The 1,153,433-nt window shown below is 40.0% G+C and overlaps 5 protein-coding genes and 4 long non-coding RNA genes across 28 annotated transcripts; 3 read left to right on the forward strand and 6 right to left on the reverse strand.

Annotated features, from left to right (window-relative positions):
* Positions 1–4,299: 4,299 nt before the first annotated feature.
* On the reverse strand, positions 4,300–275,067 carry LOC138065966 (uncharacterized). 4 transcript variants are annotated; one of them, XR_011139030.1, is made up of 6 exons: positions 273,595–273,818; positions 271,040–271,345; positions 192,773–192,859; positions 134,522–134,637; positions 66,621–66,793; positions 4,300–15,267 (listed from the first exon to the last, which is right to left on the reverse strand). It is a non-coding gene; the product is annotated as an uncharacterized lncRNA (long non-coding RNA). The 4 variants fall into 4 exon arrangements; XR_011139031.1 differs by lacking the exon at positions 273,595–273,818 and adding an exon at positions 273,431–273,524; XR_011139033.1 differs by lacking the exons at positions 192,773–192,859; positions 273,595–273,818 and adding an exon at positions 274,897–275,067.
* A 24,077-nt stretch (positions 275,068–299,144) lies between these two features.
* Positions 299,145–303,144, reverse strand: SOX4 (SRY-box transcription factor 4). Its single transcript, XM_068931678.1, has one exon. It carries the CDS (start codon positions 303,038–303,040, stop codon positions 301,715–301,717), a length of 1,326 nt encoding a protein of 441 aa, XP_068787779.1. The 5' UTR covers positions 303,041–303,144; the 3' UTR covers positions 299,145–301,714.
* Positions 303,145–313,172: 10,028 nt separating this feature from the next.
* Positions 313,173–877,168, reverse strand: CDKAL1 (CDK5 regulatory subunit associated protein 1 like 1). 8 transcript variants are annotated; one of them, XM_068931679.1, is made up of 22 exons: positions 876,668–876,794; positions 875,237–875,274; positions 873,543–873,709; positions 870,192–870,304; positions 796,677–796,761; positions 732,536–732,632; positions 723,086–723,134; positions 709,021–709,141; positions 679,714–679,817; positions 604,125–604,291; positions 587,814–587,959; positions 553,761–553,941; positions 536,048–536,110; positions 472,561–472,644; positions 469,063–469,227; positions 359,791–359,843; positions 349,094–349,152; positions 337,972–338,057; positions 336,145–336,275; positions 322,653–322,731; positions 319,259–319,373; positions 313,173–313,735 (listed from the first exon to the last, which is right to left on the reverse strand). In XM_068931679.1, the coding sequence occupies exons 3-19, from the start codon at positions 873,707–873,709 to the stop codon at positions 336,258–336,260; spliced, it is 1,758 nt and encodes a 585-aa protein (XP_068787780.1). In that variant the 5' UTR covers positions 875,237–875,274; positions 876,668–876,794; the 3' UTR covers positions 313,173–313,735; positions 319,259–319,373; positions 322,653–322,731; positions 336,145–336,257. The 8 variants fall into 8 exon arrangements, with proteins under 8 accessions (XP_068787780.1, XP_068787782.1, XP_068787781.1 ...); XM_068931680.1 differs by lacking the exon at positions 313,173–313,735 and adding an exon at positions 316,527–317,138; XM_068931681.1 differs by lacking the exon at positions 322,653–322,731.
* On the forward strand, positions 644,961–647,129 carry LOC138066188 (uncharacterized). The gene is made up of 3 exons (XR_011139430.1): positions 644,961–645,127; positions 645,253–645,431; positions 646,504–647,129. It is a non-coding gene; the product is annotated as an uncharacterized lncRNA (long non-coding RNA).
* Positions 877,169–881,453: 4,285 nt separating the features above from the next.
* E2F3 (E2F transcription factor 3) lies at positions 881,454–924,064 on the reverse strand. Of its 5 annotated transcripts, none has more exons than XM_068931688.1 (7): positions 923,410–924,064; positions 892,190–892,301; positions 890,783–891,002; positions 890,025–890,185; positions 887,371–887,483; positions 884,369–884,504; positions 881,454–883,707 (listed from the first exon to the last, which is right to left on the reverse strand). In XM_068931688.1, the coding sequence occupies exons 1-7, from the start codon at positions 923,737–923,739 to the stop codon at positions 883,442–883,444; spliced, it is 1,338 nt and encodes a 445-aa protein (XP_068787789.1). In that variant the 5' UTR covers positions 923,740–924,064; the 3' UTR covers positions 881,454–883,441. The 5 variants fall into 5 exon arrangements, with proteins under 5 accessions (XP_068787789.1, XP_068787788.1, XP_068787792.1 ...); XM_068931687.1 differs by having other exon boundaries at positions 884,369–884,507; positions 923,410–924,054; XM_068931691.1 differs by lacking the exon at positions 923,410–924,064 and adding an exon at positions 922,692–922,799 and having other exon boundaries at positions 887,371–887,485; positions 890,027–890,185.
* Positions 924,065–951,285: 27,221 nt separating this feature from the next.
* Positions 951,286–1,009,888, forward strand: MBOAT1 (membrane bound O-acyltransferase domain containing 1). Of its 3 annotated transcripts, none has more exons than XM_068931693.1 (13): positions 951,286–951,417; positions 973,991–974,136; positions 974,670–974,747; positions 978,680–978,775; positions 988,404–988,459; positions 990,699–990,753; positions 993,497–993,680; positions 996,389–996,581; positions 999,985–1,000,088; positions 1,002,959–1,003,023; positions 1,004,435–1,004,567; positions 1,005,804–1,005,955; positions 1,008,050–1,009,888. In XM_068931693.1, exons 1-13 carry the CDS (start codon positions 951,328–951,330, stop codon positions 1,008,180–1,008,182), a joined length of 1,485 nt encoding a protein of 494 aa, XP_068787794.1. In that variant the 5' UTR covers positions 951,286–951,327; the 3' UTR covers positions 1,008,183–1,009,888. The 3 variants fall into 3 exon arrangements, with proteins under 3 accessions (XP_068787794.1, XP_068787793.1, XP_068787795.1); XM_068931692.1 differs by having other exon boundaries at positions 951,289–951,417; positions 974,670–974,809; XM_068931694.1 differs by lacking the exon at positions 978,680–978,775 and having other exon boundaries at positions 951,302–951,417.
* Positions 1,009,889–1,085,230: 75,342 nt separating this feature from the next.
* On the reverse strand, positions 1,085,231–1,091,051 carry LOC138066189 (uncharacterized). The gene is made up of 3 exons (XR_011139431.1): positions 1,090,678–1,091,051; positions 1,087,582–1,087,775; positions 1,085,231–1,085,363 (listed from the first exon to the last, which is right to left on the reverse strand). It is a non-coding gene; the product is annotated as an uncharacterized lncRNA (long non-coding RNA).
* Positions 1,091,052–1,125,908: 34,857 nt separating this feature from the next.
* Positions 1,125,909–1,129,104, reverse strand: ID4 (inhibitor of DNA binding 4). Of its 4 annotated transcripts, none has more exons than XM_068931698.1 (3): positions 1,128,442–1,129,104; positions 1,127,807–1,127,865; positions 1,125,909–1,127,383 (listed from the first exon to the last, which is right to left on the reverse strand). In XM_068931698.1, exons 1-2 carry the CDS (start codon positions 1,128,851–1,128,853, stop codon positions 1,127,852–1,127,854), a joined length of 426 nt encoding a protein of 141 aa, XP_068787799.1. In that variant the 5' UTR covers positions 1,128,854–1,129,104; the 3' UTR covers positions 1,125,909–1,127,383; positions 1,127,807–1,127,851. The 4 variants fall into 4 exon arrangements, with proteins under 4 accessions (XP_068787799.1, XP_068787796.1, XP_068787797.1 ...); XM_068931695.1 differs by having other exon boundaries at positions 1,128,449–1,128,988; XM_068931696.1 differs by having other exon boundaries at positions 1,126,990–1,127,126; positions 1,128,449–1,128,988.
* A 392-nt stretch (positions 1,129,105–1,129,496) lies between these two features.
* On the forward strand, positions 1,129,497–1,130,868 carry LOC138065970 (uncharacterized). Its single transcript, XR_011139035.1, has 3 exons — positions 1,129,497–1,129,584; positions 1,130,067–1,130,226; positions 1,130,545–1,130,868. It is a non-coding gene; the product is annotated as an uncharacterized lncRNA (long non-coding RNA).
* Positions 1,130,869–1,153,433: the final 22,565 nt, after the last annotated feature.

Genomic DNA, 1,153,433 nt, shown 5'->3' on the forward strand with positions numbered 1-1,153,433 from the left:
AGGAGCTAAAGTATCAGTTGGCTCTCCAACACTAAACAAAAAATTCAATGACATAACACAGACAGGAGCTGGATCCTCAGCCAGTATTAGTCACCAGCACCAGTGAAGTTCATAGCTATGCGTCACCATGTGCCAGCTGAGGACCTGACATGGCACAGCCACAGAAATTCAGGCAAAAGACTGCTTTCCAGGGAATTTTATCTGAATCATCCTTCTGAACTCTAGCTTCAGGACTTTTCTTTAACTTAAACTTGAAATCCTGAAACATTAAAGAACAGTATGCATCAACTTAATTGGAAACAGTTTTGCCTCAACACATCCTGCGCTTGTTCAAGGACTTAGAGAAAGGAAAAGCCCATGCTTTGAAGCACTGTGACAACTTAAGATAAATTTCAGCATTACTTTTCTAACAGAATATAATTAGAAACATACTTCAACACAGACTGTAATCTAACTCTGGGTAGAGATGCATTTAACCCACATCTTTGGATCTCAACATTCCCAAGTCTTGAAGAAATTCTGACTCTCGCCCAAACATAGCAAATTGTCTTCTTTTTCTATAACGAGCAAAGCAGTTTTAACACTACCAAGCTGAGTTCATCACTAATTCAAAATCATTACTTTTACCATCAGTTGTGTGTTCTTTTCATCACATTAATGACTAAAAACCCAGTTCCTCCCAGTTCCTCTCAAAGACTAAGGTCAGATACCTGTATGTCGTAGGAGACAGTCCCTCCCCACAAAGTCTCTACATCTAAATAGACAAGCAGGCAAAGAGTAAGATAAAGGACACATTGTTATGCCCATTTTCAGCTGGGAAACCAGGCCTTAGGATGACTAAGAGTCAGAATCCCAAGGGAGGTCAAGGATCAGATTCTCAAATGCTCAATACCGAACACCAGAGCCAGACCTTCAGAGGAAAAGGAAAAGAAAAAAGGCTCCAAGCTCTTTAGTTCCTACTGAGACTTTTATGCCAGATTTTCAAAAGATCTCTTTGCCCATCTTGAAGATCTGGCCATTGAGGCACCCATTTTAGCGCTGAAATGGGAAATTATCTCTCTAGGAAATCTCACTCCGCATCTGGGCACTACTGTCGTTTTGAAGTGTCGCAGTATGTGATTCGCCCAAGGTCACAGAGGAAGTCTCTTGCAGAGCCAGAAATTTGAACTCACATCTCCTGTGTCCTAACCACAAGTCTATCCTTCCTCTCAGCATCAACACAGTGTACTTCTTTGTTAAGTTTCTTTCTAGTTAGATACCACATAATGGGCCTTTCTCTTTCTTCGTACGTAATGGTAATATGACATTATGAGATTGGCACTTGTCATTCACAGGGAATGCTCTTTTTCCGCTTGGCCCCAAAACACACACACACTTAGCAGATTGTCATCTGTGGATGACACTAGAACCTCTGTATTTTAGAATCTTTTCACAGCAGCCTTGCAAGAGCAAATTGCCCTTTACTTATACGTTTCAGGATACAAGACGATGACAACTTGAGGATCCCAGCTACAAAGAATTATCCCCCGTTCCCATGTAACCATGGATTGATGTAAATCTCTTCTGGAAACATAAAAACAGGAAACAAACCTGTTCAGTCAAGATAATCAAAGTAACAGTACGCGTTTGTATCATACCCCTTAGCAGCTGCTGCTACTAAGTGAAGGTCTAACTACTAGAGCAGCAGTCCAGCAGCCACTAGGTACCATCACGGGTGAGTTGCAGTAACAGTCCCTGCGACACATGTGCAGTAGAACAGCATCAAACAGAAAACCAAAGCACTGCACCGCGTTTTGTGATGCCGCACATTCCATTTCATTTGGAGGGACACATGTAGTTACTTGGCATTTCCAGCCCTGGAGACCACTAGGGGATGCCACTCTATGAACCAAGTAAATTAAAGATAATCAGTGTATCTGTTCAGACAAACAAAAGAATGCATGTGAGAAATGCCTAATGTACAGAACTCCATTCATCTTTGAGTTACTATTTTGGTATCTCTTTTTCTTTTCTTCTTATTCAGTTTTTTCAAACCCTACCCTCTTCTAAGTGACCTTTTGGATCAATATAGTCCTTTGTTGTGCCAGTTAGGCCTTGGCAGAAACGGACAAAATGACTACAGCTAATCCTTATCTAATGTTTACCTTTAAACTCCGGTTCCTGGCACAGGTTTGGGTTATTTTGTTTAGTTTTTACAACCTTAAGTGATGCGCAATGCTTGAGAATCTGGTCTCCTTGAAAGAGCCCATAGTTTTCACCTGACATTCTCCTTTAAGCCTGTATTCACCCTCACCTCTGGCTCAGACAGTACTTGCTTTTTCTACTTTGTCACCTCGGAAATTACCTCAGCTCTTCTCAGACATTTTTTGGCAAGTCAAAGAAATTCAGGTTGCCAACTATTTTCACCTGGAAAACAAACCTCTGCCTGTCTCCTTAAGCAAAGAGGAAGTTTGGGAGGGGACTGGAAAGGGAGGGGACTGGAAAAGTCTCTTTATCACATTCTACAGTTACCTGTATTTAAAAAAAACAACTCCAACTGCTTTTTGTCACTATATTACCTTTTCACAAGACTTTCACTGAAAATTTTAAGCCAGATTTTCCAATGACAAATAAACACAAAACTTGCTATTCTTCCTGCCCTGAAGAGAGCTTCTTACACTATATTAAAAATCTATTTTTTCAAACATTGCAGCGTAACATTGCTTCCCCAGTAGCTCCTAGAACAAAAATATTAGAGACACAGGAGAACCCCCCCCCCCCCCACAGCAGCTTTAACTCATGAAATACTTCAATTAAGCAAACAGTCAAAAGCACGATTCATTCTCCAGTGAGATATAGCTACCTGAAAACCTGAAAATTGCTATACCTGATCGCAGAAAGGGCAAAGATGTTAAAATAGGCCTAACGCTACACTTGCCGATTCACAACAAACTGGTACTCCCATAGATACAGACTGCACAGAGTGGAAAAAAAAAAACCAAAACCTTTTTCCTCAGCAAACAAAGCGTCTATGCCATAAGCTAAAGGAAGAGCTGAACTAGCTTTCAGCATTTGAAACCTGTTCACATCCTTTAAAAGGTGTCGGCTTGGAGGAGGCAATACGCTCACGCAGAGCATACAGGGCCCAAGTCACCGGCGCGCAGCTGCCATTTTAGACAAGACTAGCACAGACGCTCTACACAAGCTCACCTGATTTATAAAGCCATTTCTGCCAGTTGCCAGAGCCTCCGCAGGAGGCTCAGCTGGCGCAGGGAGGGAAACTTAGGCTACTAATGGATACGGGCCCTTGTAATTATGCATACATGCACATTAGAGGGTCATTGATAGAGGGAAATGGCATAGGCTGGGCATTTCTGTTACCAGCCAGATCTGTCCCTTTATGAAACTGCAACCTGGAATTTCCTCTGGAGTAAATTTTCATTTAATTTGAAGGTCCTCTTGGTGTACTTTCAAGCTGTGAAATTAAGCTGCAGAAAAGTATTTGGGGGATTTTTTTTTCCCTTTTAATTAGCACATATACAGTTGAAAAGCCCTCATGCAAAATTAGAGCTGGTGGTTAAAGTGACCTCTAGATGTACTGTGAAATAGTTTTGGATCTTAAGCAAAAATCCTTGTACTCGGTCTTGCCATTTTTCCCCTCTCTAACAGCAACTGCTGAAAAGGTGCAAGCTACCAACTACCGAAATGCAACATAAATGAAAGATTTATATCCAAGTAGATATGACCAAGTGAAATTCACTTTTGGCTTCCCAATGTGCAATAATGCATTGGTAAGTGAGTGAAATATGTTTATGAAAAGAAAAAATACAAGAAAAAGCCTTTTCACAGTTCATTAGAAAGTTCTAATATTTGAGAAATGAATAAGAAGTCATGTAATGGCTTTGCAGCTTTTGAACTTTCACATGTTTCAGATTTTTCTAATGCTTGTGTGGATTAAAGAGATTCACATCTAAATGGCTGGGGCACCTCACATTTTTCTGGATCAGGTTTAATGCTTTCCACACTGTAGAAATTTCACTTTGTATGAACACACCCTGAATTTAAGGAATTTTTCATACTTAGGTGTGTGTTTTCCAGTATGTTTCTTTTTATGTTAACCCTGTCAAAGGGCACAGTGTCTGGATCATAAGAATGATCAACTTCTTCAATTTCACACATCAATACACTTGGCCTTTTTGGCATGCTTTTCTTTCCAGCCCCAAAAAATAAATTAAAGAGGGAAAAAAAGTCAGGAGACAATAAAATAGAAGACATCCATATTTTTTCACTTCTGTGTATTATCTCAACCGGGACCCGAGAATAAAAGAACCATTTATTTCAATAATGTGCAAAGTTCATGGTTTTAAAGCTACAGCTACACCCTTTTCATCTATTTAAAAGATATTTCAAAGTAGGGTTGTGGGACCCAAAGAAAGAGGAAAGGAATCTCTGATGTCCATCCAGCTCACACAGAAAATGCTTCGTCTTCTATCCTTTGACAAAATAGTAAGGAGTGACAAAGAGCCACTTCATCCTTTATAAAAAACGTGTCTGTTTGTGCTCGAATACGATATGATTTCTAACGACTATCAGGAAGGGGTGGGTACTAGAAATAATCACAGACCTCCTAAAAGCCAACACACGTCAAGTGTTTTAAGGCTCAGTGACAAGGGTAATCAAATGTCTAAAACATTTGCACAAAATAGGAGCGACAACCCAAGATTGGGTTGTCCCCAAACTGCTTGGGGCCTGTGCCGAACAAAATCTAAAGGTTGAACAGAGGGATCTTTTCCTGGTTGCAGACCAAGAAAATAATTTCAGAAAAAGGAAGCAAAGGGTACGTGTGAGAGCAAAGAGGACAGTGATGTTGGAAAGTAACAGAAAGATGGGGCTTCTTTTGAACAACACTTGTGGGGTATGCTAATTTGGCTTACTTCTGGCCAAAAAACGCTCTCTGATGATTTTTGCCTATGTTTAGGGAAGCAAAACTGCATATATGCTCTGTAAATAAAGCACATTCCCTCAAAACTACCCCCAAAATACATTTCACATCTACCATCAGTTTCTCATTCATATGGGAGTACCTTGCCTGGTTCTGAATTCTGACCATCCAACTTTGGCCTAATTTCTTAAAATATAGATATTTTTCAGGAGATATCATATGGTCAGTGTTCTGATTACTCACATCCACTTTTCAGTCTACAATATAAAGCTCCGGCTATACAATAAACATATTCAATTGAAAACATTAAAATAAAGACCAGTAAATACATGGCAAGTTCTTATGGCATACATAAACATTTGACACACACATTACAAGCATAAACATGCATACATATATACACATGCATACATGGGAGCTTTCAGCTGCAGCTGACTCATTCCAGCTGAAACAAACCACATAAGAGTCTATTTACGAAAGAGATTTTTTTACTTGAAAAAAGATTATTTATTTCTTTATTTCTGTTTTGTTCTTCATCTGATGTGATTTGCAGTCTTGCAGGTAAACGATTGTGGTATGCCTACAGTATAACTGAATTTATTGGTCTCCATCATTATGCAGCACTGAAGTACAGCCAAAACTTCACTGCCTTGGATTTCTTCTAGCTTTCTTGGTAACATAAATGACCAACCCATCTAAGAATCTTAAACTACAGAACACTGTTGTTCCAAACTCCGGGACTTTTTCTGATTTTTTTTTTTTTTTGCATGCTCCAAACTCCTATTAAAGTCAACCCTAACATGAGGCGGCCAGGTTTGCCTAAGGCTATCAAAAAGACAAGGTTTATGGGAGAAAGATGGTTTACGTAAAGGGTATTGCCTCTTCTTACACATAACACCTAACTAAAACCAGCATCAGTTTGGCCAAGCAAAGAAGGCAACCAATTCTTGGTAGCCCTCGAACCTTTGGAGAGACCCTTTTGAGAGCTGGACGAGCATGTGCCATGCTCCAGCCTGCACAGCTTTCCAGAAGGGCTCCACCAGTACAAGGCTTTCACTCAGTACTGGAGTTCTTATTTCAGATGATCTAATTCTGTCTGAAAGCACACTAACAAGTTGAACTGCACAGCATTAGTTCTCTGTCCTGCTTCTCGGAAATGTATCATAACATGAATATCTGGTTTATGAAACCAAACATCATCTGTCTACATGGACTCCTTGGCCTGCCATTCACTTGCTTCTTCTCAAAGAAATATGATTACTCTCATAAAACAGGGCAAAATATTTTGGAAGGCTGTGCTTCATCTTCATGTCTTCTGTTTATCTGCATGCCTTCTTTCTGAAACAGAAGACATGAAGTTATTCGGCTAACCTGTTATCAAATGTGAACCGACACTGCAAATACAAGCACAAGAGTATATTATTTTTTGTGTTTGCAAATATCTCCTCAGTACCACAAAAATATTGGGAACAGCGAGTATAATGCCAAGAAATCTGTAAAGACAAGTTTGGTACTCGCTGTTCTGTTGACAGAAACACTCAATGGAAACAAGACTGTGACAGAACAAAAAGGACATCAAGGGGCAATGAAGTTTCTGCTCCTTTATAGAAAGGATGCATCCATAAAACTCAGAGGAAGGGAGCTCCCCAGAAAGTAGAAAGGGACACAATCACACCAACCAGCGGGGCAGGGGGAAGAGCAGAGCTCATGGTCTCATCTGTAAGTTGTAAAGAACCATAGGTTTGAGTTTCAAAACAGTAATATGAAGAGTACAACAATATCAGAGATCACTTCACTAGCAACGTTAGCTCAGCTAAAACGGTGTATATGTGTGTCTGTGCACAGATGCAGAAATTACAGTTGAGGACTATAAAACATCATTAGAGGTCATGAACTGGAAATTTAAACTAAGGCTCATCAGCCATTTGTTTAAACCATAACCAAACCAAGCATGCAGTACAACATGCTCTCTCTTCCAGCCTACAAGTGTCTTTTGAATGAAACAAATAAAGCACAACATCTACCATCAACTTCCTCTGCCAACTGCCATTATTTCAAATGCCTCTACTTTGGAGTAACCAGGTCACTTTGACCTCAAAAAGGCCTAATTACTCTGTCTGTAAGGCCTATACAACAACACAAAAGAAAAAAAAAAAGGAAAACCTAGACACAGCTATGGTATATGTTATTCCACCTGAATAACTTTACTGAATATGGGTATCAGTGCTGCTTATGCAACACTAAAGTGTCCAAAATAAAAAATGAAATATAAAAATCTACAACTAACTTCCACGATGATAACACAGCACAAGCTACTAGAGAGCTAGAAAGCATTTCTTTTTAAATACTGCTGTTTACTTTCTCTCTTTGTATTTCTAGAAGCCCTAGTTTTGTGGCTTGAGATAGAAGTCATCTGATTACCTGCAGCCTGTTAAAAATGAATTTTCCCAGCAGTCTCTTTTTTTCCCACTTTTTTCACCAAAACAGGACATTTTATGATGAAAGCATAAGCGTATGTAAAAACATAACTACGGAGACTTACTGCAACTCACCCTTACCTGCTCAGTAGTGAAGTGATATTTCCCCACATTTTCTCACCGTCAAGAGCAAATTTATGGATATTGCTCATGAATTTTAGTCTTTCCAAGAGTTTTCAGAGGAATACAGAATAAAATTTATGTAGAAATAGAAACACCACAAAGTGGGAGCACAGAAAAAGATATGTTTGGGGGAAAAATACCAGAGATGAAAGCCTGGCCCCACTGAATTCCAGGATAAAACATCCATTGGTTTCAACAGGGTCATGATCTCTGTCAAGACCTAAGTCTGGATTCACTTTTGAGGTAGGTGTGGTCCAAGAGCAGGAAGGAAGAATTGCTGATAACCTAAAAGATGTTTCTCCATCTTGAACAGCCCATCATACATTTCATTTTGCACTGCTGTTGACTACAGAAAGAAAGTGCATGAGCGGTCATGAAAACCATCTACCTAGTTTACCACACCCTACTTTTCTCCACACTAGTCTTTCTTTAGCTTCATACTACATACTGTCACGTACTTTTTGCTGTTGGTAAATAGGATGGCAGCGTTAATATGCTGATTTTGCTATGTGTCAGAATTACATGAATTTTATGACGAGCCATTTTCACCATAAACAAACTAGCATCACACATCTAGAGGCACAGTTCTGGTATTTTCCTGATGCAGCTGTGATTATATGCCATGTTGTATGCTTCTTGTGCTGCATTTGTGTAAATTGTGCTTGTGTCTTTTATACCCATATTTGCACACATGTATACATTGTATAGTATTTCTGTGTGTATAGGTACACACATCCACCATGGATGTAGGGGAAGCATGAACCTGAGGGCCATAATAATGCTGCTCCTGGCTGAAGGTAATACGTTACAGAATTTGTTTCCATGTTAATGGATTACAGAAAAAAATCTTGTAAGGATTATTTCAATTTGTAAAACATTTGTATTCCCTACTGTATTGCAATAAAAGGAATGTGCCAACTGCCACTCTAAGAAATATAATACATTTCCTTGTACTTTTGGTTTGAAATTAGAACCAAAACACATTTGCTGCAGGAGAACTGATCTTTATGGCCCTGGCAGGAGGTGAAGGCTGGGAGTCAGCTCACTCCTTGCAGCTGTAATCCCCTTCATGGGGATCCAGATTTGCCATTCTATATCCTCTATCCTCCGTTTGCAGAAAATCAGAAAGCTACAATGACACCACAAAACGTACAACAAATCCACCACCATCTAAGACTCCAAGGTTAGGGATACGCCAAACACCACAGCCATTTCACAGCTGCAAACAGAGACAGGATTCTGCATCTTCTACTGGAAAGAAATGACTGTCTGCATATACTACTAGTAAGTCAGCAGTCACTTAGCCATCCTAGAAAGCATAAAACTTAGCATAACAGATCTTTCATAGCTTACAAGAGAGGTCATGGTACAAGAACGTTAAACAATGCAATACAATTCTTTTGTAGGTAAGCAACTTCCACTTAGGAGGTGCAAGTTGTTGCAACAATAGAAACCTCAGAGGAGATCATCAGAAAATGATTAACATGTTTTTCAAAGGAATGTGCTCAATTTACCGTGTTTCAACCCAGACGTATATTTCAAAATCCTCTGGCGTCCTGTTTCTTATGCTTTATACGTACACACACACACACACACATATATATAGAAAGAGCTCACATTTGTTTTTGTTTCATTAACTCTGCATTTCTGCTACTTATAATTACCCAAAGCATTAGAAAAGGGAGCAGATCAGATTATTCACATATTTATTTATTTAGAATAATTACCACTAAAGAGACTTTCTGAGAAGTAACTTAATGCTGAATACAATTTATGGCACGCTGCACTTTTAGTATTTAATATGTCACTCGATGGTTTGCTAAACCATCTGACTTGATGTTTGCAATAAATGTTAACTGCATTGAACTCCCAAACAAACATCAAGGATATAATTCTATTCCACAGAGTATTTGCTTTATGTTGTTCATTGCCTTTCTTTGGAAGCCATCTTTCTAAGCACTAATGTGCCAGAGAAAGACAATACTATCATTTTTCTGGAAAGGAAGTTTCTGCTGAAATGAGTATGTTATGGTACAATAATTTTGCTTTGCCAAAGTCCAAGTTAGCCAACATTCCAGGTGAACTGGATGAAACCACAACTGGCTACAGTCAGCAAGGATGAGAAGCCCAACAGATTGAATTACACAAAAAGGCTCGCTGTTGCCTGGTATGCTGAGAGCAGAGTTAAACTTGGCTTCTCCTCCTTCAGGAGGAGAACTACAACACCAGTACTTCACTTTTCCTAGCAAAGAGGCTGCCCACCTGAGCACAAACCACTGAAAAGGCCCTAGGAGGTGCTGAATCCCGCTGCGATCTGATCCTTTTCTCTGACCTCTACAACTGGCTCATCACAGCAGAAGTCACTGGCGAGTAGAGGAGAAACTCCGCAGAAAACATAGTGTAGAGGCAAATTTGCAAGATGCACAGAAAAGTGAAAACTATAGGCCAGGTGGGAAGCCTCAGCCACTGACATCATCCCAAAGAAAAGCAGATCAAGAGATCAGGCTTTGATCAAGAAAACAGAGCTGAGACAAGTGGGACCAAAATCACAATTTCACTTTCTGGAGTTATATCTAGAGAGTCGGGGGGAACACAATGGGAAGAGAAAACAATTACTCAGCATCAAATAGGGCCGCTCTTCACTTTTAGTGCCACTCTTTGCTTTTACTTTTCTTAAAATAAATAAATAAATAAAGATCCAGAGCCAGTCCATAGGACTAAGGGAAAGAAACAGATAAGGAAGAGTTGCGTGTTTCCGCAATGAATCAAGGACAGGAAAGAGATGTAGGAAATTCCGATGTGTGTGAATTGAGTCTTTTCAACTCAGCAACAAAATGCATTCAAATATATGTCTCAGTTTTCAACTGCTTCATCTTCATCCCTTTCTAAGAAACTCCAGGGGCCAAGGTAGGGGGCCAGGAAATTCTGCGTCCAGCAAGACTTCTGGCCGTCTAGACAGATGTGAAGGCTGTTTACACCACTCTAAAAGGTATCTCATTCATCCAAGTATTCTCAGAGAAACCTTTTCAGACACAAATGAGCTCACCACTTTTCATCACGGAGTCACATTTTTATTTTTATTTTTGAGGCCTTCTCTCCCATTCCAGCTTGTCCTTCTCCTTCGAAGAGTCACAGCTCTTCGCGTGTGACATCATAACGTGTCGCTGTGAAAATCAGTTTAAAATTACAAGCACTAAAAAGCACTAAATTGTAACTTTTTTGCATGGTAAAGGATCACACAGAGGGGAACTGCGGCTTAAGCAACAATCTTCTATAATCAGTGAAAATAACAAAGGAAATATTCATAATTACATCAAAGAATCCTTAGCTGAGGATTGGTATTATTTGCTTCCTGCAAGAGCACACAGCTCCCTAAAAAGGCAGCACTATTTTAAGCATATGGAGATAAATAAAAAAAGAGCTATCGAGCGAATCCAACTTCAAACTGAATCCTGAAGAACACTCGGAAATGCAGAAGAGGTTATCTAAGCAAACTGATTATAGGCCAGTCATCAGCCCTCTACGAGATATGCAGAGCAGATATGTCTGTTGTATGCAAACATCTTTGCAGACAAACATGACACCCAGCCCACTGTAGTATATCCTGGGTGTCTATCTCTGCATATAGGAGACCGAGTCCAGGGATTAATTTCATCCACCAACATAAGACTAATTTTGTGAAGCAGGGATAGCTAAAAATAGCCAAGAGTAATGTTATGCAATAAAACCTGGTATATGTCTCCCCTTTCCAGAACAGGGAAGCCTATGTAGCTTCAAATTTAAAAAAGGCAGCAGTTTGACCAAAACACAAAATACATTCCTCTCATTCTCTTCCAAAGAGAACGGACTTTGAATCTCCAGTACGTTAAAGATGCATGCCTGAATATACCTGCTTATCATATCACCTCAGTGATTTAAATAGTCAATGACCATCAAAAATTCACAACTCTTCTGCCCTCCCTGGAAAAAAAAAAATAGGTCAAAAAAACAAATGGAATCCAACTGTCTTCTGCTCCTTTTTATGCATTTCAGGGAGGAAAACCGAGGGAGATAAATCTGCATAATACTGAACCGAATCTCTTTAATTCCAGTCAGCTTTTATCATTCAATCACTGAGTCTGTATGTGGAAAAATTCATGCTAATTCCCCCTAGCAACAGCCTCAGCCTATCAGGACAACCCATGCACCATGCAGCTGCCAGCCAGCAAGAATAACTCTAAGTAGGTCAGGCCTGCATTTCTAAAAATGCCACGGTCTAGTAACCCCACTGTCCCGTCTGTCTGCCCTGCCCCATAATAACCTCAATTGCTCGGTGACACAATGACATACTACCCTGTTAGAGCGCAATCAAATCACGCCGCATTATGCCGCTGTGAGCGGCGCTGCTGGAGGAAGGAGCCTTCGAGGGGCAGCATTAATCAGGCAGCCATTCATGTCCACTAGCACTTCACTCTGGAGATGGGGCCTGCATTAATGACCAGCTGTTTGAACTAACACAAACAAAATAATGTCTTCCACCCCGTCGGGTGCCCAGAATACTCTATTCTAATCAGGCAGGTTCTGCTCATTGACTAAGCCTAAGATGTAAATTAAACAGCCCCAGACAATGCCAGCTTTTGTAACCTTCTATTAATTAAAGTAAGTATATTCAAATTATACTACACGCAATTCAAAGAGCTATTGGTTTAATATACAGAGTCATCTCCTCCTACAAATTTGTGTTCACAGTCCAAAAAAAAAAAAAAGAAGGGAAAAAAAGAAAGAACTCACCCACCACTGTTTGCATAGTGCAATCTACCTATCTGGGTAAATTAAAGAGCGGCATAAACAGAGCTGAACTGCGACTGACTTCTGCTGGGAGCAGGGACACACGCCAGGCTTCTAGCAACCGTGCAGCCTGAACACAAACAGAAATGTAAACTGAATATTGTGAAGGGGTTTTGATACAAGCCGTGTAAACATTTTCCAGCAACAACACGGAGAAAGGCCAATCAGGGCAGATTAAGCACCCCCTGCAATCTCACTGCTTAGCTGCTGCTGAGCCGCCAGCGTAGACCTGAAAATAACCGTAGAGGTCAGGAAGCTCCTAGCACGGTCTGGCCATGGCCCTTTAAGAACACATAGCCTCACGCTGCACTATTCCCAAAGCCGCATTGGGGACTGCTCTTTGGCTTCAAGATGTTGCACTAAGCCTCCCCCGCACCCCCCCTCGCCCCCCGACACTCTTAAAAAGAGAAGCCTTAATATAAACCGCACCAGACCACAGTAAGTCTTCTCCGGGGTGGCATTTCAGTATCAAATCTGTAACGCCAGGACAGAACTGCAGCTTGCTTTCCTGGCGCTTAATGACACCCTGCCTTTCAAACACCTCCCTGGGGCTGGCCGTTCCTTTCCTCGGGAGCACGCCCCAGCTCGCGCAGCCACCTCGCCAGGACAGAGCCGGCGGCAGAGCCATTTTCGAGGGTGAACAGCTCGTCTGCATTTTTCTGAAGGATTCACACTTTCGCTTGGTGAATACGCGCCCTCCGCCAAACTGATAAATCCAGTCTTTGCTTCTGCAGAATGCAGCCAGCCTTCTGCCTGTAATCCATCCCCACCTGATTTATGAACACAGCAGATTCATTAAGCCATTTTGCTCTTGCTTGTTTTGAAGCAGGCTTTATAACCAGGTTATGACTATCTTCCTTTACTTTGTGGCACACATCACACAGCTATTCTTGGAGAGATACAGTCACTGACGTAACCATGGGCTGCTAATTACAAGCTGCTGACATTTTGCTTGTCTCTGCAGCTTTGAAGCTATGAGCTAAGAGTCCCTCTTCCTCCGGGTTTGTTTTAGCGTGCCCGAGTTAGAAGCACAGCAGTTTCAGACAGGTACAGGAGCGGTATAAACTCCTCTGCAGAGCGCAGTGCATTGCCAAGGTTATTTTTCTTTAAACAAACAGAAAACTACAGTTTGGGAGTAATAAGACTCCTTTGCCCCCAGCACAAGAATGTTATCCAACAGCTGGCTAAATATAATCCAGCACACAGGGCTGCCTTTGTAGAAGGGTAACAAATAGTGGAAGGGCCAGACAGGCGTCTTGCAGGGCAGCTCACCATGACTATTGGGAAATCCCCTCATACAACTTTTAGGATGACATTATGGTCTACGGATTTGTACAAAAGGAAAAAAGGAGAAAAGAAACCTCACTCTCAATAGACAGCTGCTAAAAGCCATGCCAAGCCCCACTAGCTGAGCGCGGCACTTGTTTCCCCTAACATCATTTTGCACATTGTCCCGATATGGCCAACCTGAGCTGTCTACCATGCTAAATACGCCTGTATTTTGACAAGTCTACCTGTTCTAAAATACATAGTCTCCCCAGTGCCTGTTCCGAAATAAAAAAATACCAATTTCAGAGAAATTCACCACCAAACGCAAGTGTTATTCTTTTCAACAGACCAAGAATCCTTTCCAATTACAAGCTGATTTTGAATTTCTAAAAAAATGTAAATATAAATGCTCAGTTGAGCATTTAGCCATCTGACGACTGTGGTAGCCAGCTGGTCTAGAAGTCATCTGGGATACATTTATTTAGATTAGATTGATCACATTTCCATTTACAGTATAGAATTTTTTCACCATACTGAATACAGCTGTGTTTATAAAGATTTTAAGATGGAGAAAACGAAACCCCTACAGTTTCTCTCAGCACAGTGCAGAAGATTCAGTGCTTCAAGGTGTTAAACGGAAAGGATCTGCTTTCATGTTTCTTAAAAGAATTCTGCCTGCATCTGTTTTCACAAAGTGCTGCCTTTTAGTCAGGAAATGGGTGTAGAGCTATAGCTGAAAATATAAGCTGCAATCAAGTCTGATCCAGCAAAGTGACAAACGTCCTCTGTAAATTGGTCAGAAATGTCTTTTTTTCATGTCTATACATGCTCGCACATACACACACACACACACACACACACACACACACGCATATATATATATATACACACTGCATGGCTACTGTTTTCCCTGGGGATACCGGTGCAGTCACCTCGCTCATCAGTTCTCTCCTTGACAGCATCAGGAGTGTTCAAGCTACAACGTACAGTCCCTCCGTCCATACATTGTTTTGTAAATTATGCCATCCTCTCTACAATGAGAACGCACAGAATCAGACAAACAGCATATAGCGTTTCTTCTTCCTTTTCATCTGTGCTCGCTCTCTCTCTCTCTCTTCCTCTCATGCCTTTGCCTTAACAGGCAGACACAACCGATACCTTATTTATCCATCTCCAGCACAACGCTGAGGTGAAACCCGACTGCAGCACGGTGGCTTTCCCATGTTAATCCTTTGGAGCAGCAGAGGCTGGATTCTTGCTGCTGATACCCTTGTTGAGCACTGGATTATTTTACATAATATTTCTTTAAGCTTTCACCCACCCCATCCTAGATTAACCTCCCTTCTCCTCCCCCCCCCAAAAAAAAACCCTCCAAAGCACCACATATCACAACCCTTTGCTTCCAGAACCAACAGAAAAAAACGCAGCTCCATCGCTCTTCTTCCTTAGCAATATGCAGACGAGTGCGTCTCGAGTCAGATAAGCCTGGGTGAAGCGCAGGCAGTGAGACTGCAGCAGCCCCAGCAGCAGCAGAAACAGCAGCAGCCGCCCAGGTAAATGGGGGGAAAAGCAGGCTACGTTGAGAGCGGTGCAGCATCGTAGCTGTAAGGAAAGACAGTCTCGCTTCTTCCAAATAGCGCAGCTTTATGCCTGCAGGAACGGAGAAAAGGGAAGACCCAGAATTAAAAATAAAAGCCAAAGCAGTTGAGAAGAAATAATAATTACAATAAATGAATGTAACTTTATTTTTCTGGGCTCGTGGGGTTTTCAAGGGGGGGTGACTTTTTCCCCCCCTCCCCAAAGTCTCCTATGTTGCTGAATGTTACTGTCCAAGAGTGCGGAGTCACAAAGGCTCACTCTCCAAAGCGCAGCGAGACCAGCATCACATGAGAAACCACATGACGCACCCAAATCGGATGCTGATGCGGTCCACTATTTCACTCGGGGGGGAAAAAATCTCGACCGAAACATGCCCCTGTCCAGCTGTTAGAAAAAATTTCCCTTAAAAAAAAAGGCCAAAAAATAAATATCTCCCTTTCTATCTGTCTTCAACATCAATACTTCAGGAGAAAGGAGAATGCTGTTCCACAGACACTAGCTGGATGGCAGCAATATTACTTCCAGGCTATGTTATTCAAAGCTGATTCCACTTAAGTGAATTCCTGAAAAGCATACTCCATGTCTTCATAACATGAACAGGCTCAGAAAACCAATTCCATTATCGTTCCCTGCAATCCGTATCCAAACCTGTGTTCTGAATAATTTATTTGAAACTAATAAGCTGTTTGCCAAGACCACTCCTTTTCCCACTTAGCCCCATGCTCAAGATTGACTAACGTGAGGAAACACTGCACAGAAACAGAGGGGCATTCATCGTTTTCATAACTGGTAATTTTACTAAACACCCTGTCCCACAAAATAATCGGGAAAAAATGAGCAAAAGGTTTTTTCCTCATTTACTGGATGTGACAGGGCTCTGTCTGGTTTGCAACCAGGCATACTGTGTTTGCGGATGGTGGCAATGTTTTTCCTAATGTTGCTGCCTCAAAAAGCTTTCAATCCAAGTCAAGAAGCAAACGCTCTTGCCTGCCAATTCCTGCAGAGGTATTGTGCCACACTGTTTAACGTACTAACATCTGGAGACCCCCAGCAGCCCCCAAGTAAGAGCGTGCAACTCCACAATGCTCTTCATGGTCAGGGCACCAAGCAGTTAACGTCCTTGGCTGTTTTACCATCTTGCCTGTAGGAGCATGGAACCGAGGGACTGGTTAGCTTGAGAAACAAAAAAAGCTGACCTTGACGATCGATGGAAAAGCTGCGGCATAAAGTTATCATCCAACAAACACCGTTAGCAGTTTGTAGCTTGTTTTACTCCTAACATTTGTTCAAGTGACAGAGCAGGTGGCACAGAGTCCTCCATCCCCTTTGTTTGCAAAAGCCGGGCACCACCTCGCAATGCTGCGCTCCCTGGCTCTTTATACTGAAACTGTACGCAGCGTCGAGAAAACGTAAAAAGATAGCTGCTGTGAATCTGCACAGCTGTTTTCCACAGGGTCCCACTGCAAGCTTCGGAGTTTATATGATGGATCTCAAACACAGAATTCCCCTGAAGAAAGATATGCCTAGCATTCAGGCGGGAAAGCGCAATAGGAGCAAAAACAGAGTGCTCTTTTGTGTCGATTTCAACCTTCCCAACTGTTCACGCAATAGCAGATTGCAAAAATTTGCACAAGGCAGTTCAAGCTTGTTCTCATTGGCTCCTGCCAAAAAGGGGTTTTTCAATGGGCTGCACCTAGGAGTTGCCTAAATTCCACGTAAAATCCAGTTGTAGCATTCACCCTTAGTGTGAAGCTAGTGTTCAAGAGAGCCCCAGGACTATATTCTCGTACATAGATATCACAAGACCACTGAAGTCATCCAGGAGCATTTTCACATGTGATGTAACAATTTCACCACTGTCAAAGTCTTTGTTGGAAAATGGTACCAGTACACCCAAACTCAAACAGTAGGTAATGGATACAATACTGTATTTTCAGGCAGAGTATCAGCTAATCTGGAGAATAAAGGCTTCAGGTGTCTTTTTCTCAGCCCAAAAGATGAACGTTACTGAGCCAGAGACTCAGCACAATAAATTAAGCGTTTCCCACTTGCAAGCAGTAGATCATTTATCTGTTCTGACTTGGAAACACAGATATGTTGGTTGGAGGGGACCTCTGGAGGTCACCTAGCCCAAATTCCCCCTTGAAGCAGGGCTATCACCAACATTACGTCAGGTCAGCTGTGGCTTGGTCTGCCTGAGCCCACAAAGCCCCAACGACTGAGGTTCCAGAAAGACTCTGGGTAACTTTCCAGTGCTGCACCACCCTCCTGGGGGGAATAAACGTGCAGATATTTCTTCTTTCTCTATTTCTTATGCACACAACCTTCAATGCTCTGCTAGTGGGAAATATTGAATTGCATTCTTTCATAGATCCAACATTGAAGTAATAAGAGAAGAAGTGAAGGAGTCAAGGAATGTGGAGACTTTTCATTTCTTGCTCATGTAAACACATCTAGCTCAAATCAGTTGCATCTCCTAATTACCACAATTTGATGACTGTTTTAGATATCTAAGTGACTCGTTGCTTTCAGCTCAACGATTAGCCTACCCACTAAAATATCAACAAACACCTTGATAATACTTCCAGTGTTTTGTTATATGTGTTAGTCATGTCAGGAGAAAAAACATGGACCAGCTGCGCACAAAACCTTAACTACTCTTATTAGAGAGTCCCTGCAAGCCAGGCTTAAGGCTGAACCACCATGGTTTCTGGCGGATGCTGGTTCATTCAGAATACACAATACAGAACACATTTTTCAGACAGACCTGAAAAGTGTGCCTTACGATATTTATAAGCGTATCCACATGCTTGTGAAAAACCTCATATTCTGGTATATGATGCAAGTTAAGTATGACCCAGTGACACACAGACAATAGATGCTAATGAAGTTTTAAGGGGGTGGGGGGAAAGTAAAGAATTACAAACTGAAAAACCAGTCATCATTTCTTCAGAAATGTAAGACTTCAATGAAGAAAATCTCCTTATGGGAGACACCTCTAGGCATGCAGAGCTGAAAAATCTAATTCCTACACTGAGGTTCCTTCAGACAATCTCCCCATTAAATTATTTGATAATAGCATGGGCAACTAGCCCTCCTTTCTGCCCCAAATCTCTAACATAGGTACTTCGCTCTTTTACGAGGGGCTAACTAATTCATAACCAGATTCTAAAGTTACATGTCTAAAATGACTTCTTTCGGGCCTGCAGCTGACTTGCACAGTATGATTTCTCCCCCTCTGTACGACGAATGGAGTAGGAAGTTGTCCACACAGAATAGTGGAGGATTCAGGCAGGATTTTCTTGGTGCCATCATTACTGCCTGACTTCAGACAAGAGCTTTTTATTTGGAAGATACAGAAAGAAGCTGGCTTATTTTGGATGCTGCCTTCACATAGGTCATAGAGATTTTTCCATCACCCATTTGGCATTTGAGGATCTGTCTTGAGACATTTGATCATAAATCCTGCTCTGTATTAGAGCAGTGTTATGCTAGTTTGGTGATACACCAGCTACCTCAGAACTGATGCAACTGTCCACAAGAGGACAAGCTTTGGAGCAAGAATTAGCAGATTAACATCACGAATTAAACCAACATACCGATAGCCCAAAACGAGCACTGTTCAGCAGCTGCTTAAAGGCAACTGAACTGTGTGGAATACTTTTCAGGTGCTTTTCAACTGGTGCTTTTCAACTCAATATACTTCACTGTATGGCTAATTACCCACTTGGTACAGTATTCCAGTGCAACACAGACCCCTATGGGTCTATGATGCATTGAACATCACTGAAAATGAATCTTGGGATCCCACGTCAGGAAGAGGTTGCACTGTTACACAGAACAAGACCTACGTTCCTTTTAGTATCAGCCAAGTGTTAGGACTTACAAGAAGGAAACTACCTGAATGGCTTTACAGCACTGGCCTTTCCTTTTGGGACTTGCTTCCTGAAGTCAAAGGAAGGGGAACTTCACGTTGGTTAAGCCTAGCACTGGCAGTATGTAGACTGAAGAGAGGTAACGGGACTTAAAACAAGAACTTGGCCAATGGTTTAATATAAATGTAACCTTCTGCTTATTGCAGTCAACGACTGCCACCACTGTGCAGGACTAAACAGTGCCACCCAGAAAGCAGGAGCTGGAAAATAAACAATACTAGAAACTTAGAGAAATGCTATAGTCTCAGGTGTGGCAGAATATCACCAATAAGCCTGCGTGTACCAGTAAAAATTTAAAGTTGCTAATTTTGACAGAAACATACAATTGCTACATTCTGCAAGGAAAGGTCTGTTTGAATGCTTGGTATTTCTCAGCAACTGTCAGGGTTTGGGGTTTGTTTTTCAGTGACCTTTCCCTTCAGAATCTGCTGATAAAGAAAGCATTATCATTAAGCTTGAGGTTTCAACCCAAAAGCTAGGCAAAACTTGACGTTTCGTTGAACCTGAAACCTCAAAGCGAACCTCAGGCGTGCAAAACCTTATGGACTGAAACCAAAACAAACATTTGTCTGCCCCACGTGAACAAAAACCGCAGAGCTGCACATGGGTCTAAGTAGCGAGCCATGCTGGCTATTGGCCAAGACATGAAGTACCCTACTCTTTGCGCGAAATACCAGTGTATGTTTAGTGACCGCAGGGTATGTCTAGACACACACTGCCCTAGCTTAGAGATGCTCAGGTCAACTTCAACTGGGAGCTCAAGTCCCAAAAGCAGTGTCTCTACAGTATACAGAGCTCTTTGGTAGGGTAAAAAATCCCACATGGAGTTTTAGGCAACCACAGCCAGACTACTTTGGTATTCACGGGCTTCTCCAGAGCTAGCTTCTGATACCTCTATGCTGTCTCAGTTAAAAGATATGCTTTGGTTGTCCATTCAGCTAGAAAATAGCCATGATTCTATCTTTTGGTAATTTTCAGTAGAACATACTAGATGAGTAAGAAATGAGAGAAGCCGATAGCGAATTTTGTCTCTTGTAATCTTCAATAAACAGATCAATTTATTTGAATTCACTGATTATTCAATATTGTTCTTTGAAAAAATTCCCATACTAATTCTAGGATCTAATGATATGTGGTGGACAATTTATTGCAATTATCCAGCTATTCAAAGTTCTGGCTATTCCAAATGATAGCACCGACCACATACATTTGTGTTTTCCAACTGTTTAATCATAATATTTAAATTGTATTTCAAGTGTTATTTCAAAATTGAAATTCACCTACTGCAAATATTGTGTAGCTTGCCTAAACTTCATGATTCCACCAGCATATCCATCAGTAAACTTATCTGCATTATATGCAGACAGCAAACACCAAAATAGTTCCAGGGAGAGAAAAATGCTATGTTTAAAAATACAAATGATATTTTTTCACTATTCACCCATCTTTGATCATTGCATACTAGAAAATATATCAGTAGGAACATGATTTTCTCTGACGTCTAAGCACTTCAAAGAAGTGAGTCTACTTATCTTAAGCATTGTGCTGCTGTAAACTGTGTGCCAGAAAGACGACTTCAACTACGCTGCAGGACAGCAGAAATGCTGGAATTCAACAGAGCAGAATGTAATGTGCAGATGTAAATGTGGCCAAATGATAACCACCACCGAGGAGAAAAATGTGTTTTTTTTGGCATTTGTGGAAGCTTCTTAAGGTTAAGATTTCCATTATTATTCTGACTTACTATAGATTGTTTCCTCCAGCTAAATTAGCCTTGGGGCCAAACTCCTCTCACAGTTCAAAGGCAAATGGCGTTGTGCATACACCAGAGTAAAAGGGGTCAGGCCATAAACTAATGTAGGGTACTGTAATTATTATAATGATGTAAAAAGAAAACAAAATTTATATAGAGGATTTAGAATGCATATAATGAACACACAACTTACAGGAAAATAACAACACTTTATTAGCCTGCTCTTCATTCAACTTCCACTCTTGCTATCATTCCCTCCTAATTTCCTGAAAGTATAAATAACACTCTTTTGACATAAGCAGGGAATATTTAATTGCTACAAAACATATCACTTAACCTACATCACCAAAAACACGACTATGGAATCAGGCCCCAAATCTTCTATTAGATTAGTGCATTCCGCTACATTTTTGAATCACGACTTTGATTTTTGACTCCAAAAACCAAACATTGCTTTGTTTAGTTGCTTTTAGTATAGTTTCTTTTCTTTGAGAATCCAGTCTGAAAACACAAAGGTCTAATGTGAATATCCTGATTTACTTTAAAAGTCTTACGGCTGTTAGCATCATGTTCATAAACACAGAACACTATGAAAGGTGATGCAAATGCCAAAAAAAAAAAAAGGATGTTGTGTGATCTATCGATTCATCATACAAATGAATCTACATATCCTAATGTGTTTTACAGACTGGAGAGAAACCCTTGCGCCAGTGAGGGCACATGGAGATTGCAGAGCTGCACATGCAATAGCTAGAAGTCCATGAAGGGCCCCAGGCTGCTCAGTGAAATTATTATCACACCTGTATAAAAATTAAAAACACCAATGGGGTTTTGTTTTTAAGATTATAAATTATATGCTACACAGGGAAAAACATACAGAAACGTATTATAACCAACTCCTTAGTGAAACTGCTGACAAAGTAGTTAATATTTGGTCTTGAGCAAAGGACTGGTTTCCTTTTGTTAGCTGCCCAGCCTTAGATGGGTATTTTTCATGAAATACATTACAAGTTCAAAGTGGAAGAACTATGTTTTTTCACCTGTGAGTGGTTTCAACTTAGACTTCAGCGTTACTGTCAGGAAGTCAGTTTTTCCATGCTTGTTACTGTAAACAAAGATTGTATGGCAAGTCTCCAAAAGTGATAGAAGGTCAAGGACCAAACTGCAAGAGTGACAGACTGCTTCCAGAAACTGAAGGGACAACATTTAAGTGAGAATCATCACATATTCAAACTCTTTTGGTGTTCTCATTACTTAGTTGCTTGGATAGCAAAAAACAAACACAATCACAAATACACCCTGGCATACTTATGTATGTGTATGTATCTGAGTAGCTGAAATGACGAGCAGGCAGGTAGCAAAACGAACACAGAAATACAAATACATCCTGGCATACTTATATACGTGTATGCATCTGAGCAGCTGAAATGACAAGCAGGTAGGGAGAAAAGCTAGTAGTGTCTCTTAATAATAATTAAGATCGCCTGACATACTCAGTTGTTTGGTTTTTTTTAAATCAATTGCTTATATCTCTATCAAACCTCAGCCTAAACTCTGTTCACCTTTATTTTACCTCATCTTGTAAACTTTCAGCAAAATAACATCAGACATTTCTGAGAAGAGTGTTCCCCCCAAACCATAAAAATTCCACTGATGTTTTCTTTGTAAAACATTAGCACTTCCCTGAGCTGTAGCCAGAAATTTACAATTGACAAGCATACATCTTGTCCGTTGTGGCGTTACTTTTTGCTGCTCCTCAAATATTAACCCAAATTTGCCAACATTAAAGTTTTTGGTTTTTTAAACTTTTGAGTACCTTTAGAAAGCTGAATATTATTCTAGTGAAAAAAGCTCAATCTCTTGTGCTAAGCCTGTAACATCACCTACCTATACGCATTTTCTAATTGTGCATTTTCCTTCCCAAGTCCCCTAACTAAGAGTCCCAAGACTGATCCGAAGAAATTCTGAGTATTCACAACTACAGCTGAAGTCAACGGGGCTCTGCCATACGGTGCAATGTGGTGGGTGCACTAACACAGCGCGTCCCAGCTTGAGTACTTTTGTACTACCATATCTATATTTCAGCTCTGTATCTGTAAAACAGGGATAATATCAGCCCTTCCTGTCATGAGGACATTGCAAATATTAGTCAGATTGTGGATCAATAAGGTAATGCACAGATTAGCTGATGACAAAACATCTCTGTGGATCTCAGAGCACAGGAAATAAAAGAGACTAAAACCAAATGAGTAGGTGTGCATTAATTTACTATATCCAGCCTGCTTATGGAAAGAAATGGGAACTTTTAAGAAAAGCAAACATATGTGATTAGGCATGCAAAGAGTGAATTGCAACGTACAAATACATGCACTACTGAGGGACAGTTCTAACGCTGGTGGTTTCTCATGTTTGAGTACTCTTATCTGAAAGCTTACAAATGTTCTTCTAACTTGCCTGTGTTTAATATAATAAATGGTATACTTGAGGTCATTACCCATGCCATGGGAAGTAACAGCACACATATTTCTGTTGAACTGTAAACCTTAACCTCTCAATTACTTTACAAATGCTTCCTAGTGGCAGTCCACCTGATCTGCTACAGTACTAACCAAGCATTATTTATCATGACTCTCCAGCCTCTGGAAAAAAGATTGAAAGCAGAGAAGTAACATTAGAGTTTAAGGAGGAGGAACATTGAATGCTATCAAAAATAAAAACAAAGTCAAAAGAACAAACTGAAGAAGAAAAGCAACATCTCAAATCCATTCAAAAGTCCTAAAAATTAGATATATTTAAACTCACGTACCAAGTACTTGTTTACATTCTATTGTCTTCAATATAACATAAACATGTACTTAAGTGGTCTTTGCTGGTAAGGACAGTTTTCTGAATCAGGACTAGAGTATCCAGAGTACAGGTGTTATATTTGCTGAGCAACATAAAATCATCAGATGCATGTTATTAATTTGTGAAGTGCAGACAGGTTGAATGGTAAACAAATTGCGAGAAACTCCGAGGAGCTCTAAAAATAATTATGGCCAACATGACGAATGTTTCCTGGTCTTCCATCTAACATCGAGAAGGCACCTGAAGATGTCTTCTGCTCTCAATTACCATTCACAAGCTGATTCAGTTCTTCCTACTCTGACATCTATAACTAGATTCCACTTTGGAATACTTGTTTTCTGTCATCATTAGCATCTCATCCCATGTTTTTAAGTATTTTAAAACATCACGAAACAAAACCTTCCAAATTACTAGCGATAGATCCTATATGAAAACACAACCCACCACTCTGTAAGCCAGAACAGAAAACTTACTATTTGTCAGATTTAAATGCAACAGACTCTGCTCCACCAGTGTTGTTAAATACTTCCATGTAAAACATAAGCCATTGCTAAAAGACATTTTAACCCAGCCAACCTCTGCTGTAAGTTTAATGATAAATGAATCTGCTACCCGCCCATGCTATCAGTTCGCATGCCTCTTTTATTGCTAATGAAAGCAGACCTTCCAGATTTAGCACACAAGAACTCCTTCTGTAAATGCAAATTCTCCTTAGCTCTGTATATGACAAAATAACCTTCCTCTTTAAGCTTACACTACTAATAATGAAGCCTGTAACCTCTAATAACAAACTTTTTTTGATAAGTTCTGAAAAAACCTCGTAGACTGGTATAATAACTGTATAAACTACGATGCAGGAGAGGAAGCCTTCAACATCCACGCGCCACTTGCAAAAGCCTGGCCTCACTGAGCAGTGGCAGCTTCTGCTCCACGCTGGTCATGCCCAGCAACGTAAATACTCAAACCTGATTTTCCTCAGCAACCTGGATTGGAAACAACCATATAAGGTAAATTCCTGTAGGAATGCCAATATTTAAAAAGGGGAAGAATATAATGAGAACAGTATAGCGCAACTGAAGTGTATCCTTGGTTTTATATATTACTAGAGGCAATAATTATCTAAGTGACACAGATCTCAAAACTACATCTTTCTACTCTAAAACTGCAGAAATTATGTTATAGAAAATGATCTCCCTGAAAGCAGGTTTTTTTTCCCCCTAAACCAACTCTCCTTAATCCAACCATCTTTACCACGTTACCTAAATAAAAAAATACAACCTTATTTATGGATGCATTTTTCCAACAAAGCATGCTCAAATTACCTACTACTGTCTTTTCTCTCATTAATCCAATTAAAAACTCCTTCTGGATCACAACTTCATGTATGGTATCAATACATCAAAACATGTCATGCAAGTGTCTTTTCAGCTAATATTAAAAGCAAGTGTCATGCTGCTGCTCCACTGCATCCAACCTCGATTTATTTTAAGAGAAAAATATCACCATTTCCCAACTTCTAATACAGTAAAGTGGCATTTGCCTGGGACATTAAAAAATTTTCCAGTCATTGGTTTCAAGTCAGAGGTACCAGCCTGAAAGGAGACAGAGTCACCTCAAAATCAGTAACAATGATACATTCCTTTCTTTCCTAGAAATTAGTTTTTAAAAAGGAAATCTCATAACTCTTTTACAAAAAAATGGATTTTTTTTTGCTTTGTGTTTTTTGTTTGTTTGTTTGTTTTTACAAGTGGGGAGTGCGGGACACACTCACACTCACTGCGCCTACAACAGGCCATCCTGCAGATCTGCTCTCAACCGCACCGCAGCCTCCTAACACCAATTCCTTTTCTTAGGACAGCCAATTTAAAATGGTAGAACGAAGTGACTTGTCTCAACAGGAACATGCAATATTGCCACCTTAATATCACATGGATATAATCAAATTAACTGCAGAAACGTTAGAACCCATCCTTTCATGCAGTATTTCTTCAAGCCTAATAAGTAGATTCCTGATTTCATGGAAATAAGACTTCATTCCCCTGGATTACGGTTGCATCCTGAAAGGAAAAAGAGCGCCAAAGTAAGAGAGTGCCATGTGCATCATCCTTATGAAAATGCCGTACAGCAATATCTTACAGCAAGGTCAGTGAGTCTGGTAAGAAAACCCAGATAATAAAAAACCCTAGATAACAGGGGCACTGGGAAGCACAGTACTGTGAGTTGGATAAACACAGCTGAATATAGCTGAATATATTTCCAGTTGGGCTACATATTGAACATTTTCACATAAGAGTTAATTAAACACTACTCTTTAAAGATGGAGAGCCTGGTGCAAAACACTGGGCTCAGAAGCTAACGGCTTTCGTTCCTGACCCTGAAAAAGACACGGTGTAACTCTGACCAAATCGCTTATAGGAGGAATTTTGAAAGAGATAAAATGACAATAGACATTTTCTTCTACAAAATCATCTAAAATGTAAAACTAAAGTGTCTTAACACCTCTTTGAAAGAAGTAAAACAAAAATAATCTAATCATCTAATGCATCTTTATCTCCAGTTATTATTTATCTGCAGTTAGACAGGTAGATGATCAGTTAGTCTCTAATCACAGTCAAGATTAACTCCAATGTAACATAGTACCCTTTTAAGAATTTAGAAAAGGGCACCTGCAAAACATGAGAATAACTCAATGAATAAAAGTTTGCACAACTCCAAAAGAAAGAGGCAACCAAAGCAAGATAACAAGAAGTGATTATGCTAAAGACGACTGTTCCAGGAAAACATAAAGAACAAACATTCTCCGCTTGGAAAATAGAGCCAGAAGGACACTACACAAAGATAAAAATACCACATTGTATACATGAGACTGTGAAATCCCTCCACAGTTGCATACTGTTACAGTTAACACGTCTATGGTGCCCTCAATTTCTGGGAAATTGGTATATCTTAACAAGTAAACAAACAAATGTGAAAGTGGGTAAGTATAGTTCTTCCACTAACACATGATCCTTTTCTTCTCTTTTGAGGTTTGACTAAAGTTCAAAAACACTGAAACATCCCAGACAGTTTTGTGCAGACTGGGCCTGGTGGAAGTAAAGCCCACTCTGCTTTCTTTGGTTACACTATGCCTGCTACTACAGGGGCTGAATTTGATCCACTGTCTACGGTATGTGTAGAAAATATACAAGCTACTTATATCCTAAAATTTGACATCTGACATCAGCACACACCCATTTACACCTATGCTATTTATAATATTTGGTAAATATACCAGATAATTCTCTATATTCATTTTCTGGTTTTAGAGTATATTCATTTTAAAGGACTCTTTTTCAAGATCAAAAATCAATTGTCACTGTACGCAGAAGAAGAGAGAAAAAAATGCTTGAATTGATCTCACCTAAGAAACGATTTTAGAAAAAGATACATGGATTCCTGCTGCATGAGAGGCAGTACCGCATTCAGCTGTAATTTGAATCTATATTATATTTAATAAAATCACAGTATGTTCTCTTGTCCTATTAAAACTGCATTCTACCTTACTGGGCCTGAATAATTTGTATAAAATTGATTGCTACAGTTCTTAGTAAAAGCTCTAATTGCATTCCTGGTATAACTTAAAATGATAACCTTATCTTAATTAGTAGCATGCTACAGAAATGCTTTTGAAAGCTACGGAGGATTAACCTGCTGCATTTTTATACAGAAGCCTCTGGGCTTTTTTTTTTTTTTCCTCCCATCTAGAACATATGAGCTAGTGCTAATTTATCAAAGACAACAAAGGAAAATAATCAAATTGGGACAGAATGAACAACCCTGCTGCCACCTTCTGTGGTCACTGCAAGTCCCATAGGTCGAGATCTGCTATGCACAGGCACACTCGCATACGCGCGTTCAAGGTAAAAGCAATGCTCCTTGTGGGATTCCTCCACTGGGAGTGCAAAGGATGTGCTTATACAAAACGTATGTTTCTGATAACTCCCCAGCACACGGCACGTTTGCCTCAGCTCACAAAGAATTGGCAGTATGAGCCACATATAGGATATGAACGGGACGAGCAGGCAGAGAGGCTGCAGCAAAGGAAAATCTGTGCTTTTAGAGGGGGGTAGGAAAACTTCACTAGGGATGTATAGCCCAACTCTAGCAAAAGCAGTAGAAGAAAAAATTCTGCTGAGTTAGAGAGTACTAAAAACAAAACAAAAAAACCCTGAAAACTCCCCTCAAACCAAAATAAACCCAAAACATTCACACAGGCAATGTGCTTCAGATCCCCTCACCAACAAGATCTTTGATGACAGAACGAGAAGCAACTCCCAAGCTGCTAATATAACTGCCTGCAGAGTTCATCAACAAGCCAGATGCTGTCTAGCTGATGTTACTTCTGGAAGCATATACTTCACAGCATGGCAAATGAACACTGCCATTTTGTCAGAACTAGAAAAAATGAATACTAGCAAAATTTGGTTAGCAAGCAACTAAAAGCCCTTTATGCAAATCCTGCTTTGCCTTCGGTTTTGGGGCGTGCTTTTGGTTGATTGCTTGGTTTTCTTGCTATGTAGGTGTTTAAGTGCATTTTTATTGTCGTTCTGTGAAAAGGTGACACAGCTTTCCAGTTTCACAAACAAACCTTAGTCAGGTTTATTCAGACAGTAACTGTCCCAGCAATTGTTGTGTAAAAAGTCTACTCGCAGAAACCCGTACTAGAGCTGGCAATTTGCAGTGGGATCCAAATACTCCCAACTTTTATGACATCTTTTACTATCGGCTGGGTTACAGTTCTGTTTAGAATTCATTTTATGAGTCCCATCTTACTCCCACTGAAAAACACAGTTGCAATTTCACTGGACTACGCTGCTGCATATCAACACACCACAAGCATACAATTATAGCAAGCTACCAAGCAGTGAAGGCCAGCATTTGGTTGCCAACAAATCACTTTTTGTAAGCATATCTTCTCCAAATTAACTTTTTTTCCTAACCTCTTCACACTAAGGATCAGTGTACTGTAGGAACAGACCCTTCTTTTTAAGCAGGTGCACTAGTTATACTGCAGGCTCCATAGGGCACAGACCACCCTGAAGACATCTGTATGCGCCTGTCTATATGCACACAGTATAATGGGATTCTCCGTGCTCTGCTGGAGCTCCTAGATGCCATTTATGAATATGGAAGTGCTGCTTCAGAACTGCTGGAAAGAACCTTTGTAAAACCAAAGGCAGGTAAGCTGGTGCGCATCCCTATTTAGCCTGTGTGTGTGGGTGTCCCTACACCATGGTCCCATGAAATGCCATTTTCAGATACATGTAAATGATTAAACACTCCCAGGAATAGTGAGACTTCTCTCTCAGCTGTAGCATTTTCCTTTTGGTAGCAAGTCACTTCAGCGTGGACATGCATTCATCAACCATTTGTTACACGCTCAAGGAGAATGCCCCCAAAGCAAGAATTTGCATTACTTTTGGTATAGTACAGATGACCAACACCTACTGAAGATTTCGTGTGTCTTGCTAAACAGTTAGCCTTTTACTAGGAGACTGATTTTCAGTATTTTCTTTAACTCTTACTTATGGCATGGAGCGGAAAGAGAGGGACTGAACGAAAATCACCCATTATCCAAGACCGCCTGCTTAATGCTTCTGCTTAGTGCAACACACAAGCAGAACGATCAGCATTGCCTCTGGTGTGATCCCAGTCAGTCTGTTAGCTAGTCCTTATAAATCTACCCATCACCCCTATGAAAGTCACTGCCTTCTTTTTACCAAAGATAATGTATGTAATTGGTATTATACCACTGCATACAGAGTCATTAAAGAAAGATAGACCACAATTTATGACCCAGTCTGCGGACAGCAAGGCGTTATTTTAACCATAAAATCACAATCTGCAAGGAGAGTGACCAAACCAGAGGAGCCATTAAAGACTTGTAATTAGCATCAATCAATGTGACACTACTGTTGACATCTTTATTACTTTAAATACACTAATCAAATACTTCTGCATTCAGATAGAAAGACTGATAGGCAGACAGACATAGAGAACGTCCCTACAGAGAGCAATTTTAAATTACCTCTTCACAAAAGGTAACAAAAAAATCACACCAGCATAATTGAATAGAAATGCAGTGCACTGACTGAAACTGTTTTCAGCCAAGGTGCTGGATTTGGGGTGGTCAAGATTGCCTACAAGAGAGAGAACAAATTGGCTCTGAAGAAATACACCCCCACATGCCTCAGCCATGCAGCCTACTGGCTCTCCTAGACGGAATGAACAAACATCGCACAGATGAACTTTGCTTTAGGGTATTTTCTCTTAGAAAAATAAATGGTTCAGTAATTCTTTACAGCACCATTCCCTTTTCTGTCTCTGCTTCTCCATATACAGGAAGTTAGATGGAAGAATATCATGGTATTATTTACATAATTACAATTGTGACTGTCAATATTATCTAATTGCATCAACATTCAATTTCATACCATGCAGACACTAAAATGTGCTGTTACTATTGCTGTTCACATAAATGCTTCAGTATTAATGAATAAGAAGCTGTTTCACATCTTTGCCACCTCTCAGGCCCATGTGGTATTATTGTACCTTAATGAAAACATTTTTGAGGAGCAGCTTTCTCTGTAGTACATCAGCTTTTGCATACATGAAAGGTAGATTCTCGAACTAGCACGGGCAAATTCTCGAAGCACATTCGTTTCAAAATACATGCTTTGAAAGGAATTCAAATGATGGCATCACCCACATTAGAAGACGTTATCAGAATCCCAGCCTATTTTCCTTTTTAGTTAGGGACAATAATACTTTTAATAATGCTTTTACACAGCAAAGAAACTTCATATTTATTTTGTTCCTCTTTAGTCATAATTAGTAGTTTACTGGAGTACAGAAGTTGATTTTGAAAGGACACGCACTGTTTCTTGTCCACCTTAATTGGAAATACGCGTTGCTTATGCTTGAAGAAGAAACCCTGTATATAATATCTGAGGCTTACACGCTGTGCTTATCTTGGTGAGTGCCTTCTTTCAGAGAGGTCAGTGGCAGCCTGCCAATCATTTCACCCGTGCAACGAGCATAAGGATTAGGAAATCTGTGCAAGTGCACTGAAAAATAGCGACACCCCTTCGATACCAGTTACAGCAGCCTGGAGGCTGGATGCGGCACAGCCTCCTTGAGCTGAAAGCCTCGCACAGGCAGAGGCGGCTGAAGGCTCAACAGCAGCTCCAGTAAATAATTTCACTTAGCCCTCTCAGCTCGCTCACAGGGAACTCTACTCTCCATTACCATGTGAAAGCCTTTACAGAACACTAAGTAATGAGAAAAAATACAGTAATTTGTCTACTGAAAATCCAATTAGTTTAAGCCAATATTTATCAGATCACTCTCCTTAAAACATTTTGCTTCAATTTTAAGTGAGTTGCACTAATTTGGATTGGACTACCCTTCTCTAATGAAACTGTCAAACCTTTCAGACACTTGAATTCATTTCTAAATACAGTGGAGCCCTATAAAGCAAGCAGAAAGAAACTACTAAATATCTGTGGGGTCCCACTGCGTTAAAACAAACTAATGTATCAAGTGACGAAACTCAATGAGAGCTTTTAGAGAGGGAAAAAAATTCAGGCTGAAACCTAAGAGGACACATCCAAAGCCAGGCAGCAAGCCATCTGCCTAGTAGGATCTCCTCTGCGTCGTGCTGAAAAAGCAACTTTTGCATCAGAAGTCTGACCAGCTCCCTTTGGTCCACTTGAAATTTCCCAGCTGTCATCGTTTTTTTGTCTCTTACTGACTCAGTGGGAACACGCGTTACTGTAATCTGAGCAAAGGATTGTGAAAGATCCTATGATTTTTTTTTCTGTTCTTTCCCCCCCCCCCTTTTTTTTTTTTTTGCGACTGACCTTATCATTTATGGGGAACAGCACCAGCGAACAGATAGCCGCAGAAAGCTTACGAGATATGAGTCAGCGACGGGCCCAGTCATATCAAAGCCTGTTGTATGTCTGCAACAAACCAGCTGGCAGTAAACACGAGTCGCACGAGGGGGAAATGACACACGTCAGGGTGCAGTCACTTCCTGGCCTGAGCGTTCAGCCTTTGCCAAAACAAAAACAATACCTAAATCTGTGCAAACATCCTCAGTGACAAAGGGGAAGGACACAACACATAATGGTATTGTTCACAAATATCAGGGCTCGCTCACCATCCAAGACCAAAAAGGCTGACGTTGTATTTTCCAGACAGATAAATTTACATAACAAACACCACAAACACCGGCTATTGTGTACTGGCCAATACGCATCACCCTGCGCACCCAGGCACAGCCAGGTTTCTCCAAACCCCTTCTCATAGGTGTTAGACTTGTTCTGCATAACCATCCGCGCGCAGCCACTTGGCAAAAGCTGTGGCCTTAATTTGAGAGAGGGGCTCTGGGTGATCATGCAAAGTGGCACTGCAAGAGAGAAAAGAGGGACCTTCAGAAGTGGTGAGTGATTCACATGGTGAAAGAGAAAATAACAGCGGCAGAGCGAGTACGCAGGGCAAGCAGGTGAAGAGAGCAGAAAGAACGGAAGGCCAGGGAGGGCAGAGGAGTCCTAGAGAAAGGGATAAGCAGTATCAGGGATCCCATATTACCTGCATGGCTTTCTCTTTCGTTTCCTACTAGTCATTACACACCTGAGCACACGCAGCAGCTTTGCTGCGTACACACACACACCTACCACCATCCCTCTAAGCTGTTGTGAGACCCTATGCAGCCAGCCTTGCAGCCCTCTTTCCCTAGCAAAGGTGTGATTTCCAGCACAAACCTGGATGAAACACCGCACCGGGTCCGTTCATCCTCTTTACTTGAAGACACCCAATGGACTCTATCCATTAATGCTAGATTTCTGATCTCCTCAACTTGACTACACGAGGCTTTTGGATGCTTGTAAGTAAAAGTCACCACGAAAACGCAAGGTATTCATGTGACGTGCTTTCTAGTTAAACCTTCCTGAGCGTTGACCTGATGAATGGGGAATATATGGGTTTTTTTTTTTTAAAAAAAAAAGGGTTTGTGCATGACACACTCTTTCTTTCCTGCCCTCCTGTGGTTCCGACCACCTCTCTGCACCCCTCCACATCGTGCTGCCCATTGCTGCTGCCAGAGCTGCGTGGAAATGTATGCAGCGACAGCGCCGGCCTTTTACAATCGTCTGAGCCGACCGTATTAATCATCAACTGGGATTTGAAAATCATAACCGGGAGACAGCAGTCGCGACAGCTCTGCATCATAATGACAAAATATGCAGAGTAACGTGGAAAGAAAGAGCGCGCTCTCTGTCTTTTAGTCTCTGCGCAATTGAGAAGCATGTTAATAACCATGTTCATTTCAATGGTCTTTACTGTAACAATAATTTTCTTGCTCTACTGGATTTTTTTATTATATTCCTTAGAGTAATAATATTAATCAAGGCACTGCTACATGGCACTGTCAAAGAAATTGCACATCCTGAATGAGCCAACTGATAATGGAACCACTAGTGAATGCCTCAAGATTTAATGTGGGTCATAAGATCACGTATATACCTACAAACGCGTGCACATACGCACACTTATTTTTACATTAATATCCAGATAATGCAGACATATTGGAGAACAGCAGCTACTTTTTTAACTTAAGTTTTTATCAGCATCTAAATCAATAAATTTGAATAACAGGATTCTGACCAAGATAAGTGTCCTTTGAATAATATATAGGCTGGAAATATTTAATCAACTGAAAATATATGTGCTTATTTTTTATCGCTTTGGGTGATTGTAACAAAGGTAAATTTTCAGTTGGGCTTCTTTTCAGCCTGTGTGTGTATGCAGCAAGTGTGTAAACTTGCATTTCAGATGCAGGTATAAAATCTTGCAGAAATGATACAGAAATTTCAGTTACTGCATCCACACGTACGCACACATACACGCACCATTTGGCCAGTAAAAATTCTGTAAGCTTGCACTGGCTGCAGAGTCTGCACATGCAAACATGATGCACATGCTTGAAATTTCCAAAGTCCAAATAACAGGCATGCCTAAGAGAAACTGGCCTTTAAAAATGCAAGCCACAGCTCACAGCGCACAAACGTGAAAGTTCAGTGCTGTCTTGAGCCATGAGCCCAAAGGACCGAACTCAGCACAAAGGCAATAAACATTCACTCTGTGCATGTGTACACAGAACCAAAGACTTGAAGAACTTTTCTAAAACGTGCCTGCAAAAGTTGTTTTCCAGACAGAAATCTTTAGTGAATGCTTTGTCATGGAAATTCACATGGAGCAGATGAGCTAAACTGCCTCCTCAAGCCCTTGGTGGCCTTCTGGGTGCTCAGCTCCAACACTGCCTTTGCCTCAACTCGAGCAACCGCTGGAGTGACCCGAGAGAGTTCAGCGCTGGGAACTGTGCTGGCAGCCTCCGACTGTCCTCACTTTACCCCTTGGGTTTGCCAGCGATGATGACAGCTTTGCTAGCTTTGAACTGTCTGACAGAGTACAAGGACTGATTTCAGCTGGCTCCTGCACAAGACAGAGCTGTTCCTGCACCACAGAAATCTATGGGAGTTTAGCTGTTGACTTCAAGGGCTGCAGGATCAAGTCCCTTGGAGAGACTCCTTGTATAACCAACTTAAGAAACACTTTGTGGTTTCCTTTAAGAGCCATTAGAGCGCTTTACATAGTTTCATGTCTAGAACTTAAAATACTAGTATCTAAGACAAACCCAAAGCTTAATCACTGAATACATTTGATATTTGTCCACAGTTAAAATTTGCTAAATTAAACTTTCTCAACAAATATGCCAAATAGTATGCAGCACACTATCACTCAGCTATGACAGCTTACATGCTTTCAAGCAGAGCAAAACATACAACTTATACATGAATAGCCTCCCAAGAGATGAAAATACCTTAATTCCACATAGTTTTCTAGACAGTTGTTTCAATATAGGCTCTTTTATGGGTTACCTCATACTTACAGGGGTCACAGTACTACTTACTGATTAAAAGTGGGGAGTCATTTTTTTCAATTTCTATTTCCTTCCAGGTCTGCTTATTCCAGCACAGTGCACTTGGCACTGGGAGCTGTGTCAACAATTTCTCAAAAGAACTGCAGCACCAGTTCTTTTCTCTATATCACACTATTATAACTACCTTGAAAAAAGAAAATACTTCTTCCTGACTGAATGCCGCTAGTTCCAAGGCTTTTGCTGCTAGATGAAAATGAGAAAAATAAACACCCCAAGCACTAGACATCTTCACTTTCGCATCTGGAAAACACGTGCATGTGCATTAGGAAGTTTTGACAAATTCCAAAAATGACAGTCAAACACAGTCAAGTTCTTACACTGGCTTACAGTACAAGTTAGCAAAATCAAAAAGGCCCTACTTATTACCCCAACCATTGCACATAATCCAGGTTTGACTATTTAATTATAGCTAAAAGTCTATCTTTAGATCTATACATTTGCACAGTAACCAATTCCAGTAACTATCACCAATAAAATATAATTATTTTTCAAAAATATATACATCATGTCAATTACAAATACAATAGCTTGAAGCTTAAGGCTGAAACAGCCTCTGATGTGTATAAAACTGAGCACTAAATGTGCTCCAAAATAACAGGGTGGTTTGCTAAACATTCCCTGCCATTCTAGCAATTTCCATTTCCATTTGGAAAGAGGCTTGTGTGGAAATGAGGGCCTGAGCTCTGTTTAGAGTAAAGAGCCAGTGACATTTTACAACAGAATGATGAGCTTGTGGATTTATTTTTCTCTTTCTAAATTACTATTTTGAAGTTTAAGTTTGAATTTTTTCTTCTTCTAAGAGCACTTTATTTCGACTATGTTTTTTTTTCTGCCTGAAACAATAAAATTGCAATTGCTCAAAATTCTTCTTGAGCAACTGCAAGAGCCAACTGGAAAAGCATCTTTGTGAGTTTTTACTATTTCACTATTAAAAACAGAAGTGGCTGCTGTTGGGGGGTGGGGCTTTTTGTTTATTTTTACTACTGTCGTGTTCAAGATACAGTGGTGCAGGAAGAACTTGTGTTACATGCTGCTAAAACTGTTTAGATAAAATAGCTAGGAAGACCTAGAGCATCCGGTTTAAATATCGGTGGTGGTGGCAGTAGTGGTGTTGCTGACAAAATTATGGTCCCTTGCTGCCGGCTGCTTCATTTCTATGTATTCAGCTACTCAAACTGCCTATTTACCTATCTCCAGTTGTTATTACAGGCACATCACAGTGGTATTTAAATGCTGCATGAAAAGAGGGAGCACAGTAAGCACAACAGACGCCTGTGAGCTAGGAGCAGGACTTCGTCCTCCTTGGTAAAGGGAAAGGCAGCTGTGCTAACCATCCCTTGTTAGCACTGAGCGAGCACGTCAGCTTGGGGACTGTCACGTTCTCCTTAAGGAATCTCATACAGATACTAGGGAGAAGGAAATGATATTGGAAGCTCCCCATGAAGACGCGGCCCCACGCTGCAAAGGACGGGTCTGCGTGCTGCTGAGGTGGCCCATCTCTGCAGCTCCTCCACTGAGGACTTCAGAGTTGCTCCATTTTCCTCCACAGGAATGTGAGCGAAACTTTAATTTTGCTGGTTTCTCAAGCACTTCATGTATCTAGTGTCAACAAAGATATGCTAGCTACACAGAGAAAATGCATGTCCCTAGACCTTTAGGCATGCTGCTGTGTCATGGCCGTGTTAGATTTAAAGCAGAACAAGATACTCTCCCAGGTGAATTAAGTATTGGAACAAATCAAGCCATGTATAAATGTTACCTGAACACTGACTGGGTAAACAAGGTCAGGCCGTACAAGTTTACCATTTCAGCCATTCCCCATCTGCCGAGGGCACTGCTGTAACAGCTCTATTGCAAAGCACGCCAAATAAGCCTTGGCACAGCCCCAGCCTCGCAAGTCTGCATTTCTCAGCTGCCTGAACTTCAATGCGCACTTGTAACGGAGAGGATATAAAAAGCAGTTGTCTTCAGCAGTATCTTGCTTGGGAAGCAGCAAATACTGCGAAATGAGAGTAGGAACAAGGGTCAGGAACATCGCTAGAGAAGGGACAGAGGATTCAGTGAGGTATAAAGGGCTGCAGCATTTGGATACATAACTAGAGGCATATTTACTCAGTCCCAAGCAGTGGAACAAAAATTTCATGGAAACATGCAGGCAATGCCTACTCACAGTGGCTGTCAGGGGCCACTCCACGGGGACAAAACATGCCCCTCAGCTCCCTGGCAGAAGATGAACATCAGCTAATTAAGCCAGCTGGCAATGGGATTTTGAAAATTCAAGCACTTACTTTGTTACAGAGCACAGGTATGGCCTTGTCTTAGTATGTCATTTATACTTTGTAATAATTTTCTGGTGACATTTCCATTACACTTAAAAGCAGTTACTAGATGGTCACAGTGTTAAGCGGTCTCATGACAACGGCACATCTTTCAGTATAGTGGGTGCAAGTAGAAATTTTGTATGATACATTTCAGAAAAAGAAGTCAAATTCTGCATCTAGCAAAGCTGGCCCAAATAAGCCAGGAAAGCAGATGTCCTTTTTTCATCAGCAACTATAGTGCCGAGCTAGGAAGAAAGATATTCTTGCAAAACTGATGTCACTAGAAAGCAACTTAAAAAAAACCACAAGAGCTATGGTGTAACTCTGGCAGAATTTGGCTTCTAAACAGCTTTCTGTCCCAACTCTAAAAATTTGCTTTACAAACTCGTACCTTCATCAAAAACGTAGTGCTTCACTCAGCAGGTATCTTTTGCAGTTATTCACAGGCAGTTTTTACAGCAGCATTTTTAGCGCTGACCATGGCCTGAAAAAGAATATAGTCTATACCCATCCAAGTAGCCTATAAACCATGCTAACCAACTTTACAGCATTTAAATCGTGTTAGACTCCCTTACACAGTTTAAAACCCCTATAGGGAATTTATCCCTATAAATATACCTGTACAATGCATGGAAGATAAGAATTCGTCTCAGGGAGGAGCATTTGGCACTTCAGTCACCTTGGAAATTCCCTATACGACAGTTCAGCAATATGACACCCAAAGAAGAGTAAATGCAAATCTCAATATTTGGCAAAAATATATTCAGGAATTACACTGGCTTTTAGTTGACCAATATATTGTTTTTTCAGTCCTCTCCATCAGTAACATATGAAGCACACGATAATTTTATGAGTTAACAGAGATTCCTTAGATGCAATGAATATTCTGCTGGCTAGAGAGATTATACAGACGGATATAAGACTTCAACTGGATTTAACATTGTGAGCTCTGCTTTCCAGTCATATACATGCATACAAAAAAACTCCCTGAGATTCTAAAATACAAGGTAAGGTCCAAAGTTCCCCATGCAATAAACATGACTAAAATATCTATCTATCTATCTATCTATCTGTTGGAGGCTTTTAGAGAGAGCAGGCTAATTTGCCCTGATTTGATTGCTGGTTGTTTTCATGAAAGTAGTTTTGTGGTGTCTCACTAAAGACAGTAGAACTAAGCTTACTAAACTACCCTCATTTTAAGTTCTTTTTGCAAGAGCTAATAACTTCAGAGCTAACTCAATAACCTCTTCCACCTCTGAATGCAGCACTTCCAATATGCATTTATGCACCTTAATAACTACAAGTTCTAGAATTATGGCCAGTTGGCTCTTATTTGCTTTTAACATTTGACAACTAACCCTTTTCTGACAGGAGTATTCTAACAGACTTTGAAAAGCAGATGATTCTTTTTCCGTTTTCTAAACATTCTGGATCATTAAGTAAATTACACAGTCATAAGTAGCAGAAAGGAACAGAAAGTCAGTAACACAATAAACATATACCAGAACTGAAATTAAATCTAACCAGTTTTAAATACTTCAAATGCAGACAGGCAGTGAAACGATTGTTCAAATAGCTGTAAGGGTAAGCTTTCTGTTATTGGAATCATGCTACAGTTACCATTGATACTGTTACCAGAACTGTATTGCATATAACAGAATTCATATGCACAGACATATATTTATCATTTCTTGATGAAACTCCTAAGGAAGGCAGAAGAGAAAATATTAGGGGGGTTGTAACACATGAAAACTCAAAGAGAAAATGATGTAGTAAGTTCACATACCAGTTAAAGACTAGCAAACTTGCTAGTGCAAAGCACAGTTTGGAAAGAACATCCTTGCATGGCTCTCTAATTTTTACAGACAGAGTTGCTGGGGAGAAGAGCTGAGGCTGTTTTCCAGGGTTACTTGAGACAGATATTTATTACCAACAAGTTCTATCACATATACACACTTTGGTATCACTAATCAGCTTGGAAAGTTAACCCAGGAAAAGGTAATATGGAGCAGAATTGTATTGTCAAGAGAGTTTGCAAACAGTCAGAGATAAAAAGCGTGCTGGCCTGCCTGCTGGGTCTTCCAAACTGCTGGGACTTCTTTTAGAGGTCATCACAAGTTTACCCTGAATTATTGCATTTCTTTTGTAGAAAGCCTTCATAATAGGCTTCAACATTTACCACTTAGTGGCTTAGAACATTACAGTTTGTTTATAAACATGAAGAAGTATATTTATATGCATATTTTTATTCATTTATACAAAAAACAAGTGGTTTTCTATTTTGTTTCTTTGATCATGAAGTACGTTTGCTGCAGTTTACCAAATGACTTTATTAGGACATTGGAGATTGGGTGCTGTGGTTAATGGACCACTCTGGTGGAGGTGTGCTGTTTCATCAGATGACATGTTGACAGAACATTACTCCATGCAACGAATGACAGAATTCCTCACGCAAACAAAAATTCTGGGCTGCCAAACAAACCATTAGCACAATGGCAAGAGTGATGGCAATAGGTTACTATACCGCAATCCATTAGTCTCTGTGTAGAGAAGAGGAGCTGTCCCGAGGAGGAGGAGGAGTCCTGAGGAGGACTCTAATTTATCAGACAAAGACATAGCAAGACATAATAGCAAGAAACTTTGCTAAACACATTGAAACTACAAGTAAAGCATAACTTCTTATCATAATATGCAACTAACAAATTAACAGAACAGCCTATCTGCAGTTTCCAGATCACTTTGGCTTATAAATCATGAACTGATGGCTTCAAACAAAAGCTATGGGATTTACTGCAGAAATTACTTAGTTAAATTCTAGGCTGTATAGAGAAATCACCCTTTTCACTTTTCAGAGTGATCTTTCTTAGCTTAAAATACAGGTGTAAGAAACCACGCAAAATTTCTTTCAAATCTGTAGCTTGGTCAAAAGATGAAGTAGTGGGCCTCCTGATCAGGTGCTATGCCTTTAAATCTTCAGTACTGATGAAAAGTATGTGTTCACTGGTCTGATGTTTTTAATAATTGTCAGCACAGTGTCATTGCACTTATATACATCTTAATGAAAAATTTCTAAAACAGGAACTCTGCTCCTGCTTCTTAATCTGCTGCGCTCGCATCAAAGCCAGACCCTCTATAAACAGGAAACTGGAATCAGTCCGATAATGTATTACCCACTGGACGGAGAACTTAAAGGAGTCTGGATACACAAACAGAACTACATCCACTTTTGCCTTTTCACTTTTCGAGCATAATCACTCCCCAGCAGATCATCCTACATGAAGCCATGAATTACAAATTTCTTCAGGATAGCCTAAAAAAGTTAAATATCTCTAGGTAAAACCAAGTCTCATTCACACTAAACTATACTGAACCCCTTCAGTTTTCGGGCTTGTTAAAAGATTAAAGGTGAATTTGTCAAAAGCACCTAAGTCCTATTTCAAAATGACTTAGTTGCATCAACTTTAATTTTGATACCTAAAGTTATACCTCATGTATGTGCTTTTGAAAATTTACTCTCTGGCCTTCTAGCTGTACAATAAAGTCATTCTAAAACTGACTGCCTGAAAAGGAGTAGTAAGTGTGAGCAAGAAAACACTTCTCACTCACTTTTTAAAATTTCCTAATGTGAACAGCAACAAATTGTTTTTAGAAGCAACAAACACTTCAGTTCTGGGTTGAAAAAAAGCCTATGGGAAAATACTGTTCAAGACAAAGAACACAATGCCTTGAATTTCTAAGCTACATGTTAGCGGGGCTATTGGACTGCCAACAGAGTATAACGTGTACCTTCCACTAATAATTGAAGTAATCTTACAGAGCACTGAAGGAATTCACTTGAAGGTGCCAGTTAAGATACGGAGGTTTTATTACTATAGCAAATAGGCTAGATACTGAAAAGGACAGCAAATTCTGAAAACCCCATCCTTCGCACTTTGTAGAAGGAGGAACAAAACGGGAGAGAGGAGGAACATGCACGGTTTCCGTAAAGTGTAGGTGCTATTTTGAGCAAACCATTATCAGGTTGCTGGGTTGAGATTTTTTTTCTCCCCTTTAATATTACAAACTGTCCAAAGAGGTAACAGTTTAACTATAACGAGAAAAAGACCCTCACACTGACTTGCTGGATGAGTTTCCATTCCCCTGTACGCAGCTGGAGCTGACTGCAGGGCTACAAATTAGTGAGGGAGACTGCACCACGGAAACACAGGCTAGATTTCAAGCCTGCCTGATCTGCCTTCCAGATCACAGTGTCCTGACTTCTAAAGACACCAACAACAAATTGAAAGAAAAAAGAGAAAGAAAGAAAAAAAAGCACAACCCTTTTCCACATACAATAAAAAGTTTAAAACATAAATAATATTACATAGCACTGTTAATAAGGTTCTACAGTTATCAGCGTGTGAATTTCTAAAGATTACAGATAGCTGCTGCTGTGACTAACTGAGCACACAATCAGGCGGTAATATCTTTCACCAACTGATGTCAAGTTGCAACATTGGAGCAAAAAACCCAAACCATACAGATGACCTTTGGGGTGCACAAACCTTTCTTTAAGTATCAAACATTGAACTCTGTGAATAGGGTGTGTAGGTTTGTAAAGAAGCGAGGTTGTCTTTGCTTTCTATCAGGGTGAGATTTTCAGTTGCTTTGCAACTGTATCTCTCCATTTCAGGTCATTAATTTGCAGTTTAAAAAAAAATATTGAACTGTGAAGAGTGAGGCAAGGTCTTTAACTTTAACTGACTGTTGAGACCAAATAAGTTGGTTAGATATTTAACTTACAGTTAGTAGGCGTCTGCATATGAGTACCACATTCAGGTTAAGATTTCTTCAAAGTTAGGATTGTTTTTCCATTTTGCAGTTACAACAGCACATTTTAAACTATTTATAAATTGTGTATTTTTCAAGCAGCTTCACAAATTGCTCATGTTTTATTTGGTCAATGAATTCATATATGTGCAGAACACATTACAGGCTCCATTCAACTGTGCACCTTGACACACGCTTGATCTTAAGCGCATGCTAAAATCCATCCATATTCAGGAAGCGTTCACAGCATTACAGAATGGCTGAGGCTGACGGGGACCCCTGGAGATCCCCTAGTCCAACCCCCTGCTCACAGCAGGGTCTCCCACAGAGGTCACGCAGGACTGCGTCCAGTGGGGTTTGACTATCTACAAGGATGGAGATTCCACAACCTCTCTGGGGCAGCTGGCTCCACCATTTGACCACCCTCACAGTAAAAAAAGGTTTTTCTTCTGTTTAAGTGGAATTTCCTGTGTTGCAATGTGTGCCCACTGCCTCTCGTTCTGTCACTGAGCATCACTGAGACCCACTGGTCTGGCTCCATCTTCTTTACACCCTCCCATCAGAGTATGCAGGTATAGATAAGATGCCCCCGAGCCCTCTCTTCTCCAGGCCAAATGATATTACTTGTATCTTTGTTCTAATCACCTTATTATTTCACATGTGTAAAAACTTAGTAGAAATTTATTGCTTAATCCTGACAATGAAATAATAAAAATAAATAAATATATCAAGCCTTGGTGCTGGTTACAGAGAGCAGAACGGGAAAGAACAGAACGTTAGATGCAATGCTCATTTCAAGGCTTACGAATATTATATAGGTTTCCTGCATTATTTTTTCTTGCGCTGACACTTTACACATATCATGCATTGGTTTTCTCAAAGCACTGACCAGCCACTTAAAACTGCACTGTTATTAGGTATTATTTAAAAGGGCTCTCCATCGCCTCCAGGGTCAGGGTGGTATTTCAGACACAGTGATAAACCATATGGTTACCCATGACTCTCATATCCTTTGATTTTGCTCCTCTAAGATTTTAAGGAATTGTTCAATAGAAAACACCTAAGTACTACCACTTCACCATTTCTGTAATATCCTCCAGTCACAGCAGACTACAAATAAGTCTTTTATTTATTTGCTGGCTTTTACAAATTTATATCTATTTATTTTCTCTCCTAATATTAACTGATTAGCTCAGCATGATGGAAGAAGCCAAAGGCAATGAACTGACTCAAATCTTTTAATCACCTAGTTCAACAGGTTATTTGTGTTTAGCAAGGCTTTTGACACTGTCTCCCATCACATCCTCCTAGGTAAACTCAGGAAGTGTGGGCTAGATGAGTGGACAGTGAGGTGGACTGAGAACTGGCTGGATGGCCGAGCTCAGAGGGTTGTGGTGAATGGCGCAGAGTCAAGTTGGAGGCCTGTAGCTAGTGGTGTCCCCCAGGGGTCAGTCCTGGGTCCAGTCTCGTTCAATGTATTCATTGATGACCTAGATGAAGGGACAGAATGCACTCTCAGCAAGACTGATACTAAACTGGGAGGAGTGTGCTGCTATCCAGAGGGACCTGGACAGGCTGGCGAGGTGGGCGGAGAGGAACCTCCTGAAATTCAACAAAGGCAAGTGCAGGGTCCTGCACCTCGGGAGGAAGAACCCCAGGCACCAGGACAGGCTGGGGGTTGACCTGTTGGAAAGTAGCTCTGCCGAGAAGGACCTGGGAGTCCTGGTGGACAACAAGTTAAGCATGAGCCACCAATGTGTCCTTGTGGCCAAGGCGGCCAATGGTCTGCTGGGGTGCATGAGGCAGAGTGTTGGCAGCAGGTGGAGGGAGGTGATCCTGCGCCTCTACTCAGCCCTGGGCAGGCCTCCCCTGGAGTACTGTGTCCAGTTCTGGGCTCCCCAGTGCAAGAGAGACATGGCACTACTGAAGAGATACAGGGCTGCAAAGATGAGGAGGGGACTGGAGCATCTCTCCTCTGAAGAAAGGCTGCGAGAGCTGGGCCTGTTCAGCCTGGAGAAGAGAAGATTGAGAGGTGATCTGATCAATGGGTACAAGTATCTGAAGGGGAGTGTCAAGAGGATGGGGCCAGTCTCTTCTCCGTGGTGCCCAGCAACAGGACAAGAGGCAATGGGCAGAAACTGAAGCACAGGCAGCTCCATCTGAACCTGAGGAAAAACTTCTCCACAGTGAGGGTGACTGAGCACTGGACCAGGTTGCCCAGAGAGGTAGTGGAGTCTCCTTTGCTGGAGATATTCAGAACCTGTCTGAATGTGATCCTGGGCAAGATGCTCTAGAGGACCCTGCTTGAGCAGGGAGGTTGGACTAGATGATCTCCAGAGGTCCCTTCCAACCTAAACGATTCTGTGATTCTGTGAAAAGAATATTTCCTTCAGACCTGGAAATCAGAACTGTAAGGTTGTCATATATCATCAAGGAGTGATAGACTACTAATAGAACTAGTTCCTTCTTCTAGAACCAGAGGAAAATGTGATGTTCACTGTTAATAAAAGTCACGTAAGCAGCACTTGCTATAAGCAGCAAGTGTATTCAAGTAGTGTGCTTTGGAAAAAAAATAGGCAGAAATTTTTGTTCAGTTGCTCTTGCTCTTGTTTTGTTGGCTATTACTGCTATTCAAAAACACTGTCTTTTCACTGATATTGCTCAAAATATCCCAAATTTCAGATCTTAACATATGTTGTATTGTGATTTGTAAAAGGCCATCACCATTACTTACTCTTTGCTAAGCAGGAGTCTTTCTTCCCAGTATATCAAATATTATAAATCAGCAACAGTTACAAGAATCCCCTCAGGGCTTAAGGTATTTTACTGCCAAGATCAAGCTCTTAGATGCACAAGTAGCCCTTGGTATGAACCAGTGTCATCTTCTGCTTGATCTTCTCTTTTAACGTCTGTTTCGTATCCCCACAAAACTGGAGAGTCCTTTAAGTATCATTCAAAGGAATCGGGGGGAGGGGCCCGAAATAGCCTCTGTAAAAAAAAATGAACCTTTACTTTGAGACATTACCACTTAAGTATCCATGTAAAATTGCCACAAAACATACATATATTATTATCAAATTTTTTAATATGATCAGGTGTGTGTAATACACATCATAGTGCACTGTTTTCACAGTAAACATAACACACACACTATGCATGTGCAATTAAAGAAACCAGACTGCACATTACGAGTAATAGTCACTAACGCATTGCAAGCTCAGAACAGTTCTCCAGGAAAATTTGGTAACAGTACCTTTTTGCAGGCAGGCACATTCATTTTCTGATTTAAGCTTAGGATATTTACATCTCAAATACATGCATGTACTAAAATAATGTCACTTATTGACTGTGTGAATGAATGTCACTCATTCATTCATTTTTGTGTTAAGCACAAAAAACCTAGACTCTCCACAGCCTTGCCACTTGCCTAACCACTTAAACCTATGCAAAGAGGCTATGAATCCTTTGCTTTTAAACTTGTTTTCCACACGGGAAAATGAGTTTGAAGACATTACAGAATAAGCCCATGTGACTTCTACAAACAGCACCTTCTTCTGTACCAAGGGACATTCAGCTGCCGTGGCCAACGCTACTGACACCAGACACAGCTTAACTACTTTCCACTTGCCAACACTGCCGAACCAACGTAAGCCCTAAAGAACAGGCTCGATTCTTCTTCTTCTATTTTACACATCGTGAACAAAATTATTCGTTAGATTATGAATCAGAAAGAATCCTACTCCAAGAAAATCAACAAAAATAGTCTTTCACTTTCCACAGTTTGCTAATTCTTTTAAATGTTAATATTCCATTAACATAATAATTTTGGGTTCAACACAAGCGTTTTCAATGTTTTTATTACCGTTATTTCTTCTATGCAGTAAGAACAAAGTAAGTTCTTTGGCCCAGAAGAACGAATTATGTTCTTTGCAAGCCAAAGGAATGATTTTAAAAAAACTAAAATGTAACAAATTAACTGTATTTCTCTTTGCTGCATTAAAATCACAAAAATTAGTTTATTTGGATAATAAAGGCCTGTACTCTATAAATCTAATAACAGTACAAGAATTACCATTACTTCCATGACAGTTAAGCAGTAATGAACAAAATAATGTGGTGCACACACAAGAATGCAGAGCAGAGTTAAATCCGAGTACAATATACAACTGACATTAAAATGATTTGACAAATAATGGCTTTATATTGATTACCACTGTTTTCTGCAAAGAATTAGCATGCAGTTTCCCAACCAAAAAGAATATTCAATTCTTTTCTGCAATACACACACATGCATGCGTGTGTGTGTGTGTATACATATAGATGTGTGTGTACATATACATATATATATATATGCATATGTATATACATCTCAAAACATTGGCTTTAAACACAAGAAAACTTTTATCAGCAGCCAGTTCAATATGTCTTCAAATCGTTGTTGGATTTTCACCCCATTAATTTATGCAGCTGTGTTTATTTACTTGGAGCCTACAAGTCTATTAAATAAATTATCAGTTGTATTCCTAGTATATATCCTTGGAGTTAGACATTTATTTATAGTGACTCTGGCAGTAGTGGGCCAATTAAAAAGTGGAAGACTTCTATCAAGAAAAGAGCTTTTTGGTGGCAAAGAAACACTAACTTTCTTTAGTTCTGACACAGCAAACAAGCAAGCACAAATAAATCTTCATGCCTGGAAGTGGAAAAAAAGAAATGTAATACCATTCTCTGGGTGGTAGGGCACATTTATTATTTCAATATGGGATTTATTCTGGTTGATGAGTACCTACCAAAAGGAGAAAAATCAAAACTCTAGCATGCATTCAGTCTGACTGATGTAGACTTCGTTCTGAGCAAGGCAAGAAGATGAGAGAGACAAATACAAAACCTATCTTTTTTTTTTTATTATAATATCCTGTTATGCAAGTTGCACTCAGTGAAGTTAAGCAGCTAACTAGGGGATGTCATCCCCTAGATTAGGATGAGAAAATACGTAGCAAGTCAACTTCCTTTCTGTAAATAACTTTTACTCATTCATCTTCTATTCATTCATTCTACAGCATGACCTGAAGTCAATGCAGGTTTACTGCCAGAATGTGTTAAAGAAAAGCAAAATACATTGTTTCTTATCCAATGTCCATAACTTTACTTTTTCTCTATAAAGAATGAGATAATGGAAATTCATAAGGTTTATGAGATTTCCCTTGCAAATTCCGAACAGTTAAAAGCTGCATTTCTCACTGGCTTATACGTTAGCACAATTTTTTTGCTAAGGCTCTGGTCAACAAATACTATGCTTCTTCCAGAAGAACACCAATGTAACTGCTGTGTTCCCTAGAAGACGCAGAACACGGATAGAAAAATGTCAAGGAGGAAAACTTCCCCAAACCTAGGCCAGGCAGTAAATTTCCCGAAGGGAAAAATCCTATTTATTACATTAGTACTCTTCTTCAGTAAAGGTTAGCAAGCTTTTCAACAAATTTCCTCTTGGGTCAAATACAGCAGAAAGGGGAGTGGATGTGATACCACCTGACAGGCCTTGATTTTCAGCTGGAAGCTACAGTACTATCTTGGACTGTTTCAGGTTCTGGATCTTTGTTTACAGTAATAAACCAAAATCTCAAATCTTATTTTGTTAAAGAAACCAAGAGGAATTATTTTATTTTTACAATACTGCCAAAGTTTTTTGTCTGATGTGGCATCATCACACATGAAACTAGCACGGGCTAGCAGTAACAGCTGTTAAACATGATGGCCGCAGCTGAACTGTACTGCAAAAAATTGCTTCTACCCAAACTTTAAAAGAACGAAAGCCTCTACTTATTTTCTTTCAGCCTTATAAAAGTGCATTCCTCTAAGAAACCTGTTGTGTTGCTCTTAAGGAAACTAAACCCACTGTATTTACTGAGAGCTGTATTCTGTAAATGAGCTAATAAGCTAAGCTTTTATCCCATACTGTTCTGGCACACAAGCTCTCACAAATAGTACTTGCAGTATTTTGCTCTTCAGATCTCATCAGACTCTCCAACTAGGTAACCTGAAAAGATGATATGGTAATATAAATAAGTAAATCAACTTCTCTGTTTCTTAAATAGCTATTTAGAGGCATTTTCCTGCAAACAAAAGCTTGAAGAAAAAAAATATTTGGGTGGTCCAGAAGAAAAAGCAGATGACTATAAAACTCTTTACCAACAACTAGTTTCCTCAAATTGAGCTCCGATTGATAACAAGGGACGGTCACTGCCATCTGACAAGCTCTTTGACCGGTTGTGCAAAACGAAACACCCCGTGCTAGCGGCAGAGGCACAGACTTTCACCTTGCTTGGCTGAGGGGCCAAGGTCAGGGAGGCTCCAGCAGGCACGTCAGCTATCTTTGCACCCTGAGAAAGACAGCCTCCAGGTCAGGGCTGAGGTAATTTGTGTGAGGGCTATTCTTAGGACATATTAGCTGACATTTGGTAAAACTGTAACAAAGACAAGGGACTTTGTAAATACTTTGCCAAGAAGTTAGGAGCCAGGTCATCCTGAGAGCTCATATTACAACTCCAGTTTACCTCATGTTAGTTACTGCACATTAGCTGAGATGTAGGGGGAAAAAATGCATTAGTTTTCTGGTGAAGACAAGTCAGTGGCAAAGTAATAATAAGACAAACTCGCTGTGACATTGGCCATATTTAGCTGATTTTGTGGACAACCAACCTAATATTTCAAGGGACATCAAGTCAATATTAATGATGATTTTCTTATCAATCTGTAAAAATGCAACCTCTTAACAGTTGGCATCTCAAAAAAAACCCCGTGTTTTGATATTGTTTTGATATTTTGCTGTCTAAAACATACAAAAGATTACTTTAAATGGACAGCTGTTATTCCCAAAGATACTCATTTTGTCTATGTTATACTCAATGAACTGTTTCCTTTTTCTGCAGAAAGGATGCCAATAATTAGCATTTTTGCATTAACACTGCTTTGAAAATATTCCATTCCATCTCATATTCTGTTGTATGAGATACTGATTAGATAGTCTTAGCAGCCACTACTGTACATATACAGCCATTCACTGAGTCATACGTTTCAAAAGATGGTTTTTGGGTCTCATTCTTGCTACTCAGGGAAACTTTCAGGGAGGATGGACCAGCAGAAAAAGAAGCAAGTAAAAGCAGCACAGGCAGAAGCAAAATCAGCAATAAAAGACTGACCCTCCAGTCAAGGACTATATATGAAAATTGCCAAATATGAAGTTAAATGAGGACCAGGTATTGTTCTAATCACTGACACAATTTCTAAGTTCAGGTTCTGATACACGGCCCTAGAATGAAAAATTAAGTGATTTGATTTCCCTGGTCTCTGCCTGTCGTAAATAGTTGCAAAACACAAACCATTTTCTTTACACGTATAATTTCTGCTGAGTTCAGTAGTTCAAAAAGTCTTATTATTGCAGCAGATAAGACAGAAGTACGACTCTGCATTTGACACAGTGGAGTGCCTCATTACACACTGTCACAGACATCACAGGATGCACCAGAGATTTCTTCGTCAAGGAGAAATAATGAGCTGTCCTGGGTCCACATTGCCTTTTATAGCCTCCCAGGTGTGTGCCTTTTATTTATTTATTTTTGTGCTAAAAAGAAGAAAAAAACCCCTATATCAACTAAGTAATGAAAAATAAAACAGCATAAAACCGATAAAGATCAAAATGCCAAGACTGCTGACAGGGCACAGTCATGGAAATAATCTGTTTATTCAGCATTCTGTTTTGATAATACGGGATGCACTTGGATTCTTTCTTCCACAATTCCCTCCTCATTAACATCCTGTCCAGTTCGCTGCAGGCCATGACGTAGTCGCTGATAATAGCTTTGGCATATGTTTCCTAAGGAAAGGCCTAGCCACCCTTCTGTTGAGCGGATGTCGATTGTGTTAATGCTGAAGATGCATATGCACCGCCTCCTGCTGGGTCAAAGCCTTAACATTCACGTGACCTGTCACTATCATTTAATGCCAGCCACCCCAAAATCTTACAGACAAATACTACAGACAAATACGACAGACTACAAATGGGCAATGTATACATCGAGCATGCACTTACAGCACGCAGCAGAAACGCACTATATCTTATGGTGAAAAGAATTCACTATCATCCTTGAAATCTTAAAGGCAGGGCAAGAAACAGCTCAGGGGAAAAGCAAGTCCATTCACTTCCATCATCACAGCACCTCACACTCAGTGGTCAGTGTTACACTATTGCTTAAGGCTTCTTTTCCTTTTTTCAGGAGATACGCAAAAGTACCTTGGGAATCATTTTAATGCAAAGCCGTAATAAAAGTCTTTGGCAGTGCTAAGACAAAATGAGATCTCAGCTGCACGAAATGCACCAGTTGAAGGTGCTGATCTTCAATAAACGTGATAACCAGGGACACACAACCAGCTAACCCTCTCTGGCCCCTTTTATGTCAGTAAATTAAACAGTGCCAGGAAACAATCCCAGGCAGTAAAATATAATTGTCTCTACAGTTAAATGATTAGAATAGCCTTTGCCATAGGCTTTGCCACTGTCCCTAGCACCACAGGGGAAAAACAGTGGCTATAGATACGAGGGGACAACCACAGGCTGGGGATCAATCTCAAAAGGTAGGGTGGAGGTGGCCACCTTCTGGAGTGTAGGAGCTGTATGATATGGACAGGGGCCTTTCTGTGACCTCCCTGCCAAAGAGCAAACCCGGGTAACATTTAATTCCTTAGTATAGACATAGCCTTTCTGTCCACTGTCAGACCAGACCTCTTTCTGATGCAATCTTAAGCATAGAATAGGACCACAGTTACCATTATTTCTGATTAGATCTTCACAACTTTCTCTGCCAGGTGCAGCAAATTATGTCTCAGGTTCATCATATCACTCTGCCAGAAACATCCTACTGGACAGTATGTAGAGAAGCAGATATCCCACCATCTCCAGTGCATTGCCTTGCCCAAAACTCTCACAAGATGAAGCACTAACAACTATAACGGCCTTAGAAATAACATGTAGAGGAACAGGAAGAAGTCCAAAGCAAATTATCAAGCCTTCATACTTCCCATTTAAGAATAATCATGGATAGATACGCACATACTTATACATGCAAATTAAATGCCTTAGCATTCACAACATTGTAGAAACTTCTGAACTGTTGTCCATGCTTATGTAGGAACAGATAACCAACTTCTGCAGAGGCTGAAGTCTCATTTGGGGAAACACTGGTGAGTTTTTGGGGGTTTTTTTGTTTTTTTTGTTTGTTTGTTTTTCTTAGGTCCTAAAGCAGTGTTCAAAGGATGGAGTACTGATCTGCATATACGCTGGCATTGAGGTTTCTAGAATCCATTCATCCATTCATGGACGGTGCAAGTTTTCACTGATGATATACAGATCAGGAGAAACTGGAATTTTAATGAGCTATTACTTCTTCCTATGCCCTACTCAACCAGACAACACAGCAAATTGGAAATCTAATTTCCCAAAAGTCAAAAGCGAAGTCTAGAATTTGGTTTGTAGAGCTAAGCTAAAGAAGTGGCAAACGGGCAGTAAAGTATGTATCAAAATTTCAAAAATGTTTTTCCAAGTGGAAAAGCCAGTACAGTTTCTTGTAAAACCCTAACTCTAACTGCTCAGTGCCTGTGTGCCTTCAAATCTGTAAACTTGACTGCTGATCTCCAGTACAGACACGCATATCTGTTTGGATGGGCAAAAAAAGGAGTTAACATGACCTTCCCCTCCTCAGATGCTCTCAAAAGAGTTGCATATCTTCATATCCTCACACTGAAGTAATTAACTAATTCACTAGGTTGACAGCTAATAGTAAAGATGCCGATATTGATAGTGCCTGTCCATCTGCAACCACAACCTGTGTTTACAGTGATTTAGAGTAGTATCAATACTAAATGAAGCCTAAGCACAAATTCTCTCCCTGCTGTCCCTTAATGTACTCATTTTCCTTTTGTCACCTCGCCCTTCAGATGACAGGCAAATTTGCATTGTGAACCCTATTTTAGCAGAGGCAGGGCAAGGGCTGATCTCTGGAAAACACGCAGAAAGGACGCTTCCTCCTAGCACTCTTCACCTCAAGATTGCAGGTTGAGGACTGGATTTTGTTTTGTTTTTCTAAAGCTACACTCCATGTAATCTCATTTTTGGCAACATCCTTGTGAACTTCTGACCTTATTTTAAACGGCCATTGATTATCCCCAAAGCGAGGCCAGTTTCAATGAAAATGGTTGTCCTCTCATATCTATAAATTAGAGGGGAAATAAGAGAACACAGACAGGAAGGAAATCCAGGGGAGATACAAAAGCAAAAATGAGAAAAATGTAAGTAGAGAGTCTAGGTATAAATTCTAGTCCAAAGCAAAACTGTTTATTTCAAAATGTGCCACTGTAATTACTCCTGAAACTACATATATTTTAAGGACAATGTTCACCTGCTCTTTGCAATACTAAACTGTAAAGAATTATAAATGGGAAATATATTTCAGATACAATATAATATATGCTGAGACACTAACACGGCGAAACATTACAGCTAGAAATGAGCTGCAAATCATGCTAAGGATCTCTTGTTCTCTCTCTCTGGCTCTTTACCCCTTCCTGCATGCAGCAACTTGTAGAAGTTGCAACATCTGTAAGGTGGCACAGAAAACCCAAAGTAGAAAGCCAGGCATAAGAAGCGTCATTCCTCTGTGTCTGCTTTAGTTACATTTCCCATCACCAAGCAGACAGGAAGCGCTCTCAGGCTCACAAAGCGGCAAACAGAAGCCAGAGCTAAAAGTAGACTCTTTTTTTCTGCGAGCTCTTACTCTGAAAGAACGGAAGCCATATGGGGATCGGGTTATTATTCAGCTAGCTACTGCCTTCAGGTGGCTCCAAATTAACAGCAAAGATTGTCAGCAGATGTACCCATCTACTCTACCTCTTGTTGCACGGCACGTTACAACATCATTACTGCTATGCCTACGAGCGTGCTATGGCCAAAGGAATGCCAGCATTTCACTATCCAACTCTTCCCCCTGCCCCTTTATGAACTCACAGGTCAATAACGTGGTTAAAACAACTCACTCTGGGCTTAATCATCACCTTTTTCTTTTTTTAAGGACTGACCCAAAGGAGTTTCTGATTATTATTTTTTTAAGCTGTTGTACTGGAACATAGTAACTGAGGCCTAGATATCTCCTTTAGTGCTTTCTCATGCAGTTTGTCACCTGTCTGTGCTTTAACCACTGCCATACCATTCATTGCTGCCTGTTCTTGTCCCCAAGATCATTCAAATGCATTTTCACTTCTGTGTATCTTAATAGCCCACTAATTTTAAAGGAATTTTCACAGGAAGCAGCCACTAAAATGAACAGTTCTGCCAGATTTCAAAGTTTGTTTACATCTAGCACGGTATCTTCTTTTCCAGGCTTAACACTAAGTGGAACTACTGCTCATGGAACAGGTTGCCACCAGCAGCAAACTGGTAACATGAACAAATGGGTAAACATGTTGAACTCCAAAATATATAATTAGCACTATCACATTTTGTTTTTCATTTGTGGCTAGCTGGACAACAAGAGAAAGAGCTGTTATTTGTAAAGTATGTTTCTATACCAGAAATATGCACAGAAAACCACCACAGACATTTTAAAATATAAGTACATAAATATGCAATATTTATGATATCTCAAATACCCAAAATAATTGATGATGCAAATTCGACCTGTTGTACCTGTTGTGTATCGATACACGCATTTCACACTCACTCCACCAATCAGAAAAAAATACACAGAAAATTATGGGTGCAATATTTTAATTTATGAATTCTGTGGCATACTTCAGCATTCATAATCCTGTGGGTTGATTTGCAATTACTCTGTGATTTGCAAGACTAGTAAAGTAAATGGAAAATGGAAAAGAGGCAAAATACATCCACAATGCCAACTTCTGGACCTCTCAGTGTAAGCACATCTCTATTCGCTCATACAAACACGTAGGGATTCATCACAGATACAGCTGGAAACTAGGAAAACAGCTGAAATTTAAAATTAATTTTTCCCTGAGCATACATTTGAATTTTCTGAGGTTTTCCTTAACAATACAAATCATGACAAATTGGTTTCTACAGAATTACCTTCTTTTTTTTTTTTTCTATTTATCTGCCTTTGCTTGGCACTCTTCAGAATATTTTTTTCTTTCTAGTAAAAATGAAATTCCTTTCTGCAGAGAAAAAAAAGTAGTCAATATCATGGCAGATATGTTCCTTAAACCATACATTCAGAACTCTGGACAAGTGGAGCTTAAGGTTAAATTTGGGAATAGTAATGCAGCAGGAGAACCTTTCAGCTGAGAATATCGAAGCATCTTCCTTTTGATTACTATTCTTCTGCTATTTTTATAGCTACTCGTGAGCTTTCCACAATGTGCTGCTGAATCCACCGAGAAAAGGTTTCAGAAGTACTAAGATACTACTTTCAATTATAAGAAGAACAACTTAAATAAAATATTCGTGCCAATACTATTTGCAAGATGGACTGGTTATTCTTATGCACTCAAATTAACTCTGAAACATTCTCCACTAGGCTCTTACCCAGTTCCAACCATTCAGTGCACCATTCAGTGCAATTTAACAAGGCCTACGTTTCACAAAAGCAGTAAAGGTACGCTTATTCTAATAAGGGCTCTAAATTGATTCTGAAGGTGCTATCCAAGTCAACATGCACTTTACAGTAACATAGGCTTAGTTTCATGATTGTGTTACATGAAATTAGACCAGGGCCCAGCAATGCACATTTGTACTCAGGTTTCCTTCTCCACATATGTTAATGCATTCAGATACCTCTATTCTGAAGTCCTCTTAGAGAACTTTAACAATTCATTCAAAAGGCTTATTGAGATTTTCTGTTTTTCAATACACTTCCATCTCCCTAGTGTTTATCAATCCAAAAATCCACAGTAACTGTACACCTGCCTGTAGCATTGCTAAATCCCACTCACAAACTGCAAGCTTCTCATCCTAACGTGAAGTAGAAAAGAAAGGCAACTAGATTTTGTGTGTGGGTTGGAAATTTTCAAAAAAAAAAAAACCCTCAAAATATTTTAATTCTCATAACGTATTAATACATATACCTATATTTGTCTATATCTTAATACTGCATCTCTAGTTTATAGGAATATGCTTCTCATATTCTATTTTAAACCCATAAAAGTGCATTCATATTGCTATGCTCCTTGTCTATCTTCAGAGAGCATTGCCGTTCTAAACTCTCATTGCCCTTAACACTAAATTGTACTGCAACATGTCTGCCTAAGTCATTTTAGGGATACTAGGACAACTATTTATTTATATATACACTTACATAGCACACACTTCTTAAAACTCAGACTGGAAAAGAAAAGGCAATATGCTTCAATTTCACTATATATCATTATTTACTAATTAATAAAATGCTCCCTCTGCATGCAAATATACTTTTTCCCTACAATCTAACACAGATATTTTCCAATTTAACTAAGAGGCGCTACTACAGAACAATCCAAGCACTTCCACACAAAGATAAAAGACCATCTGGGTTTTGTGCCACAATATGACATGGAGTTATTATAACAGCAACATCTTTAGCTCAGCAGACCGGCTGTCTTGCCTTTTGGCAAGGTGTACTACAGTATCCCAAATCTCTTGTTGAAAGTGTTCTGGGCCTGCACTGATGAATGAATGGACCTTGGAAGAGGTATTGGGTACAAGTGCAGCAGCGTTTGTACTGATGAGCAGAGTGAGGAGCTCTCGTTTTACATTTCTGGACCTACACGATCCCGCAGTACAACTAAAGTTGTTAGAGAAACTATTTTATCCTGTTCTTAAAGCATACCTTCGCTACGGTACCAAGTCCAAGAGAACGATGGATATTACAGAGCCTCTCAAGGCCTCCTTGCCCCTCTGCTAATGCCAGTGCCCACCGTTTTAATGGTCTTGAGTTGGCCCTTGGATAGCCCAGGACGTTGCCAAAAAAAAAAAAAAAAAGCAGGGATTAGAGGAGCTCCTTGAATATCCTGAGCCCCACATCAGAGAAGGAGGAAAAGTTTGGGAGCACTCAGCCCTTGGACCTCTTGGAGGAAAGGTGTGCGAGAGAGGAGAGCAAGTTCACAGCTCAGTCAATTGTTTCCTCCAGCCAACAATATGCAATATTCCTATAAATCTGAAAGGCCAATCCAGATACTTCAACGGTCTTCTGGAGAACAAGATTGCCACCAAACGAACTAAAATCTACATGCAACTCCCAGGTGCAAGTAAGGCTGAGCTATCTAGGTAATATCAGAGGCACAATTTCCCACAGAAAGGAAGCGGCCAGAAAGAGGATGATAAGTAACAACAGTTTGCTTACATAACAACAGGGGACCAAGAACCACACATCTTGGGTAAAATAATATCTCACTACCGCTAAGAAATTGAACTATAATCTCAGATGACAGACTGCTGACATTTAAAGTATTATTTTAGCATGAGGAATAATTTTGCTGCCAACATTGCTTCTCTGCTGCATCTGCCTGGCGTTCCTGTTGCTCTGGCTGGCTGTTGAGAGAAGCTTAGACAGATCATGCTCAAGAAGGGCTAGAACTGGAAAGGTTCCTGTGGCAAAAACTGCAAAATACAGGTTTGCGTTCGTCAGCCCCTGTGGAACTAGCAGAATTAATTACTGAGCTGCTCGTAGCCTTTGAACGTCAAGGGTTATGATCTCAACAAGAATACACCCTGTCACTGAAGTTCACTGAGGTGCAGATGCAGAAACTATAAGGCTAATTCCGCTCCTTAAAGGGAATCAAAACACCCTGATGGCACCTGGTGAACATTAAAGCCAGCTTTGGTTTCAAAGTCAGAAACCCTTGGGAAAAACAGAGGTCACATTTGTCAGGTCACTCTTTGCTCTCCAAACATTGCTTTCCTTCTTTCTTTCTTTATGTTTTCATTAGCACTATCAAGCCTGACAAATATTTTTCTTCTTTTTTTTCTCCCCCCCCCCCCCCCCCACTTCAGTTCTCCTGCCATCTGTACCAGCCTGTTCCACCCTCACTGTGTGAAAACCTGATTAGGAGAGATAGCTCATTTGTATGACAAAGCAGCAAAGCAGAGCTTGGTGAAGCCAGTGTGCTGTGACACCTACGTGACCACTGCATGGTTATTCTCCTGTGCTTCAGTCTGTGCATCAGCATCAGTGCAATGTTATTCAAGTGCATGAAAACTTGCACAGAAAGCAGTTTTTATGCCTTATAGCCTGGCCATCACCACCCATATGAGAGTGAAACACAGAGGGACCAACCTTTATAGGAAACACAAAAAACATCATGCTGAAACAGCTGGTCAAGGAGCTTGTTTTCAGGAGATGCTATTCGCAGACACACCTTAAAAAGGAAAAAGAAAGAGGGAGGGAGAAGACAATACTCTCCCTAAAGGAAGTTTCCTCTTGATCATACAATTGGTGGTGAGTTTATATCCTAAAGCACAAAAATTCATATCCCTCCCACAAAACTTGTACAAACAGAAAATTATGTAATGTAATTGAGGATGCCCTCATTATCAATGTAAACCAACACTCATGGCAATATTCAATTATACACTTGCTAAGTAATTGCTTTCACTTACAGAAAACCCTTTTTTTTGGTTAGTTTTTTAAAAAATGGATGCTCTTCTCTACTACTTAGAAACGTAACTCCTATTTAAGAATCCCCATCAAATAATAAAGTATAGAAAAACAAAACATCAAGTGTTTCAACGCTGGAAATATCTTGTAGGAGTCGGAACTGCTCTGCAGTATCTAAGATCTGTGTACAGCAGAGCTGAAGCCACCTCCTGGGTCTAGGCACATATCTCTGTCACTATCTGTAGGTAAAATGGAGCAGCGTGAACACTGTCGGCATGGCAATATAAGAGGAATTTGTTCCCACTAGGCTCTTACCCTGTAATTTTTACATGCCTGAATATGCCAATTCGGGAAGACTTATATATTCTAATTGATGAGAATATGTTTTTCCTTGAGAAAGGATTTCTATAATGATTAATACCAGTCTATTTTAAAAGCTTGCTTTCTCTAGCTTACGTGTGAAAATGAAATAATTGGATAACCCATTTCATTGAAAAAGTTAAGTTTTTTGAGTTTCTTTGTACACTTCCTTTGCTTCCACCTGGCAAAGGTGGGACATTACCAACAGCAACTCACCAAAACAACAGTGATACAAATCTCCTAGTCACAACAAGGAAGGTTTTGACCACAATTGGAAGGACAGCACACATACATCCCGCCCCAGAGGCGCTGAGAGGCAGCGTGCTGCAGCACACTGGAAGTTATCCTTAACTCCATTTTCAGAGATATAAAACTTCCATGACCACAGAAATGGTGGAGACATCACACTAAGAGTGCACCCAACAGTGTAGCACTCCTTCGACTCTCCTCCTCACATGCTCACACATGCTCCAAGAGCAATTTGTCTAAATTGTAAAATCTAATACACACCATGAACTCAGTGGTATAAAGATTCTGTACATGGGTATCCCACTGGACATGCCAGAAATTGACACTAAATTCTTCTCTCATACACACAAATAAAAACCCAGACCCACTCTCCTGAAGTCCCAGAGTTTGTCTCAGAGTCTGTAGCAGAGCTGGTCCAAGCAGATAGGACGTGGAAAAAGCCTGTGGCTCCACTTGGGGAAGCACAAACTAGTTTCACCTCATAAAGTTAATTTACTTATAGCTTGGCATTCTACATTACAACTTCCAAGGCAACAAAAGAAAGGGGGGTTCAGCAGGGGGACTGTGTGTTTATTCCGGGGTATCTTTCACGGAAAGAAAACAAGGTCAGTATTGGCGCTTAAAAAAACAAGGCTAAATGTACACTAAAGCAGTAGCAGTACTCAGTCCATATTAATAGAAAATCAACACAAAACTTATCCCTTGCAATCTATGGCTGTCTGCAGCACCTGAAGAATTAAAATCAAAAGCCTCTAAGAAGCAGAGCTCATTTTCTGCCATCACTGATACCTGTTTCTTAAGAACTTTTTCCCACAACACTGTATCTCTCTGTGTTTCTAGGACTCTCTGACATGTAGTTCAGGACTGATCTAGCCAGCTTCCCTTTTGGCGGGATACGGTATTGGTTTTTCCTTTCTCCTTCTGCAAAACTGGTAACTGGTGGATGGTATGAAGACAACGGCACTAGGCAGGGTTTTTTGCATGGCAATTCTACCGCAACTTACTGCAACAACATGCATACTGCTTGCTCTTTCCTTTCTCTTTGCTCTACATCAGAGCATCAGAAAGAGGAAACGACGGGTATCGGTGGTTTGAGTGTTTGAGCTGTATGTTTTGCATCAAAGATGATTATTTATTATGGTAGGTAGACCTGTTGTGCATAGATAACGTAACAGACACCAGTGGCTGCCCCCGGCAATATGACAGTCGGACGATGACGCCATGAACTCACACACCTGCTCCAACGGCGCGAAGAGCTGAGGGTTTTCCCCAATTGATGTGTGTAACTGCTTCACAGAGCCGCGTGGGAGAAGGATGTGGGTTGGCCTCTGCAGCACTCGGCTCTGAACTTCCACCTGACATTACGTAAGGAGAAGGCAGACAGAGACTCATACATGGCCACCCACACAGACAAACAGGCAGATATAAAAATATATGACCTTAAAAACCAGGAAGTGAGCAAAGAGAAGGAAACATCTCTCACTTTTTCTTCCCTTTCTCACCAGCACTACAAATAAGTCATACAGGAAAACACCATCACCAGCATAAAAACAACAAAGGGCTGGTTTTACCCATGGTAGAGCCCTGCTGACTCAAGTGAACTTACACACAAGCTAGGTTGGCCCACTGTCTTTGCCATGTTTGCGACTATGCTCATTATCACGCGCCTAGGAACTCACTGAAATGTTCCTGACTTTCTGTTTGTCTGTTTAACTCAAAAGACTGCAATTCTGTATGTATGAAAAGTACAAGTTTGGGTTAAGAAAGCATCTGGAAAGTACAGGAGGACAAACTTTTCAAGTCTACAAAAACAACCACTTCTACCACATACGCTCAACTATCTCCTGAGAGGAAATTCACTGCTCAGAAACCTGATATTCTGTATGCTCTAATTAAGGAAAAAGGAAATAGCTTTCACAGTCTCTTGTGCAAGGGCCAATGGCCATAAGTCAAACACTCACCTAAAACCATGAACAAACTTTGAAAAGAAGCAAAACAAATGTTCTGCTAATTTCCCAGATGTATATAAAGGGCAGTGGGAAGAAAAAGGGGAAAGGGAAAATTTAGTGATGTGGGAGGGAGAGGACCCATCTATTCAGCCTGGACCCATTTTATGCATTCGTGACTGAGGGATTCAGTCCAAGCAACTGCAGCTGTACTACCACGGTGACAAAAAGTGGAGTGTGCCACACCTCAAAAAGCTACCCGACAATAAGCATCATGGTTCTCTGGTCACAATTATTTCTGTAGCACCTATTTAAATGCTTAGGTGATGTTAATGGGAGTCAAAGTGCTACACGGCTTCATCTATCTCCGGAAGTTTCAGGAAGAAAGCATTCCTTTTGCAAGTGTTTAGAAAACTTGAAGATGTCTTTTACCTGGAAAACACATTCTGTTTTCTGTGTAACGTGCTATTCTTCCTGCTTATACCAATTTGGTGACAGTGATTATTCATCACATTTGCACAAGAGAAAAAAAAGTCTTAGCCAAAACCAATGTTTATGTGCACATATCCTAGCTTCACTCAGCTGCATGTTTATCTGCCTGAGTTTGGTTGCTTTGGCTCAGCTACGGCCCTGAAAGAAAGCACGTGAGCCCAGTAAACAGCTGTGAGCCAATCAAGGGCTGTTCACTAAACAAGCTACCAGTTTCTTCCAAGTTTAAAGACTTATAACAGCGCACTTCAGTCTGTATTTAAAAATTTTAAATTTTAGCCAGCAAAACTGCAAAGGAGACAGCTGAAGGAGAGAAAAAGAGGTCTAAAGATACATTACTGTTTTAAAGATAGACCTGAACAAGGCAAGTCCTGATCCAGAGACACACAAAAACAGACCCAAAGACAAGCCCATGCATTCTTACGCACCTTCTGCGTAAGAAACAGCTACAACAGCATAAATCTAGATGCAATGGTAAGAATAGCAAATGTAACTCTTGTCATATGTTTCATTTCACTGACTTCAGTTGAGTGCAAGACGCACCGATCTTTAGCTGTGGATGCTATTACTAGATCTAGCCCCTTCCATCCTGCTTTGCAAAGTATGAAAGAACTTCAGAAACAGAAAGTAAATGCTGGTTTTCTTTTGAAATGGTGTCTTTCATTTGTTGATCATTTACTGGGAAAGTGCTACAAAATTCCTGCTAAAATTCATTGATCTCTAAGGCCTTTACTGCTACAGATTATGTTAAATGTCAGAACAAAGCAAAGAATACAAAATCTTTATGTGCTGCCTCTAAACAGTACCTTCAAAGTTATCATAATAGTGGTTTTTATGCATTTTACACTGTCCACAGAAATAAACTTCAGTTTTTACATCAGATAAAATTACTTGAGAACAAATCAATGATCATATCATTAACAATGACAATTTCAGTTCTTATATAGCATCTTTTCTCCCTAGATCTCAAAGGGCTTTACTTATTGCCCTCATTTCACAAATATAAGATCTTAGAAATTCTGAAATGCAGTTAATTATCCAAGGCCGTACAACACAGCATTGACATATCCTGGAATACAGCTTGACCTCTGGACTCCTACCAGGTGATGGGCCACAAAACTAAATATTTTTTTTTCTTTTAATTTCCATGTATCCCTCCATGTATTTTGAGCCACCTAATTCAGCACTTAGCATAGCATTGCTTCAAATCCTGACTTTCCATACAACCAGTTTTAGTTTGGAACTGCCCTGCTTCCTGCAAGATTGAGCAGTAACTTGCCCAAAAACACTCAAAAACTCTATTCATGTCAGAAAAGTCAGCTCCTCCGACTCCCCAAGCATTGCAGTGCATGATCGGAAAAACACAATGAAAAGTTTCACCTCCATTTCATCTGGATTATCTGGCACTGCCAGCACACTTTTTAACACAGCAGAGATTCTCCCAACCAGCCTCAACTGTTGAACATCCAAGCCAAGCTGTTGAACACATCCAGATAGATTATAATAAGGTTGTAACTGAATCAAGCACCTTCACTACCAGCTCCACTTCTGTTCACTCCAGAGGTACATCTGGATGAGGCAGAAGTACCAATTCAGCCTCCTGCAATTTGGCAGTAAGTGAGAGGAAGCATCTCCCACCCTGACCAGAAATCTATAATCTGCAGCATGGGGTCCATAAGAGTGTCACCCAGAGAGACAGCTAGGATAACAAAATATACCGTAATGTCTTCTGGCTCTCCTTTTCAAAATTTCCTACACTAGATACCAACTCCCAATTTTTGAGGGCTCCAATGGTTTGGCATTATCCACTGGAAGGGTGGGAACAATGATCAATGTCAATGTAGTAACTACTCCCCATCAGCATGCCTACCCATACAAAACCTCTTTGCAATTTTAGTGTTTTTGTTCACAAGAAAAAATAACATTGAGGTGGAGAAGAGCAGACATGCAGTATGATGTGTTTGTACCTAATAGCAGAAAGGTTTTCTGTAGTTGGGAATTCACACCGAGGAGTTTGGAAAGCAGATCTTTTACAGCTCCTCTGCATATGAGGTTTGTAGAACTTCCATTTTTGAGACTAAATGAAAAGGCAATATCTTGGTCTATTCATCCACTAAAAAAACCACCACCACCACCACCACACAAACTTATTTCAAACCTGAAACGTGTGGTGCAAGATAAAAGTCCTGTGCAGCTGTAATATCCGAGAAGTTTTGAGCTATGACTCTAACGTTTCTATTGCGTATTTCTGACAAGTAACACATAAAATCAGTTATTGGCTTCTTCAGACTCAGAAATAGTAATCAATTATTCAGGCACTGAACTACAATTACAGGTGTCATGACAATATGCACCACAATCTTGTCTTGCTAAGCAAAACCCAAACTGAATGGATGAAACAATTATTTTAAATGAGCACCTAATCAGATTGCAGTTTATCTTCCTGTCCAAGTTTCCCAACATTCTTAACACAGAAGAAGTCTCATCTCTGAAGTACCAAGCAAAGACACGTGGGAGCAACTAAATAAATAAAGTAGAAACACCACGGAGCTGACAGGTTAAAAAAAAAAATCATGATGAGGTGATAATTTTGAAGTGTTTCCCTTCCAGTTAGAATGGGTTTAACTCACCTAAAAAAATCTAAGCAGAGAGTATCTCTAAACCACACAAGGAAATTTGCTCAGTCAAATCTATGCTACTCTTTACAGCCTGTTTCTAATTTGACTTAAAGTAATTTATTAGTTCGATGTAAAGCAATCACAGAAACTTGGTAAGAGTGGATGCATGGGTATTAAAAGGAGTGGTGGGAAACTACTCATGAACAGTTGTTTAGGAAATACACATGCATTTTGAAGAAAAAAATCTCTTCTGTCTTTGGCTGAATGTAATATTATGAAAAATTGAAGTTACAGACAAACTAACTCATTTTTGCAAAGACAAACCTAGTAATTAACGTTTAGACAAGTAATGATCCTCCACGTTTGTCGGTTTTCTGTCCCTAAGACATTTGTTTCAAAAATAAGCCCTTTGAGGCCCCATGATGCAGGAAAACCCAGGTACAGGTATGTGCATGAATAATACCAAGGACAACTTTTTGTCTCTTTTCTTTCAATATTGCAAACCTGTGGCTGCTTATCTGGATCGCCCTCTCCTTTCCGCATTAACCTCTGCTTATTCTTCTCCTCAGAAGCAAGGAAGGGAAGAACAGTCGTACATTCGTGTTTACGGTCCTCTGGACGTCTCCTAGTAGCTGCGCTTTGACTCAACAAATTTCAGGAAAGCCAGCGCTAAGAAGAAATGAGCAACTTCCTTCCAAAGCACTACAGCTGGGAAATGAGCTGTGCTCTTTAGGGAAAGGGAAATTGCTTTGGAAGTCTAGACCGAACCCTTCCTTTTCCATCCCTCCTCCTGTTTCCCCCTTGAATATATTTAAGACAGAAAACAAAAGGAAGGTGGAGAATGGAAAGGAACCACTGGGCAGAGTTGCCAACTCTGTGTAATGAAAACAAAACTGGATATGGATTTAAACAGGACTTTAACAGCCCAAACACTGGTGAAACATCAACTAGAGGAAAGGGAGGAGAGACACAGAACTATAGAAGTGCATAAGAGACAAGGATGTTGGCAGCATCTGCTGTAATAAAATGCGAATCAGGAATGAGGTGAAAGACAACATATTGCAGGCAGCCAGTCTGATCATCCTATCGAATTGGATTTGGCTTTAAAATACTACAAATAATGCAGCTGTGGATCTAACTGTCTAGAGCTGTGCCAGCCAAAGGGAAACTCTACTAGGTATTTTGTATATTTACTCTGTCTGGAAGGGAGCATTAGTGATTATCCAAAAACTGAAGAAACAGTATGAAAAGCAGCTGTGAGATAGGATCAGAACAGCAGGGAGACTTGAAACAATCAATCAAATGAACTCTGATGAATTTTAAAAGAAGTCCACAGAGACTCTATAAAATAAGATGCAGGAGAGACAGAGGTTATAGACAGGTTCACCAGAATTGTTCCAAATTTGGCAAGGAGGCCCAGAAAAAGAATAACGTGCCCCTCCCCCACAAATAAATAAATAACTCCCCCACACCCAAAAAAAAGAAAAACAAGAAAATCCCAGGTAGATGGCATTACTAGGTGCAACTAGGGACCAGGAAATACAACAGCACACTAAGGGAGTATTCCAATCCAAGGAGCAAAGGAGGGACCAAGGAAATGAACGAAAAAGTTGGCAGGTATTAAAGAAGAACGGCCAAGGGAAAAAAAAAATCGCACTATAAATTTAGAGCTGTTAAAGATCATGTCAAAGGAATCTATAAATCATATCAGGAAGAGGAGCACAAAGGGAAGCACTCCTAAGAGGGAGAAAGCAGTAAAGTATGTGCACATGTGTGCATTTAAACTCAACTGCAATCTGGACAAGCACTGAGCCTCCCAAAATTTTGCTTTATTTCCTGCCTAAAGGATATATTTTGGGTTTTCCTTGTTTCGCTTGTTTTTTTGATAAGGAGCAATGAAGGGGAAAGGAACATGAAACCGGTCAATCATGAACTAATTCCCTGCGCCTACCCTGGGAAATTTTCACATTCTACTATGTGAAAGACAGACATTGCAGCTGATACCATAAGGGGTATTTTTGGTCTTTTTTTTTCCTCCTCTCCATATGGGAAAACAGAACCAGAGTTACATCAAGAGAGCAGCAGGGCTGTAAGATCATAACTTTCGAATACTCTGGGAGCGTTCAATCAATGCTCTTGGTCTAGGAAATACATTATATATAAAATATGTATTAGTATTCCAATACACATGGCAGGGCTCTCTCCCTTCTGTCCCACTTTCTAATAAAAAATAGAAAGGGAACACTTTGAACCACCTTTTAGCCTTTGCTTTCAGCTGCTGGCATATGTCTCAGTATGGAGCAGGGGGAAGAAAAGGGAGGAGCGATCCAACAACATATCAGTGAAGAGCTGCTGGGGAGGAGGGGTGCAAATGCCTGCTAACGTAGCACTTCTCTGATCCTGAGGTTATGCTGGACTCTACAGTGTGTGCCAAGGCTTAATGTTAGGTTTATTACATTCGAATTTCTTACTTTCCAGTCAAAAAAAAAAGAAGGGAAAAGGTGGGGCGGAAGGGGTATTTGGTTTTGATCAAGTGCAGGAATCAAGTTTCAGTCCTTAAGGAAAATTCTCAGGAGCGGGAATAAATGTCATGATGTTATGTCTGAATCATCCTGCTAATTCCCTAAATCCCACATCATGTGGGGTTCACGAAACGCTTCTGCCTATGAGACTTTTTTTTTTTCTTTTTGGTAAGTGGTCTAGAGCTCCTCCCTCTCTAAATCACCGTCGGACCCAGAAAGACCAGTTTTGTTTTTAAACAAAAAAAATTGCCCTTAAGCTGGTCAATTCCAGTAATCAGCATCAGGGTAATGACAGTCACTCAGTCAGTTTCCTCTTTGCCAGACCAAAAATAACCATTCAGCTAAATTCTTCCCAAGAAATGTTTATTTCAGCAAAAGTTAGTGCAGTTAGGTTGCAAACACATCTTTCTTAAAGTTGGAAAATATACACCTATACACATAACACTGCTTAAACATTCCTGTCTCTCTACGTTCAGAGACACCTCTCAACACCTTATAAGTCTTATGAAACGTTATCTTCAAGGTAATTAAAACATCTCCTAACCTTTCCTGTTGGACATAGTGGAAAGACAACGAATTTTATCAGATGCTACCTAACAAATATTGTCTTCATGCTGTTTACAGCATGTGTGTGATGTACTACAAGAAAAATACTGATTTCTCTAACAATCATGGAAAATTTGGCCAAATATAGGGACTAATAAATCAATATAAAAATACCTTTCATGCTTATTTTAGCCAGATACAAAGTTTCATTCACCTAAAAGGTATCAAATCATATCAAAACCATTACTATAAATTTTCCAGATGCTCTTAAGTCAAAACATTCCTGGTTAACAAGCTTGGAAATGCCAGACGGCACAGCATACTTACAGAGCAGAGAACCTAAAATGCAGATGCAGTAGGAAGTTTGTTCTGTCCAGTCCTTTGAAGACACCCATCACCAGGAAACTAAGTGTCGTTGAGACTAAAGTCTACACAGCAACATTTGCCTTGACAGCTGGCAAAGTGATCAGTCTGAATCTCATAGCAAAATAAAGGACCACCTGTAAGAAATCAGAACAACGTTCACTTAACATGGCTAAAAATGACACGTTTCACAACTATAGCCTCATACATCCCTCCCCAGTCCTTCAAGTCTTGGACAACAGGAGAACCGCAAACACCTCAATTTCATTCCAAGCAGCATAAAATGACATTTTTCTCAAAGACTGTAAAGGACACTTTACAGTGTTGGGGGCAGAGGGATAACCTGAGGTTCACAGCTATAAAATAACTGTTTCAAAGCTGATGAAATAATTTATCTGAATGAGTCTACTGGAACAAGAACCTTAACTAAAAGGAGCATAGGAAAACAATTTTTCTGCCCCACGGTCACCCAACATGAGATAGTGGAAGAAGGAAATGACGATGAGTCATCTCAACATGGAACGGAGCAAAATCTGAAGGAGTACCGGATGCGAAACCCAAGAGATAAAGCTGAGGTAAACTACGGATGAATCCTGATGATATCATAACCAATGGGAATACATTTTTAATCCTATTGACTCAAAAATATAATACATTTCTTGAATTACACAGTTTCACGTTAGCTGTAAAAATGCAGTAGGAGGCTAAACATTTTCATTTTGTACCATTCATATCCCAAAAAATGGAAAACTGAGCCATGCAATGATAATAAAAATTAGTTAATGTTGTTGCTGTTGCTGCCCATATGTAACTGCACTTGTGTAGGCATGCATGTGTGTTTATACATGTAGTATAAACCAATTCATTGTATTTACACACAAATTTTATAAGGTTTGTTTCAAACCCAAAAAAAGAACTCATGCTCCCAAAGGATGTGTATTTTCTCCACTGTATCAGTTCATCTAATAAAATACATTTCCTCTGCAGTCCTTAAGAGTGCTACAGCAGTACTAGTGATATCTACATATGCACAACACACATACATACACACACACTTATTTTTTTCCCTACGCACCTTTTTTCTGTTTGCCCTATATCAAGTGACTGAGAATTATGTACCATCAACACATATAAACGTACCCACACTTTAAAAAAAAAAAAAATTGAGTAAGGTGTTCAAAGGAAGCCTTCTGCTTCCTAAGCTGTATTTTTTATATTTATCCTAAAAACAAAAGGATACTATTTATGTTTTGTACATAAGCAAAAGATAAAACCTTCACACTGCAAGCTTTTACAGCCCCATAATTTACACTCTGGTGTCATAAAACAGCAATAAAATATTTTAGAGATAGCCATAAAACCATGATCCAAGTTCACTCTTTTCAAAAGCTCTGTTTCAGCACAGCTGTAAGGGTCTGAATAGGATTATTTATATTTGATGAGTGGCAGAGTTCACATGTGGTCCAAATTTTTCCGAAGTTCACTGATGCAGCCTCCCAGCTCAGGTTTGCTCATATTTGGGAAGGGCTGACCATTTTGCTGATAATGCCTTCATCAAAAAAGCTTTGCATCACTGAACCCCAAATGCTTCATCTGAAACATATGGACATTTGGGGTAAATCAAGGAAGGGCAGGGCTCTCACTGAACTTTGTGCGCGTTTCCGACCGGCTGCAGCGGGTGTGGATTTCACTGCTTCCAATTCCGCACTACTGGGGCTTTCAAGCGTTACACTAACTAAAACTGAAATTTCCCAAAGAGATCCAAAACGTGGGAACCTGTAAAGCTGCAGAACCTTAGCCGTGACAGATCTGCAGAATTAGAGAGTAGAAATTGGAGACAAACCCCAAGATCTCCGACTCCAGGCGCGTCCTAGCTGGTCTGCAGGGAGGCACTGCACCTGGTCTGCAGCCTGTTACCTGCAGTCCAATGCCAGGCAGTTTTAGGCAGCTTCTGTACGCAGAAAGTATCGCTTTCTCAGCTACAGTGTGCTTCTCCATTCCTCCAATGTTGTTTTGGCTGTCTTGTTCAGTTCAGAATAAATTAAAATACCTCTTCAGCCCAATTCCAACTGAAACCAAATATGATGATTAAGGTGTCTCCCACACCAGAAAACTTATTTCAGTTTGCTCTCTCTCTAATATAACAGAGTAAGTAAATAAAAGGAAGAATGAAACAGTCCACGTTCATAGAATGCTTCATCAATTTATCACTTGCAAGAAATTCTGCTTAAAAATTATTCGAGGCCTGAGTCTATACTCACCGCAGTCAGCTAGAGCTTTGCACTGTCTTCAGCGGGAATAAGAGAAGACCAGAATCTATCATTACAGAAGATGAAGTAACGAACTATGACGATCTAATACACTACTACAGAAAATGTCATGTTTAGAAATCATAGTAAGATGTTTAGGCCCACTTCACAAGCAACATAGTGGTTATGTGTGTAAATTACCCACAATCAATGAGAGAATAGCTTTGATTCTGCTTTTAGCTTGCTAAACTGGAGCAAAAACATCCTTCTAACACTATAATAATCAGTAGTACATTACAATAACTGGATGTTATACATTAGGAAATAAATGTGGGGAAAACAACACACATTAAATAAAATACTAAAGTAAAAACTTGGCTTCTGGTGCTCCTAACATCCGTTTCTTTACTTAGTCAAAAGAAGCAGGCCACAAAATACCACACTGTACTCTGAAGAATATTATAATCAGGAGGTGGATAGCAATTCAGTTACTGTTCTTTCTTCTGCTTCTCCATCTCCAAAAAAATGAATTAATTTTATCAAATATTTGGTTCCTTTCAACTCAGTTTCCTGCAAAATAGGCTTGCATAATCTCTTTTTTTTTTTTTTAAGGTTACCAAAACATAAACATTCTGCTAGAATTTCTCTGACTAGACACGCATCACTGATGACTGGAAAATGGATTTTAGAAGACTTTCCAGAATGCTTCATGGTAATATGGCTTGATTTTGTTTTTGGAATTCTAGATTATGCTTAGCTAGGGAAGTTGCAAAGTCAGTATTTCAGGATATTCAAGATTCCTGGAAACTTATAAGAACCGTTACATGTTAGGTCCCGATTTGGGAACGCACGTGCTTGTTTAACCTCAAGCATGACACTTCATGTCTTTCTTAAACACAACTTTAAACAAGTATTTAACTTTGAACGTGTATTGAAGTGTTCTGCTGAATCAGGATCATGAAGAATCTAGACCTTTTTAAAGAGCAAAATCGGTAATTGACTGCAAAGATGTTATATCCTGCAACTAGGTTCAAATAAGCCATGCCTGTTAGCTAGCAAGCAGCCTCCTCGCGTACAGCAGCCAGTTGCTCTTTTGCGGCACAGTACACAGGATGGTACATTACTCATGGGGTGTGAAAACCCTACAAACACTGCAATACAGATTGCTGCTTGCTTTCAGTGCACTGGTTTATGTGAATCCCTGACCACAGTTGAATTAAATTAAAAAAAAAAAAAACTCTTCAGTTTAGAGTCATCTATCTGAAGTGATTTACTTAAGTGGTAAGTTATATGGTAGAAGAATATACAAGGCAATAAAACGCCCTTTACAGCTGGTTAAACACTGAGACAAAGCTGAGGTATTGGATGACCAGAAAAGGGCTTTCTCGTGAAGATATTCTAACACTGAGAACATTATTAGAAGATAAAAAAATTCAGACATCCTGATTGTTTTCCTTAATGTTGTTTCTTGTTTTGGAGGAGTGTGGAATTGTAACCAACATTTCCCTCACACTTTCTGCAGAAGCTGATACGGCAGATTTGTGGCTTAGGTACTAACTGAACAAAGAAAGGTTTTAAATGTGTAGACCTGTTTGAGGGCATGTAAGTGAATAACTGATCAAAGCCACATCCTTAGTGGAAAAGGAGTGATACGATTAGGAAACAAACTTCCAAAACAGTTGCCTTAGTATCTTCAGCAACAGAACTTCGAAAAGCTAAGAGCTCACATTCAGCCGTGATGCAGGCATGTGCAAATCATTTGACATCAGAGAAGTCATATCCACTACAGCAGCTCTGAATCGGTCCTAAGTATTCAATTACACATTTTGTGCATATAAATATTACACTGTGCAACACTACAGATATTATACTGAGAAACTCAAGTGTCTGTTTATGAAAAGAATGCTTCACTGTGTCAATAAAGAGTTCAGTGTTGTTTGTCAAGGGAACATTTGATATTTCTAGGCTGTGACTGAGTGAAATTCTTCTCTTGTCATAGACCACTGGATTACAGCGCCTGAGATAAAGCAAAAGAATCTGGAAAGACTGCAACCCTTCTGGGTGACTTCAGCTTAAAATCAGGCTTCCCACACCCCTCCTCCTGGAAAGGAAAGCAAAATCATAACAATTTAAGCAAACCTCCAAACAGTTTTTACAGTAGCGAAATCAATTTAATGTAGTCATTCTTACTCCTTCCTCCTCAAACTCTTCATATGACTTTCTCAGGTCAGATATCTTACCACATATGCTCTTTGTGCTCTCTCTTCTTACACTGCACTGTGCTTTTGCACAATATCAAATAATGTGGGACCCCACTTTCAGCTGGAACTTTTATATAGCTTTGTTATACAAATGAAAGAAAATATTTTAGGCATCTATGCTGGTTTTTTGCTCTCTCTGTTCCAGCTAAGCCATCCAAAGAAAGCAGAAATATAACTGATCTATAGTCTCTGGTTACAAATTCTTACAAGTGTTAGATAAAATGCAATATACAGTTTAAAAAAATTTGGACATGCACTGTGTGAAACTACTTTTACAAACTGTTTTGAAAAGCATGGGTCAAATTCTGGACTCAGTACCACTAACAATTTTTAACATGCTTCTGCTCTACAAGATTAGTTTAAACCCTTTCAGCTGTAGATTAGTTAGACGTTAGCAGAAGAAACTGTACAATTTCAATATGCTTTGTATTTTCCTTAATTGAGACATCTTGCATGATAAGGCTAATACTGTTTAGAAAAACTTATTCTATGAAAAATATCTGAATGAATTCACAATAAACCACATATCAGAAGGCTAACATGTTTGACATGATTTTCATTTGCCCTTTTTGAGGATGGCATGATTATCTGGCACGTGCTCAGAATCTTGCAGACAATCTCCATCATGCTAGAACGACCTTAAGTAACAAGCATTTAGGTGTCCCATCCTTTCTTAGTGTCACCTTATTCCAAACTAAATCAAGTTGCCTGTTCTCCTGGTTGATTTTTACTACAGAAATGATTTTACACTACAGAAGACTAGTTTGGTGTTCCGGTTCTTCAACCATTTTGCAGTGTCCTAAAAATGACATTCTCAGACTGCAAAGAGTGTCAGCTCTTCTATCACTACAATATTTGGATTTCTATGTGCACATTCAAATAAATTTTGGGAGACTGAATTTAAACCAAGTCTGAGTACTCGTAGTTTTCTTAGCCCACAACCAACTTCCCATACTTTTAGTTTACTAAAGTCATTGGAACATTAGTCATAATCCTTCTCCCTTGAACCACAGATACTCCTTTCCTATTTACTCGGCTTCCTGTAAACACATTTTTGCTTCAACACAAAGCAGTTGCATCCTACACACCTAAACAGCATGACCACAGTACTTTAAACTTACCTTTAGTCAAAACTATAGTGTCCAAATTATTCCTACATACAACTACTGCAAGTATTTAACCCCAGGCACTTGTCTTTTTAAGTTGCAGTGGGAAGGCCTTCATTTTTCACACATCCCTTTTTACTTAGTATTAATTTATCTATCTAAATTTAACCTTCAAAGATACCAAAACTTAGAAATAATGGAAACAGATGAAGTGTGATGAAAGTAGCTCATTCTGGCATGACAGGTCTTTACATCATGTTACTATTTAAACGTGATCTCAACAGTTAACGTGCTCCTCTTCATCCTCCACCCAAGAGATGATTCAAATCGAAATCTAGGTTAACACGTGCCTGATTCCAACATATTTAAAAGCATCTGCTTGGTTCTTTCTTCCTCCTCCTCGACTTTTTTTTTTTTTTTTTTTTTAATTGCTCAGAAATTTTTCCCAGCTCAGTCATCAGAAAGGCAAATCAACAGTGGAGGCCTCTGGGGGTTTTTTTATTCCAAAAGAGCTGGTGTACCCTTTCTTTTTCTATTCATTTCACCCAGTTTCTTGCAGATTAGGATTTTCCTCATAGGACTCCAGTGGGTTTTGTGCAGGCATATACCCTTTTAGATGCAGTGAACTGTGCGTGTGCATGTGCACATGCGCGTGTGTGGTGTCACACACACACCATTACAAAGTTTTTTTTATTTTTTATGATGGACCTTGCAAAACAAGTGTTCGCTTCCTCCCTCACCCAGTCTGTTCCTGTGCTGTTCTTACTCTCAAACTCAATACTGTTGCAAGTCTCATGGCTTAAAGATGTATTTCCCAAAGAGAAATGCTCAAGGGAGAATGTCATGATCAGTTCACCATGAACACTGTCATTATTCGTATTTAGGCTGAATTATTTCTGCCCACCAGGGATCACATCATTATGCAAAGGCATGACCTAAGAATATGAGGAAAGACTGGCAAAAGGCTTTTTAAGAAGCATGCCAAATTTCACTCACTCATTTAACAAATAAAGCATGTGTATCAAGGTAATCTTTATACAAGTATTTTATGTTAAAAAGAGTGTACATGTTCATTTCTGAACTTCAGTGCACACTTACTTCCATGATTTACATTTTCAGAAAAAGAGGGCTAGATATAATAACAACAATAACAACATGGAAACAGAGATTTGTCTCTGTTTTTTCCATTGCTTCAGTCACTGGTCATTTCTCTTGGCAGTGATATTTTACAAGTTGCAGGAAAGAGTAGAAAATACAACAGAGTTGACTTTCAGAAAAGTACTTTTTTCAAAAACCCAAACGTTTTCAGCCTCACGTTGAAAGAGTGAGAACACAAATCTTTTTCGGTCTATTTCTTTTTTCTAGGACCTACACAGGGAAATAAGGTTGTAATTCAGGAAAAATACACACTAACAAAACAAATGAAGAAAAACTCCCTCAAGGGAAGACTCCTTTTGAATTAGAGAGGAGACTAATCAAAGAGAAAAGGACAACCCCTCCTTTTCAGTGCACCACCAACATGAAGACGCAGCTAGCAGCTACACACGTACGTGACAACAAGCCACGTGTGGCTGGACTACGCTGGGGCTGGACTGACGCCGTATTGTAAGCCGGTGACTTCATGGCAGTGATCTCACCCTGCTGACGGGGAGCACGTGGCAGGGGAATAATTGTGGTTTTACCAAACATTACCATTACCGTCCCAGGCGAGGGCAGGCAAAGGAGATAAAGCCACACAGCAAGATGAAAACAGGCCATGCTTCAAGGCGTAGCTGTGCCGCACTCGTATGAGCAGTGTCAAAGGACACAGAGATATATGAGTTACCTGCATCCGATCTCTCACAGGAGCGATGGACTCAAAACGAAGCCGTTACAGAGTCCAGTTGTGAGTGTGACCACCAGTGCTTTGCACTTCAAAACGACCAAACACAAAGCCTGACAAAAATGCCAACATATCTCACAGCTGAGGAACAACACAAGTGCACAGGCACAGCCTGTCCTGCTACCTGCCCCCAACGGCTCGTGCCCTCCCCGTGTCCCCCGCAGGAATAACGAGGACGCGCACAGGTCGGTCGCTGCAGGGCAGCGCACTGCGTGGAGGTGACAACAGTGGTAATTCTCCTTGGCCAGTGGAGGCCTTCACCCCCGGCACCCTCCATCGGCCCTGAACTTCCCCTCTGCAAATTTTTAAACAACAACTTGACTGCCATCCGCCTCTCGCAGGGGCCAAGCCTAATTCTGTTATTGCACATTTATGAAAGGGAGGTCCAAGATTTGAAAGTATTTATGCATAACAAAAGGCATCTTCAATCTACAGTACATTGAGATTATTAAGTACATATAGTTTCAGATAAATACCAACTCCCAAAGAAATGGCTTAATGCCTAAAATATTTTGACACTGTGGCACACTGCCCACAGGCCTCACAGGTTGCCTGGAAGGCAGAGAGAGGAGAAGAAAAACACGTGGCGAAATATTCACCAGCACAGGGAGATGTATTTTTAAAACTGTGCTGATCTGGTGCATTATTCACAATTCGTATCGCACTTGGATTTTGAGTCCTTTAGCCACCTTTACCTTTGGCAAAAAAACCAACTTTGCGACATCCGTGACTAAGAAACGGGTCCTCTTTACGGCAGCTGGAAATGTCATTCGCCTCCCTGCGCGCGCCGAGAGGGTGGCGCGGGGGGCGTCGGTGAACAAGGGCCCCCCTCCGTAACCCGGTCTCCAAAAAGGAACAATTGCACACACCGTGAAGGTGGCATGCCTACGCAGCAGGCCTGAAAATTAATGTTTTAGGATAGCGAAAGGCCAGGCTGTTATGAAGCTGGCTAAAGGCCGCCTGCAGGTCTAATAAATAAGGGACTTGGGGTGAGATGGAAGAAGCTGCTTATGCCAAAGGAAAGAAAAATGTGTTGGGGGGGGGGGTAAAGGGGGAGGAAAAATTCTCTCTCATCCCATCCTATTTTCCCTTTTGCCCTCCTGCTCTTCTCTAATGAAAAAGCCTCGCACACGGGAATCCTGCTGTATAACATCCCCGGGAGGAAGGGCAGGACAAGAATAGGACAATTCCATTTACAGCAAACGCTGGGCTTGGTTTGGTTGCATTCCCTTTAGCGAGGGTTTTTTCCTATGGCTTTAGATTCAGGAAAAGCTATGGAAACTGCGTCCAGGTTTATTCCTATGTGAGGGAGCTGCAGGCGCGCGTCGCATACGGCTGCGTCGGCGCGCGCCTCCTCACCCAGAGCTGCTCCCAACAGCCCAGGGCAAAGCGACGAGGAACGGTCCAAGCACCTCCCGCTGCGATAGAGGCAATTATTCATTTCATTTACAGCAAAACTGTAACATTTGCGGGCAGGGCAAAATGGTTGATTTCTGCTCATTTCTTTTCCCACTTTGCTGGCCGTCTTCCCTCCCTGGGCAGCCTGTTTCCTCCTCCCTTCCTCTGCAGCCCACTATCCCTCTTCTCGCTCCCTCCATCTTAGAAGTGCTTGTAAAATACAAGAGGGCAAATGCCAGCCTGCGACCTCTATCTGTACTTAGCCAGGCATGATGTGCGAATAAGGTTTGTTGCCTGCCGGTTTCCATGGAAATGCAACCGCACAGTAAATGGAAGGCTCGCATAGGGGGTTTTTTTGCAGAGGTGCACGAAACAATAGAGCTGAGCTTAGGACACATAGTTAAGCTTAAGAGTTACCACTGCCACATAACCGCAGAGCATTTCTCTTAATGCGTTCCCATGACTATCTCTTTCCTTTAGCAACTCGCCCTTTCTAAGCAAGTGTTGACAAAAAACAATTTCAAAAGCTCATCCGTATGTGTGTGTATGGAATAAAGATGCACACCCATGCAGATAGGAGACACCATACAACCTATATATGCTTGAACAGTATTCCCAGTGACCCCTCTTTACCTTCTTATGTCTGAGGGAATTTCTGAAGGGCTTTCCTCAGAACCACAAAGCCGGAGCTTTAATTCCTGACCTATTTCCAAAGCTCAGTGAAAGCCAGCACAGATGCACGCTCACCACAGAAACAGCCTATGATTTTGTAAAGCAATCAAAAAAAAAAAAAAAATCAGAACTTGCAAAGCTAGGCACTCTGAAAGCTCCTAGATAAAGTCATTAGGAAAAAAATCAGTTATAGTTTTCTTTTTTTTCATTTCTTTTCTTTTCTAAAGAAAATGGTTTTCATCAGAGGAAACTGCTTAAGGGTTTCAATGAAAATGTAAGTGTCTCCAACTTTCAAAGTGGGTGTAGCGTCCAATAGCTAACTATTTCTTAAGCGTGAAAGGGCAGACAACCCGCTTTCCACAGGATGTCCTTCTGTTCAGCCATTTTCCTGTGTCACTCACTCCAAAATCTAACAGAAATCTTCAAATGGGCAGGAAGGCGCAACTGCTCTCAAAAGGATTTTAGACCTCCCTTGGAGACGAGAACAAGTAAGAATTTCAAAATTCTGAGCATGCAATATTTTGTGCAAAAGCTTGGTATTCTGCATGCTGCACTGCAAGTTACCATTCTGCAAGTCTACTTCCTAACATGGGCAACTGCAGACTCCCCCAGGACCACATGAAAAACTGATACAGCGTTTTCTTGATTCATGAGAAAGTTTACCAGTCTTGCCAAGAACTGCTGATATTGGACTGCAGAGGCTCTTTTTGCCAGAGCAGAATATCTTACTTTACCCTGCAACTAACAAACATGCAAGTACTACAAATGTCTGAGCAGTGTAATTTCTTTGATAAATGCCAGACATCAAAGACTAATGTTGCCTGACGAGCCATAATTGACACAATGACAATCAAATATCTCATATGATAGCATAATCTTTTTTTAAGCAGTGTGGCAACCTTTCTAGCTATCCATGCTTATTTTAAACGTTTTACTTTAAATGCAATGAAATGAACTTTAAAACCAGCAATTTAGTATAGTGAAGCATTCGCAAGACCTAGAATGTCTTTTTCTCATATCACTCCTAATCAGCACACATCAATAATTTGCACTTAATTCAGATTATCAACATACCACTACTATGAAAGAGAGAAAAATGCATTACTTGATTATAAAAGAAAAGAAGATTAAAAATATTGCACAAAAGCTAGTGAGTAAAATATAAACATAAAAGATAATATAATCCGTAAGTTTTAACACCTGAGGTGAGAAAACAGACACAAATGTATGGAAAGTCTGCAAAAAAAAACACCCCTTTCTCTCATCTGTTCACAGAGTGTATAGAAGAACCTGCCAAACCCCATAGAAACATTCCCACTTTAGGGAAAAAAATAATAATAAACCACATTCTTTCCATAAATAGCACTCTCCTCCCTTAAATAAACCCCGTGCACTCAGCCGCTGAGTATGTTACAGTTTAGGTATTTGCCAGCCTTATGCTATACTCTCAGCAAAGCAACAAGCAACACTGACATTTCAGGCATCTGCCCCAAAACAAGTTGCATGTGGGTGTGCTTAAAAGGTGGCTTTTGCTTTGGTAGAAAAAGGGGTGCCCTCGTTGGGAATGCAGCCCAACTCATCTGAGATCATCTGGAAGGGCCTCCTGGCTCAAAGATCCTGGTACTTGTCCACAGCTCAGAAACTGTCTGGCTACACTGCATTTATAATGTGGCTGGCTTACACCCACACAAGGGAAAGAAAGATAATAGCATCAAAAGAAACAGTCTTACTGTGTTTTTAAATGAGAAATCATCTGAGCAAACCGCTATCTGAGGAAAAAGAGGAGGTTTCTTTGGTTAGATTATACTCTAATTAATTAGGGCACATACCAGAAGCTGTTTGAGTGCAAAGACACAGTTCCCCTAAACTGACAGGCTACCCCAGGGATTGTCACCAGAAACTCCATTTTGTCGCATCCGAAAAACTGGATGTCATGAAAGGCCACATTTAATCTGCTGCAGAAAAAAAGTGAACTTTTTCCCCCTGCTCCTGCACTAAGCTGCGCATTGCCTTATGGTATGATAAACCCCAGCGTGGATCAAAGACCTATGGAAGGCAAGAAGAAATCAATTCAGCGATATTTCAATTAGTGCAACGCGGCAGGGAGGAAGAGCCTGCGACCAGCCGCCCACCTCCTGCTGCCCCGAAACGGCAAGGTGCGTAGCTGCGTCGCGGGCCAGAGCTCGGCGGTCCCACCGCGACCGCGGCTGAGGGAGGAAATGCCGTTCCCCGTGGCTGCCTGCGGCCTGCTGCGTGGGCAGGTAGATGCAAATCGTCTGTCTCGTTTTCAGCCTCCTTTCCCCCCCCCGCAACGGTATCAGATTTAGTCGTTCGTGAAGGAGGATGCCTCATAAACAGAAGTGAGTTGAGAAAGTGACATACGCCGAACGAAAGAAAGAAGAAGAAGAAGAGCCAAAACATCTCAGAGGAAACACAGGGATGGAAATCCAGCAGTAAAATATCAACCGCTCTCCTCTATCTCCTACCCTCAAAAAGTGAGTAAATTCACACTCTTCCATTAATAGATAGGTCACGTTGGAGCCCACAGAGTACATCCATTTTAGCCTAGTGACGTTTCTAAATGTTCTTTCAATCAGCTGACAAGCATGCAACACATTAGCCTTGCTTTCAAAACCTGGGCAAAGGGAGATTAAAAATATGAGGGCAACTACACTGAGCTTTCCTGTTCAGTATATGAGTTCTGGGTTGTACACAGAGTACACCATAGAGTATAAATGCAGAACTAGAGATACTCAGATCAGCAGTCAAAAGCCAAAAAAAACCCAAAAAAACCCAAACAAAAAAACTTCACAATGGATAAATTAAAATATTGAAAATTCCATCTTCAGAAAGTGTCAGTATCAGAAATTCCGCCTATCATCAACAAGATCAAATTTGCTTAGTAATTGTGTGGTTAAACTCTCTCTGAACCCTTACTTGCTTTGGAGAAGGGCTCAACCATATCATACGCATCTATCACGATTCCAATTTTTTCTCCAGGAAAAAAGGCAGCTAGAAAGTTAATACCAAAAAAATAAAGGCTGAGAGTCATAGGTGATCATATTATAACAGAAACGTAGCTTGAAATAAAACACGCAAGCAAACCTCCCTGCAAATACTGCTGGCAAAATATCATTTACAAGTTGGCTATCCTGGTATAACTCGAGGGAAGGGGAAAATATACATCAGAATGAGAAAATGGTCCGTTTTAAACATTTCAGATTGAAATCGGAAAGACAGGCAGAGGCAGCATCCCCTTCAATCAGAGATGTGCCAAATCCATGTGAGATGTGCTGTGCCACCCATATAATGGGCGATTGCCTCTGAAAGCTATTTTCACATGACATTCTCAATGTCAAATGTGCCTTTGGACATATGTAAGGGCAGAAAAAGATTTTCATCATAGAAGTATCTACACATGCGCAACTATTACAAGGATTATATTGACCTAAGAGTGACAGAAAGGAACTTTCAAAGCATAGCGGTAACTATCTTAGACTGGAGAAATAAAGGCCCTGAACACACTCAGTGAACCGACATCTTCCCAGACTACCTCAAGTATCCCAAATCCAACTGGTTGCCTGGGCTCCAACCAAATTTATCTTCACAGGTTATACAGAACAACAACAGTTTTCACTTTCCTCTAGTAACGTTTCAAGAAATGTCATGCACAATGTCACTCCCCTGTACCTTCTGCACTGACGCTCCTAAAAAAAAAAAAAAAGGGAAAAAGGAAATTTAAAACACCACCTAATAAAGTAGTTATTCAGAGACTAGGAATGTGTTGACTTTGCTAAAGCAGGCTGTGATCTGGGCTCATTCTTTGCATTTCCAGCCAGTGCTCTATCCTGGTGCCCTCCATAGCAGCAGAAATCTTGTCAAAAGGAAAAGGCATTCATGGGTCCTTCATTCAAAGGCTCCAATTGCCCCCTGTGAAATGACCTGAGTCTCCCTTTAAAATCAATCTCACAGTGTGCTCTTGATGCATGCTGCTAAGACAGACCCAACAATAAACCCAGAAGGGCACGCTGCAAGTCAAATTCTTCATACATTTTAATTACAGTTTACACAAAATGAAAGTCAGGTTAATAAGCTCAGTTCATAAAAATTTAATAAGAAATGACATTTTTGTACTGAAGATCAGGGGACATACCCTTCAGAGAGCGGATCAGAAAAATATATTACACGCAAAAGTCACCTATAGTCCTCAGCTGGGAAAAAGGAGAGAGGAAAAGGGGCAGGGGATGGAGAAAGGAACAGGGATTTTCTTTAGTAATAATAATAATGTTTCTCGTTAAGCTGGTGCCTCCATAACAGAACTGTAGATGTGAAAGGTTTTATCCCATGTGTTGTTTCAAGATCGTTAACTAAATGCACGCAACTCAGAGAAACAGGAAGCAGAAGAAAACTATTTCAAACGGCAAAGCTGGAAAGGCAGACAATAGCTGCCACCTCCAGACAGTGAGAAAATGCGCTTTCCCAAGGGATCTGTGGCCACCCATATGCAACGCAGATAAGTGAGAACATGCTCTGCTCTGGCCAAGGAGAGTCCTGCTCCTGCAGCTGCTCCCGCAGAAACGCTGGGTGGCCCTTCATGTCAGCTGCCCTGAATGCTTTTAAATGAAAAACATGACTGCAGAGATCTGCTGGGTGGTGATCTGAAAGGAACCGAGAGATCAAAAAGGAGAGGGAGGCAGAGCTGCCCTCTGCCAAGCCTGGAGTCACAGCCCAGTACCAGGGAATCCCGTGCCGAGCTGATGCCAACCTCCCGAGAGCACCTCGGCGCAGAGCCGGGCAGCGCTGAGGATGAGCAAACCAAGGAAATGCCACCCAAAGTTACCCGAGCGTATCGTATGCTTTGGCTAGCCCTTTTTTCATATTGTGTTTTGGCTACCTCATACGTGATGCCAGCATTTGCAGTCAGCTGAGAGTGGGTGAAACGCACAGTGGGGTGCCACGGCTTGCTCAAAGCCCTGGGTTACACCTCACAGTTCTCCACCTGTCACTTGGAGGCAGTGGTGCCTCTAACTCTTTATATTCAATTTACTTCTGAAACGGGGGGATGGGGGGGGTAAACACATGACTCAGTCTATGATTAAAAGGGATCTTTTTTTTTGAAAGGGGTGAAAGGGAAATTATAAAGTTACTTCCAGAACAGTATCATTTGCAAGTTAGAACCCATCAGCTAAAAAAAAAAAAAAAAAAAAGAAAAAACCTACAAGGTTCTAATTTATTAATGAATAGCTGCTGTCTTTGTAATTTTGCCGTACTTATTCCATTACTGTATGACACTTCCTATTGTCATTGCTTGCATTTTTAAACACTTCCGCATGACTAGTGCTAATCTCCACATTTCATGGAGGACTGGTAATAAAAGGAGAGAGATGCATGGGTGTATAAGAATGATTATAGCTAAACATATGCTCTAAAGCCCACTCAATTTCTAACATTTCTCCCTTGCTCTGAACTCCCTGCTTCTGAAAGGAAAACAAAAAATTCAAAGAAAGATTTTTTTCCTTTAGTTTGGACTTGAGATAGATTCATTCCTGAGAGAGAGTTCTTTCTCCAGGCATAAGGACTCCAAGCACAGGGTGCAAAGATGCAGGGCTCCTGCGTGAAGCAGAAACATTGGCAGCAAACAGAAAGCTTCGTATCTTGATTCTTTCAGAAAATCTTGTAGAACTGGTACAACAAGCTATTCCAAACAGCTGCTTTGCGGATATAACCCCACAATAAACAATCTCTGACTTGACGCACAGGGCTACAAACATCTATGCAGTCTTGTATTTATTTACTCTCCGGTACTTCAACAATTTTTACTCTTATTCTCTGTAACAGAGATTTTCAACAGATCAACAGATGAGCGCAAAGCACGTCTCTTTTGAAAGGACTCTTTAGGGACCTTTTTAATTCATATTTTCTTACTAGTTTGCACCTTCAAAGAATAGCCAAAAGACTACTCTGTAACATTAATGCTTCATTGACATAAAAGCTAAGGGTACTGGCTGCACGTGCAAGCTTCAGCTGTCTACTCCACAGTAGAAACATCTACCACACTTCTTCCACACAGAACAAGCGTCCTCATAGCCTTTTCTGAGGGTGTGCGTGGATACATGTCCCACACACTGCAAGACCCACTGGTCTTCCTGATTTCCAGTTCAGCTTAATTTGTTTGCTGTGGCTAGTTTTATGAACTCTGTGACTGAAAGCTATACCAAGGATTGCCACTGGCAGCCAGAACAGCCCTGAATACATCTGGAGAAGGTAGAGACTTGGGGGAATATCTCAGTCACCATTTCCAAAAGTGGGGTACAACACTGTCATGGGTGAAAACGTTGTGACAGCCTATCACTAGGTACTGCAAACTCGGTTCAGGATGCTTATTTGCAAAGTTTCAGTGTTTCTGTTGAGATCTTGTATGTTGTTTTAACACATGATGCAGTCCTCTACTAGGGCTCCCACGTTTGCACTGTGATGTACAGCAGCTTGACCATCCCAGTACACAGCGATGCCTGCCTCAGTGCTTGATATCAAACTTTTGCTTTCATGCTACCAGTTCCCTAGGTACCGTGTCCCAACTCTCCCCGTTTTCACTGGGAACAAAGCATTCTTGCAGTCAGAACTTGCATCTCTATCTGAATTTGTCACTTCTTCCCTTCCCAGACAAACACGCAGTAAAATCAGCACAGCTCATTACACCAGGCTCCAGCAAACAGAGTGGGGATGCAGCCAGCTCAGGCAGGCTCATAGCTGAGTTATGAGATGACATTATATGAGATGGCTGAGGTCAGTCATTTGTAGCTACCAGTGATCAAATAAAGTTGAAATTTCTATCTCATCAGCCATGGCCACTCGCCAGAGGTTCCTTAATACCAAAAGGTAATCATCTAAGAAGCCATTGACTTCTTTAAGGATCTGCAAGCAGCCCTCGCACTTGTTTTTTTTGCGTAGGGAAGCGTCCTACTTCACTGTGGTCCTCCAGATTCAGGTAAACTGTGGTTGGCTCACTCCACTGCAGCTAAAGTTGTGTTTCTCTGTCTTAGCAGATATCCTAAAGAGGACCTGCACTGTAATAGCTCTGCTTTAAACAGAATGAAAGGAATCAGTAGCAAGCATCGTTCCTAGTAAGTCAAAGGCACGCAGACATCTCACTGATGTCTGAAAGTGCTGACAGGCTTGCATGGCACACCTACTTCAAAGAGAATAGCTAATGCACCTAGCTAAAAGACATTGACTGCATAGCTGTTTGTGCGATATTTTAAGAACAATCCTGAGGTAAAAACAGTTCATAAGAAATAAAGAAGATATGTTCCATAAATTGCTTCCACAGCTTCCAAAAAAATAAAAATCTAAAGTATATTAGCCTGTCCCCTTGGCATCTAGCCCTTATTGCCGGAAAGAACAAGCAACGTTTCTAAGTGTTACTCATACAACTAAGAGTGCTGCACATAACCCAGAGCTGTCCAACTTTACTGCACCTGGAACGTATACTGGCAATTTAACAGGATCCCTAAAGCTATGCCTAGTTTGCATACACACACCTATTTACATGAATTTTTGTTATAAAAAGAAATTCAAACCTTCATGAGAGCTGATTGTTCTTGCGATTTCCCTTCAACAGTAATGAAAAGCCTGCGAGCAAACAATGTTCTCTTCACCTTGAACCAACAAGGAAAGTGAAAATGCAAGCCAAGCTTTGAGGACTAAACATACCTTTTAAAGTTCATTCTGGGCCTCCTAAAGCAAAGCTTTCTAAACTTAGATGCCCTCAGATCTCATTGAAAGTGCACTTGCAAATACAGGACAAGGTCTAAAGCCTACTACTTCTCTCACTACAAAAACAGAAATACACCTAATCCTCCAGGCAACGCTTTGAAAATTTATCCCTTCGTACCTTTGTATTTAAATAATCACATTTCTCAAAAACTTAAAACGACTGCATTTAAGACCTTGTTACTTGCTTAAGGTAACTAGATTATACTATCAGTGATATTTTTCCTGTTCCCTAGGAATTCCCTAGGTAAACTGTTAGGAAGAACGGAAAACTCTGCAAATAGGCAGCATTATCTACCTGTCCAGGACTGAAAAGGGAGGTCTTTTGAGCATGCTCCTTGTGCAGCTCCAAGGACCACTCTGCATCAATTTTCTGAATGCAGGGATTAATCATAAAATTTTGTTTGCAGTGGTACAACTTCAGGGAATAATTTAAAATATGAAGTGCTCACTTTTTAAAACCCTCTCTCCTTGTTTTACTCCTGTCCTCTCCTCAAGGAAATAGCTAAAGATAGAATTCTTTAAGAAAAGGTTTCTTATTACCTGCTGTGGCCTCAGATTAAGCAGATATTTGCCTGCTTTAATTTATGTCTACAAAGTTACTTTTAGGTACAAAATATGAGCAAGACCAAAGCCAGATTAACCAGTTTTTGACAGACAAGCACACCCACCAACCTTATTGTCTATTTTACATTTGAAATTTATTATTGATTCCTTATTTTAAAGAGCTGCATTCATGACAGAACTCTGTCTTTCTCAGATTAAGCATATAATTTGAAACATATCTGCTCATTCACGTCATGCAATATATTATACTATCTGCAATGATAAGAGCATGTGCACCAGGGAGAAGTGTGGGAATTTCCAGGCCATCAGGTACTCTTGGGTATTGCCAGAGTACACACTTGGCACACAGCAGTTTGCTGACTGCTGAACTGCTTCCCAGCACTTCAACATTAACCATAGGTCAAATGCATGCACTGAGGCAGTAACCAGCGCTACGAATTTATAAGAACTCACCCCACAGTAATTGGCTTATATACCCACAGCCAAAGTTATGGGTTCCCAGAGCGCCCTTCTGTGTTGTTTTAACATTCATGTCCTTCTACCAGTTTATATTTGTCCTGTGGAATGAAAATGTTTTGCACAGCCATAAGAAAACTTTGCCACATTTGCCTTTTAAAATGTTGACAATGCTGCAACATAGAATAATAGTGCACAACAAATACAACTCTTGCACTATCTACACGGAGATTTGCTAGCACCCTTATCCTGGTGCGCATATATAATGATCAACAATAAAAGCGTACCACCCATACTTTACAATGTTGTTGTTTAAAATTTAAGCCAACAGTAAACCCATAATACTAACAACTGGGATTGCTATACAAACTTCGTAAAGAGTGGTATTGAAATACAAGTACATGCCAGTGACTTTGATGATCTGTAATTCTTAAGCTTGAAACACTCACCCGAGCTCAAAGATTAATACCTATTCTATGTTCCTATCTTCATTTGATTCAATTTTTGGGAATATCAGAGTTCATAACATTTGCTATTAGTCCATGTATAAGCACCACAAAAATTCTATTCTTACACCAGAAGATAGAGGTTCTGCAACGTACCGAATATTTCATTTTTCTACAACTTGTAAATTTGATTTTTGCCTTTCCCTTTATTCCTTCATGCACCCTTGGCATAATTACACTTTACTTTCTACTTTGCCTTCACTTTCTGCTTTTTTTCCAGCAATATTATTTTCTTTCTTTTTTCAGCATCTTATGCTCTGTTCCTTCCACCCACATCTGTATTGAAGTGTCTCCCTTAACAGTCCTGAAGCAGTCAAGATGGAATTAAGATTTAGAGCTAACATTGTCCAAATGGGTTTCAGATGAGGCAAAACATTTTTTCCATCACTAAGAGCAACACTAACTAGAGTATACATACAATTAGGGAATTTTGACAATAAAATAAATACATAAATAAAAGTTTGTTTCCTTTGTGTAAAAGCCTTCCTTGCTCTAGTTCATACTTTTATAAGCGATTATTGACATGTTAAATATGCTACAATTTTAAGGAGACTTCATCTAAAACTAGCTGCTCTTGTTCATGTATGTCATTTTGTTTATGCATATGATAGTTAAAAATTTTTCCTCTCTGCTTTACTTTACTAAACCAGGTATGGTATTACAGCACCTTAAACCCGTTTGCACTGGTATGCAAATTTAAGATGGAAGTTTATATTTCATTTTTTGGTCTGCTGCCAGCAACATTTCTTCCTTGGGACGTTAAAGCAAGATGATAGATCTCCAAGGAGTCCCATGTGAAATATCGTTATTTAAAAAAATGTTTAATTCTTTTGACAAATAGAAGGCATTGAGCAAGCATGGATTTAAAACTGAAAACTAAGTCTATCAAAGTATAACCTACTGCATTAACAGCAAACTAATAACCATTTGATTAATAACCATTTCTGGATTCCCAGTATCCCGTGCATCAGAAATATAAGCACGTTGACTTCATCTGTAAATGTGGACACTGGAATATTTTAATTAGAGGCTCAAATATGAAGATGCTTGTTGCTCGACAAGCTCTTTTGAGTTTGCTTGGGAATTTGCACTATCATGGTTCTTTTAGGGGAGGCTCAAGTGAAAATCGTGATAAAAAAGACCATGGTCATGTAGATCTAGTATTACAGGATGCCAAATGTAGTTTTGGAGCCCTGAGGAACCTTCCAGTCAGATGGGTTCCAGGTTGTCATAATGTGCTGTGTTATTGTTAGACTAAACATTCTGATGCACCAGGATACGAATCTAAGGTAGATCTTAGATCTAAATCTGGACCATACACATATGCTTTTGATATCTATCTGACAAAGTATGTAATGGTTCGGGTTGAAAGCCTGAAGACTAATTTTACAAAGAGATTAAAACCAAATAAAAAATGTTCACATTCCCACTATATTTAGAGCAATAAAGTTGCGTTTGGAATTGTTCATTAGATTGTTTTCATTCAAAAGAGAATAAAAAGCTCTCAACAAAACTTTGCTCAAATGCATCTGTCTGCTTCCCGAAATTCCCTAAAATCTCTTACACACACAAAGCTTACATAAACCCCTCTTCTCAAAACAGAAGTTCAGCACTGTATTGCTCTTAAATGTGAGAGCAGGGTAAAAAGATCTTAACTGGAAAAAGATGTAAATCAGAAACATTTAAAGACAGAATCATCATTAAATAAAAATTTGCTTCAGGAGAAGGAAGGCTTTTTACACTTACCTAAATAACAATCTGTTCCAGATATACACATTCAAGGGATTGCCTTTTAGTACTCTGCAACTGCTCGGGGGTTCATTGCTAAGTATTTATACTATTTATTTTGGAGCTATTTTAACATCAGATAAACTTATGACACCAATCTTTCTTCATTGACTTAGGCTTTTAACTTTGGACTTCTGAACGACAGCTACACATCTAAAGTTGGAAATATGAACAACCCATCACTGCGTTCTGTGCACTAGAAACCACCAGAAAACAGTCAGAGGAACAGTATCTATGTAGAAAGACCTACCACGTACTTCAAAGAACTGTTTTGCAGGGGCAGAAGTTTATTCTCAATATCTACTGCTGAGTAACAAGCAAAAGAGGATTAAATAGTAGAAGCATAGCACTTTATTAAGCTGCAAGAAGAAAATCACCTAAAACAGGTGTACCTCCACAGAAAATTGTACTATATGAGACAGTTATTGTTGATTCCTGCTGCTGTGTTATTTTTAAGTGTTCCTCTCTCAAAGGTAACAGAAAGATATATTCAAGATGATGGTGGGCAGAGATTTGAAATCGACTGTACTTTCATTGCCTCTTCTCCTACTCACCTAGTTTTCACCTAAAGTAAAATTTTCCCTCCAGCAAACTGGTGTTGGCCTAGAAAGCATACTGTATAAAGCCTTTTCAAAAAAAAAAAAAAAGTGTGTATGTGTATAAATATATATCTATCCATAAGCAAGAAAAAAAAGCATCTCACAATCCCAAATCACATTAGCATTCCTGAACCAATGCCAGGGTTATGACATATTTCAGAAAACATACATAAAGTTCTTTTGATATTAAAAAAAAGCATCACAAGCTGAAACCAACAGTTATTTTATTTTTCTCATGTTACTACTTGTCTACATTGTTGTCACATCATTGTGTCATTTTGATACATGAGAAGCGTAATAACTGACGAGTTTAATTCCTTGCAGACAAGGCAATGACTTTCTTAGAAAGAATTTATTCCAGGAAAGATGCTTTGATGTTGACTTCAGTTCTGCAATTTCCAATCTGTCCCTTCCCTTCTGCCTCACTTTGGGGGGGGGGGGGGGGGCAGGGGGGAAGGTATGGAGAAAGGAAAAGAAAAAGGTTGTTTCTGAAGAACTAGATGAGTGCGGGGACAAAACTACAAGACAAAAATAAATCTGAAATAGCATAGATACAAAGATCAAATTTTGAAAGTCATTACTGAAAGCAAGCAGCGGGAAACTGTAATCACTCAGCAGCTGGTTAACTGTCAATTAATACTGGAGTTATGGTTACTCTGGAAACCATAGCTCTCTCAACTCGTTCTTTTAACAAATGTAGTTTTGCACTGAATATTCTTTTATCTTTAGCAGCTTGAAAACTTAAGCATCTCTAACTACAGATAGAGCACCCAAGAGCACAGAAGAGGTCTTTGAAATTACTGTATGTTCAGCATGGTCACATATTAGTTATCAGACTCAAATTACATACATTTTTACCTTCTCATGGTTTGACAATGTTAAAATGTTTTAAAAGCTAGCGTCTCACTTAAAAAAAACAAAAACAAAAACAAAAACCAAAAACCACTATTCACCGCATACCTCCAGCTACTTGGAAGTCCCCTGTAGTTTACTCTCTCTAAAATTTGCTCCATTTCAGGAACCAGCCCCATAACAGAGCGGTACATACTTCCATCTGCAAGGTTATCCTTGAAATCCACAAGCAACGCAAAACTTTCTCCACATGGAGGTTGAGCAAACCATTCAGATTTGTTCAGACCAAGCCTGGGAACAGAAACCAGGTCTTTTGCACGACTGCAGCACGCATTACTGAAAGGTTATCATGCTGACCTTTATTCTCTTTCACAAAACATTACTGATAATATTCATTTTGATTAGTATTTAGGGTTTAGGGTTTGCTTTTGGTTTTGGCCTGCTGTTTATTTAAATGGTTCTTAGGTATTCATGTTCCTGTATTCACCAGTGCTCATTTGCACTGTTGAGTGAGGAAGAGTTGTTGTACTGTATCTTGGTGGTGGTAAGAACGTTAGTGTTATTTTAGCCTGAAAAATGAATTGAATAGACAAGCAGGGCAACTGTCATGCTCCTTGGATGATTTACAAAATAATCTGCAGAAGTCCCGAAAAATGTTACAGCTTGAATCAATGAAACTACTTAATTTGTGTGTGTGCATGTGTGTGCGCGTGATTTGTTTCTGTCATTAGGATTTTCCGAAAGCAGCTTGGGGAATCTACCCTTTAGGGAGCTGAAGCAGGCACATGCTGATGAGGAAAGCTTGAATGGAATGAAGTTATGCTAATCATAAGGCTATGAAATATGTACTGCACTGCTGGAAACAGGGATCAGAGCACTGCTGGTACTGATTTGAGTGCAGAGACGACAAAAATACTAGGCATCATTCTGAAAATTCCTTGAACATTTCACATTGTGCAGTCTCATGAAGAAATAATATTTGCTACAGCTGTTAGTTTTAAAATTTCTTCATTCAAATAAATTACCCAAATAGCATATCATAGGACTCTGCTGCTAATTACAGAAACCTTTCAGAAGTTTTTAAAGGCCATTTTGAAGGATTATAGATTTGTTTCTACTGTTGTCCTTTGCAGAGTCATATTACGGTCAGGGTTACAACCCGCACATCATTTCAACTTTGCATTCAGACAAACAAATTTGAATTAAAGGTTTTATCCACAAGAACATAATACTTAAAAGGCCTTCAAAAATAAAAAAGAAAGAAAAAAAAGAAACAGCTTTTTCAGCACTGCAAGCATAGCAATGTTTTCCAAGAGCTGCAAAGTGTCTAGTCATGTGACTACCTGCTACAATCATAAACATATGACCTTAAAATTTCATGCTACATATTTAATTTCTTTATACTAGCTAACATTAAGGAGAGATTCCTGAGCTGAGGAAACTAATCTAGCTTTAAAAAGTTGCAATGCTGCACCAGAAGCTGTTTTGATTCTTACCACTGGGATGCTAGATGAGTTTTAATCTTGTCATCAATTATGAGAGATTCTTATGACAACTTTGATTTTACAAAATTGGGTTATCTTCCAGCCTGTGGACATTTTCCTATTGCATTCTGGGTTAATCCACGTACATGGCTCACTTCTGTCAGAATGACAAAAGATAATTGATTCCGTTTCATGGTGTATTCTTATCAGTGCTCTCCTCCACTCTTAGCCAGTCTTTGACCGATAGGGTGTTAGAGGAAAGGTCCATTAATTGATTTGTAAATAATTACAGCTAAGTCTTCACTTTTGACTAGCTATCAATAAAGGTCTATCCTTTTTTCACTGCTGAATGCTTTCAAATCAGCTTCTGTGTCCAACCCTCAGCCACAAAATTCATTAAAATCATTACATACTTCTAGAGTAGCACCAACTGGTGATGGCAGAGGTAAGAGTCTGTCAGCATTTCTGTTATAGCACTTATGAGGATGGATTACAGAGCGGAGGGAGAAAAAAAGAAAAAAAAAAAAACTCCATGCTTGGAAAGAACCCAAAGGCAAATCAATTATTTCTTAAAGTAGGATTTAATTTTCAGACCTTGTGAAATTTCATCAGGAGCGCAGAGAAAAGAGCACAAGCATTACTCAGGGTACTGTTCCTAAAGGTACAAAGTCTGTAATGCAATCACTGCACGTGTGCACGTGTGTGTCTGGATGTGCACAGGCATCTACCTGCCTATATGCATACCTGCTCTGAGTTAAGTTTTCAACTTGTTGGCTAATTTCATACAAGTTTGACAGAGGACTACGTGTCTCAAAAATAACACGTTCCTATAGATTTCATGAAAATATGCAGCCGGGTAGATGCAAGGGAGACCTATTGAGTATCCTGATGGAGCAGAAGGCTTCAGAACGAACTGGCAGGCAGACACACATACGCATCATTGTGGAGGTCCCCAACTGAGGGAAAAAGTACCAAGCAGAACCCATGTGTCAACTGGCAGCCATTCTCCAAAACCCAGGCCTCATTGGTTTTAATGGTTCTGAATTTAATGCTCCCATCTTCTCTTTAGCACCCTGTGCAGAATACAAAACCTAGTGCACATATTTGAGTTTTCAAGAGGAAAATACAAACTCAAGTCTGAAAAGCAGCTATAATGCCTAGGCAACCATTTCATAGGCTTTTAATGGAAGTAAAACTGTAATGAAAACATACTGCAGTTGTCACACACACAGAGCACACATACTATTAAACCAAGCAACTACGCTGTATTTTGAGAATGCATTTTAAATAGTCAGCACAATGCAAGACAAATTATATTTAATTTCTTGCACATAATGCCAACAAAAAAGGTACAGAATGGTATCAGGGAACTGCCTGTTCAGCATTATAAAACAATTGACCAGAAAGCTGCTTTATTGCCACTTTCCAGTGAGAGCCACCTGTTTCACTTTCACATAAGCTCCCCACCTACTTCAACAAAAGAAAAGAGATGTATTCCTACATGAAGTGTGCAACAGTTTATGACCCAAGTACTACATGATTAATCACTGAGCCATTTTCAATTCATACTTTGCACCTGACAAATATCCATAAGCCAACCATTTCCACCTGCCTTCACTACCAACCTTCTGGAAAGTGCTTAAGCTGCAATGCACCTGACTTAAAGAGGGGTTAGGTAGCACACCAGCAGGGCTGCCCACAAAACACGGAAACAGCAAAGGGTTGGGGGTTATGCTATCTCTCTGGTGCCATTTCCCATGAAATGCCCAGCCAGTGCACACTAAGCACCCACACACTGAGCCACTTCAGTTATATCCCCTCTTGCTCGTAAAGGAATGATACGAGTCACTGACATTCACAGCATGTTTGCCCTATACCTTTTAAATTTGAATTAGTTTAGGAGAGACACAAAAACACCTCATACTTGTACTGGAAAGAGCTTAAAAGTTCAAAGTTTTCCAATATCATGGGTCCAGGCAAGGCCATTGATGGGTGCAGTAAAATTATGGCCTAAGTGGGAGACTTCTCCAAGTCTCCCAGAAGCGACCACCTCTCTACATCTGGCCCACGCTTGTTCCACTGCAGCGATACCTATAGACACCTGCTAAGAGAAGAGGTCATGAAAGACTAGGGGTGAGTCAAGCAAGCAAGAGGCTGCCAGAAGGCCACAGCCTGGCCATACTGCACATCCCTTCGCACCCTTGCCCCCAACTGGCCTCAATAAGTCGCCTCAGAGTGGCTGCATGGGAGTTGCATGGCTGCACGCATGCGCTCAAGGCCAGGGAGGACAGAGGAAGGAGAAGAGCCTGGAAAGGCCACTGGGTGACAACAGTGTGGTCACTCCCTACAGGGACTTGGGAATTGGATCCGAGTATCTTGTGGAGCACAGGGTTTGTGAGAGGACCTCTGCTACTGCAGCTACTCCATGGCTTTCTGCCCTTGGGATGGCAAAAATGTGGATTTGTTTTGGAGCAGTGGCATCCCAAGGGAAGAAATTGCTAGCCTTGCAGTAGCCGGAGCCATTTCCACACTGGTCTTTGAGACTAATTCCAGTCAACCTCCTCCTGTACCAAAGGCCAGACCTCTTCCACGAAAGCTGCAGAGATTATCTGGGAAATGGGTTCATGTACTAAATGGCTTTATTCCATCTGAAACATAAATAATCTCTTGGTCTGTCCCATCTGACTCACCCGCCCTACACTCAGCAGGTTTTCTGAGGGAAATTTTATCAAGGAACATAAATATCAATTTCTGCCTATGAAGCAGATGAACCTCATATATATAGGATATTTTGACCCCAGCTCAATCACAGCATGATTCTTGGATATTCTTAATGACTTAATGGGAAACCCAGATATAACTTAGATAAACACGTTGCAAGGAAATAGAAGCTGGCAATGCGTTTCAATTGAACCATCAATTAAACAAACCATCACTAACCTAAGAATCTTGTCTTTAAGCCACTCAAAGAAGCCTTTAAAATCTGATAATCACTTAATAATATTTTTCACAGTTACTGCTCAATGTGAACCTCAGCTATAGCTTTTGTAAACCGTGGCGCCACTCTTGTTCCAGATAGCATGCAAAATAATTTATAAATGACAAAGTTCAGCAGGTTTATAGCAGCTGTTCAATTCCTGCACTACAGCCACCCACTTCAGCATACCCGAGAGCTTTCAGTCAACTCCTGCCTCTCGCAGGGCCTTCAAACAGCACCAGAACATGTGTTCAGTATGTTCTCAGAAAGCAGCCAGCCAAACAGGGAGGATTAGTAATCCAAGCAACCCTGCAGTACACCCGCACCGTGCTGCCCCCCTTCCTTTTTTTTTTTTTTTTTTTTAAATACATGAACCTAGGTGAGAACAAGTAGGAAGATATTTGATATTTCAGAGTTTAAAAAAGAAGTTTCTTAAAAAAATACAATTCCTACAAAACAACTGAAGTTTTCCCTAGCTCAGATGCTCAATATAATCTTCCCAGCAAGAGCATACTGCAAATGCAAATATAACATCTCTCAAGCTCAGAAAAGCTCTTTTTACTGTCGTTATCTCAATGTGTGCTAAGAAACAGAATATGCCAAAAAAGGCCTTCTCTGTACCTGATGGATTCCCACTGTTCTTTCTCTTACCTTCCTGGTCCTCACCTTGGCTCTACTTTTTTTGTGTCCCTCCAGAACCTTTCCCATCCCGTCTTGGTCTTTGGGGCACAGAGAGGAAAAAAAAAAAGAGGTATTGCTGCATGGTCTCTTTAAAGGCCTTGCAGTCTAACTGAACAGAGAGAAAGTCAGAGCCACTTTAAAATCCTCCGATAACGAGCATGTCCACAAAGAATTCTGGAAAATGCATGACCACATTAAGGTGGCTTTAAGCCCAATAAAATATACCCTGCTTGTCAACACAGCTGATTAGCCTGGGCTCAGTGCCCCATGAGTCACAGACATATGGTTTCCAGGAGGTTCAGTATAAGCAAAGCAGTGCAGAAACAAGCCCTACGTACTAACTACATCTGGAGGCTGCAAGGGGTGTCAGGGCATCAACACGTTCATCCGACTCAGGGCAGCAGCTCTTGGTGTACACCTTGTGGTTTCAGTTGGTAAGAAAGAGACAACTCATCTCCTAATGAGCCCAGTCCTGGCTTGGTGAGCTTCTTCACAAATTCGGACAGGCTTGAGCTTGTTTGCTGGCCTGTGCTGATCAGGTGTTGCAAGCTGCACTTGCCAGCTGCACACGTGTTCACCTCCTTCATCAAACACCAGTCTGTGAGCCTGACTGCGACCAAGACATGACCCACAAAATAAGGCATTTACAGTGGAGGAAGCCACCCCTGGGCGAGCAAGCAATTGAAGAAAGAGTTCCTTTAAAAACATTCTGCTACCCATATTTCCTGGAGCAATGAATGAATCCAAGCTGACCTCAAGATTTCTGTACAGTCTTAATAACCAATAGTCAGTTAACCCTGAATTCTCTAAGACATCCATGTCCTCCCACAGACTGTGGTATGCACAGCAAATACAAATTTGCTGAAACAAAACAAAACACACAGAAGAGTTTTGCCTTACGCTATTGTGTAAACATAATTTGTATTGAGCTATTGTATAAACATTGGTTAAGAACTAATTTGGGGCTTTTCATGAGCTTGTCCCACTCAGAATTGCCAGGAAGCATTGGTGTAGTGAAGGAAAAAGTATTGCATTGCTTTTTGACACAAAGCTGGTTTTTAAATACAGCAGAAAACTGCAACTATCCCTGTTTGGGTAGGGGAAATTATTATAATCGACAACCAGAGGTAAGAGACAAGGAAAAAATTTTCCAAGCTACAAATCAAACTCCGAATTAAAATTAATGCACTCTTCTCTGTTTATAATGGCAGCTTACTCTGACTGCAGAAAATATTTTCTAGGCATTACTGCTGCTCTGAAGAGGGTTTGAGTCAGGAAGCAGGTAAATGTAGAAATACATCGGAATTTAATTTTTTAGAAAAGTTTATGCTGGAAACCCATATTTACTTTCTTAAACTAAAGAATTCCTCCAAGAGACAAAATTTCTGATATTTGCAAGGAGATTTTCACTACAAGAAGCATCTAATGGCTGTTCCTGCAGCGCCCAGGAGCCATAATGCAATGCAGGCAGCAAGTTCTCCAAGCAAAATGGATCTGAACAGCCCACTGCAATAAGCGCATGCTTCAGAGGGTTGAGGACAATACAACAAGATACCAACCCAGAGAGGGATCCCACACTGCAGAAGCAACTCTGCAGAAGCCCAGAGGTCTCCGTGACACTTGCTTTTCCTGCTGTATGCTCACAAGGAGAGGAAGCAGTTGAGGCACAGCTACGCCACATCAAAACCCGATGACTGCAGGTTTGGACAACTAGGGCAGCTTGAAGCCAGCCAAACTGAAGAGGCCAAAGGCTTCTTGGGCATATAATGGTAGCTTGACAAGCTGCACATAATGGCCTCAGAAAAACAAACAAAACAAAACAAAAAAAAGGAGGGGAGGAGGGGGATTGGAGGAAAGGAAGGGCAGAAGGAATGATTATGCAAACAAACACAGCTCTCCAGAGCTGAACCCTGGACAGGCTTCTTAAATAGGACGGTGAGGCCAATGGAATGTATCACCGTCGGACACTCAGGGATTTTCCTTTTATTGCTGCTTGATAGGCATAAATAACATTACGTTCCTTTTGTCAGGTGCAAACCATTTTCGCACTTCCCCCTGGAAAGTTACATCCTTTTCTATTCAGCATGTAATTAAACCACAATACGCAAATTTAGTCATAAAACAAAGAGCTGCCTAGGTTTAAAAAAAGTCTATCTAGTAAGTGGCCAATGAAAGAGAAATCTAGTTGCTGCTCAGCCACTTACATGCTAAGCTTGAAAGCAGCCAACAATTTAGGCATTATCCAGATAGCAATAAGAGTAAAATCCACATCCATGGGACAATGAAAGTCAGGATTTAGAAGCAAAATTGCCACTCTAATTATAGGCCTGATCTTATGCTATAAAATGACCTTTGACCACCAGACTTTTAGCCTGACATCTAAAACTATGCAGAACACAATTTTGTTGTTGCATTTTTTTTTCCTTTTTGCCTAAACCAAGATAGGCTCAATTCAGCCTTTGTTCAGTACTACTGTTTGGGAAGGGGTAGGACTTTTTAACAGGGAGGCTGAAAGAAAGGGACGACGGAGGAGAATTACAAAGCAAATACCCCTAAGTCCTGTAGCAGCTTCTGCTATCTCCTCCTCACCCCTTCTGGGAGATGCAAGACACAACGGCAATCCTTGTCCTGAGGCCGCAGAGAGTAAACAAATACTACACACATGTAGTCACAGCATTTGCTTTAGTGGAACAGATAGGATGGAGTAAGCTCCGGTTGACCGGCATCCTTCACAGTGGCACTGTATGAGTGCCATATCTCACGTGCCATGGATTAAATCACTTCTTAGTCTTTTGTAATCAAAAAAGCATAAAAAGGCAGAGTGAGAGATCTATGCCTTGGGTACAACATACGGCAGACAGCTTGCAACCACAAAAGTAGCTCGGGTATCCAGTAAATCAATACTTTTGTGTGTTATTATTCTCACATGCATTACATTTGCTGATCCAACATTTGTTCCCACAGAAATAGGACCAGAAAGGCTTCTGGCAGCCAGAAGTGGAGCACAGCCTGCTCCTCTGTGGAATGCCGCTCTTGACCAAGAGTGGGGTATGGGTGTCCCACCTTCAACAAGTAGGCAGGCATCTCCTTTTTTTTTTTTTTTTTAATGCAACAGTATTAACTGTTACTTAGAAAGTGGTAAAAGAGAAGACATTTTCCCCCAATACTTCTCCTCCTCAGCAAAGTATGACATCTCTCTTTTCCCAACATGCAGCAGTGGCTTTGCCCAGTTCTTCTGTCATAAGCTGAACCTGTATCTGAGCAAACCAAACCAGGAAGTACCAGGAAGCATACTACCATCTTAGTATACGGCTGGGACAAGGGTCCCTTCTCTTACAGTACAGCAAGGAAGGGAAAAGAAAGAGTAAACTAATGGCATCTTCTAATAGTGTGCAAACAAGTAGCTTGGTTCTGCTCTACCTCAATTCAGCAGAATCAGCCATAATTTTAGCACTTCCTTCTGTGCCTTGTGCTGAATGCAATTCAGCTAAAACTGGGGATCTTGGAGAAAGGCTGTATCCAAGGATGAAGAAAGGACTGGTCAATGTCACAGCGAGGCCATTCTCCATTGCCCTTGAAAAGTTGTGGAGAACAGCACAGATCCCTTAGACCTGGAGAAAGACAAATGTTGCACTCATCCTTGAAAAAGGCCAAAAAGGTGATCCAGGGAACTGCAGCCTGGTCAGCCTCACTTCGCTCCCTGGGAAAATCATGGAGCAGGTCCTTTTGGAACACATTTCTGGGCACACGAAGCAGACAGTGATTGGGAACAGCCAGCATGGGTAAATAACCAAGGGTAAATCATGCTTGATCAACCTGACTTTACCTTCTGTGATGAAATAACTACATGTGCAGAAAGGGAAAGCAGTGAATGTCATTTTCCTTAACTTCAGCAAGGCTTTTGACACACATCTCCCACAATAATCTCTTATCCAACTAGATGGGTTAAACAAACAAACCAACCAACCAACCTAGCTGGGTAGTCAGGCTCAGGAGGTCATGTTTAATTGGCCATGGTCTACTCGGAAACCAGAAACAACATCTTTATCAATGACCTGGAAGAGGCAACGGAGGACATGCTCATAGAGTTTGCGGATGACACCAGACTGGGGAGACCAGTTGATACACTTAAGGACAGAGCTGCCATTCAGAGGGACCTACAGAGGCTGGATGGACAGACCAACAGGAACCTCATGAAATTCAGCAAGGACAAATGCAAAGCCCTGCACCTGGGAAGGAAAAGCCCCCGGAAGTGATAAAGTCTGGGGACTGAGGAGCTACAGAGCACCTCTGCAGAAAAGGCCCTGGGAGATCCCGGTGGGCAATGAGCTGAGTGTGAGCCAGCACTCTGCCCTGGCAATAAAAAAGGCCGCAGCTTCCTGGGCTGTAAGAACAGGAGTGCAGCCAGTAGACCAAGGGAAGAGATTATCCCTCTCTATTCCACGCTTGCTTGAACCACATATTGTGGCCAGTTTTGGCCTCCTCAGTGCAAGATGGACATTGACAAACTGGAGTGAGTTTAGGATAGGGCCACCCAGATGGCTGGGGCTGGAGCACTTGCTCTGTGAGAAGAGGCTGAGGCAAATGGGCTTGTTCAGCCTGGAGAAGAGGTGGCTTCAGGGGGACCTAACAGCAATCCCCCAGCACCTACAGGAAGGTTATCGAGAAGATAGAGCCAGGCTCTCTACAGTGGTGCATGGTTGGAGGACCCAAGACAACAGGCATAATTTATAATTTGAAGCAGGAGCAGTTCAAATAGGCTATAAGGAGGTCTTCTGTTCCCAAGAGGACAGTCAAACAGCGGAACAGGGGCCCAGAGAGACTGTGCAATCTCCATCCATGGAGGTTTTCAAGGCCTGGCTGGATAAAGCCCTAGGCAACCTGGTCTGATCTCAGAGTTGGCCCTGCTTTGAGCAGGGGGCTGGATTAGTGATTCTCTGAAGGCCTCTTTCAACTTGATTTATCCTATGATCCCATATTACCTTACATTTCCAAGGCAGCAACAGGCTACCAAGCCCCGACTGCTGTTGCACTGAATACCCATTCCTGTAGTGAGAATCTGGCACCCAACTGGTTCCCTTCCACCAGAGTACCCCTTTGAGAACAGCAGTGTTAGAGACAGCCTTGTCTAGATGGTCTCTTAAGGTGTAAAAATACACTTTGCACTGTTCACGTTTCTGCCAGGATCAGCATTCAAATAATGAGGCACATAACAAGGAGCATGCTAACGCTAGCTGGACTCCAGCTGCTCAGGTGGCAGCCACAGGGAAGACCTGGCAGAGCAGGCTTCCTTGCAGACTGAGAGCAAGCTCCTGGAAAGCCTGCACACACAGGTTACCAGCACCCCCAAAGCCATGCTGATGAGTCTTTATGACTATGAAAACTTATTGCTAAAAAGAAAAGAACGTAGAAGCATACGGTTCCCTCCACACTCTCAACTATACGATCTAAAAAAAATTAAGCTTCACACACTCAAAATCTGAACAAGACAAAATGAACAGCGATTCACAGTAATCCATTTGGAATCCAGTCCATTAGGAAAGTTAACATGAGGATCATCAGTTTAGGTCTCACTCAGGAATCTTCTAGGGTATGCATACATGGACGGCCAATCTCTAGAAGATTTTGTCAGCTTTATAGACAATTCCTCATGTAGGCCCAAACGCACTAGCCTTCTTTCTCTTATCTCACCCAGCAAATGGATGCTATTAAAGACACAAATTTCTTTCAGCAGGCTACGCAAACAGCAATATATACTGTTAATTAATACCGTAGTAATTTCTTTGATCTTCCAATGAAAACAAAATTTAAAAGTCATACTATTTTAGTCCAGAAGCTTAGAGTTAAAAAGCTTTGGAACTCATCCGGGACTTTGAATCCTAAAATCGTTCAGCTGTTAAAAGAGCTGAATTAGACTTGTAATTATTCCCTTATGAGTTTTACTGTCTATCTGAGAAAGAAGGGTATGCCATTTCTGTCCTCAAAACTGATTTATTTTGGTGACAAAGTAGAAGGGTTGGAGACAGCATAAACTTAGTTTTACCGTGCATCTGATAGAACAGAAAAAGATAAGTGTTAATTGTGAACAACATCCCTGCTAGTCAACAGCAGTTGTACCTTCTATTTGCCTTGGATGGCACTTTCCTTGAGATCCTCAAGATAAATCCTATCTCCACAATTCCTGCCCGCTATCCACTGTTTAGCACAGTAACACTTCATTAACATGCAAATGCTTTACAGTTATTTGGTTTAAGTACATCTGCATATTTATAAACAACCATCCTCAACCACATTCCCGTTAAAGGAAAATGTTTAATGATACTGACTCAAAACACTAGCTCATACCAATTGGAAAATACGTTGCAGCCAGGATCACTCTGCTTTTATTTTTTTGTTAATTCTTAAAATACTATTTACATGGGTAGGTCAAAAAATGCCCTAATCATTTTTTTTGTTTTGTTCTTTAGAGACAATCAATGTTGTTTAGCCTGTTTGTAATTGAAAAGGCAAAAAGAACACAAAAGTGAGCTGTGCTTTGGATACCAAGAAAAGGAAAATTTATGGCAATGAAAACCAAACATCTGTTAAGTTACATATAAGCAGAAAACAAATTTCAATTTCAATCAAAATATGGAATCTGAGTATTTTCAACATAAAGGCTTGAGAAGCAGTGGACAATGCATGGGATTAAAAGTTGCCCCAAAATCTACAGATTTCATTTTTCTTTGCTAACAATTCTAATTCTGCAGTGCTCCAAGTTCATTTCTATTAATTATTTCATGTGACATTCTAAAAAGTACATACCAAGAATAGCATAGTGACTGGTACTTCTAGTAACATGTATTATCTAAAGCATCCTTGTGGATTTATAGCATGCAATAGCAAAGATTTGGCCATGAATTTGTATCTCAACAGCATTTTCATATAAAACATGAAGATACAGATTAAACTAAAAAAATTAGGAAATACATTTTTAATGGACATAAAGATGCCAAAAACAAGAGCCAAACAGTTGTTACTGAATAAAGAGCTTAATGTTTTTATGTTGAACTTGTTTTTCTGCTGCTAGAAGGCCAGCATTCTGAGCAAATTAACGGAGAAAAGGAAGGGAGCAGCTGAATCAGGCTAAGGTGCAATGAAGAGGATTGGGCCTAATCATGCTAGATAAGCAGAATCATTTCTGATTCCTTAAGCAGGAAGTTGCATATCCTTCCTGATCTTCCATCCACAATATACTTTGTTGTTGGTTTTTGGTTTTTTTTAAAATATGGGGTGGGGAAGGGAAGGGAAAGATATCAGTTACAAGTTTATCTAGAAAATTAGCAATTTTCATTCAAATCATGATACTTTGTTCAGCTGAAGAGAGATTTATAAATTATACACATTAACAGTCACAGGAAAAATATAAAATATATTATCTCAAAGTAGGTTTCAGTCCTAAAGAGCTTGGTCAGTAACCTCCAGCACAGTATGACTTAGCTTTCTACCTCTGCAATTTTTTTCCACTGATAGCCTGCTCTGGAGAAAAATGCTTTCTAAATTTGTCCACACCCGAGTTTAAATTACTTTGCAGTAACACCCCAGCAAAATACAGTAAGCACAGAAGAACAGTGTTTTGGTCTCAAAATTCCCTAGCGCGTATGAGTTCAGAGGACAATAAGAGCTCTTCCAAGAGCTCTGGCTTTAGTCTCAAAGCAAAGCTGCCTCTGCAGACCCTGATAAGTTCCTCCATATAGAATTTCTCCTACAGAGTACGCGCCCCCAAAATTTCGTCCGTCATCCAGCACGCTGAGTCCCTGCTCTTCATAATGGAAACTCTGACCTTAACAGTGCTGAAAACTGACCTCTTCAACCTGGTTCCATCTTGCTGTGAGGTTTCTTTACAAGTCTGTGTTCAGTAAAGTATTTATTTTGCCCCATGTGCACAAGTGCCAACACTTTTAACTATGGGCCTCTTCACCTAATTCTATCAATCTGGGTAGCAATTTCGCACAAAAGCTGCGCCTAACCAACCGTGAAGCAGCAGCAGACCTACAGGGACAGTTTGCACACACGAACTGTAAAACCTGACTTCAAATAAATTCAGTAGAGTGAATGGAATATTTCATTACAGACAAAAGATGAGCTGCACTCACGCTTTTAAAGAAAGTACAGGGCTGAAAGCCAAAAACTTTTCTCTTATAGTTCTAATCCAGAAAGACTCCTCCTACACGGCTTACACATAAAGGTTCAGTGTGTTTCCTACTTACTGGTCACTACCTACAGAAACAATTTTAGGGACAGCAGCGATGAGAAAATCTGAAAAGTTAGCACAACATCCCAAAGCGTTATGTAAATACCACAGTAAAACAGAGAAGCACAATCGCTGCCAGTTTCATTTTGGTCATACTTGGCCTTATACCATTACATGAGAGTCAAGTATGTTCTTGCCTCTCTTTGGACTTCTATAAGACACATCAAAGGAGTGAGCAGCAGAAGTCCTGGAACAGAGAAAATAAGTCATGACAACAACTGTAAAGCACAAGAAATTACCTTACTAGGATAAAAGTACAACCGTTTGAGAAACTGCAGCTTAGAATCTATGGTGTTCCCTAGGTTAAAAAAACATGTGCAATAACACCAAAAATGGCAGGTACGATCAAAATTCCAGTGAGTACTTATTAAAAACTAAATATTTTTCATGTACATGAGCTAAGTTTGCAAGGATATTTCCCATTCCAAGTGTAGAAACTACAGAGGTAAAAATAACTACTAGAGCCATGCAGACACCTGCATTTTCAACTACACACGTGATGCTGAACCCATAACTGCACGAAAATTCGGTATATAATTTACATTACATACTGTAATAATTGTCAAGATAAAAGGAAAAATAGGAGATCCTTTTACGTAAAAATTTCTACATTGTTTTTGTGTAGTTAACACAAGCTTCGTGCTTTCCCCGTGCTTACGATTCGTATTTCCTAGCCTCCAACTACACTAAACGTACTAATTTATGTAGCTCAGGACTACATTCCTTTGATCTCACATTGCCTAAAATTTGGCCCTGTTACAGCACATAAAGATTGAAGGTAACATTTTCAGACTCCTCAAGACATTTAGGCTTTTAAGATCCTCCTTCAGAACCAAGTTAAATGTTTAAAAACATTTGTCTCATGAAAGTCAGTGAAGCAGAGTCTGCCTTGTTTAAACATCTTATTAAAAAAAGAAATCCTTAATTCCTTAATCGATTTGGCATTTTTGAAAATTTTACACCAAAACAAGTTTTTCTTTTGGCTGACCCTCTGGCAAAAACAACCAAAAGGATTGCTTTGGTAGAATGAACACCCTGAACACACAACAACAGACAATATGAGTGTTCAATTTTGTCTTTTCAGATAACTTAGTTTGTGTTTTTGTGAATAAACAGATCTCATTCGTATGGTTTTGAGTTGCCTTATGCACCACTTTGGCACCATTATCAGGCGTTATCTTACTGGCGATGGTATGGCTGATCACTTACTGACCCTCTTAGAGGTAATAGACTAATGTTAACTCATCATCAGGACAGTTCAACCTTGTAACAATTTGGTGTAAAGAGAGCAAAAGAGAGCAGGTTCTTGCTTGGCTCCTTCACAATGCTGATCTTTCCAGCTCATCTGTTCAACAGGTGAAATACTGCCTATATGACATTTAGTGGCATCATGAGAAATCGCAGCTTTACAGGAACAATTAATTTCACGTATCAAAATGAAATCGGCAAAAAGGGGTTGGCAGGTACAATATCACATCACTGAGAACTAATGTTTATTCTCCTGTATCTTCGCTTGTCCTTACACTGAATTCTCTCTGCTCCTTTAAATTCCTTTAACTTACCAAAGGGATTGGAAAAATACACTTGCAAATGGAACCTCCTGCCACCTCTCAGCCACGTAACTACATGTGGCTAGTCTGGGGGGAAAGAAAGGAGCACGAGCTGGTGGATTTTCTGAAAAATACCATGGTTAAGACATCTTATATTAAAAGAGTACCAGGTGGGATGACACTTGTAAGCAGCCTTCTACTACAGAAGCAAAGCTATATCTGCTCTTTTTAAACTTAATCAATGTGCTCAGGGTTGATGCCAAAGCTTGCTGTTGCAAGTGAGAGAGAAAGAGCTCGTGAAAGCTGAATGTCATCCCCAAAGATGTACTACTGCATTTTTGCTTTTGATCTCAAGTTTAGTGTCTTTGCAACGTGGTCTGAAAAGTCTAGAAATCCCTACGGACTACTGAGTAAATAATTTTATTTTTAAAAGGTATTCTCATACTGCTTTAAAATAATTATTTGGTTTCAACTACTAGGGGCCAAAAAAGAGGAAAGCGTGGTTATATAAAACACAAGTTGAATTACAAAAGGCAGACCAGAACTAAAGCATATTCCTCAATCATTTTACCATGATAGAGAGCTCAGTACCTGACACAGCCAAAACAAGGTTTCACAGCACAACCCCATTTCTCTCTACTAACTCATCCTATGGTCCTTCTTCTAACTCATACTGATGGTTGTAGCCAGTGTGCTCTTATCAGATCAACATAGCTGCAGATTATCTTCCACTACACACACAATTTTGAACACCACAGGCACAACATGCCATTCTGAAGAAAATGGAAGTTTTAATACAATTTCTCAGCCTGGTACAAAACTGATGCTTCTGGGTAAGCTAAAGAGTATCCCCAGTTCCTAAGTTTGCCAGATATTTTTGGTTATAAAGGCCCAGTTTACAGCTGCCTGTAACTTATGCAAAATTTAACTCTTTGGGCTGAAATTCTCCTTTCATACAAACATAAATGTTAGTTTTCACAAACAAGTGTGAAACACTATAGTGTATCACACTATAAAGTGCTAATGACTTTTCCTTTGGGAAGCCTTAGATCCCACTAACCCTTGGGATGAGAAACCTGCAGGGTACCAAAGAAAGGGCTTTCTGTTGTGAATGCGCCCCTTTTGTTTACTCAGAATTTCCCAAATCTATTTAGCTGGTGAAAAAAATCTGCACACACTTTGTAAAAACAACTTGATTTTGAACACCTAAGCTCTCTAAATTTATGCTAACCAGGGCTTCTCTTGCCAATGCTGCTAAGAAGCTGCTGTTAGGTTATATAAGGTCTCTGCTTCTCAATTATTAGCATTGTTGGTGAAGTAGTACCAAGAATTCCAGGAAAAAATTTTATCTTCAATATCAGGGTTGGAACATCACGCAGCAAGTGAAACTTGCCCACATATTGAATAAAGGGAAAACAAAACACCAAATAGCTTGTCAATTTAAAGAGTGCTTCCTGTCTGAGGGGAGGGTGAAGGGATATTTATGTAAATGAGAAAGATAAACTACAGAGAAAAAAGATGCAAGCATATAATTAAAATCTGTATCATAAGGCATATATACAAGGTACCAACTGAGATCCTGGGGACCACGTCGATTCTAGCATGCCCTAACTTTTCAGTGTTACATTTTACAGTTTAAAAACGTTCTTTTAACATGTGCTTTTCACGTGCAATCTGCACTATAGCACGTTGGGCCTAAGATGATTTTCAAAGATGGACCTTTTCCAAAGAAAAAGTGGAAAGTGTTCTCTAAACTCTGATCCCCATTGTACAGTGTGATCCAATCAGATGACCATCTGAACCCACACAGTTTCCTACAAGCTTGCACAGAACCAGAAGCCCTTCTACACGGTGTACGGTATGGTATGGTATGGTATGGTATGTGGCAGCTATATGGACAGGTTTTAAAGCCTGAGATTGGCATGAACTTCCTCAATCTTGTAATTTTAAGGTGAGAAGGCATTTGCTTCTATATCCATAGGGAGACTTAAAATAAGGGAAATGGTCCCCACTTATGAGGAAAGTTAACTCCTTTTTACTTGCGCTTTGCTTTACTAATAAAATCTGGAGTTTTGGCTTAGTAAGAAAGATGTTTCTTCAGAAAAAGGAGAAGCTGCATCTTAATCAAATCAACACAGATTCAAGACACTTGTCCTTCTCCCAAGCTGCAGATGATCACAAGGTCTAAGACAAGAAGCATTAGCAAGGCTTAGCAATTTTTTTTTTTTTTTGAAGGCTTGGGATGTCTCATGTGTGAGACAGGCGTGTGCATTATGCACATCCAGCAGGGGACAAAGATCAGAAATTTAAAGGAGCTGTTTGTGATTTTCGATGGGATGTGGCACACAGATGAAAGAGTAAACATTTTTCCCCTTGGTTTAATGCTAGCACTAGATTCCTAAATTAAGCCCAGCAGGAAACAAACATCCACCACAGATTTCAAAAGATCTCTCACATCTCTGTATTAATATGTGTTATTTTAAAAGTCCCAAATGCTGCATGTCTGACTTTTATTAAGTCCAAAGCCAGCATAGGAAGTGCTATTTGATTCATTTTAAAAGAATGCAGCAAATATTAATGGACAATTGGATGTAAATTGCAGGAAGCCAAAAGAAAACTGAGGAGCAGGAGATAATGGGCCTGATGCTATTACCTATAAGAATACTAAGGCCACAAGGCTTCAAAAAATTACTTTCATGACCTTGAACGCTAGCTCAGACTAGAAAATTCAGGTTAGTGGAGTTTCCTTGGGGGTGGAAGTAGGACAGTTTGAGTTTTTCTTTTCCACACAGAATTGGGAGAGGTTTCTGATATGCACTTCTGATTACCTTCTACAACAAATAGCTCTACATTATATTCCCATGAACAGCAAAATTAGACAGACAACATCCTGCCTATTCCTCACACATTTCATGTGTGATCGTTGGTAGAAAGAACAAAAATTCTAAAGCCAGCCACAAATGTAGTTACAATGTCCAATCTGGAGAATATTCTTTTTTTTTTTTTTTTTTTTCTAATACTCCATCTTTCTTTACATCAAAAATTAAAACTACTGGGATGGTATTTTGCCCAGCTCAAACATGTTACACTGAGCTTTTATTTTGGAAGTTGCAGATTTTTTTCTTCCTCTTTCCCAGTGACTTTGATGATGTTTTGGGATTAAGACAAGAAGCAGGCAGTTCCCATGAGATGAAAGACATAACTGCAAAGGACACTTACTTAGAAGATTAAAAAAAAAAAAATCTCTTGGAGTTTGAGATGCTGTTATATATTTATTTAAAGAAACACTCCCTTGAAAGGGCTTAGACTTCAATATTGTAAATAAATTTCTGCTTTTATCAGCTGTGGTCAGAAACACAATATGCTTTCTTAATCACTGAGCTGATGAAAATTATAACAGTACATTTCAAAGTTAGCTAAACATATCACAGACAGAAAGAATAGGAACAAGTTGTTCTGTAAGCAATAACAGTAATAAAACCTAAGTTTCCTACTAATTTATGGCCAACTATAGCTCCCGGCCATCCTCATCCCAGCGTCTCCCCAGTGACACCATCTCCAAAACGTTCCCCACATCCCTCCCCCGTTAGCTAACTCCCAGCTGGGCAAAGAGGTAGCCCCTCTTTCAGCTACAGCGAGTCGTGAGCTGCACTTGAAATGTCCAAGCTGTCAGGTCAAATGGAGGAGAGAGCTGGTAAACTCACACTTCTCTTAGAAAGGCCTAACTTGTCTCCCTCCTCTAGCCAGTCACATATTTCATAAAACTTTTTTTAGTGCTTCCACTTCCAGCCCTTCCCAACCCTCTTATAATCAGCCAAGACATTGAAATGTTATTGGGTGGAAAGATGAAGAGCAGGAAAAGGCACAAGTGTTGTTTTCTTTGGAAAGCAGGCTAAAGACATAGCTCAGAAGCACTTTCAACAGCAGGCACAGTTCTGCTAATGTGAATAAGCTCTCTTACACTCTTGGGTCAGCAGAGCAAGCTCGGAAAGGAGACTTTTGGTTTCTGCTCCTGACACTACTTTTGCAGGCTATATAAGCCAAGCTGATTTATGTTTCTGTTCATGTAGGCCTAAAATAAGCACATAGTAGCTTACATTCGTCTTTCACATCGCTGCCAAGATTAATTCACTGGTTGCAAATATGCTTTGAGATCCTTGGGTAAAAATGCGAAGAACTCAAAGTCTGCAGTTTCCAATTTGAGCCCTAATTTACATGGCAAGAGAATGGTGCATGCGTTACTTCGGGGTTTTTCAATCCACTACGTTCTGTCTCTCAGTTTCATATGTTGTTTCCAACACCTTCAAACTTTTTGCTCCAACTTGGAAATCCACCCTTTGTTGTGAAACTGACGAAATACTGGTTTCACTATGAATTGAGGTTAAAAAATACATAGGATCCTAGGAAAACGCTGAGAAAGAAGCAGAAGCAAATTACTTTCAACTATTATCTTTACCTTTAACTATTATCTAACACCCATCTCTTGTAAAAGGCTACTAAAGCTACAATTACAACTTGCTAGAAGTATCAACTTTAGGGTGCAACAGTTCGGTCCCTCTTTTGGGAAGATGGGTTTATATCATTTTCCACATTTCTATTTGATACAGAACAGAAAGGATAACCTAACTCTGATATAAAAACTTTAAAAGGTATGTTTACTGGTCTTTCCTAGATTTCAAAGCTGGGAAAGAAAGTCATCTTCTCTCATGAAAATTCTCAGCTTGTTACTGAACTTAAGTCTTATATTTCTCCACAGTCCTAAAACGCACATTTATCCTTTTATATCGAATCCTGTATTTGCTTCCAATCACTCAACTACTTTGCAGGGTTTTCCGTCAAAAATTTGCCCTCATATTCTGAAATACCAGCAGTTTGTTAAATTGTTCCAGAAGTGCCAAACACAGAATTTTCTGCTTTTCAAACATGATTTAGTTTTGTTTTTAAACACTGTTGCACCACAACTGCTATTTTTCATACTTACTAGTGGTGTCATATCACCACGAGCTCTGCCTGTCTGTCTCTTGGGCATGATTGTGATCAGTGGTCTTGCACTTAGACTGTGAAGTCAAGGGGTGAGAGGGAGGAAATGGTGTGTTTAGGGGGAACATAACTGCAGAATCAATCTATTTTTGTATGTTTGGTGAAGTCTTGCAGACCAGTGAATCCTGATGCATGAATTTCATACAAATGTGCAATGTTCTTAAAGTTCTATGTCCGAGTATATGGTCATGCCACCCTATGCTAAATACGCATACAGCTTACATTAGTATTTATCTAAATATAAAGTAGAATTCAAAAAAAGAAATAAATATAATATACGCAGAAACTTCAGTAGGAATGCCAATAATTTCATTGGGGTAGCAGTCTTAAGGAAAAGCTATGAAACTCCATCTGCCCATAAAGCTGATTATTATACATGGTTGGACTTAAAGTCTCGTTCTTCAGAACTACCGAAGAGAATTCTTCCCAACTATGGAAAAATCCCCAAGTGCCTTGATAGTAGTCGTGATCTCCAGATGGTCAGCTTTATGAAAGTACCCAGTGGATGTCAGTAATCACTCAATCACATGACATTCTCAATTGTAAAGTATAAATCAAGCTGCAAAAATTACACCAGAAACAGTTAAAAGGTTTAGAAAGCAGCAAATGGAAATCACAAAAACGTATGTTGGTGTATCTTTAATGCTGCACTGTCAATAGTTTTTTTGTCAGTAGAAGCAATGAAACACTAGAACTCTAGTATAATTACCACAGTGTATTCAAGTATTTTAAATTGATAAAATTACGTGAATTGATTTCTAAAGATTCAGCTTAGGAAAGCAGGGAGGGGATGTCTAGGGGGAAAAAAAAAAACCAGCAGTCCCATCTGCGGAGTGGAATTGATTATATGTTATGGATGGCTTATGCTCTAGACTATAAAAAATTGCAGGTGACTTCGGTTACTAGAGGAGCTATCAGTCAGCCTGAATTATTGACATATTTTTGTGTAGTGTAGCTTCAGATATCTTTCTCAGTTTTCTTTTTCATCCTCAAAATCAAAACATTCAGAGCTATCATCCAAAGGAGGGTCACAAGGCTGAATACAGGAACAAGCTATTCCAGTACCTCAGATTCCATCAAAAACAACCTCCAACCTCTTCTCTTGTAGCTGGTACACTGGGGAAAGAAGTTTAACTCTCCTCTTCCATTAGCTCCTCTTAAGATCATTTCATATCAGGAGATAAAAAACATTCTTCAGACTATATCCAAAGCCTGTTCTGCAGTGATCAGAAAGGGTGTTATACCCTTCTTTTGGTGCTTAAGCACTAGCTACCCAGAGCATTCACTGGGTGACAGAGAGCTCTATGAAAACAGAATTAAAGAATTAGGATTTCCAAATACTGTCACATCATCAAAAAGCGATACCTATAGATTAAAATCATGCAACTTACACAGCCTAATACATTTCACCTTTATTCCAAAATACACAACATAATTATCAACACTGACGGTGGCTTTGGAGAAGAAATAGCTGTTTTAGCTTCACTATACTTCCCAGTCATATACACTAATATAAAATCCCTTATGACATGACCACACTTTCTACAAGATCCTCAGTCTCCTTCAGTACTCTGAATGGACAGTGATAATTGAACATGTGATTATTAATTATTTTGCCTTACTCCTACTGTTCAATGTGAAGTCCTAAGTCTTATTTACTGTGCGCTATTCAGATCCTCGTTTGAATAACGCATTATTCATTTACTCGTGAGTTTTCCTACAGAGCTCATCACAACATCTGAATGCATTACAAACATTAAGTGATTCATTTTCACCACATCTTTGTGAGACGAAATGAATGTTATCATTGTATGCACATTACAGAAGGGAGCCATGACAGACATATTAGAGCGTTCACTATTATTCTGAGTGCGCAAATGGAGACTTGTCAGGCCAAGTTTCTTCTAAATACTTACATTTGTCACGCCATTCAGGTCAATGTCAGTAGCATAAGTGGGTCATACCCCAAGGTCTCAAAGCAGGCACTGAGAAAATGAGGAACACAATCACGATATCCTGAACACCTGAGAAAATGTTGCTTTCAAGCTATATCCTGCTTATGTGATGAGCCAACGATATTGATGGTGGAAGGAAAGAAAGAAATTTTCAAGACAGAACAGCCAAGGTGCAGAAGAGGAAAAGGAGGTAAGCAGCAAAAATTCAAGTGCAGAAACAAAAACACTAAAACACAATAAAGATTCATGCCACACCAATTTCAGAGAATCCCATATTCAAACTCTTCTTCATTAGCACACGGTTATTATTTCTTGGCTTATGTTTCTCTCAGTATTCCTGGGTTTGACAAATTGGTGTGATGAAGGGAAGAAGAAACATCACCACATACTTGTTTCGGACTTCAGTCCGAGCGGGAGCATTCCCGGAAGCCCGAAAAGGGCAGAACAAAGAGTCAGTAAATGACTGAAGGAAAACACGCTCCAGGGACCTGCCTTACCACAGGGCCCCTAGTACACTGAAATTGTATACCATCAAAGACCAAAATTGCCTTGGGATTGTTATATGGTTTCAAGCAGCGGGGACTAATTTTAAGCTTTCCCTTTTAGATTTAATTCGCTCAATTACCTCTGACCATGTTAAAAAAAAAAAAAAAAACACACACACACACATGCTGAATGTCTATATATTTTCAATTATGACAGCTTCCTCCACAGCTTGGCCCCTTCCCCAGGCTCTAAAAATCTGACAAAACTGTATATGCTGTCTGTCATCTTATTGAGTCTTCCAATAAATAGTTATTTGAAGAAAAGATTTCCCTTCCTTGACTACAAACGACAGCAGTTCCAAATTGCGTTAAACTTTCCTAAGGAGCCGGCATGGCGACAGAGCAGCTTTGGTGGAAAAGCCCTTTCAGAACTACAGGCTTTCCCACGCTCACCTCTCTAGAAAACATAGTTACTCACTCAGAGCAGTGCTACAGAGCTCAGTCTTCCTTTCTTATCTCTGTCCCTCGGTTCAGAAGGTGCCACTATACAAGGCAACAAACTACCACCATTTATCTATCTCCGTGCTCAGTTCCTTGCAGTTTCTTCTCCCAGGTATTCTGACCACCCTTTGGGGAAAACACGACCCCTTGAGACTTCGATTCAGGCTTATCCACCTTTATGGTTAGCTAGATGACAAGTACTCCAGACTGCTTCAAGACCATTCCTCAGGTATCCACAAGAACAGTCCCCCGACCTTTATTTGCTTTACTTTGATGTTTCAGCTCCCAGCAGTTGCTGGTTTTAAAGAAGATGGGTTTAAAAACTTGACCACTGCTGAGCCTAGAAGGCCAGCAGTCAAATTACACCAATACCGAGCCTGCCGGAGAACAGACTGCGTGGGAAAGAAACGCTCGCGTGCTCCTTTCTGCTCAAGACTTTGGCTAATGTCTATGTCTTAATAATTCATATCCCTCAGAGTAGATATGCTTTCATATCTAATATTCTATCCTGCCACTCCTCTTACATATTACATGAAAAAGACATTTTAGCTTTACTTGCCATGTATAAAAATATATATATATTTTATACATATATTTACCCGAGGAAATAAACATCTCAAAAACTCAAATCAGCCTGATTTTAACACGAGTCTGACCGCTTTACAAGCTTTAGACTTGTAAGAGACTACAAGGGCGTTTCAAACGCTCCTCGCATGTTGCATTCGATTGTTTCAGAAGCAGAGTAAACCCAACACCGTATCTGCAAAAAACACCGGGGTGGGGGGGAACGCAGAGCTGAGCATCCCCTGCCCTAGAACAATGTGGAAGGTCATGCAGCAAAAACGAGATGGGCTTTATGATGAGACTAAAATGCCAAAGATTAAGGCCTACTATGTTTTTCTTGAGAAAAGAGAAAAAGATGAAGCAGTTGTAGAATCGAGGTGCAAGCTGGCTGCCAACAGGTAATTTTAACTAACACAAAGCAAGGCACACACAAAAAGTGTATTAGCAAATACCACTGTAGCTGTGTTTGACGCACCAACCAATTTAGTACATTCAGCCACAAAATTTGCAGCAGAGGCATTTGATAGTTATCATTCAGGTAACAATCATATATGTGTGCTAAAAATCTTCACTTTATGCCCTTATTTTATGCCTACTACATCTAATTATTGTACCTAAAAGAAGACTGCTTAAGAGAAGTCAAACATCTGGTACGCTGTGATAGTTCACAACTTTGTCAACACTGAAGATAGCTCATTCTTCTACTATGCACTGGTATTCAGTGTTAAAAAATCTCTTCCTAACACATTCTTACCCTGACAATACTGTTTTTAACCCATTAAAAATATACATATATATTCCTCTCAATATGAGTTTTGTGTGTGTGCTGTTCAGGCTATGGTTTATTTTATACCATGACATAATGAAATTCAGCATGTGTTCAGTGGAATAATTAGCAATTACGGGAAGAAAAAAAGAGATCTTTTCTTTGTATCCACTCCAATTAAAAGCATCTTTGGAAAAAAATATATCTAAATATTTGTTTTGTACCTGTTTAGCATTTAGACTAATCTGTTGGGAAAAAAAATTCTATGCTAGGGTGTTATAGGCAGTTAAAAATATTCTAAGTTATATTTCTTGATTTTTAATAAACCATCTGAAAACCTCTTATGTAGAACAACATATATGCATGTATGTGTGTGTATACATTGTGTGTATGTACATATATAAAATTTAATTTTTTAATCAAGTTTGAATATAATAATTCTTAAACTCCATTTTCATATGGGATATAAGCTCAGGTTCCACGGCGACTAGAGATTTAGACCGCTAAGGAAACTTTACTCTTCCCTTTCCCCTTTTCAGCTGTTAGAGTACTTTAACGGCTCCCTCAGGCTGGGTTCAGGAGCAACATCAACACGCTATAGAAAAGGCTGCAAAATTTGATACCCTCTTTTGTAGCCTATTTCCCTCAGGCCAAACTGCAGAGCTTTCACATGAATGGAGGGGAAAGGGAATAAAACGGAGACTTTTAGAACTATGTCTGCCTTGCACACAAGGAATAAAATTAATTGCCATTGTCCCACAGCGCAGAAAAACCCCTCCTTGTCCTGCCGCAGATTGCAAGACCGCGGCCTGCCCGTCCGTGTAAAGCCCTGCAGCGAGCACCGCCGCGTTATGATGAACGTGCACTAACACCACTAATCCACCAGCGTTCAAGCCAGGCCCACAAAGCAGAAATTGGACTGAAAGCTTGGACTTTTTTTTTTTTTTAAAAACACATTTATGCTCTATTCTAATTATTTTTCCTCCTAATCTTCTGACTCCTGAAGCTTCACCGTGAAATTCAATCATACTGTCAACCTTTTTCCTAAAACTAGTAGTGCTGAGAAGAAACTTTCCTTTCGCTAAAAAGGAGCAGTGAGATTTCATAAAATTTTCATTCTCCAGGAGCAAGTATCACAGGTAGTTGCTATGTTCAGTACCCAGTCTCAAAACACCCTAGTCTGAGACTGGAACCATTTTAGGTGCTTCTGCAAAATAATCACTTCATATTTTAATAATTAAAAAAAAGCAAATAGCTAGCTAGTAACCAATGAGAAACAAGTGGGAAATGTGCCAGATACTCTATTCAAAACACCTTGACACAAACTGGACTATTGTCTATATTTGGAAACTATAAAAAAATTGCAAAACTAAAACCATATACATACAAAATATACATTCAGGAGGAATGGAAGGAATTCCAAAGGAAACAAGTACAGATAAACTACAAGGATAACATATGGTTTGGATATGAATGTGGTTTACATCTGTTACTGGTTAATTAGTTCAAACTTTACCCACACTGGAGTTTTGAAGATGCAGAGATACAAGTTAAATAATTGAGTCACATTTTACAACACTGACCAGAGCCACAGACCTAAAATTATAAAATCCAGCTGATTGGTCTTGCAGCCTTTCAGAAATGTCTTTTTTAGCTGGAGCACTTTTCACTGAATTAGACGTGAACAACGCTGTTGGACAAACTGCGTCTTAACCTCAAGAATTTGCCATTATCTCAAGTAAATCACCTAGACACACCAAGTCTCAGTTCTATCATCAGTAAAATTCAATTGATGGCATGTACTTGCTTAACCAGTCATTAAATAGCACATACGATGACAAATCAGAATTTCTTGAACTAGCCTATATTTAATCCAATCACAGCTTCATTAACATACCTTTCCAAATTAGCAAATAAAATTTGCTCTCTTCACTTTTCAAAATTTAAGGTGAAATATTGGGGGATTCTCCTCCCCTCCCACACCCCTAAAAGAATACACCTATTTATCCTCGCTAGGAAAGTGAAAATAGTAAAATTATGTTAAAGCACACTTTCAAAATGACTACTTGTCCTAACTTCGGCTCTTTCTCTTTAGTCTAGCTAAAAGTTAAAACTAACATTATATGATCGTACGTGATCAAGGCATCCCCTTAAATCTCTCTATCACACAGGCCTCCATTTTCTTTTCTAAAAAAGGAAAGCTAATTATAGAAAGATACTTCATAGCAATATCTACTTAATTTTTAGTGACCTTGGCTTTTTGGGGGCTGTTCTGAAGCATGTTATATAACCCTAAGAAAATCTTCTATCAGCTATGTCAGTACTACCATTTGTATGGATTGCTGCCAAAACAAAACAAAAAAAATTAGAAAAACATGAATTCCCAACACTAACTGTATTCTGGAGAGCTGACTAATAGGGCATTACATTTTTACTGATCTCCTTTTGTAACGGTACCACATATACCTACCTTTTAAAAGTAAATCATTGAATAACAGTAGATAGTCCAAAAAAAAAAATTTTTTTGGAATTGGTCAAGACTGATTTGATTCTCAGTTTTTCTATAGCCTCAGTATGTGAATTCTGGAAATATATTTAAGTTCCCTTTCTTATTTTACCTATTCTACCCCACTCTTTATTCGGTTAACTAATATTAGTTTAGGTGTTTCAATTTTTTTTCTTTTTTTTTAACTCACTGTATTAAATTAATATTAATTATTACTATTACCCTCCACAACACAGATTGTTGTTTCAGATTAGAAGCAATTCATACTGACATCACCATTCTCTCCTTTTAAGGAGAAGCTACTTTCCTCCCACAATGTTCCTTCATGAACTCCCTCAGCTAAGTTATGAAAACCTTTTACAGCAATAGGTCATTTAAATAAGATATAAATGAGAAAAGTTCATTCTCTTTCCTGCACAGATGTCCTTTGCTTTTTTTTTTTTTTTTTTTCCCCTTTTTAAGTGCCAGCACCAATCATCACAAATTCTGAATATTTGCATTGCAACCCAATCCTCATGATCTGCTAACACTGGCAACCGATACTTCTTTGTTAAATATTGCCAAACCTCTTACGGACCCATCAGATGTTGACAGTTTTATAGGATTACTAGCAAGGTTTTGCAGCAATAGGACAGTGCTATAAAACTGGGCCTTTTAGTCTTGCAGTCATCAATGCAAGTAGATGTGCACCCATCTGAGTACTATACTTAAGTGATATCCTGAGCCCTCAAAACTGCCTCATGAATCCAGGCAATTCTGTTTGCTCATATCTGCTAGAGACCTCCAGGTGTACCCTGGGTCACCTGTAGAAGGAAAAAATTTCAGTGCAAGTCAAAACAGCCATTTAACTAACTCAGTCATAAGGATACCATGTTGCATCTCAGCCAACCAGAAGCTTTACCAGCCTACCACTAACTTCTGATATAATGCACACTAAATGAGCACATCACGCTTTGCTTTGTCGTGTCCACAGATTACAAAGGCTCAACGATGTCAACAATAGAGAGTCACAGGCAAAGCAGGCAAATGAATTAGAAAAAACATAATCTTACATTTCTTACAGAATTGAGCAGGTACGATGAGGCACCATGTCACAAGTGTGTCTAGTACACTATAATACTCCAGTAGCATTCCCTTCACAGTCCTCCAAGCGTCAATCCCACCCTCCGGGCATTGCCACATGATCTACACCACTTCAGCTCTATGAACAGAGGTCTTTGTGCCAGCCGATTCCTGGGTACTGGATCTCCTCCTCTGTGCACTCTGCCTGTGGTGTCATTCTTGCATCCTACACTGTCAGATAGGCATCCTAAAGAGCAAGAAAAAGGAAGGCACAGGCTTCGCAAAGGAAGTTACTCACAAAAGCCAGGCAGGTTGTACCTATAAACCTCTTAATGCTCCTAACTTGTCTTTGTTCCCACCTCAGTCAAAAGCGAGGAAGATAGTTGTCTAACAGAATTCTGAGTCTACTCTGATCTTAACAAAGCTAATCTAACATATCATTTGCACAACAGAGTTATTTCCTCCCCCTCTCCTTGCTCCTTCCCTCCCTCAAAGCAAATGAAATTGCACAGTCCCTGTAATACTAGTCCTGTCTCACTGCAATGACACAGACACTGATACGGACCCAACGCTTATTCAATACCTTAGCAGTAAAATTCAAAGAAAAATGATAAGGAAGGTTCTGGAAATTGGGCAACATTTACTTTTTTTTTTTAAAAAAATGAACATCTTTGAAAAAGATGTTGTTCATAACAAAACATCCAGTCAAAGTCCAGGTATCAGAAGTTCCTCCTTGCTATTACTTGCAGCTTTGGCATCTATAGCAGGGCTACAAAGGAACCACAGCAGTAAGTTGTGCTGTCCTTGCACTCATATCCGTTTTACTGCCTCAGAAAAAAAGGGGATATAGTAATAAAATAGTTTCCTTACCAACTAGAAAGTGAAAAGACACTCAAAATATTCAAGAGCATGTCGTAAGTATACTAATGATAAAATGAATAAAATAAAAATGCTGATCACTAGTACTGGAGATTCTATCCTCGTACTAAAGCCTGGCGTTTCTGTCAAAACCCTTCTGAATCTGGGTAACTTGCTAAAGTGCCATTAATATACTTCCATACAGTAGTATAGGAAATGAATCGTATCTGGTCTGCATGGAAGTCTTTAAAATATGCACATATAAGTCTCGTCCTACATGCATAAATCTACCTTTACAATTTCTGGAAAACACTGATAAACACTGTGTAGAAGACAAGAAATGTACAAAGAAAGAAAAGGAATGAATTTACATGGGAATTTACTGCATTTGCAGGTCTTACAAATAAACCCAATTTTTTCCCACAATTAAATCTATGGTGTTATCAAGACAATCAGTTTATTTTAAGACTGTCAACCCAATATATAAATTTCCTTTTGTGCTTGAAATGCCTTTATCAGATAAGATAGCTTTTGTTTAAACTGCTATTTTCAGCCTTTGCTTTGGGGGTTTTGAATATACACAGTGAAGTAACTTGAGATTTCCTACCCCGTTTTAAAATGTGTTTCTTCTGTCTGTTTGTATTTTGTAATTTCCTGTCAAATAACCTCACCATAATTAACTTTCCTTGCTCCAACCTACTTTTTTTTTTTTTTAAGCCATTCCCACTTCCTGAGGATGGTAATAAAATGCTGATTACATTCGGCTGTTATCTGCCTTTGCTTCCCCCTCTCTCTCACTCCCTTTGTCAAAGGCAGCACTCAGGTTTCAGCTCTTCACCGACAGAAAAGCATGTAACAGGGAGAGGAAGCAAATCAGACTGCAGGAATCCAGATTCATTAGAGTTTATTGGGTCAATCAGCAGCTGGACCGGAGCCAGAGAATTAGGCAGTGCTGCCCCTGAAGCCTGAATGTGTCGCTCTCTTTCCAACACCAAGTGAACTCGGTAGCAGCCACCGTAACCAGCGCACGTCGGCATGATGCCCTGCTCTCTGCTGCGGCCGCGGGGGCGGAAAGAGGAAAAGGAAAGCGGTAGTGTGCTGCTGCTTCAAATCACTTAAAACTAACTGAAGAACAAGTTGACTTAGCTGATTTCTTTTTCATTAGGCAAGCTGCTGACCAGTTTTGCACCCCATCTTTTCTCTTTCCTCTCTGCTAATTCCTACAGAGAGAGCTGTATTTCTGCTAAGAGGGCAATGTATCATGATACAATGTTTATAAACCATCTCCCTTTCTTCCCTTTGCCTGTGATCTATTAATCTCTTCCGTTTATCTTTGACTGTGCACTTCTTTCTCTAAGAAAGAAAGCTAAGCTCAATCCTCATTTACCTCTGTGTCTGCCAACCCTGCCCACTTTCGACTACCCACAGTCCTGCCTATTGACAGTTACTTTATTTTCCTCCTTTCCCTTATCTATAAACTCATGGCGAGCGTAGCCTGAGGCCGATGCACTCACTTCCTCTCTTCCAACTCTACCTTGGACTACTTCCAATCCAGCTTCCGTTGTTTCCATCTGAATTGAACTGTTCTTACTAGGGTCTTTCATGACCTCTTTCTGGCCAAATCTCAAGGATCTTCCTCTATCCTCCTCCTACTTGGCCTTTCTGATTCTTTGGTAATGCTCATCATCATCTCTGCTCTGACACATCATCTTCCCTGCACTTTCAGATTACATCATTATTTTTCCTGCCCATGATTGTTCTTTCATTAACGTCCCCTGGATGCCCTGCTGGATCAGGATCAACAGCACTTTTGAAAGCTCTGCCCTTGACACACTCTTCTCAGTTCAACACCTTTGGGTGATCTCATCAGTCCACAGACTTTAGCACTCATCTCTATGTTGACGGCTCCGATGCAGTTTCATGATTGTGAAATCCATCTAAGATGAGCTGACACAAAGGTGACGGTGGGAATGTGTGGTAAGGGACAGGAGGGGTGATGACTACTGCCACTGGCAGCGCAACCTTACATCAGACCAAGCAACTCATGAAACCACATCCTCAGATATCTCTTCCCTTTCTAAGCCATCTCCTTTGAACCCATTTTCATACCTCATTTTACTCCCAACCTTTCAGCTTTAACCCTTCATCACCAACATAGACTACACTTGCCGAACAGTGAACTCTCTTCCCTCCAACATTTCCTGCTTTCCCTACCACCGATGCCAACACTGATTCCAACACTTAGAACAGCAAATTCGAAATTACTTGTGACATTTACTTCTCTTGTTCCGAGTATCATACCCATCCACTTCCTTTCAACCCTTTTCTTTTAATCTCACCAGCTAAAATCTCTCAGTCAGTACTTTATCATAACCAGTCTAACATTCTCCCCTTGAGTGTCCAAAAATACCACAGCCTTAAGTCAGTGCATAAAACCTGAACTCATCTTCCCTTCCCTGTTCAATCAGAAAACCCTGAGTCCCTCAAATAATTCCTAATATGACATAATGTAAAAAATTCTTTCCATGCCCCTTTTTAACATTTTTCTAAGTCTGATATACTTTGAACCTCCCTGAACTGAGCAATGATCCTCAAGAACCCACAGCATTAACCAGCGTGACAACACAAAACTACAAGACAGTCCCCATTCTAGAGAGCTTATGCAATTAAGTATAAAGCACAGAGGCCTGACACAGAAAACAGGTGTTGGTGTTTCTGCTAAAAAAATTTGCAGATTTCATACTTTTAGATTTCAAGTGAGTGTTCTCCGGTATAAAGGTTAGCTGTTTCTAAGCCATTTAAGAGCACTATGATATTCAGGCTTTGCTTCCACCATGTTCAGATTTTTCTGTTGTGATAAACACCATTCGTTCCCCCTCCCCAAGGCCACTCCTAAACTAGGTTTAATCCCTGAACGAGTAGCACCATAATGCAGTAGCCTTCCTATGGTTCAGAATTTACTTATATGGCTAAATGTCTTTTTCCTCTGTGCCTAAACAGTATTTGCAAGTTTGAATTCAGTCTGAACTCTCACAGTCTAACTTTCATCCTTTCCTATTAACTTTTTCTCCTTCCCTGGGACACAAAATCCGGATTGTTCCGAGTACCTCTGACTTACAAAAAGTCCAAATTTCTGCACCATTCGGGTCCCTGAGCTCTTTAGTACAGCTGACTTCCCACGTAGCAGCATGACAAACTCAGGTTTGCTATCTTTTTCAAGGAGAACTTTAATTAAGAACATACTTTTAATCTTCCATCTATTTTAATTAAATCAATTCTCCCTCACTTGATGTGAAGCTATATACTATAGCTAGCTCTTCTATGATCTCCTCATTAGTCGCTAAAAGCGGAATAGATACTCTTTCATCGAGGATGTCCTTTCTTGTTTTTTTATGATCTTTTATATTGTCAATGCACAACGACAACCCAGCACCTTCTATTTCTATTTTTCCTGAACAGAGCAGTTCATTCAGTAGCACTTTTCCAGCAGGATTATTCTGCTGTCTGTCTGTTGTCCTGGTTTCACAATTTCCATGAGTATTTCAAATTCCTCCATTCTATTAATGTGGTATTTAAGTACAAATTGTTCCCTTATTTCTTACTGACCATAACCCGTTCCCTTGTCAGGTCAGGCAATCAGGCTTTTACTAACTGTCCTGTTGATCTGATTAATGTCCCTACCTCTTCTATCACTTTCTTTTTTTCTTGCTGTCCTTCCTTTATCCATTATTGTATCTTCTTCTACTTTTTCTACTTCCTGCATACTAAAACCAGGCATGAATATTGTATGAGTATCTTCAGATCTCTTCCCCTTATTTCTTAACACATTCAACGGCTGTAACAGACTTAATATCAAAGACTACGACTCCACATAGTGATGTGGAGACCTATCCTTTAAGAAAAATTTTCTTTTCTTTAATTTATCTGAGTAGACAGCTCAAGTTTTCCTCATAACTTTTTCCTTTTTTGCCCATCTATGTGCCTTCTCTACAGACTGAATGAATTTTGATCACCTGAGTCCAAATTTTCCTGCAGAAACCATGGCAAATATAAAAATGGGAAGAGATCTGCATATACTAATGAGTTTCTCCTTCTGAAAAAAGGAGTAAAAGCACAGAAAGCACAGAAGTGCTGCTCAAAAACACAGCAAATAAGTGAGGGAGGTGGTCACTGCAGGCTGATCAAAAGCAGAAGTCCGAAAACTGAACAAATTACACATAGATCTGAGGTAGACTTAAGTGCTCTTAAAATAAAGTTGACTTACATTTAAGTTGATGGAAAGTGAAAGCTAAAGAAGAGAGGATAAACTTAAAGATGATATGATCGGAAGACCTTTTGTAGGAGCAATCTAAAGGAATATTAACAGGACAAGAAAACACATGTTAAAGTCAGAAAAAATAGAATGACAAAGATAGAGGCATGAAGTGACCAGAGAGACTGGGCAAGAATTTTAGCTGCACATATCGACAAGAAACACTTTTTCTTCAAAAGTATGCCAGAATGAGATAACTTCAGATATCTTTTCTGAGAGAAGTTAGAAAGAAAAATCAGACTGAAGGTGATACATAAGTTATAGACTAGAATTCTGTCAAGTAAGTCTAGAAAAAACGGTGAGACCAGCAGTAGGAAGTGTCAGAGATTTTGCTTGGACAGAAGAGGACGGGAGTAAAAACATATCTGAGTCACCAGAATATAAAGTTTGAATACCACCTCATAGAATTACCCAGCAATAAGGTACAGAGAGTAAAGGGAAACCTGCAGAATTATTCCTACTCTGAAAGCTATTTATAGAATATTTTCTCAAAGATACAGTGAGCATCAGAAGGAAACAAAACAACAGTCGGTCACAAAAGTATGGAGAGAATCTGACTGTAAAAATCACGATGACTGCTGAAGATGAACAGATTCTCAGTGATCCTTAAATATTGTATCAGATACTCATATAGCTGTTTATATGGTTATATGAACAGCCCCTGCATGGTTTGTCACAACCTTCCCCAACATCCTATATAACAGTACAGTTCTGACCATCTAAAATGGAGACTCACTTCTGCCATGCCACAATACAATGGAGTTTACAGACTTGCCTATAAATCACGTAGAATTTGCTTATACTCCTGCTTACCAATACCTGTGTACAACTGAGTTCCCTATAGCAAGAAACACCCTTTTATGGCATGTTGGAAGTGTTTAGGACCTAGCTGCTAAATATTTCTTATATTCATCATTGAAAATAGTTTGTGTAATAGCAGTTAGAATGATATTTACCTATAGAATAAACACACAGAAGGATTCAGCACTTGTACCCTGTAAAGACACATGATGTATCACTGCAGAAACACCAGCTCTGCGCCCAGCTGTACTTGAAGAATTACATAATTTTGCCTTATTTCTAAAGGGGGAACCATATATTTCCACTTACAGTAAGTCTATGAGCAATAAGTAAGTTTAAAATAAAAATAAGTTATTTCAAATTACCCGCTGTCACTCAACAGCTTGGATAAGACTGAAATTCATGGTCTCCTAGCTTTCAAGCACACTTTCTCGCAGGCTTAGGAGTACTGTTTTCTCTCTTATTTGCCTACACTCATCATGATTTCCTTTCTCTCTGCTTCAAGAAAAATTTATGCTTTTACTCTAACTGTAGGAGATGACAAGAGGGATTAACACTACCAGAGAGTTTGCATATGACCCCCCTTTTTAATGGGCACTGCATGTCACAGGGGTCCATTAGGTTTGTGTTTCCTAAACTCACTTCAGTCAAGGAATGAACTTTTAAGATGGATGAACACTCAAGCATAGCTGCTTTAAACAAAACCACCCCAGTCTGTAAATAAGAAGTGATTAGAGAAGTTCACTAAAGAAATCAGTCACATTAATCAGCTGGTTACAGTAGATTGATGTGCAGCCACGAGACCTATCTAAAATTTTGTTAACCTGCAACAAAAATAAGAAGGAATATGCTGCAAAACTGTCCAGCTTTAAATAGCTAGCACACACTCCTTTTGGAGAGGAGTGAAGTTCCAAGTTTATTATTTTATTCGATTTTGCCAGAAAAACTAATCCACAAAAGAGCAATTTACAGTTACAGTAATCCTTTCCACAAGAACGTCCCAGGCCGTGAAGACAGCCCACAGCAGAACATAGAGCGTCTATTCAAAGGGAGATAGCATCAGCCTTTCTTGACGAATCCCAGGTTACTAAGTCAATGTACAATGCGCAATGACTCATGAAAAGGCCTTCCAAAGGGCTGCCTCCAGCGCTCCTCCCCCTTCTGTAATATCACCGATTTTTTCTGCAACCAAAAATCACCACAGAATTGCAAATGGTTGATACCACGCGGCGACTGCCAGCTCGTTTGCTTGTTTTCCGCTTGCCTCCTTGGGAGGAGGCCTGGGGCAAGGGGCTGCAGGAGCCCAGACGGGCGACGCTGCCCAAGCAGCCGGAGGGCCCCTCGCACTTCCGCACCTGCAAGCCCACCCGACAGGCACTGGTCTACGACCCCCACAGGGGAGAGCTCACTGGAGGGGTTAGCTCAAGAGAAGCCAGCGTGACAAAAGACTGCACTGTTAAATCAGCCAGGTTTGATAGCTGTATGTCTCAGTGACTAGTGCCCAAGTCCACAAGGCACCAATTCCACGCGCGTTGTGCTCAAAATCAGTGCTGTCAGAAGCCCAGAGAGGGATCGGACACCACCTGTATCGGCAGCCAAGCTTTAGTACTGCCAGGCACAAACACTTAAAAATAATGAATCTGAACGTAAACCAAAAATCCTCCACTTGCAATAAAGCGTAAAACAAACAAACAAAAAAACCGACGTTTTATTTTTGAGTTAAGAAGCATTTGATTCATGTTTCCAGATTTTCTTTCACAATCACCAGAAATAGAAAGCTGACTTAAAAGAAGCTGAGGAGAATGAGAAAGCAACCCCATAAGCAATATTTATCAGTTGTTCTCATCCAAAAAGCTGCAGCTTTCAGAGGAACAGCAACCCCAAAGTAGATTCTGATAAAACCATGCTTATGTCAGTCATAAAACATGTCTCTCAATGCCTGCAAGCACCAAAATCAAAAATCTTAAGAAGAAAACCTTACAAGAATGTTCTCAGGCTGTCTTTAACTTCATTTTATCTACACCAAGGACAAATTCACCTCTCTTTTGCCAATAAAGACCTATTATTTTAGATGCAGGATCTTAGAAGCTAGCCCTAGAGCTTCTAAAGCAGGACACATATGTTGTCAGGTACAGGGAATTTAGACAAATTTAAGGGACTGCATTTTATTTTTCTTTGTATATATCTGCCCCTTATTTAACCAATCCTTGTTTGCACAGGTATGGCAACGTTCAGTTTGGAATCAACTCTTACTGAAGTCCGATTCAAATTTAACAGAATTACGAGCCAGGTGTGTGATAAGCTCCACTCCACTACAATAGCGTATCTCAGTTAACTCAGCAGGGACATTTGTTTAAGTGACAAAAGAATTTGGTGTCAATTCCTCTCGCTGGGTAGGTTGCACTTGTTCTTTACAGCCAATGAATAATAAATCAATGCAAATTACATTGCTTTATCACTAACAACCATTTTCTGGTCAGCTCTACCACAGACTACATTCTCCCCCACAGGAGACAAATAACCCCCAGTGACTTAAATAGGAGTTATTTATAGCCTGCAGGGGAACAACTAGGCTCTAACATATAATTTGCACTACTATATGCTTGCAGTGAATTTGGCCCTTGCTATCTTTGGCTGCAATCAGGGCATAAGCTGCTTTCATCATTAATGCATGACTCTGCGAAGTATTCAAATATCAATTAAAATAATTAGCTATTAGGCAGTTCCCAGTGCCCCACAAGAACTGCCTGACACTTGAGAACTGGGTCACTCTTACCCTGTTTCTTAACCACCCACAGTTTTCATGATTAACAGTTACTTTTCAACTGGACTACACAATTATCTTAAGCCACAAACAACCAAAGCTAAAACTGAGCTCCATGTTGGGACTGCAGACACCTTGGGAGGGGAAGGGTTATAACCATCTTTTCCTATTAACGCAGTATAAAGCCATTCTTGTTTTGAAAGGTGCGTGAGTTTAACACACTCAGAGCTGTCAAGCAGTTACACAGATCTAGAGAAACATGGCTTGATTAAATACCACTGATGGTCAAGTTTGGAGGACTCCCCATGGTTCACGTGAACAAAAGAACGGGATGGTCTTTGAATAGCACAGTTTCTGCGAACTCTCAAATGATGTGCCCTGACAGGCAGTTTAGGATTTACTTTTAGACACTGAAGGAAAATATCGCATGCATGCAAATCAAAGCTAAATCTGCGTATTCAAAGGATTTACAAGAGCACAGAATAACATATTAAAGTATCATAATGTCATGCAAATCGTCTAGCTTACCGGCAAAGGTTCAGATTAAAATTTGCATGTCAGAGCTGAAATAAAACTCTCTCCTCATGCAAACATTAAGAGACAGCTCTGATGACATGACCGATCGTTAACGACAGTAGTTCTCAAATGAACGTAGGGATCAATTGTCCAGATAGGAACACACCATGTAAAGCTTTTGTCTTCATTCAGTAAGGAAACCTTCCATAGACAAAAGCCTATGAAATCCTATGAAGATTTGAGCTGCTAACAATGACAAAAACTAGCAGTGCCCACTCCAGGGAGTCCCTGTTACATGACAGCACACCAAACACCTCCCGGACAGAGGGAGGAGAGAGTGGGGCAAGGAGAAAGAGAGGGCAGTGCTCTACCAAGCAACTCTCTGCCCGCTATTTCCTGCCCCATTACCATCCTCCAGTGGTGCTCCCACTGTTTTTAGTATAGTAGCACCCAGGAAACTCCAGAAAATCCTCCGTCTCTGTAAAGCCAGAAAGCTCCCGGTGAGAGCGTTACCCCTAATGTAGTGCGGCAGGTATGGCAGCAGCTGAAAGACCTTCCCACCTCACCTCGCTTGCTCCTCAACATAAGCAAGCTTCATCTGCTGTGAGGTCTGACATTATCATTGCACAGATCTCTGTAAATAAAGAAATATGAACTGCTGGTGTCTGGTTAGGCCTGTCTCTCTCTGCGACTAAGCAGCTACTTTTAGGGCCTGCTTGGCTTGCCCCAAGGCTTCCCAGGGTGCTGCATAATAAAGATGATTGAAATGCAGACTATGTCAACAGACACTTCCTTTGACAGAGGTAAACAGAAGGACAATACCTCACTCATCAAAAACAATCAGACATACCTATAGGGTATGCAAAGCCAGCCAAGATCCTTCTGGGTTTTCGCTTGTCTTTCAAAAAGAAAACTTTTTACTTCCCTCCATATTTTACATAAAGAGACAAATATGCTGGCAACACCCAAGATGACATCATATCAGCTGCTCATTTCAGGTCAAATACAGTGCGACAGAGAGCAAAGGGCTTAATCTAAATGTGACTCCCTGAGCTTGGTGCCTTTCTGCTCCACCCTCCAAAACGGGCAGTGCTAAAAGATGCCAGACAGAAAAAGCACACCTGGACCCTTGACTTACTGATCAGCCTTCTCCAGAGAAAAATGTCCTTACAGAAGGAAAAAAGTAGTTATCCGCCAGATTGCCTCTCTTGATAGCTCCTATATGATAAAGTCCTCCAGTCCCAGAAAAGATGAAATTAGCATTCTTCCTTAGCCTAGATGCAGTGGTGAAAACACAGTAGAAAACAGTAAATGAATATTCAGCAGTAAGAAGTTTTCAGCCATCCAGCTCATAAAGACAAGAAGAATACGGTACCCTGGCACAGCATCTTCACGGCAGTCAAGATACCAAGGCAAACGAGCATAGGGACTCAAAAGGTACAAAGCGGGACCCATTCAGAAAACCATTCATTTTCCAATCTCCAATTTCTCTAATTGTAAGAGATGCCATAACATTCTCTACTGAGCGTATTAAAATGTGCATTTCTTAACCTTAGCACCATTGTTATTAAGAGTTTCCAGGTTTTCCCACCACATCAGATGGATCAGAAAGAACACCCTGGGTGACAGGGAGCAGGAAGGCTGCTAGGAGTCCTGTCAACTACTTGTCCCTCTCCCAGCCTAAAGCAGAAAGCAGGATGTGATTCACATCTCTGACAATACAAGGCAGCCCTTAGACCTTCCACTGTCTAGCGTTAGTCACGTTTCCTCTCAAGCTATTTAGTAACTTTCCTTGTGCAAAGTGTCACAGGTAACCTCTTAACAAAACTTATGGGAGACCAGGGTTGGGCTGCTGTAGCCAATTATGCAACAGACCTTGTTTGTGCTATTTGGCTTTTCTTTGACTCTGACTATACTCCATGCCTTTGCACCACCATGAGGAAGTTTTAACATGACTGAAGTTTACAGCAGTTATAACAAACCCAGACTTAGTACAAATTTTAATTAGAGCATTTGCCTCTGGTGCAATGCAATAATAAGAAAAAAATGAGTGCCTCTGCTTTCTTCTAAGGATATCTGTATACAGGCAGGTACAGACAGACCTGAGCTTGCTCTGCCTGCGCACCGAGCTGGCTCCCAGCTGGAAGCTGTATATAGCTTTGCATTGTAGGCACAGTATGCTGCGGACAAACAAATATGCCCTGCCACTCAGCACACCTAAGCTTGCCTGGATGGCTGCAGAAAGAAATGACAATAGTGTCTCTGTAGCAAGGAAAAAAAAGAATTTTTTTTTTTTTAAAGCAGCCAACACTTGTTCACACTCGTTCTAAGAAAAACAAGTTTGCCAGCAGTACCCTTGTCTTCTCGCATGGGTACGGTTTCAGAGTTCTCCTGGCATGCTGTTCATCATATTTAGGTCATTTGCAAGTATTAAGCTATCATCTGCACAAAGATGATAGCAAGTATAGCAGAAGAGTAATAGTCAGAGAGGATAAACCACAGTGGGTAGTGGATTATAATAAAGAACCAGCGAAGCCTCGCTGACCCTTCTATCAGTGAGCTAGCTCTTGCTAACACCACTAAATTCTGGTTTGCTGCCATTTGTTTTACTCTGACTGGCTATTTCAAGAGAATCACAGTAAAATAATGGAGCACAAACAGGGTCATAATAAAGGGTGTAAAACTAACTTCTTTTCATTAGGAGGTTTACCAAGTGCCTAACCAGTCACAGTCAAGCCATTGAGAAAATATAATAAAATTAAAGGTGCTTTTTGAAGATCTTGGAAAATTTAGGTTTGAGTATTTTAATTTACTGTTTGTCCTCTGCCAGTGATTTTATTTTTTTTTTTAAACATCAGCGAAAAATAAAAGCGGAGGTTTTGGTTCACACAAAGGGAAGGAATAACAGGGTTCTCCAGAGCAGATGCAAGCATGGGAGAGCTGACTTGTTTCTAACACCCCAGAACCACATGAAGGCACCCACCTTTGGGCACGATAACAGACTGTTCTTCTTGCTGTTATTTCAATAACTGAGCAGAAGCCAGGTGATTTCCTGCTCCACCCTTGGGGCAAGTAGCCTTCCTTGCCCTACCAGAGCCTTTATACCATGCCAGGATGGCTCTTCTTCCCAACAGGGAGCTGCCTAGCGGGAACTAGCAGCTCAAAGGCCACACAGGACCTGGCAAGCCCTCCTTCCTCTCCTGCAAGGACGCAGGAGCTCTTTGGTTAGCAGACTGGCCCCAGAGGCAGCCCCAGCTGCCTCACACCATCCATATGGCTATTCAGGTGAGTTGCAGGCCTCTTGGGTTTCTCCACTTTAACATCGAGTTTCCAGAGCCCGTCTATTCTGAAGGATGCCAAGGAACCACCTTTGCTCTCTCACCGCTTTCCTGCTCTCAGGCCCAGATTTAGGAAATAGCAGCCCATAACAAACGGCATCGACTCACCCTACAATGCCATCATTTCTGGTGCTGAAAACAGGTGCTAAGGACAGACAGCTGAATGTTACGGAGGAAGAATATGTATTACTCCAGTGAATTCATGAGTTAATATGAATTAACAGAGGAAAACTCAGGAAAAAAAAAATCTCCTTAATTTATGGCAAAGCAAAGAGAATATTAACTACATTTTCCTTTCCTTTTCTCCTATCAGCAAGGGAAAGAGCCAGTCAAGCAACATCACAGCTTTGCAAGCTGCCAGGCTGCTATTCAAAAACCAAACAGAATAATAATGTAACCTGATTTTAAGAGGTTCTGGGAAAGCCTTAACACTGAAATTTGTATGCAAGCTTTGTAATTATTAAGATCTCAGAAATAAGGGCTGGTCTGAGTACTGACCTGGATTAGCAAGTCACCTGAAAGTTTACAGTAGGAAAACCATATGGGCATATTCCTGTAGCTACATGTGTAGAGTAATTATGGCATAGGTAAGCAATAACACATGCCCAAGGCATCATACTTGGTGAGGCACGAGGCTTACGTGCATATCTGTGATTACGACTTCAAACTTCAAAGTACCTTATTGCTCAGACAAAATTGGTAGCCTATTTCCTTATAAAACACACATAAGGATCTACTGCTATAAAGTATGCATAGATGCTTATATAACATGAAATTTAAAATGTGAGTATCAGAACTGGACAGGGTCGAGGGGGAGTCCTACTTAAAACATTTTCCTATTTTGTTTTAAAGTGAGCTCATTTCAAAAAATGAAGTATTAGTTAAATTCTAAAACTGCCAAAGTTTGGCCCTGATGCTGAAAGTCTGGTTACTTGGCAGACACCACTTGAAACTCATGCTCTCCTTGAAGAAACAGGGTCCATTTTAATACATCATTCCCACAGATGCTTCCAGACCTTTTAATCAAATCAAGAAAACCCATTACAATCATGTGATTGGTGCTTGTGGGCTAAGATTCACCCATGGCAATTTATGACAAACCAGTAATAAATGTTTCCAGTTTACATGACCTTTTCAAAATAGGTCCACATTTTACAAAGATACATTTTTCTGCAGACTGGTTTCTAACTGAAAAGCAACAGCTTCAAAGCAAATGTTTGTATGAGAGCTGTTGTAACACTCAAATTCTTACAAGATCTTCAAGGCTGCAGTGTGACCTAGGAGGCAGCCATAATGAGACACAGATAGTGAATACAGCACTGATTTAATTATGTCGTTTGATATCTTATGACCTCATCCACTCGTGTTTATACTAATGTAGTGCTTGAAATGCTTTATCGACTTACAGGAAGGTATGGTCTCCAGCCTGAAGAGCTTACAGTCTCAAAGACAGAAACCAGATGAAGGGTGCTCTCTTCCTGTAGGTTTATTGTAGGTTTGGAAGGTTTGCTCTTTTGCATCAAGTTTTAAATACGCATTGAGTGCCGGAGAGCGGGCTGCTGGGCCGTTAATTCCTTTCCAGATCAAATATCTATTGCACAGTTACCTTCAATTACAGAAGACTATTCCCAATAAGGCAAGTTCCTAAGTAGAATTAATAACAGGAAGAAGCAAACACTGTGGTGGGGCAGAGAGGAAGCAATATTTAGAATATCTCCATCAAATTCCTTCAGTTGTGGAGACACCTCATGACACAGATTGAGCTTTCACCCACCTTCTATCTGCAGCTGGAGAAAAATGAGAAGAGTGGGATACAGAGATGGTACAAACCATTAGTGCCTCCAAGACTTCCATAAAGACAACTGTGCTTTATCCGATTTCCTCAGGATATTAACAGTTGAGGCTCAGTGTGGCTAAATATCTTTTATATCTTATTTTGCACTCGTGATTAAGATTCCCTGAAAAATATGTGGTGAAGTAACTCTTTATGGTGTTAACACCCCAAAAAACTCCATGAGGAAACAAATAGTTCTATATGCAGTGCACCATCTGCCAGACATGCAGTAAATAAGGCCATACAATAAATGATGAGAAACAAAACATCAGCAGCCTACCCGCTCATTAAGCATTAACCATGCTGTGCACTGAATGATATGCAGGCCTCGTAGAAAAAAATGGTATGCAGTCCTCTAATTGAAGGTAATCACAATGAATATTTACAAGGAGGGTGAATGAGTAGCTTTAATTCTAGAATTTTCTAGCCTCCAATTGCTTGATTTTGCAACCTGGAAGTTCAGCACCATTTAGTAATCTATAGGCAAAACTTAAGACATGATCTTATTTTACTTCTGTACAGGAAATCCACAGAACATATGCAATGCACGTGCAATTGACACACTTTTACCCACATTAGGTATGTACACATGCATAAGACAATTGCCTTCACTGAAGCCTACCATAACGACCAGATGCAAAGACAGGTTAAAGAAAAGATACCCCAGCTCTGTTTAGTTTCAATATAGTTTTGAAATAGGAACACAGCTTCAGGATATCCTTCTTCTTAAAGTGAGTTTTTGCTTAGCTACACTAGAGTTTAAAACCTCTATTAAAAAACAAAATAAGAACCACCACCACCACCCTGCAAACAAGGATAAAAGATCAAAGGATAGAGTATAAATTAAATATATTATTAGTGGAGAAAATGTGTACAGTATCACTATATATATATATGTGTGTGTGTGTGTGTGTGTATGTATACACACACACAGAGGACATTTTGTGTTTGTGTATGTATGTACATATGTATTTGGAAACCTTTACAGCGATAACCAAAGTTAATCATTCAGCAAGCTTTTGCCCACCAGAGCTGAAAAATAGCTGAGAGAGACCAACAGTAACATGTTTTCATTTTCTTTTCAAACTCTGCTACAAATTCAGCTAATATCACTTTGTATGATCTCATGCTGGGATAGGAGCCAAAAGTTTCACTTGAAATCTTTTCAGTTATCAGATCTGGAAAGCTTTTCAATCACTTAAGTTTAAGAAGCATTTAAAAAGAAAAGAAAAAAAGACAAAAAAAGAAAAAAAAAAGACCAGAGATAAAAGGCCAGGGGCTTGAAACGTTTATCACTTCATCATACTCTTCCATTTGGTGTGCTAGGTCAGCATCTTTACAGACCCAATGGAATGTCTGCTATACCTAAATTTTGAGAAGTAAAAAAAAAAAAAAATACACACCCAACAACAACACACACAAGTATGTACAGGGTTAGAAACAGACACTGAACAAGAAGGCCACACAATCCATATGGAGTGCAAGCTCCTAAGTTAGCATATCTGGGAGTGGAAATACTCCCAGGCCTGCAGAAAGATTTCCAGCCTCGATTGCCAGCTGTAGAAGGTCCTAAACGCTGGCGCTCGTGAGCACGTTGTTTTTCTGCAGGCCTTGCGAGCATCTGCCATGTTTGTGTGCAGTTGTGCGACAGCAACCGGGGAGCACGGGCAAAGCAAGTCTGACGCTCCCCGAAAGCAGCAGCATAGCTACAACTGATCTAGCTCTAACCTCTAACGCGCTGCTCAGGGTGCCAGGCTTGACCATAGCACAGCACAGCCAACAGCACCTACCTACCAGGTGCTTAGCGCTACCAGGTGCTGGAAACATCAGGACAAACTCCCAAAACCCTCAGAATCGACCCAGACAAAAGTTCAAAGAGGGAACACCTGGGAAAACATAATGCCCCTCCTGGAAGCAAACGTTAGCCACGTACTTAGGCATTTCCTAAAACAAAACAGTTCTTCCAACTCCATATGACACCACGCAGGGACTGTGCAAGGACAGATGCGTGTAACAAGTACTTTTCTGGCACGTATTTGTGTTTCCAACTCCAGTCTCCTTCTGGTAAAACCAATATACCTCCTAACCACCATCTATACAGCAACGTCACTGTCATAGCCTTTATCTTCTTCCTACATATTTCCCTCGGGCTTGAGGATCATAGGCAGTATGGCAACATCTCAGCTCTGTCCCTCTGAATTAGACAAAAGTCGTGGCCAAATCTGTTTTTTGTTTTGGTATTGCCTGCCCTCACACATGTAAGGGGAAGACTCACTTATGAGGTCACTCTTAAGCTACACTGGATAGCTCCAGCACTGCATAATAGCTTTTATAGACAAAATGAATCTAAGCTATAAGAACGTTTAAGTTAATTCAAAGATACTGCCGCTACTCTGCTTAGTGTTAGAGCTCATTTTTATTAGTTCTTAACTATTTATCATTGTGTCACTGCTTGGTGCAGCAGCTGTCTGGTCAGTGATATCTGTAATCAAAAGCTCATCCTGTTATGCACTGCTGAGCATCAGTAGCTCCTGATCCGCCTATATAGATGCAGAAGTGAAAACCCTGTGCAAAAAGCTGAGCATCCACCACCTTACGCTTTTACAACAGAAACGAGGTCTTCCTGCTTTGAACAGGCTGTACTAAGAAACATTGATTTATTCACTAGTCAGGACCAGGAAAAGGTATGTTTTAGGTAGTCAGAAAGGTGGAAGAGGTAAGAGTCAATATTAATTCCACAAAATCACATGCCCTTCCCTAGTAATAGCCCCACATATCTACGGTCATATCCAAGTAAAACAGCCTGACATGAACTCCCATCTTTACCTTTTCAGGGTTTGGCTCCCAAGTTCTCTCTTCTCCTCTGAGGGGAGGGAAGGAGCAAGGGAAGGGGAAATCCAAGCACAGCTTCCAGTCGCTGGAAATCATTACCACATTATCTCCCTTCCAGTATGCTTCACAAGTAGCCCAGATGCCTTATGGATGGATCTGGGGCCTACCATGACATTTCTGTTTCACTAACAAATACAAGCAGAAACCTGATAAAACTCCACGTCAAGCTCTTCTCCAGCTGGAGTTTTCCAGTTCAGAATTGCTTCAAGAAAGGCTAAATTCATTTTGTCAGTTCAGACTTTTTTGGCTTTGGGCAAAAAGCTACAAAAATATAAGAAGATATAAAAAGTTCTATACTGAAGAGAGTTTTGGAAGGCTGGGAGGAGTCGGGAGAAAAGAAAAAGCAGTATGTGATTTATAGAAACCTCATGTCACTCTTTATGGAAACCCTCCTGCTACTAAACAGGAACAGAAAACTCTCCTAAGGCTGGGGTTTGTAATTGAAGGGTGTGTCTGCAGCATCTGAAATTTCTTCTATTCTTACTTGCAGCCATCTGAACTGCATCTTCCTGTTTTGACTAAAAACCTTCTGAAGTAAGGCGTAAGTTAATTACAAATTGTCCCATAGTTCACTCACCTATCCTTCCTGGAGCAGGAAGGAACTAAGGTCAGAATTCTCCATTTAAGTCCTTCAATCACATTCACACCCGTATTTCAGAAATGGAAATCCTTACTCTGCTATGTGAATCCCATCTGAAAGAGGAGAACAGGACAGAAGTATTCAGTAACTTTATGTAACGTATGTAACGTATGTAATTATGTACATGCTTTAAAACAGTTAAGACATTTCATGCTGTATTATGACTAGCAGACACACAAGTCAAACAAATTGCTCTAATTCAAGGTCTAATGTCTATAATAAAAAGACAAACACCACAATGCTTTTATAAAACTGCATAATCCTGTATTTCAGGATATTTCATGTTCAGTTATAGTAAATGCCAGTTAGGCATTACAGTCTCTTCCATTAGTGGAACCAGCCCAAAGTTTCTGCCAGGATGCTTTCCTTATAAAAGACTTTCTTGAGCAGAAACATAACCTGGAACGTACTTTTAAAATAGAGCCTTAAGAAATAAAATTTATCTAACTTTCACACTATAAAAGGAAGCCAGATTTTGTCCGTGGAACACCAACCCACCCTCAGCATTGTGTTTTCTTGTTCTCTGCAGCCTCTGTAACCTACAGCTTTCAGTAGCTTTTATTTATTTATTTTAAGGAGCCAGCCCCCAAACAAGGCTAAACATGCTATGTGGAGGCAGTGGGTGATCACTCTGTAATGTTTGCAGAGTACCCCAGACAGCCTCAGCAGCACAGCCCCTAACATTACCCTCTCCCAATACACGAGGCACACACAATAACACCTGCCCACTGGGAAACAGCCTAGTGTGGCAGCTACACTGGGTTGGCAACTGCAGTTTTAACAAGTAAAATACAAGAGTAAGACTTAAGCCTTACTAGGAAAACACTAACAAAAGATCAAATACAATAAATAACATTAGGAACAGAAAATTCAGTATTCATATGTCTCTCGTGCAAATACATTCTTATGAGAATATGTTCTCATATCATTTACATATGCCTTATTTTTAATTTTAAAGTAAATTTTTATATAGCATTATTATAAATACCTATTTTCTCTCTTTGAGTGTGGGTGGGGGTGGGTGGGTGTGTGCATGTGTGTGTACACATGCACAATACACGCACATAATATCTACTTCTAGAGCTTTAACTCTAACTCTACACATGATCCGACATGGAAGAACATCAACATAAGCAGACATTCCAGCCTCACAACACAAAGTTTTAAAGTACATGTCTTTGGACCTTACAGTACGAACTATAGACACTGAGGTCTGTCAAGATATGAAGCATCCAAAGATTCAGCCCCATGAATTGCCTCACAGACTCTTCCAATGGTCATAAAGTTGAATAAGAGGTCATTTTTGCAAAAATTCCTGAAAATTCTAGGGAGGATATGAGAGAAAGGACTTTCTGTCAGCAATAAACTTTTGTTTCCTCTAAAAATGTTAAGTACACCTTTAAAAAAAAAGAAAAAGTATGAGTAAAACACATTGTGGCTGATCAAAGTTAAGAAGACTTCAAGTCCTAACCACCTAGATAGTAGGATCCTTGTCCAAAGGTAAAAAATTAACAGTTAAAAGAAAATAATTACCACCCTTCATGTTTTAAATTAAAAAAAAAAAAAAGGAATATTGAATCACAGCCTCCTAGCCAAAACTGCCAATGGTTACCAACTCTAAGCATTGGGAAAGGTTCTGCAGCAGGTACTAAGAGACACCTTCAAAAGCATAGATACATTTTTACTGCAGGGTGTATCAGAAAGATCCCATGCTACACACAGGCACTGCTGTAAGGGTTACAGCGTTACAGCTGGGGCCACTGGCACAGCAGTCTAGCAGTTTGCGGTTTATGCAAATAGCTGGTTTGGGAGCTTGCAATCAGTTTTTATATAATCATGATGTATACAGTGTAATGTTCTCCTGACATGCTGGAAACGTGTCCAAAATAACTGCACAGGACTTGGGAGTGTTTTGCTTTTACAGACTTCTAATATTTCAGTTCACACCTGAAGCAGATAACAGCATCTGCAAATACAAATTTCTTCCTATTATATAATTATCTGATTGTATGCGACTGAACATTAAATGTTGCAATTAGTTACCTTGCTGAGGAATGCACTGCACATTAAGCTAGTAAAGGATAAAAAAAAAAAAAAATCACTGAACTTCAAATCAGAAAGCCTCACCTTCAAAATGCAAAGAAGCCTGTTTTCTACCTTCAGCAGCTAAAACTGCAAAAAAGGAAAGAGACCCATAGAAACCCAGAGGGCCGAAGGAAGGAAATTACATGAGTTTGGACACCTTTGGCCACCACAAAAAGATGAAACTTAAATAGTGTGTAGAAGCCATCAAAATTAATCTTATTGTCATAAAAACGCTGCTTGGATCCTCGATCTTCATCACTGGATCTCTCTTTTTGGACCCAGAGAAAGTTTCACAGCTTTTCAAGATCAAATAGAAGGGGTCATTATTAGGAGACTTTATCACTTGAAGCAAGTACGATCTGAAAATGTTCATAATGACTCTCTCCCCGTGCACTTTGTGCTGCCTGCCAAGAATATTTCAAAGCCCAGCTGTCACTGATATCTATGATGCTTCTTCAAATATGCAGAGACACACACCTTAAAATCTGTCAGCAGCTGGTGTGAAGAAGAAAAGCCAGAAGTCTCAGCGCTGGAAAAACCAGTTGAAATATATGCTTTGTTGCTTAAGAGTTAAAAATAAAAACGGACGGGCACCAGAACAGAGGTGGGTTGTTCAGAGACAAACCTCAAGGTTCATACTCAAGCTTGGACCCACTGAAATCAGAATGAAACTGGATTTTTGGAATTAGCCCTGAATTCTGAAAGCAAACTATAGGCCACAACATTTGCCTCATTTGTGTGCAAGCAAACCTGCACATACAGATCAACGGTGAGACTTTTTCTTTTATAGAAGATATGGAAAAACATAGGAGTTCACGAAAATACATTAAATAAATAAAAGATATATTGTGATTAAGAAATTAGGGTCTGAAAGTCTTCCTGGTTTCAGGTCTCTAATTCTGAATGATCTGATTTAAGGTTTATCATAATCTCTGCAAATAGGAAAAGAAAATTCTCTTATTTTTTAACACATTCAAAACAATACCATCTTTATTTAAGATTCAAGATGGCCAGATAGACTATTTCACTTTATTTTTTGTGTGACCATGTACTTATGTTTCATGAAGCAGCTGACTAAACTGCATAATTAAACCAAGATACAGGGCTGAGATACTGAAGCATAAATCTCCTTCTCTGCATAAGCTGTACCATCCAGGCAACCAGTCAATATCACTTAATGCTTTTATCTAAAAGACAAAAAAAATTAATAGTCTCAGTCAGAGAAGCCCAGCCCTTTTTTTCCAAGAAGTCTACCAAAGTCACCTGAAACGCATTTGTCAGTCACACACACATCAAAAAAGATGCAGCATCTTATCAGCGCTTGGGAGAGCAGGAGGGAAGAAAAGCAGCACGCGTTAGCGTGGCGCAGGACAGCTCCAGGCCAGGGAGCCGCGCGGGGTCAGGGGCCGCGCTCCAGAGCTTCACGTGCCAGGATGCATAAAATCAGTGCTGATGCCCAGAAGAGGAAACTTCAGCTGCAGGAGGTCACTAAACGCTGGCTACTCTGTAAGACGGTAGGTTTGAAGGAATGCCCATAGGTACACACGCGCGCACACACACAGAGGGAAGGGAGGTATACAGGGCAGTCCGTACTTCTAAAACCACTGTGAAATAGGACAATGGAAAGCAAGCATCAAGTGGATGTGAAATTTTCATGGAAACGCAAACTTATTTCTAGAAAATAGTCAAAAGGTTTTTCACTCCTCCAAAACAATAATAAAAAAAGGGCACACTTTCCCCCACAATCAAGAGGTCCTCTAAAATAGTACTTTCACAGCCATCACTACCACTAACAACCTTTTGCTTGTTTGGGGGTGTGCGGGTGTGTGTTTGTTTTTTAAACAAGTGCTTATCACTATCTGAACGCAACCCTGATGTGACCTAGAAGTTAGCTATATTAGGTTCAAAGGATGCTGTTATCAAAGAAGGGGTAAACTGAGCCACACTGATCCCAACCGTCCTCGGAAAAAGGGAAAGACAGCCAGCCAGCTGCAAGAACCAAATGCTTCTCATTTGACTATGCATTTTTGAAAGCTACTCAGATACTGTGATGATGATGAAATACAGTGGAGTACATCAGGACCATACCAGAAAAATTCTTGTTTGCTTATATCTGTTTAAAATGCTACCCAATACAGTCACAATCATCTTTTTTTTTTTTTTTTGGAGGTGGGGAGGGAAGTTTGGGGACTTGTTTTTTTTTAATAAAGACCATATGTAACGTTAGTCATAGGTACCCCAGTATAGATGATGATCTGGATCTCTCCCTTTACTTGCCCATCACGGAACACAACAGAGGGAAGGCAAACCATACAAATCTGGGTCACATCAATCTAAAGCCCATATACACTGTGACAATCAACCTCCACTGCCCTATTTCACCCTGTGATCCCTCTCCCCCACTGGAATGGAAAAGCAGGAGGAATAGCAGCAGCATGAATCCCTCACCCCCTGCGACAGGGGAAAGCTAGTGCCGAGATTAGCCCCTTGCTCCATCACCACCAGGAGCAAAGAGAGGGAGATATTTTACTATTTATCCCCTTGGCTCAGAGCTCAGCATAACATTAGGGTTAGGGTTAAAGGAGAAGGCCTAGAGGTCCCTGAGGAGTGGGGCCAGAAAGGGGCTGCCCAAGGCAAATGTGAGCTGTCTTGAGGACAGGACTGTGAGAAATTAATCATTTGGGCCTCGGCTCAGGGACCTTTTTTTAGGGCTCAGCCTCAAATGAGGGTGAGGGTTGAGAGGGAGCAAAAGCGTAGGGTCCCTGGCGGAGCATGGCTGGAAAGGGGCTACAAGAAGCTGGTATGGGCTGGAGAACGGGGCCATGAGAAAACGGGGGCCATGGTTAGGGCACCCCGCCTAGGGCTGTGCGTAAAGTAAGGGTTGAGTCTTAAAGCCTGGAGTGGCTCCCTGTGGAGCAGGGCTGCCCTCTGCCTAGGTGGGTGAGCCAGGGCCACAGCGCTTTTCTGCCACTAAACTCATCTCCTGCACACAGAGGAGATGAGAGCTGTAAGTCATTTGCCCCTCCAAGCTGCTGTTTCAGGTTGCAAATACGTTTATGCAGACATCCTAAACTTCATTACACATGACTTGCTTCAGGTTTTCAGCATAGCTTTCCAAAACATTACCTCTCCCCCAACAAACCCATTTCTTTCCAAAGGAGGAAAAAAGGCAACAACACTTCATAACTTCCAGAAGTGCATTCCTATGTATGCACTGCACCTCAACCTAGCCCAAAGCATACAGATCACACGTGCTAAAGAAACTGAGCCTGGTACCCAGAGGTGGTGTCCATGCTCACAGTTGTCTTTTATTTGAAATTCAGGACTTGCACAATACAATTGTGCAGTTCTCCCTACAAAGACATCCTAGACTTCCCTGTGCTACCACAGACTGCTTTATTCAACTCCGCATCTCCAGAAAGAAGTTTTCTTTTCCCGGACTTCTCCACAGTACTGGTTAAGAATGAAAAAGAAGGTATGCATGCCCAATATGTTGGGGAAACAGTTTCTTAGAAGTTCATTATTTTTAAAGTTGATCTATTATCTAGATATGAGTAAGTGCCTATCTTGGGTTATCCGCCACTTAATTGCCGGTCACAGCCCTGAATTGCAGATTCAACCTCTCAAGATGCAAAAAATCTTTACATTAATTAGCTTTGCATTAGAATGAACTGAAAATGGAAAAGGTGACCTATTTTTTTCTCGCTCATTTTCTTCTTAATATGAAAATCTCTCTCTCTCTCTTTTTTTTTTCTTTTTACTGTAGCCACAATGCAAATGAAACACACATGTTTTCTGAAAGTTAACTGTAAAGCTAGTCATTAAGTGTAAAACAAGCCTTCCGGATGAAATTTCATTTAAATTGTCAAAAGAAACTACAAAAATTGTTTTTCTTATATTTTTTCATCAAAGCTCATCAAGTGTAGGTCATTAATGCTGCAGAACAGAAGTCCAGAAGAAATTAGAAGTTTGTTCCTTTCAAATTAAAACTAGCAACAACCTATCCATGGGAGGAAGAAGGTTGCAGAGTTTTCACAACTTGCCAGTTAAAGAGTTAAAGCCCTTTTTAAAATGTGTGTGTGCGTGTGTGTGTGCGTGTGTAATATTTTAGGTGTAATTTGTATCATGACTACCAATAGACAAGTCACAGAATAAAGGTAATATCATCAAGAAAGAAAAAGTAGTATCACAACCCATCCAAGAATGCCTACACTCTTAAATCCTTCTACTACCAGTAAATTTAAAAATGTCTTCAAAATTGACATTACTTTGATTTTGCCATTATCTACCAGAGTTGTAAATAAACCATGACTCAGAGTAAGGCTAGTAGAGCACCCTGTCCCAAGCTGCCCAGAAAAAGCTGGCATTCTTTATAGTACACCTAATTTATTCTTTTATATGAATTAGTACTCTATAAAACAGAAACCAAAGCAAAAACATATTAATTATGAAAATAATTATCATACTTTTACAGTTTGCATTCTCCCAAAAAAAAAAAAAAAGAAAAAGGTATATGCACCAAAAAAAGTAATGACCATAGGGACAAATCTATGGCACACCAGCTTCTGCCTTTCCAGACTTCATTGGTGGTTTCCAGTGGTCAGGGAAATAACTTCCAATACTTTCACCACTTCCTTTTAATTATGTAGTTTCCTTAGAGGTGTAATTAATGTGGGCAATATATAGTTTTATATATCTATAGCTAGATAGATAGATAGTTAAAGCAAGACTTCGCTTTAACTGAAAGCTATATTTTTACACATAGCCCACAAAAAAAGAATGAGCAGCTGCTCAGAAATAAACTTAACTTATGAATATAATTGCAATCATCTGAGGAAGGAGAATAAGAAATTCGGCTTGTGTTCAACTATCATCTTTTTGAGATGTGAAGTATAAATCATTAAAACATCTTTATCTCACAAAGACACCGTCAGCTTGAGAACAACAAACCAATTTTGGACATAACTTTTCACCATAGCCAACCAGATATCATAGGGGGCAGAGGTCCACAAAATATAAGCTCAAACATGTTCCACCTTTTTGCACTCTTAAGGAAGTTGTCCTATACTAATCAAACTTCTTATCCAATGTTTATTTATTAGATCATCTATGTATATTGTTTGATACAAAATATTCAGTAAAACCCTAGGATACTAAGATTCCAGCCTTGCCCATTATAGACTTTAAAAATAACTAAATAAATTTAAAATGATGTTCATCTGAAAACCATAGAAACGAAAACTAAGTCACCACAGTGCCCCTTGTATAACTTAAATGTATCAAGTTCTACTTAAAATATGTCATCCTGAACCTCTTCCTCTGCTGCAAATTTCATAACTTGAGTAGAAGCGGCTGGACAGAAGATTGGAGCCTTTAACTGCTGAGAGCCTCCTAACCTGTGAGACTGGACCAGCCACTTTATTATTACAAAAATAGTCATTAGTTGGACCTCACTTTTACCTTCTCAGAAAAGGAGGAGTTAAAAAATATCAAATGTTAAATAGTAAGCATTTCTGTCTCTGTTGTGTTAGATTCTGAGATGAAAGGGGCAGTTTATACTCCTTTGACCTGCAGCAAAGGATAATAATACTTTAAAAAAAAAAAAAAAGCATTTAGATCATGTTTGGAAATTTTCTCTGGAATTACGATAATAATATATTTCTATTTAACTCCTTTCCTGAGTCTGACTGGTATTTTCTGACAATCTCTTTCATCCAAAGGAAAAAGAATCCTAATCAGCTGAAAATGTTTCATGAAAACATAGCAGCTCTAAATAGCTGGCAAGGAAACACAGACCCCAAACATCGTGGTTCCCACCAGCCTGTCTTGCAAGCAGAGTCCAACCTTCCTGCTTTGAAAGCTTGGCTCAACTCTTGGGTCTGCAGCAGGAAGCCCAGAGAGAAAACACCAGTGTGGGGTCCTGGGAGAACATGACTGCCAGGTCAAGGGGATTTAGAGCCAGACACCCCTAGGTGGTGAGATGCAACCTGCCGGAGACATGAAACGTGTGCCGAGCTGCTCGTTTCAGTACAAATGGCATGGGCAGGAGCAGAACTGTAGGCACGCTGGTCCATGGTGTGCTGAAACCACAGTCACCCACAAACAGTGAGGTCGGGAAGCGGCTCAGTCACAGCTCTCCACAGCACAGGTTAGAGGTAAATATCAAACGTGACTTGGTTTTTGAGTGGGTGGGAAATGACTTAGCTCCAGGACTGATAACAGCCGTGTCAACTTTGCACTTCCTCCGAGCTTTGGGCAGTCCTGCTTACTCTGAGCTGGCTCAAAACTTGCTAGAACAGGCAAGTGTTGGGGAGATAGGTCCTAAGTTATTCTGTAAACCTGCCTTTAGCGTCTCTTCCTTGTACTGCCATACTGCTAGATACGTATCGATGGTTTAGGAGCGCTTCAGAGACGAGATAGATGCTCCACCCCACAGCCCTATGCTCCTAGGGCTAGACATGAGCGCGCGCCGCTCTCTGTCCTCTGCCAGGCTCACCCAAAGGAAGCCCACGGGAATGGATCGGGTGGGAACTGTGGTGCGCTCGCACCAGGCGCTGCGCCAGAGGACCCGGAGAGACAATGAACTCCAAGAGACATTACCAGAGGTCAGCATGGACAGAGCTTATCATACACTACGGCAGGAGCAGCTATTTGAACATCCAAGACAGGAAACAGCTGTTTCTGAGTTTTTGCTTACTGGCCGGTTGTTTAGGGGGCAAAAGGAGGAGAGAGATGTGAGGAAGGGGAGAGAAAAGTTTTTAGGGCGCTCAACGTTAGCTCCTGCAGAGTTAACGTTTTGAAGAAAAGCTTGCCAAACTTCACAGTATTTTACTAACACGACTGATATTTTGGAAGGAGTTGTTTTTGAAACAATTTAATAAAGGACCTTAAAAGCATGTGTATATTCAGAATCAACACTGGCTCTTGATATTAAATCCTTATCTCTCCTCCCCTCTTCCCAACCCTCCACTAAATACAATTAAGTCTCATTTTCCTTCCAGTGCTGTATGCTTTCTTGGCAAAGACCAGACTGCAAAGCCTATCAGAAAACAGAGAATGGAGGAAGGAAGGATGAAACCCAGCAAGAGAGCTGTGCCCAAGGCCAGTGATCTGAACACAATTTAGCTTACAGTTAACTCACAGCATGACTTTCATAATGCCCTTTATCACCTATGAAGCCATTTCCACATTACTCATTATCATTACACATAACAAGACAAGGAAAGATGAGTTTGTACAAAATGGAAAGCCATTAGCATAGGATCACCAATTGGCAAAAGTACAATGAATTTTAGAAAAAAAAAAAGCTTCTTGTTTAGATTCAGCAGAGAAGAAAAGAAAAATCAGTAAATCCCACTGAAGGCAACCTGCAGCAGCAACCCTGATCATACTGTGCAAAACCTCCACTGGACCCCATGGAGCTCCTCTCAGGGGGCAACCAAGGAGCCCTGCTCAGGCCCTACACCAGTTCTACTCTCTCATTTCACATACAGTGTACACGTTTTCCTTCTTGTTACATTTAAATAGAGGGAAGTCATCTACAAAGAATAAGAAATCAGCACAGTACGCATTTCGACTGTGCTCCTACCTGGAGCCCACTGATAAAATATTTGAGCTACCAAGTATACCAGAAGCGTTTAGCTTATTGCCTTTTTTTTAAACCACAGCAGAAAGATTCTTTGTCAGTGTTGCAGGGATTTGATTGGACCCCTTCAATAGGTGTCTTGTGTATGAAGAGCAGCAGAATCTTACCAAGTTAGAACTGTGTGGAAAAGACAATATGCAAAAATTAATAAATTCAAGACTTTTCATATTCCTGCAGAAATACATTTTGAGCTTTGGAAACAAGACTAAACTTCTGAATGTTGACATCAAAATAAACAGAATTTACCTCCACATGAGTAAAAACCTCACTGCAAAACCTGGCTCTTAAGCTTCTTGCCTTCCTTTGTAATGCCCTATATTATTCACTTCTTTCAACTGACTATTTCTTCTCATTTGACCTGTTTAACCTCACAGTTTAAGCCTTCCACTCGCAGACCACTTCTGCTGCTCTCTCAGCTCATACACAGGCTTCCATTAGAGCTATTCTCAGCCTGCAGGAATGTTAATTGTTGTAGAATTTGCACTGTAAAAATCAATGCCATAAAAAAGAGCTGAGCAACAGAAATTCAACCACTAGTCCAACATATTCGGTTCGGTTCCCATCACTGAGAAAATATGAAGAACAATAAAATAGAGGTTTTGTTTTGGGGTAGGAGGAAAGGAAAAATGTAGCACATGTCTAAAATGAAAAGTAGAACAGGGTAAAAAAAAAAAAAAAACTCTGAAGAGATGAAATGGCACAATGCAAGAACATAAAACCACAAACGGAAAACTTGGCAGAGATTAAACTCCAAAACACATAGATATGATTGTTTCAAAAAATATATAGCCCATCCTAACACAAAATGTTTATTTTTTCTAAACTTTCCTGATCGTGCTATCGGGCATTTGCCCCAGGTCCCTTCTTATAGGCATGCAGTAGGGAAAGGCTTGGTGGTTTAAAAAAAAAAAAATTCCCTTCTATATCCAGACATGACTCAATAATTAAAACTTGTTTCTATTTATCTAAAATCAAGTACATTTTTAGTATAGCTCTGGTAACTTCATTCAGCAGACCTTCATGAACTTAAGCTAAAAACATGTTCAAGTGGCCAAGAATGCTATTCTAGTCATACCCTCATTGCACGGGTTGTTCCCGGTACTGCCTGTCCTCACAAGTCACTGAGCAGACGGAGACAAGGCAGCCATGCCAAGAGGCCCAGCAGAGTCGGCAAACAAGAAAGAGGCTCACCAAGGTTTCCACAGGAAAAAAAACACAACGAGCACTAACGCGGTTTGTCTTCTGGGAGACCCGGTAGTTAGAGGCAAACCTTTTTTAAGCTCAGTGGAAAAGACACACACACAAGGCACCAGTAAATTACAGAAGCCATTATCCCAACCTGCCACAGCCGCAGTGCCGTGGCCTCTTCACCAGGCTGGATTGCCACCTCCCGCCTTAACCTCCTCCTACCGCTAAATCCCTCTGGTAAATGCAGGCTGAGCTTGTGGCATCACCGCAGTCCAACTAGAAGCAGATTTGCTGTCTAAGTAGAGGCAGCACATGAGATTTTCAGATTGCCTTCAAGTCTGATTTAGAAAAAAACAAAAATTTATCTGAGGGTTTGTTTTGTTTTGGGAAGGTTTTTTGTTTGGGTTTTTTTTTTTTTGCTTTTTTGTTTTGTTTTTTACAGATTTGATTGTAAGGCACTTACAAAGACATGCGGACACCCCTGACCAGGAACTAGGAAAAAGCAGGGGGTGAAAGAATATGCCACTGGCATGGCCTTTCCTATTATGATATAACACCTCCGACAGAAGTGCATGTCCATCAGCAGAGGCACACCTTCGCACTGTATCTCAGAAAAGGCTTTATTTTAACATATTTTTAAACTGTTTAATGGGAAACCAGCGTATGTGCTATACTTTAAATCTCTGAATTTCTCTTGGTTGCAACAGCATCACCCTGTGCAGGACACATTACACACCCTATTTAGGAGACGACTTGTTAGTCTTTTTGTGATTTTTGGACAGAGTCTAGATCTTCCCCTTTCATTTTCTTCCTTTGAAGTCTTAGAAAAAGTATTTATGGCAAAAATACGACATATCTATAGAGAACCTCTGCAGGTAGTAGGTTTCCTCCAACTACTGCTTTTCTAGCAAGCCCAGCGCTGGGTGTACAAGAGGGTTTCCTGCCCAAATCCATGCTGGGGGGGTCAGTGCTGACTCCACAAAGCCATTCACTCTTCATCGGCAAATCAGTTTGCTTAAAACCCAAAGCACTATTTTGCCTCCAGTGGTTCAGTGACAACCGTATAGACTCAACAGAGAAGATTTTTACCTTGCTACTGTTTCATCAATCAAAGAGGGAGTGAATGTATGTGTATGTGTGTGCATGCAAGGGGCGTGGGTGGGGGGAGGTTTACAGCCCCCTCCTAAATCCTGTTTTATTAGTGCTGTAAAGTCAGAGTCAGCCCAGCTGTTTCTCTCATCACATCACTTGCACACCATCAGTTTTGCCTGATAACAAGCTGTCACAACTTCTCCTTTCAGGAGAATACTGGTTTGTCTTGTTGCTTTTCTGCCCTTTTCTGAAACTGTCCAGCCTAAGTTTGAAGGGGGAGGGTAAAGTGATTTGTGTCTCTGTTAGGGTTTGCCTTCAAATAGGAGATAAAGAGTGGAAATGGCTGGGAATCCATTCGCCAAGGCTTGGAAATACTAAGCGAGGTATTTCAAACCTCTTCCCAGGTAACTGTTGGAGGCACTTTAAGACTTGAAAGCAGTGCCTTGATTAAGCTACCTCCCCTAAAAAAAAAAAAAAAAAAGTTACTTCAATCAAATCAAGACACTATGGAAACCTCTTTGAAATACCACTGCCTGCAGTCTCACTAAGTCCCAGGCATAATTCCCAAAGACTTCAATAAAATCTTTGTCTGGGATAAGGAGTGCCAGATTTGGCCCAGTTTAATACATTAAGTCTGTGGTAGGTGAAAAACTGAAGCACAGAACGATTGTGAAATGAGCTTCATAACCAGTGAGATAAGGGGAAAACGGCACTCTTATTTTCATGCAGTATACAGGAACATATGTGGGGCTGGAATGGGAAAATTACAGCAGAGGAACAGGGAGCAGGAGTTTTAGGCAAAAAAGTATTTAATATCCTCCCAGCGTGGGCTGGGAAGGATTTTGGTATGCTTGTTAGAGAAGCTGGCTGAAGTGGAAGGCTCAGAAAGCTTTCAAGGACTCATGTGTATGTTAAGGGCTAAGCCTATGCAAGTTCACAAAGTTGAGTAAATTCTTCTGCCAACTCTTCCAAGCTTGAGGCAAACACAGATAACCTCAGCTTAACCCAACTCCAAGCAAACCTTTCCTTCTCACCCCCGCCCTCAATTAGCGAGCTTAAATCCAGAGTATCTAAAAATAAACTATGAAATCACTTCAGTTACAGCTCTGGTAATGCACTTTTTTATAAACTTCTCCATATCACTCAAATGCTCAAGTCTCATTTGTTAAAGCCCTAATTTGTTAAAAAACAAATAAATGCATGAAAGGAGTGATGAGGCTTAACTTCCAGCAGGTCTTTTCCTGCATCACAGTATTTCTATCCACACAATAAGCTAAGTATTCCTGTCTGCATTACTGTTATCTGCTTCTGCTTTTAAGATAAGCAAAGCTAAAATAGCTTGTTGGGGAACTTTCAAATATAGATAGGTTTCTTGCACTGCTAAAATAAGGGCTAATGCACTTATTTCAGAATTTTAGGATCTCTTTCTCTGCTTGTCCCCCCCAGCTGTGAGCATCCATTCTCATGGCAATCTTTGACATCAAGACCACCCAGATGTATCTTCATCTCTCAACCATCTGCCTCTGTTGAGCCGAGATAAAAATCTAGACAGAACCTCTATTATTACTTTATCCATAACTTGCCTAAACCTTCACTTGCAAAACACTGACTCACCCCATCTTTAAGCACCTGAAGAACGTAAAGAAAGAAAAATTAACTCATGGGCATGGAAGCACAACAGGCAACAGCACAAACTTGCAAGTCAAACAAAAATCAAAGCAAAACCAGAAACAAAGTTATTAAAGCTGCTGAAAATTCAACTCCTAAAAATAGGAGCCAGAAGGAGCTTGATCTGTTCCTTTTTACCATATTGCTAATTCGTTACCAGCTGATATCTAACAATGTTTTGCCTTATTAGTGCCTCATCAACCCCAAATTAATAGCTCTGAAAATTGAATAATCACCTACTTTACATCCAGAAACTTTAGTACCACTCCTTGGCCTGCAGTGAGAAAAAAAAAATCTAGAGCCACCAAAATGCAATTTTAGGCAAGAACCTCTTAAGCAAACAAGATATCAGCAAATCGACAACTCCTTCTACTCCACGACCTCAAGTCTCAATAGAAAAACAAGCTGATGTAAGCTAGAACAGTGTAAAACCTTCCATATCTTGGTAAAAAGCTGGTGGATCACTAAAAATCATCACTTCAAACTTACCAAATGAAATTTAATGCTATAACATACTCTCTCCTCTCTTGTGACTTTTACACCAACCTACTTTGCTAAAGCTAACTCAGTGACAACCTGGGACGCATCTCATTCGGGTGTAACTACATGGTCTGGGTCACAATACCTTCCAGTGAGCGTTAAGAAATATGAAGCAAACACCACTAGCTTTCATTCTGGTAATTAGTATTCTGTGTATAGAAGAGCCTTTTGCCTGAGCGTATTAGCAGATCACACGCTAATGCTCGCCGTCTTGCTCAGTAGAATATGTTAAGAGTCGTTAATGGTAGCAATGTATAAAAAAAATCTTCCGTACGGTGCTGTGCCACCAAAAGACTTTGTCAGATATTTGAAAAGACAAAAGAACCTCTAAAAATACAAAAGCCAAACCTTCAGATTACAGGATAACCTTTACCCCATCGATTTGACACAGGCTCCTGATAAGCCTATCACACCAGGCTGTGTGTGTTTCATTTTTAGCGCACTGAAAATGGACACCTGAACAGTTTTCTTTCAGACCTCTAATTTCATTGAAATTTAACCACTAAAAATAATTACTATGTTTTGACTGTTGTAAGAGTCAAAATGTTTAAGCTTTCATCATCACAAATTATAATGCAATATCAAACAGCTAGCTGAAGTACCTTAACCATGTGAAATGTTTCTATAAGGTCACTTTCCAAACCATTTTTGCTCAATTTTCACTGAACAGAAAATTCAAGCCCCCTCCCCATGCCCAGCATGCAAGTAAGAGGAGATGCCACTGTATGCTCCATCACAGGACCACAGTCCCAAGCTCTGATCACCTTCATGTCACAAACAGGAAAAAAAAAAATAATAATAATAATTCAATTAGGGTCAAGTCAAGAACTCCCTGGCTTTCTCATCAGTGAAAGAAATATAATTTGGCATTTGCTACTTAGAATATAACAAATAGGCATTAGGTTAAAAATTGCACTGCAAAAATCCAAGTAAATACAAGGCTTACAGGGCAGTAAGATGAAGTCTACATTACAGTCCACGGCTTACCCACTGGTGACCTCACTTAATTTACCTTGCAGTAAAACTTAAAAGTGCTCGGTACGTGCGGTGTTTTGTAACCAGGTAAATAAGGCACATCCATTATTCTGTGCTAACTTGGGGAAGGGGTGAGAGGAGAGGCACGATCTTCACAGTCTTATACTGCTTCACTCCAAGCACTTTGCCTCTGGTGCTCAGCCTTCTACAGAAAGTGGATCCAGTTGGAAATGTTTATGGTTAACAATATCTCCCTACGCAAGTGACAAATATTGATTTTTTTTTCCCCAGTAAAAAGGGATACATTTATTTTCTCTCACTCTTAATTCTTCAGGAATGAAGAAATGTTTTAAACCAACTAGAAGACTTTACTAAAATCAGCTTATTGTTTTATTAATTCTTTGCTACTTTTTAAATAAATAAGCAGGCTTCATGTGAGGTTAGCTCCAGGGTTTATTCAAGTCACATCTTCCACAAACGTTTGAACCAAGCACATTATGCAGTGATTATCATGTCCTTCCTCAAGGAAAAAAAAAAAAAAAAAGACCTCAAAAGATTTGGAAAAGGCAGACTGTGTGTTTTCACAATCCTGAGAGAACTTGGGGTTCTCCCACAGCGCAATCAAAAAAAAAAAAAAAAAAACAAGACGACACTCCCTGAAGATTTAGGAGCGATGCAGGATTTCCAGCCTTCCAGACTTTGCCTGAACAGAGAGCCTGAGAGTCCAGATGGCATACAGATTTTCTGCTAGTTCACAGGCCTTAACTAGGCCCAAAACTGGAAAAAATACAGGTGGTCTGCTATGTACACATTTCAGCCCTGGGCTATGTGCTGCTGTAGATGCTCTTCACATAGTCAAGGTGATTAAAGACTGATTACCACACAAAAAACTAATGCATCTATCACTGAAAATATCCTTGTAAGGAAGCTCTTCCCCTACAAAAATAAATGAGCATTTTCAGAAAGTGTGTGTGTGGCGGGGGGGGGGGGGGGGGGGGGGGTGGCAGAGAAAGCAAATATACTGTAATTATAAAAATCTTACTGTGAAAAGTAGTATTTTTGCAAACCATTTCAGTAAGCGAAAACGCAGGTTTGCAGGAATTTGAATCTTTCACCTGAAGTGCTAAGAGCCTAAACAAAAGAGCACTGTTCTGCAGGGGCAGGCAAGAAGCCATAAAGCAGAACCAGTTGAATTTCTTAATCCAGGCTGCCTGACAGGGTAAGAGTAAGCCAACAGGTAAAATGATTAACTTCTTAACTTGAAAATATTTCCTTTTAATAAACCAAAGGAATTTCAGCAAAGATTTTTAAAACTGAATAAATATATCAAGGTTTAAAGCTAAATCACTTTAATTCTTTTAAGTGTCTTGCCCAAATCAGGAACCAACTTTAGTAGAAATGTTCTGTCAGAGACATCTTCTTTATTACGTATTTTTCCAGAACTTACCATAATTGCATCACAGTAAAAAAGCTTCCTATAATGTGTGTATTTCTATTCCATTTCTTACTTTCTATTCCACTTCTTACAACATGAGAAAACTGACTATTCTGATTCTAGTTTTGTCTGTTGAGTGTATGTTTTATGCAGCCCACCAAAAAAACTGCAAAGAAAGGTCTTTTGCTGCACTGGTTTAAAAACTAATTTCATATAGCGGAAATAGAAGCAATACCGTGGAAAACCCATAAGACACAGTAGCTTCCTTCCCAGTCTACAAATGATGTAAACAAACAGGAAATAGAGATTAAAATAGGATGGGTGGAAAAAGACTTTGGACTCTTTTTTAAGAGAAAAATGAGCTTTTCTGTAAGCAATGCTTTTCACAAAAGCAAATGTTAGCTTTTTATGAAACTTTTCAGGTTTTCTTTTAAATGCTATAGAACCTAGTACTTTAATCAGAACTCAAAATATTTTGATTTAGAAATCATACCTTTGTCCTTCTCGAAAGTTACAGATCATTCTTTTCTGACAGCCTGCTTCCACTGCTAGATTCCCTACCCATCCTATTTCCCTTATCGTGGAGAAGGAAATACAATGCTTCACGGAAGGTGTCGCCTGACTAGCTTCCTAATTTAGGGAGGAAGAGAGTAAACTACAGTGCCATGAGGCGTAGCTGTAGCATGTGCAAGATACCAATCTGAGTTTGCAACCAGGTTGTAGAACTCGGATAAAAAGATAACACGTCACCACAAGCAGTGTCAAGTTAGAGACATTCAAACACTGAATCCCCAAAGGAACTTCTTGCAGGTCAACAGAAACACACCCTGACAATGAGCGAACACATAGCTGCCATTCAACCTCTTCTCCTCTGTTATTGACCCTTCCTGTTCTCGTGACTTTGGGGAGTCATGTTTGGCTCTGTCCTCCGCCTACCTCCACACGCTCGGGACTGGCTTAAAAACTTGCCCACTTCAGCATCTTTAGCACCCTGCCTTCCCATAAAACCAAAACGTTCATCCCGGCCCTCACTACTGTTGCTGAGATGCAAGATAATCTCCTTCCTTCTGTCCGTGACAGAAGCAGTTTTGACCCCTAAAATCCATTCAAAATGCAAATGCAAAAATCATCTTCCTGGATTATTGCCTCAAGCCAATTCCTCCCGTTTCTTCTTGCCAGTACTCCTACTGGGTTCCCCCTTTTTCTACTACATTAAGCACAAATTGCTTGTCTTCATTTTTAGAGTTGTTCTTAGATGGTGACAACTGATCCAAATGTCCTATGTGTCTATTTAAAACCCAGGTGATGAAGCCTAATAACTATGTCAGAAATCTCTTGTCTAATGACTAGATAAAAATCGATGCCGTGTACTTTAATAACCAATTCAGTAGGTACACCTGCCCACAGTAAAAACTGTGGCACATGGCTGAAATGCTCCTCTTTGGAGTGTAATCCACCACAGGCTTTTAATACACCTTTCCTTCTGAACTCTCCTACAGCAGGCTACTGTGTTTCTGATAAAATCAATTTTTTAAGTATCTATTCTGCAAAAAGTATTACGGGATCTTTTTCTTGGTAAGAAAAGAACATTCAGAAGCCAAAACCATTCACACAACACCGCATGATAACAATAGTTCAGTGTTTCAAGTCCTTTCTTCCCTCTGAGAGAGGAAAAGCCCTGGAAAAGCCTATATCTTCATGACGCATATACGAGCCTGTTAAGCAGAGGTAAACTCCAAAGACCTAATTCAGGCTCCAGAGAGCAATGCTAACATGTTGCACTCTGTTATACAACAGTGGTGTCACTTTCATTCCATAAAAAAGAACAAGGTCTAGAGCCCGTATTTATAAAAGCATTTTTGCACCATCTCCTAGTTTTCTAATGCCTAGAAGAGCAAGGGGAACAGGAGTGCAGATGGAGAACCTGTAACTACAGGTTACTTCTAAGCTAGCAAACCAAGGACAATTTGAGCTTCAGGGTCTGCGTGCACATCACAGCTGCAATCCAACTCTCCATCTAGCCAAGCCTTAAGCACACACCAGCTCCCCAGCCTTAGGCCAATCTGGTCTGGCTTCCATGGAAAAGAAATCCAACATGTACAGACCAAAACAGAATTGGGGCATGTTCTGACCTGCTTTCCACTGATCAATTTAGGAGGTGCCATAGTCTGGAAAAGTCCAGCAAGTATGTAAGTTAACTCTCACATTTATTAAATGGGCTAGAGAAATCGTCAAGCAAATAGCGCTCCCTTATTACACATATGAAGGAAAGCTGAAAGACAAATAGCAAAGCAAAAGAAATCTCCAGGCGAGCATAACAGCATGCATACAATGCATACCCAATGAGCAGCCTCTTCCCAGAAGACTATAAATTTAACACGAGCAGAGACTCAGGGCTGTCCCAGGCCAGAAAACACATTCAGCAAACACTCAGGGCCATCCATGTATACCGTAGCCCTGTGGCAAGAAGCTTTCACACTAAGCATTAGGAAAAATCTCTCTTTTGTTAAGGAGAGTTAGGCATTGGAATAGATTGCCTAAGATGACTGCTAAGTTGCTGTTAGTGGAAATATTTTAAGAACAGGATAGAGGAACATCTGTCAGGAATGGCACAGGGACAGCTGATTCCAGCTCAGGCGCAGCGATGGACATCTCACCCTGTTTTCAATGATCCCATGCTGGCTACGTCACACTGCCCTTCAGAATGTGCACTAAAAGCAGATAAAGTCTTCAGTTTCCCCAGTGTGAAAACAAGATAACAACAAAGGTCAGCATCACTCAGCGTGGCATCTGTGTCTGCCCAGCCCAGGAGCATCCTGCAAGGGGTAGCAGGCATCTTGCAGGGGCTCCTGTCATCTTGCTTGTTAACCACTGCAAGGAGGTTCCCCTACTCCATACCTCTCTGAGGCCTATGGTATGTGCCTTGTAGCTCTCTGCCCTATTATGATTTTGGTATGCTCACAAGGTGAGGAAAGCAGCTCACCTTTTCTGAAATGCATAACGAACTTCTTAAGAACTCTGTGTACTTCATACCCCTTGAGAAAGTGTCCTATCCTTAGCTGCTTCCCCTTCCTGCCAAAGCATGTAATGAGATCCAAGATTCCCATCTCATCTTTCATCTGTCCAAGTGCTGCGCATATTGAGCTCCCCAGCCCAATATAAACCGCAGATCACATTCTGATTTTTTCCAGATATGATGCCTCCAAGTCAAGTGGTTTCATCACAGTACATATTTAAGGAAAGAAAAAGGAACGGAAATTTTAACTTGCACCAACAGATAGACCTCTAGGCACATTCTTCTTTCATCAAGGCCATTTCAGATGACCTTGTTCCAAATTTGCCCTTTGCCAATTTACTGTATCCCGTGTGTGTGTGTGTGTCTGTCCGTGTGTCTCAGGTGCTGCCCGGAAGCTTTCAAGATTCCTCTGCCCACCAATGCCTCCAGCTTGCAGCATCTAATTTTCTTCTATATTCTACTTCTGATTGGGGCTAGGAAAGCCAAAGGCCACCTGGAGTTGAAACTGATAAGGGAGGCAAAGAAAACTATCTCAACTATCATTGAAAGGTCACAGTGACCACAGAAGGTTCCTAAGGACTACAAGAAAGCAAATGTCACTCCTATCTTCCAGGAGGGCAAGAAGGAAGATCCAGGGAACTACAGGCCAGTCAGCCTCATCTCGATCCCAGGGAAGGTGACAGAGCAAGTAAACCTTGAAACTATTTCCAGGCACATGAAGGATAAGAAGGTGATGGGGAGTAGTCAGCATGGCTTTATGGAGCGGAAACTGTGCCTGACCAACATGACAGACTTCTATGATAAAATAACCATCCTGATGAACAAGGAGAGAGCAGTGGATGTTGTTTGTCTTGACGTCAAGTAAGGCTTTTGACAAAGTCTTCTGTAACGTCCTCATCAACAAACCAATGAAGCATGGACTAGAAAGCAGACGGTGAGGTGGACTGAAAACTGGTGAAACTGCTGGGCTCAAAGGGTTGCGATCCAGAGGCATGAGCTGCAGGCCAGTCATTAGGTGCATACCCCAGCAGTTGATACTGAAGCCAGTACCATTTAACGTCTTCATTAGTGACTGGGATGACGGGTCACCCTCACAGCAAGTCTGCAGATGATATAAAATTGGGAGGAGTGGCTGATACACCAGAGGGTTGTGCTATCATTCAGAGGGACTCGACAGGCTGGAGAAAGGGGTCAACAGGAACTTCATGAAGTTCAACAAAGGGAGATGCAAAGTCCTGTCCCTAGGGAGGAATAACCCCCTGCACCAGGACAGGCTGGGGCCAACCAGCTCTCAGAAAAGGCCCTGGGGGTCCTGGTTGATCATGAACCAGCAATGTGCCCTCACTGGCCAACAGCCTCCTGGGTTACGTTAGGCAGAGCATTGCTAGCAGGTGAAGGGAGGTGATACTTCACCTCTACTCAGTAAGCCCTAGTGAGACATACTGCGACTGCTGGGTCCAGTGCTGGGCTCCCCAGTGCAAGACAGACAGGGACCTACTGGAATGGGTCCAGCAAAGGGCCACAAAGATGATGCAGGGACTGCATCTGTGATAAGAGGAGAGGCTGAGAGAGCTGGGACTGCTCAGTCTAGGGAAGAGAAAGCTAATCTCACCTAATACCCGATTTATCAAGATGGCAATTACATTACTATAGCTATTATCATGTTTCACACTATCTTATATTGGCCTCAGTCAAAATAGTCTGACGTACGTAAGTAACTCCTTTAGCTCACCACTTCTGCAAAACTAACTTCACGGAATATCATCCATCAGTACAAAATGGGTTGGAAGGATGAAGGAGGGATGCTGTTTTATACTAGTTTAATGTAAGGTTACACATTTACTGTAACGTGAAGACAGAAAGAAAAGGAGCCAGTCCACAATAAATAAAATCAAACCCATTTCTTTTTTCTGACTTGCCTCTCATGTGACCACAGAATAATCCCTACACAGGAATCTGGGGGTGAAGCACAGGGCAATCATCTCAGGCAGTGGAAAAGAATAGTGTATCCCATACACAAGGTGGAGATATAACTCATTTGACAACATATAAGCAAGATAACTTTTTATATAGATAAACATCTCCCACTGATTAGAATGCACACTTTGATAAATCCAGGTGCTTATTCTAGCAGCAGGGAGTGACAATAACAACATTCCCTTCCTACTCTCAAGCATAACAAATTAAAAAAACTCCCATGCTCCACTGCAAAAGAAATTTGGGAGCATTTTCTTTATGTATACAAGCGAGGATTACTCTTAACTCACTTAAAGAAATCAGTGAATTTATGGTAGTACTCTTCCAGGTCCAAGAGTGCCCTTCGTAAATCAAGGATCACCCTTTACCCTGTTTGGTGACTGAGCAGCATCAAACAATATATTTCATTGCCAAAACAACCACAGAAAGCAAAAAAACAGAGAAATCTCCTAGGGAAACCATCTCAGTCCCCAATGTCTGCATTTACGTTCCTTGAAAGATATTAAAAGCAACAACAACTAAACCTCCAGTCAGCATTGATGCAAAAACATTACAGTCACCACTAATATACCAATAAATAAATTATTAAATAATGTCTCCCAAAAAACCTAGGCAGAAAAAGAAACACTAGGCATTACAAGTTTTATTGTGTTACTGTCTTATACCTTAATTCATCACTGGTTACAGAAAACAAATAGTATAGCATATAAAAATAATTTGTAAATACTGTTTATTATCAGTGCAAAAGCTGACAGCATTCCTGCTCTCATAAACTGTGTGATCTCTGATTTGGGAATATATATATATATATTTATACACACACACATATATATGTATGTATATGTATGTATATATATGTGTATGTGTGTATATACACACATATATATATAAACATACACACACAAAATGGTGCTTCAGCTTATTTCACATCTCATGAATTGGGCAGAAAGAGGCATCTGTTTTTGTAGGAGTGATAAATCCTCCCGCCCTTTTCAAACCCCCATCATTGTTTAAAAATGGTGCCTGCAAACAATACCTTCATAGAACTTGTAAATTTACTTGTGCAAACTAAATGTCAAAATGAGAGCTGGCATGATCAAAATATACTGGAAAGAAAATACCCCTATCACTGATGTCTCTGAATGGCCTCATTTGTATGCATCAGTGAAAGTCCCTGGAGTGCATAAGAGGCCTTCATTAAAGTCTGAGATGGAACCATAAAGCACATGATTGGAGACATTTCAGGTCTAATTCATTTATTAGGTTTTTTTTTTTTTTTAATATCCAGAACATAGGCTGAGATTATTATTTTTAAACCCCAGATATCTAGGTAGGTTTCTTTTCCAAGCTGCAAGCCAGGGAAACAAGCCAAGGAAAATGGAAATTCCTGAAGATTCTGAACTTGTTGGGTGGTATTTAAATATTTAGATGTTGCTTTCCTCCTTCCTAGCCATGACTTCTTTTTTCCATCGTTTCATGGGATTTAATTTTTTTTCCCTACAGAGTGATTTATGAAAAACAACCGCTAGCTAGCGGCAGAAGCAGCAACAGCATGAGATCCAGGTGTTAGGAAAAACGCACTACATAATTAATTTTCTCTTTGATATAAGATAACATCCCCCAAAATACTATGGTCACAGATTCAAAGGTCTGTTGCATCCCAGCATAGTTTTATTCCATGTGCAACATTCTCCTTTGTCTTGGATGAGAACCTTCCTAGGAAATACAGAAATAAGGAGTCAAGAATGGATCGTTCTGTGGCAACTAAAAATACATCAGGTAGCGTTTCAAGAATGACAAGTCTGTTGATGTTGTTTTAGGGCAGAATCTAGCAACACAGATGGCATCGGATTTCAAATTCCTTTGGCAACTCAGTTCACCAATGAACTGAACTCTTGCTTGCTCTTGCTTTTGACATCCAGGAAGTTTCCAAAATTTAAACCTAAACTCAATTTTAAAGCACTTTCTAGTCCCTTTAGTACAACTGAAGGCTTCAAAGTATTTATATAACATATAGCATGCAATTCTGCAAATTGACTCACAGTGACTAAACAGCCTTTGAAATTGGGATGTTATTTCTTAGCAAAATCTTATGTTGCAACCTAAAATTAATACTTGGAATAGGTTTATATTTGTACATGGTGATACACATTTCTCCAAAACAGGTATTCTGGAATGACTTACCCACAATTTACAATCTGCAAAATGGAGTCTCTTCCAGAAATGTGGAAGCACTTTAAATAAGATGACCGGCTGCCAAAAATTGACTGGGGTAGGGAATTTCATCTCACTGTGAATATGAATCCAGGAAAGAAATGAATAAAGTGGAATTCAAACAAACAAATGGGGTACTTGAGGATAACCTAGCACTGCAGTAAACAATAAGCTGGAAATAGTGATGCCAAGAGATCCCTGGGAACACCAGAACAGTCATCTAAAGCTGGTCTTAAAAGCAGGAAAAGATACAGGGAGAACTCTTGTAGAGTTACAGTAAGTTTAAATGCAGATATCTACATAAATGCATCTATAGAAAAATTAAATAAAAGTTCAGAGTCTAAATATTGTCTTTCCTCTCTGCCTTCTTCTAACCAAGGAATTTCCAAAATACGGTGCATAACTTATTTCAAACACATACACAGGTCAATAACCTTACCTGACTCCTGTTCTCCAAAAGAGCCAGGAGCTGCTGCCATCTCAATACACAGGTACAGCGGCTACATGCACCCAAATCCCAGGGCTACATAGGTGCGAGGTCTGCACTCCCATCCCTGCTAAAAAAGGAGCAAATGTGCCTGCCAATGCCATCCATAACCTACACACACACTGCCTGGGAACTTCTGTTCCAGCCTCAAAAATTCCATCCATTCCATTCCGAGTCTTTTTTTTCTCTTATTTTCCCATGTTTCTCTAGCAGCGTTTTTTGCATTTCTTTCCAGGAAAAAGCTTTTGGAAATTTATCAATGTCATCAATATATCATTTTCAGCAAAAAAACAAAAGCTATTTGCCCTTGCTGTTTTTGAGCAACTTAAAGTTGAAAGATCATCCCTGGTTTAAAAAGAAATGCATGGGACAATAGAGACTGACAGGGCAGAAGTCCAGTTTCCAAAATTTGCTGCTGAGTGCATTTACATGAGCACTAGATGAAATTATATAACTTATCTTTGTCACCGTTTGAAACAAGTGTTAAAAAGAACAGACAGAACGTTCTGCTTTAGGGATGAAGAAGAAAGGGGAGGGAGAGACAGACACCTTCTTCCTTTAATCTAGCTTCATTTTGGAAAGCCCAGATATTTAATTCGCAGTTTTCTCTTGAATAATGATCAAGTTGGAGAGAAGCTGCTGGCGGCAGCTCTGAAAGAATGAAGAGCATCAACAAACAGAACATCTTTTTTAATCCTAATATTTTCAAATTGAGAGGAATTATGACTCCATTATTCCCATCTGAATCTAGGCAAGGATGCTTTGAAGCACGAAAAAGAAATAACAGAGCTAGTTTAATATACTCTAAGTGTTCTGTATATAAGAGATTTTTCTATCCTCTTGAAGAAAGAAATCCCTTGAGGATGGTAGCTGGAAGAATAAGGTAACAGTGTCCAAGAGTATTTTTACAATTAAGATTCAAGGTATGTAACATAGTCAAGATGCAACTTCAAAAAAAAAAAAAGAAAAGAAAAGAAAAACACACAATACTTCATTGTAACCAGCTAGATTAACTGATATCTTAAAGTCATTCTTATCCATCTAGGCCTGGCAGAAATCTGCCTTCCCTCCACAACCGCAGGCTCTGAACACCTCTGAGAGCTCAGGGCGGCGGCACTGTCCATCCCATGGTGCGGCCAGGCCATGGAGAAGCCGGAGCTGCCCAACATGTGGTGTCACGTGGGGTTTTCTGTCTCCCACAGAGCAGATGCATTGCCTTATCTCAGGCCCATCCTTCCTCTTCCCTTTCAATCCACTTTTATTTTCCTCTTTAATTTCAGAACCAAGAGGTTCAGAAAGGAAAGCCTCACCAGTGGTTACATCTATTAGCATTTTTCTACCTAACCCAAGTCACTAGACCTGCTGACAAATAACCCAAGCTGGTACAGCCAAGCTCCCCCCCTTCCTGGGCATCGATCTCGAGTTCCTTTTACATACGTTCACCCTACCGGAAAGCAGCCCGTACCTCCTTCGGGAAGAGATGGGCTGTTCGCTCACCGCGCTGGGCTCGCGTTTTAGGCAGCAGAATAAACACTGCCCTTGCTGAGGGACTAGTCTAAATGCTCCCATTAAGTTTTACACGATTCCCAAGACCACTGGCAATAGCCCTACTGAGGCAGACAATCTTCCTCTTTAAAAGGAGGATACTAGGATTGCTTTTAGTCTTACTCTTCAGATGTTCCTCAGCTGATGATAAATGAAAACTGGCAAGCACAGCAAGCACTACCTTCCTCCTCCCCAGTAATACATACAACTAAGGATAGCACTGTACTACAGTGCATTTTTTACAGTATAGCTACTCATGGAGTTTGGAGAAGGAAAAAGGTGGCTTTGGATTAAAAACATTTATATATATGTATGTGTATATATTGTGTGTATATATATATATACATATATTTAAATATGTGTGTGTCTATGTAAATATACACACACACACACACACATATATAAAACAGTGAAACCCTCTCCTTCCCCTGCCATAGAGGAATTCACATGCATTCTTCCTAGGCTGATCTAAAGGTTGCACATGGCCGGCACACACACAGCCGTAGGCTGAAAATCTGAGTTTTCAATTCTTCACTGGAGAAGGAAAGTCTGGAGAGAGGCAGGAAAGAAGGGGGAAAAAAAAGTCAGGGAGGGAAGGTACGGCAGGGGAAATCAAATGCTGCTTAAGCATTGCAGCCCCAAGCATGACTTCATTCAAAGACAAACTGGGCTGCAACGTGTATCTTTAGTTCATAAGTGGGCGCTCATATGCCATATGTAGCTTTTTACCACAAAGTGTTGCATCCTAAATATAGGCCGGCGCTGGTGTTCACAGTATAATTGTGGAATTTGGTGCTCCGGCCCCAAGCCACAAGGGAAGCAGCAGATCTTCGCAGCAATGACTGAGGTCAGGAATTCTCCCCCCACCCAGACCTCAACCAGCTTTCTCTAAGAGTCGTATTAAGTTGAAACTTTAAGGATTTTACGGATCTTTTATTCACTGCCCAGATTCACTTCCATCACAGCTCATCTGCTTCCCTTGACAACACTTCCTAAATTGTCTCCGTCTCAAGTCTTTTCTCCTCAAATTACCTTGTGAAGGCTATGCCCTGGGTTTTTAAGGGAGGGTAAAGGAGACATGGCAGTTCAACAGCTCATAGAACCACAACGGCATAATAACAAAAATGACACCTTACAGGTAAAGAAAGCAGCTTTTAACACAGGGACAGGGCATGAATGGATCACTTGGACCGGAATGAGGTGGTGGGGTCTGGCAAACCCTCCATTTAGCTAGCTGAAGTGCTGTATTTGGAGCAGAGAAGCAGCCAGTTGTAACATCCTGCTTTTGTTATTTTATTTTTTTTAATAAGCAGGCTTAAAATCACAGAGCGTAGAGAGAGGAAGCAAATAAGAGAACTGGCTTCAAGTAGACCACCAACATCAATAAAAGAAAAGATGTCTACCTGTCTACAATTTCCTTTCAGTTGCCTATATTTTTATATGAAAAGTAAAAACAACTCTTTTAAAAAGTGCTTGGTTTCAAAGCTATATTTACTTCTGCATCCAGAGCTGCTATATGAAAACCTTGCGAAATAATATGGGGTGAGAGGGGGGGAAGAGGAGGAGAAAATAGCAGAGATGAGCATGGAAGCTATAGATGTGAAATGTTATTGAACATTGCTCCTCCCACTCAGGCCATCTGCAAAAGCTGGGGTTTGCCCGACTTTGCAGCCAGCACGGCCTTGAGGGCCTGTATAGTTGCTCAAACTGCACCTGCGTGGGATTAAGTAGTCTGATAGTGAGTGATAGCCTTTCTTGTTCAGTCTCAAACAGCTTTCACAAGATCAAACAGGAGGAGGAGGAAAAAACAGCAGAAGGAGCAGCAGAGCAGTGCCCTCCCTCATGGATGGGATAAGCAATAATATTGATTTAGGTTGCTAACCTTCTCCAAGTCACCACCTGCAAAAATCTGTCTATGAAATTCTTATGCATGTTTAGATCAGTTTTAGTTTGAGCTCGTACATAATTACAGCCTGTCAGAGGCATGGATCTAACCTAGAACTCAGAAATATCTCCTATGAGCCCACTGCATTTCGTAACGATTTTTTTTTCTTTTGAATCAGCAAATTTATGGACCACTGGCCAATTGAAATTCAGAGATATCTGGGCAGAGGAGATCTAAAACTAAACAAAATGCTTCTAGAGTAGTTAGTTTACTTAATTTTGCTAATCCTAAACAGTAACCTGTAAAATTATATCATTCAAAATATTCCTAAGCGGTCTTGTGAATTGTGACAGCAGTGATTTTTCAGGCCCTTGGAAATATAGCTCCAACAACTACACAAGGGGCTGCCAAATGAATTTCAGAGTCATTTCCAGTCAAGTGAGGGAGATAGATTACAGAAAAGGAGTTTTTATTTTTAAAAAATTGAAGAGATATATCACAATAAAAATTTTCCAACATGCTTCTATTTATACAGGCAAATTCATACTACTTAAAAGAAAGGCTTTGCTTAAAAGTAATGTTTCCCAAATTTCAGTAAAACGCAACCTTACTGCCAGATTAGCGTGACAGCCTTGGAAGGTAAGAAAATCCAACTAATTCAAGAGGTCTTTTTCCCCTTCGACCTCTTTTTTAGGGGCAGACTATCACTTCCTCAAGTATTTCCACTTAAGAGTATTAGCAATACTGAGTCACTTGACAGGCATGCCATGGAATATTAGTATGTTAATGAGATATACTTTGCCTTGGATTTAAGAGGGACAAGTTGGCTGAAATCAGATCATTCCTACAGAGCTACCCTTTTTCTCATTCCACTCATCCTTATCTATCTATCCACCCAACTGCACGCTCCCGTCCTCTTAAGCTTGCAACGTTACCATGTCAGGCTTTAACGCTAGCTTGGGCCTCCCACCTATTCCACTAGCATTTAATTCAGAGAAATGTCAACTGCTCACATACAAATGTTAAAAAATATATATACGTGTGTGTGTGTGTGTGTGTGTGTGTGTGTGTGTGTGTATGAATACATACATACATACATGTACGGTGACATATAACACTGCCAGACTCAAGACAAGGCCTAAATGTCCTCCATCACCTAAGCGGTGTAATAGTGCCCCCAAAACATGCCATTCAAAAAAATAGAATTTATACATACAAATAAGGAAAGCTGATCTGCTCATTTACTGTGCAGAGTGACATCAGAATGACATCAGCAGCAGCCAATCGGAGTGCTCCATATGTGTCTGGTGTTCTTACACTATTTCATATTTATGGATAAACACCCAGAGGGTGTTAACTCTAAGCTGTGTTTTTCTTCCCACTACCATCTAAATAAAGCGACAGCTTCCATTCACCACTAGACCTGACCAAAAAAAAAAAAAAAAAAAAAAGGGGAGGAGGGGAGCGGAGGGAGAAAAAAAGAAAACAAGCAGCCTCATCTCAGCATGTTCTCTGACAAATCCTGAAACAATAAGTGGAAAGGGGGGAGGACGGCTGGAACTGCGTGTCACTGTTTCCTGAAAGCCCGTAGGCAGCGCAGAGCTTCAGCGCAGCTCTTCCTTGGCTACAAGATGCAGAAACAAGAGAAAGAAAAGCACGCAGGGTCAAACATTGGGTCAAGGCTTTTGTTGTTCCTGAACAAACGAAGGCAATTGTTATTTCCATCTAAGTATTTTAAACTGTCTGAATAAATGAAGTACTGTGCTGCTTCCTCCACCATCACCATCTCCTCTGATGTCCTTCTGTGGGATGAGGGGGCTTTTTTTTTTTTCCTTTCTTTCTTTCTTTTTTTTTTTTTTTTAATCAGAAAGAAGGGGGCTTATCACTCACTGGCACGACACCTAATCCTAGGCAGGTGCAGTGTGAACAGTTCTGGCGGATCACAAAAGGTCATGGCTCCCCACTCAAACGCCCAGGCTTTCGCAGCTGGCCCAAGGAGCAGAGCAAAGGGCAAGCAACTTTCACATCTGTAATTGTCAGAGCCCACATACAGCTGAACTGGCTGTCACCAGAGGTTGGTCCTTTGGCAATGTGCTGCCTGGCAAAACAATCAATGTAGCAGGGGTGATGCAGAGGTTTTCTTCCAGGTTAGCAATAACATTCTTTCCAAAATAAAAACTGTGAAGTTTCTGTTGGTCAAGTAACCAAAAAAAAAAAACTTGCCACCATCCTATTCCATAAGTGACACCAGCGCCCAAACCCAGCACCCTATGGCACATGCAAATATGAATGCAAGTCCACAGATACACACACACCCCGCCTTAGGTATACAAAAGCCTAGTTACAGTCTCCTCTTCCAGCCTTCCAGCCTGTACCACAAGAGCAGGATTTCTGAAGCTACATCACAAAACAGGCTTGGCAATATGTTGCAGACAGACTTGGCTGGAAGCAAGCACAAAGCTGAGTTCAACATGCTGGCTTGGAGCTAAACTGACACCTCTCAACTTGATGCTCTGTTCTCACTAACAGACTGAGCACATTGTCAAAAGAAAAAAAAAAACAAATGGCCAAAGCTAACTTCAATACATTTCCTCCAAGCACCTTCTGAGAGATACCATTTCTCTGCTCATGCAAAACCCACATATAAGCATTTTGATTATGTTATGCACTACCTTACAATTAACATGCCTCAGAGGAGCAGAAGCTGCAATATAAATATAAAGCTAATGAGAAACTTAAAAGGCAGAACATGTAATGCAAAACCAAAGTTTTTATTGGCCAATACTGTACCCCAGTACCCTTTAATCAAAACCAGCTCATTTTACATGCACTATATTGCTCAGAGCTAAAACCTGGTGAGATGGCTCTGCTCTTTACTGCTTTTTATTCAGGTATGTCTATTGCCCAGCAATGAAAATATACATATTATACTAGAGAATGAGGTTTTCTGTAAATTGCAACATATTATAATTAAATACAAGTAAACAGCATCGTATTATAATTACAAATATAAATACTTTAGAGTCAAAGATGCACTTGCTTTCTTTTCTCCAAGACGTTCTCTGCTACTTCAGAGGCCTACATTACAGCTCAAAATAGCTTATTGCTGCAGGAAAGGAAATTTCAACTTCTTTCCAGGCTTTCTCTGTATATTCTTTGTGGGAACTATTTATGAATAAAGACACAGAAAATCATCTGCCTGTGACTCTGATGGCCACTCAGCACCATACACAGAGTATTATAGAACAGTTAGGAGTACTTTTGCAAATGAAGCTACAGGGAAAAAAATGCATGTCATGTCATAGCCCTACAGTTGTAGTCTAAATCCCATTATAGGGAGTTTTTGGGTAGCTGACATGGCGTGGAAATTTGCCCAAAGGAGGGAATTCTTTTTCCAAAGGCACACTAAACTACAGTATAAGCCTGCTTTCCACAAAGAGCTGTACTTCCAAAGGGCTTAGCTACCTCCTAAGAAGTCACTAGTTCATCCTCAGGGGGATGCTTTAACAACAAGGTCCACTCTTGCACGGAGGAGCTAAACCTAAAAGATCAAGATGGTTTAAGGGATGAGCTAGAGAACATCATCCAGAAATTCACCTACAGTCAAAGCACTACCTTCTATCTTTTCTGTTTGCAATATCTAAAAAAAATCTAAAACCAAATCATGAAAACACAAAAATAATTTCACGTGTCACCAACAACCATTGGCCAATAAGTATCCAGCTTTTGTGTTTGCTCAAAAGAGAAAAAATATTTTCTGTGATCAGAATTGCGTGCAGTATGCGCTCAGAGCTTAAAGACAGCTTAAAACCCAAGAGCAACGCCCTTCACCTCTCGGTTTTGTAATTACTTTTATTTTATACTAACTTACAGAAACTGGTACATTAAATCTCATAGAATCCCTCATACAGAAACTATCATCATGTCTGGACCCAGAATTTTCTTATGGTTTAATGAACTGCATATACCATTATCCGAAAGGTGAAGAGCAAGAACACTGTAGCTCTAATCCTTACAGGGGATCAGAAAGACCTTAAGAAGAAAAAGAATAAATATACTTTTCATTCCCTGTCTTACTAATTAGAAGAACTTCCAGCAGACTAGTCCTCAGTTCACCTCTCCAAACTGCATCTCTTCCACAACTGTTAAAGCATTTACAAATCACCAATATACTTAGTAAATTAAGGCTAGAACCTCTGGACTACCATTACCTAAAGATGAAACAAACTTAATTAGTAACCAGGTGGAACACAGGACTTCAGCTAAACATAGTCACTATAGCTATAAGACAAGATAACCTCCAATAAAAAGGGCATGGTCTCCCTGACTTTTGGGGGATTTGGGTTCTTTTTTGAGAAAGCGTAAGCTCTGAAGTTCTCAGAACCTGCAGAAACGTCTAAAAAATGAAAACAATGATTTCACTTATACAAACTTCTCCATAAAATCTCCCAGTTTCCACATTTCACTATATTTACTCCAACAGAAAAATATTAATCAATATTTGGTGGAGCAGAGGGAGGAATAGAAAGGATCTTCAGTCTTTGGGAGACTTGAAAAACCTTTTGTATTACACTAAATACGGATACTACAGACCAGTGACCTGGGCAGAATAATTAGAGGACTGAAATCTCAGGAAGGGACCAAATTTAAGTAAGGAAATATGTAACAGCTGTACTCCAACTGCACAATAATAAACTTTTTTCAACAACAAAGACCCTTTTTGTGCATTTTGCCATTTCCTGAACAACCTCTCAGAAGAGACAGGAAGCCTGGCCATAAGGCTGGGTAGTTCCTCTGACGCTGGAAAGAATGAAGAATCATGCTCATTATTATTGCTAGTTACACACTCCTACAGCAGGATTTCAGTTCTTCTGACGATCTGAACCAGCTTCTGTAATCATCTCCTGAAAATGCCTCTAGAACAACCTGAGCTGGATCATATGACAAAATAAGATTCTGTCACCAAGCCGAGCCTTCTCCCTCTCTCAAACACCCCCTGAAGACGCCAACACAGCAAAGGGAAATGATCCTAACTTCAATAGCACTCTGTCAGAGGAGAAAGGGCTGACACGAGAGCAGAAGTTCTGCAGTATATCATAAACACCTCCTTAAAACAGAAAACATTAGTAAAAATCACTTTATTCCCATCCTTACAAAAATATGTTTGAAGGTCATTTAAAAGCATTAATAAATCTTCTTGTCCTTTTACCCCTTTATCATTTCCTAATATTAGCTATACTAGTTTGAGGACATATGTCACAGTATCAGAATTCAGTGATGGGGGAGAGGGGAAGGAGAGGGAGAGAGAGAAGGAAAAAAGAAAAAAAGCAATTATCCAGCTGTTTATTCATAACTACTCCCTGACTGACAGCTACTGCCTGCGAGCTGGCAAATCCTCGTGGAAGCACGCCAGCAGCCAGAGCCTCTCTCTCTCCACGACAATCCGAGTTCAATAGTGCAAACACGCTCTGGCACTACTTTACTAGAAACTGATAACACACATTCCTCGCAAAGCTTTTGATCGCGCTAACCGCGTGCGAGCCGGATAAGGCCCCTAAAAGAAGGAAGTATTACTGTGTGGACCCTGCAGGCAAGGAAGCCCTGTCAGTCGGTCCCCTGCTCTGGCCTGTCCTCATGGGCTCAGACCGATGCCGACAGATGGATCCAACCCTCTCGTTGCTCTCCGCGCGGCTGCTGCCTCCCTCCGTGACTCACCCGGCTGCCCAAAGCCCTGCTGCACTGGAATAAATGACTTGGTGGCTGGCCCTGCTAGCGTGGTACGACCCACTTTCACGCAGCTGGCTTTTGGCAAAATAAGCGCTAGCTTTTCTGGTTATTAACCCCTTTCCACTAACCACCCCCTCTCCCTGCAATGTGACAAACCGCCGGCCTATACAAAAATGAACCAAATGAGCATTCCTTCAACAGACTCCAGATGTGCAGATTCACTGTCCAGCCTAACCTCCGCATGAGAGTGTCAGCTATTAGAATTCGGTCCTATGCTGGTAACACTGCTCATCAGTTTGTTTCCTTGATCCCATCCAAACCAATGTTTCATTATTGTAATCAACAGTTACATATGTTGGGTATCAAATTTTTGACCCTTTCACTTCCTATATTAGTCAATATTTAGCGGCTCTTAAAAGGCAAGTTACCATGACAGATCAAAACACCTGCTTTGGTCACTAAATCTTCTTTTTCATCCCTTTTCCCTCTAGCATCTTTTCTGTTTGCATTTTTTGCTTAACATATGAAATCAGAGCTGGCAAGATATGCAAGATTAGCAGCACAGGTATTGGTTTACTCATGAACAGCTACAAGATTAACTCCCAGTTACTGCCAAAACCTAAATGCTGCCACTTACTTCTAAAGGAAGGAACAAGTCGTCTTCCCGTTAAGGCTTCTCTGCAAGGGCTGACAACAAAAGGTGCCAATTAATAATCAAGCACTCTGACAGCCGGTGCTGCGGACAGACACTGGCCCACTGGCTATCAGACAGCAGAAATTTGCCCCACAGTGGGTGGTTGCTGGGTGACCTAAATTACCTCATTAAGAACAGGATATTACTTGCCTTAACTTGATCTGCTGAGAAGTGAGGCATCTCAGCAGTGAAGACAGTTGAGCACCTCCACAGGGCCACGTAGCCCATCTAGTGCGGGTCACCATCTGAAAATGCCTCTTTCAGGGATCGCAGAAGGATCAGAGGTGCCCACAACTTACTTTCTCAGTGGCTATTGTCCAGGGAGAAGTCCCATCCTCCTCAGTTCAAGTAGGCTAGTTTTGGACCAGCCTCCTGAACTCAAGAGCCTGGAATAATCAGTCTCCTTATTTCAATATTAATGCTCTTTTATTTTTCTTAAAACACGATGATCTACGTTCAAGTGGCATAAACATATTCTAGGCGTTTATTTCACAGTGATAAAGCTCCATGATAAATGGCCTGCTGAAATCCAGAGATACTGTGAAAGCAATATTGGGGGGGGGGGGGGGGAAGAGGGGGGGAGTTTCACTTCCTTCCTCCTCAGCTCCCAATAGCCCATTCAATCTCCTCTTACAGAGCACCTAAAGCTATTAGTCCATACTGTGGATGAAAATAGAACATTTTAAGTAGTTTTTTTTTTTCATTTATAATAATACTGCCTTCCTAATCACTTGACTAATGGTTTTCACTGCATCCCTTTGGCTTAAAAATTATTGGGCGGGGTGGGGGGGAGTTTGCTCCAGGCTTAGTCCTTGTATGCCAAGTTTCAGTCTGCAGTGAATTTTAATAGCAGAGTTATAAACCCTTGAAAGCAAGAATTTATAATGGAAATGCTGACATAATAACAACTGTAGCTAGCAGTCAGCACAGGTGACACTCCTCTAATATATTGGTTCTCCTCTGTTAACTTATTTCTAGGAGCTTAAGACTTTGTGCATTTAGAAGTCTTATATAAAAGGGATTCCTGTAATTTTATTCACTCAACTTGGAAGTCAAAGTCTTTATATATGCACCACCATTCCAAATTTGTCAAAGAACCTGAAGTACCTGGATCACTAGGATGCCCTAGATACTTTTTTTTTTTTGAGTAGGTTTTGTGTTTTAGAAAAGTACAGGGAAGAAGGAAGGACCTAAATTACGGCATGTAAACAGAGAAGCAGGAAAAAAAAATACAGCTCAACAAATATAACAAGTGGCTGGAGAGGAGAGATGGGGGAGGATATCAGAAGAGAAAGGAATTGTAGTTCAGAGGGGAAGTGGAAAAGAAAATTCATGTTAACGAACAAATAGGAAAAGTACAGCATGAAAGAACAGTGGCACAGGAGAAAGAGCAAACAAAAAAGGCAGAGAGAAAACAGGAAACTGAAAGAGAAGAAGAAGTATTCATTTGTAATACAAACCTAGCACACAAAAGTACTATTCCCCAAGTTTTACTTAGACAAATTTTTTTAAGAGGTTAGGCAGCATAAAGAGCAAAGACTCAGACCCATAAAGACCTATTATTGATGTTTGTTTTGTTGTTTATGTATTCTCCTTCACACATTTTAGCTGTGCCGTGTTTCTCTGGCAAAAATCCAAAAATTCAATCAATGCCAGGAAAGAGGTAACAAAAAAAATTTTGCATTTTCAGCTGAACTCAAACAGCTGCTTATTGTTAGGCAAGTCCTGAAATTGATATTGGACTTCTTTAATTTGTTTGTCTCAATGACAGGTAAACAACACTTATTTCTATTTCAGACTCTGCTTTATTAAATACCACCACCATCTAAAGTGACCTTTTAAGTGATGCTGTGGTGTTTTCCAAAGCAAAAGGGAGAGACTTACAAATAATCAAAAAACTCTAAATGAGTCATTTTCTGAACACACAAAATATTACATATGAAACGGAAGTCCCAGACACTTGCAAGTGAGCATAACATTTCAAGAAGTATAGGAAGGGGGTTTATTTGTTCTTAATAAATAGCATACAAACAAGAGAATAGTCCATTTTCTGGAATTACAACAAAATAAGGCAACAAGGTTTAAGCGATCTCAAGATGTTCAAAGTGATCTGGGGATGCGGCTGCAAAGGCCAGCAGCAGGCCTGCTCCAGCTGCAGTGTTACGAGGCTTTGAAAGCTTCAAGAAGCCAAAAGGGGACACAGAGATTCTCCAGGACGCTCTGCATTCCTCGCTATTTTTATACATCTGCCGGAACTCTGGAAGCCCCATACTTCAAGCCTAAGCCTTTTCTCTTCCCATAAAATAAATTTACGAGGCATTGTCTTAAAGCAAAAAAAAATAAAAAGAAAACAAAAAAAACCCCACCACATTCTCTTTAAGGTTATGTTATTCCAAGGTTAATAGCTCTGACATGCCGCCAGGCCAAGCACTCATAAAGCTGAAGCTCCGTCTTAAATGCCACTGGAGTCCTCCATGCTGAGCCTTCCCTCCCTGTCGTGCTTATCCCCTGGTTTCCCCACCATTACTCTTGCACACTGAAGTGCTGCAAGGCAGAGGGTCATGCAGCAAATATGTGAAGCCTGAACTAAGTTTTCACATAATACTTTTGAATGGCCATGCTATTTACTATTAAAAAAAAAAAAGCATAGCATTAGTGAATTTTGACTGTGTTGGGCATAAATATTAGACGATAGGAAAATGATCTTATTTAATCTCTGGAAAAATAAATGGCATGCAGGTTTGTGCTGGCGTGCTACTGTAACATTTGGCACAACCTCATTAGAAGGATTGTGTCATGCTGACGGATTAATGAACTCTCCAAGAGAAATGAATGGATAAATATGTAATAAGCAAGGAACCTGCACTGACAGAGCTGCTGCAAGTAAAGGCTACATGTCTGGCCTGTATTTGTCAATGCAGAGCAGACTGAACATATGAGAAATTCTAAGTGGAACAGAGCCAGAACATAGCTTTAAAGATAGAGAGGATCGTTTCAGAAAAGTATGCTTCATCCCACCTATTAAAGAGGTTTCACAGAGATAGGAAGTGATCTGCAAAATAGAAATAAAAAAAAAAAAAATCTAATGAACCTTGTAAAGAAAGATAAATGCTCTTTTCCCCCTTTCCTTTGTTAAGGGCTTTTTAAACTTAACAGCAGCTTTAGATTAGTGATTTAACCTATCAAATTACTATAACTTAGATTCTGTTACCTTTTACAAGAAATGTAAAAACTCGTTTCCTCTTCTTATGCAAATTTGACCAGTTAATTATTTTCTACCATCTCACTTATTCAAGAGCACTGCAATAAGCAGTAAATATTAAATGCTGATTTTAAATCACAAAAACAAAACATCCCATTATGTATTTTGTTCAGTTATCAGAAATAACATATTCTAAAAAGTAAGGAATTTGAAAGTTACCAAGGTCTCTAAACCACTTAACAAAACAATAGCCGTCTAAAGGTATTCTGACTGTCCACACTAGGAAACTTGAAGGAACAGCCGTTGAGCTCAAGATTTTCTATTAAGAATTAAAAGGAAGAAAAAAAAAAAAACCCCACCCACACACAAGACAACACTCAAGTATTTCAGAAAGAATGAGGAAGATTATTTTGATTCCTCTCTCTCCTAACCCCTCGAAGATAACAAAAACCCTCCAAACCATGAATCTTCTTACATTCAGTTGAGAGAATGTTAAAAAGCATAGTCAAAACTGTTTGCTCATCCCTTAGTCAATATCTATGATTTTTTGCAAAAAATATAATAAATACAGAAGTGACATGCAAAAAACATATTCGGTTTGTACAGTATTGGCGTTTCCATGACTTTCAAGGCATGTGGCAATAGTTTGGCTGTATTTTTTCTTTCAGGACAGCTAACAAGTTTCAAGACCCAGCGTCCTTGCAATGAGATGCTGAAGGCAATCCCCATTGTGTTAATGCCGATGGCTGCAGTAGTGACTCCCCCAAATAGTGCTCATACTATCCCACCTTGGCTGTCCACCCTGCAGAGCAGTGTGGCTGTTCCTGAATATAAAATCACTGGCTTGGGTTCCCTTCACTGTGTTGAGCTGTAAACTACTGGGATGAAGACAAAGCATCACCTAGAGTTTTTCGCTACTGAAAATGAAATCTCTCCAGGGAACAGGAAGGGCTGACACCAGGACTAGTTAACCATTTCGGCCATCCGGGCTCAACTCTCCTACAATCACGAGTCGGCAACACGAGGCGCGCGGCAACGGCACAGCTCAACGTCGCAACGGCATGCAGGAGGAAACAGACAACAGGAATCATGCTAACCATGGTCTTAATTAATTATTTGATCCCACAAGATAAATAAAGAAAAGCAGACAATTGCCACCGAGTATCCCTCTGCACCACCCCATCAGCATCTACCTGTGCTCTCAGGGGAATTCAGATTCCGAGGTTCAGAGCTCCCCCACCTCTTGCAACCCTCAAATTTTCAATCCCCTCTAGCTAGTGACAGCACTACCTGACGCTAGAGACTGCCTCCACCAGCCTTGTATTCGGCAACAGTAAATGCAGAAGAAGTGAGAAAAGTTCAAAGACTGAGTTTAAGCAAGAGCAACAGACAACAAAGCAGCTGTGATGGCCAGGGAACGCAGCCCTTCACCTCGGCCGAGGCGCAGACAAGAATCTCCAAAACAATGCACGAAATCAGCAAAACCACAACACGCCACCACAGCCACAAGAGGCCTGAGTTAGCGGCCTTTTCATACGTGTGATTTTAACTAGATATTAGTTATTTCTTAGGCAGTTAGAATATTTCTATTTCAGACTTCTTTTTGTTTATATTCTACGCCCCAAAAGTTCATTGAGATCAGCAAGCTCTGCTCAGCTTAGGCAGCTGCACCAACTTCTGTTTCACTAACATAAAAAGCTGATAATTGAGAAAGCAAAGATTTAGGCATGAACGTCCCAGTGTTTCTTGGATGTACAGGAACTATTTTCACACATGCTTCTACAACAGTATTAATACCATGATAACAGGTTTTGGTTTTTAAAGATACAGAACAGTCAACATAAATATCAGATATAACTTACAACCACAGTACAGTTATTTGCTCCTTGCCTAAGACTACCTATGCCCAGCACGTCTGTACAGCAAGTTGTAACGCAGTAACAGGTAAAGCAAGGTAAGCAGAGAAAACAACTCAATGAGAAGAGGACCTTTGAGCTTATTAATATTACATATTTCAATATTGCAGCAGATTATCCTTTATCCTTACATCATACTTTCTCAGCAACGGCAGATGTGCCTTTCAAAGAAGTGAAGGGGCAGGGATTGCTTGGGGGATTTTATTTTATTGGGGGGGGGGGAACACCTAAGACTTCAATAACAATCTTAAATTAGAAGGACGCAGAAAATTTATAGCGCACGCTATTAAAAAAACAAGTTTAGCAGATCAGCCAGCAGTCTGCTCTATTTGGCAGATAAAAGTTTAGGCTCCTGTGGACATGGTCTGTGGTTTTGCTTCATACACAGTGAGCAGCAAAAAAGGATCCTGATCTTCAATTTACACATCTACAGACCACTGCAATAACACCACCACCACTGGGTAGAAATAGTTTTTTTCTTAATTTGCTACTTTACCTATTAAAATACATTTAGCCACACCCTGCTTGTTCAGATGCAGTCATGTCAAAACCCATGCGAAGGGGCCAGGAAGAGCAAGCACATGCAAGCAGGGGAGCGCAGGTTACGCACCTGATCGTACAGAGGTCAAGAACGAGACTAATACTCACTTTAACCGAAAACTGTGCTTTAGATTTAGAGACAGAAAGACCAAAGTAGACCAAGGGAACAGCATGTGAGGTCTATCATGACTTCATGTTAAGATTAACACACGTATAAGGAAGGGATAACACCGACCCTGTCCTGTGGCCCTCCGGACACCAACACACAGGCACAGGCTCTGGGCAGCACACGCCAAAGCGTTGCTTTTGCTTGCCGTAAACCAGCTACGGCTTTTACAAGAAAAGCAGAGGTTCCTTAAAACCTGCAGCTGAAGTAGTAAATAAACGCATACATAAAAACACACCACACCAACCAAAGACAGTCATTTCAAACACTTCCAGTATTATCCTGGAAGGAGGAGATGGTGGGTGAGAAGAGGAACAGGAGAAAGAGGCAAACACCTGTCCAAACCTGTGAAATTTTTCCTCACAAAAAAAACAAAGTACCCATGTCGCAGGGCAGGAACGAGTAGCTCTGAGGCCACACACAGCGCAGCACGCGATCCAGGCGCTCACACAAGAACATACCAGGGCCACCACCAAAACGCAGCCTTGGACTGCTGAAGGAAGCTAATCGTTCCCAATGGGATCCTCGTGGCATCAGCTGGTGCAAGCAATGGGCACATACTCCCTGTCCGGGCCAGACACTGCTGTTTGCTCCCACTTCCCATTTCAGCAGCAGTATGCTCTACATACTAGATGGCCTCTGTGTGTTTGGAGGCAGCATAAAGGAGGTACAACCTCTACACGTTTAGGTCCCAAAACCTCTGACCAATAGATTCTCCTGTTTCTTATAGCTTCAAATCTCCCAGGTCTCTCCCTTTTTTGGAGGGTGCTGGCTGCATAGTGCACCTATTTACCAACAGTCTGCTGTCATGGGTCTGAGCGCCACCCGTTGAGGGTATCGCAACCAATCAGCCAGTGTGAGGACACTCCTTAACTTCAACATCATGCAGAGTCAGCCAGCTGGAAAATATATGCATTTTGCAGCAGTGCATTTTATTAGACATTCAAATACGTGCAAAATCACGTGGCCAGCTCTGGCATTGCTTGCTTTTCCTAAGGGAAATAAAGGAGAGAAATGAGGATTTGGGGTTACTTTTCCTGAAAGGGACACATCAACCTTTTCAATATGCAAGCGAGGACAAAATTCAGAGCCTTCTGCCAAATTCCAGTAACCTGCCCAGCTCTGCAGCTAGGCTTTGAGGTGGGTTTCACCCTTCCCCTGTGCCACACAGCCTTTGGATTTGTACTGGTTTCTCTGGCCAGAGAGCAGAGGGAGCAGCTGAGCACGGAGGTGGAGAGGAGATGCAGTAGCTGGGGGCACAGCATGGCACAAAGGGGACCGAGAGCTTCCCTCGATGCAGGGACACCTGGACCCGGAACAGCTGGCATCTGCTCAGGCAGCCACCGTTCAGGAGGTGGGACACAGCAGGCAAGAAGAGAGCTGTGTACAAATTTGAGGAGTTCTGGGGTTTTGTTTTCGTTGTTATTTTTGTCTTATTTATGGTCTTTGTTCATTCCTTTGAGTCTACTCTAGTTTGTTTGCTTATGGCTTTTTTTCTAGCTGCTTTCAAATAGATTTTGGTTTTGGGGAGAACGGGCTTTATGATGATGAACTAGATATATTCTTCTCAAAGGTGCGCCTTGCTGAGGAACCTATCTGAGAATGTATAGTACTATAGTGGCTTTGATTTTCAGGGGACTGGACTAAGGCAATATATTAAGGATTTGGGCATTAGAAGGGGAGGCAGGCAGCTGTTGCTTTCTGCCTTTCATTGCTAATAGTCACATCACCTGATTTTAGGTCAGACCTGCACTTCAACAGCCAGAGAGTTATTCTAACTCATTTTTCTATCACTGTTCCTCTGCCTTTCCTAAATAATTACTTTCAGAGTAGTACAAACTTCCAGGTCTCTACATCTCCATCAGCTAACAAAAATAAATCCAAATACAGCACAAGACTAAAAAAAAGTCACTAGGCCCCATTTTGACCATTGCTTCACCACTTCTGGTATCTCAAACAATTTTTTTGTAGTATAGTGCATAGTTTGGAAGTGTCCTCAGAAAACAAGAGGCAGAACAAGTCAGTGAAGTCATAGCAGCTTTTCAGTTTTTCCACAGCACTTTTTTTTTTTTTTTTTAACCTGAAGTAGTGACAGTAAACATCTCCCTTACAGGGCATGAAGGGAAGACAACAGAATAATAGCCGTTTTTGGAAACTATGACAGGCAGTATCTATTGGTAACACAACTACATTTTTAGTAATAGCAGAGCAATGATTGCCTTACGGAGTGGTAGCCTTGCACAGTGATACTACCTGCAGCTATTGAAATACCGAGAAGGTGTAAAACAAACTCAAAATTCACCCTTATCACTTCATTCTTATGCTAACAAATACCTCATGGGATGAACGACACAACAAGGCACAGCACTGCCAAGTACTCACGACTTTATCAGAAGTATCATGACATTTGGTGGGGTTTTCTTATTTATCTACCTATTTTACAGACCTAAGCCTTGGCAATCGCATAATTACACAATAACCTCAGCTTTTCTGACTCTCATGTTTGCTTTGGAAAAGTAACGCTCCTAACATGCATGCACAAAATAGACCAAGCTCTGCTCAAAGACCTGATCCTGAAACCACTGGCACAGCCATTTCTCTGACAAACCCAACACCATGCTAAAAACATACAGCCTCAGATCCTGCTCACAGCAAGGGCGGAAACGATTTGTGAAGAGCTCATTATCCTGCTGTGCGGAAGCAAATACGACAGAGTGCAAGAGAACTCGTGGAGTGTGTCACTGTGCATCAGTACGCCACATTTCCTGTACTGAGATAACTTAAAATCAGATTGAAAAAGCCTTATAATGCCCACTTGATAATGCTGCCTAGCACAATATATAACTACCTTCTGTTTCTGGGTTTGGGGTTTTACTTAGTTTTGTTTTTGTCAGTTTTCAATTTCAGTCAATGTGCCAACTCCCACGGACTAGTCAATTAAAATTACTTTTTAAATAAGATTTCACAAGACAGTATTACATACGTTACCCCCTCAAAATCAAGTACAAAATCAGTATGAACTGCAATCTCCTCAGCTACTGGTACCACAGTTCTGACAAAAAGGGCCTTCTAGCTTTTCTAGCCTGATTTATGCCTTTACACAATTAAACCCATGATTACGCAATATCACCTGCGATTCTATTATCTAAGTATATAAAAGCTCTTTTTTAAATTTTACTGTCTTATTTATTAGCGTATGTGCTTACATGAGGACCAAAACTGAAGCTCACTAAGCAATAATTACTGGTTCCCCTTCCCCTGCCTTTTTTTTTTTTTTTTTTTTTTTTTTTTTTTTTTTTAGGGGTGGGAGGAAATGGGACACACAGACTACCTTCTCTCCCTGCCTCTCTTGCTCAGCCCACAATTTATATCACAACTCATCCAAAATAGTGGCCAGTAGCAATAGAAATTCGTTTAGATAATCTTCCAAAATCCTTCATATCTAGATCATTTGAACCTACTGACTTATACAGGGGCTTTAATTTTTCAAATGGCAACGAAAATCCTTTTTCTGAGCAGCCAGATTTGAAAGACTGCCAACTCCTGCCTTTCCCAGACTTTGCCTTCTGATTTGGTAGCAGTTTGAGTGCACTCTGTAGTGATATAAGTGACCGTTCCACCTCTTAGGCAGTATAGATTTTGTGTGTGTGTGTGTGTGTGTGTGTGTGTTTTAAGAAAATAAATAAAAGAACAAAAGAGAGAGAGTTCACAAGGTCATTTTCTTACTTAGAAAAGGTTAATTAAAGAAAAAAATTGAATTAGCTCAAGCATTTTATTCTTCTCATTTATAAGCAATCTACTTTAGAATACTTTGAAAAATACTATATCCACATCCTACTGTGTGCATTCCAGGAAAAAGATTATAGAAAAGCCTACTTGATGACTGTTTTACATATCTAAATCATGAACAGTTTATTGTATAACAATGTACTCAAAAATCAACTTAAAAAGAGATCCACCATCCGTTGTATGTATATTGAAAACACGCAATTCTGGACAACATGCCCTGTGAGAGACTGATAAGTTGAGATCAAAATGGAAGTTGCCAATTATCCCACTCCAACTACATTGTTCCTACTGGAAGGATATTCCAATCAGCAGATTAACCATGCATTAAACTTGTATTAAAAAAACAATATACTGCATTTTAAATCCTAAATTAAAACAGATGCAATTAAAGCCTTTGAAAGTAATTTTGGCTACTGCTTCATTTATATCTACAGCTAAAGCAGACACTTTTCTCAGGCGTTTTTGCCAAATTTGTCTAATTCTTCTGGCTCTGTGTTTTAATTACTGTGTACACTTTCATGTTTCAGTTACGAATATCCATTATACACTTGAACAGCCAACACTATGAGAAAGGTTTGTTTGTTGTTTGCTTTTTTTTTTTTTAAAGCTTAGTGGTGTTTCAAGTCATTTGGGTGATACTGGCAAAGCTCTAGAGCCTGCAGATGCTTCTGATATATATTGATATATACTGTTATAGATATCCTGCGCACACATACACCCCCGACCTGCATCTGACCTTGGCTGCAGCAGGGCAGAGCATACTCAGAGCAGCCTTACTCACTTAAGACAAGCTGTACTGCATCGTGTTCAAGCCAATTTAATGCTTGAATATCACTGTACTTCCTCCTCTAGTATGGCACCTACGTTAAAGGCAACTTTACTAAATACTTTCTTACTTTCTTCCCCCCCCAAAAAAATTTTTTTTTTAAATTGATTAGTCATTTTAGAGTCCCTGCATCCCTTGCCCCTCCTGCACAAACGCACAGAAAGTGACCCTGCCCGGATATCAGCTCACGCAGCGCAGCCCAGCACCAGCCCACACCAGAGCCCTCCAGGTCATGGTGCAAATTTCAGCCACCTGGTAACAGCTAGTTTTTGGTTTGAGGATCCACATCAGACAGTGCGGTTTGGAGAGCGCTCCTTCTACTGTGAGTTTTAAGTTTCCACTCCACTTGTAAAGTTAAACAGGAGAATTTCAAGTGCAGGAAAATGCAAACTGCTCCAATCCAGTTCTTACTTTGCTTGGCTTAACTGCTGACTTGCCTCCCTACGCAGCCAGATGCAAACTGTTAGTGGAACTGGAGTTTTAGAGAATTGTATTTGGTGAGATTTTCCTGCAAAAACCGCCTTTTCCTCCTGCTTGGCTTTGTAGACCAAATCACATGACGGAGTAAACTCTTAATGTATGTATCACATACTGTAGGTATATGTGTGTGCACACATGTCTATGGTTAACACTCAGAGATCAGTGAGCAAGTTCCCCTTGAACTAAACCAACAATGTCTAGACCAACTGCTTCAGTCAGTCTAATTGTCAAGAAAAAGGGAACAGCTGCAAGGGAAGGAAAGCAATCACAGCTGCCTTAAAACTTAAAGTAAATTATGTGGGAGGATTTGCAGTTGAAAATGAAGCATACTTAAAATAGTAATTCTTGTGTATTAAATGTCTGAGATATTTAAAATAAGTGTCAAATGTATTTGGTTTGTTTTTTTCTCCTGTATGCTTTTTGTATAACTATGGGTCAGAGTCTCCTCTCGGTTGTAAAAGCCAAAAAATTCAAGTCCCTCGCAGAGAAAACAGCAGAACTGCTCAAATCCACAGAGGTATAACAAAAAGTAGAACTGAAGAAGAAAGTTTTTAGCCAAAAGGAAAACGTGCCTTTGCACGTTAACTGGAGAAAATAAGACAAACAGGAAAAGGGATATAATTTTCATGCACATTCTATCATTATTTACATGGAAAATATTATCACAATTAGAATAAGATTCAAGATGACTGTATGTGATAACGAATTATCTTATTACCATCCTAAGGCACAGAATACTCTTAAAGGAACTATGCTAGCCTAGTTTCTCTCCTATGGATAAACAAAGGATTAAAGTGTCACTGCATTCAGTACCTATTATGGCTTTGCTTATGAACCATCTCTACAAAAGAGACAAGTACAGTTTATGCTGTTGGCATAGCATGGTGTGGCACGTTTTTTGATTTTTCAGTAAGAACTGACAAAACAGTGAGAACCAACAGGGTTAACCAGAACGTGAAAGCTATTCAAAATACTAGTCTTGAGTTATCAGACGTTTCCCTAATCAGATAAGCAAGTTGCACAAAAGCTCTGCCCACGTGAAGGTTTTATCATGAGCGCTTGTCTCTTGGTTGCAGAAATCCAGACCCATCCAGAGCTAGTTCCTTATTTGAAAACATAAAAATCAAGGGAACTCCCACCCATCTTCTGCTACAACAGCGCTATGCGAAGGACCCAGACCCACTGTCCAGGAACTGGCTTCACATAGAGAACCCAGAGTTCTGACTTTTTTCTTTATGGTGGTAAAATGTTGTAGTGTTTATCTGTATTGAAATTCTATTTTTACCAGTGCAAATCAGTTAAGATGAGCAGTGCTCAGCTCCAAACGCAAGCATCTGTGCTACCTTTTGTATTCCTTTCCAAAGTTTTGACCTAATCCCTGATTACCACAGCATCACAAGCCTTGTTTTCTAGAAGCCAGCGCTTTTGGTTATTTACAGAATCTTTCTCAGAAAAAGCAGCACGTGAATCAAAAGCTCTCCACGTTGCCTGCCATTATTTTTAATAAATCTCGGGACGGTAGGTACGGAGCTTTTTCTTATGACAAAGGCTCTTTATCTTAAATCCATTCAAGTTTCTTCAAGATATAGAAAAAGTATTGAATTTACTTCTTGACTTGCAAGGGACTCCAGTGTTTGAAATGGGAGACACTGTGAATGACATGACCTATACTCAGGGGAGGGAAAAAGTCTCCAAAAACAAACAAACAATCTCCCTATTCCAAAAAATATAAGACTCAAAACTTACAATATTGCCTCCAAAGAAGAAAGAAAATTTTGGAGCCAGTGTGCTAATGTTTGGGAAGCTCTGAGAAGTCAGCACTCTGCTTATGCCTATTTTTATTGTATTCGCTCACCTACTGTTGCTGTGTTGCCTCTTTTTTTTTTTTTAAATGCCAGCTTATCAGTGAATGCCCTTGACCACAGTACAAAAAAAAAGCATTTACCAGCGCTCTGCAGGTAAAAGACTATTCTACTGTATAAATTATATACATTAGAAACTCAGCATTTCTTTCACACTGAAAAACTATTCAAGCATTCCCGCATCTGTAGGCTAAGTGGTTTGCTCCAGCCAGGGGGGCCAACAAATGCTGATATTTCAAGAAACCTAATCTCTTAATGATTGGGATCAGAGAAAGGGTACGGCCATGAAAGAGACTGCTTGAAACAGGCCTAATCTCCGGCATATCTGAACCTACAAACAGCAGAGACTCGGCGTTGCCACCAACGTAGCCCCAATTGACTGTAATCTGCCTGCCCAAGGGTGGTCCGACCAGAGAGGCTGAACTGCACACAAATCTCCCACTCCGACACTTCTGTCCTGGGAAAGCACCGCATCCGCTCTCTACTCGGCTCGCGCAGGGGAAGCGCGGTGCTGGCACCCAAGCGGGCGCCGTTTCTATCAGGCAGCGGCAACACAAACCTACAGACAAGGCAATATTGCTGCTTGTGTCCGCTTTGACCTGGGCAAAATTCCCATTTCCCTCTTCCCAGACGACGGGTTTCCCCAGGTCTGCCCTCGCGCTAGCTCATTTGCGCCTGAAAAGCCCCAGGCCGGGAGGCCTTCCTCAGCCTCTTTGTGTTTAGTGTAGCAGATGAGCTGTTGCTTTTTCAGTAAAGACACCAAACATTTTCTAATTCACTCCCCATATCAGCCAAATGCAGCAGTTATCAATGCCGGGGCACGCAGCAGAGGCTCAGCTTTTCCTATCAGTCTGTTCAGGGCAGCGATACATAACGGTACCCCCCGCACCCTTGCAACAGAGCCATGCTGATCTTCCCTGAAGAAATAAGTCATCATCCTCTTCGCTTCCTTACAAAATATGGGTGTTTCCACACCAGCTTAGCCTTTCCCCACAAAGGAGCCTATGTGCTGCTTGCGACCAAAAGATGACTTCAAGCATCCTGAAACAACAAGTTTAGGCTTTCGAACTTAATTTTCAGTTAATGTATAAACTAAAGCAATGAGTCACCCAACATCCAAAAACAATGGTACGCAATCTGCAATACGCCTTCTCTATACCAATCCCCCAAAAATCAGGAGAAAGACCACCCGACTGTATGGCACAGTAGTGCGATAACACTAAGTCATTTCCAATCGCGCCCAGAAAAGATTAGAGCTCGGCAGCTGGCCCAAGGGGGGTCTGCCTGGGAGAGGGCCATCGTCTCCGGCACTGCGCGCATCTGCAAGATAGGACACTTTCCAAGGGGACAGCTTGTATGTTTTTTCTCGTGGAGGAAACAGAAGCCAGGAGGATTACTATAACCTTAGAAAGGCCTGAGAAGGTGGGGGAGGGAGGTCAGGTACTTGGGGCAGATTTTATGTGATTTAATTTTTGCCCTCCCCCCCCCCGCCCCTTCCTCCTCCCAGCAAAAAGTTTGTGCTCTTCCGATTCCTCCCGAGCAGAACAGCAGTGGCTTTCAGTCAGCCACGAGTTGTGGGAGTTGCTTTAACTCCATCAGGGAACTCCCCCCAGCCCCATATCAGGTTTTCCATTTGGGGTGTCTTTTATTAGCTTACACAGCATCGATATGAGAGGTGGGGCATGCGAGCTGGGGAAACAAAGCCAGAGGGCTTAGCAAGTATGTATTTCAGGAGTTAATGCCAAGTTTTTCTGAAGAATTCCTCACAGTAGAAATCTTTAATAATAAAAAAAACAGGAAACTCTTGCAAGAAATGAGTTAGGACTATAAATCCCCCCTTAAAGCTTGACCAAATAGGTTAAAGGATGACCAGGCAGTTTTCAAATACTCCAAGATGACAGACAGACTTTTCTTCACTGAAATCTCAAGAGCCCGTTCTGGATGGCTGAATATTTATGCCTAAAGTTAAGGTGAAGATTACAAAGAAAAGACCAGTGAAGAAATCACCGAACATAAAATATGTTAAAATTAGCTTCACATTCCCTATTAATAATCTAATTTATTTTACAACTAACAAAGTGAACCAGAGTCGAACTGTAGCACTGGAAGAGCAGACTCACCCAAGTGCAGAACCTGGATATGTTAGGCCACAAATTGCAAAATGAGAGATGTCTGGACACTAAAAAAAATTGAGCCTTCATTTAAATATTGCTGGAGAAAGTATAGGCTTATATTTCATAAGCTTTTCATAAACTAACCTGAGAGTAGGAGCCCAAAAATAGAATAGAAGAAAGCAAACCTAAAACCAGGGGGCTTCAGTTACTGACTAAAATCATAAGGTAATCATCATTAAAAAAGACATTTGTTCTCTTCAAAGAGATTTTGATCATTTAATTTTACCTAAAACTTCTTGTATGTTGATTCTCATGTTCCCACAACATTTGCAATTGCAGATACCACCTGCTGCCAACGCCACACCATGTATTGCTTGGTCATATTCGGATGAGCAGGGCTGGCTTTAAAAACAGACTGTATTTTGATTTCTGAATCTGCAGTTTATTAGGCCTGTACCAGGTGATTCTGTTTTAGTCAGTTGTCACGTCTCAGGAGACCTAAAAGAACGCAGAATCCACAATTTTCCCTGGAAAACAGGCTCCACAGTTTTAGTGGACAGATAGGCTTGACACAGTTACAAAGGTTGCTGCTCCCTCAGCAAGAGGCTAGAAGGACTCCACCCCTTGAGGAACAGATTCCCAAGAGCAGAACAAATCCCATCAAAATCTGCTCGCTGAGATTTAAAAGTAACAGCCCCTTCCATTCTCAAGATATAAACTGGCAACACAGAGCAACTTTGTTTAAAGTTATAGTTTTAGACTGGGCTTTTTTGCAACAGTTCGACATAAGTTAAAGATTTACCTTGAAGTGTTTCACCCTGCTGTGCAGCGGATGGGTTTGGATTAAGGTTGTTAGGTAGAAGGTGGAAATGGTTATGACAGGACTTCCCTACTAATGACCAATTCTTAAATTCCCAAGCCGGACTTATTCAATGTACAAAGTACTGGTAGCTCAGGAATGCAGATGAGAATAAATACATATAAATTGACTGATTTCTTTCTAACAGGGACGATACAGGATTCACCGCTGCTTGGAATGCACAAATTTGTCAGTCTCCTCCTCAAATTATTTAACACTTCCCCAGGATTTGGACGCTTCTCAGAAGATGAGGATGAGACACAGCTCCTCTCCTGTCCTTTGAATTCAAGATTTTTTCCTTTTATATGCTACTTTTAACAACGTAACCATGTAAGGAAAGCAATACAGTGGTACCCCCGCCTTGCCTCTGCTAGGCTAGTAAAGCTTTGTGAAGAGTTAACCACGAGGAAGCCACAGAAATCAGGCAACAAAAGGAGCAGGAATTCATAAAACAAGTTTCTTTTAATTTGGGCCAAAAGAACCCTACATAACAGGTTCTGTTGTGTAACTTGCAAGCCCTGAAATGAATTGCTCCAGCATTCAACAAATACAAACATTTTTGCTCTGGGCAACTACTTATTCTGACAAAGTAGCAGGCAGGAAGCTATCCAGACTGATCATGAGGACATGCAATTCAAAACTGCTCCCACCACTGTCAAGGATTTAGAGTCACTAAGCATCAGCAGTGATTCAGTATTAACAATCACAGTGCTGCTCAAGGACCGTTCTTTTGTTTAAGTTTACATAAGAAATGCTGCTGATGTGCAGGTTATATTTTTTAGTGTGAAATACTATATTTTAGTAGTCACCTTTCAAATAAAACAGTGCACTGAAAACTAAAATTGCCTCTACTGTGTTTTCAGTTTTATTACTATGAACACGGTCCCAAAGAAGCATTAACAACTTTAACAGTGTGTTCTCATTTCCAGGTCATGAGTCATCCTCAGGAAACAAATTTAGACATTGTCTTTGGAGGTAGAGGAAAAAAAAAAAAAGAGGGGGACTAACAACAACAACAAATACAAAGAAGGGCAAGCAGACTAACATGGCGGCATACAAGAAGAGGTGGAGGGAAAAAAGTCAAAATAAGACCTAAACGAATTAAGAAAGCCATACGCATAGTTCCATTCACTAATAAGAAAAAAAAAAAAAAAAGTATTCTGCACTGACACACAAAACCTGGGTTTATGCCTTGGTCATTGTGCTTTTACCCAGTGGCTTCAAGTGCTGCTGAAGCAGTGTAGAAGTAGCACTCTCAGGAGCTCAGGGAAGGGGCAATTTTGCAGGGATCAGAGCAAGTTTATTTCAGGCAATGAAGAAAGTTGCTACAGTCCTCTTCAAGATTGGCAATAGAGGTTCCAAGTTAGCAAAACTCACTTAAAAATGTAAGTTAAAGGGCACACAAGCGTGCGCAGGAGAGGAGTACAACTCTACACGATTTGTTTGTAGTCCTATTCTCACCCTTTGTGTTCTGCTGCCCTGCAACTTTCAAAGTCACGCATATATATTCATCAAGGGACTGGTACTTCCATTTAACAACAGAAACAGAAGATTCGTGAATACACACTTAACTGATACTTCCCATAGAACAGAAGAGAGCATAAAAAGAGACAAAGAGCCATTTCTAGAACTAAAAAGAAAAATTTTAGTATTTTATATACTTTTCATTACATTGATCATCATTTGCAAAAATTCAGACCTTTAAGGTAAAAATTGGGTTTGTGTAGGCCAAGAGACAGGCACATGACATTTACATATCTTACAAGTGAAGTGAAAACCCACAATTTGCTGTTTATCAGCACCACCAGTAGTGTCCAGATAAGTTAATAAACAGATAATGCTAATACCATCAATTTACAGGGACACAACTTATTTCTACCCTTTCCATCTCAGGTGTAAACGCCCTCCCTCTCTGTAAGAGAGCCTGGCTCTGCTCTAAACTACTGTAGCCTTCAGCTTGAGTAGAGCTGGTCAAAAAGATTATTTAAAAATTGAGTTCTATTTTTAATAGATTTTCTGAGAGAAGAGTTTCTCAAAGCTTGCACATTTTCAACCTGAATTAAATTCTGGTTGGGACAGAAAGAGTGCCCAAATGGATTGCACTTACAGGTCCCAATGTAGCACTCACTGGCTGAGCTAGACTGTTTTTGAATTATGAGCCTGTATCTCACCAGGGTCAAAGAAACCAATGAAAAACGGATCTAGACAGCTACTGCTCCTTCATCCAGGGCTACTGCTTTATTCAACTCAAAGTAATTGACTCCCTGACCAGGCCAGAAAAACTGCACGTGATACTTTGTGGTAGCATAAAGCATGTGCATGATGGAAAGAAAGTTAAATTTTAAGCCCTAAAGTTGATAGCCCTTTGAGTGCCCTCTCTCACAGATTCTGATCAGATTCAAAAAGCACTTCTGATGATTCTCACCATTTCTCAAACAGCCGTACCACTTGAGCTGCTCAGTCTCAGAGCTTTAAAAGTAATAGCTGAAGTGCCTTTTTCTACTATTTCCTTCTCATTAAAAATAAAACGCCCAAGCCATATTCACTCAATACCACAGAGAAAAGAGAAATAAAAAAGAAATGGGAAGAAAGGTCACTGTCAGGCCAAGATCAAGTCTGGAAAATTTCAACTGGAGACACCAGCATTTCAGGGAGTTATAAGAAACTGGAATAATAAAAAAATTTTAATTGAAACACTTCAAGAATTTTAACTATAACTACTGCCACGCTCACCACATTTAACCTATTTCAACAGCATTCAGATTCTTCTTGGCCGAGACATGAATCACTCCCAAACCTTGGCTTTCGGGATCTCTCCTGACCTGCTCGCAAAGGCAGAAGGAAGGAGTATGCTCTGCTGATCGCCACCACAGCTGATGGCAATTAGCTCAGCTCCCGTGGTTTCAGTGGCACCACAGCAAGTCACAGGAAAACCAGGAAAAGTAGGAAATGAAAACAGCAGCTTCCATTCCCCCAACTCGTAAGAGCTGGTCTACTTTCCCAGGTTACTTCCTCCCCACGACCAAGCAGCCATTTCAGCCAGCTGCTCACCAGGCCAGCTAGCTGAAGTTTTTCTTTTTTTTTTGATGGCTGCTGCAAGGGCATACAGAAGCAAGAGAAACGCTTCTCCAACATAAAAGAAGTTGCTGTTTAAATTACAAGTATTCAACATTTCTATTTCTGCTCCACAACACTCTCCTCACCACACCTTGCCCTACATCTGGCCACGGTCTCTCTCTGCTACCCCTTCATCTCTTGCTCTACCTCCAGCTGGCTGCCAGTAAGACCTCCTCCCAATCAGGAGACATGGCTTGAAGGGAGAACCACCAGGTTAGTCACAGAAAAGCCTAATCAAAGTTTTCCCCATCCCTCCTCAAAACAGATTTATAGCTGTCAACAGATATTAAATGCACCTTTTTCCTTCATTGCTTTAGAGCAGCACAGGATCTAGAAAGGCTATCTATAATTGCTGAGTTCCTGTTGAAATAACTGCTAAAACAATTATTTTTCCAAACAGTATTTCACTGAAAAAAAAAAAAAAACCACACACCCGCACAGCAGACATCTTATGAAAAGTCTGCTTCCCACCCAGGCATTTAAATGACTAAGTCTCCTGCAAAATTGTCTGAAGTTGACTCCACTTGATTCCACTTAGCAAGTATTTGCCAAGGGTGGGAATGCCTAAATACACCAAGTTTCTAATATGGTGTTCCAGAGGCACTGCCACCAGCATCTTCATTTAAGTTCTTTCCACACACTGTGATACTGTGAGCACTTTAGTCAGAAACTAGGTCATAAATTCCTCTATTGGAAAGCGTTTATAGCTATTTGGACTGGATTATTCTGTTCAAGAGGTTATAATAATAAAGGAAGCTTGCAAGTGTATTTTTTCCAAACTCTTGGTATGTCATTGCCAGTTTGAAAAATTGGCTCATTACTTATCCTTGTTCCTCTGTTCTCAGATTTTTTTTGCTTGCTTTGACCTCTTTCTGGACAAATGTAAAACCTACTGTTTCACTTAATTAGCATGAAGGAGAATACAGAAAAAAATTCTCATGTATTCCAATTCCAGAATCACAGTTTTACAAAAGTACTGCCAGAGTCTCAAGAAGCATTAAGATGTTAGAGTCCTGCCAAAGTTTACAGTCTAGTCATATCCTGCTACAGAACTGCTCCATTTTTTTCAATTTTATACAAGTCTCTGGCAAGAAACAATCCACCTCCATATATTCACATGCATGCAGATGATCTGTGGATAAACTTTACTCTCTTTAGTCTAATCAAATTGGCCAACTCACTTTCTCCACTTCCAAACATTAATAACAGAATTTTCTCAGCCGCTCCTTCCCGTGCAGGCAAGCGCAGCAGACGGTTTGCTTGCTCCTTCTCCCTCTCTCTCTTTTTTTTTTTCTTTAAAACTTAAAGCAGTAAGAAAACACTTCAACCACCATTCTTGCATGGTAGTCAAGGCTTTTCACTTTCATTCTTTCCCTATTAAATAGCTGGTTGTACTGTACCATGGCAAGTTCAGTGTCTAGCAGCCTCCTATAAGAGATTTAGAGGCAAACCTTTGCCCACTTTCCAGGGACATCAGGAACAGGGGGCCCAAAAGCATCAAGTGAGAGTGCTGGCTTTACAGTCTTTGACGTGCTTCTCCACGAGCCAGACTCTGTGCATTTATCTTCAACTGTGAAAGACTTAAATGATATGCTGCATCCCATTTGCTTTCCCTCTCACCATGATTCAACAGAAGGCACTGCACATTGAGGAAACCCTTAGTAAAGGCTGCATTATTTTTTTCTGCCCAAAAATGTAGGCACAGAAAGGGAAATGAGGGCAGATGGAATGGAAATACCTATAGAACATGAAGTTAGCTCTGAAATCAGGATCAGATAAACTCAACACCTCCACTACAGTTGAGAGAAACCAAATGGGTAAAACAAAAATAAACAAACCCAACTTTTACCCAGCTGCATGAATTCTGTCTTCCAACTATCTTCTGCCAACAGCAAAATCATAGCAATTCTAAATTATTCTCTTCTGACTGCCTTTCAGGTTTTAGATAAGGATTTAGTTTTGCTCATTTTTCCAGAATTTTAAAAACCTTTACTGTTAAAACTGAAGTATTTTGTATTCTAAACTTAACACATTCAGTTCAAATTTTACCTTTTCAAAGAGGCTCACCTTCTGCATAACCATAACCTTTTCCGATTCAGCAATCCTACTGCAATAGTTAATATTACATATATTGCACAGTACATTTTTGTGACATACCATATAACCTAGTCAGGTAGATCTATGCAGTATTCATACCTCCTTACAAATCTTTGACATATATTAGTTGGAATATGAGCAGTCAGGTCCTCATTACAATAATTTTGCAGCAAACACATTGTCCAGGTAATTCTTTTTAATCCACCTAAATTTTCTGTGAACCTGAAAGCAGTGCTTTAAAATGGAAGAAAAAAAAGGCACAACAAGACAGGTAAGGGAGGGTTCAATTCTGATTAAAGCATATTAATTCTAATATGCTTTAATATATTGCTGGGAGGCTCAATCCATTGAGTATATATCCCCATCATATTTTACCTTATGATAGTTTCTTCCACACAATCTTGAATTCTGTCAGGAAAAAAATTGCTAAGACTACTGCATCACGGTCTATGAAACAGAGCACCCTCTTTTTCTTTTCTGGAAGTGAAGGAGGAATAGAATATAAAGGCTACACAACCCCCAAATTACTGTTCTCCCCACCAAAAAAAGTGGTTAATTACCCCCCAGAAAAGGCAAAAGAAAAGCAGACAAGCAGACAATGCAGACATTACTGCTCTGCAGCTACCCTGAGCCTATGCATTATGAAGCAATTAAAGAGGCAAAGACGCCCTCCACTTTCATTTCATTTCAGAGAGGTTATAGCCTAGCTATCTGAAAAGACTCCTTCTGTAAAGCTTAGCACCTCTCACCCTTTTCCACCATCCCACTGGAGCAGAAAGGACACTGTGCAGCTCCTGACTCTTCCTGTGCTTGGTCCTAGTCACCAGATTATTAAATGAGATTAGCAAGTGGGCGGTTCAAAGTGAACCCCAGAGAACCCCTCTTTCCTTGCCTCGTACATTATTCCCTTGGGAAATTCTGCACATTACAGAGGCTAAAAATTCATATGCATTCAAAAGGTAACTCGACACCTTTGCAGAAGGAAAAGTACACCCAAGACTACTATATACCAGAGGGCCACCACTGGCTCAGAGGTTCCTCATGCACAGATCACGAGTGGTTGGGGCAGCAAGCAACAATGTGCTTGCTTGCTCCGCTCTCTGCTCCAGGCATCAGCTATCAGTCACACTGAGACTGGATTTTACTACACCTTCCTAAAGGACTAGGCTTTACCCTGCCCCTTGGTCTCATTCAACATTGATGTTTTGATGCATTCACTACGTTTATGTTCTTATGACCTGCAAGTTGCAGAATACAGCACACGCTGGGCTCAGTTTGTAGGTTTTCTGCTCTTGTCTTGAGGCATCTCTTTAAGACACACGTCTATTAGATACATGTCTGGCTCCCACTTGAACACAATGAAATCTAACTTATTTATCTTCACAATACTTCTACAAAGTTCTATAAAAGAGGATGATTGGAAGCCCAGAGATACTAAAGGCCGTTTATGTACTGAGAACATCAGCCCCTATAAACCAGTCCAAGCCTATTGCTTTTAGTTGAAACATACCTTTGGCAGAAACCTATTTCAATTCTAAACAACAGCTGCCCAGCAGCTCTACCTTACCAGCACAACAAGGTGATCTGCATGGGCACAGAAAGCTCAGTGCACTCCTGAGGATCTCAGAGTTGAAGAAAGTACTCTGGACACATTACACCCCTACTATTTTTTAATCAAATACATAAGCACGTTGGTATGTAGGCACTTACCTCCCACTCATATAGGGGTTAAAGAACTTGTCCATAGTCACCCAGGAAGCTTGTGATAGATCAAGAACTGAATCAAGACCAACCTTACTTTTCTTGAGTTTGGGTAGGTTTTAAAGAACTTGGGTTAACTCGCTAAGGTATCAACAATTTGGCAACTATAACCTGGACTGGTACAAGCTGACCTGGATTGGTACAAGCTGAAAAGACAAGTTACTTAAACCACTCGAGAAAAGCTAAATTGTCCTCATATTCAGGCCTGGAGTCATAACTGCTAATATGAAACAAAATTCAAAAAAAAATAGAGGAAATTATAAGTTTTATACAGTGGCGAGGGTAAGGACAAGCAGCCAGTTCTTTTGTTCCCAGCATTCTAAACAATTGCTATTATGTAGGATAAACTGTAAGATCTTCAGTGATATGTAATTATCAACATCAGATAACCCATGCACATGACAAATCTGAGGAAAAGAGTTTGCTGCTCTGTATGAAGAAACAGTGTTGGCACACATTCTCTTTTTATTACATTTACAACTCGTTCGTGGGAGCTTTGTGGAAACAGATCTTTTACAGAAGTGGATTCATTTAGAAGAATAAATGTTATGAGGTCTCCATCTGAGAAACAGGGACACATGCGGAAGCTGCAGAAATCTGCATGAGACTAGTCTTAACCACTAGAGATCCAAGTGTAAAATGAATGAAATCAAATCACAAGGGAAAGAAGAAGGGAATTCACTGAAGGGTCAAACATCTCCCCAGCTGGGTAGTCCACCAGCTACAAATGCACACACAAAACTTCTGTTTTTCACTTGATGAAAGGACATTACTACCAAAGTATCTGCTGGTAAGGAGTTTAATAAGGGGAAAATCGAATAAGTCGTTTTAGCAGGCAAAATGAGGTTAAGAGAAGCAAAAATCTTTCAGAATAGATGTACTAATCCAGTATACCTTAGAGGGTACTAATTTCTGCTGCCGCCGGTGAGTTGATGGAAAAATTAGAAATGGCAGATCATATTTTATAAATCTTTTGATTATCAAATGCAAATTTAACATGTTATGTAATCTGGTGTTAGAGCTACCAAATCGAGAGAGAGAGAGAGAGAGAGAGACACACACACACACAAACACACAACACACACATAACCAACCCAAAACTTGTTTCAATGATTATTTAGAGACACAGACGTAAACATTCATGTAGACAGGAGATTATTTAAATTTTAAATTCAGTGAACTTTGATGCTGTAACATCGAAGACCACTACTACTGGAAATTAACCAAAACAATGCGAGGAAAGTTAATGAACAACCATACTGACTGACATAGATCTGATTTCTTACCTGAAGGGTGTTCAGCAGTCATTACTGTCGTCCTGCGAAAATGCTTCAGCAATCACATATCAAAAAAAAAAAAAATCCGGCAAATTCCTAGACATTTAAAAAGAAATATAAGCATGATAAACTATGCAAAAAAGTCACTAAATCCCACAGCAGTACAACCTGTATGCTTAAGTAGATCAGTAACACTTTAGGGCTCAATCTCATACTGCAGCTTTAAGGATTTGTTATTCAAAGACTTTTTTTTTTAAATCTATCTATTCTTATTTAGACTTTTTCCTCATGGATTCAAACAAAACTGTAATACATTCATCTTTGAGAGAACATCAAATCCCCAAGAAATGCATTTACAAACAATAATATAGTTGGAAATCAACATTATATATAAAAATATCTATATCAAAGTAGAAGCGGTCATCCCTAGTTGGTTTAATGATTTGGCAACTATGCTGTTTTCACATATATATATATATATATATATATATATATATATATATATATATATATATATATATATATATATATTCACTTGTTAATATTAATTCACACTGTATACAGAAAGAGAAGTTTTTCAGTTCTCACAGGAAAAGAAATAATAGAGGTTCCAAATTATGGTTATATTTTACAGAAAGAATGACCTGTGCTAAATGTGAAACATATGTCTTTTCTCAAAGTTTTTCCTTTATTTTTTATTTCACTTGGAAAGCTCTATATTCCTAAAACATCCTTGTGTAAAGAATACTTTAAAATTCTAGACACAGTTAAAATTCTGGACACAGCATTCTTCAGAGTTGTGTTTTGGCTAATAGTGCTAAAATATAGCAACAAAAGTTTCTGCAACTTAATTAAATTAATTATAGCATACCTCCGCAAACTTTCCTCTTTCTAAATCAAATATTAAATTGGAAGAAACATGCAATGCTAAAGTCGCAGGCATCTCCCTGATTAATAAGAGTAACTATGCAGTCAGTTAGCAAATTAACCTTCCAGATTTCATACCCTGCCATTGACTTCCATGTTTGCTAGCGTAACACCATAGCCTTTTACGGACAAACCATGCTTTCTAGGGCACAGAAAAGGTACTTCTTTCAAAGGCATAATGACATGCTTATGGTTCTCATTGCATGAGGAGCAACACGCTTTATTGTAAGTAACACCTATATCACACACATTTCCCCCCTTATGTATGTCATAAAATTATCTTCATCTGAAGCGCAAGATACAATCTCTCAAGAGGTCCTACCCAATTTCCCAGCAATCTGTAACACACAGGGGAACATTCTGGTTTCTGCTGCCTTGATGCAGTTACTTCTCATGGATAGCTCAGCTGTCTATTCAAATAAATAGGCTAGCAAAACATCATTCGCTATTAAGCCTATGGGATGGGGCTACAATAGCTTTCAATTACCTTTCATTGTTGTTATGAAACAAGCTTACAGAATCCACATGCAGATGCTTGTCTCACCTTCTACAGCATGTATAATGGCTTATCTGATACTAACATACACACTTGAAAGCTTTCATAAAAATTAGAAGTTCCTTTAACTTATGCAAGAAAAAATAGATTTGCAATCTTTTTCTTTAATTTGCATCCTTTCACATCACTAATATTTTATATAATTATCTTAACATAGTTTACAGAATCTCACCACATACTAGACGGTAAAGGCTTTAAAGTGCAATTCTGTATTAAGAGATAACTTGAAAGCTAATATGATCAGGGGACATTCTTATTTCATCACTGACTCCTCTCTTACAAAAAAGAGAAGAATACAAACAAAAACCCCTACTATTCATTAGCTCTCAAACCAAGCTCTAAAAAAAGGAAAAAAAAAAAACCCTACACACATCAAGCAGTGCCCCTTCACTCTCATATTATCTGCAGCAGCAAAAGACTGTCCTGGCTAAGGCATACTTTCCATTACACCCGCACAGCCCAGATGTAATAGAAAGCATGATTTCAGGACAGAGTTGTTACCCAGGTATAACTTAGAATATAATATGGTCGGTTGGGACTCCGTGATTGATGAGATGTAAAATAGAATGAACCCAGCTTGACTTTCAAAGCACAGACTGACTTCGCAGGATTTTTATTTAAAAAAAAAAAAAAAATAGAATAGATTTTTACTAGTAAAATAAATGAATTTTATCCAGAAGACAACTTAAAAACCTGGTGTGAATTCATGCGATTAAGTGGCTTTTCCCGATTAAAACACACACACAAAACCCCAAATCCCAAATTACAATTCCCTGTCCACGTTTAAATCCTGCTAGCGTGAACTGGTCAATGCAACAGTGAAAGACTCAACACAGATCATTAAAAAAAAAGATAGTTTTACCATTATCTAAACCAGTTTTGGTCTAAAATTCTGACCTTGTAACATACCAAGCTTTTGAAATTCAGTCAGACTAAAATGAAGCCAATTTATGCTCAGAAATACCATACAGTTTGATTCCACTAAACGTGCTTAGAAAAATCAAATTTTCTTCAGCAGATTCTCTTTAATTTTCATGGGATGACCTCTTTCACTGAAGACACTGAAGAATGTAAGAAAGAGAGCATTTCTAAACCACAGGCCGTTTACCTGAATACAGAGCAACAAAACCATGCCATCCAGTGACAAAATGAAGTCAATATAAAGGAATATGCTTATTTTTTCTGAACGCAACTAGTTTCTACCTTTAGGATGTCCCTGTAATTTGTGACTAATTAAAGCCACGGTAAATATTTGACAAAAGACCATCATAAACGTTTGGCTCAAACAGTTTTGCAGCAAGAGTATAACAAAAAACAAAAGGTCATACGGTATGCTATATAGATCATGGCTCCTCAACTGTCTTTATGGACCGTTGGTGGTCCCTACAACATCAGAAGGTGGTCTGCAAAATAATCATGAGAACAAAAACTGAAACCACATTCCCATGCATTCAAGCAAGGAAACAGGAGAGAAATAAAAGGAGTAGACGAACATTCACAGTTTAGTATGATACTCATTTGATTGTAAATGAAAACCACTGTTGAAAGATAGATTGTCCATGGATTTTTAGCCGCCTCTAAAAAATAATAAAGGGTGGTCCTTTGATGAAAGAAATATTGAGAAATACCTTTACAAGTTATATTTTTTGTGACTATATACTGGAATTAGACATATAAACATGCCTCAAAGGGGAAAGTATTTGAAGGGAGAAATAAGAAACAGGAAAAGCATACTACAGAATCCAAAACGCTTCCCAGTTCTTGGCACTGAGCATGTACTTAAGCAGCATCCCCTGCCCTATGGGGAGACCTGTACATGCACAGGCTCCTTTTCCCTCAGTTTCAACACCCAGAGCTCCGGATAGGCAACCTGGAGCACTTTCTGGCCAGGGGTTTGAGAGGGTCACCAAGCTGCCAACCAGGATTCACTGGCCACATCCACAGTATAGGTGGAGCAAGGGACAAAACAAATACAGAGCTTTAACTTTTAGAATCAGATGACTGTTTGATTTCTCAGACCAAGCAATGTAATCACCTTAGTCGATTTTCAGTGCCTTGTTTCTCTTCCCAGGGAAATGGATACAAGTATTGTTTTGACTGCTCAGATAATGGCGCTGCCCAAAGCTAGCTACCCCAAAGCACAAGGGAAAGACAAGATTGCCATGACCAAACCCCCTCCATCCTCTCCTCACTATGTCTCCACTGAGACAGGGGTGCTCTGAAGGATCAGACTCCACCTCAGTAATGGGTGGTCCCTTCTCACTGCTCAAGCAGGAGGAAGCCATGTCCCACCCCTCAGCAGCCAACAGAAAATATTTTTGAGTGAGGAAGCCCCCTGCCAGCAGCCCCTCTGCCCTGTCACCCATTCCCAGCAAGAGGAGCAACTTGGAGATGAGAGGATAGTGTTTGGGTACCCAGCTGAAGAGTCACCACTGAAATCTTCCACTTCCACAGGATTTATTAAAAATAGCTTACACAAGTTGCCAAACACACACACGCTCTTCTGGAGCCTCTGGACATACGAGCGAGGTGCCAGGCTCTGTCAATCACAACCAGCTACACAACACCCCTTCCTCCTTTGCACAGAGCAAAGACCACCTGAAACAATGAAACCTGCCAAGAAACATTCTGTTTTCCTCACAAACATCATCTCTACTACTGTGAATAAGTCAAGGATTTGACTTTTTTAAGAAAAGTCTGATCTGTAGACCAGGAACTAAAGACCTACACCATGAACTAGCTCAATCCTATCCCTAGTTACTGTTCCAAAAGTACAATAAAAAGGGAATGGGGGAGGGCAGGAATTAATGGGTTTTTTTAATAATTTAAATAGCAAAGCGTTATTGTTTTTCTCTACAGATTCTCATACTTACTATGGTGAAATTAAGAAGTTTCCTCTCCAAGTGAACTCTTGCTAACTCTTTTATTTAGGTTCAGAGCTACAGTACGTGACCCTATCGAAGCATTCCTCTGCAGTCACAGCTGCAGACCCACTGGCTTGAAGGAAGTGATTTCTTTGCAAGACAGAACTACTATAAAGTTACCTTTCCTCTACGTTTCAGGAGTATGCTCAACCTTAACATGGAGCAACTACCTACCTCTCTCAGATAAACGATGAGAAATTCTGCCACTGAATTGTTTGTTCACGCCTTGACCTCTACTGCAGTGCAAATCAGCAATAGCCAATAGCTACAATGCATTTTGAGTAAGGTATGAAATAATGAAAACTAAATGTTAAATCCTCACGTTTCTTTTGCTGGGGACTTAAAATGGGATTTTATTTGCGGAATATATATTCAAAGGCCAAAGGCATACCTAAATAAAAACACATTGAACTTCATCACCTTATACAAAAAGAACAGGATGAAACAAAACATACAATCTGACACATCTCGTCAAAAAATGATGCGAAAAAACTATAGTTACACATTGAAGTTAAACATGAGTTAGAAAAAAGCATCTAAACGTCTGTCATATCCATAAAACAAACAAAAAACTGAACTTCAATACAGAAAATTCAGCTCCAGTAAACTCCCACCAAGAGAGCAGTTAGACTTAATGGGGAAGCCACCCATCCAGGCTGACTTTTCTATTGTCCAATACCTTTAGCAGTCACTTGCTTATCTGCAAAATTTATCTAAAGCCAGTTATAACGCTACCAAACGAAAAGCCTGTTCTCGCTTCAATTTGTTCACGAACTTCTAACTCCATTCTTGTCATATAAGTAAATAATTAAAAAATGCAAAGGATAATGGAAAGTCAGATCATCTGGGCATAATCAGCCAGCTTGGCATGAAGAAAAATCACAAACGAACACATGGCATTGCACTAAGGTAAATACAAAGCAGAACTGTGACAGCCAGTATCCAGCGTGCCAAAGGACACGAAAACAACTCACGAGCAGATAGAATTTAAAGCATGATCGACAAGCTGCACTTCGAACCCAAAACCTGGATCCTCTACTTCTAGTGGATTTGAGTAAAAGACTAAACAAAAATTCCATCTAAAGTTTTATAGCTTAATTTTCTTGGTATTAAAAAAAAATAACAACAAAGCAGTGTTCAGATTCAAACAGGCTTTTTACAACAATCCTCAGATAAGTATTCACTACACGCATTATACTGCTGTTTCGCACAGTGCGCATTAGAGACTTACACTATTAACTTGATCATGCATCTGTACTTTCTTTGCTTTTAATAAAATGAATATTTGACCCATTAAACCAATCAGAAATATTTATACATCCACAAACATTCACAGCAATTTATTTTGAGCATATTGCACTGAAACGTGTACTTGTATTTTCTAAAAGCTGAGCATCCCTGACATTTGAGACCTCAATATCTTGAATTTTTCAAATCATTGCTTTCCTAATCAAGGAGTAAAAGGACATAAAAGCTTGATTTAATGAAAAGAACTTAGAAGCAAAGGTTTTTTGCAAGGAGAATCTGAGCACAGAGAAAATTCTCACACACATTTAAAACGTTTAGCCCGCCTACATCAAAAAGAAAAGAGATTTGCAACACATTCTATTTGAAAAAAACATTATTATAACCACACTGAAACTCTTACAAAATCTCTAACTGAAACAGCATGAGCAGTTCTCTACTGTAATTGTTAAATCAGCAGCAACAGCGTCAAAAATAGATTTTTGGTGATCCATAATCTTTACTGTTAAAACAATGCCAAATAAATTTCAATTAGATTAATCTCATCTAGGTCTAACGTTTTTATCCATCTGAAGTGAAAATACGCTTAACTAAATCACACCAATGATGGAGCATTCTCCCTTTGCCATTTCACTACCCATTTACTTTATCCTACTAGTCCATTTAGCATCGCTGCCCTTAACACCATGTTCCCAAAGAGACCCAACTGCAGGAAGATCCAGGTCAGACTTCACTAATTAAAATTACTCCATCGCCTTGGCAAACAGCATCCACACAGGAATCCATATGCAGCAAGGAGCAAGCGCTGCTCAGCCTGTGCAGGTCTCCCCGCCGCTGCGTGCCTGGAGGAGGAGGAAGAGGAGTGGGGAGGAGAGGCCGAGCAGAGGACATGGGGCCCCTTCACAGCAGGGCTGCAGGGGGTGGGAGCTGCTGAAGCAACATGGACCTTTCTTTCCCCTATGCGATTCAGTTACCTCTAAAGACTCTTTCTAAACAGTTTCCTCCCCCTCCTCCCCTGCCAAAGATAGATATCAGTATAAATTCATATTAAACTAACGTTATTATGCACAAAGCTGTCACCACCTGAGAAAGGGTGAAACTGTAATGGTGTTTTGATGTTTCTATTCTTTACAAGTATTTTTTCCTAACCAAGCCACTTCCCTGCAAGGAAAAAATTCCCAGAACAGGACCCCTGAAGATAACCAGGTGAGAAAGGTCTCTGGAGATCAGCCACGCAAACGGTACTCGCAAGTTAACTGGTACGTAGGAGAGGAAACCAGAACTTTGAGAAGAAACAGCCGAGTACCCCGGCAGTCACCTAGCTGCATCACACTGCAGAACCAAGCCACAAAATTTCATCTGTGCTTCTTTCCAAAGCACCAAAATAAGAACAGTCTACAAACTAAAAGTTGACTGAATTCACTTACAAAAAATGTCAGTCAAGAGCTATAATGGCACCACCTTTTTTTTTTTTCTTAAATTTAATTTTATTCTTTTCATTATCACTGTCCCCGATGGCTTTCAGGAAGTCCCTACCAACCTAGCCACTATTATGAGAATGGCCTATTTTAATCACAGTCCCTTGACAAGAACAGCTAATTATCTAACTTTTCTGTCTGAACTACCAGATGGCTTTAGTTCTATACTTAACTCACTTTTAGTTTTCCGTAAGTAATGACATTTGCATATTAGAAGATGTCTGGGATGACACAGAACAGAGCAAAAATAATGATGACACCAGTGCCTAAGATACACACAAAACGGAACACACGCGTTTACTGCGCTCTTCCACTAAAAACCACTTAAAGGGACAGGCATCCTTCCCCAGTTTCTTTCCTTATTTAGCTCTCAGAGGTGCGCTCGCTCCCCCTTTGCTGACAGGCCACCGCCATCCTCATGTGTACACCCATCACAAATGCATTTATTCCTGGTACACACTCGGGAAATACAACCGTGCCTGACTGAAAACACAGTTGAGATCAGCCAAAAACAAGTCAAGGCCAAACACAACTAGCTACCCAAGTGAAGGGATTTCGCACACAGACACAGGACGTGTTATATTTAGGGCAGGCAGAAACAATGGATATTAACCACGACAAACATATCCCTTACACGTCAGACCGCTACAAAATGCGGCCATTTTCCCTTATAACCTTCTCCCCAGGCTTAAAATCCCAGAATTTTTTTTTTACATACACATATTCTACCACGCCAAAATATTTTTTCAAAAACATACAAGTAATGAAAGCGTTGACTTCACAAATTTTATACTATACTACATTCTGTGACTTCTAACCATTCAGTGATGTTAGAACATTCACAACAAAAAGGAATGAAAATAATTGAAGAATCCAGACTCGAGAGACTTCCCACATACATGACAGTACAGGAGGAGTTAATAACCGTACTGAGAAGGACCTTCACATTTTTACTATCTCACTTTTAAAAGAAATCTATTGTCTTCATAGGGAAACAAATGGAAAAGCACACAACAGATCAGGCAAAAAATGTTATTTTCAAGCTTCTGAAAGGGTACTGCAAGAGTAAATAAATAAGATGTCAGATAGTATTTTTTTTCCCTTAAATTCACCTTTTTAGCAAGTCTGTCACTTTTAAAAATCCCCTTTTAGAGAGAGTGGTTAAGTGCCTTTCTAGAAATAAATATCCTCATAACCACAAAACCAGCTTAAAAGCTCATATTAGCACTAAGAATATATATATACACACTTAAACAAACTATACTAGTAGCAAATTAAGAAGGGAGAGCTGTTGCAGTTTTTTCTTCAGATAATATTCCAAACCCTGAGAGAATCCACCGCACCACTGAAGAATTAGAGACAGCAATAAACCACATCACCATAGTTCAAACCATAGCGACTGTCATAGCTAAGTGGCGCTGGGTACCATCAGGGCAGTGTAAGGAAGCCTAAGCATAAATAAGCATCAGAGCATTCTGGTTTTTACAGCAATGACTATTAGGCAGGGCAGCAGGTCAGAAGAGCTGATTCAACATCCGACATTCTGTAAAAGACAAAACTGATTTTTTTTTTTATTAGTATAATGGCCATCAGCTTCCCTTTGTAAGGATTTGCATCTATGAAGATATTGTATCAAAGATCTTCATTTAATAATGGAATACTCATATTCCAAACTTGGTAAGGTTTTCAGGTTTGGATTTGGCTTCTGAAACTGCTCTGATCTTCTCGTCCCATAGCAGAAATTATGCTGGCTTTCATTTTCTGCCATGATAGTTCAAAATGCAGTCAGTTTTTGGAAAAAGTACTGCAAAAGCAACTCCAAAACAACCACCGCCACCAGAAAAAAGTCAAAACAACTCCCCCCTTACTATCCCTGCTTTTACTTGGAGGTATTTACGTAGCAACCAGGCAAGCAAACCTTCCCAAGTAGAACTGCAATTTACATCTTGAACCGTTATCAAACGATCAAAGACAGTACTATCTATTTTTAGTAACCTACAGAACTTCTGGAGCTGACTCGAGTCATTGCTGAGCATAAGAGGTCTTGGGAAGCTGACTCGAGTAGGACTACAGATAGTCTTACAAGTTACATTTCACAGAGCCCTAGATCCTCCTGAAATGGAAAACAAAGGTAACTATTGCCAAGAAAACTAACTGTGCTCGATTTTTCCCATGTCCTGCTGTTTAACATTCAGTTAACCAGCTTGGGTTCTGACTGGTCTGTAATAGCACAGCTTCTGCTGTCTCTCCTCAGTTTATTTAAATATCATTAAAGCAGTAGTCAAGTAAGTATAAGTTATGATTTAATATTAAGTTTCCTGCATTGGTCTGCTTCTGTCAGAAGTCATCTGGCTAATTGACAGCCGTGCGAACGAGAGTGCAGCTGCTCGCCCTCCCACCTACCACCGCGGTAATCTTGGGCACGTCAGCTCAAGGCTATGTCACCCTACTGACCTCAGCTGCCCATCGTCCTCGCATCCAGGTGAGCCCCAAGCTGCATCCTAGCACCATGATGGGATAAGACCCCTGTCTCTTCTCTATGTGCTGGTTTCCACCGACCCTGGCTGGAGGCAGCGTGAGACCCAACAGGGCTGATGAAAAACAGGCATGGGACACTACAGCATACCTCTGCTGCCAAATTGAGGCACAGCTTGCATGCCCAGCAACTTTCAGTTCCCACTTGGAAAACAGAAATACTCCTTCACCTCGGAAGTGATGTAAAGTTCAGTCTATTAATGAACATAATGAATACAAGCAATAACTGCTTTGTAGGCAGATAAGGACAACAGCTAAGACTTTAAAGAAGTACCTCAAGTAGGCAGAGCTCTCCTGAGGCACTCTGCCGTCGCGTCTCTGCTCCACAATCACTCCAAAAGCTCTCACAGCTATCCCACGTCATCTCTTACATATATACACACATACGCTGTGTCTATTCCACAGTGGAAATTAGTTACTGTGTGATCATTATTAACTGAAAGTCTCCCAACAGAAAAGCAGGAAAAAGATGAAAGTCTAGAAAAAATGCAGATAGAAAGCATACAGATTTTTTTATTGACAAATAAGACCAGATATTTCACAAAAGGAACAGATAATGCTACTAACAGCACATGCATATATATGCTATAGAGATATAAGTGAGCGCATGTTAATATGAACAATAAGCATATCCCTGATGAAGCAAGTTAATTGCTTGCAAGAGGGCAAGCAGTAAATTTCCTTCCCTTTTTCTTTTAATCCATCCCTAGTACATATCAATGCAAAATTCTTTAAGTGACAATAGCCTGACATGGCATACAAAGACTTATAATCACATAGATGTCTGCAGGAACATAATATCACATTAAGATTATTAAAATTTACATACACATCTTAACATCATCTAATAATATTACTAACATCACTGTTACAATTCAATAACTTATCAAAAAAAAAATCCTAATTCCTCACATCCTGCATAGCAGCAGGAGGGTCTCATTAATTGGAATCTGCCGAGCACATGGACTGGAATACATCCCATCATCCAGCACCTCAAACCATACACATTAGTTCGCTGGGCTTTAGCGGACTACTTACAATTTGCATCATGAATGCATCATTGTATTTTGCATTTCCAAAGTGGATATGTTAAAAATAAATAAATATATAGACAGGCAGACAGATGGATGGAAACAAACTTTCCACTGAAGCTAAACAAGGATAGTGGCTCTCAGATCTCATTTTTATATAAGACAGATTCATGATTTTTTTTCCCCCCATCATCCCATTTCCCAGCTACATCGTTGTGTAAGGAAGCCTGTCTGCCTTTGAAGTTTCCCCCCAAAACAAACATGAATCTTTATAACTCTTGCAATCTTCTGCTTTTGGGCCACCCAGTCAGAATCTAACAGGATCCCTCATTTTAGAAGGCCACCATACAATAATGCTAGCTGCAGAAAAGGAAAAGAAGTCATCATCCAAATGTAATCATTACATAACATTTTTCTCATGAAATAGATTCTGCTTTAATCTAAACAACGTGTTCAGATCTTCATTAGTCAACTTGGAAGACTATGGCAACATTCTTGAACTGAGCAGAACAAAATCAAATCTATGAACAAGGGGAAAATCTTTTTCGGTGTTCACACAAAAATTCTAGCAGTGAGGTATCTCATTCAGATAAATGGTTGGTACTATTCTAATTTTGACATCCTTCCTAAAAAGGCATTTCCTGGAAACATACCAACCACTGACTGCCACAGCTTTTTCTAAGAACAGGCAAATCACCATACCCAAAGACAGTGCTGTATACAAGGACAGTGCATTTAAACTGCAGAGTAGTAGTACCAAGTGCTGAGGAGTGACTCCTTACATTTTCTCAAGTTCCAACAACTTATTTTGGCATGTTCTGTTCAACCCAGTCACCATTTCTGATGTAAACTGGACAGTATAGTTAATGCCATTATATAAAAGACAATTCAGTGATAGAAAAGAGTTCCCATCATGTAATAAAATAACCTTTCCTACATCTTTAAACATCCTTCAGTCTAAATCAGGAATGGATTTACCAGGACAGATAAGAATTGTAGCTGTATTATCATGATCCAATACTCTGACTCCAAGTTATCTGACATGGGCATGATACACAGTGGCACAGTTCCTTTTCAACTCTCCTACGTTCACATTTCTGTTAGCATTTTAATTCCTAGTTTGCAAGGGAGTTTCCATTCTGAAGGATCCTAAAGTTCTGTAGAGGTCATTTAAAAATAAATAAATTGTACCTAGAGCCAGACGGTTTCTTTATTCCTTTTTACTGCAAAGGCATATGACGTTAGGGGGTGTGTGTGTGTATATATACATATAAATAATTCATAAATATATATATATATATATATATATATATACACACACTCTTTCATGCTTCATCTTACTAAACACAATCTGTAACTTTTAGATAGGTCAGGAACTTTCACACATAGTTGTCTTGCAGTCATTTTCCAAACACTTATATTTATCATCCCACATGTAGGGAAGTTATCAGAAGAATACTCAAAAGAATACTATTATGAGGTGTCAGAAGAGCAACAGTTTATTACATTAATTACAATTTTTAACTGTAGGTGCAGATACTGAAATAATGTTCATGCTGTCAAACATTCTCATAGAAGAAAAACAGGAAATAACACTGATCAAGACATCAAGACATATGGACACATAATCATCTCATACTGGCAGCTTTTTCTTTTATTTACTGTCATACAAAAGTTGCAAATTGGGTTTCTTCACTACTGCTTCCCCCTCACTCCCAAGAACACACACACACACAGCAGAAAAAGAAAGATTCATACACGTAATCAAATGGTCCACCTACAGTACTTCTCCCCAGCTCAAAAGCTGTCAACCTTGTTAAAAAAAAAAAAAAAAAAAAAAGAAACTTATAAAGATGCTATATAAATGATCAAAAATTTTTCAGAAATTGAAAGGACAATTCCTGAGAAGAAGCACTGTAGATTGAGGCCTAAGAACACCGTCCTTTCTGAATTCAGGTAGCATCTCTTGAGAGTAAGAAATCCTATTATATCTTTTTTTGAGCACTGCATCCTAGGGCTTTTTAAAAACATACTACAAATATATACTATTCTTGTCCTCCAGAGGTCACAAGCAAAGCAGCCCTGTTGAGAAAGCTCAGTTGCCTGCTCCGTTTTGCTTAAACCTTACTACTAGATCTTCATCTTCACACGCAGTTAAGTCTTTTGCACGTTTAGAAACAGCAAAGGTCTGTCCCTGTGAGAGGCCGCAGCAGATCCGTGTATAGCATCAGAGGGCATAATGGCAGCAAATAGCCCAAAAGAGTTACAGAATTGTCCATATAATCTCTCAAGGCACAGAAAGAACAAGATTCTTAAAAACAAAAAAAACAACACACACGGAGGAGAAATTGGCTATTAGGCATACCATTTCTGTAATGAAACATTATGATACAAGCACGTAAAACGTGTCACATAAGAAGCGAGATAAACTAGCAAAGTGAAAATGCTACACAGAAATGACTGCAAAAATAGTCAAAAAACACGCTTTATAAACCAGGGCAATGAGTACATGCTCCACAGTAGCGCCCTCTGTCATGTCTTTCAAACACAAGAACAATAATGGCGTTTCGGGTAAGATGGCTGAGGCTGCTGGATGAGCCAAAAGGTAGGGAATTGCATCGGGGAAGCGCTCTGCAATGCCTGGACTCAGGCGCTCAGAAACACAAGGATCCAGCCCCTCCAAGTTCACCGCTAACAGAAAAGCGGCTCTCTCTGAAGGGTCTTGCACACACAGTGGCGACATGATGGCAGCCTCTGATAAAACCAAGGAGCTGTCATGCACGCTAAGCGTGTCAAAATGTCACCTGGAGGAACCATTCTCTACGGGGTGCAATTCGGTTTGCAGCAGGGTATGAGGCAAACTGCTAAGACATTTTGTAGTTTAAGTTACCACCACTCTGTGCTACAGGCCAGTTGATAGAACTTATTCACACATTTAACAGTATTCAAAGAATACTGGAAAAATTAACAAGGCTTATATATTTTAAGGCAAAATCCAAGTATAAGCATATCTTCAAATAACGCTAAATTTCATGATACTTGTTTTTTAAGGAATTAATATGTGTTTTTATACACAGGCCATTGTAACATATAGGACCTCATTTTGTGAGGAGACATGACTCTAGGAAACCGCTAGGCGTATGCCTTTTTTCCCCCGCTACGTGGTCTACCACTGCCACTCTCGGGGAATCTGGGAGGGCTCTCACTTTAAGCCAGCGCTGCTCACAGCCTCTCCCTCTCCATATAGAAACATCCCTAACATATGCTGAGGATGTTTCCTTTAACGGTTGAGAATTAAAGCAACATACCCAACCGAAAGCCTAGTTTTACTAAAAAAAGGAAACACAAAAATGCACACACCGCAAGGGAACAAGGTGCTACAGATGCCTGCTTCTCGCAACGAAACCCCAAATTTTTGAAGTTTTGGCTAGAGCACAGGGGTTGAGGTCTAACCCGGCCCACTGTGCTGCTACCTCATCTTTCCTCCATCACGCAAACAGTTCATGTGAAAATAATCCCTGGCTCACTGTGTACTTCTGAAAAGCAAAACATCAGCTGAATGCTGCACATCATCTCAGTGAATATATTTGAGGATAGCCTCCTTTAAAACTGAATCTTCATTCTCTTGCTACTGACTTATACAGTGCTAGATATCAGCTACAAGGGGCGGGAAAAGGTTATCTTATGCACACCGCGAACAAGGAAGTCCTTATGTGAGGTTCTGGCTACTCAAAAGCATTCCTTCACTTCTTAGTAATTGGAACATAAAAGTCATCCTCCTCCCTAAAAATGTGCTTATTAAGATATATGTTTCAATTTAATCTAAAATAAATAAAACAACAAATAAATCTAAAACAACTAAACTACCATTTAATAGAAGCAATCTGGTCACGGTCAAACATTTGGTATTTTTATTTGCAGCAGATCAAAAGGACTTTCAAAGTACGGCACTTTTGCAAAGGAGTCTGGTGCAAGCTCCGCCTGCTTAACCTAGTAACTGCCAACATGAATATGTTTCTTTCGGCGAGATCCATTTCTGCATGCTGCGTAGAAAGCACAGCAACTTCTTAAATAAGCAACCTATATAGCCTTGCTCCCAGCTTCCTGTAAACAGATGAGACAGAAAGTGAGATGGAAAACACTTGAAACCTGGAGCCTGGAAGAAGCTGCTGTACTTAAAACAAAAAACAAAAAAAAAAAAAAAACACCCACGCATTTGTTTCATCCAACATCTTTGTTGATATGATAAAAACAAACATTCTCACAATCTGAGAGAGTCTTCTCTTTTCCTGAGTCACAGGGAAAGAATTAACCTTCCAGATCACAGTCTCTAAGGCTGCAGATTGCTTTCCTAACAGAGTAATAAGAAAAGTGCATAAAACACCCACAAAAATAACATGGATGAAGCATGCAGCTCTTAAAAAAAAAAAAAAAAAAATTAGTGGTACATCTTTGGGATTTAAAATAAAAGCAATTGTCTGGAACTTGCCTTCTAGGGTACTTCACATCATGATATTGAGGAGAAAAAGAAAAGAAAAAGTCACATTCAAAGAAGTAGATGGACCATCTGTTTTCTCTATCCCTGCTCAGGGTTTAAAGAGACAATATATGGAACGTTCCCTTTCTGGTGATCACCAGAAATGATCATTTCTGCGTCAGAAGTTACCTGGCTACCAATGTCAGCCTTGGGGGGGGGGGGGGGGGGGTTTAGAAGGAAGTAGAAACAACATGACCGCACACAAATCATCATAAAAAATAAAATAATAATAATTCAAAGAAAAAAAATCACACAGGAAAAAAATGCTAAGGAAGGACTCCTCCAAAAAGTTACCAGGGAACCTCTTCTGTACCTCACAGATACCGATGGGATTTCTCCCTCACGCTCACAAAGCGACAGCAGGGCTGCACAGACAGCGCTCGCTTATGCGGAGGAAAAAAAGTAACGGGCAAGCGTTCAGTGTAGTTCTTAGCTTCTTTTTGCATGATTTGATTGCTGTAAAGAAGCCCAACAGCAGCTGCCACATAAGGTGTCAGCTCCCCCCAGACCTGAAATGATGTATGGGATCACGATTTGGGAATCTGTAGACCAGGCTGTTAGGAAAAGCCATCTATAACAGTTACCAACACCAGTCAGGGATGCTGTTGAGCTTTAAGGAAAAACATCCTCTCTAATTAAAGCTATGTTTGCACTTGAGTTAAACACCGACATTTAATAAATCTTACATGAGATAGCCCTAAAGAAGAAACAAATGCTAAAATATTTATTTTAAATTAAATACCCCGTGACTCAGATTTTAGTAGGTCTCAAAGCCTCTCGTTACAATTCGAGTCTCGGAGGCGGGTCAGGGATCAGCGGTCTCCCCCTCCGCCCGGGGCCAAGCTGCATGAGAACGCACGAGCTCCTCGGAGCCGGCTCGCCGCAGAGCCGGCAGCCAGCGCCTCCTCGCCTTCCCACATTTTGCTGCTTAGCCCGTGAGAACAGTTTGGCCTGGCCTGACTTTACATATGCTCATGCTCAAATCGGCATGAAACCCCTGCCTAAAAGGATGCTTAGTATCAGAGGGAGAAGGGAAAGGGGGCGGGGGGGGGGAGGCACATCTCTTCCTCCCCCTCCCCGCCGCTCTATACTCTTCTCAGCAAAGCTATATGCTGCAAGTGTAACATCTTCTACATTAACAGACGAGGAGAGGGCAGGGATCTCCCTGGACTGAATCCATTTTATGTGAACTATGAGAACTTGGATTTCTTTCAGCAACTGTAAGAAACTGAGTGGAAGGAGTAAGAGGAAGTTTTCCACATGTGCATTTACATCTCCAAGGGGAGAAAAGGGGGGGGAAAAAAAACCACCACACACAGACATTCCTGATGCATGTTGTGGGCCAAATTTCTAAACCACCTTCAACCTTTTTACATTTCCCACTTTGTGCACTTGGAATTACTGCTCTTTCTGATTTTTGCATATTGCTTTCATTGTGCTGTTTGCTTATATAAACCTACATGTGTGGTACAGAAACAAAATACAGCTCTTCACCAAGGAAACGTGCACTCACCGATTTGAATGTATAAGCAGTGATACTGAAAACAGACATTGAAAAGGTTGACATAAATTATGGCCACAATTTTATTAACAAGCCACTATGCCAGAGATGCAAGTCAAACGCAAACTACTTCCACTGGTTTATTTGCTAAGATCAGCCTTACAATTGTTCAGATAAAATATGGGATATTGGCTTTTCCTGAATAATCTGAATATTAACACATTTGTCTTTCAAGCGATAAATAAACTTTGTCCATGCAACAAAGAGGGAGGTATCCAATCAGAAAGAACCAAAATTATATTACAGCCCACTTCCCTTCTATAGGGCCATCTTTCTCCTCTTTTCCCTCCACACCTTCCCAGGACTCTTCTAGCCCTCAAGCTACCAGCTCTGAATGCAAAGGATTGATGGAATCACAGTTTCTGAAACACCCATGCTTCACCAAGAAGGCCAGGCATTGCACACATGGAGGTCCGGGCTCACCTGTAGCCTCTTTCATTACCACAAGTAGCCACTCAGCTTCAGAATCAGCCTGGTCTTGCTGCAGTCAGTAAAGTCAGTGGTTACATAGGCATCATCCCATGTGAAAGTAATCAGTGTTCAATGAAGCTGTTTGCATGTCCATCTTTTTCCTTTTCTGATAATACAATACATAGCTTTTTACACTTTTTTCAGTAAATATTGTCCAAAAATGGGTTTTTCCCATTATTGCTGTGATTGTTATGAAAATGAGTCAGAAAATGACACAAGCTGAATCAATTCTAGACATGAACTATGTCAGAAGCAAAAACTGGACAGAAGAGCTGACTTAAAGAGTGCTGTATACATAATAATTTAATGAAAAGAAAAAACAAACAGACAAAAGTAAATGTAACAGGGACTTTAGGACCTTAAGGAGGACCATTTGAAAAACCCATTAGTGAGGTTGTACTCAAACACCTGAGCTCAAAACAGACATACATCAAGTGAAAAAATATACCCATTATTCAGAACTTACATTCCAAGCAAGAGGAAAAAAAGTGCTAAGGAGAGACTGCAGATTTGCTTGGTTGAAAAAATACTTTAATCAGGACATTAAGAGGAAGTCTAGACTCTACAAAGAATAAGATTAATTAGCAAAAAAGATAATGTCTCAGAAGCAAGAATTGTTGAAACTGTTTTAAAAAAAAAAAAAAAAAAAGGACAGTAGCCCAACTGAGTGAAACTCTACTCAAAAACATCAAAAACGAGTTTGTCACGCACACAGATACGACTTCTGGAATTTCATTTTGCTCTGAAGTGCTGGAGATGGACCACAGCCAGAGCACAACACAGATGGGAGGAATCACCTTGCCCCCTTTCCATACGAGCTGTTAAGCAGGTTATCCCACAGAGATATCTCTGGTATCACACCAGGGATCTCACAGCTGTTCTTACATGGGAAGGGTTTGAGGAGGAGTTTTTTTGCACATAAGGGTGTTGGAGTTTTTCAGTTGGGTTGTTTTAGGGGGAGGGAGGGTTGCTTACGCATACATACATATCAGCCCAGAATAACTTAAATGTACAGCTATATAACCTGCTAGTTGAACTAAAGTAAATTGCTCTAGATTTATTTAGCTCTCATTAAATACAGACAGAGAGGAAGGAAGGGAGAGGAGCCTCACACTGGACCAAAATGTGCTACCCTGCTCTAAGCAGTCAGCCAAACTGAAATACTATAAATGATATAGATGGACTATTTTAGAAACGGAGAGGAAAGGTCAAAGGCGAGCACTGCCTAACAACTTATGCCATCACACAAACGAGCTGGGCCAAGGCAATCAACCTGAAAGGCTCAGCAGGTCGCAGGCTCGCGCCGCTCCGACTGTCGGTGTACGTCCGATATTCCCAGTAGACTCTGGCTACTCCTCCGAACAAAACAATCTGCTGCATCTTCTCCCACATGCTTCCTGTCAAATATGGGGCCCAGCAAAAGTTATTCTAGAAAGATTTTTCCATAAACATAAATCATAACCTTTATTCTCCACAGAATACTATGAAACAAGAGAAACAAAAATGCACTAGTAGTCTCCTCGGAGCAATAGCTTCTTCTGCTATCCTCTGCATTTGATTATAGTTGCAGTGCTCTCATAAAATTTATCTCTGCACTTCATTCTATTTATAAACAAAATTATTATTTTGTTAGAAAACTCAGATTTAGCAGCACATTCGTTTTATTCCCCACCTATCCACCCATCCATGCACAGAAATACATTCCTTCGGAAAAATTTTGCTTTATCAAGCAGTATTTTTCTAGGCACATCCAGTGAGACTAAAGGCAGCAGTTAGATGATTACCTTACAAGACTGAGGTTTTCTTGTTTGGTGGGTTTTTTTGTCTTGTTTTGTTTTTGTTTTTAGAGACTGTTTAATAGTGTTAAGAAAAAAATACAAGACAAATACAAAACTCATTTAATTTGTGAATTGACTAGGTGCAGTTGCTTGTTATTAACCAAACCACTCCCATTATCCTTATCTAAAGGCACCCAATTCAGATAGCATGATGCAAGTCTGACTGCGAGAGTATACTATTTGATAATCAGTTAATCAAAAACATTCTGAGGAGTATACTCATTTGTAGAACTTTATTACTTCAGGGTATAAGAATGTGCCTACCAAGGTGCATGTACAGAAAATTACTGCAAAACCACATCCATGCATCAAACGCGACTGGCACTTGCAGACACCCGAAACCTCAGACACATTCCCCACCTCCAGGAAACAGGCTTCACAACTTGCCACAAAGGTCAACAAATTTAGGCTGTTTCCAAGCCTCAGAGGAAAAAGTAAACTCTGGAGCAAGGTGTCTACACTGAAACCATGCCACCTGAAGGGTAAAACATTAAGAAATGGACTCTAGGACACGAAAACTAAATCAATAATCAGTTTATATTAAATGAGGCAGAGAAAAGGGTGCCCAGCAATAGGACAAGAGGCAACAGGCAGAAACTGAAACACAGGCAATTCTATCTGAATTTGAGGAAAAATTTCTTGACTGTGAGGGTGACTGAGCACTGGAACAGGTTGCCCAGAGAGGTTGTGGAGTCTCCTTCCCTGGAGGTATTCAGAACCCGTCTGGACGTGATCCTGGGAAATATACTCTAGAGGTCCCTGCTTGAGCAGGAGGGTTGGACTAGATGATCTCCAGAGGTCCCTTCCAACCTCAACCATTCTGTGATTCTGATTTAAAAAAATCTATCTTGAGTAGCACTCAAAAAATAAAAAAGTACGCTGTCCAAACAAAAAAACACACATGTAAATAAACAGCCCATTTTTCAGCAGCAACAGTTTGTGGAAGTCATAAGTATCCCCCGAGTGCATTAATGCAATACCAAACAGTAGGAGCCGACAGCAGCATCAAGGCCTGTAAAGAGGCAAAATTAACTCAGCCTTCTCGCCAAGGCGTGAAAACAAAATGTAATGGCCACTACGTCACTGAAGCACAGCACAGCTTCACAGTACAATGTTTCATTCAGCAGAAAGCTTCACTTAGGCCGGGGGGAGTGAGGAATACGTAACAGCCAGAAAAAACAAATTTGCTATTTCTTTGCCATATTTGCTATCAGTTAGCCAAGTTAACCAGAATCAGCTTTAAAAAAATAAATAAGTAAATAATTCAGCTACTTGATTCTTATCAACCCCAGTCCTATCAACCTGCAGGAAAGACAAGGGGCTGCACCATCAGCTCTTCTTATATTAAGAAACATCAAGACGCAGCTCCGAATGCCCTAACAGCCCCACATACATGCTAATCTGCCTTGATTGTCTACTGAGTGCCACTAGCAGGTTGAAAGACATTGCTTTTTATCAATTTTGGACTTTGCTACCCAGGAAATCATCTATTTTCCTAAGCTGTCACAGTCAAGGTAGGTGGAGGCTGGGCAACAGAGGAGCGCAATCACAAAGGCGGCATCACAGCAGACTTCTCCATATAGGCCACTGATTTTAGGCCTCTCGTCCAGGCTTGATGCATCAGAGCATAGATTTGTTACTATCCCTGCAAAGCTAACATTGATTCCCATGAGTTTCACTAGAAACTTGACTGAAGGTTAATGGTTTGCCTTTATTATTGTTTCTTTCTACAATTGTCCTCAATCCGGACATCCGGAATGAGTTATTTAAGTGTTTGCTTTTTCAGTTTTCATCCTCCTGTACCCCATCTAAAAGCTAGTGATGTACACTTTGTCTACAAATAGACATTTTAAAGCAAAAGTTTTGCAGAATGAAATATGGACAGAACTAATATAGCCATTTTTCTTTAGGAATTCCTTCAGGATTAGAGTTAACTGAACACAACCCAACTTTTTCTATTGTGATGAGCAGAGTCCATTTGTGGTCCCATTTTGCCCTCCTTGCAATATTACTTCACTGCAGCTAAAAAATATGAGAAAAGTTACTCTGAAAGTATAAGCAGTCGACTTTTAATTGCTGTCCACTGTTAGCAGGAATTAGTCATGAACTTAGCAACTTACATAAAATCCACCTGAGGAGATTAAAAATTTCCAAAGACCCAAGCCTATGCATTTAAATTATTGAACTAGAACTAAAATGAGAGATGATAAACAGTCACATCTAAATAATCCTCTGATATTTCAACAACTCTTAGCAAATATTTGCTGTTTCTATAAATCTCCTCTTAGCACTTGTCAGGAGTGCAGCCAGCAACGTTGGGAAATAAATACGTTCAGTGGGCGCAGATTTCCTAATAACCCAGTGAATTTGGGAGCTCACTAATTCCTCTCTCCAAGTAAGAGAAATTTACTAAAAATCTTGATCTCCTATATGCTGATACAGCACTTCAGCACTCCAAGTCACACTACATTTCACTCAGCTGCCAGTGGCTGAACTCGATGGAGAGGCCCCTGGGAGGGCAACGGAGGGGAGCCAGGGTAGGAGCAGGACTTTAGGAGCAGAGGGCTAATGCACACGACTGAGACTGAAGGTTAATCCTGAAAGATAGCGGATGCACTGGAGTAGGAGGAGAGAAGGAAGAAATGCATTGAATTAGAGTAGCCACTCATTTATTCAGCAGCCAAACTGGTTTGGGGGGTTTTTCCTTTTTGTTTGTTTGGGGATTTTTGTCTCCTGTCCATCCCCCCACCACCACCAGCACCTCTCCTATTAATATGCTTTTTTCCTTGGTTGCATCTTTCATCACATCTTTTTGATAGCTTTATTCATTATTTACTTACTCATTCTGCTGGTATTATAGGCTCTACAAAATTCATGCGATTCCAAGAGGACATGTGCTTCAGCTGAGCCCTGTGGTGTCAGATTCACAGAGGGGACCTAAACTGCTATTCTAGAGCAGGCCGTACCCAGCAGAAATCATTAAAATAGACATAGATAAAGCCCTATTGATGTTTACAACATTAATGCTACTGTCTCTCCTGCAACCTGGCACCTCAAAAGCCTGACACCATTTGTGTCTACAAACAGCTGTACTGACAGAGCCAGAGAGCCCTACAGAGCTATTAAACCTGGGCGGGGGGGTTATTTTTTAAGTAACCAGGCCTTTGTATAACAGTTGCAAAGAAACTTGAAGGTGGCAAGATTTGATTGCTTTTCCTTAACACTAAAGAACGAACAGTATTTTTTTGGTTGGATTCTACATGCGGCTTTCTTCCCCCTAATGAACCTCAAGTCTCAAATATACCTGTCAGTGGAACGGGAAGGAGAATGCAGACTGTACTATATCCCACTAAAAAAAGTTAACAGGGAATGTTGGCAGTCTGCCGCAAAACTTTTTAAAAAAAATCTTGCTATTCAGAAATTATAAACTGCCTCAGAAGGAAAAAAAAAATCAAATTAGTAGAGCTTCATCAAGTAAGATCAGTTACTGCTGCAGGATATTACTATAAAACAAAGCTAGTGTGATACACATCAGTTTTCACCCTGACCACTTGCGTACTTGCACCCTTTTCAGTCGTACTTCCTCATGTCACTGCCATTCCCTATTACAGATGACCATTGTGTCTGCACAGCATCTCCACTGAACTGAATTCATGCTTTTCTCCAAGAAAAACATTTCAAGAGGAAAAACAGTTTAGTTGCTAGATGATTGACTGTGGGGCTCAGAAAAACCTATTCTGATGTCCTGCTCCACCACGGGTTTCCTCAACTACTTTGAACAAGTCTCTTAAGCCAAGGCACTCTAGAAATCCTTCAGAAATCCTCAAAATGGACACACACATCTAAAGTGGAGCTCAGGCTGAGTTTTAAAGCCTAAACCCAAGGGTGCAAACCCCAGAAGTCCCATCTCCTGTGCCTGGAAGCCCACAGGCCCCTGTATTCCCTCCTCCCCAAAGGTACCTTCCACTCAACACGTGCCCAGGAGAAAGCACTCGCGCAGGCAAGGAGGGGAAACTCGGCTCCTGCCTCGCACCAAGCCCTCAGCAGGATCCCTGAATTTCTGCGTCCTGTGGGGCCTCTTCCCCGCGCCTCTGCACCGCGCACACCTAACCAGCACTGAGAAAACAGAGCACCGAACAGAGTGCTGTCACGCTCCCTGCCGCTGTGAGGAGAAAGACCCCTTCCCAACCTCTCCCCCTAGCCCTCTCCCTCCTCCTCCCCCAGCTCCCTGCTGCGGGCTCATCTCCTCCCTGACACAGCCGCTGGGAAACCATCAAGCCACTCCGCCAGGCGCTAACTCGCTAAAGCGGCGGAAAAAACATTGAGCTGTTTCTCCTGAATTCCTCTCCTGCCAGCGTAACACCGTCAGGCAGCCCAAAGAGGGCCTGAGGCACGCCGGCGGCCAGCCGGAGGTGAACACTGGCAGCACGCGTCCGGGAGCGGGAAGGGGGAAAACTAGGAAACTCCCGGTTGGCGGCAGGCTGTAAAGCTGCGCACCATGTGCTGCTGACCCACAACACCTGCAGCTTCGGAGCAAACACAGCAGCAACTGCCATCATCTTCCCTCAGAACGACCCCTAGCAAAAAACCCACCTAGAGGGAGAAAGGGTAAATGGGTGCTGTGGGGCTGCTATGGTTCACAGGGGCCACGGGAACCTCAGTCCCACACCTCTCCTCCTCCCGAGGGGCGTCCTACACAGACCACACCAGAGCTACACTACCACAGAACTTTTTGATAGTGTGCCATTCTACAGAATAGCATTCAGGATTAACTGGGCCAGAGCAAAACACCGATTATCAGGCCAGGACACTCCCTAGGGGGAGGACAACTTGGATTCCACTCTCAAACTGCTTATGGATTTTAATCCAGTGACCGTTAAATGCAAAATGTAGAAACTGTGAGCAGGGAACAAAGCCCTTGGGACAAGTACTTCTTCACTGCGCATCCGGGCTAAACGTAAAAACAGCAACTTAGCAGCTTTACATCCACTTCACAACCAACTACTGTGACAGCCGATCCTTGTTGGGCAGGCAACAAGTCTCACATGAAATTCTCCCACTATTTTGGGCCACAGGAAATTAAAGAGTTAAAGCTGAAGTCACACATTAGTGTGATATTCCTTACTGTGTTACTTGCTCTACTCTCTTGCCATTAAGCCAGTAAAAGTTAAAAACCAATGAACTGAAGCATCCTGTTCTCACAGCTATATAAATACGTATATACATATCCCTTCTTCTACAGTTCAGTTTTTTCATTAACAAGTCAAGTAGCAGCATAAGCACAATCATTTTGATAGCATAATTCTGCTACAGTGACCAAAAATATTACAAAAATATGATCAAAATAGTCTACAATTCACATGGAAAAGATTGTGCACAATTATTATCCCCAGACTATCCCCCGAAAGTATTCGGATGTGAATTTGGTTACAGCTTTTCCAATGCATCTCATTTATAAAATTTGAGAAGTTACGCAGATGAGAGATTCGTTGAAATTCTAGTCTACTAATGTTCCTTTCAGCTGACAGTGCAGCTACACAAATGAATTCTCTCTCACCTTTATCTGATGGACTTCACTTTTAAAGGAGGAAGATATTGGGAAACAAATCAATAAGAGCATCAGCTGGCTTCCTCAGGGTGCTCCCAGCTGCCCTTCAGAACTTCTCAAGGAGATGGCAGGACGGCATCATGTATGCTTGATGATACAGGACATACAAGGAACACTAACTCAAAAATATAAATCTCCTTTTGCTTACATATAACAAATGCAGGGCAAATAAAACAAACAGAAAAAGCAGGACTCCAACTTTATTACTAAAAGTATTTTCATCTTTACCATGAGTAAGATCTCTATAAAATCTTTTATTCTACATATACTTATTTCTTTTAGAATGCATCTCACTGATAAAGTGACCACTTCTACTACTAACAAAACTTCACAAAATTTTGACAAGTCATATACATATAAAGATACCATTATTGTCATCATCATTGCTGAAAGAATAGCTAGAGAACTATGATTCAAATATTTCAAATATTAAGATATATAGAAATCTATTGCCATAAAGTATCACCCAATCCCTGATCTAGAGTTGAACTGAGAAAAACATAGACAGACTCGCTAAACAGAACTCGTAATCGCTTCCTGAGCGATTCTCACTGCAAATCCCTCAATTCACATACCTCTGACAGACTTGCACCACCTTCAGAAAATAATCTATATGCTGAAATCAGTATTCAATCGTCATTTACGCAGAACCCATCAGGATGGCAAATGCAGCATTCTCAGGTAGTAATCAATGCAAATTCTAATCTGGGGGTCAGCACTGGGTCTTCTAGATAAAAACAGTGTGGCAAAAATAAGGAGAAAAGATTCCAAGGAAGGAAGAGGAATCGGAGCAAAACTATGAGTACCATTTCACAATTAAGGAATTAAGGCACAAAAGGTTACAGGAAGGGATGAAGGGCTCACGCAGGACATACTCTAAATCAGATCTGAATGAGAAGGGGAAAAAAAGTGCAGCAGGAAATGGATAAAGCAATTTTTTAAATACGAGTCTTCTAGTTTTGCAGAGTTCTTCCTACCATATGTAGTCTATCAAAAAGAATATAGGCAAGAGGAAAAAAAAAAAAAAAAGGTCATCACGCTAAGTTAATCATCTCTACCTGTAGCATCCCGTGAATAAAGTTTGTGTTATTGATTACAAAAAGATCACTTATGTCAAGCACTGCTATGCTGAAATGCTACAATAAATTCAGCACCATGTTAAACCTCAAGTTCTTCCTCCCTTCCCTCACCCCTGTAGGGAAGTCTCATTCCTTTCCTACCACATTCTCAGACAAAAATAACAGCTGAGGTAGATTTCATGTTTATCCATACAGATTTCAATACATTGCAAGCTATGGAAGAAAGATGTTGCAACTGAACTTACAATTAGTTTGGCACTTTAGCTTACAAAGAAAAAATTTTTTCAGAGTGCTAGTTTAAAGGTTACCCCTTTCGCCCTCCACCAGTCTGAAAAATCTTCAAAGTAAAGAATATTTCAAGCCTCCTTAATAATAATGCTTCTGATAGCATTTTTTCCACCTCTGTTAGTCTATATTTACTTTAGAAAAAAAATGCTGAAGATTTTTTTTTCCCCCTCTTTCTGAAGACAGCTTCAAGCATGGCACAAGTCTCAAGGAAGATACGTTGTTTAATCTCCCTTTGCCACAGTACATAAGAGTAACCACAAAAACAAGGACCAAAAAACTAACAGGACACATCAAAATATAGTATATGCCCACCACATGCTATTCAGAAAAGCAGCAGAATTTGGCCTTGGAAATATCAGTATAACATGCATCAGTACTTCGTTTAATAATTAAATTAAAATACCATTCCTTTAAAAAAAAAAAAAGAGAAGGAAAAAAGAGTCCAGTGCCAACACCCATCCAATAGCATGCTAACACCATCTTTTTTTTTTTTTTTTTTTTTTTTTACTGTTTCTAGCCATCACAGTTTGAAAGATAGATACTACTTGTTCAGTAAGATGATCCTATGAAGGTACTCTAAAACCATCTAGAATTGCACATCAAGATGAAGCAAACTTGAGTATTAAAAGAAGAAAAAAAAGCTAACTTTCACCAACTTCTCTTATTCCTTACAGTTTTAACTTGAGTACAATCTGGCTTTTCTATTCAGAAATTGTTCCTCAAGATACTTAGTGAAACCCAATCAAATATGAGGCTGTGTAATCTCAACATAGTTACAATTAACTCATATCTGTAAACACTGCATATTAATATGCAGGAAGTCTCTACTTGTTATATCATTTGCCCTTTTTGCCTAGGGACTCAAAGCTTTCTTTAAAAATAAATGAAGAGCAATGACTTCTGGTGAACTTTCTCCATTTTCTAGCCAGTTATCTTCCTCCTTCTGGTGAAAGTCTGTTGTATGCCACACATCCTGCTTCAGGCTATCACTGAGATGGGAAAACTGTGGTTCCTTTCTTCCTCATTACAAAAGTTTAAAACCAGGAAATACATCCGTTCTGTATTTTAAGAGTGAAACAAATGTTAAAGAGATGGGAATTTTCTTCCAGGGTTCTGCCACAAATTATAATCACACATGTGGGGAAAGAAATATGTAAAAAAATATATATATATATATCTATATATATACACACACACACACACTTTAACAGTCACAATGCCTTTGAATTTATCAGGAAACGCCATCAGGAGTAACATCACAGACAGCTGCACAGTATTCAAAATCAGAAATTCAGCATGTGGAGAAAGGGGACATGAGAAAAATATAATTCCGATTAAATTATTTTGTGGCAGACTGCATACATACAGAAACGCTGTAATCCTGAGGGAGACCTGACCCCTGCTTTCCTCTTCCATCCTCCTCCTGGGAGGAAGGAGAGCTCTTCATAATCACACTAGCCTACAAAAGGCCTTTAAAGGCCTTGCAGTGTAGAATTTATTTAAAAAATAAAAAATTAACTTTTTAAAGAAGATTTTAACATAAAATTACGAGACCCATAGCTATAGCCTAAGAGACGTGCAACTTAGAAAATCCTTCACAGTTACTCATGCAACAAACGGCAGCAGTTCTTCACAAGCCCATTGAGAAAGACAGAACAATTTGGAATTTAAGCCCCACAGTCTCAGCACAGCAATCTTGGCAAAAGAAGGCAGAGCAGCGATTCACACATCAGCGTCTCACATTGTGATACAGAGCCTCTCACTGGAAAGCTTCCCAAAGCATTTTTACAAACTACTAGTACAAATTTCATTCGTCACTGAAATGCAGTCTTTTGCGGCAAGAGTCAGAAGCTGTTCAACAGCACGGGAACAGCTCAGAGAAGTTTAGGCCAAGAAATGAAAAGATTATAGCATCACACAGGTGAAATTCAAATAAAAGATTAGGAAGGCAGAGCTCCACTCCTCACACAGGAACTGACCAAGTCAGACAAGGTGAAATGACCTGGACGCACTTGCTGCTGCAATAAAAGTGATCTTTTATTGACCAATAGTCATAAACCCAACTGGAAAGGCCCCATACTGAGCTCACCTGAGCACCACAACAGATTTTGGAATCAGTGGCGACTACAAGAAAGAGCTAGCCAAACTGACCATAACACTTAATTGCATAGGCACACATCCCTCTAAGGAAAGATTACTCCCATTATGCTTGATTTCACACACTGCAACACAGCTTCTGTAAGGGAAGGCCAAGCGTGGCTTATGACATGTGCCGTAAGTTTAGCTTCCTCCCATACTAGGAACAAAAGCCATTTATCCTCTACATATAGAGTTACAACATATACACTTATAAATTAAAAAGAATACTAAATGGTTGCAGGCAACCTTCCCCCCCACACACCCCGTTACATGCATCACACAGAGCAGTTCAGGCTGGAAGAGACCTCCACGGCCTCTAGTCCCATCTCCTGCCCAAAGCAGGGTCAACTATGGGACCAGACCAAGCTGCTCAGAGCTTTATCCAGTCCAGTCTTTAAAACCTGCAAGGTTTTAAAGTCCCCCTGGCTTCCTGCTCCACTGCTTGGCTGTCCTCACAGGGAAACGGTTTCAATTCTATGCCTGTTGCCTCTTGTCCCCTCAAGATGCAACATGGAAGAGCCCGGCTCCATCACCTTCATGACCTCCCTATAGGTGCTGCTCTTAGATCTGCATGAAGCCATCTCATCTACAGACTAAACAAGTCCTAGTCCCTCAGCCTCTCCTCACAGGGCAAGTGCTCCAGCCCTCAATCATTTTGGCAGCCCTGGGCTGAACTTGCTCCAAGTTACTGATGTCTTTCTAGCATGGGGAGGAGGGGAGGCATCACCTTGTCCAGGTCATTGATAAAGCTGTTAAACAGGACAGGTCCCAGAGTAGACCACTGGGTTACTCCATGTGTTACTGGCCTCCAGGTAGAGTACAACCCATTAACCATAAGCCTCTGAGCCTGATCAACCAAGTCATCTAGCTGTCCACTTAGCCAGGCTGTCTTAACTTCGATACACGAATATCATGGGAGATAGCATTGAAGCTGTGGTAAAGGTGAGATAAATGACAACCAGTCATCCACCCTTTCATCCAGAAATCCAGTCCTTTCATCACAGCAGGCAATCAAGTTGGTCAGGTATGATTTACCCTTGGTCAATCCATGCTGACTGTTCCTATTCTCCTTCATAGGCCCAGAAACATATTTCAAGAGGGCACCCTGCATTATCTTCCCACCGATCAAAGAGGGACAGATCAGCTTGCAGTTCCCTGGACCACCTTTTTGGCCTGTTCTGAAGATGGGTGCAACAGCCACCTTTCTCCAGTCATCAGGAGTCTCCCCTGACCTCCATGACAGGGTTTTGAAATTCCTCCTTTATAGCATATCCCTGCTTCCAGCTCCTGTACACTGCCTTTTTGCATTAGAGCCCTGTCATGAGTTCCCTGCTTGGCTAACCCAGCCTCCCGATATATTTACTTGTTTTCCTGAGTATAGGAATGGGTTGTTCTCACACACGGAAGGTTCTCCCCCATGGCCTGCCAGCTTTCCTAAGCTCGTTTGCCTGTCAGAGCTGCTTCCCTCGGGACCCACCTAACAGTTTCTTGAATAAGCTGAAGTCTGCTTGCCTAAAGTCTAGGGTCTGTTACCCTTCTAACTGCCTTTCTCACTCCCCTCAGGATCCTGAGCTCTGCTGCTTCAAAGACCCTACAGCCAAGGCTGCCACCGATTATCTCATTCCAAACCACTTCTGCCTTGTTAGTGAACAGCAGATGCAGTTGGGTACCACTTCTGATTGGCCCATCCAGCGCCTGTACCAAGAAGTTACCCCGATACCCTCTAGAAATCTCCTAGCTAAGCTGCATCCCACCACCTCACCCTTTCAGCAGATGTCAGGCTTGGGGGGCTTTTTTCAAGGCACCCTTAAGAACCAGTCTGTGAGCCAGAGACTTCCTCAAGTTGCTTAAAGAGGATATTATCTGCTTCCTCATCACAATCAGAGGATTTGTGACCAACTTCCACCACAATGTCAATCTTATTGACCCATCCTCCAGTCATGACCTACAAGCTCTCAACCTGCCCATCGTGTCTCACAGAAGAGCTCCATACATTTAAGCTACTCCTTCACTTAAAGGGAAACTCTCACACTAGTTTTCCCTTCCTGTCTTTCCTGAAGGGCCCCTATCTGTCCGTCGCAGCACTCCTGCCATACAGGCTGTTGCACCACGTCTCAGTTATTCCAGACTCACTGCTCTGTTACTGCACATGCAGCTCTAGTTCCTCCTGCTTATTTCCCAGGCTGCATATATTTCTGCACATACATTTCAGGTAAGCCCTCCTTTTGCCTTGCACATTCATTCCTGAGGAGTCTCTTGCTCCTGTCACCCTGCACCCTTTGCTTTCAATCCCCAGCCACTATTTCCTCGCTTAACTGTGGGCTGCGATCTGCCTCCATGCCTTTTGTCCCTATTTTAAAGCTCTCCTCACGAGGCTCAACCTGATGCTCTCACCCCACTCTGTCAGACAGGGATACAATACTGACCGACCACAAGAGCCCTGCTGTCCTACAGATGGAGCAGCAAAGGGTCCCTGCCTCAGAAGGCTGCCAAAATGGACACAGAGCAGGAAAAGCAAGATCATCTCTGCTCCATAACGGCAAACAGAAGCACAGGAGACCAAGAGACAAACAGGAAGTTTGTGGCTGTGAAACCAGATCTCCCGACACCAGTCCAGTGCCTTAACCACAAAACTGTTCCTTCTCCCTCTGACCTAACTGTCTTATAATTTATGACATTTGTTTTGGGAGGGCAGAGAAGCATTTACAGTCCTGCTTTCAAAAGGAACTTTGTTGCGGCTGCTTTCAGGGGCCCCCTCTCTAATTACAGCCGCTAACAGTCAGCCTTGCCTGGCCGCGCTCTTTGTTCAGTGGTGCAGGAGCTGAGAGCGGGAGAGCGAGCACACAGCACATCCTTTGCTTTAGGCCTCTGACTTTGGTCCCATGAAGCACTCCCCAGAGGGGACTAGAGCTCCTACTGATCAAGGGGTGTTTCAATGAGGGAAATTCACAGCATTCAAGGTAGATCAGCAAGGCATCTCTCACTGTAGTGTTCCGGGTTTTTAAACTGAAGAGCTTTTGGCATGTGCTCACTCTGCAAACAGCTGCAGCAGCTTATGGCTTTACCATCTCTCCTACCCTCATCTTCCCTTCTTGTCCATAACTGTTTGCCACACCACCAAGCCAAGGCAGTGGAGCAGCTGCAACTGAGCTTCACCATCAGCAGCAGTTTAAGCGAAACACACTGGACTTCACACTGAGGCAGCTTAAATGCATTCGCAAGCTCTGGGTACTGTGCAGTAACCCCTGGCGGAGAGATGCAACAGTTAACTGCAGCTATCAGCATCTAAAAGTGCTTTAGTTGCTTGCTGTTCCCAGGTCTGACACCATCCCCCAAGTCACTGCCACAAATCAGGGTGTGGGGGGACATTATACCTTCCCTAAAGAGAAAGGCAGCAAAAAGCCATGCTCAACTGTTAATTCTCTTCATTTTTACTTCCATGAAGTCTTACTCAAGACACACAAATCAACAAATTATCGAGGAAGTCCCCTTTCTCTTCCCTCCCATTCAACTTTGCAATACATTTCCAATTTAAAGACTGTGTCAATGTTGCCGCCTAGCTAGACACAGCTAGACTGTGTTCCTTTTGATATGTTCTGGACTTCAGGAGCTACCAAAAATTCACTCGTCTCAGTATTTGAATTTAACATACAGTAAAGCTAACAATCAGTCTGCTACAGCAACTAAACATATGTCATGACTTATTAAAAATTTTCAAAGGAGTAGAAAACATAAGAGAGTAGCATGAATACTGAAATGCATTCATCAGATACCAGTTAGCGCTTGGTGTCACTGCAAAGCAGAGTTAAGATTTTGCGAGTTCCTCTAGCTTTGGTTTTTGGAGGTGTTAAACCTAAACTAATATTTAAGACATTTATTTTGATCCTATGCCACATGTTGCACATCATATGCGATAAGGATATTCTGAGCTTGCACTGTTTTTCCTCTTTTATTGTATATAAAAAACCTTATGTTCCCCTCTAATTGTGCTAACTGATCAGCATTACTGACATTAGCTATAACAAAATAGCACCACTTCTTACCTAACAGCCACCATGAAGAAAAAAGTACCAATTCCTTTGCTAATGCTGCAACATGACTTTTATTTAAACTCAGTTCATTAACAGAAAAACTGATCTGCTATTAAAGGAAGTGTACCAACTAGTAATTTCTGCAGACTAAAAGCATCCAACAGAATAGTGCCTTGCTTCTCTGTCTGTATATTCACATTATAAAAATTATTAAAACGCACAAGCTGATTCCAGTACTGTGATTAAATTTGATCAACAAGGCTGTACCCATACCCTTTATTTGAAGAAAGCTGAAAGAAATTCAGAGGATCTCTGCTACTATAAAAATCTTTGCTACCCTTATCAAAATATAAACGACCTTGCGAAAATGTTGTTTGCACAGCTGCCTGCAAGTGACATTTTCAAGTCTATTTCAGTTTGAAATAAGGGCCTCTGGCTCATTAATACACATGACTATCTGGAGCTACAGGTACATCAACTGCTCTGTGTTTCGTTACATGAAGTTTTTGCTCCTGCCAGCCCTGACCACTCACCTGCACTGTTCCCACCCAAACACTTCAGCTACCTCAAATTTAAAAAGTAAATAAATAAATAAGAAAACTCATACCCATGCACCACAGCCTCAAACACACTAATCTGAGAAAGAATAAGGATCATAAAGTAACAGCCAAGAGTCCCATACACCAGAATGAGGTGGGTGGGAAGCAAGGCAAGCTGAAGTTGGGGAATTTATTAACATCTGCTAGCCAGGTGCTGATCAGGAAGACAGGAGAAGAGGCTTCCATATAGAGACTAGCATCCTGGAAAGGGAGGGTAAAAAAATCCACACACTAAACACATCATCACTAGCTGCTGTTTTGCAGAGGAAGGGCAGGGGGAAGGAGGAGTCTGAAATACCCTTCTCCACCCTCATATTTCTGGAGGCTATTGCGTGGCTGCTTGATGTCACAGCTGGCAACAATATACTGACGCACACCACCCAGCTTTATCTCCCTCTGTGTTAGCAAGCACATCCAACCCATCATGAAAATGTCAACAGAACAGCAAGAGATCAGTGTCCATGTGGAGAGAAACTGGCACAAGAGAAGTTATGCTGATAGGAACAGAGGAAACATTTGGAGAACCGTGCTCCCTTCCCACCCCCGCCAGCCCTCACCTCTCAATCTAAGCCACATGCAGTGCATTCATCACATCAATATGAAGCTGTATCTGATTATGGTTCCTGAATTTCCTGGCAATAACAATGAGGAACTTCTGTCTTCAGCTTGCCAGGAAATTATGTGCCATTTTGGCTGTTACTATCTGAGACCGACAGTGAAAGTGGCAGAAACTCTGTCTTGCCTGTAAATACTCACAGAGTAGGAAGTCCTCAAGGAGTACAACATTAGGTGCAGCATATGCTCAAGTAGCTCCCAGACTAGTTCAAAGATCATGTCTTAACCCTTGGGGATTTCCACAGGGTTGGTCCTAAATACATCAAAATCTCTTGCCGTTCCTGGGCTAAATAGGTACTCCTGGGAAAACGCAGATATAGCCACAGGAGCTAACAATGGAGCAATGGCCAGTAAAGGAGTACTGCAGCCTCACCATAGCAATTAAAGATTACAGAAACACGAATTTCTGAGAAATAAACAACAAACCTAGCACCAGGAAAACACAAGCTTCACAAGGGCCTGTCCTTAGAAACTTTTATTATATTTAATTTTCAAATTCTGGTAGGTGTTACATGGTCAGAATAACACACAAACATAGTTGCCCAGAACGCGCATAGGCTACCCCATTTCTTGCTACATAATGTATTTTCAAAGCACAGGTGAAGAGCTGCTCACAGATATTTAGCACTTGTATTTGCAGCCTTTCTAGGTTTATGAGCAAAAATGTCTAGCTTCATTTTTACATGTCTCAGTATCTCTCTACAGGTTTTATTTTGTCAAGACAATTGACAGTAGAGGAAAGGAAGAAGTTTTTTGCCTATCTCTATCTCGAATTATATCACGTCTCTCCCTTAAATAGCAGCCAATAAAATGATTTAGAACAAGAACATACCTTTATCAAAATTAATTAAATGCCATAAGCTTGATTTTTCACTATTAAGAAATTAATTGCTCTCAGAAGACAGAATATGAACTTTAAGCCCACAAAGTAATTTTTTTCATCCTCTTTTAATACCCTGCTAGGAAAGACTTACACAGGCTGACAGAGGAAATATTTTCAGATTTTATAAATAATTTTGCATTTAAATGGCATATTTAAATCCCCTATACATACTATTATTTTATTTAGGCTTCTTCCTCTTGATGAAGAAGAGTCCCCTACTCACATGTAAGCCATGTAACCCCTACATACTATTACCTTCATCCATTAACTGAAGTTATCTAAACTGTCATTATTGCCTCAGATCAAATTCATTTTGATAGCACTTTGATCTTTTTTGTGAATGAAAGTAAATAGTATCCAGTATTCATTAGGCTATTAGCAGCACCTTTTTTGATAATGCTCTATGCAGATCATTTGCAGACTACAAAAATCATTAAACTTCATTTTCTCCTTCCAGAAGGCCATACAAATGCTGAAGAGCCCTTACCACTTAAAACTGTTAAGAAAAAAGGCTGGCTATTTAAATTACTGTGTAGACGTAAAAACCATGAATATATATTAGAAGATCAAGCTGGCTTAGGCTTGGTCCTTAAATATATTCACAGAACAGTCTAATCTTTAAACCCCTAAAGTCTACCCAAAGCGCAATGAAAATGGTTGTCTACAATCACAGTAAGTATAAAAAATGCAGTTTCTTCTAAAAACTGTATAGTAAGACTTTCAACTTATATTTAGTTAAATAAATTGAGAAAATAGTACTATTCTTTACAGTTTTAGCGAGTGCATGGAAAGTAAATTGGAAAACAATAGACATATGCTTGGTCTAACTGGCATCAATGCCCTGTAAAAATCAAATGCTCATTCATTAGCTAAAGAGACTACAAATTACTCCGTTCCCCTTTCTGCACAAGGGCACTACACTTCCCTGTGACAAGGATAATGTTTAGAGTCTTCCAGTGCTGAAATACTGCAATGTCATTAACTTCATTTTAGCACAGTGTACTGATTCACCGCAGTTCATGTTCATCTTCTGCCAAAGACACTTTACATTTCCCAGCACAAGCAAGTGTAGCTATACATCAAAGAAGCAACGGTATTTCCATGAGGAAGTTATTTTTACCAGGTCTCTCTCAAAATGGAGGCTTCTGACAAAACTATTTACCTTTAAGCAGTGAAATCTTAGGGGATAACAAAACACGAGTCTAGACAGAAAATAATATCTGACTAATTGTTTTCCTGTTTGATGAAAGGAAAGAGAAATAAAAATTATTCCGAGAGTGACATTTCTCATCAAAAACCCATGGTATGAACAATAAGGCAGATGCTGCATCTCAGCATGCTTTTCCCCTCTCTTCTATTAATGGTTAGCTGCATTAGACTGCTAAAGTACTTATTTCAGTGAAACTAAAGTTAATATATTAGCAGGATCACATCATGAGCTAAGCCGTCACAGCTTTTCTTTCACAGCCATAATTGTCTTCTAATTTTAAAAAGTAACAGTGAAAATGATTACAGGTTTGCAAAAACAGTCTAACAAACCAAAATTCTAATTTAAATTAGAACATGTTAAAAATGAGACAGTGACAGAACAAGCAAGCATCCAAGACAAACTATTCAGTAACCACGAAGACTTTCAGTAAATAGCACCCTACACCTCACGCACTGAGCCACAGACACTACTTAGTGGTGCTCAAGACTGCGAGCCCTCAAGTGCTAATATTTTTTCCCTAGGAGGCATTTTAACTGCACTGAAGTCCTATAAACCTGATGTATTTGGAGCATTTTAAAGGGAAATCTCTAGATTTTGGACTTGTGCCACAGTTACTTACCATATCGTACATAGGGCTGATTGAGTGGCACAAGCATGGTCCCATTTTAGGTGTGCCTGACCCCAACCATATTCCCTTATGCTGTTTCACAAGAGAGGAGGGAGAGAGACCTGCCATTTATTCTTCCGATTCACAGCTTGCTTAGTAAGAAGTCAAAGCAAGACCAAAGAGCAGATCAAGAATCCACACTCAATAACCTTGAAGAATTGCAGTTACTTTTGCAAATGGAAGGCAAGATTGTCCTCCCAAACGTCGGGGCGGGTCTCAAGGTCACCCCAGAGGGAATTTAAGATACCTTTTCTGTCAGGAGAAGGTCAGGCTGAAACTGTATCCCAAGATAAGAAAAGGCTCCCAAGTTATTAAAGGATGACACAGATGTCTCATCTGGGAATTGGGTGGAAGAAGCATGACGGAGACCCTTGATGAATGCCAGTATTGTTGGTGGGGTTGAGACTGAATAGAAACAGCAATGCAACATGTGATACTGACAGGGGTGATCCTCAAGGAAGTTCAAGATACTAGTCCTGTATTCGTGCAGCATACAGTTGAGGACTGTTGGTGCTAGAGTTTCCCAGTGCTGTCCTGAACTGCCTGTAACAAAGTCTTTTCCACTTTTATGGGATGGAGGGTTACACTTTGTTCAGTCCCGGAGTATGGCAGGGAGCAAGGTGAACCAGTAGAATTGCCCTCACCTCTGCAAAAGGAAACAAAGATCCTTAGTCCCATTTGTAAGGGCTCAAGCAAAGCCTGCTGAGCAGCATCACTAACACACAGGCAGGCAACACAGCCCGGAAGCCCGACAGGTCTGCACAGACTTCCATCCCTCATTCTGTTTGCCATCCAGAGGGACTGGAAACTCTCCTCTGGTTGAGGAACTCCCTTTGACTGGATTCAGCCACAGTTCCTATGAACCTGGTCATCCCTCAGTGTGAATGACTCATCTATAGATCATTAGGATCCACTGCTTGGGCTGTCTGCAAATATTATAGAGTCAGGAATCCGGTAGACATGGGCTTTTTGCCTCCTTGAAAACACTGCCAGCATAATCAGGTGTTTGGAGCCCTGAAGGGCCCAAAAGGACCTTACATATTGGTAATATCATGGCTTGTTCGTGATTCTCAAAAAAAAAATTCCTACATTTCATTATGGTCAGAAGCCTCACACCACTTTTAAGATTGGAGAGATGAAACAACACAGGCAGCAGTACCGACCTGAGCCAGTTCTCCTCAGGATGAGAACAACAGGGTTTTCTTCCCTGGACAATGACGCAGTCACCTTTCTAAAATGATGAAGCTTCATTAAATTAACACACCTGGGTCCATATAGCATAAAGACTAGACAAAAGACTTGGGCTTATCATTGAATCCTCACTGGGGTCTGAAAATGCTGAAGGAAATTAGGTAAATTCTCCCTGCATACCTGAACACAGTATTCCAGTGAGGTCAGGTTAGAGAGAGAGAGGAAAGGGTTCATGAAGTGATGCTTCCTTTAAAGCCCTTTTTCCTCCTCCCCTTCCCCACTACAACCCCAAATATTTGCATGAAGTTAGCACTTCTTGATTTTTACATATTTTCAAAAGTGTTTAGAACAGGTGATTTGTACCTTGTTAAAACAGGAAAACAATCAATGGGGTGAGGAACAGAAGCTCTTCTTAAGCTACTGAAAAAGTAGAAGCTATGATTTTTTTTTTTGTTTTACTTTGTAAAACAACAAGCCTCTGCATGATTAATCTGTTTCACTGATTTCTTGACAGTTATTTGCATTTCCCTCCTAATGTATTAGCAGAAGACAACCCTTATATATTGTTCTAGTGCAGCAAGTCCCAAATGAGGGGTCACGACCCCAAATAGGGCCACAGCAGCTACAACTGGGGTCATACGCCCAACTTAAGTATACTTGTTTATACTAGTATCTCCAGTCACAAGATCATCAAAAACAAAGCTCATAGCCAGAAGGCTTGGAAACAGCTAATGTAAGGAAGTATAAAGGGCATGCTCTGCGAGAGAGTCTTACCTGGTAACAAAGCAAGAGACACTACCCATGCTTCAGCAATCATTAATAATGAATATATTCGGCATTTTGTTTGCATTACCATAGTAGTGTTAAATTTTAAAATTCTCAAATTTGCCAGTATAACTTAAAGAGGGAAGGAAAAAAAAAAAAAGTGAGACACACAGACCATTGCACATAAAACACATTGTAACTACCATCACATAAGAGAAGCTAGCTGACAATAGCTAAAATTTACTGAGAGGAGCTCTGGATATCTCAGTCCCGTTCCCAACATGAACCAAAGTGGACGTGATCAGTCCCGACTCCCCATTTCCCGACCGTGCACTTCAAAAAGTGAACTCCTGAGCCAAACTACAATGCTACTATGGCAATGAATCCCTGTGCCTTATGACTTTGAGTAGGAAGCATTCCATCTACTATGGACCATTATGGGATTAATCAGAGATGCTTTGGTGAATTGAAAGCTGTCACTCAATGGGGTCAAAAGCAGAAAGAAGAGCTAAAAACTCACTACCTCAGCTAAAACAGCATTCATAAATGCAGATCCCTTCCTTCCTCATCCCCTCAAAACAGTGTGAGGGATTATTTTCCTACAGGGGGAACCACACTTCATAATAACATCACCAGCATACGAGAAGTGTGGCTCACTAGAAAACAGAAAGAAAACCTACACCTTCTGTCACACATTGTTAAATACAATATGTTCATGCTTAGAATTTAAATACATTTAAAAAAAAAAAAAAGTTACTAAAAAGCATGAGCAAACTATTGAGAGCTAGTCCAGTCTTCATTTTGCCTTCATTTCCAGGTTTAGAGGCATCAACCTATACAATACCTTTTACTTTGAATCTTGGAAGAACACATGCAATTTGCTCTTTTTAACAAAAAGAAAAAAAAAAAAACACACACACACACACCACACCCCTCACAGAATGTATTATGGCCTCATATTGATTTCTCTCTCACCATTTAATACAGCTGCAGAAAAATCCAGCACCAATTTTCAGAATCCTCAACAAAGCGGCTTCATTTGGGATCTCCACAGAGACTATTCCTGATGCTGAAACTCAAGCTTTCAAATGGCTGTGACAGGTTCTCTCCTATGCTCATAGTCAGTTGAGCATCCTGACCTGGTATGAGTACACTAGGAATATTTAGCAGTTATTGTACTGAAAAAGAATGTACTTTCCTTTATCAGCTAGAACATGAAAGATTGAAATGCTCCTTCATGGTACTTTATGAAATAATGAAGACCTTAATTTATCACTTCCTAAAATAGTAAAGTACGAAAAATATAAGACAGTGGTGTACACTGACAGCAGAATGGCCATACCCCAGGTTCTCACTAGAGGCATCACTCCCATGAATCATCAGCCTTTCCTTGAATACAAGGAAACCTCAAGACATTGATTTAAAAAAGTAAAAAGTAATTTAAACATTAAGAGTAAAAATACACTAGTGCTGAGGCACTTTCTATCTCAAGCAGATAAACAAGTTCTTAACTCTGTGATGCTTCCAGTCACAGAGACAGAATATATACTCAAACACACTATCCTGAATAACCACCAAAAAAAAAAAAAGAATCTAAGTTACTCATTCAATTTTGTGGTGACATAAGCAACTCTGACCTTCCTCAAGTTCAGAGAATAGTTTAGGTTGGAAGGGACCTCTGGAGATCATCTAGTCCAACCTCCCTGCTCAAGCAGGGTCCTCTAGAGCATATTGCCCAGGATCACATTCAGAGGGGTTCTGAATATCTCCAGCAAAGGAGACTCCACAACCTCTCTGGGAAACCTGCTCCAGTGCTCAGTCACCCTCACTGTGGAGAAGTTTTTCCTCAGGTTCAGATGGAACTGCCTGTGCTTCAGTTTCTGCCCATTGCCTCTTGTCCTGTTGCTGGGCACCACGGAGAAGAGACTGGCCCCATCCTCTTGACACTCCCCCTTCAGATACTTGTACACGTTGATCAGATCACCTCTCAGTCTTCTCTTCTCCAGACTGAACAGGCCCAGCTCTCGCAGCCTTTCTTCAGAGGAGAGATGCTCCAGTCCCCTCATCATCTTTGCAGCCCTCCACTGGACTCTCTCCAGGAGTGCCATGTCTCTCTTGCACTGGGGAGCCCAGAACTGGACACAGTACTCCAGGGGAGGCCTGCCCAGGGCTGAGGAGAGGCGCAGGATCACCTCCCTCCACCTGCTGCCAACACTCTGCCTCATGCACCCCAGCAGACCATTGGCTGCCTTGGCCACAAGGACACATTGGTGGCTCATGCTTAACTTGTTGTCCACCAGCACTCCCAGGTCCTTCTCTGCAGAGCTGCTTTCCAGCAGGTCAACCCCCACCCTGTACTGCTGCATGGGGTTCTTCCTCCCGAGGTGCAGGACCCTGCACTTGCCTTGGTTGAACTTCAGGAGGTTCCTCTCCACCCACCTCTCCAGCCTGTCCAGGTCCCTCTGAATGGCAGCACAGCCTTCTGGGGTGTCAACCACTCCCCCCAGTTTAGTATCATCAGCAAACTTGCTGAGGGTGCACTCTGTCCCTTCCTCCAGGTCACTGATGAATATATTGAACAAGACTGGACCCAGGACTGACCCCTGGGGGACACCACTAGCCACAGGCCTCCAACTTGACTCTGCGCCACTGACCACAACCCTCTGAGCTCTGCTGTGCAGCCAGTTCTCAAGCCACCTCACTGTCCACTCATCTAACCCACACTTCTTGAGCTTGCCTATGAGGATGGGATGGGAGACAGTGTCGAAAGCCTTGCTGGAGTTCAGGTAGACAACATCCACTGCTCTCCCCTCATCTACCCAGCCAGCCATTCCATCAGAGAAGGCTATCAGATCGGTCAAGCACAATTTCCCTTTGGTGAATCCATGCTGACTACTCCTGGTCACCTTCTTGTCCTCCACATGCTTAAGTGATGACCTCCAGGATGAGCCGCTCCATCACCTTCCCAGGGATGGAGGTGAGGCTGACTCCTCCTTGCCCTTTCTGAAGACTGGAGTGACGCTGGCTTTCTTCCAGTCCTCAGGCACCTCTCCTGGTCTCCAGGACCTTTCCAAGATGATGGAGAGTGGCCTAGCGATAACATCCGCCAGCTCCCTCAGCACTCGGGGGTGCATCCCATCGGGGCCCATGGATTTGTGGATGTCAGGTTTGGACAAACGATCTCTAACCTGATCCTCCTCAACCAAGGGAGAGTCTTCCTTTCTCCAGCCTTCCTCTCTGGTCCCCAGGGTCTGGAATTCCTGAGGACTGGCCTCAGCAGTGAAGACTGAGGCAAAGGCAGCATTCAACAACTCTGCCTTCTCTATATCCTTTGTTACCAGGGCACCCGCCCCATTCAGCAGCGGACCCACGTTTTCCCTAGTCTTCCTTTTGCTCTTGATGTATTTGAAGAAGGCCTTCTTGTTATCCTTGACATCCCTTGCCAGATTTAATTCCAAACGGGCCTTAGCCTTCCTTGTCGCTTCCCTGCACACTCTGACAACGTCCCTGTATTCCTCCCAAGTGGCCTGTCCCCTTTTCCACATTCTGTAGACTTCCTTCTTCTGTTGGAGTTTTGTCAGGAGTTCCTTGCTCACTCATGCAGATCTCCTGCCCGCTTTGCTGGACTGCTTACTCAGAGGGATGCACCAATCTTGAGCCTGGAGGAGGTGATGCTTGAATACTAACCAGCTTTCTTGGACCCCTCTTCCTTCTAGGGCCCTACCCCATGAGATTCCCAAAGTTCTGTTCACGTAGGTAGAAAAATCTCAGTTTGCACATTGCACACCTACAGAAATGCAGAGACAACTTTCAAATAACAGATAACTGCAAACCAATACAGTTGTATTCCCAGGGCTGCAGGTACAGAGTCTGAAATAATCGGCTGAGGTATGAGCTGCCTTAGCCCTCTCAGTCATTAAAATTCACCACGATCCAAAACATCTTTCAAAGTCTCTTCAACTGTCAAAACACAATTTACCTTTTTCTGAGTTGCCAGTATAGGTTTCCTCCATTAATTTATATAAACTAGTGAGCTGTCAGTGCGAAAGGCTGTAGTACACCACAGCTTAAACATGGAAACACCATTAAATATATGGAAATTAGAGACATATCTTACACTACATTGGAACTAGAGCATCATCTATTTTGCTCAGACTCTTGGCTTTATTTTTTACTTGGCAGTGGGGGAGGATGAAAAGCATGGTTGGCAAGCTTGAATACTTGTCATCTGCAAAGGCCTTGGTACCACATGTCCACCATAGGGGCATAAGTCCTTATCTGTTGAGCATCGTTACTATTTTACGATCAAAGTAGGTTTACATTGGTTGACTCTGCAAAGGAAGGAAAGGGATTTGAAAGGGGGGAATTATAATGAAGAACAGAACATGTCAATATTTAAATTGTTTTACACTGGCGCTTGGTCCAGAAGTCAAGAGCAGAGGTAAGAAACAAGCAGATTAGTTTTGAGACTTGGCTGCACTTTCAAGAAATGCCACCTATGTCATTTCTGCTCTCCAGGTAAAGATAAGTTCAGATCCAAACATGCAGCAAGGGACCCGAATCCAGTGCTGGACACTGTGTGCTCAGACAGGCTCAGCTCTGCTCATTCTTAAACTCTTCTTGCCTCTGTACCTACAGGGGCACCTTCTCAAAATGTGCTTATTGTATGTGGAAAACATCAAGATCCAAAGTAAGAAATAAGAGTTTTAAGATAGTTTTTGTATATTAAAGTCTTAGTGAACCCTGCCTCAGAAGAAAAAAAAAATAGGAAAGCAAAATAAGACTTAGTCCCCACTTATGATCCATATCAGACAAAGATACTAGCTCTTCATGCCTTCATACTGGAAGGAAGTGTTTCTTAGTTCAGAAATTTAGCGCCTTAAATTCACACTTCATCTTACTTCCTTATATTTATCCCCGCACCCTCTCCTCTTGCCCCATATCTTGATAGCTTTTATGGGGTCCCTAAAAAATATGCAGGAGGCAGCAGATACTGTTTTATGCCACATGAACGTCTTGATACACTTCTAGAAGAAAAAGAAAGCTCTAATTTCTAGTCATAGTAGTTCTAGTGTCCGAGTTTTAAAAAATGGGTCACAAATGGGTAGCAGCAAGAAAAGTAATGAGCAATCACAAGTAATCTTATATGGTGAGCTATTTATTTTTCTCTATGTAGTACATACATGGCTTTGTTTACCTGCTAAGGCTGATAATCAATTTTAAGAGGCAGTCTTCTAATGGAAAGAAATACAGTCTTTACCTTTGTGAAAGGGAACTATTTCAAGTTCAATAAACAGCCATTGTTTAAAACGTTTCCATTAGGGGGCTCCTTAGTCTGTAGGCCCTTCTCAGCATACAACCAGAATACACAACAGTAAGGGTTCTACAAGAAGTACTGATCCTTGGGAAAGCAGAGCATATTTGTGTAGCTTACGTAGGGAGAGAAGAAAAAAAAATACAAAACAAAAAACACTCTTACTCCAATTCTTTTTAAAGAACAAAAAAGCAATTTTTTTCTTTAGACTATTTGCTACCCTCCAGCAACATGAAGGACACTTTTGACAGTGATGAACTGGAACTGTCGACGAGTTCTTGTAACATGACTTCCTCCCCTCCCTTCAGAATACACTTTATAAAACCCTATGAAGGCCTGAAAGGCCAATAGTAATTTGATCATCATCTGGTAATATTTTCAAATGTAAATTCTATAACTGTGTCATCTGCTCAGTTTATTAGAGCCAGAACAGATAAAAATAATTAAAACCCACACACAGTTTAAGATATTTTGGTCTCTGTTCCTAGCTTAAGATACAAATTAAGATTTAGCATGGCTTCTGCCCTCCAAACAAATACCCGCCCCACGCCTGCCTCACCACAGCAGCCATCACGGACATAAAACCAGTGCTGCTACCATCCTCCAAACTCCTGCCGTCTCACTCTGCAAACCAGATATTTGGAAAATCTCCACAGAGAAACTATCCCCATAAAGCAGAAAAGAAAAGAGGGGGAAGAAGGGGGGGAGGAGGAAAAGGACTAAAGACTGCAAATCCCAAGTCTTTTCTAAGTCTACAGAGAAAGCACTGTGAAAGCCTACAAGAAATAAGCTGTGCCAGAGCATCCTGCGATGCACAGCAGGGAGAGGGGACTTGGTGGTCCTAGTGCCGGGGGAAGATAGGGAAAGTGGTGACAGGGAAGTCCAGGGAGAGGGCCTTTATGCCTAGTGGCAGATCTTTGGGTGCATTGCTTCAGGACAAACTATTTCCTGTGTTTTGTAACAGAAAGAAAAGGATAAAAACAAATTTTCCAACAAAGAAAACTGACCGAAAGGTTAAAAATAAGCTCTAATTCTGATTAGGTTTTGGCATTATTTGTTGCATACTGGCTGCTCTATGAGGAAAAAGAAGGTGGGGCATCACTACAGTAACATTGTCTTGAGTTAAAGCATTTGCAAGTAGAGTATGGCATTTCCAAAATAACTAGACTCTTCAAGAAGCCTCCCTGCATAAATGCAGAATAACCGCTTTCTTGCGAGCTCCCAGGGAGTAACAAATGCAGAGACAATATTTTCATTCTAACCTCTGAGAGAAGAGCTACCTTTATGCTTGTAACCTTCTAGCAAAACAGGATCTTTGTCCATGACAAAGACTCCTGATACCTATAAATAACAATACCCAAGAACAGAAAAAGATCTGAATTTCCCGATTTAAACATTAAGTTCAGTAGCAGAATAAGCTTTACTTCCGTAGAAGTAAAACCGACCACAGGCAGTTGTAAAATTAAGCATACGTGTCAAGACCAGGGCCATACTCAATAGACCAGAGCGGGATTTCCTGAATATTTCTGTTCTCACTACATTTGCCTTACATAAGGCACAGAAAAAAGAACAGCTCATGCCAATCTCTGCCGCTGTTATGCTTATCACCTTGTCACTTACAATGACAAACGGTGACAAATAGTGAAAACGATACCTTGCAATTAATCTCAGATGAAAAAGAAAGGATGTAGTACTACTAACACATCCTCACTCTACACATATACCCTCCACGTGTAAAGAATATGGACAACCTGTATTTTATATTTATTTTTAAAAACTTGGAAAACATCTCATACTAACATGATATCATCTAAGGAGTTTTATTTAGATTAGGAAATGCTTAGTAATAGAGAATCAGTCCTACTTAATTTAACTCCTAATGGACAATATAAGCAAGAGGACTTTCATTAAAAGCGTAAGTGCTCACATATCATGGTACGCTGTGTTTTGTAATGTTGTCTCAGAAATCAATGCAAAAATGAAAAGAGAACCATCTGGCTAGCATCGTCCTCATACGTAACTGTGCTAAGAACATTAGCTGGATGCAGAGTTACTTACTTTATGCAATTTTGCACATTTATGAAAATAGTTTGGCTTTTCTGGCCATTACATCTTTTCTGCAACTGCCTAGATTTGTTTCATTTTTCATTCAATTTAATTTTTGAAGCAGTTTTGCAAGCATAACTCAATTTTCAGTAAACTGGTGGCACTTTTCGATAATCTTCAAAAAAAAATATTTTGGTATTTTCTAGCAAACATTAAGTTAGTGAAATAAAATTGTCTCTAGATTGTCAGCATGTCCCAGTCCAGTTTAACAGATTAATAGCGTGGATTTTTGAGCAGCTTTAGAGAAAGTAAATAGTATTAGACTCACTAAATGAGCACTCACTGGTTACATTCACTACATTTAAAACACTTTTGATATTTTCACGGTATTTTCTGAAGTTATTTTTGTATTCACATGCCATGACAGTGTCTGTGACAGTGAATCATTACCGATTCATTTACAGCAAAAAAAGTGACATTCAGAATACTCTGTAATGAAATCCTCAGAAAAACCAAGGAAGGAAACTCCAGTTAAAAATGGCAAAACACACATGCTACCAAGTCTACCATCCAGTTACACTGTATACACATTGACTGCATAAAGGACAGAAGGTTTTAACTTTTTCAGCTTCAGAAGGGGAGAACAGTTTTACTGCCTTACAGTGTTTTCTGAGCAGAACTCATTTGTGTCTTATACGTGAAACAAAAAATTAAAAACAACATACAAGAGCAAGAACAGTGGAACCAAATAGCTTTACTTACCCCCCAAAAAGGGGGGTATATTTACCAAATATACCAAAAATGGTATATTTAAAGAAACAGAAGAATGTCAGAATTTCTAGAAATACACTACAATGAAATGATAGGTAGGATAAGAGTGACCGAAATAATATACAAGTGTTCATAACGAACTAGAAGGAAAGACTGGAAAGAAAAAAAGAAGAAAGTATGAAACCACACACTCATACCTAAAAATCCTTGAAAATTCACAAAGGGACTAGAAGTTTACTTCCGTAATGAGAGAAGCCCATCACAAGCAGTGTGCCCATGTCAGACCCTCAGCACCTTTTCAGGAAACTTTGCCACCATGGAAATTCATGATTACATTACTTACCAAACTCAATGCATTCCTGCACAGAGAGCATTGTTATTGGCTTCCGGTTTCAGAAGGCTTACACGCAAAATAAAAATATCTATCTTCTAAAAATAATACACAGACAATAACAGTTTTGCAGATGGCTTCCAAAACAAAGCAAGTTTGAGTCTCCAGGTACTACTTCAAAAAACAAAGATACTTAAAATATGTCTAGTCTTGTTGGCTTGTGTTGAATATTTCAAGAAATTACTGATTAAAAGTTGCAGCATTCCTTTTTAGACTGTCTCATGCAGAGGCGAGAAGTTTACATGGGCAAGATGTTAAACACAGACAAACCATGAAACATTAGGTCTACTGAAGAGAAGGAATAAACTGACAAGGGGAGCAAATAAAAAGGAATAAACAGACAAAAGCCAGACCCTTTGGGGGCAAATTTGAGTCCCAAGATGAGAATTCAGTATTTAATTCCATCTCCGTCCCCTTTTTCAGCTCTGGTGGAGGTACGAAACGTCAGACGACAAGAGGTGACAAGTTTCCTGTGTTAGAGAGCATGCTTTTTCACCTGTCCTGATCACACTACAGATTGCGAGTCCTATTTGACAGTAAGAGTGTTAACTTTTTGGAAGACATATATGAACAGCTTCAGGCACAGAAAGGAGAAGGCACGTCCAGCCTAGAAGAAATACTCTCTAGGTCGCAGGGAGACGTTCCTCTTTCCCAAAGAGGGGTGATCAAAGCTCCCGCATGGGGCCTGGCACATCACCTACACAGGCCTTCACCTTCTCCAAGTCTCAAATTATTCAGGAGCCAAGGGAAGAGGAATAGCAGCGTGCACAAGCCTTTGCTTTCTTCTTCTGTACGGCTATTCAAAATTCAACGAGGCAACACAGTCACAAGGCATTTCCCCCCACACATGCCCAACCACATGAGCCCATAGGTGCTCATGCTTCTGTAGTGGAACTGAAGTATACAAGACTATTAGATAGGCAGCTGAACCTGTGGCATGATTTTTATAATTAGGAAGGCAAGTAGTAAAATACTCTATTAGGAAATTTTACAGCTGTAGAGTAGAAAAACATTTTGCATGACACTAGAAGAATTACTCTCTGCATTTATGTCACAGCTAAGCACAAGTTTTATTTGGTAGAGACCATTCTACAGTTCAGTCTCAGTTTTAGTAACTGACGAATTGCATTATTTCTATTTAAAAAATTGAAAGGCAACCTACTGTATCATATACAGGTCATTTCAGGTGCATTTCTCAGTGCCTTTGAGAGTAAAGTTAGCATGACATGTCATTCTCTCAAAGATCTGTTATTTCTAAAATATTATCACAATCTTGATGGACTCAAGTCTGGGGATGTGAGAAAAAACTAATGTAAAAAGCTGATAAAAGCATTTCAACCATAGTTCAGGTTATATGAAAAAATAATCACATGACATTCCAGTTCATCACACTACCTAAGAACTCCTTATTGCAATAAATGAGACTTGGGAGTTACAGTTTCGAACGCAGCATAGTGACCAAAGCTATTACTGTATAATGGATTCTTATGCTTACATTATCCTGCTGTGTTTTTTTTTTGTTGTTTTTTAAAGTGTTATATAGATTTAAAATTCTATGCCTCCTGCTATAATGGTAAAGTTTGGACAGAGAATCACAAATGCCTACAGGAGCCAATGGAAAAAAAAAAAAGTCTCCAGGTAGTCATTTTTAAGATTTAAAGAGACGGTCTATGTGAAAGACTTTCATTTCTGTGCCTTGTACAGTATTATTTGTTTTTCTGTAATTAAACTCATGAGTTATGGTCACTGTCATCACCATTAGGACAAGAGTAGAATTTCTCAGCTAAAAAGTAAAGAACACTTGTGTGCAAAGCGGGGGGGCCAGGCCGAGATTAATACTGGTAGAGAAACCAAGCGAGCTGCAATAAACACTTGGAGGGGGGGGCAAGAGGGGGGACAAGGGGGATGGGGGGGGAAGTACTTGCCAGTGTCGCTGTCTCGCTTCTGCTGCGACAGCAGCATCTAGCCGATTTCACTACAGAGCTATACTGAATAAACTGAACAGGAAGTATAAAGGAAAAAATAGACAAGATATGATTTATTACGCACTATATATGAACCACCAGTTTAACTGTCTACATTTCAGTACATCCTGGCAAAAAGAAATATCAATATTTATCATAAAGCAACGGTTTAAAAAAAAAAAAAAAGCTAAAAAAAGCCAAGCTGTGCTTGCTGCTCAATTAAAAAAAAAAAAACCAAATGAGAGCACATTTTGGGGGAATTAAGATGAAAGAACTAGTTGATCTTAGAAAGTTACAAGTCTGCTGCTAAAATATTTAGATAAGATTATCTTTTAAATGCTATGAGAAAACCATGTCTCCCCTCTAATGAATGGTAAGCCTAATAAATCATGACCAGTGAAATCATGAGCTCTCAGGGGGGTCTACTTCATCTGTGACAATTAATGCGTCACCCTCACAGCAGCTTAGAGGCAAATTCCTTATGCCATTTTTTATGCATCTATTGTTTTAAAAAAAATCTCTTCGAAAATTACACCTGACTTTTTTTTTTTTTTTTAAATAGACTGACTTGCACTCCAGCCAACCAGTATCACAGAATTAAAGAAGCTGGACATGATAAAGATCTCCTAACATTCACCTAATGTTGTAATTTCCCCTCAAAATAGCACTTCTCTACCCTCAAAAAAGTATTTAGGTCTCCATCTGACCCAGTAACTCTCATAACACAGGAAGATATTTTTCTAAGGACTTCTGCTGTGAATTTTTCATGATTAAAAGTAGTATGAAATATTCTCTGTTTGTGACCTACATTCACAAAGCAAGGGAATGTAAATGAGAATAAAGGAATAAAGAGAAGAGTGAAATATAAATACCCATTCTACTGTATGCATAGAAGCCAAACAGCTCACCTGAGGGCAAGCTTACACTTTGCCTACATTTTTTTTTTTTTTTAGGACATTCTCAGCAACCCGAGACTGATAAAGATCACAGCCATATTGTTTGCATAGCAATTCGGTGTCCAATTGTGTACTTCATAAATAATTTTCTTTCTTAATTCTTCTATTCACTGCCGGTATATAAGCAGAATACAACTTACACTATTTCCCTATTTCTTCCCGCCACCCCCACCTCCGCCATGATTTTTGTGTTCATCATATATTTTGTGACATCTATAGACAAGCAGCGTTACTCACATAGTCTTACTAAAAACTCAGATGGATTATTCAGCAGACATAGCCTGAAAGCCTGTCTTTCCCTATAAAAAGGGAAGCGAGGAAGAGGTTTACAGCAGTAAATGAGCACTTGCACAAGGAAGCTGTAGCAGTTTTGGGCCACTGGGTAGGGCACAACCCTTTCCAGCCACCCACCCCGCGCTCTGCCCTCGGACAGCCATCTGCGCGGACAAGTTGGCGGAGGTGAACACGTGCCCTTGCCACCCCTCCACAGTTCATCATCAGCGTATTAATTTAAACCACCAATGAGGGCACTGTCAAGCTAAGATACCGTCTCAGGCTGGATAATAATTGCCTAGATTTTATATTGATTCACCTTACAGAAAATAATTGCTATCGACAGCATTTTTAATGTAAGAGCACATAAAACTTTTAAATTATATCATATTTTGCTGTACCTCATCATTTTAAAAGCTTGCAATCTACAATTTTTGCCCTGCCAATCTACGCTCTTAAATGAGCATGTGCCACTAGGCAAGCTGCCGAATAGCACCTGCAGAGGAGAGGCTGTTTATCTGAAGTTAAAGGCGAGAAATATTCAATAATTTATTAAGAGCTTTTGAATGCCTGAATTTTGCAGCAGTGGTATCTCCACCACAAATATCCAAGCCAAGGGATGCACAAGATGAGAAGGTCGGCTCCTCATGGTGAAGCACTGCTATGGGTCTTGGTCCAGGGAGCTCTGGAAGCCAGTACTCCTCTCCTCTATAGCAGCTATTCAAGGTCACAAATAAAAATTAAATAAGAATTCACAACTTGACTCCAATGTCCTACCCGAAGGCTTCGAACTCCAATCCTTTCACAGCAGAAATAATTTTGTTGCCTCAGTGGCAGCAACCTCCAAAGGCACTGAGTAATGAGGAAAAAAATGCTATGATAAACTGCTAATGCTGCAAGAAGGAAGATCTTCGGTTACCACACAAATAATTTTGGATCTCAGATCAATATTTGGAATACACATTCTGAAATTCTGAATTAGAAAGAAAACAACTTTAGAGGAAGGGAAAGATGGAAAGTATCTCTAGCTGTGTTTAAAATTCTCTCACTACTATCTGCAATACATTAGAAAAATTCATAAGCAAATCTTCTGGCATCAAGATCTACAGTTGTTTCTTTCATTCCAGTGATTCTAGAAGTGACTAAAACCACAAGCATGTGAATGCCACACTACAGGTGGCTGCATACAGAGACCTGAAAGACTTTGGCACTGATTAGAAAATGAGGTGGCGAGAGCTGTGTTTGAATGTCAGAGGCTGCTATCACATCTTTCAGGGTTGTTCACACACTTTTCCAAAGCCCTCTAAGGGTGCTAGAGGCTCATTGTCAGCTACTCCTTCAAAACAGGGAAATCTGCACCTCACTGAAGAGGAGAGAGCCGCCCTGCAGCAACTGCCCAGGAGAATAGGTGATGCCTAGGCAGTGCCTTAGAAAGTCAAGTCTTATTTTCCAGATGTCCCCCACTATTCCAGCAGCAGCCCACCTGTCACTAGCTGGCCACCTTCTCTCAAGAAGCACAGCAAGAATAAAGTTTTGCTGAGTTGCCCGATGCCACCAATCCCCTGCCTAACATCCAAGTTAATTTGGACGGTTCTTGCTGCATGGGTATGGTAGTGTTCACGCAGTTCCTGAAGGCTTCCTATTATTGCTCCATCTGAAAGGACAAGAGCTTTGGCCAAGATCGGACAGAGCATAACACACGTGATAAGACTGCAAGAAAAACGAAGGTGATGGGAAAATCCCCACGAGGATCTCATGAAATTGCCTTTTCCCTCAAGATGCAGCTATTTTGAGTTTTATTTCCTCATACTTACACTAGAGAACTCTAGTGGACTACATAAAACTAATGAGGACCTATATTAAAAACGTGTAGCCACTCCCTCTATGTAATGAATGCGTAAGCATAGAAAAAGCTGCTGTTCTAATCACAAAACAGATGGGGTAGCACTCGGCAGCCCTGGCTTTGAACGCATCTGGTAGTCAAACGCTATCTTTCCTAGCGCTCCTGCTCAGCCATTAGACCAAGGCTGCCTTTTCCTTCTTATGGCTCCTCAAGCTACAGCTGACATAACGCAAGCCCCTGCGTAACCAAAGCAGAGTAAAGACCTAAAAGCTTATCAACAGTTAAAACATGGCTTCTCGTATTACCCAGTAACGAGAAGACAAGATACACCGGACTGTATTTGTAAGATTGCTGAACGAGTTTAATCCACAAAAATGATATGATGTGGGTCCTACAAAGGACCGGAGTCAGTAACTCCGGCGATCCTCTCCCAGCTTATGAGAGGATCCTGTGTGCTTATGTATCGGTGAGTACACTGGAGATAAGCAAAACAAATTGGAGTGGTGACCAGGAATGTCATCTTGCTTCATCGTCAGTGGGAAAAAATGAACGCTACTACAAGACAAGAGGACAAATTATATATGTATTTTTTTATACTAAGTATTTTGCATGGTTCTGTCAGTACTGACTTTTAACACTTTTCTATACATTAACTGGTTATTAAAAAAGATGGCAGCTATATTATTTATTCCACCAGAAGAGCAACAGCTAAGAGTTTTGCACAAGAAATGTTTATGAAACAACACATGTTAATGAATACCTAGGGACTCTTCATTACATGAATCAGTGACACAATAGACAAAACGGTTAGTGAAAATGCATATTTAAAGACGCTTTCATATGCATATTACTGCACTGCCAATGCGGCCATTGTGGTCTGTTTTGTCAGAGGCCTAGTTGGGGGACTCTTTTGTCCGCAGATTCTGTATTCAGTAAGCAAATTGTTGAAACAATACAGCGTAATGGCTCCTTCAGAGATGTAATCTATCATATTAAAGCACATACTTAGGGTTCAGGTCAGGCATCTGTACAAGACCAAAAATAAGCTCTGTACATGTGCATCGGAGAGAGAGCGAGCTAGTAAAACATGGAGCTACCTCCACAGCTGCACAAGGCAGGGAGTTAAGGGAATAAACCCTGCAGTAACTGGTGTGAGGTTGGAGCGCTCCAAGATCTCCGTGTTAACTAAAACCTAATTGTATGTGCCTGTGCCATAACACAGATAAGGAAACTGCAAGAGCACACACGGAAAGACACTGGCATTTCAAACGGCAGTCTTGCTCCTGTGTATGATTTGACAAGAAAGCAGCAATAAAGCACACTCCCACTTGAAATTAAGTCCATTGGAAAAAAAGGGAATATTTTTCACTGAGTCCCCATTCACCACAAAAAGGCCCCTCTCTCCATCAGAAAAGGGCAAGTGACCGCCCTGAGAACGCAGCGTCTCAGGACTGAGCGTGCGGGAGGCACCCAGCAACTAGCTGAAAACTTAAGAGGGAAATATTTTATTTTTCATCTTGCTTTGAGATAACACACTATAAACAACAGTAAGTAAGTTAGTGTTCTCTTATGTAAATACAGAGGCAAAAATTGTAATTTTAAAGTTGACTGCTTTCCTTGAAATCACCAATTTCAGAGGACCGTTCTAAAATGGAGACTTTTTCAGATTGTGATCACTCTGTACTATCACATCCCTATTGCAAACAAGTGCTTCTCATGATCAAAGTATCGTTTGCTGGAAACGCATAAACCTTTAAGCGGAAAAAAAAGAACAGCTTTAAATGATTAAATACAATTGGAAAACATAACTTTCAAAAAGAAAACAAAAACCAAACAAGACTTTTCACAAATTTATGGCCCCAATTATCTCCAAGCAGCAGGGTATTCCTTTTGAGAACAAGGCTTTCCACGGTTGGAGCTGATTAGGAATTTAATACGAAGTTATTCCTAATTAAGTAACATTGAGAAACTAACTCATTTGACTATTAAACCTAGTATTTACATAAAATTTCTGACTCCAAAAACTTCAAAATATTATATAGCCTATTAATCACCTATCTGTGATCAACCCTAAGCACAACAGTACGTACTTAGATTTCATGCTACCTTGCATTAGCCCAAAGAGCTGGCTCTTTGAAATAGTATGGATTAATTAAAATACGTGACTCACGATTAAGGTTCAAATAAGATGTTTGTATTAAATTGAGTTTACTGCTTTGTTAGCTGATTAGAAACATAGATAAAGCTTTCAAAGAGATATATAAAAGGCTAAGCAACAGACTACTTTAAACACTATATAATTGCTAGCAGAAAAAAATACTATAGGCAATTATTTATCAGTTTTCTGAAATTAAGATTTTTTCACATTTTCCCCCTCACAAATTCCAACTCTTTGTTAAAGATTCTTTTAGCTTTTACCATGATAAAGGAAAAAAAAAAAAGCAACGATATGTGGGATGCCTCTTACTCTGGGGGAGAGGTTTTGAATAGAACAGCTGTCCAGAAGGAAGGCAGAAACACTCCCCCTCCGAGAATAAGGGGCTTTTTGTGGTCAAGGAAGAGGAATTCAGAGGAAGAATTTATGGAATGAGGTAGCTACAATAGGAGGTTCGCTTCAGTAAGGAGAAAGAAAGATGCTGCAAAAGAGGAGGAAGGCATCACCAACTAGACCAACAGGAAGCAAAAAGCTGAAATAGTTATTAGATAAAAATATATAAAAGTTGCTGGACTAAGGGTAGGATTTGCAGTTCCCCATGGGCTCGCAAGCCCCCTCACCACAGGCCGACAGCACCAGGCTACCCCTCTTTGGCTTTCCCATCTGCACATTGACGCAGCTTCAGCAAAAGGACGCCCCATACAAAAACAGGCTATTAAATAAGCGGTTAGGGCGCTCACCAGGAAGGCGGGAAACGCAAGCCTGAATGCTTCTCAAGTGGGAGAGGGCGCTGAACCCATCATCCATTTCAAAAGAGCATGTTTTAAAGGAAAATGGTGGCCACAGCTGAACGCACGTCGTCCTGTACTGCAGATGTGTTGGGCAGACTCTGGATTCTACGGACTATAAGATATTAAAAATGATGCTTCTCAAAATATACCATGTTCATCTCTCACATACCTCTTCCTTCCCTAATAAATAAATAATAAAATAAAATAGTTCTCAGGCAGCGAATACTTGCATCTCTGGGCTATACAACAAGTTTCTCTCTCACATCGGCAAAGTATGTTTTATTTCTAGCTTTATTTATTAATGGCAAACTGGAAATTCTCATATGTTATAACAATCTTGAGTGGGAGTCTTTGTTTAAGGGTTATTTTAGGGTTATCAGCATAAGATTTGTGAGGGGGATCAGGTGAAAGGTACTGCATTTATTGGCTTGTTTCATTTCTCAGGAGTTAGGCAGTTGCTCGTACCACAAATAGAAAGCATAGTGTTCTCTACAAAAACAGGTGCATGCCCATATAGCTACGTGGAAACTCCGATAAAAAAAAAATAAACATTGTAATTTTCAGAAGTTTACTTTGCCTCCTTCAATGTGATATGCCCCTCATACAAATATTTTGTTCTAGACATTCTAAAATTAAAAAATTACAAAAATATATTTTATGTTAGCATAGTTGATACGTTAATGCAAACACAGTAACTATATGGGTGCAGCCCTAAACCTTTGCATAACCTTACACCACGGCTTGTAAATGCAGCTTCCAGTCAGATTTCCCAGGATTTTGCATTCAAAATAAAAACATGACAGGCACTGGAGCTTACAAACTTCCTTAAACCTGAGCTACGAGGCTGGTAAAGCATACAGTATTCAAACTCTGACCGCAGTTTTGTACTGCTGGGGGTTACCCAGGACTCGCTGGTTTATGGCTGGAATTTTTTGTCCACGCTACATTAACGACCGTGGGACTAAACACAGCAGGCAGGACGGTGAGCCAACGCCTTCCTGCTGAAAGGAAACTGAGGTCCAGATTCACTGGAGCATTTGAGTGCCACTGAAGTTTGATGCTAATGATTTTCTGTAAGCGTGCATTTTCCATACTCCGCTGGAACAAGGCCTGAACGCAGTCCAGCCAAAACACCGAGGAGCTGAAACGGAGCCAGTTACCCCACGCGCAGCTGCAGTGCTCACAGGCTGGACCTCGCGAGAGCAAGGCACCATCAGCCTCCCTGCCACGCTGCCCAACCGCCCCAGCGCCACCAGCACCCACCGCGTCACCCTCCCGCTTCCCGAAACATACACTGGACAGCACAGCAGAGAAGTAGTTTCACTGCACTCGCTCCGTACAGACAAGACATAGTTTACAATAATTTGTCAGGATTAAGCTTTTGATCAGGCATACATTTTTCTAGATTTAAAGCACTTTATAAAGGTGCAAAAGTCCGTTTGTATTAAACGGATGCTGTGTCAGCAGTTTCACAGCAGCAAAAATACTGATGCTGAGAACTACTACTACTACTCTGTTGGACCTAATCTTTATTGCAATAAAATAAAGCTTGGCATTTCAGCATGGCAAGATGTGCTTCATAACTATGATTCTTATTTAGCTTTAGAAATGTCAAGCCGCATAATTAACAGGAGAGCCTCATGGGTTCACATGTTTCAGATGTGAGGATCTATGTGAATGTTGCAGCAAACACCAACAAGTTATTTGCAACAATGTGCTTTAAAATCACCTGTATAGTTTTGTCATATTCAACACGGTTAAATAGAACAAGTTGGATTTTAGCACGGTGCAGGCAGCACTTCTGACCCTACATAAGGTAATGCATCAAAAACGACATTGGTGCATTACCTTTATGCATCCCATATCTAGCTCTTTATAAAGAAACTATCAATAAAAATTAAGTTTTATGGCCTGTTGTTCACATACAACTTTTATGTTTCCTCAAACAAACAAGAAAAGCCCCTTAAATCCACAACAAAGACATTTAGTTTTCAACCATTTATACCATTTCATTTATAGTCATAGCTCTATCTTCATCCTAACAAAATAAGGTAGCTATTTTTAGCCATTCCACAATGTAGGTTTAAATATTGATTAAAACAAATACTCCTATTTGAAGACTGCACAAGACGTATGTTTGTCTGCTGAACCAAACCACACATAATATGGCGCCAGAAGATTTCATTGTTTAAACAGACACATCTGAACTTCATCCAACTAGAAGCGACGCTGACATTTTGCCAGAAGCCCAAAGCAACAACTAGTAACTACAAAACATAGTCATCTTCCTTCTTAATACAGGGGAAGGAACTTTCTGCACAAAAAGCACAGGCCCTGGGTATGACACTGCACCACACTTCCGCGCCCACGTTCCATCACAAGACATATCCCCTGTCTCTTTTGTGCCTAGTATGAGGCTTCATTAAACCTTTTTCATAATTTACTACAGCAAGAACCAGAACAGAAGATCTGCTGAGGAGCAATTTGTTATTTCCCGTTCACTTGTCAGCGATAAATTTTTTTTAATCATTTAAACAGCATTGAAACAGTTTTTAATAGTACCTAGACTCACACATAAGAAAACATTTAGTTTCTAAGTGATTTCTAGTGGCTTTACTGGTTTCAAACTTCCTGCCGTCTCTACCGAACTCACCATGAAATTATTTATTTTCAGCCCTTTTCCTTTCGAAGGCTTACCTTGCTCCATTCTTTGGGGCACACAGAATATCCCAACATACATCAAGCTGTTACGATCATCTTTGCAATCTGTGGAGTATCAGAAATAAAAACTCTGGACAGAGCACACAGTAGTTACCACCTACGGCTCTAATGCCAAACGCTTTGCATCTCAGGCTCCATCCAATTCAGGAAAGTGCTTTTATTTAGAAAAACATCTAGACCTCAGTAACAGCCTCAATAGCAATGGATGTAAGCATACACTTAAACACTCTAAGTCTTGGTTCTTATCCTATCCCAACTGGATAGACAGGTCTACTAATATGCTGCAGACAGCAAGGCTACATAAGCAGAAAATAAAGCGTATAGGTATAGTTTACCTTCCTGTTTGGAGGGGGCGGAAAGCATTCGATTTGTTTCAAACTTCTTGCTTGTGAAGAAGGGAAGGAAAAAAGAACAAAGTAAAGGAGAGAAAAGACAGAACATTTAGGGCTTTTTTCTTGGGATAATTCAGTTTTAAATCCTGTTTTTACAGTAATGTTTTCTTATAAACTGTCAGCTTACTTCTATTTCACTATAGCAAACTGAACAAGCATCCAAAAGAAAACATCCTATCAATTTAAAACACAGATGAAGTCCCGCTAACGGAAAAGAAAACACTCTACTTGCAAAGCGGAAGCGGTAGGGAGAAAAATCCAGAACACACAGGAAACATTCGCTCTTCAGAAGACAATTTGATACCAGATTCATCATTGTTTGTTGCCCAACAGAAAAATTCCTTTTTAAACAGAGAGATAGAAATAATGCTCATATCCTTCAAATATTCATGCAAGCCCTTTACTTCTGCCCTATTATTAACACTACAGAGCTCAGTGAGATTATTCACATTCTTAAGCAGGTGTGTAAGCGTTTACAACATACGAGTGTTCAGATTCGTGTTCCGTTTCTCTCAGCCACGCGGTGAGAACAGTGGAAACGGGTCTCTTACTTCAAGGAGAAAGGTAAAAGGTGCATAAAGACAATGAAAGAAATAACGCTCATCTCTAGCCTTGCATTGCTTTTTCAACACTTACAAATTAAAAGGAACACTTGAAACACTTGACCACACTAAAACTATTTTCATGTCCTTCGTTTCAAATAATTATTTGCATGAACAATACAAACGTTTTAAGCTTGTTTTATATTTGTGCTCATTTTCTCCCCCTCAGGAAAAACTAATTCTGATCAGTTAGTGACCTCTAAGACATTTTGATTTGAAACCGTTACCTTCACAATAACCAAAGCTTTGCCAGACACATGACATAGTCAACATCATCAATCCAATCTGCTACATATAAACCATATGCCAGAAGACGACAACAAGCTCTCGTCTTCACTTCTGGTTTATTTCCCAATTTTGAATGGAATAGTTACTGTGCTGGAGAAATACACATATTCCCTCTATATGAGCACACTGCCTTTGTCCAATGCTTACACCCCAGGCCTAAATCCAGCAGCATCCCACCATTCAGCCAGATGCTTTTCCCTGCAAGTTTCACAATAAATGTACAAATATTTATATTTACTGTAATATTCTCAAATCTATATAAGCTCAGACCTCAGTCTTCACAATATCAAACAATGTTATTTCAAGAAAACATTTAACTATAAGATGTTTTCTCAAAAAACAACAAATTTACTTTGATCAATTCTGATGGTCTTTCAGAAGGGGATCTTAAATAACATATGTCGCTTTTAATCTCTAAATAAATGCTGTAAAAAGCATTTACACTTTTATCCCCTTGCCTATGCAATCAACTGTCATGATATTAGTGCACTTGGATATTGAAAAGAAACAGGAAGAAATAAAGCCTACTCATCAGTTTCATATGAAAACCACCAAAACCTTGGAACTGAATCACCAACAGTTCCTCATCCTGTTTCTCTACCTAATGTTTCTTCCTACCGCTACACCAACCTAGATTTTTTTTTTAAATACAGAAACACTTTAGTAAAGTGCTAGCAATTGAAATAAAGCTACCATTTCATTGTTTTTGTGCTAACAAAAAACATCCAAACAAAACAAATGGAAGTAAAAAAAAAAAAAAACACCACACACAAGAAAAAAAAAAAAACAGCTACATTTACGTATCACAGAACATGAGCCCAGAAGAGGTAAAGCCATTCCACCTACATCTCCACAACAGCGTAATATACTGTACACTTTACCTATAGACTCACTCCTAACACTGAAATCTTCTACTAGGGCCATTTCCATTATGTAAATTGTATATTATGCACACATCCTTACTTGTCTGAGGATGCAGCACTGCTAACACTGGATATTTGATTACTTCATCATAAAAAAAAAAGAGAGAGAGGGAGACAGAGAGAGAGAGAAATCTGGAACAGAGCAAGAAAAGGCTTTATGTGCGGGTCTGGAGGATCTTCATTTCAAACTTAGTAATAACATGCCATTGTTTCTGTGAACTCAGATACATTAACATGTAAAGATACCACCTAGATATAAAGTAGTGCTGGAAACAGGACAGACTTCATTTCAATTTAATTGGCATTGCTTGCAAATCACATTGTAGTTAATGCTTAAGTCACTTAGTAAGGTATTTCCACTTTGCGTTCCCTTCTTCTGTTTCAAGGGAATAAAGTTGAGAAATAATGTGTTATACAAATCCAAAAAACCACAGCTAGTGACAAAAGTAAGGTCACTCACTAGGACAGCATAGCAATGCATGCGTTAAAGCCCTTGACCAGAACATACCAGTCAGACAGTATGTTACTACTATCAGAAATAAACTTCTCATTGGAACTTCTTTAAAAGTACATCAATGTATTATACCATCCCTCCCCTCCCCCCCCCAAAAAAACCACACACATCCTACATAAATTTCCACTAAGTGCTTTTAACTGGATGGAGAATTGAACTATCACACTCTCAGTAAAGAATATCTTTTAAAAAAAGCTCTCAAATGACATCTCTGTACCTCTTCACAGGAGTCAAATTAGAAAACATTATTCTCCCAAGTAATCCGTTTCTTAGAAAACACCACCTTTCAAAACACAGTCCTGATGCCCTTTGATTCAAAAAGGCTGTTATCAACAGATTATCCCTTATTTTCCAACAATAGAGGAATCATTCTTTAATATTCATTGAAAAATAAGTTCCTAATAAATCTGATATTAATGCAATATTCAATTCCCATCTGATACCATGGGCAAGATCCGATTCATCAGATGTATTTGACACCACCTGCCTTTCAATATGCACAGCGGATATTGCTTGAACAGGCAGGGCTCCACGCTCTCATTTTCTCCTTTCGGCATCACTTCCGCGGTCCAGCCCGCGGAGGCTGCCGCACAGCTGTCAAGCGCTGACACCTCTCCAAAAGCCCTCCCCTCCAGTGGCTCACATCTAGGGGGAAAGGGCAGCCTTTGCAGCTCAGCAATCCAGCACTTTCTCTAGTGAGAGTTACAAGCACATCCGCTTCTCTCGGGCCTGCAACAAGGACGCACGCAGCTGGCACTACGCTGCTTGCACCAGGAGCTAAGCACTGTGGCTAACGAGGGCCGTGAGCCTGTGACTTATTCTCCCATATCAACATTGCCAGCAGAATAGTAAAACAAGCCTAGCTAAGCTATTCTTTCAGAATCTGACATATTAGAAGAGGTGTATTTTTCCAGCAACCCAAACTCCAGCCTAACATGGGTCTTCACAGAAATTTTGCTCTCCTCGTCGGCTTTGGCCCCTTTTAATGTGAGGCTACCAGCCACAGAGCAGTGAATAGAAAAATGCAGAAATTAAGCATCTGTGTGAACGATCCCCAATATATCGCATTATGAATAAGCCAGTTCTGCAGCTCACTGTGAATAAGCTGTACGCACGTACTTAATATTGTCTGTATAACTCTCTGAAGTAGCTCTAGCTATCTAAGTCCATAGTTCAAACTAGATGGATGACTTTTAGTTTAAAAACAAACAAAACAGGAGACTAAGCTTGCTTGACTAATTTTTGTCATGTGTTTCAGAAAAAAAAAAAAAAGTATCTGCAACTACCAAATAATCCCTGGGTTTGTACACAGTTTGCAAATCACACACTGGAAGCTTACAATAAAAATAATTCCTATATCCATTGTAACAAGGGGATGCCCCCTGTTCTGAACACCTCTCCTCTCAGCTGCTACATCACAGTGCACGTTAATCATTGAACCCCTTCCTCATCTGTTGAGTTTGTATCCAGGCACGGTGGCAGCAGCCTCCATCTCACTGTGCTGTACCTATACATCTTGCTCAGCTAATAAACAGGAGAAATAAGGCATTTTGACTGTTCTTGGCTCTGTCTAAAGCTACTTGAAGTATCTGGTTGTCTTTTTTTTTTTTTTTTTGGATTAAGGCAAACAACCAACCAACTAACCTTCCCTCCTCAGAACAGATGATCTATATGTAAGTTTTAATCCCTTGACTGATCAAAAACAAACCTATGGTTGTTTGCCCCCTCCTTTTTTTTTTTTTTGAAGGGGTAAGGAGAAGTAGCAAACACACAAAAAGGTGCACTAAATTTGTTCTAGAAACATGTCAAATGCTACAGATGCAACAATCAGAAGAGTGTCTTTAAAACTCTGTTCCACCAATACCTCTCACTAACTAGTAATCAATATTCCTTTTTATGTAGTTTTACTGGACACAAATAAAAAAAACAGCTTCCGTATTTTTATCATAGCATGAGAACATAACTACACCCACTCTGCTGAACCTTCTACTTGCTATCCAATTCCCAGAGGGACGAGCCTTGCCAGGACGTCTCCTTTGGCCTGCACCTTCAGCTCAGACAGTTCAAGAAGGGATGCGTTTTCTCAGCTTTATTCTGATGGGTGTTTCCTTGACCTCTGAAGATCATTTTCAATATCTTTAGTGACTAGTGTGTTAAAACTGTAAGTGAAATTCAATAAAGAAAAATTTTAAAAAAATGCATACATGAAGTGGGAAGAAGACGAGGAACACCTTGGTCTTCCCTTAACATACATAGCCATGAGTTCTATCAGTAAGGAACAAAGTCCTGGGAGAATAACAGATGTTTCTATAAAACAGTTCAACTCTCTATAGCAGTCTAAAAGACAAACGAAACAGACATGTTGTCAGTTATTAGGGAACGAAAAGAGAATGAAAGAGAGAACCCCTTGCGCCACCACATAAATCCAGTTTCTCCTCCCAAGAGGGCCTAACAAAAACCAGAAAGCAAAGGACAAAGTAACCAAAGGTATCAAATGCTTCCTAGGTGAGGCTCTTTAACCTCAACCTCTTTAAAGCGGCCATTGAGAAGAGATGATAGTTCTGCAAGATCTTAAGCAGCAGGAGAAGGCAAAGGGAAAGAAATTACCTTTTCTGTTACAAGAACTAAGGGAGACACCTAGCTCATAGCAGGTTCAAAACAAACACAAGCAGATACTGCTGCACACGAAGCAAGCGGTGGAATTCGGTGCCACTGGGTGCAGTGAACGCTAGAAGTTAACATGAATTCAAAAAGTGACTGGAATAAAAATTCTCAGAAGATTTACTACAAAGGCACTGTGGCATGCTCCCAAGTCCAAGACTCCCAAGCCATAAATCAGTGGCAGCTGAGAGTATTTGGGGAAAAGCATAAATACAAACTCTTAAGTCTTGTTCTTGTGCTCTTCCTGCACCATCAGCAGCAGGTCAGTGAAGATTCAGGGCAGGCTGGCCTTTTGTCTAACCACTTACACTCCCGCACAAAAAGAGATTTCGAGTTAATGATGTTGTTGCCATTGTGTTTGTGTGCTGTATGCACTCTGATGTTCTACTAAAAAAGTCATCTAATGCATTTGTTATGACTTTCTGAAAGACAGAACTCTGACCAAGTGCCACCAGTCCTGTCTCTAAGCTCTTCCCCACCCATACACTTCCCAGGTCTCCCCTTTTGTAGGTAGGGAAAAAAGTTATTTTCACATCCACATTGCCAAAGCATACTTAGATACAAATAACTATGAAGATTAGCACAGAGTAGACAATGCAATTCCCAGACCATGCGATGACTGAAACTTTCCCTTGCAAAGACAAGGAAAGGTTTGGGGAACCAATAGCTGGCTCCTCCCAGGCACTGCCTTGTGGTTTCACAGCAAACTAGAGATTTCTAAAGTTTCCAGTTTCAACAATGATATAAGCAGAAGGAAAAAATATATATATATAAACAACAGAACAAATAGAAATCCTTACTGTACAATGCACAAGTTGAGATTTAGACACTGTCAGAATACCCAGTTTGAAAATAAAAATCCTGGTATAAAGACTTCTTAGATCCCATATAAAAACGGTATGAGTAAGAAAACTGACTATTTTTAAAAAAATGAAATGATCAGAACTGAAGGAAGAAATCAAAGTCCCACCACATAACCAGGGGAAAAAAAAGAAAGAGGAAAAAAAACTTAAAGAGGGATATAATGCTCTCTCCTAAGATACACTTGGGGGGGGGGGGGGGAAAACCACACACAAACAAGTGACATTCCTATTCTTATTTATACAGTACTGGCAGGCAAAAAAATCCTTCCTGAGACTTTACTGCCTTGCATTTCAGAAGCATCTGCTAGTTCAGAAGGAAAAAAAGACCAAACTACCAGAGCAACACAGTAAAGCCTATGCAGTGTTTAAGTGTGTTCTTGCCACCCCCATGACACGCTGGGGAAAGGATGGCTATTTCCTACAGCCATGCAAAAAACGGCTATATCCATCACAACCAAGCCACAGATAGCTGTCACTGGCTGAACAAGTTTCAAGTAAACTGTAACTAAGTATCACAAAGATCAGTAAGTCCTTCATACCCCTCTCCCGCACAGCCAAAAAGCTATTTCCTCTGCTGGGCTGAGGGCCCGTGAAGGAGTTGTAGTCCCTCCACGTGCGCTCCTCAGCACACCACGCGCAAGGAAAGTCCCCAGCAGAAGATACACACCTTAAGAAGTACTCAGAAACTATTCATTGACTAAAATATACTGGAGACAACTAGGATTTAACAAACAGCTAAGTTAAATATTAGTAAGTTCAACATCCCTAGAAATGCTAAAAAAAAAAAAAAAAAAAAAAAAAGCAAACAAATAAAAAAATCCCACATACCTGAAAAGTCTTTGCCCATGAGGCAGGCATCATCCAGAGGAGATGGACTGGCCTTCACTGTCTCCTGGAGCACATCTCCAGCACTGCCAAGTGGCTTTCTCTTGCTGACTCTTCCCTCCCATACCCTCTTAGGATTTTAATACACCTTTCCACACTTGTGCTTTTTTCCCCTTGAAACCTTGAACCACTAACAACTCCATCCCTGTATGTAGTTTTATCTTTTTGTCTTGCATGCCTTGTCTCTACGGGCTTTCTCCTCACTTCGCCATTTGCTCAGAAGCTGAAGTCAGGGCTACCAAGTTGTGCCATGCCAGGGCTAGGCCTGGATGCGGGAACGCCGACAGTCAAACCCCCGCAGGGACTATGGTAGGTTACAGAGGCAGCTATAGGCAGAGAGGCTCAGGGACCCCACTAAAAACCCTCAAAAGATACCGCTAACTGCCATAGTTGGGCTTCAAACCACCGACTCAGGGCCTGGCAGTCCAGCAAGTCTCTCACCCAACTTGCAGTGCAGCCATCCAGACCGCCTCTCTCGTTTGGCTGTACGGGTCCTGTAGGAGACCACATCAAAACCCTTGCTAAATCAAGGTAAACGACAGCCTTTGCCCTCTCCAAAAACATGTCTGCCTCAGAGGTCAAAGCAGTCAGGTCAGTTAGGCAAAGTTTGTCCTTTGTAAACCCACGCTGACTGTTCCCACTCTCTTTCTTCTAGTCCCATAATCCTAGATTAAAGGAGCAAGGTTAAACTGACCAGCCTGTCGCTCCCCAGATCCTTCCTGCCTTCAGTGGGCCAAACGCTCATCTTTTCCAAGCCATCAGGAGCCTCTCATGATCACCACAGTCTTTTGGAGATGAAAGCGTGGCCCCGTAGGGACACTGGTGAGCTCTCCCAGCAGCTGGGCTGACTCCATCCAGTCCCACAGACTGCTGCGTGTCCAGCTCACTTGAGTATTCCCTAGCCTAGTCTCAGTCTCCTCTGGCAACGCTTCACTTCTCCAACACGCAAAGTCCTACCACAGAGATTCCTTGCCAAGGCTGCCACCTCCCTCCCCCCCTCCACCCACTTAAGAAAAAAAGTTAATAAGTTTGAGTGCAAACTCATTCAAAACAAATCAGGTTAGATTTACTTCGTCCAGGCCTGGACCAGGCAACCTCAAACAACTAATCAAGACAACTGCTGTATCACAGCCCTCACCAGCAGCATTGACAGATGCTGTAAGAAAGCTTATGATGAGGTTACCTGGGATTACCTCATCAGAGCCCTGAAGAGAATGAGACACATTGACCATTATCCCAAGTCGTTTTAGATTGCTGTGCACCGTTTCCCTCCTTCTGGAGGGATCTGTGTTTTAAGCTGCACTCCAAAAATCATACTCAGTACAGTCAAGCAAGACTTTCTGCTATCCATCCCTGCTGCTCTTCAACATCGTAACAGCCACAGTCTACAAGACACTAACGAGTAGTAGAATACGTCCTGCAGAAGAGGCATGTTTTAGGCAGATGATTCTCCGATTCTAGTGCTCATCCTCAAAGGTCAATACCCAAACTATGAGAACTCATTGAAAACCTTTGGCATTTGCCCAGATACATGAATTTACTGGAACAAATCCCAGGCATTAGGATTAATTAAATGCACATAAGTCAAGACTTGCTTATTCACTGCAGTTTCTAACAGTAGTCCCTGGTATTAAAACTTCTAGGAATTCTCATCTCCAGAGATTAAAGTCAAATAATTAAACTCATACCCAATCATCATACAAATTATTGATGACCTGCAAAGTGGAAAACAGGCAGACACCTCCTTAAGCCTTTGGAGAAAAACAAACCTGAGGAAAGGGGTTGTATATACCAGTTGTAAATCAGAAAGATGCATAAGATCACATACTTCCATGCAGGTGTGCTCAAGCCATTTCTTGTATCCACACCGGTTCACAAACAGCCTCAATTTTCCTCAAGCCTGCTCTACTGATGCGTTAAAAAACGAAAAGTAAAAGAAGTGATCAAGGCTACTGTTTTCAGGCCCCTGTTCTAAGGCACTTGACTGAGCATTTAAGGAATCTGTATATGGATTTCCAGTTCAAATTATTATTAATAAGCACAATAAAATTACCAGCAAGTGTAATACTACTCTGCATGCATGAAGTATGCATCTTTGTCTGCCTTTCTCTCCTGCTTATCTAACCTATTTCAAATGTTAAACTTCTGTGCTATGTAAATGAAAATATTAAAATTCTGCAAAACAAAGGGGAAAGGTTTATGTTACTATAATTGAGTTAAAATTCTTTCTTCAAGCTCAACACACTGAGAACATCACTGAGCATCTGTTAAGAATTTCAAAGCCTTAAACCGCTCCTTTATGAATTTTAAGGGCTATACATGAACAATTTGAAAGCTTTTGATGTTAATAAAATTACTTTAATATATTCAATTTCTGATGTAAAATTAGAAGAAGTCTGAAAGCTCAATATAAATCCAAGATGAGAAGTAAATTCAGGAAGATGTTGCTTGTTCGGTACAATTTTTCAAACTCTTGTGCTAACCAGAAGAGTCTCACTGGCAATTTATAACTGCAAAATGAACAAATGGCTACATAAGCCAAGAAGTAAAAATACCTCAGGAAATCAGCACCTTAATGAAAAGGTCTTCAGCCACGTCTTTAAAGAAAGAGGTCTCCTTCTGTTAAAGGAGAAGCTGATGCTCATAGATAGGTGCACACAGACACCAGCAAGTATCTCATGAAATAAACAGTGTGGTAGGCAGCCATTTAAAAAGGATCGCTGTCTTAATCTGAAACACCCAGCTACTCTGAGATACTCAAATATGCCAATGCATGCAGTAAAGCAGGATGTCAAAGTAAGTTACGTTTTATGAACAAAGTCTCATAGAAACTCCATTCTAGAACAAATAATCACCAATTTCGCTTTCTATTGGACTGTTTCATACCTCTGTGCCCCAAAGGGCCTTAAACACTTGCCCAGCTTAAATAGCAGAAAAATACTCCAGTTCTTCTCCTAGCTCTGTTGCAAAGCTTCTTCAGACTTCTCAGGTCTAAAACTCCAAGTTTACCAGGGAATTTAAAAAGATGAAAGTGATTACCTAGTTTCTTCTAACTTTCAGATTGGAACACGATAAAACATATTTGCTATTTACCTGCACACCATAATAAGGTGAGAATCTTTCCTTTCACAGATGAACCCAGTCACGCTTACCTGGCCACACAACTACAGTCATCCGCTTTACAGGGAGACACACCTGAAGACAGTTTACAGACACATGCATCCATGTTTTTAATTTACAGTTTCTGAGAGTAACCAGAATCCTCTGAAAACTCAGTGGTTACACACCACATACCGAAGGGACGGCCTCACTCCTGGGCCATATAAGCTTCTGTTGCCAAAGGCTCTAAACGAGGTTTAAATATCTTTGGGTCAGTATTTCTGATGGGTGGTTCTCTTCTCTTGACCATGTCTCTCTACGCTGTTCAAATCCAACTCGACAGACCTTGGAGGCCTAACGCCTTCCATCCTTCAGGCTTCCTCAGACACACAAAGCAAAAGTCTCAGGTACTTATTGAACTGTCTGTTACCATTCAGATGCTGATGGCTTGGGAGGAGAGGAATTAAAAAAATAAAAATATGGGTAATGTCTTTTGTCTAGAAGTCAGCTACTGGTCAGACTAACTTGCATTGCTTTGACCCATACCCCCAAATATTGTTAAGAGCCAAGCAGGTTGTTAGAGCTCAGTTTAGGCTCACAACTGTGTTAGCTCTACCACATCACCACCTCTGCTGAGGCACTAAGGAATTATGTTGAAAAGAGGGTTATGGAGTCACAATAACCACTCCATAATTAAGACTGAAATTTGCTTCCTACTATAGGTCCAATTTTAATGTTTCTCTCAGGGTGGAGATGAATAAAATTACTTAGCTAATTACAAACACATACTTGTAAACACTTAGCTGCACTGTTGATATCAAGTTCTCCGGTTTCTGAATATAAGTAGATTTGAGCTTTGTCCTTGCTGCTTATATGCGTTTCACTTAGAAAACTGAAGACTGCACAGGTTTCTAAAGGTTAAATCAGTATTACAGTATTCACAGCCCTAACTGCAGAATGAGCCAACATTTCTCCTGGGTTTCTCACTTAGGACAGCCTACACTATATACTATATTGCATATGCTAAAAGCTGTACCTCACCTGTTTAGCCCCCCCACCCCCACCCTGCTGGGGAAAACAAAACAAGCCAAACCACTACTGAAGGCATTAAAACGCATTAAGCTGGATGACTGCAGAACGCCATGAGTCCTTACTCACTCTGTGGTTTAAGCGTGGGTTTTAATAGATGTAATACTTCTTCACTGCTAGCCAGTCCAAGATTTGTAACCTACACAACGACTCAGCTATGGCATCTTTTACGAGCTGTATGTTAAACTAACTAACATCAACCTAGCAGAAGAAATCAGACATAATTTGGATACAATTTCCGTTAAAGATATAGAGTTTCTACACTGAGAATTCTCACCAAGCGAGGAACTGCTTCCTGAAGCATGAGATTTCATTTTAAATGGATATTAACTGATGCAAGTTTTTAATGCTGATTTTGGTTTCTAGCTATTTCAGTTTCAACACAGAAATAATGAAGAACCTGAAGGTGAGTGCAATTACAGTTTAACAACTAAATCCAGAAAGAAACATACAGAAAAGAAAAATTAAATAAATATTCTTTGACATTTGTTGAACTGTTTGCTCCCCTTCTCACGTGAAGGGGAACAAAAACAAAAAGCCAGTAATACCTACAGAATTGGCCAGTTCCATAAATACTGCTGAAAAGATAGCACGGCCCCAGACCTGAATACAAAATTCCAGGCATCTACCGTTCACAGCAACGTTTCTCAACGTGTTGTCTTTGAATGTCAAGACAGGAATAGGATAAAGTCAAACCTCACTGAAAAATATATGACATTTACTGTACAACAGATATGCCAGTAATTGCTCACTGAGCACACCCTGGTCTTCTGTAGAGAGAATCCAGTTCAACACTGAGACGCAAGAAGCAGCTGCATCTCTCAATAATGACCTCCAGGCACCTTTCCTGGCAAGTGGACGTTGTGCCATGTTCAACTGCTACCTCTTCACACAGCTCCTCCTCTTTGTAGATGTGATGTTGCCTGAGCAGAACCAGAAATGGCCTTTTTCACAGACTTTTTCAAGTGGTGGTGGCAGTATATGATCCAGAACAAGTTTTTGCCACCAAGGCAATTGCAGGCATTGACCTGAAATAACAGGACCTACTTCATAATTTTCTTTAGCTTAGAATCATTCACGCATTGGGAAAGTGGAAACACCCCACCAACGAACCAAGAAAAATCCCACCTCATTCATCTTAGGTAAATTGTGGCCTTAAACCACTGCCCATAGTAGATCACTGTGGAAAATGCTATACGCAAAATTTTTCTAGCAATTTCTGAGCTGTTTGCACAGCAGCATTCGTACCAAGCAATCAAGAAGCCTAGAGTAACCCCCTTGCTTTAATTCCGTAACTATCACTCAGAAACACCGTTTCTGATATAGGAGAGCAACAAACCAGAGATCTCCTCACCCCTTCCTGTCTGAAGTTATTCAAATACACAGCCTGCAGCATGTTTGCAAACCTAGGTTTGCATTTTCTTATTTGTAATGATGCTAGGGATTTTTTTCCCTTTTCACACAGTTATCAGCCAGCCTGACTTTGCTTTACAAAGCTGTGCCAATACTTTTATTTTTATTTAAATAAAGTTTTTGTAAACTTGTGGAACCATAACCCCAGCCACAAGTCTCAACCATTTAAGCATGCAAAAGAATTCCTACTTGCTGCCTCTTTTCTGCCCTACCCTTACTTAGATCTTTCCTATCTTAACTTACTGCCTTTTGCAACAGAGTTTAGGGCACAAACTATTTCAGCTGCGACACACAATCCAAGGTCAAAGCAGCAGATTGATTTCCGCCCTTTTGCAAGAGGACAGAAATCAACCCATAAATGGTTCTTTTGCAATATCCTTTAACTTCCCTCAAATACAGCATCACTAAGACATCTATGCTACACCAAGTTCACAGCAGTTAACACCCCACACAGTTTTGGTACTCAGAACAATTCCTGCTGGAAGTGAGATTCAAAAAAAAAAAAAAAAACACAACCTTCTCTAGCCACTTCAAACATAACACTGTACATAATTTAAAGCAATGAATTCTACCAAACCAACCCATATAGCTACACGTATACATAGCTATGTATACACACATGTACACAAAAATAAAATTTAAGCCATAATAAAATAAAAAAGTCAGATGTAAGAGAAAAAAACCACTCATTTCTATAGTGCTTTTCAGATATGGCTCACTGTTTTTCAGTGGCTTCTTTGGGGAGTTTGAGGAAGGGGGGGAAGAGGAGGAATTAGCAGCATGTCTGGGAATTGAGATAATATGTTTTACAGCTGATAGCAGTGTTATTCTTTCAGTATGCTCCTCATCACTACTAATATAATTGACACACTTTTCCATTACATATTTTTGCTTGATTGGAATTTGCATGTAGGATGTATTTTAAAAAACAAATTGGTAATTGGAACAAGGTGCTTATTTCAATTTGAGTATTAAAAAAACAAAAAAGGAAGAACACTGCATAGGAGACCATTGACAAAATGGAATGAACAGGGATTCTGAATACTTTAAATATTGCTTCATGAAACTACCTCAGGCTCCACACGTTTTCCTTTGGGTTGCTTTTATACTGTGTATATATATAATTTCCTATGGACAATGTTTTCAGGCTCTGGTGCCTGACTTGCCTTCTCAAAAACCCCAGTGGTCCACATCGCTCTTGAAGTCAGTCACAACTATTTTTATTTGGCTCTGCTGAAGCTGGACCGAAATAACTGAATTTAGACACAACAGTTCAAATGTTGAGGACTAAGCAGGAAAAAAAGCCATGGGTGACTCAAATGGGCTGATGAAAGTATTTCATGCATGAGTTTTAATCTAGTATATGATATTAAAAGTGCATATAAGAAAGGTTGTTAGTATGAGTTTGAATAAGACATCTAAAATGAAAAAGTATCTAATTCATTTTGCATCTAGATGCATTCATTGCATGGTCCAAACCCAATCTCATCTGGCACTAAACAAATTAGCATCCACGTGTTTCTCTAGGGGAAGAGAGAAATTGTTTCTCTTACTGTTACTTTCAAACTTCTTTATTCAGACCCATTACTAGGTGTACAATCAACACATATCAGGTTATAGCCCCCTTCATCCACTTGTGCTGCCAAGCTGTGAGGAGGCTGGACTACAGAAGCATCCAGCTGCTAGATTTCCTTCAGGAGATGCACACTGGACTCTCTCTAGCTCCCTCTGACAGTTGACACGGTGTGCAACTGAGTTGACAATATAGATTTTTTTTTTTTTTTAATAGAAATAGCCAGTTTATATTTTTGCTAACTATGCTCCCATTTGTGCTTTAAAAAAAGCAGTAGTCATTCAACTTCTTCCTCAAAGTTTTTCACTATACATTCAAATTATCAACTAAATTAGATTAGAAATGCTCATGCAAAGTCTTCTGAAGATGGATGATAACATTCAAACATCAGGTGTTGATGCCATGGAAAAGAAGCTATTTGAAAAGAAGAAATAGCAGTTAATCCAAATCCAATAAACCAAGCCACGATCTAGGACATAGTTAAAACTATGCGCAAAAGGAAAGCTTTAAACTGACAAAACCACAAATGCATAGATTTGACTAAAACATAAAACAATATACACAAGTCCTGAAGCTAAAGGATATCTATATGATAAAGAACACGCTTCTGGCTTTAGAACTGTTTCTTCATTCCTTCTTTTGCAGATGTGATAAACTTCAATAAGCAAAAACAGCAAAGCATTGAAAACATGAAGTTTGCAAAAAAGGGAAAAATAAATGGAACCACTCTATCTTCCAGTGTCCATTTTTCACTAATAAAAGATCCATTTCTAATCATGCTCCACAGGCCCAGTCCGAGAGCTCGAACAAAAAAAGCTATATTTATATAACCTATATTGCATCATGAAATTTTGAGACTGTGGCCATGCTAAAGAAAAACAAAAAAGAAAAAATACGCATATCTTTCATCATATATCTCGCAAATGCTAATTTTCACCAATAAGGGTATGCATCTTGCATAAGAGGCAGAACGTCTCTTGTTGCACATTGCAGTTTGAGGCGTGAAGTCCAAAGGTATTAAAAGCGGTGTTTCTACAACCACAACTGAATCCATGTTCACATTCCACAGCAGAGCCCAGAAAAGAAACTCTCAAGCTAACTCCAGCTTAAGTCAGCTCCAGCACCAAACCCAGTCCCACAGAAGCTCAGCTGAGAAGGAACCCTTAGGTCAAGCCCAATAGCCCCATTATACAGCTAAATTACTTCCAGGCTTTAATTAATGTCCTGCATGGCACCACACCAGTCTTGTGCAAAAGTCAGTTTGCAAATTCCGAAAGATGCCTAAGTGAGCAGCCACACAGCATCTCACCTCCGAGATCAACTCAAAACAACATATGGAATTCCTGAACCATTTATCTACGTGAATTCTTGCCTTGCATAGTACTGCAAAACTGAACAGAAATGGCTAACTTGCATCTCCAACTGAGGACAACAATTGTTTTTGGAGTAAATTTAATTCAAAGCATGCAAAGCTAAAAAGTTTAATTTATCATCCAGCATTAAACAGCAACAATTTTATCATTCACCATAAAAGCCAATACTGCTGATCCCCGAGATATCTATAACCTGTGTTATGGCCATTTAAAGATTTCACTACGTTTTCCCATTAGAAACGCCCTGATGACACAGGCCTACACACACATAAATTATGACAAACAGCTTCTAATCCATTTCCACAGTATCCACCTCTCTTCTCGATCACATCAATCACTAGCTACTAGCCTTCATTTTCAAGATGCCTCACCACTTCCTTGCCTTAGCCATCATCACAGTCTCACAACTAAATCAGGCTCCAACCTTATGGGTCCAGAATACCTGCTTCCTTTGACCACTTGTTACATTTTATGACAAGCCTGTGCTTCCTCCCCCACCCCACCCCAGTTTCTGGAGCTCCTGAGGAAATCCACACAAACATCTGCAGCTCTCCTGCCTCTCTGAAGGAGGAGTAACCCTGACATTCAGAACGACACTACAATCACGGTCCTGCGTAGAGCTTACAGAAAGCTTTTTACGTACAAAGTGCTTTAGGAACATGGTTAAAAAGCCATAAACATGACAGAAAAAGCAATACCAAAATATTTAAGATATATAAAATAGTAATATTTTTTTTCTTTGTTATGAAATATACCCTAAATATTTTTACTTAAAAACTACGAAGAAGCTATAAGTGTAATCATTATTTTTTAGCAGGAGCATCCATGCTTAGATCAGGTATAAGCATTTTTCTCTTCTTTCTTCTCTGTACAGAATCAAACACAGTATGTTCGCGTTGCTCTACAGTTTCACAGATATGAACACAGAATCTGCACTTGCAGTGGTCTTATAACCTGTCAGGGGAAGTGCTGTCCCTGTCCTCACCACGACCACATTTAGTTTTGTATTAAAATATTCTTAATACCCCTAGCTCACCTACTTCCCCCTACCTAACCCAAACACCTCTATGCATTTTAATGAGGAAAGGTCAAGATATCAAGCATGACAGCATGCTTCCTGAGACTTTATAAATAGCTTGTGACAAATTTCATGGTTTGATCACGAGTAAAAAGAGATTGAAATAGAATTTGCTAGTGACCTGAAAGTATTCTTGCTGCATAAATTACATCCAATCAAGACACAGCAACTGTAATTCCAGAAACTATATGTCTCCATCCTGACCTGAACAACAGTGGTCTTTTTGTTTTTTTTAAACAGAAAGAATCTCACATGTTGGTCTGTAAGCTTCATTTTCTTTATATGATTCAAAATTACTGAGTAAAAGCATAACTGTATTAGAATATTCGAGCAGGGGGGGTATTTGTTTGCTTCTGCAAAACACCCCTGGATTTCAAAAACAGCAAGTCTTTGCTTCCAGCCTTGGCCAGCTCTTCACCTCTCTCATATAATACGCACGCATGCGCACACACACAAAAACACAACAGACCATCCTCCAACGCATATACCAATTCTGCAAGATGTTTGTACTTCAAGTTATTAGGTAAGGTGACAACTGAAACCCAAGAACTGAAAAAAAGAAGATATCATATTTACAACCCTGATTTTTGCTATACCAAGCTAGATGATTAAATATACCAGATACAACCAGCACCCAGCAAAATAAAGGAAAGCACGATTATGATCAATGCCTTTCTCCCTGGAACCAAAGCTCAACATACTCAGTTGTGCCCATTGAAAGTTTATAGCAGCATGCCCACAGAGGGGCCCTGTCCTACAACTTCTATCTCACCTCTCCAGCAAGGAGCACAGTCCTTATTTCCCATGCCTTCTCCTTACCATTGCACAATGCTCTTTGGACTGCTCAGAAACCCTTTGGGGGACTAAGTCATACTTTCCACAGCTTTCGCCCAAGGTTTTGTTTGGGAGTCAAGTCAATGTGCACCTTGGGAAGTTTCTCTGCCCCCCCCAGGGAAGTGTTGTGGCAACCCGGCCAGGTTTAGTACCATCAGCGGCCTCCCCAGGGGTCAGCAAAAGTCCCGGGGTTGGCCTTCAGGGACATGGCCCTGCCTGCATTTTGCTTCACAAGCCACTCCAACACATGCAAGTTCATGGAAGTTTCCAGTTCACTTTGGAATGCCAGAACCCTTTCTTCAAAGAAATAATTTTGACTACAAGGAATTACCAAAAAAAAAAAGTGACAGACTTTATTACACCTTCCTTTCTGCCTTCCTACATATTCTTCTGAAAAAAAGTATTCCGCATACCATCTCTTCTATCAGCTACCAGTAGAAGCTACAGAAAGAGCCCTGTTTTCTTCTGTCCATTTTCTCACAGGGTGCAGATCCAACACTGCAATTTACCTACCCACAACAGACTGTAAAAGCATTTCTTGCAACCCTTTAAATTTCTTCTCTATTCAAGCTCTGTTGGCCTGAGACTTTCCCATGGTTACTCTCTCTTCAGCTATGTGGAGCAAGACACTTTCCTCAAAAGGCAAAGTACATTGGCTAAAAGCTTTTTGTAACAGGGAGCATAACCCAAAGGAGAAACCACCACTCAGAAAAAATATATACATAAATATATATTTTTTTTTTATTTTAACTTCATTAGTTTTTTAAGTTGTGATACCAGTTTAAACACTATGCAGCCCAGGCTAGGCTTGTAAAGAAAGGTCCAGAGCTCAGCCCCAGCCTGTACTGACTGGGCTACATGGGGCTGTCGATCCCCCAGGATGGGGATCCTCTAAGGACTTCCATCACCCTCCAGGACTGTCAGAAGCAAAACTAGTAAGGAATCAACTGTAACTACAGACAAACTAAAGGAACAACCCCTTTTCACAGTTTTATATAAATGCAACACGTAGCTCACATACCTGAAACCCTCTAAAGCAGCACCTCTCACCCTTCATGTGGCCAACTCTTCTCCGTGAGGCACTAGGGCTGCTCCCTGTCTCAGTTAAGGCAGGTGCTCTCTCACCCACCCACTCATCACCCAGGTGCTGCTCCTTCCCCCAGCCCTTCCCCTCTGTCCATACCCTCCCTCCCATCACGCAGCTGGGACACTAAAGCCTGTCCTGCACGGAGTCAGGAGAGACTCCACCAAAAGTGGGGTTTTTTTTAATCAGTTCTGTACTTGTGTAAGTCCCGCAAGGGTCTCACACTTCACCAGCGCGGCACACCTACCTAGTTGGGAACTATTACTCCAAATGTTTCCTAGCCAACTGTACTTTTCCTCTCTCCTCAGATCTTATCTCACAATATGAGAATACTTCTTTTCATTTTATTGGAAGTTGTCCAAAGTGTCGTGAGGCCAGATAAATTGTATTCTTCCTCCTTAAATCTTAACAGTTTTGTCACTACGCTATTGATGTTTGAAATATTCCATGTTTAAACAAACACAAATATATCTAAAAATTTGCATAATATATCCTGAACCCTATGGCAATGACAAAATTCAATCTACCTAAATCCTCCAATAAAGCTAAGGCAAGCAGTTGTCTTATTTACATTAAAAATACAAGTAAAAATTTTAGTTTTCCATATTGATGAGAACCAACAGCCTTTCTGCAGATAAATGAAGTGTATCTTTTCTGTCTGCTATGGAGAATAGCCACGGTCCAGATCAGATTTTCTAAAGAGCTTCTAATGCATAAGAAAAAAATGAACGAGAGGAGACTCTGTACAGAAAGCAGAAAGGATTGCAGTTTTGGTTTCCTTTAAATATAGAAACTTAATGACTGGGCTTCTTTTCCTAAGATGATACTAAATAGCAGCTCTAAATATTTTTATATAGTGCTTTTTTTTTTATTATTCTTTCCCCCCCCCCTCTTTTTCCACAAGCAGTCTAGGACTTTTTGAGACTTGAAAACAAAGACCTTCATATGGCTACCTTAAACCATGCAAAGTTCACAAATAATATCAACGTAGAACGACATTAAGAATGGAAATCTAGACATACATGAAGGATGTACAGTAAGTAGCAGAAAGTTTATCCTCAATAAGCAAGAAAATTATGAGTAGATCTTTATTTAAAAAAAGTCAGAACCAGTAAAATAAGACTGTGTTTATTGCTTCTTTTATCTCTGTTTGTCAATGAAAAGGATAACAAGTGATTATTTGTTCAGATTTCTATTTTGCTCTAAACTAGGGCAGCCAGCTCAGCACTTTTCTTAAGATTATGCATACTTGTCTGCCCTACATATGGTATCGACACGAACCAATCAGATGAGTTGATATACACAGCAAAAGCAACTATTTTCATGTCATTCTTTTCAGCTATAAATAAGAAACATACAAAATAGGTAATAAAAGATCAGATTTTAAAAAACTTTAAAGTTTTCTTTGCAATTTCAATAGTTCACTAAGGAAGCCAACCATTTCCTCATCATTGGATTAACATTTAATCTAGATTAATGAAATTATTTCCTCTTCAATAAGTTAGTTTCTCCACATTCCCTTTTTGTACATCGTTCACAACAAATAATAACAAGAAAACAGATCACTTTCCCCATCCGATAGACTTTCACAATACCGGGATGCAACCACGGTCCAGAAAGAAGCTTTAAGTCAAACCTTTAAAAGCATATGAAACAAAAGGATTCCTTGAATTTTTAAATGAAATATTTCTATTTCTTCTCTCCCATATACAAACTGTAAAGAACATACTTTGTTACTCTTCGGAGATGAGAGGTTAAATAAAACAATGTTGTTTTCTTGAGCTGAATTCAAAATAGTAACATATCTTTAAACAGAAAGTCTCTTACTTGAAAAATCATAATTATAGAAAATGCTTTGTTTAAACTGTTTTCACTTTTTTCCCCCGAGAACTTAATTAGTCTGATTTTTTAGAGTTGCTAAGCACTCCTAGTCCCAATGAAGTCATGACCTTGAAAAATATAACTCTGAAAATAAAAATATTTTCATGTTCCAATTTTCTTCTACATTTCACACACATTACCAAACCATTAATAAGGCACTTCTATCAGATTACACCACTCAAAACTATTGGTAGGCATCAACAAGAAGGCAAAGACAACAACTAGAATGTTAGAAAGCAAATTTCTTTAAAATAAAAACAATGCTCTTCATATTTTGATGTGCAAGACAATATTTTTGCAACAGCTGGGAGAGGAGCCTACCTTATATTAGCTGCGGGACCTCGATGTCAGATGAGAATATAATCCAAATGGTTCTAAGCAGCGGTGCCCACAATATTCTCCAGTTTTGGCAAGAGCCTCTTCCACTTCTTCCAGTAGCTCAGTAACTCATGTACGAATCCCAACCATTAAGATGTTCAGTAGCTTTGTTGTACAGTGCGTTCCACGTTAATCACCACTGAAGAATCCAAAGTTGTATTCCATCATTCAGCGAATAATGCAATATGGCACCTAGCACAGACCGATGCTTTGGCAACCTTCCCATTTTCCTGACGATCACGATTTGACCTGTTCAAGTAATAGGAGGAAGTTTTAATTTAGCACAGGAACTCTGGCACACCACTCGAGGACTAATATACAAAGTTACATTCTTCTGAATAATTTTGAACACGTATTTCTTTATAGATTTAGACAAGTTCCAAACTCAAAGCCTAGTGATGGCATTTCATTTACAAAAACGTCACCACTCTGGAGTGTTTACCGAGGAATGGAGCTGGATACTGTCATTCTTGTACTTTCAGCACTTTAAGAAAAAGGCTTTCATATTTCTCTACACATCGTGCAGTCTTACATTACAGAAAGCACTGAAACGCCAGAAAGAAAGGTTGTACAAAGGCTCTTCAACTGGCCTGGCAGATATTTTAAAACCGAAGAAAAGAATGAGTCTACAAAAAGTGGAAAGTAGCAAAAATAAAGCTTGTCTACCCCTCTGAAGGAAATATGTAAAGGTGGTGGAGGGGAGAACTAACGGCCCTGTCTACAGAAATCTCTTCTCCACCCTTAGCCCCAGCACCTCCAGTAGCAGGAATGCTGGTGTAGCCAGGGCAGTGGCAGCAAATGCCAGACTTGGGAAACAACAAGGAACCCAACAAGGAACAGGTAACACAACAACCAAACCCACCACGCCTGTCTACACTTGCGTTCCTGCTGTACCATCGCTTCAGAAGTACCACCAGCAAATTTTTATTAAGGTTGAGAAGAGGAATATGAGGAATAGAGAGACATGTTTAAGTATTCTGCACAGCAGTGAATAACGATATGAGAAACCGCGTTGGGTCTGCCAAGCTGGAGCGAAGAAAAGAAGAGCGAGCAAACTTCTGTATCGGGGACGAGGGAGAGGATCTGCAATAAACTTTTAGAGATTGGAGGATGCATGTCCACAGAGATAAAGACAAGAAGAAAGGAGAAGATGAATACTGGTGGATGTACAAGAATTTTTGTTTCTAGTTCTGTGCGCATAACGGATTAATGTGCATGTATGACAGACCAAGAAAGAATAACTCTGGAAGAGGGAATCAGAAAAAACCTACATGTTCGCTTGGCATCGGGGAATCCGAGCGTATCTGCGCATGCAGTTGAGGACACATAAAATGAAAGGTCCAGGCAAAAGAAGTTTTTCATGGGAAATGCAAGCAACCATATAGGTGGAAGAATAGGTGGGAAAGGACCAGCAAAGGAGGAGTGTGACAACAGAGAGAGATTGCAAAAGTAGAAACTTCAGAAATTTTAAAGAGGAGACTAGATCTCCCCGAGAGAAGATAGAGGAGAAGTAGAGGGAGAAGAAAAATGGGCAAAGTAGGAAAAGAAAGTAGCGCAGGAAAGGGAAAGCAGTGGACTGGGATGAAAAAAGAGGAAAAGTGGCATTTGTAATACAGTGTAGGAAACGTGGAAAAGGGAATAAAAGGACCCTAAACGAATCACATAGAGCGGAGGGCAAGCACGAGAATTAGGAGAAGTGCGAAGCAGACAAGAGTAAGTTTTGAGAAGTTGCGACGCTTAATCTAGAAAGCGCAAACACGCAGAAGAATATAACAAAAAACAAGGCGACGCTCCCTTTTTTCAAAGGGATGAAGCAGGCTGCGCTGGGTGAGGGCAGACCAAGCGAGGTCGGGCCAGCCTGGACAGACCCTTCTCCCCGTCCCCCTCCACGGCGAGCAACGCGTTCAAAAGGACAAAATCCTCCCCCTGCGGTCCCTCCCTTCCTAAAATTTCGCCCTCCTGCGCACCTTGCCGAGCCCCCTGCCCCGGGAAGCTCTGTCAGCAGCGGCGTGAGGAGCTGCCCGCGTTGACCCCGCCGGCCCCCCCAGCCCCCTGCCCACCCCGCTCCCGACGTTTCCCTGCCAGCTCCCCAAGTTTCTCCCGTGTCCAGCTTTTCTCTGTCCCAACGCTTTAAAACATATCCCACCTCGGGAAGCTCTCTGCACCCACTCCTCATGCCCCCCCCCACAAGGAACAAAATTAATACAATAAAATAAAATGCAAAGCAGGCCAAATGAGCTTCCGCGTGGAGGCGAGACCCCTTCTGATTATGTCCCGCAGCCCGCATTATGTAAGCTAAGGCAGAATGACTGAGTTACCCTCCCAAAATAATACCTGCATGTGCCCTGGAAAGTACAAAGAAAAAGCCTCAGCTGGCCCGTAACTCCCCGGAGCCTCCCTCCTCTTCGCACTCGCAGCCCACAGCGAAGCCGGGGTGGGGGGGGGGGGGGGGGACAAGGGAGCAGAGAAAGAACAATAAACCAGAAGCCCACACGTACCTTCTCCTTTCTCCAAACTGCGAAAACACATTTCCTTACGAGCCTACAGCGGGGCTGTTTTGTTTTTTTTTTTTTTTTTAAGCGGGTGGGAGAGCTTGGAGAAAGTTGAGGAAATCTCTCTGGCTAAAAGTTGCCGCCGATGAGATAAGCCGCGCGCGAGAGATGGAGAGTTCATCCGAGTTTCTCCTTTTGTTCAAGTTCCCCGAGCAGACAAAGAGCCCGCAGCGGCGGCAGGTCCCCCCGCGCCCCCCCTCCCTCCCTCCCTCCCTCCCCCGCCCGCCCGCCCGGCCCCGCGGAGCCGCCGCGGCTGCCCAGGGCCCGCGCTGCCCCCGCCCGCCCCCGCCGCCCCCACGGGCGGCCGGCACCGCAACTTTCCCTCTTCTCCATCCCTCCTTATCCCCCCCCGCCCAGCCCGTCTCCAGTTCAAAACTTCCCTCGAACTGAACCTCCCAGAAAGGGAACAAAAAAAAAAAAAAAAAAGAAAAAGAAAAAGAATCAAGGCGGGTGAAGGGGGGTGGGGGGGGGGGAAAGGGAGAGAAACATCTCTCAAATCATTATTTCCGGTAGATGCACCTCTTTGTTTGGATTCCCCGGACTGTCAGTGAGAACAATCCGCTGGGTATCTGGTTTCGGTCAGTTTGATCTCCCAGAAAGAGACAGACAAACGCAAGATGTGAAGAAAAAGAAAAACAAGTTTAAGAAAGAAAAAAAGAAAAACCTCCGGAGTTGCGAAACGAACCCTTTTTTTTTTTTTTTTTTTTTTTTTTTGCACGGACACGGGAAGTACATAAACAAACAACTGAAGGGAAATTTGGGAAGACTGTTGCTTCTCCTCCCCCCGCCCTCCTCCCCGTCGCACTTCTGCAGGGACGAGAACAAAAAAAAAGCCCCCCCCCAGACCCCCCTAAAGAAGAGCTCCTGGCCGCCAGCTCCGCCACCAACGCTGCGGCCAGCCCCTGGCATCCCTACCTGTTGCGTAAAGCGCAAAGATGGGGCCGACCGCATCCGTCCGAGAGAAACCCAACGGGAAGGAGGAGCCGCCCGGCCCCGCGGCCCCTTCACCTGCCCTCCGGCCGCCCGCCCGCCGCGCCGCCGCCAGCCACTGCGCTGCCCCGGGCGGAAACCGCGCGGCCCCCCACGCCCGCACCCCTGCGCCGGGCCCGGCGGCGGAGCCGGCGCCGTGCAGCCGTCGGGGCGCCGGGCCCCGCCGAAAGTTTGGCGCAGCGCAGCACGGCGCGGGGTGGGGTGGCGTGTCGGCCTCGCACCGAGACAAAAGAAACGCGGAGCAGAGCTGCAACTCACCTTAGGCGGGGGGAAGAGCGCCTTCCGCCTCCCTCCTCCTCCTCCTCTTTCCCCCCGGGCCCAGGGGATGGACCCCGCCGCCGGTCGGGGTGCGGGTGCGCCCCGGCTCAGCCTGGCCAAGGCCCTCTGCCCTGGCAGCACAAAGGCGCGGGGGGAGCGCCCCCGCCTCTCCCCTCCCCGGCCCGCGCCCAACTTGCGGGGACCGACCCCGCTCCGCAACTTTCCAGCTCCGCACGTCGGGGCGGCCGCGGCGGGGCCCGGCGCCGGCGGGGAGGTCCCTTGGTGTGGGGGTGTGTGCGCACACGCGGGCGGCGGCTGACCGGGGGAGGGGGCGTGTGCGTGCGCGGTGCGGTGCGGTGCGCTGGGCTGGGAGCGCGTGTGCCCGCGGTGCAGGGGTATGTGTGGGGAGCGTGCGCTGGGAGCGCACACGTGCCCCCTGTGTTTTGGGAGTGTGCGCTGGGAGGGTGTGTGCCCGTGGAGCAGGGGTGCGCGCTGGGTGCGGGTGTGCACCGTGCAGGTGTGTGCACTGGGAGCGTGCGTTCCTGCGGTGCGGGGGGGTGTGTGCGCTGGGAGTGCGTGCGCTGGCAGCGTGCGCACGCGGTGCGGGGGTGTGCGCTGGGAGTGTGCGTGCCCAAGGTGCAGGGGTGTGCAGTGGGTGGGGGTGTGCGCTGGGAGTGTGTGCACTGTGCAGGTGTGTGCATTGGGAATGCGTGTGCCCACAGTGCAGGGGTGTGTATAGGGAGTGTGCGCGCTGGGGGTGCGCGTGCATTGGGCGTGTGTGTGTGCCCGCAGTGCAGGGGTGTGGACTGGGTGAGGGCGCGCACTGGTAGTGTCTGTGCGCCGTGCAGCCGTGTGTGCATTGGGAGTATGTGCCCTGGGAGCGTGTGCGCCAGCAGTGCAGGTTGTGTGTATTGGCAGTGTGTGCAGCAGGAGTGTGAGCACTGAGCACTGAGTGGGGGGGGGGTTGCCCACAGTGCAGGTGCCCGAGGGTTTACAGCATCACTGAGCACCATCCTCCCCCCCTGCAGTGCCCCCAGCCATCAAGCCCCTTTCAAGCAGGCAGATGGGCCCAAAACATGCCCCAAGTACAACTTGCTTTCTTCTTTCTTAATTTGAGGAAATTACAGCAGATTAGTGATTAATAGCACCTCTTCCCCCCCACCCCCCCTCCCGCCACCTCCAATAGGGCTGGATTTTTGATGTTAGAAAATAAAGGGAGGAAGATCTGGAGATGTGGTTCTGAGAACAAGAGAAAACGGGACAAGAAGGGCACAGTGAGGCAAAGCACTATTTATCCTTTGCTGTTCCGTTGATAAGTCCTGCAGCCCCTGGTCCCCTCTATCCCTTCCTTTTTCTCTCCAGTTCACTCTAATTTCATGCTAGCAACCCAGCCTGTCCATCCAGTTCCTCTCCTCCTTCCTAGCTTTCCAAATGTTGGGGCTTTCCTTCAAACCATTCCCTGCTACCCAATGCGGTCAAACTCCACATCTGGTTCTTCACAGCATTTTGTAACTCCCCTGCCAGGATCAGCTTCATCTTCCTGCCCCACGGAAAATGCCCTCAGCTCTTCCCTTCCCACACAACTCTCCACCCCAGTTTCACCTGGGTCTTTTCCGGCCATAGGCTGTTCCCTTCATCTGCCCAGGGATCAGCTGTAGTCAGAGTGGTACCCTAATCTGCGTGTGATATACTTTGCTGCAGAGCACAGGAAGACATCACATCACTTCTCTCTCACTTTTCATTCATTCTAGCATGAAAGCAAGAGGACACTACCTGATGACAGTACATAACGCAGTATAACATAAGGCATTTGAGATGCCTTCCTGCATTCATTCTTCTTCATCATTCCTCTCACTTTACTTTCCTCCTCTGCCCCTCTGTATTACATGTTCTAGTGCAACTTTCATAACATTTTTATAGTTCCCTTCTAAACAGATAATTTCTCCTTTCCCTCCATTTGCTTTTCCATCAATCCTAGATTTTTGTTCTCTCAGTCTGCGCTATCTCCATCCTTCATTTACTCATTTTTCTTTTTCCACCTCATCAATATTGTTTTAATGACCCTTCAGTTTCATGGGAGAAGGGAACATTAACTGCACTCTCGCCCTTCCTTTACATCCATCCTTATTTTCACTCAGCCTTTCACATTTTCATTCTGCTTTTAGTGACACACATTGATCTTCAACCAATATCTATTCTTCTGCTAACACACATGTAGTCTTCTGCCGGGCCTCTTTTCCGTATGACCCCAAATCCATAAAGCATCTAATGAGGGCCTACTCTTGGAAGCATTTTCTGGGATAAGAAGAAGCTGCAGAGGTAGCTTTTGGTTTCATGCATTTTTAGGGAAGATCCAAGATACCTTCCATAAAGATATCGCTTAACTGAAAATTTGTGACAAAGGTGACTTGTCCCAGTGCCTGTCTGTTGACTTGGAGTTTGGGGGGAAAGGGAAATAGGATCACATATGTCCACTTCTCCCTCTGCCTTTGGAAGTCGGAGAGTGAAAGTTTCTTTAAAATTCCATATTGCAATTCCCTACTAAAAATTGCATTTAAACAGGATATGTCTCTACCTTTTTACTCTAGCATGAAGGATAGAGATTAACTAATCGTTGGACGAGAAGCCACTGGTTGCCAAGAGTCCTATGATAGTGACCTGATTATATCCAATATGCTCAAAGAGAAGAAAGTCGGAGTTGATAATATGTAGTTAAAGAGCTAATTGACCAAGGATGAGAAAAATTACTAGCAAAATTGATTGAAAGGAGAAAAAAGTCAGAAATATTTCAACAATTCCTATTTCTGTTAGAAGAGAGTGTTTGAAGGATAAAAGGCCATATGCAGTCAAGACAGGAGTAAATTTGGTTAAATCCCGTTATGCTTCCATTGGCCAGGTGAAGGCAAGCATTAAGCATTAAAAAATAATACACCACAACTAGGAAGAAAAGTTAAAGCCGTCATGGAAAAATTCACCTCTGGAAGGGATGGAATTCAAATAATTTTACTGTGAGGAATAAAGTGTCTCCCAGCAATGCTCACAGGCCTGTCAGTAGAGATAGTAACACTATTAACTATGATACAAAGGGTACTAACAACGACATCTGTGTTCTGCAAGTGGAAAGACAAATCCTGTATGCAGATGATGCCCACTCTTTGGTCTGTTAGCAGTTGAAAAGGCTTTTGGACAGCACCTAGTTCTGATTAGTGTTAAATCCTTACCCCCGGCTACCTTGCACCCTAGTGTCAGAAAAGACTTGAGATCTATGTCACACCACTATTCAGTTTAATAAATCTTGGAAAGTCACAGAAATGATGGGAGTCTATTGCTAATGTTGTGCCAGTAAGAAAAAAGGGCAAGTAGGATGACCCAGATAACAGTACTCTGTTTTGCCTGACATTGGCCCCCTGTACAATAACGGAAAGCCTGATGCAGGATTAAACTCAAAGAGAACTAAGCGTAGGAATAATGCTTCTAACACGGTGCCTGTTCATCTTTATTTCTCCTCTTTGCCTTTGAGCACAGGTGCCACTGCAGCTGCAGGAGGGATCTGAGTGCAGATCTACTGACAGCTCCACACGCTAATGTCTGGCTTGAAGAAGGTCACCGTGGCGAAGAAATTGCTCATAGCGCACTAACATTTAAATGTTTCCAAATGATAGGAACCTAGTGTTTCCCGGCTTCCAAATTTTGGAGACAGCTGGCTTAAACTGCCTATGTTTTAGTTTTCACATTCTTGATCCTCATCCCCCACCCCAACCCCCGCACAACCAGATTCTTTTTAATCCTTTCCATCTCAGAGATGCTATAACTTTATATTCTGCTTCCCAAACCTCCTTGAGGAAAAGTTTCGGTGAAATTTACTCTACACAAGTTCAAGACTTTTAAGACCAGAAAAGATTATTAAATCATCTAGTTTGACCTTTCATATAACTGGACAGAGAATTTAATCCAGTTTCTCCTGTATTTACCTTAGTGGGATATATTCTTCCAAAGTCTAACTTCCAGAAGGGAATTCCATTTTGTTAAAACATCGAGTGATATTGAGTCAACCACCTCCTTTAGGAACTAAGTCAACAACAATCCTTACCATTTAAAAGGACAACAACAAAAGCTGTGCTTCGCTTTGAATCAAAATTTGTTTGGCTTTGACTTCCAGGTTTTTTTTTTTTTTTAATGTCTTGCCACCACATTAAATTAGTGCAGAGCTAATTTTATAAATGGGGGTTTGAAAGCAAGACTGGCTGCACAGGACAGGAAACCTTCCTGCAGAGATAATACACTTAGAGGATTGTTTTAATCTCTTTGAAGGATTACATACATTAACTTGTTTAGGTTCTATTACATTTACTGAGAAAACACGCAATTGCTTGAAGTTCACCAGCTGAGAGTTTTTTTCAGGCTGTGACAATGCTATTCAGCATTTGGTTACCCCATGAATAGCAATGGTCACTTCAAACATGTCGGTGCCATAACGGTGGTATGAAGACCGGCCCCCCACAACCCAACATTTCATGTGGATGCTAAACAGATAAACACAAAAGACAGCCCTACCCGTAACAGCCTGCAGCACTGACGATGCCATTCATATCTCATGCTCTCTTCCCATTACATTTCCTATATGTGGCTTTTGGACTTCTAGTACAAGATTTGCTGTGTTGGAAAAGCAAAGGGTCCAAAAGTACATGGCTTTTACAGACCAAACAGCCATTGACCAGATGCCTGCTTTTCAGGAGGCTGGATCTGAAGACCCTCGTAATGCTTTCTGAGCTTTGTTCCTAGCTGCGTAGAAAAAATCCAAATGATATGACACCTATTCAACCAGTACAACAGAGCACCCTGGAAGAGCAAACTGCTCATCACCTTGCAAGAGCATCTGCACATTTTGACTTGCTTGTGGATGTTGCCATATGTAAGAAGGCAGGCAATACAGTAAAAGAGAGACAAAAGGTGGTCTTTCAGCAGGCAATTCAGAGCACCTTCTGTTTTTGCTGTCCTAGCAATTTTATGCTTTCCCTTCCATTTTTATAGCAGCATTTTTTTTCTCACATGGGCACTGGTTTTGCAGTTAGTTTCTTTTTTAGGAGTACGAGTCAAATCATGAGGTCAATCCACTCCTGTAAATGTAAAGATCAAGACAGACAAGCGTGAAAATGAAAGAATTGTTTTGGCATGGACATATTATTGTCTGGAGACACGTACTCAGCAAATTCATAGGATGTTTATTTTGGAAATGCAAATACTGGAAACATTCACATTAAAAAAAAAAAAGCAACAGTATTCCAAGATGATAGAAAAAACATGAGTTTTCCAGCCTTGCATTCCTTTAAGTCACCTAAAGGCTGTTCACAGCATCCATACTCTAGCGGAAAATATCATTTGCATTTGATTCTCAGCTACCTACATTTTTGTTATGTTTTCCCCTAAACCAAATAAAGGGTAGCAAAATCCTCTCTGATCTTCTTCTCCAGTGTCCATCTCGATCAAGCCAAGGAAAGTCTTTGTTCAGACTCTCCATTAAGATAACTTCTTCTTTAGGTACATACACCAGAGCTTCTTTTGTCACCTCCCTCTATTGCTTTTTATTCTTTTTTGTTCCATTTTCCCCACCCTTTTAATCTGGCAGACCAGTAACAGGACCTGGCACCATTTTAACTGTTCCTACCACTTCTTTCCCAGTATCCTAAGGATAGTCTAATAGATCTTGTAGAAACTGAGAATTTCTCAAGAAATAGATAATTCCCAAACAAATTCAAATAAGGGTTTCATGTAGCAGTATATTCTTATATAGCAATAAGATGGAATTCAGTTGCTACTCTGCTCAAGGGAAGATATTCATTAGGAAAAATGAAAGAGTTAAACAGGTCTATTTTATTTTTCCTGGACAGGGAAAAAAGATTATTTTTTCATATTCATGTTCCCATCCCGTGTTTCCATGTTCCCATGCTGCTTTTCCACTTATTTAATTATCCTCTCTGTCTAGACACAACTATGATTATTACTATAATAGCCCTCTATTATAGTCAAAATAAGACTAAATCTTGGAAGTTCTGATTTCAGCCTTACTTTCTTCTTTCAGAACGTAAGTTTTAAAACATTAACTTAGAATTCTTACTGAAATTTAGGAACTATTTGAGATACAGCAGGGTTAGGTATAGCTATAGAAATCAGATACTGCAGACTCCGTAATACACATTACTTTTCAAAATTGTCAAAAAATGCAATCTTTCTTTGTTTTGAGCATAAGAATAACATTCTGAACATATTGTTCATACTATGTATTATTCTCATCTTTCGACAATATTAAAGCTATTTTTGTTGCAACTTCTAGTTGCTTTTCAACTAACTTAATTATCCTATCTTACACTGAAAAAGTTAACCTTTCTATTCAATCTCTTCTTTTAAGAACTATTGACAAATGTATTGGTCTGGAATCTTAGTCAATATGACCTCTTTGGTTCATAAATTTGTTCAAACAGTTAGCTGAATATTCCTGAAGCACAGAGACTGTAAAATCCTTGTCTTTCACTCACCCATATAGAGAACACAAAAGACAATGCCAGGAAAGCGACCTGAGCCCTACTTATAGCTGTGATCTTGGTCTGGATTAATAGTGCATTGTGTGCCTTGTTATTGTATCAAATACCCCACTGTAGCTTAAACTGTCTTTGTGTCTTAACGATACAAAGATACAGATAGATGGACAGCTCATAGGCAAGGTTTTGGAGGTTGGCCCAAAAAATCTCGTAGGGGACTTCCCCTTCTCCCCAGATGTTGGCAGTTTTCCAAAAACATGCACTTCTGCTTTATGTGACTGAGGTGCAGTTACAGTCTGTTTGCAGCCCACCAAAAAAAAAAAAAAGATACTGCATGCTGTACACGTGAAGGGGTAGAAGAAAGAATTGACCAGGAGACCCACAAAGCTTTTCCTGACTCTCTGGGCACCCCAAAGAGCAGGCAAGGGCTTCTCGGGGCACTGGGCTGCCTGGCCCACCACAAGGCTGCTCCGTGAAGCCCGTGCAGACCTGCACGAAGCAGCCCTTGCACTCTGCAAAGTGCATGCTCCTGGCCACAGAGCTTTGGTTTTGGCCTATGTGAGTATGGAACTCCCATATCTATACGTCTTTTGAAGTTTTGAGCCTTTTCATGTGGAAATACACATGAGAGCTAAACCTTCCAACAAAAATGGGGACATATACTTGCCGTCATGAAGGACGGTGCAAGAAATATCAAGGTCACCTCAAGCACACAAATACTGTACTAGGTCTAGCTTAAACAGCATAGTAAATATAGACATGAGATAAGCTAACTGTCTGGCTTTCCATTTGCCAGTGACCTCTATTACTCCTCTTTGGTCCTTTGCCTGTGACCTCTATTACTGTCCTGTTGGTCCTCTGGGTCAATGTGATTACCAGTCTCAGCACTGCCACTGCTCTCAAATTTGGCAAATGAGACCTGATTTTGAAAGTTGCAACCTTATTTTGTTCATTATTTCCTCAAAAAGTTGTGCCTTTGACTAATACAAAAATATTTGCTTTCAGTGATAGATCCACATTAATGAAAGTATAGCTCAGAGTCTTACTAATTTGTTATCCTTTTGTCGTGTTTATGTAACATGATAATTTACCCTGCTAACGTTTTTCAAAGCATATGGTGGTTTTAGGAAGTGTTGTACAAAACCAGCCTCTGGAGGAGTCCCAGTCCTGAGTGAGGCTCCCTGGCACTGCAGAAATACACGTAACAACATGGTCAGTCCGCTAAAAGTTGACTTTATCCCTGTATCTAGTGATTTAGTAGACAGGATATATGGAGAGTCTCAATGAGATATTGCTTATGCTCCCTCAGGAAAGTTGAGCTGCTACGCTAGTCTACAGTGGTAAAACAGGAAGTTAGGTGGTTTTCCTTAAACCCATGAGTTTGTAGTAGGGACTCAATCCAGCTTCCACTGAAGTGACTGAAAAATTGCCATTGACACCAATACTGATATGGCCCCTCACCAAGCAAATACAAACAATAATATGTAATATGGTATAAATAAAAGTTTGCTTTCTCCTATGCAAGTGACTTTACGCGTATAGGTATGACTACTGAATGCAATCAATGTTTTGAGAGCCTTGGTCGCTCAAATGATATGTTCCGAAGGCTAGGACCATAGGCAGCAGCTTAAAACACTGAAATTTACCCTTTTTAAAATCTTTTCTTCATTTGGTGCTATTTTTAAGAAAATATGCTGGATTAAAAATAAGAGAACTCCAATAAACCTATTTTCTTCAAATTTGGGGCTCCACACTAGGTCAGCGGTGTCATGAAAGAAAGATGTTATCCATTGTATGTGATTGTTTGGAATCTGATTAGAGAGACCTATAATCTGTCAGTAACCTCTGCCTGTAAGGTCAAATTACAAATTCTGTATTTATTATATATAAATACACTAAATTTCCAGATTCTGCTTCAGTAGATGCTGAGGAATTTATGGGGTCCATCAGTCAGTAGCTGTTTTGTGTTAGACTCCAGCTATACATACATAAAGATCTTCAATAAGACATCCATAAGACAGTAATCTTTTTTTTTTTTTACTTTAAAGGAAATACAGTTCAGGAGAGTGTAAAGATATGCTGCTTCCTCAGTGAGGACAGAAAAAGCCTGGAGAAACCACCACATGCATAAAGAGAGGTACATATTTACTCGATAACAGCCAGACAGAGGAAAAATTACTACCTAAAGGTTGCAGCTGGTTGTTTCTGCAGATTTAAAGGAGCAGCTACCCAGAGCGTAATTCAAAGAAAATCTCTTATTAATGGATAAAATTGAACTGTACACTGTTCAGCGCAGGCTAGGCAGTGAGAGAGAAGGTACTTTCTAAGCAGAAGAAAGTCTGCAGTTTCTCCAAGTGGAGGCCACTAAACAATTTGCTTCATTTACCTTAGTGTAACATATTGGCGTGATACGTAGCTGCGTACTTTTGGCCATCAGTTGCTTAAGCTTTAAACCTCCAAAAGGCTCTATTCTGCCCATCTGACGGGCGTGCAGCGGGAGAGGAGAGAGAGGCACAGGGGGTTTTGCTCGAGGACGCATCCCCAGTAGGCTCGTCCTCGCCGAGCAAGCCAGCCACCCCCGGCAAGCGGCCAGGCTCGCCAGGGAGACCACGAGGCCACCTGCCCCCGGGCACCAGTTCATTTCATAGGTCACCAACCCACCATCAGATTGTAATGACTTCTGGCTATTTCTAACTGGGATTTAAATCAGTGACCTGAAGTAAAGACACTCATCCTATTACAAGCCTCCTGAGCCATCTAAATTCCAATGGAGCATTTTTTTTTTAATTCTTCTTAAGCTTACTTTGCACAGATATAAACGATCACAGAAGAGCCAAGTTGATGAAGAGTCAGGCTCTAAATATTGATAGGAAGCCTAATTCCTTTTTTCTTTCAGTGAATATTCCTGAAGCCTCTATTTTTGCATTATTCATTCAATAATCCACCTATGCATGTGATATGCATGTCAGAGCTGTTTCAGCAATTTATGAGCTTTAGTGATGTCTGAATATGCAGGACAGTATTTTTCTGGATACAGCTATCAGAAGCGCCTAGATACAGATATCAAAAATACCTAGAAAATCTTTCATGGCAGTTTGTTTCAGGGAGACATATTGCATCAAAAAGACCACTGGCAGGACTTATGGGAAATTCTTTGTCCTCTACCACCTTAAATCATTCACTGTTACCTCAGTGTTGCAGTACATGAGGTTTGCACTTCCATTGCCACAGATACCTAAAAATCAATATGTAACCCAATTTCTGCTGTCTTCATTGAAAAAACAGAAATTGAAAGCTCCACTCCAGAGCAAAGTCTCCCCTAATTTAGAACATGAATTGCAGGGAAACTGAGACAATATTTAAAAAATGCTCCCAGAACATAGTACATGAAAAGCTTAGGTCAGTATATTTAATCATACATGACAAACAAATAGCTGTGAAATTCCTGGAAATCATGCCAAAAGCTAAACCAAAGTCAGAAGCTGCAGAGCAATCATTAACCTACTGATGCCACTCTTCTACCCATTGTAGGCTCACCAGATGTTTATTTTTGTTTTATACCTACTTTAATTAATATTTGGCTAGTTTTGTTGTTTGCTTTCTACATTTCTTTCTACAAATTGCATAGACCATGTCTATTAGATAGCCTATAGTATAAATCAAATTATCATCCAAGAAAAATAAAAAATCCAAAAAGTTGAAATCTGTGTGAAAAGAGATACTTTCCTCGCTTTAGCATCAAGGAAATAGTATACAAGTGTGCTACTGTCACCACATTTTAAAATATTCAAAAGTAAAACATATTCCTGATTTAAGCTAGTAATAAATACATCTGAAGAGGAGAATATTCTTTGAAGTAACCACAGCCAAAATTGCTTTCTAGATACCACAGACTTAGGGTATATTTTATGCTAGCCAGATCCCCATAAGACTAAACACCAGATGGATGCCAAGTAATGAATAAACTTTGGACTAAGTAGATCCTTAGCCAGGCCTGTGCTGATGTCCCTAGATAAAACGTTATATACACACCAGATAGTAGTGAAACACACAGATGATTTTATATAGAGTTACCAGAACTTATAAGGCAGACAAGCATTTAGACATCAACTGCAAACATACCTGAAACAGCTCAAATTACCAGTTATTGTCGAATTCAGAAACACAGCTATTGAAAAGGGACTAAAAGAGTGCTAGAAGTGATGTTATGCTTCATTTGCCTTAGCCTCATTTTTGCTGCTGTGGAAAGCTGTTATCCTTGCCACCCTAAAGCAGAGCCCTGGCCAAGAGGAGCGTTCTGAGGACAACTATCAAGAAATGCAGATTTACTGACAGACATCTGAAAACAGCCATGCCCATTGTTTCAGGCGATCAAGATCCCTTACTGACTTTCTGCATGAGGACTCGCACCTTGTTTTCTCCACTCCCCACCGTGGTGCAGCGTGTGACATATCTCCAGACTTCCTCAGCAGCAACATCCAAGCCCAGGCAACGCAGCGCACCCAGCTCAGCATCCGGTCACCCCCTTGGGCTGGGTACGGGCTCTCCCAGCCCATGCGGCCCTGCTGCTTGTGGGGAGGGCAGACGGCGTTGAAAGGGGGGACCACGGTGGCCGGTCGGGGCCCGGAGATGATCTTACAGGATTTTCCCCCAGCCTGCAGGTTGGTTCTACACCACCATCTCTCATGGTGGTCTCCATTCTTGATAGTACTGGGCAGGGGTACACAAACTTCTGCAGGTGGAGACTGGTTATTTTTTCAGCTTGCTACAATGCTTTATTGTAGCAAGATTTTAAGAGGGAACAACTAGGACTCCTCAGCTCTTGGAGTCACGGGATAGCACCTTGCTGTCTGGTGGAGGAACAGTAATCTGTAGTATGGACTTAAATTATGCAATAGGGTCTGTTTAAAAAGATTTATCATTTTGAGCACTTCCGCACTTCCTAGCTTCAGCATGTAAGTCACCTTCTTTCCTACTGACTCATGCAGCACTAGCTGGAAACATCAGATGTTGCAACTCCTCCAGGAAGCTCTTTTCATATTGAATTATTTTTCTTTATTATAATTATTTGTGAATAGAATTAACTCTTTTACTGAAAAAAGCACCTTTAAAGTCAGAATGTGCGTATGTAAATATGGCTTATTGAATAAAGTAGTCACAATCAGAAATGGAAGAGAATTTCAAAAGTGAAATACCGGAGTAAAAAAAGTAACTTAAGCTCCCGCTAAGGCCATATTCCAAAGCCAGTTTAAATTGCTGGTGTCCTTTCCACTTGGTTTCAGTGCACTTGGCATCAAATCTTCAGAAAAATATCACTTCTGGTGTTCTCCTTAGAAAGGGTTGCAAGATAAAGACCAATCAGAAATACCAGGGCATATTTTCGCAGTGCAATTCTCAGGGTGCATTTTGGATAATAAGGTGAGGCTGGTTAATTAACATATGAGCCTATCTCAAATTCCCCACCTCTGGTGTTGCTATTTAAGTAATCTATGGGTCTCACGATGCCTCAGCTTAAGCACAAAATAGAACAAACAGAGCAAACAGAGCAAACAGGGCCTGTGGCAGAGCAGGAACCAGGGATCACCCCTGGTGTACAAGGCAGGCCAAGAGGGGTGAAGTCAACCACAATAGGCAGCGGTGCATCCGCATGCTACCACCACACCAGAAGTAGAGGGCGCTCAGTTAAAGGAGGTTTCTCTGCTAGTTTCTTAGGAAGGTCAGATGATCAATCCTAGAGGCATAATACAGCAAGGTATCTTGTTGGCCTACTAAAAAGAAATAACCTACATAAGAAAGTCCTCTTTTTGCAAGCCTCCTGAACATACTTTGAGTGAGCATACATCCTGCTAGCTGTGGATACATGCAGCCCCAGTTATGATTTTTTTAATTCATAAGTTAGGCAGTTTAGAATAACTGCTGTCAACTAAAACTCGGTTTCATATCAACATAAGACAGCAGGGCTAGGATACAGAAGTTCATTTTCTTGGAAGGCTTCGTTCCCTTTCTCTCAGCTGCTTCTTTTATCGGTGAATCAAAGAAAATTTTATTTTATTTTATTTTTAAGAGGAGGTGTGCCTGCTTTTGGAGAAATTTGTGTTCTGTTTCACTTATTCCATAATACTGCTATAACGGAACCAAAAGTAGTGTCCTTTCCTTCTTAATTAAGGGAAGTACAGTTTTGTTTTCCTGCCTTGATAAGTAGTTCAAATAGCTCAAAAACCCGTATTTTGGGGATGCAGGTTTTAGGATATATTGTTAATTCACTGAACTATGACAAGCAGCATTTTATCACTATAAGAAATTTATATAATGCTATCAAAGGGAACACATTATTCCCATTGAACACATTATTATAAAAATAGTAGATTAATTTATCCTTTAACCTGAACTGCTACTTTATTTACTTTATAAAAAAATTATTTGCACCAAAAAAAATGATCAGGCTTACTGAATGTCATGTCAGTGATTAGATTTAAAGGGACAAGGCCAAAAGCAACTTACACCCTCTTTCATCTCCTATATTACTATATATGTGGAGTACTGTTTATCAGCTGTTAATCGGAATTCGTTCTACAGGCAGAGCTCTCTCAGGATTTTAAATATTTCCTATCTTCTATTTCTCTACATCTTAAATGAATTTAAATTCCATCCGTGCAGAGGATCTAACAAAATCCTGTCTTTATGACTTGTATACATTGGGTGTGTCAATTTGTTGTGGAAAAATATTTAAATAAAGGGTGAGAGAAAAAGAAACACTGTTAGCATGAGAGCTCTGAGGTATTGCTCATAAAGATAGGCAGGGCTGGAGATAAATCAAGATCTTGAGCAAAAGGACTAGAAATTCTGTAAGAGTAGCTATTTGAGGAGCAGAGGAAAGGGATGTTTTGAAGTAAAGAGGATTCTGCGTTTATTCCTCTATAAAGTATGAAAATAATGGTCTTTGCTGGAGGAAGGGAAGTTATTTTCCAGCTTTGTAGGGCACATGAATACAATAGGGTAATATCTTCATTTAAAAAAAAAAACACTAGGAATAAATCTTCTTTGTAAAATTAACCAGTTTAAACCTGGTATTAGGACCACCAAATATTCAGACTAGAGAATCACCACCCTCAAATTTGAGCCCCCTAGTCATGGCTACGACACAAAGATAGTCTCATTAGCGTCATTTTCTACATCATATAAATAGGGTGGGATTTTGTTTGCCTTGTTTTTCTGTTTGATTGTTTTCTGTGTGCCTCTTCTTGTATTTGCGTATTACTTTATACTTGAGGTTGAAGGTTCAGGATTTAAGTGTCCCTGCCTTTACAGAGATAAGGCACTGCCAGACACTTGGAACCATAGGGACAGAAATGCTAACACAAGTATGTGAAATGAGTAGCTTGCTCTGCAAGGGCTGAATTAATAGTTCTTTAATTTCAATTTACACAGTTGGCTTTGTTAAATGATTAGTTCCTTTAAACCTGAGAAACTAATTATGAGCATGGATGGCCAGATAAGACTGAGATTAGATAAGACTTAATTAGTACTTTGTCACTTTTCCTAGGTTCGACTATCAGAGTAAAATTGGTACCAAAGAAATCAGACTTACTTAAGCAGAAATCAAGAGGTAGAGTTAACAGCTTTTCTACCACTTAAAAATAAAATAAAGATTTTTCTGGCAACTCATTATCTTTTTCATGAAGTTACCTTGACCAACCAGAATAAGATGACCAAGAAACTTTAAAAGAATCATTTTAGGGAAAACTTCAAAAACCATCCATTACTTAAACATGCCCTTTTAGATTTCAAACCATCTACTTTGCATATGATTTACATGTGTTTCAGAATATATTTAGGGTACCTGAGCACCTGTTTACATTTATTTTATCACATATAGAGATACAGGTATAACACAGTCACACTGAACTTCCAAGTATTTTGTCAAAATTCCTTAGAGCTGTAGTGTCTTTGCTAACTAAAAGAACACTTGGTGGTGAAACAGCCTAAGCTCACAAATGATTTTCTGTCAATAGGATGAAAGATTATTTTAAAAGGCTAAATAAGCACATAGTAGTGTACTTAATTGCTTAAACTAGTACACTCAAGACACTATGTCCTAGTCAACAAAGGAAGAACCGAGTCTTCCTTATTACCCCATATCCGAAAGATCTTTAAAGACCTTCCGAACATGCTTAAGTGTAAGAAAGAAAGTATCATAATGCTTTTCTGCATTTTAGTTGATTAATAATTTAAATGCCTTCTTCAGTGTCAAAAGTAAAAAAAAGCAATTTTATTCTCAGTACATCAGATCAGGAACCTTTTCCATCTGCTAGGGCTTTCAGGAGCTGCCTCCTTCCTTCATGCACCACTGTATTTCCAAAGCACATGACGTGAACAACAGGAGTTGAAAGTAGAAGAGTCAGTTTTCCCTGTTTGATTAGGGTAAAATGTGCTATTGAGATACTAAAATCTATTTCTAAAAATATTGAAAGGCATAGCAACAGCTCTTCTCACCAGCTCCAGCTAACCCAGGCAACTGATTAGCTAGGACTTGCTCTGCAGAAGCATTTCAGCACCAAACTCCAGGACTGTGCTGGGGCAGAAACACCCACTGTGGTCAAAACAGCCAGAAAAAGCTGCCTCCAGCAAGCTCAGATCCACACACCTTGCCCTGTCTGGGGGCACTCAAGACCACTGGTGGCTTTTCCTCTTTCCCACGCTCTCCGTTTACTCCAGTTCACATTGTGAAGCCACCGCTCACCTTGCGGAGGCTCTGGTTCCTGGTTCTCCGAAACAGGTCAGTAACAGTTTTAGCAACGTAACCCTACCTAGGTAGGCAATACAGGCAGCTAATGCTCCAGTTAAATAACCAATTGCTGTTATGGGTTTAGAACTCCATTGTAGATTTGGCCTTTCATTTTTAAAAGGAAGACTTTTTAATGAAATTATTTTTAAGGTACCTATAATTTGAATTATCCCTCCCCTCCCACAGATTTTATGCAATTTTAATGGCAATCTTATTCTCATCCAAAAACAGTTTGAAGTAACTCATGAGTAAAAAATAAACACCATCCAGAAGATAAGAAAATACTCATTACTTATTTTCTAGTATGATAGAAGTGTATAAGTTAAGAATCTGAATAAATATGTGTTAAACTACTTAAATGTATACAGGCATAGTATGTATATAGCCCTCACGGGCGGCAAAAGGCAATACTGAATTACACCAGCCAATGAGAATCAACCTTTATTTAGAAAAATATCTAGGAAGTACAGATGCAAAACAATATGAAAATTAATTATTTAAATCAAGGTTTCCAACTTGACAATTTAAATCATGATTTAAATGACTTTGATTTAGATAAGTCACCTTGATGTGAGACCAGTCCATTTTATTTGTCATTGTTGTTCTGAGCACACCCCTGATGATCATCTATGGATGTGCACATGTAGATGTTTCTTTTTGAATACACTTTTCTCTGTGTGTTTGCAATTCATTTATGACAGTAAGAGCATTATCCACACCTTAACACAGCTATGATACAACTCCGTTTATGAAGAAATATTATTAAACAGGAATTTTCTTGAGTGCATGAGACAGTTTTCCATTCTTTCACAATATCACAGATGTTGCTGGACCACTGAGAATTAACTGAGTTTCATATCGCCAACAGATTAGTCAGCCACAGACATAGCTACCAAAGCCTTAGGGCTTTCCTTTTGGCATCTAGCATCCTCCAGCAGAGACCACAAAAACCTCTAGGAAGCACACCTACCTGTAACACCACCAGATGCTGTGTCCTACACTGAATGCTACAGCCTCTCCAAGTAGCATTAGCTACCTCTGTGATACCCCCACAGCCTATTTCATCAACTGGCAGTGGCTGTAGCCAAAACATTCCTTGGACTTGCCCCTCTTTAACCTTGCTTCCTAAGGAAGTGAGCTACACACACACACACACCTGTCCATTACTCCCCATCCAACAGCAACATTTACAGGAGAATCTGAAGTCCCAGAAATACTACTTTTCTGCAGAAACATGCCCAAGAGAAGGGAGAAGCACCTTTGACACTCCCAGAGAGGGCTAATGGCAGGGAACAGCCAGAGTGAGGCTCACCTGCCAGCAACTAGCTCACAGCACCTCAGCTGGGCCAGCCCAGCAGCAGGTCCCTCCCACAGCCCAGCAATCATTGGATCAAGGCACAGCAACACATCAGGTCCAAAGACAAGCCGGGAAACCCAACTAGCAACTCAGGAACAGCAGGAAACAGGCTAGGACACAGACAGACCAACAGCATAGCTCAAACCAGAACTGAGCACCCTGGCATGAGCTTAAAAGGAGCTCCTTAGCCAGGGGTAGGAGTCCCAGGTGGGGCTGGTCAGGGGAATTAAGGCCTATTAGTGTGCTCAGGGCCCTGATAAATAGGTTGCAGCATAAGGTAACCCACCAATTAGGCATCAGAGAATCTACTCAACTGCATTCTCCTAAGACAGAGCTCTGTAGAAACTAGGCTTTGCTGGCTTACACAATGATTTGCTGATAACCTTACCTCTGAAACAGTTGAAACCTCAGCCTTCATGTCTAGCATCTCCTGTGGATAACCAACCACCCAATTCCTATGCTTTGCAGGGATAAAACAGAGATATAATTTTCCCTCTCCACTATGCTCTTCCCAGCCTTCTTCCTACCTCTTTCTCAATTACTGCCATAAGACAATGCTATTGTCATTAATAACCAACCACCAGTTCTGCTTTAATATCCAGGCTACAGTTTAATTGTACTGATTTCTTCTAAACTTCCGTTCTTGAAGTTCACATATTGGGTCTCAGCTACTGCAATAGCTTTTTCCCAGGCATTGACAAACATAATCTATTCCCGGTTCTTCCCATCCATCCATCCAAAATTACCGATCCAGTGACCGTTTTCCTTGTCTGCGGGTATGATGATAACCTGAGCTATGCTCTTCTCCCCTAGCCCTTTTTCACAAGTCAGCTTCCTTCAGAGTCTCTCCCACCTTCCATTACCACCACTAAGCACCATACCAAGTATCAGACCGTTCCCATGCAGCAGCACTGAGTCAGCTGTGATCACCTCATGATCTCAGCTTCTTACCGTTTGCTTGCTCTGGTTTTGTACTTCCCCTCAGCCTGACAGACACTTTGGAAAAGGTCCCTGTTCACAGGTGCAAATTTATGTGTGTTCTCTTCCAAACTCCTTGTTAAAACTTGTCTTTGCTGTGATATCTGAAAAAAAAGAACAAAGAACATCTAGCTCAGGCTGCCAATGTAGTGAGATGAACGCTGCTGTACTGACTAGCAATATTACCTTGTTTTCTACTCATAGCCATTGCTGCTTTTCTGTCCTACATTTAAGTTATCAACAGTCTGAAGTGGATCTTCTCTTGTTGTCCTGTATTTGTAATGCACCCGGCACATGAGATGGTGGTCTACAAGTAAAGTCACCAAGAATACTATAACAATAACAAAGCAATAGAAGAGAATAGAAGATATTATGTCTTTTTTTCTTTCTAAATCCAGAATAATTTGTTAATGAAAATAGGGAACCTCCTTTATATACTGATCACTGAGCATGTCAGCTAAAAACTAACCCATAATGTTTATCTTTCACTGTGACATTATGATATTTTAGAATTATATGAAATACACCATTTAGACAAGCTGAGCTAAAATTTATGACCCCACAGTTGCAACCAGCTCCAGAGTAAGCATACTTGTAGTTAGCGTGCCTTTTCAGCTCGGGATAGGGAAGCAAAGGACTCTGTGAGGTGTTACAAGTCTCATGTTTGATTTCTTAAAAGCAAGGAGGGACTTTGAAGAACATTTTTACACTTTTTCCCAAAACTGAGCCCAGAGAACAAAAACAATTAAAGATCTTTCAAATATACAGAATCCTTCCTTTTTTGAATATGAATGCACAAGTTCATTCTTATTTTGTTCCCTTACCCTGTTTTCTAGAAATATAAAAAACAATCCTTTGCAAAAGTCATATACCTTTCATCCTGACATTTCAATGCATTTTGCAATCAATTTATATTAATGAAAAAACTCTCACACCTGGTGAAACACTTAAGTTTCCATATATCTGCTATTACATATAGTTTGTATTTCGTAACAGGAAAAGCCCATCCAAAGGAAGCAGCATAACAAGATTTTCCAAATTGTGTCAAGTCTTGGACAAAGTATGCAGGAAAACCAGAAACGAATCTGAAGATGCCTGTTTTCAGTCTCTCGTTTTGTCCATCGTACCACTCGTTTCCCTACAGCTAAAGCTAGAGCTATAAAATTTAGTAATGCATAAACTATGTATATTCTTTCATTAGAAAATAATCACATTGTTTTCTCATTATAGAAATAAATTGATTTCTGGAACAACTGAATATTTACAGAAAAGATATCCCTCTCTGGAAATTAAGCCCTAAAGTTATGTACAACTATGGAATATAAGTACTTGTATCTAAACAGAGGCTATCTCACAGGAAATCTTAAATTGCTTTGCCTTTCTTAATGCTCTGAGTAAATTTGAATCGATGACTTCACATGAGGAGTTGTACATCAAGTGCCACATCTCTGAATCATACCAATCCCTAACATAACTTCTGCCTCGTCTAAAGACATGTAAATTAGTTTTTATGGAAGTGATACAGTCTTGGTCCCGGTGTTCATGTTTGGAGAAATGCCCAGATTCTCCTTTATATTGTCACTCTATTTGCCATGCACATGGGGCCCACACTGCCCTGTGTAACCCACTGGCCTTTTCAGCTTAAGAGTCACTTTATGTCCGTTCAATGTGCTATCATATGCAATACAGCAAATCATATGCAATGTGCTATCATATGCAAGATAGTAATTATAGCTAAAGCAGTTCTGAGGTCCTGAAAAGACCAGATGTTTGTTTCCCTTTCTTGAGATGGACAGACTGTTATCTGCACACAGTCGCAAACTTTAGATAGGCTGCTAAAAGAGAAAGTCATTTTATTACGCTTTCTCTGATGCATCAAGAATTTGTCCATTTGAAAGATGTGGCTGGACTTTAACCTGAGTGTATAGGTTTCAGTGAGCTGTGATACAGTCAGATCTTGTCTGGTTTCATAGCAATCCCACTTGCTCAAAACAGCCGACCTGAGCAACCACCTTTTAAATTATTCAGTTAGATACCAGCTGTTTTCATTTAGCTTTCAGAAATGCAGTCACAGTTTGTACCCAGCTTGGTGCTATTTTTAAGACAGACAACGTACAGAGATACCCTCATCTGAGAGCCTTGGACTGAGAGCAGGATGATAATGTAGTATGGGTACATCTTGGACACATCTTAAATTAGATTTATTTTCATTCTACTGCCATGCATTAGGCAATATGCCTTTTGCGAGGAAAGGAGTTGCACGCTGAAATAGAAAAAAAGGGGGGTCTATGATGCAAGAAATACATTGTATTCTGGGTCCCATGAGTGGTAATTCACATCCGTACCATAATATCAGCAAAACTGTTCTTCAAGGAAAACTGCCCTTCACGGAGGGGAAGCCATCCAGGGAGAGAAATGAAAGCCAACTGAGGATTAAAAAGCAAAAAGATAGAAGTCCAGGAAGAATCCTAGTGAATCACTGAGAAAGCTAGAGAGAAAAGATAAAAAGTCTAACGTTCCCTACAGCTCCCTGCTCCCTACAGCTCAAGAGCATCAGACCCTCATCCCACTGCCTGCAATAAGGACAGGACATAAGGAAGGGCATTAAGAGACTAGTCAGTATTTCCTAGCTGTCTACAAATGGCATCAGGCTGGGTGACAGAAGCCAACCTCCTCTGTCACAAAACTGAGACTGTCACTCCATTGGTCGCTGCTCTGGCATCAGCCTTCTGTTTAAAAATGACTCACTGAAAAGAGCCACTGGAGTTTGGGTATACTCTTCTGCCACACAAGAGGAGAATTAAGCTTTGTTTGGAAAGAGATGGAGAGGTTAATAAAGAGGGATAATGGAAACTGGGAGCAAATGTATTGCCAGGAAGAAAAGACATAGGAAATAAGTCAGAAGAGCATAATCTGGTGCAAGATGTATTAGGAAATGTTGCTTAGGTGTGCCTATGAGTCATTGCATTGCAGATGATTTAATTCTGGTGGTAGTTATATAGTTTCAGGAAATACTACTCTTTACATTCAGCAGTTTCTTAAAACGTGCAAAATTTGAAGTAAGCAATCACTCACCAGGTATTCACGTCTGGGACTGAGTCCTGGATAAGTCACTTTCCTTTTGGGCTGCAATATGCCCCTCTCTAAGACAATCGCATTTATTTTCCCTATCTTGGTGACAGAGATCCTAACTAATGTTTAGAGATCATTTGAGGACCCTGGAGAGGAAATGTTGAGATGGAGAGAGGGGTCAGTAATTTCTGAACTCTGGAATACCAAACCATCACTACATGTGTAGACCCAGGGGGTCACATTGTAACCTTGCTAATGTCTGCAAGGCTTTTCAGAGACCTTTACAAAGCTATTCCATACGAAAAATGAATCCTAATACACACGTTTAAAAACAAGATACAACGTGTAGAATAAAGGGCAGTTGAGAAGTGAGTGAAGCTCTGGCCTGCTATTTCTTCCACTTTATTGTGGAAGCAGAAGCAGAGGCGGCCAGTGAGGGAGAGAGAGTGCGCAGGGCCGCAGGAAGGTTGTGTAGTCACATGATTGTGTATACATGTGGCATATATCATGGAAATGTATATCACAGCAGCTAACAGGGGAGGCAGGGAGGACTAAAGCCGCAGTAGTTTCCTTTCTGCTCCATTAGGCCATAGCTGCTGGAAGCGTAACATGAAGTAGAAAGCTTGCAAGTATGTTCAGCCCCACTGACTCCCAGGGATACCTACCTGGGGGCTGAAAAAGAGAGAAAACGCAAGATGGTCTATGCATGCCGTCACATCGCATGCAGCTTCGCAAGCAAGGTAATGAAATGACACACAGGACAGGCAGTCCTCATTCTATAAAATTATATACACATTCTTGAGGTGAACAGCCTTCATCTACTTTGTAGGTGAGTTAATGATTTATGAACAAACATGGCTTGTTAACAGATTTTAAAGACAGAGATATATACAGCATATTATGGTGATTTTTAATGTAAATCTGGTTGAATTCTTTTTCCTAACTCTTATGAACTACGAGGAGAACTGATGGAAAAATGGCAAAAAATGGGCATAAAAATGGATGGTATAGCAAAAGATGAAGAGGTGATAAGGTTGTCACAGTATAAGAATAGACGAAGTTACGTATGCAGAGGTTGAAATCGAAAACAGAAACTCCATTTTTCACTCAGCATAAAAATGAATGCACTCAGCTTTACCACACGATGTTGTGGAGGTCACAAGTAAGCAGGGGGTCCCAGGAAGGATAGACTAAATCAATGGAGCTAGACTCTCCAGTGACAACAAGCCAGCCTGGCTGAGGAAGTCGCGGAAATGCTGACTACCAGAGGCCAGGTAAAGGTGCACCAGGGTAGGGGCTATTTCATTCTGCTTTGTACGCTGCAGCGAGGTTCCCCTGCAGTTTGCAGGAGCGTGGCTCGCTTCGCCTGCACCAGCTGGGACAGGGCAGTGTGAGGAAACCGCATCTATAGCAACCTCAGCTCAGACACTTCATGATGTTGTGGAAATGCACCTTTAAATAGGAGCCTCCCACTCTGGCCCATGTCTAAGACATGAAATTGTGTTAGGCGAACCTACAGCCTGACACTAGCAGTGATTTCAAAAACCTAGCTGTGCTCTACACAGATTTTCATTAAAACTTCCCTGCTATAAACTTATTAGATTTCACATTTATTAATTGGCTGCTACTTTTTCTTCCAAAAATCAATCATATGCGCCTTTAGTTAAAACTATGGTCTCTACAAAAAATAGAGGTATCTTTGGTTATATATTCTTATGTGGCTTAGTCTGGTGTACTTCCTCTAGTCAGACTTGCCTAGCTCCATATCGCAGAGAGCAAGAACACATGCATGTTTCAAATGTATGTAGATACATATCTATGCACATATATATGCATGTATGTAGTGGTGTGTGTATATATATATATTTTTTAGCCTGACATTCACTTAGCTATGCAAAGGCACCGGCTTGTGTCACCAAAAAGTCCTACGAGAAACAACACATTTGGTAATATTGGACTTTATTATAATTGAGAACAAAAACAACGTATGCAGGAAACCATAAAACCCCTCAAGTTAACTGTAGTCAACGGTAAATCTCGTTAAGACATAATAGGCCTAGAGCAGCACAGGCGAAACGGGCTCACGGCTGGCCTGCTTTCCAAGCCGGTGGCTAGGAAGTGTCTGCAGTGTGATCTCCTCACCACCTCCATCATTTTTTCCTCCGATTTTGATCTATGCTCAGCCCCGAGAGCAAATATATCAGTAATTACCAGAGATTAGCACAGCAGCGTGCTCCAGATGGGGAAACTCTTGTGTGCACGCTTCCAGCATTGCACTTGCCAGCCCTCTGCGTGCGCTTCCCGGGCGGCCCTATGGCCCCCTTGGCTTTACTCCCGGGTGTCGTGGGGGTGGCAAATCCTGGCGAAACTCGGAGGCTGAAGGCGCACATTTGATTTGCAAATGGCCTTGCCATGAAAGGAGTTGTATGCAAAGATGCTAACCAGGAAATCTCCAACGCAATGGATTGTGTAGACCTGTAGATGGGAGATTTTGAATCGCAAATACAACACAGGAATTCATCAGGATAACACGGGGCAAACATTAACCTCTTATGCCGGTAGCTTTGCGAAACAACCGATACGACTTTTCTTTTCAGTTTGTTGTGCCTTATACATGGAAAAGGGAGTTTATGGCTCAAAGCCAGCTATGAATTAGCAGCCTTGCGAAACTATTATGTCAGTGGGATTTTTTTTTAATCGGTTTACAAAACATTATTCAAGGTACAATACATATTCTTAGGTAGGAGGGGAAGAGTAAACGCCAGCAGATAACGACGAGGCAGAGGTTGCAACCGGAGCCTTGGCTCTGGGTCAGGCTCTCGGCCGGGGACCCCCCGGGCCGCCGCCGCCCTTTCACACCGCTGGCGGCGCCCATCACCGCCTATTTGCAAAGGTTTTGCATCAGAAAGGCTCAATTAAAGGTGCCCCGGCGAACCCGGGGGGTTGGGCTGTGCGGCCCCACGGCTGCCCCGGCCTCTGCGCCTTCCTGGCTCTGGCGGATCTTTCGCAAAACCCCAAGGAAGCAAGAACCTTGCTTCCAAGGTCCAAGAATCACCCCCCCCCCAAAAAAAAAAAAAACCCTCGGAAAAGAGAAAACCTCGGCCCGCTCCCCCCGGCTGCAGCACCGCCAGCAGCCCCGAGACACCCCCCGCCTGCCCGCAGCGCCAAACCCACCAGCGCGCCCCCGCGCAGCCTTGCGCAACGCCGCCGCTGCCTGCGCTCTGCTCCGGCGCCGCCGGCGGCATCACAAGCCCAACCCCAGCAGCCGGCGGATCGCTCCGCACCCGCGCGGAGCTGCAGCACGCGCAGACGGCCCCAAAAAGCCCTTTTCCGCAGGAGAAGCTTTCCCGGGCGCGGCGGCCCAGCCGCGGCTCCGCGGGCGCGGCGGCTGGAAGGAGGGGGGGGGCGGTGCGCGGCCCCGCTGCTGCGCGGCCGGAGCCTCCGGCGCTGCGCGGGGGACCGCGGCTGGGCGGGAGCAGCCGCGCGCAGGCTGGCGGCAATGAGGGCAAGTGCAGTCAAGTTTTAGGGTTCAGTTCCAGCTGATTTTATTTCCTTCCCGAAGAGAAAAAATAAAAAAAAACAAAAAAGAGAGAGGTTATTTACAGAAGGTATATCAACAATCTGACAGGCAGTGAACTTGACATGGTTAGCTGGCATGATTTTTTTTTTCTTCTTTCCCAACGTTGCGTTGTGGGGTGATCGTTAGACAAAAAAAAAAAAATCTACACAGCATATTGCACAGGATGGATGACCAAAAAATAACAAAAATAACAAAAAAAAAGTTAAACCCTTAACGGAACCACCTCATTAGGCAGACGTCCTAGTGCCTGTCATGTTATATTAACATACATAAACACACAATCTTCTTTTTGCTTATTATAATACAGACTTAAATGTACAAAGATGTTTTCACTTTCTTCATCTTAAACACAACAGCTATAAACCTGAATACATATGCTATCATCATGCCATAAGAGACTAAAACAATTATATTTAGCGACAAGTAGAAAGGATTAAATAGTCAAATACAAGAATGAAAAACGCAGTACATAGTGTCGCGAACTCAAACCGGCATTTAGATAGATCCAGTGGTTTAAACGGCACGTTTTTGCTTATAAAAAAAGTGCAAAAGATGTGGTTTACAAGTTAAAGGTACAGGATCCCTTCTATGTAAATGCACCAGTTGCTTTACTTCATTTCGGGTTATGTTTCTCCCCAAAACGGTAGCATACAGTGTATATACGCTTTAGTCTTTCCCTTCCCCTCTCCCCTCCCCTGACCGCCCCCCCACCCCCAGCAACGAGTGGGGCTGCACAGCGGGCACTGGCGGCGGCTGAGGGATGCTGTCACTTTAAGATGCCTGCAGATTGGAGTGTAAACATGGACAAAATAGGGGCTGATTTGTGTGTGAGTGTGTGAGTGTGAGTGTGTGTGCGCGCACACGTGTGTGAGATACTAACCAGCGGCCCTGTTGTTATAATCAGGAAATCCAAACAGCGATTTACACCGATTTACACCCCCTTTATATATTTTTTACAAAAATACACTGAGAAAATAATCAAACGTTTTCATCTCTCTTCTCTTTTTGTTTTTAAAAGTGTCAAAAGTCTACATTTAAATATAAAAAATTAAAAGTTAAAACTCTAGCCCTTCAGTGAAGGAGACATAAAAATGGTGCGGGTAACAACGAGAACTACCAAAAAAGGACAAAGAAATACAAGTCAAAAATGTTTGGCCAGTATAAATACGTCCACTTATAAAATGGCATCCGATTACATTTACAAGGAAAAAAAAACAATACGAGGATGGAGCATCGGTGAGAAAAAACAGTCTTTTCATTTACAGCTATAAGGAACAAACACATACATACTCTGAGAAAAAATTTGGTCCTGAATTTTTTTTTTTAAAGTCCAGCACAGATTTGAGTTGCGTTTGAATCCTTTAAAGAGTTAAGAATGAAAAAAAGCTGGTGATATTTTTGTAGGAATCAAACATAGCGCCATCTATCTGCTTTTTATATTATCCTAACACTATTTTTTTAAACTGTTCAACAGTCTTACAGAAATCTTAAAAAGATAGACAGGATAACATGCTATATTAAACCCCACCAGTGAAATAATCCAACACCATCACGATTCCGAGTAAGAAGAAAAAAAACTACTTTTTTTTGTCTTTTCGTTTTTTGCAAAAGCAATCGCCCTCCATTTCCCCTGTACCACATCGTTACAGAAACTGTTCTGATTCTGTCTCTGTTTCAAAAGAAGTTTTCAGTGTTCTTGAAGTTTCATTATTTTTCTCTCTACATATAACATAAGGTGACGGAGAAAAGCGCTGCCGCCACCTCATCTGTACGTGCAAATCCATTTCAGTTTATTATTATCTTCCCCCCATCGTATTTCCGAGACAGCTCTCACGTTTAAGTCTGGCTCTTCTCCGCTCAACTAGGATCTCAGTTCAGCTCCTAGCTCCATCCGCCCTCTCCTCCTCCCATCATCTTCGCCTCCTCTCACTGCAGGAAGAAACCGGGACAGGATTTCTCCCCCGAAACGTGAACCTTGCAAAGGCTTGGGTGCTGTTCGTTTTTTTTTTTTTTTCTCTTCCTCCTTCTCAAAGCAGTTCTGATCTCTCTCGCTCAGGAGAGGGTAAAATACTCAAGATATCCAGTGCGCTCAGCACAATGCATCACTCCCCCTCCTCTTTCGTATAAAGTGGGCAATAACAAAGAACCCAGAGGTGTGTGTGGTTCCCCCCCCTCCTTCTCTCTGTCTCTCTTTTCAGGAAAAGAAAAAATAATAATAAGAAAAAAAGAGAAAAGATAGCGTTTCGCTCCCGCCAGTCTCTGAAAAAGCAACATCAGGTTCGTCTCTCGGAAGGGGGTGTGTGCGGGTCTGTCTTCAGCCGCAGGAAGGGGACTCGCGTTTATTCTGCACGGAGAGGGCGATGCCGTTGCCGCCGCCGCCGCTCTCCCAAAGCCCAAGAAGCAGTCTCACCGGCCCCTTCCCAGAAAAAGAAACAAAAAAGCCCCGGCGGGGTGGGCGAGTCCTCCCAACAACGCGTCTGTGCCTCCTCGAGCTCTGCCCGGCGCTCGCCTCAGTAGGTGAAGACCAGGTTGGAAATGCTGGACTCCAGCCAGTCCCCCGAGATCATCTCACTTACCTCCGGCGTGCAGTAGTCCGGGAACTCAAAGTGCGAGCCCGAGCCGGGCTCGAAGTTAAAATCCAGGTCCCGGTCCAGCACCGAGGAGCTGAAGCTGCCCAGGGACATGCTCTCAAAGCCGGGGCTGGGGTTCAGGTCCAAGAGGTCGTCTTCAAACTCGTCGTCCGACGAAGAGGAGCCGGAGGAGGAGGAGGAGGAGGAGGAGGAGTGGGAGGACGCGGAGGAGGAATGCGCCGTCGAGGGGGCCGGCGAGGCGGCCCGCAGGCTGGTGTAGCTGCGGTGGTCCGAGGGCGAGCCGGAGCCGGGCGGCGAGGGGCAGGCGGCGCTGCTGCAGTCCCCGTCGGGCCGGCACCCCGCGCCGCCCCCCTCCTCGTAGAGGCTCAGCGGGTCGCCGGCCTCCGCCGAGCTGCTCAGCGTGGGGCTGCCGGGCACGGCGCCGCCGGGGGAGGCCGAGGCGGCGGCGGCAGCCGCCTGCCCGCTGCCGAAGATGTACACCCGCTTCAGCTTCTTCTCCGCCAGCGCCTTGCCGGGGCCCGACGGCGCGGCCGCGCCGCCCGCCGCCCCGCGGGGCTTGTAGAGCCCGTGGTGGTCGGGGGGCAGCAGGGCGGCCGGCGGCTCGCCGGGGAAGGGGGCGGCCTTGCCGCCCGCCGCCGCCTTGCCGTGGGCCTTGCCGCCTCCCGCGCCCGCGGGGGAGGGCTTGGAGGAGCCGCCGCCGCCGCCGCCGCCCTTCTTCGGGGCGGGCTTGGAGGGCGCCGCGGGGCCGCCGGCGCCGCTGCCCGCGCTGCCGCCGGCGCCGGCGCCGCCCCCGCCGGCCTTGTCCGCCTTGTCGCCGGGCTTGGCGGAGCTGTTGCCCGACTTCACCTTCTTCCTGGGCCGGTACTTGTAGTCGGGGTAGTCCGCCATGTGCTTGAGGCGCAGCCGCTCCGCCTCCCGGATGAAGGGGATCTTGTCGCTGTCCTTGAGCAGCTTCCAGCGCTTGCCCAGGCGCTTGGAGATCTCGGCGTTGTGCATGTCGGGCGACTGCTCCATGATCTTCCGCCGCTCGATCTGCGACCACACCATGAAGGCGTTCATGGGCCGCTTGATGTGCCCGCTGGGCGTCTTGCACCAGCTCGGGTCGTCCGCCTTGCCGCCCGTGGAGGCGGTGGAGCCCGGCGTGGGCGAGGAGGCGATGCCCAGCTCGATGCCGGCCCCGGAGTCGGAGGTCTCGGCGGCCAGCAGCGCCTCCGTGTTCTCCGCCGTGTTGGTCTGCTGCACCATCGCGGCGGCGGCGGCGGCGGGGGGCTCGCCGGGGCTCAGCGCCGCTCCGGCGCGGGGCAGGGCGCGCAACTTCTCACCGCGGCACCGGGGCGGCGCAGCCGGCCGCGCAGCGCCCCGCGGCCGCGCCCCCGCTCCCCGCACCGCTCCTCCGTCCACACCGGCGCCTCGTCCCCGGCGGCGCGCTCCGTTCCCCCGCGCGGCGGCGGCGCCGGGGCCGCCCGCCCGCGCTCGGCGAGAGTTTCTGCAAAAGCAGCGCCGCGAGCCGCCCGTCCAAGTTTGCTTTTGAGTTTGTTTTTTTCCTCTCTCTCCTCTCTTTTGTGTTTTGGAGAGGGGCAGGCTCGTTCTTTTTTTTTTTTTTTTTCCTCCTCTCTTCCTTTTTTTCCCCCTCGGGGCTCCCCCCCTCCCCGAAGCAGCCGGTCCAGTTCACAAGTGCTTTTCGCCTGCCCCCGACGTTTCAGGAGAACAGCGAGCCCGCCGAGGAAAGTCTCTCAGTGCCGGGCACGGCCAGCGTGCGCCGCCGCAGGGGCGGGGGGGGAGGAGGAGAGCCCCCCGGAGCCCCGAAAACCCTGACTCCAGGACTCGTGGTGGCGGCGGAGTCAGCGGCCAGGAGTTTCTGCAGGTATTATTTGGCGGTTGCGAGGTAGTGAGCGAAAAGCAAGCCCAAAAGAAAAAGGAGGAAAAAAAAAAAGCCCCCAAAAAAGAAAAAAAAAACTGCTCGTGCATTAATAAGTGTGCATCTCCGCGGCTGGAAGAGCGGCTACTCAGGCATGCCCGGCGCCGAGCCCCGTCCTCCTCCTCCTCCTCCTCCTCCGCTGCCGCCCCGCGCGCGCGGAATCCCGCGGAGCCGCGCCGCCGGCACCCACGCGCGCACACACGCACACACACGCACGCACACCCACTCGCCCGCCCGCCGGGCGATGCCCCGCGCCCCCCGCGCGCCCGGCTCCTCCGGCTGCAGCTGAGAGCGGACCCCGCGCCCGCCCCGCGCCGCTTTATCCTTTCGCAGCCCGCGCCGCGGCCAATGGGGCGCTGTATCCAACGCGTCCGCGTGCCAAGCGCCGCCCGCCGCCCGCCGATTGGCGGCCGCCGCGTGCAATGAGAAGCGCCCGCGCTGACCTCATTCCCAGCGGCGGGGCGAACTTTTTAAAAGGGCCAGGAGGGCGCCCGGCCGCCCCGCCCCCGCCAGCCCCGCCCCCCTCCGTGGGCGGGGCCTCCCCACCCCACCCCCACCTCCTCCCGGGGGGCCCGCGCGCGCGGGGGAGGGGCGGGCGGGCGCGCGCGCGCGGGGCGGGGGCGGAACGGGGGCGAGAGCGCTGGGAAGGGGGCGGCGCGGCCCGGCGGGGGGGGCGCGCACCGGCCGGGCGAGGGGGCGGGCAGGGGGCTCGTTGCGGTCAAAGGGCAGGCGGAAAAAGCGAGGCGGCGGTGGGAAGTCGGTCACGGGGGCGGGCGGGCGGGTTGGAGGTGGGGTGGGGGGAGCGAGCGAGCGGCACCTGCCACCGCGGAAGGCAGCGTGTCCGCGCCTGCCTTGCTGGCAATTAGTAGTATTGTTTTATTCGCATTATCTGCGTTATTCTGCAAAAGTTGCATTGCAACCAATGACTTAGAAATAATTCCCGAGGTCACGCCTTCCCCCCCCACTCACTAATACCGAAGGGAAACCGCTCCTCCACGCGTGCCCCTGCCGCTCCGCCGCGCTTGAACCGAGCGCGGGGGGGGGGGGGGGGGGCCGGGGGACACGGGGCGGCCCGCCGGCACTGCCCAGCCCCGTGGCGCGGGTGCCGCCCCCGCCAGGCCCCGCGGAGCCGCGCCGCCGCCGCCCGCCGTGCCCCTCGCGGCCATCCGGCGCAAGAGGCATCGCTGAAGGTGGCTTTTTTAATCGCCTTCTCCGCCCGCGGTGATAAATATTGAGGCAAAAACAGCGCGGCGGTGAGAGGGGTTGGGAACCACTCCTTAAAGTCCTTGCAGCATCCAAAAAAAAAAAGAAAAAAGAAAAAAAGCACACCGGGGTGAAAAGGAGTAGTAAGGCTGTACAAAAATCTAGCAGGGCTGCGCCTCCTATATCGCTTTCCACCGTTGAGCAGGCCGGGCATCAAACAGGCCGTTAGGCGGGTTAGGCAAAACCACTGCGACAATTTTGGTTCCACAACGCATCAGTTAAAAATGCTTTTTACACCAGTTCTGATTGGGAACACCCGAAATTTCTGAGAGTGGCCTAAAAATGAGTTACCTATTTTTGCAAGAAAATCTACAGTGGGGTCCTTTAGCAGGGGTTCTAGCTGGTGTGAGAACAAGCTTTGAATATTAAAATCCCACACTGGACTTAAAATACTACGCTGTTACAAAGTGCTGAGAAAAACCCTGCACTCCTAATACCTCGCACACTGGATAACCCGCTTTACTGAGAGCTTTTACAAAGATACGACCTAAACTATTGCTTAGCTTGCAAAATTAGTATACTGTGTTTTCTCCCTCAGCTTCTCTAAGTATTGGATGAAATACTGTTTTCTCTTCCTATGGCAACATCCAGGGTCAACATCAGTGGCGTTTCATACCTTTACCCTATGTGAACAGCAAATCTTCCGGCACTCTTTTTTTCCACCCAAAGCTACTGTCAAATCTGTTACTTCATATACCACCCATTTCGAGACTCAGCATGGTTTTGGAGCCGTAAGTACTACTGGTTTTATTTACACTATTGGCGTTTACGTGTAGCGTTCTGAAAGACCAAAAGAAGCCAGTAACAAATTGTGGAACAACAAATTGCCTTTTCGCATGGGTATCTAAAAGGATTTCAATGGCCAGCTACCATATTTTACATACGAATGTGAATCACATATACGAATGTGATTACACTGCAAGGCAAGTAAAATATTCTCATGTTTCTAAAGACAGGTTAAAGCAGAACAAATAAAAATTAAACCAATATACACAAATAAAACCAATCAACCAATATACAGAGACATAGAAAACACTGCTTAGAGAACACTTTTCACTCGATTATGTTGCAGTGTGCAAGGTCTTGACCACCATGAATAAGAGTTATCTCAATGTAAGTTAATTTTTACCTTAGTGAAAGCAGTCATGTCATTTAATCTTGGTTCAAAAAGTGTGTATGTGGGATGGACAGAGGAGTATTATTTCCCAAATGCAAAATTCCAAAATTTGCAAAAGCATCCCTTAAAACTGCTTAATAAAGCAATCCTAAGACTATGATGTGAAACTCTATAAAAGCATTTTACTACAATTTCTTGGCTGTTTCCCTGAAGTTAATTGCTTCCACCCCTAATCCTCCAAAGCTGGATTGAAAGCGCGTTAAAGCTCCCCAAATCTAAAGCATAGGTGTAAAGTGTGAGCCTTCAGCTTCCATCGAAAGGCAGTTTCAAGAGCATTGGCAAGCTTTCTCCACCTTTTACAACTAAAAAGATTCGAAACTTCATGCTATTTCCTGCAGGCTTTTTAAGCCCGGAGGTGAGGCAAGGGACGCGAGGTGGCAGCGCTGAGCCTCTCCTTCTAGACATGGGAAAACGTGGCGCTAACAAACTCGGGATTTTACTTTTCCATCCTTTTACTCAGCAGCACCCAGCTGTACGTTTCTAACTGAAAGTCAGTGGGTTTCCACCAAAGAGCTCTCAGAGTAGCAATACCTGCACTTTCACCAGTACGCTACTTAAACACTTGGCAACTGATCCAAAATCTCATCCAGTTGACAGGGAAAATTAAGGCCATCACTAATAATAATGCAGTTATGATCTGTATAGCCGGGAACTGGGATTTACAATCTGCCTTGCACATAAAGCAAGAAGAGCGTTGCAAAGACGTTTTTCAGAGACATGGAGTCTAGGTACATTTTCTGCAGTACTGAGAGCTGCAAGCATTGATTCAGTTTGTGTGTGCGTGTCTGCGTGTGTGTGTGTGTGAACGGGGCTGTAGTCAAAATATTTTAAGAATACTCTGATTTAGCAGTGCAGATTTCTCCTCCTTCTTGAGGAGACGATCACTAGTGCCCAGGCTTATTTAACTGCAACTTCTTGTAGCCGACCCCAGCCCTGCCGACTGCGAGCAGTGATTTGGGACCGACCCAGCCCGGCTCTTGGCAAACGAGCCTCCCCTGAGGCCAAACATGCGCCAAACACCAGCACTTCTCGTTGTTCAAGTGGGTAGCGCGGCGCCTGCCTCCGGCGGCGGCGCTCCGCGGCCGCGCACCGCCCGCGGAAAGCGCGCCGGCGGCGCGGCCGGACGGGGCGGGCACAGCGCGGCGGGGGCGGTGCCCGCGCGGGGCGGAGGGAGCGAGGGAGGCTGCAGCCCCGCCGTGCGGCACTTAAAAAATACATACATATATTTTTTTTTCCCCTAAAACGCCTGTATTGCTTCTGAGTGTATTTCTGCCTGCCACTGAGAATCAGCTCTGTAACACAGATTTTGCCGTCACACTCTATGCTGGGTTTTAAACAGACGTATCCTCGTGATTTTTAGCCTCCTTGAACTGTAAACGTACTAGAAACGACAGAAACCAGTTTTCAACCAAAGGTACCTTGTTAAAGAACACCTTTCCCATCGTCTTCCTCTTGCCTATTTTGATACAAAGTTTGTGAGATACTTATGACTAGGGGGATGGAAACCCTGCCTTATAAAATAACACGCTCATAGTGTATATTCACGATAAAAGAAGAGTGTGCTTAAGGATCAAAGGTGTAAACCGAGCCATTGAAGTGGGCCTTCCTTACTCATCCTGTCTGCAAGAAGAAAATTCCACCGTAGATTTGCATCACTCCAGTTCACAAAGTGCCTTTATTCAAAATGATTCATAAACACTTTGAACTCTCAAGAAGAGCTTTTATTACTGGGAAATGTTTTATACAAGACATTATTTACTTATGCTTAAGAGTGAAAAATCTTTGGCCTGAAATGGTACAGTACAGTTTCCTTCAAAGCTGTACATTCACTCACTTTTTACTTAAATACAAGCTTTCATATAGGTACCCAGTACTCATTATGAGAATGATGAGGTGTTTCTAGGTCATTTAATACAATTAGTAGGTAAGAAGCCATTTACATATACATATTTATACTAATTCAGATATTAATCACTTACATGGAAATATTTCGTTTAGGAAGGCTGAAACACCTCTTTAGACATTTTTTAATGAGAAAATATGGTAATATCTTCTATCTTTTATCCACTTTGGTGACTTTCTGAGTTTAAACTTGTTCTCTAAGAATAACATGAATGCAAAAGCTCTATTAAAAAACATAAACTTGGAAGAAACATTGTATTTACAGAGGAAACAATTGCAACACCTATCCAGTCATATAAGAAGTCTTAAATATTTTTAAAATGGCTTCCTAGATAGAAAGGTTCTACTTTATTTTTAAAGCCATTTTGGCAGATTTTTTTTTCTGCAAAGAGAAAAGCAACATAACCATAAGGCTGAAGAAGAATTACCGGTCTGCTGAATATGTATTAGTAGATTGCATATTCATGAGCTGAAGTTGCTATTAAGGCTATGCCATGAAGAGGTAGATGAGAGCCAGTGGAGGGTAAGAGCAGCTGAGCATCGCCACCAGCCCTTTGAGAGGGGGGGTGACTTTCTCCCTCCAGTGAGATTAGGGAAGACATGCTGGGCTGCTCTGAGCTGCTGGGCTTTTTGAACACGGTCCCCTCGTCTGTCCCTTCTGCTCCCTCCCTCTCCTTTGCACTCTTCTTTACTTCGCACCCTCTCCTTCCCTGTCTTCTTCTACATGCTCATCACTCTCATTCGCTTAACCTTCAGCTCATCTTTTCCTGTTGTCTCAACAAGCAAGCGAACAGCTGCAAGAAGATAGTTCAGAGGAAACCCACGTAGTAGCAAGAATGAAGTAATATTTCCACCCACTTCCACGATATAATGATGTCACCTAGACTTGAGCATCATTGATAAGATGGAGCTATGAAATCACGGCACGTTGAATTAAATTTGATTTTTTTTTAAGAACATTTAGTGCAATGTTGGCTGCCATTTAATTCAGTGTATGAACTGCTTCTTATGTTAAACAAAAGACTGTTCATACTTAGTATTTCTGGAAAGGCAGCATATGGTAGCTGCTGTGCACAAAGAAAAAAGTTTTTTTCTAAAATTTAAGCATCTTAGTATTTGTTAACCTGTTTCTCGCAAGACTATTTCTTTAGTGATATATTCAAGGTAACTACATTTTAAAGAGTCCTGCCTAGGATTTAGTTGTGACAATTTTCTTTTCTGATAAATGCTTCAGGTTATTCATGGATGATGATCCACAGGCTCCCACCCTCTGTAAACAAAATTTCTTCACCAACCTCCAGATAGCTTGGGTTGTCCGTGTACTCTAAGATAGGATGGACAGAGGTTTAGACCCTTTGGAATATACATATGGTTTTTGACTCACCAGAAGAAGAGAAGTACCACCAAGCCAGAGGCAGTGTTACCACGTCAGCTTGCTGGAGGCATTCCCCAGAGCCTCCAGCAGAAGAGCCTGTTGCCAAAGACAAACCATTTTCTGGCCAAAACAAAATGGTATAGTTAATAACTCTGATTATTTTAGATGACTTGAACTTCAGGATCTCCTGAAGCATGGAAATAACTGTGACTAAAAATAGCCATATCGTGGCATTAAGATTGGTTTTAAGACTGGCCTATCATTTTCTGACGTATCTACTTTATACAGCTTTTAGTAACCGGTGTCATGAAATTACTTCCGTGGTCAGAAATTCAAGCCCCGTTATTCAGCCCTGTGGTCTTCAGAAGTGACGGATTAATTTCTGTGAAACAAATTTTACTTCCCTTAATTGTTCTGATTTGGTGTTTCTGATGCAGATAAAAAGAACAGCAGCAGGTTTTGGTGGGGAGAGGCAAAATACATTTTAGTCTAAAACGAATGAGAGAAAAAAGTCATTTTGTTATCATTTTTTCCCTTTGTGCTCAGAACAAAAACAACAATCTGGCTTTCTTCATGGTTTCCTTCCATATAATCGCTCTTAATGATGGTGGTGGTGGTACAATTAGTAAGTAGATGGGTTTTTTTGTATCTTTTCTGAAAAGATTGTTCAAATAATACCATTCTGTACTTGCCAGGATTTATTTATTCTATAATCTCCGCTATCTACCTTGCTTATGCTGCTGTGCAGAATACTGTGCTACCTGTGCAGAATAAGATGGCTGGTTTAATATTAAATATGAATATTTATTTCAAAAAATAAATATATTTGCGAAAGCTTTTTCTCTTAGAATTGTGGTTTTTCAAACAGAATATCAGAAAAAAATAGTAGCATTCTACACTATTCTTCTTTATAATATTGATCCATCTGTCACATTCAAGAAGTGTGTATATGATTAATCTTAATGTGCAGGTGTGCTTAAGTAAGGCAGGATGTCTGAATTTGCATTGGTTTATAAAGTCTACATTTAAGTGATTAATTTCTATCAGAAATAACAAATTATCCGGATGGAACATCAGGAAGCTAGAATACTATACATTGGTTAGGATTCAAAAAATCAAGCATTTTCCATATATTATTGCAAAACTTAGAACCTCATTTCTCCAATATTTGCATATTGCCTTTCACCAATAGAAGTAGCCTGGTGTCTTGACTAGGTATCAGCAATGAATTAAAATCACTAAACAGTTGATTCTGCTTTATGCAATTATTGATTTATACAATAGGATGCCAATGTATAGCGTATTTTGTGGATTATAAAAATGGTAGTTGGAAAATGTGAAAAGTATTGTGCTGCTGATAATCAAAGCACTTGCATTATCTTTTAAACTACTGCGACTACTAAACTACTACTCTTTAGTTTGGTTTGTCTGAGCTGCCTTAGAAATCTAAGGTACACGCCTTGCTGCTATATCAGAGAATATTCCTGTATTCAGGAAAGACTATGCACATACAGTTAGCCTGTTCTTATTCCCCCTCCATTCAAAAGGGGGCAGGGGAAAGTATTTTAATGCCTGGCTGTGGGACAGCTTCACTCAGCTAATAGTCTTCCCAGCCCTGTGAAGGAGTTATGCGGTTAGGTACCAAACAAGATGCTCTAAAACGGCTTTACAACCAAAGCGCCACGCAGATAACACAAAAAGTTCGCATTTAGACCAACTTTGCTCAGACTTTGTTGCACCTCTTTCCACCAAAAGGCAGCCATCTTCACACGCTCGTTCTGGGAAACTGGTCTCTGAGGAGAGAGACTGCTAAAAGGAGGAAGTGGTGCCCGTGGGTGGACACTGCTGTAACATACCCACGCTCCGCTCCCGCTGCTTTCACCTCAGGGCTGCAATAAACAGCTGCTGCCCACAAGTGCCCCAGTGTAGGGGTTTTGAGGCACTCGTTTTCTTCTAAGTGCAGATCTTATGGTTTTCCTCACACTCTTATTCTCTGTGCTTCTTTATTCAAAGCTGAATACACGAACTGGAGGGTGAGACCTGCGCTGCTCCTGCCCGCCTTTGGTTGCTGCTGCCCTCCTGCCACCCTCGCCTCTGTGCGTAAATCAGTATTTGTGCAGCTGCGTAATAGACTGCGCCGGGGAAATGATCGCCGAATGAACACCAAACAGGCAAATAACTTTCTTTTTTTCTTTAGCTCCTATCAGTTTCCTGATTCGCTTTACAGCATGGTTATGCAAACGCTGACGTGCAATGACAAAAGGGAGGAAGGGGGAGAGGAGACACAGGGTGGGAGTGGTCCATGTTTTGGCAGTAATGCCAACACGTGGGCTCCAACAGTCGGGGGAAGTACAGCATGAGCTGTTTGTCAGGGACATAGAGCACCTCCTCACACCTTGCTCACAGCTGCTACAGGAGTGATGTGGTTCCCGGGGTAAACGTTCTCCAAGAGGTGGAAGTACACGAGATATAACACTGAACGTATCTTCTAAATCTTGTGCATCTTGTGACTTACCCTTAGAGCGTAAGACATGCTCGTCCTTGGTTTCTATGACTTTGTCAGGAAACAACTCTGAGGGGCCACAGCATATCACTCACATGAGCACAGGCATATAATACAAGCATTGTGCTGCAAAATTTTGTGTATGATTTTCTCTTCCTGTATTTATATAAGGAGAAAAAAATTTCACTGGCAGACATAAGTAGTGAGACCACTGGGGAAAATAATAATATTTCAGTAATAGAGCTAAAAAGATGGAAAAATGTCAAATTCCTCTATAAATAGACACAAGAGACACTTGCTTTATGGGAGAGATCTACGCTGCAGATGGTGGTGGAGTGTAGAAACACCTGAGCTAGCTGCAAATGAGCTAGCCTAGGTACCAGAAGCAATAGTAGATGCCACGGTTTTATTCCTTGATATCTGTGTCCCATTGGCTCTGATTCCAGGGTGGTTCCAGTTCTCCAAGGTATTTATGTAGCAACTGGGAATGGATTGTAGCGCAGATATGTGCTGCCCTATTCCCAGACTCGCACCCCACCTCTCAGTTAGGCAGAGCTCTGCTTGCAGCTCCCCTCTCTGGAGGAGCTCTCAGCAAGGCAGGCAGCAGGAGATATTCGGCTCCTTTGCATAGCTTCAGCGGCCCAGAACTTTTCACATCTTGAATTTTCTGCTTCCCTGCTCACAACCTCCGTGGTGCTCTAATATAACTTCTGCACTAATTTCTTTTTAATCAGGCAAAGGAAATTGAAATAAAATTCACTCAGCATATAATTCGCTTTCGGTCCAATCTTGCAAAAATTTACCTATGCGAAGTTTATTGATTTCATCTTCAGAATCACGTGTAGCAAGTGAGCAGGTATATTGCCCACCTACTCATGAAGATAAAAATCATCCACCCTTTAAACTCTGCCAAGCAATCTATTTTTTTTTCCATTTTCTTATCCCAGAAATGAAAAAGCATCTTTACTGCTATAAGTGGAAGAAGCTGTGCTGTTAATTTGCAGATCTATGCTGACATATTTTGTAAACTTATACACTTCATATGTATGTTCAGTAACAGAGCTTGATGGTAGAATGAAAGGGGCTTAGCGCTGCTTTTTGGAAAAAGCTATACATGTAATGGTGAAACTATTGCAAATTAGGGGAGCAGAACTGATGTTTAACTGCTGTTTGGATTGTTCACAGATTTCTATGCAAATCTAGCCATGAAAGGATTTATGACATCCAGCTATCTGTCAGACATGGTGAGTGTTCAACTCAGACATTTGTTTATATTTACAATTTTTTTGCCTGTAATGGTTCTTGTTTTGGAGTATAAGGCAACAGCACTATATTAAGCATATATTGACATCAGTAGTGAAATTCATTATTTAATGAGGACTGTAATATTGCACGCATATTTAAACTGTGGCTGCATGCGGAATGGAAATACTTAAATAAGCCTTGCATGACTGAATGCTACTGTCATTTTGTAACAAGGATAAATTATTAGTATACAGGTATATTTTCAGCAAGATGGTACAGCAGTTTTTCCAATTTAGTTAATGCAGTACAGTATAGTATCTAGCTTGAATTAAAAAAAAAAAAATCCAATGATTATATTCAGAAAGCTTCTTATTTTTCATTTGGGTCTTCAATTGTTCAATTCTACCTGCGAGCGTGCAGCCAGGTTACAGGTTTGGAAGGTCTGCCTAGTTCTGGCGATCCTTCAGATGTCTCTCGGGCAGGAGGGCTGCGTTACATCTTCTCCAGATAAAGAAGGGAAACAATCCTTCCTTCCAGGCGCAGTGAGGGTACCGAAGCTGTGTCGAACAAGAAAAAGTGGTTAGTCACCCCCTGCTCATCTCCTCCGGTGGAGGTCACCTCCTCCGCAGACCAGTCGCTGGGACCTTCCCAAACCTCATCTGGCTCCTTCTGACCGGGATGGGTTTGTCTTCAATGAGCAGCTCGGCTGCCACCTCTGCGAGATGGAGACCTCGGCAGAGGCAGCTGCTGCTTTTTTAAGGGATTCGTTCCCTGCCCTCTCCCAAGCCCTTGCAAGCCAGTAAAGGGAAAGCCCCTGTGGAGGTGTGCTGTTGGAAACTGTGCAGGTGCTGGCCTGTGCTGCAGGACCTGCTGCTCTTCAGGGTGACCTTCAATCTCTGACGTTTTTTGACAACCCTGCGCCCGCTCACAGGTAGCCCAGGCATCGGGCAAATGGAGCAGGCGACATGTCACTTCTGGTTTGGAAGAGTCTTCTGATTCTGTGGTTGTTGGGGTCTGAAAATAAAGGGGGCTGTTACTCAGGAGCTGTTAATGATTCCCTTGAAGGCAAAAAAAGTGACCACTGTAGCTGTGGATAGGTCAACTTATATTTCTTTTGCATTTCTATTTAAAATTGCAGAAAGGCTGGCAAGGGCTTCACAGTCCTGAAGGCAATTTCATTATGAGGTGCTTATTGTCACTCTCTTTATCTGAAACGAACATATTTAGATGAGTTCTTCAGTGTGTACTGCTGAGATAGAGCCGTGTTTATTCGACTTAGTCCTTCCCTCTTGTAAAGCAGGAAAATACCAGGGCAAACTTTGTGCTAACTAGAAAAACAAATCAGCTGCATGCAAGTTTTTCTTTATTATTTCCTCTATTATTAACCAAAGGGAAAAAAAACCCCAGTTACTCTGCATTTATCACAGTGTCTAGTATAAAGCATGTGATTCTTATGGTAAGTAGCAATCTACAGATGGCCAGGTGCAATCAACATATCTAATCTTATCATTCATTTGTTTTATTCGCAGCTGCAACAGTTGGTGTCAGTTAATAGGTTACTAACCATGAAGTATATTTATTTCCTTTTATCCTGCTTCAGGGCTACGGAAGTGATTTGTAAACTGTCCTAGCTGCTGAAATTACATTTAATTTCTGCGCGTGGCTTTTTTGTTATTACTTTGTGCCACTTAGGAAGAAAATGAGAAGACTGAAAAAGCATTTTTGTAAATGTTTTTCATTTGATCTATTTTCTTCCACATATGGATTTAGATTCTTTAAAATGCTGTATTTGCTCTCTGGTTTCTAATATTCTGAAGTAGAACACAAGTTAGTTATCTAGTGTAATTTCTTTTTTTTTAAAGTATGACTTATTTTGGATGAGGGCTTAGTTTTGCCTATTTAGTATCCATCAAGTCATGTAGTGGATTTGCTATCGACGCTTCCAAATAATCAAGCACAATCTGTATAATCTGAGCTTTAAACAATAGCCTTAAAACATCAGGATTGAATTCTGTTCTTAGCTTTATGGCTCACACTTTAGACAGTGGGATGTACAGATATATATACAGCAGCAAACCAACCAAATAACCTCCGAAGGCCTCCAGTATTCCTCTGGCGTAAAATTTAACAGCCAGTTTAAAATAAATGTATTTTCCAGTTTTTTGAAATGAAGTGATAGTCTCAGTTGTGTCATTTTTTTGTTTCACTTAATAAGGCCACTTTGCTGTTAGATAAAGGGTAATACAGTAACGATCCCTACATAACTTATGTGCTTGTGCATCTTACATGTTTTGCTTATATATAATCTCTAAATCTGCTCTTTCTAACAAAAGGTGTTTTAATAATAAAGAGCGTAGCAATCGTCACACGTTAATGTGTCTATAAGCAAATTGTAAACAAATTCTCAGAAGTAATGAAGTTGCCTGTACAAGTGATTGACAAAAAGAGAAATAAAGAGAAAAGAATCTCACAGGCTCTGATGCTGATTATGGCCTTAAAAGTGCAAGACCTGCAGTGTCTTATCATTGACGTGGAGCAGAATATAAGTCTAATAATTCTCAACTGTTAAATGTATGAGTTTAATGGAGCTGAGCAAATATTGCCGGCAATGATTTACCCCTTCAGATTAGCATCTTTCTTTGCACATGTTATTTTCAAATAGATTGGAACTCCCTCTGACTTTTTATTCTAACTTAGATTCTCACTTTTTAAAGCATTTTTGTTGATCTCTAATACTTAATCCAACACTATGTTTGCATTGCTGTATGCAACATTAACAAATAAGATCTTTGTTTGAAAAGCTCGTTAGCAGTTGTTCTTCGATTGAGAACAATATTTTATAATCTAATATAAATAATGACTGGAGGCATGCCAATATTTTGCACAAAAGCATAATCCTTCTTTCTGATCTGGCCTGCCTTTTAAGGCTCTGGTGCTCATGCTTCTTCTTACTCCTCATCATACTGTAGCAATTTGGAAGACCCTTCCCCAGGGCCTCACACACGTTGGTGGACATAATGCTAAAATCTTTTCAGCAAGGATCTCTCTACGCCAGTCACTCTTCTCTGTCACTGAGGCTGGAGACAGGATTATCTGAATTGATTAATACATTGCAAAATGTGTGCACATATAATTAGGCAAATAAGACAACAATAGTCATTTTAAAGCTTCCAGCTCAAGCAGCTTTTGTTCTTGGGAGGTAAAGCTACAGCCTTACCTGGTTTACTTGCTAAATCTGAACTTTACTTTCAGCAGTTGAATATCTAAATAGTTCACTATGTATGTTTGGTTAAACACGCTAATTCCAGTTTAATGCAGAAGATACTAATGTATGTATGGCATGCCTACCTGCTGTAATGTTTTATCCTTCAGATTGAGTGCGTTCAGTCATTGTCTGCATTGCAACGTGGGGCTAGGGGTGCATTTGAACTAGTGTTACAAGCTCAGGTCTTGATCCACAAGTAGACTGCGCAGGGTTTAGTGCAAGTTGCAAATGGCTACTCCGAAACTCTTGCATGGTTAGGTTGAGTAGATTACACTGGTGCCGTTAGTGACACCAGGGCTAGCTAGAAAATAGCTAGGCTGTGTCTGCAGAAAAAATAACCATGTTTGTTGCTTCCGTATAGCAAACTCTCACCTATACCTCTGCTTTGCTCTGAGAAAAATGCAGTCAGCACACACTTGTTCACCTCCACAAGTGTCTGTTGTGGTTGATCAATGCAGCAGAACCAGACATTCAGTTTATGAAGCAACCTTAAATCCAGACATAAGGACATCCCAGCCCAACACCCCCAGCTCCCCAGGTCTGGCGGTGGCAGCAAAACGAGCATCGGAGGGCTGGGGCTGGCAGTGCTCATCCTGCTGGGTGGCGGGCAGACAGGCTGGAGAGGTGCCAGCTGCTCTGCTCCTTGTGAATAGCCATCTGGCTCATGGAGTTTAAAAGTTTTCTTTTCCAATGACCTGTAAAATAACGGAAACATTTAACATAAACTTTAAACTGCAATGTGCTAATGCCAATAATAATTTTTTAACAGGGCCATTTTTTTATTATGCACTTATGTTCGATGGCCACAGTAACCTGCGGAGGCCCAGCTGATCATTCTGGATAGTACTGGCCTCTGGGCCTCAACTGGATTCTTTTTTGTGACTTCCATCCTAATTTTAAGACTCTGAATTTTTATTCATAAAAAAGAAAAAAAAATCAACCCCCAAACAGGCTGTAGTCCTCAGGATTTTAAAGGAAGCTCTAAAAGGCTGGGTGAAAAAGTCTGAAACTTCTTTTCAGTGATGCCTGCTTTTATCATTAGGGAGGGTTAGAATGTGCCTTTTTTATCTCCAGCGCTATCTTTGCTGCCCGTTGATGTGATTTCAGTGCTGATACTGTTAACACTTTTACTGCTGATCAAAGCAGAGAAGGAGGAAGCACATAAGCAGCATCCCATTTTGAGGCCATAACAGGAGGATGTTTAGGAGAGTAGTGCCGGTCCCTGCCCAGGTGACTCTGCGAAGCTGTATGCCTGAGGAAGAAGGGCAGGTCACCAGAGGTTCATTAACCAAAAGGGAATCAACCACAAGAGTAAAGGAGAACCACAACTCCCAACCATTCGGTTCCCCACTGGGGAGCCAGTTCTTCTCTGGTGGGGTCAGGATGAGATTTTTAGGTTCTTCTGATTTTCAAGACTTCTTGACTTGCTGACTCAGGCATGCCTCGCAGCATCTTTTATATTCCTTTCATAGTTTCACTTTTTCCTTTTTTTCCCAGAGCATAGAAAGCATAGAAAGCGATAACCTTTTGGTTGTTGGCTAGGCAAATGCTGAGATTGAGAAGCCCTCACAGGTCTCTGGGCGTTAGGATCCTATGCATATGCTTATTTTATCTTTATTTTTGATTGCAATGTCTGAGGATTTAGTCATGAAAACATCTACTGAAGGAAGATTTAGACTTAGGAACAGCAGAACTCATACAAGTCTCTTTAGAAAAACAGCTGGGGAAAACTGGAAATGGGTGTAGCTTTGGAGAGGAGTACTGCTCTCCTCCTCCCCACATGGGTTTTGCATGCAATACAAACCCTTAGGTACTAAATTAGATACCAGCCAGTTCATGCCTACATGTTCTTTTACTACTTGAATGTGGGCAACTTTCTAATGTGAGTCAATGCTTTATGAGACTACATAATCTGAGGTATTCTCTAGGGAGTGTTTTGTTTTGCTTTTGCCTTCTGTAGTACAGAGCAAGGTCCGACACCTAGTATCATCTGGTCAATCCACATGACAGGCGCTCCGCTTGACAGTAGCAGTGACCTTGAGCCTGCCTGGCTCTTCCTGTGCCATGTGCGTTTTGGCTTTTGCTCCTTTACTGCAGGAGCATGGGGGTGTTTTAGCCCTGGGAGTTCATCAGTTCAGAAGTATCTCATCTATTTCTTGTCCAAGATTTCTGGGGCCTGGATTTAGTAGTCTTCTCCAGTCACTTTGCAGGCTTTCTGCAAATCCTTCAGTTTAAAACTTTAAATGGAATCAGATTGATTTTGTTTTTTAATGACTAATCCCAAAATTATTTTAATACTGGCCATTCAGACCAGAATTGTCCCTGAAAGTCTACAGGAGAACGTATCCAGGCCAGGACAGATTACTGAATGCATGTTCTGGCAGACTTCAGTAGCATGCAAACATGACTGACTGTTTTACTCACACCGAACTATATTTTCTATTCAGGACCATTTTGTTAAGTACAGCAATTAAATTTGAGAGGTGATCTTTTGAGGCTTTTATTCACTCCCTTGTTTTGGGGAGAATCACAGGGAGGAATAAGAAAACACTTCTTCTTACTCTAGTACGAGGTACCTAGATTTTAAGCCTTAAAAAGAATGTCACAAGTCTCAGATGCCATTCCGAGGCAAATGAGCATGAAATTAAGCTTTAACATTAACTGTGGGCCTGAGGAGAGAAGTGAGCACTGTCGTTTGAAGGATGCAGCAACTTCACTTTCCATTCAAGGCAAAAGAGTTTGAGAGAGACCATTCCCCCACACTCTGCGCTATTTGTTGCCCAAGGTAATGTGTAAAATAAAATATGGCTCTTACTGTGCTGCAAAATATAACAGATGTCACAGGTATCCCATTGTACGGACTCTTCTGTTTGTGCGCTGCACTTTGGACTTCATAATGTCAGCAAGAGGCCTCTGCTGGAAATAGGCTCCTGCAGGGAGAAGGCAAGACAAGTCAGTGAAGCCAAGAAAGGACCTTCTATGTTGTCACTTAGAGGGCTAAACTTCTGATATACTGAAGGGACAGTTGATATCACTGGTATTTTTGGGACTATTCATATTAACAACAAGTTTTCCAAACAATATTAGGTCAGAACACTAAAAGGAAATTACTTTAGGGCACATCAGTTCAGGCAATATCATATACAAATGGAAATTAATGGTATACGGGGCAAAAGTACTCTTAGATTACAAAAGGTGTATGGTGGCTGACTAACTCAATAGCTGTATTGTGTAAGATAAATGATTCTCTAGAAAAGAGAAGTATTGAGAGGTCAGTTAAGTATTTGATATGGTGCAGCATGGGAAATTATTAATTAAACTGGAGAAGATGGGGATTGGCATAATGCTTGTGACGTTGGGAGAAATGGGGTCAGAGAGACCAGCTACAGGGTATGCTGAAAAGGGGAGGTTTGGCCTGGAGGGAAGTGAGTAGTGAAGTTGTGCAAGGATTGATCTTGATGTTTTTATTGTCTACTTTCATTGATGATTTGGAAGAGTATTGAGGAAATCTGCTGATAACACAAAGAGGCATTGCTAATGTTGAGGAGGATTGGGATTACACACAGGAAGAACAGGATTGTCTTGTGAATGGAGCAGGAGAAACGGGATAAGGAACTACAGAGTGCAAGTCCAAGCTTTTACGGGCTACAGTAATCAGTTTATTGTGGGATAAGAGTTCCTTGATTAGAAATGGCAATGGCAGAGAGAGTAATCTGGATATAAAAGTCTGTCATGGGAAGATGATAATCCATCAGGGTGATGCAGCCACAACACATCATAAATTTCATAATTTCAGAAAGTCATCATGATTCTAAGATCAATTTAGATTCTTTCAGTAAAGGTTGTGGAAACCATTAATACCATTATACAAAGCCTTGCTAAGATACTAGTGACCCTGGCACACTAATCATTCATTTTCAGGAAAGATGAATTCAAACTAGTGTAGGTATAGAGAAGAGTTACTCTCCAAGGGAATGGAGAAACCTAATGAATGCAAAGAGGCTAGAAAACATTGGTTGCTTTAGTTCAGCAAACTAAAGATTGAGAGGGGTTTTGATTTCTGCCAAATTAGAATAAACAGCAAATAAAGAAAGCAGCTTTAAAATAGCTAAGCTAAAGAACAGGTTTATCACAAGAATAAATGGATATAAAATAACTGTAAGCAAAATCAGAAGTTAGTATTAAATCCTAAGTTCTATATAGTGAAATTATGTGGAGAAAGCAGGATTATTTAAAAAATAATTTAAAAGGTCTGCCCAGCAGTCTTTACATTATATTAGTAACGCATTTCATATTTTTTAACCTTAATCTTGGCATTCTGTAAAAACATTTTTTGCTTGTGTTTACCTAAAATATACATTTTTATTACAGAAGAAAAAAAGATTTTTTTCTTGTCAGAGAATAAGCCTCCACATTTGGCTTTCCAGAAAGTGCAAGTACAGGGAAAGGCAGTAGCCTTGGGCTGCAGCCTGCCTCCTAGGCAAGTCATGTGCGTTGTCCAGCCACATACCAAAAGCTGCAAGGGGATGAAACACCATCAGCCGTTCTGGAGGCGGAACAAGTAAAGGCTGGTTGGCAGATCCTAATCTTCCAAAATGTTGACAGATAGACCTTAAACCTCAAGCATACATGAACTTGACTATTTCAGAAATTCAGTCACATTATGGTAAATTTTCAGAAAGATGCCAAACAGCATTTCTTTGGGCTATCAGATTTCCAGCCCCTGCTTCAACAAAGCAGGTTCCCAGCAGAACTATAAGGTGTGGGTGGTGGTGTTAATGTGGACAAGATATGGTTTTCCTTGGTCACAATATCAAAATAGGTTTAACCAAAACCTTTCAATAAATTCCAAGCCTTAGCTAGATGTGTGCCACGGAAAATTTCAGCCTACACAGTTCTAAGTTTTGCAAAATTAAAATTAACCAAAGCAGTATCTCACAGTAGGAAAAGAGTTGTTCATTTATAAGTACTGGTATTGCTTGTTTTTTATACAGATTAAGATTCATTTTGTAATGCAGTAAATATACATGATTTTGTTTATACTTTCACTGATGCATATTATATTATATTATATTGCAAATTTAGAATTTTGGTCTATAAATGTGACATACTCAGTTTCTTAGGCTTGTTGTTAAATCAATAATAGCCCTACAGCAAAACAAATAGCTGAGGCCCATAGCACTAGGAAGATCAAACTGGAAAAACAAAAAACTACTCAGTTTTCAAATGCTCCAGATTTTACATTTATGAGAATTCTGTACACAGCAACCCCTGCACCTCAGAGGATATTTGATTTATGCACATGTGCTAGCCTATGCAGGATTGGGGCCTCAGCTGTAACTGTTCTGTTTCAGACATTATGAAATTAATCCATTGATACCAGAAACAAGATCACGTGGTTTATGAATAATGAGACGGAGAGAAGGGAATGGGCTTTCTGGAAAACGGTTAACATAAATCAGAGAAACTTCAGTTCAGAAAAGTGTTTTAACACATACCATTTCAAATATGTGTTTAAGCATGTTTAAAATGAAACATGAATACAAAGAAGAATACACTTCTCTTGATTTTTAAAAAATTCGTAAATTAGGGCTTCTGTTAGTTTTGAGGCAATTCAATTCAGCTCTTAAACTATTCCAGAAAGAAAAAGGGGATAAATTCATAATGAATGTTAACTGCATCTGAGAGCTCAACCAGAAGAACTGGTTGAGCTTCATTTACTGATTATTTTTTAAATCATTCATTATATTCTTGTTTAGCATAACAGCACCTTATAGTCTCAGATATGATCAGAGATACACTGTATTTTGTGTGGTGTCAAAGATGCACAGAAACACTGTTACTATCCTCAGACTGTGGAGCAGAAATAGGGCACATAAAATCCTGGCCTTGTTGAATCAAAGGGAAAAGACCACCACTATCATCCATTTCAGGTCTCAAAAGAGAATAGTACATTTTATTTCCCTCAAAATTCTTTCTTCTTTCTTTTTCTTTGTCTTTTTTGATTAACTATATTTTACGCAGAAAGAGAAATAATTAATTTGCAAGGGGCATATAAAACTGCAGAAGTCATTAAACAGAACAATGCTGACAGTTGAAAGCAAAGAAGGCTATAAGCTATGTGTGACTGTGAAGCACTTTAATGTGGCTCGTGAGAGAGCTGTGGGTTTAAATGTACATCTGCTAACTGATGTGTGCTTGCGACGTACTTAATTCAATTGCGTTAGAGTTCCTCTGAGTGGGTGAGAGTCCATCGAGCACAGTTTCCTGTTTCCCAACAGCAGATGCCTATGAAAAACAAAGCACGAGAAACTGGGTAAGCCTAGAGTGGTGTTTCCACGTGTGCATCCTCCTAGTCCTAGCAGTCAGCAGTTTTGTCCTACATGGAGAGTGGCATGTTTGCCTGCTTGCATCTGTGTCTTAGTATAAAATGTAAATGTGTTTTTTTTCCCCCAGAGGAAAGGTGGAAAGTTCCTGGATTAAGGATGAAGAGAGAGTGGGGGTCATAGGGTGCATGGTCCTTATCTGCACAGCAGGCTCCAGTGCTCCATATGCTCACGCCTGAGCTTGTCTGCATTTGTGCACTGTTACACATGAAATGTGTGTGATAGGCATATCAAAAAGCCATGTACAGATATGGAAAATGATCCCCATGAAACTATTTTCTGGTACACGTTATGCAAAAATAATTTCCCTTTATGAATTGTAATAGTTTAGTGGTGCATTTCTTCTAAGATACTGTATCAATAAATGTAAAAATTGCACAAAACATGACAATTACATTTGAAGTTACATGGCTGTCTCAAGTGCAATTATAATGTAATTTGCTAGGCATGCATTTGTTCTGCATACATGATAACTGCCATGTACTTATTAAGGAGTAATTGTGACCTATAAAGCAAAATGCTTCCCCGAGCTGGCAAAACATGCAATTTTTGCACACTCTCTTTTCACATGGGTGCAAGGCCTGCATGACTTCCCTTGAGTATTCAGTGCATTAAAGCTATCTTTCAGCTCTGCATGGCACTACACTGCAGTAAATATTTATATTGGTAATTGTTTGACCTCTGCTTAAAGTAGGTTTGCCTGAGTGCTGTGAAAATGTTTATTCTTTTTATACTGGAGCTTATGTACACCACCTTCTCATTCCTCACTCTTTAAGCATATGATTTTTAAAAATGAAATGAAAGTAGTTAGCTCCAGCAGGTATATTGAGATGAATTTTAACGACCTTATTCATTTTGAATAACAGTACTTTATTCTGTAAGTAACTTCATTACCTCAGAAGAGTGAACTATGCTGTCTGTATGTAGTGTGAGCGGTATACAAGTGTGAGTACTCTTATGGTTCAGCAGTAAAACAAATTATAAATCCACATATAGAATGATTTCCATTAAGCGAGCAAAGGAACTAGTTATTTTGTTAATTCTAGCTAAGTGACTATGTTGCCACAGTTTCACAGATCCCAGCAGACTAAGCACGAAACCTGCCTTACGCTGTGATTTATTGCTCTACTTATTTTAGAATGTCAGAAAGATTATTTGCAGAAAAAGGCTGCTAAATCTCATTAAAAATACATATTTTAGTGTTAGGAAAGCTAAGCTGCCATCCCTGGTGGAGGAAGCCCTGGGCGCGCAGTGGGGGCTGCCGGTAGCCCAGCCTGGCCCACAGGACGCCTCCTTTCCCCACTTTGTTTTTTTTCTCGGAGGAGATGTGGATTAGCTCCTTGCTGCCTCGCAGCTGGATGCTGCTTTTTGATCCCATGCAGGATCAGGGCTTTCAGCCCCTGAACCTTGCGTTGCGTGCATGGAGGAGAAGGCGGCGATGCTTCAAGCCAGCACTTGCCAAATCAACGCACCTGGCTGGGTGGGACACAGAGCCGAGCTCTGACCCCTCCAGCTAAGGAAGGTTAGACCAGGCACAGTTGCACCTGAGAACTGAGAAGCGAAGCAGGCCAGTGCGGCCACTGGCGTTGCTGTGGGAGGAAGGGAAAGGTAAGAAATATGCAAGTTAAAAGGAGAGGAAATAAAGCAGATTTTTAAGTGCTTATTTAGTAACTTGATGGGAATAGGAAAAAAAAAGGAAATAATTATGTTAATTGATGATTTAGGTATGTAACATTATCAGAGTATTTCTACATAATTTTTTTTTTTTAAATTTTACACAAAATCCTACATGCTGTTATTCTTGGGTACAGCATTAAGCGGTATTGTGTCACACAGGGCCTGGCTCTGGAAGCGCTACTGATGAATGCTCACTTCAGGGAGGGCTGTTGAGGGAGCATTGGTCAGAACAGCAGATCCTCGGCGACTGTTTCGTTGAAATACCTCAAGTTTACTGCCTGAGTAAGGTTAGAAGGGAGTGTGTGGCTCTACTAGTGTTTCAGCTTGGCTCCAGAGGGTACTTTTGAAGTAAATCTTTCAGTTGTCCCCATTCACACTGCTTATGTCCCCATTGCAGAGCCTGTTTGAAGCATGCAGACCAGCTCCCTTTTGGATTAAACCAGACTAGGAGGTGTGCATCCACCCACTTCCATGGGTCCATACCAGCGCTGGTATGGAGTAAAGCCCCGGAAACTCATGTAGTGTTGATACTTGGTCCTTGGCATCAAATTTGTTGCTCTGTGACTCAGCTGCATCACTTACTCGGTGTTGTGTTCTTCCATCACAGCCTTTATAGCATACATGCCCTTCCAAGTGCCATCCTGAAGGATGATTGGCTCTTTAGCCTTTGTTGTCTTGACTGCAAGACTCCTCCAGACTTTTGCTGGAGGACTTTTGCTTACTGACTAGGGACTCTCCAGCACCATTTCAGGAACCTGCTTCTTTAGGGGTATATTTTGAAATTTATTGCAGAGTGTGTAGAAAATTAAGTTAATACCTCTGTTTCTTCCCATTCTTAAGTGAGTGAAAATAGAAGCCTGGAATGACTCTGAAGAAAACCACTAGTAACAGCCATGAGTCCATGACCACCCAGTAGTGGAGACTAGGTGGGGGGAACTGGGCTGTTTTAAATCTGGAACTGATTGCGTTCACTTTGGCACTTCCCTGTATGTTTGTTTCGATTTGCGATTTTAATTCCAATTTTTATTTTTAGCTGGATGTATTTTAATGGTTTAAATAAACAAATTGGACCTATATTCTAACTGTAAGCAACGCTGATAGTTGAAACTGTATCTATTAGGAGCAAGTCATTTTTAAATAAAATCATTATGTATCAAACACACACAAAAATATAGAGCCATGTAAACAATGAGCTTAGGGTTCTGGGTATAGGTGTGATTTTTTTATTAGAGGATCATAGTCCTGCAAGTTTGGGGAGAATTTCAGGTTCTCTGGGTGGGCTGTAGCAGATTGATGGCTTTTTATCTGCAGACAGCTAGCTGTGTTTAGCCAATACATTCAGTGTGCTCACTCAGTTTTGGCCTTTTAAAGAGGTTCCTCTACTTTATGCCAGATTTTTGGCTTTTTATTTCTCTCTGGGATCGTTTCCTTATTCATCCCTGGCACCACTGCTGTCTTTCTTAGCAAACAGAAATACCAACTGAAGCACAAACAAAAGCTTAAAAATCAGAAGCCCCAAATGGATAATCTCATAGACTATTCCATGATTAATTATCCGAGAGTTATCAAATGCCACATCCAAATAAGGTCAAACATGTAGCTATAATATTCCTTAGGTTACACAGCAACCCTTTTTCACAAGCTCTGATTTCTATTACAGAAAGTTTAAGCTGACTCCCACTAACGATGATAAAAAAAGAAGTCAATGTTGATACATTCTGCGCTATGTACTCAACATGTCAGGGAGATCGTTACTGACTGACATCAATGACATGGCATGGACAAAAAGATGTCTCTTTTGTGCCTGTCCTTTACTGACATTCCTGTCACTTTCTATTCACCAAACTCATGCCATGATCCTCTTGTGCTTTGGATCAAAAATTTCCACCGTATTGTTAGTGGTTTACATATATCACCATTCTGTTTTATTTTTCACAGTTTATTTTGTTTATATTTTAATTACTTGAATGGAAAAGTTTATTCATAGCATAATAACCAGCGCGCGCGCACAAACACACACACACAAATATATATATATAATTGGATGAATATCATGAGTTTATGAGCCCAAAGTCCCAGAGGGAGAGTCACAAATTCACATCATGTCCCCGATTTCACATCTAGGTCTCCACATTAGCTATAAATGTGTAAAACCGCATACCACAAGGAGGTAGTTCCTATTTACTACATATCTGAGGAGGCACACAGCTTTTTTTTTCCTTTCACCATATGGCTGGAGTAACTTGCACACAAGCAATTTGTTCTGATTCAGCTGTTTCAGCAGGAAGGATTTGCAGAAGCAGGATTGGGAAATACACAGGATTCTCTTTCACTTCTGTGACAAGAGTTATATTTTTAATTAGCCCTTGTTAGTCTTCCGAGGGCAGCGTGTAGAAGTTTAATTCTGTATCTCAAGTTTGATTCCCACTTGATAATGCCACTTTTATGTGTGTTTAGGGATTAATTATGAGACCATTTTCATGTTTTTAGAAAAGTCAGTTCTTTGGAAAATTCTGTTGAATAACAGTTTTAGATTTTTTTTTTTCTCTCAATAGACTTTACTTACATAAAGCTTACTGAAGATATAGGGAGCAGGGGGTGAGGGTGAATATGCTATTTCACTGAAATCTTAAGAGAACCAGATGTTGGGAAGATGTTATATAATATGTGTATATGATTTCTAATACCTGAAGGTTCAAGGTTTATAGATCGGGAAAGAATAAAAAGATAGCTAATAAGGGACAGGAAAAACCTGTAGACGAATGTATTCCCTGTTGCTTGGTTACAGACTACTATCAGTAAGACAAAAGCAACTGGATTCACTTAAAATCTGAGAAGTAAAAAAAAAACTGAAAAGGTCCATTTTTTAGTAAATACTAGTAGAGTAAAAATTTAGCATGTAAATATATGAATTGACTAAAAACTGTAACCAATATAAGAAACAAAGAATGCCTAGAACATAAAATAGCCCTTATTAATACACAGTGATATAGAGATTCTAAAATAATAGCAACTGAATGAATGTGTAGTTGAATATGATTAGGAAGGAAGAATGCAACATCCAAAGGACTTCTAAAGTGTTTTTGAATTCATAACTTCACATAATACATGGATATATTTTGTGATGTTTTAAAATTCAGCAGTAATACAGTATCCTGTTGGCAGTGTTGTGGTTAAGAGCCTGTGCAAGAACTGCACTTTAATATCATTCGCCCTTCAGTTTTCAGTTTAATATTTAAGCTGTTTCTAATTGTGTTCAGCTAAAACTTGGCATACAATTTATGGAGTTGGATGCAATTTTCATTTTAGTAAAAAAAGAAAAAGGTGGGGGAGAAAAGAGGCACAATTTTAATCTATGCTGTTCCCTGAGTTACTGAGTGGTAAACAAGGTAAAGCTTTCAGTATTTTAGCCATTGTTCCCCAAAACTTCCAAGTCTATTTTCTTACCCTAAATACAATGCAATGTAATGTAATATAGTATATGCACATGCATACATAGCCAAGAACTAATCAAAACATTGAACTTCGAACATTCTGTAACATAGTCTAAGAAGACCAAATTAGGATTTTGTTCATGGTGGTTGGGGGTGGGGGTTTATGGAGCAGAAAAGACGCTCTTTACACATTAGAGGAAATCGCGTTGTCCTTTCTCAACACCAGAAAGCTAAAGTGAAAAGTCAGTGTCAGACCCAAAACCCAAAGCAGGTTTTAGGAAAGTTCCTGAACTTTTGTCGGTGCATATGCCCAGTCCTGCATTTCATACAGCATTGACCCCCCAGGGCCTGCCCTCTCCCTGCACTGCTGCTGGAGCCAGCTGGCTTCCTTCACCCTTTCATCAGCAAAGATTGCAAGATATACACTTCAGCCTCACAGAGCTTTCGGGGAATAAAATACATCTGCCTATCCCAAAAGAGACAACAGGATTACAGGAAAAAAACTTGGGAGAATTTTTCAGCCTGTGGTTGCTGTATCTCCAGCCATCCCCAGAGAAGTGGTGGTGGTTCTGGAAGAGGAGAGAAATGCTCCTTCCTTTCCTTTGCCTTCCTAGGCTGTAATGGTTGGTGGAAAATGCATCCTCTGCCAACTACAGACCAGCTTTTGCTTGGGAAGAGCTGTTATTTAAAGACCCCTGTTGGAGGAACAGCCATTGAACTTATCCTGAGGTCCAAAAAAGAGACAATGGAGAGTCATTTCAGCCCAGGAGCTCAGCCAAAAAGGAGAATCATAACCACATATAAAAAGCATCCCTCCTCACCACTTCTTTTATGTGGGGCCTCTAAGCACACCCCCATTTTCTGGTGCAAGCTTCTGAAAAGAACCAATACACACTGCAGGGGATTCATTAGCACCCATTAAAAAACCACTAATCATCCAGCCAATTCGTAACAGCAGGAAAACCAGCATCCTTGGCTTTCTTCTCTCCGCCTAGACTACACGCTCCTTCCTCACTTCCATCAGAATTCTCAGAATAACAAATAAAAAAAAATTCTTGACTACCAAGCGAATGGCACTATGGAGGCACAGCAGGTAATTGAGGGGTGTGGTTTTTTTAATCGTAAAGGTAAGGAGAGAGCACCGAAATCTCTCCTCTAGACCTCTGTGCTCATTTTGCTGATTGCAGGAATAGCAGCCTTTGGGGCATTTAATAAAAAATGATTAAGGAGGAGACAGGACTGTAGCTACATTACTCGTCCATTAACTGGATACACACGAGAGCAGACATTTCTCTCCCTGAGGCAACATAGCAGTGGGCATGCAGACCCTGCATGGGTGCTCTACTCTTTGTACTGCCTAACAGAACTGCCGCTTAAAGATACAATGCAGTTTTTACCATTTTCATGGTTTTATTACAGTTTGTTTGGGTTTTAGTGCAAATTGCTAAATTATGACAGAACTCTATATTATGTCCACTTTAAGGCTGATGCAATTTCATGTGATTATGGTTGTTACAAGGAATATTAGCCCAGTGCAAAATGATTGCTTGCTTGCTTGAGTGTTGCTAAATTTCAGGCTAACACTTTGTGTGCATTTAGTACTTTATAAGGAAGTTGCAAAGTGTCTCACTGAAATGCACAGTCTACTGCAGTAATTGTGAGCAGCAGTTTAGCTCTGGCCTGAGCAAGCACGGCACTTCCACTGAGATCAGCGAGAGCTGATCTGTCCTAGGCTAAGGATAACGCAATACAACGTAATATAAATCCTTTCAGTAACTGATTGGTAAGTTGATTTATAGCAATTCCTGATGAAACTGCACTAGCCTTAGGTATATTTCAAGTATGTAGGCACGCGGTGAAGTTTTTCCAGAGCATGCGTGAAGTGCCACAAGGGAATCTCAAAGTGGCAGTGATGCACTGGACTCCTCCCGACTCTGAACTGCAATCAGTTCCCATATTTGCCAGCTGTAACTTAAAAGTTTTCCTCCTCAGTAAGCAGCCTGATTTTTCAGAGGTGTGAGCAACCAAATGTTCCCAGGGAATTTAGCTGGGAGCCATTGAGTGCTAGGAAAATCAGTCCAGGTTGTTAGATGCCAAGACGAGAACTCAGAAATGTGTTCTTGCCAGTTGAGACTGCCCTGCAAAGGTGCTCACCTGCATATTGTCTCTCTCCTGGAGCAAGTCCATAGACGTGAGGGGTTTTCTTAACCAAAAAACTCAAAGTTTTCTTGTAGAAATGTGGCTTAAAACCAATACTTTCTAACTCATCTACCTAACTACTATCATTAATAGTAACTTTTGTCATTAGCTGCACATTATGACATTGATTATTGCATGATAGAAGGAAATCAGCCCACTAAATGACAAGTTCTGTTTTGTAAAGAAGAAGGAAAGGAGGAAGGGAAAAGACACCACTGCAGACCTGCGTGCTCCTAATGAAAATGATGTAAATGGTACATACCACCCCAAAATCACTTCCAGGTGTGTATGAGTAACGCTACTCTTTCTAGCCGAATTTTTGTATGCAAGGTCATCCTGCTGGTGCTACCTTAGAAACTGGCCTTATTCTGTAGAGGACATTGAATGATAACACTGCAAGTCAGCTGACTGCTGTGTCACAGAGCTGCTGCTTTCTACATTATCGCAACTGCCAGAGCTCTTAGTGCTGCAGTTTTCTAGTCGCAGTGCGGCAAAGCAGACGCAAAGAACCAGGCACAAAGCAGCATAGATTTTTTATTCTCGTCTTTTTAATACGAGGGAAATTTTGCTGGAGTTAGCGTAGGAACAGACACACAGCCTGGATGTGTTGGCTTCAGCCTGGCAGCGTTTTCAGCTGAGCAGGGACTGCTCGGAGCTCTGTACCCAAATTGCCTCAGAGGAAGATCGGCTGGTCTCCCACTTTGTGTACTAAGAGTTTTTTTTACGCCACGATGATAAACCTGCAGGACTAGCACAAAGGAGATGGTACCTGTCACTGTGTGTTTGACTGGGGCCTTTGCAGGCGCTCCACTGCTGAAGCTGGGTCAGCGTCCCAGGGTCATACATATCGGTAATACAGATTGCCGCAATTTCCTACATCAGTCAGAGCAAAGCTCAAACAAGAAACCAGACTCTCTGACCTAAATCAGTCCCAGTCCTTCTGGATACAGGGCAGCAGTCGACTAGCGATGACACAACCAGCCATCAAGTGGAGAGTCTCTGGGATTGCAATCTCTATCAGTTGGAGCCTGTGAGAATGAAACACTTTCAGTTATCCCGTCGCTTCTCCTTCTTCTAATACTACAATTACTACAACTACTACAACAGCTACTACTACTACTACTTCTTTTTTTCTTGCCTGTAAGAAGCTATGAATTGTGCTTGGTCTCTGAATGTATATCTGTGTGGATTAGCCTGTCTATAATGCAGTCCTTATCTGCTCTTGCTGGAAATCAGGGCACAAAGTCAGCCTGCTTTAACAGTTGTTTCTTTCTGCGTGATGCTATGCAACTAGGATGGGTTACGCTGACAACAAAGGAACAAGCACAAAGCATCACTTCATTTTCTGGACTCTTACAGGAACATAGCTCTTCTTCGAGATGACGCCCTCTTCTCTTTTCTTTTCCGTTTTTTTTTTTATTCATCTTTTCGAAGAGCCTAAGAGACACCGTTGTGGATGTGGTTTTTAATGATTTGGAAAAGACAGCCTGTGGAGACTGCGATTTGAGACAGCAACACATTTAGGTTATTGCCAATTTGAAATACTTGGTTTGTGAAGCACAGCCCTAAGGGACAAGCTCAGTAACTGAGAAAGAGATTGTAGATAAAGAAATAAAAATGACAAGCGTAATGGAGGTTCTGCAAAGAGACTGTCAGAGAATCAGTTCATGGATGGCAATTTCACCAGTCTGAATCTGAATAATTCATAGATTGAAATTACCCTGCTTTCACCTTTCCATTTAAACCGGCATGATCTGAATCTGTAATAAATTTTCAAGATAAAGTAAAATGCCAATCTGAATCTGAAGAGCTTTTAAAACCAGATGCTACACCCTGAATCTTTCGATACCTTTCACAATTATCCTGTGAGAACCGCTCTTCATCACGAAGCACCATTACCAGTGAAAATTACTGTGATTACAATAGCAACAATAGAATACCATCAAATGATCTCTAATTTACCTAATTTACCAAGGCTGACTGTGTGCCCATTGTGTTTCACAACGTCTGGCATTGGATCAATATTACAGTGGAACAAAAATGCCTTAGTATGCGCTTCCTTTCGGTACCTTTAACTTTGACAGCACAGGAAAATCTATCTCCTGTTACGCATTTTTACAATCAGAAAATCTATGTGCCTGCTGTAGGATGTGATTGATTCTCCATGATTTTCTCTAGTTCCTGGGTATTGGATGTCATTATGGCACTAATTTGTTTATAACGTATACTCGTGCACAAAGACTGCAGCAAATGAGTAACAGCATAGAGAAATCTGCACTGCTACAGCAGTAGCAGCGCTCGCACAGAGGAAGCCAATACGAGTTCTGTGCCTTATGTGAATGATTACTCGTGTTGGAGTTAGAAATGCTTTCTAGCACCACTGGTCTTGGTTGTGCTATACGACAAAGGTACGCAAAAGCCACGGTCAAGGAAAACGATGGTGTGTGACACTGACAAGATTTTTGCCCTCTTCAGCAATTAGTATGTGATTGTGAGAGACAGGGTATGACTCTCTATGTAAGTGTGTGTATATATGTACATATGCATATGCAAATGTAAAGATATTATGCTTTGTGAATATGTGCTGATCATTGAAAGTAACAACTTTTTCTGACAAGCCAGGCACAGTGCTTTGCCACAATCTGCTCAGTTGTAACAAATCTCTGCTTTGGAGGTGTAAATTCTCTATAGGACAATGCAGGACTTCTGGAACAGTGAGTAGCATTTATGACATATGTTGGTGCCGATAGCTAGGCTACAGAACAGCATTCTAAGCATAGTTTGAGTCCTTCTGTCATAATCACGATGGGGAGAAGTAAGAAATATGTGTAGAAGGCTAGAAATAGGCATTCTTCGTGGAGACAACTGTATCTGCTGCCTGTATGTGTCTGAGTTGTACACTTGAGTTTTGTTTTTCATGTTATAACCAGATCTACTCTGCCTTCAGAGAATGTTTTCTAAGGAAGGAAGGTAAGTAGTATTTCTTCTTATTTAAATGACTGCTTTCTTTCTTTTGGGGAAAATGCCTGTTTATATCATGTTGTTATATAATACAGTTTGATCTCATAACATTTAATTGGGTGTTTTAGTATTTGTTCATGTTAAAACGGGATAAGAAAGTATATTTGAAAAATGGCTTGCTTTATTCAAAATACACTTGTAGAATTGCTGCGCAAACAGAATTAAAGATTGGTTTTGTACTCAGCTTTGACTCTCCAACATTATTAAATAAGAGCCTAACATGTCTTGAAACCTTTGGATTTTCGGTCATTTGCCTTCCTAAAACATGATTTACTGTATTTCTAAATTTCCTGCATATGAGTGGAGACTGTTGTCATACTAAAGGTGGAAGAAGCAGAAGGTTTTACAGCTTCAGCTCTGATAACAAAGGAATTTGAAAGGGGCACAAAATATGGTTACACAAAAATCTTGCATTTTAAAATATTTGTAGTTGTGATTTAGCAAACTGTTTTTCTTAGAGAACATACTCTCAAGGTACTGCACTACCTGGAATTAAATTTATCAGTGCTAAATTTATTTTATGCACTTTATTTTCACATGGTATTCAAAGGTTAACAAATAAAAATCTTTATACAGAGCAAAGACTGAAATTGGTGTGAAAGTGCAAAACCTACACTACAGTACAGTGGTAAAAAAACCCAAATGATTCAAGCCAAACTTCTTTGAGGATGAGTGTTTTGGTTTGATTGTTTTAAGATGACTATTTTATGTTTCTGTATGCATAAATACAATAGATACTGATACAACTATTATACTGCAAGGATCATGCAAACAGCAATTTGAGTGTTTTGAAAAATGCAATATCTGTTAGCATTTACATTATTATTACTACTACCATCATCTTCCAGTATGATATATTGCTCTGAAATCGTGGTCTGTTAACCATTTTGACACTATAGAGTGTTTGCATTCAGTTTCTTTTAACCAGTCTTGTCTGCAGTGATAGCCTGTAGAGAGAGAGTGGATGGTCATGGCATGCCACATTATAAACTGCAAAGCAGTGCTAATCCAGAGCCTAAATGCCCTTCACATTGGCGTTTTAGGGCCTGAATCAAATACTCCTGTGACTCACTCTGGAGTCTTCCAATTTACTTTGCATTTGAATTACTGAATTCTTAATGTGTCACTGGCTTTCTTCCACTGCTCCATACTGGCCTCATGCTTCAAAACATGCAGCGTTGGTCCAGCCTAATATTGTTTCTCCATGTAAGTCACTACAGTAGTTGCCAGAGGATGTTATGAGCGTGACCTCAGGAGCTGAGGTGATCTGTGAGACTCGCTCTATTATAAAGTACTCTGAAAAAGTCTGAAAACTTTGGGAAGTAAGCTCTGCATTTTGGGTTGGTGTGAGTTTCAAAGATGGCAGGACTGCACCGTGCCAGCAGGATATATTGCTCATGAGAATAGTGAAAAAGCATTAAAACATTTTCAAACACAGGCTCATGAAGTGAATATTACCAGTACTTTTTCATAAAGCACATCAAAATATAGTCAGCTGTACCACCAATGTATTTCCTAATACGGTTGTAGCTAATCAGGTGTATAGCTACAGCTGAAGAATTTAAGCTGCATGATTGCCTGGGCTGAAATAAATGGCAGCCTGTACAATATTAAGCTTTTAACATAAAGCCACCAATTTTAGCAATGATGGTTCATCTACATTATACTCCAAGATGCATTAGTATTTGCTTTTGTACTTATGCTTTTGTTGAATTATACTTGTACATAAATGAATCTGCAATGGCAAAACAGGGGCCAAAATGCTTCTTTGCATGAGTTCCCAATTAAATGAAATTATTCACTTGAGTAAAAGTCCCAATATATGTTCGGGTAGAACTAAGCCCTCAGCTACATTTAGACATTGATCTTGATTCAGTTGCACATATGAAAAATGCATTGGCGCCTGTTCTACTACCATTGATGTTAATGGCAAAACTCCCTGTGACATCAACAGAGAGAATGTATTGATTCCTTTGCTTGCATTACAGGCCTTTTGTGAAAGTTGTTCCTGTTCTTCTTTAAGAATCAGTATGGTCTTCATAATGTTAAATAAAAGATGCTTTCTGTTCACCAGGACACATGATCTGAGCTAAACATAAGCTTAAACCAGTAACTCAAGATAGGCTTATTAGCAAATTAAAGGGAACTTCCTGACTGTGGCGTTGCTGATAGTAATTAAATGTGCTCTCTAGCTTGTCAGTTCTGCATTCTTATTAGCTACTATAAAGTACACAAGTTCTGATCCGTAATGGTCATACCTATTTTGACAACAGCCCTGAGAACAGAGGGTTGTGTGTGTGTGTAACTTTACAGTTGCTTTGAATTAATTGCAACTGCCTATGGGAATATGATCTGTTAAGGCTGTAGAAAAATGCATTATTGATAAGTATGTATACAGCATCTCTAGATTCCTCTGTGCTTTGGTGGATATGAAACTCATTCCTTTATTCCCAGAAAAAAAATGTTAGGACCAAAGCAAGGCTAATGTAACTTAAACCCACAACAGCAGCATTCTCAAACCAACCAGTTCAATGAAGAACATTTGCAGTTAAATAGAAAAAAAAAAATTGAAATGAGTTCGTAAGTACAATTAAAATACCTAAACAGCTTACCCCTTTTTTGATGCCATATGATAGCCATAGGATGTGACAGAAGTAAATAAGTTTCTCATTTCAGTTTATATCATACAGATACTTTAAAAGACACCTTTGGTTTTAGAAGTGTTTGCATTGCATTTCACAGTATCATTCCAGTTTGTTTTTGGATTATAAATGTACACCTGCTCTGTGGCTTTTATCTGCATAACTGTGATGTAACCGAAAGTACTGAAAATTAATTTTTTTTCTGACCAACAGAGAGGGCAAAATGAATTCAAAAATGGAAGCTGCAGTGAAGGTAAGGGGCTCCCCAGTTCCCATGGAGAGGCTGCACTTTTATTGTCTTTAGACTACGTAACATTAGAAGAAATAAAACCTTTTTTTTACCTGAATTCCTCCTTCTGTGGGGGTTGTGAAGTGATAGAAGCCAAACGCTGCTCGGTGTGTTCAGTTGTGAACAATCAAGAATTACTCAGTTCCTCAAATCAAGTTATTCACTGTTAGATTTTTGTAGACCGCTGTCCAAGAGAGAAGAAAAATCCCGGTCAGATATTATTTCAACACTACCTTAAATATATCAGTATGGCAATGGCAGCACAATATGCTTCACTCATAATAGACTCAAAACTTTAAAAAAATTAGAAAGGTGAGTGATATTTTAGCAGACCAAGGAGAGAATCATATATTACTACTAGCAAAGCTTCATATTAGTTTTTCAAAAGTGCAATGATGTTTTTCAGACACTGTATTTGAATTATTCATATTCTTTACAAAAATACAAGCAATGCATCTGCTTACATTACTTACAAAAATACTCAAATTGCAGTAGCTGTATTCATAGGAGAAGAAATGATTACTGAGAAGTTTCATGGCATCAATTTTAAATGTAGGCTATAAATTAACAAGTCCTGGAGGGTCAGTGTGTTCCTGGACCACCAAAGCTTTCTCTAAATTCTTCATGTCATCAGCCCTTGTGTTGAATCAATGTATACGATATATATATGACAGGGAATGGATAAATTACTCCTCCAGGAAGAAATAGCACGTTTTATTTTAATACTAACTTATATTAACCATTTGTCAGTTATGTCAATAGTTTCAGTTTAATTCACTAATAGAATGGCCTACAGTAATTGCTCATGTTTTAATGAGTCTAGATCATCTGTTCCACTATCTCAAAACTTCCAGATGTTTCAGCAATCAGCAAATTAATCACGTACAACTAAATACTATTTTGCAAGCAACAAGTGAATCACCTTATTTCTTCATAAGGCAAAAGATATTTAAAAGGTTGATCTAAATAGCTTAGCTTTACCCTATTAACTTCAGTTTATGCGCATACCATTGGCTTAATATATATATACCTGATTGAACATAAATACAATTTAGTACAATTATTAAAATGGTTAAAAGTACAGTTCTTCATGAACCTGCAATATTATTACAAATAGAAATCCATCTGACTTTCACAGAAAATGCAGGGATTAATTTTAACTCCCAGCTGACAGGAATTAAGATTTGCAGTAATACAAAAAAGCAATGTAGACATTAAATGTGAAGACATGTATAAATGTAGCCATAGTATTGTTTAATTTTTTTTGGAGTGCAGATAAAATACTACTAATAGAATGTTTTAATTTGACATATTTTCTTTAGCAGATGAACAAATCTGATTTATTGCTTCAGCATGTAATGCAAATTATAAAAGCCATATTATGAAGTCTTGAATGTGTCCTGAATGAGCTTTGACTCAGGTTGAACTCCTAATTATGTTAGCATGCCTATCAATGAAGACTAAGTTAAGAATGAGCAGTACTTCAAGATATGGCCTCATCAGTGCCTGAAAACTTGCCTTTGTTTTCTAACCATGCCTAATCTTATTTTTGCCACAGGTCTTGTCTCAAAAATTGGTTGGGAGCTGTATTCAAAAGCATGTTTACAGAAATTCATCTCCCTTTTCATTTGAATACATCTGTAGCTAGACATGCATAGCCAAAATACACACAGTGAATACATTTAGCATTTGTGGAAAAATGCAAAATTGGGTAATGCTGTTAAAAGGAAAAAAAACAATTTGAATGCCTGTAGGACTGTGATTGTACTGTTCACTTGTTTTCAGCATTTTACAGAAATTTTGCTGCAGTGAATGCAGTTAAACTACATTCAGTTACACTGAGTAAAACCTTTTCTAGAGAAACCTTTTCTTGTACTTACCCATTTCTGTTTCTTTTGCCTCCTGCGTTCATTCAAAAACTGTGCCTCCAGGGGAACAATAGTGAAGAACTGGCTGCTCCTCTGACCTGCAAGTAGTAAGTGGCAAAAATAAGCATGATTCAGCCTGGGAGATGGCTGGGAGCCAGGATGGATGTATGCCTGCATCCTCCGTGCGCAACGGGCATCCCATGGCTGGCCAAGTCAGGGTGGAGGAAGGGAGACAGAGAGAGCTCGAGGCTAGGATGCGACCGACTTACTACATACTTCTGACTTCTATACTCAAATAGTACTTGAAAAAAGGATATTTATTAATGAACTGAACAGGATTGGGAATATTTTTAGTTGCTATATTTTCTCAAGCAGATCTTCTATAAACCAGTCATATTTATGCCTAGAATGAGTGTCATGCATTGAAACTCTGATTCACTCAGAAAATTTAGCTTGTCAATCCAAATGGGGCTGGGGAAAAACAGTTTCCATAACCCAATACTTTAGAATAATGTTTACTCACAAACATGTACACAGTTGCAGCATTACTCTTCAAAACCAGCTTACAGGCATTTTTTTGGCGTGTAAATGTAGCTACATATACCACTACACCTTTAATATGTGTAAGCTGGCCATAAATTTCATGTGCGCATAAACAACTACGTTCCATTTAAATTGGCAGGCCAAATTGTTATTCTTACCTTTTCTTTGTGTGATATTGCATAGCCTGTATGATTCATAGAGTCAGCATGGATTATTGTAACTCCTTTTCTGAACAGGAGTTATTTTCTTAAAAAATCTTGTCTGTATTAAACTTGCCATTTTTCTCTGTGTGAGGGATGGTCTCTGTCTTTGGCAAGCTGAAAGGCCTGGTCTGGTTAAGAATTGCTTACCGTTTCAGCTTTTTGGGTAGCACTCTATGTTTGCTTCATTATGCTTAGGGGTTGGAGTGTATATGTTCCTCTACCTCAGAACGTGATGCTAGGCAAATCACTTAAAACAGACTTTTTAATGACATATGCTTTCACGGCATGTCTCTCAAGCAGAAGGCCTCCCTCCTCCTTCTCCAGGTCTATTAAGTACTCCAAGAAGCATAGGCATATGAACGTTTCACTTATTTTTTACCATAGGAAAGGCCAAGGGCTTAGAAACAATGGAATAACAATGACAACAACAGCAACAGCAATAATAGAAACAAACAGGAAAAAATCAGCCTCATGCCAATGCCTGCATGGAAAACTCCAGCTGAATGGATAAAGTCTGGCAGGATTGTAAGCAGCAGAAAACTGAGTCCTACAAATGAGAAGTGTTAAGAAACTTTAAAACAGTCAGTTACCCACATATACTTCCTCTGCCTATATCACATACAGATCTGTATGTATGCACCTTCATATAAATGGGAAAAGAGTGACTTTACGTGTATGTTTTCTTTAGGGCAGTAAGAACACGCTAATTCTGTGTTTGGGGAATCCATATAATCTAGGGGAATTTTGATCAGTATCCGATACACATAAGTTATAAAATTGACTATTCCAAAGAGTTTTTAGTTTCAGTGGTACTGTGGTGATGACAGAGGCAAAAAGTAGAATATAGTTGTCAGGGGTATCATAAAGGTGCGAAAGCCTGGATGCCCAGTCACAATAGTAATTCCTGTTTATAAAGCGTTTTAATGTTAGCATAATTTAGTATAGGAAAATTTCCATCCTTCCTCCTGTCTTGGTTCTGGAGAGGGCCTTTCATCTTCCACTAGAGCAGTGACCCAGGGACTCTAGGCAGGTGCATACCTCTGAATAGGTAGTTTATCTAATTTTTAAGTAAGTGGGTATTTGAGTTTCTTCTTCAATTTCTGTGTATTCATAACAATAGTTTGAAAAATATTCCCATTATTATTTCTTTAGTCACAATATCTACCAAGAAATGGGCTGTCATTTTGAAAGGCATTGTATGAAGAGAAAACAAAAGATCTGCAGTTTGGAGTTGATTTTTTTCTGGTTGAAGAACAGTCATGAATCATTTGAGAGAGCAAAGTGCCATTTTGAGACATTCAGAGATCATTTTAAGAAAACACAGATAAAATAAAGCCATGAACTATAAGCAGAAAGATTCACATCATATATGCAACCCATTTTTTAAAAAAATTTCATTTAATTTTATTTAAAAAAAATGCAGATGTACTTAAAGTGATGAATTGACAATTGCATTTGAAAAAAATAAAGCTAAGAAAAAGTTTTAAAAAAATAGTGTGAATCCCCCACCCTCCCAGAAGAAGAATTGTGGGTTCCAGCCAAACTCTTATTAGGTGCTGTAAAAACTAAGGACTTAAAAAAAAATCATCCTTTAAGCATTCTACTAAATGTATATCTATTAGAATGTAATTTAATTTGAATAAAAATCATGAACAGACTCCCATCTGCCAGTGGTAGTTTTTAACGTTCTTGCATGGGCTATAAAAATTTAAGTGCTTCTCAGGCCCAGGTTGAAGCGACTCCCGCAAATGAGGTAGCAAAAATTCTGTATATTTACTAGTTGCTGCTTCAGTATAATGCAAACAGATCTTTAATGCTTATGTAATAATCTATCATCTAGACAGAGATGTTTATAGATGTTAGTTTAAAGAAGTCACAGTAAGTCTCTCATTTTCATCACCTGCAGAAAGAACACTGCACATTTTAACAGAGATGGCTCTTCAGAGGACAGATCTTCAGACAGGAACTTTAGAAAATCAATTAGCATATCCTAAAATATCAGAACCAGAGAAACCTATTGGTTCAGACAAACATACAATTTATACCAGGAGAATTCGTGGCTATTCCTATTATATGTACTTGTTTTTTTAAGTTGCTCTAACTGCAATCATCAAAGGATTTCTTTAAAGATGTGATTATGAACTCCATCATGAGCTCATTTACATTCCTTCCTAACCCGGTGTTCAGTCAGTATTGCCATGTCCATGTTAGAAGACTATTTACGTGAGTGAGCTGAAACTAAAGTTAGATGAAGGAATATGGTATTTGTTGCACAATTAGCCATGTACATTTCATGGGCCATAGACATCCATCTAGGCATTTTAGAAGTGCCTGTCACTAAGTTTCTAAATAATATCATACACTTACTGTTTTACCCTGTCTCTACAGATGGGTCATGGCTAGTATCTGAGTGACACCTTAGACACAAAGAATTTGAAGCTGCTGTATCAATCATGTGAACTCATTTTATTCTTTAAAGCATATGGAGGCCTTCAGGCCTGTAGTTGCAGTTACCTGTTGGTTGCAAAAGCTATCGACTAAGCTACTGACTGTAGCTAGTAACTATGGGTAAGAAGGGGTTAAAAGCAGAGAGGAGAAAAAGCACTTTCATACAAAGCTGAATTAAAGTGAATAGAAAAGTAAGTTTCATCCTTTGAGTTATTTTGCACTATTTTTATTGCATCTTTGCACTTTGCATAGTTTGGCTTTGGTCAACAGTAAAAATGAAAATATGGAAATACCTATTACTGCTTTATTTCAGATAGCTCGTACCAAAAACTACTCTATAGTTCTCAGTAAAGCCCATTCTTTTCCAAATATATACTTTTGCCCTTGATTGGTGGAGAAAAGATACACACTCAAATCTTTGGCAAAGAAGCAGGACATTTCAACAAATAGATATGCTAAAATAAACCTTTATAGAAAAATTTTCGAAAGAACTCGTATCATTAATCAAATTTTCATTAAAAATGATTGTGCATACATGCATGCATATTTTTTGTTGCTTCTTTACCTATATTTCTCTAATTTGGTTCTGTGACCATTAGGACTATTACTATTGTTCATGGAGTGAAAAACTATGGAGTGAGGCCTGCTATAGCCAGCCCACATAGTTGTGCTGCTCCTCACTTAGCAGGGTCAGGAGTTTGTACATGCACTTTTCCTCTAAATGGTGCAGCCAAACTCCTCCAGTATCTGCTCAGGTACACTTTCCAATGGGCATTTTGACATAATATCACAGCACATTTTGACATATTTTCATAATATTCGTTGAGCAAGTATCAACTATAAGCTAATAGTTGTGCATACTGCAGTTGATAATACAGTTTTTGTTAACGATTATTCAATGCAGTTTCTTCTAGTTTTTAAATAACTGAAATTCTTCAAATCGCATAGTGATACAGCACAGTTTTGAATTTCAAGGGCCACTACAGTGCTGGGTGAGCCATATTTATTAGCTACTAACAGTGAGACTATTACAGGCATCAGAGGCTGCACAAGAAAACCTTAAGCACTGCTTTGATGTTAGGTCTCTGGGCTAAACCCATAACTGCAATGTCAGTAAATTCTTTCTATGTTTGTGGAAATAGTTTCTCAACATTTTTCCCTATTTTTTTTGGACACTCTTCCTGAATTTAAATTTATTTTTCTAACTCAAATATTGTTTTATGTTTGCTTCTTTCTTTCTGATATCCAGATTCCATCTTTCCACAGTGATCATCAGTTTTGTTTCTTTTCCCTAATACTATTTTAGACTAATAGCAAATTCTCATCTGAAGAACTGAGTAGCCAAATTTGGCCAGATAAATAAACCTTATTTTCCAGCTCTCTCCCATTGCTATCCACATATGCTGATGAAATAGTTTTCTAGAACTTAAGAGAGTGAATGAAGATGAGGCAAAATAAAAACAGTAGAAAGATACACTGTAAAGAAGTAAGGAAATTAGCATGTGATAAATTGCAACTTTCCAGTAAAAGGAATTAGCTTCTAACCACTGAAGAACAATCTGATACCTATTTATCAAGTTAAATTGTTTTCTTGTTGCAAAGCACAAACTTAATTATAGAGATCATTTACATATGGATGGCATTTGCCTGAGCAATATTTCTAATGCTGTATGCATAAATATGATTTAATTTCATTTTTTTACCTCTGCTTTCAGAAAATAGCGAAATATAATGCTAGGAAGTATCTCTTGGATCATCAAAATGCAATTCTTTTCTTTTACAGGCAACTATGCCTGTAGCATTTTCCAAGAACTTAACAATCATCATTATTAAATAGCTTAAGTTGTTGGTTTTTTGTCCTTGCTATTTGTATGAGAAAATTGCTCTAGAACTTCACTACCTTTATGACCAGAAAACTTCTCCTTTCCAGCCTAAAATTTCTTCATGGCCAAATTATACCCATTTGTTCTTGTGCCAACATTGTCCGTTAGAGTAAATAGCTCTTTTCCCTGCCTACTGTTTACCACCCTATTGTGTTTTTAGAGAATAATTATTTCCTGTATCAGCTTGTGTTTCTGCTAGACTAAACAAGTAAAAATTTTGCAGCCTTGCACTTAAAATGACTTCTCTCTGATAATCTCAGCAGCTCTTTTCTTTACCTGCTTCATCTTCCACAAACATGACGGAAAAACCTGCATGAGCTTTCTCACGTGCCTTAAACAACAGCACACAGGTAGTTTCCTGTTCTCTGTTAGAAAGACCTTAACTGGTTCATCCTTGGATTGCAGGGTTTTTTCATCGTCGTGTGGCAACTTAATACTTCCACAGTCAGCTAATACGCATACCTAGATCCCTCTCCTCTGTTGTTTGTAACTGATAAGCTCCTAGTTTATAGCAGGTTTTGATTAGTTCCTGAGTGCATGATGCCTCTCCACTGCCAACATGACATGTTTGGGAGATAGCTTAATAGTGTGTTTTTAATGTGCCTTTTCCAAGGGTAACACGTGTTTTGGATAAAGTGATGCCAAAGATAATAGAAAAATAAAAAAAAAGAATAGTATTGGGAGACAAAGGGAAATACTTAGCACATTAAAAGCACTTAGCACAATTTATTAAGGAACAGGAAAATTTCAGAAATGCTTTAGTGTAACATGATGGAACATAATGGTTTAAGTGTGGTATGGTTTGCACAGGACCTTAGGAACTTCTCTTTTTGGGTTGTGTGCTCATGGCTGCTTGTACATGGTATTTCAGATTGCTTGAGGAAAACTTTTCCTGGTTGCATTCGAGTAGGAGCTCCCAAACTCCCCAACAAAATCTTCCAAAGCAGCATGAAAAGAGTATGGGGAAATGTGCAGCCCAGCACCACCTCTTCCCCAGAGAAGCTGTGGAAATGGCTTCAGGATTGCATTTGCTGCCCAAGCAGCTGAATGTTTTTTCCAGTGTATATCTGAAGGTTGGCACATAGCTGGCAGCTACTGCTTCTGCTGCTTGAAGGAAAAAGAGAATGACGGTGACACCTAAAGTAAATTAATTTGGGGAATCTCTGTATTAGACTGCTGTGTAATGGCAGTATTGTTCACAAGTAATCTCCCAGAAATCCTTCCGCTGCAGATCTGTCTTTTTAGTTGTTTTTACTTATTTTTAAAGCTGACATAACAATGAAAGGCTTAAGACTTTTAGCAAATATGTATTTTTAAAGTAGCATTGGATATCTTCTTTACATAACTCTTTCAAAGTAGTTAGGAATATTACATCAATATTTCTAGAGTTGTTCATAATAAAAAAAAAACTTTTGAGACTACCTGGTTGTGAAGATTCCATTTTAAGGGCAGTACAGTTTAAAATGAGGAATACATATCTATGAAGTTTCAAAAGACATTGACTTTCAGAAGCATCTTAACCGTTTTGAATTGCAAGTTAACTAGAAATTTGGAAACTTTAAATCCTTAAGAAAAAAGTCAGTGTTTAAATTTCCTGATTTTGTCATGGATGTCAGGAAATTATAAAATGCTTTTAGTTACATATTTATAGAGAGCAGAAGACTTCTGTATTGTTAAACTTACTAGCAAGAGCTTCACGATTTGTTAGAAAGATGAACAAGGTTTTTCAGGGATATTTTTGAGGGAGAAAGATTAATCTTTTAAAACTCACATGATAGAATTTATTTGGGTTTTTTTGGATCGTAGTTACTTATTTTGTATAAAGATGAGTGCTGGGATTAGAAAATTTATTCAAAAGAGTCATCTGTTAAGGTCTGCAGCTTTATAGAATTCTTGAAAAATATATCTATTTGTCAATTTTAACTGTGATGGCAATCTGCTTATATTCAAGATTTATTAAGTTATTAAAAGGTAGTTTTACTTAGTGTGCCCTCCTGGACTGCTGCAGTAATACCTTCTTTGATGCTGACATGGTTAAGATGAACACATTAACTTTTTTGGTGCATTATTAATAATGTTTTAATTTGTTATATTCTGTTTAGAGAATCCCTTTGGATTTGATAGCTGTGGTCTAACAGCTAGAACACTAAGCAGGTAAGCGCTGGACATTTTTCAATGTTAATATAATGACTTTCATCCAAGGAGGAAGAAGCCTTGACATTTTTTTTTTTAAGCTGAGTTTTGAAGGCCTTGATTTTACAAATAATCCTGAGATCTCTGACTCGAATAAATGTAACACATGCAAATACTGGCTTAGAAAGGTAAATGCGTTGATATTCCTGCCAGAAGAGATTATTTTCCTTGACCATAATTCATTATCTTCTGAGAAATATTTGAGACAAGTTCAGACATAGGAAACCTGCAGGCTTTCACTGCAGCAAGGTGAAACCAGCTGATCATTCTGAGTTGACAAGACTGATTTTAAAGCAATTCTTTCCCTTCTTTCTGTTTTGCTGGTTGTAGTTAGTAGCAGTATCTGTCAAACTGGGACAAAGCTTTGTCATTACTTTCTCCTCTTTGGACAATGATAGACTTACTGTGTTGCTCAAGGAAAGGGATTTGCAAAGAGAAACGTGTCACAGAAATTAAAACATACAGTTGATGGTAATGCTGTACTACTAAATTCAATCTCATAGAGGTGCAAGGCTAATTAAGAAGGCATTAAACTACCCATGATATCAGATATCAGTCATGTTGCTTAATATACTGCTGGAAGGTACACGGAACCAAGGGGCTGACGAAAGCATTGCAAGAACATATATAGAAGAGAAATACAATTGCTGCCTGTAAGGACAGTAGGTTTTCAAGGTAAATTTTAAATATGGTATTCTTGTTTGAACAAAGTTGTTTCACAAGATGTTTTCAAATAGCATGATTTTGTTATTAATACAGTTTCTATATAGAAAACAGTTGTTAAACTTTTTAAAATAGCTTGAGGAGCTTCGGTGAAGAGCAGAGAGTCACCTTCAACAGCTATTTATACAGGAAATTTTTGCATTATTCTCTTAATATATTTTTTTTCCTCTCACACAGTACATTCTGGTGCCATTTTAAAATTAAAACCAATAAAAATTTTCCAAGGTAAGAAAATTTATGTATCTACGAGAATCTTCCCTCCTTCTTAACAAGTTAATCTAAAATAAAAATCAGTTTAGCATCTATATGAACAAGTATCCAGAAAATATTTTCTAGGGAAAACAGAGAGAGATATTTTTCAGATATTTTCTCTCAGTTTATTGTGTTGTATTTTTTTCCACTAGATTTCTTGAAGCTCTGACTCAAGGTGAACTAGATCTATCGTTGCATCAAAGAAGATTTGTTAGTATGGGAATAGACAAAGTCTTTGGTCTTCTCCACATTTTGATACTATTATTTCCATTCTTTACACACTCAAGTTACATAAGTCCTTTAGAGCACCTCAGTAAATATCTCCATTCCCTAAAATCAGGGAGATTAACCTGTTTTAAGAAGTGAAGAGGATTAAATTTTTTCGGTAAAGGGGTGATGGCTGAACATATGATGAAGCATGGAAGAGAAAAAAATCCAGGTTGCACTGTATGTACAACAACAATTTAGAAGGATACTCTAAGGACTATCTAAGTCTAAGGAGTCTAAGTCTAAGGAGTCAAAGTCTAAGGAGTCAGTTTCTCATTACAAAGGGAGCCGTGGCAACTCAAGGACAAGAGCAGCTGCTGCAGGGATGGATGGTTGTGCCTGGGCATGGAGGCTCTTGCGTCGCCTTCACTGCAGCCTTTGGCCCCTGCTGCCCCTGCGCCAGCACCACCTGCTGCTCCTTCGTCCGTTCGGTAAGAGATGGAAGTGGCTTAAAATGATAGCGCTTACCATACGGGGCTATTGGCAATTTGTTCCTATTCCCAATTGGTTGTTTAATATTTACAGCAATTTTATGATTTGGGAAGATTTTCTTGTCTTTTGAGTAACTGCTTAAAATCAGGGGTTTCAGGGCATATATTAGCCTGCGCAGATGACAGTGGAGTGTTGTACGCAATTAGCTATTGACTTGCGGATTAACTAAAGATAGGGCAGGGCGAATATTGTGCACAGTACACATATGTGACTACTGAAATGACATGGCAGGTCACAGATATGCTCCCAGATCCACTGCCCGCGCTTCTCCTCGTCTCCACACGCACAGCTGTGGTGGGGGCGGCTGGTTCACGGGGCAGTTTGGGATCATCCCAGCTGCAACTAGGAAGCAAAGGAAACATTGCACCAGCCGAGAGAGAAATAGCAGTAACGCCGGAGCTACGAGGAGATGCTGCAGCTCATGACCGTTTCGAACACCAGAGGTTACTGTAATTACTAGAAAAACTCAGGAAATGAACAAGCAATTCCTCCCTTAAGTACACTTTCTATAAGAGAGTTGCAAAATGGTGGAGTTGAAAGGGAGATAAGGGTGTACGTATTCTGCGCTGGAGCTGGATGTGAGTTACTCCCTTTCAGGTGTGTGGTCTAAGCTTCGGGTGATGGGAGTGGTTCCATGGTTTTTGAAGTTTTTCTTTTTCTTCTTTTTTCATCTTCCTTCTGGCATATCGCTCTGCTTTCTCATGAACGGTGTCATTAGCAGAGCAATAACCAGATGTCTCAGCAGGACTGTTTCCATTTTGCTACCATAGTATATACTTACCCGGGGTCACCATGCTTTCTCTTGCATTACGTGTTTTCCCTTCTATCTGAGCTTCAGCTGAACACACTGGCCCACTGCATTTGATTTTATTTCAAAACCACTATCAAAAACAAGACAGAAGAAAAAACCTATCCTTACAAATCACTCCTAAGTTCACCTCCAAATTGGAAGCTGCTGCTTCTTTTTTCCCGTCTTGCGAGTTTATTTCCAGCTTTGTTGAGTCTTTGCAGGTTTTGTATCTCTTCTAGAGTAGTGGAAAGTGGATTAGGATAAACAAGAATAGGCTCTTAGAGGCTTTCTCTGTGAGTGTCCAGGTTGAAAGTCTCTTTAACAAATTTAATTGTTTTAACTAAGAAAAAGGAATCTTCCAAACCATTCTACCTTTAGTAGCAGCCCAAAAAATCCCAGGTGCTCAAACAAAAGGAAAATAGCAAAAACATTTATTACTTAAATCCATATATTGTTAACAGAAAAGGTACTGTTTAGGTTATATGTTTAAGTACTATATACATGAACATTGAACAAACATTCCCTTAAAACCATCTAGTAAGGAAATAAAATAAGCATTTGCATTTTACTCTTGCACATAGATTTATTAAGATAATATATGTATCTTTTTTTATGCTGAGCCATTGCTTTACCTCTGCCTCAGCCTGTTCAAGGTGTATGAATATTGACTGTTTAAGGTACACCCTGTGGTGTATTATTGCTTACTTAAAGCATAATACTGCATGACCTTGTTTTTTCTGTTAATTATGTTTTTCCCTTGTAGGAAAGTAAGTTTACTCATCCTGAATCATGCCAAACCGCATAATCTGAAAAGGAATATTGTGGCTCTACTTGGAAAGTACTAATTGGGCTTCTGCCATCACTGGGAAAGTTGTATAGTCTTTTATTATTTTAACTGGCCAAATGCCCTTTGTTCCCACATTAACAGCCTCCCTCTGGTGCCTGTAACTTTGATATTATTTTCACTTTTACGCTAAATTTCACCAGATGAAAGACACAAACCCTCCAATTCTGAAATAAAAAAATAGCATGTTTTGTTAATCTTGTATTTCAGAGGGAAAGCCTGTGAAAATGATAACCTATGTCTGCTGGCTAAAGTTTTGTTCAGTAAACCCATTTTGCCAGCTGTTCTCATTGGCAAGAGGAAACATAATATTTTGGTATCTTTAATTTATCCATTTCAGAGCAGAAGTTTTGCTTGCGTCATCATTTAAATCATGCATGTTAACAACCGCCTGGCAAACAATACAGCACTTTATAAAGATCTGGGTTTGGATGCTATCACTATGATGTTGCAATAAAGCTGTTTTAGAATATTAAGTATAACTTAAGATACTTACTGACTATGAAATATTGCAGGTACTCTGGACTACGCTGCTGGAGAACTGCCCTGGAAGTCCTAAAGAAGACAGTAAAGCAAAGTTTAGGTGCATTTTAGCCTGGTGCCACTGGGAGTCAAAGAAAGACGCTCCATACCTCAAAAGATTGGGCTCTCAGTCACTCGCCTTTTGGCCACATCCCCTAAGGTGGGCCAGAAAGGATCAGCAAACAGCAGCTCAGGTCCAGCCCTTAGAGAAAAATGAGGGATGGCCTGGGGCTGCTGAGGAACACTGGCGTCTCTAAGAGACAATAGGCAGTAGGTAAGCTGAAGCCTGAATGGTTTCAGGCGAACTGGATCCCACACCTTGGCAGGGAGTTATTTCTGCATGTATTCCAGGAGAGTTCAGCACTAAAGTCTTAGTAGGAAAAAAAATATATTGATTCTGCAACAATTTTTTTTGATCCCTTGACGGTTTCAAGGATTGCTTAAAATCGTTAAGGGGCAGGACAAGCAAACCGATCGGATGAGGCGAGGTTTCACGTCTTTGCTTGTCTAGAAATAAAACCTCGCTCACTAAAAAGGAACATGGGGAAGATAGAGAATTCTTTTAAAATAAGAATTTCTTTCATTTGTGCATTATTGTAATTAAATGCTCCATGGTGGATAATGTTTGTGACCTTTCCAGTATGTTTCATAGGGCGATAGTATAACCTTCTGCTGTGCTGAAACAGAATTGGGCTCTTCCATCTATTAAAGTTGTCTTAGGCAACTCGGAGAACGCTATAATGGCTCCTTTGTAGCCGCTTATTTGCATCTAATAGCGTAGGGCATATTTCAAGGAAAACAGGGATAGTTCCTATGTTTTGCCTATTCACTACTGTTGGAACAGCTTGACATAAAAGCTGGTAATAAAATAGACTGGGCCCTTTTGTTAGCAGGGCTCAGCCCAGCAACTGTGCTAATGATACCACAAATGCAAGTACACTTTTGAATATGTTTTCCCTGACTTCCCCAGTATGTCAGTTCAGAAGAAAATATTTTTTCAGCTCTAAATTTCTCCAGAGGCATATAATAATTCACTGCCTTTTCCTCTTCTCCAGGTTAGCTCTCATCACCACAGGTACAGCTGCAAGTGGAGACTTTTTAGCTGGAGTTTTCTTGCTTGCTGAACTACTAGAGCCTTTCAGAGTACATTTCAGCAGGTAAGCCCATTAACCAAGCGCAAAGAACTGGAAAATACGTTTTAAAATGACATGCAATTCGGTAGCACTGTTAAAAGTTAGTTCCCTGGATTTGGCTTACTGCAATTAGCATGCCTCATATAACAGCCCTCCCAATTACCGTTTTACTGCTAGGTTATTGCTAATGTGTACTATAGTTTCACAAAGGAGCTACAGAGGGTCCTTGTCCCAAAGAATTTTGTTGAAGGGAAACTGTAAATTCCATCTTCCCTGGAACAATGGCAATTTTAAGTTTCAGCTCCAAAATATTGCAGCAGGTGGCTGGTAGCCTGCGTAGTGGCAAACGGCGACCCAGGCAGCGTGCAATGCAATGACCGATGGGGTATCGCCAGGTGATGCACTCGTCTCTACCCTGCAGGCTAAGTTACTGACACTTGTTAGCTGCTGGCTGTTTGGAAGAAAGTCAACACCCTCATCTTTATCTTAGAAAAGACAAATATTGTGAATTGTAACAATCTACACTGAAAAATAAAGGTGACAAATTAGGAGAAAGAGTAGCACCTTCCATGTTTTAACTTTGCCCAGAATAACTTGATATATTGTAGACAATCACATCATTTTAAATGAAATGAAAAATAATTATGCAGAAAGACATCCACACTCATACTCTTTTCAGCCGGTCAGGAAAGACATCTGACCCGTCATTTCAGTCCTTCTTATCAAACAGCTATGCTAATAGTAACTGTAATGAAATTAGACTTTTATCCACACATGAGCAAACAAGAAATCCACTAGTGATCAAGTTTAAGAAAAGGTAAGAGGTAACTTGAAAAAAAAAATCAAAAGTGACAGCCCCAAGAAGAAGGTAGTTCCCAGCAGCATGAAGTCTCAGAGTAAAAGTTTTAGCAAAAGCTGTTAAATAAAGGGTAAAGAGGTTTATTTAAAAAGATTACATCCTTCAGTAATTTGAAAGTGAAACAGAAAATAAAACATAAGCACATCATATGGCTGAAGAAACGTTGCAGGCCATTAAAAACTTCTTAAAGTAAGTCCTTTTTCATAGGAAGCAGGATGCCTGTCTGAGAGTCAGCAGGGTCAGTAGGTTGCTGAAGTATAAAGGGAGCACATGGAAGAGAGAAGGCCATGGCAGTAAAGCTACATGAACTCTTTGCTTCCCTGTTTGCCCTGGGGAAACTTGAGGAGGATCCCACATTGGAATCCTTCTTCATACAGGATAAATAGAAGAGATCACTGAAAATTACATGTGAGTAGTTTTCTAAGAAACAGAGACACTGAACAGTAACAATTTTCCAGGACTAAAAACAACTAGAATCAGGATTTCTCAGCTTGGAAGAGCAAAGATAAAGAAGAGAGCTCTCTAAAATCACGACCAGCAAAGATAGGCGAAATAGAGAATGGAAGTTTTTTGTATCATAAAAGACACAGTGAAAATATAAGCATGGAAGCATTTTCTCATATAGCACATAGGTAACTTGAATTTCCTTGACACACAATGTTGTGTTTCCCAAAATTTTACATAGGTTAAAAAAAAGCTCTTGGACAAAATCATCCATCAGGAGCTATTAAATACAAAGACTCTGCCTCTGACTTAGGAAGTCATATTACTGGAAGCTGGGAAAGTAAGGCAAGTAGCTATCACTGAAAGGTTGTCATTTTGTAGTACTCTTATGTAGTCATCCACTTTTCATCACGTTTGGAGCCAGGATACCGGGTGAGATGGATCTTCTCTAGTCTCAGCTGAGACAACGCTTCTTACATCCTGTTTTAAAGTGCCTCTTGTGCAGAGACTTTTGTGAATTCATTTGGATCAACCTAAGTAACAAGAGCCAGGTTAAGGACTTCAAACAAAACTAAGACTGAAAATATTAGGAAGAGGTAGCTATTATAAAGAGAGTAGAGTGAGCAAGTAATGTAAAGATAAGGTAAATTAGGATCAAACTGGCATATAGTCTATAACTCCTAAAGTAAAAAGTGGAACCACACATATGAGATAACAGAAAATAATTCTTCATCCCGGTAACAGAAAACAATATGCCTTTCCTCTCAGAAGGAGAACCGACAGAAGAATTGCAATTTGTCCTTCAACCAAAAGTAGCTTAATTCTCACATCAAACTTATATCAACACAACCAAACAAAAAGAGCTCTGTGAGTGAGTGAATAAATATGCACAGAAAATGGGAAATACATGAAAGTGTAAAAATCATAGAAACTGACCATTAGCTTTTAACTATCTATCTGAATTAATTCCATAGCTACATAATCCCTAAGTATGAGGGTCGTGGTCATCCCAGTCCTCTTTTATGAAAAATGACTGTATATAAAATATTCTTTTCATATTCATTATATAAATGAGATCCTCATGGTATGAATTGCTCAAGCCCAACTGACTTTCACAGAGCTCTGACAAGTTACAGCAGCTGAGAATCTGCCCAACACATGTACCATGTTGGCTTGACATAGCAAAGCAGTAAATTCAGCCTTGAGGAATCAGCAGTTTCCAATGAGCTCATCGCACATAAGATTGGTAACTGGCCGTTTACCGAGATTCTCATACACTGACCTCTACAGACTGACGGAGGGGAGGAGAAGGGAGAAGCAATGGCACAGAGACGCTACGGTTTCTGTTTGCTGCAGTCTTTTGCTCAAAGGGGGCCTCCCAAGCCCTGCGCAATAAAGCTGTGGTTGTAAGTCAATACAGTGGTGGGACCTGCAGCTTTCCTCCTCATGGATAGCAGCACACCCTACTGCTGCCTTGGGCCTGATATAGTCCAAATCCTTTCTGAAGCTAGACTGGGAACGGAGATGCCTTCTCAGTACCATGAACATTGTAAAGTTCAGGTGTCAGCCTTCTCCTCAGTGAAATGCTGGAACATTTACTTACAGTCAAACTCAGAAGTTTTCTAAATCAACTGTCGGCATAAAATCATCTCAATTGGGAGTGAAGAGATGACTGAGCTGCTGCCCAGTGGTTTTCCCTCTTAAGCACCTTCAGAGGAATCTCCTCCTCCAGTAACAGGATGCTCTTGTGAGAGTCATCATGTGCTTCAAAATAACTAGACCTCAGATCGATTAAAATTGTAGAGCCTTCTAAGAAGTACGGCCTCTAATCATCTTTCTCACTTTGTCCAAGAAATTTGACATCTCCTGTATGAATTCCTTGGCCAAAGTTAGTAATCCTGTTAATATCATGCCCCATATTTCTGGTTCTTCCATTTTATATTGGTGAAAACTCTCATGGTGCTCTTCTTCAAAAAGGATGGAAACCTGTTCTCTTTCCACACCCTCAGGAAAATATCCCCTGCTTTTACATTCCTTCCCAGTGAAATCCCTGAGACTTAAATAGCTTGTTTCCAATTGTCCACCTAAATTTCCATTCACTCTAATTTCTAGGCCAAATAACTAAATTAAAAATTGTAAACTGCATAATATGCCAAAGTTTTGCTTTGAGATGAAATGCAATAAATTATGATTTTCAACTGTTGACACAGATTTGTAGTTATTTAACAGACCTCATGGCTTTAAGTTAACCATTATTTTTGTCAGGACATACAGCTGGAGAGACTATTTTCATTGTAATGCAGCTCCTGTGAATAATGAACTTTCTGTGTAACCTTGAAAAAAACAAAAAATATTATTTATATATTTTTTAAAATTTACTATTTTTTATTATTATTATGTTTTCATTACTGTACAAAAGAGAGGCATAAACATTTAAATGTTTTCTGCTGTTACAAGTTTTAATACATGGCTTTTGTAAGCATTTACCTATATCAGAAATAAATTAGCCCTGCTACAAGGAAAAGAAAACATTCTGAATTCAGGTAGTCATGAAACAGACCCAGGCACATTTGCTAAAATAAGAGATCCAGATTATTCATTACCATTATACTTTACTTGTTGGAATAGATACCTGATGAGAATCTTACTAGAAGTACAGCTGCTAATGAATAATTAAAGGCTAGGGAACAGATGAAATGGGAAAACAGAATACCTCATTTGTTTTTTTCTGGGGATGCTTATGTCGTTCTCCGTTATTTCCTTCTACTGAGCTTTGCTTTCAGCTCTGTACAGTATATTGGACTGAATTAGGACTAGATTTGGATTGTCTCCCATCTCGTGAAAATCTCCCATTCCTGATCTGTGACCAAACCCAAAACTTAACAAAGTTTATGAACGGAAAGTAATAATTTCAAAAATTTCAATGCAAAGATTTAATTTAGGTGATTTAAAAATATTTGGAGTGCATTGAAATTTGTTTATATTTCATAATTGAAAGCCATTTTACAGAAAATCAAAAATCTTTAATTTTGAAGTGTCAGGCTCATGCTTCATCACATTTAAATTTTCAGTGTTTTGAAACCTTATTTGACCCATTTCCTGCACAGTTTTGGCTTAGAGAAGCAGAGGCACTCCTTTGGTGAAAAATCATTTTGTTAAAAAGCTCCTACCTAGCTTTGCTGTCCATGGTAGTCAAAGATATAAAAATGACAGGAAGCTTCTGGTATATGCAATGGCATAATCAGCTGGAACTTGAATAACGTGCAGATGTGCATCTAACTGGTCCCCAGATGATGAGGAAATCTGTGTCTCTCATGCTGTTTAAATCAGGAGGTCTTAAAATTTAATGAGACAGGAAAAAGAAACAGAATTTGCTTTTTTTCAAAACTCATTATCATTCTATCTTTTCACCTTATATATGTATTTAAATGCCATATTTTCACCTAATCCATAGATTGCTCCTTTCTTACATCCACATCTACTTACAGGCTTTGTCATGTACTACATAAATTCACTCAGAGTTTTGTTTTATTGGCATCCTAAGAATTCAGTTAGGTCACAGAAAAGCCAACTTGAGAACCTGGAAGATGAGTAAAACCATGGGAAATTAGCACACTGTAATTGATGGCACAAATGTATACTACTAAATCAGTGTCTTTCAGTCTACACCAGTTTGCAGGCTCCTGATTTTCTTTTTTTTTCCCCAGTACAGAGCTTCATGTAGCAAATCAAAGCTCTCTGACTTTTTATAGCAGGTGTAAAATGCAAAGGGCTCTGCCAGAGAAGCTTTATGAAATTTTGCAGCAGGTCAGGGGACGGTTCCCACCTGCCAGAGGGAACACCAGCCCTCAGTTGCCTCCGTTGCTGGTAGCTGTCTTAACCGGAAGATGAATGCAAACTTACTTTGGTCTCCTTATGATACCTGCACATAAAAAACAAGAGGGAAACATTGGTGCACGGAAAAGAGAGTCTCCCTGATCTCAAGGCACAGACAATTGCCCTCTAGTGAATCTAGCTGCAGTCATCCCTGCATTGAACTGATTGTAACAAAAAAAAAGATTTTTTTTTTTGTTCTGATCTAGTTTGTCATATAGCTCCACAGAAAATTGTGCAAGGACAACTGAAGGAGGGCATAGGCTGGGAATGAGCAGCTGGGGGCTGTTAAGCTGGCATTGGCACTGAATGGCACTGCCTCCCTGAATTTGCGCTGAAACAGAGTTAGAGCACTCAGACAACCAGCTATGACATCTGAGACCTGGGAACAGAAACAAGCAGATGGGGCAATACCTGCTCAAAGTGCTCTTGCTAGAGTCACTGAAAAGGACATCTGTCTCTTCTCTCGGATTCAGTGCTTCAGTGACCCCCTCCACTACAGCTGGGAAGCAAAAGCTCTGCAGTGTGTTTATAAACTGATATTTTCAGAAACTTGCATTCTGAGTGGTATTTTGAATGTATTTTCACAAGACAGCCAAAAAAATCCCTGCTGTCAGATGTACCAATATCAAATCATTGTTGCAACACACAAGAGGTACTACAGCTTCCCAAGAAAACAGTTGCAGAAAAGCTTTTAAGATGCCAAAACCAGCAACCTTTTTTTCCCCCTTGGCCTTGTTCAGCAAAATCATTTCAGCTGAAACTTCAAAAGATATTTTCACTCTGAGGCACACACTAGTCTGGGAGCTTTCAGCCCCCAAAATGAAAGTTTAGCAAAGTTACAGGGAGCTGAAAACTGAAGTAATAAAGGCAAATGCTGGGCACCTGTGACTGTATCACCCGTTAGTAGGAAAAGTTTTCATGTCTCTGCCTTCCTCTTTCCTTGTACCAAATCCCAGGCAGACTTACTTTTCTCAGAAAACACTGGGTCCAACATACAATGATAAAAGCATATAGAAATGACTAGTACAAAAAGGCCGAATGAAAGACATTTAAAAATAACCAGCAGCAAATCTCTACTTAAGAATAATTGTTTTGTTTCCTTGTCATTAGACATCTGTTTGTAGGCACCACAAACATTCCGTTTTGAGGCTGTGTTTAATAGTAACAACTTTGCAGCCATGCCTGCTTCATCCCCATTGTTTTCACTTGGTTTCTAAGGCAAACAAAACCAAAATTTTCAGCCCTTTAATAAATTAAAGCTGTTAAAGGGTTAGAACTAAATAACTTCATAACATGGAAATTTAAGTCCATTAAGCCTCAGAATGTATTAAAGGTTATTATATGCACAGTATCGAATTCTTTCGCACTCACTTCCCCACCCGTAATCCCTAGGACCTCTGGGAGACGATGGGGTAGAATTCAGGGCAGGACTTGACCTGAAAAAACATAATGCTAGTCCTCCTCTTCCTCCGCTTTCCTAGTCGTCTGTTAACGCTTCCAGACAACAAATAATGCAGTGATTCTGAACTGTTTCGCTAGGAATGCCATCTGTGTGGTGGCAGCTGGGTGGGAGGGAAGGCCTATACACTAATGAACAGGGATATATATGGACAGTGGATAAAATTAGGAGAAGTTCTCCTGGTTTCTAGTGTTCTGGATCTTTGCACACTTCCATTAAATGGATACAGCTCTTCTTAAACTGCTGTGGAACATCTGGATTATTTAGCAAGAAGGTAAATTCAGTACATTTGAACAGAGATGTCAAACAAGTCAGTTTGGGCAAAATGCTAAGGCTACCGGAAATGCTGACGTCAGTTATGGTTAAATTCACTTTTTAACATATTCCAACATACTGGAACCAGCAAGGCGAAAAAAAATGGCATAAAGTATTGTTAAAATGAATATGTCATAAATCATCCAAAATGAAAAATTAGCAAAGATCTGGAGAGAAAGTTTCTTGTAGACCAAAAATAAAATCAGCTTCTAGATCACTGACAACTCTTTTAGTACCTGAATTCTAAAAATAATTTTCAGGCATAACATTTGAATTTCCCATTGCTATTCAAAAGGACTCCTTGCATTTGAACCATCCTTTTCACTGTATTACAGAAAAGATAATTCAATGACAAAATCCCTCTTAATGAATTTAGTTCTGTAAATAGGAGAGGACAGGAGAGGAAATTTTATTGATTGAAATTGTGCTCCTATCTCTTCATTAACAGATTACTAACCACATCCTCTTTACACAGAATCACAGAATCACTGAGATTGGTGGGCAACTCTGGAGACTACCTAGTCCAACCCCCTGCTCACAGCAGGGTCACCTACAGGAGGTTGTTCAGGGCTGTGTTCAGTTGGGTTTGGAATATCTTCAAGGATGGAGACTTCACAACCTCTCTGGGCAACCTCTCTGGGTTCCAGTAGTTGACCAGTCTCGCAGAAATTCAGTTTCATCTTATGTTTAAATGGCATTTCCTGTGGTTCAGTCTGTGCCCATTGCATCTTGGCCTGTCATTGGGCACCACTGAGAAGAGTTTGGCTTCCTTATTGCCTCCCATCAAGTATTTGTACACATGGATAAGATCCCCCCAAGCCTTCTCTTCTCAAGGCTAATATTTCACTAGATATTAATAAAATATTAATAAATACATTTAATTAATTTGGAAGCACTTTAGTAAGTATCTTCCCTGATTTGTCCATGGTTTCCACATTGAATACAGGTCCCAAGATGGAGGGGTATACTTTAGGGAAGTGCCACTGCTGCTAGAAGTTTAATCTATTGCAGCAGGAGTCCTTACTTCAGTATACTGAAAGTGTACTTCGGTCATATACTTTCAAACCATACCCAGGCAAGTCACTGGTTAAGAAATTCTCCTCTTCTCTTGACTATGTCAAATTAGAATGGACACACATTTGAACCTTTGTTATCTCATCTTGGGGTTTGTCTAAAATTCATGAAATTTAAGAGCAATCAATGACAAGAAGTGAGCTCACTGCTTAGGCAAGTCTACAGCTGCTCTGCAGCTAAGGAACTAAACCACACAAAGGTGGTTTAATGCACTTTAATTTATGGAAGCTGAATTCACATCCCTGACTAGATTTGCTTTACTTTTCCTGGCTGGTTTCAAGTTCAGTGCTGCAGTTCTCCACATGCAAGACTTACTTAAAGAAAAAAGAAAATACATGTCTTACTGGTTAATGTCTTGTGAATTTGGCTTATATTGGTCCACTTTAACAAAATCTATGGGATCAAAAGCATAGAAGCACATGCACGTCAGTTATAATATGCCTTGTCACTGTATCTTCAGATTTCCTATCTTTCAGATTTCTGTGTTGCAGTAATACTTGCCTGTAGTACGAGATAAGACTTTCTCTGTTATGATAATACACAGACTTGAAGATCTTACATTTTCATTTATGCATTAAATCATTCAAAGCTGATACCCCATGCAGATAAATAGGTTTCTCTACAGATAACACAAAGTTCCTATTTTCAGCAGTGCATACCAAAGCTGGATGTGGAAAACCATGAAGTATCTGCACATACAAGGCTGCAGATCCACGTTACCCTGTGGGGATTTACCTGCCAGCTGACAACCCAGCTGCCCTCCTTGCCACAGGTAGCGTGGTCCCACCTTCACCTTTGCATCGTCTTTGGCACTCCCTGATGACCAGCCAATATTGCCAGTCTTCTATATGAAATACATTACAGCCATTGAGCTAATTCCTGTGGACTCAGTTTCTGGCCTTACTGTAGCACTTCTGTCCGCCCCCTACAGTTTGCCTTAAAATCCTTTAATTTTATTAATATCTGAACAGAAATTTTCTCGAGAAAGAACCTGGAACCACCGATCATCTGTAATGAAAAGTCACACGATTTTCTACCTGTCACAGTGAGTGGGTCACAGAACAGCAAACAAAGCACAGATAGATTATTATGATACATTAAAAACATTTAATCCCACTGTTTTGCATGTATTTACAGAATTAAATTATGGAATTTTTCAAGTTCTTGAGCTAACTTCTGAATTCCATTCAAATAAAATAGGCCTTAACATTTCATGTTCTTGGTCTCATGGTTTTTCAAATATCACGCGATTTAAGCCCCTGTTTAAGGTTACATAAGAACATGGAGAAGATTTGCAAGTCTTGATTTGTAACTAGGTGAGAACCGTTGGTGTAAATAGGTTCTTACTCCTCAAAGGTGTGCATGTAACACTTTTTGAGCAGCTTGGGATAGAAGTGCATAAATTCCTAATAATGAAAATAGGATTAACGCAATGCACGAGGAACAGATTTTGATAATCCAAGGCCTCTTACTTCACATCAGAGATCTTCATTAGAGCAACAATTACTCACCTGAACTCCAAAATCAACTTCTGTATTGCAGTTTCAATTCTGCAGCATAGGATCTATGACAAAGCAAGAGTACTGCGTTAACCCTATTTTTCTTAAACTCTTCTCTGGCACAAAAGCTTTGCTCCTCAACAATCAGACACTTTTACAGATATTGGTGTTTGTAGATATTTTATTAAAGGAAAAGGTATTACACACCTGTTTTGCTCTTCAGGAAACTTGCCAATTCAGAAATGAAGCAACGGTCAAGCTGAGCAGCTACTTTAATAAAAAGCAAATTCAGTAACAAAGCAAGCTATTCTAGTGGCCGCAGAGGTTTCCATGAAGGTCCCAAAGGCCTTTGGAAATGCCTTCTTCCCTTGAAGAACCTCTGATGCACAGTCTGGTTTCTATCTTAACCCTCTAGAGATATTCACTTCTAACTAAAGTGCTATATGCAGTGGTTAACCAGGAGAATAATAATCTTAAAACCAGGCAAATTGCAATTTTCATTCTGAAAGACGGGTCTCCTTTTGAACATTCCTAGGGAAGCAGTATAGCATTGCTTCTTATCACAGTGTTCCCTACTCCTCAGAATTTTGTGTGCTGGAGGAAAACGAAATAGCATTCATTTTGTGTTGTAGACAGAGATCTTTGGAGGAAAAAAAAAAACAACCCAGCAGCTACTCTTGTCAACGGAAAGATTCTGGTGACACTATCATTGTCCTGGAAGGAAACTTGCACTAGCTCAGGATTTCCATAAGTATTTTGGATTTGTAGGGAAGAAGGAGGAAGGGTGGTGGTGGTCTGATTAGGGTGGAAAGTACCCCAAAGCAGGCATGCTGATTTCCTAGTGCTCTTCCCCAAATGCAAGAGAATACTCCTTCCCGTGAGCTTGCAGGGAAGCTAGGGAGCAAGGAGCTTGATGACAGTCTTTCTCCCTTCTGCTAGCAGAGTTTGCAAACTGGCCACTGAGGACAGGCCCGTTTCCTGGGTGGGGTTACAGAGGTTCCTGGTAAGCGCAGCGGCATTGAGTTGTATGGGAAGAAACTGAGGACATCTACGGTTGAATACCTCAGCACCACTCTTCCTGGCCTTCCCGGCTTTGAACTAAGTATGTAAAGTGCAGCCCTATATGAGCTTTCACATGAAGCAGTTTTTTTCATATTATCTGAACTTCTCATATAGCTGAACTTTTGTTTGTCCTGCTGCCACTGTTGTGCACTGTAATTGCCAGCACAGACAACACAGTTCACTTGTATCTACATGATCCATCCTACATGAGTAGGAAAGATTGTATAATGTTCTAGCGGTAACTGAGAAGTGGTCAAATTAGTAATGAATAATTATTTAATGTAGTGAATGAGCCATCATGCAAAGACCGCTTTTTAAAATATCATTTTCCACTGCTTAATGAGCCCTGAGAAACAGGTATACCAGAAAGTGGTTGATATCAGAAATTACTTCCAAGCTGAATTTACCTTCATCAGGGGTCACAGTTTACAGAGAAAGCAGATGCATATGTTGAAAGAGAAAAGATGACAGTATGAACAACAACTGTGAAAAAGACCAAGGAAACACAAACTGTGATTCACATATGTTTCTTTGTTTGCTCTTGGGGAGCAGTCAACCAACTCAGGCAGAGGTGCCTTAGCTTTGCCTGCTGAAAGTCTCCCCTGTTTCCCTCTACAGCGAATGCAGAGAAATAGGTTCCTCCCAGACACAATCAGAGCAGAAGCCTGGTTAGGTGCACAGAACGCTGCCGGAGAAACCTTTTTCCTCACGGACTACTGAAGATTAGGATACTGCCTGGCTATGTCAAGTACTTCATGTTGGACATTTCACATTAAAAAGGTTAATTAGCTTTTTAAAAGACAAGATATCATTGTTTGTCAGGGAATAATAATTGCAAAATACTGGAAGTTCATCTTTTTTTTTTTAAACACATTCATTCATGCCAATGCAAAACCTGACCTAGTAATTTTATTCAGATGAGTAATCTTCCTTTGACTTCAATGGGATTCTACTATCTATGAACAAAGCAATCAAGTCAGATTTTGCATTTACATAGTAGCCTCTGTTTGACTTCAAATGGGACTGTTTTGTTATAAAAACTCCCAAACAATGCCAATTTGTCCAGACGAGATTTCAAATTTCCTTATTAATATTCAGCTTCAGCAATACAAAAAGCAACACTGCCAAAGACTCCATAACCATTCTACTGCAATTACTCACATTTCGATTAGAAAATTCTCATAAATACCATTTCACACGGGTGTTGTCACCTGCCCTGTGCTAGATACATCATCTCCTCTGTGTAATTAGTTACACAAACATTGAAAAATGAGTTTATGACATTGAATGGAGCTTTGATAAGCCCTTCTGAACACATATTTGAAACATAGTCCAGGAGAACCCTCAACAGATACTGATGATTTATGTATACAGTGGTGTGCAGAGCCTCCAAACAAGTTAAAGATATGCCAGGAGCAGCGGTAATTCAGTATCTATTTCAAAAAGAAGAATATAAAACAGATCATAACTGAGCAATGAGACACTGAATCCTCCAGCGAGGGAAAGGTAAGGAGAACACTAATAATTCGGGAGATTTGCAACATCATTCTACTTGCTGATGTGTGCAAGGAGAAGAAGGAGTGCAGAACAAGAACTGTGGAAAATTGCACATCAACAGCACTCTGCAGCTGCTTTACTTATATTATTTAGACTTGATCTTCCGAGTCACAAGTCCACCTCATCCGCCACATGAGCTATGCAGCCTTCACCAGCATAACCACAGGATGTTCCTTTTGCGCTGCTTCTCACAAGTTTGCTGTCTGCCAACTGTCATGCTACCAGTGTGGAGTGGGACCATTCCCACTCCACTCGGGACAGTCCTCTCCTTCTTCTGCAGCTTCAAATTGCAGTTAAGCTGATATAACAACCAACTGCCATTAATAGGGGCATCCCCACATTTCCCCTCGTGCATGTTGTCACTACCTCCCTTGCGCCAACTCGGGTACTTGCCTAGTCCCATGGTGAACTGGTTCAGGGAGCTAGACAGCAACAAATGAACCCTACCCAAACAGGCAGCCCTCTCAGTCTGGTACCATCTTAGCCAAGTCGGTCATTAAATAGCAGTATGCATGAGCAATTACTAAAAGCTATCTGAACATTTTTTTCATGTGTGGGCTGGAAAAGAAATGGGCTGTGGTATTGCTGTAGGAACCAAGAGACCCAGAATACTCGGTATTGTGAGCACTGTTCTGAAAACATCATAATCTTTTATTCCTTCAAACAAATCACTAGGTGCCTCAGACTGAAAAAAGAAATATTCTAAACAAACTCAAACAGTAGGTCAGGAATGGGCAAATAAAATCAGGGCAGCATAAATCTGGTAACATAGCAAAAATTCTGGGCATTGTCATTTGTTGCTTATTACGTCTCATTTACATTGGAATTTGCTTTGTTTCCATGCAACTCTAGTGTATCCAGATAATTACAGTTGTATTACTGTATTATTTTAAATCTAGTCAGTGAAGTAAATAGAAGAGCCTATCTCTACATTATTCTGGCCAATATTACAGTCTATTACATAAGAAATGGGAATTAAATCAATTTTAAAGCACCATTTTAATAAAACAACAACTGCAGTTCTAGATTACAATTACAGAGATAATTACAATTTCATTGGTACTGCTTAAGATTAAGAATATAAAATTTACTTTGGATGAATATTTCATTATCTAAGACAAAACCAAGCTATTTTTCTTCTAAATCATATCTTGGCTTGTTTTATTTCTTAACTTTGACTGTTTAATAAAGGCATTAAGAATTTTACAGGTAGAGTATATCAGAACAGGCTAACTGGTTCAACGTCAAATTACTGTACAGTGATTTGAGAAAAACATGAATTCTGAAACAGCTCTGGAGGCTAAGCATAATGATTATTAAACATAAGTTTTATATATGCAGAAAAATTGCTTTTGCATGAATTCACTTTTAAAATGTTAATATATGCATAAGAAAATTGTGTTTCTTAATCTCTGAAGAAACACTTATCACTAAGAACCGCTTAATTCTTTTCCTGTGCTTGATTTATTAGCTTATGAAATTATGCTAATAGTTTGCATGTTAATGGTTTTGGGGCTCAAATGACCTGATTTTAATAATGAAGTAATTTATGCAGTAAATGTAATCAGCATCTATGAATCTCACTTAAAAGAACATATCAGTGATCACCTAGACTCAAAAAGAATGATTGTTGACATGGTGTACAGTACCTGTTATGTCAGAGAACTGGGATGTGATCAGCTCTGTACACCCCTAAAGGTTGGTCGAGTCCCACGTCAATGAACCATGCTAAGGAACTCTCACTGCAGCTCTCTTAACAACTGTTTGCTGACCTTCACTTGCAAAGCTCAGTGTTGAATGGCTTCCCCAAATAGCTACCTTGTAAGGAGAAAGATCACCACAGGAGAAGGACAAAACCAAAACTGAAGTCTAACTTGGAGCCAGTAAGAACTGCTCCAGGAGCAAAAGCCCTCTGTGGCACAGGGACCTCACAAACCTGGACAAAGGTGGTTGTTGGAAGAAGGGAAAAAGTCTGCTTGGAGGAGGAGAGCTTCACAACTTAGAAGAAAAATTGTGCTTTTATTAAGAACATGACCTGCATGGCATGCAAAAGATACATCTCCTTGCAGCATTTGGGAAGCGTAGGTGAAACCGATCTTTTACAAGGATCCTGTCCATAAACATCTTTATTTACAGACCTGCTCACTGTCAGGATGTGCTTGAACTATGCCGCTGTTCCCCTGCATCATTTCCTGTGCACTTCCCCAAGATGAGAAGAAATTCAAGACTGTGCTCTGAAAGGTAAACAAAAACACTGTCTTTGCAGTAATGTAAACCTGTGTTTTGATAACCTGCTGAACACTGACACTCACTTTGGTATTGAAAAAAAATCAAAAATACATTACTAGCTGCCAAAGATGATCTAATTGTTCAGACGCTCAGACAGAAGCTGAGGGAGGTCAGATTAGACATTATCCAAAATGTATAAAGTAAATGGAAGAAATTCCATTGATTTGATAGAGTTGGATTATCTCCCCGCAAAGGAACTCAAACATCTAAAGGATGGAATCCCCCTCCCCTTCCAAAGAGCAAAACTGAACCACTATTTTGTAATTATTAATATTGTGCTTGCCGCATCTCGAGCATATTGTACAAAACTGGCTTCAAATAGCATTTTCAGTGTTGTTATTCATTTCACAAAGCAAAATCATGATATGTTCTGGAACGTCGCTAATGCTCTTTCTTCTAGAAATCAGACTCATACCTTTTTTCAATTTATTTCATGCCATTTTAAATATCAAGAGGAAAACTAGCAGAGGTCCCAGATCCTTCAGCATTTTTTACATTTTATTCCAGTCATAAATTGACTCCATGTAAACCTACGTCACATGTGGATCGTACAGAAACACCTCATCAAAAGTTGTTCAAACTCTGTTTCTTCCACAGTGTAACACAGAGGTCTTATTGCATATTCAGGTGCAAATTTACCTTGGAGTAGGGCCTCTGAGAACTTCAGGAAGGGGGTTTTGACACAGAAGGCAACCTAAAGCCTGGTCCTGCTGCCTGCACTTCACTTCAGAGGGCGGCCAACGCGTTAGTCTGTGATTGGGGTTGGGCACAGCAACAAGAAGCCTGATGAAAGCATCCCTGAAGAGACTGATCTGGGGCTTATCCTGCAAGGTGCTGAGTGCCCCGGTCCAGAGGAGCCCTGGCTGGGCTCAATCCCACTAGTATCATAATAAGAACAAAACTGATCAAAGCTGGTGTGTTTGCTTTAGATGTGGATGCCACATGCTCTATTACCATAGAGCTGTGACAGCTTAATGAGCTATCACTCGTCAACTGTGCTGCTCCTACCCTGCCCCCTTTCCCCAGAGAGAGACAATCTTCTTAAATCTCAGAGAGAGTCTCATAAACGAGCCCTCAACGTGCGGAGCTGCCTACTGCAGTCTGCCGCATAAACCCAAACATCTTTCTCTCACCAAGCAGGATTCCTGGAGGTGAAAACTCTCCATCTCCATTTCCATATGTTGTGCCTCGAGGACACTCCTCCGACATGAGGGACCTGCTTTTGGCAGAGGCAGGGTCAGAAAGTTAGAAAATAAGAGAGGAATTTTTCAAAGTTCAGACATAGGTTTTTTTGGCAAACTGAAACAACTCGAAGGGGTAAGCCTCTGCCTCCTGTTTATTTGGAGATCTGACTAGAATAACTTACCACTGACAAACAAGGCGCACAGAGGTCATGGGGCAAAGCCACAGATCCCGAGCACGGGTGCACTCTTCCCATCAGACGCACACAGAAACACTTGGGTAGCCGGCATTAGCATTTTGAAAGCAAACAGAAAAAGCTCTATGGGCTCTCTCTTCTTCCTTTGTGGGAACTGTGGCCTCGCTGGCTGGGTCAGGACCTGGGCCCTGTGGTTTCACCAGCTGTGAAAGGCGAGGGAGTGCGGGAATAGCTGCTGTCCGCTCCAAGGCAAGGCTGGGTGCTGGAAACAGGCTGGAGCTCTGCCTGCCAGCAGCCTCACTGGCTGAGCTTCTGCGCTTGAGGTCTGAACAAAGCACCGACATGCTAAAAACACAGTATTTACTATCTTGTCTATCTTGACTATCTTGAGCATTACTCAAACGCCACAACTCCAGAAATCAGCTTGGTGGAAGCCATTCTTTTATTTACTTATTTGTATTAAAGCAAAAGAGAAGCATACCACGGTACAGATGAGATGCTGCATGACTTGAAGATACCAAATTATTCATTAGCTGGCTTAAAGAATAGCACTCTGTTAGTGCTGTCATCTTAATTTCATGCTACTATTATTTCTTATATTGTGTCTTGATTTGATATTAGGCTTTAAATACTTCTGGGTATGGATTTTTCCCCCATATACTCATTTTTCCCCTAGTATGTAGGCCTCTGTTCCAACTAATGCCTGTAGTTTCTAAAATACAATCAGTAATATTTATTGTTTTCTTGTGTGTCTATTCAGGAGAAGAAAATTGCTACCAGAGTAACATTCAGCAGAATAACAGGATGAAAATGTGCACCCTTTTCTTTAAACTTGCACGTCTCACTCTAGCATTCTGCCATTTCGTGTGGAAGGCAGTGGGAAATCTGATCAAATGAGGGTGTCTGATTTGTGTCCCAGAGATTTCTTTACTGGATTTATCACAGTTAATTCACTTTTGTTTTGTCTCTCTTCACATGCTAGGAACCCAAGTAGGCCACAGTGGTGAATCTGCACATTTGGTCAAAAAACTTGCCAGGATTTCAAAAATCGGGTGTGAAAAACACCATACTACAAGCTGGGAGTTGAATAAAAACATGCTATTCAATGTACTGATGACTTTCAGAAACAAAAGGAAAAAAAAAAAGGTTCATTTCCAGTGTCACCATAGAGCCTTTCCTGTGTCTCATCGCTCTTTTAATTTTCATTCCTGGAATCTCAACAGCCCGGCACCCTTCATCAGCTTCTGCTCCTGCAGAATACTCTGGTCCTACCTAGGAGCGGTTAACCACATGGGTGTGGGATTTTGCATGTCTCCCTCTTTCTCTCCCCCCTCTTGCTCCCAACCCTGAATCAAAGGTCTGCTGCCTCCTTCCCTGCTGTTTCACGGTGCTTTGACTCCTCTCCTCCTCATGCCATCTGCCTCCTACAGCTTCTCTGGCTTCCTCTCCTCCGCAGCAGAGCAGCTCCAGGCCAGGGTGACATCTCCCTCAGGATCTTCTGACTAGTTTTCTCTGGCAGCGCAGAGTGACAGGGAGCAGGATCACTACCCCAGTGCTTCCCTAATCAAGCGGCGCTCTCACCGCTCGCCCGGCTGCCTGTGGGCTTCTCTCTTTAGTGTGACATTGATCATCGTGACACAAAATGGTCACAGATATCACTTTCTAAAATTCAGGAATGTGACAGCTAGAGACAGAATCACTATTCTATGGCCCGGAGACTATATGGATTATTCAGGTCAGGATAAATCAGGATGGATATTTGCCCTACTTCCATATTCTAGCTATTAATAACCAAGAGCATGCCAGATTGTGGCTTGTTCTGTGTGACTGCACAAGGGAGCAGCACTCCCTCCCCCGCACCTTCATATACACATGCACAAACTACAGTTTTTGGCTACTGTTTAAAAGCCATTTGCAAACCCAGTCTTTGAGCTCAGAATCAAATCTCAAGCAAATGTAGGCCTTCCTTCACCAGGCAAGAAAGGGCAGCCAAGACAGACTGTGGAAAGATACTGGAGTCATGTTCTGGTCTACTGCCCCAGAAACCCTAAAGAATATAAGATGCTGCTCTCCCCTGTTTTCCACAGCACAGCTCAGTCAAGGCTCACCCCTTTCACAGAGCGTGCTGTCTCAAAATTAGCTTCCTCTAGAAAGACACAGTAGAGAAGCCTGTGAACACCCACCTGAAGGAGCCTAATTAACCTGCTCCTGGTAAGCTTTCTGTCCCGGTGAGAAGTTGATTGTGCCTCTTCAGGATTTCAGTGTGAAGAAGCAGCACTTCCTCAGTACTAAAACAGACAGAGACCATATGGTTACGGAATTAAATAAATCAAGTTGCATCTTCCCCTGGTTTGAAATAGCAAGTGAATTCTCCTCCATCCCAAATCAGCATTCACCTTTTAGAAGGATGCAAGAGAGAAACTGTAGGGTGTCTCTTTGCAGAACTTTTGGTTTCATGGGCCATCACTACGTATTTGGAAGATTAAACTTTCAGAAGCCTGAAGCTCTTCCACTTTTAAAACAGCCCTTCATAAGCTAGCTTTTGCTTTTCATTGCAAAGGGAAAAATAAAGATATTTTTCAGTCCACTGACATGGAAGAAAGAACTGCCCTGACTGCTGAGACGGCTTCCCTCAATAGGATCCCTCTGCTCTTGGGATTTGGAAAGCTATTCTCTGCTGTCCCTCTTGGGTCACTTAAGCAATCTGCCTCAGCAACTGGTGCCAGTTCAGTTCAGCTACAGACTAGACTGTCTGGACTGTCTAAATGCCATTCCTTGAATCTGCCTGGGAATCCAGCCCTGATACTTCTCTCAACACCCACACGCATGGTCTGTTACTGTAGGCATTACTATGTGTCCCAGTCCATAAAATGCTACCAGTTTCCATTAGCTTCACAGTTTCCATTAGCTCCACTTTATATTAATTCTAAAAAGATAATTCTTATGTGATAATTGCACTGCATAGCAGTTATGCAGGTAGTCGAACTCTCTTTCATCTGTCTTTCTAGACATTACCCTGGAGCTTATTTATCAGATAAAAGCAGAGCAAAGTAACAATAACGAGAGCAGGCCGAGTGCCAAGAACAGCATATGAGTCTTGACAACACTGATGTTTCCACTCCTGGTTCTCCTGCAGTGCTCCATCCACTGCTGGTGTCTGATTTGACTTAGTTGACCTGATGCCTCAGTGACTGCAGTTCATAATCCCCACTTCTTTCTTCCTCTGCAGAGCGTATTGCAACTATTTCCAAACAGTTTCAAACAGGCTGTTCCTGCTCGGCTCATTTAATAACTAGATTTGCTAGATCTCTAGCTATTATTTGGCAGAGGTCATAACAGGTACTTTCCAAGTCCTATCTTGGGTTACTCTTCAAGAGATTCTTTAGGCTGGGGATATAAAAAGTGTCTTTCACTTTGTGTCAGAAAGAAAATCTGTTATTTTCTGCTTCTTTTGATTCTAACCATAATATTATCTTAGACAGAGTCATCTTCAAATAAATACTGGTCAGAGGTTTCCTGAGGACCTAAGCTGAGTGTAGGTAAATAAAATAACAGAAAGCTCACTTTAGTTTCCCCACATTGGTTTGTCCACCTAAAGTAACTATGCTTTTGCTTACTAAGGCACAAGCTAGACCAAATCCTTCACAGCAGCTCAGTAATCTGGATGTGCTAATATTGGTTCAAAGCTACATTCTGGTGAACATGGGTTCCTTCATTTCCAGGAGTCTTAGAGCCTCACCACTAAAAACAACAACAAGAAAAATTTTCATGCTTGTTATGTTAAAAGGTTAGCCAGGAATAAGACAAGCAGCCTGGGGAAAGGAGGGAAAAAAGTATAGTACTCCTGCATTACCAACGTCATTTAAAATGGACTTTCAAGGGGTTAAGAGAATGAAAAGAATGGGTGTTTTCTTTTCTTTTCATCCCTGCTAACAGGATAAACTTGTCTTGGTTGCTGGACTTTCTAAATCCAAGCTCTGAAATAGATCATTACGGAGGGCAGGGAGAATAGCCCCCCAGTGGAAGTACAGGCACAAAGCCATTGATAGTCCAACGAAGCAGGTGGAGTTCAAAGGCTTTGAATGGCTATCTATGAGCAGAAATAGGAGGAGATGAGTGGGAGATTTCTTCGTTGCCTGTCCTTATCAGTCAAAATCTGAAGGAGGAGATTTGATATAACCTTCCAATAGCGACCCTCAACATCTCACTAAAACAGATTGGGACTTCACTGCTATAGTAGAGCCTGACACTCCTAAGACTCTGAGTTTCAAACCTGTGTTACGTGAGTTAAGAACGAACGCTGAGCCAAAAGCTGGAACTGAAACAGGGAGTCAAAAATTCTGGAGACTGAATAAAGAAAAATGGGCCCATGTCCACAGAGAAGTGAGTTGCAAACACAGAAGCAGCTTACTCTTGAGCTACAGCGAGCCTCTATTCACTGTAGAGGCTTTTTGCTGCAGTGGATCCCACATTATAATTAGCAAATGTAGCATCAAATGATGAACATCTGACTTCGTTTGCAAACACATATCTACACAAGATGATGTCTCGTCAATGCAAAATACAAAGGCTTAGCAAATTATGTAATTATACATTTTCAGCAGATTTTTCTGCTGCTTTTCCTATAGTGTTTGAACATTGCTCCCCATGTTATCAACAGCTTTTCATTATTTAAATATTTAAACAGCTGATTGCCATATTTCTGCATTATAGAGCTATGAAATTCAGTTCTCATATAAAAGTACAGGTATAAAATTGGCCTTGCATTTGAAGGCTTTTTTCTCATAATACTGGCTTTGTGAGTAACAAAATATACTGAGAATGTGTTTCCATATAAATAATATTCCTACTTATTTTTATTCTTCCCTGTAATACACAGCATGTGATAATATTCAGAGAGGCATGCTGGAGCTCTTAAGGAGTTATTTTTCCCTACCTGATGTTACCAGGGTTATTTTTCTCTATACATATTTCAGAGAAGCACCAGTTCAATAAAAACCTTACTTCCTAAGGGAAATTCCCTCGCAAAACATCATCAGCAAGAACTGATACCAGATAAACAAGACAAAGAGACATTGGAGTCAATTTCCCAAATAAATCTAAGCTCACCCTCCTGTTCCTACAGCTCTGACCTTGGAGGATGTGAACAAGAGATGTAAATGCACTAACACGTTTCCTGGAGGGCTACTGGGGGACATGCAACAATTTTGTGGCAGCATACACTATACTTACCAAATATATACACATATTGATTAGAGCAACATTAAAGCAACAGACTGCTTCTTGCACATGTCTGTGCAGCTTGTAGCATAACGGGAGCCTCTCTCTGTTCAGCGTCTCTGGGCGCTACTCCCTAATGCAAATAAGAAGTAATAGCTTTTCCCTCCTTCTCCTCTCCTATGAGTACTTGACATTCACATGGGTTGGTTTGCTTCACTGAGAAATGGAAAGACTAAAAGGAGGGTTACAAACCTACAACAGTTTGCGGCTTTGTTCTTACCAAAAGGCGATATTTACCTATCTAAAATCATTTTATTTACTCATAAGGGAGGAGGTAGGAAGGACTTTGGAGGAAGGACATAATGCTAAATCTGGTTTTGCAGAGGTTGCAAGAAGGGTTCTCAGAAGATAATTCTGGGAGATAAAAGTCAATTTAGCTCTTGGATACATTTTGGGTGTTCTTACAGACAAACAATGTTACCTAATTCCTAGGAGGATTTTGTCAGGGTAACAAAGCACAGTAGTAACCTCACTTAAAATGCCTTCCACAAAAAGACTACTTCCAGCAAGGGATTGATTCCCTGGGGAAGTCTCATTCATCTAACCAAAAATCCAAGCTCATGCTTGTCTCTGATAAGTGTCTATAAAAGGTATATATCTAATTTATGTAAGTGTGCACTTACTGGTTGCAACTATCCATATTTCCCAATGTGGGAATAATTTATGTCTCAATTGGACCGGCCAGGAAATTGATTGATGCTAAGTGGAATCCAGATTGCACAACCACTACTGGGCAGCCTCTGGACCCTGCCTAGGACATTGTGTATACTTTGGCTCTTAAACATGAGCATGTTCAGGGAAGAAATTTATTATAAGAGCAAAAAATTAAGGCTAAGGTTTCTTATTAAGCATCAGCCATGTCCTGAGAGTTGGTCAAATATTCTGACAGTAAGTCAATTTACTAGACTCATGTAATATCTTCTATTTAACTATCACTGCTTTGAAGCTGCAAGCAGTAAAAATATTGTTCTTAAATGCATGATGATGAACCCATTTTGGTCACAGCGTGATGCCCAGCATGCCAAAATGGCATGAACATCAACTTCCATTGTGTAGTGGGGTACCCAAGAAGTTACAATTGGATTTACAAAGTGAGTTAAAAGTTTGGGATATGATCCCTGCAGAAAGGAAACTTAATATCTCTGGGCAGGTGGTGGGCTTTTTTGTTTTGTTTTGTTTAGGCCACATCAATCACTAGGAACTCAATCATCAATCTTTAGTGACTCAGTCACCGAAGAATACAAAGCAGAAACAGCAATATATTTTTGGAGACTGGATGAACTAACACAAGCATCTTGAAGTTCAGAGATGGACTGTGTACAGCAGAGAAGTTTATTAAACTACCTCTCCACAGTTATTTCCCATCCTGTTGCCACCCCTAAGATGTATGAAGGAGGTTAGAATAACAAAACTATATGTCAAACATTAGAGACGAAAAGACTTTCATGCACTTCTGCCTCCTCCTCTGCCCCACATGAGGTATAGTAGGCTAGAAAAAAGCAAATAATAACCAAACAGTCGGGTGAACAATCTCAGCCTTTAAGACTGCTGTGGGCTAGAAAAACAGTATTATGCCAAGTATGCAGACTGACCTTCCTGAGGAGACAGCCTGCACTGAGAAAGAGACCATACCTTGTACCATGAAGCCATCTCTTAAGCAGCTGATGAGAAAAAGTCTGTTTATCAACTGGCCTATCATCCTGAGAGGCAAATTGGAGAATCTTAAAAGAGAAGTCAGAAAAAAGAAACTATTCTTTGATCAGTATTGCCTTGTAACTAAGGATGCTTGGCCTTTGAACCTTTTTAGCCCACTACACTCCTAGAGTTTTGAAGATGCAGTTATGGCCCACCCACTTTACAAACTGTAATCACACTGTAATGGGGGTAGTTCACTGTTAGTTCCAGTGCAGAAGGGGATAAATGGTGACAACATCCTGTATATCCATGAGAGAACTATAAGAATAGCATTTTTTTTTTTCCCCCAAAAAGCTGCTTGGTCTCTACTTTTTCTAGAGTAACTAAAAAGAATCAAAGGCACATAAGTACCTACAAACCCAAGTAGATAAACTGTTAGGACTTTCATGTTAACACTGGATTATGGACTCTGTATGGTTGCCATGTGCTAAGGGTGAAAAGCTTCCTTCTGAGCAAAAGGACCTTCACTATCAAAATAAGGGTTTGGAAGTTCACCCATGCAGGAGTGAAATCATCAAACCAAGTTCGGAGATGTGATTCAGGACAGGCCCAAACCACAGAGAGCCAGCAGGACTGGCATCTCTTAAAGTTTAGGAGTGCCTAGAAGCATTTGGTGCCCAAACTGGTGTTCGGATTTTCTTCTAGAGATAAATTTTAACCACAGCTGTGAAAATGATCCAGGGTAAAATATACAGTGAAACAACTATGCTGGAAAGGGAAGAGAAGACAAAAACACTACTGGCATACTGGACAGCAGGGAGGAAGGATTACCAAAAAAGCACACAAGGTAGGGCAGAAAGCCTCCATGGCTTTGAGACAAGCTGAGCATCCCAGGATCTCTTGTCTGTCCCCGGTACTCTGAGCTACAACTTCTAACAACAGAGGTAAGTGGAAATCCAAACTCTCACTCCTGACCTGTACTCCCCTGAAGTCTGGCTCAGGCTCAGGATATTTAAAGGGGCAGACAGAGTCAAGAGCCAAGCTTTCACAGTTTTAAACTTTTTAAAACTGGAGCATGAAGGCTGGCCAATGTGCTTGGTGAGGTCATACACCAGATTGCACCACGCCACGTTCAACAAAATGGTTGGGTTAGCTGCAATGCAGTTTGCAGCATCTGTCCTGCAGACATCTAAGATCAGAATAGCAGAGGCTGCTGAACGGTGGCAGTAGGTGTCCTGAGAGAACTAACAACAGAAGTTTAGCTACCGCCTGCCTCTTCTTGTGTTAAGTTCACGCTAGTTACTATCAGTTCATCAGGATTATGAAACTTTATTACACCCACCCACAAAACCAAAGAATTTAAAATAAAAGGAGGAGAAAAACATCTCTCTTGTTCACACACTGAAGACAGAACAAGAACAAGCCTAGCAACAAACATTTCAGTCGAATAATACAGGGGAATTAAATAGATGCCAAGAAATTTCTATGAAGAAGTCTTACTTAGGAGATTGCAATAGCTTGCATAGCAGGCTCCGGAGTAGTATTTTTCTATGACATATTAGCAACTGATGAAAATTCACGTTGTTCACAGTGAAAGGACAACTTCAGTTCTTTTTCACTGTCTTGCCTTCAGTCTAATCTTGCCCCAGTATATTTTAACTTAAGCCAATTTGGGATGTTAGCAGCATACAAATACACCTTCCTATGAACTGCCAGAGAATGGTTTTTTGAGCTAGAATTGTGGTAAGCTGCTTACTTCCTTTAATTTCTTCTTAATAATACAGCATTTTTAGTTGTTTAAATCTTAACAGCTGCTGTAACTGTTTAGAGAGGGTCAGGGAATGCAAATGAAGACTACGAAATTCTTTCAATATAAAATCAGAACTCTCTATGCCATGGCAACCGCAATTTGTCATTAAATTACAGATTCTTCAGGGTTGCTCTCTCCATATTGACAAGATCATTTCATAGGGAGAGGAGGTAAGGGAGAAGAGAGAGCTCAATGAGGAAATAGAATTGTTATGACGAGCAATTAACAACCTATATCCTAGCATGTCACGGTGGGTCTTCTCCTTTCATTCCATGAAATAGACTGATTTATAAAAACGCTTTCCATTTGAGTGCCTCAGCCCTAATGCAGTTTATGTTAGGCTGTGTTTTCCCTTGGGCTGGAAAATACTGACATCAACAAGACCACCAGATGTGTTAAACCTATCACCAGCCTGAAAAACCCCTGTCCTCACTATTTCTCAAATATTCTAGTGAATGGCTTGCTTGCATAAATGGGACTAACCCAGTCCACTAAGAAGCCTGCCATCACAGGGATTCACACTTTGCCCTTTCCCCTAAATAGTTATATTTTTCACACAATTCTCTGGTCTCACCTCCTCCCTTTAAAATCCATGCAAACTAGTTACACCGAAAAAATAGCCCAGAAGTCTGCAAAACCTCTGCTCTACAGTCATTTTAGGTAAAAGATCCATAATGAGTAGTAATAAGGTAAAGGGGTGTTTATATGACCACCGTTTTTGTATATGCAAATTAGGCCTCTAATCATAACAAAGGCAGCATTGACAGCGCTGTGACAAAATGTGTCTCACTACCTACGTGACACAAAGTTTTTGGTTTTTTTAAAGGGATTTTTTCTTATTTTCATCACTTACAGAATTGGTAGTGCCTTCCCATCTGAGCTTTCCCATCTGAGCACCAGTACAAAATTTCTTAATGGAAAACTAAGTTTAGAGTCCTTGATGTTCCTTCTCCTGTTCCAAAATCCTGTTCCTAGTTGTAAAGAATTATCCTTTATACCAATTAGTTAGAAAGTGAAGATTTTTTTCTTTCAAGTACTCCAGAGTAAGAAACAACATTGGACACTGAATCATGGTGCAGTAGCAGGTTCCCTAAAGCAGTTATTTGAGTCTCATCTGAATATTAGGCATAGAAACCCTGGAGCGTTAATGGCAGCCCAAGGTCTGGATTTGAGCATTAAATCTGGGTCCAGCCACAACTTGTACTACTGGGAAATTTTAATTGGAACAAAAACTTTGCAGAGGCTATACTGTATTACTGCCTGAGCTTTGTGCACTCATGTCTTCTGTCCAGATCTCAGTTCCAAAATGTTTCCCTGTAATGAAATGGAAGTAATCAATCTATATAGTTTCCCCTACTTCCAATCTCCCGGGGTATGTTCCACCTTTGAAATCGTGGCTTCTTCATACCAGTTTAAACAGCTGCTTAACATTTATACAAAAATCAGAGTACTGAAAGAAAATATAACTCAGTATTTTTCTCATTCTGACTTTTCTTTAAATTTTAAAGACATCTAAATGACACAAAGCATCCCATTTGTGCCAACAATCAGAGGTGTTTTATACTGTGTGTATCAGGATCATAAAAAACTATAGGTGCTTAAGAGAGAGGAGAAGAATAGGATGGAAGTTGCAATTTGATTTTCTGTTTGCAGTGTTCAGATTCTAGCAATAAACCTCAGTGACAAGGTAATGCTAAAGGCCGTAAACAACAAGAGTAGAAATATTATTTTTGAAGTCCATAACTGGAAGCTAAACTAAGTTTCCCTTCTCTATTTTCTTAAGGCTGTCATAGAAACAAGGGCCATCTTCAAAAGACATTTATCAAAGATTTGCCTACAGAAGCTGTAGCTTCAGGAGTCACATTTGCACATACTGAAATGGTACCTCTTCATGCACAGAAAGACACCTGTGAGTAATAGGCTGTTTAGTATAAGCAAGTGCTGGCCTGAGATCACAACATATACACACATGCTGAGCCAGTGAGAGTTACTAAATCTGCTGTTTCCAAATATTTAGATTAATTTTAGTTTTAAAGCTGGGTACTTCTTTTCGGTACTTCCTCCCCTGGCCTCTCCCACTTTTCAAGCCCCTGCCTATTATCGTTCAACTTTCATCAGAAAATCTGATTGTAGATGCCTCTATCACAGTATCTTAACTAACTTTAGTACTCACCACAACATACGGACTTCTTTCTCCCAAAGTATTTGCCTTTTTTTTTTTTTTTTTTTAAAAAAAAGACTCCCACTAGACTGACCCAATTCAGAAGCCTAGTAAAAATATCAGAAAATGCTAGCAGAGTGATCTTCTCCACATATTCACTTATTCACTCCTACTCCAGTTTTGGGGGGAAGATAGGAAGGAATGGACAATAGGCTGCTTTAATTTTCCTATCAATGCCTATGAATTATGCACAATAAGGAAAATAATACAAATAAATATTTGCAAAGTGTTTCTCTCTTCCCTGCACTTTCCAAATGCAGTTCTTCTACTCTTTCTAAGCAGGCATTGAACAAAAATCAGTTTCCTAACAATGGTGGATTTACTGAGGTGTGCAGAGACTATAAAGCTGTCACAAAATGAATTCCCCTCTGTGTTTTATAGCCAGTGGGTCCATTATTTTATTGAAAGTTTGACTTCAGGCACAAGTGCACATGGGCACAACTTGAGATGAAATACTGGCTTTGTCTCATAGGTCACTCCTTCAGTACTTCAGTCTAACACCTAAATAAAATGATATGTCTCATTTGTGCTTCACATCATATTTGCTCTAACATTTCTATGCTGAGGCACTTACTTACAAAGTTTTTGGAGGCATCACGTTTGGTGGTTGTCTATTTTAACAGTATATATACACATAAATTAGATTTTATCACATGACTTGTTCTCAGGAAGACCCACTGACCAAAAATATGAGAGCCACAAAAAAAGCCTGATATTTTTTAGACAACAAAAATGGCGAGAGATCTCTCTGAAAGGGTCACTCTTAAAAGCTGTTTTCTAAACATTCCACTTTTCCCAAATAGAGTGTTTTTGGCAGTTTGCACCGAAGGTTGTATTCAGTGCTCCACGTGTTGCAGTGAGAGGGGAGCACCCACTCACCTCTGCTGTGGCATAGCAGAGCCGAGAATGCCCAATACGGGAAAGCAGAGCAGCAACTCCCTTTCAGTATGAAATCTGAAAAGTAAGGAAAGGAAAAACACAAGCCCTATTATAGATTTCTTCATCATGGAGAAAAGCCACTGAAAACGGGGAGTGTATTTTCCCAGAATATTTTACATTCAAAACAACAGCCCTGTCTGCCCTGGAAAATTCCACAGTAAGTAGAGACCTAGAGAGGGAGAGCCGGTCATGTCACAAGAGACTGAAAGAAGGGATTTGGGGGAAAAGGTGCATGTTTTAATCAGATTCAATAAGGATAGTTATGCACACAATAAAACTCACTCAGACCTTCAGAAGATCCACCAGAAAAATCAGGGAAGATAGATTTTAATTTGCCTGCTATTTCTAAAATTCTGGATATTGCTGACAATCCAAAAACCCACACGTTGCACCTCCTTTCAGATGTTCTTATATAAGAAGTTTTAAAAAGAAAAAGTTACATTTTTTTTAACAATTTTATGTGGTGGTCAGTGATTTCAGTGAAAGTTGATAGAGCTCAGCTCCTTAGGAAAATCAGTGCCTGGGCTGAGCAATATATATGTATTTTAACAAAGACCTCTGGCCTCTCCATCAGGTATAAAATCTAGGTCAAGCTATACTGCTGTGAAGACATAAGTAACCTGAGAAAGAGCTTTATACAAAGCATATATGCATTCAGCACTCTAATGCTTTCCATAAAACACATTTAGCGTAACACACTCACACACATATACACACACACACACGAATTGTCCATGCAGAAAACATATTCACTATGGTTATTCAGCAAACTCATTAAAAATTACAAGGGGTGTACAACTGCATCTAAATCTTTTGATTGTTCCTACAATCCAGATGCTAACAGCCGGGAAAAAACCTGAGAGCTGTAGGAGCATTCTGGGAACTAGACAGAAAGCTAACCAGAGCTTCCATTTTGCTTCTAGAATACATGTTATAAATGTTATACTTTGAGTAAAAGAGCCTTTCCAGATGTAGCTAGATAATACTGAACTCTGTTTCTACCAAGAGCTTCAGGAATAGTATTAGCTCACATGGAAATAATTTTTTAACTAGCTGGGAGTGGTTCCCTAACAGTTCCTGAAGCTGTTCCCCCATGCCCATATCCCCTCCTCTCTGGCTCATTTTAGGAGCTACACCCAGTGTGCAAAATGACCTCTGCACCTAAAGAGGCACAAACTATTTTATTCACGGAAAGAAAGGAATATCATAACTGACTGGTTAAAAACACTACGAGAGTCAAAGCAGAGCTCTGTACAGTATTTATCTGACAACAGCCAACAAGAGTAATCTGTCTTTAATGACGCTATGATGAAACACAGTGACATTAGCTTTACAGAGTCCTGGTACCTCACGACAAATGCAGTTTTCCGTATGATGTAAGAAAGCTGAGAAGACTGCTAGAACAGCATTTATTTTTGCCTGAAGTCTGTAAATTCTGAAGGTCCTGTTCACATAGTATGAGGGTAGAAAAATGGAGGATTATTTAAAAATTAGCGATGGGGGAAAGAGATTAAATTGTTTTTGGACAGGATAGCAAAGATTCAGTGCTTTAATATGCTTAGGCTGAACCAGTAGGATCTCTTTCTAGTTGATCTTTCTCTCATCTTGTCTTAACTTAGTAGGTTCCTTGACTTGTTCACTTAATTCTTTTTTCTACCCTCCATCTGGGTATATTTCTGAGATATTAGAAACTCCAGCATATCACAGCAGTCAAAGTAATTTTTTCTGGGAATACTTTCTAAAGAATGCAATACTCACATGAAAGGTGGGAGAGAGGAGAGACTGAGACCTTCAGACTTAAGGGTGAAGGATAGCAGGTGTATGACAAACCCTCTACTGCAAAAAAGAAGAGGCAAGTAGGACGATCAATCCGAAAGAATAATTTCCTGCAGAACAGTAAATACCCAGAGTTATTTGCCAAGTGACTGACTGTGTAAGTAGATAATATTGATTGGTCAGAAGAGCAGAGCATGGAAAAAACAAAAGAAGAAAGAAAATGGCTTCACATTTTCCCTTCAGTTTCTTAACCGCTATAAGACATGGGTCCAGAAGCCTCAGCTGGCCAGTCACACACCAGCCACTTTCACTCATCTGTGAGCTCCAAGTTTCATTGCTGCATCTCAGTGGTCCCAGTATCTGTCACCCTGCTCCATTCCTGAAGTTCAGAAGGCACAAGAGGCTTTTTAAGTGCCCTGATTCCTATCTCAGCATAAGAATAATAGTAGAACTCTGGCAATCTTGGGCTACCAAACTGTTTTACAGGCGTCTGAGGATGTTCCAGTGAACCTGGGGAGCCGAATCAGCCCCAGTTGCAAGTAGGACTGGGCATGCCAAAAGCAGCAGAAAGGCTATTTTGTCAATGCTCTTCTCTGCTTAGGATCCGGCTCATTATATGAAGCCATATATCTTGAGGAACTACATTGACTTATCTTGTGAGCTGCCTTCCTTCTGCTCTCAGTCGGTAAAATGGAGTCCAACTCAGAGTCTCTGCACTGATACTTTGTGCTGGCTCTGTCTAAATGACAGACTGTCATTCTGCGGCCGTGGTCTCCCACCACACTTGGGTTCCACCGTTAAAAAAATTCTCCATGCTTAGGACATGCAGGAGACAGAGCCTATACAGAATCTGGGCTTGGCTTATGTTACCCATCAGTGCAGCAACCAACCTCAAGCTGAAATCTCTTCTTCTACAGAACTAACTCACATGTATTTTTCCAGCTTAGATTCCCTTGAATACATTTCTATGTGTAAATAAAAATGCCTCAAAAGAATGATGTTATTTCTCCTACAGGCTGGAAAAGAAGAAAATAACCTTGTTGTTGTACCTATTGTTAAATATTTAGGAGCAAATCCCCCACTTTCACAACGAATGGATGGATAGAGATATTCAGTCTAGGTATATTATTAATAATTCACATTATCTTTCAAACTATGTTAAATCTGTCCAATGCATAGCCTGTTCTCAGAAGTTAAAATATCAAATTAGATTATTGATTAACTTAACTTTCTGCTAGATATTGCACCAGCTTTGCATTTCAAAATGAGACTTCATTACATCTGTATCTCGGTTGATTATCTTCTACCAGGACACTGACTCCAGAAATTTCATTATTCTGTAATAATATATAGCATTAACACCTATTTTAGCCACAATTCTCAGAGTGCAAATACAGGAGCTGACATGGTGATTTAATTGAATTTTACACGCCAGTTTGGACTCACATTCATTTAAATCCAACTTAGATTGCTGCCAGTTAGAATATCACTGTGCTGTAAGCCAAGAAGACAAGTCAACCATGGCACTGCTAACTATATGAATTTCCCATTCTGCTAATGTAATTCCCTCCAGTTTACAAGTCTTGCTAGCAATATCTTTGGAAGTAAAAAACCGCAGGAAGAAAATAGCAGATTCAAATACAGATGACTTTAAAACAGTAAAAGCAGCTTATTTTCAGGACCGTGTCTCTGCAACGTCTGTATTGCTTCCAGTCACTTACAAAACCAGCAGTCTCAATAGTTAAACAGCTAAAAGAAGACATGAGCTATCATAATACATGACAACAACATTCCCCTCGAGGAGCAAAGATCCTTATCCGCTTTGAGGAGTGAATTTGGTCTTTCTGGGCTTTCAGCTGTGAGCCCACCAATCTCCCACTGCCATCAAAGCACACAAGGTTTGCTCTTGGCTAAATGTCCCCTCTCCCACAAAAGGGTCTGCAGGGAGAAACTGCCTCAGAGTTTGAGACCCTCTCCTACATAGATACAAGCACGAAGTGGTCAAGGGCTCGGCCGCAAGGAGCGGTTAAAACTCCCCTCCTCACACCAGTAGTGCCAAGTGGCATCTCCTGTAGGTCTCTAAACATCACTGGGGCAACTAATGCAGCCCCCAGATTTTCCGCTGGGGGCAAAATCCTGCCGTTCCCAAGATGCAGGGGGCACAGAGCAGCCACGGATGAGCCCCCTCTCCTGCCCCCAGCACGGTGTGGCAGGGGCCAGCCTGGGGAGGCACTCAGCTACCCAGGAGCGCTGGCAGCACCCAGGCACCTTTTCAGACTAGGATAGGGCAAAGGTGTTGAAAAGCACCTGGTACCATCCGCAAACCCCACGAGGAAGCTGGGCGGGCTGGTTTCTGCAGCTGGAGGTGGGGGTCGCGGGGCGCCCCGCCAGCGCTCGGCACTGCCACCTGCTCATCCGGCCTGTCGCTGCCGGGAGGCGCGTTGTGCCCAGACGGGTCCCCGTGGAATGAGGTGGCGAAGTAAAAAATCTGGCACGGGGCCCAGCAGCTACAGTTTACAGAGAGACACGCTGGCAGACACAAGACCTTTATTATATCTGGATCCACCACTTATTTCTCTGCGAGTTCCTAAAACATACTTGGTTCCAAAGCAAATAAAGACGAGTTAGTGCACCCTGCTGCCCTGTAACCATACCAGCCAGGGACAATGCGCTTTGCGGATTACCGGCATGCCACAGTCCCCCAAAACCAGGAAAGTCTTGCCCAGTTAATTCTATTTATCGAAGTGGCTAAATTCTGATATTGATCACATTCAGCCTTTGAGAAGAACAGGTTATTCTTCACACAGCACACAGGGGAACTAGCTGCTCCTTCGGATGTACGTGTACTGGAGTAACTACAACTGTCATTTCCCCCTTTCCCTCCTCTCCTCCCGCCTTGAGTTTCAAAAACTTACTTTTTATTATTTACTTCAGTGTCTGAAACAGCTGCTTCATAGTAAGACAAACTTGGCACGTCTGAGGTATCAAAGCCTGACGGAGTTTTGCAAGGTATGATTTATAGCTCCCTTTTTGTTGTATAGTACATGGGGAAGCCAAGAGTGAATAATCCTTTTGGGTATCAGGAATCCAAAAGTCTTGTATCCTAGCAATAGCCACCATGAGCCAACTGGCCCAAACACATTTTTGTTAGATTTTGGCCATACTGTTTCTTTCCAGGGTTGATCTATACCTAGAAAGATTATAGCATATTCCTGCTTCACATAGTTGGCCTGTATCATAGGCAGTTCACAAAAATTAGAGAATGATACCAATTTAACAGATGAATTGCATTTCTTAAAGAAAAAACATTCTTATTTTTAAAATGAAGCCTAAAAGCAGCAACTCTCATACAAATCTGAATTCAGAAGCAGGGGGAAACATTCTCATTTGGAGCAGTCTTATATAGCTACACAGTTGAGATTTATTAGCTAGTTAGATTTTATATAAAATAAACTGATTAGTTTTTATAGGATCACTATCTTTATAAGCGTTCATTCATCATGACACACAGAGCCCAACCAAACTGCTAAACTTTTTGCATTCTTTTTTGTCTGTCTTGATGTCCTCGTTCATCTCTTTTCTTTGTGCTGGTCATAAGCAACACAAAGCAGTTCCAGCTGATCTTGGCCAAAGAGTTCGAATACATATTATAGTCTATTTCCAAATACCAAAAAAGGCTTATTTTAAACCCAAACTAAGCAAAACAAATCAGCAGACCTACTGCAAAAATACATTTGAAAGAACCGGAGCCTGAAGTTTGACGTACTGACAGTGATTACTTTTGGCATCAGGTGACAAATTTATTTGAAAAGGCGTTGTAACTCATGGGTGTCAGTCCCAGCCCCCACCAGTGCCAAACTCAGCACTGCTGCCAATGGCTCATCATCGCTAGTCTAGCGGCTGCAACACGTTCCACCTTGCACACAGTATAGAGACGAACACAGGTCAGGATGAAAACGAACACATTAAAAGTCGTACCGAGCTGAACCCTATTCTGTAAAATATCTGAACACGTACAGCACAGAAAATGCTTTTATTTTTGTGGTGTCGATAGCATTCCCTGCTCTGTTGAACTAGCTGTGAGAGGTGGCACATTGCTCAGGGAGATCTTCTTTAGTCTACTTGAATTCCTAGGAGGGATGCGTAAGCAGAGCTGTTCTGCGCAGTCCTCCAGTCAGCTCAGCAGCAAATCATTTTTTGAAATTCAGGGTGTTGGGATCGATTTTCATGCTCTTCTTGGTTGAATTTGAGAGGCATACTCTATTCTCAACCCTCCCCTTTTCATTCCGATACATGTGGAGCTCTTGAAAAAGCAACGCAATTTTCAACTTGGATGGGAGGAAATTTTACACTGCTGAAACAGAAATCTCCATGTTAGTTTTTTATTAGGAGCACCTCCAAAAGTAAACCTGCATTGTCGGTGACAAGGAGAGGGCTAACACCTGGAAGCTGGACATTCAAACGTGAATTAAGAGTGGGGAAAAGAGCAGCAAAGAGCTTTTACAGTTCCCAGAGAGAGTGAGCATAGATTCGTGGGAAGAAAAATGTACATATTGTGCGCCTGTGTGGATGTCTCTAAACATACCGTGATCTCAGCTGGAAAAAAAAATAAAAAAAAATCAACTTTTAGCGGACAGAGCTTGTGCTCTGTCTCTGTGGCAATGAACTGGAGACCTGGAAGGACAGAACTGCACCAGTCAGAGTGGATATGTAAACCTGAAGCGACTATGTGGACGCTAATATCTGATTTAGTTTTCTAATTTCCATGTTACCTACTCAGTGCTCAATAATATCAACTTAGAAAGAAATCCTTGCGAAACAAGCCCCTCCTAAGGTAGAAAATCTTTTAAAAATATTTTCTCTACAATAAAACTCTTTTTCCTCAGTAATAAGAATTTCCCTTAGCAACTCAGACTTTCTGGATGAGAGAAAAGCACTAGGATGGGAAGGAAATGTAAAATCTGGTCACAGGAGGAATCTGCTCCTTGGTCTCGATTTTCACTGATCATGAATAGGGTTTTACACCTTTCTCTGCCAAACATTTTGCAGGGAAGCTGGCACTACTACAATAGAGACAGCCTTTCCATTTGAACCCGCAAGAAGTGCCTGTTGATATAGCATGTGGAAAAAACAGCGTGTAAGTTCACAAATAAAACACATGCAGCACTTGACAGGAGCAGGAAAAAAAAAGACTCTCTTCCTTCCCCCAGTTTACTTAATTATTATGAAAATAATCAGTTAGTCTCTACATCACAAGATTAAGATTACTTCTTGATGAAAGCAGGACCACTTCTATGGGGAGGACAAGTGGAGTATGAAGAACTAAAAAAAAAAGAGAAAAAAGGTAAAAAAAAAAAATCTAGTTAATTAAAAAGGAGAACTAGTAAAGACTGGGAACAGGAAATAGGAGTTTGTATCAATCTATTTAACTGACGGATAGCAGCTTCCACGGGGAGAAATTACACTAGTTGTAAGAGCCTTCAAGTCTCAGAAGAGAATTAAAAAAACATTATGTATCATGCTGGGAAGATTAAGCCTTTCATTTAGTTTAGACAAAATAAAATTTATAGCTTTGTTTGGCAGCAATAAGTATTTTTTTAAAGAATAAAATACACATTTAGTCTTCATATTTGCAGTTTTCGTAAAAGCAAATTCCTTGTTTCATCTGATGGGAATACTTCAAGAAATAATATTGCCCTTCATCCTACAGGTACACAGAGAAACATGCAACTGCACAATCAGCAGCTGCCCATTTTTCTCAGACTTCTGAAAAGCCACAGCCATCAAAGCTGCCCCACAAAACCACCTAATTAAGGAACTTCTCAAAAAACTCCCCCAAAGCCAAGAAAAACAAAACTGCCCCAAAGAAAGATAGTGGCATTAACTGTAACCTTTTCCACTTTATATATTTGCCAAGGTGGATAAAATCTCACAAATCCACCCTGCTCAAACACAATGACCCTAAGACTTTTTTAGGCAATGACAGGAGGCAGTAGTGGCAATAATCAGATTCTGCTCTTAATTTAAGACCCCTTACAGGAGAACAGTGTGAGGTGGACTTGGTGCAAATGAGAAGGCCAGTGAAATCAAATACACTTCGCTATTTCTGAGCCAAAGCACTGCTGAGAATTCATCAACAATCCGCAACATGTGAAGAACAGTGGAAGTGATTCTATACCTTGTATGATGTGCACGTCTTTAATTATATTTTCCAAGCATGAGAAACAGCAGTCACTGGCTAGATACCATTAAAAATAAATAAGAAAAGAAAACACTAAAACGCAAGAACAACTGAAGTTTGGTAACAAAGAACAACTCCATTTCAAAAGAAAAATGCGCATTTCCTCCTAATCAGTACTTGCCTAGAAGTATATCCTCTTCCATTTAGGGTAAGGTGGGGGGGAGGATATATGTGCTGCTCTTTTGCAGAAGCTTTTCCAGATGCCCTTGATCTGTCCCCCTAGAGGTGAGGAATGTATCTATCTGATATGGAGAGGGACAAAAATCAAGAAATTCTGAAAAAACTCACTGAACTCTACCACTGGATGAACAGAATTTTGTGCCTTAGTTTATCATCTATTTAAAAAAAAATCCCTGGATATTTACTTTTTATTAAGCAACTGGATATCAAATAATGAACAAGAGGTTATTAATGAAGATATACTTCATTACTTTTCTCTGCAGTAAACTAAAATATTAAAAATGCAGCTTACAGTAGGACCAAGCATTTTTTGCTGATAAGGGAAAACAGCTTTTCCCTTCAGTGACTTGAATGCGTTCCAGCTACAGAAATCAATAGCTTCAGAGGTCAACAATACAGAGGTACTGAGACTGAATCCTGAAGTGAAAAGGCAGCTAATTCTGGAAAAATGCCAACGCTGCACTGACATTATTGGTGGCACCCTGACCTGACACAGCAAACAGAGCAAGAGATGTTGGTTAAGCTTTCCATAAAGACATCTGCAGTACTGGAAGAACGCACTGCAGTTGCCCTTTCAGTCAGAATAGGTTCTGTCAGGGCAATATGACTGCTAGAGATAGAAAGAAGGGGCATTGCTTTTCCTGGCTGATATGATCTCTGAAGGGGAGAAACAAGAAGTACGGAGTAGTTAAGAATTTTTAGCTACAAAACATACTGAAAACCACCTGGACCAAAGAGCAGATAAGCAAACTCGATTTGAAAGGGTGCATTTATTTAGGAGAACTAAAACCTGGAGGACCAGAGCTAGACGGCTAGTAGAAAAGGGGAAGTGGAGACAAAAGAAATTAACAGAATTAGAGCAGAAATAGAAATCCTTCCTTTATTGTAGGATACCTTGACTAAGCAGACAGAAAGGTGAATCAGAGCACAGTTGCGTGCCACTCTGTTTTTACAGAGCCTGCAGAAGGGACACTGCTGACCTATTCATTTAGGGTCGATTCTCCCACTGGAAGATCCTCCCAGGGACCATTCCTTGAGGTCAACTCTTATGCCAAGATAACTAGTTCTGTAGGACAGTAGTACCAAGCCTTTAAGACTAGGCAGGTCCCTTATCTTCACTGAGTACACTGAGGCCATGAGGAAGGGAGGCATGAATTACACTAGGAGGCCACAGTGATCATATTACAGGGCATAAACTGGACACTCCTGTTGTAGAAGATGCCTTCAGTTAAGAAGGAAACTTAGGAAATTATGCTTTTGCCGTCTTACACTGATCCATACTTTATTGAGTAGTAGTAGATTCATGGCTTTCACTGGGATTTCCCTAGAGAACAGGTAATACTTAGCAGCAGGAAGATGGAAAGAGTGAATTAGGACATCATAACCGTGCAGGTTGCAGTAATATTTTTGGACACATCATGGATCAAAGCCACATTATACTAGGCACTGAGCAAACACACCACAAAACTAGCCCAGTGAGCTTGCTACTTGTACATTGCAGAAATACTGGTAAATCTTTGCTTTTATCTTAATAGAGAAAAATGTTAATCATTCCTAATTCTCTTTAAATACATATCTCTACAATTCTTTTCTGTTGCCTTCAATTACTTTCCATTTTCAACCCAATGTTTAATGCATTTCTTTACCCTACCATGTCCTTCTTATCCTGAATCCTCTCTTTTCCTCCTCACCTCCTCCCAACAAAAATATACCTTTTATTGGGAAAATATTATGATAAAATTTGAAATGTTCTTTCTGGTTCCCCCACTAGAGTGCACAGGGACCTCCTCAGAGCAGCTCCATTTCAGGATCTGACATTATCCCCTACCAGATCACAGGCACAATAACTTGTTATTTATTTCACAGCTAAAATATAAAATTTGTCCTGTATAATATGACAAAAAGTTTGTTCTGCTTAATAAAAGAGACATTATTGCTATTGAATAAGCAAAAGCTTATCTTCTGTCTTTAAACCCTAATGTAATTAAAGAGAGAGGTTACTATTGGATTCCCAAGTAACATAGCTCTGCTAATGTCAATTATTCTTTGTGAATAGTATGAGTTTTGACTAAAGAAACAAATCAGTTTAATCTGCACCAGTGCATAAACCTAATGTACTTTATATGACCTTGAGGTAACTGACTGCATGTTCCTTCCCCCAAAGGTTTTTTTTTTTTCTTGTTCAGCTTTTTGATAACCACAAACTGCAGAGAATTAGTTGGAACAGTAACACCCCCACCCCCCAAAAAAAAAAACCCTCAAAACACACAGATGGCTTTTAGCTCATGCATCAGGACCCAGACTTCATTAAAAATAAAAAAAAAATCTTCCTGAAGCAAAAGTCCTGAATGTCAAAGAAGAAAATTACATATCCTCCATGCTATCATGCAAAGTAGGAGGCAACGCAGCAGAGACAAGACCTGTTTGTTCTCCTCAAGCCTTCAGACTCTCTGATTATCTTCTCTGATCCTAGTTCTATTTTCCCTAGGGTAGTCAGTGCTTGATGTCTATCAAATTCATCATCATTTTCCTCGTGGAGTTTTTACTGCACAAATAGGCCTTGCTGCTAAATTGCCTCAAGCAATAGTTTGAGGTAGGTGGCTGCATCCTGGCAACATTTTCAACATTACCCTACCAGGTAGGAAAGGGGCACATCCACTCTCTTTCAGAGGATGTCAGGATAACATAGCACTATTCTACAGCTATTACACGTATCTACATATGTGGCACATCAGATTTAAAAGACATGCGTTTACTGGAGACATTAGCATTTTCCATTCTGAGCTCCCATGAAAACAATGTCACACAGAGGTAGAAGAGATCTGTAGTATGATTTCTTCAACAAAGATCAAAAAAAGATCTAAAAGTCTTGAAAATCCAATTAGTTTCTTCCACTAAATAGTTATATTTAATTGGAGAAATGAAGGCCACTTGTTTGACATAGTTTTAATATAAGCCAGGTGTCACATCACCCATGGCTACCTGAACTGCAATACTGTGGGACTGACGGGCTCTGTGAGACACCGGGTTGGCAAGGTTACTTGACACTTTTTAGCAGCATGTAACTTCACTCAACTTTCCCATGTTTCATAAAGTTGAATGTATTTGAGAGCTGCAGCCAAAATAATTCAGCAATTTTTGGAAAGGTGTTAAGGAAAAATACATCAGCCTCGCTGCTTTTCCCTGTCTCTGGGAAGAGGGAGAGGAGCACTTAGACTGGTTCCACACAGTCAGTGATACTGGCTCCGTGCACAGCTGATCATGCGCCAATACAAATATGATTCAGCTCAGGAATGGGCCCAAGGTCATATTTCCATTTGATTAGTCACAGGACACGGACTTGCTGGAGGAGGATAGACAATGACTTGATCTGATAGTAAGGCAAGCAGTGAAAATACTAAGCCCTCAATGTTTTTGAACAGATTTGAACTGCTAGCATGAGTTAGTAACATGTCAGCACTCTGCATTATGTGGTTGAGGCATTTTTGATCTAGAGACCTTAAAACCGGACTTATAGTCAAAGCACAGGCCCATATTGCACCCCTATTACTACTGCTCTTAATTTGTTATCTTCTGGCTTGGAAAGGTGGGAGGGGAAGGCTTTGAGATTTCTTCAGACTTTGCTGTCCACCAGCATGTCGGACGCACAACTAAACCACAGGACTGAGCTGTGCAGTTCCTCTCATCTCAGCAGCTCCTTGTGCAACTGTGAATGTGTTTGATAGTGTCATAAGGACTTCATTTAGAGGGAAAAACGTATGCACACATTCACAGTGTAAGTTGCACACACAAACTACTGCTATGTTCCCTTCCCTACAATCCCAGGCTGAAACACTTCTGAAGCACATAGGGAAGCCAAATTAACCTGCAGGTAAATTTGGTGGAATGACACCACAGATGAACATGGCTCAATCTTTGCTGTTCTCTCCTTCCCTCTCCAGGCCCCCATAAAAAGCCAGCTGGGCTCAAAATGATACAGTGATATTTTCTTGGCAAGGTTCTTTATAACATGTTTAAGAAAACTAATTATTAGAAACACAGCCCACCTGGTACATACGCTCTTGCTAAACCCACAGTTAGTGCGGGGTATCAGACAGAAGGGAAATAACAGTAGGATCAGCTTTTGACTTACAGGTAGTAACAGCCTCATCAAAAACAAGGCAAATAACACTATCATGGGTAATAATATGAACCTAGGACAGCCCAGTAAAAAACACAAAAACACATGAGCCATAATCTTCCTAAATAGTCGCTCCCCATTGAAATGAAAGCATTTGACTTCCAAGTGGTAGTTTAAAACAAAGGCAATAATTTGTTTCCAGCTGGTACAATCGTTTAATAAAATGCCTGCTGTGTCTCCAGGAATAATACTCTTCTTTCCCTGGTAACAAACATAATTACCCTGTTTTTGGATCACCAGTTCAGTCCATCCCCAAAGTGTTCCTACTCAAAGTACAAGATAGACAAAGACAATAACTTGCTATATGGAAGATACAGAATAAAAAGCCAGCCTGAAATGTACAAGTGAATTGAGGAAAGAAAAAAAAAAAAGAGCGGAAGGCTGAAGCCACTTCACTATTATTATAATTATTCATCTAATGTTTTAATAATAAGAAAAAAGCAGTCTGTCTCTTTTCTCATCTAAATTCAAACTTCACACTTTGTAGGTGTTAATCTTAGCATCTCCGAGCTGTAGGGAGGTAAGAGAAAAGACAGCCTCCAAACTGCAATAGATGGATGAGAATGCTACCTGGAGAGGTAGTTAATTATCTTGATTATGTTAATTTGCATTGTTTGTCAACAGCCAAAGAAGAATGAGGTGCTAGGTGTTGCTGAGGGGTTATTGTAGTGCTGTTTGTAAACCTTTTTTTTTTTTTTTTTTAAGATATCATTTACATAATGTATAATAATAATTTCTCTTCTCCAGAACAAATATTTGAGTTATAAAAATAAAAGGATTATGTTGTTTTTCTTTCCTAACGTACAAGTAAGAGGAGAAAGAGGAATAAAACTGTCTATGGCAGAACTGTCCCAGTGGTATAATACATTTTTCAGCATTTTGATGAAGCTGTTTGTTTGGACAAAATAGCTGTGTGTTTATGAAACAACATTATTTAGCACTTGAGGCCTGGAACCGACATGCGCTGTTTCCAAGCAATGTGATCAAGTTTGAATAGTAAAAAGCACGTTTGCTCTCTTTTTCCCCATTGGCTCTTAAAAATGAAACATTAGATCAGGAGAGATCCATTTAATGGCCTTTCTTGGAGAATCAATCAACAGCAGCTTCGTAATAGCTGGCATGCAGCTAGGTGATCATAACTCAAGCACGCATGCCTTACGGAGCAAATGGGCAAGCAGAAGGAAGATGGGAATAGCTGCAGATACTGCAATTCAATGAGACAAAAAATTCTTAGTCTTCAGCAAATGGATTCATCACTCCTCTAGGAGGAATGTAGCAGCAGTGGAAAAGTGACAGCAAATAAATACTGCAGGAAATTCTGGTCAGCAGCTAAGACCTGTACGGTAAAGTGACAGGTACAAAAATACAACACAAAAATATATTCAAAACCTAGCTAGGAACTCATTTATTATAGACTACTGCTTTTACTGGAACAAATGAACGTTGGCCTGCTCACAACAATAAAGCTCTTGATTAAATAACTGGTCTGACTTTTTGCCCTTCCAGTAGTCTAAGAGAACAATGACAATTTAAAAATTTGCATATATTTTCCAACGTGAACAATATCTAGGTTGTCTCACTAGCCTCATTAAAGATATACCCTTTTGTGCTATTAGTGCTAATTCTCACAGCACGTTAACGCTGTGGAAAGCAAATGTTCCCAGCCTTTTTTAGCTAAGACTCACTGAGGAAAGCTAATAGTGCTCCAGCCCTGGCAGCACTCAGCACCTCAGCTGGTTGGGTCTGGGCTGCCCTGGCCACCTCCTTAAAGGCTATTTCCAGCAAGGCAATGGGGAGCATCCTGAGGTGGTCTGTGCTTCCTTTAGCAGGTCCCCAACAGCACTCTTGAGCTGTAGCTCAGAGCAGAGATACTCAAGGCAGCGCAGTGCTGTGAGCAGTTCAGGCTTGGCTCCCTGGAGCTCCAGGTGTATCTGTCCAGCTGACCGCGAAGCTGAAGTGAGCCTACTCAGTCTTCTTGAGCTTGGTTACTTAAACCAATTTTGAGCATAGAAATTCCCTCAAAACCTTGGGCAAGCTCACTGCAAGGCTGGCTAAACAGATATTTATCATGGCATCCTCCCCCACCCCCAATACCTCACTCCTTTTAAAATTGCACTTGTCACAGACCTACGAGACTTCCTTTCTTGTCTTTAGACAAGGATCCACACGTACATCACCTATTCCTATGTTACCGTAATTTACTCTTCCTTAAAGTAAATAATACGCTCCAACTAATATAACATGCAATAACTTTCAATTTAAGAAACAAACGTCAGCAAGAAGACATCACCCACAAGTCCGTTCTTTCCAGTGACTTTGTGTTCACCACTAGGTATAACCTGAAATCTAATCTTTAGAGTAAAGCTGGCCAAATGGAAAATACGGATGTGACAAAAATAAAGTATTTTATGGGAGTATTTGCATTTTGTCTAAATTCAGGACAAATTATATAACAAAGGAATATTCTTACAAAGGTCAAAATGTTTCCTTTTGAGATTTCAGTATAAACAATGCATGATTTGGAGGGGATCACAACCACTGTACTTTCCACACATGCAGGGAGCTCAGAGTCTAAATGGACAAGAAATGGAGATATAACATCCAAGCACAGATCTAGACTGTAATACTTTCCCTCACACTAATTTATGGCATAGATAATCCCACTGTTGTTAGGAGTGCTGATGAAATACTGATGAAGCTTCTCTGTTTATGCACTAAGCAGGCATAGCTAGCTCCAGCCTGCTTGCCTGCTTGACCTGGAGGCGAGTAAAATGTATAACAGCAATAATTTAGCTCTTTAAAGAATTCTTCACACTTTCACATAGTAGGAAGAAATCTCAAACAAGTGGTGAGGCCACCATGTCACTACAACAACTCAGATCCTTGGCTTTGCCAGTGAGTGATCAACCAATTTCCAAATGAGAGCTGTTTCAGTAAGGACTTCTGTTCAGTGGGAAGCAAGTATATATATATCATCAGCCCACTTCACAGAGGTTAAATAGCTTGAACATGGCAAACAAGCTACCGTATCTGACATCCATCAAATCCAAACTTGGAACATACAGAGCCTTTCACATCGAAATCGCTTTTCCTCTCTTGGCCAGGACTGACTAAGATTAGCACGCTTTCGGGATAAGATCCCAGCTTCACTGATATTACAGGTGAACTTTCTCACTGCTGTGCAGCAGAGATTTCGCGCCCAGTGTTCAAAATCACAGAACAGTTCAGGTTAGGGGGCACTGCCCAAGGTCAACCCGTCCAGTGCCCTGCTTTGAAAGGCCAGCTTTGAAGTCAACATAAAATCTCTGCTGAACTAAAAGAAGAATAAAAATGGGTTACAAGATGCATTGCCTTCCTGAAAGGGGCTTACAAATTAAGCTGACCCTTTAAAGGAAATTCCGAACAAAAACTGAAGTAGCGACCCCTTCCCGTCTCCTCCTAACCTGTTTATTAACACGCTCACCATTATCTTCTCTATGTATAAAGATCCTTTCTCCAGAAATCATTTCTCTCTCACTGTGATACAGCCACCTTCTGAAACAAAAGTGTCACAATCTTTTGTCTTTTCTTTATTTTCTTTTTGACACATCTTCCTGCCTCTGACACTCCTTCAGAAGCTGCTCTTTGCCTCCAACCCTCAGCATCCAAGATCCTACCTCCCTGCCTGCCCACAACTGACTTCCTTTTCTGTCCCTCAGGCCCAACACCTAGCTTCTCCCCTTCTTCCCCCTGGGGTGCAGCAACATCATGGCAGAGCCTAAACTGGCAGCAGATTTATTGGGCTGGCCTCTACTCTGCTCGAAATTCCACCTCTCATATTAGCGTGTCTCATTAGCACACACACTTTGCCAGCTGAGAACCAAAAGAAACACAGACATCATTCAGAATTTGCATTCACATGACAGCATTTAAAAACTGTGCTTCAAGTGCAGGTACTAGGGAAGGACTAAGGCATGTTATCTGCACCTAAAGACATCAGTGGCAAAATTTGCCTTGTCTAATCTAATGCAGCACACAGCTCTCTTATCTACTGTAAAGAGCCCCCAGAAGAAATGCTGCAAAGAAACCCTCCAGTCAAATGTGTCAACAGAAACGCAGTAAGAAACGTAATTTCCTGAAAGGTTTTCCCCAGCTGAGGGGAAGGACAGATGTGTACAAAACAGAGGTTACACTTCCATTTTTGGGAATGATTCGCTGTGGTTTTTAAAGAATAAAAAATGTGCCGTGTCAGCCACTGGCAGAGGAAAATAGTAAGTTATACTATTTTCAGCTACAGAGCTAAACTTTTGTTTGGTTTGGCTTCTTCTGCAACAAGGAAAGGGTTACTTCTTAACCTTCTGTCCTTAGCAGTACTACTCCCTCCTCCTTTATTATTGCACAGCAAGGCACTTAGGAAAGCTGAAGACGTCCTCAGGGGTGACTCATTAGGGCTCAAAAAAAATCAGATCATTTAAAAGATATCCTAAGCTTTGGTTGAGTACCACCTACTGCATGCACTTGAGGAATCTCCTCTGATATGTTATGCTACATATTCACACAACAGGAAATGCAGGAACTTTCTCAAAAGGACTGTAGGATGATGCATATTTATGCTGATTGATTTCTGAACCTCAGTTCCTCTTACTTATCACCACAAATCACAGAAGATCGCAGCTCTGAATTTTCATATTCACAAGTGTGGCAAGTGTATTTTTGAGAAAACATTACTGATTGTTCCATACAAGCAAAATTGCTGCCTGTGGAAATTATAGCCATTTTCAGCCCCAAGCTAAACAAACAAATCTCTTTGTAGGGAAGTAAAATGGAAAAACTCAATACACAAAATTCTCTTGTGCTCTTCCCTGTCACACATATTCTCCTCCAGCTTTAACCACGTGCTTAGACTTTGATGACACAAAAGAGAAAAAATTCTGCTTCTTATTTCTGCATGTCAATAACATTAGTAAGATCACTGTCTCATCACTGTCTGTAGTCTTGCCTCACTGATGATACCAGAAGCCAGCTTTATGCAAGCATTCAGCTAAGGTTAAAACATGTACCATGACATGTACCATGTCATTCTTAGATTATTTTTTCTTTGTGTAATATAGATATAAATTCTCTATAAATTACTTTAACTGCTTTTATGACTGTTTTGAAGCTATTTTTAATCTCACAAGCAAAAAACAATGCTACAGACTAGCCACATATAAACAGAGCAAAGCCTACGAAAGGACTTTTGCATTAAGAATGCTCCTATTACCACATTTAACTTTTGGCATTCAGCCTTCCTGTGGCGCCCTCCTCGTCTCCAAGTTACGTGCCCTGCTTTGTGCCTTGGCTTTGAAACCAAACCTCCAGTCCTTTGGGAGAAAACCTCAAACTCTGAGAGCAATGGGTATCGTGGGGTGACTGTTCCTTCACTGTTCCTATGGGAACCTGCTCTGAGAGATGTAGTGGTATCCAAGTGTCAGCTCTCTCCTGCGCAGCATGATTTGATGTTCAGCTGTTTCAGTAACAGACTGCCACCAAAAGCAGGGGTCCCACTTCCCACTCCACCCTCCTGCTCCTATCACTGAGCGAGCTTCTTAGAGATGTGGATCATCAAAAAGTGAGTAATTTTCTGCAAGTGTAACTCTCAGCTTATTGTGGAAGCAAAGGAAGTGGAGGCAAGGTAATTGCCTCTTTTGAAGGCAATTAGCCTTTGGACTGGTCTCACATTATCCGCCTCAGCCTTTTGTGGATTTATTCCTTTTCCTCCAGACCAGATCCCTGGCCCAGCAGCCCTCTACCAGGTCCAGCCCTGCACTAGAAAATACAGCTCATAGCCCCACTCATAGGTGGGGCTGTGCTAGCTCAGGAGGGGGGTTATGTTTGTTTTTCCTTGTAGTGTAATTCTAGGTTTTGAAATAGAGAATCTATTTATTCTTCATGTCCAGGCAGAGGAAAAGCCATTTAATAAAAGGAAGGCCTTTTTTTTTTTTTTTATAATACCAATGGACCACACAGTTATTTAGACAGATGCTCAGAATTCTCAGTACCTGTGACCTCTTCCTCTTTGCTCACTCACTTCATCCACTAAGCTGAGTATCTAGGTCTCAGTTTGGAGGCTCTGCACATAGAGCATTTGCTCCAACATCTTCCTAATCCATGGTTCGCTCCACTTCTTTAAAAATAAGCTTCTTCCTTGCCATTCCTTTCTGTAGGACTGGTTTCCTTAGCTGCTTCAGCATAGGGCTTTAGTGTCATCCAGGAGACACGTCCCCATCTGCCCACATTAAAAGGACATGGAGAGGCCTCCACTGCTACATCAACAGAATAAACCTCAGGAGCATCCTGTCCCCTGTGGGACCTCCATGAAGATTACATGTAACTGGCATTCCAGACAACTTACACTCGAGACTGCCTCCCACAGCGTATGCTGTGAGTCAGCTCTGTGTGGCCACCACCAGAAATGATGCATGGCTTGTGTTAACATAACCATATAGTATAAGCAGGACTGCAGTTTCAGATAGGCCACTTGCAATGGCAACATCTGTGTGTCTGACTGAAAAAATCCCACCAGTTTTAGTCTGGAGATATTTTTCAGGCAGAAATAGGTTCTCTCAAGAAGGGAAAAAGCTGTCAAAAGAATATATACAAACTGGATTCTAATACTTGTTAAAAGGAAGATACAATGCACAAGACCAGGAATGGTAATTCTCCAAGCTGGAGGCAATCTTGCCTTCAGTACACACCTTTGTAGTGTTTTTGGGAAGAAGGCCATCATGGATGCGCATCATGCTAGCACTGAAAAGTACAGGAAAGAACCTCAGCACCAGTCAGATGAGGGGAGCATCAGCAAGCATGGGGTAAAACACCCCATTAACATCACCCTGAAAGGACCTCTGCTACCATGGGCTACACCCTTGAGCCACCCAAAGTTGAGGCTGACACATCCTTTACCTACCCTTTACCCATAATGTGCCTTGCATAAACTGAGGACATGGTTGAACTTTCTGCAGTCACTAGACTAGGGCTGCATCCACAGCTGGTAGGAAGGAGGGAATATATTTGTGGATCAGATAGATCACTACCCTGATACCGTAACAGTGGGTATCGCATGGGAAAAGGATGCCAACCTGAAAGGCGAGACTTCTGCTCATACCGAGCTGGTGCAATCAGCACTAGGGTGTATAAATAATCCATGTTTATCAGTAAGAACTTAGAGTCTGAAAGAAAAAAAAAACCTTAACAGTTATTAATAATTGAGGTCATTCTTAAAGTGCCCCGGAGCACTGTGTGTATTCCCTCAAGGACCGTGACAAAGTGGGGCAGTGATCCTGTCCTGCACATCTAAGGCAGTGACTAGCTGCTAATCTGCCAGAGCCTGGTGCTGGCGCCAGGGTTATCAAGTCAAGTCCCAAAGATAAGGCGGTGGACTGGCCCTGCAGCAGCCACTGCGAGGCTGCCACGTGCTGTGGTGCCTTTGCCTTTCTGCCTGCCTCCTGCTTCTCTCCTTCATCTGGAGCTTGCCCCAGCACGCAGGGACAGCAACGCGAGCGCGGCTGCCAACAGCACAGCTGTAACGTGCTGGATGCAGCACGCACGAGATGAGGGTGCAGTGACAGGGAGCTCCAGCCTGGCTGCCCGTGGCCAGGGGGGCATAGCCAGGAGCACCCCGCATGGGGCATAGCGCTGGTGGCCTCGGGTGCTACGCTGGGGCCTTGGCAGCCCCTCCACAGCAACATGTGTGGCAACAAGCTTGAGGTAAACAGCACGGCCTGACCGGATGGGGCAGCGTGGACTCACACGCCTCCAGCGGCCATGCCTCTCCACTCAGCACAGTTCAGGAAAAGACTCCTTGTCTCTTCATCTGTTGAGCCAGTCTCTCCATTCAGCTCAACTCTCTAAGCACACTTATTCTAAAACAGACTTCACTATGGTATTGCAATGGGAAAGGCACATCTCAGCCAGTCACAACTGACAGGAAATATACTGGACAAAATGTAAGAATTGAAGTCCAGACTCAGTTGACAGCTGCAGAATCACTCACACATTTATATTTTACCCAAGGTTAGTTTTGCCCTTCTCTGCCACCCTTTATTCATCTTTCTCTGGTTTTGCTGCCCTGCAGTCTATACTAAAGTACGTTTTTCCAGATAGAGATAATATTTTTTTCACTGCAAAGTGCCACTGCGATTTCAACAATCAATTTTGCCCCATATGCCCTAAGAGCACTATCATTATCACAATTGCAGCAACAACTCAGGTCCCACGTGCAGACAATGTATACTAACAGATTTAATGGTCTGAATTACCAGAAAGACAAAGGTTCCCTCACACAACCACCCTTTTTTACTGTTTGTTCCATTTGCTATCCAAATGTCAGTGTTTATTGTCTGCAAAAGGACTGTTGAACCAATGATTACGATGTGGCGCATTTCCTTTGAATGACAGAGCCGGCACAATGACTTTTCTCCAACACACTCAGCAGTCAGCATTAAATATTCTTGGCACACAGCCTGAATAACAACACACATACTGAGACCTGCCAGCTTTGGAAAGTCCCTAAGTCCCAGGAGCTAAGATTAATTACCAGCTATTCTTAAAATTTTCTCACCACTCCACCCAGTTTCTTGGGTCTTCCCACCCACTACAGTCTTAAAACTGCCTTTGTGGAGTTTCATAAAACTTCCTGAGACAGTTTCAGATGAGTGGAGAGCACTTAAACTCCCCCTTGAATTGACTGACTTTGTGTGCCAACAGTACTTTCCTTGACTTTGCGGATGGGAGCTTGACTGGGTACGGTTTTGCTTCTCTTTACTACCACTTAGGAACTTCTCCCAAATTAGTTCTTCTCCGAGACAGAAGATTGAGGGTACAGCAAAAAGCAGCAGATAGCGCTCCTCTAATCTACTGCCTCCTCTTTTAAACCAGGGGATGAAGGCAAATCCTGTGAGATGCTGAGCATCATTAACATCCTTTATGTATAGATGAGAGAAGGGCACTTACACTTATGACTACACTTAAGAGACTTAAGGCTCAGCACTTCTCACTGCTAAGTCCCAATTTAGCTGCTGATGATGGAGGGACACACACAAGGAATAACAATATCGCCTGCTTCTTAGCATGGATCACCCTTTTGCTCATGTAGCATTGCTCTCTGAACAACAAAGAGGTTTCACAATCATGAACCACAATTCCCTTTTCATCAAGGACTCTAAGTTTAATGATGAGAAACACCAGGGAAAACAACCACATGGGAAATAAGAAAGCCCCTCTTGTGGCATTTCCAACTCAAACAAAACCAGGAGGTATGAAAAAATCTCACATACTTTTCACTTTGGCTTTCTACCCACAGTGGTTAGAATCAGCTTTGAAGAACCACCAGAGTGTTTGATCAAAGTTTTCTGGATAAGGCAGTTTGGCGCATTAATGCAGAATGGCATTTTTTAAAAATGAAAGGTGTGGGTTTTCCTTAAACAGATGCCTGTAAAGGCATCTGACTCCTGAAGGCTTGAGCATCCTGGTTTAACCAGTTTTTAGTCAGTGAGTCAGTTCTATGATAGAGCTTACTAAGAAAAATACAGTTCATTTGCTCTTTCTCTCACAAGCTTTTCTCTGTTGTTCCCTAGCCCACCTGTTATTACATTTAGGATTGATCTGAGCTATGAGTGCTAACAGAGGCTTCATATGAATCACTAGAAAAGACTGTTAGGTTGCCCATTTCTATTTTAGACCTTTGGCTTCAATCCCAGACTTTCAGTTCTTGGAGTGAGCAGTGTCAGACTCTTGTTTTTCTGTTAGATATTTTTTTTCCATAGGTACCTAAGAAGCACTTGTAAAACACTGCAAGCAACTGCCCATGCAAAACATATTTCCCTAGCTATTCTGTGTGTATAATTTTAGCTGCATGACTACAATCCTTATAACTGCATTTGTATGTGCACATAACCTGAAAAAAATTCTCTATTAAAATGGAAAAAGCAATAAGCTATCATGACACTAAACTCCAAACAGTTTTCTAGTACAATTTCCATAACGGCCTCCATATGCAAGCGGATGTAGATCTTTATTATTTAATTATCTGATTAAAATACAATGCTTTTTTAAAAACAGAAATGATTGCTCACGGGTAAAGAGACAGAGTCACCTAAACTCTCATTGAGTCTTTGTTTATATTAGCTGGTGCTTATGAGTAGCATTAGGAGTATCAAATCTGCTTTCATCCTCTAACACTTTAAGCTAATGGATTATTAATTATTTTTATTTAAAAGGAAAAATTATCTAGAAGGAATTCCAGTCACAAGATACTATTCCAGCATAAATATCGCAGCAACTGGGTATTGATTAACATGCTTTTTTGAGGTTCAGCCATTAAGGTTAAGTTAGGGAGGTGAATTTCTTCTTGTCTTGCAACAAACTTCATGCATATGATGGAAAACTACCTATGGAGATTCCCTTTAAAATAATGGTAAAAATGATTTACAAAACATTCAGGGCTTGGAAGGCTATCAGATTGAAACACAGCAATAAAATATTTGTCAGAAGCCAACGGTGTAAAAATGGGAACTTTAAGAACAAAATACTTTTAATATTAGTGAACTGATGAAGAAGTCAAAAGTACCAGAGTGATTCCAGCTACTGGGCACATTTTGGAAATGGAACACATTTTCTTAGCAAACTGATGTTGTATTACCCACACCAAAAATTACAATTTTTTGGAGAATCATCCCTTTAGCTAAATGCTGATCTGAGTGATGTATGTTTCAAGAGCTTCTGATATTTTGGAAGCGCCAGCCTTGATCACTGCAGCAATTTCAGCTGAAAGAGGCCCAGTCTCCTCTCTTCTCTCCTATCCAGTTTAAGATTTCATGGGAGGAGGAGCACCTTTTTAATGAAGGGCTCCCTCTGGCAGGGGTTCAAAACGAAGGACACAGAAAGCTTGCAGTATACCCCAGCCCTATCCTCACACACAGGCACACACTGTGTAACTACATCCAGTAATATGCACCATACATTTAAATTCATGTTTCACTCTTCCCTACGGCAGAAACGCCCTTGCAGTCAACCCGCCTCATCCCCACCTGCCGGGGAGAGCAGCGAGGCGCAGGAGCTGGTGGGGCAGCAGCGGATGCGGGCGCTGGCTTGCAGACTGCTTGCCAGGAGGGCTCCGAAGGGCTGTGGGTGTCCCAGGCCCCACTCCTGAGTACCTGCCCATTTCTTACCCTGCATGGCTGCACTTGCCATATCTTCTCTGCAGCTTCTCTGTTGTCTTGCCAACTGAGGCAAGGTTGTCCCTAGCTGTTAAAGAAGGAAAAAAACCCTAAAAGCTCACACAGGGTTTATACTTCCATATTTGTACAAACAAGTAACTGTCAAATGTATTTTTTCAGTTATGCCAGTTAACATCACTTTTTCTGCAGCGCCATTTTACTGGGTGTGTTCACAGCTCTGCATTGGGGGTGAGGGCTGAGCAGGCTCGGTAGAGACAACTTTTTCTGGAAGGACTCTCCCAAACATCCAGCCCTCCAAAAGCAGGCAAGGCTTGCTCAGAGCCAAAGCATTATGGACTCAGTTACCACTGACATTCAGAAGAGCTTTCTCACGGACCTCATGGCAGCACACACTGGAGAAATGGTTACGTGTGTATTGATGTACTTCAGTTTAGTCTTTGAAGACTAAAAGGACAAAAATGTCCTTCTTTTACAGTTTTAATTTTAGTGCCGTTATTGACATCAATTGACATTATTTAATAATCACATCACAGACGTTTTCAGACCCAGACACAGAGTACATATATAGTGTCAATTGACACACAAAACACTAATGTCTCTCAAAATAGCACCATCACTGTAGTAAAACATGAGATCAGGAAACTGGTGCTCATTTCTGTAATATAAGACAAACAGAGTCTCCCTTACAGAAAGATCCAAATCTAAGGCTACTCACCACCCAGGACTCCAGAAGTATGTAAAAGGAAACAACAAAAAATTGTTGTTCATATTCAATCAAAAATAAGGAATATTACAATTATGAGCAAGGTCACCTTCTCCATGTTCTAGCTCTCTATCAGGAACACAAAGTGAAAAGAAAGTATAAGTCAGTTATCCTCTGGCTCTGTTTTTTATCTAATTAATTAAATGAGTAAAAAAATAAGGAGTACAGGTCCTACATACCAGCATCAACACAATGCATTTTATAACTGCACTTGGAGGACAACTCTGAAAACCAATCACAAGATACTTATTAAAGAAGCCTTCTGATGTAGCCCCCTTATAGCAAAAACCTGCTGGATGCCCCAAATTACTCAGTTACACCTCATTAAATTAGATCAGCTGTTTGTTGCTAGCATATTCTCCCTGCAGCCTGATGGCTTGGTAACCAAAGCTGCTGGAAACCTGTTTAATTGCTCAATTGTTTTTTTTTTTTTAAGTTTCTTAGGCAATGAGTGGAATACTGTAATTTGTTAGAAAAGGCAAAGACTATGTAAAACAGAAGAAGAGGAAAACATAACAGAAGAACACAAATCAGAAAATCAATGTTGTTGCATTAAGTTTTTTTTTTTAAGCTAGGTTCCTTCCAGCTACTTTTTCTTTCATGTTCTTGACCAAAGAGCTCTCGGGAAGGAAACGTTCATAAGCTGCTTCCTGAACAAGTCTCCTCAATTACTTTTGTGCCTCTGCAATTCAAACACTTACAGACTTCTTTCTAGCGGCACCAGCAGCATTAGCTGAGCAACTGGGGTGGTCTTGTTACTTTAAACCTCTTTGAAAATTCACAGGCTGCAATCATCTCACATGCCAGTGTCCACTCTTGCTTGGAGGCAGAGAAAAAAAAAACTTTGGAGAGGCCTATTAAACAAACTCTGTTTTCACAACAGTAAAATTCCTAATAGTTTTGATTCACTGAAGCAGGGCTCACAAACAACCTCCTTTGTTTTCAATCACTTTTATAACCATCTCGGACTAAAAACTCAGGCCAGAATACCTGTGTGCGTACACGCATACAAATTACCTTGATAGACTGATTTTTTTCAGGACTTCTTGTCAGCATGGAGTCATTTTTTATTTTTTACATTTCAAGAAAAATCTATTGGCTGCTCATCTGTTCTTAATGGCACTCTTTTGTTAGTGTTTCTATATTACTGTGAAGACACATACTTAATGAAAGACACAGATAACAAGGGCCTTGGATCTGCGTTGCTGTAGATGCATTATCAGCCAGACTGTCCTTTTGTGTTTATTGCAGTTGAGAGTGGGAAAATAATCTCCAGCTCCTCTTCACTGGAAACTCCAAAGATATTCTTTATGTAAGAAAGGACCTTCAAGGCATTATTTAAAATGGATGGGCACTAAATGCAACTATTTCCCTTCAGTAAATGCGTACCAATCTCCAGCTAAAACATTAAACACTTAACCCTGAAGATGTAAAGGGATTCTGAAAGACCTCTCTTCAGGGATGGAAATAATTATCTCCTAAGCTTTAGGTACCAAGGGCTTAGAAGAGGGACTGTACAAAAAACTAATTAAATTAGAAACAGCACCAGAGCATGGTTTCCTGAAAAGGTGACCCAGTGGGCTGCAATGCACTGCTAGGAAGGAACAGGAGCTGCTTGTGCAAAAATGAAGGGGATCGCTAAAAGGTGATAGATTCATGTGCTCAGCCCTCAAAACCACCAAGTTCAGAAACATATCTGCTGGAGACACAGAGGGGATATTTTGGTATGAGAAAGCCTAATTTTATGGGGTCAAGTAACCCTCAAGGAATATAGAGGAAACCCAGGGAGATAGCCCTCCCTGAAAGGTTATACAGAGCAGCTAGACCACAGGGAGCCTAGGAAGCTTTGCTTTACTTTCCTAAGCTACAGCTAGCTCTTCTGAATTTGTCCTTCACACCCTTCAGGGTCCCATTTGGCACATTAGCGCTAGGGAGACATTCGGATAGCTGGGGATACATTGTTACCAAATTTAAAACTACATTTTGCATGAGGAAAAAAGGCAAGACAAGTTTTCAATAGAACACTTTTTACATTCTCTTGTGCATCTGGCTCTCTGGCTACTGCTCATCAAAAATTACGGCCTAGTAGACTGAACAACAGCTTTTTCTATATCCTTAAATGTATGTATGCACACAACATTTATCTGTGACTGTTGTACCTACTCAATGAAGTAATAAGTGCAAGAATTTAATTCTGCTTCATAGAATGGGCCAGATCCGTAGTTGGGACAGCATGGGCTTATTCCCACAGGCTTCAATTCTTTACCTTTACTATGCTCTTCAGAAACACTGCTTTAGTTAAGCTGGGGAAAAGAAGCTTCCACTCTTATCAGCTCAATTAATCAGCGCACTGTTTAAGTCAATGAAAGCTAAACAAAAATGGGTCAGGAATAACACTGGCCATAAACTCACTAAAGATCAGTTAGCTATCGTTAGTAAATATCTAATAGGAAGAAGCAGGAAAGGAAATGGAAATTGAAAAGGGACTTTTTTTACTTTTAGATTTTTAGCTATAATCCATGCCAAAATTTACAGCATTTAAGTAGAAGTTAAGTAAGAATTTGCCTGAAAATTCTGAGGGGAAAGTATTGCAGATAGATAGTTGCACATGTATGCAGCTAAACATATGGTTGTGTGATATTCATGTAAGATTTCTAGTGAAAAAAAAAGGAAGATAAAAGAAAGAGTAGGTTTGTGTTGGAAACTAAAGAATTTCAAGTATGATTCTGCATGGAGCAAAAAGTTAGGTGTTGGTAGGAAAGGAGAGTCAGTATCAATCAATTTACTTTCCGGTTAGGTGAAGTCCCAAAGTCAAATTTAACTAGAAGTAAATACATTTCACTTCTATCAAAACAGAATGGGCCACAGCAGTTGTGTAAAATCACACACTGAGCATACAACCATAACAGATGCAAATAGCAATTTGCTATCAGCTGGAGAGTAGCCATGACTTAGAGCCCAAAACATTCAAAACAATTCTGTCTTCAAGGTTTCTTAGAAAGGCATAGCACAGCAGGAAAGGCAGCTAACAACAAGAGGGCAACTGCAGTTATACAGTCGTGTATATACATGTTATCGAAGGCTGCTCCATTTTACCCTCTCCATCAGAGGTTCACCATGTACTGAATGGGAACACCACTGTTGAAGTGAATGGTGTTCATCACAGGAACATCACAGGATGCTCTATCCTGAACCAAAAAAGCCCATCATCTGAAGACTAATTGGCGTCTGTCATTTGTCTGTATGTACCTGCTTTCACACCAATTTATCCTGTATGACATTTATACCATTATTTACCTCACTATCAAAACAGATTTTCAGAGTCTCAAGGGTCATCAAAAGTTTGCAGGAAGTGAGCAAGCATAATTGTTTGACTGCAGCCAATTGCCAGCTCTCCAACCAGTCAAGGTCAAACAGCTGCTGGATTGCATGTGGAGTGGTGGTTGTGTCTTTACTTCTTTTCCTCTATCCTTTGGTGAAAATGTTTTGCATTTTTCCTTTGCTGGAAAAAAAAACACTATATCTGTATTCTGTCCTTCCTATCTGGCACGATGTTAGAAAAAATTAAGTAAATATAGGTAAAAGATGGTTGCAAGATCTGGGACACGAACGTGACAAGGTTTTGACAAGGTACCATGAATAGTTCATGCAGTCACAAAATTGTAAGTTTGACCTTTTAGCTGATACAAAAGGAGAAAGAATCTTTAGGGCAGTGCAACCACTGTCTTCTCTGAAAATGAGAAGAGCTGATTATTATCCTAGCCTAGGGGGAAAATTGCAATTCAAAAATTGCTTGTTCTTGTCACAGTAAATCTTGAATGCTTTTAATGAAAGTTTCTCTCCTTCATGAAGTATTTCTTGCTGAAAAAGAGGACAGCACATTAATACAGTGCTTTAGATATCCTTAAAGTCACGTTTAATTGGGGCAATTCCCTCCAGTGAATCGAAAGATGACATTCGTCTTCACTGCCTGGTTGGAATGTTAAACTGAAAGCAAGGCTGAAATGTCAAGGTAAAATAATGCTAATAATTATTCTGAATGTTACATTCTCCTTGACCTTGGAATTAAAGAGGTTGAAATGAAGGCTTTTGTCAAAAGTCAGGAACTCATCTGGAGACTTCATTGACATTTATGATTAACGTAATCTGGCAACATTAGGGAGATGTAGAATATGCTATTAGTTTCCAGCACGAGGGTAATTTCCTCTTATAGTGTTGTGCAATCTACAGATAAAGAGTACAAAACAACACGTCACTTGTAATATTACTGCTAATTTCTTTGGGGAAGGACATGAACAAGCTCAATGCAATAACCATAATCTCTATAAAATAAAATCCATATCGCTGCCATGAAAGAGAAGAAAATACACTGCATTTCATACAAGTAATGATTTCTGGTAAGACACAAAAAATAAGGCACAAAACTCTCAATCCAGTTGCTTCACTGTTACATCTTGTCATCACAGAAGATTTTCCACTTCATTTGCAACTTAACACTAGAAGGATAACTCTGTGGGGTAAAGATTTTATATAGTAGTGTCCTGAAGTGACTCCTACAGCCTTTATCTGCGCCTCATATGTGACAGAAAAGGTCTCCCCCACTGATGGCAAATGCAAGGCAGGGAAAGCCTTAAGTCTTTTATGGACAATGTCAAAGTAAACTCAGCACCCTTAGCTCCCATAAGCAGCACTGGAAGAGGACATTGCTCTTTTGCACTTTTGATCATACCAAACTCCAGACAAATGAAATGCTGCATCTGTGGACAAAGGCAAGAATAAATGCAGGTATGTGCTATCATCTTTGCTGTCACTTGCAGAGTTAACCTTTGCCATAAGCTCAGTCTCCCAAAGATTTAAGATCAAAATAATTTGTGACACCTCAAACTTGTCAAGTAACTCTCAAAAATCTCTCACCATATTTGACCATTTTGAGTTTATACACTTTGGTACCTTTAAAGATAGAATCCTATTGAAGGTTCTTGTAAAAAGTCTCAGAAGCAATGTGCCCTAAAAATGACATGCCGTCTTGAAAGCATGGCTCATTCTCCATTCTGCTTCAACGGTAGACCTTATCTGTTGGGCCTAGAAATAAAATATCAGAGGCAAAAAAAGGCAACATAGGCATTCAGAGTGAAAAGGTAATTTTCCTAAGTTAGTTTGGTATTAAAATAATTTGAATCAGTAGAGATACTTCACTTTGGGGCCTGCCTACTGAGCAGGTAAAACACTAGAATATTTTCTCCAGCTACATTTTTAATTGTGTCCCATACAAATCATGAACAGGTATTTGCATAATGAAATCTCACATTTTGAAGAGCCCATGTTAGACTACTGGGCCATTGAGGGCCCATTTTAGACTATTAAATAAATATCAGAATTTTTAAAGATGGTATAAATAATTATTACTGTTCCTAGATGGATTGTTTGTAGACTTATCTCATTAAACGCTTTGTGCGAGTATCCTAAACTACATCTGAAAAGTCCCATTAATAAATTTTTTTAAAAGGAGTTTGGAATTATTCCAGCATATGGAGGACTTTTCCTTTTGATGTATTTCTTCTTCATTAGAAATCTTTACAGACTTCTTTTGCTAAACGCTTTTCTCTCTCAAAACTTAATATTAAACCTTTGGATTTTGTTTCTATTAAATGCAAACAAAATGAGACCATAGACACAATAAGTGTTTTAATTTGGGAAAACTGAACTGATATTTAGACTTATGAATTCAGTAAATATTATATAGCACTCTCCAAAAAGAATGATAAGATATTGCCTAAATAAAACAGTTGGATCAGATTTTTTTAAATGAAGGGAAGCATACAGAACGCTACATGACTGTTCAGTTTTAATATTCAGTTACTGTTACACATATGCACACAAAACAGCTATTTGCATATGCCAATACAGAGGCAGACACTAAAAATGGCCATCTGTATGTTCTGTATCCTATTTACATGAGCAAATATAATAATTGTCTGTTTATTTTCTAGTAATAGTTGCATAGTTTTTCACTTTTTTTTTTTTTTAAAGTCTTGCATGCAATTGGATGAGTGCTTAAATCAGCATGTAATTGGATGAGTGCTCTGAGGCCGGGGTTTATATTTTTAAAAACTGTATTGAAATATCAGTGCTCTTAGTGGAAATATCAGTGTCCAGTGCAGAGAGCTGAGCTGTCTGAGAACAGGTACTTCTCCAGTTATGGAGCCACCTGAGAAGAATCTAGATGTAAGCCGTAGCATTACAACGTGTTCCCGCTTCCAGCATCGGGAGCCTGAGCTTTTGAAGTACTCAGGAGGCCAACTGCACCCTCACATTTCATTTTTCAGTAAGCTGAGAGAAATCATAGGAGGATGAAAGGATGAGATTAACTGGGTCTGCCCAGAATGTGCTGCAAACGTCATTAAGCACAGAAAAGAAGCTGGCTGGCAAAACATATGAACTCCAGAGCAAACAATCCACTGGGCCTGTCCTGTTGGACATGAAGACACCCTGGAAGCTGTTGCTGGGCTGTTTCCTAATCATCCTATCTGGAAAATGGCCAAAGCCAGGCTTTAGAAGAGATTCCCTTGCCTGCGAAAGATCATGAACGAAGCCCACAGACTCGTGCATTTTTTTCCTTCAACGGTTACCACCATCACCACAGCAGGAATGGCAGTGATGCCAGAGGCAGCACGGACCAGCGTTAGGAAGGGAGCATCCTCTTTACTAGCCAGGTGGCATTTTGGACGTGCCTGTGTGCTGCCAGCAGCTAGCATACCACAGTTTGGAAACGCTTAGAGTTTCATTCCAGACTAAGAGGCTATTTATAAAAGGCTATTTATTATTTATAAAAGGCTAAGACGATTTGAGTCAATAATCAGTGCAATAACTCCACCGTTGCCCAGATCAGTACCCCTCCCAAGATCTATGGAGGAAGCCAGGTAAGGTAGGAAGTGACGGTTTAGTAACAGGGGATCCCAAGCCTGGCTTCCTCAATTACTGCCAGAAGCCGGGGCTAAAAGTCCCCATAATCTCGAATAATTCAGATGTTTAGCAATTCTTGCACACAGACATCTTACAGGCAAATTGTTTCAAAACAGAGAGAACAGTATCATGCCTACAGACTTTTATCAAAGATCTGCAAACGTACTTTGATAAAAACTGAACATGGGCTTAAACTGTTTTTTTTTTTCCTACAAAAAAATAAATTAGTGAAAGGATGTGATTGCAACCCAGTTTGTAGGGATGGGAGAGGTAGATGGAAGTATGAGGTTAAGGTCCCCTCAGTTGTGTGGGGTAAATGTTTTGGCTAGGGTCCAAATTTGAGGGGGTGAGGGTATGTGACAGAAGAGGACATCTCCTTATGCACGTGGAATAAAAGCAGGAGTCCCTGGGAAGTCATCCCCACAAGTAGTACCCATGGCTGCTGCCATCTATGGATCCTATGGGTGCATTTAGCCACTGCTGGTGGCAGCGACTGAAGAAACTAAGATTGGGAACTTCTGGCTTGAACTTTCAAAGGCGGATGTTTCACCAATTCACTGAGTAATATCTTCACAGGGCTTAAAGTGGAGGCAGGGAGAAGGGGTACAAAAAGTGTGGGTATTGCACTTCAGAGCTCAGCAAAAGCTGGACACCACACAGACCATGACTTCTCTGCAGCAGTAATATTTCGCTGCATGTGGAAAAACAGTTCATGGCTTCAGCTGAGTTCCTTTGGTTGAAGGAGGATCTAGACAAAATGAGAACTATAACAACATTTGGTACAGCCATTCTTGAGAAATTTTTTAGCACCACTACTATTGAAGATGTCATTCAGAAATTTCTTTCATTTATAAATCTTACTGAGTTTCCAAAATACATCAGGACTGCACTTTTGTGAGCAGCTAACATACCTGTTTCATGGGGGTTAAAAACCTCTCAAGTATTCTCAGACCAATGACACAAAGCAATTCAGTGAGAGACGCTGGTAATGGAGCTTGAAAGCTCTGGTCACAATCCCTCACTCTAACAGATACAGGACATTTCTATAGCCAACAGCAAAACCTTTGGGACCCACAGTTAAACATCTGCAAATACGATACTGATACCAGGCTGCAGATTAATTAGGAGACACTAGCCCTGAAAAGTGCCTACAGCTAGTCAACCACATCTTGCCTTAATACCTCCAGCTAAAACAGCAAACGGTATTTACACACAAAAATGTCAAGATTTCAGAAACAGAAGTTTCTTCAGTGCAACCAATGCCAGAGGATATAGACAAGTAAAACAATCAAAACAGTGTTTAATAAAAAAATCAATGTCAAAAAAGGTATTAAATTCTAAAGAAGTATAGGCTGGGATTTCTAAAAGACACTGTATGCTTCTAGAGATTCCCTAAGCCATAGCTATCCTGGTGGCAAAACCCTGAAGTCATAAAAAATATATGGAAAAAAAAATGCCTGGATGGCTTCCCAAACATCCATGCCCTCTTCCATAGGCTTCTCAACTGAAAAAACAAACATCTTCACCAGTTCTCCTGGGAACTTCCGAGTTCTTCTCTGCTTAGACTTTGGCATGGGTTACAATGTCCAGCAATGTTTATCCACATACGTCTGATAGGGTTCAGTACATTTGTTTCTTCCTTCTGTTCTTCTAACAAAGACCAAACACCAAAGTATTGTCTGTCTGAATTGTAAGAACAGACTAAAACTTCAAAGAAAGAGTTTTAGAGCCATAAATGGTCTCTAAACACAATTCTCCATCTTCCTCATGAAAAGAGTTTAGGAGGCCCAAGCTCCTCAGACCTTTCAGGAGGGTTTTCACATGGAGAAATAGCTTCACAGCAACTCCTCTGCCATGATCTGAAAGACATTTTAAATTCTTTATAGCCCTTCTGCTTTCCAATAAAAATAAAACAAGCTGTTCAACTTCATTGCAGCACGACAGTTAATAGCTCCTGCATTGTCTCCTAATCACACTGAAATGTCTGTTGAAGGATGTATCATTGTTTTAACTTCCTGCTAGCTTTTCTCTTACATAGCCTGCCATTAAACTAAATTAACCATATTCATATTGTAACCAGAATTTACAACTTATTAAAGAGACAGGACACAGATCTTTAAAATCATGAGCGGCCCAGAAAGAAGGTGAGTCAAAGAAGGATTACTCTCTCTCTTCCAAAAAAAAGAACCAGGGGCGCATCAACGGAAAAGGCAGGTAGAAGTTTCAAACAAACAAAAGAAGGTGCTTCCTCATGCAATGTCTCAAGAGGTTGCTGCATCCTCCTTGCTGCAGAATGTTAAAATTTACCTGGCTTAGAAAAAGTAGGAAAATTCACAGAAGAGAATTTACAGAGACCCACTCTGGCTCAGAAAGTCCTTGAACTACAAGTCATTGGAGGGTGGGAAAATATGATGAAATACCGCTATATATTTACCTATCTTTTCTTTCTGCATTCATTGCTGACCACTCTCCTCCATCCTCCAGTTCTTCCTCCCTGCTCTTGGAGGCATGGCACGACTACGTCAAAGCACAGAGCAAGCTCCATCTCCCACTCCCCACAATTGAAGATGTATCTGGTATTAAGCTGATAAGAACGGATACTACGCTTGATTTTGGGCAGAAGGGATTTGGAGATATGCTAGCAAGCCAGTCTGACCCAGCATGGTGGTTCTTATATTCTTATCCCAGAGCTAGTCCATACCATTCACAACAGGCATCAAACAGTGTTTCTCTGTAGAGTAACGTGAGGACTCCACAACACAAACAAGCAACTGTTCTACACTAAAATCTTTAGCAGGGTGAGAGAGAGAAAGAAATGTGTATCTTTTCCCACATTTTTAATTGTACAGTTCTGTGTTTTACTTTTTGTTGTTTAATCCCTTTCTTGATCTGCCAAATCTTGTTTCTGCCCTAATTTCCAATCTATTCTGCCTATCTTCCTTATTTTCCCCTTAGTTCCGTGACACTGCAGCACACCCACCCATTCCCGCAAAGAATCTCTCTTGATTTTTATTAAAAAACCCAGCTCTTCTGTAATTCCTTCAATCTTAGAATCTCCTTGGATTAAAATATGAATATATTGAGCCCTTGGCATGCCAACTATTGCATCAACCCGATTTTATAAAGAAAAGTTTTTACCAGAGAAAAATAAGTGCCTCATCCAAAGTTTGGGATATACACGGGGGAGGAAAGAAAAAAAGGGACCCAAACTGCTAGTGCTATGCTCTAATATATTGCTGCATCCTTCAAGCTGGAACCCATAGAAGAATCCTGTTCTTTTTAGTTTGAAGACAGCTTCCTTCATCCCTTTTCCTCACTCAACGAAGGCACCTTTTTGGCAACTCTAGGTTCCTGAATAAAGTCCAGAGGCTGGTTTGTTCAACCAGCACACCACATCCCTTTTGGAAAAAAGGGGGGAAAACACCCTGTAATTTTGAGCAACTACTTAGAGAAATATTATACATATTCTAACACCATTGGTCAGAGCAATGAAATCCAGAAACTCTTTTATATAGGCATTCCCAAATGCCCCTGCATTCCAGGTTAAGAAAAATGCTTAGCAAAGGCTGGATGCAACACAGAGACCAGCGGCGTCTTTACTGCGCAACAGTGATATCATAAGCCACAGCTGGCTGGCACTGCAACTTTCATCCACTGCAACCCACCTTTTCGAAATTACATTGTTGAGCTCCGTGTCCTGAGAAACTTGTGATGTAGAAAATGATCCAATGACATAGTTCAGTTCATCTTTTCGTATCAGCCTGTACACACGCCATCAACTTTTGTGTCAGATTTGCCAGTAAATATCACCTTGACATTCCTTTTTTGAGATTCTTCTCTGCCAGACTGAGTAGGAACTATCTGCAGGTGGCGGTTACAGTTAGATAGATCCTGCTAGGTACTAGACACCTCTAAACACTGTGCCATTTTAATTAAATGAGAAAATATAAGCATCCCATTTAAACGAAAACTAATAACTTTTGCGAAAAAGGGAAGGGCTAGATGAGATGATACCATACTATAACCTTTTGTTGTGGGCAAACAGAATCCTATGGTTCAAAGTAATTATCTCATCAAGTTCCATCTAATTGGGATTGAAACTAGACATCACAATGAACAGTGGACTAATAATTCACCAATGAGAATTTGGTTTTAGTCCAGCTTGCTATCTTTTCTGTAATATATTTGGTGGTTTCAGCTCATCACCCCCAACTTCACTGGACAAGATGACACACCTCTTCATTTTCTATTCATCAAAAGCCTATGGGTGAATTAGTAAATTAGATTAAATTTCCTTTCCCAGTGCCAGAGGGGCACTGGGAAAAAAGGGAGAAGCAGGAATTGTCAGAGCAAGTTCAGTTTTGCCTCCTGGACCTTCTGCATTTTTGTGGAGGAGGGCAGAATGTATCAACACACCCTCTCTTCTACTCCAAAAACATAGTGCTATGATGATAAGTGGGAAATCACTTCACCAATTAAAGGTGGCTATTTTGGGACATAAGTACTATTTGCACCAAGAAAATTCTGTTGTAGGAAGGGAAATGATTGATTGATTAGTCATGCTATTACTCAGACAAAAGATTAAATCTTAATACTTTTCCTTACTACCCTTCTCCCCGCTGTGACTTCTTTTACTCCTGCACCTGTCCTCTAGATATTAGATAACCCACACATGAAAGGAAAGAAGCTTCTTGAGAGCAATGCTGAAATTCTCCTGTTTTGTCATGCAGTCAAATGGGAATCAGATCAACTGAATCCTGACCTACTTATCAGACTGAAACTCCTGCTGGGAAGTATCAATAAAAAGGCCCACCGGGGGGTCATTCAGGCTGGTCACAGCTCTTACGGGAATTGTGAAAGAGAGGGTAGCTCTCTTAACAAGAACACATTTTGATATAGTCTTATTTCATAAGTATTTATCTAAGGTGTGAAAACTTTTCATTGCAGTTTTCAACTTCCAATGACAAAAAATAAATCTGCTTCATAAACTAGACTAGAGCACTTAATGGATTACTTAACAGAAAGTGTTTCTCCGAGGGTGGCCAGGGGTCTTTACTGGGGATAAAATCAAAATGGTTGAAGGTCTGTACAGAGTCCTACCAGGTTTACCATAATATTTCGAATACATGAAGTGACTACAGCCTGGGGGCGGGGTGGGGCCCGGGGTGGGGGTTGCTGATTTGTTTTTAACCCAGGTAAGGTAAAGTAAAATAATTGCAATGGAGCTTTCACCAAGAACTTTTCAAAGTAGAAGATAAAAAACCTTACAACTTAAATCTAGCACTGATGCAATGGGTAGCAATGCCAGCAGCTCCACACTTGTTCCTCAGCTCCATGTTTCCACACCCAGCCTTTTCCAACGATAGGCAAAGAGAAGGGGTTTTCATGTTCTCTACAAAGGCCTGACTGACTGGCCTGTTTCTGCCATTTTTAAAATAAGCCCCATCTGAGAAAAGTCTGTCCTACACTACATTTTTGGCAAATTCTTCAGGGTGAGGCAAGTTGTTTCTCTCTGCAGGCTTCTAATCCCTTCCTATATTAACCTAATATGAAGTAGAAATGCTTTACCAGAGAGGCCCATGATGAGCTGCATGGGAAGGTCATGCTACCTTCTGCCATCTTTTCCCTCTCCCAATTTTCCTGTAAGCCTTTATATCCTTTTAAATTCGAGGTCATCTCTATGGTGGCGCCAACTATTATTTCAAATCTAAGCTATTTTAAATGCATGTCTGCACACAAACCTATGTGCATTTAAATATGTGTGTGTGTCTGTGTATGTCTGTTTGTGTGTATTTATATATATATATAAATACACACACTTTTTTGTTTTCAGAATATATTTATTATATATATGTTCTGAAAACAAAAATGTATAACCTCTTCATTGTAACAAAGAGCTAGATTCAAGCAATGGAACACATTGAGGAATCAAAAGGAAAAAAAAAGGAAAAAAAAAAAGGAATAAATCTCTCTTCACTTTTGAAATACAGTCCGAGGGTTAAATTCTCTGGTCTGTGTTATGTAGAAGGTCAGACTAGATGGCTGCAATGGTCCCTCTTGGCCTTAAATACCTATGAGAAGATATGGCACAGCTCTGTCTTTGCAGCTGAAAGTAGGACATTTGCTTTACCCTTCATGCTTTGTACTTGTATATGACATCTGCCAGAGCAACAGATATTTTTATTAGTAATTTTAAATTAAAAATATTAAACACAGCAGGCAAGAAATTCACAGAATCATTCAGGGTTGTTTCTAAAGCCCTCATCTATGATCTCATCGTTGCTACTAAAGCTGATGCTGTTTCCATGGCATTTTTCATTAACTGGTGACCCGGCTTCTAAACTGTTTAATTTTTTATTAGTATAAATAGAAATATATGAGTGATTTACACCTTTAGCACCCATTTATCCTCACTAGAGCTTATTTAGAAGAAACATCCATCAGTTTATTAGCTGAGGGCATTGTACATGCATCTAAGCACAAAACAGCTTCCATAACAGGAAAACATTTCTTCCTATCACACATGTAAGTGCCCTACACATTCTAACTTTTGTGTCACCTGCTTTCTAAAAATACAAAATAGACCTACCTGAAAACGTTCCAATAGCATCTAACAGTATTTATTTTACCTTAAAATTAGAATGGTTATTTTATGGTACATTCAGAGGGTCACGAGGTCTAGAAAACCTGAGGAAGACTTTAATAGATGCCCCAAAGCCAGTGTATTTTCTTCTCACATGGCTCTGGTAACATGAAAAAGTACTGCTGGTTCGTGATTTGTCATCACGATTTTGTGATTTGAGTGATTTTAAATACATGTTAGTTAGCTAAAGATTTATCAGTATTTTATCAAGGATTTATAATTTTGCACCTAATTTTAAACATCCTCTTCCACTGCACTCTGCCCAGAGGCATAAGCATACCACATGAAGGTAGAACCAGTAAAATAGCAAGATCTTGCATAAACCACAAATATAAAAGATTTTTGTGCTCAGGGGAAGGGGGGGGAAAGGGGAAGTGACAAGACCTGCACAGGGCACAATAATTAGTTTAAAATATTTCTGCCTTTCCTTTGGATTTTTAGAAGCAGGAAACAATATCCAAAGCAAATGATCATAGGTCATGTTATTTGAGCAATGTCATTTAAAAGCTGTTATTCTTTCAAGTAGTCTGCTGCAGCACAAGGTAATGGAAGACATTCCTGTAGCACAGTATTACCTTGAAAGATACCCTAAAAGAAAAGATGTCCTAACACATTTTTGCCTGAATCTGGGAAGTTAACATATGAGTTGCTATTAATAAATTCACTCGCAGGTCAAAATTATTTCAGGACAGGATACACTGCTTTAAGCATCTTATAATAACATGTTTGCGTTAGCTTTACCTTTTGATTACATTGGTTGTTTCCTCACCACTCTTTGTGAAATAAAGCTGATAATCAGGGCAGATCTTAAAGACATTGAAAACCCCATTCAGCAGTATTGCCAGTCGCTGGCATTCAAAGATCGTGAGTGAGTCTCTGAAATCATAAGATTTTATTAAATGTAAAAGGTAATTATATTGTGGTTTGGTTTTATTTTCTGTTAATTTACTTTAAAGGAAAAGAAAGAAATCTTATGTAGACATATAAGCAGTGTTTCTGAGTATTCCTTGGCAACCACAAGGCAAAGAAATATGCTTAAAGAATAATAAAACTAACATCCTCATACATCAAGATGGCATATACTGTGACTTCATGAAAAAGTTTCTGAAGTCATGCAAGCCTGCAAGGAAATACGATGCAGTTACAGAAGAATATAGCCACACCATTCAGGTCTTCCAATACTACTCATCTAGCAAGCAATTACTTTTCCTTTCTTCTTATCCTCGCCTGGCCAACCCCAAACTCACCCTACTGGTTTTGAAACTTCTGAGCCCAAACAAACACCCACAGTGCTGTAATTCAAGCAAATGGAGATGTTCCTGATTTGCTTTTCAGCAAGTTCACTCACCATTTAAAAAAAAGTTTTATAATGATTTTGGGGAATTAGGAATAAAAACCTGAGTGTATAAAACCAAACCCAGCCTAAGCTTCTTTAAATCACCCTGAAAGGCTACAAAGACGTCTTTGCTAGAAAGACTAGCAAAGTACCCGAGTTGGAAATGCAGCTATGCTAGAACAGCCCCGAGACTGGGCACAGCAAGTGAAGGGTCTGTCAGTCTTGCAGCTGATGGGCCCCAACGGCCAAAGGTGGGGACTACACAGTACATTAAAAATGGCCACAGCATAGGAATAATCAATGACATCTCAAAACTGCTTATTCAGGATGTCATAGCAGCCTTCCTAAATACGAGGTGCAGCATATTTGCGCCCAGGGAGCATCTTCCTTTTTCTAGACAGACTTTCTGAATTTCCTAAAGAACCTTTCCTGAAATACTTTGGCGTTTTCAACTTCTGTTTATTTTAACCACGCTTCAGTAGCTGAAAAGATAGGACAGGAAGAAAAATTAACTCTTAATAGATAGGAGCAATTACAGACTACAGTTTAGGGGTTTTTTTGTTGTTGTCATGGGATGGTAGGTTACTTTACGAGCCTGATAGAGGTCAGCAAACAGATTGTTTTCAAGTAGATACTGCACGCTTCATTTGAAAAAAAAACCTCACAATGCAGGAGGGAGTTCCTCTTTCATGGGGTGGTCCCACAATCCATAAAAAGTAACCCATAAAAAGTGTTGACTTTTTTAATGTCTCTGAAAGACACTGTGCCCGCGAGCAGCACTTCTGCTCCCATCTTAGCGGGATGAAAAGGCAAGATGTGCAAATTTATTCTGAAGAGTTAATTGGACTCTGTAACTGTTCCTGTCTGCTAAGAACTATTTTTTATTTCTCCCTGAATTATTAGCAAATGAAAAAAGGGGAGGAGGTAAGGCTACTCTTTCTTCCTCAGGTAATGGAGGAATTTGGATAACACCATCATGAAATTTTCAGAGGAACAAATCATGTTCTCCTCTTGAGAGGACCACTATAACATCAAGTTACCTTTCTTGCAACAGAAAGTCATACCTTTCGGATGTCAGAGGAACAGGGAATCTCTGGAGGAAAAAATGTGCCTTTATTAAGCCTACTGTCGGTGGCGTTATCCTGGGGAAAAAGATCCATCAGCAGCACATATGTAAGGTCATAACCACTTCCTCAGTGCTATCCTGCTGAAGTAAATAGGTGAAAAACAGTGTTCTGTAGGGAACCTCAACATCACCAGCTTGAGGCTTCTATTTCACATGGGAACAAATGAAATGTGGTGATGACGATGAGAAAGGCTTTATAGCACAGGGAAGTCATTGTCAAAATGCCATTTAGTAAGTTTTTTCTGACTATGGTACAAGAATGATTGTAAAAAATGTACAAAAATAAATCTTAAGGAAACAAACGAAGGGTGCTTTTTTTAACAATTATTTTCCGAGGTCTGGTTTACAGTATTGAACCACAAACCACTGCTTCAGGTCAGCTGATGGACTGTAGGGCTAGATGGGGAAAGCAGGAAATATTTAACCCAGTTTCACAGTCAGAAGAAGCCTCAGCTTTCACTACTAAGAAAAGAAACATACATCATGCCTAGTGCCAGAGGTGAGGAGAAAAAATTTGGAAGCACAGATCTTAAATACTCAAAACCCAAATAAAGACAAATCAAAAGGAAAAAAATGTTTCATTTTAATGCAATTTTCTTTTGATTAACCTTAAAAAATACCAACAGATCCAAGTAAATTATCTCTGAACATAGGGCAATGGTTACAAAGTTGATTTCAAAAATAAAAAGAAAGGAACAAAAGTAAAGTTACCATACGTCAGCATGTTGTCTTGTTTCTCCTTATACTCGAGACTGGATCAAAACGGCCACTTATTCTCCACACAAACTGAATCCTTAATTTGTAAAGCGCACACACACACACAAAAGCCCAATGGATTCCCTTGGGAATCTACCTAAACACTCCTCAAATGCCTCCCCTGCTAAATCCCGGTGCCCTCCACGCAGCGATGGGCGGCGTAAGGACGTCAGGTGTACACGTCATTTGCTAAGGACACACACTACAGTCGGCTTTACATACAAGCCCCTGAAATGTTCCTGTTAGATATTACTACTTCATACCCTTCTGTCCGTTATTTTTATTTGGCCTGCTTTCACAGCATAAAGGAAGGGCTTTTGCTGTATAAATCTTAGCTCTTCCACCAAGCCTGCTACTGTTTCCCCTGCACCCCCTAGGTTTTTGATATTTTTAACTGCAGCACTCATTTACAGTTGCGTAAGTGTAAAGCAGGGTGTCTTTCTGGGTTTTCACGCATCTGCCCACATGAAATTACACATTAGTAATTACCTCGTTGTCTGAGTCAAACCGCAGTGAACAGAGATTGCTTTTGCAACCTTCAGAAAGCCTTCTGACTGTATAAAAGGATGCATACCAGTAAAACGTGTTCTTCGGAAAAGGAGATTACCTTGCATATTTCCTGCAAGAGCTTTATGTCCTCCACCACTTAACACATTTAATACATGGTAAGCATTTGGCCACTTACTGTTCTAACCTATATTGAAATATTGCATGGCTCTTTTACTCTGAGAACAAAACATAACTTTTCTACACTACAGAGCTAAAAATGACAGTTTTGGGGTTTTTTTAAGTGTATGCAATCTATTTCTCCGAGGATTTTTAAGAGACTAAGAAGCCTAACCTTTTGCTATTCCACTTCTGCCCAGCATGGCTGCAGAGGTTATACAGACTCTGATTTCTAACTTGCTTATACATGCTTCACAGAGAAGGAAGCTGAGGAGGCAGAAGTAAATAATGATTTTCCATGGTCACAAAAGCTAGCCATAGAAGCCCAGCTGGGTATCAGATCAGGATCTCTTGGCAGTGGCACACAAAAGATGGCCAACAGAGAAAAAGCATTTCCCGTAAGGAAGCATTTGATTTTCAAAGTTGCGTGAAATGTTTGCAAGAAAACCATGTAAAAGTCCACCGGACTTGGGATTTCATTAGAAACTGGAAACCCTCTCTTGTTTCACCAAAAGAGTCACTCGTCACAAGCATTGCCAAGTAGCCTGAGGTGATTTTTATGTTTTGTATCAAAACCAAGCAAAAACTAACGGTCTTTCGCAGTTTCGATGCAAATCCACTTTGAAGTTCATTTCAGCGTGGCACTAGTCAAAACTCCGCAGATAACAGAGCATTTCCGTTCAGCCAGAAAGAAGGCAGCATTTTCTTGAGTCTCTGCAAAAGGAAGGGCCAGCATTTTCGCGGGTGCTGGTCAACACAGCGACGCTGTGGCTACCTGTTAGCGCCATAACCAGCTGTGAGGCCTGACGGCAGCACGACCTCTCCTCCTCTCCCACCCTGCTGCCGCTTGCCACCACCCCGCTGCCAGGAGCTGCTGCCCCAAAAGCAGCCCCAGCGGCTGTCTGTGCGCTCCCCCCAGGCTGCTTCAGCGCCAACCCAGCCCCATGGGGTTCAGTCACCAACAAAGCCGCTTGAGACAACCTGAGGAGTCTGCACTGAAACAGATCCCTCCCATCAGTGTAGCTGACGGGTCCGCTGGCGAGACACCAACCCTGCTAGTTACATCTGGAGGCGCCGTGTGCTCACAGACATCTCTCCCCACGCACCGCCCCGTTAGAGGTGCCCCTAAGGTTTCTGTTATTCAAACTCGCATCCTCAGATGTCAGCATCAGCTATGGCAGGTAGGAGCACAAAGAGATGTGATCTCGCTGAGTGTGGGTGTAAAAATACCAGCAATTCCGCTTTTTTCTGGGTTGCTTATTTCACGGGGCGGGGGGAGGGTGACAATTTTACCATACTAGTACCACATACCTCCTTGCCTGTGCAGCTGCACTCACACAGCATAAGCAATTACTATTAAAGCAGGTAGAAGCCCTTTTCCCAGACCCCATTCCCCTTGTGCTATGTGCTGCACAAAGACAGAAGAGAACGACATTCCCAGCCCCAAAGCATTCATGACCCAACCATAAGATACTGGGGAAGTATGGACAGGTAAGGGAGGAAAATGAGATGGTGTCAGCCAGTACATCAGCCATGCAAAAAGTTTTCAAAGGACAATGTGGAAAGGATGAGTGTTACAATGGGATGCTAAGAGGCAAAAGAAGCTGCTTTAGAGATCTTCCCAGGACGTTCCTTCCAGGTGCAGAGAATGTTTAAAAAAGGCTCAGAGGAGGCCAGCAATGTGGATTATTAGAAATGGAAACTAGCTCTTTAATACTGCAAAGGTGATGATAGGTAGGGAGAGGACAGGCCACAAAAAGCATTAAAGTAAAGACAGGTAACTTAAGTTTCAGGAGAAAGGCAATGGGAAAGAGCAAAGAACACAGGCTGACATGGTTAAACGGGCACATTGGGAAAGTTATTTTTGCAGGAGCACTGGGGAGGGGTAGGCTACATCTGTTAGATTTATGACAGGATGGGTACAGTGATTGATTCATAAGATAACAAGAATTAAAGTTATAACAGTAAAGTTACAGTGGTCTGGGTAAAGAGAAAAGGATGGGGTAGAGAGAAAAGGATGCGTTTTTAGAGACGGTATGAAGAATGAAACCATAAGGCTCAGTTATAACTGGAAAGCAAGGTCAAAAAGAGTGCGGCTAAAAGAGGAGGAGATCATTCAGTCACATCCTTCCTAATAAGGAAGGGGCATGGCACACTTTACATAAAAATTATAATCTGCTTTGGCTGTCGAGGAGATAAGGAGTTGCTGCTGCTGACCACTGGCATACAGAAGAGTCAGCGCCACAGGAACTCTGCGGCATGTGGGGGCCGTCCTGCTGAACAGCACTGGCTGGCTTCGGCGTCCATGAGGACCAAACGCTCCTCTGAGATGGGGCTACAAATCACAAATCCAAAGAAAAAGATGGACTGAACATTATCCAGAATGAAAATGGAGAAGAGGAATTCTATACAGAAATTCTAAGAAGCATTTTCAATTAGTTTATATTTTAATTTAAAATTTAAAGAAGAGACAGAAAAGTGGATAGTAGCTTGAATATTTGAATTTATTCAAAAATGCTTACCTTTAAGGGGTGAGAGACTCATGTATTTTTTCTTGTGACTAGAAAGAGCTAAAGAAAAGTAAGCATCTAAGAGAAGGATTTGGGCAGGGAATATCTGAAATACAAGAGTAGAGACATGGTGACATATGGAGGGGCCATGAAAGAAAGCAGGTCAGTAACCCACTCTTGGACAGAGGAAGAAGAAGGGAGTTGCAGAGGAGAGGTGCAGAGGAGAAGCAAAGGAAGGGAGGAAGACTGCACACTATCCGCTCACTTTCCTTTATGAGAAACTGGCCGAACTGCACGCAAATAGAGGAACTGGCCAAAGGGGGCAGGCTTTAAAACACTGAGTAAGGCAAAGAGAAAGCTTTGCCTGAATAATGCAGTCACAGTCCTACACTGATATACAGCATACTGTACGGTAGGATGAATGCAGCAGAACGGGCAAAGTGCAGGTTGATCTATATCAACCCAGTACTGCCCCTTCCCGTTCCAGTCTTCCCTACATACAAACGAACCATATTCTGGTAAAAACAAAGTCATCCTCAGGCAATTGTGTCCACTCTCTGGGCTTCTGTGGTACAGTAGTGTCAGAAGTTGTATCTGTCACAGCTCTGTTCAGACCTCTGTTGGCACAGCTCTATCACAGGTTTCGCTTTGGCTTATCTCTGCTGCCCTGGCCCTCTTCTCATGGTCTCTTTCTCCACAGTGCTGTGGCTAGGTTGGGAATGGAAATGCAGGTCCTGCCTTGGCTTGCTGCCCTAGGTGTGTTATTCTTGCTTCTAGGTGTGTTATCGCCAAACAGAATATAGCTTCATCACATATCTTCCAGGCAAGTGGCTCTGTCAGGAGACCAGGCTTGCAGGTCCCTCTAGGCACTATACACCCTGGGAGTTTACCAGTGCTATGATTAATTAGGACGCTATGTACATGGAAGCCAGTTATACCAACATAAAGCTGAATGCTGGGGACTTGGTTCTCTGCTTTAACAAAAAAGGGCTTCCAGCAACTTCTCCTCCTCTGTTCCACTGTTGCTCCTGTTTTCCAAAGTTCCCCACCCGGGGTTACTTCAGTATGATCATAGCTAGAGAAAACAGAAAAGGGAAAACAACAACAACTTCCATGACTAAATAGTTTGGATGCAAAATAAAGAGGCTGCACAAGATTTTACCTCTTGGTTTGAAAAAATTAAAGAATTGGCCCCATGCCCAAAAAGACTGAAAACTGAAAGTTTTACCTTTTAGAAGGGTTCTCTCTTGAATAACCAGAATCCACAGTGCTCTTGGTTAGAGCATACAAATACCCGACTTCTTATCTGTACCTTGGCTCATGTTTCCCCAGCAGGCAGAACCCCATTCCCCCAAGGTCTCCTGCTGCCTCCTCCAGCAAAAAGGCAGGAGGTGACATCTGGTTTTGCCCAAACTGCAGCTCCTGCCATGAGGTTCAGCAACGGAGTCCTGCACCAAAGGCACTGTGCTTCTGTAGGACAAGAGATCTTTCTTTTGATTGCCTTGTATTTTTTGCTGGGGTGTGAAACAGAGATCTGCCTATGCCTGTTCTGCTTCCTGCTGTCAAGAGGCTGCTCAGTAATTCAGTTATCTCTCCCTAAAGGAAGCTCAGCTGGCCTGCTACTTGCTCAAGCCAGCTACTGCTGCTCAGCAATGAAGTTTGAAATGCCACAGAGTTCCTGGGGCCCTTTTGGCACTGGCTCCTTTGTATTCCAGTGACCAGCAGCAGCTCCTTAACTCTTTGACAGCCAAAGCTCATTATCAGTTTTATATAATTAAACAGCACTGCTCGTTCTCCTCATTAGATTATCACAGCAAATTGATGGTTATTTGAAGGAACTGCCACAATAGGGGACAAAACACTGGCAACACATTAAACAAAAGGATGCACACAAAGCTCTTTAATTAAACTCCACGAAGGGATATGAATTCTAGCAGAGATTTTCATTACCCTGCTGAGCCTCTGTCTGATTAGCTACAATGCATCTGCTAGGTTTCCTAGTATCCATCTGTACTGCTAAAGAGAAATTCATTCTGGCTGCACAAGATGACCTCAAAGATGTCAACTGTGGATAGTCTAATGGTTTATGTATGCTGACAAAGTGTTTCTAAGCTCTTCTTGCTGGGTTGACGTGAAGAACTATCCTCTTTACATACATCACTACGCTTAATACACACATGCACACATATATATGTATATACGCACAAATAATAATGACAGGCTAGCACAAAAGCCAGAAATGGTTTGAAAATTGTGAGGAGAAGGATTCTTTTTCCAAGTCCTTGAAATTCCTTATTACCACAATCACTTCTTTTGGCACACACTGTCTGATCCTCCCCTTCCCTTCAGCATTCAGGCACTGAAGATATATTAGCAGTGGGACAAGGTGAAAAGTCCCGGGCTGTATACTGTAAGCTATATTCATCATAAGTTAGGTTGTTACTTTGAAGTTTGATTTTCTTAAAAAAAAGAGAAAAGAAAAAGAGAGAGAGAGAATAAAAGTCAAAAATAGATCTGTCAGAGAGAGTTTGAAAGAGGTTCTGCCACAAAACCTCCAGGGGCTTTCCATTAAGGTCATAAGGGATCTGTTTAAAAGTGCATCGGTTCTTAATCCGCAGGTAATTGACAGCACAGCTCTCAGTGACTCAGTGTGGTATACTGCGTCAGTGCTCATTACTATTGGAGACCTTTAATCAGTATATTTTTAGCCATGTGCAGCCTGTTGGCTCTGCACGGCCTTTTGAGACAATACACAATTTGCATGTTTATCATAATTCAGTACCGGCTGACATACTAAAAACCGTTACCATCTAGTGTCCAATTCAGAGGAATGTATTCGATGGAACGAGGCCAGACTATATGATGCACACATACAGCCTCAAAACACTCATGAGAAACAGTTGTTCCCTGTGCTAAATGCTATGTGGTGCAGTTTTTTCCCTCGGAGCCCCAGGAACTTGGGCGGATGAAAGACCTCTTCCTCGTCTCTTATGGAGTTCTGAAAATATCCCAACTTGTGCCTAATTTATATAACCCAGTCCTCAAGGTCCTTCTCTGTTGCCAGTATCCCACTGTGAAGGCTCCACTAAATCTTTTATTTATTTGTCTATTGGGGCCACTGAGGAATGTCACAAGGTATTTCCTTTTCCAAAGTAGATTAAGCTAAACATGAATGAGGCCCTATATTATTCTGGAATAAGGGTGTGCACTCATATTCTGCCAGGTTGTTGACAATCCTCAGGGAGTAAGTATGCCAGAGCCTGATTCTTGACCACCTTACCTGCAAAAGGGCAAGTAGGTGCAGATTTGTTATATTTATGACCTGGCTGTGAACATTTTACATTCATGCTTTTTAATGTCAAATGTAAACGAATACGAAGGTCGAAACACGTGAAAAAAAATCATACAGATTGTCTCTGTGTATCTCTCAGCCTCTTGCTGTCCCACTGAGCAAGCTGAAGGCTTCAGCCAGATTTTTCTAAAATTGTAATTAAATTATAAACTAAAAATATACCCACAGAGAGTTCCAGCACAATGCTGGTGGTGTGATTTCATTTTAGTATTAAACGATTGGTTTACTGCTATCTCAGACAACTCTCCACCTACAAAATCTCTGTTCAGTTCAGTCTTCCCCAAGGAAGTCTGTCTTGAGCTATGTCCAAAAAACAGCTGAATAAGTGATTCCACCCAATAACAACTATCAGAACAGCAGATAGGAGCAACATTTTCACATTATGCAAAAACAACTGAACAGGATCTCCATTTTTTAATAATAACATGCAATTCTTATTACAAAATTAAAGTTCTGTGTATTTCACTCAGTCTAGGTAGAAAATAGTCCTTAACTCTAAAGCTGGTAAAGCTCTGGTGATTCAAAAACTAGCAATTCAACTCAGGTATTTTATACAGCCAATAACCCCACCTCACCCCCAACCTCCCTAAGTACATTCAAAGCATTTAGTTGGCTAGTACTGTTTTTAAACCTTACCTCCCTTGCACTTGCTATTGCTGATTTCTTATCCTTTAAGTTACTTCATTCTTGCACCTTCTATCTCATTACAGATATAAAAGTTCAATGTCTGAATGAGCAATTTAGGCACTACTATTGTAAATACCTGGAAGTCATTATGATGACTGGTTACTTGTGTTTACTGAAAAGTATTACCATATAGCATCCAAAGTCTCTTGACAGGGATCACAGACTGACAGAATGGTTGAGGTTGGAAGGGACCTCTGGAGATCATCTGGTCCAACCTCCCTGCTCAAGCAGGGTCCTCTAAAGCATACTTCCCAGGATCACGTCCAGGCGGGTTTCGAATATCTCCAGGGAACGAGACTCCACTACCTCTCTGGGCAACCTGTTCAGGTGCTCACAGTAAAGAAGCTTTTTCTCAGGTTCAGATGGAACTTCCTGTGGTTCAGTTTCTGCCTGTTGCCTCTTGTCCTGTCACTGGGCACCACGGAGAAGAGACTGGCCTCATCCTCTTGACAACCCCCCTTCAGATACTTGTACACGTTGATCAGATCGCCTCTCAGTCTTCTCTTCTCCAGACTGAACAGGCCCACCTCGCAGCCTTTCTTCAGAGGAGAGGTGCTCCAGTCCCCTCATCATCTTTGCAGCCCTCCACTGGACTCTCTCCAGGAGTGTAATGTCTCTCTTGTACTGGGGAGCCCAGAACTGGACACAGTACTCCAGGGGAGGCCTCCCCAGGGCTGAGGAGAGGGGCAGGATCACCTCTCTCCACCTGCTGGCAACACTCTGCCTCATGCACCCCAGGATCCCCTTGGCCTTCTTAGCCACAAGGGTACATTGCTGGCTCATGCTTAACTTGTCCACCAGGACTCCCAGGTCCTTCTCGGCAGAGCTGCTTTCCAGCAGGTCAACCCCCACCCTGTACTGCTGCATGGGGTTCTTCCTCCCGAGGTGCAGGACCCTGCACTTGCCTTGGCTGAACTTCAGGAGGTTCCTCTCCGCCCACCTCTCCAGCCTGTCCAGGTCCCTCTGAAGGGCAGCACAGCCTTCTGGGGTGTCAACCACTCCCCCCAGTTTAGTATCATCAGCAAATCTGCTGAGGAGGCACTCTGTGCCTTCCTCCAGGTCATTGATGACTACACTGAACAAGACTGGACCCAGGACTGACCCATGGGGGATACCACTAGCTACAGGCCTCCAACTAGACTTTGTGTTGCTGACCACAACCCTCTGAGCTCTGCTGTGCAGCCAGTTCTCAATCCACCTCATTGTCCACTCATCTAACGCGCACTTCCTGAGTTTACCTAGGAGGATGGGATGGGAGACAGTGTCGAAAGCCTTGCTGGAGTTCAGGTAGATCACATCCATTGCTTTCCCCTCATCTACCCAGCCAGTCATCCCATCAGAGAAGGCTATCAGATTGGTCGAGCATGATTTCCCTTTGGTGAATCCATGCTGACTGCTCCTGATCACTTGTCCTCCACATGCTTAGAGACGACCTCCAGGATGAGCTGTTCCATCCTGGATGAGGCTGACAGGCCTGTAGTTTCCTGGCTCCTCCTTCCTGCCCTTTTTGAAGACTGGGGTGACACTGGCTTTCTTCCAGTCCTCAGGCACCTCTCCTGGTCTCCAGGACCTTTCCAAGATGATGGAGAGTGGCCTAGCGATAACATCCGCCAGCTCCCTCAGCACTCGGGGGTGCATCCCGTCGGGGCCCATGGATTTATGGATGTCAAGTTTGGACAAACGATCTCTAACCTGATCCTCCTCAACCAAGGGAGAGTCTTCCTTTCTCCAGCCTTCCTCTCTGGTCCCCAGGGTCTGGAATTCCTGAGGACTGGCCTCAGCAGTGAAGACGGAAGCAAAGGCAGCATTCAACAACTCTGCCTTCTCTATATCCTTTGTTACCAGGGCACCCGCCCCATTCAGCAGCGGACCCACATTTTCCCTAGTCTTCCTTTTGCTCTTGATGTATTTGAAGAAGGCCTTCTTGTTGTCTTTGACATCCCTTGCCAGATTTAATTCCAAGTGGGCCTTAGCCTTCCTTGTCGCATCCCCGCACACTCTGACAACGTCCCTGTATTCCTCCCAAGTGGCCTGTCCCCTTTTCCACATTCTGTAGACTTCCTTCTTCTGTTGGAGTTTTGCCACGAGTTCCTTGCTCAGCCATGCAGGTCTCCTGCCCGCTTTGCTGGACTGCTTACTCAGAGGGGTGCACCAATCTTGAGCCTGGAGGAGGTGATGCTTGAATATTAACCAGCTTTCTTGGACCCCTCTTCCCTCTAGGGCCCTACCCCATGAGATTCTCCTAAGTAGGTCCCTCAAGAGGCCAAAGTTAGCTCTCCTCAAGTCCAGGGTTGCAATCCTACTCATTGCCCTGTTCCCTCCTCGGAGGATCCCGAACTCCACCATCTCGTGGTCACTGCAGCCAAGGCTGCCCCCAACCTCCACATCTCCAACTAGACCTTCTTTGTTTGTCAGTACAAGGTCTAGCATTGCACCTCTCCTCGTTGGCTTCTCCACCACCTGGGTCAAGAAATTATCATCAGTCCTCTGCAGGAATCTCCTTGACTGTTGGTGCCTAGCTGTGCTGTCTTGCCAACAGATGTCAGGGTGGTTGAAGTCTCCCATGAGAACCAGGGCCTGTGATTGTGAGGCTACTTCCAGCTGGCTGTAGAAGGCCTCATCGACAACTTCCTCCTGATCAGGTGGCCTGCAGTAAACCCCCACAACAGTGTCGCCCATGTTAGCCTGCCCTTTAATCCTTACCCATAGGCTCTCAGCTTGCTCTTCATCCACCCCGAGGCAGAGCTCCATACGTTCCAGTTGCTCCCTCTCATAAAGGGCAACTCCACCACCTCGCCTCCCTGGCCTGTCTTTCCTAAAAAGCACACAGCCATCCATGACAGCATCCCAGTCATGTGAACTATCCCACCATGTCTCTGTCACTGCAGTGAGATCATGGCCCTGCAACCGCACACAGATCTCTAACTCTTCCTGCTTATTCCCCATGCTGCGTGCATTGGTATACAGGCATTTCAGAGAGCCAGTCAAGCATGCAAGCCCCCCAGGAGAGGCGCAAGAGGATCCTCCACAGCCACGTCCCATGCTGTCTCCCCCGGCCGCATGCACCCGCTGGAGGCATCCTGACTCGAGTGGTGTTTTACTGACTACCCTGTCACTATAGCACTCCCCTTCCCCCATCTTTCCTAGTTTAAAGCCCTCCTTACCGGGCTGGCCAATCTGTTGGCAAAGACGCGCGTGCCCCGCTTGGTAAGGTGGATCCCATCTCTCCCCATCAGCTGTTGATCTTCAAACAGGGTCCCATGGTCATAGAAACCAAAGCCCTGTTGCCAACACCAGCGGCGCAGCCAGTTGTTAACTTGGAAAACTCGTCTACTCCTCCTCCCGTCCTTTCCCCTCACAGGCAAGACTGAAGAGAAAACAACCTGGGCTCCCAGACCCTTGACCACCATTCCCAGAGCTCTGAAGTCTCGTTTGATGGCTTCCAGTTTGCCTTTCGTGTCATTAGTGCCCACATGGAAGAGCGGCAGAGGGTAGTAGTCCGATGCATGGACAAGCCTTGGCAGTCTTTCCAGGACATCTCTTAATCGAGCCCCTGGCAGGCAGCAAACCTCTCTAGACAAGAGGTCAGGTCGGCAGATAGGTGCCTCCGTCCCCTGCAGCAGGGAGTCACCCACAACAATTACTCACTGCTTCTTCTGGGCGTTCCTACACAGTACAGGGTCCGTCAGGCCAGTTGCCTCCCTTGAAGCCATGGCCAGGTCCTCCCTCAGCTTGGAGGGCACTAAACTTGTTCTTCAAGGGTAAGTCTTGAGGAGGAGCAAGAGCCTTTCTCCTTCTATGAGAAGTGATCAATTTCCAGCCTTCGTCAACAGTGTTATGATGTACCGTTTCACATGGTACAGAGCCCTCCAGTGACTCCACTGCTGTGGGTGGGAGGACTCCTGGAGCTGCACAGTCTCCGAGAATACCCTCGTCTTCTCGGATGCTATGCAGCCTACTAACTTCCTCCCAAACTCCTTTACCTAACAATACAACTCACCAACCACAGCACACCTTCTGCAGGAGAGCTGACTGTCAGTCCAGGCCCCACAGAGAGGCCCCAGGCACTCCCTGCAGCCTGACACCTGTAGAGCTGCATCTGCTGCCAGAGGGTTGTAGCTGTCTGGGTTGAAGCTTCAGACACAGGTGATGCAGCACCTCCAACAGCCACTGGGGAATGTGCTCTGTGCCATGTCATGACCATATCTGAGGAAGCACACACTACTACGGGAAATGAAGGTGCATTCTTGCCTTCTGGCGTCCTTCTGCGTGAACTGCTGCGCAAACTGCTGCATCTGTTCGCTGCCTCTCTTTGCTGCGCTCAGCATCATGTTCTGCCAGATGCTGTACAGGCAAGCGGAAAGAAAGTTTCTGTTCGGGACAGCTAATTCATTCAATCTTGGAAAGTTAAGCTGGACATTTCCAGGTCACAGCAGCCTTTTATAATGGCATGAACTTTAAGCCTGATTTTCTCACATCAAGCAGTTTGAGGAAAATGAGCCTGCTTTTTCTTTATCTATTTTCAGTATTATGAAACTATCATATAGGAATAAGCCATATAGAAATAAATGTACATAGCCCACAAACGTGCTTGTAATCTAGAGTAGCTGAAGTGTCTGATAAAAGTAACTGATGACTTATGCATAGTGAAAGTTAACACACTTCCCATTATAAACTTTAAAATCAAGCCATATTGCTGAACCTGACAATGGCAGAGATGACGTGGAACCAGGTCAGGCTAGAGGCATGGGCCTTCAACTCAGACAAACCTCTTTCTGCTGTTGAGTATTACGAAATCCCATGAGCTGTAAAGGACGTAATTTGTCCCTGGGACCTGAGGCTCTGTGGGATGCTGGTAACAAGCTAAACACATTAGGTTTTGCAAACCCTGAAAAGTGGCATTACAATATATTAGCCCAAGAGGATTTTCCAAAAGGAGGCCTGAGTGTTGCAGTGCTATGGGATCACAAGACAGGGTTGGCCCTGTTGTACTGTTAGGTTACCTGTCTTTGTAAGAGTGAAAGGAAGGGAAAAACGAGTTCAGAGATTATATGATATAGTTAGATTCTTCCAGCTAAAGCATTTCAGGTCTGAGTACTTTAGCTAGGTGAAAGACTGTCTGAAAAAGTACTTTCAGGAGGCTTGTTCAGTAAATTGCTTTTCCATGTCTTTCTGAAGAAGAGCTCCTTGTATTTCTTAAAAGTTAGCATGGAAGTCCCCAGGTACACTGATACATTCAGTGTCTACAGCTATAAGAGCTATGGAAGGCTTTTTTCTGTAGAAACTTGAGTACCTGAGGCCACAACTGCTCTTTAGTTTGGAAACTAAGTAGAGACTTTTGTCTGTGTTTACTCCTAAGGGAAAGTAATGTGACCATCATAAGGTTGTGAGCTACACCAATTTAAAAAGATATTGCTTTGAATTAACAGCATACTGAGTAGAAAAATTCTTCCTTCTGGAAATCTAGTTCTCAGCTGATTATTTATGTGTTGCTATTCATTCTTTCCAAGTAAACAATGCAACAAGTGGTTCTTATGAGCCAAGCGAATCAACAGTAGTGGAATGAAAGTCATTCTCCTGAATAATTGTTTTTCCCCTACCTCCAAAGCCTTAAAAAAGAAAAAGCTAAGAAAAACCCTACCTTTTAAAAAAAATTGCAGCAGTGAGCTTAAAAATTAAAACAAAAAAAAGTGTTAAAATAATATAGTAAAGAAGGATTTCTCCTTTCATTAAAAAAAAAAGGGCAGGGATATACAAGGTTTTGAATATGCCTTAGAAAGAATCCTGTACACCAAGGAGTATATGCAAAGAAAAATGCCTATAACATGCTTTCATTTTCTAGTGGGCAGAAGCAGTATGAAATTAGGATATATGTCAAAAACATATGCATAAAAAATATTTTTAAAAAATTAATGTTCTACTGATACCTCAGTACTACAGGAATGTTTTCAGTGTAAGAATCTTGTGTCAAATAAATCCAACTTCAAAATAAGAGGGAAGAAGGCCCTTAAATCCCTTTGCAACATTAGAATTAAGCAAGCCTACTCCAATCTTCCTTTCAGATAGTCACATTTTAACTCCGATCTCTAGGAGCAACTGCTGCCTAGAGAGTCCCATGATAAGTTGCAACAGACAATTCACCAAAACCTGTCCAACTTTTTTTTTTATGCAGACGTCAAACAATCAACAAGAAGTTTGTCTGCAAGTGATCTTTCATTGTCTGCAATATAAAAGCCAGTAATGGTCTCAGGTATTGGTAAAATGCCAGTTACAGCAGACAGAACTGGAGGGAGAATTCACACTGCACAGGATGCAATAAAAAAGACAAGGGAAATAATACTCTTTTTCCAGCCTAAGGGTGAGTAGGTAAAAATGTCCTTCCCACACCTTACGAGATCTCTTAAGACATCAAACTCTAGCACGGTTTTACTTCAATTCCTTGAGCCAGTGGGCCATACAGGTAATTCAAGAACAGCAGCAAGGCTCTTAATTTCCTTTACGTGATAAGAACAACAGGCGGTGTATAACATACATCATGAAGACTACTTCTTTTTTATTAGGAACATGAGTAATTTGAGAGTTTGCCAAAAGTCCATGATCACTGATCCTCTATGAAAAACTGTTTCAGCCTAGTGCATTAACAGCGCCAATGACAGTCAGAGCAAAGACCACCAGCTCACTGGCACTGGTGTGCTTTGCTGTAATATCTGATCAGCCTGCTGGCTATTGTATTAGCCCTTACATCTAAAGCAACTCCTATTTTTAAACAGGAAATGAAATCTGACATTTTTATAGCACTGAAAAATACAAATCTGTACGCCACTCCACAGCTTGCCTTCACCCTCATGTCAGGCCCAGCTTCTCCCAAACTTCTGAAGAGCTGTGAAGCTCCCTGTAAAGCTTTCGCAGCCCAGCTTCACACAATCCCATCTACAGACTCTGAACACATGTTCCATCCATCCCTATCTTATGTAGTCTCACAGCCTAACTCCACACACATTTCCACAGCCAGAACACCATCGCCCTAAACCCAGGCAACACCTAAACTCCCCACAGCCCAGCTCAGCCAAAGCCCTGCAAGACTGCTTTGAAACCTTGCCAGCTCCGTAACAATATCCACTAGTGACAGTACCTGCCTTCCAACGAGTAAGCTTCCTCATACCCAAACTCCTGACTGGTTCTAGATACTACTGGAAGACCTTTCTCATCTTGATGGAAGGAGCAAATCATTTGGGTTTACATTTGACTGTGTTTTGAGTTAAATTTTTATGATTTTCTGTTTCAATTACCACATCTGCAAGCAAAAATGTTGACCTCCCAGAGACTCCAGCTGGCTCAAATGACATCAAGCCTGCTTACTCCAAAGCTGAGCCTAGCTTCCCCGCTGGCTAATCCCACACCTATGCGCTACTGGATCACTTACAACACATGCGTATTGCATCAGGCAGAGTTACATAATTGCTTTTCGGTACAATTTGCTAAAGCAAGTGATAGAAAGCTTATGGCATTGTTAGGCTTTTAGGTTGGCCATGGAGGAAAAAACAATATCTTATCTGGCATAAAGCCTACTGGCAGAAACTTAACCCCGCAGCATATCTTGAAGTCGGAGTGAGTAAGTTTACAGAAGATCAGTGCTCTGTGTTTTTACTTCACCGCCAAAACATGGTCAGAGAGTACACAACTCCTATCATTACTGACTCCTTATCTTCAAAATCTTCTACACTTATCTGATCCCAGTTCTTTAAGCAACCACCTCACTGTGTGCAATCCCGACCGCCCAGGACCCATGGTATTTACACCCCATGGAAACAATGGACCCATTTGTCTTATGAGTAGGCCCGGGCACAGGGGCGGCAGCTTTCTCAGTCCTTGAACATTTGTTTCAAGAAGTCAAAATGCCTGAATTTCAGGGCCTTGGAACAAGATAAAATCTTGCTTCTTAAACCTTGTTTTCATTCTCCTAAACCCATGCAGGTCACTGACTACAGAATGAAGAGATGAAGACACAAATGTACTGTAATATATATACAAATAGTGTATATACTCACACAGGCACTCTCTAAAATAATTGTAAGCTAATCCATGGGAAGGACTTAGAAAAACATAGCATTGGAAATACAGCAGGATGCCCGCAATGCACTGTCAAGAATAATCTTGATAAACTGCTTTTATTTAATAATTCACAAGTTAAATGTATAGTCATTTGCTTTCGACAATACTCTGGGAACAGTGGAGAGGAGGCCTAGCTTAAGACCATTTCTATTCTCATACATTTCTGTTAAGCTCTCACTAAATGTCATTGTTTTCCTAAATTGATCCCAGAACCAAAATTTGCATTTAATATCAATCCAGTGCAAGTATAACATTTCCTCTTTTACACTAATTTGGTTTATGAGGATGTTTGCATCAAATAACATCAAATAACACAATAGAAACTTTTGGAATTGTCCTTGAAATGTCTCGCTGAGTTTCTGGTAACAAATTTCTTGAGAAATGGAAGTTAACATTTTTTGCATGTGTGACACTACAAGTCTTCAAAGCAGGAGTTTATAACAAAGTCTTAAGGCAACTATAAAGCTCCAAGTCCATTTCTTGATATCTGCTTTATGTTTGCTGACACTGCTGAGTGCCCAGAATTTAGCTGGCTCTGACCAGATCTAAGCACAAAGGCAAACTGAAATGACGCAGAACTTACTTTTTCCTCCTTTGTACTTCCTCAACAAACAGAAATTTAGCAGCATGTGCATAAGGAAAGTAATGCAACAAAAGAAAAGAATCCCCGAAACCACAACCAAGCAAAACCACCCACTCACATGCCAGTTGTTTTTTCAAGTGGACTCTACAGCTAACAAAAGAGAGAGATTGGCAGTCCTGAAATATGAAGTCTGCTCTACCCACATAAACAGGACTTCCTAGGAGGCAACAGCAAGTTCTGCCTCAAGCCTGCTTTTGGGAAAAAAAAAAAAAGAAGGAAAGAAAAAAAAAGTTTTATTATGCACTATACCTCTAGAGAATCAAAACAGAGAATTTCCAGTCAAGTGGAGAGACAGGGTGACGGTAACTTTAAATGTTCTTTATGATTTACTAACCCTGAGCTGATCAGGACAGGCTACTGGAGTACTGTGAAACCCTCTAACTCAGCAACATGTTGGCTACACTATTGGGGTGACCCACAGCCCTGGAGCTCCTGAACATACTTTACATCAGAAGCTGTGCTGAGGGCTTCAAATAACAACTTCATGGCTCTGCTCTACAGCGCTTGCACAACAGTGCTGTTTTCAGTCACATATTTGACTCTGTATGGCCACACCATGCTACTGAAGCTCTCTAACTGAGGTAAAGAGTTAGAGCAAGGAAGTTTCCAAAGTCCTACCAAGAAGAGGCAGTTCAGCTTGTGAGACGCGTGTTGTCCTTGTCTTTTGCCTAAGGTATGGTTCTCTGGTAGCTTAAGCCAATGTCCATCAGCCCTTTCCTTGCAATAATGCTCATGCAATAGCATAGAGAGCCAGTTTAGCAAACTGAACCAGCTCAAAATGAACCCCATCATTAAAAAAAACTCTGTTCAACCAGAAGAGCTCTCTGAATTGCCTCTCCAGGCAGTCACACAGCATTACTGCTGGTGCAAGCAAGAGCTGTGGATATAAGCAGCAAAGGCAGTAGCCTCAATGTAAACTAGTTTTGGCTGCTGTAGATACTCCTGGAGGCTGTCACTTTGATTCTAGTTTCTAGGAAATTTGCTTCAGCCTATAGGAACTATTGCGGCCCCACATTTGTTTTCATAAGGGGACTAGATGAGCTGCAGCTATTGTACTTTGAAACAAAATTGTTTCATCTGCCAAGAATTGAGGGAAAAAAAGAGAATTGTTTTAAAAAAAAGTGAGCAGAAGATAGTATAATTGGTATTTTCATTTTCTTAAAATGTAGCTTACTTTAAGATCATATCAGAAGACAGAACGAGGTTGTTTGTTTATTTAAAATTCTTCCTTTCCTTGGGTCTTTGTATTGCTTAGAGCTGTTCTCGTATTGACAAATACAATGTATGGAAAGAGCCATCTATAACATTTCTTCTCCACACGGACAAAACTTTTACTTACCATCTAACTCTGAAGTGCCTAAGAAAAGAGGAGAAAAGTGTTATGCTTGTCTCTCGCCATCACAACAGCTTGCTTTTACTGCCTGAAACATGAATAGCATGTCTAGATCATTGAACTTTCAACAACTGGTTCAATCAGTACGCTGTCATTTTTTTAAGCTAGGAGACCTCATCAACTCTACCTGTCAATTGAATTTGGACCAGACTGTTGAACATTGCAAAACAACAGAGAAAAACATCCTTCCTCCACAGAATTTTTCTCCCAAAGGAGCAGACTTTCAGCTCCTACTTTCCTTGCTCCCAAGCACACCATTAAGGTATGTCACTGGTACACAACCACAGAACAAGACTGTCCAAGGGACTAGACTGTATTCTACAACTAGATTGAAACTATTCCAGGTCTTTTGCCTGAGCTACTGCTATGAATGGAAATCATTAAAATTTCCAAGTCTTACGGATTGCCTGACAGATGAGATAGATAGTATTTATGAGTAGCCTGAGCTTTCCTACATTTGCACCAATATGAAATATGACTGGCAGCTACCCAATTCAATTATTCTTAGTTAGATGAGTCAATAAGTGTGGAAAGAGAAATGAAATGGCAGCTAATCAGCACAGAAAAATCAAATATTACTGAGGCTAAGAAAGTATTTATATGCTGATGACTCAATTTTTACAACAGTGTACGCAACAAGAACAGGAAATATACCGTTGAACCCTCTTAAGACAATGACTTTGATGTGAAAGGCTGAAAGAAACTGTTCTCCCTGCTGCAATTCAGAAAGCTGTAAATGTAATCCTGAATTTCTACAGAATGGACTCACAACAGCTTCCAGCCTCATTACAGAATATCCTAACATACAACGCTTCTGTAGAATACCAAAGTAAATGTCTTTCAAAAAAATATGAAAGGAAATGCGGCTGAAAAAAGCCTGGCCATGGAAACTCCGCTGTTTGGCAGAGCTGATTTGGCATACACATAGTCAAAGGATCATTCACTTCTTGGGTTGTGGACTTCTGCTGCTACTGAGCAGGGCAAGAGAGGACCTCTTCCATTCTTCTCTAATTGAAGAAAACTTATAAAGTTATGCTTGGTAGTGATTTTGCTTAACCCAAAATCCAGTTTTGGAATGATTTAAACCAGTTAACCTAAATGCAGTTCATACTGGAATACAAGTAACAGCCATTCTAGAACAAATTTTACTGAACTGAGAAAAAACAATTTACTACTTTTTTCATAAATATTTGTATAAAGGCACAAGATACCTGCTTTTCACAAAGTTTAAGAACTTTCTCTTCTTTAGAGCTTATTGTTTCCTTTTCATCTTGAGTAGCAGTAATTCTGTAGAAAAGGCTCCTTGACAGTGAAAGCAATGTATAATACTCCCGCAGTGGTAATTCTACACTGACGCTGGTTTTCTCCACAGATTTACACTGGGCAAGCTATCAAAACATCTGTGTGTCTGATTTTAATGTGTCACCATAAACTGATAGTACCTGGAAATGTTCTCAATGGATTTAGATTAGTTAATTTCAACAATTTTCAGAATGCAACCCCTAATTTTCAGTATGTAACCTAAATCTGTAAATATAGTAAATTAGTAAATATAGACAGCAAATATAGTAAATTGACTGACAGCTAGGCTTGATTTTCTTGATCCCTTTAGTACTGGTCCACAGGCCCAATTAACACTTCTGCTTTAGGTTTAAAGCAATATATCCTCTCCTCCCACAAGTAGGGCGCTATTTGTTTCAGGTTCAAAGGGCATGAAACAAAACACAAAAAAAATGACGTTACAAATAAATAATAAAAAAAGATGAGTAAATGATTTTGTTTGGTATTATTTCAGAGTTAGGTAAAGTAGAAAGCTTTCAGGAACATGAACATGTATTTGCAGAATACAAATAAATTTACAGAAAAATAAATAAATGACTAGGACACCTGTCTTTTTCGAGCTGAACAGGGAGGAGATAGGGAACTGCAGGACGTTCAACCCTGTACCAATTTATTTATTTCTCAGACAGCTAAAGCTGCTAACCACTGTTAGGGTCTGTTTTACCTTTCTCCTGGAGACTATCATTCAGATTGCCTTCTCTGCCTACGAAATAATCCAAGCAGGACAGAAGCAAATTAAGGCTGCTGCAGCATAACCAAGTTGCTATCTGTCTTCTTTATTTCCTTAATATTACTGTAATACTTGGAGTATAAGCTGTCCCTTTAGAAAGAACATCCTTCTCTTTGCTATTGGTTGTCTGCATAGTTGACTCGGTAACTTGCTCACTTGTGTCTTTCTGCTGTCTCATACTAATACTCTGCAGACCATGTCACACACAGCCCTTTATAATCACTTGTATAGAGATCCTGTAGTTAATCATTGTTAGATGTTGACTTTTACGGCTCATAAAGCCACTAGCGGATACCAAATTTAATATGATCAACTGACATCAATGATGTATTTTATCTCTTGCTTTGAATTACTAAATTTGGAGTTTGCAGTATTAAAAAGAACATAGCACAACAGAAGAGGCCTTTCAATACCGCTTATTAACAAACAGGAGTTTCTGATATAACCCAAGGCTTTGGCAACCAGACACTGTACAGTTAGAGCAGAGACACTGCGACACAACAGCTTCCAAGCGCTGATACCTCTAGCAAATCAGCTCCATAAGAAAAGCAGCATTCTTAGTTCCAGGGAAGTAGCCACCTTGCTCAGACTAGTATGTATCTTTTGAAGACATATCATTGTCCATAAAATCAAACGAGGTTTTGATAGCTCAGGCAAAGCAGCTTCCACTGGAAGAGAGGATAAGAGAGAAGGCAGCCTCACAGGGAAGAAACGGAATGGAGGTGCTCTGAAAAAAAAAACCCAGCGAACATTCCAAGTTTGCAGTCATTAAATGGTACGTATAATTTACTGAATGCCACTGGACCAAGCAAGTTCCTTAGCTGGTCACAGTTTACTCATTTTGCCTGCTTACCTTGCAATAACAAATATAATGCTTTGATCAAACAGGGTGATAGCAGTAATTAGCTGAAGTGCCCTCTTTCATAAAACCCTGCACATGCCTGGATCACAGATAGAGTCCAGACGAGATGGATTGTTTTTTTTTTTTTCCCCTCTGGGATACTAGTGTGAAGTAGCTAGCGTGGTGAAACGAACCGGTCTAATGCACCACAGTAACCTCAAGAGTTATGAGCAGTTGGAAAGGGTGTCTGTGCAGCAAAGTATTCCAAGCACCATAAAACAGTCTTATTCTTTAGATTTTACTATAATGAGATCCTAACTATGCAAAGTTAAATTTCCCACGATGTCAGGATTTCAACACATGCATTTCCCTCAGCCCCCCAACTTGCACTATGCACTAAAAAATTATGGCCACCTTTCTTGTGTGTTTCATCATCCCCAGACTTCTCCTCTAACCTGTAACTCATTGCAAGCTAACCATTTGTACACCAGTCCCCACCACTACCACCACCCAGGAAGGGAGTAAACACTTATTCTATGCTCAGTTGAGCACAACCAGCCTGTTCTCACACTCGATGACAGATGGAACATTTAAAGTAGGCAAGTTGTAAGCACCAGTCTGAATCCCTCTCTGGTCACCAGCATGGGATTTTATTCCATTACCTGCAACCAGCATTCAGCAAAACGTCCAAGACCATACTCTGTAATATATATATTGCGTTAACACTGCTTTTCAAGAAGAACAGCTATCATCACTAAATAGTTTCCAAGAAAATAGAGACTGTCAAGTAGATCCCCAAATGCTATCCTTTCTCCATTTGTGGGGCACGATTCACACATCTTGTTTCTCCTCCACTGTGGGGGAAAAAACCCCAGACCACCACCACCAAAAACCACTGATCTTTCCACTCCTGATCTGGTCAAGTTTTGCCAGGGCAGAAAGACACCCTAGAAGCATAGATTAAGTATTGAGAGAAAAGAAGAAAAAGTTGCAAAGAAGAGCTTCTGGTTGTCAGTGGGCAATATTTTGGTCCCTTCTGTGTTGCTAATGTACTTATCTGGTGGTGCAGCTACTAAATAATACCCTCTTTTACTTAAACACAGACAAGGGTTTTTTTTGTTTTTTGTTTTTCTAATATTAGCTTTCTGCACAGGGGGATTCTGACACCCGGAATTAGCATGTTAACAACTAAAACTCCAAGGAAAAGGTCAGCTGTGAATACAAGACTAAGCCATATGACAAAAAGAGGTGTATGATGCTGCATTTGTTGCTTGTTTTGGGGGACTACATCTACCTGCTTATTTCAGACTGTGTTATTACTGTACTTCAGTCTGCCCTGAAACAGGTAACTTAGTCACTCTGGATTCTTCAAGCGGTATATACAAAGTGCGATTATAAAAGGAAGCAACTAATGATTGCTAGTGGAGAAAGAGGAGGATGCACAAGATAAACCTTAATGATCTATTTTAGGTGCTAACACAGCTCTTATACTGTTGCACAAGAGTATCTCATGCTCTTTGATCATTCAAAACACCTTAACCACTGGACCAAATATCCTTAGCTTCCTCTTTCTTACCATTGTTTCCTAAGAGGATCACATGGAAACTTAACTAAACACATTGCAGAACTGTTCTTATAGTTCCTGACATTGATAAAGGAGTTCTTGGGAGAATCTGAATGAGAAGAGAGTTGAGAATGAGAAGAGAATCTGAATGACAGAAGAGAGAGAATGGAGAGATGTGCACATGGAAAAAGGCGCAAGAGAGAGGTTCAGAATAGCCAAATAAAGAGATCTGAGGATCTTTTCTGCCATCAGTTTGATTAGGTTTTTGACGGGAACACAGGCATCTTCATCTCTTTTCAGACATCCAGCTTGTCACAACACAGTGCTATGAGAACTACAGCATTAAAGGTCCAAAATCAAAACCACAGCTTCCCAAGTGGGAGCTAACAGACGTTGCAATGCAAGCAGGTGCAGAGATATGATTATTTGCTAGGTTTTTTATTTTCTATCAGGCTAAAATTAAAATAGAACTATTCATAATTCTTCTCTGTTTCATCAGCTAGCGAAGTGTCTTCATTTACTCTGAAGAAAAAAGGATTCACTTTGAAGTTACACCTGCATAAATGAAATAAGTAACTAAAAGAAGACATTAAGTGACATTTGTACAAACCCACTTTCCAGTAATCATTCTAATTTTAATTACCTAGCGGGTGAACCCTGTCTCCAAACAAGTCAAATGGTGTTTTGCAGCTGATCTCTAACTCTGTGGGCTCTGTGCCCTAGTTTGAACCTGCTTTGCAGCTTTCCTACTGGTATTTCTTTCAATTTAGAGATTTCTAAATGTTTTTTGTTTTATCTATAAAGTAAACCAAAGTGCACTCATAATAAAACTTGGATACAAATAATATTTAAAAATAAGATTCAGGAAACTCGTAACCCATTTTTTTGGCAAAAAATATTGCATGTTCAAGAATATCTAAATAAAGATTTTACAGGAACCTCACACAGACAGGCACATGCCTACTCATCCCTCCAAATTCTCAGATCTCTTGTATGAGACTTCTTTTATCTTTGTCTTAGTCCCTGAAGTTACCCACATCATAAAGTTAAAAAAGACAGGCTTGTTATTAACACACAAATGTTCATAGACATAACATCTTTATAGATATCCTCTGTGTGAGCAGATCAAGCCACTCTCCATATGTATTTAAATGTACTGGAAATCTGGAGTTTTTAAGCTGTCAGACCTGTGCATGGGTAAGAGGGGCTCTATTTTCACTCTCAGAGCAGCAAGAGATTAGCAGCTTGAAATCACTTTGACAGTTTCAGTTACTCTATTGCATACTGCAGGGAATTTTAATTCCAACCTGTGAAATTGTAATTGCTTCTCAAGGAGAGAGGAAGGATTCTGGGTAATGGCCACAGCCAAGCTCAATGTCAGAGTTGCCAGTTGCTGCCACTTCAGATATTACTTGCTGTTACTCAAAAATCACTCCAGCTTTCCATACGGGAGGTTGAACTGGGGAGTGAAACTAAATTAACAGAAGCTGTCAGGTGCTCAGAAACGTGCAGGCAATGATGTGACAGAGGTGGACGAACTCTCCTCAAAAGGTACTTTCTCCTCCTTTCTCTCTCTTTTTTCTTTATATAACAAGCCTTGCAGACAAAAATAATTTTTATTTTATGTTCTTTTTGTAAACAAGGATAACATTAATACCACTAACAAAAAGATTAAATGACAAACCCCTCCAGCATCCAAAACCATGCATACATAGGACAAAAAAGTATGCTTAATGTTGCTCAGAAGAGATTCATGATGTCCTTGCTATTCAAGTTTTGTGCTTTGCAAGATTCCTCACTGGAAACAGCTAAAGAGGACTCAGAGCTACCACAGATATTAAGAAAAATAATTGAGACTTTCTTGGTATCACAAAGAAATTAGGTTCTCCTTTGCTTTAAAAAAAATAAAGAAAAGACATTGAAGGTAGATTGCTTATTAGCTAGACATATTCTCTGTTGATGAGTGTATTTATGCATATGTAAGAGTCATGTTTTGACTTCGGTTAAACTTCTCCTGCAACGTCCTCATTAAATCAGAGTGTATCGGATTTGTCCCCCAGTCCGGTGGCTGGCAAAGAGAAAGAACTTTGTGGAGGTAAGCCTCAAACATAATACTGTTGTAAAAATTAAAAACATCACCTGACACATTTACAGAGCCAAATGTGAGCAAAAAATCACAGATCAAATGTGTTCAGGTCAACCTGCTCCATACAGTAGACAGAGTTACTTCACACTATGCTCACTGAAGTTTCCCAGTGGCCCTCAACTGTAGCTTCAAGCAACGCACAGTTGGAGTTTTGCCTGAAGGTTCAGGTGAGCTGTTTGATCAAAATTAATTTGTTTAGCTCAGTAGCTTTTAAAAGCTTCAGCTGTAGATAAATGGAAACAAAAGAATGCTCTCTTTTTCTATGATAAAGTGTCAAAAAGCCTTCTCAAAATCTAAAGGAAGATGATAAAATACTTGATAACAAATATTTTCTACATACCAGCAGAAAGCTCAGTTTAAGAATATACTGCATATGTGGATAATTTTATCTATAGACAAATCTTCACCTTCTTTCTATATGTTGCATTATTACCGAGAAAATAAGTTGTTCCCATTAAAGCCAATGATGCATAGAATCTAAATCACAAGCTTTTTAAATCTCTGTAACAGTTTATGCAATGAGTCTGTAATTTTTATGATAAGCTAGAGAGGCTGACAGCAAGACTGCTAGAGGCATAGAACATATTTGCACAGTCTACTGCCATCAAATGTAAAGATTTGACTGGGATTTAATAATTTTGTCAACTCATAGTTTTTCTGAGAAATATGTGGTGCTTTCCTGAAAACTTCAGCTCCTGCAGTCAAAAGGGTTTTTTTGAAAATTTCCAATCTGTTAAAAATGGAAGTAACTAGTTCTTACATATTCCTGGTTGTATATAAAAGCCTGAAAAGACAACTAGAAGCAAATCTAGAGCACTTTTTTTTTTCTTAAATCTCATTTTGAGTCTTGGCTCATGACCTTCAGTGGTTGAAATAAGAAATATAATATTTAAGTCATTACATACCTGGTTTCCTGAAGAAGGTTACATTTGTTTTTATAATCTACAGGCTGTACTGGAAAAATCACGGTGGAACTTCCAGATTACTTATCTGTAATTGTTATGAACCCTGTTATGAACCTTGTAAAGCCCAAAGCATCCTTCCCAGGGGAATAATTATCTGCACTGCAGAGCCATGTAGGGAGCTCAGCTGAGTCTGTACTGGGTACTACACAAAAACTCTACTAAAAAAGACAGTCCCTGACCTTAGGACTTTAAATTGACTTTGCAAGTGGAAGTTTGGGTAAAGATCCAGCAAGGTGACAGGGAATGAGGAAATGAACAATGTTGTGGGGTCAGCTGCCCCACAGCTGGGCATGTTCTCCCATCCCTGACTGACCAGCACAATCTCAAGATGTGTGAAGATCCTGCCACAACAGAAACTGCTGCAGAAGGTAAGTACAAATATGCAGTGTGTAAAATGTAACCTCTTCACTAAGAAAGCAGTATTTTCTTATACACAGTCTCATGCAATGCACAGCTAATACAAGATTCATGTTTGGCTCTCTGGGCATTATATTAGGGCCAAAGAGAATGTTTTAAATCCACCTTCCAGCAGAATTCCACCACCAGACCTCCATCTTCCCATACAGTAATAAAAAACAATACCTTTCAAACTATTGCTTTGTAAAAATTAATTCTTGTTGCATTAAAAAAGCTTAATAACTCATTCTGAACTGGACAGAGGCAAGATGGCAGGCCAAAAATTCACAGCACAATCAATAGCAACAAATGACAGACTTTAATGGCCCAGTAGTCTTTATATTTAATATCTGATTCTAATGTAAAAAGACACATATCAAACCATCACACTGTATTAAGCAAAATCTTTTAAGGAAGCTTTAAATGTTCTACCTATAAAAGATTACCAACAGCACTCAATGGAAAGATTCCTTAACAATTTCATGAGTTTCTTTTATGCAATTTTACCTGCAACAGCAGATATGAAAGAATAAATAATGCAAACATTGCATCATTTCAGAAAAAGAAGGAAGAGGAAAGATGTGACTAACTTTTTTTTGATATACCAACCAAAGTTTTCAAATAGTGGCAGAGAGGTATCTCTAGAGCTGTAAATAACAGGAAAGGCGTAGGAGGAGTACAACTTTCATATATATATATATTTTAAGAAAGTTGTTGGTTAAAGTATTTCATTTGAAGACTTTAAACAGCACTTTTATTGTTTTCAGAAAAGCTTCTTTCAGTTCATTGTTCTGTTTACATCCCTCCATAGTAAAACGTAACAAGAACTGCCAGTAAAGCTAGACTGATAGACAGTATCTTCAGTCCACCTCCTTCCTGTGGCCACAGGAGTTGCAAAGGCATCCTGGAGCTGAACGGTGTTTTCACTGGGATCTCAGCAGAAGGGTGTGCTTTCCACTTTGAGCCATTCTGTGGTGCATGCCTGAACTCCTGCAAAGAAATGCAGGTATTAAGACTGAAACCGTGCTGTGTATTTCTGACCGTATGTTTCAAATAGAAATTAAATTTCCCTTTAGCATTGTGGTTCAAAATAACATCCCTTTTTAAGACAAACAACAATTCAGCATCATCAGGTCATCTGATTTTCATACAGAATTCCTACTGATGCCACACAGAGTCAATCTTTCTAATGAAATTAACTGCCAAATCAATGAAGCTGTTAGGAACAGAAACAAATCCCCAGACCTCAATGTCATCAGAGACAGTTATTTCAGGATTTTTTATTTATTTGTTTATTTTGCTGCCTTTCTTTTGAAGAAACTTATTGCTTCTTCAAAAGAAATGTCTAGCTAGTGATAAAGTGGACCACTGCACAACCGTCCTTTGCGCAGCCCAGTTCTTCCAAAGTCAGTCATCGTCTCCTGGTGTGCCAGCTTAGTGGTGCTTGAAAATCCTCCCACTGGGCTTTTCCCCTGACCCTCAGGAGGCAGCTGTGCTAAAACACTCACCTTCTCATTCAGCATATTGGATCTGAATTGCCTGCTGTGCCTGCCATTACCATGCTCAACCTGATTGCGAGCACCAAGATCCCCCCGAACACAAGGACTTTTAACTGCAGCACAGTTACAGATGTTGAGTGACTATTTCAGCTTAAAATCCAAGTGGAAAGAATAAGAAACTTTTTTCTCTTGCTACCTTGTTCAGCATACTAGCGTTGCAGATATTTAAAAATATCTACTTAAACTGTAATCTGATGGCATTTGCAAGATGCATTAAGTGATAAAGAAAGCATAAAAAATGGTTTAATGGTCTTGCATCATAAGAGCCAGTATTTCAGTTCTTCATTTCTTTTTTTCTTCCCTCTATTTCAATAACCTCTTAGAAATTCAAATGAACACAACTAGGTTTTTAATTGGTAAAATCTTCCACGTAAATCTTCCACGTAAAAAAGGATTTTGATGAATCCATTCTTTTTTTCTTCTTTCACACTTTGTAGGAAACAAGCAGGGCAAAGCAGGCCACCCAGAAAGTACCTATTCGGAAAATCTTGTATTTCCAAGCAGCTGAAACAGGATCACATGAAAATACAGACCGGATGCCTGCTTTACTCCTTCACCAAGCACATTTCTGGGCAAATTCTGACCAATATAAAAGTTCCATGAAATGTGCCTGCCCCTGTGAAAGCTTGACAGCGCCCTCCAAACTGTCTATAACTGTCTTCTGTTTTCCATTTCAGGAATCAGTTCCATTATAGTAATTGCAGAAGGAAAATAATGATTACTACTGATTAGGTAAGTAAGCATCAAAGGGGCAAATGACAGCCTGACATAAGTGCTGTTCTAACATCTGAGGTATTGTTGATTTAGATTACAAATTATACAGGAGGAAGATTATGACGTATGAAAGGAGGATGACTTCTTATATGTACCGCACCAAAAAGATTATCAACTAGGTAAAGAGATTAAAAAATAAATAGGAAAGCAAATCAAGGCATAGCTCTCTGCAATGCAAGGCACGACAATGAAAGGATTCCAGGACTTCAGCCTGTCATGCAGAGTACAATAGCTCCATCAAAGATGTAGGCAAACTGGTTCATGTCAAGTAAGTAATTACAAACAATTCCTAAGGCATCTGAAATATTAATAACTGGCCACAACTATCTTATTCCAAAAATATCAGAGCTGATAAATACAAAACCCTTTAAATGCAGAATAAACTGACAGAGTATCAACTATTACAGATTTCATATATACGAATCAAAACTCATCTGCAATATATTATTTTTTGAGATTTATAAAGCCATTCTTTCCTTGGCAGGTCTTACAAAACTCTCCCAATCTAAGGCACACAGTTTATGGTCACAAGCAATTTTTACATGTTTTTTGTATGTTAATACTAAAGGCTAAGATGATTTAAAAGAATGGATAAGGCTGTAAAGATATCAGTACAACCCAAGATTGATTTATTCTGATATTTAATTATTTTCACTGATTCATGACTTTTCAAATTTGGCTGACTACATGGCTTATTAAATGCTTCTACATACTTTAATAAGCAGCAAAACTGGGAAGTCCTGAATACTTAGTTGTTCCAAATTAGATGTTATTAACTTGAAAACAGAGAAAAAGGCCAATACCTTATAAAGGGCCTTCTCACTCTCTCCTACATGGTCATTTTCTCAGCCTGAGTTCCTACATACCTGTACCTGCAAAACTGTGAATAACCAGCAAAAACTCCCAAATACAAGTCACAACTTGTGAGAAGTTTGAGAGAGAATTTTTTTCTATATGAACAGTTAAATACATTAGTGTTCTCACACAGTCATTCATGTCACTGTGCAGTAGCCCTCAGCAGTAATTTCGCTGGCCTTTCATTTCCATTTTCCATTTTTTCCATTTTCCAGCATATAACAATGTTATCTTGTCAGCATTATCTTGATCATGAATAGCCTATACTGTTCTTGTTTTGTATAATATTATTTTCTTAAACCACTATGCACTATGCACCTCAATATGCATTTTGCAGTACTGCATACTCCTAATAAGACAGAATGACCAAAGAAAATTTAGCAAGGTTTGTAAAGTTCTGGTGGTGATGGACCACTATCCCCACAGTCAGAGCTGCCCCCAGTGGCACCGCATCTGAGTTAAGTCAGCCAGTCTTCAGGAGACTCAGCATCAGATAAACTTATCTGGATTCCACACTGTATCTAAATTGGTACCTCTGTGTGGTGCCAAGCTGCACAAGGTGGATATCTCAGATCAGTCAACATTCATTCTGCAATCTGTATATTACAATGCATATGGCTTACTGCATCTCTGCAAAGTTGTGAACATCATTTTCCTCTTTATTTTATCATAATATTTCCCATAAATTGGATGATCTTACTGAAACACTAAACTTTTTTTTTTACTTTCTGTAGATGAGATTTTCTCTTACAATATTCTCTAACGTGGAAACTTAACTAGGTTGGTGATATAACTCTGACAACTGCACTATGTTTTTGTTTTCCTTCCATGTTATATTTTGAACTCCGATGCGTTTGCTTATACTAGCAGTCACATTTTCTGAAATGTTTGCACAAAGCTCTCAGATCCAACAAGAAATTGTAAAACCCTTTAAATACCAGAAGTTATTATTCCAATAGAGGCATACTATGGTTTTTATACGAAATACTACTCCTATTACCTTACAAACTGAATTCTTTATGAATTCATACCAGATTAAGATGTTCTTACATGGACAAAAAGATCACTCGTTACAGACTAAAATGATTCTTTTAAGATGTATTTCACAGGTTATCGCTTAAAACAATACTGCATTTCTGTTTGATAATGTAAGTCTCTTCAAACAAGCCCGTTGTATAGTTTGTTTCAAGAAAAGTCACCAATGAATATTTTTATCTGATCCATAAAGTTTTCTAAGAACAACTCTCTAGTTTGCCCTCATATTATGTCTTGCAACACATGGGCATGGGCACTGGTCTGTGGTATTGCATGGGCAATATCACAATCTTCCTTGAAAATTTTAGTTGTTAGTGACACAAAAAATGCGCTCGTGAAAACAGTACATCTGAGATGTTCTTCAGAAAATGGTAATCGTTTGACCTCCCCACCCCCGCAACTAGGACAACAGCTTTTAAAAACATCATAATCTGTCAGACACCCCTGCAGGTAGATGCTTGTCCTTCTGCAGCTCCGTTCTGCAGCTCCGTAAGACACAGGACAAAACTCCCAAGGCAAAGAGGAACAGCTACATTTAACTGAACACATTCTTGCATTCTCTTAAGCCTGAGCTAAGGCCTGGCGTGGCCTTCAGTGCACACCGGAAAACAGTGAAGGGCCTATCTAGAATATAATCAGTTCTTACTGTCATGTAACTATCATAGTACCAGCTGTGCTAGTGAATAACATAATACAAATGTTTGCATATGGGCAAAAAGCCCTGTTGTAGGCCGCTCTGTTTGAGAAACTGGTTTTAAGGTGTATTAGCAAAGTATATAGTAAATACTGTAGCATATACTGCATGCACACAAGTTGGGGACAGGAAGGAATTATAGCAGCTAAAACTAAAATTATGCATTCTAGAGCAGACAAGATTTAGATTACGGCTGCTTCTATGGGCTGTTATACGAGCTGCAGAGTTTGCAATACTGCACTGCTGCGCTCCGAGCCGCTGCTGTTTTCTTCCCTAATGCCCTCCATATACTGCACCTTGAAGAACTATCCCAGATAGCTGCAGAACACCTCTCATGTTTCCTGCTTTAAGGGGCGTTCTCCACAGAAAAAAAAAACAAGTTTATTAGATTTTTTAATGCAACTTTGGCATAAAAAAGCTGGATGGAGGCAAAGATCTCATTTGTTGAACTGTCAGTTAGACACTCCCTTGTGCTCTCATTTGATAGAACTAATAATTCTGCAAAGGCCTTTATTTGCACCTATAGGTAAAATATTTGTATTATATTTACTCTTCAAGAAAATCTTCAAGCATTTCTGTAATGTTCTGAGCTGAAATTTTCTCAACTGGTGATATTTACCACGCTTAATCACTAATCAGAATCCAACAGTTTCTTAAGCCGAGCTCAGAAATTACACTCTTGTAGCTGCAAGACCTGGGAAGATTAGCATAATCTTTCAATTCAGTAGAATTTAAAACTAAATCCAAAATCTCCTTGTTACCTGAAAAATATTTGCTCTAAATATTTTTCTAAAGAAGTTTCCAGAAATATTTATTTATATTCATTTGAGCTACGATAGCTCAGAAATTCTTGGTAGACCTGTGGTTAATAAAGTGCACTGCTATCACTGAAAAGGACCACAACAAAGGAAAAGGTACTCTAATATTTAAACATATAACATTCTGATATTATCAATCCAAATGAGGGGAGGAAGGAAATTACCAAACTGAAATGCAAAAACAGCCACTTGAGCCAAGCATCTTGTATTTCCATGGAGGCAGCCTTTCATCTTGTTTTGGCAGTTGCAAAGTAAACATAAGATTTTGCTAATAAGGTACCATATAAATTATTAAACCATCCAGTGTATGATCAAATGCATTTCAGATAATATTTTGAATAATTCTGCCTTGACAACTGCCAGGAGTAATATATTTTGTATATTTTTGCACAGATCCATTGATTGCTGTCTTTCTGAAGCTCCAGTCCCAGACTTAAACTGCTGTGCATGAAAGAAACATAAAATCATATCAAAACCTAAGCTTCGGCATCTGTCAATCACAGCCTAGCTTTTTGTAAGATCTCACTTCATGTTAGTCAACAAAGACATGACAGCAACTCCTTAGCTTTGAGCTGGGGTTTTAATAGATTCAGAACATTTCTTACATGCAAATTTCTTTTATGGCTCAGGGGCACTGTTAGAGCTTGAAGTGTTAGCTAACTGCTGTGAAAAACTACTTGACTGAGCATATCTCAAGATAAATTAGACTTCTGAATCTTTTAGCCCAATGAAGTACATCTTACACACTTGTACTACTGGGTCTAAAAATATGGACTTTTATATAATCACGCACAACAAGTGTGTGTGACAAATTAAAAGAAAACACGTTAAAATATGCATTACATACCCTACTGTGCTACTTGAAACTCGAGGCTGTTACACTTTGGAGGCATTTTTCAGATTTAAAAAACAAATAGTAATCGAACATCACATAGATTACATATTCGAAAAATATGTAACTGACATTTTGTTGAATAGTTCTGGAAGGCATATTAAGTTCTATAAGTATTAAGAGAGCTCCTTCAGTTTATTACTTACTAAATTCTATCAGCTTTCTTCTGCAAATTCGGAATGCTGATCTTAAAGTAGGAAATAAACAGCAAAAAACCCCTTTTTCCTAATGAAATTACACATTAATTACCATAAGAAGCATCCTTGCTGTCATACATCCCCATGAATGCATAGTCCTATGTTATTAAGAAAAAGTGCTGTCTATGAGCATGCTTGTATCAGATATTATCAACCGTATGCCATTGCTAGGAACTCACTAAATTCCAAATACACATGAAGTTTACTTATTATTAAGTATTATTAAGTTTCCTATTAAGAAATAGGAAACCCTGAAAAATAATTAAAAGAACCAGGCACTTTTGCAAACGGAATTTCACATTGTTTCTTCTTTTTGTGTGTGCATATAGGATGTGTATGTGTTTATGCTTTCATATAAAGGGAGGGGAGGAGACAGAACTGAACCAAGGATAAATGAACATTTAATATTAATTTCTCAGTAAAAAGTCAATTAGCAGTCTTAGCAATAATTAGGATTTTTAATTTGTTATCCCTGAATCATTATGATCGACATTATAGAAGGGAAATAAATAAATGAAAGCATCTGGCAAATAGTGCAATCGCTCAAACTGTCTTACCATCTGTCATAGGATCACAGGATAATTCAGACTGGAGGTCTCTAGTCCAACCTCCTGCTCAAAGCAGGGCCAGCTATGAGATCAGAGCAGGTTGCCCAGGGCTTTAACCAATTGGGTCTGGAAAACCTCCACGGATAGAGACTGCACACCCTCTCTTGGGACCCTGCTCCATTGTTCGGCTGCCCTCATGGGGATACAGTTTCTCCTTATATCTAGTATGAACTTTTCTTGTTCCAAGTTCTGCCCGTTGTCTCTTATCTTCCCACCACACACCTCTGTGAAGAGCCTGGCTCTGTCTTCTTGACAACCTCCTTGTTAGCACTGGGGCTGCCTGGTCCCCCAAGGCTGTCTCTTCTCCAGGCTGAACAAGCCCTAGTCCCTCCCTCTCTCCTCACGGGGCAAGGGCTCCAGTCCTGACCATCCTGGTGGCCTTCTGCTGAACTCGCTCCAGGTTATCAATCTGTAATTTACATCCAGATCACTACACATGACCCAATCAAGTCAGGTCAGCAATACTCTTAGCAGATGGACTATGGTCAAACATAAACATAAAATGTATTTGATAATGGGAAGCCATGCAGAGACTGACTTTAAACTCAACTGCACCGAATTTGACAGTTTCTTCTAGATTTATCATCCGTTATGGAGATCATCTTTCACTATGGCCTACCCCGACCTACACAGCAAGTCAGCAAAATCTTGATGTTTCTTTCCCTATAACACTGCCATGATCTGTCTGTTTACTTTGGTCAACATAGCAAAAATACTTTTCCCAATACTCAGTTACCACTCACCTTGAGTACTGCTACAATCTCATCCTATCTGTCCTCTTTTCCTTCTCCCCATTTCCCTCTATCATTATCTGACCATATAACCTCTTCTAATAAACAAAAACAGAGATGCTGATAGGAATACAATTTGGAATAACACTTCATATACCATAACGTATTGTTTGTGTCACACAGAACCTCTCTGGAACTTCCTCTTCTTCCTCTTATTTTAACGTTAAATTCAAACTTTAACAGTCTCATATAAAAACATAGAAAAATGAATTCTTTCTCTCTCTAAAGTAGCTGCACCTGAACCTCTCTTCATTACCATAAGGCTCCATTTGTGTTTTTTGGCAGATATCGCTCTGCTCTCTTCCATGATGTTCTTACCTAAAAAAGTCCTTCCCTACCTACTTCATCTTCCAAATAGTCTTTAAGGATTATTATTCCCTTAACGAGCCCGTAAAATTCATAATGCCACTAAAAGCTAGAGAGAAGGCTAAAGGACTAGGCTTATTAAATGACTTCCTTTGTGATTTACAGCTTGAGGAAGATGGAAAACAATCAAATAGATGAATTAACAAAAGAAACAAGAAGAAGAACAATAAACTACCAAAAAGACTAGCCAAAAACACCTCCAAAATGTTTAAGACACAGTCTTGTTCTGCTTCCCATTATACTCACTTTTTTTGCTTATTTCCTTACGTTTAATTGTAAATTCTTCCAACTAGGAGTTGAAACTCTTTTATGTAATTGTATTCTATGCTACTACTAAACTTAGTGACTCAGTATCCTTCTAGTAGCCAAATAATACATTTTCAAAATAACCTGGCGTTCAAAATCAGAAGCAGCATTCTGAAAAGTTCTCAGTGTGATGTCTGGATTCTGAGCTTTTTTTAATGGGATGTGGAAGTGGCACTACGACGAGGGCCTCACATCACGGGAAACAATGTGTTGCAGTTAGCAGTTTCAACCAGAAAAGAATGCACGGAGCTTTTAAGTGCAAAAAGTTCATGGTTCAAAAATTATGGTCATCCAGATAATGACCTGAAATGAAGAATGAATCCAGGAGCACAATGTGGACAAATTCAGGACAGAGATCTGTCACCATTTATTTCCCTTTGTGTAGCACGATTTTATAAAGGAGTTGGCAGGTGCTTGCTCTGGGCTCTAATGTGGTAATTAGTTGGCTAACAGACAAATCTGTTTCCCGAGGATCACCAGCACAGGCTTCATGGCTTTGAAAACACATTAGAGTGAATTACAAGATATAACATTTACTTGTAAAAACACTGAATACCATTTTTCCAGAAGCCTTTTAGGTGTCAGTGAGCATATCATGGCCTGTCTTAGTAAATATCCTTCCACATGATTCTAACTTACTACTTCTTTAAAATTCCACATTACATCATTCGGATTATGTGTGTTCATTTAAAATTTTAAGGCTACATATTATAAAATAACTGTTTTGCTGGTATATTTTGTTGAATAACAACTGAATGGCAAAGAACTGGCAGCATGTGAATGTTCAAAGACTATTCTACAAATGAGATCAGGAAATGAAATATATTCTACTCATTTTTCATAGCACAAGCCTTGAGACACAATCACCTTTAGGTTTCCTTTTAAATCTTGAGGTTACAATGACAATTACATGGAGGTCAACTGTAACTACGAGCAAAAATACAAAATGTTTCTCCTAGAAATAATATCTCTGTAAAAAGCATTGCTAGATCTGAAAATACATATTTGTGTCATAAGAACCATAAATATAACTGAATGATATTCAGATATCAAAACAGTGAAATGAGTAATATTGATTATACTTGAAAGGGATGTCTCTCCAAATTTCAGAATAATTTCATACTCTCAAATTATAGAAAACATAAAATACTAAAAACCCTTCCAACTGTTGTTATTTGCAAAGAATATTGTGATAAATACCCAAGAATATCAATGTCAAAGGACGTTCTCTCTCAAAATCAGGAAGAGCTTTTAAGATCCTTCACATGAAGCAAAGTAGAATAAGCAGATATATGTACATATTCTTGGCTAAAACCTTCCACTTAATCCTAGAATACGTCATAATCCTGAATTTAGGACTTTTTCATTTATTTCTACAGAACTGAGCATTACAAACTGAAGATTCTAAGGAGACGCCAAGATTGATTGATAGTTTTGGAGACAAAGGATCCAGCCCTTCTTATACTCCAGTCTCACTGATAATAAACATGGTATAAAATGAGCGTTATTAATATTTACAAATTATATTAGCTTCTAAAGTTTTAAATTCTGTACAAATATGAAGCTATGGGAATCTATCTGCCTCCTTCATTCCACAGGTAGAGAAACAAACACAGAAGAAGTGCAGCTGGAATCAGTCTTCAGTGAAAAGGAGCATTTCATGAAAGTCTGACATTTAAGAGTTAACAAAGTGTGACTGATCTCGACCAACTTTGCGGGTTCAGTGATAATACAAAGGTTTTCTTTTCATATTGTCATGGCCTCTTTCCTTTAAGTATACTTACTTGTTTTAGGAGGTCTCCCACAGTGCCAGTTAGCATACTTTGGAGCACCTGAGGGACTGTTCTGAAACCTGAGCCTCCTTTTTTAATTTCACAGTCAGCCAGGTTCAACTGCAGTTAATGGAGGCTCTCTCATGGAAACATCAAACAATGGTTACTTTCTGTGATTAGCAAGTCTAACTGCTCTAAGACAATCTCTGTATCCCAGGTCTCTACGAATGATTCGTCAGTCCTTCTCCACAATAAGACTGCATGAGAAAAACTGTTCTTGGCTTGCAGTGTATTTTATGCTAGATAATCATGATAGCACCTTGGCGCTCTATCTAAGACATCAAAGAACAGTAAGTATCCAATCTACAGGCTGTAACGAATATCTACCCTCAGGAGAGTATTTCTATCTTTCAGAGGGTGGTCTGATTAGACAACCAACTTCTGTATCTGTAAAGGATTGAAGTGCATAAGCATGAACGTGCACCCTACCATGCTCCAATACTGGCATATGTATCTCAGCTAAGAGCCTTCACTGGTTGCACTGGATCCCAGTCTTCTCTCACACAGGTTGTACATCGTGTGCTCAAGCAGGTTATAACTGACAGCCCCTAGTATTATTAGTTCATGAGCAAAACAGTTCCTCTAGATTTAACCGTGAAGTAACAAGCATTAATTTTATTTTTTTCTTCTAGACCTGATTCTCTGGATTTAGTTTCTCTTCAGTGCCGGACAGTCACAGTTGCAGTTTCCTTGAACACATGCTACAAAATGTTTAGTAATTTGTAAATATCTAGTCCCAAGCATTTTAAACTGATCACTATCACAATAGTCCACTACGCTGACCTTCTAGAGGACACTTTGGACTATCGTCTCGCTCTGTCTCACCTCCATCTGTGAAACCGGAAGACAAAGTTGCATTTTAGGAGGATATTGTAAAAATAAACTTGCTACTGTTGCTGAAGCACTCAAGAATCCAGTAATGGGAGTCACAGGAAAGGTTAGTAAGAAATGAGTAACTCCTTGAAACTGAGCTTTGAACAGCATGTAGCAAATAAAGCCTACTATTACAGTTTCTCATTAAATGAATAGTCCCGGTTCTGTGCACAGAAGGAAACACACTTTTCTCCATGTGTTTGCACATGCCCATGCATGTGCATGTGTAACCATGTGTGTGAAAATAGTGCATAAGCATATAATTAAAGGCTGAAACATAATATGGTTGGCATCTGTGTGTAAACGAGGAACCAAAATTCTTGAATTTCCTTATTTCAGAGTACTCCACTTTACACTCCAAATAATTTGTGCAGCTGCATATGTGAGAAATACTACTGTTAGAGTTTCTCCTTCTTGTTATCACATATCAGGTCTCCAGTGTCAGTGCTGTGTCACACTTTCCTCCATGCAGAAAAGGATACTGGTCTGTAGAATACAACCCACAATATTTTAATACAGCTTTCTTTTCCATTTTGGTGTTTGGTTGTTGCTTTAACCTCTAAGTCAATACAAATATTAACTGGAATTGACTCTAAAACTGCTGGTGTCCTGGATTCCATTTCTTTATCTCTGCCCCCCTACTAACTTTTGAGCCTATTCACCCATTTCAACAACGGGAAGAGCATCTGATAAGTTTCATAAATGTCAAAGGCTAGTAGAAGAAAGAAACATAAATCAGTGCTCCCACTGAAAGAAAATACGAAATTTGAAAGGACACTTGACTTTTTTCCCCTAGCCTTCAAGTGCAGAGGGATCTGGCTACAGTCTACCATTTTATAGCAATGTAGGATGAGAGTGATTTTACATATGAAACTGTTGCAGAATTATTTCTTCTACTTTTCAGATTTGCCCTGTTAGGCCTAAGTTAAAGTGATACAAGTTTCTATCAATCACAATCTCAGTAGTTCTAGGCCACCTCTTATTTTATAAATGAGGAAAAGGTGAGGTTCTTCTGACAGATTCACTATCTTTGCAAAAAAGTTCATTCACTTCTAAATCGTTTCACTTACTTTTCTGAAACCTACAAGATCTTTCCTAAGATTAGGTAATACTGAAAGGCATTGCTTTCAGGAAAAGAAATGAGGGGAATCTGAAAAAAAATACAAATAAAATAGAAGACAATCTGAAAATGGCAAACATATAAAAGGTGCCTACAGGGGTGGGAAACACAAGCCCACAGACTGATAACTGTGAGACTTGATTTAAAGTTTAAGATACTGATGGGTTTGGATTTTAGAATGCTTGATGTCTCCATACTAAAGCTTAGCAGCAGTAGAACAGCTTCTTTTTATCACACAAGGTACTCTCCCAAGTATAAATGTATACTTCATTCCTTTCCAGTGATTAAGAGCTACATACCTGGCTTTCCCCTGTGGTCCTATGAAAAAATCGGATTAGGCTATGGAAATTTAAGCGCTCCTCACTGAAAAAAATAATGAACTGATGTTTCTTTGTACAAAGATACATGCTGAACAGTTCAAAGAGGAAAAGAATTCCTGTCATTCTAAATACAACTTCCAGTCCTTTACCAAATTAAAGTTAGTATATTAAAAAAAAACAAACTATCAGTCTCAGGGACAGACTTTCACAGACATCCCTTCTGAAAGACAGTTATACTATCTACATTTATTAAAGATTTTGTGTGCAAGGATTGCAAAATAGTTTCCATAAAGAGATAGAGTGACTAAAACGTCTTACAATCACATATGAAGTCATGTCAAAACAAGGCTGAGGCTAAAAAAAACCCCTCCAGTCTTGGTAAGCCCCTTTCCTCAGGGCTAGAAATGCATCTGATCAATACTATACGTAGGTATTTTTCCTAGCTATATCTCTGATTTTTTGACAAAAAGAAGAGATGAAAGGTACTGCCTCCATGTCTTTGCTCCATCAAAAATATTTTCACTCAAATCTTCAAGCAACCCCTATTCAAAATGGAGCATTTGTTCAAGTACTACCACAGCATATATGAAGCTACTAAGAGGTCTCTGTCAGTTTGAAAACTAAGTCATTTAATTAATAATTGCCATATATATGATATTTTTTCAAGGAACCTATACTATACTATACTACAAGACTATACTGAGACTAAAGGAAAAAAAATATTAATTTCCATGGGGCTTTTTCTTTTGAATTTGACATCTGTACCTCCAGCCAGGTATTTTTCATTCACTTCACTATTTCTCAATCCCACATCCACTCATGTTGTAGTACTTGGGTGGACAACCCTTTCTGACAGACCACATAAGTCTACTATAGGCCTTATACTTCTGTGCCTTGCCTATCATACAATCAGACATAAATTCATCATGTGATCACTAGTTAAAAGCTCTCCTTCTCTACACATTACATATGCTCTGACATGTATGACCCTGTCCAGGTAGCCCTTGGAAAAAAAGGCACTGGACAGTATCTAGTGAGGCCAGTGAACTGTTCCGGTTCACCTAATGTAATGATAACGCTCGTGCATCTATGGAGAGGACTTCTTTACAGGCCAAGTTCCACAAAACAGTGTTTCTTCCGGTACGGCCAGGTAAAAAAGCAAAAAGACTGCAGAACACAGGAAGAAGTTGATGGCACAATAACATTAACGTTCATTATGGCACTTGGAGGCTTATGTAAGTTGAGCAGGAAACTGGGAAATAACTATTTGCTTACGGAATGATGAGCTAGGGAGGTCAAATACAGTCTGCCCTCAGGCCCTTAATTGCTCTGTGTGATTATCATCACCCAAAACAACTATAAATGTGCATTCCTTCTTAAGAAGTGTTTATCACTGGAATTTTCTCAGCTTTATGTTTTTACTGTACTAACGACTTGTCAGCCCTCCTTCACAACAAAGATTACATGAGGAAAACCCATGTTATCTCTTGAATAGTTTGATGGCTCAGATGGCCATGCAGTTCAACTTTGATCTTGACTTTATACCAGCGTATCTTAATTAAAAATTATTTCATGCTAGCGCTTGTGACCTCAACAATAAAAAGTTGAAGCATCACTGAGGTTCATAAATGTCCTTCCCTGTAATTTCAAAGTCTCAAATTTTTGATTGAACCTAGGAAGAAAGAAAAACGTCATCGTCGTTCTCAAGATCATAATTTTATTGTTACATTAAACCTGAGCTGTAGTTCCTCTCTCCAGCAAAAGAAATGAAAGAGAGGTAAACAGGCTGAAGTCTTAACATGCTGTGGGCTTAAGTTTCAAACACAGGAAAACTATGTTTGAAGCCCTCTGACTCTTCTGGAACCTCACAAGATGCACTGCTTCTGCTGTACCTCTCAGAATCTGCTTAGAACAAACTCCCAATTAAAATCCACAATAACCATGAAAAAGCTTTGGAATCCTTTCTGGTGAAATTATACTTTTTGGTTTTTCCTTAATAGGAGTTACTTAGCCTGACACCAAAATAAGTTAGAAAAAATCTTTCTGCATCTTTAAGTAAGGTTCTAACATCTGAGAGAATAAATTAGAGGTAGGGGGGGAACCTTTCAAGTCATTTAAATACATAATGAGAGGTAGTCAGAGGAAGGTCATCAAGATGGGTGTACTGTACACTAACCACAAGTAAAGCTGTTCTCTCTAATGAAGTGCTTAAATAATTAGTTACTTTTCTAAATATTTCTTTTATTTAATGGCCTTCGATAAAACCCACAGAACAGCTTACTCCGGAACGTGTTATGAACAAGAACTGAACCTGAAGTCAAATAAATCAAAGTGTCAGGTCTCATGAAAACCTCCAGTGCAAGAGGCAATGAGCCAATTTTCTTAGAGGTAGAACACAAACTTTTAAAGCAATTATCCCCACTTGTAGTTTGAGAGGGATCCTTTGAAAGAATCTTTGATTCAGGGAAAGATTGTACTTAAAAGGGCAAGGATTTATTTCTGCTGTCCAGTAAATCTGCAACAACATGCTTTAATGCCTGATGGCATGGTCAAAAATGTGATTACACAACAAAGTACCTAGAGTGAATGCTAAACTTGATTTGGTACACGGCATGTATAAATACAAAGTTACTGTATGTAACTGTACTGTATGCTTTCATGAAGCACTGGTTTACTAAGTTTGCTTAGATATGATATCCTTCTGTGGACTATCTTAAAGCATATGGTTACTCTAACATATAATATATAATAACCCAAATATTACAAGATCAGATCAACACTATTTTAATAGCTGTCACAGTGAAAAATGTTAGTGGGAAAATACACTCATACATACTGGTTATCATAAAAAGAATCAACAAGAACATAAAGGATGTATTTTAAAGACTATTACAAAATCAGTAATCTACTGAGAATCTAATAAAGTTTTTGAAGGCACAATAATATTAAAGAACATCCTAATTCGCTTTTAACATGGTTTGCTAAATTATTTGAAGTGAAACGCACTTTTTCCAACACGTTTTAGTTAAAAAGTAGCTTAATCTCATGACCATCATTTTCATTTGCTTTCACAACCATCTCGGGCAACAAATGCAGTTTCAAGAGGCAGAAGTTCAACATTCCAATAACTTGTATGACTACAACCAAATTTACTTGACTCTTCTACTAATCTTTTGTCTGGTGATGGAGAAAGCTGTATAACCCTTCCAAACCTGCTTCCTCTCAACAGCTCCATGTGCCTTTTTCGTGCTGCTCTACTTAAGCATTCATGTAGAATGACAACTAAGATTACAGCTTTGATAGAGGAGAACCAGGGAGAAAAATCATGCATCCCGTAATTCCCCTTCTTAAGGCAATGAAGACACAAAAATATCCTGTGCTTCTGACTGTGTGTTTGCTTGGAGGGAAGGGAAGGGAGAGAAAGGGAAGGAGAGGAGGGAGCAATACTATCTCCATGAGCTTTTCCTGGTGATTCAAAGAGCAGTAATGAAAAGAAAAGGCATCACTAAACAATACAAGCAGGTATAACATGAACATACACTGAATATCCTCTTTGTCTATCTTCGTCTTACCCTGGCATTAATCTCCACTGGAGAGCTATAAAAGCCAAATCTATACTGACTTGCTGGCAACATCCGCTGGAAATAAATGACCTCTAAAAGGACAGATTTAGAAAATTAGTGGCTGTTACATTTTTATATTTCTTTCTGAAGACTAGTTGACATTTAGTGAATTTATGAAATGTGTATTAAACAGGAAAGTGTTAGTAAAAACAAATGCCTTTAGAGTCTCTCCAAAAAGTATGCTAGTTAAAAATCATATTGCAAAGAAAAAAATTATTTTAAAAACAATTCCTGAATATTACAGGGAGTGTCAAGTAGTTGCTAAAATCACATACCTCCAATTTTTCTCTGTATTAAGGGAGAGCAGATCCCACCCTCTTATCTGTAAGGTCACAGTGTAGCATGAGCAGGTCAAACATTAGAAACAATACAGGAAAACGGCAAAACTGTTTAGCACTTGGAGTTCTCCTTCTGGAGGCAGAAGGGGTGGAACACTGTTCTGTTTAATCTCTCATCCTCCGGAAAATGATTTACAGTTGAATAATCACAGTCATTATTACTTCTATTTATTGCAAACACTACACAGAATTAGCATAATTATGTAATTTAAAGTGATTAGACTGTGACATTCAGCCACATAACACTGTCCTTTGAGGAAATGGAAAGTAAATAAACCAGAGTTCATATCTTTCCACCTGAAATGGACTTAAGAGCACAATTGTCTCAAAAATGGCCATTCAGAACCTGTAAAATCAGCTGAGATTTGATCACTGTCATTGAAATTCAGCCCTACTAAAGGGATAGGCAGAAAGACTATATGCCCATTAAATTAAAGACCTCAGAATAAAACTACTTGGTGAAAGAGTCTTGTGCTGGGTCTTGGACCGGACACATTCAGCTTATTTGCTGCCTTAACTCTTCTGTATTTATTTCACCCCTCCATGCACTGCGGGGAACTGTTCTGGATTGGTGCGCTGTACTCCATTCAAGTTTGCTTGTCATCCAGATAATTGCTGGCTGAATTATCAGATCCATAGAACTACAGAAAATAGGGAGGGAAACAAACTTGAGAGGTCACCTGGCCCACACCCATGGCTCAAAGCAGATAACCTGTATCTAAAGCTTTTCTTGCAGATATTTGCTAAGCATGTTTTTAAAGAATAGCATTGGTAACAATTCCACAACCACCACAGGCAATGCAATCCAGTGCTTACCTAAACTCAGTAAGAAAAATCCATTTTGACAGTAGAAAGAATCCTGCCAGAATTTTAGATCCTAAGCTGAGTAATCTTGGGCTTTCAAGCAGAGGAAAAACTCAAATCAACTCAAATCCCCAAATAAATAGAGCCAACACAAAGCACAGATAATGTGTACAACATGAAAATCAGTATATAAGGAACAGCACATTAGAAATTTTTGTCATTTTTTGCCAGGGAAAAATAACATCTTTACAGGTCCTTGTTAAAAGCAACCATAAATGGCTTTGGGCTCCATTATTAGGAAGGAAATTTCCTTTTTCTTACATTAACTTTGTAGTGGCCTCGGCAAAATCACTGAAGAAAACATGAGAAAAATGATTCATTAACAAGGATTTAAAAACACCTTATATGACCTCTATTTACAACCAGCAGGGAACAAGAGTAACACATTAAACAAAGCTGATTAATACGCGTAAAAGCAGTAACCAGTTGCACGCCTTTTACTACAATCAGTTGCTTTAGAGAAAGATAGAAAGAGAACAACTGACCCAACAAAACATGAGCTCCTACCTAAATTAATACAAAAGATCTAAATATTGCACCATATTTTCATGAAATATGCTATCATCTCAAAAATTACTATTTTACATAGAAAATGTCATTCCATATTATCTCAAATAGAAAATTTCCCATGCACTTCTCAAACTGTCCCTTCTTGGACACTGTGATGTAAAGGCTTTGCAAAGTAGCATTCTAACAGAGGAAAATGGTGTATTTTACTTATTTCATTTTTATACTTTCTAAACTCCGACCTTTTGTTAGCATTTCTCATACCTTCTGTAATCCTGTTTATACAATGACAGATTCCTCTCCTTGCACCTCTATGCCATTTTTGAGCCATAATTTGCTTCTTCACGGTCTTTTTTTCCCCTAAATCATTAACCTCTAGTTCTTGTTCAGGATCCAAGTTTTCAATCACTTTGAAACACCAGCTTATTTAAAATTTGTGCATAATAACTATTTCACTTTTACACACACCTTCCATATATCTTTCCAAGTCCCTGAAGGAAGTTTCCAATATAGAGATCTCAATTCTGCTATGATTTCTTTCATTTCTGTTCCAAGAGCAGATACGTTCTTCCCCCTCCTCCATTTTACTTTGCCTGTAAGTGAAGCACTCTTTCTTCCTAAGATCAGAAGGTTCCCTTTAAGCTATGCTTTGTTGATTCTTCTTTCTGGCAGCCTATAAAGAAATGTTTGATACGTGTAGCTTTCCTGTTTCCTAATATCAGAAAAAAGGCTGGGTAAAGGACAGAGGTCATCTTTTGCTAACGTAACTAGAAAGTACTTGTGGCTAACTGGGCGACTGGGAATATCAAGAGTCTTCAGGAGTATTCAGAAGTATAATGCTACAAGAATCTACTGGAGGAAAAGAAAGAAGGAAGGATGGAGAGAAAAAAGACCTTGCTTGCTACCTGAAAATCAGCGGCTCACACCTCATTTCCTCCTAAGATCCCACAATGTGAATCAGCCTAATGGGCTAACTCTGCATATTCCTATGGCCAAGGAGTCTATATGTGGACCAAGATCCCAGATTCACAAGAGGAGATACTGCACACGGGGACTGCCAGCAGCTCTAGTTCATGCAGAAAGTGTTAGACATGGAGTATATAATCACATAAAACAATTGGAAAGAGGTAATTGAGAGAAAGATGTGCCTATATTTGCTTCAAAAGACAGTCAATCATAGATGTATTATGGAAACAGGAACTATAAACATAAAATGAGCACAAATATATAATTAAATAACCAGTTAAAATGAATTTTTCTTGCCTTAGTTTTCTATCTATCTGATTAAAATTTCCCACCAAAGGCTCCCAGGCTTATATGGCTTTGACTTTGGCAATGCATCACAATTTTGGCAGATAGCCTGCCTTTTTATTTTTATCCTTCAGTCCTTAGGCCTCTTCTTTATATATTTCTCATCTTGCAATATAATTATTTTACTTGTCTTCCTCTTGCCTGAAAACACATGTAAACAAGTAGAATTATTTTTGGAGTACAAAAGAATAATACACTCCATTTCAGTTTCTAACAACAGATTATATCCTTGCAGATTGCTGCTTTCTTTGAAAGATTAGGTTTGGGTAAACATTTCTGTGAACAGGATATATTTATTAGGTATTTTACATTTTGCTGCTGAGACACTGTAAAGATCTCTCCATACGACCACGTAAAACTAATAAACAAAATAAAATGTTATTTTAAAATTAAGTTACATTCAGATCACTGACACATAGTGTTGATATTTTCAGAAATATTTATTATGTGGTGATAATGAACTCAGTACTCTGTGCATTGTACACCCACCTCCAGAATTTCAAGGACTGGTTTACCTAAGCATTTAAAGACACAGCACACAGGTTAAAATGCTTTACTGAACCTTAAAATGCTTAAGTATCTCCTTAATGTCAAATCCTAGCCTATCTCCACGAAAGGGTATCACATACGCAGCGCTGTACCTTTTTGTTTTCTGAGAATCTCAGTAGAACTCACTCCTAATCAAGGTTTGAGATACTTATTTACTGTTATTTTTAATTGCAGGTACTAACTCATGATACGTTTGTTTTGTCTGAATGACCACTTTTAATGTCTGTCAATACTGTCAATAATGCCCAGCCCACATGCTGTTAGAGTCACTAGAAATGAATCCAGAAACACCCTTACGCATGTGCTCATGTTTTATTGATTTCAACTTTCACCTAAACCTGACATGACAAAGTGTAAGCATCCATTCTTGCTATACACCCTTTAAACATTGCTCTATTGCTGAATCAGCAATGGCACATTTTAAACCCAAAGAAATCTAAATAGAGCAGATTTAAATTTCTGAGTTGACAAACATTTCTAAATGCATTTGCCTCAAAAACTAATCTTCCTGGAAAATTGTGCAACGTAAGACGTGATTCACTTTGGAGCGGCTTCTATCAAAAATTCATGGTAAAGTAAAAAGTTAGTCTTGGTAAACAGCTGTGCTTAGCACTTTAATATATAATATGTCCACTGCAATCAGTAAGTCTGATCATTTTGCCTGCTTTTTAGGCTGGGCCACTGACTCAAGCATTCCTCCTCCCTCCTTATATCTTTCCAAGTCCCTGAAGGAAGTTTCCTCCTCCTCCTCCTCCAGGTTTTGGGTTCTGCCACAGAGCCTGATTTTATTGAATGCTAGGACCTTTTTCAAAGCCTGTCTACTTACTTATGCATTTTTTTTCTTGGATAACTACAAGGAAATTAATGTACATTAATGGATGTACATTAGATGTGCTTTTCATATATTGAAAAAGTATGATAAAAAGACAAGACAGAAAAATTCTTAAAATAATTTTATCAATATTTGTCTGCTCCTGCTTTGGCACAGATATACAATGCATGAGTGCTTCATGGAATTTGTAAAATCTGCAATGATTCTTTGTGTGACATTCTGCATTCTCTTTTTTCCAATCCAATCTGTTGATTCCAGTTGGTGACCTACTTATCCTGTTTCTTGCGGCCAATTTGCTACCCTAGTCACAGAGTCAAAAAGGAATAAGAAAAACTACAATTTTCCCTTCAGACACACCATGCGATTTTGGTGCTTCCTCTGAACTAGTCAAAAAAAGGGACACATAGCAGGTGGGAAGGAGAATGCACAATTTCATAAAGTCAGATGAACTCTGATCCTTCTGAAGTACTCCTCATTATAGCATTTATGTAAGTTTATTTCTTTCTTAGGGTGGTTTTGTGGCTTGCTTTGACATCTTCACATTATGGTGTTTTCAGTTTTTAAAACTTTATTTTTTTAATCATACGATTAATTTCCTTTAAAACTGTAGAGTTTTGAAAGCTTTCATTCTTCCCAGGAAAATTTTTCATCAGAGAGAAGTACATCTGTGACTTATTTTGAAATACATCTTTTAATGACTCCTGTGCAAGTTATTAAAAATACTGATAATAATAGCAAGTGATGCCTAGGATACACAGAAATAGCGTCCTTTTAACTGCTGCAGACTGTTACCACATTACAGCTCTGATTCAGCTTTCTAGCCCTTTTACTCATAACACTTAAGTGTACGCTGAACTGTAAAGGTGTCCACTACAGCCCCAGCAATGTACACGGTCATTAGGAAAGAGCTAAGTGCCTTGTGGACTGGGAGGGGACTGAAGCGCAGAAATGTTTTACTGCAGTGCAGCCCATTATCACATGCTTCGCTCCACATTACCTCAATCTAAGTTTAAATTCACATGCCTCTTTCAACTAGCTCTCATCAGGGACCACCAAATATAGAGAACTTAAGAGGAATCTGTAGCACTGCAGGGTGAGACCAGTGGTCCAGCACTGGAAACTCCCCCCGGCACTTTGGAAAGCATGTCTGCTGCAGTTGCTGGTTGGTGCCTAAAAGAGCTTCTGCCCAGAAGACAAGCACGCTGCACAACATATCCCGTCTTAGAAGAACCACCTGGCAGCTGGCTACCTATTATTTTAATCCTTGAAATGTAAATTAGGCCCTGTTTCTTGCTCATTTGTGTGTAAAGTGGGAAGGAGAGAGTGAAGAAGGCCACGTGTGGCCAGATCCTAATCGTGCTTTTGCATCCTATTTTAGGTAACTCTTCCTCTTCTCTACTGTATAGTTAGATAGCCTGACTCAAGAGAAAAGCTGATCAAAGATTTTAGTTCTGTATGCTGCCCTTTTAAAAAACTCCTTGGAGCACCCTGGGGTGCACGCTGTCGAAGATTCAAGATCTTTGGCTACTTTGGTGGCAGTATCTGAATACAGACGTTCAAGGTTGTTTCGCTCTTCTTCTCTCCCCAGCCTGCCATGTGTGCACATAACAAGCCATACAAAGGAGCATATGATATGTGTTGTCCCTGTCCCCATCTTTACATGAAATGGAGTCATCCACCTTGGTTGTAACACGAAACTTGCACACAAACATTTTACCTTAGAATTAGATGTCTCAAGCTCATCTAGCAGGAAACATCTCCCAGCAGTCCAATCATAAAAAACAGCACAAAGAGCATCTTTCACGCAGGTAAAATCAATAGCGACTTTTGTGACAAAATGCCAGAGTTTTTCCCCAGGCACTTAAAGATCTTTACGTTCCCAGTTTGCCACCTATGTATCACTTGTCAGGAGGAATGTCTCACTAACAATTGCAGTTCACGGTACTTGCATTACACGTTGACTGACCATGATTAAAAGCATTCAGTTGTACCTTCCCAATATAGAAGGCATTCCATTTACTGAACCATTGAGACTGTAGCTTTTTCCAGTAAACAAAAGTTCCTAACATGTTCAGCGGACAAAACATAAATAAGGTACTCCCTAGAAGGAGTTCCAGCAGCCACTGAAATTACGAAAAGCAATTTGCCATATCATCCCCTTGCTACACCCTTTTATTTGGGCATTCCTGATGGTTGGTTATATCTAGTCAAAGGGCAGGAGCAGAACCCTTCATCTTACATGCATCTCTGCAATTTCTTATGGAAATTATCAGTCATCTTGGTCCTCATTTTATCTCTCATTTTTAACATACACAATTTCAGTCAACTTTCTGCTTGCTTGTTCCCATGCTACAAGCTTCTGGCAGCACATACTCTGTTTAATGACAGACTTGGTTCTGTTCCAGTGGATTATTAAAAAAAACGCTCCGATGAAAAAAGCAGCTGTGTTTAAATAGCTACAAAGTCCAATCAGACAATTTGAGGGTTTTGGCTGTTTTTTCCTCTTACAGTCCCTTATCAGGCAAACATACACATAGACAGTATTCAAAGCAGAGTTTGGCAATGTGTTGTCGCTTAAGTTTCATGATCTGCCAAACACATTATTGTAGGTGCATTACTGTTGCTCTGTGTTTCCACAGCCAGTCTTATTTGAGATACCAAATAGCTTAACTTTAACGCTAGTCTCATAAGTTATACACTAATTATTTCTTTTCAATATGACCACCTATAACTTTAACAAAGATAATTTTTCTAATACTTGTCAACAATTTACTGTAAAAACAGCAAGGTGACTTATAAACCGTCAGTTATCTTTCTTCCATGTGCTAAATTTTTGCTACATGTTTTTAGAGCTCCTAAGAACAGCGCTGGAGAAAGGACATCAAATGATGCTTAGAAATGTGATACACATTTTCATTTCACACACTATCAGTTTTTACAACTAGAGTTCCACGAAATGTATGAGAATACCTGGCTTACAGCCATATCTACTGAGGTGTAAAATAAGGATCAGATATCTTTTAAAAGGAGTTTCTTTTTCTTTACACGAGTAAATCAGATGTTGACCGTCTACCAAAATATACTGAAAATATTCAATACATCTACCCATCAATGAATTTTGAACCTCTGGACCCAGTTTTGAACTGTTTTAACAGACATGCAATCAATGAATATTTTTTAAAACAGCTTTGTAAAAGAAAATAAATAGATTCATCCTTACACTAAACTAGGGCTGAAATACATTGAATTATATAATCTCTGGTGTTAAACCTTTTCCCTTCTAATAAATTCTTTCCGGATCTCACACCCTGGAACAAGAAATAAGCTTATTATTGCCTTTACAGTCAGCAAAGTAAAGCTATGGGCATCAGCAAAAAAAAATCTTTTAAATTCAGATTTCAATCTGTCACAAAAGATTAAAGCTTCATGCATACATAAAAGGAGAACTATAAAATGATAACAGATACATAGCCTGGAATCATTATGCTTGAACAGCTGCTGTTTTACTGGTGTAGTAAAGCAGAAAATGTCTTTTACTCACCTCTGTTAAACCAGAAACTTCTCCTTTTGCTAATGGTCTGGTGATGGATGCAGTGTAAACTCTGGCATCTGACACTGGTTGCCCCTTCATAAAATGTTTACCAGCTTCATAAATATTCACTTCTACCATCTTACCCATTAACAGAGGATCCTTTGGCACGAGAACCTTTCAAATAAAGATAAAGATACAGTTAGTGAATATCATAAAAGATGTCAGTGTCTCCAGCTTCCACTCAGAGAACAGATCTCTGATAAATATCAGAGCAAAACCTAAAAATTTAAAATTTTAGTCACCAGCACGCACTATAACCCCTGATACATCTGACTGGGAGCATCTCTCAATTGCATTCCTCCAGAGCTTCGTACTGTTAGCTCAGTGCTTTTCAGCTCCAATCAGAGGCACGATTGATGGTTCTGATTAATGAGCAAGTTGGGCCTAATTTGAATCCAGACCCAAATAGCTCCCAAGGGTAACTGTACTACAGAATTCTAATAGACTGCTTTAAAGCTTTCTCCTTTCATGTCTATTCCACAATAGTTTTTTTCTTGTGTATTTTTCTGTCTGGAAATACTTCATGACACAAATTACGGCCTTCCTTCTGCTTGCACAAGCCCTTATTTGATTGTGCAGGTCCTTTACAGCTGAGATGCAGGATTTGCAATGAATGTCCCTAAAAATCAGTAAGTATGTTCCTCTGGTCAGCTACTAATGCCACCCTTTCCTGAATTCACAGCTCTGACATCAGACATCAGGTCTCTGACATCAGGTCAAGTTCTTCACAAGACACAGACCACATAACAGATTTTCCCAGGTCATACATGTTACAAAAGAAAGAGTCGAACACACAGGAGCACCATTTCTTGGTGGGAGAATGAATGGCATAGAAAGGCTCTAAAATAGAGAAGAGGTAAACAAAAAAAAAGAAAAAAAAAGAAGCTGATTTTTTCCAGATTAAACATCAACAGAAAAATTGGACCATATGGACTTGTTTAATTCCATTCATTTGAGGTTCATCAACACATAAATGCAAGCTTTTCAAAGGTGATGAGCAAGTATGTATACCTTGATTTTTGGATGCTAACTTCAAGACACCTTAAAACAGGAAAACTCTGCCAACCACATTTGGAGAGCGGCTTTTTGCCAACCACTGGCTCTTCAGTTTCACCTATAGCAAGTCTTAGGTGTCCCACTTGGAGGAAGTCATTATGAACAACTTCAACAGCAGTTTCCTTTTTCCTTGAAGTCTCAAAGCATTCACGACTGTAGTAGTTTCTAGATTCTAGGCTTCTGCTGAGCTTCCTAACAACCTTTTAATACGAGGAGACGTATCTGGCTTTTACAGATGAGAAAGCTGAGGCCAATTGGAACTACGTGGCAAACAAAAAGCCATGCTCCTAAGGCTATGTAAGGATTACAATGCAGCTAGATCACAGTTCTTTCCACATAGATCACTTTGGGCAAAGTTAATTTAGGGAAATTAGGTAATTAACCATCACCGGGCCTGTGATCTCTGTAAATCTTGGTATCCCCATATTTGAAATGCCAGTAACAGTACTAAATATAAATCCTCAGGGACAAATGATGTGGGTAAATGATTACTACTTCAGAAGAAGATAGAAATTAAGTGAAAATATCTGGGAGGTACTGTAAACAACCAAGCAGCCAGGCTCAGCCTACATTAGAACATTTCTGTGATATAAACATTTGTTAGGAACAAAAAAAAAAAAAAGAAAAGAAAAGTGCCATACTACTAAGAAACAAGTTACGTCAACAAAACCTCCAATCTCAGTTGTTGATCTGGCAAAATATCCTTTGGTCATTGTAGACTACTCTGTTCAATGATCTAGTTTGCAGCTCTACTGGTGTGGCCTTACTGGCAAGCCCTTTAAATACAGAAAAGCTTCAGTGAAGAGAGAATACTGAGTTAACAGAACATGACATCAGGACTCCGAACTTCAGTTTCTAAAGTATAATACAATATTTAGTCACTCAAGAGTGGTTTTAAATCTACTGTCATTACATTTACTAATATTAAAGTCAGTCACTTAGCACCCAGTCTAGTCCTTACCTGGATGAGCAGTAGGATATTACCCTTGCCAAACATGTCACCTACAGGATTTTAGGGAAAAGATAAGCATTTTGATAATGGAAAGTATTTCTTCCATCATAGAATTTTAAATTCCTACCGAAGTTATTACTTGTATTTAGTGTGGTCTTTACCAGTCCCAGTCAGGAGTTGTATTAGGTACTGTACAAATATACTCTAAAATATCAATACTTTTTCACATACTGCCTTTTGTCAAATTAATGAAAATTTCATGAAACAAGCATTAAACACTAAAAAGCCCCAAGCAAATTCTTTTTAATCTCTATATGGTGAGCCACATTCTTCCAATCTGACTCATAAACTACAAAAGCAAGAAATAGTGACATAAAAACCTTAAGCAAAGGTTAGAGATGCAAGAGAAGAAATGTAACAAGATTTATCCATGGTAAATGAAACCGAGGGAAAAAAGTAATTAGTGAACCAGATAGCCAATGGAAACGATATTTTAAAAGCAGTAATATTACTTAAAACAAAAATGAAATGAAAAATATAGCAAAAAAATGAAATAAATGTTTTAACGTAATATGGAAGCAAACTAAAGCCCTATTGTTTGACTATACAAGAAGAGTCATCATCAACAGCCTATCATGATACGACAACTGAATAACTAAAGGTAGCAACTGTAGGCAGTTCAGGGCAAGAAAACAAAGGACAAGCCAATTGCAAAACCAGAATGAAATACAGATGATTCAGAAAAGCCACTTTTATTGGCTTTCAGCAAATCATCTGCTTGTGAGTAAAAATAATGATTTTGTGAAATCGATCCTGCACTTCCATCCAAGATCATAAAGATTACGTTTATGTGCAAAAAGAATCATTTATAGAAAGTAGCTAGGAGGAAATACAACATATTGGACTGAAGTGTTAATCTATACAAGAGAAGCCTTTCTTTTCCACTAAGATCTCTTCTGACCTTTCCCATTGTTTGAAATTAAATTTTTGGCAAAATGCATTGCCTGAAAGCATTTTCTGAAAGATGTATGGAAATTATCAAGATTAAATTATTAAGAAAATAATGCTTCTGAGACTTCACAAATTAAATTTCTGCAGTAATGAGCAGCTTTTAAAACCATTTGAATACTGTTCTTACCTGTGAGGTTTTGCATTTGAACTAAGAACCATATGTATCCTCCACATGCCGTACACCCGAAGAGTTACTGCATATCTTTTTAACATAATTTCAGGTAAATTATATTTAAAACTTCATGTTTTGAAAGTTACATCACAAAAAGATGCAAAATTTCTCACAAGTAAGTCCAGATGTTCACACCTATCCTGGAAAGGGTGTCTCTTTTCTTTACTTGTCTTTGCACTGTGGCACACTGTGTTGCTGAAATCATCAGAAAGCAACGATAAAGCAAAAATAAGTTATTTTGTTTATTTAACAGTACCTGCTCATAGAATCGATTGTGAGCGACATAGTAATTGGAATCAAAGGATTCTTCTGTTACCAGAACCCTCTGCCTCTCACCAACCTGCAAAATAAAAGACGAAAGAAGACTGAGAAAATAAAACCCACAAATTATATTCTGAAGAGAATTACAACCATAAACCAATACGCTTAGCAGAAATAATCAATTTCTCTTAGGAAATTCAGTGTCACCACAGAAGTGGGGTGGAGAAAGCCCTAATTCAAATAGTCTAAAATTGACAGGGTTAGAAGTCAGAACTAAAGGCTAGAACTGCAACACTGTAATGGCTTAACAGGGAAATCCAGTTCAGACCTGTAAACTGATTTTTATTTATTAACACAGTAACAGAAATAAAAACTTTAGATGTGGATGGGGTCCATCACTGCTTCACCTAACTACTCAGAAAACTCCCTTCAGCATAAAATTCTGCAACAAATCACAGGACAGATTAAAAAAAACCCAAACCACCGCATGACAAATAAAACAAGAAGAAGCACCTGAGAGAAATAGGTAACTGTAACACTGCAGAACTCCTAGCTACCATCAAGCTAATCCATCCGAGTTTTTTTTTTTCCCTAAAGACACAATTACTATTTACTATGATAGGGCATCTTTTTATCTCGTCGTAGTGCTATCAGTAAGCTGTACTCACGACATCACATTAATATCCACGACAGCACAATCAACACAGAAATTTCCATTGTATATTAAAAAGACTTAGTGAGGAACTAACTTTTTAACAACTCACAGACACAGGAATATTAAGCTACAGTATATTATTTATATGTCCCAACTTCTACATACAGTAATACAGTTCAAAGAACGCATCAGTTGTATCTTACAATTCTGTCCAGTGAAAGACCACATGGAAAACCAGTTCCAGTTAGTTGCTGTGTAGGTATAAATCAGGATCTGACTTTCTGCAAAGCTCAAAATCACCTGCACAACATCTTTTATTTCATCCATTACAGAGTTGTACAATGAAGTTCAGCTCTGGATTTCCACAAAGCTTGAAGGGCTATTTAGCTCACAGTTTCAGTCTGAACCCATCTCCAGCTGTTTCATCTAAACATATCCTGGATTTTTTCCAAGCTATTTGACAAATGTATTCTTCACATTACAACCCTCTAGCAAGCTAAATTAACTCACTGCTTTTATTACTGTCACTATTTCAAGAATCAACAACATGTTTTCATAATTTACTCCAAACTTTCAATATCCGTGAGCAAAAATTGCATTTAAGAGCCCTCTTGGAAGGACTTCCTCCACATCCTAGTGGTGGCTGCTATGCAGAAGATTTGAGGCCTCTATCATAAGCTCATTGTGAATTAGCAAGAAGATGCAGATTAGATAATGATGTCTCGATTCTTCAAGGAGCAAGCAGTTAAAGCAACATATAAGATTCTCAAAATTTTCTCTATCAATCAATGACAAAAGGAAAAATGGGTAGAAATTAGGACAGTGATGTCATGTGGAATACCTCATACCTCCCCTCCCTATCCTCACACCTGGGATCTTCCCAAAGTAAATCCTGGAGAATGGGGCAGATGGGGAGCACCCAGGTCCTCGCCCAAACTGCAGTTATTCCCCGGCACCACAGCTGTGGGGTACACAGCAGAAGGGGCACAAGCCCTGAGTCACAGACCCAGTGACAGAATTCTAATAGTAGTAAAGATATATATGTATATATGCACACTTCTAAGAGGCGTTTAAGAGCTGTTTATAAAATATTTGAAGTATCTATCAAATTTTCACTAGGAAGCCTGTAATTACGAATAACAGTACATACAGTACATTCAAGTCTTAGTAATCTAAATCCAGTGTAACCATTTACCATTCTCCTAAATGCTAAGGTAACTTTTTCTTTCAAGAAATAGTTATTCAGCTCAAATCCCCACAGGAGTTTTGCAAATGCATGCCAAAAGGGTACTGGAAATAACTATGTCAGTAATAAGATTACAGGGAACATTTTCTCTGAATGGAGAGGTTTTGTTTTTTTCTGTGATATTTCAGGCTATAGCTTTTAAAATCACAACTCAGTATGGCATTGTAGTGCTCTAATAGGAAGTCTGAGATGTCACCCAATATTGTGAAAAAGAGGAGGAGGAAATGTTAGTTCAGCAATACTCACCCTTGGGGAAACGCATTTCAGTCTAGCACTGAAAATCACCAAAGCCAACCAACCAGCCATGTCTCACATTATTTATGGATACTATAACTTAGTAAAACCAGTGGAAAGCAATACTAGGTCTGTAACTCATCCACCGTTGTCTTGTGCTTCCCTGGTTCTCTCTGGTCATAACATTGTGCCTTCTGCCTCCATCCTCTCCATGAACCCCGCCTGCGAGATACTCCAAGCTACATGTGTTATCTTCATACTTTCACATAACAGTGGCAAGATGTAACGCAAAAAAAAAAAAATCAAAGGGAAGAAGAAAAGAACACCTGTGTTTGACCACTTGATATGCACCGTGGTCTCTTCACATGCACATTGCCAGTTTTTCTGATCTCTGCTTCCATGAGCACAAGGAGCATAGATGGGTTTCTATGTCCCACCACGCTCCACAGACAACTTTTTTGCTCAAAATTTCTTGGGAAGAGGTGGAAAACAGGAGGAATGAATTCATCACACAGCAGCAAGCTCATGCCACTAAGATCAAATACAAGAAGCACAAAGGAGCAGAACGGCCTAATCCCCTTTACAACACACACACACACACACACACACACACACACACACACACACTCACACGAGCTCACAAGAAAACGACAGCTTACTATGATGAGCGCAGGTAAACCGGTGTTGTTGATTTGCTCGAGTTACTGGATTTGTAACCTTGGCCAAGGCTGACCTCACAGAGAAAGACAATATTCAGATATTTGCAGACTCTCTTACCATAAGGACAGAAAAGAAAAGTTCTATTTAACGAGTTAGGCTACTGGGTATTCACGATCTACAACACTAATTGGCTACACACATTTGTAAGACAGAAAATGACTATCTATCCTGCATCCAAGTATAATTAAGAAGAAATACAAGCACGAAGAACGCAGCTTTGGTATTGAAATTTGTTCAAGAAGTAGAATATAAGTCATCATAGCTGCAATTATTCCCCGGGGATCTGTAAGTGCCTGAGTTTCACCTCTCTCAGAAAGAATTTAAATATGCAGAAATCAGACAGATATCTAATAACAGTCATAATTATAATAATCTTTGATGATTTTTTTCAGGCATGTACCAGCAGAAGTAATTCAGTATCTTATTTTTATTCCTATTCTTTCATCTGCTTCCACAGGTATGCAGGAGCTCCGAATCTCAGGGAACTGCAATTCTGACAAAGCACTGAGAACGCAATAAAGTCAGCCCTGGCGTCTCGCTTTGGAAAGGCTCCTTTAGAAGCCAGGTTTCTTTCTTTCTGGAGGACAGCATGAAAATGATAATGAATGACAGTGAAAGACTTGCCTGGCAACCTCTCCCAGCCCAAGACAACCTGGTCGCATTGTCTACACGAAGAGAATTTGTTTTCACTGAAAATAACACAAGCACCACTAGTCCTATCACCTCCTACAGTGCAGCGGTTGCCAGGTAGTTTTACATCTCCTGATTTGTAACCAAATCATTTATGAACTTGTGTTTCATTTTTGTTTATCCTACAGGAAATTCTGACATGATAATTCTATAACTCAGATTTTCCTTTATCGAGTATCATAAAATGCAATTTTTCCAGCTGGCTGATTTTCTGAAATGAATAAATGCTAAGAAATGTCAAACATCTTTCCTGGCTTCAGTCAAATTAGGTTTGCTTTTTTTTTAGCTTTTTTTCCTCCTTCTTTTAAAGCGAAGCTCACTGAATCATGTACAACACCAGACTGATTTTAAGTCCTACAGCAGTACAGGTGCAAAAGACTGACCCTGTTTACCTGTTTTGACTGAACACTGCTGGGTAATGTCACCAGTGGCCTACTGTAATTATACTTAAATAACATATATTCATAATGTTTTTTTTAGTTAAGGAGAGTAATAACTATTCAAGGTTGATTCATCACTTCTTATGGCCACAGCCTGTGGCACATGATCTTTCTCACTGTTTATATATTATTCTTGTCTCTGACTTTTTATTAGTTTTGTTTTTAAAAGACTCTCTCTTTGACTAAAACAAAAAATTTTTTTAAATAATCTCTGTATGTCTACATTTCTCCTACAAAAAAGGCATCCTGCAGACAAAGTCATCTCCACTGAGTAAGCGACTGTAGCCAAAGCCTCCTTTCAGCTTGAATCAATGGGTGGGTGATCAATGCTGATGGAGGCTGGCTTGGATTCTGACCCCTAAAACTAGGGAGCATATTTAGTGGCTACATATCTATGCGGCTTTGATGCCACATAGAAAACTAGTTTCCTTTATTTGTTATTTAAATACATCATAAAGCAGGCAGTAGAAAATACACATGGCCACAATTTGTGTGTGCATGTTTTAACAGATTATTCTGGTATACAGAATATTTCTGACAAACATGCATAATTTAGCTTTTACTAAGTATAACAAAGCTTAAGGAAAATTAATTTCAAAAGCTCTCATTCTACAGCAACTTTTGTATGCTTTTCTTCCGATTTTTCAGTGCTGTTATAACTAACACAAATGTTTATTAATTATGCAGATGATATGTTTTTCCTTCTACCCTTGTTGAGAACAACTGCTAGACCTACTTTTTATGGATCACAATAATTCTTAAGCAGTTAAGAGATCAAATATGTCAAAAATCATAATTAAGCTTTCTCTAAGCCTTCTATTTAAACATTTCTCCATCTAACAGAGAAGTCTGGGTGTGCCACAACCCCTCTGGGAAAAAGGTAAAGTTTGTAGCAACTTATCACATAGTCTCAAGCTTATGATGCCAGAAACATTCATTTCCACTCTTTCCAAACTGTCTTTGGTACAGCTTTTTTTTTTTTTTTTTGCTATTCGACACTGCTCCTCCAACATTTAGGGTGTACATCTCCCTTTCTGAAGGTAGTACTAGAGGCTCTGAACGGACCTGTCTCATATTTTCTCTACAGAGTTGTTAGTGTTTTATACGTGGAGATTTGAAAGCAATAACTTGAAAACCGTTCAACCGTTGTGGCAATTTTTATGCCACAATAAAAACACTTTTCTACAATGCAGTATAGATGGCTTCTAAATTACTAGGGCTTATGCTACTATGGCTGCCCAGTTCTGAATGGGTAGGTTTCTCCTTTTATTGCTTTCTATGTTATATTTTGCATATAGTCCTGTGAAGAAGTGCAACAACAGAATAATACGAATGTTTAGGGTCCTGCAGATTCTACATCACGTAAGCATCCATTAGATTAATCTTTCTGCATCGAAGGAAAGAAACAGAGAGCCTGACCCTTTCAGTAGTGCAGGGTAAACGGTGGAATTTGCCACACGGATTTCACGTGTTCCCATCTACCCCACCCAAATTGCGACCTCTAGACAATGCTGCCTCAGTACTAAAGTGACACTAAACAGCGAGGAAAACAAAACTTCTAGATCTCTTGCACGGATCACAGAGCTAGGTATGAATTACAATGCAGCTCTTAAAGGACAGTGGATTTTACTGGTCTCACCATACAAACCAAACTTCTGTGCACTTGTCTCCAATGTGGCTATATTTTATCATTTCACATTTGCTACAGGTCAGTAATTTTCCCTTACTTATATCATTCAGGTTTTTTGCAGTCTTGGAAACAGTGACGGATGATCTTCAGTATGAAAGTACTTAGCTTTCACTAGAGAACTCCAGAATCCCAAGCAAAATGCACCCAATACTCATCAGGGTGCCTCATTTCACTCTTAACTAATACAGCTGACTTTTTCAAATTACCATTATTAAACTGTCCATTTTTAAGCAAAGTTGCAGGAATTTTATCTTAAATGGATTACATGAAGTGTATGATTTATACTAACAAGCTGAGTTTTTGTTTTGTTTTAAACATAAGCTTCAGACATACTGCTCTTTTCACAGCATCATTCAAAAATTCAGAGTGGACACAGGGAACAGATGCCCACAGGATAAACTCTTTCAACCCTTGGCCAGCCTGGCTTGAGGCTGTGCAAGCAGGAAGGATTACGTATAAATTAAAGATAGTCAACTCTAATAGTATGTAAGCATCATAACAAAAAAAAGTGCCTCTGTCCTTCAGCAGTGGGCAATGCATGTCTTTAAAACAACAACTGTTTGGCCCCCTTATGAATTTGCTGGCACATCAGTGGAGGAGGGGAAAAGTAGGGGGAGAAGGAAGCGAGGGATGGAGGTAGACTGCTTCTGCTTTCTTGGCCCATTGCTCACGCTTCAGGGTAAATAGATCCTGTCTATTACTGTGCACCTGCATCTGACTGCTTCATTCTGATTTGGTCCCCTGCTGTGAAAATGTAGCTTCTTCAAGCACATACAAGCCCTGCCATGCAGCTCAGAGGAAAATTATATTCAGAGATGTGAGCGGTGACCTAGAAACGACAACTGGTCCTCAAAATATCCAATTCCTTTTAAATTCTGTAAGTTTATGTTTTGCCTCTCTCTCTCTCCTTTTCATTGCTCCACTTGTCTAGAAAAGGGGTAATAAAAGCAGAGTGTTGACAATTCTGTCACACCACCTTTCTGAATTTTATTAACTGTGTACAATATCATAAAAGGAAAATAAGTTTTCAGAAATGGGAGCTATCTACTGCCTCTTAAAGCAGTCCCTCTCGTGTTCGGCTCTTTCTGGTGTACATGTGGCCTTGAGAAGCAACAGCCCAAGGTCAGGTAGCAGAATCGGGTTTTATGCTGGGTCTGGCACAGCCTTGCTAAGGGACTCTGGGTATTACTTCATCCTCTCTCAAACTCAAGTTTCCACATGTGCAAAATCTAATTCTACTACTTACACAACTCACAGAGTAGTGACAAGAAAATTGGGAAGTTGCTATAACAATATAAAATATTATATGCAGAATTAGTATTTGGAACTATCACGCTGCATGAAGACTTGACTCAAGTGTCTTAACATAACACTGGCAAAAGCCACTACCCCCTTATTTCAAATTATCAGACAAAAATGTGTGCATCTCCACAGAAAAAGTCTGAATGAAATGATTGGTTCAAAATAGGAAAGGGTAAGGTTAATAGGGTTGAATAGGTAAAATATTTTTAAGTTTCCATCATTTTCCTAGCATACCCATAATAATTCACCAAGCAAGCAAAAAATTAGGCAAACAGTTTAAAGAAAAATTGACATTTTAAACAAAACATAAGTATAGGAAAGTGATCATTAATGCTGATCTTCTGGAATGGAGGATGGAGTTCAAAGGAATCCGTATCAGATAGATTACTGTGTAAATCAGATAGATTATTGTGTACACAGGTATTTGGGCTTTTTTTTATTTTTTATTTTTTTTCATTAGCTAACCTTGTGGTGAAATGAGGCTACCAAGCTTAAAAATACGATGGTCTTTTTTAGTAATTGACATCCTTTCAACTTCCTCTGTGAAATTATTTAAAATTACTCAAGATTGGCTGTTATTGTTGGAAGCAATTCCTTAAGATACACTGCATATTTCAAAGTGACGTGAGCACAATATGAAGTGGCAGTTGCTAAGGCAACAATATGCAATTCCCGTTTTAGTGATTTCTTTTAACAGCTGCATAAGCCCAGACAGGTAGTAGTTATAGGAGAATTTACAAATCTTCATCTTGGTCAACACCCTATCAAATAACTTCTCCAGAACTTACTTATAATAGAAAACTTGTTTCCTCAGACTAAAGTCTTGCCTACTCTACCTAAAGAAATAATTGATAATAAAAGTCTTCACCAGTGCCTCTTCTGAAATGGTGCTGGTGTAGCACAGATTGGTGCAAGAACGTTTTCAGCACAGATTCAGCAGTATCAAATGCTGGAAAGAACGACCAGTAATAATAAAATGTCCTAACAGGGATGTCACTTCAGTGCTTTGCAGGCAGAACGGCAGGCTGCGACCTCACAAGAGTTGGGAGTAGGTGCGAATGCGAGATACAAGAAAACAGATCTCAACGTGAAAATAGTATTGGCTCAAATCAACAGTCAATATTGTCTTCACTGACACAATACTGGGGTCCCTACAGTAAGACTTGACGCCTTTGGAAGAACTAAAATCTCTAGCCTGACATTTCTGAATGAAATACACCAAAAAGACTCCTCCAAGAAGTTAGGCTTCTTTCCAAAATTTCAATATAATTTTTCTGCTCTTCCTGCAACTGAAGCCAATATTCCCCATTTGTGTCATTTAAGAACAAAGGAAGAGCAGATGGGATAAAACAGGAAAAAATAAAGATCCAAAATGACTCCACTCCCTAAATCCTCTAAATGTAACTCCTGCCCAAACAATCAACTAAAAGCTCTATCAATATATTTAACAACATATAAAATAAACAGTGGATAATTTCACTGGAAATTGTTTTAGTAACTTAAAAATACAAAATGGCAGCACTACCTGAAAGAGTTAAAAAAGCATGAATATGTATCAGCTTTCTTTTCAAAAGAATAATAAAATTCCTTGTGCATACATGCATCACAGGCTGCTAGCACAAGCATCTGAACATGGTCAGAGGCTGATAAAGTTAATGACGATAGAACAATGATATCATTTTCTTTTATTTTGAACATAGCCAATGTATGATCAGAAATTACACACTGCAGGTTTTTTCTTCTATCTAAGGTAAGGTAAGAACCTAGAAATGCTAACACTTCCAGCTGCACTATGCTGAATGACAGAAATATCATCAAGGGCTTACAGTGCAAACAAAGTGAGCGATTCATTAAGGAGTGATAAATGTGATAGGACTTAATATGTTGTCTAGATTTTAATATTCACTACCATCAAACTAGTTGCTATGCATTTTAATATCCTTTAAAAGTATGTCAGATAGCTATTTGCATATAAAATAGTTAATGAAAAGGAGCATGTCTTCATTACTTACTAGAATAATAATTCTGACCAATTCTTTCATTATCCATTAAAGGAAGTTAACAGAGAACAGCTCAAGAAAATCAGAAAATATATCACTTCTATTCTGGAAGAAAGAAAGAAAACATTTGATTATGGACTAACTTTTTTTCCTAACATCTTCTTGTTTATATTTACTTAACTCTCAAGCTCATCCATATAGTTATCACAGAAATCCCAAATGTGCGCTGATGTAAATGCCTCAGCACATTACCTTTTGCAAAACTGTCAAAAGAAAAAAAAATGTTCTAAGACATCAGAAACAAATATGTCAAACTAAAGGCCTCACTACTTTGTAAAAAAGTTCATTTTAACAGCACTGCATGCAATCTTCTCTTTAAGCGTCCTTAGTTAACAAAATCAATAAAAGATATACTAAAAATTGGAAGGTGCCAGGGGCTTCTCTTAAACCAAAATGCAACATGTTCTATTGCAGTTTGAATTTTAACAAGCCAAAAAGTGCAAGATGTAAATTTTTAATTGTAAGTGCAATTCATTATTGAGATGGATTCAACAAGGGACATACTGTCATCTGTAATGCAAGTTTTAAAACCCTAAGTCTTTCTAAACAACTAGTTGTATCAAAAATTACAGAAGATGACAACATTTTGGTGGCAGTTCTATGGGTCCACCAGGTCACTGATCAGACTAGCTGGTTACTACGTTCTCACCTAGCAGATTTCAAATTCCCAACCAGGTATATGGGTTACATGACCAATAAAGGTCATGTAGGGTTAGTTTAGGTTAGTACGCTAAACAATACCGTAGCTACACAGGCCTGTAACTTCTTATGGTGCAAAGTCCTTGGAAATAGAAAAAAAAAACAGAAAAGAAAAACGTTGCTTCAGGAATTATGTGAGGAACAGACCTTTTTAGCCCTCTGTGTGGTGCATATGGTAAGAGAAACCATTAGATATTACAGTGTCTTCAACACACATGAAAATAGGAATTCTGAGGGATTTTCACACATTGCTCAAGAGTGTTCAACAGTCAGGAAGGGAGTGGATCTGTCTGGCTTTGAAGTCTTTCCCGGCTCTCCTCAAGAAGTGCACTAGCTGTGAAAAGGGGCCTCAAGAATAAAAAGATTTTCTTATGCCTCTGTGACAAAAGCATGCACACGCAAACATAATGTGGCTGAGGACATGAAAACACAATGCGCCAAAGAAAAAATATTATAAAATCAAGGCTCTATTTATGGTCATTCCCTTTTGTAAGTAACTTGTAGTTAATCACAGTTAGTGCAATATAAAATCAGAGTCACAGGAAACAAATCACCATTCATTAAAAGAAATGTATTAATGCTGGGCCATGCCAGGCAGCAATCACTGTTACATTTCCATAGCTGCTGTCAATATTGTATTCTAATGTTCTCAATGCCTGACACATAAATGTTTCAAAAATATGCGGAAATACCCGAAAAACATGCATTTGTTTCTGCTGTTTGCATTCATTCAACCTTGGATCATATCAGGATGTCAGTGGTATGCAGTAGTTTATTTTCCTACCCCACCCTTTTCTTCTCTTCGGCTTTTCCTTTTTTCAGAGTACTATTTTCCCCATACCTGGTAAGATTAAAAAAAATCTGAGTAATACTAAACAGTAGTTCCCTCCACCCACCCCTACTCCTGATAAAAACTCCTTAGCAGTTTTAGATTAACAAACTCAAGAAGCAAGTGAGCTTTTCTCCTCCTGCCTGCATCCCAATGAATTGCCCAACTCCTAAATTTATCTTACTGCTCTACCACACCTGGGTTGAGACAATTGCTCTTTTTATTTCCCATGAAACTTGCTCTGCTCCTGAAGGGACCCAACTAATATGCTGCACAAGTGCAAGGGGAAGCACAAACCGCTGTCTTAGTTTCATCCATTTTGAGATGTTCCAAACGATGTTAACTACCAAAGAAATAAAGTTTACCGTTTTCCACTTCCACTCTCAAAATCCATGCCCTTTTCCCTTTTTGCACCTCTTTGCTGTGTGCCAGTAAAGGCAATAGGACAACAAGCAGCTCATTTTCAATGGCACAATGCTAGTAAGTAACTGTAAATTGCCTTTTAAACAATTGAGATGGGGCATAAAATGGGCCAGTCCTAAGACTTTTTGGTCACTCTCACGCTTTAGCAACTAGCTATAAAATTTCTGAAGTTCCGTATCAGACTCAGCTAGTCATCACTTGTGTTTGATCTATTTATGTGATAAGCCACAGAAAGACCAAATCCTAATTTCTGTGAGGTGATCACACCAAAACAGACATGCAAAGTAGGAGAAAAGAATAATGACATTCGGATTTCATGCAATTACAAAGAAAGAAATGATAACATAATAGCTATGCTGGGCATAATATATAATATGGACATAATATACTGGGCATATTAGCTATACTTGGAATAATTGCTATACTGTGCTATGACGAACAGGTCTGTGGTGATGTATGGTTACTATAGCACTACCAGAAATGATTGCCAAGACACACCACGGTTTTGTCAGAGGTCATTAAAAAACAAAAAGGGGGAATGAAACCTACTATTTCAAAATAAGAAGGCTCCTGTAAAACAATTTTAAGACTCTTTCTTTCTCTATGTTAAGGATGTGGTAGAAATGGCACCACAATTTAGTTCCATGTGATACCACATATGTATCTTTATTGTAACTAATATAAAATTTTATCCAGCACCTCCTGCATCCAGTTGGCTCTGCATGTAACTGCACTGTAGTCCCTTGATATAAAGGTAAAAATGATACACAGATCTGAGTGACACAGGTTTCTATCATTCCAGAAACATGATAGGGCTTAAGGTAAATACAAGGACAGATGATGGAAAATTGTGCACAAATTTAATCCAGAATTACTGGAAAATCTGTTTAAATCTTCATAATTGCAGAACTCTGAAACACAGAGCAACAGGCCAATGCATTTTTTCTCTTAATATTTCTCTAGTGTTTTTGAAGATATTCTATTTTTCATTAACAGCTACAAAAACCTGAAAGACATCTCTTCTTTTTATTTATGCTTGGACAAAGCTGATATTCTCAGATCTGAGTTTCAAGATTTTAGGATGCAGCTGGATTATAAATACAATACACTAGAGACTTGATTAGTGGCTGGAGCCAGATAATGACAATAACAGAATTCAGCAACATCAAGCCTCTGCATCAGTTTTGTGAAATTAAAGGGAAATATCATCGCCCTCCCCATCAATAAGTCAGCTCCACTGCTGCTACATCAGCAAGTCCATCTAACACAGCCAGCTTCAGGCACAGTAGTAACATCTTCCCTGTTATTCGAGTGAGCAGAAACCCCACCCAACGCTCAAATCAATACTTCAGTTTAACTTTGATTATCAGCAACATCATCATTCATTCAACAAGAAGTTGGGCATATTCTTATGTTCCTTTTTTTTTCTTTTTTACAGGGTGTAATCTTTCTCAGGAACACAGTTTGCAAAAGATTGCATACATATTTGCCAAAAAAAAACATTTCAGTGGACTCTGCTGTATTCTACTAGGCATGAACGACAACGGAGAGAGAGCATTCAGTTTTTGCCATGTTTTCTAGAGGGATTTCCTTAAACTTAAATCTCTAAAGAATATGCATCCAGTAAAGGAACTATCCGTCCTCCTACCTGTTATATGTACTTAAGGACAGAATTTCTTCAGGTATTATGAGACCACTGGTGCATGAAAAACAAGGTTACGTTTTTATTTGAAGTGCCTCTGAAACAAATTTTTACAGCTTTGTTATAAAAATTCTGACCACTTTGTAAAATTATGTCAACATTTCTCCATATGCCTTTAAGCTACAGTGCAGTGAAATAAGCCAGAGTATGAGCCACTATTGACATAAAGCTCCTTCTAGGGGCACCAAAAAGGCTCCCAAAGAAAGAAGTCCATCAAGGTTCACCCCTGTAAGGACTGCTTCCTCTTATCAAGCCCAGATAGGAAGGCAAGAGATATAAAGGGTCACGACTGCTAGCTCACAGCAGTTGTCTCATCGTCTCACTATAGGTGCCCATCACTAATTGAAGTCCAGTATTTACGAATGGCACTAACAAATAGATTAAATCAAAATAATTAAAATAAAAAAAAAAGGGGACTCAGTACAGAGGCAAAGAAGGTGAGGGGACCTGCTAAATCATGTAGCAATTTCTGTGTCATATAAACACACATGCCATTGCTAAGAGGAGGCCTTTAGGTCTCAGAGGGATACGTTTTTGGATGGCTGGTAAAGGTAGTAATTGCTCATAGCTGATATTCCCCCTGCTCCAGGGTTGAACAAGAGGTAATGCCTCACTTTCCAGGAAATTATTCATGACCCAGCTTCGGTAAAGAAGAGGTTAGCCTCTCAGAGAGGCTGAGATGAGCTGTGTGATCCAAACTCAAGAGAGCATGAAATACAGGCAGAACCTGGGAGAGAGGATATGCCCTTCCGTTCATACAAAGAGAAAGGAGATTGAATAAGCAAAGAAAAAGGCAACAAAAAATCTATCAAAGAATGGATTGAGTAGAACAGAATATCTTGAAGTTTTCCTTGCAGAATACAAATCAAATAGCATTTTCTGCTCATACCTCAGGTTTCTGAGTGCATCAACTATACATTATTGCACGGAAGAAAACATCCTTTCAGACTCTGTTTATTGAAAAGCGTCGGGAAAACAGGAGCTGCACAGCGCTCAGATGGAATCAGCTTTAGGCCTTGTCACATCAATGATTTATAGGGTGACACTAGGGAAATCAATTAAGTTCTCTATGCGCCCCAGTTTTCCCATCTGTAAAATAGGGGCAATCTGTTATTCAGGCAGAGTGCTTTTCCACTTTACAGCCTTTCTTGCGTGTTTGGGTGTTCATTATTTTGCTTCTACACTAGCAAAAGTGATTACCAGTCAGCCTTATGTGAATAAAATTTTTATTTTGGCATCAGGGTACACCCTTTCTTGATTCATTTTAACTGTTTTGATTTTATATAACTTCATAGTACTGTATTTTTAGCAGAGAGCACTGAAAATATGGCAGGCAATATGAAGGGAATGCAAATTTTTCCTAAAACATAGATCCTTGAAAAAGCTATTCAGGAAATCTCATTTTAGGCATAGATAGAAAAGTCAAAGATAATGAAGTTAGGGAGCTTTGCAAAATTGCTAGTTATTTCAGTTTAAATTGTTTAACAATCTTGCTACATTTTAGCATTTCAACATCTAATGACTATTTAAGAAAACTGCCCCCCCAAAAATAATAATTTGCCATAATACAACCTAATCCTCCAAGGCACCGTGGAGAGAAAACACAGTTATCCTTGGGCTACCTGTTTCATGGATTTTCTCTGTTTATTCTCCAGTTTCCACAGAGTAGGAAATGTGCAAGCTAGCAGGAAGGTGCAAGTAAATCCCTTGCTGAGGTTTATTCATGGACAAGGAGAAGTATTTCTGTGGGGGCCATGGTACTCCTCTCCCTGTTAATATGCATAAGACTTAAAATGCACAGCCTGTCTGGTAATGTGCACACCACAGTTGCTTGCCTCTTTCTGTTATAACATACTGCTTTAAAACGGGGTAAAGGATTAAAGAAAAGGGAAGTAGTTCAGGAACACAAAGACCTAATCATTTGAGAGTCTGTCTGTCAGGAGGGCTTACATTTATGCAACCTTTTTGCCTGTAATAGGAGATTTGCCTTTTGCCTATATTAAGAAACAATACATTTTACTTGGAAAATAGGATGTAAATAGCTAACAAAATGTTCTAAAACACAGTTTCTGTTTCAGCATCAAATACTGCACTGTCTTCTTAAGAGGCGGCTAGTAAGAATGAGATTGGCAGATACAGTAATACGGATTTTTTCTGTCCCGGCCACCTGAGCCCTCTCTTACACTGTGACTTGCATGAAGGATAATGATACAACTGCTAGGCCAGCACAGAGTCTGATCCCAGTCCTTCCATGTTTTTAAAACTCCCCAGCAGGCAGCAAAATTTCAGCAACCAGGTCCCTCAATTATGGGAGGACTGGGAGATTAATTTAATGTGTTTAGATACTCGTCTTGCTATTGCAAGTGTAATCTTCTTACTCAGGACTCACCAGCTGCTTTGGGCATTAGAAAGAAAATGATTATTCTGCCATGCATGGAACGGCGCACAGGATACTGGCTGAAAATAAAGAGAAATGATGGTAAAGCAAACAGCAGTTTCTGGTTGTCTTGAATCCTCAGCAAATGGCAGATGACTCTGAACTGGCAAATCCTTTTATTGTTGCAGTTTTTACAGTAATCTCACATCTCTCCTTTATCTGCTTGTTTGTGGCTTTTTTAACACAGAGACTGATGATCAGTGAAGCAAAAGATTTAGTTTGAAGGTGTCAGCTAATATCTACAACAGAGCTGCCACTGCTCTTCAAACTGGCTTTACAGATAAGAGTTGGCTGCCCGCTGGGTGGCCACAACAATATTATTTGGGAAAATACCTTTAAGTATTTGTAATGGCAATGGGGCTCCAATACGCCATGTATGTGTCCAGAAACGTTATCTAAAGTCACTGAGAGGCTAATAGCACATAGATACTTTCTGTATACCAGGTATTATTGCGTGAAAACATTACTGTTGGGTGGTCTGATTTAAGCAAAACAAATCTAGCCATTTATCAAGGAGCTTTTTTTTTTTTTGTCCTTACACAGATAATCCCTTTAGCTTTGTTGCATATGAGGTACTTTCTGTTTTTAATCCCACGGTGATATATTTTAAAAGAGAAATAATAGGTGTCTGACCTCTGCAGACTTCAATTTAACTGACTCAGTCTCCTTGACTGTAGCCCTTCTTCCACAGGTTGCTCTTTTCACGCACTGCTGTGTGTCACCACAGCGGAGCCGTCTGGGGTCGTTTTATTTCCAAAAGTCGAATAAATTATAGACAAAGCTGGTCTGCAGCATATTTTGGCAGCTGTAAATAGGTAGTTGACCAGGTGACATTAAGTGGCCCCAACTGCTCCTGGTTACAGTGGCACCTTCGAGCATTTCTGACTGCTCGAAGGGAACGATCGCTGCTCTGACACCCACACGGAGAGTCCCCAGCTAGCTGAGAGTCTACCGTTAAATGCAAACCTTAAAGTACAGTCTTATTGTTCTTGTGAGTGGAACTGAAATAACAGAATACACAGTAAACCTGAGTTTACATTAGCTATTTAAGTTTCAATAACACGTTTGTCTTTTGGGATAAGGTATCGCAAGTAACCACAGCCAATGTTTTCACAAAATCAGTCTGAATCGAGATCAAAGCAGCAGCTACTTGCTCTTGCTCCCCGCATCGTCGGAAATTGATTTCTATTTCTTGTGCATTTGCTTGAGGCTGTTAAAAATAAACGATCAGTTTTTACATAAAATGTTTGAAGAGAAAAATAGACAGACTCAAATGTCAGAACTTCAGTATCTTCCTAAAGAAATTTAAGTAAATATACAGTAAAAAGAAAAAAAAATAGTTTAATTTCATGAGACACTGATGCAAAAATTATCAGTCTTGCTGAGAACTATTTTCTCAAAGATCATTTATTTTCCAAAGAAGGGATACGATACACAAGGGAAAATGGATAGGATATACAAAATTTTCACTAGAAAATACTAAGATTAGGGTAGGAAAACTGTTGTGTCTTTTAATATTTCACATTCTGTAGAGCTGACTTTCTGATTTTACCACAAATATTCATGATTTAAATTTTGATTTTATGAACTTACTGACAAGTAATCTATTTGAAGATAGACAGACAGTCTAGGTAGTTATTCGATTTGAAGGATGTAAGATTTCTCAGTATAAGTGTCCTGGAATGTCACATAAGCCTTACATATGGATGTAACGGTAATAAATCAGACACAAAAATGTGACATTCTTAAGTAGACAGATTGCTTCTTTACAAAATGTAATGCCACATATTTCCCTGCTTTCCTAGAATTTCATTGACAACTTAAAGCTTTTAAAGTAATGGTTTTCACACCTTGAACACATGCCACAGAAGGCAGAGGGAGGCACTGCTTATAATTCATTATATAGACTGGAAACCTAAACATTTGGTTGCATCGTATGACAGAAAAACATGTTCAGTAGATCCATCTGACATTTTCACACATATTTCAAAAGATAGTTCTAACTTGCTGATGATTTCAGTCTACATTTAGTTCATTACTAAGTCCTGCAATTGCAGAACTAAAATTAATCAGAATCCCATTTAGTTTCTGAAGAGCACTCAAAAGTCTATGATTTTAAATTAATTTATGCAAAGAGAAAAGCTCTTGTCTTTGTAAGTATACTTCCAAGCCATATAAATCGAAAGTAAAGCTTTAAACCTGTAATGACCCCTTTTCCATCCAGTCTTAAATGGAATAATTAAGCGATAACTTCAATTCCATCTAAGTACATGCAGCAGTGATGGGTGTCTGCTTGCTGAGTAAACCCTGAAGCATTTAATTGACCTGTGGGAGCTGATTATTGCAAGTACAGTCATATGGCATAGAAGCTATCTGTACTTTGCTGGAAGAAATCTTTCAAAGTAATTAATACTTTTGGTGATATAAAAATATTATGCATAACTATTCACTATTAAGAGACTTAACAGTAGTCAGCCAGGCTTTTACAGATTTTTAAAAAGTATGAAATTTTAGGTGTACACATTTGAGATGTTAATTTGACTCTTTAGAGTAACAGAACAGAAATGAGTCAATGGCCAAGGGCTCAATTTAGGACTCCTGAACTATCCTTAGGATTTCCTGGAGAGACCTATGATAGGGCAACACTTCCTATAATCTCGTATTTGCTATTTATATCCTGGTGGCAATATTAAGAAACTTTCTAGGTAAATTGGGTCGGCAAAATCAAATTCAAACAATCACAAACAGAACACCTGCTGTTTCAGATACTCGTGATAGCTGCATGAAATTAGCCTTGCTTTACCTGACACATCTCTGGGGTTGCTGAGGAGGTACTAGTATTAGAAAAGGCAGTCTTCTTGAAGCATGTGTTTGAAAAGAATGAGACTGTTGAACGCACAGAGAGATTACGCTCTCTACAGATAACAAAATATAAATGTACCTGCCTCGGTGAACCCCAGGCATCCCCACCCCGTCTTCAGACTCAAATTGGATATATAATTGCTGGAAAATACTGAAAAAAACCTTCTCTACTAAAAAATCACAACATGCATGACATGAATGAACTTAGGAGATAATTGCTTAGAAGTTCTCTTTTGTTTAAAGGACAGAAAAATAAATTCATTTTAAGTACTGTATCCATGGCTTATGATGAACAGATAATGCCTTTGGAAAATGGGAATCAAAAACAACCAAATAATTTGTTTGCATCTCAACGTTCAGGTGATATAGAAATCCTCCCTAATTAGACATTTAAAAACAGCTAAGGAAAGTATAAAAAAGACTGGATGGCTAGAAATAATAGATATTTTATATGGAGAACTGTTCTGCAAGAAAATGCAAAAATTTCACAATTAGAACATTCAGTCAAATCATGGAGTGCTTCGCATATTAGAAAATGAATTTATTATTTAGTTTTCTACCTAATGATGCACTTACCAAAAAAAAAAAAAAGTATGAGGTCCTGAATCATCTAGGAAGAGAGGAGAAAAATTAATAGTAATTTTCAAAAGAAAAGAGAGCTGCTCTTACCAATTAGCTTTCTCTAAACCAAACTTGTCTCCTAAAATAACTGAAAAAAGGTCCAAAGGTCATTAAAAAAAACAATTCAGCTGTCCCGAATACTGTCTGATGGCTAGAAGTAGATTATCAGAAGTAGCTAGGAAACAGATAACGCTGACCACAAGGACTTGCTGAAATTTAGACTGTCAGAACTCACGTCTTGCAATAACGAAGATGTTCAATTAGAAAAAAAGAGCTCATCAACCAAATTTTTTCTTCTGACTAGGGGGTGCAAGTGGGAGGGAAGGACTTGGTTGTTTAACTTTCAAAAACTACGGTCTAAGAGAAAAGTCACACGTACAATAAGGAGGTGTTGGTAAAGCACTTCATACAATAGTGCCTAAAGTATCCTTGAATAAGATCTCTGGAATAAGATATAGGCTGGGACAAGAATATTGGCACGTCCTGAAAATGGAACGCGAACTGTTTACAAGAGACAAGCTGCAATATCTCAAGTTGGTTGGAAGTGTCAGGTGGAAAACTTCAGCTATCAGTTACCAGTCCATCTTTATTTAACATAGTCATACATGATCTAGAAAAGAGAATAAATATTACAGTATTGAAATTCATGAAGAAAATTAAAATAGGGAGGAGATGCAAACACTACTAAAAGAAAACAAATTGAACTATGTGCAGAAAATGACAAAACCAAGATTCCCATTCTGAAAACGTCAACTAATCCATTTGGTAAGATGTAATTTGAAATACAGATGCTCTCTGTGAAACTCGGAAAGCAGCAATGCTGAAAAAGATTGCTGGGAGAACAGAATACTGGACATGAATTTGTAACATGATACAGTAGCAGAAAAAACAGAGGCCTACATTAACATTGACATTTCAGTCGAAATATGCATAGCATTTAGATCACGAATATGGCTCTGAGCCCTTAAGCTTAAACATTCCTTCTGGGCCCTGGAAAAATGTTATTTGCGTCTTCTTACTCTCTAAACCAAAGTTACCAACACTATCTCACGGTTCACGTCCCTTTTTAAAGTTTTATTGAATTAAACCTACACCAAACTTCAAGACTTATTTTGCCTCACAAAAGCCTGTATTAAAAAGAACAAAATGCACAGAAAAACGCACAGATCAGATGAGCGCAATGTTCCGCTTTGCTGTCACTCAACCTGGGCTAATGCTTTCCATTCTAGACATATAATTAAGAAAAAATTTTTGACTTCTGAGAAGAACAATTAACATTAGAAATCCAGAGATGACAACTAAAGAAAAAAGACCACAAGACTAATACGGAGAAAGAAATTTAACAATAATTAAATAGGTTACATATTTTCTTAAGATACATCAGGGTGAAACCATCTGTCAAAGAATCTCAGTAAATGGATCAGTTCAAACCTGACTAATCAAAATATTAGAAAAAATTCTGTGCAGCACGCGCCTTCATCACTGCAAGATGCTCTAAATAATTCTTTTCCATCTGCAGCTTCATTTTAGGATTGTTTAATTTGAAAAGGAATGGCATTTTAAAAATAAAAGCCCTTCAAAGCATATATTTAAAAATTCTCATAAAATTACTCCTGTTTTGGCTACAAAGGTTTCAGGACCCCACAGGTCTCCGTTTGCCCAGCATGACGGAAATGCTGGTGGTTCCAGGCCCTAATGAGCGTTTCCGCTGCAGCTCGGCTTGCCTTTGGATCCCAGGTGCTAACGATACCCCTGAGAAAGAATGTCCAATTTCAGCTTGAAAGTTAAAATCGGATTAAGTCTCACTTTAAAGGAAAACCTTTTTTCTTTCTCTCTTCATTGCCATCAACTTCAACTATGTTGCTCTGTATCTGAAGCCTGCCTACCATTCTTTCCGCCTGCATTGACAGTCTGCTTGTCTCGTTTTCAATTTTTTTTTAAAATCAAAGTAACTTTTCCTTCTCACACTTAAGAAATGCTAGATGCAATAACCTTCATCCAATTCTGAGAATGTGTAATAATGAACTGAGCGTTTCAGAAAATATCAGTATATTGGCTAATCTCTACAGTGTCTGGCACATTTACTTAAGTACAAGTGATCAGGGAAAGGCCTTGGAATTTGATCCAAAGGAAAATTGGCCAAAGACTATTTTACATAGCACTAATTTTTATAAGGCTTAACCTGACTTTAAGAGTTTATATTAAAAGACTAAAATGCACTTTGCACATTGCTCAGAAGTTCATTTCGGTGAGAAATGGATGCGCGGCCCCAAAAGAATTCATTCTGTCTTGTTTAGATTCATAATTTGTGTGGAGTGGAAAATGTCAAAAACATACGCTGTTATGCAAAAATAAATAGCGGTATTTTTTTCAGCTCAAATAAAGGAGGAAGTTTTGTGAGCATAAAACAGCAATGATATCGAAAGTGTACACTGATCTTTAACGACCAATCCTTTAATATCAACACTTCTCTCCCTTTTAATCAGAACTTCCAAAAGAATGATCATAGACTAAGCTTGTTCTGAGTTTGCATTAGACATACAGTTTTTCAGGCAGTACTGATTCATATTCTCTGATGTGCTACGAATATACTACTGGATGACTGGAGCTTTTTAAGATATCAATCAGTCAAATGGTTCCAACTTCTAGACCATATATTCATTCAGCTGCCTAGATTATAGTAAGAGAATAAAAATTAAGTAGTGGAAGAAATACACGTTCTGGCATTTCTAACACTAATTTGCTCATTTGCAGCTGCAGAAGTTAATTTGCAGGATTTTGGGGGTAAGGGAAAAACCTAGTCTAATACTGTTTTCATACCTATCATTAGCTTCCATTAGCTGCATTCAAGCAATGGAAGATTCAAGCTCTCTAGTAGCTGGAATTGCGCTTTGTATTCACTCAGTCAAAGTATTCTGTCCCAATTGACAACCTAACTATGTCCCCAAGGTATATTCGTTGTTTACACTTTGGGGAGTAGCTAACAGTAATGTTTATTTGGCAAAAAAACAAAACAAAACAAAACAAAACAACCAACACCACAGTGATTCCTGAAAAATTATTTAAGATAATATCGGCTGTGGCACTTGCCAACTCTGCATTCACAGACTGACCACTAGCCCAGATTAAAAATAACTAAATAAATATTTGGGAACTTCTGCCTACTTGCAATTCAAATACCTAAAACCAGGTGCTGGCACTAGCAAATATCAGTACTGAGTTGCCATTTTTCTCACTTTACAGATGGAAAACTAAGACACATAGGTTGAGAACAAATATCTAAGGTTTAAGAATGAAAGCCCAGATATAGCCTCCCACACCAAAACTGTGTTAAACAGGGTGGTTTCTCCTCCGCGTTCAAGGATATTTGCTCTTTTGCTCTGTCATGATTGTACCTTATAAAACCACCCTGAAATACTCTATTTCTGAATCTAACTGCCCAAAATCTGTTTCCCATACAAGCCTCTTGAAAGATAAACACAGAAGTCCTTTCCTATCTTTTAATACCAATCCTTTTAGTCTATTTAATCCCAAAGTGCAATGACAGAAAAGAGTCACATTTTTAGAGTATCTGGTATGTGACTTTACTTTGAAGGCATTGGAAAAAAGAGTAGAAAAGGAACATGGCAATAAGAAATCACTTTAACGTGCTTGACTTCTCTCTCAATTAAGTTTTGTAATGATCGTGCTACAGATAACTGTAGGGAGACTATCTGAATGACAAGATCATTCAGCTGTAATAAAATCAGTAAGCCCAACCTAAAGAAATATTATTAAATCTCTTGAGTGAGCTATACTCACATATTTCAATTTTGTTTGTGCCTAAACAAGAAATACCCCTGTCAGTTTATATTTATATTTCATCCTTATCTCTAACCTTAAAAATCTTACCAGGGTTGTACCGCCTCTCTTGCAAGTCAACATTTATTTTGCTGGATTGATCTGACCCCTCTGCCTTTAACAGAGCCCAGCAGTGGCTGGAATCAAACTGCTTAAAATGCTGGAGATCGAACTTTGATGAACCTCTGTCATTCTCCCAAAGAATTAAAGTCTGTGAAGAATATTACTCCTTAAGTTCAGATTTCAGAAACGAAAACCATTCCAAGCCTATCCGGAACGCCAGATCAGGCATTTGCAATTAAAGTAAATAGACGGTTCCACCAGCTGACAAAGGTGGACAGTCATCCTGGCAACAGTTTAATTTGTCAAGGTCCGCAAGGCTACTTCACAGATTATATTGCTGGAAATTACTTAACTGTTGATGGTACACGTACCTAGCATGTGACTCTGGAGAGTAATGCCATACCCTGGATTAGATTCAGATTGCACATATATTTGTGAACTGTTGTTTGCTTTTCTAAATTATCACTCAGTATGTGGGAAAGTGACACACTGGCATAAACCACATGCAATAATTGGAGACTTTCTCTTGTCCGTTCCCTAAGCTCTCCCGCAACAAATATAATCTTAGACTCAGTGGGAACCAGACGCTATTTACCATGCTATCTTTCAGCAGTGCTCAATATATGACAAGGTTTTCTTAATAATCACCGGGTTGCCCTTCATCACGCAAAAGGAAACACCTACTACCTATTTTGACTGCAACCTAACTAGCCAAAAGCATGACTGTCAGACTGTCTATTAAAATAGAGCGTGAACCAACCCTTCCCCCTCATTAGAGTACTTAGAGGGGAAAAAAACACACCGTAAATTAATCTGTGCAAACAGTTCTCGTCTCACTTATTAGAAGCTTTGTGGTAGGCAGAATGGACATTTACATCTTCATGTGCTCAATTAGTGAAAAAGGTGTTTCATACTTGCTTTTAAATCAAAAGACTTCTTCCTTTAACCCTACAATTAAGCCTTTTTCTCTTTTTATATGCAGCTTTCACTGTGATGACAACAAACGCAGCCCTTTGAGATTTAAAATGTGAAAATCAAATCACCAAGCCTTAATAAAATCTGATAAATTCTTCTAGGTGATATATTACATTATCTTATTAAGAAGCAAAAAAGGCAATATCAGATTTGCATTTTTTAAATGCTAGATTTATAAATGACTCTTTTCACTAAGGTCTTTCTGTTTTCGGTGACCATCTTTTCTCCCTGTTAAAACACATGCATATATATATATATATATATATATATATATATATATATATATATATATATATATATATAGACACATACATATATATATATATATATATAAATAAAAATACAACTGAACAGTCATACATTTCACACACACTAAATCCCACCCAAATGTATAACTCTTCATGATCTGCATTTATTTATGGTATGGTCCTGGAAGACCAACCTCTCTTCCAGATAATTCACATACTATATACAATCTCTGGTGAGCAAAGAAGAAACAATGCAAACAAACAAAAAAGCCATGAAAAGCACATCATTATTTAAGGATCCACTTGCAGTAGTAAGCCACAAAAGAAGAACACAGGTGGATCAGCTTTTTGCGTGTTGAAAATTACCCAGGGACCTTCTCCCTTTCCTGCACACTAGGAGGATTCAGTTACCTCAACACAAGAATGGAGTAGATGTGCTACTACCAGTTCCCTCTTCCTATACACAGTGGATTAAAAAAACATAAAAACACCCCCACCTCCAAACTGTACACACAGGTTAGTGGACTCCTCCTTTCTAAATATTTCTTCTCCATGCAACAATTTTAATACAACTAATAAGTCAGACACAGCAAATTTAGCACTTTCAAGAACATCTGTCATTCATAAGCAGAGTGCCTGATCTGTTGGCTGCTCTGCAGACACATCAGGAAACGATCAGTGACAATTTAGGTGAAATTTTTACTCTTTATACGAATTCCTTCAGTCAACAAAGGAAGGCTCATGCTATGTGACACCTAAGATCCTGATTTTTTTACATGATATGTGGTGAATTTCATTCTTTATTCTTACCTGGTTGCAAATTTTAAAGTAGTTTTGTTTTACTAGTGTGCCATGTTTTGACCTGGCTATGGAATGGGCTTCCTGGCTAGGCATCCTGAATAGATAAAAAGCAGCAAAAGCAAATCCTATCATATAAGTCTTGGCAGGAAACAATTTCTAGCTCAGCATTCTCTACTTGGAGAGAAAAAAACACTGTAATCCTTATTCAGAACATAAAATATTTCTGAATATCAAAAGCTAATGTGCTAATCATGCTTTTTTGTCTGGTGTTATCTGATACCCCCTAAATTTTCACAATAAAAGCAAAGCTTAATTTTAATGAATGTAGAAAGAAAAAATGAATTACTAGTGTATGCCAAATTTACTTAGCTACTTTTTGGAGCCTCAAATCACATTTAACTGTGAAATGTAATCTTCCTCTGTGCTCTCACATCCAATTATTTAGCTTTCTGGAGCCCCAGAATTAACGTACTTCTACTCTACAAAACATGACATATGTTGCACTATTTTCTGTAATGCATTTCCCATATTGACGAGGTCTAAGAAGTTACACAAATGGAGCGCAACAGTAAGAAGGGTATCTTTGCCACTTCTGAAATGACTCTGCTAATGGAATAGCCTCTCACAAACTCGTAAGAGAACCTCTAATCTTAAACTCTGATCTTGGATCTCCAAACCAACTTGCAGTTGTACAGTAAATCAGCATCCATAAAAATGCAGAAACTTCTTCTCTTTCTTTTAAAAGTGCTGAGCACATAAGCTTAGTATCTTCGCAGAGCAGGTCCTACAGTTATACTATATACTGTCAGAGCATTTTTAAGGTAATCCTTTAAATTCCAGCTTCCTAATATAATTTTACAATACTGTTCTGAGTAGATAGTTACAGTACAGTATGGTGTCTTACAGATATCACCCTTAGAAAGTCCTTTTAACAACCTTTTTAAGTACTACATGACACCTTTCTAAACTAATCTAAGCTCAAGGAATAAACTAATATTATTATCAGTTCTTAGTTGTTTTTATGCAAAGGAATTGTCTGAAAGATTAACAAGCACAAGTTCCATTCAAATTCCGGTTACATTTATCCAGGTATACAACACGGTCCATAGGAGTCTGAGGAATATATGGAAACTTCAAATTCAACCATGCTGTCCCCATTTGCAGAACAAAGAACAGCTCAATAAATCCCCAGAGCCGCAAATTATTGACATCTAGAGAAGGTAAACAAGTCATCAGTTATGAGCCTCTCAAAGATCCAGCATCTTACAGTATCTCACAAGCAATAAACATAGACAAGTTGCTGGACAGGGATGCGGCATGGTTTAACCCTTACTTTAGGCGGCAGCTAAACAGTGCTTTGGAACCAACATGTAGGGTGCAAGCTCCCTATATGGCCAGTGGAGGGAGGCTGAGGCAGAGGATCTGAGCTAAATGCCTAAAGTAGATGATTTAGTGACAAGCCTAGGATTTTAGAAAGTGCTTAAAGGCATTAATGTCTTTAGATTTCAGGACATTTTTATAGCACAAGAGCTATAGAGAGAGAGAGCTATACAGGTAAAACCGGACAAACGCATATACACAAATACTGTGCATATATAAAAATTAAGGTATTTTAAAAATACATACACCTGTAATATTTTTCTTTAGGTTAAAAGCTAATAACAACAGAGAAACTGCAGTACTGTGAATTCCTACTGCTAGGCATCAGCTTTAAGGATAGACATTTCAATTCATTTCACTGAAAAAATGAAAAGGGTAAAATAGGGGAATAGAATAAAATTTAACAAACACTTCAGAAAGCAAATGGAGAATCCTGTTTTCGTATCTCTTCCCCAAATGTTCCCTACAGCTCTCTTATCACCTACAAAAAACCTCATGTGAAAGCTATGTGAAACCACTAGGTAAACCTGTAAGCAGAGAAAGGAAGGAATATTGTTATACCCCTAGCAAAACCATAGAGCTTAATGCTATCACATGTTGGAACATTTTAGCAAAATAAAGTCAGTCACGTGAGAAATCAGAAGGTTTAGGAAACCCATCAAAATGGCTGAGCTACAGGGAAGGGTGAAATCTTATTTCTAACAGAAGGCAGCACTGCAATGCAGTATCACAAGTTACCAACGCCTGCAGTTGCCTGGCTCGCTGCCTTAATCACGACAGTTTGACGTTCTTCCCCTGTGTAATGCAGAGGTAGCATATCAGATCCCTGCAGATGCTGGAAGCTGAAGGTAACAGAAAGGAAAGCTTTGACATTCTGTCATGGAGATGACAGGACAAAATGGCCTGCAATAAACAACAGTTTGAGCAGGATAATTTGATGCATTGAGTTCTTAAGCTTCTCCAGATGCTGAACTCAGCTTGGGATGCAAGATAAGGGGACAGCAATTACTCCACTGAATAGAGTATGGTTGTGTGAAACCAAGAAAAAGGAACCTCTCTACGAATGCAGAATAACCCACCTGCTCTCTCTCCCGCTTTTTTTTTTTTTAAAAAGAAAAAAACCTTTTCCCAGTCATCAGCACTTAAGACAATTCTCATGCAGGTCATATGCTCTGCAGCCTGAAATAATCAATGTTTCCAATCTCTTTTAAATCGTTTTATGTTACATTGTTGCACTGCCACTGCAAAACAAAATGAAAACTTCAAGCCAAATCAAAAACACCAAACATACTCGAAAACATGTCTTCTTTTCCTGTCTTTAGGAACTGCCAACCATTTTAATGTCCTTCCTGTATCTTTCGGATATAGTTAAAAATAAACAAAGCAAAACATTCACAGACACTTCAAAAGCAGTACACATTTAGCATGTTATGATATAAACAACATAGCTACCTCCCCCCAGCAGGGATTTAATATTGTACTTCAATGGTCAGGTGGCAACCTGCAAAATTTGGTGCACTCAAACTTCAGAGTTGAGAAACATTTTAGAGATTTCTTAAGCAAAAAAAAAAAAAAACTTAATAAATGTCAAAAGCTTCTTTAATTCTTTTGCATATAAAAAGAAGCTAAATATAAATAAGCTCAAAAAATGTTGGTTTTTTATGATCTTCCTTCTCAAAACACACAGCACACCTTACACACCCTCCCTCTGTAAAATGCAACATTCAACGAGATTGCTTTGTTACGGGACAACTTTTAGTTACGCTAGGGAGACAGAATCCAATATTTAAGTTACCTTGTTCACACCATGAGCAGTACTTGATTGAATCAGACTATATTTTCTGTCCACCTTTCCCTCTCAAGATAAGGAAAGCATTCAAAGACTGAAGGTGAGCAGCAGAAGGAAACAGTGTTAAATGCATTTAGTTTTTTATTTAGGAATTGTTAAAGACATTCAGATATCACTGAAGTTTATCAGATGACTAACCACCATCTCATTTTCTGCTTAGCCTGAGAAGGGAGAGTCAGCAGCCAAAAGTTGTCACTTTTCTACAGCTGATTCACTCCCAAGTGCCTTTCTGGGTCACTTTCATTCCTGTAAGGAAAGAATACCACCTATGCACTCATTTTTTAAGAACGTATTTGGGACTAAAGTCTTTACATTATCCTTGAGTGTATAAAGTGCTTTGCATATATCAATAAAATCTGGAAAAGTAGACTCTGGCCATCTGAGAGAGCGTACTCCTGCTCTGAGGCAATGAGTTAAGACTGTTCTGACAGGTTGGGTCATTAGTTCCATGTACCTCAGATCCCTGTTTTTATATGAAAAGTGAAACTATGTTATTATTTCACAAGCAAATCATGAAGATAAATTCATTAGTGTTTTTACTGAGGAGCACAGAGACGCCTCAGAGGAATTCTGTAGTCAGTGTCAGATTTGGATGGTGTTCATTAAAATTATGTAGGAGACCATATAATGAACAAGGACAGCACAAAAGTAATGAACCGCTTCCTCGTTCAATGAGTACTGCGCATCCTGTGCAGTAAACACGATAGTCTAAGTACACTTCTTCAGTCATGAAGGTGTTAACAGCTGCTAGCAATCAGGTTTTTCCTCTCTAGGAAACTATAGAGGTGAGATGTTTATCTGCTAACTAGGTATCAGTAGTCCAATATGTTCCATCATTTCCTGTCCAGTTTTGACTGAAATAATATGGTTCTGTCCTCTGAAGCCTAATAAGTCTCTTAAAATCTGGGACGTGAACCGATACCACATTGTAAGTTCTTGTTTTTTATATCCGAGGGTCTGAAGAGAGAAACGTCATCACATTAGGCATACAAGATATAGGTGCTTGGCCAGCATTTATGACCTATATTAACTTTACCCACTACTGCTGGCATGACCCTTACTTTAACCATTTATCTTTTACTAGATTTGTAACTACTACTATGGTAATCACTTGTTGGCCTCCTTTGATTAACCTGCCAGCTTTATATAAATCACCTCTCCTAGGATCACGATACTTTGTTCACATCCAAGGAGACATTAGCTATGCTGGCATCTAAACTGTCCCACGATAGACTTAGATGGGAATGGAAGATACAGCTTGCTGAGAAGTCCACGTTGCTCTTTGATCTCTTTGAATAAACCTGGAACGTCTGTAACTCCATGATAAATACAGATTGTGAGTAATTAACATTTCATACTACACTCAGAGGGAGTATTCACTCTGTTTTGTACTACGAGCACCTGGGACAGCTGTATGATAAGAAGGGAGAGTTAATTATAGCAAAGCACATAAAAATCTCCTTCTACAGTTGCCTGCAAGATCTATTTTAGCCATCATAACACAAACAATTTTTGTCTGTCCTTGCCTGACAGCAAGAAATCTGTTTAGCTCTCCTGCTGGATCTCCTATCTTTCGCTTGAATATTCTGTTCAACTCTGCTACAAAACAGCAGAGAACAAGTCTGCTAAGGAGTAAATATGCTTTGAGAAAACCGGGTGATACATTAGCAAAAGCTGGTGAAACGATGGAAGTGATCATACTATGAACTAACAGCTACAAACAGAGGTTGCTTCATCACGGGAGTTTCACCTTAGTAGCTATTTCCCCTTATTGCTAACACACTTCTGCTGCACTGTAGCTGGGAAAATAAGCTTTAGCACTCCTTCTTCCACCAACCTAAATGGCTTTTCGAAAGGAAAATGTTTCACGTGAACCTGGTCATTACAGTTCTTAAAGACTTTTTAGGGCCCACTTACTAGTGCTGTAAATTTTTGCAGAGGCGAGTACTACCTAGTTATTCCAACTTTTGTCTTGATGGACAGGGAGGATGGAGAAAGAATTTCTTCATGAGATGGCTTTGTCCATAAGTTACAAACAAATCAGGTTCACTTCCAACATGGAAAACTGTATTTCTAGCTGAATTTTTGTTAACAAATTTCTGCTTGAAATCTATACTTTTTTTTTGTTAAAAGTACAGAAAACTGTACTTTTATGTTAAGTACAAAACCACTTTAAAATTTTTTTTTAAGTATACTCCACTGTATACTGCTAAAACATCTGCTTGTGCATGCTTTTACGAAAAGTGTCATCACAACTTTGAAAAGATAGGAAGAGATTCATATACCACATATACTTGTTAAGAACATCAAATTTAGCCTGCTACCAGGCTACAGTTCATTGACTGATCATGCAGCAGCTGAAGTGATAACATATTTCAAACTCAGTTCTTACTAGTCAGAAGATATTTGCAACTGATAAAGCATTACAATTTCTGCCAATCAAATATATAATAGTTTATAATAGAATCACAGAATCACAGAATCGTTTAGGTTGGATGGGACCTCTGGAGATCATCTAGTCCAACCTCCCTACTCAAGCAGGGTCCTCTAGAGCATATTGCCCAGGATCACATCCAGACGGGTTTTGAATATCTCCAGCGAAGGAGACTCCACCACCTCTCTGGGCAACCTGGTCCAGCGCTCAGTCACCCTCACAGTGAAGAAGTTTTTTCTCAGGTTCAGATGGAACTTCCTGTGGTTCAGTTTCTGCCCATTGCCTCTTGTCCTGTTGCTGGGCACCACGGAGAAGAGGCTGGCCTCATCCTCTTGACACTCCCCCTTCAGATACTTGTACACGTTGATGAGATCCCCTCTCAATCTTCTCTTCTCCAGGCTGAACAGGCCCAGCTCTTGCAGTCTTTCTTCAGAGGAGAGATGCTCCAGCCCTCTAATCATGTTGGTAGCCCTCCGCTGGACTCTCTCCAGGAGTGCCATGTCTCTCGTACTGGGGAGCCCAGAATTGGACACAGTACTCCAGGTGAGGCCTCCCCAGGGCTGAGGAGAGGGGCAGGATCACCTCCCTCGTCCTGCTGGCAACACTCTGCCTCATGCAGCCCAGGATCCCATTGGCCTTCTTGGCCACAAGGGCATACTGCTGGCTCAAGGTCAACTTGTTGTCCACCAGCACTCCCAGGTCCTTCTCTGCAGAGCTACTTTCCAACAGGTCAACCCCCAGCCTGTACTGCTGCATGGGATTATTCCTGCCTAGGTGCAGGACCTTGCACTTGCCTTTGTTGAACTTCAGGAGGTTCCTCTCCGCCCACCTCTCCAGCCTGTCCAGGCAGCACAGTCTTCTGGTGTGTTAGCCTCTCCCCCCAGTTTAGTATCATCAGCAAACTTGCTGAGGGTGCACTCTGTCCCTTCCTCCAGGTCATTGATGAATATATTGAACAAGACTGGACCCAGGACTGACCCCTGGGGGACACCACTAGCCACAGGCCTCCAACTTGACTCTGTGCCATTCACCACAACCCTCTGAGCTCGGCCATCCAGCCAGTTCTCAAGCCACCTCACCGTCCACTCATCTAGCCCACACTTCCTGAGCTTACCTAGGAGGATGGGATGGGAGACAGTGCCAAAAGCCTTGCTGAAGTCCAGGGAGACAACATCCACTGCTCTCCCCTCATCTACCCAGCCAGCCATTCCATCAGAGAAGGCTATCAGATTGGTCAAGCATGATTTCCCTTTGGTGAATCCATGCTGACTACTCCTGATCACCTTCTTGTCCTCCACATGCTCAGTGAGGACCTCCAGGAGGAGCTGCTCCATCACCTTTCCAGGGATGGAGGTGAGGCTGACAGGCCTGTAGTTTCCTGGCTCCTCCTTCCTGCCCTTTTTGAAGACTGGGGTGACACTGGCTTTCTTCCAGTCCTCAGGCACCTCTCCTGGTCTCCAGGACCTTTCCAAGATGATGGAGAGTGGCCTAGCGATAACATCTGCCAGCTCCCTCAGCACTCGCGGGTGCATCCCATCGGGGCCCATGGATTTATGGATGTCAAGTTTGGACAAAAGATCTCTAACCTGATCCTCCTCCACCAAGGGAGAGTCTTCCTTTCTCCAGCCTTCCTCTCTTGCCTCCAAGGTCTGGAATTCCTCAGGACTGGCCTTAGCAGTGAAGACTGAAACAAAGGCAGCATTCAATAACTCTGCCTTCTCTATATCCTTTGTCACCAGGGCACCTGCCCCATTCAGGAGCGGGCCCACGTTTTCCGTAGTCTTCCTTTTGCTATTGATGTATTTGAAGAACCCCTTCTTGTTGTCCTTGACATCCCTTGCCAGATTTAATTCCAACTGGGCCTTAGCCTTCCTTGTCGCATCCCTGCACGCTCTGACAACGTCCCTATATTCCTCCCAAGTGGCCTGTCCCCTTTTCCACATTCTGTAGACTTCCTTCTTCTGTTGGAGTTTTGCCACGAGTTCCTTGCTCAGCCATGCAGGTCTCCTGCCCGCTTTGCTGGACTTCTTCCTCAGAGGGATGCACTGCTCTTGAGCCTGGAGGAGGTGACGCTTGAATATTAACCAGCTTTCTTGGACCCCTCTTCCTTCTAGGGCCCTACCCAGTAAAAAAAGGTGTCTCACGCATTATCTTTCTCATACTAGTGTAATTTTTCTTGCCCTAACTCCTTAACGCTATGGCAGTGCAGTTGTGCATTTTGTCCTCATTTACTGTAAGGTAAATCATCATGAACTGCTTATTATGATTTAATTGCTTATTTATGCCATACATTTATTTTATATCAGAAACCACATAGGAATCTTTTGAAGTTGTAGCCACCTATTATAATCTGATTTTTGCCCAGCTGTCATAAAATCATTTTGAAACCTATGTTGAGTGCTTCAAAGGTGTAATTACAGAGCCTAGAATCAACCACATGGATGCATCTTTGAAGCAAGGCCTTTGGTTGAGATGTCCAAAAGTGCCAAGGCCTGTTCCTATCTGCTTTTACTCAGTTGAATCAGCGGAGCTTTACCAAATTGAGCAGAGCAAAGCGAAGCCAAGCCTTTACAGGGAGTTTAGACTCTGGAGGAAAACTGCCTTATTCCATCAAAATGCATTCATAGAAAGAAATCTGGACGTTTATGATCATTCATAGTTTCACTTGTCAAATTATGAAAACTGCTAAATGACTGAATGTCACACTACTACAGGTTGTCAGCGCGTGAGAGGAACCGAGATTGTTAACATTTACCATTTGAGCCTTTGAACTTTTTACATAGAAGGCTCCCTCCTAGAACTAGGAAAGGCAATCGCAATGAGGAATGACTGAAAGGCATACAAGCCCTCAGACATTGCTTAGACATACAATTCGTAGACATGCAAGAACGAGAACTACCGTGCTGCCAGGACGAATCAAGCTTTTAACAGTGAAGCAACAGAAACAGAATATTCTAGCCTACAAGTGAAAAGGAGCACAGATCATCAGAAGTCCAATGGAACGTCATGAAATACTCACATTAATACCTTGATTTTCCATTAAATTGCTGCTGAGGTAAAACAACAGGCAAAAAAGAAAAACTTATTCGCCCTATTTCCCATCGCCCTTATTAATAAAATAGTTGTAAATTATGAAACGACAAAAAGGCCAGAACAGGCAACTTAGTTATAAGATTCTTAAAATTTTGCTCTAAGTTTTTCTAACTATCTCAATCTACAAAATCACTTACCTTGAAACAACGAACCAAGCTGCTCTACCAGATTTTATATTTAAAGGGTTTAAAGATAACAGTCATAATGTCTTATTAGACACAATGGCATAATTTCAAGGCTGTCCTATCAACTTAATCCTGACAGCTTTTCTATTTCCCACAGCTGCCTTGCTCACTTATCCTTCAGCACACAGAAATAAAAGTATAAATCCGAGTAATGAAAACAGTCAAGCTGCTCATAAAATGTCATATTACTCTGAGACTTCACATCACTTCCCAAATAGTATCCTGTCAGTCACATGCTCCTTCTTTAAGTGACAGAAGCACTGGCCTGAAACATGCTTGCGGAAAAAAAATCTGCTCCAAAAAAAACAAACAAAAAGCCATCAGCAGTAAAATGTACAGGTTTTCCCCTCAATCCCATACTGTACAAGACTTGGAATATTATATAAAAATAATTTTAAAAACCACTTACACAAAACAGTGAGGAGAAGAGGTGACAAGACATCACTGTCTTGTGTCACTGACAAATCAACAACTACGAGATGTGAGGATACGGAATTACAGCATTTTTTTAGGACTATGAAGGAAGGAGAATGTGACACATCTAACAAATGTCACTGCATTCCTTCAATAGAAATTTACTCTGTCAACTGCAGAGTTTAAAGGTTTTCTTTTTTTTAATCTTCAGGAAAACAGAGTTAACAAGTGCAGAACTGCTGCAACTGATCTGTAAGCTTGTGATTAACATCTCAATGCAATATCTATGGTAGTCCTGAAAAGATTTAACTTCATTGTACATATTCAAAAGTTTCAGTTTTACTTCTAAACATGACCTTTAAAAATGCATATGAAAAGATTAATATGCATCTCTCAAAATACACATACATCTGGTAGCATATAGAAGTGCTCTGAAAACTTTGAAGATTTATGAACTACCTTTGAATGCATTAACTGGCCAGTATAACCGACTCTATTTTTTCATTAAGTTAGAGAAGCATACTCACTCTTAAGTAGTTGTGTGCAATGGTGTACCCTCAGAGGCAGTAAGTAGCTCAAGAATCACAGTTACCTCTATGTATGCCTAACAAAATCATAGTTTTTACACTGATTGGCACTGCATAGATTTTTGCTTTGCTGTTTTATTGTACAAGTTTAACATGTTAATAAAAGTAAATGCAACTCAAAGTGAGGACCAGTCTTCAACTTCACAGAATTCAAATTTAGGTTTGCAATTCACACAGCAGGTGAAAGAAAAATGAAAAGACTATAGCTAGAGACTCCAAAACACCACTTGACAAGACTGAGAAGCTTCAGAGACTGGAATAATGGTCCTGTATTTTGTCAAGCTTGTATATCTGCAAGAATATTCCTGTAGTTATTGCTTTCTATGAACTTTTGATGCATTCGGTGTATGCACACAGAAGTATAACAGAAAAAAAACTTCCGATTACTATTCTTCTTAACCTCAAACCTTTCTAAATTCTGGTTTATTATGTGATTTGTATCATGTGTGTTAGAAGACACACAATATAGCCTTCTTAATATGGCAAAAAAATTCTGTACTTCAGGAATTTCTTCTTTTGTAGATCTGATTTCTCAGCATTAATATTGCATTAATTAACACCTTTTACACTTCTGCAATTAAAACAAATGCTATATATCACTAGCCTCTTCTGCACAGCAGCCACACTGAGCATTGTGGAAATTCACTAGTAAATACTCTAGATTTCATCTAAATGCTCTGACTTGATACTATACTACAACAGAACAGTAGGAAATAGTCCATTAAAGCAGGCCTGCAGCTGAGGAAATCAAACACGCTACTGCCATTAAACCAAAACAACTTTAATGGCAAAAATCAGTATACGGAAAGTTGCTAATTGTGATTTTAGAAGCAACAAGAAAATTGAGGTTGTAGATGTAGCCATGGGGGAGATGCTGCATTCCTGGCATCTACAGCTTTTTCAGACAGAGCTAGGGGGCTCAGCTTTACAGCTAAAGGAAACAATCAGCAATATGATTACCTAGAAGGATCAAGAAGTATTCTTGAAAATTAAGAGCTGCTGCAGAAAAGGGATGCAACTATATGATTTGTGTTATTTAGGTGTCTTTTCTTTATTAAATATCAGAATCAACTACAGCTTCAGCAATAATACCAAAACATGTATTCAGGAATGGACTCATGAACATATTTACAAACTTACTGCTCCTTGAATGTCTCATCTTCACTAGAATTTGAAGAACATGAAGGAATATAAATATTTTTGAGGACCTTAAAATCCACATTGCAGGTGCTACAACTCTTCCACTTTCCATTGAGCTTTGCCTAGCACAGTGTTTTCCAACTATCAATGATCTGCAAGGCATCTCTTAGTAATCTTGTGGATAGAGGTACTTAGGAGTCAAGACTATACACATATGGTACAGAGGAAGATCCAAATACGAAAGCATACTTTTTGCTAAAGGCCTAACTGATACCAAGAAGAATCTTTACCGTCTTGGACAGGCTTAGATGATGCTTAAATGATCTGCAGGATCAAAACTAAGTAAAAACAGAATCATTGTTCTGAACAACACATATGACTAGAATTATAATTTTGAAATATAATTGAACAGCAGCTGAGCTACCTAATGGACACCAGCTAATTTTATTTTTGAAGATAATAAATAGGCATCAGCACGTGACCTTGAGCTGTTTTCTCTTTTCCCTCATTATTAAAACCTCACCACTTCTGTTCCAAAGAATAGCAGAGTCCACGTCATTCAAGCAAGAATAAAATATATATAAATATATTAAGTATGCCACAGATCTCTCTGGCTATTTTCAAAATTATCTATATTTTAAGATAAGTGCTCTGTTACATGAAAGAGTCCTTTGACCAGCAATACAAAACACAGTTAACATTTACAATAGCAAACAACTTATAAAGAAGTTTCTCTTCTCCTTTTTATCTACAGAGCTTACTACATACTGTAAAAGCCACTGGGAGATGCTGGCATATTATTTTTGCTTTTGTTTTAATGTCATTTTGTATTTTAACATCAACAGATTCACTATTCTATCAGACACCAAGAAAGGTCTGGCAAGTTATCATGGTAATTTGCAGGTATTCCCTAGCTAACCTGCTGATGAACTGTGAACATGCTAGTAAATCGGACACAGGAGAAAACCACCAACAAAAAATGCAGCCCATGGAAGTGTGAACCTCTTATTAAACAAACTCCACTGTCTCCACTGCAAGATATTCAGACATCACATGAAAAATCTGAGTTCCTCAGGACAACAATATGATTTCACTGAAATACATAGCTTCTGACTAAATTCTGCAGAAAAAAAGTTGCACAGAGGTGCAGAAATATTAAATACATACAAGCAAATAAAATGAGAACATGTAAATTTCTGTAAAAATGGAAGTTTATTAAAAACAACATTATAGAGCAGTCTCAATGAATAAAAAATTAGGATAGCAAAATATTAATATGCTAAAGGATCTTCTTATTGCCTAGCCGTTGGAAATCCATACTCCCCATTTCTGTCATAGAAATTAAATAGAATTCATGGAACACTTGAAGAATGCTTTACTTGCTATTATTACTAGCCTTTAATATAATCTAGAAGATTGATTATACATACACATACACATGTAGAAATATCTATCCATTGTATCCATTTTATTTATTTATATATTTATTTTTATTAATATAATATAAATATAAACAAATTTATATTTATTTATTTATTTCAGTCTATACATTTAAAAGTATTTTCTCACTGAGAGCATCTTTTACAGAAGGTTACCATTTGGCTGACCATAACACAGCTCCTTACTTCATCATTTTCATACCCTGAGTTGTTAATGTAGAACCTATAGGTAACAGCTAACAGTAAACTCTTAGCACATCGTTGCCTAATGTTACTGCATAGTCACTCTGATCCTACTTGATTCTAAGCTCTAAAAGATGGTCTGAATTGCTAAATGTCTTGTAAATTGAACTAAAGAGCATGGAAGCACAGCCAGTGGTTTCCCAGTACATGCAACAATTTACAGAAGATCAGAAGGCAAGGGTAAAGCCTTCATTTTGGACGGTATTTAAATAAATAAAAAAAAAAGAATAAGGTGGTAGTTGGAAGAAAAGTAGATAGAGATAGGAGTAAACCATTCCCATTGCACTTTTCCTCTAGCTACTATAAATTAACCCAATTAGTTTAAGAATATTTTTCCCCTCAATTCATACATCTACCTAGATCAAAATAGAAAATATTTATTAACTGATGCTTCCAACTGTGACAGAAATTACAGTCATTTCTGTAGTACAGATGGTGTAAAAATGCAATCTAAAAATATGATTAAAAGCTCAAAAGCTGAGTAACCCAAGTTCATCTTAGAAATGGCTGTTTAGATGCTGCTAAAGAGATGTATTTGGAGTTAATTAGCTTGCTTTTTATCTGTTCCTCAGCTAAGAAAAACTTCTTACTCTTGCTTAATCAGGAAACAGCCATTAAATTTAATAGACCTGTCTAGATGACCTTATATAAAAGAATAAATTAGTTGAACATTATTCTTAAAAAAAAAAATATTAGAACAATTTTATTGAAGGAATGCTACAAGCAATGTCCTAGTCTTTGTAGACTTTGGATCATATTAAGCCTATTTCATGTACGACATTTTCAAATGCTACCTATAACATGGTTTCACTCTCATAAAATGAGTATTTTGGAATGCATTCCTGTACTTCCGGATGGTATATTTGTTCTTCTCATCCTTCAGAAAAATATGAAAACAAGTGCCAATTCCTAAAAAATGAGAAAGCATGTAGAGCCTGAAAGATTTAGTATTTAAGTCATTAATACTGGCTTGCAAATAATTAACACAATAGGAAAAAACTCTGAGAGATTTCTTTAGAATATACTCCTATAGACAAAAAAAGGACTCATCCCCTCAGTGTACTTCCTTTGAATCCACTGGGTTAGGATGGGTTTTGCCACCAAAGTCTTCATGTGTCAGAGCAATCCCTTTAGGGCTGACCCCTTTAGGAAATCATTTCAAATCCCTGGGCAGTACTTTCTTCATATGTAAGAATAATAACCACACAGAGATACAAAGCTTTGCAGTGCGGTGCTTACTGATATATGCTACTTTATGATATATTTTAGAACTATTTCTTTTTTCAAAAGACAGACAAATTATGACAGCACCTCCACTGTGCCAGTCTCATTTTCTCCAGAATTAATTCACTTGCTTAGCAGCTGAAATACGCTGCTTATGCTTTAATCTTAAATTGCAAAAAATGGCAATCATTTTTAAGTTAAAGAGAGAGAATTTATTCTCAGACCTCAGAACTTTACACATGCACATACATGTTGTTGCCTTATTCCAGTTTTGCCAAAAATCATGAAAAAGTTGTCATTCGCACAGCATCATACTTCCACCTATGCTATGAGGATGCAGGTAATGGGAGAAAAAAAAAGAAGTACTGATAACCTAAACAAAACCCAAAGGTACATTACCCAACAAGTGGGTAAGCAGAAACTTTACTAGGATGACTCAAAAGAGGCTGAGATATCCCAGGCAGGAGTCTGAAAAAACTAAGGATATCTCCATCTAATTGGTACCTATTCTGTAAAATAAATACAGGCCTTCAGCTGTAAACACCTTTACCTCTACTAAAAGCAGCATTTTAAGATTTGCTCAGAATGAAGTGTTGTCCATCACAGAGCAGCAGAAAGCCTAGTTAACAATGGTTTAACAGAGCAACAAAACTAACTTTCAAGCACCCAGCTGAATAAATTGGTACTTCACACTTGAAAGAAATAGGCTTTTCAGGAGCACTGGCACTTGCAACAACTCGGATCATAAACCCAATTTGATCATGCTGTAAAATCAGATTATCTTTACACGCCCCCCAAAAGAAACAAGGTCTTAAACACAGAGGAGAAATGAAATGCCCTTTAAAGATTGAGGTGGAACGATAAAGGAGTATGTCAGGATTTTTACTGTGGGTGCCCGACCTCAAGGCTAACTGAGAGTTCCAGTCGCCTGTACTGTCAGCCCCATGTTATTACAGAAGCAAAAGTAACAAGCAAAAGACAACAAAAAAGGCATGCTAGGTAGACTTATGAATTCCACATACTAAACAAGAGCCCCTGCTGATGTTGCAAATAAAAAAGCAATAGCGTTGCTCACCTCAGAAGAAATCACCGTATCGCGTAGCTGCAAATGCCACTATGCTAGGCATTACAGATTTATATTGCATCTGCTCTAAGGTTAAGAGATAACAGCTTCAACAGTTCTTAGACTCATTTTACACAGTCCAGCACTGTTGACTAGCAAAGTAATTCTGGAATGCATAATGATAAAAATTAGGTCAGATTTAGTTGTCTTATTGAAATCCATTTATTTTTATGAATTTAACCTCAGTATGGAAAGCCTGACTGTGTCTGCTCCAGTACTGTCCCCTCTTACCAACACAGCCCTTTTTATTTGGAAATTATTATCATTATATGACTGTTTCTGTCCCTTGCATTTGACATAGCCAGCTAGGATGATGTTCTGCATGTTGACATCTCTTCACAAAGAACAGGGTTGAACTGAGTTAAAACCTTAAGATGATAACTTTCCATAGTCAGGAAAAGACCTTAACACACAAAACGTGTAAATCTGCCTCAGCTCCAAGAGTTCACACCATCAGCACCAACACTGCCGAGCAACCAATGCTAATCTGAGCTATAAACCAATATACATAACTTTTAAGACATAGAGTTTGAAAGAGGATAATATTCTTCTACACCTTATCACCATAACATTAGTAACCACCATACTGTTAATAACCACCTCCATTCAAAATTAAACTATCAGGGGTGTTATTATTGGTGGTGGTGTTATTATTTTAAACAAACACACAATAACCTGAAAACATCTGGATCCTAAGGTGCTTACAAATCCCAGCAGTTCTATGGAATTTACCTCATTCTTTATTGCTAGTGGAAATAACCGGACAAGGTAACAGGGATGTTACATTTACTGCTTTCTTGCACCTTGCAAGAACTGGCTGGACACAATGAATTTTGCTTAGGATTCTGGCTCTTTCTTTTCTTTTCTTTTCCCAACGTGTTCATCTCACTGCTTTTTTCCTCCTCTTCACTCTAAGAGGATATCATGAGAAGTTTTTGAGAAGCAGATGAAAGAGATGGGAATCTTAAGGGAAGAATTTAGCCTCTAGCAGACAGAATCATGGGACTCTATCCCACATTTCTCTCCCGACAGGAGCGCAGGACACAAAAATTTGAGCTATGTTAGGAGAATACTCATGAGAAATGTGATAATTTTTTGAAAATAAAGGGGAAAAGAGTATACATCCATTCTACATATTTAAGGACAAGTCCCTCCTCCACCTGTTTTTTAACTTTTCTAATCTGATCTGCCTAAAAGTCTCTTTCAAATCCAAACTAAAGTCCTGGAAATAGGTTCTAAATATTCACCCTAAATGTTCACCTTTACAGCTTCAGATATGGGCATGTAGGAGAAAACACATTCTACTCGAAGAAGAAGAAAAGGTAAATCAAGCCAAGCTGTTTCCGTATTTTTCAGTATAATTTAAATAACAGACCTGGTTTCCAGCCCTGGACATATCCTCAAATGCACATGGTAGTATCCTTTCTAAAATAAGGTGGGGAGGAGGGGAGACAGTTTAGAAACTCCATTCCCTACTACCCATCCCTCCTTTCAGGGTTTCTACCTTCTTTGACCCAATGCCAACATGATAATTTCACATAAAATGGCAGTGCTGGAGGTTACTATTGGCACTAAAGCATGGGAATAACCTGAGGGTGGAAAATATTTGTCTTATTTCTTCCTTAAACAGAACTTCTGAAAATGAAATAGAGGACTTGACTCCAAAGAAATGTATCTTTTAGCAGAAGAGTCAGAAGAGGTCAGATGCGAAATAACATATAGGAGGAATAAAAAGTTTACAAGTGAATACTTGGAAAAATAATCCAAACAGGAATTTTATACTATATTTAAAAAAAGAAGATTTTTTTTTTCTTCTTTACCTGTAACGCATGAAATGGATGGCCCGTGGGGACTTACAAAACGTGTGCTTTACATGCATGGCTGAGAGGAGAGAGATGGTTGGCTGCAGTGAGTGAGTTGGGATCATGGAAATGGAACGCTAAAAAGAGACAAGATCAAAGAACACTAAGGCAGGACACTTGTGCTGCCTGGAAAATGCATTTCATCCCAGGCCCTCTGTGCATGTGCCTTGTTCTCATGTAACACACGGTCTCTAAGTCCTGTGCTTCATCACCTGTGTCTCTGTACCATCTCACAGACTAACTACCTGTAAGTATTTCTTCAATAGACATTAAGAGGAGCCCAGTGCTGGCACAGCAGTCAGGATTTTTCCTTGGCACAGCAAAATCCCGCTCCATGGCAGAAGCGGACATTTTGCCAGAAGTCTGGAAGAAGGCTGCTAAAATCTAAGCAAGTTTTTTCACATGCCTCTTAGCTTTCAGAATACCACCTGTAAATTTATACCACCACTCCTCATTCCATGTATTTTCCTGGGAGGAAAAGTCCCTACATCAAAACATGAGGAGATTTCTTTGCTCATATATGGTTTTTTTCATATAGAGGAGCATCTGGTATAATGTGCGGGTTTTAATTAAATGCAATCATTTATGAAAAATATATACAAAGGCCATACTGAATCAACATAACTGCAGTCAGTGACATCTATGTTTCACAATAAAACAATAAATATTCCACAATAGTATAGTTTTGAGATTAAAAAAAGGAGGAAGTCATTTCAATGAGTTATGATCTGTGGTTCCTGTTGCTATTAAAAAAAAATTATATATCCTTTGATCTTTGTTACAAAGAACAAACAATACTTGTGCTGAAATGCAAAGAAAACCTGGATTTCTACTGCGTTAAGGCTATATTTATTTATTAAAGATGGAAAACATGACTGCATGGAAACCAATGCCATGAATCATTCCAATAATTTAGAACTATGCCACCCAGCTGCATGTATCTCTTAGAACCGCATGCAAAACATTAATGTACTCTTGGAGGCAGATTAGTTCAAATGATACTCTAGCCTAGCAAGAGAGACCCCTTTTGTCTGCTTGAATAAGATCACACAACTCTGTAATATGCAAATCTGAGACAAGTTTAACTGTACTTGATTGCAGGAGATGCTATGTTATGGTGAGAGCTAAAGCGCTTCCTATTCAGAAAGGAGCGTCAGCTACACCTACAAAACAAAGTGCTCCTCAAATATCATTCATTTACCCATCCGATAAAACACCAAATTAATATTTGTTCTGCTAGCGCTTGTCTCCACTTGCTTCTAATATTTCCCTCTGATTATGTCGCCTTTTTCTTAATTAACTGCCCCCCGTCCAACCTCAGCCAGCCTTCCACAATTTATGCACTCCCGTCTTCCTCCCAGTCAGCCACAAATGCACTAGTTCACCCTTTCTCTATCAAAAACCCCACAAATCATTCTGAAGTTAACTGTATAAGCAGTACCATGGTACTTCATGAAAGTGATACTTTCAAGAAAGCAGCAAGGTAGCGATCAGAGCATTCTTCTCTCTCCTCTAAAACAGAGTTTGGACAACCTTACAATACAGCACAGCTCAGGAAATCTAAGATGCCTCAGAAAATCAAAGCAAATGCACTGACTAAGAACACCCTAACCCTTTGTTGATTTAAAAAAGGTGCTGTGGTTGTAGCCACAGTGGTCTAAGACTACAAGAGAAGCAAAGATTGTAGGATGAAGTATCGTCTTCTACGAGATCAGCTGAAACAGCCGAAAAAACCCAAGATGAGCTTTCAATGACCTGAGAGTTTGTCTGTTCTTAATACAAGTAGCCCTTTGTGTAATAAAAGATATTACTTCTCCATTCAAACTTCATCTCAAGGTACTTCAAAGCCACTTTATATCAGGAGAGCTTACCAGAACAGTATAAACCACATGACATGACCAGAATGAGGTTGATTTCATACTGGTTCTACAAATATGAACTTCATTGGCTTTGACAGACTTTCCCATGTTCTCCACCTAAAATTTTCTTCCTAAGATATGTGCAGAAATTCCACTGCACCCAGGAAACTGTGTGACTACTGCATGTGTGCTCCACAGTGATCAGCAAGTGCATCGTGGCATTTACATGGGGTTTTCAAATAACTGCAACTTAGGTCAGAACTATTGCTCTGACCTGTGTATTCCACATTTGATACACAACTTCAATGAACTTACTCTACCATGACATTGCATTTGTGAAAACAATCAGGCCTATGTTGCATTCATATGTTCTCTACACTAACTTTATGGAAGGCCAATGAACTACCCTTGGCATTTCTGATGTATTAGAGTTTTGACTATTCATTTAAATACAGAACAGTTAAACTTGGACAAGATGCTGCAGATCAGAAAAATGGGCTTTTACGGAAGTTTTATATAAAAAGACAAAATAGCAAGTCATGTCTTGTTTTCTCCTTCAGGAGTCTTTCCAATTTAAACAAGATTGTGTATTGCATTAGTCCTAATGCAATTTTTATCTCATTTGGGCATATAAAAATAAAATCTCTGTGCATCCAAAAAAAGATTTCATATTTGACTTCACCTTGCAAATATAAGGACCAAACAACTTTACCTTGCATATTCTAGTTAACTGGAACTGAATTTTATTTCAGAAGGGACAAATTACAGTGGCTTAACCCTCTGACCAAGCAGTAATAAAAAACAAAAATAACATTAACAGAGGACTTCATCTACAAAAACACATGCTCAGAGGAAGTACTATAAGCTTCTGGAAACTCACTGTTATGGCTTTAAGTCAATAAAAATGCATGGGCAGCAGGAAGTTCCCCTTTAACTATCCTAACACAGCATGTCCCAATCGCGTTAACTGCTTTCTATTGTTTTGCAGAGGTTAGGTGCACGCAAACAGGGGAGGAGATAATTCAGAACAACTGAAATATGACTATATAAGTATCTGAACTAAATAACAGGTAGAGACACCTTTTCAAACACCATTCAAATGGTATTTAATGTTTTTTGGATTTAGGATTAGGCAGGAGCAGCCATTTAAGTACAAGTTCTGCCTGTTTTAGATGAAGGAACAATGAAGGTTTTACAGCTGCTACATTCATTATACATTTTTCAGTGTTACGTGGCAGAGTATTTATGTCTTTCCTCCAAATGAAACAGGCATGCTGCCTGGCAGAACTGTGGGGTTTTTTGTTTGTTTGTTTGTTTGTAAGTATCTTTTCTTCACACACTGGCTTTCTCCTGCCTAAGTCTCCTGAATTATACCTGCCGACACCTTCACCTTGGCATTCACAAACAGTGTTTACAAGGGCCGCATCACCTGCTTGGCACGGGCACTACACCTGCAATTATTCCCCATTCCCACCACTTTTTGAGGAGCTGGTCCAGGCAGTAAAAAAGCTATACGTTTCTTATTGACTACAACTATTCTTTTTAAATCTGACTACATTTTAAAACGGAACACTGCTGCCTTCATCACCAGTACTTTTTCTAGGCTTCCCATAATTCATTGAGAGCAGACATAACATCTTATACGTATAGAGGCACATGTTGTAGAATACTTTAAAGGAAAAGTAGTAGAAACATTGGCAAGACCTTTTTGTGTGTTTTTAAACAGGAAATCTAAGTGCATAAAGGAGCTTTATATCTACAACTTCTATCATTTACCTACGTATTGTACCTATACAGAAGGGAGTGTGCAGAGCTTATAAATTATTTCTAAGGGCATGCTTTCTGTTCGTCAAAATAATCTGCTCCTTCAGCAACTACTAAGAAGTTTTACTTACCTATTTCAAAATTTTTAAAAACAATGAAGAACTTCTTTCACTCATGTAACAAAAATGCTTAATTATGCTAAATAGATGGATACTTTCAAAAAGAAAAAGCATGTGCAAAAATTTTCCAAAATTCCATATGGCTGAAAAAGGTAATGATTCCCCACCTTGTAGATCTGCGGCACTACCAAAGCTCTCTGTGCCATAGCTATATAAGAATCTAATTTCATATGATGGCTTGCTTTCAGTTCTTAGCTAGAGTTTGCTGTCACTTGGTACATCAAGCACCATATAATTGGGATTCACAGCTTCACATACTTTGCTTTCCTTATGCATGTTCAGTGTGAACAGTTTCAGAGAGGATACCACTTTGTTAAAATAAAGTGCTTAAAAATAATTAAGTCTTTCTTAGGAGGTCACCTTCTTTCAAGATACAATGTGCTCTTTAATAATGCTGGACATCCTGTATCTCTGATACAAAGACTGTGAACATGTAGGCTTTATAAAAATGCTAAAATTATTAGCGAAGAGGTTGCTTCGAGTTTCTGAAGGGATATGTGCTTTTTGGTTACAATTTTTAAGGGCCTATTCATTAGACTCTTCATAAGAGAAAGCACTGAACAGAGCCAGCTGGCATTCAGGTACTCTTGCTGCTGTCCAATGTATTAAAATGTGAAAGCAGTGCCGTGTAAGGTCAATGCAGGGGTTGAGACCATGATTACAATTAAGCACTCACAAAACTGAAGATAAGGAAAACGTTTGAGAGTGGAGAAAGCAGCAGTAAGACAAAAAACGAACTACTTCATTGAGCATTCTAGGAAAAAAGAATCTTCTTCAAAAGAATTTTGTTTACATGGAAGAAAAAAAGAAGGTTGCATTTGAAAAAATATCTAGTAATTTCAAACCTGGCCATTTAATCCTGAAATTAACATCAAAAGTACTTCAAGACACCATCCACAATATATCACCAAGAAGAGGAGTACAAAATGATAAATACTGAAATAAATGAATGCCCACTTTGATCCAAAGAACCCCCCACCATTAGAGTATCTTTAAAGTCCTCAACTACATGCATTTAAAGTAAGAATAATCACTTTATTTTGGATACAAATTACTGCGATTGTTAAAAAGATTTTTTGCTGCATACCATGTTTGTATGCAGATTTGTATTTATGGCATAGCATAGCATACATAGCAATAAATCTGTAATATTTATATACACACGCTTAGGTGTAAGCCTAAATTTACACCCCCAGAGACAAGGCATATCACTGCTAACAGAATCTGACTTGGAATTCATCCAGCTTTTGAACTGTATATTAAGTACTATTTTTTTTTCTTAGAGAAATAAGGTAAAAATTTATCAAATTCAGGCAAGAACAGAATGACAGAGTTCACAAGACAGATGGTACATGAGTACCACAGCAGTTGTCACTTTGTTGTTCACTGCTGAGGAAATACAGCAGAACAATGACTTGTGACTGATGTTTGACTTACACACACAAATCCATGTCAACTGACTTATCCACACATTCTTATATGTCTGCATACCACATTTATCCTATGGAGTGCAAATCCCTTTTTCCCAGAAATAAACTGTTAGAGATTTTTCTTTCTGGATAATTTAGAGCCTTCAGCTTAGAAACCAAAAACACTCTTACTTTTAAGGAGAAAACTCACTGCTATCTTACTTTAAACATTTCAATGGAACCAGGATTTTTGCAACATTCTTAAAGAGATTGTTCCTCAAAAACAACCACCACCACCACAAAAAATATACATACACACACTCACTGGCTTTTACATTCTCTCCACATTGTTTGTTTTTTCTTTTTATTGAAATATGCTTTCAGAGCTACAGTAGGCTGTGGGGAAGGAAAAAAATACACCAAGGCACAGTAGATCTCTCTCAAAAGATAATTTTGTTACCATTTGTAACAGAAATGATATATAAGCATGTGATATAATGGTATATTATCTACCATTAAAGATAAAATAGCTTTTTTGCAGTACCATTCTATTTTCAAACATGAATAATGATATTACTTTATTAAGATATGAAGAATTACAAGGGTTTCACAGTGACTACTTTCCCCTCTCACACTACTACTAAATGTTTTGATGCACCTTTAGTTTATTACCAGAAATGCAAAGCTTGCACAATGTACACAGTTGCCAACCAGTAACAGAGAAATATGTATGCTACATTTTCAGATAATACAGTTGATAAAGTTCTATCTGCAAGTAAAGCATCACACTGTTTTAAGGCTTTCCTCCCCTCCCATTTTAAAACTATGCAGATCATATGAATTGACTGAAAGGCAGTATTTATAATGGAGTTTAAGAAGCGCCAAAAATCTGTATATTGTCTCAATGAAGAAGTACTTCTTTTACAGAATTATAACAAGCTTCACGTTTATGCTTTTCTATATTCTTAGTTATTAATATCAAATTCTGTGGATTTTTAAATACGAATGAGTTTTTTTTTAAAATAACTACTAATGAAATCCATTTTCAAAAATCTAACAATAAATCTACAGTATGCTTTGGTACAATGTTATGAATATTCAGTATAGCAGCAAAAACAGATACTAGTATATTAGACTGTGCTGGAAAGGGAACCATTAAAAGGTTTAATCAGCTCCTCTGCAAGTTTTATTAGCTTAATTATTGAAAAGTTTCATAAAGAATGAAATACACATAGCTGGTAAGCTTTAATAAATTTTCAAGGATTTACTCCTTACTTTTACTTCAAGATAGTGACAGTAAAACCAAAAAGGATAGTAAGAAAAAACATCACCCAAAATTCAACTCCATCTCTTCTCCAGAACAAAAGAGGAAAAAAAAATACGATGACAAGATGAGATAATGTGATGTAGCATCCGAACAGTAAAGCAGAATACATATTTCTGCAGAATTAGTTGATTGGCATTGACTTCCAGAAGCTAAGTCATTAAATCTGCATAGACCAAGATATGGTTGATTAGAGCACTTCAGCTGAAAATCATGGGTACACCTTGGATTTCAGAAAATACGGTGATACACAGTTTCTTCTTGTTGAGCTGCTTCCTGAAAACAGTCTCATGAAAACATCACCAGCCTATGTGTTGATGATAACCTGTTGTGGGCAATTTTCTGAGCGGAAAAGTATTACTTTGGGAAGAGAGGAAAGAAAGTTCACAGTACAAACATTTCACTTTTAGGGTTTTCTATTACCCATCCTCCACGCACTGAACTCACCCTTTCACACTGCGTTCCAGTGCTGAAATCACGATTACCAGTGATTTTTAAGTTCTCAGGAAAATGCTCCCAAATGTGTTTTACCTTCTACTCCATGTTTTAAAATGTAACGCAGGGGTGAAGACATCTTGTTCCTAGCTTATAAAGTTCAGAGGATTCTTTGCCAGCACATTACTATAAATTGACTTTCATTTTCACTGTAGACCTCCACTACCAACAAGGTATCTGACTGCTCCAGCTTCCAGAGGTCTGTTTGAAGTTCAAAGCTTGATAATGGAAACAGCAGGGAGCAAGATGCTTCCCAAAGGCTTCTTCAGAGCTTGGGGAACCCAATTTTTATGAATAACCAACAGAGAGCTTCGGAGAAGCTACTGATTATGCCTGTTGGCCAGACTTTAACTTTTTAACTTCCATATCTTCTCTGAGGCAAACTGTTTTTATAATGATTTAGGCAAAACAGGTTGGGAGTTCTGCATCTGGGAGGGGTAGGGCAAAATTGCTCAAGATCAGTTGCTAACTTACTAAGCCTTATCTTCAATCCTGGGCCCAGTCTGCCAGATCACGTGGCTATGAAGACTTTTTTTTCCTCCCTCAGAGCACAAATTAAGTTAGTGCTTTTGTAACAATGAGTAAGTAGGTTTTGTCTACCCTAATTTTCAGCATCTGTACTTAATTTAACATAGATTATTTAAAAAATCATAATTCTCTCAACCATAAGTGCCTGTTTTCAAAAGCTGTGGAACTGTAAGCATATAAACAAGCTTCCTCTCCAACGTAAGTGTATAAGACGACTTCAATATGTTAAATAAAGACAATAGAAAAAGCAGAGTTTTGCACAAATACGTGGAAACAAACAAATGTGAGGCAGAGCAAGGTGTCTCAGCACTAGCACAGTGCTAGACTTGAGAGCTTTATTTCTTTATTTAATATAATTATTGAATTTTCCAAAATTTTCCTCAAGAACTGTTTCTTCCTGTAACATACCAAACAACTTCCTATCATATCATTAATTTTGAACCGCAGGTACTGCAGTTAATTATAAAGAACTTATGCAAAACATCTCAAATATTCACCCTAAAGAGACATCATCAAGCCGGGCAGAAATCAAATGAGAACAGGAAGTTTTGTTTTAGTTGCTGGGGTTATACATGAATGGTGTTTCTCCTTCCACTCTACCTTTTCACTAAGGTTTACACAGAATTCTTCTGAATCTCATTCTTAAGAGTTTTTCCTACAGGCAAAGCAGAAGAGAGAGTTTAAAAAAAATCATTCAAAATATTTACAATCTCTATTAATGAGAGTATTGAAGGCAAGTGTGAAAAAATGAGGCAAAAATGTTTTAAAAAAAAAAAAAAAAAGCAATTCATGGTCGTTGGCGAAAAATTGGTGCTTCCATACCATGGTAACGGTGAGGAATAGCTAAGGCAGCGCATCCAGAGCGACCAGTGGAATGCTGGACTTGAGGACACAGCAAATGGGCTTTACCGGGTTTCATATAGAGAGTTTTAAGTATTGTCCATCCCACCATTTTGTGGAGCGCTATATCCAGAGCAGGACAGGTGGAAAGGAATACTAGGCAGCTTCTCAACCATTATAATTCCTAATGGATATAAAATAATTCCTTGGTCTTTGAAATGAAACGGTGAAGAGTAAGTCGTTTCTGAAACTTCACATCTAACTCATGGCTTCAATTTGACAGAGTATGGCATAGGACAACTTTTTCTCTTAAGTCATATTGTAAAGGGTCACAATAAGAAAGTAACCTAATGAGAAGGAGTATGGATAGCTGTTCATTTGTAAATTAGAAATCCTAATAAAAATTTGCACATTCAACAACTGCATCTTGGCTGATTAATTCCTGTCTATGTAATGGGAGACTATAGAGACACTCTATTATTTTTGCTAACCCAAAAAGTATAATACCTTTAATCCACTATTGTCAAATTGAATTGAAGTCCTCAATGTGGCAGATTACTGACTTCTGTACTTTGTACGTATAATTCAGATTTTCAAACTTCCCAGGATGTGAATTTACACATGACAATTTAAAAATACTCTACACATGTAAAATTTAAGATCAAATCTGATGACATTCTGCTGGTAGAATAGTCTTTTAGGAGTTATTATCTTAAGCTATGTTTGCAAAAGAAGCAAGCAATTTCAGCTTATCACCAAAGCAGCAGAAAGGTAAATTCTAAGATATGCTTAAAACAGTTGAGATGCAAGCATACTGTAGTCAAGACCACTGTTCCCAAAGGAAAACAATGGCAGCTACTATAAATGGCTGAGAGAAAGCAATATAAACTACAATTAAAGCAGTAGGAGTAAAAATGAAATACATATATTCATAAGTGGAGATCTATTTGTCTCAACACAAACTACACGGCAGGATTATTGCTCTCTTTTGTATGACTGGAATCTACAAGAATTAAATAAAAAAAAACTTATCCACACCTTTTCTTCTTTTACACATGCATGTACTTATTAAACAATCATATCTAAACTTTCTTAGTGCAGGATATGATTAATGCAGCCTATCAGAAGCCAGATGGTGCAAAACCAGAACCATCAATCAAAATGAAAAGACCACTGAGTGCTATCCCCAATGATGCGCTCACAAATGGAATTGGTGTTCACAGACCCTCACACACAATCTGCAGAGGAAGCCATAAACATAGCTGCACTGCCCCCAAGGAACTGGCACGAACAGATCCTGCTTTGTTAGGCAAAAAACCTGGAGAAGCAGCACTCACTGCTGTAGGCTCTGACTGAGAAAGACTCAGCAAGGCAAACGTATGCACCTTGGACAAATTAAAAGCAAGCTCTTTAACGATTTTAATAATCTTTGCACTGATGACAGTATCTGTCAAACCGTCCACTTGCCATTTGATTTAATATGGGATAGTGCCATACATTAACAAAGCAGCTGCCACTGTCTGTCTGACACGTGAATTGGTATTTAATGCCTGTTCCTGCACAGGACCTGCAAATGGTTGACGCTTTTAGCTTTATATTATGCATTTGCTGCAAAAGTTCTATGGAAAATGAGGCGGAGGTCTGCAACGCAAAGTAATGATGGCTTCTGTTTTGTAAGGATTTGTACCAAGCAGGGCTTTTATATTAAAAAAAAATATGTAAAAATAAAAGGCACTAAAGAGTATAATTTGCCATGCATGAGCCTCATAAATGATGCTAGGATCATTAAAGGAGAGGTGAAAACAAACAGCAGTATGAACACACAGCTATTCTCTCCTGGAAAAAGCATGACAATATGAAATAAAGAATTAAAGGATCTGTCAGCATGACTGCTTGTATCTACAACCTTATGTGTTTTATCACATCACTTCTGTTATGTGTGCTGAATATATAAATTGTATGGAAATGTATTCCAACACCAACACTGTGAGGTGTTTTAAAGACCTTCTTCAACTACTTGCATATCCATCTTCCTTTAAAGCTAGATGACTAGGTCAGGATTGACTATCATGATTGTATAAGGAAAGGGTGAAAGACAAATTAAACCTAATACATCTAAATACTTCAAAAGCAGCATTCCATGAATTAAAATGCCATCTTTAAAGATCAACATCTTAGTCACTTTCAGTGATGCTGGAAAATGCTATATTTATCATGAGGAAACTGTACGACTCCTGTTCCTTAAAGGAGATACAAAGCTTCCATTATTGTCCTGACAGATCATGAGATAATGAACCTTAACTCTGCCATTGGCCTCCCATACCCTTTTAGACTTCATATAATTCAAACAGAAGCAGTTGTCTCTCAGAATTTCAGGAAGTAGCTATATATTCTTGGAAGGATGATTTTTTTGAAGTTGCAACCTCTCCAAAATTTGAAACGTTAGAGTTAATTCTAAAGAAGATGGCTGCCAAACGCTCCTCTCAAGCTGCGACCAGAAATGAATGGAAGGATGGATAATTTTACATTCTTTGGATGAAAGGTGTTTTACGTTCATAAAATAATAGAACATGAGGAAAAACAATACAAAGAACATGCCATATTAAAGGAATGAAAAATGGGTTGTTAGCTTGTATTTATAATAAAATCGAGGTTTGTACCTCTCTTGCTTTTGACAGCATTGATCCTTCCCAATGACATTCTAAAGCTCAAGTATGGCTAGAAATTGAAGCATATGCTTTAGATGTTTTCTTCTGCCCTCAACTGGCACCTAAACCTCAATGGCATTTTTACACTGCAGAGCTAAGGCAAAGTCTACTGACTCTGAGCCTTAACCCTTGAACCAAGTCTGGAGGTCTTTCAAGCCTACACTAATTTACCTGGAGTATATTTCAGCATCAGGGTACTAACTCAGACTGAAACACGTCAGTTTTACTGTAAGTTTGCATGCTAAATCACCAGAGCAGTGACAATCCTTCAGTGCACATTTCACAATTCTCAGGAAGGATGAACAATTGGTAAAAACTGTAGGATGCTTTTCTATTTACATCTGAATACACATACCCTCTCTCCCCCAAGTCCATGAGCTCTGCTCTCGGACACAGGTAGACTAGGTATAAGAACAGCGCAAGTATGTTTTAAGAAGTCTAAATTTCACATGCAGCTAAAATAGAGGCTTCGATTCAGGTGATAATCACCGAGACTAACTATGCAGAATCCACATGGCTTGCAGGTGTATTCTGATACTCTTCTTTCAGCTGTCTTTGAAAGCAGCACACTCTCTCAGCATCAGCTGAAGTGCTCTAAGTGAAGTGTACTGGTAGAGAGCAGTAGAACAAATTTCCTGTGAAAATAATCTATAGTCTAAACTCGATTCATAGTTTACCATGGTCACTTCACCTGAATCTATCTTTTTCACTCTATGATAACTAACCCTTCTTCTCTCTTTCTTAAATGGAATACAGTACAAAGAGGAAGTTATGACAAAACAAGAATAAAGAGAGTGCCTCTAGGGCCAAGAATTTAAATGATAGCAGTAGAAGGTGTAAACACACAGCCAATGTTGACTCTTCATGAATTGGAAAAAATCTATCCTGTCACAGCATACTTGAAATTAGTCCCAACTCAGAGTTTTTGTTGCTAGTAGTTTCGTGTGTGTGTGTGTGTGTGTGTGTGTGTGTGTGTGTGTGGAAGGCTATGCAGCAGAATATTAAGAGGGGATAAGGAGATCAACATTTTTGTACTTTTATTACCAGACACAAAGCCAGAAAACGCACACCTGCTTCATAACTCTACGTCAACGGGTGATTAAAACAGGCATTTACATAGGAATATAGAAGAAGAAAAGTAAATAGAAAATGCTCACTCTGTGCGAGAAATCCAATTATTATCCAAAATCTTTTGGCATTAAGAGTACTGATGTCAATCTGGGCAACATTTAGAACTTTAAGTAACATGTCAAGTTCATTAAAGTACACAGAAAGACCACAGTGAGAAAAATCAACTTTTGATCTCCAATGAAAAGATGGTGGATAGAAGATAAAGCTAGTTATCATATCCCTTAGTGAAGTTCCCAAAACTTGGCTCTCTGGATATGTAATAATTAAAAAAAAGTTCAAAAGCTTGGTCATTGGTACATTTAAGTCAGTAGCAAAGTTTGAATTCCTGAATAGTGAAGAACCCTACTATCAACATTACTCCCATGTCTCTGTGGACTGGTTCCCACCACACAACACACAGGTACTGCTCCCTCTGCTGCACTTGTTCCTTCATCTCTCACAGTGACATTGTTTCCCACAACCACTTTAATGCCATGCCAAAGTCCATCTGTAGGATTATGGGGCTGCAAGAAGATATATAAGAAAAGAACAATAAAAGCTGAAGGGTAGGTGAATTAAAGGAGAACAAGACAGAAAACAACTGTGACATCACAAGAAGAATTTAAACAACGAACGATAGGTAGAAAGAAATAGAAAAAAGCAAGTAAACCAGACAGAGGAGAAATAACTCTGTTTGGAAGAAATGGAAATAAAATAAAGAAAGCGAGGGCGAAAACAATGAGAGAAGGTAAAAGACAATCAGGAAATCTATTCTGCTACAAACTGCATAGGCACAGAGAGAAACAGCCTAAATCTTTGAAAGTCAAATCAAATATTAGGAAATGGGAGAAGAAAAAGAAATTTGATCTGAACTTGAGAAGGTCATACAACTATTAGATGTCTAGTCCATCATATTGCTAAAGGAAGACTGAAGAGAGTTTGAAAGAAATTTTAGCAGGGTTGCAACCAGTTACTTTTTGTGATGTCCAGGTTTTCCAAAAGATAATTATAGGAAATCTGAAATACCTTTCTTTTTCATACTGTTATGACAATGATACAATTATGCTGGACTAGGTACATAGGTGATGCAAAACTTGCAGAGAAATAATGTCTTTCTTTGGACAACAATAAGAGTATTAATGTGTCCAAAACCGTATGTTTTACTTAAGTATGAGTCAATATATCAGATATTTAATGTCCCTACAAAGCTTGTCTTTCATTTTATAATGCAGTATTTTTTGGAGCTAGAAAACACTTATTGGAGGTAATCTGCTATATCAAGCAGCTTTTGCATGTTGTATCAGTAAGAAAAACTCTTAAGTAAATGAACCACTGTTTTAATGATTATTTAATTGAAAAATGTACACGTGTTGCATATCTCATGCAACTGCCACATATCAAAGTTGCATTTATTTTCTCACAAGGTAACAAAATCCTACAGTTACTTGCTATTCTCTGGACTCCCTCACGCTTGTCAATGTCATTTTGATATAATGAATTGTCCAAAAAGACAGACAGTATTTTGGAAGCAACTAGAGCACAGCCATACGGAGATAGACTTATTTCTATGCTAAGTCAAATGAGGTGTGCAGAAGTTGTTTTCACCTATTTAGTTGCCCCATCAACTGCAAGTCGTGTCTAATAATCATTATCACCACAGGAACTTTTCCAACGTTACGTTCAAAACTTCTTCCGTTCAATGTCTTAAACTACTTTTGCCACATATTTTTCATCACATCTAACATCCTGTTTCTGTGATTATTTTTACCTTTGTATCTTGATCTTTTTCTAATTTTCAATAATATTTTTACTGGGGGGCTGGGGGACGTGTGCATTTCATTAGCATATTGCTTTAACTGTTCTCAGCCTCATTAATGAAGATATTTTAATAAGACATCAGTATTTGCGATATCTCATTAATCATCGAAGTCCATGCTTCTTCATATACCACTACATTTGCTTACAGACGTAAAGGTGATTTAACAGACAATTGTTAATCACAGTTTTCAGAAGGTTTTTTTTCTGTAAAAATATCTGTTTATCCTAAAAAACTAACAGCTTCCCTTCTGAGTGATAACTGCAGCAACAATCCCTAACAATTCAATGAGCAGCAGACAGGGTTTGTTGTTTTAAATATTCCATTACAGTAAAAGTTACTAGCACGGGATAAGGTTTTAACCACAACATTAAGCAGATATGCATTAGCTGTTCGCTTATATTTGTGTTCGCTAGTGTTTTAAATCAAAAATACAAGCAAATAAATCACTAGCTTTACAGCAATGTATTTTTTTTTTTAATTTTAGGATGCAAGACACACTTTAAATAAGATCCCAAGTCTTTTATCTCAACATCTCAGCTATGATCTTAAAGACAGAGCAGATACTTTTTTTCTGAGCAAACTATTCAACAGGCAAGTAAGCCCCTTCATTGCAGTGTTTTTCTTGTTTCTTCTCCCATTCTGCACAAAACCCTGAAACAATTCCTGGTATCTGAACAGCCATTTCTAAACTGTCTACACATTAGTTCTCTTTGTGTAGACAAAGATTATATAAACTTGGATACAGCTAAGAGTTAAGTTAAGAAAGAGCAGTGGCTTTTCAGACTATTAGATTTTCTTCACTATTATCTAGTAATGTTCAAGTGTGCCATTAGCACAAGGCCATTGCACTGCTCTTCCAAAGAGAAATTGCTTTTCTCTTTCAGTAGTCTTCTTTGAAGCCTTACATCATATCAAGAGCACAAAACAGCTTTATATAACCTCCTCCAAAAAGCAGTTCTGAGCATGAGGGAAGGGAAAAGAGAAGAATGGATGTAGGTTACAAAAAGAATATTTCCATAAAACGTGGTCATATCTGACATCTGAGCTATTAAATTAAACCTGAAATCTATTTTGAGGCACAAGATAGCAAAAGGCTCTTTCTCTTTTCAGCAATAACCCAGAAACCTTTTTCATCTTACAGACGAACAATTCAAAGCACCTGCTTTAGAAAAAAAATTCAAACTATGGCTTATATCATAAGCATGACAACAGCATGGTAGCCTTATGATTTAGTATAAAGCTTTTTCTGGAATAAATGGAAATCAAGGAGAAAGGATTCTTGTTATTTTCCAGAATCATATACCCAAGTCCCTAACTGAAATCTGAAGGATGGGACAGTATCTCAAAGTGACTTTCTTCTATTCTGGCTCAAAAATGCAGCCTACACATTCATGGCACTGCCACTGTGCATATACATCTTAAAAGCCACACAATTAATACCTGAGAAACATCACTGTCCTTAGGAAAAATAACAAGAATTTCCTATGTTTTTCAGCTATTCTCAAATTGCCTGCCTCCATATTCTAAAAAACATCCAAACCTGGTTTGCTTGGACATGTTAGCTGCTTTTCTTTGTATGTAAATTATACCACTTTCTAATGCCAGTGGCTACCAAATGTTGGCTATGGTCAGCAATCAGAACAGAAGTAGAAGACAGAGAAACCTGGGAAGGCTGGACCTACTAAAAAGGTAGGAACATCTATTACTGAAAGATGTAAATCTCCTCTGCCAGATATGTTTAATGCTGCAACCATGTTTAAATGTTTCACTACTTTCTTTCAAAAAACTAACTCTCACAGTAACATTTTCAACTATACAACATTTCAATGTACATGCTCTCTCATGTTATCAAGTCATACCACAGTGCAGACATATTGATTAAACATCTTCAGAAACAATTTTTTCAGCATCTAGTAAACAGAGTATTATAGTGATGCCTCTAGTGAGAAGTTAGGCAACAATGAGGCATTTAGAGTTCTTCCTTTCAAGAGAGATAAGCAAAACTGAACGGAAGAATTTCTGATCTGTGAAGAAGGCATGGAGAGCCCAGTTTCCCTGAACAGAGGAGAAAAACGAGAGGAGGCAGTTCACTTGTAGGAAAACTCTGCCTGACAGAAGCCCTTAACTTCCTGCGTCCCTTTTCCAGCTGTTTAGTTAGGCACCTGCCACCAGGGGGAAGCTGGTCCAGAAGCTCCTGCTGCCACCACCACGTGCCCTCTCCTTTGTCTTGGTGTAGTCTGCTGTCCCCAGAGGCAGCCAGCAGTGGCACAGGGGCCTGAACAAGCCATGCAGCTTCACAGGTTTTGCTGCCAGAAGCCTGTTGACTCCATTCTCTGCCCCACACCTAGGACTTGCCGGCTGCTCTTGGCTACTTCATGCTTCATGCAGGTGCCCATGTCGATCTCCAGGCAATAGGCGCCGCACTGGGCATGGGTATTGCTAGTCTTTTGTCAATGAAAATCTCTTGGACCATACGGATAAGCCTCCAGAGGCAGTGCCAAACAGAATCCTACCACGAGAACTGGTTTCTCTCTGCTTTACTATCACAAACACAGATTTGCTCCCTCACTTACTTACAGCCTCTTTCAATGTGTGGTATTATCAATTTTGAACTTTTCCAACATACAAATGCCTCAAAACTTTCCAGAAGAGCTGCAAAGGAAAAAGATGGCTTAGAACCAGAGATTTAAGGCTGTTGACATTAGCTTTCTTATTTTCAGTTATAAACTGAAGTAAGGCTCGGTGGATTATTGAAACAATTGGTTGAAAAAAATTCTCATGGTAAGTCTGTAAGTAATGGCACCCAGTAGCAATTTTTATGGATAGTCGTGCATAATTTTGATGTTAGACATATTATTTAAGTCAATTATGCAAATATCTACCTTTATCAAAGCAAAAAGAATCAAGGGAATTTTTGTTCTTTCCAGAGACTCCATTCCAGTTTGAGAGGTAAAAAAAAAAGGAGAAAATGCTCTGTGTGACTTAGTTGCGTGGCTTAATATAATGGTCCATCTAACATGCCAATCATGTAGGCATTGTCAGATGGGGATTTTGTTTCCTGTGCTTTTTCTAACATCTGTATGATACATTGGTAAGTAACATTTTTAAGCATAAAGAACATAAAACTTCTATAATTATTTGATTTGCATTGCCTCAATTAGAGCTCATTTCCTGAAATAGCTGTTTTTTAAATCTAAAGCACTTTCAACTGAGGAGAAAAAAATCACAGTGAAAATCCTTTGAATCCTTGTGAACATTGATTTTATTTCTTATTTGGCTGGATCCAGCATATGATAAAATAAATCACTAATGCTGTAATACGTGACCTTATTTCTTTGTAGAGCATAGTCTAATCTTAAGTAACAGTTGCAGGTTGTAAAAGGAAGCAGTAAATTGAGAGCTGAGTTTCCAGTCCAGCTTGCAGGGGATTTCTCACTGGAAGAGCACAGTGCTGGTAGAGGCATGTACAGCCATGCCCTAAGACACTAAAGAGGCCAGAGCAGCACAATGAACAGCAGTTCTGCTGTGCTGTGACTATTATAAGTAAAAAAACCCATTCCTTTGCACAGCAGAAACTGAGGAGTATAGCTTGAAACAACTGCTCTAGGGCTAGACTCAATACTTTCTCATCCAGTAAGCAACTAGAAAAAAGGAATTGCGTTCTATGCTGCTAAATTCAGACACTGTATGCATATTGGATCCTGTAGCTCACACTACGCTCCTCAAATTTAAGTCGTTTTGACCAACTAACCTGTTATCACAACTGCTTTCAGCGTTTTTAACAAAACGGGTCACTAGTTTTAAAGGGCAAACATAATGTGGGAGAAAAATACCAAGAAAGTTAAATATCTTCTACTGACAGAATGAAGTTCCTGCTCTGCGCAACGTGGAACCTCACAGCACGCACACAAAAAATGGTTCAGTAGGAATTATCTGTGTGCAGATATAACCTCTGATTAAATGAGCTTTTTGAAAACTGGCCAGAGTATAGCTAAGAGTAAAAATAGCACTCCCTCTCAACTATTTCTATTTAATTTTAATTTGCTAAATCCATCGTTCACCTGTACAATTATATGAGGATCTTTCTTTTTCTTATCTTATTTTTTTGATGGTGTTAGGAACAGATAAACTCTACATATAATTAGAAAAGCTGTTCTACTGCTAACTGGAGGAACATTACACAAAAGTTAGAATTTGATTCTCAAGAAAGCCAGCCTATACATACAACTACTCCAAATAAACACAGGAAAAAGCAAATATTTTCAGAACAAGGAATGGCTTTGTCTGCAAACAGAACTCTATGTATTTTTGCACATACAAACTGAAACAAGTTAGAACACATGGCAACCACTCACCTGGAGCAGCTTTTAATACTCCAGATATGTATCACATAATTATTTGGTCTTTGAAAGTATGTGTTTTAGAAGCTATTATTTATTTATTTTAACAAAAAAAATCTGGGAAAAATGAGCTTTATGTACGTCTCTGACTTCAAGGGTTCAATATATTTCCCAGGCATTCAAGATTGATGTTACAACCAGTTTCGTTGGTAATGCAGTACTTGAAAGCTCCCCAGGCTCTATAGATGTAGGCACCATGAGTGCTATGGTGGCCCTAAGGGGGAGAGAGCAGCATTAAGTCCCACTGGGTAAGCATGCAACTAAGGGACACATGTTTTGAGATTTGCTATTGTATGGCTTCATCTGAACAGTGAAAAGGGCAGCTAGATGGTAAATGACATATTTTAGACATTAAATAACAGAGGAGTTTCACTATGCTTCCTCTGCTCTCAGCAGAGGCAGAACATCTCCCAGTTTTCTATCCCTCTTGCATAGGATAATTTAAAGGCTCTGCCCACTCTGATGCTTAATCAAAGCTTCCTTAGATACATCTCTTTATCTTGTATCCAGTGTAAGATAAAGACTTTACACCTGAAAGTGGAAGGAAAAGGAAATTTTTGCTTTTCCTCTCAGTAACAGAACTAGTTGTTCACTTGACAATCAGAAAGGGCAGACATTTAAAATGTCTTTTAGGGTGCCGTCATTTGCTGTAGATAGGCATATATATTTCTGAGATAAAACTTCCAGGAACAGCTACTTTCTTTACTAGCTATTGGTCTCCTGATCAAGTACAAACAATAGTAACATTAGAAAAGTTAGTGTAGTCGCTCCATCAAAATATCTACTTCTGGTTTTGCGAGCGAAGCACCAGCTCTGAAGAATTAACTTCTTTAGATTAATTTTTCTCTTTTCTATGGGATATCCCATCACTGAAGAGTGAAATACTGCCAAACTGCTTCAGTTCAGATCCTGTTCCAGCCATTTTCATTAATGAGCTTCTTTCTTATATCTGTTTTAACCGTTTTCACTACTACTACCAAGCTCCAACCTATCCTTTGTTATCCCTTCTCTATTTTAGAAAGGTTCTCAAAGAAAATCCTTTTAATCAATGAATAATCCTGAAAGCCAATGATTCAAGTCATTCACCTCATGATCCTGCGTCATCAACACTTTCACAAAGCCATCATAAAACCTCTTTGTCTTCCTTTTACACTTATTGAAAATAATCTACAAAAGCCAACAAAAAACCCCAAACCCCAACCTTTCTAACATGTAAATTAGACAAAACAGAACGAGAGTAAAACTAATACAGACATCCACCTGAAATAACTGTATTTTCAACTAATGTTGATTACTGTTAGATTTATGTCAAAAATTAACTAAAAGTCCTTCCCGGGACCATAACAATTGTGAAATATTGGCAGCTAAGGTGGAAAATAACAGCACAGAGTTAGAAATCCGCAATGAACTCATCACGACCGCTGAAAATAGGAAGTGGTTAGCAGAAGGTAAACCTTCACTGTCAAATGTAAAATAAGGAAAGAATACCTTTTTTTTAATCAACTTATTCAGCCTTTTTTTTCTCTTTTGCCCTCAGACATATATGTAGAGTGTGCTTGGAAGCACCAAAAGAGTGGAGCTTCAAAAATCACTCACCAAACAATTGTGCTACTTTTAATAATTTATTAAAGGTCCTAAAACAAAGATCAAAAGGGAATATATCTAAGCATTTATATTCAATTCCACAGTGCCTGATGACTAATTTGTAAAGAGTGCATAAGTCTTCACAACTGAAGCCAAAAACATTTGAGGATACTTTGATATAATGCCACAAAGGATATGAACAGGAAGGCAGCAGGAGTTACAAACAGCCAAGCTCCATTAAGAGTACTAATAAAAGAATAATGGAATTTCCTTGTACTATGAATAAAAAGTGTTTGGCACAGGAGAATTTAGACACGGAGCAGAATATCAAAGCTTCTAGGTCATCAGTTGCTTCTCCTTATTAGAACTTAATTGATTTACTATGACGTTTACCTTAAACTGCTCCAATTTAAAAAAGTAATATTCCCGTTAGAAATCTTGTCGCATTAATTTCCTTTATTCTTAACGTTTACCAATTTTCACAGGCCCTTAACATCTGCTTTACTAGACTTTATAGATAATGCAAGTCTGTCTATAAAAAATACTTCAAAGTGATGGATTTAACTTGAAATGACATATTATTATTAACATTACAGAATATATCTACTGTTTGTTAATGATTTTCTAATCTATAAATATTCAGGTAGCTGGTAACTATGGAACTCTCATAGCAACAACCTACCTGGTTCCATCTATTTTATAAACTTATTTGGCTTTTTTTTTTCCCCCCCTTTGCTCGCAGACATGTATGTAGAATGTGCTTGGAAGCACCAAAAGAGTGGAGCTTCAGTCCATTAATATTTACATACTGTATTTCTCTCTCATACACATTTATATTTACACATACACACTTTGCACATACAGGTATGTGTACACTTCGAGCCCTTCTTCCCGCAAATATGAAACCTATTTTTTTTTTCCAATGTATAGTTATTTAGTACATGGATTGGAATAGAAGGGATAGGGTTCAGAACTTTTCTGTTGAAATGTCTATACAAAAAAAGTTTCAAATCTTTCTTTTTTAAAATGCATACTTGCAAAACTATACAGACTTTGTAAAACAGAAGCAGCAGAGAAGATGGTCTCATACTGCTGACAAATTGTTAAAAGATCTGGTGCACTTGCTTAAAAAAAATGTGCCCACCGATGCATCCAAGATTAGAGGAAATCCCTGAAAACCTTTACAGATCTACTTAACTCTCCTTCAGTTTGCTGCTTAATGCCCTCTTCTGCATAATGTCTATGAAGAAACCCATGACAAGTAGTTAAACCACAGAAATGCTGTGATCACTACCTTTTGACTCTATTGTATTGTCTCTCTGCCTCTTGGTACTCCAAAATCTTCTCATAACAGCTTTAATTATTTATCTTACATTGCAAGGTCTTTGGGGAAGTGGTTTTCTTTTTCTCTTATACCTATAAGGGTTTTGACCAGACTTAACAATTAAGGGTCACGTAATAATGATGATTTGCGTTTTTTCATCTTCCCCAAAATAACTGGCAGATTGTTAACAAAGTGGTCTCTTCCAGTGATGCTTCCAGAATCAATAGATAATTCATTAGTATCATGTATCTCAGGGCCTAATTGACACAACAGGCTAAGCAACATACTCAAGAATAACAGACTTTCTAAATAGAGAGGGAAAAAAAGGGGGAATCAGATACCCCATATGGCCACTTCACAGGATTTAGTGTCAATCCATAAATTATATTTCTAGGAGGTTAATGCAAGTCATTGATTTCACAAGTCAGAAAATGCAGCTTTCCAAGCTTGGCTTGAAGAAATAAAAATATATTTTGTATGACAGTCTAATTACAGTAACATGAATAAACCCTAGCACCTTCAAATATTTTCATCATTTCTTCTCATTTTTGCATTAAACATAAAATATAGTTAACATAAATGTTTGGAATTATTCTTAACAAACACATAGGTAGTATATTTTTTCTTACCTTATGACCATACGGATTGTAAGAATGAAACAGCTGGGATAGATCCTTTGTTCTTTGTTTTTTCTAAAAAGTAATATTAATAAATAAATTTATTAGAAAAGTTAAAGGAAAAAGAAAGAGACTAAAGGTTTAAAAAGCTATGTACAGGTACAAACACATTCTCTCCCCACTTTGTTAATGGAACTGTAGGTACGAAGAGTAATGTATGCAGATTAAGGATATTTAATGTCACAGGAAATAATTAACATATATATTAAAAATGTTAGGAACATATCCTAAATAAAAATAAATACTAAACCATAATGTCAATGGAATGTGAAAACACCTTATATTTGTTTTAATTTCTGCACAATAAATCATAAATAATGTCTTGGAATATAGATAACAACACTTGAAAATGAGGCTTCAATCTTGCAAAGACTTGCTCAGTATTCTAGTATCTACTTGCAGTCTTGCTTTATAGCAGATTAGGTTTAAAGGAAGTCAGTTTAAAGAAGTTTTATTATTTTTCTATTGCTTTTGATGCTAATACTCTCATTGCCTTGATTGTGGAAAATTAATAGGTGGTATGCCATTTAATGTCAAGACAAACAGGAAGAAAACCCTCCTTCTGTTAAGGATAAAGTTCAGAGACAAAAACTCCTTAATCTTGCTTTTGCTGAAATCAGTGAAAGACTTCACTGATTTCAATAGGTGCTAAACAGAATCAGCTGCATCCTATGGGGGGAGGGGCACAAGGTGGACAGGAGAAAAAACAGGCTTCTTCGGTAATATTGGGATGAGTCACAAATAAGTTTAAAGCTTCATTATGTCAAAATCTACGCTGACTTATCTCAAAGCGTAGAAGAGCAGAGTATTCCACACCATAAGCTGCATAAGGAGGAGAGAACCACAAGAGTTCTATACTGGTATTTTATACGGTAGTCTTATTTTAGCCATCACTTCTGCGACAGTTTTCCAACTAATTGGTATGATATGCTCATGCTTCCAGCATGCTGGGAACTGAATGGTAAAAGCTGGCAGCTGCATGACTGTAGTATTTATTCTGTCTTCTGGAAAGGATAGGAAAATTTAGTAATTTTTGATTTATGCAAAAGGAACTACATATTTCCCTTCTTTGCATAGTTTTTATTTTCAGTGAAATGCTCAGATGCAGCAACCTAGTCAAAGGAGTTTTAAGTCCAGCTACTAGTAGGAATTTACAACAGCTAGTTTTTTCTCGGTCAGTAAACATTAAGTAAATATTACTACTTCCATGAGGTTAGTAACTATGTTTTAGTTATGACCACTAAAGAGTCAAGCAAATAATTTTTTACTTGCTGACACTCTTTAAATAAGAACGGTGAACCTTGTTTTCAATATGAGGGATATTTGTTTAATAGATAGACAACTCTATTCAATTGCAGTAAGACCTTAAGAGGAGTTCTTTCCCTGAATTTACTAATGGGCTTTTCTAACACTAACAGAACTGATATTTAAAAATGACATTTCCGTTATTATGGACTTCCTCAGCAATACAACATACCTTTGCCAAAGAAAAGAACTCCTTTAGTAGAGAAACCTTGGCCCGCTAAGCCAGTAATACCTATTTTATTTCCAATGGAAAAACCGTTCAAGTGAAAGCATCAGGTAGCTCAACTCAAATTCCATCACACTATAATGGCTTGTTTCCTGTTAGTTACGCACATTGAGAGTACTTAAAATACTATATAAAATATTTGGAGTAATGCCATGATAAACTGAAAAAAGATATCAAAATGATTATTGAAAAGATTACTTGAAAAAAATCTTTTTCATGTATAAACACGCAAGAAGCAGATAAAAATATTTTAGTTTGGACTCCAGATACCTCCACCATGCTTACAGTACCCAGAAAAAGTATAATTGTTGTTTGTTCTTAGTGAAGACTATTTCCCTCTCTTACACATTTTAATTGCTCATAAAATACTTTTGACTATTTTATTGTAATACCTTTAATGAAAATCAATTACATGACAGAAAACTCCCTATCCTTCACCCTCAGAATCTGGCGAAACTGCCATTTGTACACACAGGCAAAATTAAATATGAAGATATCCTCTTACACACTACATTCATGTAGTCTTCCACTTTTCATTATAGGAAATCACAGTTTCTTTCCTCATTCATAAAAGGTAGAAGTTTTGCTTTTTTCAAAAAAGCAAAATGCTTCTGACTTAGGAAATGCTGGGAATTCGTGAGAGAGGAACATGCAATGCAACTTCTGGAGATGCACACCAAGAAGCGCTCCTGGAAAAATTCCCAGGATGCCTGTACGCTCAGCTGATCTAAATCTAAATAGCATTGACCACTTTGTGGGAACTCTGACTACACCCAGACAAAAATGTTTTAAATACAGTCATGGTTCTCACGTCCTTCTAGAACACTGAATCCAGCCTAACTCAAATCTCTAAGAAAAAGAAATAAAAAAAAATTCCAAAACACAGAATTTATGCTGGTAAAACAGTAACCCCTTTAACTCCTAGAACAGGCATTAGCCATTACATATCAATCATATTTTTTTTTAAGTGAAGAAAAGGATGGTTCCGTGCTCACCTATATGCAAAGCGAAACACAGTAGTTGCAGGGAAATAGGCTTCTCCACTTCTAGACACAACAAGGAAAATATGGAGCCAACAACCTCTCTCCTTCATTGCTTCCAGTGGACTATTCCAATCCCTAAATCTTCTCTTCTCCTTTTAGCCTGAGCTCTGAACTGCTGATCGTTTACAGGCATCTCCCTAGACTCGCTTTCCTTGCTGTAGCTTTAAACTCCTACCTCTCCCTCCTCAGCTACTAGTCCAACATCCCTTTCATTGCCTCTCTTGACCAACATTAAAATATTGCTCTTACATCTGTCTTCCTGCTCTTTCCCTTCAGTGTTCGGATTCCCCATTCCTTTGCTCTGTACCAATAATACTGTCAAAATCTCATGGTAAGAAGACACTCAATAAAATCTTCTGAATTTACACAAATGTAACTCTGCTGTCATAATGGTCCAGGTACACAAGCAGCACAGTGTTGCTCTTGAATGTTCTCACAGAACTGCACAGGATATATTTGAATTTTTTATCTTTCAGAAAAAATTTAGAGACTTTCCAAAGTCACTATTCAAATTAGCACAGGGTATTTGCAAAAAGGTGAAGACCACTTTAAGTCCGATATCAGCAACAAATTCACAGCAGTTCATTTCTGTAGTTCTCTCAGCTTTGCCATATACTGATACAGTGCGTGTTCAGTGACCACAGAACATTCCTTAAACCAAGTTACTCTTGGCAGAGGGTTACCAGCCATAGCTGCATTTTTGGTGCAAAAGCATTTGACATGTAGCAACCCAGAGAGATAAGCTTTTCTTCCAAAAACTTTTCCAGTAGCAGTTTCCCAAGAGTCAGGTATCACTTGAGATAAGTGTGTTGCAGGAGCACAGATCTTCTTAGGTTATGAGATTCTGATAACTCAGTCATGGACTGACTTAAATTCTAAGTACTTAAAAAAAAAAAAACAAGTGTAGGGAGTTGAGGCAAACTCAAATTGCCTTTTCAACATTAGATACCCAGAGACATTCAGCCACTAGGCTAATAAGGGCCATTTAAGAGCATATGCATGTGACTCTGCAAGCAATTCTTCACTTTTCTCTTGCAATAAGTTTTTAAAATGTCACATTATATACAGGAGTTGCACTGGAAATATATTTTATTGCTGTCTTTAACTGGAAAAGTATGTAAAACCCTGGTGAAGAATGGATGAAAGTGCTGCTGCAGGACAGGGTTAAATACTGTAAAATCATGTACGTTACACAGAAGTATGCGAAGATGGAAGGGCTTCCCTAAGTAAAGAAAAGCTGTTGTAAATGAATTCATTATTTCAAGCTTGTTACTATGCTGAAGTACAATGAAGTTTTTATACTGAAGTAATCAAATACTTCTGAAAAGACACACAGTGCTAAACATGCAGTTATAAAACTCATTCTATACATTTTTTAATATTCTGCCCATTTGTTCTTTAAGTGATATTTCCTGATCAAAAATAGGATAACAAAATATAACATTTTTCACTATTGTTAAAAATAAATGTACATAAAAATGGTATTTTTGATTGCAATCACTAAGAACTGTGAAGGTGGAAAAAAATTGATGTAAAAGTTGAAGGTTAAACCATTTTAAATATTTTGGCACAGCAGGTAACTGCATATAACTTTGTGTTGACTACTTTAGAAAAATAAAGCTGTACTTAAATTATTATTAATGACTTTTGCATATAATAGTGTAAAAATAGGGCAAAGGTAGGATGTCCTAAATATACATTTTTATATCCAAAAAGTACTTTATATACATAAGCCTGGAAATGAAATAAGTCTGCTGAATATTACACAACATAGATTCCCACAAGTATATTGTGCTTTTCTTATGATCCCTCCCTTCTTACACAGCTGTAACTACTCATTTCTCAGATGACATTATTGCAGCCTAACTTGTTTGGATTCCTTTTAAGCATGGTTTACTAGGCCCACAATATTTGTTGCGAGAATTGCAATATTCTTGCGATGTTTTTATCATAGGCTACTTAGAAGTAGATAACTGACATGCAATATTCTCAGTTCTTCTCTAGGAATAAATGAGTCAAGATTAATCTCTGATACGAAATTATCACTAGGTTTGCTTTAGATTTAGCCTTCAGTCTTAACACTGATTTCTTCCACCTTCATGGTTCTTAATGATTCCAGTCAAATACCACCACAGATCTGCAGATTTTACCAATGCTGTTGAAGATGTCAGCCTTGATATATCCTCGGTAAAGTTCTTCTGCTTTTGTCTTTCTGTTTCCATCACTTACAATTCCCCTAGCACATGGAAGCCTTGTCGGCTTCCATGCAAATCTTCTTCTTCTCCCTCATGGTCACAGTGAATACTAACATGTGTCAGGGCAACCAGATAAATGACTTTATTTCAGTTCTCCTCCCACACCTTCTATCTTCTCCTGATTTCTCTCTTTTATATAGTACTGACTAGAATTAAAATAAACTGCTATTTTGCCTCAGGAACCTGATTTAATTTAGCAGTTATAAAAAACCTAACACACTCAAGCATACTAACAAGCAAAACCAGCATTTGTTTTTCTTCAGATAGTCTGGTTTCCCAGACTTATCTCCTTGTGTAGTATATAATGGACTAGATAATTTCTAGCTATAATCAAATTAAACTTTGTGGGCCATGACAGAATTTAACAACAATATGAATTAAATACATATGAGGAGTTATGTATAAATATATCTTCTAATTTATTATTTTCAGAATCCTAATTAATGGCCCAAGACCCAAAAGAAATAGCAAAGGACAAATAAAGAACAAAAAACAGGATCCAGTTTACCAGATATTACTGGAAAGAACACAGCTATGACAGGATATTATAGCAGAATAGTATAACAGGTATACATGTTGTCGTCTTGATCATGCAAATACAATTGTTGACTAATGTTTTATAGGCACCAAGGCAAAAAGAGCTTTGACAGAAGATGTCGGGAGGAGAATGAAGTATCTTTGCAAATATTTTCATGACTTTCTTCCCCCTAACGAAAACGTGGAGGTTCTCATGCAATAGACCCCTCTCTTGCAAGAGCAAACAAGGATGTAGGAACTTCTCTGTTCTGAAACAGTAAATCCAACACGTTTTAAGTTACGGCATTCTCCAACTTTGGTGACATGCTTTTTCTGAGCCACAATGAAGCTGTATCTTTTTTTTTCCAAATTAATTCTGTGATCTCATACTTACAAAGCCCTTAGGGAGTTCCAAACTTTAAATTTTTATAGTATAGAAGGAAGTTCGACGTGCTTGGGACGCTCTATCAAAAGACATAGACTGGCTTAACTTAAATCATCAGAGATTTAATTGGCAAAATAACAAAGAAAGATGTAGAAACTACTCTAACCAAGACATATTTTAAACCTTTGCTTGGAGATTCATGTCATAATGCCTTAAATTAATGCACTTATAACCATATTATAGATTTAAGCCAAGCCACTGAAATAGCCAAGTTATCAAAGCTTACAGATTGCCTTATGTTCTGCAAAACAATTTAAAAAATATGATCAGAAATCAGTGAACCGTTCTCTTTGACCCTGAGTTACTCAGTGTATCACCGCCTCTGAAATGAGCCTGAAAAAAATGTTGTGTCCCAGCCAGATTTCTTGATAAAACTGTAACTGGTGTTACAGTTAAGCTCATGTCTGTGCCTTGTGAGGTCTGAAAGGGCAGAAAAGACAATGAAGGCTTGGCAAGTTTCCTACTCTCTATGGCTAATTCACTTCTACTGATAATATTCCTGTCTTTCTGATCACACCTATAATTAAGCAGATCAAATCATTTTGGGGCTAGCTAGTTCTTTGACCTAACTCATCTGAATAACTATATCGAAAATAAACTTATCGTTCTGGTTTACCTATAGACATACATGCATTTCATTATTTATCTTGGTATGAGAAAACACTTTGCTGTAAACATGGAGAAGGTCACTTAGTGTTCAGTATGCTATATACAGCAGTATATCTTAATTTTCCAGAATAGTGGACATTCAGCTCAGATTAACAACACAGTTACATAGTCATCATTTATCTTTCATATACTCTATAGTCTTTGTACTTTATATACTCACTGATTCTTTCAAAAAAATTTAAAATAAAGCTTTTCATGAGCCCATGATTTTTTTTTTTCAAAAGGGAAGATACATGAAAACTTTACACATTATTACAAATCAGATTAATCTAGCAAATCATCACAGATATTAAAATGCCTTCATGATTATGGCAGCACAAATAGTTATGGATAAGTCTGGTTTGTATTTTAAGTAGAGATTCTTATTTATGAAAAATTCAAATGTTCTCAAAAAAACAGCAGAGGATTGTCATAAGAGTATCTGTCAACCTATCTGAAAATAGTCACTGTAAGGATCAATTTTCAATTAAACTATGGGCAATGGAATTTCCTCCTCCCCACTCCCCATATAATCTCAGCTATGTAATGCAGACTTCTCAAACTCACGTATTTTATGAATCTTACTGAATCCTACTGCTTCTGGCATATTTGATTTTTTTTAATTTAGTTTAGGATTAATATTTGTTATTTCTATCACTCTTCATAATGAAACCTCCCTCTTAGCAGAGGATAAACTATGTAAAAATTACTATGAAGATTTTCATGAATAAATCCTTTGTTTCAGAAAAGGCCTTTAATCTTTACTGGTCTTGACAGACGTTACATTTTAGCTGCCTTCATTGGGTATAGTTTGTACATGCTGTGTCTCAGTTCTTGTAGATTTTTATGCCTGAAATTTATACTCAGATTTTGATTAGGTACCTTAATCTATATGAAGTGGGCACTTTCTAAGGATGCCACTGTAACTGAATAGTAAGATTTTCTATTTCTCGCTCAAAAAGATTTTGCAGAATAAAGGTGTCTGACAGTAACAGGGTTTTGGATATTAGCGCATATTGGCCATGCTTTAAATTAGACTGACACTGAATCGAAATGAATTGATTGGTCATGAGGGATAGGCTGCTTTTAAATATATATAGCTATTGCACCTAGATATGTAATAAAATCAAAATAGAATGAATTGCAAACTATACTTTATTAGTGAAGTGTTACTGCTATACATGTTATTCAAGCCCAGAACTGAGCTGGCTGTTACTCAGTCCTCCTCTCTACTTCCAGTTTTCCAGCAGACCCAAATCCCACGTGCATTTTTAGCACGCTGACTTGAGGTGCATGTGAAACAACCAAAACAGCAGAAGATACAAAAGTTCCAAAGCACTCAGTGACCTGATTAATTGTGATGGCTTTGAAGGAGTGTGTTTGGATTATCAAAGACAGACAAAGTTCAGGAAAGGGTCACTGAGAATCCACCTCAGGATATTTCAGTGTCATCCTTTTTCTTTCAAAGCAGACTCTCTGGACCATCCTAAATGTAACATGATTTGCAAATGATGGACAAACTTAGTAACCTCCATGACATGAAATAAATATAACCAAATTCACATTAAAAAGCTTCTGCACTTTAAAGGTGGACTGCAGGTTTAAAAAAAATAAGAGAATTATATTGAGAAGTCTGTAATTCTTTTTAATATCTTTTAAATTGGGCTTACAATACCAGCAAATTCTATTTCTAGAGTCTAAAATAATAGTTATGGATAAACATAAAACTAATACACTCAACCAAAATCTGTTTATGCTACACAACAAAGGTATTTAAGTAGTAAAGCTTAACCCATTTTAGTAACGTTATTAATATCAGACCTGGATAGATTCTTAATTTGCTACCTGTTTTAAGTCACAAGTTACTAAATCTAAACAATGCTCTCACTCTAGGAAGCTAAGAACTGTCAAAGTCAAGAGGTTTTTCTGAAAGAAACAGATTTTACTGTTCTGATGCACATATCCAATTTCAGGGACTACGTTATGGGAAGTACTCCCTCCTCTCTGTAAAGACTTGCACTGTTTCCAGCTCTGACCAGACTGTTTCATAAAGTGTATTAAAATTATGAATTAAAAGAGAGATGAAACATTTCTCATACGACAGTAGTCACCTAACTGTAATTCAAGTAAAAGCTACAGAAAGATATAGTTAAAAACTCCTCTGATTCTTCCTCTTAAAAGGAAAAAAGTGATGAGGAAAAAAGGGAAAGGAAAGAGAATCCATAACATTAACACCCAGTTGTCATAAAGGCCCCTTTCTGGGTGAGCTTCTGTGACTGGTTCTGTAGGTATCTATGGGTACGGACGGAAAAGTAACAAAAAACAACAGGCCAAAGACAGGAAAATTACACGCTGAAAAGGTAGTATGTGAAAGGTCTGTAAGCTCTGGAGACTAGCAGTCCTGCTGAATCTGCAAGACCTGACAAACTCAGGACACCAAGAGTCTGTTGAATTCACCCCAACCTGTTAGGATCACCAGCAGACTATGCGACTTGGACCACATCCAAGACGGTGATAACTGCTATATTTGGATGAAGATTGTAGGATTGCATATACACCTAACTGAACAAAGATCTCTCTGAGGGACTTTCCAAACACCTACCTCGAAGCCCCTGGTGTGCCAGTACAACCCTCTGCATCTGAGCGTGCAGCTGAGGTCAGCCTCCTAGCTGCTGCTTCAAGCAGGTAACCATGCGTAACTGGGCGAGTGAACTATGTGAGTGCATAAATTAATGTGTTATCTGAAAAGTCACCTGCTTTTAACAATAATGGCTTGATTTTATTAATAATAGCAGCTTAATGAATAAAAGGTATTCAAAGAAATTTCAGTCGTCTCTTCCCCCTTACTCCCTTACCCCCTGACCTTACCCTACCCTCCCTTACCTCAAACCCTCTCTCACAGAAGAGGCAATCTACAAAACAGTCCTTGTACTTTCTGTAATACTCTGACCTGAAGACCCCGACTGGCATACATACTCATAATCACTGCTAAAGGAAAAGTATGCAAGATCTTCAGCTTTCACTGTCCTCATGACATCTGTCTTATAGCTTCAATCCTTGCAATTAACAGAGGCTTCCAACATACTCCATGCATATGTGTATTCATGCAGTTTGCAGTGTGAGTCAAATGTAAAAGAAAAAGAGAGAGAGAGAGAGAGAGAGAGAGAATGTATTCAGTTTATCCTGAATGCCACTTTATTTAAACATCATATAATTATCTTCTGAAGAACAAAGTTATAATCTTGAAAAGTTTAAAGAACTAAGTTTAGGTGGGAAAACCAGAAGAATGATGTACTTTTCTTCCTTCTTTAATAAGCAAAAATTGTGCAGAATGGGTGATAAACCATAAAAAGAAAACATCCGGAGAGACCACTAAACTCTTGTTTCAATAAACTACACTTCTATTTTTGACTTTTTAATTCTTGTGAGAAAAAGAATTATACTGAAACAGGAAATTTACCTGAGATGCTGATCACATATATATTTATATTGCACATTAAAATTGCTTTCTCCTTCACAATCAAATACTTTATTGAACTTCATTTCTAGACAGTACAATCCCTCTCTTCTATGTAGTACAAGAGTATGTGTTATACAAAATTCCTGATGCTATTTCAGCTTCCTTGCAACTAAGAAATCTCAGGATCCCACTAGCATTTCAGGATGGACTGAAAAGGTGAAGGAGGATGGAAAATGAACACTCATGAGGATGGGAAATGAATGCTCCCAGGGGCTACAAATCTCACAAGACTACACTTTCATAAAAACAATTTTTATACTGGACAGCCACCATGTGCACTGCACATGGCTGCAAGTAGCAACCTGCACAATTATACCACGTTCGTGGTAGTTTCAGAATTCTTGCAGAATCTATAAGTATTTCTGGCTTAATAGTGAAATTTAAAGAGAATTCTGCTGCTTCCTCCATGTATCTATTCTCCGCATTTTTTTTTCCAGGGTCCTGCTATTTCTTTCTCTTAACAAAATTGCTTAGTTTGAATCTATAGCTGTATATTTACTTTAAGATGCTCACATTTGCAAACTGCATTTATGTAAAGGTTATGAGGACACTGTTGGTAATTTTCATTCCAGTCAGTTTCTGTTGTAAAAACAGAGCTAAATTCAAAGGAGTGGAACACCAATGTGGGTTTCCCAGGTGTTTTTCCAGTTTAGCTTTGAATTTTGACTTGCTTTTTCAAGCAGGACAGTCATGCTCCTTAGAAGTCTAAGGCTTCTATTTTGCCGGGTGCCTGAACTACACCAAGGCAGGATTTAAGAGACATGGCTCCAGGCGCTACAGTCAAAACATTCTTGTCCCTTTCCACGGGGTCTGATTCTGCAAAATCCAGCTGCAACTGTGGAATTTAACTCATTCCTCAAATTCAGCTGTGAGCTGAATTCTCCGTAACTCCGTAGCCAGATTACTGATAGCTCTCTGAAATGGTACAATTTTCAAACATACCACCTCAAGCATCCCCCACTACAACAAAAATCAGTTTTCATTTCAGCACCTTGTCAAACAAATTAAAGTGGTTTGAACTTGAGTGGAATCTAGCTCTAAAATAAAATTGTTTTTAAACTTTTGTAAAATTCAGTTTAGTAGCTTTGTTTAACTGCAACCCCCTGCCTACATACAGGAAATCAACTTCCTTTCACTTCGTCAAACCAGCAGCATGGATGGTGAGCGTTGTGCTAGACTTACAGATAGAGCTGTGTAAGAGAGGCCACATATTTTGTCCATCGGTATCACAGGGCAAAAGGAGGAGCCAGCTATTCACAGCTCAGCCAGCTTATATAATTCTTTGAAAAATATGAAGGAAAATATACAAAACTATTTATAAACATCCAGAAAGCAGCACAAAGAGAAATAAAAGCTATGACTGCTGCACCAATAACCAACAGCCATGTCGTTCAAAATCAATCCCATCAGAGAATAACAGTCCCTGCAGATAGGAGAAAGTATCTTGATGGTTACTAAGGCTTTCTGCAGTACCTCACATGCCATTCTCATTAAAAAGGTAAGGAAATATGGCATAAATTACTACTACAGAGTAAGCGCAAAACCTGCCGGAAAAAATTACTTGGAATAACTCAGTAGTTCACTGACAAATATGAAGGATTTATCTATCGATTTTCCTTCATTTTCTGCATCCTCTTCCAGCCTTGACACTTACCTCTCCAGCCCCAAACCTGACATAGAAGTCTTCACTTGATCCTTTGTTCTGGCAGAGTAGCATGTATTAAATAAAATTATACTGCTGAGAAAACAAAGTATAGTACAGGGGTACAGCAGTCAAACACAGAAGTTAATTAGTCTTGTCTTCTCTTAGCCATAGAGTACATCCTGTGTGGTACCTCATGCATCTGTTGCATGCGGTGGAGGAGGGTGCCAGGGGCCAAGCATCTTTGATCCTCTAGAAGCAGATATACTACAGCTGCATCTAGCTCCTGGGGCACATAACGCGATTTTGCCACAGTGCTTACCAAGGGAGCTCGAAGCCAGTGATGCTACCTGAGTAGCAGCATTGTTAAATAAGTGGGATTATTCTTTCTCTTACTCACTTTCCTTCTCTCCCTCCTCCTGATCTCTCCTCTGCTCTTTTTCTTATTTTTTGAATAAGAATATCACCACATATTCCCATTGTCTGAGCTATGGACTGGCCACCATTAAGCAAGAAGCATTACTAATACTGCCAGGTGTGTGAATATGAGAAACAAGAGAGAGAGTCCCTGCCTTGCTGGGCATTTAAATCACATTCTCTAACTAATCAACACCATCCTAAGTTCTGTTCTCTCACCTGCGAGTGCTTACAGTGCAATTGGTTCTCTTGCATAGCTCAGTACATTATACTCTATGAAGTTATCTCCAAGCCCATCCAGGACAGCACATGAATTCTTTCCTGTCCTAGCCCCCCACCCTGGCTTCCCAAGGCACCTTGTGCCACAGCACTCCACATTAACACTTCAGGCACATGTTCAAAGCCCAAAAGCATCCCTCAATTGTCATCTGTCTTTCCTGCTCAACAGGAAGCTATTAGCCTTTCCTTTGATGGTACAACTGCAAGGTTCAGCTGCACTCTCTCTAGTGTTGTGAGTAGAGCAAAATGTGTCCCTTGCACAAACAATGCTGTTCCAATGGCTGTCCTGCTGCTCACAGTTAAAAGGTGCTGTGGGAGAAGACAGCAGACACTGCCTGGTGCAAGCATGTCGTTATTTCCCTATCAGCCAGGGACAGTTTGGGAACATATGGACAATCATTTATTCTGAATAGCTAAGACTGTGTGAGCTGCTTCTGTCTTGCAGAATTTTCATCTGTGAAGAGAGATGTGGGGGATCTGTGGTCACGCAGTCATGAAAGGGTACCAGGAAACCTCTTGGGGACCTCTTGGGGGAAGCAAAGGCAATGCAGTCTAAGAAAAAAGTGGCCACCATAAAATTAATGCATAAAAAAAAAAAGATGGTTAGTTTGCTCCCACAGACATGGCCAAACACAATTTGTCTGACAGCCAACACTGAGAAGGTGTATGTGGCGCTGTGCTATCTAGATAGAGGACAATCTCTCAGTGCATTAAGTACTGCTCCTAAAGGTGGTAAAAATCGCAACAGATCTAAGTGAGGGTGTGATAATATGGGGAAATGCTATGTCAGACCGTGGATTTTTTTCTAGTAATGATGGGAATGTTCAAAAGATAAAACGTCCAGTATCCAAAGAGATGAAGATTAATAAATGAAGAGTTTTGTCTGGACACAACATTTGGGGATGGATGGATGGCACAATTTGCAAGCAAATCAACTCCATTGTGGTTGGATGGACACGGCCAGTCCCTACAAAGGAAAAACATAATTAGGGCTGGCAGTCCTCAAACCACAAGTAAGTGCTCGCCTAGGGCAAGTACTGTTTGAGACGAAGGCTGGTGAAGACTGAGCTTTCAGAAAGTGGGGAGAGACTTTCAGAACAAGTTAGCATGGTCTCTTATCTTTGCCCACTGTGGACACTTCATGCAGAAAAACTTTAGTATCCCCCTGCCTGCTATACACTGTATGAGAAAAATGCCCTATACCTACCTCTCTTTCTAAGGCAAATGGTTTTTGAGATTAAATACCATTTCAGGTATGAAATTTGTAATTTACTTACTCATCTCAGAACAGTAAGTGCAATATTTAATACAATGGATGCAGAGAGAAAATCAAGGAGACTCTCTTCAGAAGAATTAAAGGAAAAGCCTAGATTGACATTAAAGTTTCTAGCTTGGAATAAGATAATTATTTGACGAATATGTACATAAAGTGAGAGGGAAAGAGATTAAGAGAGAAAGTGAACACATAGTCTTTCATCCGGACAGATCACAATGCTTTTTGAAAAATCTAGTTATCATACAACATGCTTGGAAACATGAACAGCTTAATCTATTGAAAGTACTGCATACAGAAAGATTGGAATCCAGCCACACTGCAGTTGAGGGCTGAGTAATGATGAAGCTGCAATCACATCACTTCTCTCAAAACAGCTGCCATCTCATATTCTCACTAGAGAGGAAACTAATTGTGCCTTACTATGATACCTATTTTCAGAATGGCTGTCTCCTCACTTTGATTTCATGTGATAGAAACCACGCTGATCCTAAGATCATAATGTCCCCAAGTGCTTTTAGAATTTGTCAGGGATCAAACCTCAAGGACAGAGAGAGAACTTTCTCCCCACTCTTTCCCAAGCTTCCAGACAAGTAACAGATACATTGGAAAAGATAAAGGTCAGAGAAATTAAAATTATCACAAACATAAAATGACATAGATTCCTTGATTTTAGAGACAAATTTTTGCATTCACACTTAAAACATTCTGAATCTTTGTGATGTAGCTAAATACAAAATCCCTACTAGACACCTCTAAATCCTGATTTCTTACTTTGCTCATTAAAATAACATACCTGACTAGAACATATAATTTGAACTATAACACTATCAGCATATCCCTTTTACTATACAATGCAATAAGGAAAGGGAGAAAGTCTGATCCAAAATAATAATAATAACCTACAAACTAACATATCATAGTTAACACAGTTCACAGTGAGAATTTTAAATAGCTAGCCCACTGGAGATAAAGAGCATCCAGACTCACCTCTGAAACAATGTATTTAGAGGTAGGTGGATAAAGTGTGAGTGTGAGGGGGACGAGCCAAAAAATCCTAGAATTTTGGGGTAGTAGTAAAGATTTTGAATCACATCATGATTCATTTTCCATGTATATGACTCAAGTGAATCATAGCAATTGCTTACAAAAAGCACTAAAACACAGTCATGCCTAGTTTTGCTTAACTGTGCTCTAGCTTTTCTCTAAATTGGAAACAGTATTTATGGTAAGCATAACCCAACTGATGGTAATGAAATGAAGACCATTTAGACAGATGTCTGATCCTCCATGGATTTTTTTTTCTCCAGGAGAAACAAGAAAGGCCTGCAGCCTTAACTGCCTTTTCTGAATTTACGGTGGCAGAGCTGTCCATCTGGATTAGTGTCATCTGCCCTTTTAGAAAAAGATCAGTGCCTCGAAGGCTTTGAAAGATAAATTATCTATGTGAAAAAAAGAAACCAGGTTGACCTACTGAATATTTTCTATTAAGATAAACCCGAATGAAAATTTTCTCCAAAAAAGCAATTACATTTACCACTTCCATCAAAACTATCCCCTAAAAATAAGAAAGCACTAAATAGCCACTACTATTTACTACTAGACTATCCCTAAAGACATAAGGTCATCTTGTAAAAAGCTAACTTAAAAGGAGCTGACGAGGCATATACGTTACTACAGCTGTGATACTTGGGCAGAATCACCGAAGCTGTCTTGAACCAGAGTTGGAGAATTGGGGAGCAGCGTGCCAATAGCAGTACCCCTCTACTGCAGAAATTCTGCAAAGTTGGAATAACATAGCAAATACACACAGTCTTGAGGAAAAAGAGAAGAATTACAGCTGTCAAATAATCTTATCCCTGGTTCAGCACCTGCACTTAAACAATACAGCCAAAATTCTTTTCCTAGAACGAGATCCAACCAATAGAAACCGCATCCACTGCGGAGAATATGTTAAGAAAAAAGCACTAGCTCATGAGCTTAGACTGGCAATACGACAAACCACATGTACACCTAGACACACGCGTATAACATTTTGATATCATTTTACGAGCTATTTTTCCCCTATGCAAATACAATAGTGTCAGTTCGTTAAGAGTAAGATGACATGAATTTTTTTTTAAAAGATGAAGGAGTAAGAGCGCATAACATGGATGGTTATGTGCTACTTTCTTCTCCTAGCTGAGAAACATACAGAATTATAAGTTACTCTAGACAAGGAATGAATACTGAAGTTCTTGTACGTTGTTGGGAACACAGGGAAGACCATTATCTTCTATCTAGAGGCAATATAAATATAAAACGCAAGAGATCAGCACAAGCTCTTCCTGTTCCAGTTGATTGGTTACTTTGTGTTTCTAGAAATAAAAGAACGAAGGATCTTACAACTTAGTTTTTTTCAAGGACTACAGAGAAAAAGGAAAAAAAAAAAAAAGAGAGGAACAGAACTCTATTAATTACAGATTTTCATCAGCCCTGGATTAGAGGCTTGATTTTCTTTGAAGGTTCTAATTCACTGAAAGCAGTAAGTGCTAGAAATAAGAACAAAGAAATAATTTAAAACTTGTTAAAATTATGTTCCCATTTTCCCAGTACCCCCCCCCCCCCAACAGCTAATGTTGTTCTTTTAATAATTTAGCTCTTCATATACTGTCTTCCCTATGGTACACAGTTAAATAGAAGAGGGCCAATTAACCTACTTCTTTGTACCTCCCATAAAAATAATGGGCTTATAAATGTGTGAATGGAAGACTGCAAGAACAGAATTGTAAACCGATGTTTTCATTTTTTACCCTCCTAACTGATAACGATTATGCTTCTACATTTTTTTCATTCATGAGCTTGTAAAAAGCATTCTAACTCAAAAAGATCAAAATGAGCTGGTTACACTAAACATACTATTTTAACAGCAGCTATTTTTATCTGAAAATTCAGTATTTTCTATTATGATATGGCCTACAATAAATGAGCAATCTCACTGCTCAAGCTGTACTTCTGTAAACAAGAAACTGAAGATGCCAAATATAATCTCATTGTATGCCTTTAGCAGCTGATACCTTCTTAGAGAATTCATGATATATACTGACAGTAAGCAGGGTTTCTAGCTTTTGGATATATAAGTGAAGAGATGCAAGTACTGATTTGACTTCATGTTAGTGGATCAGGATACATAAATCATAAAAAACATTTTTTAAAGTGATTTACATTGTTGGCTGACTTTCATTCTTACACTAATAAGAAATAAAAATAATATTTATGCTGGCATAGAAAATAATAAATTAAATTGTTGTACAGGCATCAGTGCTGTATATTTTCCCATTTCAAAATTCAGATTAGACAAGTTTGCACAGTTACAAATTCAAAGAAATATTTTTTTTAATAGATCAAACCATACCTTCAGATGTGATTGCTACTATTGCCACTTATAAAAAAGGGAATTTAAACTACTAATCAAAATACAGTCAGTAGCCATCTGCCTTCTACACTAAAAGATGCCTTTGTCCTCATGGGAATTTGAGATAAGAATGTTGGTAGTTGGGAAGGATTGTACTACTCAGCCAAAAATAGAAAGTAAGAGAAAATTTGAAAACTGGAAGATTAAATGCAAGTTTCATCAATAACTTTTAACATGCAGGCTGAAGGAAAACAGAGTTTATAAGCAGTGCATAAGGAGGTCTCATGGAAGTAGTTACATGCAAATGTGATGTTTAACAAATAAAGTGGAGATTACCGTTGCTCTATTATTAATACTTGCATGATTATTCACTATTTGCTAGAGACTGCTGGAGTCACATAAGATTTCAAATGGGAGGAAAAAAAGTGCAATCAATCAGCCACCATTCTTGATAATCATTCAGCCAAAACCTGACAGAAAGAACACATGACCTCAGTATGACCGTTGTTCTGCCTTTCCTAACAATCTGAACAGTAATTTACATGCAGCAATGCACCTAGTGATCTAGCAATCTCTAAAGGCAATTCAACAGTCATCGCACTTACTGGGAGTTCTATAAGACTCTAATTGAGTTGTAGCATAATTCTGCAGGAAATGCTGTATTTTCATGTACATGCTTTCTATATTTAAAATCCATCTTACCACTGCAGCTGGAACTTGATGCATTTTTGCAGCAGGGGTTCCTGGGCGTGGATAAAATTGATTAATGAATAAGCTGGGAAACCTGTACTGTTCTACGAGTTTCATTGTTTCTTGAAAATCTTCATCCGTCTCCCCTGGAAAACCACAGATGATGTCTGTAGCAATTGTTATTCCAGGCACTCTGTAAGGAAAGCAGAAAGGAATATCGGACTTAGGACATGTAAAAGTTTTGCTCCTTTAAAAGTTAGGGTACAGACATATAACTCTTCAACGTTATCCACAGAAATTGAGATCTACAATGATCTTTGGGGGAAAAAAAGATATTTTAATATCATTTAATACCATTATTTGGTAAGTACAAATGCATTTGGTACTCAGCTGAGAGCACAAGGAATAGAAAAAGAGATACTGCAATAAATATTGGATTAGAATTGTGACAGAAGGAGGAAAATGTCCTGGACCAATTCCTCCTTCATTTAAAATGATAGGTTATCAGCAGAGCTGATACATTTCTTGAATTCTGATTACTTATCTACACATGTTATAACCTCTGAGACTTAACCACTGGAGTTTGTAAAATTCCTTGATGAATTATATCACTGCTATCAAAGTAGAATGGGATATCCAAAAGAGGAGACTGATGTCCCATGGAGACTTGCAATCTCAGACAAAATGGGCTTTAGAGCCAAGAAGGCAACTTCTAGTCACAATTTAATTTCTAACTCAGTACGCCATAAAATCAGGCTATTCCTTGCTTTAAAATAATAACAACCTTCCCTCTTACCCTAAAACTTAAGTTTACAAATTCACAGACACCAGCCTCCCTTTTTATTTAGCAAGGTCAGCATTTCCTAACTGTTCCCTTTGGACTGAATATGCACAGCCCTTAAGCACATGGCCCAGAAAAATGAGTCCTTCAACCAAGAGATTATTGCATGGGATTTACAGAGCACTGGATGAGACCCAGGAGGTATCAGTTCAGCTTTCCAGGTCTACCACTAGCCAGCTGGATGACCACTGCTCCGTAAGAAGCTGGGAAACTACACCATTGCTTTGTACTTCAGTCAGCTTGTACATAAAGGGGCAATCGTGACAAACCTCTTCTGCAAGGAGGTGGAAATGTGTAGTCCAGAAGGGCTCCCCACTGACACAGACGAGCTGCTTCTACAACATAGAGCTGATTTCATGACTATTCAGTAATAAAAGATAACGACAGACCGCAGAAAAGTTGGTCCGGCTTCAAGCGGGGGACACAGACAAGACGACTTCCAGAGGCCCCTTCCAACATAAATTACTCTACAGTTCTCTTTAAGTAGGATATAACAATAAAATAGTTGAGACAAATTCTCTTAGGGATGAATAGCATAAAGACCTCTGCCACAAGCAAAGCTCATGCCCAAGCTTAAGAAGGGGTCTGCAAGCCTTGTTCTAAATTAAAGAAAAAAAAAAAAGGGCTGGAAGGCTTCTCTTCTTCATCATCAAGGCAAGGGACAACACAACTGTAAATATAAATGCATGCACACCAAATGGCATTTATAAAGTATTTGAATGGCCAAAGAGAACTATCGTTTTGTATTATATAGTACAACACCATAGGAAAAATACTGCTGTGATTACAGTGGGCAAAGAAACTGAAGTTTAAAGAGGCAAAAGAAACACTTCTTGCAACAATGAGGTCTACTGGAAGAGCCAAATCGGTTGGCAAAAGACCCAGGAAAGGGGAAGCATACAACATTTTTTTAAAATGATTAGATTAGGTGACATACTAGAGCTCATTAGTCTGCTCAGTCTTTCATAAAACTATTTCTGGATTCTCCCCTACCATACGTGACATTTTACACATGTAGCAGAAATACCCTTTGCTTAAAATGTTTATTTTTATTGCTATGTCACAGCAATTAGGTCTGCTTCAAGATAGGAAGGGTGGTCTGACCTCTCCATGTTCAGGACTTGAAATGGGACTCAGGAGAAAAGCTTTCTCTTCTCAGTCCTGAGACAGAGTTCTGAGTTCAGTGATTTCTAGGCCTTCGCAGACTTCCTTTAAAAAGGGTTGTTCCCTTCTTAGGTAAATTTCAGCAAATTCATTTATTAATATTTACTTGTGACATGACATTAGAATGATGATGAAAACTGTGGAGAAGTCAGACTTAAAAAAAACAAATCAACCCCCCTTCAAAAAAAAAAAAACAATATAGAGAAAATTACTCCCAACAGAGTAGCCTTGATACAAAGAGTACATGGTGATAAACATATTTTACAATTATTTCTTTTTTAACTTAAAAGAAATGGAATTTTTATCTAAATATTGGCAATGAGATTATATTAAACCAAATTCCTTGGCCTCCTTTTTATATGTACCTGCATATATAGTTAGCTACACAGGAATTTATTAGACATTGTATTGTCAGAATCTTCTCTCTCCTTTTCCTTAAGAAAAAAACACAAAAGAAACCAACCAAATTCCTTCAGTTCTTTTTCGAGTTTACGAATTCAGACTCTAACGTCTGAGATGAAGTTAAAACATGTAATTTGAATGCCAAACTGAAAATGATATAACACCAGACATTTTCAAGAAAGAGCTGGTCCAATAAGTGTAAGTGGGAAAACACAAACTGAACATTACACAGAACAACAAAACTTCCCAATACCATTGGCTAAGAAGCCTCCATTTCCCTTGGTTTCTTAAGCCTGAAAAACTGCAAGACATAAAGTTCTACTTCAAATCAAATAACAATAAAATTATCTGGATTTAAGGACTGAGAAGAGGAACACTGCATTCTGCAACATTATTTTGTTCACATTGCCAGTATTTTTGTGCAGTAATAGCAAGCTCACAGAAGATAAAATATATTACTTTATAAATTAGTATCATATAACATCAGCTGCCGTTTATCACAACATTAACAGAACAACCATTAAGTCTGACAAAACTGTTATAATGAAGTTATTTTAGCCATTTAAATGACACTACTGGTAACAGTCAAGTCATTTATTACCAATGGCAGCAGTAACACCATCCTTTATAAAGGTTTGGCTGTTTCTATAGCAACGTGAATTATAAGGTCCAGTCAAGCTAGATACACTAAAATATGCTCTTTTTCTCCATAACACCAGTTGTCAGTTAAAAGGAAATTACATATTTTTAACAATCATAAACTGTACAAATGTCTGAACTCCATTTGGTGATAAGGTGTTAATTATCTTACTAATTAGATTTCTTTCTGGATGGAATTATTACACACAAAGAAAAACTAAGCTATGGAAAGAGAATAAGAACACCAGTCTATTCAGAGACAGCAATTAATTACAGTTCAATCCAGTATGCCTGACCAAAATATGACATTGCATTGTGCATTTTTATACCATTGTTGATTTTATCATTAAAAAAGTAGTTTTAAAAGGGAAGAGAAGTATATGAGGCTTAACTTAGGATAAAATCCAGTTACTGAAGAAAACAAGTTCTCAGTCTTTCTCAGAACATGCACAAACAAAAATAAGCAGAATTGGTTCCACACACATAGAATCATTTCTTAATGAAAAAGGAGGAAAAAAAATATACCGTTTGAGAAAAACATAAAACACACATACATTTGAAAATTAAGGTAACCTTGGCCCTGACACTCTAAAACAAAGCAGAACCAAGTTCTTTGCTGTGTAGACTCAATGTTTAAAAGATAGTCCTAACTATGAAATATGCTGCAAAATTACACAACAAGAACCAATTTCTGGTGCATCAGCCAATATTAAATTGCTTTTAAAAACGAAATGCACCGTTTATCTATTCTGAAGTAAACAAAGAAACAAACAAACACCCTGCTGAACGACTCTGGTAAGTATTTTGTAACATTAAGCACATAATAAATGTGTTTCCAGTAAGTTTCTAAAAATTCATTTGCAGTAAATGTTTTCTTGGGTCAGTTGAGAAGCTCTCGAGCACATTGTTCAGTGAACCAAGAGTATAGAGGAGTCCTTACAAAAGACAAAATGATTTTAAAAAAGCAGAAAGTCATTTCAAACATGCCGAAGCCTGGATGCCCCTTACAGCCTAGCTAACGGAGGTGGTAGGAACATGTCAATACTTCTAAGCGTAAAATGACCTAAACCTTGCCAGGCATTTTAAATCTTCTGGGTCTTTGTCAGGGTTAAGAAAGATTGCGTGTGATCATTTTATCTGACAATCGTAAGCCTTGCAAGATTTTGTCCATGAACATGTACTATTGCCTCTATTTACTCAACTTTGGAAAAAAAGACAAAAAATGTCAAGCAAAGGCTTTCAGTTGAAACATTTTAATATAAAATTGTGAAATTTTAGAAAAAGATAAACTAAGGAATAATCCATGACATCTATAAGATAACATAATCCTAACAGTTATGGTTCCTCAATGGATCCTCTCCTCCTTTTTTCCTCCATACAGACAAAACCCTTTCATCTACTCGAGCTGATTTATGCTCTATCATCCTGAATGAGATCACCATCCTCTTGGGCAGTTCTGACTACCCAAGAAGCAGCAGCTACATCATCTCACAGTACAGAGGAATCCGTCTTAGTGTGATGTTGCACAGACCAACACCCCCAGAAATGATCACACACATGTGCTGAGAGGAGAGCTATGTAAAGACTCACAGAAAGGAGGAATAAACGTGCTGGAAATGGCACATAAGAAATACAACATCCCACCCTTTATCTGTAGATAAGCCAAGTCAGAGAAAGAAGTGTGTCCTATCTCCTGAAAGGAGTCACTGAGATCTGGGCGTAAAGCCTATGAACGCGATGTGGGTAACTGCTGCAATGAGAATCGACTCCTCAGAGCTTACAGGTATCTGAGCTAGCTCCGAACAAGCCCAGAAGTATAAATCGCTCTGAGGCTAGCTCTGTGCTACGACAGCTGGGTAACTGCTGAACCACTGCTCGCCCAGGTATCTCAGTTGCATATTACCCTGAAGCAAGCAGTGCAGATATTTCCCCACAGGGATGAGCTTCCTGCTCCTTTATGCCTAGGGGACCTAGTTACTGATGTCAGAGAAAATAGAAACTCAGAAACTAGACTAGCAGTAACGGAAAAGTATCGCAGGTACTATGTAGATGGTTGAGAGGAAAGAAATCTTGAGGGAATGTAAATTGGGAGTCAAATGCAAAATTAAAACCCTGGTGGTTTGATTTAGGAAAGAGATGAAAATGTCAAGCTGCCAAATATAAAAATATAAAATATTTCTACATAGCAATACGTCTAAGAAAACCAGCAGCAGAAGTGTGAAAATTGCTAGGAGTCAGGTGTCACATTTCACGTGGCGTTAGTCACAGAAGACTTTTCCTTTAATAATAACCATTACAAATCAAATCTATGCTCAGGCAAGGAATTAAAGAGAAAAGAGGTAAAAATGCCATTCATTAGCATCTTCACCTTCTACTACGACTTCCAGAAATTCCTTGCATGACCATATATCCTTCCCACTTCCTTTTCAGCAATTAGTATTTACACCCATCTATGACAGAAAGCCACCAACTGGCTCTTAAACAAGACCCTCCCTCTTCCCCACCTCCACATCCATTATAATAGAAGTATTGGATTAGAATAAATAGCTATATGAACAAATTTAAAATATTACACATTTTTACAGATGGGTACAAGAATAGCCTGAGAAAAACAGAGTAACTAAGGTCAAAGCAAAAAAATGTGATGACCTAGCAACTTCTTGATTCATAAATTAGAAATTCATAGTGAAAAAATGCTAGAAAATGCTAAATTCTTATGAAAATAAACGCAGTTTTCTCTGAAAGGTTACAATTTCAGCCTCATACATGATTTTATATTTTGGAGCCTTATGCAGGATACGTTCCTTTAGGGAACGTTTTATTATCTTATTACTTTAGGGAACATGCAAATGAAAATGAGATAACGGATAAAATAATTTGAAGGTATCTGAGAGCTGGTCTTTGAAGCACATTTAAAGAACTTAACATGCATGTCCATGTGTCATTTTGTGTCGCAGCTGAAGGAGATGGTTGCATATCCCCTGCGACCAGTCCTGCAGAAGCCTTTTTTCTCTTTCTGTTTTTGAGGAGGTGTTTTGTTGTTTTGTTTTGTTTTTCTTTTTGCTTTACGAGGACTAGTCTTGTGGGATTTCTGGCTTAAATTCCTTGAATTGCTCACTGATGGGTCACAGGAGCTGGAGCCGGCACAAGGGAAACACAGACTGCTCAGCAGGAAGCACTGGCTCTTTCAAGGGCCAGGTATAACATGAAACGTCGCCCTGCCTCTCTGTTGACCATATGGAAATTCACCTGAGAAGTAAACCATAGAAAGACAGTACAGAAAGGGATTCAGTTTGCTTCTCATCTCTTGACTATGAATGGAGCACAGCATACTACACTCCTAATTTATGCACTGCAGGTAGGGGAGTAAACCTGAGCATATTTTCAAAAGCAGGGTGGTTTCCATCGTTTCCAGTTTATGATTTACCCTGAACTTTGCAATACACGTACAGACTTCTACCACATGGATAACCACTGACAATATCGTTCTTAGTAATCTTCTGCAGAAGCTTTTAAAAGTAGTCCAGGATGCACAAGCTGAAAATCTTCGTGGTAGGAAGAAAAGTTCTTTTAAACCCTCACATCAACCGCTCAATAGATGGACAGTGAACTGGAAACCACTTCAGTTCAATGACAACAGAAATTTTATTAACATTTCTTATGAAGCCTTCTAAATGACTGACTGAGCCTTATGGCTAGATATAAACTATCATTTGATAAGACTGATTATCCAAAGCAGCTATATACATAATAAACATTAACAGTTAAGAAACTGTTGTAAGAAAGCAAGTAGTATTATCCATTACACCACAAATGTGTCATCAGGTCTTATAAGATATCCTGTTTAGTGCGGCCATTTCCTTTTCCTTCGTCCAGTCGCTCTAGACACATAATGACAGCACAGAAATGAGCAGGACAAATAGTGGAATATTTTGCAACTGAGTGTAGGGCAAGTAAGGATGATTTTTAAAACACTAACATAAAATTTGACCATAAAAGGATAAACGGCAGGACAGGAATGATGTTCCACAGACTGCACTATAATCTAGACAGTACTGAGAAATGGCAAGAACATGAGATTCTTTTATTACTTGTGATTTGGAATGCTTGAATCAACAAGGCAAGCCTTCCAGGAACGACCACGGAGTAAGACCTCAACAAAATAAAAATAAATAATGCAAAAGCAGCATCCATTTCAGGTCTCTTATATTTAGTATTAATATGTTCGACTTCAAGCATCACACAAGTCTGAGGGACCTTATATTTTGCTTCTATCAAATTGTCCATCAGACCTAGCCAGATGAAAAGATGAATTCCCTGCACTTGGATTCAATTTCTATTAAGTCTGCAACAAACAGTATCGGGAAAAAAAAAAGAAATACAGACTACATTCAATAGCTTCAGACACAATGACATACGGTGAGAAACAGGTGAAAGTTGTGGTCTCCCCCTCTAAAAAAGAAAGCTGTTAATATTCAGTGGCAAGAAAAAAGTTAGAAATTCATTTAATAAACTACGACGTTTAAACTTCATTGTTTTAAACTGTTCCATATCAGTTATTCAGACCTTCTGCTTTGATTACTTTTGCCAAATTTATTGTTTATGGTGCCTACATTTCTATTAAATGCACTAGCATGAGATTCTACCCTGGCAGGACACCTGCTAACATCTTTTATTCATGTACGTGTTCCCACTGCAAAGCAATTATATTATTTCATATATTTTAAAATGTTTTCTATTACTGCCTAACATGTCTCCAGACTGCCTCACAAATCAATTTTCCTTCACCTCCCAGTCCGCCTGCATCAAAATGAAAATAACTTTATGTTGTCGTTGTTTATAAGAGTCTATAATGATTTCATTTTCAAGTAGACTCACTTGTTTAGCTTCACCTGACTACTGACACATTGAACGCTGCAGACTTTTAAGTAAATTATGTTTTTATATGAGAAGAAAATGCATATTTTTAAGAAACAGGTTTTTTTTAATTTTTGTCATAGCTTGGATTCTATCTCTCTGAAACTGATGCCTAAGACAGGACAAACCAGACAAGGAAAGAGTAATGCCATATCCTTTTCATGTTTTCGGGGGGATTTTTTGTTCTTTAAACAAACATGTAAACCAACCAATGACCGAATCCCAGGCATGACCACAGAACAGTTCCCAGTGTAGTTTTTCCAAATCACCTTGCAGTTTCCCCTGAAGCAAGGTATATGCACATACACGTATGGGAGAATTAATGGCAAGATCTTAAATCCTAACATTCAATTCAGAGGTTATTCACAGTCAAACACTTCAGATTTCAGATAGTCTTACAGCTACAGAATCACTACATGTAGCCTGCATTCCAGATTTTCCCCAGTGCTGAAGGCTACCAGCTGCTTATGATAGTGATTCTCACGGGGAACACATCACACCTGAGCTTTGTGATCTGCTTGTGATCTTCAAACGGATCTGCGAGTGCAGCTTAGGAGGTTATTTTTGAACTTTGGAGTCAATAATGGTTTTGAAGCAGTCACCTTAGAAAGGTTACAATAGTCACCTGAGAACAGTAGCTGTGCAGCTCTCCAGAAATGCACAGTCTAACCGCTTTCTGAGCTTAACTGAAAGGGAGAATGGACATTTTCTGTGACTGCTCTTCTCCAACCCTACCTCCAGCCCCCCAAAAAGCTCTTTCAGAAACTGGGCTGACTGACACTTGAAAGCAACTGGAAAGCCTAATTTCCAGAGCTAAACTTGATGAGGGACTAGGTAGGGAGGAGTCCATGCACGTAGGGACTGGGACCATCCATGTGGCTGAGCATCAGTGACCTGGAAAAAAGGTGTATTTCGTAATTAACACAGCTCACTGCCTGTGGACGAAAAAGCACATACAGTTTTACTCTCATTACTCTCATTTACTCTCATAATTATACTAAGGGTTGCTAGAGTTCCTATCAGATACAATTCAAATGTTTCAAAAGAAACATTATAATATTTCTTTTCTTAAAGGAACAATTAAGGCTTGGACTAACTGTATTCATCAGTAAGGTGTTCTACTCTTCCCATACAAATGAAACATTTTACAGAACTTCATTACAGATTTATAACTTCAGATCATTATTGTTTTATGATTTAAAAATGAGCGACTTAAGATAAAAAGCTCAACATCCTTAAACTTCATTTCCATTCAATCTCTAATAAATACCATCTGCTGTGTACTTTAGGGATATAATACCCGTCAAAAACTCAGCCGTATTATGAGAACCGGCACCAAGTTGATCTGAAATGCATATTTGAACAGATGTGTTTAAATTACATCTCCGTCTATCCACACGCATAAATTCAGAACAAGCGTGTGTTGATTTAAAATGCATAAAAAAGGGATTTGGAGTTGCATCAAAAGTGAATAGCATCTCAGCAGATCAAGGCTCACGTTACTAAAGGTCATTACTAAAAATAAAGTTTGAATTTATTAAGGGTTGCACTAGGGAGTGGTTCATGGGAACTGACTTAATGACTGCTGCACTAAAGCAGTCATTGAAATTACACTAATTTTCTATGACCCTTTGCTGTTTAACATTAGAGCTGTCAGGCATGGTCAGAAATAATAGGATCTCAGTCATGAGTAGCTGAGAACATTATATACTTTTTCTCAACTCTGACACAACGCTTATCACCAAGACTAACTGTCTTGGGCTCTAAGGACCCATCCATGCCTGCTTCAGTGACAGTCATTTAGCTCTTCACTCTGACATAGAAATCAGTCATATAATACACAATGATTATTATGTCTTTTTGGCATGATGAAGTCAGCTGAAAAAACTGCAAGCAGTTCTCCATTAACAAATATGAGCAAGAAAATCCCAATCTTTCTGATTTTGAGATTTTTTTTTTTTTCCTATAAGCTATAGCACTATAATGTTTCAGGGACTTTGAAGACAAGCCAGATGGGACCAAAGGCCCAGCTAAGCCCAGTGCTCTGCTTCTAGCAGTGGCAGACACCCAGGGAAGCAGGTAAGACGCGCGCTCCCCCAGAAACCCTCCCTCCTTCCAACAATCAAGATTTTGTCAGAGAGGGAGTTTTGTAACTAGCAGCCTCTGATGGACTTCTCTTCTATCAACTTGTCCAGCCTCCCCTTGGATCTAAAACCTTCCATACCTTAACGACTTGTTGCAAGAAAAACACCTCCTGCCATTTGCTAGTTCCAGTTGATGCCCTCTAATTCTTACACTGGGGAAGACACGTAACAAATAACTCTCTCTATCTTCTCAGTGCTATTCAGGATTTTATGGACCTCTATTCTAGTCCCTCAGTTTTCTCTTTTCCAGACTGCAGAGTCCTTAATTTCCTTTGTGTGACAGAGCCCTCATACCCCTGACGACCTCTAACAGTCCTCTCAGTAACACTTCCAATTGCAACACCTCCCTTTCGATGTGGGTATTGACAGCATTCAAACTGCTGCCAGAACAAGATAGCAATTTCTGAAATTATTTCCAGAATTAAGATTAATGCTCTGCTTTTTCTTTGTGTGTGCGTGTGCGTGTGTGTGTGTGTGTGTGTGCTCGTTTTTTTCCTAGTAAGCAGATGGCAAAAGGTAAGGGATAAGACAGAAAAGTCACTGACAGTTGATTGTTTGTGAGCAAAACGCAAAGACACAATTGACAAACACTTCACAACTACAGAATGTAATAATATATAAAGCCCAAATGTCATTAAGATGTAATATTAAGATAGCCATGTTCTGAAATTTACTTTGCAAGTGGGCTTACAACAGAGACAACAGACTGGCAAAAATCACTTACTAGTATCATCAGCATTAGAATTCAGGAAAAAAAAAAAATCTCATACTACTAATAGGTACAACAGAATAACAAACAAACAAACAAACCCCCCAAACCACATGAATTATTAAATAGAACATATTGTAACAGTTTCTGCTCCACTGAGATACAAATATCAGAGTCAGGTTCGCTCTACCTGTTTCATGAGAGGAGTATGGGTTTATTAATAAATCTGCATCTCCAAACTGATATCACCATTCACCTCTTTCTGCAGTATTTTTAACAGAAGTTCAGAAAAACATAACTACCATTAAAAAAGAACGATCGATGACTATGTCATCACAAATAAAAAGCTGAGCAGAGACTCTGTGTGAAAAACAGACTGTGCAGCTGACTTCAGTTGGATATCAAAAGCTGGGGAGCAATAGGGCCCTGTCCTTATTACATTATTTCCCCTTAAGATACGAAGCTAATGTAAGTGAATAACTTTTTGCAGAAAGGCATTGGCTAGGTGAAGGTTTGTAACAGAAATAAGCTAAAACTGACAACAAAAAGGTTAAGCAGGTTTCAAAGAGTGGCCAAAGTCAAAAATGGAGGGTGGGGGTGAGGAACAGATAAAGAAGCCAAAGGAGAAGTAGTATGACAAGTTGGAAGAGTTTTACAGAGAATTTAAGACCTTCAGCTGAAACATAACAGAGAATGGATAAAGGATGAAAATTAAGAACTATAGTTGCCATTAGGCCAAATATTTCATTCCAAGATTTTGGTTCAAGGCGATTTATATTAAGAACTTCTGCAGCACAGGCGAAGAGAGAAGAATGGCTCCTGCCTAAACAGGCATTAAAGCAAAGCAGACTTTAAGGGAAACATACTCAGCTCAGAAGTTACCCAAAACAGCTGGCAGATTTAGAGAGACATAGTTCTTTCACATCACAAGCTATGCAAATAATTTGCCTGGATTTTTTTTTTCCTGTTGCTTTGTATGAAATCATAACACAAAACGTTTTCCATTTGCAAAAGTCTACATGGGAAAGATCAAGGTTGTGAAGGGAACAGGACTTCACAACACTTGCATGATACACACTGAATTTAACATAAACTCCACTTTATTTTCAAAGTACACAATGAAATACAACTTATACCACAACAGTCAATCATCCAAAACACATCAGCTTATATACGGCATATTTATATATTACAAAATAAGTCGCTAAAATTAAATATCATAACCACAGCTTTGAGATAGATAAAAATATAATGCCTAGATAAGCTTTTTAATGGCAATTAGTAGTTTTCCTGAAGGTTAGCCAGACAAACTTAAAAAACAATTCATGTACTAGTACAGTAACTAAAAAGCACTTTAGTTTTACATCAGCCAGTTGTTGGTGTACACTGCTATACATTCTTCAATGTGCATTTTCACACACAGCATTCCACATGAAACGCTAACAGTCTAATTTTCAGAGATGCTTTCCACTTACTGGTATAGGATATTACTACCTCTGAAAACAACAGGCCTTGAACGTCTGAATATAGGAACAAACACTAATGTTGCACAAAGTTAATTTCAAATTTGAGAGGATAGCCTTTGAAATTAAGAACAGAACGAAGCACTTCAAAACAGAACAGCATTTTGGATACTGAGGTTACGATAGCTCTAATTCTGTCTTTGTACAGAGATGCACGTAACTGCAGACTGAACACCTGTGCTCCAGTTAACTTTCAGGACTGACAGCTGCACGCAGGAGGTAGGGGACTGAGCAGTGTTTCTGCATAGACTTGAGATTTATGGCCTTATACAAGGAAGATGTGACAGATCAAAAAACTTTTACTCTTGTTGCTCTAATGGTTTTTCTTTGTTAAAAAGCAACAGTCTTACAGAACCATAGGGGAGAAGGTTGCATAGGGAATTACTGCTTCTCTGAGCAGCAGAAAAAGCAAATCTGAATACTAAATTTGTCAGTTCTAAGGGTAAGTGCAATACTTTGCCCAAAACTGCACATGTAAATCCACCCCTCCCGCGTAAAGATTCAAAGCTCCAATTTTGTAGCTTAAAGTTTTCAGTTTTACTCCACGTTACACAGGCAAAGGTGACAATCAGTCTTTAATCTTCAGTCTGACGCAAGAGCATCATGATATGCTCAAAGCACAACTGTGTTTAGGTTTGGAATTAAATTTTCAGAGATAACATTTCAGACTCAGAAACAATGCCACTTTCTCATTAAGTCAAAACCCATGAGCTTAACTTGAAAGAAATTCAAAGTGCTTTACTAATTAAAGTGTGATAAGATAATGTAAACTATATCCCCAACCAACACAATGTAATAAAACTTGGATCACTAGGAAACAGAGATTTTACCTTGAAACAATTAGTTTAAGGAAATTATGAGGCAAATTTTCCAAAATAAGTGCGACTAAAGAATTGTTCATTCACGTAAACAGTAAGTGAAATGACATACTGGAAGGGGCGGGCATGATGGTTAAATTAATGGGCATCACTGGAGTGATGTTGTATCATCAAGCGGATACAGCACACAACACACACTGTCTGTGACCACTATCTCATCTCATTCATGAATATGTTCTGGTACGAACCTGAATTAAAAAAAAAAATCACCGTAGGGACAATATCAAACTTTATTAGCAAGCATAGTTCACTTACCTAATTGGAAGGATAAGAAAACAATATACATGTAATAAAAAGCATTTTCATTAAATACGACAAATGGTAGAGATTTTTAGAAATGCTCACTGATGTCCATTTAGATGGTCCAGGCTTAAGCCAGAGAGTGTTTCGTACAGCTGTGCTCAAGAAGAATAAACACTTAGGCACAAAAATATTCTTCTGTGTCAGAGCCAATTTAAGATATTCTCTGACCTCCCACCACCCATTTCTGACTCCTCCCTGGGACAGCTCATCTCATCCTCAGTTATATCAATTTCATTTGCTGGACTATACCAAAAAACAAAAATGTTTTTATATGCAATTCTAGAGGATTCAACCTATTGATATTCGCTATATGAAGTAATACTTATTTTTCTGAGAATGGCTGTCATAAATCAGCTGTAAAAGGCTGAAACAGATCTTTAGGTTAGCTAATATTACAGTTTTATTGATGAACTTTGCCATCAGAGAATCCCTTGAAACAAAGGGCAGCCGAGCAGTTTCAGAGACATTAGATTAGTATCTGCAAGGCTAAAACACTTCTCCAAAGGGGAAAAATAAAGGAGGGGAGGGAAAAGAAGGAGAAAGAAAAGACATCAAAGAAAGAAGAAAGAGCAGAAAAGAGGAAGAGAGTAAAATGACCTTTCCACTTCTGAGAATTGTTTTGCCAAATGCAGTATGGCTTTGTGAGGCTTTGGTATCCATACTATGTATGTTATGGTAGGCACACTGAAGAAAGAGGGTGAATCCTAAATCTGGACTGGCTAGTGCAAATTAACTTGGATTTTAACTCAAGTTAGAAGCTGGAATTCGAAGCTTCTAGGGAAGCCTGGAGAGTTAGACTCTAGCTGCTGAATGAAGAAAAAAACCAAATTATCTCATTGTCACAATCCTCAAGGCTGTTGGCTAACCCAGGTTTGCCAACTCCACTCCAAACATACCTTACTAGTCTTGATCAATTTGTCCTTAAACCATTGTTTAATTTCATTCTTCACATTAACAAAAATATTCCAGTTACCAGTACTTTCACCTTTCAAGTCTCCTGCTACTTGTGAATACTGTTTTGTTGCAGATATAGTCTATCAACCAATGGGATATAACATATCTTCAGGTTACTTGCCTTCAAACATAAATAAGCTGAATAGACACGATGTGGCATCAGACTACAACTTTCCCATTCCCCAAAACGGAAGTGCCACGCTACTAAATTTTACAAACTGTAAAACGTCACTGAAGGTTGTTTCTCACTTACATAGTTTAATAAGAAACTGATGCATTTTGCTTGCTAACAGCTCGAGTGAAAATGATTGGCGTCAAGCTCAAATTAGCGTAAACTAGTTTTATTTTTTATTGAGTGACTAGATTACAAGTTTGTTGCAGGATAAAAAAACAGATCAAGTTCACAAGCTTTTGCGATCTGCTTGATTTACATTTTTGTGCAAGATTTTCAGGAATACTGAAAACAGAATACATCTATGTAAGAGGATTTCACCAGTCTTCAAAAGCAGCTATTCATATGAACAAAAGGCAAAATAGAGAAAGGGATGGAAAGGAAGGAGGGAAGAAAAGGAAAAGAAGAATGGAAAGAGGGAGACAGACTTGGAAAACTGACGGTTAGAAGTCCATTCCCCAGACAGTAGCATTTTTGGTATTGCTTTACATATCGATTCACAACAGAACATTGTGATACTACAGTAAGAGTTGCTGTAAATTGATGAATTTTGGAAAACTAAGTTTAAAAAAAAGTATAGAAAACGAAGCATGCACAACGCATTGAAGCCTCAGACTCTTCAATCTGAATCATCTTGCTAAACGTCTGGTATTTTTCCTTTGTTGTTTTTTATATCAACAGATGCTACAGCATACATACTATCCAATGTTTGCAGTTGAAACTACAGTATACTCCCCTAACTAAATAAAAGAGGAAGTTCTTACACCTGATGGCTCTCAACTGGTCTGCAGTAACAGGGGTCAACTGGATGGCTGACCACTAACCTATGCTCATTTGAAAGGACTGTTTTTTGTTTTTTATTTTATTCCTTGTGAACAGAACATGGCAAACATATCAGAGAGAAACTGAAAAATAAGCATCTGGGATCTAGAAAACAAAGTCTGCTGAGACTGGAAAAAGGTAGCAGAATTGCTGAGAGAAACATCTGTTCGGTTATCAGGTCCACCCAAACAGCAGATGAATTTGGGATATAAAATATTTTTTTAAAAACACAGGCTTAGTTCATGAAAATTAATTATTAGGTTATTTTTAATTAATTAAGCATAATTCAGAACCAAATATTTTGGCTTCACTGTCCAGATGAAGGGATGGGCTTAATCTGCCATACAACTGAGGGCATTAGGCACAAAAAGCAAAATCACGAGTAAAACAGCTTTAAAATCTCCTTATTCCCCCTTTACAGAGATGGCTTGAGCTAACCAGGTTCTCAAGCACTTTTTTCTCTTTACCACTCTGGTAACAGTATCCTTTGCCCGGAATTTGCACAAGAAACTGGAATACAGGTGTTTTTCTTCCCCACTTTTTCCTACTACTCTAAGAAAAATCAAGTCATATATATGTGAGCTTGTTAACACTAATAGCCTCTGTAATTTTCTTTCGCAAGATGTAGTGAGGTATACTTCAAGAAGAAATGAACATTCAACCACGTTTTTGCCACAAAATCACTGAGTGCCTTTTCTGAGATTCAAACAAAAAGCTGGCTCCAACTACAGCCACATTGTTTGGGATATATTCATCTTTCCTCAGCTAGAGGAAAAAACATTGTGACATTACAGTAGCATCCTGACAACACATTTTTGTCTTCTAAGATACCGATATCAAGGGAAGCCTCAAGGCCAACTCCCTGAGCTCCACCGCCGTTCAGAAGGGGAGCTGCCTCCTCTTTCTATACCAGATGTTTTTAAGTCAACGTCTACCGGTAAAGGATACATCTGCTATCCTTTAGTTGTTTGCCAGAGGAAAAAAAAAAAACCTTTTTTAAGCATTACCACCATGATCTTCATTTTTCAGAAGTGCACAACGATCTCAAAATGGCCTTGCCTTTCACATTTTCTTTTCTGTCTAGACTAAGGAAAAGACCTGGAAAGATATTCACCGTGGAAGTAATTTAAAAATATATCTTTGCAGAGGCAAAGTCATTTTAATACTTGTGGGATCCATGCAAGTAATACGCTAATTCTTTGACAAATTTTGAAGTAGTATATTCAAGCAAAACCATACATTAAAAAATATACACATAGAACATTGATCATCAACCACACTTCAACAAAATCAGGAGGAGAAAAAAGATGATAGTGGAAATGTAGATGGTTAGTTTGTCAATAATATATGTACTAAATGAATGGAAAGTTAAAACAATGTTGTGGGGGTTTATTACAGGCCACCTGATCAGGAAGAAGTAGTCGATGAGGCCTTCTACAGCCAGCTGGAAGTAGCCTCACGATCACAGGCCCTGGTTCTCACGGGAGACTTCAACCACCCTGACATCTGTTGGCAAGACAGCACAGCTAGGCACAAACAGCCAAAGAGGTTCCTGCAAAGCACTGAGGATAACTTTTGGACCCAGGTGGTGGAGAAGCCAACGAGGAGAGGTGCAACGCTAGACCTTGTACTGACAAACAAAGAAGGTCTAGTTGGAGATGTGGAGGTTGGGGGCAGCCTTGGCTGCAGTGACCACGAGATGGTGGAGTTCAGGATCCTACGAGGAGGGAGCAGGGCAATGAGTAGGACTGCAACCCTGGACTTGAGGAGAGCTAACTTTGGCCTCTTGAGGGACCTACTAAGGAGAATCTCATGGGGTAGGGCCCTAGAGGGAAGAGGGGTCCAAGAAAGCTGGTTAATATTCAAGCATCACCTCCTCCAGGCTCAAGATCGGTGCATCCCTCTGAGTAAGCAGTCCAGCAAAGCGGGCAGGAGACCTGCATGAGTGAGCAAGGAACTCGTGGCAAAACTCCAACGGAAGAAGGAAGTCTACAGAATGTGGAAAAGGGGACAGGCCACTTGGGAGGAATACAGGGACGTTGTCAGAGTGTGCAGGGATGCGACAAGGAAGGCTAAGGCCCGTTTGGAATTAAATCTGGCAAGGGATGTCAAAGACAACAAGAAGGCCTTCTTCAAATACATCAATAGCAAAAGGAAGACTAGGGAAAACGTGGGTCCGCTGCTGAATGGGGTGGGTGCCCTGGTAACAAAGGATATAGAGAAGGCAGAGTTGTTGAATGCTGCCTTTGCTTCCGTCTTCACTGCTGAGGCCAGTCCTGAGGAATTCCAGACCCTGGGGACCAGAGAGGAAGGCTGGAGAAAGGAAGACTCTCCCTTGGTTGAGGAGGATCAGGTTAGAGATCGTTTGTCCAAACTTGACATCCATAAATCCATGGGCCCCGACGGGATGCACCCGCGAGTGCTGAGGGAGCTGGCGGATGTTATCGCTAGGCCACTCTCCATCATCTTGGAAAGGTCCTGGAGACCAGGAGAGGTGCCTGAGGACTGGAAGAAAGCCAGTGTCACCCCAGTCTTCAAAAAGGGCAGGAAGGAGGAGCCAGGAAACTACAGGCCTGTCAGCCTCACCTCCATCCCTGGAAAGGTGATGGAGCAGCTCCTCCTGGAGGTCCTCACTGAGCATGTGGAGGACAAGAAGGTGGTCGGGAGTAGTCAGCATGGATTCACCAAAGGGAAATTGTGCTTGACCAATCTGATAGCCTTCTCTGATGGAATGGCTGGCTGGGTAGATGAGGGGAGAGCAGTGGATGTTGTCTCCCTGGACTTCAGCAAGGCTTTTGACACTGTCTCCCATCACATCCTCATAGGCAAGCTCAGGAAGTGTGGGTTAGATGAGTAGACAGTGTGGTGGATTGAGAACTGGCTGCACAGCAGAGCTCAGAGGGTTGTGATCAGTGGCCTCAACAAGCTGGAGAAATGGGCAGAGGGGAATCTCATGAAGTTCAACCAAGGCAAGTGCACGGTCCTGCACCTAGGGAAGAATAACCCCAGGCATAATAACTAGTACAGGCTGGGGACTGACCTGCTGGAAAGCAGCTCTGCCGAGAAGGACCTGGGAGTCCTGGTGGACAACAAGTTGACCATGAGCCAGCAACGTGCCCTTGTGGCCAAGAAGGCCAATGGGATCCTGGGGTGCATGAGGCAGAGTGTTGGCAGCAGGTCAAGGGAGGTGATCCTGCGCCTCTACTCCAGCCCTGGGGAGGCCTTCCCTGGAGTACTGTGTCCAATTCTGGGCTCCTCAGTACAAGAGAGACATGGTGCTACTGGAGAGAGTCCAGTGGAGGGCTACCAAGATGATGAGGGGACTGGAGCATCTCTCCTCTGAAGAAAGGCTGAGAGAGCTCGGCCTGTTCAGTCTGGAGAAGAGAAGACTGAGAGGGGATCTCATCAACGCGTACAAGTATCTGAAGGGGGGCTGTCGAGAGGATGAGGCCGGTCTCTTCTCCGTGGAGCCCAGCAACAGGACAAGAGGCAACGGGCAGAAACTGAAACACAAGAGGTTCCATCTGAACATGGGGAAAAATTTCTTGACTGTGAGGGTGACAGAGCACTGAAACAGGTTGCCCAGAGAGGTTGTGGAGCCTCCATCCTTGGAAATAATTCAGAAGCCACTTGGATAGGGTCCTGGACGACATGCTTCAGGTGACTCTGCTGACTAGATGATCTCCAGAGGTCCCTTCCAACCTCAGCTATTCTGTGATTCTGAATTGTTGAGTGAAAACTAGAATTGGGTGAAAAGTAGAGGTTGTTCTTTAGGGTTTTGTCCTGCTGCACAGAAAAATAACATACATCTAAGATACAAAAGGATTGTCTTCTGTAAGGAAATCATATAGTTTAGGGGAAAAAAAGGCAGGTGTATTGATTTTTCTAAAACAACAGTTGGAAATCACTTGGAAAAAGGGCTTTGTAAATGCAACAAATCTCACTTATCCTTTCAGGTAAGGAATAAGCTATTCTTCATGAACAAGCATGGAAGTGAATGCCAACAGATACTGAAAGGCCACTAACCCATGCAATTTGTAGATAGGTGGATAGAAAGGTGTGAAATTTTAAAATCCTCTATATCAGAATCATTGCTAGTTATTCTGAAATAAACCTGTTTGGGGGAAAGACTGAAATTTCCGTTATCTATGGCTGACTGTAGTACCTAGGAGGATCTATCAAACTCACTAAGATATCATTTCCCATTGCCAAAACATTTCTTTGGGCCTTCTTCAAGTCTCAGAAACCTGGTAGAATGTTGTATAAGGAGAACACAAACTCTTGTGCCTTGAGGCTGCTCCTCACCAAAGCCCTCAAGTTTGGCATCCTGTGCAGCCAATGCAGGTGCCATCAGAATACTTGAGAACTACGTGAGTGATATCCTGGACAGAAAAATGAAGTGCATATGAAGGAAGTTTTTGTGATGCTATTGACACAAGTGAAAGCAAGAAGCTCTAATTCAACCAGAAGCCAAGAGAAATTGAAAGAACAATTAATTTCTATGCAAACTCTATGCAAGAGATAGGTAGCTTAAAGTACATCCCATACAGATGCCACAGTGGAAGTGAAATTCTCCAGCTAACACTGTTGCATATACACAACCAAATTTTGAATGTACATTTAGTTAATCAATGGAACAATTTTCTATTGTGAAGTATTAGCTGAACATTCTCCATGGGGAAAATGTTTATTTGCATTATTAATGAAAACATGAAAAATTATCTCACTTAATGTGATAATTACTATACTTCACTTTTCACAGGTAAAAGCAGTATTTTGTGAAAACATATGTTTAAAGATAGACTTAACCTTCTGTTATTCCCACAATGATGAAAGCCCTCAACATACTTCAAATAATTTGCATTTTATTAAAGGTATGGCTAAGCAATCTTAGGTAGCCAACAGCATAAAATCATGATATGACTTATTAATATATAACTCCTTATACATATGTCTTAAGTCATCAGGAACTTAAGATATCAGGGTTGTCAGTCTTAATGTAAAAATCAGCCTAGCCTTATGTTGAATTAAAACATTTTTGTAGACATAAAAACCAGATACTCAGATATTCTCTTTGCACAGCACTATGAAATATTCTATTCTCTGAAGTGCAAAGTTGTTATGATGAATGGCAATAAGGACATTTTTGCTGCAGAAAGGACATACACTACATCATAAATCCAGAGAGATCGGGAAAGCAAACTGCACAACAATTCAGTTACTAAGGGCAAAATTACATCATCTGTTATAACCTTTCTTTGTTCGTCTACTATGTCCACTGGATTCTGGATTAAGCCACATAATGGTCTACTCTCTACAGATAACATTTTCCATACATCTGTATTTCTTATTTTTATTGTGAATACACCGTTTGGGAACTGCTTTAATTTGTATGAATCATTTTTATGCCTGTAACTCCCATTTTTTTCTTATTGATGTACAGTCACCCCACCTCAAGTTATAAACTAAATCTAATATACAGAACAGCTGATACAACACTAATTAAAGTGATAGGTATAAAACTGTTGCCCTTTTCTAAGCCGATGGGCTGAATCATATAGGTATTGAATGAAATCACAATTCTGTTGCTGAATCAGCTTGTATTCAGATTTAGGTCTGTCCAGCTTTTTAGAGCAGAGAAAAAACAGGAAAAAAAACAGTACAGTTTAAATTATATTCTTTTTAGAGAGTATGTGCCGAGAATGTCTATTATCTATAAAAGATAAATAAATAGTTACATTTCAGCAAAATGTTTCAAAGTAACTGACATAATAATATTCAAAAAGTACCAACAAAATCTCACACTAATTTTATGTAGGAGTTTATTTAATAAGGATTTGATTATCATTTACCATCATAAGGATGTAAAGGAAATAAGGCAAATAAGTGGCAGTAACAGAGCTTCTGGTTTTCTTTCCTTTTAAATTTGTGCTAAAATTATCCTCCAGGGAAAGTAATTGCTACCTTTTAATTTCTAATTAATGTGAAGTGTCCAGGGATCACAAGCATACACTAATGGGAGAATACAAGGTTAAAAGTACCTTCTGCTATGTGAGATACAGAGGCTTTCTCAATAATAAGTCTCCCAGCTTTTTACTCTATATGTACAGACAACTATGTAGACCCTGAGATAAAAGCTGAGGGTAGACGGTATCAGCATGCACTGGTACACATTAAAATACATAAAGAAAGTACGCAAAAGCCCAACGTTTAAAACCTTGCTTCCTTGTTCCATGTCATGTAGGGGGAATAACCCTTGAAGCTATTTGTCTCCAATTACACTGGGGCAGTCAGTGCTGAAATAGTGCTCTGCTCTATGAAACAGTGCAATGCAAATTAAGGCTAGAACATGTCTGCTCTTGTTTGAAATATACAGAAAATTACTTTGGGTAGCAGATCTATTTCAGTGATTTAATTACACCTGAACAGTCCAACTACCTTTTAAAGTTCTGTTACAGGAGCTTGTCCATTGAACATTTAAGACCAGATTTCCAAAACACATTCCCCTTCTAGTTTTAAAAGAACTTCAGGCATAGTTAATATTACTACAAATGCTTAAATTCACGGATTTTGGCCATAGTCAAATGTTTAATTAAATGAATCCATAATATTGTATACAAATAAGTCTAGGCTGAAGAAAGTCTCAAAATCATGTCCATAACTTAGATTAGTCTGTTAGTCTACAGTGCTTTATTTATGAAAGAACTGAAACATATTTCTACTGATATTGTTCATGGGCTAAAGAAAACTTCTGTCTCATAATATTTAAATTATAATTCACTGCTGCAACCAAAATGTAGTGTTGATTTTGCACACTATGACATACACACAAGATTAAAGGCATATCTATTGTGTTGAATTCAGCTACAATTTGCATTTTCCACTTTGATTTGGTATACTTAAATTCCAATTTTCCTTTGCCTGTGTCCTCTCACCTATTCTAATTATCACATATGATCAAAATAACCTATTGTGAAAGTAAGCTTCAGACTCAGATTCATATGAAGAACCCAGAAGCTAATATAATGCTGTAGCAGAACTCCCAAGCCACGGTTCTTAACTGACTGCAAAAAACATTGCACTATGCAGTAATTACAGCCTAGTACTACAAGAAATACTTAAAGGAAGATATTAAATAGGTAAGGAAATGGGAAGAAAGCAAAGATTAAAAGGAGACTTGACAGAGGCTGTATCTGCTTGCTCTGGTTTTGAAACAAGAAACCTTTTAAAACATCATACCATTAAAAAGAGCCATTTCCACTGTTTTTTTTTATAACAACTGTTATGATTTTAGAGATATAGATTTAAGAAGTAAAGACAAAGGAAATCAAGAAACTCCTGTAGGTACATTCTTCCACAAGCAATGTCAACAGTTACACACTTACAAACGGAAAGTAACAAAACTAAGCAAAGCATAGACTGTATTTCCCTTGAAACAATTACATGTTTTTCCACCTCAGAGTACGTGTTTGGATAATAAATGTTAGATAAGGATAAAATGAAAGTCTGGTTGTTTAGGCGTATGGCATTATAACCCAGTGTTTCTAGGTATATGGTCCAACAGAGATGGGGGCAGTCCAAGACATATGCTACGCAGAAAATAGTTTGCTGGCCATAGCCTAGAGTTCAATTGGCTGCCTTAATAATTTTTAGTATTATTAAGCACTCTTGAAAACTTCAGTCAACAGCATGGGAGCAGCCATCCCACTGCTGCACAGAAATCCTCCGGGTCTGTTGTTAGGCCCAAATGAAGAGTCTCCCTTGCAAACAGCCAGTCACTAACACGCTCTAAAGACAGTTGATCTACCTCCTCTTCACCAAGCACTAATGTTAAAAAATAATTAAGACTAGTTATTGTGTGGCATACATGCACAAATCCAGTAGTAGAGCCACAAAAGCCTAAACAGCCATTTTCCGGGTGTGGTGTTTAGTTATAGTTTAGTTACCTTCTGTAAATAAGCTGAAGGTTGTCAAATGCTTGCACTGAAATTTTACTCAGCACAAGTCCTGCAACTGAGAATAAATAGTGCAGAGGATCAGCGCTGCTCGTCATACATAGCTTTTCACAGGACACTCATTCAAATCTGTCAAAGGCTAGCAATGCCCCAAAGTGCTTACCCCAGCGTGGACTGCGAGGCTGCAAGGTATCACTTTAGCATCTCAGAAGGGGTCCCTCCTGCTAAGGGTCATGGCTCATTCAGAGGCTGAGCTGGGAGGCATTTGACACAGCAACTCAGAAGACAATTAATTTGCATAACCCCTGGGTTTTGCCGATAGGTATTTTCCCCAGATTTTAGAAGAAATGGAGACTCTTTGGCTTCATATTCTCCTATGTGTAGCGCTCAGTAACTTATTTTCCAGCTTGAAATGCATCTGAATCTACAATTTTCTGCTAAGTGGATTATCAAGAGTTTACATTGCTCCTTGTGTCTTTACATACTGCCACATTTGCAACATCTTCTTGTTTTAAAGTCATTTAGTGGCTGTATTGTGGCAATTTCTCCTCACAAAAGAAATGAGGGTTTTATGTCATGAAGGGAAGCAAAATAAAAGACAAATGAAAGAACTTAAATGCAAGTGATAACTGATTCAGTTGTGGTAATGCATCTTCAGCTGATGCTGCCACTGCTGCTTTGCACAAGCCTCTTAAAATGTGGGCTTGGCTATTATTGTGCGATGTAATAAACAAGTTTATGACCATAAATTTCACTCTCATTATGAAGATGGAAATCATCAACTCATTAGTAGCAGACACAATTTGCATATCAATAAGATGCACGTGAGTATAAAACTGAGCTTCCCCTAGGTAATCTGTAATATAGTCTCCAAGTTAACGAACATAGAAAAATTCTGTTTAGCTAAAAAATCATTGTCTCCCAAGCAATGATGTTTTAATTGTATTGTTACATTTAGAAGGAGGTTTAACAATTTTTGTACATTTACACCTACCAGTTTTTAGTTTTCTTGATTCTAGCATTGTAGGGTTAAAGAAAATAATCTTTAAAAGTTCAGCTCTAGAAGTATTACATTTTTAATTATTTTAATCATCCTTTTAAACATATTTTCCTTGAAAGCTTGACAAATGCAACTTGAAACAATATTTGTCAGCTTGCCAATTATCACTTTCATCAAAAGGTGAAATTTTCATGAAATATTTGTTCTATATGTTCAAAACAACATGGCTTGTGAAATTCATTACCTTAATACTATATCCAACAACAGAAAAATGTACATATGTAAGTGAATAAATATATAACATTTCTTTATGTATCTAAAACAAAAATTTAATACCATCATCGGAATTTTCATGCCTGAACACTATAAGGTGTATACACACTGCCTATGGAATTGTGGATGTACTAACAGTCTAATGCAATAAATACTTAAGTATTTCAAAATATATTTGGATACACTTAAAAATTGAGTAATTGAGTAACTGAGTAAATGAGTAATTTAGAACCAAAATTATGCATCAAATTAAATTAATCTGTCATTAAGGAAAGAAACATGAATTAAAGAATTATTGTTTTAAAATAATAAACCCCTCTCCTATAATTCCTGTTTAATATGGACTTGAATTTCTGACCCTGACATTGAAACACAATGACAGTATTTTTACAGAGAAGCTGAGAAATTATTTCAATGATTTTGTTTTGAAATACTAGAGAAATATGTCAATTAAAAGTAGGCATTTCAAAATCACAAATATTAAATAGATGTTTTAAGAGTAAGTTTTTCTGAGTGATGCTTACAATTCCTTCCTTTTGACTTTACAACAGATGTTAGATCGCTACTTCCAAAAAAGCACATTCACATGCCCTCCAGGGAGGAGGAAAAAAGAAAAAAAAATCGTCTTGTTATACTGCAGAAACTGGGAATTGGATGCATATTACCTATTCCTAGTCTATCACCTAGCAATAATCTCATTAGGTTTTCACAGAAGAAAACTACAGATAAGACTCGCCAGCAAAAGGAAAGCTGAACCATAACTAGATACAGAAATTATCACTCCAAATAACTTTAGTAATTATGTTTAGTAAAAAGTAAACCAGTTTCTATGACAAGCATAAGACTAAATATTTCTTATATTTAAAATGAGGATTATCTTCTCTCTCTAGCAACCATTCCAAAAAATTATTCTTCCCAACTTTGGCTGCAGCATAATGTTACGCTGTTGCAACCTAAAAGCATGTGAACCCGGAAGACAGGAAGCCCCCAGGCCAGGAGGATGCCTCATCTGGGGCATCCCTATGCCCAGGCACCTGAGCAGTTCCCACAAGTAGCTACGAGAGTGCAATGTTAGCAGGAGAGACAGAAAAAAGTTTTCATAATGTTTCTGTACCTCCAGAAAAATCTAATGTGTACCATTTAGAAGAAAATACAAGGACAAAAGGAGGACACCATGTAGAATGACATTGCTACAGCAGCTGAAGAGACTTCAAATCAAAACTCACATATCCTACAGAAAGTTTAAAATCAGTTTTCTACACTGTACCTTTCCAAACAATAAATAGCTTCAAGACATACTTAGTGCCATCTGATCTTCAAACTTTAGAATTGCTTTACATCACGTTACATCACTCAGTTTGGACTTAAGTATTTGCACATGTGTACTCTCCGGCACAGTGTGATTAGCACATAAAACAACAGTCTGACAGACAGAGCAGGAACAAAGTAAGCCACCGGAAAATGGGAATTGCAGACAACACTCTAACTGTGAATTTGAGTACTATACTGTAGGTGTGGTATATGCATATATGGAAAACATACAGATTTATTACAAAGTGGACTGTTAACAAGTCTTGCACAAAACCTCCAAGTCTCCTGCTCAAACAAGCTATAATCCTCTTTAAGACAGACAGCTTCTCAAGAATGAGTACTGTGAACTGTCAAGAAGATACCCCCACGGGCTTTCTTCATTGTTTTACCGTAACAAGAAGATTCTTTTAACTCTGTTCTCTGCACGTTGTTTCTAATACTTTTTTTTACTATTTTGTTCTAGTATTACCCTTAGTACAATATGTCCTACAGTCCTCTTGGTGGACTCTTGATCCCTTTCTTTATGGAACAGTCCTGCTTCCATGCAGTTTACAATCTCATGTAAAATGTAATGCAGTTGGTTCTAAGAAATAATTGGAAGGAGCAAGTAAGCAAGGATGTGCATAACAGTGATAATATCAAATATTCATATAAAATAATTTATAGAAATTAAAAGTTTGTCTTTTTTTTTTTTTTTTAATTAAGCACAGCTAAGTACAAAATCTCCTGTAAAAATTCTACACAGACTTTACTTCCAACTCTTTGTGGGTACATAACTAAGTAAAAATTTAAGTAATGGTACTTTTAGGAAAACATCCTCCAAATATTAGAGAATCCATTATATCATATTTGTATACTCTTTAGAGTGAAAACTCTTTGTGCCGTAAGACCCAAAATGGTGCTCCCACTAGGAAAAAGTCAGACTATTAAAGGTAAATGTTTTTATCTCTCTACAGAGTTCTAAGAAAAGAAAACCTGAACTTCTAGAGATCACTGTCATTAAAACTTTTGTTGTGCCCCTTTTGTGTGTGACAGTAGACTTCTGTCTAGCTATAATTAACATAGTCACATATTAGTTGCACAGCCAGAGACTCCAATAGTTTTCTTATCTATACAAATACATACTGCAAAATGAAAGCTATAAAGTGAACACGATGAACGTTCATGTTGTTCAGAACAGACGAACTACAGCTAATCAACTTTTAAGAGTTTTTTTCTCAAGTGCCTATCATAAAGTTCTACAAACAACAACCACAATAAGTGCAATGCAAATTCCACGTTACCCCAACTTCAGTTGCAGCTTTTAGTTCACCTTCCAGCAACCACTGCTTTCTCCCTACAATGTAACGCAAAGAGTTTTAACAGTCGGACTTTACAAGGCCACCAAAGCACGTATTTCTGAGAGCTGCCACCCTGACATACAAACAACACAGCAACTGACAGATACCCCCAGAAAGCTCTAATATCCTCTATGCATCTGGCATGAAAGAGGATGCTATAAAATGGTGACTAGTGATTTATAAAGTGGCAGCAGATCTAATAGTTTGAACTGTGGCAATAAGAGGTCTTGCCTATCTATTTTCAATCTCTTTTTCATTTCTCAAATGAAATCTGATCAAACAATCTTAAGAACTGTGAAGATAAGTGACTAATAAAAACTACAACTTTCCTTCCCTACTTTCCAAACCTCCTCCTCGAAATCTCCTCAATATATTTCCTTCCCAAGAAGTGAAGAAGTAGTAGCATCTGTTGAGAAACGGGCAAACAAGCGAAAACCAAAAGGCGGCCCACCTGAAGTGACATTCATCCTGCCTGCAATAACATTACTGGAAAAGTATCCTAGAATGCCTAATGTTTCTCTCTCCCAAATTAGTAGCAATGAAAAAACATACTTTTTCAATTAGGTGCCTGAACACTACATATTTAAAATATCTTCAAGAAATAAATGGATCTGCAAGTGTTTAGCACCTTTGAAATCTCACCTACTTAGATCTCTTTGTATGACTTTATGAATCAAATTTAAGACAGGAAGAGTTATAAATTTAGCAACTGCTTTATGCAAGCCCTAATTTAACTTTCAAGGGACCTAAGGACCTAAATCCTGTAGTAAAAGGAGCTTGTAGTCCATCAAAGACTACATCACTGGTCTCAAGTCTGCATATGAATCTCTTCCTCTGTGCTGTATCTGTTTGGTGAGAAAACAAAAAAACCCCAAGTTTTTAATGCTAATTCAATACTTTTTACAAACAATTAATTTAAAGTGATAAAGAGAGAGACATTTGGTAAAGTGATTAGTTCAACTGAAAACTGTAGACAAAAGACAGAGTAGAGTCTAGAAACTGAGGTATAAAATTACAGATAAGTACCAAATACACTCAGCAATTTCTCAGCAGAAAACGTCATAAGGATTTTAAACAGATGACATTTGCATTTGCAGCAGTTAGACTGACAGAACAGATGTACTAAAATCCATTAAAAAGAGCCTAAATCTGAACGGCTTGTCACGGTTTGTTGGGTTCACAATCTGCAAATCTGCAAAATGAGCTCTACAGTGTCTTTCTCTGAGAATCAAAAGTGCATTTTCAGAAAGAAAATGAAACACATTCATGTTGTAAAAAGTGAGGGAGCTGTTATAGTCTATTGTATAATTATCTGCATTTTGAAAGTAAGTGAATATACCAGAAACATTTATATAAAAAAAGTAAATGGATATTTATGTCTTTTTAAATGCCTTGAGTGCTTGTCTCCAAATTCTGATTTCAGCAGGATAATAAGATAAAAACAATACTATTACTGCCACAAGGACTGGGATATTTTTCAAAACAGTGGCATGTCTGGAACGGCTGCGTATTTGATGAGGACTGAGTTGGCCGCTTTTATCTTTTCAATATAGACTTAATATCTAAGAGTTTACTGTATGGTCATCTTTCAAAAGAAAATTATTTACACAGTTACAAATTAGTTACTGTGTTCAGAATTCACGTGAATTCATCCAAGTAATAGCTGCAGTTCTTCAAAACAAGCTTTTGGGAAGATTTTTTCCCCTTCATTCCAGCTACTTTAGTCTAAAATTACTTACTAGAAAACATAAAAAAAAAAAATCAAGCAGAAGACTTCCAGACAATAAGATACATGCTTGCACCAGAAATGTATAGAGAGAGAGACTTTGTGATCAAAGGATGAATTGCTCACAGAGGCTTTTACGATATGTGTTACTGGGCCTAGAACTTGGGAAACAAACTGCTTGTGAAATCACCCTGCAAGGCAAGAAGAGCCATACTGCAACATCCTGGAGAAAAGCATATTGAGAAAGTAGACTATAAAAAGTTTCTTTCAGACAGATACACAAATATTGCCAGAAAAGCTTGTATAAACATAGATATGCAGCATGACCTGGAACAGAGAGTCGCTGAGACCAGTTCCCTCCCAGTCCCTCTTGAAGCGAACCCTCTCCACGCCCAGGCAGCCTGGCTGCCTCACAACAGCACAGACAGAAGTTAGGGCAGATCAACAGAAACAAGTGATGGCCCCTCCCTAACCCCTAGCTGTTGAAACCCCTAAAACGTGAAAAGCAGGAGCAAGAGATGGCCTAGAAAAATGTTGAAGCTGCCATTACTTGGCATAACTGCTTGGCAAGAAAGAGGAAAGGAAGGAGCCTGCCTGAAGCCAGTGATGCCAGAGGACTCTATCATATCTTCTCTCAAAGGTGGGCAGTACCTTCAGGTTGTTCAGACTTACAGCTATAGCCTGTAACGGGCTAAGTGATTAATCTCCTCCTAAGCTTTCAATTTATTTTCCACAGCACTCATTTACCTTCTCTCCATTACTTTCTTTTTCCAACTGCATATAAATATAGGTCTACATATGCTGAAAAATCAAGTACTGGTTCCTACTAAAAGTAAGCGAGGTTAGGACAGGCTTTCTAGCAGTTCTCTGATTTCGATGGAGAACACAGGAACAGTGCAGGAGAGAACAGGACTCTGCCTGATGGAGCCTTGACTCTCCCCTCTGGCAGCCCAGGTTTGCTGACTTTCAGCTTATGCTACCAAGCTTCGATATTTCCAGTATGAACTGTGAGATGATCTTGAGTGATTGGCAGCAGCCAGCCACATTAATGTTATGCTAGGACCTCAGAAGCACAACAACAAACAAACTGGGAACCATAAGCAGCTTTATCCTCAATGTTATGCTACTTCCTAAAATACAAGAGTACAGTGTTTCAGCTTTGCTCTGTATTTCCCTATTTTTTTTATTTGTCAAGGTTTTGCTTTTACAATTCTCTCATCTTATGAAGAGGCAGTAACAGGGAAAGATTAACATAACCTTTGATTCACACCCTAATCTCCTCACACATCAGACAGGATAAGAGAGTGCAGTGCAGTAAGCAATGGCAGACCAGAAATTTGAAAGAACATTACCAGGCTACGAGTTCTTTCATCGGCATATATTCACATTGCTGATTATTCAAGTAATTACAGAATATGACATTCAGTTTCAGATAATTCTTTAACTAAAATGTATTCCAATTGTTTGCTTTTATCAGTAAACGTACATTTCAGGGCATTAAGTGGCAGAACTTTGAGATAAGTAAAGCAGTTTTTTGGAACTACAAACAACATCCTTCAGAAATACAATTTATGCTGAATCTTGAAAGCTGAGATTGCTTAAAAAAGAAAACTAACTCACATTTTGATACAATGAAACCTCAACTGGCAGAATTTCTGTTATAAAACTAAACGTGGCCCTGGCTTACATTTCTGAATCAGCAATTTGTAAAGATCCTATATTTTGCTGCAAATACTCTGAAATTAATATCGCATCCATGAATCAATCCTGAGAACAGTCTCACCAGATCCACAGATACCAGCCAGAACATGCACGGTAACATGCATAAGGACTGCGTAAGGACTCTTACCAAAGGATAGATTGTACAGGGCTACCTTCTAAGTTAGGTCCACACATCCTCTCTTCCTTTATGCTGTCGCTCTCTAAAATGCAGCTTACAAATAAACTTTCGGTAAAAAAAGAAAAAGTATCTGTAGATTAGCTACTGACATATGAACTACACAAAAGCATTTTTCTGAACTACAATTTGCTGAAATTTAAGTGCAGAGAGGGGTGTGAAGCATCAAAGAAGGCATTTCTGAAAAAGTATAAAATAAGGCTTCTTTAATACAGTCTTTCAGTCTGATATATTTGTCCTCCTGGCATTATATTCTATATATTTTGCAAACAGCCTTCACACTAAACCAAAGACATTGTTATCCAGCTGGGGAGAGCAGCCCTAAAACACAGAATATTGCATATCAACTGACTGCACTAGAATATCAGCCTTCATATTTTAAGTGCGTTTCTCCTGTTTGTGGAAAAAAATCCTCAAAACAAAACAAAAAAAGCATTAGTGGCACAAATCTAATATGACAGTCTTGGAGGCTCTAGAATTCTCCATTCCTTTAAAAAGGGCATTTAACATAAAAAGTAATAGGCTCTTGAGAACGCTATCTATAGCTTCTGTATAAAGCGTTCTGTGCTAAGCAGCATATAGATAAATCTCCGTGCCCAGAAGTAGGTACCTCCACAAACATTCCCAGCTCTCCTGAAGAAGGAAAGGGCTTTGCTACTTCTTTTGAAAGAAGAAAGCCTCAAACTGTTTTGTTGATTGAGAAAAAGCTCCAGGAGTTGCTGTTGTCATCGGGGTTCCCAAACCAAAAAGATTAGGTACAATATGGTTCATTCTTTTCTTTCTTCACTTTTTACTTGCCCTATTTCATTTCTATTTGCTTAGATATCCGAAATCAAGTTATCAAGCACATAACTGATAACCATGCAACTCCTGTATGTGTGGCTTTACTTCTTCAGCACATCAGCCTAAAGAATTATTGGTTTAATGGAGTTTTAAGTCAAGATACGATCACAGTAGATGTCATCTTTTAGAGATGAAGGCACCATTTGGAATCTACTGATAAGGTCCTGTACGTGATACGAAGGAAGTCTCTACATGACTTCATGGCCCTAAGAATACGGAAAGAAGATATAGGGGACTCTACTTTTATTTTATTTTATTTGTCCTTTTTGTTAAATGGAAGATGGAAATAATCCCTTTTGGCTATTAAAGTAGTTCAAACACATATTTAATTTTAGCTGTTCTGGCTCCAAGCTCTGGAGCTGTCTGCAGTCCTGGCAATCTTTGTGCTGAGAGATCTTTATGGGAATATCTATATGAGAATGTAATAGCTGGCTGCTGCTGTAAGAGGAGAGACTACAGATGAAGACGCCATGCTCTGAAGTCCAAAAGAAAAAAAATTAGTTTTACAGATGTGCACATGTTCAAATATCCAAAACATTTTCTCTGTCTTCACATAGCTTTCTCATCCTGCTGCCATATGTTGCAAAGAATTTTCCACCTTAGTATTTGAAGACTGTTTTCTAATTGGAACTACTAGACAATTTGGTAGTTTTTTTAATAAAGTAGGATATTTATTATTATGTAACAAAATAAGGAATCAAAAACATTATTTTTCCCTCGTTAAGTTTACTACAAAAAAGCCTGTGGAAAATGACGTATGTCATAGATTACTGTACATTCAATGACCAGCTGTTTTAAATTTGGATATTAAGTAATTCACGCTTTTCTGTGTGCAAGAGCTGAATGATTTAATAAATTCCCATATGCCCTAACATGTGCCAGTTATACTAGGTTATCTGAAATCCAGCTGCTGTTATGATAATAGCTGCCAATGTTAAAACTACTGAGGAGAGCAATGAATCAGCTTCAAGTCAACTAAGATATAAATTGACATAGTTCCCACTTAAGATATGTGTCAATATATCTGTTAATTAAAAAGAAAAAGTAACCCATTGCCACATGAAAATTAAGTACCAAAAATGTACGTGCATTGTTTAGGGTGGGAAATTAATGCCCAATCAACATGTAAAAATAATGAAGATGACAAATAGTGAACTTGTATCTTCACAAGCAACTCCATCTCAATCAGTTGTCCTAAATGCATCAGAATATCCTATAAACTGTACATAATGTTTGCAAAATAGATTCTGTTGTTTTGCAACTTGCTTTTCTTTTTTACACATCACAATTTCCAGGCAGCTCTTGCATCACATATTTTACATAGTTAAACTGCTGGATTTTTCAGTGATCTGGATAATGAAACTTGGTTCTTTTATGCACAAATATCTTGATGAAATTTTAGAGGCAAGGGTACAAAAAGGAAAAGAAAAATCCTCTAGATTAATTCCAAAAAAAAAAAGAAAGAGAAAGAGTGAGCCAGAGAGAGAGTGTGAAGGTAGCTAAAATAAAACTAAAAACATTTTCTAGATAAGTGTTTTTGTGAAATTCAGTGCAGAAATACCCATCAAAATATTTCAGTGGTAAATTTTAAATGTTAAGAAAAGATTTCACTATGTATTAAATTATTGCTTGTAGTTACAAGAGATTTTCAGGTGAATTTAACTTTTGTCTTCAGATTTGCATAAATATAATGTGATATGATACACACTTTTTTTCACAATGAACTCTGTTCTTAAGGAAAATCATTTTGAAATTATTATTATGGGACTCATCAGTCCCATAAGCAAGTGTAGAGTATTAATGTAATGATGTAAATGTATACCAGCTACAAGACATAAAATACTTACTTAAAAAATACCCATTTATGTTAGCTGGAGCTGGATCATCTCCAGTGCACAAAGTACCCAATGCTGAAAAGCCACATTAAAGAAGACTTCCATAATTTGAACTTCAAGCGCTCTATATATAGTAGTTTAAACATAAACATAATCTAAGAGTGTATTATTTGAAAAAGATTAGGAATATATTGACAAATTAAAAGCATGTCATGCAGAGATTTAAGATACTTATAAAAGCTCAAGCAAAGGGGCAAACCACATCAAGGGGCTTACAGAAAACTCAGAGACTTTGAAAGCTTAAAGAAGCTCATTCTTTTTCATACCTTAATTATGAAGTTGCAAGTAATTGTTTTCAGCCACATATTCTTAACACTGAGGAAAAAATGCTATTTTCTTGAATATTAATAGACTTACTTTTCTTTAAGGAAATCCACTACTCGTTTGAAGTCTGCCACGCAGTATTCTCTTTTCATATCCATGAGTACGCTGTCAGATGCAGACTGAACCGGTATGTGCAGAAAAGCATATACTCTTGGGTGACTGAGAATCTTTGCCATTTCCTAAGAGGTTTTCAAAAGAAAAAATACTCATTTTCAGTGGCCCACTCTTGAAAGAGTTCAGGCAAGTGAAAACTCTTGCAAGAAATTTTGTTAAAAAAAATAAAAAAAATAGAAGAGAAGCTATGGGATTATATTTTGTTTGACATAAGGATGACATTCCCTAAATAGTATTAGTTATCAATTTAAGGGAAAACATCAGAAGCAAAGTATTGTAAATCTCACTCCCATATCATTACAACCTTGAACAGTGCTTTCAGAGAGCAGCCATTTCAAATTTCAGAAGACAACAAGGGTTTGCTGTTTTCTTGCCAGAGTCAAATAACTCCTCAGCTACCAACATACGAGGGCCTCTGACGCAAGTATCCTTAAAGTTGGCCATTTGCTAATTAAGATTTATCTGATTATTTGCAACCCTGCCCTTCTACTAGTCTGAAATCTGTTACCTGGGTTATTCCAGAAATTATCTCGAAATTAAAAGTGCTGTTGGTTATATAGAATAGATAGGACTAATTAGTGGGCACCTAAGAGCACAGTGATGGCTTGAAAAGAGGCAGAGGACGCTATACATTATGTACAAATACAAAAGGATCAGAAGAAAGCATAAATGCAAACAAAACCAAAAATCAAACGAAAGGGAATCCCAGTGGGATGCTTAGCAGGATGATGGAATATTAGACAGGGAACAGAATAAGCCGGTCACATTTCTTTCATTTTTACTATTTACAGAAGTAAGGATGTGCAGTCCGGCAAGAAAGTTTAAAAGCTGTTTTAAAAATTGAGACAGAACGAGATCTAGATCACGAGTAATATGCTACATTATGGTCTATTAAACTTTACCCAGCAAAAAATAAGCGAACTTGGAAAAAGAACCATATTACACACATAACCAGGTTTTCATGGAAGGTTTTCACTTTCTTTCAGTGCAGGGAGCATAGAGCACAGGGCTAGGGAGTGAGCACGGCGCTGCTGCAGCAGCCCCGCGGGCTCTGCTTCCTGCAGCCCAGCTCCTCGGACCAGCGCCTCTTTCTTCCTCAACAGCACAGATATTCGGACTTCATGCTGCTGCCAGCTTTAGCTGATATAAAAGTTATAATTATTTACAAATTCTTTCCAGATCATTAATCAGCAACATTATTAGTCATGCACTCATATTTTCTCTCAGTATTTATACGGAGTCGGCCTAGACTGTTCAAAGAGAAGCGAAGCACCTTTGGGGCCTCTCAACTTTCAGGTACCTGCCTTCCAAGGCACTGATTTTTAGAACGACGACTCTCTCAGCAGACACCTTTCATCTCACAAAGATGTGCACACAAAACCTCCAATCTCTCAGATCACTTCTGAAAAAAGTTTTGAAAATCTCTGTCTAGGATCTTATTGAAAAATGCCTGAGAGAAGCAGTTACATTATTCGCTGGAATATCTACTGTATCTCAGACACGTAAACTACGCATTCCAGTAACAACTATACTGCTAAAGGAAGGTGCACAATTTGATGCACAGCAAGGTGCGTGCAGCTGAATCTGGTTCTCAGTCCACGCAGAGGCAGGTCAAAAACGTTCATGAATGACTGAAGAAAATGCCATGATGCCTCCTACAAATTTTATCTTCTTGAAACGCTTCCCTTTTAAACAGAACCATCTGCCTATGTTCTTACTGATTCTAGACGTTCCGCTAGAATAAGATATGTTTTCAAAAGGAAACACTATCAGACGAGTTCTGTAAAATGAAGAAAATGAGGAAAGGCTTCCTTCTTCCCCTCTTAAGCTTTAGAAAATAGTGTAAATGTAGTTTATAAGAAGCATCCTAGCAGACATCCATGATTTCTTGCTTATCAGTAAAGTACGTTGTTGTTTCTAAAATATCAGTAATGGCAAAAGTGCTGGGACCCAAGCTATGCACCACAACCCTATTACTCAGCTTATCTCCTAGCTCAAAACACTTCACTCAAAATCAGAGTTATGATATAAGAAAAAGTCAAGTTTCACAAAATGTTTCTGAATTTGCCAAGTTCTAAAAAATACCTCACTCTACAAACCAGAAAATAATTAGTTCTTTCTCACTCTTCTCAAATTTAGCATCCTTTGAATAACAGTCTCTTCTGTATATGATCACTTTGTGAATTCTTTTTAAAGGTCATAAACTATTTTTAGATGTTCTCACTTTCAAATAAAAGTGTTATTTTAACCTAGCTTTTGTAAAGCTAAGCATCATCTGAAAAGAAAGCAATAACTTGCTACAAAATCAGGGAATACTGTGTTTAAAAATTTAAGCAGATTTTGTCCTTTCCACTTTGCATACATACTAAAAACACATTTTCAAGTTATTTCTTTTCTATCTTAAGATAGAGTTTAATTCTTTCTCATAATAGGAGCTGCTTTTAAATTTCATACAAAAGTAGCTACACATTGCAGGCCAGCAGAAAATAAATAAAAGAGCATAAATAACAGTCTTTACCTGTGTTAAACACACCATGCATAGTAAAGAACAAGAAATTCCTTGTTTTATCACAATATTTTTTTTCAAGTCAGAGGTGATGAAATTCTGTAATTATGCGGAAGTGTTGGTTTCATTTTTCTTCCCTTTTCTTAACAAATAATAATTTGGTACAAAGTGTGGAAAGTGAGAAAATGAACCTTAAAAATTAGAAAGTGCTTTTCTATGCAGAGCATCTAAAAAAAAACCCCTAAATCCACTAATTGCTTACCTCACAGTAACTTGCAGAAAATTGAGGCATTGCATTTGATCTGCTTCAGCAGTAGGTGCCAAGAGGGTACTTTCAGATGCACTTACTAAGAAGAATTGAAATGATACGCATTCAATGGCCATATTTAAACAAGACTCTAGACAATACTGCTTCTTCTAATTACCTCCTATTAAAAAAAAAAAATCATATGTCTTCTACAAGTCTTGCAATCACAGATGTGGGTGTCCTTCAGGATTAAGAACATGACTGTTTTCATTTAAAGTCATTTCACTCCATTCTGGACTAATATGTCACAAGATGCCTAGTATTAATTAACTGAACGTTTCAGCAATCACTACAGGTCACTGTATGCAGTTAAGAACCACAAACGTAAGCTCAAAAAACTTAAAAATCCTGAGGGAATTCATCAGATGGTCACTTATGCACTGGAAAATATTAGCAATTCCACTGCATCATTTTGTACTAAAAAGAAGCACACTGGTCCCTCCATATCGAAGACAATGCATGCTTTAGAAAGTTAATCGCTTGTCACCTGTATCCCAGATACATAAAGGATGCACGTTACATGCACAGAAATCCTAATATAGCCTAGGTGTGGTGGTCACAGGTTTCACGCATGTTCTGGACCCTCAAAGCTCCTTCAAGAGAAGAGGAAGTTACAACCAACTCTACTTTGAAGTCCTTTCTCTGTGTGCTTTCTATAGCTAAAGCTAGACAAAATATACTGCACGCACTTTAAGATGTAAGTTCTGTTGAGCACATTCATGTATTTTCTGGCATAGACATGCACCTAAAGCCTCACTGATAAGGTGGTTTCCCACCAAGTACTTTGGAATCATAACTATTAACTTGGTGGATTTAACAGAACACGAATTATTAACATAAATGAAACAAATACAAGACAGAAATACCAGATGAACCACTGTCTCTTGTCATTTGCTTTTAAGTGCCAAAAGTATTCTTCCTTTCACTTACCTTTTACAAAGAGAAACTTGGAACGAGCAGTTCACAAGGAAACAGAATAATGAACTAAATGAGCATTTTGCTTCGTTACTCAAGAAATCTGAAGAAAACAGTCTTCCAAAATTTTTAAATGTTCAGATAGAAATACAGCATCCCATCCCAAAATTTTAAGGTAAGATGTTTCCAGTCTTACCACTTATCCACCCTACACCTACAACTCCAGTGAAGTACTTTCCCACACAGGTTTAATTGAAATACAGCTATGCACCGAACAATCATACTTAGTTAATTCTGACAGACTGACCCACACCACAGATTGCATAAAGAATAGTAGATTTCATCACTTAATAAAGCTATTAGTTAATATCCCAAAGAGAACTTGAAGGACATCATGGGCTAATGTATAATTGTACTTTACAGTGCCTTCACATTCTAAGCCTAACATCTGTTTCCTGTTCATAGATTTTTTTTTAAACAAAGTGCTTTGCATTACTAGATATAATTACATATTTCAGCTAGTAAGAAAAAATGTAATATAGATTTTATTTTATTCCCATCTGGAAATTATGAACTGCATTTTGAAATTACAAGACTGCGAAAGAAAACTTCGGTCTTTAATCATGGCTGAAACAGCGGATTGCCTTTTCCCCCCATACCATGGAATCTACTAATAGCTATATGAACGAATGGTAGCACTACATGAAGAAGAGATTTCATGCAAGAACAAAAAGGTCAAAGAGTAGCTCAATCTGCTTTAAGTTGAAGCTAAAAAATTGAAAACTTGTTTTAAATTTGGAATCTAGCAAAATAAGTAGGCTATCCTTTAGGATACTGATCATATAGGAAATAATTTTTTTCAGTTCTAAGCAGCTGCAATACATCAGAACACAAAAAACCTTGCCAGAAAGATTTTTATCTAGTCAGTATAATTTATCACAACAATTACAACACACAGATTTAACCGCCTAACCAAAAAAATCAATCCTTCTATTTGTAATGACATCATGCACAACTATAGGGAATCACCAAGACAATAAAAATCAGTATTCTTGCATCTTTGTCAGTATCAGCAAGCTTTTCAGGCACTGATTTTTTTCCCTTCAACCTCAAGTACGCAAAAATCTGGTATTTGAATTCTGCCTCATATTTGAGTCAGGATGATCTGAATAACTTGCTTCCTAGCAAAAGGATTTTATTCTCTGCCAAGAGTAAAACCCAACAAAGTGCTCATCCATATGGAAACATGACAAAATGGCACTCCCTCCAAATTTCTTCCCCTTCTGGCAGCTGTTAGTCTGGGTTATGTAATGAGGGGGCTCTGCCGACAGTTGCCTGTCAGAGGCACCGTGGTGGCACCACCAGCAGAGATCTGGATAAAAGTCAAGTGGCCGTGGTCCGTTTTATAAACGCTGCTGCTGCAGCGCCCTTCAGGAACAGATGTGATCCACCGACACAGGCAGGGCAACGATGAGACAAGACGATCAAGCCTGGAAAGCCCTTAACGGTTTTGTTAAAATTGATGAAGAGGGGACCGCGACCTCAGCATGAGCAACAAGGTTCTAAAAATCTCCGAACGTATAGGATGTATATTCGCAGACCTCCCACAGACGCTCGCCGGAAGGCAACGCCTCGCTCTCGTCGATGCGTGAAGCAGCGTGGAAGTAACAAAGCCATATGCTGCACAACCGTAGCGGCAAGCTCTGCTCCATGTAGTGACGTGACCTACACCCAGGTCTATGCAGCCCACTTAAGAGAAAGGGACGTCACACTCAAGCAGTCAGGAGCCCTCCCAATTCTGACCAACGTAATTTGAACATTAAAACCACATCTTTGGGTTGCCAGACAGAAGGCAAAAATCTATTTTGTCACACGGGAAAGACGCCTTCTGGATTACCAAACAAAAAGCTGGTGTTAGTTCAGGCCATCTTTGGAAATGGAGACAAATCAGACTGCAAGCCATGGTTCGCTGGTAGGGAAACCAGCAGGAAGAGCAACATGCTCAACCCTACCTATTCCCAGTTGTTCTCCTAGCTGTGCAATCTCTCTGTTTTTTCCAACTTCATAAAGGAAGCAACTCCAGCTAGTTAAGAAATTGGGGGTGGGGGGAGGGAGGACGACTACATACTACATATAATAAACTACAGGCCTTCAAAATCTTGCTGTATCTATTTTTATGAAAAATGAGGATAGCTAACAACAGTTCTTACAAAAAACAATACTGCATTTCATAGTCCAAAGCTTCAGCCGAGTTTTGTTGCCTCTCTTCTCATGAGTCATTACATAAACAAGGAAACACACAGTGGCAAACAGCAGCTATCTGATTTTTTAATTTTAAATACAGAAGAATCAAGAACTCCCTACTTAGCTAATAAGTACATACATTTCTCCCCAAGATATTACTTTTAACCTGGTTATACTTGGTGTATATATATATATATATATATATAAAGCACTGAAAGAAACTCTTTGCAGAGCATGATTTTTATATTTATCCAGAGGAAAAACAGTAATTCTCAGTACAAAAATCATGCTCTGGGTTCCTGACATGCTTCACTGGGATCCCTACCACACCCTGCTTTCAACCTTGAAGTAAGATTGACTTACTAAGTGTTTGCATTGGGTAGGTGCTGCCTGCTTATTACTCAGCCCGTCTGGAATTGCGAGCCCAGGTAAAACATCCCAGTCCCCGTAAGCGTGTCCCCAAAATACAGCCAACTCAGTGAGACGTTCAGCACTTAAGAGTATCAAATTGATTACCTTGAACTGGTGCGAGTTGTGTGGTTGGAAACATGCGCTAAAGGGTTCAGTGCTTTCAAAGATGCAACTCACTACCGCAGTCATCATTACAACTGTAAAGAGACTTTATGTAATTTTGGAGTACTGTTTGTCCCAGTTTCAGCAATTGAAATTGCTACGGTAAAAAGTGTGATTAAATTAACAGCTAGAATGATGGCTTAAGGAGTTATAGTCAGCCAGGCAAATAGTTAATGCTAATTCCTTGTGAAACGATCAATTCTAATGTGCAAGAAAACACATATCTCTTCTTTTTTTTTCCGCCCATGATGCTCTCTAATTTCTCATCATAAAACACTGCCCCAAATATTTTTTCTGTAAGTAAATTAATACTTCTCTTTGCAATGTGTATTACAAATACCTACATTGGGAAGTTCCCTAAAAGGCTATTTATTTTAAAAGCACAGCACTACTTCAAATAAGTTTGTGTCTCAATCTTATTTTATGCTACCTAATAAAACCTCAAAAATTAATTAAAATGTAAAGAGTGGAACATATTTACAATAGGTGAGAAGTAGGACTGTCACAGAATCCCTGCACAAAAAATACTTTACCTTACCTATAACGTGCCCCAACACACAAACTTTTTGCCTTCAGAAATCTGGATCAGTGAAACAGGCTTGCTAGTGTTATTCATACCATGCATTTGTTCACCATCTCAGAAAGTGAGAATCTTACATGATGTAGAAAAATCGATGGTTTCTGCTCAGGAGGAAATCACAGAAGGGGTGGCACCACCCGCCATAGCTCAGCTGCACCGAGACAGGTCAGTGCCAGGAAGCTCCCCTCTTGTTTCCCTCTTGATTTCAAATGAGCACGTACAAAACCTAAAAAAGCACCTGCTTTAGCAGGTTACAGTGCAATGAAAATAGCGGAACGTTAATCTAAACCCGAACCTTTAGCCAAGTGCTCTCAGCTTCTATCTTTTGTAGACACCCAATTCACGGACCTCAGCTAAATTTTACAGAAAAATAGAATATTCAAAACTATAATGACAAGATTTAAATGACAGAATTTAGGTTCATCAGTGGCTCATCTACATTTAACATAACTAAATTAATTGAATTCAAAGGCTGGACAGCAGAGATTTTATAAAGTCTTTTCCTCAATTTACAATGTTACAGATGCCTACAACCAATATTCTTGTGTAGTTTTATTCAAATTGGTAGAATACATTAAATTTCCTTTTTCTCATTTTTAAATCAAAGAATAATCACCTAAAATCATACTTTAAACTCGTGCCAAAGCCTAATGAAGCAAGCAGTCTTATTGAAGATTATGCAGTCACAGTGAATGTGACAGCTCATCTATCAAAGAAAACAAAGGATTTTATGCATCTAAACTAAATAGAAGCTTGTGGAAAAGCATGGAGAGTAGTCCGTAGAACTTTACTTGTTATAATATAAATAAGTAGGAAAGTAAGATCTCATTTCATTTTTAATGTAAGCACAAATATTAAAATAAGATGGCACAGTTTGTTATGTAAGATACATATCTGACGTTAACTTCTGCCCCCATATCCTGAAGCCCATGACAACTGCTAAAATATTCACTTTATTTGGCAAATGTGCAGTTTCCCATACGCATAATACCTGTTCTTTGAACAAACTGTTCAGATAATGGAGACTTTTATTTTCTACGAGTAATCCACCAATGAAATAAGTCTCAGCTCCAAAGGTCTGCTGTGAACAGACAGTATCACAAATGATTGACAGACAACCCGACACTAAACACAAAACCGAGAGTAGATCTGTCTGCATTTAAATTCTCTTCATTCTTATGATACCTAAGCAGCAAGAGAAACTCTCACACGGGCAAATCATAGTTAAGGTACAGTTAACATCCACAGCTTTAACTGCTCAAGCAAAGTGCTACTTAATGTTAACCCAAACTTTTATGCATGGATTATTAAATACAGCAGAACACTAGATACTTGCAAAAAGTATTCTTTTTTTGAAGGAGAAATGAATCTTACATAAAAGTAGTTCTTTCTCTGCAACGTTTCTCAATTAAGAATGTCTTCTGAAACTGTTGTAAAGCAAAGCGTGAGCTTCCATCCCACCAGCCCAAACACTATTTTCTACATCATCAAGGGCAAGCCCTTATTGTTTATCAAAGCTCTCAACACAATGACATTTCTGAAGTTTTTAAGAGACATCCAAGATCCACAAATGCGACATACAACCTTCAACAAGAATAACGCAGATTCTTATTTTGACATTGATTAAACCTAATCACATTCCACCAGCTCACAGAAAACATATCTATCACCAATTATTTATGGACATTAGGCCCTGCTGAGTTTGAGACCTTAAAATTCTAGATTAGACAAAAAGCGTGTGACCTGTCTCAAAAGAGAGCAGAGACTCTTCCCTTTCCTATCCTCGTAATATCCAAATATGTATTCATTCTGAGGTACACTCACCCCTGAAAAAGTCCCCATGATATCATGCTTTAAGGAGCAATTTCAAGGAAACGTGCTGTATTTGGAAACCCAAAAGAGTAAGAATACGTTAAGAGGAAGGTATAGAGGTACAGAGGTATTTATTAGTACTGAAAAAAAAAAAGGAATAAACAACATAAGCAAAGATATATGTACAGCCTCCGTAATACATATAAGCATTTACCATAATACTGAAGGCAAAAATAAGCATACTTTTTTCTTTTTCATGAGCCCAGATGCAACCACCCATTACTGTAGTCTCTAATCTCCCCCTTCCTCGATATCTGAAATTTCTTTCCATGATACTGCTAGCAAGAAAAACATAATTTGAATAGACACAACTGTGTAATTCCAGCAAGGGAAAGTTGCATGGTCCACTGACTATAAAACACTACAAAAGTTATGGTAATAAGAGGTCAGAGGCTTAACTATTCATTTATTTAAATATTTGCCACAGTTTTCACTTTTTCTGGTCAAATCAACAGATTTTAATTGGTGCTTTCAAATGCAGCAGTCTATGAAAATGACAAAAATAATACTAGAAACAAAGCAAATACATGCCCTAAAGGCCTTTTTATTCTTGAAATCATGCTGCTTTCCTAACTGCTGTTGAAGAATGCGCATATATATATTTTTAAATGCATTTCAAATCAACTTAAACTCTAGCTTACTAAAAACTTCAGCTTATGGACAATGCTCAAAAACGTTTAGTGCGCTCTTAGAAGAGGAAAGAAAAATACGGAAAAAAGAGAAGTGAATTAGTAATTTTACTGTATAACTATGCGCTGTGTCAGGGCACGTCTGGGGAAGCCATCTGTAGGGTATCAGCCTCAATGAGGGTAAAGTACATAAACACTCAGCTGACATGAAAAAAATCAAAGCGAAAGAGCAAAGAAATACTATTGCGATTCTCAGTGCACTTGGTACGCCTCACGCGTTTAAAGACACCGCTGCCACACAGACTCCATCTCAGTGGCTGCTGTATCACTAAAATGTCCTGAATTAATAATGGAGATAAAGCCCACAGATGGCATATGGTATGGTTTGAGATAGACTCATTTTGACAGGTGACAAGGAAGACTACTCATCTAGTCATGTGAAATTAAGCACTTACGGGAATGGCAGGTGTGAACTGCCTTTTTTATACAGATTTGGAAGCACCCCGTCACTCATACAAAGTGTTGTACTAAACTCCCAGACAAATCTGGAAGTAGAGCTAGAGCTAAACTTGCAAGGGAGATAAGCACAGGCTGAAATGCAAGCCCCTGCCCTCTTACACCCTGGATGATTTGCATTCCCTCCTGATTTGGCCAGAGTTCCAGATACTGAGCAAGAAATAAGGTTAAAAACCTAAAGAAAAGTGGAACATATTCAAGGCAAAAATCAGTCTCTAACACGACTCCACTAACATTAGTTTATTTCAGCTAGCTATAAATTTGGCCCTGTTTTTTGACTTCTCTAACTCCCATTCACCTTTTATCTACTACTACTGTTTTAATGGATTTTTCCCATCCCTCCCCCTCCATTAGTCACTGCAAGCAGACATAAAATGCAAACTCACTAGAGCACTAGCCAATAACTCCATAATACGACTGTAGAATAAAAGCCTGAGGGTTACTTCTAAAGCAGGATGCATACCTTACGTCAGTTTTGGTAGATGTTGATACTATAGGACCATAATAACTTTGTCATCTGGGAGACTCTGTAATTTGAACTGTAGCTCTGTATAATTACATATGAGCAACTGTTAACAAGTTAACCGTACACACGTGCATTCATTACAGGTATTGTTAGCCTGAAATTATCCTTTTCGTTCACCCTTAACCTTTTATGAAATGAAAACATTTCTGAGCTACAACATTTTGCCCTGCCCAAAGCCCACGTCTCTGCTTTACTAAATTTTCTGCCATGCAGACATAAACTCAAGTGTTTCCTCAATTGTCATCAACATGTTAAGAGAGGGCAGCTATCTGAATAAGGTACAAATCTCAAAATCTTGGTTTGAGATCAAGCTTAAAAAAAGAAGAAAAGAAAGCTATATATATATTTCACAACGTAGACGTTCAGACAGACAGCTGAGCCTGTCAGAAAGAACGCTGGAGAACGTAATATTTTCACATCATCCCTTGGCTGCCCAGATTTTCTCTGAGAGAAAAACTGAGCACCTCCTGTGGCTGAACTGCAAACTCCACCAAATGCTTCAGTGTCTTACTGCCACAACGAAGAAAAACATGATTTTGGGGTATCCTCAGTTGTTTCAGTTTTGTTTTGTTTTTTAAACACACTGAATAAATCTCTAAATGATACTGATAAAAGTCACAAGGCAAAAATCATAGCATCTTTGACCGTGTTTCGGAAATTCTGAAGCAAAATCTCCAACAACTCCTGCCCAGCCATCTACAGAGTGATTCTGATGTGTGCAAACTAGATTCATTTCAAAAGAAACCAGAGCAGTGGCTATACTCCAGGCTAACACTGAACATGCCCCAACGCCTTAGGGGGAACACCGAGATTCAAACCAATGATCAGTCATTGAAACAGCTTTGAAATATGTGTAGTAGGGAGGTTTCATTGAGCGGATTAAATTTAGTTAGAAGTAAAAACTCCACAATGCATATAATGCAGATACAAGGGCTTCTGTACCTACTGCTTCAATTTCCTCATCTGCTCCTATTGCTCCAAACCCCTTGCTACTGTAAAAACAGACATCATCTTCAGCTGAAGAAAAAAGAAGATAAAAAAATTTAGTGTTTTAGATTCTACAGTGATTAATGTGGCAAAAGCTCATTTTCCAATGACTTAGATCTGTATGCAGTGTATCAAAAAACATTTCATATTTTGAGTCATTATAAAAAAACGGTTTTCAATAATTCTTTCTTTAAAATAACAAGCAGGCCCAACTGAATGCAGAATTTATTGTTTGAAAACATGTGGTTGCTTCTCATCCCAAAATTGTTAATGCATACATAAGTACATAAGGCACTGTCACCATCGCATTTACTGAATCAAAAACTAGAAGTACTGAACTATGACAAAATGAACCACATACATAAGCATAACGATGTGTTTCATGAGATTAACAGCCTCCCTTGTAATGAGAAACATCTTCAAGGATAGACTTGCATTTACCTTACAATAATATCTGAAGGCACTGGATATGCTCAGTATTTTAAATTATGTGAAAACTTCAACTCACTCCCTATTTATAACGCCAAACACAATTCCCTCCTCCTCGGCGCTATTCCCACAATTCCTCCTCCACCTGCGCTGGCTGCCAGCGTCCGCTGGAAGAGCGGAGCTGCTGCCTGTCGCTTCTTAGGGGACTCTAAGGGACTGTCTCCCAGACATAGAGGCAGATGAAACACTCCTGGGACAAGCGGCGTTTTCTTTTCCTCCATTTTTGTTCTTAAGGAACTTACGAGTGAGTGTGTGCACAATAGTAATGAATCAGAAGACTCGCAGAGCCTAAGCCTAGCCACAAACTTGGAGTGAAAATACAATGGGAAAGTTGCCGTTTTCTTCGGAGCAAAGAGGAATCTCAGGATTATCTCCCAGAAGACAGCCTAAGTGGATCGCTAATCATAATCCCCCCCACTGCACAGTTTTGGAGCAAAGAGTATCTTAGTGAAATAACTTTTTTGTGAAAAGGAAGCACCTGTAAATGTGAAAACCATTTCAATATGTCAGTAGGTTATCCAACAGCTTATCAAAAAGTGGGCTGAATTTCTTTTAACGGAGCAAGCTATTCCAGTTATATACACGAAAGAAGTCTTCATATTATTTTAGTCAGTGGATGGGACCTATTCTCTTTAGAAAGATCATCAAGACATTCATTAATAGGTAGTTAAAGTGCATCATGTCTAAGTAATTTTAATGACCCATCACAGCAACATAAACAATGTCAGCTGGGCATCTTTTAAAGGACTGAGGGGTGGGGGAAAAGGGAGCAAAAACCAACACTCAAAATAACTCCTTATCCCTCTACATTTAAGGTGCTGCAACAGTATGCTCAATCTATAGACCTCAATTGCTTATAGAGTGTAACGTTTTAAAATTTTAGTTCTTTACTCAGTCATCAGTCATAATATTCAGACAACTTTTTTCTCATTCACTGAAGACACAAGCGTTGCCACTGAGGTATGGGGAAATCTTTCCTTCTACTGCAGCTGCGCCATCCACCACTCAAAAAATGATATTAATCTACACACTTCTATTCTTTTTAGTTTTAATCTTCTCCCATCCTGATGAGCGGAAAGCATAGAAATTCCAGCAAGGAGCAGAAGAAACCTATGAATTCCAAGCACACCATTAAGGCAGTGAGCTGACACTTTTAATTAGCAGAGACTAAAAACCGTGACTATCTGAAGGAAAAGAGACAGACTTGTAAAATGTTTCAAAATTTATATTTATGTACAAAAATAGTTATAATGATGGAGTTTATGCAACATGCCAAGTTAAGATTTGAAAATTAAACTAAGATCTTTCAAAATTGATATTTTTAAAGCATTTAAAACATAAAACATAAGTTTTAAAACATAAAACTAAATTTACTGTTATTGGAAAAAACAAATGAATTCATAGAAGCTTTGTTATTACTTTTGGAGGTAACAAGAATAAAACAGACACAAAACTGGCAAAACCTTTTACCTGCAGCTGAGCTCCAATAACTATGGCAAAAATTGCAAATAAAGCAAAATCGCTGCTTTTAGGCTGAGTTCCCCTAGAGGATGCTCTGTCCGGGTCTTAAAATTATTTCATGCTTTTACATGACTGCTGCTGCTCTATGCCATTTATCAGACATGTTCTTCAGTAAGGTAGAAAAAAAAAAAAACCTTGTCTTGTAGTTCCATATGTACAATTGTGCGTAATAGCTGCAAATTTCTGATTTTAAAAGGGATACACAAGACTGGAACAATTTTTCTTTTAAGTTTAGTATACAAAATGACACATTTAGTATATTTTCCCATGTATACTTCTTCAAAGAAAGCCGAACATCTTCCCAGTTAGCAATGGGACATCTAACCAAATAAATTAATCAAGTGCATCACCTTTTAAGATGGTTAATGAGAGATGTTTGCAACCAATAATACACTTCATAGTTTTCTTAGGAGATAACAGGGCTATGTCTGGATTTTATCCTAATCAACTGACATGAAGGTTAATCAACTTCTCATTTTGTTTCTTTTGTTTTTTAAACAAATCACAGTGTTAGCCTTTCCTCAACTGGAAAGTTAAAAGCACATTCCCCATAAAAAGTTTATTTTGTCTGGTGAAAATGTATACAGGAGACTGCCAACATTCCCCTGTGATCTTTCACAGATACAAGTCTGGTAAGTTTGGAAAAGGGGAGTAGACAGAAAAGCAAAAGGTTAAAAAAAAAAAATTTACAAATTTAATCTGACAAATCATCAGAATTGTTTCACCAAATTATAAACTCAGAAATTCTCGCTCACACATCAAGACGTTTAAATCATCTGCAAAAAAAGCACCACATAAACTGGAAATTGCATGAAACACTGAAGAAGGCAAGGGGATATTAGTAAAAGAGACCAGCATATACATGATCCATGCTCTTCATGGCAACACTCAAGACACATTTTCAATAGGCCTTCATGAATTCCTCTGGCTCTGCCATCACACTTAAAGATCCATTTGTAAAGAGATTAGCTTGCACTCCTGAGTATGAGTCAGGTATAGACTGAACTTCCAGGAGAGTCCTACTTCCAGCACTTTGAAGAAAATTTGAAAGCAGAAAGATTAGAGACCGTGAATCAAAACCATTCACAGATTACAGAGCTGACATACTCACACTCACTAAGATTGCTAGGGATTGAAGGAAAGCAAACCTACCTCTCACCTTCCTCAGATTATATCAAATTGAGGAGACTACAGTGCCATTTAGCTGGCACGTGCTTATTTCCAGAAACTGATTAAAAAAAAAATCCCTTTGGGAATACTCATAAGGTGAGCAGCAGTGATAAAAGCAGCAGTGTATGCCAAGATGCTTTGTATATTAGGAGTTAAAAGTGAAAGCAAAGACAATGACTGTCAAAATTGCTAGAAGCCTGATTTGCTGTTCTATAAGATGCCAAAATTTTAAAAGGGAAAAAAAGAGGAAAAATCAATGACAGATATGAGAGTTCAAGATAGAACGCAAAGCTCTAAGAAACACAACCAAACCGTTTCCCTAAAGATTTCCATTCAGTATGTTGCTACGACTCCATCTTGGCTAAGTGTATGTTAAACCAAAGAATAACATAGCAGCCTGGAAAATTTCCTGGGATTTTCTGCTGCTTGTACCCTTTAGCTGGTGAAGTGAAAAACTGCTCATTCCTGGCAAGGAAAACTCCTCTTCCCCATATGGTTCAATAGGGAAAGGTGCAGTATTGTTATCATAGCAGAAGAGGACTCGGGTCAGAAAACACTGCCCTCAGTAGCTCAAGGAATTGTAAGTGAAACTATTAATTCTATATCATCTTAGGGAAAGCAGCATGGACACCAGCTATTTATCTGAATACGCATAGCTACAAAATCTATCTGAAGCTGTAACATTCCTTGTTGTTTTATTCCCTTTAAACTCAGAATCTTTCCATGAACAGTTCCCATGAACTTCAGTAAATTCATTTGCTGACAGAATCCAACCAAACCAACCGATGTTTGAAACAAAGCTCTCATATCCTGCTTCTTGCATTCCTGATATTCTTTTAAATTTCACAGTACACATAGTTGCTTCTAATTCCATTGAACCACTTGATTACAAATTTTTCTTATGCAAATACTCAGTTAAAGTTCCCATTTCCTGTCATGGAAGCTCTATGCACTCTCAGAACAGCATCTGACATCCAAATATGAATACAATGTTGAGTGAGACCAGCATAAAGTGTTTCTGGAAATATTAATCTGAGGAACGAATGGGAAGAAGATTTCAATCCCACAGTCCATTGCCTGCTAATGGCATTTCCTTTAGTTCTTGAAAACACTGGACACATGGACAGAACCCCAGCATCACTACCATCAAGATCTACAAGTCAGAGACCTCAATAATATTATCATTCCAAAACGATTTGAATATCTTATTAATTGGCTAACTTGCTGTGTCAGGCCAATGGCTGAACTCTATTAGTCTAATTCTATACATTTACATGCAGTTTCTTTTTTAAGCTACTGTTTTAAATGAAATGCACTATACATAGGGTTCCATACTGACTCAGTCAATGAAGGTCCACACCAGCATATAAATTATTCTCTTTTTTTTCCCCTTACCTCCAGATGCTCCAAAATATAGGGAGGGTTTGTCATGCCAAGTCTCAGCATAGCTCCCTCAGGAACAGCTTCAACCAGCTTCCACAAGAGCGTTGGGAGGTCTGTGCCAATGTCTCTGCCATAAGCCCCCGTGTCTTCACTGGTCAGCCATATCTCACAAACACCCTCTGTGAATAAAAGAAAGAGATAATTAACAAATCTGTTTTAGAGCTGTTTATTTTATCATACAGCTGCTCACTCTTTAATGCAGTATTTCACAAGGCTATTATGCAGCCAGACTGGGTATTCAATTGCAAGGGGGAGGAAAGGAGGGGGAAGGCTTATCCCATGGGTAGCAGTGGGTTATTAAGTTCATTTTATGAGCACAAGAGTGCTACAACAATGCTGTAAATTATCATTGCTGTGGAGTGATTAACATTCACAGCCAATGACGAATTCTGTGCTGCCTCTATAGCAAGTCAGTCAAGTCTAGCACTCTGCTCTATTTTTTAAACCTAATTCATTAAACACTGCAAGCAACATTACCCAAGCAAAGAGTTTGCATTAACGGTCATTACTAGTAGTTAACTCATTAACTGGTAAGCTTCCAATAAGCAAAAATAGTTCTAAAGTATAGTGATTAACATTCCCCCTGGAATAACTATTAAAAACTTGTATTCTATAAGCGATACAATTAGCAATGCAATATTAAGGTTGTATTGAAAAGGTTAGTCACCACTGCATGACTAAGTGACAGTGTTGGAAAACCTGTTTCCTGGCAGTTAATACTTTATTTTCCATCAATCAGGCCTTAGGAAATAGTATATTTGATTTATAGCATAAAGAGTATTAACCTTGAACGCTGAAATTTGGTAATAATGTCCCCCTGCTCAAAGAGGGGAAAGACTGCACCACCCTTTAATAATAGTTGAAAGCAATGAGGTTCCACACAGCCACTTCTATGAGGCCGCCCAGCTTCCAGCCTTTCCATAATGCGATCCGCCTCCTCCCCCCGCCACCCTCAAAACAAGAAAGAAGCCATCGAAAACAGGGTGGCTGGGAGGACGACTCCTGTGATTACTGGCTAGATAAGCTATCACCGACTCAGTGAAGAGCTAACTTTCTACTACAAACGACAAACTAGTAAGAAAACATCCAACCACTCGAAGGGGCATAACTAAAGTTTCAAAGCACTCTTCAGACCAGCAGAGGAAGGATGCATCACAAAACCTAAGTGTTAGACATATATGAGATTAGGAAAATGCAAACAAAGTACATTAAATCACACAAAGTGATGAAACTAGAAAAACAAAAGCAATGTAAACTCAAGACTGCTGCTCTTAAACTCGCACTATAACAATAAAGGAGGACAGCAGACTATGGGGAATGTCAAAGTTAATACTATTTGTTTAGAAAGATTTTTAACATCATTTACTATTTAGAATTTCAAAAGATTTTAAAATTAAAGGCAAACCAAAAAAATTCTTTCTTCTTAGGTTTTGCTTCAACAGTAGTTTAGTGAGATGTATATTCAGTTCTCACAAAAGGCCTAGTGAAAAGTATTCTTGAAATAACGCTCTTTGTTTATCAAACTTTCAGTCACAACTTTTTAGCCACATTCAAATAGAGCTCCCCGCTACATGATCCGGCATGCAGAATTTGTTTGCAATATATAACCACACTTTAGCTCCCGTAGCAGTTGCTACTGTTTCAGAACTGCATCTCACAGCAGGCAGCAGTAGGCTATAAAACTTATTCTGTTTGCTGCCTGTCTTACGTTTTCTGAGATATTGAAAAAAAGTGAATTATGTGTTACATTCTAAAAGTAAGAAAAACATAAATGATATATATAATGGTAACGTTCTGGGTTTTTTTCCCTCCCCCAAATCAGTTTCCGGTAGTCATCAGAATACTGCACAATTAATTACCTTTTCTTTTCTTTCTTTCTTTTTTTTTTTTTAATTTTCAGTCTGAACAGTCCCAAGCTTTTTTCCGCATGGAAATGGCTGATGGAACACTGCCTCACAGTTACCAGATGAACGTGAAGGAAAAAAATAAATAAATCACTGACTGGGAATGGAAATAACATTCCCGTGGAAAACAACAGTGAGCTTTTAGAGCTGCATAGGTGGAGACCATTAGCCCCCTGGTGGGCTGAAACTTCAAATTAAATCACATGAAGAGGAAGCAGCTGTAACAGTAAATCAGCAACAACAGGAATAACTGTCTCATCTGCTCTCCGATCAGGGTGTTGAACAACAGGCAACGCGAATAATTCATGCTGAGAAAGGCAGGGATGTATTTATAATCCAGAGAGGAAAAAAAAAATCTGTGTTTTAAGAGAATATTCGCTTCCCAATTGCAGGCTGACAAAATGGACCTTCAAATCCTGAAAGCTGTTACGAGTGCTCAGCCTTCACAAACCAACTGAGCGCTCAACTCCGGTGATTCAGGCTTGGTGACAATTCAAATGCAAGTTGCCAGGCTGTTTTTTCTAGCCCTTTGCATCCTGAAGTTAGAGAAGTCTATACTTAAACTCAGTAAGAGGAGAAAACAACACACTTTCAACAGTGATCTTAATAGAGCGAACCAATTAAAGTAAGAAATATTATCACTTAAGTTCTTACACTTCCCTTTTTCACTCAACCCTTTGCCCCTCCAAACTCCAGCCTTATGCAGGATTTTATTTAAATCTACTGTCTAATCATGCACAGTAACTTTTTCATTTCTTTTGCAGTGAACAGTCTCCTAACTAGATCACTCAGCATGCTGTTACTGGATAATTTTGGGGTAGCAAAAACAAGCTGATTGTGTAAACAAAAAAAATTGATCCAAACTGCAAAGCCTGGATGTGCAAAGTCAGTGCATGTGTTACAGTGTTAAGCTCCATTATCATTAGACGCAAGTAATTACAAATCAGCCCGTGGTCACAGCTCGTAGTTTATTTCTCGCCCTGCCATCACCATCCCGCATAAAGAGTAACCTCAGCAGCTGGATTCTGATCTCTGCTCTGCTGTAATTGGAGATGACTGAGAATAGAAAATGTTGGAGAGAAAAAGGTTCCAAGTAAATGGAATAGGTTTCGTACCTAACAGAACATCTCATTATAAAGAATACTCATTGCCAATAATCTGATACGGGTTTTAACTTTGTTTTTCTGGAGCAGCCTAAACAATCCTTGTCATAAAGGAAAGAAGAAATCCTACAGCTGCCACTTTTATGAGACATGGAGATTTCTATTTTAGACCCGCTCAAAATGATTCATTTCTTTAATACAATTTTTCTAGAACTTAATGTGTTGCTTTATTTTCATGCCACCGTTGTAAACATAAATCTTATTAATTTGAAGGGAAATCTACTCCACTTCTACAAATCCATCTGAAACTTAAAATATTAGCCACTATTTCTGTCGAAATTCTTCTTTTTATTAGCCAGATGTACTTTGTACAAATGACACTCAATTGCATCTAACCGGATATCTTTAATAAAGTAAAATGACAACTATGGTTAAATATTTGTAAAATATGGCTGTTATTTGTAAAATAACAAAATCCAGTGAGGCTGAAATGGAAATAACCATTAAAATGAGTTCTCCAAAATAATCTCTCCATGTTAATTTTTCAGTAAACTGAAAAAACCTCCTCTGTTTTCCTGGAAAAGATTCAAAAAGTACAATAACTCCCTAATTTTTCTTCTCCTTCCCTTCTTTTTTTCCTCTTTCCTGTGAGATTTTCTAATGTGACCAGGAGGGGCTTCTCCCACAATGCAATTCCCTGCAGGCTGCCACAGTGGGAGACTCCCAATTCTGACCTTCTCAGTAGCCCATATATGCTTATCAATAGCTGCCTGACCTCCCTGCTATTCCTCCTCCAACAGCGAATTCTTATGGCAGCCTGCAGCGCTGTGCAGACCAGAGAAATACCTCTCCCACTGGAAAGACCATCTGCCAAGGGGAGGTCAGACTTAAATGTTTGTCAAAACCTGCCTTCAGACTCGAGGACAATCAATCTAAAGCTGCCATTCCTGATCACCTCTTTAATATTAGAAAAATTTGTAGCCAAAGACAGGGAGAAAGGCTTGGAAAAAATCAAATTCATTTTAAATCTGCTCATTGCTCAGCATGAGCTTACCCTACAGGAATTCCTTTTCTCTTCAATTATCAGTTTCCCAGTAGTTATACAGCCAAGGGGTTTACAGGGACTATCCATGTATGTGATGTGGGGCACATGTGAGAGCACTTTGTGCCTTAATTCAGAAACTATGACGATGTCTGCACACATACCACATCACTGTGTCAAGCTGGATATAATGGTAGTTTTAACAGAAACTGAGATCGGGAGGAATCAATTCCCTCCTCTACTTGTGAGCTACTTTGCACACACAGATTTACTGTGCAGTCCATACAAGAGTCCAGGCCTCTTCTCAGACAGCCAGTTCCACCACAGGGATGACTGCTGAAGGATCCCATTGCTGGGAAGTCCTAAAAGATCAAGTCAATCTGGGAGCTACTCATTAATGTTAATGGTGATCTTGAAGGGTTAGCTTCTTTAAGATCACCAAGGAATTCATATTTGAAATGCAGAAGAAGGAATTGTACAGAAGAGAATGCAGTTACACACACTCACACATGCAAATCCTGTCCAAACACACGCTGTCCCAGGATCAAAAAGGAACTCGCACCTAATCGTTACCATGCGAAACTGCAGAATATCTGGCAAGCAGATGACAAAAGACGTAGACTGAAGAAAAAAAGATAGGTACAGAGCTAGTGAAAGAGGCCAGCTGCTAGGCTGCAGCCCAGCACATCGGTATTTTTTCCGTACCTTAGAAAGCGTGGGTCAGCTTATGATGCAGTGATATCTCATATTTAGACCAATATAGTACTAGAGCTCTGCTCATGACACATTACACACAACTAGTCTCATTCACAGTCTCATTTTTACTTGGAGGAACAAAGCTCTAGCATAATATCTCATAGCCTAATTTTCTTCAGGATCCTTATTACACCTAGATATATTTTCCTCTTTCCAAAGTATCAGTGTTTTTCACCCTTCTGTGCATTCTTAAGGAAGTAGATGACGATTGTCTACTCCTATTTTCTTAACGCTTACCACATATAGCAGAATAAGATCTGGACGGTGCCATGAAAACTGGCTGACCTATTTATTGGAAACGCAATGCTTTGAGAAATTGTTAGATCCTTGAAACTGCTGTTAAAGTTTGAGCCTAGCAGAAATAAGTTGACAGGCTTACCCCTCACTCCACAACACAGAAGAGAGAAATGGCTGATTGAGTGGCCATGAAAGTCTGTTTGGCATTAACACATTTCAAAACAAGCACTCAAAAATATTTCTCTGAAATTTCACTCTTAGAATCTTAATCAATAGCTTTCTTATATCTCTTTAATAATATGAGTTTCTTGGAAAACTTGGCCAGTATTACAAAAAGACCTACTACAGACAGTGAATTCATCTAAAAGCCTGAACAAATTCCTTTTTATTTAGTCATCACGGAAGCCAAAAGGTAGATATTTCTATACCCGTGGCTAACATTTCTTTTCATAGGATCACAAAATAGTCTAGGTTTCAAGAGACCTCTGGAGGTCATCTAATCAAATCTCCTGCTTGAAGCAGGTCCAAATAGATGAGATTCCTTGTGTTCCAAGTTGTCCTGTTACCTCTCATCCTATCTCTGTGAACCTCTAAGAGCAGTCTAGCTCACTATCTTCACTATACCATCCCATTAGGTAGTTGCAGACAGATCTCTTGTTAGCTTTTTCTTCCTAAGGCTGAACAAGTCCAGTTCTCAACCTCTCCTTGTTACGTCAGGTGCTTCAGCTCCCTAATCACCCTGGTAGCCCTTCATCGGACTCACTCCAGTATGCCTGTTTTGTCCTGGGGAGCCCAAAACTGGACACAGCACTCTAGATGAAGTCTCACAAGTACCAAATAGAGAGCAGAAATCACTTTGCTGGACCTGCTGGCTGCACTCTTGCTAACACAGTCCAGGATGCAGCTGATCATTGCAAGGGTCAACCGCTCACTCATGTTCAACTTGTCCAGAAGAACCCCAAAGTCTGCAAAGTCGCTTTCCAGCCAGACAGCTCTCCACACCTGTACTGTTGCATGGGGTTATTTTGTGCAGGATTCAGGACTTTTTACTTGTCTGTGTTGAACTTTATGAAGTTACTGTCAGTCCATTCTCCAGACTGTCAAGGTCCCTTTGAATACGAGCCCCACTCTGTAGCATATCAGCTGCTCCCCTCAATTTGATGTCATCTCTAAACTTGCTTAGCATGCCCTCTATCTCACTATCCACGTTGTTAACAAAGAAACAATGCTGGTCCCAGTATCAATCCCTGGGAAGTGCTGTTACTAATCAGCCACCAGTTAATCTTCATACCATGGATCCCTTTAAGCCTAGCAGTCCAGGCAATTCTTTCAGGCGCCTTGTCATCCATTCATCCAGTCCATATCTCATCTCTCTGTAAGAATACTAAAGGAGACTATGTTGAAGACCTTGCTAAATTCAAGTCAAAAAAATTCCATAGCTTTCCTCTCCTCCACACGGCCAGACATCTCATCGCAGAACGCAGTCACACTGGTCCAGCACAATTTGCCCTCAGTAAATCCATGCTGACTGTTCTCAGTCATCTTCTTGTCCTTAAGGTGCCCTAAAGTAGCATATTAATTTTGCGCCATAATCCTCTCAGGGAGTGAAATCAAGTTGACTGGCTTGTAGTCCCCCAGATCCTTCTCCTTGCCCTTTTTGAAGGGCAGTGTGACACTTCACTTTCACCAGTCATCAGGAGCATCCCCAGACCTTCCGAAGATCAGAGAGAGCAGCCTCAAAATGACACCAACCAGCCATCTCAGAACACTTGGATGAATACCACTGCAGGATAACTTCCATTACCTCTGCATGTCCATCTGTAATTACAAAACCTGCAGCTATGTTTTGCAAGGGTTTTTTCCAGTACAAGTCTTCCAAGCAGTTGCGGTTTGTACTACCCTCAACATGACACACACTTTAGAGAATTTAGGAAATGAAAAAACTTTTATAGTGTATGGATTTTTTAGAATAACTGTTTTGGGGAACCAGCATGAAGTGAAGATCTCTAACACGCTACAGAAGGAAGGCTTTCATTTATTCTGCTAAATGTAGACTAAATTACATTGGCTCACATTATTCCACTTAGGTAGGGTACCATATTATTTTAAAAGCAGAAGACTCAACAATATAACTTTGGACGATCCTATTTCTCAATGCAATCTAATATCATGCAAGGATATATTCTACTAAACTTACTAATAAAATTCAAGGAATTATTTATTTTTTCCCTGTCCAGATACTCAATTTATGTAAATGTCTGCACATATGATTCACTTAAGTTCTAAGTAGAAATTACATATTTATATGCTTGCTATACATTAATATGTATCCATGGTATGAAGTTATCAAACAATTTGAAAATGTAACAGGAATTTGATTTAAGGATCATTTACCATAGACCTCACTTAGGTACTTACAACAAATTTCTGATTCAACACGCTTCTGGAAAAAAGTTTGGATTATATTGCAAAGTTCCTCCAGTTGACAAGAACTAATTGTGTGAAATCATACTAGCGTATAAGAACAATATAACAGCTTAATAACTTCAGATATTAGACTAAGCATTATATCTTGTGTGGAAATACCAATATAAAGATATTTCAGTAAGTTTACATTGCTCAATGGCCATCTATCCTACATGCTACATATGACAAAGTATTAGAAATCAATACAAACCTACCTCATATTAAAATGGCAAAATTTACACATACAAAGGATAGATACATAAGCTATAAACCACATTTGTATTTTCTAAGAAGTAATTTTCTGACAATAGGTGGCATTTTTTTTTTATTTTCCTTTATATGCTTTGTCTTACTCTAATATTCCATTTCTGCTTTGGTGTGTTTCTTTTTCTTTTCATTAATTCATTTCTGCTGTGTAAGTATTTCTGTAATAAAAGACAGATGACAGATTTGGAGGAACCTCCTGCCTCACTGATTTTATCTGAATCATCATCTGCATCTGTAGCTCCATGTTTTATATAAGGAGGTCTGAAATTTGCTTATGACAATGGATATGTAATGTAATTATCTATCAATCAGGGTTTTGATTTGATTAAATATTCATATCAATTTCAGTGATCACTCTTGCCCAATTAAAGATATCAGTGTGACAAGTTCCACATTTTTGTCTTTGGTGAATTGAGAAACGCCAATTAGAAAAGAGAAAAATTAATCATGACTTGGACCCCCTTAACTCTTCTGGCAACTGCTTTTTCAAAAGTATGAAAAATTTAACCAAAGTCAGAGTTGTTTAAGTTGTCACTTAAGTTGTGGGTCTCTTGCTGCTGCAAACAGCATGATACCTAAACTTACTAGGAGCCCAGTTTCATTCTCCTAGAAACTCAAAAACGTACCCAGACTGGCCATATATATTTTGCTCAATGCCAGCACTGCAGTGTTATACATCTTGCTTTCAAGGAGAATTAATGACACCATATATCATGATGATAAATTGGGTTTTGTAGCTAGTTCAAAGAGAAAGAGGAGGAAAAGATTTCAAGAAAATTGGAGAGGAAAATGCATTCAAATTTCATGAGTTGGTCCTTATTCTCAGGTTGAGGAAGGAAGGGGCTGTCCTTGAAGAGAGAAGTCTTTGCTTGTTCCTTTGGCCATCTGCCTATGGCCATCCTATTTCGAGGCATATGGGTCACCTACACAATGGCCTGTTTTGAATGGTAGCCCTTGTGCATGTGAAAAAACGATTCCTCTCCATCACCAAACTTATTACTGGACAAAAGATCAAAGTGAAGTTTGTAGCTTCATATATAGACACCTTAGCAGAAGTAAGTTGGTTTTCAAAGACAGTGGCCATCTACTAGTACCTCAGTTAATACGAGAGCAGTCATATGTGCACTACTGATCAGACCTGAATTAGCTGATGGCAGTTATGCAAAGTTCTTTGCTGAAGCGAGAACATTATTTGAGAAGCAAGTTTAATGATACGTAAAAGAAAAAGCGTAAAGGATTGGGTGACCACAGGTAATCGATTTCGCAAGCAGATTTAAATGCTGAAGGAAAACTATTTTCGAAAACACAAAAAGACATTAGTTTAGAGCTGTTTTGCAGTCCTGTATGCAGCATACAGCTCTGCAGGTCCTTGAAGCACGGAGTTACTGTTCTCAGCACTGTGCCTCCCAAAGATCACTTTGGAAACCAGTGGTATGCTCTGGTTACCTTGTTCTCATTCTGTAAGCAAAGGGAGTACTGGACCATCCAGAGCAGTCAGTCTAGCACCCTGCACAAATACTCTTTAGCTATTGAAAAGAGAAAGAATAAACATACAAAATTTCATGTATACTTTTAGCAGTAGTAAGTTAATAATTATTTCTGTTGCAAGTTAATTTCAAAAACCTCAGAAGTACATTTCCCACAACTTCTCCTACACTGTTTATTTTATATTGCCATGATTATGGTTTGTACCTAGGTAAGGCAAGATCCCAATCTCTGGTTTATTGCATATTGCAATATTCTCTGTTTGGGAAGTATAGTAAGTTCTAGTGAATAGCTTACTGAAAGAAGTATATGTTAATAAAATTAAATAAGCTTTTCCTAGGCTGTAAAGTGGATCTAGTTTAACAAAAGCAAATATTAAAAGAATATCGCGTATGTTAAGTAACCGGAATGCTTTCGCCACTCAGTAATGCACAACTAATAAAAGAACTGCAAGAAGATTAGAAAATGAAATATTTTCTTACATAAATCATTTTTTAATTATTAAAAATATAGGCTAATAACAGTATGATGACTATTATCAGAGCAAAACTTTACCTTCACGAAAGGATGCACAAAAGCAATTGATTATTTCCAAATTAGTATTTACAGTCATGAACCTGCACTAACACCTAGAAATTTTTGGGAGCTATTTTATAAGGTTCACATCCAAGTCTGGACACAAATTTTCAAAATTTCATAATTTTTGTCTTCCAAAAATGTAAATATTCATAAATAGGTTTTAGTCTGGATGTCTTACCCCTGAATTATTGTTAAATTTTAAGCCTAGTATCCCTAATTAATGATTCTTAACAACCAAATAATCACAGGAAACTGTTCTTTTGTGGTGATTTGACGTAAGTTTTACTGGTAGCTAATGGTAGCTTTCAAAAAAAGTAAAATGGGACGAGGAGAAACCTTATGGCCTTATAACATTTAATATTCATTCCAGAGGCCTAAATAAAAGACAGTAGCCCAGTAACTTTACTGAAAATCATAAGCAAACTTTCCACAACTGTAAAAATAAAAGAACTAAAATGTATTGTTTCTGTGCCCGTTTTCAAAACATTAAACAAGAGATCTGCTTTAAATGCTGCATACAAAGTGACGGATATGAGAAATCTTGTTTATGACTTAGGAATTCATTGGGAAAAAAGGGTAATATGTCACTGATTATAACATATGCTCTCTGTTTCAAAACTAAAACATAGGCTATCGGTCTGTTGTAGATGAAGTATCAGATGCAAAGGGTCACACATCGCACAAATTCAAGGAAATGGTCATGAGCTGTAGGCATATTACAGGATGCAGTGCTAATTAATGGAGGCTTTTTACTGAATATCCATCTCTGTAGTGCTAATGAGTTTGGATTAATTTAAACAACATGTTTTTATGGAAACTGATTAATTCCTGGAAAGTAACATTGCATATCAAGTTTCAACCATTAAGAATATTCATAGCCAAGCTAAATAATTCTCAGGATCTGGGCTTAGAAAGAGCAAAACTACAGACTCCACTATAGAAGCCTGAATACAACAAGCTAAGAAGGCCTGTGAAAGAGATTCTATCTGACAGGGAGAAACCATCCTCCAGAAAGCATTCCCCAACTCAAATTTCTGTAGCTGTAGCCAGATCCTACTGCCCTATTGCATTTGATGACTCTTGTCTTCTCTGTAAGTCAAAGAGTTTGTTTTTTTCTTGTTGCATACCTCTATCTATCTATCTATATATATCTATATATGTATGTATATATATGCATGTACAGATCAATAGCAATAGTAGAAAGAAATCATGTTTTGGATATTTACACATGGTGTTTTAAAAATTACTTGACAATTACTTTGAAGTAATTTGGGCTAAGATAAAATGTTGAAATTGGAAAATATGATCAAAAAAGAAAAAAAAGAAGGAAATGGTTTATGTCTTATTTCGACTGGGAAAGATAACAAGAATGAATAATCTCTGATCTGTTATATAGAGCTTGATTAGGGGAGAAAAAGTCTTTTAGAATCTGTTATATGTTCTGATTATGCAAAAGCATAAACAGGAAGAAAGTACTATCACAAGCGACAAATACAAAAGTGCAAAATGCTATGTACCACACTAAGTTATGAGGCAAGATAAAGTGGTGTAAACTTCAAGCAGCAATGAATAGATGAATATACATTCATACATAAATATTTTAATTTAAAAAGTTTCTTAACAATTTTCTGTATCACATACATCACAGTCTTCCTATTTTATCTTGAAGTATTGAATTCTAAGGACAACAGTGAATTTTACTTATGATTATTCTTTGTATAGAGCAAGAGAATAGTGTGAGAATCTAGGAAACTGATATATGGGGAAACCAATCGAATAAAAGAAGGGAAAAGAGAATCGGCATGTGGAAGGCAATCAGCTAGAAAGGGAGTGCACTCACAGGACCACAATTCCATGAGCAGACCGGTCATGTGTAAATACAGTTTCTGAGCATGATGATCCCTGAAAGTCTTATCTGAAGTTACCTCCCCACAATAGCGTAATTAACATCATTAAGTCATTAAGGATAACCTGACCTGCATCCCTAAGTATGAGTGTTACCTAGTTGATGCATCTGACTATAAGCTAAAACGGCTCTTCTCAGCAAGCGGGAAAACATATATTACAAATCTTCCTGATTTCAGGAAGAAACCACCTCTAATATGCAGTGTTACTTTAAAAATATCCTAAAGGGATGGTATAAACTCTGCAACTCTAAATGCATTAACTTGAAAAAAGAAAACACTTGCATAGTTTCACTAATGCGGTTTCCCTAATTCTAGATACTGCAATTGTTAAAGTACATCTACTGAATTCCCACTGAGTACACAGCACCTTCTGCTGAATTTGTTTAGAGTATTTAGTGATACACCACCAAAATACATCATTATCAAAATGCAATTAAGATCTATAGCAGAGGTCCACAGGGAGGTCCAAGTGAAATCATTTAATAGTTTTCAAGCATATTAATGTATTTTTATCTTACAAATTAATATCCATTAAGGTCTCATTTTAAGTAATAACTTACCTTTTGATGAACTAACTATTTGTCAATATAGGAACACGAATTAACTCAAAATTAAAAGAGATGAGCTTCTGCTCAGGAATCTTCAGCTAAAGAATATCCCAATATTTCAAGTCGAGAATTCAAACAACAGTTTAGTCACTCAAAAAAAAAAAATTATTCTGTCCATAAAGAAATGCTCAGCATATACTGATACGAGGAAGAACAGATCTTAAAACATTTACTGAAATAATCACATAATACCCCTATTTGCTAAATATTGTTTCTTCAAATACTTAATACAAGTCTGCAAGCACTATACAAGTTTACCTGTCTTCATTACAAAATTTCTGTAATGTATTCCTTATACCCATTACCAACTCCTCTATATCAGGCAATTAGCTCTGTGATAAAATCTTGGTTCAACAAACATGAATTTTTTATGTTCTCATTCATATCATTTGAGGAAAAAAATATATAAAGGTATTAAACTTTACAAATTTTTTAACAGCTGCTCATCTGCATTGCAACTGCTAGAAAGGCATCATTAGGGAAAACATGAAAAGAAAGAAACATGCTTGCCTTAAAAACTTAAATTTAAAATCTTGAAAACTTAAAGAGTTATCCCTCACACTAAGAGGTCCCACTTGCCTTCAAGACACACAATTGCACTTCAGATACTTCTTCTCCGCACAGCAGTTTTAATAGTTGAGGATTAGTGTTATTATTACTTGCTCTTTTGCTTCCTGAGATGGCTTTTCAGTCAGGGGCACCTTTCACCATTTCATAAAGAAATCGGTTTTAGGAGATTCATCCAAACTGTAATGGCCATGTCAAATCATCAGTTTATAGTTGCCTAAAGAAAATGCTTATTTGTACCGAAAAAGGAGGGGAGAGTCAAGGGACGGCTGGGCTCCACATTCGGACGGAGGTATACATGTGGTGCAGGAACATATAGCTGTGACAGGAACACGTGAAATACCATAGCAGCTAGGGCTAATGGGGCAATTTGTCTGCTCTGGTAGTCTTGTCAGGGACCTTTGTTTACCAGATGTTTCAAGGCACACAGGAAAATCAGTCTGGAGAAAAATCCTTCCAGGCACCAGCAGTTTAGTTAGTCTTACAGAAAATCCCCATAAATCAAGCATATAAATCTCAGAAAAACCCTTTGAATAACCTCCCGGCCAGGTATATCTGTTCTGAATAGCACAAATACGCTGTGAATTCTGTTACTGATAATTGCTATTTATATTGTATGATTTTGATCAGTTTGATTACAGAAGGCTGCAGCTAGCAGCAATACTAGAAAAACAGTTCATTGGAAATAAGTCTCAGGCTGAAGAGTCAGAAGCACTGAGTGAGGTTTTTCTTTTGTTGTTACTATTATGTTTACGCTTAAGAAATGATATTAACATTTAAAACGTTCAGCCTTCAGCACTTTCGGTAATATTAGCATAGCATTTCAATGACCAATCCACTTAATACGAGCACTGTAATCAAGTTAGAAATTTGTGATCGATACATAGCTTCAGAAACGCCATAAACCATCTTTAGAGGAACTTAAAGAATCAGTTTCTCTCAGGACACCATAAGCAGTGAAAATGAATTCCAATTTAAACTTTATGGAAGAATCACAAATCCAATACAAATATCTTTCAAAAATACTCTTCACTTCTCTGAAGGGAATATAATCCAATGGGTAAAGGAGTATATTTTTGCTTATGTATATATTTTTTGTTAGATGGGAAATTTTGTATAGCAGTTTTAACAAAAATCCCAACATGCATGCCCAATATTCACACTTCTGATGTCACGCTAAGTTAGAGAAAGAAAAGAAAGTGCATATAATGGACCACAAAGTCGAATATCTAACTCAAAGCATGACTTGAAAAAATGTATACAATCATACGTTCACTGCTGCAGAGGAAACGTGCTCCAGGTACATATGCCATTTGTCATTTTTATGTATTGAAATAACGTTAGAATCAACAAGAAATCTAATGGAAGGTCTGTTCTCCAGTATATTAGGAGTGGGAGAAATGTCATTTCTTACATAGCATGCTTTGACTGTTAGTAATCTGCTTTTAACAATAACAGTTTTAGACCAGGGCCATGTGCTGTAATTTACAAATAATCTAATAAAGGCTTACTATGAGCCTTAAGCCATAGCATAACATGCCTTTTTGTCCCTGCACAACAATGACAACAGTAACAGCAGTTTGGCTGCAACTTAGAAAACGTTAAATATCTTTTCATTTTTTAACAAAGTGAAATAGTTCATTCATAAAGATAGAAATAAAGTCAATTTTTGAGTTAACCATATCTTCACTAGGATTTGTTTCTAATATCTCCTCTCTTGTGTCTCTGCCCTCTAATAAAATACAAAAAGCAATGATCTAGTTCAACATTTTGCCTCAAAGGAAAATTAAAAGGCTGCAGTAAATTCCACAAAAGGATTATAGAATGCTGTGAAAAATGTAATTTTAAAAACAAAAACAACAAAGGATGAAACAGCTTCCCTGAAACCTACAGTTTTCTAGACATAGCTGCAGAATCTCAATTCATATACTGGGTGTTCAAGGCTCAGCCACGGGAAGGCAGCCTTTTAAGAATGTGCTTGAACATGTGCATACAAACAAAAATTGCAGAAATGAGCAAAACTGACTGTGTTAAATAACACCACACAGCATTCACTATGGCTTGGCACAGGAAAAATAAACTGAACCATTTTAAAATAAATCTTTCAAAAGCAATATATTCCTTTTCTACCGCTGAATAAAATATAAAAAGTTATCTTGGGATTACAATGAAGTTCCCCCTCATTCATTTAGATTTAGAGGTATTACTCAAAAAAGGGTTTTGATGCCAGTCTTACTTATAAAATATTAACTTTAATCAATCACATTGTTCAGGAGGAGCAGAGAAGAATGGACAAGTTGTGACGTAATTTTTTTAAAACAATGTATGCTTTGCATTTACTAAGAATCAGGTTATTAGGTCCCAGTCTAGGAGGGCTAGGAGTCCTCCTATTTAGGTCTGCAACGAAGAATCAGATTCCTTAAGCTTATTCATTTAAGAAATAAATTTTTAATCAGGATGCCGCCTATGGAAACAAGCCTTACGTGATCATGCTGTGCACATATCACTCTACCCTAATACCTTTTGACCCCTTTGGCCAATTTTATAAAATTTGACAGTAAACTAGAAATCTCCACAACACTTAGTTCCCACAAGTTTCATGAACATCAGTAACCACATGGAGGAGAATAGCTCAAATAGTCTCACTTAAGGGAAAGCAGGCAAGACTTGGCCACTCTCCAGTTTACTTGACTGCAGCCACGTGGCTGGCCAGTAAATTCATAGGTAACTGGATTAACAGCAATATCTTCTTCTGGATTAACAACAGTATCTTCCTCTGTGGGAACTTCACAGAGTGCATAAGGAAGGAAATGAGGTTCACAGCGGCGGAGAGCAATACCAGCATCACAAGGCACCAAACTTTAAGAAAGCAGTCTACTACTAATGTCATGAAAGAACGTTGCAAGCGCTGCATGACTAAAACTACAGAGCCACAAGAATTTGCAACTTGGACCTACAATTGCCTCTCTAACTATTTTAGTCTGGCTCTTCTTATATCTAAAGAATAGTATGTGACAATAATCAATAGTACTGAGCAGTTAAATGATCTTCCTTCTTTGGGTTGTTAATATTCTTTATCAACACGCCTCCAAGCAATTCACCATACCGTATGCTTCACTGCATGCCGCTGGAGCAATAGTTTTTCTGCATATTTTCTATGTACGTTTCTATGCATGAAAGAACAAGTATTGAGATTGACAGTCTCTATTTGTTTGTTCCAACACATTTAACCATAATGCATATCTCTTCTCTTACCTCCCCTTCAACCTGCCCTGTGAATGACCATAAACCCAATTTAAATGAATCACCCCCTGCTAGTAATCAGAAATAATTCAGTCTCAGCGATGGCTTGTTAAAGCCTCTCTTATAAAAGAAAACACAGACATCTTTTGAATTGTTTTGAACCATATGAGAACTTCTAGACTTTAAAAATCATTCCCTACTGACCTTAGGGAGGCTGGACGTAAGTCAAAGTAAAATCATATATTCGATTTGATATACAGCCCTTAATTATACATTTAACACGGCAGAACCACAGCCTGAGCAATTTCTATGCCCTAATTTAAGAATGACTAAGTTATATTGCTCTCCAAGAGGGAGCAGAAGGATTTAATAATCATCCCCACCTTACATTAATGCCTTTTCTCCTCACATTCTCTACAGAATAGCATATATAGTACATGAATTTAACAGTACACCTTTCACAAAACAATGCATTAAATTTACCTGTAAACAACTCCTATAAGGATGCTTGATATCAAACTTTTAAGTACTTTCAAATGATTACGGACAGATCCACAAATGCATTCAGATTCCCAGCTCCCATTGTTTTCCTAGAGCATTAATCTTCAGATTACAAAGGTATTTAGACACCTAAGAGCTTATTTTCTGGATATATGAACAGGGAACCTTGTTAGTACATTTTGTTTTGAGTCTGTAATTCTTCTTTAACTTTACATGAGAGCTTCTGGTATCTTTTGTGTTTATTCTAATGCCTGAAACAGAACTATAAGATAGACTGAAATTCTGGATGAGAAGCAAAAATGAGCAAAAATAGACTCCACTTTAATGTGGATAAACAATTTAACATGTAACTAATGCAATGTAAAACTGCTATTGATTTAGAGAAGAAGAATTCATATGAAAGTGCCTGCCTCAATAAAAACAGGCATATAAAAAAAAGCTCTGTGTGGCTAGACACAAACTGTATTGTGTCTTGCAGGAGTGTCAAGTCTTGGCAAACATCCAGTTGCTGAAATACTGCCAGGCACATCAGATATATATTAATGCAGGATAATCTGTAAGAAAAGCATTCTTTTATAAATATTTTTTTCTTTGTAAAACCATCAATCAACTTCCTAGCTGAGCACCATGTGGCTCAGCTTAAGAGATCCTCAGAAATGCTTCAGTGTCTACAAACCACTGACTCATTTCACAGACTTGGTGCCTTTCCGTGCCCGCTGTCCTAAGTATTTGCTAAAGTTACGTGGCAGGCTGTTCAGCAGCTAGTTCTGATTTGTAACTTGGGAAACCAGCAGCAGGAGGTTGCTCAGACCTGACCTGCACCAACCTCAGCACCAATTAGCCAAGGAACATACAGGACCGCCTAAATGTCTGTCAGAAAAAGAACTGAGTAACTAGCACAGGCATCTTGTTATTTAGCCCATCACAAACTTCACCAAAAAGAAAGCAAAATGATACACATTTCTGTTCAAAAGTTGGATTCCCCAATAAAGGTAAATACCTAACAAACACAAGTTGACTTGCATTATAAGAGACAGATATTGTAAAAATAAAATGAATTACAGAGTTTCCAGAAGACTCTTATAACAAAGCAGTAATTTTAAATGAGTTATAAACATTGAATATTTGACTGTCCAGTAAAATATGTGTGTGTGTGTGTGTGTGTGTATATAAATATATAAAAATGCATACATATATATACATATACACACACACATATATATGTAAAGAATGTTTAAAGTTATTTCTACACATAAAAGAAGCTCTACTGATGTTCTGTGGAGCCTGTAGATCTCCACGTGTTAATCCCTGGAGGATTTCCGTGTATTCAATAGGAAAAGGGTACTTAAGCATCTGATCTTCAGAAGCGCAAAGGCCTCTGGAGTCTAATCCAAGGCATTCCAATGTCATTACTTAAAATGTATGTCCTGATTCTATAATATATTTTAAAGCAATATATTATTTCTACATAATTTTGCAATAGTCAGGATGAGGAACTTAAGCATTGATTAAATCAATGGGAGAAAACATAAACAATTTTTCTCTAGCTGCAACTACAGGACGAATTTCTTGCAGTCAAATTTATGGAGCATAGGAGATTGGATGGCTCCAGGTAATGACAATAATGCATTTCATCTCAGAGTCAACAGTTTGAATTCAGTCCAGTTTAGAGGTGACTGTAAAAACCTAAAAGATTTTTGATGGCTTAAACATTGCCAGTTTGCCGTCTGGATCAAGTTCTGAACAAAGCACTAATTTAGAGAAGCAATAACAACTCAGAGCATACGTATTGCATAACTGCTTTAGCTCACACATAACCTGACTTGAGGTAGTGATCCCAGGCATCTATAGGAGGATAATACTAATACCAAGAACTCAACAGAAATCAGTTAGAAAACCTGGACAAATTCTGGGGACCTGAAGTTCTGGTAGTAGTAGCAAAAAGGATGACTTATTTTAAGCTAAATTATGTACACCTACATGAGCTGCAAGCACAGCTGTGACAGTAGTGCGGTCATATTTAATTTTCTTTCAAAATTGCTCTTTAGAAAGAGTCACATCACATGGTGCAACATTAACATTATTTGTTGATGCCTGAATGATCTCAGTGAATAACATGCATCTTATACTGCAAGAGCACTTAATTAGCTCTCTTCCAAATTGCAAACACTCCATTGCTATGTCATCCATTGGAGATACACTTTCTATTTCAAATAATGAATGCATTTTAGAAACAAGAAAATAAAGTGTTTTTAAAAGAGTGCACTTCATCTTGTTTCTGTAACTAAAAAGTCAGTAGGTAAGTTTTCTTCTTACCCCAATTGCTTCTGACATGTTAGGAATGCATTTGATCAGTCTACCTAGTGCAACCTACTCTTTATAAATACCCACCCAATGCATCTTTCCTAAAAATCTCACACTTGAGCCATCATTTTGGACTTTGGAAATGGAAAGCATTGATGTTTTTGATGGACACATTGCTCTGGACTAGTTACTCTGTGAGAGATTTTTTCCTTCACCCTTTCCTTCTAAGTCATTTTTCGAGACTGAAATTTTGAGGCATAACTTTCAGTACTGCTTCACCCTAAAGACAGGACTCAGTAGACACCTGACAGATACCTCTTCATCCACCCCAATTCTCCTGTGCTGACAGAGCCTAATAACCAAGTCTATTTTCATTGCCAAGTCCTTTCTGCTTCTTCAAGCCCTTGCTTTGCTTCTAAGGGTGCTGCCTTACAGCAGCTTAAAGTGATCTAAACTGGCTCTACAAAGGTCTGGCTCTCCTATCTACCTGCTGCATGGTACTCCTCCCTATCTTTCTTCGGCAATAAACCAAACAGCAGGCTGATTCAGTTGAGCTTTTATTTTGTTTTATTATTATTATTGTGTTGAAAAATCAGCACTGTGAAGTGGTCTTCTGTTTGGCTGCACAACAAACAATGCCATCGGAAAAGGCAGCTGGAAGGAAGGGCACATGGCAGTGGACAGCCCTGACACTGATCATCTAGAACAGTTGTAACGTTTTGCCAAACAATATTTCTATTTCTCTTCCCTAACACTGCTATGCGTGAAATAAAGAAACACATTTAATAATCCTTCTCCCCTCTAAGCCTACCCTCTCCATCCTCATAAAAAAGTTACTTTTAATCTAGATTAGCTCCCTAGATGTTCACAGAACAGTCACACAGTATGTCACCTTAGGGGAGAGGGCAGTACAGGGCCAGTATAAGTGGCCAGGAGCAGGAGAGGACTGAAACTGTTTTGAGTACAGTGCTGGCTGCTGTTAGATACGAAAATACAGCATTAGTTTTGCCTGTTCATTTACAGTTTGTTTTCCCTTTAAATCAGCTACAAGTCATCCTAGATTAGGTCGCTATTTGCTTGACAAAAATAGCTATTGTGTCCCATTTAAAGGCTCAAAAATTTCAGCTGTCACAGCATTTTTAGAGTATTTTTAATCACGCATAAAAATGGAAAAAGAGGATCTAGAAAAAGTTCTGTAGTAACTGCAATGCCAAGTTCAAACATAGAATGGTGCAAATCAAATCAGGTGGGTACAATAGCAAAAGATATGAATCACTTCACTTTTCCATTTCTGCTCCATTAAGAGCACAAGCCCTACCAAATTTCAGTGTGCTTTGTTTTAATAAGTGATACGCTGCAAAAAAAATTCTGCATAAAGGATTTATCTATTAAGTATTTAAAATACTTACAATCAAGTATTTAAATATACTATGAAGGATTTAAAATATGAGAGATTAAATACATTTGAGACCAAAACTGCAAGCATTATATGTGGGTGAATTTTAGATTTCATTCTGTAACCATTCTTTCTATATTATTAATGAAATTCCCTTCAATATTTATGTAAACTTGTATTTGAGAGTTTGTTAATGTTAATTACATTTCCTTACACCTGTATGAACACATTCATTCTTTACAGTTCTTTGGAAAATTCTGTCAGTGCATAGATAAGGGCAATTTAGGCAAAACAGTGCACAGGGATTTTCAACGTTTTCAAGTGTCCTTCACCAAGAACCCTTAGAGAAAGAAGGAACTCATAGGATAGATAAATTGACAGCTCTTATAGACTGTTGCTACAGAGAGGAAACAAATGTTAGCAACAACGTGTTGTTTTTCACAATAGAGAGAAGCTACTAGATTTGTATTAGGAATGATGTATTTAACAGTTAAATTATATGAAAAAAACGTGGAAGAAAAGCAACACAAGAAAATTTTCTGATGTTACAAAATCATCCACGGTAAGTCAAAACTAAATTCACTGTGAAGAGTTGCAGAAATTATATAGAACAAATAGATGATAATATGGCTAATGAAATGCTATGCAGATAAGCACAAAATGACACACGAAGAAATAAATAACCCCATAAAGGACAGGCTCTAAACAATGCATTACAGACTAGATAAGGGAGCTAAAATTTTCTTTTAGATAGTTTTCTGAAAGCATTATCCAAGTACTTAATACCAGTCCAAAAAGTTAACAGAATGTTAACAATGAATCAAAAAGGAGCACAGAATTAAGGAGAAACCAACATTAGAAATACATACATTAATGGCACGCTGAAATTCTGAATTCTATTGCATCATTCTTTCATAAAAGATGCCATAAAGAAAATTGTGATAAAACTGACAAAGTAGAAGAGACTAAGTAGTAGAGGGAGAACTCTTCAGCGTGAGAAAGACAGGAGTGAAGGAGAACATAATAACGTTGTACAAAATCATGAACATGCAGAAAAGATAAAAAAAAGAGAATGATTATGAACTTGGTTTCACCATTTAGAAACCAGAAATACAAATCAACTGATGAATCTTGCAGGCAGTAGGTGTAAGAACAGTTTTCACTCAATATATGATTCCAATATGAAACTCATTGCTACAGGTTGCTGCAGAGACTAGAACAGTAAGAGCCAGTAGGTAAATTTATGGAAGAGGAGGCTATTAAACATGATATTTGAGCTGCAACTTTTGATGTGGGAGGATGCTAGAATCCAGGAGGCTATGCAAGGGGATGGCTTCACCATAAGTTTTCTTACCTCTTTCTCTTGCATAGTCATGGCAGTTGTTTGACTTGATACAGCAATTCTTATCCATTTTACATACTTTAGGTGTAAGCAAGGCAGAAGAAAATACAAAGTTAACTCTTTGCAGATGGTTTTATGATTTTGAATCCATGATTTTATAATAAAACAGAGCACACTGAATAGCAATTCCAAAGTTTCCTACAATTTTCATATCCAGGTTATTTCATGTTTCTGTCTTGATTCAAGCAATTTTGGGCTTAGATATGACAAGCCAGGGAATCCTTTCTTCTAATATAAATTCCAGTATCTGTATGGAGTTAGGTTTATCTCAAACACCCTGCCAACCTCAAAATACAAACCAACTTAAAGTCAAACTGTAGCGTCACATTAGAAAAAAATGAAGAAGTAAGCAATGTCTACCTAAGTACATATTAACTAAGCCTTATCTAAACTATACCACTTTTCCTAAAGAAAGGAAAACTTTCTTTTTCAGGTATCAAAATATTTGCATTTGAAAAGCTGAGGCATGCAAACACATGCAGTTAGGATGCTTAAATGTTGGTATTTGAATTCAGTCTGGTGATGTTGTGTCAGAATACAGTTTGGCATCTAAAGCGAGTAGAGACATGCAAAAACAATGAGAATGATGTGTCACAAAGCATTAAATGATACAAGCATAGGAGAGAACATGGACAGTAAGTGCAGACAGCTGTGCCACCTGGATTCATGAAATAAGATGACCGCCACTTTGTTTATTTTATTCCAAGTAAAAAGAACTGCCAACAACTAAGAGGTTTGCGCTTGCTGAAAAAATTTGCATCCAACTGGGATGATTTTAGATGAAAGAAAATAGGAACTGTGTAATTATATACACTTACCTTGACAAATAGAAAGCAATCTGTGATTAGAACATAGTAATTAGTTACAAAATGCTTCCCATGGATTTAATTACCCATCAGTCTACATGTTTCTTAATTACTTTTATCTCATTGCATCAGTAAAAATTTCTGCCTGAGGCAACTGCCACTCACTTATTTACATAGCTTCTAGATTTTACAGTGAATATATTATAGCAACATGGTCAAACAATGCTAGAATTACAGTTGAAATATCATTTATAAGGAATTTCTCCTCAATTTTCTCTGGGAACAATTTTCTTAGGTTTGAACTCAGCCCTAACTTTATTTTCTATGTATATGTGTTCAGAAAGTTTCAAAATATCTAATATGTGGTTTAAAAGAAATCCAAAGCAAACCCAGAAGTTAAATAAAAACAAAATTCACATAACTGAAAAAATGCTTCATAGCAAAACTGAAAACCTGATTTATAGGCATAGAAACATATGAAATTTGTTGTTGTTGTTCTCAGTGAAACACATGAAATTTCTAGATTTGTATCAAATCCTAAGAAATAAGAACTTCTGAGTGAATAAAAGAATTCCAGAAGAGATTTATTTTCATTGCTTACATACAAATCAAGCAGCAAACCATTCTTCAATTAAAAAATAAATAAATAAGTAAGCTGAATTAGGGTAGACTAAGTTATCAGCAATAGTTTTCTGCCTCTGTTACCAATAACAGCCTCCTCCTCTTTGGCACCAGCATTAGTTAAGGTCAAAAGATATGATTAAGTCACCTAACCTGCACCAAGTAGACAGCTGTTACAATTCATAAGGACAGAGAATGATAAAATAATTTAAAAAAAACTGAATTCAAAGCAATAGTAGCAGAATTAATAAGTACATTTAATTTGCCTATTTGAAGCAGAGAAGGGTTGATTCACTTGTTTATATTTTGAGGTTTTTTTGGTATAGGTATTTTTGCTGAGGTTTCATGCATTCTGCTCAGACAGCAGACTCTCTGAAGACCTTTATCTTTTTACCTAAGCATGAAATGCTGGCTACACTGCTTCTAATATATATTAAATAACCATTGCACATTGAATAAATTAAAAAAGATAAATCTGCTTATTGCGACAAAATTCATTTCTCATGCTTAAACATCTCAAAATTTATGAACAGCAGAACTGCAAATACACTTTAAACAGAAAATGTCAAAAAGTCCAAATGATAAAAATAAATATATTTTGCAATAGGAAAGTGCAAGACTTATTCTAGCAAAGAACAAAAGCAAAACGTAGGTTCCTCTAGGAGATGATAACACATTTAGTTACCATATTTTTTCCCAAAGAAACTGCCCAGTTTCCTAAATGGCATGGTACAGTCATGAAGCCTGATTAAAAGAATACCTTCTATACTGAAGGGTTTTTTTGTGTTATGGGTATATCCTGGTGAATTTTATGTGCAAAATATTTTTCACCATACCAGCATTTGTATTATTTCTCTTTCATCTTATTTCAAATAGTATAATTTTTATATTGTTTTTGCATGTTTATGAATAAATGAATATAATGAAAAGGTTAAATAATGGCCCACAGACCCTGACTGTGTACTTTCCTAAATGCTTCTCTATCATTTTAACAGTTTGCATATTTTTTGAAAAATTTTATTGTTGTTGTCAAAAAAAAAGACAATGTCAAATACATCTTTACTACTATGAATTCAAATTTCTGTTAAAAAATTTCATCTCTCATCTCGTCTATCTTTTGCATTTCTAAATTAACACAACAGTTTAGATTTATTTCTTCTTAAATGGAGATATTGAAAATATGTCTATGACAGTAAAGGGAAAGAGAGTCGAGTACAAGCTTCTAGAAAGAAAAAAGCTAGTTCTGGTTTTGCAGTCATCACTAAAAGTAGCTTATGATCAAAGGCAAGGCAAAACAAGGAAAAATTACATGAAAGTTATTTTGACATCAATTGACAAATAAACATTTAACATATAATATCCTGCAAGTGTTATTCTGACATCAATTCATTTGAAGTAAAATCATGTACTTGATAAACTAGTGAAATTCAAAACACATATTAAAAATGAAACACGTTCACAATTAGTCCCTACACATCAGCAGAGATGCCAATGACGTCTTCTACAGATAGAGCAAGATTGACGAGTAAGGTCAGCTAGCAGAGGAAAAGCAGGAGCCTTCATCATCTGCCTTCTCCTGTGAAGGTCTAGGATGTCATGCCTGCCTGCCGTCATGACGCCCTTCTGCCTTGCTCTTTTACACCTCCCCAGCAAAAATCCCTGGTTACTGGTGTGAGATTGAACGTACATGTCTCAATTGGACTGTCATCAAAAGCCAGACTTTCCACTTAGCTTTAGTAGTTAAAAATCAATGAGTAAAGTAATCTTAATGTGCAAAAGTTGCAGGTCTGTTGAATTATTAATAAGCAATACAACTGTAAACGTTTTTGTTCACCATTCTTCACTGCACTTGCAAATGATTTCAAAATAAAAGGTGCTGAAGCATGAAGATTGTAGGCAGCCATTGCTTTTTGAAATCACAGGGCAGGGAATTGGTGGAATTCTTGCCTGCTTGGGTTATAATCACACATTGCGAACTTTCCTTGAAAGCAGACTTCAAATTCACAGGGGTCCCCAGCCTTCAATCAAGAAAATGCTTGAAACGACCTCCATCTGCCATCTTAATGTATCCTTCCCAAAGACTTCCATAAATATTTAATATAAGAAAGGCACTGTTTAAACACAATGAATAGCTTGTGAAATTAAAGTTGGCTGATGGATTACACGATATAATACATAGTAAACAATGGTAGAGAAACCATAGGCAGGGCCACACTTTTCTTCTGCTCTTCAGCTAAATGAATCTGAAAGGAATGTGAAGGCAAATTTCAGGATACTCTCCTAAAGATAGAGCAAGCTTGTGCGGCCTTAATACAGAGCATGTTCCAAATCTCCTGCAGGCCCGGGCGCACAACAGACACTTGTCTGACATGCAAACGGGCCGGCCGTAGAGAAGACATATCCAGAATCTTTTCTTTTTCTGAATTGCTTCTTAACATCGCAGTATGGCCTCTCTTCCCATGCTCTTCAAAGAGTTGAAATGAGAAAGCCACAAAGACAAAGCTCTGCCCAAGGGTTGAGGAAGTTTGGGCTTAAAGTGGTGCCTAATTAAATGATCTGATTGCGAAAAACACTAGGCCTTACATATGAATAAAACCATGGCAAGTGCTGTTTGCAGGCTGCCCGGCATACTGCCTGAACCAATACACACCGCGTCGACCGCAGAACACATCTGTCAACACAGCACACCATGACATTTTTTTCCACACATTTGCACTACATACAGCTGTGGCTTTCTGGAAAAGCAGTCATCTGTAATATAGGCAATTCCCAAATTTAAACATTCACAATTGAGCGTACTAATGTATGTTCCCCTCCGTGTGCCTGCTTGACATCCATATGCATGTACATACACACATACACATATATATACACCCAGGTAAATATATATGTTTATATCAGCATTTCAAATGCTTGTAATGTCTGAAACCGTTAAATATAAAAACAAAAATATTACAAATACACTGTTTATTTTTGACAAATTGCAGAATTTAAGATTTTTTATTTTAAGATTAAGATTTCCATACCACATCTTCCTCTCCAATATAAAACAGTGTGTTGGTTTATCAGTAACTAACCAATGAATATTTGCTTTTGTAATAAACAGTTTTTTCTTAGAAAACATTCATGCCCTTAGCTGAAAAGGTAGGCAGGCCCAGGAAATGTCAGAAAATTCTTAAATATAAAGGAAATTTAAATCTAGATAAGATCTTCTCTAAGACGACAGAAATCCTGGAAGTAGCTGAAGATACCAACCCTAACACTATCTTTATATAAGTCTGTGCGACACAAATAAACATAATTTTGAAAATGATTCAAAATTCATCACCTCCTATTTCTGTGAAGACAACATTCAAAGCATACATATTATAGGAAAATAATTATAAACTACAGCTGTAATTTTCATAGTAGCCTTACATACTTGTTTTTGAAATGGGCCAAAAATGAATTTTTAAACATGTGAATTTTAGGATTACAAATTGTTTTATCAGATGACAAACTGTGAGGTTTTTTTGATTTTTTTTTTTAAACAATATTTGATTCCCACTTGGCTACAATATCAAGAGGAGGCCTATTTTCCAGATTTTTAACCTAGAAATATTAATGCCACGGAAATAAATAATCAGATTTTATTAAAATTAAAAAAAAAAAGGCTCTGAATCCAACTGATACCTAAGCATTGCCAAACCCAAGTCTTTCTAATACAGCTGTCAAGATTTAAATCCTTTAACCTATAATTCATTATAAAAATTGGATACATTTCTAAATCTCAATACAACTTTTCACTTTTTATAAAGGAAAAAATGACCACACTTCACAAAAGCTTTCTTTGCTCTTCCCTGCTCTGTTTCAGGATACATTATACAGATCTGCTTCTAAAAAAGCTCAGTTACTGAGATCATTGCTCCAAATTTATTTCTGTAGCGTATGCAAATCAGAGTCTTGGAAACTGTGTGGATCATCTGCATAAGGTTCTTAATTGCTCTTGCTTCAAGGGCACAAGAAGAAAAAAAATCATACTTTGAAAATGATTCCTTGTTCTTTTATGCAAACATTTTTATACATAACCTATATGCTTGCACATAGATATATGATATTATATAACTTTACTAGATAGTGGTTTCTGGGACAGAGATGAATGTGTTACAGGATCCAAGATGATAGTCAAAATAGCACTTTCAGTACCTTCCCAGATTTCAGTCCAATCAAAAGCAGCATTAGATTGTAATACAATATGGAGTCGAAAGAAAGGTCTGTGAAAGTCTGTTCCTTGCAGTTTTAAATCCAGAAACATATTGATGTTTGTTGGTCAAAAAAGGGGGTGAGGAGAAAGGGAGGAAATCATATTAGTATTTCGAAGAGGGAGAGTAAGAAAGAATAACTAAGAGCTGGCAGAAAACTGGAGAGGAGACAGCACAGAAGGAACGCAGAAGGCACAGTTAAATAACAAAGGTTATGATTCTGGTGTTTCACAGTGGCTCCAAGTACTAAATCTGATTTTACTGTTGACCCTGGAGAGTAAAAACATTCTCCAGTTGCTCAGACCCATCAAGCAGATCATAAAAACTATGATCTATAGAGATGCCCCTACTTAGAGGGGCAACTGCTCTTTATCATCTTTCACTGCAATTAATTCAAAATCCTTAAAGAAGTCCATGAACTAGGAAATTACTGCTTTCAAAAAAAGATGACAATATTAGATAGCAGTGGCTTAATTTGTATCGCTGACAAGAAAATCCTGAAAACTCATTAAATTTACAACAGAATCATCTACAACTCCTTATTTCATCACCTTGCTAACATTTTTCCTGCTTAATACCTTCATTCTGGAAAAGGAGCCTTGCTTTTCTATCATAAAAAACAAATGATCTGGTCCAACAAACCTATCTAGCTACATTCATTTGTTACAGGGTTCCTGCAAGCTCACAATGAATAAATGGCTAGCTACGATTACCAGCATATTGGTGCTCAAAAAATATGCAAGTTTTAATACCAAAGAATATCACTTATACCTTACTTCCTTTTCAAGATGTTTGTAAAACAGCTAGTCGTTTTAAGTGCCAGAAAAGATCAAATTAAGTTACACTGGAAAAATACTTACTTTTCATTCCTTGCAAGTGACATATCTGAACATCACCTTGGAGAATTAAGCAATTAAAATCTTTACAAGATTAACAGACAACCCAAATAAAGCTCCCAAACAACTGACTTGTCCTAAACTGGAAAGAAACTTGGCTCTCTTGCCAGTGGAAATCTTCCACTTTGGAAGAGATGAAGACACAGCGACGGAAAAAAGTTGAGCATCCTCTCATTGCTCACAGGGCAGGCCACTTACGGAAGTAGTGGTCAATAATCACCACTTTAAAGAAGTAGCGCTCACAGACATGACTTACAGAAAAAGGAAGGTTTAACCTCTGAATGTGTGCCAATTTTATCCTGAGCTAGAGAAAAATAACTGAGCGTTAACTCTCCTAATAGGACGTAGCCATCATAACTGAGTAACATCCCATTACTTGGCACTTACGTAATGCTGCCAATTTAGAGGATTTTAAAAAACTATCTTCTAGGCCATAAAATGTCAATCCTCCCTTCCATCAGAAGTCAGATAAAACAGATTCAACAGTGAATCTGGGCTTGGAGTGCATGTAGGTGTTCAGGGCTATTCTGAAGATGCTGTCCCTGGCTTCCTAGAAGCTCCAGAAGTAAAAAATACGCCAATAAACCTCAGATAAATGAAAATGTCTGAAAATGACCAGTACCGAATAAAATTAAATGATGCTGAAGAACAAGAAAGTAAAATCCCAACAATATCACAGCTAAAGGTGTTTGGCAGTATTATGATCACCCAAAACTCAGAACAATTTGAAAAATACTTATTCTGAAACCACTTCTGCCCTGAATAAAGGTACCTATTAAATTTTATTGACTTATGAATCAAAATCTATCTTTCTTCTTCAGATCAATTTCCAGTATACAAAACCTTTAGACATCTTCCTCTGATTTATGGAGTAGCGGAACTCCTCAACAGACCTCTAAATTCACAGGACTCTGAAACAATATATTCTGTAAGTAAAAGTGATGCTAATAAAACAAAATTCCTAAGATACTTTGGAATAACCAGTTATAAATGCAATGAAAACATACTGACTTCAGAAAAATATTAAAATTCCTTATTAAGAAAGTTGTCAATGAATAACTTTGTTGGCTTCTCTGATAAATTTTACACTATTTCTGAACAAACAGTCTCCCCATTCTCCTTCCTTTTTGTTTTCAACTTACCACTCTTGGAAAATTGACCTTATTATTACTCAGTATCTCCCTCTGGTGGTATGATTTTCTGTTTCATTAGAAGCAAGTACAGTAACAGGCTCATCTTCCCTTGTTTTAAAGCAAAATAGAGTCTTGAATTTCCATTATTTTCATCTCATCCTTCTTTCACTCAGCTTCTCATAACTAAATCTGTTTGACACAACCTTCTTCTCCCCCTTTTCTCTCATCTCTCTGCCTCTTTTCTCTGGCCTTCAGCTATAAGCATGAAAATCCATCAGCTTAGTAAGAGAGGGAATTAGCTGTAGAAGCAGAGAAATTCTCTTCAGATTTACACAGCGCAAACATTTACTCTCTAAAACACTGTATTTCTTTAAATATCTATGTTACTTTGGTTGCTCTCCCATGAATTTGTGTTACTGGGAATAACAAATGTCAGAACTGCAGGTACTCAAGTAGTCAGAGGGCATAAAGACTTACACTTACACAAAAGAAAAAACCCACAGGTCTACAATGAAATGTGCAGTTTTTACTACTACTGTTAGTAAGAAAAGGTGTTGGAGGGAACACAATATGGAAACCTGTACTAGTGTCGAAATCCCGTTCCAACAACAAAACAACACAACTGAATCATGCAGATGACTATCAAATTTGCTATGTGTCATGTTTATCTGTCTTTACTGTATATATGTTTTGTCCTTATAGTGGTCATTTGTCTGCCATTATTTTTTTTACACATACCGAGTTCAAACAACTTCTGATGCCTTTTTGCACTTTAGAGGAACGACGTCAAAGTTGCAAAGGACACAGAGTAAAGTTCTGAGAACCTCTCTACTACTTATGCACTTTTAATTATTTAATGATGTAAGTTGCTACATTATTACATGTGTATATGAAAACCTTATCCAATATGTCATTTCCCTTAATTGTAGTATACTAAAATCACACATACGTAACACATACAAATAGCTTCTAACATTGAAGATTCGCTTAATATACATTAAATGATCCCTCAGAGGACTACGTGGCAGCAGGGAGTAGAAACCACTGCTGTGGCGAAACGAAGAAATGCATTACAACGATAAATGAGAAAGTAACTAACTGGACAGGTTGCTTCAACTCAACTAGAAACACAGAGGGCAAAGATTCAGACAGCGGAATATGAGAGCAGTCCAAGCTTCAGAAAACAATGGACACAAAAGTAAAACCCTAACTGAAATGACTACACAATCTCCTTCCAAACGTATGTAGTGTCAGCACCATCCTCCCCTCGCTTGGTTACTCCCGAGACGCTCGTCAATGTGCCAGCGAAGCATCAATCATTAAACACCAGCAAAATATAAAACCTATCAAACTGCAGGGTGGTCTTCCTCTCAGGAAAAATGTCAGATCGTTTTACTTTGATCCCATTAAAACAAAAAGCAAACAAACAAAAAAACGCACAGAAACAGATCAGGAAAACTCCTCCACCCTATAAAAATAATAAAGCACAAAGCCACACAACTTTCCAGTCCAGAAAATAATCTCTAGTGGAAAACGCTCATTTCTAGGGGCAACAAGTAAAAATGCTGGAACATAAATGCTGCAAACATAATTACATTTGGAAGCAGAAATTTCTGCTCTTAGCACTGATCAGCAAGGAAAAGGAAATATTATTTTAATAATGACACTTAATGACATGAGATTAATCATATGTGTAATTTTCAGTGTCTAAAAAACTAAAGATTTCACTTTGTCTTGTCCAAAGGCCTGTACATTGAATGTAATCAACACTATAACTACGGTTTCAAAATAACTTCAACTGTAGTAGTTTATTTGCAGTAATTAATTACTTACCAGGAGAAATCTCCTTTTGGGATTAACTGTCCGCATTGCTTAGGAAACAATTGTAAGGTGTTTTTTTTTTTTTTTAGTAAGTTTATATATTCTACGTAGAAAACAAATTTATGCTCAAAGTTATTTTTAAATTGAAATGCAGAAAATGTCCTAGAATTTTCTTAAAAGCACGTGAATATAAATGTTATTTTTTTAGTGAGAAGCTGGTCACAGTTTTCTCAAAAGACAACATACTGTTGAACAGAAACCTGGAATGGGAGCGGCCACTTCTAGAAAACACAGCTATATTAAAACAAACAAACAAACAAACAGATCAGAAATACAAGCCAGACTGCGCATTTTCAGCACAGCGCGTATGCTTACGTGCGACTTTCGAAGTTCTAATCTTTTAATAAAAGTCAAGACTTCCCCTTAGGGGTTTTACCCAAATTAGATGATCGCCGCAGTTTGTGTGTACGTTTCAGCCCGGTGTCAACTCTGGACATAGGAAAAAACATTCCCGAATTCTTACAGGCCTACAGTGAACTGGGAGGACAAATCTCAAAGTGGAGGTCTGTATAACTTCCGCATGCTAAGAAGTAGCTAGAAATCCAATTGCTGTTTCAACATCTGTATTTTAATGAAGGCATTGAAATAAGTGGGTAACAAATTAGTAGAGTAAAAATGACCAAACAGAGGCCACTTTTCAAAAATTGGTAGATTAACTCTACTATTACCTGTTCAAGATTTACAGCACCTCACAAAACGCTTCCCCCCACTCCCCCAAAAACAAACTGAGCAATTAACTCTTGAATTTGCAAAGATTTATTTTCTTAATATTAGACTGCAGCTAGAAATACATACTTTAAAAAAAGGCAAATGAAATGTTTACATCACAAGTGTGTTGTCCTTGTTTTAAGCTTTAGCAAATAAAAATCCAAGTGAAATAAGTTAAACAGGGCACAGTTAATTACCTAATAATGAATGACATTTTCATGTTTTAAAAAACGGCCATTAAACGTCTCAATGCTATGCCAGCGCTAAATGCATTTGGAAATCATATTTTAACAATAATTAAATCTTATAATAACTTTTTTCTTCTTTTTCTGCATGACAAAGAAGTTTTTATTGTGGAACTGTTAAAAGACCCTATCAATCTTGTGGAATAACTGATCTATAATGGGATTCAATCACCTGAACTTCAGTGAAACTAATGAGCAGCTGCACATAAACAGGCATCTAAATGCCTTTGTAGACCTTGTCCTTAGATACTTGCATCTTACTAGACACAGCAAGGCTAATTTCTTTATACTGAAGGTGCACAATGACGTAAGCAAGTAATGGAGGCCAGAAAAATAACTAAAAATGTTAGGATAGTTATGCATCCGATTGCATGTTTTCTCTTTGTTTATCCAAGCTTTAAGTTACAAACTGCTAACTTAAAGCTCAGATGAAGGGAATCGAGCTCCTGTGCTTTAACCTGCAATTCAGCCCTCCAGCTACCCTGACTCAACCACACTAGACTGCCATTGGAAGCATCTCCAAGCAGCATTTTCATGCCCAAGCCGGGCTGATGGAGCCACTGTAACGCAGTGGCTTCTAAACCATCTCCCATGCTTTTCTCTCATTCTCTCCTCTCCACTCCTACCCAAACAGACCATCTCCCAGGAATAGAGCTCTCTAGCATCTGCCAAATCACGTGGACATGTATACTCCATTAAGTTACTACGCAAGCTTGCGCCAAACTCATTGGATGTCTTCTCAAAAAGTCAGATGCTCATAGAGGTTGACTACACAGTACTTTCCTCAGCTGCAGTGCTGTGCAGGAGAAGGTAGGAAATGCTTAGCATGACTTTGTGGACAACGCTTCGGGAATCTGAGAGTGAACTGAGAAAAGCAAGTTCCCTCACCATCCTTTTCCTATACTTTATATTCTGAATGAATCTTTCAGAAAAGCCTGTCCAAAGGACCTACAATGTCATTCATATTCCTTTCTCACCTATCTCAGTTAAACAAGCATAAATTAAACTCTCAGTCCTGAACTGTTTTGCTTATTTGATTCTGAACTTATCAAAGTCACACATATATCATGATATCAGAGAATAAAGTGCAGTTGCCTCATAAACCTGAACGGTCACTGTCCATGTCTGGCTGAGGCAGACGTTTCTTAAAGGGAGAATCTTAATAGGGCAATGTGCTCTTTTTTCAGAGAAGAAAGAAGATTTTATAGACAAATGCATTATTCTCTTACACTGACATATCATGTTGCACTGATACCATTTTAAGGATAAGCACTTAGAAACACTAAAAACCTGGGATACGCACACATGTACTACAAAACTGTACATGGATAGAAACATCCAGTTTTATCGTTTTTCCACTTTTCCTTTCATATGGAGGCAATACAGGCCCGTCTGCCTGAGGACGTATGTTCAGGTTCAGTGGGGAGAGGGGATCCCCTAAATAGTCTCTATATTGACCTCTACAGGGTTTCTTACATAGTCCTTTGAAACGGCTAAACCAACATGACAAGAGCATATTGCGTTTAATAGCTACACTCCGATGCATTAAAGAAATCCTTATATTCATATGCGCCAGAACCAATGTGAAAGGAAGCATGCCTATATCCACCCATATAGTCATAATATTTTTATTTGTTAAAGAAGGCTCTTACTGAATGGGATTGAAGTCTGACACACAATGAAGTCTGGCACAAATGTTGCAGAGTTAAGAAACTAAATATTTCAGAAAATCTAACAGCTGGGCAGACCTTGTTCCAAGAAGCATCTTGTACTTACCCCTCAAGCAGTTTTAATTCTATCAAGGTGAACCACACATTCTTAAACAGATCCAGACAGGATATTTTACATAGGTGGAAATAGCCATCTTCAGAAAGAGGCATGACTTTTCAAGAAGTTAAGTATACTTAAGGGAGAAGCCCACAAAACTGCTGAGGCTATGCAGCAGGCAGTGCAGCCCTGCGAGCATGGGACTCTTCTCCTGAAACTTTTAAAATTCTTTCTAGAATGGACAAGGGGCAGAAGACCTGCTCCTGAGCCAGGGAAACCTCAACCAGACTCAGTGCTCCAGGGGAAGTCCTCCTCCTGCTGCTCAAAAAGGGAGGAAAATTGGTCTGAAAAGGAAAATCTAGCACGAGAAACACTACAGAAAATTACAGTTTGAAGTGAAAAACAGTAAACGGGAAAGCAGTACAACTACCATGCATCATGCACAGCTGCAGAAAGTCCTGGAAGACAGTTGGCACAAAAAGAAGCAAATGAACGGGTATATTCCTAAAATTGTTTCCTACCTAGCGGAATCTGGGACAGAGGAAAATAAGCACTCCTGCAAAAAGCAGTCATAGATCCCCGAAGCAGTTCATTGTCGTGAAAGATATAACACTTCTGTCATCAGTTCTGTATATTCCTATCATAATTGTAGCTATTTCTCAGAAATCAAGATTTTAATATTTTGAACCAAAAGGGAATAGACTATGCTTATATAAAACATTTCAGACAATTCTTGACATGAATTACGGATAGTATTAAATGCCATAAGCACTGAAACTTGAGATTCTAAGAGTTTATAAATTATCATCAATATATGCTTTCTACAGAAATGATTTTAAAGAAAACTGCCAAGGAACAAAAAACAAAGCAAGGAACCTAATTTATCGAAGCAGTATCTCTGCAAACACAATCAAAAGTATATTTGCTCTTTCAGGACTCGGATACACAACTGAGTTACCACATGAGATGTAATGTTCAGTTGTGAGAATTCAGTTCAAGGCAAATGCAAGATGATTCAATTTAGCTTTATCTGCAATGGGACAGTCTGAATCCTGTATCTGAGGCCCTTCTCTATGCCACAGCATATTGGGTTCTAGCCTGCTCATAGTTGTAAAGCTAATATGTTTATAAAGAACAACCAAGAAAATTGCTCTATGTACATTACTAGCTTAGTTACAGCTGTAAAAACTCATTACAGAAAAAGAAAGATTAAACTAAGACTACATTTTATTTACACTGCATTTGTCTAATGCTTGGTCTTGTATTAACTGCAGTTGTCCTGGTATTTCAGGGTAATCATCATAAAATTCTGATTTAGTCCAATAACCACAGTAGCATTAGAAACACCTAGGAGGATCACCCAGGACTGAAGTCTTCAACAATAATTTGTGCTTTATATTTTTGCTCTTCTGAAGCTGAAGTTTTTTCTTGCTGTTTCTCCTGTTTGATCAAAATTATGCTTGTACATTTTTAAAACAAGTTATTTTTTAAAACACTGAATTCATTAGAATTTAATAAGCCAGTTAACTTTTTCAACATTTCTAAATATTATGTCTTTCTATAAGCTTACCATCTTTCTTATGTGTTTGGTGTACCCAAATATGTGGACAATTTTTTTATTTTTTTTTAATGAGGTGAACATTGGATTGAGAAGTACTACAACATCAGTAGTTCAAAAGATGCAATAAAATCTTTAAAAGGCAGGTGAAGACATACTATCTCTGGAGATTCAAAATCGTACACTGAAAAACTATTAGCCACTATAAAGACTACCCTATGATAAAAAACAGATGATGAACATAAGCCCTACAGGCTATTTTCTTCTATAGTTTCTTGGTTCTCTTGTCCAAAAACATCAGGTGCAAGTAAATATTTTTAATAAATACCTTCCAATATGAAAACTTGGAAAAAAATGGTTGGATAAACATTATTTTAGCTTTAAATGCCTTTAAAACAGCTTTAAGGTGAAAGTATGAAACTTGTTATGCAAAATCAAAATATCTCATTTTTGTTATTAGGACTTTTTAAGCAAGGTAAACAGCAGTATCTTTTGGTAAAGAAGCACTAAAAACTGTTTCTGTGAACTGAAGCTGCTTTCATTACATTCATCAGTCATTACGAAAAATTACAAGGCGAAGAATCTTTCCATTGGTATATACATGTCACTACAATAAAAAGGCCTGTATTAGATCACCTGCAATAGTGGCAAATTATATACTATCAGAAAGAGTCTGCAAATACTGAAAAAAATCACAATTAAAAAAATCTTAAACCCAAAGATAACAAAAAGGAAACATTCTCCAAATTCAGTGGCCTGGACAAAAAGAAAAAAAAAAGGAAAAACAACAAAAAAAAGAAATCTATCAAAAGCCACCTGACCTACACCAGTCACTGATTTATTCACAACTTATCTTATGAGCAGCAAAAATCTGTTTAAATGGCTGCAGTTTAAGACAAAAAGGAAAAGAACTGACTACTTGTATCCTTTTCAGTAGTTATGGTATTCAACTGTAGGTACATCCTTTTCTTCCTACCAGAGGGCTTATTATTATTTATTTCTTCATTTTTTAGGCTATATGAGCCATTCAATACAATGAAATTCAGTGTGTCTCATATTAGACCGTGTGCATGATCCTCAAGTAGCTTAGTACATTTTAAAGTTTGGATAAAACAAATTTACACCTACAAATGGATTGTTTTAGATGCTAAGCCCCGTAGCTACCCCCAACAAACACCTCGCAATGAGTTTTAGCATTTGCACAGGGAGATTATCACAGTACGCTCCTTGACACAGCACTGCTCACAGTGATAAAAACAAAACGTGCCTTCCCCTTCTCCCTAGGGGTGTGCTGGATTCTGAACCATTAGCAAATACAACTCCATTATACGGGAAGGAAGTGGGAAATAATTGTGCTCCGCAGGTGTTCAAAAATACATTTTCACTAAGGGAGCAGATGCTTGAAAAGAAACGATTCAAGTAAGCACATGGCACCATAATCAGTCTTACTACTCTATTTGAAAGCAACCGTCTTCCTCTCAAATATACAAGGTACTTGGTTTTGGCATCACATGTATTTATTGCACCTGCAAGTGCTTGAACGTATTACACTTCCATGGCTTTTTTTTCCTACATTTTTTAAAGCCACAGGACACAATAAAAGACAAGGCAACGGTGAGCAAACCACAACCCTGATCACATTAAACCTGGAGACTGCATTTACCACAGGGAGTTCCCTAAAATTTATTCTAGTCTTTAAGGCCATTCATACATATAAAATGGGATGCAATGAAGTGTGATTACCATCATTTGAGATGTTTCTGCTCCCATACATTGCCAATGCTTTCTCGTTACTATATTCTGCATGTGCAAAACATCCATTATTACAGAACTTCTTATTCCAGTTTGTTCTGAAGAAACAAACCCAGAGCCAAAGTCTATTCCTTCGCAAACAGGAAAATGAACGTTTTCCATTGAAAAAGGAAGCCCAGCGAAAACAACATGCTGGGCTGAGTATAAGAGCTATCCCTTAAGCAGAAAATCTGAAACAAAATCGTAACTGAAGTGAGTGAAGTTTATTAACTTCAGTGCTTTTTCCTTTTACATGTAAATGGGAAAGAAAGTTTAAAGGAGAGGACTATGCTTTTAATAGTATTTCACAGTCTTCTGAATACTAGAACTTTATGATACTGAATAAGGCATTAATTGGGAATCTATAACCAGATCCTCAGCGAGTGTAAAAGGCAGCATAGCTCTGCTGATTAATGCAAGCAAACGATCTGACACTGGGACAGCAGTTTCAGCAGATACACCAAGAACTGAATAGGACAGCAGACTGAACTACCCTCTGTCCTTTCCAATACCGCCTTTCCAGGGAGAGTGAAGGATAAGAGAGCACCAGGACAAGTCTGTGTTACTGCCTCTTGTCATCCTGAATCCACACTAAAGAAGACATGCCAGTCTCCAACTACTATTCTGATACACCTCAGGAATATCAGGCTTGCTTTCTTCTTTTTTTTTTTTTTTTTTTTTTAAAACTGTGAAATGATTTTCTTAAGAAGCAATTATTAACTACCTTAAAAATATCTGTGATTAATATTTTACTCTTTGTAAATGAAACATTTTTTGTGTCTGCATATATGTAGCTTCTTTGTATCAAAAAAAAAAAAATACACATTACCTTTTTTCTCATACACTATGTCCAGTCTGGGCATGCACTCTGTGCACCTGCCTTTATGCTCATAAAAAATCAATTTTTAACTTCAACCAGTTCCTCCTCCATTTTGTATTCAGACTAAGTAAGCCCAAATGGAAATTTTAACTTCCGTAATCTTCCCTTTCACTTTTTATCAGGTTCTCTTGGGACTCCCTCTCCATCATGGCTGTTTCCTAGTCTAAAAAAAAAAAAATCAGTGTAAAAGCAGCTGTTTCTTTCATCTACTTGAATCTCTTCGAGACCCTAAAACATTTTTACTACACACTGATTGTTCAGATCTATTTCCAATATGCCTACAAATAAGACCGTCAACTTTGACAGTAATAACTTCATTCTCCTTTCCCGCCTGTTAGGCTGTTCAACGGATACTGTGAGATCCAACCCGATTGTCAGCAAGTTCCAACCACATTTCAACAGTGGTAACGTTTTGATATGTCCGTACTCCACTTTCAAGGACTTCTGTTTCAAATTTCAGGGTAGTACTGTGGTTTTCCAGATTACTGCTCTGATGTGCCTAGGTTTTTACTTGAATCTGTTGCTAGCATGGACACTACCCAGAATTACTGTTTCTCTCAGATTTTGCTCGTAGTCGAGGAGTGCCTAACAAAGACACTCCGCAGATTTAGAAATCCAGGCCGCTCACTGTTGGCTGCTTTAAAATTCTTAATTTACAGAAGAAAGAGACATTATGTTTTGACTCTCATCTGGGGTTCCTATAGCTAACTACAGTTACAGCTTCTTCATCATATTAATCATGCCTAAAAAACTAGAGTCACAGTGATTAAAAAAAGAAAGAAAATCAGGAAGCTGAAGCATAATGAGTTCTTCTGTGGTATATTTGCTCCCTTCACTTGACTCTTCCCTAAACACTACTATTTATATATAAACATTTTGTACACAACTATGCCTTTAAAAAAAAATTACAGAAAGAGGGCGCCCTTTAAAAGTAAACATTTACTATGCCATGGTACTGACCTACAGCGGTATTTCCTATACTTAGTACACATACTGCAATGATGTATTTATATCTTAAATTTTCCACCGTAAATATTTATCATTAATGTACTTCTGCTTCAAAAAGGATGGTAACAGCAAGGAAGTCACTTTCCATAATTCAGTATTGATAACATAGCGATCACAGGCCTTTATTAAAGCAGTAAAGCAGTATTAATTTCAATTCTATTCTCTTTATCCTTCGGCCTATTGCTGCACTGCCACATGCTACACAAAGAAGTTAATGTTTTCTAAGTTAAACAACGTGCTGTCTGCTTATCTGAAAACTTAAACGTGGTGCAACTTCCAGCTACCGCAGAGCAAGCAAAATGCCTAGCAACCCTTCGAAACGTGCGGGCTCCAGGTTTAAGTCGTAGCGCACGTATCGCTGCCCAAACGGCCGGCCGGAGCCTGCGTCGCCTGCGCTGCTCCCCAGGCACCCCTCCCCTCCTCTGCCGGCCCGCGCTGCCAACTCCGCTGTAAAACAGCTATTAAACCCAAGCTGCACGCAAAAGGAAAAAAAAAAAAAAAAAAGGGAGAGAGAGACAAGGAAGGAAAAAAAAAAAAAAAGGCACGTACTTGGGCCCAGTCCAGGCCCACCTACCGGATAATCCCAGTTTACGTGCGACAGCTGTTTATACTTACCTGAGGTGCAGCAGGTGCAGGACAAAAGGCGGCAGCAGCCGTGCACCTGCCGCCCCGAGCCCTGCTCGGGCAGCCGGGCCAGGCCGTGCCGCCTCTCCGCGCCCGCCCGGCACCGCGGCAGATGCTCGGGGCAGGCGGAGGGGATGGCACCCGCCTGCCCTTGCCTTGCCCTCCGCCTCGCTTTGCCAATGTTATGTCATTAGAGCCGTGAGCCCCAGCGGGCCTGAGGAGCAACAGGCAGAAGGTGATGCGCGGGGCAGGCGGAGCAGACCAGCTCGGTCCACCCAAGGTGGTGGTCAGCTCCGCCGACCGCCACGGTGGGATTTCGGGTGGGGAGCGAGGCGCCTTCCACGCGAGGGCTCCCGCAGCCCGGCCACGCCTGGCAGGGCAGCTGCCCCGCTTCGCCCTGGCGCTGGCAGGGACCTGCCGCAGCGGCCCTCTCGGCAACATGCTTAGGTGGACTCGTCCTGGTTTAAAAAAACAACAACAACAACAACAAAAACACACAGGAACTGCAGGTGCTCAGGGATTTCCTTTGACTCTAAAGTAAAAAGCACAGAAGGCTTGTGGCTTTACTGCACCCAAAGTGCACCATTTTGGGAACACGTCCTCAGAGAAAAAATAATTTAGGTGCCAGCAATCAGAAGGCTGGCGATGGTACCCACCCCCTCGTTCAAAGCCAAACCCGTCTCTCACCACCACCGTTCAGTTTTGCTCGCTTCAGGGCCCCCCTTTGACGCGCTGGTGCCCCACACACTTATTCTTACGCTGAGTACTACTGGTAATACTACTTCAGAGCCACTTTTTCCAGACAGCCATGATAAAAAGTCCTTGATGTATACTGCTCGTAATCTTTTCGTCCTTTCAGAGGTAAAACAGAAGTGTGCAGGAAGGGAGGAGCCAGCAGGAAGAAAACGGGCAAACGAATGACCAAGCCTGAACGCTAGGCAGACCGGCAACAAGACAGCAAGAGCTGGGCAGAGAGAGAGAAAAAGGCCACAGCTCTCTTCATATGGCTTACATGGATGATGTTTTCATGTATGTATGTCATTTAATGAACTAATTTCAAATGTATCTCATTGCGGTTTTTTGTTTGTTTGTTTAAAGTATATGAGCTTATTTCTTGTGCAGATAAGTGAACGAAGCCCTCTGTTTTTCTGCAGGGGAACCACAGAGCAAGTTTGCCCACATTAAGAAACAGAAGCCAAGATCCTTTGGTCTAGTATCGCCCACTACCATCATATGAGCGGTCCAAAAAAATGCTGCTGCCTTAAAGCAAAAGAGCTACAAACTAAACACAAAACAAAAATCCCGCAAACCCCATACAGTGCCAGGACTATCTGTGAGTTTTAAGCAGGGATGGGGAGCAATAACTGTTAACATCTGGAGGTTATGTAGTACGTGTCACCTGAAAGACACCGGGGAAAAGTGGTTAAGACAAAGACTGTAAACCCAGCCCATCCTGAAGTGCATGTAGCCAAATTCTCAGTTATTTTAATTATAAACTGGATGAATTTCAGTTAGTCCCTTGACCTAAAAGACACAAATATATTACAAAATTCATATTTGGAAAAAAACGTAAAAAGAAATAAGAGAAAAGCACATGGAAGCAAAAGACTACTGTGGAAAAACTAAATTAAATAAGCCTCACTTCAGCACACAGAAAAACTTCCACTGTTAATAGGCTACTAATCAGGTCCTATATAAACACACTCAGAACACAAGGACAGACAGCTTTTACAGCATGGTGTTAAAAATGACACCTACGTATTTCAAGAATATAGCTTAGTCCAATCAGTGCAATTAGTAATAATATAAAATTAGCAAGTCAACTATTTTAAGTATTGCATATAACACTCAGCATTTATGTAATACGTAATTGATGCAATACAGCTATAATTACATTAACAATTGTAAATGACTAAGTAACCAAGATCAGCTGATGGGGCACATTCTAATCAAACTAAGCTCAAATTATGTTTGCCACAGAGCGCTTTAAGTAATACAATGAAATTTATCCATGCCTATAGTGGGAACAAGAAAAGATGATCAAAATATTCAGCAATATTTGATATCCAAACTACGAAATACTGAACATTTAATATTTGAAAAAAAATCAGAAGTCATCTTACAATTAAACCTGAATATTTCATTCAGTAAACAACTAGAAACAGTAGATTTCTAGAAACAGGGTTATGTAAATTAGGTTTGTGTTTATGTATCTTATTTATGTATTTATTTCACAAGCAGTAACATCTAGGCTTTGCTTAACACCATATCAAATGCAATTTAGAGAAACATAGTCCCTCACTAAACCTCTCCTCCCACTTAATAATATCGAATTGAGTGTAATTTATATTTCTGGCTTTAGTTTTTGTTTTCAGGTTTTGTTCTTTCTTTTTTTGTCCTACTAGATACTTCTCCTGACTAAAAAAACCTAATAGGCTTTGCAACCTGCACTGAAGGTAAAAAGCTAAGACACCTGCTATACCAAGGGAAGATGAAAAATTCCAGCACAGAAAGACCTTCATGAAGAAAATCCTTCCAAGTTCCACATAAGAAAACACAGCACCAGCTCAGGTGTTATTTGACTTTTCGCTGGATGCTACAAAAATAAAAAAAAATTACATGTATTTTCAAATGTAAACTAAGCTAGAGAATGTTCTGACTGCTTTGGGGAAGAAGATATACTCACACTGATTTTAAGCATCTAATTTAGGTGTCTAAATAAGGAGACTACATTCCTAAATAGTCAGCCTTTAACTCTTAAGTCCTGCACATTCTGGCTAGTTACCTTGAGCGTATATTATACCAAATGAAGCTAGGAAGTGTATTCTTCTTTCCTTTCCTTTCTTTCTTTCTTTTTTTTTTCTTTAATGAAACGATGGAAAAAAATTCCCAAGGTATTTTAAATCCTGTTTTCTTGGCAATTTTCTGTCAAGTTTGCCTAAAAGCTTAAAAAACTCTGAAGGATATGGACTTACGAACATCAAGTAAAAGCTGTTCAATTCCATATCTAAAGTCAAATAAATATATCTTTAAAACTGAAGTCTATGGAATTAGATGACGCCTACTTGCATTATCTTGCATTCCAGAATCATTTGGTTTATTGGCAAGGATTCTAACATGCACCTTTTGGTGCAGAACAAAAAACACTATATTTTCTGCGGAAAAGCAACATTCAGAGAACAGGAGAAACATTTATTTGAGTCTTGCTGGGATTTTGAAGGATTTCATTAAAAGCTGTAAGATACACCTATGGATATGTCCTTCCAAAAGAATTCATGCCTGTGGCACATGGTAATAGATGAGACTGTAGCCACTCAATAGTTCCTTGTATTTGTGCCCAGTTTGTCTGACTATGCATACATTACGGTTAATGTTAAGTAATCTCATTTTTAGCGGGTAGTTGGGTTGGGGGTGGGAACTGTCCATTGGGAGGAGCTTGTGTGTGATACCAACACCTATTTCTGCATTTTAAAGCCTTGAACACACTGGAAAACCAGGACTAGAAATTTCCCATAAGTAATCATGAGAACAACTGTAATGTAACTAATATACCTCAGGCACTCTTAAACAATACCGTCATCTTAACATATTTAAAGATTTCTTGATTTGTAAACTTCCCCTTAGTCACGTCTTAGTCAAGACTGACAAAACGTCTCAAGGCCCGTCTAGCCAGCAAGCAGCATAGATAACTATATATACCCAAACAGGCGCAGGCTCTACTTTATGAGTAAAGGTTTTTACTTCTTTATCCAGTGGGCATGCCCAAGAGCAACCAGGATGTATCGTGATATTTAACAGTGTCATGTTAATCTGCATTGCGCACCATATTCAGGAAACCATGAAGCATACTAATCAGGATACAGACTAGTTTTAAATCAACGTATTAGGAGAAGCCCTCTAGTGCGTTCAGACAGTGAGTCAGCTTCTAAAACCAGAACAGAAGCAGCTAATATAAATGAAATGCTAATTCTTTCCCAGACGGTGAAGCAACACCCTCTCTGTATTTCAATTCTTTTGTAGCATGTGAACATTTGGGGTTTTTTCCTCTCAGACTACAAAACAGTGTGGACCCTTGAACAGTTTTTTGCTATTTCTTTCCTGTCTGAATAGCACTGGGAAAAAAGAAGGTTCAAACCTTACATTCCCACAAGAGAACTCTCAATACCCACACTTAACTAACACCATAAAAATAGCTCCAGTTATTCTTCAGATGTTGCCTCAGCACCAAAATAAGCAGTGCAAACTTGTTTGTCTGTCTGCCCTCCCCCTCACTTATAGAATTATATCAGCACTTTTGAGTGCCAAGGAGTAGCTCTGTTCTATAATAGGAGTATGTGGAGCATTACCTTGTTCAGTAGACCTACTTTCCTGTATGTATGGAGAATACAGCAAAATCGCTCTTCTCCCCTTAGGCTGCCTGTTAGAACACCCTCCAAAGAGGAGACGCACCATTTGTGGTTTTTTTTTCCCCCTACAACTGATGCATCATCAAAAAGAATCAACTAAATTTCAATCCTTCATATTTAGGGACTACCTCAGATTTCATATGGTCCCCACTACAGTTCATATGCAAGTTTTTAATACTAATTTATATCCTCTGGTACATTTGTACAACATGCTAGTGTTTCTGAAGTCATACATTGATGACAGTATGGTTGTTAAAATACAACACCATGTATTTGCCCAGCATAACTTACTGCTTACAACATACAAATGAAAGAGTATCCAACTTGCTACTCCCTAGAATAAATGTGATAGGGACAACTAAGAAACAAAAGATTTTATTAGGAATCACCTAAGGATAGACACAGTAAAAACAGAAATCACCATAACACCATAAAATTAATTTTCATGTTAGAAATACACCTAAAGAAAAAAATGTGCAGGTCCTCTACATGTGCTTCTTCAAGTTAATAACTTTTGGCAGGAAGAAGCTGTTCAAAGAAATATTACTGAAATAATAACCAGTGCAATGGTATTAACAGACTTTTTTCATGCTACTTATCTTAAAGTCTGTCCAGGAAATTAGCAGAGCAGATGCATGTGACTTACTGGCAAAATGGAAAAGGGAAGATAATCCAGCAAAAATTATTTTTTTATAGCATTGCTGCCCTCTTCTGGTTTAAAATCTCTCATCCTCAGTGCTTCATATATTAACTACTTCATCTCAACTAATTACATTATATTCACATAGAACACGCTCAGAATTAATGAATTAATATAGCCTCATCCACAAGCAATTCTAGCATGTTACCTTTAAGTGAAATAATTTGAGAGCTGTGGATTAAAATCTACTATTAAAATTGTTTGCTAGCATCATTTTTTAAAATGTCCTGTTGATCTAAAGTACTAGAGGCAGGTTTGATGTCATGACAAGTATCAAGTTAAGGATATTAAGAAAAAAGTTAGAACAGAAATAGAAGAATTTGAAAATGCTCATTCCAAAAAGTGTGAGGAGACAACGGAACCAAGTTTTATAACTATTCTAGCATAGAGTTTTCACCTCTCCTGTTATAAAATGTATTCAACAAAAGCAGTGAAAGCAATTCAGTATAAACACAACAACTCACAATTAAAAGAGCACTGTTTTACTCTGAATTAAGAAAATACACTTTTCATATAGCTAAGATCCAGTTCAACAGGCAGACATAAGATCTAACCTTCCTTTCCTGCCAAAATACCAAACATTTCAGTACTGAATTACAAAACAAAAACACTGAATAGAAGTTCATGTACTGTTCAAGGGCTCCAGCAATTCAGCATGTTCCGTCTTCGTGATGCACTTTGCATTGACCATTCCCTGCCCTGCTCCCACTCCCATCTTGCCTCCCACTAATTTGGCAAGCACATCATAACCTCTCACCTTTTACTGACAAAGACTGTTGCTCCCGACAGCAGACTTGGAGAACAACACATCACAACAGTTCATCCTGTTCATTTTGTGTCTAGCTCGAAACTCAAGAGTCCTACACTTCAGAATTAAAGTCACTTTTGTAAGTACGTCTCTCTCTCCTCTAAAATGGATTACAAAGGTTTTATTTGTTATTGTCAGACCATTTCATGAGCTGTGGCGAGTACTATTTATGTAATTATTCTATTGAGAACAGCAAAATGTAAATGTATCATCAGATAAACAAATTTTTCTAATCTTCTCCTAATAGTACCACATATTTATGGAAAGCAATCCATTATTCACACAAGGAAATTGAATAGAAAGGTCTATTTCACTTGTAATAATATATAGATTCTACGTAAAAACATATCTCCTTTTCTTTTGCTGTATGCATGTTAATTTTTAACATTCAAAGCTTTCAATACAACTGCTGGTTTTGTCCTAAGAATACAAATAATACAACTGGAAGCCACCATGGTTCAAAACAGAAGTTTGTCCAGAATTGGTCGAGTCTTTCTTGTTTTGTTTTTTAGGTTTTTTTTTTGCTCTTTCATCAGCTGTTATAAAATTAAAAGATTCACCTTGATCGTTAAGAGTACAGCATGTATATTTTGGAGGATGTAGAACCGGAAGAGAGATCTCTGGAGTCTGAGAGCTGCTGCTTTCATTTGACTTAGAAGTTCCATTACTACTGACAGCTGCACCTCATATCACAAGCAAAGAAAAGGCCAACAGGAACAATACCAGAGGCTTATGCCTGCAAGGACAAAACAAGCAGGTTTCCCCCCCCCCCCACACACTTCAAGAAAGGGGTATGTGCTTGTCTAGGCAAGTACGTCAGAGAGAACTGAGACAGAGGCATAAATTGTGCTTAAAAAGCAAACAAAACAAATATTGAAATCTTGCAAGCTAGAGTCTTGTATGAGGCAAGTGTGCTACTATATTTTTCCCCTCTGTCCAAATTTTTTAGAATAAAACTGAACTTTCCATTTTGGTCAGAAACACAATTTTTTTGACCTACTAATAAGTACTTTACTAGAAAACCTTTTTACTTTTTCTTTTTCATTTTATCTGATTAGATTTTAAAAAGCAAAAAAAAAAAAAAAACACTCCCCACCCCCAGCCTCTGGAGCTATACTTGATGGACCTAATGTGATGGTTAGGTCTCCATAGGAACATGGGCAAAATAAGATAATGCTCTTAGAATTGCACGCTGCACATATGACAGCTTCATTTCAGCCAGAAGATTCTGTATCAAGAGTTATCAAGTGATTATCAAGAATTGCTTAACGTATTTTAGTATGCTCAGGGAGAGCATTTTAGATCAGGGAAAGCCTAGAGCTGTTGATAGGTATTATGTAGATATCATACAATGGAATACGTACTGGAACATATGCTGGCAGAAGAGAGCCCAGCACGTAAGAATGACATCTACAGGAAATCTGCTGTCTCTCCTAATGACAAAATATGTCAAAGGCACAGTCACAGGATTACATCCCTTTGGTTTTGTTCAGTACCAGAAGCACTGCTCCTAGGCTCCATAAAGATATAATTTCTAAGTTGCAATTCCTAAACAGGATGCACTTTGTCTTTCTCACTAGGTGTATACCAGCCAGAAAGGAGAAGGAAAAGCTAAATGAGCACTGAGTCCACTTCAGACATTAAAATTTACTTCTTGAAGGGTACCTTATAGGGTTAGAGTTACCATACGCATAAGCTACACTGGTAAACAGACTCCAGAGTTTTGATAAGAATATCCAGTGTGCACTTGCACATTACAGTATCACCAGCTCCAAAACCCATCTAAAAGATCAAACCATAGAAACAGGGTATCTGTGTCCTGATCGCTCTCAGAGAAAGAAACACAATCTTGCGAAGGGCTTTTGATTCATCTGGACAACATACCCAGAGACACAGAAAGGAACATATCTGGTGGAAACAACAACAAAAACAGCAGCAAAAGTCCATTCCTTTCCTTCAGTGTCTTGAAACTCTCCACCTCAATGGGACAAACACAATACTCTGGTATTCCATCAAAAGAACTATTTCAAGTATATCAAGAGAAGTACATCTAAAAGTTGCACAGCTTCTCAGAGGTAACTTCTCAGAGTACAGTCACAGAGGTAACTCATCCATTGGCCAGGAAATAATCACACATTCCTCTGATAAAAGATTGTCACCAATTTCATTCTAAAAAATGGATCATTCTCTGGTCTTGATAATTTTCAGAATTGACTGGCTTTTGTCAAAGCTGATAAAATTGCATGGCTTTGCCACCCATAAATAATATTTTCATTCCAAGTTTACAGTGCTTAAACTTTTACGTTCTCAATATATGCAGGACAAGTTATCATCCCACTTGCACACACATCCATTTTTTAAATTTCTATCATTTCTCTCACTAAAATAGCCAGCTTAAAAATTAATGGATTTTGTGTGTTTACCCCTGTAAATCAGCATTAACTTCCAAGATGTGGGTTTGTTAGGTAACGGATATTAAAAAGCTACCAGGAGCCACTTCAGACATAAATCACTCTTTTTATACCAAGATAAACCTCACAAGAAAATTTTTTGAACTCCTATAGCATGACATGCCTGAATTAAAACTTGTCTGCTTTAGTAAACTTTGGTGCCAATTCTCCTAGGCGTTACTCCTCTGAGTTCAACGCAGTTACACAAAGTATGAGTCTGATCCTGACGCACACAATCCCTCCCCTCCAAAATGTCAAATTCAGCAATCATCTTTTCTTAATTAGATAACAGTGCAAATTATACACTGAACTGCATTCTCTGGGGGAAAGTTGAGATTAATAAAAATGTCAAAGATGTATAAAAGATACATTATAACACAAAAGCTATAAAAATTTCAACATATTTCACCATAATACAATCTCACTATGGCCATCTGTCCAGAAACTGCTTTGAAAAGACTCCTTCTTGCAGTAAAGTCTTAGACCAAAAGCAAATGCACATGCACAGATTAGCCATCAACAAGTGCAGGTGAGCAAGGCATCTGAGATGCATTAAAATCTACATGGGATGCCTAACCAAACTGTACATGTGCAGGAAATCCATCACCATAGGGGCAGTTGGTGTGCTGGTGCAAATAGGGTCACTGGAGGCACCAGCCTCCTATTCCTTTTGAAATCTGAAAACACGCATTTCCACTTCCCATGCTAATTATCATAAATGAATGACTCAATATGCCATTTTCTTTTTTTAGCTTACAAGATGATTCCGAGGAGCAAAAGGTACTTTTGTAGCGTTTTCAATTACCAACTATGTATTCGCGTTACATATTCAGAAGAAACATTAGTGTTTTAAGGCCTACAGATTTCCAGATTGGGCTCGTCTGGGGGAATTCTTGCTGTTTTTCATAACCCATTTAAGAGATAAATATATACAGCCAATAAATGCAAAGAAAAACTTAAAATATTAATTATTGCCTTAAAATATAGTGAGAATAGATTTTACCACGAGCCATTTGGAAAGAAAATTAAACTGAAAAAGCAAAATATATCTTGGTGCTCTATAAAAAGGGTGTACTAATATATTCTACTTACAATAGATGCTGTATTGCATCACATCAACTCCCCTGTTTGGGTCTATACCCAACTAACAGGAGAGAAGCTAATGAACAGACGAAGTGCTGTTCAAAGTCAGTGCAGGCCAGGCTTAGGGGATAGAAGAATTAATGAGAAAATGAGAAAGTAGCAGATGGTGCTGCAGTACTTCTTGCTGCATATCCGCCACGTCAAGCAGTTTCTATACATGCAAAGCCCCGGGGCCCCACCTGGTAGCAATATAATTACCCTAAATGTGCACTTATGTTTCATTACACCTTAGCCATTACTATGCGCACTGATTACAAGTATCAATCCCTTTCATTTTCATACACCTCTGCAGTTGTACAGCATTCAACTGTGAAAATTCAGCACTCTCTTCACTTCTAAAACACGGCCCATGCTGATAAACAGCAGTGGGCAAATTATTTGTCACCCTGCAGGGTGCTGGGGGGGGGGGGGGGTTGATAAGGATGACATCACTTCCATTTTACCAATAACAATGACACTAACAAGAACATGTAATCAGCAAGCCTCAGAGCTTGGTCTAGCTGTGGCAGGTGCAACTCTTTTTTTATGTTAGAAGCCAGCATTAGCTTCCAGCACAAGTACAAAACTATTTCTTTTATCATAACGTTAAGCAGAAGTTGGCTTCCATAAGGCACTGCAGCTGCTGTTGCTGCTTCTACAGATGCTTTCATTAATTTTATCAAGGACATACTGAAATAAGTGCTTGTTCAGCACAATGGCTATTTAGGAACAGCTGGAGAAACAAAATCATCAACTTAAAGAGACCATACAAGCCCAATGTGCAAAATCAAATAATTAAATATCAAAAAATATATTAAAATACATTTAAAAAATCAAGCAAAAAATAAAGCAAGGGTTAAGAGTTCCTTGTGGGTCAAGGAGGGGACCAAGAAAAAAAAAAAAGATAGCTTCACAGCTCTAACTTTATTATGTCTAAAGAAAATTCTTGTAACCTGTAAAAATATCTATGTCAAAGAAACTTTAATACAAAACCACATACTTCATGCTTAGATGCTTGCAAAATCAAATTACAATGGAAGACCTTGCACATTATAATAACTAAGCATGAAAGACTGAAACCTTACAGAACTTCTGTTGTATTATTTGCTGTGGGGATGTTTTTTGTACTAGAATACTAGAAATGTATATATGTTTTTTCTTTTATTATAGCATTATTTCTTGGAACATTTAAAAGACCAGACACTGTACTTAATTTATAAGATACAAATTTTGTTCTATTTATCTATCTTCAAAAAAAAAAGAACTTAACACTGTGTGCCAACAAAGCATAAAAAAAACAAAAACAAAATCCATTTGCCTACTGCTCCTTATTCCAAATCTCATGGATAAGCAAACACTGGCATTCGGTTGATAGAACCTCAAAGGAAATGTCTATTCCCATGATTGCGAAGAACCTTCCACCAAACAGTGGAAGTTGAGTAGTTGAGGAAGTTTCATCTTACCTACAGGTTCATCTAGCTACCTCTGCTCACAGATTTTTTTTGAAAGAGCAGCAGAGAAATTAATGCTGGGGGGAGCTGGGTTATTTGGTTGTTGTTGCTGTTTGTTTTTTAAGCTTCTCTACTTCCATTCAGAATAGTATAGGATTTCAAAAAAGCTATTACTCTTTCTCATTGCTGCAGCCTGGGAAAAATGAGCAGATGCAAGTACTAACATATTTACAAAGAAGGAAAAAGAAATGGTCCTGGGGAACAGTAAAACAACAGAAAATATCCTTCCTCTCTTCACAGCCAGCAGAAGACCTGGGGCAGGACTACTTCCTTGCTTTTACAGAGGTCCTCTGGGTAATTCTATTCCATTCAGCTTAGAAGAAAGCAGTGCGTCAACTGCAGATGTGGTAGGCTAGCCTAGGTGCCTTCAGTCTGGGATCTGAGAGGGCATGCTGCAGCCAGCATAACCACAGAAATCATTCCTGTGATGTTGTAAGTTTTGTCTGGATTTATCATTTGAATCTCTCTGCTTTATACACAGAAGAGGGGTAAAAATGTTCTTCTTATATGGAAGGTAGAAAAAAATAAATTAAAAAAAAAACTACTTTACTTGCAAAAAACAGAAAGCACTGAAGGAGGAGGGAAAGATCAATCTACTGCACCTTTTCCACTAGTTGAGTGTACTTCGTAAGGTTTAGCAGATGTATTTATTTTCAGTAATTAACTTCAAAAGTCTGCAAGTACATGTGTCTCTGTAACACAGGAAATATTCCAAGATAGATTAACCCTAAGTTCTATTAAAAGCAAAGAGGTTGAATGGATTTTCTTCTTCAGTCAGGTACAATAGGAACAATCTGAACTGCTCTGCTGGCACTGCACATTGAACTTCCTTGAATTCTCCATTAGCCTTTTCTCTCTTATATCCTCTGACCAGAAGCTCCGTTTATTAAGTTATCCTTTAATAAAATGTTATAAACAAAATTCTGTTAATGCTACCACTATTTCAATAGTGCAGCTACAGTAGAATCACATCGTAATGAAATATTAACTTGTGTGAATAATCCAATCCACACAAATTTTAGTCTAAAGACATACAAGTAATTCATACTAAGGTAATTCATGCTACAGGTTATTAATCCTAAGCGCCATCTATTTGAAGAGCATTACATATTACTTGTATTATACAGATTCCCATTAAATCAACACTACAAGCATCTTATTTCTTCCAGTGAGACTCTGCAGGTTAAAAATTACATTTGTACAAAAGTGTTATTGCTAATGTTCAATTCTTGGTTGGAAGTATGTCAGCTTATTGTTTGCCCCAAAACAATAAAAGGCCTACTCTGTAATGAATAGGCTTCCTACTGTGTAACTAAAAAGGATTTTGAAAAAAATAAGAGCTGGAAAAACTAGATTTTCCTGCTCTGCAGACTATTTGTATGGATTAAAAATCATACATATATATTTTTAACAGTAATCTGTTTTGCCAATATATATACACACCAAGTTTCATTTTGAAACTACAGAGCACTTTGAAATTTGAACCCCCAAAAGACCACTCTCTATGGATATAAAATACAAACTCCACATAGGACTGTGCTATAACTGTAAAAAATATACAATAAATGATAATAGCAGCAGAAAGACACAGGATGTTAAAGCAACATTAATATAAATTAATCTAGCCCCTTATTTTGCATTGAGAGAAGCATTCAGAAACCCTGAACGTTGGTACTGCAAGATGTCCTTGCCTTGATGTAAGGAGAAACATGCACTCATATGTGCTCTGGCATGGTTGTTTCCTGCTTATAACTGCTTAATGAATCGCTTCTACTAACTGTCACTCTGAAAACATACACACCGTGAAAAAATACAAAGAGATGATCCCACAATGCAAAACAAAATCTGGAATGCTTAATGCAGTCTCATTAAGCTGCTTTTCATATTATGCCCAAGTTGTACACACACATTATCTTGACACTGCACAGAAGAGGTAAGGCCAAACAAGATGCCTTTCACCAACAAGGCCAAGAATGGTTTGATAATATGATGCACCAAGTGATTCACTAAGGCGTATTTAAAACAACTGAAGAAGCGGCAAGAAATGTGTGTTAAGCTAAATTACACTGATCAACTAATCTGAACTAATATTCTGTGGATATCCATTGCATGAGTTAAAATGCATAACATAAATTGTAATATAAAGACCTACTGACTTACTGGAGTTGTATGAGGAAGTCAGTAAGTACATAAATAAAGGGAACAATGTAGGTGGCTTTTCAAAAGCCTTTGACAACGTTCCGTATCAAGGATTATTGGAGGAACTAAGTTGTCACAGTGTTGGAAGAAAGGTTCTTTCCTGGGTTGAAAGTAGGTTAAAAGACAGGAAGCGAGCAGTAGGAGACTTGCCCATTACTTTTCAAGATGGAGTTAGCGGTGGGCCCCCCAAGGGACCCATGACAGAACTAGTTTTATTCAACATCTTCACCACTGATGTGGCAATGGGAATGTGCATCACAATATCCAAGTTTGATGATGATATTAATTTATCACTTATAGTCAAAAGCCACACTTAGGGCAAGGATCTCCAGAAAGATCTCTCCAAACTGAATGAACGGGGGAAGAGCTGGCAAGTACAGAAAAATGCAAGATAATGTAGATAAATGTAAGATACTGTACCTAGTAATGCCTAAATGATGCTCAGTGCAGAAATGACAGTTCCAGCTCAGGAAACATCTCAGAGTGGTCAGTGACAGTTCTTGGAAATCACAGACAGTATGCAGCAGCAGTCCAAGAAAAGTCAACAAAATGCTGGGCACCATCAGGAAGGTTATCAAGAACAAGACAGAAGGCATCATTTTGCCACCACATAAAGCTTTGTTGTGCTCACATCCCGAGTGCTGTGTGCATTAGTGTATTCCATGCCTCAAGGAGGACAGAGAAGGTACACAGAAGGGCAACTAAAATGATCGAGGGGATGGAGCACCTACCCTACAAGGAAAGACAGAAAAGCCATGAGTATTTTGGAAAGGTTAAGGCTGAGAGGAAAATAAGCCTGAGGTTTACAAAATCATACAGTTGTTAGGTGAACAGAATATGAAATTGTTGTTCACCAAATTCTACAGGAAAAAACTAGCAGCACTAGGTACAACTAGTAGAAAAGAACTTTTGGAAAATAAATAAATAAATAAATAAATAAATAAAACACACACAAAACCAACTTTACATGGAGGTACTTAACTGCTTGAAACTACCACTGGGGAACTTATGAAGACAGACAGTTTAAGGAGATTCAAAAGGTGTTGGACAAATTTACAGACAACAATTCTATAAATGGATTCTTAAATGACTGGGCAAGGGACAGTCTCTAACATCACTGCCTAGTACAATGGCTCTGGCTGTTGAGACACGTAAGGGAAATAATCACAGAAAGTAGCTAGGCTTGTGCACCATATATATAGTATCCATTACCCTGTCAAGAGATAGGACCATTGTAGTTGAAATGGTTTGACCCAGTAGGATATTTGGTCTTAATAAATGTTTATATACACATATCCATGAAGCTTTCCAAACAACTTTATTTCCTTCAGTAACTTGGAAAAATTGTGGACTGGTTTTTTTCCCTAAACAGCAACAAACAAACAACAACAAAAACACCTCCCAAACACATAAAGTTAACCAGTCTAGATTCAGGTGAGCTAACTGAAGAGCAAGGCCCCAGAAAATTAGAGTTGAGAGAGAATGCTTTGTTTTGCTCCTGGAAAAAGGAAAATACAGACCAAGCGCCTCCCCTGCTCCCAGCTTATTTAGGCAGATGAGGAGTGCTTACCCCAACATCTAGGTCCCCAACCATAGGGACCTTTCAAGGGTGACACAGACATATCAACTTTCACCTTTAAAATTTACAGAAATGCCTTGCAGATTTCTGAGCTTTGGTTTACCTGGCACAACTTACTTCAGAAAGATGCAACAGCACCTATCAGTCTCCTAAAGTGACTTAGGTATGATCCCTTATACAGTACAGCATTATAATCTCAAAACAACAAAAGTAGATTAACTATCATGAGATCCATTTAGAAGAGAAAAAGGCAACAGGCATGCTTCACTAAAAATGAAAGGAAGCATGTTTGACCATGGAAGCTATGACCATCTCAAAATCTAACATGATGTTAACTTTCAAATCAATGTCCAGTGACATACAAAGTCTCTAAATTAAGGAAACGAATATGGAATTTGCTAACTCCTTTGATCATTTCAGGAAACTGCTACCATGCAATAGCATACTGAAAGGTAACATCTGTCATTAGATGAAAAGATTTAAGTGGAAAAAACAGGCAAGCTTTCAGAGTTGGAGCATCTTCAGGCTGGCAGAGGTCTCCTCTTTTCTCGTTTTCTCCTTCATCACTGCACTTCTCACTCCATCACAATTTGATAGGCACTGGATCTGGCAGGTTTTCCTAAAACCTACTTTTTGAGGAAACCACTAAATCATTTTCATATCAATAAAGATGTATATACAGGTTAAACAAACATGTGCTTTCATATTTCTTCCTCTTTACTCTGATATCAGCATATGTTTCAGTTAAGAACTGCTTTAAAAGTTGAAAGTGCCAAATATAAAACCAACATATTATTCAGGCTATTCTCCAAGACAGAGCCAGAGAGCTGAGCTCATGTCCATCTCACACTGAATTTCAATGCTAAAGGACAGAAGCTTATGCACACGCATGCAAGATGGCAATCGATGTAATGTAACACACTGGGCTCCTCCAACATTTCAGTAAAAAATATGCCTCTAGTTACATGTTCTCCACATTTGCTTACCTGTCATATACAAGAGCTGAACTTACATTTAAGCCCAGCTGAATTAGTAATTTTTAAGTATCATTTTTCATTTTCATTTTGAAAACAATTTCAGAAAGGAGAAGAAAGTAATATCCGTGCACCACAAAGACATACAATATCTCCTATAGTGTCCTATAAATAAAGATATCTTTTCTGCAGCCTTCATATTTCTCTACATCTTTGATATACAAGACTTTAATTATTTTTACAGGAGTCAACAGCATGATATTTTCTGTGAAACTAGTTTCACAGTTGAGTACAAAAATACAGTGTCTCTGCTATAAAAGTCTGTAGTCAACTGATACAGTTAAACTCAGAAATGAAAACAGACCTGAAAAATAACTTTCCAGATAATCCAAGAAGTCTTTATGACTGCAGAAGCACATACATTTGCTAGCTTACTGTACATGTATAGTTGTTCAAAATTCCTACAAAACGAAAGCAACAATCTACCTGCACTTTAATCACTATTATCCTTCAATATAGAAGGCTACCAGAGCCATAACAAAATCTATTATTTTTATTAGCATAAACTATCATATATTTTTATTAAAACAGTCAAGACTAAAGAAATTAATCTTGAAATATGTGAATATATGAAACAATGTAATTTTCACCTACCAGACAAATAAGCCATTTGCATATTTTACTATAAAGTATTAAAACATTCAAGGTTCTGGCATGTTCTACATAAGATCCTCTCTCCCCTTTTGATCTCCCAAATCTTAGTTTTGTGAAAAATTTGAGAAAAAGACATTCTTATCCGCAATGCCTAGCAGCACGGCCATACAGTACTTTCTACTTCCAACACTTGCCACTTTTGAGTATCTCTCATATTTGACAGCTATATGAGCACTTGAACATCATTTATCATGTTTATTTTTAATAGCTCTCCCTTGGCACAGCTTAGCCTTGGATGCCAATCTTCTTTTCTTTTGCCTCCTGTAAATATTTGAAATAGCTATTCATTAACAGTTGTACATTTATTCAGCACTGCTGTACTGCTTGTGAACTGGAAATAGCTTTTATTTTTCTCTCCCTATCTTTTGGCTGATCTGCAAAAAGCCTGCTGTTTAGGTTCAATCTGTCAAGATTCAAATTATGCTCCAGCTGAGACCTTATCAAGAGTATTTGACCTGGTTTACAAATAAACTAGGAACAAAAGTGTTGTTGGATTTTTTTTTCCCTTTGGGGCACTGCATCCATAACTGAAAGCAAACCATGAGTAAGGTCACAAATACCATTAGCTTAAACTAAAGGAGGCACAACCTGTCTTCAAAGGTAAACCAGACCTCTTCGTAAAGATCCTGCAGTATCAGGAACCCTCCCTGACATCTTTTAGATCTGGTTTGCATGCAATATTTGAATTTCAAATTTCTGTACTTTTAACACAATGTACACAGCATTAAAAAGGCATAAGTTTCAGCAATCAAGACAACCTGGTGCGCACACCAGGAGTTGCACACATCCGTACAAATCACAGGTCTTATTTTCATGGGCTGATGTAGCAGAACTAATTTTTGTGTGTCATTCAACATGATTACTACTTATCTATTCCCACATATAATCGCATCTTGAATAAAAACACCTCTGTCTAAAGTCTGAACTTACCAAGTTGTACAAAACTCTCACAACATGTGTTTTTCAAATCAGAGTACATTCTTTTTAAGGAATATTTGTTTGGATTTTAGAATAGAGAGGCCACAGAGCTCCCTAACATGTGCATGTGTAAATTATATCTAAATTAAAGGTTCCATCATACTTTAAAGACAAGACTGAATTGCCGAACAATCGGACACTTGTTCACGTGAAATAGTTTTAAGACAAACAAAACCGCAGCCATGTCTTGTCAAACAAAAAGAGCTAGCAACAGGTCCATACAATACAACAAGTTTCCCACAGAAGGCTACTAGAGGCTATGTAGCACATTTTCAAAAAATGTGTTGACTGACTGGTCTAACTTTGTATTAAATGTGATCAATAATGTCAGAGTAGCATGAAAGTAGATTACATGGTGTTTTTCTTCTACCCATTTCTGAACTGTTGTTGCATGAGCAGTCACAACTGTAGCATTACGCCTAAAATTGACTACAAAATATTTAACTTGTATTGACTTTTTTTGGTCTTACCATACCAATAGGAAGTACTTGAGGGAAGGTAAAAAAAAAAAAAAAAAAAAAAAAGAAGGAACAACAGCTAACTATGATAGGTATCAATCAAATCTCTAGGACCAAATATGTAAATTTATTTTTTCATAAGATATATTTAGTATAATTTCAGCATCTTCTCACTATCACAGCTGGCCTTGTCACCACACACGTTTTGCTCTCACTTATGACTTCAGTGAATAAGGCACACAAGATGAGACAATTTCTTTTTATAACTTAGGAATCGTTTACACCTGGCATTTGCTGTGAGTTAAGTTGTTTGATGATGAGGTGTCCTGCTTCTGTAAATTACACCTTTTTCAATTAACCACCTAGCACTTTAAAGCACTTTGGAATAAAGTTAACCCAGACCTGATCAGATGAGCTTTTAGTTTCCTGTTAAAGGAATTTAGAAAACTTCCATTTTATACTAGCATTAGATGCAGAGAGGACATGTACTTGAGCCATGAGGATATTGCACAATATGAACATGCAACGTATAGCGCTACTACAAATCACATTACAACATAATAACAGGAGTATCAACACTGCAAAAACCAAGCTATGCATTGCGGCTAAGCCTTCATTACAAAAACTGGTAAAGAACAACATTAAAAGGCTCATGCACACATTAGACAAAGTAAAATGGGGGAGAATCAGATAGATATTCACTGAAAAACAGGCTTAAGAACAGCCACCAGAAGCCAAACTGAAGGTCAGTTTAGCCTCTCTCCAAAGCCTGTCTATAATGGATGCCTAATGAAGAGTATAAATATAGGCAGCATAAAGTGATACTTCCCCTGAATATTTGCTGAGTATTGAGTAAACTGCAGCACTCCATGAGAAGGCCTGCTAGTATTTAAGGAAAATGGATTCTTCTCCTATGCATTTGCCTTATCTCTTCTGAACATTTGTAAACTTTCAGCATCAACAACGTCCTGCGCAAAGGAGCTTCTCAGGTTTAACCACATTATGAGATTAAGTATCCCCTTTTAATTTGTTGTGAATCTAGTCCTTGCTAGTTTCATTTAATGCCTTGAATCCTTTTACGGGATAAGATACCTAACACTACTCATCATTTATGTTATACATGACATGAATCATTTAAAAAGACAACCAACAGAAACACAGACAGGCAGCGTGTAAACCTTATACTGAGAGATTCTAGTTCTGGTATGCACATTCCCACAGCAAAGAAAGAAAAGTTAGCAAAAAAACCAGCTTGAGTAGACTTTTGAGTTGGATATTTCATTTGTATAGAGTGGCTAAGACTTGTTTCTCCACAAGGCCAAGCTACTCAGGAAGAGATTACTTACCAATTGAGAAAATAAATCATTGCACCATTGTGATGAATTAGCTTTGGACATGACAACGATGACCTGTTCTGTACTTAGTAGGTGACTGGTGCAGAGCGCATCTAATTCGTTAATTAACAATTTAGACTCTGGTCAGCATATCTCTTTTTTATGGTAGGAACTGGTGGTGGCATTTTCACAAGGGCAATGGAGAGCTCTGAGTAGCTGAGTGCAGTATAACATGCAAGGTTGGTTGTGATAACAGTCTTATAATGTTTTGGAAATATTTCTATTCAAGGTTTTACAGAAACAGAAGCAAAGGACAGAGCAAAACAAGCATTACCAACAAAGAAACAGAACAAGTTCCAAAAACGGAACAAATATTTATGAGTAGATTAAGAATAGTGGAAAAACTCCTATACCCCTGTGGCTAAGAAAGAAGCCATATAAAACCAAACTTTTATTTTCAAACAAAACTAAAGATAAGAATTTTTTCCTGAAAGAAAGCTCAGTTAAGAATATACACTACACTTTAATTTCAACTGCTTGTGCCTTCAACACTTAACACAAAAAAGCAGCTTAATCTCTCGGGTAAAGACTTCAACTGCTGGCTGTGACCAGTGGCTGTGTAAAAACTCATGTTTTACAGTCCAGTTCAAATAATGCAAACTTATAAACAAAATTAACAAACCAGGTATTATTATTCAGCTTTTCTCTTTTGGTGCTCCACTGAATAAGCATGGAAGGAATATAATATACACTACTTTGCCATAAAACAAGTAAGTTTTTCAAAAATCATTTTCAAGCAAATACCATCTTCCAAGGAAGTTTTAAGATAGCCAAACCTGGTATCAGAAAGTGTGAAAAATCCTTATCTGTTTTGTTGCCAAACTTACATAGTGTTATACTTTTTCTTCCTTTTCTCAGTAAGTCTACTAAACATAGTGAATTATATTTTCAAGGCACTGAAATTCAGAGCAAAAGTCAAAGTGACACAAAACTGGCTGAGAACACTTCAAAAGAAATATAACAACTCTAAAATGTAGAAGTTAGGCAAAAACTACAAGGGAAATGCTCATACTGGCAGTAGAACGGTTTTAAATGAAACCATGATAACCATCTGCTAATTTGCATTTGTGAAATTTTTAACACAACATCAACCTCAGTGGGTGCCTTTTATTCTACAAAAATATAACTATGAACAGTTACTATCACCTTTCCTCTAAGAATTTGCTTTCAATACCAACATTCATTAACATCATTTGAAAGTAAACTGAAGGTACTGTTCATAATCTTAAAATAACTAACAATATTAAACAGCAAGATGACTACTATTACAAGGGTACCTCTGCCAGAAGAGCTCACACCTGATCATTACTTTCCTGTTATTCTATATATGAGGTATATGAATTTTGCTTTGCGCAGAGGATTTATGCATGGTGACTTTGTACTTTAAGCTAGTTTCTCAGAAGTATACAGATGACTTGCATTTGATCTTCAGTTTTGTTTCCGCTATTCTGCTACTATAGCATTTACAGGCACCAACTAGGAACCAAAAGTTCGCTTTACAACACTTTTTTTCATTTTTAAAAGGAGTTCAACAGTCCTTTTCCTTGCAGTTTTAGCAGAACTCGAACAATTCCGTGTCAGGTGAAAACACTGATACAGTGATTTTAAAGTCTTTCTAACAACTTAATGAAAATATAGACTGAAATTAATAAAGTTTAACTTTTTGGGCAAGTCTGTTTTGAGAAGGATTCACAAAATGTATGAATATATGCAAATTATTTTGTTATTTGAAAAGCACTGAAAACCATTTTCAATGGCTCAGAAAATCATATTGCTTTATTCCATAGTAGAATGGAATCGGATTCAGTAATTGATGAAGAAAACAATAAATTATTTTTAAAAGTCCATAAATTACTTAGGCTTTTTAAATGTATGTATTTTTGTAATATTAAGCAAGCACAGTAAAGAATTAAATCATTTCAGATAGTTTTTGACCTATGATTATCATAGATCGAGTAATATGTATAGCCAAAGCCACTAGTCAGTCGGTTTCTTACAGTTGACTCCCAGGATTATGATAGCTTGACACGAAGGGTTTTCTCCCACCAAGTCTCCTATGCTAAAGCAGGTCTTCAGCTTGCCCAACTTATGCCTCTACGGGGATGCATTTGCCTCAGGAAGGTCCAGCTTTTGAAACCAGCTAGGGATCTTCGAAGTGTTACCACACAGGAATCCGAAGCTTCCCAAATCCCAGTCCTTGTACACTGCTTGGGAGCATACAGCATTGAATCTTCAGCAAGGATTGAAAAATTACAATAAGAATCATGTAAATTTTCCTCAGAGAGAACAAGCAGGTATCAACAATGAACTCTTATCATGGTATCAGTCTAACTCTAATATACACAGTACCAAATGACACTCACATTACAGTAGTCTTGTGCCCTGTCTTTTCTCAGCCCTTAGCAGTACAACCTAGTTTGCTGTGCCTCTCTTCCCTCCCTTGCCACAGTATCTCAAAACCTCTGCTCCAGAGTTTGAAGGGGATGCAGGTGAGTTATGCTTCCCTCTCCTTGGTCAGCACCCCTTCTCTCTTCTCTCCACTGAAGTGCAGAGAGACAGTAGTGTGGCTGTGCACCTAAGGCTTGTGGAAATTTCTGGATCTCAGAAAGAAAGCTGTTGAAGGAAAGAGTAAAGCTGGAACAAGTATCTCATGCCATTGGGAAATGAGAGAGGACAGAAGATACCCCAACGTGTTCAATATTAGCTGAAAACCTGTAGGGACAGACAAGATAAGCTTGAGCATGAAACAGTGGCTCAATGATGGAAAAGGCTGGACAGATCCCCATGCCTTCTTTTCCTGATATCCTTCCAGTCCCTTGCTCAAAAGCTCCGACAGCACCAGGCACTGCAGAATTGTGGTACTGCTACCACGTCAGCAACCTGAAAGATTCAAATTGCACCACTAATTACTGTTATACTTTGAGAAACACACTCCACACTTTTGTTGTTTCTGAAAACAAACAAACAATAAGCATAAATATACTCAGTCTTCTTCCAGCTTTCTATTTTGCAGGACATTTCATTTCAAGCCATAACAAAAATATATTATATGGAAAGGAAATTTCATTCAAACTAGAACGGCAGATTCTGCCATCTCTAATCACAAAGGTATGTGCAGGGAATATAACTCTTACAAGAAGAAACATGCAAAACTTTGCACCTCTTCCAGAAGCAAGATCTAATCATTCTCTCAAACCAGTCTCACTCACACTTTTCAACTAGCAGAAGCCAACACTGCTGACAGAAGGAGCAATCCTGTCTTGCTGAGTCCTCAGTTGATTATTTCCCCTACCCTATATATGCTACTTCAGCCCCCCCACCCCCTCATTGTTCTAACTGAAGAGTTTGTGTGGTCATGAAGTTAACTAGACTAGAGAACTAATCCAGGTTGAAACAAGCAGGGCTAAGGGGAGGTTGTTTGTCTGGGGGATTACTGGGTGTGTAGGACCTTCAGTTTTACCCCCAACCAGTTCCCCAGCCTGCTTCATACAAGGAACTGATTGAGAGAAAGAAAACAGATGACCTGAGGCAAAGGAGGGAGAAAAGGGGCCAAGATGGCAAAGAAATAAAATGCTTCTTTTAGTTGCAATATTTGCTTAAAGTACAGCTGAACCTATAGCTTAAGGCTGAAGGTGAAGTAGTATTTTTAATTGCATATATCTCTGCTTTGGCTCTTTTATTTTAGAGTTTTATATCAAACAAAAATAAAGTGCAACTTTTTCATTAAAATGTAAAATTTAAAGGATTTATTGCCATTGAAGAAGTTAAACAGTGCACATGCAAGTATCTGGGTCAGAATGTGAAAAGGAAGGGGAAGACTAAAATGCTGAATTATAAATAGCAAATGTGACCAACACTTACCCTTTTTGCCTTGATAGAAAAAAAAATGACAACCTTTGTTAAACATACTTCTCTGGTTCTTTAAACTGCCAAAGCTAAGAGATTAGTGGAGTCTTGTTGTCTGCAGGAGTCTTAGTCAGGCCAAGCAACATAAGCATTTGTATACATTTTATATTCCTCTTTCCAACACTGTATGCTAGAACAACTTATACACAGTTAGAGACACTTCATATAAGAAAGCACCACTACTAGAGAGGTTTAATGGAGACAAAATGTAATCGGCTTCTGCTAAGAAAAATTTTGGCAACAGCACCAACACATCTGGCAAGTTGTCTTTCTGAACAATGCCCATTTGCTCCTGACTTAGCCAAAATATAGCATCCTAAACTGACAATATTCTGAAAATCCGAAACAACTTGCATTTTTTTTCATATTTCAGGATTAATGGGATTTATACTTTGGAACAGACAACCGTGACACCAACAGCATTCCAAAGCTTCCAAGGAATCCATTTAAACCTATTCAAACTCACTAGAATCACCCCCTTACAGAATAGATTAGTGTTTTAAAAAAAACAACCCACCACATACAGACTTGCACTCATGGTGAAAGTGTTTAGAGGAACACCAATTTTACAGTTTCTTAGAGGCATAGCTCTTCCCAAAATGAATGACCGTTCTTTGTCACTACAGCATCTTTCTTCCCAGCCCTTCCTCAATAACAATCATTCTCCTCTATCATGCTATACAAGACCATGGACAGTATCTAGGTAGTAAATACACTGACCAACTGCTTGTTCTCCTGAATGCAATTGCATGTGCTATTCCACTGCACTTCTCTTCAAATGTTTACATTTGAGGCCACATCCATCCATTCTTTCTAAGGTACACAGCACTTTGACAGCGGAATCCTAATTATACAAACAGCAAAGAGTGCCTAAGTATTTTTCCTTGCAGGGCAAGGGTCCCTAGTTACAGTTTTGCACGTTACAGCACATACTTGCAAAATCTAGTCTGATTCATTTGTATGTTAAGTGTGGCATGGATAAGATTTTTTGGTAAATTAACTAACTTATCACACATTTGTTAGCGGAGACTGCAACACGGAAGGTTAAAAGAGATCAACTAGACTACAACGTCTATCAAAGTCAGAAGAAGGCAATAAAACACGGAGCAAAAGAGAAAGAGGTTCCTTCCTCATTTCTCATGCCTCGCAGACCTGGCAATAAGGGAGGGGGAAAAAAATCATGAAATCAGCCTAAAGTATGGAGCATGCTCAATGCCTACAGAACGTAGCAGACCAAATCTACTGACAACAAAACAAAGCAAAGGCATTTCTGACCTGAAGGCAAAACAGGCATGAAGGCCTCCAGATCTTCTAAATAAAAATATCTTTTGCTTTTAACTTTGGCTAGAATAACATCTTTTCCCTAACTTAACCACATATAGCTAAATGATTTTAACTAAAAGTATCACTTAAACAGCTGAAGTTTGACATAGTTTCAAGCAACTGGAAGCAAAATCATATTAAGGAAAAGTACTTGGCAACTATAAAATTAGAAGATGCTATGACCTAGGCCCATAATGACAATATTAACAGCATTTTAAACAAACTAATTCTGAGCCTTGGGCTGCTTCATAACACATCTGTGAAAAACTGTGGCATGCTGTAAGTCTCAGAACTAAGTCCTTTGTGGCCAGAGGGCACATGAGCAGCAGGTTTAGTATTTTCATAGCAGTATCAGATATAGTGCAAGTGCAATACAAAGCGATCAGACTTTCACAGCATATCCTGAAAGTATTATATTTATTTTGTACGTGTAGATCAACTATATAGCACGTGCAGTAAGTTTCAGGCTTTCTGAAAGCACTGGACTGACTGCAAATACATCAATATATTGCAATATACCACAGTAATATACTGTGAATACACCAAAAAATTAGGACACCCTAGGCAGAAACAAAGTAGTTCTAGTTAACAGGCTTGCAATACAAAGTCCTTATTGTAGAAGTGCTTAATTTTCCCTTGGTGGTTCATAAACAAACGTGTAAAAAGATGACAGAAACAAAAAGCCATACAAGTACATGCCAACATATTCTTCTGCTTGCTATAGTAGAAAATAAGGAACTAGCAGATAGTTTGGAAAGTATATTTTAAAGTGCTCAAAACAGTAAGATGACTGTACATACCACTCGATCAAAAATGAAAAAGAAAACATGAATCAGTTTTACATATAATTCAAAATCAACAAGAGCAAAGTTTCCCTCTAGTTCAGGTTGTTGCAGATATAAATTAATATAGCTTCAAATCTTCCACTGCTGCAGTAAGAGCAAGCAATGTAATTGTAATTTAAACTAAAGTCGCATTATCGCCAAACTACTGAGAAAGATTTTAAAGGGAATGCTCTTATGCTAGTACTTTTACCATCACTTTCAGATCAGCTTTCTCCAGGAAAAGTACAACTATGATTAGCCAGGAGCTAAATAAACGTCCAGTGCTTTCAGTGCATTTCTCCTTGTATTACATTTGCCTGTTAAGCAGAACGTGCACTACCACGTCACCCAAGCCCGGACATCTGAAGGGCAACGTGTAACGAATGAAGTAACGGGAAGCTTCAGCTGAACAGCTCAAGGAACCGTTTGGCCAGCGGACTGCTGGGCCCTCACAGGCAGCACATTTCACGATACACTGATTTGGGAGATAAAACTTTTGAACGGAAGTTGAGCTCCTATCTCTCAGCTTTGCTGATTCAACTGTTTGCCCAGTTGGACTGTAAAGCATACTACTAAACTGTTATCTGCAACCCTGTTGACACTACCAAGAGGCAGAAAACTGCAGGAATAAAGGGGGGGTGGAGCTATTTCATGAGAGCGCCTCACACACTGCTGAAGATTTGTTTCACAAATCCTTACCTATAATTCCCTATATCTGTAACATCAGAAAGGCTTGGGTTTGTGAAAACAACCAAAGACTTTTCTTATTTTCCTTTAGTTTACTATTTCATTCCTGCTGGGGTGCTAGTAACTACCAAAGAACGTACAGCTTTAATTCTGAAATCTAATTAATCCCTCTGGTTTTAGCATATCATCATTTCTTACCTGTAACTCAAGAAAGGGGCATACAGAAAGACCCAAGTTCTCCACATCCAGGTTTTAAAGCTACCAAACATACCCCATTTTACTCTGTTAGATGAAACTTTTGATAGCATTGTGCATAAACTGATAGGGTAATCAGAAAAGTTGAATCCAGTCCAAAACAAGTGGTGCAACAGAATAACTACATGAGTTTTAGATCAAAGTCAGTTCACATCTGGCCATTTTAGAGTGTGACTTCACGTCTAACTGCAAAAGATCAAGCAAAAGCACGTGGAGAAGTAATGAATATTTTTATGCAACTGTTGTTCAATAAAATAAAGAAACGGCATAAGAACCCTCTACAGATTTTTGAATATTAATCAAAATGACATTAGTAGAGGAAATTATTTCCTCACTAACGCTAAGTGCAGGAATAGATCTCAGTGGAAATCCGATCACTGTAGAGCAAACAAACGTAAATATATTGTCTTTCAGGACTAACAAGCAAATATGAAGGAGACTTTTAAATGTATAAGTGAAAAGTGTTACAGTGTTACTAGGAAATATGCCTGAAATCAGAGTAAACTCACAGCTTTAATACAGTTTTTGAGAAATTATGAAGGGCAGGAGAGGAGCCACACCTTCCGTCAGACCAGAAGCAGCACCTCAGCTCCACTATCCACTGGACTAGATATGATTTTCTGCCTTGAACCAAACTCACCTAAAAATTACTATAACTACGCCTCAAGATGAACATTTCCGCACATGTACAATGAACCGGCACAGAATTCTGCTCACCGATTCTGCTGCATAAAGTGCAGGACGCAGCAAGTTAAGCGGTCTAGCTACCCATAGTCTAATGTAAGGAGCATTGCATTTTTCAAGTAAAATTAAAAACCCAAGAATTTACTCAAAGCAATCTTTTTCACAAGAAAACACACTGAAGAAGACAGAAAGTAGCATAATACGCTTAGAAAACTTGACTGTATGAAATAAACCCATACTCAAAACAAGATAAGGATTTTTTTTCCCCTTGTTCAATAGAAAAGCTCACTAAACTTCCAATCTTGTTACTCAAAGGAAGCTTGAAAAAATTGCTGTATTTTAATATGCTACTGAAAAGACATTTTTATTCCTTCAAACATCTCTTTACCATAGGACAGTCATTTTGTGCGTTCAGCTTCCTGTTATAGAATAATGTTTCAGCATTTTGCTTACCTGAAGTCATTGCTTCTAATCACTAGTGAAGGAATGCAAATATATCTTTTTCTTTCAGGTTCATTAAAAACATTATATGCGGCCATGAAAAACTAATTCATTATGCTACCCTATATAACTCCAAGAAATTACAAGCTGGTATCAAAATATTTATCTTGGCCTAAATATTCTGTGCATTAGCAAAGTCAGCAGCCAAAGCTCAAACATTCATAAGACAGAGAAGACAACATAGAAAGAATTTTAATAAACTTAACAACAACAACAAAAATCCGAGCTCTTCGGCTACAGCCAAAAAGCACAAAAAAAAGACAAGCTGTTTATCAAAGTGCCTCAAATACAGCAACCCAAGTTCACACGAATGCGGCTTCAAATTAGAGCCAAAAAAGTCAAATTAGACTTCAAGAACAGTATCAGAAGAAGGCCTACTCTGCCCAAAAGTCTGTAAAAAGGCTGACAGAAGTGAAGGTTTATCTTAGGAAAAACACCGTCCCCTTCTTCCTCCCTTCCCATAAAATAAGCAAATGATCGGGAAATACGATGCATAGCAGAGCTGGATAGGACCCAGATTTATCTGTGATATGGAAAATTCTACTATCACAGAAGTCTGATAGAAAAGGATTCAAAAAATGAAACAGATTTTTTTAAAGGGGAAAGAGTGTTTGTTGGAAAAGATTTCTATATATAATTTTCCTCGTTATAGTCAATGAATTGGAAAATATAGGGGTAAAAGCATTTTGAAAAAGAAGATTCAAGCATTGCATTACACAGTGCTAAATGGAACATGTTCAGTTTTTTCACAAAATGTTTTATCGTTGAAATAATTACATTTCTGTCAGAAATTCGGCATTTAGAGAATTTGTCTAGTCTGACAGAAAAGTGTGCTATAAGAAAGTTTTCAATCAATTACAATTCTAAAACATAGGCATGGACTTTCTTCTGTGAGGTCACTCTTGCTGCTGAAAGGCAGTAATTATCACAGTTAGTAGAAGCAAATATTTTTGGATATTAAGTGTTTTTTCTGTTGAAGCTTTTATGGGGTAAATACTGTGTGACTTAATTATGGGAAAACTCCAGAATCAACTAACCAGCACCAAAGTTTCATGTTTCTTCATTACATTCCCCTTATACGAAAATTGTGTTTGGCTTTTTCCACCCCTTCTGGAGTTGTTTAAGTGTATTAACATTTGCCCCTTTGCCTTTTCACTCCTGTGATTTCTTAAGTGTGGCTAAAAATCTAAAGAGCAAAATATGGTCTGTGCTTACACGTAAAATTTGCCTTTACCTTTGCTTCCTTTCTGTAATAAAGGACATAACATCAAGAAGTGCCCCAAGCCAAACTTTCTTGCTTTTATATGTGACTCTTTGTTATGCTGCCTTGGGCAACAACGGGTAAATACTATTAATAAGCTTTTCTAAAACTGTTCACGCTGAACAGAAACAGACACTTGTCAAAAAATAGCTTATAGCTTTTGGGGAATAAAGATTATTTCAGTATTGGAATCAGCAAACTTTCAAAAGAAAATAAAATTTAAAATTTAACAAAATTTCAAAGTGGTGCAGTGTTTTACATGGAATGAAAGTGAAATGTTTCTGTGCCAACATTTTCCAAATTAAACCATTCTGTTAAAAAACAAAACAAAACAAAACCACTCCAGTCGCACCCCCCCCCCCACAAATAGTATGCTTTTGTTTCCAAGATGACCTGTATTTTGAAAGCCAGTGGGTACTCTAAGAGGGAAATAAAATATTCATTTTGATTGATTTAAATATTCACTCAAACCCAAAATGAAATATAACCTTTTATTCTGAGGGGAAAGCAAACAAACAAGTGTATTTTGGTTCTATGCAAAGTGGATTTCCCAGTCTTTCCAATTGACAAATGAATTTCAAAAAAACTCTAAACTAAAAAAGCAAACACGTAACTCATTTAATTGATTAGTTGTCTGGCATTCAAACAACATAGCTAGCTATTCTAAATATAAATCAATATACGCATAAATAAGAGTTTGTTTCTCTTCCTGCATTTCTTTCCCACATAAAACACAACCCAGTCTATCCAGACTGAAAGCCTTTGACTATGATGCTTGAACTACACAGTTCTGGTTCATTTTCAGGGAATTTCCAAGCATTTTCAAGCATAATTCTGATATAAATTAATGAACAGTCACAAAAGCAACACAAAGTATCGGTTTGCACACTGTAAAGAACTGAGTTTATTTGAATAACAGAAACTAAGGTCTCTTGGATATCAATGTGTAACACCAGTGTGCTTTTTTTTTTATTGAATTTGCTATCCAACAGGTTTTCAGCAAAGTCTCTTCATCATATAGCTAGTATGGGAGAAGAGTTAGCTTTCTTTTAGGAGCGTTGCAGAAATTGCTGACTAAAACTTAAGACAAAGCAGCCTAAGAAAAAAGCTAAGGCAATGCTGTTAGGCCACAGAAGAAAAAACATAGGTATAGGTAGAATGCATACAGATACTTACTAGACAGAAAACTTGACATTAGAAGGCCAAAATACCAGTGAACAAGGAATTAAAATTAGTTCCTTAGGAAAGCTTCTCTGGGGTATGCTCAAGACCATTAGCAAGGCCACCTTTAAACTGCTAAGGCTGGCTATTAGTCCCCGGATCTACGTCTATGCTCTGCGCAAGCCTTGCTCTTGCATCAGAGGAGACCTGAATACACCACAGCTCTCCCCTTCGCAGCCTCGGCTTCCCCGGAAAGCAACCCCAGTGCGTCCAGTCTCAGTCCCGGTGACTAGGCGTCCCGTCCCTTGGAGCAGCTTTAAAGACTGAATCCACTACTTCAAGGACATAGCTTGACTGTCCTAACTTGGCACTTCAGCCAACGAATGGGAAACAGAAAACATGGCCAAGATTTAATATTTGCCCTTACATGATCGGAAGCTGCTCTGGAAATCATACACATAGCAAACTTAGTGGTAGTGGTGCAGGAGGAGAAGCAGTTATGAATTAATAAAGGAGGTCTTGACAGCACCTCATCAGAGCTACTGAAGACACACGTACTTAACTACGCTCACAGCAATCTGAAAAACTTTGGAAACCAGTTGCTTTATATAAAATTAAACCTCATCATTATACATAAACATCTACTTATGGTGATACTTGTAGAGAAAGAAATATTTAACATTAGTCTCCTTTAAACTCTCAACACTTCAAAACCTACAAGATAAGGATAACTGCTAAAGACTACTAAGGAAAGTCAAAACTCAGCATCTTCCTTTAGATCACTCTTCTACTTTATATTGCTATGCGTTCGCCTAAGATTTCATGAACAGAAGCGTTATTCAGAATGCAGCAGCAGGCATGCCAGGGAACCGTCATGTAAATAATGGAACAAAAATAAATTCTATTTTACCACTGCAGTTATTCATCCAAAAGCAACTGCTCCACATAGCCTGAGGATATCAATATGATGTTTCAAAATAGGACCTGACTTTCATTTGAGCTCCCTGGCTGCTACCATAAAATAAGCTAATACTGTAGTAATTACATATATGTTTTAAGAACAGTATATTGTCTACCATTTGGGACAGGCATGCAATGGTAAAGTCGTATAATTTTGTGCTGATACAAGTAGGAGATTTTCATTCTAAACTAGGACAAAAAGACAGCTAGTTCCATAAAACCATTTCTATTTTTAAGTTAGTTTGCTGAACCAGCAAAAAATGTTGGCAATATGAAGTACTATCTTTGCCCAGAAAGCCTCTCACAAAAGGTCAGGTTTACAAACCACCAGGTAGCAATATCAGTTATACATCTTCTCATGGTCAATAAAATTCCATTTAAAAAAAAAAAAATCCAAACTCAATTTAAAGTCTTGCAACCTAGCCAAAGCTATCCCAGGACACCACTCAGCACAGCGTTTAAAGCCTAAGCTTCGTTTAACTTGTGCGTCTCCTTGGAACGCTGTTCACCCAGGGCAGCCGCTCCAGCCTTCCACTTCGCGTACTAAGTAAAAACACATTGTCATACATAATGTATGCCCACAGATTCTGGAAGGAAAGAAGGCATTCTCTCATAACTGTAAGCATGATTTCCTAAAATACAGCACTGAACACGATATAGCACATTTTGAAAAAATGCAGCACTAAATTGATGACACAAAGAAAGTGCTGTACTATCAACTGTAACAAACCTCTCGCCATAAACACTCTTACAAAAAAGATATTCGTTCTTTACTTAAAGACCACTTTACTGATTTTAGGAATACTTTCTCTTTTACTAGCTCTCTTACAGAAATCTGCTATACAATGTGATATGACAAGGCTGCCCACACAAAAAAATGAAATAACTACTAAAAGTTGAAATTGACACAAAAACTACCATTAAAGTTAAAAAAAAACCCTAAAAATTCTATATTCTACTTTCAACTTCAGATAGATAATTTGTGAAAGAAATTTTTGAGTTATTAAAGTTGACGTCAATTAACTTCAAAACTATTATTGCAGTCAGGAGACAAAAATCCATTCAAAGTATGCAAACAAACTCAATTTCACTAACCCTTAACATATATAAAATAAAATAATTGATAGAAATTTAGTTCAAAGCATTACGAAAATATGTAGCACATACTAGAAACTTGTAACACATTTCTTGTGTGCATTTAATGATTATACTGAATTTAAAATACAGAAATAAAAAAGTGCTTTATTTCAAAGATTGAAAAGTACAAGATACAGCCTGATATATGTTCAGCCATGATGATTTCAACTATCTTTTTTAATCAGTTGATTTAAATCAAGTTTAGACTGGTAAAAATAATTTGAGCATGCATGTAAATTGCAACAGCTTTGGTTTTCTTAACAGCTTTCTTATCTCTTGTCATCTAGTTATCACTCTCAGTAGAGTATTAAATATTATCTTTACAAAACTATAACATAGACCCCAAAAATAAAGTTTTGGACCCTAAAATACATTTAAACAAATACCTACTTATCTATGCAAACTATATAAAACTTTCAAAGACAAGCATCTAAATAAAGCCACAGAACTAAATCTTGACCATAAAAGAAGCTTGAGAGTTTCAGAAATATTCAGACGTGATCTTGAAGTCAAGCATCAACAGGAATGACAACTGTAAGGTACCGCTACTAGCAGCTGCTGTCACACACATCATTACTAGCATTAGCATTCTGCTGATATATGATTAGCTGGCCTAGGCTGGACCACTGACCACCTGAAGTGGCTTGCAGACAAGTAATGCTACATGCCTGAAAGCTTGGAAAGCTCTGCTCTCTAGAGACAGCCCACCTAGATGTAGCAGTACAGAAACGACTGAAGAAAAATTGGAGTATTTGAACATGCTGTAGCTTGTACTGCCAACATACCGTTAGAAGCATTGTTTTCAGAATCCAGTTGCAATCCTGTCAAAGTAGGATCACTTGCATACAGTATTTCAGAGGGGGTGGGTGGGTGGGGGGGTGTGTGTGGGTGTGTGTGTTGTTTAAGGACCTATAACAAAGCATCCTTAAATACAGCTCTTCTAACCATTTTCAGCGTGTTCCGTAATTGAAACATCCCACCTTCAGTGCCTGTCAATTTGCACACTGTAAGGCTACACATGTACAAAGCTCGGCAAACGAAACTAATTTCCCTTTTCTTATATGACTTGATCATGCAGTTATGCGAAATCATCATATACTGTTTTGCTGTTGTTCTAAGACAGTTTAGTTCTCCCATGAATAATTCCAAAGTGGAAACCTCTATTTTTCACTACAGCTTCGGCAACACATCTTCGGAGAAAACAGAAGCGATCGTTGAAGAGACTGTTGTTCAGTAACTCAGCAACAACTTTAATAATGAATTCGAATTGCTTAGTCTTTCGCTGGACTGATGAAGAGTTTCCGAAGCCCAGTTGCAGCAAGCTGACAGTGATAAATTGTCCATACACTGCAAACTAAGTATCTGACTATTTCATGACTGTGAAAAGCTGGAGGATGTGAAAGCTGGAGGCAAAGCCTGTAATTTTACAGCTCAGTATTTGCTTCTTTCCTTATTTCCTCTAACAGAGGTACTAGTGTAAGGCTAAAGAAGAACGGAACTCCCTGGAGATGCCTGCTGTGAGACGCGTCACAGTATTTCTTCAAAAAATTTCAAAACAATAGCTTAAGGGCAAGTTTTTCCATTAGAAATCAAGTTATTTTAAGAGAGTCAATATTTATAATAAGTGCCATAGTACAGCAGATGAATTGAATTATTGAATTTTCAGATAAAAAGTACAATCCTTGAAGTTCAAAATGCTTACCAAAATTTCACGTTTATTGTCTGCAAAAACAAAAGAAATTCAGAGTTTTCTTTCTTGCTGTACCTTGCAAATACATCTTTATGTCAATTTAATGTGGACTTTATGGCACGTGACTACAACTGTAACAAGTAAGATAAACTTGATTTTTTTTCATTCCAGATAAAAAATTCAAATAAAATTTAAAATAGTTAGTCTGTATAAGGCCATGATCCTGACTGCATTAGCTATGTTTTCTCCTCCCTTTCTCTGTCATATTCCTCTGCCGAATTGTTCTAAGTAGGTTTATAATGTTTCTACTAGTATATGTGAATACAATCAGAATGATACCATTTTTTGTTACCAATAATATAAAAGTACGTCAGAGTTAGAACTGGTTGAAAGGACAACAATGTAGTGTTCCTCTTTTACCTATGTATCTCCCAATTATCAGGAATGATTGCTGCCTGATAACCATAATCACATGGTGGCTTTTCTTCTGCATATTGATTACTACTTATTTTCAAAATCAACTATCTTATACTACTGAAAACTTGTAACTTCCAGAAAGATTTTTCTGCAACTGCTTCCCACCAAAAGTAAGTGTATTTATACATCTCATATTTCAGTTACTGAATATATCATTATAGACATACAGGTGTTAAAAGCCTGTCCTATTAAAAAGAGGAATTCTGGGACATGACAGGATTTCTGCCTATCGTAACAGATGATTTAATTCACAGGAACAACTGTGTTAATTCTACAAATCTAAGCAGTAGGAGAAAATCTGTGTTGATTATTGATAAGTTTCACAGAAGAGAGGAGTACGGCTTACAAAACATCAAGGTTCTAACAAACATAAAAAAAAAAGTATTTACAGTCTTAAGTGAGAAGTTTCTTTGTGAATAACGTAGAATAAAATTTGTGAATGCAGGCTTTGATTGGGAAAAGAATTCTTTTTTGCATACTGCTGAAAGGAACAGCTTGAAGTTCATCATGGGCTTGAATAGGCTTGTTTTTGGGTCCCTAAATAAGGACGGATTTTAAAACATGCTGAAGTGCTGGAGACCTACCTTTTGCTAGATCAATTGCAACATTCTCAGATCCGTAAGTGAGGCAATGCATGCACTGTCTGTACACACCACAGAGGGTGTGACATCACATACTGTATTTATTGTTAAAATTTTAATTCAAAGTATTTGGTTCAAAGATGGAAGGAGATGCTGTACCTGAATTATCTTTTTTTTTTTCCAATATACATATAATCTTTCAGCATGGTAGACAAATACATCAATCTATGCCTGTTCCTTTATGGAGACAGCATCAGAAACAAGCACAGGCAATATATGAAAATTTGTATCTTTCAAAGAAAGGTAAAAATTAGATGCAAGGAATAGATACTAAGGTTAAATAAAGCTGTCATAACTCCCACACACGCACAGGAATTTTAGACAGATACAGGTACAGAGTACTGTAGTGCATGAAAAGCTTTTGATGTTCGCTTGAATCCATGCAATACTATTACTAATATTCTATTGAAGTTAAAGCAGACTAACCACACACTACCTGTTACAAAGGAAACTGTGAATCTCATTTGAGTGAGAAAAGTTACTGCCTTCCTTTTTAAGAAAGTCGGAATAGAGGAAAATGACCAAATATTACAGTATTCTCATTGTTATGACAAACGTTTCTTTGGAACTTCATTTGAGCATGATTAAAATCAAAATGAAATACTTCTTGTGATAGACTAGTACTTGTAAATAGCGGCACACCACCTATTCAGAGTATGGTTTTCTACCGTGGAGGCACCACCAGACACAGTCACAATACGTTAACACCACCAAAACTGCAATAGAGTCATACTGCATCAAGATGATTACATGTGAAAATAAGACATGGTACACTTCAGGGGCTGTTTTTTTATTGTAGTGATAAAAACGCTCACCTTGAAAAGACTGTTTGGCTCTGTCCACTAGTTCTTCAATTGGATAACTTGCTAGCTCTCCCCTGGCATGCTTGGTTTTGCAGTAGGTACACGCATTGAGACATCTGTTTAGAGAATGAAAATATTTCAGTTTCTAGTCAAGAAAACCTTTACAGGTACAGCTATATTTATCAAATACATTTGGAAACAAATGAGCTTTTCTATTTATGACAGAAACACAGAACTACTCCGTTTTAAAATCAAACTAGCTAAACAAACTGGTCTGAAGCACATTTTGCCCTCCTACTTTCTTAAAGTATTCTTTGCATCTATGAAGATGTTGAAAAAAAAAGAGTGAAAACTGTGTACAAATTCCACAAATGGGAATGTACATCTTCTCAGAAAGCTATAGTAGGCTTAATTATTATAGAGTTAATTATTAATAAAATCGGGTTCACTATTAAAGACAAATCTCCAAACTTCTAATGCCCCTATTACTCAAAAATTCCATGCATAAAACTAACATTTTTTTAATATCTAACCAACCTGAACAAGGGGAAACAAAGATATGAAAGACCAACTATAGACTTTAAAAATATGTTGTATTCTTGAAAACACATTTGACTTAATTTTTCCTTCATTTGGCTTGTATGAACAATATAAACAAACAACATAATGAAGACAGAATCACCAACTGAGAAGACAGATTAGCACAAGAGACTGGGGAGCTTATGAAAAATTCCCATGATAAAATGGAACAACCTGAATGCTTTTAATTTACCTGACAGTGTAGTAAAGACAGATTAGTTCAATGTAAGGATAGGAAAAAAAGGAAGAAGGAAGAAAAAAACCCCACACCACTCATGGCAAGTTTTTCTTGGATTAGTCTTTGGATCCCAGCAGCGCCATGAATGCAGTAAGCAGAATTTTAAAAGGAGTTGTTGTACCTTTTTTTTCTTTTAATCCTTCCCCCTTTTAAAGCTGATATTGTCCTATGATCTTTTTATGGTTAAGGCATTTAAACCTTTTTTTTTTTTATTTAAAGCAATTATGTTTCTATTCTTCATGCTTGTTAAAAGAACTTAAATTATGTTTGTTTTCACAATCAAAAAGGCACAGCTTTGATATAATAAAGCATCTAGGTGCCAGAAAAGGCTAAAACTCCAACTACAGGAGTATTGTTACAGAACTTTTAAAATAATAATGAAAAGGTACAATGCCCTGTGGTTTCTGAAGGAGAAGTCACCAGCTACAAGATTGTCTTCACCACTTGAATATACTGTCTTCTCTTCTATTACTGTGCCTGGCAGCTCCATGATGATGTAATTACTGTTTTGCAAACTCTAAAGGTTTTCCTTCACAGAGACTTCCCCTCACACATTACTTATATCCTGTTTGCACAACTCGTAGCTCAAGAAGGGCAGAACATAGGGCAGGTCTCTGGTTTGCCTTATTGCCCCTACACATCAACTTTGCCCTGAAACCGTCTCCACCAGCTAAATCTTACTTTCTGTCAGAGGACATCGAGAGAGTTCCTGATTCTCCCTGCCAGACTGGATGTCACAAATTATGTACTGTCTTGTTTATGTATAATACTTTTCTTGCTTGTCAGATCCTAGCACTAGAAGAATCTATTTTAGATCAGAAAAGTGAAAAGATAATGCTTGACAGTAGCAATGAGATTATTCTATTCAGAATTAAAAATGTATAGGAAATAACCTGCCATTCAATAGAACATAGGATCGTCAATTAAAGGTAAAAACAAACAACAACAAAACCAAAACAAAACTCAAAACAGCAAATCTGAACCTTCATAACCTGCTCCAAGTCATTCATTCCCACCCAAAGGCAACTCATTCATTGCTTGTCAACTCATTTATATATCCTAGCATTCTTTCACAAACCAAAAACCTTTCATTAAGCAAAATTTAAAGCATGTTCAACAGAGTAGGATTTGAATAAAGACAGCATAAGCAGATAATTGGTTTATATTTGATCTGTGTAACCTGTTTAGCAAACTGCTATGTTCCTGGCCAGCTGAAGCGTGCCCCAAAGGGCTTTCCCTTTACTCTCCCTTACTTTCATCCATGCTTCTCTTTCACACTCCTTCAATTCTTCCAGGGCTTCCAAAGCCTGTCTTTTTATTTATTTATTTTCTTTAAGGATAACTCTCCACCCAACCCAAAGCTGCCTTTCTAAAAAGGCTCCCATGTAAACATCTTCCTGCACACTCCTTCCCTCCACATCATTCAGTAAGTCAAGCCAGCTTTCTTCCGCACAGCTACCCAAGAGAAGCATTAGGGGTTGGTGATGCACGTAGGCACATCCTAAAGGGCAATACTTAACTTGCCGTAAATAGCCTGTTTCGCAAAGTGCTAAAAGAAAACGCTGGTACGGCAAATCACCGTATTTATATGACATGCCATAAAACTACTAACGCAAGAGGTTTATTACTACATTGCAGCAGCTGAAGGAAGCAGCAGAAGCAAGTGTTAAAAGTTCTGCATTGGCTATAATAATTTTGGTGGCACAGTTAGAAATCCTCCAGCATTTAGATACCCACATTTATTACAAAGTAAAAAACGTAGCTGTCACATATAGGTTCACCCACAGTTCTTTCTTTCCTAGTTCTCTAGATGTTTTTTCAGCTTCTATTTTTTTGCTTTCATTTAAAGGGAATATAAAATCCAATGCATAGTGGAAGCGCTTGCTCTTTCACAACCAACATTCAGAAGTTTGGTGTACACTAGTGATATCTGTACTAATCTTTGTTATACTCAAAGAAAATGACTTTATCAGTTATCTTGTCATTTTTATCAGGTCTTCAAGAACAGATTTAACTTGAAACAACTCTGTCTCATGTCCCCAACAGTGTTTTCTGCTTTTGATTTTTAATCACTGTCCTGACAGTGCCTGAAAAGTCCCATTTAACATCCTGGATCAGGTTATCACAAACACAACCGGCACACTAACCACGCTTTGCTTCCCCTTTCTCTGGCGCCTAAAAGCAATTTCATATTCCCTATAACTCACCATTTTTCCTCCCACTACCATAATAAGAAAGTTACGTTAATACAGGCCCTTTTGTCCTCGAGGGATAATTGTCTCAGTCAGTAGTAATGAAGGGATATATTAACTTTTTATTTATTCCTTGGGATGAAGTAAATTTTTCAAAAATAAATTTTAATTTTAAATTTCTTCATCCTTAAGCTAAAGATTTGAGAAGAAAAAATAGTAACATCAACTTTTATTATTTACCATAATTTGCAAAGTCTGACTAATTAAAAATTTGGAGGAAATCTTTCTATTTTTTAATAGAAAGTTTATTAGCAATTTTTTGTCATCTTGACCTGTAAGCCCATATGAAGATGTTACTTTTTTTAAGCCTTCTTCAAAAGTCCCTTCATCATAAGTTTGACAAAAACTAGAGCTTGAGTAACATTCTAATTTAAAAGTAACTTTTAATTTTATTAGAATTTAACTTCTAATCTCATTTGGTGTAATAGACCTCTATGGCCCAGGAAATGGAATCTAAGTGCTCTCCCAAAATATACTCAAGTCTGCATAAAAACATCTGGTCCACAGCCTGATATCAGAAGGCACAAATCACATACCAGACATCAAGCTGATGTTCACCTCATCAGAAATCATGCTGTGCCATGATTTAGTGACAGGTTATTTTAGCATCCCATAGAAAATAAGAAGTCTCAGTGAATATTTAAATGAAGAACTGAATCATCTTAAAATAATCAAATCATCATTTAAAAAATGAAAAGTAACTTTGCCAATTTTGTCATCATATTTAGAAAGAAAATCATCTCTATATAGCTGAACTTTTAAAGCCTAAACCTAAAAGAGTGAGAAAAATGGAACAGGAATATATGTCAACTTTATTATACATGTAATATCGTCTGAGGTGAGTGTGAGATGACAGTCTTTCTGTAGGCTGTCACATGGCCCTTGCCCAACTGCCCCCAACTCTGCTAATAAAAGATTATATCTCTCTACTCAACAGCATATTGGGTGTTTTGTTTTTAAACTTCTCTACAAAGCGTGTGTGCGCACACATACACATATATGTATAAATATGCATTTTTGCCCTGAATATAACATTAAGAAGATATGATCACCTTTATCCCTAAAGAAAGCAAACAAAGCTAGGGTCACAAAAAATAAAAAGTTCATCTAGGTTGAACAAAATCTGTTAATTATATTTTCATGGTATATCATTATGATGATATCATTATGATAATATAAATACTATGAAATAATTTATCAAATAAACTAAATATTTCTCAGGGTATGCAATTTGTTCTTTATTTGAGTACTAAGAAACTTAATAGCAGGAGGAATACTACAGTACTTAAGTTATTAATCTCTGAAAATTGAGGATCACTGATCCCTTCAAATAATGTTCTTCCCTACAAGACCTACCAGCTTCTGATTTGTTTTTCACTGGCTCGTCTCTCTACGACCTGGTATCTAGAAGTAGAAGAAAAAAATCTAGTATCTAGCCATATTTATACGAAAGAATATAAAATATAAAATTAGTATGTCCTATACCTTCATATTGCTTCCTGGACAAATACTTAGAACACCAAAAAGGACAAAACTTCTAAATCCTATTTGTAGCATATTTGTGAATTCTAACCCGTTTGTGGGGGGGGGGGAATCTTTCAGGCTACAGCTGACTAACAAAGACGCAGATGTTAACACTTCGTGCAAAAACGCTGAAGTAACCACTTTTCATAGATTCAGGAACTACCTACCCTTGAAAACATACATTTAAACCAAACCACAAGTATAATGGAGTATCTGTAGTTTTCTTTTCCCCTTAGTAAGCCAACTTCAATCCTACTTTTCCAGTATAAGTAGTTACGCATGTGCGTGCTGCTGCATACTCAGACCACAGTCAATCAAGTGGAAAGCAGTTGCTGGGAACTTGGAGAATCTGAGCATTTGCTCTGATGAAGGGGAGTTCACCAGCAAGTGGATCTTCTAAAGTCAGCCCAGTGGGTGAATCTCTCCTTAAAAGTCAGCCTTCATCACACCTACAGATCAAACATATATGGAACCAAAAAGCCAGTATATGCCAATACCTGCAAAACGGTGTTTCACTTTGTGTCAAACTGTAGGCCTTCACATACTTAACACTAGTCTGATTTGTCTTAATACAGGTCAGAGAGTTACTGCACTAAGTACAGGCATTAATGGGAACACAATCATTATCGTTGTGACGACCAACATGTTTCGGATAATTTTTTTTTAGTGATTCTAGAACACAAAACAGTACATCCTGGTTTTCTAACATACTAAACTTGTTAAGGCAGTTTGAATTATTAAACTTGCACTTTGAATTATTAACCTCTAAGCAGCTATGCGCCTGATACCCAGAACTATTTCACAGCAATATAAAATATTAGGCGTAGATGAAATACTACTATGGAGATCATTAAAATATTTTTGAACATGTTACCAAACCGAACACCACCAGCATTTCGGTCAAGTGCCTGAAATTTTGTCGTAGAGACAGAAAACAGTGGTCTTCACATTGTTCAATGAGTATGTCCTCAAGCCATGCATTAGATAAAGGAGACTCTTCATTTTCAAAACAGTAATAGTCCTCGTAAAACACACACTTAACATGAAAGGCCACCCCTTACAGATGCAATGAATTATGAATAAGAATATTTATGGCACTGCAGACAAATAAAGACTTTCCTTCAGGGGGACTAATCAGTGGATTTCAGCAGCAGGTGAGAATGAGAGTAAAGACGGTAGGAGCAAAATCCTGGTTCCTCTTAAATTCATGAGAGTTGTGCCTCTAACTGCAGTGAAGACAGGATTTCACCCTCAGATATTAAAAGCATAATATATCTTTCTTTCGAGGATCAGAAAATAGCTCAGTTACAGACTGTGACGTGTAATTAGGGTGCTATTGACTCACATTTAATGTGATTTAACGTGCTTGACCAAGGCCAGACATCTGTGAGCAAGATGGCAGAGCTGCATAGCTGCAACAGCATCATATGACACAACATCCCTGCTGCTCCACGTGTGATTAATTTGGGGGTCGGGGAGCAGGTATTGCCCTCTTCATTTCCTGAACAATCCAGTAAATTCTTTCTTGCTACCAACCTAACGAGCCGGTAAAAAAAGAAAGCCAGATCTAAGATTTTTTTCCCTAAATTAGATACTGCAAGGATAAAGCAAAACACCATTAATCACGATTTAGTCAAAACAGTTACTAATATCTGCCCTTAAGAGATCTGTCTGGTTATATAAATCCAAGGTTTTATGAAGTTTGCCCTGTAAAAAAGAAAATACTGCCAGCAGTGCAATGCTGCTAATATTACCCTGGGACATCACTTCAGTATAAATATAGAAAGACTGAAGCCTGCTTATGACAATTACCAGCACCAACTTTCTGCATCTGCTCTAAGACCTCCTCAGAAAGCCTCAATAATTAACCATTTTTCATGCAGTGGTTTTTCTCCTTAGGATATGTAGTTTTGCATTCATAGCAGTAGCACAACTTTAATATTTATGTTTATAGGGTTAAATATGATGAGTATTAGTTAGTGTTTTAACTCCATAAATGCTACTTTGCATTTCCAGAACTTCCAATTCTTATCTACCTTAATGGCAGTGGATGGAGGGAAAAAGTTAGTAGTTTATAGAAAAAAACCATACCTAATATGTCTGATTTCTTTTCAGGAATCTCTTCTTATTCTTGAAGTTTGGCCATTTTACAATAAAGCTTTTCAATCTACTATGACAGGAAAGATATTTTCCCTTACACATTTTGAGATTTTTTTGCTTTCATGTTAAAAAGATTCAGGATTTAAAGTATTTTTCAAACAGTTCTCAGCAAGGCTAATTAGTCTAACCAGCAAACCACACTATCACAGAAATACTGTTTCTAGTACCCAGACTTGTTCAGAGCTCAGACGTTTATAGTTGCTGTGCTACACAGCTGCACTCAATGTTACAATAACATTTTGTTACTGAGAAAGAGAGATGTGCTAAACGCAGGACTTCCTTCAGATTGTCTTTGCAGTTGAATATTTGAGAAACCAAATCTGAAATGCCAATACCTCCTTAAAAAGAAAAAAAAAAAAGCCTCTTGAAAATTTTAGTAGAAAAAAGGATGAATCTTCAAGACACTATTCAGTGTATGGAACTGCACACATTTTTCTCAAAATACAATGCAACTGCAGGATACAGTTTTTGAATTCTATAATCTTTTCTACGCCGAGCAAAATGGGATCAAGGTGCGTTACAACTTTTTTCTTCCAAACAATTTTGAAATCAGTATCTTTATTTTACAGTGTCTCACTAGTTATTAATTGAATGAAATTTGGAGAGAGGCAGCTCGGTTACTTTGATACGTATGTATGTATGATTTAATTTTGCGCTTCAAATATTTGCATTTTATGAAACTGAATTTCTACAGTGAGGCACAGGTGATTCAAAAATCACATCTACACAGGGATATCATTCGTTCAATTTTGCTCATATTAAGGCCAATGATTTAACGTTAGCAAAATTAAGTGCAACGTCACTTTTTAATGCTCATCTAAAGCACTTTCTTAGTTAATTGTTTTGTTCACACATTGTGCAGTTGTTCGAATTGACTCGTGAAGCATCGTAAATTGATACTAACAGGTAAAACACTCCACCGCTAAGCTGTGTATGTCCCACCCCACAACAGTGCGTTGCTAGATGTTTGCTGGAAACTGCAATGCTTTTGTCCCTGCAAATCATACTAAAGCTCTATGATTCCCAGAGATACAAATTACTCTAGAAGCATTTCTAATTAGCTGCTGGGCTATGCAGACCATAACTTTGGGGGCAAATCATGAGAGTCATTTATATCAAGAAAATGACTCAGCTGGAACAGCACAGGTGCAAAAATAAGATTATGTGATTACAAAGAGCAGAAGATGCTATGGAATTATAAGTACTTAATTATTCCCACAGTTTATATAGAGCATCGATATTTAGAGGAGCATGACTCCTGGTCTCAGTCAAATAGCAGTAATGAAGGTGGTAGAAATAGAGAGTTATGACAGAAAAACCTTAAATACAAATTAACTTGCCTTAGAAACCTGCTCACAGCTAATCCCAGAGATGCAGTGGCAGAATACCCTATGACCATTACTTCAGCATGCAGGGCAACTACTCCTCTCAGTTCACTCCTAATGAGCAGCAGTAATAGGAAAATGATCCCTCTGAAGCCAGGATTCTTGGAGGCTTGCTTTAATTTGCAATGGTTTAGCGAACTGTGATTTCAGAGCTGCCTTAGTATTTATATCATCAAACTATATGAGCTTATTAAAGAAACAGACTCTACTGGGGTCAGAGGACTTAGCGTAACACCTACAGAATGTGCTGCAACACCTAGAGTGGCCTAATAATGAAGTTTCATACACCTTAAAAATTCAGTTTTCGAGGTTTACTTCGTTTGTTTAATATTCTAAAAGAACAGTAAGCATCAAAAGAAATAAACTGTGGTTTCTAAATAAGGGGAGGAACACACAATGAGAGTCTCAACCGGTCTCCGCAAAAGGAAGGAGAATGGGGAGAAGAAGGGGTAGGGGGAGGCAAGTGGCTTTCTATAAGCAATCCAGGCCATTTACTATGTAGCTTCACTAGATTAGCAGCTCCTGAATCACCCATACAGAAAACATGGTTGAAAAGTAGACCCCTGCCTGTGATAAGAGCTATTGTTTTTACTTCCTGAATGGCTTTTGGGACAGAACCTTTCTGAGTGGTGAAATCTCACAGGAAACATTAGCCTGCAGTTAATTCTGTAACATACAGCAGGTACCACATAGATTCTTGGGATAAAAGCCATTGTTTTTGTACTGGTCAAAACATCCTGGGGGGAAGAAAGTTATATTTCAGCAGCGCTGAAACTAGAAGGCTTAATTTAGAATTTATCTGTAATCACCATCAGAGCAATTTCCAAAAAAGTATTTGTAAAATGTCTGTGGGAAAGTGGATCTGAATTGTCTGGGTAACATAATGGCAGAAATAAGTGTGTAATAAAAATAAACTCTCCATTTATAATCAAGAAAGAAGCCCTCCCAACGACTGTGTCTACAGAAAGCTTTTTGCCCAAAAACGTCCTTCCAGCTGTGACAACAGTAGAAATGGACAGACACTCCAATGTGGACAAGGATCTAAGCGGTATTTACAATTAACACTTCGTTGCTACTCTTAAAAGTCACATCTGTAACTTGTGATAAACTGATTAGTCTTGACTGAGGGGAAAAAAAACAAAATGTGTTTGTGCAGCAGTAAAGACAGATATACATGCTTGAAGTATACACTCTTCATTATGTATCTCTGTCAACTTAAAATGAAAGAAGACCACACATCTCAACATAATTGCCCAATCTGAACTCCACTGTTTGAAATTTTCTAAGCAGTTTAACAGCCTGATTTACACTGTTATTCCTGAAAGAATTCAGTGACTGACTTCTTTAAAAATAAAAATTTAAACCAGGGATCTTATGCCTTCATTTAAGAATCTGCAAATGGATTTTCAAAAGGAAACTAATCCCTGTTATAGAGTTAGATATCTAAACTAGTCTGATTATCTTCATGGAGATAACCTCTCCAGTGCCCAGCTACCCCTTATGGACAGCAAAATTCTAGTTAAGGTACTTACTTTTGAATAATTAGGTAAACTACTAAAATAAGCATAAAATCTCAAATAATGATTTTTAGTTTTTTTCATTATTTTATAGTATTACTCTCTGAAGTCTATTTAAATGGGTTTACAGAAACTAAAGGCATAGTGACAAGGCAGAACATGACGGAACAGTAGCCTTTAGTCACTGAATAACTAATGATAACTAATGAAATAAGTCAACTTCTCCATCTGCTTTACTCCTCTTAAGTTCTCCTCTTCTAGTGATTCCTCAGCTGCCTTTTCTTCTATTTTACTCTTCTTTTTTCCTCTTCCATTTTCCTCTTAATTTTTTCCTGTTGTCTTACATTCAGCGACCACTGTGCCTGTAACCCTCCTGCGGTGCCCTCACGTTGCAGTGACTGGAGTGGTCTGACTTTATTCCAAGCTAGTTGGCCAGTGTTTGTGTGCTTTGATTTCCTCTTTAACCACTCAAGTCTGTGGTAAGTCTGAAACTTTTCCAGTTCAACAGCTGCCAACTCTGACAGAAACCATAACTTGCTAGCTTTCTTCTTTTTTTGAAATACAAACAAGGACATCTAGTTTTTATCTGTTTAGACTTCAAGAAAACTCTTTTGATTTTTCCCATGTCACCTTCATTACAACTCAGAGGAGTTACATAGGGTCACTCATTTAAAAGAAATTCAGAAAGACTACGAATAAAGTATTAATACACAAATCAGAGCACTAAAAACAGGCCAGAGAGGCCCTTGGGGATTCAGGATCTAAACAGCCTTCTAGACATTACAGTCTGGAAAATACAGAAGAGGCAGCTCTAGTCATCAAATGCAAAACCTAACAAAAAAAAGGAGCAGACAGACAAAACACAAAGTAGCTCAGCAATTCAGTTGTTTACAGGCCTTAGTCAACACTCACAGAAATGGAAGGTCCTTTTTTTTTTTTTTTTAATATATATCCATAGCTACATTTGGTTACAACAACGTTATCTGTGCAGTGCCTCACAATAAACCGTTTTTCAACTTTAGCGGGCTTCTTAAATGGCCCAGCCTTTTGGGCGATAGCTCTGCACCAGCTGCTTCAGAGAAGGAAGTTCTTCGGCTGCTTAACAGACTGCCCAGGCCACCCTAACGTTATCGTTGGGTTTGGTGAGCGTGGCAGAACAACTCTGCAGAGCTACAGGAGGGCTTTCACCAATAAAAGAGGGTTACTGCATTATGTTCACACGTCAGATCTGGCAGAGCTTTGGGGCAGGCTAGAGGCTGCAGCCATCCCCCAGTCAGCCACCACTGCTGCCTCACCAGCTTGGTTTTAGGTAGGGAGGGAGCCAACTACACAAAAAGGGTGGTGGCACGGGGAGACCTTATGAATCTATATTAATCTGGGACAGTTCTCCAGGTCCACAGCACAGAACAGTTACTCTGCACGCACACACATATCCCTTTATAACTTTAATGACATCATACTATAGGATAACTGCTTGCCTTTATAAACATGAGTCAAAACGAAATTCTCCTTGTGAGGCTGCTTGCCTGAAGCAACACAGATGATCTGGCCTTGCCTTCTACAGCGAGATGACTGGCTCTGCAGATAACAGGAGCACAGTGGATGTCATATACCTTGATTTTAGCTAGGCACATGACACAATCTCCCATAGTGTCCTTATCAAATTGCTGTGAAGCAAACTGGATAGGCAGACGACAAGGTGGGTGAAAAACTGGCTAGACTGCCAGGCTCGAAGGGTTGTGGTCAGCAGTACAAAGTGTAACTGGTGGCTGGTTAGTAATGGTGTTGCTCAGGGCTTGATACTGGGACCAGCATTGTTTCATGTCTTTATCAACGATGTGGATGAAGGCAAATCATGAAAAATACCAACGGTGGGGGGAGAGCAGTTGATGTGCTGGAGGGCAGGGCTGCTAATAAGAGGGACCTCAACAGCCTGGAGAAACAGGCTAATGGGAACCTCATGAGGCAAGTAAGAAGTCCTGCAGCTAGGATGGAATAACCCCCTGCAAAAGCACAGGCTGCGGGGCTGACTGGCTAGAAAAAGACTTTGCAGATAAGGACTTTGGGCCCAGGCAGGCAACAAACCGGACAGGTCTGCAATGCCCCCTTACAGTGAAGGCGACCAACTGCATCCTGGACTGTATGTGCAAGAGATGGTAAGTGCCCTCTATCTGGCCCTTGTAAGACTGTATCTGTAGCGCTGCGTCCAGCTTTGGGCTCCTTGGAACAAGATAGATATTTACATACTTGAGTAAGTCAAGTGAAGGGCCAACAAGATGATTATGGAGCTCGACTGCATGACACATGAGGAGAGACCGAGAGAACTGGGCTTACTCAGCCCTAGGAAGAAGTGATCTTATTGCCAAATGGGAAGGCATAGAGAAGATGGAGCCAGACTCTTCTTGGAAGTGCAAGGCGATAGCATGAGAAGCAACAGACACAAGTTGGAACACAGGAAACTGCAATTAGACGCAAGGAAAAATATTTTACTGTGACAGTGGTCAAGTACTGCATGAGGCTGCCCCAGAGTTGATCTCTCTCTTTTTGATGCTGAAACTCAGCACCAATGCTATCCACTCTGGGAATCCCAAAAGTTACTCTACTTCAGCATCATCTCTATCTGCATGTATATGTGTATGCACATACGTGCGTGAGAGACAGATGCACACACACAGCGGAAGCACAGAACGCTTCCAAAACCCCAGGAAGCATCACTCCCGCTACGGAGATAAGACAAGCCAGATGATGAGAAATCAAAACAGAAAGACCAAGTTTGGGTTGCACAATGAAAATAGAGAAAGCATGAGATAAAACATACCACAAACAGTATCAAAATCTAATAATTTTGATATAGTTTGTTATTATGTATGTATGCAATTTGATGGCTCACATTAATACAGAATACAGGTAAGGACCTCACCTGGTAGGTTAGTTAAGGCAGATAGCCAATAGCCAGACATCAGTTAACTATTCCCAAACAAGGTATTGGTGTTTTGGTTACAGAAGAGTCCACAGAAGAAAATATGAGAATTTTGCGACCTGCCTTTTGTGACTTTTGGTCACAGAAGAGACACCTAATTCTGTGCAAACCAGGTTGCCACCGTTTTCATGTTCCTCCACAGGAATAATGAATATCAGGCACTGTAGGGGCACTGACTCAGCACACTGGACATGGAAAACGTGAATGCATGTGGATATGCATTCTTTCATGTCTATGCAGTTATGATCTGCCATTTAAATCCCACTTTGTTTTTTGCCTTCCTTTACTTTTGTGTAACATTAATCAATATTCCTCTAAGCTTACTACAGTCATACATACAGTAACTATATAAAGCCCATAATTTAGTTCCCTGAAAGTAATATATCTGCACATCTCCACAATCCTTTGAGAATGTTCAAGCCAACAAAAAAGTAAACAAGTCTTATAAAACACGGGCAAACTTTTTCAGCTTTGTTATGAGTTATATCTGGCTACACGTAAACTTGCAAACGCACTTAACTTGAATTCACTTAAGCACCCTGAACTCTCCGCTAACCTGCTGCAAACAAACCTACATTACAAGTGTAAAACAAATTGATGGTAAAAAAAAAAAAAAACAAAAAAAACCTGAATGTACTGTGTAAACAGCAAAGAAAAGAAGTCTCTCAACAAGCATACAGGACAATGTATACAGCATCTGCTCATGTCTGAGGCAGTTTATACAGGCTGTAGAGTCTGAGATTTTAGTCTCAGTACAATTGACAGAGATAGGTCTGCCTCATTATGCTTCGCTTTTCAGAAGAGCATTAGTCTAGTTGGAAAATAAAGCCATTTCAGCTGATTTAGACTGACACAAAAAAGCTACTGTATTTGCTGAGTATTTATGCTATCACTTTCACAGTTTCATTTCAAAAGGGATCATTACCTTTATCTACATATTAATTCTGTGAGAAAATTATTCAAAATAAAACAAGGTCTATATTATTCAAATATAATCAAGATAAACCCTAGATAACTCCTAGAGAAAGAAGAGCAGGAGGATGGCAGATACCAGAGTACTAAGTGGAGATAGGTATAGCAATACTACCTTTATGAGACAGTAATTAACAGTAAGTGCTACTTAAAAGCATATACTTCAAGCAAGTACCCAACATTTTGCCAATAATATTTTCCCATCTACAAATCTTGTAACCTTCTTTTTATATTGAATTCATTTTATTAAAATGATAAAGAATACCAAGTCTCATTCTCTCTGCTTTTGCTGAAGGTATCATAAACTGGAGCAACCTATGCAGTAGAATACCCTAAAAGGAAAATGGCATTGTAATTACACAAACATCCAGGATGTCTGAAAAATAGCTAAAGAAACAAAACTAGTTAGCACTGAAAAACTCATTCCTAGTATTTTCATAGTTGACAGACCAAGCAAGTCCTACGCCCTTGTAACAATGTTGTTACAAGGGCACTTTTGTGCTGTTTTGTGTTTCAGCACTGTTTTCATACAATGTACCAGAGAGAGCAATAGCCTACACACCATTTCTCAGCAAGAGCATCCCTATTTTTTTAACAATTTTAAATTCAGTTGGCAGGTTGAGGGCATTTTTTCAAATCACAAATGTTTAGAACATTTTTTGGAACAATGTATGTTCAAACAAATGTTTGCAGCTACAAGCATTACAAAACCCTAGTTAGAACATACTTATTTTACCTGCCTTAACTGTTTACTCATATGCTTATTTAACGCATCCTTCCCTCATAATAAATGGTATTTTTGATATTAAGACAGATGCAAAAAATTGCTGTGGTTAAACTAGTTGTATTTAGACAATGAGAGACAAAGAAGATGAACTCTAGTCCACAACTATCATGTTCAAAAGAGGAGACACTGTAGAAGAACAGAAGAATCATAATAGATCACAACCCTTCAGACTGTTCCTTCTGCTATCACAGAAACCTAGTATCTTAAAAAATAGCTTACAGCAGATACCATTACTTCACACCACCTTCTATTTTTCAAAATCACTTTACAGCCTATCTCATAAAGCTTGTGTTATTTTAGTTAACTATTTCATTAAAAGGTATGGTTTCACTCCCATATTTGATTTTAAGTATACAAACTATGCCATCTCACCATATTTCCACTCAATGAAACAACAGCTGTAAAGCAAATAAGCTGCTAGAATGCATTAGCAATATAGAAATAGGGCCTAATTTAAGTTTAATGATTAAAATTCCCATAGTAGTCTCTGAGATAAGTTCTGCAGCTGTTTGAATTGCAAAAGAATGCATATGTTAGATATCAGCTGCTTATAAAGTGTCTGGAAAATGCAATTTGCACTAATCCAGCTTTTAGTAGGGGTTCAAGGGACATATACCTTAGTGCTTAAAGAGAAGAAAAGGGAACATATATAAACAAGCAAATGAACTATACAGAACTGAGTACGAGTTTTATACCATTTCTGTGATTTTTACATACGCATATTTCTAACTAACTTGGAATATGTGGCCTGTTCCCACACAGAAGAGCTACCATTTAAGTATGCCCAAGAAGCACTTTTGAAGATCCATACAGATAACAGCAGAATTCCCCTGCAAACTACAGACACAAACTAGTGCAGTAAGCATAAGCACAGCACTAACTTGTGTCTGCTGTTCAAGCAAAATGGATAAGCCTAATGAAGACATGACTTCAGTCTGAATTCGAAGGCTATTTAAACGGTTATAGTGCGCTCGGTGAACAGATGTCAGTTCTATTATTGTGAATTACAGAAATGTAAGTTGATTCATTCAGCAGTCCTTGAACTACAAACCTGAACTTCCGTAAAGGTGTTGATTCTTACATAGATTATTAACCTGTAATAACATGTTCCCCTCTGTTACTTAAAACTTCCATCTGTGCTATTCGTCATTTAAGTGGTATAATTTAACTATAAACAAAATCTCAGAGTTTTTACACTTTAATTTAATAAAGAAATATTTCTACAACAAAAGACAATTTCAGTATGTGTTTGAGCAGCTATATTAAATCAGTGTATTATTTTACTTTTCTAAATAACAGGTATGGGGAAATGATCCTTAGTTTTGGAAAAGAAATGCTTTTAAAGGAAAAAAAAAACAAGAAAACCCAACTTACAGAAAAAAATTGCTAACTAATAGTAAAGGGAGTTTTTCTTTAAACTCTTTAACAAAGATGTAAAACATAGGCTGTGTTCCTGAACACAGGAACGTGGCTGACTAAACAAATCCTTCAGTAAACATTTCCCCAGCTGCAGTTTTAAGCTTAATACCAACTTAAAATGTGGAGACTTATGCTACCTTCTGCAAAATGATTCAAGTTTAGAAGCAAAGCAACATCGTAAGATATACATGACTTACAAACACACTCACTAAAAACAAACATCACTAGACATTTATCTCTTAAAAACAAAAAAAAGACACCGAGTCTGGCACCAGTCTGCAATGCAAGAAAGACCATGTGATAGTTAGGCACTTGTGTATTAGTTTAAAAATAAGTTAGATAAGCATGTGATGAGTGACAATTTTGTACTTGACCTTTGCTTAAATAGCTCCTTTTCATAAAGTCCACACACATCAACAAAATTCCAAAAAAATGCTAGAAGCCTATTTCTCTTCCAATGTCTTGAAGATAAACTCCAAAAAGAAAAGTTATGCATGGTTAGGAGAAATAGAAAACATATGTTTTAAAGCAGGAATTAAGGGGGGAAAAAAAAAGAGAGAAAAGCATTAAAGTCTTGTTGTAAATCAAGCTGATGAAATTCAGCATGTTGAGTTACAGAGACAGAAGCTTGGGGCTGGGTATTTCCAGTGGGAACATTTCACTCTGCCTAGCAGGCAGGGAATTTGGAAATAGAGTTTCTCTTTCCTGAGACTGAATAGGCTTATAGCATTGAAAGGGAAATGTTTTTAAGTCAGGACATGGGGATACATTCTGCATGAAATAGGGAACCCATAGTTCATTCTTTAAAAGGTGTCTCATCATAACAGTTACCTCTGAGTAACTGTCGGCCTTCCTTCTGATGGTCTTCCCCAGTATTAAGCAACTGGACTGTCATCTATAGTGATTGCCTTTCCCAGAGTGTCCTGGGTGGGTTTTCTCATTGTTGTTTATATTTATTGAAATATCAGAGAATCACAGAAGTCCCCAAGCCATTCCTAAGTTACAGATTTGAAAAATCCCTGCAAAAATGGGAAGGCAATTATAATTCTCAAAACCATAACGGATCAGTGTGACAAGTTATGACCAGAAGAGGTTAAAGTGATATTCAGCTTTCTTTTCTTAACAAGAACCCCTCCACTGTACCACTAACCTTTATTTTTTTCCCTGAAACCAAAACCAAACATAGCCATGGCAGAGAAAGTTTCTCTCTCCCGCCACAAAAGTTATATAACTAAATTCAATATATATAAGGATAAATTCTGTTTTAATTAATACTGACAAAATCCCAGCAAGAAAACCGTCTAGACTCCTTGGCAACGCTGTGTAAAGGGGAAAGAAGTCAGCCCTTCCAGACTTTGGCCTGCGTCTGCTAGAAGGCAAATCAACAAATAAGGAGGAGTCCTTCCCTCCCCCCCCCCCCCAGCACCCCCACAGAACAAATTTCACTTTTCTTAATAGGAACACACTTCAGGGCTTTGGGGTGTATCTTATCTCAGTTCATGTTTCTGTCACATAGGGCAACAAGGTTATTTCCTTCTTTCCTGAAGGAGGAAATAAAGCCAAAGAAGAAGGGAACAGATTAAACGGAGGTCTAAGGAACTGCCTTCTTGACTTGCTGATACACAGCAGCCAATACTACATTGTCAACTATAACTGTCATATTTAGATTCCACGCATATAGACCTTTCATGTTCGTGAAGACGTTTTATTTAATGAGAGGAGTCAGCAGCTCTTTATCAGACTTATGAAAAGGAACTTCAGGGACAGTGCCTGAGATAACTGCACGCAAGCAGTTTTTACGTTCACAAGTTTTATAGAAGACCATCATCAAGGTACATATGGACATAGAGAAATAGCTCAACTTCATTTTCTAGACAGTACTCAGTTCCTTTAAGCCTTTTGCACACTTTAAGCTATTACTATACATCAGAGCAGAAGGGAACACAGAATATTTGTACAAGCTTCAGTTTGCAACAGAATGGAACAGGTATTAGCATTCTTTAAAAATACGCACGCACAATTATTTTTGTTTCTTGTAGCCTAAGTATGGATCCAAGACCTTATCTTACCCTCACTTTTTCCTTCTTCTCAATCAAAGCTGGACTTATGACAAGCAAGGATATCAAGCACTTGGGTAAGAAAATTAATGTTTACTCTCTGCAAAGAGAGAGGGTATCTGTGAAAGATTTTCACTAGTGTGTCTGGCACAGTGAATTCATCTAGTTCACCAAGGGATCCCAAATACAACCGTGAACCAGTCGGGGAGAAATACCTCCAGACCCTTTTCAAATGCTCACTTTGGTATTTGACCATGCTACTCAAGAATAATAATAAACATACTATAAATAAATATATATATAACAAATAAAAACCCACATACAGACATGAACCTCTGTGCCATCACACATGCAGTATCCGGTCAGTGAGGGAAGGAATTACCTTTTGTTTCGGTCTGTCACGGTTTCTTTCCCCCCGCCATTTGGTGAAAAAGTACTGCATTGTGCTCTCCAGCGTAAGAGTGCTGAGGGCACCCCTCAGCATCTACCGACCGAGCACCCTCAGTTCCTCAAGCTGCAACTCGCAGAGACGTACCTGAACCCCCAAGGGAGCAGAAACTCAGGAGGTCTGTCCCACCTGTGCTAGCTGGTATTTATTAAAACACACATTTGTCCATTGGACAAGATTTGTCCGGGTGCAAAAGACAGGTTAAAGGAAATATTTCAACAGTTTTTCAGCAAGCCATCCTGCTGGAGAAAAAGTTATGTTTCCAGACAACATTTACAATTTTATTGCCTAAATTCCAAAACGGGGTGGGGGGTGGGGGGAGGGAAACAGGATGGGACTGGGGACTTAAGCTGCCTCTTTCAAACTTACTTATCCATGGTATAAATACTACTTCTCGCGCACATTTTGGAATAAAAGCAAGAGGAGGAGGAAGAGTGCAGAAATCTGCTCTAGGCATTTTATTTCTTCTAAGACTATTAGAAACAAATAAAACCATTACTCAATATAGTACAGTGAACAACTTGCTTTTACAATTAGGAATCTGAAAAATTTTAAACTACCCTGCATTTCAAGAATGAAGGTCAATAATGTAAAAAAATGCAAATTTTAAGGCTTCTTTCAATAATAGGAAAATTTCATCCCACCACAAAAATCCAAATTTTGAAGTACATTTGCTATAAGAACAGATCCAGGAGAATACAGTGGGATTAGCAGACATCCCATAAATTGTCTGAAAAGTAATGACTTATGTCAGCTGAGAGGTTAAAACAAAATCACTTCAGAAGGCAGTCTACTTGAATTTTGTCATAAATATCAGAATTAAAATAAAAGTGCTATTTAAGTTTCAAACCTTGTCCCCTCTCCTCCCTCCTAAAGAAAGATATTAGCACATACAAAAAACACATCTAATGTTAAGGTTAATAATTCTGAAATATTAGATTTTGTGCCACCAGTATTATCTGCCAAATACAATTTTAATATTTCACTTTCCAGTTATTATTTATTTATTTAAAGTATATTTACTTGAGTGGTTTTGCTCTCAAGTCACAGACTGATGTTTACAACCAAAATGCCTTCTTCCTCCTCAGTTTTCTGAAAGCTTAAATGAGAATCTCATAAATCATACATTCAGGTATTTCAACAGATAATGCAAAATCTAAATTTTTTGGAGCCCACCCTATTTAGGGGAAATTTTTTCCATTAAAAATTACGTCCAAGTCAAGTCTAAGACCAAATCCAAGCATAGCATGGAGAAGCTCATTTGTGAGGCTGTATCCTCCGACTCAAAATAGGTGGAGTAATGTTCCTAGTCATTTAGAGCGAGGATAATTCCATTGTACCTCATTTTCATTTTAGTTGACATGTAAGAAGTTTAACGAATGCTAACGAAACAGGTTGCCAGAATTAGGGAACTAAAGTTATCTGACTCAGCTGATGAGCAGTAAAGACACGGTCACTTAACTTGAAACTCTCAAGCTGCATAACACTGTTTAAAATAGGCCACTTAAAAAAAAAACACACACAGACACAAGCAGTGAGTATATAAAAGCACAGACATTTCTTGCACTAACATACGTTCAGAAAAACAGCATTTTTTTCCAAAAGAATGCCTTCTATAGTGCTTTTGTTTTTTAGTTTTTTTTTTTTTAATGTGAAAAGCTGGGAGTAAAGGCAACACAGTATCAATTGTAAACATGAAAGATGAGGCTATTTCACAGCGTTTACTGTAATCTGAGAAATGAAAAAACGTTTCTTGGGATTCTGGCCAGATGTCCCTTAGGAAATACATATGTGGGCGTTAAGAGAAGGGACGCAATGAACGCTTTTCTCAACATGGAGGAAATTATCTCCAACCTCAGAAAGGACACAAGGGTCAGAATTAAGGACATACAATATTGCAAGGAACTTCAAAATCATCTTTTCTCACTCAAGTAGACTAGGACACGTAGCTCATTCTGTGATCTAAACACACTTCTGCAGGTCAGCATCTGCCAAAAGGGCGGGCAGCAAGCCCCTTCCAAATATTCTGTGCTAACCTGCAAACAGATTCCAAAAATTAGTTAGAGTTGTCTATTTTCTGAATCACAGTTTGAAATAATCAGGAATGCAGTACTGAAAGGAACCAGTTGAAACTGCAGAAAACTTCATAGCATAGTTACACAAAAGGAAATCAAGGTTGTTCCCCCTCCTCCCACCCTGCCCAAGTAGTTTAACTTAAAAATTGTGGATCGTCTTGATTTCTGGTCATCTTCCTTTTGGGTTAACAGAGTAATAGGACGGTGGAGTGTGGGAAGCCACCTAGTGACGAAGGAGCACAAATATGTCTGAAGCAGCCCAAAGTTGTAATGAGATGACGCAGCAGGAGCATGTGATTATTGCTGTTTTTCTCACTGACTTGCAAAGTTGTGTGGTGTACTGCAGTTCAGAGAATTCCACAGTGATTTTTGGCAACTTTTATGAGTCTCCCTGAATCTTTTAAGACAATTGTGAAATAGCAAATTTTCCTGAAGATGAGACATACCAGAGCAAAAGGAAATGTAACAAAATGCATAAGGAGAAGGTATGATGCAAATTTTAATCATGACGGTACTATATGCAGAAAAAGCTAAGATTTGTGAGGCTGGGAGGAAATTATATAAGAGATGCAAATGTACAAAAATGGAAACAATCAAAACCAACTATTTTATTCCAACTCAACGGAGAAATTTTTCAGTAGACCCAAAAGAGAATGCTTTCACGAGGTAGAAGAAATAGTTGTAGGATTTTTGTATACTTTAATAAGAATTCCCAGTAACACAGGAAATCATTAAACTGATAGCTCCAGATATTACATGAACACAAAACATTTCACAGCAAGAATTCAAGGCCAGTAACGTTCGTTGTGTACAAATGATGTGTCGCAATGGTTTTTGCCTATGGCAAAGAACTTCACTTTACCAACATGTACCTTCTGACAACACTGAAAAACCTCACTGCATGTAAACAGCATACGACTGGATTATGTAAAGAGCCTAAAGGATAACACAGATTAGACAACAATTTACTTTGGTATGTCATCCAAGTACACCACTGAAGAACCATGTGCAAAATCCCTCATTATAAAACCAAGAGAACAAAAAAATTTATTACAGCAAAGCTGGCAGTATTAGCAGATATTATGAAAATGTCATTGTCTATCATCTTGAACAGTAGAATAATGCCAAAGGAACCACTATTTACTGGAACAGCTCTTACGTGTCATACGTCAGCAGACTTAATGAAGGATTGGCTGAACATTGTTTGGAACAGCAGACAACGCATGCTCTTCATAAAAATAAACGCCCATCCTAGATGCATTCAAACAGCATCTAACACCAGCAACAAGGAACACAATCAAAGAAATAAATACTAATCTTGAAGTCATACTACAAATGATGTCACAATTGCAGGTATTTAATGTACTAATGAAAAAGTCCTTTAAGATCATTCAAAATCTCTTTACTGAAAACAGCCCTTGGCTGGGGATCATGCTCTAGCCCATATATGGGAAGTAAAGAAGCCCAATTCAGGATTACTTTGTCATTGAATTGAGACAGCATGGGATCAGACAAATTCAGATGCTGTAGCAAAAGGGTTTAACAAGTCCTATGCTTAAAAGTCCCTGGACGGAACTTAGCATGATTTGTATTCAAAGTGAGTGGACTTCAAACGGTGAAGACACTAAAAATGAGGAAGATGACAACAGGGTAACAATGACAGAAATTAAGAGGTGGGCAGCGCAAGAGCAGAAAGACATCAAGTAATAAAGCATTAGAGAAAATAAATAGCTCATTCTAGGCAAATCCTTAGTGAAAAGGTTATACCCTTCTTATAAAACGAAGATAGGTATGTAACAAACTTTCTACGTACCACCATCTTTCCCTTTTGAGGGGGCATCTCAAAAACAAGGTCATCCTCCTTTTATGTTAGCATGCTAACAGAGACATTTACTCCAGAAGAATCTGCAGAATATTTACTTCATATTCACTACCTTTCAAAGCAATCTTCCATAATATAGATCAGTACCAATGGCAAAACTATCATGTGCAACAGTAAGAGAAATCAAAGACATCAACAACTTTCACATTCCCTACAGGGGAAGGGGGTTTATTATACTAAACTGCAGATATTCCAACAAGATTGACCATGCCTGATACTCAGAGGAACACAGATGACTTCAGTGCTCTCCACCAATATGACCAACAGGGTAACTCCTCCTGCCCTCCGCTGTTCGTTTCAATGTATGAGCAATTCCCATTAAACAGACACCAAACATACTGGTTTTCATACTGAACAAAGCACAGACCTTCCCTACCGAATCATCTGTGACTGATCTCTGATGTTTGGAGGAAGAGAGAAGTCAAGTAAAGAGGAAATAAATTATTCTGCCCCTGATCCAACTAATTTCTTTTCTTTTTTACACTATTCTTTTACACAGACCGATCAAGTAAACTAACTAGTAAAACACAATCTTTTCCACTCACTTCACTTAGGAAGCCTAAGCGAACAGGACACATCTTCTGTGATAGGGACACAGAACAGAGAACAGAAAGCTAACCCACCGTGAAATGTAGAAGTGATTAAAAGAAAGACAATTAGTAAGAGGAGAACGTGACCTACACCTATGTATCACTTCTTCCTGATAATTTCTGGTAATTCATTCTTTTTTTCCCCTTTTGCATGTTCTGGGTGAAATTGTTACTGGGTAGCACTTACAGATAATCTAGCAGACTGATTTAGACAAATAAAATACTGTAATAGTTTTATATCCCCTTCTTTAAATGTGAAATGTTAACATTATAAGAAACTAACAATAACTGAAAAAGAGTAATCTTTCAGAGACTGTCATCAATACTCTGTTTAAATATACTAATCAGGAAATAACGACCTTGGATGTGAGTTACAGTAAGCTGCAGTGGAAAGAGACCTTAGGCAAAAAAGTTGACTTAGAACTTTCTGTTGTAAACAACTCTTTTTCCTCTTGCCTCTGTTACAGCAGTGTGGTTTCTTCAAGTTTTGGAATACTAGCTTTTCAGATGGTATGATAAAAATTCAAATGCCTTCCACAGATACAAATAGTTGTGCATTCACATTATATACTTCAAACATTTCACGTATTTTAATTTACATAATGAATTTGTGAATTGCTGTGCAAAACTTTGATACACTATACATGATTGGTTAAATACATGCTTAGCACATAGTCATATAGTATAGCTGGAAACAAAAATTATTTACCTGCAAAATACTGATTAAAATATTTAAAAAAGAGTTGAAGTGGAGAGGTGTCCTTTCAAAACAATATACATTATCTTTCCAGGATTACTACCCCCTGTGTTTTCTGAGGTTAAATTGCATGATAGGCTCTGTTATACATGCTTGAGCTCAATACTGAATTATAAGAAGTGTCTATTTTAATATTAAAAGCTCAGAGAGGACATAAAGTAATTAAATCACTTTATATTTGCTTGGGAGTTTGCTTTAAGTATTTATCTTGATTTAAAGTAAATATATTTATAGTAGTATATAGTAACTATAATACTATTATAATCAGAAGTAATGTAGTGTAGTAGGGTTTTTTTGTTTTTGTTTTTTAACAAAATATGAAGTGATTTGTAGTTCAGACTAACTATTCATTCAAGATGGGGGCAGCAATATTTTAGAAGATGGAAATGTTGACAACATTGTGGGAAAGTTGGATTGATGTAAGTATCTAAGAGCTTGCCAAAATCAAGTCTATCACTGTCAAACAGTAGGTAATTCATTTTTTCACACAGCAGAAGGATTTTTTCCCATTTCTCTATATATTTTAATCTGGAGATAATATGGTACTAGGAAAGAGATTTGAGTGCACATCAGAAAATACAGAAAGACAAAGAAATAGTAGTTGTTTTGTTAAGCTGATAAGATTACTACTGAAATATCTCACTACCTTCAGCATAGGAGGGCAAAGGGTTCACAGGTGCTCAGACTTATGCCATTATATCCTTTTTTTTCCTTTTTTTTTTTTTTCCCCCGTAGTGCATAACACAGGCCTGAAATATTTTGCTATAGTTTCAAGATGGTGCCTTCAGAAAACTCATCCCAAAGGCTATAAAGAAGTCAGAGGTAACGTGAATGCACAAAGCAATTTAACAGCTAGACCCATAGGTGTAGATAACATTTGCTAACTACCACAAAAAGGTAGAAAACTCGCTCAGCCAGTTCAATTAGCCAAAAATCTGCACAGGCAACATGGCCCACTGCAAAAACTCAGGGATGTAACCATCAGAAGTAGGGTCTTTTTTTACAGCTATTACCAACTTCTAATTTGCTCCTCTACTTAGAAAGATTCTAGTGCATACTAGTTGACAACTAAACTACTGTGGCGCATGTTTGTTTTAAATTAGAGACGATCACTCTTCAGCCAGGCTGCACCATGGCAAACATGCAGTTTATCAACACATAGTGACCACCTGCTTTAAAATTCATGTCTACCTTGTTTATGACCATGATCCCTTTCTTACAGGGAGCTACATATTGTTAAGTAATAGTGTGGATGTGCAGTCACTCTTGTCCCTGTGATACGCTGGTCTCATATGAAAGTTGTATTGTAATAGGAGGGGAACAGCTGACACTGATTCCAGTGACGACACGGTCTGAAACGGTAGGGCAGCAGTAGAATATCGTAGGACAAGCACAAACCACTGTAGGGCAACCACTCAGCACCCTGGTAATACAGCTGAACAGGAGCCAATCAGCTAAAACAATTCTTATGGTATTAATGTGGGAGGAAAAAAAAAAAAACAGGAGAGAGAATCTCAGCCACAGCCAGAAACTTCCTCTGGCTACCAATACTGCAAAGACGGTTGCAGATCCCGAGCTGCAGCCCCAGCCCACAAAAAAAGACAGACCTTGACCTTTGGAGGACGGTGGCCAGATTCAGCAGACCAGTCTCCCAACTCTGTGTCCAGCATAGTTCAATCCTATGCAGCGTGTCCTTAGGGTTCTGATTCTTCCTCTGAGCCTGGTTAACACCAGGTCAGCTACTTGGCCCTATTGCAGTATACCTAAGATTAAAAAATAGATGCATGCCTCACTGATAAAAAGTGCAACATCATCTAGTGCTCTCAAGGACCTCATTACCTCTCATTGAAGTAGCTTATGCTGGCAGAGGAATAAATACTGCTCTAACTGGACTACAGTCCTGTAACTACTACATTACTGTCAAACTCATAATAGCTATCATACAAAACCAAAGTAGTGTACTGGCATCAAATAATTACAAAGCAATAATTATTCCCCTATAAGGGAAGGTAAATAGGGCTATGGGTTTCCCTTCGTGGTATCTGTTTGTCTGTAAACCCCTGATTTCAGAAATGATGCCACTGCCTCTGTGTGCCATCTTATGTGGAAAGCCTCTGATCTCTCTTGTTTATCAGACATCTAAATCAGCACTGCACTGCACTAACTAAAGAGGAGTATGATCCACTTCTAATACCGAAAAAAATAGTGATGAACAGGTGTTAATTCAATGAAAAAGACCTGCAGCAAAATGAATCTATGCATACCACTAAAGAATTTTCAGACCTCTTATCAGCATTATTTCACCCATTATGTTATACCTCACAGGTATCTAGTTATTAACCATCAAAAGTAAATAAGGAGAAAAACTTTTCTTATTGTAAAGTTTTAGAAAGTGACAAAAGTTAACAAAATCAAATACACTTCCTTCAAATGCCCGCATTAAAAAAAATTATGGAGTTGGAAGTATTTCTTTTAAGTTTATGTCCTCTTTTTGGCATACTTAAACAGGATTACCTGTACTTACATGGCCATATAACTCCATTGCATTTTATAGACTTGATCTTAAACAAATGCTGAAATGCAAGATATAGAGAGAATATTCTATGGCCTCATATAAAATTAAAATACAACTCTTTGAAAAATTCAATCCCCGTACTCCTCAACTTACCATAAGACTGAAAAACTGCTCAAGACAGAAAAATGATGAAAGAACAGAATTTTAACCTTTCTCAATGCCTAAGATATCCATATTACTAGAGAGGGAAAGGGGTTAACATGAGATTCTAATGTTTTGGGGCTATGGGATACACATGTTCAAGCAAATCAGTTTTTCCTCCGGAGATTTTCAGAAGAAGCCAAGGGTTCATTAAGACCCCATTTCTAGAAGGTAATGCATCACCACCTGTCATGGCCCTAAGGACACCAGTAGGCTTTAACTGTCTTAAGCAGCCTCAGCTGGGGCCTCCACACACCCTTCTGGGCCAGGATCCCCATTTAAGCCTAGCCTGAGCCCCTAAGTCCTGGTCTGAAATTAACTGGTGGGCCTGTCCCCAGTTCTATCTCCGTCTCCTGCATGGACCTCCTACCGGTGCTGTAGGTAGCTGTGACTCCAGGCCAGCGTCTGGCGCCGTCTCCGCGTGCTCCTGCCGGGAGCCCTGTGACCCGGTTCACCACCTGCCGTGTCTGAGCCTGCCGGAGGACCCCGTTACCAGCGGTCGGCTCTGCCTGCTGCGCTCGGCCCTGCGGGACAGCACCCCGCCGGTGCGGGGGGCACCCCAGCTCCCTTCTTGCTCCCTCGCGGGCAGCAGCTCTGCTCTTGCTGCTTCCTGATGCTGCGCCTCAACAGCGCCAGACAAATATACTTCCAAAAAGGAAATCGCTATTTTTAAACTACGTCTTATATTTTAAAACCTTCTAGTCTGACCCAAATTCCTCTTTCAATAAAGAACACTACCAAATCTTCAAAGGTTTTTCCAGTCTTTACACAGGGAAAATAGCTCAGATTCAACGTGATATTAATACTTAAAATCCCCTCGACCAGACTACTTAGGCGAAGCTTATAAAAGGAACACAGTCAAAATTGAGCGACACGTGCTGTGGCTTGCTCTTTGCTGAGCGTATGTCTGCATTTTGAGAAAACTGTGGAGTGCCTTCGTAGGCAGCACTTTTTAACCTTTAAAGCCATGGCAATAACCAAAAGAGGCATCTGCAATACAGGGGTGGAAAGACAGCTGGGGCCTGGGGGAAAAGGACAGGCAAAAGCAATAATCTGTATTTCAGGAGAGACAGCGTTCCTTGAGTGTGCTATATAACACAGAATATGACACTAGTTAATTTAGCTGCCCTATACAACCTCTCCATCTGAGGTTTTCAAACCACTTTGATATTCTCTGCTCTACTCCCTAGGAATTAAATACAGTGTTGTAGCTTCTGCTATTTTTAAATTTTCCTAAAGTGTCACATGCATATTTTATTTACCTCAGACTAGCAATAACTACTAATCAAAGTAACAAGCTTTTATAAGCTGTCAAGTCTTAAATAAAAAGGTTTTCCTGAGGTAATATCTTAGGAAGATGTTAACTGTCTGTAATTTGATTGGTTTGGAAAATATTTTTTTAAAGCTCAATAGGAAAATATATATTTTCAGAATAAAAAAAATAAAGTCTGTTATCACTCTGATCAGCTGCCTAGTGGTAAGTGTATACGCTCTGTAGTATCCTGTTTCTAATACTTCTATCTTTAGGCTAATAACAATCTAGTACTGGAAATAATAATATAATTTACTATCTTAAATGCACTATTACAAATCAGAAGACATGTATACAATAAAACTGTCTAAATCAGTTTACATTCTTGACAACATTTACACCTAGAATGACGTTATCACAAGAGTTTGTGGCAAATACTGATAGAAAAGAAATATTTATATCATCTGAAACCTAGACATAACCAAATTAAAAAGAATACTTTGCTTATTTTGAATCACAAAAACAATTTTGATCGCATGGGCATGGATAAGATGTCTATGGGAAAGATAATAAGGAAAGAAAATTGAGATCATTTCAAATAAGTGCAGCAAAAGAGCTCATATCCAGAGTTCAAAAAATCAACCACTACATGAAACTGCAGTTCAAGAAGTATTACAACTCAGCAATATGACAAAATGGCACTCACATATTTACATATTTATGTTAGAGGAAGAAAAAAAATACTAAATTTTGAACTAGTACTCTGACGTAAAAAGCACACCGGCTATTAAAGCAAAATATGAACAAAAGAATATCTAAAGATAAGGAAGTAAATGAGAAAGAAGACAGTAGCAAAATTGGTTTACGAAACGTTTACAAAAGTGCTAGACTAAACTGAAAAAGAAGAAAGCTAAGAATAACCGTACTTTTTCTTCTAGTAAGTTCTCATCTGCCTGCAGGGCCGGGAGCAAAGCGCTTTATATTTCACCACTTGGGAAATTACTACATAATTTGCAGGAGACTGAAAAAATGGAAGAGAACTTGTGTGATTTTTGGAAAATAGACCCAAAGGGAGATGACTGAGTGGAGTCCAGAAAAGGCAGGCATCAACTGAAGGGAGATTACAAATGCAGTCCCTCAAAGCAGGAATACAGAACAGAAAAATGCTCACAGACTTACAGATGAGAAATGGTGATCTTGATAGGCAGAGACTAGTTTATTCAAACAAAGCAAAGGCTGAAATATGAACATCATAGCTCTTTACAAACGTATCAGAGGGGTAAACAGCAAGAAAAGAACAAATATGTCTAATTTAGCCATTAATACATCCAGGCTGATAATCAGGCATTTTTAGACGTTAACAACAAGAATGATATTCAACAAATGCCTTCCAAAAAAATCAAAAGAGCACAGGAGACCAAAAAAAAAAAAAAGCATCCACGCCCATGCCCACCCCCACCCTCCACACCCCCTTTTTTTTTTTCCAGGAGTTAGATAAACCTACTAAGAGGGCTGCATGACTGTACATGGCCCTGGAGCAGCAGAAGTCGTGCACCCAAACAAGCAGGGATTTATTTTGCAGTGAGAGTGCCATAAAAACATTTACCATTCAAAGTGCTCATCCCTCCTTCTCCTGTATAACTTAGGAGTTATAAACCAGACCTACAGAAAGTGATGAACTGAATTCCTCAGCAGTACTGAATATTTTATAAGTTTGGAAGTTTCTTACCCTGTATTGATGGAAATGATTTCTATCAGAGGATTCTTCCTAATCTTTGGCAAATCCAGTCGTGCTCCTCCCAAACGTTTTCCATTATCCTTTTTCTGACCCAGTAGTCTCACAGAATGACCTTCAAATGAATCACAAAAACACAGTCAATACTAAACACAAGTCCCATCACATGTGCTTCGATTTGTTCTTCTTCCCTAGTAGTAGTTATACTTAAATATTAAAAATGAGAAGAAGATGTAATACTTTATTCCTACCAGTTGGAACATTTAAAAGGAGACCATGACAGGTAAGATGATGTTAAAATAAACAAATTATTTCACCCAATTAGCTTTTCAAACTTGCTTTCAAAATTAGCTTTTCTGGTCTATTCAATTAATATGATCTAAACAGTTTCATTTTGAGATTCTCATGCAAAGATCAACACGGCAATATTTAAATGACCAGTATTTTTTTTTCCAAATTTTTTTCAAACTTAAATTAGTAGGTGAACTACTCATAAATATTTTTAAAACTAATTACATGGAGAACCAACATATTTGAGTCAAACTTACCTGACTGCATTGAGTCTGAGGAAGAGTGCTGTAAAGCATATCCCAATAAGATGCTCATAGCTAAACAAGATTTACGGCCAGATTGGCTTACCCAGTTCAGCCAGGTCAGCAAGAACTATTAAAGTTTTCTGTTTGGGGGGCAGAGAGGTTTGGGAGCAGAGGCAGTTTGTTCATTTGACCTCTACTGTATGATTACTTAGGATTTTAATTTGCAAATTCCTTGCTATCTACAAAGACATCCCTGCTCTCCTCCTGTGGCACATTACACTGAGAGCTCTGGTCTTTTCCTACCAAGCTTCTGACAGGACATTGAGAGGGCTCTGCTGCCCATTGAGTGAGCAGATACACATGGAGTGGCCGTGTTAAGATCCTGCTAAATAACAGATCTATTTGCATTGGTGTCCCCAACCGAAGACAACTAAAATCAACAAACAGGAGCCAGGAGAAGAGAGATCGATCCACTCCTATGATCTCAGGCTTACCAAGGTGATTACACTGACCAACCCTGGCAGGCATTAGTGCGTGTTGCTCCCCTACTAAGGAGACTACAGGTTAGAAATCACTCTCACAACTGCTTTCCTGAAGCCAGTGATGTTCAGAGAATAAAATACAAATACTATCACCAACTGCCTTCAACAGTACACCAGTTACACCAATTCAGTTCCTAGATTTAAAGAGCACAGATGACAGGGTTCACTCATATTCAGAATCAAAACGTAACAATGAAGAATAAAAGCAATTAAGTATATATTATTGTAAGAGATAGAGTAAAACATTCCCAAGCCATTAAAAAAAAAGAATCCTCAAACCTTGTAGCATTTATTTCACAAAGCAAAAATTAATGCTAGATGTCTGATGGAGATGGAAAGTAACCACTACTTGGAGTGGAAGAAAGGGAGAAAAGCAATTATACCCTGAAGTTAGAAATCTCTTTGCTAATGCATGAAACTACAGCTATAATCTGTCAAATATTTCCTACATAATATTTAAGAAAAGAACAAAACTATCCTATAAAGGAAGGAGGAAAGAGGAGCACGAAACAATGAAATGAAGTACATCTAGCAGAGCAACTAAAATCAATGGTCAGCCAAATCTGCTAACTTACACTACACCAGCAGCTATTTATAAAACTAATTCATCCATCAGTCAAAGTCTTCCTTCATTGTTTTAATAAGACATTAATTAATTTACAAATAAAAATATATTTAATACATATTCTAAATTCTTTGCGATATCGCAACAACAGCTCACAGATAAGCAACTACATTTGGCATAACATATTTCTTAGGTTTTTTTAAGGTATGTAAAACTTCTCAATTAAAAATTTCATTGCCTGAAGAAGCAAGCAAGACTGGCCTGATATCACAATGGTTAATACTTGAAAGAGATGTCATAAGTTCAACAATAATTCAAAGATATACTACTTTTGCAGGTGCATTTGACAGAAGTTTCATTCCATCCTACTATTAATTTAGTAATATCCCACTTGTGCTATTAACATTTGCTAAATTATTCATTTCTACCTTTTCAAGACAATAACAGCAATATCTTTGTCTCATGATACAATCAGTTATTTTCCAATGTAATGGTTCATTGAGGAGTCACAGGCATGACACCATTTTATTTTACTTTTATAATAAAAGTAATTGCATTACGGTAAGCATAAAAATTAAACCAGAAACAGAGAATATTCCTTTTTGTATTTCCTCATACTGTGGTTTATTTAGAAGAAAACAGTTTCTCCATTTTTTTAAGTATTCAGTCGCCTTACCAAACTAAACCAGCATTTGGATTTATGGTCGAAAATATAGTGGAACCATTAACAGCATTTTTAAAATAATAAAATTTAAAAATATAACAACACACCACCCAATATTTAAAATTCATACATTTAGAATTAGGGTTAAACCACCATTCCGAAGTGTGAAAAAACAACATCTCGCAGAGTAGAATCAGCGAAGCTTGATCTCCTTTGAATTTGCACCCTGACAGTGAACAGCCAAGTGAATTATTGTTGTTTAGCAGAAGTTTAGCTCATGCTTCTGTCTTTCCCATACTGGGAGCATTAATCAAAGAGGCAAACATCTTCATGGAACCACTGGAAAACGAGTATGCTTTAGACCTCAGTACTGGTCTCAAACCTGTTCAAAATTTGCCAAAGGACTAAAAACTAGTAAGGGGAGAGGGAAAGGGACATCACGACAGACCAGTGCAGTAAGCACAACTTCATAATTTATGTTTTCTCAGGAAAATGGGGAAAAACAAAAACAACAGCAAAACACTACAGGAATCTCGAAGATCTTGTTAACTGGAAATACTTTCTTCAAACCTCTTAGAAGTCTTTGCAATGCCTTTCAGGCAGGCTAGGCAGGTTACCGCTAACACTGGAAAAAATAACCTAGTACGCTTGCACATAAAATATAGCTCACTGGGGAGTGTAAGACCTAACCTCTGAACTTCAGAGAGTTTCTTAATTCAGGAAAGAAACCCCACCTCCCTTGTTATCTCCCACGTGATCCTCTGCATAGTTCCCAACTCCGTCCCGCACATCACCACTCAGCCCTCCTGGCTATCTTCAAACTGGCAGAGGCTCTCCTCTTACCCTCAGGGCACAGATACCCCACCTGAACAAGCACACACACCATTGCAAGCTCTGGGAAGCAAATTTGGCAGCTTATTTTCCCATGAAACATGGCTAGATTTTTTCCACGTTGCTATCGATTAACACTAAAAGGGAAGTTAACACAAGGCTGATAAAGCCTTGTATTGCCTGAAAAACCTGCGTGGCCCTCAAGAATGATATCCCTGTACTTTTGACTCCAAACATCAGAATATAAAAGAACAGCACTGGGAGATGAATTTTCACAGAAAATGTAATGCTTCCAGAATGCAAGCAGCATTATATATTCAACTACAGCATTCTGTACTGCAGGCACAATAAATTTAATAACTTAAAAAAAAAAAAAAAACTTAGTTACAGTACTCTTGACCTTAAATACTTTTTCCTACTCAGTACAAGGACTATTTTGTTTCTTTTCACTAAAGCATCTGTTTACAGCATTGTGGCTATTAATAAATCATAACTTGATAAACACTGAATCATACTTTTTCACATGCTGTAGATCTTTCTTTCCCCATACTTATTTCAAGAAAATTTAAAAATAAATATTTTGTCATCTTCAGTATGGAAAAGGCTAAGCAACATTTTTCCAAAATTGGCTAACCAGCACTAATCCCACACTAACATGAAGTATAATAGAAAAAGCAGTAATTTTCAGTCTCATTTATGATCTCTTTTCAATGCTCAGAATTAGAATGGGGCAAAATATTCCAATCAGTTTTCCTTCTAAAACATTATATCTGAATAAGTTACATTCTCTCTGACTTTACTGGTTGGATAACTGTAACTATATAAATCAGGTGTAAAAGCTGTCCTTTTTATCTAATGCTTGGTACAAAAATATTTTTGAAAATTGTGTTAATGAAAGTTCAACTTCCGTAACTAACAAGTGTTCTAATCTAGTTATCAAACAAAAATCACTCATTTTTTGATGGCTTACAATTATAAATAAGATGACCAAAGATGGGTGCTCTGAAATACAGCTTAGTGACAAAAAGATAACAGTCAGGTTATACCTGAGAGACTTTCTAGTGGTCCTGCAAGCTTCTTTTGTGATAAAGATCTACTTGCATATAATTTACCAGCATACAAAATTCTATTAACAAAAATCTGAAAAGTTTTATTAAAGGTTTAGGCCATGCTTCAGAGCAGCTATTCACTAATTATTAGATAATTAATGCAGATTACAATACAACAATAGTACTAACCAAGTGCAGTGACGAAGCTCATAGAGCAGAACCACCCATAGCAAGTGTGAATGGAATCAGGTTCTAAACGATTCAAAGTGAATCAGAGCTCTCTAATTTTCAGAGCTGACTGTTTAAGATGAACCTCACCTTTACATACAAGTCAGTAGACACTATTCATATTACTTGGCATTGCTCACACAGAAGATGAGGCTGGAATGAACTTATCAGGATATTAAATCCTATTTTTAACCTAAATAAGGGCTTTTAAATGTATCAATTTGATCAGTGTGCAAAATGAAAATATTTCCAAGACATTAATTTTCCTTTATTAAAAAGGGTACCAAAAAGTATCATAATATTAATGGCAAGCATATATACCTTTATTTGTAGATGTATGTGCTTCAGGAGTCTGACAGAAAATATCTGACCTTGAAATACAGATATGTAAAGGGAACTGGTAACAGAGTTTCTCTGCTTTAAGACTGAAATAATATTAAGTATGCTGTGAACCTCAGACTGTCTTCAGACTCTGTTACCTAGAGGCACAGAAGTTACACGTATTACAGTAAACAGATTCAAATGTTGACTGGCCTTGTGCCAGTTTGATACAAGGATAAGTTGAGGAGAGGGGGCACACTTAGCGAACTCTAGCTACATCCAACAGCTGCCTATCAGAGTTGTGAATATGTATCAGGCACTAATAGACCTCATGTATCTCCAAAATAGCTAGCTTGATTCAGCCCACAAACTGGGACCCCTCAGTAGTTGCTGGGAAATGACGCCCGCTTGAGAAATGGAACAGCGGATCCATCCTCCATCGCTACGGACCCCACCAGAACTGCAGATCGTGCTGCTGAAACACACCTCCCAGCCAGGTCAGAGCAGTATTTCTGACCTAGCAGTCACTTTAAAGTACAGTGCAGATATCTGAAGCAGCTTAGAAACATTAGTGTAAAGAGGAGTCCTCAACGATGGAAATCCCAGCCTTGGCAACGATAACTCCTACTGTTTTCAGCTTGTTCTATTACCCATTCTCTTTCTCCCTCAGTTACATCACTTATACTTAGAGGTTGTTCACCTCTTCCTAAAAGCCACTTTTTTTTTCTTCACAACAAGGCTGTCAGTGTACTATTCCATACATCCCAGTTGTCTCTCAACAACCTGTCTGATCTTCTGCGTCTTCAGGGAACAAGAATTACCATGTACTCTTGCACACATTTCCTTCCACCATTATTTCTTCTAGCTCTGTAACTACCAGGTATAAACAACCTTCTAAGCAAGCTTTTTTGGATCTTCTCACAAAACTAACATAAAAAGTAGTATCTAAGATGTAAGGATGTAACAAATTGCCTAACATATGGTACAGCTAACCTGGATTGTTACTCATATTTCAGCCCAAACTTTGAAATTAGATTTGGAGGTGCTTTAAACCCAGAATTGCAGGGCTAGCAGTAAACAGCCAGGCCTGGACCCCAACCCCTGCTTCACCTCCAGATGGAATCAGCCCACTCGTAGCAAGAACAGACCACAAGTTCCTCTCCCATCTCTTGGCTCTGCCTAAAGGACAAACAAGTTATCCCACAACAGACATGACTGATTACAAAGGAATCCTAGAGCTCGTCAGAACCATCATGTGCTGCCAGACATACACAAATGCAGAAACAACACGGATACTCATCAGCTGAGGGCTTTGATGTATGAACGCTCTCACTCAGACCCATCCAACCCAGCCAAGGACACGTTAGCTGCATAGTGAAGACGTCCCTGAGCATCATCTGTGGGACCGTCTCTAGTAAATACAAGAAGCAGACACTTAAACAAAATCAAGCCCAGGTTGGATGATAAATGACCTGCTCTTGCTGAGCACCTATTTTAAATCTTTTCCTCCCCTAGATCAGCAAAAGTGGGAGTGTTGTGTAATAGTCAAACTCTTTCTTCAATCAGCGCTAGCAGAAATTAGTTCCATTATAAGACAGGGAAAAAGCCAGCAATGCTGTCAGAATTGCTTCTTTGGTCTACACCCCATCTGCATATCAGAGCCCCCCAGGAAAAAGCATGTCCTGGGCTACGTGAATGATCCGATTAGGCTGATGACAGACGTTAAGTTGGGTGTTTAGCCCAGCCTCCACTATTCAGCTCTTTCTCATAAAAAAAGATTGAATTCCATACTATACTGCCTCACACAAAGTTTCAGAGAAAGCCACAGATATTAGTAAGCATCAGGCCCATTTAACATTAGCTTAAAATAACTTATTTACTAAGCTTTGCACTTGGAACAGGTTAGCATCCAACAAATTTCTTTCAGAAGAATCCAGAGCATGAACATCACACGAGTGAAGACAAAGGCTTTATAAAATTTGTTTTAAATAACTTCAAAAATAAGATATTAAATATAGTGAGGCAGTTTGCAAACTACTAAAAAGCTCTGCAGGTGGCCCAGATAGCTAAAATTCACACATCGCTTTCTCTCCAAACATAAAATACGTCTTTATTCTTGCAATGTATCATTCAACAATCATAACAATTCCCGTGAATACTAAAACAAGAACTTATAAGAACAAGATAGACAGCACAGGAGCTACATATTAACAAGGATTTAACCTTCATATAACAATTTCAAAGAATGAAACACAGATACATATAATTATTCAAGAAAAATATTTCTGATATATCCACATTACTTCTTTTCTCTCTCACAGCAAAAGAGTTTGAAATGCACAATTAAGGCAGCGTGGTTTTTTCTTCCTTCAAGATTTAATAGCTTCATAGCTCTACTTTCAGGAAAAAAAAAAAGGATTGTAATAATCGTTATCCTTGATGTTATTGTCCTGAAAAAGCCACTAAAAGTTAAATCTGCTGTGAGCTCAAAATGCTGGCTACAGAATTCAACAGCTCAAAGGGACAATACTAAGAATCCACTACAGGAAGACTTTCCCTGACCGTCATCCCCAGCTCTCTGAAGAAATGCATTCGATTAGGATCAAGGGTGCTGCTTAAAACTTCAGGAGATTTTGAAGTGAAAACTTTAAAGGAAGTAAAATTTTGAATCAGATGAAACAGGCAATGTCCTGTTTCACTCAGGGCTGAATGTCAGAGGCAGTTTCAGCAGTACATGTAGTAATGCTTTTGGGGTGTGCAGGTTGAATAGAATAGATTTAGCCTTACAGTAAAAAGCTGACCTGAACCTACCACAGCATGCAAAAGCAAGCTTTTGCTTTAATCCCTGCTCCTTTGCTGCCTATTTGTGCTCTTTCTACAGACACAGACAAATAAATGGCACTGGTTTGAACAAGCTGCTCCTTGCATTTACGTGCCAAGAGGACTTCTGTAACAGAATGAAACCCAGCTGAAACTAGCCAGTGTAAACTGGTTAGAAAAAGAGGATGCTGCAAGATGGTGATCCATTCAATGCATAGAGAAGTGCACATACAGGTTTGAAAGACAAGGCATCTTTTACATGCACATTACAGGCTCATTTAGACATGAGCAATGCTACTAAACAATGAGTTTTGCTACTGAGGTTTTCAGCTTCCACGTCGCACAACCCCCATTGCTTGTTTTCTTCTTCTGCACCACAGTCTTATCTCCTATCCAGTTTCTGCAAACTATTTATAAAATAAAGTGATCCTTGTAACAGCAATCATTGTAACAGCAATTGTGTTAACAGTTTTGTAAACCAAATCAATGCAATAACTACCAAGAGAAAAATAATTATAAAATCCCCCTAAAATTTCATATCATCTCACATACCTAATAGCCACTGTATACACAAAAGCATTTGAACTGGCACAGCAAAGAGCACAGTAGACTTTGGTGTAAGAACAGAAACCAATTGCTTGGGATGAAAATCTCCTGCCCCATCAGATAAAATTTTCATTTTAAACTGCATCATTAACCTATATTTTACAAAGCAATTCAAACATGTCTTTGCAGAAGTAGTTTCACCATAACTTTTGTACATTCCTGATCATGCTTTACTGCTTTCTTTAAATGACACTCTATAAAATTAAACTACCTGAACTGATATTGGTGCAGATAATCACATCACCATCTTAAACTCATCTTCCAGTGTTAGAACCACTCTGTGTTCTTTAACACTCATCCTTCAGTACGTCATAAGTTTCCAAAGCAGCTAGAGACATGAAATCAAAACTCAAATTAGTGTTCTCCTTGAAGTGCTCAGCTGAATGTAAGCACTTTCATTTAAAAACTGTAATATAGAATTAGGTACAAATCAGATCCTTCCCAAGTCAACATTCCTTATCAAATGAGTTCTCAAATTAACAGAAGACTAAAACACTACTTGTTCATGTAATGACACTCTACCCACACATAAAGTTATTTTCTTTGATAACAACAACAACGAACTGTGATTATTTTTATTTATATGGGAATACCTCCAATATTTTTAATCCAGGGCCAACAAGAAGGGGGTAAGGGAGTGAGATTTACAGTACTATGCTGTTAACCTCAGCTATTAATACAAATTGTGATTCTGAATCTTTTAAACATTCATTTGTCATTTCAACAATTCATCTTCAAGCTGTAATTCTAGTATTTGGCTTATTGAAAACCTGGCTTTGAGCCGTTCACCTTTTTAGTCTGTCAAATACAGATAACCCCTTGCACAAATTCTGCAGCTATAATCTCAGTTTTAAAAGGCAACTGTTCTAGCTAGAAATACAATTACAGATGTAAAAGGGAAATAAGTGAAACCACCAATCCAGAAACGCCTTGCCTGCCCCCACCACATACACAGTTTTCAAAGGATATAGAAAGAGAAGCATGGACTCAATGAGGCCACAACCCTCCCTCTGACCCTACTCAAGCTGCACGTCAGGCACAAATAGTTTCCTGACAGTGGGCCAAATAAATACTTTTCCTTAAGCTCGACTCCTACAATTTTTATTCTTCCTTTTGTTCCTCATCAGCTTAAGTCAAAATTACCCTTCTCACAGTCACAGAAATTGAGAAAAGCATTTTACCCCCTGTTGTCAGCAGATTGCAATGATTAATCAAATAGCGCATACAATTTCTGTTTAATATGCTAGGGGGCACATGCGCACAAACACACACACACACACACACACACACACAGTCAATCTGGTCTGAATTCTACACTTTAGCCTATATAATATATGTACCATTTATCTGCTCACTTTCATATGAACTACCACTAGTGTCAATGATCCATAATTAGTATTCACATGAGGACAATTTTAAAACTGGTTAAAGTTTAAACTGGGAATGGATGGGCAACTTCACCAGACAGGTCAATGTGACTGAAAACTAGAAAGGTTATGCAAAGTATGAAGGCTGAACCCTGAAGTAATTTCCTTTCGTTGTTTTTTTGCAATCAAGTCTAATGACCCATTGTAAAACTATGTTAGGTGGAAAAGTTTGACAGACAATACAGACTAAACTCACTTCAACCTGTGCCCCCCTCATCTCCCTAAGGCCTAAGCTAAAAATAGACTGTGTACTAATACTCTAGTTCCATTCCCTCCTTCTCCAGAAAGCTTTAACAACAAAGAGATTTGAGAGCTAGCATGTCTCAAAGGGAAAAAAAAAAAAGCCCTAAATCTCTAAAGCCCTAAATTCAAAAACAAAAAAGAATTTCAACATTAAGCAATTAAAATGCCTTCTCTAAATTACAGAGTAAATATATTATCTTGCCCGCTATTATATAAACCGTTTCCATCCCAGCTTGTACACACATACTGTATTTTAAGACAGTTCTTAGAACGGTTAAGAAAAACACTAATTTGAGTAATCAGCGCAGAGACAACCTGTGGTTCCCATCAAAGAGAAACCTTCATCTTGTTGGCACATGCTAGGGACTGATCAGCCCAAATAGCTGTTAAATTCTGTGCAGGAAGTTTGCTTAATTAGAGCATTTGTTAAGTACAACCATGTTCTCTCCTAACCTATAGATACTGCAGCTCCTTAGCAGTATCTTCCTAACATGTTTTGTCATCATTATGAGTTACCAGGAGACTAAACATGTGAGTGGAAATGGGGTGCGCCCCAATGACGTAAAAAAATATTAGGTCCAACTGCTGTAATCAACAGAACGCTTCCAGTTTTATAAATGTACTTCATCTGCACATTGCCCAGATTTACTAAACTGTTAAACCAGTGCCTTGCGTGTTGAAACTATTCCATTTGCCAGGAAGACTTATACAGTCTGGCTATATCTTTGCGATTGTGGCATTGAGAAATCTAATTTTGGGGCTGAGAGGAAATTCATGCCTAGCCCCTTGAAATTTATGACTTTCCTCATGAGGCAGTATACCGAGTTCACATTTTGTCAATAAGAATTATAACATCATAACAAAACTGCCTGAAGACACCTCTAGTTAAAATAAATCTTGGGACACAGTATCTGTAAATATTAACCAGACATGACTCGCATGTACTTATGCACACTATTATAAAAGAGCACTTTTGGAATCAATACAGTTTCAAAATTTACCCAATAATTAAGAAATTTCAAAGTCCCATTAGACTCATGAGAAAAGTCACAGTGATATAAAAACAATGCATCACAGGGTCTCTTAAATACTCTATAGCTCTTTAGACTGTTAGTGTGATAAGCATGAACACGAACACTTTCTTTTGTTTTTTGATAGCAGATGGATGCAAAGATAAAAACGCACAAAAATTGTTTACTATAGAGAAAACTGAAGTGGAGAGCTGGCAACAGGCAATTATGCTGTTTCAAACCCATGAGGCAAAGATCACTGGAAAGCTCTACTTCTTGAATCCATTTCTTGAATCAGCAGAATGACACTATTCTGAAGAGGGAATTGCTGACAATGACTTGAAAACTGAGAAAGCTAGAAAATTACTCTCATATTTTATAGAAAGATCTACATAATTCCAAGAAAGTCATTTTCTTCAGGGGTACAGTAAAGTTTCAACCAAATCCAATAAGAGCAAACAGTCTCTTGAACAACCGGAAGGAGAACGATCAGAAAAAACAGGGGAGGTGGAGTAATTCTACCAGGTTATCCTCTTAAGTCGTGCACCGCAAAATTCAAGTGTCAAAGAAAAATCTAAGATATCCCTTAAGAAAGGGGAACATAAGAAAAGCTACATTCAGTTTTTAGAGGACTGTACCTGAAAACTGGCAACTAGGACAGTAGCATTGGAATCTAGACAGAAAATCCAGGCAACTCCATTCGGCAGGCCGATCCACAGACTGCTGTCCTACAGAGCGCAGATGCTATGTGGTTTGAATTTACTCAGTTTAAACATCCAGTCTAAACTTTTCTTCAGCTTTCAGTATATACAGAGACAAGCTACAAGCGTATACCACCCATGCAATCTTTTAATTTTATTTTTAAAAGATAAATGAAGAAAAGTACATCATACAACTATGTCAAAAATCCAACTGAAGACTTAATAATTGAGCTGGCACTCAGTCATTCACAAACCCCCACCATATGCCATATCTGTCCTCTGAATCCACCTAAGACTCCAAAAGTTGTAACAAATGACACAGACTTAAGAAGATAAAAGGGTTGCATTTTGTTTGGTTTTACACATACAACTTAAAGTTTCTACCATATATTTATTTAATAGTATAAATTATTTTTAACCAACAATGCTATTATTTATTAGTGTTTCACTTAAGCTAGGCAATGCAAGTTCCCCGTTTTCACTATGCTTCATGAAAGATTCTAAAGAATCACATTCTTCTTTCTCCATTAGTGAAAGGTGATTTCCAAATAGGTAAATTCATTATCTTAAAAAAATTAAAAATAATTTTGTCATTTAAGTAAAAACTCCTATTTCTATGGTTGGCTTTTGCAAATGCAAGCTTTTATCACCATCTATGACCCCTGCCAATTTGCTGATGTTATTTTGATTTAAAATTTTATTTTTTGTTCATTTTCTCCCAGAAAACTTCAGAAATCCTGTGTTCCATTACCTTCTGAGGAAATTCTGAAGAAACTGGCACTACGTATGGAATTCAACAGCCCTTTTTAAAAACTCCTTTTTATTCAAATCACTGACATAACTAGAAAGGAAGTAAAATCTCTCCCAGAATTCATGCTTTTCAAAAATTTTGAATGCACATGAGAAATTTTATACACACTAGTTTCCAGTATTGTATCAATATGTAAAATACAACCTTAAAATCAGTCAGGTGAAAAACATCATTTCAACAATTGGTACTAAATTATTTGCCTTCTTTCTAGTCATACAATATTCAATGGCAATACCCAGAATAACTGTGTTATCAAAGGAACAGTAATGTCCTGAGTCAGTGTAACTACTACAAAGCCCATTTTTGTAAAGGGAGGGCATGCTGACCCAGGTTATCATCTAACTCCCTTAAAAATAAATAAAATACCTAAAAATGAAATAGAGATTTGAAATATTGGGCTGTTGTAAAAATCTTGACGCATACCATCTCCATCACATTGCCACAAACACTATGATATTTCTGGGACAATAGTTTGGTTCATTCCGTAACAAAAATGAATGTTTCTTCTTTGTTTGTATAGTTCAGCAGGTTGTAGGAAGAAAAAAAAAAAAACACAAGAATAAAGTTTCCATTCAAATTTTCGTCTCTTCTGGCCTGATTCCATCTTATCGATTCCCATTAGACAGTAGTTTCCTTCATGAGATTTTTCCAATAATCTCAGCAATATTGTAATGCTCAAATGAGTATGTTGACTTCAGTAGGATTAAGTTATGAACAAAGATGCAAATTAGAATAAATAACAGAAGCAAGTTCTGTTTCTTTATTTGATTGTTTTTTCCAAAGAAATCAGTGCAGCAATCTCTTTATAAACATCACCTTCTTGTACCAAAAAAAAATCATAGCACTCAGAGTAATACAAAGTCTAATAAAAGGTGATCAAACTGCAATCTGTAGAAGCCTTACACCACACGACACAGTCTGATAGAAGCTTTTTTCCACCTAGCACTGTTTCTACATTTTCATACTGTACTTCGAAAACATACTCCAGCTTTAAAGTTAGAGGCAATATCTTGTGGACCAGACTCTTGTTTATATTGAAAGTGCAACCAATTAAACTAAACCTTGTAATCTGAAACTTCATGGAACAGTAATTTTTATGGCCTGATAAGTAATGGAGACAAACTTAGGTAACCCAGAAAGAACCAGACAGATATATTTATTTAATAGCAAATGTTTACTAGTCAGACTGAAGAAACAATCCTGTCTTTGCCCCAGTACTCTGGAAAGTACTGTGCGCTTATACACATACGAACACAGCGAAAGAGAACAAGGAACATAGTTACAAGAGAACATTAAACCAGTGGATAATTTATCTGTCGCGTTCAGGAAAGCTCAGGGAAGTAAGCCAAAACATGTGAAAACAAGAAAATAGGAGTACTAAACATAAGAAAATGGAGCCAGAGCACTGACTAAAGATAGAGTAGAAACTTTAACCAATATATCTAACACTGATGTAGCTTAAAGGGCTTCTGAAATTCTCCTCAGGATCTTTGCCTACGAACCCAACAGTTCAAAGAGCTCCTGCCAGAGAAGATCTTTGGAAGCATTCCTTACACTGCGCGTACAAGGCAAATTATGGCACTGCTTAAACATACAGCTACAGGAGTAAACACGGATTAGGTTGATCAAAAACATAACAGTACTGCTGTTAGAAAATGCTTACATCTTTCAAGCTAGCTGCAATTATTTCAAGTGTAATGCTTACCTTTAATAGTTTCCTCCACAACTTCTACTACACGATCTATTTGCTGAACCTAAAAAAAGTCAGAAGGTCAATAACTAAGCAGTCAAAAATTCGACATATTTTATACAACTCTTCCTTCAAAAGTGTCCTTCAAGATTAAGGGGGCTCTGTTTTTAGCCCATTTCCTGTGCATCTTGGTTTATCTGTCAGAAGCCCTATAAGAACTTTAAAGCTCCCCATCCAACTTCAACCAAATGTTGTCCTCAAAAATAGTAAGTTCTCGTAAGTTTGGCAAAAATCACCAACTAGAGAGAAAGGAGGGCCCCTATTAGGGCTGTCGGTGAGAGAAAGGCAGAGAGAATGGAGGCCTCAGCTGCTGTGTGTGTGCTGCTTGGTAGCTGAGGGACAGTGGTCAACCAAGCAGGCCACCTGCATGGCCACAGCATATGCTTCCTCCTCCTCCCCGCAGCCTTCAGGCCCCAGCAGCCAAGGATGTAAGAAGGACTGAGGGTGTTCTGAGGGCTGACGGAAGAGGGGCAGGATAGAAAGAGGAAGGGAGAGACACTGCAGTCAAGGTCAAGTTTAGGAGAACTGAGTTTAGGGGAACTGTCCTGAGTTACTGCAGGCAGTTTTTGCAAATGGAAGGAAGATCCTTGATGTTTTTCCACAAAAGACAGAATAATATTTGATGACCATGACATAGCATCTCTAACGATGAAGAGAAATTCCTGTTTTGGTGTCATATTTGCCTATGTTTACCCATAATGTGATAAATAATTTGATTATTTTTTATTAGATAGATTATTCTTTATTTAAATGTAATGAATAATATACTATTTAGTTTTTAACAAAATATTAATTAGAAAGAATCAGCATTAAGACTGCAAAATTCAACATAAATTCTTAAAGTTGAGATTCTTCCTACAACTCTCATCCAAGTTGCATATTCTATGTACTGTCTACTATATGTGCACATATATGTCTATATATTATGCAGGAAAACAAAATATAAAAAATCTACATTGCATATTCAAATTAGTTTACAATTTTCCACAATTTGGCTTTTGAACACTGATTATCTGAGCTATATATTATTTTTGCAGTCCATTCCTTGGAGATTGTTTCTTTGTTTTATTTCAAAAACACACACAAGCACAAGTTGCACAGGCTGCAAGAGTAGAACCTGGTCTGCAATAAGTAGCTTGCAACTTGGATCACTTGCATCAAAGCTATTAAGTCTCTGTGCCCTTAAACCACTGGGTTTGTCATTTCCTGTAAACAAACGTCTGCGCAATCATCTGGATTTCACGTTCATTTTCCAATTGGTCTAATAATAGCTAAAAAAAAGTTTATCTGTAGTTGCTGTCTGATCTAGAGCTCCTCATTAAAGTCAATGGCAGTCTGTTCATTTTCTTGTCTGGGTGTTGGATTAAGTCCATGCTAACCTCTGCATTTTTAAAAAAAATCATTTTAAATACAGTCTTTTCCAAACACAAATCTCTGCCACTTCACGTTTCTGCATATAGAATACTAATTATGAATTCCAGAAATTCAGTTATTTGAAGTATCACTGAGGTTGGCATTTTAATAACTTTATAAAAGAAGATATATATATTTAAATCCTTTTTTGGGATAAAAACAAGCACATATTTTAGATATGTCTGTATAGCAATCTACTCATGTAAATAAAGCACACATAGGAAGTATTCATATGGAACACATGCATATATTATATATATATCCATTTTATATATTATGACCTAAGATACTTACAGATGGCCTTTCTAGTTAATTAAAATTTTTCTAATTAAAAAGTGCAACTTAAAAGCAGAAGTGTAGGCATTTATAATTATGAATACAGACATGGAACACAGTTTGTGCCAAATACACGGCCTAAAATACTGTTGTCACGTATCTCAGTACTAAACCTAAGTTCATAAGCATTTAAAAACAAAGGAAACCTGTTTGTTTTGTAACCTGAACGAACTACAATTATTTCCTGTATTTGAAATCTAGGGAATTTTTGCATAGCTCTGAAACCCTTTTAAATAAAGACATGGAAAAGAAAAAAAAAAAGTATGTTGTATTTTCATTTCACTGGATAAATATTTCTGAATGTATCTGTTGAGAAGATTCTTCATGCAAGTAATTAAAATTGAACCACCCAGAGATGATCATCAGACCTGAAGCTGTAGGTCACCCGTGCACATGCAAGTGTAAGTTGGTCACATTTTGCCCTACTGGGCCCCCGAGGCACCCCAACATCCCCTTGGAAATACGAGCATGGAGGTCTCTGCTCGAGTCCCAGTTACAAAAGCCATAGGAGCAGGAAGAGTATACAGATGCACGCATTGTCCATTCATCATCAACAGAGAAAGCCCCCCAGTTCCCTTTGTAGTGTCATTATCACATTCAACAGATGACTGCTAGATGTAAACAGCCCATAGACATGCTTGTAATGCATTATGTCTGCAGTCTCACACTACGTGATTTGTGAATGTAGACAGACATGCATGTGAGGATGGTCACGCAAGTTCTTCCCAGTGCTCAGACATGACCTGAGTTGTCTCAGAAGCAGAATTAGCATCCTGAAACTGTTTTGCACAAGAAAAACTCCAGAAGAAAGAAAACCTCTGAGAGTCCCTGTAAACTCTGAACGTTTTAGGGTGGTTAAGTGAGAGCTGGCATATTTTACTGAGATTTTTGCGCTCCATGGGAAAAGAAAAGCATTATCTAAGAACTTATGAAGGTAAGAGTAAGTTCTTTCCAAGTTTCTCCTCGGGGAAGTGCCAAGCCCTCTGAAAATTCTGTGGACATCTGGGAAGACAAAACGGTAGGAACTTGTAGACTTTGTCCTGATTCACAGTGAAATAATGGTATTTTTATGGTAGTTTTATGTATCCACTGAAATACGGACAGACATGTTTTGCAGGTCAAGAGATCTGAACGATTCTCCCTCTGAAGCAATAATAGCAGATGTTATGTACAACCAAAGCTGGATAATGAGTAGTGTTAAGCTTCAGAAAAAAATAATTAACTCTTTTTAGTGAAGATTTATATCTATATCTTCACTAAAAAGATATATATAAAATACATACATACATATATATATATTCTCAGGGTCTTCCCCTGAAGTGAATGCAGTTTCTCAGAGCCTGCTTCACTTCTGCATGAAAAGAAAACTTCTTTCTACAATGGAATGTCTCAAGACAGAATTCATTAAAGCTTTTCTGATTTTGAAAGGACAGCTGATAACACCCTAGAAAATACACCTGGAGTTCTCAGTGCCCTTCATCTGGCACTGCTACTGAATGTTCCAGAGATATGAATTTTTCCAGGATAACATAAGCAATGAGAAAGCTCAAACACTGGAAAGTGACTATCAAAAAGTTCTTGAGGCCAGTAAGGGACTCAGTGACATTAGGAGAGAGAAAGACTAGAAATACTGAAGACTTAAAATTCTGGGAATGAAAAAACCTCCAGAATAACAAACCCAAGCCAGAGAGACTCATTGCTGAGAGAACGTGAGGGCAGGGCACCTGGAATTTAGGAAAGCAGCAGTAGTTTGCCTGTACAACTGGAGGCTACTACTGAAACAAAAGCTGTGCGGACTTAGCTGCTTGCTAATACCCCAACTGCAGAGGTACATATACATAACTACTTGAAGTAAAGCAGTCGTCTTTTCCTTATCTAGCAAAAAAACCACTACCTATCTTTAATTTTCATTCATGGACATAAGAAACAAATCAGTTGCTACATAGATAAAATAAGTAAAAGACTCCAACTCTAGTTCACCAATTCTCTTTCATCCCACCTTGTTTAAGCACCTCAGTTGGATGTCAGACGTTAAAAGCCTGCTCAGCCTCTCCTCCCTCTAAAGTCCGTAAAAGGGAGATTCACAACTTCAAAAGCCAGATCAAACCTTCCAAAATCTGAATTTTCTTTGAGATAACTATCTTCATTGACCATAAAGGAATCGAGCAACACAGGCTCTTGAATTACACCACTTTAGTTAGGCAGCATAAATCCAGGCCTTAACACAGAATTTTCAAAGGCATGTGACCAGATGCTTTTACTTCAGTGGGATAACATCTATCTTTAAAAGCTTTGCTGAATTGGAATAATACTGACCAAGGCAATGGATAAAATCCTGATTTAAGAAGGGATCTTGAGAACAAACTCTATAGAGACTTTAAAGGGAAGGAGACTGCCCCAGAAAAACATGTGAACAGTAGATTATTATTACTACTTTGACATAGCTTAAATACAATTTTAATCTAAGGTAATTCTTATACCTTTCGATTCGTAGGACAGGATGTAGCTGATGTAGAAAGGAATAGTTTCTATTTATACACCAAACTTCCAGTTTGAAAGTTGGTGCTTAAATGCAATCCCTTCTTGACTTCTCAGGCTCAAGCATCACACCTGAATAAATATTAACAGTAAGGTAAAAGCCAAAGCCAGTTAGTTGCTTAATACTGATTGATGCAGAACTGAACTAGAATTTTGATCAATTTTTCAGCCGTAAGTTAGAAAAGGACAGTCTGCGTCTGCTCCCTAGGCTTTCAGCAAGCCCTCTGAGAAGTCCTGCCATTTCAAACTATTCAATATAAAATTCCATCAGATTTGTCTTTCATGAAATAGACATTGGACATCAGTATTATACAAGACTCTCTTAGTTTTTAAGGGTAAGAGAGAGTCTTGCAATCATTAATGCAGTGTAGCCTTACAAGCACTGCAAGGTAGGTAAGTATCGTTAAATGATGTTTGCAAAACAGAAATAAACTGTATGACACGAATAATTTTAAATGACATCAGAAATATAATGCATCATATCATCCTAATTTAGGACACTGTTACAGTAGGAGTGTACATGCATTTGGGTAGAATTACACTGATTTTTGTTCACAATAGCTCTGTTAAAGCACTTCACTGAGCAGAGCTTTACAAATAGAGAACTGAGGCACATTAAAGTCTATATCAGCTTTTGTACAACTTGAGAAGCCAAGTGCCTAATTCTTTTTTTTTTTTTTTAAATGTACTTAGCATTTTATACCAAACTACGCATCTTATAGTAGTGCTAGTAGTGAAGTGTGTTGCTCCTGGGAGTGTTCAACACTTCCACAAATCACAATCCAGAATTTCAAAGTAGATATTTAAATATTAAAAGTATCTAAGCTTGTCTTAGAATAGACCAGGTACAGAAAAGGGTTATTAGGAGCTCAGGGGAATAGAGGGAGCCCCTGCACAGAGTTACAAGATTATAGTATGTTTCTGCAGGAAACAGTGGTTTCAGGCTCGAAGAGCCTGCAGTAAACCTAATACGTAAAGAATCTGCACATTCTGACTCTGTGTGTGGCAGCAGAGGTGGGAATAAGGAGCTGGTGAAACTAGATAAACTTTGTGTACACATGAAAATGGGGTGAAACCCTTACCTTTGGAAATGGGTCTATGGCAGAAGGAAGACGACAACTGGGCTATGATCCTAGGTCTTACTTTAGGAAAGATGGGGAAGTAAGCAGGATTTAGGGTTGACATTCTTATACAGGAAGCTAGGGGATTCACGCATCTGCACAGCTACTGTATGTCTTTAACAAGATACACCTGTGCATTAGGCCCCATGCATGGTGACACAGTAGCACACTTGTGTCCAGTAGGTCTGATGACTTCAATGTACAGGCGGAGCACGACTGTGAGGCATTTAACGTCTGCGGACCCTTAGCAAACTGGTCAAGGCTCTCACATGTAGTACCACCCAGCACACCAAATATCTTAAAGCTCTAGACAACCGTCAAGGAAACAAAACACCTCATCCCATTCCAACCACCCAACATATCACTGGGAACCAGGCCTGGCTGCCCTCTGTATGCAGCTCAGAATTAGAAAACACTACAGGTACCTACAACCATTGAGGAATCCCTGAGCTTAACCTATTTACTAAATCTTTCACTCCCTTTTCTCCCTTCCTTCCCTTCCACTGCCTCTCCATCCCCTGACATCCCCCTAAATAATGCACCCAGACGAAGATATATAGCCTCCTTTTTAACAACTTAAAATGAAAAGTGAGTGACAACTCTAACTATGGATGTTGATATTTCTCTTTGCAATACCATGTGCACTTGAGTCTGAAATGGGTGCTCTGCTCAAAAAGGAGCAGGCTCTGAAAACCACCTGGGTGTAAACGGCTGCCAATCCGTATTATGCGCTGCCACATATTTTGTGTACACTTCATAGTCTATCAAAAATGGACTGTTTGACAGACACATGCAGAAAAATTCTAACTACTGCTTGCATCTTCCTACCTGGATAACAAGGGCCCTTATTTACCACAAATCAAACTGAATCCCAAAACAAGAAAAAAATATAACTTTATAGTACACCTAGAATGTTTCTGAAGCTACACAGATCTTCAGAACAGCCTCTTTCAAAACCTGCAAGGACAGGTTCCCATTCCATGCATTTTAGTCCCTGCTCGTTAGCCTGTAGGACTGCTAGCAGACACTCTAGTGTGATGAGGGTTTACAGGGTTTGTTATACGGAGGAAGGATGAGAACAGGAACTGCAGAGCCTGGATTTCCCAATCAGGTATGGCCCTTGGCCCTCCTTGGTCAGCTTCCACTCTGGAGCTGTAGTTCTAACCTGCCAGCTAAGAAGTATCTAAATTCCACATGCTCTGAGTTTATTCCCACCAAGAGCTTCCCCCTTCCCTGGAAATAGTTCCTTTATCTGTGCTGTGTTATGCTATGGCTGAGTTTGGCTGTTTGGACATACAGCCTATGTCCATTTCCCAGTGTACACTGTTTTTTTTTTTTAAAGGTAGTAATAGCATTAAAGAAACATAAAAGCAAAGTAGGGTCACAAATGGTAAATCTCTGTTTCAGAGCCCTTCCTTCCCTTCTCCCAAATCCAACAATGCAAGTTCAGTATTGCACTTTCCAAACACGGTTCAAAACACTAAACGCACATCAAAACAAGCCCTCAGTCACTAGCATTTTGCTGGTAGTTACACTGCAACTTCCTCCTTTGTCATATCCAGATGAGCAAGAGCGCTCTGACACAGTTTGCTTTTATAAAGCCATCCCAAAGGAGCTATCACTGTTAGTAATAGTAAATAACCACATTCTCAGACAACGTGGTTCGAGGGAGGGGGAAAAAAAAAAAGCAGCACAGCTTACATAATCAACAATAAATCAGTCATCTGTTAGCCAAGACAAAAAATGAGATCAACCTGGTGGTAAAGCAAGATTTCCACAACTGTTGTCTTAATGTTTACAATTTTAGAGCATATCAGTATCCAGCTGCCAAGAGAACATTTCCTCTTTCCCAGTTCTGTCAAAACTGCCTTTCAAAAACATTTTAACTGCAGTAAGATATTAGCTCTTCTTTAAAAATAGTCAACCCCCTCACATACTTTTTATAAAATGAGAAGATCTTACATATACAAATCGGAAACGCAGGCAATATCTCCTCCCTACTTTGCTTTTGTTAGCAGTTATGCCTAAAGATTAGGCATTTATGAGTTTAAATATCCTTCACTTAAAGCACGGTAAATTTTATAACCATAAAAATGACAGTTAGCAGAAAGTATGTTTATTAGGAAGATTATATTTTCATGTTTTCAGGTCCAAATCACAGTATTTGGAGCACTGCATTAATGATCTTATTAAACACCGAACAGGAATCTGGCCCTTACAAACTCAAAACTGCAATATTTTTATTAATCACTGACTGCAGGTACCAAAATTAGGATGAAGAAAAGAGGTAAATTTTCACATAAGCATGTATTACCTGAAAGGAAAATTGGGGGCGGGGGAACAAACTTTGGGTTCTCTGTGTTTCTGAAGTTGCATTCTCCAAAAATGAAACATCAAGTCACAGTCATGGTCAAAGGATAATCATGTAATATACTTTCTACCTCTGCCTTCATATGCGTCACAAATCTTTATATTCATTATATTGAACAATTACAGCTCACATAACTGTGTTGCTTCCAAGCCAAGAGGAAATTCATTCAGCATTTATTTCTTGTTATTCCCACCCTGCCATGTCGATTAACTTGCACTTAGTTGGAGTCTTAGAGATTACAGAGCAGCAAGATTCCCTCTCATATATTTGTATAAAATAAGACTATGGAACGGAATGGAAAGTTTGTTTCTTCCATCAAATTGTAGCTTACCATGCATTGTTGTCTAACAGAATAACGTGGCGTTTTCCAGCCTCTGAACATCATTTATGAGCACTGAGTTAATTTATAAGCATTAACACATAGCTGAGAACCACAGTTGAGGAAAAAAAATTTTTTGGAAGACAAAACATTCTGAGGGTCAGCAGTAATTAGACTACTAAATAGCACAAAGCCTATCTTTACAAAAAATTACCATAAATTGGGTAATGAAGCCATCTTCTACCTAAATCCAAACAAAGTATGACTTTAATTCTAAATTACTTTGTTCAACTGCATCACGTATGTAATTCTTTTAAAGAAAATAAATGATTTGCAGTTTTTGCTGCTGCTGTTCATTTAAAATCTTAGTTTTGATCTGAACTCACCACGCTGCTGCAGTGAAGATATGCTGACTTCTCTACATTTTTAATGCCAGAAAGATGTTGTACAGTCACCTGCTCTGGCTTACATAATACAGGACAACTTCACCCTCTAATTCACACGCACTGAATCCAACAACAGAGTTTCAACTAAAACGTGCCTTTTACAAATTCATTTAGTTTTAATGTAAAGGCTTAAACGATGAAGAATCTTTGTTAGCTTATGCTGGGACTATGTGTCCCAGATTTTCATGACAATTTTACAAAGCTGATTCAGTTATACAGTATTATTTCATCCCAAAGGATCCTGAAAACACTTTACTAGCTGAATTATGTCAAAAGCTCTCTGGCTGCATTCAAGGTGAAGCTTGGTAACTATTTAACACTTCATTTTCAGACAAACTAACTCTTTAGGCAGCCTCAAATTTCAATAAAATAATCATCACCATTTGCCGTTCTGCTTAATAGCATGAAGTAAAAAATAAGCCCTCAGTTGCGTCTGCATAGTTTATATGCTTCAGTCTTTTACGTTTCTTTCATCAATTTTAACAAAGCATGTATTCCTTTGTCTTAGTGCAAATAAACTCTGATATATTATAGAGTGCAATAATGGATATCTTCACCCCCCTTCAGGCTAGAGAGAAGACCGAAGCTCAAATCTCTCCTCAGGATCCCTTTCCTTTCCCCCTCACTCCACAACCAAACCAAATCTCCATGGATGTAAGAAGGCTTTAAGTGCAGTTTAACACAAGATTACTAACAGAGGCATCAAACTATCCACTGTTTCTTCCAAGCAAAAGGTGGCAAAGCCTATCTATTGACACTGAAAATTTTATGAAAACCTTTGATTTCTGAGCGTATTTTTCCCTGAACCCGAGATCCTCTTTCCAAACATTATACAGCTTTCCAGTTGACCAAGATACATACCCCTATAATACTAAGGCCTTTCAGATAGTCCTGACGAGGCTGGGCTTGCGGAACGCAGCCTGCTAGAACCACCTTCTTGTTCCCTTCTTGGGCTTTCCTAAGAAGAAGGAGAAAAAAAAAAGATAGTATGTCAATACTTCCAAAATTGATCATTTTCGATTTCAGAGTAGCCCTACCGCACACGTTACAGAGAAAGGCGCACACACACAATTGAAAACATCCCAAAATCAAAATTTACTTGTACATGTTTGAACCTCAGAAACGAGAAAAAAAGATACAAACAAAAACAAACATATAAAACTATCAGGATACAGCACACATGGCACAGTTTCTAGAGTATCTAAAGTGAGCATTACCATTGCATATCTTGGACAAAAGCATAAACTTGAAAGCCCACTTAAATTCAGTTAATCTTTAATTGCCACAGTGATGGCAGAGAAGCTAGTCAAGGAAGACGGGATACATATTTTAAGCAAGACTCAAGATAAGTCATACAGAATATAAGGCATGTCCTCCGCAAATAGGAACCATTAGCTCTGAACATGAGCATTTATTTAATACTAGTTAGAAATGATCAATTATATCACTCTTTCAAATTTTTATTAATAAAATTGGATTGAGCCTTTTCAAGCTTGAAATGTTGCCTGTGGCAGATAAATATTTATGTGAATATCAACTTATGCAATTCCTTAGCTGTGATACTAAAACACTAGCATTACCAAAACACTAAGATTAACTAGTTAGTATCATTCATCTCCTTAGCAATACTTTGACTCACTTTAAATCCAATACTGAATATTAAGCCATCCCTGAACCTTGCAGCCAGAGGAAGCACTGACTAAAAGTTATCAGCTGCATACAAAACAGCACTGACAATAAACAAACATGGGATGCAAAACCTGTTTATGTTCATTTAACTTTGAAGATCAACCAATAAAATATTAAACCAATTACTACACTATATTGTGCAGAACAATAAAGAGGAGGACTCAACAATTTTAGCAGATTTAATAGGTCTCACATGTTATGGGTTGCTCCAAGAACGGCCTTTCACAGTTGCATGCTAAATCACAACCGCCTGGCAGACTTCTGCCAAACTGGAACCTTGTATATCTTTTTTTTTTTTTTTCCCTCCCTACAATACACAGATTCCTGAAGTGTTCACTGTTACAATAGAATAGGGTAATCACAGGGTAGCTTCACAAAGGTTCTCTTATCCACAATACCCAATTGCTTATACAATTATTCACTCTTTGCCTTGCTTGAGCTGCCTCAAACCTGAATGCATTAGAGAAAGTGATGCTCCACACGCACAAGGATGCTGTATTGAATAATATAGAAATCTCCAGCAGCTGCAAATTTTTTGAGGGAAAATTTTGTAAAAAGGGCCTAGTACCACAAGCAGTTCCCCTATTCACTCAGAATTTTCACTTTGTAATGATAAAATGGAGAAATCTGTTTATAAATTACAGCTGAAATTAAAGGACGATCTAATTTATCTTTCAAATAACACAGGATCATAACATTAAAGGAGATCACAGGCCACCTTCCCAAATATCTTGTGCTGCCTGCTGCTCTAAACATGAGGTATTTCGAAGGAACAGATGAAATATCCTATACACAGACAAATGTGAAGTAACAGGAAAATGCAATATGCTCATTACATCCTATCTAATATAAATGCACTAATTATCGCCATAAAATTTTGAGTCATCTTCTAGTGGGAATTTCAGGAAGTCTTCAGGCATTCGTCATTGGTCCTCCACTTGCAGGCTAAGGTACACAATATACATGCAAATCCTTTCATCTCTTCCTTAATAAAATTGCTATGGATAAAGAACTATAATGAAATGCTAAGTTAGCCTATTTCTTAAGCATGAAATTAAACCAGCAACGCATTTGTAAAATCAGTAATCCTTCTTTTCTTTTAGTGGTAAATATTTAAGGATTTTACAAAATTACAGTGGAGGTCACCTTTTCTCCACATCCAGTTTAGAAAGTCTACTTTATGCATTTCCTAAAAATATCACACACTGCCATGTGACAACTCAAAGCATAAAAGCTACTACCTGTGTCATCTAACAGACTCATCCTAATGCCTCAAGGCAAGACAGTAAGACCGGTCTCCAGCAAACAAAGCACACATCCCTAGGCAACTGTGCATCTGGTATAATCTGCTACTAGCAACAGCCTTCTCCATCTACTTGGAAACCTGCAAGAGCTACAGAGGAAGAAGTTTTTATTAAAGTCTTTTTATCTGAAAAAAAATTAAACAAACAAACAAAGTTTCCCTTGACACATTAAATGGCATTTTAATGTTATTTCATTGCTTTTAACATTTTGCCAGATCTGCCGGGACTATAACTGAAGCTACAGGAAAAAAAGTTAAATTGAATATTCTTCATAACAAGCATTGGCTTCATTTAACTTTTTTAGCACTGTACAGGTCTCTATAGAAGAAAGAATTTTGTACACTGAGATTTTTTGCCTTAAACAGTAACTAAGCAGAAATGTAGGAACTAAATATTCAATTATAGTTAATTTTTATTACCATTCATAATACAGTGTGCAGTCCACGAAACCCATCATAAATGAAAAACCATAGTAAGGAAATTATAATTTTTTTACCTCATTTTTTCAAGAAACCACTTCTGAAAACATGCGCTACAGTACTATATTGTTACCTTCTTTTAATATTGTTTAATGAGCCCTGCTCAGATTAACAAAAGCTCATAAAAATTATTCTTCAGAAACCTAGTTAGCACAGCAACTGTTTTAGAAAAGCTTTTATCCTTCAAAAACATGAATAGTAATGAGAATAATACCTCGTAGAAGCTAACAGTGCCATGAATAAATACATCCTCCTTTATATTTTTCAATTGCATGAACCTTACCTTGAACTTTCATTTTAATTGTATCAGGATACCTTTTCTCAAAACACACTCCTTTCTAAAAATGACTTGCAAGATATACATCTGAATAGAAATTTAATTAGAGCAATTCTTTTTTAAAGAAAAGACTTCTTTAAGGTACTTCCTAAGTAATGGGTGAGGAAGGGGGAAAAAAGTCCTTCATACAGAGAAGGACTGTAGCAAGACCACATACGTTGCATGTGTCGCACTTAATGAAATATTTTCCATGCATTCCACTTTTTACAAGGTAAACATGAAGACACAGCTAGTATGGGAGGAAACTTCTGCCTTGCTTATGAAGACTTCTATTTATGTTATTAAGAACCTGCCAAAACTGGAATATTCTGCTCATGATTGTATGTTTTTTTTTTAAAACTCCAAGAAGATCTGTTCAATAAGATGCCTGTGATAAAGAAATGTTCCCCAAGACCCCCAAAAGCCCCCCACAACTGTTTGTTATATCATTAGTGCAGATGCAACAGCCCTGCTGGATATGATTCATGGTAGCTGCTGCATAAGCTGTATGACTTTTTCGAGACTCATTCTGCTACTTAGGTAAAATCACCACAGGAAAAAAAGGAATTGGGGACCTTTCCTCGAGGTTCAAACCTAGGTAAAGCGATACAAAAGAATGAAAGAGCAGAGAAGATGAGCTAAGTTCAATGGAAGGCAAAACTGGGACTTCAAAAAATAATTGCAGACTTCCTCTTTGCAGAGAGGGCAGGTAAGAGAAGCCAAATTACTCCTTCCCTGCTCCCTTCCCTTCCCATAAGCAGGATTGTCTACTGCAATCTTACAGACCCGTGAACTCCTAAGCAAGTTATCCTTAGCTTTCAGAGAGTCACCATTACTATTTACCAACATATGCACAGGAATGCATGGCAGATATCTGAAATTAAAAGCAGTCTGTTCCGCAGGGAGCAGAATTGGCAAGCTAAAGTACTGTTCAGCATGAAACAAGTAATTTCCAAACTGCTGCTGTAATATTATGTACGTGAAACCAAGTACTACGCTGCCTTGTACCTTATGAATGGAAGTGTTAACGTCATCGTTTCTGGGCCATTAGCAAAGCAACAGAACGTACCAATTCCTACACAACACAAACTACGTGAATACAGAATCAAATAAATACCAAACTCTACCTTCTCTCCCCTAAAAAAAGGTAAAATCAAATAATGAAGATGAATAGTGAGCAGAAGGTAGCTTGCACCAGAAGTACTAAGTACCAGTCAAATACAAATAAGAGCAGAAGTGAGGGGGGAAATTTCAGCAAAAGGAATAGATGAGGGGGAAAAAAGTGCTCTACAGTGAGCTCATTAAGTTTTTTCACTGATGGCAGTTGTAAATTGTTCACCAAATGATAATAGGAGAAACAATTTCCAATGATAAAAGACAATAGGAAGTATCTTTGCTATCTGAAAAGAAATCAGAAAGGCAGTAATTCTAACTCAGTCCTACCTAGGGGGATGGCAGTTGACTACACAGTTAAAGACATTTTTGTATCAATGAACTATTTCTATAAAATATAGTGACACACCCTCCCATGACTGTACCTGCACAAACGTAGCAACCTTCATTTTAACATGCATGTTCTTAAATAAAATTGTGCAATGCACCATAATAGTTTACTCATGTCATTCTCATGACCTGTCATTACACAAAAAAAAACAGAACACCCCTTACCTGGCATTTTACAAAGGTGTGAAGCCATAAATTGACAAGAAGTTTGCATCTAGAAATCCCCTAAGAACCATTAGTATACTGGAAAAAGTTAGCTAAGGCAGCTCTGCCTGTCTACTGTATGATTTGGGTACCTAACGAGTTCAGTCTGCAAAAGGCTATGAAAAGTAAAGCTGTGGGGAATACTGCTTCCTAGGCTGTAGAAATGATGTTGTGATGTCTCTGGAGAGAAACAAATGCTACCTGGTTAAAGGTTCAAACGTGTGAAAGATCAGCTGACTGCCTCACCTGCTGAATTAATCAGCAGGAACCCACAATATTTCAAGGAAGTGCAACATCCCTGGAATGAAAAGATGGTGCCTGTACAGCATCTGCAATAAATTCCCCCAAACCCATAAAATCACAGAGATAACCTCTGTTTAAAAAATTACAAATGGTGACTTAGTTTGTGGTTTCATGGACTTTGAGCTATTCTGATGTCTCATTACTACACCCAAAGGCTTACTTCCCATCGTCACTGTCTGCTGCTATCGCTGTTTGTACCTTTCTCCATCTCCAACCCCCTTCTTCCTCATTTCTGTCCATTTGAAGTCACTCCTCCTATGCTCTAAGCTCTGCAGCTCACTAGACTCATGGCCCCATGGGAGCATGGCCCCATTTAACTCACTGATATACTAGAAAGCTACTCAGCTGAGTTTGGGGTTTTTGCCATTTTGAGTTCAATTAGCTCACAGGAGAGGGGCAGCACTAAAGCTGTTGGGGAGAAAGCCAAAAAAGAGAAGGAGGCGTGGGAGCTCCTCATTTCACCTATGAGGTGAGTTTGTGTCACGTGTCTCATGAAACCTTTGAGTCAGATCACAATATGCTGAGCAGCACAGATGAATAAGTAGTAAGCAGGGTGCAAGAAACTCTCATACTTCTTACGGTCTCTAAGTTAGGGGCAGCCCCATAATCAAAGACATTCAGAAAACCTGAGGAACACTGGTCAATATTATGAATTAGAGAAATGTCATAATTTCTTGGCAGAACTGCCTAAATCTACTTAGGTCTGATAGCTTCCTTTTACACTTCCATAGTCTCCAAAGGATTACTGTGTTTTGCTTGTGAGGCACGTGAAGATGTAAAATCCATTTGAGAATTATTGCAGTTTACCAAATTGCTCTTTAAGAGCCAATCTTGAGCAAAGCAGCCCTCAAATTACCATGCTGCTTCCTCTGAACGTGTCTTCCCTGGCAAAAACCATGATCTTACATGTAAATCTTCTAGGGAAAAATAAGATACATATTATCCTCCTGACAAGAGCAAGCATGTCCTTTTTTCAAAATATTTCAAAAACACACTTAAATGCTTGCTTCAAGATCTAAACTGAGGTTCTAAAGATGTCCTCCAAGCAAAAAGAGAAGCATAAACATATCCATCAACCATGAAGCTTTCTAGAAGAGATGAAATGTCAGCTCTGAGAATAATGTCAAGTTTGACTCCAAGACTCGCATGTTATGTACCAAAATGTTCTCTAAGTTGCTGAGAAGACATACCAGAGGAAGAAAAATGTACTCTTCTTACTCTACCTACTACTTATCTGTGTGAATAAGCTTTACATTTCTTCCTTCCAGTTCCCAAAGGAAATGCATTTGAACATATTATTCAAGCTTCTGTTTTACAAAAGTAAAATAGATCCTTCCAACCTTTTCAGGCAGACCTTTGCTTTTATCACAATCCAGAATGACGTGTCAGTAGCTACTTCTAAACTACAGGGAGGCTTCTCAACCCAGCTTATTGTATTAGCTCTAATACCTCGCTTTGAACAGAAGCCTGTTTTCATCCAGGCATTTGGCCTTCAAGTGAAATGACTGCAGGGTTGTCTGCAAAAGACTGGGAAGTAATCTCATTTTAAACTTTATACCAAGTCAGATCCATGCATGAGTTTTACTCAGAATTTCTGCAAGCGTAACTTTATGAGCAGCGATAAATGGTGCAACAGTTATTCTTGTGCAAGCATTATTGACACAAATACTGCATTTTAGTAGTAGAAGACCACCTTTTTGGTCTCTTTTCTTCCTGCAAGGCTTTAAAAGTAATAGTGCACAGATTCTGTTAAACTGAAAAGCCGGATCCGGATGTTTTCAGGAAGAGGATGGGATCAGGGAGTAAATCCTACATCTAATTTTGCCTCTTCTGATTTTTGTAGCCCCAAGCAGGGCATAATTAACCAACATCACAGTGGGAAGTTCCTTCCACAAGGACAGAGATCTATCAGGACAGCCTTTGGGCACGCTAGACTAGAATGGATCTAGGCCGGCTGCCGGTCCCTCCAGACACTCAAGAATTAAGGAAAACAATTTAAATCATTTGTGCCTTAAAAGCAGATTTGCAAAACCATCATGAAAATTTGTCAGCCTTACAACAACAACAACAATTTAATCATTTAAAGAGAAACGTGTAATTACTGACCATCTGTTTACTAAACTCACCTTGGCTGGTGGTGAACAGACTTTTATGTTGCTAGCTAAAAAGCATATATATTTTTACTTCAATTCTTTCCATTATTACTAAGTAGTCAAGATTAATTTTTTTCTGTTTGTTTAAAAGTTGGAGGGATCTTGCAACACAACAGAAAATACTAGAAAAACAGCAACAAATACGAAACCATAAGGATGATGTCTACCTCCACATAGTCTATTCTTAACCAAGACAGAAAATTCTGATCAGATACATAGCTTTTGGGCTACAGCTATCCAAATCAAAACTCTTTAATCCAAATCATTTGTGCTTTTGGGTAAACTTTTCCCACAACTCAGTTTTAGAGCTGCTTGCTGACCTGCAAAAAAACCATCTTGAATTCCTTAAGCAGGAATGGAATAGAGGGTTTTTTGGTTTTTGGGGCCCAAATCTCACTTGAATCAAACTTTTTTGGGGGGGGAGGAAGGGCTGCCTTAAGAGGAGGCCAGGCTTAGGAAATTTCATCTGGGAAGCTTTGATTTTAGGTCCTAGCTCCAAAATATGTTCCTATTTCTAGCACCTTTTTATCTCCCTGCAGTGCACCAAAAAAAAAAAAAAGGCAAAAACAACAAGAGAACGTCCCTGACCAGTGGCCTTTGCAGCAGAAGCAGTACACTAACTGTACCTGAAGTTACTTCTAGGAGCAGCAGGTAAAGTTAGGATGCACAGGGAGGGAAAAATAATTACCTCTGCAGTCGAAAGAAAAACATTCCTCTGAGGAATGATTCGAAATGCAAGCATAACCCAAGTGTTTTAGCTCTTCAGCTGCAGAGTTTTTATCCGCTGAGTATAAAGGAGCACAGGAAGACTAGTCTCCAATACATCAAGCTAAAAGTTAGGGATACTCCTGCACAAGTACTATCTGTGCTACAAACACACAGTAAGGTACTTAGATGTTGCGACATCCCTCCGAGCCAGCTACAGCCTTTTAGATTATTAGCCAACCCGGACCTGACAATCTGCAGAGTGTATATCAGAATGGGGTCAAATACACCCACTCTCTTGTTCATGCAAATCTCCATTGCTTATCAAGTGAACAGTGCAGTCTCCCAAGATTTGTCATGCACCATTAGCTTTTTACAAGTTAAGCAGATTCTTCATTCACAAGTGACATGTACAACTTGTAAAGAATATTTGCTTAAAGAGTTAAGAAATAATTTCAGTAATATTTTGCAGCTGTTTGGACTTGTTCTTCCTCAGATGGAATAATAATGTTTATTTTTGCTACTCTGCAAATATTAATTTTATGAACTTTTTCTTTAAACATATCATTGATAGGACGCACTGTATGCTCCTGAGATCCATCACTGTTTTCTTCCCATGAACCAAAAAGTATCAGTGCTGGCCAAAAATATTCTAGGCCAGCTTGATCAATGCATTTAGATAACGATTAGAAGTAAACATACTCCATTCTCCAAGTAACATATTCACAGTCCTTCAGATCCTCACCTACTCATTGATGTGAAATCACTTAGGACAGCACGTGCCTAATTACTGTCTTAGATAAAATTGTCTTCCTACAGTAGGGCTAAATTAATGATTTTCCTCTCAAAATCTTTACTATCTTTCAATAAAATCCACAAAAAATCCCACTATTTCATTCCTTGAACTCTCCTCAAGGCAAATACTCGACATCTAACATCGATCTACACAGATGCACTGGACTAGAGTGTATCTCCATTTGTGACCAACGCAGATTTATGAACAAGTTTAATATGTTGGTTGGGTCTCCTGGTAATACCTGCAAGTCTAAATGAACTACCAAAAATAGGTGTGGGAAGATAATGTTTTATATAATATGTCTTGTTTATAAATGGGATTAGAGAAAGAAGAAATGCTTCATTTTTCTAGTACTTTATCTAAAACTACATACACAAGTCTCTAGAAATCTATACCACCAAACCCTGCAGAACTTCAGACATCCCCCACACTGCATGTGTCTTTCCCCCCGCATCAGTCTTTGGTTCTCTGCTGACAGCATGAGTAGCTAACTTTGAATTTCTTTCAGGCACAAAGTACTAGACATATTAAAGTTCTGCTGATTCAGCCTTGCTAAAAGCAGAAAGCTAATGGTAACCACACCACCAGTGAAGTGCTGCAGGTGGTAAAACTTGGAGTTAGCCTTAAAAGGAAAATTACCAGTTTCTGCATATCCTTCCTTGAAGCCTCATGCTCTTCACCATATCAGTGATAAAAAAAAATATTTTGTTGTCTCTCTGTATCTCCAGTTTCATGCTACACTTTCTTCTGCAAGGATCTAAAGAAATTGCTGTTGAGATTGTTTTCAGAAGATGAAGCAGTCCAAACCTACAGTAGCAACATTGTCACTTCTCTTTACTTTTTATCACTACTTTCCTCTTCCCAAGTGAAAGCTTCTTGACTCTTTCCACTACTTTAAAACAGCAAGTCTTCATTTCCCCCCTTCACACTTGAGAGTTTTATTTATTTATTTACTGTAACTGTATTTATTTTTGCATATACAGATGGGCTGTTCAATCAGACAAGTATATCTATACTTGTCTCAAAACTCGTAGAAGGAAAGCTCCTGTAAATTGACTTGGAAAGCTACATTAAACTTCTGATTCACAGATTAAAGAAATGGAAATCAAAATCATTACAATTAAGTCTCATATAATTCACTTAGATCTTGTTTTATTTCTTTGTTCTTTCTACACATATTCCTGTAGAAACTATAATATTCTAAGTATTTGTGACATATCTCTCCTTTATGTTTTGTCAATTGCCCATTTATTCTATTTTCTTGTATCAATCCTTCCACTCTTAGTTCTACTCAACTTTTTCAACATAAAAGAAACGCAGCATGGGATACACTATTATTTTACTTAATTTAGCTGTGAAATACTACACTGTCCCTCAGGTTCAAAGTCCATGCAGGCTTCAAGCTGCGTACATACACGGCCAATGGTTAGAATATAAAATGGCGTTGACATAATGGCTAAAAAATGAAATTAGTGTTGACTAAAAATGAAATGACTTGACATTTTTTTCAGAGGTATTCAATGCTTCTCAGTAACAGACTATCTAGGAAATTAAGAAAGGATTATTACAAAAAGAGTTTGAACGTATTCTATATTACTTACAAAGACAAGTGTACTCATAATAGCTTCTAGTAAGCAAATTGATTGCAAGTATAAAAATACCACGGACTTTTTCCCATCAACTCATTTTCTCTTGGATACCTTCAGGGCAGCAAAGGAAGAAAATTAACAGACAAAGTGGGCCAAAATCCTGACCAAAGATTTTAGTTATCCAGAAACAGATAGCTATGACTACTACACAAAAGAAAAGACAAAACTGTTCTCAAGAGCTACCAAATACAATTTCCATAACACATGCATACACATGAATCCAGTATGTGGTTACAAACCAGGGAAGCAAATGACAAAGAATGTAGCGGAAATGGAAAAAGTAGGTTTGACTCCTAAAATGAGTTTCCTTCACTCAGTCTCTGTCCAAATTTCACTGCACCACATTTTCATTAATCTTCTACCTCTTTTTTTTCTTTGTTATATTCCTTAAACTCTTCCAGTAAAACCCAGTTGAACTTCTAATCTAAGGAGGTTTGGACAGGTTTATTTAATTCCTATTCATCAGAGTAACTGAACAGTGATAGAAGGAACAAACTATACAGTAAACTGTGCCTCACACCTTGTGTTTAACATTCTTTGTATAGACTCTGGGAAATGTAGGTTGGAAGAGACTTCTACTGGTCACCTAGCTTACTTCCTGCTCAGGGGTGGACTACTGGACAACATGAAATAAAGTCAACCATAGCTTTTTCTAGACAAGGCTGGAAAACCTTCAAGGATGGAGATTCCAGAATTTCCGCTCCATCAAGAAGAGCTTGGTTCCAAGTTCCCTGCAATTACCTTTGAAGTAATTGTAGGCTACTATTAGATTATCTGTTAGCCTCTCCTTGCCAGACTCATGCCAACCTTGATCTTAGCAGCCTTCCGATAGGCCTGCTCCAGTCTCCCTGCATCTCTCTCAACTGTTCCCACTCCCCCGAAACAGGCACGGTAATCCAGGTGCAGCCTCATCAGCACCAAAAAAAAAATGTCTTCCCTCAGTCTACTGGTCATGTTCCTCCTAGTGGTCATGCGCCACCTCCTACAGCCCAGTAGGAGGTTTGCCTTGTTCACAAATGAGTGTACTTATGTTTCATGGTGTCCACCATCCATCTCAGCTTCTTTTCAGCAGGCAGCTACTTAACCAACAGACTCATCTCAACATATTATGAAGCCACATTAACTAACTCTTCATTAACATTTTTAATTTCTAGTTATTTTATTCTGCACTTAATATAATGGTAAAGATCCAAACAATTCTCCGTGGTCTATACATTGGAAGTATAGGAAGTATACATTCATTGTATAGAAAATGTGGTTTCTCTATTAGAAGAACATCTAAGTGTTTCTGAACTCCCACAAACAATTCATCATAGTTCCTGGAAGCAACAGATTTCCACACTGCTTTAACTGGCGATTTTAGGAGGGCTTTGCATCATACTATCACATAAACTGAAGAGATACTACCTTTTTATTTTCTTGGGACACTGAAGCTTGAGTCTGGGGTTACACTTACAGATTCAAAAATGTATAGTTAAGAAGTCAATTCTACTTCTAAAGAGAAGTATTACAATTTTCTCTTTTTCTATTCAAGCATTTTTAATCGCATTATCAAAAATAAAACACAAATTAAATTCCCATGTGACTTACATGAAGATTGCACTTTGCTTTTGCCTGTACACAGCTGGAAAAATTCTCAATCCAGTTGCTGTCACTGATGCTTAAGCATGGATGGGAGAAGATGCCATTAGAAGGCATGAAGCTTAAAAGTGCATGAAGCAGTGTAAGATGGCTTTAGTGCACTCACACTGTGAAGTGGGGCTCTGATTAGAGTGGCTGCATCTGCTCAACAATTCATGCAGTACTCTTGCTTCCTTTCTGTTTTAGACTTTTTGACGTACATGACTGGGGAAAACATTAACTGTGAGAGGGAGACCCTACAAGCAGGTCTGAGAAGTTAGTATCAGTTCAGTCATCTAAATCTCGTTCAAAATGTCTTATTTATAGACCTAAAAATAAAACTTTTACTGGAGTAAAAAGAATAATTTATTTAAGTACATTAAGAATGTCTTATTAAGAAACCGAAGAACGTCTGCTGAAGTAACAATGACACCATTCCATTAGTTTTTGCAATAGACAGTGTTCTACAAGTTAATCTACTATTAGGCATTTCAGAGGGATGTAATAATAAATGCTTGGGCTCTTGCAAGTTTTAGGTTATGTGCGTATCTGAAGAGTCAGTACAATTCAAACAATGCATGCAATAAATATTAGCTCCTATGTGCTAACATTAAACATTTCTAATAAACAGCAATCCAGTGTTGCTTGAATTTAAATATGACAATTCCCAATTTACTCCCAAGTTCTTCTGTTTCATAACTTTTTTTCAAATGTTCTCAAACTACCATTCTCACAGACTAGTACTACCATCTTTATAGCACCTCTTTAGCTGTACACACACATACAAGTAACCTAAGAAATACTGTTTTTGAAGGATAAGCAATAGACTCAAGTCAAGAAAGTGTGCAACAAATGATTAGCAATAGTAACTATGCCTAGTTACTGTGAGCACAATAAGCCCATATAACACTCTAAGATTACATAGTGGTATCTCACCTCTCGTCATCAGAAATGCCAGGAGAAAGGCCCTGTTGCAGAAGGCTGTTGATCAGTTGCTGTTCTAAAACTATAATTCACCATGAGAATAACGAATAATTGTTAATGGTTATTTTGTGGCTCCTATGCAAAACAAGCTAAGTGTTTTATAGACAAAGTTTCTATAACGAAGAATCTCTAACTTTGAAAAACATTATCTTCAGTTCTGCCACTGTTGCCTGCATTTCTAAAAGCTCACAGGGAAATTTCAACCTTTCCTGTAAGCTCTTACAACAGAAAATTGCTACATTTTATAATTCTCTTCTCTGACTGCCCCTAAACTACAGTCAGTCCAATAATAACGTGCATTTATTATATGCTCATTCCTCTAGTTTCTCTAGAAGACACCCAGAAAATAGCAGTGATATTGCTCAATACACGCTTAAAGAACTTCTTAAAAATCCTAGATGTCATCAACATCTGTAACCAGTCCACGGATGTATGACGTAAGCTCAGTTTCAATGCAGTTTCTGATGAGTGATCATTTACAGCTCTGTACAGAAAATGGAGACAACTCCAGCTGGACACTCTAGGTGGATTCAAAATGTTATCTATAAAACAGGTTCGTGCCTCTTCTAATGTTCTAATGAAAAAGGCCTTCGGTTGTTAAAGCTGTCTCCCTGGGCTTTAGACACACATTAAATTCACATAATAGTTGCAACATTCAGGTTTCTGCAACACAAACAGCCCCCAAATCAACATTCAAATACCTCTAAGCAACATTAATTGCTCAAAGAACATTCCATATGTAACAGCTTCATATTTTCCAGATAATATACAACTTTGCAGACTTCAATGCAACTTACACGAGGAAACTGTATTAAATAATACAATACTCTGCATTAAGTCCACTTGAAGCACCTCAGAATTCTACTATGTTTTATTGTAAATTATCAACCTTTTATGAAACTTTGGACAATAAATCCATTTGCTCCAACACGGAGTCTCAGAGAAACTATGGTCAATTATCAAACATCAAAGCATGGGAGAAGATGGAAGAATTACTGACTGAACTATCTATGCCTCTGAATTTTTCTCCAAAAAGATTTGCTTTCACATTTTTCTTCTGGATTTCCATACATTCAAGGACACTTTGCAGCCTCTGGTGACACTACATCCATAATATGTTTCCTTTGAAATATTATTTCATAAACACTATTTCATAACAAACATGGCTTCTTTCCTATTATAGCCTATATACAGAGGCTCAAAGCATTCAATAGCTAATGCACAGGGATTTAGCCACGATTCTGAACAGTCTACATACAGGAAAATCTTCTGCTGGCATCCAGTAGAAGTCTGTGCTAATGGACTGCCACTGCAGTTTTTACAGGTACTGGAGGGAGTCAGAACTCAAATTTTAATAAAACTCAAATTGGGGAGTTCAGCGCCTCACTCCTTGAAGTTCCCTTCAAAACCTGAGCTCCATGGATCAACCTTATGCGTTTCCCCTGCTATCAAACAACACAGCCCAGATTTCTCTAGTAACTGGGGGAGGGCGAGAGGAGTGTTAACCTTATTTAAGACAATACAAAATTATGTATCTATAGGGCACAGGTCTACCTATACCAGCAGAAGGCAGTTTAAAGTTTTGGCGTGAGGGACAATAAGCATATACTTAAGTATATTACACGTACACTTAATTTCAAAACACACTACAGATTATAGAAGAGTCCTACACTGTTATTATTAGGACCTTAACTTGTTAAAATTTTAAGATATCTTAGCTATAAAGGTATAAAACACTAAGGAGATCACATTTCATGTTGTTTTCCTGATTTTAACCCTTTCCCACAGAGCTACCTAGTGTTGCAGTACTCCCATGACTTAAAAAATAATTGTATTTATTTATTTATTAAGTTCTCACCCCATTCTCTGCCCTGATAATGAGTCAAATGAAGGCCAGTTCTATCTACTCTGATGATTTTCAGAATACTCCTGAGTCTTCATTCCTGATGCACTTTTCTTAAGAAATTTATAGCTATGTTCTCCCTTCCTACTCCCAGAAGTGTACTGAAAATTACTCTTACTTTTCACCTCTTTTCACAGTACATATCTGTTTACTGAAGACACACTTACTGTATGATTTCTGACACTCTTTACCACATTCCAAAAAAGCTGTCAAATATTGTCTTGTAAGAGAGCCTTTCCTATGACAGGAATTAGGCAGGCTGAGACAAGATCGAATTCCTGAAAAGTAAGGTTAGCTTAAAGAGATTTTGTACTATTATGCTTATTTTCTAAATGACTTCACTCTCTCTCTACAGATATAGTTTCTTCTAAAATAACACTGAGATGGATAAACTGCGTTTCCACCCAGTTTATAATGTCTTCAGTATAAGAAAATCATAATGGCCATAACAGATATACCAAATTAGAAAATTAGAAATCACAAAAATATGAAAGAATTGTTATTTGCTACAGGAAACTTGACCGTTCTCCACAAACTGTGCTTCTGATAAGCAACCTAGAAGAAAAAGGTAAGCAGATAAATCTTTTACTGTTCATATATTCATACATTAACATTATCAATTTTAAAGCACAAAAACATTTCAAAAAGGAGACATTTGAGTAGTCTTCACTATGAATTATAACATTCCACAAGTACAGGAATAATTTTTTTAAAGTTTGCATATAACATTGAAAAAAGTCAACTCCTTCACTTCATTTTCTTTATTCTAAATATTGAACTTGATGTCCAAGTGGACAACAACACCCTTCACAATTTTACCTTTAAAAAGCCTACCAAGTTACTATAAAATTCCAACTAACAGGTTACAAACAGTAATCCCATTCTATTTGTATTTCACACTGTTTTAGAGAGCTTGCAACGCAAATATTTATTGTATTTAAAATTGACCAATAAACCACAATATTTTTTCATTTTATTATGAATTTTCTTTCCACAAAGAAATGCATAGCCTTCAAAGAAACTGTACAAGACTCCAGTTTTCCTGAAATAGTATTTGCTGTTAGTACAAAAAGAGAGAAAAAAGAGAAAAAAGGGGGGAGATGGGGAAAAGAAAAGAAGTCCTGTAGCAGTAATTTAGAGAAATTAACACTGAGGCTATAGACTATAGTCCACATGTATTGAGCCATATCCTTTCCAAATTTATCCAACCTAAACAACGCATGCCTCACTTCCTAATCCTACCACAGAAAGCGCTCTGGGCTCTGAAAGCAAACATCCCATTTCCCATTGCCCGCAGACTGCACAGCTATGCTTATCCTTCCTGGTCTACACGTGTCCTCTCATCTGCCACGTGATTACTGACCACTAACTCTGAAGGAGCAGAAACACTAGGCTGAAAATTACATTCAATCCCAAGGAACACTGGATACTTTTTCCATGACTTTCAACAACATTTGCCAACATGGTCTAAACATTATGTTCCCCTAACTTTTGTCTCATATACTGTTCTCTTTAGCATTCTGCTCACGTAATGAAACTTTATTAGCATTCCAAGATTTATTAAAGTTAACATCAGTGAATTATTGTCACTCTCTATGGAGTTTAAAAAGCTAGCAGATTTATACATTGGTTTTGGCGCCACTGAAAAATTGCTAGGATGTGTCTAGCAGTTCTCATGTACATAACTTCCCTCTTATTATCCAGCACTCCCTGTCATAGATGTTCTCTTAATAACATTAGCTTCCCTTTGCCAAATACCTACCTGCTATACAACCTTCATTTTGTACTATTCTTTTGCTTTTTCCCAATTTATGTGCAGTCAAAAAAAAAAAAGGGGGGGGGGCCTGCCTCAGCATCCCCCGGTTAGATTACGCGCTAGCAGACTACCTAAAAAATTGTTCTTACCCAAGTCCCAGTTTTATGTCTAAACGCTTCTTCCCAGATAGCTTTACTCACAATTTACTTAATTTTGGTTCTTACGAAACATCAAGCACATAGTTTGCTGAGGCAGTCCGCACTGAAGAGAATCAGCTTTGCAATCACTGATCCTTAACAAAGTAGCAGTTTCAAATCTACTTATGAATTCATCTTTATGTAATACAGTCACTTCAAAAATAAAGACCATCTCATTTAGGGTGGAAAGACGTTTGTGGTAAAGATACGTATCCCCTTAAATGCGATGTTTAAAGTTTCCTGGAAACCCCTGCTCGGTCAGGACACCAGCCGACCAATCCAAACGGGTCACAGGGACAATCAGCCGGGTAGGAAGGCACCTTGTCATACCGAACTTCAATTTGCTAAGCAAATCTCACTACAGCAGCAGTTGCCCGTCTGTTGTGTATAAAAATAGCAAAACCAGCTTGTTTACATTCCTAGGAAAAGCTCATCAGCTGGAGGGTGGGGGAGAACGAGCTCCATCTCTGTTTACAAGGCGCCTTCCTGGAAGAGTAAAGGAGAAGTTACTATCAACAGCGGCTCCTCTCCAGGGAGAGTGGGAGCGAAGGAGGGGAGGGAAGGAGCATTTCCCAACAGTACTGACAGTCACCACTGCTTGTTATGGCAATCGCACGAAAATCTGTTTTTTTTTTTTTTTTTGCCTTACCCATTGGCAAGTGGAAGCTAATTGGCTAAATATTCCCAACTACTTCCAACGTAAGTCTAGGTAGGGGTTTTGTCTAGCAGCCAACATCACTCTTTACAAAGTATTACATGGACGCACCATCATTTCATGAGAAATACAAACACCAATGTAAGTTTTAAGTATTTTTACACTGACTGTAGTAACTAGAAAAAGCAGAGCAACACAATTTCTAATTACCTGTATTAAAAAAAAAAAAAAAATCAAATGGTCACAATTAGTAAGTCCCCACTGGGAAAGTTCATCTTCAATTTTGGCCACTTCTGTTATCCCAGACTAGATTTTAGATCAATCATTTAATACACTTGAACAGCCAACAAAACTTCAGCGTTCTACAGAATCAACAGCCTCTTCAAGACGAGGCAAACTGCAAACCCCATCAACCAAACCAACGTCATTCTCCTCTTCTCAGAAGATGGAGATTATTACACACCATTTACTTCCACACCGACTTCTGTTAGAATGAACTTACTTCAAATGCAGAAAGTAAAAGCTTGAGAACTGTCCTACATACAACACAGATCTCTAACTCTGGCACATATCAGCCTACGGGAAGCTCTGCCTTGCTGCTGCTACAGCAGTGTTTACAATAAATTCAATATGCTGAACAGCCTGATGAGTAATGACAGACATAAGATGATTTTAAACTATGGTTACCTTCAACATTTGATCTTGAACTCTGCTATTAGGAAACATCACTATCAAAACAAAAGCTCATAAGTACCAAAACAACAGAGATTCACTAATGCTCACCAAATAAAAATTAAATTTACTCTTAGAAATGTGGGGTAGCATAAAGACACTGTACTACCTAAAACATTACAGATGCTATGAATTGTTCTTTAAAGTTTCAGTTATGAAAAATACCAGATGCTGCAATATCTTCTTTTTGCAATATCTATTACGTGCACAGATTTTTTTTCCTCTAGTGTAAATAGTGGGAAAAGTGAGGAAAAACTAACTTCTTTACAAAGCCTAAATTTGAAAAGTACGTTATGCTGGATCTCTGATTAACATTGCAGAAAATATAGCAAAAACTAACGTAAGAATTTCTAGTTTACCAGAAAAATCTCTTTTAAGCAACTGACCTCTGGTAATTTTATTAATTTTTTTATTTTGAATACATATTTTCATTATTTGTGCTTTCTGCCCTCACAAGACTTGCGGTACGTTAACATTTTACTGTTGAAGAAATTAATTTATATTAACATGCTTTAGAACGGAGCCCTCAAAGGTTAAGTGCACTGGAAGGGTTTAATTGATGAGGTCCCGGCTGAACAATTCATACAAGCCACTTAAGAATCCCTTATTTCACACTACAGTCGATCTGTGAGTGTTAAACAATTTGGCCGTTCACAATAGTAATATGGGAGAAGAACATACCTTGATCTCAGGGTGGACAGTTTCTGGAATGCTAGCTACAAACGCTGGACAGTATAGCACAATGTTTACATGTAAAAGACACTGTGCACTGGGGACTCTTATCAGACTATAGATAAACTAAGGATAAGCTTATTATGTAGGAGTAAAAGATTTGGTAAAATGTTATATTAAAATGGAATAAACAGCCATCCTTCAGATAAGCTCACTCATAACTGTATCGCATACATTAGTTAGCCTCAGGAAAAAACGTGAGGAAAACAAAATAAGAGGCCCTTTCAGTACATATTTGCATGCTCAGTATGTTCCTACGTTGAAAATGCTGTGATCTGATTTATTACCTTATTAGTCAAATTTAAGAGACCTTGAACTCTTCTTGTACTAATTAAAGGCATCTGTTTTATTCTTCCCATGTCTTCTCCTTTTCCTTATAAAAAAAGGTCTCAAGTACTGCTCAGTAACTTGAGGAAGGACTGAGAAACAAAAAACCCTCAGTGGGTGGGCAACGTAGAAGAAAGCTTTTGTAATCCCTGTGTACAAAATGCATCTACAGGGATACAGCTAGTGTAGCTACCCAATACCATCCCTAATGGTATTTTTTATACCACCACCATCCTAAATTTGGGAAAAAGAAAAACAAAAAACCCACACATTAAAATATTCATTTTCCAGCAGCAATTGAGTATGTTTAGGTAATATGTAACACCTTTCACTTAAGATGTCTAGTGCTTTTTAAATGATAAATCTCATCATACCTATCTGGTTAGTTATCATCCACTTTGTACAGCTGCATATATCTAGACAGATACTGAAACTGGCTGAGGGACAGGACAAGAAGAATTAATATACTGCGAATCTTATAACCTACTTAGGTAACAGTGTTTTCTCACCTAAACACATCTGATCTCCATCACAACCCTTAAAACATTTCATCCACTGAAAAAATTCACTTAAAATATTTCATTCACTGAAGGAAGAAAGAAGGGAATGGGGGGAGGAAAAAAAAATCTTTCAACCAAAGAAGGTGTTGCTCAAAATTAATCAAGGAACACTGATATAAACCATGACATAGCATCATAGCACAGAAAAGTACCTGCGAATAGTTGGATGAATGATTACTTGAATTATTTATCATTTATACTAACAAAGGTGTTTGCTACTCTGACTTCAATAAAGACGACGCAACTGTTAAGCAAAGAGTAGAACTCTACTTAACATATTAAATAAAAGCTTAAACTCAAAGGGGACCTCCTATTCAATCATCCTCCATGAAAAATCTGTATTTAAAAGACTTGAGCACTTGAAGTCACGCATTCTTTATTTGTTCCCCTTTCCCAGCAGCAGAGATTGCAATTACATTTTAAGGAATACTTTAAAGAATATTTCAGACACTTTTGCTGCAAGTTCAACACTTTACACTTTTACTGCTAAATTGCCTTACAAAGTTAGAAGACTGATCAATCTTAACCTCATTGTTAGTGCCCACATACAATGAGGAAGATGCTTAACTAAGGGATCTCCACGCATTTGGCCAGTGCCTGCCCTCACAACCCAGTGCCAGAGCATGCAGACAGGAGGCTGGCATGCCAGCCACTACTAGCGCTCACCTGGACAGACTGAGAAAAGAGGGCACTGGGGTGAGGCAGTGTAAGGAGGAAGCAGGAGGCAATACGGGAACGAGAAGGGCAGAAGGGATGCAAAAGGAGGAGGGAAGGAAGATTCAATGAGTAAGTGGATTACAGGAGAGAAATTACAGTAGATGGGAAGATGTATGGAAAGTGGGAGATGCACATACAGCTGTGATAAACTGAAATGTTTACTGATTTGCCCATGCATATAAGGCCTGCCATCCTGCCTTGAAGTTTGACAGCCGCTACTGGAACCTATTCTCCCCATGCTGACAAACCTGGGATGGTTCAAGTCAACTGTAAAATACAATGCTGTATAAATAGATTTCCTAAATACCTTCCCAAAAGAACTTTAATTTTTTTTCCCCCTTTATAGATTATCATCATAGCTTTAAGTCGAACACCAAAAGCCAGAAGAACAGATAGTTGCTCTACTGCTTTAAAATTACACAGGCAAAAAGATCACAAGTTTTTTTCTATCTGATGTAAAAATTTGAGGACAACTTTTAACATATTTTAACCATAGTACATGAAGGCATCTACACAAGTACATTCATTTAGCCTGCTGTGTGATAACTGTATGTAAATAAGTCCCCAAACTGGAGATAGCTCTCAAAGCACAAGTGTGCAACCCATGCAAGAATAAGTGGTTTAAACTTCACAGTTCGATAAAGGATTTGACTTTTTAAATTACACTACACAGATAAAATTACAATCACAAAATTTTTAAGGTTGTACCTATGTTAATTCAGAATCACATGTCACATGCTCTCAGCTTTATTTAAAGAAAAATTGGTTTAGGATGTTTGAGTTTTGATGAAGTGGTTATCCGGCCAGAAATCTTTCAGCAATTACTTATTACTATTTAAATACCACAGGTAATTTCATTCTCAGACAGTGTTTTTTCCAAGTGACACATCCAATTAAGAAAAAGAAAAAAGTTTGTGATAAGAGACAAACTGCATGAACTAACATTGCAGGACTTCATGCATGAATTGAGTAAGGCACTAATATTTTACTGAAACTTTATTTGCTACATAATATCAGAGCTGCTAGAAAGAATTTTAAGTGCTAAAAATAGCAAAAAATAATAGTTTTTAAAAGCAATTAAAATTACTTTACATGTTTATCTCAAACTGTAAGGATACTGCAAGTTATTAACTTCTCAAAATGGGAGGTTTCTGTAACTAGTGAATAAATATAATAAAGGGACTGCAAAATGGTATTCCTGTTCTAATGCTGTGTGTACAGTAAGGCAACAAAAAGCAATGTACACTTCATTCCTTTAATTCATTATTATGAATTAATAGCTGCCCCTACAACACTACCATATCACTTCATTTCCCTCACTCCAGCTTTTCGACATGTTCTACCTATGCTGCATTGACAATTAAAAGAACAGGGCAGTGTAAGTGCTCTCCGCTATTGAACAGAAACATGTTCACTCTTGCGCCTGACCACAAAGAGACAAGAATCGCTTGCTGCGTTTTGTGCTGGAGGGTGCCTTTCTGTACAGGAGCCGGCTTTGCCCAGCCTTAGAGCCGTAGCTGTCGGCACTCCAGTTTAGCAACAAAACGATGCAGCTCAGAGCGAACTATAAACAAGTAGAGACTATGAGCAGATGCCTAATGAGGAATGCTACTGAAAGGAGAACAGTAAGCCATTAAAACCCAAAGAAAGAGTGGCTGGAAATGTTTGCTTTTGACCCCATCAGCAGAGAGTGCATCTGTGGAAGCCACAGTGCGTTTTTTTTTTTTTTAAACTTAGATTAAAAACAAAATTCTGCATTTCTCTCCTAACCTCTTTCTGACATACGTGTGCCTTCTACTTTTTCCTCCTTCCCATTCCAAACTGGTCAAAGTTGCTAATTGCAATTTGTTGTAAGCAATTAGAGATGAGAAAAGCTATGATCCCAGCTCTATTAAGTCAATGCATCAATGGAGCTTGTGCAAAACTGAAGTTTCCAGGAGGACAGGCTGCTGCCAGTCACACCCAACACTGACAATTTTCAAAACAATCTTGTTTGCTATTTGCATTACTTGAAAACTAACACATAAAAAAAGAATTAAGGTGAAGAGACTAATTAGTCATCACCACTCCACCAATCTGTGCCTAATCATGAATTTGTAAGTGCTTAAATTTTATCTTGCAGATTTGCAAAGCTGCCCTTCAGAGTTCTAAATTTCTGGAATTTGTTGTTTATCATTGAGGAGAAAGCACATGACATAAAAAGAAGTTTGTAAAATTACTTCCATAAAGTCAGATCTTCATTTGCAGGTCAGCTGATCAAAGAAACAGGAGAATAAAAACTAACACGTACACACACACCAAAGATGGTGGAAGGATATGCACGACATACAAAAGAATTCATTTCTTGCCCGAAAGTAATTCTAGCTTGCAAAATGTGAAAGAACCAACAGAACACCAGTCAGCTTGTAAATCTTCTTATATGTATGTGGGTTATCTTCAGGATACATTTACATGTTGCTGTAACGGCCAAGCCAGAATTAAAAGAGAGTTCAAAAAGGATTTGGCCTCCTTATTATCCTTAAGTTGGTCTGAAATTCTAGCTAAAATTCTGCAGTCTAGTAAATGTTACTAGCATTAGCCAAAAAAGCACACTAATTATCACAATTTATAATACATATAGTTGTTCAGAGTAAAAGTTTTGATGCAAAGTCATCACTGCAGCCCCAACTTTCACCAAATCTATTTTACACGTAAAGAGAATGCACATACATAATCTTGATACAGAAGTCACTTAATGTTGACTTTCTCTGCCCAGTTTGATAGTCCAGCATTAGAGCATAGAGTTATACTAATGGAAGGTATGAACTTTTTACTTTGGAAGAGTTAACAAATTTAAATTTGAATGCTGGTGGGACAGATGGGCAAAGTGCTACACTAATATAACATTGCACACTTCAAAGACTGTTTTCTGGCAATACAATAAAAAAGATAAATCTGCTAGAAACCATGCCAGAGGGAAGTGGAAATATAATGAAGCCAGTGCCTGAAAGACCCGGGTTCCGAAGGCTATTTTCTCTGTTCCCAAACAACTATAATTATCTTCTCAACTACCTACAGCATGCTGTTAAGTTTAACGAATTTCAAAGTCTGCAAAAGAGTTAACTGCTGCACTTTAAAAAAGAGCTAATACATCCTTTCTAAACAAACAACAACAACAAAAAAGCAAACACTCCCCAACCCCCTCTCCCCCCACCTCTTGAAACATCCCTTGACATAGGATGTTATCTGGCAATAACCTGTTACTCTTCAGGCTCAGTAAGAGCCCTACCAGAAGGTGCTACCTCAGTATCAGAATCCTTCTATGGAACTGAGTGTGGTAAGCATGTATAGCAGACAGATGTTTCAGTATGTCATGATATGTTAGAGCTGACTATCCCATTCTGTGAATAATCACAGAATCTTGTTATTCAAAAAAAAAAAAAAAAAAGACTCACAATAATGCTACTTTGCATTGTGTATATCACTTTTCATCCAAGGATCAGAAAACCTTTATTTTGTCTAAGAATCATTTTTCTAACGTCATATCCACAAGCTGCACCACTCTCTTCATTTTACAAACCAAAGAAGTAAAAAGCGACCTGTTCAAAGTTATACAATAAAACCAAAGCCGAGTTCCAAAATTCAGACCATTATCCTGTGCCCTGCGGTCAACATTTTGCAGGCCTTGCATGGTGGGAAACGAGACAGACTGACTACAACTCTTCCAGTTCAGCGGATAAAGCATTCCCTTTAAGTATGTTACAACACTGAAGCCACCAGACCTAAGCTGCCGCCAAACGTAGGATGAACCACATTCAGACTTTCACTACGTAAGTGTTGCACAACCCCTCAATCTCAGAAAGAGTACTGGCAAACATTCAAAGTAATGAGTAAAGTAATTTTCCTTAATATACAGTTTCTGATACCGTGTGAAGGGTAAATGAAACTCTTTGCATTTAAGAGTTAGTTTGTTTGCTAAATAACTTGGATTTCAATTTACTCGACATAACTGATTTAACTACACAGGGTTAAATCAAATGAATCTTCTAGGAAATAATACAGTGGCAAGAGATATTTTCTCTTCCATAGAAAATACCAAAAATTCACCAGGGAACAATGGAGGAGTCATTAATTGGAAAGTGCCTACTCATCTGGCTCCAGTCAAGTCAGCAAACTCGCATCCCCAAGGGCAAGACCTCAAGCTCAGTGGGTTCGAGATGGAAGAACTAGCAACAGTTACCTGGGGTAAAACTCAGGGCAGTGCTCACAAAACACAACGGCGCAGGCTCCTTCCCACATCTGCAGCAGGCAGTAGCTCCAAGAAACTTATTACAATGCTTATACACCAAACAAGTTTAGCTGAGACTAGCTGTGCTCCTTGAACTCTCTTCTTGGCTCATTATGAACATTCCCCAAAATGTTTTTAGGTAAATTTACTCAACCAAGGATTCAAATTACCAATATTTGAATACAGGCTACAAAATACCTCCAACATATTTCAAAACTAAATGGTGAGAGTTATGGCAATGTGAAGATTTTGAGTGTCTGTATTTTCTTCCAGTGCTTATTTTGCAACAAACATTCTTTCCCATACTCATAATAAATTTAAATAAAACATACTACAACGACTGCTCAACATCTAGTGGTTTATGATAAAGTTTACTGCAAATCACACAATCAGTTGTTCCTTGCCACCCATTCACTGACTTTCTAACAAATCCTCAACCCAACAAGCATACTGATTAGATGAAGAAAAATAAACAAAATGTAATAGTAAATAAATTACAGATCTATTAACTTCAAAATAATTCCCATGCTCATTTTACTTGTGTAAGTGGGAGCACCAAAACTTGCCCGTGAAAGAATAAACTGACGGGAACCTGAGGGTTTGCACCAGCAGCCTGCAGCTGCCATCTAACAGAGCCTTCAATCAGGCTCTAGACTGACCGTCTCAGTCCTCAGCAAAGTCCAAACGACTTCATGGAGAGCACAGTGCCACTTGCTTTCTCTGAAGAGCATATCAAAAATATTCTGATTTAGCGAGAGAAAAAAAAAAAAAAAAGCAGTTTCATGAGCCATGTCTTGCCCACAGCTCAGCCACCTCTGACACCTATAAATTGAAAATGGCTACTTCTATAGCTCCCTATAATTGAGACAAAATTATTTACAGTGGGTATAACAGGCAGGTGCTGGCACAGCGCGAGGGATCACGTTTCCCAGGAGCAGTATAGTCCTTTTCATTTTAAAGGTTGGCAAGAGGAAATAAGCCTCTAATGAAGTTACAGTTTATCTGTATATGGTATTAGCACAGTAAAGCATATCATGATTATTAAAGGAAAAAAAAAGTTTTTTGTTTTTTGTTTTTTTTTAAAGTGTGGCTTTTTGCATTCAGGCAGCTAAGTAGCCAAATACTCCATCAGTCTGCGCTGGATTTGACAGTTGGCAGCTCTCTCAGATGGTTCCAAATATACCCGACAAAGACAAGCACCACAACAGCACAGCCACTTGCCAGACTGCCACAAGAACAGAAGTGCAGCAGGTGGCCATCCACGACTCCAAATTAAATCATACACTGCTCAGAACTTTATACCAATTGTTGTATAATGTTCTATTTGTTTAATGGTACGCTTCTTTTTCAATTTGCAAAATGAAAAGAAAATTGTTTTTAATGACGCATGAACCACATAAGGAAACAACAATGATCCAAACGGTATTATTCAGCACTCAGTAAAACCGAGAGGAAAACCCTTGCTTCTTTTTTCTCCCCTGAACTCCATTTTTCCTTTCAATATTTATCAAGTAAACCAGTGCTTATCTGGAATAAATCCTTAGGCTCAATGAAACACCAGGTGGTAGATTGAGGTAATTTTTCTAGCAACAGATGGCTCAAACTTTTATGACAAAGGGACATAGGACTATTGCTAGTAAGACCATCTTTCAGTTACTTCTTTATATAACAACATCAACTAGTTCTTTGAGGGCTGACGCAGCCCCTCACCTGAGCCAGGCCTCCGCCCAGCACACAAAGCAGCCGGCGGGACAGCTGCAGCATTCCTGGATGACCGTTTGCCTTCCTCTTTTAACGCAAACTTTATAGCAGGAGCTGATAACAGCGCCTGGGAGAAAATGCAGCACTTGCTATCTCAAACAAGAAACTCAGGAAACACTAATTCAAGAGAAAAGCAAGTTACTTAATTTATAGTTAAGCTACAAAACTAAGCTAAAAAATGCCTCGTGTAGTAAAATATAGTATTCTTTAACCAGTTTTACATGTTTATTGCCTTACCTGTCCAAGAAGTCCAAGCAACTACATTGACCCTTAAATAGGAAAGGAATTGTATGGCTTGCAGTCTGTGCTACACACCATTTGGTTTTTTGGTTAGTTTGTTCATCTGCAGCGATGAAAAGCATTCATTAGTTAACAAATATGCTAGCCTCACTAAACAGAGAGAGAGAGAACTAACCACCAAAAAAGTTAATGCTCTGTTACTTCAGTGCACTGCGCATTGGTGATCTAATTCTAACACACTTGCACCTGCAATACGCATGCTATAGCGCTGGCAGCCTGGGGGTTAAAGGCAGATAACAGCAGCTTACACAGCCCCTCTGCCCTTCACATTATGGCATTATTATTATTAGGGCATTCTTGGGCATTCTCAAACAGTGACTCAGGAAAAAAATCTTCCAACTTCAGGCTGATTTATCTTTCAAATGTGAATTACCATTTTGGATTCACTTTGTTATGCCTAATATTTTCTCTGTGATTTTTGGGACATCAAACAGCTCAGCTGATGTGACAAAAACTGGATATACAAACACTAATGCTTAAAAATAATCATAATCCCTATTATGCAAGGTACTGTCCGGTTTGGCGTTTTGCTTTCTTGATTCTTTTTTTTTTTTTTTTAAAGCAGCACTTCACCGTCTACACTGTCTACACACACTTTTAAAGCACTTCACTGTCTACAAAATTACAGAACTGAAGAGGCTATGAACAAAAAAGTTTATTGCTTAGGCGAAACGGTGAAAGGATGGAAACCGGAGGCAGAAATTTGAACTTTTTTTTTCCCAACCCCCTGAAAATACATTTGGACATTTTTGCCTAAAATAATTTTAGTAATCTGAGAACAGACAAAGCCACTTCACACGCAGATGCACTAAGAATACGTAAAATCACATGGTTCTCTTTCAGAAAGACATTTTTGGTATGTTACCAACATTTTGTATCATTTCTGCTGTCTTCAACCTGCTGCTTTACTATTAAAATATTAATAGTAATTTTTATTTCACTTACTGTAGCAGCTACTTATCACAGTAGAAAAGGCATTAAATCAGAAGGATAATTAAAAAGTTGATCTACTACTTATTTAATAAAGTTATACACAATGTATAAGTACTACTGAAATAACGAATCACTGTGCTGTGCCAATCATATTCTTCAATTTCTCACCTGCTCCAGATAAAATATTTATATAAATTTCAAATGTTATTTTAGTCCATAAGAAATTTGTATCCCAGTTTTGGCATTCATACACATTTTTAACAGTGCAATGTAATAAAACTGAACGGTATAAAGTGTTTGTTGCATTGAGACAATATGATGCTCCTCTGATTGGATACACAAGCCAGGTCCAAGAAAGAACCATACTTATTTCAACTCCAACACAGTACATTATCTTTCTTCAAGAAAAGAAGAAAAAGACTACTCAATGCCCATTTTTTTCTTGTCAAGAAATTCAGTATTAATACCTCTAGACTGCATGGTACAGCTATGATTGTTGTTTACACTATAACTTCTGGCAATTGGGAGAAGTTGTACAGGAGAGTCTTTAAAAACAGGATTGCAAGGGCAACGTGGGAACAAAAGGGCCCTATTTCTGCAGTCCCAACTAAGCACATGTGCAAAAGACCTAGCGCTCTCCTCCGCTGTGTCCAGTCTGGGAGTCATAGACACAGAGCACCTGAGAGGTAGGGCAAGAAGCTCCTGTGAGGAGAGCCCACCTTGGCGAGCTTCGGGGGCCCCGCTCCTCACGCTGAGCTAGTAGGAAGGAGGGCGCAGGCGGTCAGGCCCTGCCAGTAGTAACTAGCATTAACATGCCCAGGGTTTTCTTACCCTCATCTCATTCACTAATTCTCAGTCACTGATTTAATGCACTTGAGAAGTACAACGGTTCAACCTCTGTGAGGCTAATAATAACACTTAACCAGCCACGCAGTTACACACTCAGCATAGCCAGTGTGTGGCACTTACCATGGGTTAATTGCAGCAGTGAACTATGCAATTCTTGTATTTCTTAAGCTATAACAAGGGTAATCTTTCCCCAAGATCACTAATATGGGTAACGATAGCAAAACAAAATTCCCATTGCACTGAGGTGTGTGCTACTGTTTATTCACTATAGCTTTTTAGCAGCGGGGTATTTCTATATTTCAGCTGGTTAGCAAAAGTTAGCCTCATGGTGAAAAAAAACCCTTTTTCTTGCAGTGGTAAGACAGCATTCTTATTATGTGATATTTAAAGTAGCGTTATACATGTTACGCTACAATGCAGTTTTCCAGTGAAAATGAATACTTCAAGGAGCGGTGGATTCAGATTGCAGCAAACAGAAAGCAAATCTCATGTTTGCACACCTGTGCAGATTCAACCAAACAGACTTCTGTAAGTCTAGAAACGGGCTAATTTGACACAAATGGGAGGACACTAGCTTGCAAAACATGGAGTTTAAAACCTCTTACCTAGACTGTAGCTTGAGGTGCAAATGAACTTCATCGTTATTAGATTCTGAAGAAAAAGGGTTTTTTGGAAATATCCTCTAAGAAGTTATACAAATGCCCAGAAATGTTATAGAAAAGCATTTTCATGCACAAAGATCAAGGGGGGGGGGGTGGGGGGAGGAAGTGAGAAATGTAATAGCACCTTTAACAATATTTAGTTAGGACAGGAAAAAGAAAGGGACTGTGTAAGTAGTTTGTGCCCTCGTCAGGCTTTCCTCGGCCTCTGCGCCTCGCACCCCTGCTGCTCTCGGTGGGGAGCACACGCCACTAAGCCTGTACATGCTCCCTCGCGAGCGCAGCTGCAGCCATGCGGTGTTTACAAGGCAACGGAGGTGGGAGGCCAGCTTGCCTTTCCCAGCCTCAGGTCAAGCTTGTCAGGCACTGGCTGCATTTAAATCATTAAGTGCACGTCAGATCAGATCAGCTGCCTGTCCTTGAGGGCTGAACACACAAATACACACCAACTTTTTTCCTTTCATTTTTAATACTAAAAATCGAGAATGAACAGATATAAAGATCAAGGCTCTTCTTGGGTAAACCCTTACCTTAACATTAATCCGTAACAGAAGATTCACTACTAATAGTTGACTATATTATAGACGTTAACTTGAGACAATATTGAAAGGCTTTTGAGCTATACAAGGATTAACCTTGTAGTTAACACTACAGCCCCTTAGCTGAAAAGTTGATGGAAAGTTTGAAGTGTTGGAATAATTGACTTTCAAAAAGGAAAAGAAAAAAAGAGGACTATCAATCTCTCATTGATTAATACTTGGCTAATTGCAGCTCAACAGCGCTCACCTATCTTACTTAATGGGCCAACACTAGGCTCCCACTGTTTGCTAAACCTTTTGCCCCTGGCTTTCAGATCTGAATCCTAACTACAAGTAGTTTGGCAGTGCCAGGAAGAAAAAGCTGGTTCTCAAGTGAGGTTCAGGATCTTTTAGAATAATAGACATATTAGAAGCTTATCATCCGATAAAAAGGAATTTAAGTGAAAAACAGTTCATCATTTTTCATAATTTCTCTTGAGCGTCAGCCCCAACCGGGTCAATTCCCCTGCTGAGATAGGGTTTCAGATAGTTGGTGTAGACAGGCATCACGCTCCCGATTCAGAGGAAATTTCCATTTTTCCAGAAAGATTAAACAAGAGTAAAGGATAACAGGAACAGACAAACTCAGAGGGAACAAGGGTGTATTCAAAGGAATACAAGGCAAACCAAACCAAAATCTCTAGAGGCTAAACCTTCTCCCTCCCTGCCCCTCCCCCCCAAATTACTGGGCAGGCTATTGGCAACTCCAGACCAAAATCCTTGAAAGACAGGACAGCACAACGCTTCCCACAGAAGGGGAAACATTTTAGAAAAAACTCTCTGCCCCTGTAGGCAGAAATGAGCTAGAAAATGTTAAGAGATGTATTGTATACTTCATTTAGCCACCCTCAGAGCTACTACTGTCTCTTCCTGAAATAGGGATGGAAAGCACTTAAACATTTAAGATACAAAAGTCTCAAAAAGCAGTAGTTAGTTGACAAATTTTTCTTTCAAATACCTGGTTATTTAGAAAGGATTACATAATTCCATTTTAGAAATTATACTTTTAGGAAGAAAATGTCTCAGAACAGCTAACAATTTTGTTATTTACTGATCCTACTCCTTGCTTTCTGCTTAACTTCTTTCAATTTTGCCATAGTGCCTCCAAGCTAGCATTACCAACACTGCACCCTGGCCTGTAATTACAGCACCAGCATTTGAAAGGGTATATGCCTCTATCTACCACCTTCCCTTTTTAAGGGAAAGGCAATATTTACAAATACCTGGACTTTTGAACAAAAATAAACAAGGGAATAGCATTATTTTTTGACTAGATGTGTTAACAAACAGTTTGCTATAGAGAGCATTGTTTTCCAAACCAGTTCTTCCTGGCTCTGTTCTTTAACATTAGAAAACCAAACTAAAAGAAAAACCCGTCTCCTGTTCACAGTCCACTGTGTTCTTCCCCTTAAAATAGCTTGAAAGGGGCACATAAAATGCACATACTCCAAAGCTAGATTGGCACATATTCTTCTGGCCTCAGAAACCAAGTTTTTATGTTCCATGGCACAGAAAAGGTTAATATAGTCCGACAAAAGAGATCTTCAAGAATCTTCCATTAACAAGCAAACTATACAGAATCATACAAAAAAGGTGGAAGGGACCTCTGGAAGCCATTTTGTTCAAATCCCTCCTTAAAGTGTGGCTAACTTCAAAGTTAGATACCCAAAGTTGCCCAGTTGAGTTTTGAGTATCTCCATGGATAGAGAACCCGCAGCCTCTCTGAGTAACCTGTTTCCACTACTAAAGTATTCTCACTGTGACCATTTTTTTTCCTTATAACCAGTCTGAATTTCCCTTATTGTACCACGATCATTGTTCCCATTACTACCATAAGATCTTGCTGCAAGATTACTGTCTCACTGTGCTCCTCTGAGAAAATTGCGGTTCGTTTTCTCTATAGCTACTGCTAAGACAGTGAAGACAGCAAAGAGGTCTTCCCTTAGCCTTCTCTAGGCTGAACAAACCCAACTCTACCATCCTCTCCTTTTACATCATCTCCAGCCTTCTAATTGTCTTGGCAGCCGTTTGCGCAACTCTCTCCAGTTTGTTGAGATCTGTTTTGTCTTCAGGAGTCCCAACCGAGGCACAGTTTTCCAGCTGTGGTCTCACAAATGGCAAGGAAGGGAATCAGCTTGCTGGCAACACTGGAGTCTACTAGGACTCCAGCTTTTTTTTTTTTTTTTAAAAAACAAAGCTGCTCCACAGTCAATTCCAGTCCATACAGTTGCACAGGGTTATTCTGTCCAAGATGTGCTTTTCTTAAGTGAATTCCACAAGGTTCTGCTGAGCCATTTCTCCAGCTTGCTGAGGTCCCCTTGCATCACAGCCTGCTGACTTAGCAATCAGTCCCCCAGTGTGGTGTCATTTGAAAACCTGGTAAGGATACTCTCTACCCCATCACCCATGTCAATGATAAAGACATTAAATGGTATCAGCCCCAGCAGCAACCCCAGGGAACCCCAAGTAAATGCACACATGCATTAGAACCACGTGCCTTTATTAAAGAACAATTTAGCTACAGAGTAGTGACCAGACTATCACTATTAATTAACAGACTGGCAAAGCAGGTAGCATTTATACAGTATAGAGTACATATATCTTTCCCTAAGCACACCCAACTGGAAGGTCCTATACTGTTACAAATATGAATAATTAAGACTAGCTGATTATTAGGTTAAATTTTATATTTAAACTCAAGTATCAAACAGCCAGACATGAAGTGCTCAAAATCATAAATTCAAAATTACTAATTTAAATTACTAATTACTAATTTTTAGCTAATATTTATTATATGTATAACCACTGCTGTGGGTTGGTGCATTAAAGAGTATTCAGTATATAGGGAAGGCTGCCCTGCTACTACTGTAACACAGGAATGGTGCATGTAGCACCACGTGGAATTAAGAGGAGGACTAGAAAGAAAAAAGGCCTCATCCCTATTTGCTCAAAAGCATGGCCACAGACCTAGTTCAGCAGCTGAACAGTAAGAAATACCAAAGATAGAAGGAAAGAGTATAGTTTGGCCTCATGTTGAGTTTCATAACATAACATGATGACAAAACAAAAATAAAATAAACAAACAAAATTAATGATGAGCAGATAAACAGTGATGTGGCTTCACATCTCTTTTTACTGCACGGGGATAATGAGCAAGAACAGCAATGCAGAATAGGACCCCCTCCCCCCCCCAATGCTTGAAACCGCAGTCATATTGAAACACAGGGTCCTGATCTCACAGACAGTACTGTGGAAAGAGGATGGCAAATTGATTTAAAACAGCAAGACAACACAGAGGATGAAAGAGCCAGTAGCCACAGGGTCACTTGATTACATAGACCAGCAAAAGCACAAGTCTCCGGGCTCTTCTAGCTAAAGTCTGCGTACTGCCTTTGCATCACTTGAACTATAAGGTTAACGAGATATACAAGATTAACAAGATAGCATGTACCAGCCAAGTCAAGCGCAGTAAAAGACAGGGCCTGAAGCAAATGCAAGATCCTTCATTCCAGGTTTGCCCACAGTAAAGGCAAAGAAACAACTTTTGATTTGTTTTGGTTTTGTCTTTTAAATAAGACTAACAAATGCAATTCAGAGTCTGAAAATCATGCTGAATCCATGACTGGATTCAGCTGCAAGCCTAGCATACAGAACAACAAAAAACATAATGTTACTGTATGAAAGATTGTATGAAATATTGTACCGGGACTCTACCAAGCTAGGCTGTTTTCCTTGCACTGCCACATGCTTCCTATGTGACCTTTGTCAGCCCTCTTAATTCCTAAATTCTCTTAAAAGAAGACTGATCATACCACCTCCTCCTCACAGAGCAGATTTGTTTCATTAGTATTTGTAAGGCACTGATTATACAAAATGCATTTAAGCATATATGCATTTCAGCATATATGCATTGCATGCATTTCAGCAAGGCTTTTGACACTGTCTCCCATCCCATCCTCACAGGTAAGTTCAGGAGGTGCGGGCTGGATGAGTGGACAGTGAGGTGGATTGAGGACTGGCTGAACGGCAGAGCTCTGAGGGTTGTGGTCAGCAAGACAGAGTCTAGTTGGAGGCCTGTAGCTAGCGGTGTCCTCCAGGGGTCAGTCCTGGGCCCAGTCTTGTTCAATGTATTCATCAGTGACCTGGAGGAAGGGACAGAGTGCACCCTCAGCAAGTTTGCTGATGAAACAAAACTGGGGGGAGTGGCTGACACCCCAGAAGGCTGTGCTGCCCTTCAGAGGGACCTGGACAGGCTGGAGAGGTGGGCGGAGAGGAACCTCCTGAAGTTCAGCCAAGGCAAGGGCAGGGTCCTGCACCTCAGGAGGAAGAACCCCATGCACCAGTACAGGGTGGGGGTTGACCTGCTGGAAAGCAGCTCTGCCGAGAAGGACCTGGGAGTGCTGGTGGACAACAATTGATCATGAGCCAGCAATGTGCCCTTGTGGCCAAGAAGGCCAATGGGATCCTGGGGTGCATGAGGCAGAGTGTTGGCAGCAGGTGGAGGGAGGTGATCCTCCCTCTCTCCTCAGCCCTGGGGAGGCCTCCCCTGGAGTACTGTGTCCAGTTCTGGACTCCCCAGTACAAGAAAGACATGGCACTACTGGAGAGAGTCTAGTGGAGGGCTCCTAAGATGATGAGGGGACTGGAGCATCTCTCCTCTGAAGAAAGGCTGCGAGAGCTGGGCCTGTTCAGTCTGGAGAAGAGAAGACTGAGAGGCGATCTGATCAATGTGTGCAAGTATCTGAAGGGGGGGGTGTCAAGAGGATGAGGCCAGTCTCTTCTCCGTGGAGCCCAGCAGCAGGACAAGAGGCAACGGGCATAAACTGAAACACAGGCAGCTCCACCTGAACCTGAGGAAAAACTTCTCCACAGTGAGGGTGACAGAGCACTGGAGCAGGTTACCCAGAGAGGTAGTGGAGTCTCCTTCCCTGGACATATTCAAAACGTGCCTGGACACGATCCTGGGCAATATGCTCTAGAGGACCCTGCTTGGGCAGGGAGGTTGGACTAGATGATCTCCAGAGGTTCCTTCCAACCTCAACCATTCTGTGATTCTGTGATATCAGTACAGTTTTATTTCTCAAGGTCTCATGCAATTCTATCATCATTATCCATATCTTTAAAACTTATGTTAACTTCTACAATAAACTATTCTATGGACTATATCCCTGAGAAGTCCATCAGGCAAAGCTACAGCTAGACAGCTACGCAGAATACCAGTGATTTAAGAGTCCTGAATATTTGCCTTACTCCTAAATCACTTAAAAATATAGTTTATTTGTCTAGAAACCCTTTAGAGAACACAGTTGCCTTTTTTCTTATGCTCCACCAGAAGAGCTGAAATCCACTCTTTCCTTTTTCGTCCATCCTAGAAATCTGACTTCCCAAGGTAAGACAATAAGAACCTCCATAGTGAATGTGGATACTTTTTGGATAACTTCACCTTAGGGATCCAGACCACACACTTCATTACTTAACCAAAATATTAGAGTTTTCCATAAACAGCAAGTCCTGGTGGAAGGGGGGGGTGCGGGGACCTGCAGCTTGTTGCCTTGCTAAACCTTGATACAAAAGCAAGTTTACTACTGTTTTGTTTAGTACAGACAATTAAGACAGATTTATCAATTTCACTTTTTTAAAAACAGCAGAAACAGCTTAGAATCAGTTGTATTAATCGGGAAAATACAGAACAAGTTACACAGGAAGTTTAAGAACAAAGAATTATCGGGATAAAGCTTAGACTGCTGCAAACACACGTCTTAAACTGAGCTTTCTCAGAAGGTCACTCAGTTTTCAGCCCCACCACACAGTAGTTGCCATCAATCCTATCATTTTAAGTTTCTGATTTTTCACTACTAAATGCCTTTCTGCAATTTTTGGTTCTCAAACTGACAGAGAAACTTCTGAAAATCACACAAACCGTTGTACCATTAAAATATTCATTGAGTGCATTCCAGTTCCACTGCCCACAATGTTTTGCTTCCTTTTAAATTGATCAGTAACAGATTTCTAATAACATGGAAGTGCCACGTGGCTAATTAATTTCAGCAAAAACACAAGAGCCAATTAATGTCTACAAAGACTTCCAGTCAAATTGTTCTCTCATTCCTGTCATATGATAGCCTAGAAAACATGTAATTTTCGTAACTTACTTCATCATTTTGGTGGGAGACTACACCTTTGACCAAAAGACAAAAACAAGGAGGAGGTCTGTGAGGGGAGAGTGTCTTTTATTAGACTAGCTGAAATGGCTGGAAAAATGCTTTGAGCAACATACAACTCAAATTACAGCGAGGACAGAACCTCCTTCACTACTCCACTTTTGAGAGCAAATCCTTCTTGTAACGTCTTTGGCTACACTCTAAAGTGAAAACAACACACCTGGATCCCAGGGTTTCCAACAAAGCAAATCTCAACTCTGCACACCAAAAACTCCATGTTCCTCAAACTGCCTGGCCCAGGTATCTGAATATATCTGACACGCCAAGCTTGGCAGCTGCTGTACAGCTAATGTTTTGGGTTTTGCTTTAGAATAGCAATTATTTGCAGCATTTGACAGGTGCAAAGCTAAGAAACTCTCCTTTGTTTCTCCTGGTCTGTAGATAGTTAACCCTCTCTGTTTAAACTTTAACTTCTGAAAGATGAGATAGATTTTCTTTCATTGTTTGAGTTCAGCGAGCCTTCTACACGCACATGTAAATGAAGAAAAATACCAAAACGCATTAAATGTTGTACTTATAACTAATGGGGTACGTGTATACAGAAGTAGGCAATTTTTCTGATTAAAATTGAGCCAGAATTGTCAGTTCAGTTTGAAAAGTTTTAGCAAGACCATTTTGAGGTTTTGTCTGTTTCATTCTTAAAATACTGTAATGATTTAGAAAGCTCAGGGAGAAAAGAAAAACTATCAAGGCTTTCTTAACCATTTTGTAAGCCATGAGGACCCACAAAAATTAGCTCTGCATGCAGACTTAAAGTCATTGTGGTTATAGATGTTGTTGAGCAACATGAATTAGCCATCCTATCAATTAGTCATAACCAAGGCAGCATTTAAAAATCCAGTTTGCTGAGCTTTAACTAGTCTACTCAGTTATGAAACTGCAGGCCAGAAGGCACAGAATTATTTCCTTAAGAAACCATTAACATTTGGTAAATAAAGTGTATCTGGTAACTACACCTCCATCTGCAGGAAAACATATAACTATGATTATCTTCCTGCGCCACCTGTCAAGCACTTTGGTTCAAAATTCATTTGGGGTGGAGGTGGAAGGCAAGGAGGCTGGAGGGAATGTTTTAAGTCTCTGCAATACTCAGCAATGCAGCTGCTCAAACGAGGTAGTAGCTAGAATGACACATCCTTCATATCTAACTGCTTTTTGCTCAGAGACATCATCTGCAATTTGCCTAAATAAGCTGGAAGCTCACAAAATAAGATAAACCTAAGCCAACCGTTAGCAAAGTATTCACAGGAGATTTACTCTTTCCAGTAATTTGCCTTTCCGTTTATTTTATTGAGCCTGAATCATTTAAGAATAGATCTTTTTCTGTTTCTTCCCCTGTATCAAAACCACTGAACAAGCATTACTATGTACTTCAACATTTTTCCATGCAGAAATAACTGGGTTTTCAGCTGCCTTTTAAAAAGCTTTTGGGATTATCAAACTAAAGTCAGGTACTATTCAACTGCTGAATTTCTTCGCCTGCTTACAAAAAGTCCTGGTAACTGGAAGTCGGACAAGACTATTTTGACAGCTGGCCAACAACTTATTTTTCACCTCCACCCCAAACACACACACAGGTTGAAATTGCCAAAATATATAATCAATTTTGGAAACTTCAACAAGAAATTGTAACTTTCTAGAAAGCATAACATTCTTCCAAGAATAAGATAATGCAGTGTTTGCCAAAGATTTTCAAGAATTTACGGAGTTTTGTTTTGTTTTTTTTTTTTTTCTTAAATAGTCAAATTTCCAAGATGGGCAATGGAATAGACTGCCATGTCAGAAAAGTATGTTCTGCCAACCCAGTGAAAAAAGGCTCCAATTCATCCAAGTTACAGGCATCTAAAAATTGCAGTTGATTTAGCTCAGCTGAAGACATTGATTTTAGCTGTGTTCTTCAGAAATTCTGACTGCACTAAGCAGATCCAAGTTTCCCTACAACATGCAACTCTAGGGTGCAGCAAGCTGCATCCCAAGCACCCAAAACAGAGAGAAGACAGTCGTTGCCTCCTCTGCTTGCAATGAATCTCACTATTCAAGCAATAGATGAATGTGCACAATCTGAATGCAGCATGGAGGTGAACCAGAGAAGAGGGAAGTCATCAAGAAAAGAAAAATTGCAACTCGCTTAGGAGCCTGGGAAAAACGTTCCAGTGATGCACAACAGTGCCAGCACGGTATCATGTAACAAATTGCTGTTGGCTAGTTTTCGAATCTAGAAAATGGTGCACATAAAAGTGAGGTTGAAGCATACATAAAAATTGCAAAATCAAGCATTTAAAAAATAAAAGTGCCAAAGGTGAGGTTGTTTCTACACGTTACTATTCCCTTCTTAAAGTCTGTTCACAATGCACAGCTACACAATTATACAGCCTCTCACATTTTCACAGGACACCAGTCTCAGTCAACACCTTAGAGGGACCTGCCCTATTTGTTTAATGAAGGCCACTGTAATCTCTACAATCTTTGCCTCAGTCACAACAAGAGCTGGATATTATATGACGCAGACATCTACAATGAATAAAAAAAAGGTCTGTCAATGAAGACAGCTGAAGCTGACTGTGCTTAAATAAATATAAAAAAGTATCTTTCTTTCTTTGGGAATACTCTCCCCTCATACTGTGCGTTTGGTTTGCAGAAGTAGTAATTACCAAGAGCTACTCAACATGGAAGCTTAGAGCCACAGCTAAGTTTTCAGAAGGATCAAAGCCTTCTGAGACATATATCGGGTGCCCAAGCCCAAGGACACATTTGACCCAGTTCCCACTTTCCAAGCCCCAGCTGTAATTAAGAAAAATGGAACACCATAAAGCTCTGACCACACAGAAAACCGTGAAAATAAATTAATCTGTGTGAAATACTTGCATATTATAGTGATGAGAAGCTCAGAAAAGCCATAATGAAATTAATAAATCTGCCCTTGGAGCAGGGTTTGCAAGTTTTAAAAAGTGTTAATTAACAGTATATAGGACCTCAGAATGCTCAGTGAAAATTGTATCAAATAACTGAGTAACTTTTCACTACTGTGCTGTATCCTGAATGAAGCAGTAACCTTCTGGAAATAAAGCAGTATGTAATAATTTAATAAAAACTATCACAAGATTAAAAAAAAAAAAAGGCTGCATAGGCATTCTTCACTTTAACGCTTCATTTCCAAGTGCGCGATTGGGCAAATTCAATAATACTCTATATTTACACACACACACACACACGAGAAAGTAACTGTCACTGACGCAAAGTCAAAGCTCTGCAGAGATAGTTACTGATCAAAGCTTTAGGTCTGAAATTATTAGACTATCTAGAACTTGAGACCTGAGGCCTAGCAAGGTGAACTTAGTCCTTTACTCTACAAAGAACATTTTTTTCACCTTTAATTTTATTCTGTTGGGTTTTATGGAAGACTAAAGAACTGTTTGAAAGAACTGAGGAAAATCTTAATAAAATTTCACATGGACATTAAAGATTGCCATGTCTTATCACGAACCCAGACACACTCTGACCTTCCTTAATTACACACCGCATCAGGGCCACACGCTGCAGAGGCTGCTGCATTATCCAACACACTGTCAGTGCAGCTTTTTTCTGACAATAGGAATTTTCTGTTGTTCGCAACACGGAGCGGATTCGACAATTCAGACTGAAAATGCAGAATATGCTACCCTATATTTGGATGAAAGTTATATACAAATCATCGCATTTATTTTAGCTACAGTTTTAGCACGCTACCCAGTAGTTCATCACAAGACAGTTCACATTATGCAGGCATATCACTTATTCTAATTTAAGCAGTGTAATGACACTGCAGGGTGGGTCACACCCTGACCCAAAGGCATGCGGCCGGAAGGTATTAGCAGAGTTCAGCAGCCCAAGCTGAAGGAGGGTTGCATGTTACTGCTGCTCCCACCGTGGAAGGCACCATCCTCCCTGCCAGGCTGGCACAAGGAAACGTGCGTACACCTCAGTTCCTTCCATCTGGAGACCAGCTCCCAGGGTCTTAGCTTACAGGGCAGTTTAAGCTAAAACACCTAACTTCACAATGAAGTGTCTTTTTATTCTACTCATTCTGCTGTAAAAGCAATAATGTACACAAGCAGTGACATCTTAAACCATTAGAGATATTTTTGATATGCTAAGGGTTCACATAATTTAAATGAAACCATCAGTTCAACACTCTCTACACAAAATACTTGTGTTACAATAAAACACTAAGAATAAAACAAAATTATTTTGTTTGGGTTTTTTTCTCTCCCCTTCAGTCATTCTGTACTAACAAAGCAGCCATTAAACACTCCAATTCTGAATTCACTACCCTATTTTTATGTAATATTTTAATAGGCTGGCTTTCAAATGGCTTAACTTATGACATAAAAGACATGAAATACACATATAAAAGAAACATTTTATTAAAATATTTATTGACAAAAAAATCAAATGTGGACAAACCTGGTAAATATTTAGCTAGAGTTTCTTTACTGGTAAAACTTGCATCTGAAACACAATTTCTGGGAACAGTTACAAGAAAATTACCTGCTCCCAATTAGATGCATCTGTGATGCTTAGCGCATGTCATATTTGGAAACTTCACTTACACAAAATACATCTTTTACCAATCCATCAGTGGTAGGAAGGGGTTTCCATTCTGAGATCCATCATCTGTCTGAACATAGAGACTGACCCTCAAGGAACTCCATAAGAGTTTATAAATTTACTGCTTTCTGGATGAAGCAGAAGAAAGTCTAACCTCCTTTAAGATTATCACACGTGAAAAAAACTTAGAAATTGCACATTTTTTCAGCAAATACCAGAAGGAAGTGAAGGACATGAGCTTTAAAATAAAATGTGGTACTTTTCAGAATAATTAGTGCCACTGAAGACCTTACTGCAATATCCTTAATATTTCTTTTAAAATCTCTGTTTCAAAACTGCTTTTTAAAAGAAAGTAACTCAACGGCTGCACAGAGCTTTGCAAGCAATAGAGATCTAACATTTCCTATGTAAATCTGTTCCCTGTGATCACTTGACATCTGACATGCTGGCATGAGCTAAATGTTGATTAACAAGGATGCTTATTTCACCTTCCACAAACCAGAAATAATTTCTGCTTTTAACCTGACAAGACAGTTTAGACTGCTTTGGCTAATGTTTCTGAATTAATAACAGCCACAGGAACTTAAACTGTCTGTGCTGAAACTTTTAAGTGTATGCCTTTTGGGAAATTTTATCTTGAGATCAGACTGAATCAGGACTGGTAATGATTCAGGGCTCGTAATATCTTTCATAAAAGCTAACAATTCTGTAATTTTGCGTGTCTTTATTATGAAACAGCTGTAGATTATCTCAGTTTTTTTTTTCTTCTCATAAGTGAACAAATAGGATGGAGGCAGTTAAGTGCCAAAAAAATCTCACTAGTGGCTTTCAAACATTAATAATATCAAAGTTTAGATCAACACACATTAACAACTTTGATTCGGCTGTGGGTCATGGTTTTAGTATTTTCTAGTGAATTTTATACACCTTACCAATATTCTCCCATCCCCATTTTTGAGTAAGATTTTTTTTTTCCAAATTTGAAAGCCGAGTAAAGATATTAATTTTATATCTTCCAATGTGGTAACCCCTAAACAACAGAAATAGTGCATATGTTTACGGAAAAAATATTTTGAGTATTCAGCTAATCTGTAATTTATGACTCATGCATGACTTCCTCTGGAAATTGCCATAACAAAATGATAATCATAACCACTGACATAGCTATATATAATAGAGAGAGGGTGGTTTTTTTTTTTTGGCAAACTGTAGCAGCTCCTATCATCCCACTCCATAGTTCTGTAAAACAATCAGAAAAGTCCTCAAGGCACAATGGGAAATTACTTTAACTCTCTCCTCAGTAATGATTCATTATTGAAGGGGAAGGCCATGTTCAAAATAACACATTTCATACTGATTACAGTCAGAATTATCATCATGCAGCTCCCACAGAAAAAGGCTCCGTAGCCACAAGAGCGTTGGGGGGGCAGGGGGGAAGAACACCACCCCAGGAACTTAACTCCTTAGTTCTTAGCGATATCACTTTTGGTAAACACACACACACACAAATTTGATCTCAAGTTGATCAAAACCTAACAACACTCTCAGGTGGCATAAAGTTAGCCCATAAAGATTTGCAATAATTAGGACATTTGCCTTTTTTTTTTTTTCCTTTAAAGGAATACAGAGTTCCAGCACTTGATGTAATTTTTTTATTATTTCGATTGCTACATTATAGGTCTAGAAGAGTACGTTCTTTTGCTACATTATAGGTCTAGAAGAGTACGTTCTTTTGTTTAAGTCTCCACTTTTATTGTTCAAGTCACTATCTCTCAGGAGACAGCTATGGATGTCCTGAACGCACAGATCTTCCAGTCAGTCTGTGCTTATGTGCAGAGTAAAGTAACGAATAAATGAAGCTACTTAACCAACAACATGAAGAACTATTATTTTCTGAACCTGTAATAACAATGGGGAATTTGGATAGTCCACAATGCCCAGTACTACCTAGAACTGTGGTATAGCTAGGTGATTCAAATCATGATTAAGAGAGACTATTCTTGCTAGTCAATGCACAAAATGGAGGGGGAGGTGGACGCCTTAGAATTTAGCAAGTCAAAATAAGGAAAATAGACAAGAAGTTCATAGAAATGACTGATAAATAACTTGACTTGTGCATTAAAGTAGCATATGTTTAACTTATCAATCTGCATGGATGCTCATATCTATAAATAAAATAATTTAACGTAAGTATGTCAATGTCAAAAGTACAAATAAATGGATACTTGTTCTCAGCACATTTTAAAGAAAAAGTTACATAGCGTCAGGAATGTAATTAAAGTAAATTGTTTAAACATAGTATTAAATTAAATTAAAAGTAATTTGTTTAAACAATAGAGAAAGCTATGATCCTAAGGTACTTAAGAATTCGCTTGTTTATCATCCATGGTATCCATTCTCTGCAACCCAGATTTAACTAAGCCTCCCCACTACCCACTGCACAATATCTTGCTAAAACATTGGGAACGCTGAGAAACAAAATATTAATAACAATGTTAGGATATTTAATAACGTGTAATATCTACATATGGTTGCCATTTAACTTCATACATTTTCAGCCCTCCATTCAATCATAAGGACAGGTTACACAGGATGAAAGAGAGCATGGCCTTGTAAAACAGCTCAGTAAGAGGTTTAGAAGCAGATGTGGAGCTGTTCATCTGCAGACGTCAAGAGCTGTTTTAATTGAAGACAGCTGCTTAATTTCAGTGTCTGCCTCCTACAGTTCTTGAACTGTTATTGTGACCTAGAAACACAAGCAGGCTCATCTTCACTGCTACCGTGCTCAAGTTTGGTAACGCACTTTGCTTTCCACCTGCAAAGACATCCTGAAAAATAGCCCCACTGATGTTGATGTGGATCAGAGCAGGGGAAAGCATAGAGGATGGAAGCTTAAAAGCCTGCCTAAGCAGGAAAAGAGACAGCACCGAGTGACCTGAGATCCACAGGGGATATCATGACAGCAGTCCCAGAGGTGCCTTTAATTTCAAAACTATGACATTCATCAGCAGACACAAAATTTCAAGTAAAAATAGTCAACTGAATAACTCCTTTAAAATTAAACAAAAATAAGGCTAAAATTTACTTATTTTGCTTGGGTTTCTAAGTGTTAAATGGAGAAGTCAGAAAGCAAAGTTTAATAGTACATGCCCCAAAGGCAAACCCAATGGGATTTGATTGAAGGCATTACTCATTACTCCCAAACAAAAATAACAAGTTTTGCTTGTTGACATTTTTGGAAAAAGAATGAGAAAATACTAGAATGTTATTCTGAAATTAATCTCATGGCAGCAGCAGTAGTTTATCATTAAAGGTAAACAGGATGATAGGGAAGACTGAATGGAAGCTTCCACTGACTCTTCAAAAGTAATAACTGATGTGCAAATACTGTGGACTCTGTACAACTTCCTCATAACAATTTCTCTTCTAAAACATAGTTCTGAAGAATTTAACTTGTAAGATATGTGCCTTCAGTCAGTACCAACTCAACTGGAAAAAAAAAAAAAGAAAGAAAGTTCTCTCTTATTTTACCTCAATTCTAGGAACTTGGAGCATCACAGTAAAAGTCAAAAATGGAGTTATTCCACAAACACCAACAAGGGTAACTGCAGTGAATTAACTGATCTCTACTTTCTGCCTTAGACAGTAGACATAAGAACAGTATGTGTTGGCAGCACACAAATCAGCAGTTTATTAGGATCACAGCACAAGTACACGCAGCTTCTCAGGATACCAAGGTGGGAAAACAAGGGACAGCCTACAATAAGGTACAGTCTACACCCACACTAAAACAAAAACAAGCCACTAAAAGATTATGGCAGAAAGATGAAGAACGCAGTTGAAGCTTTAAGATATGCCGGATAAAAAGACAAAAGACTGAGTTGATCCTAATGCTTGGAGAGATGGCACAGGAAAGAAAAAATAAAAATAAGAAGATCCTAATCCATTAGCAGCTCTACAGGATGCAAAAAGGACATCGAAAACGAGCAGACGGTCACCAGCCTAAGAACCCAGATCATGTTCTTCATATTATTCCATGAATTTTAACCAGACCACTGCAAAACATGTCGTGGCACCTGAATGTTGGACAAAAACATGTCGTGGCACCTGAATGTTGGACACAACACTTGGACATGTGTCTTTTTGCTTGCAAGTGCACAAGTGTGAAACTGTTTGAGTGGAATCAGTTTTGTTTTAAAATAAAATCACTTTCTCCTGTAAGATTTTTCATTAAGCTTTGCTGCACTACTGCTAGAGTACTGCATCATTATTTCTTAGAGCACGTCCCGTGTGTTATTCAAAAATATAGTGGAATTATATATTTATATATCCAAAGAGAGGTTCTGCAAATACTCTCAACTTCTGTTTCAGGTTCATCTAATTCAGAACCAATCCCTCCCATCTCTTAAAAGCAAACACTGAGAGGAACATGCTAGGAGTCTGAAAGATCAGCTTGCAGTCTGGACTTGTCATGTCCCTATTCTGTACACATTCACACATCAATATATATTTTCCCTTTTACAAGCTAAGTCTGCAATTCTTATATATTCAGGCTCCAGCCCATGGATAAGTTAAGAGTTTTAAGATCTAATTATTCTAAACTTATCCAGACTTTTGCAATTTAAAGCACATAAGGTGAATGACGTTTCGTGGGAAACGTACAAATCTACGGCAACACCATCTGACTAGTCATCAGTACGGAACAGGGCAAGCAAAGTAACTGACGTTTTAATTTCAGAGGAATTTCAAAACAAGTCATTGGCAGTACTAATCACAAGGTACCTTCCAGTTCTCGCTTGTTTATATCTGGGTGTGTACAGCAAGAAAAGGAGTGGTAAAACTTCAGTAACAGACTAAGGGAACAGTATAGAAATTAAGCTTTCAGGTACATTGCTACACCTAATTCCTCTCTTAAGATTTCTTACCAGAGCCATATTAGTAAAATAAAACTGGCCTGTCCAAAGTATGATACCACAGCACAGCTGCTTACAAAAAAATAAAGCTCGTTGTCTACCTAGCACCCAGGCTTCCAAGGGACGTGTTGTGACATACAGATAGCCTTGTGCATGTAAGCAAAGACAGTCCGCAAAGCCAAGTTGGAGAATCTGTGATATCTCTTGGCAAGAGCATACTCCCTGTTCACGGGCAAGAAACGAAGGAACGTGCCCCTGCTTTACTCTCTCTCATATCTTTTGCGCTTGGATGGAAGTTATGGTGACTACCAAGCACTGGAGACAGTAAGAGAGCTCAACACAACGCCAGTACCACGTAACTAAGCGCACAATTGCCACAGACAACGCAAAACAAAGAACGAAAACATTCTGGTAGTGTTATGGCAAGCACAAAGACATGCATGGCATATGAGTACTTTTTAGAGTCAAGGGCAGACCAATGTAAGGGCAGGCAGGATCCATATGCCAGTAGTGCAAAGTGAATAAACAAAGTCTCTAAAAGCAAAACAAACTTTATACTGCCTATTCCTGCAGAGAAATGGAAAATTAATCTATGTGTAGCTGAATAAAGCTGGCCAATAGTCTTAACTGATTATATCAGTTGCTTCAGTGTCTCAGTGTGTCCAAGTGATGGCAAGAGATAAACTGCGATTCCTTCAAAAAATGTGCACATATACACTTATATACAAACAACACATTTACTGTGAGTCAGTAACAAATTTACTCTGGGCCAGTAACAAAACATCCTGTTATGCAACTTCAGATCCTGATACTGCAAAAAGATAACGTTAAAACATACTACAAGGTTCTCATTACAATTCTAGTGAGGGAAAGTAGGAAAAAAATCATCATATTGAGAAGGTTCATCTCTGCCTATTGTAAACACATTAAAATTAGAAACCAGGAAAAATACAGAGGAAAGTGCTACAAATCAGCACTGAAGAAGTAAACAAGACCCACACACATTGCTGTAACCATTTCCTAATTCTATTTCAAGCATCTGGACCAGATACCCCAAATCCTCCTGAGAGTCAGCAAAGGTTAACAAAAGAGCACAAAAGCTGTGCCACTTCAATGGCTTGTCCCTACTGGGGAAGATAAGGGCAGGAAAGGAAGATATTACATCATCCAAAACTAAAGCTACTTGAACCACATTTTGAGAAGATAAAATAAAGCTGCACCCTCTATCCTGCCACCTGTCATTTGCTCCTGCAGTTACAGAGCAATGCAGTATCCTGGGCAGATGGCGAAGCTGATAGCACAGCTGCACTACCAGAGCATTTACAGTACAGGCTGGGGGAAGAGAAGAGAAATGGGGCAACTTGATCTGTTTTTCCTCTCCTCACATGGAAACATTGCACCAAGCAATGGATTCCAGCTGGAAACCTCATTATGGAAGTAATATAATTTAGGATATTAGAGGAAGTCAGTTACAGCTCATCTATTCAGTAAAAACATACTCACTGACAATTTTCTTAGAACATGACAGTGTCATCTTAGCATGTGGTTTCTGAGCAACAGTTACAAGAAATTCAATCAAGGCACTCTGCATCTTCGCCACAGCATCAGCGAAGGACGACAGCCACAGAGCATGCAATACCTAGCTTATTTTAATTCCTCCAGTAATTATAAAACGTTGAGTAGCATTTCACAACAGCTTAACTTAAAAATTTTGTAACAAACAAGTTTAACTGATATCTTTTTTGAAACAGAAATGGAAACCACAAACTGAAGAACATGCACTGGTTGCTATAAAACTAAGAACTGTTGACTTAGAAAACACATTGCCTAAGAGACATTTTAACATTGTCTTTAATTTATATTATGCCATAAACACTGAAAACCAATATATTCAAATCTGAAGCAAATAATCCCCTTCCTCACGAGCACATCAGTTAGTGGAATAAAGAAATAAAGCCAGTAAAAATTAAGCTGTCAATTCAAATACTATATTATTTAAAAACAACAACAACAACAGACATGTTAATAACATTAGACACGAGACTGACAGATTTGGGGTTTTTTCCTTAACACCTACAGTATGGCCTTTTTGTCTTCTGAAACTTTAGAGAGCAGAATTTAATTTACGTCAAGGAGCTCCTGCCTCCATGATTGCATAGTACTTCCATTATAAAATCCTAGAAATCTTTTTCAATTTCCATGAAAATAACATTTAGAGGCAACACTGACTTTTCCCCCTCACTTCTTCCCTCCAAGCTCCATTTCAATCGATGTTTATGAATTGTCAGAACACCTTAGTAAAATCAGACATGCCACAGACCTGTCAACAAGATGGATTAGGCCCTGTCTTGAATAACTGCCCATGTTTGTGAGCTATCAATTAGCAACTCAGTCCACATTCTTTTTTATACTGCCCATATTGAGACTGCATTTATCCATATTTCACAAGATATTTCAGTACACTGACTGACAATAAATGGTAAATCCTACGAAGTTATTACACTCTGAAACCGCAGGTTTACTGTATATTGGGTTTATATTAGTTCAAGATTAAGTCAGAAGTAATTCTGCTGAATAGTAGAAGGAAAACCAAAGTAATGCCCATGAAAAAGCACATATTTAACCTGTTTTCTAGAATGTTTGAGTACAGGTATATTACATACATATTCAGTCAAATTATCTGACCACAAATGCAAGTAAGTGCAAAAGGACCACAAGAGGCCACATGTCTTTCACATGCATATAAATAAAAATAACCATAGTTTCCATTTCCCATGCAAAAGCTCAGCCATTATAATCTACATTCCATAAGTCCTTAAATTTTATGGCCTTTACCCTCAGAGAGCTTCCTATATCAACTGGCCATGCTGGTTAACTCCAAGACAGTTCACCTAACTAAGCTAGGAAACGTGCCAGCTAAACAAGAGACCTTCTACTAATAGCAAGCGATTAAATACACAAGGAGGAAGTCTCAGGAAGAGTAGCTTCAAGAAGCCCAGATAATAAAGCTCTAAGTGACAGGACCTGAAATTAAGGGCAACCTGAAGTAAAGATTTCATTTTCTGCTGCTTTCCTTGTGTAAAGAAGTTACACATCAAACATATAGATTCAAGTTAAACATGACACACATTTTCTAGAATAATCTGAAAGAGAAGTTTTAATTGTAGTTAGGATACAAACATGGCTGCATCTTTTTGATGCAAAAAAATTTGTGATTTTTTTTTTTTCGAGTTACAGGTATCACAGTCAACAGTTCCACAAACAAATAGACAAAATTTTCTCATGGTATAAAGCAAGTGCAAACAAGTTAAAAGTCTGTTACAGAAACAGGCTACACTAAGGCTATTGTTCTTATGAAGAAAAAAAATACACAGGAAAGATGAAATAAAAACTGAAAGCATGTTAAATTTTTTTAATGAAAAAATCCATTGCTATCCAATATGAGCAGTAGTCACAAATTGCTTCTACAATTAATTCTGCTACCTTTTAGACAGTTTCATTTAACACTGTTCTTTTGGAAAAAGAAAAAGAAAGAAAAAAAGGCCTCTGCATTTTCAGTACTAAATTTCCCTTGAGATCATACTAATAAACTACAATACAGACAAGATAGACAATAGCCTTTTCCTATTTTGATTAAAATGTGTATACAGTTTGTTATTTAGAATTGGTATGATGGTTGGTAGCTAGGGGCACTAACGAGCGTCAGTTCCTATCATGCTGTGAACTGCAAGAACAATATATCAAAAAAGTTTATTGTTCATCCTGCTAAGAGTAGTTATCAGACATTATCTTTTAGGAGAGATTTCAAACTCAAACACATTTGGAGTGAAACAATTTCATGATCCATTCTTTCCTACTGTTGGCCTGTGCTTATATTTTTTCTTCAGAAAAGTTAATTAAAAATTTACAAGACAAAATGTGGGACGAAAAGTTAAAATTCAAAAGAAGTATTAACGCTTTCCATTGTAGCTTTTACCATCGTTAGAGGATGCTCACATCCCTTATGTGAGAAGCGTACACCAAGGGTCAAGACAGCGGCTGAGGTATTCAATGCCCAGCATTGACCGCTGTATTTCACTGACAATAGCCCAACATTCCTCGACTAAATATACCAAATAAAATCTCATTATACCATAACAGTCATTAAAGACGTGCATCAGACAATGACATGCAAATTACAACAAAATACAGTATAAGAAGCAATGAATTTATTACTTATTTACTCCTCAACATATTTTTGCCCTTCCCAAGTTAGCTTCTAACATAGCCTCACGACACTTGCAGAAGTAGGAAAGAGGATGCTTTTTCCACTTAAGCACACCCAGATAAGCAAGCGTTTTTTGTTTTAGGACAAACACTCATTAAGTATAAGTAGATGGTCTTTTGAACCAAAAACAAACAAAAAACACACTTGTCAGTAAGGACAAGTTTAGATCCTGCTGACTTCTGCATTAATCCTGCTACAGCAAGTCTCTGCATGCTTTCCCATGCTCTGTGCCTACTAAACTCAGGCCTGCTAGGACAACAGCCAAGCTGCATTTAATTAGATAAATATTCAATGATATCAACCACCTGCGTCGAGCACTCAAGACATTAACCTTTTCTGCTCAACTCATCTGGCTTGAAACAATAAAACAAAATACCTGTTAACATTGGAAATGTGTCATATAATATGCAAAACATGGATTTTTATAAAGCTTTCATAGCACCTCTTAAAACTAGTAAGGAATAGCTCCTGAGAAGGAAAAACAGACAAATCAAAAAACCCCCACCCAACAACTTCCTTGATCTTCAAATTATTGAATCACAAATTTAAGTTTCTAGTCCTATTTTACTATATACATTTTTTTATATTCATGTAGGCAAATAATTGATTTTTCCACACCTTAAGACAACTCTCAGTAGTGTACTTTCTCCACTTTCTACTAGGATTTTTACATTGAAACTTTTAAAATACTGGTCATTTAGTGCAGAAATGTTTATTTTAAACTTAGAACAGCACTTAGTACAATACATTGAAAAGTAAAACGTTAGCCTTGCTGGAACCACAAATCCTTTTTAAAAGTGGAAGCAAGATCAAATTGCTGTTCTTTTCTTCAGCAGCTTGTTGAAAATGTTCATATCTACTAGATACGCATGCAGAAAAATCAGAAAGCAAGCAACATCAAAGCCTTTTCAACCTCTTGTAACTGATTCCTGCATGCAAAAAACCCAAACCAATAAAGCTCTATCCTGATTCTGTCCCATATCATTTCCATGGACCTCAGTCAGTATGACGCCCTTTTTCAGCAATGCTTTTATATTTGAGACAAATCTAAAATGTCTTATGCAATCTTTAGTGTTAGGACCAATTGATTCTGCTAGCCACAATAACAGATAGGAAAAAAAAAAAAAAAAAGAGAGCCCACAACTGACTGGCAACGACCATCAGGCAGAAGTGGTGGGAAGAACACTGAACCACACATCGGCAAATGAATTTCAATCTAAAAATGTCAGTTATAGTAATCTCTTACTGGCCTCGTTCTGCTTGGACAAATCTCAGATATTTTCCAGGGGGAAAGAAAGTGCATCTATCCTACTGTTTGATGTAATAAAAAAAATACAAGCTACATCTCAAACTGCTTCCTTTTCCAGTACTCTTTCATTTTCTAATACATAATCCAAAAGTTCTTAAAGAATTATCAACAGTTCTCTTTCCCTATGCAAATGAGCATGAACATTTTTTTATCTGTGACTATACTGAATTACAAATTATTAATATACTAATTCTATTCCAGCATTTACATTCCTTGCACTAACAAATGCAAAGGCAGATTTTATTCTTTTCCATACCATGCCCCAGACAAATAAGAGTTGTTTTTCTCCATTTAGTAGCCTGTTTTTGAACTGCAAACAGAAAACATTCTGATGAGCGCAGGCAAGCTAGAGGTTAACCTGCTAATCTGGAGTGAGAGTTTAAACTGGGGGATGAGGAGATCTAACAAAAGTATTAGAAATTCAGCACCAGCATATTGAGATCAAGGTCTTTTTGGTGAAGACAGGTCTTTTCATCTTGCTAAAACAGGTGAGACACTTCCTAACAGGTTTTAGCATGCATTTTGTGTAATGTCACTAACGTGAGGACAAGCACAGTTTTGCTTAATCTTCTCCCCTCCTTCAAAAAGCCTCTTCTTGGAAGTAGTCTTTGGTTAAGAAACAAAACAAATCTGAAACTTACAGCCCAAAATGGTGCTTGAATTTTCTTGATCATTTGTATTAAATCTACCTGTGGTCTGGGAAATCAGAAGTAGCCAGCACTAAGAGACCAACAAGAACTTCATTTGCCAGAAGCAACCATACGACAGAATAGCACGAAAAGCAGGGAGAAAGCCTCCAACTTACTTTTGCCGAGTTTGTTAAATCTATTTGTTTGAAGAGGGTTCCTGAAATTATGCTATTCTACCAACTATGGGAGAAGGGGAAGGAAGAAAAGTCTCATCTTGTGGTTAGAAAAAACAGCAGCAGCAATTCAGTCTACAGGAGAATTAATTTACTTTTTTTAGTGTTGATCATTTTCTTAAAATGCTGCTCTTAAAATAGCCTTCAAATGGCTATATAATCATTTAAATTCTTGTTCTAGAACATTAAGGAAAAGAAGGAATACCACTCTGCCCCATTTTGGCTGATGGGGGGACAGGTAGAAGCATCACTGCATAAACTACCCAGAGACCTGTACTTCCCAAAGCAGTAGCCTGCCTTGTTTACCCACAGCACTGAAATGTAATAGATTTGCATCTGTTTGCAAAGAAACAAAAGTGTATCTTATACGTATAGTAATAAACTTCTCTAATTTTCAATGTCTGTAAACAATGCTTGTAACACACCAGCGCTTCAAAGGCCTCCATAGCTAAGAACCTGTAACGGCAACTCAATGCAAAAGTTCAAATAAAGATATATGAGGTCATGAAACAGGGTGGTCTTCTCACGTCCTGGTAGTATTTTCTTCTTTAAAAGAAGAATTAAAAATACATCAGCCCCTAACAATCTGTCTGAAGGCTTAAGGAATACCTAAAAGCTAATGTCACCTCCTAAAGCAGGCTTAATATGCAATGCAGAACTAAGGCTACTGCGCTATTCAATCTCTCAAAGCTCATAACCTCATCAGTAACACTGAGTACTTAAAATCATCCCCAAAGCGTTCATTTAAAGTCAAAAAGATTTCCAGAATACTGTTTAAAAGTTAGTAATAACAGATCCTGTTCTTGTACTTTGTTTTTTACCTTGTTAAATATTAAACTGAAGTTCACAGAAGTTTATAACCTAGGCTTCTGCAAATCTCCTTTGCAAAATGCAGTCATTTAACACATTTAACCACAAACAGTCCACAATCCTTTTATCTTCTAAACACTATACAGTGGAAAACACTTGGTTCAATACAGTCTGCTTTTAAGGTATTCTCTACATTTTATAGCATGACCTCAAGCAGCTTTTTACATTCTCTTTTATAGTAGAGGTAGCTGTAAGAAAAGGAAAGTTCTGAAATGAAACAGAAAAATTCCACTAACATACAGTTTTATATCACAGAATCCTTCACTTACAATTCTCTTCCATCAAAGACAGTAAAAGCATAGATGACGATATTCTCAAACTTTAAAAAACATAGAAATAAAAAGAGCCTGTCCTCCAGAGTTACTTTCTTTAGATACACTGTAACATGGCTCCAGGCTCCTGTTCATCAGGGACCATGTCTTATTTACTTTTAAAATCATTTTAATGATTTAATGCATAACAGCCTTGTTTTAAATCAGTTTGCTTTTCAGCTGCAATAACAAATGTGTAAGACCTTAAATATATAGCAGTTACTACAAATTTAACTATACATTCTTCACAGCATTCATGTTCTAAATATTTTGCTCTTCATTAAGATAATGTGAGAAAACGTAAAGTGAAAAATAACTACACACCTTGTAACTGCAATTAGCGACACTGTTTATTGTCATCTTGATTCACCTGGCCCTGAGTACCACCTTACTCTGCATATGCAGCTATAGGGGGTTCTTATTTGTCTTTCACATGAACGCTCTCCAGAACACCTTAACAGCAAATTTCCCTGGAGTATATTTTAAAGGTTCCAGACAAGTAAGTTCTTAATGAAAATGTCTAGTTTAACGAAATTTTTGTTCTAAGCATAAAAATACTTTCTGCAGTATTTCTAAGCTAGCAAGTGCAACACCTATTTTATGTTTGATAGAAAAGCCCAACCAACTATAAAATAGTGAAACTGGTACTGATCAAGTTAAGAAATGTAACTAGGAAAATGAACATAAAAATAAAATGAAGTGAACTGTTTTGCAATATGGATGAGCACAGTTATTCAAAAAAAAGAAGTCTCAAGTGCTGAGGTAGAAAACTTTCTAGAAATTTTTGAAAGAGAAAAAACTGAACCTCAGAACAATCCATCCATTAAACTTAAGGCAAGTACTCAACGCTTTTGACATGTATTCATACATACATTACACTAAAGATTACAGAGAGGTTTTGTTTTGTGTTTATTTTTGCTTTGTTAAAGAAGGGAACTATGAGCTATCTTACCCTATGAAACTAATTTCAAAACTAATTTTGACTAATTATGTGGGACTGTTGAGATCTTTACAGGTCTCTCATGACTGTAAAAATGTAAGCATTGTGCGTAAATATATCCCAGTCAAGGCTTTCATTAAGTCACAGAAAGTAATCACCCTCCAGTTGTTCCCGGGGGGGGGGGGGGGGGGGGGGTGGGGAGCCCACTAAGTAACTCCTGTTATCTGGGGAAGAAGCTTTTCTTCACACAGAGAAGAGAGCATACATCTTGAACATAAGCTTTTCCTCAGTCTGTGAACATGTGAATATTTCATAATGGCAGGAAAATGATAGATTTTTTTCAACGTTTTCTGGACTAATTTAAGTAGTCTAATCTAGAAAGAATATTATTGATAACTTCTCTTAAAAAAAAACAAAAAACCTGAAAAACAAAGTTTCCTATCGCCCAATAAGTCTTGTTCCACAAGTATTTTTATTTCAGAAAATCCAACTCTTCTCCAGATTTCTTCAAATTCACAACAAAAAAATAGAAAGTGGGAGTAGTCTAATGACAGTTCTTAGAGATGCCCTGTTAAGTACACTTCACAGTCAGGGACACTTCATGGCAACAAACTATCTCTATAAAATGTAATAAACAGCAAGACTAAGATACTCATCTCAGAAATGCAGTGGAAATGATCTTCTTATGCTAACAGGATCTGTAAAATAAATAGCTTTGAAATACTTATTTTTCCCCTTCCAGAGGTACTTCGCTGTTTAAGATTTACTATATACACAGTACAAACAAGCGTAAATCACAATCTACTTTTATGCTGGAAATCCATTAGTAAATGCAAAAGGCTTAAAGCTTCTTTAAAGAAAGTGGTAACACCATTCTAATTTAGTGGGGATTTCTGTTCTTTTGTTCACAAAAGTAATCGTTAGATTTGTATAGGTGTGTCATATAAATTACATCTCCAAATGTCAACTAATAAACAAAAAAGCCTTCTTCCACGGTTATTTTCACTTGTAAACATGGCAAGCAACAGAAAGTTACTTGCATCTGTTATCTCTGCTCAAGTATTTGTATTTCTTAAAGACCAACCTCCTTCCACAGTTGGCATCAACAATTACACAAAATGAAATTCTGTAGCATCCACAAGAACTCAAAATTTGTATTCTTCCACTTAATCCAGTGGTTTCTGAGAGCCTTAAAAAAATTGTGACTTAAAAAAATAAATCATCAAAACCCAGTTTAAGAATTTGCAAAGAAGAAATACTTTTCACCTTAAAGCAGACAAATATCAGCTATGCAATGATTCTACAAATACGGCATACAATGTGAATACCAAGATCTATTCTAAAACTTAACTAATGAAATTCTTTACTTCAATGTATTTATCAATGGAGGCTATCATAAAGAAAGCAACAACAATCCCCACAGAAAAGCATTAGCACACACTTGAAAGTCAATGCACAAAGAAAGATATTCTTCTTAGTAACTGTACTGCATTCCCAATAAAAATTTAAGTCATGCTTTGCTGAAGCTGGTGGCTAATGGACCAAAGGGCAGTACATACTTAAAGTAACTTTAACTCCATAGAGAGGACAGAGAGAACAATGTTGTAAGATACACTTCAGAAAGTCCATGAGAGTTCATTGGATAATAGAATAATTCCAGTTCAAAGAAACCTCAGGAGATCTATAGTCCAATGTCCTGCTCAAAAAAGCAGGGTCAACCGCAGAATCAGATTGCTCAGGGTCCAGGTCCAGTTGAGTCTTGAAAACCTCCAAGGATGGAGGCAACCCATTTCACCCTTTGATTGTGCTCATGAAAAGAAGATTTTCCTTATAGCCAGTTTGAATCTCTTTTGTTTCAATTTGTGCCTGTTTTGTCTTGTCCTGCAACCATGGACCACTGTAAAGGGCCTGGCTCCATCTTCTTGATAATCTCTCTGTAGGCTGGGGGGCTGCTGTTAGGTCTCGCCAAAGCCGTGTCTTCTCCAGACTGAATAAGCCCTATTCCCTCAGCCTCTTCTCACAGGCCAAGCCCTCCAGCCCCAATCATCTCATGGCCCTACAATGAATTCTCTCCAGGTGACTGATGTCTTTCTTGTACTGAGAGCCCAAAACTGGATGAAGTAATCTAGATATTGTCTAATGAGTCCTGAGTAAAGGGGAATAACTACTTCTCTCAGACTACTGGATATGCTCCTCTGTACAGTCCAGGAAGCTGTGGCCTTTTTTATTGCAGGGCACACTGCTGGCTCACGCTCAGCTCGCTACCCACCAGGATCCCCCAGCGGCTCTTCTGTAGAGCTGCTCCCCAGCCTGTAACACTGCAAGGAACACCTCCTTCCCAGGTGCAGGGCTTTGCATTTGTCCTTGCTGAATTTCATACAGTTCCTTTCAGCCCATTCCTCCAGCCTGTCTAGGCCCCTCTAAATGGCAGCTCTGCCTTGAAGCACATCAACTACTTTCCCCAGTTCGGTGTCGTCTGCCAACTCTAACAGCATGTCCTCCATTACCTCTTCCAGTTCCCACTTGTTATCAGTGACCTCACTGGTAGAGATTTTAAGCAGAACGGCTCCCAGAGAGACCTCCAGGAGACGTCTCAGAATAGATACCTGTGGTACTCCCACTTGTTACCAGCCTGCAGATAGTGCACATGCCATGAACCACGACCTTCTGAGCCCCATCACCCATCCAGTTTTTATACTTATCTGGAAGTCCTCCCAACAGTCTGTAACAACTTAACTCAGACAAGATTGTGGAAGATAGTATGAAAAGCCTTACAAAAGTTGACGTAGATGACGTCTGCTGCTCTCTCCTCGTCTATAAAATCAAGTTGGTTAGGCACGATTTACCCTTGATCAAACCACGCTGACTGTTCCCAATCACTTCTCCTTCACGCACTCAGAAGTATTTTTCAAGATAACTTGTTTCATGATTTTCATCAGGGAGCAAAATGAGGTTGACTGTCCTGAAGTTCCCTGGTTTGTCCTTTCAGACTTTTCTGAAAGCAGATGCAGCAACTCTCCAGCTGTCAGGGATCTCCCTTGAAATAATTGAAAGCAACCTTGCAAAAACATCAGCCAGTTCTCTCGACACCTATTGGTCCAAATTCAGAGAACAGATTACATAATCTTAATGTAGAAGGCTGCAATGTAAAGAAGCTGTTAAAAATCTGTTGTGCAAGAGTGATACATGCCTCTTAAGACTGACGATGTATTTAGCCTGTTTATTATTATGCATGCTTTCACTCCAAAAGTCATTGGCTTTAATTGGGTCCAACCCCTCTGCTCAAGCAAGGTCACCTACAGCATGTTGCCCAGGACCCTATCCAAATGGCTTTTGAATTATTTCCAAGGATGGAGGTTCCACAACCTCTCTGGGCAACCTGTTCTGGTGGCTCTGTCACCCTCACAGGAAAGAAGTTTTTCCTCAGGTTCAGACGGAACTTCCTGTGTTTCAGTTTCTGCCCATTGCCTCTTGTCCTGTTGCTGGGCTCCACGGAGAAGAGTCTGGCCTCATCCTCTTGACACTCTCCCCTTCAGCTACTTGTACACGTGCATCAGGTCGCCTCTCAGTCTTCTCTTCTCCTCAGCTAAAGAGCCTTAGCTCTCTCAGCCTTTCCTCGTACGAGAAATGCTCCACTCCCTCCATCATCTTTGTAGCCCTTCGCTGGACTCGCTCCAGGAGCGCCATGTCTCTCTTGTACTGGGGAGTCCAGAATTGGACACAGGACTCCAGGGAAGGCCTCCCCAGGGCTGGAGTAGAGGCGCAGGATCACCTCCCTCCACCTGCTGCCAACACTCTGCCTCATGCACCCCAGGATCCCACTGGCCTTCTTGGCCACAAGGGCACACTGCTGGCTCAAGGTCAACTTGTTGTCCACCAGCACTCCCAGGTCCTTCTCGGCAGAGCTGCTTTCCAGCAGGTCAACCCCTCACCTGTACTAGTTATTATGCCTGGGGTTATTCCTCCCGAGGTGCAGGACCCTGCACTTGCCTTGGCTGAACTTCAGGTTTCCCTCTGCCCACCTCTCCTGTTGAGAGAATGGCAGCACAGCCCTCTGGGGTATCAAGCACTCCCCCCAGTTTTGTTTCATCAGCAAACTTGCTGAGGGTGCACTCTGTCCCTTCCTCCAGGTCATTGAGGAATACACTGAACAAGACTGGACCCAGGACTGACCCCTGGGGGGCACTACTAACTACAGGCCTCCAACTAGACTCTGTGTTGCTGACCACAACCCTCTGAGCTCTGCCATCCAGCCAGTCCTCAATCCACCTCACTGTCCACTCATCCAGCCCGCACCTCCTGAACTTACCTATGAGGATGGGATGGGAGACAGAGTCAGAAGCCTTGCTGGAGTCCAGGGAGACCACATCCACTGCTCTGCCCTCATCTACCCAGCCAGCCATTCCATCATAGAGGGCTATCAGATTGGTCAAGCATGATTTCCCTTTGGTGAATCCATGCTGACTACTCCTGATCACCTTCTTCTGTGATTCTTGTCCTCCACATGCTCAGTGAGGACCTCCAGGAGGAGCTGCTCCATCACCTTTCCAGGGATGGAGGTGAGGCTGACAGGCCTGTAGTTTCCTGGCTCCTCCTCCTTGCCCTTTTTGAAGGCTGGGGTGACACTGGCTTTCTTCCAGTCCTCAGGCACCTCTCCTGGTCTCCAGGACCTTTCCAAGATGATGGAGAGTGGCCTAGCAATAACATCCGCCAGCTCCTCAGCATTCATGGGTGCACCCCATCAAGGCCTATGGACTTGTGGGTGTCAAGTTTGCCTAAGTGATCTCTAACCCAATACTCTTTAACCAAGGGAAAGCCTTCCTTTCCTTAGATTTTCTCCCTGGTCTCCAGGGTCTGGAATTCCCAAGGGCTGGCCTCAGCAGTGAAGACTGAAGCAAAGGCAGCATTCAACAACTCTGCCTTCTCTATATCCTTTGTTACCAGGGCACCCGCCCCATTCAGCAGCGGACCCACGTTTTCCCTAGTCTTCCTTTTGCTATGGAAGTATTTGAAGAAGCCCTGCTTGTTGTCCTTGACATCCCTTGCCAGATTTAATTCCAAGTGGGCCTTAGCCTTCCTTGTCGTATCCCTGCACACTCTGACAACGTCCCTGTATTCCTCCCAAGTGGCCTGTCCCTTTTCCACCTTTTGTACACTTCCTTTTTCTGTTTGAGTTTTGTCAAGAGTTCCTTGCTCACTCATGCAGGTCTCCTGCCCACTTTGCTGGACTTCTTGCTCATTGGCGTGTACCACTCCTGAGCTTGGAGGAGTTGATTCTTGAATATTAACCAGCTTTCTTGGACCCCTCTTCCTCCTCAGGCCCTACCCCATGGGACTCTTTCAATACAGACTGGAGCATGCCTTAAAGTGAGTGCAGTAACATACATGTAACAGAATATGTGACATTTTATATACAATGTTGCATATCTATTATATCCAGTAACACATTGACAGTTATACTGGACAAACTTATTTCTATAAGACACAAGCCATGAATGCCTCCTCAACAGCATAAGGTGGTCATACTTCAAGTGGCATCATTGTAGCTTTTTCACTAAGATAGATCATGCATTCCTAAACATAATACTTTAATCAGTATGAAAACTCCTTAGGAAAAGCTCTAAACGCACCAATAACTTGTAACAATACAAAGAAAACGATGAAACAAGATGGCAGATGCCTAGTCAGAAACACAGAGTAAATTCTTTGAAGTTTTTTTCAGAGGTTGTTAAGAGAAAGTGCAAGATCACAAACAGGTCTGTAAAGCATAAGGAACTTCTGGGACCAAAGAACAAAGTAACCTTATTTATTTTAAAGGAAGTGAACTCCTTCAGAACATGCTCTCGGTGAAGTAATGAGCACTGCTTAATTCTCTTCATCAAATAGCTTTAACAGATTATCTGTGGTCTATAAAAGTTAACGTCAATAACTTACTTACTGAGTGTTTACTCCCGCTGATGCCAACAGCTAAATTTTAAGAAAGCTGCTGTTGCCTAAAATAAATTATAGCACAAAATGTTACTTGACAAACGTTTGCCATTAGAAAAAAGAAATGGACTAAGGAGAGACACAGCCTGGAAATCAGTAGTGGACTGTGCCTTTTTATTACTTTAGTGAGGTCAACACTGAAGTTAAGCTCTGAATTTTCCAAAACTGTAATTCAACAGACAAAATATTTGTCAGAATGCTTTGGGCATCCAAGTCATCACAGAACTGCCCAATGGCCCAAAGAAAAGAAATGCAGTAAAGACTATCTGGAAATGATATTAATGACATTTTACTTACAATTCTTTAGTATTTACTTATATTGTTTACTTACAAAACACCTATATACATATATATTTTGCTCACATAAGTTTGTTATACTGATAGGAAATCAGATCATGAGGAAATATATCATACCCAAACATTAACAGCAAAAAAAAGGATGATTACTTTTCAAATACAGATTGTAGGCTACCTTTAAGTTTGTATTTAACTCTAAATTCTAAGGCAAATTAAGTTTACTTCATAAAACGTTAAAAGCAAATATTTAAGGCTTTTTTTTTTTTTAATTAAGACATTTTTTAAATTACTTCAGTGTTACTGCATGCTGTCCTATAGTACTTCAAAACAGAATAATATCCCAGACATGTCCATTCAGCCATGAAGCAAATTCAGAACAGAAAACTGTCTAAACAGGGTAAGGCATTTTCAAGGCAAAGCTATCCTAGAAGGAGGAATTCTCTCAACAAGTAAAAGTATCCCAAGGTCTTCGTCGCCTTTATTTCAGGAATGCAATCATCCAAAACATATACAGCCAAGCTTTGTTACAGATTTGTTTTTTTAAAAGGAACATAATAATCTATTTTCTGTTTATTCAGTAAACTAATTCAGGCTGGAATCATGCTATATTGTATGTGACTAGAAATTGATGGAAGAAAACGTGCCACCATTAAAAGTAATCATGTGAAAGAGAGAACATACTCCATTCCATAAAATATCTTTCATTTCTGATTAACTGAGCTACAGGATAGAAAACCCAGCACTAGCTGCAGCAGCAGGCAGGAATTCTGCCTATATTTTCTGAGATGTTTGACAGTTTTTAGAATGGCCCATAAAGAGCATAATGTCTAATTCTATCTCAAGGATAGAGAGAATGCAAAAAAAAGAAAAAAAAAAGAAGAAAAAAAACACCACACAACACATTTTTTTTCCCTCCAGAAAACTTAAAAATAAATGCAAGCCTTTGGCAGCTGTTACTTTTGGCATTCATTCTCCTACTACAGCCTTTCCAGCACTGCCCGACTCCAAGTAAGGTGAAGTTACTTTAGTCAAACCTACCTGAATGTACTTAAAATCTACAAAGCACACGCTATATTTAAGGTACAAACTTACTACAGGCTTTAAAAACCTCATACGTATTCTGATCAACATGACACCTTGATTTATGCACTTTCAGGAACACTTTCTATATAAACAGTATAGGAAATATACTAAAACATAAGTTAGCTAGCAATTTACATACTTTTTTTGAACTGCAACTTAAAATTCTAAATTTTTTCCGCTAGCATGGACACTCTGTGAGACAAATCACAGCTTTACCAAAAAGATAACAATGTTCTTCCTCCAGGTATTATACCTAGAACATAAATGTTGACCATCTTCATTTTAAAAATAGCACAATACAAAAACACAAACTGCCAGGCAATGCGTAACAGATTGTTTCATGAGAATCACTTAATTTGCGAACAAAAAAAAATTGTGCACTCCTAATCTTGAAAATCATATGTTTATCTCAGACTCATTACTGAAATTAAATTTTTTTGTGTTTGGGACCTCTAGAAAAATCTATTTTTTGCCTTAATTGAATGTAGGCAGGCCGACTGAAAAAAGCATATGGCCTAAGAGCAATAAGCTAATACGCTATCTGGAACAGCAGCCATTGACAGATACTTAAGAAAAATAAAATCGAAAAAGACTGAAACTACAGGACTTGTTAAGTTCTAACATATTCTTTGGCATGCAGTAGTAGCGAGCAATCAGCTTCCCAGATAGTCGTTCTTTAACCACAGAGGGTGAACACACTACAACTGGTCTGAATCAGTGGGTTCTAAAGTCAAAGTAACATATACAAAGAGAATATTGTGGAGAAGAATCTGCTGCAGATGGCAAAGAATAAGCAAAATTGAAATAATTCTCCCATGTGTTAATGACCATATTCATAATGCTATGTAACACTTTCAGCTGGAAGAATTTTTCACTTGATAGAAGAATCTTATTGGGCTGTGTAGTAATTTTTCCACTCAAACTATGTTTGCTAGGACAATTCACAAGCTAAGTGTTGTTCAGTTTGTTACTCAGCTCGGAAAAAACAAAAATCACCATGGCTACAAACAAACTATTATGATAGGACACAATGGCAATTAGCTTTGTATCAGCCAAACTTCACGAGTTCAGTTTGCTGCTGTAACAAATTAAGGTGTACTTAGGAAAAGTTTTGTTGTCTAGAGACATAAATTTATAATTTAATCACTACTTTATTGTAAAACCCAAATATAGAAGTAGTTGCTCTTTTCTGAGATGGAACTGAAAAATTAAACAGCCAAGTTCCATGAAAGAACATCCAGATACAGTTTTCTCACCTGCATTTAATGAACATAATGAAGAACGGTCAGAAACAAAAACACAAGTTGTCCTTCTCCATTATCAGGAAATGCCAAAGACAAAGGAGAACAAACAATGCATGCTATAGGAAAGGACCTCAAGAACTCTCAGCAAAGAGATGAAATGGAGAACAACCAGAGTATCAGTCTGTCAGAAAAGAAACAGTGTAAGGAAAAGCAAGGAAAAAAAAAAGACAGAACAAATCTAGGGCTTCAAATAATTTCAGGCTCATTAATGGAGTGACAACAGAAACGTGAAAGTTCAAGGAAGTATTTTTGGTCATTTGCTTTTAGTTAGACCTGCTTTCCTAACCAACTTTATTCTGCTGGTTAAAGGACACACACCATACCACATCAATTTTGCCATTTGATGAGTAAAGTTGAAAGGCACAAATGAAACAGAAAAGATCTTGTCAGATCTGTTGGCCAACACACACTAGCTGGAAGTATTCTGGGAAAAAGGTTTTGGGCGGGGGTGTAGAAAAAACTCAAAAGCTAGTCTCAAAGTGTCATTCTAACAGTCAGGAACTGACGCCTTCTGTGGGGTGGAGAAGCAAATGCAAATTGTTCCACCTACTGCAGGCAAACTGTTTCTGTTCCAGGTTACAGCCCCAGGAAACTGTCAGTACCTTCAGCACTACAAGCATATTCCCAGCTTCTCTCTCCTCAGTAACGCGCTGGGCATGCCAACTGCTTAATAAGAACCACGCTTTTCTCATCAGAGTGAATTTCAACAGTCTATCAACAGTATACTACAATACATGAATGACTGCATAAATATCCACATTTTTTATTAAAGGTAAACATCTACAAATAACATACCACAATATATATTTACACTGAAAAAAAAAAAAACCAATTGTAACTGCTTGGTTTTCCATTTACTCTCACCACAGTAATACCTCTGTAGAAGTCAGAGGCAGAAGTCACTACCATGTGCTTACAGCATCATCATTGAGATGCTACACATTCTTCAGAAGACTACTGTTAATTATACACAAATCAGTTCACCTTTTAGGAAAATGTATAGAAAAATACTTAGTTTAAGTCTGTACTGTTAATTTTAAGGGCCTGATTATGTTTAAAATTAAGTAGAGGAGAAAGATAGCCTAACAATCCATACTTTAAAAAATGCACAAAAAACCTCTTCAGATCAATTTAACAGCATTTTCTTAAAAACTAATATAGAAACCTCCTTATTTAATACATTAGCAGCTCTCTCAAATGAGTACATTGATAACAATTTACAAGTTACAATACCACACAACACGCCTTACAAAAGCATTCCAGTTCGAGGAGTCATCCTTACAGCATTCAAACTCATCCTGCTTTGTTGCTCTAGAACACAAAATTCCTTCTGGATTGAAAATAGGAAGCTTTTAAAGCTAAAAAATAAAATTAATTGATATATAAGTCTTTCTTTAGGAAACATATGTTTCAACTTACTTAACTGAGTTTCTGAAGTGGTCTTCAGCTGGATTTTTTACTGTACAACTGTTCAGCAACCATAAATCTGCTTCAGCAGAGTTCTCTAGGAGACAAAGATAGAAAGTCATATTAAAGAACTTTTCAAACTGTGAACTTGTAGTTTATACCATATGAAAAGAGATCAAACTTAGCCTTTATCAACAAGTTGGTTATTCACAACAATGACGTTATACTCAACATTTAAAACAATTACATTCTTGGAAGTTGTATATTTATTAAAAAGATAGTAGAAGAAGAAACGAGCATACTTCCATCAGTACTTATTTTTTGCAAAGGAAGAATGAACTGGTATCCCACTTACGGGCTGAGAGTCCACTAGGTTACATCTCACAGAAGCAAGCTTCAGAAAAATGTTTGCTACTCCCAAAAATACACACTCCCTGGAAAGATCTGGCCTACACAAAGGCAGAAGGATCATAAAAATGCATAAAGGTGCTTTTTAAAAAATTAAAAAAGCAGTCAACAAAAGCTCGTTTCACTAACAAAATGGAATCAGTGCCTCAGCCCTACTGTGAAATATTATTACAAAAGCAGCAAACTAGAATTTATAAAGCATGGATATCTATTAAAGAGAGAAGTCAAAGTAGTAAATTTGGAAAGAATTATGCCTATTTTAGTTCTAACTATTTCTTAATTATGTTATAATCAGAGCAACTTCCAGAAAAAAAAGATATCTGTCTCCACTCAGATAAGCATATAATTTTCATCCAGAACCAAGCCTTTCTGTAGATTCAAAATCTCATGATAGCTGAATATACTAACAGATTTAGGTCCCAGAATTATCTGCAGAAGCACTCCTATAAGGTCTAATCCTATAATATATGACTACGGTACAGAATTAGTAACATCATTGTTTCTCTTGTGAAGTAAGAATTTATCGGAATGAAGAGCATCCGTCTCAGACACTCAAGTGCTCTAGCACTCATCAGAGTAGCTTATATCAGTTTGGATAAGAAAGCTTGTGTCACTATTGGCACTATTAAGGACATCCTGAGTATTAGCATTGATTAAGGTATTTCAAATAATATAAACCAGTGAACAATAAAGTGAAAACATCATTTTTAGGATGCCTTATTTGAACTGACATCCTGCTAAAGCAGAAAAAAGCTTGCAAAGACTTAAGCAAGTTTACATCTGCACTCATCACAAATTTATCCACATATAAATGAATAAATATCCTTTTCCCTCCATACACACACTTATGATTCTAAATGCTAAAAATGAAAAATCTGTCTTTTTGTCTCCACGGTTGTCTCCACAGAATCTGTGCTTTTCCGTTAACTATCAATCACTTAACCCAGGAAGCAGCAAAAATGCAAATAACACATGAAATAGGAACTGAAGGACATTTATGTTAAACAAGAGAAACCATTTGTAAGTTTTCTAATCTTTGTTGATCAAAATTCCACCATTAACTTGTTGGATCAAGCACCAGCCCCTTCTATGACAGACAAAGGTTACTGATAAAGGAATTGTCAACAATAACATTCAGGCCTTCAGTTATTTTTAAGCTTATAGGGAATGTTCCAAGATCTGACCCTGTCTCTTGACAAGACGGAAGAGAGGAACAATTTCAGTTTTACTCTCTACTGAAGTCAAAACAAAAATGGAACAAGCCAAAGAATTTCTCCTCAAAGCCAGACTTCAGGAAAACAATTAGGTATGTTCAGACTAATGAACTTGCTATCACTGTCAGAAAGGTAAACATCAGTGAATACTTGATTAGGAATGACATACTGAAAGGCAAGGGAAGGTACAGTTTCAAAATTAGAAAAGGATGATGAACTCTTGGCCCTAATCAAAGCCACCAAGTATGAAAATAAATACATTTTCAAAATACAGTTTTCCAATAATACTGCCAAAATTTTCTATTTCGTATTATTTTCAGCATCATAAAACATTTATAAACTCAGCTCCACATCCATAATACACCCACTTGAGAATCACAGGGATACTCTGTAACAAGAGGGTGACATGGTAAGTATACTGCCAGGAGGCCGTGAACGTACTTAAGAGAAAACAGAAGAGTTCAGTAGAAGCAATGCGTCACATATACCACGACAATTTCCAAGCTATGGAGATCTCTTTATTCAGAGGAAAGATACCTAATTTTAGACTTGGCTCCTGCTCCTCTCCTGCTCATGTGCAAAGCCCATGTTAAAAAGGAAGAGACGGTCTCGCTATGTCCATACTTTTCCCCTCAAGTTAGAGTAAGAATCCTTACTTCAAAATGGTATTGGAAGAACACATGCTAAATTTTAGGTTTAGAAAGACCTTACACACCAACACAATAGGAACCATTTCAGGTTATTTGGATTTGAGGCTATTAATTTATTATTTCCTTGTTTTGGACCTTAAGGGACAACTGCAACACTTACACACATTTTACACAAACAAAACATTTCCCAGATACATCCAACTCTATTCCTTTATTGGCCTCAGCCTCTATTAGTGCACAATAAAGTCTGAGCAGTTCAGGTAAAAGACATATCATTAATCTATATATCTAAAAATAATATAAGCAGAATAAAATTGTTACAATGGGTTGCCCTGTCTTTACAGTGAAGTGACTCTTATCACCTTTAGTTGCTCTGTTCCTGTATTTATTTTTAGTTTCTCTCTTTTCGTGTTAAGTCTTATTCTCTCCTATATGGTTGCATTTGTATACTAGTCTTGATTTGTATACTAGTCTTGAGTTATGTTTAATGTTTATGGACTGTACCTATTTATTATTCACAAGACAGTTCATGTCATATCTCTTCAAAAAGAGAGCTGCATTTTCTTAGTTCTCCATTGCACTGTTTGGACCTGCGAAAGGTACCACACGCACTGCTGTTCATTTACTGTGATCCATTGCATCTTTTCATGAAAATTTCAGTTTCAAAAATTGGACTTACAAACAGGATACGTTTGTAGCAGGTTGCAGGAAAATACCTTAGTTTATAAGAGGGGGAAGGGGAGGACTAGTCAGTGACCAGCTTTCGCTTTCAGAACACCTGATGCCACTCGCACTAAATGCAAGGCCCTGATGGGTACGCTGAAACGAACATGGAACAAGACATCAGATCAGCCTTGGATGTATAAACAAGGCACCTCATAGTTACTAAAGATAAAGCACAGTGCAGACAAGGTCGTTTATTTAGGTTCAGGGTTTTTTTGGAGGGCTTGGCCATATGTATTTTAAGCAGAGTTCTGACACAACCAGGGTAGCTGTTCAGAGTTTGCCTAGAGAAAGAGTAAAATAGCTCTGACAAATAGCCGACACTTCCCAATATGTGGGCAGGAGCAGATAGACCTGTGTTTTCTCTGGTTATACTGCAAGAAAACTGAAGTGAACTCATTTAGGTCTGGACGGTGAAGACTGAAGGCAGTGCTGTGCACCTATTAAGAGAGCCTAGGCAGCTCTTCCATGAAGGTCTCCACCTGCTGTCCTCTTGCATTCCAGCCACCACCCTCTAAGATCACAGCGAAGCTGCGGTTAATTCATTCAGCAGGTTGATGCCTACCTTCCTCAGAAAACTCCATTAGTCAAAATTACAGCCAAGAACAGAAACAGCTTGCCTTTTGGGAACCCTCACAGATCTTACCAAAGACAACAATTTACAGAAGGTTTTCCTGGTATGCTGCACATATTGCGACACTCCACATTGAGGTAAGAACCAAAACATCAATTATGGTAGTGAATATGAAGTATGGGTGCCCTTTTCTATACTCTGCAATAAACTTGTTTTCTCTAACTAGAGATCACCGTTTTACAACTTGTTTTCTCCAATACATTCAGTCTAATGACACTTTTTAAATGACAATGATGCTGCTGACCATTTTTGATAATGACATTTTAATAATGATTTTGATAATGACGTTTGCCCAGCTTCCTGTATGTTAGGACATTTAAAAAAAAAAAAAAGTAATGTCAAATCTGTCCTATACTAAATGCTCAAAAATACAACTGAAAACCACTGCCTTTTTGCATTGTGACATCTTTTCCATGAAAGAAAAGCTACACTGGAAGTAAACCACAAAGTCTATCATACTCTCTGCAAAACAACTTAGACTACAAAGAAACCTAAAGGTCATGGAAACTTCTGAACACTTAACTTAATTGGAAAGCTCTGGAAAATATGAACTGACTGTATTATGCAAGACTTAAGAGTGTAAATGGCAAAAGTCTGAATTGTCAATATACCTACAGAAGAAAGCAAATCAGGAGAACTTCTTGTAAAGACAACTGTAGTAACACTATCAGTTGAAAATTAAACAACTGATTTGCTTTTAACTTGGTGTTTTAATTTTTTTCTTTCAATTTTATCCCAAAACTTTGTTTTCTTCCAATGCCCCTCCTCTGCGAACCATATCTACTTAAAAAAAAAAAAAAAACCACACATAACACACACAGAGCACTGAAATAGAAGAAACATGCACAGTGAAGCCCTAAAATAACAGCCCTTCATTACCTTCTCCAGCACATCCTTCCTCTTTGCACTGAAACCACTACCAGGTTCACTCAGCACTGCTTGTTCAAAAGCCACAAAGCATAATTTTTATGACATCCTTTTAAATCCTGTACAATCTGTGTTAACTCAGTCTGCAAGAAGATATTTCCCTGTAATCATAAAAGTTTCTCCTGGAGCATTTTCCTCCACTTTTTATTCTGTTCTTAAGTTCTCTGGGAGTCTTTCTTCACACTGTCTCTGATTTTCCTTTATTTCTAACTCTTGCACATTTGATGTACTTCAAGCTTCTCTATTTCCATCTGTGGTATTCTAGCCTCTGACCCCATCTACAGATTTCCCTGCTAATGCTTTGCCCTGTGCATTATTTCCAAAACAGCTCTGCCCCGTTCCCTTGATTCCTGGACTCCCATTTTATATTCCAAATCCAATAGCATCCAAGTTGTAAATTTGCAGCACATGCTCACAATTGCAATCCACGTGAATAACCTCCGCCAAAAAGATAAGATGAATCTAGGCAATAAGGATCTCTCTCACAGCCAAATACAAAAGTCATCCAGCATCTTGACTGGAATAAAGTCAGCAAATTTCTATTCTTATTTTCGTTCAGCAGCGCTACGTCATAGAAACCCATTCTTATGCTCTTGGTTACTGAAATTAAGCATTGGTTAATTTAATGATCTCTTGGGCTGCTGGGCATCAAGTGATCTCAGCAAATATTGGGGAAGAATCCTTTTCATAAATACTAGCTCAGAAATGCCCTGAGACATCAGAGCAGAAGGAAAGTACATCTTCCTCCGGGGACATTAAGTTCATCTATTTCTTTCTAGATAATAGGCTTTGTTTGATGGGGGGGAAGGGGGAGCAGGGACCATAAAGGTGAAAAGAACGGGAGAAGGAGAACTTTTCTTTCCCTTTTTTCTTTCTAGACCCTTCCTCAGCACACAAAATGTTCTTCAGTTACCATTTGCTAGTTTTCCAAATTTCATACCCTATATACAAACCACTAATTTTTCTGTAACGTGTCTTACATAAGATTCCAAACAAACACTTTCTTCTTGCCTGCTCCCCCAACCACAACTAAAAACCAAAACCCAAAGTTATCAGGAACTTCCAGATGACATTCGTTTGAAATCTTAAAGCCACAATTGCAATTCCTTCCTCAGAAGACCTACCACATATTTACCAATTATACATAACACACAGACAAACGCATGCTGGAAGTACTAGCTTTTCAGATTGCAAATGCCTTTCAAAGCAGTCCCACTAGTCTCTTATTAGCAGTATTAAGATGCAAAACGTAGAGGATCAACTTGATTTCAACATGGCTTTTTTTCTCACTGCTTTTCTGACGTACTCCGACCATAAAAAATTACCTGGTCCACATTTAATGACAATATTATAACCTGGTTCGCCCTGCAAAAGTTATTTAAAGAACCAACCTCCTAGCTCCACAGAGAAGGCTGGTTTTTTTTTTTTTTTTTTTTTTAAATCAAATCATGTAATACAGCCCACCTGTTCAAGAAAGCAGTATTTCTCCTACCATGCTTCTTCCTCTAATGTAAACTGCAAATATGCAAAGTTGCTCTTTTTATTCTCCATTAGCACTTTCCATTACTGAATTAATTGCACAGGTAAGCTTTTCTGTTTTCTTCTCTTTTTAAGAAATTGAGAATTTGTAATAAATACATTCTCAAGTGGCTAGACAGCTGAGGCACAACTACTGCTGGACTACTGATAAGTTTTATAAAGCTTTCCAGACCAGGATGCTGTTTTCTGTACCAAAAAAGATTTTTTTCTTTTTGTCTGAACCGATACCTGGTGTCCCACTCTTAATCTATACATGAGCAGGAACCCTGCCACATCACCCTAGTCAAACAAAGTGCTTCACACAAAGCTTGCAGCTGAAGTGAGCTAGGGCCAGCTGAACAGCTAACGAAGGTCTGCCACTATCTGTAAAACAAAGAACAACTTTGAGGTTATCCAGAAGACATCTTTGAAATAGGGTTTGAAAAATATTCTAAACATTTGAACTAACATTTTTATGCATTAAAAAAAGTACAGACAAGATAATCTGTATTTCAGAATGTGCACATTAACAAAAGCCTTCCAGCCTGGCATAGGTGTACTGAACATAGGACACAAAACAGAGGAAAAGGCACCTGAAAGAGCAAACTTTATTTCAAATCATCAAGTGACTAAGATAAACCTCACATTCCCCCTTCTATAGTGTGACAATCAGTACTATACCATCTTACTTGCATTAGGATGCTGAAGTATGCTATCCATTCTTTAAATACCTTTAATCCTTGTTTTAGACACACTACAGGCTGCAGCCTGGGTCCTAGGTGATTCTTGGAGAAAGCCCCCTTTTTCACCATCTTTACTACACACTTAAGCTACACTTAAAGGCTAACATAGCTATATTCCCTACTGGGAACAAACTAGGATCTGCACTGCACCACACAGAGCTAGCTAGGAAGGCTACAGTCCACCTACTCAGAGGAAGCCCTAGGCTGCACAAGTTAAGCTTGCCAATTCAATCCTGAATCGAAGAATTAAATGTACTTTAAAAATTTACCTTGGCAACAACAGCAAGTCTCCAATTAGATTATAATTTTCTTTTTGGCTTCTCCCTCATTTTCAGCTGATTTTTCTGGCTCTTTACCCAGGTTAGACAACAGGGATTAACAGTTACTTTGCTCTTCTGTTTATCTTCTGCAGCTCATTAAATTTTCCTTGCACCAAGGCACCTATGCATATTTAAGGTTGTAAAAAGAGCTAGCTTTAAAAATGATAAACTTAAAAAAGTTTCTTTTTGAAAAGCAGGCAATTAAATTTTAAAAATGCATTACCCACAGCGTATTTTAATAATTTCAATTTTTTTTTTTCATTTGCATGTTAACTTTCTTAAGCCAACAGTTACCACATCTGCAGTCACTTAACATCTCATACTTCTTCCAATCCAGGAAGAAAATAATCTTTTCTGCACCTTACCTTGCTATCCTTGTTGATTAGAACAAAATACAATAGTCCAGTTATGGACTTCTCCAGCTCTGGGTACAATGCCATACACATCTTTAAATGTGTGTTTTTTTTTTTTTTTTTAAACAAAATGGATCATACAACTACTCCTTGAACAAAAAAAGGTGACCTTAAAACAAGAAAGGAGCCAAAAAATAGCAAATGAAGAGGTGAGTTGGCAGAAAGCCTAAATATGATGAGTCTGCTCAGCACAGTGCAACATACTGTGGAGGCATCCAGATTCCCTTGCGCAGCAGCAGATGTTAGGTGTCATACCTAGAGCACAGAGCTCTAAGGTGGGTATTTTATCCTGCTCTTGAGTACAAGTGTAATCTTGGTACTTACTATGAGTCAATTGCTTCTTTCACTTCACCAAGAGCTTGTGATCACTGTTAACAATTTAAATGTGAACACTACTAATATGAGTGATTTATCAATCTCTCAGTGAAGTCCTGCTACATTAGGAACAAACTCAAGCAATCTATTCTAGCCAAGCTACAATAAAATGACATGCAAATAACTACAGCAACTCATTTGGATGATTAACGTGGGTAGAATTTGTTTTGCAGACAGAACTTGGAAAAATCCCAGCAACTCTTCCTCCTCCGCTCTTAAGCCTACTTGATCTTCCAAAAATAGTACATGCAGTATGATTCAGTGCTTTTCTTGTCTGTGTGTATTCCCTACATGGAGCTTCATACACAAAACACAAAGTTATTCAAATTAGCAAATATCAACTGATTACTTCTATCTCAGTCACTAACAGACTGAAGTCAAACATTGGGAAAAAAAGAGTCTTGCACAATACTGTGCAACTAAAAAGTTTCAAAACACATTACAAATATTAAGTAATTTACCTTCAATACCCACGGAGTAGAATATGGAATCACCCCTACACTGGTTCCCTTTTCATTTTATAGAAGTCGTTTACAAGTTTATATAATTTGATCAAGGCACATAGGATGTCAGTGTTACGTAAGAGGAAGCATTAGCCTCGTTGTCCCTAATTTCAGCCCTGTTCCTTAAACGCAAAAACATTCCCTAGATCCCTAGATGCACAAGCTATTTCAGTCTATGTCATTTACAGGCCAGATCAGTGACATCCAATAATTGTTTGTTAACAAGTTCAAAGGCATCCCTGAAACCTGGCCCTTTAGGTAGCATAGCAACTCAAAAGAAAACAGTGAACAGTGGATGAATTTAAATATTTTGTATAGAAAAATGGTTTTAAAAAGTTATTATCATTCCACTAACTCCTTGTCAGTGCTCAAATATAACTCTCATAGATGTGATATAAAGTGTCTTAGAACATCTACTGAAGCTTTACCAGGTTAAATACCTGCCTTCTTTAGAAGAATAATAGTTAGTGTGCTAACTCCAGAAGAATCTCTAGTTTTAACAGCACTAAATGAAAAGCATCTACTTGCTAGTTTTTGGCAACACATTAGAATTCTCTGCTTGCATTTTGTATAGTTTCACACAGAATCACAGAACGGTTGAGGTTGGAAGGGACCTCTGGAGATCACCTAGTCCAACCTCCCTGCTCAAGCAGGGTCATCTAGAGCATATTGCCCAGGATCGCGTCCAGGCACACTTTGAATATGTCCAGGGAAGGAGACTCCACAACCTCTCTGGGAAACCTGCTCCAGTGCTCTGTCACCCTCACAGTGAAGAAGTTTTTCCTCATGTTTAGATGGAACTTCCTGTGCTTCAGTTTCTGCCCATTGCCTCTTGTCCTGTCACTGGGCACCACGGAGAAGAGACTGGCCCCATCCTCTTGACACCCCCCCTTCAGATGCTTGCACACATTGATCAGGTCGTCTCTCAGTCTTCTCTTCTCCAGGCTCAAACAGGCCCAGCTCTCGCCGCCTTTCTTCAGAGGAGAGATGCTCCAGTCCCCTCATCATCTTAGGAGCCCTCCACTGGACTCTCTCCAGTAGCGCCATGTCTCTCTTGTACTGGGGAGTCCAGAATTGGACACAGGACTCCAGGGGAGGCCTCCCCAGGGCTGGAGTAGAGGCGCAGGATCACCTCCCTCCACCTGCTGCCAACACTCTGCCTCATGCACCCCAGGATCCCATTGGCCTTCTTGGCCACAAGGGCACATTGCTGGCTCATAGTCAACTTGCTGTCCACCAGGACACCTAGGTCCTTCTCGGCAGAGCTGCCTTCCAGCAGGTCAACCCCCAGCCTGTACTGGTGCATGGCTTTTCAGAAGAAAGCTTTCTTAATAAAATCTTCTTACTCACTTTTACTGTTTTACAGATCAGAATTTCTAAACAACTGGTAAAATTTACCTTAAATAGATGAAGCTGAGACCTACAAGATGCAAAATGTAAATCAAAAATGTTTTTAAAATGTATTTATTTGGAAATATCACGTCCTTTGATGTATTTTAAGGTGTTAAAAAATCCTAGATCCAAGCACAAGCAGCCAATCTCATATGCTGACAATAATGCAATAGGTGAATGAAAAATGAAAATTTTGAATTTTTCTGTATACATCATATGATTCAAAGTTGTTGTAAACAGCAATAAATATTTCAGAATCAAGAGAGACTGATTGTGATCAAGGAAGATTTATGTCCAGGAAGATTATTTTAACCTCCCTTCAGTGTAACACATATTGACAAGCACCACTTCAACAAGTGCTTCTGGCTTCACACTTAACGAAATGTTAATGGCTCTCCCCCGTTATGTCCGTTCTCCCCAGAAGAGAACATAAAGCGAGGGTTGCTTCAGTTCTGCCATGTATCCATGCAACAGCCTGCTGGCCTAACCACAGCAGACAGAAACCAAAGGCCTTTTCTACATATAAAGGCATCACTTTTAATTATCTGCTCAGTGAAAGCTCTTACTTCTAGGCCATGCAAACAATAATATCCAACAAAAGGTAATCAAAGCAGTGAAGTGCAAGACGTCCAAGTACAGTAAAATTCCCAAGGAAATCAGAAAGAATCTTTGCTCTCCAGATAAATTACACCACAAATACACACTTTTAAAAGCATTTAAATACTTTAGATACATTTTATAATACACTGGAAATGGCTTTACTCCACTGATTTCATACCTTTTCAATACAACTGTCCTGTACAAGCTGGCTTACAAAGCATAACTTCCTCAGCATAATTTCCATATATTCTTTTTCACAAGAGCTAGGCTCAGGTTTGTGCTGTAATCTGTAAGTCAAAGCTAAATTTTATTTCTGTGTCTGTTCCACAATCTTTTTCCCCCCTTTAAATTCTGTCAGCATTAAGTTGTACCTAGAAGCAATTTATTGATTTCAAATGCCTTGCTTCCACTTATTTCTCCTGATATCTAATACCATAGGGAAGATGGATTTAAGTTCCACCTATCACTTTTAAGAGAGAGTTAAAACATATAAGCTTTTCAAGCCAGATATGTCCAAACACTTATTAAATTGTAGCTTCAAGCTATTTATTGACTTTCTCAGAACTACCTTCACATCTCATCTCTTTGTTACTTTATCAGTTTTCTGAAATGCCAGAGATATGGGCTTAAGGTACCATACCCAGCAGCCAGCCAAATCTTTGCTGTGGTTAATTCCCACCACTCATCCCCAGTTTGTATTATCAGCAGAAGTTAGTGTTTGTGAAAGCTCCAGACTGAGCACACCGGAAATTAAAGTTTATAAACATATACATGTAATAGATGGACAGAGCACAGGAAGCAACAATGCAAGCTTCTCCACCAAATCCCACCAATACATTTTGATTTTACTTTGCCTACAGATCTTTAAGGCAAAATTACATCTCTATCTCTGTGTCCATTTGTCTGGAATACAAAGGAAGTCTGTTCGAGGGAGAAGAGAAAAGCAAAGGTGCACTGGGAAAGAAAACTGAAGACTCGGCAGGCAGATGTGAAAATTAAGGCTGCAACCAATAAGACAACATTTACAATTGCCAAAACGTTCAGTATGACAGCTTCACGCAGAGAATTGAGACTTTATGGTCTCACGGTGGTCCAATTCAGTCAAGCCCAAATAGGTGGAATATTGATTTGAGACACCACACATATCTGATGGAGTAGCAGCTCCCAAAAACAAAAACAAGGTCCTATACACAAACAAGAGGTATGTGTGTGAGGATCCACCTTTTCATCTTATCTAGAAGCAACGACTCAAGATTTCAAGCACTGTCACTATGCAAAAATCACAGGATATGATCATCGTATATTATGGCAGAGTAAGCTGCACTTTGAACATACAGCTCTGTTTAGCTGTGCTCTATTTCCTTCAAAGAAAAGGCTCACAGTGTCCAGCAGAAGTCTCCCATGGGCCAATGACATAAGAAGCCAAGAGTTTTTTAGGTTGTTTTTTTTTCCCCTCCCTCCCCTTTGGCTCTGCACTGGGAGCGACCTTCCTTTGGCAAGATTTACCTTCATCTTTCCTACTCTTGAACTTCGGATAAGGAACAAAAACAGAAAGTCTCCATTTCACTTCAGATATGCAATCCCAAGGAAGTCAAAATGACCTGGAAATGGGCCTAAATAAGTTAACACAAGAAAGGAACAATGCCAGTTCAACAAGAACCTACGTAACCATTTGTTATACACTGTGTGTGTGTACACATCAAGGTTGCACTGAGAAAGGATCTAATTTCCCAGAGAAAATGCAGAGCTCCTCATTCTACACCATTTCAAGATGCTGAGGAGAAGGGTCAGAAATCGTGGACCCAGGGATCATAGGCTCCTATTTCCAAGCAAACAGGAACTTAAGAAAAATATTTTTATTTTTTTTTTATTTTTTTTTTTTTTTTACAAATCTTACACTGATAACAGAATTTCAGCAAATAATCAGCAACAAATAAACAGCAATAAATAATTATAGATCACTTCCCCTAAGCAGCTCTGTATGCAATTCACCTGGTTTGAATGAATCTCCATCTGCGCAGAGTTCCCAAAAGACAGTACATGCCCATGTACAGAAAACCCTTTAAATAACTTTTAACTAAGCTCTCATTGGTAGTTAACACCAGGCTGCTTTCTTCAAATTCATTATGATGAAATATAACTGAACTACACATACCAAATTTACTTGGTTAACTCATTTTTCTATGCTGTATATTACAACAGCAACCAAATTAATACTACACTTTCTGAACAGTCAAGATATTTCAGAAATAATTTTCATCTTTCTACTTTCAATAGATAGAAGACACTTCACTGTCTTACTTTTAGATCTGAAGGCCTGTAGTTATCCACAACTTATTTTACGTCCTCTATTTAGAGAACGATAATGCAAATCCCTCTTTTCATGTTGATAGCTGAATTTTAATGTAGTGTTTCCTATGATCACTATCTCACTTTGAATTATTTATATGACTTCACTGTCCTCACAGCTGTTTTCACTTAGCACATGTTCTGTGATTTACCTTTTCTTTGCTTTCAAAGACCAATTTTAAAATAGCAGATCAGCTTCCTGCAAGTCACATACCCACTCCAGCAGCTCTAGCACATTTTCCACTGGTAACTGCTCTGTATCAAAGTTATTTGTTTGAAAGCTTTTGGTAAATGTTCAACCAAAAAAACCCAACCCCCTCTCTTCCCCCCCACCACCATCAACATGGTTGTAGAATTCCATTACCCAAAGGTAATAATGGTTTTAGTTAAAACAGGCCTTTGCTAAAGGGTAATCATTACTTCCAGTAGAAGACATTAGCTGTCTCTGCTATCATATCCTCAGTCTTCTCAACATTTCAGAAGAGCAAAGAGTAAAGCCTAATAGAAACCAATAAAACATTGTCAGCAGTAAAGGTAAGCGGCACAGTGGCAACACTGGACTTTAGAGGTCCAGGACCACATTACAACCCTACCTTCAGTTCATAAAGTTACAAGGTGTCAGTTTGTAAATAGTCTTATCTCTTTTGACTGGCCTTGAAACAGTAACCTCAAGAAAAGAGTTTTTCCCACAAGTGCATTAAGAGAGCTCCAGATAAGGAGGAAAAAAAAAAAAAGTCATCTGTGAGTGACACAACGTCAGGATGTGTCCAGCAGGATACAGAAATACAGGTATCTTCACAGCTTTAGGGCCAACACCATAGCTAAGCAGCAAGGATCTTTCTAAATTCAAATCTGGTTGGTAATTCAGAAGGCAGAGCTACTGCTTATTGCATGACAAAAGCCTAGCAATTTGAAAGCACGCATCAGATACAGCCACAGCAACGCGCCACAGACGCAGCAAGCAGAACCACCAAGTTCTCCTGCAAGGCAGACAGAGCAGAGAACCTCCTGTCTTCCAAGCACCTCATCTGCCATCAGCAGGTTCGACATCAACAAATGCAACTTGTTGTATAAAGCACAAAAAGTTAACTGCCACAGTAAAGTATTTAAGCCTTTGCAGTTAACTAAATATCCTGCTCTAAGCTCTTCCACTTATAATGAAACTTGGACAAAACTGTTACTACTGTTCTAGTTATAAGAAAAGGAGAACAAAGTCACTGAGACAATAATGTTAAGGTCACATTTTAACCTTGTCCTCCTAATTTAAACCAGTCTTGTGCCAGCATCTGTCTAGAGCTCTGTCAACACATATTTATAACAGCCATCAATGGTGGCAATTTGGATTGAAGTACAGGTCTATACATGGAAGTTCTACACAACTATGATCCTTTTTAATGTTTAGTATGTATGTTAAAATAATATACTAAATATTATACTAAATTAACCAAGCTTCCCCCTCCCCAACAGAAAAGCAGCCCAGCCTATTCTAAGCTTTCCATTAAAATTCACAAGGCATCCTGCCGACTGCTCCAGTGTTCCTGCTCTTATTAAAAATAAGTGATTACTACAAAAACACAAGGACTTCAAAGATCTAGTAGCCACTCTTCCATCCAGTGTGAAAAAACTGTCTGTAGCCTTACTTTCTCTTAAAGGTAAGTACAAAGAATAAAAAAGGTACATGCTAGATATAAAGAGAATTTAAAATTAAATTTCCTCCAAATACAAGGCACAAGAAATCTCACAACATCAAGTTACATAAATCATACCCTTATTTTGATTTAACTCAGATTCATAAAAGTTCTCTAACATGAACAATCCATATAGTAGTATTTCGTCTGACAGCAAACAACCCGGGGAACATTATCATGCTTTCAGATAGATACAGTTAAGATAATGCTCCTCCAATGCTTCCTCCCCGGGGCCGTGAACCTCAAGAAAGCTTGGTACAGCATATGGACAATCCACTAATACCAACATAGAAAAAAGTGTCAGATGGTATTTAAAATAATTTAAAATAGTGAAGCATCTTCCATTGATACATATTTAGAGTCAGTTTTGATAATGTATTTCACAAACCACCAAAAAATAGTATAAGCACTGAACCCTACAGTTAATAAAACTGGTATCATAAGGGAGAGAGAATGTATATATGTATAATAGCAGAGGGGAACAGGCAGCTGTGATGGTCAAGGTATAAAAGCAGTATATGATGTTCTTAGCAACTGATGGGGAAAATTCAGAAAATAAAATCACTAGTCCCAGGACAGTTTCTAACTGTACTTTTTCCTATTTGAAAACCACAGTACTCATTACATCCTGGATACAATGTGACAGTGTTTCCTGTTAAATTTCACAGACCTTTTATCTCGGGGAAAAAAATTTATGGTAAAGTTTGTTTGAAAAATCCTTAACTGGAACCACAAAAATTTTGGATCCGTATTTAAACTTAAACTGGCACTATAGCCTCAAAACAGACATACCCTGCACATGACATCTCTTATGGGCTTTTAATAGTTACTTCTGCATCAGCAGGCCTTACAAACGCATGCACAGTATTTTCCATTAATCAGTTGGCGCTTCATACCACACTGTTGGAAGTAGCTTTAAACAAATATATTTTCCCAGAACTATTATTAGCTGTAAAATCAAAAGAGCATCTATTTCACTGCAGAGTTTCTCCTAATCAGCGCTTCTGAGGCTGCTCTACCAGGTGCACCACCCAGAACCCAGGCGCTTCCAGCATCTGCAACCCCACCGCAACTCCACCACGCCAGAGCTTCCAGCATCTCTGATAAGAAACACCACTTTGAGCTCGGAGAGTGCTAGGGCTGCTAGCAGACTTTCAGGGACTTTGGGACTCTGACACAGAGCTTAGACTGGGATCTCAGGAGCCCCAAGAGAAACCCCAGAAGTTTGCAGCTCTGATATTGTCCCACAGGTGGTGGGTTGGATTCTTCCAGCCTGCTGGACCTCTGACCTGCCTACATCCCAAGGGAGCAGATGAAGCAGCCAGCTGGCCTGCAGTGGAGAAGCCCTGCATAACCCCAGGCAGGCAGTGCACGCAGCCGGGTTGCTTAAAGGGAGCCTGCAGAAACTCTAACCAAACAGTAAAGGCAATTACTGACTTCACACAGAAGCTGCAAGTCCCAAGTTAACTCCTTATATTTCAGAGTTATCCCCTAGTGCTGTTTCCTAAACAAAGATGCTGTCTTAACTTCCATCTTGCGGGGGGGGGGGGGGGGGGGGGGGGGCGGGAGAGAAACACCCACAGCTTTTGCTCCAGTTGGGTACAAATCAAATACATCTGTTTCTTTTACGTTTCTTACAAACAGGAAACGATCTATACCAGGTCTACTGTCAAGCTAGCACAGAACTACAAATGCTCATTTTAGTGAATTACTATGTTTTGATTTTAAGTGAACTGAATTTCATTTGCATTCCTGGTTTTGAACCACATACCTTTGTCATATCCTGTATCATCGCAGTCCTAAATTCCAAATAGGCACAACATCATCAAAATAAATACTACAGTTCCAGTATCTGATTTTAAATTGCATGCACAGTCCGAACTCCCCAATAAATATGATTACTTACACACATCAAGTACAATTAAATCTTTGGACCAAAACAAACACTCAAGATGACAGGCATAATATTCTTGAAAAATATGTGCTGCCCCAAATCATATAAATTATTCACAAGCTCTCTGACATTTTTAAATAGAAATAATTTTATATCAGATAAATTTTAAAAATTGATTCTCTGAACATTGTGTAAAAAATGACTTAAAAATCAAACGTTCTTAGCTCCTAACAGAGTCAAGATTCTCATAAATGGATGGAATATGCTTTTGCATCTCAATTTTTGCTGAGTACCTTGAGATATGAATTATATTTATTTTCAAAACAAGTGTTCACCACTTACAAGTAAATCATTAGACTTTTTTCAATGTCCTGGGTAACTTCCTATCCTTCTGCTCCCCACTCTCTTTTTAAAGTATAATATACGCTTAGTTTTTTTCCCTTAAAAATAAAACATGACTATTAAAAAGCAGAACCTTACTAGGGGTTGTAAATTTCACAACTAATTCACTTATTCTTTTACTTTCTGGTACACAGAATTTTTTGCACTGCTACACAGTAATCATTAAAGTGCCTCTTCTGCATTCTTTAATATTAGTTCTAGAGGTTTAATGGCTAATCAAGAGATTTAGCTACTTTAAGAAAGTTTTTTGAAGACTTCTGTTCTTTTAGGCAGGCCATATCTTCAGGAAATGCTCACAGCATTTAAGCTACTCAAAAAGTTAAGGCATACACTAAAAAGGTACAGCCCTTTCATAGGCACACTCAGACTGAAGATTCACATTGAAGCGGATAATAACTGTGTGTATCATAAAAGTTCATCAGCAGAGATGACAACACTACATAGCTTCTGAAATTTCACAGTCTGCCATTAAGAAGACGATGATTAAGTTTGGGAAGCTACGCACACACACAAAACAGCAACAACAACAACAACAAAAAAAAAAACAAAAGAAAACCCCACCATCACAAAGCTATACTTCTTTCAACATAATATTACTACCTCCAATAAAATCTGTACAAAACTCAGATTAGGCAACTGTGCTGCTGATGTTTACATTTGAAATAAATAATGACTGGTGAAACAGAATTAAATGGTAAACCTAATGGGTTAAATCCATTTACTAAAGCATGTAAAAGCTAAGCATAACATTCCTTTTTCACTGTCACACAGGGGTTTGAAGTATGAAGAGCTGAATATTTGTTAGTAAACTGAAACCCATAAAATCACTGTAAACTGCAGATAATTTTTTCATCACATCTCAGGTTCACAGAAAGATTCCAGTTTCAGCACGTCTATTGAAGTGGTTTCTGTCACACTGCAAAAGCAAATTTGAGATATACAATTATGAAGATTACCTCAAACGGGAAATACTTACTACACCTCTTTTGAGCAGTTGTATATTTAACACTAATGCTTTTGAAGAACAAAATGCATATCGTTCATTAAAAAAGGTCACCACTCACGAACTGTGTCATTTTAATGATGCACTGCAAATGACATGATATTGAAGTTTTCCATTTGCTTTTCTTTCCATATTTATTTGGTAATTAAATATCCAATGTATTTTTGTCATGCACGAGAATATTAAAGGCAATTATAGTAGCAAAAGTTATTTTAGTCAGCAACTGTTAAGTATTTATTTCCCATCTATAGAAAAGCTGAGTTCAAGTAGTAGATTTGAGTTCAAGTAGTAAACACATATCAGTCTGGAACTAAAGACCACAGTGTTCAATTATCGGGTGGTGTTTTTGTTTTTCTTTTAAACCCACGCCCAAATAAATTGACACTACATTTGGAAGAAAAATTCCATTGGAAGTCCTTAAAGTCTTCATTTTTTGTAATGCACATATTGCCAAAACAGAGACAGTTGCTAGCCTGAGTACTGTCTTCGCTTTTTTTGTTTTATGTTATTTCTGATGCATTAAAAAAAGTAAAAATATTATTGAAAATATGTGCATCCTATATTTTTATGGTACACTATTTTTACTCCAGGTGAGCGTATCTAAACTTGCAGTATCAAGTTTACTGTTCCCAGCCTCATAACACAAAGCACTAGCAAAATACCAGCACAAATTTCAGAGCTCAACACTACAAATACATAGGAAACCAGAGTCTTGCTGAAGGAATGCTTTTGCTGTGTCGTTAACTCTATAAGACTGGCAGTAAACTTGACTGAAGGAATAAACAGATATGTACTTGCAACAGTGGTACTGCTGTCAAGGATAGACTAAGAAATGCAGAATGATCTCTAAGCCAATGAAAAACTAGTCTTGCTTTGTCCATCAAAATGCTCAACAAATAGAAGAAACACAGACAAACTAATACAAAATGTATGGGTTTCCCAAATAAAGTACTATTTTATTAGGGGGAATATTATGTGGAAGAATGAGAAAATACAGATCACTAAAACATATTCAAAATATAGGATATCAAATGAAAAAATAATAATAATTTGCAAGAATTCTCTTAGAAAGCAAACAAGTCTGACAACCCTTTATGAAAGCAAGCAACTATAAAGCCTAGCAGACTCTTCCAAAAATCCCTAAAACTGTATTCATTCTGCACACTAAGCTGCCTAATGTCCAGCAATATTTCCAAACATTTAAAGCAGGGCTAATGACCAATGATGCTCACCTAACATAATATTCTTGCACATATCCAAAAAGCCAAACCAGCCACCCTACTAAGCCTTGTCATTACCCACATGACAGATCATCACCTTTAAAAGCCAGATTTGATACCATCAACAACACAGAAATATAAGTCCCGTGCCACTGCAACTTTCTCTCAAGAGAAAGACAAGAACCTAAAATTACCATCTAAGAGAAGCAGGCTAGTGTCTCTCCTTCCCCTAAGATGATCATTTTATCATCCTTATCACTATCCACGCCGCGAGTACCAGGTCTCTTTTTCTTCACAGATTTCTGATAGATAAATACCTAATAAAACCCTGAGCAACAGTTCTCTACTTGCATTTACCTTTGAAGTCAGCTGTTTCCATTTCAGAGCTTAAGGTTGCATATCCAAACGCACGTCTATTTTTTCAACTCCACTTCATGATCTAATAAAACGATATTACCCTTAGCTATAAATGCTGTACAGACTAGAAAGACTGTTAGGGGGTATATTTTTCAAATCCACTGTTAGCACTTCAAAGGTGACTACCCAGGATGGAGCCAAAATAAAAGCTGAGCAGCCACCAAGACTCCTCACGTAAGTAGTTTAAGTCGGTGGGGGTCAACACACAAATGAGATCATTCACTGGCATAAAGAGTCTCCAAAAAGATACAGGAGCCTTTAAAAAAAAAAAAAAGTACAAAACATCATTAGATTAAAACACGTATTTAGCTACTATTACCTCAAAATGGTGAATTGTCTCAATAGACCTTATTCTTATTCTCATTGCTATTCTGTCATTTGAAATTAGTGTTTAAGATGCTACAGAGTTGTTAAGAAGCTATGAGTATGCAGTTTGGCTGATTAATGAACCAGCTCACACACTCGCTCTAGATAATCCTTTCTCTGTTCCCCAAATATCTGATGCTACATCAGGTCATAACATATATCATGTAATACTATGTTACACAAGTCAATAACCTACAAGCTGCATAGCACATCATGACACAACATGATATTGCTTCTGACAACACAAATACGTTCCTGAATCCTAGAGCAAGTATTTGCATTTCTGCCCCAACAAATAAGAAAGGTAATGGAGATGACACAAAAAATACATCCCTCGGTTTAAATGAAAGGATTTCTAAGTCATATATACAGTTTGCTTCACGTAAATGCATAAACTCTAAACCAAACTGCAAAGAAGTAAATTGCTAGAAGCAGACCAAACTACATGGAATGCTAAAATTCCAATTTCCTTTTGCTAGATAAATATTCTTCACTAGACAATCTTATTTCTTTCTTTTCTGTAACAGCATTTTATGTACTTATCAAAGATTTCAGAATAGGCTAAGCAAAGTGAAAATGCAGCAAAAAACCACTTGTAGTTAGTTAAAGAGTCTCCCCACTGATTAAGATTTTTGTGGGTAAAGACAAAACGTGCTTCCACATGCATCCTATCAGAAGGATTGCCATGTTACGCAGACATGACTGCATTCCACTACAGTGAGAACATCTAAGGGGTTAAGGAACCAATAAGTGTGTCAGGGAAAAGTTGATTAATACAAGAACCTGAAAAACTGCCACTGACTGGCTGGTAAGTACTGTTCCAGCACAAACTGCTCCAAAATAGCATCAAAACTGCAAAATGTACACTTCAACTGAGTTCACGGAAACATGTAGGTTTTTAAAGCATGTTTAAAACTTTAAGTTTTGATCCTGTTCTGTAGTAAAAGTTTACAATAATAAAGAAACCTAAAAACACTATCAGTGATAACATTTGGAAGGAAAAGCCAAAGGGGGAAAATTTTTTGAAATTAACAGTTAATATGCTTTCATTCATGCCTTACTGCACAATCCCACATTTTCCCTTACACTGGCATTTTTGGGGGTCTGTCTCGCTGCTAGGATGCTAAGCCAGCAGAGGACTACTTGATTTTCTCTATAGGACTAGTTTTCTGCCTGCTTGGTATCCTGGGCAGGCTCAGTGATCAGTGCAGTAGTGAAGGCAGGTAGCTTGCACCTGGACGAATGTGAGACAACTTCCCAGTTAAACTTGGCTTAGGTTGCTATGGAAAGTTAGCCTTCCACATAGACCATGTCACAGATTCAAGTTAGAAAGCAAAAGCAGAAACTGATGAGGTGGCACAACCAAGGAGATGATTACCTCTAGCAGAAAAGGATGAGGAGATGTAAGGACTTAAGCCTGCTACCAGCAATGTTAGCCAACAGTAAAAGGCTCAAGTTGCAGAATCTGATCTGATCAGTAGATGAAATTGTGCTACCTCAAACTATACCTTAAAATCCACATGAGAAGTTAGCCAGTTTAAAATAAAAATCACTACCTATAAATCAGAGGGTTACAAGCATAACTGGTTAGAGCAATACTTAAATAATACTTCCAGTTATCTCTACAATGAAAAAAAAGCCTTAAATGTGATAGAACTGATCAAAAGATAGTTGCAATCATATACCTATAATGAAAAAATCAAATAGCTACTTAGTCTCAAGAAACAGACGCTAAACATCACAAAAAACGTAAGCCCAGTCAGTCTGACTCATACAGAACAACTTACGCTGAGACAGTTTTCAAGGGGAGTGTCACCCTGTTCCCGCAGTGTGGAGGCCCAAGTTGTTTGTAAAACAACTCCTGGACAGCCCAATATTTTAAAGCAAGCCAAAACTAGTCTGTCCTTGCTCTCACATTAAAGCCATCAGCCAAAATCTAGATACTCTAAGGAAGACTGAGGTGCTCATAATGCTCACAAAGCGGTGTTCACCCATAACAGAAAACAGCAGATGACTTTATCTTCTCAACTATGCAACAGAAATGGGCTATGATGCTAAAATATTTAATATATATTTGATCTATGCAGGGAAGATGAAGTCACCTACATGATTAACCTAGAATCCCTGCTCAGCTTCAATTCCAGCAGATTTGAAATGTTACACAGTGCAGTAGGACAAAAGAGAGCCAAATTATGAAGCCAAAGACTAGGTACCAGGCCTTCCACATTTTCTAAAACCTCAGACTCGCAATTCTTAATGGCTAGGACAGTATTCAGACAAGGAAATTTCAGTGCTAGATTTACAGGGCCTTTCACTATCGTCTTCTGTTGACGCTGCCACTGTAGGAGAAAGAATTCAAGATTCATAACGCCAAGACGATAGCATGAAGGAAGCATGAACTGGGGCCCAAGACATTACCTGATTCCAGATCTTGTCCTAAAGCTATATTTTGTGTTTAAAGCCTAGGGATATAACCTCGGCATCTGAGGAACAGACATTTAAATGCAGGACTACCCCAAAGAGCGCCCTCACTGCAAACGACAAGATTTCGTGCTTGTGATAATCTACTGTTCTCAAATTTTGCCTTCAATGACATTATTCAATCTGACTATTCAAAAAGATTATGCAAATGCCACAGTCCCAAACTAAGCAAATAATCCTGCCAAAAGAATAAAATCCAGCTCTTCCAGGTACGTATCCTCTCACACTAAGAGAGTAAAAAGCAAAGAAGCTTACTCAGTAGAAGTACACAGACAGATCTTTACTCAGTCTTTTTTTTTTAAACAAGCACAACAGAAAAGCAATTTAACATGCAGACAAGTAAATATTTTATTTTATTCTTACTGCCTACCTCAAGGAGTTTGTCTTCTGGTTGGAAAAAATCACCATTAGCTTTCTACTCAGCTCAGACAATAGAAGTGATATAGCTGTTTGTGTCTGGTTTTTTTTTTTCTGAAGGTTACTAAAAAGAATCAGTTGAGGAAAACCGGAAAAAGGGAACGGAAAAAAGACTCTGTTGATTTTCGATCAACTTTGTCATTCACTGTTGATAACTATTATATTTAGTACAACCAAGACAATGACACATTTTAAAACACACTTTTCAAATAACATCTTACACATTGACTGTCTTCATGTGACCAGAAACATTGCACCTGAATCATGGAAAATAGTTATCGATCTGTACAAACATAAGATCTAACTCTGTAGTTAAATTTCAGACTTATTCCCAAAGCACTTTATTATATATATGAAAATTAATTTTGAAATCATTAACAATCACTTTTAGATGCAAAAGTTAGAGCACATTTCTTGGAGAAAATGCATATATATCAGTTTTGTAATAAGTTTCAAAATACATTTTGCCTTGAAGGCACACCAAAAGACTAAATAATATACTTTTTCTTGTTGGATCTGCCTAATCAGAGCTACTACAAACTTTTGATGTTGATATAGTGGTGACATGAACCAATGTGATGAAAGTTCTTATTTTTCCCTGTTAATCATCTAAAATAGTAAGATAAATTCATAATATTTAAAGATCAGCATGTGAAAATAATAGAAGTTACTTTCTTTGAACTTGGCTTTATAAACTCCAGCTATATTTTTAAAGGTAAAATATGCAAACAGTAGGCAAAACTCAGTTACAAACATTGCTTAATGTTCTAATAGTGTGTTATGCTAAAGAAATATGCAGCCCTAACCAACAGCAGTAAATCATTTTGAAAAACAAGCCATTTCATTAATTATGGAAGTTTTCCAGTCCCATTTTAGTAGCCTGGTAACAGGTCAGTGTTGGCCAACAGATACAAGTCCTAGTTAATTAATCAGATAACAGGTTTGCAGAACAGCTTTACAAAACTTCCTTTTAGCAGCAGTACAAACTTAGGCAACTTTCTTCTCCCTCTCTACCATTCTCTCACTGGATGGATACAGCTGTTTATTTGGCTGCAGAATTAACCAGATAATGGAACTAATCTGAGATTTAAAAAAAACACCACTCATACAAAAAGATAATTGGTTTTGGTACAAAATTGGTCAATGCAGTACAATCAGGTAAGTGTTTGTACTGGCCCAACTGAGGCATGTGAGTGGAAACACAATGGGGGCTGCTTTAGCTGATACTGCCTCCAATAGAAGTGCTCTTGAAATTAAGTTTTCATTTTTTCTTAAGAAACTCTCATGTTGCAAATAGACATTTAATCTGTCAATTTTTTAATGACTTCAGTTTAGTTTTCATTACGTACAACTGAACTTAAAACTTAACCAATGCAAACAACATTTTTTAAGTCCCCCAACAATGGCTACCTAGGTCTTCCACTGCTGGCCCAAGACAACAAAGTGTCACAAGGGGTGGCAGCAACAGACTGGAACTATCTTGGCTATTTGCAACACCATTTAAACACAGCCTAAATCTGAATTACCGTTCTCACGAAAAGTCAAGATTCAATCAGTTTGCCACAGTACAGTAATTGGGCTGCCCATAGAATTACTTTTTTGGAGAAAAAAAAATTGTTAAAAGTATAGCTGAATCCTTTATTATCTAGCTTTGCTTTCAAGCAGCACTTTAGACAATTTTGACATGCAACACAGCATTATGTGCCAATCTGTCTTCTTTTTAAACTCGTTCTTCTCATGAGACTAGGATGCCAACAGGTAAGTGACCATCTTCAAAGAAAAAAAAAAGAAAGAAAGAAAAAGGTCATGTGGATGGTCTTAATGCAGTACAAGAAGCTCCAGTCATCTTCACCAATTTCAGCATGCCCTTTTGAATGCTAAACTGATGGACCACTGCTCTCAGCAATCTACAATGACTTGAGGACAGGATCGATTTTGAGTTGCAGAAGGACAGAGAATGAAGGGAAACTAATTCCTGGGCAGAAACAGGCAGGCCCTATGAAGGATGAGAGCACTTGAATCACCATCAGAATGAATGTATCCTTCAAACTAGAGAGCAAGCAACACTACTATTTCTTCTTCATGTAAACAAAAGCACAGAGGATAAAGAGAGTTCAAAAATCAAAAAGAACACAAATATAGTTCATCCCATTTTGGAATCATTAATGATTTCTGGTAGACTGATTTGTGATTCTGGATCTCAAGGCTGGCAAGAGGGTAAGACGGATATCTGTTTCTTCATTGTTCAAATTGGATCCTAGGCCAACAGAGCTCTCATAGATGACCTCAATGAGTCAGTAAGCTAGCAGGGCACTAATTTTCTTTTGCAAATAATCAATGTGGGTGTGGGGAAAGGTAATTTCTGCTCCTAGAAATTACCAGTAATTTTATCTTTTCACAGCACTCTTGAGTTGACCCTCTCTGATCATGGTAAAATATAAGCAGCCAAAGCAGTGGAAATCTCTTTCCAGCGCCAGAAGACAGGAACATAAAAGAAAGGGCAATATGGCCTAAGAAAATAGTAAAAAAAAGTCAATCAATTATCATATATGAGCATGCTAATTGGTAAACTAGTTACTGTTTAACAAACCTACTTGGAAACACCAAAGAAAGAAACTTACCATGACTTGCACTTTACAATGCACTAAAAGCAATTCCAACTCAAAACATAACTAGTTAAATACAGGTGTTCGCATTACTTTTATGTGCGAGGGCAAGATTTTTACATGCATGCTGCGGAACTGCAGGGCGCTCTCACAGTAAGTTTTGTTAGTGGTCACTGACAGTCAGGCTTTGAATACAAGTATTCTCTTTCAGGGATTTGTGGTGTTGTTTGTTTGCTTGTTTTTTAAAGCGTAGAATTTTAAGTTTTCAAAAATTTCAGGAATCTAAATTCAAGCCTGTAGGCCTGAAAAAGTAATGAATATTCATTATACTTCAAAAGGAAACCAAAATGAATATACCTGGAAACACACCGAACACAAACCACAATTTACTGTCAGGAACAAAAAAATCCAACAGCTCATGCTATCAATCATGAAAATGGCTACAAATCAGCACACCAGAAGTATCTTACCTATTTTACCATATCACTGTGGAAGATGCAAAGGAACTGACAGGCAAAAAAGTAATATATCCCCTATAGCTCTTTTTTCGCTTCTGCTATGAAGAATAAGCTTCAAACATAAGTCTTTTGTAGGGTAAAGATGTTATATTACATTTGGAAACATGCCATCCAGAATATGCATGTGTTATTGAAAGGTCATGCTGACTACTATTCGCCTTCTAAATCTTGTGTTTGTTAGAGTACACTAAGTAGTGCACCAATTTTTTAAAGTGCCTTCACCCAGTCATTGATCACACATAAAAGGAGTTGATACATTGAACTCTGTGTAATGCTTATTCCACTAAACAGAAAGTGAATCACATGCAAATTTCATAACTGCAAACTATAGTGTAAGGCTAATAAGGACAAGAATGCTTCACTATGCAAAACCCATGCAAATATCTGAAAGGTTTTAACTTTGGACCATTCAATATGCAAAATGCATGCAAATATCTGCGAAAGACTTCAACCTGGCAACACTGACTGTCACAGCACCTTTATTTTGTGCACATTGTAATATTTTTCATACCCATAACATCTGCACTCCTGACAATACAAAATACTAAGTGAGTCATGCCATTAGGCAAATTATAAAAACGCTTTGAGAAACATTAAATAAAAATAAAGGAGGTCATATTTATATAATACACTGACTGTTTGCATATGAACATAAGTTTGCATGGGCTGACTCAAATGGAAACAATCAGAAAGGATGGTTACTCCATGAGAATGTATTTACGCTGAAATCAAGATACAGGTTTGTTAGACTGTTTTTAATAAATAGATGTTTTTCTAAAATGAAGTACATGTAATATCACCTCCTGGTGTCCTTGTAAGCTCGGCAACTTGTGTACACAAAATGAAGAGACAGCAGTACAAAACAGCATAGGAAAAACCATATTCCCAAAATTCTATACAAGCCTCAATTAAGAGGCTTACTGTAGCACAGGTAGCATTGTGGAGTTGCCAAAATATCAGAATGAATCATTCTCTGAAGTCGTATAACTTTTTACATAAATTAAATCTACTTATAAAAATTGTTTCAGACACCAATCTTTTTTATTATGCATTTAATATCAGTATTTACATATTAATGAGTAAGAAAAATTTTATTTCTGTTCTGAGATTAACAATTCACAAAACAGATTTTTCTCAGTAAATACTCAAAAAAGGAAGGATGAAACTACGAGGAAACGGAAGTGTTTAACAAGACTCAATACATATGAATATCTTCCCCAAAATGGGAGAAAGTAACTGCCCTATGATTATGAAAATGGTGGATTTCATTTAATTAGCTTTCTGTATCAAAAAACGTTTGCTTTAGAATTACAGATCTTGATTTACTAATTCTTTCTTACCACTCCCCGTTCTCATCTTCTCCTTCACAAGTATAATACCATTGCCTTCAGTCTTATTAAATTAAATCAAAAAGTGACAGCATGTATGTTTAACATCTAAGAGAAGAAAGACATTGTGTTAAATAAAGCTTACAATTTCTGTAGCTATGAAATCTTTAAATTCAAAAGATTTGTACATAAATCACCTAGAACAGTTTAGATAACAACTTAAGAAGTCATGCACTTGCTATTAAGGCTTTCTTTCACATTTCAAATTCACTTTATGTTTGTCTTCTTCCATTACATGACGTCTCTGTCACTACTGACTTTTGTTTTGCGAAAATGAGTTATGCAGGCAATGCTAATAAGTTTTAAATAATATAGGCTGCAAGTGTGTTGCTGTTTTTAAAATGATGACCTACTTTTAGTCACTGGTATAAAGACTGTGGAAGCTAATATAAAGTACAGTATGGTGAAGTTTCAGTGCAGAGGTGAGTACTGGCCTCTAGAAAAACACACTGAACTGTAAAGTTCCTAAATAAGACTGATACTTAACTGCCTTATAACCTATGACTCAAAGAGCCTCTTCCTCCTTCTGTGTCACTCTCTACTGCATTTTTGAACTGCTGTTGTTAGACACCTATAATTCCCAACTATACCATCTCATCTTTAATGATCATGCTGTTAATGCACGCTGTCACAAAATAAAGTAGAAGCAAGTAAAATTAATTTGTTTTCAGGATGCCATATGCAAATACTTGTGTTTGTCTACATAGCTATTATTTACTACCAACTAACTTGGAATATCTGTATAGCTTTTCTTATATTATTTTAAGTAATCTGTCCAGAATTGTTTCCTTTTGTTTCTGGTACCAATTTTTTTTTTTTTTTTAAATAGTTTCCAGTCCTGAACTCCACACCAGGCAAATTTAAGCCATTAACTAACAAAGTTTTCAAATTTTTTCGTTCTTCTTATATGATAGCCAATAGGCCTAGAACTTAATACCCTATTGAGCTTCACACTCTGCACACAAAATTCGGTCATGTCTCAAGAAGAAAAGTCTAAATAGTACCACGAAAAACAAACAAAATTTTCAATATACTTTTACAGCCACCCACACCTTACCTGTATCTGGATACTTTCCTGTTATGAGGCATGAGATGCACAAAAGAAAATACTCCTGAATAAATTGCCTGCTCTTCACTTCCATACAAATATCAAAAAAAGAGAAAAAACACCATCAACAACAAAAACCTGAATCTCTGTTAGCCATTACTAAATCACCTACTAAAAAGGTAACAGTATTCTCAGAAAAATCCTAAAAGTACCAAGCGAGCCCAGTATAGCTCTCAGACAGCTTTTCCTATGAATAAATTTATCAAAATTAGGACGTAGAACTAAAAAAAAAAACACGTTGCCAAAAAAGTTGCCAAAATGAATGCTATGTCTTGTTTTTCTTAATACTCCAGCAATCTGGACTCACTGCACAAACTCAGCAGTCTAAAACTCACAAAACAGTCATGAAAACTGCTGTCCTATAATCATCCTCGTGTTAACCGAGTACCACAGGCAATGATGCAAGGTTAAGTTTGCATTCCTGTTTAGAGGACTAACAACTCACTGCTAAGCCACTAACAGACTTCTGTTCACTTGAGCGTCTTTTACTTCACAAGAAGGTATCATGCCCTCAAAGAACTCTTTATCATTACTGTATAAATCTGCCTGTATTTCCTATCATTTCTATAGCAATGAACGCATCTCACTATGAATAACCAGGAGACTGAAATCCATAAATATGAAAAGATATATTTGTCCACTAAATGAGATACATTTATGGAAAACTATGGTAAAAAGAATATTCATTCTTTTATTCATCCATTATCACAGTATGAATAGAAGCCTGTTTCTTTAGTCTGGTAACTTGCCAAGTGGAAACTGTAACCCTGTCACTTATTAAGGAAATGGAGTAAATCCAACATCCATTTCAACTTAACGTGGAAAAACCAGTCTCAAACCTGCCCCCAAAACTTACTGTACAGCCTCACTCCTAATTACTGAATTACTGAAGGTGTCATCTCACCTTCAGTGCCATCTGCAAAGTGCCTGCACACAAAACTGGATTACTGGCAATTAAACCACATGGCAACAGTCAGCACAGGTACATCCTTAGCCAGGGTGCCATTATGGTTTAAGCCAGTGTATTTTAAATACATTTGTGGCCAGCAAAGGCCACATACTACCGTAGCTCAGCTTCCACTGGTAAGTCATTAAACTTCAGTAATTCTAGCAGACATTTTAGTTCAAGAACTACCAGTAGATCAGATGGCAGAATAAGCATTCCACATTAATTACTACTGAGTTTGCAATATGGCACTACTCATTTATAATTCCCTTCCTATTAAAAAAATCTTAATATGCTTCACTTTCAATTCAATGTTAGCATATTTTGTGTACGATAAAATTGAATCTTAACAGAAAATCTACCTTCCATTTGAAGAAAATATAACGACTGAAACAATTTTTAAGTCATTGAAACTTCACTTCACACAAAAAACAAAAAGGATTCTTACAATGTTAAAAAATGCTCCTTTTCCCCCCTACTTTCTAAACAAAGCATTTTTTCCCCTTCTATGTTATAGGCAGTATAAAACATTTAAGAAATCTTCATCAAATGTCAGTGGAAGTGTTTCAGTTGACTTTTATTTTGAAGAAAAATTTTGTTTTTCTACATTTTTCTCAACTGCAACAATGAATGTGGCTATCTCCAATTATAGTCTTAATGTACTATTAATTTGCAACTAGAAGCTAGATTTAGCTTAAAATAGGCCCAAAACTCATTAAAAACTTCAATTAACACTTATTTGAACAAGATGGGATATTTTCCTTCTTTGACTAAAGCTCTATTTCTCTTCCAACAAGAGTTCAACATTTGATGTAACTGAACATTTCCGAATCAAAACAAAGACTGAAAATGAAATCCGTTTTCCTTTAGCCAATATTAACTGTGAACAGTAGCTTCTGACAGAACAATACAATGTAACATGCCGAAGTTTATGCCACCACAGAAACAGTAGCAAAAAGTTAACCATTACAGTATTTCAACAACACCAGCCACAAAATATGTCACCACTTCAACACTTGCAAACTTTTAATACTATCTTTAGGACTGCACTGATACTTTGAAACAGCTTTGAATATCATCTTGGTTTAAAAAGTAAGATAGCAAGAATGCAAGCAAGATTAATCACGGAAGTAATTACGTAAAAATGCTTGCTTTGTATTTTACTGCAGTGGAAAAGTACAACTTAAAATCATGAAACTTCTAACACATGTATTAAAATAATACACTACTTCAGAACCTTATTCTTAAAAGTTATAACCTTCATACTAAAATCCTTTTCTGCCAATCAGATAATATATTTCTATATACATTTGAATAGCTGTGCAACTTAACATGTACTTTTCTGGCTCTTCATTTTCACGTTTGTATGTATTAAGAATTATCATTAACTGCTTTTATTTACCAAGCAATAGTTACCATTTTATTTGTGGTTTATGCAAGTCTCCATTTTTGATGAAAACCAAACAAAGGAAGTCACCTATAAGTATACATGAGACAACTTCTTCTTCCTCCTCAACCTCAACAATTCTAGGAAGAGAACCTGTGTGTTGTCACCATATTTCATTACCTAAGTTGGCCCACTTTCTCCAAATAGTATCAACATTTTTTTAAATTAACTAGTTAGTGCTAAAAAACCCTAAGTTTAGAAACCATATATTAAATCAGGGTTTGTGCATCAGATAGCACAGTTCAATTTCTCTGCACTAGACCATGCATCAGTATGAAAGGACTTCAATACCATCAGTGACACAGACTACATTAACAGATTCATTAGCTAAAATTTTAGTTACTAGCCTCTTCATTCAAACAGGTATAGGTATAAGTAAGAACAATGCAGTTAAACAGTACTGTGAATCTCTCATTCTGGTGGGCTTTGGGGTCAGGTAAGTGGCAATGCAGGTTTACTAGGTCTCACGCAGGGATAGGCGTGTTAGGAAAATAAAAGCTAAAATAGTTCTTATCTTCAGTCCAATACATAGCTGCTGAAAACTACTACTGATCCCGAAAGGAGAAAAAGTAATATGGTGTAGAATACAGGCTTGCATACTGTTTGCAATTATTAAATATTATAAAGGGCCTTAACTTCTCAATAGTCGTGTGTTATATTTACGCAAGTTATATAAATTATTCTGAAACTGCCCACCAAAAACTTACCCTCTATGAAGAAAATACTGTAATTTTCCAACAAATTCTCACACAATACAACATGGTGGTATGATATTTAATGTTATTTCTGCTTGTTACAACCCAGTGATTGGATAAAACAGGCATTTTCCTTTCTCTCTAACACTGAAATTGCAAAAATTCTATGAAAACTATCTGAATAACAGTCCTTCTTTACAGCTTTCTCCACATACTGCTTGGACAATTAGCTGATACAAATGCCAGCAGGACAAGCTCTTTTACTCAATAATTTACCACTGATATGCTGGTCACAACTAATCTTTCTTGTCCAGCAAGATGACACTGGATGACTACTTTGGTGCTCGTACTCTCCAGTCACACACAGACACAGCAGAAAGAGTTCCTGCAGGGACATAACAGCTCCATCCAGACAAAGTGGCAGATCAGATGGACAGTCCTGAAGGCCACCCGTTGGACTACCTTGCCCTAAGAAGCAATAATTAAAGTCTTAGTCTTGGCATGTCATCCTCGAGTTCAATGTCACCACACACGCACACACGGAAAGGCCTTTATACATGCACTGCTGACAACCACTTACTTCCTTCTGAACGCTGGAGCTAATCCGATATAAATGAAAAGTGCCATTTCCTTATGTTGTCCCTCCCTTGGGCAGTCTACCCCTGCTCAGAATAGCAATATAAAGACAATATATATTCAGCTCCTCACATTCTGTGTGTAAAATTACAAGATACATCCACCACAGCGGCATGAAAAAGCACACGGCACATTACTGGAAATCAGCATTCCAAATGCTGGCTTTTCACAGCAAAACAAATCAGGAGCGTGTCCTCCCCACGATATACAGCAATGCAATGTAGCAGCTGGCTATCACAGATGGCAAGCAGGGGGCCAGCAGTTTTCTTGTTATTACTACTTTGTATTTGGATGCTTTAACTATGAAGAGAAGACACGTATTTTATCATGTTACCTCAGGGCTTATTAATCCAGAAGAAAATAAATCAAGTAACACCCTCTCTCATGCTTAAAATACCTTGCAGGAGAAACCCCGCAGATGAACTGCAGTTTTGTCTAATAACAAAGAATTTGGTGAATAATAGCAAACAAAGACCATCCACTTACAATGGAATAAGCAGTGGAAATTTTTTTTTAAAAAAGTGCACAAAGTGAATTACTTGAGAACTCAGTTGACTTAGAGCAACATAAAACTGTTTCGGGCCAACCTCTTGATAGAAAGCATCTCACTAAAATTTGTAATGTAAACACTTAACACATCAAGTATTACAGAGGATACTGGCTATTTAGGAATGAAAACATTGTCCTTTTACTCGACATAAACAGAGGAAACTTGTCTAACCAGAAAAACCCAAGATCTACACATCTCCAAAAACATTAAACACGTCAAAAACTCATGGAATAGGCAGAATTTATTCAGCCATGAATAACTTCAGTAGTTTAACAAAACTGAAAAATTAGAAATATAACGAACTAACAATTTAGAAAAAAATCAGCCAACCAGATTCTCAACCAGATTGAGCTTTATTTGATTGAATTTTGAGCACATTTTCTTAAGGATTAAACAACTCAAGCAGTAAAAGCTTTCAAAACTGGGAAATATAGGACAGAAAATTTTCATAATAAAACAGCTGACATCTGATTTTAGAGCCATTTGCTATTTAGCTATTCAAAAAACAAAGTTCAGACAACATGCTGTAAAAATGAACTTTCCAAAATAATAAGTTCCCCCAATGCTGCTTTGTTAGTTAAGTAATGATATTTTTCAAAAAAGGAGGTTAATTTATTATACATTTATGAAAACCATATTTAATCCTTTGCATGGAATTGCTACAGAGAGACTCCCCACTAAGCTGCCTAAGGCATTAAGTGGAAAGCAGCAAATCCTGCTTCATAATCTAGGGTTTGGCACATAACTGATAAGAACTGTGCAATTTCAAAAGACACTTGTCATGTATTCTATACAAAGACAGGAGTACAAGCTCCAAAACTTAAGTCTCTGCTCCTAAACAACAGTGCTCAGCTCCTGCAATAACTGCCAGTTCTCAGCAAGACCCCAAATCTCAAGATGTACCAGTATCTCACTGAACACTTTTTTTATTTTTTTTTTAAAAGTGGCAGATGCCAATAAGGGTGGGGTAGGGTAGGGGCTTTTTGTTTTGATTAAATTAGAGCTGATACTAGACAGCATAAAAACTTGAAAAAGATGTCATGAAGAGTCAGCAATAAAAGTTAAGATGTGCATATATTTTATGTTTCAAAAAAAATGCTTAGGTAGGTTCCAGCATGTTTAGTTCTAGGCAAGCTATAGTTTAATGATTAAAAGAAATCCCAACATTAAAGCATTGAATGAGATTTTTTTTTCCTGCCTTTTAGTTAGCATTCCAGGAGACAAAGAAAAGAGGATCACTACATAATTACAGCTGTCATAACCTGCCCCCTTCCAACACAGCCCATAGGTTGGGAAGAGTTCAAATGAATACCCCAAAATTCATTGGGCTTTTTGTACCCTGGTCTTAAGGAGCTCAGATGAGGCTATACAGGTTATATATCCATCAGACATATCTCTTCTCATCACATAAGCTTGGAGTCCCGACTTTGACACTGTCATGGCCGTGTAGCAGGGTAAGCACGCAGATGGTGCAAGTCTTTCATATAATTTACCATACCTCACAATGTTATGTTTAATACTATTGTTAATGTTTATGTATTACTTACTTTCTAACTTCAAGCTATAAAATTGAATTTGAGAAGGTACAACTATCTCATCTGTCTTTAAAGAGAACAGGGTGCTGAATAATCTATTTAAAAGGGCCAGAAGGGAATTCACACAGCAAGTAACTGACTTCTCCCCCACTGAGGATTTGGTGTCAAATATTTAAAGCACTTTTAAATCATTATGCAAGCACTGTTCAGAATTAAATTACAAGTGTGACATATGGCATGAAATGAAGGATCCAGATCATATGCCTGTCATTAGCATAAAAAATCATATCATTCAAAATCTGAATACATTAATTAAGCCACAATATTATATAATAGTTTATGCTTATAAAGTGGTATGTTCTGAAAAAGGAGTATCCAAAGCTATGGCTTTGGACATCATGCAGCTCACAAACAGTTTAAGTGCAGTTCTCATGTGCTGGCAGTAGAACCGCATTGGTGTAAGAGCTGGTGAGGTTCTCATCACTGGAGCACCGCGAGATACAACAGATACCAGATCCTATTCCACAACAGAGCAATATGGCAGGGCACAGCCACTGTCTCCAGCTTGTGAACTCCCAAGTGTACGCCTCTTCTCCTAGTTACATAAAGATTTGTACCCATGGTTCGTAGGGTTTGGAAATAATGGACACCACTGTACATCCTGATTTCTGTTTTGCACTAGCTTAATAGTTTAGACTAAAGCTATTAAACCAAGGGTTCACGGTTCATTGATACAAGGAACTCACAGTTAAGTGATTCCAAAATGAAAATCTTATAGTAAAGAAGAAGCATTTTATACTAACTTCCTTGGCAGATGCATACACGGTACTAAGAACGCCTTCCAGTTTAGCTCACTTGTAACGTGATAAAATAGACTGCCCATAAAAGAAGGGGTCTTGATGAGAATTAGTTGTGCTCAAAAGGGAGTTCAGACGTGCAACTACCTGAAACACCTATTCCGGCACATGCTTTCTCCCCCAGAATTGACAAACTTATGCTGTTCAGTATCTGTCGCCGACTATACAATAGCAGAAATACTTGTAACAGTTTACAAAAATTTGAAGTATTTTCTTTTGGCTTCATACAGGTAAGTGCATTCATTTAACAACATTTATTTACCTTTCTGCTGAATCGCAGGCACTTAAAAGAAGAGGTCCAACTGTGGCAGCCAAAAGGACAAGATCCATGTTGCGGAATCACCTCCCAGAACCCCCTTCCTATCCCAAGTGTGTTGTTCTTCCTCCCTTCCAGCAGTTTCCGCTGCATGAAAATAGCCTTTACTCATACCTTTAAAGAAAAAGCTCTTCCACTCCCTGTTCACAGGCACCTTCTCCCTCCACCAATTACTTCTCCCCTATCCCCAGTTCAGACATATGCTACTCCCCAGGTATGGAGTCTGCCTCCCTCCCTCCACACGGAGGTAGCCGTTTCCCCTCTCAAGGCCCCCATGATTATACTCTCAAACTGACCAGCTGCACAGAGCTGTCCTCTGTTTTCAACTGTGAACATCTACTACCAAAATCACCCTCCCTTTTTCTGCAGAAACAGCACATGGCTCCGCGGAGGTGGGGAGTACAAGGTGGAGGAAGAGGTAGGCTGCTGCCTTTCGCAAGCAGGACAGAGGGATAAGGAGAGGGAGGAAGCAACAGCTGCCTAAAGGAATCATCATTCTACCAGCCACAGCTGCCCACACCCTCCCTACACCACCCTGACCCACCTTCTCCTTCCTCAAGCAAGGCAAAAAACCAAAAACAAACAAACAAACCCCCACAGCTGCCCACATCTACTCAACTCAAACTGTGACAACTGTTATAAAAACTGGTATTATGAACCATGAACAAATCCACTCCATAATCTATGACAGTATATTACCTCTCAATGACCATTGAGAAACTGAGTACTTTTCTTCTAGTGAAAACACATTTCTTTCTGAAATCCTTCAATACACAAACACTTCAATATAGCACCTTCAACATAACTGGAAAATTTGCCTTATACCTACACATTGCTACCTTAGATTTGAAACTCTGAAAGTGAACTGCTACAAAAGTTTCAAAGAAACTGACTGACCACAGATTACAGCTAATATGTTAATTTTCAAATATTTTGTTTCAAAACACAAAAAGAACACAACATAATTAGGCCGGATGTGTTTAATCTTAAACAAGTGTCCAACACATGCTGTTGCAGGTAAACAGACAAACTCACCATTGAAGTTTAAGATAACCACAGCACGTTAAAAATCTCTATCTGACCCACGATATTTTCCTAAGGCATTTAACATTTTAATGCAGCAGACCAGGGTAAAGATTTATGATTTTTTTCCCTCATATTTACAAGAGACGACTGAGTCATAACGAGCGCAGCCAACAGAGGCAGTGAACAGACGCAGCAGTTTGCACAGCAGTGTCTGGGCTCTGCTTGGGCCTTTTGTGGGCCTTGTTGGAAAGTTGTGGAGGCTTTCTGGGGAGCCCCGAGGAACTAGACAGTGCTTGCTGCTGGCAGGAAGGGAGAGCTGGGCAAGGACTCCTGCAGGGGGCCTTGACTTAACTTCTCCTGGGAAGTTCTAGCTAGGTGGGGCTGCTGCTAACCAGCTCCCTGGGCTGCCCTGGTCAGAGGGAGTTGGGGCTTTTGTTTCAGGTGGCTCCTGATTGGGTGGGTCAAGCACCCTTGTGAGTCACTGCTAGGCAGAGGCCTATATAAGAGCCAGGCCTAGAGCACAGCAAACAAAGGCAGCAAACAGATGCAGCAGTTTGTGCAGCAGGGTGCCAGAGGGCAAAGAAGGCACCTCTCCATGTTCCACAGTGGTGTGTCCTTCCCCAGGCATGGTCATGACACTCTGCAGAGCACATTTCCCCAGTGGCTGTTGGAGGTGCTGCATCAGCTGTGTCTGAGGCTTCAACCCAGACAGACCCTCTGGCAGCAGATGCAGCTCTGCAGGTGTCAGGCTGCAGGGAGTGCCTGGGGCCTCTCTGTGAGGCCTGGACTGACAGTCAGCTCTCCTGCATGAGGTGTGCTGTGGTTGACCAGTTGTATCGCCAGATAAAGGAGTTATGGGAGGAAGTTAGTAGGCTGCGTAGCATCCGAGAGGATGAGCAGGAGATTGACAGGGTATTCTCGGAGACTGTGCAGCTCCAGGAGTCCCCACCCCCCACGGCAGCAGAGTTGTCGGAGGGCTCTGTACCATGTGTAACGGTACATCATAACGCTGTTGAAGAGGGCTGGAAGCTGGTGACCTCTCGTAGAAGGAGAAAGGCTCTTGCTCCTCCTCAAGACTTACCCTTGAAGAACAAGTTTAGTGCCCTCCAAGCTGAGGAGGAGCTGGACATGGCTCCAAGGGAGGCAACTGGCCTGACGGACCCTGTGCCGTGCAGGAACACCCGGAAGAAGCGGCGAGTGATTGTTGTGGGTGACTGCCTGCTGCAGGGGACAGAGGCACCTATCTGCCGACCTGACCTCTTGTCCAGAGAGGTTTGCTGCCTGCCAGGGGCTCGATTAAGAGATGTCCTGGAAAGACTGCCAAGGCTTGTCCATGCATCGGACTGCTACCCTCTGCCGCTCTTCCATGTGGGCACGAATGACACAAAAGGCAAACTGGAAGCCATCAAATGGGACTTCAGAGCTCTGGGAATGGTGGTCAAGGGTCTGGGAGCCCAGGTTGTTTTCTCCTCAGTCTTGCCTGTGAGGGGAAAGGACGGGAGGAGGAGTAGACGAGTTTTCCAAGTTAACAACTGGCTGCGCCGCTGGTGTTGGCAACAGGGCTTTGGTTTCTATGACCATGGGACCCTGTTTGAAGATCAACAGCTGATGGGGAGAGATGGGATCCACCTTACCAAGCGGGGCACGCGCGTCTTTGCCAACAGATTGGCCAGCCCGGTAAGGAGGGCTTTAAACTAGGAAAGATGGGGGAAGGGGAGTGCTATAGTGACAGGGTAGTCAGTAAAACACCACTCGAGTCAGGATGCCTCCAGCGGGTGCATGCGGCCGGGGGAGACAGCATGGGACGTGGCTGTGGAGGATCCTCTTGCGCCTCTCCTGGGGGGCTTGCATGCTTGACTGGCTCTCTGAAATGCCTGTATACCAATGCACGCAGCATGGGGAATAAGCAGGAAGAGTTAGAGATCTGTGTGCGGTCGCAGGGCCATGATCTCACTGCAGTGACAGAGACATGGTGGGATAGTTCACATGACTGGGATGCTGTCATGGATGGCTGTGTGCTTTTTAGGAAAGACAGGCCAGGAAGGCGAGGTGGTGGAGTTGCCCTTTATGAGAGGGAGCAACTGGAATGTATGGAGCTCTGCCTCGGGGTGGATGAAGAGCAAGCTGAGAGCCTATGGGTAAGGATTAAAGGGCAGGCTAACATGGGTGACACTGTTGTGGGGGTTTACTGCAGGCCACCTGATCAGGAGGAAGTTGATGATGAGGCCTTCTACAGCCAGCTGGAAGTAGCCTCACAATCACAGGCCCTGGTTCTCATGGGAGACTTCAACCACCCTGACATCTGTTGGCAAGACAGCACAGCTAGGCACAAACAGTCAAGGAGATTCCTGCAGAGGACTGAGGATAACTTTTGGACCCAGGTGGTGGAGAAGCCAACGAGGAGAGGTGCAATGCTAGACCTTGTACTGACAAACAAAGAAGGTCTAGTTGGAGATGTGGAGGTTGGGGGCAGCCTTGGCTGCAGTGACCACGAGATGGTGGAGTTCGGGATCCTCCGAGGAGGGAGCAGGGCAATGAGTAGGATTGCAACCCTGGACTTGAGGAGAGCTAACTTTGGCCTCTTGAGGGACCTACTAAGGAGAATCTCATGGGGTAGGGCCCTAGAGGGAAGAGGGGTCCAAGAAAGCTGGTTAATATTCAAGCATCACCTCCTCCAGGCTCAAGATTGGTGCACCCCTCTGAGTAAGCAGTCCAGCAAAGCGGGCAGGAGACCTGCATGAGTGAGCAAGGAACTCGTGGCAAAACTCCAACGGAAGAAGGAAGTCTACAGAATGTGGAAAAGGGGACAGGCCACTTGGGAGGAATACAGGGACGTTGTCAGAGTGTGCGGGGATGCGACAAGGAAGGCTAAGGCCCAGTTGGAATTAAATCTGGCAAGGGATGTCAAGGATAACAAGCAGGGCTTCTTCAAATACTTCCATAGCAAAAGGAAGACTAGGGAAAACGTGGGTCCGCTGCTGAATGGGGCGGGTGCCCTGGTAACAAAGGATATAGAGAAGGCAGAGTTGTTGAATGCTGCCTTTGCTTCAGTCTTCACTGCTGAGGCCAGTCCTGAGGAATTCCAGACCCTGGGGACCAGAGAGGAAGGCTGGAGAAAGGAAGGCTCTCCCTTGGTTGAGGAGGATCAGGTTAGAGATCTTTTGTCCAAACCTGACATCCATAAATCCATGGGCCCCGATGGGATGCATCCGCGAGTGCTGAGGGAGCTGGCGGATGTTATCGCTAGGCCACTCTCCATCATCTTGGAAAGGTCCTGGAGACCAGGAGAGGTGCCTGAGGACTGGAAGAAAGCCAGTGTCACCCCAGTCTTCAAAAAGGGCAGGAAGGAGGAGCCAGGAAACTACAGGCGTGTCAGCCTCACCTCCATCCCTGGAAAGGTGATGGAGCAGCTCCTCCTGGAGGTCCTCACTGAGCATGTGGAGGACAAGAAGGTGGTCGGGAGTAGTCAGCATGGATTCACCAAAGGGAAATCATGCTTGACCAATCTGATAGCCCTCTATGATGGAATGGCTGGCTGGGTAGATGAGGGCAGAGCAGTGGATGTGGTCTCCCTGGACTCCAGCAAGGCTTCTGACTCTGTCTCCCATCCCATCCTCATAGGTAAGTTCAGGAGGTGCGGGCTGGATGAGTGGACAGTGAGGTGGATTGAGGACTGGCTGGATGGCAGAGCTCAGAGGGTTGTGGTCAGCAACACAGAGTCTAGTTGGTGGCTAGTGGTGTCCCGCAGGGGTCAGTCCTGGGTCCAGTCTTGTTCAGTGTATTCCTCAATGACCTGGAGGAAGGGACAGAGTGCACCCTCAGCAAGTTTGCTGATGATACTAAACTGGGGGGAGTGGCTGACACCCCAGAAGGCTGTGCTGCCCTTCAGAGGGACCTGGACAGGCTGGAGAGGTGGGCGGAGAGGAACCTCCTGAAGTTCAGCCAAGGCAAGGGCAGGGTCCTGCACCTCGGGAGGAAGAACCCCATGCACCAGTACAGGGTGGGGGTTGACCTGCTGGAAAGCAGCTCTGCCGAGAAGGACCTGGGAGTGCTGGTGGACAACAAGTTGACCTTGAGCCAGCAGTGTGCCCTCGTGGCCAAGAAGGCCAATGGGATCCTGGGGTGCATGAGGCAGAGTGTTGGCAGCAGGTGGAGGGAGGTGATCCTGCGCCTCTACTCCAGCCCTGGGGAGGCCTCCCCTGGAGTATTGTGTCCAGTTCTGGGCTCCCCAGTACAAGAGAGACATGGCACTCCTGGAGAGAGTCCAGTGGAGGGCTCCTAAGATGATGAGGGGACTGGAGCACCTCTCCTCTGAAGAAAGGCTGCGAGAGCTGGGCCTGTTGAGCCTGGAGAAGAGAAGACTGAGAGGCGACCTGATGCACGTGTACAAGTAGCTGAAGGGGAGAGTGTCGAGAGGATGGGGCCCGTCTCTGCTCCATGGTGCCCAGTGACAGGTCAAGAGGCAACGGGCAGAAGCTGAAACACAGGCAGCTCCATCTGAACCTGAGGAAAAACTTCTTCACTGTGAGGGTGACAGAGCACTGGAGCAGGTTTCCCAGAGAGGTTGTGGAGTCTCCTTCGCTGGAGATATTCAGAACCCCTCTGGATGTGATCCTGGGCAATATGCTCTAGAGGACCCTGCTTGAGCAGGGAGGTTGGACTTAGATGATCTCCAGAGGTCCCTTCCAACCTCAACCATTCTGTGATTCTGTGATAATGTCAATTTCCACTAAATAATATTAAATAATATAAGGAAATAGCAAGTGAAAACGAAACTGTGGTGAAAGAAAATGTTATAAAATATATGCAGTAGATAAAGCAGATATGATCTGTAAAATACTTCTATCGATAACTCAGCTTGCAAATGCTTTATATCACTCAACCAAATTGTTTCAATTAATGATGATGTTTTAATCTAAGCCAGCAATTTATCCATAAATATTTATATGAATTGAATATAGAATCTAAAGAATTTGAAGTATTTATATTTTTGATATCCTAAGCTGTTATTTTTGTATCATACCAGATGTTTGCTGATAAGGAAAAAATTATACTAAATCAGGATTTTAGGGAAAATATAGAAATACATCATATAATTCATCTTATTCAGATGATGCAAAGATATACACTTAAATTCTGTGTCACATTTTCCACAGGTAATCCAACCTTACTCTTTTTGAAGGGATATTTGTTAGTATTTACTGTAAGTATAATATAGGAAAGATGGATTGTTTATATCTCCTTCTTGCTATAGCCCAGAAAGACCAGCAATTTCTACTACCTAGCAAGAGTCCCATTAACTTAGGTCAGAGTCCTGTGCAAAGAACTTTACATATGAAACTCTTTCTGCAAAGTATTATTGATTCTCAGCTTGGTGGAACATTAAAATATAACAGAGCCCTGAGAATACATAATGAAGGTCCCTAAAGAGGGAAGACAAAAGGCTTTCAGGAAAAGAGGAAAATCTTCACAGACTAAAAACATTATAAAAGAATCATCAATTGGTTTAATAAAGAGAAAATACTGCATTCAGAGTGTTGAAACTTTATTTTTAAGAAGTACTTTATGTATACTTTGAGTTCATTCTTGGTCCTCAGTAATATATTATATATAATCAATATTTCAGCCCGAACTGGAAGAAGAAAAATCTGAAGCAGCTCTTACAACAAGCATCTCATTTCTAAACTTTCGATCTTAGTTTCCATTATAAGAAACAGTACCTGACACTATGACTGAAACAAACAGTTTAGTAAACAACAAAAATCCATCAAAAATAAACCACTGTGCACACATATGCTGTGATAGATAGTAGAAGCTAGGTCAGTATAGGACTTATCTTCTCCTTAAAAAGGAGAAGGAAAACACTTTTCATGGGATAGAAGAAACAAACATGAGATTCTCCTCTGCATTCCCACACTTTCCATAAATGCAAGCAGATCTCTTTCTTTCCCTTCCACAAAAGCAGTCAATACACCCTGTCTAACCCTAGTAACCTAAATGCAGATCCAGGCAGAAAAACAATGAAGGTAGAAACATTATTTTAGCAACAAGCTATCACGAAGAAAGAGTCAGACTCAGCTGACTTCAAATAACAAGGGGGAAAAAAATCTTTTTTTTTCCTCCCCATTGCTCTCTTCTCTCCTTATTAAGGATAGCCTCTGAAGCTTACAATTTTGTGTGAAATCATATATCACAGAATCACAGAATGGCTGAGGACAGCAGCGACCTCTGGAAATTGTCTATATAATTCATATATATAATATTATATATATAATATATATATATATATATAAAATTCCAACCCCACCAGATCACCGTAGGGTCAACTAGAGCACGGTGCTCAGGGCTGTGTCCAGTCAAGTTTTGAAGTATCTCCAAGGGTGGAGATATCACAACCTCTCCAGGCAACCTGTTCCAGTTTTCAATCACTCTTACAGTAAAAAACAACAAACAAACACTACCATACATCTTACGTTCAGATAGAACAAATTCTATTTCAATTTGTGCCCTTTGCGTCTTGTTCTGCTACTGGTTGCTCCAGAGAAGAGTTGCACACAAATCCTATCACATACTGACAATATTGCCCATGCACATAAATAGGAACATCAGTCGAGCCCAGCACAGAAAAGCCTATGAACATATATCAAAGAAAGCAGTATATATACTTTAAACACTTGCAGTTCCATAGGTTATTGTAATTCTGCTGCAAGATCCCAAAGATAGGAAAACATTACACCACTTATGCTGTTAGTGGTTCACTAATAAGCAACATAAATACCTACATCTCATATAGTCACCAGAAAGCAACCTGATCTACAGGTCAGGCATTCTAAAACTTCTTTGAATTTGACACTACTCTTTTCCATAACAGTTTGAGAGCTCCTATCCCCAATTTTCCTTCCCACATACTGAACTCCAATCTGTCCCAAACCTCTGCACCTCAAACTCCAGACTCTAAATCCCCCCATGGGGTGTAATAGTTCATAGCAACTATTCCCTGCCAAAGGAACAATATTACATACCCACTGGCCAACATTCATCCAGGCTAACTCTCCCCAAAGGTACCCCACCAGTATTCCAGCAGATAGCAATAAGAAGGTGGCTTTCAGGTTCCTCACACAATCACTAACTGAAAGAAATCATCATCATCTTGATATAGCTACTAGAGAGGAGAGTTTATATGATGGAAAGGAAGACAGTCCTGAACGAGGGACAGGAGACTAGAACAGATTTTCAGGAGGCTCGTCATACCCTTTTCCACACAGAGGATTATTGCATTTTTCCAATGAGCTGGTCCCCAGTTGCTGTTATAGATGGCTACCAGAGTCTTCATAGCAAGAACCTTATAACATTAACCAACAAATTTCAAGTTGTACATAGAATTCCCAAAAATCTACTATTGTAAGTAGTCAGGAACTGGTGAAAAGTTCAATTTTATTTGTAATGCAAACCTCACAGTTTTCCAGTACTTCGGTCATCACTACAGCAGATACATCAGTGACCCCAATACAGAAATCTAAACTTGAAGAGGCTTCTTATCGAGAGGTTTTAGTAAGATGCCTGTCTTAGTCCAGGCAAACAGATCTAAGCTTAGTTTATACACGGAACATGCTCAACAGTAGCAATACTGCAGCTGGACTGGCAGCCAGAGAGACACATCTGCATCTCACTCTGCCATAATTAGCATCAAATGCGCAACTATAATAGGAGGCTTAGAAAACCCCCTCCCCACTTCAGGAAGCAGTCTATTTGTTTCTACCTCATGCCTTTTCCAGAAATTGAGATTTGTGTCAAATTAAGATCAGCTATGTGCACCTGTGGTCAGGTGAAGAGTCAAAATTTTGACAGTTTCTATTCATATGGGCCTGCTTATCATGCCAAGCAACCACCTATTTTTTCCCTGAAAAATCAAATAGCTAAAATCTACATGTCACACACGCTTAAAATCGTTACCTATTTTTGCTGATTAAGCACTAATTAAAACAGTCAGTGAGGGTTTCTACAATATGAAAAAGTCAGTATTGTACAAATTTATGGGAATTCATGCATATTTTCTCTTTGTAAGAGTTCCAACAAATCAGAAGCAAGCTACAGAAGTTAGTCCAAAGGCAAACTCATGCTAATAAGCTACATCTGGAGTTTCAGATTAAATATAGCACTCCTCTGCCTGACCGACTTTTACTCAAAGTCCCCCGACTTTCTGAGGCTGTTATCAACCCAAATCCAAATCGTACTTTTCCCCTCTGAATAGGGCCTGCCTTTTCTGTGGTACCACTGTTTACACAGCTTATCCCTTATCACACTGACAGCACTGGGAACCACAGCAGATGGTCCCTTCAGACATAATTCTAACAGGTTTTCTCTACCCCCCCCTTCCATTTTTTTTGTGCAAACAACTGATAACAAAAGGCTGCTGCAATGATTTACTGATATCTGAAGTTGAAAATTGACAAAATGTAAACTGTTTGGGTTTTTCCCCCCCTCCTGTGAACTGCTTAACCTTTTAACTACTAAGCAAGTTGGAGTACTAATAATACATGTAAGGCTGTAGGACAAACTATGCAATCTGTTTGAGCAGCGTTCCGAATATAAGCACATTGGTTAATTTAAAGATCATTGCTACCTTTAAAAGTTATCCCAGCCTGCCAGTGCTAAAGAAGAAAATCTGAGGTAGTCCTTTGTCCTTTTAAAGCATTAATCCTCAATGACTTCAGAAATGCCTTTAAATTACACTCAAAACCATTTCTAACAGTTTACTGACAAGATTTCAGAACAAAGACCGGACATTTCTTATGCAAATGTATATTTACATGTTTTTTGGTCTAACAACCCAGAGGAACCTGAACTTAGTGAGATAAAAATCAAAAGGCTCCCAATAATGCTTTTAGAAAAACAGAAAGATGCTTAAAATCACACTATAGATGATTTGTCATGAGCAAGTCAGGCTCCACAAATTCTCTTACTTTTTCTGGTGACCATGAATTTGCAAACCACTATATGAAAACCTTCCAAAAACTAGGAGGTTGGCAAAACCATCTCAACTAAACATCTACAAAGAGGCATCTGCAAGCAGACAGTAATGAACCAGACAGACCCAGAGGGCTCTTTTAAATGTAGGTCATGTCTGTCAGACCATGGCAAAAGGTACAGCAACACTTGCTGAAAAGAACCCTGAGTTATTATTGTGCATAAAAATTTGCTCTGTAGGCAGACAGTAATAATTACTTATTTGTAGTGATCATTATCTGAAGCTGAAGAAGAACAGGAAAGAGAAGTTGTACAGAAAACAGCTGTAGTAAATCTGAGAATCCTAACACATTTCTTCAACATTATTCACACCTTACATGCTTTTCCCGACAGAAGAAAAGCTTCTGTTTAAATATGATGCTTATTTTACACCAAGAAGAAATCGGCACAAAAGGTTTGGTTTTGAAGCAGTAATTTCTGCTGACTCATGTCAGATTAAACCGATGACACCTAGTTGCTGAGATGAGAAACAGTTAAAGCCTTGTGCATGGTTACTCCAGGTCATGTGCAGAGTTCCATTTCCTTGGTTCATGTTTTCAGTCTGTAATTCTGATAATTTTTCTTGCAGGGTAAAGCTTGATACAGATTGACAGAAGAGCATGTGAGAGCATAATATAAGCGCTCAAATCAACAGTCTAATCCAGGGGGGGAGAGGAACTTGTGAGAGGAGGGCTCACTGGTTTCGTTTCGCTAGTTTTGGGGGGGTTTTGGTCTATGTATACAAGTAACAGCAAAAGAGATCATAGAAACTTAATGAAAGCTCCTCACATACAGGAGGGTCAGTAGATTAGAAAGGCAGTTAACATTTTACCCAAAGATCTAAAAATTACATAGCTTAAAAATAAATATTTTAAAGCATAATAAAATGAAAAGGACATTACTCAAAAATACCGGCTCTGCATTCTCACATTCACATCTCCTGCTATAAAATCCTAGTGGACTATTACGTAGTATTATGCTTTTTTCTCTAGATGCAGGTAAGTCAAAAGAAAACAAAAGCAAGCAACTTTTTATCCTGCAGATAGCTTAAAAATAGAGTGATAGTAAACATGAAACAAGAAGTGCTGTAAGATTCTCCTTGGCTGAATCTTCTTAGAAGGAAAGTATTAAAGGAACCCACAAACACTACCAATAGGACACAACACAAGGATAGGGACATATAAACTTCCTACTAAACCTCCTTATTCAAGAAAGGTTACTGTTAGGCAGTAAAATTTGAGGAAAACTTGAAAGTAATCTAATGAAGGAATGATTAAGTAGTAGAGGAATTCTACTTGCCTACTCTTTGTTTATCCAGCTGTCCTCAATTACTAATTCAAAAGAAGAAAAACGATTTTTCATTGGTCAGCAGCAAGACACCACATTCAGAACTCAAAGTTATTACAGGCTAGCAGAGTTTACAGCTCTTGTTGTGTACGTACCAGACCAAAAAACAGTAATAGGGTGGAAACTCCTTCAGATCCAAACACGCCACAGGCAGGTGCCGTTAGACCAGCACAAATAATTTTACACCCATGTATAAATCTATATAGAAATAAATTTCACAGAAGTATGTCCTGGAAAAAATTTCAGACTCAAAAAAATCAGTATCCTCTTATCTTAACTACTTACACCTGAACTTAGTTTGCATACAGATAACACCATTGGGCCTATGTTCATTTGAGTTTCACCATGAGAAACAAGACTAATGATACATCATTAGACTTCTCAATTTTATAATCAGTGAATATGACCTCAGTTTAGCACCATGGTTATTTAATAATCTTTAACAAACAAAAAGAAGAGAAACAGAAGATTTTCTGTTATCATGCTACTGCAAGAATTCATTGTCATAGCAGTTCATCAAAAATATTTGCCACCGAAGTAAGTAGTATCCTGAACTAAGCAGTATTTCAGCAGTACTTCAACTTTACTTGACTTGCAATCAAGCAAAAGTTAGTATTAAAACGTTTGCACTGGTATAACCAGCAGCTGCCTGTAAGACTGTTTGTGCTATTTTAAATATGTGAGTTAAAATTGTTCTGCTCTAGAGTGGGTAGGGTTAGACTGAGTAGCAGTACTTTAACTAGCTATTTTCTGCTGGAGGTTTTAGGAATACATTGGTTCAATTAAGGGAAGGGATATTGTGGTCAGAATCAGATCTCTGAAAGGTCATGCACAGGGCTGATAATTGAGAAACATTTCTAAGGTACGATAGCAGTTTTCTGGCTGACCACAAAACCCACGGTGACTTAGGCCTTCCTGTAACAAATTAATTTGTAACACCAATTACATGTATATACAAAACTAGAGAATATGAAACTGAAATCAATTGTTCAAGATGCATGAAAACACCGTGCATGCTGAATGATGTAGAATCTGGGCCCAATAATTGAACCGTTTTAAAGCCTTTCAACAAATACTGTTCACAAGTAGGAGGAAAATAAGGTAATACAATTAACTCAGCCACTAATACTGCAAGTTTTACTTGTACCTACAGTAAATAAAGAATTAAAAAACACTAAGCATGTCTATTTAAACTAGTCTGAAGACAATTACAAATGCATCCACTGGCTGAACTTCAAGCATTCAGGTTTTAAACATTAATTTACTTTGACTACGTGCATGTCAAAATGAAAGACTACTGTCTGGATCCAGACATGCAGTATTAATACTGAAAATGTGCATTCATTTCAGGTCAGCAGACATTGCAACTCTACTTCAGCAGGTGGTAGATGTACTAATTAAAATGTGTATATAAAAAGGGTTCACAAAGGGTTATCTACTACGAACAGCTACCATACAGAAACACCACTGCAACCTGAGTACTACTTATATTCTAGACCACCTTTAAGTCTGAAAAAAAACAAACTTCCCTTCAAGTTAACTGCCAATTATTATGTCCATTTCTGAAAAACTTTTGCTTTTCACTCCTACGAACATGTTTTCAAGGTAGTCCACCAAAGGTTTCACTACTTAGAATTAGACCATAAGAAATGCACCAAAATACTTCTTCAAAGCAAACTAACACTTAGATGTTAAAGTCACCCGAAAATTAATCCAAGCTCACTCCCTACTAGCCATTTCAGAAACAGAGTGCCTGTCATAAGTGGTACTCCTGGAAATAGTGTAAGCAAAGTCATAGTACCCTCAGGCTAGATTACCTGATAAGATAGTGATTTAGTCATAGTCTTTGGGTAAACATGCAATTACGTATATTTTGTTAATTAACACTTTATATTCCATTTTTGAGGGAAGGTTGGGTTTTTTGTTTGTAGGCAATATCTACCAAACCGAAGCCTAGGAATAACCTGACATTTTATAGCCTAGAAAGTGCTTTCGTTAAAGGAATAATGTTTCTTACGAAACACTGGACAGAACCAGCTGATACTGCACAGCATGCACAGATCATTTACTAGTCAAGGTACCTACTTCCTGCTGCTGAGTAAAACCATGTTCTGTAGCCGGGCTGACTGTATGGAAAAGTTTGTACTTTATGGCAACTGGAGCAAAAAAGGAACTAGGCAGGGAAACTCAAGAACCCCAAAACAGGACATTTAAGCTGGACTTAACAATAAGCACATTTTATCCTTCAAATGCAACTTATAATTGCATTAAACATATTCACAAAGAAAATAATGATATCAGTCTCAATTTGTAATACAAAGACACACAGTCACTTTTCTTCTGCCAACTTGGAAGAGAACACAGGTAGAGTGAAGAACTATTCTATTATTGATAGCAAGAACAGAACCGTTGATTTTATTATTTAATTATTCCCTTGGATGCACTAAACTCTCCCACAGGGAGCATGAAGAGGATGCCATCTTCAAAAGATTCTTTCTTCTGGTTTCAGAGACCGCCTGTTCCTCTGCACTCATATTGAAGCCCTGTGAAGTGAATTCTGAAGTGCTGCCTAACTCCTTCTCTCATTTGAAAGCCACCCATAGGAAACATCCTTAGACTTCTTCCACCCTATTACCAGCCAATAAGATTAGTCAAGTTGAAACACATTCTATCCAAGCATAAAACACAGAATGTTACACTGCACACAAAATGTATTATGTTTAATGAACATCAAATGTACATTTAGTATAAGTTAAAATTTGGTATAAATTTGGAACGTAATAGCCAAAAAGGTGCTACTTTAGAATTCTAAATTAAATTATTATAAATAACACCACCACCAGAGTTTAAGCTTCTCTTGAAACAGCTGCTCATCTTCAGATGTCTGTCAAGTTTCCAGCACCCACAAAAGTGAGTCTTAGCGAGTGTAATCAGAAGTAAATGAGCATTTTGCTTCCTTGGATGCAGTATCTCGCTTTTCTCATGTGTGGCATCACACCATTACACTGATGTAACTTCTCTTCATTGTGAAGAAACTAGCTCAGATACCTGGAACTTAAATTTATCTACTGCAAAGCCAAAAACATATCCAACTGTATTTATCGTGCACCTAGTAACATATAATCTTACCATGCATGCCTGTTTTAAAACATTTTAGTTCCTGTTTAGAAATATCTATTGCAAAACAGTAAGAAAAACTAAACACCACAGATTAATAAACATCACATTGAATGTTTGTTATAAAATAGCACAATTATCTTTGCCTAGCCACTTATCCTACTAAAATAACCAGTCAGTATACCTCCTAATATGCAAGGACATCATTAAGAATATTTAGTTTGTCATATAAGGGAAAATTTTAATAGAAATACTCTTTTTACAAGATACAAAAAGCAAGCAGATAATTTTGACATCCTACACTCAATTCAGTGATAAACAGAGCACCTGTTTGCTAAACATGTTCAGAACTCCATTACATAGCATGGTCATACAGGACATGAAATCAGTGTCACCTCACCAAGGGATCCTGAAAATTTTGTTTTGTTTCCCTTTCAGAAAAAAGGGACGCTGCTCAGTCTGTAGATAGTATTACAGAACTGCACTGAAACTCTCTTTCTGGAGAGAGAGTATTTCAGGAGCAGCTAGCAAGAGAGTCAAATAAGTAGTTACCATTTATTACCAGAAGCATGGACAACTTTGCACCAACAAAGTTAAGAAGAAATATTGAAGAACAGCACATCTGCTTTAAGGGCGATCTACAGATCTAACAATAAAATTATAACACAAAAAAGGTCAGAAAGGCACAGTAATTACACTTGTTACAACAGAACTGAAAGAAGGACCATGTTATTAACTAGTCCCTGGCTGGCTAAGTATGTAACAGAAGTACTTTCACTGAACTCAAAAGAAAATCTGAGGCCTTCCCAACAAATACAATCTCAGCTAACAAGAAATATAAAACTCAATAGAACTTAAAATTATACTGTTAGACTGATCACACAACTTTCCATTGTAACTTATTAAAATACTTCACATTCTCACCTATACACATGAAAAACGCAAGAACTGTAAGGCTGATCAAACACTGAAGGGATTTATGCCATTTGAGGAAAGATAAGGATAAAAAAGAGCAGTTTACTGTGTTAATAATGAGGGAGGGAAGGAAAAAGGTATTCATATCGATGACTGTATGCACTTCTGTTAGGTGCGTAAGTTAGGAGCAAAACTCCCCACCTAATCAAGGGAAAAATGCCAACACTACCGAACTCCTCACCTCCAGAAGGTGTGTCAGGAAAGCATCGTTTCACTCAGCTAATTAGACCCGACATAGGAACCTAAATCATATATCTAAAGATGTAGAGCAAAAATCGTTTCTAAACACCTACTTTGGTAGATACATTCAACATTCCCTAGGTATTTCTTTACTTACTGTCCTTTACCACTTCAGTGTAGCAGCTAAAAAGTATCTTTAAACGAGGAGGAAAAGTTCAATTTTAACAGAGTTTCACCAAAGCCAGCTTTTCATTGTTTATTCTCAAATCTCACTTTAAAAGACACTATTCTACTCCGGAGAGATAAGTTTCACAAAAATATTTGTGAAACAATGCTAGAGAAAGCAATAGGTACCCAAATCAGTATACTCTCTAGGGGCTGAAAACTATGCCTTAGTGTATAGAAAAAAAAAAGTGAGGACTTCCATTTAAAACATCTTAAATCCACCTCATTCATCAGGCTTTAAAACTTGCATCTTAGGAAAGCGTTTATTGGGAACACGGTTTGCAACATAAATGGCATGTGCGTTTTGAATACTGAAATGTCTCTACAGCAACCAGGTACAACTTAGTATTAAATGCCGTAAGAAGTTCCTTTCTTAAGTGATACACTCAGATGTTGACTAGCTCCACACTTCTAACACAAAGTGTATTCTTGATTTAGTTCCTAGTACCTAAAGTAGGTATTGGAGTGGGATTGCCTTTTTAAAAAAACTAAAATAAACAAACAAAAAAACTGAACTATGTTAATGAAAAGAGAAAAAACCTTCCTAGGAGAGTTTGAAACAAAGATTTAAGGAAAAAAAGCTGCTGATTAGCACACATTTCTCAGTGTCTTGGATCTCTAAAAACAGCAAACCTAACCTCAGTTTGCACAAGTTGCATTTTTAACATTTTTCTTACTAAAATTTGCTGGAAATATTTTTCTAAGTATTAATTTTCCTTCTTCAATCATACACTAACAACAAGGATGAGTTCTAAAGAGCGAGGCAGATACCTTAAATTACCAATATGTCCTTAAATCACAATTCATGCACTGGTCTCTAGAAAAAAAAGGGTCCTGGTTCTTCTCCTGAAGGAATAGGAACAATAGATCAGTTCAAACCAAAAGTACTGCTTTCAATATTGAACCATTTTCTTGCAGAATCATATTAATGCAGACATGGTAGGAAAAATAATATTAACTTGAACCAACTACAGGTTACTAATTCATCCTAGAAGCTGCCTTACTGCTTCAAACCAAAGGCTGTGAAAACCTGCAAAGTAAAAAGAAAAGTTTATTAAACTAGTTCTTTTACATCTTAAATTGAAGCATAAGCACTTTAGAATCACTACATCATGTTCAGGGATCAGCGGCTCTGGTTATACTACAGTTAAATATTTTTTTTCTAAATTGAGGAAACTTTCACCTAAAACAACAGCTCCTCTTAGCTTTTCTACTATTCGGTTTTGAACACCTTGCTTCTGCCATCAAGCCTGACGTAACAAATGAATTCAGCTCAGCGCAATTTCATGCCTTGGATATTATATATTGCTATAAACCAAAATGGAACAGGAAATGGTTTACAATCTCTGTGAGAACTGTTCTTCAATATAAATGAAATCTTCAAAAACATTTTTTTTCCCCCACTGAGGTTTTTGCATAAAATTTTGCAGCTCTAAAAAGCTAAAGTAACTGTCCAATATTTCTTCAGAAACTTCCTATTTGAAAAGTCCTTATCTCAATATCTGCTAATAAATTTTTGAAATGAATCAAATGCCATGCTAATCTCTTCTGTTTTGTGTGCGCTAGTTGGAACTTCAAGTACAATTTTTTTTTTTTTTAAATAAAGGTTATCTTTCAATAGACAGCATTTAGCTATCCTCAAGAGCTTTCAGTAAGTGCCAGGAAGGTGAGCCAAATTATAAGTGTATTGTATACATACAATGCAAATAATCACGAACACACTAGTACAGGTATGAACAAAGACAGTAACAAGCAAGATTTGAGTAAATAAATGAAGAATATACGCTAACTTAAATAAATTCAGGCAACCGTTAAACTAAGAGAAAACTACATCAGTTGGCAACTGCATAAGTGTCCCCTCTTCCCACAAACAAGTAAAATGCATCTAACGATGCCTCCCCCCCCAAAAAAAAAAAAAAAAATCAACAATCATACAAGCACAAAAAAACATTCAGTCTGGTAACATAAATGCCATTTTGGCATTCCATAGACCCTTTGAAGATTTTTTTAATGCTATATAGCACAAGCTACAGCTGCAGCTATTTTTCTTGTTTTTTTGGAAGAATCGATATCTTTAAGAGATGCAAACTTTCCCTGATGTACGTACCTGAGAACCACGAAAATTTGCCTTGACAATAATTCTAAAATATTTTTAACCATTACAGTAAGTGAAACAGATTGTTTAGTAAATTTTACTTCCAGTACATCAGTGAAAACCATTTGCTAATGTTGATCATTATGAAAAAAATCTTACCCCATTCCAATTGGGCACCAAAAACCTTAGCTGCATCACGTTGCTAACGTCTTACCACCACACCCATCGGCCGTATTTGGCTATGTTCTTTTTCATGAATGAACAATTACTGTGCTTAGAATAATATGGCACAGCCACTTTGAAGCCAAAAGTCCAATTTTATATAAAGAAAGAAAGAGTTACCACAACTTTAAGCTTTACTCACCAAGATTCTGGAAATAAAGCACTCATGTAACCAGCATCAATGTAGCCGGTTATTAATAAAAATAATACAAATCCCTTTATGTTCAAAAGACATTCATGCTAATCACATATGTGACCATATTTGAACTGATAATGGATTTTTTTTTTAAATAATCTTCCAGGATATTTATGCAAGCCTGATTTGTTAACGATGCAGAACTTGTGTGGGAAAGTCAAAAATATTTTTACCTCACTTGTCGCCTCTGAACTTTTGAGTCCTTTCAAAGGATGCAAAATAAATCCTTGAGCCAAGAGATTAGGTGTAGTAGGAGCTATTAAGTGATTAAATTGAAAATAGAATTTAATAAAATGCCTTTTTAACCCAAATGTTAATTTAAACAGTTCTCAAAAGTAGATTTCAATAATTATAGTGAAAGCACAGTCACACAGTGCCACCTAGAGGTGTCTTACAGTACTGGAATTACTATGTTACTAAATTTAACACATAAATGAGTAAGGGCTGTACAAACAATTTATGTTTACAGTAAATTCAAAGAAACCAGTAAGACAGCCCATGTAGTTGCTGTAAGCAAACCCTAAAGCTGAAACTTTACAGATTGAATCTACTGTGACTGCTACAATTCTCTTCCCCTTGACCTAAGCTCCAGCCTCATGAAAAACGCTGGGAGAAGAAAGGATCTAAACCACCTTTCTCTTTTACCTTATTTCTTTTGCCAGCGTATGCAATGATGCTAGGCAACCAGTAAAAAGCTTTCTAAAAATGTTCTGGAGAAGAGAAGTAACATTAAAAGCTCCATCAATGTCCACAGACACCCTGCATAGTTATTATCTCAGGTTTAAATTTTGATTTGATGTTTCTCTAAATTCCTTTCCTCATTGAATCTAGGGGACAATATTTGTTTCTCTGCTAAAACTGTTCAGATAGTTACATCAATAAATACAAGTTTGCTGACAAAAGGAGAGATACATTAAGGCTCAAAAGACTGACATCAGGATGCAGTCTTTACCGGATCAAATTACACAAAATACCTGCAGAAATCAATTGCTGCACAAAACACTAAAATCTTTAAAGTGTTCCAAGTCTAAAGCTCTAGTCTCACATGCACACACTTCAACTCAGCATAAGAAAGCCCTAGTGCTAAATAAAAGCTGAGTCATCTCTTACCCACGCGGTCCTGTTCACGCTCTGAGTTCTCAATGTTCTTAACACTTATGCACAGATACTTTCAAATATCTGTGCAACTCTGCAGCAAACCAAGTCAAGTAACTGATCTGGCTTAAAACTAACATGGCCAAAAAAATAAAACAAATGGTGCCAACTGAAAATATTTGTGAAATTGCAGCAAAGAAAAAAAAAGCAACAGCAAAAATATGATGATGTTCTTTGGCTCACAAGTTTTGAGTTTAGAGTTTATATTCAAAAAAAAAAAAAAGGCAAGAAAATTGCCATTAAGATCGACAGCATTATCATCAAATTAAAAAAAAAATCAAATCCTTAAACAGAATGTGAAGTCCTGTAAGTCAGTAGCATTCAGCTCAGACAAAGGAAAGATACATGCAGAGAAACAAAGTATTCTGTTCAGGACAGTATACAAGCCAGAAAGGGGACCTGGACTTACCCATTTTGAACAGTTTTATTCTAAATCATCTCTCTGTTTTTTTTTTTTTTTTTAAATCAATAACCTCAGTAAGTATTTCCGATTCTACTTTAAGCATTTTAATGTCAATTATGAAAATTATTCTCTCATACACTTTGATCTAGACTTCAGCTGTCTACGACCCAAATTTGAAAGTTTCACAAACCATATTTTGAATAACACATTAAAAAAAAAATACTACCCATTTATCAGAATTACACTAGATAGACTAATGCATTTCAAGAGAGATATAAATAGCTGGAAGATATCTAGAGAAAAGGAACAAGAAAGGTCAGAGGTCTAGAGGTCATGACCTGTGAGAAAAGCTTTTAGGAATCACATCTATTTAGCCTGCACAAAAGAAACCTATGCAGAGAAATGATAACAGTGTGCAAATACGTGAAAGGTTGCTATGAAGAAAAGAATCAGATATTCTCCATATCTACAAAAGAAAACACAGGCAGCAGCAGGCCTGAACTGTGCTAAAAGATTTAAGTTACAAATTTGGAAATGCTTTCTAACCAGAAAAGTAGTTTATCGCCCAAAGGACGTTATGAATTCTCTACCAGGTTTTTGACAACTAGTTAAACAAACGTCAGTCAACTGTCCAGCGCTGGGATGCTTGGGAAAGCTCAACCGTACAGGTGCCTTCTGGCCTGTGATCTATGAAAGACTGCAGCAATCTTAGAGGAGGCTTGTCAAGTCCTCAACACAAAACTTACAACCTCCTCCCTACAGGTGGCCAGGGAAAACAATCTTATTTAAAATTCCTCTCCCAACCCTCTTCTGCACATGTTCCCTCCACAGAAATAACTGCACTTCCTGGGCTGTCCCCAAATAGATGAGCAGCACCAAGCGAAGGTACTTCTAAACTGTTTGAACTTCTTCTGAACTCTCTGAGCAGCAGAAGTGAAACTTAGCACAGTCACCTCCATTTAAATATACTTCTGGTTTGATAAAGGTAAGAATCACCAACAGCACTAAAAGGCTGGAGCTGGAAGCAAAACTGTCAGCCACATATAGAAGACAATGCTGCTTTTGCTGTGCTGAGTTTCTATTTGGAAGATCACGGGCAGACCCAAAGACTATTTGTAAAATACATTAGTTTTCCTGCAAGCCATTTTTGCACAAAAGAACATAAAAGCTAAAACAAAACAGTTTGTGGAGAAACCTCTTTCTCCCTTAAGTTTCCAGACTGGAAATTTATTTTTAAACTACGTACTTGACAACAACAAATTTTTCTCCTTTAATTAAAAGTTTTAATAAGTTTTTTTTATATTCTGCCATTATGCCACCAAAAATATTTGGAACTACTCAGGATATATCAACGTGACTGTCTCGCACACAAACTTTCTATTTTCTAAACAGTAGACTTTTAAAGAATATTAAGTTGATATTCTGCTTTCATCACTGCCACTCATATGATTCAAACTTCTGGTTAAGAGGCTGGATGCTCAAATTTTCTATCATCTGAGGATCTGCAGCTTTACATTTACAACAGAATATTAATATTTACCAATGGTAAGTGAATTTTTCAAAGTATAACAAAGACCACAAATAGAAAAATCCCAGTCTATATACAAGCAACAGCATTTCAACAGCTATCACTTAGGGAATCTACTATAAACAAGAACACTTTTACCCTTACAGTCTGGCCAAAAAAAACTGAGGGTCCAAAACATCTAATAAAACTCAGCAGCCAACTGATCTGTCTTCTATTAAATTGCAAGCCAAAAAAGCTCACTTCTCTTATACACCAGTGTTTTGTACCAATCAACAGCAATTCAGGTTTTGGCTTGATCAAGTCAAAACCTATTTATAGTCATCCAAAACAAAGTTGCTGCTCAGCTTCTCTCTGTAAGCAAATTCCACAGCCGGGGACTTGACGCAAGACAAATGTTAGCGTCTCCTGCTTAAAAAGATGAAGCCTCTTTCTCAGTCCCAACACGTAACAATAACTCCAACTGGTACCATACACACGTTAAAAAGATTCACAGATGCGCCTTTCTGCAGACATGTCCTAAGGAAGGCTATTCTAAAGACAGATAAGCCAACTTAAGATCTCCATGGTTGCTAGACTGGTCACAGCATCTATCCTACCTTCCACTGATGTTAGAAATGAGCACAAACAAAAAGTCAACAGAAACTGGACAGGATGAGAAGTATGAAATTTCCCAAGACTGCAGAAATAGAACAGATGATGAGAAGACGAAACACATTCTAAAACATAGCTTTATGATATCATATGACTAAAACGGAAAGAAGCTTATCGCATCTCTTAGGGTGAAGGGTGACTCTATCTCTAGTGTCACAGAGACCACAGAATTCCTGAGTTTCTGAGAAAGATTAAGAGCCTGTGCATCATCTACCTAATTTCAAAATAGGCTTTTTTTTTTTTTTTTTTTAAAACAACAGTGTAGCAATGAAACAAGGAAGCACAGAAAGACTGAAAATTCAACAGTTATTCCATTTCACATAAGGAGAATATGAATAACATGGGAAGCTGTTCCAGTTTTGCTTTGGATTGTGGCACAACGTCATTCCACTAGCACAAAGCTCCTTCCCTACAGGCTCTTCAGTGCATAGCTCTATTGCTCCCAGTGGGTATCAAGGAAAGACTGCTTTTGGCCAGCTTGCTCTTTCACTATTTTGAAATACCGTTCATAATAGAGTCTACGAAATCAAATAAAAACAATTTATTTCTCAGAAGAAGAAAATAAAATCTTCAGGAAATTCTGACTTACATCAACTCAGGCAAAGTCATACGCTCACCTACGACAAATAAAAAAAATATTTGTACCCAGTCCAAATGAATTACACAAAACTCACAATTAGATAGGTCTCAACCTCCTTCATCTTTGGATGTTAATTTAGCAAGTGGCACTCTCCCTTATAAACCAGCATTAAATCAGAGCCTATACATTGTTTAGAATTTGCATGAATGAATGAAAGATCAAGTTTGGAAAACTTAGGATAGCACTGCACTTATGACAACAGTAACAATCTACCTGAAATGCTACCATTAAACCGTAACATAATTAATCACTAATCTCCAACCTGAACACCATCTATCTCTGCACTATTAGCCAAATTCAGGGTTTCAACTACACCCTTACCTTCACTTGTTCTGCATTCTCTACAATTTTCAGTGTCTTAGTGTGATAAACACTATAAGAAAGTTGACATGAGATCATTAAAATAAAAAAAAAAAAACACATAATTCCTCAATATATAACCTTCTGGCTTATTCCTTAATAAGCATGGGGTCATATTGATCAATACAAGCAAAGTCCTCCATGAACATTTCAAATAAGAGCTCTTACATATAAATTAAATTAACCCCCTTACACTAACAAACATCAAGCAGAAAGAGGTTTCTAAACGGAATAGTTCTTCTAAAAAGTGAGTTTAGTAAGTTAGTATTTTATGAATTCCAAACTGATGATAACCACTCATTACTGGAACGAGAACTAATAAGCTCCAACACAAAACCTAACTTAAACTAAGTGGTGTATCTGAGATAAAATGACAATGTGACAAACAGACAGACTTCTCCAACACTCAATAGCAAAGTTATCAGCTAAATATTTAGACATAAAGATCAGAACAGTAAGATAGCAAATAATTAAAATCAGAGCAAATTTTATTGAATGCAAATGACTGCATTTACTAAATTTAATAATAATAATAATGTAGCCCTAAATGCCCTGAATTAAATCAGGAGTACAGGTCAACAGTGATTAGAAGGTTAACTGTCCAACTGACTGATTAAAAAAAATTAGCTACCAAGACACAGAAATTACAGTATTGACACCCTACCCAGTACGGCATTATTTATCCAATGCTGCCATCTGTTGGCTCCTAGTGATACAGGATTAACCCTTACCTCAAAAGGCTTGCAATTTTTATTTTACATTAAACACACATGGATTTTGAACTGACTTCAACTGAAAAAGTAGAAAATCTAAATAATTTCATACATTACCATGCCCTTAAATTTTGCTATGTGACTACTGTAGAACAGTAAAACATTTTGATAACAAGGAATCTAAAGGATATGTCTGAGGTTATTCCATGTCAACCAGGCCTTAAGAAACAGTTTAGGATGCAACACTGCATCATAAGAAAGGGGAGAAAGTATACCTGAAGAACAAAAGAGAATCTGTCTAAGACAGCAGAAAATGCACTTCAAAGATGGAAATTTGAGAAAGAAGAAAAACATCTACATGGCTTTTCACTCTTTTGCTCTGTGACGGGACCTGTTTTATACACCTAGGAGTAGTAGAAATTATCCTGGCTCACATGAGCATATCTCAAGCTGCCCATGAAGAAGCACTAGGGGAATGGAAATTACATTCACCTCTATCAGGCAAGGGGTGGAAAGGGGAAAGAACAGAACAGTAGTACTTTATTTGCTGCTACCAGTGAGGGAAAATGAACAAACAAAAAAAAAGTAAAAACCAGTTCGTATCTCAGATCTAGTGAGTCAATTTTTATTACTTTTTCCAGTGTCCATAATCACAGAGCTGTCTTGTGCTTTTTCTGTCAGGCCTAAGACTGCATTAATAGACAAAATAGGTTCATGGTCCATATTTGGAGATAGAGCCGAATTTAAAAAAAAAAAACTTTCCTTTCCACTTTATTTTTTACCTCTCTTAACTTATTTGGAACGTAACAAATAACTTCCTGTCAAGTATATTATTCAGCAGAACCATATTCCCCAAAGATAAGTTGTGCTCTGTTTGGAATTCGTACTGGCCTCAACAAGCCAGAAACTAACTCAGTAGGCTACCTTGCCTCCATAAAGTAATGGAAAATAACAGCAACTCACACAAGTTATAAAAATTTGGCCTGTTCTCACACCAGCTTTTTTAAGTCTTTTATAAATTATAACTCACACAGAGAACCATGAGATATGTGAAACTAACATGAGTAGAACACGCTACCAAGCTCTACATCACCTGTAGAACTATGTTGAACTCACAGAATCACAAAATAGCCAAGGTTGGAAGGGACCTCTGGAGATCATCTAAGTCCAACCTCCCTGCTCAAGCAGGGTCCTCTAGAGCATATTGCCCAGGATCACATCCAGAGGGGTTCTGAATATCTCCAGCGAAGGAGACTCCACAACCTCTCTGGGAAACCTGCTCCAGTGCTCTGTCACCCTCACAGTGAAGAAGTTTTTCCTCAGGTTCAGATGGAGCTGCCTGTGTTTCAGCTTCTGCCCGTTGCCTCTTGACCTGTCACTGGGCACCATGGAGCAGAGACGGGCCCCATCCTCTCGACACTCTCCCCTTCAGCTACTTGTACACGTGCATCAGGTCGCCTCTCAGTCTTCTCTTCTCCAGGCTCAACAGGCCCAGCTCTCGCAGCCTTTCTTCAGAGGAGAGGTGCTCCAGTCCCCTCATCATCTTAGGAGCCCTCCACTGGACTCTCTCCAGGAGTGCCATGTCTCTCTTGTACTGGGGAGCCCAGAACTGGACACAATACTCCAGGGGAGGCCTCCCCAGGGCTGGAGTAGAGGCGCAGGATCACCTCCCTCCACCTGCTGCCAACACTCTGCCTCATGCACCCCAGGATCCCATTGGCCTTCTTGGCCACGAGGGCACACTGCTGGCTCAAGGTCAACTTGTTGTCCACCAGCACTCCCAGGTCCTTCTCGGCAGAGCTGCTTTCCAGCAGGTCAACCCCCACCCTGTACTGCTGCATGGGGTTCTTCCTCCCGAGGTGCAGGACCCTGCCCTTGCCTTGGCTGAACTTCAGGAGGTTCCTCTCCGCCCACCTCTCCAGCCTGTCCAGGTCCCTCTGAAGGGCAGCACAGCCTTCTGGGGTGTCAGCCACTCCCCCCAGTTTAGTATCATCAGCAAACTTGCTGAGGGTGCACTCTGTCCCTTCCTCCAGGTCATTGAGGAATACACTGAACAAGACTGGACCCAGGACTGACCCCTGCGGGACACCACTAGCCACCAACTAGACTCTGTGTTGCTGACCACAACCCTCTGAGCTCTGCCATCCAGCCAGTCCTCAATCCACCTCACTGTCCACTCATCCAGCCCGCACCTCCTGAACTTACCTATGAGGATGGGATGGGAGACAGAGTCAGAAGCCTTGCTGGAGTCCAGGGAGACCACATCCACTGCTCTGCCCTCATCTACCCAGCCAGCCATTCCATCATAGAGGGCTATCAGATTGGTCAAGCATGATTTCCCTTTGGTGAATCCATGCTGACTACTCCCGACCACCTTCTTGTCCTCCACATGCTCAGTGAGGACCTCCAGGAGGAGCTGCTCCATCACCTTTCCAGGGATGGAGGTGAGGCTGACACGCCTGTAGTTTCCTGGCTCCTCCTTCCTGCCCTTTTTGAAGACTGGGGTGACACTGGCTTTCTTCCAGTCCTCAGGCACCTCTCCTGGTCTCCAGGACCTTTCCAAGATGATGGAGAGTGGCCTAGCGATAACATCCGCCAGCTCCCTCAGCACTCGCGGATGCATCCCATCGGGGCCCATGGATTTATGGATGTCAGGTTTGGACAAAAGATCTCTAACCTGATCCTCCTCAACCAAGGGAGAGCCTTCCTTTCTCCAGCCTTCCTCTCTGGTCCCCAGGGTCTGGAATTCCTCAGGACTGGCCTCAGCAGTGAAGACTGAAGCAAAGGCAGCATTCAACAACTCTGCCTTCTCTATATCCTTTGTTACCAGGGCACCCGCCCCATTCAGCAGCGGACCCACGTTTTCCCTAGTCTTCCTTTTGCTATGGAAGTATTTGAAGAAGCCCTGCTTGTTATCCTTGACATCCCTTGCCAGATTTAATTCCAACTGGGCCTTAGCCTTCCTTGTCGCATCCCCGCACACTCTGACAACGTCCCTGTATTCCTCCCAAGTGGCCTGTCCCCTTTTCCACATTCTGTAGACTTCCTTCTTCCGTTGGAGTTTTGCCACGAGTTCCTTGCTCACTCATGCAGGTCTCCTGCCCGCTTTGCTGGACTGCTTACTCAGAGGGGTGCACCAATCTTGAGCCTGGAGGAGGTGATGCTTGAATATTAACCAGCTTTCTTGGACCCCTCTTCCCTCTAGGGCCCTACCCCATGAGATTCTCCTTAGTAGGTCCCTCAAGAGGCCAAAGTTAGCTCTCCTCAAGTCCAGGGTTGCAATCCTACTCATTGCCCTGCTCCCTCCTCGGAGGATCCCGAACTCCACCATCTCGTGGTCACTGCAGCCAAGGCTGCCCCCAACCTCCACATCTCCAACTAGACCTTCTTTGTTTGTCAGTACAAGGTCTAGCATTGCACCTCTCCTCGTTGGCTTCTCCACCACCTGGGTCCAAAAGTTATCCTCAGTCCTCTGCAGGAATCTCCTTGACTGTTTGTGCCTAGCTGTGCTGTCTTGCCAACAGATGTCAGGGTGGTTGAAGTCTCCCATGAGAACCAGGGCCTGTGATTGTGAGGCTACTTCCAGCTGGCTGTAGAAGGCCTCATCATCAACTTCCTCCTGATCAGGTGGCCTGCAGTAAACCCCCACAACAGTGTCACCCATGTTAGCCTGCCCTTTAATCCTTACCCATAGGCTCTCAGCTTGCTCTTCATCCACCCCGAGGCAGAGCTCCATACATTCCAGTTGCTCCCTCTCATAAAGGGCAACTCCACCACCTCGCCTTCCTGGCCTGTCTTTCCTAAAAAGCACACAGCCATCCATGACAGCATCCCAGTCATGTGAACTATCCCACCATGTCTCTGTCACTGCAGTGAGATCATGGCCCTGCGACCGCACACAGATCTCTAACTCTTCCTGCTTATTCCCCATGCTGCGTGCATTGGTATACAGGCATTTCAGAGAGCCAGTCAAGCATGCAAGCCCCCCAGGAGAGGCGCAAGAGGATCCTCCACAGCCACGTCCCATGCTGTCTCCCCCGGCCGCATGCACCCGCTGGAGGCATCCTGACTCGAGTGGTGTTTTACTGACTACCCTGTCACTATAGCACTCCCCTTCCCCCATCTTTCCTAGTTTAAAGCCCTCCTTACCGGGCTGGCCAATCTGTTGGCAAAGACGCGCGTGCCCCGCTTGGTAAGGTGGATCCCATCTCTCCCCATCAGCTGTTGATCTTCAAACAGGGTCCCATGGTCATAGAAACCAAAGCCCTGTTGCCAACACCAGCGGCGCAGCCAGTTGTTAACTTGGAAAACTCGTCTACTCCTCCTCCCGTCCTTTCCCCTCACAGGCAAGACTGAGGAGAAAACAACCTGGGCTCCCAGACCCTTGACCACCATTCCCAGAGCTCTGAAGTCCCATTTGATGGCTTCCAGTTTGCCTTTTGTGTCATTCGTGCCCACATGGAAGAGCGGCAGAGGGTAGCAGTCCGATGCATGGACAAGCCTTGGCAGTCTTTCCAGGACATCTCTTAATCGAGCCCCTGGCAGGCAGCAAACCTCTCTGGACAAGAGGTCAGGTCGGCAGATAGGTGCCTCTGTCCCCTGCAGCAGGCAGTCACCCACAACAATCACTCGCCGCTTCTTCCGGGTGTTCCTGCACGGCACAGGGTCCGTCAGGCCAGTTGCCTCCCTTGGAGCCATGTCCAGCTCCTCCTCAGCTTGGAGGGCACTAAACTTGTTCTTCAAGGGTAAGTCTTGAGGAGGAGCAAGAGCCTTTCTCCTTCTACGAGAGGTCACCAGCTTCCAGCCCTCTTCAACAGCGTTATGATGTACCGTTACACATGGTACAGAGCCCTCCGACAACTCTGCTGCCGTGGGGGGTGGGGACTCCTGGAGCTGCACAGTCTCCGAGAATACCCTGTCAATCTCCTGCTCATCCTCTCGGATGCTACGCAGCCTACTAACTTCCTCCCATAACTCCTTTATCTGGCGATACAACTGGTCAACCACAGCACACCTCATGCAGGAGAGCTGACTGTCAGTCCAGGCCTCACAGAGAGGCCCCAGGCACTCCCTGCAGCCTGACACCTGCAGAGCTGCATCTGCTGCCAGAGGGTCTGTCTGGGTTGAAGCCTCAGACACAGCTGATGCAGCACCTCCAACAGCCACTGGGGAAATGTGCTCTGCAGAGTGTCATGACCATGCCTGGGGAAGGACACACCACTGTGGAACATGGAGAGGTGCCTTCTTTGCCCTCTGGCACCCTGCTGCACAAACTGCTGCATCTGTTTGCTGCCTTTGTTTGCTGTGCTCTAGGCCTGGCTCTTATATAGGCCTCTGCCTAGCAGTGACTCACAAGGGTGCTTGACCCACCCAATCAGGAGCCACCTGAAACAAAAGCCCCAACTCCCTCTGACCAGGGCAGCCCAGGGAGCTGGTTAGCAGCAGCCCCACCTAGCTAGAACTTCCCAGGAGAAGTTAAGTCAAGGCCCCCTGCAGGAGTCCTTGCCCAGCTCTCCCTTCCTGCCAGCAGCAAGCACTGTCTAGTTCCTCGGGGCTCCCCAGAAAGCCTCCACAACTTTCCAACAAGGCCCACAAAAGGCCCAAGCAGAGCCCAGACACTGCTGTGCAAACTGCTGCGTCTGTTCGCTGCGCTCACTTCATCCAGTGCTATGTTTGATTTACTGATTACTTTTGATGATTCAATCCTTTTCAAATTTGTTCTTCTGCACTATAAGAAGTGTAGCATTGCTAGAACTAAACCCTATAGCATAACCATTAGGGTCTCCAGCCAACTGCTTTGCCACTAAGAGAATTAAGCCTAAACACATATGCATGCTAAAATTTACCTATACAAGCACTATTCAAGTGTCATTAATCATACTGTGCACAAAAGTTTTTTAGGCTCTTAGATCTGCTCCCAACTTTCAGATACCAGCTCTCTGTGACTGCAAAAGAAACAAAGTAAAAAAAGAAATTAATTCAGTTTAGACGGAGTGTAGAACAGGTACCTCATTTTGATTTTGAGTGGGATAAAGAAAATAGCACATGCTTATCCAGTGATTGAGATCTAAGGGCAGTGATACAGGAAACTATCAGGAGGAAAAGTTCAATTATTTTTAGGAAAAAAGTCCAATTATTTCTACTTCCCCCATGAACAGAAAAAACATTTCTCAATTTGAGAACCAGAGGAGGAGTTCTATCCTGTAACAGAAACAACATGCTCAAAGTTACGAGTTTGCATTACAGGAATAAGAAGCTCATGGTGAGAAAGCTGCAGTAGGAAAAACTCACTGCAAAGAGATCATTTATCTTGCACTACGCTAGATATCAGAGGTGATCAGTAACAGAACTCTAGCCACACACATACTAGCAAATTTACAGGGAATACAGGATCAGTAATATACAGCTGCCAAAACTACAGTTACGCATTAGCTTACAGAGACTCGGGGAACACACTGCTGCAGAACAGAATCACAGTATGATGCTGCATTAACAAAAGATACTCCACACTGAAGAAAAGCACTTTAGCAACTCCAGACCCACCATCCCACTCACTGCCTTACACAACACTTTCCGCTGCACTAGGGAATACTCACATTCCTCCCAAGAAAGTGTGGAATCCTGACCCCCTACATTTCTGCAGTCCCCTCTGTCCCATCCCATGATCATTCTCTATGCTCCATTCCATCATCTCTCCTCAACCTCTTTACCATTGCACCATGAAAATTTCAGATTCCGAACAGATGACCAGAGTTCATTCTTCTCCTTGAAAGAGGGTGCTTGATATATCTAAGAATTATTTCAGCAGCAATGAAAGAACTGAGAAATGAAAACAGGACTTCTCCCCATTCCTTTCACTCCTCAAAAAAAAGAGCAGCCCAGGCATTCACAGGCCAACTGTGCATGACAGCAGGATCTTCAGGCCCAAGCACAAAGAACCAAACCACAAAGTAAACCCATGACAAGAAGCAGCAGCATACAGCTTCTGAAAGCAGGAGACCATATTTGCTGGAGCTGTAAAAGAATGTTATCTCACTTCAACAACACAGATACCAAAATAAGTTACTTTACTACCTCTTTCAGCATCAAAAATCAAAGGCTTTAAACTCCAGATTTTCAGTCAGTTTGAATCTGCAAAATGTACCTTTTACAGAAGTAGTGAGACAAGTGTGTAAGGTTCTTAAGCAATGCAAAGTCATGCAGAATTGTGACTCTACAAATTATAGACAGTGGAAGAATTCTTCAGCAGAGAGATGAAACAATACAGGATTTATATCTTAGTTTTTCTCCACTGCTTCACTCGTTCACAGAGAGGAGCGAGTTTCCTAACTGCAGTGTTGTCAAAGAAGATAGAAGTGGTTCTCATCTCCACGAATGTAGTTTAGGTTGTTCAGACTCTTTGTAACTTTTTTTGGGGGGGGGGGGGGGGGGGAACTTACACATTTTTTCCCAAATTGGGACTGCAACCACAACCATCTGAAAAAAACATGAATTTAAAAGCAAAGACTAAACCTGAATTCTCTGATTGATAAAGCTACATATCAAGTGCTTAATGAGCAGTTAAAAAAGATTTCTCTCAGCTTCAGAAAAGAATACTAGAAATGCCTCATGGTAAAGATGGTTCACACAACAGAATGCCACAGTAGTTGCTACAGGGCTTTTTTTGTTTTGGTTTGGGACTTTTTTTTTTTTTTTTTAAACACACGATGCTTGAGAAGCAACAGAGAAGTGTTATCAGCAGGGTGGAGAGAGAAAAATGGAAAGACCACCTGCTGATTCTGAACAACTGCATGCACACACCAGAAACCAGCAGAAGCCACAGTCAAAATGCAACTTCATGAATGAGACACAGGCCACAGAGAGCTTATTTTAAGTCAACAAAAGAATGGAATACAGTATCCTTTTCAAGAAGGGATTTCATATCTCTACATTAGGATAATGAAAAAAATCAAATCTAAAAACACACAAAAAAAAAATCTTACTGTGCAATAAGAAAGTACTTTTAAAATAACACTTAAAATCAAAACAAAGCATCAGGTTCTGAATTTCCTTCCATGAATCATGGGTCAATATGTGTATAGTCTTAGCCATTTTCCACTCAAAATGAATAAATTACATACTGTAACATGCTGGCCATATCTGTACAGAAACAACCAAAGTCCAAGAACATATGGCTCACATGGCACGATGGACAACAGGCAACGCTTTTGCATGCTAAATTCTATTCTAGTTAGTAGCATTTCATATACTGTTTCACAGATGTGACTCTAGTTCCTTTTACATCTCTCGTTTTCAACATAAGTTCTTAGGGAGGTGAGAAAATTTGCTCTTTGTCTTTTTCCTTCTTTCTTCCACTCAAGCTTGGCTAACCTTAAGGATACCCCATCTGTATCAACTAGTAAATAAAACTGACAACTACTTCAAAAAGTATCTAGCAGGAGAAAAAAATTTAGAAAGCTTTGTTATTTAACAGTATTTCTAAATATTATTTTAGACTTGCTTTCGGGAAATAGAAAAATTCTCTATACAGTGAATTTCAGAGCTGTAAGGCATATAAGATGGACTGTAAACATTAAGCTTCAATAGAAATTGGCAAGCATCACTGACACAGGTACTACCAACAAGTAGCTTAATCACAGTAGTGAAGTGAATTCTTTAGTGTACTTAAGAGGCACAGGAAAGAACGCATGCAAATTAAACTCTTTCCATCTAACGAACTTGCAGATGAATTGTGCCAGCTAGTAAAAAGGATGCCTGAACAAAGATCAGTCTGAAGTTGCACAAGTAAAGCTGAGGAGTTATAATAACCTAGTTTCTACTTGTTAAATTGAAGTCAACTAGCAACTACCACTGAATTAGCAACTAAACAACCCCATCCGTTTTTGCTTCTGGAATCCCAGGCTACAGGAGGGAAAAAAGTTCCATGTTAATATTTAATTATATTTCTATTTGGAAAAAACATCATAGTCTGGATAAACAGCTACTCTTTTCGGGTTTTTTTTCTAGTTTTTCTGAATGTATATTAACATTAGTTGTTGTTTCTTCTCCATAATTCTTCCAGTATTTGTAATTCATTAGTAATTCTTTCTTTGGTGTGTTTTCCAGTGACTGGGAGGGAATGCTTTGGACTCGAATTGCCTCAAGCCAAAAGCAGTGATCATAAGATAACAAGCATACCAAACTGCCTGACCCAAACATATTCAAGAAGGTTAGGCCAAAAACCCATTCCACAAAACCAGCAACCTATTGATGCCAACAAACGCTGATAAGACCATCCACTTCAGGAGACAATTCGTTCCATGGCTGCCAGTACATGCTGAGTTGCAGTTTTCAGAGAAGTACTGTGAAGTGACACACCTACCAAACGCCCTTCCTTCACAAACATCTGACTTCAAGTCTTGCAAATCTCCCAGCTCTCCCAGTTCCTCTTTCTCACAACAGGCACTAGCTATCTGTACCAAAAGGGTTTATTTCTCCAGGGTCTATCTCAAAGGGAGCACACTGGTAGGTCTGCAGGCATATCTAAACTATAAATATGCTCTAGGTCATGCTAGATATGATTAGGTCATGCTGCCAAGAAACTAAAACCAGCTGCAGAACCCATAAAGACACCATCAACTATATTTCCTGAACATGAGCAAGTACCATGATACTGCCATAAGCTGGCACTAGCTGGTACATCCACAGTTTTTTATACCTCAGAAAGGAGCTGTGTATTCTCACAGGATGGTATATACAATCTGTCCAGCTGCCTACCCTCACATTGTAAAAGCAGATATAGATTCAGCTCTTCTTCTGGTTTCCCTTTGCCTTTTATAAGGCTGATGCAGTTCCCGATACTGAACAGCATTGCTCTTGGTATACTGTAGATTTACATCGTCCTTTCTCTCTGTGGCAGAGTTTGTGTTTTTGTTTTGCTGCGAAAAACTGTAGCATGACCCTTAGTTTTCACCTGTCAACAGAGCCACTCCCTACTGCAACAAGGTGCTTGTAAAACAAGAACATTTCAGAATGTATGAGAGACAAGAAAGAACTTCTGCGTCCCCTGAACAAAGTTCAAATCAAGAACAGGGTAGAATCCATGCAACAAACAGGGGAAGAGAGTAGTATTGGAACAATTAATTTTTTTTCAATCAATCACAGAAATTTATTATTTCTATAATCAGAAAATATTATTAAATCAACATTCAGTTTTGACTAAGTCAACTTGAAGGTAAGTTGTGCTAGTGCAACTTCTAGTTAGCAAGAGTTGCTGATACTGCTTTTCTTCCTAATTCTTTCAATCCTGCAATTAGAAGACACTAGAGACAGTGCTCGACCATTTCCCTTACAAAGAAGCAAAAACTGTAAGTCAAGGATTTTATTTCCTAGAAGATAGAACTTTATTCTAGTAACTTTATTCAACAAAAATTGTTAACTTAAAAGCTCAGGGACAGATAGTGAACATATGCTAATCAAAATATACTTCTTTTAATTTAAATAATAGCGCTCGAAGACACTGACATCGGATGATATCTCTGGCTGGTCTCAATCAAAAGCCTATAGTGAGCTACATACACTTATGTATATACAAGGCCCATTGTTTAAATTATGTATCAAAGACATTTCAACCTAAAAAATATCAGCAAGACACCTGTGTAACAAAACATTTTTATCTTTCTTAGAGGTCAAGAGTTGTATACTAAATCATCAAGTACAAGGGAATACTAAAGAAACATTCACATATTTGGATTACGTTAATTAATATTCATTATTACTATTACTGAATAATTACTTCACTATATAGGACAATAATGAAGTAAATTCTTTCATCTTGATGTTCTAGCTGGACTTCCCAGAAGACTTGCCATAAAAAAAACTAACATGCTCCATTTAAAAAAGATTGAAGAGCGAAATGCTGGAGATGTGCTATATTGGAATCTCCTCTATTGGAGAAAGGACAGCTCAAGGTGTATGTTATGCACCAAACGCTGAAATCCTAACTGCCACTTTGTTAAGAACAGAAGTCTGTTGTCTCTTGTCTCACTGAGACAAGAGCACCTTTGAGAACAGATTAACTCCATTTTCTCTATACCCTCCAATCAGGTATCGCTGTCTACAACTAGGATGTGCCATAGGCTTCTCTTCTTAAGGCTGAGCAAACCTAATCCTTTCCATCTATCTTCATACATTGCATGCCGCACCTCCCTAATCATCCTAGTGGTCCTCCACTGGGCTCACTCCAGTATAGCAATGCCTTTCTTTTCCTAGGGAAACCAAAACTAGACACAGCCTGGAATGCTGAATGCTGCACTCCACATATGGTCTCACAAGGACCAAATCAAAGGAATTACTTCCCCGCACTTGCTGGCAAAAATGTAGCTAACAGAGCCCTGGATGCAGTTAGCCTTCTTTGCTGCAAGGGCACACTGCTGACTCATGTTCAATTTCTTGTTTACCTGGACCTGAAAGTCTTTTTCTGGAAAATTGCTTTCTAGCCAGTATGCCCACCCTCACCTTTATCACTGCCTAGGGTTATTCCATCCCAGATGCAGAATTTTGCATTCACCTTTGTTGAACATCATGGGGTCTGTTAGCCCTGATATCCAGCCTGTTGAGGTCCCTCAGAATAGCAGCACTAAGTTTGCTGCCTACCAACCAGTCCCTCCAGTTCAGCATAATCTGCAAACTTGCTGAAGGTACATTACAACCTGTCACCCAGGTCCACTAAAGAGATCAAACAGCATCAATCTTAGTATTAAAACCTGAGGGATGTTACCGCTAAATCAAAGAGTAGACACTGTTTCATACATGTTTGTTACCAGAAGCATCACTATGTTCAGCAGAAAGGCAACTGCCTTCTTCATTGCCTCACATTCTCACATACAGCTATCATACTTGCAATATTTGTAATCAGTTCTGGCTTCATTAATAGCTTATGAAGATGAAAGATAACATTCAGAAGAAGGATTCTTAAAAATACACTTCAGTCAGAATTTGTAGCCACTTTTTTTGGTTCTGTTGGACAAAAGTGCAATTTTGAGATATCCTTAAATATGTCAGCTTAACAAAGAGTTTCCCAATTTCATAAAGGAAAAAACACAGTAGTTTTTGGCTTACAACTTCAGCACTGTTCTATATATATTTACATGTTTTATATATAAAATAATATACGTACACACATAAATATAGAGACTAATTTAGTAATGACCAGAAACTAGCAGTCAGTCAATCTTCATACACTATTACCATATAGGTAATTACTCTGTAGGTATTCCTGTCCCAACTACTGCATCTTCTGTTAAGTTTCTAGTTCTCATGCTGCGATTCCACATACAGATCTATTTCTATTTCAAAGCTGTAAACAATTTTGAAATAAGAGAAGGTAGAAAAAAAATTCAGGGATTTCCTTCCCCCTTATCTTTCCTGCACTGCTCCCAACAGAATTCTAACAGGGCAAGACAGGCATCCAAATCCTGACATGTATACAGAGATACAAGTAGCTTCTGGCATGCTATGCACTGGAGAAATAAAATACTCTAAACCTTAAAAAAGAAGCTTAATCTAAGACAGCCATAACAAGGCAAAATAGAACAGAAATAGCTACCATAAATAAGTGTTTCTGGATCACCACTCATCTGCCAAGGCAGCATACCTACTTCAGACTTGAACCAGTGATTAAAGAATCATCTTGCTCCCCTAAAATAATTCAATGCTTGAAAAATTCAGCATCTTGCCTCTAGATGAAAGAGTTTTCAGAGAAATACAGAAAGATCAACTGCAAGAAGAGGAAAACGTGATGTTACTGCTGAAGGATGACATGAGCTCTTCAAAGAGGAAAAAAAAATCCTTTTTTAAAATTCAAGGAAAAAACGTCTCTAGTGTAAGTGCCAGAAAAGACAACCTTGCAGTCTTTCATTAAAAGCAGACAGTAAATTTAAATGCAAGACAGACAAAACCTTGAATTAATAAATAAAATTAAAGTTACATTCAGATTTTGACTAGTCATAAGCTGTACAAAAGTAGTCAGATAATAATTACCCATTGAAACATGACATGAATCTGTGTTTGCAGCTTTCCACAGCTTTTCTTTCAACACTTTTTGCATTAAGGAGAAATAATATGGCCAGCACACTCCCCCACCCCCAAAGAAAAAAAGACTTGGGGTTGAGGTAGGCGAAGGAGAAGGGCTGGAGGAAGAAGAGTGTTTTAAACTCTTCACAGAAAAGGAGAAATACCATTTTCAGCTCTTCTGAATCTATAGGACGCAATCCTATACCATCCCACCTCCATCATACACATCGTTCCTTCAGAAACAAGGCAGTTATTCAAGTGGAGTAATTCAACTCTGGTCACTAAGTGACAACATACTCCCTTCCTCTCTATCCCACTTGGGTTCCAGTGACACAATCAGACCACCAGCTAGATTCTGCCCGAGAATTAAAAACTTTTCCCTTCACTGTTTTAAAAACTTTTAAATCAAGTTCAACAGGCAGAACTCCAAAAAGGCACTACATTCTACATGATATCTATTAGATGGCTGCCTTGCCACAAAAACATAACTGTTCTTGAAACCACTCATCGTCTAAACTATCATTCTACTTAGTCCCAGGAAAACAGTTCATTTCCTCACCCTCAAATCAGAAGGATCATAATACTGCATGGTTACAGGATACCACCCTTCTCCAGTGAAGAAGGGAACAAGACTTCCTTTTTGGGTCTTGAGTTGTCAAAGCAGCAGCACAATTCAGTAAGAAACAAGGGTGTCTTTTTGTCCCTAAGGAAAAGTTCCCCGTTTATGTATCACAGAGAAACTACCAGCTCGGTAAGAAAGAGGGAGACAGGTAACATTCTCCAAGTTGATCAATCATATCATCGCCCCCCATATGACTATCTGCTGCAAGGAATTGTTTTAATACTACAGGTGGCAGTGCGTGGAAGAAGTTTCCTAAAAATGGAATTTACAACAGAAACACATACAAACAGCCATTTTAAAACTTGCTATTCAGGATTTCAGAGGGAATGTGTTTTCTCTAGTGTTTATAAAAATAAAAATTAGGCAGAAATTTACTAGTGATCGAAACTGTAGTCAAAAGACACTTAAGGCCCAAATAATATACAAGTTTAATTTACCTTCTGGAATTGCATTCAAATGAATTTTAATTTGAGGAGTCATAGTAGAACTGATAAAGTTTATCCACAGGCATCAACTTGATGTCTTAGATCAGAAGTGCATCATAGCTTTTGTCCTTACACTCATTTCACAACACTGAATAACTTGCGAATAACATTTTCTATTTACGCTACACTAACATACAGAGAAAGAGAATGAATGAGGATTTAACAAAATGTAATTCAGACTAAAAAAACAAAATAAAAACCGATGACAGTTGAAATTCTGAACATTCATCCAAAAAACCTGAATTGTGTGACTTGGATGGTATTTTTACCTGTAATTTTGTATCCATAGGCAGCTAGCTGTCCAGCCATGTATTCACCATCTGAATTATTGTGAGAACATCCCCATGTACGAATCCAGATTTTCTGAGCGCCAGGAATAATGCTGTTAAGTAAAATGAATTAAGAAGGCAAATGAAAGACAAACAAGCTTCCCCTTTCAGCCCACCGGACAGACCCAATTAATTGTTATTCTTCAAATATATAATAAGGAATACAAACAGTAATAACCCCAACAACTAGGGAAGAAAGTTGTGATTATGTGATTTTAGTATAGTGGTAAGAAAAGAGCTTTAAAAGGGGAAGGTACAAGGGCAGCAAGATAAGAGAAGATTCAGTACACTGCAGTTACGTAAAAGTAAATAAATGCATAAGTAAAACTGTAGCTCTCTGAAAATTATTATATCATTAACAAATGACCTTCAGGTGACTGCAATGAAACCAGGCCATCTGCAAACAAACTATCAGAGCTAAACTGAAACCTTTTGATATTATTGCACCCGTTCAGTGTAGCTCTCTCCTTATGAGTCCTCCTTTATAAATTCTTAACTAAAGCCAGCTGCCAACTACAGTCACATCCGAGGGCTCATACTCCAACCTTACAGGGCTATAGAGGCAGCACAGCAGATTTGTACGGTTGAGCTAGAGCATGCAACAGTTTAAAAATCAACAAGAAAAATTCTACAAGAAGCTCTCATTACATTTCCAGAATAACTTTGCCAATGAGCTAAAGATGCCAGTAAAAGAATGACAAATCAGGCAATTTCTTTTGCCCTGCCCACACTTTTTTTTGTTTTAAAGGATACTTCCCCTAGGTAGAAATAAGACTCTGCTGACAAAAGACTAAGGATGGTTAAGCAGATGTGTGTAAACATGCAGTGTTTAGGCCTCCTATTGCCTAAATGACACACATTCAATGCTTTTTGTTGGTGGAGCAAAACTGCTAAAATACAGTCAATGCATTTGAGGCATTTTTATGAGGAGTCACACTTCTAATGAAACTAATACTACAGAGATCTTTTTACTACGAAGTCTTTTGTTATGCATAAAATCTCTTTTAATGCTGAAACTCCAAAAATGAATTTTTCTGTGCATTTCAGATATACTTTTTTTATTTTTCTAACGATGAAAAAATTTATGCACCAATTTGAAATTAATAGAGAACAAAAACTTAGACTGCTGAACCTCAGTAGAAACTAGAATCAGTAACTGAGTTCAGCTATAATTAATCAATTCTGCTGCAGCAGGAAGTTGATTCTGCTATGTGCATCACAAAAAAAAAGGGGGGGGGGGGAAGACATGTTGCCCAGTTATTGCATACTATTTCCACTGAAGAAAAACAATGCTTTCAAAAAAAAAAGTTTCACTATACCACTTGCAGCATATACAAACAAAAAGTACAGTTCCGTTAGGGTTGTCAACTTCTTAGCAACTCTCTCCTCAACCATTTTTAGTTATTACTTTTTTTTTTTTTTAAATAGAAAAGTGCTTTTCGATTTTAAGGATGCCAAGGGGAAGTTTGTTTTATTTCATCTCTTATTTGTGGTGATTATTCTGAACTACTCCAGATATTTGCTAATAAGCTAAAGTTGAATTTTACTACCTGCGTAAAACCCCACCTCCTCCAAGATGACCAAAAAAACATTCTAGCATTTTCTTAAATTTGGGCTTAAATAAGCAATTAAATCTTATATTGAATATAGGGTTCTTTTCAAGTGATACAAAGTATCTATTCTGACCACATTCAAGTTTCCAATGCAATATAATTTCAATTGTAATACTAACAAGCTTCATTACTTCTAGATCCCCTCTCCTCCTAGGAAAAAAAAAAAAAGGACTTTTTAATGGCAAAATTGGCTCACATGTATCATGGAACAGGTCTTTTTTTTTTTTTTTAAGTCGTAACTTAATCTCAAAAGAAAAGACATTTGAAAAAAGACATTTGAAAAAACTAAACACATTGAAGTACCAAAAGATCTTAAAATAGTAGTGGAATTGCTAGTTATAAGCTTATACCTTTGCCTGTCTCACTGAAATAAAAATGACTATTCTTCAACAACATACGTCCATCTTCTTCAGAGCAAAAAAAAAAAAAAAAAATCACTGACCCAAGTCAGAACTTCTTAAGCCACCTCTACAGTGACACTGAGCAACAGTTCCTCATGCCAGTTCACTGTCACAGAACTGTTTCTTTTTTAAAGAAAAGAGAATAATGTTGTAAGGCTATTTTTCTGGAAAGCAGACCAAACTTACCAAGAAAGTAGTTTTAAGGGAGAACAGAAATCAAGGCCAATGCTCGCTCAGTCACACAGAAAACATTTCCTTGTACTAGGACAGTTGTGTGACACAGGTTACCTTCTTTAAACCCCTTTGCATTTTACTATGGATCAGATAAAGAAGGGACACGCTTTTCAACTAGCAAGTGAACATCTTACTATGAACGTTAAGCCATCCAGTATGAGCGAGTTTTCAAGCAGGCTTCTTCATTACTTGTCCTGTATAAGTTTGACCACTCTTGATAGTACTTTCCCGCAATATAAGCGGAATCATAGAAAATGTCACACAAATGACAACATGGTTACATTGCTTGCAGCTAACGCAGGTTTCATAAGCAAACAGTAAAACGAAAACAGAAATGTTATGTTCAACTCTAAAAGCTATCAGAAAAAGCAGGACAGAGACATATTTCAAGTATTTTGTGGTTTGCTTGTTCTTTTTTAGATTTCACACACAAAACACTCTCTTGTGCTCCATGCCTTTCCCCTTGAAAAACAGGGAATTCATGTAACATTTACAAATGAACAGCTACACAGCTACAAAGCTGTTCAGGCTTCCTCAGCACTGAACAATAAATATCCGCATTACACTTAGTAACAAGTAAAGTTAATTTGACTCACTAAACATCAGTGTCATCACTCCCAGAATTTTGTTTTTATTTCTTATCCCACACCTCCAAAAGGGCGCTCCAGACTGCATTTTGAAGCACTCAGTTTCGACTTCGGTACTACAGAGGAAGCGCATAACTTTTCAGAGGCTTTACACTTAAACGAGCTTTCTCTAAAAAGTAACAGGAGCTATTTTTCCAATCTGATTACATCATAAATCAATATCTCAGTCATAACTGATGTCTACATAAAGTTTGTCTAGAATAAGTAATTTATTTAGGTTTTTTTATTATTATTCAGTCATCACTACATTTTAGAAACACTATTTTAATTAAATTTTTAACTTCTATTCAGATTTTATACTATGAGGTAATGAGAAGTTCCACCTTATTTTTAGAAGCTGAGAGCACACTCAAGATTTGAGAAAAGAAGCAGGAATGGGCTGACTGAAGGATATACCTGTCACTTGGGGGATCGTCTTCTGTCTGAACATTTTTGTGTGAACTGCGTTTTCGCACTTTTGGAAAAACACTCTTTCTCACAGACTGTCGCTCATGTGGTTTCAAATCTTGGGCTGACACAATATCCTCAATATCTTCAAGCACGGATTCACATGCAGCAGGCATCTTGAAGAAGCATTAGAAAAGACCGATGTTAGCAAATATTTGAATCGTCAGATATAATTTAAAATCAGGAATCAGATATATTTCTGCACACACTTGCAATATATCACACATAGGAGGAATATGCAGCAAATAAAGACAACCCACTACCTAGAGATATTTCCTAATGCTCTCTTTTCCCTAAAATCCCTCAAATACAGACAAGGAAAGAGCTACAAGCAATGCAGATTTTTCATATAATTTGTACCATGCCATCTTCCAATTCAGAAATCTTGCAGCTTCTCTGACAACGCATACCCAAGATATAAGTCTTCTTATCTCATATCAGACATAGTAGTGAAATAATAGGTTTATGTTATGTGATGGATATACTTCCACTTATATTACAGGAGAAGAGTGGAAGATAAGAGTATTCAAGAGCCCACACTGGAGGCTGCATGGCCCTTTTAGCTCTGTGCTTGAAACAGATTCACAGACATTTACTATGCCAAAGTCCATCGGAATATAAAATACACTATTCCTAGAATTCCTGACCTCAGAGGCCTTTCATTGGTACTATTTCATTCATCAGGACAGCAAAACGAAAATTTCTGTACTCGTGCAGAAAATGTTAAATGACTATACCTGGTTGATATTAGCATCTAGCTAGTATAATACGCCAGAAGAACATCAAAACTAATTCTACTTTTGAACTCTACTATGAACTGGCTTTCCGACTTCTCATCTAGGTGCACTCAGACTCCATCTCTGAGCAAATGCATAATAATAGTATTATTTGTTTCAAACTAATGCTGTTTTTCAAAAGAAATAAGTTCAAGTTCACTGCTTCTACACCAAACACAGTAAATTTAATGCAAATGTCATATCACTAGCTTGTTCTGGAAGCTGTCCAAATAAAGGAAAATATTTTTTGTCTACAAAACTGAACATGCTTTAAACAATTATATCATACAGATATCAGAAAGAAAAGTCACTTAAAGGCTTTTTAAATAATCTCAGAGGAACTGCGAGAGGGGTTGGGGGTCTTCTGTTCTTCAAAAGAAAAAAAACTACCCTAAAGAAAAGATTATTTCTAGGCCTTCAATACAAGCCTGCTGTTCTGGTTTAAACAACGGCCAAAGGTAAATTTTCAGTTATCAGCAAAGGATTACCTAGAAATACCAACACGAACTCTGTCCGTATGGTACAGCACAGCAAAATAGCATGGCTTAGCTGTTCAGATGTAGTCTCATCCCGACACTGAAATGCTTTGCTTAGGGAAAGTCCATTTAAGCGCCATGCCTGCTATAAGTCACAATGCTCCACATCACTAACATCACAGAGAAAAAAAAGTGACATCACCATACCCTACTTTATACCACTGACAGTGTGTACAAATACATAAAGTTACCAAATCAACATAAGGAAGAAAAAAAATCTTTTTTTTTTCTTTCAGAAGCATATCTGATATAATGAAACAGCTAGCAAAACAAGTAAGCTTAATTTACTGCCACGGCCCATAAGAAAAAGAACACAAACTAGAAGTCATACCTTTTTAAGCAAGGTCTAAATCCTCTCAGACAATGATTCTGGAAAAAAAGATACGGCATGAGCAAATAGGACTAGCAGACAGACTGTGCTACAAGTATTTTTCATTCTTTTGCAGAAGTCTCAGTATCCTCCTTTGACCTGCATTACAGCCTCCAGAGAATAACGTGCTGACAAGGCAGAACATTAGCCAAATCTTCCCTATCCATTCCTGAGCAGATGCACTAATCTGAGTCTCCTTCTTTAACAGAGTCACATTATTTTTGCAAAAATCTGATGTATTTAGATTATTTTACACTTCTCTTCCAGATTTCAAAGTCTTTCATCAGGACTTTATAATCTGTAATGAAAGAAGGGAAGGAGAATGGAATTGCATAAGCTTCATTTTCTTCAGAAGTCTGATTAACAGTAAAGTTTACCCAAACACATTCAGAACACTTTCTACAAATACAGGAAAGTCTTCTTAGAACAGGTAACACAAAGAGATATTGTAGATAAGGAGTTACACATGAGATCTCTTTTTCAGAAGCAAGTACCTGCAGATTCCAGTATATACTCTGACTAGAGTACTTGGGCTTTAAGACTGAAATTGGAGAGGGCAATAATAAAATGAAAAGTTAACTAATTTATTGCTCTTATGCTATCAAGCTCTTACACGTAGATCTTCATGTTCCTCTCTGAAAAATAGTATTTTAATAAATAAAAAACACCAATGGACCTTGATACAAAGAAAACTTTCCTTGTCCCAGGCTACACCATTTATCTCTTCTCAACCTCCTCACACTTACTATCAGAGTACTTCTTTCCACAGAGAAAACTTCCATCCGGATGGAAGAGGACTGCTCTTCCCTCTGTTTACCAACAGGTGTCTCGGGTGAAGCCCTGCTGGGCTTTTATCTCCAAGCTTCCACGCGAGTGTAAGAGAACCGTAAGATTAAAACAAAACAAACCCAATCCCCCGCCTAGCTGGCGGCACCGCCGGGCACACCTACGGGCTGCACGGAAAGATCCCACAGCAAGTCTGTCCCGTACCCAAGCGCGAGGGGCGGCCAGTCGCGCAGCCCGGCCGCCCTCGGCCCGGCCCGGCCCGGGGCAGGAGGTGCAGGAGCCCGGCCGCGCCTGAACCGGCCCCGGCTAAGCTCTCCCGCGCCCTGGGCTCCCATTCCGGCCACCGGGGAAGCCACCACTTCTCTACTCTCCCCCCCCCCCCCCCAGCTGTAACAAGGAGCCCAGAAGCCCGACAGGGAAGGGACCAAGCAGGGCTCGGGCCGTTACCGCCGCCGCAACGGTCAGCGCGCGCTGCCCGGCACGGGTAACTGCCGGGGGAGGCTGGGGGCCCTGCCGGCCGGGACGAGGCTGGCGCTAGAAGAGGCGGGAGGATGCCAGGACCAGGCGCAGGAAGGAGCAGGCCCGAAGGCGAACGCCAGCACTCACCTCGGCCCGCCGTCTCAGCTGGGTTCCGCCATCATGGCCGCCCCGCCCCCTCGGGCACGCAGGCGCGTCACAACGGGGCCGCGGAGCGGACAAAATAGGCGGCTGAGCGGGCTGTGGCGCTTCTCCTCCTCTGAGGTGCTGCCCCCTACCTCCTCCCTTCGCTGATGGCCGCCGCTGGGCACCTTCCACGCTGTGGCGGGCAGGCAGAGCCCAGACGCCGCCGGCCTGTAGGGGCGCCGCGGCCGTTAGAGCCGCTTAGAACCGTTAGCGCGGTGGGCCCTCGCGCCGGGCGCGGCACGTCTCAGAGCCGGCTCCACCGTGAGGTGCCGGCTCGGGGCCACCTCAGCGCTGCCTCGGGTCCCAGCCGCGACCCGCAGCCCCGAAACCGCGAGGGCGGCGTGGGAGCCGCGGCGGGCTGAGAGCGCGCCGGTGTCTCCTCCGTGGAAGGCCCTGTTTCACAAGAAACGCGGCTTCTCCGTCCTCGGCGCACTGAAACACACGAACGTGCCCGGTAGGTTTCATCAGCGCCGTTGGTGGAATTCGCACTGATGTAATAGGAGCGCGCTAGTCACGTTTCAGGGCCGTTCTCTAAAACTGTACAAGTGTTTTTAAGAACCTGAAAGCTGGGATTCTCACATAAGCAGGTGATCAAATGGCTTGTGTTGCACTGGCAACATAAGTATTACGGGACTGAAGGTGAAATCGTTGAGTTGAAAACAACAGAATTTCATCCAGGAGTATCCCATGGATGTATTTGAAACACAAATAGCCTTCTGTGCCTTGGCACCTGCCAAGCACTGAGATTTAAACCTGTCCTTCAGTCCTGTTCTGTTTCTCCAGATCCTTGGAGACCCATCTCTGCTTTAACTGGAAACTGGCTCTAACTATAGGTATCCAGTTAAAACAGATGGATTCTGATCTGATCCAAATGAACGATGAACTATATGTTCCTACTGTGGCCATTTTTTTTTTTTTTTAATCAGTGCTTTTCTTAAAATGTAGAGCTAGTAGCAACTTTTCTGCAAGATCGTTTTGGAAGTCATTGGTCTGAGTATTTAAGTTTGGATGGCTCAAGTTAGGGTTCTAAACAGCTATATTCTTAAGTGTATAGTTTCCTTTTAGATCAAAGTGATACAAAGGGTGAGCATAGTAGTATTTTTTTATTTTTAATATATGCAGTTCATCTCAAAAGATAACTTATGCTGCATCTTTAACATACTTATTTTATTTTGGGGTAGCCTGCTTCAGATTATAAAAATTGCCATTTGTTGTAACTACATTTTGAACATTAAGTTAATCTCTTTAGAATGAGCTTTGGAATCATTCCTTTTATTTTCTAGATAGCAGATTATAGTCTCCCTTAAGCAGGAGGGAAAGTGAATGAAAGCCCAGAAAGCACATAACATCGGTCTACAAGCAGATACAAACTCGGCAACTTCCCCTTCCTCTCCTTTTTCTTAAAAACTGATGCTTATTTTATGTCACACTTATCTGACAATGTTCATAGGCAAAAGAAAGGTTAACTATGAGAACAAAGTAATGGGAGAGATTTGAGAAAGGAAAATTGGGACAGAAAGAAACAAGCACTTGAGTTAAGTCAAGTCAGTCATTAAGAACAAATCATTCTAAGCAGGACTGAGCACTATTAATACACCCTGGCCTCGTGATAGAATCATTGTTACAGCTGAAGATAGATTTGCATTTGTAATTGATCTTTATTTAAACACACAAATACTTTTCAGAGGCGCTCTGTGGGACACTGTGATGTGCAATTTATTACTTTTGCAGCATTTCTAGCCCAGAAGAGACTGGAAGCAAACATCTTAATCAGTACTTACATTAATTTATTTAGACGTTCACCTTCATAATAACGTGCAAGTAGTCCTTAGTATGTCCGTAAATAGCAATATATGTATTACTAATCTTAGTACTCTTACTGTGGGTATCAGGCTAATGATCCTTTCCTTATTCTTTTCAGTCTCCCATATTGAGTTTCCTGAGTATTTCACTTGCAGTCCTTTAATGAAACTTCTCTATTCTGAGAGCGCTGCACGATTATCTTGACTAGTCAAATGTTCCTCTTAAGTTAAACAAAACTGGGCAGACATCAGCGTTGTTTTATGGTTGACTAAAGAGCAGAGCACGGATAGCCTGCAAGACATGTTCAAAATCTCCATGTGGCCAAGATTCCCAAGCCAGTACCTACTGAAGGGAGGCAGTGAGCTCCCAGAGCAGCTCCCAGGCAGGAATAACAGCAGCGCTCCCTGTGTCCCATACCTAGTGACAGAAATAAATAGGGCATGCTGATCAGTTTCAGCATGATCCAGCAGTGGCCTTAGTTTGTCCCATTGCCAGGAGTTTGTAATATCAAGCAGCCCTTGTGGCAGCACAGTCCTATTCCTATTCAGTACTAGGATGTAGCCACAACATGGAAGGTACTCTTTAAGTGATTTTGAAGCTCACAAATCTAAATTGTTTAGTAATATATTGATAGCAGCAAGCCAGGCTGCACACAGGCTGCTGGTAGTGTCCACACAGGTAGCAAGGGAGAAAAATAATTGCATGAAGAGAGCTTCTCTATGCCTAGCTGGGAAAACTGCTTTTAAGAGACAGCAGCTGGCAGTATAAGTCGCAATATTGGTCTTCTGTAGATTGGAAATATACATGTTCCAGTCCTTGAACTCCCTAAGAGCAGCTTTAGAGTATATCCCTTACAAACTGCTTGCATACTTTACTTCTTACTGCTCAGTCACTACTTCTGGGGTAATAACTGAAAGACTCCAGCCTCAGGCTGGGTTACCATCTTAAATCATTAGAGATTTTGCAGGAGTAGATACATAGTTTGGAAATACAAAAACTACTAGGAAAATAAAATTTAAAAAATCACTTTTAGTTCATGGTTAGTAGAAGGTCCATCCTTTGTTGTTTTAGAATATCTTATCTAACATCCTCATGGAAAGGAAACAGATAGAGAAACGAGTGCCCAATTTTTATTTGGTAACCTTAGTCTTTGACATGCGGTTCTGGGTAGAAGAATAAGTGAGAGGGCAAGCAGGAACAAAATGGTGACTCTTAAAATTAGACACAAGATCTCTTCTTCTGTTCCTGCAATTTAGGAGAATCCACCTGCTCATCTGTCAGCAACATTGAGCACCACTCAGAACTGATTACAATCTACAATCCCCGTTTGTCTGTTAGATATGACACTTTTTACCTATCATGTCTTAGGGAAAGAAAAAGGCAGATGAAGAAAACTGCAGACTTCATAAAGGCAAAGAATTATGCTGATCTTTGTTTAGATACAGAATAGTATGCAGACAGATCTTGATTCAGCATGAAAAACAAAACAGGGAGATGAATTCTTATACTTTCTTTCCTACAAAAGAAATGTCTGTGCCCACAAAAAGACAATGATGTGATTTATCCTTTCAGGTATAAGTCACAGAGAATAGAAAGTGATACTGTAGATGCAGATGGACCAGTTCTCACTGTAGGTTCAAGGTCAGAACCCCCTTTTCTGCGAAATGGAGTTCCTAGGAATAAACTCCTCTCCTATGTGAAAAGGAGTGTGTAATTGCCCATCAATCAATCAGCCCTGTTTTGACAGATTTCTCAGAATCCTTTTTCCATCTGCTGGCACCCAGAAATGCAGCACATACAGGCCATGATAAAGCCTACCTGAAATTAATATTAGTATGCTAGGTAAAGTCCAGGCACGCTGTGCTAGCTCAGGGGAGCAGAACGATTAACAGCTTGTACTCCAGTTACTAAATGAAATATTTTAACTGGCTGTTTTTCTTCCTGCAACTCAACATGTCTCAAGTTCACAAAGCAGATAAAGAAAGAGAGGGAAAAGGAGAGAAAACGACAAGAAAAATGTCAATCACCATCAGACTTTAGAGGCAAGTAGAAAGCACTTATGACAGTCATAGAACTGATAACAGGCCAGGGAACAATGACAAATAGGACAGAAAGAGGACATTGATTGTCATTTCTGCTTCAGAGTGAGATTAGAGAGAGAAGTCCTGTAGCCCTCTTCTATTATTTATCAGCAATACAGAAGAACAGATGTTCTCTGTAATCTTCCTTTCAGTACTGCTATATGCTCAAGTTAGAGTACGGACAGGTGCATAAAGAGGAAAAATAGTGGCTTTCTCCCTGTGTACAGGGAAGAAAAGACACATACAACATGCTCAGAAGTGTAACGTTGAAACAACCAACCACACTACTGTGATTTTATCATCTCAATGACTTTTTTTTCTTCTTTTAATAGTTTATTGGCCATACATTTGAGAAGGTGCAGCATCAAGACCAGATTTATAGGTGCATGTCTACGGTAGGAGACTGTTGGAGATGACTCACAAGTAAAAAGAACTCCTTTTCAGTGCTACTATTGAAACACGCTTCTGGACAGCTATCGGTAGGGACATTAAACCAATCCTCAGCAATTTCTTTTACATCATTTAATCCTAGAATAACGAAATTTGTAAGAATTTTGCAAGAAGTCAGTTCATAATTCATATGGGAAATCAATAAAAATAGACCATTGCTATCCCCACCTCTGGATCTCCTACTGTGTCTCTTTACATGTGTGTTTTTTGTACAAATTCATTCTGGCTTTAAAACCACTGAATGTATTGTCAGCATACTAAAAAAAATAGAAGTGAAGCATAGATGATGTGAAATGAGTATGAGCAGCACTAATTAAAACATTAACAGTGAGGTTCCAAGACGACGCATTCTAGGCACCAAGAGTAACAAGAATTTTAAAAGCCATATACAAATCTAAACTCTTTAAAAAATTGTTTTTATTGATTCATTACCATACAAAATTTATTCAAATTACATCCATTTGAAGTGGTAAGATCACAGCTAGAGAACAGGTCATCCTTTAATAAATCTATTTACAAAACTCACCATAAAAGCTTTTTTTTGTTGTTTTTTACAGTATTTTACAGAGTTTTTTTTTTAAACTGGCATACAATGCAAAGCTAAATTAGATTAGTATTTTGCCCACGCACATTGGGACAAGTGTTTAATTTGTACAAAAAAGATGATCTCCATTAGTCTTCATTTTCTCTTCCCCCACAAAAGTGCCCCTTTGTCTCACAAATCTTCATGCTCACACAACTTTTACTTTCTTCTTCCACCAACTAAAACTTTAAATACTACAATTTTATTTACAGATCCACATCTAAAAAAACTCTTAAAAAATTACAAACCAGCTAGAAAATATTCTGGCAGTGTTTACAAATTAATTCTATTGTACAAAACTGCTAGATAACTAAAGTGTGAGTTGAGAACATATATCAACTTAAATACAACTGCTGAATGATCTATGCACACATTTGTACATATAAACACACACTTAACACTGTTTAACAGTTCTTTATGTGTTGCCCTTTATACATTTGTTATATTCCAAAACTCACACAGTCATACAGTTTTCTTATTAGTACTGTGACTTCTTCCCATTTCATGTGTGAGCTTTTATAGCAGCAACTCAATGGTACCAGAAAACCTGCATACATAATATTCTACTACAGTACAAATAGTACTAATTTTCTGAATACGTCAGGTAAGCACAACATTAATGCAAAAAAAAAAAATTATATGGGCATCATCTAATCAACATACATTAATTTAGCCCAAAACATGGCAACATATTTTACACTCAAAAGAAAAAAATTATTTAAGACTTTTTAGAATTCCTCTCACTTTCAAAAAATAAATATTGGTACTATACTATACTACCAAAGATTTTCAAAAATAAATGCAATTCAGTTGATGTGGTACTTACAGTTATGTACTTTGGAAAAAAAAATTAGTTCTGTTTCACTGGCGAGAATTATAAAAAGCTGTAAGCAGAGGAAGCTAACCCACTGAGATAAATATGATATATCGAACAAACAAAGCTCTGCATAAGTGTTTTCCATAGAGGGAAAAACCCACAGTGCATCTCTAGTAGGCACTTAACACAAAGCCCCACTTAGTACCACAAAAATTTATGTACCAGTTCTAATGCACACTGGGGGCAGTAAAATTGAACTGTGCATCTTTGTCCTAGTTTTAAAAAAACAAACTACTTTCATACACACTTACACAAGCATTTTTTAAAATCTGTGATTACTACGAGAAGTGGCAGAACTTTATACTTTTCAATATTTGCAATATACACTACATTTACAGTGTATTTTTATTAAAAGCTTTTAAGGACATAAGTATTTGACCTCATAGTGAGATGTATACACAGCTCAAAATGAGCATTATGACAGCAATTTAAACATTCCCACAAATAGCTGAAGAATCCCATTTCACACGTTTGCTTTACTTCATATTTATGTTTACTGCAGGTACAATCCATGTTGTGAGACTCAAAAGACATGCATTCTCTGCAGAAGGCACGACCTGAAATACTATTATAAAATTGTTATTTATGATTAAACCAGTTCATTGAGCCCTTCTCCATAAGCCCACTTGTCACGGTAAGCAGAGACTGGGGGAGTGTGAAAACAAAACATTTATGGTGACCTGCTTGCACTTGCGACTCACAGGGCGCTGGAGCTTTGGGGTCAAAGAGAAGGCTTTGTTGTAAAAGCCTTCAGTTGTTTTTTTATGGTATTTTAGGGAGTATTTAATTAAAATATCAGCACTGTTTAGGAGCATGGATTATTTAGTAATGCTATTTTATAATAAGTAGGGGACTACTGAATGATGGCAGGTGTTCCATTTCTAATAAAAACATGATTTAAGTATGGACATCATTTAAGAGAATCAGCTGTATATAAATTCATCTACCAATGAAGGAAGCTTCTCTAAATCATAAGCATCAAAGAGATCACTGATGCCTTCTTCATCCCCAAGGCTCAGCAAATAATCTTCCTGAAGCAGAGGAGGCAGCAAATTCACAAATGGTCCTTCAAAGTTTGAGGGAATTTGGTCCTCAGTCTGCTGTAGAAGGTTGGCTGGAGAAGCCAATGGAGAAAGCGTCGCCATATTCACTGAGCAGTCACCTTGTCCTGAGTTACCGGAAGCCACTTCTACAAGGGAGGGAAGAAAGGGAAATACAGATAATACATTTAATCCCATTAGAAATGTTAGACATGGATGAAAAAAAGTAACTACTACTACATAAGGGAACTTTTGCAAACCATCATCTAAACAAAAATCCATTTCAGATAATTTCTAGATAGTTTTTAATATGTTACTAATGGCTTCTCAAAAATACTCATGTTGCTGTCACCTCAGGCTTTTCAATAAACAATTATTTTATAAGGTTTAAACAACTACTGAAAAAAAACCCAAACCCAAATTAAGTGCAGTGAAAGATACCCTTTCTTCATTGGAACTCACAGTCCTAAATATTTCAAAGTGAAAACTTTCTAATAGATGTCCTCAGAGATGCTGAGTAGCTCCATATGTCAGTATACCCAGATTTCTGCCTTTGTATCAAGATGAATCTTTGCTGTTTATTTTATTATTGAAATTTACTTATTGAAAGTTATTTTAAACAATTGATGCAAAGGAAAATATTTTTTTTCCCCTCAATATACAACAGAATGACATTGTGGAAGATGGATACCTTAGCTTTTCACTTCACAGGAAAATAAAGACAAAAAACAAGAGCTGGATATCTGAAATTCAAAATGAAATCTGAAAGCAGAAAGGAAGACTGTTAGTATTACAAAGAAACAATCTTACCTTTGGAAATGGTTTTGGAAATATTTCCATTGTGGTCCTGACTATAGGTTTTCATTGGACTGAGGCCATCGTTCTCCTCTGGGCATAGATAAACTTCAATAGGTCCTTGAGTACTAGATAAATGTATCAATGCACTCTGCTGAGAGAACAGATGTCCGTAGGGTTTTATAGTAATGAACATGACAGAATATTGATAAGAGCTAGCACGTTCTTACACAAGTAATGTTCGAAAACATTCTTTACTAATCAACAGAATTAAAAATCCTTCATGCATTTTTCTGAAGATGTGAAAGGCTTGGCTGATATAGGCTTGAAGAGAACATAAAAGCTTTTCCTTTTGTTTCCTCTCCTGTTGTTGCCCACCATTTTGTATGTTGTATCAGAACCAGAGAGATATAAAGGATCCAACCCCTAACATTTCCTTACAGGTATAATAGCCTGGAGCATTCTGATGGAATGAACTACGGTATGCGAGTCATAAGTTTTATTCATAACAATAATACTGGATATAATTGTGTAAATGTTTCTTCTGTAAAAGAAAGTCAAAACATCCTTCCCATTCCCCACAAAAACTTCTTCAGTATTCTGGTTCACACTGATTTCAAAAAGCTGTATATAAATTCACCCATTTAACATACAATTTTTCCAAATAGACAGACAGACAAAAAAAAAAGATGTGACCTTTTTTCACTCAAACTTGTTCATATAAGTCCTTTATCCCTGCCAAGGAAGCAACTCTAATTCTGAAAGTGTCATTCCTAAATGATAGGAATTCTGAATTTGTCTCAATAATTTAATTTGCTTAGCTTTCATATATTGGTGCAATAAAACTAGATGACATATATAGATACAAAATCCGCGAAGTTGCTTAGGGTTATGATAGAAAATCATAAATAATTCCAGTTAAAAATAAACCTGCTACTGCTGCATTACATTAATAGTTTTAAAAAGCATGAACACAGACATTATATACCTCTTGGCAGACTTGTTTCAAACCCTTTTAATTGTGCCCTTTGACAAAAAGTTTCTCACATTGTTTATATTCTGACAATTGCAGAGCAGAACATGGTACACAGTGTTTTATAAATACAAAGAACCACCACTGAACAGGGATACTGAAGGGCACAGAAAAAAGTTAAGGGTACTTGGGGAGATGTTCAGGAAACAATGCTGTAGGCAATTAGAAAAAAGGAGATGGAGAGAGCCAGAGTTGGAAGAAGATCCTGTTGAGTGACTGATACATGCAAAATAGACATGGACATGTAACTGAATGAGAGGAAGAAATTATTCTTCTACTACCTGAAGCTGAAAACCAAATGAGTAAGTTAAGTTGTGTATAAAGGATAAGGGAGTTGCAGGCACTATTTTAAATGGTTGTGTGCATCTCTATCCACCTGCCTGAATTCACTGAATTAAAAATCACGAGCATAATGCCTAGGGGAAAGAAAACAATGATAACAATATATATTTATGGATACTGATAGAAGATACCCCTTCCTCACTGCAGAAAAATGATTTATTCTTCCAAAACCTGCACCTAGGATCACAGGGGAAATTAAGGACAAAGGCAGAAGACAGACAGACAGACAGACAATTCAATGCGCCTAAGCAAATAAAGAAGAATCTTAGTAAAAGAAGGCAGAGAGAACTTGGAAGAGTCTGTTACTGCCCACCCTGGGGTAGGTAGATCTGGGCTCAATGGAACCAACCCAACATTAATAATGAAGGAATAATGTAGAGGTATGACCACACAGAATTTTGTTTTTTGGCCTTATCTTTAGTTATTCTTCGAGTGAAGAAACAAAGTACACTTTCTGAATCTCTAAAGCACTGGCTATTCACAGATCTGCAAAGAGTTTACCTTTGTCCAACATAATGGGGTCTGTCATACTAACTGGGAATTGCAAAGCAGAACTTTTTGCTACCAAGAGATAAAATCACAGCAGTAGCTGACCCGCGTGGTTCAAAACCTTGGGAGAAATGAAGAAAAGTAAAGCTACTCCTGAGGGTACCATCAAAGAAAAGTCACCTGAAGCATTTTTTCTCTGCAATTGTCACATCAGGTAGAGGAAGTGAAAAGTAGCTAATTTACCCTGGACATCTACCTGAGATAAGGGAAAGAAACAAAACCAAGACAAAAGAACAAGCGCCAGACATGTCTATACAAAAGCTGCCCATCAGAGAGAGACTGTTGCTTGAGTAGCAAAGTGTGATGGAAGAGGGACATGGATGAACACAGACAGCTTCAGAAATAAAGTACTTATAATAAAAGAAAGCATGCAAGGAAATCTCCATCCCATATACACACATCACAATGGCAAACAAAAAGTGCACAAAGGGAGTGTAATATGAAATTTACACAGAGGTGTAAAATCAGTGTCAGTGAAGCAAAGAAGATGAAGGAAGGAGGAAGGGTCAGAATAAAGTCTACGAATGAAAAACAAGTTGCTACAATGACTTCAATACTTGAAAGAAAATCCTACATGAAAACAAATGTCTTAAAAAGTTAGAGTATCAGTAATGTGAGTCATCAAGATGTCTAAGGCATTATCTATGACCATTTTGACTAAAAACTATGTAAAAGCTAGAGGAATAAGAGCTGAATTTTTTAAGAGAAATATTTTACAGTCTTATAAACGGGAACTTTCAACTGTCGAGGGAAAGTTCTTTATGTAAAGTATGGCAAAGGAGAATAATTTGTAAACTGTGTGGATTGCTTTGAAGAGAAAGCTGGAATCCAAAGTAAAGGAATGAAATGGTAGCACTTCAGGATTGCAGAGAGGAGAATAAGGAGCGTCTTATGTAAAATGTTTTTTTTTTTTTAAGATTCCCCTTCCTTTTTTTTTTTCTTTTTAACCTCCAAAGTTTTTAAGAAGGATGAATATAGAATTGTATGCCAATATAATCCAACTTGGACATCAGCTACCACAGTAAAACTCACAGCACACTTTATCTATAGAAAAGTGAAAAACATAGGGCAGGAAAAGCCAGTCTCTTCTTACCTCCACTGGGTCAGGCACTTCAAGTCTTGTTTCTGGAGGAGCTTTCACAACTATAACAGTTTGGTCTTTAAGGCCACTAATTTTTCGAATGTCTTGATATGTCACATAAGCTAATGTAATAAGCATTAAGGAATTTTCTAACCCATGTTACAATATATTCACACTATTAGAAAAGACAGAATTCTTTGAATTATTTTTCCATTTTCTCATGGCTACATCAGTCTTTCTCAGCCCTGTTCTAAGTTTCCTATTCTCTACACTCAAAGTCATGCTCTATAGCGCTACTCTGACAAAAGACTGGTTGTGACTGTAATCAGAGTCTGTGAGAATTTCTCCTTGCTCTATCAGCTGGGGCCACAATTGAGTGACGAGGAATTTTCTCTTCTGAATACTTTTTATCTCTTGTCTTTTATATGTGCAAAAGTACATAAACTAAAAAACACCAACCCACGCTTACTCAGATTGCATGCAGAAAAATTTTTACACACTTGCAAATGAGATGCAGAGAACTGGAAACCATGGGAAAAGTGTACAGGAACATACAGACATGTTTTAGATGCGTATACGCAATATATTTATGAAGTTATCAATAGAACTGTAAATCGGTTTTCATTTTGAGATTTTATTTTAGTAACCATCTGTCAAAGTCATCCAACTATTTTTTATTTTCATATCACCTGGTAATTCATGGTTATACTTTTGGCAGGGGTGGGGGAAGAGGACGGGGACTGTGAACTATTTTGGTAAATGTATACTGTTACTTTACGCTACAGCAAAACAAATTGCTCGAGTCCAAAATGCAAATGGACCAAAAGCAAAATGTGATAGGTCAGGAGGCAAAATATAGGTCAGCTTTCATGTAAATTCAAGGCCTTTACCAGTCCTTTACTAAGGTTTGCAAAGGCAGAGTGCAAATTACAGCCTCTGTCAGGATGCAAACATGCAAACAGATTGTATCTTTTTGAAACTAAACAACAATCTTCTTTCATAATAGATCTGCATTGAAATTGATGCATAAAGATGACAGGCCATGTGCGTTAGACAATCCTTCAGATCAGACTATTGTATCAAATTACCCCTCAGACAAACCACCTCATTTCTCTTCATATTTTTGACAAAGTTCTAGAAATTCTACGCTTAGCTAGCTGACAAAGCAAAACCTTCTGTTTCCTTTGCTGTAGCCAAAAGCTCCCCAAGCTGACACTAGCCGTATTTCAAAACACTTACAGTAACAATGAGTTATGTTCTGATTCTGCTTATAGGAAAGATTAGAAACCACTCAGCCTGGGCACAAGTGATGCTCTGGTATTACCTAATCATCAGAAAAAAAAAACTACCTTCAAAAAACAAGAACTTTGTCTTCAGAGATTAAGGGAAGGAAGAAGCTTCTCAGATGCATCAATATTCAGCAGGTTGTCTCTTGTCAAACTGTAGTGAGATAAGCAGAAGACTGCATGGGGATGCAATCAGGTGCATCTCCAGGTCTAGCACTGCTGCATTGCTTCCTCAGTAATTAGTAGTAGTATCAGTAAATGCTCAGCACATTGCTTGTGGGGATGCCCTCTTTGCCCACTGCTGAGGGAACCAGCAAACTCAGGGCAAGGAGTCCTACCATGGCAATCAGCATGTAGAAAGAATCACAATGCTCAGTTGTGCATTGCTTAAATCTCCTCAGGGATCTAGCTCTTAGTATAAGAGTGCTGACCTTACTCCCTGTGCCGCTTGGTCATCTATTTCCTGCTTTCATAGGCGTTTTGAAATGTAAGTATACTCAAAAGACAATACTTACGTAGTTCACATCACTTTTCATGATACTGCCAGAGTTATTTCCTATCCTTTGAAACAGAGATTAAGTCCAGTTTCTTAGATGCTCTTTGAACTACTGACTTTTTAGAGTATTAAAAGTTTTCACATCAACATTTAATACAACACTCTTCTGTTGCTAATGGGTGGGATATCTAGTAAAAAACATGACTGCTTAATTATAATAGGTATTAGCAACTAAATTACCAATAAATCATATGAACCTTATGCATCTGAGCACTGCTATTACATTAAATGACTTATTCTAAAATAGACATTTTGACAGTTTGTAAAACACTTATGATATTCTGTTATAGCTTCTCTGACCAGAGAAATTTGAGAATCTGTTGGAAGTTTCAGACTGAAATGAGTCCCAATTTCCTTTTCCTCACTGTGCCTGTAATTTATATACTCATTAGTTTAATGTGATGTGTATTAAGTAATCATTATATCTATACAGAATTCTTTGTTACCTAAACAAAGACTTTGTATGTCATTATAACTTCTGCACACACAAAAATTGGGTTTGCTGTAAGCTTAAAATGGTCTAGAAAGCACAAGTTTTTGAAAGACATTCTTTGCTTTGACATCATCACTCATTAATCAGCTGAATTCTTGGTTCTACTCTATGTAAACATGGATGTTCAGGGCTACTTCATATACCACTTTTATTTTTTAAATATTCCAGAAGCAAGATGCAAATAGCTTAAGTGACTTCTTAAATACATCTGCATTAGAACCAGTTAGCCACCTTATGGGAATGCTTTGCACCACATTCCTTTGAAGGATTCTCCTAGTGTCAGAGGAGTAGCAAGGAGACTAACCGTCTTTAAGATTTTGGCAAAAAGGATATCTCTGATTCTCCGAGTCCTCTGTTAGCAACTTGAGGTCCAGGGTGCAGCTTTGGATTAGCTCATCTAGTTTCTTCTCTTCCTGAGTCAGTTCTGTCACCTCCTTTGTGAGGCCTTGACGCTGCGCCATCATGCCACCATCCTCAGACAGACTGCAGCCCCTACAGATCCAAAGAATGAAGACACCTTTTAAATATTTGTAAAACTTGAGAAAATGCTATGGGAAAGGGAAGTGAATCAACCAATTCAAATCAATTTCTTAGCCCCTTTTCCCTAAACCTGCCCAAAGCATGTCAACATAAACTATGCTTTTTTTTTTATAATAACAAGTCATTTTGCAATTTAATTAACATAAGATGCTGTATGTATGACTTACTGCCACTAATATGGAAGAGTCAAATATTTCTAAGCACTTACAAAATCTTACTTCTAAATCCCTTCTCCTATAACTATGCCCTGAAGATGACTGAGGAAAAAAGCAGGTAGAGATGTGTACATAAAAGTGAACTCCATTTACAGAAACAAATTAATTAATCTAATATTCAGACAAAACTCTGGTTTCTAATTTCCATATGAAATGCTATTTATGTACTGCAAAACTGTCTTAACTAACTAAAAAAAGCTTTATTCTGATAGAAGGCATGTTGGATGATTGCTCAGAGCAAGGCGTTAGCATGGAAGCTGAGAGGGGAAAAACATGGCTACTTTGTAACAGTGAAATCAGCCAGGAGGAATGGAAAAGGATGATGAATACTCACATCCACTGAATGTTGTTTTTGGATTTTTTCTTAATGAGATGGATGCCTTCCAGTACATTGGTGATATCGTAAATCCTCCTTTTTTGCACCTTGAGGACCTCTGCTGCTCTGTTCAAGTCCAAGACCCCATCAGGAGATTGGCTCAGCAACTGAATGAACTTCTTTGTAAGAAGGCCAAGTGATGTATCATACCGAGTCTTTTCTGAAGGAGATTTTGGGGCTTGGAGAAAAAGAATAACCCCAAATAAATCACTTTTCTCATTTTGGTTCCGAAAACAGCATCCAGAAATGAAAAGATACATATTACAGGTATTTCTTTCATTTTTGCTGAAGAAAACTCTCTAACCTCTGCATTAAGACACAACTTACCACTGGCTGTTTATTTGTATTTCAGGATGTACTTTTCCAAATATCACAGGTACACGAGCAAATATATATATTTTTTAAACACAAATATTTCCATTAGCCTGACAGTTACATATAGCAATATTCTACCTAGGCTTTCACTATGTGAATTCTTAACAGTATTTTTAGTTTCTATTTATCCTGGCAGCAATACGAAAAATCTCCCTATGACTCTCCTTCATCAGGCTGATAGCCAACTTTCATCAGGGCTTGATTTTCCCCTCTTGTAAGATAAGTATTTCACATGCAGTTAAGCAGAACTTAGGTGTACTTCAGTGGGTGAATGAAATGACAGATTCCATCAGTGCCAGGCTCCATGATTTACAGAAAACTCTATTTAATTAGATGAGATTGACATAAGATATAATTTATAATTATCATTTCTTCATAACCAGACCAGGCTCAAACTGGGCAAGAGTATTCACTTATTTTACACTGGAATCTGCGAACAGCTTGGATCTTACTACACAACTTAGTGTTTCCATGCACAAATGTAGCATCTATATACTTAATAGATGAGCTTTTAAGAGCTTAAATAGGCAGATCAGAATACCCCCTTTATGGTCTCTTGTCCTTCCTTCACTACCACTGCTCCCCCAATCCCTCCCCTTTCCCCATTCTTCTACTGCACATCCCCCACCCTGCAAGCCCATGGCCTAATTCTCCTACTGAAACCCCCAAAACAGGTTGCCAAGCTACATCCCCCAGCTCCTATTGCACAAAACGCACTTCCCAAGGCAATACAGATGTGCAGCTAAACAACGTCAGTGCATAATCCAGTGCGAAGACGACAGAACAGAGTCCACAAAAAGCATTTGGCATGCAACACTGTTGAGGCACAGTTATTATTCTTTGCCAGTTCTTGCCAGGGGAACGAACACTGCCTGCTGTAACCCCAGGGGGACAGCAGAGGCTGACCTGATTAGTGTAGTGGTTCCCTCTGATCCTCAGCTAATAAAACTGAAAATTCTGTGCCACAGAGCACAATAAAAGTTCCCTTACTTTTTGGACTATCTGGACTTCTGGTCGCAGCTCTTCCTTTCCCTTTCGGAGTTTTTAATCCTTCAGCAAGATACTGGTGACCACTTTCTCCTAGTTCCAGCCTTCGCTTTGCCTGTTAAAAAGCAAAATTTTATTAATCAATATGGTATTATGGAGCATATTTCACTTTATCAAATAGAATTTTGGGGCTGCAGGAAAGGTGGACAGCGGTGAATTTTTCACAGCAATGTACTATATCCATCCAGGTTCTCTCCCCATATTCATCATCAGAGAATCTGATTATCTGCTAGAATACTTAGCTGGACCTTAAAATATTTCACTCTCAAAGGTTACGGATGGTTATATTTGGAAAAAACAGTAGATTTTTAGATTTTAAAAGACAACCAGGTGAGACTTGTATGACCTACTTTAACTAAGTCTGGACTTTCTGAAATATATATGAAGCATTTCTACCCTCAGATGAGTTGAGAATGCTTCAGTTAAGAAAATCAAAAAACAGTCTCTCAGACATGCACACATATATGCACACAAAGAGTTATGTTTTTTACTGAAAACCTGTTTATATCCCTTTAAGTTTGAGCACAGGTAGTATTGAAGCAAGTTAAATTTTTCCTTCACCATTTGAACGGATGGCTTTATGAGAGGATCAGTAAGTTCCAGCATACTAAACTTTCCAGCAGTGCAACCCAAGATGTTATATCAAGAGCAACACTGGATAACTGTTCTCTTTTGCTTCTCAACAATTTGTCTTCATTGAAAGCATAGCCACTAAATTTATTTCGTGTGAACTACAATGTTTGCATTAGAGCTGCCTACATAAAAGCAAGATGGAGGAAGTGGAGCAAAAGTGCTATTAGAAAGAAGATTGACTAAAATTGGCTAAATGCTCCATCCAGCTCAGAGGAAGGCTCTGTTTGACATTTTGGGTATGAAAAATGAAGAACTAAACTGTTAGACAATGTAACACATGGACGCACTACATTGAAAACTATCAGTATGAATTTTGTGCCCAGACAGAAACATAATCTACTAACTTTGGAAACAATTCCATACTGTGTCATACTACTCAAGTTACTGAAATTTAATCTGAGGATATTTGTTATCCACAATAGAAAGAGCATTACCTGGTGAGATACAGAAAAAAAGAAGAGAAAGAAATTTTGTGTCTAATGAAGTTTACTTGCATATCTGTTTCTGAAGAACATTGTTTACTCAATTAGGTTGAATAATTCAGAGTATTTTATTTGCTTGCTCTTTATACTTGCCCCAAAAAAGTTGCATCATGCTCTGCTCCTCAGTGAACCAAGATAAAATAATAAATTCTGCTATGGAGTTGTAAACAGATATTTCTGTACTACGATTTAGCTTATGTGTTTTACTTTGGATCTGTGACCCACAGTAGGCTCTAAATAAATTTGTTTATATGTATTTATTTTTGGAAAGCTAACATCTCAGTGCTAGACTCCATTTGCAAACCTCAAACTTATTAACAGGCGCGTTAAAGCACATGAAATTCATATAAACCAACAGCATAACAACATGTGCAGAGTGCTCGAGCCACTCTTCTCTCTTTTTTTGTGCAAAGGGATCAAGGCACTAATTCATCGGTTGTGGAGCAAAAACTGAACTGACTGCATCCTGCTAACCAGCACAGACACTGTGCTCCTGCAGCCAGGTGGCCCAGCAGTAGCCAGCATCTGAAGGCGTGAAATATCTTCGTTCCTCTCCATGAGGCAGCAGCTCTGTAATCCAAGGGCATAGATTTTAAAAAGGACAACTGTTAACAAAAGCACCCAGCTAATATGTTCAGCCAATGTAATTGGATTAAATTAAGATTAAAGCTATTCCACAGGGAGAAATACATTTCACACTTATTTTAAAAGTGGTTTTCCACCTTCAGAACTAAGAGAAAAGGAAGGAGGGGTGAAAAGGGAACAATTCGGGGCGTGGGAAGACTAGGCCAAAGGGGTACAATTAAAGATAAAAGAGAATCTCAAAACCAGCCATGAGAAGGAGGGGAAATGCTGAAGACTTAACATCCAGAGATTTGCACTGGCTCTATCCATCAGAAGAGAAACTAAGGCTTGACTACACAACCAAACTTTTTGTCTGAACTTGCCTGTAACATACGAACAACAGTATTTTGCCCCTGCTTTTGTGGTTAAACACTTGCAACTTTCCCCTGTGAACTTCAAATAAGCAGGTTTGGTAGCTACCGACCATAAACAGCATCCTTTGGCTGCACACAGTAGTGCAAGCCTGTCTGCATGTGTCTGGGGGTGTTAGCAACAGCATGATCTTGCTGGTTTCATTAGGACTAATCAGAGTACTCTACATTACAGGCAGTGCAGGATTATTGACTTCTGGAAAAATACTAGATGACAGAGATACTGCTACAGGAAAGTTACTTCATAGGACACCAAATATACAGAAAACCTGAGAGGGAGATACAGAGCAAAATATTTTGGAAGAGTTTAGAAGTGGATTAGCAAAGTTATAGAGAAGCAATTTCAGCAAACATTTTGGGATGTTTAATTGCTGGGCAGACTTTACACGTCACTCAGCAAGTGATTCTTTTCCCCTTCCTTTTTTACATACTTCATAACTGCCAACATCCAGGACCGAAGTAGTATACTCGTGTGTGTGTGTGTGTGTGTGTGTGCGCGCGCACGTGTGTGTGTGTGTGCGCGTGCGTGCGCACGCACTTAGAGACTCTGGATGACTCACATTTTCTCTCCCCTCTCTAAAGTTATTCACAGGACTTTCTGATTCCAGACTTCTCTGGAGAAATCTCAAGATCTGCTTTGTGCAACTGACAGACTCAGCAGCCCTTTAAAAAAGATCTTAATTTGCATAACTTATCTATGCTGGAGCTCTATATTCACTATTTGCACTATTTGTTCATATTTGCATTATTTTTATTTGCACTGTTTGATTCATCATAGTGCACACAGTCTTCTGATATAGTATGTGGAACCTGATAAGACGTACCAAGCCAAAGGGCACCAACACAAACTATCCCAATCCTACGGAAGTATAGGAAGCATAGAAACTAACATGAACTTTTTAGTAATATGAAACCTGAACATAATAAATGAAACATAAGTCAGATTACAGATTAATGAGGATCATAAAAGGCTAGAACAAGCACATGGGGTGTTCAGAGAAGTAAAGGCACAAACCAATACATCTAGTAAGAGACATAAAAGTCCCAGGAAAGCACACTATTGATCTGAACCAGACACCTATCTAATCCGTTTGCATGGAGACACAAGAAGTTTGGCATCAACTGTCTGCACTTCATTTTCGCTTCCAATACTGCAAGCAATTGCAGATATGGATCAGTTATGGATCCACTATTCAGTGTGGACCATTAACAACAGGCGGCACTTAGTCTTATGCGTTTGTTCCCTTTTAGCTTCAATTCTTAAAAAACAATAGCAACAACCACCACCAGATAGCTACCCCAATTAATATCAGAGGCACAACTGCAAGACACTCACGGTAGAGTGTCTTCATAGGAAGACTTGTCTTTATAGAAAAATAGTTTAAAACTGCTTGGATAAGTTACATATTTTCAAGTAGGCAGGGCCTCTTGCAATTCCCTTTACACTACTGGGACAGTCTCAGAGATTAACTTTTAAGAATGGGTAGGAGGAGGGCACGATTACAGGAGACGAGAAAAAAGACAAATGTAGCTTATCATAAAAAGAAAAAAGGGGTGGAAGAAGTGCAAGCAGGAAATTATAGCCCAGTTCGCTTAATTGGCTATTTTCATTTCACAGCTAACTGGGTCTAACAGGCAGCTGCCACCAGCACTTCGGTTTCCTCCCTCCGCTCCCCATGCTGGCAGTGGCTGACTGAGTGGCCGTCAGCAGACTCTTCAGGGAGCTGGTTCAAGGAGTTACAACCAGGAGCAACCAAATCCTCCTCCAGCGCAGAAGTGCATGGTTTTCTGCTAGGTTATGGTTTTCTGCTGGGTTAGCTCCTGTGGACAAGGCAGTGGGAACCCCCCGCCCTCCCTGGGGTGGCAGCTTGCCATTGGGGTTTCATGGCTTGCTGCACTAAGCCTCAGCTCTTGGGGAAGGGAACTGGCACCAATTTAATAAGAAGTAAACAAAAATTAAAACTAAAAACATATAGACACACACACATACAAAAAGGCAGAGCGTTACCTTGTAAGAATGCAAAAGATAGCAAAGTGGGAAGTAGTAGGTAACAGGCAGCATCAGTTTCTGAAAAGATAGCAAAGTGGGAAATGAAGTGGCAGGTAACAGCCAGCATCAGTTTGCTGATGACTGAACCGTGTCAAACCAAAGTCTCATTTTCTATGAGAAGGTTTAAGGGAAGAAACAGTAAAATGTCTTCTAATTCTTTCCAATGATAAAACCATGGAGCATAAATTTGCCAAACTATGTAAACTGAATTTTTTCCTGCTAGATGACTCCCTCAGCTTTATTACTGGACACGAAACAGTTCCGCTGTTTGCAAGAGACAGACCCAAGAAAAAAATATGTTACCCATATTACCTTCTACAAATGTTTTATTTGAAATATTCCTGTACCCATTCTGCTTTTGAGCAGGAATATGACATTTCAGAAGAAGATGCTTCAAGTCAGGCATATGCTTTTGCAAGTCCCTCAAAACCACAAATTTAAAAACACTGCGAAAAGGGCAGCTGGTATATTTTCAATCTAAATATTAACAGCCAAATTTCATGTCAGACTGCAAGCACCACAGCTCTTGGCCCTGACCAGGCTACTATGCACATGCCATCTCCTGGGAGGGCCGGATTCCGCTCCAACCCAAAGCTCCCCTCGCAGGCATTCGGGATGCATTAAAGAAGCAGCAGAGCCTGATGTAAACACAAAAGGGACAGACGTTGAACCCAGAGCGGGAGTGAAAGTAAACTGGGACAAAGTCTGCTGAGATGGGGCCAGAAGATAAAATCACTTACACCAAGAAACTGCAGCGAGGAACTGGAAAGCAACTCCGGCGTGGGACTGAGTGGGCACAGCAAAGAGGAAAGGCAGGAATGACTACGCATAGCAAGGAATAAATTGCGCATGGTGCGTGTTGGCTGGTCGTGGAGTAGGAAACAAGTCGGAGCAAGAAACCAGTCGGAGCAGCGTGTCGCAGCGCTCGGCTGTGTCTCTGGTCGTGGTCCAGAACGAGCACTAAGTCAAGCAGGTTCGGGAAGGGCAGATGACTAAGCCTCACGTAGGCGCTAGAAGATATTACAATTGCTAGGCCCAGATAAAATGGCAACTTTTCTGTATGGTGCCACAGTGCTGATATTAGCGGGGAGGGGATCCAAGCGTAGCCAGAGAGCACAGATAAATTTTGACTGCGCTGAGAAAGCCACAGCACAGGCACAGGACCAAGCCACACGCGCTTTGCATAAACGTTCTCTCGCCTTTCCAGGACTAAACAATCGCCTATGAATACAAGGTTAAAATGGAGGTTCTGAGGCACGCATCCTAGAAAGCGGCCCCGGAGGCCAATAGCTGCAGAGCAGAAAGCAAACGTCTCACATGGAAGGGTAAAGTAAGCTGGAGCTTGATGAGGAGGGAACACGAGAGAAGGAGCAAAGGAAAAAAAAAAAAAAAGACACCTCAGGGTGAGGTGAATATTCACAGGAATATTCACAAGCTAAGAAAATCTCTGCACTGAGTGAGGCGATACAGGCCGTGCTTTCTGCACACGTTCAGCTGAACGTCAGTAGGGAGAGCTGGGCGCTTGCGGGAGGGCCACAGCAAGTTGAAGGCACGGCCGGCAGGTGCCCAACACCAGCAAAGAGGAAAATGAGGAAAGGGCAAAAGAGGAAAGCAGGTAGGAGGTCTCAACAGAAAAAACAGAAAAACTCTGCAGATAGCTCACATGTGAGCAGACGCCTGAGGTCAGCAAAAAGATGCCGCATGACTATCAAAGCGCTGCCTTCGGACTCCTAGCGACAACTCACTTTGTACCTATTTCTGCAGTCCAAACACCTGAAAGGGAGAGGGATTTCAGTTTTCCATGAAAATATACCTACCTCCGTGCTCTACACAGAGTTACCAATAACTTGTACCATATCACCCCTAATTCTAGTAGTCGATGTGGATAATATAAAAACCATAAGAAGGTGATTTAAGAAAAAGGTAGGAAGATAAATAACTGAGACCTAAACTCCTTTCATGTGAAAAACCACAAATTAAGTACATCCTAAAAAAGGGGCTCTAAATGTTCTCTTAAATCTTCCCCAAAATATTACTTATCTGTCAAAAGTATACATCCCATTGATACCCTACACTGAAGAATAAAACCAGGAATGACACTTTAATGGAAGCATTCCCTAAAAATTAAATTTTACACATAGCTCATTCATTACACTGAAGTGAAAGCATGTAAAAACATACACAAAAAGAGTGCCTTGAAAATTGAATGCATTGTAAAACCAACACAAGGAGGAACACCAGTCTATAACACCACCACGTCAGGATTATTAGTTGAGCGACAAGCAGCTCATTATTTAAAGTAACATTTAAAAAACTATTTTAAAGCAAATGAAAATACAGGTTACAAAAATTGTCCTAATCAGCCTACTCTAACATAAAAGCCCAAAATTTTCTTCTCAGAAAATGGTAGCTGTAGTAAAAAGGAAAAAAAAAAAAAAATCCCTTCCAGCATACCAAGTTGTGTTTCCAAAGCTATCAGCTTACTTTTCAGCTTATCAGCTATCAGTATATTTTAGTTTCAACTGAGATAAATACTTTCCTAGCTCCCATATTGAAATTGTTTATTCGGCTTCACAAATTGTTTGTTTTTAATGTAAATGCATATTATGAGAAAATCCCCTTTGTATAGCTCAGTTGGGCTTATAATTCAACAAGAGCTACCTCACATAATTATCAAATTAAACTACAGTCTGATAATCTGCAGCCCATCCTCATTAGGCATTTGGCCCTGAAAGCTGAAGGTCAATATTGATACACTAGTAAAGTTTCTTTCAAGGTCTTATTAACCCATCCTGTTTCCATCGATCTTCAGTTCTCATGATTCCCTCAGAAGTATCGGGAGTGTCACGAAAGCGATGAACTGTAAGTGCTTAAATATCTAACCATAAGACTTATATTTAGCTCAGAAAATTCAGATGTGGGCGGCTAAGTTTCAGCTACAGATTCTTGTTTGAAAATGGGATACAAGCCAGAGGAGCCTAGCAGTGGCTTTCAGCTCTCAGCTTGAATATGCAAAGGTTGCTGTTAGATGAAGCACTATAACTAATGTCACTCAACTATTATTGTAGAACATCATACAATGCCATTTTAAGACCACTAAAATGAATACATTAGCTTTCAGATATTATCAACAGTTACAGTAAGATACTTCCATATCTACACTAGCTACACTGTACATTGATACCGTGGGTCTCACCCTGATGTGGTAGCGCATGCATCTCACATCTCACTATAGTCTGAACAGAAGAACGTTTTCAAACATGTTTAAAAGAGACAAAACAACCTGAACTAAACTAAGAAAGAAGTAAAAAACAGCAATTAAAAAGTTTTTTTATAGCCCTACAGCTGCTCATTTTCTGCAGGAGTATTGTATTCTCAGGGTACCAATGCCCTCTGATTTTCTGCATGATGTCTTGTGAGCAGTTGACCTGTCAGGAGGTCAGAGTATCTTACATTAACTAATATTAATGTAACTCAAATACTGATGTAAGCAGACAACCCATTTGAAGTTGCTCCATTCTCTGCTGGTCAGTCTACTTAGCTGCTCATACGATCAGCTTACGTCCTGCCAGGCTTGAGTTCAGTACATGAGCCTTGCTCAAACCTGCAGTTTATCTTGTTCTCCTGCAATGGTGCAATAGTTTATGTTTTCTTTGCACTAGAATGGAAGGAACAATACAGAATATGGTTGTGCAAGAAATAAACCAAAGCATAAACCATGTTTCAGGCCCCAAACCAACAGAATTACACCTATGCTGCAAAGGAAATGAATCATCTGAAATCTTTCTATTGCAATTTTTTCCACCAAATATGAAACAATTACTTCTAACTGGAAGCAATGGCATTTCACTGTACTAAGCTTCAAGGCTTCAGTAACCACTTCATGTTGAAATATGAAAAGTTATTTTCAGGAAACTGCACCCAGTTTTCATCTCAACTGCTCAACTGCCCAAGGTAGGGAGCACTTGTGTCTCTGAGTAATCCTGAAAATGGCTTGATGCAACAACTACTTCTTAATCCCAACAGTTGCTGGAAACTAAGCTGTATTTGCTTGGTTAAAGTAGAAGCTCTACGGATAAAACTTTCAGGAAAAGTAATGAAAAATTGCAGAGACTTGTACGGAGGCAGGCACAGGTCAGCCAGTATCTTGCTGGGAATCCTGATTGTGTTTTTGGGGGTGGAGGGAATGGGATGCAGCACAACTGAATTTCCCTCCCCTTCCCCTTCCCTTGGGAGCACAGCTAGGGAAGGGCATGGTGGCAAGGCAAGCTTCAATGTGAGTCTACAAACTGGTATCAAGGCTACCTGCAATTTGTGCACTCCTGTTCCAATAGATACCACTCTAGCAAGACTGCTGCCTTAAGGCTGAGACTCAGGGCTTTTTAGTTGCAGTTCACATCAGTAATTTGCCACCATAGACACCTTTCGGAGAGAAAAAAAAAAAAGAAGCCTGACATAAAACAGACCTGCCACTGAACTTGCAAACTGATTGTGGAGAGCAGGGGGAAGCCCAGCACCATAAAAAGGCTCTTGGTGTAATTTTTTTGGATTGCACATATATGTAAATTTATTAGACATAGCCCACTTTGAACATTACCCATCAAGATCAAAGCAAACCAAATCAGAAAGCAATTGTTTAAATTTACACAGTATGTGGACAGGGTACCATCTCTTCAATTAGCTGAACAGCTACTTGCAGTATTTCAACCCTTCACATTACTTAGAGCCTTCTAACCGGTGAAAACAGAATGGTACTGGAACAAAATAAATAAATGGAAACACATCTCATGTATCATTTTAAGGTTTTCCCTAAGAAAAATAATTGCAGGGCAGTCGATCTCAAAATATATTCTATAATATTATTTTGTCTTTTGTATTTAAAGACATTATTTTTCCAGACCTTTTTTCTTTTAAAGACATTAACTTCAAAATAAGATTGTGATGGGATTAGTTCGTTCCGTCAAGCGACTTCCAATCTACTTGTAGAAACTGGCACACCATTTAACAAAAAAAGAAATCTTTCAAACACTATCTATCAAATTATCTGCTAGATAGAACAATCCTTGGAAGCAGGGAGAAAGGACATTACGAGAACTAGAGAATAGAATGAACTTGCTTGGAGGAAATTCCAATAAATACCATGGAGTATCAAATAACAAGTAATAACTAAAGTAGTTCTAAAATACTGGGCATACATATTGAAATAGTAATCAGGAGAGGTACTCTTTACTTACAGAACATTGGCTAATGGAGGAATATAGTCATAAAAATCTTTACGAAGATACAACTAACAATGTTCACTTGCAAAGTGAAAAAGCTCTGTACTCCCTAGGGAGAAGAGGTAGGAGCACTTGCACAGCGACAGCAGGGCTACCTCACTATAGACTCACTGTAGTGATGCAAGATTGGGCTTGCATCACTGAATTTGCTCACTAAATTTTAAGCAAAAGCCACAGCATCTCAGGCTTTGTTTTCCATGGGTGCAGGACACCTGAAGGAAAGGATTGTATCCACAGGATTACACCAACGAAGTTCCTGGAGTACCAGTTTTCTTGTCCACACAGGTCTGCAGTTGGAGAGCTCCTGCACACCAACCCACCAAACCTTCCTGCCCTCCAAGGGAAAAACACTTACTGAGTTCTAAGAGGGCGGTATTCAGAGACCCTATTGTGTTCCTTACTGAGTTTAGATACACAGATTATTTACGTGGAACCAAATAATTTTGCCTTTAACTTCTGAAAAAACTTACAAGAGGATCCGTATGCAAAACACTTCAGAAACTATAGCAGAGAACTACAAACTAGAAGGCACTAAGTTTTAAATGCTCAGATGTTCATCAGCATTCATGTTGTATATTCATGCCCCCAAATGAGGAGAATCCTTTCTTAAAAAACAGCTGACACCAGTCGTGACTGTATATTTTTAATTCACTGCCTGAGGCAGGATGTTCTTGCATCTAACTACTTGCTCTATTAATGTAATTAGTTACGAGAAGTCAGTCCTAAAGTGGTAAAACCTTTTATTTTGAAGCACTTCCTTAACCTAGTTCCATACAAGTGTAAAAACATACAGCTAGATTCCTCAAAAGTAATAAAGGTACTTTGAATCCATTTCGGGTAATAAAAATATTATATAGATTCCAAAGGACATTGGGAAAGTTGACAAAAACTTTCAAGAGACAACCAGACCTAGACAAGATGTAATGATTTGCACTTAAACTATAGAGCTAGACAGGATAAAAAAATAATTGGTCTTAAGCATTTGCTATAATACAAGACAGTTCTGTGAGTTATGTAAACTGTGGGTATTTTTTCAGCTTACTTTAAGGGAGACCCAACATCACAAATTAACCCTGAGAGGTTCTATTTGCACTTGCAGTAACCATATCCCTGTGTTTGCAAGGAGAGATCTATATCATCCTCAAAAAGTTGATTAGGTAGTGTTTTGAAAGTGGAGCGACTAGTATCACATAAAAGAAATCCGTAAGTAACCTTGAAGAAGTTAACACAATAACCTCCTCCACATACCAAACCTCAGAGTAACAAAAATAAATAACAAGTGCCCATGAAACAGGAAACACCGTTTACACAGCCAAAAGAAACCATTCCTAAAAGCAGCCAGAAAGGAGCCTCCATTAAACAGCAGAAAGTCACAAAAACAGATAGAACGTGTATTAAAAAAAAAAAAAAAGAGAGAGAGAGAGAAAATCACAGATAGCAGGAACCTAGGGACCTCAGTTGTAGTTGACGGAGCCACCTTCAATTTGGATCAGGAGTAGATACTCCTCTCAGGAGATTTCTTCACAGGATATTTCTTTGTTTACCAAGTTAACTTGATTTTTACTTAGCCTGGGTTGCTAAACTCGGAGAACTGACGTCAAAAATTCTTTTCTTTTTCCACTTGTGTCAAAGCATACAGCTGTTGTACATACCCTTTTTCACTGATTGGTTTGGCAGTAGACAGCTTTTATTGCTGAAATGACACAAAGACAGCTGAGTTCTTAATGTTTAAAATTCTTTATAATGTCACAGAGAACAACTAATCCATCTAGCTTTCACTCTGATGCACATTCTACCTCAGCAGTATTTTATTATTCTATTGTCCATGGGAAGGAGCTGAGCAAGTTGAGAGTGCTGGCAAAATGAAGACAAATGATTTGGTTCAAATGGGAAGATTTACTTTATTCCCAGCAACAGAAAAAGAGAGTAAGACAAGAGAACAAACAACAGTTCATGAGAGAAGTGAGTGAGCGTTGGTAGACTAAATCATTGTCTTTCACATCTGGGTAAATTCTGTCATACTACGGACAGGGCAATCTAAAAAGCTGATGCGATGGCCTAATTTACAAGACAACATCCAAAACAGACGTATCATCACAGGGAGTAAACTTTTAGGGGAAAGGAAGGGGAAGTTGCTGTTCTTTCTCCTATTATGAAGTGTATTTGGAAAAATTATCCCTTTTCACTAAAGGGTAAAGCAAGACATCTCAGGTCACAGAGTCAAGCAAGGATCTTTCAAAATTTGACCCATCCCAGACACAATCTATCCACTCTATGTGCTTTACTATATATTCATTAAACTAGGGATATTGAAATGACTTCTCTAGAAAAATGAATGCCACCTTTAAGTCTGAACTTTTAAAATGAATCAATGTTGCATTTTTTCTTTGGTCAAAGCAAAGAATCTAATCTTCTAATACGACCTCTGACATATCACTGACCGCTAGATTTCCCCTAGTTACAAAGTAGTTAGTAACATTTAACTTTTAGTCAAGCATAGGAAGAGATTGCCAGACGAGATTTTGGAATCTCAATTATGAGAAAGCTTAAAGGGCCAGCCAGGCAAGCACCTGTCAGGAAGGACCGCACACACCATTGCTCCCATCACAGAGCACACAGATGGACTTGCTGAGCTCTCAAGTCTGTTCAGCACTGAGATCATAACACAAAACTCTCAGCAAGACGTTTATTCTGTCACAACTTGAAGTCAAAGACTCATGATTATTTTCCCCTCACCAAAAAAAAGTCTGACTTCCAGGTGGAACGTGCTTTGCTTCAGCTTCCACTAATGAGTTCTGGATGTGCCCAACTTCAACAGTTTAAAAAAGTTCTTTTGCACTACAGTCCTCCCATAGAATCACTGATGTTGGCAGGGATCTCTGGACACCATCTAGACCAAACTTCCTGCTCAAAGCAGGGCTAATTAGAGCAGATTGCTCAGGACGGACGGAGACTCTACACTCTCTCTGGACAGCCTGTTCCAATGTTCGACCATCCTAACATTTAAAATGCTTTTTCTTATGTTTAAATGGAATTTCCTGAGTGTCAGTTTGTGCCCATTGTCTCTGCCACTGGGCTCCACTGAGAAGGGTCTGGCTTTGTCTTCTTTATTCCCTCCCATCAGGTATTTATATGCACTGATAAGATCCCTCCGAGCCTTCTCTTCTCCACCCTGAACAGTTCCAGCTCTCTCAGCCTCTCTTCCTATGAGAGAGGCCCCAAGCCCTTGATCGTCTCTGTGGCCTTTCACTGCACCCGCTCCGGTAGGTACCTGTTTCCCCTGTACAGGGGAGCCCAGCACTGGACCCAGCACTCCTGATGTGTCTAGCCAGCGCTGAACAGAGAGGAAGGATCACGTCTGTCTACCTGCTGGCAATGCTCTGCCTAACACAGCCCAGGAGGCTGTTGGCTGCCTTCGCCGCAAGGGCCCATTACTGGCTCATGGTCAGCTTGGTGTCCCACTAGGACCTTCTCTGCCAAGCTGTTCTCCAGCCAGTGCGGGGGTTATTCCTCCCCAGGGGCAGGGCTTGGCATTTCCCTGTGTCAAACCTCAGGAGGTTCCTGTTGGTCCATCTCTCCAGGCTGTCAAGGTTCTTCTGAATAGAGCACAACCTCTGGTATATGAACCACTCACTTCTCACTTCTATGATGTCTTGTATATTAGTAAAGTCATCTCTTCATACTATTTTAAATAAGCAAAATATTGCTTAAGTAAGTTGCACTATATGGTATTTCCTTCAGACCTCAAATAATTTTTGCTACTCTATTTAACATCTTCCATTTTCAACTTAAAAAAAATATCAAGGACTGAATTGTGTATGTTATTCTAGCAACAACTACACTAAAACTGTTTAGAGAGGCAAAAGTCTTCTTTCTCCTTTTCCTTTTTTATACATGCCAGGACGCAAAACTTAGTGCCATCATTCCTCAGCATTGCACTGGAAGCTCATGTTAGTTGCTTGTCAACTGCTAACTTTTCAGAAATACTGCTTTCCAGGATACAAGCCTTCTTTCATAAGGCCTTGCCTACATTCCCTGTTCTTTGGCATATAACTTTGCCTTTGGCTGTATTAAAGATGAAGTTTGTTTCAATGTGCCTACAGAGCAAAGTATGAGATCATGATTATCAATTACTATTCTGCTAGCAATTAGTATCAATAACAGTTTTTTTGTTTACTTTTAGGAGAGTGATGAAAGCATTCCATAGCATGGGACTAGTACAAATAACTCACTAACATCCATCAAAAGGACTCATTTGCAGATCTGTCGCTTAGCCAATTTTCAATCCAATGCCATATTGATAGTTTTGTTTGTTTGTTTAAATCAAAACATTTGCATTGCAAAGTTGAAGATGCTTGCTATCAATCTCATTTCCACATCAGATAGCTACATCTTGGCTATATTTTAACCTTTTGGTGGTGGGGAGGAAAGTCTGCAAAAGAAGGGTGAAGGTGGGAAAAACCAACTGTAGGATGCTGCTGGCAAACATTTTAAGACACAAAACAAGCACTTTAAGTGCTGCATACAGGAGAACCCTATCCTTCTAATTGCATACTACTTAAACCCTACAAAAAGGTTTATTTCAAGACTGTTGCACATCCCAAGGATGACAGGAAGTTTTAGGGATGCCAGAACAAGTCTAGAAGAGCACAACATGAGCAGAGAAGCAAAAGACACAAAGCTCAGGATGAAAGAAGAAACTCAAGCGTTTACTGAAAAGCATGAAGTCCTATCCATTGCAGCCTGAAGTTCACAGAAAACCCATTTGCCTGCTTGTGCTACTGCCTTCCTTTTTCCCTTTCTATTACCGGCCTTGCTGTATAACTCTTCAGTTACTGGAACTATACCATAAGGCAATGGACAGCTGAATGGGATTTTCCAGAAGCCTGGAGAAGTCTTCTATTGGAACCTACCACATAAATATCACCTATTAAAGGCTGCATTAAAAATTCCTTTCTTTAAATAAGATTTCCTCTTTCTAAGTCTTCTATTCAGGCCCAGGGGTTCTACCACAATTGTACCTTAATCTGTTCAGAAGATAAACCACCACATGACTTAATTGTGCCTTTTTCACAAAAACCGAACTTTCTCTCTTATGATCAGTTCACCTCAACCCTTTTCATTTTCAAATGCAGCTTCACTTCTCCTTATGAGTCATCATTCCCTCTTCTCCCCCTTTTTCAGTCTCTCCTTCTCATTTAATCCTTTTTTCCTCTCCATTTAGTAGAAGTTGTAGGCTTAGCAAACTAAAATAGCAAGTTTCACAACTGGACATGAGACATTCCTAAATTTAAACCAAATGACCCCTTCCAAAGTATATGGGATCTTTCCATCTAGAAAGATTTATAGAAGCTACATATAATTATGGAAAGGGATAGGATCAAAAATAGTCTGTGTTTGATAGCCTTTCTCAACAGTAGGTGGCTAGGAAGGAGAGGAAAGACAGCCTTATTCTCTCAGCAGCAGGAGAAGGAGTAAGACAACTGAGGACAGCCCTTCAAAGTCCCCATCAGCCTGTAGGCTTCTAGCTTGCTAAAAAGCCTACAGTTTGGTAGATTCTCAAAAAAAGGCGCTCATTTTCTACAGGAATTATTTTCCTAGACCTAATACCAAGCAGTAAAGCAAAGATTACCCAGGAAAACTTGACTACGTCTCACTGTTCGAGGTTATAAGTTCTTAATTAAGCTGAAGCAGAACAATTTTAATGATAGTCTTGGAAAAACCCTGCCTTGCCAGTCATCAACAACTCGTCTTGGAAGTAAAAAAACTCAGAAGAATCTTCTGCTTGCCTTGACATCCGTAGCTTCTACCCTTTCACCAAGTGTCTGTCACTGACAGCAGCAAGACAGCCTTCTTACTTATGGCTCCCCTCCTACACTTTGCACTGGCAAGCCCTCCTGCACTCTGCCGCTAACTTGGAACGGAGTCCTGCAGCACGGTCCTCTGCTTTCCACAGCAAACTGGAAATTTTTTATCCGCTTCAGGTAAATATATTTTATTGAATTAAATATAAAAAAGTAAACATGGCGAAGTTACAGTGTTCCTTGTATAAGAAGCAGATTCCAAAATAAATAAGAATGCCACATAGCTTTCACATTTTATTATCCTGCAAACGTTTCAATGCACAATGGTGCTAAAGAAAGTATCAAGAGAAAGATGGAAATTTTGGCGGTTGCTCTGGGGAGAGCTGAGGCTTCTGGCACTGGGTAATATGTGGAAGGACTGAGAGATAAACACATCTCAACGTTTCTGCTGAAGTAATCAATAATGGTATAGTAATTGTTACAGACTGTCTCCAGAGTTAGTTAGTTAGTTAACACTCCGTTAGTTGACTTACTATTTGGAGGTTTTCTAACACCATAGTGATATATCACCTTTTACCATTAATTTGAAGTTAAATCTAGAGGCGTATTTCGGTAACAAGAGCTAAATCCTGCAGCAACGTGCAATAAACAGCATTCAGGGTGCTCTCAGCTTTACGCAGGCAGGCTTCACCTCTAGAGCTGAGATGAAGAGGGGAGACCCTGTTATGAGTGCAAGACTCAATTTTCTTTGATGAACTTTCCATACGACTGGCATTTATCGCAACTAATCTGACCAGAAGCTCTAGGAGCCTTCCCACGTTTATAATCCACGTGGCATAAGCCCCTTGGCTGAGATCGAGGCTATTGGCAGTAAAAGCCATCCTAATTGATATCTCCAGGGATCCTGTGACCTCTCGGGCAAGACCACAATGCCTTCACTTTCATCTGTTAAAAATCAGTCTTGCTAAAGCCCTGCTCAGAGTAACTACACCTGTCAAAGCGGCACAGCCAGCCTTTCCTCAGAAGACATTTCTTGATAGATTTCAAAAAAGGCCTCCAGTATTAGAGGTTCACCGTACATACATTACTTGTAGGCACAAATTACATTTATAGCTTCACCTATTTCAATGCCCAGCAGTCAGACTATAATTATATTAAATGTCGCCTGGGAGCCCCGGCCACGGACGGGAAGCCAAGTGTAGACGACACAGCACAAACGTGGAGGTGGGAAACAGCAGTTTCTCGTTGGAGGCAGCGATAGATTTCTTCTGTGAATTCAAAGTGTTTTCACCAAAGTTTTCTCTATGTGCTCGCAAAACTCCTACACTGCCCCTAAACACTCTAAAAGCTAAACACTGGAAACGGGGGATATCCGTGAGACAGCTTCAGTCCTTGGGCATTCACTGCGAGGCACTGGCAGCTGCTCGCGCTCGGTAACCTAAGCAGCGAGTCCTGGCACAAAAGCTGCCTATTCCTTAGCAGAGCCATCTGTTAGGGTTTCGTTACGCACAGCTCCACTCGCTTCTGGGAGATGCTAAGGTCACACGCGCAGTTTAGTCCGCGGTGCTCGGCGGTGGACACAGAGCGCCCGGGAGAGCAGGGGCCACCTCTCAGCGCCTGCAACGCGCCGCTGCCGGCCTCGCTCTCGCCAGGGACGCCCCGGCCAGCCAGCACAGGGAGCTTACGGGGCTGAAAACTAATCGCTTGCGCCGTGTTAGTTTTCAGCTGGACGGGCTGCCTGGCTCTAGCTGCCCGCGCGTCGGCATGAGCGCTGGGCCGGCACGAGGAAGGCAGCAGAAATACTTGAGCCGGGAGAGAGGGCGGGATGACCCCTGGCAGCAGCGGCACGAACCGAACTCACCTTGAGCCGACTGCGAAAGCACATCCTTACAACAAGGCCCAGTATCGTTCCAGGAAATCCTTTCCACCATGGGAAATGTTCCCAAGCAGTACGGGGGCAATCTTCAATTCATCTTTTCCTTCCTACCCCAAGGAGCAATTAAGTTTACCCTGACTATGAGAGGATTATATTTCATTTCCTAGAACATGAAGATAGGAAGCAGGAGGATATTTTAGTTTCCAAGGCAAACAGCCATGCCCTTGTTGCTGAACTGAATAGTTCCTGGTCTGGGATAAGATGGTGAGCAGCAACATGAATACCTTTGCCACTCACTCACCTACTGTAGACGTGTCATGACTGAATTATTTCATGTTTCTGCCCCAGCATGAAACTAGTGACCAACTGAAGAACCTTGACCTGGTCATTAATCCTCTTCTACACGTTAATTTTTTCAATACTGAATAGTTTACCAAGCAGCATAGCTGTTTAATAATTGCACGTGGCTGTTGAATTTAATACGCTGAAAACAAACCTTGTTATGTCTACTCCAAATTCAAAGTTTAACAATGAAGAAACTGTAGCTATTGGTCACTAATACTATCACTCTGCTATTATAGCCAGAGCTGCATCCATTACATATACTAAATAAAACAAGGAGAACAAAGCTAATCAAATACCACCACCTTTCTTCCTCTCTGTTATTGCCTCTCCTAAGATTGACCACATTTGTGGTTAAATACAAGGAGTCAAACTTCCTATAAGCAGTGTTGTTAAGGTTCCAGATTTCCACTGTGGTTCAGCTATATCACAGCTCTGGAAATGCATGCTGGTTTACATATAAACCACTATATTAGGTCTTTCAAGTTTGAAAAAAAATCTCTACTACAACTGTAAAATTTACCAGAATCACCTTGCTGGCTCATCTCCTTCAAAGGAAAAAGATCTTAATACAGAACTTACAAGAGATTAGCACACACCGTTGAAATTGCTTGTCTGGATAAAAATGCTTTGTGAAGGGACTGACATGAATTTGCTGTGCCAGGGGAAATGCAAACAGTCACTTAAACAGGAGAAATGGAATACCAACTCATCAGGAACCACAACACAAACTTTGTTTCGGTGCTCCTGAGAAGGACTCGCATTCAGGGGTCACAAGCACGGAGGCTGTACATATGCCCTGGCTTTTTCCCATGCCTGCATGGGGAACATAACCTGCAGGACAGCCAAAACCCTTAACCAGTGCTCTTGCGGTTTGAAGCCCACATCGCAGCACACAAGATCAGCAGCTCAAGTTCAGCTGTAGCCAAGATGGAGATGCAGCAGGCTTGTCCACCTGCAGGCCTAGCAGCTTATCCCCTTGGAGGCTGTCAGAAAGTGAGTCTCAACAAGACACAAACTCCACAAAGTCACAGATTTGCCAAGCATTGGCTGGTAAACGCAGGTCCTCATGAGAGAAGTACTCAAGTTCATCTTTTAAAAAGGATCAGCTCACTGCAAAATGAATGGAGAGAAGCATGCTGGGTTTTAGGCCATTTTCCTGAAGAGGGAAAATCAGATCAGTAATCCACAGCCATGGAATGATAGTTGAAGTAGACCTAAGGAATTCACTTTCAACTCTGACAGTGAGAGGAAACTAAGCAAAGGCTGAAGTTTCTCCACTCTATGCAGTAATACGCAAGAACAAGGAAGCAACTACTCCTGGCCCTGACTGATATTACTATCAAAAAAATTTCCAGTCTTACATGTGTGAGGTGCATATTTACTAAGAGAGAGATCCTGTGACACATATACGAAGATCTCCCCCGCATAAGTGTGCTGCCACATCAGTCCTGACCTGCACTCCTACCTAAGTTCAGACTAATAAATATACTAAGTTGCACTGCACATTTTTACTTGGAGAAGAACAGACTACGTAACTTCCCACACTCTTAAGTCAAGATACTCTAAATTTGAGATTCTAACTCAGAAGATTATTGCGTTTGTCCCGTGCTAGGACTCACATGCCCTGCAATCCCACACAACCATGGAGGGGCATTCAAAAGCATGGCTGAGCCATAAAGACAAAAAGCAGAGACTGGGGTGTTCAGGGAGACCTGAAATACTTGCAGGAGGTGTTCAGCATTACTTCGCAGCAGCAGAATGATGCATTTTTGTAATATTTGTGCAACATGATCGAAACAGTCTGGGGCGGAACTGTAACCACTTTACAAAGTTCTTTAAGATGAAAGAAATGATTGCATCTTACTTTTCCTAGCAACCCTCTTTTCTAATTCTGAGGCAAAGAAACCACACTAAGGATAGTATTCCGAACATATGGCTTTCTCTGAATATGGGGAATTTGCCTGCCTACAAGCTTTTTTTTTTTTTTTTTTTTTAAATCATGTCAGTCTCTGGAATCCCTATTCACTCATTCCCCTTCACAGCAAAGCGGGTTTCTGCACAGAAAAAAATGCTCTATAAGTATTAACTTATTTTTGTCCGCAGGAGGCTGTATCTGATCTTACTGTCTAGACAACCCCATGCAACCAGTTCATTACTGTTGCATTCACTTGCCACATATTCTGCAAAAGCATGATGTAACTAGGGCAAGAAAAGGGAAGGAGTTCAGTGCCTCAAGCACATAACCCATCAACATAAAGACCTTCTTTAGAGAAGCAGTCCAAAGCAAATGATCTTGGAGGTCTCCAGATGAGTTTGCACCTTCCTTTGCCACCTTGCCTGCAAACACCTCTGAGGCATGTGGCTCCAAGTGGGACAACTCAGGCAATGAGTTTTTGCCCTTTCCTTCTCCCCACACAAGACACGCTATTTTGCATGGTCTGCACTTGAAACGCTCCCTGATCTTTCTATAGGGCAACCAAAACGGAGGAACGTCCAAAGGGACATTGCTAACACCTTGAACTGGAAGAAGCTCCCTGTAGAGGCCTAGCAAACTTCACAATAGCAAAGGGGTGGTTTTGAGGGCTTTGAGAAGAGGAAAACATCACCTCAGGTTTCTCCCTCCCCTGTCTGAAATCTAAGAGGGCAGCTGGTAGCAAGGCATGCAAGACAATTACTGAAAAAAATGCCAGCGGTACTAAAACGATAGCTAGCATGCCAAAAGGCAGGGGTGTGCACTCTATTTAAATAAAGTAATTAATAAATAAATAAAAAAACAAGTAACAACAAAAATGCAACTAGCAATTGAAGCCAGAGAGGAAATTGAAGTCGTTTTATGTAAAGAAGTATAATCCAAAATCAGACCAAAAGCCACCTGAATTTTTAATGCAATATTATATGCAAATTCCCTTGTTCATTTATGTCATCTTCTTGGTGTTGGTTTTCAACGGAACAATTCTCAGCTCAGTACAAGAGAACAGTGATACTGACGGGTATGTAGAACATTAACATGTTATAAATAAACTGCTAATTTGAGGTGGGAAAAATTGTCAAGGCGGCTTTCATGATTAAGAACCAAAGAAAGAAAACAACCAACTTGCTTATGCTTCCAAGATACTATTTTTGCAAAGAGAACTTTTTCTAACCCCCAGTTTCTGAAAATAAAATCCTAGCACCTGAAAAATAACCCACTGTTTCGATAAATTTTTAAAACCCTCCCTGCCCCTGCCTTGAGTACTGAGTTGCCTTTTCTCCTAGCTCAAGAGGTTTGTACTGAAAAGAGTACTACATCAGAGTTGTGAAGTCTCAGCTTCCTCTCCTCTGACTTGCAGTTTTACGTAACTTGTAAGAGACATTTTTAGGCTAAAGATACTGCATAACCAAAAAAAGAATAAGGTACAGAACTATTATACAGCAATTTGTAACTGGGTTACTTGGAGCTGCTTGATAAAAGTCTTACTATGGAGAGTAAAACTTTATGCTGCTGCATTGCCGCCCAGGATTATTCCCATTTCTGATAGGCACCATCGCCACCGTCCGTCTGGTCTGAAACGGGTCCCCTTCCCACCCCCCTTCCCCAGTGTGCAATTAGAGATAACAGCCTGCTGCTACGCGGCTGCCATCTCGGGTATTATTTTGGTATCATTCAAGCATTGTCACTCTTTACCAGAATGCCACTTACTAAGCAATATTATAAAAATTACTGTGGATATCTATGCTCACCATAAGCAAGGATAATGGCCTCATTGCGCTGGTCTCGATAAAAGTGGCATGTTCTAATAAGACTGCTTTCAGACACGGCTGAACAAAAGCCCACTGTGAGAGCTGTAACCAACATCAATTCCCACTATGTGAAGACATTAGACAAAGTGTGAACTAGCTTACTGTACGGGGACAAAAAACTGACTGTCAATGTGCAGGACCAACACTGTCTAAAACACTACACTGGCAAGTCAAAATAAAACCAGCATATATACATGGTAATTGCTATTTAATTCCAGAGTTAGCAATTGAAGAAAACAAGTAGCGAAGGCCATATTAAGTTACCAGCATCACTCAATACATTATTATTCTATACAATTCAATTTCTAGCATCTTTGCTTAAGAAAAATAACTTGAAAACCAGTAGACACATCAAAAGACCCCAAGCAAAGAGTGAAATGAATCCCAAGTTTCATTATGGACATAGCCAGAGAATATAGCAAGAGCTTAAGAATGAGTCCTTGAAACATGCATTTTCCAATAGATAGGTTTAACAATGAACAATGTCATGCACAGGAACTACCATTCCAGCCAGAGTACTAGACCCTTCCTGCCTGGGTGTCACTATACGTTTTTTACATATTTATCTACTTACACTGTGGTAGCACCCAATAGGCCAGAAACCTACTGTCAAAACAAATGTACTGTACCAACAGTGAATGTTGGGTCAAGAGGTTACTTTTTAACTTCCAGACCTGAAATTCTCCAGATAACATTTCTTCAATGGGAGTCCAAGTAGGAGAGAGGTGAGGAAGTCTATATGCCATTTTGTTTCTGAACAACATAAAATGCAAATTTTAAAGTTTTAAATTTTATAGAGAGAGTAGTACACTTGCCGTACCGAGAAGTGTTCCACTGAAAAAGTGACATCTGTACTTTAAGATGTGAAAAAGTCACAAAATCCTACAGTGCAGATTCAGTGGTTTGCAGAAAAAAAATAATCACATACACTACTGCACTCCAATTTGGTAACAAACTTGTAGAACTAAAATTAAGAGAAAAACATATTTAGAGAGAAATAGGAGAGTGGATCAATAAGTCTGACATGTTACATACAAATTAGACTCTTGCACTGCACAATGACAGCCACCATTGAGCCTAAAAAAGATAAACATCTACCGTCCGTCCTAAACCAGGGAGTTTTAAAGTCACCTTCATTAGCTAGGAAGGAAGTTTGACAACGCTTTTATTTTTTCACCTCCTTTCTAGTGATAAGTTAAGTAACACACAACAACCTTTGAAACAATAGCTGTATGACCAAAAAAAAAAAAATTGCATTGTAATGAAGAGAGTCTTTGAAGAAGTTCAGTAATGAAAATGACTTCTAGAATCTATGCATGTATTAACCAACATACACACACCACAACTTAGGAGCAGGAACACTGAAGCTGAAGAAAATCAAGGGTAAGTAGACACCCTGTTATGTGGTTTCCCAGTACAACTTATTTTGCCAGGAATCGTTGTTCAGGTATTTTCTGCGAGTTTTTGTAGAGTTTCCCAAAACAGCTAATTGCTCGCAATATGTATGTGATGAGACTACTAAATCCTTTTGTAAAGATTTAAAAAGGGAAATGAACAGCAGAAACTGCTATTTTTTTAATAGGCGCTTCTTCACATACAGCCTGAGATTGCAAGGGCCCGATGTCTTCAGTAATGTAACTGAACATCACAGGAACCATAAGCAGCCAATATCTTTCTAAAAAAAACAGGTCCTAGATCTTTGAAGTGGCACTCCTGAAAATTCACGCAACCTGCGGTAACAGACATTTCTAAGCCTAGATGTAGCCATGTACAAGCTGGATAAAATCTTGAAAGCAAATGCAGGTGGTGACATTTGGTCTCCTTCTCAAATCAAATTAAGAAGCAGGTTACTGACTTTACTTGTAGAGGTAGGCTATTGACATCCAAGTGGAATTTAAAAAACCTACACTTGCCCATGTAACTGAGCGCAGCAGGAAAAAAAGATGACTGGCTGATCCTTAAAAGATGATCCTCAGTGCTCCAGATTTCCTTGCGAGTATGGTCCTAGGCAAAAGACCTTCAGCAGAAAAGTCTGGAAGCTGCAGAGCATGCACATGCAAGAGCGATACAACTAATGTGCTAGTTTTCATACTGCACTTCACTTTCACACTGGTCTGGGCAACAATTGTTCCAGTTCATATGTAGGACAAGAGAGGCAAAACACGTGTCATTACCTGTAGACAAGTTCTATTTAGGAACAATTATCAACACAACGATGGGGTGTATTTGCATGAATATAAAAGGAAGGCTATAAATGCATGAGGTAGCATCTTCTATATATGAGAGGCCATTTTGAATGTGCTCTGGCTACATCAATATCTAGTCAGGCTCATGTCTTCTCTCTTTATAGCACTTGCAAATGGAAATATCTACTATAGCTCATGTTGAACCAAAAAGGCACCAAGAACTCCATGAATGCCATGAGATCCAGCAAATAGCAGCACCATCCAAGTAGAAAGTATGATACTTCAAAATACATCCATGCCAGGCATAGCACTTCCAAGTGTGGTTTTGGACCAACTTACTTGAGGAAAACAGAAGTGAAATAGTTCCCTTTTAAAGATGTGATAAATTGGGTAATTTTGCCAAGTCTGTCTTCAAACAGAAGACAGAACTGAAATTAAAACCAAGTCCAAATACTTCAGCAGCAGCACCTCATGCCTAAAGCAGTCTCCCTCCTATCACACACCAGTGCCCCCTGATAAATGAAGGGTTTTTTTCTGCTCCACAGAGCAGCAAGCACAATCCTGCTCTCGAAAAATATCACAGGAAGTTATTAATTCTGCCAGCCAAAACAAAAGCCTGAAGTCAAAATTAGTCATTTGTAAGTATGTTAGTTGCCACCATATACTCAGCATTGCCAGCTGTAAATGAGATTATTTGTGGAGACTGTAAGACTTGGCGATTTAGTTACACTAAGCAGAGCTTTCCATCTGCTGAAGTCTCACTCTGGGCACGCTGGCAGGGAGTCACCACCACCGGTGGCAAGAAGCCTATCTGAGCCGAGTTCACAGTCTCCAATCCCTCCATAGCAGGCAGCTTCTCCAAAACCTCTGGCTGAGCTCGCACACTTTTAAAGCCTAGAGCACCCTCCCAGGCCTCTCCACACCGGCGCTGGGGTGGACGGACAGAAGACGGCACTGCCGCCGGTCCCGCCACTGCAGTGTCACAGAAGACAACAGGCTCTGAGACGGCCTGGCAGTTTACAACAGAAAGTTAAGGTCATCCACAGATCCCTTTCATTTAGCATATTATGGAGTTTGCTGTCTTCCATCAGTTTTCAGACTGCAGGATGATAGCTTTTTAGTGTATTCACAGCTAGAGAGGGCTCCACCACCTGGGAAAAATTGACCAGCAAAATAACCTCTGCCAGAGCTACATCCATCAGTCACCATCCTCTAGCACACACCTTCAACACTGAAATCTGGAGGTTTGAGAGGAGTCATACTTGAAGTGCTGCTACCAAAAAAAGAAGAAAAAAATCTTCATTTCTTACCTAATTCCTGCTCTGAGCGGGAGGGAAGGGCTGAACGCCCCTCCCATGCGCACCCAGACACGCAAGCCAAGGGGCTCCAGAGAAGCCAGGCGCTGCTCCTTCATTTGCCTTTTTTCAACCTGCAGCACTGTACTGAGGCTTTCTAATGAGTCAATTACCATAGCAGTTAGGCCCAATCAACCCCCTCAGCTCCACACCTCCTGCTTTCCCCCAGGGTGAGGTTTAAGACCTTGTGAAACAAGTTAGGTCTGGTAGGGTCTCTAGCTCCTGCCTGGCCCACCACTCCCCTGTGCCTTCAAAACTCTCTCTGACAACTGTCAAGTTCCCACACAGAACCAGTCCACAAAAGCCTCCAGACATTTGTTTTCATGCCTATGTGATGCTTTTGTAAAAGGACACCTCTATTTTAAAATCAATGGCTTTCATTTCAGGAGAAGTTAAGTAGTCTAGAGCTCTTCACCTCGGAGAAAAGAACCGGGGACAGAAGAGAATGGATTATTATAAACTGTACGGAGAAGCAGGTATGGGAAAATCATTTTCCCCCATCACAGTAACTAGGATCACCCACTAACACTATAGATGACAAGATCAAAAAAGGAAAAAAAGGCCAGAAACACAGCAAATTAACTTTTTTCCATACCAGATAACTAAACAACTGGAACAACTAGATTCAAACAGGGATTAGACAAAAAGACATAGAGCATTAGTAGCTATTAAACTCAAAGGGGACACTAAGGAAGGGAACACTAACTGCCAGTTTCTGGAAACCGGTAGAAGGACTCCTCTGTGCATGTGCCGTCTTTCTTGTGTTCTTTCCTTAAACATTTGCTACAGTCACAGTCAGAGACACCGAAGTAGGAGAACCTTTGATCTTACAAAATACAGCGGTTCCCAAGTTTAAAGTTTTTTTTTTTTTAAATGCTCACACATACAAACGAGCATGCTGTAAAAATTAACAGAGCAGCACCAAGGTACCTGGGACAAAATGAAAGGGAAGGGAATGCCTTTAATTGCTCAATCCATTGAAGCAGTCTCTCCAGGAAAATAAACGAGCCCTAAAGTGAGCCATTCCAGCCTTTGGCAAGCAGGCTGGTGGCGCAAGGAAGAGGTCCTCATGGTGAGAATCTGAAAGGCCCAATTTCTGAAAGCTGAGGCTCAGCAAGCCGATTTAACACCTCGAAAGGACTGAAAGGCAAAGCTCCTGTTTCCTTCCTTCATCTCACTCATCCCATTTTGGGCCATGTATTCCCGCTACTTACCTCGTGCCAGATCTAATGCTCATCAGAACCTTGTATGTATCTCCTGATACTAGCAGAAAACCAAACCACCAGGACAGGGGGATGCGGAGGGGAGGAAAGAGCACTGCATGGCCAGGGCAGGGCAAAGGAGGGGCTGAAGATGAGACTTCAAACAGAGGGAGAAGCAGCTTCTTCAAGCAACAGTAAAGCCTTCGAGTGGCTCAGCTGCTCATGGAAACCTGCCAGAAGTCCTTATCGTCGCGGGAAATAAACCTACAATACTTCAGTAGCTCTGGTGCAGATAGGGGCACATCAGCATAGCTGGACTTTGTATCGGGACAGCGAATGCACCATCAGCAAAGCAAAATGAGCTACAGGCTATTCCAGTACAGTGTTACTAGGATGCCTGCTTTCCGCTAGGTGCTTGCTGGCACAGTCAGAGCAATCGGGATTTATACCTCTCCAAACTCTTCTCACACAGCTGTGCCAAAGGACCATGTGCTACCTCCTTGGGCTCAGAAGCAGTCAGTCCCTGGATGCATTTACACTAAACATACTCCTTTAGACGTTTTTCAAAAAGCAAAGGCCCTAGACTCATGCTAGCTTTCATTCCTAATAGCAGACAGTATCAGGCAAAGGAATATGAAAATGGGACTGAATATGAAAACATCCACGACTTCTCCATGGACAAAGCTTTTTATTCCTACAGAACAAAGAAAAGTGACTAGTTAATTAACTGGCATTTCCTTTATGCAGCTTCTAGGCTTTTCTCCCATGTTATATCATTGTTCAGTATTTATGTCCCATTTAGCCTGTTCCTTTACCTAGCATCTAGAAGGAAGATTAAGCACTTCCCCATTTTTCTCCCATTCCAGCTGTGACTTGCTGAGAAGGAGGCAGGAAGAGGTGCTTTCTAAACCACCAGAAAAGGAAAGAGGTGCTAAGTATTCAGTTTGGAAATGTAAATCCTCTCTGCCCTTTCTGAAGTATGCCGAACCAGCCTCTCCAGAGCTCATGTCATCTAAAGGCCACAGGAGTTCTCTAAAGATATTCTTGTTAAGAGGATTTAGCCCCTTTTAAAAAGGACTTAACATGTGGGTGGTGTCTCCATTTAAGCATTTTCTCATGGCTAAGAAAATGGCCCTCTTCTTAGAGGCTTATCTTTATAACCCAAAGACAGTAAGAAATTCTCCACTATTTGAATTAGAAATTTTTTGAACAGCTTTCTTTTTTAGTAGCTCTATTTTTAAAGATTAGGATTTGCAAATGGCAGTGACTTTCTCACACCAAGGCAGAAGCCAACACCAGAGAGAACGAACCTGCTCAAACATTAAAATAATTTCTCTCACATAGGCCACGGTTTCATGAGGAGCTCAGATGACTTACAGGCTGGCTAGCATCAAAATGAGATGGTCTCAATACCCCTCTCCCCTTCTCTCCACCTTGTGTCCTCTTCCCAGCCACTGCCTTCCCTTGGTGGTCCCTGGTACCTATCAGACCTTCCATTAGCTGGTTCAACCTGCTAGCCCAGCAGAAAACCTTTTCTTCTTTGGTCAGGGTTAGCTTTCCGCCAAGCTGGTGAATTGTACCAGTTGCTGGAAAGGCTGGTGAGCGCCAGGGTCAACAGCAGGGAGCTGAAGGGAAGGGGAGGAAGCAAGACTTTCTACTCCTTATAGCAGGACTGACCTGTCAGATGGGCTCACCCTGTCTTTTGAGACAGCAGCTGGGACTTTCCCTACTAACACAGGCATGCTAACTGTCAGTTGCTTCTGAAGGGCAAATTTTTCATTATTGCTTGTGTTTAAGCCATCACAGGGCCTCAGCTCTGCCCAGTAATAGGACAACTTCTGTGAAGCCCACCGGAATGGTGAAAAAGCTCCTCAAGCTGAAAGGCCATATTTTCAAAACGGCCAGAGCTCCCAGTGAATTCACCGGGCAGCCTGGGTCACAACCTCCGAGAGCCTCCTCTCGGCCCACCCGTACAAAGGTACTGGCTGACAACCCTCGGTCGCAGGAGCTGTCACTATAGGGAATGACATAGCAAGGAATACATTTTGGATAGCATCAAGATGACTGTCTGGAGATGGAGGATTGTGCAAATTTTCATCTCTCTGGGGCAGGAGCCACTTGTTACGGGCTAGCCTATCTTTCAAGGCTTTTCCCATATGGTTACACTTACATAATCATTAATACAGTAACTAACAAATTCCCAGAGGGGAAGCAGCTTGTTGTGGCAAAAGAAACTTTTTTCTTCTGCTGATGTAGTTAAACACCTTCCTGAGCAGGCTAAACTATACTGCCTTTCTGACTCTCTTCCACTTATACCATAATTTAGAAGTGGCGGGTGGTTTGCCAGCAGAGTTGCATCTGCAAAGACAGAGTATTTTCATAACCCTAACAAGTGCAGGTGTGCTGGCCAAATTTTAGACTGATCCATAGGGTGTTTTGCATAGTGGAGCCTCAGTCTCAGCTGGGGGGTCTCTGTGCACTACTCCTAACTCAACTAATTCCGTGCTAAATTTATATTGATGCTGCTCGCCTGAGCTTCCAGCCTCAACTACCCATGATATTCTCGCTCCTCTCACCACTTTCTCAAAACCACTCAGCAAGGAACCACCAGGAAAATACCCGAACCCCCCAAGCCCAGTGAATCATCAGATGCACATTTTGAGGAAAATTTAGATGGGAGTCAGAGAAATGCTGAAAGGCTGCAATGTCTCCTAGCCTCAGAGTCCTCAGCCTCAGAGTCTAAAGGGCTTCAGCCCTTGTCCACAGAGCAGAAAGGAAAGGGAGAGCACTAGGATGCTTCAGCCTTACTTTGGGAAAGATGGGTCTGCAGCAAACCAGCGCGACTCCAAGAGGGGCACTCACGTGAGCACAGCTGTCAGAGCAAGGAAAGACGCATAGCCCCTTTCTTGGCACATGCTATGGCACGTGCTGTCACCTCGGGAGGGGGCCACACAGGCTGCGGGTGCCTCAGCCCAAGCAGTCGCTTCCTCTCCCATCGCTGCCCAAAGTCAACGCGAGGCCTGAGGGCAGGTAACAAACTTGCTTAGCACTGGAGAAGGGACTTTTTTGTGGGCAGAGCCCAGAAACGCCTTCTGTCTTCTAAACCTTTAAGTGGGGGGAAAAAGCTCCTAGATTTCATGGCAAGGCATTCTTCCCATTGGACGGGTGAATGCTACAGCAAAAAAAGCAGACTGAACTTACATTTGGAGGTCTCGTAGCACCCAGCTGAAGGAGAAAATTTAGAAGTCACCTATGACATCAATGTCCTCTGCACAAAGCAGGGAAGTCTACACAATTATTCTCCCAGAATCGTCATGTTACATAGGCTTCTCTTTGTATTCCCTTAACATCATCTGGGAATCGAACCCATCGCATAGGGCAGCCAAATATTTACAAAGCAGCCTGAACCACCCTGCTGGACACGAATCACCCTTAACAGGTACTGAAGGCCACAAGCAGCAAAAGATCAATTAACTGTTACAGTAAAGATGCTTTTTGTTTTTTAGCTTTGGATAGGATTTTGATGAGCCTATACCCTGCTGTCTTGAAACTTCCATCGCTACTTCAGCAACAAACACCTGCAAAAATCTACATAAAAGGAAGCTTGTGTCATCATTGTGGTCTCCCAGGAGCGTGAGACACAGCGATACCAAGCACTCAAAAAGGTATTTCAGAATTGCAACGGTCGTCAATACCTACGAAATTTATGATTTCTCAGAGCGCAGATTAAACCTTTTGTCAGGCGTTGGGCATGCCAGACACGCTTCGGGTGCTGCGCGGGCCCCGGGAGAGAAATTAACAGGTGAACACGCTATTATTGCATAGCCGAACCCAGCGCAGCCCAGGCACCTTATCTAACACCAGGCCGTCCAAAGCCACAAGAAAGTGAGTTCGGTGACCTCATCCCCGGCCCTAGCGGACACCAGCGCACGTCACAGCCGGGCCAGGCCCCGATGCCGGCAGGTAGCCCGGCAGGTCCCCCCCCTGCCCCGGGGCCGCGCGGGGCGGCGGCGGCGGCGGCTGAGCCCCGCGTGGGGCAGGACCTGCCCGGTCCCCGCCCCGGGGGGTCTCCCCCTCCGGGAGGGGAGGGGGGAGTCCCCGTGAATTAAATGAGAAAAAGGGCAAGGGGGAGGGGAAGGGAAGCGACTCCCCCCCAACTCCGCGGCGCCCTTCCTCGCTTCCCTAAACTTTAGGAAGCCCCGTCGGGCCCCAGCGCGCACCCAAAAACGCAGAGGACAAAGAAACCCCCGCAAGCGGGTGGGCGAGCGGGCAGCCGCGACCCCGGGGGCGGGGAGGAGAGGGGAGGGGAGGGGGGGGCAGGTCGGGCCCGGAGGCCCGGAGCCGCGGCGGGGCCGCCGGCAGCCCCGCACCGGCGGAGGGGGGGGGGGCACCCCCCATTTCGGGGCCGTGCTGGGAGAAGTATGGGGAGGGGTGGTGGGGGGGAACCGCCGCACTAACCTGCTGCAGGGGCATTTCCGAGGGCGGCGGCGGGGCGGCTGCGCCGAGCGGGGTGGGGGGGGGCGGGCGGGCGGCGGCGCCGGCCGGGCACACGGGCTGTCCCAGGCCAGCGGCGGCAGGAGGAGGAGGAGGAGGAGGAGGGAGGAGGAGGAAGCGGGCGTCCCCCTCCCCCCACTCGGATCAGCGCGCCCCCCCCGCCCCCCTCCTCCCTTCGCCGCCCGCCCGGCTCCCAGTCACAGCCGCGGCCTCCGCGCACGTGTGCGAGACGTCACCGGCGGCTCCGGGGGTGAAGCGGAGACACCGGCGGGGCACGGCCCGGCCCGGCCCGGCCCGGCGCGACCCGGCCCGGCCCCTCCGCCCTCCCGCCGCGCTGCACCCGGGGCGGCAGCACCGGGCTGGGGGGGTTGTTGTTTTTTTTTTTTTTTTTTTAAAGCTCCCTCTTTCTTTCTTTCTTTTTTTTTTTTCTTTTAATAAAACCCGGCAGCAGCGAGGCTGACGCGGTGGGGGGGGGGGGGCGGGGGGGAGTGGGAAGGAGCCAGGAAAGTTTATTGCAACAAAGCACCGTCTCCGCCTTTCCTGCCCCCCGCCCCCGGGCCCGGACGGCGGCGGCGGCGGCGACGGGGGGGAGGAGGGGGGAGGTCGATAGCAGGAAGAGGGCCTGCCTGGTGCTGATCCCCACCGTGCCCTTCACCCTCCCGCTGGGACGGAGGAAAATTACCGGGGGGCGGCCTCCGCCTCCGCCGAGAGCGGGCTGCAGCAGCGCCGTCCTGCCGGCGGGTCCGTGGGGGGTGCAGTACAGCGAGCTGCCAGCGGGCTGGCCCCCATCCGCCGCCGGGGCAGAGGCACCGGGAGCCTGGGAAGCGGAGGAGGAGGAGGAGGAGGAGGAGGAGGAGACAACACAGGGCGCCGCCGCCGCGCCGGTGCTGCGGATCTGGATGAAGGTGCCGGCGGCAAAGTGGGCTGGGAAGCCGGCGGGGGCCACTCTGGAGTCCGAGGACGGTGCGGGCTGCTGCGCTGCCGGGGCCGTCGGCTGGAGTCCCCTTCTCATCCTTCCCTCCGGGTCTGTCCCCGCAGCCGCGTCTCCTCCTCCCCCCGGCCCTCCCCCCCCGGCCTTCCCAGCTCCTTTTCTCCTCGATGCCGAGGCCCCGCGCAAAATACTGGGGGCCGCGGGTGCCGGGGGGGGGCCCGGCTGCAGGATGCGGGGTGCCGGGGGGGGACGGAGGCGGCGGGGCGGGCAGATGCGGCGGATGGAGCGGGGCCGCTCCCGCTGTGTGGGGCCGGCTGGAAAATGGCTCCAGGAAGCGGCGGCTGCTGACAATGAATGAAGGGAAAGGAGACGGGTTACGCGCCAAGGGCCTCCCGCGAAACTCGGATTTCCCGCCCTCTTTTCAAACCAAATTTGCATAGCCCCGCCCAGGGGGCACGCCCCACCCGCATCGCCTCCTCATTGGCGCCGGCCGCCCTCCCCGCCGTCCAACGGGGCGCCCGCTCGCCGCCCTTCTCCCTTCCCACTGGCCCGCGGCCGCCCGGAGCGGCGGCGATTTGCATGCGGCGCGCGGATTGGCTGCGGGGGCGAGGCTGGGGGATTCCCCCGCCGAGGAGCCGGGATCCCGGTTCGCCGGCTCGCTGACAGTGACAGCTGGGGCCGGCGCGTTCTAGAACGCGCCGCGCGGGACGGGCGATCCCGCGCGCGCGCCCCGCCCCGCCCCGCCCCGCCCCGCCCCGGGCACGGCGCGGGCTCCGCAGCGGCGCCCAGCCTGCGGGAGCGGGGAGCGCCCGCCGCTCCAGGGCTGCTGCTCCTGTTCAACTGAATTTGGCTTCTGCGCGCTGAACCTGCTTGCTCGTGAGAGACCTCCTCGGCACTCGCCTGAGTTTGCTCGGGAATTCGCCCGCTTCTGTAGATGAAGCTTTCGGGTGAACCCTCTCAATGTTTTCCAGTAGTTTTTCAAGCTCCTGTAGCTGAAGAAATAGTTTCTGTCTGTCTTCTTCGCTCTTCTGCATTCATAAATCTTAAAACTAGCCTGTTTCTGGGACATTTCATTTCTTTTTCCACCTAAGGAGAACACCCACAAAACTATTCCTTTTACTTACGATCAGTATTAACCCAAAGAAGTAAAACACCACAACTATGCCTACAAGCTATTTCCACTTTCTAACTTATTAAATACAAGACCCCCTGCCTTGCCTTGGGCCATAGCTACAGCACTCTTTAGCCTCCCCCGATTTTCCTCTGTGTGTTATTTTCCACCTCTCCCACTTTGCCACCGGCGTGCCAGTGCTTAACAGGCATCTTGCAGTCTGCACGTCCCAGATGCTGCTGCTGAATCAGGCGGATTTGCTAGCTGGTTGTTTCCGTTGTTACCATTTCCCAATTCCATCACTGACAGGTCCATGACGTGGACAAGGCGCCCATCGAGAGTGCAGCCCTGCCGAAAATGCCCCATGCAAACAGAGCAGAGGTCTCCGGTGTGATGCTCTTGCATGTTTTTTTTTTTTTTTTTAAAAGGCCTCTCTTATTCTAGGCACGTTTTACAGCAGACAAAGGAGGAAACTCTGCTCCACTTGGCCCTGGAGAGGCCTCAATTGAACAACTGCCTGCAATCCGGGGCACTGCGCATTGAGCAAGATATAGTCTGGAAATAATCCAGAGGGAAAACAGTAATAATAAAATAGAGTCAGAAAAATGTATCCTACCTCAAAGGTTGGCATTTGTTTTGCTGGGGTGAAAAGCATGGGAAGCAATGGTTTTCTGATACAAAAAAGGTTACCAAGAACTTGCTTGTCCTCTGAATGGAAGGCAGTGGACTTTTTTAGCAACTGTAGATTTAGCCTAGGTAATTAGGAAACAATAGATATAAAAGTGAGGACACCCTGCAGCAGGCTACATGGAGATACCACAGTCTTTTTGAACAGACAAGGCTGACTTCTTCTGGGGATAACATGAGCTTGGGCTGTGCATCCATGTCCCTTCCAAGTGTAAGGAGTCTCCGTTATGGTCCTTCTACGCCAGGCAGCAGCAGGACTGGGCTGAAAAAAATCGTGTTGTGCTGCAGAACCTTAGCACTGTTTAAAACTCTAAATAAATCTGTCATTCTGTGGAGCGCACTGCTGGAGTCCACCAGCAGTGTCAAACATTGCCCCATCCAAAGTGTGATGCCACTGAGAGATGGGCTCAGCATGTCCCAGCCACGGCAGGTATAGCAGCACCTTGCGGCCGAGTGAGCTTTTACCAGAGCATCAGCTAAAAGAGAGCAAACCACCAATCTCCTCGTGCTGTAGAGTTCCTCCATTCCAGTCACCTTACTCTGAACACCTTACTCTCACCTTACTGAGTCACTAACTCTGAAAGAATTAGACCCAAAACTATGAAAGCAGAAAAGTCCTTTGGAGCAGCAAGACAAAACAGAAAAGAAGTTGCTTCCTTCCTGCTTGCTGCAAGTTGAGTTATGCGTCTTCCTGGAAAAAAGGACTACTTCTTGTCCTTGGGGCTTCATGTCCATAGTCCCTTTCATAGTGCTGTTTCCCTTATCTCAGATAGCACAGCTTCCAGACATTTACTTCAGTCTTCAGTTTTCTTCTGGGAGTCTTTTTATAGACTTCCTCTCACACGCTCCTTGCCATCTTCAGGTAACGTCATGCAAGGGAGTCCTGCAACAGAACTCGCTGCCTCTTAGCAGAGAGGTTTATCAGGGCACATCCAAGGGCCTAAAGTGGGGGCAGATGCTGAGGAGTGAGGACAGCAGGTGAATGGGGAGGGAAAAGTCCAGAAATGGAAAAATTTTGTTGTGCGGGCAGGGCTGTAGGCTTGCCTAGACTCCAAAATACAAAGATTTTTCCCATGTATGGAAATGGTAACACTACATTGTTCTTACGCATCCAAGAGGAAAGGGAATGGAAAGAACAGTAACTGTGCGCAGCTGTGAAGGCAGTAATATGAAAGCAGAGAGAGCAGTGGAAAAAAAGAAATCTAAGAAACAATTTAGATAGAGAGAACAGTATGAAAAAAGAAAGGAAATAACCAAGGGTCCTGCAAGATGAAGAGAGGAAAGATGGGCCAGGGCAAGAACGTTACATAATAAGGAAAGAAAAAGTGGTAAGGAAGGAAGAAACAGAATGGAAAGAAACAGGGTACAAACATAACAAAGTAACGACAGCAAAAAATGAAAGTCTTTAGAAAATACTCAAGAAACATCAAGGAGAAAAAACAAAGAAAGACTAAATTAAAAAAAGAGACATCTAGATAAAGCAGAAATAGTTAGGATCCCAGAAGTAGAAACACAATACAGTCAAACAGGGGGAGCAAAAAATGCAGCACAGGCAAAGGCGCAGTACGCTTCACACTTCAGTTTCATCTATCAGTTCTTTCATTATCAAAGTTCGTAGTAGTTTATTACCCTATTTACCCTATATAAAGGGATAAGTTGGGCAGTATAAATATAAGCAAAGCTAAGCTATTATCACTTAAGTCCTAGCCTGTTTCTTTGTGTGTTGTGTTATGCTGTGACTGTGGAGGGGCTGGTGGAGAAACCTGAAATCCCTCTGAACGACAGCAGTACCCTGTGGTGTATCAGTCACTCCTCCTGGTTTGGTATCATCTGCAAACCTGCTGAAGGTGCACTCTGTCCCGTTGTCCATGATATTAATTAAGAGGTTAAAGCAGTATTGGACCCAGTATCAACTCCCAGGGTACACCGCTAATGACTAGCCTCCAGATGGACTTTGTGCCCCTGATCACAACCATTTGAATCTGGCAGTTCAGCCAGTTTTCAGTCCACTTATCTAGCCAAACTGATCTTCATGAGTTTCTCAGTGAGGATGGTATGGGAATCAGTGTTGAAAGCCTTACTGAAGTCAAGATAAACAGCATCCACTGCTCTCCCTTCATCCACTGAGCCTGTCATCTCATCATAGAAGGCTATCAGGTTGCTCAAGCATAATTCCCTCTTCAGTAAGCCATGCTGACTACCTCAATCCCTTCTTGTTCTTCATATGTTTAGAAATGTTTTCCAGGATGATTTGCTCCATCACCCTCCAAGGGGCTGAAGTGAGGCTGACTGGCCTGTAGTTCCCTGGGCCTTCCCTCTTGCCCTTCTTGAAGATAGGAGCGACATTTGCTCTCTTCCAGTCCTCAGGAACCTCCCCCGATCACCCTGCTCTTTCAAAGATAATCAAGGGTGGTCTTACAATGACACCAGCCAGCTCCCTCAGCACTCATCTGGGCCCATGGACTTCTGTATGTACACTTTGTTTAAATGTTCTCTTACCCAATCCTCCTCCATCGAGGACAAGTCTTCCTTGCTCCAGAGTCTCACAGGTCTCATGGACCTGGGATTCCTGAAGCTGACTTCCTGCATGTCAGAATAGGCCATTCTTGAGCTTGGAGGAGGTGATCCTTGAAAATCAACCAGCTCTCCTGGATCCCTCTTCTCTTCAGGACTATAGCCCTTGGGATTCTTCCAAGCAGATCCGTGAGCAGGCCAAAGTCTTCTCTCCTGAAATCCAGGGTTATGATCCTGCTTTTTTCCTTGCTCTCTTTTCTCATGGTGGCCAACTTACAATGGTGTCTTCTGAAGCTAGAGCTACTAAACTTTAGTGAATCTCTGCTAAGCAATTGCAAGCTGTGATCTTTAATATGTTGCACTTGGATGCATTTTCAGAGAAATAGTACTGATCAAGTTTCAAGGCTTTGCTTGAAAGAAAAGCCTGCCAGAATTTTTAAAATAATTTGTGTTCCTTAGCTTTGTTTCTCAAGCGGATTAATAGTTCTGGCCCAAAAAGTCATTCTGAGGCTATCAATCATCCTTGTGAAAATTCAGATTTAACTTTTGGAAGGCTGACTGAAAATCTGAGTTTCAGAATGGAAAGTGCTGGACAACCTTAATTATAGGCATGCCTAACCCAGACTGTACTGCATAGGCATCCCTTCTGGAGAGCAATGGGAGAATAAACATGACAAAGTTGCAGCAAAGTAACAGCAGATTTTGCTTTTGTGCATGGGTCTACATATCTGGGACATAACCAGAAATAATCTACGATTCTGCAATGTTTGAAAGCATTTTATGTAGTTAGTCTCTTTTTTCCACTTAGTGGGATTACCATTTACTCTAATACAACTGAGGGTTACAAACACAGAAACAAACAAACATCCGACTAGGCAATGAAAAAAAAAAGAACTCTTGTTAAGTAAATGCCTAAAAACTGGACAAACTCCTTAATTATGTTTCCACTTGGAAAATTATAGAGATAAGAATACATTTGCCAGGATAGAGACCAATTTTACAAAAGTAAATAAACTAAACTAACTTCCTTATTCTGTAATTGATAATTTATACAAAGAAGGTGATCTGAGACTTTAGGAGTGAAATGACTCCTACGAGCAAGTGATTTAGATACCTGGTGATTTACTTAGTGTATTTACTTAATGGTTTCTGGAAACATTTATGGGACTATCATCCCTTAATTTTTAAACGCCATCAACCTTGAAATGTCACTTTGCTGTAAAACTAATGACACATGCACAACTTTTCTTACTGAAGAGTCATCTCTCCTATTTCAGTGGTTTCAGGGAAAGCAGCAGGACGCTTAGGGTGAGGACAAATAGTGAAACCTTTTCATTTAAATGTACCTTCTTTCACAGGTAAGGGGAGCACTGCTAGTACACAGTTCTGAGTGAAGGAGCGGTAGCGGGGAAGTTGTCAGAGTTTCGTTTGATGGCACGCATTCGTTGTGCTTGTGTAACATCTGTTAATCCTAGTTATCAAAAGAATTGTGTGCTAGAAAACTGATCGTATGGTTCATATAAGTTTATTTTTCAGGATTCAGGTTCAGCAGAGTCTGCTGATGTTCAGTAAGAATCTCAATTCATTGCATCTATCCATGCATTTATGTTTAAAGACCCTTCAGTATATATTTATAAACTTTTCTGGTCCATTTTTAAACTTCATCATCTACATACATTGGGAAAAACATCATTTTGATTTGCAACAAACAAGACTTAAGAAAATACAAGAAAAATCATGTGTGTATTATAAATTCTGTATGTCAGCATAGTTCTGCTTTATGGAGGATTTAAGGAGCGTCTAGCCTGACTATCTGCTTGAAGAGGTGGAAGGGAGCTACGCCCCTATCACAGAAAGACCAAAACGTATGCTTGACTAGGCATGCTAGTTATCACAAGGTCCCTTGAAGCATCTGCGTATTGCAGGATTAGGGGATAGGCTTGTTGGTCCTTCTGGCAACTTTCTGGCTTTCTTCTTGTGGGATTACAGCAAACCTTACAACTCTCAGTCACTGAGACCATGACCTAGCACAGGGGCCTCGCTAGGAGGGAGAAGAGACATGGGACCTGTTCCAGGATGGCGGTTCTGATGCCTTTTGCCAATCCATTCTGATTTTACATTAAAAATATACATCCAGACTAGCCTCCTGCACTGTCTCTTCACACAGCAATCAACTAACATCACGACCATCTGGATCAAGTGCTATTTCAAACACATTAAGCAACATAAAATGAAGTTGCTCTCAGTCTAACCCTCCTAAGTCTTCTACTTAAAGCTTCAACCTTTGTTTAAATCCTTTTAGCCTTTATATAGCTTAACTGATTGCCTTCCAACAGCTTGTACAGTCTCCTTCTAATAAGCAGGCCTAAACAACTATCTCTAAGGGCCTTTGCATCCAGAGAGGCCTGCCTGGCCTTGACCCCTGCCTTTGGAGAATGCAGATGTCTGTGGAATAGCTGTCTGTACAGCGCCTGAACTTCATATACTCTGTGGGAGAAGAACTGGCTTCAAAAGGTTATTAAGATCAGGTGCATTATGTAAATATATCTTTTGTTCACCTTGGTGTATTTTTATGTTCACAGAATCACAGAATCACAGAATGGCCAAGGTTGGAAGGGACCTCTGGAGATCATCTAGTCCAACCCCCCTGCTCAAGCAGGGTCCTCTAAAGCATATTGCACAGGATAAGGTCCAGGCGGGTTTTGAATATCTCCAGCGAAGGAGACTCCACTACCTCTCTGGGCAACCTGGTCCAATGCTCAGTCACCCTCACTGTGGAGAAGTTTTTCCTCATGTTCAGACAGAACTTTCTATGTTTCCGTTTGCGCCCGTTGCCTCTTGTCCTGTCGCTGGGTACCACGGAGAAGAGTCTGGCCCCATCCTCTTGACACTCTCCCTTCACATATTTGCATACCTATATGAGATCACCTCTCAGTCTTCTCTTCTCCAGGCTCAACAGGCCCAGCTCTCAGCATTTCTTCATAGGAGAGATGCTCCAGTCCCCTCATCATCTTAGGAGCCCTCCGCTGGACTCTCTCCAGTAGTGCCATGTCTCTCTTGTACTGGGGAGCCCAGAATTGGACACAGTATATTAAAGGTTTTCTTTTTAAAGAGCACATTGTTAGGGATTTTTAGGTGGTCACAGATTCTAGTTCTAGTGGTCCTGATGCTAATGAACAAATAGGGAAAGAAAACATCCAAAAGCACTACGTGAAACTTAGCAGTCCCAGCAAGTAGGTCATGGGTAGAGTGGGCATTGTCAGGTGTCTACGTGCACAGCTAGATTGTGAAGTATCTCTTTTTTCTGCCTTAACCCCTCTGCCCATCTGCTTTGAACCTTGAAAAACCCTGGTACAAAACTTTTCAAACTTTTGCAGGTGCCTGAACTTGCTCTTAGAACACGTCACTGGAAAGAAAGTGAAAGGAAAGAACACTTGAACCTTCTTACATCCTAGTGCTTAAAACATGCACTTGGCATGTGAGCTACCCAGACTGATACTCCTTACCTGTTTTATACATAACAGAAATATGCATATGCATCCCCCAGGAGACCCTCGCAGTGCATTCTGATGGAAATTTGTTTCAACTCCGTCTTCTGGAGCTTGCTCCTCCTCCCTGGAGCAGGGATCGGAATCCATGTGTCTTGGCTGAACACTAGAAGTCTCTCGCTGAGGAGTTAATCTCACAGTGGTCTTCCTGGCCACAGAACGTGGTATACACAGAAGAAAAGCACCATCAGAGAGTGCCCACAGCCTGGGTCCTCTCCTAGGACACCAGAGAGACATGTTCAAACCCCATTCCCAAACCAGGCAGGTCTCCAATCTCTGCATGAATGTCCTGGCTGGGCAAATGGGCAAATGAGGAGAGAAAATCCCAATTTCTGCTCAGTATGTAATTTGCTGTGAGGAGCTAGGCCTCTGTCCTCAGCATTCCTCATTGACAAGCTTCTTGCTCTTTTTTTTTTTTTTTTTTTGGGGGGGGGGGCAGGTGAAGGAGCAGTTCTTTGTCTTGGATACCTGTTTTGCTCCATGCACTGAATATGAACAGTTTAGGTAATTGGTTCAGATCTGCAGATTTTGCTAGCCAGTGCAGGAACAACTCCTGCACAAGGAGCTTGGAGGAGCCTGGGCTGGGGCTGGGTTACACAGCCAGTAGCAAGCTAGGGAGACCATCGATGGCTGAGTGGCTGGGGGGACTGTTTCCTTCCCCGGGTCTGTGAGCCAGGCACCACAGCGTCGCGTTTACATCCCCTCTGTGAATCCAGTTTGCAATTACCTCCTATTAGAGGAGATAGGAGCGAGGCTACATTACTAGGGCTGTGTCTTCTCTTCTGTAGATAGAAGATTTTCAACTCTGTACACAAGGTCTCCTTTATTCTTCTTTAACTAGGGGCTTGTTGTAGCAGAGTTATATTAGTGGAGTGTCTTAATTTGATCCAGGTTGTTAGGTTTCTTTTCCACATTCATCCAGATCAGATAAATCTCAGGCTGTATTTACTTTTTTGAATGCTTGCCTACGGAGTCTATGCACTGAGCCTGTTTCTCATAATGTGCTGACTTTTGGACCAACTCTTTATTTACAGGCTTTGGCAAAATGGTTAGATTTATTATTTATTAACCACAAAACCAACAGCCTTTTCTTTTAGAAAGGTACAGAGTTGCATAAAGGTGTATTATACTATCAAAATTACAAGTTTAGGTCTGGATTTGTTGGTAATTCCTGTTATCTGTGGTTTGATATGTATAGTCATCACTATTTTTGGAAAAAGAAATCCTTTTTTTTCCCCATTTCTTTCACTTCCAAACTTCCCTCACCATTCATGAACTCTTGCTGCATCTAGAATTTTTGTAAGGCTTGTTTTGAGATCATACTTAGATGTTTCTGTCCTGTTAAAAAGCATTTCTTTACTGTGCTTTATTTATTTGTCTAATAAGTCCACGTTTGCAAACTTTCATCTCACGGCAAGTTTCTGTAATTGGGTTATTTTCATCCTTGTCTTAATATTTTTGCTGTTTAGTATGTCTGAATATAACATTAGTTAGCATTTTACTTTAGTTTGAATTGTTTTGCCAATACAGCTTCTGCAGGAGTGTGGTCTTACAACTCCAGTACCTGGCAGTCTGTCCCAAATCTCATATTTCCTCATTGCAGGAGTGTAACTGTGAGGCATGCATTTTGAAGACATTAGAAGTATTTAAAACAAATAATTATACTTTCAAATAATGTTTGAATGCTATTTTCCATTCATGATAGTCTCAGAATCCTCATATTTTCAGATTATAATGGAAACCAGGTTAGCAAGAGAGTAGGTTTCCACACGAGGTCAGAATTATCTCTGTGGGACTAAACTGTTCCAAAGCTGGCAGAAGCCTGGTGCTAATGGAGCATGGTGCTAATGAAGACATTTGGGGAATTCCTGTTTTCTGATTTCTAGCTTTCTGTTTGGTCCAGAGCTGTACAAATTACGTACCAACTTGTGGAATCACATGAACATGGGGTACAGGAAGAGTAGTCCAAAATCATCCATAGCTGATTCAGACTTGAGCATTGACCGTAACAGCCTTTGTCTTTAGGCTGCAGTTGCATGCACAACTGGTAGTAGCTGTTATTGCCACCCGAAGAAGCAGTCCTGCCCTTCACTTATCATTTGTTCTCATCCCTGTGCTACCCCTCCCTTTGCTGGTGGCTGGGGAACTGATCTGAGTTAAAGCCAACTATTATTTGGGCTGGGTTAGTCTTAACTTGCATCAGTTCCCTGATCTATTTTGCAGCAGGGCTACACAGAAATTTTTTTATGCCAGCACAAAGGAAGGGACAGTGTGGGGACAGGGATGAGCAGGAAGGTACCTGGAGAAAAGGCAACAGGGAGCACCAGCAGCTCAAAGAGTCCATGAAACTCCAGCCTTTGCCTTGATTGTGCCTTGCAGTTCAGTTAACGATGTCACTTGAATTTTCGCCATGTTTTGCAATGTTCAGATTGTTCCTTTTCCATCACTGCATGATAATGAGTAATCCAAACTACTTCCTGCTCCTCTGGGCTTCTTTGCCGTTCTTGCTCTCCGAGGTGGGAGACTGGGAGCACTCAGCAAAGTGAAGAAGACAGGCTGTCAGGGCTGCCTGCTTCCCAGGCAGGACAGTGGAGTCTGGTGGCCAGAGAGAAAATTACAACCCACATAGTCCAAACCCTTGGGCCTATCAGATCTTCAGTGAGCAGCCTGGGCCTTACAGCTTCTGCTCTGTCTGCGCAACAGGCCTGCATAGGCTTCCTCTTGGCTGAACCACAACTGGACAAATTGCCTAATCATGCAGCTGCCTAATAGCAGTCTCTGTGTTGTACTGACTGTGGAAAGGATCTAAACAGGGTTGCTGCTTTCTGTTGTTGTTGTGGCCCTGGGGTGCATTTGGTTTGCAGGAGTGCAACTGCAGATCCGAGTTTCCTCAGAGCTGGAGGTAAGGGATGATATAGTAGAGGCTAACTGGAGTTGTCCCACTCTTCAGGAACCCCTGCACAAAAATCATGCAGGGGCGATACCATCTGCCCCAAACTCTGGGGAAGAACCAGCTGCAGATGCAGCTGGGGCAAACAGCTACAGGAGCAGCTGTTCATGAGCCTCTTGATCTCAGCTTTAGTGAACACCTGTCCTTGCAAGGTCCCTTTTTCCCCCTTGCCTTGTTATTTGCTAGGGTTAACCTTTCCTAACCTACTCCCCAGAACTTCCTCCCACCAAAGCATACCATTTCCTGTCACCACTTCATAGTAGTTGACTTTCGTCTTACCACTCCTTTTCTCTTTAAAATAAAAACAATCTCTTTGCAACCAAGAGTCATCACGTTCCACAGGCACCGTCACAATGACTAAGATTAGAAATACTGAATAGCGAGGTGTTGAGGTTGTGAGTGGTAGTGGTGCGGTGGGAAGGATACCGAGTGAAATTACAAAGATGAGCATATCTTGCTTACTGCTTCCGCAGAGCTTCCCTATGCAGAAGCTGCAGTGTTATGGCGTGGAGGCAGGAGTCTTTGAAAATGATGAGCATGTGGAAGGGATAGCTGTGAGATAAGACTCTAATGTAGATTGCGCTGTACTTCTATTAGAGCATAATGTCTATTTTGATGCAATTATTGTGCATAAGTAAAATCTCTTGTCAAGTTCTGATCCCTGTGTGTCCCTAGGTTTGAGTACAATCCAGTCATGCAAAAAGACGTTAGGATTTGATTCTAAAAATAGTCTGTCTTGTTATGCATCTTTTACAAAAACCAGAGAGACTAATGTCCATGAAAATCCTCATTAGCCAGACATCAATATTCCTGGATTAATGAGAGTAGCTGTTGAAATAAGCATATACTTGCAAAGCATATTATAATTTATCAAGGTTAACAGAAGGGAAATACTTCTCGGATCAAATTCTTTTTTTTTTTTTAATTTTGCATTAAATATCTCTGTCTTATTATAGTCAGAACAGAGATAATTCATACCTCAGATTTAAACTCTAAAGGTATCAGAGCAAAAAATAGAGGCTTGTGCCCTGTTTTTCATAAGCAATTTAGCATCTAAATATCAGAGAATGGATGATGCAACTAGAATTAGCTGTGCTGGGGTAAAAATGTGTTCTTGTTTTGGTCCTCAGTTCACTTTTATGTCTGCTTCACCTGAGAAGAACTTGTCTTTTTGGGAAAGAGATGGCAAAAAATCAGATGGGAAACAGCATACTTCCTTATTTCTTCAGATCAAATGTTCATCTCCTTTTGTAGTATGCACTTTCTAATTCTGAGACAGATGGGAAATCTTAGGAGCATGGAAGCTTCAGGGACTATTGCACTGAAGTTAGTGAGACGTTCATGAACTAGTCAACAACTTCATCAGTGTTGTATCAAATGTCATGTCTCTTTGCATTTCAGGAAACACTGTAGATGAATATTCAACCTCTCACAGATGCAAAAAATCTCTTTTTGGGCTAAAAGGCTGCAACGACAACAGGATAACTGCGTACTCCTCATTTATCTGATGGAACAACGCTGCTAAGGTACAAAAAAACCACAAGAAGTGGTATAAAACGAGCTGCCTGAAGTAGGATGAAGATTGCTTTCTTGATCTAAGCACTGCCAGAAGCCTCTGAAAGGGAGCCCTGCTGCAGAACAAAGAGTTAAGGAACTTGTGTCTATACTTGGCAGCTTCACATAGTGCTGATGGAGAACATGGGAGTTCACCTAGCAGGGCAGAAGAGAAGTATAGAAATGTTGGCTGTCGGGACCTCTGAAGGTTACACAGGCCAACCTCTTCCTTGAAGCAGGACTGTTGCCTGACTACATCAAGTCAGATGTGACTTTTTAAAAGAAATGTCATGGTAGGCAGCAAGAACAACCTTCTGATTATCAGCTTCTGAAAAACAAATACTAGTGTTTATTTTTCTTTCAGACACCCTGATCATGACCTTATGCACAAACTCTTCCCCGGTTCACTATTAATGCTTTGTTCTCTCCCAATTTATAAGAGCATTGCTCACCTACCCAATAAAAAATGACAAATAACACCAAAGAAATAGATAGAGACACATTCTTGACTGTTACTTAGAATCCTTTTCCACCTACTACCCGTCTATGATCATTTTTAAATTATCATTGCTACTGGGATTGCTACTGGGAAAATACTTATAAACCTAATAACTAAATGCAGTCAAGCTCTTTTAATAGATAAGCTTCCTTGGTGTTGCCTACTCAAGCTGACTGTCATTTAAGGTTAAAAAAATCAGCAGTGCTAGCACAAGCATGAGGTCAGGGAGTAATTCGGTGAACACTGATTTCACTGTGATGCTAGCAGAGTATGTTAATAAAGTAAATGCTGAGCAGTACAGCTTGCTTCCATCTGCAGTTGGGGCTCTTTGTCTAAAATAGGCCTGTTTCAAGAGCATCTTCTTGCTCACTGAAAGTATAAGAACAACAACTTAAACTGTTATTGCACTTTCTCACTCCCAGGTATCTGAAGATACTTTCCTATAATGCTAAAATGAAAAGTTACGCCTTCCTACACAGTTACTTGGTTAAATTATTAAACTAACGTGCAAGCGTTAATGCTTTGAACTGGGATGTAAGTGAAGGAAATTGTAGGAATAAGCCTGGTGTTAACAGGCACAGAATGGGGTGCAGGCTAAGGAATAAAAATCTTCCTCTGTTCCTGAGTTTTCATGTTTCCTCATCTTTTGTTTCAACAAGAGCCGCTTAGTTTCAGCTGATGTAAACCCTGAGATCTGTGGCAGTAGGCGTGCAGTGTTAGCCAGCTTAGTAGGGAGATCTGTTGTACAAATAAAAAGGCAGGATTGGAAGAAGTTGTGGAGTGAGACAGTTCTGTCTGTGGAGGGGTGACTGGCTGGCTGAAGACAGGCTCAGAAAGTGTAGGACAAAGTATGTGCGTGGGTTAATTCAGTGTTCTGCGCTCATAAGTTGCTCTGCTGAGTAATTTTCTCCTCGGATTCCCATGTAATTTATAGTGTTGCTGGGGAAGAGCTTAATTTTCTTGTGTTTTGAGTTGTGTGATATTGCACATTAGTTCCCCTGGGCTTTTTTCTTTTTTTTAATACAAGAAAAGGCACAAATAAAAGAGAAATAAATGATGAAATCCATAAGTAAACCCTTAAGTAAGGTGGTCTGTCCAGAGACTTGTATGAAATTTTTATGGACAGTGAGTTTTTGTTTAATTCTAATTAAATTATTAGAACAGTCTGTGGTGTAGTTTTGGCCCAGGTAACTACCCCTCTCCCAAAACCTCTCTGGATATAGTTCAGAAGGTGCTGTGGGCCTACGACAACTCTTGATACACAGTCTGAATGCAGACACCCTGTTTTGGAAGATATTATAGACTCCTAAATTTCACTGAGATATCCTGCTATTCAACTGAATGACTTGTGTTTCATTGGAATGGTAAACTGTTGTTCCTTGAAAGGAATTCAAGCTTGGGTTTCTTTTTCTCTTTTTTTTTTTTCCTTCCGTCAGCTACAGTGATGGAGCATACCCTGTCGTTTCTGAGAGCTTGTTCCTCTTAATGATTAATCATTTGAGCTTGCTGTCTATTTTGAGGCGCATGGCTCTAATTTCCAGTCTTTGATTGTTATCTCACTTTTTTCCTGATCCTTATACAAGGCAATCACTCTAATCTTCAAGTATAACTGATTGAGGCTTTTCTGGTCTCTACAGCTCTGTAATAAATACTGCTGTTCTTTTGCATCAACACCCCAGTTCCCAATATCCTTTTAAATTTGGGTAGCACTAAAGCAGTTATGCAGCCTTCAGGTTAGTCTTACTTCTCATCTCCTTCCTTCCTACCACATCTCCTTACATTATTTCCCAAGCCCTACAGAGTCTCAGCATTGCACTTGCAGATTTTGTTCATCTACGACCCCCATCAATCCTTTCTGGAGTCACTGCTGTCCAGTTTACAGTCCCTCATGAGGCAGTGATGATGCATTTCTTGTGCAATTACACATTTGGCTACAATTCGTTTGAAAAGGTCTAGGTCTTCGTAGGATGACGCTGATCACTCTGTATGAGTGCCCTGTCCTTGTCATTAGCTCTTATTGGGCAAATCTATGTTGTCTGCGAATACCATGATAAGGGATTTTGTACTAACAGCCCAGTAACAATTTTACTATCTTCATTTAGTAATAACCAACAATGTAATAAAAATGTCAGACTAAGAAAACCTATTTAAAAAATCTTACCCTTTGTCAATAGCAACTCATTGACTTTAATTTCCTAATATCTTTTTGCATGTATTGAATTTTTATTCTACACGGGGTTGCTATCCATTTCTCCATTTCCTATTTCTTAAATATTTCTTTCTTCTGAGTACTGTTCATGTTGTAGTTACTATGTAGGCTTTTTAGTTTTTTAAAAAAAAATCCTGTATTCTTCAGCATATTTGCAAGGGGTTGCTAAAAATCAGATGCTTAATGCTGGCATCCAGACTGCAGGATCATACATTTTGGGATAGATTTTTGTAAGTATGGAGTAGTTTCTCAAGCTCAAGAATGTGTCAATAACGGATTATCCTGGACCATTTTCACTGTAAACTAAAAGGGGGCAATGCCAAGGTGGGGCTATCTGGCAAGGAAAACAGTATTTGAAAATGCAGGTAGCATTATGGAGAAGCTTTAGCCTGACCATTTGTGCACCCTTACCAAAATCCTTTAAAAAGTGTCCATCTAATTCTGAAATGCAATGTATTAGAGAAAGAAAGCAATTTAATCTAAATAGCAGTTGATGAATATTGCTGGTTGTGAAGTCCACTACTCTGTAGAGGTAAAACTTTTGTCCTCATCTGTTCTCAGATCACACAGCAGAGCCTTCTGTGAAGTTCAAAGTTCTCAAGTTTTCCTAGGCCTGCAGACTATATATAGTTTATAAAGTCATAATAAACAACGCACGCATACACACCCCTAATCTGCTTCTGTTTGTTATTCGTTTGCCCAGCTAGTCAATTGTTTACTTATGAGCATGTCTGCTAACCATCTAGAACAATTTCTACTTCTATGCTCCTGACCATGTGTAACATATAACGTTCACTTACAATATACTTACCTCTTTACACTTCAGATGTTAAATAGGCTTTCGAAGTATTTGCTTGGAATAATAAGTATTTTCAAGCATGTAGTTTCTTGCTTTTCCCATGTATAGTTTTGAATTCAGGAATGAACTTGAAGTGTTAAAAGCTATTCAATTTTACATTTCAGCAGTAATAATGCACTTCTCCCAACTTCACTGCATTAGGAAAGCAGAAAAGAAAAATAGTCTATCCTGTCTCGATATTTTGAAAGAAAATGGAGAGGGAAGCACTATCTCTCTTTTTTTTTAATTTAACAAAATACAGAAAACAACCTTTGAAGTTCCATGGTTTTCCCCTCAATCTTTTCTACATTTCTGTCTTTCTGGAGAACATTATTTAGTGCTGTGTCGTATGTGATATGCTCTGGGAAGTAACATGATGCTCAAGGTAGGTGAGGCAATTTTTGAAATGAAAGTACCATGGACACAGCTTTGCAAGAAGAGACCGTCAGTTAAAATTCTCATCGTTCTCGTCTATCACCTAATAGACAGAACTTTACACTGCACAAAAAGCAAGCCAAGCACCAACCTTTAAGACGTGCACTCAGCAAAAAAATTGCTGGAATTTCCTTGTGATTATGAAGTAGAAGCTGGGATTTTGTTATGCTCAGCCCTCCAAGGCTGAGGAATCCCAAAGAAGGTATTAGGAATTTGAAAGCTCTTCACTGATGCATGGGACAGCCTCTGGCACATCCTGCAGAAAAAAAGGACAGTTATTCTGCAAGGAATGTTCTTGCCAGTAAAATTATTGCCCCTTGCACACAGCAACAGGTGTGTTAAGCAACAGAACTCCAACTTGGTGAAGGGATCTACAGTGCCTTAGGTACAGCATGCTTTCTGGATCCATGACTTGTTTGGAAGTCTTGGCACGCTGGAATGACAGCAAATCTCCTGGTTATTTAGTGGTTTTCACGTGTTTTCTTTCTTAATATTCCTAAAGGAATATTAGTATCATCCGTGTGTTTTGCACTCTGTGAAGAGGTGAAGGTGGATGCAGGGATCCTAAAGCAACTGTTTTGGACTTGGGAATAAAAGTTCTTACTTCAGGATTCCAGCATGTGTGAGGAATCGGGGAGAAGTTTGAGCAAGTGATCAGCTCTTAATCTATCTGCACAGCCAGTTGAATTAAGCAAACTAGAGCAAGAATAGAAACATTAGATCATGCTTTATGATCCTCTAAAACCTAGACTAGTTTTAGCCTTCTAAAGGTCGAATGTAAAACATTGGCACACTGCTGCCAACTTGCCCTTCCTCTTTGACTGAATACACAGAATACACACTGCAGGAAGAAGATCACTGTGCAAGCTATGGTTTGCCATTATGGAGAGGATAAATAACCTTGCTCTTCCTCTCCTCTCCCAGTGACACTTCTACTGAGTAGGACCATGTGGACAAAGTGGGCAAAATCAATAGAAAGGGGGAGTAGGGACTACTGCATGTAGGGACTACGCACTTTTGGTAATTTTAATTCGCTATTGCACACTATTGAATTCTTCTGCTCATTACCCAAGTCAGTGCATTGTGGGGATAGCCAGACAATGACTGCATGGTCACTGAATAAGCTCTTCTGCAGCAGTTGGGTAGAGGGCTTTGCCTATGCACATGGGGATCTGAGTCCGAGTATTGCTCTCTTTCAGTTACTGTCCCAATGCCTTTTCATTTCACAGGTCTCACAGCCTGGGTGGGGAGAAGATGTTTTCTGCTGGTAGCTGCAGTGGAGATGGAACAACTCTTCATATTTGTCATGAAAAGCAACATGTGGATACATTCTTCTGTTTACGTGGCAGATGTGCACTGCAATCCTCTAAGAGTGAATTTAAACCAAAATCGTTACACTGCTTGGTTTTGAGACATCAGAGAACAATGTTTAGCTTTCCCTGAAATTCTTTCAGGCCAGGCCCCTAAAATCAGCAGCCAAATCTGAAGAAACCCACATAGCCTAGAATACATCTCACCCGTAGTGGCACTCAGCAGCAAGCTAAAGCAGCAGTCTATAAGACATATCTGCAGCCTAGCTAGAGCAGATAAATTCAGGAAAAACTAGCAGCCTGAAGGCTTTCCTTCCTCCTTTAGGGAGAACTCAGGCAAACAGCAGACTTAGCGGAGGCTACAGGAGTTCAATAACTTTATATGATGGCAATCACCCTTACTGTCAATCTTAGGCATGCATGATATGAAAAAGAGATCTTTCATTAACTATATAGGAGGCTGTCACTACAGCAGATCTGAGTTTGTACTCTGTCGAGCAGAATGCAATTTGTCAATTCCTGTGTAGCAAATTATGATGATATCTGTTTAAAAGCATGTTTGCAAGTTGTCAGCTGGCAAGTGCACTGGCCCATCTGTTACCCCAGTAATTGGGTCAGCTACTTCAGAAGAAGCTGTTTTGCCCCTGTAGTGACAGAAGCCATGACCTCATATGAAGAAAGCCTATATCTGACTAGCGATTTTAACACGGGGATAGAGGGGAAAAAAGTGTTACTATGGAACCAGTTGGAACCGACAGACCTCCGTTAGCCACACGTTCAACTTGGTTCGTGGAGTAACTCTAACTGCTCATCAGAAATGATGGTGAAGGAAAACGAGGAATGAGGGTCCGAAAGTTACTGTTACAGACAGGACCGCATCCTACTGAAAGAGATGGCAGCCAGGATTCGCGCCCTTCCTGGCCATCTCCACTCATCCCCAGCTCCCTGAGTTAACATCAGTTACTGGCAGTGTGGAAAAATGCTACTGGGAAGATGCTGATGTATTTTAAACTTTTAGGGTGGTCGTTTTAAATTGATGTTTTCTTTTTAAGAAGAACTAATGACAGTGTTGATCTCTGATCTCAGAGATAATTGGTTAAAAAAATTACAAAGTTATAAGTCCTATTTTACATGTTTGTGAGAGGAGAATCAGGATGTCTCATACTTTAAGTGTTCATTTGCTCTTCTCCCTCTGTCTCAGGGAAATTATCCATTAGAATAACTTCACTAGGATTATAACTCTTTTCTATCCCTAGCAATTTTAACAGCTAGAGTGCCTGTTTTTTCAAAGTTAGGGTCTAGTCTGAACAAGAAATAATTTTGTCATAAAAATCTTGTTACCTAATCAGCATAGACTATTTATCTTTAATCTCTGAAACTTTTTGGTTTTCTCTTCTCAGACAAGCCTGTAAAATATGCAGTGAACGGTGTCCAGCAGAGACAAGAGCATCACATTTCTGCTGGCTTGGGCAAGGGGAGGGTCCTTTGTTGCTAGAGGTGAGGGAGCTATTTTCTGGAAGAGGAGCTAAATGGTACGACTGAGGCAGAGAGAGTAATGTTCAAACATCTTTTTAATATGTGGATCATTTTCTTCACATAACATCAAGCTTCTCAGTGCACATAATTTTTGTGCACTCTTCTGTTGCACTGTCCTGGTGGCACATGGAGGCCAGTTTTCCAGTTCCCCCACACTATCTCAGCTTTGTGGGGAAGGCATGCTGTGTGTTATGAGATTGGTCTAGTTGGAACACTAAATAAACCAAACATTTGGTCCTAGAGCCTTATAGCCAGGGATTTTTTTTTCCCGTGCTGCTGAGAAAGCTGGAATCTGTTCAGATGCAGCAATTTATTACTGTAGGCATGGTTACTCTCTCTCTGAGCAGCTGCTAAACCAGACAATGCTCAACTTGATCTAAAGCGTTCTTCCTGAACCAGGTATCCTTTTTCTTACAGAAGTAGCCAGACTTTTAGGGGACAGCCAGAGGTTGTGTCAACTTACGCCGTAAGTCTATAAAACATCTTCTGATAGATGCGATTGACAGGAGACTTTGAAGGTGAAGGTCTCAGTTTCTCTTTTGTGTAGTATCCGCAGTCTTACTTTGATCTTGGCTTGGGGCAGTGACATGAATTGATCCATCCAGGAGGGTCTGTTAAGTGGCTCCCTTTAAAACAAACATCATCAATGTTTTACAGATCAGCCAGCAGGGGTCCTGCCTTTGCAAGTGATGAAAATATACTTAAAGGTCTTACTGTTAATTGGGTCATGTTCTTTCTGGTGGAGCTTACTGTGCATGGAATTCAGTCCTTTCCCCCAAGCCTATAAATATTATACTCACAATAATAACCACAGCAGTAATACATTTATTATGTTTATTATCACAGTGCCTAGCAGCTTTATCCATGGAGGAAGACCCTGTTTTGCTGGATGTCACACAAGCACAGAATAAAGCAGGCGGCCCTGGTTGAAAGGGCTAATGATCTAAGTAGGAGGCAGGATTCAAAGCTGGATATAGACCAGCTGGCAGAGGAGGCCAAGGAAACAATAAGCACTAATCAGTGAATATATTGTGATCTCAGCATAACAGCGCTGTTGTCAAGATTTCAATAGAAAAGCCTTTTTTTTTTCTTCAAACAATGAGAAAAAACAAGTTTTAAGGAAGAATTAAAAAGAGGATAGTACATTAATTCTGCATGTTTATTGGGGTAAGCTCCTAATTATAAGAGGGCAAGTTTAGGAGAATATCCAGGAGTGCTTGTCTGAATAATTAACACAAGGGCTAAAGCTTGTCTTAGCATGGGGGGATAGACAATGAGAAACTTAGAGAATGAAGAATGATACAAGAGAGCGCAAAAGAGAATATGCAAAAAGATGGGTGACATGGTCAAAGTGGTGAGTTCAGGAACTATTTTTTGCAGTAGCATTCTAAGTGAACAAGGTTAAATTAACCAAGTCTGGAGAGAAAGAAACATTTTGGAAATTAAATAATGATAACAATGAGAGCCTGGATGAGAATTTTAGCTGAGTAAGTGTTCACTTAAACCACTACAGGTATTCACTCACATAGAAACAATTTAAAATCGAACCTGGAAATTTCTCTCAAACAATGCATTAGAAAATCTTTACAATCCAGAATTTCTTGAAGATATATAACTAACATACTGCTTATCTTAAATCACATGCATTGTTTTCAGATCATACTCATTCCTAATTTTTTTTCCTTTGGATATTATTTGAAAATGTCATCACTATCCGCTACTAGAATAATAGTGCAAACAATTAGACCTCTTAAACCGTGAACTGTAGAAGAGAGTAACGCTAGTGTTACTAGATCTCTTATTTAGGTTATACATATTGTAAAGCAGTAGTTTTGGCTAATAGTGTTATCTGATACCATTAGTAGGAAAAACAATTTATAGATCTTGACTTTCTAAATCCATGCCCCAGTACTGAATGATTCTTGCAATGTAATATAATCTTTTTCATGAGATTTGTAACTACATAATTGAAAGGCCCTGCTTATATAAGTTTTTCTTTATATAAAATTATAGTATAATGCCTACAGCTTTAAAAACACCAGAATAGATTTCTGCAAACAGTAAGTCTTGACTTGTTTCAAAATCTTTTTTCTGCCTATTGGTCTTGGTGCTAAAATGATCTATGGAAAACAACATTATCAAAAAAAAATCCTTGTATCTTGATTTATACTAGGAATTGACTAACTCTCATGCAGATACTACAAATATAATTTTCTCTATTCGTTATGGTTTTTTTTCCCAAATTAAAAATTTAATATCAGGAATTGGAACCATTTCACTATTTTATCTAACTTTCTGGAAAAGTTAAAATGAGCTTTCTGTGTGGTGTGCTGTTTCCCCTCTAGATGGTAGAAGAGATCAAATTCTAAGGTACTTCCTCTGTGAAGGCTGGGATGATATTAGAAGAAAAGCAATATTGCCTGTGAAAGTACAACGCAAAGAAGCTGAAAAGCTGTGTTATCTCTGTGCTCTGTTTTCACTTAATATGGGTGAAAATAGTTGTACTGAATACACTGCTGGTTCCTAATAATCTTAAAACTGGCATTTTAAAGGAATGTCACCATCGCAAGAGCATAGTGAAAATCCTTTAAGAATATAAACATCATCATTTAAATGTAAACTGTTTTTAATGTAAAAAGCTATTTCAACACACCTAGGCAACTTCTGTTTTCTCTTTAAAAACCAACTTCTGAGTTCCTTAAGTGCAGTTGAACTGAAATTTGCAGTTGTCCAATAGTTATTGCCTGGATCCTAAACTACTTCCATGCATCTTTACCTTTTTCATATTAGTTATGAGTAATTCTTGCTAAACTTCAGTTTTAGCAATTTCTCACTTTAGTAAATCACAAAATGCACTTCCAGGTTTTTCGTTTCAAGCTCTATTACATATAGACTCTGCTACACCTTCAAATGTTCCTGAATAAAGAGTTGTAGAGCTCACAAATAGATCATATACATCTTCTTTTCAATTAACTAGTAAATGGAAAAAATAACCTTCCCTATTAATGTGTTCATTGCTTGTGACTATTGGTTTTATTAAAGACCAAGAAATCTCTCTCAGTAGCCGAAAAAGAAACCAGGTTGCAAAATTATCTCATATCTAGGCACAAAAGGCCTCATGCTGGTAGAATGAGTCACAAGCTATGAAATACATGTACTCACCCGCTCACTTCTGTTATCTTTAACTTTGTATCATTAGATCCTAATTCTTATTCTCTATTATTTGAAAACATTCAGAATTATTATTGTGAACTTTGAAGGAGAATAAATGACCAAGTAGCATTCTCTTTTCGTATGGTGAAAGACATTTCCTAGACATACGAGGACTTTATACCCATGCAAATATACTGATGTCATCTAAAAAAAAAGAAAAATAACAACAACCATTTCCTCTCTCAGTTGCTCAGCTTTATTACTTGCAATATTGGCTTCCAGACCTGCAGTTCATCCATAGGACACACTGGTCCCTATGCCTGAGTTTCTAGTGTCAAAAAGAATTAAGATTTGAAAACAAAAACGTGGAAGTAACTTTTAGGTCATTTTTGGTTAAGTTTCATGCATGTAAGTAAAAAACCTTAACACTTTCACGTTATTATCTCCTTAAGCATAGAACTGAATTCTTGCTTTCCTCCCGCCCCCGCCACTGCTGCTTCCAGTCTTTTTTGTACTCTTCTAAAATTACTGGTTGCAAAGCTAGAGTTTAAAATAACTGTGAGATGATAAGAGGGATTTTTAGTGGCGGACTTTTATTTTTCTTGATGAGAGCATTCTAGGCATCTTACAATATAACTACATTGTGCTTGCTACATAGGCAACCTTCATTCCTGCATTTCCAAACTATTAAGCGACTGTCTTTGCAACTTCTCTACATTCTCCAGTGAATTGTCTTTTACTGTTTAAATTGAAAAAAGAAAAACTTCCACTGAAAGGTAAAACTCACTATATAGAACCATATCAACCAGGAAGGGTCCAGAGAACTACACACCAGCACACCTCACTTACAGGTGCAAATTGGTAGAAACTGTATAATAAAAGACAGAATAAATAGACACCCTGACAGCTGTGAAATAGTGAGGAAAAATACAGCCACTGTAAAAAGTTACACATTGTAAATCTATTAGTGGTCTCTAAAGGAGGTGGGATAAAGGTGATTTTGTCAAGAAAGTATATTTTTATCTCCAGGATGTTTTGGGCAAGGTTTCTCATCTGTAGGAATTAAATAATCCTAAATAATCCTAATAATCCTAAACATAATTCTACATAATAAGGAATTAAAATAATTAATAATTAAATAATAAAAAAGACAGTCTCCTCATGGATTAAAACCTGTTTAAATGGCAACAGAGAGGACTGGAATAAATATCAAGTTTGAAGTTAACAGGATGGATGGAATCTGTGCTGCTGAGCATACACATTTTTGGAAAAAGGAGATCAGATGACAAAGTTAGCAAGGATATGAAATAATTTAGGATGGTCAGAACTTGTTCGTAAAGAGTTCCAAAAGGATTTCACAATACTGCATTGTGGGGCAATATAAGGACTATTAACATTTAACACTGATAAACGCAAACAGGAAAAAGCAACTCTTGACTATACATAGACATGACAGACTTTAAGTTACCTATTACCTTTGAGAAAAGAGATCTTGAAGTCACTGGGGATGATTTTCACTGGAAATCAAGTGTTAGGAACTCCTGGGCAGTACGGAAGGCCTATAGAACAAAATGTTATGCTACCACACAAACCTATAGGCTCTCCATTTCAAAAATAGGTAGAGACAAGGGTGGAAAGGAAGAACAAAGATTACTTTCATATAATGAGAGATTAAAGAGACTGTTCAGGGAGGACAAGAGACAACCCAGAATATATGAAGTTATGAATAGCACAGAGGAGGTGATTAAGCAATGATTATTCACTTATTTCTCACAGTACAAGAACAAGAGGGCACCCAATGAAATTACAAGGCAGCTGCTTTAAAACAAACAAAAGGAAGTACTTTTTCATACAGCACATAATTAAATAGCGGAACTCACAGGATACTGTGGGGGCCAAAAATATAAATGAATTCAAAAATATTAGACATGTAACACAGGCCCATCACTGGCTATTAAACATGATATTCCAGATGCAGTTTCTAGCTAGGGAAGTTCCTACGGTCCTGAGGGCTAGAAGCTGGGAGAGTACAAACTGAAAGGATTGTTCTGTATTTGGCATGTTTCTTGTATACCTTGCCTAAGCGTCCATAACAGTCAGCATCAGAGACCAGACACCTAAACAGACTTATGATCTGCCTTGTTATGGCTACTTGTATATCTTTTAGGTGGCCCTTCCAGTACAGAAGGGGGCAACAGGACAGTGACATAAAATTTCCATGAGCAGATTGCTCAGTTTATAAATCAACAGAGAGCAGTGCAAAGATACTCTAGCTGGGTCCATTCAAGCTCATTCGGGCGTAGGAGACTTTGCTAGTCTAAGCACAGTGTGTTGTAAAAGTACCTTTCCTGAGCCAGTTTTGGTCCAGGATTGTGTTCTCACTTGGATTCAGCCCTGCTGGATGTCCCTCGGCTCCACGCAGTGCCGGTTCAAGTGTCTCTTACAACAGAGCTTCCCTTTCTGGGGCATTAAATAGCGCAGCCTCTGCACAACCTGACTGGGAATGCTCTGCTGGCTCCACACATTTGTATGACCCTGTAACCAAGCTCATAAAGCTCCCCGCAGGAGGAGATGCACCAAAGACTACTGTCTGCAGAGACATCAAGTCAAGCTCTGCTGGTGACAGTTCAGGCTTGGAGGCAGGACCTATATTTTGTTGTCATGGTGTTAAAACAGCCTTCCATGAATTTGAGTTGAAGAGTTGACAAGTACTTCGCTAATGTGTTTCAAACCTATTAGCTAAACAGGAAAAGGAACTCTGATAGTCAGGAATAATGTTTTTTAATAGTAATAAACTGTTTAATAATTATTCCAGCTCTCTTTCCTGTCCCTTTTCTCACTTTTATCTCCTCCTATCTCCCTTTCCAGTCATCCTACTGTCTTGCCTTGCTTCCCAAACTTCCTTGCCATCCTCTTCTTGTTGATACACTTCCTCCCTCAATCCTGTCTTCCAAACCCTAACTGCCTGTTTCTGTTCCTTCATCTTATTTAGCCAGCTTTGCTGTAGTTCCCCTCACCGGGCGTCTTGTGCTAGCCCACTTATCATCCTTCTTCATGTGTTCTTGCTCCTGGCTTTTTCTATCCATCTTTTTCCTCAACTGTTTTCCAGTGCGGCTCTTTTCATCTTCTGTCCACAGTGCACAAAGCCCAGGAGGCTGAGTATCAAATACAGAAAGACATTGAGTACACAGAGATAGTCATACTTTTCTCAGTTCCTGTGCCTTGAGTCTTCTGCTACCCTACCCTGCTCCTGCACTGGCAGGAGTAGATGGCAGCTAGTCAGATGGAGAAACTGTGAGGGACTGAAGAATGCTGAAGGTCCTCAGAGAAGTTATTATATGCTGAACTCTTGAGGTTCCATAATGGATGATGTGCATTTTTTCCTCACCATTCTGTCAGCTGGTCACTGTTGAGTAGTTTCACTAAGACAGTGAACGGCATTTGCTTGGTATCAGCACAACTATCACGTCTAAACACGAAGTCCTCATCCCAGAGGAACCAAATTTCCACAGTGAAAAAGCTCTGAAAATATTTGTAGCATGTGCATATCAAATTGCTTTTATTTTTTTCCCAAAAGCAGGTCAACGGTTTGAGCTGAAGCAATCAGTTTGTGGCAGACATAGCTCGTGGAAAGTTCCACCCAGACAGTTTAAGGTTGGCAAATTTTAAACAACTGGAAAGAGGGACTTCTAATCGAAAACGTTAGGCAATCTTATGTATGGCTACCCAGTCCCTCCAAATTGCTTTCTCTCTCTACTTGGTGTGTGTTTGTATGTATATATGTGTGTATGTGTACATATACACACACATGTATATGTATATACATGCATATATTATATGTATGTAATTTGGCGCCACTTAATACTATTAAGAGAAGGTGGTTGCTGTAAACCCTTCCCTACAGAACAACTTTGGCCTGGGTTTCCCAGCATAGCATTCCCTTGCACAGTATACATATGACACTTTGAATATGGCACACTACCATTTTAAGCCATTACTACAGTTCCAGCTACACTATGGGCAATTCTTTGAAGAAGAGAAAACGATGGCCTATTAAAGAGCCTGAAACTGAGTCAGCAAAGAACCTTTGGGGAATTTCAGGTTCAAAACACCCAGCAGCAGAGTGAAGTGAATAGAAAACTTTGTGATGTTGTCTGAGTTCTCCTCGCAACACAATAGTACATTGTCTGGGGAAAGTGTAAGAACACTCCTTTGCAGATAGGGGATCTTGGCAGAAGTACCTTTTCTAATGGCCACATTTCATGCACAAGCTAAACGCATCAGTTAAAACTCCTACTCTTTCTGAATTTTTCCTCTAATAAGAAAAAGTCACTATTTCTTAAAATCACATGCATGATAAGGTTTCCAGAAATGTGAACTGTGGGCTGAACATTTGGTAATTCTCCATTAAAAACATTAGTACTTGTAAAAGCAATGTTTGAAAAAAATAATATATGTGTTAAAAAAAACACACACGTGCACACACATACACACACAAAACTTGCAGTTGTTTCAGTTGCAAAGCTCTAGCTCTCCTCTCTTTGGGAGGATTGCAGACTGGCACCTCAGTCATGCAGGTGTCAAGGAAGTTAATTCATCTGGCAAGAAGCTGGGTCGCGGTGACAAGATTTATCTGTGCTTTCTGGCGCACGCTTACTCAAATCGAGTTTACCCAGCCTACGCTAAGCAGGATGAGGTACCTCTGAAAATAGGAGCCATGCACCTTTCATCAAGCTTATTCTGTGTGGCTGCTTGCGCGCGTACGAAGCACGGTGCTCCCTTTGCACACGCCAAACCATCGGTTTAAAAACCCTGCGCGCGCCCTTTTTCTCCCGGTGTCCCAGGACACCGTCCCCAGTTTTAGCGATCCCCTTCCTATGCTTTGCGGGGTGCGAGCGAGAACGCTTTAACCCGCTTCGCTTCCCGCCTCTTCTTTCCCTGCAGAAGACGAGGCGAGGCGCCGCGGGAGGACGCACAGCCCCCCCCGCCTTAACCAACTCGACGCTCGGCGGCCGTCGGAAGAAGCCATCCCGCAGCGGGCGGGGCGGGCCGCGCCGCCCCCTTCCCAACCGCCCCCACCCGACTCCCGCCACTTCCCCAACGGCCTCTTCTACCCCGCCGCCTCCCCCCAACCCCCGCCCTATAACGGCCCAGCCGGCCGCGCGCCGGCCGTTGGCGGCAAGCCCCGCCCCCAACCCCGCCCCGTTCTGCCGCCGCCCGCGCCCGCGCGCCCCCCGGCGGCCCGGCGCGGGCGCAGGTGGCGGCGGCGGCGGCGGGGGGGGCTCGCGCGCGCGCGCGGGCGCGCGGGCGCGGCGGAGATGCAGCATGGCAGAGACGCCCGGCGCCCCGCACCGCACCACGGGCTCCACCCTGCTGCAGCCGCTGAGCGCCCTGCTGGGCATCCCCCTGGACCAGGTAGGGCCGGGGCCGGGGCGGCCGGCCGGCAGGCGTGGGCTGCCCGGACAGCCGGGCGCCGGCAGCGTGTTCTAGCCAAAAAAAAAAAAAAAAAAAAAAAAAGAAAGCAAAAGAAAGAAGCCCGGGGGCCGCGAGGGCCGGGGGGTGGGGGGGGTTGAACGCGGGCCGGCCCGCCGCGGCTTATCGCATGGAGGCTGCTTCTCGTCCTGCTGGAAGTGCTTTATTTTGTTCCCGGCTGCTCCCGTCGGCTGCTCTTGCCGAAATTCCCTGCTGCTCGTGATGCTGTCCGGCGCGGCGTTGCACGGGCTGGGAGAAAGTTTCAAGTGCTCAAGTCGCTCAGTGGCTTCAGCTGCTTGCCGCTTTCTGGCCAGCTGGTTGGGAATGCGTGATGCGTGAGGGGGCTCTGTTTTATGAGAAAATCATTCAGCTCAGGCACTGCTCTTAACGGTTTACGGGTCTGTAGAAGGGAGACGCAGAAGTGTCTTCCAGCGTAGCCCGAGCGCCCGCTGGAAATGCAAGGCGCATGTCCAGAAGCATGTAAAACAGCCAGGCACACATAAAATAAAGGAGTCTTACGGGCCGGCAAGGTTGTACAAAATGCTTAACAGTGTAAATCCATTTTTGACAATGTTGTTGTCTGATCTTTGAGATGCGCCTAGTTAACCAGCCAGAGAAAAATGTTGCTTTTTTTTTTCCTCCTCCTCCTCCCCCCCCCCCCATGCCCATCATCCCTTTGCCGAAGCATGCGTGCACCTGCTGCCCTTCCTGCATTCTTTCAGCCACGAGGAAGTCGGGTCTGGAAGCGTGCGCTGACCAGAAAAGTCTCCTCCAAACTATTAGGAAGCTGAGCTGTGCACTGAGAAACTGTGGCAGCAGAGACGTTGGGCGTACAAACCAGCGCGAGGCCGAGACTGATGTGCTCTCTGCTCTTTGCAGAGAGGCTGGCGCTGTGTGTCATTTCTTACTACTGTTTGTTTTTCAAAGTTGAATAAGAAACATGTCATTAACTATGGAAAGATTCAACTCCCAAAGCATGCTGATTTTAACTGATAGTGCCCTTTTTAACAGGAAGTAGTTTATAATGTGAAATTTGTAGCTTTTTGTTGTTGTTCTTAACAGATTTCTTACTCACTACTCACATAAGGGCTTATTTTGATCTATAAAGTAATATTTTAATTTAGGAGAAGAGGTATGAATGGTGTTAGTTTCTTTTCTGAGGTATTCTGTGCCACAATTCATGAAGACAGAAGCACTAAAGGAACCATGAACAGCAAATGTTTGCTGTTCCAGCTTGTTTGCAGCAGCCTAGCATATATATACAGTGTTAGGCTGACTCGGTCACCGGTCAGTGAATACTTGACAAATTAGGATTTCTTTTTTCCAAGTTTTCAAAAACTTGTCCTTCCATTCGGTCGCAATGCTACAAAGACAATGTTGCCTGTTGGGGGAAAATATTCTCCCTTTGCTGCTCTGGGCCTGAGGACCCTTTGCTGCATGGGGTTACGTGCTGGGGTTTTTGCCAGGGCCCCATCTCCCAGTTGCCCATGGCAGGTGCCTGCGTGCGTGTGGAGTTGTGAGGTGGGTGCAGGCAAGGGGCGCATGCGTGCCCCGCTGGCGGCGTGAAACACCGCGAGCTGAGGCGAGGTGGCCCTGTGGGAACGCTTGCCAGAGATCCTCGTGGTATTTCAGAAAAGCCACCTCGAAAAGTGGTTTTTCTTGTCTGAAAATCACTCCCCCCGCCCAGGGTCCTGCTTAATTGTCCCTGTCAGATTTTAATATTGCTCTTTAACACACTGTCGCCTCCTGGCCACTGCAGTGAGCTGGGCTGTGTCCGGGACTGCTGCTCCCTCGAAGGAGGAGACACCTAGATAGTTGCGTGCAAGCCTTGTGCCTCTGCTGTGTCCTCGTGCGACATGAGTTTCAACTCTGACCCATAATGCTAACACCTTCAGAAACAAAGCAGAAACGTTTCCAACCTTTGTGCTAAATGGGAGCTTGTTTGCTGGGTAGAGTTGGTCACCTGCTTCGTTAGGATGGGAGGAGACTCTTGTCGATGGAGAGGACAGATGATCCCTCGGCCCTCTGTGCTGAACGAAGCTCTGTGGGGAGAGAACAAGTATTTTGCTACATATAAATCCTACAAGTCGTGAGGATTTGTTTTACGCGTGTCCCTCATTACAAGGTTCATGGGCTCTCCCTGTCTCTCACATGGTAGCTAGGCTGGATCAGAGGAGATGGTCTTTGGTTTGTCACCGCTTGTTGGTGTCACCATGCTTGGCCTCTTGGACCTGGACACCTAAATCTCACTTCTGTCCGTATGCCTGGTGTTTCCTGGTGTATCAGAAAGGCATAGAAGTGCCTAGAAAACATGTGGCAAAGGCACGCAGATGGAGTGTAGACCCTCTAAATCACAGCTGTACCTCAACGCTGCACGCTACCTCCGCGTTGCGTGCACAGGCGACTTGGCAGCTCTCTTACGCAGAGAGTCTGCCATGAGAGGCTTTAAGGTCTATGAAAAAGATGAGGAGAAGAAGCTGAGCTGGAGGTCTGAAGAATAAAAGTAGTAAGCGGTACCTTTTTACAGCAGGGGAGGAAAAGCTATAGCAGTGGAGGATGGAAAAATGTTTGTCCTTTCGTAAGCAGCTATTGTGTGTCACTAACTGTAGGAAGCATAGATGGATATGAAAATGTCATTTTTCGTGCTGGTTGTTTTCTTCATTTTAAAAATTATGACTTAGTTTTAAAAACGGTTCAGAGCTCCAGAGGGTATAATGCCTTAGCTGCGCTGTGTAATTGGCAGACTGTTCACATTTTATTTACTAGACAGTGTATTAACAGGAGAAAATAACTATGTTTTCTGCTTTACACGCTAGAACAATCACCATGTCTCGGTGTGACTTTACATCTCTTTAGATAACTTACGTATGTAAATATAAATCATGGATGATTTATTTTTGAATTTAACGTTGACATTCTATTTTTTAAGAAGGGCTATATTCAGTAACAAGATTAATGAGCTCAAAAGAGGATGAAAAGACTATTTGTGTTCAATTCATCCTCATATCCCAGGAAAGCAGACTTTGAAGTTTAGCTGACTTTTGTTCTAAAAATATCTGCCTAGGTCAATGACATACCTCCAGCAACATTTGGAAAGGGAGGGGTTTTTTGTTTTTTGTTTTTTGTTTTTTTTTGGTCTTGTCACATATGCCCAAATCACTGATTCTGGGACTTCGTCCCTCCAGTACTCTTGCTGCATCATTTGGCAAAATACAATTTTTTATTATGTATGCCCCAAATCACTGATTTGGGGACATTGTTCTCTAGAATAAATCAGTGAGAAATGTTAAGTTAAAGATTAAACTTGAAATAGTGTCATTTCTGTAAACAAAATGCATGTATGTGTAAATATAGTGAAGAAATAAATATGGTATTTAAAGCTATGTTAAAAGTACTTTTAAGGGGGTCATTTATCCACGTGGAGTTTTTACCATGCCTTCCTAAGCTCTAGGCATCTCTAAAAGTTTTCTCAATCCAAAGAGTTAAAACACTTGATAGAAAAAGTTTTGCTTCTCAAGATTGTTCTGCTGCACAGTGCACTTAATATCCTAGGTTACCTATTGCCTTGGAAGTGACTGCCCAATTGCAAGTCTTCAACTGCACTATGACAAACCTTACGTTTTAACAAGCCTTACCCAGACCTACGTCTAAGAGTGCCGAGATTGTTGACTTTCAAGGAAATATGTTATCTTTTCAAGGACTGCCTCGCTAAAAAATGTCGTATGAGCATCTTCTCGTGTTTATATCAGAGAGTTTCAACTTCGGTGTCTTCATTGATGAAGCATGCTGTGTTGCCCCAAAAGGGGGATGGGAGAAGTACATTTAAATTTAATTTTGGATGTATTGGCTGCTAATTGCACACCTTATTTTTCCTTTTAATCTTTTTTCTGGAGCTGGTCTGCATGTTTATGTCTTGGCAACAGTTTAAATCAAACACTTGCTCTGTGAGGGGACTGTAGGGCAAATATCTGAGTCTCAGAATAGTTTAGGTATTAGGCGTCTCTTCCCACTATTCCTTGAGTTTGAATAGCTCTCTCCCACAAGCATCCTGATGAATTGGTGGAGAAAAAAAAGAAAAAAAAAAAGAGAGATAAACATTTACAAAGTGGTATTAGGTTGCCAAAGCCAACTCAACTTTGGTGCTTTCTGATTTTGAGTATCCAGAGCTTGTCAATTTTTTATCATTAAAGAAAGCATTAGCTTTTTACTGTAATGCCATGAAGGGCATAGCAGTTTATTTAAAGAATCAAGTATGGAGGCATAACCTTGCTGGTCCAGTTGAGGGTCCCCAATTAAATGGGTGCCCTGTGAGCAGGGCACAGTTCACGGTGTTTGCAGGCAGCACAGTTCTTCTGTGTATTTACAGCAAAGGCTGTAACTCTTCTAACTTGACTCACCTGCTCCTACAGGGGGTAGGATCCTGCATGTTGTTGAGACAGACCTGAAATGGAGGTGTAGTAGCTTCCAAATAATAAGGCTATGTCTAAAGCATGTCTTTCTGTTCAGGTTAATTACTATTACCAATTGTAATAATACATTTTTTCCTCTGTCTTGGAAACATGTGCTGCCTTTTTCAATGTGTTCTCTCTCAGTTGGGCATTACAATCTTGGACATCGTGGCTGATGTCTTGATATTATGCATGTAAATATTTCCACATCCTTTCATGCCTTGAAAACAAAGTCTGTCCTAGTAAGTTTTTCATTTGGCAAGGGACAAAACTGCAACTGGAATCAGTGCTTGCCATTTTCCCCATTTTAAGCACTTTCCTTTTCATTTGTGTTAAATGAGATCTGGAAAAATAAACGTTAAGAGTTCTGCATAGAATTTCCTGAAACTTTCTCTGCACATTAATCATGCCAGGACTAATTTAGTGGTGCCCTGAAGCTATTTGGAGACAGTATGAGGTTGTGATGAAGAATCTCAGACTCCAGAGTGGGGGTCAAGGCAGTGAGCACATTGCTGGCTATTTGCTTTCAGGGAAGACCCTGATGCTCAGGATTTCCCGTGTGCTGGCCTGCCTGGTGGTGCGTAGTGCCCTGGCTGATCCTCGCCCCCCTGGTACAGCTCGCGTGAATGGGCAGCTCTCAAGGTCAACTTGCCAAAGTGTGGATGATGCTGATAATCCCTGGGCAGGGGAGGCTGCTGTGCTGGGCTTGGCATCAGCACAGAGGTGAATCCAACCTTCTGTACGTGTCTAAAGCTGGACAAAATCAACTGAAAGATCTAATAGCAGCAGGCTGTGTTTCTCCTTGGAGTGAACCCCCCCACCCCCCGTGGATGCTTGGATGACCTCTCAGTGGATGACCCAATATTTCCGGGTAACCTTGAGGGTACCAAACCACAAGTCTCCTGGATGCTCAGGTAGTCTAGTGAGAATATTTAAGGAGGGTTTCTAGAAAGTCCAGCTTGATCTTAAAACGACAGCCTAGTACATAGATTACCATTGCCCTTCGCTGTCAGTGGGAGTGTTTATGTTAACGCGGCAGTCAGAGCAGGGGTGCGCTTGGGGAATGAATCCCCTGATCACCCCCCAGTTAGCACGCTCTATTTCACAGGCGAAGCAGCCCCAGAGCATCTGCCCGGGGTTGCTTTCAGATGACGTTAAGCCAAAGGATGCGCTCCGGGAGCCTGTAGTACTGCGCTGCTGGCGGGCATCCAGGCCACAGCACCAGCGTAAAGCTGAAGTGACACCCTCCAGACCATGTGTAATGCACGTGTGGGGTCCTCAGCATGAGCTGGTTCGCTCTGCAGATCCGCTTCTACCGGGCCGCGCTACATGCTAGACACAGCCAAAATCTTTGACATTCATGTAGTGCTTTCTTCAGAGCGTAGCACTGGTCAGGCTTGTTTGGTTACTTTTGGGAGGTGGAATCCAGCCTGTGCTCTATCGGGTGTTCAGCTGGGTTGGTTGCTTGTGGATCTGTAAACAGGGAGAGCTGCACTTTCAGAAAAATGACCAAGGGGAAACCTTTTGGTTGCGTCCCCCTCAGAGCAAGGTGGGATTTGATCATCTTCCCTTTTTACAATCTTAATTTGTCAAGTTCATTTTCCCGGCTGAAGGCACTTTAACAGCTTTGTGGAATTGTAGATGAGCACCGAAGCAAAAACAAAAGCACAAACAATAGTTTCTGACAAAAATGTTTAAAAAAATTTTTTTTTGGCTACTTAAAATATGTTGCATGCTGAGTGGAGTTTTGTGGGAAAACTTTTTACTGTGTTTGAGGCTTCCCTCACAACAGGAAAATTTCTATCCTGAATTAGGTTAAAAACCAACAACAACAACCTCCATGATGTGAGTAAACAGAAATGTATTTTTTAATCAAATAAATTGAAACATCCTAAATTTCCAAATAGTTTGCTCTCAGTCATTCCATTTTGTTAAAAATCCAAATGAGATATCATTTTTAACCTAAAACTTGTATATTAACTGGAGAGCTTTACCAGCTTGGAAAATTTCTGTCACTTTTTTTTCTTTTTGAACAAAGAAATGATAGTCTTTCTCTGACAACTAGAAGGAAAGTTAGTCGATCAGTCTGTCTATAGTGTGGGTGTCACTATGCTGCCTGGTCCTAGACGAAACAAATAGTAAGTATTAGAACAGTTCTTCATCCTTGGCCTCCACAGAATTAAACTCCCTCTTTCAGGATGCTTTGTCTAGGTGAGGTTTGAGGGCTCTGAATATTTACCTGGTGTTTCTAGGTTGCTGGATAATAGGAATCCTGCATATGTCCACTGCGCGTGTCCTCGTGCGGATGAACTCGGCATGGGACCACAGTGCGTGGGATCCTTTCTGGGGATGAGTAAGCTACCTAGATGACTTATACAAGGGCAGATACACCTGAGTGCATGTATCTGCCTGGAAAGTTCTGGACAAAAATATGGCAATCCTATGAAATAGCAACTTTAAAAGGCATTGTTGGTGATCACCAGATTGTATGCTGCAGAATTCCAGCTCCATGAGTTAGGCAGGCTGGAAACATCCAGGAGGGACAAGGGAGAAAGGAAAATAATCCTCTAGGTTGCAGTATTTTGGATTAAATGCAAATTATTTAAAAAAAAAAAAAAGAAAAAGAAAAAAAAGAAAATAGCAATTTCAAGCCCGGAAAGAAACTTCAGCTGCTGGCTTTTGTGCACAGGATGATCACTTGCTCCTCCTACACGCCCTGGTCTTGTGACAAAAGCTCTAATTGGAGTTGAGCAATTTCTTCATTTGTGGTTTCTTGTTGGAGTGTAGTTTGGCATGGGTATGTAGATAGGGCCGGAATGGGGAAGGCAGAATGATCTGACCCAAGACATTTGAGGACCCACACCCCCAACATTTCTAGAATAACTTTCATTCTTGTTTTTATGTTGCTATGTATGGGGAGGCGAGTAAACTTTTTTTAAGTACAGTTGCGTAAAAAAGATTTAATAACTCTTATACCTGACTTAAATGACATTAAAAGCTAGTGAAAGTAGGTTTTTCCTTGCTATCATATCAAGGGAGTGTAAAAGAATAGTCCAGTATTGACTCTGTTTATCTTTCGTGTGCACACAGAGAGGGCAGTTGCAAATCACTGACTCTTAAGCTTTGCAGTAAGTATTTACACCAGCAAATTCCAACTTGTAGATCAATGATTCATCTGTTTGAAAGAGAGATATTTTTAGAGTTACTTTGTTCGCTCACAAGCACTGCTATTTCTCAGTTTATTAAGTTACTTTACGTTTACACATTTTACGCTGCAGGCTTTCTCAGAAAGTTCTGCAAACTGTGCTGTACTGAGGATGAGGAGAAACAAGTGTAGACAGATGATTTGGAGACTGTGATTTGGAAGTTAAAGGACTTACTCTTTCAATTAAAAGCAGTTTTTGAGGGCAGTGTCCTATATCCGCAGTGAGTTGTAGGCACTGTTAGCACCCATGGTTGTTTATGCCTTTGTGTGTATTTTTGTGTTCATGCTAATTCTCTTGAGGCAAAAAATTGTGGTCTGGAGTTGCCACAGCAACAATAACACTACACTCAGTGTATGTTTTTTTTGTATATTTTATAGCAGTATGTTGAAAGTGTAGGCATATTGCTCTGATACATTGTGAAATATGATAGACTACTAAGAGTGGAAACATTTGTTTGTTTTTTATTCAGAAAATGTATCTTTATTTTAGTGTTACTTTTAATACTACTTCTCTGCTGGGCACTGGTTCCTGATTGCAAGCCTGCAACTGAAGAGAAGGAAATGGGGTCAGAAGTTTGGGAAAAGAAGGTTTTAGAGAGGTTCTACTGATGCTAAACAAGAAATAAAATCAGGATTAGAACAAAGAATGGTCTGGGATAGAAGGCAAAGGAGGACATAATTATGTTTCTGTCCTGTTGTTGTTGCACAAGTTAATTGAAAGATAGCTGTTAGCTGTTCTTCTTTGCTGTGAAACAAGAATGAAGATACAAACAGGATAAATAGAAAAAGTATAAGGTAGACTTCTTTCCTTAAATATATAAAAGCAAAGTGAGGGAATTGGCTGTTTACTTTAGAAATGTGACTGTTAAGAGGGGTCATGGTGAAAGCAGATAAGTGAGTGCATCTAGGCCTTCTTCACATGGAGAAGCACTGGGGGATAGAAGGGAAGAGAAAAATGTGGTAATATTGACAGGCTGCAGATTCAGGAGTGATTAGAATGAAGATCTCTCTCATGCAGTCCGTAACCGGACCGTGAATCTCATTTCAACAGGACGCTGCGAAGGCCAAGGACTTGGCCAGAGCTAGCGAGGACTTGGATGTTTATCCAAAAAAACATGACTATCCAGACTATAACACTTAATCGCTTAAAAGAGAAGGCTTTGGAAGTACATACTCCTTTGCCTGCTTCTTTCAGGGCCTGCCGAGGAGGCTGCTGGCGGTCGTGCCTCCCCGGCGTCCCTGGGGCTTGCGGGGCCAGGTGGCTGCTGGCGGTCCCACACGCGGCTCCTTCCTCCTGGGCGAGTGGGTCTGTCGGTGCTAGCCTCTGCTCCGCTCCGCGCGGCCCGGCTCTGTGCCAGATGCTTCGCTGGAGTTTCCTTCCGGGGGATAGGGTGGGAAGTGGCACATCTCCGTGTGGGTCAGTCAGCCTCTGGGAGGGCTCACCTGCCCGGCGTCCCACACGCAAAGAGCCCAACCTACGACAACCTGTCTATTAGTTATATATAAAATAACTGGCCCCTAATACGCTTCGTCATGTGTTTTTCTCTTAGTTGTCATCTTGTCTGCCCGACCTGCTTTTTTAACTGGTTACTTTATCCATAGGCTGAGTGTTTCCTCTGAGTTTGGTTCGTGCTGTGTCTCTTTAATGCTGTATCTGCATGCTGTCTTTGATGCGATATCGCAGGTGCCTGGTGTGGTCTTCCTTAGTCCTTTGAGAGGGTTCCGACATCTTGATCATTAGTCTGTTATCTAGCTTCATATCAGTCGTATGTTTTAAGCGTGCCAGTACCTCAGCTGCCTGACCGTTGAACTTCCTGTTTTTCAGGCCTATGTAGAGTGCTGCCAGGCTGTAAATTAGATGTATTTCAGGGCTCAAATAATTATTAGGAGGAAACTGATTCCATATCTGCATCGTCTTTTTTCCTTTCCCTGACACTTAAGTTTCTGAACATCATCACTGTTCAGGGCACCCTACCAGACCAGTTTAGGAGACAACCTGACTGGCAGGTCAGGAGTCAGATCTTTGCAATTGGTTCAGCTTTATTTTTGCAAGCACTGCACACACGTTGCCACTGGCTGGAGGGAGACCATGGCCTCGTTTCTTTGCTGGAGGGTGGAAGTCTTGGCTCGCGCGCCGGAGAGGCCTTCAGCAGCCGGCGGGGACCCATGCTTCTGGTCCAAGCCCTCGTCTGGGCTGAAGCACGTGCTCCCCTTTGCTCAGGCGCCACGTGTTACCTTGTGACAGAAAGAAATAGAGATGGAAATAAATTTGGCAGGCCAGTTGTGCCAATCATGCAATGTCCTATTTCTTTTAAAGCATTTTTTTTAATGGTATTTTTTTGGTATAAAGGGCTTATTTAAAGGGAAAACTCTAGTTATTTATGCAACTTAACAATTTTTGAATTTCTTTCCCCTAGCTGTGTTCATGTTCATGATGTATTTTGAGGAAAGGTAGTGTGGAGTTTGTGGAATTCTGTTGCTATGCTTTTTTTCTTGAACAATAAATTGGCTCTCACTAGGTAATGGAAGCATCAGTTTAATAATTCTAAAATGTAAGGGCATTCTCCCCCCCCCCCCCCTTGAACCATTGAAGAGGAAAAATCGAGGTTTATTCCTATGACCTAATGATTGCTGTCCTTTGTAAAGGAAAGCAATTAAAGTTTTTGCTATTGCTGGTAGCATGGGAAAAATAAAATACCACATTTAAGTAGTGTAAGAGTGTGTATATGTGTGTGCTTTCTTTCCTCATATGGCAGTTATCTTTGGAAAATTTCAACGTTGGTGTCCGAATTTCTATCACGCTACAAATAGAGGTATGGAGCTGTACTGGGAGGTATACAAACCAGGCAGCCCTGTTTTAAATGAAGCAGGGAAATAAAAAGAAAGTCTGTTTTCCTTAAACTTAGTAAAATGTAAGTTTCTCATTTCTTCTTAACTTTCCTTTTCTTTATTCTGATTCACCAACTGACACTTGCTCATGCTGCGCGTTTTCCTGCTGGTTTTTGTTTTGTTTTGGTTGCCAAGTTTGAGAACTAGGAAACCCTTCTGGGGTGGGGGGACGAGGTAGCAAGCCTCTAGCATTCATTCAGGGCATGCTTTTTCAGAAAGATACCAGTGATTTCCAGATATTTAAATTCAGTGTCAGTTGAGATATTTGATTTATCGGAAGTCCTGAGTGCTTGCCGTCTCCAAATCGCTTGTTTTCAACTGTGTCTGAAGTCAAGCACCTACAATTAGGCATGCTCCAAAGTTCAGCTCCCAAAGGTATTTGCTGTAGGTGTAAGGTGCTTGTAATACTGGCACAACTGAACAGCCAGCTACACTCCTGTCATTCTTGTATGGTTTGAGATCCAAAATAAATGATTGCAGAGTTTGAGCATGCTGCACTTTCTAAGCAGAAGTAGGGAGAGAAAAAAGCCAAAATAGGATATCATAGCGGCTTCTCTTCCTGCCGCAGTACTGCAGAGGTTAAAAACTAAGTCTGCAGCCCCCATGAATGAAGGTTAGACAAACATATTAAACATCATGGGGCAATAATTTTACTGTTGAACTGTAGAACAATGGGGAAGAGCAATATTTTATGAGTGTGAAATCTCATGACTGTGAAAGCAAATGTCTTGCTTTGTGTCTGCTTGTGCAGACACAAGGGCTGCAGGTAACTGCAGAATGTAAAGTTTTCATTGTTTACCGAAACAAAGAAAGTGAGTTGCTAACTGTTATGTTTGCAAAGATAATTGCCTAAATATGAACTGGACATGTGACTGCACGGTCAAATAAATGGCTCCAGCTAGAGGGTACTACTGCAAAAGGTGGTTTCTGCTTGTGTTCCCTCTCCTGGCATCATGTTCCTGTTTCCTCCCTTGTGAAAAAATATCAGTTGTGCAGCTGCACATGTTGATTTGGCTGAAAATTAACCCTACAAATAAAAAGGTCGACTTGCAGTCGATTTGCAGTCGCTTTAGCTCTAAAATCTTCCTGGGCTAAAGGGGGTGGGGAAGAAGGCAACCTGTAGGCAGTGGCACTGAAGGAAGGTGGAAAACTCATTGCCTTCTTGTGAGTATAGAGCTGGGCTTCATGGCAGACTTTTCCCTGGCCCTTACTGGTGGCTTCCCAAAACCTTTGTGTATCTTCTTTTCCCTGCAAAGGAGAATTCATATGGAAAGGTAGTAGTACCTCTTTTAGTAAATGCTGTGCCCTTTGGTGGTGGAAAGGGCATGGTCATGGTGGCACCTTGCGGTGAGTGCCCCATATTTTGCTAGGTGGGAGTATGGGCAGAAGGATGTAGATCTTCACCTGTCTGTGCCCATGGACCCTGAAGTGGTTTTTAAGCGCATCTGAAAACATTTTCTTCAGTGTTTGATAGAGTTCTCCTCTTCCTCTGTTAGTGCTGTTACTGAGTGTTTTGGAGATGCAAAGCTACTTAAACAGGGAAGAGGACAGGAAGAACTGAGGTTTGCAGTGCCTTTTGCTTGCAGAAGCAGGAAACTGTGTTTGACTACACCCATTAGACAGGAACGTTGTTAACCTAAAATTCTTGTGCTATAGATGCTAGTAATTTTTTTTTTTTTTAAAGAAGTGCTTCATGATTGGCACTCAGTTTTTTTCTGTTCTACTTCAAGCGCTTGAAGTGGGCTTGTTTTATTGCAGAATACCTTCTTGTGAAAGATTATGCCATTTTTAGGTGTCTTTAAGTGGTAATCCAAAAAGTGGAGTACCATAAAAATGTCACCTCTTACACCTAAATGGAAGTCCTATTTCATAGTCTGAAGTTTCCTTTTCTGTTAATGCATGTAGTATGGGTCCTTTTTATTTTCATCAGTCTACAGCAGACCTTTCTATATCTAAGCTTATCCATCTAGATTTCTCTTTTAGTCAGTAGAAAGACATGTTTTTGACATGTTTCTTAGGATTAGATGAACTGCAGCCTAGGATTGCCCTTTTTTCCACCCCGTTGATGATAAAAGGAATATAGATAGACTAGCTCAGATATCAACATCATCGTTTGGATAGATAAATTCTATCCCTATCTTGAGCAAAGCCCTTTTGTGCTGTTTTAAAGCATATCCTGATAAACTAAATTCAGTGCTCTTGTTTTAGAGTGCCCTGGCACTGAGAGCATCATTTTAGTGTTTAATGCATGATGTTCCAGATTTTAGATGTGCAAGGACCTAAAAAATTCTTGTATATTACCATTGCCATGTTTGAAAGATTTAGTCTTTGATCAAGTCACTTTATTCAGAGGATGATGTGCTTAAATTTAACACAGGGTTGACAGTTTCTACAGAGTGTGTGTGTGTGAACAACTTTCTTTTGGTTTATAGTAACTGGTAAAGTTGGCACTTTCTTTTCTCTATTGATGTTTGTTCCTTTACTGGCTGCTATCATAGGGATAACAGTGAACAAAACTGCTCTGTTTGTATTGGTGTGTATTTTTAAAGACCGCAAACACATTTTTCTATAGAAAAGGAACTGAAAACAGAATTGCACAGACATTGCAATAAGAATAATGGGGCAAGTTATTTTAGACTTGCCAGTTCCCGTTCTAGTGAAGGATTGCAGGGTGTAATTGCTAGAGCAGGTAGCACTTGAGGTTTGGAAACTGGAGCTAGATCACGCCTGATCCAACCTGTCCCTGCACATGGAGCCTGCTTTCTTTCTCTTGCGGACCGGTGCCTGTAGCAGATGAGGTGGTAGTACTGGAGGAGCAGGGGCTAGGCGAGTCTTTGGAGAGGTCCCATGAAAACAACAGTTTGGGTTTGGGTGTGTTTATCAGCTATGAAAAAACTATTTGGGAGCAATAGCTGTTATCCAGGAAATCATTTCTAGGAAAGGGATGGGTGACTGGTCCATTTAATGGCACAAGATATGCTGTGAAACTTGAGGCTTCAGGCAGGAGCCTGAGCCCTGCAGGAGGTGAAGCAAGGGGGAGCAGCGCTGTGGTGGTGGTATCCCTGCCTTGGGAGATCGCTGGGGCGCCAGGGACTTTCAGAGAAGTCTTTGCAGGCACTGACCCCTCTGCTTTGGTGTGTTTTACTCTTCTGGAGTTATTCTCCTTGTTTCTGTGCATTTCTTCTTCAGCGTTTCTCTCCTACCTTTAAGTATACTTAGATCAAGTCTCCAAGTGGGTCCACTTCAAGAAGAGCTGGAGTGAAGTGAAAATGTGCTGGTAAGGTAGATATGTTCCCTTGGCATCCGTATAAATCTGATGCTTAAGCAAAGAGGGTAGGACATAAAAGATGCCATCTTTCCAGTGAGAAGTAAGTTCAAGATCCCAGTGACTTCTGGATTATTATTATTTTTTTTTTTTTTGGTAAAAGCAGGGGTGATAGTCCTAATTCTTTTCACTGTCAAAATTCCTGTTTGAATAACTACATTTCACTCTTCTCTTCCTTTGTTCATTAAAATATCCTCCATATCTTGACCTGTTCACTGTAGTTCTGCTTTCAGATAACTGCCATATTGTAGCATGAGATGCAGTAGCTGCACAGAGGTATGTGAAGTTATTCTGAAGCCCCCTTGGATGAAAGGTGCTATAATTAGTGTGCTACCTCACCGCTGTACAGTCTGGAGAAATGAGGCAGCTCACATACCAAATGAAAGGCATTCTGCTTTAAAAATATCCTGAATGACTGAAGGATCCAGCTTGTCTGATTTTTACTTCTTTTATAGGTAGTGTTTACTGTTGACTATCCCAGGTACAAAGAAATTTCATCATGCTGTGTTTTGGTATTACTCTCTCACTGGGAGAACAGTAATGACTGGGTTACGGGTAGTGGCAGAACATCACTGCACATAAATGATCACTACTTAAACATCTGTTCAACGTACAGAGCAGTTACAGTTCAATGTAAGAGTTGACAGCAAGCTAAAGCTTTGTTTGGATCGGGTCCCTGTGTTAAATTTATCAGCCGTCAAAGGTATGGGTGTGTAACTTCGCATTATGTTGTAGAATTGACTTTTCAAGCTTGCTTTTTACTTAAGTGTTTTCCTTTTTAAACTTTTGATGACTCAGGGTTTAATCTGTTCTACAGCTATATTTGTGTGTCCTGATAGTGATTATTCTGCTAGTGGCTTCATAGAGGTAATCCAGAAAGAACATCTGTTTCAAGTTTATAGTCTAAATCATGGAAGGATATTTGACCCTGTAAGTAGGGAAACAGCAGAATTTACCCATGAAAACAACACAACAGGCCAAAGTACTGTCAAGTTGGCAAATTCTGCTTTACCAACTCCACATTCAGGACAACAGCAACTAACCAAGCCAGGGCTATGAGAACTTAGTTGTGTTTCTGAAGAGGAAAATCATCTTAAATTAGTCATGTGTATACTCCTCTCTCGTAAGAGTATTTCTCAGAGTTCTGTTCTCAAATCTTTGTGTTTGCCCCCTCAAAACCTTTCACAGAACTCCTAAAACACAAGTTCAGAGAAATGAATTGTTTCAGTATAATGATGGGGGAGATTTGGCTTTCCATCACTGTTTCTCTAATTTAAGTGAATTTGTCTCCTGTCTGATCCATGCTGTTGGCAATTCACAGTGCCTGGATGTAAACAGAAAATAGAGCATTTCGCAAGTTGCAGTTTATTCTGATTTCTTCTCAAATACTTATTTGTGCTGGTTCTTGGTGAGTGAGTTCTGTGCAAGGAGATATCACTATAGGCTGTAAGGGGAGCTACACAGGTGAATGTTACAATTATTAATTTCCTTCATGGAAGCCTAAGTCAAAATTCTGCTAACAGTGGGGAAACTTCACATGATTTCTGGGATGATCTCCCTACTTTTTAGAGTGTTTGTCACCTCCCTGCATAGAGTTAACGATCTCTGCAGAGAATAATTGTCCTTAGGGCTCATAAAAATAGTCTGGGAGATCAAAATATTTTGCAAAATTCCAGTAAGTATCAGATATCTTTGAGATGATCTGGTAAAGAATACTCCATCTCTTATTCTTAACACACCCATTTCACTTAACACAATCTGGATGTTGCGAAATGCTGTCAGGACAGCAGCTCTGTTTTTCAGCATCAAAGCAGAAATGTCTTCAGCAAGGTGAATTTAAGCGTGCTTGCTTGCTACGTATCTATGGTTGTGTGTGCAAAATAACTATTAAATAGAGAAAACAAGTTATTACACTTTTGCAGTTCTTGCATTTGCTTTGCCAAAAAAAAATAAAAATAAAAAAAGACCATAATCCTGTAAGATGAGGCTGATCTATGGCTAGGGGAATATTTTATTGTGGGATTCCCCTTTCAAAATGTTTTGACATGAATGAGAAGGACTTGCTGTTGCTGTTACTAATTTCTGTTAATATGGTCCCTTGTGCTTTTCTGAGTGCTGAAAACAGCTGTTTGGTAATCTGTTAAATTAGCGAAGAGAGTACTTATTTCAATTTACAGGTTAAAAACTGTGTTACAATCTCCTAAACTAAGGCCCAGTAACAACTTAAGCAGTTAGCATTGAGTATCTTGACCATGTGCTAGGATATAGTGTGCCTAACACTGAGGTACCCTGGAAGCACTGCTGTTTGCATGCTCTCTTTGCTGAGCGGATGAAATAGAGATTTCCAGCCTTCCTCTATGATTTGGCCAGTAAGCACAAAGCCTGAAATAAAAGTTCAGGTGTCTTCTGTGATTTCAATAATCTGAGGACAGTTTGCATCATCAGCTACCTGTTGAAGCAGGCATGGACCTGCGTGCTAGCTGGGAATATTCTGCAGCCTGGCTGCACTTGTATCTCCACCTACCGAGACAAACAAACGTGCAGCATGCCTACCTTAGTCTAAGGGATGCGCGTTGTGGAGGACACATCTGTACCTCATCATCAAATAAGTGACAAGTTATCAATGTGAATTTATCATGTCCATTTTCAGAGTGAATAAAAAGTAACTCAAATTAATAGAGTTAATAGGAATTTTACTTACAGAGGGACTGTCTGTTTAGGACAGACTTAATTGCCATTTGGAGTTTGGAGAGGACTGTGTGGTCAGTTTGGTACATCCTCCTAGATTTTTGGAAAGTGAGATCAGCTTTTCTGCAAGTATAAGGGAGGAAAAAAATGGTAAAGGAAAAGCAAAGTATTTTTGTGGTCAGAGTAGAATGCAGGATATTTCTTGCTGATACTTAACTGTAAGGAAAATGTTAAAAGCACTGAAAATAGCAGACTACTTACTTGAACTTACTTATTGTCTGTGCTTAGGGTGTGATCTGGTAACCCTCAAATGCCTATTACCACTCCTTTAAGTGGGGAGATTTGCAGATGGTAGGATTGTGGGATGAGTGGAATGACACTTCCTGAAGTGGGTGATCAGTAGCCTACCCTGACCTAGGGAAAGCAGTAACCAAGAATATTTGTAATGATTTAGTGAAATGGTGTAAAGCCAGGGACACCTCCTCCTATATTTTCTGTTTTCCATTCTAAGAACTTCTAGCTAAAAAAACATTTTCCATTTTTCTCCTTTTAAGGTTTTTATGTTTTTTCACAATGATTTTTCAGTGCTACCACAAAACACATTCATCTCTCTCCTTCTGGAAGTGTGATCCATGGCTTTCCTGTTACAGGAATGTGACAAATTGCTACCTTTTTTTCCTCCTGAACATGGAGGTAGTTTGTCCCCAAAACAAAAGCTGATAAGTGTTCCCACTCTGTTATTGATGGTGGGCTCATTTCCTCCAAATGCTGAGATTTTTACAAATGTTGAGGCATGTTTCTGATGCTGGGATCTTGAACTTTTATTTTATGCCTTGCCAAATGGCTGTTGCCCTTTAAGTGTCCACCTGCAGAGCGTTAATGGGACCCAATACAAGACAGAACAAGAAATGGCTGTGGTTTTCTTCTGAGAATGGTTAGGTAGTTGAAGAGGTGACTTTCCCACATCATTTGCCCTTGCTGTTCATAAAGAGGTGACAGAAAAGGTGACTCCAGAAGCCAAGACGTTATTGTTTCCTCCTCTTTCTACAGTCTCAGTCCACATTTTCCAAGCTGATATCACCCTACTAAAAATGGGAGAAGATGCAAAGGCTTCATGAAGATGGAGCCTAACCTTTTATGTCCTTTGAGGGCTTTGATTTTAGCATTAAAAGCGTAAGAGAGTCTCAAAACCATTATGTGTGGTTATTCTTGTGCCAGCATGATAGCTGCTTGGTCAATTGGTTTGACCTGATTACTGCCCTTGTATAAAACTCAGATTTGCAGGCTAAACATCACTTTGAATTATTGCTACTACAGAATTTGAACGGATAAAAGAGGGAAGTAAGGTTTAATTTTTCTTCTTCGTTTACACTCTGCATTTAGATGCTCTGGATCTGTCTGGCTTTTTAAAGCCAAGCCTATCAGATATTGAGGACTTCTTTAGCCAGACAACAGTAACAAGCAATCCAGCTGGGCTGGAGCTACTCCAGATTTTCTCTCTCTGCAGGAGGGCAGATACCTCACTTTTGCACTGCAGGGCTGCCTTCCCCTGGCTGTGACTCAGACTCAAGGCTTCAGGGTGTCAGTGCGGCCTGGTGATGAACCTGGCTCTCTGACCTCCGGAGTTTAATCATGGAAAATGAAAGGAAGATGGTATCTTTCCAACCTTTGTTTTGGCAACGTGTCATGTGCTCTGATTCCTAATTTTATTACATCTTACTTTTTAGAGCATGGAAGAAAATGGCTGTGTAGAAAGCAAAGGTGTGTCTCTTCTGCTGGCAAATTTGAAACGTCCTGTGGAAGAAAGGTTCAAAGGCAGCACTGGATGGATGTGACTAGATAAAAAATGTGGGTTATAAATGACTTAAATAGTTGTGGGTCAGAATGAAAAGGGTTAATTTGCAGATAATTTATTTTCTTTTTCCAAGCTATTTTTATGTGGACACCATTCATCAAAGTTCAAAAGTCCTCAATTTACTGCTTACAAAGTGTTTTTTAGCAACAGTGGAAATAACCAAAAGAGAATAATGTGAACTTTTTCCCCTTTGCAAAGGGAAGGGGAGGAAAGTGTGACCATAACTTCTGTTGTGATTCAGCACAGCATTTCTTGAAATCTTGGGGATCTGCTTACTTAATTACCTCAAATATGTGTAATAAAGAATAAAATTCCCCTTAAATGGAATGCAGTGCAGTCCCTGTCAAATGAACTAGCAGTGTGTGTGTGAGAGAGAGAGAATGCGTGCATTTACTATGTTACATGTGAGTAAGGAAAGAGAGGTGATAATAAAATGAAAAACCATCACATGCCTCTTTTATGCTGTAGAGGACAGACCAAATCTGATCTGGTACCAAAATTAGTGCTCACTTTTAAATACAGAGTTCTACCTTCTAGGTAGAATAAATTTTAATAGCAGTTAGAGAGGAGTCCCCCAGTTTTACTGATGTCTGATATTTGACTTGCATTGAGGCCCAGCTCCAGGGCTGGGAACCTAAGAAACAACTTCCCTCCCCTCTGTTTGTGACAGTTTCAAGTTAAGAAAAGATTTGTGCCTGATTTGTTTAAGCTTTCGACTTGGCTCAGTTAGGCTCATAAGGGATTGTTTTGTAGAAATATTCTTCTGTGATTACTCAACACCCCTGAAAGCTGATTTTGTAGTCGGCTATGTGCTAGACTTTGCATTGAGCTCTGTACAGCTAAATCTTCAGACCATGAAAAAAATGGAAAATCAGAAGTCTTCTTGGTGTGCTCAGATTCTAGATGCAGATTTAGAGGTGGATAAATACAAGTAGTGAAGTTTATGCCAATTTTTTTGCAACAAGTACCAAATACTTAGTGGATGACAGAAAGGTTTTATCGATAATTATTATATTTACCTGTTTTTCTTGTTCATTGGTGTCCTTTCCCCAACACCGCTGCTGATGAATCCTTTATAACCAATCAAGTTGTTTGTAATGGGTAAATGTAATATAGTATAAATACACTTCCTATACAAGCTGTTAATGTTATTTTCTCCAGTAATATTATGGAAAAAAAAAACTCATGGCTTGCTGCTTTGCTTCTACCTTATGAGGTTTAAAAAGCAGGAGCCAGCACATTCATATTTGGCATGCTGTTGTATGCAGTTCAAGAAGAAGGTGTCACAAGCCGAAGCATGGACGACAGTTTTTTTGTGGGAGAGAATCCAAAAGACTATAGTTCTAAAAAGTGACAAGCCTTAATGATAAACAAAATAAAACAAACAGTGTATTGCATTTAGGGGTAGTGTTGCCTGTCAGCCGAACATGGACATGGGAGAAAGGAAGTTGGAGAACTGCAGAAGAGCTTTGGTTGTTGCCCTTGGGAAAGGAGGAGCAGCAGAGGCATGAATCTTCTCAGCCAGTGAATGAAAGTCTTCTCTTTCTGCATTTCTAATTGCATTTTAGTTATTTATTTATTTATTTATTACATCTGGGAGTTCATCTTCCAAGCAGTGCATTGAGTACAGCCTTCTCACTCCTCTAGTGCTATTGTGGTCATGTAATGGTCAAAGGACGTTCAAGAATCCTGATGTTCATTTGTGCCTCTTTGACACTGTCACTTGTTGCTTATGGTTCCTGAAGGAAGGTTAATCTTTAGGTTTTTGAATCAGATCTCTAATTTTAATAGCATGTTGTGACAACTGTTACTGTGCAAGCTACTTACTTTTGTACTGAATTAAGCTAGAAAGTGGAAACTAGAAGGTTGAGATTATTGCTTGCTAAATAAATAGGGTCTGCGGTGTTTGGCTTCTCTGCAGAAACAACCCTGAAAAATTGAAAGCAGAATGAAGTGTAAGGCTAGGGTGTACTTTTGCTTTTATCCTGGTATAAGGATTTACCCTAGTTCCTGCAAAAGCAGCACAGAGAAGAAATTGTCTCAGTTAATTTGCACAACAACATGAAGATGTGATTGTAGTGTGGCCAGTGTACTTGTGCTACCTTTAACACAGGTAGAACAGGAAACAGATGCCTAGTGGAAGCAATAGTATTGGCTAGCAACTGAGTATGTACACAAGGCTGCTATGATGTTGTATATACTGTGCTAAAGTCTCTGCTGCTTACTTTCTGCTGCTATGGTTACCTGTCTTAGCTATATGAATGCTGTTTTGAGTGTCAGCCATGGGATCTTACACTTTGATTTTACTGTGTGTCTATACCCCTGAAGTCCCAGCACATTTAACATCTCAGATTTAATGTACAATAACTGAATAAAAGTCAAAAGAAAAAGGTTGCTTTTCTTGATGCTTTTTTACTGGTATTAACCTTCCATGAATCATGCTGCACAGAATAGGATATTGTCTTTTAAACAATCAACCACATGGACCTTTTTGGATGGGCTGGGTGCTCTTTCCTTCTCTCTCCATACTGGATCCAAGGGCTTCTGCGTACCACAAAGCTGAGCTCCATTGCACGTACCAATATGACCGTAAGTGGGAGCAGGTTGAGGGGGGATTTAGGTTCGCTGAATTCTCATTTGGTGCATCCGTCAGTCTTCACCACTTGCATAAAAAGGATACAGTCAGAACAGTCTTGCTGGGAAAATACTCTCCTCAGCCATTTTTGCTGTAAGTCTGGCTACAGGAGGGAGGGGGAGAGGGAGGAGTTAGTACTTTGGGAGTAACTGCATTGTAGTAGGCCAAGTGACAGTTTAGGATTTGTGCTATAGCTTCTGGGTTTTGCAAAACCAGTGCAATTTTGCTCTCTTCCTTTCTAAATCTTTCCTCAAGTCTTTGCACTGATAAAAGGAATTGTGTTATTCAAATAAGGCTTAAAGTACTGTCACGGTGGGAAATTTTGAATTATTTGCTTTTGCGTATAGCTCTGTGATATCTTTGGTTTATAAATGCTGGTAGTTTACAAGAGCAAGAAAGAGAAGGTATTATTCCTGACCTAAAGCGCTCAAATCCAGCCTGTTTAAATGACTGTTATTGCCTTGCATTATTGCTGACATCACAGGAATAAAGGAACTGCAACAATGTAGCTAAGAAATCTGTAATAGAAGCTTTTGCCTGAACAGCACCAAGTTGGATATAGTCCACCAGAGTTAAAGCAATTCGGGGCTGTGCTGTCTTATTAAACACATGGTAAATGTTTTTGACGTGAAGCTTCGTTGAATCCAACAATCTCTGGACAGCCAGTGTGTCAGAGGATTTCCTAGTGAGATAGATCACCCTATCCTGGAATGATAGCTTTGGCTAATCCTCTAATCCAAGCATTTACTTAAATATTTCGCTCTGTTTAGGGCTTTGTTCAGTCTAGGATGAGTTCCTGCCAGAGACCTCACCTCAGAGCAAAAAAAAAAAAAAAAAGGGGGGGGGGGAGGGGAGGGGGGTAAAAAACAAAACAAACTGCAGCCGAATAAAGTGAGTCTAACTTCATAGCTGTAGGGCCCTGCTGGGCTCATGGCAGTGGTATCCCAATGCCACACTGCTCTGCTAGTGGCAGCTCCTGAGCTCTGCTGTTCCTCTGAATTTGGTGACTTTTGCTGAGGCTTTCAAAGAGAAAACTTCCAAAAGGCAATTTGGTGTGGGTTTTGCTCCGAGGACACCAAAGCTTCTGCTTGTCGTCGTGTCTGATAGGAGCAGCTTCTAGCCAGAGGCTGCTGGTCTTCCACATGCATGTACCTGCCTTATGCTCCCTTCTCTGCAGGGCAGGCAAGAGCTGCACAGAGCCCCCCTGCCCTGCTGCGAGCTGGAGCCGGCCCTTGCTCCTGTCTGAAGCCTCCGGCAGCCACATGCTTATTTAATCCCTTGTGTTAGCGGACAAAAGTTAGCACTGGCTCACAAGTGAGGATTCTAAGAAAAAAGACAAAAGATGAATTTCCTTTTTTCCTTCCCCCTTTGTTGGCTCCACTCTTCGTTGTTCTGAGAACAAAGACACTCCTTCCCCCTCCTCCCTACCAAAGAATCACAGCAATTTTTTGTTTTGTTTTTTCTTTTACAGATCAATTTTGTAGCCTGTCAGCTGTTTGCCCTTTTCGCTGCTTTTTGGTTTCGTATTTATTTGGGTCCCAGTCATGCCAGTTCTGCTGTTCGCCATGCATTTGCCACCCTCTTTGGAATATACTTTGCTGTCTTCTGCTTTGGGTGGTGAGTATTTAATCATCAAGCAGACAAGGCTTGAGTAGAAATATTTTTAAAGTTCGTATCAGGTTTTCTGGATTACTTCTTTTTAATCTTGAGGCAATTGCAATCCTGAAAAAAAAAGCCAAAAATTCCTACCAATGTAACCACCCCAAACCCTCAAACAAAGTGAAATGAGTCATGAAAGCGTTTGAAAGTGAAATATTTAATCTATAATGTGTTTATTTCTGGCAGTTAAAGCCACCAGCCTGCTGTGAGGATATTGGCATTGGAAAAGAGGCATCCAGTCTGGATGTGCACTTTGAGCTAAACTGCTCTTTCTCTGAATCAAACACATTGACAGCATCTCGTCAATAAGTGTTAATCTATGTTGAATGTTTATGCTTTAAAAATGTCATTGTGATAATCCATGTTTACTGATATCCTGATAAGATATAGCATTTATGTCATTTGTGTGGAAAAATATTCCCTCCATCTATACTGTCAGCCCCTCCAGGTTACTTAGAAGTTTCTTAAATATTCACTTTGTTGTCTTCAAGGTATTCCATACATCTTTTTGTCCTGGTGATGATGAACTATGGCATTATGAACATGGCGAGTATTGCAAACATCCACAGGTGAGCTTATGTGGCTGCAAGTACAGGTCTGCTCCTCTGGACAGCTTCCCTCCTTTCATCAGGCATGAGGTTTTTTTTAGTACCTTCTTCTCTTCTCTCTTGCCTTTCTTTCCTAGTTACTTGCATACTTTCCTAGTTCTGTTCATTCAGTTACAGAATCTGCTATAATCTAATTTTGAGCTTTTTGCATTGATACATTACATTTCACTGTGAAATTACTGTTCCCCAAAGTAGGTTTTTGTAGGTTTAGCAATTCATACCCATGCCTCTGATTTCTTAAACTTCATGAAGTCATATTGCACTTGGTATTGGGTCCTTGAGGATGGCTTTGTAGTCCTTTTTAATATGTTTTCCCTCTTACTGTATGGCCTTTAGGTATTTTCCAGTTACTCTCGAGTTAGGCAGTTCAGTCAAGGTCACTGGCAGCTTAACTTTGTGATCTATGAAATAAGTATTGCGTTTGTCACTGGGCTTTGAGCCTGAAAAAGTGGCAAGTACCAGACATATCTTTGCTTCGAAGGTTTGCAACATCATCAGAAAAAGTTCTAGACCTTTGGGTCTTTTTCTCCTATACAAATGTCTTGGAGGAAGACACCTAAGATATCTGAAGGGTTTTATCAAGGAACTGCCTCACTGGACAAAAGGCAGAAGGTGCTTTGATGTGACAGTGAAAACTGCATGGAAGTTAAGCCTGCTTTTTTCGCTGGTAATAGAAAGTGGATGTGGGAGAACTTCGTTGCTCGATAATTTGGCCTTCTCATAGGGGTACAACACTCTGTGATAGGTCAGCAAGCAAGACTCTTTTAAAAAAATTGTGCAGGCGGAGTTGTTTTATTCCCATCCGTCTGCACAGTTAGGACTCTTTTTTTGTGCAACTGCTCCTTTATAGCAGTCTAGAGGGACTAGCTGGCAGTTATTCCTACTTCTCTACTTTTGTATTGGCCTCCCTTAGAGCATATGGCTAACACTTCAGTTTGGTTTGGGTATATTACAGGTGCTTTCTGTCTCTGTGCTCTGCGTGGCTATTTTTATAGTTGCCTTCATCCATCCAATGAATGCCCACATTCACTGCACTCTGAACCTGGGAACAGACCCCTTTCTTTGCTTGTCTTCAGGGCCAGGGCTGTCTGAGGACCTAATCACAGAATGATTTAGGTTGGAAGGGACCTCTGGAGATCGTCTAGTCCAACCTCCCTGCTCAAGCAGGGTCCTCTAGAGCATATTGCCCAGGATCACATCCAGGCGTGTTTTGAATATCTCCAGCAAAGGAGACTCCACAACCTCTCTGGGCAACCTGGTCCCGTGCTCAGTCACCCTCAGGTTCAGATGGAACTTCCTGTGGTTCAGTTTCTGCCCATTGCCTCTTGTCCTGAGGCTCTGATAATCGTCTCTGCTTCTTTATCACTTCCTGAAGTGACCCCTCTCTAATACCTAAATGGGAATACCATCACTTTATAACGTATCTAGGATTGTTAGAAACATGAACTGTAAGTGGGAGGCCTATCCGTAGCAGTCACTAGTATTTGGCACCAGCAAGATAGGTGTTAATCAAGGAGTTGGGTTTTTTTCACCCCCCCTCATGGAGTTCAAAGGCAAAGCCCAGAATTCCAGAAGGTAATTAATAATTAAAAGAAAAAGACATAGCTGGACAATGTTTATGAAAGAAATGCCAGCCAGAGAACAGAAGAGAAGGAGCTAAAAACGTATGTTACTTCTCTCCCACTCTTCGTCCATGCCTATACTTTGGGGAAATGCAGGAGTAACTATTCTGGATTAGAGAACTGAACTGTAGGAACCAAGTCTCCAACACTTACTTAAGTAGAGAAGTCGAGGTGGTGATGGGGAAACGGGCACAGTTTCAACAGGAAACTCCCTCACTCTTACTGTTTAGCCCATTAGTCACAATGGGAGAAACAGCTGTGTATTGCAGGACAAATTAAGCCACTTTATATAATGTTGTCAGCTACTACTGCGAGATAGTCATGTTTTGATTTGAATCGATCTGAAATAGCAATTGAACATGCTGAAAAACCTTAGGAGGGCTGGGAAGATTGGGCCAGATCTTTTCTACTGTATTCTACTAGCCATAGCTCTGTGATTCAAAGTACATCCACATTATTAATTTTGGCAAAATAAGAGTGTATTCAAGCTGCTTGAACATAAGCTGTACATATAGAGGGCCTGTAAGAATACAGGAATTTTAACAACAGGGATTGGAGACTTGACTTTTTCCTCCAAAATGCAAGTGAAGGTGAGCAAAGGAAATAAATAAACTACATAGTTTAACCTACATGCTCCTTTGCCTGGCTATTTTCTGCTAGGGTGCTCTGTGATGAGGCTGTCAGTCTTCAAGGCCTGTAAGTTGATGAATTAATCCAGCATCTTCAGTAATGCTCTCAGCTGCAGGAGCAATTCAGTATGTCTCTCCCTGCCCACCTCCTTCCAGTGCAGGTGCCTTAGACTTAAGCATCAAGGCTCATTTTAGGTTCTGCATACCCTCTGTCATACTTACATGCCGCAGGCTGTGGTGGCTTGCTGTTGGAGGGATGCCTGTCATTCTTTGATGAAAGAAAGTCCACGGACCTTGTTGAGGCTGGGCTGGATGCCAGACTTGGATAAAATAGATAAATTCTGCTCTGAACCTACTGAAGAAGCTGTCATGTCCCCTTAGTCTGCCCCTCATCCAGCCGTTTGCTGTGAGCCACGTGACCTGCAGGTTAGCTTGTGATCCCTGACTTAACATCCATCACTGTCACTCACATGGCAATTTATTGGTCCCCAGGAAAGCAAAGCCCCTTTCTCTTACAGCCAGCCGTGGTCTGACAAAGGCTTGGCCCATTTTCAGTCACCTGCTGACCCTTCCTCTTGATGTGTGCTCCCATCTTTAGCTTCCTTGCCCTAATCAGTCCAATTTTGCAATGTGCATTACCAGCCTGCCTGGCTTCCACTGGCTCAGCTCTCCTAGGGCTCCTGGGTGTGCAGGCTGCATGATTTGGTTCCTCTGCAGGTCTTCATATCTTCTCATCTGTGTGGCCAGCTCTCCCTGCTGTAGGGGGCTTCAGTGGACTCGGTCCCAGCCCATCTGAGGTCAGGGTGACATAAGCCTTTCATTCCTGTGTCCCAACTCTGTCCACTGTCTGACTTGCTTGGTTTGTTAGCTGTCATCTTGTCTCCAGGTTTCCATCTGCTTCTTACCTCCCTTCCTGCTCTGTCACATGTGGGGAGAGTAAGTTGCGGGAGAGGCTGTGTCTGCCCCACCTAGACCCTGCAACACATGCAGCCCTCAAACCATTCAACCCTTACAATGGAAAGTGTCATGCTACCATCCTGCCTATTATATTTTTGTGGTCATTCTGGAAAAACTGAGACTGAATCTGTCAAGTTCCACTTAAAGACTATTTCTGCTGGAAGGTGGCATACTTCAGCGTTTAGGGCTGAAAAGAGTAGGCTGTGTCATTATCTGCCTTTAAGATATTTTCTCTCTTCTAGTTTTGCATCAGCTTGAAATCTTTAAGTTTCTGGTAGACCTGAGGAGGAGTTGTACATGTAAATAAAAGGCATTTACAGATAGCAAGAGTAATGGATAATTTCAGCAGCACTCACTAAATATCATCTGGTTTCAAATACTTGAGTTGGACAAAAAATTTTGAAATAATATGCTGGAGCGAGGGACCCCCAAATTGAAAAACTCAGCTTGAAGTGATGTCATTTCTTCCCCTCCTCTGCAATATAAGGAGGCATCTCTGTTATCTTGCGGCAGGGTACACAAAATTTTAAGTCCTCCTTTGAAAACTTTTACCAGAGATTGTTGCACAGAATCAGACTTGTTAACCAAATTTGCAAAAATAAAACCCCCAAGCCCAATTTGAGTGATTCCAGTTCTTGTTGGTACGTGTGTTGGTAATTGTTTGTTCTGTGTATTATGTTTTTAGGTACTCCTTTGTCGTAGCTATGGGATACCTCACCCTCTGCCACATAAGCCGAATATACATATTTCATTATGGTATTCTTACTACAGATTTTTCCGGGTGAGTGAGTCTGCAAGCTGGGTCCTGTATCATTTCATATTAGATAAATTTAGCATGTTTTAAAAATAATTCTGATGTTATCTGGGGAGCTCCTCCAATTTTGTTTACCTTAAAACTTTTTTTTTTTTTTAACACTTTTGTTGTTGTTGTTAAAGGAACAAATAAACACTGTGTTTTCACAGTGAGTCATTGTTTCTGCTGTCTGCTTGCTGGGCACTATCTAGTCAGGAAGGTAGAGCTTGGTTTTTAGCTACTTGCCTTTGTGAACGCAGCCATCAACTCAGAGTCATCCTTTCCTGCCTTCTGACTTACCTGTGCAGGGGAAGGGGGCCTGGGGTGACCCCAGGGATCCCTTCCACCCCCCCGGGGAAGGTGTTTCCCCCGCAAGACTCAGGCCAGTGGGAGAGGAGGACTTGAGGAGGTGAGTGGATGGGGCAGCTGGGACGTGCACAATCAGCTTAGAGAGAAGGGGATCAGCTTTCATACTCTGCGCCCGTATGTTTTTCACGGGGGCAGGTTGTGAGTGTTGTTTAAGTAGCACGACTCTATATTACCATGCATTTCTGCTGGGATAATATTCTTCATATAAACTGTAGTCTCTCTGTATTGATTTCACTAAAGCAGTAGAGGATGCCTTGTGAAAAGTACAGGTATTTTGTAAAAGAAAGGGAATGTCATATCTCAGTGATAGGTGTTAGCTAATGTTGTATTGTATCTTGTTTCTGAGAAGAAAGTACATTTCTGCATGGTTTAAAAACTGTGTGCTAACCCATATTCCATTTGTGTAATTAAACATCTGATTGCAGAGTAATTACTAACATACCGTGAAAACCTCTGTGAAATGGAACAGTAAGTTGTAGATAGATGCTGCTTCCAAGCCTCAGTCTTCTTACAGGCATAGAACAGGAAACCCTGGAGTTTTTTTGCTGTGTGCTGTGTCTCTTGTGTGAGGTGGTGGAGAAGTTAAGCATTTAAATACATTTCTGGAAAAAATGATATGTGTTCTTCTGAGTCTTTTTGGTTTTTTTCTTAGAGGAGGGAGCAGAAATGGCAAATCATACATTTAGAGAAAATTTAGTTCTGTAATTTTTTTTTACTATTCTTTTAGTACACAAAAGCATGTCCTGAAAGAGCATGACATACCAAGAAGCCTATAAATGGCATTGGAACGCTATAGCTGCGTGTGCTATGAGGCAGAAATGTGTGAGAGCACGCTTTTCTGAATAGTGTGTTCAGAAGTACACTGTAAGGCATATTAGCTCTCTCTCAAAAGGTATTTAATAAGGATATAGCTGAGGCTGGGGGTGGAAGAAGAGGAATGGTGACTGTTTCATGGACTAAGAAGAGTTTTATGCTCCCTTGATAAAAGGGAGCTACTTCTATCTAATGATGAGCTCTAGGATAATAATGGGATCAAAAGAATAATGCCTAAACTTATTCTCTTACATGTTTTTGTCCTGAAACTCCAAGATATAAACCAATTCCTAAACTTCAGTCAAACAGAAAACTGTCAAATAGTAAACGAGTGGAAAATGTAGAACAGATGTGAACCACATCTTCATGGTTTATTTTAAAAGCTAAGAATAAATAAAAACACTGTATTAGTAAAAACTTGAAATCAAAAGTGCTCAAACCCAGGTCAGCCTTGTAAACCTCTCTTACAACCTGTTTTTCTCAGCTGTAGATAATATATTCCCACTGAGGCCTTATGCACACACCTAAATAGGTGTTAAGACCCAGAGAGATAAAATGCACTCCCTCACCTCTGTGTCACTCTATATTAGCAGAAACTGAACTGACCCTTCTGCAGTGTCCCATGACTGATGGCTCCACAAATATTGCGTGTGGCAGTGTGGTAGCATTCAAACAGGCTCCTTGCTAGAAGGATGTCCTAAAAAATTTCAGGACTTCAGAAACAGCCAAGCCAAGATCCGCAGGGCGATGCCCATCTCCCTCAAGCCTCCCAGCCTTGGTCAATGCTGCTGAGGGTGCTCTGATAGCATGAACCACTGAATTTAAAGGAATCATTAAAAGTGAACAAAAAAAGCCTGTGATCGGCTGATTTGTATTTGAGATCTCAGTTATCCTGTATGTTTCTGGCGATACCTGATTGCAAGGAGGAAGTGTTAATCCAGGTCAAGTAGGCGTGTAAGCAGTTCTGGTGTCGTCAGCTTTCCAATGTCACTTCACTAAAGTGACAAGCCAGATGTTAAATGAATGCTCAGTTACTGTGCTGAAAAGTAGGATACCTCATTTGCTCTCATTGCCTTCTTTGTTCACTTAACAGTTTGCATGCATAATCCTTTTGACTTGTGTTTGTGACTGTTTTTTTTTTAGTTCCGTAATAATAGTCGGTGGTACTATTTTGCTTTTGAGGGTTTTTCCCCTCTCTTTGAGAATGCAGCTTGTAAAAATGCATGTAGAGATTGAAAGAGAACAAGATAACTTTTGAGTCATGTTTTAAGTAAACTGGGAAATGGAAGATCAAACTGTGACTCATCGCTTCAAGGTTAGGGAGTAAGGAAGCTTGTACTGCAATGGTGACTACTTAATTCTTCTGAGTTATAGAAAGGAGAGTTTTATTCACTGACTCACACAATCAGGAGTATACTCAAGCTAGTTGCAGCAATTTCTGTTTTCACATGTTGCATTTGAGCTAGGTGAAATGTCCTTTTTTTAGTCTATAAGACAGATTTTTGATGAAAAGAAATTCCAATTTGTTGCAGTTGAATTTTGATTTTTTTTTAATATTGATTTTTTGGAAGAACTATTATTTATATTCTGTCACAAAAATATGGTGAAGTAATTTGGGAATTTTCTTTGACAGATTTCCCAAAGAAAACTTGGTTTGTTTTTGACTGCTAATTGTGAAATAACTTAATGCTCTGCTTCCCTCTGATTTCAAATCAGTTTTTGAAAAAGATATGCATATTTTATTTTGCTTGCTTTACCATGGCATTTATACATTGTACCTAGGAAAATTAAATCCTAACTCTTTCCCTCCTTCTCTCTCTCTCTCTCTCTCTCTCTCATTTCTTCTTCTTTATGCTAAGAGGATTGTGCTGGTAAGTTGCCTAATTTCTTTATGACTTCATAAAAATGGTGACACTAACATACTTTTTTCTTTGTATCACAGGCACAGACTGAGTGTAGGGGTATTATAGCTTTAGGCAGAGATTAGTTTTTAAAATAAAATCAAGGGATCTTGATTTGGGTTTTTGGAAACTAGTAATAGATATGTTTTCAATCTAGCAAACTACCTAAGCAAATGCCTTGTGCGTATGATCATCTGGACAGAATTCAGAGGAACTCCTCATCTGTGTGAAGTTTTGCGTGTCTGCTTTAATCCCTTGCTTGACTGGGATTTTAGTTTCTTCTTCTCTGAACTCACCCAGTGCCTGAGCAAAATTTCATAACATTTGCAGTCCGTTCAGGTACCATGCATATACAGTGAGTTTCTTGGTGCCATTCCTTACAGGAAAAAATCAGTTTGTGAAGACCACCATACACGCTGGCACTGCTTGCAATCTTGTGTTAGTCTTGGAAGAGAGACTGGAGCCTGAATTGTCAGGGTGACTGAAGGATTTCTCTCCTTGCAGATGTACCTCTCACATTAGTTTTTTTGTGGAAATTGCTCTCCAGAATTACTGGGCATCTTCTCACACTAGCTATAGTCCAAATGCAGAAGAACAGCAGCATTCTTAGCAAACCACTTTGAAAATGCTGACCATTGAAAGAGCTCTCCAGAAAAGCCATATAAGTAGATACTTCAGTTTAAAAAAAAAAAAAAAAAAAAGTCACTTCAGGCAGTGAATTGTTGTCTGATGGTTAATGCTTTGTTACTGGTTTTTTTCCCCTCCCAGTGGCTTAGTGTCAACCACAAAAGACAGGAACAAAGGTACAACAGCCATTTTTTGCAAAGAAAATACATTTGCTGATGGAAACAGATACAGATGTACTCTGTTGTTGAAGCGCTGGGCTAAAACACAACACAGAAATACTAATTCATTCAGTGAGTTTAGCAGTTTTTTTTTACTCTGTTGTCTTTTAAATGTATGATGTTGTCTTTTAAACTCATGAAGCACAATACGCTGTTCCCAATTCTTGTTCCCAGAGCTCTGGATGACTTTGGTCCACAGCAGGTCTCCAGGGGCAGGAGAGCAGAGCAGGCAGGAGCGGGTATGGAGCAAGCAGCCCTAGCTCAGGGCGGGATGCTGCTCATGAAACTGCCCCGGAAGGGGAAAACAGGCCCTTCTCCATGCCAGCTCTGCTAAGCATTTGTCCGCCTGAAACTACACTGAGATCACTTACCATTGATTACACAGGAGTCCTGGAAGAGCCGCAAGATGGGAATTGCCAATTAGCCAGATTTCAGCTAGTGAGTCAGTACTAGAAAGCTCCGTATTTAGAGTGTCCTGGGGCGCTTCTCCAGAAATCAGTGTTCTTTGAAGTAAAACATTTCTCTCACGAAGGTCTAAGAAGCACTATGTAAGTTTTCACCCCTCTCCCCCCAAAAAAAGAAGCCAATTGGAAATTGCTTGGGAGGTGTGAGCGTGTTTAATACAATATTTTTCCCCTGCGTGCCTCAGTGCTTCTGCGTTTTCCTATTGAAACAGGAAGCCACAGCCTGTTGCCAGCGAAGCGTCGCGGTGTCCTGGCTCAGTGACCCCCCAGCACCGCCGTCCCTGCCGTGACAGGGGCTCGCTGGGTCGGGTTTTTGTGTGGGTTTCAAGGCTATAGAGATAAACCTGAAATAAATGTTTACTGGTTTTGGGCTCTTGTCTGCAATGAGCCTTTTAAACTCCACCTACTCGCATAGTGAAATCAGGTCAGTGGAAACTATTTCTAGCTCGTGTGTGCCAGACTCCTCCACGGGATTACCTCAGGTCAGTTAGACTGTGCTTGGGAAATGTCTTTTCTCTCAGAAGTATTAGTTAGGCTTACCACAGGATCCCGCCCGAGATGTGGGGAGGATCCCCATGGTAGGCTATGAAATGATGCTGACATGATTAATTCCCCAGACCCAGGCCTCTGGGCAAATTTATTTCCTTGGGACAAGCCATATTTAAAATTATTCTAACTGATATATTTTCCTTTGGAAGGTTTAATTAGGGGGGCAAAAACCTTTGCCCATATTCAACATCCTCTGTAAACTGTCCCGTCTTTATCTTGTCCTGTTGTTTTTCAAGGCATCAACCTTTAGCTAAAGACACTATTTTTTTATTTGCTGAAATTTATTATTTCATTATTGCCTCCCTGGGACAATTTATTGATTCTTAATTAAAACTTGACCCCTACGTGCTGTGTGTAGGAGGTACAATGCAGCAACAACCTGAGATTAAACTCTTATCTAATATATAAAACAGAGAAAGAGGCAAGGTCACAGCACAGGTCAGTCTAATTCCGTGTTTCTGTCCCGGGTCATAGCTGTGGTGTTTAGTGTGACAGACCAAGAGGGGAGGCTGTGGACTTAGACAACATAACATGCCGCTGCAAAGCATTTGCAAGGTGTTTGGATGTGACTGGAATTCACCTGGTCTAGGCTTCTGAAAAAAATATATTCCAAATGCCCTGTTCCCAGGAGTAGATCTTTGTACTTCATCTCTAAATGCAAATGTAATAGTTAGAACGTCCTTATTCTTTTTTTTTTTTTTTTTTTAGTTTCAACCTTATACTTCATCCCACCCCAAGAACGTGTGCATCTCTTTTAAAATGCTGGGGGAACAAAGAAGATTTTGGGGAGACATACAAAGTTTTGACTCTCCTTCTTGTTTGTAGCTCTTACAACTTTTCCAGTAGAGTCAAAGGTTTAAAGTGTTAGTATAAGTCAGAGAGAAACACTTGACTGTGTGTAATAAGACACTACATTTTATGCGTTAACTTAATGTTTTATTGCTATTTAAATTAGAGGTTACCTGAAAGGCTGAACAGAAACGTGAGTTCAGTATTTCGGTGTCACCAAGCTTTAATCACATTTTGCATGCATATTTAGGAAATGATGAAATTTCTTTTTTTCTTTCCCCAAATTAAACTAGTTTTGTTTATCTCATTTTTAATATTGATTCCAGACTTTGTTTCTCATGCACTGCTCTACAAATATGGGGGAAGAGACCTTTTTTATTTGAAAAGAATGAAAAATGTATTTGCCTTGCTCTGTGTGTGCACACTGTGTGTGTGGTGGGGGGGGGAGGAGGGTCAGCAGAGACCTATGGGTCCGGAGGGAGGCGTGGGAGGGGACGCTGGTGTGCAGGAGATGGGGGTCCCGTGCGCCAGGGGCACACAGGGAGGAGAGGGAGCCCCGGCGTGGCTCCTGCCATGCTGTGCGGTGTCCTTTGCCACCAAGCAAGCCCCCATCCGCCAGGGAGGTACCAGCTGGGGAATGGCTTACGGGCGAGTGAGGAGGAGGATGCTCCTTGTTCACCTGAAACCTTGCTTACCATTTTCCAAAAGGTTTAATGATGTCTAATCTCAATGATGTGAAAGGTCTGGGTGGTGTCATCACTTGCAGGTTTTCCACCTTCCTGAGTAGGCTATACAGACTCCGAGTCTTGAAGACTTGGCCTTTCCTCTTTTTTCTCTACAATGACGCAGGGGAGGGAACTGGAGGTATTTCAGATAGGTTGTGGGTCACCTTCTCACCCACAGCATCAGCAGTGTCATTTCTGGGACTGCTTGTCTGCTTTGGCAGTTGGGTTGGAGGGAGACAGACTGAACCTCTTTTCTGAGTAAACTTACTTGTTCTGCTGGGTTACAGTGTACCGTGAATGACTCTCTGAATTCCTAATATAGCTAAAGAGAACCTCTCCCTCCTCTGTGTTTATATGTTTTAGGGCTTTAACGCAGGCAGTACTTGTGCTTCCCTTGGTTAATCAGCACATCAGAATTGTTTGCATTTTGGTTCTCTCTGGCTTACGGTGGGGGGACTGATTTTCTAAGACGAGTGTCTAAATTTAGGCACTTAAAGGCATACAGTTTTGGCTTGGAGCCTGAGGTTTAAAGTTGCTGACTTCAGTATTAACATGAAGCACTTGCCATTAGAAAGAAACATATGTGACAAATTGAACCAGTTTTAAACAAGTGTTAGTGTTCACCCATAAAGCTAAAGGGTCAAAGCGCTGACAAAATAAAAAAATCTGTGTTTGTTGCAATAGAACTGCTCTTTCATTGACAGCCTCTGTTTCTCTAAAGGATTTTAAAAAATCTACTTTTTTGCATGCTTAAAGCTTTAAGATTTATATTTTTTTGAAAGGAAAGCTAAATTTTATCTGAATGGGAAAACCCACTTGAATGTTGACAATAATGGGGAAAGTAATTTATAAAGAACTTTTCATTGGAAAAAAAAAAAAAAAGAAAGATGAGTTGGGAAAAATATAGCATGACTGGTTCACAGTCCTAGAACTCCCTGGACAATGGAAAATCATTATGGGATTTACCTGTTCTTTAGCTGGCATCAGTGCTCTAGATGCCACAATGAGAGCTGCAACACAAAGCCTTGGTGGCACAGGTGTGTTCCAGATCTATGTATATCTAAGCCTGTTCTGGATTTTAGGGGCAGGAGTTTGTACTGACATTTCAAGAGAAATTTGCTGAAACCATACGAATGGCTTCTTATTAAGAAACTGGTTGTTACTGCACATTCTCTGTTTTTGGGTAGAAAACGCGAATCTATCCACACAGAGTTACATGTGCACTCCTGAAACGCGTCAGCCACGTTTAATACAAAAAATAGAGGTTACTTTCAGTGAAGGAATGCCTTTATCTAGTACTCTTGTGTTCGCTGTGCTCAGCATATTAATTATCTTTAAAGTCAGTTTGACTTTTCACAGTGGGTTAATCGAAATGCAAAGTTAATCTTAGCCATTGGGTTTACATTTGATTATAGCCAGTAGATCAGTTTGAGGAATGATGATTCAGAATGTCTTGAAAATCCCTCCAGAACAGTAATATTTAACTGTTCTTTTAGACAGAGATATCATTGAATATACCTTTCTTTGTTCTTGGTCGTATCAAAGGGTGATACAACCCTTTGTTCTTTCTTTGTACCTTGGAAAACTGATGGGAAGATGTAGTGCTCAAACTGAAAAAAAAATCAGCATCTTTTCTCTTTCTTTGGATCCTAGAAAATACATTGCAACTTGTTAATTAAAGAGGCATAGATGATTACTCCAAACAGTATGGCTGTTTATTTTAAGTTCCCTGTACCAGTCAAACTCCAGAAATAGCATATACACAAACCCTGGTTTTAATTTCAGTGTTGAAAACATCATTTATGTTCATGCTGAAAACTCTATACTGCTCATGTCGATCCTTTGTAACCAAATTGAAAAACGTTCCATTGTATCAATCCCCAGTGAAGACAAAATCTTTTCTGTGGAACTGATTTTATATATAGTCACCATAAATAATGCTATGTGAATAATTAATTGTCCTCATCACCCTTTACAACCTCCCAGCCATTACAGTTATGAAGATCTTAATCACTAGATGGAGATCTGGGCGCCACGTGCTGGTATCTGCAGTGGGACAGAGATGGGGAAAGGCAGCATTATTAGCAGGAGCTCTTCACTCACGTTTCCTGGCATGGATCCTTCCAGATGAGGGGTGCCCGTTGCTGGGTTTTGCATTTAGGGCTGCACAACCCTGAGAAGTTGTACGTGGACAGCAGTTAGCGCTAGAGCCTCTGCCTACGAGGAACTAGCCAGTCTTCCCTGCCATTTCTCCCCCTCGTTTCTACTTGTACACCTCTGACTGTCCCCAGCTGCCTCCTGCACCCTCCTGGGCGGCAGCTGCTGTTGCCACACAGCTGAGTTTTGCCTCTTTTTGTGCTCTGGCACGGCAGTTCAGGTTTGCTTGTAGCATTAAGAAGTGCCGAAAAGCCAGATACAGCAAATAGGAGTAGTGCTATTGTGTGTAATGGCTGTCGCTGTGCTGCTTGTTCAGTTGGCCCTGAGCCTGCTGCAGCCTGGGAGCCAGCTCATGTTTTCAGGAGCCTGCAGATCCCAGTTGGGGATCCCAAGTACACCAGGTCGGATGATATGTCACGGACGGGCTGCCCACAAGGCAATCATGTGGCCAGGGGGCAGGTGGGAGACTGCGTGCTGCGCCGACAACTATTCTGATATTTGTGCTTTATCAGGAGGACTGTCCATGTATGGAAGTAAGGAGGTGTATGTGCAGAGCTGACACTGGTTTAGGACAGTGAGGAGATGGACAGTAAGGGAGTAACCATAAGGGAAGCCAGATACAGCAGCCTTCCAGCCTTGCATCGTATGAGGCTTCAATTTGATCTTTGCATAAAAGGGAGCCCAATGGACTGCAGAAGCTGGGATTTCTTCGAGTGGTGTGATTTCTTCTGGATTGTAATTTGTACTGCTGCAGGATGGGGAGATGTAAAATAGGGCCTTGTGGGCACTTGCTAATTCAAAGTTGCGGTGCAAGTTACTGTGGGGTTGTTCTGAACCCAGGCAATTGTGTTCTGCCTGAGTTCCTCCTTCAGTTTTAATTGAGTATTTTCCACTGGGTGCTAACACTGTTAGGCTTTTTAAAGGGATTAAAGACATTCAGTAAGAAAATTAGGTTAGAGTTTGTATTAAAAGACGTGTAATTGTTGTTTCTGTCTTTGTTATAGTCCACTGATGATAATTACACAGAAGATCACAACACTTGCATGCCAACTCCATGATGGTAAGAAAAGAAATCTCTTCCCATGTCCTGAAGACAGCGTTTTTATTCCAATGCATTCTTTGATTGCATTATGGAGTGGATGAATGTAGTTCAGTGAGTTGCTCCACGTGAGGAAGAAAAACACTGAACTGAGGAGGAAAACAAGATATTTCAGGTTTTGATCAGTTCTCTAGAATCAGCTGTCTTTACAATAATGAAGACACCTGTTTCCCCACTGGGAGCTCTGTTTCCTTTCCTTCTGTTTCTCTTTTCTGATTTTAGCTAGTATCTGTATTAGCTATTTAGACATAACTGTGCGTCTCCATTGAGCTCTCTGAAGCTGTTCTGGATTCTTAGATTAAAATCAAGCTTCTTATTTGATACATAGGTCCATGAATTAGTGTCAGTGTAACCAGACTATACTATCACTGGAATATTCCAGTGATACGACCCTTTGTGAATTGTGAGAGATGGAATTGAATAGCTTTCTCCCCATGCAGGGAAGACCTCAGTTACAGGAAAAATAACGTTATCTTCAGCCTCGTGCTGTGCTGTGGCAAGGAGCATTATTATTTTCCAGTAAAATGCCAGTCTCTAATACAATGTGAAGGCTAGAAGTGTCAGTTGTGATCAGTACCGTTACTGCTCATGTCTATTGCTGTTGCAGTGTGGACTTCCAATGACCTGAGGCCCGTAACATTAAGCTCTGCATGGCTAAATGCATAGTCTGCCCTAGAACTGTTATCATCTAGGATTTAGGTGGTGGCTACACTACAGATTGCCAGGGCTGGAGTTTTTCATGGGCCAGGTCTACACAAGTAGACCTGTGTAGCAGGCGATAGCAGGTGCAGCTTGAAGCTCTGTAAGGGCTCACTGATCTTCTCACTGACCTGCGTGTTGCTGGGGTTTCTCTGCTTCTGTTATTTAAGCTAACCGGCTCAGGTGTCGCTGCATGCCCTCGTGGTGTGCAGCCTAGATGTACGCGTAGGTTATTGGAGCTAAACGAACAGGCAGAGAAGAAGAGATAACAGCAGTGGCAGAAGCATTTCAAACAAAATGGAAATCCTACAGATTATTGATGGTGGAAAAGGCTCATTACGTTTTGAACATCCAGATACAGAACAGCTGATCAAATGGAGGCAGCTTGCAGTTCAGGCACTAGTGGGAAATCTCGATTTGTAAAAATTTAATGTTTGCCTGTTTCCATTTATAGACGGCTACAAAATACCCAGCCCTTTAAGTAACTAAATGCTTAATTGTTTCCCTGGAATTCGCAGCCTTCCAGTATTTGCATACAGAAATAGTGGAGAGAGAATGGAAATGAGCAGCTTATTAGCAGTCTTTTTAGGAAATGGGACTTATATGTATGTGCGCATGCATGTGTAGCAGTAATTATGGCCAGTACATTGAGAACAACAGTGTTAATTGATGCCAAGGCCCTGATCTTGTGTGCATGTTCAGCATCATGTTGTGCCTCATCCAGCAGTGAGCTGTTCTGCTGAAGTCAGTGGGATTCCTCACAATGCACCCAGCTAAAGCTTTAAAGAGAAGGCTTTAAGGTACTTGGTGTTTGCACACTTGTCTTCTGACAAGATTTTTCTATAGATTTCTTGAGGCGGTGAGTCTGTGCTCTACCTCTGGCCCCAAAGGTCTTGTGAGCTCGACGGGAGGCTGCCCTTCCAGTCAGGACCTTGTACAATTTCCAGTTATTACTGATGTGTGTGTTTAGGCTTGCTCCAGAAACAGACAGCTAGGCTGCTAGTTCACACTAGTGGAGCTTCTGTTTCTTGAGAGCCCGTTTCTCTTCCCCTGCCTGGTCATCCTGCTGTGAAATGCTCCATTTCTCAGCAAGGAGTCAGCAGGAGGCTTATGCTTAAATGAGCCAGCAGCTTCTGGGAGCAGAGATTTTTCCAGCACAAGCTTGTTAGTAGAGGTTGCTGGGGGGTTGCTGCCAGTTGGTGGCATTGCGAGGCGCGTTATGTGTGCGGGAATGCTATGACTACTCCTGAAAGCACAGCAAGGGTGAGAAAGGGGGAATGAGGTAGAGGATGGGGTAAAGAAGTAGGATAGAATATGAATAGACTTGACCTGAACGTTAGAAAGTTAGAACTGTATTATCACTGCCTTTGACAAAGAAACTCTGAAGTCTATGGTCTTAGGAACTTTATTTATTATCTTTAGGATAGAAACATAAGGCTTGGGGATGGCTTTCAGTGTTTGGCTTTCAGAAAGGTCTAATGTGGCTTTTATTTCTTTCTAGGAATAGGGCGACGAGCTGAGGAACTCACTGCTGAGCAAAATCGGCTTGCTATAAAGTAAGAATTTAATTCCGCACTTGATTTATGTTTAGTCTCATCTAAAGAAGATTAGGGTTTTCTTTTTTTTTCCCATGTCAATACCAACTTAGTAGCACAGCCATGAAAGTGTTCCCTCCTTTTTTCCAGTCTGTGATGGGGAAAAAAGAGCTACCTATTTTTTCTGTTTTTCTTGAGCAATTGTAATTGTTTTTGTAGTGGGGCTGTCAGTGCCCACCTTACATGAACATAGCTTCTCTGCTACGTTCCTTCACCCTGCCTTCCAAGGCAGGGCTTGTGCCTTTATCAGCCTGACCTGGTCAATAAAGCACTGAAGCACTTGGCCGCATCTCATTAACTTAAATGATTACTCCACCTGCAGCAAAAGTGATCTTTGCTGAATCAGCTCCTTAATGCTCATGTTAGGGCTGTACTATATGGACTTTTCAGCTATCTTCATTCTATCCACGTTAATCCTATTTTTCCATAGTAGAACATCCCTCCTCTGTCACTGCTGCATAGTACAAAGCCATTCTGGTTGGACTCTGACACTTCAAATGCTGTTCTTCTCTAATTCGTGGACACTGAAATTTTATTTTTCCTATTTCTCTCCATAAGGTTGATACTTCTAGTCTTTCAAGTTATGTGACTAGTCTTCTGATTTTTCAGAAGGAGATAGCACGTTGGTTATGTATTCAGGCTTTTTTTTTTTTTTTTGCCTCTTCCTATTTTAATGAAAGTACAAGATGCAGGTGAATTCTTTTTTGGGGGAAGAATTAGTGCTACAGCTGTAACTAATTTTCACCATGAAGTATTTCTGTAGGCCCAGGGAATTTGTTTCCTTAGTGTACAAGGCAGAAGACTGAACCGTCAGAAAATCAGCCTATGAGATTATAAAAGTAAGAAGGGAGTTGTTTCTTGAAAAGTGAAAATCCTGTAGGAGGACTTATATAACTTCTGCTGTGACCCATAGCTGTGTATCTATTTTTAAGGCTCACAGCATAATGTTGAACTGCACTGGGCCCATGTGACCACATGATTAGTTCTGGTCAAATTCTCACTAAACAGACTGTTTTTCTTGTACAGTAGATGAGCTCATAATATAAAAGTATGTGCCAACAGCTCAAGTGTCAGTGGCAGACAAATCATAACTAAAGAGTTTTAAATCCCCTTTGGTAATACAGCCTTTTGTCTTTCCTCCTGTTCTTGGTCTGTTTTTGTTTCTCACTCATCCTCTGTGCATTCTTTCGTGCGTTGCTCATATCTCCCCACCCACCAACGTGCAGAATCTGAGTTGAAACTAATGACTTTATTTTTAATCATACTGTAGAGCTCAGAAGCCCAAATCATGGACCTGACTTTGAAGAACAAAAAGATGATCCTTACCCTAAATTGTCTGCCACCTACTGCAGCTTTCTATCAAATGGTTTCACCAGAGAACATGTCAGTCAGAAACTAACATCTACAATAACCAGCAGAGTGAATGCACAAAATCCCTAGCTAAGCCAACTGTTTATTCAAACTAATTCCACTTCAGAATAAAAGTAGGCAACAGCAAATGTTTAACTGTTGCTTAGATTTTCTGCTAAAAGTCTGTGATCTAGTCTGGATGAGTTTTAAGTGGGTTTCAGTTTATGTGTGTCGACCTGTATCTTGGGCAGGAGGATCTTTAAACACAGTACCCTAGTTTCTGCTCCCGACTGGAGAGTCCTCATTGACTTTGACTGGTGACTATCGGCAAGGTCATGGAAAGCATTGTGCATCTGAATGCAGATTTCAAATGGTGGCATCTCCTGTCACATAAATATAGCAAGCCCAATGCGTTATAAACTATACTAGTGATGAGAAACCTGTGTGTCTTTCTTTTTAGTCCTACTAATCTGTAGTATTCACAGTGCATCTTCTTCATTTAACATCTAACAGTAAAACCCCCAAAGGAACCTGTGGGATATGCACTAGCAAAATGGAAATAATGAACGAGATTACTTTCTTTGACTTTCATCTTCAGCTGTCTTTTGATTTATGTATTTCTTTTCCCCGTACTTCCTTTTCCCGTTCATGATGCAATACAGGCAATTACTTCCTTTATTTGCACAGTTGGACAGGGTGACTTTTCATTCTGTTCCCATACTTCTAATATCAACAGTCCCCATTTTTCAAAAGGCTGAACTGTACAGGCAGCTGCTTTGAGAAGAGGTGGGTGAGAGCTTCTCTTCGGCTTGAGAGTCATTGTCTGAAACACTTCCTGCCTTATATAGCTTTGCATAAAAATGCAAAATATCGCATTGCACAGCTTTGTCAGATTAGCGTTACTCAGCTTGTGGTCTGCCAGCCGTTACTGGTCCATGATATGTTGAACAAATGTCCAAAACAGTTACCAGCTCCTGACGGCTGTTTCTGCTGGCCTGTTTGAAAGGTGCAAATCAGTTTGATTGAGAGTACATACTTAAATATAGGAGTATTTTTAACTAAAATGTTTCTAATAATAAGTTTGCAACTTTTCAAATCAGTAGCATTTTGTTTACCTGTCGTTTAAGTACTTCTGCATTACTCTTGTCCCGACTGCCTCTTGCCATTCATTACTGGGGTATAAAACGAGCTGTGCATCATCTTCTCCCAAAAAGATGAATTGAGCTTTCAGCTGGGCGGGAGGGAGGGAAGAGGTGAGGACTGAAATAGACAGTATAACCAAAAGCACCCATGAAAGCCTTTGCTATATTTTTCCTTGTTTTTCAATTGTGTTCTGTGTGGATGTTTTTCACAGGACCAGACCTTCTTTACTGGAGTACTTAAGCTATCTCCTCAATTTTATGAGCATCATAGCTGGGCCTTGCAGCAATTACAAGGATTATATAGCCTTCATTGAAGGGAGGCACGTACACATGAAACTCTTAGAAGTGAACTGGAAGCAGAAGGGTTATGACAGACTTCCTGATCCTTCTCCAACTGTAAGTTTTAAATTGACAAAGATTTATTCCAAAGGGCAGGAGAGTGCAGCTTTGTACGTGATTCTCATAGTTGTAAGAAGAAAAGCCATTTTTGGATTATCTTCCCAGTAAATATTACTGTATTTTTTTTTCTGTGAAGAGGCTGCTGTTTTTATCATAGAGTCAAGGGTGAAGGGGCTAGTGTCTTCCTCTTGAACTCCCAGAACGTGTTTGGCTTGCAAAACAGATAATTTGTTAGTGGGTGTTTTTCTGTTCAGCAATGGGAATGTTCTGCAGATTCCCGTAATTATGAATTGCAGTCAGCTGCAGACGAAAGAGGAAAAGAGGGCACCTTATGAGGAAGAAAAACTGAATGCTGTTTGTAATGCAGCAGATACCAGGAGTACAGGAATCATGGCTGATCAGAAACTGTAGCTTGTCCAGATGCTTTTCTGGATTGAGAACTGGTGGACTGAGAACTGGCTGGATGGCCGAGCTCAGAGCGTTGTGGTTAGTGGTCAGTGGCACAGAGTCTAGTTGGAGGCCTGTAGCTAGCGGTGTCCCGCAGGGGTCAGTCCTGGGTCCAGTCCTGTTCAATGTAGTCATCAATGACCTGGAGGAAGGCACAGAGTGCACCCTCAGCAAGTTTGCTGATGATACTAAACTGGGGGGAGTGGCTGACACCCCAGAAGGCTGTGCTGCCCTTCAGAGGGACCTGGACAGGCTGGAGAGGTGGGCGGAGAGGAACCTCCTGAAGTTCAGCCAAGGCAAGGGCAGGGTCCTGCACCTCAGGAGGAAGAACCCCATGCACCAGTACAGGGTGGGGGTTGACCTGCTGGAAAGTAGCTCTGCAGAGAAGGACCCGGGAGTGCTGGTGGACAACAAGTTGACCTTGAGCCAGCAGTGTGCCCTCGTGGCCAAGAAGGCCAATGGGATCCTGGGGTGCATGAGGCAGAGTGTTGGCAGCAGGTGGAGGGAGGTGATCCTGCGCCTCTACTCCAGCCCTGGTGAGGCCTCCCCTGGAGTACTGTGTCCAATTCTGGGCTCCCCAGTACAAGTGACATTACACTCCTGGAGAGAGTCCAGTGGAGGGCTCCTAAGATGATGAGGGGACTGGAGCATCTCTCCTCTGAAGAAAGGCTGCGAGAGCTGGGCCTGTTGAGCCTGGAGAAGAGAAGACTGAGAGGCGACCTGATGCACGTGTACAAGTAGCTGAAGGGGAGAGTGTCGAGAGGATGGGGCCAGTCTCTTCTCCATGGTGCCCAGCGACAGGTCAAGAGGCAACGGGCAGAAGCTGAAACACAGGCAGCTCCATCTGAACCTGAGGAAAAACTTCTTCACTGTGAGGGTGACAGAGCACTGGAGCAGGTTTCCCAGAGAGGTTGTGGAGTCTCCTTCGCTGGAGATATTCAGAACCCCTCTGGATGTGATCCTGGGCAATATGCTCTAGATGACCCTGCTTGAGCAGGGAGGTTGGACTTAGATGATCTCCAGAGGTCCCTTCCAACCTCAGCCATTCTGTGATTCTGTGATTTTTCAAGAGACTCTCACACTTTAAGATGACTCATAGGTCATTTTTCACTTACAAAGCTGAAAAAGATAAGTGTAACACTATTTTTTTTTTTTAACGTTACCTGAAGACCACCTTATAAATGACCTTGTATGACAGGATAACATGAGAACCAGATTTCTCTGCCTTGACTTAAGGTGTCACTGAACATGTAGCTTCCTAAGCGAGTAGAATACGTGCCTCTACAGATCTTATTCCTGTCTCACATGGTTGTATTTCCACTGACTTTAGTGGTCTTAGTTCTGATTTATATCAGTATGAGTGAGGCCAGAACTATGCACATATTTTGTTACATGTGTGTCTGCAGAGAGTATTAACATTTACATTGCAATCAGTTTAAAATTAATTAAACATTAGACTTTTACTGAATATGAGTCAATGCAAAAAGAGTACTTGGATCAAAAAATGCATTGTTTAAATAATGTATTTGCAATTTTGAAAGTTGTCATTCTTTTGAGAACGCATGAGTCAATTCTTACATGCTACCTAAGTGCCAGTTTTACCTTCCTGTATTATGACTGTATCAAATACTCCTGATGTGTATTTGAAATCCAGCTTCTAAATACTGGCATGATTCTGTCAATAATTTCAGTGTCTAAAAAGCTAGGGAGCAATAACAGAAAGTAATATAGCATAGCAGATACCCATATCATTGGAAGGAATGCATGTTATATAAGATGCATACTTCTCTGAAAAGTGATTTTTAGCAAGACATTTGGATGATAGCTGGATGGTAAGACCTGTTATTGTACTGAATGTCAATGCTTTTGGCTTCTAGGAGAAATCTAGTCTTCTGTTCCAGGAGGTGACAGTGCATATAGGAGAGCTTTCCCCTTTCTGTTGTGGAGTGTTTTCCCCTGCCTCCCACATTTAAGAACTTCCTCCAACTGCTGTAGGAGTCTCTGTTGAAGTTCATGGCCAGCTTCGACTTCTAATTCTCCTTTATACCCATGGACAGGTAGTTCAGTAAGCCACAATAAACTTAACCTTGGTCTTTGACCTTCTTTTTGTCACCTCTTCTAAATTAATTATCGTGGCCTTTGTTGCTGCTAGCTGCATTGGCTCTTGAATCACATTCTTTCGATATGTGGTGAGCACTGCTCCCCTGCCCCAAGCAAATACTTTTAATGAGTGTATCATTGTCCTTTGTGCTTTTTAGGGAGCAGTGATGTGCAAGCTGTGTATCACACTTGTATCTCTCATTTTGTTCTTGACGCTTACCAAGAACTTCCCTGTGGCATATATTATTGATAATGAATTTCTTGAGAAAACATCCTTCTTGTCAAGACTTGGTTACCTGTACGTTGTTACACAGGCAGCAAAGCCAAAGTATTACTTTGCATGGACACTAGGTAAGTCTGACTGTGTCACTTATTTTTGTCGGTAATAAATTGGTTCATAAATGTGGGGGGTGGATCTGAAAAAGTAATAAATAGGCCCTAGGCCTATAATTCCAATGGGAGACATATGCATGTTCCTGTAGGCAGTGAAGCCTACTGAAGTGGGGAGATATCAAAGGTTTTGAAAAATTTGCATAAATTTTCTCCCGGTTTGTCTGAGATTCCTGTTCTCTGGAACTTAATGTGCTTTTCAGCTCCTTGGTCAATAAAGTCAATATAACAATTTCCTCTTACTTAATCTTTTGTAATTATACTGAAATTATTTTTACAGGTATTTTTAGGAAAAAAAGGTTATTTCCTCTAAGCCTTGATTTTTATGCTTTATCCATAATTTGCAACTTCTGTCAGTGGGTTTAAGAGGTAATCCTGGCTCAGGATTACAAGTATGTTACAGGTGTGAACAGATCTCTCTCTCACTGTGGGAAGACTTTCACCCATTTATCTGTATTAAAAAGCTGTACTGTTTGTGAGGAGATTAAGTTAGGCTTTGTCTCTAAGGCTCAGGGTTGTCCTGTACGCAGGAAAGCTTTGAGCAATCAAAAGAAAGGACGGGAAAACAAGTGGGAAGGTGGGGAATAACCGAGGTGGCGGGGAGGACCAAGAATATTCACCAGGAAGAGGAAGACAAGAGAAAGAAAAGAGCTCATAATAGAGAGAAGCAAATGTATTTGGCCAAAAAAAACCCTAGACTTTTGGCCAAAATAAAACATTTTCTGTTTTATCTTCTTCCTTTTAAAAGTCACCTTTCCATCAATGTGTGAGGAGTGAAATCCTTCTAGGCTAGGCTGAAAATTAAAAGACAGAGTTTCTGCTGGTATTGTAAGATGCTGTGCGTAGAAGAGATCCTGAAAGTGTGTCAGAGAGATGTGTACGTTTGAAAGTGGAAAGAGCGTTGTTGAGATGAGGCAGAAACATCCAGGAAAATTCATTATGAGGCTGTGATTAAACTACTGTGAATAAAAATGACCGATTGAGAAAAATAGCCGGGGCTGGCATCTGTGGTCTAGGAACAGCTTTAGGACAAAGAATTGTTTGCTCAGAAACTTATTTTTGTGGGAACCAATACTGAGTTGTTGCTTGCAATTTTTTCCGGCTTTCTAGTTAACTAAAAGCACATTATTAAAGAGAGAAACTGCATTTGGTTTTGTGGCATGACTAAGCCTTAGAGACTGTAGAAACATCTTATATATGAGGGGTTTGGGGGGAAAGCATGCATTGCTTTCTGGTGGGTGAGGCCCTTATTATTCACATTACAGATCCAGGCAACAAAACAGCAGGCGTTTTCTCCCTTTGCAGTTTAGCTCCCTGCTGCATGGCATGGGGCATTATATAAGTGCCTGCTGAAACCGCTGATAAGCGCTTCCTGTTCTCAGAAAAGGACAGGCATGCTATTGTGTGAGAGCCACACTCTGAATTCCTCCAGATCCGTGGAAAGACAGAAAATTCAGCTTCTCTCTGCATTAGCAATAATCACGGGAACTTAGCCACAAGCTTCACTCAGAGCTGTTGATGAAAAAAGACTTGGAACTGACGCCTGCGTCCAGGGATCCGTGGGGAGGGAAAGCGATATGCCAGACCCGCTAAAGTCAGCAGCGAAACCTCTGCTGGACTTGGTGGAGGTTGGGCTTTCATCAGTCATTCGAAGGCTGAACAATTGTGATTCTTCTGTGCTCCAAAACATGTTGTTCTGCAGGCAGCAGCTTGTGAACCGCGGCTTACGGATCTGCTGTAATCCTGTGCCCCTGGAATTCTGACTTCTTGCTTTTGGCAGGGAAGCACTAAACAGTCCCGGGTTACCCTTGGAGCAAGAAGGAGCAAACATAGGGGACCATCTGCTCTGCAGTTATAGCTGTGAGCAGTTCTGTTCTCTGGTGGGGCAGGGTTGCATGGGCCGTGCAGCTCGCTATGGATCCCGCAGCAAGACACTGGTAGGCCCTAAGATAAATACAATATCAGGCAGGGTTGTTTTTAAACAGGGAGAGAATTAAAACTTGGAGACCTTTCTTTCCCTCAATACCATGTAGAAATCCAGCTTGTTAGTAAAGTGGAAAATAAAGGAAAAGTTTCAGGTTAGAGAAGGCTACTGCTTTTTTTTTCCCTTTTCCCTTTTCCCTTTTCCCTTTTCCCTTTTCCCTTTTCCCTTTTCCCTTTTCCCTTTTCCCTTTTCCCTTTTCCCTTTTCCCTTTTCCCTTTTCCCTTTTCCCTTTTCCCTTTTCCCTTTTCCCTTTTCCCTTTTCCCTTTTCCCTTTTCCCTTTTCCCTTTTCCCTTTTCCCTTTTCCCTTTTCCCTTTTCCCGCATTGCTTTTAGGTCAGGCTCTCTTCCTAGTGCCTATGTTCATAGCACATACAAAGCAAAGTTGATTTTCATTCTCAGGAAAGAAGTGCTGACTTTTTTTAAAGTTTAGTTTAATCCCACTTGTATTTTGTAAATGATCTAGAAGGAAAAGCTTGACCTCTATTTTTGTTTTTCTCTTTCTTCCAGTATCCTTAGTGTTTGCTGCATCTAGTGACCCAGAGATAATGAATCCCTCCTGTTTTCTTAGTACATAAAGAGAGGATTTCTGACAGGGGCACAGTGAAAGCAGGGTCTTCACAGTCCAGACCCAGGGATCAGATGGCCCCCAGGCACAGCTGAGAAAGGAAATAGTTGACTTGCACCTTGGGAAAGAGCAAGAACTTTACCAGTGGTGTTGTCCTGTGCTTCACTGCAGCAGAACAGGAGAGGGGCTGCAGCATGTGAAAATGCTTACCAGTACCCAAGCTTTTGTTTGCGCTTAAAGTAGTTAAATCTGTAATCGAGGATACTCAATATTGCAGAGATGGCCATGTACTTTAGCAAGGCACTGAGCAGCAAGATTAGCAAAAGGCTCTGTCTGTGAAAGCATGAGTAAAAGTCTTAATTGGAGCAGCTGTGTTGGAACTCGTAACAGAAATGGTAAACACGTCTCTGAGATGCTACAGTGTTTCTGAATTCTGGAAAATACTGTGACATCTCAGGTACCCTTCTGAGGAAAATACTAACTCATTTTATGACGACTCTTACATATCTGTCTCAGATAGATGATAATGGGAAAATGACAGGAAAAATTATTTCCTTTCACTGTTGTTTTATTATTTTGTTTTATTTTTTAATTTCTTCTGCCCAAGGAGTAGCTAGGCTTTTTTTCCTGAGGAAATGACTCTCCTGTGCTGCGTAAGAGCAATGCCCCTTTGCCAACAAGAAGCCTCTCTTAGAAAGCAAGGATGTTAATTGCTATAATGGTGGTTTGAATGTGTGCTTAGTGCCGTACAGAGCTGTAAGAAAGCATGGCTCCTCCAGCAGTCTGATCTGACCAGTTTTGCTTTGATATTGCAGCAGATGCAGTCAACAATGCAGCTGGCTATGGATTCAGTGGAGTGGATGAGAGAGGCATTTTCCGTTGGGACCTGTTGTCCAATTTAAATATCTGGAACATTGAGGTGAGTTAAAGGAGTGACAGTGCCGGTGTAATTATAGAAAAATGGGCATGGTAATGAGGAGAAGCTTTGCTAGAAGGAAAGATAAGTCCAGGCCACCAGACTGCCTCTTTTTAACTTGGAGAGGTTTCGTATTTTATCTACTGGGCAGATAAGTAGCATCTGTCACGCTGTATGTTCAGGTTGCATTTGTAAATAGTTTATGGAGAGCTAATGAATGATTAATCAGATGTTTAATAAATGAGCAGTCAATTTATTGTAGATTGTGGTTGAGTTCAGTAGGTCAATGAATTGTTTGTAACTATGATTCTTCACCATCTGTGTGTCTTCAATATATTCTAACAATATTCCAATTTCGTACCCCAGTTGAGATGGGGGGAGGGGCATGGGAAAGTGGCCATCATGGCTAGGAATTGCATGAATGCATGGAAAGGGTGAGTTTCTGAGCACCTGCAACTAGAGTGCTCATTCTAGGTGGAGAAAAGCAAGGCAGAGGAAGAGGAAGCAGGTACAAAATGAGCAGCCTGAATGGGAATTGACAGAGCCACATGGAGTTGAGATGGCTGCTGATAGAGAGCTCTATCCAGCAAACCGCATGGTTTCTCAAAACATCTGTCACACATGTTCCTTGTGACTGCAACATGCTCTTAACATCCATTAGTCTTCTATAAACTATTTATATTTGTTTCTTTAATGCAAAAAAAAATTGTTGTTTAGTTATTTGTTTGCCCCCAAGAATATTTTGTGAATGCCAGTGGGATGTGAAAATGTTTGCAAGTCTGGGATTGCTCTGTCTAAAGGCTTCTTTTCAGTAGAAATAGGAGGAACTCCCCCCTGTAATTCTGTAGTTGTGATTTTAAAAGGAAAAACAGATGAAAGCAGCAAATTGACTGCTTTATTGCTGAATGATCTGTGACTAAACAAATGTGCTCTGATAGCTCTTCTGTAAAATGCGAGAGCCGCTCTAATTCAGAGATGGAAAATGTTAGAAGATGCAAAAGCTAGAAGTATTATGCACTCTCTCTTTGTCAACATCTTTTTTCTGTTTTCTACTTTAATCCTCAGTGTACACCTCTCCTTGAGTGGTACAGAATACACAGCACAGAACCGCTTTATACTCGGCGATTAAGGCAGCACCCCAGATATCACTCTGAGATCTTGAATCAGGACCTAATTAAGTTTCCAGGCAGGAGCCAGGTCCTAACTAGATGAGCTGAGACAGTTCCTGCTCCAAGGAGGAAAGTCAGGCGCAGGCAGTGCTCTTTGCTCAGGCCGAGCAGAGGAAAGGAGGAACCTTTACTCCTCTCTACCCACTGAACTGTAGGCCTCATGAAACCTTTTTCCTTTACTGGTCATATGGGCAACAGGGATCATGGTGGAGAAACTGTTTTCTAGAGGCATAAAACAGAGGGGCCAAACTGGCCTCAAAAGCCCTGTCAGGTATGATGTTGTACTGGAGTTTTCCCAATTTCCTGGTCTTATCCTGGAGATTGTCCGAGTGAGCTGGAGAAAAAACACTGTCTGTGGATTTGTCCATGTGTGCAATAAGAGGAATAGACCATTACTTCCTGTAAGCCTTGGGCTCTTCCTTTATGCGCTGTCCACAATCCTGGGAGGTAAACAGTAAGCGCTATTGTACAGTACCTTTTAAGCAGGAATAGCTGTTTTCATGTGTAAAAATGCTTGAGAACCGAGCACTTGAGCTGAGTGCCCAACGTGGCCACAAACTGATCTGGTCCGTAGTGGTCAGGTGAATATAAGCACAGGGCAGGAATTGGGAAGGCACTTAGAATGTGACGTGAGGCCAAATGCACGTGGAGGGCTTGAAGAAAACCTTGGCAGCATGCATATTTTGACAGCCAGTGACTGCCTTCTTTCTTGGTCATGTAACTGGGGAGCTTAAAAGAGGCCAGAAGAGGGTGACAATATCGGTTGGAAGAGAAATTGTGTTTGCCTTGGCTTCTTTTGGTGCAGTAATGCAATTAAAATGTGGCAGTACTGCATAGGGAATTGCTAATCGCTTTAACTCTTCAACCACAGAGGCTGACAGTGCTAATATTCAGGATTTTGTACAGAATTGCAAAAATTGGATATTCCCCTCGGACACCTTGGCTAGTGTGCCCTTTTCATCAGCTTATGTGGCAAAATATCATGTTTTCACTGAATCTGTGGACGCCAGTTATTTATCCCTGCTTGATGAAGAAGTCCTCAGAGGTTTCTGTCAGCCAGCAAGGATCCAGGGGGAAGGTGGACAGGGAACAGCCAGAGGTGGAGTTGACCAGGACAAGGGGAACTGATGCTGCAAGGAAGGATAGTTAGTTCTCCCAGTACCCTAGCGCCCATTTCAGTTTCGCGAGGTGTCTAGCAGGCTGAGAATTGCGTTCTAAATTTGTTCCTAACGTGTTTTGTCCATGTTTTCAAATCTCCCCCTTCCTTCCCCCAGTAATAATGTGTTTCTTTTACTTTTTATAACCCTTTAACAGCACTCTAGAGAAGTCCAGACTGTGTAATGGATGGCAGGGTATCTCTTCCAAAAATGAAGCTGTTTTTGTGCTGTAGGGAAGGTCAAACATTTAAAACATGGAAAGCTTTCTGGATTTCCCATGATGTGAAAAAATTACCAAGCATCTTGGTTAATTTTACAAAGCAAAGTGAGATTTTTAGAGCAAGCGCCAAGCATTAGCTGTGAGCACAACCTGATTAGTGTCCCTCCTAAAACATATTAGTGTAATTATGGACTGTGTTGACACAGTCTTCACAAACGTCAGCTACTAGAGTGAATGTGTTGCATGTATCACGTCTCTAATTTAAGATGCAAGTATTATTTTACAGGTTACAAAGCTAACATTTCATGTGAGTTTCTCCTCTCTTAGACTGCGACAAGTTTTAAAATGTACATTGAAAACTGGAACATTCAGACAGCTGCCTGGCTAAAACGGTAAGAGTAATGAAATGGTAATTTGCTTGTGAGATCCAAAAACTCTAGATGGCCTGGAAAAACACTGACTGGTGAATGTCCTAAATGCATAGCCTCCTGTTCTTTCTTCATTCCCTGAGTCTATAACAGTTGGTGTACTACAGTGGTATTTGGTGCTATAAAGTTTTATTGCTGCAAATATAAAATGTCCACATTTCACGTATGAGAAGCAAGGCCATAAATGAACTGTTCAGCTCTTCCAAAATAAAAAGTAATGGCATTCTGATGGCATCTTCCAGGCTGCTGCCGTTGGCCTCCATTATCCTTGCTGCACTGTTTCAGTGGCTATTCGTCCTGTGTTGTGTTTCCCATGTGTATTGCTGCTGGAGGGAAGCCTGGCTGCGTCGCTCAGATCCAGCTCGGTTAGAAAGGAAGGGACGTTCAGGTTTGCATCCAGAGCCTCAGTGTAGTCCAGTTTGGGGTTATCACATGACGCTTGTTAGAGAGTCCCAGTTTAAGACGTGGAGAAGAGACTTCCCAAAGCCCTGAGAGGGTCCAATTTGGAACCATGACTGTCAAAGCTCACATAACTGCTAAGTCCAAATTTTGTAGATTGCACTGTATCTTATTATTTTTAAATACACTTTTTGGCATGATTAAAGCTCGGTGCAAAATCAGTTAATGTGGAGCCTGAAACTCAGGCACATGCTTATGGTCGTTATCAGAACTATTTTTATTGTTAAATACATACATCTTAGAAGTCAATTTCTACTCCTCTTCACGATTCAAATAACGTTCCTGGGAAGACCTGTTATCTTGACTCGTTTCTTTGGAACACTGCATTTCGGTTAAGACTCAGAAAGCCAAACGGACCTGTCGGTGTGTTCTTGAACTGGTATAATTCACTTTACATCTCTGGAGTAAAATTCTGGGCTACTCAAAGTTAGCAGGAATCCACCACTTTGCAATAAATAGCTAAAGGCACACTCTGTAAAATAGCAATACCTGAAAAATACTCCAATTCACCAGCGAAGGGTGGGGTAATGTGTCTTTGTCCTTCTACTCTTGATTTCCTATTAGACTATTGAAGAGCTGAGCACAATTCCAGATGGAGAAAAACATTGTCACTATAAAGGTGAATGAGAAGTGTGGCCGCCTCTTTGCCTTTTTATTTATTTAAATTCCATGAGCACTGGTAACATTTGTTCAGGAAATCTTTGAATATTCAGTGCAGAAAAATACGCTTACGCTTTCCGTTGACTCTCATGCACATGAAGGAAGGATGCCTCGTGTCCTGGTTTGTGACTGAGGCAAGATGAAGCCTTTAAGAAAATGGAGTAAGGCCTTAAAGACCAAGAAGGATTTGAAGTGCAGTAACCACTGTTCAGTCATATTCAGCCACTTCTTTCTTGTTTTGATTTCTTCTTTGCAGAGTTTGCTATGACAGAGCTCCCTGGTACCCTACAGCTTTAACATTTATCCTGTCAGCCCTGTGGCATGGTATCTATCCTGGATATTATTTTACATTCCTCACTGGAATCCTTATCACACTCGCAGCCAGAGCAGTACGTACCTTGCGTTGTTCTCTTCCCAGGCCCATGTTAGATACTATCCTGTTATCTACTGCAGGGACCTCTCTGACACACTCAACCAGCTTATCCGTGCTGTGAGTCCTCTTACATGCCTTTGCAGGGATGATGTTCACTGAAATTTTGCTCTACATTAATATGAGTCACAGGGTACCCCCGCTAGTTGCAGCCAGCACTGATTCTGCTTGTGCTGCAGTGTTGTCCCTGGCTCTCTGGGGAAGTGCTGGTTTTGAGCATAGTTAGGTATGGGTTTGATAATACTGTTGGGTATGTTCATGCAGTCAGATTAGCTTGGGATTCAAGCTTATGCTTGAGTCCAGACTTCTGCTAGTCCATGTTGCCTATATGCTGGCTTGTAATCAGCTCTGAGCCCAGAGTCACTCTCAAGAGAGGAAAACTCAGTCATGGGCTGAGCGTTAACTCAAACTTGAAGTCTGCCTGAGTGGATGCAATTGACTCTCGTGTGTATGAGCCTAAGCTTGGGCACAGTTACCAAAGACGCAACAGATTTCACGTTTTACCATGGTTAGATTCATCACTGCCCGCCTTTCAGGCTGAACCAGCCAGTTGTGCAGGGCTGGGAGGCACCGCCGTTGTCTTTGAATTTGACTGTGCATAAATATCCAGGTCAATTTAAAAGGTGGAACTAGCGATCGGCATTAGCTGCTATGGCTAGAGCAGTTTGCTGAGCATGCCGCCCTCACATGTGCTTTGCCTCTCATGTACAAGGGTCCATTTCATAGACAAAAAGCCAAACCAACATCTATAGATAAGTGAACATGCTTGCATGTATAAATACATACTTGTTTATTTAAAGTACCTTCGTTTCACAATTGATAATCGGTAACCAAAAAAGGGACAGAGGGAGATAAATCGTGAAGACCTCCCTCCCTCAAAGATATTGTCCAAAGATCTGTCCAAAGTCACCAGTTTGCTCTGGTGACTGTGACGGAGGAAAATGGGACTTTCTTCTCTGCTTACCACTGATTGATTGCGGGATTTTTAGATATGCCGATCAACGGGCTTTTGTCTTCAACGGGCTTTTGTCTTCTTTCCAACAGTCAGTGCTTTCTAGCTCGGGTGTGAACTTGTCTGTAGCACTGGTGTTGATGATAAATGGAGGGTGTAATGGATAGACCACAGGGTGCCTGCCTGACTTTACCTAAGAAATTAACTTGTATCATTTTCTGTTTACTTTTCCTTGACCTGCAGATAAGAAACAATTGCAGACGTTACTTCCTTGCCTCACTGCCTCTCAAGATAGCCTATGATATTGTTACCTGGATTGTCACTCAGCTGGCTGTTTGCTATACTGTTGCACCTTTTGTTATGCTGGCTGTTGAGCCCACAATTAAGTTTTACAAGTAAGTTCTCGCCTCTTAACTACTACAGTCCAGACAAGCACAGCCTTTGTTGAATAAGCCAAACCACTCTGAAAGGCAATTGGCATTTCATCATAATTTCAAAGGAATTCAAACAGGATATTTAACAAAGTAAGGAGTGATTTTTGCACTCCCATAACTTGATGAGCTGATGATGCCAAGTCAAAACACTTATCTTTTATTTCTCTGTTTTTCTATATTCTTAAATAATCTGATTTTTCACATATTCATTTTCCTTTTTCAAAACACTCAAGTCTCAAACGTTAACAGTAGCCAAGGCTGGAGAGGTTAAAAATAATGTGAGTAGAAAGAACTCAGTCAAAAAAAAAAAAAAAAAAAAAAAAAGAACGATTCCCAGCTGCAGAATGCATAGAAGAGGGGATATGAATTGATCAGCAGGAGAAAAGGAGCGTACCTGACAAAGCATTGCTTACTGGGATCCGTATGTTTTTTCTTTCGGGATGTGAATGCTTTCATAGGTCCCTATGAAAGCGCTGGTATTGCAGAGTATATTGAATAAAGGACAAAATAATTTGGAGGCTGGACTAAATAGCTTTCCTTTTCTTTCATTCTACAGTAAACTTTGTCAAATGTAGACTAACAGGTTTTGGTTGAGAAGAGAGATGTTTTGTAACTTTAAAATAAGAGATACAAAACTGGTAGGCGCTGTGAGTAAATCTGTTTGAAGGGCTTTAAATGCTGACCTTTTCTTTTTTCTTAAAACATTTGATTTCAACACAGAGAAAACTTACCATCTAAAAACACCCCTAAATCTTTCTTTGTTTTGGTAACGTGCTTTCCTAGGTACCATATTAATGTCTTATTTTTCTGTCTTTTAAGACAAAAGTAGCAAACAGCAAGCAGAACAAAAAGAGGAGAGAAAAGCCTAAAATATTGAACTATTTTATGAATTTTCCCAGTTAGTGAAATTTGGTGCCCTTTTACTACAAAAGGCCATTCCATGTGGCATATGTTAGTATGTCGTTCTGTGAGATTATATTGCTAACCTCAGAACTACAGAAATAAACATGTATAAAAAGCTTGGTGTTAATATGCCAGTGTCCATGAAGGGTGAGAGCGTTGCCTTTACCAAAGCTCTGAACAAGGAAAGTGATTTTCCACCTCTGTCTCAAATTGGGTTGGTACCTTACTATTTTTTGCCCTAGTGACTCAGAACATAGTTAACACCTGAACTTAGGGAAGGAAACAAGGAAAGCAAGGAAATTGTAGGCCTTTGACCAGGCCGTGAATGTTTGGAGCCCTGCACACCTAACTGCGGTCTTAAGCACCTTACAAGGATATTAAGATCTGTGGTGAGAAGCACAGATGAGGCCATCCAAGGGTGCCCCTCTGTGTTTAGGAGCTGGACTCTACTGCTCCCAAACTTGGTCATCTCCAAGCCACCCCAGGCTCATATAGTTGGTTTTAGTATATTTGGTTTCTGTTCAATCCTGTGCAAATGAAGTTATTAGAAATAAAAACATTTGATATTCAGTAAGATATCAGATAAAGGTATCTCTGAATAATTGCCTTTAAAAACAAGGCCCTTCTGTAATTGTCTTTTACTGACCTCCTTCACTGAGAAGCTGAGTGTTTTAATTTATTTCAGAATGGTTTTTTTTCCTTTCTCATTCAGTTGCTTGGCCTTGTTTTTCATTTGTTTGTTTTTTACTGGTACAAGTTTTATGTCCTAAAAATGAAAGAGATTTCTTCAGAATGTGTCCTTTTATATTCTTTAACGTTGAAAGAGAGATGAGCTGAATAAATTTAGTGTTGATTTATTTGAGCTCCCAGATTTTGGGTTCAGGAGATGAGGGGTGGGTTCTGGAGTGTGCCAGATCATTCCTTGCTTCATTCATATCCATGGCCACATTTTCACTGATGCTAGCAGAGGTCACGTCCATAGGACATGTGCAAATCAGGAGCGTGTTTTGGTCATTTCTAGGTCAGGTTTTTACTTTCTGCATTTACCCCTTAGCACTACATTCTGCACTGGCTTATTGAGCCTGTACAATTCCTAACGTTTGTGTTATTATCAACAAGAGTATAATTTTGTCTTTTTTCTTTTCTTTTGAGGTCTATGTATTTTCACATGCACATCCTAAGCATCCTGGTATTGCTAGTGTTACCGATCAGACCTCAAGCTCACTCCGTAAGAAGGCCTCAAAATCAGGTCATGCAGAACTCCGTTAAAAACAAAGACGAATGATACCTCCAAAGAAAACCGCCAACACTGGGACGTGAACTGCCATATTGGAAGCAAACAAAGAAGAAAAAAGGCGGGGGAGGGGAGGGACAAACGGCAAGACAAGTGGCATTACTATTGCTTATCATAAAACCTTACTGGACAGGGCAGAAAAGAGCCTGAAAGACTGTGTTTCAGATAACTCCAGGTAACAGAGATTTACAGGCAACTTTTGCAGGCTCAAGGGGCATTTTGATTTTTTTTTTAATATATATTTTTATGAAGTGTTTTTATATATTTAAACTTTTTCACACAGGTGTTTTTGCTCTTTTACAGAAATATACCATTATTAAACAATAATATTGTAATTAAAGGGACAAGAAGTATCTAATAAAGAGTTCGATCAGCTGTGTACTAGCCTGGTGCTCAGGGCAGCTGATCATATCTTGGCAAAGAAGAGAGATGGTGTGTATAGAGAACCACAGAAAGGGGGAGTGCTCCACGGGTTGGTGCTGACTTCTGCCCCAGCAGGGAGAAAAGGGAGCAGGGCTCTCCGGGCAATCCCCAAAGTAGGGACTCCAGCCTGAGCTCGGCAGCAAGGATATTCCACCTCCCTCGAAGTGGCTCCTGCTGGTATGAGGGCAAGACAAGTCCCTTGGGAATAGGTGTCTGGGAACACTTGTCAACTGGCTAGGCCAAAACCTAAAGCCAAGAAAAAGCAACACAAAAGGGAAAAACCCAGAGTAGTAAAAACAAGGGAATACCCTGTGATCTGTAGAATAGGTCTTCTCTAATAACGCAGCTGGTGCTCATTGCTACTTCAGCCTTACTTTGCACTTTCAGAGTGATGCAGCGCTTCCATTCTACGATGGAAATAACGGAGAAGCCGTGCAGGTTTAGACTGTTACAACTCGCGGTTATGCGTTAAATCTAGAAAAGGTTAGCAATAGATCAGACTGTTCTGCACAAAAAGGTTAGCAATAGAACAGACTGTTCCACACGGAAGCATCCTGTCTCGTGTGGGGGAGTTTCATTTTAGTGTTAGTGGCTGGAAAGAAAATGGAACAATAATTATTATAATAAATAATTCTATACAAAACAAGGAGTATGATGTGATGTGATCGTCACAGGAGTCAACACCGAGTCCTTATATGATTTTGACAAGCCACTTAACCTTTTGGTGCAAGTTTCCCTTCTTGTAAAATCCCAAGATTACAGGGCTGTTGTGAGGTTTAACTTCTAAGGGCTTAGAGTGCTTTGAGATAACTTACTGCAAAATGCTATGTCAGTTTTTAAATTTATTTTTTTTTGTAGTTCACTTAACCCTGAAAAATAGGCTAATAGGACACTTCAGAACAATTAAAATATTAAAAATGAAAAAGTTTTACTGTTTTCCAGGAATGATTTTCTCAGGATTTTTAGAAGCAATTCCCTTGTAAAGTATTGATATTCTTTTTTGGCCATTTAACTGAAGTGTGAGTGAGCAAAGAATCTGCTGTTTATTGCATTCTGATTTCCGTGTTGCATTAAAATTTTGCAGAATCCTTACGTTGGGAAGGAAATCAGTGAAACTAAAACATGTTTTTAAAATGTTTGATTTTCTTATTTTCTGGTGGAAAGGTTTTGTCCTGTGACCGCCTCATGATTTAGAGCATATTTCATGGAAGAGTTTATCTGGTAATTTATTTTGAAGGTGAGATGATATTAAAAGATTGATCTGAATAAACAAATTGCTTTGTGTCACTGCATGGCATTATTAATGAAAGTCAAATGTGAAAATGGATAAATGAGTCTGTGTCTCATGAGAAAATCAGTCACAAATATGAAGGGAGCTATTCAGGTCTGTCAAATTTTACAGTCTAGATATGCTTCAGATTTTGCTTGTTGAAATGGAGACAAGAAGACCCCTGCCTATTTTAGTGGAAGCAGGAACTGTCCTTAACTTGGCCCACCTTTGCTCATCCTTGTGTGTTTTTCTCTTCATGGTCATTTTCTCTGTTGCATCTTAGAGATCTAACATTTTATTTAAAGATTTGCTATGACAGCTCTGTGGCTTGCTAAAGCTATTCCTACAGGGCTGGATGAAATTGCAGCTATTCCTTGAGGGAGAAAGGAGATGAAGGTTTGCACAATTCCCTCTGACTCCTCTGTCAGCTGGAGTGCGCAATCCACAACGCACCGGTGTGGATGTCACCGGAGCTTTGCCCAGACCCCTGAGGTCGCTCACCCAGAGGTTGAGAGCCTGGGTAGGGAGGGGAAAGGGGGACTGCACAAGCCTCACGTTTTCCTGCCGGGGTGGTCTCCCTAGGCTGAAATTAGCCTTTCTTTCCCCTCCTTGCCCCTGTTTTTCCAGCTCCATCTGGGAGGGAATGCAGAGGCTTGCAAGGACCTTGTGCTTGCAGCTTTGGGAGGTTCAGCATCATCTGCACTTAACCTCCTAGAAACTCTGGAAAGCATTGCTACAAATACTGGCAAAACGAGTATAATGTCCAGAGGCTCATCAGGCAAATGTTTCCAACAGGTTATCTTTAGTGCCTACTTTGGAAAATAAATGCACTTTGAGAAGGTAGGTTCTCCCCCCGCCACACACACACTGCCACCTTACGTGTGGTTCTCTGGGCCCTGAGATGTCCCCATGCAGGGCCTGTGAAGCCTTGGTTCAAGAAAGGCCAGATTTTATCAGTGGATTTTTTTTTTTTTGGCGTTTCGTGTACATGGAAGATGCTTAACTCTAATGCCTTCCACTTTTATTGTGGGTTTCAGCCTCTACAACGTGATGAACTAGTCAGGTCTAGTGAGCAAATTCTTATTCCCCGTCATATTGCGTTCTCAGCCTGTGACTGACTGAAAACAGGAACCCTGGGCTTCAATGAAAACTGTTCGTGTGGATTTAATATGATATGTTACATGAATTAAAATTGAAATGGCCTTTCGAAACCTTGCATTGCAGAGAAACTTGCTGACTGAATTAGTTTTAAAGCTGAAAAAAATATATAAATGCTCTAAAGTTTTGCTGTACTCTGTTACTTTACACTAGGCAGGTTACCTAGACAAACATGGCATACTGCAAAACTAACACAAAATATCTTTGTTGAAAAAAGGCCATTAGGTCTGGAACTACCTTTCTAAAGTCATTGTACTGTGGGAGAAAATTTTTCTTTACAGAAAGAGCGCCAACAGCCACTACCAGTCAGAGAGGAGATTCCTCATTTGATAGCAGCTTGCACCTACTTTGCACAGGTACAAGTAACTCTGGAGACCAAGTAGAAGTTCAGGTTATGAATACATGATGTGGGAACTCAAGTATTGGCCTTGCATTACTTGTGTCTAATTGGAATACTGTAATTTGAGGGTGTACTTCAGTGATTAAAGTACATGATTATGATTGCCAACATGTTATTAGTTTCTAATCACTCCCTGGGTTCTTTGTGCTGTAAAAAGCTGAGGAGGTGGGGACCCCGGAGAGATTCTCAGGGTATAAACAATCTTTTGATGGTTTATAACAGAAAAAGAAATATGGAACCATCATACAGGCATGAAAGAGGTGAATTGTGCTGGATTGGCAAAGTGTTTCTATATATATTTAAAAAAAAACCCAAAACAGCAACAGCAACTGTCTACTCCTTGAACTGAGGACAAATTCCATCTGTTATTTTTCAGCATATTTGGCTGCATAAAAACTAACCTGGAAGTTGAGGCACACTTGGAAGTGGGCAGAGAATGAAGAGTAAAGCTTTGTTTCAGCTTAATTCAGACATACCAAGGGGAATGAAGGGACAGCAGCTCCATGGAAAAAATCCTACGGAGCTGGTATTTAAAGAACTAACAACTCAGCAATTTCTTCAATGGACTTAAGGCACAAAGTACTTTCCTTTACTGTCCTGTGAGCTTCCCCTCCCTTCGCGTGAGTACGTTCCTGCATGTCCCCTTGGTGCATGCCAAGCAATGGAGGCAGCACAAACCTGGCATACAAGGTGAGCAGACATTTTTTCTCTCTTTCTGGCTTCTCTGTTTTGCCTGCATACACTGCACACAGCTTGGATTTTTGCATCTTTTGAAATGAGGTAAGTGGGTAAGAAGGCTGTAGACTTTTGCCCTGGTGGTAGGTGTTTGTGTAAGTCTGCATTTACCTCTGTTAGCTGAGCCTGCTTTAACATGTGCAAACGCGATCTGGATCCTTTCTTAGAAATACAGAGTGAAATTCTGACCTCAAGGTTGTCCACTAGTTAAATTCCCATCAGTGGGAATCTAAAGCATATCCCTGAACTGGAAACGGTAGAAAAATAGTCCAATTGCTAGAGTAGAGGGACTGACTGGAAACTTAGCTTTAACATTTAAGAGAGTGTTACAAGGGATGCCTATGGCCCACGTGTTGTGGGCAGAGGAAGAGCATGTCCCTTCTCATCCTGCCCGAGACAAAACGGCGTCCACAGTTAAATGTTCAAATATCCTCTTAGATATGATTCTGTTTTCTTATGTCTCTGAACTGACGTGCTTCAGTTCATGGGGACTAGCAGCATTGCACTGTGATACATTAGTGGGAGGCCTCGCTTGACATCTCAGCATGTGTAGAAATGCACAGTATGTGGCTTAAAAATCCATTCTTTTGTACATCATCAGACCACTGCTCCCTTTCTTCTTAGAGATGACAGTAATCATATGCAGGAAGCATGGGGATTTGCTCTTGGAAACTGCAGCCTTCTAACTGAGTGCTGATGTGAGACAAAGTGGAAATGCATTTGTTCAGTTACGTTTACGAGTAGTGCCCTCTGCGGGTGAGTGGACCTTGGCTAACGCTCGAGTGAAGATTTGAGTATTCTGGCCGGGGGACTCTGACAAAGGTGAGTGATTTTGTTGCGGTGCAGCCAAGCTAACTACAGGGCAGATGTGGATTTTCATATGTGCTGTAATAAGGACTTGTGTCTGCTTCGGGGCAGGATGGAGAGAGAAATCGAAGACCTAGTTAGATGGAGAAAAAATAATGTTACAGTAGGAAATGCAGCTTTACGGGTAGCAAAGATGATGTTAATTTGCCTTTAAAAACTTAGGTTATGCTCTGTTTCACCTTAAGTGAAACACCTGAAGTGTTTCACCTGAAGTCCACTTAAGCACGGTCTGGGGAAGGGGAACCACAAGACGGGGGAGAGGCTGTGAGAGGTGCCCTGAGACTGCCCTGGAGATCTGATTTATTGCCCATCCATAGAGCAGCTCTGAAAGTAAGACCCAAGGCTTGCCCAGAGGCTTTTGCACTGCAATGCGATTGCCTGCGCATCTGGGTTAGAGACCCCGCAGCTCATCTGTGGGAACCTTGCAGGAGCAGGGGGCAGCAGATCTGGGGTCTCTCTGTCGGATGCCGTACAGGTGCCCAGGAAAGACCTGGGAGCACACTGGAAGTGACCCAGCCACTGTGGGACACAGCAAAGGAAAACTCGGGCAGGGCCCCCTCACGTGCTGAGCAGCTCCTGAATTGTCCAGTGATGGAAACTGGTGTCCCTCTTCGTTAAACATTTTAAGATGATGAAATACGACAGTTACTGCTCTGAAATACAGGAATTTCTCTTGGTAATGTTGCCTATTTATTCTTGCCTTGGTGATGTCAGTATTAGTGCATTTTAGTTTTGCTCCTTTAATTTTTTTTGTTTGTGCTTGAGAAAGCTGGTGTTTTGCGACTATTTTATATCTGATCAGGGAGATATCTTGAGTTTGCATTTAATTATGTATGTCACAGATGTGGTGAATAGCATGAGTACAGGAATAGATTAGCTGACTGTATTCTCAGTATGTTAGTTGATTTACCTTTCTGTGACTTTGTATTTTTTTTGCCCCAGCACGCTTCAATGACACTTTCCAGTGCACAGCAGATGGTGCAGTTTAGGTTTAGAGGTGATTTCTTTATAAAATGGGTCACAGAACTACTAATTTCTCTTCTTTGGGGCTGAGCATCTGTGGACGCAAAGAAATGGGCACAAAGCTAAGGATGCTTGTCTGTTGTGAGTCTGGAGTATTTGCATCTCTCTATTCTTGCAAAGTGAACCTCTATATTTTAGTGTATGGAGGAGCTGAGGCAGCTCAGTGCTTCCTTCAGTGGGAAGCCTAATTCCTAGCTTTGTTTCTAGCTACTGTGTGGAAGAGTTTTAGCGCGTTCAAGGCTGGCAGTGCTTGGTATCACACTTCAGTGTATGAGACAGCAAAGGGCAACTTGCTTTTCGCCCTTCTGCAGTCTGAGCTCACTCACTTTTCACCCCCTCAGCGACCGTACTGGGAAAGTTCACTGTAGAAAGCAGCCACTTACCAGCTGGGGCTTGTAAGTATGGTTTCCACCACCTTCACCTTGACATGGCATATCTGCTGACTGAAAGAGGAGAAGCTGCTCTTGGCACGTTCAGGTTTGCAATTTCAGCCTGCCTGTCTCTGAGCACTCGCCTTACCAGGCCTCGGCTGGGCTGGGAGCAGCCCCAGCAAGGACCTGGCCTGATTAAAACTCCAACATACTCCTAGGTTTCTTCAGAGGTGCCTCAGCAAGCAACTCAGAGACAGCATAGGCTTAACTCTGTTGTCCTGATGCTCAGGCAAGTTTAAGCAGCTACCAGTGAGTGTACGGGAAGGGGGAGCCGTGGGAAATGCTGGCGTGCAGGTTGTCCAGCAGCCTGGACCTGCACGCATTAGGTGCTGGCATGGATGGGCAAGAGCATGTCCACAGGGGCCACATGTCCTCCCCCAGGCCAGGCCAGGACACTGCTGTTCTTGAGGTGCTGGGGACCTGGCTGTGTTTCTGATGCATGCTGAGCTGGCTCGCAGCTCCCCGGGGCTCTTTGGGGGTGCTGAGGGTGCTGGCATGCTTCCTCTTCTCCAGGTCTGTGAGCGTGCACATGATCCTCAGCAAGCATGTGTCAGCGAGAGGGACCGCTTGAAATTTCAGCCTTAAATGTGCAGAACTTGCTGCACGGGTGGTGATGACCTACTTCTGACTGCTCTGCTCCTCACTAGGCAGAACAAGAGCTGCTCCTGGCCCTGCCAAGTCTCACGATCTCCCTCCTGCCCTCCCAAAGTTGGGTTACAGCCCTTCATCCAAGACTTGCCCTATACCTATCCTTTTTCTTCAACAGCAACAGTGATTATAAACAACCATTGCGAGTGTATATGAGTGTAGCAAGTAGCTCATAGATGCCCACAGCTTTGCTGTGCTGTGCCAGGCCCTTTAGGTATGCGAAATAAGAGACAGTCGTTGCATAAATCACAAGCAGAAAGACAGATCACTTTGGGAGGCAGATAGAAGTGATTGCACAGGTGGGACGAGGGACAGTGTGTGGGGAGCCTGTGGCAGAAGAAGGAGCAAAATGCAAGTGTCCAGAGTGCTAGCCTTGTGCTTCAGGTCCCCGCATCTCACACCACCGATCGTGAAAGTTTTGCGTGCTTTTCTTGGAGGAGCTCACATTGGGGCAGATGCTTGCAGGGGTGGACGCCACCACAGCGTGAAAGACCATCTGCCATGGCATAACCCCAGGAAACGTGCAGCCCTGCTGGTGCCAAGGAAGGGAACTGCAACTTCCTTTACTACCTTGCTCCTTGGCATATGCATGGCTGATTGCCAGTCGCAAATATTTCAGGTCACATGTTGGACCCTCCCACACTCCCCCCCCCCCAATAAAATCAAGAGGTTTTCTTAAATATGAAACATCATAAAGAATCTTTAGTTTCTTTCTATTTGCCTTCTGATCTTAGCCTTCGAAGTTTGTGTTTTCAGGTTGTTCGCAACTGTGAAGGCCAGAAATGCTTTTGGAAATCATGACTGTCAGTAATGCTGTTTGCACGCTGTACCCAGTCCTCTGAAATGTTTTGTCCATGATGTAAAGAAATGATGGGCAAGGGGACTTTCTTATTTTCTTTCTCCTTCCTGCAGCGTGTAGGCTGGCACAGTGAGCAGTGGTAGAAACTGCCTGAAGGCTAGGAAGTGGCATTATCTGAGGCTTTCAGAGAGCTGGCTTCTGCTGAGTGGTTTTGTTTTTGGAGGCAGCCGCGTGGTCCCAGTGGCGTGCTGTTGGCCTGCTTCAATTAGACTCCTTGACTGATGGCCAGTTTAATGAGCCTATCTACAGAGGGTCGTTCAACATGGCAATTATACCTATAAATCTATTTACAGCAGGGCTCAAATAACCTTTTGCACACAGTTCTTCATAAAATGACTGTCTGATTAATTAACATTAATTTGTCCACTGTATGGAACCAGATGCAGTCTGTATAGAAGCCTCCACTCTGATGTACAGGCACTGTGTGAACTGGGAGGATTTGGGGATGGGAATGGCTCTGATGTTGTTTAAAGCTTCTCTTTTAAATTTTTTTCCTCTTTCTTCCTCTCTCTCTCTCTCTCTCTTTGGTCCCAGTTGATTAACATTCCAGGGCAGCATCATATAACAGGGGCAAAATTCAATTAATTGAATATGAAATATTTATAACCCTACTCTATGTGTCTATCAGAGAAGGGTCCTTAATAGATCTTCTCATTAGCATGGACTGGTGACTCACTTCTCTGCTTTCACAGTCATTTGGAATTAAAATCCAATTAATCTAATGTCCCTGTGAATATTATTAAACTATTTGAAAAACTGCATAGAAGAGATATGAGGCGGGGGAGAGAGGGGCTAAGAGAAGAAGAGGGAATATGTCTTGAGCTCATGAAGATTCATTTCTTCTCTGTTAAACACATAGTCTGGAAAGACTAATTCCCTGTTTTCTGGAAAGTGGATAGCTAATTCTTCATATCGAAAGCCTAAGAATGGAAAAATAACTGGCTTCCTACTGTCACTGTGCAGAACTGTGTCGTCTTTGTAAAGGCAAAGAAACGCCCTTACCTACCCCTTCCTTTCAGCTGCTCCTAGCTCTTGGGTGCTGATGTTAGTCTGAACTGGCCAACAGCCTTACAAAAGGTATTTAGGCACCGCGAGATGCATCTGGGGCCTCTTTGCCGCCTTTCAGCAGTGCCGAGGTGCCACAGGTCGTGGGTGGGGTGCGCTTTGCAACCCCGTGTCTGCACGGGGGACGTGGACAGCCTCGAGCATCCCTCCTGGTCCCTGCCTGCGAGTTTCATCCCTATGGGAATGGGAGTGTGGGGACAGATTGGGGGACACCGCGCCATGGGGGAGTGGAAACACAGTCAGGGCACGTATCTTGGTCCCGGAGGTGGGGAGTGCGCCTCGACTCCGTAGTGCAGACATAGCCTAGAGGAGTATTTAATTGTTAAATATCCCCGTCTCTTTAGTGGATAGGGTGCTGACCTGATACTCAGTGAGGAGGGATCTTAACCACAGATTTCACATGTGACCTTTGGGAGAGAGGGAAGTTTCTAAATTGAATATTCCCCTAATGGGAATGACTTGAGGACAAAATCCTTTAATGACTCCAAGGAATTCGGAGCCTCTGCTGCAAGACTGTGTAAGTCAGGAGATAAGTATGTCTGAGCTGGAAGAATAGTCTAGATATTCAGACATAAAATATTCTTCTTATGACCTGAAAAACAATAAACTTAAAAGATCTATGTATAAAACTTTGTTCTGGTTTTGTCTGTTCGCTTTTTGCTTTAGGTGGAAGTTATCCTATTCCTTCAAATGCTTCCCGGTTTTATTCACCGTTAGACGCTTAGGCCAAACAATGTAAAATGACAGAACATAAATACACAGTAAGATACGCTACTGTGCATCTTACTGTCTTTATGAAGCCTTATAAAGCCAAACTTTAGAGCAATACAAAACACTTCCTTGTCATGGAAGTGCAACCCATGGGAGAAACTTTGCTGCATGCTAATGTTGCTGTGCAGACTGTAAACCAGAAGCGAGGAATACTTTTGCATAATTGAAGCTACATGGGGAAAAGTTAGGTGGTTACAGCGTGGTGACCGGGGGTGGAATTAGGCCAGCAATTACACAGGTGTGAAAGGTATCGCGGGCTCTGCACTCTGCTCATTAAGGGAGTCTCACGTTTCGAGTCTCACTTCGAAAGGACAGTGCAGGGTGTCTGAGCATCCTGCTCAGCAGGCAGGGGACAGGGTCAGGCACTCCCTTTTTTCCAGCACGCATCTGGAGGTTTTGTTAGCCCTGTATTGGTTCTGATTTATTTATTACGTCTAGCAAAACTGCAGGCTGCAACTGTATGACACAGTGAGGCAAATCTCAGCTGCTCTAGACTTGATACAGCAAATACATCACAGAAAAATACCTGTATTTTTAACTTGCTGAAGGAAATATACACCTAAAATGCCCCCTCTGCCATTATTTTAACCCCAGAAGTCATCCAGACCTCTTCAAAGTCACTTTATTTTGTGAGTAATGAGAATGTCTTCAGTTGGTTTGGGTTGATACTCATCTGGACTGAGGATCTGAAGTCACACCTAAGAGAAATACATTCCTTTCACTGTAAATCTCAGAGTATGGGAAGCCTCTTAATTCAAATGACAGCTTTTTAGGGCTCATAAAGCAAGAATTTCTCTTCACTCTGGAGAAAACTCAGTGCCTGAACTGTGGTGGCACCTCACAGGACAAACCCCAAATGCTCAGCCAGTTTGCTGCTGGTCTGCTAAACTTTGGCGCAACTGCAAAAAGATTAGGTAGCTTTTTTTGCCTTTTCATTCATTTATTTACTTACTTATTTATATGCTGGTGCCCTGGTATGAAGGATGTAGCAGTGTGGCTGAATCTGAACTACAGGCTTAAAATTCTATTATCTAAGGCTCGAATCAGGTATGTGTTTGATATTAGAGCTTGACTGATCACAGTAAAACTTGTAAACCCAAACAAATTAACAGGAGAAATGTGGTTTTTTTATAACTGTGCATTTTCTGTGGTAGGTCACTGGGTATTGTCCCCAGTTTATTCTTATTTCGAGCCCTCTTTCATCCTAGCCAAAGGAAAATATGGTAGCTCTTCTGAGTGCTTTCCCTTTCCCTCATTCTCTTTATCCACTGTTTATGAGCTATGTCTTGGCTTAGGCTCTCAGCCCCAGCGGTCAGAGACAAATAGTCTTGATTTGGCCTTTCCGCGGGATCTTTGCACCAGAGAAAAACAGAGAGAAAGGCAACACCAAAAGCACTTGTTCTGTGCTATTAAGATTGCACTCCCCCTCTGCTGGTGTAAAATGACTGCTGATGACAAAGGGCAGTAGGAAATCAAATCCTGGGTCTTTTTTCAATCTTCTGCAGTCCCCTGCACACTTCAGGCCCTGTATTAATCACTTGAATTTCTTCCACGTTGCCACTTTGTCTGCGAGCTTCCTTTGAGCAGGATATTCTGTTTTGTTTTTTTCCTCCGGCAAGCTCCAGCTTTTCTGCAACTTGCAGCCTGTACTCTTTCCCAGGGCACGGGTATGCCAGCCAGTGCATCAATCCACTTTTGTTTTCATTATGCCAGCTTCCTGGGAAGTTTCAAATTAATTTTAATGCCTCCCTCAATTTTAGGGCCTATAAAAAGACATTGGTTCTGCCTACCTTGGTGAGCTGGGACCCGTTCAGGAATCCGGAGCGTGCCTTCACGCTGGCACTGCGTGGTTAACTGTTTTCTCAGTTTCTTTAGCGGGTTTCTGGCACTGTCTGAAATCATCCAGAGCCTTCCCCAGCACGCTGGAAGTCAGAGGATAGGGCTGCGCTTCAGGTGTAGCACCCCTGCCCCATTCTGTGCCAGCCGAGGCAATCCCAGCAGGGCAATGGCACGTGTGCCTACTTGTGCGCCGACTTTCCTGTGATCAGCCGGCTTGTCCAAATCAGGGTTATTCCACAAAAGCCCATCCAAAGTCTGAGGGAAGCCCTGAGGCCGAAGTGACAAGTAGCGCAGTATTTTTGTTCTTCCCATGCCAGGTCAAAAAAACCCCCAAAAATCTTTGGTCTGTGTCTGGACTGCAGGTCAAAAGAGTGACTGCAGCTTGTACCAACTTATTTACATTAGCTTTGAATTAGCTAGCACTGTGGCAGCCGGGCTCAGTACGTGGCCAAGAAGCTGGATAAAGGCGAGGGTGGCAGCCCCTCGTGAACTCTGTGTCACGTTACCCCGTGGCCCCTTTAACCCTCTCCCAAGTTGGCAGCGCTGGCAGAGATGAAATGGGATGCAGATGTCCTTGTAAGTTTGAAAAAACGCTCGTATTACATGCCAAGTCGGGGGTTTTTGACCTGTGGGCCGCGGATGCTCGTGGGTCTGTGGACAACTGCTACGCACTCTGGGAAGAAAAGGCAAACCTGGTGTCAGAAGGCTTACGTGTCTTGTTTAGGCACCTCTGCTGCCAGCGGAAAAAATGCTCCGACACCCACAAATCAAAAAAAGCTAAAATCATAGGGCGAGGTGCCAGATTGCAGTGGGTAACCCCTTTTCTGCTTTTCCCTGTTGACGCTTCTAAGCTCTCTACTAAATGTCTTTAACAGATCCTAGTTCTGATGAAGGAAAGGATGTGTGCAGCAAAACAGTCTGAAAAGGCTTTGTTTTTGCTAGCAATGGGTTGCAAAGTCCCTCCTTCCAAGGGACACTGTCTTCCTGACGAAGAGAGGCCCCCCTTGCCCGCAGCAACAGGGTTGGCGGGATTTGATTTGTGGGACCAAACCAGGTTGCTGACAAGCAACCAGTCTGTGCCTCTGCAGTCACAGGTCTACGTTGGTGGTGAAGGGACCTGAGCTGGAATAAGCCATGACGGAGCCAGATAATGCTGGCGCCCTTTGCACTAGAGGTAAGTCGCAGAACCAGAATAAATGAGGCTGGAAGGGGATGCTGAAGCTCAGCTGGTCCTACCCCCCCGCCGCTGAGTGGGGCCAGCACGGGGGAGAAAATGCAAAACGTTGATGAACAGATCCCATAGCCTGCCCCCTGCATCTAGCTGCCCCTCGTTGGTACCAGAAAGGGGCCCCTCTGTTGAAGTCAACGTAGTGACGTTGGTGGAGCATTGATGGTGGGTGGGAGAGAAGGGCGGAGACCCCCAACCCTCCCCCCCCTTCATAAGCCGTGTCTACATTCAGGTATTTCAAATGAAGGAAAGGGAAGAAACTTCTAAAAACTCTCTGCTCACAAAAAAACAAGCAGAAAAAGCTGTCTGTTTTCCTGCCAGCTACAGCCTAGTAGTCTCAACTCGGATATTACCTAGTGAATCATTAGGTTTTCCCCAATCAGACGGTAAAAGGAGCTCCTCTGCCAGTGCCCACCTGCTCATCCAATGCTCCAGAGCCCGCGATCAGGAAGAGATGGGGGGGCTGTGAGATATCTTACTACTTTTTTTTTCTTCCCAGCTTCAGGCTGCAAAAGAAAATACCTTTTCAGCCCTTGTATTATTACCCATATGGATGTCACCTTTAGTGCGTGCTATTCATTGTTATAATAGCTGCACCTGTGTATAGCACGCATGCTGGAGCTGCAGCAGCTGGGCACTGTAATTGCAAAACATCATTATTTTCTGTTTTTCTCCCTGAAAGCTTTTTTTTGTTGTTGTTGTTGCCGCCGTGAAGGTTCGTTTATAGTGACTGCAGACCTCTGTCTTTCTGCAAGGTTCCCTGTCCCCATGACACCATTTCTAAACGCTGGATTTCTTCACTGAGCACCCGTGCTGTCTCATGCGGGTGTGCGCGTAGCAGCCTCCACGTGCGTGTCGTCCCACGGCCCGTGGGGACGTCGGCTCTTTCGGGGGTCATCCACGCCTGCGGTCAGCGGACGGATCAGGCGGCTTGTGCTATCGCTGCCGCTCTGAGCAATGGGCTGCTACAGGGGCTGGCAGGGAGGCTCAGCGATGACCAGTTCAATTTGTTCCTTGGATGTTCTGCCCCCGGGTGCCTGCATTGCTCTGCATCAATTTAGTACTTTGAGGCCAGGATTAACGCAAGTGCTGATGGAGCATGAACAAGAGGAAGGAGGGGGAAGGAGTGAGGGGGAGAAATGGACTATTCAGAACATGGCTAGCAACTCTTAAAAATTAAAAAAAAAAAAAAAAGAGAGAGAGAGAGACAGAGTGCTTTAAAAAAAACCCAATAATTTGTTTTTCAGTTATCTCAGCTCTTGTATTATACTCAGTTTAGTGAAAGGCTACCAGCTAGTCAGTGTTTCAGGTTGTGCTTTATCAATCAAGGAGGTAGTGAGGAATTTGCAATGTATACTGACACTGGCTGTTCCCTTCCCTCCTGCTGTAATGAATTCACGTCTGCAGACAACAGACACAATTATTATGTAAATTACACACACACACACGTGCGCACACGCACACAAGCACTCAGAGGAAAATAGGGGGTTTTTAAACAATTCTTGCTTTTATTGATCGCAGTCCGGGCTTCAGCTACCTGACGGTCGAGATCGCGGGTTGCTGTGAGCATGGGGAGGGCTGTGTCCATCTTCTTGGGCAGCCACTGGAGGGCAGATCAACGTAGTGCAGTGTCACCCCACGGTGTCCCAAGGTAGGAAGGTGCACATTGCCTGGTGAACTCACGCTTGGTGTTGAAGGCCGAAGTAGTAGCCCTGTGTAAAATACAAAGGCTCTGCTGGTAACGCCAAGGAAGGTTTTTGTAATTCAATTAAAAAAAAAAAATCTCGCAAAGTGTTTAGTTGTAAAAGTTACATTAGGGCATGAGGCAGCGTAGAGAATCAGTTACTGAATTGGACTGAGGTACCGAAAAGTTGAACAATAGAGTCCTCCCTGCCTCAGCCTTGTCCCTCCACTGCTTTTTTCCTTGATTTGTAGGCTCTCAGCCAAATCCTACTCTTTTGGTCTTATATCAGACGGAAGCCTGAAGTCCCAGGCATAAATCCACCTAACTATTGACAGGTCCAAACGCATACTCACGTGAGCATTTTCTAATCCCTGCAATGCAGCAGCCGCAGGAGCTCAAGCAGAGCTGCTGGGAGACTGATGCGGTCATGGGAGCCAAGCTCTTCTTGCCCCGCCAGCAGAGGACGTTGCGGTTGCCTTTGGGACCTTACAGACCAGAGGGGCATAAATGGGAAAACGGAGAGGGAAACGAGCAAGACGGCAACAGCAAACAGGAAGGACAAGAAACATGCCTGTGTGGAGGGGCCTGATGACCTCCCTGTATTCCTGGGAGAGCTGCAACAGCCTTTCCACCAGCTCTGCTTGGTAGAAAGCCCACGGATGAAAAAGCAGTGCAAGATCAGCCCCAAACACGTTGCCACTTTTGTCCATGGGGCTTTAATTGCCCTAACGAAGAACTCGCGCTCCGTTTGGGTCAAAGGGCTCCTTCTTCTGCTGTCACCGCGCAGCACTTAGAAGAGGGGTTCCCCCCCCCCCGCCCCAATTAATGCTCTGCTGCAGTCTGGGTACCGCAGTCCTTTACATCCGAGCGCTGTGCGGAGAGGGTGGAGGATGGGGGAGCGGCTGCCTCCGCGCAGCGCCGCGCAGCGCCCAGGCTCGGCTCGGCTCGGCTCGGCTCGGCCCGGCCCGGCCCGGCCCAGTAGGTGGCAGTGCTCCCTCAAGAATTTGGGCAACGATGACCACCGCCGAGCAAACGGCGACTGCTTTGCGGCTAGAGTTGCGAAAACAAATAAAAACTAGGGCAGCGCGCTGGAACCCGTTTCCCTCCTTCTCGTCTCCTTGCTGACAGGTAAACGGAAAAAAGTATTTTTTTTTCCTTTTTTTTGGTGTGTGTTAAAAAAAAAAAAGGAAAGAGGATTTCCTTTCTGTGCCTAAAAGCGATAATGAACAGATCTTCAACTTGCTAACAGGTTAGATTCGAAAAGGTGTATGTGTATACATAGATGTATATATATGCATATATACACATGTGTGTATACATATATATGCATGTGCATATATATATATGTGTGTGTGTGCCTATATACATATGTGCATATATATGTGTGTGTGTGTGTGTATATATGTGCATATATATACATGCACAATATATACATGTGTATATATTTATGTACATTCAGAGTTGCCAACGAGTAATGACTTACAATAGCCTCTCCATATTTTGCCGGGCGCAGAGTACTGATAAGTAAAATGTTGCAGTTTTTCCATAGATGGATTTAGTGCTCACTAATCCAAAGCCAACACGTTTGTTACTTCCAGTTCCTCCAGCCACAAAGACAGGTTACATAGCTTTTTGTAAAGCTCGGGTTGTTTTTTTTGTTTTATTTTTTGCTTTCTTTTGCATAAGTGTTTTTTTTTATTTTTTTCGCACACACTCTGGGAATATTTGTCAGTGTACTGACGGTTAAGACCAAGAAAGGGGTACAGTGGAAGCATTTTAGTAAGATGAGGCAGAAAAAAACCCACGCAAGAACTGTCCAGCTAATAAGACACATCTGAGTGCTGCATGCAAACCCTGCTTGAATGCCACAGCTACACAGGAGTCGCTGTACAAGGAACTGAAAAATGCTAGCGTATTGAAATTGTTTTTTAACGTAGTTTACATGAAAGTTTCCTGAACTCAAACTTTTGCGGGCTCTGTGTGTACGTGAAAGCTTTTTTGCGTGTGAGAATGTAGCCCCAGTGGCATCAGGGTGGCATGAGGCAACGGGTGCTTTGTAATCTGTTTTGTGCACGGGGTACCTGTTCCTGTACTTGTAACCAGGTACCTGTATTTCCCGAAATGCTAATCAGAAGTATTTGCAAATATTTCCCTTTTCCACAGTGCTTTGGGAGCAGTGCCTTGGTAAGGTCTGCTCTAGAAACTTTCCTGGAGATGCCAGGCATCTTTGAGGGACAAGACTGAGAGAGCGCTATCAGCTCGCCTCCATTTAGTGCATTTTCTTTTTTCTCCTCTATGAATTTAGTGGTAATGAACGATATGGGGCTGGCAGCCCTTGAGTGAGAGCCTTCTTGGTAGGCACAAAGCCAGGGCAGTAGCAAGGGGCACTTCCTTGCTTCAGGACAGACTCCACACCTTGACACAAATTGCCAGTTCTCCCTGCCTCACGGCTTCTGACCCTGCTTTGAGACACCAGTGTGGGTGTTAGTTCACATTTGCTGCCTGACTCGTAGTAAGTAGACTGAGACTAAATTTCTTCTGAAGAGGCTGTTGAATCGCCGTTGCAGAGCAATATGTTTGCTCAGTGGTTTGCTAGGCTGAAATCATGATGTGGGATGAAGAGATGATGGGTTCCCACCTAGTGTTGCCCATCACCACTCCTTTGCAGCCTTCCAGGCTTTCCAGACTTGTTTACTTTGAAATAAATGACTTTACAAACCACCAGGACAATCCTGAGAAACCCTCCTTGGGTTGAGGAATGGAGTCATCTGCATTCCAAAAAACTATAATGATTCTTTCAACTTTTTTCTATTGCTGCCTACCCATTCCTGTGTGTTGGTTAATTAAGTTAGGGAGACCTATAAACACAAAATTCAATTTAGCTTGAAAAAGACTTTTTAAAATATATTTCCTAATCAAAAACTTAATTACAAGGCAAAGCACAGCAGGAGGCATAAGCTGGCTTTATCGGTGTGTTTGTGTGACATTTTGCTCAGCAGTTTTTGTGCATTATGCACAAAGAGGTGGGGATTACTGTTAGGAAGCAGAGGCAGGCAGTGACCAGTTGAACAACAACAGTCTGTTATGTCAAAAGGATTTTTCTAGGTGATGGAAAAATGGGACTGTGGCTTTTTTGTCTCCTGAATACCTCCTGATTTTTATGCTGAGTCTCAAATAGCTGTCCAGACCAATGTCGTCAGCTCCTGATTTGACAGCACACTAGAGGAAATCACTGGGATAAGCTAGTCCTGCAGCATCCCCTCCTTGCAACAGGGGACTGTGCCTGTTTGTAATCTGCAGCATAGACCCAGGCTGATATTTAAGAAAAAAATGTCTGCTGTATTCTTAAGCTGATATTCTTTTTTTTCCCATCGAATGAAAAAGGTTGGCAGCCAAGGAAAGTATCAACAGCATTAGCCCATCTAGCATCTGTCCACACATTTAAGTTTCAGGTATCTTGCTAAAATATAGTAGAAGACTGAGGTACTCAGTATTTAACAACCTACATCTTTTTTTTTTTTTGAAATGCTTTTTGTTGTGGAAAAATGTGTGTCTTAAAAGATGGATGTGGTATACAGAATTTGATCATGATACAGCAGTTTCTACCTTCACATTGCTGGTAAAAACCAGCTGAGGGCTGCTTATATAGCAGTTACCATCTGTTGGTTGTGAAATGATTTGATAGTTTCAAGTTCTGTTTCGATGGGACAAGCTTCTATTTAACAAGAAAACACCACTGAAACAGGCACTCTCGTTAATCATTACAGTGGCCGGAGATTGAATAGGTGATGGAAACTAAATTTCTTTCTCATCTAGTCCTTGTCAACACTACATGAAAAATAGAACAGGCCTCAAATCGTGAAAATAGTTTCATCAAATTTTGAACTTTCAGCATTGTTTTCATTGTGCAGAGAACAGAATGGTCTTTTTCATTTCTTGTGAAGTAGGCCACAGCATCCTTTAATGAAATTTGTTAGTAAAATAATTCTCAAGATATTTAATTTACTGAAAGTCTGTATTTCAGAGAGCAAAAACGCTCATTAGTAGCTTCACTGCTGATTTTATTAAATAAAGACAATGACAAATTTTGGAAAAAAGAGGGAAAATACGGAAAAGTGTATTTTTTTCCAACTGAAATGTATTTGATGCAAAAATTATCTATCATTCCCTAACGAAAGACATATTCAGGCATTCTGAATGATCATTCAAAGTCTGGTTGGGTTTTTCAAGTTTTTTTTTTTTGGCATGTAATAATTAGTAGCGACACTGGAAATCAGATCTTTAGCTGACGTTCATTTGAACTCCCTACAGTTGTCTGTCTTTCTTTGAACATTGTTCCTGATTTTGAAGTATTTACACTTTTTTTTTTCTTTTGCATTACAACAACACCGGCAGACTTTAGTGAAGATTAGGATCCTGTTGTGAGCAGTGTTGCACAAACAAATAGCAAGAGCCAGTTACTACCCTGAAGAGTTTTGTAGTCTGCATAATGAAGGCAGACAACGTTTGGGAGTGGAAGTAGGCAAATGGAGACAAAGGCACTTGTCCAAGGTCAAGGCTGGGATGAAATCCAGGTTTCCAGCGTCCTTGTCTAGTGCCTGACTCATAGCTAGCCCAGACTTTCCCGCTCTAACCCTTTGACGTGCCTTCCTGGTCCAGCCTTTTGCTGTTGAGTGGACTTCTTCTCTGGTCTTCCCTCATGTTTCTCATCAGCTTTTGGGGCACTTCCTTCTCTGCTGTCATACCTGAGCCTTAGGAGGAACAGCCCAGGTGGCTCCGATACGGACTTATCTAGCTCTGAGTCCTATCTCTAACAGTTGCTGGAGCCAGACGCTTCAGGGGGATAGAGGAGAAACCCACAGCAGGCAGTTATGAAATGACTTACCCCTGGGAAAGTTTCCTTTGAACTGCTGTCAATTAAAGGATGACTTGTGGCCTGAAGCACCACTATTTTTTTTAATGTTTACTATTTAAATTCTAGATGTTATTGCTATTCAGACTTGTTTATGCTTGGGCTGTTTAATTTAAGCTAAAAAAGCTCCTCAGGGCAGAGCTCTGGTCTTCTTACATGTCTGTAAATTGCCATAGCCCCCCTAGACTTGTGCAGACTGTAATAAATAAAATAACAATGCTGGGACCTACTGGTTTTAACCAGCCAACTCCAGTTCTTCATTTTCCTTTTGGAGCTGGTCATGCATACCTGTTGGGTTGAAAATGTAATCTTCCCACACTTCAAAGCAAATGAAGGTCATATTCAAAGAGAATTTGTGAGATGAGGACCATCTTTGGGATGTCCGGGGTTTCTTGTGTTTTTGCTTTGTTTCTGCAGCATTTTCAGTGGTTTGCACACTTGAGGCACCAAAAGTTCCTTGGCAGTGAGACTTAATATTAGGGTCCGACCTTCAGCTGGGACAAGTCAGGCTACTTTCCTTACCTCAGCAGAGCTGGCTGGGCTTAAATTTTCTGGGAAACTGCTAAAACTGTGTCTGCACAGCCCCATGGGGGCAGCTGCGAGGTCTCCCTCCGTTTGTGCCTGGCTGGGGAGCCTGTGAAGCGGAGCCCGCTCGCCAGGGTGCACAGAGCCGCGCGCTGAGCACAGTGCCAGGCATGCCGATGTAGCCCTCCCGCTGGCCCCCTGCAAGGTGACACAGCCGAAAACCAGAGCGTAGTGGGACAGAGGGATAACACAGCCCTTCCCGAGGCTGGGCAAAGCAGGCATAGCTCATATCCCTGCTTTTCCAAGCTGGTATTTTGAATTGCTTTGAGCTTTCAAGCTAGAGACATGGAAAGAGAGATACGTCTAACACCAGTTATCTGAGAACTTACAGGGCTGTTCTTTAAAGTCTGTTAACTGCTCCAGAAAGTGCTGGTAAATATGATTTGTACAAGCACTTACAGTAAATTGCTTGAGAAACATGCTCTCTGATGCTTAGCTCAAGCGCTAAGGACGTGTGCGCACTGAGAGTGAAAGTAGCATCCTCGATTGCTTTTGAACAGGAGGTAGGACCAGTGCACCCGGGAAACTTATGTTCCTGAAGCAAGGTATACTTAAAGTAAAAAAGGTTTTGCCGATGTCATCATAATCCGTTTGGATCATACACCCCCCCACTGTGGCATTGTGGGCTACTTTTGCTCAGAGCAGGAGAAGTTTTTTCAGGTCAAGATTAATTTGTTGGACACAATAGTTTGAGAAAAATTTCAATGTGCCAGCCTAGATGTAGCTAACCTATCTGTCAAGCAATCCAGAAAATCATGTTAAAGCTATAAAAATGTTACGAATTAAAAAAAAAAAAAAAGAGCCACCCAAATCCAGCTCTCTCTGGTCTGACCTTATTGAGAAAAATGAATGTAAATAAAACCTGATGTGAACTCTAGCTTAACCCTTGTCCCCAGGTCTGGCTGAGATTAAAGATGAGTCATTTACTGTGGCATGATGGTAAAAACAAGCATCTGGATTGGTTTCCTGGCATGTGAGAAGCCACACTGTGTACACTGCAGTTCCTCATGCTGAGGTACGATGAAACACTGATTTTTAGCAAGTGAATTCCTGGAGCTCTTATCTCCATCTTCCCTCACCCCTTCCCCGCTCCTTTCTTCCCTACTCCTTGCACCATACAGAAAAAATTAAGAGAGGTCATGCAGGGGACTTACTAGCCCTGCATGTGCTAGCCCGTGTCCTCAGAGACAAAGTGAACACTTTACCAATCTGATTGGGAATAGCGCTCAGATGCTAGCTTTCGCTCCAGATGGCTGAAACTGAATTTTCAGTTCATTGGGTGTGTTATTTCTACCCTTTTTGAACTAGAAATATGTTTGTTTAAATATTTTCTCTAAAATTTCACTTCTGGAAATTTGCCTTGTAGTGTTTCGGAGCTAATTCACTTGGTGATTTATTTAATTTGGGAGTTAATTATTATAATTTTATGACATTCCTTGATGTTAGTTATCAGAATTGTCCCAATGTAATTGATAAGTAACACAAACAATATAAAAACTGAAATAAGCCACCTAAAATACATTTTGACATTGATTTTCAAATTTCATTGCAAAATTCTAAAATCTGACCTCAAAAGGCCAATATGTTCTGAGATGAAAACATCTAAACAAGTTTTATTTCATTTCTAGATTTGTTTCTTGTAGGAATTTTGTGGAGATCATTATGAAGAATATTCAAATGGATAAAATCTTCAGTTATAAATAAGCCCTAAAATTCTGTCCCCCCAGCTAACCTATAGCAGAGATGCTTATGTGAGGTATATGTCTCCATCAAATCTGTAGGAGAGGATTTTGCCTGGGCACTAGAGAAACGTTAAAGACAACATTCTGCTAAGAATTTGGTTCAATGCCATGGTGAAAATATGTTATCGTGTCTTTTTTTTCCTCAACCCTATCTGGGCTTCAGCTTTTTTTATTAGGGGAAAATGCTCAAAGACTATGTGAGTTGCTGCCTACTCTTATGTCATACCTGCTTGCCTTAGCCAAACTGAGAGGGATTTATGATATAGATATTAAATATGACATTTGATATTAACATGTAGATGTGGTGATGGAGTGCACCAAGAAAGGCCACACCACCACAGCCCTTGCAACCCGCTCTCTGAGATGTGCACAGCAAGGACTGAGGGAGGGAAAAGCAGAAGACAGAGTTAGGAGACAGGGCAGCAAGAGGCTGTGTTCAATTTTGAATATGGCACATTTTGAGGTCATTCTAATTTTTTGTGGCAAGCTGCGCATCACATAGATCACAAGTCTGTGAAAGAAGAGCAGAGTCTTACCGTCACAGGGAGATGGATGGATGGGAGGGAGAAGTGGTCTCACAGGTGAGCAAAGCTGGGCAGGCACAGAAGCGATGGACAATTTAAAACGCTTTCTGGCCTCCCTGAGAAGCCTGTGTCTTAGGAACGGGATAAGGGGGGAGATTTCTTGCCAGAGACCTGTTCTGCTGAGCAGATGTGCTGGTACTTTGCATCAATTGCACGGCCTCATTTTTATACAACAGCAGGGAGCATTAAAACTGTGCACACCAGGCTGTTGCTGGGGGCAAGCCCTGCTGGGTCAGAATCACTTTGCCCTTGCTTTGCAAGCCCAGGACTCTGTGTTTACCTGGGATTTCTTAGCTCTCAGGGCTTCATCCAGTCTCTACGGTGGCACAGACTGACCGTAACAGCCCAAGTAGGTACTGAAGAGGCAAGAAAGACCACTGAACCTGAATAAGCCTCCCTGGTGGGTTGCTAATGCTGTCCAGGTGGCCAGCGACCTGGAAGGATGGATGTGGAGACAGCACAAAGTCACCTGCATCCCATCCCTCTCGAGAGCAACCACTCCTTCTGCTAGGGTGGGATCCCAAATCCGTTTGACCAGTCCCAGGGCTGGGGCAAACCCCATTAGCCTGGGACAGCTGAGGTCTGCAGATGGTCCACACAACTTTCACAGTCCCTAAAATGCTTCCACTGACCCTTCACATGACTCTCGTTGTCAAGGGACGATAGCAGGGTGACAGAGCTGTACTTCACACTGGCACACCCCTAGCACTCTCCTCCCACCTCCACGTTTCTTGCCCTGTGCAGAGCAGAAGAGCAGAGTGAAGATAATGATCCTCATTTATATCAGTTAAGGTCTCAGCCCACTCTGGAATTTTCTTCAGCAGGATTGGAGGCTGTATTTATTTTCATTTCTCCTATACTAGTGGCTTGTAGCAGTGTAACTGAAGCATCTCTTTACAGTGTACTACCAGTATCAGAGTTGTCTCTTCTCATTTCTTTTAACCTTCTTCTGCTTTCTCATCCTCCCCTTCCCGTGGATTGTTTTCCCACTATCAGACAGAACCCGATGCAGGTGGTAATCTGGATTCGTCAGCTACTAGGAGTGAAAAGTCATTGGGTAAGGGCGTCTACTGCACTGGCTATATCACTACTTCAAAGGCCTGTGGGTCAAACCCACAACTCCCTGCTGGGGATAGATACCTTGCCCACTTCCCCCACATGGCAGGTCAGATGATGCGCTTACCCTGTACTGGATAAGAGGCTCTCTCTTTCAGCTGAGGGAGGGCAGAAAGATACTGGTATCTCTAGAACCCATAATAAAAAGGCATGAGGGCCGAGCGCCAAAATTTTAAAAAAGAGGAGCAGATGGAGACACTAGGGGACACTAGGATCATGGCCCATTTCTCATAGTCAGCCCAGCTGATGAAAGTGAGCCTGGGCTTGAAGTGTGATGTGGCTGTACATACCCTACCCACCTCTGACCTGTTGCTGTTCATGTTCAGCCCTGGTCCCTCTCTGACTGTGGATTGGGCTGAGATTACACTTTGAGGAGGCTTCCCATCTCAAGAAGCCTGGATCCTCCCCTGCCACCATTATTCCCATCTGTGCTTTGAATGTTACCTTCAGTCTCCATACTGTCCTGCCTCGAGAAGGAAAAGAAAGAAAAAAGAAACCCTTTAAAAGGCCTTTTAAGAGACCCTGGCTCTCAGAGCTGCTGCCACTCTTATTTTAGGGTAATGGAAGTTGGGGAGACTTGGCTTTTTTGGCAATAAGGCCCAGGGATCTAAGTAAGAGCTGCAGTAGGAGCAGAAACCCTAGCATAACTCACCTGCAGGGAACAAACAGCCTGTGATAAGGCCTGTGCCTGTGGTGGCTACTTCGCTACTAGGTCTGCAGGGCCTGCAGTGCCCTTCCTCTTCCCTTTTCTCCTCTTCCGCCACTCACTCGTGAGGCTGCCGTTGCCACCACGTGAATGTGGCTTTGTCTGTGATGGTGGCTCGGTGGTTCAGTTATCCTGCAAAGCCCCTGTGGGCCGCTGGTGGCGGCAGGGCCGGGGGCCACCACTGCGGTACCTATTTGCAGGGAAGAAGTCACTGCGGAAAGATTATTGCTAGGCTGAGCTTGGTGTTTTTACTGATTTCTGCCATGAGACGGGTGTCTCCTCCCCTTCTCATCTAAGCCCAGATACTCCCTCTGCTGGGAAAAGTAAAGATTTGAAAAACAAGATAAAATAGTCAGAAATGACCTGAAAAGTGTTAAGATGATACTTCACTTTCTACTCCGTGATGGACTTGCATAGCTGCAGCTGTGGCAAGGTCATGGATGCTGCCTGCCTGTGCCCATACAAAGACAGTGTTCTACGGGCTTTGCTCTGAGTGGATGCTTTAGAAGGCATGTAAGGTCTTCTTTAATGAAAACCTAGCTTCTGCAGCACTGGACTCTCTATCTGTCCTTACACAGGACTTTTTCCAAAGCCTGCCTCTGAACTCTGAGTGCTGAGACCTGCTGGCTCAGTGTACCTGTCACCTCTTACTTTTACACCTGATAAGACCCTTTGGAAGTCTCTGGAAGTAAAGGACTCCTTCACAGGGGAAAAGGCCATAGTACAGATGGCCCTTCCATACAGCACTGATGCTGCATTGTAACATAATGGAAATACTGTTCTTGAATAAGGGACATGGCAAGGTTTGCATCCGTGCGTATGTGACGTGCACAAGCAAATGTCTACCCGTACATGCACACATGTGTGCACGGAGATGGATGTGGAGAAAGTGTCCGTCAAGCTCTTCGCCAGTTTTAGAGGTGGTATTAATACATTTGCTTCTATGGGGAGTTTTATAGACTTGTTTCCCATCAATGGGCAACCCTGACTGCATTAATTCCTTCCATTGAAATAAATGAGTCTGTGCCTGGATCTGACTGCATGGCTTTCAAGGGAATTCATTCTGTATCTTTCATGTTAGCAATATCTGCGAAAAACAGGAAACTGTTTTCCCATCTCATTCACATAATAGATAAGATGAGAAATTAGCTGCTGGATGAGCATCCTGGGGGCTGTTCATTTTGTCACAATAAATAAGGCTCTGCTGCTGCTTCGTGTGCACATGCACCGCACCCCCCCCCCAACCTCCCACACATGTGCGCTCACACACACACTAGCTCTCTCTCAGGATCGTCTACTCACTTGAGAACTGCTCTGCCTCATTGCTACAGACTCTCTTATTTGGAAAGGTTTTCCTCCCTTAACTTTTTTTTCCTCCTGTTTCCTCCCACAGTTGCTGCCTGTGACGTGTCTGTGGCCTTCACCTGTCTGGCTGTGCACACCTGCGAACAAGGAAGAGGCGAGTAGGTTTTGGGCAGGGAGCAGCATTTCACCAGCACCTGGGAAGGACTTCCCACAGCCTTTCCCACAGCCCCACAGCGCTCCTGCCTCGCTCTGCAGACCTTGCTCCTGTTCCCTCTCTTCCCCCTTCCACATCCTTGGAAAGAAAGCCGGGTACTGACTGGATAGGAGCTCTGACTTACTTGGGCAGGTCTCCCAGTAAGCCAGGACCTGAGGGTCTGGAGTTTCTTTTGAGGTTTGCTTTTTCTGCCACCTCACATTTTACCCGTTTTTGGACAGTGAGATGAAGCCAACATCAGGCCGAATTAACCATGTTCAAGAGCTGCAGTTGCCATTTAGAAGCAAACAAATGTATTCCCATGAGGAGGCTGGAGAAGGAGAGGGTGCTTTTGCCCTCAGAGTTATCTTCCTGCAGACCCAGCTTGGGGGGATGCTCACAGCCTTGGAGCATATTTGAAAAGAGGAAGGTGTAGTCAAAGCAGAGGGGCTTTTTTTTGTTTAATGTTTAGAAAACTAAAGAAAGGGAAATCAATTATGAGGCCTACCTGAATTTTATTTCCTCACCAAAAACCAAATTACTCAGCAAACTTATCGCTTGCTATTGCAGGCCTTGGTATTAAAGAAAACAATCAGGCCAGCAGGATTAATCTCTGACAGCTGCCTTATCTTTAACTTGCACCTTTGTTATTTTCTGATGAGCTTCTCTTTTTTTTGCTGCCACGTTGTACCATACCTCACTGGTTCCTTTCATTTTATCATCAGGCAGGAGCGGAGGACCTTTCAGTTTATTAAAAAACCTTTATTTGTGAAGAACAAAGAGGGGGAAAAAAGGCAAACAATGAGGTCAGACAATCTCCTGCTTGCCAGGAGTCACTCACCTGTTATTTAGAGTGTTATCAGTTAGAGGAGACTTGCATCATTGAAAATCAGTCCCTGACAGAATACTCTGTGAAAGCGCACACATGCACACACTCACACACACACACACATACACACATGTACGTCCATGCACACAAAAGCCCCATATGACTAACTCATATCAACCTCCAGGCAAGGTCCTCTACTGCCAAGGCTATAGTATTTTCACTGGAGGAGGTTCATTTCTGTTCTCGCTCCCATGCGGCAGTCAGGGTCTGTCACACAGACATACAGCTTTGACATGTTTGGCTACACAAGGCTACTTAGGCCACACATAGCATCCTCTACCATCCAGGAAGGCCTCCTTTCCTAGCCTGCTTTGTGCTCTCCAGGTAACTAGTGAGACAAAATGTGACTTTGATACTGACCTTTAAATGACAGCCTTTCTCTTCTGCTGGGCGTGTTCACGTACCACTCCACTTAAGCTTTGCCAACGTTTGTGCAGCACCCAAAGTGACTTTGTCAGGCAGAAATATGTCCTTTCCCAGCTGCAGTCACCAATGTTGTGTAGATGCCGATTCCCTCAGTGTGTTCCCTCTTCCTGTCTCAGCCCTGCTGGTGGTTTGTGCTCTAGAAGTCTTTGCAGAAGCTTGTAGGGATAAAATGAGCTCTGGTTGCAAAATATCATACTGGTTGCCTACTGTGGCCATAAGTCCAGCTTGCAGTGCTTTTTGCGCTTCCCATGGTCAGTTGCAAAACCGTCAACGTGATGTTCCAAGGACTTTCTTCTTCCCTCCCTTTCCCAGCCACATCCCTTGGGCAGAAATTGCCTCCAAACTTGTTTGGATAAACTGACAATGGAGTTTTGGACGTGAGGGACACCAGCTCTGTAACATCAGCTTGCTTTTCAGTGAATTTGAATTAATGGCTTTGCTTTGGTTCCTCAGGCTTCTGAGAGCTGCACCTATAAAAAGAGAATTTAAAAAAATGGACATCTCTTTCTGGAGTTTAAAGCACAAACAGCTTTGAGGGTATCTTTAAGGAGCAACCTGTTGAAGATACTGAAATTATAGGTGGCTACTTTATGACAGTGGAAGTGTACAAATGGATTTTGGACTCAGTAAGTTTGTTGTGCTTATAGCTCATCTTGATGTGTGCATTATAGGCATATGTTAGTCAGGTAGTGTAGGTGAGCTGGGGGAGGAGTACTTGCCATGTATGCATCTCCCATACATTTATGGTCATGGTGAGGAAAGTGTCATGACTGAAGGAACAGATCTAGTGTGGGATGGGCAGAAGAAGGATTACTACAAATTGGAGTGTCAACAGACAGAAGAAAAGGGGATTCAGTTATAGATGTTTCAAAATTCTGAGTTTTTACCAAGATTGAGGGCCAGATAGGTGGTTTTAGATGTCCTTTTAAGCCTTCTCTGTATATCTGAAGGCTAATCAAAGACTATGGGCATGTTGCAAGAGCTGTGGAATAGTGCCATTGAGAAATTCTTCAGTATTTGGGAACACAATGCTGAGAAGACAAACAAACACACACACATGTGGATGTGTATCTTTACCTTACTACATCTATGTGATCACACACGTGCACAGAGTCATTGTCATCTACAGAGAAGAAGACATGATGATCTAGTAGTATAAAGATTTTACCGGTAGGAGTTTAAATTGGTCTGCGGTAAATCATGATGCCAAGAGCGGTGCATGGCATCCTTGTCCTTTGCCTCTCCTCTGAACCACAGGGGGAAGCAGATGGTATAAAACTGTTTCTTCCAACTCTATGCCAATCCGCATCCTAGCAAAAAACCTCTGCTGCCTGTTTGAGGCAGCTTTCAAACCTCTTTGCACCAGTGGAGTGTAAAAATTTCTCAGCAAAGCTTTTCTACAAATAACAAAAGCACAGTTTCAAAGGGCTGATATCTCATGCCCTTTCCTGGTTAGTTGCTTTGAGGAACTGGGTATCTCTCCTTTCCTGGGTGTTCAGGTGAACCCTGCAGTGTGTTTTGCCCACCGTTTTGTCCTGTGGTATCTAGGCAAGAAGTCTTCCTTGTCACCCCTGGCTACTGAAACTAAATGCCTACATTTGACATTGCATATCCGCAAGAGACCATGAATTGTATCTATTTTATCAAATAGAAATATATGCAGATCTCTAGCTAAGAGGGATATAATCGCCCATAAAAGGAGTATGTTTCCAAACCACAGACATACATCAAGAAATGCTTTTAGCCGTCATTACCTTTTTACACATGTGTGTATATATGTACTTATACGTGCCTTTAAAGAGAACCATTTTATGTTGTATCATCTGAGACCCTTGGTTATTTTCAGCAATCTGCCTCTCTTCTTTCTAGGTGTTTTCATTTCTTCTCCAGAAGCATTATTCAGTTTGATAATGCTCAGTTCAAATCTGTAATGTACTAACCCAGCTGAAAAGAACCTGAGAAAATGAGCAGAGACAGCCACACAAAGCGAGCATGGGAGGGGGGACTAAAATCAGAAGAAGAAAAAGATAGGATAATTCTTTGACAAAGGTCTTTTGGATCTAATGCTGCTGGGGTTTGCATTGTACTCTGTGTTCTTGTGTGTGTGTGTGTGTGTGGTTTTTTTTAACAGTATGTTTTGGTTGGTATCTCTGCTCCTTCCTCTGCAGCCCATTGACAGTTACACATTGCAGTGAACTGTCAATATGAGCTTGAAGGACACATCAGGTCCCAGGAATCTCTTAGCATGGAAACAAGTCTGTGGCATCTTGTGGCATGAGCATATAGAGGTAATCTGGTTTACTCCCTTTAGTTTTGCCATATCTATTTAATTCTCTCCGGTGCAGCAATACTCTACTCTTGTCTTTCCTTCCCAGGCTCTCCAGTAAACAGCACTGGCCTCAAGCAATTGTAATTATTTATTTGATTTCGTTTATATTGTGTACAACCTTAGATTGCATTAGCTACAGTTAAAATAAAAAACAAATCAAAACTCCTATCCCCTATTGAATTATACTGTCACGACAACTACGAAAGTAAAAGTATCTTCCTCAAAACCTCCCTTCTTAGCCCACCCCAATATATTAAGCTGAAGTTTAACAAAAGAGACAAGTTTCGCAACATGCCCTGGAGGTTCATCACACAAGGAAGCAAATTCAGACCTGTGGGCCTTCTGCCGAGACAAAGTCATCCCCAAATGTGCTGCTCTGGGGATTGTCAGTTCAGATGTCTCAGCTCATCTCAGCAGTGGACCTGAGGTTCGTAAACAGAGGTATCCTCTGGGGGACAACAGGTTTGAATCACAAGGAGATTTAGAAACTAGGCCTCAATTGCACCTGGAAATGAACTGAAAATTGGCGCAGTCTGTGTACCATCTGCGTTCTATGGTTTGTGTCTGAAATGTGGATATGTAAGCAGGCAGCTGCATACTGCAATTAGCTGAAGTTTCTGAGTGGTCCTCAGACGTAGAGCTGAGCAGACCACATGGCAGCAATCCAGTCTGGAGATGAGAAAAGCACAGACAATGGTGATACAGTCCAACAGGACAAGAGGTTGAAATCTCCTCACCAAGCAGATAGGAGAAGGGGAAATAAACACTCATAGCTACTGCTGCTGCTGGAACAGTTAAAAGCATCTGGAAATCCAGGAGGTCTTCTGCGGCTTGGTAACAAAGGACAGGGCTTCCCTCCATCCAGACGGTGACTATTACTTTTGCCATCTCCCCCAATTATTTCCTGCCACCATTATCATTTTGATTTCGTGTGCAGTCAGCTCTTGTCTTCCAAGCCCTGGTTTTGGATGGAGCCTGAGAAAGCCAAATGTCTGCAAAACCTGAAGTCCCATGAAATAGGAGTAACAGAGCTGAATATCACAAGCATTTTGATGGCATTGTTTTCCGGCAGTGTGATAACTCCTTTGTGAATATCACAGCTGTATAGAAAGACCAACAAAATAACCCTCTAATAACCCATAAATAGGTGCAATTTTTTATTCAAATGCCAGATCCTCTTGAGCATAAACTAGCTGGGTACAAAATGTGAGTATCCAGATGCATCAGCCCTATTTTGAAAGACTCTTTCTAAAGTTTGCCTCAGAGGTGCTGATCTCCTTGTTGCAATGAGCAAAACCCGTTTGAGGCCTGCTGGGGTAATCACACCCAGGATTCAGGAGTATGGGTTGATTTAAGCCCTAGTTGTAGAAGCTAGGCAGATTGCAGAGACTTTTTAATGGGGATCTTTGAGAGGGAAATGGTGGCTTGAAGTGGGAAGCTGAAATTAGAGTTTTTCTGTTTGCCAAGGGTTGCCTGAGCCTGGGAACCCAAGTATATAGTGCCATGGGTGCATAATGTAAGGGAGAGAGGCCAAGCAGATTGGTTTAATTACAAGACAATAACTGCATTTTCATGAATCTGATGGGTCTGATTTGCCACTGCATTACTCTAGTTTTAAGTTGGTGTAGTTCTTCTGAAACGATTTCTTTCAGCCGACACATTCTGAAGTAATGTGTTGCCCTGAAGCTGTGCAGCAGTGGACGGAGTGTTTCTTGATGGGATAGAGACCAATTGCACTTTTGGGATAAAATAAGTTAGTATCACTACACCTTTGAGTCTAGACAACAACTTAGCCTAATGGCAGCCACTAGCTAAAGAGCATTTTTTCAGTAAAACTACAAACCCACGGAAAAGCAGATAGAGAAATTCATGTGGGAAGCAGATACAAGTTTCTGGGGGATGATTATATGGCAAGAGTGATAATGTAGAAACCCACCTTATTATACTACCCAGGTGTGACAGGTTTTGTTTAAAGTTACATTTACTGACTGTGCTAACTGAAATGGAGGGCATACTTCCTTTTTTCCTGCAAGGCCTGAATAACCAAGCCAGCGTGGGACCCCTGGAGTGATTTTGTCCTGACATACCCAACATCCTGAGGACTGGCAGTTAATTTCAAACTGGATAGATTTGGTTGTTAACGATGTGCAAGGTTGAAAGGCAATATAGGCAGAGGCTATGTGCTGACAGTTAAAATAATGGTCTTTTTACTAGTGAATTGTGCTCATTTGATCTTGAATCACTGTGAGCAAATAACATGGAGAGAGAGCTCCAGGATGCAGCTTGTACATTACCCTCTCTAGTACGATGGGGGAGACTTGCACTTCAAACTTCATTTGGTATTGCCTTTAATTTTGCTCCTGACACGAACCACATCTTGGACCTACTAGATTGTATCGATGCCTTCGATAAGGCCAGCGCAAAAGTTTCAGTGCAGTTGCTGGCGCAATAAACTTGTTAGTCTTGATGTACAAGTTCTGCTTTGGAGCTGTGTGACATTCTCAAATTGTGAGGGCGTGCTCTCTGCCAAACCACCTACCTACCCACACGTCACAACATATCCAATCTCTTGATTGTCGTGAGCTAAGTTTTGTGTAGCTTCTTGCTTTGACCACGTCAGTCTATCTCGGGGGATTCCTTCCACCTGTTTGTCTTCCCGTGCTGCCTCGAACATAAGTTACCTGTCTTCATTTTCAGGGTCATTGGGTCACCATTGTCTCTTGTGTACCCTTGAATGTTTACGTCCCCCTCCAGTCAGACACTTTGCTAGCCTCTATCACTCATTTGCTAAATTTTCAAACAAAGGTTTCTGTGTTTTCTTCCCTGTAGCATCTTGTGCTCAAGACGCATTCCCTACAGACAAGGCCAAACTCGACTTGTTACTGCTGTCCAAACCCTCCCTGGAAACTATCCTTTATAATGGTGTCTATAAAAGGCCAGGCAATGGCTTGTGGGTGTGCTGGAGTGGCTGCCTATCCCGCTGACCACTGTCTCCATGCTATTGCCTTGTATTTCCTTCCTGACTGCCTGCGTTTGCCTGGGGTCTTCTGTCTCCCTCTAAGATTCATTTCTTTGGAGTTTGGACCATTTTCTTCTGTTGTGGTGCGTATAGCACCTGCTACAGTGTGAGCTTTGCCTGTCACTGGGGTTGCTGGGTGCTACGTTGGTTTTTATCATTGGTGGGAGAAGCGAAGAGCCCCATATTGCCTGTGCCGAGCGCTGGTAATGCAGCACGCGAGCCTCATTCTCACGGCCCAGCTGCGTGGTTGCGCGCACTCTCCCGTGAGGCCAGCCCTAGGAACTGGAGATGTAATCTGCAAAAACGTAGAGGGTTTTACAGGGAGGAAATGCCACCGTGCAGCACAAAAAAGACTCAGGATCAAATCTTTGGCTGACGTGAAGGACAAAATGCCATCCCAGCAAACGGTGGCACCACCATGTTACGTCACTGGAAAACGAGGAGCCCCTCTGCAAGCGGGGAAAGTGCTGTGGGGTATCTCTGCCTGTGAGTCGAACCAGCCACCGTGGGCCCATGCCTGCGGCAGAGAATTTGAGCAAGTCACGCCGGGTCGGCAGCGAGAAGAGAAGGGAGAAGGAAAGAAAACAAAAAGCATTGTTTGGAGCTATTAGCCAAATATGTTTTAAAAATATAACGACATTCTTCTTCACCTCAGTGGAATACGGACACTCTATAGAAGTATTTTAAAGATAAGTGCTAGTTAAGTAGCCCCCAAATAATCATATTTTTTCTTTGAGCTTTATATTTCTCTTGAGTTAAATCCATTAGCAGATTAGGTTTTGCCAGCTCTATTCACGGACATTTGATCCTTGAATCCTTTCAAGAAAATCAATGTGTGGCTTTTCAGTTAATTAGCATAACGTTAATAAAATGTATAACGTTGACAGGATTACTGAAACGCCGCACTTTGTCTTGCCAAAGTGTGCAGCGAAGGTCAATAAATGCTCGTGCCGCACCGGCGGAGCGGCAAGGCGGCTGGCTGCCCGGCGGTGCCGGCCCCGGTGCCCGGCCAGGCTGCGGCCGCCGCTCGCGGCTTGCCACCCGTGCCTCGCCGGGCTCCTGCAGCCGGTCAAGGAGGAGGGCTGGGGGCCGGGGGCTGAGGCGGGGATGCCCTCCTCTTCCTGGCATGCACGCTTCCCCTTTTTCCTTCTTTTTTTTTAATCTTTTTTTCTCCTCTCTTTCTTCTGCAGATGAGCCCCACCATCTGCTGTGACGAGGGTGTCCCGCTCACCTTTTCCCTCTCGTCTGCTGCCTTGCAGGGCAGTGCGCTGGGGGCTGCTCCCGGCGGCCGTCGTGGGGAAGGGGGCGAGACGCGGCTCCGCGCCAGCCCGGCTGGCTAAGGGGACCCTCGGTGCTCCGGGTGAAGGGTGCCTCTCCTGAGGGTTTTTTGCCGGCTCCTGCCGGGATGCCGCAGTGCTCGGGACTGCGGCTGCGAGGAGGAAGGAGAGGAGGCGGAAGAGCTTTTATGTTGCTTTTATTTATTTATCCCGAAGGACCCTGCAGTTCTCCAGGGCCCCTCAGCACTGATTTCTGGGTGCTTGTGCCCCTCACTGCCTGCTCTACTGCTTCCGTTTCTGACGTGGATGTGTGTTTGGGGTGAACCTGTGCTCGCCTTCCCCTTTGCCGTCTTTCCTGCAGACTTGTACAACTTGCTGTTACTGCTCATTTGCTGGGGGACGGGGGGGAATCATTTCAGCAACTGAGCAGCTTAGGCTAAAATCTGTCATGGGCCGTGATAAATCATGGCGGTAATGGCAGTACAGCGGATTGCAAAATGCTGGGGGTAAATATTTTTTTCTTTTCCACCCAGTCAGCTCATGCTGACACTTCTGTGGTTGCACAGGTGTCAACAGAGGGAGAATTATTTCCCTGCATAGGGAAGAAACCTGAGAGGTAAAAAAAATGACAGCGGAAGGGATAAGAAGCCCCTATCAGTACTTTTTTCCTGCTCTAAAAAAACCCCAAATCCTCCTTTGTTTTGTTCTCTTGTCTGGATGTGACATTTTACACCATTTCCTTTTCATTTTTTCTTATCCAATTTCAGAAGACGTGGCTATCTCGTGTAAGTATTTCTGCGGCAGGCTGCTGGCAGTGCAGAGGGCTGGCAGAGCGGGCAGGAGCCAGCGGCGCTACCTCTGCCTGTCCCCAGACCTGAGCCAGCACCGTAACGGAGCGCTCGCAGGAGCACATCGACTGACAGCAGCCTGATTTCTCCAGAGTTAATTCTCATTTCTCGTGAGTTAAGTCCTCGGTGTCAGAGGACTGCTGGTGTAGCTGCATTTCTGGTGCGGAGGCCCTTTATTTGACTGATAGAGAATTCCTCAGGCGGGAGGAGTTAATCCCTGGCCTGATGCTCCAAGCTTTTTGCACTTTTTGGCCCAAACTTCCCACTCCCAGAGACTCCCCACACAATAGCACAATAAGGCCTTTCAGTTCATTTGAAGCATTTGAAAGTGAAAGAACTTTACAAGCTCAGTAAATGGGAACAGTAAAATAATTACAGTTAAAATTATTTGTTATAGTTAATTGATATAACAATATCCCCGGACGGGTTTACAGAGCCTGTAGATACCGGAAGATAATTGAAAGCATGTGGCAAGCCTGCCTCTGCACGAGTAAACTTCACCTGAGACTGACTGTAGTTTTTGTTTCATTTTGATTTCCTCAGATGCTTCATTCCTGTGCGAGAGAAACTCTGCTGAGGGACTTAATGTTGCTGGTAAACACTCTTTTCTTGAAAGCTGATATTTAATGTTTTTATCCGTCTCCTAGCAATATTTGCAGCTGAAACAAATGTCGTATCAACATTTTTGAGTCAAAGCTCTTGAAGACTGTGAGGAACTTCAGAGCAACCTGACAAATTCAGGTGGGTAGATCATTCAAAATCAAATAGAATTAGTTAGTGAAAATAAAAGGTGATGGATATCCGTGGAAATAGTTTGAATTAATCCCAGATGTTAATGGGATCTCCAGAAAACAAGGCAAATAAACTGCTAGAAACTATGGGATTAAAGAAGTTAATCCCCCTTCTATAAGTATAGAGTCCTTCCTTCTCAGCCTAAGAAGGAAAGTATGTCCTCCTTGCAAAACTATTCAGTTCATCTAATGAAAAACTGAGGATGAAAGGCTCTAGAATATGAAAGGACTGAGGTTGGCTACAGAAGTTATTTCAGATATTGAAAGATGACCTTGGAGAGAGAGGGGCAAATGCGTGAAATATAATGTAGATGGGAGACTTGTAAGGTCCTCACAGAGGTATGCAACCCCGAGGATGTCTAAAGGGGAAGGAAAGCTGCACTTTATTAGAGTTGATTTAATCCATCAGTGATACAAACCCTTATGCTTCATGGCGTAACTCAGACACCCCACTCTCTAGCCTTAGAAGACATTTTTCAAATGGGCGAGTTGTTTTATAACCACCTACTATAAATTTTTTGGCCTCGTCATTAGAACTTGTCATACCGGTCACTTGTGGAGGCCCAGTACTAGCCTCCACTACTAGCATGTTATGGGAAGTAATTACATTTCTCATGCCAGAACTCTGTGAGTTCTCAGTAAATAAATTCTTTTAAAAGATTCCTGATGTTATGTTGTGTAAATGTCCTTGTCTTAGGACTGTATACTTGGCACTTTCTCTCAGTGCACCATGTTCATGTGGTCACAGCTACATGCCCCTGTTTGGATGACCTGGGAAGCCAGTATGGGAATCGAAGGCAGGAGGACACAGTTCTGGAACCAACGTGTACTTTTAAATAAAAGAACCTTCCCTTATAACATAAAATACCCCTGCCTAGTACAGTGTCAAAGTGCTGAGCAGTACATTTTCTGAGCACGAAACATATTGACAAAAATTTCCTTTGTCTTAGTAGATGAAATTATGATAAAGTGCCATGGCTTCATCACTATTACTGCCGCTCTGGGTTTTTGTTTGTTTGCTTATTTGTTTAGGCAAAATTATAAAGTTACTAAAAAGCAATTCTGTACTTGTTCCCGATTCAGCTGTTCTTGTTGCTGGCGCTGGTTTATCCAAAAGTAATAGGAAGCCGGGAGGGAATATGGTGAGCTCTGCCTAGCGTGGCTCAGCCAGAAAGCAAAGCAAGACGCGAGCAAGGCTCCTCAAGGGACTGAACAGTCTCCACTGCTGCATTAAGGGGGTGTGTGGGCGCGAGTGTGTGTGTGTGTGTGTGTGTGTGTGTGTGTGTGTGTGTCTCTCTCTCTCTTTTTTCTTCCTCAGTGCTTTGGGGGCATTGCCAGCAATACAGAGCTTTGGCCTTGGACTCTTTCAGTGTGGCAAACACTGCTTTTCGGTTGTGCTTCCTTTTGAACCCACTGCACCAAGACCTCATTCACGGCTTTGCAAAACCGGCCTGCTGCACTACTGCACTGGCAGGGCTAAAGCCACGTGGGGAGGTCTGAGCAAGCCTTGTGGCTAGCGCAGAGCGAGCTGCCGGGTGGCTGGAGGGGTGAAAGAGATTTCTGTCGTCTTTCAGGAAGCTTCTCTGGCTCGAACCGACTGGCCAAGGTCAGGCTAAACTTTCTGTTCTGATTAATAACATCTCTGTGGACAAGGTCCAAGCCAAACATGTGGAGGGTCTCTATCTGAATTTCAGTTTTTTACAACATTTACATTTGCTTGTAGAAAATGTGCTCACAAATATTGATTTAATGCAGTGAATTATGAAGCAGTTGCAATTGAATTAATGTCTTTTTATAATCAAGTCGTATTTTCATACCCTGTATGTTCAATTTCCTGAAAAACTCTCCTTTCTACCTAAAATTTGCATATCTGTTTTCTAGTAAATCTGGTAGAACTGTTTGAGAGAAAGCATTGAGGTAGATCAGCTAAAGTATTTCACAGGCTTAGGCGTGTAAAATGAGTTGCAGTACCTATTTTGCAATAGCTTCCTCCATTTTTAACCTATGTCTCAAAGCTATCTTGTTTTAGGAGCACCAGCCTTCGGGAGGGTGCAGATTGCAGGAGATATGTCCTGTTGACTTTGAATTTAAATAAGTTAGTCATGCAGTAGCTCACCTTTTAAGTTTAGCAAGAAGTCAGTTCAAGGCTAGCAGATAGGTTTGGCACCTGTTTCTAGTGGTGAAACTGTAAGACCCGTGAGCCAAATATCTGATTTGAAAGGTAAGTTAAACTGTACTGAGAAATCCTAAGTTAAGGTGGCACTAAGGATGCAGTCAGAATCCTATAAACTGCCCGTGGGCGGGTTCACTTCTGCTTTCTGGTATCAGTAAGGTGGGCTGGTATCTTCTCACTCCTCTGTCATATCTTACGGCACTCACCTTCCCTATGTGCAGAAAATCTCTCCTATTGATTCAGCAGAATCAGCTGCACTATGACAGCTCGGATTAAAATCTTTGCAGAGAGGGAGTAGACTGCCCAGCCACACTTTCAGGAAACCCAGATGAGAGAGGACATCATGATCACTTGTGTCTGGCCCAGCTTCCAGAAGTGCAGGTAGTACTTCTGGGGAATAAATAGAGCAACTATACAATAAGGTATGACTTGATATATGCGAGGAGTTATACACCCATTAGGTAAGTATATTTCAAAAACAGAATTTTTTTTCACAAAGGTAAAAAATGAGTAGGGCACAGGTTTTAATTTTTTATTGCACTAAAGGATCGTGGTGCTAATAAGCGGAGAGAGCAAAGTTTAAACAGTACAGTATGTGTCAACAGAATAGACAGGATGGCCTGTTTGGTTTGTCAGCTGCTTTTGTCTATCAGCTGCTGATCTGACTCAGATGATCAGTAAGGTGGAATTATGACACAGCAAACAGTGTATAATTGTGCTTTTCCAGTGAGTCCGTTTAGATCTTCAGGTTGACTGCCTCAAAATATTCCAGGAGTTTTCAACAGAGTTGTTGGTCGTGTTTACTAACGGTAGGAGAAAAACCCACGGCTTGATGTGATAGTTTTATAATGGTATATATTCTTAATATATAGATAAACTCCTAATCCTGCTGGGTTTTTTTCCTTCAGTCATATCTGTTGACAGTTAGCTCCAGAAGTTACTTGCATGTTGTATACAAATAAATGAATCCTTTTATCAGTTTTCAATTGAATGCCTTTCAATTTTATTTAGCTATCTCTTGTTCCTTCATTATGAGAAACAGTAGATAGCACAAAACCAGATATTTTTTGTGTTGCAGAGCCTTGTCAGGCCCTGTTTTTGTTTCTTCTCTAAACTAGAAGCCTTATTCTTTTCAATCTTCCTTCCTATGGAAACTTTTCCTTGTATCTCTAATAATATAGCATTGAATGACACAATAATTAACTAAAACAGGATGTTTCCTGTTGAGCAATTAGCTTCACTGAGTGGGTCTGTCAATAGTATTGACTATCAATTGTCACTTTATATCAAGCGCCCCGGGTTCGGGGTGCATGGGTGTAGCAGGCTGACGCCCTTCCTGGTGGGAAAAGGCCAGGAGGGATATGCTTATCTAATTTTGGAGCGGATTGTAAGTGGCACTATTGCAAGGGCCGGACGCCAACTTCCTTGAAAGAAGTAGTTGTTGGACACTTTCTCAATAAATCATCTCTTGTTTCTGATAAACCTACCAGTGTTTGTTCTGCCTCTTCTTTTCCTGGCAGGAGGACCTGGCTAAGCAACCGATATTATCTGAGTCTTTGCCTTTCTTAACCCGATGAGCTTGGTGTTTACTCTGGAAGCAGTACGGGAACGATGCAGGCCAGGCTGTTTGGTAATGCTATGGACGGTCAGTTAGGTCACGTAACCAATATTTTTGAACCACCGGCTGATCTCAAGCCGGCTCCTAGCTGAGGCAGTGCCTTTGCACCTGTCTGAGGCGTCTCCTCCTGCCCCACCGCAGTCCTGCCCCTCGGCTCATGCCAGAGCGGAGTGAGGGGTCTGGCGCATCCGACCGCTGCCCCTTGCCCACTTTCCACCCTCACCGCAATGGCCTTTCCCCATGGCTTGCAACTACCTGTGACATCTTGTTTCTCCTCTGAGTCCCCTAACAACTCTTAACATATTTTGTAGCAAGAGCATTCAAAAACGCATAAATAATGCAGAGAAAACACATCGGGAGGTAGGTCTCAAGAGCGTGTAGATGTTGCCTGGGCATTTTCTAAGACCGGTAACACTGGCTGTTTTGCCTGGCAAAACTCTTCCTTTGTGCAACTCTGCGTCCTTGTTGTGAATACTTGCTTCCCCCCACCAAACTCTTTCTGCTGATAAACTAGGTGAGAAAACTGCTCCTCTTGCCCATACGTTTCTCAAAGAAATGTCACGTATAGTCTTGACTAAAACTTGGAATTTAACAGAGCCAGGTCTGTGGCAGTGCTGCATTAATGAAATGAGATTTCATCTGGTTTTACTTCCAAACAAGCCAGTTTTCATTCAGAACCTTAGTTCTGGGAACATTTAATTTGCATGTAATGGGATACTTGGAAGATAGAAAGTTTGCACGGTGATAAACTGATTTTATGCTTAATATGGTTTTTGACTAGAAACATAACAACAATAAGCGTCCATTATTCAAAGAGTTTCATAAATTTTTGATCTGACATCAGTAAAAGATTGATACTTTATTAATCTAAAAGGATGGGTTCTGGCTCTTGTATTGTGTTTGTGAGGCAACTTCCTTCTATGGACACAGACAAAGTCATGGCTTTGAGATTTCACTCTGAGGATACTGCTCTAAATACAGCAAGCTAAAAAGCAAAAGAGCCAGAAATGAGGCACAAAAAAGTCACTCTCAGCCCCTGCACAGCCCTGATATAAGTGGCAACAGTAGTGCCCTTCAAGGTATAGTCTCAGGCTTCCAAGCTGTAAGAGTCCATTCTTCCTCTGAAATGACCACTGGAAAGGATTATTATGTAGAAAATAAATATTAGTATGTTTGTGTGTGTATGTGTGTGTGTGTGTGTGTGTGTATGTGTGAGAGAGAGGCAGGCAGGCAGGGGGGGGAGTTTTTTAAAATTAGTATTTTAAGTCTTCTACAATTTGCAGCAGATCAAAACACATTAGTTATAGTATGAATAATATATAAAGAGATAATAGTGTGAATGCATGCTACATTTCCATATCTGCACACCTAAAGAAAAGAAATTTGATTAACTCCCGTATTTCTAGTCATTCAATGGCTTTAAAAGTCCCTTTCCTCTCATATCTGTCATTACAGTATCTAAAATATGTATCTGGACAATAATATCTAGGTAGATTTCAGAGGTGTCTCTGCTCTTCCCCTGGCCTATGGCAAAAATAGATCTTTGACAAACTTGGAAAAAAATCACCACTGCTTTTACTTTAAAAATTTTCCATTTTTTCTGTACTGAAACTTGTTCTGTTAGTTTTGTTTGTTGTTCTTGCTGCTTCTTCTTTCACTTCAACTTTTTTTTTTTAGGGGAAAGCAAAAGAAAGCAGGAATAAATGTAAACTTTACTCGTCTCTAAGTTTAACAGTGATTTTCAGAAGCAATTATTGCATGAATAAAAAAGGTTGTCCCAGAGCTGTCAAAGAAGTTGTTACTGGAAGTTGTTTTCCCCTGCCCTCTTCCAGAAACGTTACATTTTGAGGGATTTTGATCATCACTGCTTACACAGGAGCAGTCAACTATGTGTTCACTTACCAAAATAATGAACTGATCTTCTTCTTACTGGCTTTAGATGTTGAAGTATTGGCAATGGGTAATTACTTTAGGAAGGCTTCCATTCCCGTGGCACAACATTTGGTAGGACTTTAAATGTGGCAATGGTTTCCGTAGGGTAGATTTGATTTGAATCCACTAGTGAAACTCATTGCTTTCGTATAGAAGTCTCATCTAATTATTGTTTTTAACATACACGTCCCTCAGTTGAGCAATCTATTGTTCTGCATAAAACTAATAAGGGTACAGGTTAAACTATCCAAAACAAGGTACTTAAAAGGGAGTTGCCTTCAAAATTTGTATACATACGTTCATACTTGTGATGGTGTCTGTATTTTGTACAACTCAAATCATTATTTTATAGGCAAGCAAAGAGGGGAGAGTCATTACCTCTGGAAACAGTGTACGAGGGGGACTGTGATACTACATTGTGACTGTTGCACCAGAGGCTGCCTTACTGATTATAAAGATCTTTGCAACGTTACATGATCCAGGGATTTCGTTGCTCTTAGTGTCACAAATACATGGAACCTATTTATGGATGTGTATGTGTACTTGTGGATTTTTAATGTTAGGCTACTTATGTTTAAATGCGTCTGATTTTATATATAGCATAAATTAAAAATATATTTGCCTATTTTTGTTTGCCAGATAAGAAGTATCAACATTTTAAGTTTCCATTGCAAGACATAATGGAGAGTGTTAAGATGAAGACACTAAAAACTGTCAGCATTATTATTAAGCACGCTCACCGCTTAACACACAGTGTCAAATTATAAACTACTCCATTGCCTCCCCTCATTCTGTGATGCTTAAAGCATCCTGTGTTCAGCAGTCCTTACCTTGCTTAATTCTGGAGTTATATTTAACATCAAACGCTTCCATCCTGAAGTGGATCCTTGACAGTCTTTAATATGACGAAATGATTTGGGCTTCCTGTCATCCAGTTTAAATCAGTTTTCTACCCATGTATAAAAAAAAAAAGAAATTTGGAGCACAGCTCTTTCACAATCTTTGATGGCCACAAGCAAAACACTTCTAGTCCCAGCCTAACTCTCAATTTCACTGCACTGCATTGTCATTGTAATTGGATGTGATAGATTTTCACTCTGTTTTAGTAAAATTTTGTTTGCGCCTGAATAAATGTGCCACTAGCAGTTGAAAATAAATGCTGTTAAAAAATTAGCCCTGAGCAACAGTAGCATGAGTGTTTTTTAAAAGTGCATGTGTGTGTGTGTGTGTGTGTTTATATACATACACACATATATACGTACATATATTATATCTATAAATAGAAAGGCTGCATAGACTGCTCAAGTGCCTAGCTAAGATTAAAAATAAAAAACCAAAAAGCCTTCATTCCTAAATGGCATCCTGAACTCCGTTTTATAAAAGTGTGCTATACTTCCCATAATCAGAGAGGGTGAAAACATAAAAGTAATACTGCGGACTGTGGAGTGGGGGAGGGTTTTCTTCCTACCACTGACTACTTCTGTCAAGCCACCTGAGAAGCTGATATGAGAAGGGCATTTTAGAATAAAGACATTGCTCTGACAGCAAATACAAATGAAATAAAATTGGCCTAAGGCTTTGATGCCAGAACCTGAATGGAGAGCTGAGACTTGGCAATGCGCTAGTTTAATACACCAGAGAAATAGAACTGGAATAATTTGCAATGCAGTATGATGAAAGAAGAAAGTATAGCAAACCCAGAGATTAAAAAAGACTTTTCAGGCTGCATATATTCCCTTTTTGCACCAATGTTGACCCATAAACATAACAAGAGAACTAAATGTGAGCCAAAAATTATTCTTCTCTGCTGCTTTTTCCCTTCTTTTGGAGAAAAAGCATTGAGTGTGGGGTTATGGCCACACTAGGAGCTTGATCCTGAAAGGTTAGAGAGGACCTGAGGGTCTCTCAATTTTTGGATCAAATCTTCTGCATGGACATCTCCTACCTCTGGAAATAGCAGCCACCAGTGATGCTAAGCCAGCACTCCAGCCTCTGGAGCAGATAAATAGGCTTTGTGGTAGAAAAGGAGGGATAACAGAGAAAGAAGGTAGTTTTAGGACATCTTCTGTACTGTACTGAAACTACCCCTGCCCTATGCACATGCACTCCCATACCTTCCTCCCACTTCAAGACCTATATTTAATTTAGAGAGTCTTGAGGTAGAGATTATCTGATGTTCCATGTTTGTACAGCATTTATAACCCAAAGCGTCCAGGTTTGTACAGGGGAATCCTATGTGTTACCACATTACAAAGAGAAAACAATAATAGCAAATGGGTTAAAGACAGTGTTGGTTTGCATGAACGTGCGGGTCTGTTTATTTTCATATCCTTCAGAAGACGTCATTTATTGGTTTCTAATGTTTTTCAGGTTTGTATGACCCAAATATGAATTGTTTTACTTTTTTTGCAATAGGCGTTTTGGCAAGTACTGAATTCATTTTATGGTATTAAGTCAGCTGTAGAGAAAAATAAATAAATTGTTGAAGTATCAGAGCCAATTCTGGGCACTGGTTCATGTGCTGGATTCTGCATTTCTCCTTTAGATATTTAAATGAATCCAGTGCACAAGCCCAATTTTTCCAAGTTTTTCAATGCATTTAAAGCAATTGAAAATCCCTTTTCAAGAAGAAAGTCAGATGTTATTGCATCCACTTTAATAAAATAGTTACCTTAAGATTGTTGTAGGACATGAATGTTAGTGTAAAATTCCACTTGCTGCTAAGGGAATATCTAAGCTACGTTAGGAAAAGTGCCATAAAGTGAAAGCATTAGTAATAACATATATATATTTTAAGTTTAGGCTTAGAGACCCTACTGTCCTCCCCACCCGGTCTAACTCACTTCAGTTTCCTCAGATATAGAGCTTGATAGAACCAAGAATGCTTTGCACCATGTAAATGTAAGAAAAAGACAGATTTATGCACCATTCTTCTAAAAAGAAGGCCTTGTTATCAGCTCTGTGCTACAAACAAACCTTAGGAAGGAAAACAGCAATTCAAATTGCAATTCAAAAATACATTCTACCCTTTTATTGATGAGTCAACGGACTAAGTCCCATCTCTCACCCCATCAACACATTCCATATGATAGCTTTTAAAAGCACGCTCTTACAGCCATTTACCATCTAATGAGAGGGTAAAGCATGAGTGTAAAATGGTAGGAATGTGATAGGAGTTCAAAATTTTTTCCCTAAAGGAAATTTTAGCTGTTCCTCTTCTTTCAGGAAAGGCTTCTGTTTTAGGACTCTACTAGCCTTTTCATGTTCTCATTTAAGTTTTCAATATTAAAGATGTCCTACAGCCTTTCATAACCTTAATATTAGAAAGCATGTTTTGAATGCAACTTGTATAAGGCAGGATCTGTGAAAAGCCTAAGCTGTGAGCTCAGGTGCTATCCTAGGCCGTAAGCGGCAGGTCAAGTGGCACTGTAGCAGGCAGCTTCCAAGACACTAGTTTGCATCTGACTAATTAGCGTGCATCCTCCAAATCATTAGTTTGGGTGGGAAGGGCCAGAGTATAGTTACTGTCTGATTCTGTTGGGAGATTAAGAAAAAGAGGCAGTGGTGCTATCTAATCCCGTGGATATTCATCTGTATTAGAAAAGCTATCACTTTATCACAAGTATATAAGCTGTCACAAGTTCTTCAGCCTTGGTAGAAAAAGCTCCAGCATGTCACAACAGCAGCGCATTTGTGTATTATAGGATATAGCTTAATCTATTTATGCTTTGGCTATCTGATTTCCTCCTTTTCACCCAGATAAAGAATTCCTAGGTTAGGGTGTAAGGGAAGGTGACGTCTGTAGGTAAGAACTAGCCAGCTGCTGCTGGAGGTTATTATCTGAGCACAAAGCTGACATTTATAGCAGTGGGGGAGGAAAGAGAGAATGAAACAGAGATCTTTAGTTATATTTTTCTCTTTTTCTCCTTCAGAACTATCACTTATGTCTGTGGCAGTCCAAAGACTTAAACATTCACTTTTTCTTTTTTTTTTAGACCTCCCTCAGGCATTTTCCATGCTCTAGATATCACCAGAATGCAACAGAGCATCTTAGCTCACCACTGAAAAACGTCTCAGATATGTTCTTCCCCTCTGTGGCTGGAGGGACTAATTTATGAAGAGAGATTAAAAGAATTAAATATAGATAGCTTAGCTAAGTGAAGACTATAGTGGGACAAAAGAAGGGTCTACAAATACATAAAGGGGTAAATTCCTAAGGGAGGTGAATTATTTAAGACAATAGCAATGGGTTTAACTAAGAGTATTGGGATAAAATTAAGAATAGGAAAAAAGTAGGCTGAATACTTAACAGAAATATTCCTAACAGCAAGATCTGTTCGGTTGTGGAAGACTCTCCCTTGGGAAGTCATGGAAGACCCATCATTTGGTACATTTAGAGGCAGGCTTTGACAAAACATTAGTTAATGTGTGGTGGGAAACTCCTGACAGGGAAATACTGCCAGGAGTGGAACAGGTATTTTCTATCTCCTTAATCTTCCTGTCATGCCTCTCGCCAAACATCAGTGCCACCACCCTTTTGATTATGTTGATCCACTGATTGCTGCATGGGAGCCACATCATCCACCTTCCCCTTCCCGACAGAGGCTGGTAGCTCTTGTAGGGCCGTCTGCTGGCACCAGCCATTGTGGTAGCTTGGGGTGCCAACACCATGCACCTCCATCTCCTGGCTCCTCCTGTGCTCTCAGATGCCAAATTACTCCTTCCGTCCTCTTCTTTTACATCGCACTATGGAGATGCCACAACATGTTCTGCACTTGTAAAATCCTCCAGTGTGGCTTCACTTCGTGAGCTCCCTGAACCTACAACGTTTGAAAAGCCTGCCTCCATTTCAAACAGGCATTGGGAAGGTAGCGCTTACGGACATCAGCGACAGTGTTACATAAGCACTGGTATTTAGACATTAGCTTGCATGTGAGTTTTGTTGTTTGTTATAAAAAGCTGGCGATGGCTTCGTCTTATTTTAAAGAACCGAAAGGACTTGGCTTCTGCACCTCGCTGCAGAATCCTCTACCATTTAACAGACCTGCGTGTAAGAAAGGGCTGGAGGACAGTATAGCTCACATGTGTGTTTACTATGGTTAAAGCTGTGGTTAATAAAGAAACATGAAGCCCATTGCTTTTGAAGAAGTGAGATGCATAACGTCACTTAACATGGCTTTACTAGTCATTCAGATCCTTGCAACAGGAATAATATATTATGATAAAATGGTGTAACTTTCTAGATATAACTGATTTGCATGTTATTAAGGGCTCTGTTTGACTACTTCTAAATTGTAAAGGCTTTCTAGCTGAGACTTAGGAAATTTCTGTATTACCCCTGGAAGTCACTCGTCTGAAGTCTCAACGTGACCCAGTCGGTTTCTGTGGACTGCACCACTGCTCCGCGTGACAAACACACGGCGTAAGGGGGGCCTTGAGAAGGACCAGCCTCGCACAAAATGAATTCGACAACTCCAGTTTGTCATTTTGCCCTTCCTTTGCTAGGGGGAAAAGGAAAAAAAAAAAACCACCAGTGATTTCTTTTGACTTAAACTGGGCATTCAAAAAGCTGTTTTTATTAATGAATCATATTAAGCCCTCAGTGAAAGGCTCCCTGACTCTGTTTAAATAACAGGCTATGATTCCTCCCTCCGCCACCCCCCTTCCCTTTGGCTCCACTGCTATTAATTGAGGAGTTTCTTTGTTTCTTTTCTAATGAAGCTAACAGAACACATCTGTCAGGTGCTTGTATTCTTCACCCGTCTATAGTATGTAATAGCCCAGCTGGAGGCTATAATGCTGCACAATACCCCTGGCCGTTACAGCAACTATTTATTCCTGGGCTTTTCCTCAGATAGGGATTTGAAAAAAGTCTGAAATTTGGGCCTAATTGCTATTTACACAGCGATAGACACCTGTTCTAGCTGAGACACTGGCTCATGAATCCTACACCTGAGACCTTAGGGAAAGTGAAGGGGAAAATTTCAAGCAGCTGCCAGTCCAGTTCAGAAACAGAGAGCTTTTCTATGTCGTATGTACATACAGTACATAAATTTATGTCTGCGTATTGCCATAGCTACTGTTTCACGGCCAAATGTTCATTTAAAGGCTTAACATATGCTGGCTGTGTGGACACACGTACACAACCACGAGGAGAGAGTTTTCTGCATTTACTTCTATATTTTTGTTGGACTCTTCTAAGTGCATTGTGCCAGGATTTCTTTCTCCAAAGATCAGTGGCCGTGGGTCCCTGCCAGCCGCTGAACTTCCACTCTTATCTCACGGTGCGAAGCACACTCGTTCAATTTTCCTTTTATTTATGCCAAGGAGGAGTCTACTCTTCCTCTTTGTTTTTGTTCAGTGGAGTTTTTCTCTTTCTCCCTCGCACGCTCCTCAGGAGTAACAGTCCACGTTGACGGTACCGGTTGGAGGCTTTGTTATAATAAAGCTGCTAGTGGTGGGGACTCAGTGTAAAGCCGCACATGAATCTAATATAAGTTAGCAGCCTCTCCAATGCAGTTAAGAGCTCAAATTGATTAAAATGCAATTAGCTCATAAAACTCCCTGTTTATTACCTCGGATGTTTCTCAAAGACACAGAGCCAAAGAAAAGGTTTCTTTCGCTTTCTCTCCTTTCTCCGTCTGCCCCCCCGTCCCGGTTTGTTACTGCTCAGTGCCATACAGCCTCATTACTTAGGTATAGGACAGAAATAAAATGTTATTGCCCTGCCATCTTATCAGATGACAACATCCGCTACTGCTGATAGGGGAGGGAGTTTTCTTTGTTTTTCTTGTTTTTTTATTTTTTTAACTTTTCTCTGCAGTTAGTGGGGCCCCTAAGCTTTCCGATAGATACCTCTCTTTCGTGGGAATAGCTTTAATTCAATCTGGTTTTGTCATCTGGTGATACTTTGTCATCCTGAGCCCACCTTTATAACACTCTTGTTTTGCAGGATGAAGGAGAGAGACATGAGAAGAGTTTGCATAAATTAACTGGAAAAATTGGTTCTTATGTCATGCAAAAGACATCTGAGAGCTACTGAACATCAAATGAATGAAAGGAAGATGAGGAATAGGAAGGTTAATAGATGAATTAAAAAAAAGGTGAGAAAACTTCACACAAGGGAGAAAATAAGACTACCGAGCCAAACTAGATATTCAAGAGGCTTTTAAAAACATATATATCAGAAACGGAAAGAGGAGTCAAGGAGCCAGCAGAGCTTTTAAGACAGGATGGGGCACCAAGACTGGTGAGAGACTAAGGGGGATACTGCTAATACTGATCATTTGCCTCAGGGCTCACAAAAGCTGAGGACAGAAGAGAAATTCATTTCCCAGAGGAGGGAAAAAGAAGTAGTGAGTGATCTCAGGGTCACTCCAGGACAGGTGATAATGAAATTAGGGTTAATGAAGATTAGGAAGACACCAGGCCCAGATGAGCCTCCATCCCAAGATCGTGAAGATGATGCTGCTAATAAATGCTCCCTGCACAGGAATAGGCACCTTAAAGGTGGAAGGAAGCCATGGCTATGTCTGATTTAACAGAAACTCTGGAATAATAATAGACCTTACTCTTACTATCCCAAAGACTGCAGTTTTAATATCCTTTGAGTACCTCGGATCACAGATTCATTCTGTTTGCTGGTAAGGCACTTTCTTCATCAGATTAAAGGGAATCAATAATAAATAGAATGGATTAGATGCCATTTCCTGGCTATTCGGCCCTATGCAGTGCTAGAATAACTTTTTTTCTAATAGTAAACAAACTATACAGATATATATATAGTCTTCACTGTAGAAACTGTTACTTGTGAATCTTGTGAATGTAAAATCTTGTGAATGTAAAATACAGGAAATAAGGGGAAAGCAAATGAAATATATGAAATGTAGCCCCCTGAAGAGGGAATGAGGTGATGGGCTGACAGCTCTGACTCACCACTGATACATGCTGGGGTGATTTAGGAGGACTGTCTAACCAAAATGACTACCTCAAGAAAATCTGGTTGTCAGGATGCTATTTTTAACTGCATCTGCTTCATCAAATGTTAAGCTTCTCTGAGTTGCATATGCGAAGTACATGGGAAGTGCATGGGACAGAGCATTGGAACAGGTAGTGGAGTCTCCTTCGCTGGAGATACTCAAAACCCGTCTGGATGTGATCCTGGGCAATATGCTCTAGAGGTCCCCGCTTGAGCAGGGCGGTTGGACTAGATGATCTCCAGAGGTCCCTTCCAACCTAAACGATTCTGTGATTCCGTGAAGTAGTTTTGGGCTCACCAAGAGTAAATAATTTTTGAAAAGTATTAGGCAAGTGATACATTTTCAGGGTAAGAAGATAGTCTGTGTGATAGCACAATCATCTTGTTCCTGCTCGTTATTGATGGTAAAGTTCTAGGTATGAGGGAAAGAAGTAGTTCATAAATTTTAGAAGTTAGCTTTATATCAATGCTCTTAATTTCTGTTTGTCAGAATATAATCAGAAATAGTGATATATTCCCAACTTTGGCTGGTTTTCAGATTTCTGTCTAAACATGGTTAAATTTGACTCACAGACTAAGCTTTCACTTCCAAGCTTTCCAACACGTTATTTTTAATGACAAAGTGCAAAAAAGTCATTTGGTCATTTAAAAGTTTTGAAGTTAAGTGAAAAAATTGAAAAACTCTTAATCGTAGTTGTAAAATCTAGCCTACTTCGATAATTCATGCAATATTATTCTGACATCTTTATTCACGTTGACAAATTCTTAGTCTTTGAGAAGTCCCGCTTATTTTCAGCGACACTGCACACAAGATAAAGCGGAGTTAATTCTGGAGTGATAGAATTTAATACTATATGTTCTGATCTTCCTCTGGGAAATATTCTCAAAACCAACATATTTGTATCCATGTATAATCCAAAATACAGCATTTACACACATATTCAAATGTATGTATATGTGTGCTTAAAACACGCAGTTAAATCTCAAAAATAGGGCCCTTGAAGTCAGTGAGTCTGTTCATGGGTAAAGGCATTGTTCAATATATGTAAAGGTAACAGATTTTCAAACTTTTAAACCCAGCTCTGGAAATCAAATGAGTGAATTAAAAACAGGTGGGAAGAGAGCTATGAGGACTTCTTAGGCTGTAAACCCTTTGGAGTGAGGGCCTCATACAACTGCATGTTTGTACAGCACCTTGCACAATAGCGTGTCGTGTTTTGGCTGACTCTTAGGCACAGCAGTAATGAAAATAATCAATGATGCAAACACCTTTTAGAGAGACCTGTGGGCTTCGTCCTTCCCATATGTCTGACTGTATAGACCAACTCTTCCTTAACAAGAACTACAGAACATCCTTGTGGCCAAAGCAGCAATTGCGTAGAAAGAAAATTAATGTTGGGAGAGTATTTATGTGTTTTAAGCTGTCTTTTAATGCTATTTAGCAGGTGGAAACAAGGAAGAGATTTAGCAACATGTGAACAGCTAGTTCTCGATGGATGGCCAACAGGCTGGAGCAGCTGAGTTAGGCTATTGGAGAAGCTTACGGATGTCATCCAATAGCATTCATTTGACTGCTTATGTTTCAGTAATACTGGAGTCCAGATGTGAGCAGGCTACATCTGAATTCTCAGGGAGGGAGAAATGGCTATGCATGATGCAGATACTATACAGTTGCCTGGTATAGTTCAGGAGTTTATTTCACATCCAGTGTTTAACCTCTTTTTCCCCCCAAGGCAGAAATGTCAATATTGGATTTTCTCTGGTTGAATGAATGTGTCACAGTGGAGATTAGCCACTGGCAGAGATAAAGGACTTTCACTTGCCAAAACTAAATTTCTCACAAATGGATCAAAACAGTCTGAGGTATAGAAAAGAAGCAAGACAGGAAATCTTGCCAAATTTAGACATGATGCTTCATTAAACTGATCTTAGGACCTCAGGATATGTACTTTATCCAGGAGCTCCTGGATTGAGCCAGCAGGAAGTATGGACGTGCCTCTGTGTGCATGCATGCGTACACTTGAAGAGGTGAAAGGGAAATAGCTAGCTAGATAGCTGAAGCTAACCCTTATCACAGCAGAGCTCTTTAAAAGCCCACTGCTCTGTTAGTTCATTCCCACTTTCACAGAGTAAGCTCAATTTTGCCTCTTGTTCTCAGAGTGAGGTGGCTGTCGGTCCACCATTTACTGTTTCTATTTTATCAGCCCCAGAAAGATAGGAGTAGTCCACTGCAGTGACTGGTGCAGCAAGAGTCCTCTCGGTTATGTTATTTCCACATCATGTGGAGTCTGATGCTTTCCTGATTGCTGTTGGTCCTGCTGGCCGTTTCTCCCATTTGAATGCTCCGAGGTGGGTGAAATTTAGGCAAAGACCTCTCATGAGAGAATAACAAGGCAGATCATTGAAAGGAGCTGTGCTACTTTGAAACTTGGGGAGCCTTCATGCTAAGCATTATTACCAGTTGAAATATATTTAAAAAAAAAAAAAGAGATGCTAGGCTTTAAAATGACTTCTGGTATGTTCATGCAACAATTGGGCCTGATTTTCACATTGCTTTTTGCCATGTTCCGTTTTCATTGATTTCATGGGACTATTTGTAATTTATAGCAGTGTGAGCTGTAATTTACAGCAATGTGCAGCTGATACCTGTGCCATCAAAGCACAAGTTTTAAGGCCAGGGAAGACCATTAGGATCATCTACTCTAAACTCGTAAAACAGGTAATATACTTTTCACCAGGCACTTTCTGTGTAAACCCACATCTGCTGTCTGAGCAAAAGAATACCTTTGAAAGGCTATGCTGAAAAAGGCTTTTGGTGAAAAACCTTCAGTTTGTGGAGAATGCAGCATGTTCCTTGCTGAACCATTTCAGTAGCAAATTATCCTGAGTTTTAAAAAAATCACCTTCTAATCTGAACTGATCTAGCACCAGTTTTCAACCAGGAGCTCTTCTATAAATGTAAGAGTCCCATGGTGTCAGAAATCCTCCCGTATCATCAGGTGTAGCACAGCCTCAAAGCACCTGTGCCAGCTTAGGGAGCACCAAGCCCAGAATACAGGCTTCCGTGTGGGGCTGCCGTGCGCTGAGTTTCTCCGGTCTCAGACGCACGCAGCATACACCCAGTTTGGGCTTGGACGCATGCCCCCCATGCACTCCGGGGGCCCACGGACCACGGCATCTGCTGGAGGATTTCCAACATGGGCCGTGGCCTTGTGAGCAGGGCTGGATGAGAGCTTTGCTGCTGGGGGAGGACAGCTACTCCCCCACCCCTGGCACAGCTATTCAGACTCCAGGATGTCTGAGTTGCTTAAAAATACAGCTCCTCCCCCCAGCCTATAAACCTGACCAGCATCTATTATTCCTGCATGAGGAATCCTGCAGTCAGTTTACATCGTAACATAGGTTGTTTAAGTTAGCTTAGCTTCCCTCTGATTTAGATCTTGCTGCAAAACTGACCTGCCCTTGTTATTTATTATTCTTTCAATTTTTGTGCTCTCTACAGAGCTCGACAGCAATAACTTTACATGTTCTTCTGGTTCACTGATTACTTTTTTATTTCTTGGTATCATTTCAGAGGCCTTTATCAGTTTTCCACTTCTGTGATTTTTAAGTTTTACATGTTTATTGCCTTGTTAATTATCACGAAAAGGGGAGGGGAGGAGAGAGAGAGAGAGAGGGAGGAAAAAATAGGATACACATGCATCTGTTATTAATATATAACGGATAGAGCAATGTTGTCCCGATTGTTCACCACCAAATGTTAGCATTCACAACAGTGGCTTGCAAGGCAATGTGTTACTGAAGTGTGGTGAGTGCAAAATTCAAAGCACAGATCTGCTTTCTGTTTCCTTTGACTTTACATGACTTTGTTCACTCAGAGATAATTGCAAACACAGGCAGGTAGTAGGCAATGGAAAAGAATATACCAAAGAACAGTGGATCTGATTTTTCTGGGCTATCTGGGTACAATATGTAAGGTCAAAAGTAGTGTTATGGGCTGTTAAAAAGCATTTGCAATGATTAAATGTTTTTAAATTAGCAGTTCTGTATAACTGAACTTCAGAGTTTTTAAAGGGTAGGCTGTCATGTTTTTGAAAAATGGAGGAGTTCAAGTAAAGTGGGAGAAGGTCAATATTAAGAGACTCCTCATCTGATGCAAGTAATTGAAATTACCTTTAGCTTGAAGAAAATTCTGGGCCAATAGTGACGTGGTTGTTACTAGAGTCAATAAAGAGTAAAATGAATATCTTATGAAAGCTATGTAATACCTAATTTTTTTTTTTTAAACAAACATGATATCTTTCAGTGGTGAAATTTCAAGTGGGTGAATAAAAGCACCTGTGGGGTCATGGTGGAGGTCTATAAAGTGCTTGACTTAATACTTGATCTGTTGCGCCTGGCTCAGAGGACTGTCACGCCACTGCGAGGGCCTGTGGCCATCCAACTGGATGTGCTGTGGAGCAGCAGCCCTGGAACTTGCACAGATTCTTATCTGAACAAAGGCACATCTCGGAGGAAATCAGCCTATCTTAATGGAGAAATAGGCACTGATCTAAAATCAGTAAGTCACGAGTAAAATAGATTAAAATTGTCTATTTTAAATAACCTAGAAACAACTGTTGTTATTGTAAGTTAGACAGTAGTTAGCATGAATTATGAGTATAAATCTTATATAGTAATGATGTTTTTATTACCATAACAGTAACAGAGGAGATTAAAACAGCCTGATGGATGCAGGAATTCCTGGGGAATCAGCATCTAGTTGTTTCTGAGGGGCGTCCAGTGGAGATGTCACTGTCATTGAAGAAATGGAAAGTAGTGACAAAGGCAATCTCTGATCCTCGTGGTCTGGAGCTGGGTCAAAAGCTGGGCGCAGCCCAGTGCTATTCCTGTGGGTACCATGAAGCACAGGGAAAATGTTCACACAGCACCTAATGACAGTTAGGCTGTTTTTCTACTGTGTTTACGTATCATGTTCCCTGTCTATGTCAGGCTGACAGCAAGCAGATAACTGTGGTACTAACTCATTGCTTGGGTAATATCTGTTTCTCAGGAACTGTGATTTACAAAGTTTTACCAAAGCCCTGAAAATAACATAAGCAGGAAATACCACCCTGAAGGTAGAAGCAGTGTATTTATTAGGGAATACAAATGAAAATGTAAATAAAAAGGAGAAGGAGAGACAGCAATAGCTAAGAGCTCCTGCTCTGAGCTAGAGAAGGAGAGGTAAGAAGAGGGCAGCCATCCCAGGCAAGGCAAGAGGAGACTTAATTTAAGAAACTTGCCCAGCAACCTGACTCTAGGATAACAGGGCCAAGCTGAGCCTCTCAGATGGCCGTGCCTAGTCTGAATGGCTGCTGGTGGACACTGCAGTACATGACAAGTCCCAGCTCTCCACAGCTCAGCTGGCAAGCCGAGCAAAGGGTCCTGTAGCTCCATGCAGACCTGAGTACCTGCTTTCCTTCCCACTGATGCAAGGTGATGCTGGGGAGATGGTCGATCTGCCCTGGGGTCCTGTTCCAGTGGGAAATGCGATTCAGTCCTCTGATGTTGCCCGAATAAGCCGAGACACCGGCACTGCTAAGGGAGGAGCCAATTAGGAAGTTTGATTTTAAGAAAATATTTTTGTCATTTTATTCTTGTGTAGCTGTTTCTGATTTTGCAAATGCTAGCATGTAGCTATTTGCAGCTTTGCAAATATTTGACCCTTACCTGGATAGTGCATGAGGGAGCTCTTTTGCCTCCAGGTTTTATCCATCATAATAAACATGTAATGAACATGTCTGGAGTGGTCTGCTGATGGAGACTGAGGTACTCCTTAGGGAGGGAGGAATTGGAATAAAAGGTAATCTGTAGCACCTGCCACTCAACACAAGCAATAGAGGTTTTGAAAGCTGGGGCACATGCTCTATCCAGCTGACAGCAAGTGCCAGAATAGCACAGGGGAGGCGCTCATTGCAGTTATGAGGCAGTACCTCTTGGGCAAGGCTTCTCATTTTGGGCTGGATTATATACCTAGGTTTGCATAAGCAGGCCAGGCTTAGGTGAGCAGTGGGGAGGGGGTTGTGCTTTGGTAATCAGCGACTGCGAGTGAGGTACGTTTGGTGGTCAAAGAGCACCAGGACAAAAAAATTCTGGTGTGGCAGTGTGGTGAGTTAATGTTTGCTCGACATGAGCGGTGGGAAACTGCTCCTGCTGTTGGTGGTATGAGTAGGTCCCTTCTGGGGATGTGTCCCTCTGCCGTACAATGGCTCTGAGAGCAGTGGGCAGGTTTTCCTTGCGGGCAGCCCACCACACTGCCGTAACCGCGTGGCAACCTACCCGCAGCTCACAAAGCCACCTCTCATCATGGAGCATGCTCAGGCCCTGCGTTTTCACCCTAAATCACTTTGAAGTATACAGGGAAGGTGCCTGTGCAAGGGCTGATAAAGTGCGAACAGTACATGGTGTAGGCAGCTGGTTATGACCCAAACATGAAGCCTTTCACCTCTCATTTCCAAGGCCTGTCTGTCTCTCGTAAGCAGTATCTGACCTACTTCATGGCTTCTAATCAGTGTGTACAGCGACCAAGCTTCCACAAGGCCATTCCTCAGGGGACCTGTGCAGGTCTGGGAGTGTGTGGAGAGGTTTCCTCTGCTTTGGCTGTGCCTATTCTGCAAGGAGAGACCTCCACTGCCCTAGGACATCAGCTTCACTCTTCCATCAGCCCTAAACTCACATGCAAAAAATCTATATTGATAGCTTAAAAGAAACAGAATCAATGATAGGAGTTGCAGTAATAAGTGAAGTGCATGGCTGCTGCCAGGCTTCTTTCTCGCTCCTTGGTGTTCTGGCTCTAGCATTCAAGCAATAGATTTAAATATAAAACAGATCATTAATGGCTGGCTCAACATCTGCTAATATTATTTTCCTTGCATTGTCTGTGCGTCTTTGTTTATCTCAGTGTGCTACTCTGTTTTTCCCCTTTTATAATAAGGATCATTCCTTTATTTTAAAGCGCCACATCAATTTTCAATTGCTTGGGCTCTTGGAGCCTCCCACGCTTTGCCCACATGCTTGCACCACACGAAGAGGTGGAGAAACAAAGCGAATGCGAAGCGTGGGATGATTGTTGCTTCAAAAAAACAGTAATTAAGACTCTGTTAGAAAAATAACAACTGAGTTTAATAAGAGCTTAACTTAGCTGCATGAGCTGGACAGAGAGAGACTCCTGTGCTGTTTCATAGAAACCAAACAGCTCAACTCTTCAGGAGACTTTCGAGTGACCCTGAAGTGGATTCATGAAACTCTAGTAAGAGCATTGTTCTTGTTTCTGTTGGAGAGTGGATGTGCTTTTTATTTACAGAAATTATAATAATCAATGTTGTAGTAAAAATTCAAAAGCAAGAAGTGAAAATTTCAGTGTAAAATCCTCCCTTACACCAAGATACCTGATTTATATCAACAAAATACTGGGCAAGCCTCAGTAAAGCCTGTTATGATTATGCATATCCCTCGACTTCCATATCACAGCGTAGACAATACAATATGCAAAATCACCAGCTGTTCAGATATTCATAGTACTTAAGCTAAGTGAATTATGGTTGGAGTGTACTTTTTTTTACCTTGAAATTAGTCCATATTTCTTTGTCCGCACTCTCCCAACTTCATGCTTCTTAAGGTTCATCACATTTATCCTGATGAAAAAGAAATAAAGAAAGAAATTAGATTTGTAAATACCCACTGAACATAACTTTCTGTGAAGCAGATGGACCTATAATACAGTAGCGTATGACTAGAGCAGTGTTCAAGTCTCAGGCTGTTCAAGAGGCTCTCACTACTTGCAAGAGGCAAGTAAAGAATACTTTCAAGTAGTCTTTTATTTTCTTTTCTCGTAAACTCAAGTAAAATCCCCATTTTTCTTGCTAGACTACAAGAGGCCTTTCACCACAGGAGAGAGTTTCCTGTTGCCCGTTGCCCTAAAGAGCCGTCATCCCTAAAAGAACAGGAAATATTTTATTCACAGAGAAAGGTCCTCCACCACTTTTAAGATAAAATATTATCGTTTAGGAAATTTCAGGTTCAGCATTTTTACTCTTGGCCCACCAGTGGGTTCAATATCACATGGCTGCGTACCAAAGAGCTTAGTCACTTCAGAAATCTTTGCCACAAACCTGTACTGCGGTCCCCCATAGCTGTAAGGCTACACAAACCTGGCTAATTTGCTGCTTCCTCCCTACCTCTCAGGCGAGGGAGCATGCCAAAATATGTGGAAGGTATTGGTAAAGCAGAGCTAGCCAGCTGTAGCCAACCAGCAGGGGTTTGAGAAGGCTTTGGGCTGCTCTGATGTTTGCCCAGGGGAGCCCAGCACAGGGCCAGGGAGCACCACGGCTCCCCTTCACACCTCTCAAGTACTTGCGTCTTAGCTCCCCTGGTGATGCAAGTATGAGGAGGCAGTTATTTTTGCCAAGGAGGTTGCTTTCCTTTTGTCCCTGGTAGTCGGTATAATCCTTTCCCTGCTTCTGCCGTGAGAACTAATTGCTGTGTTAAGGGATTTTCTCCTCTCTGAAAGACAAGAGCTCAGTTCTTGCGTGTTTTGCTTTTCTTCATCTGTAGAAATATCTGTAGAGAATGGGGTTTTAGTGTTTCTTCGAATTCTTTTTCCAAGTCTTGCAGTACTAATATGCCTGCTCTCCCCTTTGGAGCCAAATACCAGAAGATGACTGTAAAGTATAGCTAAACACCACTGCTTGTACCCTCTCCCTTGCCTGTTTTCATCTTTGGTGCTTGCTGCGATTTCATTGGAACTGGTAGCAATTACTGTCCATCTACCCTAGAAGAAGGCTCCTATTGGTATAATATAGGCACAAACTATTTAGTATCACCCAGAGAGACGTGAACAGTGTTTCTCTATGGTAACGCATTGTTAGTTGCCATTGTTTTTAAGGGTCTTAAATTTGCAATATATGTGAGAGGTGACTGTAATACATTAATGGTAACTCCGTAAGTAAGAAGGGAAACTGCCTTGCCTCTGCAGAACTATTTCCTTTCTGTTACTTCTGTTCTGCTGAAGTTTTATTTGGGAATGTGAAATTTTTTGAAAGATTTGATCAATAAAATTTTGCCTCAAGCTTTATGACAGCTGGTAACCAGTTTATACTAGAGAGAAGTGTAAGTTATATCACCCAATGCCTTGGGAGGACTAGGCCTGAGGAGAAAAGGACCACTTGCAAAATTCATCCCTGGAGTGACAGAACTTGGAACTCTCTCTGGTGTTCACCCACCCTTTGGCTTGCAGAGGTATTGCAAGACCCTCCGTGGTGGTAACTTGCATATTATTTCATTAGAATGAAATGTTAAGACAGATCTAATGATTTGTACTTGCAGTAGTAGCAGGTAATGATAACTCAGTAGTCTGAAAATTTCCTTTGGATATCTTGCACGAAACACTTTAAAAGCTGAGGCACGTCATTCTCAGGATGAAGCAATAATTTAAAATACTGTAGATCCACTTGCTGACTTGCCACTGAATTTTTTGTAAATCACATGCATTTGTACTGTCTAAGTTGGTGCAAACAGCTCTCACCTGATGAAGCAAGTTATGTTCAAATCTACGTAAACAAACCCACACATCAAGCTTATTTCACTAGATGAGGGTCCACTCCTAAATGCAGGTGAGGAGACCAGATTGCTGGCTTCCTTACATAAAGGTTAGAAAAAGCCCTTTTGCATCACTGTAGTGATGTTTTCAGGATGTTTTCAGTGCAGTCTTTCAACTGTAACGTGTGTTTAGTGTAACGTGATTTACATTCACGTAGAAAGTCTTTTTGGGGTCAGGGACACTGTTTTTTCTGCAAGAAACTTAGAAGGTGGCTATCACGCATTTGAACAATGCACAGAAATGGAGGATGAGAGTCATCGCTCCATGAAGGGAGTGGCGGAGAAGGATCATTGGGGATCAGGTGGATCTCAAGCTGTTGGAGCCCATTACCGTCATGAACAGACCCCATGGAATAACATCAGAAGCTGAGGTTTACCACCTTCTGCCATCTGTTCCAAGGCTGGCAGCTGCTTCAGTGTATGACAAAATCAAGGACAAGACACCATTTTGCTTCTGTACTTCAATGCTGCGCTCATGTTTTAAATAAACTTTTGACTTTTATCCAAATGCAGTAACTGGAAGGAAAAGGAAAACTTCAGCTGCCTTGCAAACACATGGAAATAGGTGATAAACAGACACGGTCTGCCTGATATTATGTGGTAACTGAGCTTGTATAAATCATAATTTTTCAACCTTTTGTTAAACTAATAGGATTGGGTTTTGGAATACAAATTTTTTTAGAAGGCTAGTAATAATGTTCTTCCATTTAGCTATGGTGAAGATCAGATCATCCACATGAAATTTGTTCTGGCTCATCACAGCCCAACTTCTCATGTGTCAGCTGTTGATAATTTTTCAACGACCAACCTGAAATACTACCTGAACTTCTAAAAAAAATCATCCGCTTTAAAAATGTGTGACAGGCTTCAGCATGCAAATAATTGAGAGCTCCTAGAAGAAGTGTTTCAAAGGCCTTAATTCTTTCCACTGCTTTGAACTGAGGTTGGATGTCACAGACTTACATGGGTCTTCCTAAAGGAGCGCCTGTGGAGCAGGTGCCTGTCTGTCAAGCTCTTCTGGCTTTTGATTAAAGTATCTTTATCCTTAGTAGCAAAGGATTTTAGAGAAAGCTGCTATGGTGTGAGAAGAAAATTCATTACTTTTGCTACCAGCCAGGTAGATGGAGAAGTTTAAGTTTAAAACCCCATGGAGATTTCCTGAAAATCTGAGCCTCGTATGTGTACAAGACATTTTTGCAGGGAGGCACAAACTTGCTCTGAGCTGTGAGTGTTCTCATGTACATTTTTTTCTCATCTTCGCTGAGTATCTGGGGTTTGGCATCAGACTAACATGGCCGCATGGTTCCTAGCTGGCTTGGAGTGTGGTCAGATCGAGCTTGAGACTGTCGGTGAAATGCTGTGTAGACATACCCTTTCATGTGTTCCTGAGCCAGATGTAGCACTTGCTAGCATAAGGAATGTGGAATAACAACTTTTATGACATCTGGCAATGCAAATGTTACCCCAGCTTGAACATTGGTTCCTGTCCAAAATGATAATCTTTCTTTTTGTGGGCTGCACATATTTGGGGTCTATATCTCAAACTTCCAAGGATTTTCCTCACAGCCTGTATTTGCCTGTGCAAAATAGATAGTACCTTGCATGTATGTGCATGAAAATATTTGAGTTTTACAGGTGGAAATGAACTACTTTTAATAGCTGTAAATAATGAGAAAAATGAAGAATCACAGAGAAGCTGATATTCTCATATTAAAGGTCTTATAAATGAAACAGAGAAAAGAAGTGGCAGCACATGTAACAGTGCTGTTTATTGTCCCCAAATAAAGGACTATTTTCTTGACTGGGCAATGTCTCTATCAAATGATTCATGGAGAGCTTTATTGTGGCATCAGTTGAAGCCAAGAGAAATCTGTATTGTTACAGGCATTTTGATCTGTCATGGGCTGTTTCTGCAGAGTAGCTAGACTTTGTGCTCTACAGAGACGTACATATGTCAACACTTGCGAGTTCATGCAGGCTAAGGAAGTCGCAAGATAATAGCAGAGCTGTGAAAACTATGGGAAAAGAAGCTGAGTGGGAAGAATCGGTACGTGATGTCAACAGCACTTGCGGGCACTCGGCAGCTCCACAAAACCAGACCCCTGATGGTGGTGCTTATACATTGACTTCGCTGCTGAGCTGCAGGTGCAAAACCAGAGAAGTCTGGGGGGGAACTTGCAGTGCGTGCTTGTTTGCCCTCCTTGAATGTGCAGCAAAAGACACCTACATCTACTTACTTGCCTGTCATACTGTAAGACTGGTCGAGGAGGTGAAGCTGAAGCGTGTAAAGGCTGCTAACATTCCCAATGAATCTTTTCAATTCTCAAACATCTGGGCATCAGCCCGCTTACTTTCTGCAGGACAGAATGCAGGATGATATATAGCTGACATGATAGGGATGATGCCAAAAATGAGGTCAGTCAGAAAATGTTATTCTTGCCATCTTGGATATGCCTGGGAAGCCCTGATCATGCTGATACAGAAATGCCACTCTAGATGCAACTGAGATAGGTACCGAGGAAAATCCTGGGAATAGATTAGACACAGTATCTTGTCCTAGAAGTGCTGTGTCATGTGAGCATTGCCACATCTCATCTTGCTGATTAAGTGTGCAAGCACAAAGGGTACTCTGCTGCCCCTCCCAAACTCAACAGCTGCTACTTGGAAGAGGCTTTTTTCCCCCATAATTGGCATTAGATGATGATGATGCCACAGGCTTTGCAATATTGGAAGCCAGCACTGATCACGCTTACAGATAGCTGAACAATGCAGTGCAATGTAAACTAGGCAAACAAATCCATCTGGGTTGCCAGAGAAGGCAGAGAAAAGCTCTAATCTTCTAGAAGCAGCTGTTGGCCAAGCTGACATTGAAAGGCATTATTTTTAAAATGAAAGCTTCTGTGCGGGTGATGAAAGCTGCTGGATTTCTTGCTTTGGACTGGAAGCACTTGTCAGTAGCCTAGACAGAGATCAAAATCACTGAATACGGCAGAACAGCAGTGACAAGCAGGACCTTCTTCAGTGGGTAACGGATACCTCTCCACGCTGGGACACAGTGGGACTTGCCAGGAATGGCTGCTTATTGACAGCCACGACATTTCCACTGAGGTGAATCGCCCTTGGTGGCTTTTTAATTCAGAAGTGCTTGATGACCCTCTTCCCTCCTTTCCTTGACGCTTCTTTCAGTACAGAAAAGGGCCCGGGAGCCAGCGTATCTGGGTGGGTGGGAGGCAGCGGCCAGCTTGCTTTGGAGCCTGCAGGGATGGGCAGGGCAGGAGGAGAGCAGAGGTCTGGCAGGAGCCTACCGTTGCACTGGAGCCAGCTGAAAGCTCGGAGCAGGATACGGATCTGGCCTCCGCAAGCTGCCCTTGCTGGGCCCTCACCAAACTGCTTAAGGCAAGAGTCAGGTGTCCCTGTCTAATTCCTTCTAGAAAAGCCCCAAAGCAAGGGGAAGCGTATAGCCAGAGATCCCTATGCTGAATCCTTGTCTAGATCTTGTCAGGACAGTTATGTGAGCAAAACCTTCTTGGCGCAGCTACAGCCTGCAGCAGCAAACAAGGGCTATTGCTGGTGGAGTCTGAATGTGCTCCTCATGCAAACCCAGCTACATCAGTGGAAGCAGCTTTATTCCAGGACAAGTGAGTCAAACCTAGGGCTTTTGCCAATATAGCAAAGTTATAGGAAAAAGCCCACACCCTTAACTTACATTATCATGCTGGCAAGCATTTTTAGAGGCCTAATCTTCGTGTCCAAAAAGTTCAGTAAAAAGAAAAAAGAGGGAATGATTTCATTTATGAGGCTAGCATTGTTAACAGGAATAAGCATGCAGATTTTTCATCCAGGGTGAGATGACACAGTTTGAATGTGGAAGAGCAAAGATAAGAGATTTCCTATTCATATGGCACTCAGGAGGTTGGTGGTAGGTTACCAAAGGGCAGCAGCAGCAGCAGCAGGTAAAATGGCTGCATTTTGTACTGGTTTAACAGTCTGTGGTGCCTGAGGGATGCTACGAAGCTCTGCATTTTCCTTTGTAGGCACTGTGACTGCTAGAAAAATAAAAGCCACCCCTACAAGGATAAGTAACATTATTATCCATTCTGCAGTAGGGATACTGAACCACAAAGGGTTTTGCTCAAGCCTTGCAATTTGCTTGGAGTCACTGTCGGCCGTCAGCATGGCCAGGGCCAGCACCCCAGCCTCTTGCGCAGAGAGCTAATGGGACATGCGGGACACTACGCGAGGGTCTGCTGTGAGCAGCTGCTGCCAGTAAGGCACATTGCAACTGATGAAATAGTAAACTTGACTTAAGACTTCTAGACTCAGAGAACGGAACAAGAAAAATAATATCCCATGTTAATATTAAGCCCCCACTCCGAAAGCAAGTTGTCCTTTGGGCTTTGGGGCGGGTAGTTTGCCTGGCAGAGCAAACATGAGAGTGGAGGAGCAAGCAAAATGTTTCATTACCCTCATTGCCAGAAAGTTGAAAGAAGCTGACAGGGAGACCTGTTTAGTTGCAAAGCCATATAGAACGAATTGTCTAAATGCATTTTGTTTTCCTCTTAAGCTCCATTTATAAAAGTGACAAGAAAACTAATAAAGCCTACTAACAACAACCGTAGTAATTTAGCACTCAAAGAGAGAGAAAGAGAGAGAGAGAGGAACTGGATCTAAGGATCTTGTATGCTGCTCTAAGTTTTTCAGACCATGTCTGAAGAACAGCTATTTCTTCTGAGGAGCTATCAGCCTACATTGAAGGGTTTTCTTTATTGCTTTTTTTTTTCTGGACAACATGTACCACTTCTCTTATAACACTTTTCTTACAAAGTTGTTGCCAGGCAGCTTTAATGAGAGAAGTTAAATAGCTCAGTACGTAATCTTCTGCGAGATGAAAATGAACCACCCCAGGATCAGTCAAAGGTTACTTCTATAAGAAGTCTCTCCTTGGTTTGCACTGGTTTGCAGTGACTTCCCTCACACCCTTGTCAATCAAATATGAGATGTTCAGTTTTTAAAACTGCATCCCTCAACAGAGATGTGTGGGTCTAATATGTTGGTCTGCTTGACAATAGCAGTCAATGCACTGCGCTTTCAGATGCACCTCAACATAGTGTCAAAGTATTATAATAATGAAACTTTCTAAAGCATTCTTCCTTTCTACTTACCTTGGCCTCTTAATTTTTCCCTGCATTTTTTAAAAGGATAAATAGTGTGTTTTTAATGAACTGTTTTGAAAATAAATTTGATTTTCTAATTTGAGCATACCAGTGTAAATGCTGAAAAACAGGGGAAAAAAAACCCAAAGAAATGAGAAGCAAAAACCATAATACAGTTCTGTGGAATGACTCTGAGCCCAGAATTCAGCTTTGTATAATTATAATTTGATGTCCTAAATTTTCCCAGTGATCAGCATTTATCTTAATCGTTCCTGCCTGATGCTGCTATAAGGTCAGGTTATATATGGTTAAACAGCTGCTGCACTCTGGCCAGAGGTGGATGCATTTCCATGATGGGCTGAAAAGAACTGGTGTTGTACAGCGTTTGTACAGCTCTTTGGGGATCTTCCTGGATGAAAGGCACTATTATACGGGTAAGATCATTATCATTATCATGAAAAACCTTCTCAAGGAAGCAATTCCACCTTCTGCTTCTGACACCTCATTTCTCTGTTGTCTCAGGAGCCTCTTTTGTATCTCCTAGGAGTGTCAGTTCACATCTTAATCTCTTTGTATGTAATCTCATTACAGATAATCCCATTTGCTGGAGATGTCAGTACTTCTCCACTATGTGAGGAAGGATTTCCACTCGGCTCATTTTGTAACTGATCCCAGACACATTCACTGTACGAAATAGACTGACTGTAGCTGGAATCTCCCTTAGGTTAGCGTTGCTGTGGGCAGAGAAATTCAAAGGAAAATAGAGAGGGAGACTCCTTTCTGACAATAAAACCTAGTGAAATTTTTTCTCCATCTCATTGTTTACATGAGGGGAGTTTTCCCTTCAACAAAGAAGATCAAAGTTTATAAAAAGGTGATAATTAAAAAAAAAGTTGTTTGGAAATTACTTTCATAGCCATCCATCTTTGGTCGTGTCTGCCTGGTAGAGGCAGTTGCGTTGTGAGCTTTCCTCACTTTGATTTCTTGCCTTTTAGTAACTCTTGTCAATTAGGGAGGATATAGTCTACTCTCAATTCATTAAGTGCACCACAATTGTCAGTCAGTGACAGGCTCAGGGGAGGCCAAGACTAAGCAAACATGGAGGATAAATTATACAAGAAGAGCACAGTGTGGAGAAAAACGGGGCCTCTTTATATAACACGCTTATCCTTAAAATCTTGAGTAAGCTACTATTGTTGGTAAAAGTCCAAAACCTCATATTCTTAAAGGGAAGAGTGGAGAAGAAAAAAAGCAGTCACTCTCCTTTGACGGTTTGAAAAAAGAAAAGATGTTTGTACCACTCACTGACTGGCTAATGAATAATCAGATTTCACAGCTTGAGTGCTGGGGTGGTAATTTGGTTGCACGCCATGCTCCAAATCCATGGAATAGTGCTTCATTAATGTGAAGACCTGTATAATCAAACAATTAGCAGTCTCTCTGCTGCTAAAGCAGCTTTTCATCAGCATATATACTTCGTTGTAAGATGAGTCTCAAATTACTGGATCTGACAGCAACTAGTCTTTTACTAAATCACAGCAGTAGTAAAGCAGGGTGGACAGAACAACCATTTTTTTAACCCATTTCTACATCTGCAAGAGGTTCATTCTATCCATGCATGCCATGAATTACTACTACCGGGAAGGAAAGGACATTGTAGGTGAACTGAAATTTCATTTAAATAAGTAAATCACAGATTAGATTTTTTAACAGAATGCGCAAGTGCTGTAAATTACCAGTGATAAATTGCTACTTCTCTCTTCACTTATCTTCCAGGAAGTAGGTAGAGATTTCTATCGACATTCCTGTAGCTGAATGTCAGTCTCTTCCTTAGCTACTACAGGGTTTACTCATACAGGCAGAAGGAAGCGCCACAAGTTTCAGTTCATTTTCCATACTTTGCCATTAGACTCTGCTGAGACCCGAGGGCAACCCCCCTCTGCCTCCCCTCTGCTCTCCAGTTCATTTGGAAGCATTCACAGCTTGGGGGAGAGGAGACGGAAGAAGAGTAAAGGAGTCCAAATTGCAACACTGGTCTTCACACGTGGGTGTAGGTCACCACTTCCATCCAGGTCCTGGAGCCTTGAGCCCTCACATTTGTTAGGCCACGTCCAAACCTGCCTGCTCAGGACATGGCTGGCACCTTCCAGGGCACGAGGGCATCAACACCAGGACTGAGCAGCCACTCCTGTGCCTGCTGCCACCCACCTGGTGGGAGGGGGCAATGCTTGGGGTCGGGTTCTGCTAGCAAAGTACACGTAAGGAAAAGGTGGTTGCGTACTCTGTGGGAACATCCTCATGCTCTAACTGTGGATACTTTACCTCACGTTAGCAAATAAGGTTTAGTGGTTTTTATTTATCTACATACTATGTGGCTTTTTTGGGTTTCCTTAGAGTATTCCCTTTACTGTCCCGAAATCAGACGAAAGTCAGTGTTCTTGTCTTTCAGTGGCCCAGCAGGTGCTACCTGCTAAAAGTGCTGGGAACATCTAGCGAGCACTTGTGATCTTGGTACAGATATTGCACCAGAACCTTAGCTTGCGTGAGACGGTGCAGTCACAGACCCGTTACATTTATAATCTAATTTAGCAATAGCTCATATAAGGTGGAACAGTGCTGGACTGTTTTCATGGCTGCAGCCTTTTGTCTGGTTTTCTGTTTCTTCGTATTCATCAAAAAAAAAGGTCCTTTTATAGATTATGGGCACTGTACTTGTTCCCTCAAACCTACTACCCAATTTTCAGCAAGGACTGTGAGGTGCTAAAACATGATCGTTCTTCATCGGGTGGCCTCCACCAGCATTTTTGTGTAGGTAGTGATCTCTTTTTTACTTCCAAAAGACTCTACAATCACTGAATGGTCCTGTGCTGGAGGTCTGTAGCGTTTCAGTGGCTATTTGTTGATCTAGGACCTCCAGGCAGGATCTAGGACAGGAGAGGGACCCTTGGGCCAAAATGGCCACAATTTCTGCAGAGCTGACTCTTAAACACAACAGGTAAGTTGTATTTTTTTAATTGCATGGTGAATCTTAGTGCCCTCTCTCCTTTTCAATGCCCACCAAACCTCTCTCCTACATACGCTATGCCTCTGCCTTTATATGCCCCTAACCACATACGGCATCTGGAAGGAACTGCACGTAAAGCTATACTTTTCAGGTCTCAAGGCTGGCTGGTTCTGACAAATCTAAAATGAGGATTAAAAAAAAAATCTGTTCTAGAATGAATGCTGATGATTTTTTAATCTGCATAAGTGTTGTGTAACTTGTAAGGTCACGTACAGTGCTCTCCTCATTGTCATAGACACAGGAAACAGAGTTCATTACTAGACACTAAGTATGCTCATTAATTTTTTTTAGGCATTTGTCTGGCTTACAGCAATTTGGATGTGCATGCTAAAATGTATGAACCTGTTCATAAAGTTAACATTGCTTTGTCAAACAATGTTGTGATACATTTTCTCCAGAATCAGTTCTTTGTCCGGTTCTTGCGTGAAAAACAATTAGGGATATTTTCCTGTTAGATTCCTTTACAAATATCCACTCTAATTATTTCCTTTCTGCTTCAAGTCCACCTGGGATTGAGCCCTATTGGGGTGGGGTTGCCATCCGTGGATACGCCACAATACAGAGCCCATCTATTTACCCCGCCTTCAGAGCCGCGACCCTTTAGGGCTCAGGGCTGGTTGTAATAGTGCAATAGTTATACTCTCCAGATGCTCTAGTCAGGGTAAACCCATGCTACCAAGCTTCCTGGGGTTTCCCACGGCAGGTCATGGAAAGAAGGTAGAGCTGTGTCTGCCGACGGATGGCTCCAATGCAGTGAGCTGTGATAGGGGGACTATTTCATCCTCAGGAGGACACAGTGTGAAAAAGGCCCTGGAAATTAATAAGCAGGAGTAAGCTTTAACAAATGCCCCAGGGGAATTAGGCACGAAGTCTCAGTGCAAGAGTTATGTGCCTAAGGCTCCCCAGTGCTTTTAAAATCTCACCCTTAAGCCACTTACTTGATCTCAGATTCCACCTCCCCCAGCATCGGGAAAAAGAAATGCAGATAGAAATTCAATAAGAGCAGCGAGGCAGTGCCTGTACTTTTCTCCTGCTTTTGGAAGTAGCAGGTACCCAATATAACAGGGACATATATGGTAATATGCCGAGGTATGTATATACAGATTTATATATGGTATATATAATGGTATATTGCCAAGGTGTACCAGAACTGCAGAAGGAAAGCAAAGCCGATGCACTGCACACACTGTAATAATTTTTGTTTCAAAACATAGCTCCTTGAGACGTTCATACACACTGCAAATGTGTGACTGTGTGTACATGCAAATAACAAAGGTGTGAATTTATAGTATACACACACCTACCCACCCACCCACCCCTGCCACTTTTAACTGCCTATCTTTACTATAATGGGGTCTTTTTTGGCAATGAATTCCCCTGCTATTCAAATCCTTTCCTTTACATCAGAATCCTCCCTCTGTCATATCTCAGGTCCCAATCCCGCAGACTGTGAGCATTCAAGTAGAAATGTCTGAGTCAGTGGAACTGTTTGAATAAGGAAAAAAATCCTTCAATAGCAGTAAGAGGCAAGCAACATGAAACCAAAACGTAAGTAAGTGTTGCAGGATTGGGGCTAAAAGAGGGAAATATCACTACAATGCTAGAAAAGATGCACTATGTGAAGCTTGGACTACGAATAAATAAAAGTATATATGGTTAAAAAATACAGCCTACTGTAGATTTATCACAACAAATACAGTAGTTCAAAATAAATGTGGTCATATTAAATGAGTTCCATTTGTTGATTTATAAATAATAATAATGTTATTTTCAAGACCGCTTGTTTAAATTCTGCAAATTCAAACTGAAAAAATAATTCACATAAAGATATTCATTTTACCCTGTTCTTTGAAAAACAGTTCAGTTTTCTTTTTCTGTTGCATGAAACTTGTGTCTTAACAAATCACTGCCATGAGCTAACCCAGATCTGAATCCAGAAAATGCTCTCAACATTATCCTTCTCTGTTCACATATATTTGAAGTAAATTACATCAAATTGTATTTGAAATACCAAACTGGCATTAATGGAAGCTTTTTTTGCTCCAGGCACCATTTTAAAATAGATGAGCATAAAAATGCAGTCTGCATCATTAAGTTTATATGAAACTAGTGAGAATAAAAATCACCATGTAAGTTCTAATAAGATGTGTTTTTCATTCCAGTTTAATAACCCAAGACTATATTCATCTTCCAGTATAATAAATACATTGAAAGGAATTCATTCTTTTGTGGTTTTTAACATGTTGAGGGTTTCAGAAGATCGAGTTTTCTGGGAAGCTGGGTGAAGAAAATTCTTTAATATGGCAGTGTGGAGTATTATTATCATAAATAATTAATGTGCACAGCAGAAGAAAGCCTAGCTTCATTAATAATTCTTATTTTTAGTTGGCATAAGCTAGAGGTGCTGTATCTTCTTTCATCCGATCTGTGTCAATTTCCCTGATTTTAATTTACTAGATGTTAAAATTTTAAAGGTATGCTACTTTCTGCAGTGGATTTTTGGTTGTGACTTTGCATTAATATCGTACTGCTAATTCTCACCCGTTAAGATATTTTTAGTAACAAGTGAAAAAGGAAGAAAAAAATAGTAGCAACCAGGCAAGGTGGAGTGGGCATCAGTGTCAGCTCCTTTCATCTTTCATTTCCCTTTGGGACCAGTTAAGATGCTTCTTTGATTAGGACCTCAGGAAATATTAAAATGCTCTTCTGTGAATTTAAACTCATCAGACTTGTCTCTGTTTATTTTTTTGAATGCGGAAATAATTCACCTCCCACATTTCAAGAATGCAAGTTCCCTCCGACCCAACCGCGCTCCTCTGATCAGTTAAGTCACTTGTCAACATTGCTGAACCTCCTCGAACAAATGTTAGTGCTTCATTAATGCAGTGTCTGTCCCCTAAACGTTCCTTATTAGCACAATTGAGGAAATAAAGATGACACTAGAGATGGCACCCAGGCTGCACACCACGAGGCAAGCGCAGGTAGCACTGGATTGAAACAAAGGAGACTGCTGTGACACCTGAAGAAAAAGCACACCGGCAGAGGAAACCATTTTGTCTTGTCGCAAAATGTACCTGGGAAAGGAGACGGTAACTCTAATTTAAACTTTGCAAAAAACAAAACCGTGGAGACGCAATATTAACCTGTGTTATGCCTTTTAAGCACATCTGCAAATGTTCTTGTTAAACAGTGAAAATGTTAGAGCTGATTGAAAAGTGATTTTTTTTCCTCTTAGGTATTTTAAAGGAAGATTTATTTTCTTTTTTTCTTCCAAACTGTGTTGAGCTGGTGAGAAAAAAATAAGCAACCCCTTCTTCCTGATTTTTACACTCTTCCCTCCTTTTTAACTTTTTACTTCCTTCTATTTTTCTAGAGACCAAAAAAAAAAAAAACAGATGGAGAAGAAAAAGAGAAAAAGTGTAACAGACAAACATGGGAGAAGGGAATAACCCTGTGAAAATAATAACTTCAAGAGGGGAGGAAGAAGTAGACAAAAATCAAAACGCATAAAGTTCCTTACTTGGAAAAAAGATCATTTCAACCTCTTTTATTTTTGAATGAATATTTTCAACTACCAGCAATACCTGTAGCATCTAAAGTAGCCCAGGCTGTCACTTCAGCTCTGTATCATCACATCTTCAGGCCGGCACTGGCATTCCGCTGCACTATTAATTTCTCTTTGAGAGTGCTCAGAGCTTTGTCCAATGCTGGCAAGTGGCGCATGGTGTTTATCTAAAAGTTGTGCTGCGGCTTCCCCCTGCCTGGGTCCTACTGCGGGATGCACAGCCAGGCTGAGCCAACCTGAGAAACTGTGTTCCCATCTGGGAAATGTTGATGTCCCTCTGTACATGTATGCATGCACACATCAAAAATTCATGATGCCACTGAGCCTGCTTGCACAAATGGATGCTTAAGATGCTCAGAAGATGGTAGCAATGTGCATTTAGGCACAGCCTGAAGACCTCTGCCCTCTGTCCACTTGACACACCCTCCCACAGCACTTGTCGGAGCGCTGCACGGAGGTTTGTGGCAAGTGGCAAATATCTCTTGGACTCTGGGTATTCTAGATGTGGTGGGTAGGGATGCAAAGCAGCTCAAACTGGGGCGGTGAGAAACCTAGGTAGAAGAGGACTCCCATGCAATGTAACCCCGAATGTCAGCAACCTGCCCTTAGGTGAGGGGGCAGTTTATTCTCTTCCCTGCGCCAGCCCTGAAGTCCAGTCCCCAGCAGGAACCGCGACCACAGATCTGCCTGAGCAAACGGGGCAGCGTCCGGCGTGAGGCACCGCAACACTGGGGCAACGGCAAAGGTCTGCAGAGAAGTCTATACGACCCCTGTGCACCACAGTGTGCTAGACTTGGTTTTGCACCGTTCATTTTTCTAACACAACAAACAAGCACCACACCTTAAACGCACCCTTAGCATTTTATCTTCTTTAATATTTGTATGGAATAAGGTCAGAAGCCATATATCCACAGGGGTGCTGCTTCTGTGGGACTTCAAGTCCATCTGGAAAGCACCTGATAGTTACAAATACTATCACGCAATTTTTTATTTTATTTTTATTTTTATTTTTATTATTTTTATTTTTATTTTTATTTTAAGTAAATGGTGGAATTGTACCATTTCATAATAGTACCTCATATTTGGTTTCTTTCTTAGATTTCAAGACACTTTAGAAAGCTGATGGGCTGTGATTTTCCTGTGCTGTTGTTTTCATGGGAAAGACTATAAGAGGCAAACATTCCTGTATTTTATCTTGGTATTTGCTACTATTAAAAGGGAAAAAGGTGACAAAAATTTGTGTTCCAACAACATACTCACTAATCAGGAAATGCAGACCAATTATACAATAGGTGAAAGACATGGGCTTGCATGCTAAAATCTGCACCAAAAGAGGCGTTTTCCTGACTTCTTTATTTCCTATTAATCCTCTGTGACAATGGGTTTATTTTGCAAGAAAATATGCAAATACCTTAATCTGGTAGAACAGTATGACAGTTTGAATCCCTGTCTCTTAACTATAGGTTGACAAACACTTGTTTAAGAGAAACAGAACTAGCAAGATGATAAATTTCTGAGTGCAAAGCCAAAATCTCTGCAGAAAAACTATGCAGCCCTTTGAAATAAACAAATGGGTGGACAGTGAGGACCAGTCTTTCAGAATAATAAATAGCCGTCTCCTCTAAAATATATTTTATTAGTAAATGAGTAGGTGAAGGAATTGGGGATCTTTTGCTGCTTTCTTCATGCACCCACACCATGAAAAAAATGCCATTTCTGAAAAGGTCTGTTGTCTCTTTGCTTAATTTTATACATTAATTATATAGTGTCAGCTGTTGGAACAATACTTCCAAAATATTCCTGCAAGTGTTGAAACTATATCTGCAGAGACTTTTTTGATTCTTTATAACATCCTGATTTGAAGAGTGATTTAAGGACTGATTGGCAGTTGGCAAAAAATGAATGATAATGAACTCATTTCAATAGAGATGGACCAGATACCATGCCGGCTGTCGAAACTTTTCAAAGCTGGTTTCTCTCCAGTAAATGTGATCCTGCAGGCTCTGTCCATCTGCCTACAAGAAAAGAGAAGCTCGCATGCTGTATAAAATGCTGCTGAGAAAATATTGCCGAGAATTATCCATTTCACGATCGCTGGTAGCTCTCAGCAAGGAAACTGGGCAAGGATAAATATAATGGCCAAACAACAGTGTCAGGTGCATTTACTTTTCTCTTTTTCCTTTTCGGGTTAGCAGGTAACTTGTACACTTCACAGTGAGACGAAGCACATATGTTTATCAGAGAGAGGAGTCAGCTGCAAGGAGAGGGCTAAGCGCTCCCGACCGCAGGAGCTGCTCGGGGCGATCTGAAGCTACCGCTGACCTGGACGGCTTGGCTCTTGCCTCACCTGAGTTTTCACCGGTGTCAAGATGCTCCCTTTTCCACCTGTCCTTCCTCACACTGGCCCATGCCGGGGGGGGGGGGGGGCTACACACAGCTCATTCCCACTTTTGGAAAGGGAGAGGAGGCGCACGACGAGGGGGAGCCCTCACCTGTCGCTGTTCATGCTCTTTGCTGACAAAGGAAATGAAGCAACTCTCACGCTATTCAACAAATAACGTGCGGCTAAACCCCATGCTTTATACTAGCTTATAGACATGAATAGAGTAACAAATACTGTAGTAACCATTTAATATGCTGGGAGGTTTTTTACTCTGGTGTGTGGAACTGTGGTCATGCAACTCTCATTAATATTAGGTAGTGTTATGGTTGCACATATTAAAAGGAGAGCAGAGAGGAACTGTTTCTTCATATGAGTCTGAATTCACTGCTACGTCAGGCATTAGTTAACAGCCTTGGTTCATTTCTGTCCCTTTACATTGACAGAATGATGAAAGTAAGATGTAAGTATTAATTTTTAAAAAGGCTGGATGCAATGCTTGTACAATATTTGCAATTGAGCAGAATGAACCTGGGAATCACTAAATCTCCAGCGTCGCAGTTTCATTGCACAGTCGCAGAGATCAGCGACTAGATCTGCCCATTGCAGTGAAAGGTTAAGGGCATTTTGGTATATGTGAGGCAGGATGCTAGCAGAAGATCAAACCTACTTTTATCTGAAGTGTTTGGTATCAGCCACTGCAAGAGGCAGGGGCCTCTTGTGTGCACGGGGTAATGGATTAACTGATCTGGGCAAATTCAGTGAACCAAATTCCAGTAATTATGCACATGCAAGAAATAAAGGAAGGATGTTTCTAGAAGTGGATGAATGGTCTAGACCTCAGCACACTTGGCTTACAGTTCTGCTCCAGCCACCTCGTGGTGGCATTTCTTGAACGGGAGATGCTAACAGCGTTGAATTTGCAGCACTGAGGGCAGAGTTCAGCTCTTTGTTCCTAGCTAATTCCCAAGACTATAAAAGTGAGACTCTGCCTCTTCAATCTCTATATTTTGTTCCAAATGCTTTATTACCTGTGAAATTCTCTGATTTGTGCCAGGGGTAGGGAGAATGGGATTTAAGTCGACCAGCAGCATTTGAAGTGGAAGCTGTGAGGCTAAGACCATCCCATTACATCAGATTAAAGCCGGGGTATAGTGTTATGATTTATTACTTATATTATAATAGCGCCTCAAGAACTGAGTGAAGATTTGGGCCTTTAGTGTTTTATACATGTGTGGGCATTTTAAAAGCCGTGAGGAAGACATATTGTTTGATCCAAAGAATTAACTCAGCTACTCCTACTGTTTTCATTCCTGTATTCCTCCAGCTCACATATACACAGAAAAAGCACTCACAGACTTTATTTCACCCTATCTTTGAGTTGTAATACCTGCTCAAAAGTTTTTCAATGTATTTAATGCAAGCGTAGCAGTGTCCCACAAAATATATATGTTTCTCATCACAGTAAAATGTCAGCCGTTTGGATCAGCCACAGACAGCACAGTGCTCTTCAGAAGGTAAGCAGGCATGACATGTCACCGGCTTGAAATCGCAAGGAAAAAATAATGTGTTTCATGGAGTAAACAAGTGGCACCAGAAAAGATACCGGCACAGAAGAGGTTTCTAGGATGTTGCTTCTCACTGCGTTCAGCTGCCGTGGACTTGTTCCCTCCTCCCAGCCTGTGTTACCCTCACCTGTTCAAAGATACTTTCATCACCAGATCTCCTCCCACTTCTTCAGAGGCTAATCTAGCATGGAAATTAGACTAGTTGTTAACCTGGCTGCAGATGAGAAGCCTGTGAAGAAATCTTTCAGCAGTTAGGACAGGAGGGGATGTAATATCAGTGTTTTCCAGAGGAACATTTTCCCTCTCCTCTCTTCCACCCAAACGTAAGCTGGTATTTTTTGCTGTCATGAGTGAAAGCCAGGGCCAGCAGTGGTGACAGCGAGGGGAATCACTCCAGTGTGGATTCATTAAACTCATCTCAGCCCATCTCCTTTTTCTTTGGTAATAAAGGAATATGGAGCAAAGCAGGGCAGAACGGAGCGTTCTGGGAAACTGATAATCAAATGGCCTAAAGCTAATGTTTACTTTTTTGAATGTTTTACAGCAGCATTACTTAGAGATGTATTAAAAACAGGGAGAGAGAGGGAGGGAGAGAGCGAGCCTAATAATAGCCTTCCAGTTACAGAAATAGAGAAGCAGCATAGATATGATAATTGAATTTGGTTTGGATGGGTGATAATCCGCCTTTCTGCTACAGCTGTAGTTCTCAGATTTGAGCCTTGCTCGTGGCAGGTGTTGGGCAGCTCCTGCTGCCACGGGATGTCTCCAGCACCTTGTGCCTCTGAGGGCCTTCATTTCTTCTCTATGCTTGTGCAGGCAGGAGCCTTTTGGTTTTTTTGTGTGTGTTAATTTTTTCCTCTGGGCATGGGGGTTGTCCTGAAGGTGACCCGGAGGGTCCCTTGCCTGCCTGGGGCAGGAAAACTCACCAGTGAAGCTGGCAGAGGAGCTTTTTTCCTCCCCAGCAAACTCTGTACTTGACCTCTGTCTATTTGTCCTCTGCCCTAAATTACTCAGCTCCACACTTGGGGAGCTGACACTGCTAGTGAACCGAAGAGTTATATATTTTTGGTTGCACTTGGAGATTAAGTGCCACTTGAGTTACAGCGTTTAGATTCCCAAATATTTGTGTAATTTCAGATCATGAAGTCTCTTTCCTGACTATGTTTAGTATAAATATTTATTCACAAAGCTCTCTGTTAGATCCTAGGGAAGAAGCTGGGGAGTGAGGAGCTGTGTCCATACTGGATCTGTCACAGGCACAGGTACATTTTCTGTCTCGCTTCCTCAGGAGAGCGCAGATTTAGCTTTGCTCGCTCTCGAGGCTGTTGTTGCACAGCAGTGTGACAAGGCACCACAAGATATTCTGGAAAAGGTGGGGTGGGGGACAGCATGTTGAGTAGCTGGGCTGCATGAGGGCCACCTGGTTTCACAAGGTAACCTTAAAGACTTTGTGCAAGAGGCTGGGGCTGGCCACGTGCTGCTGTCCAGGAAGAGTGTGAGAAGGATGAAAAGACTAAGGGTCACCATGTCCTGGTTGAGCAAGATTGCTCGTGACCCTTGCTGCCTTCCAGACTCCAGATGAAATCCTCCAGGAAGCATCATTGATTTCTTTCCTTTTGCTTTATTTCAGCAAAAGCACATCTGAAGGAAGAACATCAATTAATTTCCTCTTCCTAAAGAGATGTGAGAAGGTTTTGGCTTCTCCAGGCACTGAATGAAACCCTGATTGCACAGGAGTGAATTTTTAATGCAGCTATTTTACAGGTCACCAAAACTGTTCCCTGTTCAGCCACTCTCATCATCTGGGTCATTACCACCGATAGCCACAGCTGATGCCTGAATTCGGCTCCCGCAACACTCGGCTTGCAATCAAATGCCACCTCTAATGATAACGAAGAACATGATGGCTCTTACAGCACCTTTTCTCCAGCTATCCCAGAAGAGCTTTATAGCTGCGATTAAATTAGCCTCATAATGTCATTGTGAAGTAAATAGGTACTGTGCAGGCTTTGCAGGTGGATACACAGAGGAACAGAGCAGTGCATTGCTTGGACTTCACAGCCAGTGAGCCCAGGTGATGAGGACTTGGGCTCTGACATCAGGGCTCAGCAACCCAGCTCAGCCAAAAGCAGTTTCTATGGTTGGCAAGGAAATTAGTCAAGCTTATCCCAGTTTCTGAACGCTTTTAGATGAGGACTTGCTTGCCACACAAGACTTTTTTTTACCTATGTTGTTCATGCTGCTCTCTCAGTGAGTATTCTTAAAGTTGTTAGTCAATCAGGATTGGTTAGCTCCTCTGATCCCCACTCTGTTTGTTTATTTATTTATTTTTTTAATACACACAAAATCTACACATTATCCAAAGTGCATAGTTTGGAGTTAGGAAGAAAAGCTCAGGGAGACACAAATGTCAGTGCACTGTGCTGTACAACACTCTTTGCTTGTACTGCTCATTAAGTACTATGCAGACAAGCAGTACCTACTATATCCTAAAAGTAGATATCTATGACTATGTCACAGTCAAAAATGAGATGGAAAATACAAAGCACAGCTACAAGCATTTGTTCCAGTATTCAGAAAGTCTCAGCCTCTGTTGTCCAAATTGCAACTTTGCATCCCTGGGAGAGAAAAAAACCCAAATGGATTGTCTACAGTACCTAGCAATATAAACTCTGAAATCTTCCATTTCATTCTCTTGATTTGATGGGTGTATTTGGATTATGAAACAGATTATGGTAGCTGTGTTATTAGAGTAATATTCCAGAGTCTTGACAAGCAGTTTCAGATTTATTCCTTTTTACGCCAGCAGCTATGTAATACCAAAGGACTGCAAAAGGCACCATGAACTGTTTCGATTTTTATTTTTTATGGAAAGGCTGTTTTAATCCAAGAATCCTTGTTTTGTCTCTTCTGTTGTTTTCTGCCACCCTTGTCAGTTTATATTCTTCCATCTACAATTGTTCCTCACAACGCACATATCTGTCTTTTCCAAAAGGAGAGAAAAAAATGATGTAAAAATAGTCTCAGTACAGGCCTAAGATTTGGGTGTCCCTCCTTTGCCACTGACTTGGCCAAGTCCCCTAGATTCTCTGGGCTTAAGCTGCTAAACTAATTGAACTGGGAAAACAAATTGCAGTGGAAGGAAGAAATACTTTCAGAACAGCTAATATCCAACTTTTATGGTAATGGTAAACACATAAACACTTCAGCTAAGGTAAGTCTTCTGGATTTACTTCCAAACCTTCTACTTCTGCGTTTGTAGCTCAGTATGTCTTAAATTATATATGGTACTTACTGTTGGCGGGGTGCATCACATACCGCTCCAATTAGTATCTTCATCATTCACTCAGAAGAATGAGTGAACTCCTAAAAATATCAACTTTAATAGTATTAGTATGGAAATTTTGTTTCAGTTAACCTATCACTCCCCCCTCTTCTTTTCCTGCTCCTCTGGTCAAGTTACAGCTTCTCTACAGAGATACCAAGCTATTAAAAGTATATGTGGATCTATGGTTCATAGGTTCTGGCAGGCAGAAGGAAAAAACATTGGATCGTGCCTCTACCCAGATGGAAGTGCTATTTTGTCAAAAATGAAGTGTAGCACTCAGAGAGACTACAGTGAAATCTCCCCGATCTATGCAGAGGATGCCGAATAGCAGGAGCACCCCACTCCTGGTCCTCGAAGGCCATCCCAGGTGAGGGAGGTTTTCCATCGATTTTAATGAGCTTGCAGTCAAACTCTTTTGAGTTTCTGGGTCCATCTAGTCTCTGGCATGCTAAATGCTAGGCTCACTTAAAAGAGCCAACCGGAAGAAAGATGCATTTTCCCTAGGACCTGGACTAAAATCTTCAAATATTTCACATGGGGAAATGAACCAGCCATTAGGAGGAAATGCTGGAATTTCTGCTACCAGGGACTTAAATTAAAGCTATACTATATATATCATACTACAGAAAATCTCAAGGACTTGTCTGGTCCCTGTAAGTTAATTAATAGTCACAAGAAGCTGCAAGAAAACATGTTTTACAGACAGGGGAGAAAATGTCATGAAATGCATGGGAACCAAGAGGTCCCATTCTCTAGTTCCCTCATCACAGAACACCCATGTACCTGCCGAGATGGAGACCTCTTACCCTATAGTTCACTGGAGTAAACACCAAGAAAGTATTTACTCTCAAAAATCTGCTTTTGTTTGTTGTCCAGAAAGAGACTATTATTGGTTTATAATCTCTATCAGAATAGTTATTTTTTGAAAGGGAATCCAGTGTTCAAGTACAGAAACAAATTAAGGTCAGAGAGAAGCACCTAGCTTTATTTAAGTGTTTAGTGTCTCCTTGTGAAGTGGCTGGTTCTGCATGAATTATCATTAATGATAGAATGTATGCAAGATAGTGACATTCTGTGCACGTGTTCTTAGTTCCCTATTATGCCATGTTCCCTAAAAAGATTTACAGGTTTATTTAAACATCCAGGAAAGAATTTAATATTAAATAGAAATAAGATGTAATGGAATTGTACCCATACACCTGAGGGAATTTGGGTACCTTTAAGGAATGAGTTCTGAAGTGATTCACAGCTAGGGCAAGTAATAACTTAGCTGCTACATTGAGGGGAAAAAAAAAGGAAAAATGAGCTAATTCTACAGCTATGAAATCCACAGCTATAAACTGTTTTAGTCCACAGACTCATCAACAAACTTGCTTCAGTGTAGCTTTAGTTTGTTTTCTAATACTAAAAATCAGTGTCCTGAGGTTGCAAAGAACACTTTTGCATGTCCTTAGCCATAAGCACACAACTAGTTCCCCTGAGTTTGGTGAGACTGCTGGTATGAGAGGAGTTAACACATAGGGTAAGTGTTCAAAGGCTTGGACCCTATTTTACACATTCTGGGGACAAATGTGTGTTTTAGTCCTATCCTAAGTTATGGACCTCATTACCTCATTCTTGAGCGTTTTAGATTCCAAAATTATGTCAGATCCTGTAATGAGATTAAAAACTTTACCCTTTATCATTTTGGAAGTTTGGATACAATACAGACATTCTGGTTAGCACCAAAAGGGTCAAAGTATAGCACACACAAGCTTGGCTTACTTGATTCGTAATGCAGCTATGGACTTAATGTAAAATATTGTTATTTACATTAATATTTTCAATGTCAATTCAGCAATATCAGCACACTGTTAGTGATCTCCTTACCCATTAAGATCAGTTCAAATGCACCTCAGTGTAACTTTCTTGTTCTGTACTCCTGATGGTATTTTTTGAATATGATACGTAGCTTATTATTATTATTATCCACAAATGTCACAGGTCTTTCTTCTCCCTTTTGGGATTGTTCTTCTCCTATTTCAGGTCTTTTCCTTTTCTTCTAATGTTGTCTTGGGGAAGCTCTGGGGATTGATAAAGCAAAATAGACAGATGCCTGCACCTACCAGATTGTTGTGAATAATAATAATCACCTCTTATATATCCCTTTTCATTTTCAAAGCACTTTGCAGCAATTAACTAATTTGTCTTTATAACCATCTCTGTTAGATAGGTAGAGGTATTTGCATAGTGGCCATTATTTATATATTTTATCCTGCATAAATTGTAGTTTCCCTTCCCCTTTCCCCTTTCCCCTTTCCCCTTTCCCTTGATATTTTTGTTTCTGTTCTTTTCATGAAAGGTAATATTTCCAGGAGATTGTAATGCCCATTAGCACTCCTAAGCATTGAACCTAATTAGATTTTTTGCAAAAATGAAAGCACACACCAGCAACAGATAAACAACAAATTCCTTCAAGAATATAAGCTGTATCTCTGCAGCAGTCAGTTTCGCCTGGAGAACTGGTAGACATATCTGAACCACCTTTAAGGAGGCTCATTCAGATACCGAGAGAGATGATAGTGGTGTATCTATTTCTATGCATACTGCTTACACAGTCCATGTTGTTGAACACATTGTCCTACAGAATATGTGAAGTTAGAAATGTACTCTTTTGGAATAAAACCCCAGAAATGTCAGAAAGTCTGCAATTACCCCCCAAAATTTTTCATTAAAATATGTGCTCATTTGGCTCAACGGAAAACTGTACCTAAGCAATATTTGGTGAATTCTGCAGTATAATTCACCAAAGAGAACATGCTAAATAAGTAGACTAGGTCAGACGATCTCTTTTCTCTAGTCTTACAATACATAAATTCTGCGTTCAATAACACTACCTAGGTCTTTTGGTGGGGGGTGCCTTATGCCCATTAGTCTAAAATAAGAATTACCATGGCTGTATCTAGCAGGTTGCATTGGTATGTTTGTTGGACGATGACAGCAGTCTCCTAGAACCTCTTCCATAGTCCAAGCAGTAGGAAGAAGAGTCATTCTGAGATCACATGGTGTCTTTTTGGCAGGGTGCTTTATAAGTCTCTTAGCTAGGGATCATGGTTTGGGGAGGCTTTGTGTGTTGCATGAGGTGGTAGGTCCCTCAGCTTCAGCAGGAGAGGAGACACGTGGAATGACACTTTCCTTCCCAAAGTACATAAGTAACAGCATAGCCCATTGAAATGGCCTCGGCTGATCAGACTTGGATCCGGAAGCGGTTTATGCCCTGACTGAGCCCAGCAAAGGCAGCCGGACTGTGAGCTCCTGCAAGGAGAACTCTGCCGACACGCTCCGTCCTCGCATGGAGGCACCTCGTACTGCCGCGGGAAGGGACTGCACACGCTGTGCCTGCCACATTGTCAGCGTTGCCTTGTGACCTGGGCAGATAGCCTCTAAAATCTAGTTGGGATCACCCCACACAGCCCACTGGCAATCAGCCACGACTTGCTAACCTTCGCTGGTTGGAAACACAGACACTCCTTCCTCCCTTTTGCCTGCCACTTCCCCGTCCCTGAATGACTTCGGGCCCTTTCCCACCTTATCCTCTTTTAACATCAGAATCAACGGTTTAATTTCTTCACTTGAAAGGGGCAGGAGACTGGTATGAATACTAATACCAGACATAGTTGTTGGGGATAATATCTTTAATTGGTCTTTTACAACTAACAGTGCTAATGGCTTTTGCAATAACAAAGCTGCAGTGAAGGTTTTTACTGACAAATTCTAACTTACCTACACGGAAGAGAGCTAGGAAGCCCCCACTACACTGTCTTCGTGAAGTAATAATGCAACAGGGATCCCCTGTACTTTGGAATAATTGAACCATAAAATAGTTCAGCTTTATCTGTAAACTCTCCAGCGGAATGTTTCAAGTGTGTAACCATTTACATTATTCCGAGAAAATTAGGTCAGCTTTTCACAGAGAAAATGTCAAATTAAAAAAAAAAAAAAAAAGAGCCTTCCTCTGAAAGAACTTTTCCACCCAAGATAGGAAAATGTCACCATATCCTCCAAACAGCAACATGCTGTACAGCCCCACTTCCGAGCCAAAGAATGAACAGAGATAGAGGAACACTGGGCAACATTTGCACTCAACTCCTTTGAGCTGGAACACAGCTGTGTTACGGCTGTGTCATCATTACTAACGAATTAAAAGAAATGGAAACATTAACTCTGTGGAATCTTTTCAGAAGCTGGTGGTGACTAAACTGGGAGACTCTTAACAAAGGAAAGCTTTCAGCAAGTGTTTGGCATTTAGAGTGCAGCACGCTCTTTCCATTAGGCTGTTGTTAGGGTTAAAATTAATCTGCATTGTATGGGGAGAAGGCCATACAATGCACGTTTATTGTGGAACAAGGCACCTGGAGACGTGTTATGTTGTTGGAACACTTAAATAGTTTGATTCCAAAATTTCACATCCTATTAAAAGAACTGCTAGAATCTGGCAGGGAATGTCCTTGAGGTTCTAAACATCTCTACAAATCAACCAAAAATACTTAGAAAACAATGGTGTGCCTGTCAGCAGACTTGAAAATTCAATCATGGGTTCAGTCAGGTATGGAGAAATGCAACTCATCGACCTATAGTTTATTGCGCAAGTAAATTGCATCCAAAAATAAGAAGACAGGAATTCAGCCCATCTGGAAACATATCAGGGATATACTCCTTGCGACACAAGAACTTCACCCAGTTTGGCCTTAGATCTCTGAGTAGCTTCAGTTATGAGGGAGAAAACAAATACCAGGAGTAAAGAGGTCGGTAGTACAGGATACTGCAGCATTTGGCAACTTGCCACACCATTTCCAATTTCCAAGAGCAGCCGCTCTGCATTTATAATTTCCAAAGTTTGCAAGGGGTATGTGCTCTGGTATGCAGCATCTGAGGGATGCTCAAAAGGGAGCCAGCAAATTCATTGCAATGCCCATTGTTTCTTACCTGTAACGGAGGGCACGGATGGCTCCTGTATACTACCAGGTTCTAAAGGACTGTATTCATTCTGGAAAAAGGCCTTATTGGATGGTTCAGTTTAAAAAAAAAGAAAGAAAAAAGAAAAGAGAGAAAAACCCCGTAAAGACAATCTCATCTGGCTAAAAAAGAGTTGCAAAGTTTTTGTGGACACACAGTCCATGGAACGTGGTGCTTGCGCAGAGGCTGGATGCACATGCCAGATTGCAGAGCAAGTATCTGAGTCTGTGTTTCCTGGCTTCTTAAACACGCTTTTCCTCTGCTATTATATTCCATTTATGGTCCGTTTTTGCATGACATTCATAGTACGCTGACTGACTTTCCTTCCCCCTGCCGGAGTCACAAAGCTGCGGTTGCTCTATAAGCGTAACTACCAGTACTGCTCTCCGAGGAACTGCACAGCTCTGGCGCGCAGTTTGCTGCTGCTGAACTGAGGCTTACCGCCAAGCAGCCAGTGTGCTCCTGTCTTCTCCCCAGCAGGCCAACCTTGATATTTTGTAGTTTTGACAGAAGTGAATATGGTAGCCATGGGATCACCAATGGCTTTGCTGTGCTGGAAAGGAGCTGGTAGTGGCAAAGACATCACGTTCATGCGGCTACCACTGCGTGTTGCTATGGGCACTGATGCAGAGGCGAAATACAGGCTAAGCCATTGCTTGATTTTCTATTCAGGCAACTCTTGAGTACTAAAGGAATGGCCATCTGCCAGTGTTTGTAATAGAAGGTCAGTATACACTGACATTCAGAAAATTGGTATTATATGCATTAGATCTGCTCTTTATGAGGTTTTGTTCCATTTTGGAAATACGAAAATTGACTGAAATCATAACTAAAATTTTAGAGGTGACAATCTGCAGCGATAAGCACACTCACAGTGCCCTGAACACCCAGGTACGCAGCAGTTCTGGCTATTTAAAAGATGCAGAAAAATCTGAAAATAAGCAAAAGCGTCTGCTGAAAAGTCACCACCAGCACAAAGCTGAGCGTGCTCGAGGATATGGCCGAGCTGCCACTGCTGGGCTGGATGTTGGTCTGGCTATCTGGGCTGAGGAGGCAGCTCCAGGAACTCAGCGTCTTCACCTACTTGCCGCTGTCCCCAGATGGGAAAGCCCTAGGGATGGGACCATGCCACAGGGGCGGGCACTGCACCACGGTCGGTCGCAGCCGCTACTTGCCAGCAGCAGGAAGTCACGAACCTCCTCGGAGCTATTTAAAGCCTCAGATGTGAAACACGCTCCCCCACCGCAGTCCCTGTGCCAGACTGGAAGCACTGGACCGAAGATGTGAAGTCTCAGATTTTTTGCGTAGTTGCGCTATGTGGAAGATTTTTGAAGGTGAATATACTATGTGGGTTCTTAAAGCCAATTTCACCTACTGTCTTCTTCTTTACGCAAGATATTTCCTTTCGCTGGTTCACCCTTACTTGGAATATTTGAGAGAGGGCTGGAGTGCGATTACCGTCCGTATCATCGTAGTGAGCATTGGTTAAGGCGGGGAAATAAGTGTCCCGAGGTGAGAACATCAAAGCCTCCTCTTGGTTCCTCATGCCTGATACGAAGATGGTGTCAGCCCAGGCCTGAAGAGCAATTCCTGCGGTGTTCGTCCTTATTTTGGGCATACTTGCTTTGTGCCACGTGGGACAAGGGGAAGCAGGAGAAAGGGCTTTCACCCACCAACAGAGATGAAAAGACCACGGTGGCCATCGAACAATGAGACTTTTTTTCCAGAGAAAAGCATTTCTCTTGGAGAAACAGGCAAACCAGAACAACCAGCAGTGGCCCCAATATGGACAGACACCGTCCCAGTGTGCTGCTACCCCTCAGCAGGCAGCGCAGCAGTCTGCACTGAAAATGCAGCTCGTGGGATGCACTGTCCTCAGTATATGGAACAGTAACTTAGCTATTTGCCACTAATATTATGCCCCATTAATTTTAAAATCAGGAACGATTACTGATTATCTTTCAATATTTTGTATATTTGTAAGGCAAGAAGCAGAGCGGATTTCCTGCTCGCAGTCTGAAGAGGATTTTAGGACATTGTTCTTTCATCGGATGAAAGAAAGCTGGGAAGCAGCACAGAGAATATGGTCTTTTTCTGAAAGCTGCCGCAAAGAGAAGTTTGAAAGGCACTGATGTGACACGAGTCAAGAGTTATGTTTGTCTGTCTTTCTCTCTCTACACCATGATGAATTGCATATTATTTCCTTCATTAGCTTTAGGCTTCAACCACTTTGCAGCACAGACATGAATAAAAATACGGAGCAGTTTCAGTCTGGTGACGATTTTATTCACTGGTGCTACATGTCAGATAATAGTTGTATTCCACTTCCTTGCTCTGCAAGCTTTTCATATATTTCAGAGGCTGAGCCTTTCATTAGGCATCCTCATACAAAGTCCTCAGCTTCTTCTTCTAAAAGGTAATTGTTTAAGTGGATTAGCAGCTTTTCCTTGAGATGTGAAGGGAGTGTCAGAAAAGAGCAACACGACTCTGACACTCTCATTTTGACCTTAGGAATATGCCCAGAGGGCTGCTAAGATCATAGGCTGCTCCAATTATTGTCAAGGGAAATTAATATACCATTTTGTTCCAGCTAATACTCATTGGTCAGACTGGGAAAAACATTGTGAGATAGAATTTTCCTCAAAAAAAAAAAGGCAAAAAACCTACTGAAAAATCTCCCATCTTCTTTCTATTGGGTTTACTCTGACAAATCTTCTATTCTTTACATAAATATTTTTCTTGCGATGTTTCATATTACTGTGACTTTATATGAATAAAAAGTGTCCTACCACAGTCTGACTGTCTTAAAAGAAAAGTAAAGAAGAAGAAGATGCAGTCTCTGCCTCAAATGGGATAAACGTTTTTAACAGACAAGCAGAAAAATAAGGTAGGAGTGTTGGAAGGCTAAAGAAGATAAAGATATTTGATTCTCTTCAGCATCTGTAGGAACTGCTTGTAGTAATGCTGGTAACGTTTTTACATCCCCTTTAATACATGACTCTATTCCAAGACAAAAGAGGGAGTGAAGACTGCGGCTGCGTGTTAGTAACTACAAGGTAAAGATCGGGAACTATTCCTCAATATGGTGTTATGCTCTGCAGATATTTGGAAGGTTGAATATAAATGAAATCCAGGTTAGGCTGGGTAGAAACAGTGCCACAAAAGGAGTGGCTGGAGGGGAGAGGTAGGCCAGGGCTGAGCTGGGAAAATGTGAGTGGGGAATCAGAACAAGTAAGTAATGCATGTAAAATTTGATATTACAGGTATTGCAATGAGCAGACTTAATACATGTTTGTAAAGATTTCTTGTATCTCTTTAATATCTGATATTGATGATATTTTTTAATTTAGAAATTTAGGAGGTGATTAGTATTTATTAAAAATTGATATGATGGCTATTTCTCCTTGCCAGTGTTGGACATTTAATATCTAATATTAAAACAGTGACATGAAAATATCTTTCCTTTCAGATTTTGAGCATAAGCCACATGCTGACTTTCCTCTCCTTCGCTGCATTTATTCCCGGCACTGTCCAGCCCTCGCCATCATAGGTCTTCCTTAACCCCCTGCCCACTCCCACTTCACTAGGCCATTCAGTGCTCAGCAGATCTGGTTCTACTCCTCCTTCTTTTTCCCCCTTGTGCTCTTCTTCCTTTGCCTGTTTGTCCCTGTTTGCTTTCTTTCCGCACTCCCTGCTGAGTCCTCTTTCCTGAGTCTTTGAATACAGCAGCTCTGTCTGTGCCTTGTGCTAGGGCTCAGGGTAACGTTTGCAAGGACCCTAATGAGCTTCTCTGCTTTTGTCCTATTTGTCCTTTTGTACAGCTGCAATTCAAAAACCGCGCATTTGTAGGTGGAAATGTAATCTCTCTATTCTTAGGGTCGGGGGGAAGGAATAAGTGGCTAATGGCCAACCTCAGCTGATGCTAGTGTCCTCTAGATAAAAACACAGCATTTTTGCCACCAATGGCAAAGGCAAGTTTGAGCACCTTGAGTGTGGGTGAATACCCACGGCCAGGGTGCAGCAGGAGGAGAGGGTGCTTTGAACTAAGCAGCTGTGGTTTGTATCCTGGATGACAAACTCTTGTCTGTGGTTTGTATCCTGGATGACATAGCCATCCTCCGGACGGGAGGGCTCTGCACAGGCTGGCCACCAGACCCCTGCCCCTTCCTGGTGCATGAGAGAAGACCTGGGGGATGCCAGGCCTGCCAGGGGCCCACTGGAGTTTCACTGTACACCTCGGGGGGTTAAGCACCCAGAACTGCTGGCGGGGCTCTTGCCACATGCTGCTCAGGAGCCACAGGGCCTGGGTGCTTCCTGCCCTGAGGTTGCACTCATCGGGGCTGGACTGACGCCGACCAGCAGCCCTGGAGCCTCCGAAAGCCCCCACGTGGGAGCTGCTTAACGCTCTTCTGTTAAGGGATGTTCTGGAGGTGAAGCAGAGCTGTAAAAATAAGCAAGTAGTGCTCTACTTGCTGGAAATAGTGATATCCCCTTTGTTTCGCTGGTGATTGAGTCCACTGGGCACTTCTACATGGTATGATCTCAGGTTGGTAGCTTTCTGCTGTGCTGAAGTCCTGCTAAATGTGCTGCCTTTTTTTTTTTTTTTTTAATTCTGATAGTTTTGAATATGCCTCTTTCAGGCTTTTGTGGTGGTTTCTTGGGTAGGACAGACCACACTAGGATTTCAGTTATACAAGACAAGTGACATAGCATCTCCATACATCTCAGAATGAGTTCAACTGTGTGTGGAAGTTTATATTCAAACGCATGGAGCCGGTGCTCTCTCTCTTTTATTGTAATTAATTGCATTAGTAATGCCAAACTCTGAATCCAGGGGGATTAAAATGGCATTAATACTGCAGGGGCTTCATTGTATCATTGTTTTTTAAGCAGAATTTCCCATTAATTGCAATACAGACTTTTATGGGTGGCACCAAGTGGCCCATGGAAATTAATCTTGTATTCTTTTAAGTTTCCTGGACTGCAAGGGGAGGGTGGAGTGTCACCTTTTTTGGCTGTTTGTGACACATTGTTGTGTCCCCTCACACAGGCATTGGCAGGTTGTGTAGTACCAAAGGCAGGAAAAACCTATCAGCATCTGCATAGCTCGCTGCTTATCAGGAATATACACTGGCAGCCATACTGTAGGGCAGCAGAAGAAAAACAAAGCAACAATCAAGGGAGCTCTTTGTGATGGATTAAAAGGGTTTAGAAATGTCTGAGCCATGCAGTTTTCAAGCACTGACACTGCCAATGACTTCTTGACTGAAAACTAGAAAATGTGCTTACTGAGTGCACAGCCTGAGTTCTGCTTGTTTTCCCAAAGCTGGCCTTTTGTTAATGGCCTTTTATGTGAATAAAGTTTAGACACAGTCTCTTCACAGAGTGACCTCTTCCTTGAAATAAATCAGGTTAATAATTTTACAGTATCGCAGCCTGTGAACTGAGCTAAAGGCCTGTGTGTTTCTCTATTATTAGGGCATAATTTTCTTTTACAATCCACACTGCAGCTCTCTCATCCTCCATGTGAGCCAGTTTTGCGCCCCGTGCTCCCTCTGCAGCCTACACTCCCAGCACAGAGGAGCAAATGTGGGGCCTGACATAGGGACAGCCACTGAGGGTGACCCACCTTCCCACAACTGCTGCTCTTGATTGCCCAAAAAACTGTTTTCAGCCATTTTTAAAGGCTTAAAACCACCATCCTCACCATCCTAAAATTTTATTCAGTCTCAGCTGATGTTGCTGAGGTATCTTGAGTGTCTTAAAAGGGACAGATAACTTAAGCAGGATGACTCACGACTGATATTGGGCTCTCCTTTCTTCCCCTGAGGGGACCTCAGTCAAGAAGCTTTTCCCACTGTCTCTCATAAATCCTAACCAATAGGGAGTGGGGGCCAGCGAGGCAAAGGGACTGGATTTAGTGCTCAGACCAGAGCATGGAGAAAGGTCTTGCAGCTGCAGGGCAGCTGCCGAGCGCAGCCACGTGCACAGTGCCCTGCACTGGGTCCTCTCTTGCTGGTTCCATCACTCGCAGGACCATGGCCCATAGGGTGTCCCTGGAGAGAGAGAGGTCCACGAAAGACCTCATGCAGAAGCATGAGGGACCATATTCAAAAACCCTCTAAGGTGGCTCCAACCATCCAGGTTTTGCAGCTACTGCGGCATTTAGTTTCAGAGAGCTATAGGTGATCTTCAGCGTCTATTGTCCAATCAGATAGTTGTGCCAGTCGTGATAAATGGTCTGAGTATGGTCCGTGCCCTTAAACTTGACTTAGCATTTAGTTGGGAGTTAGAGGAATGAGCAGAGAAAGAGGTGGTTTGTGCTTTCAGTGACCCGTGCTGCTGAGCTGGTCAGCTGCTGTGCTGCAGACGTATTTTTGGCTTTTCCAGGGAAGCTCTTTTGTTATCACATCAACTCTTCACTCAGCTGGCAGAAAGCATTTGAGCAGCTGTGAGTCTGGAAGAATCCAGCATCCAGGAGATGACTGCAAAGTTTATTGTGTTTCTATATTTTCTTCCTATCCCTAATAGATTTGTGCACAGTTGTGTTTTGCTTTTTTAAAAGCATATGCTAGTGTATGTTTCTAAACCACTGACTGTATTTTCTAAAATAAGTGAATTAGAGAGCTTTAATAGGGACATTGACTATAAACTGATAAAATCTGTTAATTCCTCCAGCAGAGATTTTAATTCATATAGAATAAATTTTTTGAAGAGAGAGCCATTTCATTGGATAGAAACAGAAAAAGAATATCTAGGGATACAGATGACATACGTAAAGCAAAAATAGATAAAGCAAGTTTTCTCCTTTTACTGCAAGCCTTGCAAAATGGATCTTGTATTCAGAACAAGCAGGTTAGGCAGGTTATAGTCTAGTTGTTTAGGCAGGCAAAGTACAGTTCATATACGTAGGTTGTCTAGACTATTTTCAATTTATTTTCTATCAATCAGAACTGCTATGGTCTTCTTGGCTACTGTGGACAAAATCATGATCCCTTTCCTTGGCGGTATAAAGAACCAAGAGTGAAGAAGGCATGCTTTCAATTACCTCTGAGATGGGCAGAGCTGGCTTTCTTAACCTACTATCTTGGGAACAATAGCAAGCTGGAATAGAAAGAAATGTGTCTGTCACTGGAAATTAATGGAGGGGTGATAAGTCCATATTAATCCCTATATGTTTTCTTCCAGGGTTTGACCCAGAACATTTTTGAAATAAAAAAAGAGGAGTCCTTCAATTATACTTGTGTAAATCTTCTGTAACACCTCCTAAATCAGTGAAATTATTCTGTATAAATGTTTGTGCAACTGAAATCAGATGCTAGACTCAGTGAAAACCACCTTGCATATTCTGAGAGCAAAAGGGAATAAGTTAAACATAAGTAAACCTTTCTCTCCTTCTTCCAAAATCCTTCAGCCTTCTGACCTGGATTTTGAAGTAATAACAGACGAAACTAATGGCAGTGCCTCTGCTTTAAATAAATCTGTTATTCCAAGAGGACACTATAAACTGAGAGTGTAATGCATCAATCAAAGCTTCTCAGTACCTTGTGCCCGACTTTCACTGTGAGGCTAGGGGATAGAGACGTCTGAAGAGCAATGCGGCCTGGTAGCTACAGGGATATGTGCAATGAGTCCTACAGCCCATACACTCGCTACAGCAACTTTTCTCCACTATGTGAGCACAGGTTCCCAGATGGTATCACACCTATGGTTGCCTTAGCATGCATTTTCCCAAACTATTTCATGGGAGGATCGATACAGAGGAGTAAAAAGAGACAGGAATGTAATGTATTGCCATAGCGATTAATACAAATTTTCCTTGCCATATCTTGACTTGAAAGAGGACCATTTGTCGGAAATTTAATTTTATTACTCCAACACCCGTAGTTAGGACTTTAGAATACTGTTGTTTACCTGTGTCCGGAAAAAACAGAGTTCTTTGATAAACATACGCCTTTCACGGGCTTGCGTTCCCTTAGTTAACTGGGAAATGCAGAATACAAAGACGCAACAGGTCTGTCATTTGTAACTGGACTTAGAAGCTTTTCAAGATGCCTAATAGGAATAAAAGGAAATATTTTTTTCTCTGCCTTATCATGAACAGGCAGTGTGGCAGAATATATCCTGGATATGGAGATATTGTCTGTGAAGATGGTCCTGGAGCTGAGGCTGGGCCAGATGGTGCTGTCGAGCTTGTGCTGCCAGTGCGCTGAGGTTTTCTTTCCACAGAAAGTAAGAGGGGATATTGTATTCCCAAACTGGGGAGCTGGAAAATGCTCCTGGGTCCCAAAGTGCTCTAGGATTAAACTTGGTCGTGACTATGGGGGACTGAATTTGATGAACCAGGTGGTGCCTTCCCTTCCTGTGTGCCTGCATGTCCCTCAGCAGATTAGATGCTTTTCCCTGATCAAAGGCGTTTCCTACTGTTTTATCTGAATTGAAACCTACCCAGGTTTCTTGAGGTGAAATCTTTCTCTCCGATGGGTACATCCGAGTGAAGAAGTATTTCATAAGACTCACACTGTAGACCTCTGATACAAAAGGTGTAATGGACTACAAGTCATCCACATAGCAATGAAAATGTGGATCTCACTACTTTTCTGTTGTCCCAGTCATCATGCTTAGTTAACATAGCTTTTTACGATTTTCTTTGGTTTTAAAATGGGTCTTCTCCCTCCCTCCCTCCCCTGCATAAAGACCGATGTGGAAAAAGAAGATTATGTTAATTCCACATCAAAATAAAGGAGAGATGCATTCATGAACTTGTATTTAGGGGAACATAGTACTTCTTACTTCCATGCATGTGAATTTGCAGCAACTATATGGAAGCTTTTCATTTATCCTTGCCCAGAGGTGATCTTAATACTAAACTAGGCTCGTAGTTTAATATTGCAATCACCACTAGGTTGAATTGTATAATGTGAGATTCAAATAGGTCAAATTCTGTCATGTAATTCCATTGACTTTATCATTAGGCACCTCTTTCTGCTGCCACTGAACCCAATAACTTTTAGATACCCAGGATATTACCATGTGTGTGTTTATGCGACTGAGTAAATCATTGCACATTCAAATACAAGCTTTATATAGACCTATCTATTCAATGCATTGTTGAAAAATTAGAGGGAAGGCACTCTGTGCTTTTGGGCAGAAGATGAGTTTCAAACCTTTCCACAGTCTCCTCAGTTCTTTCAATATGTGCTCGAAATGTTGTTCTATTCTTTGCCCTGCTTGGCTTAGGGCATCGTCAAAAATGAGGCTTTAAAAATTGGGTTTAGATGCTAGAATACATGGTGAGCATGTGAAAGTTTGTTTTTAATGATTAGATAACCCCAGTGTTTTGGACCACTGTTTCAACATCCAACCCTAGCCCCAAGCCCCTAAATCCTTTGCTCAGCAATAATGTCTGGGAAATAGCAGTTCGACGGATGAACACAGGAACCATGTAGGAGTAACAGAAAGTACTTTTGCCTATTGCAATAAGTACTTCTGCAAGATCCTAGGAAGAAAAAAAAAACATACAGGATTGATTCCTTAGATCAGGTCAAATCTTAAGTGTGCAAAAGTAGCTTATGTAATTCTATCAGCTTCTTTTGTGAAAACTCCCCAGAAAACAGTTGTCAGAGAAAAAGAAATGTGAAAGGTTTTCCTGAGGTACTTATTCCTGTTCATTTCCACAGTTTCTAAAATCCTAACTATACTTATTTGAGGGATATTAGATGGGTCACTGAAGGAGAATTCCCTTCTTACTGGCTATGGGACTCCCGAAATAGTGTAAAAACCCAGAGACCCATGATGGTTGCAAGGGGTTGGAGGTATATTTAAAATTCTAAGACTATCTGAGTTGCATATACCTTTTTTTTTTTTTTTAAATCACCCCTTACCATGCTATTTTGTCTCTTTGGCATATGGCTTGCAGGGCCATCAATGGGAAGTTCCTATCCACTCTTAATACTCTCACTGGTTTGTATGTTTTTCTAGATAATGCACTTTCTGCTTTGTTGTTATATGAGCCACAAAAATTCTACATTACTGAATACCAAGACAAAGGCACAATATGTATACATTCTGTAAGCCCCCTTTTTCTGCCCCATGGCTCAGAAGCAACCCTAGAGTGCTTAGGTGACCCCCATGAAACCCAAGGGGAGAGAACAGTGGGGTCAGGGGGACCCTAGCTGGTGGGCAAAGTGGCTTTGCTCCATAAGAGTAAAACTGTAAAAAGGAGTTTAGTTTAGTCTTTGAAAAAAGAGGGGAGGTATATGTGCACATACACCCAAACACACTGTTGGAAGAGATCACTTTAATGAACGTTGTCCATATATATACATTTGCAGACCAGTCCTGCTGCCACTGACATCCCTGAGAATGTCCTTACAAGCTTAAATGTACAGAAATGCATGAAATTACCTGCAATAAGTAACTAAAAAATAATGAAAAGTTCAAAAATCTCCAAATTCTTTCTCGTGTTCTTAAACATAAAATCTGGCAAGGAAATAGAATAGAAGCCTGTGCCCATTTTTCTTTTGTGGCATGCAGTCACTGGCTTCAGCGTAAGTGAGAGCAGTTTAAATGTGTTGATTTGGGGAGCAAGTTGCTCCTGAGCCCTCAGAAGATGTATCCTCTGCTGAAGTCCTACAGAAGCTTCAGTGAGGACTGTGTTTTTTGCTGCGCATGACCACAAGAATGAATTTTGCTTCTTCAGAAAAAGAAAGCAAACTATCCTGTTGCATTGCTGCAGGACTGCTCCTGCTAAAAAGTACAATCTTAGTGCAGCGGGTCCCCACTTAATGTGCTCTTATTAATATCTGCACATGCACACAGCTACCAGCGCTGTCCGTAAAGGCACCTGTACTTTTTTCCTTGCTTCTTCACACAAGCGTTGTGCATAATACAAGTACAGGTTCTGTATATAATCAGCTGGTTTTTCTCCTGTCCCAGAGCGTCCCTCTGATTTATTTCATCACCCAGCAGCTGTGGAAGTCAAGATGGGTATCTGAAGTGCAGCAGCACCTAGCGTAAGCTCTCACTCCGATCCGGATTTGCAGTCAGTACAGAGAGCCCTGTTCAGTAATCTGCTTCTAAAGGCTGCCTCTCCACCTTCCCATCCCCAGTCCAGGAGCCTATTAAATTAATGAGACAGAAGTCAGTGCAACAGCAGTCAACATGTTACTGGTGTATAGCACGGGTGCTGTTACAATGTGCCTGTTTTTTCTCCTGGGACATTTAATTTCCGCTTCTCAAATGAGCTGCAAAGCTGTGAAGCCTGGCAGTGTTCTTCCTAGACACTCTGCGATGCAGATAATGAGGGTACTGATAGGTGCCTAGGAGACTGCGATGGCTCTAAGCACAGCTCTGGTCTGATAATGCTTTATGCCAGTAGTGTCACAGCGGAACCACTATCATCCCTCAAGGAATGGTTCATCTTTATGTGTAATACAGCAGCTGTCACCTAAATGGCTAATGGGGAAGCAAAGTAGAACCTTAGTGCTAGTAATCTTTGTCACTTAATAATTTTAAAGGTATCAGACTTCAGTAGATCCGGCAAGTTCCAATAAAAAGTGCACTTGCCATTTTTTTTATTTTGTTTGCCATGGATTAAATGTAAATTGAGAAATCCATGATGCAGCTCCACGCAGATCTAATTTAGTGTAATTTGAATAGCAGAGTAATTAAAATGTATTATAGGTATAAGATGCTGGGGTGGTGGAGTGTCTGCATTTAAGAGGAAGATTTATTGGGCTCACTGCATCCACAGTGAACCTTCTACAACCACATTAGCTAACATCTGTCGGAAAATGTCGAGATGCAGGGCACAAGACACATCCTCACAGAGTGTTTGCTTGCACATATTTGAACAACAGGCTAGGAGTATAGAGCAACATCTGCAGAATAAGCTCCTCAGTAATAAGGCACATACCTCTCTGTGCTGTGTTCAATTAAATTACTAGGTTACACAGAATGTATGTGTGTACATATGAATATAGACATGTGTCTATATACACATGCAGGGATGCATGGGTACATTTTGTACATAGGTAGCAAGATAGCATCATCGAACGGATACAGGCATAGAGGGGCAAACACAGTTTTACAATCATTTTTCCAGTCGATGCTGGTTTCCTGCAGTGCTAGGACTTCAGTTTCATTCAATATATGAAGGTAGGTAATGACAATAATTAATAGGACAGTTGATACACGTGATACGAGTATTGACATTGTGCCATTAGTGTTTCCCGGAAGATTATTTTGTTTGTTTTTGCTTAAGCGCTCAAGATTATAGCTGATGATTTAGTAGGATAGGGCTCTGGCTGCTCGAGAGGAGCCAGGCTCGTTTCAATCACACCTTCAGACAGACTGGTAATCTCTGAGGAGTTAACACACTTAGGCTGGCGAAGGTTAAGAGGAGAACGGTGCTGGAGTGCAATGTCCAGTAGCTGTCCAGGGGATGGCTTACAGATCTAGAGAGCCCACTAGTCCATCTGCCCTTAGTGCTACAGACTCTGAGAGGATAAATCAAAGGACTTTTCTCTAGAATTTGAGAAATGCTATTCAAGGCAACTGAAAGCAAGATTTCACATGAATTACAGAATTGTTTTCTCAGGGATTATGAAGCATCAGAATTGCTAAAGCAACATCACGCAAAAGTGAGTGATAGGAGACGGATCTTAACAACACAGACTACTTCATCCTCTATTGAATATTTAAAGGAATGTACAGAGTGGAAGATTTCAGCAATTTGGAGTTGTGTAACAAGTGGTAAGCTGAATTTCCTGCCTGCTAGGCTGCTTCTCTGTGTTATTGTCCTTTGCCTGGTGGGTAGGCAAAGCAGCTCAGGTGCTGACCACCTGTGTGTGCTCTGCACCAAGCGAGGTCACAGCAGCAGTGCTGCGCCACACGACAAGCTGCTTCACGTGGCTACTGCCTCCTGTGACCTGGGCACGGCTGGACCTCGGCCACGTAGAAATGTCCAAGCAACATGAGCACTAAGGGCAGTCTTCTTGCTGTGTATTTACACAGGGCTTACAGCAAGGAAGGCCTTGAACCACAGCTGGTCTCTTAGGCGCTATCTAGGACATGCAGACAGCCAGAGCAGCCGTGATGGAGAAATTAGCAAGTGAGAAACTATTGGCTAAATCTAGACTAAGGAAGACTGTGAAGGATTTCAGAGGGGGCAAGGCAAATTCAGTGGCACACAAAATCCAATATTAACAAATGCAGAGCAATGTACTTTAAAGGAGCTATTTGAATTACTCATGTACATTGCTGGGTTCTAAGTTAGCTTTGAAAACCTAAAGAAAAAGTCTAATTGCTGTTTTGGGGAGAGTCTGAGGAATGGGGTCAGTGCAAATCTGTGTTTAGCATGTGAAGTATCAAGGATGGAAAAATAATAATGCAGGCGTTACAACATAACTGTGTTTTTGTTTGGTCTCCCCTGGATACTGTCACCTTTCCTACAAACTGGGAGGCCAGTTAAAATTACATTTTTATTTTAAAAATTAGGAAAAATATTTAATTAAAAAATTTTATTAAAAATAAAAAGTGCTCAGAGAAATTTCCACAGGAAGATGATTGCCACGATTAGGAATGTTTACCTTATAGAGAAAATGAGCAGGAGAAGAAATGTTTGCAAATTATATAAAATACGCACAGTTGTTTACAACTTCTCCCTAAATTGCAAACATGAGTATGCTTGGTTATGTAAAAGGACTGCATGATTACAAAGGCTAGAAGTAAATCTTTTTTCTCTTCAGTGTACAAGTTCTTAGAGTTCCCTGCCCTAGAACATCTCTGAAAGGATTTAACAGTACACACGAAGGTTAGGGTCTGTCGGTGGAACATGAGAACATCCATAGGGTAGCAGCTGAGCTGCGAGCATATTCCTAAAAGACATCCGTAGTGGTGCTCCGAGCACAGTAGTTGACTGGTGTTCAGAAAGAAATTTTCTGCATGAGTAGAAGCTTTTGCAGCCGTGCGCTCCGGTGCGGCACACAGCTTCCAGTGAGAGTGCAGGTGCTGTTCACTGTTGGAAAGGAACACTGGTTTGGAGACACCATGGGTCCTATTCAATGTCGTGGTTATTTTCTTCCTGTCATCGCAGTTATGAGGGACCTCCAGCCCTCCTTACTTCCCAACCAGTGTTTCTAGCTTTGAAGCCCTCCTTGCAGCTTGATGCAGGAGACATGGCCTTAGACCTGTCCCTGGCCTTGGTGTTGGGATGCCTATTCATGTCTGCCCCTTCCTTGTGAATATCCCTTGCCTATACAAGGTGCATCCGGTTTTAGCAACATACGACTTCAAAATTCAGGATGAGACAAAGATAAAGATGAGAACAAGAGGAGTGGCTTATGACAGGCTCTTGACAGAGATGGACATGTTGGCAAGCAAAGAAACTTTGAGGACAACAGTGTGCCTGGGAGACGTGACCTCTAGTCTGGGCTCGCTGAAACGGGAGGACACCTTGACACCAGTATCAATAACAGGACACATCCTACTCAGATGAGAAAATCTCCCACTTAGTTTCTAAATCTTGCTGAAGACCACCTCATGATATTCCCTTCAGCTGTGCCATCTGACCCACACACTGCAGAAGGCCACGAACCACCCTCCACCTCTCTGCACACCACAGCAGGGCAGGTTTAAGGTTTTTGGGTTGTGTTCGTTCTCCCAGGCCCTTTTTTCCTCTCCTCTATTCTGTCATTCTTGAAGAGAGTGAGTTTGCAGCCTCCGGGGAGGTTACCAGCTCTGTTTCCCACATGTGGCAGATAGGAGATTTCCGATTAAAGTGGAAGGATGAATTTATATTCCCAAAACCACAAGCTAAGTGTGTGCTTGGGGGACATCTTAAAAGATATGAATCACTAAGTCCTCTGCCTTGGATTTTGTGTCTTTATGTACTGGGCAGCAGTGCAAGCGGAGGAAGGAAGCTGGGTTTTTCTTACCCAGGAAGCCAGCACTTGTGGGCTTTAGCCCAGTCCGTCCCTATTCCTCTCTTTCAGTATCTTTGTAACAGAGATGATAATACTTTCCATCCTTCTAAAATATGTGGATGAGGAGAGATTTTAAGGGAGAAGTAGTGTTTTTTTATTAGATTAACTGATTTAACTGGAAAAACTTTCAGGCCCAGAATCTTCCTTCAGGTCTGACATGGAAAAACGTTTGCTGCCTTTGCTTCAAACCTGAGAAAAAGCTTGTGCGCCCAAAAGCTTGCCTGTTTTTTCCAGCTGCAAGAGTTGTTCTAAGAGATACTACTCCTCCCTACAAACCTTGCCACACTTGTATCCTTAGTCTATCATAGCTATACCAGCTCTTCTGCAACTTGAATTAATGGATCTCTATCAGAGTTAAGTGTTATCAATGAGATAGTGGAGAATTGTACATGTAAACCACACAATTAAGAGTGGAAAAAAAAATCTAAGGAATGCATTTCCCTTTTCCCTTATTTTTCCACATGTAAATCCTGGCTATTCATTGGAATATCATTAATCATGCTGAATTGTTGTGGTATGCATGCATATGTAAAACAAACTCCTGATGAATTCTCCTGCAATTTAGCATTAATTAATATCCACTTAGTATGAAATGTGACATCGTATTTTAGGTCAGCACTTCATTGATAATGTAAACTGTAAACACTATGCACTGAAGAAACTGGAGGATATTATTTGCCTACAGTATCTCCTTGACATGTTGTTTACATAAAATACGAAGCTAATATATCATTGGCCATCAGATTTTTTTACCTGTGTATATTATGCAGTACATACAGCTCTGTGATACTTGAAGCGCATCTATTTCCACAACAGAGTAAACTTTGTGAGAAATTGCTACCTGCGATTCAATAGAGTATATTCAGCATGTTTTCATTGCACCAAATATCAGCTGATGCACCTCTTATTAGTATAAATGGCATAGATTAGTGTCAGGCATTTTCAACAGTGAAGAAATTACAGAAGCCTGCATGGCTCATTAGGCTCTTGTTGCATGTTAAAGAGGGCCAGACCTTATTAATAAGAGGAAAAGGGGGGAAAAAAGAGTGCATAATGGGAAAAATACAAAATAGCTTTTTAAAAAAGAAAGCTTCCTGGTTTTGAGAAAAATAACAGCATTAATTAACCTTTTCCAGTGTCTGAAGACTTTCTGACGTTATCTTAGCTTTGTTTCTACAGCATTTACAGATTGTATATAAAGATTTCAAGCAGAAAAAAAAAACCGCTCACAATCACACAAGAACAATTTCTGACGATTAAGTATGTCACACTGTTTATGCAGCTCACAGTTTAGATCCTGCTTCAGGAAAGCATCTCAGCTTAAGGTAGGACTTAAACCTACATTTGAACTGAAGCTCGCGCTTACATCCCACTGAGACGAATACAATTTAAGTACTTAATCCCAGTTAAGCACCTGGTATATGCACATGCTGAGGTGAAGAAGGATGGGTTTAATAGACATTTGAGGGCTTATTGTAATTAGGGCCTCAGTCACGCAGGCCCCAAACCTGTGTGGACAAACACACCAGCTCCTTGCACCCAGTGAGTCCTATCTACTCCATGGGGGCTATGTGCAAGGCAAATCCAGGGGTGTGCAGAAACACACCTTGATGAGATGGAGGTTTGGTGCTTGCACTTTCCCCTGGGCTGGCGGGAGGCACAGGCAAAGCGCCAGAGCTGTAAGGGGAAACTCTTGCTCAGATTTTCATTTACTTTGCCGGTGATTTACTTAGGTGCCGAAGATGGTCTTGCTGCTGGTATTACTGCTTAGGAAGGCGCGAAGGGGATGATCTTTCGAGCAGCTCTCAGCGTTGGCAGCAAAAAGCCTGTATCTTGTCTTTGACGCAACACAGTTCAGACCTGCTCATGTTGCCGAGAAGCCCTGAGCCCACTGGACTCCTCTTGATGTGCTCAACATTTGGTATCCCTGAAACGACATGGTGAGTTCACTCGCTTGCTGGTGGTGCACGAGCTGATAGTGATTTTTGTTTCTCTGGGTTTGTACTTCTGGTTTCAATTTGTTTCTGTAAGCCAGCCTGCTCTTTGTTGTCACAGCTTCTTGAAGGTACACGTATGACAGGCATGTGCTAAGGAGGGAGCACACAGTGGCCACCATTTGGGCAGAAAACAGATAAATATAGATGACTCCTCTTAAAATTACAGATTGAGGCAAATTAAACTACGTATGCAGATTTTCTAGCCTTTCTTCTTTGGGATTCACATGCTCCATGATTTGGGTGCAGATGGGAACACATTGCGCACCTTGGCCAGGAAGGTCCCACGTTTTCAGCCACCACATTAGCGGAGTGGAGCTGCTTCCAGTTTTAAGCTTAAATCAGAACTAAGTTAGTAAGCAACTTCCAATGACAAGCATCACAGATCAGTGTATTGAATTTTTTACATTTTTTCCCCTGTGTGATTAGCATTTTACTTGAGTCTGAGACATTAATCAATAAAAGCAGTGCCCTGTAAACAGAGTAAAATGAAAAAGCAAGTGCTGCATTTTAATAATGTAAATAGAATAGTGTGTGGCATGAAGGGCCAAGGCATAGCCTGCAATCTGAATAGCATCAAAGGTAAAAGAATTGAAGGCAAAGGAAATTTTCAAGGCTGATTGCACACAGATGAAAAAAAAAGTAAAGAAAGATAAAATATTGAACACTGGTTAGTGTGGGGGATGTATCTGAAATATTTTATTTCACTGTGTTTTAAAAAATTTGTCCTTGCTGCTGCCTATTTTAAGGGCAGAGAAGAAAAGAAAGGGGTGGGGGAACCCAACCCATGGACTCAATAAATTAAGCAGAATTACACAGAAAAATATTTCAAACATTGCCATTAAAGCAGAGCCAAGTTCTTGATAATAAGTCCATTTCACAGTTTTTGTTCTTTAAAGAACACTGTCGCAGTGCTTACTTAAATAATTTAAAATTTATCTCATTGTATGTGGCACAAAATATCATGCTGGAAGCCTGAACATAATAGCCAGCTGCTGTTTAGTGCTCTTCATCTATAGAGCTCAAGTGCTCGATGAAGCTGGCGAATGTGATCTTCCAGGCAGAAACATGGAGGTGTGGAGATTTGATGGGACTTCCCCCCACCCCACGGCCTGGGGCCGGGGGAAAGCCAGAACTAACACTCCCATTGCTGCCATCCTTGTTTGGTGCCATATCCGAGAGGTCATGCTGCCAACAGGCCAAGCCGTTGCTTTTTTTTCTCAGTACAGACTTCCCAAAACAATAAGGGACCATCAGCAAGGTAGCAAAATGCTGCTGAACCAGCTGCCCGGAGCTAGGGGGCTTGGGAGGAGGGCGGCTGTCCCCTCTCCCGCCTCCGTGCTCCCTCTTGGCATGGTTTATCCGGTGTGGTGGCACCCTAAAGCCCGAAAACTGTGGTAACACAATTGTATTGCCCATAGCTAAGCCTTATAGCTTCACTAACAATTTTATTTTTTGTCCTCCATGGCCACTGGCTTTAGGAAACGCATTTCTTACTGGATAGAAATTAACCTTAACCAGTACGTTTACCTCCTTATTTTTTGCCTTTTTTCCTTCCCTTCGTGTCTCTCCCCATCCTTAGTATTCTCAGCGGTGTTACCACAATGCAGGGAATAGCTTTTATTCCTGTGCTGCTTTATTAATTAGTTTCTTATAGAGGTGCAGCAATTAGCAGGTGAGCTCTTGACGTTTATCTTCTGTAGGCCCCACACGAAGACTCGTCAGTTGTTCATGCTTTTGCATGGCAGCAGAAGAGTGGATTTAGAGTTAAGAAGATATTTAGAATAAAACATTCCCTCACTTTGGAAGCAAAACAAAAGACTGGAAGAGGAAAATCTGAGCTGCAGAAAGCCCCCAGGAGTCTCCTCATTAACAGGCAGCTGCCGGAGGACCCTGCCCCAACGCTACCTAACATGGTTAGGTACCTACATTGCACTCCCTCTCCTCACGAGGGGTCTGGAATCATGACACTTCCCATCAGGTTTAGAGGTGTTTATTTCCATGTGAGAAAATCTAGGTAGTTTTTAACTATTTTTGATCTGTGGATTCCTGAAAATTTTCTAGTGGGCATCTGGTCTCTTCTACAGCAAACTGAACTTCCTAAAGAGCAGGCTTTACTCTCCTTTGGTGGACCTTATACAAGCAATGTGCAGACCCCAAAAGGGGGAGGGGGGTTTAACATAATCTTTAACAAAGATTATGTTAAAACCCATCAAACTAGAGAGAAAGCAATGAACAAGTTTGATTTCTGTGAAGTCCATGGGTGCGTCTGTGGTTTACTAAACGGAAAAGCGTGGCTACCTATTGGTTCCTCTCTTGGAAAAACAAGGAAGCAAACGTGGGACTTTGGGCAACTCGCTGATGAACCGGCCTTCTGTTCCTCGGCTTACTCTAAGTTATGGCTCAAGATTGTATGTGTCAGATCTGTACTTTGGAAAGTGTTTATAATGCTCATTACTTAAGCACGATCAAAATGTTTGCTACTATACAAAAATATTAATAAAATGACCTTCTTGTTTACAAAAAGAGACAAGCTATTAGCTTGCTCCTACCACGTGGGTGTAAGGATCCAGCGGCAATGTTCCTACTGCAAGACTGAGGTAAAAAATAATAGCAGAGCAGATGCGATCCCCTGCACAGTGTGGAATAAAAGGAAACATCTGCCCTTTGGCCCCTAAAGGATATTTCTCACAGAGATGAGCAAATTAAAGGTGCAGCGAAGATGTAAGACCTCAGCTAAAGGAAACTGCTGCCTTAGTAACCATCTGTAACCCAGCTTCTATTCTCTGATGCATAATACCATTTAAAATACATGGCAGAAATAATTCTTGTAAGATACAGGCATTGAAGTACAAACATCTAAGTATCCATAAAATATATGCTACTGTTTTGTCCAACAAGTAAGTAAACAAACAAAGGGAATATTTTTAAACACTAAACCTACATCAGTCATATTACTGCAGGATGAAACATGTTTTTTTTAAAACTATTGAGTCATAAATCTCTGTATTTCCCTTTGTGTTTGATCTCATATATTACTTGAAGTTTCTAAAATGATAACAAGGCATGCATTAAAAATATTTCTCTTATTGTTACATTTCAAGCACGTTTACTGTTAGCTGCTTAGCTTCATTATGTATCATAGTCTGAATCTACAAATCAAGTGTAATTAGACTTAGAGAACTGATTGGATTTCTAATTAAGCTACATTGGAAACAACAATGCACAATCAGTAAATATTCTGACTAGGTACATTTTAAAGAGCAACTCTTGGGCTTTTTGCTGATGACTAGACACCAGTGTCATTAAATTTGTTGGTGGCAAGCAAATTTTAAAGCTAAAATAGAGGCAATTAGTAAAGATCTTGAAATATTTAATCACGTTTGTCCAATTAGTGTGCAATTAGGCGATGGTGTGGCGTGGGACAAACATTCTGCTTCAGTGTTTGGTAGAGAAGGATCCCTTTGAAATTTTGCTATTTAGTTTATTGATATATAAAAAGGAAGTTATGGTTGTAATTTCCAATTTAAAAAAATACTGTGCAGATGGTCTGACTATATATTTAACAATGTTAAACAAAACTAAACAAGGGAAGCATGTTACCTGAAATTACACAGCTGTGATCAGTGAATAAGCTCCAGATCACATCAGATTACAGCTGTGGGCATCTCGATCACAGAAAGTGCCAGGTAGTTACGGTGGTAAAATCAAAGCTGTGTAAGTTTGCCTGTCACATCTTGGGATGACATGCAAATTTTGTCCTTGACCAAAGGTATACTTTTTCTTTGAGCTTTGATTGATTGTTTTGAATTCCTTCCATGAAGTCTTACGTTGGCAAGTTCGCCATGGAAAGTCAAGTGGCAGCTTGTCGTGAATAAGCCAGTTAAGGATTAGCTTGAGTTCCTCTTGACGTGGGGTTTCAGCTTCCGTTTGGCAAATTTTAGGCTCTCTTTTTTAAATGATCTCTACAAGTACTATTTATTAGTTTTATAAAACTTCAGTGTACTGTTCTAGCTAGCACGTTTAAAGTGCCTACTGTAATGCATTTAAATTTGTGACCCAGCGTTATCGTTTTGGCATTGTGTCAAATCAGTTTGCTCTGTAAGGCTACGTGCAAATAGTAAAGGAAGCGGTGCCGGGGAATGTTCCCAGGTGCTGAAACTCAATTATCTGGCCTGTTAAATTGTTAGAACGGTCCCTGGCATGGTTTTGGCTTGGGTCAAGTATTGCTCTTCCAAGCCATCCCTGGACACTGCTCAGGTGTTAACGCTGGCCAGGGCTGGTTCCCAATAGGCATTTGTGGAGGGAAGGAGAATTAGGAGAATGGATGTGGGATGTTGTCTGCCAGCTGGCCTTCATGTCAAAGCACATTTAACCTCCTAATATCGATATTCCCTGTGGGTTCACAAGGAATGATTTTGAGGGAAAGATATCTAACAGAATTAGTTAAAGATGATGTGGATACCGGCCCGTATCCCTGACTTATTCTCCACTGCAGAGGCCTTCTCATTTCCACCTCTTATTCAATATGGACAAAGAAGCTTGAGGAGACTCTTTTTTTACCCTAATAAAAAGAGATTTGCTTTAGCTGTTGTTTGGATTTGACTGTCACAGATTTTTTTTCCCTGAGAAAAGAATAACAGGTGATCAAATTTTAAAATGTCTTTCTGTGTCTTTCAGATAAACGCTGTCACTTTCAAAATGCTGGTAAGCCATTGTGGGTTTGATCATTGTCAATTGTACTATCACGTCTAAGAAGGTTTTATTTGGTTTTAGTGTTGCGAATAATGCTAGATAAAGCAAATAATGTTTCCTAACAATGCTATATTTTATTTTCTTTGATGGGTACACACCAGGAAATTCAAAGTAGAGAGTCTAGTCTTGCAATTAGATTGGTGGGTCTGAGAATTTTATGAATAGGGTCACGTTCATTTTCTGAGCAACATTAATGCAAAAAAAAGCTGAACTGAAAAGAAAAATGATGGTAAGAGGAGTACTGTATGGGCGAGAGGTAAGACAGGTAGAATAAAGAATTAGGCAAACATTCATTTATTCTTTGACCTCAGTCATATGCAACCTGGATTAAAGGCCAAATTTTGAGCCCTTGCTATTCAAACATTAAAACCAAAATTGCTCAGGTTTGCTACTTTACACTTCTCAGAAAGAGTTTACAACAGATCTTCTTGGGTGCTTTCCTTTGGGTGGAAGAAAGGCCAGTGCTCTCCCTGAGGCCTGGGACTTGATCAACCTTCAAGTGAAACACAAGGATTGCTTCAGTTTTATCTCCTGAAAGGATGGAGATTCAGAGCCCTGTTGTGAAGTGAACCTTGCAGTACACGAACCACCGAAGCTTTTAATTATAATTATGTTACAAATAAGAATAATTGAAAATAATAACATTTGTTGCTGTTGTTGTTACAAATACATACATGATGTCCTTAATTATATTTTCTGGTTACACTTATGTTTGCCCTGATTAACAGAAGAGTCAAGTTTCTATTGATGTAAAAAACCAAGAGCCGCAGGTTCTTCAATATGTTGGCAAATTGACTGCCAAATCTTATACAGAAACAAGATGTGTAAGCAGTATTTCATGGCCTTTGCATCACCTCAGTTTTGTTCAAGTAAGCGATCAGGAAACCTAATCAATAGGCTGAATGTCAGAAGATTGAACAGTCAGCTGGAGAGGCAGTGCAATAGAAAACATACCTCTTACAGTTAATGCCTTCTGAAAATCACATAGGCGCCTAGAGGGGTTAATCGAACACTTACTGCTCTGAGTTACAGTGTTCCTTAGTCCTCTGAAGAAAACGGTACCTTTCACCATTTTCTAACATCCGGAAGAAGAAACTGCATCTCTATTTGTAGAAAGTTTGTAGGCATGTGTAGCTTTAAGCTACACTTCAGTAAGAGTACTTAACGTGTTTATACCCAGGAGAATGTGCTGAACCTTCCTGAATTCGGACCTAAATCCTCAGACACGCATGTATGTTTATATATATATATATATATATATATATATATATATGCACACACATATATAGTGACTGAGTTTGTGCATACAAATATATATATGTCTAAATATACATATACATGAGCATACACAGATGTATGTGCATATAGAGAGAGAGATGAAATGTGAATTTCAAAAAGGAAGGAACATTTGGGGAATTCAGAAGAGGAAAAATCTGGAAAAGAGATGGAAACAAAGCTAGCCCTTGAACAGAGATTCATATCCTGCTGTCAAAGCAAGCACTGGCTGGACATATGGACCTGCAGGATCTCTGTGGCTGCTGAATTCCTAGCAGCATTGTCTTTATCAAAGAAGTAAAAGTAGATCTGAAAAATCACTTTGATGTGCAAGACATTACAGAGCAGAAGGGCCATTCATTGGCGAGAGAGTCCATTATTTAAGTCTCTCAGACAACTGCACAGATCCCCATAAAGGGAAAAGTAACTGGACTGTGGAAATAAAAAGCCCAGCAGCATGTATTCTCCTGGCTTCTGTAGGCTTTCCCTCCATTATAATGTCTTGATTTTGGGAAAAGCTATTAGGCTTAGGCTTGTGCGCTGTCTCGTATGGCCGGTCACTCCTGACCGAAGCGATGCCTGCATTGCTGCAAATCTCTGCTGTCCCAGGCAATGCATGGGAAGGGAGGGCTCGGGGCAGAGGGGAACCAAATGCCTGTAACCTGCCTTCTACCCCTGTGAATTCGCCTCGGCTCGCCCCGGCGTCCGTGCCAGTGCTCAACACACACAGCTGGGGCCAGCAGGATGGGCCACCCGCGCACTGTGCCGGGCCAAGATTGGGCAGCTGCGGCTCTGCAGGAGGAGGTGCATGGGACTGTGGGGCCAGCAAGGCTCTTCCCCTGACGCCGGCAGCCCTGCTGGCCGTACGTCTCTGAATCGCCTCGGCTAATGGCACATGTGTAGATGTTGCAGGGAATAGGTAAAGCAGCCGGAAGCTGGGGGACGGAAAGAAAGAAACAAGCAAACAAAGAGAGAAAGAAAGAAAGAGAGAAAGAAAGCAGAAATTGAGCCCCATCGCTGATGCAGTGTCACGAGGCAACTGCGCAGGTGACACATGAGCCAGGTGTCTTGGTATGGCAGCAGGGGACACCGTTTTCCTTCCTCGTCTCCACATTGTAGTAAACCATGTGGATTTGTAGAAAGGGCCTGTGAAATTAATTACACTGTGAGTGCTTGGTAACCAAATGAATTGTAAATTGTACATTATTAAAACAGCATCAGAGCACCGACTGATCTATTATTCTTTAGGGAAATGTATGAAGATAAGAGCTTTATATGCTTTAGGGGTCTTTCTAGCCACCACATAGGCAGCTTTATAAGAAAAAATGTGGCAATATTTTGTGTCTGTCTGAGCTGCAACTGACACAATACTGTACTGTTTGTTTTTATTACATTATCTGGTGTTTAATATATGTGAGATGGTATACACTACCTGTGAGGTATGCATGCCCAGTGCCTTTCTGTTTACCCTATTTCAGATGATATTTGGGATTAATCATCCTCACTATTGTGTCAAAAATCTGTATATGCAGACAAATGAGATAAATTTTAAGAAGCATGCCCTTGTGCATGTATCATGTAACTAACAAGATGCATGACTATTGTTAGCCTGATCATTTTGCTTGCATATTGCTCCTTGCTGCCTACCTTTGTCCTTTAGCTTTTGAGAACTGTAAGAGGGCGACGTGGGGAGCTATGCCTTTTCGCAGCACCTAGAAAATACTGTCAGATAATAATGAGGAAGAAAAGACAGTGGCTTCGTGTGTGCATACATGTTTTTCTCCTTTTCTTCCATAATGCATACCTGCCTTCATGTTCCTCTCATGCAGTGTCTGATATCCGGGAAACCCAGTTCCCACATGTGGACTGGCATCTTCTGGGATACTCCTGACCAAAAACTGCATGGTGTCCCTCTGAGGTATACCATTCTTCTCTGTAAGTCCTTATGGGCTCTCCCCTGTGACACGAGATGTAATGGCCCTTCTTGTCAGTTGCCTCTAGCAGAAAGATGTGTTAAGTGGGGGAGAAAAGAGACTGAGAGAGGTTTTGTCAATGCCGCTGTTGAAGAAAAGGAGGAGGTGGCCACTCCAGCACAGTTTTTTCCTGCAAATTCTCCTTTATATTCCCTCACTGAAGAAAGATGGGCAAGAATATACCCTATTTTGGCAGCTGCTTGCAAGTTAAGAGGAGCAACAGCTGGAAGGTTCCCTCCCCCTAGATGAACATCTGTGGACTGAAGCCCTCAAGGCAGAGGTGCAGGGGTGTCTGCAGCTGTCTCAACGGGGGACTCTGCCACTGGGGAAACCCCAGGGGCTTCTTATACAGTACAGTAATAGTGTACTTTGCTTGCACAAAGCATTTCATTTCTGGATCAGCAGTGTCCAGTCTGATCCTCTTTCCCCCAGAGAAGGCCTCTCAGAAAGTAAGTTTACCTCTGACTGCAAGATCTAGGTAGTCATTCAGCAAAACCTGCAGCTCTTATGGGCAAAGAAATTATTGCAGTATGAGTGAAAACTCAGTTAAAGTGATGTAATATACAGAATTTCAGGATAGGCTCTCCCCTCCATTCAGACACTAGAGACAACGAAATGTTCTTGGCTAAGATATTTCCCCTAACATAGTAGGGCATCTTGGCTTGTTTTCTAATTTTTCAAGATGAAGAGGACACTCTGTATTTTAGATAATTTACAGTCCTTGGAACAACTCTCCTAACTCTATTGAATAGTATAAAGTACAGTGCTGCCTTTCTTGTCATTAGTCAGCCCCATGGAAGTCACTAACATCTTTCAGCAAGCAATCTGTCTGGCTCCTCAGGCAGCCCTTTCCCGGGAGGTGCACTGCGTCCTGAAATTCAAAAGAGGGCAGCATTTTACTTAGGCTGCTTGAAAGGAAAGGGAAGGCTCCTAGTATGTAGAAGAATGTCAGCAAGTGAATATCACCGGTTATAAAATACATGCATCGTGTTTTGAAAGATTAAATGTGATGTAAGAAATGCTGTGTTCCTAGAACTTGCATTTACCAAAAAAAAAAAAAGAAGAAGAAGAAAAAAAGAAAAGCTATAAAAGCTATTAATTGTTCAAGGGTGCTAACGAATGCGCCCCTTCTATGTTCAAGGAACTCTGTGTTATTTGGCATGCACCCATCACGCTCATTCTGTGCAGCATAGCATAAGGACTTTGCCTCCAACTTTTGCATTATTAGTTGCAATAGCCAACTAATAACAGCATGATGGATCACAGGTAAATTCTGTATTTGAATGAAACATTGAATCATACCTCACATAATTAAAGGATCCTCCTCTCATCAAAGCCCTGATTCAACAAAATTCTTTGTCACGTGCTTAAAATGTAGGCAGACTGTTATTTTCAATTACTTAAGCATCTACATAAAAACTGGCAACACCCATCCAAAGCAGAGAGTAACAGCCTTTGTGGCATGACCCTAAAAGATGTGTCTTCTAGAGTGAAATACTCAAGCATGCAGTGAAGGAGTGCAGTGCAACTGCTCATTTTAAGCTAGAAACCTGGGCCTTTTTGATGACGGGACCACTCCTTGCAGCTGACCATGACCTCACTGCTGTTTGGGAAGACTCTCTCAAGGGTTTGCTCTGCTTAAACAGCAGCACAGTAATGACTTTTACAAAGAACTATGCAACAACATACACTTAAAGTACATGCTGCATTCATCAAGTCATACAGGGCACCCAAGTGTAATCAACATTTTTTAGTTTACCCCCTATTTAACATTTAGTGAAATGGTATTCTCTTCCAATAACCATCTTGTTCACTTTATCTCTGCTGTATTCAGCCAGGTTGCCTGAATCACTGAAGAACCCAAAACAGTGTAAATGCCCATTTTGCTTTTCGGTTGGCATCTAAAAGAACAGATGTTGCAGTATTGAAGATGCACACCTGATGTGACTAACAAGGGATTTCTAAAATATTTCTCCTAAGGTGACAGCCAGTCTCCTATTAAGCATTTACTTAATGAAATCAGTGCATGTGGACATGTTGAAGTTGTGGCAGATTTGCTTAAAAAGTAGCAAGGTTCTTGAAATAAAGATTTTTTTTTCTGTGATCTCAGGCTATGTCTGTATTACCAGGAGGACACCGACTCAAGTTGGAGGATATTTGCTTTCTACCCACCAGAACTGAAGGGACTTATCGAAACCAGGATTTGGGGCTACTGTCCCGTAGCATGTCCTGCTTTCCTTCAGGTAGAAGCCAGTGCCGCGTGGCTGCCCTGCACCCCAGGGATGTGCTGACTGAGCCCTTGCACTTTAGGGGATCTGGCACGGCATCTCCCAGCAAACCTGCCAGGAAGCAGGGTCAGCCCTTTGCAAATAAACCCTGCCTGATCTGAGTAACACAAATGGACGTCTGCAAGATTAATTCATCCCCTATACTAATGCAACTACTGTTTGCACAAAGCAGTGGCATGTGATAGTTTCTTATTAAAATACTCAGGAAATGCGTTAAGACCTCACTAAACAAAGTAGGGCTTAGGGACAGGAGAGAGCACAAAATTTCCTTGCTTACCATTCACTGCTCTTTTATTAGACTTGATATAAAGTTATAATCAGTGTTGAAAATGGACTGAAGAGTTGTCTGATTGTCTAGAACACCATGACGTATAAATTTATACCATCTCTTAATTTCTATTTTGTACCCTCTAAAGCTGTCTTCAGTGAATCATAGCTTGTATCTCTCCTCGGAGAGCATGTCAGGGTGCGATTATCCCTTTGTTCCCCACGATGGGAACATGCATGTTTCAACAAGGTATGTGTGTACCATATTAATCCTTTCTAATGTGATTCCTGTAGGCCCTTAAAAGTAGAACCCAAAAGGTGATTTTTTTTGCTCTTTTCATTCTCTATTGTGGCACATAGTTTTCTTGCTGAAAGGATAGCCATCTATCTCTATACGTGCGCGTGCACACACACACACACACACACACACACTCCTATATATATTATCACACATACTTACATATCAATAGAACACCCATCACAGACAGGTGGAAATACATCATTAAAGCTAACTGCATTGCAGAGAATAGACGCGTAGACAAAGCTGCTGAGATACTTGACTATCCCTGTTCCTAGGTGCCTTGACACTAGCCACAAACCTGCCGTTCCTTTGTAGTACGGTCCTGAGATCCTTACTCTGCTTCCTCTGCTCCGCTGATGTAAACCAGCGGTACAGTTGCCTGGGGAGGGACAGGGGCTGGGGGATAACTGTGGCCTGGTGGGTCGTCTGTTTGTGGCTGCCGGCACAGTGGGGCTGCTTACTGAACGTGTCGCGCGCGTATTTTCTCGGGATCTTTTCCAGCGGGGAGTTAGAAAGCAAGAAACGGCGAAACTGGTTTAATGCACGAGGTAAATCAGAGCGGCCGGTTGTGAAACCTATCACGGCACACGATTGCTATGATAATAAATGCGGGTGAGCTCTGGTTATTACATGCACAGCCCTGTACTAACTGCTCCCTACCGTTCACCCGGGCTCTCACTTTAGCAACACCCCACACACCTGTTCAAATAATATTACTATTGCCTTGTGTTGACACCACATCCACCCTTTCCTTTCATATAATAAGAGCTCCTGGTGAACTGTAAATGGAAAGCTTGTGGCAGCAGAAGCAGAGTGTTTACCTGTCTCCAGTTTGTTGCCACAGATACTTGGTAGCGAGAAGTGAACAAAGATCAGTTTGACATCCTTGTTAAGCAGGATTTGCCCCCCACCTTACCCACAAAAGGTTACTAGTTGCTATTCAAGCCTGAGCTCCGCAGGTGTGCCATCACACCTGTCTGAAAGAAAACAAAATACAGTTTGTTTCAATATGGCTATTGCCCTAGCAAAATAAAGAAGACCTTGCCCTGCAACGCAGGCACAAGCATTTGTTTTAATATTTCAATGAATCCAAGCAAACAGAGACTGATATCTCCGTTTATATTTGGCGTTCGAGCTGAGCAGGGTGAAAGCGCTCCCAGCAATCGATGGCAGCGAGCAGCCGACTCTGCCGCTCCTAGGACACTGGGGGCCAAGCGCAAAGCCCACCCCAAAACGTGCCTGGCCGGGGGAGAGACAGGGTCACACCTTCCCGCACATTTACGCTCGCCGCGTTTTGAAGCGGGCGCTGTTAAAATGCGGACACACCTCGGCACACACCAAAGGCAGGAACACAAATACGCAAGGCAAACAGGGAGCTGCACGTGCGTGGGGCAGCGCGCAGTGCCGCTCTCCCCTGGCCCCGCGGCGCCGGGCTCGGCTGCGCAGGGTGGGAAAACTGCCCTCAGGCTCCCTAACCCCCCACCCCGGGCAATGGACAGGCGGCTAACTCCAGCGTCAGGCTGGGGACGGGTTACCCCTCGCAGCGTGTTTCCTGCACCATTTATTCCCGTCGGAGAAGCTGCTGTTATCAAATCTGACGTGGCGCTTGGCACAGAGTGACCCACCGTGGTTTAAAATAAGGGGCAAAAAGTTAAAACATGCAGGTCTCGGCGTCTTTAGTCAGTACGGTTCTGTTTGGTCAGAGGCTGCTGCCCAGGTTTGGATGCCAATGACATCAGTGTAGGCATGGAGTAAATCAGTGTGAAACGGTAAAACTTAGATGCAAACTGAGGCCTGAACAAGGTGGAGGAGAACACTGCAGAGCCCAAAATGTATCCATTTATTTATGTGAATTTGCCATTTGGCATCCGTATCCAAATTTTACCGAAGGTGAAGGAAAGGCTGTGGTGGGCATTTGATCAAGATCTGAGTCACTGGAGTTTCCAAACTTTAGCTAGTAGTATTTTACACACACAAATACAAAGGCTAACAAGAACAATTTGCCCATTTTCCAAATAAAAGTGCTCCACTTATATAGTTTTTATATTCTTATTAAAGGGCTCATCCGCAGTTGCTTCCATTGTTGTTTGAATAGTGTTGTTTGTACTCAAACATAAGAAGGTGTTCCCGCATTTACAATAGGAAGTGTGGTAGATACACAGTGCCAGCTGGTTTGGAAAGAGTTTATATACTGGGCTGCAACTTATGTGGAGAAATGTCCTTGAGCCAGGAAGCATATTTTATTTATTGTTGTATTTATTGCATATGTCAAGTAAACGGAATCCCAAATTATGAAGATGCAAAACACAGTGTGGGTATTTATCAGCTCTGAATGTTTTTATGTACTCCAAAACAACTGGGGGTTTCCCAGCTGACGGTGAGCAGCTTGCTGGTTTTGAAGATCTAGCACCTTTGGAACTGAAGGGACATGCTGAATTTTAAGCACTTTGAAAGAGAACTAATTGCATGGACAGCAACATTTTTCCTTTTTTTTAACACTCATCAATAGCAAATGATGAAGCCTCTGGGGGAATATTAACACAAGTAAACTAAACACCGGAGTGGGACTGTTGAAACAAGGTGAGACAAAAGCCTTCATGCTACAAGCAAATTACTTTGATTTTTTGTTTTTTTTTAATGTTTTCACCTCTGTTGTTGCAGGCATGCGCATTTAAGCAGGAACGCACTCCGTCTGGGCTCAGGTGCTCCCCATGGCTAGGCTGCGGTGAGGTTGTGGGCGGCTTCGCCCCTGGGCTGCTCCAGCGAGGGCCTGGGCTGAGCTCCCCTTGCACCCTGCCAGCCGGGTGGGGTGAAACCTCCTCCCTCTCCCCACCTGTCTGGGAATTTGCCCCAGGCTAACACCTGCAGAGGCACAAAGTCCCCAGGGTGTCCGCCCTGGCCTCTGCGTGCGCTGCGCTTTCCCGCCTTCACTCGCTTTCACACCTTCCCCGGGCCTCCCTGGCTGCCCGGGCACGGGGCTTCCTGAGCTCCTGGAAAAACCATTGCTGGCTTGCCCGCTCACAGCACCCCGTCCTCCTGCTCCTCAGAGACCGGACGCTGCCGGCTCCCTTCCCAAACCCTCCTGCGGATTCACGGCCTGCTGCAGCCCACGGCTCCCCATTGCCACCCTGGGGAGTCTCCGGAGCAGGTGGGAGAGGGTGGAGGGGAGCAAAGGAAGACGTCTTAAAAAGCTGATCCAAAAAAGCGCTCGAGTTACAATCCGATTCGTTTGAACAATTCTTTCCGGTTTCCGCATTTCCGAGGGGACTTTTCCAATCAACTGAAAAGGCAGAGTACTATTAATTTTCAAATGTTTTAAACTACACATACAGACGCTAGGCTGCAGTAACTCTGAATGAAGCAATAGCCTGTTGAATAAACAATACATATTAAAAAAAAGTCTAAATAGGAATTTACAGGATAAAGTGTAACACCTTCAAAGGCGTCATTGATCTATGTAGCACATAATATGCATGTTAAAAATGGTTAGAATATTTTATTTACATGAAACAGAGCTCAGAAGGAGCCATTATGGTCCTTAAGTAAATTATACATGTTGTGAAAATTATCTAAGTGCTTCTTTTACCAGGAACGAGTGTATCATGTCAGTTGATAAACACATTATCTTTGAAAAAAAGCAAACAAATCTAAGGCTAAAAGACGGTTAAATCAGGGGGAAAAAAAGGAAGAAAATAAAAAACAACCCCATACCATGTCAAAGTGCGGTCCATGCCCATCAAAGGAAGAAAAGTCAGAGCTGCTCTGCCCCGTGCCTCACTCAGCGTTGCCATCCCGCTTAACCCGGGGAGGGCTGCACACCCGGGGCGCTCGCGGAAGGACTGTGAATATTGCTGCCTACGAAAGTCCTGGGCACCAACTCTTCTCCCTACAAGCCACGAAGTGACAGACGGGGACTAATCTATTCCAGCCACTGCCATGTCCTCCGCTTTGAAATAAGCTACTAGGAGAGCGCTTTGCCTTCCCCTCCTCGGTCTCTCTGAGTGTGATACAGGAAAAGATGGCATTACCGGCCAGGTTTCGCCCTGGCCAGCTTCGTGAGGGGACACTTTTTACAGCTATTCTGCAGCTGAGGTCCTCGATGGCGTCAGTGCAGCTGAGAGGTGGTTGTGGATGGCACGGCTTTCCCTCGCACACCTGCAAGGTGGGGGAAACATTGCTTTGCAACACCGGCAGCGTGCCTGGCACCGGGCCCAGCGCTCACCGGGATCTCGCGGAGGACCTCAGGGGGCTCCCGCTCCGCTTTTGCCTGTGAGCCTGGCACTCGGTGGGGTTCACGCAGCTGTTTCCCGCCTGCTCCGTGGGTTGCATGGCTCTTTTGCTGCGGAGGACGCATGCCAGCTTAGAAAATCTCCCAGCCCATGCACGCTGCCGTGATGATGCAGGAGTCTGCACCGTAGCCCAGCCCAGGTGATTTTTTTCCCAGGCCGGGAGGGAGAAAAATGCTCTTGCCAGCAAGGCCTGGACAGCACGGCAAGCTGCCGGCTGTGGGGCAGCACAGCACCCCCTCCCCGGCTCGGCTATAGCTGCGCCATCGCCTTGCCGTGGGCTCTAAGGGCCGCTATATGTCATGCCCCGTTTGTGCGTCAGGGGAAGCAGGTACTTCTGGGAGGCAGAGCGCACATTTTCTCTTAACATGGGAATAAGAGTAAAGGATGAGTTTGCTAATGCAAGGGAGCAAGCAGTTGTACGGGGGAATATATTTAGCCTGGGTTTTTGGAACACGTGTTCTGGGATTATAGAGTAAAATTGTTTTGGAAGCACCAATATTTAGCATTGCGAGCCTTACTATCGGAGAAGCCAGTAAACGGCGTTGCATCCAAGGCCATTACTTGAATTGTTTGCACTGCGGTTTCTTTTTTCTGACTGTAAAGGTTTTACAAAAATGTGACTTCTACAGCTACAAAAGCATTAAAAATATAAATAACAGTAAAGTGCTGCTCTGCATTTGCATAAACTTGCTTATCCTGTACAGAGTTTATATTGGCTCTCAGAGTGCACCTGTAGGACAGATATGACATTCCTTACGACCACTTCTCTTGTGGCTGAAAATGCAATGACTGCTTGAAAGCAACATGACATGATCTAGAAAGTGAAAACAAATACCATTCCCATGTGAAGCAGAGGGGAAAATGTAGCTATCCACGTAAGAGCTGGAATTCGACTGCTACGTGAAATCGCCACCTCCTTTGGTTATAAAACCGAAGAGGGGATCCTCAGCAGCTGCAAGGACGGGAACCCCCACGCTGCAGCTCACCCAACCATGCGCCCAGCGAGCAGCCTTCACCACTGACGCGCTGCGGACGGCGCGCAAGCTGAGGATGGAAAAGACCTCGCTCCCTCAGCTATTTCTCCTCCAGACGGTTTTCTCGTCCCTTGCAACACGCAATGTCCCAAGTAAGAGTGTTTGCAGCCCCTATTAGGAGTGTATTTCAGATTCGGCGTCTCTTTAGGAAGGCTTTCCTGATAATCACCCTGGCTTTTACTACGCTTAGCTCCCTTTCGTACCTGAAACATAATTCCCATAACAAAGATGAAGCAAAAAACCATGAATATATTTTGCCTGTTCTGCCTCTTTTCTTCCATAAAGATGAGTACATGTGATTACCAGGACATTACAAATGGAAAACTGAAAGTTAGTCTGACAGCTGGTGACTTGCTCAAGGTCACGAAGAGACTCAGTGGCAGAGCAGGGAACATAATTTGGTATCCTAATTCCTAATCTGGCAGCCTCACCACAACTCCTATCACGCAATCAAATAGCTCCTTTTAAGGAATGCTTTTGTGACTAAGAGAAAAATCCAAGACCTTAGAAGAAAGAGTCCTTTTAATGCGCCTTTGTGCATACATTTCCTTCTTTTGCTACATGAAGGATACGATTTAAACAAGGTATAGGATTAAAATATTTTGAAAGGATCTACAAAACTGTTGATAAACAAGCACGGCTGTATTTAGGACGGTACTGATTCCACCCATCAGTAAGCGAATGATTAGATAGTCCTTGCTTACAGCTTCACGGTTAGCTTCGGGAATAAATCAAGACCCAGCGTCTACTACGCTCTAATCGAGCTTTTTTTGCATGTTATATGGGGGCTTTCACATCTGTCAAGGATTGCATATAACACAAGAATTTTTCACACTCTTTAAGAAGAATTCAGTTTTCTGAGGTCTCTAACTTGTTGCACCACAACAGTTTTTCAAAAGGACAGCCAAATTTTCACATTGCTCCGATCTGAGATAATCCAGAATTTGGTACGTTCTCAGTCAAAGGGTATTTTATTGATCCATCAGAAGCTCTCCCAGGATACACCAACTTTAGTATGTTGAAACTCTGTAAGGTGGTTTAATTTTTCAAAAGACAGCACATTTTGCTTGCTTCTTTTTCAGTATAATAGAATACTGTAATTTGACAGCAGCAGTAGAAACCAACAGTGGTAGTGACAGCTAATCAAAAAACTGTATACAAAATATGCTAAGCTATAGAAGCCAAAGTACAGGGCACTACAAATATTAATAGGAAAAACAAAGAAAACATGAATGCAAATTTAAGTCTTTCCCTTAGAAAAGCAATTGTTATCTTTTTTGTTTACAATGCAAGAATATCGAACCGCAGTAATGCAAACCTAGTGAGAGCATTCTTTCTTATGCTCACTGAATTACTTGGAGACACAGGATCAGAGGTTCATGACTCAATTTTTCAATAATGTGTATTTTGCTTATTAAATTACCATTATTAAAACATCAGAGTTGGGAAAAAGATGTAAGGGATCCCACTCCCTGTCCCTTGAGTCAAGTGCTAAGCTTCTGAAATGCCAGTGACTTCAATGGATTTGCAGTGACAGGAGGCCTCATGTTTGCAGACGTGTTAGCTAGTTTTTGATTTGATCTTTATGCAATTATTTTGATTAAGAATATGTTCATCTTGTTGACATTATCGCTGTAGTCAATACCTAATGACCCTAGTAGTTCATTTCCTTATAAATATTTAACTTAATAGAAGTCCCTTGGGTTATAGTACTTTTGACACTTGTATAATCTGAAACAAATCCTCTTTTTTTTAGTCAAACAGACCATGTTACACACACAGTTGGCTAGCTATTTACAAAGCACCCAATTAAATCCTACTTAATTCTCCTGCTCTGAAAAATCCCATCTCACTAGCACACAGGCTACTGATCACATAAAAGGAGTATCTTTCACCTAGCCTGGACACTAATTTACAGTCTCTAAAACTTTATTGTACAAAAGCCCCCTACAAAATGAATTTGCCCATGAAGCAGTAAGTATAAAAAAAGAGAACATGTAAATTCAGAGGATTGAAGAAATAAGCTGAAGAATCACAATTAAAGACAGGTAAATCTAGTTTAATGTTCACATGTAGTAGTTACACATCACAGAGATTAAACAGGATTTTAACTGTAACATAGCTGCAGTGAAATGAAAACCATTTTGTACTAGAAAAATAATCTTGATGCAGTTATCCGATTTTTGGTCTACTTAAGTTCGTTTTAAGATGGATTTACACCACTGATCGTAATGACTTTGCCCATGTGCTTTTCCACAGTCCCATATTAATACTCTTTGGACGAAGGAGACAGGAACTGTTTTTATTAATGGTTTGCCCTTTGGTTGCAAGCAGAGAACTGTTTTCACTTTTTAAGCAATTAATAGGCTATAGGAATGCAAGTTCGCAATAAAACCTTTTGGTGCTAAATGAAGTTCAGAACAAGTTCCTTGATTGATGCAACAGCAGATTTTAAAAAAAGCTGATTAAAGATCTAAAGCATTGCCTCATAATGCAAAAAGTAGATAGAATCTGTTTTTCTATTCTCAGTAAAAAAAGCACATCTTAATGCTACTCTCATAGAATGCACTAAAAATCCCTGTGCCTAGATGACAAAAGTGTAGTCTCAAAGTATATAATACACTTACAAACATTTTAAATCTAGATCGAAGAAGACACGTTTGTATGGACTCAGAACAAGTTTATTTGCAATTAGACATCTCATGCAATCATGCAGGACCACTAGCTATAGCTGTAACTTCCGAGTCTAAAGGACATTTGGGGACTAAGAAAAAATTAGAAAAAAAATCCCTCGACATTCAAGATATTTTCATATTAGCAGCTCTGTACTTGAGCAGTAAGTAGTTTAGTTCTAAAGAGATATCCCCACAGATTAAAAAAACATACACACCTTTATAATATTTACAAAAAATATTTAATTAAAAATATTTTATAATTACAGTAGTCTATTAAAGCATATACTTTTCTCACACTTATAGAACATCTCTATATATACACAGTATGAAATGTCACTCATTTATCTATACAATATGTAACACTCCTGCAGGGAGAAGAAAGTTCCCTGGGCCCCAATAAAATCATCTATTTTAAACAATAGATGCGAAATATATCTACAATGCTCTGGTAGATTAGTAAAGCTTCAAGATTCAGCTGCTCGGTCCCTTACAGTTAACACTTCTAAAGTCTGGTTTACGCTGGATCTTCCGTCCCGCAGGAAGAGCGAGCGGCAACTCTTCTGCTCGCCTCCGACAACCTCCTCCCACCGCAAACGGCACACACGAGTCACAGCGGAGAGGAAACGAAGAGACGAGACGGGGATTTAAAAAAAAAAAGAAAAATAAAAAATAAAAAAACACGCTACGGACGTGCAAAACGGTGACGGGCGGGCTCTCTCGGGGTGAAGCATGGGAACAAGCCGGGGGGCGGCTCGCTTTTGTGTCCTGGGGGCGGCGGGCCGGCGCCCCCCGCGGCGCCTCTCTCGGCGGCGCGGCGCGGCGCAGCGCGGCCGCACACCTGTGGGAGAGGAATGAATAGAGGGGGTGTGTGAACCGCTCCGCTCCAGACCGACTGGCGCCACCAACAAAACACAAGACATGCTTGATCAACAACCCAAAACAAACCGGGTCAAACAACAACCGCAGCCTCCCGGGCTGGGCCAGCCGGAGGGATGCACAGCTGCAAGCCGCAGCCAGCAGCGTTTCGGCAGGGGTGAGAAGAACACGGTAATAAAAAAAAATAATTGTTTTTTTTTTTCCCGAAAGCCTCCTGCAAAGACAGCTCGCCGCCTCCAGGTCCCCTTTCCCTACTGCCAGGCAGGGAGAGGTTGCCCGGCGAGATGGGTGCGCTGCCAGCCGAGCGGCTCCGCGCTGCGCGGCCGCGGAGGTGCAGGACGCCCCGCCGCCCCGCGCTCGCGGACCCCAAGCCCCCGGCACTCACCTGGGGAGCGGCGGTCAGCGGCAGAGGATGCTGTCCCCCGGCTTGTTAACAGAGCCAGCCTGCGCAGCAACGAGGCAAATTAACGAGAGGAAAAGAGACAAAAATGCTCCCCCCCCCTCCTCCGTCCCAGCCCTACACCGTGCGCGCGGAGCAGTGCCTCGGCCCGGCCTGGGGGTGCTCACAGGAGCCCCCAGAGTGGGGATGCGCCGTGGGGCCAGGCAGCGCCCACCCGCTGCAGCGGGGCAGCTCCGCCGGCCTCCCCCCGGGCTGCGACGGGGCGGAGGGGGGGGTCCCGGGAGAAGGGGATGCTCCTCGTCTTCCCCAGCGCAGCACGTAGCGCCGACGGCGGTAAACGTGCACAATTTCCTCCTCTCCTCCGCCCGGACACCAGCAGCCCAACGCGCTCATATTCGCTGTATTCCGCAGAAGGCGCGGGAGCCCCGCGTGCGCGGCCACGCCGATGATCGCAGCTCCCCGGCGCGGCGGGGGCCGCACGGCCGCCCGCGCGGAGCGGGTGCGCGCACGGCCGCGGCCCCTCGGCCCAGCCACCGCCGCTGCCCGGCCCGGGCAGCCCCGCGCACCCACGCGACGGCTCCCCCCGCCCGCCCCACACCGCGGGCCGGCGCGGCACACACCTCTTACCGGGTCGGTGTTGAGGGCCGTCAGCGGGGTCCTGGGGGTGCCGGCGGGGCAGGTGCCCGGGTGCAGCGCGGGCGGCGGCGGCTGCTGTTGCTGCCGGAGCAGCGCCGGGTGCGTCTCCAGAGCCAGCTGCAGGTCGAGGATGTAGTCGATGACATGCTGCAGGATCTCCACTTTGCTGACCCGCTTGTTGGGCGGGATGGTGGGCACCAGCTTCCTCAGCCGGCTGTAACAGTCATTCATATCGCACTGCAGGCACAGCGCCGCCGGCTCCTCGCCCGACGGCGGGCCCCCCTTGCAGCCGCTGTGCTCGGCCAGGCACCGCAGGGCCGGGTGCCCCCCACCGCCGCCCGCCCCGCCGGGCTGCGCCTTGCGGCTCGGGTGCCGGACGGGACTCACGGCTTTCATGGTGCCGCAGGCAGGGAAGGAAGGTAGGTGGGTGGGTGGGCAGCAGGCAGGCAGACCGTCCCCTCCGCCGCCCGCGACCTCGGGCAGCGGCGCACGCACCGCCCGCCCCCCCGCAAGGCGCCGGGGCCGCTTCGCCGGCGGCGATGCTGCAAGAGGGGGGCTCCCGCAAGGCCGCGCGACGACACTGACAGCGGCAGCCGCACCGCCCAAACTCGCTCGCTCGCCAGCCCCCTCGACTAACCGCCGCGGCCGCCTCTGCCGGCGCCGCTCGCCGCGCCGCCCCATATATGCGGGGCGGGCGGGGCGGGGCGCGGCGCGGCGCGGCGGCGGCGGCGGCCGCCCGGGGGAGGCGGGGGCGCCCGCCGCGGTGGGGCGAGGCGGGCGGGCGGGGCGGGGAGGGGGGGAGCCCTCGGCGCCGCGCCGCAGCCAATCAGGGCGCCCGCCTCCCCTCCTGGAACGCGGCGCCAGCCAATAGCGGCGGCGCCCCCTCCCGCCGAGGCGGCGGCGCGGGGAGGGGGCGGCGCCGCTGGAGGGGGCGGGCGGCCGCCCCGCGGCGGGGAGGAGGAGGAGGAGGAGGAGGAGGAAGGCGGTCCCGGGGAGGAAGGACTGCGGGAATGCGGGCGGGCGCCGCCGCTGAGCGGCTCCCGGCGCCGCCCCCGGGGCCCGCGCCGTCCCCACCGGGAGCAGGGCACCCGCCCCGGGGAGCGGGTGTCAGTGCCTCGGGTTGTGAAGTGCGTGTATTTTCCCCGGCAGCGGTTGTTGTGCAGCCCCCTTTTCGCCTGTGTTGAGGGACTTCGGGACGCCGGTTTGAAGGCAGAGAGGATCCCAAGACAAACTTGAGGGGGAGGGAGGGAGGGGGGTTCAGGGACTCAAGGAAAGCAATGCCTGGGAACATTAAATTAGAGCACAGAACTATTAAAAATGCATGGGGATGGAGTATTTAAAATTCCTCCATGACATATAATATTAATCCGTTTTATGTAAAATTCATACCTGTAACTTAATTTGGTCCATTAATGCACCAGATCACGTATTAGTAGACGTACCATGTTTTAAATATGATGCTGGAAATGTCCAGAGTTCTGTACTTTGAGACAGAGCATTAAAATTAACAGGCGCGTACTCCCGAGTCCTGCTTAAGTCATCGTGTGGCAGTTTGCAACCTTTTAATTTAATAATGCCGTGTTCAAACTTTCTGTTAATTCCTTCTAAGGATTAAGAACGGGACACGAGCGGAAGAAATGCAGTGCCCGATCCTGTGGATGCGGTGATCGCCCCCTCTGCTCTGAGCTCTCAGCGAGTGCAGTAGGACTGTTCACATGGGCAAAGGACTGCAGGAAGGAGTAAAGGCTGCAGGATCTGCCCCTAAGCTTGTAAGTCAAACCCAACAGAAGGGAAGAAATCCATAATGGTGATTAATGATTGCATGTCCCCTCAATGCTTAGTCACAACGGGTGATATATAAAGGATACAGTGGGAAGCTGTCAAGCCCGGGACTTGAATGAGCAGTGAGACTGGATCATCTGAAGAGTATAATGAGGCATGCTCTGACGCTCTTGCACCCTTTAAAAACATATGTTTTTATGTCTTATTTTGCTTATTTTGTCTCACATTACCAGTGCCACCAGTGGCCGTTGGGCCCCTCTAGGCACAAAAACTAAGTACGTGCGTTAATCTTTGTCTGACTGAAGTCTAGATTTGTACGCTACATCATGACAATACGATGGGAAGACATATTTCCACTAGCTACAGGCTGGATGAACCCGATTCTGCTGCAGTCATTGCTTTATTCTGTGAAACATCACTCCCTGCAGTCTCTGAGCCTCAGGAGATGGAAATTATACGGGCCCTAAAGTATACATTACGGTTACACTTTGTTTGCTTCCTCGACTCCGGATAATATGGACAGAGTTGGTGTGCTTTTTAAAAAAAAAAAAAACATTTGTAAATTATGGTAAGCGTGCAGACTAAAATCTTGCTGATCTGATCTTAATTAAAATCTATGTGAAACTGGAGATATTGTAATATTGAATTGTTCTGTTTGTACAGAATCCTTTCTAGGAAATAATCTGATCTCACTGGAAATTTGTGGGAAACCCCAATATGTAACTGGTTCCCCTTTAGTTCTCCTGAAGCCAGTCTGGAGGTATTATATCTATACACACACACACACACACTTCACTGACACTATAGAAAATCCACTGAGACCACATTGAATCTTGCAGATGACTCAGTATTTCTGGAAATCTGTGATATGCCATGATATGCTACAGATCTATTTTTCCATTAGGCTGCTTGCAGAGTGGAGGATACAGAGGGAAATCTGTGGGTATTGTTGAAGTTGTGAGAAGATCGTATGTATTCACATAGCTAACGTATCACAATAGAAATACGTGGGAAAAGGAAAAACAGCCCACCCCTCCAACCAAGGCATAAATATTCAGGGGATTTCCTCTAGTAACTCCCTTTGATACTCATGAAGTTGATACACGCTAGCCTGACATGCTCTGATGAACAATAGGCACCAATTCCTGATAACAACTGGCCTGCTTTTGCTCTCCTTGAAGTCAATGGGAGTTTTGTCATTGACTTAAGTGGGAGCAGGTTGGGTCCAATGCTTTTTCAAAATTTAGATTGGATGTGCACCAGATGCTAAGTAAATTGGCCAAGAAATGGGTTGGAACCCCCGTTATATTAGCCATGGAGGTAGGTGTAGTGAAACTCTTCATCCCTGAAAACATACACAAAGAGAGGGGTGGTGGCTGCTGTTCATGCTTTTGTGCTATTAACGGCAATATTTTTCAGGACATGAGCATATATGGATTAATGCTCCCGTTTTTAACCAGACCAAGTATGGAATTTAAAATAAATTCTGGATATCTTTAAATGTGTGATCCCTTCCTGGCTGGCTGGAGAAGTTCATCTCTCTTGGCTGGGGCTTCTTGTGTCTCTTCCAATACCCAGAGTAGAGATTCATTCCCTTTGTTACCAGCTCTTGCAATATTATCACAAGATCCTTGATAGTGCTTGAATGGACCAGTTTATCTAAGAATTGATGGGTTCAGATCAGGTTGTAGGTACTCTCTGCAGCTTAAAAAAGTTCCTTTTGATGTAGAACCAAAGAAAAGCATGTTAAGAATGAAAACAATTACTGGTCTTGCATGCTCTTTGTCGTGAGGATAATCTCGTTAAACTCAATGAGAATACTCTCGTGAGTAAAGGAAGCTGAATTTGGCAGCATGTCTGAGTCTGTGAATATATGACTCACTGCAACTGAAAAAATAAACCTGTCCATTGACACCACATCTGGGCCATGGCTCCTTAGGACCTGATGGAGCATCAGGGAACAGTAACAGTCCTTCCACGAGGGGAGCACAGGAGACATTTCCACTGACAGCATTCTGGATCCACTCGTGTTTTATGTACAAAACCGTGCCACTGAACCAGGTGCTGCACTGGATAGTACTATGTTACTTAAAACAGTCTCAGGACAGACAAAATTTGAAGGGAACGCATTTTGGTGTGCAGAAAGAAGCAAGCAACTGGCATGGTTTCTTACAGCAAGGTTACTTGCTATACCTACCTTAAGAGGGCATGAAATGCACACAAATGCAAACAAGCACTATGCATTTTTATTCTTAAACGGGTTATGAAACAGAGGTTGCATCTAGTGTCCCTGTTTTGGGGCTTTGGTTCACGCCATATCAGAGCAGCACAGTGAAATCCCGAGCGCTCTTCTGCTTGAGGCTGGTAACTGCTGCGACAGGTTTCATCCTAAGGGGCACAAAGAAAGATCTGTGATATTGAGACCCCCCCCCATCCCCACCCCATTCCTGTTGACTTCAGCAGGCAGCCAGAAGACTCAGGATCTCGGAGGAGCTGCTCAACACCTAGAAGGGCTGATCGTTAAAAAAGCATTATAAATCTCTGAATGGTTTATGGTTTATGAGGGAAATAGCAACTGATTCCTCAGTGGTGCCATTACTCTCCACTATTGCTATCATTCAAATGGCAATAATGTTGGTTATTTACCTTCAATTAAAATATCTAGTTAGTTGTGATGTCATTTAAAATAGCACTGTAATGTGTTTAGTGCTCCCTCACCAAACACCGTAGATAAACTCCTCTTGGCAACCGGGGATACTGATAGGAGATGAAAAATTGGGTGGGGGAGGGAGATGGAGAAAGTAATATGCAACCCTTTCACTGGATTGTTATTCCTCCATGCGTATGTCCCTTTGGAGGCTGTGCTGGAGGTGAGACTGCGGGCTCCTTTGCAGTGCTACTGTGGTCTGGGAAGATCCAGAGTATCAGGAATTTGGGAGAAATAAAGAAGTGCTGTTAGTGACTTAGCTCTGTAGACTATCAAGTGACTGAAATCCATCTGTTTTCTGGACCACCACTCCTCACCAGGGATGATTCATCATCAGAACTCTTCAAAACTCTTCTTAAAGCAAGCCTTTTGCCAGCGACCAAAAATAGGTGGGTAAGCGTGTGTGCGTGTGTGTGCGTGTGTGTGTGTGTGTGTGTGTGTGTGTGCGTGTGCACGCATGTGTGTGTGTCGTGAGAGAGCAAAAACCTGGGGTTACACTTTCTAAGTAAGATTTTCAGCTTTACACCCCCTCCCCAAATAGGCCAGGTAACCTTCACTGCTCTTCTCCCTGTTTTGTCACGTTCAAAATATAAATGCAAATCACAGACTTCATTTAATGCGTTCATTTTTTCTCATTCCCTGGTTATGGTCATGAGAAAGTTTGCTCTTTATTGAGAAAACAAACTAATGATACCCAAATCCTTCTCCTCTGTTCTTTGTAGCTGCTTCCCCACTGCCCCTGTGCATGAAGCTTTTTATAAAATAAAGAGAAAAATGTTTGTTGAAAGCCCGCAACAGCTCTTCACAGATAAAAGAGGCTTTTTAAAATCTTTTTTTGGTATGTTCAGGTACTCGTCCAGTTTAGAACATCCTTCCATGCCGTGAGCATACTTCCACCCACCCGTTTATGCTTCCCTTCAGCTTCATACCCTGCAAGAAAACATGTAACAACAAAAACTTCAGTGAGTGGAGGAGCAGGTTAAAAAAAAGCCTTCTTCATGGATTGATACAAACAAGCTCTTTTGTTATATAGATGTGGAAATGAACACATAAAGAAATATTTCACCTCAGTTAGTGGAGGGGGGAACGGAAAAAGACTATAATGGGGGTTAATATCTTTTCCTCTTCTTCTTAATGTCTTCTCACCTCCTGCCTTTTCCTGTTCCTTTTTGTCAACAGGTGTTGTAATGGAGAGTGTGCTAATGTAACCTCACCTCCAACTCCGGGCTTGCACTGATGGGCTTCTTTGAGGAAGTGTAATTTGTGTGTGTTGCCTTAAGCAAGTGTCTAAGGGTATGAAGCATGAGAATGTGTTTTAAGGAAACAAGGACGTTGTTGGCGTCAGGGATTTCTTTTTCAGGGGAGCAAGCCTTTTAGAATGTCAGGCCACATCTACCAAAAATCGGTAGAAATTAGTGCAAACCCATCTACTTCTTGCCACTGCCGCACAACCTCCCTTTAAGAGGCTGTGGCAGCAGACAACATCGGTACGTGTCAGACACCCTGGCATTTTGCTGGTGGTTGTATGTCGGCTGGCGGCTAGTGTCCTTTCAGAAGGTTTCTCTGTGGAGGTGACCAAAACCACTGTCCTTGTTGGATAATGGCAGATTTGTGTGTTGACTTAAGCAAGCTTGTGGCAAAAAAGATAACTCTTGTTGACAACCGCCTGCAGCGTGGTCCAAATATAAGCAATCAAGATGCTTATTCTGGGGAAGGGGAAAGTAATTAAGGAGTATTTGAGGCAGCTTTCTTAAGAACACTACATCAAACTGAGCTGCATAGTAACAGATTGAATTTGGAGCCTTAACTTTAACTTTAATTTTATTTTGTGTAGATTTAGATCAGATTTATGTGCAATGCCATGCCCTGTGTTCATAGACAGAAATCTTCAGCTAATCTGCCTGAAAACTGATGGTATGCTATGTCCTCATATTATTGTCATATGTTTGTTATGAGTTTGCATTGAGCCCTGTAATCACACAAATAATACAGCCTACAGGGACAATGAGCAAATCAACCTAAATTAAATAAGTATCTGGATGTTACATGCTCATCTGCATATGTTATCATTACACCAATGATACTGGTATTTATTTTCAGGGGGCCTGAACAGCTTTATCCCAAAAGCAATCTAAGTTCATGCCTCAGTAAAACCCTGCAGAAACAATAGCAATACTTTGCACTGCTATAATATTTTACATTTTGAAAGCTACCTTTAACATATTTGTTATTGGTTCTCAGTTTTAAGAAATTCTTCAGATTTTTTTTTATTATTGAAAGAAGAAATCACCTTTCTTCCCCTAACTGTGAAGATAGCCTTTCCCCACAGCAGAGGGACATCCAGGGTAGGCGGGGAGACCTTCACCTACTCTGCTTTGATGCAGATGCACCAAACTTTTTAAAAACTGTGGTCAGTTGATTCTTGGGCTCCTTTTATGGGCCAGTGACACTTTCAGATATCACCTGCTTGCCAAAAATAATTTACAATTCCATGTTTCCTGTCACACTAGTGACAACCTAACCAATATTTCAAGCACTACAGAAAATGCAGTTTGTTGATTTGGTTCAAGTCACATTGATGTCATCACTGGGAATAGAAGCTAGAAAGAACTAGAAATTCAGGTCGTGGGCAGGGGGTAAAAGCCTTTCAACGTATCTTCGAATCTCCTTACCGGAGTTGTTTATGAGCCACATTGTGCACTCCTAACAAATGCAGAATTCTGTGTAACCTTATTACCTATTTATTTACCTATTAAAGAGTTCCTGTTACCACAGTATATGAGGATCTACCAAGTGCTTAGTAATAGAAAAAAACAAGCTCTTCCTCATTCTTCTCTCTCATTCTGCAGAAGAAATAGTAGAATAGTAGGAGATTATTTAAAGGATCACAGGTTCATTTTTCCTTGCTTATGCATTTGTGTGTGTTTGAAAAAGCACTGCTAAAAAGATGAGTGGTGCATTTATTTGTGGTAGAATAATTTCTATGATCATTCTTTATAGACTGCATAGCTTCTGAGAAAGCTGTCATTTAAGAAATCAAGAGCTCTCATCTCTTGCTGAGAGAATACAGCTCTTGCAGGATGTCAGGTTTAGTGAGCAAAATTAAAAATTAGGGAGAGTTTGTCTCCTTTAGGTAGATAGAGCCATACCCACCCGGTTTTAATGCTGGTTCAATACCGGCTTAATCCCAGTAATAGTTTATACTAAAATGATCAAATCTATTAATTAGAACAACAGGACTGTCAACTGAAAATCACTGTGTAGCACAGTGGATTAAAATCAAGATGTATTTTGCAGAATACAAATGGCTGGAGAGGAAGAGAAAAGAAAGAAAGATGAATATAAGAAGAATATAAGACAATGATCCATGAACTGCAATTCTTCACAGTTAGGTATATTTTGTGACTTGGTAATTTTCTCTTACATGAAATGGGAATGAATGTTATTCTCAGTTTTTGAGTAATTGTATAGCAGTTCTTCATGTTCTTCCTTCTTGTGCAGGGGGCAAACTTATGCAAAAGCATTTTAAAGAAACATTTGAAATTGCTGTTAAAAATACTTTGATATGAAATATTTCAATATGCAAATTTTCTTGCAGTTTTGAGTTTGTTTTCTTAAAGTTAAATGATGTGCATATAGTAAGAATATTTTTAGTAATCACACAGCATATGCTAGGCAACTGCTTCAAGTTGTGTCCAGTACCAGTATGTTTCCACAGACTTACCTTGAAGTGTTAATGACGTTTATTTTAGTAATTTTTACTCTACTAACATGCTCTTTCAACATTTTAAAGCACTGATATATTTTATTCAAGCAAAACTCTTAATTTACCTTAATGGAGAAACTGACTTGAAAAGCAGCACAAATCCTTCCTTATATAGGAAGTTTGTCTTGAAGTTAACAAGCTTATTTGCCTGAGTAAGGATGTGAGGATAAGGATTACTCAAGTGAGCAGAAGTTCCAAAACTGGATGCAAAGTCATTAACTGGTTTCAGACTAACCTCTTGAAATAGTTAGTGTACTTAGAGCTCCTGAGAATTGTTTCTCAAAACAGTATTTTTTTAAATTTGAAAATACAAATGCAAAAAAAAGAAAAATTTAATTTTTAAATATAAAAGTTTAATTAAAAGAGAGTACATTTAGTGGTGATGGTTATTCAAAACAAATTCCGTAAGCAGACAAGTAAAACCAAATTTTTGGTCTCCACTAAACGTTGCAGTCTTTTTTTTCCACTGAGAGTAGCAGGTATATTGAGATAAAGAGCTTTCTTTTGCTTCTAGGAACTCCTTACCACACCTAATGCATCCATCTTCCTTGCAATGTGATATAAATTATCATCAGAAATACATTAATAGAATATCATGTATATGCAATCTTAACATGAAGTATGATTTATTTACAACCTTGCATCTCAGCTTCTCCTGTTTTTATTTCCTACGTATCTTCTTTCTTCCAAACAGTCTTGCACTTGCAGCATCAGGATTCTCCGTGGCGTTTAATGTTTTAGTAAGGTGTGCAGTCTCTCCTTTCCCTCCTTAGAGTACAGTGTCACCCTGATGCGTGGAGAGGTGGATGCTTTTATCTCTGAGTCTGGCAAAGCGCACTCCATGAGGTGTGCGAGCAAGCAAGGGGGATGCGCGTGTGCCTCGTCCTTTCTCCACCGCTGGAAGATCTGGTTGCTTCTGCCAGGAGCTGGGGAAGTTTCAGCCCATTAAAAAATACGCTAGTTGAAACTTGAATTGGCATTGCATAAACAGAACACACAAAGGGCAGACTCTGGATACAACATCCATTTTCAGTTGTTACTGATGACCTTTCATAACTTGCTCGTGGCTCTACTTTGCCCTGTCACTTGTGAACTAAGAGGTCATCAATAACTTTATGGAAATAAATGTCTTATTGATAGTCAGCTCACTGCATATCCAGTATATTGTCTCACACATAGACACACAGACATATAAAATACAAATCACAGAGAAAGCACTTCTGATGTTAACCCTTGTCCTTTTATCTTTTAAAAAATGTGCCTTTTTTTCCTTTCTTGCTTTCTTTCTCTTTTCTTTCTCCCTCTCTCTCTTTCTCTCTCTCTCTCTCTTTCTTTCTGGTATGTCACAAAGATATCTCCCTAATTTATTTATAAGGGTAAGTCTCCAGAACAAGGTAGCATTACCGTGCTGGCTTACTAGTTCCTCTATACACACGAGTACATTCATAATTGATGAAATGGTCTATAGTGTTGTGGCTAGAATAAACTTAAGGTCAAATCTCTGGGAGAGCAAATCTTGCCATTATTCCTGATGAGAAATAAATACGTGCAGGAACTAAAAAGTGCTGAGCTGAAAGGGAATAAAACTGAATGTATAAGGGCATTCTGTACAATTCGTTCCCAAGTGAAAGTGCTTTTTCTTAGTTTTTCTTCATTGCCTTGATCTTCCTAAAACTGTTGTTGGGGCAGGTTAATGACTGACCTTTGAAGGAACCACATACCAGCCTTTGTTCCCTAGCAGTCAGGATCTTGCAGAGGCTTGAGACCTTTGAGGGAGAGAATAGGATTAAACTGCTGTATGAAGTCCAGCGCAGGTGATGATCAATGGGCGCGGAGGAGCGAGTTTCTCAGGACGGTCTCTCCCTTCCCCCACCAGCCGGGATTTATTTCGTTTACTGTGCAGTTACCTGATGGGGGTGGCTGATGTTCAATGATTGCGCTCAGATTAATTTCCCTTAAGCAGTTATCAAAAGCATGCACTGTTAAAATCCCAATAAGCTTTTAAAGGTTACAGGTCACTTAGATTTGAATAGCATATCGACCAGTTAAGAAAGAAAAAGCAGAAAGACTTAGCTTCAACCTCACGTTAAAGTCGTATTTACATAAACCCAGCTTGCTTGCCATCCTCCAGTTCCCAAAGCGTCCAGCAAACTAGAGGAATCTGCATGTTGGATGCTGTCACGTTCTTGTGCAGTGGCCAACCTCAGGTAAACCGGTGTCTGCAAGGTGAGTCCTGCATATATCCCTGTCCCAACACATAGCTGTACTCCTGTGAATGACGACATCGGTCTTACTACGTTACAGTGACTGCAAGAGATTTTAGCATGCAGACTTTTGCAGGAGGCAGCTTTGGCCTTATCTCCAGTCCCAATCTGCACCAGTTTAATTGATTTAAAAATCCACTGAGTTACAGTAGTGTTAACCTCTGCATGAACGCTCTCTGTTTAATTGTGCACCTGTTTTCTGGCTCATGTCACTGTGGAGTCGCCTAAAACCCTTACCGAGATAGCTGGGCATACCTGGTGATTGCAGGTGTAGGGGCCAGGAAGCAGGATTTCGGGAAGCATCACGTAAGGCTCCCAGTGTGAGCCCGGCTAAAAATTCATTTGTGGCGTGCTGCGGGTGAGGAGCCCAAACTGAGGGGGGGAAGTCAGGGGTGACGTCCCTGCCATCCGGCTCCCCTGTCGCACTTCCCATGTCCCCAGGTAGCTCGGCAGTGTCTCTCCCGTCCCGCTTGCCCACACGGGGCATCAGGGTCTGGCCGCTCCCCCGTCCCTCCTGGCTCACAGGGTGCTGTCGCCCGACTGCCAGCGACTCCAATTATTTTTAAAGGTTTGGACTCAACTTCCTTTTCTTCCTCTTTCTTTCCCAAGCACTTATGCACCAAACCAATTTATTAGCAAAAGTGAAAGAATTAAAATAATCACAATTATAATGAAAACCATGGCAAGCATCCCACCTGCCTGGCCACAAACAGCTCCTCAGCAAATGCCAAGTGAAGTAAAACAGAAAACAGTGTAATTAATCAAAGTTGCTCTAACACTTTACTGACAGTGGAATTAACGTTACACGTCCTCCTCCTCTTTGCCAGTATGGTTTAAATGCATTGTGCACGCCGCTGCCCTAGCTGTGGTAACTCAGCCTGGAAGAGCTGCAGGCTCTGAGGCCTGTGGCCAGAGGTGCTGTGCAAGGAAGAAGAGGTAGGATACAGGGGAGTGCTTCTGGCTAATGGACAGGGGATCCTTTAATTCACTGCAAACTAACTGTACTCTGCAACAGTTTAAGAGTAATGTTTTTAGTGGGAAAAGTTTACGTCTAAAACCCAGCCTGTGTCTCCTGCTGGGTCATGGAGCTGACAGCTAGCTTTCGCCGAGTGGTTTTTATCATAAACCCACTGAAGTTAATAGAGAGAGTGGATCTATGTAAATAATAATATATTCAGGAACAATCTCATTTTCCCATCTGAGAATAAATCACTCAGTTAGGAATTTATCCTCTCGTGAAGTACTCATTTACAGTAAGAAAGTAATGATGAATATTATACGTGAAGTAAGCTGCACATTGCAAGTCACTGAGGATGTTTTGCAGAAACTTGCTAAATAAATATAATCAGGTATTCTGTAGTGTGGGAATCTTGTTGCTGAGAGCAGTGGGAAACTTCGATAATGAATGAGAAAAGTTTAGGAGTATTGGCAGAGATTGTAAACCGTGTTGGAACACAGTGAAAAGCCCTTCATTCCTCCAGGAAAGAACTTTCTAAAGTGTCTGAAAATGAATTGAGAATGGAAACAGAGACATCCCCATTCAAACAATTGAGAGCTGGCAAGGCTGTAACAAAACGTGCAACTGCTGAGCAAACACCCACATTTAACGGGGGCCAAATGGAAGCGCTCCTTTTAGCAAGCAATATCATAACCCGTGAGGAAATGCCACCTTCTCACAGCGCGCATCAGAGGACGCCTATGGGGGGAGGGAAAAAAAAGGGGGGGAAATGGGAAAAAATGGAAGGAGGAAAAAAAAACAATCCCAAAACTCGCATAAATTCGGATAAATACCCCAGAGCGAGTGCAGCTAAGGCACGGCCTGCCCCAGGTTGTCGCTGCATCCTGCAGGCACAGAATCCGCTCCGCGCCCGGGCGTGCGCCCCCCCCCCCCCCCCCGGCCTCGCGCTACTCTCCCCCCTCTCCACCCCCCCCCCCGCCTCTCCCAGCTGATTCATTGGCCCGGGCTGCCCAGACTGGCCGGCGCCGGGCGCGTGACATCACCCATTCACACTGCGGCCCAGCTGGCGCCGCCGGGGCGGTCGCCGTGGCAACGCGGACGCCAATCTCCGGGCAATGACTTCCAGCTGCCCGCCCGCCACAGCGCGCCCGCGCCCGCGCGCGGCGCCGCCCCCACCCTTCTCCCCTCCCCTCCCCTCCTCTCCCCCTCTCCCCCCCGCCCCCGCGGCCGTTGGCCGGCCCGGCCCGGCCCGGCGGGCCGCCATAGCGCTAACGGTCGCCTAACGGTCCGCTGCGCTCTCAGTAACGCGCTGTCCTGAGCGCCGCCGCTGCTGCGGGGCTAAACGGCAGCGGCAGGGGGGGAGGGGGTCTGCGGAGGATGCAGGGAAGCCTGGCGGCTCGGCGTCCTGGAGCGCTGCCAAGCCCTGTCAGCTTTTGGCTTTTTCCCCAAATCCCCTAATATGAGCAAAAAACAAAAAACAAAACAAAACAAAAAAAAACACCCCGTGGCCTGTATTTACCAGCCCCGAAAGGTTTTGGACAATGACTGTTAGTTGTGGGGAAGAAGGGCCACAAAAAAACCGGTGGTCAGCAGCCTCATCCGACTAAAGCTGAGGGTGCACCTTTTGAACCTAAAGGCTGTAGAAAGGTGGTGGCTTTTGCTGGAAAGAGTTGGGTGTCGAGGGAACGCCAGTCCATATCTAGTAGCTGAGTCTGGTGGTACCCTGCCGGCACCTCATCCAATGAAAGCCTGGGCAGCTCTGCCTGGCCTTTACCCATCCGTGGGGCCACCAAGAGTGGCCACCCAGAGAAAGTGAGGAAGACCTCTGGTCCAACCTCTGTAGGACCAGGTGATTAACAGGCTTTCTGACTGGCAGGTGGCAGCCATTGTATTTAATAACCATCCACGGGCCTTTCTGTACAAATACCTCAGTTCTCTTATTCTTGGCATCTGTGACAGCTGGTGGCAATGAGTTCCACAGTTTCATTAGGTGTTATATGAACAAAAAATTCCTATTAATTGCTGTAAGATCTGTTAGCTTATAATTATACCTGGCACCTCCTAATTCATGTGTTATGGGAGGGTGAATAACTTCCATATTCACCTTTTTGACACCATCAGTGATTTTGCTGATCTCTACCATTTTCTCCCTAGTTGCTCCCTTTTCATGCTTAAGAAAGTGTGTTCATGTAGCCTTTCCTATGCAGAACCCATTCTGAATATCTGATCATTCTGACGCTCTTTTCTATACTTCTATAACTATGTAATAGCCTTTTTGAGGTGGTAGGAGAAGGACTGCTTGGGGACAGCATAGGAGACTGCTGTGTGCTGTTTAGAACTTTTCTGTGCATTTCTGAAAAGCATTTGATCTTTAGCTGCCTAAGTGGGAACCAGTTTTGCCCCAGCAATGTGGTCAAGTACATGGAAATCTGATACAGACCTTTTTGAAAGTCTTACAGACTGTAGACTTTCTAAACTCCCCTCAGAATCTGATAACGCTCAATGTTTCTGTGAAAGACCTAGGGCTGATGTCAGATGGCAGACTTTGAGAATATCCCTTTTTATTGATTGAATAGATATGTTTCTAGCTCTTAGAGGCTATACTGAAAAGTTTTGAAGTCTGAATTGACTGAAACTTGAGGTGGAAACACTAGGACGTAAATAAAATGAGCTGCAGGATAATACTAAAGGATCTCATGACTTTTGAAGTCAATCTTTTTTTTTTTATTTTTATTTTTTCTTTTTTTCTGTATATGATTCAGAAACTTCTCATTCTTCAGTTTCCTATTGCTGCAGTTTAGCCCAATGTAACTTCCCCTAGCCTTCAAGGAGCATTGAGTCAAACAAGGGATTAGAAGTCAGAGAACTTCCAAAGCTTTCTGTGCTGTTTTCAGGCAGGTAGTTCACACCACTTCCTTTGGGAATGAATAGTTACTACCTATTGCCTTGCAGTTTGTTGAGTCACAGTTTGTACATGAATACATCTGTAAATATTAGCCTGTAAAATTTGTAGTGATATTAAACAAAGTGATGAGAATCCTACTTAAGAAAAAAATTAATTGCTTTCCATATGGTTCCAAAAAGCTTAACACTGATACTAGTTAGTGCAATGTAGAAACAGCACAGTTCTGACTCAATTTATCCATAAAAATGAAGACTTAGTGAAACATTAATTTTCCAAAATTACGGAATGTTTTAATGTGATTGTAATTGCCCCTTTGTGCTTGTAATTTATTAAGATTGTTATGACAAATTATAACTCATTGCAACCAAATGCTTGAGATGTGAAAGAGCCAGCCTGGTGTGCTGGCATCTTGATATAAAGTGTCTCTGCATAATACAGTCACAGAGTATCCGTTCCAATGTACCTGGAGTAACTTAAATGTTAATGTTGATGTTTCTTTTGCAAGCATGTTGTTATGCTTTTACATCTCAGGTTCAGTCTTTTACCAGCTCACATCTTGCCTCTCTGTAATGCATTTCCTTAGGGACCTGCACCTAGACTCAGGGAAAGTCTAGGTAGAGATTCGGTAGAATGCAGCCACAGCAAACCAATATAAGTGATACTGCGGAGGGGAACCCTATGGAAACACTGATGGAGTGAGCTAAAGCATATGTTGCAATGATGTCTGATTAACTCATCAGAAGCCAATGTGAGTCTGGAACATCTAGCACTGAGTATGAGTCTGGATGCTTTCAAGCAGTCCAGCTGCTTTCTTTTAGTACAGAGCCTAAGCTCTAAGTCTTGCTGAACCAGATCTGTGCCTGCTTGGGTGTGTCTACACTGCGTCCCTGTTATCAGGAGGGCTGAGGAGTCCAGCATCCACACAGAGGCCTGATCCTGGGTAGGCATGGCTGGTGCTGAACTGGAGGTACTAATTCAGCCTGATTTCTGCTGAGCCATTCAGAGCCTTCGTGCTGCACTCCGTAATGCACCGAGATTAGCTCAGGTACAGTCTTGGGTCCAGACTGGCTTTGTGCTGGGCCCAACCAAGTGATTCAATCTGAAACCTGGAGTACTGAAGATGGTGGTACAGAGAAGCACAGCGGTTGTCCAGAGATCAGACCGAGTTCAGTCTGGACTTAATGGCACCAACTCCATCCTACAGCTGCTTGGATTAATCTGCGCTGTGTTGTCCTGCTGTCCTGAAAGCACAGCATAGGGACAGTTGAGCACCCTACATGGTGCATTCATATTCCATGCTGCATGAAAGCAACTTGCATGGCCGTGGATGGAAAGTCCTGGGATGTAGCAAAGCTGCACCTGAGCTAATGAACTCAGTCAGATCTGAATTGGCTCTGCATGGAGCTCACCCTGGTGTGTCTGTCTCTTCAGCATTCTTGGTCTGCAACTCAGATGAATCACCCACGGTATAACTGCAGTTTCACTTTATCTAGTATCATCCATGTAGTTGCATAAGCTAAAAAGTGGTGAACAGGCAGAAAATATTAATAAAAGCAGTAAGAGGAAAGTTTATAGCTCTGAGATCCAGCAACAGAAGGGGATTGTGTTTAAGATGAGGTCCATACCCTGTCACCTTGCCATTAATTTTCCTCATGGGTAAGGGAGCAGATCCATGGGGATATGGGATTTACTAATAGTAAGAACGGAGTATGGTACTTTAACTGTGCTTGTGTATTCCCTCTTTCAATATTTGTAATAGTCAGATATTCAAGTTCTCTTTCATTGCATGTTACAGTTCTGATCTAGCAAAGCATTTAAATTAAGTATATCCTTTAGAGCTTTGCTGGACCAGGGCCACTGTCAGTTCTTCCAAAAAGTAAAGCCTGAAACATTCTCTAGAATACTTGGCTAGAGATTGTTTAGCATTATTCCTCACCCATAAGGATCTTATCTGGACCTTCCCTTAGGAACTGAAATAGCGAATGTCATGTACACAGGCTTGGCAGTCAGTCTTGAACTTAGAGGACTTTTGGAGAAGTGCTGCAGGCCAGCATGCCTATGGGACATGTTCAAAGCTTTTTATGCTTTTCTCATCCATTTAACACACAAACAATTCTGATTTTCCAAATAAGTCTGGCCACATATTATAATGGTGGCAGCAGAATGATAAAGAAATATGGGAAGCATAGTGTTCGATTGTCTGTAGAATGTAGTCTGTCCAAGAAGGAAGGAATCCTTAGTATAAAATTACATTATTATATTAAAAGCTTTTAATGTTCTAGAAATTGTTACCAATTTGTAAGCAGTCTTCCACCGGCTTTCTTTGTCAATAACGGAAAATGCTTACCTGGATACACTGGTGACAGCTGAGTTAGACTCAGAAATTTCTTTTCATCTTTGGACATGTTTGCGTTATTGGGGCTTCATGGCTCATGCTTCTGATAACTAGGATTCATTCAAACAAGCTGCCTTATTCTGAACCAGTTTATTTTCTCTTAATTTCTCCCTAGAGGCCAAGGGGTGCCAGGTGCCAGTAAGTCAAAAATTATTCTTCATTTATGTAGTGTTAGATTATCATGAGCCCTCTATGCCCCTTGAAGAAGGTATAGGAGCTAAAAGGATATATTTTCAGGTAGCCTATGCTAGAAGCTGTAATGTGGAAGGAGCAGCTTCAGCGGAGTGTTCATGGAGAAAACCTAACAATCTCTGCAGGGATGGTGAGCTGATGGCTTGGTTATGCTTTCCAGTGGCCTGCCTACTGGCAAGCAAAGTAACCTGTACAAGTCTCTTCTGAGTACCCTGAGGAGTATTTCAGTCCGAGTCTGTTACATACAGGTCAGTGCAGGATCAGCCCTTTTCCAGGGAAGACTGAATAGTGTCAGTTCAGAGTTTCCTACCATTGTTTACTGAAAACGTGTTTGTTTCAGATTTTTCAGGATGCAAAAGAAATTATGCACTTAGTACTTTGGGACTGTTGTAAACAGTGCAACAATCACACAGCTCTCATGTTTGGCTCTACATAGTCTTTATGAACACTGTTTTGTGAGGTGATCTTAGGGGCAGAGAGAAGGAAGGTAATGCTGGAGCGAATCTGTGAATAGGCTGGATTTTAGGCCTCTTTCCACTGTTGGTTGGGGGCAAGGATATGAAAGGAGGCCCAGGCCTGAGAAGGATATTCCTGGCCTTAGACTGGGATAAGAAATGAAAAACAACACATTTTTGTTACATGTCTTTGCATCCCTAGAGTTGCCCAATGAGCAGGCTAGGTGATGAGGAGAAAGTTTGTGCTAACCTTATGAACTGTATTAACTATACAAAAAGAGATTGGAAAGGAATGCCTCCATGCTAAAACATTTTTGTGGTGTATGTGCATATATGTTATACATATATAGATATATAAACACACACACACACACACACATATAAATAAATAGTTACTAATAATATACTAAAATTGAATTAATTTCTAGAAAACTCCCGTTATTTAATAATGTAATTATTCCCAGAATGAACAGCAAAAGGAAACTAAGCATTATATCCTTAAAGTTATTGTCCACCATAACAGTGTTAACAGTAGTTGGATGGCAGCATTGTATTTATGTAAAGCTATTTCCAAGGGAATAAAAAAAAATGTTTCTATTAGTTTAAGGCAAAAGAACAAGTAAGTTGTTAACCAAATTTGACCTGACAGTTGCCCTTTATATTTTCCTAATTAATAAAGTAAAAAAGTATTTGCATTGATTGTAACATGTTTTGTTAATTATCACTATTCATCTTACTCATATTGTCAAATGGAAGGTTCATGTTTTCGATCAGTCAGGCTGTTAGCTGTGGTAAATTCAACTGTACTTCTGGCTGCCTCATGGCTTCAGCTGTGTGCTTGTGCTGGAAAGTCTGTTCACTTACACTGCCAGTGCTCTATGTTTTTCTTGTGAGAGAGGAAGGACGGCTTTTACACCTAGGTTAGAGAGGATATTTGTACTGCAATGAAAATGTAGTGTGTCTGTGAAGTAAAGATTAATCCACTTAAAATGCAGTAATTCAGTTTTCAGTAACGCAGCCTTACATGCTAAACTGTTGAAATCTGCAGAGATTAAATCTAGAGTTATGTGTCTCTGAGTTCTGAAGGAACTCAGGGGCATGAGGTAAGAGTGTGTGTCCTAACCTTTCACTATAATTGGAATCTATTCTTCACACACAGCTTTATTCTTGAAAGGATCATGATTTCTTGAAGGAACTCTGCTGTTCTAGGCTGAATCTCCTGCAGACTGTCTCTTCCTTGTGTTAATCTTAGAAACCCTGAAATCTTACTTTAAACCTAATCATATTTCAATCTGTATCTGAAAACTGCTTCTGAAAGCAAAGTAGATGTGAAGATCAAAGTGCAGAAGGAGTTAAAATGGGACTTTGTATTGCTATACATGGATTTACGGCGAAGAGCTCTGGCCTGTCCCATTGAGAACTATGTGGTACCATGTGTGCTCATGTGTGACATGATCAATATGTGGCTGTTTGGCCACTGTGGGGAGGTGGAAAACATATTTGTCTCTGATACCGGGTAAATAACTTGTAGTTATCTTGTTCAGAGAGAAATGAGATGTCATCTTGTTTATATCTCTTTGTGTCTGAATAAACTGTGTATATAAGAAGCAGTGCTTTATCTTAGCAATGCTAGAAACTTTTGATTTTCCATAGAATATAGACAGGACAGGCACCAACAGCATTAGATTTTCCATAGCAAACCACCCATAAAAGGAGCAAAGTCATGCAGCTCTCACAATGCTACGATGACTGGCAGTGTTGCTGTTTGGGAGGGGTTAGGGAGAATAGACAAACTTTTCAGAACACAGCTATCACCGTATATTTTATTTACTAGGGTTTTTTGTTTAGTTGGTTGGTTTTTTGTAAACATTTTTGCTACCCTGCCAGGCAAGAAAAGAACTTCTGATGTACTTCTCTTTAAACCCGGAGGGGAGTATTTAGAATTTTTTAGCCTTGTTTGACCAAGCCGTATGGCACTTTTTTCTGGGAATCACCCTTTCCAGTGCACGTTTAAAGTAGTAAAGTGAAAACTATGTAGCTGGATACCTTATTGTCTGATAAATACTGTGCTGGAGTTGATGCTTCCTCCAATCTTCTCTTCCACTGGCCCTGAAACCTGCCCTGAGATATTTCTCTTTTCCTGTGGGGAATACATCTGTAAGGGAAGTTAGAGCAGATGGTTTGAGATTAATAACCGTTCAGCAACGAGGTCTACTCATAGTGCTTAATTTTAAATTGATCTATCCTTAAATATGGCCTTAGGCACCATTCAACTTGTAGGATCAGAGCCTTCCTGTGGAGCTTGCTCTTGGTTTTCAGAAAGTTTTTAGCTTTCTAAAGTGAAATTCTAAAGTTAAAGTTGAGCTCATTTAAACTTTCTAGCTATTCAACTAAAAATTGTATTTAACATTTTGAACTGGTTTATTTGATTTGCCCACACTTTCTATAGAAAATCAGCAGTGCTGTCCTTCTCCATCTTCCTTTCACGTGTGGCAGCTGTGATTCCATGTTGACTGACAGGTGAGTCTAGATGATCCCTAGTGTCACCTGCTAAGAACTATGAACTTCCAGAAGAAGATCAGACTTTAACTAAGCACTGCGTGTTCCAAGAGGCGTCTCAACCTGTACTCTAGCTTTTGTGCAGATGTCTCTAAGCTAGTTTGTCCTTAAAACCGGAGCAAGAACAGAAGATGCTTCTCTTTCCTAGGACCCGTAATTAATGTTGAACTGTTAAAGACTATTTTCTCCATGTGGCCAGGCTGCCCTCTTCACATACTGTATTTGATATGGAAGAGATCCTTCTTTGCTGCTAGGACTTCATAGGCCATTAGAACTTAACAATATTCTGAAGTTGGTGATAAAATTCTAGTTGAGGTCATTAGGATAGGACAGGCTTAGAACTACACTGTTGTCTAGAAACTGTTCCTGTTATAGTCCAGCCTTTCTACTAGCAAATTAACTGCATTCTGGAATTCCGAAGAAGGTAAAACTCAGAATTAGTGTGTATCTGCGCATACATAAATATCCTTCTGAAAGACACCTGTTTATGCTATTTATCTCTGATTTCCCCCAAACTTTTTACCTCTTCAGTTCTGCACTGTTGTCTCTGTTCCACAGAGCAGATCATGTTGTGCTCATCCATGTAATTTTTATCAGTTAACCTTTTCTTAGTAATTATGAACATGTTTTGAATAGCAGTTCCTACTCTATATGTTTATGATTTATTAGATCTTAATCTGTAGTTATAAATTTGTCATTTTTAATGACTTCTTTTCTTTCTAAATCTTGTGGGAAAATAGCTGCAGTTAAGTACTAAAAAAAGTCATTCAAAAGTTAAATGTTCTCACAAGATGATATTTACAGATTTATTAGCCATAATCTCTTAGCTCAAATTTAGTGGTAAACTCCAGAAAACCTGTCAGGTGGAGTCAGTTGGGCGTTGTTTTAAACGTAGCTCACGTAGTTACTGTGGTCAGAAGTGGCTGTAATGTAGTAGTACTTTCTTCAACATAGCGCAGTAAAGTCCTTCCTTATGCTGCAAGCGAATTCAGTAGCAAAACTTCCGTTGTCTTCAATAGTAGAAGGACTGGCGAAGGTGTCAGGAGTAAAGCACTCACTCAGTGCTCCGTTTTCATTCTTTCAGTCTGCAGAGTCTAAACATAAATGGAGTGTATTAAACGTCATATATTCGTATATACATGGATGTATAGAATAATAAAAGCACAGTCTTTTGAAAGTATTTATCAGCTATTTTTGATCCTTTTTAGCATTGGCTGGTTTTGTCCACTGGTTCAACCAACCCAAATCACTTAATCTAGATTCTTAATTTAATTCTTAAAAGAGCATCATATGCAAGTATCTTTCAGAACATTAGTTTTTTACTAGAGTGTGCATTCATAAAGTATCCATTTGGATATCCCTAAGTAAAGCACTCCTCCCTCCCCCACCTAGAGTTTTCACATATCCACATCATATTTCTACTTTTTCCTCTTTTTATGTCCTCCTTTCCCACAACTCTTTGTACAAATTTGATCTAGAAATGACTCACACTTAAGATCTGTGAAGGTGAGCCTCACCATTTGCGTTTTTAATGGTCATTCTCCCTGAGCTTTCAGTTTCAGTGGTCATTCTCTCTCTTCTGAGGCAACAGGAGAACTTTGACATGCTATAAATATTAGAAGGAAAAATTACAAATCAGTCCTAATCCTATTGCCAAACTAAAAGGGATTAAGACTGTAAACACGAAATGTGTGATGTTGTTGCATGAGAGAGATGCTACTTAATCCCAGGTTTTGCAATATTTTTGTGTGTTTTGGGTTTCATTTCTTATGTGCTGAGATCCAAAAAGTTGAACTGATAGTGACCACAGCATCTAGCTCCATGAGTGCTAAGATAAGAAAAGCACTCCTAATACAATTTTGAAAACCTTGGGAAGTTTTAGAGCTATTTCCTCCCCTGTAGCAGTTACAGAACACAAGAAGTACATGATGACATGGTGTTCTTCAGGGTGGGGTGAACAGCATAGCTTATTCACTTTTTTTCATCTTTGGAAAAAATGCCTTTTTCAAACTCATTAACCCCCCCTTTCCCCAACCATTCTATAACACACTATTACAGATTGAGATACATATACAGGTATATGTATGTATATACAGGTAAAAGTATGGAAGCTTAAGCTGTATTTGTACATATATACACTTACGTGAAAAAGAGCAACATTGTCAAGAATGCAGGCATCATTCAGTGTTGTTATACATGAACAGCAAACTTTAAGGACCATACTGATGACCTTTAAATAAAAGGAGAATTCATTATGGTTAGCTACTATGATTTTCAGCCAAAAATCATGCTATTTCTGTTATAATTATTACATGCTATAGATGTTTATTTTGTTAGAGTACATAAAGAAAAAATTGCCATCTGACATACCAGCAAAGGCCAGTGACTGTACCTTCTTAGCACAAACTAAAGAAGATGTCCCCAAATCTTATGACTCCTTTGCATACCTCATTTTGTGAGGATAGAGGGCTTTTATTTAAATCCTTGCATGCAAGACAGAAAATTCAGAAGGATTTGTATACTAAATACAATATTTAAAAACTTAGAATTGTTCATAATACTTTCAATAATGCATAGATCAAGCTACTGACAGGCAGCATGACTCTTTTGCTAGCTCTACCTGGTGCAAACCTTTATTGTTTCAGAGCAGTAGTAAATAACAGCAGTATGGGAAATGCCTACCAGCCTGAAATCATCAGTGATTTTTTTTTCAGAGTTTTCAGTGGGAGGTTTAGCTCAGCAAATTGTGGTGGTTATAAATCTACTATATATACATAATGCCATAGCTTCTGGTTTGTATAAAGATGTAATACTAATTTTGGACTCTAGGCTGTTTTGCACCACTTACTTCAGGGAGTTGCTGCTTATATGTATGCACCTGCACAGGGGAAGCAGATTTGGGTATCAGCAGTTCTGAGTACAGAGTCTAAAATGAGTCAGACTGGAATTTGACTAGTTTCTTAAATTCACATGTCAAAACATTGGGTTGTAATGCAAAGCTTGCAAGAATACTTTCTGCGTGTGTAGAATGTGCTTTTTCTTTTGTTAATTTTCAAAGTGGAAAAAAAAGATGGACAGAGTCATCCCAGTTTTTTCTTTAGATCAGAAAATGTGATATTTTGTTTTAGCAATTTAATAGAACAATTATTCTTTTGTTTTTAAATATAATTTTCAAGTGAATTAACTGCTTGTGACAGGTGCTGTTTTGACAGTCCTGGAGAATGAAGTCCTTTTTTTTTTTTACCAAATCATATAAAACTGTCAGTCAGGGATTTTTCTATCTATTATTCTTAGGCATTACAGCTTTCTTTTGGAGTGACCGTTTCTAAAAGTAAAAGGACAGCAGTGGTTCCGGACCAGTTTTTCTGCTGAGGCCAGTTATTGTCCGGTAGGATGGCTGATGTTTCTTTGCTTTGAACTAAGTTGAGATTGCTGGTTCATTTCTTGTCCCTGAAGAGCATGAAGGTAAGAACTTTTGACCTAGGTGAGATCTTGACACAATGATCTTAAAGTGGAGGATGTATGTTGGGATATTGTTCCCCTGATCTCTATAAGAAATGTAGCAAAAGAATTTTATTGCAACTGGAAGCTAAAATATTAAATAAATAGTATTTTCCAGTTCTTTTCCTTCTGTGCTTGTTGTTAGCTGTTAGAGAGTTTTAGTGCAATCTTGTTTAATAATAGGAGTAGAAAAAGGAAGAAATAGCTACACACTCATTAGAAACAAAATCAATTATTACTTTTAAAAACTACCTGCTTTCAATTAAGCAGGAAATTATCTAACCGGTTACTTAATTTGTTCTGGCTGGCAGGCTCTCAACTGCTTTATGCTGAGTGGAGCATGAAATTAAATATGTAACAACTATCCTAATGGTTATGTTTTTAGAAAACCAGCATTTAGAAATGGCAGTATTCTGCATGCTATCAAAAGAAATAATGACATAACAATAAATGACTGCTGCTTCAATGCATTTGATATCTAAAAGAAATCTGCTTCATTTTAGAATCTTTTATTCTGTGATTAATAACAAAACAATCTTTGTTTTGCCTGATGCAGATCTGTACTAGGGAACTGGGATATTTTATTTGGGTGTTTATTTCTCCCCTCGCTCCCTACTTCATATTATGTATAATGGGTGAAACTATGCTAATCTCTTGCTGCTTAAAATGTTAGGCTCCACCCCATGAGCCTGTATATTGTGTACAATATGTATTTTGGTAAAATTATTGTGGAAATCTTAAAGGATTTTTTTAAGTTTTCTAATTGATGTTATCTGCTAGATCTTTCTTAAAGTACACTTTTTGTATCTCAGATGGAACCATTGCTTTTTTTATTTGTTTATTGTTTTCAGAGTCATATGTGGCAGGTCATTGCCTAAAATTCAAAGGCATACCATCAGAGTTCAATACTGGCTTGCATATATGCTTTAAAAAATAGGGTATCTGATGCAGAATCCTTCTGCTTGTGCCTTTGGGGTGAGGTCAAGCCTTAATTATAAACACAGTTTAGGTTTGTAGATGTGTTTGAATCATGCAGTTCCTTGTGTGTATTAGCATGAGTCAAAAAAAAAGTTTTAAAAATGGCAGAATGATCTACAAATTTGCACTGTATAAACTTGGCTATGCTGCCATCCAAGAAAGTATATTTTGATTTGAATGCAAAGCCTTTGATTTGATTAATTTGGTGACAAAATCTATACGTACCCATAGATTTCACTGTATTTATCACTTTCAGTTTTGCTCAGCAGAGAAATAATTTGTACTCTCAAGCTAATTTAGAGTGAGTGTTTTTAAAACACAAAAGTATACCAAAAAGATGTAGGAATAACTAGAGTTTTCCTTCATTTTGACAACATGTGGGAGAAAAAGTTTCCCGTGCCATAATTATGATCTGAGTTGCAGTAACTCATCACATTCCCTTATACCTGGATATAAACTATTTTGTTCTTCAGTCGAGTTCTAATGCTATCTGGCTCCCAAAGAAGATAGGTGT

The sequence above is a fragment of the Struthio camelus genome, chromosome 2 (assembly GCF_040807025.1).
Source record: "Struthio camelus isolate bStrCam1 chromosome 2, bStrCam1.hap1, whole genome shotgun sequence".
Lineage (NCBI taxonomy): Eukaryota > Metazoa > Chordata > Aves > Struthioniformes > Struthionidae > Struthio > Struthio camelus.

Excerpts from the sequence above, each read along its gene's own strand:
- E2F3 (XM_068931687.1), bottom strand. The coding sequence starts at position 923,739 with ATGAGAAGGGGACTCCAGCCGACGGCCCCGGCAGCGCAGCAGCCCGCA. Across the intron at positions 892,302-923,409 it reads GAGGCGGAGGCCGCCCCCCG|GCAAAGCGAAGGCTGGAACT; the intron begins GTAATTTTCCTC and ends GCTTTTTAACAG. Across the intron at positions 890,186-890,782 it reads AAAAACAACATTCAGTGGAT|GGGCTGCAGTCTGTCTGAGG; the intron begins GTGAGTATTCAT and ends TTGGATCTGTAG.
- CDKAL1 (XM_068931681.1), bottom strand. The coding sequence starts at position 873,709 with ATGCCTGCTGCATGTGAATCCGTGCTTGAAGATATTGAGGATATTGTG. Across the intron at positions 472,645-536,047 it reads ACAATCCGTATGGTCATAAG|GTTGGTGAGAGGCAGAGGGT; the intron begins GTAAGAAAAAAT and ends TTTATTTTGCAG. Across the intron at positions 338,058-349,093 it reads CCTGCAATATTTCATAGTCA|GTCAGAGGAGCAGCCAGTTC; the intron begins GTAAGTATCTTA and ends TACTACTTGCAG.
- SOX4 (XM_068931678.1), bottom strand. The coding sequence starts at position 303,040 with ATGGTGCAGCAGACCAACACGGCGGAGAACACGGAGGCGCTGCTGGCC.
- MBOAT1 (XM_068931692.1), top strand. The coding sequence starts at position 951,321 with ATGCAGCATGGCAGAGACGCCCGGCGCCCCGCACCGCACCACGGGCTC. Across the intron at positions 993,681-996,388 it reads TTCCTGATCCTTCTCCAACT|GGAGCAGTGATGTGCAAGCT; the intron begins GTAAGTTTTAAA and ends TGTGCTTTTTAG. Across the intron at positions 1,000,089-1,002,958 it reads TAAATATCTGGAACATTGAG|ACTGCGACAAGTTTTAAAAT; the intron begins GTGAGTTAAAGG and ends CTCCTCTCTTAG.
- ID4 (XM_068931695.1), bottom strand. The coding sequence starts at position 1,128,853 with ATGAAAGCCGTGAGTCCCGTCCGGCACCCGAGCCGCAAGGCGCAGCCC. Across the intron at positions 1,127,866-1,128,448 it reads CGGCCCTCAACACCGACCCG|GCTGGCTCTGTTAACAAGCC; the intron begins GTAAGAGGTGTG and ends GTTGCTGCGCAG.